This window comes from Ammospiza caudacuta, chromosome 18 (assembly GCF_027887145.1).
Source record: "Ammospiza caudacuta isolate bAmmCau1 chromosome 18, bAmmCau1.pri, whole genome shotgun sequence".
NCBI lineage: Eukaryota > Metazoa > Chordata > Aves > Passeriformes > Passerellidae > Ammospiza > Ammospiza caudacuta.
In genome coordinates this window covers 9,107,439-10,256,918 of record NC_080610.1, presented here as the reverse complement: position 1 = coordinate 10,256,918, position 1,149,480 = coordinate 9,107,439, and the positions used below count along the sequence as shown (strand labels likewise).

General features: G+C 44.1%; 2 protein-coding genes across 2 annotated transcripts; one reads left to right on the top strand and one right to left on the bottom strand.

Annotated features, from left to right (window-relative positions):
* Window positions 1-101,095: 101,095 nt before the first annotated feature.
* Window positions 101,096-231,545, bottom strand: GALNT9 (polypeptide N-acetylgalactosaminyltransferase 9). Its single transcript, XM_058816647.1, has 11 exons — window positions 231,305-231,545; window positions 207,205-207,385; window positions 185,755-185,921; window positions 183,889-184,063; window positions 172,560-172,757; window positions 165,176-165,293; window positions 120,016-120,201; window positions 116,024-116,161; window positions 113,622-113,717; window positions 106,954-107,121; window positions 101,096-106,276 (listed from the first exon to the last, which is right to left on the bottom strand). Exons 1-11 carry the CDS (start codon window positions 231,543-231,545, stop codon window positions 106,130-106,132), a joined length of 1,815 nt encoding a protein of 604 aa, XP_058672630.1. The 3' UTR covers window positions 101,096-106,129.
* Window positions 231,546-645,333: 413,788 nt separating this feature from the next.
* Window positions 645,334-1,141,132, top strand: FBRSL1 (fibrosin like 1). The gene is made up of 20 exons (XM_058816540.1): window positions 645,334-645,627; window positions 780,163-780,363; window positions 861,111-861,212; window positions 872,190-872,225; window positions 972,307-972,336; window positions 1,047,545-1,047,598; window positions 1,086,847-1,086,892; window positions 1,114,710-1,115,106; window positions 1,116,685-1,116,938; window positions 1,121,265-1,121,479; window positions 1,123,632-1,123,682; window positions 1,124,591-1,124,686; window positions 1,127,978-1,128,049; window positions 1,128,615-1,128,644; window positions 1,129,490-1,129,561; window positions 1,130,873-1,131,005; window positions 1,134,086-1,134,163; window positions 1,135,594-1,135,677; window positions 1,136,670-1,136,910; window positions 1,138,897-1,141,132. The coding sequence occupies exons 1-20, from the start codon at window positions 645,334-645,336 to the stop codon at window positions 1,140,128-1,140,130; spliced, it is 3,720 nt and encodes a 1,239-aa protein (XP_058672523.1). The 3' UTR covers window positions 1,140,131-1,141,132.
* Window positions 1,141,133-1,149,480: the final 8,348 nt, after the last annotated feature.

The following is a 1,149,480-nucleotide window of genomic DNA, read 5'->3' as shown; positions in this document are numbered from 1 at the left end:
TGCTGGATTCCAAATGCTCATGAGCTTTGGAAGTGAGCATAATCCTGGTGCTGCTGTAGCAGGGAGGCCAGCTGATGTGCAGTGGGAGGCTAATCCTTGAGTTTTGCTTCAGAATGATAAGCAGCTTGCTGTGGTTTTGCTTGCAGCATGTGTTTTAGGAGCTCTGGCCAGAGTGTATCCAGGGGCTAATAACTTTTTAATTCCACTGCTACTGGATGCTTTTGTTAATTTTTCATATACTTGCAGAAGTCATGCACAAATTCCATTTGATGGGGTTTCCCCCCAAGGTTTTAAGTTTGAGATAAACTCATTATTAACTTCACAAATGAACTCAGGACTTTTTTAAAACTCACTTTCAACAACTTAATGTTACCTCCTTAGATTTAAACTCTGCTTGCATAATTTGAAATCATATTTTGTGGAAGAGTAAATTACAATCAAGAAAGCAGAGGCCAAAAAATCCAATTTCTGGCAGCCAAGTCTGGTTTAGTCAAGGAAAACTGCAGCTGTCTTGGAGACACTGAAGTGTTACATTTTCTTCATCCAGTTTTTTCATGCTTTCCAAACAGTGGATGTGTCCTCACAGTGTAGAGCTCTACATCTTTTTTATTTTTTTTCCTTTCTGATGCTTTTGAATTCAGATGGGGTGTTTCTGAGGATTGATATTTCTCCTCTTTTTCTTTGGAAGTCTCTTTCTTTGTTCTCTGGTGAAAGGCCTCCTCCCTGGCCAGCCTGCTTTTCTTCTTTCTTTGACTTGTGGTATCTGAGGTAGGAAGGCAGAATGGTTGAGATGGAACTTTCAACTTGAGGGATCTCAGTTCAGGTTCACCCAAGCCTTGTATTTCGTCTCTAAGATGTATCTCCCTTTGTCATGGGGTTTTTTGTCTGTCTGTGTTTGGTAAACATCTTGAGGTGCTCGGCTGTAGCAATGAGAACCACATGGCTCACTTTGAAAGAGGGCAGTGTATCATCTCAGATGGAATTAATGACTATATTTGAAAGGATGAATGTCTGTGTAAAATGGCTTTCTCTGATAGTTTTATTTTATTCAGGTTATAGCTGAATTATGTCTGTGTGTAATTGCTGGTGAGCAGTGTCATGCACTTCTGTGATTATATTGACACTCAGGAGTGTTGGGCTCTTTTTGAAAGCACAAATATTAAACCACGTGGGCATGGGGCAAACCCACATCTCAAAGTGCTGAAAATGAGGGAGTTTGGTTGTGTTCTTCTGCATGGACAGAGGGTAAGCATTGTCCTCAGGGCTGTGTGACCTGTGTGCCTGTCTGTCCTTCTGGGTTCTCCTGGCACCAACAGGGACACCCTGCTCCAGAGGCAGATGGATTTGGTGGGGGATGTTGGAAAGCAGCAGCTCCTGCCTTGTGGTGTGGCCCTCTGCTGCCTTGTGTCTGAGACCAAATGGCCACAGCCTAAAGCATTTTCCAAGCACCAGGAAAAAGGATGCCATGGAAAGGAAATGGAAAAAAGGAAATGGAAATCCCTGTGTTTTCCAGGAGGAGGACTGCAAAGGCACCAGCATGTCCAGTGTTCCACCAGCTGTGGATGCCACCCTGCGGTGAGCAGTGCCTGCATTGGAGCAGGATGCAATTCATGTTTTCCAGGGCATTCCCAGTGTGCTGGGAGTGTGTGGTGCCCGTGGCAGCTCCTGCTGGCAGAGGCAGAGACTCAGGCTGACACAGGGTGTTTCCAGATTCCTCAGCACATTTCAGTGCTGAGCTGGAAATGCTGTTAGTGCGGTACTTGAAGTATCTGCAGCTGACCTGGGGTGACTTAATTATTTTGTGATGATGCCTGGCAGCCCCAGCACAGTCCCACTGTGCTTGGTGCAGGCAATCAAACCACAGACAGCTCAGAGGAGCTTACAGCTGAAAGCCTGGGTGCACTTCAGACAAGCCTTGAAGGTCTTCCTCAAACTCCCCCAGCTCTGATGCTGCTCTTACCTGAGCTGCATTTTTAAAACACCTCTTAGGTGCAGATGCCTGTAAGCCCCTCCCTGTACTTGGAAAAACGTTCCACCTGGTCTTTCATCAGGGTTTTATCTTTCAGCTTTCACCCCTTTCCCCTCAAATAGGAGGCATCTAGGAAAAAAATCAGCAGTTATAAATATTGAAAGTTTCATCTGCACAGAGTGAGCAAGCCTTATCAGGCTGCACACCTGCTGCTGCTCCTGCTCTCCAGGTCTCCACAGACTGTAGATTATAGATGCTTTAATCATGGGGTGTATTAACTGGAAGGCCAGATTGAAGTTCCAGGCAGCGAGTGCATAAGTCACTCCTGTTATTATTTGGTTTTTATCAGATGTGGGGAGGGGGGAGAGGGCTGTTCTGGGGGTTTTTGTTATTGTTGGGCTATTTCAATGAGCATAAAACATAGTTTTATGAAAACATTGACATAACCCTGCAGCCTCCCCACCCATCACTGCCCTGGTCCCCCACCAGAGGGTAACAATAAGGTCTCTGACTCAATGGACTGCCCTTGGTTTATTTTCCTGAGCTTCCATTCAAAGGCATCCCAGCCTGGCTGCAAAATAGAGCTGCTCAGCAAGAGCATGATGTGATTTATCTGGGGAGTCAAAGGTTGAGGTGGCCACAATGTTTGTGTTAATCAGCTTAGATTCTTACTTTTAAGATATTCTTTGGGAGATAGAGGGAAGTGCAAATTTACATCTGTAAATGAGTGCTGCTATTAGCATTAAGGTGGTTTCATATCCCTGAGATAGTGAGAGCTACAGTGCAGCTGTAACTCCTGTGTTTTCCTCTACCTAATTTTGAAAAACAAGCTCTCAATTAATTTACAGCTCTGCTCAGGCAAAAAGGGCTACAGGATCTCAGTTCCACTGACACTGGCTTTTTCCAGCACTATCATAATCAATATTCATTAACTGAAGCCTATTGGACTTGGAGATTTACTGCTATTAATAAGCCAAGAGTCTATCTTTGTGTAGTTTATGAAGAAAGTTTGAGATCTATTACTAAAAAGAATTGCTTTTCTGCAGTTTCTTTGCCCTGTCCCCGGGCCATACTTGCACCTCTAAAAAGAGAGTTCTGGAGCATGTCAGTAGAGCCAAAAGAGATAAAATCAGAGTGAAACTGCCTTCCTCTTGCAGAGGAATAAACCCCAGCAGACAGGATGCTCTGCTTGATGGTGCATGCAGAGATGTGAACGTCATCTCTGTCCTAACAGAGTTAAAAGCTGCAGACTCCGTGTCCTGCTGGTTATCCCCATTTTGTTGATAAATGCATAGAGTGAACCTTATCAAAAGGAGCAGGCTGCTGGCCTGCTGATGGAGCTGTGCTCGTGCTGAAGATAATTGATGCCTCAATAACACCCCACGTTATCCAGAGAGCGGCTGGAGCGCTGTGTGAGGAGGAGCATCCATCACCGCTGCTCCTGTAACTTTTATCAAATACTGAGGTGGGTGGCAAGGTGCATTCTCGGGCTGCTCTTGGGGGAAGAGCGTTGGGCTCGTAGATACAAAACAAATGAATCATCACATCCCTTTTCCTACATCAGTTTCCTGCACGCTGGGAGTGTGAGGATTTACATTTCAGTCATTTCTGCTGGAGATGGGAGATCCCAGGTGCTGTGGTGCTGGAAACTGAGGTTTGATGGCCGGGAGCTGCAGTTTCCAAGAGGGAGACAGCCCAGTGTGACAGCAGCAGTGTCCCTGCAGGGGTGGCAGTGCCACCTCACAGGGAAGGGAAGGGAAGGGAAGGGAAGGGAAGGGAAGGGAAGGGAAGGGAAGGGAAGGGAAGGGAAGGGAAGGGCTCCCCCTGCCCTGTGGCCGGCGGAGCGGGCGCGGTGGCCGCTAGAGGACGGTGCAGACCGGGCGGCGGTGCCCGCGGCGCTGCGCGGGGCTCTGCCCGTGCTGAGGCTGCTCCCCCGCAGCCGATCCGGTCCCTTCTGCAGCTCCCGGGCCGGGCATCGCCCTCGGGGCTGGGTGTGTGACTCTGTCCCCTCGCTGGGGCTGGCTCAGGGTGTCCCAGCAGGTGCTGCGGAGTGGGGACAGGAGATGAGCGCACCCTTTTTGGGCTAGCACACCCTTTTCTGGGATGAGCACACCCTTTTCGGGATGAGCACACCTTTTTGGGATGAGCACACCTTTTTGGGATGAGCACACCCTTTTTGGGATGAGCATACCTGGCAATGTTCAGTGCTGGCTGGCACTGCTCTGCTGGGGGAACAGCATTCCCTGCCTCTTCCCAAATATCCTCATGTGGCCTTTCATCCTTTAACCATGTCCTAAAAACGTTCAGTCCCAGTTTAGGAAAATATTCTGTTTCAGGGTAGCATTTAGCTATTTATATGCTTTAAGTATCTTGGCAGATGAAATGTAAATTTGTGCTTTAGAGCACTTGACTGTCTTTAACACTCCCCTGGTTTCCTTCCTGAGGAACGGGGCTGCAAAGCCAGGGAATGTCTGAGCAGCACCCTGAAAGGGCAAAGGCTGCAGCCCCAAGCACCAGGCCTGTTCTCAGAGCTCCCTTCAACAGCAATATCTTCATCCCAAAAAGGGTGTGCTCCAAAAACCTCATGGCAAGACAAAGGACTCGGTGCAATCACGCAGGAAACCTCTGTCCCCAGAGCTGCTGGTTGTGTAGGAACCCCTTTATCTCTCTATAATGCATCATGAAGGCTCTCTTGATATTTTTTTTAACTGCATATAGCAAAACAGATTTGGATTCAGTTTCTGTTTCAGCTGGTTCTAACACCATTCATCATTGCTGTATCTTAACAGGATCTTACTCTGATAATAGGACTCCAAGCAGCGATGAAATGAAGTGAGATTAAAATAACTACATAATAAAGTTCCAGATTAATCTGAAACTAGGGTAAATCTTCCAGGACTGTAGAAAGGCAATAGCTGAGCTGCATGGACTCAATGTTCAGTGAATGACTGTGATAAAATGTGTTGATCCACATTATAGCTTTATGTCTGTTTAGGTATAATAACCGTAACTACAGTTCAGCTGCAGTTTGGCACCTAAAAAAATCTCCGTTGAATTTATAACTTGTTGCATGTCTTTTGTTTGACTTTTAAATATCCAAATATTTGAAAATAAGAAGTTATAGGGGATTGTTACTGACTCAGCACAGGGGCTGCTAAGCAAAGGGGCAGGACAAAATCCTCAACCCTGCTAGGAGCTCTTTGGTTGTCTTGATTCAGTGTGGGACCCCTGCAATCCTGATTTCAGTGTAGCTGTGAAGCAGAGGGAGGTCACAGGGCTCTGCTGGTGCTGAATCTGAGGCTGCTGAGTCCCTTCTGCCCCATCTCCCACACACAGAGCTGGCAAACATCAGTGATGGACAGACTGACAGACAGACCTATTTGTCATCCAGCCTCCCAGTCAGGCATGTGGGGGCCAGGTCAAATCCTCCTCCCCAGTGGAACATCCCTCCCCAAGGACCCTCAGAGATGCATTTCAGTCCTTCTGAGCCAGCTGATGTTACAGAAGGAGACTTTGAATTTTGAACATGCAAGAGATTGCCCCCGTGGGCTTGAATTACTTGTAGAGTATAAATGATGCTGGAATGTTAATGCACACTCCAGAGGGGATGATAACTTCACTGAGTGCAGCCACTGATGGATTCAGCCTGGGGTGCTTGCTGGCAAACACAGCACCATCCATCCCTGCTTATTCCCTCCAGTTTGTGTCCACCTGTGAGCCAGGAGCACTCCAGAAGAGAGGCAGGGAGTGGGGAACAACAAAGATCTGTCTGCATATTGGAAAGATAAGTTGCTCCCTTGGAAAAAGTGATCCTGAGGGTTGGCAAGGCCCTGGTGAGCAGAGCAGCAGGCTGGGGCTGGAGAGAGTCCCTGGTAGAAGAGGGGATGAAGGCTGGGAGGCTGCTGGGAGCTGCCATCAGACAGAGCAGCAGGACCAGGCTCTCCAGTGATCCAGGACTAATCCTGACCCTGCCTGTGACAGGCCAGAGCAGCAGTGGTACAGCCTGGCTGGGAAGGGAAGCTTGATTTGCCTGGCAGAATGTGCATTTTAATTGCTCATTTTCTTGCCTTTTTATATGTGATTTGGTTGTGAATTATGTTTTCTGCATTTGTAATTAGAGGGTAGAGCAGATGGCTGGGTTTTGTCAGAAGTGATGTAGCTGTTGAAGTAACTCACACTCCTGGCTGACAATTTCCTAGCTGGGACATGAAGACACCCTGGGAGTGGCATGAAGGGAGTCCCACCTTCTAAATGCTCTGGGACAGAGCTTTAAATTGCAGAAACCTGCATTGCCCCACTGCAATCAGCATCCAGGCTGGTTTGCACCACCTGTGAAACTGTTCACTGGGGAGGAACTGTTTTTCACTTACACCTAGAAATGCCTGCAGATTTTGAAATGCTCTCAGACTGTGCCTGCAGTGAGCTCTGCTGTATTTATTGATGTGTGACACGTGCCACAGCCAGCCCTCAGAGTGTCAGTGCAGTTTGTGGGTCTGAAAGGGACTGGGTGGTGAAAGCTGCTCAGGGTTTGGGCATCCCATGGGCAGTGGATGTTCCAGGAGGCAGAGGAAGAGGATGGTGAGCTGGATCTGGGGGCTTCCCAGCCTTTCCAGCTTCACCCTCTGAGGCTTTGGCTGCCCACACCCTGACACAGCCACTCATTCAGCCACAGCCTGCTGGGACATGGGTGCAAGCAGAGCATTCTGCACAGCCAGCTCATCCACAAGGGACAGATCTCAGCCCTGGGAGATGCCCAGCTCTGCCTTGTCCCCCTATCCTGCACTGGGAGGCAGTGTTTTGTCATCCAAAACTTCCAAAAGTTACAAAGTTGGAATTTGGGAATGATAACTTGGGAAGTTGTGGGAGTTCCCCCGAGGGTGAGATCACTTTGTGCCTCTCTGTGTCAACCACACACTTCATCCATCGGCTTCCCACTTGGTGATTTGCAGTGAAATTGTTGGGGTAGTCTCAAAACAGAGCAGATCCTGACTGTACTTTTGAAAAAGAGAGAAAATCCTTCCTAGAAAGTTGCCTAAATACATTTTAGCCTTTCATCCATGCCTTCTTTTATCAGGCACAAGCTTTCAGTGATAGGCCAGTAGGCAGAGCTGAGAGCTCAGCTAACAAACAGCTCCCAAAAAAGCTGTTCTGCCACCCGGGGAAGATGAGGTGTTTCCCATCCCACTGCCTCTCTCCATGCACTCAGACCTCCTGCTTCCCTCTAGAGATCCTTAGCACAGTGTGGATCTGGCTAACAAGGCTCAGGGAATGCTGACATTCAGTTCCTCCCTGAAGGACATTTGTTTGTGATATTCATTTGTGACAAATGGAGGACATGTGGAGTGTCACCCATGCTGGCTCTGGGGAGCACACACTGCAATGCTGGTGGGTGAACATCTCACAGCCCTGCCTGTCCCACTGTGTAGGAACTCCTTGTGCAGTGCAATTTAAGGTGAACTTCAGGCTCTGGCTCCATAAATCCCTGAGGATCTGGGCTGCTCCATCTTGGTGCATCCTGACCTCCCTGCATCTCTAACCTGGACCTGGCCCCCACTCCAGAGGCAGAGCTGAGGCACAAAGGAGCACTGAGAAGGTCCCATCATAAATCAAAGCTACTTATAAGGGTGTGTGCCTGCTCTGGCAGGGCTCTCAGAGGAAGGGTGGGAGCTTTCAGAGGGAGTTTGCTGGCTCTGGTGGCTGCACATGGTCTGATGGCATCCTTCATCTTCTGGAGGGATGCAGTTACTTACCTGCTCTCTCTAGCTGGCACTTGTAAAGACTCACAGATTTTTATTTTTACTCCTTAATACAGCAGCACTGTGAGCTCTTCCATTTGTAAAACCTACCTGAAGAGAAAAAAAGGAAATATATTTAAAAATGCACTCTCAGGCACACATATATCATTTAAGACAACAAATAACTAGGAAAGAAGAGGCAGTAGTAATTCACTCTCGTTTTTCCTCTGATGTTTTTAAATGCCTCAAGTTTTCCTCTTATGCTTTATGATGCTATCATGCTCCTGTCTAAACTACCACCTTAAAATACATTCTACATGGTTATTTTCTCCATAAAATCCTGACAATAATAATTTCCCCTGTACTCCTACTTGCACTGTAATTTTGGATCTGCCAAGCCATCCACACCTATTTGATGGCCAGCAAATTGCAGCCTTGCAGGAATCTGCTCTCCCCACCACCCCTTGTGGGTCACATTGCACCACTCTGGGGACAAATGAGCTGGCACAGGTGGCCTTGGGTCACCTCAGCAAGGACTGGAGGATGGCAAGAGGCTCATTTAATGAATCTTGTCCTTTCAATGTCAGTGGTGCTGCCCTGGGCCAGCTCATGCTTGGGCTAAAACAGGAACATTTAATGCAGCTGTGCCCTCCTGAGCTCCCAGTGAGTGCCCAGGATGTGTGTGGGAATCTACAAAATCAGGAGGTTTTGGGAAAGCTGCAAAAGGCAAACTTCAGAGATAGCAGAACTGTGATTAGAGCTAAGCAGCAAATAATATATAAATATTAATATAATAGCATAATATATATTAAGAATAAGAGCAAAATTGTCATCTTATTCTGATCAAAGATCATTTTCCATTGAAATGCTGCATTTTTATCCTAGGAGTGTGAGTCCAAAGACCACCATAGAAGTAGAACTAACAGAAAAAAATATAGCATATTTGGGTTTTGTTGTTGCTTTTTTCTTTTTTTTTTTTTTTTAACATGGCAGTAGCATCTGCACTTAATTTTTCTGCTACGAACATTTGTACTTGCCACTATTTAACAAGATTATAAGCAATGAAAATCGTGAATAAAAAAGAAATACAATGCAACCACTACTGCAATTATCCCATTCTCTCAGTAATGCTATGGCCTGAGGAGTTCCCCATGCAGTGCTCATTTCACAAGCTAATTACAGCAATGCATTGTGAGCTGCACTGTTGGTGTCCGCTGGCTGCACATGCAGCCCATGATGTGATTGCTCCATCCTGGAGCTCCTCTGGGAGCCAGAGCTGCACTGAAGGGGAGAGCGAGGGCTGCTCCAGTGGCAGAGATTTTCCAAGAGCATTGTCATGACAACTGAGCCAAGGAATTCCTTTCCCCGCCTTTGTTCTGGCCGTTGTTAGGTGAGAATGGAACCGTGGCACTCAGTTTCTGTTCAGTTCCTGTCCCTGCTGGGGATGTGCCCCATTTCATGCCCTGCACTTGGTCCAGGTGCTGCCAGCGTGAGCACCTGGCACCTCCCTGTGCCTGAGCACGTTCCTCCAAACAGTTTGGAGGGAGCAATCAGCTTGCCTGCTGTTGTTTGATTTTTGATGGGTTTTTTCCCTCCTCACAGAGGTGTCCTGGCACAGCTTTGGATGGGCAGGGTTGTGCTGAGGGTGCTGAGGGACCAGGTCACATTGTCAGGGGCTTTGCAGGAGCCAGGGACAAACCAGAGCCTGCCCATCCCTCCAGGGCCACTGAAGCACCCTGGCCCCTGTGCTGAGTACCCCTCTGGCTGGAAAGGAGATGTCCAGGCTGATCTGAGAGCTGGGAGGGAAGGGAAGGGCAAAGCCACAGCTTTTATTTGTGCCAGCGTGCCCCTGTGTCATCACTCTGCTGCATCATCCTTGCCCACAGGCACCCTGTGTACTCTAGCTCCTTTTAAAAGTGTTTGTGCTCTAGCTCCTTTTAAAAGTGTTTGCTTATTTGTTTATTTCAGTTTAATCTGAGGCTTGATCCTGCTCAGCTGGCAGGGCAGGGCATCCTTTGCTCCCCTGGGGTTTTGCTGACGTGTGCTGGGGCTGTTTTGGGCTCACAGCATCCCAGTGACCACAGCAACCACCAGAGCATCTGCTGTGCCAGCTGCACTGCCAGCTCTGCATGGCACTGAGCTGCCTGCCTGAACCTCACTGTGCAATGACAAAGGGTCATTTACAGAAAGGGACTTTGCTTACAGAAGCAAAAAATAAGGTGGACATAGTAGTGAATCCCCACAAACTCAGAATTCAGAATTCAGGAGCAGGAGGTGTTTGCAGCTTGGTGGCTGGAGGGAGGCACCTGCTCAGATCTCTGCTCCTTGCTGCTACATCAGGAGCTTTTGTTCTCCAGGTGTGTTGAAGCTCAGAGTTTGTTTGCTCTGAGCATTTTGCTCCAACCCTCAGAGGGATCAGGAGCTTTGAATGTCTGCAGGGACCAACACTGTATGCAGCCTTGGAGAGGCAAGGAAGGATGAGACAGAAAATGTCTTTCCTAGCCTGGGAACACGACTGGGTGGCTGAAAGGGCAGAGCATGAGCCCCAGCCACAAAGCAGAGGCAGGAGAGAGAAGGAGCAGCCTGTGCCCCTGGGGCTGCTGCTGGGAGATGTGCCCTGGGAGCAGCGAGACACCCCAAGGGCACCACGGCATCCTCAGCTTTGGGGAAGGTTTGTCAGAGCTCACGTGTGCAGCAGATGAAGGGTGAATCCAGAGAAACAGGTGACAGAGCACAGAGCTGCAGCTCCTGCCCCTGGTGGGTGTTCTTCAGGGTGTGCTGCCTTCATCCTGCTGTAAATAACCTCGAGCTCCTTCCAGGCTGTGGCTCACCTCTGGCAAAACCCTCCTGGGAAAATCCGCAATTACTGCAGCTCCTCTTTCCATTAAATGTATCCATGCTCCCAGTCTGATACACAATGGTCTAATTTTACTCTTTAAAACTTATCTTTGTTTTTAAAATAAAAATTAACTTGCTGCTCATCTTTCATTTCCTTTTCATGCTCTGAGCAGTGAGTAATTAGAGCTGCATCACACTGGAGAAATTACAACAATATGATGTTCCTACAGTTAAATCTGCATAAGTATAATATCTTTGAAAAATAACAAGCTGCTCTAAGGGAAATTAATGATCCCATTGGGACTGTCATTATTCTGAAGCAAAAGCTCTCAGTTTTCTTTGCCCACTTTCATTTTGGGCATTTCTTTCATTTTAAGTACTGGCCACATATTGCATCCCTTTTCACTGGGGCTGGAACATAAATAACAACATGTTTAAAGCAGTGTAAAGTCTGTCTTGGAGCCTATTACAGCTATCACAAGAATATTAGGCAACTCTAAAATTAAGTCAAAGTGCATTTTGCAAATCTGTGTTGGTGGCTATATATCATTACTGTTCATCAAGCCAGTTCAGCCTCATTTTCCTTGGCTTTTTTTTTTTTTGTGATTTGCTGCTTCTTTGAGGAACATGACTCCATTTATCATAATAAGCATTTATTATCATCATATTCTCTACCCAGGCACAAGCATTGTATTTAAGAGAGAATTTTTTCCTCCAAAGGAGATGGTGCTGCTGTACTTGGTGTATCCCTGGATTTGAGAATCCCCCTCTCCCCAACACCCAACACCTATTATCAAATCCTGCATGTGGCTGCAAGAGCTTTTGCAGTCAAGGTGAATTACAAGGATTCTTGCTGAATCCCTGACAGATACAAATACTTGGTTATCCTTGGCTTTCCTGCTGAACCTAATCAAAGATATTGTTTATTAAAATCCTATTGTCTCCGCAGTGAGGAGCAAGGACAAGCTGCTCTGGAGTGAGTTAATACTTTCAGCAGTTCTGTGTAAAGATTTATCATGGCCAGGAGAAAGAGCAAACACAAAATGCCTGAGTCATTACTTTTAATTTGCCACTTCTTTAAAAATATGTATAGACAATGCTGAAACCTTCTCTGTAGTTCAGTGTGATCTCTTATCAGCCAGGGGAACAGACCAAAGCCACAAACCTTCACCCTTTCCTTCAAACAGAGGGAAGACATGAAGATTTAGCCTTGGATTTGAAAGCAGATCACCATGATTCTACTTAGACTGGTGGTTTTTAGAGTTTTGAGACTTTATGAAAGAAATTTATCAGTTTTAACGATTCAAACTGCCAGTTCAAACCATCCAGGTGTGCCTGTGATTCTCTCTGAGGTGATCCAGTGAGGGGACAATGCTCCTCAGCCCTGCAGTCAGGTCCTTGCCCCACACCAGGGGACAGCAAGACCCCTTTGTGCAGGGCCACACAAACTGAACTCATTAACAGCAAAAAACCTTTTTTATTTTCTCAACTAATGAGCTTTTCTTTGTGACTCAGTTTTATTAAGGTTTCAGAGACTGTATCACAAGTAAAGCACAAAGATAAATGAGTGAGCACAATTAATAAACGCTCACAATTAATTCAGCTCTCTGAGCTTCTAAACTGCTTATCTAATCATATGGAATCTTCATTCACAGTGCTAAAGCTACCACATTACAACAGCTATAAATCAATTAGGGAAATGGCTTTAATGGTTCAAAGAAGGTAAAGGCAAGGTGTGCTTTTCCAGACTGCCCATGCTCAGGTGAAGGGAGTTCTGCGTTACAGCTCTGCTAAGGACCAGCACCTAAATCTGAAAGATTTCAATGAAGGAAAGCTGCTGCCCTCCTTCCCCTGTGATATGGGATTCCAAGTGCAGGAGAGAGATGGGAGAAGGGAGAACATCACATTATTCCACAATAATCCAGTGGGATTTCTCTGTTTTCCATGGCTACCTTTTCTGCAGCCTGTTAAATCACAGCAGCCAGACTCACAACCCAAAATCTTCTTATCCTTCATTATCCTACAAGTCCTACTTGGAACAGCTCCTTATTGTGTGAAAGGAGTTTTCTCTCTGACATTTTAATATTTCCAACCACTGATCCCAGCTCCTTTCTTGCTCACTGCTAAAGCCATGAAATTTACATTAAAGTAAAAAAAAAAAAAAAACCAAAAACTCTGTAATCAGATGTGTCCTGGCAGGTTTGGTGACACTCTCTACACTCTGCTGAGTTCCAGGGCAGGATAATATTTGATCTGAAGGGAGTTCCAACCCTCCTCTGACATCAGGAGCCCAGTGCTCCTGGCTCTGGAAATCCACCCATTCCTGATGATGCTCTTGACTTTGAGCCTGAAGTTCTCTCTCGACAATCTCTTTTAATTTGCACATAACTCTTGTGGTGAGATGCTTCTGGTTTAGTTTCATGTGTCTGCTTATTGGATTTAACAGTGTTTCCCCAACTAATTTGCACCAGCAAGCTGAACAGAGCTGGCTGCTTGAGTCATTCCCAGCTGCCAATTCCCCCACCCCAGGCCTGCACTGAGAATAAAAATCAAAGTAACACCCCCAAATCCACTTTGCCTTGCTGCCTTCTCTGCCTTTCTGCTGCTGCTGCTTCATTTAACAACTCACAGATTTCTCTGAGCATGTGGATATTTATTTGCCCAGGCTTTCAGCTGCAAGAGAAGCTCTCTTTTTGTGTTGGAAAAACAAAAAAGACAGGTCTAAATTAATAAAAAAACCCTAATGTAACAAAGACCACACTGTCTGTCCCAAGGTGCAGCTCTCCTTCCCCATGGGTGAGGAGTCTGGAGCTGTCACAGGTGGCTGACCAGTGATGCTCTGCCTGCTCCAGGGGGCTGCCTCTCCCTCAATCCTTCTAAAACATCAAATTTTACATGGCCTTTCAGGTAAAAGAAAAGGAAAGTTGTTGCTTTGATTATGTTTTATCCTTTTGTCCCAAAAAGTTGCTTTGAAAGCAGCTTGCACAGCTGATCTATGGACACCTTTCTCCTGTAATTCTGCTGTGACCTTTTCACCATCCTTCCACAAGTAACTGAAAAAATAAAAAAAAAAAAAAAGAAGAAAAAACCCCCTAAGCCAAACAAAAGGGTTATAAACAGATATTTTCTTTCTTCTGCCTTCAGAGAGTGTGTTTTTCTTTTTTCCCCTCACAAAACATATTCTTGCTTTAGAGGCTTCAAATCTGAAGGAATCAGAACAAATGGTCAGAGCCATGGCAGCAGAAAGCTTTGGACTGAGCACCAGAGAGGTGCAGTCTCCAACCAGTTTGCACTAATGAGCAATTCATTTTTTACCTGTGGAAAAGGTCACACCTGAATTTCTATTTGGTGTTAATATCCCCTGGAAAAGTGACAGATATCTGTTGGGACAGGAGTTGAAGGGAGAATATGAATATGAAGAGGAAAAATGAAAAAAATCCCAAACAATCCAAGCCTGAAAATGAAGTGGAATTTTTGGCCAAATAGAATGTATTTAAATTTTTACTGCTGATGAAATTTTGAACACAAGCTTACAAAGGGTTTAAAGACACTTTCCAAATATGACTGAACTATATAATCTCCTTTTTGGTCAGATCTGGAAGCTTTAAAATATCTTGGAAAAGGAGAGCTTGTGAATGGTATTTAATTCTCCTGAAAATTGAAAAAGTTGTACAATAAAAGCTTCCTAATATCACCTGCTTTCATAAGAGCACTTTTCCCCTCACAGTGTGTATTTTCACATGCCATGTAAAAGCACTCCAGTTCCAAATGTTTATATTTTTGTAGAAACACAAATCTGACCTGCATACCATGCTTTCTAAGAGTTCACTGTCCCAAATCCATTATGTGCCTCTGAGCCAAGCCCCAAGCTCTGGAGATGACACAGTCACTGGTATGGATAATTTGGCTCCAAAATGTTTGCTTTGTGCCTTGAAACAACATCTTTGAGCAGTTTCTTAAATGTCATTCCTTGCAGTACACAGAGCAGGCAATAAACAATAAAATTATTCACCTTGAAGAAACCATCTGCAGTCTTTAAGGACATCACATTTTTTTTTTGTTGCTTTCAGTGGTCCTTTGGGATGCTGTAAGTGTCATTTCAGTGCTGTGTTTCCCATCGTCTCCGTGCCAGCCTCATTTTGCTTCAGAAACAAAAGTGATGGTGGGTAAATTACGAAGAAATTCCACTCTCTATTAGTCCCTGTATTTCATTTATTTTTTTTTTGTATCTGCCTGATATAACTCTTGGCATTTGGAATTTTTATTTGGAGGCAGCATGAGGAGGGTTTCTCCCTGGGATGAGCACCCAGCTGCAGGCTCTGCTGCCCCTGGGGATCCCTGCCCTGACCTGTGTGATGTGCTTAAAACAAAAAGCCAGGAATGCCCCTTAAAACTCCACCTCCACTTCACAGGAAGAACCTGAGGCTCCAGACAGAAGTTATGGAAAAAACTGAAGGAGTGTCCACCTTAAAAAAGGCTCTCACTGTCAGGATATCAGATTATGGGAGATAGATATATATATATATATATATATATAAAAAAAATTGTATAACATGTATACAACACATATAATATATATAATAATAATATATATAATATACATAATATATAATATTATATATATAATATATATACACACATATATGTATAACATGTATACAAGATATATATTATATAATAATAATTATATATATATAATACACTATTATATTATATTCACACACATATGTATAACATGTATACAACATGTATATATAATATATAATATATAATATATAATATATAATATATAATATATAATATATAATATATAATATATAATATATAATATATAATATATAATATATAATATATATGAGGTATATTATATATAATATATATTTATATAAATATAAACCATGTCTATAATGATACTTGCATCCACCTCCAGACTGAACCCATTCCTGGCAGAGCCCTTGGCAGGTTCCAGTTAAAGGTCAGACAGAGGCTGCTTTTCTGAGGGGAGCAAAGGCTGAGAGCCACATTTGGAATGAGAGAATGGGAGAAATAATTTTGGAATGGGCTGGGAGAAATAATGTTATTTTAAAATAAGCCTCCATTGTTTTTTAAATGCTGTATTTTTCAGGATGTGCCAGCTTCCTCCTAATGAAGGCCTGCAAGAGCCATCACTGATGCAATGGGCTCTGCCTTGCAGGGTTCAACCTTAGTTAAAAGGTTGTGAGGTTTATTTCTAGAGGCTAAATTTACTGTATAAAATCTTTCCAAAAGCTAGCTAGCTAATGTAATGAAAAAGCAATCAAACTCTAAGAAAGAGCCATTGCAACAGAGACAACCCACCATTATTAATCCAGCTAAAACCAAAGGCTAAGGTCTGTCAGCCTTAAAAATTAAATGAATTCCTTCTTAGCTCTACAACCTTTAATTAGTTTCACTAATCGATGAGTTATAAAAATACAAAGAAAAGATTTCAAGCTAAACCAGAGCTCCTTTTAAAATAAAATTAAATAAAACACAGTAAAACCAGCCTGAGGTTGGAGTGGCACTGGTTTTGCTGTTGTGGTTTCTGATTTCAGAGCCCTCAGTGATGGGATTATTTCTCCATGCCTCACAATCCATCCATTACAGTGCCCATATTGCAGACTTCATGTCACAGTCAACAATAAAAACCACCCTTGGCAACCTCCATTACATCCTGCAGTTAATTTGTGTTCTCACAAAGTGCTTATATTTACTATGAGTGATAATCATAAATATGCATGAGACCTTAAGTGAGGGAGAATGTGCTTGGGAGCTAATACAGCAGGAGGTTTGCCTAGAAGAGATGTCAAAATCAGTTCACTTTTGTTATATATGAGTAATTTAATTTCCTCTACAGTGTTATTAGGGCAAGAATGAAGTAACATTCTTTGGTGTAATTGAAGCAAATCCTGGCAAGACAAGAGGATAACAAAGCTTTTCCATCTCGTCATGTCAAACTCTTACCTTCTATTCAGTGCACACAGACGGCTTCTCTGTGCTGAATTAAATTATCCAGTTGAGTTTATTAACTTGTGATGTCCCATGACCTTCAGCATATTTACTGCTGGATCTTTCAAACCGTCTTTAATTTACTCCTTCACAGCTGACCTCGTTTTTGTGTCAGATCAGAAATACTGGTGCCATTCAATCCTTCCTCAGCTCTTGATTTTCCGCAGCAGCATCCCTTGTGGAATCCTGAAACACGGAGCATTTCCAGTGCTCCCAAACAGGTTACAAACCCATCAGCCAAGGATTCCTGGGACTGGGGAGGAGATGTGGGAAGCTGGTTCCATCCTTTCCCCACATCCCTGTAGCAGGGTGATGCTCAAAGGCACCGTGGTTGTAGCCCAGGGAGAACAAAGCTGAGAGCTGTGGGACAAACCTGCTGCTGCTGCCTCTCAGGGGGGTGATTTCAGGCAGATTTAATTGATTTCAAGCTGTAATATTCTCCAAAGGATAAACTGGAGCTTTTCCAAAAGAACATGTGGATCACAGGAAATTCAGTTATCTGGCCATGGTGGCTGAGCCCATTGATATTTTTTCAGAGTTTCCAGCCCTGCATTGCAACTCAGAGCAAATCCTTTCACTCCAGAGCTTGGAGGCCAAGTACCAGGGGCTGAGTTTCACAGCCCTGCACTGCAGGCACTGACTGCTGGCCCCTCAGCAAGACCTGCCTTTGATATTTATTTGATCCTTACCAAAATCTCAGACAGTTCTGCTTGGCATCATCCAGCATGGCAAAGGCACATCTCCCTCTTGCTGAGTGACACTTTGCTCTCCTGCTGCTGCCATCCTCTTACCTCATCTGTAAAAGAGGAATAAATGTCATTTATGCACCTGGCTAAAGCATGTGGGAGCATCAGAGGTGAGGCACTGTGCATTTGGCTGTGCTATTCACACAGGGAAAAGTAAAATGCCAACACAGAAGCAATTTGCAACAACTCCTTTTAGCACTGCTCAGCCTGGGAAGGTTTGTGGAGAGAGAGGAAACTCCCCAGCTCTGAGCAGAGCTTGCCTGAAGGAGGAATATTCCACACACCAGACAAGCCTCAGCTCACACATCAGCTTATCTTGGCCATGCACAAGTCGCCCTTTCTTCACCTGGCATTTAAAACCCCTCAACTTGTACCGTCCTGAATATGAGAGATAAAAACAAGTCATTGCAGGATGAACCCTGGCTGCCTAAACCTCCCCAAACAGGAATGGATTGGATAGAAGCAAAAAGAAGCAGATATTTCCCAGGTATATTGGGTGGAGCCACATATTTGTTGCAGATGCTGTGTGTCTCATTTATCATATTCTTCTACTCTTGGCTTGTTTTTAATTGTTCTCTTGAAATATTATTGCTACATAACTGAATTGTGGGACTGCTTAATTGAGAAAGGTGGTAAATGGCAGGCATTCCTAGAAGAAAGTAGTAGACAAATAGCAGCAAAAATGAAAGAAAATTGAATATCAGCAAGTAAAGCAAGGTTTTCTGAAATTTCTTACAGTGATAAATCAATGACAAGCTCCTCCATATCCAAAGAAGGATAAGCCATGGAAATTAGGAGTAGCCTGTTACCTTTTCTTGGACTTAATGGATGATCTACCTTTATGTATTAGACATTCTCCAGGTGTTCAGGATAATTCAGTCCTTCAGCCTTTGGACAGTTTGCTGTCCCTCAGCCTCAGCACAGGATGGGGATCAGGATCACTGCCCTGCAGGGCACTGAGCCGAGCCAGGAGCTCAGCCCACATTCAGCAGAGGAGAGCCAGGAAGTGCCTGGAGCCACCTGGGTCCATCAATAATGCCTCAGTTGAAAACATCCTCCTTGGCAAGTTAAAAATAAGGAAAAGATTAATTCTACCCTGTCTGCTGCGCCCTACATCAGAGCCAAAACTGCTGTGTCCTCTCTGGGCTCCACATATCCAGCCTGCAACACAGCCCCAGGGAAATTATGGATGTGTGTGTGTTTAGAGCACAGCCAGAGCTTCTGGTGGGCTTAATCAATGGGAAGAACACTTCACTGTGCTTCTGTTATGTGCCTATAAATTGAGGCAGTGATTCTGAGATTTTTAAGGCTAAAAGAAAATAAAAACATCTAATCTGAGCTCCTGGGTCCCATGAGATCACCCACAGGTTGTGGGTGCTGGCTGATGATGGAGCAGTGCAGCAAAGGCTCCATCTGTGATTTTACCCCACTGCAGACCTTTGTTGGTGGAACTTAAATGGAAACCCTTGAACTCTGTCAGATGTGGAATAGCAAAGTGTCTTCTGGCTGCTGTAGGCAAAACTGCATCAAGCTAAGCTACAGATGAAATTATTGTTATATTCATTGTGAGGGCTGCTATGACAACAGATGAATGCAGCAGGTAATTTAATTACATTTCTGTCAGCCCTGTGCCTTTCAGGAGACAATGCAGAAGTCAGCAGCATTTTCTTTTAATATTGCAGGTGGCACAGAAAATGCCAAATTCTCCTCCAGAGGGCCTAATGAGAGCATTTCACTTGAGTCACAAATTGTTATTTAGTTTTCCTGAAGGATCACTCCTGTTTTTTCCCCAGCATTTCCCACTCCATGAGCATTCCCTTCACTCTGCTCACAAAGCTGTGCCACACACCTAGAGCTGAATCCTGGCACAGAAAACCAGATTTTCTCACGCACAGGGGATCCTCCACATCCCTTCCTGCTTCTCTGCCTTTCCTGGGTGGTTTTGGGAGCCACCACTCCCTTGGTGCATTAATGGGAAAAAGTACTGCGGGATAGAGGTGAGAAAATTCCCTTTTCCCTCTGTGCAGCAGGGAGAGGGAAACAACTGCTTTAAAGACAAGGTATTGACTTACAGAACAGAGGCAAGTTAATAGATATTGACTCCCACTTGTTTCAAGTAGGTCACACAGTGCAAGATTGCATTGCACGGCCTCTGAGGGGTGGGGGTTTGCAATTCTTGCCAAAGGAGCAAAATTTTAAATATTGTTGTGTGTGTGTCATTCCCTCACACTGAGGGACAGCATTTTCCTATGCAAAAGTCCTAATTTCTGTGGAGCTGGGTGAAAACCTGCTCTGAAAAATTCAGTGGGTGCTGTGGGAGCTCAGCATGACTGGAGATGTGATCTGTGTCCTAGCAAGGCTGGACCCAAGACCATTCAAATAATCTTATAATTCACATTAATTAAAGTAGGAGTATGGCAATTATCTATTGTTTATCAGAGGAAACCATCTGAGGAGCAATCCTGCCATGCCAGGGTGTAAACTCAGTTACCATGTAATTAAGTCGTGGCTACAGAAGCACTGAACAAATGTGCAACAAGATTCAGATAATACCTTAATGTGATAAGAAATACCCAAGCATTTAGCTGACATTGAGGAAATTAGCTACACCAAATTAGATATCAATGAACACATTTGCAACCATGTCAGTTACCATTCTGAGCATAAATTGAAACCTAATCAATTATTTCTACGGAGCTCTGGCATAAACTCAGATTAGGAATTGAAAAAATGCTGTTATTTTGTAATAGTATTTTATAGAATATTTTATATTCTTTTATAATGCTATAGATGTTGTTCTATAAGTGTGTGTTTTATGACACTGACAAAGATGGTGTGGCATCACTGCCTTCTCCCTGTGCTCCCTGGAATGAAGAAAGAAAGATGGAATAATAGCAGGACAAATAACAGCAAGACACAGTTTAAAGTCAACACTGAAGGTAGTTGACAAAATACTGAAGTTTTGGGACACCTAGCCCTTTTCTCATCTCCTGAACACCTCTGTGCCTTGGTTTCTCCTTTGGCATGTGGAGGTTATGGTATTTCCATTGTAAGGAGCTCTGAAATGCCTCTTGATGGAAAACTCCATCAAATGACAGGGATGCACCCAAAGCTGCCCACAGCCTCTCCTCATCAACTCCCTCTCAACATACTCAAGGAAATAAATAAAAATAAATAATAAAAGCTGATATTGCCAGGTATCTCCATCCTGAAGCAAAGTGGGGACTCTCTTAAGGGACACTCCAGGATCATAAGCTCAATTCAATGTGTGTTCAGTCCTTTACAATCACACAGAAACACCTAACCACTAGATTTTTTCTTATGCATCTTCCCTCAAACACAGCATGATCCATGTCCATATAATTATCTCCCAGCATCCCGACAAGATCAAGACCCATTTCCAGTCAAGTTTCTCAAAAATGCAAAAATTGCCCTTTAACATCCTAGCACCACCTCCCTCCCTCTGTGAGGCACAGCCTCTCACTCTGACTGGCAGTTTTTGCATGATTATTCACAGTGCCTTTATTCATCCTTCAGAGGGAACTGTCTGGCATCTTCCAACCACCAATTTCTCTCAGGGTCTGTCTTTTTCTCTGATGAAAAGGAAATATTTTGGTATGTGCATCCAGCCTTGCTGCTCAGACAGTTTAATGAATACATCAATAAAGCACAGACCAGAGGAGGAGAGGGAGGTGCACAGTCATTAGGATCCATCATTAGGATCCATCATTAGCATTTTGCACACCACCACCAGCTTTAGTGCAGGAGCGATTAATACAGCAATAAATACCACAATGAGCTGCAGAAACCTCATTGAGGCTGGGAAGTGTAAACAGTGCCCTCCACTTAAAATAATTGTGAGAAGCATTTAAGAACCTTCATGGGAAGGAGCAGCTGAAGCTTCTGCTGGAGGCACAAAAATCCACCCCCAGACATGATGGAGAAACCTTCCACCATCTTAAGAAGAAGCCAAATGCTGGCCACATATCACATATCACTGAAGCAATTATCTGGAACATCCTTCCAGATCCATGAACTACCAGCCCACCTAAGTGTAAATACTAGGTTTAGAGAAGTGTAAACAGGGAGTTTACTCCAGTCAATTTATCCCCAGACATGACCTAGAGCATCAATTGGTTTATTCTGGCTGCATGAAGAAGGGCAGGTGATACCTGATGTGTTGGTACACCAAGAATTTTTGAACAGTCTTGCAAGAAAAATGTTTCTCTCTGTATTTTTGACTTGGCATTACAAGCCCTAGTGCTGGCTTTATTGTTCTGTAAGACCTTGGCTGGAGAGAAGTGTGACAGTAACATGGGAATGTCCTGTATGGCCACAGACAGGGCCTGGCTCTGCAGGATCCACATGGAGTCAGAATCCTTGCTCTCACTTCAAACCTTTGCCTTGGGTACAATTCTCCACCCGTCCATCTAAAACACCTCACAATGTGAAGTTTGCCCAAGGAAAGCACAGGCAGGAAGAATCCTCTCCCACAGTTTGCTTGTATACACCAGTTACCAGCAACTTTGTTAATAACACATTGCCCATGCAAATTAATTCAGCTTAGAGAAACAAGTCTTGATGATTATAAAATGCTGCAATCACAGTATTGCTTCCGGCCAGCTGAGAGTAAATTCATCAAGCATTTGTTATTTAAAGCTGCTCTGGTGATAAATGCTTGCCTTCATTTATGATTGTACATCAAGACAGGGAGAAAATGGAATACATAAAAATGACTGCATGATGGGAATCCCAACAGAAACCACCCCAAACAAAGGAGGGGAGATGGAATCTCTTCCTACAAGAGGATGCAGCCACTCATCCTCCTGTAATGAGGTTCTGCTGCAAGAAAAGCAACAACAAACACCAGTTTCGCTCAGGCAGGAGTACTGAGTGTGCTCCTGTTGGCTGCATCTGATAAAAGCCTTTTTATGCCAAGGTCAAGGACAGGGGTGCAGTGGTGTCTCTGCTGCCCAGCACTACACACACACAGCTGCTATGATTAGGGATGCTCCCTCCATGTGTGCAGAGCATTTAAAGAGGAGGATAAACCCCTCTGAGTTTTTGATAACAGCCCTGCTGCTGCTGTGGACCTTTGCTCTGTGTATGACATTACAGTAAAAACAAAAGGAAAATGAATCCACCAGTAAATACCCACAATTACACTGCACTAATTGTTTTAATGGGTTTATGTGGAGTCAACGTTTCAGGCAGTGCTGCCCATACAGAGCAAGTAATTAACTCCACTGGTATTCAGAGTAATGGCAATTAAATACAATGAGCTGTTCTGCTAATGAATGTGGTGAGAGCAGCGAAGGCAGGGGGAGTTAGCTGTAACTTTTAATTGGATGAGCTCTGCCCAGCTGCCTCCTGGCAAGTGGCTGATGGCAAGTCCATCAAGCTGATGATCATGGCCAGTCCCAGGGGCATCAGAGGGTGGGGGGATTCCAGGAGATGTTTTTCCACATTTGCTGTCAGGGCTGACTTTGTCCTGTGGCAGCCACAGGATATCTCACCAGCAGCACTGACCTGGGGTGATTGGTTTTGTGAGAGTCTTTCCAATAGAGGAGACAGGAAATGTGTCCTTGTGCAGGGTGGGGATGTTCAGCATCCTCCAACAGGTCAATGCTTTATAAATTCCACCTGTGCTGTCCCTGGGCAGGGAGGAAATGCTCCTCTGGACTGGGTTGGCATATCAGAGAGTCCTGGTCCCAGGTGGAGGGGAAAAAGAAAATCTAAGGACAAGAAGAAGCAGAAAACCCTTGTACACAAACCTCTTGGCAAGCTGTGTTTGCCAAACCACTGTTGTAATTTATCCTAGGATAACATCTTAGAAAAAGGAGCTGAGTTCCCATCTACGGCTCTATAAGAAAATTATAAAGCAGCTATCTATTTTTTCATTAAAATTAAATAATTGAATCTGTCCAGATTCATGTACCTTCTCCCCATGAGATATCCAGGAAAATTAAGTTTCAATTGACTTTCCAGACCTTGGTTATCATAGGAAGCTTTTAAAAAATCGGGACATTTGGCAATTTGAAATTCAAATGGGTTTCAGTCAATATGTTTACTATTGCTAGACAGGCATCTTTGTCCCCTGGGTGTTTAATGCCTCAATAAGTAATTGGTCCTTTCATCTTTTATAGGCACAGAGTGAAGAGTTTATGGCTCATACAGTGAATTGTCAATACAAAGGATCTTTGCATCAGTTTTAAATAACCCAGCTCCCAGCTCCATTAAATCCTGTTTAAAATCCCCCCTCCCTCCACACGCCCACTACAAGCCTTGCAGCATTTCTTCCCTCCCCTGATTTTCAGTGGCATCCTTAAAGTAGCTCTGCTTCACTCCCCAAGCCCAGACTCAGGCAAAAAAAGGGCTGAACATAAAGAATAAGAATTTTCCCCCAACACACTGAAATTGCAAGGATTTCCAGGAAAATTCTTGCTATGCCTTTATCCATTAGCTCTGAAACTCAAAGTAGCCAATGCAGAGGTGTCTAAACTGAAATCAGAATTTCTGTTTTCCATGAAACTGTCACATGACTTTTTGTGTTCAGATTTTTTCTTTTGCTGTAAGTTAAAATACTTGAGATTAATTTTCAGGCCACTGAAACATTGTGTTTCAATCAAGAAAGAAATCTGTCATTGAAATTGGACAACATTTTTGTACATTGTGCACTACATACACATTCATACAAAGTGCAAGTATTAAACCCCAAGAAAACACTTGTTTTTTTCCTGAAGAAAAAATTGTTGTGTTAATTTCCAAGAAGCTCAGAACGGAAAGTTATCTTATTTCTCCAAAACAGGCACTTTCATAATGTGCTTTTCTTTCAACAAGCCAGGATTTTGCCACAGGAGCAGCTTCTCTTGGCCAGTTCCCAACGAGGCAGGACACCAAAAAAAGCTGTTTTGCTCTGTGGAGCTCTGACTCTGAGTCACACACTGGCAACACAGGTCTGAAGCAGATCAGGTTGGCACTGGGTTTGTGCCAGCTGTGCCAGCTGCAGGACAGATGCCACCCCTGTGCAGCCACACTGAGCTCACAAGAGCCTTTGTGCAAGGACAGGCTCCGAGAAGCACAGCTAACCTTCCACATTTTCCTTTTTAAATATGGTGCTGCCTGCCAGTTGGGGATGTGGAGGAAGCCTAATATCAGAACTTGCACTGAGTTTTGGGCTGTGAAGAGTTGTGGGATGTGCAGAGTTTGATTTAACTTTCTGTAATGATGGGAATAATTTCTTTTCTTGTGTGGGGTTTTTTGTTTGTTGGGGGTTTTTAAGTCAACCAGCACAAAATATTTTTTTTCAGGCCAAGTTTCTAATTCAGTCAGATCTAAAAAGGTTTGGGAAGTCCCAGTTCTTGAGGCCTTCAACCCAAAAGGCTGCCTCATGGTTCTGGTCAGCCAATGCTGCTTCTGAACCACAGAGATTTTCCCTGACTCAGTGCACAAGGAAATATTGAGCCTCTCACAAAGGATCTCTTCCATTACCCTTGTCCTGGCCCTTGACTGGGGATTAGTGAAGAGGCTGTGCTGATTGATATCACATCTGGCAAACTGCTTGCAGAACCAGATTTGTGTTCTGAGAATGGAGAAACAACTCAGTGTTACTTTTCCTTATCAGAATGGCAGCATGTCCTCCTGGCATTGAGAGATCAAATGCATCTACAAGCAGCAACTATCTTATCCCTTAGTCTGTAAAGCCAGACAAAATCAGAGCCCAAGCTGATCAGGATGAAAAAATCCTTCTCTTCAGTCAGTCATTTTTTCAGTCCATGTTTGCTCAGCTCTCAGAGGAATGAACAGAATATAAAACAACTTCCAAAGGAACAGTCCTTGTATCAGCTAAAATATTACAATAAGAAACTTTGCTGGGTGTTTTTCCAGCTGGTGACCCTGCTCTGGGACTGTGGCAGCTCTTGCTCTCTGCTGTCTGAGCAGGCACTTTGTGTTTATCCTGCTCCTGCTGCTCGTGGTGCTGCAATTCTGCATCAGCTTCCCTTGGCTTGGCATGAGAAATGTCTTCTCCTAGGAGCAGACAGGGCAAAAATAATTAATAGATAAGGGTCCTCACAGTGGAGACTGATTTGCTTTCTTATCCAAAAAGCATTGCAGATTAAAAACTGGAACTGAACAACGCACAGAAAACTGGAATGCTGGAGAAGTGGGAGCTTTCATCCTTTGCAGATTAGGGGGACCCTCACCTGCAATCAGGATTGCAAAATTCCCCAGTCCAGCCTGGCCACTAATCATTCCCTTTGCTTCATTCAAAGGAGCACAAAGGGAAATTTCCTTCCCTGATCAGGAGTGTGGGGAAGGCAATCACTGCCATTTGCATTCAATCAGATGTTTGCTCCCAGTGATAGAAGAGCATGGAGACTATTTGAAAAGCAGCAAAAAGTGCTATGCCATTTCCCTAATTAAACCCACCATTCTACTCTAAAATTGATGAATAACGACACAACTTGACTCATAATCCCTTTGTCTTCTATTATTTACTCTTTTTTAACAGTGATTTAGAGGAAGGTAGTGCTTTCATTATTCTTGTTAATTACCTCTGTTCTCTACTTCAGCTTGTAGAATGTAATTGCCTGAAACATAAATCAAGTCTTGTCACCTAAGTTCACACACCATTAATATTATTCTGGCCATTCCTATAAAATCTTTATAAAGCATGATTTCATGTGTGCCACTCAGTGCCATGTTGTGTTGAAGATGCACAAAGCATTTGCTGAGGACTAAACTGGTCTGTATATTAAACTCCCTGTTTGTGCTATGTGTTTATGTTTCCCTAATGACAAAAAACCCAAACAGCATTAATTGGTCAGTGACTATAGATCCAATTAACAGCCCTCTATAAGCCCATGCCCTGCTAAGTGGCTGCTGACCCTTCTGCACAGGGAAGCAGAGGCAGCTCCATGAGCAATGAGCTCTCCTTCACTCCCCACCCCTGGAAACAATAATTTCATTGCATTCAACAACAATTACCAGGCAAGAGGGTAGCAAAAAAATGCAGCAGCTACTCACTCGAGTGATTACCAAGTTTCTTTCTGTAGGTAATCCCCAAATAAATTATTTTCATCCTCTCTGCACTTGATACCTGGAATCAGACAAACTGTGAATCACAGAGAGCAGGCACCTTCCAGAGGCTGTTCTTTTCTCCCCATTGTAATTTTTTTTAGTATTGCTTATGATTATATGTAAGGAAAAATCTATTAGAAGGAGAGGAAAGGCATTACCCCCAGTTTGTTGTTGACATGATATTAGCTCAGTGTTTGTCAGGTTTCTGGTAGTGAACAAGTTTATACACAGCACTTCATTTCTCTAACAAAACACTTGGCTATGTGAACAGCAGTAATATCCCAGCTGAGCCTACTGAGAAACATCTTTATTATCTCTCTCAATGACAAAACCAACCAAAAAACCCCAATTCATTTCTTGCAGATTCATCTACTGCATTATTACCTAAGTGTGCATTTGGAGGTATTGGATCAGCTAATGGGAGCCCTTCAGCCAACAATTATTATCAAGTATATTTCCATTAACTTCCATTCCCCACAATCATAGAAAGGACAGCCTATAATACACTGCAATTGCATTTACAATTGTTAATTATTGTAATTTCAGTGTTTGAGATAAGAGCATTTGCTCTCTCCAGGTTTTTACCTGATGGATGGTGGCTGTTGCAGCTTTTAGATGGGTTTGCAGTGGTGAGGTCCTGCCTGGGGGTTTCTCCTGCCTCACACCAGTGTCCAAGACCCAAATCTGACCTTCCCAGCATGACAGCCCTGTAAGGAGCAGGACTGTGAAAACTCAAACAGCAATGCAGATCTGAGAGGCATGGGCCAAAGGGAAGCAGCAGGAGAAAGTCTGAAAAATGAAGTCAAGACTTTTTCTCTGTGTTTTCCTATTCTTTTGTTGAGTGCAAGGAAAAATATTTCTTGCCTGAGTCCACCTGGGGTGATGGCATTCTCAAGAATGCATTTCATCAGGGGAAAGCTTTGTAACTTGATTGCTTTGGGGGCAGGTAGGGGAGAGGGGGGAGAGTGGAACAGAATAAGAAATATCAGTCTTTAAATCAATTTTGTTAATCTATGCCAGACTGGGGCAGGGAGCATGAAAGAGGTAAGTCAAAGGCCATACTCACCAACAATTACAGTTCCCAGAATAAGAAATCAGCTTAATTTTATTTTTTTTCCCCCAGGGAAACATTTATTTCTTAAAATCAAGTCTATCTGATATAAGCCATAGAGGTAAACCAAGTCCTGGGACTTCTCAATGCAGATGCACTACAGAGGTGCTGGTGCACCTTCTGGAGATTTCAGGCTCAAAAGGAGGGGTTAAATTTCATTGCAGTCCTAATTCAAACTGCTAGAAGTGAGAACTGCTACAAGTGACTCCTCAGCCTAAAGTAGTAATGGAATAGGGTCAACTATGAGGCACCCAATCCCATTTTAGACTGGTTTTGTAGGAAAAGTTGACTGACTTTCTTGGCCACCTGTTTTTCTACATTTAGACATCTGAGATGTCTGCTGAAAGCTGAAATTCTGCCCTGGTTGTTGAAGATCTTCATTTGGGAAGTGCATCCCTGTGCCTCCTGACCTCCCCACCATGCTGCTTTGGAATACAAGTGTCCAATGTGGATGGTCAGCAAGGAAGGTTGCACCACCAGGGGCTCCTTTCAGTCAGACACCGAATTTATTTTCATGCCAAGCAGGTCCCTCTGCAAGTGATTTAATTAAAACTTCTGAATTAATAAGCTTATCCTTCATTAGTAGTCAGAGTAATAAAAGCAGCATGGCACTTCTCTCTAATGAAACAAAACATACCTAAAAAGCAAAAAAAGAATGTGAAGAAGCAGCTGTAACTCTGTGAGCTGCTGCTGGTGCATCAATGTAATGACTATCAGGCAATGGCAGGGTGTGTTTTAGGGAGGGGAGAAAGGCTCAGCAAAGGAGTGTGTGCCAGAAACAATGGAATCAGCTTTGGAGGTCAAAACCACAGGAGAACACTGAGATCTGGCGCTGCTCAGTGTTCTTATAAACCAAAGCACCTCAGGTTGCAGAGGTGATGGGTGTAAGGCACCTGATCCCTTCCCAGGAGTGCAGTGGAGCCGATTATCCAAAATCCCTTTATGAGGAAAAGTCACAAAACCACGGAGATCCCAGACGTGGCAGATGCTGAGGCCAGATCACAAGGTTGTGCATCAGGCTCATCTTTAATTCTGGGTGCATCACACACCATTTAATGCCTTTTGTCTTTCCTTAAAGTTTTCTGTTGTTTCATAGTTCTGCCCAAGTTTTACAATCTTCTGTTACAAACCCAGTGTGATTGTATCTCCTGCACAGCTGGGGGCTTCTGGAGCCAGTTTTCTAAAGAAAATGTGTTTTCTATCCATTGCTTCCATGAGCCTCCCTACTGGGAAGAGTTTATGCTTAGCTACACTAAGGACATAATAAATGCAAAAGAAAAGGAGGTAAAACGAGGATTTAAAGACCTGTATCAAATTTTATCACTGGAAGGTCTGGCAATGAACAAAATCCTATTTTTTTTCCTGTTTAATGCATTTTGGAGTTCATTTTTTTTTTTTTTTTTAACAGAAACATCCACCTAGGGGATATTTTTTGTTTTTATTTAAAGTACCTAAATGGGTGAACTGGTCAGACTCTAATTGTGTCTGAAAGGCTGCAGCTGACACACACTGGAGACTTAATTATGTAGTGTGTGGCTCCATCTGTCAGCTGCAATATCTTTTGTTACCAAGAATCAGGGCTGCCACAGAAGATGACGTGACAGATTCAATTTACTTTCACAGGGATAAGAATTATGTGGGCATTTGAATGATGCTGGAAATGAGAACTACATTTACACTCCTTGTGTAGAAATTGAAATGCTATTTACAGCAGAGTTTGTCCAAAATATGAAGCCAAGATTGAATGGGTAGCAGTCAATGTGAAGCTGAAAACCGGGAAACAATTAATTAAAATATCATTAAATGGAGGATAGACTTCAAGAAAACTGTGCCCATGCACTTGCAGAAGAATTCTGAAGAGTGCTTTTGCGTGAAATTACTGTAAACAGCAATTGTACTAAAATTCAAGCACTTCTACAGGAAATTTGAGAGCAAAATGCAAAGACGAAATTCCATTTGGGAGGAAGAGGGGATACAGTTTTCCCTTAGAAGAGAGATTTTTGACCTTTTTCAACCTATTTACTATAAATAATTTTCTAGGCTGATGCAGATTACTGTAAAACTCTTTAGACATGATGGCTGTAAGTTTGTCTTTCCTTTCTGCCATTGTAGACAGCTCACAGATCATACAGTGAGGTACACATAATTTTTCATAATTTTTGTTTACACACACCTCTCCCATTTCAGTTTGTGAAGCTCAAACAGACAACATGGGAAGCAAAATAACCAATGATGGCATATTTACAAAGAAAATACAGAAGAGTGAAATGTATACTACAAGGGATTTTGTTATTTGCTCTAAAATGAAGGCTTGTTAATTAGGAAATGCTTTTCACATCTGATTTAATTTGAAATTGGAGAGGACCCTTTTCATTTGCTTATAGGCTGCCATATATTTCAACTGATGAACAACAACATTATTTTTAGCAAGCTATACATTCATCACAGAGAGATGCATCTGGCAGTCTAACCTGCCATTAAGTCAGTAGGCAATAAACAGTTTTGAAAAACTCCCTATATTTATCAGCTTTTGAATTCAACAGTTGCCCAATTACCCCTAAAATTGTTATAATTTTAGTTTGAGGTGAAAAGCTTTTATTGAAAATTTACTAGTTATCTTCCATAAATGTTAGTCATAAACAGCACCACTAAATCATAAAAATATAACAGCTTGTGATTAATCTGGAAAGAGATTTGTATTCAGTTCTAAATGTTCTCTCATCCCAGCACCCGACCAGGACTAATAAATTGAATTAACTTAGTGTGAGGTTTGCTGGGAGCCTGCTTGCAAACCTCCCTGGAATTTCTATTTTAGCATCCTGGCAGAAGTGTGAAAATTCAAACTCCAAAGCAGATTTTCTGCAAATGGATGAGGATCATGCAGAATCCTGTCTGCACTTTCCTGAACATGCCTCTAACGCTCATTTTGGACTCTGTCTATGCAGGTTTTACCCCCCAAAGGCCAAAGCGACCTGAGGCCAAGCTAACCATGGTTTCCCCATAACTGCATCCTCTGTCAAGCAAACTGAACTTCTGAGCAAACTGAACCCTTTCCCTACTCTGTGTTTAGGTTTTCAGTGTGAGCCACAGCCATGGAACAAACAGGAGACAGGAGCAGCAGGGCTGGGCACAGGGACGACGCTCTGGGCTGGTGGCAGCTGCAGCTCAGAGCCAGGATGAGTAAATGAGTAAACCATGACTTTATGGACTCCACCAAGCATGTGTGGATGCATTTCCCACACTAATTTGTATTTGCAGCTACTGAAGCCCACCTCTTTCTCTGCAACCATTCATTCACATTTACTCCCTGTTTGACAAACTGTAACTGGAGCTGAAGCTGAGCAGGAACTGATCCTGGTTAATGAGAATTCACTAAACACTGGTTGGAGTATTGTGCCGCAGACATCTTTTATGAAAAATCCTTTCCTTAGGATTTTTCCTCCTGAGAAGCTGGGAGGCCTCAGGAACAAAATGCAAACATTGATTATCTGCTGCTGTGGAATGCAACAGGTGCATCTGTGATTGGCCCATGTTGGTTGTTTCTAATTAATGGCCAATCACAGTCAGCTGGCTCGGACAGAGAGTCCAAGCCACAAACCTTTGTTATCATTCCATTCTTTTTCTATTCTTAGCCAGCCTTCTGATGAAATCCTTTCTTCTATTCTTTTAGTATAGGTTTAATATAATACATATCATAAAATAATAAATCAAGCCTTCTGAAACATGGAGTCAGATCCTCGTCTCTTCCCTCATCCTCAGACCCCTGTGAGCACGGTCACATGCTGCTCCTGTTTGCAGCCTAACTTGGGAGCTGCTGCAGGAAAGAAGCAAATCTAACCCATAAACCAGGGCAGCAGTGCTGCTCCAAGGAAGGGATGGCTGGAGGGAGGATGCTGCAGGGGCAGCTGCAGGATCTGCTCTGCAGAGCCCTGCAGGGAGGTGCCCAAGGGCTCAGGGGGCTCTGGGCTGCTCCAGCTCCCTCCTGGCATCCTCTGATGAGGATGAGCCATCCTGTGCCAGCTGACAGAGCCAGCCTGTGAACTGACACCTGCCAGCTGGCTGCAGCCCTGGGAGGAAGGTGCTTTTTATTTCATCCCCATATTTATCCTCTCCAACGCCTCCCCTTTGCCTCCTTGCCAGCAGAACCCCTGAGGAGCCTCAGGGCAGGTGGGGACAGAGCAGTGGGGGATGCTGGAATGGGAAAAGCGGTGCCTGCCCTGCAGAGAGGTTTGTTTAGCAGCCACACAGGCACCTTGATGCCTTCCACATGCAAATAATGTTCCTTGCTTCCCAAATGCACAAATCAAGCAGAAAAAACCTCCAGACCTTTCAATTAAATCCCATCTAACTGGCACCACTGGAGGCTTTTGACCAGGGCAGAGAACTGAGGTATGTTTCACTTCAGTAAAATGGGTAAATAGTTTCTGCTGCACACCAGAAAAATGGAGAAGACATGCAAACTTTAAACAGCCATTTGGTATTAAATACTTGTAAAAGCCTTTTTTCCTTAGATTAATATCTCACATTTATCTGCACTATACATTTTGGAGACATGGTGAAAATTGCTTATTTCTAATAAAATGTAGCAACAGTACCCTGAGGAAAAATTACTGTGTTATGAGATATTTTTCCCCTCTACCACAGCCAATTTAGTTTTCATTTAAAATTCAATAACTGCATCATACTCAGAATCTTCCATGACTGTCATAATGACTTTGAACAAAAAGTGTGCTGTAAACAAGGAAGATTAGAAAGGCATTATTGAGGTAATTTCTCCCCAAGTTTCTCTCACACAGTCAGGGATGCAGAAAAAGGATGCAACAGTTAGTGTGGATATGATTTAGAAATAAGCAGGAGAAAGCAAGCACTTTGTTCTGCAGATACTTTGGTAATAAAAGCATTACTGCCCCCATTTTATTTGAGATATATTTTACTGCTGTGTGGAAGGAAACACTTCATTGTTTTCTCACTGAAATGTTGATGTAAGTGAAGAAGACAAACAGCATAATATTGTTAGGAAAATGCTGCCTACTTGCTGTAACATCTTCTTTCCTTGTTTCTCCATGAGGGGCTCTGACAGCAGCACTGGGATGGGCAGGGGCTGCTGCTCCAGCCCCTCCATCCTGCACCCTGCTGCTCTCCCAGCAGCACCATTTCAGGAGAAAAGGCAGAAGGAAAAGAATATTCCCCTTTTCTCCTTGCCTGGTGAGTGCCTTGTACAGTCCCCTTTCACATTTGAAGAACCTGCTCTTCCCTGTTCTCTCCAGGGATGCACAAAAAGACACCTGAGCTGCTGCCTTCCCCCCAGAGAAGGACTGAGTGCTCTTAATTAACAGAAGCATGCAAAGCCAATTAAAAAATATTCTGGTCAGATTCTTTGCCTCTTGACTAATCTAATCAATGGATATTAAAATGCTGATAGCAAATTTCTGGGGCTTGCCAGGTGATTAAACCAGAGAGGTCTCTGCAGGCCAAACCCTGATCACATTTATACCAGACAGTCTTGCTGGTGTTCTATAGGCACCGGATCATGTTAACAACATCGACTTTCTTCCCTTTGCATTTATCAGCATTTATATCCCACCTGCAAGCAGAGGTAGCTTTTTACATAGCTATGGCATAGATGTCTTCAAAAAGTACAGGAAGATTCTATGAAGAGCAAACAAAAGTTTCAAAAAGTAAAACAAGTAAGTGAGCAAGAAAGTCCTGGTGTGTTCTCTGACATACACAGAGTTAGAACCAGTCTCACTGCACAGGACTGCCCTCAAAGGATAATCTACTACATGGATTTTCCATTTCTCTGTGGTGGGGTGGTCTCTACCAGTCACAAAGATTTCGGTGCTCAGTGCTGGATCTGGGATTTGCTATAAACAATTATCCCCAGTCCTCAGTTTTGAGAAAGGTGAGAAACAAAAGGATGGATTCTGCTTCATGCTCCTGCCGTGTTTTTGTGCAAGAGCAAAACAATTGTGTGGGTTCTTTCCTGCAGCCTGGCCACACCACACTGATTCAACAGTTGGGATTATGAGATAAAAGGATGCTGTTCAGACTGATTAATCAAACCCCCTTATGCTTGCCAAAACCTAATTATTCTTTGATCTGCATTAATGACTTCAGAAAGCATAGCACACCTGGTGGGAGTTCTCAATGGGGAGCATTTTAGACTAAAAGGAAAACTCCTCCCTGTGTCACAAAAACCTAATTTGCTTATATCAGTAGAATCAATTGTTTTATACAGAACTGTGTCTCCCACAGGTACTGTTGGTTGTGTGGAAAGATAACGTGGGCAGCTTTTACTTTTATTTGATCAAAATGGTATTGTTTGACAAATAGCAAACTCCATCTCAGGGTGACTTGAAAAACCACATTGTTATCACAAACTGTGGCTGTCTGCAGCTTATATTGAACTGTAACTCATGTGAGCACAGAGGTCTTATCTCATGGTTTCTGCATTCTCTGGGAGATGAGTGAGTGGCTCATACCCCAATTTAAAACTCAGCAAGAGATTAATTTACAATCCAGATCCAGAAGCATTCACATGGATAAGGATGACACAGCATCAAAAAAGGAAAAAAAAATTTCTGAATAAAGCAATTCACCCCAGCTCTACTTGATTTTAAAAAATCCCAACATTGAGTCAACTAAAATGTTGAAAGCATAAGGTCTGTGCTTGTGCACTGGAAATTTATTCTATCAAATGGTTCTTTAGGATCATCAAACAGAAACACCGAAATATGACAGGGTTTCCTCTAGCAGATCTACCTGGAGCTGCATCAATTTCTAAGAGAAATTTTAAGATTGGCATGAGTGACAGACAAGCAAAGAGCTGTAGGTGAGCACCACAGACAATAATGGAACAAAGGCTTAAAGAACAGCATTTGCAACCAGAACAAAGGCTTAAGGAACGAGTTGTGGTAAACTGATATTGCCCACAGGGATCTTGTTTTGGTCTCCTCTGTACTGTTGAGGATAACCTAGGGAAGAAGGTATCATTTGCTTTTCAAGGAATTTATGCTCAGATCCCAAAGCCAGGAATGCAATTTTCTGAGCATTTTTGGATGAGACCACCTTGACAACCCTCTGCATTTTGAGAAGCTGACACTCCTTACAGAAAAAAATTCACAAAGAAAACAAAGAACAAAGTTTTCATTTCAGAAAGAAGTGCACCAAAACAGGTGTTGTCTATGCAGAACTCAGAGGCAGCAAAGAAACCAACAATCTGGTGTTTCCCTGGGCACATGAATATTTGAGGAGCCTGGAATAAATCAGCGCTGGAGTTTTGCAACAAAATGACAGGCATGAGTTGTGTTTGCCAGATAATCTTGGAATGCATCAGTTTCCCAGCATCACAGGGAGAAGAGGAGCAAATCTGCGTGGCACCAACAGTCTGCCAAACCAGAACACATCCCCCGAGGCTCCTGCACCTTATTTTAGGCCCTTTGAATTTGAATGCCCTGGGCACAACCTGTTCAAGGCACCCGTGGGCCACTCTGTGGCTGCAGGGCAGCACATGGCTGGGAGGAAACAGCATCTGGAAGAGATTTTTGTTATAAACCTGTCGGAACCCAGGAAATTCCTCTGGCTGCCCTGGGGGACTCGAGACACTGCCAAGGGGCTCAGAGACCTTGGCACAGAGCCCAAGACCCCTGTGCCTTTGATTTAGCCCTTGGAAAAAACAATTACCAACCTTTATATGAAGAATTACAAGTCAAGAGGGTTTAAGTAGAATGATAGTGAATTTATCACAGGGTGAAAAAATAGATTTTTGGGGTTTTTAGAATGGGGGTTCAGAAGGCAAGGTGGAGGAATCTGGGCGTGTCCAGCCTTTCTCCTTCTTCTTCTTGGCCTCCGTCTTCTGCTGTGATGTTGGCACTTTTGGATTGGTTTAGAGTAGAAGCTCACTGTCTAACAGAGGTGACAGGTATTGGGAAGTTATGGTAAATATTGTATACGTAGTTTTTAGTATAAAAAGATAACACCACCTCTGAGGCCATCAGTGTGCGTCTGTCTGACCTGCTGAGCGGACCTTGGCAGGCCAGGAGACAGAATTTTATAGATAATAACCAATAAACAACCTTGAGAACGAGAGCAGAAGAGTTCTGACTCCTTCTTTGACCACCAGGGTGGGAAAAGAGACTTTCTGACACATCTCAGGGTCACTGTGACCAGCTGAAGCCCCGAGATAAATTAACCTTCCATCCAAGCCATGAGGTTTCTAAGGACCTGCACAAACCAGGAGCAGCCAGGAACCTCTCCCTGCCAGCCCAATTCAGGGTTTCAGCTGATCTCCATCCATCAACAGAACTGCACTGGTAAGAGCAGACATTCCTGCCCTGCTATGTTTGCTTTGTACTATCATTTTCTTCTCATCAAGAAACAAACTCAATTATATTTTTCTCTGCTCCAGGCATAACTAATCAGCAGGCAACTCCCTCAGTAAGCCCAGCCATTTCCAACACCTCCTCACACACACACAGATATCTCAAATAAGAAGTGTTACTTCTATACCCCCCAAGGGGTGCAGGCACAGTCATTAATCTTTCTTTCATCTCACAGAATGCTAATAAAACAATCCCCTCCCTATCCCTGAATTGGGTAGGTCCTAATTAACATGCTAATTGGGCAGATCTTCCCTAATGACTCCCAAACCTCAGCAGTAATACGTTATTTAGATAGAAAAGAGTTATCTAAAAGATAGGTAGAATTAAAAAACTGGTGAGACAGAGCAGAGTTTGGACAGGCAAAATACTGAAATGAACATTTCTGCTGTGAAAATTAAAATTCCCCACCTGTCTATGTTACAGATCACAGATCCAGCACCTTGCCATGTTCAGAGCAAGAATTATTTTGGAGGTAATGTACAGCTGTAATAAAGAATATTATTCATGCAGAGAGAAGAACCATAGGAGTAGCAGTGATGTTTTAAAATATATTATTAAATCTGTTCATTTGAATATCTAAATAAATATGGCTTTTATTAGCTGACACATAAATGTACAAGTTGCTTTGCAAACCCAGCAATGCCAGCAGCTCTGGCACTTTGTATTCATGAGCAACTTCAAGGTGGATAGTTCAAATCTTAATGGAATTAGTCCACTGGGGCTGGTATTGTGTTTATTCAGTTAGAGGCTCAATATAATAAGATTTCTCAAAGAGAGCATTTGCTCTCTTCAGAAAATGGGACTCAATAATAATTTAAATCCCCCGTTAAGCTAAAATGAAAATATTGGCAGATGCCATAAAAGTAATTGTTCTGAAGTTTTCTTTCATGCACACCTCTCAGGTAAAAGCTGAGTTCTTCTAGCAAGAAATTAGGTTTGAAATTTAGAAAAGAAAATCTTTGATGTGTGTTGTTTGAAAAATCCACTGCAGCAGTCCCTGCTGCAGCTGCAGTGAACCCCAAAATGCCCTGAAAAGCAGAGTTTCTGTACATGCCACATGTGCAGCCAGGACAGCCTCACACCCAGGCCAGGCAACTGAAACTTGGCCCCTAAACTGGAAAACCTCAGAGGAAAAACAGAAATTTTTTTTCCTTATGCTTTTGGAGCACCAAAAATAAGAAATACTGGCATTGGGACACCATGGTATTATTTTGTACAACTTTCTGGACTTTAGCTCCATTTAAAAAGCCATGAAAAGTAGTCAAAACATTTCACTGAGATATTCAGTTTTCTCATGCAGAACGGTTTTTCATTAAAAGATTTTTTTTACAAACTGCCAAAAGCTAAAATGAAATGCTTTTGTCTTGTGTTCTGCTATTCTTTCCAGTTTTGATTTTTATTATCCTTACTCATAAAAACAAGATTTTTTCCTCTTCCCCCTCCTCATTTTACAATGTCTAAAAGTAAAAAATTATATCTCCAACTATTCGTATGTTTTTCCTGCATATGAGATGGGGACAGGCAATGTAATTATCATTACCCATGGCTGGTACAGACCAAGAAAAAATGGGTACAGCTGAGCTTTTAAGAGTTCAGGGCCTGTTTTTCATCATGGCAAATCTCCTCTCACTTCTGAAGGCCCATTTGATAAAGAATTTGCTGGTTTCATTTACTGGCAACTGCAGTACAAACAGTGGCTTTAGATGTATCATGAAAATCCCTGTTAGGGGGTCAGCACCCTGCTCCACTAAAGTCAACAAAACATTGATTTAAGCAAAGCCCCTGAGCCCCTCTGGCACCACACTGCTGCTCTTGCCTCCACATGAGGCAGTTTATAACACACATTTAGATAAAATACAGAACAAGAGGCATCACTCTGAACAGATAAGACAGCTTCAGTAATATAAAATACAGCCTAAAAGAAATCTATCCCTTTTTTAAGCATGCAGTGCTGAAGTGCATGGGATCACAAAGACATATCACTTTTCATACTCATTGTTTTGAACAATATCAGGGATTTTTTAAAGGAGTTGGTGACAGAAAACAACATTACAACGGAATTATTGCAGATTTTCTGGGGCTCACCTGTGTTTCTTGTTGGTGATGTGGCATCAGGGGGCTGGACAGTCCTTGGGCCACCACAGCTGAGTGACAGAGCAGGCTTTCATTCCACAGCAAGATCTCATGGAGATTCTCAGCCCTGATCAGTGCTCCAAGCACACAGAACTCTCCTGCAGCACCATTAAAATCACCTGCTTGTGGTGTCTTCATTCACCAGCAGATAAGTGATGGCAATCCTCGTTGGTATTTACAATAAAATAAATCTTCTACTGGTTGAATTTATAAAGCTGACTCATGCTCCACACAGGCAGGCATTGAGTATTTTGCCATGTGACAAGGGACAGTTTTGTACCTGTATTTATTTATCTAAAAATACCTGTAAATGCATAGATATACCTTTTTTTTTCCTGCTATAGAACCTCTTCAGAATACAGCATCAGTATTTCTGTGTACCACACCATGGTAATGTGCTGCAAAAATTTGTCTTGTAGGAAAGGCAGTCATGGAAAAAGGCTCAGACAGAGGCTCAAATATAATGTAGCCAAAGAGCTTTAGGGTGAGCTGTCTTGCAGGGTGTGTTTTTCTGACATAAACACATTTCCCTCAGCTGCATTCACATCTTCTGCATGCTCACATCATGGTTCACTGATATAATTTATCCATCTTAGACCAAACCTGCTGCAGCTGTTAGACACAGAGCACTGACCCACTATGAATTTGCTCTGCTGATTCAATTTTTTTAAAGAGTTGACAGGTTCAGTTTTCACTGTCAGGATCATGTACCAGTTTTCACTGTCAGGATCATGTACCAGCTGTCTGAAGCACTTTAACATTTTCTGAGATCCCATATCCTCTTCAGCTACCGGGAAATAAACAGAAGCTCCTTGTTTTACATTTTACCAATTCCCTAGAGAAGCAATTGCAGGCTTGATCTGGTTCCAATCCATGTGGCCAGATGGTCCCCACAAGAGCATGAATTTGGTATAAAGCCTGGAGAATGACCCCTCAGCCTGTGCTGGAGCAGTTCCAGGGTGTATTGCCCCAGGGCAAAGCCTCTGGTCTGAGCAGGGGGGTGCTCAGGGCAGCAGAACCCCTCTTTGAGATGTGGAGCCAAAATCATGGTGAGCAGATCTGACCTGAAACCCAAAGCTGCTGCAGGCTTTGCTAAGCCTGGACCAGTTACATAAATACACTTCATGTGGACTGTGAAGCTATTGAAAGGCTCTTTTTGAAAGCATCCCCTTTTGCTCTTTGTTTCAGAATTGCTTTTCTCCCTTTTGTCTTCTTTTGGTGTTTTTTCAGAAACCAGTTTTAAGAGAAAGAACTTTCAGCTGCCTGGAAAGAACAAAACAAAGAGAGGAAACTTTTGATTTATAACCTTTTCTAAACAACAAAAAACCCCATGTAAAACATCCCCTGATGAGACCTGGGTCATGATGCCACCCCTGTTCAACTGAAGGTGAAATGGTTCTAAATGAGCTCAAAGAGAGCTCAAAAGAGAAAAGATTGTTGAGCCAGCTGAGGGTCTAACCTGGGTCTTTCTGAGATGACCTGTTTATTGAAGTTGCTGTGTGGAATGTAATAGATCAGTGGATTTTGAAAATTCACTAAAGGATGCGTGGGCTGAAAGCATCACAGCTTTGTAAATGGAAATTTTCTTTCTAAAGAGTGAAATATGCAGATTTTGCTCATTGCTTCTACATAAGCGAGTGACCAAATGAAGAGAAAACTGATCAAGAAAAATGTATGCATAATAAAAATATGTACAGGCTTCATCTAAAATTCATTGCCTCCAAAGCCTCACCATATAATTACTTAATCTTGAGCAGCTGCATGCACAATAAAATTTGCTTGCACTAGGTCTGAACAGAATTAATTTTTCCTGAGGATTGTAACATAACCAATACCCTCCAACTGTTCAGCAAGTGGCAACTGAAAACACCACTGAAGTAACTTGAATTAAAAAGAACCTGCTCAAACCAGATTGATTCTGAGCTGACATTTGCTGGGTTTAATCATGTACTTCATTGTATAGCAGCAAGTGCCTGAAGAAAAAGCAGAGTTACTGCACACAAAAGTTTATTAATGAATCAGATCTGATCCCTGCCTTGCCCTGCTCAGCAAACATGACAGGCTTTATGTCACAGCTGAAATATTTCATTCCTGGTGTGAGCTCAGGAAATTTGGGCCCTGGGCAGGAGATTTTAGACACTGTGCCTATTGCCATGTCTTGGTTTCTTCAGGTTCCCTGAAACTCTGCAGGAAGGTCAAAGGGCTGGGGTCCCAGGAAGGGTTTGGGGGCATCCTGCCTCAGTGTGGAAGCAAAGGGAGAGCCTCAGTAACCTTGTTTGAGCAGAACTTAAAAGGAAAGATCCTCTCCACCCTGCTCGTTCAATAAAATCCCTCCTATGCTGACGGCAGGATTTGTTTCTATGTGCCTCATCTTTAAAATATCTGTTCCCATCAAATTCCCTTGAATAATGTTTATTGCTGGGTCACCTGCCTTGAGATGGGAGCTGCAGGCAGTGGAGTGACCAGACTGATCCTGGGGCACTGCTGTCCTTCAGCTGTGTCCCCAGCAGCCCTCCTGCACTGCTGCTGCTGTAGGAATTCTCTGATTAGCAGGGAATTATTCCAGCAGCCCTCTGCTTGCTGCCTGTCCAACCCACACCGGAGGAGCCTGACTTGCTTACACTGGAGTTTATAGAATGTCTCCCACTGGCTGGAGCAGACACCAGGTAAAGTGTACAGAAAATTCAAAATCTCAGTCTGGTGAACTTAAAAGTTTAAATTTGTGAATTTAAAAATTTGCTCCAGTAAGAGGAGCTGCTTGACAGAGATTCAGCTCCCACAGTGAACAAGGGGCTGAGGGATGTCCTGAATTTACCAGGGACAGCTCTTCCTCACAGAACCAGGCTGCCCACTGCCATGCTTAGCTGGGAAATAAGTTCTACACTAATCACAGGACCAAGAACTGCCTTTTCCCTCCCCAAAACCCAACTGAGTTCAAAATGCTTGGTTTGACAGCTGACAACAGCCACAGACAGACAAGAAGGGTAGTGGCCCGTGTAGTTTTGTAATTAAGCTAGGTTTGCAAAGATTTTACTTTGGAGGAAAAAAAACTCATCAGGATCTCTTATAATTGGAAATGAAACTAAATGAATGCCACTGCTTTTATTCTGGCAGCTGAATTCCAGTAATGCTTAGCAATTGCTGTGTTTGTAATGTAAATTTACTACTGTCGCTGCACTGAAATAGATTTCTTCTTTTTCCCTACTCATCAAAGTAAAAAATTTGCTCCAGCTGCTGCTGATGAAGAACTTGGAGAACATTACCCAGACTATTAGTATTCAGCACACACTGCCAGGTGCACAAATAACTCACTAGAATCCTTCTCAATCCAGTTAATTGAATCATGCCTTGATTAAGTTCAACAGACAATACAAAATATTTTCCAAGTTTGAAAAGTTTGACCTACCTTGGATGAGTAGAGAGTGATAATGGACACATCCACAATAAAAATCAGTTTTTCCTGTCTCATCTGAATCCATGTTCAATTTTCTGAGCTCTCGAAGTTTTAATTTGCTTCCTTCTTCCTATTTCTGTTAGTGCTGGAAGACAAATGAGCTACCAGGTGCCACAAAAGGTCAAAAGACAGAGCAAGAGAAATTTTAGCGTAACTAGATTTTCTTATCCATTGCATGATTCTGCTGCACAGATGGGATTTCTGCTCTGGTTGTGCTCTCACACAGAGCTGCCACAGCTCCATTTGGCAGAGGAGGAAGGGATGCTGGGGAAGGTTTGAGCTTTGGTCCATCCAGCTGGGTGTCCTGCCTGCCCCAGGAGAGCACCAAGGGCTCCTCCAGGCTGCAGTCTCAGCCTACAGAACAATGGTGTGGCTTGGAGTAAGCCCAGGTACCCCCAAAGACAGGGAAAGGTGTTGGTTTGCCTGCTGAATTCATCTGGAAAGGAAGCAACTGCAAGGGAATGAGGGAAAGTTACAGGTGAGAGGACCTTTGCTGCTGTGCAGAAATGCCGGACCTTTTCTTAATGGAAACCCCCTTTTTATGGGAACAGAGAGTTTTGTGCTCCTAATTGTCCATAGGGTTTGTGTGTACACCAGAAGAAGCCTGGAAATCAGCTGTGCCAGAGGAACCCACTGTCCTGCTGTGCCTCCTGCTTTCCTTTTGCCTCAGCTGACAATTACCAAACTCCCTGTTTGCCATGCTGGGGTGACCCAGAGCATCTCTCCCAGCCCAAATCTTGGATTATATTCCCATCTCCAGCACAGCCACAGCACTGAGCCACTGAAGGGAGACCTGAGACCCCTGAAACCTCAGCCAGATCTGGGTATTTGAGAAGTGTTGCCTGAAAAGGAGCAGAAGGTGCCAGGGGAGGGGACAGAGCAGGGCTGTGCTGCCACCACCTCAGCACTGACAACTCTCCAATTTCTTGACCTGGTATTGTATTTGTGGGGTGCCCAGATGAAGGAATGATCAATCTGACTCCATGTTCTCAGAAGGCTATTATTATATTATATTATATTATATTATATTATATTATATTATATTATATTATATTATATTATATTATATTATATTATTATGTTATGTTATATTATGTTATACTAAAGAATACAGAAAGGATACAGACAGAAGGCTAAAAGATAATAATGAAAACTCGTGACTCTCTCACAGCTTGGCCCTGAGCGGCCAAAGAGTGAAAACAACTCACAGCAGAATCCAATGAAACAATCACCTGTGGGTAAACAATCCCCAAACACATTCTAAAGGAGCAAAACACAGGAGAAGAAAATGAGATAATAATTGTTTTCCTTTTTCTCTGAGGCTTCCTAGCTTCCCAGTAGAAAAATCCCGGGCAAAGAGGTTTTTCAGAAAATATGAATGTGACAACCTGGCACCTAACAATGGGGATGAAGGCACCTGGGGGCCCCTGGGAGGGTTGCTTTTGGGCCAATACGTGCATTTACTGCCTGCTCTGTGCTCAGGTTGGACCCTTCAGACTCATCACCTCTGTATATTTCCCCACCCATCACCCCCTGCCCTTTCTCTGGATTGCAGCAGGACAAGAATCACAGAGTTTGTAAATCACAGAACACCCCCAGCGGAGCTCACAGGGCTCTGCACAACCAATCTCTCATTCAGATTTCATTATTTTGTAAAATATTAGGCATTACATATCAGGGATGAATTTGGCTAATTCTGACAGAGTTGGAGTTCCATTCATTAACATCTGTATAATAGTTTCAATTTCCTTGTTTATTGAAAATTGGGATTTCCTACATATTCACTAAGGGTACTTTTTTTAATAGACACCAGCCTCAAATAACTGTCAATCCACTCAAATTCTATTTAATAAGCTCTGGAGTAGAGCTTTCTCTTCCAAATCTTGTTCTGTTTTGGGCAAACTTCAGTGAAGAACAGGCCAGCTCTTAGCATCTAGCTTTGTTGTGTTAACTGCCATGTGGAAAAAGAAAAGGCCCATCCCCTAAAAAACAAAACACAAATCAAGAATTAAGAGCTTTCAGCTGCATTCAGTTGTCAAACAGGCTCTGGAGTATTAACAGATGGAAACAGTACATATTTTGTATGAAGAGTGATGATGCAGAATTAAGCATCAGATTCTGAATTAAATCCAGGTTTTTTCTGTTTGCCAGAGGTGTGCTTTATTGCAGCATGACTCTCACCTGCTCAGACACAGTTCAGGGTCTGTCAGCATTTTCCAGTCTGCGCTCCAGAGGGGGAAGGAGGGCTGGGCTGTGCCCATCCTTTCCACTCACTGCTTTGGCACACAGCATCTCCTCTGGGAACAACAGTGTTTGTTCTGCTAATTATTTTTCCAACTGGCTTGCCTTCCTTTTTTATTTTAAAGGAGAGTTTGAAGGGAAAGATATGTGCAGGTCAAATTGTGTTTTCCACATTTTCAGATAACTTTTTACAGCTTGAGATACTTTATTTTTTAGCAAAAAAAAAAAAAGAAAAAAAAGAAAAAAAGGAGTTTTTTGGTAAGCACAGAACATGGATGAGATGCTAAATACTGAAAATTGAGAATATGTCCCTTCAGGTAATTGATTCCAACTCTTCCCAGAAAAGACCTGTAGGTTGTAGGCTACAAAGTAAGGACTAATTTGGATTCTTCAGATCCCAAAGATGTCAGTGTGCACCAGTTTGGTTTGGATGGCTGTTGACTCAAAGTCAGACATCTTTGCAAGCAGCACACTTGTTTTCAGTGTTTTTCAGGCAGGCTGGAAGCAAGGCAGTAAATAAATATAAAGCTTCTATCAGCAACATTACTCCTGCAATTTTTTGAAATGAATATGGTAATTGGAAATTGTTAAAAATTGATAAACACATGTGAATGAAAAGGAACTGCTGTGAGGCAATTTAAACAGAGAAACCATGGAACAAAGAAAAAACAGCAATAGAATTTTTTTTTTTGGCACATAAGCAAGTTTTTCTTTTTAAAAAGTGTATACACACACAAAATCAGAAGATATGGGAGAAAGAAAGTTGGAAAATATTTCCATGAAGGGCCATGTAAGATTGATCCAGCCATGCCTTTGGAATCAGAAGATGATGAGTATTAAATTAGCACTAGCAGGGAACTGGATTTGACTCCATCAGTTATGTTTATGCTGAACTTCGAAGAAGTTTTGATGGAAAACTTAGCTTGAATTATCAGGAATCTCAGAATAAGAGGCCTGATCCTGCCACATCTGGGAGTTTACCTGAGTGAATGGTACAAAACCATCCAGATTGAGAGGCTGCTCTGTAGAGAGTGCTGATTTATGACAGCTTGGCCTCACAATCAGAAATTGCAGCCAAAAAGAAATTACAGTCAAACTCCAGAGTATCTGAAGATAATAATAAAATGAGATAATCAATAGTCAAGATAATGAATAAAACTTTTTTAACACATGAGATTAAATTGGTATAAGGATTAAAAGAAAAAACTGCTGGCTGCAGTGCATAGAGACCTTATAAAGAAAAATCTGTTCTAATTGTGGATTCAGAATGTTGGGGAGAAACAGGCACTAAGCTTATGGCACAAATTTGGCATGTCCGGACAAAAGAAAGAGAGGACATAGCTAAAGAGAAAACTGAACCACCCCTGTCACTTGCAGTTACAAAAGTCAGGCCAGAATCTGATTTTCCCTGAGAACCAAATACTTCTGGCACTGTGGGAAGTGGTTTGGAGCAGTCTGAACCCACAGCAAATAATTTTGTCATAAAACCTTGCAGGATCCTTCTCTAGACACTGTTGGGGTGTGGGGAGATCCATTTCACCATGGCTCTCCTTAGAGGACTGAGGTCCAAGGACCCCAAACTGCAGGCAGATGGAAATTCATTTCTTCTTAAAAGCTGGAGGTTTACAAACACTTAGCAGCCCTTCTGGAGAGGTGTCATTTTTCATCTTCTTTGACTGTCAGGAGGTCCTACAATATTTACAGCAGCTCTGCAATATCTCAGTAACTTATCCAAGAGCCAGCGAGTTCCCCCATCTGTCACACTTTATGTATCCAGAAGGAGTCTCCTAAAGAAAAGATGCTCTTGAATTTCTCTGCTCAAACCACCCTGCCTTAAAGACCAAACACACCCTTCAGAAATGGCACAGAGCTGATTGTTTACACTTGTAAGGATATATTTATGCCAGAAGTTACTTTGGACTCTCATGTGTGATTGTGCTCATCCTTGAACAGCATTTTCAGACTTTTAATTGAATTTGTTTAATCCATTTAGAAGAGGGTTTTATTCAGAAAAGGCACTCCTCTTCCAAAATAAGAAAAAAACAACTCACAGAGCCAACTGGGAGCCAATTATGGCCTGACATTCAAACTTAGCATCTTATTCTACACTTCCTTGAGAATAAATCTTGGCTCACCTCTTTCTCCTTACCTTACAAGCCATCCCTTGCCCAAGGCCATTTGAGAGAGATAATTCAATGAGGGGTGAGGTGACACTTGCCTGAATGCAGACCCTGTTAATCCCGCTGCAGATGCACATGGAGAGCTTTCATGCCTGCTTTCATCCCAGCCCCTCTCTCCTGTGCTGCCACAGCTCCTCCATCAGAGGCTGTCACTTTGCTAAGGCACACCAAGCTGGAGCCATCTGCTTGCTTCAATTAATTACAACTTGCTCCTGAGATTTCTGCTGGGTCTCTCCTTTTCGGGCGTGCTGAAAAGAGAGCTGCAAGCATTAGGGGAATTGACCATGCTGTCCCACCTTTGAAATGAGAATAAAAACAGATGCCCCCACTAAATAAGAAAAATGTATCATTTCAGCTCCCTCAGAAGTGTCTGGAGATGTCTTTCTCTGCAAATGACTTTACCACTTGCACAAATAAGGCTGGGAAAGGCTGCAGTGTCAAGAATAGTTGAATTTTCAGCTACTTGGCCTTTAATAAATAATGACAGGCTGCAGTTGGAGTTCAGCAAAGAAACTCCATTGCCTTTCTCCTGCCAGGACATCTAATGCATAATTACAGGATTGGACACAAAGTTTCCTGACACAGCAAGGTTAGTGCAGTCATGCACTTGAAAAGAGAACCCAGTGAAATTCAGGGTCAAGAGCTGATAAGTATTAAACTGCTCAGGTGTTATGCACGTGGATTTTGACCTGCTCCATTTGCATGCTTCCTGGAGATGTGTTATGGGGAAACTGGCCATGAACACAGTGACTTTGGGGGCTCATTGTAAAAGAGAAATGTTCATGGCTCTGACAGGGAGATTTTTCTAAATACTTAAGTTGAACAATAGTGATATAATTTGCCAACATTGAAGGAAAACTTCTGGCTCACAGCCTAAAAAATACCATGGTATTTTTCCTCTCCTCTCTAATACACTCTCTATACATGACCTTCCATGGTTAAGGAAGGTCATGAAGCAAAAAACCCCCTCACCCTTACATGAATGCTCATGTAAGCATATGATTAAAAAGTTACATCTTCTATCCCAAAAATATTGAGTCATCTGCCTAATTATTTCCAAATCATTGAAGTAAAATTTCCATCATCTACTTCATCTGAACTGCTCTGTGATCAGATCCTGGAGAATCATTACCTTGTCACCAGCCTTATGACCTGCTCTGAGCACAGCTTGACATTGCAGCATGAAGAACCAACCAGAATTCTGCTGGATTATTCCCAAATTCACTAAAACCTCCTTCTCATCAGCTGCAATGTGAGGCTAAGCATAAAGAGGAGGGTAAGTCTAAGTGCTGTGGTGTTGCTCAGAGTCAGCCAGCCAACAGCTCCCCAGGGTTCCTGGCAGATTCACCCTTCCTTCCCAGGAGAATTCAGTGCACTTGCTTATCTTAGACTAGCATCTGCTGGCTCATCCCAAACACAAAGAGAAATCTAAAAGGCAAAACGAGTTTGCAAAGCTTTTCAGATATGTCTCTCTCCCTGGTTTCCAGCCCCTGCCACAGAAGAAATGAGTTCCAATGCCCTGAGCCGGAGGGGAGCACTGGGGTTGCAAGGTGAAGTGAGAGCAGCTTCATTAGCAGCTCTGCTGCTGGCAGGAAAAGCCCCAGTGCCTCTCTCAGTTTAGTCTGCATGGGAGAAGAAGCCAGAATGGAAATGAGTGAAACCTGCTCCTTTCACACTGCCTTTGAGAGAGCCACAGCCTCCTCCACCAGCAAAACCTGGCAGCTTGCTCTGAACTGCAGAGTTGGGAAATTTGGAAAGTTCTGAGGAGGACTGGCACAGTTTATTAGTTTCTGCCTTTTGTTCAAAATATGTACAGGCATCTGAAGTCTAAAGGGTCATAAAAGTCACTGAACAAGTGCCACTTTAAGAGATCAACTGCAAATAAAGGAACATATATCCAGCTGTTAAAATGATGCAGCCCATAAATGCCAAGAAAGAGTGAGTGTTTATAAGAGCTGTACATCTGCTGTTTCTCCCTCTCCATCCTATCTTTTCTGGATGCCCTTCAGAGTCTTCCTTGTAAAAAAAAAGAAGGGGGAAAGGGGGGAAAGATGCAAAGGAAGAGCTTTAAATCAGAAACCCAGGTTGTGAATTCCTTTTTGTCAGAGAACTGTGAGTCTGACACTTCACTAGCCCAAAACCTGATTTCTCTCTCCCACTCCCAGCACAAAATGAAGGAGATGGCAGGTTGCAGCATTAACACATTAAAGTCCCTTCTTAATCTATTCTTGCCAAGCAGCTGATTTTGGGTGAACTTGCTGACAGCTCTGCAAACCTTTCTAGACTAATCTCTGCCAGTGACTGACATTCACAAGGGTTAGATGGTCAGATTACAACCTTGGGCTGGAACTCCTTTACACATTCTCAAATTCAGTAATCTACTGTGAACAATTTAATTAGGGAATCACCTCCAGTCAGTTTAACAAGAATGTTCTTCACACTATGTTCTAGAATTCACTTTTCTTCAATAAAACAGGGAATTTATTCTCCTTGTCACACATCATCTACTTGTTATTTGCTTGGCTTAAATATTTCAGCAAGTGCTTTAAGAACTCTTGCTGTTAAAAAATTTAGGTGGTGAATAAATATGCCAGTTTCTTATTTCTTAAGCCCCACTGATGCCAGGGACCAGATATTAAAGGCAACACTTCTGCTGAGATCCTACCACCAGAATTATACATTCACAGTGTTGTCAGAGGGCTTAGCACTGGATTGAATCAGTTCAGTGCTCTTAGCACATCATCCCTTTAAACATCTGTAAATGAATAAAGCATATTTAATGAAAATCTGTCATGCACTAGTCATCTGCATTAGCAGGTTTTAGAATTTTAATGAGAATTATGTTGGGCCTTAATAATAATAAAGAGCCCAACTTTGCCCACATGGAACATGGGGGGATGTTTTTTGCACACAGATTAAGGAGTTTTAAACATATGAACCAGACAGCAGAACTTACCCCAGGGATGGTGAAGAAAAACATCCATGGTCTAGAAATTATTGACAGGATACAAAGAGCATAAGGATCAAGCAAGGAGAGTTAATAAAAAGTATGTACAAGGAAATGTATGTACACTGGATTTATTCATGTTCATATTGAAAAGAGAAGAAGTAGTAATGTTTATTTTAGGGAGACCAGCTCACACCTCATTAAAGTCCCATGTACCTAAAGCTGGGCACACCTGAACATTTGATTGAGTTCAGCCAAAGCAGAAATGTGAGATTTACTTTTTGGGAAAAGGCAACTCTGTTGTGGCCAAGGGATTATCTTCACCTTAGAATGGGACCTGTTGATTCTCTTCCCAGCCTCTTGGGATTTATTTCCTGATAATTGTGGGTCCCAGAAAAACACCCCTCATTAGTAGTAACAGCTTAATGAATTAGATTCTGGGAAAAAATTTAAACCAGATCCCCGTGAGATTTTATCAGGAACATAAGGTGAATATGAGTGACTTCTCCCCTCTTTACCCTACCACAAACTATCCCTGGGCTCCAGCAGTGGCCCAAAGCAGAACCACAAACATCTCTGAAGTCATTTAAACAGTAGGACGCTTTTCATGTTCTCCTTTCCTGTGGGATCAGTCAGAATGACCAAGAGCAGCCCACTGCTGGCAGAAACAAAGCTTGATGGATCTGCCAGAGCTCTGCCCAGCACGTGCCTTTGCTCAGTACGTGTCAGCCACCTCCTGAATTCCTGCTTCAACATGTGGAAAACAGCACTGAAAGCTTTGCCTCATTACAGAGCAGACAATGAACAGTAATTTAAGAACCTGTCTGCCTAAACAAGACTTGCAAGAAATGAAAAATGACATTCCTGATATGAGGTAATTACTGTAGTTCCAGCCATCCAGTCAGGGGCAAGGTACAAGGGAAAGCTTCCTGCATTTCATTTCCTACAAAATCACAGGTATTAATTAACTTGGCTTTTCAAAACGGTGCTGCCTTTGACGTTTGAACACATGCAGATTTTACAGAGGTTTGTAACCATCTGCTACTTGAAAATTTACCCTGGTTTCTGTGACCTGACTGAATGGCCATGCAGAGCAGTGTTTAACTGCTGAGAAATAGAAAGATTTTTTTCTTGCCTAATCTCGGATATTTAGCAGCTATACTAATGGAACAAACCCTGGTTCAGATAAGTCTGCTGACTTTTCAGCAGCAGTAACAATTTCTGTGGACATTAGCCAGGGGACAGATTTAGAGCTCATGACCATGCTGGTTTTCTGATTAGGAAGTAGAGGAGGTCAATTAAATGACCAGATTTAGGTGAATCTTTGTTTGAATAATGAGACACTAGGAAAACTGTGATGCCATACAAGATTGGCAAACCATGGATATTTTTTCCTCCTCAAATCCTAAGACTTTTTCCGAAACAAAGCCTATCCTAGAATGAGAGCAAGGCTGGTAAGCCTGGCTGAGGGTTCTGCTCTTCCCAGAATCTGAAACACAACATCTTTCTAAGAGCCTTGAGTTCTGTAAAATGAAAAAATAAGGTCTGCTATTTCAGCTCGTGTCACATCCCAAGCCAAGTTTCCATCTAATTATCATTACAGAAAGCAGCTTGGTGCTTCCCAAGGGGTCAGGGCAGTAACTTTGCCACATTCCCACGGGCAGCAGGTGCCACCCCCCTAAACATGGGCACAGCTCCCCTCACATCAGCTGCTGCATCTCTGCTTCAAATTCCCTGCTTTCTGTGAGTAGGAAAATGCCTCTGTCTGTCCTGAGCATCCCTGGATGAGATGGTAAATTTAAAATCTGTGCTGTGGTAGCCTTAATCCATGGCTGGCACGAGGCCTCCAGAGATGGCTGTGAGCTGATCCAGTGCCACAGCTGCTGACAGATGTCACAGGCAGCAGCCAGGTACCCACACACTGAAATTCCTCCCTGCACAGAACTGAATATTCCCCTGTCTCTCATTAGTGCTCCTCACAATTCTCATTTATGATCTTTCCACCATACTTACAAGTGCCTAGCTGGTAATAAGCACTGTCACTCCACCTATTATGTTTCAGATAAATACATTGCAGTAATTAATAGAGAGTAACAATTTGATTTTAAAGATATTGACTATGCCCCAGCATGAAAAATGACTTGACTGTCACTGCAAGCTCAGCCAGTCCTCCTTTAGATTCAACGTGCAGCTCTTATGGGGAATGGTACAGAAATCCCTCATCAGTAAAATTATATTCATTAGCCTGCAGTTTAGAAATGAAGCTGGTAAACCAACTTTATCTGCTCTCTGTGGGGTGAAGAGACTTTTGATAACAGCTTTTTAATTAGATGAGGCTCCTTAGCATCAGCATGCAGATAAGTGGAACTGCATGAATTACCTATACTTTGTAGAAGTAGATCTTTTGATTTGGAATACAACAACAACAAAAAGATTTTAACATCAAAAGTACTGGGGACAAGACTGCTTGTGAGTAATAGCATCTGTATAAATTATAGCAGGAGCAGCTGCAGCAGAGATGAATGCCTGTAAAAATGAGCCTGCTAGAAGAAGCCTGTTCACATCAAAACTCAGAAAAATCCAGTGCCAAGTGAATATTAAAACTTCCAGCCAGTTCCCACTCGGATGAGAGCTGCCTAACACTCATTTCTGCTTGTGGGACCTTGATTATAAAACATTTATCACATTTTCATCCCTTGTTAAATGATTTCTTCCAGGGGAGTTCTTTATTGGCAAGCATATCTAGTGATTCCATATGCCAAGCAGGCAGGAAAAACTGCAGGAGAATGGAAAGGCTGAATATTTCATTCAGTCCCTGGTTGCACAGGTTTATGCTTCTGGAGCACTCAGCACATGATACAAGGTTTAAATAAAGCTATTTGCTAGAAAATGGCTGCTAAATTTCCCTCTTTGAACCAGCAAGTCACACAACCTCTCAGGTGGGAAAGAACCCAGAGCAAAAATCAGTGGTTCCCACTGGAGCACTGAAACTGGACTCCTGAGAAAACTGAGCAAGTTTTATTCACACTTGAAGCTTTCACAAAACCCCACATTCTCCCTTTGCTGTTCTCTGTGTAGAGACAGGAGGAAAAAACCAAGATATTGGCCAACAAGATGCCTGCAAAGGCACCTGTGGGAGGGGAAAGGATCCTGCTCTTTGCCTCCTGGTTTTAATAGAAGATTGGAGCCTCCTGTTTGCTCACACATGGAGCTTCTCAGGGTCTGGGCACTCAGAATCAGGAGATTTCTGCACTTGTCTGTGCCTTTGAAGATTTTGATGGGCACCTCTCTTTCTCCACGAGGTGAGTCTACACACACTGAGATGTTTCACAGGGACAGAGCTTGCAGGGGGAAGCAGAACAGCAAAAGCTGAGCCATAGGCTCTATTCTCCCCCTTTCCATGCAGTTTGCACCATCCAGCCTGGCCCAGAAACCACTCCAGGGTCCTACATGTGGCAATTACTCCTATTTCTTACCATTCTGTGTAAGAGAAAGATTATTGTCATCTAAGGAAATGGCAGAAAATGCATTTTCTAGAGGCTCCAGGAACTGCAGGATTTCTAAGGTCCAGGTCAGGATGAGACAGGTTCTCACCTCCTTAGTGTGAGTTAGGAAGCACAAACATTCCCTTGAGCAGGCACTCCTGTGATTGACTCACTTTTAGCACCAGGGTGCTGGACAGGAAAACACCTGAGCTGTATTTGAGCTGCATCCAGCCTCATGGGAGAAGGGATGAGAGGGATACCTGGAGTCTGATCCTCACCTTGCTGTTCCTGAGTTACACCATGCAGACCTGCTGCAGGAAAAAAACAAGTATGCCAAATTCCCAGGAGGTTTTTGTGTCCTCCCAGCAGGCACCCAAGCCCAGCATCCCTCTCCTGGCCCTGCAGCCCTTCCTCCTGCTGAGGATCAGATCCATGAGCTCAATTCCTCTGAAGGATTCCTCCTCTCCCAGTGCACATCTTTGCTCCCCTGAGGCAGAGAAAGCCTTCTGCCACACAGCTCTTCACTGGGGCCGCTCCTCTTATCACCAAGTTCTTCTGAAAATTCTGTAATACTCCCCTGTCTGCTCAACACTGCATTTTGTGGAGAAAGGTCTTGCCTGGGTTTGAAATAATTGCGGGGAGAGAGGAGCATACACACCTTGCTGAACAAAGACAGATATTTTACATACCACACAGCACCGCTGTAATTTAAATGATGTCAAATGTAGCTCTTAGGAACTCTCAGCTCCAAGAAATAAACTTGCAGACAGTTTTAATACCATTCAGTTGTCAAACAAAGTAGTGATTTACATAATAGCACACTACTGTGTCTGAAAGTCCCAACTCTTCCATAAGGCTCCTTGGCACAACACTTCTGCCTCCAGGAATATTTACATTATTTTATTCAGCACAATGCAGCTCTGTGGGTCCCAGTGGATTGAGCTGTACCAAATGTATTTTCTTTGAAAATATGGAAGCCTTTTGTGCTTTTTTGACAGAAGAAACTCGATCACCTGGTCTCAGAAGATTTGCAGGAGCTCACTCCTGGCTCCAGCACACACCAAAGCTCCTGCCTGCCAGCTCAGTTATGGAAATGGCTCTCATGCATCCTCCAGCTGCTCAGCAAAGGAGAGGTAATGAGCAGAGATGGGAATAATTAAATCCCAAATTTGATTCCTATTTTGCACACTAATTCTAGTTTGTAATCCACATCCTCCCTGTGCCTCCAGGTGCACTGTGGCTAAAGAGGTTTTTGTTCAAGCAGTCAGTAGGGAGGTGACAGCACTGACCACATCAGTCCCAGCTGGTAGGGACAGACACATCCCAAACAGCTGGTTTTATTACAATTCCATGTAATCTGATTAATATCTGCTTTCTAAACATCCCTAAGCTTGTCTCAGGCTTTTTTTTTTTTTTTTCCTCCAGCAGCATAATGTAAGGGAAAAAAAAAAAAAAAGAAAGAAAAAAAGAATGCATGGAAGAGAGCTGAAATCCCCCTTGTTTTGGGCAGCAGGGTTTGTGCCCAGACTGTTATTGCTGGTTCAAAGGAGCAGCTTTGGGCACACACTGTGGGAGAACCTCTGCTGCCCTGGACAAGAACCACTGGGTTTCCAACAGATGATGGAAATCAGGGGCAAGAGGAGACTGTAGGACCTGTAGTCACATTGCAGTGACTTTCTGAAGGTCACATATTCTGTTTGTACAAATCTTAAGAGTCCTGTCACCCCAGCCCATTTTAATCAAAATTATATTATTTTACTTTGAGTGAAATTTTCCACCATGATATTTTGTATCTGAACCTACATTTTCCACACAAAACCAATGAATTTCCTCAGAGCAAAGCCAATTTGAGAGATGCTTATTTTGGTTGTCTGGAGTTTTTCAAAAGAATCTTCTATTTTGGCAGGTACATGATCTTCAGACTGCTCTGGACACTACAATTTCCAGGAAAATCCACTAACCTGAGTTTGAAGGACAGGCTGCTGCATTTGCCACTTCTGCAATGTATAAAGTCAGGAAAAACACAGTGATTCTAATCACAGCTGTGCTTCACACAGGGCAGAACAAGGGGGATATAAATAAAATGCTTTACCATGCAGAATGAATTTTGAATATATATATTGAATAGTATAAGTATGCCAATAACATCAGTGACTGATCTTAAGGTCAAAAAAAAAAAATCTTTCTCACAGGTGTAGGACAGCACCCTCATATGGCAGAGCAGCTTTACCAAACACATTCAAGTTCATTATTGCATTTCAACCATTTGTTTATTCTCTTGGTTGCAAGTTCTGAATTGTGGGATCATCCAGCCAGTCCCAGAGCTTTCCCTTTCACTTGAGCATTACAATAGGACAACTCCCTCCAAAATCCCCGCAAAATCTCCATTTCAGCTTGTGAAAAACCATCTAGAACACTTCTCCAGTGGAGTGTGCATGGCCAGCCAAGAACAGCTCCACTGCAGAATTACAGCTCAGCTATCTCAGTGTTTACTCTGATGACAATCTAATCCTTGTCTTGGCTCAGTCTCTCTGCTCTGATAACCTTGCTCAGCACACAAGTAGCTGCAGCTCACAACTTTCCTGTGTGTGTGTGTGTGTTGCTTTGTTAGGTGTATGCTGAGCATTTTAAAAAGTGCTGCAGCCATTAATGAACAGAATTTCAATTTACTATCATATAGCCATTTAAATGCGGGGGCTTTTTAATTCTCTGCTGTTAAAACCTTCATGCCTCATGTTTCATATTTGCTTCCAGGTATTATAACTACTGGTGTTGCATGTAGAATATTATTTCACAGTGTTACATTTGCTCAAGTCAGTCTTTAGTTGAAAAAAGCTGAAGTCCTCAGTCTGAAGTTAAATGAAGCCATATTTTCATTCTCTTCACTGCAGAGACAACTTCAGGAAAAAGACATCTTAAAATGCCCCAAGGTTTTCAAAACCAGGATAAATAAAGCCAAGAAGACAAAAGAAAAGACATGTGTTACAAGCCTCAAACAACCCTAAACACTAGGAATACTAAAATATTTCAGCCTCTGTCCTTTCAATTCATCCATTACCATCAGAGCAGTCCTCTAAATAGTTCAAATATTTATTTCTTATTTTGATAATTCCAAGAGTTCATTGCATTTAGCACTGAGGAGACACAGACAGAGATCCCTTGAAAGTGAGTTGAATTCATGTCTCCAGTAGCTGAATCTCCCCTATATCCCAGCATGGGTTACCCACACAGGTAAGCAGCAAGAATCCAAATAAATTTACCTAAGTAAATCATCTCACTTTGGGTGAAATTCTCTCTTTTTCAGGGGAGCAGGAGTATTTATCTTAGTATGAGACAACTTTCCATCTTTTCTGCTCTACTTTCCTCAGAAAGCTGGGAGGTCACAATGGCACCCAGGTTCCAGTTTCCTGGAGCTTATGCATATGAAAAACAGGAATTCAGAGTTCAGTTTTAGTACACCAGAATGCCAGTGTCAGAATAGCCTGCAGGGAAAAAACCCTCTAACTTTACTTGAAGTTTTGTAGCACTTTCTTACATATCCACACTATATACTGCAGTAATGTTCATTTTTTCTTTCTTTTTTTTTTCTTTTTATTTTTTTTTTCTCTTATTGTTTTTGGAGATGGCAAAGGTGAAACTGATGCAATTATCAAATAAAAATTTTGGTTTAGATATTTTGCAAGGTCACCTAAACCTTGGAAGAGCTGATGCTTTGGTAGAGACAGAAACAGATGAATCAACACACAGTCATTTTTCAGAGTGTTCAGCTATGAATTGGTGATTAACCTTTGGAACATATCATGAGGGAAAGAGGCTGATTCTCCCTCTCATTGCCTTCAAATCAAAGCTGCTCATCTTCCATAGCCCAGACCAAGCTACTCTGTTCAGCACAGGACTATCTGTCTGAAATTCTTCACCCCATTCTTTGTAGCAGAAGAGATCACATAAGCATAAAATATTTTCCAGCTGAAATTCTCCCACCATGGAATATAATTTCCAGTGCCCACAAGCCACTATTTTAGTGTCCATCTCACAGCCTCATTTCATCTTTCTTTAATACTGCATGGAGGAATTGCAGTATGTTGGTATTGCCACATTCTAAGCTTCTAGAACTTGTCCTGAATTCTGAAATTTCCTAATGCCTTTTGTCAAATTAGATAGATATCACTTTAGATGGATATCAATGCATGATGGGTTAAAGAGAGCCAGAACTGGGCATGCACAGAACAGAACAGTGGGAGCAACATCTAACATTGGCAGAAAGCACTGTCCATGCCCTTTAATTAGAGAGAACACTATTTATGAGTAACAAAAGAATAATATTTCTTACTGGCATTTTTTGATTTTTGGTGTACTTGGTCTTCATGGAAATTTGTAATGAAGTATGAGGACTTGGCCTTTATACAATGAATTTTGTAACAGGGAAAAGCAAATTTGATGTCAAAATAATTCTCCATTAAGACTGTCCACTCCTTCTGAAAGAAAGTTTAAAACTGCAGAAATCTTTGTTAGATGGCTAACCACAATATGTGGTCAGGTGAGTCTGTCCAGAGACGCTCTGGCATTTTGCTCTAGGCAGTCCTACTGTTTATTTTGGAGAAAAAGAAGATACAGCAAATACTCCCGGCACACCTTCTTCAAACTCAATCTTCTGGGACAGAAGTCAGTGAAAGACTTGCTTTGTACTTGACCTCAAAAAAGGACATTTGACTTTTGAGTAACCATACTAGAAAACCAGGTTAAGAGAAGAACTTAAATGAGAGCCAGATGCCGTATCTGAACTGAATTTTCATGAGTTCATGAATTATAGAAACCCCGGGGGCAGAGGTGGTATCAAACTTATAATTCAATTTCAGTTGCTATTTCAAAGTCCTATTCCAGCACACAGACATCCAGGGGGAATCTGAACAACTTTTGTGAAGAGTTCTTTTTGTTACATTTGAATACCAAATAATTCACTGATTTGCTTCACACCTTAGATAAGAAACCTCTAGTTTTGATTCTTCCTCAGCTATCACAGCAGGCAGTTCCATATCCAAACACCCTTAATCTGGGTAGATGTCACGTTTCACCAGTGTACACATGGTTAAAGAATTTGTAGGGCAGCTGAAAAACAGCTTGTCTTTGAAATCATGTTTAGCCTTGCTTGAAACTTCTCCCAGCCTTGCTGGATGCTTTAAAAAAAAGCAGTCAACCTACAAAATATTAAATAAATGCAAGCACTAAACAGCCTTCTCATATTTTTATAGAAGATTTTAAAAAAACATTGCACTCCCATTGTTTTAAAGATGCTGTTGGTGACTACAGGAGGTGGAAAAGGCTTTTGCTGCCTGTAAAATCTGTGCTATGTAATTTTGCTTCACTCAAACATGAGTGTGTGCACATGGAAACAAAACGTAAAATTCTGAGCTTATTTATCTTTCCTCTTCCTGGTGAACTGATACTGAAAGTGACTGCTTGAAGTCAGCCCTTTTATTCACAAGCCAGGGAGGTGTTGGATAAAGCAGGACCCTGTCTGACAGCAGCATTTTGCTGCTGCTCTGCCTCAGGTGCTGCTGGTGGAGAGGCAAAGGCAGCAGCGTGGAGCAGATGGCCTGACGTGCTTCAGTAAACTCATGGAAAACACAGTGCTGTGCATCTGCACAAAGCTGCACTTCCAACCTCAGGCCTCTCAAGCCCAGGTCTGCCTCCTAAATTACTTATTTCTCAGATCAAGCTTAATAATAATGTAGGGAAGGATTTGGTTTTGTGAGGAAGAGAGGTTTAACAAAGCTAACAGCGTGCCTACAAGATTTGCTCTTCAGCACAGAGGTGAACCTTCTGCTGCTCTGATAATGCTTATGGGTACTTAGTAATCAGGCATTAACCAGCTGTCATGAGTAAAATCTCTGCAACCTACCAATTTCTAGACATATAATCTGGGCTATGGACAAAGGTACTACCTTATGGACCAGGTGGTAGGAGCACAAGATGCTGCAATTTACTTCGGTTTTGTTTTGCTGAGAAACTGGCACTCTTTTTGTTTGGATCAACCCTAATGAAACATCTGCTAGGTTTTAATTAAAATAAAATGGAATGCAGTTTCCTGAGCAGGTGGAAGCAGGAGATGATATAGCATGGAGCTGAAATCCCTCCATGTGTTCAGAGACTTTGCGGAGTCTCAGCTATCGCATCCATCAACCAGCGACAGAGTGTGTCAAGAACATTTTGATTGTGCACACGAGTCTGCTTAAAAAGGCATCTACTTAGTCAGGGAACAGCAGAAAGATAATATTCCAGCAGCCCTACATTACACCCAGGTAATGGTTTCTTGCTTCTGATGTACTACATGTGGTATTTTCCAGTTGTGAGAATTTGGACTAATCAAATCACTCACAATAAAACCTTAGGCATCAAAACATCAGCCAGATATCAAAATACACAAAGCACATAATGAATATGATATTAAAAAATTGCAAACCCACCAAAATGTTGATTACTGCTTCCATCCTGTCCCCATCCTTTGCGGCAAAGAGCCACCCCAAGACGTTGTGCACCTGGAGCCAGATGCCAAACTGGGGCAGGATCAGCTGCTTCAGTTCATATTTTGTTTAGGCACAGAAGAGAGGTGGTGCTCTTCAATAGTCTGCTGCCCACTGAATTTGGCATGAGAGTAGGACCTGCCATCTGCATGTGGAAGGAAAGGGAAGGTAATGAAGAGTCAGATTCACACAATCCTGCCTGGCATAAGAGGAAAGAAGGTGATTCTGAGATGTGCCTGGTCAGTGTCCAGTGAAAGAGACAGTCCTGGTGCTTTCATTTATGGACAATTTAAGTTTTCAATGACATAAGTGAGCTTAGTGAGCTAGAAAACCTGTCCCTTTGCCAAGGAATGCTTAATACTGATTGCTTCAAATTAGGTCTGTCCTTTAATGCTGTTATGCCTCTATTGTCAGGGAGCCTGGAAGTGTTCATCTATTATTACTTTAGTGGGTATTTTCTTCTAAAACTGTAGTTCCAGAACTAACTAAATAACTAACTAGCTATCGCACAGTCTTCAAACCTCTCTCATTTCCCTCTGAAGAAACATGTCATGAACTTTTCCTGTTGCAAATAAACTACTACAGAGATCCTCAGTGTGCACCATGGTTATCAGCAGATAAAAGCTATTTAGTGCATGGGGTATTTAGCTTTAATAAACTTTTCAGTCTATCAGGTTGAAACAGTTCAATGTTATAAAATACTCATGCAAGAGTTGCTTTCCATACACAAACATCCACGAGTTCTTGAGACATATCACATAAAGCTTTTCTGGTTTTTGCTTTCAAGATATAAAAAGACTTCTAAGGACTAATGGTTTGTAAAATTTCAGTTCAATATCAAAGAATAGGGGAAGGCACATAGCACGCTGCATTTAAAGGAGCTCTTCATTTCAAATAACTGCCAGGATTGTAATTGTGCACAATAAAAGGTAACATATGGAGCTGGAAGTTTCACCTGCAAGCCCCCTGCTAGCTCTGCTTGCTCTATGCTTTGTACAGTGGGTTGATTACTGGTTATCTCCCCTGAAACAAGGACTTGTCTGACATGCTCAACACTGTAATTTGTAAAATGCCTCAAGTTTGTGCTTTGATTTAGAAAATGAAACAGCATCAGTATAAAACCACATAGAACTGGAGTGAAGTTCTGCTTTCCAAGGGATGCCATCCAGGCCACTGCTCCAGGCAATGGGTCGTGAAGCCTAATGAGGCACAAGCCTGACAGAAGCTGGTAATTGAAACAGTTTCAGAGCTGTAGAAATGGTCTGGAGACAGCAGAGCATTCACAAGGAAGGATGGCCTTGGTATGAAGCAGGTCCTTACCTAACCTAAACACATCCTGTCCTATCCAAGGGCAAGGAAGTCACCAGACCTCATTAATTATAACAGATAATTGAGCATGTTTAAAAACATCTGTCTGTGATGTTTCAGTCCATGAGATAATCCAAAAACCTGAAAGGTGGGTTGGTTCTGACTGCCCATAATGTTTTCCATAACTATTTCCATAACTTTCCTTGCAACAGCGTCACATCCCAGATGGAGTTTAGGGTTGAGCCAGGATTTTTGGACATGCCTCCCACAAAGCAGGTTGCTCTAGCAAAGTGTTTGCATAGTTTAAAGCCATGTTTTCTTTCATTCTCCCTCTGCCATCTACATTTGTAGATCACAACTTCCCTGGCAGCTAATGATTGATTTTCTACTGGTTCAGATGCACAAAGTAACACTTGATACGAAAAATCCATTAAACAAGTTTTTTTATTTTTTAAATCAGTTTCTGCTGTCCTAAAATGTGAGTGATACACATTTTAACTGTCACAGTTTATTTTTGAGTGTGAATCCCATTCCACATTAAACAAGAGAAGTCTCTCAAGGAATCTTACAGACAGTGGTGAAGTATAAATTTAAAGTTGCACACTGAGATAGGAATATAGTTCCTAGACAAGGATATTTAAAGCTCTGAGCCTGTGTGATCCAGGTCCCTTGATGCCCTGACCCACCTGCCTTTGCTACACTCCTCTGTGCTTTGTACAACCACTGTCTTAAACCTTTGCTACAACACAGACAAAAAAGGCAGGAAAATATTTTTGTCCCTTTGTGGTCATTTTCTATGCCAGTTTGTGAATTCAAATGCTCAAGAAACAGAGAATCGGGTAAAAATAATAATCATGGGGCAAGAGAGGAAAGGCAGGGAGGTCCAACAAATAATTAGGCTTTTTGTGATGTGGTGGCTGACTCAGAGCTCTTGTAGAAGTGAAAGCAAACACACCTTATATTGCACAGGAACAGCCACAGGTCTGGTTCATATTAAACAAGAAGCTGGCCAAGGTACGCAACAATGGGCAGAAATAGGAGCAAAGACGGAAAAAAGTTGAATATTGGGTCTGAATTTACTTTTATGGCAGTTGCATGATCCAAGCTCTTCAGGTAACACCTATAAAGGAGAATCTAGACCTGGGATTTGCAAAGCAGCCTGAATTTTGGATTTTGTTATGTACCATTAAACTAGATAAACCATTTAATCACAAAGGCACCCACTGTTCTGGTCTGGAAAAAGAAGTAATTGCTACCTCTCATAACACATTAGCATGCAAGCTAATCCTGTGTGGCGTTTCAATCAGCAACCACAAATGCTTCAAAGAAAGCCAGAGAAACTCCACAGCAGACAATTTTACAACACTCCAGTGGAGATAAAAGTACTTTCTAACACAGTTAATGCCTTTTTTGCCCAGAAGCCTGATAATCTGTATTTCACCAAACCAATTTTCTATGCAACTGAAGAAGGATTTGGCATTTAAATGTGAAAACATAAGGCAAGTTGTGTCATCAATGCTGCAGATAAAAGGGTTGTGCATTTGCACAGGTTGCATCTCTCCAAGCTCTACAGGAGATTACAGGGATAGCAAATCCAACTGGCACCATTCTCTGTGTAAGAAGAGACTGATCTGGAAGACCACTGAGCATGGTTTTCTTGTTTGAGGTTTACAGATAAAACCATACTTGCATAAGGAATTTAAATATTTATATTATTTGTAACACAGGCAAGCAGATGTCTCTGGCTTCTTTGCTGTATGAACTCTGTCAAGGCAGAAACTTCCCAAGCACCTTCTAAAATAGATTAATTCCTTTCCTTGGACACTCATGGCAAGCAGCAGGGAACACTGAATTTACCACAACTTTGAGCATCAACAAGATGTTCTTCTGAATGCTCATTGCTTCCATTCTGTAATTTGGTCTCCCAAGTACTTTAGGTTAAAGATCTTGCCAGATTAAAAAAGAAAAAAACTTCTGGCTCTCTACTGCTGTTGGGGAAATAAAACACCCCCCTTTTGGACTCTATTTGAATACAAAGTGTTTCTCTATGGGCAAGTTCTGGGATCTGTGTGAAGCACAAAAGGCTGGGAATATTTCACAAGTCAGGGATTAAGTTTACTCAGTATGACTCAAGTAGTTTAGGATACTCTATCAGTGAAGATCTGATTCTCTTTTCTCACCAGTTTTAATAATGACAGTGAAAGGAATCCCCAGTGTGCCTTGTCACTGACCTATCAGGCAAGTTTAATAGGCTTTCCTCTTAAATATTATATTGCACAGGGCCTTGAGACATCTTTTCCTATTTATAACCTGTCCCAGTGTTGGCTAACTCTTTTATACTTTTCCAGTCCCATTCTTTTCTTCCCAGAGATCCAAACTTGGAATCTGGAACTCAGGAGCACAGGTAGCTCCTGCCTTCCCCAGTGAGCTCAGCCTGAGCTTTACTTACACCTCTGCTTCCCAGCTGCATAAAAATTAAAAAAAAAACCAACAAAATCTCTTCAACACTTGCAATACCCAAGCCCAGCACTTAATTTTACTAAACCAGAACAGATTGCCCTACTTTTTTTTTACATCCTAGTAATTGTCCATTAATAAATCCTACTCCTGCTCAGCCTTGTCCTGCAGTTACCCAGCACCAGCAAGATTAAATCTGCAATTGCTCCCAGGAGGGCAGTAAGAAGGAAGTGAGCTTTTGCCCTTGGCAGATGTCAGTGATAATGGTGAGTGCTGGGTGCTGACCTACATCCCTCTCAGAAACACAGGAGCTAAAGAAAGCCTTGAATGGCAGCACTTTGGTCTGTTCACAGGTATTGCTGTATCACAGGTTTGGAATTAGAGGGGTTTTTAGTGCCAATAGGTGGGGGAGCCAGGGAAATTGTGCTGTGTGGGTAAACAAGCCAACAGCTTCTGGGCCGTCCAGTCACTAATCCTTTGTGGCTGTAGAGAGAAGCAAGGGTGAGGGAGTTACACCTACATTACACCTGGAGGAGGAAATCCCTTCACTCTGAGCCATGGAATTGTTCTCAAGCACTCTCGTGGTGCTCCCTGCCAGCTGCACTGCAGAGGTGTCACTGCAGAGATGCTCAACACAAGCTCTGCCTACAAAACAGCAGCTCAGGGAAGGCAGCCCTTGGTTTGATCCAACCCAGAGCCTCTGTGCCCCTCTCATCTGTGGTGTGGGGAGACCAAAAGTTACAGGAGTAGCTCATCCTTGTCCCCATCCCAACCCTGAGCACCCTGCTCTTCAAGGGATGAGGGAGTCCTTTTTAAAAATTATTGTCCAGCAGCTATTCAAAATTTGCTTTGCTCACAACTCTTTTCTCTTTCCTTGCCCTCCCCTGAGCAAACAATTTCTTTCTCTTCATTTGGTTTCTCCAGCTTCCAAAACAAAACCTTTAATAGAGCACCTTGACCTCCACATTTGTGCTGCCTTTTTCTAATCTATTTAGACAAACTCATTCCAGGTTCTGTGAGGACAAATCAATTTTAGTCAACAGACAACTTAATTTTAGACTGAATTTATGAAGAAGCCCCAGAATAACCCCAATTTAAAATAAACTATTTTTCCCTGAGATAGTAGAGCGCTCGTATGAAAATGGTTAAATATCACACATTCACAAAGGCAAAGTCTCCATCCCATCCTCAGTATGCCACTAAAATTTCTATCTAAACTGCTGAGTCCAGAAGTAAAGTTACAAATCAAGGTCCAGCTGGGAAAGTTTAGCTCTTTTTTATTTCCAAGCTGAAAGATGGCAATAAAGAGATAACATTTTCTTCAGGGAAAAAGCTTTGGAACAAGTGTCACCCATTTGATCAACGTGCTGTCTACTTTGTCTGCCTCTCCTCCTTTAAAAGGCCAATAAAAAATTATTTCTTTGGAGACTGCACACCATGATAAGTGCCACAGTGCTGCAGACCTCTAGTGAATGTGCTTATCAGCCACTTACAAAGGGCATGGGAATGAACAACTCCTGACTTCATCAGCAAATTGGGAAAAATTCAGGCACTGGACGTGCCAGGTATTGCCACCAGCAGAGCTGAGTGTGTGTCTGAAGGCTCCCAGGGCCAGCACTGCACCAGCTGTCCCAGCCAAGGACATGCAGGGTAGCAGCATTGAAATTAGCTTCTAAATTTAGCTCCCTTCATCTCCAAACAGATTTTGCAGCTCCTGCTTGCTCATTTGAGTGCACCCAGCAAGTTCCTGGCACGAGGTTTGTCCTTCTTGGGTTGTGCTCTCTGTCTCCAGCTCGCTGCTGCTTTCTGCTCACAACTGCATTTTCTGTTATTTTACCCTGGAGCATCTACAATCATTGTCTCACATTTATATCCAGGAAGGAGGCAAAGAACTTCTGAAAAATTAAAGTGTCTGATGCTCCCAAAGACGATGTTAAATTTTGAAGCTTTCCCAGAGCAAGCACCATATTTGCTGTGGCGCTGGAGCTCACAGGACACTTCCCCTAGAAAATATCACACAACATTAATTTAAACTAAAGATCATACTGAACTAAATAAGAAAAATGAGCAAAGATGACCAGTGGGGAAGTGGTACAGAGAGCAGTGTTCTGGCCACGACACAAAGCTGCTGTATTTATGTGCTTCTATCTCTAGTGAACATCACCATTTCTAAACAGAGCACCTTAGCAGCAAGCTCCAGGCACGCATTTCCATTTAATGGTTGGAAGAGAGAAGAATAAGGTAGAAAAACAAAGGAAAATGAAAAAGTAGGAAGAGATTGTTTCTCAAAAATGAAAATACAAGAAGGCAATCAGCCCCAAAACCACAGCCATGCTGCTGTCAGCCCCACAGCTGCTCCTTTTGGTACCTCATGCTCTCAATCATCCCCTGCACATATTGTCTAAAAGGCATAACTCTGCTTCACATTTGTGTTTATTTTTCAAGCTCTATTTGCCTTAAATGAGTTCTAGCTAGCTGATCTTGGGATCAAACAACAACCAGGCTAGGACTCATAAAACAGGTTTATGATTTATTAAGCACTGGTCGTGCCCCGTCAGCTTCACTGCTGCCATGTCCCTGCTCCTAGAATTTGGCATTTATTCTGTGGTGTCAATCAGGACACTGCTCAAGGGCTCTGTGAAGAGGAGTGATGCTGAAGGAGAACAAGTAGAAATGATGGACTCAGTCTGTCTTTGTCATCTATCAGCAGAATGTTGAGCTGGGAGTCCTGTCCATGCATTTCATCCCCCTGCAGATTGCAGTGCTGTGGTTTTCCCTGGACCCCAATAAAACCCAGCAATCAGAAGCCCCAACCACACACCTCAGCTGCAAAACCAAACCTGCCTCCACTTAATTTCAGTCCTAGCCAGTAAACTTGGCTCCTTTTTCAGTGCTAAAACATGACTTTAAGGGCTTAACCTGACATTGCCTGCATTTTAAAGGGTCTCCCTGCCTCTCTTTGTATAGAATAAAACTGTCAGTCCTTCAGCTCATGGTTAATTGAAATGGGTTAGGCTGTGCAGGTTCTGCTGAGGCAGAGTCAGCTGTGCTGTAACCACTGCAGGGAGCAGGGCAAGGCTGGCAGAGGATGTTTTATGGGGCAGTGCTAATGGATCCACAGCCACCTTGCTGAGCCCAGCGCTTGCACAGCTGCTGGTGGGATTGCTGTAACCCTGGGGTAGCTGCTGCTGCTCCCAACCCTGGTTCACACACTGCCTCAGAACTCAATTTACTAAAATAGAAAACTGTTCACCAAGCCATCACATTCTTCTTTGGGGAAGTTACAGGGCTTTGGATATTTTATTATATATTTTTTAAAGTATCAGAAGACCATAGTGCCTTAATGGACAAGAATTCCTGCCTGCAAAGGAAACAATGGCACTTTAAAGATGTGCCTGTATAAATGTTTCATGGATTAACTCTTTTTGTTGATCTCTTCTATCCAGCTCTCCACCAATGACCTGCAACTGCCCTAAAGCAGCATGGTTTGGAAGTGCTCTGTTATTACAGGAGCTTGATTAGGGCTTATTGAAACTAATGGAAAAGCTGCCACTGACAGCCTCTTTTTGCTGGGTCAGTTTCAAATGTTTTCACAATAAACCTGCCCATTTACATAGCCTAGTGTCTAATTTTGGAAGATTGCTTTTGAGGCAAGCAATAATCAGCCAACCTCAATATTTCACAAAATCCGGTGAGTAAAACTGGTATTTAATGCCTTTACAAACAGCTCCCAGTGCCATTTAGTTCTTACAATGGGGAAATTGGTTCTTTCTTGGCAATGAAAAGCAAAAGAGAAAAAGACCTTATAAGACTACAATCAAAAATACAAAACACACCCTTGGCAGGAGATGCAAAGAAGACAGTTTTTCAGGCAATGAATATAAGCCCTGGTTCAGAATGCAAGGAGCTGCAGAAAAATCAATGCAAGGGCTGAACTCTTCTCCTGACACCTTCCCTTTTCTGAATGGCTCTCATAAATTAGTTTTTTAGCTTCTTGAAGTGCTCTGCTTCATAAAAGATTTAGCACTGTCTGCATCCAGCATTCTAGTCACTCCCCAAAACATAATGTACTTGCTCATCCCAAAAAGAATTCTATAGAAAGCAAATTAAAAAGTGGAAGATATATCAAATCAAGGAGAGTCGGTCTCAAATATTAATGCCTCATATCAAAAAGGTACAAAATTATAAAAACACTCCTTATAGGCAATTGAAAAAGCAGCAGCTCAGCAAGCAATCAAGAAAACTGAGGCCCTGGTATATATGTCTGCTTGAAGTGGTTCAGTAGAAGAATGAGGCTCCAATTCCATGGAGTACATAAATCCCATGGTTTCTAACTGAGTGCTGCCCTTGCTCATATGTTTTGCATCACAAGGGTGTCAGGGAAGTGAACAAGAATTTTCAGGTAGGAGCTCCAACTTTATAGAACATGAATCTAGATTAGACCAGAAGTTTCATGTTTAAAGCAAATTCTTTAGTGGGGTGCCTTGGAAATGTCACATTTTCTGTTCTACTTATTTTGTCTAAATTACTAGTACAACACAGGCGCAGATTTTTTATTCTGTTACTCCTTCAATGGACAAATGAATTCTGTTCATTTAAATCTAAATCAAAACTGTTCAGACAGGCCACAGTCTTAAAGGCTTGAAGAGAGAGGCAAAACTCTCTATAGCAACATGTTCCAAATGATAATTATGCTCAACTTCAAAAATAAAAGGATCTGTTTCAAGTTCACTTGAAGTAAATGAAATCCATCCAAACACCAAAAATTTCAAAGTTTTGGTACCAATTTCAAATTCTTGGGAGATCATAATAGTGGGACACTTCTGGGCAGTGACAGTGGTCTTGGTTCCCTTTTTTATAGTCACCAGCAATTTGTAAAACTCATAAGGGACTGCAAGCAACACATTTGCTGAGTAAGGCTTCCTAAAATACCTTTTACCTGCTGGAGCCTTTCCAGGAAAGTGTGAGGGCAAGTCTGCTGGTCAGTGCCACACCACCACTGACCTCAGAGTAAACTCACTTCTTCCCCCCTCAGTTAACAGTGCTGGATGAACAGAGCAAGGGATTCTGGCTTGCACAATATAATGCAAATAAAAAACTTCATTTTACCCAGGGCTGAGCTGCCCATGCTCCTCCCTCCTCCTATTTGTTCTTTATCATGCCTGATGTTTCTTTGTCTTGCCATGAATAAATCTCCTCTGCTTTTACAAGCACCTTTCATTTTAAAAGACTGTGGTTTTACTCCTTCAGGCATCTTCATTACAGAGTACTTCATAAAAAAAAAAAATAAAAAACCAACAACAAAACCATAGTGCAGTGTGCCAGTCAATAGTGAAATTATGAGAAGTGTAATCTACTCTTCCCACCCTAATGAGCTGATGAGTAAATAACTGTCAGGCCATTGCTCTGAGCTATTGATCAGGGCTTCCCACAGAGCTGGAGCACTGCAGAGCCCCTGCTGCTAACCAGCAGGGATCGATACAGGAACCTTCTGAAAACAATCATGAAAGCTTTCAGGCTCCATCCACGCCTCCTCCCGTGTGCTGGGGCAGCAGATCTTCATGGCAGGATCAATTCTCCCTCGCAGATCACACCTCCCACGCTGCTCCCTGCCTTTCACCTTGCAGAGGTTGAGCTTGTCCTGTCAATGGGCAGCACCTGGCACAAAGGGCTGGGCAGGGGAATTTAGGGCAGGGAGTGAGGCTGAGGAGCTTCACCTGCATGGAGGGCTCTTCCTCAGAGGAGATTCTGTCAGAAACCCCAGCCTGGCCTTCTCTCCCCTACCCAGCACAGCCACACATCACACATTGCCTTCTCCAAGGATTCCAATTGCTTTACTTCCAAAAGCTTTGGAGGGGCTTCTCCACTGGATATCAGCCTGTGCCACTCCTCCTCCATTTTCCACACTCCCTTTAGTATCACATTTCAGGGCAAGACTCTTAAATTCTGCTGCATGTTTCCTTTTTTTTTTCTAAACCTTTCTTTTCAAGTATCAGTTGAAAATTTTCTCCCCTTCTAGACCTCAAAGTATAAAGTAATCTGGCCTCTGATCCTATTATTCCTTTAGATGGTCCAATTTTCTCAAGATTTATCAGAGCTTTTGCTTTTGTCCTCACCTTTTCTCTTTGAAGCCAGGTACAGATGTCAGACTTAAATGTTAATTTTGAAGTTTCCTTTCTATCTTTTTACAAAATTACATTTAGCTTGAACTCTTATAATATTTATTCAAGCCCATTACTAAAATGAGAAGGTAACATTTACTTTTTTTTATGAAAAAAGTTCAATTTACATAGCTTCTGTTTTAAAGCACTAGAAGGTCCGAACAATTGCAAAGACCTTAGCTCATTTGGTCATTTGAAAACCAGTCCAATCCTGGAAAGTTTTTATAAGCTAAAAATAATCACATGACATTCAAATCTCACATGATTAATTCACAAACAGGTCTAACTCAAACTTCAAGTGGAGAGAACCAGATATCATCTCTAAATCAACAACATATGGAAGCCCTTTTCTCCTTCCCACAGAGGTGAGTGTCTGTAAACACAAACCATAAACTTTGTCTTTTATTTATGTATTGTCTCTCAATGACAGAAATCCTGAAATAAACATATTCTCTTCTTTTTATAGACTGCTTTTATCAGTCTAGATAATATCAGAATGACCACAAATAAAACCAAGATTTCCTATTAGAAAATGGGGCATGTGTGATTTTTAAATATTTTTGCATAGTATTTTTCAAATGGGAAAATTCAAGAAAGCATTTATCTTTCCAAACAAACAACATGGTATTTTGGTACCATGGAAAATCTTCCTTGCATAGGGAGCCCTGATGCACAGCATGTTTTCAAAATATTAGGTAGTAAGTTTTCAAAAATCAGCACAAGTTTCCACCCTGACATATTTTTCTGTGACAGAAAAAAGTTTCAGATGATCAGAGTTTTCTGCAGGACTGAAGCTGCATTTGGTGATTTGTTCTAACTATTCTTTAAGGCATGCACTGCTTCACCATTAGTGCCTTTTTTCCCCCAGCATTCTTTATATGCTCTGAATATTTGGCTTCCTCACATACCCCAGGAGGACACAATTGCAACAGTAATTTTAAGTAATGCCAACCTTTTCCTGCTCAAAGTCCATAATTAAAGCTAAAAAGGGAAAGTGGATTGAACAAGACACTGCATCCCTTCCTTTTACAGTGCCCCAAATCATTCTGCCTCAGGAAGATACCTGCAGCAGATGAGTTCCTGTCTCCATTAAAATGCAGCAGAGCAAAGTCTAGGAATGATCAAGGGGACACATTGGAGTCTTCATGTTAAATAAACAAGAGAATTTGATGTACAGCTAAGAAAACAGGGAGTGAAAAGAAAGCTTAGACAAGAGATCACAGAGGATAAGTTATCAAACAGAAGACCTTGAAGCAAAGCATATTTTGTTCATTTCAATAAAGAACAGAAGATTACACACAAGAAGATGGAAGAAGATTATTACTTTCTCCTCTGACAGATTCATGCTTGTATCTTTTTTTAAATTTATTTTTATATAGCTGTACTATAATCAATTCCCTCTTTAGTCCCCACTCCCAGGCTGTAGATCTCAACTCCCAAAAGCTGGATTGCAGTTGAAGTTACTCAGTCAGGAGATGCTGTCAGCTATGACATTAAGGGAAAAAAAAGAAAATGATAACCTGGAAACTACAAGGTCTTTAAAATGAACAATGGACAACAGAGCAGAATGCACTGAAAGCTATTGCATGCAGCAGGATCTAGACTGTTAAACTTGATACAAATAACTTCCAAAAAGTAAAAAGAACAAGTATTTATTCTTAAGAAACAATTTATTGCAATCTAGACTCCCAACCTCATTTGAGCCATAGGTAAAGAGGCATAAAATACTGTGGTACAGATCCTAGTAACATTGAGCATTGGTTGCAAGGGCTCATTTCTAAGATTTTGGTTCATGGACTAAGTGGAAAGATCTAATCATGCAGAGTATGATCTCTGCATCTACTAATTGAGGAGAAACACACCCACACTTCAGTGAAAACAAAGATGGTCTATGAACACAGAGGATAGGAGGGACCTTGAAAAAGGCTAGCCTCTCCTCTGACATAGCAAGCAGTGAAAAAGAGAAACTAAAAGGAATTTTTCACATAGAAAGTAAAGCTAGTGACCAAGCTGGACCTTGCTCAACATTAGAATCCCACCAGTTTTTTCCTCACTTTCCTTTGTGAGGGTCACCTTCCTCACAAAGCAGACTCAGAGTCCTTGTGAAAGTGATAATCAATAATTCCAGGAGGAAAGATGGAAGATGGCAAAATTCTCTTCCCATCACCTTGGGAAATGGTGCTAATAGACAAAGAAGAGCTGTGATAAGTCTGCAATCACAAAGGGATAATCTCCCTGTCAAACAGAACGCCAGCAGACATCAGAATACTAATGAAGGCAAAGCTTTCCTGGTGCTCTTGGATGTGACTGGCATTACACTGTTGATGTCTGGAGTACAATGGTTTTACTGCCATAAATCTGGAGGTGCCATGTGTTTTCATGCAGTTAGGATCCAGCACAGGTTGGATTTTGCCTGAGAGCTCATGCATGGCATCATAATTGCATTTCCAAAAATTGGATATGCAGGATAGAACAAAAAAGACCCCTCTGTATTTGAGGCTTGGGCTGCCATATGCCAATCCTATTGCTAGTGGTGGGAGCCAACACTAATCAGAGCTACAAGATGGCAGATTAGGGAAAAAAAAAGAAAACCTACACTATGCAGGCACTTCATCTGACAGCATGTAATTAGGCTGAGAAATTCATTGGCCACTGGATGCTCATTAAGGCTGAAACCATCCATCAAAGTTGAAGGGGGAGTGGGTGTCAGACAGCTATGCAATGTGGGCAGATGACCCCAAATCTTTAGGGTCCACTAAATCTCCACTTCATGGTTTTAAGCCATGTGTAGCTTTTTTTCTTGTTTTTTGTGACTAGACATTAGGACAAAAGCTTTAAGGCAGGGGAGAGGCAGCACAGGTTATTCCTCCTCTCAGCTTTATTCTGGAGTCCCATGTTACAGGTCAGATAGTAACTGGATGGAGGCACAAACTGGCCATTGCCACATCCACAAATGATTCCCAGAGGCTCCTGTGGCCATGCTGGGCCACTGTTCCTGGCCTGCACTGGCTGCTGTTCCCAGGCACAGGCACAGCCCATATCCTGCATTCCCTGTGTGACAGGCAGGCATTTTAACACCGTTGTCTTCCCACACACAGCACAAGATCCCCCAGTGTCTTCTGCAGCCTCCATCACCCCATTCAGGCCGTGCAAGCTCAGCCTGTGCTGAACCAAAGCTGGGAATCAAGGTAATGAGGTCTCCCTTCCTTTCCCCCAGGGACTCTTGTAGGCTCCTTTCCAACTGGACACAGGACAGGAAAGGTTGGTGGGCTTCTCTCTTGCAGAACTGGCCACAGTCCACCCCCAGGCATCTGTTAGAGAGCTCACTAATGCTCTTTTTCAGCAGATTTGGCCAGTAAACCTGGTAACAGCTGCACGAGCTGTGCCCGTGATCCATACAATTAATTTGCAAGGCTGTCATTGTTCATCACTAGATGACAGCAATGCACTTCTGAGCATGCCTTGAACTGGTGCTGGGGGCACCTCTCCAAGTGGCTCTGTCACTTGTTTCCCTGCAGTAATCACAGCTCCTCCAGGAGATGGGGTGAAGAGGATGCACTTGGGGAGATAACTCTGCATGGATGAGGTGCCACAGCCCCAAAGGAAGGGGAGGCATCAGTTCAGGGGAATACAGATGAAAATAAACAGTGGTAGAGCTCAGGGTTTATCCCAAAGAAGAGACTGAGATATTGGCTCTCCTCTCATCACCACAGGGACACAGAAATGACTTTCCCACACCCACAGCACCATTGCTGCTGCAATACAGGGCACGGACATGGAAAGAGAAGCTTCTAACCATTCCATAAAACTCTCCCTGCCAGGGATACCCATGCTGGCTGCAGAAAACAAGTACCACAGGAGGAGTGAAACCTCCTGTGAATGGAGATGGGGATGGAGGAAGTAGGGAAAAAAGTAAAAAACCCCAAACAAATCAAACAGAGTGGATGCATGACCAATTCACAACCAAACACTGCTTCAGTTGGAGCAAGTATCATTTAATCCTGCAATTTCCATAGGAAGGCAGCCTATAAATGTAGTTGCATACATATATATGTACACCCACATTCACATAAATCCTTGTGTGAGAATCAGGAGCATGAATATCTGCAGCTTCAGTAATTCCTTGCCCTTCTGGCAAGAGAAGAATAATTTTTTGTTTTTTATGTCTACGACAAGCCATTTATTTACACGCAGTTTTTTCAGGCTGCCCTTTTTCCTTCTCACCTGAAATTTTGCCTTTGCTGTATAGTTTTTCACTTATGACAATTATTTTAATTCTGAAATAAGCTTTAGGGCAGACCGTCTTACAGAATATAAATTAAGCCCTTGGCCATTTGAGGTCATTAGACACTCCATGACAAGAAAATTATTTATGAGCAAGGAAAGTTAGTTTTCTGTACCTGCAAGGAAAAAATTAATCCCTGATAAGGGGAAAAAAACAACCAAACATAGAAATTTCACCAAAAAGCTCCCCCAACAAGCCTCCAAACAAATACAAAGAAACACCACCCCTTCCAAGCCAAAACAGCAAGAAAAAAAAAAAAAAAAAACAACCCTCCAAAAAATAACCCCCAGCTATAAAAGTACAGGGATAGGTTCAATTGAGAAAAAGGAGAGTCTTGTGTTTGCATTGCTTCTGAAATAATTTCTCTGGATTATCCACTCAAGCTGTCAGGGAAGCCAGCCTTGTTTCTCTCTCATTTTAGTATAATAATCTATGGTTATTTCCTTCTGGAGTGGCATCATCAACTAACAAGCTGGTCATTTTGTCCTAGTGGAAGCCATCAGCCAGAATTGCTCATCCTGCATAAAATATCTTTATAGAGTTCTCATTACTACAAGAAGAAAATCTTCTTAAAAGAGCTTATTAAAGGAAACTGCCAGTTCAGACATTCACCTTCATGACTCTCATAAAAGTCCCTTTTTTTACAGAAGTGAGGGAAGTGAAGAAGGTAATAAACATACAAGCTGTATTAATATAACGAGTATTGATGACTGACTTGGAAGAAAAAAAAATTAGCAATTTTCAGCCCCACAGTTTCTTGTAAGGTCTAAGAGGAGCCAGTCTGACTTCCCACTAGGCAAGGTCCAGAGATCAGAAGGCAGAACAGAAAACAGCAGTGGCTGCTCCAGGAGATAAATGCCCTATGTTATTTTGGCTTTGATTTGTCTAGCCAGATGTAAAAGAAGTGGGCTGTTTTCTTCAAGAGAAATAGAATGGGTCACCAGAAGTTGAATCCTTGAATTTTTTGGCAAAGCAGTGAAAATAATTTCCTGTAGAATGGGAAGGCCTAAATGAATGTCATCCTAGACTAGCCCCACCCTCTTCAGAACTAACCTAATTAGTTCTTAAGTAAATGAACCCAGGTGGCTTTAAAGTCATGATATCTCCTCAAACTGAGCACTCTCCTCTGGTTTTATGGTTGTGCACAACTTGTGTTTCTTTATCCATCAGTGCAACACATGATCCAGCAACCCAGTACCTCACTGCAGAACCGCCTCACACTTTTTGTGCACTTCCATTCTCCCTCCTCTTGTGAAATTCCCTGCCTTGTGTTCACTCCCCTCCCCACCAGCAGCTCCATTTGCCCCTCAGTCCAGCTGCTGGTCTGCAGGAAATCTCTTTTCCACTTATTCCTGCACATTCAGTGCCTTGCATCCTGGAAAATGAAGTTCCTTGAGAAAACAGGAGACAATTCACTGTGCTTAAAGGATGCTAATGACTGGTGGGGGACTGAATGCTCCCTGAAATTAAAGGGAATGTGGAACCAGCCTCAATTTTTGCAGCTCTTCGGGGAAGGGTTGTTGTTTTCCCTCTTTAAATAAATTTCGAGCAGACGACAGGTGAACTCTAACTGCAACTCCCTCTGTAGGCAATAAAGCATCTGATGGAATTTCTGCACATCTGTGAGTCAAGTGATATGGATTAATCAACATATATCATCATCTACATGGAAGGTATTAAAGCCTCCCCTGGACTGCTGTGCAAGTACATCCTCTTGGCATTATTTTGATATTCATATCTCAGCCTTTATTTGTCCCTCATCTTTTGGGGTGATGGATGAAGATTGGAAAAAAAAAATCTCAGGGAAGAGTTTTCATTTGAAAAATATTTGCTCCAACCTTGCACACTCTATGTCAGGGCTGATAAAACCAGATTAATTTTCTCCACTGGTTTTCATTCATGGGATGGTAGGAAAAACTGGCTGGTCATTTCTTGACATTTTCCATCTCCACACCTCCGAATGGAAAACATGTAAAAGTGACATTTCTGTTCAGAGAAAAGGTTTGATTTACCATAAAAATCTCCAGTAAGTGCTTTGTAATTAGGAGAAAGTACATTTTAACTTACAATGGGAATTTGGAGAAATGTGATTCCACGTTAATTTTGCCAATATTAAAATGTGAAACTGAGATCCTCGGAAATTGTCGAAATGTACAAAACAGTGCCTTCCAAACTTCATTGGTTGTGGCTTCTAAGTTTGAAAACATATAGTTTTTATCCAGTAAAATACATGTAAATAAAAATGGATCAAAAATCACAGAACTATAAAGGAAGCAGTGTTTGTCTCAACACAGATATAATTTGATTAAATCATAGAGATACTGGAAATATCAGTGTTGATTTAAAAGTTTGGCTTTAACAGCATCTCCCACTGAGTCTTGAGAGAGTCTTGCAAGTTTTGGAGGACTAGCTTCAAAGAATAGCAGCCTGGTCTTTGATGTCACAAGGGCTTTTCTGTCTCAGACTGATTTCAGCCAATATTCTCTAAAACTCAGTTTTGTCAAAAAAACCCAGCCAAACTGAAACACAATTTAAACCATGTTATAATAGTAAGTCTTCAAATTCCACTCTGAATTTATCCAGAGCCTCTTTTTATATGACTTAGTGTTTTCTCATCAACACCATTCTCCAGCTCAAATAGCTATTTCTTATATTTGTAGTTCCTCCTAGATGAATCTTCTGCACCTTAAAACTACTTTTCAGCCAACCTGGCTAAACAAATGGGTCTATTCATCAACTTATCTTCCAAAATGTTCCCAGTTGTGAACGTGGTTCAAATGCCAGATCAAATCTTTCTATATAAGCCTCCTCATCAATCTTAGTGGGTAAACATCTGTCACACACCTAAGCAAACGGAAGGGAAAAGGAGATTTGTGGCCAGGCAGGCACTTGCTGTACTCAACTTCTCCTCACTGGCTCACCCCTCTGGGTTCTGCAGCTTGGCAGGGGCAGGAGGCACATTTATAGCAGCCAGCTCTGCATTTGGGAAGGCTTGCTAATGTCCTTTTTATGGCTATGTGAGGACACAAAGTCACAAGGGAGGTGTTTTAAGACAGACACAAGTAGCTGAGCAGATGCCACCAGCAGCAGGACATGCTGGAAAATGAGGATATCCCAGTGAGAAGAATGCCCAAGTCCAAACCTAGCCATGATTAGAGCAGCTAAAAGAGCTGGTGAAGGTGTTTAACCCAGCCAAGCCCTAACAAAGAGAGCTCAGAGTTTAATTTCTGCAGGTACTGCACTGCAGCAAGGGCTGCAGGTACCAGAGCAGCTGGTGCTACCAGTGCTGGAGAGAAGCCACTGGACTCAGCAAACTGATTTTTTACATTACAAGCTCTTACACAGCTCCCTCAGCCAATTCTCACATGTATTTTTCTGCTTAAATCAATGGCACAATGAGGAAGGATTTACCAATAAGCCACAATCCTGCCACAAGGCATCACCTGACAGAGAAGAAGAAAGGAAGGGGCATTAAGGAATGTTACAGGCCCCCAAAAACCTGGTGCTCCACCTCAGCAGCTTGCTTCCTTCACACTGACAATTCACATCTCCACTCCTTGTCAGCTACAGAATAAAACAGGGCATCTTTAGCAGCAACACTGTGCCCTAATTAGAATTTTAAAAGAAATTACTTGCTTAAGAGCTCACTCAACACTATTAGGAATAGACATCACTTTTTGTTATAGAATGGGAGTGTTTTGGTAGTGACAGCCTCTTTTGACTAAATTTCTCTCTGCATCCTGACAGTGTAATGTTGATTTAGCACTATGCCTGTAAGTTATCTTAGAATGATAATTCTGTCTTCCAGCTGGGGAATAAAGCTTTAATAAAAATATTTATGGAACGTATGATTTTTCTTAATGATGCCTAAGTTGGGCAGGCTCAACTTACAGTAGCTAAACAAAATGCCACCCAAAACAATTACAATCAATTCTTTTCAATCTATCAGCAGTTAGACTTGAAGCATTAGCAAATGCCAAACTGGGAGCACTTAGAGCAAAGTCACTGAAATTAAAGCAGCATCAGGGAAAAGATGTACTAATCAGCAATCTGAAAGGAATGCTGTGCTACTGCTTGGACATCTGCACCCTTAATTCCTTGTGCTGCTTTCGTTGGGTCTTTTTGAATCAAATGCTCAAAAAGTCACTGCTTGGCAGTTCCCAGAAAGTGACATTTAAAAATGTGGTCAGGGGAAATAAAGTGAAATACAACAGACAAGGCTCAGCAGAAGAGCCCATTCATCTTTCACAAATGAGCAGGTGCAGAAACCAGGGCAGACTTACAAACACAGACAAAGGAGGAACCAACTAAGCAAACCAAGAGCAAATGGTCCAGAGCTGCCATTTGCACCATCTGCCTCCATTTGCCATGGAAATGCCAGAGATGGGAGTAAATCCATCTCTTGAGCAGTGGCTGGGCAGCCCCTCATTCCACAGGGAATGCAGCTCCCTGAAACAAGACATTCCTGGAAGAACTATTCTTGTTTACTTATGAAAAGCTTATGGTTTAACTTTTGGCTGCTCTCATCTAAAGTTTTCTATCCTGCTTCCATCCATTCTGCACATCTCACAAAACATAACTGGCAGCCCTAAAATCAGGAATAGATGCTGGAACAACTAAAGTAATCTTTGCAGTTGGCTGAAAGTCATCTGAGAGTGTTTACAACATTCACAGAAACGTTGACTAAAAAAAACCCAAAACAAACTAAAAATCAGCTTCATCAGCAGTAACATGTTTACAACTTGAATGTTTTTATTTATCCAGGAACCAGCAAAGAAAATCGGTGAAAAGGATGAAATGAATGCTGTTCCCCCAGGGCTGAGGATATTTTAGAGGTAGATTTCTCCAACTTTCTCCATAGGAGAAACTAAAGATGATAGCCAAGGCTGATACCACAATCCTATTTTGCAAAGTGGAAATACTCATCAAAAAACTTTAGAAAAAGAGCAGCGTTTTCCTGGCAGCTAATCAAGCAAGAACTACTGTTTTTCTCTAGGAATGACCAATTCATTGTTTCAATGTCAGCTTTTATTTGGGGAATACACTGCAGAACATCAATGAAGATGTGCAGGCATGCAAACTATTCTTTCTGACAACTGTCATCTTCAATTACTGTTTCCTTGCCTACCTCAGCCTTCTTGTCTTAACCTGTTGTAGTGAATTCTAAAATCCCCCTTGGGACCCTGCCATAGTGTAACAGTTCTGGCAAGAAGGGATGCCAGCCTGTCTCAATTAGATCTGTGACTTGGTGCACTCATTACACAATTGCACAGGAGCAGCTGCAAAGAGTGAAAGTAGAATAAAACACACACACACACACAAGTGCAGCCCAGAGACACATTTCTGTGCATTTGTAAGCTGTATTGCTGTAAATTAAAAATTATATTTAAAATTACTCCTGAGTTTTTAGCCAGCAAGCAAGTTCAGCAGAATCTCACCCAGACATATTAAAAGAGGCAGCAGTGGTTCCACTGGTGGAAACCAAACAAGAGCTAAGTTTTGATAAAATAGGAGCGCACATGGACTAGGAGCAGAGACCAGGCAGCTGCTACAGCACTGAACTAATCTCAAATTCCTGTGAGAAAACCTACTGGGAGTTGAAACAACATTAATCCATTTTCAAGCGCTTGGAAATCAATCAATAGATTTGTACTATTGGCAAGGCTCAGCCCACATCTTCTGAAGGAGCTGCTGATTTGCTTTGGAGAATAGCAGCTTTGTCTTTTCAGGAGAAAATTTTGTTTAGCTACAGGTCCAAGGAATTCCCTCTGAGAAAGGAGATCAGCCTGATCTTCAGCCAGATGTCTGCCTTTAAAAGACAAAGAGGAACTTCCTCTGTATGGGGGTCATGGGTACACCCAGAGGCTTGGAAGGGTCTCCACAGCAACACAGCTCAGTTTTAGTTCTGCAGGTGATGCAATTCTTGTGCTTCTTGCAGTGTAACCTGGACCACACAGGCCTTAAGCAGTCAGAGCACTTGTGTTGGAAGGATTTTAAGTAGCCTTGCAGTTATTCCAAATATGATCCAGAAAGCTGCTATATAAACATTCCCCAATGTCAGTGGGACAATATATAATATACTAAACTGTCCTGAATCCCAGAACACAAGAAAATGCAAGAATTTTTAAGCAGCATTTAATTCTCTTTCTTTCACACCCAAATTACCTATTCTGTTTAAGAACAGATTGCTACTTTCCCAGTTTCTTCACAATAAATCTTCATTACAATCTGATCAATACCTGACCCTTGTCCCCTTGCAATCAACTTTGCCAATAGTTCCAGATGCATGATCAATGCCTATATTTAAGCCTTTCCCACTTTGCTGTTAGTTACACTAGTAGCACACCCTCTCACTCATGTTTACAGTACAAGAAACAGTTGCTGATGTAAATTTCACACACTCCCAGCCCTACAGGATCTCAGTTTTCCCTGAGAAAGGTGATGGCTTTATAACTGAGAAATTCTTGAGAATATTATTGTCTTCACAACCATCAAAAAAAGTATATTCCACGAAAGATTAACTGTATGATTTAAGCTCAAAATTAAATCAGAAAACCAGGAAAATTGTGAGACTGTACAGTAATTTAAGTCATGAAAAGCTTTCATATTCTTATTTGCTGCATTTTCCTAGCTTGCTTTGGTCACCAGGAGATTGTAGTTACCCTGCTTTAAGTGTCAGCTTCCAGTGCTCATTTATATACACACATTGTGCACTGACACACTCACAGGTGTGATATTCTCTGCCTCTATCAGCTGCCTTTTTTTTACTCAATAAACCCCACCATAAATTGACCTATTCTGTCTTAGTTAAGGCTAATCTCTTGCCTTACAGTTATCACAGGCAGCAACATTTAATTACCCACCTGAATTTATTCATTTTCATTTAGGCTTGCTGCACCTCCAGCACGCTGTGACTGATGTGGTCCAGGCAGTAATTTGCTCTAAAGAAGAGTAAGAGTCCTTGGCATTTGTAAGGCAGTTATCACCATCAGGTGCTTTCACTGAAATCACAGGGCAAACTGCTCCTTACAACTGCAATTCATACCAAGCCTAATTTCCAACATGATGTAAATTCAATGTATCATGTTGGGCTGCAGAAGAATCCATTTGCCTGCCTGGTTTCAAGGTTCATCTTTGTTAGGACTTAAACTCCACAGTTAGCTACAATAAATCAGCTCTACCATAAAAAAAGGCTCTGGTAGCAGCAGGTTTCCAGTCTCTGTTTCAAATCATCTCTACCTGTAATTAATGCTTCATCATTGTCCTTGAGGGAGAGCATCTGTTTTCACAGATCATGCTAATGCTTGGTTAAATACAACCATCTTTACTGTTCCCCAAAACATATTTGGCACATCTTAAAAACAGATTGTATCAGATTTTTCAGGAGGTTTTTACAACTGCTTTCCTAGACACTTTATCATTCCCTTTGCAGGTCTCAAGCAATGTTTTTTTCTTTTCATTAACTGACAGGGAATTCCATCCTACTTCCACTGCCTGGAGACAGAGCTGCAGTACAGACCATTATCATTATTCTGTTATCATTATTCTCAATTACAGTAAGCCACAGTCACAAACAGTGACTGATATTAGCAGCCCACTTATTAGTACAGGGGAAAGTAAAGGGTGAAGATAATTAGTAAAGGGATACCAAAACTTGCAGCAAGCACACATTACTCGGTGTAAGAATTTCATTCTGTCCTCCAGGAGAGACCTTTGTCTACAGACACAATGCAGAAAGGGCAATAACTCCAACCACAGTTTGCTTAACCCCTTCCTTTCCTTATCAGTCCAGTTCAGCTGCAGAGATAAAATTCATGCTCAGTTATCACATGTGATAAGAGACCTGAGTGCCTTTTTTTTTTTTCAGTTGTATTTCTTTTATTCTACAAAATACTGATGTTTTGCCTCATCTCTACCTTTTCACCACAAAGCACAAAAGACACACCATGGTCTAACAGGGCAATCCCATGCAACACCAGGGAAAATAACAGATTATTTTCCCACTGCTGTGCAGGAAATCAGCAGCTGGAACACTCCAAGCTTATGGCAGCTAAGCTCTCATGAGGCTGAGGTAGGAGCACAGGGCAGGCTCTGACTCTGCAGAGTAACAGCTGCCTGGGCTTCAGTGGCTCACACCACCTTTCTGCTTTCCCTGCAGAAAGGCAGAATGGGGATAAACAACAGGGATGTAACAGCTGTGGGATGTAACTCCTGCATCCAGCCTAAACCTGTGCAATTACTGTGAACACATCATAAAAATCTCATTCATTAACACAAATTACAAATATTTGCTTGCCCCACTGTAGGTAGAATAAGACTGGTTCAGAATTTCATTCCACTGATGGATAAGAGCCACCATTTTGTTGTACATTGCTAAGAGAAGCACTGGGAATTAATAAATACCACATTGATCTCCACTGTTACAGATCTGCTGAAATAAAAGAAGATATTTAACAGCCAGTATCCCAGGTTTCTGGGAGATGCTTAACACCTACTTCCCATCATTTCACTCTGCACATTGTAGTACTTTGAAGTAAGGTCACAGCACCAGCACCAACTCCCAGCTTAGACAGATCATAAGAATGTAATATTCTTGAGATGTTTTAGTCTGATATAGGATTAAAAAGAGCATAGACTCCAGAACTGTTGGTTAGGGCATTCAGGGTTGAGCCAACACAAATCCATTGTCAAGACAGAAATTATGATTTAACTGCAAAGTGAAAGAGGATAATTCTAATGATCAGAGATTACAAAGGCAACAGTCTTAGAATCAAATAATCATATTGCCAGCAGAGCAATTTTATGGAAAGTATAGCTCATGATAGAGTTTGATAAATAGCACCTCATTAGCGGAGACTCAAGGAGCCAGAGGTTAGTGGGAGTTAGAGTCCAGCCAGATTTGTAACATCGTTTTCAAATTAAACCATTCATTTAAAACAGCCAGCCAAACTAAAAGCTGAGTTTTACACTTCCTGTACATTTGTTACCCTAATCAGGTACCAGCCATCATTTTCTCCCCAGCATACTGCAAAAAGAATGATTTTCCCTCTCCCCCTTTTACATTTGTACAATTGTCTGGTATTTTCAGGTAAAAGCTTTAATTGTCAGTACGTGGCAAGTGTAACAATGGGGGAATTTGCACATCTGATGTTCCTCAAACAGGAAGCAAGCCTGGCAATCCAATTAGCTGCCTTTCATGGTAAGTCTAATTTCTAACCTTGGGTAAAGCTCTTTCATGTAAACCACTTTGTGCTCTGATCTCCCAGTGTGCCTGGCATTTATTTGTCACTGTCAAAAAAAATAATACCATAAACTAACATAGTTTAACTCTGAAAGGTAAAAAGTAAGGGTATTACACATGCAGCTGATAACAGCATTCACAATCCCATCCCAAGCTTCTATTGGATTAGTCATTGTACAGAAAAGGATAATTGAGCAGTAATACGACAGGGATTTTTGTTAGGAATTCAGACACACAAGAAAGAGCAGGAGCAAGCTAAGAAGATTCCAAGCCATCCCGGCAAGAGAGCAAAAAATAGCAGCAAATGATCTCCCATCAGTGGTCCAGCTCCAGCAGACAGAGTGACAAGTTCTTGCTCTGGAGCCTCAAACGGTTTTGTCCAACCCATTGAGCAGAAAGTGACAGCATTTAACTATAAGAGCATAGAGGAAGGAGAATATTAAGCTGTTGTCTCCTTCCAACAACGACATTCCACTAATCATTACTTCAGAAATTGTGAAGGCAATTTCTGTTTAATTCTTTCAGACATTCCCATCTGACTGAGTTACACCTGCAGGCGAACTCGTCTGAAACCTCTGAGGCAGTGAAAAGAGACTGCACAGACAACAGATCCAGGGAGCTACAAAGCTCCTCACTGGTTTTTCCTGAAAGGCTCCACATGACAAGGATCACACACAGCACTCACACATCAAAGACTACCCCAGCACCAGGCACAAGTTTTAAAGCTTACTGCAGCACATAAATGCCACCTACCTCCCATCCTGGTATCTTAACTTTGACTTGAGGCTTTGAATCCACATCAGGACTTTCCTCTTTGATTCAAACAAAGCAATAAGGGCACATATACTTTGCTATCAGCACATAAAATAATCCTTTGCCTTTTATCAAATTAGGCTTGTTTTATTGTAAGACTGAGTGATCCTCAGAGTGAATAAGCTTTTTTCCTCCCCTCATGTATCTATAGGCAGATGACACATCAGGTTAATATTTGGTGCAGAATTCAGTCCTAAAACAATGAATTGCAAAAGCTAACAAATAAAAAGTAAAGCAAACAAAATAAAAGACCAGGCAAAAAAATTATAAGGGAAAACAAAATGTTCACAGCCCTTATGAACTCACCAGTACGTGTTCCTCTGTAGAAGAAGGAAAACTCAGTCCTCTGCACAGCTGACAGGAGTTGCCTCAAAAGCAGTCAGCAGCTCTCAATTTTTGTTATTCCTGGAAGTTCTTCATATTGCAATATTTTGCTTCTCTGAAACAAAGTCAAGAGCACTCTCACATACAACAAGAACATAACAAAAATAATTTCCCTTTCTCTATAATTTTAGAAGACTTCTCTAAGCTCTTAACAGATTTGAAAAACAGAGCAGCTCAACCACCATCCTTTTGTATTGCTAAAGGCACCTGTTTACCAAATGCTAATTGAGGTTAATCAGACATCAGTTAGGAGAGGAGGCATTTTCACCTTTTCAGACCAAATCCCCAGCAGCTGTAGCTTGTCCAATTGCCCTGCTCTAACCAGAGAAGAAGCTGCCTATCTGTCTGAAGTTACCTTATGCCTTGCTGACCATTTCTATTCATGGCACAGAGGTTGCAACTTGCAGTTGTTGACTTGTCTGTTGCAGTTCCAGAATTATTTGGGTACAGATTCTCTAGTAAATTCCTCCTAGTTAGTATTCTAAAAGCAAAATAAACATATTTTTGAAGTAGCACATAATTTTACTATTTTGTGAAAATCATAAGTAATTTTTCTAATTAAAATGCTCTTTTAGTGAGGATAATTCCTCTTTGTAGGCAAGCCCTTTTAAACCATGAAGTTCTTAACAGTGTGTGTGCTCTCATAAATATTCTTATATTCCTTCTCAGATATTTAACAATGTTTTTGTTGTTTACACTTCATTTGTTTGCACTTTATTGAAACTGCAGTGGAAGCTGGCCTGCTGCTATGATCCATATTCTTCCTGGGTTCTCTTTCTACTCTGATAAAACATTAAATAATATTAAAAAAGAAGATAAAAAAATTGGAGAGTTTTGTTTTATGAAGCCATCCACATTTTCAAATTTCAATTTTCACAAATGAAAAGACATCAAATTCTGAAATAAATAAAAATTAGCTCATTATTATAAAGATAAATTAACTGTAAGTGAATAATGTTGATATCATGGGTGCCTGATTTGCAATAATTTACTCATTGAAGAACTGTAAGCCAGACAATTTGCATTAGAATGGTTAAGTACTTTAATTCAATTATGGAATTACTATTGGGTGATCAAAGACTGAGAACAAATAACAAATAAGTCTGAGTTCATTTTATTTATCTACTAGCTGCTAATGACATGACTTAGCAAGCGGTTTAATTAAACTTGTCCCCGTGGGAATTTATCTGGTATTGCTAAAAGTAAATATGTACAGGAATTCACCAAGGAATGACCTTGCCTTCCTAGGAATTGTTTGGGATTGGGAAGCAAGAACTTGCCCTTTTTCAAAACCATTGGGACAAAAATCTTTCATGAACTTCAGGTTATAAAGCCAAGAAGAAATATCCCCACACTCTCACTTGGGACTTTTATAAATAAATCCATAGAAAACAGGATGGAACATGGAAGAAAATAAAAATTGGACCATAAATCTGTGGCTGGCTTCTCACTCAGCATAGGATTACGAAGAAAGAACAAATGCCTTGCTCATGTGCAAGGTTTTAGATCAAAGTGAAAACTCTTTGCTATCTGTGGGGAACCTGGCTTAGTCAAATAGGTATTTAGTGAGTTTCCAAGTTCCTCTTCTGGCAAAAGAGGATTTCCTTGCAGTTAGACACCCAGCTTCATGAACAGACAACTCATGCTCCTTTGGGCCCCTCCTGGGCCCTAAACATTCCTTGGCTGTGCTCACTCTTGGAGAAACGCAAACTGGAAGTTGTTGTATTCTACAGAGAGGCCAAATTGTAAAAATCTCTTTATTTAATGTACTCATCCTCTCATTTGTCCCTTTGGCACTCCAAGGTGATTGTTAATGAAAGTAACAATTTTGCAAAGTATTATTAAATTTGCTTAATGGGCAGCAATTTGCATTGAATGTGCATGTGTGGTGTGAACTCACACAAATCCTCCAACACCACCAAAGTTATTGTCCAAGTCTTGGATTGCAGTTGTGCTTTTTGGCATGCAGGAGACCACTTGGCAATGGTTGGGAAGCTGGAGTGTTTTGATCACTAATTATAACTCTGCCATAATTGCATTACTGGGTTATTGACTTCTCCCTCACCCCATCTCTTTAACTGAGTCTGTCACTACAGCCCTGATAGATTTTAACAGTTTTTTGGGGCATCTGCCTTTCCATAAATGCTCTGTACAGCACAGGCTATGATGAGCCTGACTCCTCTAGTCACACACACAAAAAATAAAAAACTTAGAATTTTTAATAACAGTAATTATAAGCATACAGTTGTGTCCCAAGGATAAAATATGGGCCAATGTATGTGTGCATTCAAACCAGGCATTCACAGTATTTTCTATTAAAATATGTTGGCAATTTAAATATTTCTGGTCATTTTCTCTTATTGTACCAATCACATTTCTAATTTCTCCCAGGCTCTTCCAAGAAAATGATTTAACACACAGTGCAGATCTTCCATGTAAAAAAGACCAGAATTTTTTAATTACAGTCATTTCAAGGGATCTAATAGCAATAAGGTTCCCATAAATGTTCAGAATCTAACAAGCTTCATAGCACTTTGCAAGGAGTAGCAATCATTCAGCAGAAATGTTAGAATGCCCTTTATTCCCTTTCTCTATTTCCCAGCAAGTATCCCAAGAGAATCATGAGTTTTAAATTTGCTCAGGCATGAAGGGATTGTGTTCCCCTTGAGCCTTTGTATTATGATAATGCATACATAAAGGTAAGTTTTATTAATTGGAGATCTATCCACAGGGGTTACTGCAACAAAGGAGGCAGGGGAAAGAGAACAGAATGGAACAAGGAATGACCCTACTGTGCAATGATTCCAAGATCCAAAATTCAATCCTGATACACTCCCCTTTGAGCCTGCACCTCTTTACTTGAGCACTGATTTAATGTGAACTGTTCCAGGCAGCACTAACTTTTTACAACTCACTCCAATTTATCGTCTTTTTAAAAAAAATCAATACTCCAGACTCACCTTTGTACTTATCTTAAGAATTGCTCCCAGGCAAGATTGGAATTCATTACTGTAGCCTTTGCATAAAAGTACTGTGAGTTCATGCTCTGTGCCTTCCTAACAGCTCTCACTGCCTTCTTAACACCAGGAGCACAGATGTGATAGATTTCTCAGTATTTTCCTCATTGCTGTCAAATTACATTATATTTCACTCTTTCTTATTTGTGTCATATCTGTGACTCCTCTCATTATTGCTTTCTTCTTATTTTTTTTCCACATTTTAAAAGCTCAGGGACATACCAGGATGTTTTGATGGTGCCAGACTCCTTCTCCCACGTGCAAACATGAGTAGTAACCTGTTGCAGATGTTTTCCCTCATCCCCAAAGACTGAGCTTTAGAGGTAAGCTTCTGCACTTTGGGAAACAAAAGCCTACATGACAAATGCCTTCTTGCTCTCATATCAGCTAACCAGGCTTTAGAGGGAAGGAAGAAAATAAAACATGGTGTCAAAGCTGCTCTCCTGCTCCATCACTCACCTGCTCTGAGAGCCAGCAAACTTGTGCTGTGAAAACAATCTGTGAGCTCTGATTTGTTAGGGGGGAATGACATTGTGAAAATGCTCCATATTCACCAGAGTAAATTAAAAAGGCACCTGCATCCAGCAGATTGCCCTAATTATGCTGTCACAGATTTGTAGTGGGTTCAAGTGAGACACCCAGAGAGCCCCTCAGGGCAGAGGCCAGTCCAAAGACAATAAATACTGCAAAGAGCCCTGTCGTGTATCAGTGCACTTGGAGAGGGAAGCAGGAAACCACTGGCTTAGGTTGGGGACATACAAATATGCCTTCAGACGTATTTGGAGAAGTTAGAGATGTTCTTTAGGTAGCAGGAAGAAACTGTGCTCTAAGGGAAAATAAGCAGGTTTTGTAATTTTTAATAGCTAAATTCAGTGTTATGTTAAGAAATCACATCAATAACAAAATTCATTCTAAACCAAGACTACTTGTGTCAAATTTTAGTTTGGTATGAAAAGCTAAAGTGTGGCATTCAGGTGAAGCTGAAAGAAAATTTTTTTCCAGTTTAAGCCACTAAACATAAGAAACCCCATTATTTGCTTGGATCTTCTGTTGTCCTACAGAAGTCAAGATATCAAACATTCTACAAAGATCTCTTTATACTTTATTTCATATAATTTCAGTGGAACAGCAAACAGTATGATCAATAAAAACCAAATGCTTTAAAGTATCTGCAGCTTTCTGGGTTGTTGCTTCTGTCTGAGATGCTTAAGCAGAGCCTTTTCACAGTTAAAAATTAAAACACTTAAGGGGCTCTTTCCTCTGTTTTCTGCAGGAGACTCATTCTCTTTTGAGCTAAAGGGCACAAGCAGAGTGTAGCTAAAATAAACTTTGTAGGATCTTATAGCTGACAGCTGTAGTTTTTAAGATGAAGTTTGACAGGCATTTGGAAAGGAATCTAGTGACTGCAGGAAATTCAAGCAGAATCAAAGAAGGCATGAAATGGGCTTCACTCTTCCATTCTGCTCTGTGGCTGGCCCATATGTTCTGGGTATTCCCAAAGCTGGCTCTGAGCAGACAATGCCCTGAACAGCCAGCAATGTTTGTGTATCAAGCTCCAGCAAAGGGAACTGGGCACTTTACAGATCCCTGTTCTGCAAGAATTGAGCAGGCTTGGTCCCCTCCCTCCATTATGTTCTAAGGGCATTCTGTGCCTTGGAAATAAACTCCATGTTGTACAGCATATGAGGGCTGGTAAATAAATCTGACAGCACCAAGCAGAGCTTGAATCAGGGTTGTCTGTCTCATTCTACCATCAGCCTGGCAAAGATGTTGTTTTTCATATCATGCTCACACACATTTGTCTCAATGGCATCTGAGCATCCTCATCTCCTGTACATTCACCTGGTCACAAAGCAAAGCCTCAGTATTTAACCTCATGTCTCCATTTAGCAACTCCTCACCAATCCAGCTGGAATAGAATTATTCACAAATTTTCATTGAGTCCTCCCACACCTGCCACACATCAGAAAAAGAATAATTTACTAACAAAGGCCTTGCATAGTTGATCTCTCCTCAGGTAGCTCCAATCCTGCTGGCCCTCCAAGTTACCTCAGTGCTCCAGCAGAAAACAATAAGCAACATTCCATTTCCTAACCTGGCAAGTAAGGGAAAATTGACTTAGGAAGTTTAATTACTTTTAAAAAAACCCCCAAATTTATGGCATTGGTTGCCATGGCAACACATTCTCATTAGGTAGCTAAGAAACAGCAGTACTGAAGAAACAGCCTGTCTTTGTAACTGCTAGTCCCACAATAAAATATGATTATTAACTGTAAATGCTTTTTCCCTCTTTAGAACTACAATTGCAACAGCCAGGGATTGCTTTTGCATGTAGTGCTACAGGAATTTGTGTGCTCATGGTCCTGTGAGCTGCTGCTGAGGCACTGGGAAAGAACAAACTCTGTGTAGCATATGACAAAAATGATGGGTGGGTTTGGAGAATTGGGAACAGCTCGCCATAGTACAAAGTTTGATTACTCAGAAAAATATTAATATGAATTTTCTTGTCTAAGTCTTTCCTTAAAGCTTGCTTAAAACTGTCCAGGGACTGCCAGTTCTTTAGGGAGGAAAGTAGTAAAGCAAACCAACTAATGAATAGGGAGCCTGGAGCACAAGTTGTTGCCAAAGGGGAAGGGAGGTCCAATCTTCTGCTCTCATGAATGTGGAATTCTCACTTCCTTCTCCAAGTTTTCCTCTTTTTCTGACCCTTCAGATTTCTTCTCTCATTTTCTCTCAGGATTAAAGCTTAGGTTAAAAAATGTATCCTGGAGTAATCATCTTGTGAACCACTGACAAAGTGATGCACTGTCTGAACCTAAGCACTTCCCTTTTGTTTAAATATTTTATCATTTAAATATTAATACAATTTTTTAGAGTAGAAAAACCCTACAAATCTCCTTCCATGATATTAGCTCTGCCCTTCAACAAACTTCAACAAACAATACATGAAGCCTAACTTAGTTCTTAATTTTCCCTTTTCTACTCTTCTTTCCTTTTCATCCCCCCTCCCTGTCTCACAGTATCCATCTGGTATATTTTTGCTGGCTTAAATTTGGTCTCAATTCATGCCACCTAACCCTTGTTTACTCCAGAACATTTAATTTTGAGGAAAATTGCTGGGTGATAATAACCAAGGTGAGCAATGAGTTTTTTAACAGAATCTGCGCTACTTTTCCTTAGAACAATTGCAAAAGAAAACCAAGAATATATCTGAGCTACAACAACCAGAAAAACCAAAACAAAGGTTCTCTCAGTAAGTCCATATTGTACAAAACAGTTTCAGAAGAAAAGAACTATTTATGCTAAATGAAATAAAATATAATTTTAAACTTCTAAATTATGTATATTTTACATGGCATAATAAGGAAGCAGAATTTTCTTCCTTATTCTTGACAAGATAAAAAGATAAAAACTAACCCAAGTTTAATAGTACCATCCTGTCTTTCAACTAACATTTCCCAAAATGATATTTTGCTGTTAAAAATTCATCTGGTAATGCTGAAGCCTTGCTATTATCAAACAACACATTGGGATTTAACACAGCTGAAAGATTTTTCCCTCACAATTATCCCTGGATATTTGTATTATAATAACCAAATGAAAGAACATGTGTATAATGAATATATGGCACAAGCCTCCCCCCAGCCTCCAAAAGTGCAAACCACAGCATTTTATGAGGACTTTTTTTAGCTTCTACATGCCAAAGTCTTGAAATTCACAAATTATATGCATTTTTCCCCTCTTTACTATTGACGTACACCAGGAAAAAGTAATAGGAAAAGGTTAAGGAGTAGCTTTCCACAGAATCTGGTAATTTGAGCCTGTCTAATGGCCTAAACAAAGTGATGAGTGGATGGAAATTTCTAGCACCCAGCATGCAGTTTCTGCAGCACAGAGCAGCTATTCCAGTGCAGTTTATGCTTGCCTTCCAGCAGCTGCTGCTCCCCATGAAGGGGCTGCAGTCACTGCTGCACTAAATCAGCCCCTCCCAGCAGCCAATTTGCACCAGTGGGGAAAGACACTCCCAATATTTCTGTATTGTTAACATAAAAATTCAGCTACAATGAGCTGCATGAAGAAAGACTGATGAATTAACTACATTTTGGGCTGATTTGCAAAGAATAAATAATCTCCTATCAGCTGGACCAGCGCCAGCAGACCACAGCAAGGCACTGTACCACCTACCCATGACTCTTCAGCAGCTTTCCATCAACCAACACCTATTTAAACTCTCTTTAAGTTATTCATGTAAGGTTTGATGATTGTCTGCCCTGGGGAAAGAGCAGGTGCCAGCTGCGGTGTGGCGCTGTCACCCTGCTTCTCACCTCTGCTGTTCACTTGGGCTGACCAGTGCTAGATCACAGTGACAATACAGACCATGCCTGACATTTATCTCCTGGAAATCAATAGGGATGGTATTAAGAACCCATCCAGAACAGCATAATAACATGCAGAGCAACTCAGGAGATGGAAACAATAAAAGGGAAATAAGTGGGGGTCACAGCTGGGTATCAGAGCTGGGCCACCCAGAGGTCAAGCAGGTCCCTTGCCCAAAGGAGCCCATGAGTGAAAATTTACAAGCAGAGTTCAAACACAATGAAGTAAGCAGTGGAACTGTGAGATGGGGATTTCAACACAAACCTGTCAGGGCCCTATTTCTTTTCAGCTGTTAATGCTTCAAGGTGTGGAAATAATTGAGAAATTTTATGTCATATTGTTTAAATAAAAAATCTGGATTGTTCATAACAATTTGTATAATTACAGAGCAGAAGAAACCAATATTTGGTTAAAGATTGAACAGCTGGAAGGAAAAAAACTTCCTAAATTTTATTGTATTGATTTTACTCCTTGAGATCATCAAGATCCTTTATCTTTTTCTAAAGGAAATAAAACCACTATTTGCAGCTGAGTACTGGGGTTTGGAAAGGACAAGTTTTGTTTTTGTTCTGTCAATATATTTCTGAAAAGCTCTAAGAGAGTCTGCCTGCAGGTAAGGATTTCACAAGCAAACAAAAACATTTTCAAGTGTCTTTCAAAAGCTGACTTGGGAATCCTAATGGTAAGTACACATTCAAGGTATAAAGTTATCCCCCATACAAATGGCTCTGAAATATTCTCCACTATCAATTTTGAAAAAAACGTCCCAACAGTGTATATAACAGCAACATGAGATTTCCTGTGGAAGGCATTACTCTCCTATTTGTCATCCAGCATTCCAAAGAAACCTCTTTGGGTTTTGCTTTATATGAAGAGTAGGAAAGAGCTTGTCATGCTAGCACAGTGTGGAAAACACAAATGGATATTGGATTGTTCCTTTAATGCAAAGGATGAGCAGATAGTCATGCAATATTTATCACTGAAGGGCAGAGGAGGCAATCAATAATGGTTTCCCACGTGGGCCATTTTTCTCATCACTTTATAGAACGAATCCAGGTCTCCAAATATGTGAAGCATGGAAAAAACTCACCCCTGCAGTCAAGGCCATTGTTAAGACTCATCTGTTCCTCCTGCCCTGATTTGCAGTCTGAACTCTTGCACTGGTTTCTGTTCTGCCCAGCAGATATCAATTACCCTGAAGCAGAGCCATGTACAGGCTTCTGAATTCCACCAGTAAAAAGGCCCATGTAGAAAAAAGATATCAATGCTCAATGGCTGGGTTAAAAAAGAGAAAACCAAACCTGAACAAACAAAAAACCCCCCACCTAAACCTTGACTTGCAAGCTGGGAATAGTCAGTCTTTCTTACCTACATTGTTCTCCTCACCTCCTATTTCTCATGCTTTCTCTGCTTCCCTTCCTCCTCAAATCCAGGTGGAGTTATTCCTGATGCTAACAAAATTCACCAGCTTCAGGTAATTATTCCAAATATAAAACAGGGGGAAGGAAGATCTAGGAAAGGAGATGAAAACACCTAAACAGGAACAATAAGAAATAATTATCCTTCATATTTAACAACTGGGATCCTTAAAGAAAAAGGAATTGATTTGTATGGGTTTCATAGCATGCACTGTACTTTAAAAAAATCAAACAAAGAGGTTATCACATAATTTGAACTTAAGTCTTAATGATAAATCATTAAGAAAAATGCCATCCAGGAGCAGTTCATTATTTGACAGCTACAGGAAAGGAGAGATAAAGGCAGGTTGCTGGCAGTTCAACAAACAGTTGCTCTCACCCTCAGAATGTGTATCAAACCAGACCCCAGGGGTTCAGAGTTTAGCAAAATCTCCACCTTTTCTTAACTCATGAAAAATAACATTTGGCAAAATGTCATAAGTTTGCTTTATACTGCTGTTTTGAGGATTGCAACAAGGTATTTTCTTTAAGTGTCAATTTAATTAATTTCACAGTTCTTCTCATACCTTCCCATATTGCCAGCAGCCTTTGTACTTGAGCAAACACTGAACTCCTAGAATGGAAAAACTGTTATTTTTTTCTAGTTTTTAAATAATAAAGCAGGCAAACTTTCATTTCCAATGCTTAAAAGAAAGACTGGCATTATTTTTCACTCACATGCATGAACTTAATCTAGTTTGATCACAGCTTTAGAAATTTTCAGGTTTGAACAATACATCTTATATCTTGACTCAAAAAGGATCCTCTTTTCAGCATTTTCTTTTGTTTGCAAGGTCAAGGTGAGGACAAAGCCTGTTTCTCTGATTAAAATCCTTTCCTGTGATTAAAAGCAACACTACAGAGCAAGAAAATGGAGTGGAAAAAAGCAGATACCCATCCACACATCATTACACAGCCCTTTCAGGAGGCAGGCAATGATCAGCAGTCACCCTTCCAAAGTGACCACCCTGAGCTTTGATTCTGCTGCTCTGGAGCCCACAGGACTCAAAACCCACCCAGGCACTCCTGAGCAAACCTTTTTGTTCCTTACTGCACCTCCAACACATCATGGAAAAACTCAGCCTGCAATCTTGTTACAACTGGAATTATCTTTAGCACAGTAAGCTGAAGTCACTATTTATTTATTCCCTGGCAGTGTAGGTGGATAATTAGCACATAATTTGAGGTTTCCTAGGCATGACAGCCTGCTCTTATAGCTGCCCCTAGTCCTGATTAAATCTCTGCCTCGGATCTCCCAGCAGCACCTCCTATGAGAAAATTCCAGGCTCTGTCAGTATCAGGTTGCTGTCTCAAAGTTTGAAACGTTCATGAATGTTTGGGGAAGGAAGAATGGGGAAGAATTCTTGCCTCATGGGGAGAGAGAAGAATTTTAGGAGCAATTTTATTTTATTTTATAAAGATTTATGTGTCTAAAGGTTGCACAGCATCCAAAGAACCTGTAAGAACACATATCTGACTGCAGGGGAGCCAAAGGGATATTACACCTGAGTCCTTAAAATAGCTTTGGCAACAGAGACATGCACAGGCTTCAGAAAGGAAATAAATTTATCTGAGTTCTAGAAAAATATATTTAGTGCATGTAGTGTATTTAGACTGCTCTGGCCCACACCCCACACAGAATACACAGGAGCTGTTACAATGAACCCAGTCTGTGTCCACATTTTGTGCCTCCTGCACTGCAATGCCAAGCTTCCCAAGTGTCCTGGACTGAGCAGAGTCCATTGTCTGGCTCTGAGCTGCCAGCTCTGCCTCCAGGAATGGACAGAACGGGCAGGATCTGTGGCAGCAGATTTCTGGCTACAGAGAGCAGCACAGAACTTTCCAGGCATTGTCCTGGGGAAAGCTGTGAGAAGATCAGAGAAAAGAATGAGAAACTATTCTTATCTTCACTTGCTGCACCTGCTGTTGTGAACATGTGGAATGTGTTATGGAGATTTGTTTACCAAAGGGTGGTTTCTGAATTAGCCAGTGGTGATGCTGTTTGGATCGGAGGACCAATTAGGTCTAGGTGTACCATAACTGTCTATAAAAGCAATGGGTTTCTTAATAAGAATAGAAGAATAATAAAGAGGTTGATCAGCCCTCCATAAATCATGGAGTCAATGCTAATTATTACCCAGCCAGGGATTCACTGTTGCAACAAGGATCTTCCAGTTTTCCCAGCAAGCAGCTCAGAGCATCCCTGAGCCTCCTCATGGACACCACAGGGTGTTTGCCATAGCTGACACTCATTAATGCTGACCCTTTTGGGGGTGTACGTGGGATTGTTCCTCCAGCCCCTCAGGAAAAGACATTTATGCCATCCCTCTGAGGTGGCTGGGAGTTCCTGCTCTCCTGGCTCTCCTCCAAAATTGTCCCTATGGCATCTGTTCCAGGCCTCCATGTCCACAAGCAACAGCTGTCAGGGAGGATAGCTGCACTACACCGAGCTCCCCCTCACAGGGACACACAGGGACAAAGGGACAGTGGCTGTGTCCCAGCTAAGGCACGACACAGCCCCTCCATAGGCTGAGAAGGCCTCAGCAGCCATTTGCTTGAGGCCTGGTCCCTGAGGGCTTGCGCTGTGGGGTTCCAGCCATGCCCCCAAACCTTGGGACACAGGGACACACAGGGACACACAAGGACAGTGTTTGTGTCCCAGCTAAAGGCTGCTCCCAGGCACAACATGGCCCCTCCATACGCGGAGAAGGCCTCGGCAGCCATTTGCTTGAGGCCTGGTCCCTGAGGGTCTCTGCTGTGGGGTTCCAGCCATGTCCCCAAACCTTGGGGTACAGCTCTGTGTGCCCACCTGTGCCCCCACCCGTGCCCCCACCCTGGGGCAGAGGGATGGCAGCTGTGCCTGGGGTTAATGAGGTGACATTTTTACAGATGGTGGCAGTGCCGGTTTCTGCCCGCGACGCCCGGGTTTGTTCACTCCTCGAGAGATCGGAGCTTTTCTCAGTGGCGCTGGGAAAGGTCACGGCTCTCTGGAGTCACTGGCTGCTCTGCTGTCCCCTCCATCCCTGAGCCACTAAATGCCACTTAGCTGAGTGGCCTCAGGCAGCAAATTAAAACCAGTGGGATAAAATGAACCAGCATCTCAGGTACATGAGTGGGGTTCTGTGCAGATATTTATTTAAGGCTGTTCTGCTCTCATAAAATACCTGAGTTCTTACTAATTATATCTCCATGCTGCAGCTCCTCTCCTGTTCCCATTTTCTTACTGATGGTGCTGTGCCTGAGAGTGCAGGAATAAATGATGGCGGAGCCCAGCCCAGGGGCTGCCTGGGCCCCCAATTTTCTGTGGCTCACCAAGTCAGAATTCCAGCCCTGTGAGCCCTTCTGAGTGCCAGGTGATGAACATTCAAGGAGAGAGAGACTCTGACCCCTGTTTCATGCTCAAAACAAGGAAGATTAGGCAGTATGCAGCTACTGGTCATGCCATTAGGCTCCAGGGGAGATTATTACTAATTTTTTTCAAATTCACAATCCCTTTTTTTCAAATTCACAATCCCTTCAGAGTGTATTTGGACACGCCCAGAAGAGGTAGTGGAAGGTGGTTGTTATTTATCTGAGATCTCCCAGGTTTCACACACAGGCCTTTCCTGATCATCTTCACAGCACAGGAGATGCAGGACAGCTGTTCTCACCTTCTCTGAGTCCCAGTCTTGCTCATATGTGAACCAAAGATCTTCCCAAGGGACAGAGGGATTCTGGCAAACACATTGCCTAAATCCCTCTGTGGATATAGATTCGATAAAGGCATCCTTGACGAAGACTGGCTTCTGGAGGCCAGTCCAATACCTCAATCCATAGATATTGAAGAGATGTCACCCCAAATTCCCATTCCAAAATATTACCTCTCAACATCTTCCTAAACACATTTTTTCCTTTTCCTTGGACTGACCCCTTATTACATTTCAGGGGCTAGCTTGCAGAGGACAGGTTCCTTTGCTAATACATGAATCATTATTGCTTTGAGCCTCTGAGCTAGCATTTTTATGAGCATATTTCAAAATGTATTTGATTGCTGTTAGAAATCATTTCAGTTCACGCTCGACAACCAGGCCAACCTAAGCCAATATGCTCTGCCTGGCACTGTGGAAGGATGTTGTGCGAATTTAATTACTAACTGCAAGTTACTGTGCATATGGCAAATTTTAAATGTAGTGGGGTTTGGTTTCTGGGTTTTTTTTGCCTCCAAGATAAAACCACCCAGTTGTTATGCCCAGTTGTTTAACTCCAGCTTATTAAGATTTTTATCTAGCATTTCGGATAAAATTGTTTCACATTGTACACCCTACAGAGAACAGCATGCTGCCTTTTCCTGTCCATGAGCTGCTTGCTGGCCATAAATGTCATCCAAGCCAAAGTGAGCCCTCTTTGCCCTTCTGTAAGCCTGATTTAAACATCAGAGATTAGATTTACTTCATTGCCTTCATGCAAGAAAGCTTTTGGAAAAACATTTGTTTTATGTGATAAGGTACAACAAAACATCACTAGAACAGAACTTAGTTCTGGCAGCAAGACATTCACCTTGGGGAATGGAGGGAGGGAGGGATGGTGGAGGTGTAGACTGTAAAAACACATTTAAAATAGCTTTTACTTGTCATGTCCTTCATGATGCTGTTGATGCTCTTCTACTGTTTGGCCTCTGTGTGCCATAAGAGCTCTGTGATATATGTCACACTGATATTTACACACCAAGTCAGAACCTTATCTTGAATCAGAATCTATCAGCACACTAACAAGAGGAGGAGGAGTAGTTTTTAGAGTGTTATTTATTTTAGAGTGTTTAGAGTATTAATATATAGATGATATGTATATATGGCACATTAAACCCACAGGTTTTTATGAAGTCCTCAGGCCTGGCACAAGTTAACTGATTAGGAGCCTCATTTTTCTAAGCAGCCAGCATTTTTCTACTTAATCTCAATTTTTAGAGGATGTATCAAAGAACAGATCTGTGAGACATGATGCTGTGTGCATTTGCCTCAGACTAAATTTATCACCCTTGCATTTATCAGTGCATTTCAAAGGAAAAGAAAGAAAGACAACCTAAAGGTCTACTTTGACTTGTGCTCAGGCAAAGAACTTAAAAACGTGCTTCAAAAACCATTAGAATTGTAAGGTCTTGAATAGGCTTCATAGTTACACAGAGTTATAAAGAGGGAGAAAGGCCTTGTGTCACCCTGGCCTGGTGGCTGGCAAAAAGGGTTTCTGATTCAGACTGAAGAAAGATTATTTGGCTCCAGGATCAAAACATGAAGCAGACCCCTAAGAGATGAAAAGTGTCACGACTTTTTTTTCCCAATAAAGCTGAACACAACACAAATCCCTCACTGCTCCTCAGGAGCCCACTGAAGCTTTGAAATTCCCTTCTTTTCAGCAAAAGAAGGCACAATGCAGTATCCTGGGCCTCAGTATTATGATAGCTTGAGACTGTGAGGAAAAAACATGGCTTGGACATGCTAGGATGTATTCTGAGTATTTTAAACAAAAACTCCAACAGGGTTATGATTCCAAATGTACCTTTCCAAAGAAAAAGGAAAAACAAAATATTTTCAAAATACCTGTGCCACTTTAATAAACCCACACTCTGCTCTCAAGAATGACTCAAAATGACTTGTACCATCTAAAAAGAGGAAAAGTGGAGCAAAAGTTATTTAGGTTCAGATTCACAAAAATATTTAACTACTTAATTGTGGTGAGTTGGACCTCAACTGATCTTGCTGGACTTGCATTTGCACCCTTAATGCAGATTGTAATCTTATAACTCTCCCTTTGGTCAGCAAGACCAGAACATCCAGGATCTGCTTAGCCTTGACCTCCTCTGCAGGGTGAGAGTGGCCAGGTCAGCACCTCACCCAGAATCATCCTGAGTAGCCCCAACATCTTGCTAATTGCCTATTTAATATAAAACAATCAGCTTTGCACTGAAAATAGCAGTTTCTCCAGTTTAAACACATCACTTTGGTGTTTAATTTCCTCCTTTTTGATGATAGGTGGCACCAGCTTCTCCTCAGAATGCCAATGCTTGAAGTACACAGAGAATTTCAATAGGTTTTGGCAAATGTTTCACTGCTAACACACCACAGCACTGACCTGTGTGTTTTGGAGCTCTGTCAACAGATTAGGCAGATTTCACTGTAATAAACTCCAAAAGCAGAAAAATCTTTCCTGAATTCTGATTAAAATCCCTTTATTAAAGCTCTGTTATCCATGTAAAGATGCCAGGGCCTTATCACCAGGTGAATTGCTGTATGTCAGTTCCTGCTTTCCAGGTTGGACAGTGCAGCTCAGTCTGCCTTTAACTCTCACTTTTGCAGTTCAAGGAAATCCTGATGTGCCTTGTCCTTCCCTTCCCATCCCATTACTGGATCTCTGAGTTCCTCAAGAATTTTTTCTGCCAGCTGGGCCGACCCAAAGAGTCATCTTACAGCCTCTACTCTCAGCAGGACAGAGGCTGTTAGGAAGCTCTGCTTGGCTTTTAAAAAATAAATAATGTTGCACACATGGTCCAATGAATGTCACATCACTTTGTTGATCACAGCTTTACCCCTAAGTTCTGTAAATGACAGAATTTTGTTAGTTAGAATGCTCTTTTTTTTCCAGTACATGTCCTCTACATCAGTAACACACCTGAAAGAATGATAGAAAAAGATGAATCCTAAAAGGAAAATGGTAGGATTTGATGAAGCAGTAAAAGTGGGCTAATGGTAAGAAGAACAAAGTACAGGAAAACCTTGCACTAAATTTGCATGGGTTTTGTTTGCTGGTTCTAAGGATTACAGTTAGTTTTAAACACGGAAATAAACTCTTGGATTAATTCACAAGTTAGAAATGTTTAGTAAATTCTAGAACAAAGGAAGGAGGTTGTGTTTGCTTGTTTGCTTTTACCTCAACATAACAGATAGGAAAATACCCAGTCTTTATTTCCTTTAAATTCCAGATAATGAGTCAGGATGCAAAGGCAAGGCTAACTAATAAAGGTGTTCAACTATGTTACAGCAACAATAGACAGGCAAAACAAAACAAAAACATGACCAAGCCATTATAGGCTGAAAAATCATTATCACTGCCAGTCAGTGCTCAGTTACAGGCACATATTAATGATTCACAGTCAGTTAATGAAGATTAAACAAAAGGGTGGCTACATCCACGGAATACATTCTTCACAGTGGAAAAACTCATGCTTAGGACAACTTTTGCAGAAAAAAGGTTGTCAGATGCAGAACTGCTGACAAAATATTTATACAAACCTAATTTTGCTGGGTATTATTCATGAAACATTCATTCTAGCAAGCATATGGTACCTTCAAAGGTGATGTTTCTCCTTCCAAGAAATGCTGGCTTGATTACAATAGGAAGTTGGGTCTACAGAATACCTTGGCTCAAAACAGAGCAGCGTTTCTACAGAGAGTCCTCAGCATGGAGTTACAAAGAAATGGGAAAGAACACAAAGACTGATCCTGGGGATGGAGCTAAATTTGTCAAAGCTGTATCAGGCCATTCCTTCTGAGGTTGGTGGTATTGTCACCCACCTGAAGACCACAGCCAACCCCACCTTCTCTGGGAAAACCAAGGAATCAACAGCTGCTCCTCCACTAAGGCAGTCACTGTCCTTGCAGAAATTGGGAAGGAAAAAGCTTGGGCTTTCAGGTGTCACCCAGCTGATTCAGCTGAGCAGAGGGGTGTAAGAGAGTCAGGAACATGGGCACATGTCCCATCCTGGTCACTCAGCTGTAATCCTGGGTGCTCCACAGCCTCCTGACAGCAGGAGCAGCAAGGGCACGGAAGAATGAAACAAGGGCTTGGATCCTTTCTCAGATGCTCTGTTCTCCTTGATCACAAATTGCAAACTTTGTCATACACACTGGAGAAACAGCCTGGCTGAGATCCAAAATCAATGTTAAAGCCAGCAATGTATGTTTTATCCCACTGAACAGTTCAGGAACCCAATGGGTTCTCACCCTGCTATCACCCAGCACAAGAGATGACACAGACCATCTGCTTGCGCAGTTACAAAGTTGTTTGCTGGTGACACACAAAAAAAAGCATGACAGTCAGTTCAGCAATATATTTTAAAACAGGATGACAGAGGTCAAATGAAAAAGGGTGTTAAAAAAGAGTTGGCAGCAGTTATTCACAGCTTTTCACCATAAGAGAACTACAGGGCATCCTATGGAATGAGAGGCTGTGGTACTGACTCACAGCAACTGTGCTATTTATTACAGCAGGATGTTGTGATACCCAGAGCTCTGAGTGGATTGGATACATACAGCCCCAATGTCATTAAATCTAATGGTTGGGATGGTGTGTAGAGCCTCTATCTTGGGAAGGCCTTACCCTGAGAAATTAGGGGGACATACATGGTGAAAGGATCATTCTACATTTTCCCTGCATCCTATTTCATATCTCTAAACAACAATTATTGACTGTTTGCAGTAATGAGGTGCTGGATATGTAGATGACATTAGTCTGCACTGTTATCAATCCAGTTTTGGTTGTGCACCCCCAGGGCCAAGTCTCTTACGAGTGCGTGGTGACTGCCTTTCAGAACACAATATGTGCAATTTAAATTTTAAAATGCCCATATGCTTTGCTATTCTAGTTTTCCTTTGTGTGAATCTTGGAATTTTAATATGCGTGTCCAAATGTACAATGATAAAACATGCAGCTCGTGTCAGCAGTAAAATGCATAGTAATTTATTAACTTTTTCAGTGTGAATACAAATTGGTTTGATGATGTGCCACACAATGAAAAAATATTTGCAGTCACAACTTGCATTCTAGTTGCTGCAATTTTTTAAAATTAAACATTACAAAGAGTTTGAAAACTGCACAACACTTGTTGATGGCCAATAGGAAACACTAATACTATGAAAAGTAATCAATGCTTTGACATGTCTTTGAAGACACTCTTCACTCTTGATTCAGAAATTGTTTTTCAAAAGCAGGTTGCCATATATTGTTTCACTGGGTATTTGTAAGCATTCCTGGCCAAACCCCATTGTTTTTATTTAGGACAACCCCTGAACTCAATACCTTTTAGTTTACATGTCATTAATGCCTTTGCAAAGTAAGTCACTGAATCTTATTATGGAGCCATTCTGAAATCCATTATAATGCACTAAAGAGGTCACTGTAGTTTGGGATTCTTTCCAAAGAGAATTTTTGGGTATTAAGTTTCCTGTGGTGGCATCTAGATCTAGAGATCTGATCATTCCTTGGTTTCTATCCAGCCTGTTAGCTAGATATTCTAATTTGCAACACCATCTTTTATCTGTGCTATGACCTCTACCATTGACTTTGATCAGCACTAAGAAGCAGGCAGTCAAAATAGCAGCAGGAAAAAATAGAACATCATTGTTAGAAACGCCTTCAATCAAGTGAATTCTTGTAGTTGTTCTTCCTCCCAAAGCCTCTCATGAAAAACAAAGGCATTTGTGCCCTATCTGAATAATAATATGCTAAACTCCCTCTGAACTACAACTTCTGTTGTATTTCTTATAGCCCAACTCCCTGGATCCTGAAACTGGCCATAATGCACTTTTGTGTGGCTGGTAATGAACCATTTCAAATGAATACTGGATACTGAAGGAATTACACACGGTGTAATTGATCTAAAGAACAGATTAGGACTGGTGCTATTTCATTAAATCTGACTAGCTATGACTTAAGTACTTAAAACTGCAGCTATCCTGTGTCAGATAGATTACACCCCTTGTCACATGGCAAGTGAGATTTTCATCTACTAGATCAGTTTTTTAAAAGGGACAGGCCAATGAAAAGGACTGTAAATGAAGGACCATGAAGGCTTCATCTTCAGATACATTAAACCCCGAATTATTAGTTCAACTGAGAGAAACATTTCAACACTTTGAAAATATGTATGAAGAGCAGTTGTTTGTTTCCATATTTTGGTCTCAAAAGACTTCTGTGCAACCTGAGTTTGGTTTTTTGCATGTGGAACAGGCCTGAAGAGTTCTGATGGGTGAGCACAATAGAGAACTTACATGATTGAAGGGGAATCCAGTGGGTCCTTCCAAAGCATCAAGTTTCTCTTGTTTCCTTCCCACTGGAGCTTGCCTCAGGAACCAGCAAGCCAGTAAGGCTAGAGGACAGCTCTGGCTGAGGAACAAATAGATTCAACCAAACCAAAATTAAATTCAGCTTGGAAAATAGTCTATAGCTCTCAAAAAAGAAAAAGCTTTTATTACCTTAGGACTCAAACTCATTTTTAGGGACTCTAATATGCTTAGAAAATAATATTTTTCCTGGTTTGGCTTTCACAACAGTGTGCTCGACTTTCTTTGGTGTGCTGATCTTTCTTACCTTCTATTCTTTTGTCCTATGACCTGGTATTTAGCTCCATAATCCTCTAAATCAAACAAAATAGCATAGAAAACCTTTGATCTGAATTTTCTGCACAAGGCATATTACACTACATTGAATACTTTTCATGAGATCTAGAATGCTGCACTGTGGGAAACAAGACTGAAAATTTGAACACCATTAAGCAGGATTTCAGATTATACTAAGGGGTGAAATACTGACAAAAGAACCATAGACTTTGGTTAAAACAGATAATACTCAAGGCTTTTTTTATTATTATTCCTTTGATGAGAGAATATTTAAGACTCTCTCACATGCAGAGTCACCATGTTAGTACCACAGCCAAAGCAGTGGTTCATACAGATAAAGAATAAAGTAAAATTAATCCAACAGATGTGTTTTGCAAATATAAGAAATTGTTCCAGCAAGTCTTAAAAAAATGACAATCACATAAAATACCAACTCCACCTTTTAAGAGTTAATTTGATTTCTTTTATGTTACTATGTAAATCTCAAAGCCATTTATCTACCACAAAAACCTGTTTTCCTTCTTGTACCCTAAGTCTGGTTCTTGCAAGCCTCCTGCAGCTGGCGGCCTTGGCACTCAAACCTGCCAGGACTGACCACTCTCAGACAGTGTGGCCACAGTCAAATGCCCTGAGGGGCAAAATTCCAAGAAACCCAATTCTCTTTGATCATGGTGGTGTCAGATGAAGGTTTGACATCTCTGTCAGTAAACACAGATCTATCTGGTCCTCTCAGCTTCAAAGCTCCTAAACTGCCTATGCCAGATTTGTTTCAGGAGCGTAGATTTAAACTTTAAGTTCCTCTAAATATTCAGTTTTCCTTTTTCATTTACCCAGGGTTTGAAAGTCTTGCTGCCCCACTAAGGGGCTAACCAAGGATCAAATGTAGATTGCTAATTCAAGACAAGGAAAAATAAAAGGGAAAAAGAAAGCACATGACATATTTGCTTCTGTTCAGTACTGCAACTTCATACTCTAATAGGTCACACTGATATATAATTAATTTCCACTGCCTGCCATGTTCATATAAAATAGTTAGCACTTACTCACTGGAAAGACTTAAAATGGGTATGAATGACCTGTTACTCCCCCAAAATCTCACCTGGTGAAACCATCTTTTCCTTCTTTTGCTTTCTCACCTCCCTCAAGGAGTAAAACTCCATCAGAGCAAACAAAAGGAGAATAAAGCTTTCATACAGTTTAAAAGGTGGAAATTGTATTTGGAGAGAAGATGAAAACTCACTTACAAACTCACTCCTGTACAAAGCCTTCAACATCTGCTGCATAGATGGTAAATATAATTTTAAATTGTCTGATAGCTTAACATAAGGAGGTTAAATGCAGGGCAGCTGTTCCCAATCCCTATTTAGCCTGAAGTTTCCTACCTGTTTTGGACCTGCAGGAAGGCTTGAATACTGAGATTGTCTGTGGTTTTATACAGTATTGCTTGATTTATTAAAGATGCTACTCTCTCTGCAGGTCTTATTACACTTTTCAAAAGGTTGTGTTCAACTTACCACAAACACAGAATTTTAAGTATTTTTGTACCTAGAATCTCACCCAGAATTACTCTTTAGTATATGCTCACGTGTAACCTGGTCCATGAGACATGAATAAAGATCAGCAATTAGCCACAAGTAAACTCCAGGAGAATTGGCTTGGTATTGCATCTTGCACACTCTATTTCAAGAATTAAACTGGAGCAAAACATAGTGATATGCTTTCTAGATGCCAACCAAGACTTGAAAAGACCTGATGGATTTTGCATGTTAAAAGTAAAAATTTTATTACATACCATGCCCTTGAAAAATTAACTTTGTTTCCATTAAATTTTGCTCAGCATGCCTTGAAATAGGAATGGCAAAAGTTATTCAAGGAACAGATCACCAAGATTCACAGTACCACAGTGACTGCAATTATCTATTTCTCTGGCTCAGTAAAACAAAACAATTTTTTTTTAAACTATAAAATATTAAACTGTGAAATTAACAGATACCATCTCTGTCTCTCCTTCAGTATGACTGAAATCATCTGTACAGAAAAGCTGTGTGCCACAGACCCGCATCCAAAACCTGCTGATGACAGTGCTCATTAACATTGACAGCTTTTTGGAAAAAACCTTGTCACTGCTCTGTCCATATGCACTGACCCTGCATGAACCACTGGATACATTATTAAATTCAGGTTTACAAAGATGCTGCCAATGGGTCAGCTAGAGTAAAATATTTATATTTCAGAGTAACAGTATTTATATATGCTCCCTACCTCTTGCTCTAACTTGCCTTCTTATCACTAGGCTTGTGTTTGTTTTTCAAATGCTGAAAAGACTTTGTTGGTTTATTCAGGAAATTTGTCTAGACAGTGCTCACACAGCATATTTGCTCACATTTGACATTTTCACAGGATGGGAAACAAAATGGAAGATCCAAGTTTTTAAGCTCCACAGATGGCACCTAAGCCAGTCAACTTATTTCCAGAATAAGGAGGATTTGGAGCATTCTTGTTCCAGGCAGTCTCCGGAACAACACAACAGTGACCTGCAGGACAGGACACACACTCAGGGCTTTGGGGCCAGCTGAGGCCTCCTGAAATCCATCCATCCACCAGGACATTTACTGCCTCAGAAGAGCCAAATATCCAAGTGCTAAACTGTGATGTCTCTACAGCCAACAAATGTAAAATGTGGCAATATAATGGAGCATGTGGCTATTTTACCTATTCAACATTTATCTGTGTCTAACTAGAAGAGGTCTCTAAAATGCTGCTGTCCAGCAGCTCAAAGGTTGAGAACCACCTGTAAACATTTGCAGAACAGTTTCTTTCTAGAAACAGAGACTCCTAAACAATCAACCTTGAAATGTATCATATATTATAATATATTTCCAATGTTATTTACAGATCTTCTTGTTTAGTACAACGAACCAGACATGCTGAAAAGGTAGGATTTTTCCAGTCCTCTTTTATACGAAGTACAATAAAAAAGGCACATAATTATTCACCGTAGGAGTTGTGCACCAGTCCAAAACTTAAAGCTAAAAAGCTACCCATCAGAGAACTCTCTTTTTGAGGCAGTATTGGGATGTCTCCTTTGAACTCAGCATAGAAAGATCTGTCAATTCCTCTAGGAGAGCTTAAGGAATCCACTTTCCTGTTGTGTTCTGGTCTTCACAAGATTTCCAAATCAACAGAAAACTCTCGTTAATCTTCCCACATCGTCTGCTGAAGCAAGGAAAAGTCAAACAGGACATGTGTGTGTCTGCTTTCCTTTTTCTTCTTTCTTTCCTTGGAATGACCAACGATGGAGGACTCTTGAGAGCCAAGACCTGTTCAAACTAATTTGCTTTAAGACAAATGCCTCGGGAGATATGGCACACTGAGCAATGGACAGCAGCAGGAGAGGCAGCTCAGCCCCACAGTCAGTGCCTCCCATGCTTGATCCAGTTTCTAATCATCCATTTCTGCCCCGAGCACCTTTGTACAACCAATCTGAGCCCAAAATTTGCATCCTTTGACATTTCCACTTCTAGACAACGGCCTGTGTCTCTGCTGATGATTGGACCATTCTAGAAAAAAAAAAAGGTGGGAAAAAAAAGATTAAGGAAGGAACACACAAGATGAACAGACTAGAAAAAACAGTGCTAGATCTGTAAATCCTTAAAAAACATTATAAAACGTATTTCTATATATATATATCAGTGATATATTGCCCAGAAAGTTCTAGAAATTCCTAGGAAAAGCTAGTTAATACATAAAAAGTACCACAACAATTCCTTGATAATTGTACATTTAGGAATTGCTGGGAAAATCCCCCCAAATCACTAGAAAATCTCTAAAAAGCACTAGTGAATCCCTACAGAGCCCAAGAAACAGGAAATCCCAGAGACTGTAATAATGCTTTTGAAAGTCTTAAAAATGAAGATTCTAGATCTTAAAAAATGCCTATAGAGGCGCTAGAAAAATTCTAGAAAAGTTCTGAATGCTAAAAAACAATTACAAGCACATTCTTGACAATCGGGACGGAAATTGAGAATACTCCAAAACAGGATAAGCAAAAATTCCTAGAAATCATACCCCAAAATTTCTATTAATAATGAAAGAATATTCCTGGGTAGCACATGATCTATGGAAAACATATCTGACTATTTCTAAAAAGTACTGGGGGGAATTCCTGGTATAGCCCTCCAAAGACCTCCTTGGCATCATCCCTCTCTAATTCAAGGCTTCCTCAGCTCTTCCTTACCTGTGTGAAATCCCAGAACCTCTGTGCTGGCCTCAGGACATCTTCACACTTCTTGAGGGTGGGTGTCCTGCCCTTGCCATCGTCCACCAGGCATTTGGAGTCGGGCAGGAAGGCGGTGGAGCCCAGGGGCCCCAGCTGCAGGACACCTTCCGAGCTGTAGCGGACGAGCTGGGGGAGAAAGGAGAGTTCTGAGCTGCTGAGGAGCCCTGGGTCCTGCTGCACATTGGGTCTGGGGCATGCTGCTCAGGGGCAAATCTTGGCAATGTTGGTAAAACACAGAACATAACATTCCCTTCTCACACACTTCTGCTCCCCACCACTCTGCATACTGGATCTGGGACACACTGCTCAAGGGCAAATCTTGGCAATGTTGGTAAAACATAGAACACGACATCCCCTTCTCCCATACTCCTACTCCCCACCACTCTGCACATTGGTTCTGGCACATGCTGCTCAAGGGCAAATCTCAGTAATGTTGGTATAAACTAGAGCACAACATCCCCTTCTCCCACACTTCTGCTCCCCACCACTCCCCACCCACTATGTCACTGCAAAAAGGGCAATCAAGGAAGTGAAGTAATCAATATGCAAATCCTGCCCACTCAGCAGGAGTTGATTTAACAAGGACACGATGTCAATTTTGTCGTGCAGTTTGTTCTTAAGAGCTCTGTTAGAGGCTATTGATAGCAACAAGTCTAATTAGTTTTTGTAAATAAACATTACTGAAAAAAATCCAGCCATGCAACCCATATCCAAAAATATGAGAGGAAAAAAAGAAACCATGAGGGAAATGGCAGCAAATTTGCTAACATATGCTTCAGGCCTACATAATAAAGAATGACACTCTGGTATTTCAGTTTTCTGTAAAGCACATTAAAGCAAAAATGCACGATGCTAATTTGGCAGCAGGCCAATACATCAAATCAGACTTATCTACTTCTCACTTCTGTGCTTAAACCCAGAGTCATTAAACCACCATAATATTTTGCCTTTCCTACTCTGAAAGTGCAACAGCCAGGTGCCAAAAGACTGCAGAGTGGAGTCAGCTATGTGGCTGGTGTGCTGTCAGTCTGGATGCTGCAGGGTGAGGATCTGAGCCACCAAAGAAATGCAATTACCACCCAGGAAATTCACTGCCTGTCTGCTCCTATTGCTGTTATATGGCTGAACTTACTTAACAAGAAAGGGAAGGAAGGTCAGAAGTGCCTGCCATTTATTGGATGCCACTGACCAGTGTGTGAGATATCATTAAGAATCAATCAAAAAAACTCAAATTAGAGTCTGGCTTTCTACTGCCATCCTTATTAACCTCAGAAGAATCATGCTGTGAATAATCATTTCTTGCTGGTGGTAAAAAGAGCATGGTCTACTTGCTCCCAGACCAGATGCTCTTTGACATAGTATGTGTTCATTTTCCCACCTGCCACTTCTGCTCAGAGCAGCCATGTGAAGCACAGAGGTAGAAGAGAGCCTACATCAGAGAGATAACCACATGAGGATGCTCTGGCTATGAACAGTGCCTTTGTCATGGCACAGTCTGGACACACTTCATCAAGTTGTTCCCGCTCTGAGATTAGGAGGGACATATGTAAAATAAGCTCAAGCAAGCAAAATAATTCAAAATTTGAAGGGACTGCCAGGTCAGACAAATTAACTTTGTTTTTTCACATAAAAAGGAGCTGTTTAAAAAACTGCAAATCAAACACAACATTTTGTCTTTTACTTTTTTTCTTAAATAGAACCAGACTGTACATTTCACACTTCTATTTAATGGCTTTTCAGCAGAATTCAAATGAACTGCAGGTATGGCTGAAACACTGACCAGAAAATGTATTCATCTTGCAGTCCTTATTATCTCTCTGTAGTCCCAAAATACTGCCCCACAAGCTTGTTGGCTTTGCCTTATGTAGATAATCAGAAGCACTGTTTATAATGGGCTATCTGCTCTGTAGGATAGGACTGATTTTCCTTTTTGAGATGAGCAGCATTTTCTGTACTGGTATTAAAATTGTCTGAAACATTCTTTGTCATCAGAATCTCAGTAGCCAGAGCTCCATGTGCTCTGTGTCACAGTGGCCATGCACTTTGTTATAGAGCAGCCTGTCAGAGCAGAAAGGACCAGTCCTGCTTAGGCTTTAGAAGTGGAAGATACATTAACTCTATTCTAAATTATCTGCAGTATTGAAAGTGGCAGTTTGTGTTACAGCTCAACAGGGTCAGGGATGGCTCTGTGCAGGAGACTCTTATCTGTACAATCTTGAGACAAATGGAACAGCATGGGCCTAATTTCCTGAATCTGCACTTTCTGTCAAGTTTTTATGGCTGTTCCAACAGTCTTGAAAACTTAGGCTTATTCCACAATAATACAGAAATAGAAAAAAACCCCACCCATAAAGGATTATCTCAGTTCAGACCATATTACATTGGAAAGCTGTAGAGCCTGCTTCTGCAAAATCAGACCAGAAATTAAGGTTCAAGAAACTACTATATGATTAATAACATCTTTCTCCAAAGAATTCCTGTTTTAACTTCCTAGAGACAACATAAACTGTGAAAATAAAATAAGCATTAAAATAAGTTGCTTATACTATAGGATAGAAAGCATGAACTGGGATACAGCCAATGAAAATTATACATCCTGTGTCCAAACTTGATCTTAAGTGTCATTAACGCATCCAAAAAGAAATAATTCCTATTTATGTCAGGACTGTGGGCATGATACACAATGGATGTCAAATCCATTCCCAGTGTCAACCAGCCAGAATCAAATTACAAAGTTCCCTTTGTTAAGAAATGTTAAATCCTATGAATTAAAAAAACCAAAAAAATCTGCGCAAGTTTTGATGGCTGAGATCCTTTGATATCTACACACTCCAAATTGCAAGCTGCAGAACAGAAGCACACTTCTATACATCACATTGGGATGGACCTTCACTCAGTTTATCTCTTTTATCTAGGAAGAGCTGAAGGATTCAAATGACACTGAAGCCAAGTGCTCTATTAAATACTAAAGATCTAATCCAGATACCATCTGCTATACTGATGGCAGATAAGACAGTTTTCCCTTCAACATTCAGAAATCTGAGCAGAATGCAAAAGATGTCAAAGGTTGTTTATCAAAGCCACCATACGTGGATCAAAAATAGTCAGTGCTGCTGCCTATGGAATATGATTCTCCGGGAATATTAATGTGGTAACAAAATGGCAGCTTTAAACTGGAGGGTTTGACTCCAAAAATCCTTTCCTGCTAACTTCCAGCCAAGTGAAAAAAGCACCAAATGATTGCAGGTAATTGTTTGTAGGAAACAGTTTCTAGGATGGGCCGGGTAGCTTTCCACACTAAATTTAACCTCTCTCTCACTCTTGTTCTCCAGGCAAAAGGAAATCTTTAATGGTTCCTCAGCCCTGCAGTTAAGGCAAGCTGTCAGCTGACACAGGAACTGAAACACTGAGCAATGCAGGAATCCCAAACACCCTACATCTCCAGAATACCTGTCCCCTCAAGGCAAACAGATCACAGCTTATCAAACTTCCATGTTTGCTCCAGAATCCCACCCACCTCTTCCTGCAGGTGGAGAAAGCACCTGTTCATCCACCCTGCTGCCCTGCACACAAATCTGGGCACTCACAGCTCTACCCAGCAAAATGTTAAATACCTGCCTCTAGCAACAGCTTAAGCAGAGCCTTTCATCTCCTCTCACTCTGTTTGTGTAGCTGCAGCCCCAGGGATCCGAGCAGGGAGCTCTCCCTTCCCTCTGGTTGCTCTCAATGCAGAGGGAGTTCTGTCTCTCACAGCTGCAGAGCCTCCCCTGTCTCTGCTGTGAAAGGGAAGGGAGGAGGGTGGCCAAGGGGGCTGTTCACCCTGGCCCTTCTATCCCAAGATGATATTTCATTATGTTCTCCTCTCCTTCACATACCATATAATCAGCTCCACATCACAGCATTCAAGGCAGGCTCTGAGACAGTGAATATTTCCACTGGGGTTGTGCAGTGTTCTCAGATGGTTCAAAACCTGTGTGTCCTGTAACCATTCTATGAAGCTTCCAGAACAACATGTTCCACTTTTGGGGGTGTTGTATCTGTCCTCACAATCTCACTTTTTTTTTTTTTTTAATTTATTTTACAACAAAAGTGTATAATACCACTGGGCTTTGCAGCTGATTGCACAATGGAAGCCACACACAGATGCAGAGCAGTTCAAGCCTCCAAATATATTTCTTTATTTACAAATCTTCTGTAGCCCTGGACTGTTTCTCCCAGTAGTATTTGCAAATGTTTTTTTCCTGAAAGCCATTAGACTCAAACTTCAGATCCAATGAACACATATAAAAAGGACACTACTTTGCTGTAAAATAGGTTTTGAAATCGACTCAGACTGATGCAAAACCTTGTCTGGATATTCTTAGCTGTTAGCTTACAATGACTTAGCTCAAGTCAAACTCATTAAACCAAATTGATGTAAACTCAGGCTAAATGCATTCCAGAGCATCCATAAAAGAGCTTGTCCCTGTTTGAATAAAGAAATTTAAAAGCTGATATCATTACAAAGATGTGATTTATCATGGGGAAAACTGATCTTGAAAATACACATAGGGAAAAGGCAGTCACAGTGGAGTGGTTTTATTTTGCCACTGTAATGCAGGACAACAACATCCAAGGGAAACAGAAAGGTAGGACATAGAGAAAAAGAACATTTTTTCACAGATGAACAGTAATCTTATTCCTAACCCAGCTTTCTTTAAACACCTACCTGACTTGGGTGGGTTTCAGTGGAACCATGTGTGCACTAAAATCACTGGTAATCTGCTTGTCAGAATTGAAGAGTATGAAAAACAAACAGGGCTGTAGCTAAACAGGGAGAGGCTTTCCCGTTGGTAGGACATATGAACAACACTGATAACCCAACTGGGGAAAGGGAGTTCCATATTTATATGAATTTATATTCAGTAGACATGTACTAATAACCCAAATCTCAGCTCAGTAGGGGTATTTTATGTCCTATGCTTGAGATGAAACATGTCAGAAATGGAAAGCTAAATGCAGCAGACAACTATGCTCACCCAGCCTGATTAGAAGAGGGGCTTAAAAAATGTTTATTTAATATATTAAAACGCTTGCTGTCAACACCTTTTGTGCTATGTGCTTGAATATCCTTGATTAGGGTTTGTGCAGCTGTGGTTCTCACACTGAATTAATTTTGTAAATTGTGGTGAGATTATAGAAGTTTTCCAGCTGTGTAATCATTAATTAACTTGGCTGCATTTGAGTGGCTCCAATCCATGCTTGTCTGTGAAATACTCAACTTAGATAAAACATCACTTCTGCCTTCATTTGGTGTTTCTTGCAGAATGAAAACTCTTTTCCTGTTTTTTGTTGGTTTGTTTGTTTTAAAGGGAATAAAAAAATCACTGTAACTTATGCCCTCATCTATTTTCTTCCTGAAGTCAAAGTCAAAGCCTACTCTGTGAAACAGGAATCATGGACGCAAACAAGTAGGTTAAGGACTTAAATTGCAAAATAAATTACAGTCAGAACCATTTATTTCATTACTCTTCTAAGTCCTAGAACATCATGACAGAGATTAGATGTTGCTAAGGGACTTTCAGGAAGGACTTAAATTTGCAACTTTCTGTTCCGATTAGGATGGAGCAGGAGACTGAGCTCTCTCTGAGCGCCTTGACATCTCTAATGAGAGTCTTCTTGAGAAGCTAATTTACATCTATTTAAGCAATGCCATTTTGTTACCTTACTCAAAGGCTGCTCCTTCCACCTCTGCTAGGAGAGTGTCAGTCAAATAGTCCATAATGATCCTGCCAAAGGTGGACATTGTGCCAGCAGGAATTACTGTCTGTCTCACTTCACCTCCGTGGTGATGCATGAGCCAGGACTCCCAATCAATAAATGCATGACTGAGCCTTGGATAATTGTTAAGCCTGATAAGGTCAGAGTTTATTTACACATGAGAATGTTCATTAATATAGTTTTGATTCAGATGCTACTTCAAAAGAAACAAGAATTTCATTTCAGAAAAAGCTCAAGTCCTGGATTTAAATAATATCCAACTTGTATGAGTAAAATCACTATGAGCATGGAAAGAAGAAATGTCATTTTTAAATCTTCAGACATCTGAAAGAAAATAATAATATGCACAGGGAATGACCAAAAAAAAAAAAAAGAGAAACCTATTTTAGAAAAGTCTTAGAGGATATTCTTAATTCCCTTTGAAGCTGATGTTAAATATATGCTTAACTTTTTGCCTACTTGGGGAATCAAATCAGCAGCTTGATAAATAATTTCTGCCCGAGAGCCTGCTGGACCAAGGAACAGTTAAATTAAAGAGGTACCATGAATAAGTCATGTTATAGCAAGAAGAACTGCTCACTCCCACAGACTACCTAAATTAATTAATCTTCAGTGGATCCCTGTTATTTAAACAAGTAATGTGATCCTTCTGTTTTCCTAACTGGCAATTTCAAAGTATGGATTCACAAGCTGGACAACCTTGGAAAAGGCACCTGACAAGACTGGAGCAAAGCCAGACATTTGCCTTTGCAGCTCAGGAATTACACTGCCATACTCAACACAAATACATCCAATTACTCTTTGTTTCTTCTGAATATTCTCTGAGTTCAAGGTTTCTCACTCATGATGGGATTTTCACCCTTTACCTGGGAGGACATTCCATGGCAGGGATAAAGGATGGCTTTGTCATCCTCTTCAGCCCCCTGGTCCAGGCAGTAGCCGCTGGCTTTGCTGTTCCGCACCTGGAACCAGATCAGAATGAAAACACTTCAGCTGGAAATTAATCCCCATTTCAGTCCAGCCCAGCTAAATCTCAGCTGTGCTACAGCTCCTGATAAAAATACCATGTAAAACTGCTCTCTGAGGGACACATTCTTCTCCTTCAGCTAGGACAGAGTACCAGCAGTGAATCTGCTCCAGGAAAAGACATTATTTGGACAACCTGCTGTCTTTACACACCTTGGGTCAGAGGTACATTTTTGGCAATTACTCAAGGATCAGAACTTCCTAAAATTCACCCAGGCCAAGTTTTGCTCCAAATTGTCAATGTGCAAACATAAATTTTGACCCTGTATGTTTAGAATGGGACTTTACAAACAGGATAGGAGCTACCCAGGATTGGTGTTGGATGTGACATGCTTTTGTTTCTTCCTATTGCTGATATAAAATCAAAAAAACATGTGAAAAATTTTTATCTGAACTAAAAATATAGTACATTGTTATGTACAGAAGTGACATAAAGCACATTTTATGAAAGGGCACAAGTTCAGAGATCCAAGGAAGTAAAAAATTCCTGTGCTTTCCTAGACAAGAAGAATTTACAAGCCTATAAAAACTAGGATGGAGCTCTTGTGAAAACACTTCCAGCCTTTCTCTTGAGGCTGGAAGCATTACACACATATTTCGAACATAGAAAAACTTTAGAGATATCATAAATAAGAAGTTATTTAGACAGACACCTCAAAAGACTCAACAGGTCAATTTTGGTTTAGACTGTGAAGTACCTGTCTGAGGACCCCCATAATTTAGAAACAGCTGCTGCATAAGGTGTCAGGAAAAAATCAGTATATATTCCTTCATATTATAGTGTACAAGCATAACAGGGAATCCAATTGGATAAGGGGGCCCACCAACAACTAAATTTCAGGAGGTTTATTTTATGGCTTGGGGGCTATAAAGGCTAAAGAAGATGAAGACAGCTTTATGAGATGGCTTTAAAAAAAGGGGAAGTGAGTCACTAGGAAATATATTTTTACTGCTGTCCCAATCTGTCTTACATCTACTCAATACATTTATTTTTCTTGAACCTCACAAAAATCCAGACATCTTTTCCTCCAGGAAAATACCCAGAAGTACTTTACAACAGCTTGATGTCGTTAGGATGAAGCCTAAAGACTGAAAGGGACCTAGGCTGGTTTATAACAGGTAAATACCTTGTGTGACTTTATTCTATTAAAAATGTTAAAGAATTTGATATTTGCGTCACTCAACTTCCTGTTTGACTCAATAATCTTCTATGTGACAGCTCAAGAGGAACAAAATTTAGCCCAGATTGCTCAGGGTCTGATATAATTGACACAACATTGGCACTTCTGCCAATGTTCTTCACTGTTAACGACCTCCTCAGAGCTGACAGATACCAACAGCTCCTCTTGAATTTACTCAACGTCTTTTCTCAGTTCCTGATGGGGATAGTTATATTAGGATGCAAAGTGATATTATGGAATAAAACTTCCACTTTGTATCAATGTCTCAAGTGCCTGACTTATTTTTGTATGAAGTCAATCAAATGGAAGAGAAAGGAACAGTCTCCATTTAGCTGTCTCGTGGGAAAATATATTGGCTTCAGATTTAATTGCGGCTCATGTAGACAATTATTTGAGCTCTGTTGACCACTGACGTTTTCTTTATGATGTCTGTGGCATCTTATTTGGGAAAATGACTGGCTCAAACTTATGTCTCAGTGTTTTAAAATGAGAGCCAAGGAGGTTGTGTGTAATTGTCAGTAAGGATGACTTCACCTGTGCTGCAGCATAGGTCACTGTTGAGAGAGTTATGATACACAGAATATCACCATACAACATCAGAAGGCTTCAACCCAAACAGAGTAACATCAGGTCACTTCAGAAGGCTTCAAACACCTGCCCTTCTTGTTCTTTAGCCCAACCATTTATCCCCTCATGCTGATGCAGTGCCCCTGTGTGCCCTCTGTTCCCTTTGGTGGTTGCTCAGTGCCCCTGGCACTCCATGGCTCGTTGTTCCAATGCTGCTCACCTGCTCCTCACAGCTGTGCCCATTGGGGATGGGGCTCAGCCACAGCCCCACGCCCAGTGACCCCAGACTGTGTCCCTACAACCTGCTGCCTTCCAACAAAAGGAACAGGGCTTCTCAAAGCCACACTCCCTAGTGCTGGTTAAAAGGAGGGGAGGGCATTTTTGTCACCACTGCTGTGCTGATGTGTAATTGCTCGGTACATCCTGATAGCCAGCTCTGAAAGCAGAGGAGTGCTCGAGTGCAGCTGTGATGTGTTTCCAAAGACATGCTGTACCTCTCCATAAGTGACTGTGTTATTGTAAACCCTCATCTCAGGGTACACGTTCTCCAAGTACCACTTAAAGCTCCGGCACTGCAGTCGCTGTCGCAGAGCAATTCGTTCAGAAACGTCTCCAAAGTCAACTCCGGGGTTCTGCAAAGCAGAAAAAGAATAAAGAAATCTCACTGCGCTGGCTTTATGGTTGCTATCTTCACTGAAATCAAACTGGAGTTCATTTTGTGTACCAAGCTGTATTTCCCTCCTTTCCTGCTTTTGTTGTAAGCAGCAGCTCACCAAACAGCTGGTGCTGAGTGCAGACAATAAATATTAATGAAAGCCAGTGGAAAAAGGAGCACAAAGAACAAAAGAAACCCCAAAATAAATCAAAATAATAAGAATACAATAAGAATGTTTTTACTTACAGCAGTTCTAAGTGTTTGCAATCAATCCTGAAGCCTTTGTTTTCAGATTCATTTAGAATTTAGGCAGTAATTCTGATCTAAAATACGGCAGCTTGGTCATGCTTACTCCAGTAAGAGATTTGAGTATTCAGTGAAGTAAATGATGTCAGAACAGATCTGTTAAAACTTCAAAGTGAAGCTACTCAAAAATCATTAAGCTCCAGTAAGCATTCATATAGAACAGCATTCAGTTTTTACTAGAACTGCAGACTTGAGCCATAGAATGCAGTTAAACTCAAAACCTTTATAATTCTACTTCAGAATTTAATTCACATTTAAATACAAATCCCATGAAAGACACAGGCTGGAAGATTCAAGTTGATATGAACAAAGCCAGCCATTTAGAACTGCTGAGTCCTGAGTTAGAGTCTGTTGATTTAAAGTGTTATAAATCATCACAGTTCAACATTAAGACAGTAAGAGTTACCTCATCCAAAAACCTTTTCTGACACTCTATTAATCAAATGGACTGAAACTGGGGAGTTTTGCATGAGATCTCTCTGAAGTGCCTTGTGCTTTTCCTCCAGAAGAATATCTGTACATTCTAAAGATTGTTTCTAATGCAGGGTTCCAAGACAGCAGCAAATCTCAGCTCAGGGTTTATTAAGATCCCCAACAGATGCCTGGTTTTCAGGAGAGAATACAAGTGTAATACTGAACAGGTTTTCCTATTTGCCACATAAAGGGTTTGCTGTGCTCACTGCTGCTTGCTGATGCACGTTCTGTCAGGAGCCCTCAGTGCAGCATCCATTCAAATGAATGTTAATTTACGTGGTACTTGAGGCTGCGTGGAGGGAGGGCAATCCTCTGAGGCACTCAGTGCAATAAATCATCCAATGTAAGATTCCTTTATCACTAAAATTGTCGAGGAATAAATCATAAGTGGGGATGTACCAAGTGTTTGGTTAACTGGAATAAAGCTGCGCTGACTTGCTGCTGAAGGTTATGGGAACATGATCTTGCAGGTGTGCCCAAAACCATCTGCTGATCTAGAAAAACATTATGCACACATTCTTAATAACCTGTGAGCTGTAAAAAAGATGGTGGGAATAAGAGTTAATATGGAGAAGCTGAGAATATAAGTTATAGAAGAGTAATTTGGGTCAGTTTTGTGGTATGGGAAAATGCATGTGTTTTACCTGCCTCTTTTCTGCCCTATTTAAAATGAGGCAACACAGTGCCATTTTTTGCAGTGCTGTTTCTACAGAGCACAAGAGCAGCAAATGGAGCAGTTATGAAAACAAATTGAGCTGTGCTCACCCTCTGTGCCAGCTGCAGCCACCATGGGCAGGTTACAGTGTGATGGCACAAGACTGAGGTGTCCACAGGATTTACTGTGTGGATATATTCTTTCTAACCAGATAGCAAGGTTTCTAATTCCCCTGCAGAAGATTTTTGTGATGGCTTATGCCAAAAGTACAGTTCTTCTGTCATCTGTATTGAATAATGTCATGAACACCAACTTTTCTCAGCTTCCTTTTCCTGAGAGGTAATAGGCTGATTTTTATGATGTACATTTTATCAATCAATCAATTTATTTTATGAAAAGGAAATTTTAATGTTCAGTACTTCTGCTGATTTTATGTCTTTTATTGTAGATGTGCCTGGGTTTTTTTAAAAGCTCTGCTGTGTAGCTCAGTGCAGAAAACTGCATCAATAAGTAATCTCAGAGAGATTAAAGGAAATCATGTTTTGGCGTAAATGCTTATTTAAATATCATCTTTTCTCAGAATTCATTTGCACATGTCATCAAGCAAGCAAATTTACAGTTAGTTTTTCATCTCCTAATTGAAAACTGACCATTTTAGCAAGCGTATTTTATGTGTTCAGACAGGGCCAAAATGCTCATATATTTTTAATGGACACTGCACTGCCTTCCTCCTACTGTCACAGAAATCTTGTGTGGAAAAAGTGATGCAGTATTGCCTTTTGTTAAGGCAAAATAATTCTCTGCGATTACCTCTTGTGCCAAAAGAAGTCACCAAAAACACATTGCACAGAGTGTCCATATTGAACAGCAGTGAGTGAATTTAGAGCTGTGAAAATATCTGGCATATTCACACATGAAATGGACAAAGAGGAAACATTGCTCCTTTAAAATGTGTATTTTTAAAACTGTAAGGGGAAAGAAAATGGGGTTTCATGTATTAACCAGGTACCAAAGTATGAGTAGGTGTTTAGGACAGACTAAATCTAATGAAGTCTTAGACAAGACTCCCATGACTTTGATGAACTCCAGGTCATATCTGAATATTCCCAGAGACCTCTGGGGTTGCATTTTTTCCTGTTCTGATGGGAACATTCCTGTTCCTATTTCCTTCAGCTCTGGCCAAACCCCTGCTGTAAGGGTTAACTAAACCATCCTTACCTACACATCAGTGTATGTTACCCCTCAGCTGCTCTCCCTGTGCCCCTTCTCATGAATAATTTGGATGCAGACACAGCCAAGGCACATACCAACAGCCAGCTTCCACCTGGCTGGGATATAACATAAAACTCTTTTCTTCAAGAATTGTGCTCAGTGCAGATGTAGCATGTGATATACTTACAGAGCTAAGTGATAAATGGAACCTACAGTTTATCTAATATTTATATTACATGGATTCCTTGAGGCCCCCACATGCCATCTACAATTCATATGCACAGTGAGAAGCAGAACGTGCCCACATTGCACCTCTCAGCATGTGGACAATAAAACTATTTAATGTGTGATTCTTTTATTGCATACTTCGTTTTTTATGCTGGTGAGGTCTACTGAGTCTCACAATGAATGATGATATTTATTTATGGACATTTCTGTTGTCCCCACTGTTGTAGCATATGAACACCTCAGAGTTTAACAGTGCCCCAAATTAACGACTTCTGGGGGAGCACATAAACCTGAGACATTTTGCTCTGGTTAAATTATAAATCTGTGTCACTGCATACAACAGTCAGCACTGAGTGCACAACTAAACTTAGATGAGGCAGCAAGTTCTCCTGGCAGAACTCTCCATACTGAACTTGCACTTTCCAAAGCTCTTTCCCTGAGCTTTGCCCACTTCATGCAGCTGTAGTAACACCCTTCACCTGTCACTGTGATATTTCCTGAAAAATCCATTTGCCAGGATTTTTCTCCTGAGAAGATGAGAAGCCTCAGTTTCTCTATGTTTTAATCCTCTGGAATGTGAGATTGTTTATCCAAACATGTGAATTATTTTTAATTACTCACCAATCACAGCCAGCTGTGTTGGGACTCTGGTCAGTCACGAGTTTTTACGATCATTCTTGTCTAGCCTTCTGATGTCTCCTTTCTCTTTCTTTAGTATAGTTATAGTATATAATTTCTTTTAATATAATGTATATTATTAATGTATATTATATTTTCTTATTAATATAATATGATATTATATGATAATAAATCAGCCTTCAGAGAACCTGGAGTCAATTCTCATCTTGCACCTCATCCTGGGGACCCACAACACTTCAACATTCACTCCAAGAGCTAATTAGGAACAGCTCTGTCTTTCTGCCTGTGTTCAGGCAGAAAGTGTGGGCTGTACTCACTGCCATGGGGATGTTCCAGGCCATGTAGACGTGGGATTTGAAGTCGTCCATCCAGACCTCGGCGGCGCGCAGGGCGTTGCGCTTTGCGTAGTAGTCGATGTCGTTGTTGTAGGGCTTCTTGGTGCGCTCGATGTGCGCCACGCGGGAGCAGGGCAGCACCTCCATGCTGCCCCCGCACTGCCACACCTGGGGGAGGAACAGAAACCATCTGTCAGAACCCAGGACATGCCTCTGGCTGCCCTGGATGGCTCGACACACTGGCAGGGGGCTCAGAGACCTTGGCACGGAGTCAAAGATGCCTGTGCCTTCCATTTTAGTCCATGAAAAAAGTGATTGACTTTGTGTGAAGATTTACAAGCAAGGGTTTGAGTAGAATGTTAGTGAATTTATCACAGGGTGAAAAAGTAGAATTCTGGGGATTTAGAATGAGGGTTCAAGAGGCCTGATGGAGGAATCTGGGCATGTCCTGTCTTTCTTCTCCTTCCTCTTGTTCTCCATCTTCTGCTGTGATGGTGACACCTCTGGATTGGTTTAAAGTAGAGACAGACTGTCTAACATAGGTGATAGGTATTGGAAAATTATTGTAAACAAAGTACATGTAGTTCTTAGTATAAAAAGATAACACCACCCTGAGGGCGGTCAGTGTGTCTCAACCCGACCTGCTTGACAGACCTCAATGGGTCCAAAAAAGAAAGTATTAGATAAAAGAAAAATAAACAACCTTGAAAACCAGAGCTAAGGAATCCCGACTTCTTCAAGCACAGGGCTGGGAAAAAAGACTTTAATACCTCAGGAGCCATTTCAGCAACATGAAACCCAAGAAACAGCCATGTGGCTTCTCTTTCCCCTCCAGAGGCAACACAAGTGCTTCTGTTCTGTGTGTAGGGTGCTTGCCAGTCAGTTCAAAAGGATCATCCAATTCTCCCCTTGCTGCACAGGGCAGGTGGGTCTGAGGGGATGCAGATGGCTGCATTAGGTACATAAGTTTAGAATTCATAAAGAGACAAGTCCTTCACCACAGTATCACTGTTCTTGAGACCATCAGGCAGAGAATAAATTACGAGGTGGTAACCTCTGTCATGGGTGCTATTTTAATTTAGTGTTACTGAAACTTCTACAAAAACCAGCTGTGTCATCTGGCTGTGTTTGACACATGAATGGGGTATGGAAAGGGCTCTCAGGTCACCCCAGAGCCTTGTCTTCTCCAGACTAAACATCTCCAGCTCTCTCAGACTGTCTCCACAGGAGAGGTGCTCCAGGGCTCTCATCGTCTTATCTCTGTGGCCCTGAGCTGATGAAGAGGGCTAAAAGGGGCTGAGTGGAGACTGTGTCACCCAGCCTGCCCAGACACCACGGAACCCACAGTGTGCAATTTTCTCCCTGCTGATTGTTTACTGTCTGAACTCCACGGCAGGGGACAATGAGGACTTGTCTCTTTGCATCAGCAAGATCTGGAGTGATGCACAGTGTGGGAGGCTTATGGATCCAGCTCCCTCAGGTCTGCACCTAGTAGAAAAGTCTGAAAATGAAAGATATTAAAATATAAGCAGTAATCCAGTACTTTCCAAGGTTGCCTTTTACTGAGAATAAAAACACATTTCCATTAAAATGCATACCAGAGCTATACTGGGGCATTCTCCACCTAACCTGCCTTTTCAAGGACAAAGATAAAGTGCTTGGGAAGTGGCAAATAAAATCTCTGCTCTGGCTTTTCTTTTTTTAATACTTTGTTAGGTAATATTTACTTGCTGCTTTCCAAAGAGCTCCATAGTAAATCACTAGCTACTGAAATTTACATTTGATAAATGGAATACACTGAAAAACATACTGCTCATAAATTTGGACTGACATGTGCTGAGGGTTTCCAGTGCAAAGAGAAAGTGCTAAAAAAAAAAAAAAAAGAAAAAGAATTGATTTTCACAATCAGAAGGAGAAATGAGCAGTACACTTTAGTATACTGCTATTTGCCCAACCCAACCTGGAAGTCAGCTGTTTAATGCACAGCACATTTTTCTTTCTATTGATATGCTTAATGACCTTGTAACTCTTATTTATGTATTTTGGTACCAAGGGCAAGTACATTATCTGAGTGACAGATTTATTTCCTTTGAATGCCAGCGCTCGCACAAACCTGAAAACGAAAAGCTACTAAACTGCAACATTAAAGAAAACAGTTTAGCTCATCTGTAAATTCAACACAAACAGTTATTTATCAGTGATAAATTCTCCACAGATGAAATCCACAGGGAGCACAGACACCTGGCTTTGAAGGAAGCACAATAAAAAAGGCAGCAGCAGCCTCAGGCCAGATAACTCTCACTCTGTCTGATCCCGGTGCTCAGCCCTCAGTAGGAGTCTGCCTGTGGTGTGACTGCCCCATCCATAATCCCTGGGACTGCTTTTCCCTGACAGTCACTTCTTCCCTTTCCCCTCAGCCTGATTTTGCTCTTTAAAGATCCAACATCTGCTGAAGAGGAGGAAAGAAGAAAGGAAACAGCCAGAAAATACTCAAGGAAATTCTTCTTCCTTAGAAGATGCTGAAATTTACCCCAAATGTCTTGGTTTTCTTTCTGGGAATATGCAACTTTTAACACCAGCAGGGGATGTTTCCCTGGATAAGAATGGTATTTCCAATCCCAAAGAAAGAGAAGTGGGTGTAGAGCACAGGGGCAGGAGTCAGATACATGTGTATCACCAGGTGAACATCATCATGCCACTATTTCTCCACATCCCAGACAAATGTCACAGCTCCTCAGCTGTGGGAATTTCTTTCCAGGCCAGACAAGGTCTCCTGTTTCACTTTGAGGATCAGGTGCTGTTCAGGGGAGCACAGACATGACTCAGTATCCTCACATCCTTTCAGCACATGGCTAAGTACAGGGTGAAGATCTTGTCTCCTTTCTTTCCAGCCCAATAATAACTTAAACTTACACTAAATAGGAGAGTTTCTGCAGTAGAATCAAACATGTACATCCAAAACTGGGCAAGATCCCAGCAGCTGAGAGCCATCATGTGAGATTTGGATGAATACTCGGGACTTGTGCTTGAAGGAGGAGGATGAGATGTTCAGCTCACCTTCTCCTCTCTGGACACAGAGTTGAAAGGCAGAAAATCATTCCCTGTCTGCTTCTAACAAAAGGTGAAAGAATGAGAAAACTTTTGCTGTATGAGAGAGGTGAGTCAGCAGCTGATCCTGAGCTGTTGATTCCCATCCTCTTTTCTTTCTCAAAACTGCACTTAATGACCCATTTTAACAGTAGCAGACAACACATTTCCTTCCACATCAAACTATGAAATTATGCCAGGAAATAATTAAATGCCTCTGTAAAACATTTATCAAGCAGGGTCCTTAAAGAACCTTACTGGGGGAAGCAAACTGTTTCTAACTGTGAACATAAAACGATGCCCAAGGCCCTCCAAAGAGACACATTCCAGGCAATCAGAGAAAACTGCCTTCTGTGTCTGTGCCTCATCTTCTGGGATAACAACACATTTCCAGCCCAAGTTGTTCCTCTCATGTGGAGCTGCCAACAGTAAATGTGTGCCTCAAGGTTTATTTACTGCACTGGTGGAAGGGTTACAGTCCTTGAGCTGCTGCCCACAAGGCTGCACATCGCTGAAAACCCCACTCTGCCTTCTTTTCCCCCATGCAGAGGCAAATCCCTGAGAGCAATTTTGGGGTTTTTTGGCTTCACAGCATGTACTCATCAAACCTCTACAGTGGGGCAACATCCCAGGCTCCATGGAAGGCCAGGAGCAGCAGCAAAGCAAGATGTGTTCTCCATGACTGGTGCAGCTGAGCAGCCCAGGGACTCAGCTTTGCCTCTGTGAGCATCTCACTGTGCAACATTTTAAGACATGATCAAGTAATTCCAAGAGACACTCAATTTATTTGCTAATTGTAGCTAATTTCTAATTTCAGCAATGCTCTTTAGGCTGCTATAAACAAAATTGATGGCAATTTAAATGTTACCATAGCCGTGTTACCTTAGCATTTTTACTGCTAATTATCTCAATCAACTTTTCCATAAACAGACATATTAAGTATTGAGAAGAACAAGTACCCCCATCAGGAGTAAATTACAAACTGAGTGATTATGTTTGTGGCTTGCACTATAATGATTTACTGACACCAATTATCAGCTATTCCTGTACACCTGAGGTGTGGCTGTTCTACAGGAAAATGTTTATTTATGCAGCAGCCAGCTGGACATCACATTTTATGCATCAGAGAAAATCTGAGATGAGGCCATGTCTTGTCTACCATGGCCTCAATTGTGCATCAGCAAAGCTCTCTGAAAGCACGCTGGGGACATTATTTAGAAAGGCTAATAAGGTGCCAAGCTTTAATTCTTGCCAAATGAGAAGAAATTTTCCAAGGAAATGCGTTTTCCCACAAGTACTTTCTGCTGAAGATTGAAATCATCTTTATCAGGATTTAAAAAATTTAAAGTTTAAAAGAGTTAAACAAGTGTGGCCACCACTAAGTAGGAAGTAGAGCTGGGCTAATCAATTCCTAAATCTTGGCAATATACATAGAGAGAACATTGCTGATGTGTTCTCCTGCCCTGCAGGTGAGACCTGCTTCCACCAGCATCATGTCCTGCAGAGCGAATGTCAGAGCTCAGAAATACCCTGGGATTGAATATTTGCCATTTTTAGCATTTAAAATATTATTCCTGGGATTTAATATTTGCCATTGGCAAGAGAGAAGCTGCAGGTCCCAAGAGGCTCTTGCTAATTAAAGGGAGGGCTCTTCCCTCTCTGTGGACTTGGTGCTCTGTAAATTGAATATCACATTATTGTGTACACTGGAGTGACTGCACAGGACTATTTAATTTGGTACAGATGATCTCACCAGAAGCAAAATCAATAGGTAAAAATAAAAATGGCATCAGTACGAAGAAAAAGCTGGGGAGACAGTTTTGACTTTGAAAACCTACACTGGAAGTAAAGACTGTGGGCCTTAAGAACATTGTACCTTGCTGTGAATTTTGGAGCTTAAACACCCTGGTGCTCAGTCAGAGAGAAGAGGGAGCTCTGAACTTATCCTCCAAACCTTAAGGGATGTGCCAACTCTTCTAGTGGCCACAATAGAACCCAAAAATTAATAGGAATATTGCACACTTAATGTTCTTGCATCTCTGATATTGACAATTTATGTAGCTCACTGAAAACTGATCTTTCACAGTAATTTATAGCCTGACATTTTCTTGTTTTCTAATGGAATCTTATGGATATTCTCTCCTGCATGTATTCCCAGAGCTGCCTAGAGAGTCATATTTAATCAGCTGTGCTAGATAAAGTGCTCTCTCTGTTTTTCACTTCACATAGGAAGCTGTTAGAGACTGGGGAGCTGTCATAATCAAACACATCATATGGAAAAATTAATCACATGCTCCCGTTTTGTTCATCAACTGCTGTTTTATCACCATCTTTAAAGGCAGCCATAATTATTTTTAAAAAAGTCCCAACTGTCACTTCTCAAAATAGCCTGTGCTAGTTAATGTGTACTTCTAGAGCAAAAATCCTTCCACAGTGGGACAAACCAGCTCACATCATAGAGACTTTCAGCTGCCAAAAAGAGATTGAACAAAGGAAGAAATCACATCTCAAGATCCACAGATCTTTGTTTTGTCAGAAGTTTCAGGATAAACTTCTGACCTGTGCTTTCAAATTACAGGAGCCACAAGGGTCCTTGGTTGACTGATCCTGACATTGACCCCGTGACAATCCCTCCTTTTTGCTCTCAACTCCTGCTCAAAGCAGTTTGCAGATAATCTGCTCACAGCAGATGTAGAGGGAGTGTGACAAAACATCAAATATGAAAGCTAATTCTCTTATTAGGAGTTTTCTTACCCTGCATGTGTCAGTACCCATCCTTTACTCCTGCCCTGGAAGGCTGGAAACACAGAGCAGTGTTTTTGCACTAATGATTTTTGGAGGGTTGCATTTCACCTGGGGCTCTCCTCATGGTTTTTTCCTGGCTCAAACAGCAAAAACTTAATTAGAAGAGAGAAGAAGAGATATGAAGGATAGAGAAGTGCAGCCATATAAGTCTTTAGGATATGTGTGGCTCTAGTATTACTGCTTCATGATTATTATTTTTATCAAAATTTCAGTTGTCCCAATGAGGAATACTTGGAAGCTTGCTGCTTTTCCCACAACTATTACAATAGAGCTCAAGAGTGTGCTGTAAGATTCTCATGCAGAGTCATTTAAAGTGAATTTCATGGCAGACTCTGATACCTTTTCTTTATAGAAAAGTTAAAGAGTTTTTTCAGATACTTGATTAGCCTTTAAAATTTGTTAGAATTTTCTGGACTTTGACCTCTTAGCTTTGATCCCTCAGGGTTTTATGGTATTTACAGATGATTTGCTTTCAGAAAAAAAAAAAAAGGCAGTGGAGCAATAACATTCTTGCAATGAGACACTCAACACATACATGTTTTATATTTGTCTGGTGGCTTTTCAGTAGCAAATTTAGAGGCTGTCCTTCACATGTTTCTTAGAGGTTACACAGAACCTCAAGCCAGTTAAGATCTCAGATGTGACAACAGAGAGAAGATAAAACCCTTCTGTTAACCCTCTCACAGAGGCAAACAGATAAGCAAGAAGAAATTGAAACATGTTCTAGAGAAACTCACACTCAGCAACTGCTATCTTGCTGTAAAGATAAACTTTGTGTGTAAAGAACCAGGGCTGATAAATTAATAGACTGGCTGCCGTGTGAGGGAGGAGATAGGATTTAAAATGATATTAAAAATGTCCCATATGCTTTAAGCACTAATCCCATCTCCATAAACCCATATTTTGCACAACTTTTACAAAGGGTAATGCACATTTGAAAAGAGCATGTGTGGGGAAGAGGCAAATCTCTCTTCTAAAAGGAAAATTCCAGAGTCTCTGAAATGCCTTGCTGATGGGGGATGGAAATTGAAAACTCATTCAAAGCAAGAAGAGCAGCCTGACCCTGCACAGGCAGGATTTCCCTGTGCCACACTGGGCTTTACACACAGACTCCACATGGCAAAGAATAAAATACCCCAAGCTCCAAAAGGTGGTGGTGGGTCAGGAATCCTTGTTTCCTGCTGGGGAAGTTCAGTCAGTGCAGAGATGCTGGACAAACTCTCTCTGCTCCATTCTCCTGACATCCCTGCTCAGGGTCTGGCAGGCAAGCAAGCACTGAGGAATGGGAGAAGGGAGAAAGGACAGCCAAAGGTTTTCATTTGCAAAGGCTTGTTTTTCTTTGCAAATTAATGAATGTTGGCACCTCAAAATGCTCCAGGAGATGTTAACAGCTCCTACCACGTAAATGACAGGCGTAGGAAAAAGAATGCTTTGAGGCAAACCCCCAAAGTTCATAGACTACAGATAATAACTCCATTTTCTCTGAATTCTCCTCAAGTCTAAAAGAGACTGCAGATTTCTTCTGGTCTAGTACCATCCATATATGTTGTGTTTTGCAAGCACAAATCATTTTTCCTCTATAAAGTAAATGAAATTTGGTGTCTCTAATGCAGTTTGATAATTGTCCCAGGCAGATGCTTCTCATAATGTATTCCTTCAGAATGCATTTGATGAGAATAATTTTCTGCTTTCTTACAAATTTACTCAACTTTTTTTTCCCAAATCAATAGAATCACTGTCAGTCATTTCTGTAAATATGCCAGCACAGATCCTGTTTGTACTATAACTGTTAAAATTCAACAAATTTGCCTTGGAAAAATAAAATCTATATGGGATATATGAAACAACAATAAAGACCAGCCTGTTATTCTTGTTCCTCACATCTCCTTCATGAGATTGCTTTAGGTTTTTGGTCCTCACTTATCCCAAAAGACCATAGAGAAAATCCCCCTCTAAGTTCAAACCCCAGCAAGGGATAAAGTCTTATGTACACTAAGCTTACATGAGAAAATCTGCAGCTGAGCTCCTGCAACATTTAAGTTCTTAGGAAAATACCCCTTTTTGCCAGACAGTGCTTTATTAACCCGCACAAAGCACCAGGCAATGCTGGCTGCTCCGCTCAGCAGCTGGAACACAGGATCAGGACACACTCAATGCCACAGAAAATGCCCAACATTAGATAAACTGAGCATGGCAGCAGTCTCCAAACCACATTTAATCTCTGGCAGATGCCAGGGGAAGATCAGCAAGAATACCTTAGGTCAGAGTAGGGATGCTTGCTTGACACAGAGGTGTTCACATGGCCGCAGAAATCTCTTGAAGAGCACAAAATTAACCCTGCAACAGCATCTCCCTTCAATTGTCACCTAAGCTAAGCCAGAGGGAAAATGGAAAATAAAAGTTGCTAAACTTTTTCTTTTTTCCACCAAAGTGAGTTCTCAACGTTCTTGTCCCAGTAATTCACACTTCCAGCCTTTTGCTAATGAAATAATACTTACTGTGTGCTCAGCCTTCAGTAAGGAGGCTGAAAAATGATAAAATGCTTCCTGACATTTTAGCTGAGACCACAGGGAGGAAGAATAAAGAGTGGGATTTATTGATGCTTCAATTAGAATAAAGTAATTCTTGAATGAGAAAATATTGAAACAGACTGACTAATGAAGTGATCACAAAGGGTCTTTTCAAAGGACCCTAAGTGGAGTCATCCTCATTTGTTTTCTCTTTCCACAGCAGACCCTTAAATGTTCTTTGCATATTGTCTACACTAAATCCTGCAGGGTTGCTATTTCATTTTAAAGAAAAAAGCTTTTAGGCTGCAAGGGATTCATTCAGTGAGAGCTATTATGCTTATTGTGGCTTTGCTGCAGAGCCAAGGGATTTGCTATATGCTCATTAGATCCTGCTTTGTTCCAAAACAATCTTTTACGATGCAAATTTCAGCATGCTGATCTACTTAAAATAACATTTTTCAAAAAAAAAAAAAAAAGGGAAAAAAAAAAAAAAGAAAAAAGAAAAAAAAAGGCTATTAAAGTAAAAGCTTCTTCCAAGGCAGGAACACTACAAATTCAGATTAATTACTAATATTGTAGCCCATGAAAACATCTGATGTCTCAGCTGAAATTCAGCTTTGTACATGGTTACAAGAAGTCTCAAGAACTTGGTGTTAGGGGCACACAGCAGTGCCATGGGTGGTCACACGGAGCTCAGAGGCCACTCTATGAGGCCATCACAGATGGACATTTGTCACCTGGCTGCTTGGTGGCTGAAGCACAAAAGGTTTGATTTGTTCAAACTTTGGCACCTGAGGCATGCACCAGCAGAGATGTTCACTCACAAGGTGAGAGCTGGGAGTTCTCCTGCTCCATTGCCATCTTCAGGGCACTGCTGACACCAAAAATAAGGAAAGAAAGGGAGGCAAAAATGGGAAAAAATGGCAGAAAAATGGCAGGACCCACTGTCCTCAGGCTGGATGTGTGGCACTCAGGGACCTGTGGCTGTTTCCATCTCTTTAAACTCACCTGAGGATCAAGGGGCACTCCTGTTTTTCAAAGCATTAATTCCACCTTGCTCCTCCTCTGTGACCTTCCTGCAGGAGCAGTTGTAGGAACACAGCCATGATTATTATCATCCAGGAGATCTACCTGATAGCTCATCCTTAATAGTGCCATAAATCTTGCTAGGTCTTGGTGCTGTAGGTGCACAGCAGAGATAATCCTGCTGTAAGGAATTGTGTGAACTCATCCCTCACCTGCACAGAGCCCAGCCAGGCTGGTGACACCACATTAAAGCATTCTGTGCCCTGAACAGCAGAAATCAAACTGGAATTTACACTGAAAACTGATCTCCAGAGGAAAATTAGTAAATATCTGAGGTGAGCAATAAGAAAAATATCAGTAAGTATGGAAGTACTGACAAATCATTACAGTAATTCCAGCCCTTCCCACACTCCCATTCTGAATTAGATCAGCAAACTAAACATGCAATTTAAACTTAAAAAACTCACAAATCATCACCTGCTCATAATGGACAAGTTCAGCTAGAGCACCTGCTTACTGAAACAACACACAATTACTGAATTCAGCTGTGTCCTGTTTTACACACCAAGTGCCAAATCCTTAATAAACATCAGATGCAGATGTGTGTGAGTATGGCTTTCACTGGGAATGCTTATTTACTTGGGATGACAAACCCATGATTAATATTCTCCTCCCAGAGCAATGGGAAAGTGCCAGAGGAGAGGCAATGCCCACAAAGGACTGGAATAGGGGATTTAAAACTTGTCTGAAACTTGAAGAATGCCTCTGCCTACACTGCACTCTCACCCAGGCCCCAGCAGCCTTGGCAGCTACCTGAGCTGCAAAAAGAACGTGAGAAAATGCAAAAACCCCCTCTGGTGAGTCTGTTACAACATGCTTTGACTTTACTTTCCTGACTATCAGACAGCAGATGTCTGGAGTGGTTTCTGGATACCTCAGAGAAAACTCAAAATGGCACAGAAAAGGAACTTTTAGAGAAGAAAGTGCCATTATATCCTAGTGATTCACTCTGCTTAAATGCTTTATTGCTGCTATTAATGGACAGATATTAACATTAATCATAGGCTGTGAAATGAGTGACAAACGAAGCTATTTTGTACATCACCTAAAGAGCTGCTAAGGGGATGCAATTTGGGTAAAACACAAAGGAAAAAGGCTGTTTGTGATTTTGATGGACAGCTCCCTAAAGAACCTCCAAATTCCAGGACTGCAAAGTAGGCTGTCAGGTTTGTAGATTTGTTGCCTCTCCAGGGAAATTTGAAGTGAGGTGTATCACCAGCCACAGCCTTTTACTGGTTCTTATAACTTCATTTCTTCAAGATCAGTTACTCCATTTGCAAAGATTTAGATTAGGGTTTGCTTTAGCTGACAAATTGTTTTGTTTGGTGGGTTCGCTTTGTGATTGTGTGTTGTATAACGAAACCAACAGAAGTTTATCAATGGTGACATAAAAAAGACTTTGCTAGGCATGTTTTTATTCTTTAAGGTACCTAGGCCACATTCCATCTAGCATAAGGATGTGAAAGTACACACACACATTTGGCTGTATTTTTCCCAAGAGTTAGAAGTGTCCTCACAATTGAACTCTGCAAATATTAGCTTCAGCTTATTGGGACGATAGTGTCTCATATTCTAAAAGTGCTGAGCAAATAAGGATGTTCTTTGTAAGAGATTTCTAGAAGTTAAATATATAGAGATACAGATATGGTTTCAAAGTGAACAAAATGGTGCTTGACATTTCAAGGTGTTTGTCAACTCAAGGAATGGAATGAAAGTTCATTTCAGATCCAGCAAAATATTTTGTTTCAACAATATCTGAAAATAACCTTTTTGAGGATGTAATAGAATGGCTTCTCCTTTCTCAACACATGCACTTCCTTGCCAAATCTATATTCTTTCTCAGATAAATTATTTGGCAAATAAATGTCCCATTATAGACAAAAAAATCATTAGTTCATTACAAAGAAGGCATTAACATTTACCTTTTGCCTTTTCACAGCTTCCCTAATTAAGTCATTTATCACAATTCTTCACTTGTATCAGCACAAAACTTACCCTAAAAGCATGTCAGATGTGACCAGAAAAATCCTGCATTAGAATAAATTCAGAGCTTACATGGTGACCCACAGCACTTTATGTTCCCAGTCAGTGCCTGTACTTCTACATCAGAATATGCACTTCAGCTTGGCTAAAATAAATGACTAAAAAACCCCTCCTCTGTTACTCCAGTAATTTTTTGTTTCTGTAGAATGGCAGTAATCTTTAAATGCTACTTTTCTTCATTAAAGCCTGAATTTCCAAGAACTGAAAGAGAGAGTGCCACAGGGTTAAGTAATTCTTTCATCACATGGCTGATGTGTTTTATCCCTGCTGGGTCACAAGTCCTCTTCATTTACTGAGCTCCAGGTTCCATCCAGCTATTTATTTGTGGAGCCTTTGTTGTAAACATTCTAAGCTGCCACAGAAATTACCAAGAGTCTTTCTTATTCAACCTAAATACAATTTTGTCAGAAAAAAAAATAAAAAAGGTTTTCCGGTAAAATGGGATGGATAATAAAAAAAAAACCAAACCAACAGAACAATTACATGGGCTGCATTGCTTTGCCTATCATCTGCAAGAAAATCTGAAACAAATATAGCTTTACATCATTTTTATGAAGGTACTTTTCTGGACTTGCAGTTCATTTAATTTTGCCCTGGAGCACGTTTGCTGTGAGTAACATGGAATACAAGCCACTTGTCTGTCCTCTTGTCTCTAAATAATCTCTTTTCATCTTCTCAGAGTCAGGCTGTCACAAGCAGCTAATACCTCTACAGAGATAAAATAAGACAAAAGCAATAACCACAGTCAGGGCCCCTGGGGATTTCTTCACTAGCTCTAACTACAGTGTCCACTCTATCAAAATCCTGCCTTGTTGCCCTGTGTCAATGTTTACATGCTCTGCTGCTTCTACCACTTGTGTTTTCAGAGGGATTCCAGCCTTATCAACTGATGGCAACAACTCTTTCCTTGCCCATCTCCCCTGGCTCTGTCACCTGCTGCCAACCAGCTCAGCAGCAGCTCCTGCTCTGACTGAACTGTGCTGAGCAAAAATGCCATTTTTACATGAAGGATGCTGTGTTTAAAGGAGTAATTCAAGTACCCTGAGGCACAGGACACAAAGCCCTTTCTGCTGCTTTCTTTGTGTGCTGTGTCCCATTGCTCAGACTAAATTGGAGGCTGGGTGGTTTATTTTGGCTGGGCCAAGTAAAGACCTGATCCCAGATGTTTTTGTGCCAGTCCTGGGTCATTCCCCCTGCCTTCCATATTCCCCCATCCCTGCTGCTTGAGCTGGCTGTGCAAATGCTCCAGAAATTGGGGAAATTATAATTCAAGATGATACAGTCTAGTTTAAACACATAATAATCATTAATATATATATTATATATATATATATATATATATATAGTTTAAACACATAATATATTAATAGCTAATATATTAAATATATTATATATTATATAATATAGAATATAGAATATAGTATACACAATATATTATATATATTATATATAATATATTATATATTACATATTATATATTATAATATATTCCACCATTTTGACATTTTTGGGAAGGCTAAGCAAGCAGCTGAGGTTTAGGCAAATGGTAATCTGTGTCTCAGAATGAAGATGAAGAGGAGATAATATTTCTGGTAGCTTGGCTGGAAACAAAATAAAATACCCAACTGTAATTTATGTTGGCATGGACCTGTTAAAGGGTAAATTTCAGGTTTTTAAAAGAGGATTACTGTGGCTGTTAATGTGGCAGCAGTTATGGAAGCCTATCCAGATGCATTTTGAATTTATCCAGGAACATTTTGTCCTCTGAAAGATGGACACAGACAGAAATAAATATTTCCTTCCATCTGCCATAAAAAAAAAATATACAAAAAGAGAATGTCTTATTCAAAGTAAAATCTGAACCTACAGCAGAGCTAGAAAAATGAGCTCAGGTTTCCCAATTTTTGAAAATCTTTAGCCAAAAAATTATCCTAACACAGCCAGCTGTGGTGAGTCTCTGGAACAGGCAGAGAGCTGTTACTCATTAGCAGAACTCTGCAGGATTTCTGGCTGGAAAACATCAATTCTGCTCAGTATTTCAAAATGAGTGTTCAGCCCAGTCTTTCTCACCTTCCTTATTTGGAAGGGAAATCCCCCTTGGTGCTCTGACAGGAGCTGGGCAGCCCCAGGTGAGCCAGGCCAGGGCCCCAGGGAATTCTCAGCATTTCCAGAAATTTCCAGAGTCCCCAGAGCTGCTCCTGGAGCGCCCAAAGGAGCAGCCAGGCAGCACCAGAAACCTCTGCAGGTACACCTGAACCATGTCTGCATTTGCAAAGTGCTCAAACTTGCTTAAACTTGCTCAAACAGACAAGAAAAAGTCCTTGTCTTCCTCTGACAAATTAAGTGTATTTACTAGTGTTCCTCCTAAATAGCAGAAGTGTGTTTTTTAACCTCAAAAATGTGCAATAGAGTGAGATGTAAAAAGCCCAATCTATTTTCTGAGAGAAGGCCAAGAGACAGTTTAATAAGCAGCTGCATGGAAAGAAATTCCTGCTTGTAGCTCTTTAATGTAACAGATGAAGACATAATGAAATCTAATAATTGGTAGATCACGCTAGAGAAATTCTGACTTCAGAATAAATTGGAGCTTTTTAAACAACAAAGATGATTATAAATTGAACAGCTTGCTGACCCACTGTGGCAAATTCTCTACTGCTCTGAGGATTTTTGCAGTCAGAGTAGGCATCTTCTAAAACTTACCAAAAACCTCAGACAGAAATGGGGGCTCTGTGAAAGCTGCTGGGTCAGGAACTTGGCCCTTCATTAGCCAGTTTAATTAAAGAAGCCTGATGGAAGTTGGGGAATTTTACCTTGTATATCAAATTCACAGAGTATCAGGAAGGAAGAAAATATCACAGCTCAAAAGGAAGGCCATCAACTGGCAAACTTTGCTTTTCCAATGTTTATAAGGGATACAAAACTTTTCTGTAACAAAAATTAATCAGGCAAGCTTCCTAGACTAGGCTAAACTCAGCCTAATGATCCTTTGATTGTAGAATTAGAATTTCTTCAAACAGTATTTCTTTCCTCAAATTTCTCACACTAGAATTACTGTAGTTACAGGGCAAGAGATACAGGTAGAGATTAACAAGCTGAAAAATAATGAATGCACAGTGCATCAATTTCTGGTAATCCAAGATACAAAAGAACAACCTCTTCCTCTGCTTGTCACGTCTGAAAACGTGCAGCAAGCCAAAAGTTATCAAGCAGAACACACTTACTGCACCTGTGAGTGGTACAGTCATGGTTTTATATTAATAAACATGTTTTTTATTAATAAACTCAAGAGTAGGCAGCAAATAACAGCTATAACTAAACAGGAGAAACCATGGCCAGGGCTGGGCTTGCTGTGTGACAACAGCTCACAAAAAAATGTCCTGTAAATGTCTCTCTCTGGTAGAAAGTGGAAACTTTATTTGGAAGCTGACCTTTGGGACAGCTGTTATATGATGCTAGGTTAAAAGTGAAGTAAAAAAGTGACCAGCAGAGCTGTTGGTGTGCTGAGAGGCTCCCAAACCCACCCTGTGTGAGCAGCAAAGGCACCTCCAGCCGTCAGGGCGGCTGCTCAGGACTCCAGGGACCCTGAGGTGTTCCTGCAGGGCAAACCCAAGGCAGATGGCAGGAGATGTAAAAAGCCCAATCTGAGAGAAGGCCAAGAGACAGTTTAATAAGCAGCTGCATGGGAAGAAATTCCTGCTTGCAGCTCTTTAAGGTAGCAGAAGAAGACATAATGAAATCTGTATCCCTGTGTGGATTATCTCAACCTGGACCTTACTTCCAAAATGCTCTCCATTTTTAACCCTTAGATTGCACCTTGCCTGCCTACATAATGAAAACATGCAAAGAGAAACTTTTTCTATGCTTTGAGATCATTAGGAAGTGATGCTTGGCTGCTGCAGCATGGCCTCACTGAGGGCAGGAAAGCAATTTGCAATTGCCTGTAGTTCCAGATCCAGCCAAGCACTTGACTGCTTGCCTAACTGCACAGCTCTGTGTTATTCCATTGACTAGAGCAGGACCACTCACACAGTTAAAATTAAATGCCTGGTTAAGTGCCTTGTAGGTTTTTGGCTTGTTAACAATTCACAGCCAATACCTCAACCTGCTTAGGCTGTCTCTCCTTCTCACTGCAGTGCTCCTCTGGAGTTTAAAAGCTCCTTTTAACTCCAAATTGAACGAGTAAATGTGCTCCTGAAAACACCCCTGAGAAGATCTACTGAAGAACCTGCTATCTTTCCAACTTATGTAATTTTTTATAACAGATTTGTACATCACACTTATCTCATTAGCAGTCATCTCCTCAGGCAGCACATACAGTGTGGGTGGGTTTTCCTTTTTTGATTTACCTAGGAAGTCTTGCTGTCTCTAATTCTCCATGAATCTCATGAATTGCCACTGAAATCTTTATAGCTACAGTAGCCTGGGATGTAATGTTCTAAACCAATTTTATACCCAATAAAACAATTTAATACCTAATAAACTTTATGAAGATAGCGGCACATTTCTAAGTAGCGCCTCTTGCTAATGAAATCAAGCCAAAGATGCTCGAGGGAGAAAAGCTCCATATCTGTGGGTAGCAGCCACAGACATGGATTTGTGATGACACTCAGGACATCAGAGAGCCCCCAAACCCACTGGTACAATCTGATTGCCCAGCCAGATTTGGCAAAGCGGTACCAAGAGTTTATCAGTGAAGAATTACTAATTGTTGTCACAACAGGCACAACCTCCTGAAGTGTTCAGGTATGGAGGGAGAGTCAAAATGCACCAAATCTAGTGAGGGGGCAAGGAGAGCTCCTGCTTCTGTCCCACTGCCAGGTTTTACTTTGGCTGAACTTCCCAAAGGCACAGACTTGGCTCCCTAGAACAGCAAGGCTGGGAAAGGCACAGAAAGTCTCTCACCCTCCTGGTTCAGCTAAAGAAAGTGCCTGAAAACCATCACAGATGGAAAAAAATGAGAGTTAATCTTGCAAGAACTTTCTGGAGCACTCACACATTGACTAGCAAAATTCTGGGAAGAGATGATTTTTGGGTTTCATTTAAACAGGGAATAGCACACACAACCTCAGGATGAAATTGGCATTCTTGAAAACAGAACTTCACTTGGGAGAACAGTCTCATCATCTTGCTCCACAGAGCAGCATGTAACAGATCTAATCAAATAATTGTAATATGCTTCAGCTAGAAAGAAGGGTAAGGAAGAAAAACTGTGTGTAAAGGAAAAGAGGATGGGTCACAATAGCAGCAATGACTTATGAGGGTTATTTCTCATATCTGAAAGCCCAATAACTCACAAGCACCCCGGCCATAAGTGAATTATATGAGCCTTTTGTGCAAGTAAAATTTTCCATTATGTACCCAGTCTGATACACTGCAACAATTTGTCTCTTTTCACAAAATCATAAGGAATATTTCCCAGAGAACATCAAAAGCCACAGAGGGTAAAAAGCATTCTTGCCTGAGAAAATGCCCATACCTCGATCATCAACACTGCTCTACATTGAAAGCTGCCTCATCTTTTGGATGCTCTCTAGGAGGTGTGCCCCACAATACATCACTGACATACAGTCTATATCCTCTGTTTCCTTCTCTTTTTTCCTCTGGCACTGACACTAAACTGCACTTTCAGTTTGGCTGCTGTCACTTTGCATTGACTCACTGACTGTGGTGGAGTTCTCTGAATCTATACCAGCCTAAAGGCAGGAGCTGGCCAATAAAACAGCTTTTGTAATCCTCCCCTGTCACCTGATTTGTTACCACAACAGGACCTGGGAATGCTCCATGAGTGCAGCATATTAAAAAAACCAAACAACTGATAACAAAACTAGTGGTATATTTCTGCAATTTGCCTCTTGGAGTAGTTTGGATGCTGTGCTCAGTATTTAGTGAGGTGCTTCATGTTTCTAAACTTAGCTGAAAAAGAAACGAACTCTGAAATGAAATTTCTACACTATTTTTTTATCTTATGGAGAAGCATTGTAGAGGGTGATCCTGTGCTTTCAGGAAAATAGTACAGATAATAGACCTGAACTTCATTTCTCAGTTTCTCAGCTGACACTTCAGGGTTTGAAGAAAAAGTCCTCGATGTCATAATGACTGTAGAGAAGTAGGAACCTCTGAGTGACCTCATTCTGGACAGAAAACTGCTCCAATTCTAACCTCTGACTGCTTCAAAGGCTAATTCAGAACAGCAGCCCGTTATCTAAACCAAGCTGGAAAATGCCAGCCCTGATTCCTCACTCCAGCTCAGGATACTGCAACCTGAAGAAACCAATTTGTGGCCCTGAGACACTCAGTCTTGGCTAAATATCTGAAATCTGTGCTTTATACTGTGGTAACAAAATTTGCATATTCCCTCCTGTCCATATTCTGCTCCATCATCCATTTCTTCATTTGGAAAAGAAAAATGAAGAAACAGATGGGTGCACAGACTTCAACACATGCACGGTTTTAAAAATTTTCCCTGGCCTGAGTGGGAAGTTAAAACTGTGCTCAAAAACCTCTATTATCCAGGACTGGAATGAAATCTGCCCTGGGTGCTCTTGCATCTCTTTGAGATGGATCTGTGTAATCATCTTCCACTTAATCAAAACACAACGCAGCAGAGCTGTGATTACACAATTTCAGATGACAAGTAACAGTCCTCATCATTTGTTTTGATGAATTCTGAGTTCACTATGTAGATAACATGGTTAATTTGTTATTCAGATGTGGCATTTAATCATTGAAGGACATCCTGTGTCTGACCAGGAAAAAAATCCCCAAACAACTCAACAACCAAAGTAACAATAATCAAGAAGTATTTGATAAATGCGATATGTTTTGAACAATTTTGTTTAAAGTGTTGAGCTTAGCAAAAGCAGGCTAAGATAGCAAAAAATGTACCAATCAATGAATGGAACACCCTCCCCCCTAATCCTGCCTTGTTTCACTTCTCTGATATTTCACATCTGCAAGTTGCTACACAGGAGTTGGGTTTTTTTCCTTAAATTACAGTCGTTTTGTATTCTGAGCAAATTCACTTGCTCAGCAAGAGAAATGACATTAAACTGCTGACAAAATGTACAAAGCAGAGCTGGTTCCAGATATTCATGCTTTAGACTGTGTCAAAAGCACTGCAAACATTAATATCAAACCATGACTACTTCTAATAGAAGCTATGAAAGAAGCCAAAATAAAGTGTGTTTTCTAAAGCAAGAAGCTGAAAAAAAGAACGTGCCTCAGCATGATAAAGAGACAGTGGAAAATTCAGGTACTGATTTCATGGGTATTAACTATGCATAATATACCTGTGTGAGAAGGCAGCATAACCTTGTGGGTAGGGCATTTTTGTAAGGCTGAGAAGAGGAGCTGCCTCTGTCAAAAGCAGAGCTTTGGAACCAGACACCCCACACTCCAGTGTTCTCCATGTAAAGGGCAGATAATAAAATTGCCTTCTGTGGAAGACACAGGAGAACCAGAAGCTGAAAAAATACACAGCAATTGAAAGACCCTGGCATGATTTTTTTGTTTTGTTTTTAAAAAAAACAACATCAGAGTTTTAAAATTATGATTTGCTCACACATATTTAGGCAGGGCTTTCTGTGTTGACTTAGAGTGAGGGTCTTCCAGCTATCCCTGATTATTGGTTTGCACATGGCAGATCTGGGGCTCCTCAAAGTCAACAAATGCATCTCTTTTTAGCCACCTGCTGTTGTTTCCCATTTTAGCAGCAGCAAGAAGATGCTGACCCCCTTTGTGCTAATCCCTGCTTCAGCACACTGTGCAGCACCTCACTCCTTCTGCTGGGTGGATCATCACCAGTGGAAGAGCACACACCATTAAATACAATTGTCCCCTAACTGAAGTGTCATCTGTGAAATGGTCACTACTCCCAGCAATTTGAACAAGACACATATTAGGGCAAATCAGTATTTTATGTCTGCAGTGGATGATATCTACACCAAAAATGAAGTAAATTGTTCTTCTTTAAGTCTTTGATCTTTAAGGGCAGCAATTTAAACCATTTATACACAGTGAACATTTCAGTGAACATTTCATCATTTTCAGCCATTTTTAGCCACAGAATGGGCCCTGTCTGTACCAAGGTTAGCATCAGGGTGACTGCTTCCTTCAGTGTTTCCCTAAGCAAAATTAAAAGTGGCATCAGGTACTGGGAGAGCAAAACTTGGCTCTCAAGTAGGTCCAGAAGAGGGAATTCAGTGAAGCTTGAAGGAGAAATGATTCAGTCTCCAGCTCCCCTTGCCTTTTTACAACCCTGAGAGGAACCAAAGCATTTACACCCCAGCTGCCTGGTGGGTAACCTTAGCACCTGGGGTAGGTTTGAGCACTCACAGTTTGCTCCAAGGTGTATTAGCCTGGCCCATCTGTTGGTGTGGAAAATGTACCTGCAAACACAGAAGTGCTTGGCTGTGCCATTAGTGAGGTGATTAGTGGCACTGGCAGGCAACTCTTGTGCTCAGAAGGAAACAAAATACATTTTCATCAGCTGAAATACAGAAACTGAACCCATAAACATAAAGCATCTGCTTTGTGAAAGTGAAAGAAAAGAGGAGAAAAACAGAGAGCAACATCATGGCTTTAAAATGATAAAAGCCCTTCTAAGAACCACACACTGCATTTGCTCAAAACTCTGCAGCATCATTTGTCAGTTATGAAATTTTAAAGTGGGGATCTGAAGATGGAGCAGGTACATGACACCACTCTATTTTTGCCCTCTGAAAGCCTTACAGTGCTTTTAGCACAGGAGAAGGTGGAGGTGCTGATCCCATTTGTGGCAGACACCTTGTGGGCACTGGCAGCAGCATTGGCAACCTGCTGGGTGCAATTAGCAGGCTCTAATATCTCACAGGAGTGAAATATTTCTCTAATATCTCACAGGAGTGACAGCACTGGACATCAGAGCTCGTGTCAGGGCTTGCTGCTGAGGAGGGACCAGCTCCAACCTCTCTCACAGGGACACCAGCACTTCCTATCAAGGTGCCTCCTTCTCCCAAAACCACCAGGGAACTGATGCTTCCACCAGCTGCTCTTCAAAACTCAGCTAAAAATGCAAGGGATTCAGGAAAACAAGACCTGATATTTCTGTTTACACTCTTTAAAAGCAGCCCAAGGCTGCAAAATTTTGCAGGAAGCATCACTCTCATTTTCTCCAGCTGAATGATACAAAACAAATTTCACCGCTGCTGTAAAATGACGTTTAGTGATGTTACAACCATGCTGTTAAGGGACCAAAAAAAAACAACAAACCCCTGAAAAAAGGTCTCTGTGCTCAAAAACTTCCTACTTTTTCTATGCACGTATGTCAAGTAATAAAACATTCTTCTTATTGAATACATCACTCCCTGTCTGCTTTACCATGACTTTCCTTCTTCCACAGCAGAACTTTGGAAATCCAGTCTTGGACCCAGAGATCTTTGTACCTGGCACTCAGAAACAAAGATCCCATCAAAGACTCTTTTTTCATCCAGCCACACATCCTGGCATTACAGGGTGACACCACAATGCAAACAGAGACACAAACACCATGAGAGGGATCCAGACTCTTGGCTCAGCCAGGTGCACAATAAAGACACCACATAAGAATTTAAACAAAAAATTGTGGCTGAAAATCCTATGAACAGCCCAACTTTCTTATTGTTCTGATATGACCTGAAGGGTGCTTCAAAAGAGGAGAGTGGCAAACTCTCTCTTCACAAGGAATGGCTGTAACAATGTATTTTGCTGCATGAAAAAAAAAATAATTAAATGTTTTAAAGAAAATAGAGCAAGAAAAAGGTTTTTGGAGAAAACTGCCACAAACTGACAAGAGTTTTGCCTGACTGAATTCAAAATACAGCCCTGCTCAGCCCATCTACCTAAAGACAATGCTACAAAAAAATCCAGCTTTTGTGAAATTCTTCAGAAGAAAAATCTGATTGACTTGTCAGCAGTTCCTTACTGTTCTGCAGTTCCAATAGCATATGATATGAGAATCAAATATTAATAACTTTGTTTCTCTGTAATAATGCTTCTGTAACATAAGGAGGTGTCTCTCATGAACCTGTTGCTCAAAATGATTGTGATTTTTCATCTTAGATGAGCTCTGAAAGCCAGCACCACAAAGAGGGAAGCTGCTTTTGCAGCTCCTTCAAGTCATTCAGCAGAAACAAAGCAGAGGCAGCATTTGGTGATTTGAAGAGCACAATCTCTAATATTTCTGCTTTTCAGAAGGTGCATTGGTTCACACCATCACTCCTGGCAGTGCAGCATCACACGAGGGCATCATTGCACTGTAAACACACTGAGAGGAAACCAGCTCCTACCTCAAACATCACTGTCCTCTCAGACAAAGGGAGAAAATGGATGAAACAAAGGCAGGAACTTCCCTAAAAGCTCAGTTTTTATCTAAGGAAAGAGCAATGGAGATGCTGCACCTATTTAATAACACTTCCCAATCATTTTTCCTCCCTCCCTCCCAGTCAGCATCCCTTTCCTCACTGTTATTCATTTTCAGTGGAGGACCACGATGTTTTGAGCAGCTCCCTGCTGCTTCCTCACAGATTTCTTTGTGATGTCTTTGTGAAAATCAACGCTACAACACTTTTCACATGTAACTGTTTGGTTTGAGGCTCTCATTTTTGCAGGCTAACACAGACAGGACAACTCCCAGCTCCCTGCATTCATCTCCTGCAGCAAAACCCTTCAGCATGAGCTTAACTTTAACCAGGCACTGAGCTCCTGCTGACATCAAGGGGACTTGCACAAGTGCTGCCCTGATGGCAAAGCAGTAAAAGTTTGGGTCTGCTCAAATCTCTGGCTGGTGCACCTCCCAAAGCTTATCCAAGCCATCTAATGAAAAATCAACACAAACACAAACCACACTGTGTTTTCCTACCCAGAAAATCAGGTTAGAAACGTTAAGATAAACAATTTTTTATATTGTTGTTTTTATATGTGAATCCTGCTATTACTACATGTGAATCATCAAGCAGGCAAACAGGCTATGGGTGTTCTGACACATCATTTAAATTTTGGGAGCGTGTTTCCCTGTCAGTCATTAAAATGACACGGTGGTTACACATATTTGGTACAAAATATTAAAATCAGATAATCACAAGTATAATTTTAGGATATGTTTTATATATATATATATATATATACACATACATACATACACACACATATATATATATCTATATATTTGGGATAGATATGTACACACTCTTGGCATCCTTCCACAAAATGTTTTTCCTTGAGGAAAAATGCCCCACTGCTAAGTTCCAGATCATTCCAATTGAACAAACACCTCAGCAAAAGTAACACCACAAGTATGAAATTAGGCTTGAGGTGTTCTACAGTGCTGTAAGCTCCCTGCAGAGAGGATCTGACAGAACTGCACTCAAAGTGTTATCAGAGAAATTTTCAAGTGAAAATTCACTGGGATTTGGACATCCAGGTCATCAAATATCCTCTGGAAAATTTCACCCTTTTGTTGATTATTTCTCAAATCAGATGCACACCTAGCTTTATAAAGAAATAGAAATGTAACAGCACACGTGCTTGGGAAGGGGGAGAGGAAAGAAAACGCACTAATCTGCCTGCCAAAATAATATTTAATATTAAAATCACTTTATTGCTTCCACTCCACTTGATTTTTTGGGCTAGCAATCAAGTCAGAAGGATTTATATTATCAGAGGACCCAGCCCTCATTTTTCTTCTGAATTGTCTCTATTGGCTGCACATCAAAATAAATGTCTTGGGCATTTGACAGGGCAAAGAGCCAAGATTGCAGGTTCATGGAATTTGTGTTTTTTTTTTTTTTTTTTTTTTTTTTTTTTTTTTTTTTTTGTGATTAGTTTGTTAGTTTTCTTAAGCTTCTTTTGGAAAGGTTTAGTGGTATTTATCCACTGCAAGCAAGTGGGCAGGGCTTACAAGAGAAGCTTTGTTCAACAGGCTTTGGTGTCAGGGAGGCTTGCTGCCTTATTTGAGTACCTCTCCTTTGTGTAGGGGATTTGTTATTTGTTTGTTGTCAAGATGCCTCTGGGCATTAGCCCCCACTCCTTATAAAGAGATTATTTTTCTATTATTTTTCACGCTGTTCCCCCTCAGCAGTTTCAGCTGCTGTAACACTCGAGGATGTTCCAACAGGCAGACAGATAATGGAGGGACACTGAAAGAATTCAATGTTGTGCCTCCAGATTTTCATTCCTGACATCATTTTCCTTTGAAGTGGCTTCTCAGTCCCCAGATACTGACTCCTCTTTCCTTGCCCTGCTTGATCTCTACTTTAATACAAGTTTTTAAGTGCTGCAGCTTTACTTGTGTCCACATGGCTCCGTACTACTATTACCAGACCCTGCAGAAGGATCAAGAAGCCTACCCCTCCTGGCAAGGCTGACCCTGGAAAATGAAAAGCCTCTTGGCATTTTGATGGAAGTCATAAGGACTTCATTTTCTCCAGAACAGCTAATTTTCTTCTTGAGCCACTTACCTGGGAGCTGACCCAGTTTCAGCACCCAGGTCCAATTCCTGTGTGGGATCACAAAACCCAGGTCTTTAGAATGAGAGAGAGAGGTCACTCTGGACAGGAGGCTTAATTTGAAAATAAAACCCCAAGTCAGCAACATGGGAGATGCCATTAGGGTAATCTCAAGGCAAGAGTATGGGGAAGAACAGGCAGACAGGGGAAAAATTAATATTACAAGGTCCTATTTCACATCTCAGCAGGCACAAGGTATGAACTTGACAGGTTTGTCCTCTGAGCAGCTGAAGGAACGAATCCCATGCACAGAGCATGAGTTCCAATGGCATAAGGCATTTCCAAGCTGTCAAAAAACCCCCAGCACTAAATTCAAGCTGTTCTGATTCACTGGTACATGACTATAGAAATAGTGAGTCTGGCACCTTTCAGCTTTCTTCAGGATTGCAGCTCTAAAAGGATGATGTCTGGAAAAACATCAACAGCTTTCAGCTTGCTAAGGCAGAAACATTTCACACAAGGCTTTTTAACACATTTGAGAAATAAATAAAATTTAAGTGCTACATGCCTCTGGATCCAGTACAGCTTCCTGGTTTGTACCCTGAGCTGGCATCTCATTAGCAATTTCATGGAAACCACACTCATTTGTCAACAAAGAATTGGACATCACGCCTTCATCACTGGCCATAAACAAGCATTAGGACATCTCAGAAGTTAAGGGAAATGCAGTATCAGCAGGTTTACACAGGGCAGATAAATAAAAGCCTAAAGGAAGTGGTGGGTAATAACTTGCACAAAGGGGCAGTTGAGGTGCATGAAAAAGAAACATTAGGCTGCTTCACAAAAATCAGGCAGTAACACTGTTCAAAAAGAAAGTTATCTTGAGACACTGCACTAAATCTAGTGATGAATGTGCTGATAACTCAATACTTAGCTTTGTGTCACCACTGTAAATCAGAGGCAATTTTTCAAAAGTCTGAATGTTGTTCTTTCTTAGTCCATCTTCAGCTCAGAGTTCTCAGCTCTAATGGCAAGATCAAAATTTATAGTGCAGAACTTTGAGCTGATGCTTGTGCTAGATGGGAGCTTGTCTCCAAGAGGTTAGGCTAACATATTTCTTACTCTCACAGATTCTTAAAAGTTGTTAAGGAAGTCTGAGATTGACAAAAAGCAGAACAAGATATAGCCTAGGACTTAGGGAAGAGATAAGAATCAAATTTTAAACACTTTCTAATACTTGCCACACAAGTTCTTCCTTCTGGAAAGGTTCTCTTGTTCTTCACTACCAGACCAATATTTTAGAGTGCTCAGATATTTGTTTTCATGTTTAATATATATATTTATCCATGAACAAAAGTAGGTGAGCCCAGGGCTCTCCCACCAGCACAACAGAAAATGCACTTAAGGGCTCAGTGGTGCAGGACACAATATAAAACTTTTCCTTTTGGTCCAGATACTTTAGGGCTTTTCAACACAAAGATAATTAAGATTGGTTAATTGATAGATATCGAAGCGAATGTGCATAATTTAACAAACATAGTGGGCTACTCTGAAATCTCTAATTGAGGTGGAATTCTCTTTCCATGGCAGATCTGGGTTAGCAGTCTAAGGCAACTTTGCACACAGATGTTTCCTTCACACTTTGAATTGATTCACTCTTTCTGAATCAAATCAGCAAGACATTAGTTTCTTTGACATCTTCACTGAAAGGATGTGTCAAATTCTGAAAACACTTTGAAATTTGTCACAGACATGTAAGTGAGAGAAGTGATTTAGTCTTCAGTGTTGACATGAATAAGTGGTTTAGTGGCACCCTTTTGAAACACTGCACAGTGAAACGCATTTATGTCGGCTGGAGCAGCAATCTAAAGCAATCTGAAACTGGAGTTGGTAAACACAGAGACAACATGCAAGAAGGAAAACAACCTCACTGAGATGCTTGGAACAAAGGCAGAGAAAAGACTTTCACACTTTGTCAACTTACTGTACCCATACAGCATTAGAAAAATTAAAAAAAATTAAACTGCGCAAAGATGGCTCAGCACTGGCCAGATGTCCCGACAGCAGCTCACACACCTGACCAGACCAACTGGGCTGGAGATTCTGTCCACAGCAGCTGCTTACAAGATGTGTGGAACATATCACTGAAAACTTCACCTGCAAAGCAAGGTAATGTCAGGCTCTGATTAAGATCTCATCACTGAAACCAAAGACATGGGCCTATTTAATAGATCCATTTTTTAATAGGCTCATCAGCTGTACAACCATCTTCTCCCACTTGCACATGACAAGGAAGCATAAAACACTTGTGATAACCAGCTCTGTTCACATGTCTGAATCATTCAATTAGCTTTTCCCCCTTTGTGACAAAAGAACAGTGCAGATGACACAGCACACACTGAGAAAAACCCTCCAATGCCTTCATGGATATTCACACTGGAGGAAGTGGTAGATTGAGCCCAAGGTTTGTGTTGCAGCCTGACACTGATATTTTAAACAGCCTTTCCTACTCACCCCTTGCCTTTCTAACCCTCTCTGAAGGGGCTGAGTTACAGCAACAAACGCTGCCACTGTGTGGTCAGTTTTTTTAGCATACAGGTAAACACAACACACTTTTTGCACTTTATTCCCTCCCCTCAAAGGGGAAACTGAGAAGCAAATTCATTAATCTTGTTCCAGCGATGACCTGGATGCAGGAACAAATTCAGGCTTAATGTGTGTTTCTCCAATACCAGCACATCCCTCTCTACCTGTGAATGAACAAACCCTAATGATCTGCACACAGAAGCAAAGATAAGAGAAACACAGCTAGATGTGAATAAAGCAGAGAAAAGGACTGAAAAAAAAACCTGATTCTTTTTTCTTTGGTATCACAGGGATTATTGAAATGCACTTTTCAATAGAGAAAAAAAAATTACAGAATTAATCAATGTTTGAAATCTGCCCCATTTCAGAAGAGAAAAACAAATGCATATTTTAAATTACATTGATAATGTGTTCTTTCTTCTCATCAAATTGATTTGCACAGTACTAAATATCTAATTAAAATGCAACCACTGAATTGTTTCTCCGGAGGACAGGGAATCAGGCAGGACAGGAGGGCAGGACTGAGGCTCAAAGAGCTGCAGCACCACAGCTTCACGTCTGGCCTTAATCCCAAGCAGCTTTCAGGGTGTGAATCACTGAGATATTCTGTCCATGCAGGGCACAGCTAACATTTACCCCTCTGTGATAATTTCTCTTCTGGTCCAAGCCCACGAGGCCAACAGACATAGTGCAATAAACAAATGTTAATGTGCCTCATTCTTGCCAGTTAATTAATAGTTCTTCTCAGAAACCATTTAGTAAATTATTTGGATGATGCATAGTGCTTTGAAGGCGTTTTGCAGTCACTAATAACACCATTCTGCCTTCCTATTCCACAGCTGGTTTCATTAATGGAATCTTTTTATGGATGAGGGCTGATCTGCAAGAATATTCACAAAAATAACACCCAGAAATATGTTCCATATAGGTTGTTCTGAATGCCTAACCTCTAAAGAGGCACAGCTGTTTCAGGAAACCATCAGTTTGCTGGCTGAGGAGACTGATTGCCTTCAGGAACCCAGAGCCTGACATTCCTGTGTTGGGTGAAGGTACTTGCTGTGACTTTTCCAACTTTCCACAAGACACCAGAGTTCCTAACAAGGAAAAATTCACTTGCTCCATCCCTTATTGAACTCCACCAAGTCTAATGGGCTCTACTGATTCATTTTCACTTAATTGGCTCTAAGATGCTACCTCATTATTAGTTCAGCTGCAGGCATTCACACCATCTTGGAAAGGTAAATTGGACCTAAAACCAGGGAATTACTCCTTTAATTAGGTTGGATTGATCAGAAAGGCTACAAAGATCACCTGCATTAACTACAAATCAGCACATGTACCCTGCTTGGAGTCAGGGAGTGACAAATGACCACAGAAGCCCTGTCTTGCAGCACCCAGCAGTGTGAGACCAAGCCAGGGGATGTTCATGTGTGGAATGATCCATCCAAGGGGCCACAGACTGCAGTCAGGCTTAGCTGAAATTTGTTATTGTAATGAACTGAACCTTCTCAAAGTAGCAGATGCCAGGAGGGAAGGATGTTATATGGATTTCCAATACCAGCCAAACAGCCTCAATCTTGGAGCCAAAATTCTGTCACTCTGATGCTCTGTGGAGTGTCTTGTTTATGGACTTTTATTACTTACTGGGCTTTGTAAACCACTCATTCCAGAGCTCCCCGTGGTATCAGCAACTTATCACCACTTGCCATCAGCTGTTGCATATTATGTACATTAGTAAAGATCCCCACAGAAACACAGAACAACAGAAGCAGTTTGGTTTATTTTCCCCAGCAAGAAGGAAAATAAAAATCAAGATTTCCACAGAAATAAGGTCCTGAATATATAAAAGCTAATAACAAGGCACTAAATGTTTCTGTGCCAAATAAGAGAGTGGGCAATGAAAAGCTCTTCATTGTGTTGGTGCCTGGCTAACCTCATGCACATTCTGGGAGGGATTTTAAGAATTGCCTTGTGCCCCTGTAAGTGTCCTTTTTCAATGACATGAGTGTCACAGCTGCTCAGGTGATTTTCAGGATTCTCCCTTTTTAGCACCCAACCTCTGCCATCTCAGTAAGAGCTGAACCACATAGTGGGGATGCAGAAAACACTGCTGCTGGGATGGTGCCAAAATGTATTTTAAGAAGATTCCTGTTGCTTTATTAATTTCAAGTTCCATTGAAAACCAGTTCTTAGTTACAACACAGATACCCCTGCTTGCAAAAGCTCATAAAGCAATCTTGGTTGCTTGCAAAACATCTGTACTCTGTGTGCTGTTATGGCTATAAATCTGTATTATGCCCCTCTGCACACCAGTATTTATCTTTGTTGTTTAGTGCACCCCTGCACACTGGAGAATTCATTAGGAAAACGACAGAGTCATGCAGGGTGGCTATAAATTACTGTGCTGCTGCCTGAAGAAATGCTATTGATTTTGCATGGGACTCCTGGATTTGCATGTTTGCCAGTTAGCTTAACCATAATACCATCATGTGTATCAAAAAATACCCTCCAGAGCTGAGTCTGCAGCCCAGCTAAAGGTAAATCCTGGCAGAATGTGAAGCCTTCACAGAATGCTAGTGAAGAAAAAGGCCCCAAAACCAATCCACCAAGTGGCTTAGATTTAACTAAGCATGAAAAAGAAAAGGGAATAAAAAGGACACTGCTACACGCAGGGCAAAGAAGGAAGCCCCTGCAGGATTGCTGGAGATGGAAGACAGGAAATTCCAAGGGGGAACATCTGCTTGCAAGCCTTGGTTTGTGCTCTCCATGTGCTGCAGCTGCCTTGGCACCTCCACCTGGGACAGGGACACCCCTGTGTCCTGTTGGCTACAAAAGCTGTGAGCTGGCTTTGACTCTTTGGCAATCAATGATTGCAGGAGAGCCAATTGATCACACATCATGATTAGCCAGATAATCTGCTTCATATTTCCATTAACGAGCCCAACAGGCATGATTAATTGCTGCAGGGGGTAGAATTTCAGCATGGCTAGTGGGGAACTTGCTTTGTAATATTGTGAATCTCATTACTGTTAATGGAAATTTAACAGCCAAATCCCCTGTGGATCACTTAGTAAAAATTACCCCTTAAGGTTAAAGGGGATTTCATTAATAGCATTCCAGGATGCTCTGATTTAAAAGTACTGTGAGTCTTTAGTGTCACACAGAAATATGCATCCCACTGTTTTCTGCATATCCCTTGTTATTATATCTATCACTTTACCCTTCTCAAATGGAATTTCAAAACACAGCTCAGCTTATTGAAATGTAAGGCACATTAAGGGTAAATTTTCTAAAAGTTATTCAAGGAGATTTATCTGCTAAATTCCTATTAATATTAATGGAAATGCCTAGACAGTACTCTGAAAATGAACCCCAACAACAATTTATCAGTTTCCTTGGTTCTTGATGCCTACATAGAGCAGAAGGCACACCACATCCCAGCCAGGATTTGGGCTGGAAATGTGGGTACCACGTTGTCACAGCTGATGACATCTAATGCTTCATCTGACACTAGTCTGAGATGGAGACAGAGTCTTATAAATGACTGTCTGGAGCCAACACATGGATGTCACTTCAACCTAGCAAAAGGATATGCAGAAAAGTGTTAAACTGTCACTCTAGAGTGCCTTCCTGACTGTCAATCACTAGGAAACACCAGTGACAGAGTGCTCCCATTGTTGGGCAGTCAAGTTGATGGAGAGTTCAGTTCCTCTGGAACACAAAGCTTGTGTTCTCCAGGAGCCAGAGCCCATTAAGGCAGACACCCAGAGGAGTCACCTCCTAAAACCACATGAAACAAAAGCATAACTGCAGACACTAGACAGCGTGTCTCAGACTGATGGCACCAATCATATCCGATTTAGGTTGGATTTGGCCATTTGAATGTCAGCAGTGCTGCAGTGTGTGCTCGGGCTCATTGTTTAATCTGCACCTCGACCATTCAGTGAAAACACAGCCCTGAATGCAGGCAGCTGCCTGTGCACATCTGTTTGATAGGGTGTTCAAATCATGTGGCATTGAACATCAACAGGAACTCCCTCCAGTAACATTTTACTGATGCAAACCAATAGAAATCCACAGGTGATTGCTTAAAAAATAATAAATAGGTACTTTGATGTTTTGGTTCAAAGTGAGAGAAAAGACTGACTGGATCAAAATTCATAAGCTGGCACAGTTAGTGTCAGCCACAGCTTGATGCCACCACAGCCAAGTTATTGGCAAAACCCCTGACTTTTTGTTTGGGAATACTCATGCACATAAGCTGAAACATCCAAATTAATCAACCAAAATAACCTGTCTATGATATCAGGCAGTTATTAGCATTAAAACCATCCCTAAAACAATTTGGCTGCCCTGGCTATGAAGAGGGATTCCCCCAGCCCACATTTCCAGGATTTAATGATACAAGGGACTGTAAGGATTTAAAATTTGTTTTCTGTTCCACTTTTACACCCCATGATTGTTTTTGTACTAAAACTGTGTCCATATTATGCAATCTGCTCCTTGTGCAGTGTGGGGCCCCAGGGTCTGTTTCCATCAAGTGGGAGAGAGGCGGCATTGAATTCTCATTAGCATGAGATAATTCTGAGCTACTTTGTCCAACTACCTGAGGGGCACGAGTGGATGGAAAGAAAGGAGGCAGCATTGAAAAACAAGCAGCCACACAGAGAAAGAGAGACCAAAGGAGCAGAACAGACAATCAGGAAAGAGATAACAGAGGTATAGAGGATACAGCAGACAAACCTCAGAACAGGATTCATTCTTGAGACCTTGAGGGTTTCAGAGTCTTCTCCCTGTGCATCTGAGTCCAGCCCTCCTTCCAATCATTAATCAGATTCTATTTACATTCACCTCTGTGTTCATTTCCTGAGGTCACTACTTCCAATTTTACTTTCACACATAACAAGCATAACACCTCTACAAGTCTTTACCCCACTGTCTTTCTACAGTCAGAGGGGATGTCAAAAGAAAGCTCTATGATCAACAAAGGTTAATTTCCCTACAAAACATAAGCCTCTCCTGCTTTTCCTCTGCATTAATTTCTGTCCAAACTAAAACATTTCCTTTACACTCTCACTTCATGTCACAGACAGGACACCTGGTTAGTTGTTCTTGCAGTTAAAAAGGCATCCATATTTTTCTTCCCCAAGTAATAGATTCTCTCCTTCTCATCTAGTTAGGCTTCTCCTATTAGGCAAGAAACTCCTCAAACCTTTAATGCTCCTCTTACTTTGAACATCCATTCTGAAAGGCATTTATGAGCTTTCCTGGGAGTTGCTAAGGTGCTTAAGAGGTCTGGTGTCCACAGCAGCGCTGAGCTCATAAGTCACTGGCACAGCTAGAGGAGAATGTGGAACATTAGGGCCTGGTGGAGCTGAGCCAGGAGAGGCGGAGGGAGGGAGAGGAAAGTGATGAAACAGAATGAGAAACGTTGGCAAGAGCAGGAGACAGAAGGTGGAGAAAAAGTCTAAAGACTTGCCAGAAAGAAAGGATTTAAGACTGGGAAAAAAGCTGGAGCAAGGTGGGAAAAGGGTATGAATTTTCAGCACAGACCTTGGACAGCTCAGGATGGTTTGGTCCTGGGCATTTGTCTCACACACTTCAGTGCCTCATCTCCACAAAACACTTCCTTTATTGCCAGTTCCATGTGCAAAAGATATCCAAACCTCCCAGACTGCCTTAGAGGGGATTTAATGAGTGCTGCTTGCATAGCACACCTGCCTGCCAGGGCTGAGAACTGAGCAAAGTCAAACACGTACCTCCCTCTGCGTCTCATTTTCATGCTTGCCAAGCTGGTGCCTGTCACACAACCAGCCTGGTTACATCTACACCTTCCTTAGCCCTGCTTTGGTTCTGCCAGGCAGAACTGACAGCAGATCTGTGTTTAGCCCATAGACTGTTGTGAAAGCACCTAGGGATAAATAGGGATGTGGCTGACAGTCAGGCCTCCACATCTAGACTCTAGAAAAAAATGTCAGTGCACCACAAGGTATGCAGAATGACAAAACTTTATGTAAAGATCTAAAAAAGCCATCTTAAGAAGTGTGAGAATTTGCCATATTTTCATGTAGAAACTGCCTTTGACATCTGACATGACAGGAAATGTTGCTCCGGTAAGATGGACAACAGGGCTGTGCCTAATTAAAACAGGCAGAGGGAATGGAAAGGGAGAGAAAGTAAGTTATAGCACACTGACACATCACTGCATCTTCCTGAAGAGATACTGAATAGGGATTAATGAGGAAAGAGAAAAATGAACCACATTTCCCTCAGCAATTATTTTTGCTGTGCTTCCAGCTGGAGACAGCCACAGGTAACCTGTTCAAATGAAAGCACCTACAATGCTACAGGGCACACCATGACACCAGCCTGGCTCTGAATGCAGCTTTCCAAAATCCCTTCCCACTTCTGCTGCAGCCCAGGGAACACCTCAGCACAACCCCAGAAGCAAAACACATTGACCCTCAAGTTAAAAAATGGCCTAGGGAGGAGATGGGAAGGAGGAGGCAAGGTGAAGGAGGAAAGTTAATGGACTGATTCAGTTTATACCAGGTCTGGTTTAACACTGAGGGTGCTCACTGCAGAGCACTGAGGGCTTGGCCCCCTGATCCATTATCCACAGCTCCATCCCCTGCAGGGATGGGCCAGGCTCATTTCAAGCAGCTGGTACTACCAGAGATCGTTTCCAAACTGACTTTACCAAAATTCCACCTCTCCTCTCAGGAAGTTCCTGGCAAAGCTTGGTTTGACACAGAATCAGAGCCATGTCCCATTCTGCTGCCCTGCCCCCAGATCAGAAAAATAACAGATATTATGAGTGGAAACAGGCAAGCACTTTTGTAGGAATGCAAAAAACCATCCTTAATAATCTCTGCAGCCTTTTTGACTGAAGATCGTTCGACTCTTATGAGCAAATCCCTCCACATTTCATTTGGCATGTGTTCAAGAAGCCCCAGTTCTAGCAATACTAATGCTTCTCTCTTATCTGTTTACTTCAACAGCATTTTTTTCTGCAGTTCCTAAATCTGGCACAATACTTCCCTGGCCCTCAAAATATAATCTTCATTCTCCTCCCTATCGCTTTGTAAACATTTATTTTTTCCCCCTCTAATGCCAGTAATCAGAAAAGCACACATTTTGAGGCTTGGAGACACCTGCCTGCATTGGCTAATCTTCCCAGAGCTCCTCTATGATTCTCAAAATCCTTCTTACTAGGCAATTTGCTTCTTCCCACTCAGCACCACAGCTGACCCTCCTTTCTGTCATATACCCCATTTTCTGTTCTTAACACCATCCTTAGCCCTGTGTGTGCAGGATATCACCCATCTGGTGAAGATTTTGTAAGCAAGATAATCACCTTATTTTTATATTAAAAAAGGCATTTCTATACAAGTAAAATCCCTTTAATAACTCCTTCCATTCTAACACTACACATGCATTGAAGATGTATCAGTTCATCAGAGCACTCAAACATTTTGGCACATGAACAACAAATTTGTAGTAGTCTCTTTTAGGTTATACATATGTTATTGATTATGTGTATTAAAGGGACAATTTATGAACAAAACTGGTGGCTGTATATTTATAGTTAAGAAAATGGAGCTGTGCAGAACATTCACAATGGAAATTTAAAATCCACCGAATTTAGACTCTGCTTTCATTTTGTAAAATCGATTGAGGCAAACACAAAGGTTCTCTCTTTAATTCTCTTGCTACAAAATATAGCACATCCATACCTTTCTGCTTTTGGAGAGAAAAATGCTTCTGCATTTAGAAATGTGCATTTCAGATTAACTGCACTATGAAGCTCAGTGTCTCAGCATAAATCCAAGTATTTCACAGATGCCCTTGTGAGGAAGAATGGCCCAAAATGAGCACTAGTCCATGATCTCTACTTACATATAAATATGAATACACAGATTTATGTACACAAACACACAGATGAGTTATCAAGATGGGGAGACAGAATGTGTGCATGGTGCTGCAGAAAGAGGGCATGCTTAATTCAAGGATATCAGCAAAAGAACAAGTTGAAATGTCTGTGACAAAGTCTGGCTTTGTGATGCGTCTCATGTTGGAGAGGATTACAATATTTGATTATTGATTTAAGAAAACTGAAAGTTCTTAGGTGGAGATATATGAAATAGCAGTATAAGACCCCTACCCTGTCCTCAAATTATTTTCACATGCTCATTTAGCAGTCAACAAAAGAGAAACACCTCTTATAAAAATAAAATTAACTAGTGATTGGCATTGCTAAAATTTATGCACAAAAGAGAAATGAAGCATCCCAGTTATATTTTACAGGAAATCATAGAGAAAGAAAGCATGTACTCTGCCATGTGAATTTCTCTAAATATCAGCATTGGTTTCCAAGTAAAAAGACCCTGCAAAGCCAAGATCTGACATGCAGAATTCAGTTGTGGCTTGACAGTGTTCAGCACAGCGTGACAACATACCACGAGACACTTCCAATGCCTTCTATTCTGTTTTACTGTAGTTGGAGACCTGCTTGCTGTTTGGGACCCAGAAGGGCTGAGCCCAGGCCATTTTAACAGCCCTGGCAGGGTGGGGAGGGCAGTGGGTGGGACAGGCTCCAGAGCCCTCTCGCTTCACAAGGCACAGCGACCCAAACTCCTTCTGACAAAGGAAATCAACACCACAGCCGGAGACGTGCCCCGGCTTGGCACAGAATCCCAAATGAACAAAAGGCCCCCTCCTGCCTGAAGATCACCCCTGAGCACTGTATCAAAGCTCACCTCATTTAATGCAAGCATCTGCAGAGGGTATTTTCCCCTCCAGGCCTTCCACGTCCTTCTCTAACATTTACTGTTTGAGATCAGTAGTCCATACAATTTATCGCACCTGTCAAGGCTAATTTATTCATGCGATCTGGCACTAATCAAAAAGACTGAGATCGATGTGCCAGCAAAGCCTGACATTTATTCATATTTTAAAGTCCTATTTGACCTTGAACTGCAGCTAACTGGAGCTGAACTGTCAGCGTGCCCCAGAGGCTCTGGCAGATGGGCTGCAGGAGCGGTGTCAGGGCAGCAGGGCCGGGGCCAGCAGCAGGACAGGAGGGCACAGACAGAGGGCAGGGAACACAGCACCACTCACAGCTCGGTGCTCACACACCCACCAGCCAGCCCAGCTCATGCACCAGGGCAGCTGATGCCTTCAGATTTTAGATTTTGTATTTTTCATAGCCTATACTGCATCAGTGCCCAGCTCTAAACTCCATGGAAAGTGTAGTTAATTGTCTTCACATTTTAGTTAGGCAAAACAATCCCTCTATGATCCAAGGACACCTCATAGCCTCAGGCCCTGAAAAGTATGGACAAAAGTGAATTGGGGAAGGAGCAAACCGGGGGAATGTGACTTCATTACCTGAAGCTGTAATTGGAGGATTAATGCCTGATATGCAAACAGACCACACTTATATCTAAAAATCTTGTGACCATTGTCCATCTTGGGTGTAGCCTCTGCAAGGCTTTTGGCTGCCCAGAGTGGATCTATTGAAGGCCTTTAATAAATACCCACTTTATCCTTCTAACTCATCTAGCCTCTGTTCTAGGCAGCCATTCCAAGGCATCCCACTTGAGACTGCACATTCCTGCAGTACAAGGGTTCAGGGGCCAGTGGATTTCTTGATGAGGGATAAGAAGGGAGGGAAGCAGGAATATGATATGTGTGTGCACAGGCAGGATATTCCACCCTTCCCCAGCTGCCACACCGGCCCCAAGGGCTGCTCTTGGCAAGGGGAGGGGAGGCAGAGTCAGAAAATGACACCACCTCTCCTCCCTGGGGGATCAGGGACAGTGGGGATCTGGCCACAGAAGATGTATCAGAAACTCTGCAAGCCACCAGGAATCTGCCAGCAGAACGTGGCAATACCAGCTGGAAACAGGAACAGGAAAAACAAATCTCAAGAGGATTTTTGAGTATGTTTTGCACTCCTACTCAGGCTTTGAATGTGCTTTGCACTCCTACTCAGACCCAGAACTTTGGACTCACTCATTCCTTCTCAAGTCCATCACCCTTGTCCTTTCTTCACTCAATCAGGCCCCACAGGAACACAGGAATTTCAAGTGCAGTTCCTATAATGCATGCAGGTGCTGTAACCTCCGGTAATCATTTCAGGCTTTCAATTCAGACCAATTAGTAGAGAAACACAATAAAGTTTGTTTTAAATAGTTTCAGCCTGACTCTGCCACCAGATGCTCTCAGACATCCCATGGGGACATCTTTGGAGCTTCTGCCTCAGTTTCCCTTGGTTAAATGAAACCAAACTCTCTTACCTACTTCCTCAGAGCATGCCAGGAATTACAGACAGGACCTGCTCTGAGGTTATTGAATCATTTGCTTTTCTTCTGATAGGAAGATATTTGTGCAAATTACATTCTCTCAGAGACACAGAGGAAATCTAAGTGGCATTTTAGGAAGAAATATTCAACCACAGTTTTACTAAAACACGTGAATAAATTATTTTATCACAGTCAAAACACTTGACTATGTGATATGCAGTTGCACCCAAAACAGATTTTGCAAATGGATTTTGTTGCTTCTCTGGGTTCTCCTTGGCTGCATTTCTCATGCTATAAATTCTGTATGTCATATTAAATATGATTTTTCAGTGAGATCTGCTTTTTCTAAGCCTAGACTACAAATAGAAATGACAGTTATGTCATTTTGTGTTTGTTTTCCCTTTCTTTTAAACAGCTAACACCTTTCCATTATGTTGAAAGAAAGCTACCAATGGAAAGCAATTGGCATTTTGACCAATGCTTTTGTGCACATTAAATATATGTCTAACACTGCCACGAAATCTAATCTGATATTCATGGAAGAGAAACAATGACATATGAGGATACAGAGGGAATTTATCTGTGTGAATCTAGACTGGCTGCAGCACGCCAGCAGTGAAATTGCACACAGAGCTGGGTTACAATAAACATGCTAATAAAACTTTTCAGCCAACCTGTTTCTCAATTTTTCTTGAGTAGAAAACAAAATTTAGGAGCATCTTGAAATTTTGTGGCTATAAGTATTTTAATGAATTTTTTTTTTCTGTCTGTGCTTGGCCAGATAAGGACCTGGTTCCCTGTTCTGGCTCTTTGGGGGAGAAGCACCAACTCACCTCTCAGTGCTGGCTAATCTGCTGCTCTTTCTACACAAAATGCCCTTTCAAGCACAGTGTTAAGCTGCCTTTTTTCCATGTGTTACACACAATGCAGATAATGATAAATTTGGCACCGAGGAGTGGACCTTTATCCAACAACACAGCTACATGAATTAATCCTCCCCTGCTCCTCAGCTCAGAGGTACCTGTCACACAGGTCAGCTCAACATGCTCTGCCTTATTCAGGTGACACTAGTGCAAGGATAATTATTAGCCAGTTAGAGATTTCTTTAGCAGACCAAAAATGGTACAGCAAGAAAATGTCACATCACCTTGCAAAGCCTTCCAGGCAGAATTAAAACAGAGCCAAGCAAACCCAGGCCCCAGAACTCTTAACCCTCCAAGCCTACAACTCTCAAAGATCAGCTCTGTTACCCTCATGCTCCCAAGACAAAAACTTTCACTTGCCAGTGGTGATGACTTCTGTGTTTAAAACCATAAATAATGGTGACCTGAACACTCCTGCAGGGGTAACACCTCAGCTGTGCATTTAAATATCTAAAACCCACCTCCAGACCTGCACTCAGCCCTAAGGCTGAAAAGCATTTCCCCAGTGAGCACATTAGCCCTGGTCACTGCAAAGGGGACAGTGTGGGCTGTGACCCACACATGCAGAACTTACCCAGGCTGCTGGGCTGGGGATGAGCACACAGGACACGGCTCCAAGCCAAATCTTTGCTCCAACTGCAGAAATCTGGGCTGAAAGGACTCCTCCCATCTTGAGAGCTCTTTATGTTTCCTAGAGATTCCTGATTAAACCTCTCACCCCCCCAAAAGAACAAGAACCAGCTGGGGAGCTACTCAAAAAGTCAATTAGGAAAGGGGCATCCCCTCTCTCCGGGAACAGCTGGTATCCTGGATCACTTTCACATCTTCCTTTCCTTTTGTGTGGAAAAAGGATGCTTTCCACAGAACTGGTTTTTTTTTTTTTTTTTTTTTTTTTTTTTAAGGATTTCTGAGAGAGATTCAAAATGGTACCAGAAAAACTCAAAGAAATCTTTTGCCAGGTGTGCTGGGGGCAAGCTAAAGACTGACTGTTGGGCACCTCTTGGTACAAAACAGCCCAAAAAGGCAAGCTTTCAGCAATCAGCATCAAAACTTAGAGTCCTACAGACCATTTGGAGTTCTGGACGAGCTGTTATTTTGCAACACAAAATATGTTGTATCAGAAAGTTTCTGAACAGCTGTAGCTCATCTCTAGTGTTTGGTTCAGACTCATCATTAGGCAAGTGAAACCTATTTCAATCTCAATTAACACCCTCCTCTTCATTTTCCCCCTCTCTCTCTCTCATCCAGCTCACACTTGCCTCTGAAGAGGAACACATTTTAGATTGAGATCAAACCTGCAGGAAAGGGGCTGAGAAGAAAGTGGCAAAGATTAAGGAAGCATTTTTTTTCCCCCCTCAGTTCTTTTGCTGTTGATCTCTATCTGAAATTTCCAGCCCTGTGCTTTGATAATGCCCTGGTACATGAAAGAGTTTGTAACATGAAATGTTACACTCGATGGAGCATGATGTGATACAGGAGCCAAATGGGCAGATGTTCTTTTCTGAGCCATTTCCAATGCTCCCACTTTGGAGAGGGTTTTTAAGGGTACTCACAAGCTCCAGTCCTGTACTGTGCTGGCAATTTCCTGCTACAGCACCACTCTGCTCTGTTCTGGTGAAACCATTGTTTCCCATGCAAGGTTAAAGTTATCCTTATTTTATTAAAAATAAAAATAATGAAGAAAATAAGAAAGAAAATAAAAGAGGACAGTATGGTGTGGGATCTCTGCACCTCCATCCTGAGGTGCTGAGATCCCACATCATGGTTCAAAGAAATTGCAGATAGGGAGGGATTTGGGTTCTGTCCCCAAAACCAGGATCATGCATCCCATAAAAACTACAATTAAAACTATATTAATAATCTGGCCAGAGGAAAACCCAAGTACTCTTAACTTCATCAGGGCTACATTTTAGCTGTTTGGCTGTGCTTGACACTGTTTACACATCCTGTTCTTTCATGCGGGGAAGACCCTTTACAGAGGAAACCCTCAGCTTTGCAATGTGGCTGAGGTCAGACATTTGAACCTGTCCCCAGTGCTGGTTATCACTGCAATCAGCCTGTCCTCACCTGCCTTCCCACCTTCTCCCTGGACCTGTTTTGGGGTGGGGATCTGGCAGAGTCCCAGCTGTGAGCACAGATATTGCCCATGGAGCTGGCCCCTGCACACTCTGGCCATGGACAACCCCAGGGGTGTCTCTTTTTTGGTGTTTTCTTGGTTACTCTGGGTGGTTTTGGACACTCCAGGGCTGGGGTTTAACACCTGCAGGGGCTCCTTCCCTTGCCACAAATTTTTTCTCCATTTCCAGACAGAACGTGTGACTGCTGGACACAAACTTTGGCCATGGGCAGCCACCGGTGGTGCCTCTGGGTGGGTTTTGGTGACTCTGGGTGGGTTTTGGTGACGCTGGGTGGGTTTTGGTGACTCTGGGTGACTGCTGGACACAAATGCCAAGCCTGATCCCATCCTGCTTGAACCTGTGCAGCTGCAGTGGAATCAGGAGATGCTGAAGCTGGGATGTGCTGAGGGCCTGGCTCATTACTTCTGCACACCAGCACAGAACCAGCAGCTCCAGTTCCTGCTCTGAAAAGGGAAGGGAGCTGGGAATTCATGGAATGCAGGCACCACAACTTCAATCCTTTCATGACTTCTTCATGCTTGGCTCCACGAGCTTAGCTAGCATTCCTTTACCTCAGGAAATACCTCTGAAAGTGCTAAATTAAACTGGAGATGGGGAAAGGGGACACCTTTACTCACACACCTTATCTGGAGGGTCAGACCTGGGAGATTTATCACTGAGATCTCTGCAGCCTCAGCACTGGGGCAACTTCCAATAACAGCAGATTGCATCACTTACCAGGATTTTGCTTAGGCAGTGTAGAACTGCTCAGAAACGTTTTAATAGCATTTAACTTCATGCTGAAAATGCTGATTTATTACACTCCAGTGTGAATAGGCATGTCTAAGGACAGAGCACGCCACTTTTTCAGATGTCAGCAACTGTGGGGTTTTGTTAACACAGTTCAAGTGATTAAATGTCTTTGAACTAAAAGGCTTTAAGACTTTTAAGTCAAAACTGAATTAATTTATACTAAAAATTATAGCTTGGGAAAGGTCCAAATAAAAATGAAGTATTTTCAGATTCACCATAATAAGACACTTTGATTAACCTCTATTTTTTGTGGAATTTTCACTTATATTTTACCACAGCACATGTGAAAAAATGCTGGAACTTTGAGTAACTCCCCAGAACTGAGTTTCTATTTAGCTCTAAGACTAGGGACCTGGCCTCATGAATCACACAGGGCAAAAAGCATTGTCCAGAATTCAGAATTAAAGTTTGCTATACATAAACCTTGTGACATTTTTATTACAGCACACCAGTCTGGAATCTGCATTTAAAACACTGACTGCTCAGAGGAATCTAAATCTCTTTAGCTAAAGGTAATAAAATGAGGTCAAAAATTCGCTACTCAACACTCTACCATTAGCATTTCTGCTCAGAAAAAATGTAGTTCATCTATTTTTAAAGAAAGTAAAGGCAGGGCATACAACAGAAGTTGGGAAAGTATAATGATGTGCTTGTGTATGGAAGCCCATTAGGTAATGAGCTTCATTTCCTCATCAAGAGATTTTGGTGCATCTACATCAGGATTTTTTTTACAGTACTTGTGTAAGGCAGAAGTGGGGCTGCATTTCTGTTGACACAACCCATGGTTTCAGCTTGGCCTCCACCACCAACTAAAGCACAGCAGCAGAGAGCACACAGGGTCTGGGCTGGATCCTGGCTGGGATCAGCTCCTTTCAGTCCTGAGGAGCTGTGCTCCCAGAGACATTCCACTGACAGCGCCACAAAACTGGCCAAAGGTACCTGGGACACCCCTGCTGGTGTGACTCAGTGCTGCTGAGATAAAGCAGCCTCATAAAAGGAGTTTTACTCGCAGTTATCAACGTGGCAACAGATTTTTTAAAATGTAATTTGTTTGGATTCTTAATGGCGGAAGCAGAACTTAATTTCTGCTGCAGCATCCTTGAAAATAAATGCTTGATCTCTTTCCACCCACCATTACAGCTGATGGGCACAAAGTGAAAAGAACAGCAATTCATTCACCTTATCACTGGAGCACCAGAGGAAGAGAGGGATCCTTAGTGCAATGATTAATGACTCACTATAAAAAGATGCATCATAAACTGCTTGTATTAGGTTAAATCATAAACTAGGCTTTTAATGTTTATATGATCCCTTTCTAAATAATTAAGTGTGTCTGTAGCTCGCAGCAGGAATGGAACTCACATGATGCTTGCACAGCAATGCAGCTTCTTACAGGGTCATAATTTGGGACCCTCACTTAAAGGGACCCCTGTGTGCCTCCACATTCAAGCACTGCTTGAATTTCTCTTCCTATTGGGACATCTCTCTGTACTCAGAGAGACCATTTGATGTTCAGGAGCAGCAAAGATGATCTACCCTGAATTTAGAGTGTCTTCTTGAGCCTGTGCTCATGAAGGGCAGCTCATCCACAGAGGAGTCTGCCAGGACTGGATGCTGTCATTTCCTGTGTTTAGGTGCTAATAATAACTCCCATCAGCCTCAGTAGCTGGTTGGAGAACAGTGAGACAACAGCACCATTTGTCCTAACAGAATTCCCCCAATTTATCCACCTTGTGGTGAAACTGCCACCTTTAAAAAACACAGTGCAAGGTGACAGTATGTAAGTGTCCATCCATTTCCTCACTATCACAAACCTGCAAATGTGTCCATTTCCCCTTTATTTCCCAGAACAGCTGGTGCTTTTTCTCAACCACACCAGAATCTCCCTCTCTTGGCAAACAGACATTGGCTTCAGTGTGAAGTCACCCCATCAGGAAAATGTTGCAGCTCTAACCACTCTAACCACCATTATTTACTCAAAAAATAATAGGACTTTAGAAAAGAGCTGCAGACCGCTAAATACTTTCCATAGGCATAGCAGGAAACCCCAGTCTGTTGCTGCACTGCTTGTTCATACTCAATACAGAAAATCTCTTAGGTTAATTATTTAAATATTTCCATCTATGGAATTTAGAAAAGGGCAAAGCCAACAGTAGAATACTCAAGGTCATGATTTTTTAATAAACAATAGATTTCATGGGAATTAGCTGGGTTATAAAACAGTATCCTCCCAAATCAGCTCATTAGTTTCACTGAGTTTCCCTATTTCATTTTATTAAAACAATTTAAACAAGGGTTCACTAGATGCAATGTAATCTATTTCAGACACTCCAAGCCTAATCCCTTTTCTCTTAGCAGTTACATGATAATAGTTTTCAAAAAATTAGAAAAGGATTATTGTCACAGCTGTTTCAAATAGGGACTGTTTTCAGCCAAGCATGGGCCACCACCTTCCCTACATCTTATTATTTATTATTATATTAATTTTTGTTCTTTACTTATTCATTCATGTATTCCTTCCTTTTTCTATCTTTCATTGCTTCACACTCGGTCAACAGCACCCCTCTGTGCAGGTGGGGGGCAGGCACCAAATATCCCTGCATGGGTCATTGCACCAGGCCTTAGGAAAGAAGTGATTTTTTTGCAATTTACTTGAAGGTTCTGGAGTTAAAAAAACCCCCAACTTGGTAAATTCACGGTGGTTTTATAAATAGCCTAGAGAGAAGGGAGAAGGTTCCTGTGCATTTTCACACTGCTAGTTTCTGACAGCTCTGAAAGACTCACAGGAGGGGATCACACGTAGGATTTGCAAATTAGGAGGCAGACACTGTATATTCCTTGCCAGGCTGGAAACACAGAGTAACAGGCCTGTGCTATGGACGCACAGCTTATTCACAACAAACTCATACTCTTGTATTTTCATAAAACCTTTTCCAAACAGTGGGGTTAGCTTTTCTTATAGGGCAAAAAAAGCCCCCAACCAAAATAAAACCCAAAGAAAAAGAGCTGTTTCCTAGATCCAAGCTTTCTGGAGGCTTTAAGAGGTTCCCTATCCCTGAAAACCCATCCTCACTCATCTCAAATCCTTGTCTCTTCAAGCAAGTGCCATTTCATAATCCTATTAAAACCTTTGCCTCTGTTTACCAGGAGCTCTAATCGTACTCAGCAAGTCCTCCTGGCCTAAGGAAGAGCGACAGCTTTCAGATTTCTTGGGAGCCTTATTCATCAACCACGCCAGGGTTTTGCCAGAGTGTTCAATCTATTCTGGGAGCAGCCATGTGGAAAAAGCTTCAAACAGCTCAAAGCCCTGCACAATGATAAAGGAAAGCTCACACAATCCTGGTAATAGCCTGACCCTCTTAAGGAAAATTGGATGATTTGTGGTAGCAGTTTTTCTGTCCCCTCTGTGTATTCTGAACCTTAAAGTATAAGCAGTGTATTCACACAGTCCCTTTACAAACCCATCCCTCTTGCAATGCTGGAATAACAAATACACACCCACATGTGAAAATAAACTCCTGCTGCAGTGACCTTCCTCCTCAGTCCAATGGTGAGAAGGAGTCTGTAGCCATTTCAGAAAAAAGAAGAGCCAGATATAAAGAACGGACTAATTTTATGTTCAGTGTTTCACCATAAGCAGAATATATGCTTTAATGAGCACATTACATGCACCAGGGACATGGTACTGGGGAGCAGGGGATAAAGAGTAAAGGGAAAATAATTAAACAGTCAGCTTTATAATGAGGAAACTCTGTTCATGCAACATTAAGTGGCCTAATTTTCAGATGCTAAGCAAAGACAAGTTCCTTGGGCTTCAGGAGGACTTGCTGGCAAGCATCACCTTGAAACCAAGGGCAAGGGATCACAGGTATCAAACCTCCTTCAGGTCCAGGCCACAGGGACTGATATTCCAAAGTCATCTGTTCACCATGACCTGTCCAACAGGATTGAATACCTGCACCCTGTATTCTTATTCTACAAGGAGGTTCCTCAGAGTTGTAAAATATCCCAGCATTCATAATGTGTGCATGATAAACATTACAAGTGACTTCTACCAGCCTGGCCTTAGTTTTCTGTAGGTGTTGCATCTGTCAGAGCACAAATGTACAAATGTACAACCTCAGCCCAGGGCAATGAGCACATGGAGACTCAGAGAGGCTGTTTGCACCAGGAAAGAGACTGGGAAAAGGGAAAACCTTTCTCACTGGGCTCAAACACTGACAGGGTGAGCCAATAAAGTGTATTCAGTTCTCTCAAGGCTCACAAGGCCAGGAACATTCATTTACTGGCACTGTCACTTCCAGATCATCAACTTCTCCAGCACAACAGCAGATCAGTCCGACAGCAGCTCTGCTGGGCCACAAGCTCCCCTTTGCACGTGCACAAAGTCTCTGTGTTACTCACCCTCATGCCCAACTCGATGTTTTCTCCTCCATAGACCTCCATGCCAGGGTCCAGCAGGCCAATCTCACCAAAATACTCTCTGTCCACCACAAAGGAGCATCCAATCATGGCTGGTGTCCTGCACAGAGAGATCAAAGCAGAAAATGAAGCCATTGATTAGCTCTTACAGACGCCAGCTCATAACAAATGTGCACAGATTAAACAGTTCTTTGTTTCCAAGTTTATATTCTAAATTTATCTATTAGCATCAATCACATGGCACTTCATGTATGCAAGAAATTCCAGTTCTTCTCTGTTTGTGCTGTAATTTCTGAAGACTTTCTGTTGAATCATTCTCTAGTTAGAAGTGGTCCAAAGCTCTAAAAAAACCACACAGGATACTCCTGGCTGGGCACTTCCATCCTCTGATGCATATATTTATACACCAGGATCTTTGCATTTGTAAATTCAAGTTATTTGATGAAATGCATCTTCCTGATTATATTTCCCAGAGCTAAGCCTGGAAACAGATTTGCCTAAAAAAGCTGAGAGCTCTCCTGTACCCAGGATGAGACATATCCTACATGCATCTTGATTTCACATCTTGTACCACTGAAAAGCATATCTTAGGCTAACAAGGAATGAATTTGGTCTAGGAACTAAAATGAAAGAAAGACACAACCAAGGTAAGGAAATTCAGTATGTTTGCAATGAAATAAGCCTTGGAGGGAATATTTCAGGTATATTTTTAAAATTTTACCCATGATAAAAGAGGGAAGGAGGTGAGGGAGAGAAACACACACCACTTTCTTCATTTTCCTTTTCATGTAGTCAAAACTAAGCACAAACTTCACTGGATCAAGGCATCACTGCTTTGCAAAACTGAGATGCTAGTTTGGGCTTAGACTCATTCTTTTTCCAGCCCTGTCTCCCCCACAAAAATGCTCTGGAGGCAGCTCCTTACAGCAGCAGGATGCTCCCATGAGGAATGGCACTGCCAGGCTTTGCAGGCTGCTGTCAGGTGCTGGAATCTCTCCCTCTGGGGGATGGATTGCTGCAGCTGTAGGCTCTGTCCATTAAAACCCTCAGTTGTAAATTGAACAGGAATGGGAAATACATTTTAGATGCAACTACGTAATCATTACTCACAAACAAATGCTACTGAGTCTTTGCAACTCCTTCTCTCCCTTCTAGGGTTTATTCCTTCTCATTATATATATTCAAATATAGACTTCACAAGCTTTCACAGCTTTTTCAGAAAAAAAAAATGTTTTCAGGAGTGAGCAACAACAGCAGAACAATGACAGAAGGAACCACATCCAGCTTTTATAGTTTTATACTGGACCACAGTGTCACACTGATATAGCACAAACATTTCTCAAAAATTGTGCTTGAATTAAGCTCCAGGCCCTCACTTGCGATTAGAGCTGGGTTTTCCCAGTACCTGAAATACTCCAGTCCATCCACCACTTTTAGTACAGTGCAGCAGAAAGCTGGATATGGCCACATGAGCAAAAGCAGCTGTGTTGGCACCTCTTACCCCCTGCTCACCTGAGAATCTGAGTGCCCCCAGCACTTCCCAGCTTCAGAGCACAAGATATGAACCTGCTTTGTATAAAAAACCTTTCCCCTCAATCATGCACTCTCTAGTAAAACAGAGACACTTCCAGAAGGAGAAAGCAGCAATTAGAAGTGTACTGTTTTTAACCAACACCTCAAAGGTGTTGTGAAACTTAATTGATCTGTGGAATATTCCTTGACACAGTGGAGGATGTTATAAGGATTAATTATGATCAACAGGAGCACTCAAAGGATAATGTGGGAAACACAGCAAAATGGGTTTTGCAGCTAAAAGCTTAAAATGCAGCCTAGAGTTGTATTGATTCTGCACTGGAGAAAGATACAGCGCAGTCAGGTTGGGGGAATTACCTGACAGCACTGCTGTAGCAGGGGAGACATGAGGGAAACATTTCTCTGGGAATGCCCTGGGGAAGGGAAGAGGCACAGAGAGGTTTCTGGTGGTGAACTCTCCCTCCCTGCCCTGTGTGCGAGGGCAGTGCCTGCCATGGGATGGGGCACGCTGGCCAGGGAAGAAAAGCATTTGCATTTACTGCAGGTCTGAGTCAGGACTGGTTTGTGTCAGTGAGAGCCCCAGGAGCTCTGTGGGTAAAATTCCAGCAGGTGCTGACACCCATTTCTCCAGCCAGGTGTATCCCCCTCCTTCCCCTGGGGGCTTCACCAAGAACCAGTGAAGGAGAAAGGGATGGGGACCAAACTGCACATGGTACAGTCAGTCTGCCTCTGCCTTATGCATCCTTAAGGCCAGCACATATTTATGTATATTTATTTTTATATATATTTATATGTACATATGTGCACAATGCAATCAGGTCACATTTGAAACAGTTTCCTGAGCAGCCAACTGCAATTTCCAGGAAAACTGACAAACACTCACAATAAACACATAAATTCAAAGGCAAATAGAACCATAAATAAATATATAAGCATAAATGTATATATACAGGTATAATGAGAGAGACAAGGAGTTTCAAATTACACATTCAATCTCTGAGTGTTCCACCTCTCCCAGCAGGATGTTTCTTTGATTCAGGTTCTTAAGCAGCACCTCAGCCTTGGTCTGACATGTAAGTGGGGAAACCTGCAGGGTACCTGAAGAAGTATTTCTATTTTTCTTACAGCTCATGTCTTCTGCAAGAAAGAGTCACACCAGGCCCTGAGAACAGAACTCAAGGACAGATTTGCTGCTCAGGAGATACAGGGAAAAAAAAGAAAAAATGACAAGCTAATGCTCATCTAGAAAGGCAGAGCAAATAGGGATGCAGAATAACTCTCTGATGCCCTGTGGAAGTAAATTTTTTTGGAACAGGTAGGACACCCATCAGAACCTGGACAAATAAAAGCAAATCTGCTTTGTTGCAGGCTCCTGTGAACCAGAAACTGAAAAGATGGCTGTGAGCAGTCAATAAACACTCCCCAGTTTTATTATTACATGGCAGCATGGTTTATCATGAAAGACTTTACCTCCTGAGCTCAGGTGGATTTCTTCCCAGAGCAGTGAGGGCTCAGACTGCCTTCATCATTATTGTTACTGCACACGAGATGGGCACACACAGTCTCAGATAGAAGCAGCAGCACAAAACACTTCACTGGGGGCACATGAAACTCTAATTTATGTCCATGAGCAAGGCACTGGCACTCTCTGGAGCAGCTGATGCAGTGCATGTACATGCACATCCCTACTGGTAGCAAGTTATGGCATATTAAAGCAGTAAGTGAGAACATATGCAACAATGAAATGCACCACTGCTGCTGGAGGAAGATAAAATGGAAAGCTGTGCAGTGCTTGGCTGGGTGAGGCTGACTAATGACTCTCATGTTAGTGGCTGCTGATCAAGAAATCAAATGCAGAGCAGTCCATCATAATCACAGCAGGTGAGGGAAGACAAGTCAGAGCCAGAGTTCAGAATAGCAGAAACCTTCCTGGCTGTTCCAAAACCCAGGGAAAAAAAGATACAGCATGTATTAAAAAACCCAGCTTGTTTCAAGGCATAGTCAAATTCCTGAGAAGCCCTGTGAAACAGACCCTTTGTTGCACAGTGTGGTGCCAGATGATAAGGACTTTTTTGGGCAGCGTGCTCGCAGGAACACGAACGGAAAATGACGCAATGGACACAGCGTGTCAAAATAACAATCCTCATTTAAATCTTCACCTTACAGACATCTTCCATCTCAAATGTCAAACATGGAAAATGGATTGCCTGCAGAAGCCAGCTCGGGGAACATCAATTGTTCTGAAGTTCAGAGTATTAACGTGGGGGGGAAGAAAGAACCGACTTTAAAGTGCATCAGAAATCTTTACAAAATCTGACACCTTGTTCTTGCTATTTCTTTACCTTTGTTAGCACTTCAAAGCCAAGTCCCCTTTGTCACTTAGCTCACAACAGCTGATGTGACATTTTATGGTGCACACTTGACATGACTGCCCATGAATGAGCCACTGGTGTGAGGGACACTTGCTGCTCTTTCCCAGCAAGGCTGAGTAGAATCACAGTCAGTGTTCAAGAAATTAGAGGATCAGGCTCAAAACAGAAAAATTCTTAGGACAGAAGCACATCTTTTGTGTAGTCTCAGAAGAAAACAGGAATTGGACCCTGCTTTCCAAATGCCTCACCCAATTCTGCACATTGATGATATTTATTCATACAGTGCAAACATGAGAAATGCCAGGGCTTGATACTCACTGATACCAGGGTACACATGTTCTTTAATGCTGAAAATCTTTAATCCCTCTGGAGATCTGGCGGAAAGTATTCAGCTACACCAACCACAAAAATTGCCACAGGGTTATGTGTTACCAGATTTTTTCACAAAACACACAGAGAGGCACAAACCAAACCCACTGCCTGCTGAAAACAGTGGCAAACAAAGCCTGAAGAGGGACAGTGGTAGCAAGGACTAAATGGATTTGCAGTTTTCATGCTGATGAGCAGCTTTGAAATCTTTTGAATGCACTGGACAAGCACATGGATTCAAACACCATCAAAGTGCACAGTTTCTGTCTTGCAATGTGGACTGAAATGGGAATCATGGTGGCAATATGTGATTTGGGAAGCTGGTTGCAAAACCAAAACCTGTACCAAACCAAGTCACATCTGAGATTTTTTTTAAAAATTTGCTCACTAGCCTGACTTTGCCTTCCTTTTGAAAACACACTTTAAATATTCCACAGCTAGTAAGTTGATGACCATGACCACTTTCAAATCTTAGCCCTAAGGACAGACTTCCTGATTGTTTTCATCAATAACACTCACACAGTCACTCTTTCCACTACCATAATTACACTGGCATATCACTTAAAAGCCACAAAATCACATTATATTTCCACTGGCAGGAACAACACAACAGCCAAATGCTTTAGCAAATCCATCCAGGTGCCAGAGCTTCAGAGGCCCCTCAGCACACACTACAGTGTGATCATAAAGGAGATGCTCTGCTCTCCTAAATCCCTGCCTTTAGAGAACTTGTGCCCAGGGAGTCATGGAAGTGTTCATGGTTCCATGTGGATGCCTCTGCTCTTGGGAGCCAGCTACTTATGTGCATTAGATTTTAACCCTGCTCAGTGCTTGGGTTTGGATTTGAGTTTTTGATTTTGGATTGAGTTCGTTCACTCCTGTGTCAGCCCAACTCAGTGCCAGCATGGCACCAGCAAGAGCCTGAACATAAATCTGTGGGCAGTCCATGGTAAATCAGGCCCTTTATTGCTGAGGTTTAACCTCTTAGTTCAGTCTTATCTGTTATGTGATCATTGTCTCCAGAACAGAAGATACTGAAATACTGGAGCAATCCATGGGAAAATTACTACAATGATTTCACATATAAATTGTGAGTCTTGAAGTGCACAAAACCTTTCAGGAGTGAAAGCTTTGGATGATTAATTTTCCTTTATCAATAAACTTTCTCAGGGCTGAGTGAAACAGGTATAAAACATCTGCACTTTTAAAACAATGTGAGGCGAGCAGGGCATGTTATCCAGGAAAACTGATTTCCTAAGTAATTACTTCCCTGCTTATTGAGGTTCCAAGCCAAGCAAAAGGTCAGTGATGATGGACTGTGCTGTCCTGCATTAAATAAGGTTAATATTACTGTATAGCTCTGTTTTGCAGTCACAGAGCATGAGAATGAACCTGAGTACAATTTGCAACACTTGGTGAAATACAGATTAAAATATTACTCTTCATGAGGGGAGGATTCTGTGAGGTGGCCCCATCTCTCTGATCACTTAGAAATGTGATCAGTGTGTTAGGGTCTTTTCACTTCCAAAAGATCACTGCCATTTTTTTCAGGTGGGTGTGTTGTTGGAAGTGCTTGGCTGAACTTTCCAGGATCTGGAAACTCAAGCTTTGCTCCTCTGCCAGAGCCCACACTGGGACCATACAGTAGAGTTTCAGCTTGCTTTAAGATGATGCCAATATACAAGAAAATGAAGATGACTTTAAGCTGGCAATTTGTGTCCTTCTTAAGAAGTCTTAAAAATAAGAGCATCCTAAACTGCATACTTAGGCTTCACATTTTTTAGCATTTATTTCTGGAGTTGGTAACAGCAGTGCCCTTAACCCAGCACAATATGTCCCAGAGGAGCTGTTAGACAAACATCTGCACTGGAGATGTGAATTTTCAAATGGAGGGAAGAGAAAGACCTTTTCACATCAGTTCCACTTTTCCCCACTGTAACAATTCTCAGAAACACCTTCACAATTCCTGTAATGGCCTTTCACCAGAAAATTCCATTCCTGTAATGTACAATGTTCTCTTGTAGGGAAAAGTAAATTGACGCACTGACTACATGGTCTGATGTGGGTTCGTTTTAAATTCAACCAGTAGGAAAACTCTGAACATGCGCAAAGTTCTCAATAAAACAAACAAACAAACAAACAAACAAACAACAAAAAAAACCAACCCAACCCCCCTAAAAACAACATAAAAAATATGAAAACCCACCACAAACTGCCCCCCCCCCCAAAAAACCCCAAAAAAAAACAAAAGAAAAAAAAACCAAAACAACCACAAAGAAAAGAAAAAAAGAGCAGTTCTCAAACACAGCTCCTAGCGATGCTCCAGGGAAGCTCTGGTTTAGATAGATGATCAAGACTGCCCACAGAACAGGAGTGAAACCATCCACATTGTAATCCCACACACAACACCTTTGTTTCTCTTGCACACAATGGGCCAGAGCCCACTGGAAAATAAAAGGTTAGATGAAAAGGATCCTGGCTTTCCTACTAATGGCCAGAACACGTGCTTGAAGCACACACTCAGAGCCAGAGTACTTGTGTACATTGTGGGGAAGCTCTGAAAGGCAGCACACACATCCACAGCTTTTGTGGAGCCATTAGACTCATTTAGTTATTCCTGCACAAAGCCTGTAGGTTTGTTTATAGTGCATATATTTGCCCCCAATGAGGGGAAGAGATGAATGTATCTGAGTCCTTTTATCAGAAGGATAATTAATTATTTTATTATACTATATTATTCTAGACTATATTACATTACATCTAAACTGAATCTGCCCAGCACTCAGCTGCATTCCCCTGCTCACAATCTCGTGATTGTCAGCCAACAGTCCCGACACACACACCTGATAGGCCAAGGGAACAAACCACCATCATTCTGGGTAACAATCTCCACATTTTGCATTCTACTTTTGCACAGCAAATGAGATAAGAATTGTTTTTTCTTACTCTGAGGTTCAGAGAATGCGAAACCCAGAAATATTCTCGGGAAGAACCGTGCCTTGCTTTTCTCAGTGAAGAGAAATGTGGTGACCATTCAGACAGCCGAGATGGAAACACCGCTCTGCCCAAAGTGACAGCACAAGGAGATTTACCTGATGGGAGCTGACTCATCCCCTTTGTCAAGCCAGTCCTGTGGTGGGATGATGTACATGCACCAGAGCCCCCAGTTGTAGCCGTGGGCAGCGTTGGCGTACTGCTGCACCTCGAAGGTGTTGTACTTGATGTTGTCGATGGCGGGCAGGATGATGCGCTTGCGATCCTCCTTGATGCGCGTCAGCGCCGGCTCCGCCCTGGGAGCAACGAGAGCAGAGATAATTATGCTTTATTGAAGTAAATGAAAATAAATAGGTAGGTTTTGGTGAAGTTAAGAGCTAGTAGTTAACTAATAATTGATTGATTGTCAGCACAATGTTTGGTTAGCTGGGTTTATAATGAAGAATACAGAAAGTGATCCGCTAGCGATCCTCCTGGATGCGCGTCAGCGCCAGCTCTGCCCTGAGAGCAATGAGAGAAGCACAGTGTGTCACAGCCATCCTGCATCCCCAGGGTGTCACAGCCATCCTGCAACCCCATGGTGTTACAGCCATCCTGCTACCCCAGGGCCTGCTTGGCAGGCTGAGAACATGAGCTTCTCTAATACTATTGAGACATAAACTTCAAGGAACTAAGAGATTTTAGAGGAGCTAAGGTTTTAGTTAGAGCTAAGTGTCACAGACATCTTTTATGAAAAACCCTTTCTTTAAGATTTTTGCTCCTGAGAAGCTGAGAGGCCTCAGGAACAAAATGTAAACAATGGTTATCTGCTGCTGTGGAATGCAACAGGTGCATCTGGGATTGGTCTCATGTGGTTGTTTCTAGTTAATGGCCAATCACAGTCAGCTGGCTCGGACAGAGTCCAAGACACAAGCCTTTGTTATCATTCTTTCTTTTTCTATTCTTAGCTAGCCTAACTGTTGCCCTGATTTTTTAAGATTTTCTAAGCCTTCTGATGTTTACATTCTTACAAACTTTCTGTAAATAACTCATTGTTTTGCATTCTTTTATGGAAGAAGAGAAATTTGATAGACTGTTACTCAGTCCAGTGTCATTGGAGAGGGGGCACTTTCACCCTTCAATACACTGTCACTTTTAGAAATCTATAAATGTTAGAGTCAGAAATAAACTTCCTTTTTTTGCCTTAAAAACAGCAGTATGTGCACGTTGTGTTATTTCGTGTCCTATAGTGACACCTAACAACACAACATTTGACCTCATATTTTGCCTGTTACCATAAATGTTCTTTTCGGCCATAGAAGATACTGTACATGGTTCAGACTCTCAATTCATATTCACTTGTGCACCCCCATAGAGCCAGTGTGACCTAGCAGATCTGGATAAGCCATTATTAGTATGAGATTATATTGATGAGATTAATTAGCAACTCTGTGAAGCTGTGCCAGAGCCTAACAACACAAAATTTGACCAAATACTTATTCTAAGGCCTGCAGACTGTTAATTCGTTTCACAATGTGGAAATGTTGAGAGACACCATCACCAATAGCAGCTAAATGGTCTCCTACTGGCTACACCACCAGGATTCCTGGCAGCAATTAAATACTGGCTGGCATGGCCTGAAGAACTAAAAACACACCAGGGGCTGCAAGAATCTGAAGGTTACACAAAGATTTTAATCCTGTTTCCCAAGACTGACCCCATCACATCTAGTTTGAATGACAAATGTGGCTGCATTATGCCTTCTAAAACCGCTTTGGTGATGAGAAGATTTCAGGTGCCAGATGGTGCAAAAGCAGCGAACTGCAGGAAATGTTCAAGCATTTCAAAAGGCCTTAAAACATCAATGTGCTTTCCACAGAAGCTACATCCCAAAAGGAAAGTAAAAAGCTTCAGTGCAAACACTCATTTCTGACCAAGGTAGTCTGAGTTTGCTATGAATTTACAGAGAAACTGATCCAAAGAGGTAGCAGACTTACATAAGGGTGGAAATCATTCCTCAAAGCAGTATTAGAAAGAGCCACTGGTTCACTCCTTTGTGTGTTTCCCCTTGAAATGTGCTTTGAAAATTTTGCAGAGCTCTCACATAGATCTTGAAGGGAATGGTGGTTTGCTGAGACCCACAGAGGTAGGAGGATTTGAACACTGATCTTTTCTCACTTTTCTTTTGCTGTTGGTCAGAAGACAATTGCTCCTTTGTGATTTCAGTATTACCTCATTTTTGCCTGTTACCATAAATTTTCTTTTAGGCCAGCAGAAGATACTGAACATGGCTCAGACTCTGAATTCCTATGGGTTTAAGGCCACACTTGTGCACCCCCATTGAGCCAGTGTGACCTACCAGATCTGGATAAGCGACTTCCATTATTAGTATGAGATTATATTTATGAGATTAAGTCTTTAAAAAAAAAAAAAACCACTGGGTAGGTAGCAGAAAAACTCTTGCAAATCAGACAAAGCAGCAAAAAATGCAGAAAAGCTGAATCTGCTTTGTTCTTTCCATCATGTTATCTCTGCTCAGCAGCAGAAGAAAATACAGAAGGATGGACATGCCATCACTAGTCTGGTGACTCCATGCCTGGACACAGAAGCCCTTGGGCATAAAGCTCTCCTTCTCCCTCTAAACCCTGAAACAAAGGATTTCAAAACACCAGACAACAGGTACGGGTGTCACTAATTGTTTGCTTGACTGCCATGGCTTGAACAAATTTATTATGTTTGGGTCTAATTTCCAGACCTGCCCTGAAAAGAGGGACAAATAAGGAAAGACTGGGAGTTTTCCAAGCTACTTTTATCTCTCTTGGTTGGAATTCTTTGGTCACCAAATCCTCAAATCCTCAATGTATGGCATGTTTATGTTGATACAAATCAAGACTGTTTAACCATCATACTCAAAACCATCCTGGAGGTTTCATGTCCCTTCTACAGATCCTCCAAGGGTGCTCATTTTTCAAGTATTTTACTTTGTAGGGTAGATTGAGATTGTGTAATGAAAAAGCTGAAAGAAGAGAAAGATTTCTTCTCCCTTAATGTCAGATACCTGCAATGGACCCCCCACCTGCACAGTAATTGCCTCAAACTTTCATTCTCAGCAGAGAGAGGCAGAGGCTGGCACTTTTATAGTCAGATGCTTCTCATAATAATGTAGACACTGAAACTGGGTGAGATTAATAATGTTCCAGAGGAGCCTGTTTTGAATATAAAGGGAATTTAGCCTGCTACTTTGCAAGACATCTTAAATTTGGACTGCTGAAGTGTATCCCAAATAATGGTTAGAGAGATAATGTGAAGAAAATATTCAACAGTCACACTGGTTTTTAGCCCTTAATCATATTTGTGATTGTGTTAATCCAATACTTGAGTCCTGCAAATGCTAACCTGGCACCTCATTTTCTTCTTTGCATGAAGAACAATCCATTCCCAGCTCTGGAGCTGCTCTCACACAAACTATCACCAAACTCTACACCTGAGGAATTTCTGTTTTCCCATTTGTGTGCCTCACATTTATTACCACCTAACTTGGTGTTTTGCATCTGAATGGCACAAGGGGGGATCTCTGGATTGAGATACAACAGCTGGGGTCAAAATGCACGATGGAATTCCATTACTCTCTATCAACCTAATAATGTGAAATCACAGATTCTGAACTTCCATGAAATCTGAAACCACCTTGTGATGGGTGTTCTGTTTAAGTCCTCTGCACTCAAGAAATGTAAATATTTAAGATATTACTGCTTCAACAAGAGTTGATTTCTCTACCTTCAGGTTACAGATGAAGTCAAGTGCCATTCCAAGGGTATGGAGTCAATTGGTATGAAACCAACTGCTGGAACTTCATCTTCTATACCTCCCATCTCACCCATGGAGGTGATTTCCTAGCACTCTTGGTACCCAGATGTGTGGAAATCACATCCCTGCATGTGTTAGGAACAGGAAATATTGAGTATCTGGACAGACTGCACAGCTACCTAATTTCCAAATTATTTTCACACCCACAAGTAAGAAAGTAGGCTCTGAGTCACAGATGGAAAGAGAAAATCCAGGCCAGAGCTGTTCTCTTTGCAAAAATGCAGAAGGAAGAGCCTTTTAATTAAACATTGCATACCTGAGAGATTTCACAGCCTGTCCTGCCCTATAAAAGACAGCAGAGAGAGCAATGGGCTATTCAGAGGCTCAGCCCAAGCTCATCTCTGTGAGATCTGCAGGAACACAAATCCCAGAGCCTGCCATGCCCTCTCACTGCCAGCACTGCTGTGTGTCTGTCTGTCTGTCTGTCTGCCAAGATCCCCAGGTAATGGCCAAAAAGGGAGGGCTGGGAGCTTGAACAGAACTGTGTTTGCATTGCTTATCTTGAGCAATCCATGGAATATGAGAGGGTTTCATTGCTATTCATGGCTAGCAAAGCCCAGCCTCAGAGATGCCCTGTAATGCTGAGCTGAGCTGCACATTCATCAAATCCTTTGTCAACCTCCCTGGTCACCCTGGCTTTATGTAATTGCTTCAGATTTTAAAAAGAATTATGATTAAATCTTTCCAAGTAATTTCTATTTTTTTTCCTAATTTTAAACTGCTACTTTATTATGTAGATTTACCCCTCCTCTTTATAGACACCAGCATTCTTTCTATGTTTTTTTTTCCACTTTGCCTTGTTTTTTCTGCTGTCCATCTGCAGAAGTCAGGTGCTTCTGGCAGCTCACAGGACTGAAAGGATAAGAGGGGAAAAGGTTGCTGAAGCCCAGGGATGTCCAACAAGTGAGCTGCTGAGCTGCAATATGTGTTTGGAGGATTGCCTTTCCACATGGCACTGCTGGCAGGACTCAGCCCTGCCTGATCAGGTGCATAAACCAGATGTGAATTTTGGGATCCATCTCCATTTTTCATAGTTAGGTTCCTATTTTGCATCTGAGTCAAGGTACTTTATGGGCAAAGAGCAGCATGCATTGTTAACAGGTTATTTACTGGAGCAAGAGGGAAAGTTCTCCCAGGCATATTCATAGATGTGATGGATTTCAGTAAACTAAATATAATCAAAAGATTCTGCTTTAAAGGTAGTGCTTCACATCATCCAAGTGAGTTTTTTTCCCCACTTAATAAAAACCAAGCAGACAATTTGGACTGGAATTTGAGTGACATATGAAGATCCTCTCCCTTCCATCCTCTCTAAAACTATTTGTCAGTGTCCTCCTCTCTCTCTGAATAGATTCTTGGTGAATGGATAAAACCAGAAGAGAAAGGACAATAAATTTAGTTCTCTTATAGACTCCACTAGGCTAAAGGGTACTTTCACTTCAATTTTATTCACTTTGATTTGTCCAAGTCAGTTGAGCACATCACTAAACAGAACATGCATTCAATGCTTTTGCCTACCAGTGGAAAGATTTCTTCATTAACAGCAGATTTTCCAAGGTGTTGAGCACCCATGATGACTTTATTGGGAGTTCCAGCAACGCTGGTTCTGTGAGATTCAAAGAGTAAATGCTCCCAAGATAAACACTGGATGCAGGAAGGGAGCTGGAAGGCAGAATTTGAGGCAGAGTACAGAATGAGGCTGTAAGAAGATTGAGAGCAAAGGCAGGGGCCATGCTGTGATCACACAGGCCTCTCTAATCCTATTGTAAGTCTATCTCTGAACATATATGCATTCTGTATTTAACACTGGCTTGATTTAGAGCAGCTCAAACCCCACGGGAAACCACAGCAAACAAAAACTCTGTGTTGTCTTACATCCTTATCAGATTGCTGGAGAATTCATGCCAAAGGGAAAGCCTGATTTGTCGCAAGGCTAAAAAAGAACAGCTTCTTCCAGATAAAAAACAGATAAAAAGAAGCTAGTAATGAGCTCCTTGGTGCACATGATTATATAATTCACCTTTTTAAATATGTAAAAACACCTGCTGACTTCAAGCAGACTTTTAAAAAGGCACAACATCAGAATAAATGCACACAATCCAAGGGAGTCCACATGCATGCCACAGGCCAGATCTCTGCAGCCCAGCTCTGCCACTTCAATGGCCTTCACAGCTCCAGGGATGCTTTGCTAACATGCAGCATCTGAGAAGCACACCTTACCTTCCAGTTCTTGGTTAGAATGGCTGTATGAGGCATTTGTCAATAAATTCCTCCCTGCAGCCCAAATGTCACTTTTTCTAAATTTTTTAATAAGTAAATCCTTTCCTAAATGACAGGAATTGCACTGGGAAATGTCTCTCCAATTCTGCCCTGTCCCATGTGGGTATATACCCTGATCTCTGCCTTCTTTTGAGACAAACATGCCTCTTTTTTTTTTCTTCGGCACCATCACTATGCTACTTTTTACTCCAATAAAAAATAAAGAACTAACATTAAAAAAAATCCAACCTTCTTTGTCCTGTTTTTACAAATCAGAATTTCCTCTTCTTGCAAGCAGTCAGGGAAGAGTCCTTATAAGACATAGATGAAAGACAACATGGTCTCATCTGCTAGATTTTATGGCTCACTGGGTTTAACACCGTATTTTACTCTGGCTCTACCACTGTCAGGTACCATGAAGTATAAACTTAACAGAGAAATGTAAGAAAAAAGAAAGCTGTGTAAACTGAAAGCTTATTTTGCATGATTTTACACGCTGCCTCACATTTCACTGACAATATACATTTATCAGATGCAGACAAGCAGATCTACTGACACACATAATTCTTCACTGAGGCCATCTGCAGAATATTTAATGTGGAATGCCTTTCCTGTAAATAAGTGTTCAGAGAACTAAAAAAGAAATAAATTTCATTCTCCTTTCCTTGGTCTGTAAGAGAACTCCCCCATCTGTCCTGCCTGACATCTCTATCAGCATTCCCAGGTGTCCAGGGGGGTTTCAGTCCCCAGCTGGAACAGAGGGAACTCAGCACCAACGCCTGCTGGAGAGTTAAAGATCAGCTTTTGGCTGCCAAACCTCAATGGCTCTTTTCTGCACCACTGAAAAGCATGAGGATGCTTCAGTGAACATTCTAGGTTGTTGAGGTAGATGAATAGTCAAAGCTGCTTTTCTGGTACATTCTCTGTGTGCAGGCTGGCACCCTCCCATGGATCCCAAAGCCCCACGTGGCTTCTCTTGCATGCTCCACTCAGATTATATTGGTTTTGCTAACTAAAACTTGTATTCCATTAAGTTACCAGAGTGATCCTAAGGCTTTGGATGAGGAAGAACTCCCTTAACAAACACATGTCCTTCCCTTTTCATTTGGGTTCCCCATGTCAGCCTGAGCCCAGGGATGCTCAGTGGAACATGTCCTGAGCATGAGTGATGTGCTTGAATGCTCCAGAGTGGAGAGACTGCACAGCAGAAGGACTGCAAAGGTAATCTCAGCTTCACCACTTCTCTCATTTAGAAGGAAAGAGCCACCTGGACCTTGTCATGTCCCCAGAGAGCCACCTGAGCTTGAAAAGGAGGACAGGGAGTTTAACTGCAGGTAGAGATTGGATTCTGGTACACTGCATGAAAATATCACCAGGAAGCTCTTAGGGGGACAAAAACCCTGTGGCTTTGCCCCCTAAAAGCACAACTATGTCTGTGCTACAGAGCACTTGGGATAACCAAAGTCAGCAGAAGATTAAGAGGAATCAACTTCCCTCCTCCTTTACACACCTTTTTGAGAATCCACTGCTTATGGCCACCACTGCATTACAAACAAACTGCATTACACCTTACAGTATAAAATAGCATCTGCAAAGTACCATCCACAGGCCCGGGATCTTGATCTTTAGCTCTTCTTAGTTTATTAAAACACCATTTTTGTATATTTTTAAAACACTGACAACTTTGGAGATAAAGATGGGATGTATGTGACACAATCTGTTGGATACTCAACTTGTATTTCATGTTCTCTTTCCTATGTCAGGCTCTGTCTGGCTGGTATGTTGAAATCTTTTGATTAAATCCTCTTACTTCACTGCTTCCTTATTGAAACTCACCCTTTGTCTGGCAAAATTTTAATTACTACAGGACTGCATAACTCCATTCAGTGCTCTGATAACACCTCTGTGATAGGAGCAAAAGCAATTCCTAAGATAGAATGCAACTATAATACTCTATCATTATGTCTTCTTTTATGGCTCCTAGCACCCTCTTTATGGCTGCTAATATATTGTGGTTTCTGCCTTCCACCTACTGATTTCTGGTCTCCTTCACTCAATGTGTCCTTTTTCTCACCCAGAGAATTAACACCCTATCTGTGTAATCTCTTTCCTGCTCCCAGAAATAATGTAGGGAAGGTCTCTTCTCCTTGTCATGCTATTCTTTCCCATCTCTCAAAGACAGGGGTTTTTACAATGCTCTGCATGTTCTGCAACACAATCAGCACCCAGGATGTTCTGTCTGCTCTCAGGGGGTGCCTTCAGCATGCTGGGTACACCTAACCCAAAGGTCAGAGCAGGAATGCTCTAATCTTCTGAAAACTGAACTAAACAAGCTTAACTACACCTCAGAGAGAAAAGCACAGCAGCTTTTCCTCCCTCTTGGCTCTGCTGGGTTGCTGACTCCCACTGACATCAAGTAACAACCAAAAACAGACCAGGTTCTGCTCCCACAGGACAGGTAGAATTTTAGAAGTGAAATGTACACATACATTACCCTGTAATTCTAATTTAAAGTTCCATTTGAGGATTAATAGCAATGGCCTCCCTTTCAGGCAGTCCTCTCCACTTCCACTCTCACAGCAGCTGTATTGGCTCACACTATCAAAAGCCTTAAGGGGAACAGGTCAGTTGAAAATCACTGCTCTGAGATAACATATTTCTACACCTGAGAAGCCAAAAAGCAGCAATTAAGCACAGCAAAATAAATAATTCAATAGCTAATTTGACCTGCCAGGTTGCAGAGTATTTTTTTATATCCTACCAGATTGTAATTTAGTTTAGAAGAAGTGTCCCTGGAGAGCAATGCTGTGAGAGCCCATAAAATGCTATAGTATGATATCAGGCAAAAAGCCACCTGTAAATGGGCCACTATTGTTTAAAGAAGTTTTTTTTTGTTGTCAGTCCTGCATATTTCATGAGAAAGTGATGAAGTCCTTCTTTGATTCTTTATGAATTAATCTGCCAACTGATTAGGCAGGTAAAGCAGCCATAGATTGGGAAACTAAATTGCACTGCAGGCACTTGACTTTTAGATGGAACACAAACCAAACAGAAAGCTAAATGCTCTTTTCTGTGGTAAAGGAATCGGCTCCTTTTTAATTGCCTCACAAATAATCCATGGACAGCTTTTAGTGGGAGCAATCCATGTGGCCTCTGAATACATAAATAAGCACTGAAAATGGGGGGAAATATTCATGCAAGGTGCAACTTAGTGGGAGAATAGAACAGCAGAGCTTTAACAAGAGACTCCCACCTGATTGCTGAGTTTGTAGGGCAGTGCAAACCTGGTGGGAAAAAGCAGAGCAGTCCAGATGGAAGGACCTCAGTTCCTCCCAGTCAAAGGAGATGAGATGAAAATGGAGATGACAGGCAACCCCACGTGCACAGGTGAACTAAAACTGGGAGAAGTGGGTGGAGCAGGGGTTGAGATGCTCTGAGCAGCCACAAAGGCTGAGAGGAACAAGAGGAGAAGCACCAGGGAACACTGAGCCCTCAGGTTGAAATGGAGGGACGCAGGAGGCTCCTGGAGCAGGTTTCTGTCCCCACTGATCACCGAGTGCCCCACAGCAGGGACAGAGCCTGGCTGGAAGGACGGTGCACCAGGCAGGGGCAGAAAACACAAACCTTTTATCTTGGACGTGCTCTCTCATTTACTGAGCACTCCAGGTTCTTCCTGTGCTGATTTCAATCCTTTCTGACAGTAAAAAACCAAACCCTAACAAACCCCAAAGCAACCACAAAGCCCTTTCCTGCTTACTGACACCATTGCTGATCCTCCCTAGGTACAGTACATCAGATAGATCTCAATGCCCTTATAAAATGATAACAAAATTCTCCTCAAGCCCCAGAAAACCTCATCTTGGGCAGGACAAGCACTGGGGACAGCACCCAGAGCATGCTCTCCCCAGTCCCTGATCCTGGCCCATAGCTGGTGTTACCCTAGATGAATGTTTGAAAAAAAAAAATTGAAAGATCTACTTGCTTTAAAAGCAAATAAATAAATTAAACCAGCTCTTAAGCTTCTAGAAAATTACTACAGCTGCTATTATAGCCTAACATAGTCCTAAGGAAAAAAGATGGGATGATCATAAAACAGGTGCACTACAAGACTTATTTTATTGCATCTCCCATTTTATAAAGATATTCATGAACATATAAAAATAAACACTCTACTCCTTTGCAATTAAGTTTCTCTCTAGTTGTAAGTACAGCTATTTTTAGTTTTAATTTGAGGATATCTCCCAGAATTGCAGAGCATAATAATTTCCACCATAACTCTGCATCATCATTATCAAATACCAGCCTATCTTTGGAAAATGCACGTTTTACATGCCAAAGGTCTCAGAAGTCCTTTTGCAGCTGATGGTACAGATCAGCTCCTGCAGTCCCAACTTCCAGTAATGCCAAATATTGGCCACCAAGTGGTGCTACAAAGATTTATTCCAAATGCAGTTCTGGCCCGTTAAACCAAAATGGGATGGGGAAAGTCATGCTAATTTCAAGCCCTATTAAAATTGCAGGCAATAATTTAATGTTTCCCTCAAATGTAACTGCAAGGAAATTTATGAGGAAATCAGATTGGTATTCAAGTTTCTAGGAAGAAATGATAGAAAATGATGAGGAGGTAAAAGAAGCACTTGAAATCCTCCAGCCCAGAGCCTCCTTAATGGTGCCTCCCCATCTGACTGCTTTGGGATTTCACACCCATCATGGTTCCAATTACTCCTCTCTCCTCAGAGCCATGCTAGACCAGGCACAGCAGCTTTTTTATGGTCTTGCAGCCATTGCAGGAGCCTGTCAGCAATGCTGCAATAATGAGGAGCACAATTCAGGAGTGCTTGGTGAGTTGATCCCTGCAGCCTCCTGTCATGGACATATTTCCTGAAAAATACTTCTGCTAAGATCTTTTCTCCTGAAGCTGAGAGACCTCAGAAATGAAATGTAAACAATAATTATCTGCTGCTGTGGAATGCAACAGGTGCATCATTGATTGGTCTCATGTGGTTGTTTTTAATTGATGGCCAATCACAGTCCAGCTGTCTCAGACTCTGGTCAGTGACAAGATTTTATTATCATTCTTTTGCTTTTCTTGCCAGCCTTCTGATGAAATCCTTTCTCCTATTCTTTAGTATAGTTTTAGTGTATAATTTTCTTTTAATATAATATATATAATAAAATAATAAATCAGCCTTCTGAAACATGGAGTCAAGATTCCCCTCTCTTCCCTCATCCTGGGTCCCCTGCAAACACCACCACAGCCTCCTCATCCTCCCTCAGCCCTGTGCCAGTGCCACCGTCCCTCTGGGCACAGCCAGCACCCACCAGCCAGTGTTGAACTCCACGTGGGCATCAAAGAACCCCACCACGGGGGATGTTGCAGCTTTCCAGCCCTGGATCCTGGCTCGGATCAGCCCCTCGCGTTTGTTGTTGCGCACGATCTTCACCAGCCCCGGGTACCTCTTGTGCACGTACTGGTCCAGGTTAAACTTCAGCTCAACTGCAGGGCAAAATCAAACCCACACAAGCATTTAGAGCGAGAAAGGCCCTGCAATGTTGTGTTTTGTTCTGCAGCAGAGAGGGAGAGGAGTCCTTAAATATTCCCAAATCCTTGGTGAGTCCCAGAGATACAAACCCAGCACTGAGGCATGGAGCAGCTCCAGGGGTTTCAGCCCACAGAAATTCCCCACACACCAGAACCTTGCCCAGCTTTAATATGGATTTGAGTATACTGTCAGAAAGGTAGTTTTTAAAAAATTACTATTTTAAAAAATTACTATTCTGATTCTCTGATGATTTGCATTAGGTTACAACTGGCCTCTGGAAGAGCAATTCTGACCATAAGCAAGTGTAACATGCCAGTCTGGTGATTGCTTTTTTCTGATTTATGCTCTTCAGTAGGAGTGAGAAAAATAACCTCAATGGATTTTGGGTCAAGAAGTAATTCAGATCACAATTAATTTCCCTTAATTTTCAAGGTTTCCCCTTAAATATAATTAAGATTCTTCAATACTAGGCTTCTTTCCTTTATAACTAAATGGATATTGAAGATCTCAAATAGACTTCTCTTTTGTTCATTTTCAGGCATTCAATCACAGATGGAGCAGAACTCATTCACCCTTTTCAGCTTCATTTCAAGAGGCTTATAAACAGGCAAATTACCAAAATGGTCTCTCTATTTATTTTTTTTTAATCAATGTAGTTTGGTAATTCATTTACTCTGCAACTTATTCATAAAGTGGCTTTTGCCTAAATATCTTTATCAGAAAAACTAGTAGAAGCTTCCAGGACATTAGCAACTTCATTTTTCTGATCTATATTAGACAGTAGAACCATTATCATTAGAATCAAAGACTTGATAAATCTCCAGTTATTTAGAAGAGTGGCAGAGAAAAGCCATATAAGAGTTCACTGAGAAATGATAAGTTCAATTCTCCTCAGGATTGCCTTGACTCAAACACTTTGCAGTCTCACATAATTACTCCACAGGTTACACTGCCATGAAATCTGAATTGCATAAACAAGTTCTTAAATCTATAGGTTTTGGAACTTATTTTCACTTGAGTTGTCTCTTCTCTCAGTTCTCTCTTCAAGGATCTTGAAGAGTAAGAGCAACTTAAAACTGAAAGATTTGAGGAAGAAATGCTAAATTTTAGACTTATTGGAAATAAATATGATTTTAGAAGACAAATCAGTTCTAGAAGTGTAATGTACACATTTAAACACGGCAGCACTAGTCCCTTGTCTCCTGAGAATCTTCAAAAATGACTATTGTGAAATATGCTGATAATAGTACCCTATATGCTCACCAATACTTGGATTTTGGATTAAACCATGAAGAAACAATGTGCTGCCATATAAAAGAGTAGAAACTATCTTTAAAGAAAATCTGTAGCCTCACTTTTCTTTGGCAGCAGAATTTGAACTTCTATTGATGATGATATTCCTCTGGATTTGGAGAAAAGTGCCCTATGAGGATTGCCTACATAAATGCCATTCATTCTGTTAGGATTTCAATGAAATCAACAGTCTTTATCCACATAATGTTTACTTGTTACACAAATAGTCAATATTTACTCACAGCTTTGTGCAAATGGCTTGATCAACCCTCCCATCAACAAACACATTTACATTTCACACCTAGAAAACCACACGGGGCACCGTGCTTAGAGGCAAGGTGACAAAGCTCACCATTGTCACTGTTGTCATCCACCAGGATGATCTCCTTGAGCAGGTGGGACGGGGTGTGGTTCACCACGCTGTGCACGGAGCGCAGGATGACAGAGAGAGCCTCGTTCACAAAGATGAACACCACCGAGATCTGGGGCAGGTCCTCTGGGTAGCTCATTTGCTTGCACCTGGAGAGGGGAAAGGCACAATGAAAACCCAGGCAGCCACTGGGAACCAAAACGGAATGAAGAGCATCCTCATCTCCTTGCTCTTCATCCGTGTAGACATTTGCAGACTTTGTCTTTTCTTGATGCTATGAGCTTTTATATTTTTCAGATTCTGTGCTGCTTTAGTGTGTAGTTCTGAGCTTCATATTAGGGAATGGTGAGCTCTCCTCACAGAATAGAGAGACAAAACAATTCCTTCTCTAGCTCGACACCAATGACAAATGATCCAAATCTCAGGCCCAAGAGCACAAACAATGTGTGCTGAAAAGAGAAAAACAAGGATGGGACTTCATAAGCTAAAGCTGGAATTGGACAATTAACTCCAAGATGCAAAAGGACCAGAACTTTTCAAAGATGACCAGCCATCCATTTTGTGACCATTTTGGTTCATCTTGGGTGTAGCCCTGGCTGGGCTCTTGTGCTGCCCAAGGTGAATCCATTGAGGCCTTTTAATGAATACCTACTTTATTCTTCGGCTCTGTCCAGACTCTATTCTAGGCCAGCCTTCACAAGGCATCATTCTAACCCCAAGGAAAGATGTGGTAAAGGCTCAAAAGAATCAGTCTGGTTTAGAGCAGCCCTCTCCATCAGCCCAGTGTATAACACAGGGTGTGTGCATGCACATGCTTTATGCTATCTGTGCATGCACACAGATTTGTAGCAGCTCTCCTTTCCTGTGAGGTTAAAAGCATCTCTTGAAAACCAAAGGACTATCAATTGCTCTGCTCAAAAATAATCTGGAGAAGGCCCACAATGGCACACCCTGGCTGTGCCTCCAGCAGCTCTGATGCCAACTCACAACTGCAGCAGAGCTTTAAAACCAGCATTTGCTCAAGCAAATTTAGCATTTGCCCACAGAGAGAGCACTTGCCACCCTTTCTGACTGCACAGTTTGTGCAGCAAGAACAAACACATGGTGGTTGTTGTACAGGCCTGCACTTGCTGAATTATCTGCAAACAGGTCTGCTCCCTCTGAGATGCTGCCTTGCTAGGCTGCTACATCCTCATTCACAATTTGCTTCTGTGCTGCTCACTGATATATATATTTTACCACAGACCATTTTGAGAAGAAAACCTGAGGCCTGGAGAAGTTGCACAGCACAGAGCAGAGCTCCTGCTTCCCAAGTGCTCAGCACATGCCCCTCTGTAACACCACACTGCCCTATTTCAGTGGGATTCTCCCCCATTAGCAAAGAGGCTAACTTTAAAAGCTACCTACCTGTTCTCACAGTCAAAAAGCCATTCAGAATTACCATAGCAATTGCTGAACTTGCTCTCTAAAATACTGCTAATGATATCACAGAAAATGACTTCTCCTGCTCTTATCAAACTTTCTGACCTCTATGCTCATTACTTTGGCATAACAATCACTTTTTTCCCCACTATCAGCAGTCATGGGGATAGGGCAGGTGACAAATGCTTGACTGCTGGGTAACCTCTGCAAGTCAGTTATGAATTCTAGTAAAGTTGTAATTATTCATAATTCCTGATCCCAGCACTATTTGCTCAGAGACCTGAGCACTCATCATTGATTCCAGTGCTACCATAGCTACTCACTGCCAGCCTGTGCCACACAGAGGACCACTGTGAAAAACTTCTGGCTAAGCAGCATTCTTACACAGCCTAAAAATAGGCCTGGAACAAGGAGAGAGGTTTTCAGGAGGCATGAATGTTCTGACACAGTCCCCTTTTTTGAATTTCTTTTTTGAATTTCATTTTGAATGCAATTTTCCTCTTGAGCACACTGGCTTATCAAAGAAGTGCATCAGGAATACTGCAGTAACAGGAAAGAGCCACTAGCTAAAAACATGGACCTTGCAAGATTTCCTGTGATGAGGGACATCTTTTACCTGACAGCAATTTTCTCCAGAGTCCCACAAATCCCAAACTGCAGCTCAGGAAATCAGAGCAGTCCCCAGGGAGTGGGTGCCCTGTTGGTGCAGGTGAGGCAGAGGAGGGAGCCCACCCCAGGCTATCCCTCCTCAGAGGGACCTCAGAGAATTAGGAATTTTGCTGAACATTTCTGAGGAAAAAGTATTTTTTTAATTGGCAAGTGAACTGAAACACCCGGCTACATGTTCCTGGTCAGACTGATAGGGTAACTACAAGTGGAACCAATTTCAGTGCTTTTCCTCCCACTTTAATTCAGAGAAGAAAAAAAAAAAAAAGAAAAAAAATCTAATTCTAGATTTAAAACCAGCACACCTGAACCATAATCTCCTAATTTTTGATTTATTTGTTCTTCATCACATTAAATCAATGCATTATTGTCCCAAGTGTGGCTCCATGGCCTCGCTGGTTCACAAGACTTTTCATGCCTTAGTTCTCAGTGATTACTTACACTGTAGGGCATCAGGGACTGCTTTAGATAAAAAGCTGGTTTGAATTTCTTATTCCACCTGGATGAAGTCATGCCTATCACTTCTCACTGCAACCTTTTGTCTCTTAGTTCTTCCCTTTTTTTTTTCTAGGACATAGTTGAAAAACTGCATTTTGACTGCATTTAGAAAGAGCAGTCCAAACAAAATATATTGGAATATCTTTGGTAGTGCCACTGCAACAGGAACACCTAGATACGAAAAAGCAAAGCTCAGAATTTAGCGGTAGTTTAAAAGCTGCCATAAATTTATTTATTGCAGTGAGGATGAAGAACAGCAAAAGCAGCTGTCCAGCTGAGCACTTTCCAAAGCACAGCAGTGATTTAAGGGTTTATTTCCTGCAGGCTTCAAGTCAACCTTGAACTCCCAACTCCTTAGGTCACTTCACAAAATGCGATTGATGTGCTGAGGTAGACAGGAGAAATTACTGGTCCACTACCAAACACTTCTGATGATGCTTGAGAGCATGAGCAATCCCAGTTAAGGTGTCTTTCCTTCAAAATCAGTGGGTGCTTTAAGTGCTTTGCTGGATTGCTGCCTGAGTTCTTCCCAAAGTGTTCTCTAATTAGACACCAGCCACAGCAATTTACAGTTAACACTTCCTTCATTCCAAGAAACTCTAACCAGGGTTTGACACTCCTGGCCAAACAGAGACATGGGCAAACCTCACCCTGCCAAGGCACACCCAGCTTTGGGTGTCACCTCAGCCACCTCTGCTCAGCCAGAGCCTCACAAGGGCTCTGCACTGGGTCAGTCAGTGGTGCCTGTGAAAAAGGGACACAAAGAGTGACAGAAATCTCCTTGGAGCAGCCTTGGACTGGCCCTGGAGGAGGCAGCAGGGGACAGCTCATTACTGAGGAAAGGGAAGGCTGTAACAAGCCAAAGGGAATCCTTGCACAAAAGAGCTGGACACAGAGAAAATCATCAGGCAAGAAACCTATGAGCTAATGATGGGGCAGCTTAGCACAAGACTAGCCACTTTTACTATTTCTTTTGAGAAGAAAATGACCAGAATGGGAAGAAATCAAACTGTACAAAATGCACTAGCAAGGCACAGCTTTATAATCCTTCAGCCTTACTGCCAACAGAACCATGGTAAGAAATTTGGAAATCATCCCTTTTTCAGCCCTGGTGCTGTGCAGTGCCTGAGTGTTTGAAGCTCCCAGCGCTCTGCCAGGAGCTGGATCCCACCACAGTCTCCCCTTCTCTGCACCAGGTCTGACCACACTGAACTGTGTGAAGAAGAACAATTTCAGCAATGGACAGCTGAAACCTGGCCTTGTTAACACCAACACTCCTGAGTTGGGGAAGAACTGAGTGCACATTTGACCTGTGTGGTAGCTAAAGATGGTGTGAGCTGGGCATAGCTCACATCCAATATTCCTGTGATTTTAAATCAGCATTCCGGACTGCCAGCAGGTCCCACAGAGTCCAAGCAGCAGAGGAGCACAGGGCTCCAGGGCACACAGGTACCTGGGCAGGGACACAATGCTGGATGCCTGCAGGACTGGGGCTTCCAGCAAAGGCTGACAGTGCCATGGCTAATCACTTCCATGGGCCAGCTGAGGATGGATTAAACCTGATGTGTGAAACAGCCCTGCAGGCTCCTCTCATACAGCATGCCAAGCATCAAACCTGGGGCATCCTGCTGTTGTCTTGGGAAAGGTCTTTGAGTGCTCTCATTCTGTATTTGCTACTGCAGAGCTTGGCTGGCAACCCAGAGGTATTTCCTTTCAGATCGTTTTTCTCTATTCTAGAGATGATTTTCACTCATTCATTCCCTCACATTGAACTGGCTCCTTAAATGAACATTTCCCAGCCAGCCTCCTGAGCCCAACTGTGAGAACTGTCTTGCAGGCTTCATAAGAAAATGGGAAAAGCTGTTTGGTTGGCAGATCAGAAACTTGGGGAAAAAATCATGTACTAATATAAAAAGGTCACAGATCAGAAACTGGGATATGAGAAAAACAAAAGGTGCTCAACTACACATGAACCTGCTCATGGCAAACTTGTAAGCTTGGAGGCATTAAAAGGAAGGAAATTTTCTTCTGGCTGGAGCTTCATTCCCTGATAGATGTATTTACTCTATTGGTATCTGATCCAAGAGAAACACGTGAAATCCTCTATTTATCAGGCTGCTCTTACAGTCCATTTGGGTTGCACTATTTTTTGTGAAGGACTGTCACTGCAGCCGTGCAGGCAGTTCAATGCGTTACCAAAAAAAAGGAGAAACATCTTCCCTGCTCTATTTCCCCTGCCCTTTTTTCCTGTCTCTAAACTTGCTAAACTCCAAAAATGAGTTTTGCTCCGCAGACCTTAATATACTGAGTTTGGAAATGGATTAAGCAATGCTTTTAGAGATTTCTGACAGCTTTACCCTTCAGGAAGAAATGCAAACAAAATTAAAGCTGCTTCATGAATCTTTAAAGTGTTTAATACAAGATACGTTTTTCCAATGAACTACTGGGACGGAGATGACTGAAGGTTCCTCTCCTTCACAAACCTGATGAAATTGCTGGGCTTGAAGAAACATCTGCAGTTCTGGCAAAAAAAACCCTACCCCTACATGATCTGTACCTTGAAAGCTTCAGAATGATCTGTGTTCATGTTTTATAGCCACAGCAGGAGAACACGTTGGAATAGCTCCTTATTTGGTGCACGATCAATGAAAGGACAAAGATAAATATTTTAAAAGATTATTGAACTCTTTCTCTTTAATGCTAACAAATACTGCTTTTAATCACTAGGTCAATATGTATTTTGAGCCCTGTTAAACCAAGGGCTCAGACTAATCTTACCTACATGGTTACCTTTTAGCACCTAAATGCTACTGTGACTCCTATAGGCACAGACGATTTACCACAGCTAAATCACTGAATTTAATGCCTAGCTTAGTGCCTGATTTCTTTCTCCAGAAACCCACTGAGGCTTTACAGCTAGTGCTGGATGCAATAGTAACTTTTGAGCTGCAGAAATAAACTAACATCGCCTTCCTCTTCCACACTGGCACGGCAGAGGAGACGTGACAAGCTGCAAATGTCTTGTTCCCCAGCATGGATCCAGCTGCTGACCAGTCTGCAGCAGCAGCAGTGACAGCCCACAAAACTGATTAGCTTCATGGATCATGAATCTGTCAGCCAGAGGCTCCAACTCCTTCCTAATTAATTCTCCTTCTCGGCAGAGGATGTTAACTGTATTATGGCACAACATTCTGTTGAGGGCGGATTTTCCCGCCCTATCCAAAAACCCAAATGGAAAATTTTTGAGTTCAAGGCTTGCTCTTGAACTTTCTCTCCCTGTTTTGCAGCTCAGGGGCATTTCTTAAGAACACATAATATAAATTCATTTCCTATATATACATTATATACTCAAATATATATTCATTTCCTAAGAATAGATAATATAAATACAACTGTGAACAAGAGAGCAGTGGTACAGAACACTGATGCTCTATGCACCTTGAGACAAACAGCACATTGTGTTTACAAGTAAGGTAAGAAGAGAAAAGAGCCATTTTCGGAAAAAGCTTTGAAATTATGGTGATACCAGAAGATACCTTCCCAGTCTGTGGTCCTTATAGAACATTTCCATTTTGAAATATCCCACAGCAGAAAAATCTACACCTTCTTCCTGAATTTGTTTGGAGAATTGCAGGTACAAGATACAGTGCAATTCTTGTTGGTGCTGTAAGTCTGAGGAAACCCACTAAAAGAACTTTTTCTCCATCTTTTCTCATATAGAGTTTCTCATATACATTTTCTCATAAAGTGAGATCTTAAATCTAATCCATACTGTAGGAATTCCCACCAGCTTTCACATGTTCCTTGACATATTTTTTTCTTATTTTGCATCCAAAAGTCTAGGAAAGAAATCCCCTACACTCATGAGAAAGAAACCAGGCCAAGTCCTCACACCTGAGCTAACCTCAAACACCTCCTGTATCAAGCAAAAATGTCCTTTCATGTCAACCACAAACAAATGACTGCAATGTGCAATGAGTTTTCCAGAACACATCTGGTCATGGGAACTTCCCACATTCCCAGGCTGGACAATTGGATTTGATGTCTGTAGGATTTGCAGACTGAAGAACAGCAGCATCCTTCCTAAAATAACTGTCTTTTGTACCTTAGGACTCTTCACCATTCTATTTCCCACAGGAAAGACCAAATTTGCAGGAATTTCTGTCCTATATTATTTCTATGAAGGAGAGACCCCTCTCACCTGGACACAGGTAGGTTAAAGCTCTCCATCAATTTTCAGTAACACGCACTGGACAAGGGTTCCCTGAGAATGACAGATTTGTGTTTTTGTTCTTTTGCCTTTCTTTTAAATTCCAGGCCAGTACAACTGTGACTAATTGCTCTGCTCATAAAAACCCAACACATGTTTGTGCCTTTTGTTTTATAACATGTTTGCTCTATTTGGTTTAATTCCTCCTTTCTCCAAGCAAATTATTTTTATATTTATAGTAGAAAGCCCTGAGAACTGTCAATCAGTGACTGATAGCACACTATATATGCATAGTTAACATATGCAGCAAGATGACTCTACTTGTAGAGAATATTAACCCTTATATTTAAGATTATTAGACTCTTCAAAAATAGCTGCTGCACACATAAAATAAGAGGCCTTCTATTTCACTGAGCTATTTCTGGTTTTCCTCAGGCAAACAATACCAGAAACATGCCATTATGTCTAATACCCTTATTGATTTATACATATAAAAATGCTAAAACTAGTTTCAATCACTTTTAAAACAAGCCTCTTTATTAACATGAAAAATGACTCAAATCCTGTGCTCACATCTTTCTGTAGTAAAAAGTCTTTGCCTTTTTTTTTTTTTTTTGGTAACTTAACTTGAGTCACTAATATGTTTTGAAATACCATCTGTAAAAAATTTCCACTCTATCCCCCAGTGTGCCTGTCTGGATCTGCCTCTGGCTGTATGCATGCTGCATCACAAAGCATTAGGCTCATTGGAAATTAATGGAGAGGCTGAAATCTGCTTTCAAATGCTTTCCAAAAATCCCCAAAGAAAACAGATCCCCTGTGCAACTTTATTTTTAATGGTGCTGCTCTTAAATTTAAGGAGGAGCTGAGCTAAATTCCAAGTGACATGTATTCTGCCTCGTTTTAGGTGAATAAAACAAATGACCTCTTTAGTGATTCTCAAGATTTTGCAAATATCTTGGCCTCTGTTCCAACTGGATTCTTAGCTTGCATCCTTTTAGACTAAAAGGTAGAAAAGAATTGTCTTTTTAATAAAGCCATAAAGGCAGTCTTAGAAAATTCTGCTTTGAGATTGGAGAGCTCTCTGAAGTTAAGTGAAATATAAAAATTGGTGAAACTGATGAAACTATATTAAATAAAGGCCAGACTAAAGGCATTGTGTCAATTTGATTTGAAGATCTTATCAGCAAAATACATTCAGGAAAACACAACCTTTTGTGCAACTTTTTAAAAACTTAATTTTGAGAACTACGTTGTCTGTGGGGAAGAGAGAATATACACTCTCATTTCAGCTTTGCCAAAACGAAAATCTCGTATTTCAAACAGGGAAGGCTCAAAAAGAGCCATCCAGAAAGCCAGATGATGTTTTCCAGGGTGCATTCAGAAAATTGGCTGCTGCCCAGTGTCCCCACTCCTTGTGCTGCCACCAAGGGTCATTGCTCTCCAGCAAGCCATGTGAAGCCATTCAGCTGCACTTCCAGCAGTGCCTGTTAGCACTTTTCCCATCAAAGGAGTAATTTTCCACTCAAGGTGATGCATCAAGATCCCAAAAAGGTTCTTTGTGGCGAAGGGATAATTAATCCCAGCATGTCTGCAGGGAGTGAGATGGTAACAGCCCAGATATCCAGCAGCAGTGTCCATATCTGCAGGCACCACCTCCTCTGAAGCTCCTCTCCTGTTTCCTACTGAGCCCGTGCCACACATAAAGGAAAAGCAGTGGAATTGGTGAAATCAAAGGAATTATTTTCAATAAATAATGCATAAGAGTAAACTCACCCTTTTCCATTTGCACAGAAGAGTTTGCTGTACCTTTGAAGATATTTGTTATTCAGATAATAATATGTAAATACAGGAAGTTATCCTTGGCTATTAAAAATGTACTGCAAGTGTTTAACATTAAAAATTCTGGATACTTTTGTTTAATTTTGACTATCTCTCTGCCTCAGCTGGTGTTGCTGGTGCCGGACAGAGGCTGAGTATCAGAGTGTTACCTGGAAATGTAGGGCAATAAAAAAGTTTTCAAGGTAACTGCTGCAGAGCTCTTCATGAATTTCATTAAGGGTTTGCTGTCACGTTGCAGTGTAGTGGTAAGGAGGAGAATAGAGGAATGCAATATTTTTCCACTATCACTTCAGCTAACAATGTTTTTTATGGTCTGGGGAGGATATACAACCACGTTTGGCAAACAATCCCTTCTTTAATAGGCTCCAGTGTATTTCACAGGAGACCAGCTTTAATCTCTGGTCAAATTCAGTTATGCAGCAGAATGTTTCTTTCTACCTATGTACAAATACAGGATAGTTGAGGGAGTAAACCACCAAATGGGAGGTCAGCCATAAGCTGGACAAACTCCACCACTGCCTGCCAAAATTGTAGTGAGAAGCTCTTTAATCCTGACTTGTCCCAACTGCTTTGAGGCTGGTTGGAGCCCAGCAAGGTAATGATGCTCCCCTGGTAATCATAGCACTTTTCTCAGGTGGTGCACAAGCTCATTGGACTAACCAGCAATAGCCTTGAAATGTGAACAGTAGTCACGGGCTTCCTCCTACTTTAAATGATCAATTCCTATAAGAGTAAAAACAGAACCAAGTTTATGGTATGTGGGAGGAATTATGGTTCAAATAGAGCAGTGTTCCAAGAACAAATGCATAAAGAACATTGATTTAGCACTGAAAAATGGGAGTATTAAATCCAGGATGTTTAGATGCTTTATATGGGATTGAGGAGAGAGCCTGGTGGCAGCAGCTGAGTGTTCATAAAAAGTCTGAGTCAGGCAGAGAGGACAAAGGAAGGTGCATGTGCTGTGTGTGGGTAGGAAGCTGCCTGACAATCAGATGATGGAGCACATCCAAAGCTCTCCATGAGCTCTAGGTCAGGATTCCATAGGATAAATCATTAAGTAAGAGCAGCCAAATCCTAAATCCTTTACTCTCCCCACATCTTCCCCAGTGACACTTGCAGAGTTGTTCTCTGTGCATTACAACTACTCTGTGAAATGTCCTGTTCAAGGAAAGCACCTGAGATTGTCTTAACTTCACTGAGGTTATTCATACACTTAAAGCTAGGAACATATTTAAGTGCTTCATTGGACTGGAGCCTAATTGCACTTTTATAGCTTTTGTTTAAATTAAAGGCTAGTTAGAGGTGAACAGCACAGTATTCAACAATTTCATGCACTTAGAAGTTAAATGTTAACAACAGTTCCCTTCTAACTACTTATGTTGCTTCAGTCTGTATAACTTGAGAAAACTCTTGTGTTTTTATTTAGTTTTGGTTACATTTAGAAATGAGAAAAGTTTTTAAAAATCCAGCCACATTTACTGACTAGCGCACAGCTAATACCAGGAGCACACACTTTATAGCAGCAAAACAGTGCAATGCATGGAGATTTTTTATATTTATGAGCTCTTATCCTAATGTGAAGAAAAAAAACAGGTCAACATGTGCTTGCTTTTCACTCAGGTTGACAGAAATTCGGCACACATCCTAGACCAGGCAACAAACTTAAGTAAAGCTGTGAATTTGAGCAGGCCAAGGACACTCAGAGCCTTTTCCTGGCTCTGAGATTTGGCCACTGCAGCACTTCAATGTTCCTGCACAAACCTGCTGATAAACTACTCCCCACTTGTCTGGTATCTTTTCTATCTTGTCCACAGGCATTTTAAATTCACATCCTCAGTGTTTGCAGAGTTAAATTAATTTGCCACCACAGAGAAAGGCAGCAGTGAGCACCACCACCTGCGTGCCCAGCAATCCTGCCCTTCCTCATCCCTCATCTGCAGACACACACATACAACCAGATCCTTCCAGGCTGTTTGCTCAGCCCTGCACTCAGAGAAACTTTCCCCCCAGAGCTTCCCTGGATTTCCAGCTCTGTCAGGCAAAGGAGGGGAGTGCTCCTCTCTGAGCAAGCAGAACACAAATTCCCTGTCTCTTGGTACACGGGTTAATAACTCCAAGGCAATGAGGCAATGGAGTAGCTGGAGGTCAAGCATTTGTTTTCAGGCAGTGTAGAAAATACAGGAGCAAAGCTTCAATGTCATTTTTATCTTGGGTTTAATGTAAACATCACCATGACCCTCTGGGAGAGCTGTGTCCTAATGAAACATCCTCAGCAGGGATGAAAGCTTGCTCCAGTCACTGAATGAGAGCTGCTCACTTTGTGGATGGAAATAACTAAAATTTATGCCTTTCCTCTGAAATTTTAGGGGTACAGACTAACTTAGCAACAACACCCCAGGGTATTTTAGTGCACTGTTTTAATTATAATTGCTGCTATTAATATGCCACCATTATTCAAGTCTGAAGCACTGTGTCTGCCTGAGAGGTGTGTTTCATTCCACCCCAGAGGCCAGCCCACTGCTGGGGCCTTCAGAAGACAAAATGCATAAATGCAGACTAACATAAGTCTGGTAGCATAGAATAAATAATACACTCACCCCCTGGAGCAAAGAAGAAAATAAACTAATTAAGGAACTATTTGACAACCTGAAGGCATATCTCACACAGGTAAAATGCAATTCCAGAGGGTTTCTTCTCTAGAAGTTGAGAAACAGGGAGCTTGTGCAGAAGTAATAAACAGAAATATCTCCAGTAATTTAAAGCTGAGCCTGGAGCCTCACTGATAAATCCTGACACACCAACACCACCTGAAATTGTGGGTGCACTTAAACCAAGCTCCTTTGGTGCTGCATTCAGCCAGGTGGCCTGGGCTGTCTGAGGTTTGGTTTTGAGACCACAGCAGAAGGTCTAGAAGCAATGCAACAGAAGACAAGAAAATTTCAGAAAGCAGAAAACAGAAAATAGAGTCCTCATTCTTCAATATTATAAAACTTTCAAACAGCTGAACTGGCAGGTGCTGTTTCAAAGAAACCAAACCTTGGAAGGCATCTAGGTCAAGCTAACCAAGACAGGAGCTAACATTTGCCAGCCTGTATCTGTCAGGTACTTCTGGCTCTGGCTACTTTTAAGAGTCTCTTACTTTTATTAGCACTAAATTCACTCAAAACCAGAGACACAGGCAAAACAAGCACGAACTGACACGATTAAAATGAAACGCTGCATCAACCTGGAGTTCACAACTCAGTTTTATTTCAGACAGAAGAGTAAATTGTCTGACATTTTGGCCTGCTCATGTTTTTACCACAAAGACACAAACAACAACAACAACTAAAAAGCCTTGAGGTTATGTGACCTGAAACCTTGACTTTGCTATGCTATGAAACCTATCCAAATAAAATAGGAATAAAAACTTGCTAATTTTTAAAGCTGCATCAGGAAGACGTCTGGAGATAACACCTCACACTGTCAGCAGAACTAAATTTGCATAAACCTTTTAAGAAAGAAATAGGAAATATTATTTCAAACCGTTAGAACTCCTTCAAAGCCCTACAAAGAATCTCAGGTATAGTGTAACAGAGCTACATGCAAGGAAACATAAAAGGAAAAGAAATACCACCCTGAATTCATTGCCTGTCTTGTTCTGTTACTTCTTTTTATCCTGTAATGTGATATCATGGAGTGTAACATAACATGACAGTTCAGAAATTTACAGGAATATCCTTTTCTCCCTGGAAGTGATAGCAGGCAACAACCAGCCATGGGCTCAGGGGAGGGAAATGAAAGAAATTCTCAAATGCCAGCACACAGCTGCAAGCCCTGGCTGGATCTCAGCAGTGCTTCTGCACTACAGATATGCATTTACCTATCAAAGAACAGCTCACAGAATTTGTGGACAGCACCCTACCATTGCTCTTCTTTAGGAGGAAATACTCTTTCTGCCATGGAAATACTGTGGCTTTCTGGTTTCCAGCTCAAAAAATTACCACAGTCTCTAAAGCATACTTTAAAGGGAAAAAAACCCCAAAAAACTCAGTGGTGCTTAAGGTGAATGTGCAGGTCACATGAGACACATTTAGTGTGAGGATTGATGAGAAAAACTGAGGGATGCAAAGCAGCTTTTTGATCATTGCTTCCTTTCCTCCCAGCTGACCAGGCTGCCCATGCTGGCAGGTCATTCTTCAGTGAGTGTTGCTCGTACAGAAATCTGGTCCTGTTTCTGCATGCCTCAGAGCATGTAACACTTTGGGCTGGATTCACTGCAATCCTGTTTGGGCTGGATTCACTGCAATCCTGTTTGGGCTGGATTCACTGCAATCCTGTTTGGGCTGGATACACCTGCAATTCTGTTTGGGCTGGATACACCTGCAATCCTGTTTGGGCTGGATAGACCTGCAGTCCTGTTTGGGCTGGATTCACCTGCAATCCTGTTTGGGCTGGATTCACCTGCAATGCTGCTTGGGCTGGATTCACCTGCAATCCTGTTTGGGCTGGATTCACTGCAATCCTGTTTGGGCTGGATACACCTGCAGTCCTGTTTGGGCTGGATACACCTGCAGTCCTGTTTGGGCTGGATTCACCTACAATCCTGTTTGGGCTGGATTCACCTGCAGTCCTGTTTGGGCTGGATACACCTGCAGTCTTGTTTGGGCTGGATTCACCTACAATCCTGTTTGGGCTGGATACACCTGCAATCCTGTTTGGGCTAGATACACCAGCAATCCTGTTTGGGCTGGATTCACCTACAATCCTGTTTGGGCTGGATTCACTGCAATCCTGTTTAATCTGGCTGCCCAAGTTCCTGAGGAAGGGACCTGCAGAGGACATCGCACCCTGCACATGATGAGCAATGCTGCCATGGCATCTCCATCCTCTACATAGGCAGCCAAGTCCATCACCCCAAATTAGATGTCTAATTTCTAGTCCCTGTTATGCAACCCACCTTAGGTAAACTATTCATGTATTCAAGAGTACATTCTGGTGCAGGCAAATTGCAGGGAATGGCTTCCAGCCTCGCTGCATTTAAACACAACATTGCAATCAGTTATTTTTCATACTCCCTAGTTAATCAAATTCAGCCTTCACTAAATCTACATTTATTAGTGCTGACAGTCATGCAGAACTTGTCTTCAACAATTAGTATACACAAAGGCACTGCAAAAATGTAGAAGTGGAAAATTACTGCATCTGAACATAAGGTGGCTTTTTGGAAAAGGTTGTTCATTTTTATGGTTCTTTTTAATTTAGCCTTTCTGGTGCTCCTTTCATCCCACAGGTCAGTGTTAATAATCAAGACCTATGTTATACACTTTGCAGTATAATTAAAGTCACTACTTAATTGGAAAGCCTAGCACTAAACAAAAGGGAATCAATAATGAATCTAATGGGAAAAGCCAGAGAAAACATCTATTGAATATCAGGAATAACTGTGAGACACTGCCATGTGTCCAGCACTGCTGCTATGGAGACAGCATGGAGCCTGCTGATGGGAGGCTCTGCTCATGAGCCATGTCTTGCAAAAAACTCTGGTACTGGCCTCAAAAAGGGGATGGAAGCTTTCTCAATATCTTTTTTATTATTACTGAGTAACACAGTCACTGTTTTTACCTGCTCCTCAGTCTTCTCACTGGAGTAATTTAAGATTGTACAATTAACTAAAAATATAAAGACCTAAAGGTGGTCTGGGATTTAGGAGAGCAAGGTTTGAGCCCACATTCCACCTAATCAATCATTATTTGTGCAAGGTGAGCAAAGCTCCAGAAGAATTTGGGAGAAAACCTGAAATATCTTCACAGACAGGGTCAGGTCATGACTCCAGGACTCAGCTATAGAGGGAGTGTGCTGATACAGAGCAGTACCTATGATTTCCTCAGAGTTTTCTTGCCCAGCCAAAGAAAAAGGTGATTTTTCTCTCTCCTTTGAGGGCTTTGCACAGTTCCAGCCTGAGCCCCTTACAGCCAAACAAGAAGCATTTCCCAAAAGGCAGAGCCAAGCCTGTGGCATACACAGGGATACACAAATAAGCACAGCTGGCCCAGGGGCAGCACTGCGAGTGAATTGAGGCTGTCAGCTGATATCCCAAATGATCTGAGTCAGAACTCCAACACCAAATGCTGGGGAGGAGCTGGTCAGAGCCCAGCTCACTGCAGAGGAGGAGCACAGGGATTTACTCAGTCCACACTAGCTCCTCCTGCTCCTGGGCAAGGCCAAAATCAGCTGAAATTGGCTGCATCTCTCTGGGGCTGCAGCTCCGCTTGTTCACACGGATAACGTGCATGCAAAGGGGCTCTTTGCAGGGAATTCACTGCCCGAGGAAAATGCCCAGCCCATGTAACCTGACAAAGCTACATAAACTCCCAGAACATGGGTCTGCACTGCTCTCCTTCACCCTGCTCAAAATCCACATCTGGACATTGATTTGGGATGCAATTAAAACACTTCAGTTAGTTTCATCTCTCACTGAATTTCCCTCCAATAAACAATCTTAATCTGTTGCCCAGAGGTGATTCTGTCTGCTCCATTTTCTCTCTCTGTTTTTTCCTTCTCTCTGCTTCAATTTACGTCATATGTTCAGAGTGGCCGAAAAAAAGTATTTTTCAGAATTTTAGCATGGTTTTTTAGATTGATTGAGAGTGGGTGCAAAAAAAAAAGTCAAATGCTTTTCTATGAAAAATAAGCCTAATTGAAATCATAATATCATGCCTATACTTTGATTGCGAAACACTGTTCTGCTTAAAAAAACTGAAATGCTTAATTTCAATTAATGTTTCATTAAACTGTGACCTGATACTTAATCTGAAAGTATTGGTAGAAGCTAGTAATGGAAAATTCATAATTTCAAGAGTGATTTTTTAAATGGGAAACTAAAGGTTTCATTGGTCTAAACTCCTTGTTAAAACAAACATTTCACAGAAGATGCTCAGCCTAACACAAAATATTTTTAGGCAATTTTTTTTTTCACTTGTCATTTTCTGCTAATCAGAAATTCTGATTGCTGGAAAGCTCTGGACTTCAAATATTCCTTGTGAAAAGGCCCATTACACTGCACTCTGGTTAACCTGGAAAGGGTCTGTTTTAATTTGGAGCTTCTTGTGTCACTTCTCTAAGTGGCTCAAAGAACGCCCAGCATCCCTAGAGGATTTGAAAAAGCAGGTCATGAGGCAGAGCAAGCAGCTGTGGGGGGAAAACCAAATAACCCCAGACCTAGCCTTGCCCAGTGCACTGATCCAAAAGCTGATGCTCTGTGAGAGCCATCTGCCTTTGTGCCCTGCTCCTGGAGCCACGTCCAGCAGAGCATGGGGGTCATCCCAGCCCAGCACTGATAACCAGGGCCATCCAAACCCAGCACTGATAACCAGAGCCATCCAAGCACAGCACTGATGACCAGAGCCATCCAAACCCAGCACTGATGACCAGAGCCATCCAAACCCAGCACTGATAACCAGAGCCATCCAAACCCAGCACTGATGACCAGGGCAATCCAAGCCCAGCACTGATGACCAGAGCCATCCAAACCCAGCACTGATGACCAGGGCAATCCAAGCCCAGCAATGATGACCAGAGCCATCCAAGCACAGCACTGATGACCAGGGCCATCCAAACCCAGCACTGATGACCAGAGCCATCCAAGCCCAGCACTGATGACCAGAGCCATCCAAGCACATCTCTGAGCCTCCTCCACCACAGAGAAACTGCATTCACACCCCTGCTGGGGCTCCAGAGAGCTGAAACAGCACAGGGGCTCCCCAGAGATGTGCTGCCCAAAGAAAGGGTCCACGTTGGAGGTGGTGGTTCTGCCTTTTCAGAGAGCTGGAGCTCAGTGGTCACTGAAGGCTTCCCCAGCTGCTGGCCTCACTGGAGCTGCTGTTATTAAACCTTTGAATGAACAAATCAGAGGTCTATTTACCAAGCCTGCCCCTTCGGTAACATTATTTGATCAATGCCGGAATTCTTTTTGATAGGTAATTAAAAAAGCTTTTTCTTAGGTATGGAGTGGATTGAACCATTAATTACACTTCACAGCCCTAGAGATGCAATTCTTTTGCTATTGTGAAATGTCTATGGCAAACCACAAAAATGCTTGCCTCCATAAAAGAACTGAATAAATGAAAGCAATTTCCTCAAGACCCAGATTTCTCTGAGTTTTATGGCTAAAGACTTGAGTTGCCACAGCATTAATAAGTTTGTTCTTTAGGGCTGAATTTTCTCAATACAAACGTCCGTGACTGTAACACAAAGAAAATATCTTCTTTGGCTGATAGAGCCAGCAGACTGAATCCATATATTAATATTATTGTTATCACTGAACTGCCACAATGCACTCTGCATCCAAGTTGCTCAAAAAAAGATCAGTTAAATTAAAGATCCTCACCAAGCAGCGACAATTTTGTGTAAAAGCCAATTTAGCCATTATGGAAGCTGCAGGATCATATTAACTTTTCTCAAAAGTATGCATAATGCATGACAGCAAGTGGTTTTGACAAGTGCCTGAGTGTGTGTGTCTGCGTGTGTGGATGTGTCCTGCATGTAAAGAAAGCCCTGAAGTAATTTAAGTTACAAAGTCAAGTGATAGAAAGATAGAAAATGCTGGATTTACAGGTGTTGCACCTGTTCAGTTCAACCCCTTGCTATCCAGCCTGTGCATCAAAAAGAGCAGGGGAATTGAGGTTATCCTGAGAGACAATGCTTTTGTTTGCAAGCATCTGCTTAGCTGACACTTCCCAATTTTCCAGCATGCTACACTGTAAAACAAACAGCTTTTGTAAGTTTGGGGGCCTTTACCCCATCTTTGAGTGACATTCCCTAAGGTTTTGGACATTTCTACTTTCTTTAAGTTTGATAAAGTAAAAAATCTACTGTCACATGGGGCTTCAGCATCTCTGCCTTCATGCATGGCTGGGAGGAGTTGAGTCTGATCCTTTGTTACTGGAGCAGGGGCTGATATTTTGGCTAGAGCTGGCAACAGAGGAGGATTTTATTCCTCAAAAAAGTCAGGAAAATGAAAACTCTGCCAGACTTTTGTAGCCACACAGGGAAACCTGCTCTCCTCTGCCCAGTGCCTGCAGGGGTTTGGGTGGCTGACCCTGGGAAGAGCAAAATCTCCACCAAAATCTCAAAATGAAAATCTCCACCAAAATCTCTGCTCTGTTGCTTCAGGTCTGATTTTGACTATTCAGCCAAACATTTTCCCTTTGAAATTATGGTAAGAGAAGCATGGACAGAGCGCAGCAGATTTTACAGCATTCCCAAGGGCAGGATTCAGGACAATTCTCCACCTGAACATACTGGGAGGGAAAGCTGCCAGGAATACAAGTTCTTATGCATTCCTACACACAAGGTTCATTGGCATCAGGAGATTATTTTCACTCAGTGCTCAGGTTTTTTCAATTATGACACTCATTTTATATATGGGAGAAGATATATGGAAATTACTCCAATAACACTTCACCATCAAATAACACTTCTCCCAGAGAACCACAGAACAAGCTCTAGCTTAGCTGTGTGCTTGCACAACAAAAATAACCTGTTCCTTACAAGAAAAGCTTCTCTTTCTTCCATTTCATAGAGGAAATAAGATGTGTTAGTGAGGGCTAGAAGTCCTGCTAATACTTTACTGCTGTGAAGAAAAATCAGGACATTAAACATTCTGAGCTGGCTGCAACATATTTTCTACAGTGGTATAGACCCTGAAAAACTTAAAATAATATATTATTTAGATAATATAATCTCATGATATAATCTCTAATAGATATTCAAAAATCTCTGATATTGAGAAGAAAAAGCTGGGATATATTTATTATGATAAATATGCTAGAATCAAAATGTAATTTTGTAATTATTGTGTGATTTGTAATCACAAACAAGAAGTTTACTGCCATTGCCTGTATTTGGCACACAAACAAAATCTGCTGTTGTCTCCTGTACCAACAGAAATTCGTATCCTAAAGAAAAGGTTTCTGGGCTAAAAGGAATAAAAGCAGAGGCAGCAGCAGGTAGGAAAGCAGAACAAAATGTGAGAAAAGCATCTTGAGTGCCCAGCCAGGCTTGAGGCTTTGCTGCAGTGGAAGGACAGGGGGAGGTGACTCCAATTCAGGAGCTTCTTGGTCACACTGGCTGACTCTGTACCTCTGTAGTGCAACATATTTTTAATTTGCTCCATGGGGATGAAAATACCTCCTGAAAAGCAATTAAACTGCCAAGTGTTTATGAACCTATGCTTGTGGATGGAATTGAAGGTTTATTCTATCAGAATGAGAGAGTGGACAATGGTGAGAGGGGAGGTCAAATGAAGTAAAATACAATATTTCTCATCAAGCTTGGAGTATTATAAGTCCTGAGTTTGCATACTGAAATCATGTTTACTTTCATAAATTTTGCCTGTGCAATGTAGACTTGAGTATAAATTCTCCCAGTTCATATCTTTAATACTGGTTTGTGAAAATACATAGATTGAATATTTCAAATGGAAGCCAGAATGGGGAGAAAGCAGTTTAATACTTTGGGAATGCAAATTCAGATGGTTTTATTCACAGGCTGGCCATGGACTTTGTACATGGCCTTGGACATCGATTCTACCTTGGTCCTCAATTTAAAAATCAAAAGCCCTCTCCTTTAAAAAATGAACAGCTCTGTGAATGACATGAATATAAAGCACAAGCAAACTGACAAGCTCAGCAATGGAGAGGGGAGACCCTGGGCACAGAGAAACTGGACAAGAGTGGGATTTCAAATTCTGTCTCAAGCTCTTGGAGATTCAGTTCTCTCCAAAACATAGAGTGTCCAAACCAAAGAGTCAAGCTCAGCTTTGGCACATGTCCTCCTTGTGCTGGGGGCCACAGAGCTGGGTGTAATCCCAGGTGGGGCCCCAAAAAATGGAGAAGGGCAGGATCCCCTCCCTTCCCTGCTGCCCATGGGGACGGATGAGCACAGGACACCTTTGGCTCCATGAGCTCCACGTCAACAAACACCCCCACATCCTCCTCAGGGCTGCTCTCAAACCTTCTCAGTGGGCAAAATCTTCTTATACAAAGACCTTCTACTATCTCCATTCTCATTCATTTTCCATAGCAAATCCAGCCTGAAGGGTTTTCCTGTGACTCATCTGCAGACAAGTGCATCAATTGCAGCCTCTAGATCTAACCAGAACCAACTCAGGAGTGTCCAAACATGACAAGGGAGGCACTTCTCCCAGTGACACAGATATTTAATCATCTGGCATGGCCTGATGAGATACCCACAATGAGAATGTCAAAAAGCTCATCTGAGTGACTCATCAAAGCTCCTCAGCAAAACTGTGGGAGAGCATAATCTGAAGTGAAACATCCCTGCATTGCAAAGGTTCTCATGCCTCTGAGAGCTGCTGAGCTGGATTTGAGCTCTGCAGCCTTTGCTTTTGCATTTCCCAGCAGAACACATCTCATTCATCCTCATCCCCCTGCCCACAGCAGCAAATAACAGCCAGGTCAAACCTCACCAAGCTCCATTTGTGAAAATTCACTTTGTCTTTAGGGTCTCTGGGCCAGATCTGATGCACAGCTCCAATATTTGCATAACTACAGATTTCCCCAGCATAATTCCAGGATGGATTTTATGATACATCAAGAGAGGAGAGATGAGACCATTAAACAAGTCAGTGTAGTTGCATCAAACATGGTATCGAGGCAGCAGATTGTTTTCTTTTTGCCTCTTCTGATACCCGAGTTTTGGTTTTTTTGTAGCAAGGGTTTGAGAAAACAAATGCTGAGTCAATACTTCTGAGATCAGTTTAACACAGCTAAAGAAATTTGTAGTTAAGCTGAAGTTTTGTTTTTGGCAGCTTGAACTGCCTAAAATCCTAATTCAAATGCAATCTACTCAGAGACCACAGCTGCTTAGCTTGGCTAAACTTTTCTCACCATTTAATAAGATACTTTTTTATTTAACTTTCAGTTCTGCCTAGGAGCCCCAGAGGGTCTTTTAAAACAGAAGATTATTATTAGAAATTAATTAAGTATTCTTTTCAATTCCATCTCCTGAGAGCAACTAGGCATTGTTGCTGATCTCCTCTGCATTAAGACATCACTGATTGTCATTCATGGGATGATAGTGTGGATGTCTCATCTGGAAAATATATAACTCCATAAATATGAAAGATTTGAAAGTTATTTAATACAAAATATAATAAATCAGTGCAAATAATAAACATGTAATTGCAATGTCAAGCACAGCACAGGCGTGTGAAGACTATAAACAGTGGAATAAAAATAGACACACATTCCAAAGACAAAAAAAAACCTTCCTGCAATTACAGGACCCCGATGGATTGCATTTAGTCTATGTTTCAGCACACTGCAAACCCTGACTAAACAATTCTAAGAATATCAAATGCAATTAAAGACAATTGATTTGATAAGCTGGGGTTATTTTTAAGGGACCAGTGACTATAAAGAGTTTGTTGCACTGTCTCCCTCCCATTGCACGTGACTACAGGAAGCACAGACTAAATCTGCCACCTCTGAAAGCTTTTTCTAAATGAACCAAACCCTAAAAGCACTGATATCCTGATGTAATTTTTGATCTGAGGCATTGAACATGCATATTAATGTACTACTGACAGAAATTAGCTATGTATTTAATTTGGCACTCCATGCTTGAGATGGCAGTTGGTTTATTTCATTTTCACTCAGCTCAGGGTGTCTGTAAAAGTAACTGCTGTCATATTCCAGCCAGGAGGGATGTGAGGAATGCCACCATGGGTCAGCAGAACAACAATCAATCCCTTGCTCCAAATAATAATAATAACGCAGAATTCCACTTACTTTTTAGGTCTGTAGTCAGGGATGGACCTGTCCAGTGATATCCTGTCACTGAGCTGGGCATTGTAACCATACTCTTCATACTTAGTCTCTGATTCATGGCTGTCATCTCTCAGGGTGGCAGCCATTCCCCCCTGGCCCAAGCCTCCTGGACCTTCCACTAATCCCATGGGCTTTGCCAGACCTAAATGAAACACAGACAAAAAAAAAATCAAACTATTAATATAATAATATAGATATAATAGATAGAACCTTTTCTGTGACACAGAATGTTTTCAGATAAATGAGATCTGAACTCCCAGCTCTTAAAACCCTCATGACTCTGTGGAAATTATCCTCAGCTTACCAAACCAAAGTCCAAATCAACACATCTTGTAGTGTCTGTGCATAATGAGCAAACAATAAAGAATCAATTAGCAGCTTTCACGATTCCTTCTTTTTCCAAAATGGCTCATTATTGTTAAGATAATTAAGAAAAAAATTTTTCCCATTAGAACTGGAGGGTTTCCCCATGTAGCCCATTAAAGCTTCATTCATTTTAAGGGAGAGATGCTGAATTTCTACAACATGTGGGTGTGCCAGTTTAACTCCACATTAGTGTCAGTTCTTGGTTCTTGCTCTGTGACTCCAGGACCCTGCAGCCCTGGTCCAGGTTTGGCTCCTATGGATTGGTCACCAGCTTCTGCTGGGTGATAAATACAGGATAAATCTGATTTCACTGCCTGAATCAACAGATGGGTGATTTGGACTCGAATACCCTGCCTGCCCAGCCTCTGTTGCCACAAAGATGTGCTAAAACTATTTTAATGGAGCTGACACTCCACCTGGGAATCACTCCAGATTTCCTCTGCACTTCACATCTGACAAATGAAATATGTAAGATACTCAGCTCTGTAGAGCTCACAGCAGCAGAAAGTTTGGACACTCAGTAAGTGCTGAGAAATCAGCCAATTAATAATGCATTTACAGGTTTCATTCACTGGTCAACTCAAAAATAAAAATAAAAATAAAAATAAAAATAAAAATAAAAATAAAAATAAAAATAAAAATAAAAATAAAAATAAAAATAAAATCTATATAAAAATGCTCGTATGATCACATCACCAGGAACCTCTTCCATGGCAACAGGCATTTAATTTGGGGCTGAATCCTCAAAAATAAGCTCCTCAAATATCCTGTGTTTAATGTCAAAGCTCTCCTTTCCAAAAGGCTGGCTATCAGCAAGTCATTATAAGTGATAAAGTTATTTATAATAACCCTGGGAACACCATACAGGAATGTGTGACTCTCCCCCAAATCATTTACAACACCAAGTAAAGCAATTAGAGCTTGACCCACTCAACATGTTTCAAATCAAGACTTTTTCAAGAGGAAAATGTCATTATTTCAACTAAATTATTAAAAAGAAAGAAAGGAAACTGTCAGCATTTGGTAGCAGCAAACACACATGGCAGTACAAACGTGGGACTGGCTTCTCCAGGTGCCATTAAGGAGGGCAGATCAGACCCTTGAGAGGAAATTCTCTTTCACCTCACTGCAAACAATGTCCTTACTTGTTACAGCTCCATCACCATCTCTGTTTAATGACAGGACAGCCCATAGAGACATTGGTTCATTACTGATCTAAATGGGTAAAATTCTGCATTTTCTCCTGCAATGTTTATGACAAAATCCTGTGCTGAGATAAAGTGCAACAATATAAACAGTCACAAATTAACATAAGAGGAATTCTGCTACTGAATTTCAGACGCTGCTGACAAAAATACAAAAATGCTGCAATCAGTGGTGAGTCAGGACAGATCTTGCTTGTGTTTGTGTCTTTGATGCCTTCATGCTCCTCATCACCATGCAGTGAAACATGACTAAAACTCAAGACTAGTCTGGATTTCAAACAGAGAAATTCTTCTAGCTTATTAAATGAAGCACTTCAATCCATGCTCAGTATTCTGAAAATATTTTAGGGAGCTTCATTTTGAAGAAAATGGTCACTTTTGTCCTTTTTGTTCCAATTTAGGATGAGAGGCTACTTGGCATTTGACTTTCCTTTGGAAAAATTTGAGCAGAGGGCCCTGCATGCCTGGGCTGACAATGATTCCCTGCTTGAGTAATTACAGAAATTACATGTCTGAGACTCCACATCTCTCCCCACTCAAAAGGGGAAGCAGAGCAGCCCAATCTTCCTGCATGACACAGACTTAGACTTAACAGACACCAGCAGCAGTGATGCTGCAAGCTCTGCCTGCAATGCCCAATATATGGAATCTAAAAGGGGCTCAGTTTCTGAGAAAAGTCAGCAGTTCCCTCCAAAAAAAGAGTCAAATTAAACACTTTAAAAGTCAAAATCCCAGACAACTTGACAAAGCCTGTGTTCTTGAAAGACCATAATGTAGAAATTCATTTGATGATCACCTGGAATCATCTGGGCTATGTTCTGATGTAACATCAAAGCAAATTGAAGATTACTTCATTAAAATTAACTGACCTGCTTTAATGAAAGGCTCTCCAAGATGTTGTGTGCTCATTTCACTTGAAACAACAATCTAATTCCAGTAGTTGAGAACTTTATTCTTCATACTCTATGCTCTTGCAGTTTATGGAACAAAACACTTGAGCCTTTGTGGCACAAGTAATGTGAGAATGGAACTTCCACCCCACAGGAAGCATCAAACACTTGGATATTTTACTTCTGAGAGAATTGGTTAGACAGCCTGCCCAACCAGCCATGATGACAATAATTTCATATACCTTTTTCTAAATCTGATATTCTAGCTCTTTGTGCTGCTGATATGATCTTGTTGTGGGAAGGAATCATCATTTGTCTGACTTCCCCTCAGAGCATATTGCTGTGAGCTTTTTGCTCCAGCTACCACATTGTAGCTTAGTCTGACTGACAGTTACTCCAGAAATGCAGTCACATTGACCAAAATAAAGCAGCAATTAAATAAATCGTATCACATTGCTGCCTTCTTCCAAAAGAGCACCAAAGTGTCTCTGGAAGGTCTTAGGAAGAATGAATACATTGTATTTTATATATGTGCATGTGTGTGAGAGGCAGCAATTACAGGCAATGCTCCTCAATGCATGGTTGGTTAGCCAGACCATGCCTCACATATTTCCATTGCATTTTCCATCTCAAAGTTGATTTGCTGTTGCTTCAGCAATTGTCTCCTCAACAGAGAGCTTTCTCCCATCACTTTCTAGGTCACAGTGATGACTTGCTAACCCTCAAACTCACAGTTACTGCACTGGTCAGCCTTAAAAAATAAAAAAAAAAAATTTAAACAAGAAAAGGAGTTTCAGTTCAGCAGCATCTTCACAAAAATAGGTTGGTATCAAGAATTGGGATGCTTATCTTGCCTTTGGGTTATTCACCTGGAGCCCTAATTCTCACCCATTTTTCCACTGCATCAGAAGCCAACGAGGGCAAAGCACAGAGCCAGAGCAAGGACTGAGATCATGGGGCCAGCTCTGCAATGGGGATGTGCAGAAAGGGGATGCCCAGTGAGCAGCTATTCTTCAATCTATCCTTTCTTTAAATTTTCTGGACTAAAAATATCTGCAGCTGATACACTGGGAATGGTCACAGGCTGCTCCATGCTGCAGATGACAATGAGGTCACAAATAATTAGTGTCTGTCATTCATTTCTAATTTATTGCTCTCACTGCAGAGATTTCTGTGTAGGACAGAAATTGTTGGGAGAATGGAGAGCAGAACAAGCCAGCCTCAGTTCCTTAACCAGATTAATTACTCCACAGGATGCATCATTTTCTAGGAAGAAAAGAGATCTTCTATTTTTCATCATAAACCTTCTCACAATGGGAAAAGCACTAAGGAGATTTATATGAGAAACTATGGCAAAATCGAGATCAGATTATGGCTGTGATTATTTTACTATCATTTTTTTCTTATTTGCAGCCCAATTACAGGCAGCTGTAAATCAGGTTCAGCCAAGGTTCTCAGACAGAATTAAACTTCTGACAATTCAAAATAAAAATAAGTGATTGAAAATAATAATAGAATGTCAGAACAGTGGGAGAACTGCTGCAAAATCTGCAAAATGCCCTTGCTGGCCTGTCTCAGCCCCAGCTTGAGAAGGTTTAAACCCAGACTTCTGAGCTTTATCTACACTTACATCATCTGTACATTTAAACAGCTGCAGAAAATTATTTCTGTTTCTAGCCCTTAAAAGGAGGGGATAAAATATTTCCTTCTAAAACACCTGACATAGGTCAAAAAACCTGACATAGCCACCCAGCAATTCTACCTGTGACTCTTGAAACACTGAAACAGGAAACAAAACTCATCAGCAAACCAGTTGTTTCCTTCTTTCTCTAATTATTATTTCTCAGCTGAAAATACCACTGCATACCATTTAAAGCAAGAAAAATCTTTGGATCCTAGCTTAATCAAAATTAAAAAAAAAAAAGAATCAGGGACAATAGAAACTCCACATAGATTGACAAAGCTGACTTTGAGCATTTCCAGTTTCAGCTTTGCAAAGAAAAGAAAAAGGCTCAGAGATTCTGGACTAGGTTCAGTAACAGCTTAAACAAGACTCAGCTTACAATGTCTTTTAAAGCTATTTTTACATAAACCCACCTGTTTAAAGGCAGGAATTAAAGCAGGTGCAGCTATTGAACCAGCCCCAATGCTTCCACCTTGAATTACTGTATTGTGCTAATTTTGTGATCTTGTTCTGTTGCAGCTAGGAACTTCAGCTGAAGGCTAGAGCCTCAAAGAATGGCATGGAGTGAAGCACTGATCTTCCTCCTTCAGGAGCTGCATGTCAGAGTGAAGCAGGTGCACAAGGAAAGCAGCTGGTTGGAGGAGGAGGAGGAGGAAGAGTGCAATACAGGTGAGCTAAAGGTCTCAGCTCACCAGCTGTTTATAACTTCATTTCAGTGATGCCTAAAAATAACTGTTAGCTGATGATTTCTAAAAGAACACACACACACACCAGAGAAAGGCTCTCTGGTGTAAGCAGCCCCTTTTCTCTTACACACAGCCCCATAATGGCATAAATTCGGTGAATGCATTGGCAGTTCACTGCACTAATATTAAACCTGCAAAAGTAAAAACATTTTTCTGTTGCAAGCGTGAGGACCAACAATATGCAGGGAAAAAAAAATATCTTATTTGGAACTATTTCACTATTTGACAGAGTTTCAGCCAACTTTGCACACAGTAGCATGCAGCATGGGGAGTTGCTGGTGTCTAGCTCATGATTCAATTTAAATGTTAAACAGAGCCTGGCCCTTAATTTCTGCATATCCCAACTTTCCATATCCCAGATCAGCTTCTCCCACCACGACCCTGAAGCAAGCCTACATAATATGTCAGATTTGTTGCCCAGAGAACTGATCTGAATTTTGCTCATATCAAAAGGTGCTCCCTTTCTGAGCTAGAAGGAATGCTGAATGTGGAGCAGATTTATTTTACATACAGCAACATTCAGCAAATCACATCCCACAGGGATGCAAGTCCAACTTCTGGAAATTGGAGAGCAACAAACAAAACCCCATCTAATTTAAGTGACTCCAGCACTTCCATTTATCTGAAACCCAAAACACAGTCTGATTTTTTTATAGTTGTACTCAAGTTTGCTGCATCCTTGCTTGAAAAGTTTATGTCCTCTGGTGCCTGGTATCAGCCCCAAATATCTCTGCAGATGTATCAGGGAGAAGACAAACAGCATCCTGCAGCTAATAGCTTGAAAAGGACAAAAGTACAGCAACCTGTAAAGCTGAAGCATTTGATATGCAACTTTTTGTCTCTAGAAACAGGAGGTGCAGTGGTTTTGTAGCTTAACCTCATCTCCAGACCCCAGTGGAAAGCCTGAGATAGCATTTCTCAGTCTTGGTGCCCAGATGAGAGGCAATGCTGTAAGATATCATCCATGTGTGAGCGGGTGAATGATGGGGAAGGGGTGAAGTGATTTGGGAGCTCTGCTCCTTTCCCACCCCAGCAGCCAGTCAGGCACAGAGTGCAGAGCCAGGAGCCTGGGAAATTATGTGGATTATATGGAAATTGGACTAATATCCAACCCCTTGTGTGCTTTGCCATATGTTTCTTCTTCAAAACAGGGACTTTTCCAGGTTGCAGAGAGCACTCTGAGACACAACATGTGCATATCTGTCAAATGCTCAAAATACATTTTATGGAAAATTCCATGAAGGTGCCCTGGGTTGTTCTCAGCAGCTGGGCTGGAAGCTGACCCTTATTCCATCCTACACACTCTGCTCCCACCATATTGATGCTTTAATCCTTAAATCCTACATGATAACTCCTACCAGGACAGGATTTGGTGAGGAGAATTTTTTTCCTTAGAGTTTCCATGGCATGTAGTCCAGACTCAGAATACCACTGGTGCTACATGAGCCCAAAGAGCTCATGTTGTCCTTAAAATCATAAATGGTAACTCCTACCAGGACAGGATTTGGTCAGAACATTTTTTTCCTTAGAGTTTCCATGGCATGTAGTCCAGATTTAGGATATCACTGCAGCAGGTGCTACATGAGCCCAAAAAGACAGATCCCACCCCAAAGCACTCACCATCAATACAGAGAAGAACCAGATGCAAGAAAGATAATGAAGAAACCATGAAAGCAATATAAAAAGGTCAAGGTGTTTCTGAAATGATCCTTTTTGTAGAATAGCTAGAATAGAGTAGAATAGAATAGCTAGAATAGAGTAGAGTAGAGTAGAGTAGAATAGAATAGAATAGAATAGAATAGAATAGAATAGAATAGAATAGAATAGAATAGAATAGAATAGAATAGAATAGATAAAAGCTCCCTAGTCATTCAGGTAATTTTGAGATGATGAAAGGTGGCAGTTCTGTGTCTGTAGAGGGAAGGAGTCCATCTCTGGTAAAGCTGCCCCATGCCAAATGCAAGACTCAATACTTTGAGGAAGAGGAGAGGAATATCTGAAGAAATAAAAGGGCTGAGGTGTAGAAGACAGGAGTAGCAGGACAAACTGTGTTAGTCATCTTGGCACAACGTGGAGAGGGATCTGGTTCAGCAGTGCTGACAAAAGCCTGCTGGGGACAAAAAGGAACAGGATGTTCCTTTTTGCAGAGCCATGTTCTCCCTGAATCTGCTATTCAGTGGTGCAGCACACACACCACTGCCCTCTTACAGTTGCCTCATCTTTTGTTCCTTGGCTTCACAGAAGCTGCAGCTCTGCGTAGGCTACTGCCTCTCTAGACACAAAATTCATTAGTGCTTTTTAATTGGAAGAAATACTGTGTTTTTATGTACAGATATCTAATATCAAAAGTAATTGCTTTTATAGAACACTCATTTGGAGCTGGTTACCCCTTGAGATGAGAAAATGTATTCTAATTACAACAGATAATTCAGGAGGAGATAAACAGATTGAGGATTGGAAGGACCAAGAAATAGCAGCTGTACAGTCCACTGGAGATGAAGATAAAAGCTCATTTGTGAGGTAGGACTCTGATCCCAAATTTACAGATAATAAAGAGGTGCCAGAGTTTTGCCAGAAACTTGATATAAACAAAAATAGATTTCCTCCTTAAGCAAGGAAGAGCTGTATAAGGATACATTTTGAGAGGCAAAAATAAAAAGCCCCTACCCTAGATGCATAATTTTAAATTATATGTGTGTGACTGATTTTTTTTTTAAATTTTCCTTTCAATGATCAAAAAGTTCATTCACAGAGAAAGATCACTCTGTTATCTTTAAATAAATAACAGATGCCACGATTCTTCTAGAAGTTTTTAAATCCCAGATGACTCGTGGTTTTTGCTGGTGAAACATAAAATGCATTTTTCTCTTCAGGGCTTTGGAGGAAAGCCAGAAAACTCCTCTGGTGATGGCATAAATCTGGAGTTGAGGGGGAGGAGCTGAAATGTTGGTGTATCTGCCCGGCAGCCCACTGATATTAAAAGGAGACAAAATGTGAGTGTCATCAGTTTGGCACCTGTCCCCTGGCAGTGGCCAACACCTGAGGCTTCAGAGGAAATGAAACACAAACGATGAAGCACTTGGCCAATTAAACTCTGCTCAGCCCCTGGAAGCAGAGCTCCCTCTGAACCCCACAGGCAGGTAACTAAAGCCCTGAAGCATAATATTAGATTACCCTCATTATCTTAACTCAGACAGGTAGAAACAGGGCATAAAACTACCCAGTGTCCTTTAAAAGCCCAGCCACTAATATTAGATTCAATGGGCTCCTGCAGCAATGAATTCTGTGCTGCTGTCACGGTCAGAGTGTCACCAACTCACATGAAATGGATCATCTGTATCAATATATTAGATTTTCTTTAATTTTTCCAGGGAAACAGAGGTGAAAACTCCTGGGTGAAGTGATCATTAAAACAATAACAGAGCCATTCTAGAGGAAGGGAGAGTGACTTCTCCTTGAAAAGCTCCATGGTGCAAGAGTTAAAACTTTGGGGCTGTTTAATTAGATTCAGGAACAAGCTGGTTCAGCCAAGTTAAAGGGTTTTAATTCCATAAATGAGGAAAATATCTTGTGAAGAGCAAGGAGTTTGCTTGTGTTAATCAAAGGTAGGGAAGGGAAGCAGTGGACCATGGTGGGAAGGGAGGTGTGACCCAAGGTCTGACAGGATGGAGCAACAGCTGGAAAGCTGCTGTTGGATGCAATGACATTTCCTTGACCCTACAGAGCTGACTGCACACCTCTAATCACTAAAAATACCCCTTTTGACTTCTGGTGCAATTCTAGATGAGAAGTCCCTGACTGCTCTATTCTCAGACCAGCTCCACTACAACAGTCAATCCCACAGGCACAGGTTCCAAAAGGAAAAAAAGTTATCTTTAAACACAAGGAAACAAAAAGAAAATGTATCTAATTTCAGGTCCTATGCAGGTTCACACTGTTCTAGACTCCACTGTGCTGATAATAAAGTCCAAACTCATCAAAGGCTCTGCCACATCTGACATTGCCCAACCTGCCAAATTACTGCCCAGGGCTCACCCTCAGGTCTCTGTCTCAGAGGGATTTTGGCCAAGGCTAAAGAAGATTCTTCTCTCCTGCTCAAGGGTGTTTGGAGAGCCCTGACAAGGGCCAGACAAGCCCATCTCCTGCAGCATCATTTTGCAATCATGCTCCACATTATTTGCAGACACTCATATGCCTCCCTACTCATTTACCTAAACAGCCGGCTATTAAATTAAACTAACATAATCACACAGATAGCTTTCCCAACAACAAAGTCATATAGAACACTTTGCTATTTTGTATGGCTGGAAAGCTGCTGGTTGTTCAGCTCATTTTGCACAGCAGAGGATGGCAGCATTAAACCCAGACATGGGAGCTGCTGGAACTCAGAGTCACGTCGTGCTTGAAAGTGGATCTCCATTTCCCACTCCTGTGAAATTACTCACTGAGTTCACCTCTGGCAGTGCAACCACAATAAAGAGCCAATGTTAACAACTGCAGACCTGCTGGCTGCAGCCCCTGCTCTCCTTCTGTGCTCCAAGAGCCACTGCCTGCTCTTCCTATTGGCATCAGAGAATAAAATTATCTGAGAAAGTCCCTGGTTTGTCAGAGCAGGGCTGGCTCTCTGTCTGCTGCCTCTCCATCTCAGCATCAGACATTTCTCCTTGGGAATAGATGGGAGAAGGCATCAGCTGCTATTGAGGATGAGAGGTTTCAAATACTTCCACCCAATCTCTTGAAAACCAGTTAATTCGGATATTGGTTTTCACAGGAGCCAGAGAGAGCCTTGATTCCTCTCCTTTCCTTTCAGTGTTTCAGTGTGGTATTGCCTTAAAAGCTCTCTAAGGGTGACATACTTTTTTTTTTTTTTTTTTTTTTTTTGCATCATTGCACATTGGTTTCAAAACATACTCGTTTTCCTGACAGACTGTCTATTTCAGATCTGTAGATCTGTGTATTTTTCTTGACCTGTCTTTGTATTTTTCTTTCTCAGCCTCATCTTTGACACCTCTCAGGGAGCTTGGCTTTTGGCTCTCTGCTTTTCCTCCTCTTTCCTGCCTTCACTCTATTTTCCTATCTCATGTCAACATACACCACAGCTGTGCCTTGCTTGTCAATGCCAGGCTGCAATGCCTCCTTCCATCAACCTCTTAATATGTGTATGATTTAATTTCTTACCAGCAGGACAAGTCAGCTCAAAAACAAACACAGGGCACATTTTAAACAGCAAAAAGACAGTCCTGAACCCAGCATCTAAACAAAAGTGCTTACAAATTAACAAATTATTGTATATTTGAAGCTAAAATGGATGAAGTAAATTATTCTGCAGAGTCCTTCTAATTTTGAGATGAAGTGACAGCCACATTTATAACAGATCTATCTATTAGAGGATGTGCCCAATTAAAGGTCTGAGTCTCTCCTGCTATCAAAGTGGGAATAAAAGGAGATTCCACAGTGCTGAGAATCTTACTTGGTTCTGAAGAGCCTTGCTATTGTTAAAGGAAATGTTGAGTCTGGGTTTGGTTCTGGCTCTAGAAAGGAAAGTTTTAGCTCTTTGTATTCATAAAAGAAAGCCTATTTAGAAATGAAAGACGCGATGTTGCATGGATAGCTTATAACATACAATTAATCAGGGATTTATCAAGGACAAATAAAAAGGATTAGGTACCACATTCTCTGGGGGAAGCAAATCAAAGGATGAGATAGCTTTGCAAAAGAAAGGAGAAATGAAGATAAATAGCAATTGCCAATAAATTTGAGAAAATAAAGATGTAATGTTAGGGGGAAAATATTGGCACAATGTTTTATTTAAAAGCGGTAATAAAAACATTGCTTACTTTGATTTCTGCCCTTTCTGGTTTATTGTTGATATAAAGATAAATTGACTCAGACTTCCAGGAGCAGGAAAGCTACAATCTCCTATTACAGGCACTGTAAAAACCAGCTCTCCTATAATAACTGATCCATTATTAACAAGATGGGCTTCATTGCATGTGGGTATTTGTAGGAATTGACTGTGACCCAGGGCTGATTTGGGCCCTGACAAACCCACAGCAGGACCCCTGGGCTTGCCTTGGAGAAGACAGGATGCATTTGGTAACAATGTGCTGCTTTGATCTACCGACAGAGCACGTTTAAATTACCACACATATATAGAATTCAGATCGTATATAAAGACAAGTTTTTGAAGATGTGGAACAACCTTCTTCAATTTACCTTCCTAATACCACTGACTGCGACAGTGCTTATCTGTTTTTCACCAAGGCAATGTAAAAAGAAACTCAAGTTTTGAGACTCAATTTTTCTTCAAGCTTTCCCCTCCTTTATGCCAAAATTCCATGAAAGAATGAATGTCCCTGTCCCCTGATGTGTCTCCGGTTTGTACTTACGACTACATTATGAGGTGCTAAATTACACAGTAAAAAGAGAAATGAGGACAGTGATAGAAGGTGCCTTTATACAGCAGGAGATCATCCTTCAGTGGAGAGACTGGTATGAATCAAAATTTGAATTTCAGGAACCCGAGTTCTGAGTTTACAGCTCGGGCTCATCGCTCCTCAAGGACACAAAGCAGACGCGCTCTGCAGTCACGCTTAAACCTCAGCTCACACCCACATTGCTCCTTAGCAGCAAGAGCTTTGCAGAACCATGTGGGGCCAGGGAAAGGCAGGGCTGAGCCCTGGGATGGGATGGGATGAGCAGCAGGATGTGCATGACGCTGCTGAGCACAGAGCGTCGGCACCGCTGCTCTGCTCGCTCATAATTTAATTGTTCACTCTACTGAAAGGCACTGAGACAGGCTAGTGGGATCCCAGTCTGCCATTTCAGCAGGATGAAAATAAGGCAGGCTCTCCTGCAGTACTGGTGTAGTGTCAGGGAAAAGTCATGCTGCTGTAGTTATTAACTGAAATAAGCAGGGAAGTAGAGAAAAATGCTTGTGCTAACATATTGCCAATTAACAGAGCGAGCAAAGAAGTTCCATGTGGACATCTGAGTCTGGTTCCTTTAAAAGCTCAGAACTTAATTTTCATGATTGTGTTTAAATAAGTAAAAATCCCATTTTTCACCAATATTATTTTTAGCCTGGTTTACAAAGAAAAACCATTTTGTGGGATCATGCTGTCTCCATTTGTCTATCAGTCTGCTTCCCTCTCCATACTCTCCCTTCTCTCTGCTTGTTAGATTTCAAGGACTGCTTCTAACTTCAGCCAAAGCTTGGCAGACAGTCAGAGGTCTCCAAAAATTGCATTTCTGCGAGTGTCACAGAAGCTGACATCTGGGAAGAAAGTGCCATTAAAATGCTCCTACTGAGAGAAGAGGTTTGGTGAAAGATCAAACACAAGGGACCTGTTGGAACTCTAAGAGACCACCCAAGAATTCCCTTGTGGGTTGCCAACCAACAAGAAATTGAGTTTTCTTGGTTTAGCTGCTCAAGGAAGTGAACATATATTTTTAGGATTAAATGTGTTAATTACTGGGTGTCCAGGTCTGTTGGTGCCTGGCTGTTATATACACCACCAATTAACAACATCACAAATTTAACCTGAGGACACGGATAAGGGGAGGGATCAGGGGAGCAGAGAGATGAGCTGTTACCACAGATAAGGAGCCCAGCACAGCCCCCCTGGAAATGCAGGCCAGGTCTCCTGGGACTGGGACTTGCATTTCAGCAGCTTAAAATATTTTCTTGACCCCTTCTGTCCCCAGTTCCTGTTTCTGTGAGCTCACACCCTCTGCTTCTTGCCAGGGGTTAGTGACAATGATGAGAACCAGGGTAAATGATAAAAGAGTGTTTTCTGGTCACAGATTAGGGCATTCCTAATGAAATAATGAGGATCCCATTTAAAACTACTTTTCCATATTACAGGAAATTCACATGGAAATGCCTGACTTGCTAGATTAGCACTGCTACCCTTGGAAAGGGAGAACGCAGGCTTGGAGGTGAGGCACCCTGACAGCAGGACACACCACTCCATGCAGCTCTCTCTGTTTCCCCTGGAATTAATAAAAAATTAATCCTGCTGATTTCTTATGGTAGGAGTGCTTTTCCCTCCCCACCTCTGAAAGGAATATAAAGTAAGGTATCATCCTAAAACCCACAAAGCCTCATGAGCAGAGGAACAAACAAAACCTCTCTCTCTCTTTTTAACAGGGAATCTGTCAGTTCAGTACCTGTCAAAATACTTTTGAAAATAATCAACATCTAGTTTCACAACCATATGCTGTGGCACTGAGGAGCCACAGGCATGCAATATCACCCATCAAACAGATTAGAGGCATCTTCCAGCTCAGGGACAAAGCCAGAAGATCATACACTGATTTCTGCTTCTAAAATGAATTTCCATCCTGAAATATCATTTTGCTTTATGACAGCACAGCGTGTCTCAGTCTAGTCATGTCTAATTGGTGCTGATCCTGCATCAGCTGCCTTGTCCTCTGGGCCTGGTTCTCACTTTGCTACTCAGTGCCATAAGGAATCCACACAGGAGCTTTTCCCTCCTGAAACTGGTCCACAATAATATCAACACTCCAAGTTAAGATGCATTGTCAAACTGTGGAATGGCTGTCCCAGAGTGACCTGTTAAATACACCATGGATTAACAATCTCACAATGTCATTGGTGCTGCCATGGGGAACTCCACCTCTCCTTAGGGCCAGAACAGCTCTGCCATGAGCTGGGCACAAACCCTGACCCCATCTCACTCATCCCATGAGCACTTCCATCGACTTTAACAAGGAAAATTTCACACTGGCCTCATTCTTCCACAGGCTCCACTGCGTCTCTTCAACTCCATTTGTGCTCCAGCTTCTTGTTAGGCTGATTAAAGGCTGAGAGATGCCTAAACAAGTAGTCCTGTAGCATATGCAAAAATCCTTCTGCAATGCTCATCTTCTCTGAGGGCTGCATCACTCAGCCCGTGGCCCTTGGCAGGCTGGGCTGCTCCATCCCAGCTTCAAAGTCAGGGCCAGCTCTTTGTTCCCTCATAAATATTTCTCCTCCATTTATGCACATCTTTTGTTCACTCTTCTCATTGTGCAAAGAAGAACTGGAAATTCTCACTTTGTGAACTTTTTAATGAGTGACAGAAAGAGGGAGACAAAGAATCAAGTTATTAGGCAGATCAGGTTCAGAATGAATCACAGAAGAAATTCTTCCTTCCATGATCTCATCTGAGAGAGCTCTCTGCAGCCTGGCTTTGAGTTATGTGGGCCTGGAATGGGAATGTGGCTGTGAATATGGGACCCATACCAAGCTGCCTCTTTCAGGAAGCAGGAGGTTTTGCATCCAACCCCACTGGATACACGCATTAGAAAAGGCACTTCCCTTCTGGAATTAATTTTCTGTTGAATGGAAAGGCATCGAGCCAGATGGAACTATTTCAGGAGGAGCATCATGCTGGCACAGGTCTAAAATCAAAGATTATTGGGTTTGTGTATTCAGAGCAGGAATAGCTGAGGGTGAAATGTTCAGTGCAGGTGCTGGCACGGTCACGTCTGTGCCTTTTAAAGGAGCACCCCACCAAGGATGTGCTGAGTGAGTTTGCCAAATGTTAAATTGAAGAAATAGGTGACATTTATAATTAATACCTGCAAGCATTTTCACTGCTCCTTCTGATACTAGCAGCGAATAAACAAAAGACATTTTTCCACAGCTGAGAAAGCTGCAACTTTCTGGCAGATGCAGAAGTTCACTAAAGAGTGGTAGGAATGACTGGCCACCTGGAAGAAAAGTGGAGAATTTGGCTGCCCACGTTCCTGTGATGGTTTTGGAAATTCAGCAGCCTAAATCCACAGACCTGGGTCTTGGGGACTCTCCAGACAACACACAAATTTTGTAACAGAACTACCTAAAAAAATGTGGTTTCCATAACCAAGGCTAGCACAGGCTTGCACCCAAACCACCCAACACCCCTTTTTCCACACCAAACATGAAAATTGAAAGCACCAACTCTTCCAGCAGCTGGGCAGCTCAGCACTGGGCTGTGTAATATCTCCAACAAGCTCAGTTCTCTCTCCCCTCATGCCCCACTGCCATCTGTTACACGGAGCCACCTGCAATCCATCAGCAGATTCTAGCATTAACAGCTCTGGGCTGGAAAGTCTGTTTTTGCTGTTAGAGGTGTGAACAGTGCACAGCCAGCACTCACCCCCAGCTCACAGCAGAGCCATGGGTGCCAGCATTGGCCACCAGCTCAATTCTGCTCCTGGCAGCCACCAGTGGGGCTGAGTTTTGCAGATACAGAACTTCGCAGCTCTCATTTTACACATGGCTGCATGACCAGAAATCTGTCTTACAAGGAACCCATAGAGCAACTGCAAATTTTCATCCTGAGGAAAACTAACCTTTGGGTTATACAATGCTGTTTCGATTGGGGATATTTTTAGTCTTATCACTGCCTTCAGTTCAGCATGCACAGGAAAGAATACCACCAATCTTTGCTACAACACAAGGCTTGCTTGAAAATGAGTTAATATAACAAAAAATACATTTTTATTTACAAAAGCTGTTCATCCTAGAGGCATATGAGAGCTGTAGAAAAAAATAAACTCAATTTCTAAAAGGGCAGTAAGGCCCCATTGCCAAATAAAATACAAAACCAGCATAAAAAATCCAAATGAAAAACAACCAATTAACCCTACCACCTGACTAAAAATGCTAGAGGGGAAAAAAATATAAAAAGAAGAAGCAGCAAACTTCCCCAGTATTGCAGGAAAGGGCTTTCCAGCTGTCTTCATGGATATCTTCCAAGAGAAACAAAATCCTGTGCAACAAACCCCCTTTTCCTGTGCAAATGGTCCTGCAGTACCACGGGCAGTACAGCCACCATGAAGTGCTCATCTGAGCTGGTCTGAGAACTTCTTTTTGCAAAATGCAGAGTGGAGCCAAACAGCACAAACACAGAAGCACCAAGAGCCCCCAGGATTAGGAGTCAGAGGCAAAAAAAATACAAAGTTCTCTACTAGAAAGGGGAATTCTTCCAAAACCTCAAGGAGGAAGAGCTCTGTTCTCAACCATTCTGAAGGAGCAAGGCTTCATCCTTTGTACTACATAGACATCATCATGACTACCAAACCTACTCCTCATCCTGTGGCAAAAATGCCTTCACTTGGCCAAATTTACTACTGGAGTTACTGTACTGATAACTACAGACTGTGCTGATGCCTCTGGATCAATAGCAAAGATTAATTCAGGCAAGTGATTTCCACAGGACTAAGTGCGCGGGTGAGCTGAGGGGAATTTGAATCATTGCTGCAGCGATAAAATCCTGCTTGAGGCAGTCCCCCCGTGCAGGCAGCAGTGTCTGTCACCCCCACACTGCCACAGCAGGGCTGGCAGCATCTGCACTCTGCTTAGAAAGCAGTGCCACTCCTGCACCTGGCTTGGATTCCCAGCTGAACACGAGTGCTGACTCAACCACAGACGTGGCAATTCCAACAGGAACAAAATCCAGCAACACACTGGGAGCACAGAGAGAGCAGCCGGCTCCGTGCTGTCAATCCTGTGACCCACAGCTCCTTTCCACAGGGCTGTCCTGGCTTTGCACAGGGGCAGGAGGTGTCAGGAGCCTGCTGGGGCAGAGCAAGGCTTGTGCCAGGGGCTGCCCAACCCAAAGGAGAGCTTGGTGTTGCAGCAGCCTCTTGGGCCTGTTGCTCTAACCTGCAGGCCAGGAGGTTGAGACTGGAGAAAATGCACACTAAAGAATCCCAAACAAGTTCCTTTCTATCCTCATCCATCAAATCTGGGTTATTTAATGTGGTTCCAGACACTGGGATTCCAAACACTGTGCTGTGAAACGGGTAACGCTCTCCTGTAGTGCTTTGGTGTCCATAATCTCTGCCTGACAGAGCCACTTTTAAGTAGCAGAAAGCTACTAAAACAGAAGCTCTTTTAAAAACCTTTTCCTTGGTTCAGTTTTCTTCATCCTTGCCCACTCTCCCAGGATGACATGCAAATTACAGCTCATGTATTAAAATTATAAATCAGACCAGTGGCAAATGAAAGTTCTCCTAGAGAATGGCTCCATGGGAGGTGATACAAGGCTTAAGATATTCAGAAATCTATATTCTCACCTTCTCCAAAAACGTTTTGCTCATTTACTTCAACAACTCTTCAGCCCCCAAGAGAACTCTGCGTCCACACTGCGCATGATGACAAAGCAGAATCACTCTATTGTCTCCTCAGCTCCCTGCCCTGCTGCTGCCCTCAGACTCTCCTTCAGAGCCAGTAATCAAGGACACATTTGATGGAAAAAAAAAAACAAACTAAAAAAATTAGGCATTTTACCACTTGTCAGGGATTCTCAAGACCAGCCCATTTCTGCTGCATTTTGCCCTCAACAGGGATACAAAACAATTCATGGCCCCAGGCTCATCATTGAGTGTGAGAAGATCCCTCAGAACAAGTCATCCAAGCAAATTAAACACAAACACAGAACTGTTCAGAAATGAAATGGCCTGACAGTGCAGTAAGAGGGGCAGGGAATGGTGTGAGAGCTCCTCTGGAGCACCCATTGTGCTGGATTTCCCACAAAAGGTGCTGCTGGGCTCTTTCCATGCACAGCAAGGAGCCCAACTGAGCTAAACCAGGTGAAATAAAAGTTAGTGTGAAGAACTGCAGAAAGCAAAGTCCCCTTCCTCACTGTGGGAGGAGAACATCAAACCAGAGGGATAAGAGAGCAGTGCTCAGCTCCAAAATACCACTTCTTGGATATCTACAGATGTCCTTGGATACCTACAGATGTCCTTGGATATCTACAGATGTCCTTGGATATCTACAGATGTGGATATCACAGCTCACTTCATCTGGACCTCCACCAGATCATGGGTGTGATGTCCCTTCAAGAAATAAGAATTTGAAAGCCCAACAGATCAAACTGAGAAATAACCAACAGAACCAAGGTTGTCACCTTTATCCCCACCGGCACTACAGCGAATTTAAACTCAAAATAACCCCAGCTAAATCAGAGGGCCCTCTGATTTGGACCAAGTTGCATCATTGCTGCCTTCTGTTGAGTAAGTCAAGAAATCTTGGCTCAGGAGATGGCCTAACAATCTTTTAATCTCCTGCAGGACTTGCTGAGTAAGCAGTCAGTGCCAGTTGTGCTGTATCTTGTCTTCAAAACTGTCTGGAGAACCTGGATATTCCAGAACACCTGAAAGGATAGAAACTCCAGAGCAGAAATACAGTTTTTAATCTGTTTGCACCTGCCCTGCTGTCCTAGAAATGGGTTTTGCCTCCACCTGGGAAGCTTTCAGATATTCACAACCATTTCCACGGCACCACAGCTATGAGTTTTAGGAAAAGCAGACACAGGCAATTAACATTTGGCTGGTTTAGCTCTGTGCTCTCAGGAGAGGATGACTTTGGGTCACTGGGAGGGTTTCTCTGGCTTTTCTCTCTCAGGAACTGGAGGTGTCTTATTTCAGAGGACAGCTTTGATCAATAGGACTCCAACAAGGTTGGAAGCTGCTCTGCTGTCACTGGCTCTCTTCCTTCCTGTTATCCAGAACATCACAGGCTCCTTTTATTTTCTACTTTTTCTTTTTTCTGTCCTTCAGTGTGCTGGTTTAAACCAAATGATGGTAATGACTACCAGGAGAAATGCCACAAACAGCAACAATAATTAAAAAGTATGCCAAGTATGCTGAGAAAGAGAAACAGAGTGCCCATTAGTAAAGTTAGAGAGAAGCATTAAAAAAAGGCAGATTTGTTAAACATGACTCATTTCTTTTCCTTCCTTTCATAAATCTTAGTATTTCCTTGGAGAAATGCCACACATTCAGAGTCTGGAACCTCATTCCAAAATGATGCTCCTGGTTTAACTGCTATCTGCCTTTATTGACTAAAAGATAAAACAAACAAACAATAAAACCCCCTAAACTCAACAACCAGCTTCACCTCTCTCTAGTAAGGGTATTCAATTAAAGCCAAGGTTTCTAATGCTCTGAACCTGTTCAGGGGCTGTAGGTGTGCAGCCACCACACTGCAGCTCCTCTCTGGGAAGATGACAGACCCATATTTGCTTTTCCAATTCCAGCTAAATGTACAAAGAAATGGAAAGATACTGAACCAGAATACAGCTGGAAAGGCAACAAAACCAATACCAGGCAAAGGTTTCCTTTGTGCCTCTGTAAACATTGCTTTTAGTCTCATATACAAATGATTCAAGCTCCACACAAATGAGTCAATGATAAAATTACCACATGATTTTTTTTTTCCTGTCAAAATACGCTTTCTTCCCAGCTACAAAGGCAAAAAGCAGAAACATTACATAAAAAAGTTACCACTGCATGAAACACAGAGTAGAGGGAAAGACGTTAAAATCGCTGATGTGCTGCTGGAATGGAGACATATTTTTTTCCATTTGTCAATATTTTTCAGACCTGAGTGCAATTTTGTCTGTTTTACAAAAGACAGCTGCCCTCTTTTTAACTAAACTTTTTAAACTTTTCTCTTCCTAAAGTGCCTAAATACAGTAATTCTATTTCAAATATTACCTTATATTTATATAGGGGCCATCCAAATATTGGCTCATTACGTTTTCCTTCTGTTGTTTTGGGGAATAAAACCTTGACCTTCCTGAAAGTACCGATTGTGAGTTCCCTCAGCTGCATAAATCAATACTAACACAACCCAAACAAGTTTGATGGGGAAATTGGTCTGTTGGACTTGACCATCACTTTGCAATACGGAAGGTCAGGCCTGCATTGGGTAGGTCAATGGTGACTTAGCCAAGCTTGAGAAAATGACCCAGCACTATAGAAAACACTGTGTAGTAAACCAAGAAATGGCAGACTAACCTTATAAAAAAAAAAAGGAAAAAAAATTAGCATTTTTAGCAGTAGTCCATAAATTCATAAAATATAAATAGTTATAAAATGTGTGGGTATGAGGAGGTGCAGTTTCATTGGTACAAGGCTGCAGTCACACTAAATGTGACCTGTGCATGTGTGGCTTTACCTTTCTCCTCTGCCAAGGAACTGCTCTTCAGCTGAGAGCTTCCAGCTGTAAAAACTTCTTTTTTGACAATGTGGACATGTGATGTGGATATTCACATGACTCTCTTGCAACCTGTTCCCAATCCTTACTTTAAAACATGGAAATTTGGATCCATTTTCAACCAGTCCAGAGCTTATGAAGAATAAACTTCCCTTTTAAAAACACCACTGTAACTTTTACCTATGCAGATTGCCAGGCTGAATTTTAAATGCAATCACTTGGCTTCCAGTGCACTCTAAAAATCATGAGTCCCAGTCAGCAGGAATCAGTACTCTGCACCCAGGACCTGCTATTTCCATCATTTGAAGCCTCTGTGCTGCAGTTATGTGAATGGTCCACTTTTTCCCCCAGCCTCCTCCATGAAATGCATATGTAATGTAAACCCCATTTATCACACTGGAAATTGCTATTGCATTTAATCTTCCCAAAGAGACCAAAATCAAATTATGATGTGTAACGAATGATAACCTGTCAAATTCAAGGGAAAACTCCCAGCTCATCCCTCCACATCTGAAATAGAACAGGTCAAAGGGGTCTAGTGTAGAAGACATGGGTAGGAAGACATGGTGTGAGAATACCAAATGAGAAGATGAAAGCTCTCTAAATCTTTGCAGATTGAATGAAATCTAATTACATGCTGTATTGATTGTTGTGTATTACTGGAAAGAGACAGTGAAAAGGGAAAAAGGCAATTAGACTGAAATTGTAGTCTGACCTTCAATTGCTTTTGGCATGAAAGGTTATGCTCTACTTGGGGCATCAAAAATTCTTTATCCTTTATGGTGAATCATTAGCAACAGACTTAGATGCAAAACTGATTAATGGAAAAAAATTCAGTCAATTCAATAATTTTTTAATTTTTCCTCTTTACCAAAAAAGTAAAGGGAAAGGAAGAAAATACGAAGGTGTTGTCATTATGGCATTTAATGAATTGCTACCAAGTCTAGCTGGTATGAGCTCTGTGCTGAATGACAATAAAATATATCCATCAATAGCAATACCATAGCAAAAATAATAAAAAAGAACATATATAGATTGCTCAACTAGGTCTATAATAACTCTGTTTTTCAAAATAAACATTGTACCCAAGGTCAAACATCAGGAGGTAATACAAATTCTCACCAAGAAAATTCCACTGACACGTTTCATTGCTTTCCTTTCCCTTTACATGCTCTGTTCATTTGCTTCCACCAAACCCAGCAGCAGCTGAGGGAAAAGAAAGCTTTCAGAAATACTATTTTCCCCAAGTTGATAAAAAACCAGAGCACGAGCCAAATGAAAACTATTGTTTGGGTGGATGTCTGCACGACTCTGCGGGGAATCATGGCAATTCTCATTCATCCTATTCTAAAAACTCCTGTTCTGCCAAAGATAATGGCAAGGACCAGCTTTCTCCTGACTTCCATCCATGGTCCTCTGTGTTCTGCACACACCTCCACAGGCACTGCACTCACTGATTTCATTCAGACTGGAAAGTTAACGAGTTCTCAAGTGATCAGTTTTGGGTTGCCTCCTTATACATTTATAATGTTACTGCCTGTGTGTCTTTTCCTTGCAGAAGGTACACACTTCTAAATAACATTTCCTTGATTGTATGTAAACAAATATGTGTGACAGAAACAAAATTCTTTGCAGCTGCAAGGCTGGTATCTCTCAGAGTGGCTTTTTATTGCTCAACAGAGTCCCTAGAAAATCCAGGTAAGTTTTATGAGTTCAGGTCTCATCTGAATAGAAGAGAAAAATAAAATAAAAGAACACTGAGATATTACCAAAAAATATACTTAATAGGTAGCTCTAAATTTGCTGATCTCAAAGAGAAAGGATGAAGAGCAGAGGACTCAAATACTGGGCTGGGCTGACCTGCTGCAATGATAGCATTGAGCTGGACTCAGCCTCCTGGAGCTTTGGGGGGCTCTGGGTATAAAAGAACTCATATTCCTCCTGAATAAAAACCTGTCTGCCTGTGTCTGTCTCTCCACATAGAAGAGACTTTGACCCACCTCATGAAAAAGTGACATCCAGGACAGCCTCATTTGGCTCTCTAACCTTGTGATCAGGCAGCATGGGCAGGACTGGGAAACCTGACTCAAGCCTGAGGGGAAGCTGCAGAGTGCTGAGTGTTTGTGTGACACAGCACAGCCCTGCCACACAGGCTCCCCTGGACCCCAGGGCTGCCCATTAATGACACAAATAATGAGCCATGGCATTGCAAACAGAACAGCAGCCACCTAAACCCAAACAGAGATGCTTGGTCCTGATTTCACTTACAGCAATGCAGATCTGATGATTTCAGTAGAGCATCTCTTAATTTCTTGGGACCTTTTCTTTTTGTTGAAACATGATGGGGGGAAAAAAGAAATTTTTTTCCTATGTTTTATCTATGAATTAATCTATGTTAATGTGCCACTGTGTAATAATAAGAAACTCAACAGTCACATCAGAGAAAAAATTAAGGGTAAATAAATAGGAAATTTTAACAGCTCAGCTTGAAAAACTTTCTGTATTTTCCTGTGTAAGAACTTCTAGGAAAAGAAAACTGCCTGCAGGGTTTGATATGACCTGAATGTAAAACTAAGTTCAAGTCATTTCACCACGAAGATCCATATCCAATAAATGGAATTAAAGAAGATGAAGAAAACAGTTCCTAAGAAAGAAGAATGCTTTACAGAGAACTTCCAGTTATTGCATGCAATGGTGCCTGCCTAGCACGGTGAGGACTCTGCTGATTCTCCAGGGGATGCTGTGCTGAGATGAACACAGAGCAGGGAAATCCTTCCCAAAGTCTTCCCTAAGAAGAACACCAAGAACAAGTATATTTGGGCAAAAAAAGGCCATTCATTGAGCTGTAATGGATATATCTATTTTAGTTTGTGAACTTTGTGGTTTGGTGGAATTCACAAGAATGATTTTCCTCTTAAATCCTACATTCTTCAAAACGGTTCCAAAATGTGGTTAGAAAACACAGCTGTTGACACTTACCCTCTAATTCCTGAATGTGTGGGCTTGGGACTAACACCCCACTCCACATTCCCCCTCTCTCTGCCCTGTTCATCCAGAGGAGAGTGTGAGGGGATGCCTGTTCCCTGACACTTGCTGGCACAAACTGCACATTACCATACCAGCCTGACTTACTTAGATTTATACATTCATTCACAAAGTAGTAATAGGAAACATACTTTATGCCAACCCTCCTATTTGTCTGCAGTTTGAGGCTACAGTAGCCTTTCTTAAATCAGTGTTACAAGTAGGATTTCCACAAGCAGCCTAGAAGCACATATTAAACATATTTACGCTGAACATTTTATTTGCTGTGAAACACTAAATGTTACTTTTATATTATAATCTCATGCAAAGTTCACTCCTTCAGCCTTTTCTCATCCAAAACACTGCTGTATTTAATCACATACTTATTTCTTTGATGTCTCACACTTAGAACTTTACGAATTCATGCAAATACAAATGCAGTCATTTTGAAGAATTAGTTTCTGTATGAAATGATATCTGTCCTATAACAACTTTGATGGCTTAGCCTGTTTTAGCTACCATGGAAGGGTTCTTTGCTTACCTAGCAATATTTTTCAAGGCTGGTGAATTAGAATGGTAAGTCATAAAATTCTGGTGGATGCTTCCCCTCCTCATCAATGACAATAACAAATTTAAATGGCAAAATCATTAAGGAAACATATGGGTGCTATGTTTAAATGGACCATTAATAGTGCACAATGTAAGAACTCAGCAGAATGTTTTTAAAGTAGCTCTGAAACCAAGTATATGACTTCCAGCTATAATCTAACACTGTATTTCCTATACAAACAACTTCCTATGCAGAGTTAATACACCCAGACAAACTGTAAGACCTGGTACAGTTTGTAGGGACTTCCTCTGATCCCGAAACCCCTGAACTGCAGCATCCTGAACTTTGCATCTATTGAGGAAGTGCTGACTTTGGAGCAAGAGTTGGCAGAGAGGCAGGGTGGTGGTGGGAGGCTCGACAAACCCCTCCAGCAAACCCTGCATCACCTCTCGCCCTGGGTTTTCAGCATTTCAGCGCTGGGGTTGGTGTGATCAGTGCCCGGGCTCCCCTCCCCAGCGGGGGGACACTTGGGGGCTCCTGCCCACCCTGCAGCACCCTCCCGGGGCACAGGACACCCCCTCCCCGCCCCTCGTACCATTGAGCTGGTTGTAGACCACTTCCTCCAGGTGGTCCAGGCGCTGCAGGATGGACTCCCTGTCGGCCAGGCTGCCCACCTTGGCGCCGCGGCTCCTGGCCCGGCGCTCCGCGCTCCGGACGATCTGCACCAGCTCCTGCGAGCGGTCCTGGATCCTGCAGTACACGGAGAACAGGATGATGCCCACGAAGACCAAGATGTTCACCGTCAACAAAGTTTTGATTTTCCGTGCCACCGCCATGGGAGCCGCGGGCGCGGTGGCGGGGGGCGCATCCAGGCGCGGCGAGCGGCGGCCCCGCGGCCACCCGGAGAGGGCAGAGCCCGGGGCGCCGAGCGGAGCCGGGGGCAGCGGAGCTGAAGGCAGCGGAGCCAGGGGGAGCAGAGAGAACGGGAGCGGAGCCTGGGGGAGCACAGCCGAGGAGAGAGGCGCCAGGGGCAGCGGAGAGAACGGGAGCAGAGCCTGGGGGAGCGGAGCGAACGGGAGCGGAGCCGACGAGAGCCGAGAGCGGAGCTGTCCTTCAGCACCGCCGCGCCGCTCCCCGCCCCGCGCCCGCCGAAGCCCCGCGGGGCCCGCGCCGCGGCGGGCAGGGCGGCATGGAGCGGGGCCGAGCGCTGCTGCTCCCCGAGCCTCCTCCTCCTCCTCTTTCCTCCTCCTGCTGCTCCTCCGGCGGCTCCCGGCCGCCCGCCCTCGCTCGCTGTCCGCCGCCCCGAACGCAGAGCGCCGGTGCGCAGTGACGTGCTCCGGGGGATCTCATCTACATGCACACGGCGGAGCCGCGCCCGCCCCGCTCCGCGCCCTGCCCAGGGCCCCGCCGAACGCGCCGGGGGCCATCTTATCATCGCTGCCCACCTGGAGAGAGCCGGTCCTGCCCGCGGGCAGCTCCCGAGGGCGGCGGGAGCAAGATGTCCTTGCAGCCCCCGAGGGGAGGTGATGCCCCACCCGGCTGAGCGGTGGAGAAGAGATGAAATAAGTTCGCACGCTCCCCGGCAAGAGGGAGAGCTGGTAATGCACTCTGCTCCCTGGGTTTCCCGGCAGCCCGAGTACGGCTCCGGCTTGGGATCCTGCATGGAAATGACATGGTTGGGACCACATGCACAGGCAAGAGAAGTTCTTGCCAAGCATCCGTAGAAATATGGACTCATAGAATAGTTTAGGTTGGCAGAAATGTTTAAAAGCCCGTCTGCTCCAAGCCCCCTGCAATAAGCAGGGACATCTTCAACTAGATCAGGTTGCTCAGAGTCCTGTCTGAGCTGACCTCAGGTTGCTCAGAGTCCTGTCTGAGCTGACCTCAAATGTTTCCAGGGATGGGACATCCATCACCTCTCTGGGCAACTTATGACAGCATTTTCCCACTCTCGTCAGAAAATATTTATATCTAGTCTAAATTGATAATCTCTCAGGTCATAACCATTAACTCTTTAATCTCAATACCTATGGGCATTAAATATGTCCTTTCAACAGCTTCTCCATTCATGTTCACAGCGATCCTCCTTTTATACAAAAAGATATACCCATCTCACTTAGAAGGTTGCATACCATAGGATATATCCTGGTGCTGGGAATTTTTCTTCTTTCATCCTTCCTGCTTGCTTTCAGGACCTGCCAACTCAAAATCTAGCCAAGGTTACAACCTCCCCAAGTTCATTGGAACTTGGCAAGCTGTGCTCAGGGTTTCCTGAGATACAAATTCTCCACTGCTGGTCCTGCTTCTGACCCTCCTGCTGCTCACCTTCTGCAAGGCCCCTGAGGGTGCAGTTTCTTGGAGATGTGTTTCTGTCCTAGAGGAATTTTCTTCTCCCCTGCTCTTTTGAGGATCACCAGTGAGACCTGTGTTGAGCAGAAAAAAATCTAAACTGGAGTTTCACTATCATCACATCCCTGGAAGAAGATGCCACAAGTTTCTGCAGTGTCATCTCTTCCAAGTATGGAAATATGTACAGGATTTAGTTATTCCCTACATTACTGTATTCTTAAACACAAATAATGCCTGGGTGCAGGATGAGATCTTTCACTCAAGCTGTAGCAAAACTCTCTTGGTCACTCAGCAGAAACAGCTCAGAATCTGAAATTTTCCAGTGCTTTGATTATTTCAGTCGTATTCTTATTGCAAATCACTCACAGCATTACATTTTCCTAGCATATAACAATTTGGTTTAAGAAAATATGGAACTAATGCTCAAGTGCAGCTGATTTGATGGCTCCACAGCATTTAATATATTATAGCAACACCTGCTGGTCTTGATATGGTTAAGAATCTGTTACATCCCTATTTCCATTATGAACTCCAAGTTCACAAGCTGGCCACAAGAATTCAGATTAGATTCTGACACAAGTTTATAGCTTGTCCCAAGGCTTGTAAAACACCTTCAACATTCTCAGAGAATTTACCAAGTTTTGATGAGGATTTTTTGCACCACTGCAGTTTTAAACTGGCTTTCACAGGCATGATTTCATCCATGACTGGCTTAGCTGAAGAAAACCACTTTTTGACCTATGTAAATTTCTTAAATGGTCAGCTTAAAATATTCTCATATTCTTCTGTACAAACCACAGACTGTGCTCACATGGCTGAAAACTCACCCAATATCACTCAAATAATAGCTAGCTCATGTAGCTCACTGTTCCTTCAGACAACTCAGAGCAATGTTGCAAAAGAGATACCAGAGCTGACTGAAGAACAGAAAATTCCATGATCAAATGATATATTTTATTTTTTCCTTGGAACCAAACAAAAATGCACTGTAATATTTTTACACGAACAGCACTTGAGCTGAAGCCGCTGTTTCCTGCCCAAAAGGAAGTTCCAATTTTAATTCCCACAGAAAAGACTTATGTTGCCAAAAGGAAATTTGATCAAAATCAATATATAGAACAGCTGGATTTCAGTGAAAATGCTTTAGCTGAAGCCATAGGAATCAGCTCTGATTGCTGATCCATCCTGCAAAGGGAGATCACGGGAAGGCATTGGTGGCTGTTCCCAATCAATGGACCAAGCCAGAGGCAATGCTGGGATTCCATTCCAAACCACAAATCCAGTTTCTCTCTCTCAATTATTTTCACTCCTATTCATGTCCACAGGGTTCCTATTTCCATTTATCATTGAAGATGGATCAGGAAGGTGCTGTAAGGGCACACCAAGACCCTGTGCATTCAAATGGCAGCCCTCAGGTGATCCCACTCCCCATCCCTGTGCTCCCTGTGCTCAGCCCAAGGGAACACCTGGAGGAAGGACAGCTGGCTGCAGGTGAAGGTGGTGTCAAACAGCCAGAGGTAAGGACTCTGAAAAGCCAGGCAGCACTCTGGAATATCCATCTGCCACAAGAATCTCCCTGAAAGCAGCAAAGATGGTTCATTGCCTTGGGGCACTTCTGAGCTGCTACTGAGCTGTCAAACAGCTGAGGCTGTAATGGTAACAGCAGCATGTAAAACCAAACCTTGCTGTTGGCTGAGGCTCTTCTGGAAGCTGTGCTTGGTCTTGTGCAACGTTGGCCTTCCAATATTTATATTTGCTTCTGTTAACTCTTGGTTACTGCAGGATGCTCCATCTTGGCATGAGGATGTTGATACAGAGGAGAACTTCAGCTGCTTCTGCATTTAAAATCCTGCTCTACTTAGCTACTGAGGTATGAAACGGAAGATTTCACTTGAAACAACAGGGAACTAAAATATTTTGAAAAGAACTTTAGTAAAGCATCAGTTTTACAGCCATTATGCACAGTGCCTATCATACAGCTCCTCAAGGCAGGAGACTCCAAGTCAATCTCATCCAGTTCATTCAGAGCTACAAACCTTAACCAATACACATATTTTTTTTTTAGCCAGCTATTGAAATCTGTAAATTGTACAGCATCTGAGAATGATCAATATACCCACCATCATCTGGACAATTCTCAAGTTAAGTTTTCCCAAAAAGTGCTCAGAAAAATGTCATCCCTACAGCAGAGCCCTTGCAAGCACCACACCTTCAGTCCCAGGTGTGGTGGGGACATGCTCAGACAACCAGTGAGTTTCAATCTTCTATGAGGGGTTTTATGTTGAGTTCCATTTTAAATGAGATGAAGGAACTGGGTGACGAAACAAAAATGTAAGAATTTACTTTTGAGAAAAGGCAAGAAGAGGATGATTAAAAAGTTGCTTGAAAGTTTTTTGAATTTTAAAAAGCCTAGGTTGAAAAAAAATATTGAATTCAAGTTAATAACCATAAAATCATTCCCAACCACTTTTCCAAAAGGACAGGATTGATTTACCATTTCTAAAGAGACATACCTTTCTGATCATCCTCCTGCATGATATGAGACATTTGCAGGAATGAATAATGTGTAGAAGGGAAGACTTTGATGTTTCAAGTATTTGAGCACTAGCTTTAAAGAAAGAAAAAGACACCACAGACAAAATATTATGCCAGTGAGGATCTCCCACTGCAGATTCCAGCTGTAGTTACACACAGACATCACCCACCATTTCCCCAGTGAAACCCCAACTGCATTTGCTAGGACTTTGCTTAGAGTTTAACACAGCCTAATTTTTTTCTACTTCATTTTATACTTTTTGACTTAGAAGAAAACAGCAGCAAATGCAGCCAGCAGAGTTTCAGATATGTGAACACCCAGACACACAGAACTGAGGCCCTCACCCTGCTGCAAAGAGGCACTGCAGCCCCTCAGATACTGAGATGCCTTAAAATCTCAACATTTCAGAAATTATATATATATATATATGTTTTATCTGTGTATATTCTTTTAATTTTGGCTGTATTAGTCACTTAAGATTACACAGAAGTTTCACAAATGGAAATTGGGATGCTTCCTCTAAAACTGCAGCAATTCCCACTTGCACGTGGGACAGTTCTTCAAATGTACAAATCATGCTGTGTTCTAGCACCTGTGACACAAATATGCACTTCTTTTATATTCTTCCTGTTGCATTAAAGCTCCAGGTTGACCCTGCAGAGTGAATTTATAATAGACAGCACAATTGCCAGCAGATCTGCTGCTTTCAAGCCTGTGAGATCGTGCTGATGACCACCCTGTAGTAAAAGCACACAGATAAAACTCAACAATTATCTAAACGTGCATTAAAACCCCCAATAAACCTGTCATTGTAAAACCAGAAGATAAATAATGCCAAGACTAAAATATTCAACCCACATACTTACGTTTTACAAAGCTCTAATTAATAAACATTACAGCTCTCACCAATTTTAATAAGAATTGAGTGGAGCTGCCTTTTTAAAATCCAACTGCATAGTCCTCCATCCATTTCCTATTATTATCTCCTACTGTAATTCCTGAATAGGTGCTTGTTTGCTAAGAGAGGATTATCACCATTCACCATGATCAAAAATTACTTGCAGGGACTTATATTTACCCATGCAACAAGAGAAAAAAGCATCTTTGAGGACCTTTCTCCCCCAAATGACAGAGGCTCAGCCCACCTGCACCCAAAAAAGGAAGGTGGCTGGGACCAGCTGCTGCACTGGGATTCTGAGCTGCAGACTGATGGTTTTGATCATCCCATAACTTACTGCAAGGAATTTCAGAGTTGCTGTGATAAGATAGAGACTCACCCTGGAAATAAATCAGGGAAGCTTTTCAAGGACAGCTTCTATGTTTATGAGAGTTGCAATAAAGAAAATAAATGTGCAAGAGATATATAAATGTAATTTAATATCTAGCTATTACAGATATAGAAATTACCTCATTATACTCCTTGAAATCCATCTTTACTTATTCCTGATGCCAGAAAACTTACAAAGCCCTAAACAATGGCTAGGCTGTTAGCATGCTGAGACTTCTACTTTTCACACTGTCCAACATTATCTTCTTGTTCTTCATGTTCCTTCTTCTGCTGCTCTCATGCACTGCACAGGCTTTAAAACAGACACTGCTTTTTTGATGGGGCTGTTTTAAAAAAGGGTTCATGAATGATGCTCCTAATTCCAAGAGAAAATCAATTTTCACCTCTGTCTGTGACATCTGTGTATTGTGATCCTCAGCTTCTCCTTGTAATCCATTTGTCTCATTTCCACTTCTGCTCTTAAACATCCAACCTTAGGGTGGCACAATTTCCTGTCAGGTCTTTTATCAGTCTTTGATCAGCTATTATTTAAGGAAACCTGTCAAGGTCAAGTTTCCTATTCCAGCATGTTTTTTAACACAGCAGTGCTGCCTTTGGGGAGAAACCTGTTCTCAGAGACATGTGGCACCAAAAAGGAAGGATGGAAAGGATGGGGAAGGATGGGAAGGGATTGGGAAAAAGGATGGGAAAAAGGATGGGAAAAAGGATGGGAAAAAGGATGGGAAAAAGGATGGGAAAAAGGATGGGAAAAAGGATGGGAAAAAGGATGGGAAAAAGGATGGGAAAAAGGATGGGAAAAAGGATGGGAAAGGATGTTTCTCCCTGTTCATGCAGCTAAAAGCTGGTGAAAAAGCTGAACATTATTCCTGACTTAGAATAGTTAAAAATATTTTGCTAGTGGAATTGCACTGAATCCAGTAGGGCACATAAATCTTTGGCCATCACTGTGGCAGTCCCAGTTCTGCCAGGAGGAACTGGCCTGTGGGCTTGTGCAGGTATTTGTCCAGGCTGATCCTCTGGTAGGAAAAGAACCTCATGCAATATTCATTACTGGCTCGTCTCTGTCTTGATGCACATTATTAAGAGCTGCCTGGCCCTCCAGCAACATCTTCACAACAAAATTAAGAAACACAGCCAGCCATCATGTCAAAGTCCTAAGAGATTAAATATTCTAAATGCAGCAGCACCAGGGTAAATTAGTATTGTTACCTCCTGACCCCCGGAGCTGCACCCAATGCTGGCTTTAAACAATAAAAATAATGAGATTTTTAGATTCCATTTATTTTGAAACAACAACTGGCAGCTTGAGAGAAGAAAACATGTTTTGGCAAATAAAGTTGACATTGACATTTTTAGTAAAGAATAGCTTTATGGTGCCTTGTCACTGGGCAAATCTGAAGAATCACTGCTGCCTCTGATGTATGATGTTTTTCACAGGGACAGTGTATGTATGAGTAATAAAGAACATTTAGTACAGTTTGTAGCTGCCTTTAACAGAGATGTTCAGAATATTTAAATAGAAACCAAAACATTTCTAGCATTGAAGTCTTCAATGTATTTTTAAAATATTTCATATTAAAAAAAAAAATAAGTTAAAGGCTGATGCATTATAAAATTCCATCCTAAAACTATGCCTGTGAGAAGCCTTGACAGATGGAAGTAGGATGACAAAACCACATTCATTTAGTTGGGTTGGATTCCCTAATATTTGCAGTAAAGGGCAGATTCCAGTTCAACAGTTTTGGAGAGAGTTTTTAGGGGCTTTTGGGGTTTTTTTAACACACTTGAAAATGAGCCAGTCAGTAGGAAAAGAACATTTAATACTATATTGGACTGTGCAAATGCTTTCAGAACTCTTCTGTCTTTTCCTGCTCCAGACCACACAGCTTCTCCAGCTTTCAATTTCTCCATCTGAAAACTGGGGACAGCTTGCCATAAGGGAAGTGACAGAATTTGCTTTTATTAATCTCCCTCTCAATTGATTTAGAGACCATATGGAGTTTAAAACAAAAAGAAGTCCAAACCAAGAAAAACCAAGGTGTTAGGAGGCACCAAGAGTGCAGTGGTGAGGGGAGCTGCAGGTAGGCAGAGACATGCAGGTAATAACATGCCCACATATTCATCACCCTTTTAGCTAGAGATGCTGGGAAGACATTCTCTAGTATTCATTAATTCTGTGGTGAGCAGGCAGATTAAGCATTTTTCCCTATTAATTAATCTTGCTCTGGGCTATGAAATTGAAAAGCTTCATTTATTTATATATTTACTTTTTTTGAGGGAGAACAATTTCTCAGCAAAGCCCTCCCCAGTGAAACTGCAGCATCAAAGCCTCTGGCCAAGCTCCCAAGCATTCCATACTGTGCCTGCCTTCAGCCTCTACATCACAACATATAATTACAGACACAGATCTGCTTCTGATACTAAATACAGGGAGATATTTTACACTGTGGGCTTGATTGTGGTACAGACATTAATACCAGCCACAAAGGACAGATCACATCCCACTGATATAAAGGAAATGTGAAATGGATCAAGCCTGTAGTTTTCTTTATGTTGTTTATTATTATTATATATTCTATCCAACACACATCCATGGTATCAGCTCACAAAAAAAAAAAAAAAAATCCTGACATGAAATCCTTTTGTGTCCATTGAGCTGATTTTGATTTTTATAAAGCAAGGATGAGCAATGAGCAGTTTGTGAGCAAGGGTTTTATAAGTGATTTTATTTCCCTCCACACCTGAGGCTCACAGACCACAGGAGGACATGGTTGGGCTGAGCTTAGCAAGGATCTGCTTTGGCCTGAAATCCTGAGATTTCAGCTGCTATTTAACAGGGTCTTGCAGGGAGCTGCACTGCTGCCTGTTAGCACACTTTGTTCAACACAATTAGTACAATTCCCTGCCACAGAAAACACCAAGGGATAGCTCAGTGACAGACTGGGGTTACTCAGCTCTTGACAAAAGGTTAGGAGAATTCTCTTGAACCAGTAATTGTCTGTCACATGAAATAGTGCAACTTCTTGAGCACAGAAGGAGGACACCATAACATGAAGTGGATTAGGGCAGAAGGAAGCTGGAGGCAGGCAGGTTAAGAAAGAGGAATCCAAATGAAATTGCCAAAACAGTCTTAGGAAGAATGGACAAAAAAAATAAAGAGTAGAAGTTAATAAGGACCTCAGATTTTTCTGATGTTTGTAGGTAAAATGACTGAAGCTGGTTTCCTTCCAAGATTTCAAGATTTTTGAGGTCAGTATGTGCACAGGGAATTTCTGTGGTATTGCACAGAGGGGCCTCAGGGGAATTGGCACGTGAGCTAAAACAAGAATGGCATAGGAAGAATAATGCATTTCCTGTGGTGCCAACATTGACCACACCATGAAAGGAGACTCACACCATCACCACATCATCCCAAAGCTCCAGAGCCCAGTCCAGACATGGTGCCACTGTTCCCTGGCTGACTGGAGGGAACGGAGGTGGATTGCCTGCCCTGGAAAATGTTCTGCAGGTTTGGTTTGAGGAAAGGAGATGCAGGAAGCCTTCAGAAGGGGCACATCTTTTTCAAGTACATGAGTGCACAAGTCAGGCTGGGAACAGAGGGTAACAAAGGCTTAAAGTGAAAATTTATAATTTTGTCTTGTAATGGAGCCAGAAGAGATGTTCATAGCACACATTTTACTGCTAGTTTTAACTGGTCACAGATCCAGCTACTGATTACCACTAAATTAATTCTGTTGGTGAATCCTCCCATATGTATCTTACAGTCCTCTTTTTTCCCCCATGACATTTTCCTAAATTTTTTGCTCTTAATGCCTGAATGGAGCATTTATCTACAACAGGACCATGATCTTGACTGGGACAAGGAGCTGCTTCCACCTGTCACACACAGACAGGACAAGTGATAACAGCAGTGATAAGAACAGAGCATCTTCATAACACCCACTCTTTGTAGGGCATAAATGAATACATCAGATTATTCTTTAAATAGCCTACTCTAAAATTAGATGAGTGAATGCTGCCACATAGCACTAATGCTAATGGAAGAGCTGGATACCAGGAGCAGATGGTGTTGAGAAAATTCTCTGCCTTGAAAATGTTAATTCATTTAATTGCCACTAATTGTACATAGCATCAGTGCAAACTCAAACACGAGAACTGAACAAGCAGTTCTGAGCCTGACCTTTGCCAGGTAAAACCTTGAGTTTAAGGGAAATTTATCTCAGAATCAGCAATGTATTCTGTTTCATGCTCACCTAGCTTTCCAAAGCACACTGCAGGTATGCAGAAAAGCCCAGTACTAAGATGAGGGTAGCTCAAATTCATCTCAAAGTGCAATTTCTGTGGCACACCCAACAGTTCTGAACCACGTCTTCCATCACCTTGCTCCTCAACTACATGATTGTGAACTTGCAGCAAACCTGGTGGTCTCTTAAAATGGCCAGAGAAGGAGCATTTCTATCCACTCCTCTAAACCACAGCAAATCCTGCAATAGATAATTCAGTTTTATGGCTGGACTTCTCCAACCTAAACCATTCTATGATTCAATAAAAATTCCTAGCCCAATGGGATTCTGGGGTGCAGAGAAGAGAGAAGATCCCTTTGTTTTATGGAATGAAAAGCTGAGATCTGATAGCCAACAAGACACTGAACAGTGCCATGGTGGACACAATTTGGTATGCTAGAGGAAAATTCTTTAGTCTTTGGGGAATTTATTGTCACAAGCCAGCTGCTTAGATTGGATTAGAAAGGGAATTAGAAAATACACAACCCAATTAAAAAGTAATGTTTGTTTGTTTGCTTCTTGCAGTTCTTTTGCTCTTTCATACTAATTCCTTCTCTTTCTCATTTTTACCGGATTCAATATTAATATTGATATGCACAAATAAATCCCAAGATTCATGTCTTTTTAAAATGCCTCTGGCACTTTTTTCACAGCATGGCCTGATCCTGCAGCTGTGAGTGCTGCATTTTCCAGCAGCTCAGGACCCAGCCCCAGGCAAGGCTTCAGTGGGAGGTGACCCCAGAGCACAGTGACCTTTCCAGAACATCAGACCAAAATGAAAAGGTGCCCCAGCCTCTCAGGCAAGGACACTGAAGGGAATCAATATCACTTTGCACAGATTTACAGCAAAGCTGAGGGAGGGATCATGCTGAAGGCAAGGCAGAAGGGGAATTTTTCTCTGTGTGTTTTTCTGTTGGTGAGAGTTGGGAATGGAGCTGGCACGTAACAAATGCTGGTGGTTAACTCTGCTACCCTCTGGAATGGTCCATTAAAATAACAAGGACAATAACAGGTGATATTTCAAAGTGGCACTGAAATTCCAGCAAACAAACTGTAGGACTGACTGTAAATGGCTGCACAGACTTTTTACCAGATTTGAGGGTAAATTCCCATTTTCCATCAAAATACAGCAAAATCAAATCACACAACTCCTTAGACCTATGAATTCTCTGTTGCTTTTAGAAGTAAAAAGGGTTATTCATGTTCTTCATTGTTGAAACGAAGAAAGAAATCCAGTAATTTATTAGGTTCCTTTAAAACCTGGGGAAAAAATTGCAGCTAGAAAGCTTGTGGCACTCTACTTATTTTTACTTTCATGAAAGAACTCACATGATTAGAAAAGAAACACAAACATTCCATACTGAGTTGAAAGAAAAAACTTCAAGTAAGAAAAGAAGAAATAGGAAAGAGAAAACCCTCCAAAATGATGGCCTGGAAAATTCCATTAGTCTTCAGATGAATAAGAGATAATATTCAGGTGATAATATTTGATCAGATGGCAATATTTGCATCCCATTGTCACATCTGACATTTTGAATGGTTCCAATCCTGATAACTTCTCAATTTGGGAAGTTTATGCAGAACAAGGAATCATTCAACACTTACATATTTGCAAGTCCCATTTTTTCCCATTTTTGTGCCATTTTTGCTGCCACCCCCCAGCTGGGCTACCCTGGCTGCAAAGGGGCTCTGCTGCAGCACCCTCAGCTGCACTCTGGTGAGCTCAGCAGGGCAAAGCATTTGAATTTTAAATTACAGAGTTCCCTCCATCTTTCAAGTTATTCTTGCTTAATGCTCAAAGCCAGGAAAGTCAATTGAAACTTAATTCTCTTCTTCTTTGATTTATAGCAGCTGTGGATTAAGAAGCTGATTTGGGACAGATTCAATTGTTTCCTCACTGAAAAAAAACCCCAAAAACATAAGAGCTTTTCTAAAGGTTTGCACCTTGAATAATGGTTCTGTGTGTTTTATTGTATTGCACCACTATATTTTATTAGAAGGCATTATTCAACCCTTATTTCCTGGAATTTCACCATTAATGTGTTGTCAGAACATGGGAGTGACTGAACAGAACTCTGTGCTCAAGACAAGGGGCTTGGTTAACCTGGGATTGCATCCATAGAGAAACAGAATTCAGGCACCCCAAAATTAATTCACTGCAACTCTTAGTAGGATTTTTTTTCAAATAAACTTTTAAAGAGTGACTTTGCCTCAAAAATTTCACATCTTTCTACACTTTCAAGTTCTACATTTCCAACTAATGCCCTGACATGAACTGGGCCAATTCTCACCCTGAAGAACTTTCACTTTTACATACATATATGGATTTCACTATATATTTTAGTGAAAAAGCTTAAATAATTCATTTTGGTCTGGATACTTCTCTTCACCAATGTTTTGATTTAGTCCACAAAGGAGCAAACAAACCAATTATTTGTATATCTCCAGTCTCCTCAGCAAAACCTTCCCTTTTCAAGTTTATAGGAGACAGCATGCTTCAAAACAACCCACTCTGATCTGGGGCTTAGAGAAAAAGATGTTTAGTTCGTATAAATCAATATACCCTCAGTGAAGAACATGAAACTGTGTTTTCATGCCAGGCCAGGATCCTACCTGGTTTTACTATCTCAATTCAGAGCAACTTTTTTGTTTGAAAATGTATGTTTTATGTATATCACTCACAAATATTCAGTAAAAAGTAATAATTACAGAAAACATGAATGCTGTATTTCCCTAAAATATGAGCATTGAAATGCACAAAGTATTGGAAGATAGGGACGTGCTATACAAAAAACAGGACCCCCTGACAAAAGAGGAATGCTTTGAAAAGATAAAGGGAAGATCAATATGTTCCATCTTTATAGGCTCTCATCTTGCATTCTCCTGTAGTCTCAAGCCAAAGCCTACTTTTGTCTGTAGTCTAACAAAGAGTGTTGGTGTTATGAAAGGTACAGTGGCTCCTTCTTTATGCTCCCTGATAACTCATCATTTACAATCAGTCTGGGATTCAAAACAGCTTTTTCCTCACCTGGCAGAGCAGCCCAGCTTCCCTGCAAGGTTTCTGCTCCCTCCCTGCAGAGCCTGGCTCAGTTCCCTGCCATCAATGGCCACAGCAGAAAGCTGGGGGAAAATAAATCTGTTTATCTGATGCACCAGGGACTGCCATACCTGACTGCTGTGTGACACACTGAATGAAAAACACACCTCAAAAATACCTTCAGCACAGGTGAGGATGTAAACCCATTCCCATTCACCAGAGCTGCAAACACAAGGTGCTGGTGTGGTGCAACATCTGCCCTGAGGTTGTGCTGCCTTGCCAAAACAGCTGAAAGCTGAGGCACCCACAGAGATTCACCTAAGGAGCCAACTTTGCATCCTGGAAGTCCTGCTAGGTACATATAATATACCTAGCAGGATATATATATATATATATATATATATATATATATATATATATATATAGTATATAATATGAAATATAATATATGATATGTATTATAAATCTTTTAATATATATATTAAAAAATATATATATATGAAAGAGCTCTCTCAACAGGTAAATATAAACCAGCCCTCCTCAACAGGTAAATATAAAAATGCTCCCCTCAACAGGTAAATATAAACCAACCCTCTTCAACAGGTAAATATAAACCAACCTTCTCATCAGGTAAATAAAAAACAGCAATCTCAACAGGTAAATATAAATCAGCCCTTCTCAAAAGGTAAATATAAACCAGCCCTCTCAACAGGTAAATATTAAAATGCCACCCTCAAGTGCAACCCACAGCTGCACAGCAGTTACAGAACAAAGCTTGTTCTGACACAAGTACCTGGGTGTGACAGCAATCACTTGTACATAGAGACACCACTTTTTTCCCTTTCCACCTAATCATCTGTATTTAAGCTGTGCCTGTTTACAGGGAGTCATGCAGGATGGAAAAGGAAGTAGAAAATCACACTGCCTCTTCCACAATAACCCAAAATAGCTTCCCTGGAAACACAGAGTCCCTGTGATGTTCCTTGGTGTCTCAGCCAAGGAAACTTTACCAAGTCCTGAGTCGTGAGGTACACTGTGACTCTGTTATTTTTGCTTGTATTTATAGCAAGGTTTTCCTCTCCAGTTTAATAGCTTTGGTGCTCAGCACTATTTTGAGAATCTCTGGAGGAGTTGGGGGGAGGAGGAAGGGACAGGGGATGGTGGGTGGTCTGTCTGGGAAGCAGCATCCCTCCAGAAACTCATGGCAAGGCAACTTGCTGGACCACCTACGTGAGCTGTCACTTTCTGTCTCCACAGACAATTCACTCAAGAAAAATGAATTCTCTTCAAACCCAGATTGATTGATTTCTTTCTTTTTCATGTGTTGCCATTCTGGCCAATCACAATGACATCAGGAGCAGACCGGTTAGCTCAGAACATTCTACAGCTACTGCACAAAATAAAGCGTGGGGTGCTAGAGGATGCAAATGAACTCATGCAAACACAGTGTTTGTGCACCAAAGCAGCTCCACTTACAGGAGCCCAGAGCTGGAGGCAGTGGAATGTCCTTGTTTCATTTCTGAATCCCAGAATCCATCATTGTAACATCAGGGATTGCAGGGAATCAGAAAATCTTCTTCCATGTTGGCTCTCATCACAAAACCCCAGCACTATGCACTGATGGAGGAGCCCATCAAAGGATAAGATGGGCTTTTCTAATGTGAAAAATTAGTCAGGACCTTCACCTGCTTTTACCTGAGGAAAGCAGGGTGCCCACCCCATGCACAGGGCAGCCCTTGAGCCTGGGGCCTTGCACTGCTTCCTTCCAGAGGCTGGAAATCAGACACTTGCTTTATCCTGGCATAATTGCATTTGTTACTTGTGCTACAGCAGATAAGGAGTAGCCAGCAGGACCACAGAGTGAATGATGCCCACAGCCAGCCTGCAACCAGCAAACACACAAGAGCACCTTCTTTAGAAACTCAGAGCTCTGCTAGTTGAAAGCCTGAGTTCTTGATAAGGAGGCAGATGCATCCTTGGAAGAAATGCTAAAAAGACAAAATCCTTTTGCTGCAGACAAAGAGAAGCTCTGAGGACTGAAACCCATTTCTTATCTTCCAGAGAACTGTTTTGTTTGGATGCTATTAGCACAGCATTCCTCTGATCGTTTGTAAATGTCATTTACAAACGCTGGCACAATTGTTCTTTGCAGAACAGATTACACGGTCCAGCCTTCCTCCTTTCAGAGTGCAGCCCATGCTCTGTGTTCAATAAGGATGTTGATATTGTGCTTTTCAGATCATGCCCCAGTGCCCACTGTAACAAACACTGCTGAATGTGTGATGTGGGACCCACAGAGCATCCCACTCCCGGTTTGAGAACCTGCACTCCCTTCTAGAGCTTTCCTTGAAGCCACCTCTGATCCTGGCTAGATCAGAGAAGTGGGCTGAGCCACAGGGAGTGAGCTGCCTGAATTCCCTGTGCTCACAATCATGCACACAGGGATTTATTTCTGGCCCTGTTCAGGGCTGTCTTCACATCTGGGTTGATCCCTGGCCTCACACCTCCTAGTGTAACATCAATTTGCAGTATTTTTGATACTTGTTTTGTTTTTGCCAAGAATATTACAAATAACAACTGCTGTTTACACAGACCAGATTGCATTTTTGTTGTCTCCTCACTCAGAGGCACTGAGGCAGACAGAAAGGGGAGTTTTGATTTTGATCCTATGCTAAGAATTGCACATTTCTTGACCCAAAATCCTGTCTGCAGAAATATCTGAAATTCATGCCAGTAGTGTCCATTAAAGAGGTATTTGACATGCCTCATCTCCATTCCCTCCTAAACAAACCAGGGCCCAGCTACCACACCATGGCATCTGATCAGCAAAACAATGAGGGAAGAACAAGAGCTGACATGGCAAATAAAACTCTTGGGATGGCACACCCCAGACAGAATTCTGTTCTGGATTTAATTGCTGCATGCAGGCAATCTAGGAATATAGAATACAAGTAGTGGATGCTTCACCAGCCATTCATATGGGGGCTGTATCTGCATGATTAATTTTAAAATTCCAATTATCAAATAAACATGCTGAACTCTGGGCCACAAGAAGCAGATGCTTTATGTTTACTTCTACTTTGAGCTGTGAGGTGTGCTTTTTTTCTTGGTATTTTAGTGACAATGTCCAATTCTGAAAGGCACTGGCTGTTTATTAATTTCAAAGGAGGAAAGGGAACTCTCTGTTGAATTAATTAATTTCCTTCATTTCATGCAAGGCTTCAACTTCACAGTTTGTGATCAAAGAAAGGACATCTACAATAATGTTAAATACGGTTTAGGTTTTACAATATGCTATCTGCTAGTTTGGTTTCCACTTCTCCAACGAATCTCTTGCAAAAATACCATGCAAGGGCTCTGCAAAAAACACCACAAGGAATGACAGAGGAACCAACGCTGAAACCAAACAAAAGCCATTTACTGCCCTGTTATTACCAGTTCAGAGCTGAAACAGCAGAACATCTCCTAAAAACTACCCTGTCCAACCTCCTTAAAGCCATCCATGAACAAACACCTTGAGCAAGGGGACTGGTCCCATTTCTTCTAGAGGAATCCAAAGTCAGGTGATTCCCAAATGCTGCCAGGTACCAGATCCCACCCTGGTGACCCCTGGATTTCTCTTGGAGCTGCCGTGAGCTGCAAATTCCAACCAGAAGGGAATGTGCTCCCTCAGCACCCTCCAAAGTTGTGGAGCTGGTGAAACTCCAGCACCACAAACTCCACTGATTCCAGGCCAACTCAGAGAATTATGTCGTGCTTGCCAAAATATTAATGTGTGTTATGCTCCAGTGTTAACTAAAAACATTTCTTAATCCATCGGCTAATCCAAACAAACAAATTAGTATAATTGGAGAGCTGTGCTTGTGAATACAAAGCACAAAGAGAGGGAACATGAATTGTCTTGTTGTCATTCCTCTCAGGCAGCATGTGCAGCTAGTTCTGCTCCTTGCAGTCTGAGCATTCTGGTATAATTGATGGCAACATTTATCATAACAGCAGCACAAAAGCATCAACTGCTTGATGAATTTATTTACTCCTGCCCAGAAGTGAAGCTATGATTGGACCACTTTATAAACATCAAACTGCTGTAGATCTGGTCTGTGGTTGTTGATTGCACAAGGGGAAAAAGAGGGGGAAGAAAAAAGAATTAAAAACGGGGGAAAAAAACCTTGATTGGGAGGCTGGAGGTTCAGCGAAAAGACAAATGTCTTTCATTAGAGGAAAACAACCATTACTTTATCTAATTTAAAAAAAAAAAAATGACTCTTGCATCCATGATCAGCAGCTGCAGCATGGTTTGCTGCAGAGTTTAGCCCTTTCTCTGCAAGTTTTTCCCCCCAGCCCTCAGCACTCCTGGAGGCAGAGAGCTGTAAAGAAAGCACCAACCTTCCAAGCTAACATGACAAGGACACTGGGCCTAGCAAGGCAAAGCCAGAAACCACACCACATTCCTATTCTGTCATCTCTTGTCTTGCAAGAGAAATGTGGGGTCATGTTCTCTTTGCCCTGACACAACATATCCATCTGAACCTGTGCAAAATTCTGCTACTTTTCCTGGATGGATTCGGCACTTTTTGTCCCCAGATGGAAGCAAATCCTACAGGAAATAGGTCCAATGGCTTTACACTTGCTAGGTTTCCAGACTGTATCTCTAAAAGGGTCTGAAAACATTGCTTGAGATGGAATGCTCTGCCACACTCAGTCTGCACACTAATTAAATATTGTTGTTTTTTCAAGTAATAGTTTTAAAAAAATCCTTTTTCCCTGGTTGACTCCTTTGACTCCCCTCTGGGAAACACAGAGGACAGCAGTATCTGGAGATGAATTTCAAATATCCAGTTGCTGTTTGGAGCAGTCTCTATCCAGCCTACAGCAGAGCCAGCAGCATCATCACAGGATGATTCACAGACAGGGAAACAACACGAATTCCATTACAGGCTTCTGCAGGGTAAAGAGTTCACCCTTAATGAGATCTTAACGTCCTATAACTCACCAGATAAAATTTAGTTTATGATATTTATGCTAAGACACCAAAATGTAGTCAGCCCTGACACAGTCAGGCTCTAAAATCCATAATTAAGACTCAGTGCTTCAAACTGCTGAGAAACTCATATTTGATTGAGGGTGGATTTATTTTTTTCCTTTAAAATAATGGGTTCTGTGCTCAATGGTGTCAACTTCCACAGCATTGGGGCGGGAATTCCAAACCTGCTTTGCAACAAATAAATTTAAAAGCACACAGGGGTACATCCCAAGGGGAACAGTGCTGAGCTGTCCTCCAGAGGCTGTGCAAGCTACCAGGGGTGAACCTTGTAGGGCAGAGACCAATGTGCTCCACAAGCAGTGTAACAACTGACAGCTGCTGTGTCCGGCCCCAAGCTGAAATAAATGGGATTTCAGGAGCATCTCAGGCCTCAAGAGCACAAAGGTCACTCCGTTTCTTTGTTGTTTGCATTCCTTAATGACTCGGGGAGCTTTATAATAAATTCCTGCTGAAACCTTTTAAATTCCCTGCCTAATTATGCTGCATCTAGCTCTGAGGAGGCACACACAGGGCACTTTGCTGGAGAGAGGTACAAGCACCATGCTCCCAGGAACAGCCTGGGAAGGAGAATGGGAACAAGCATGCTGCAGGACCAGGAATTAATCTAAAGATTATTTTTATGAGTGGGAATTCTCTCCCCTTATTGTTTAACGCAGCGCTTCAAACTCCAGGTCAGTGTCACACAAAGAACAATAAGATAATCATAGTAATAAAATGCTAATCTATCCAATTAACCTCTGCCTGGAAAATTGCAGCAGACCTGGCTCCCAATAACAATGCAGGGAGGCCTGAGGAGAGGGCAGATTAGACAGATTCCAGCACAAGGAAATAACCCACCAAATCCTGCTGCATCCAGTTGCTAATGTTCTACACCCCATGGAAAATTGGATGACAGCAGCAGGAGCTGCTGGTGGCACAGTTTCTATGCTGGCTGCTGAGCACAGGAATTGAGTGAGCCCTGGGCAGCCCAGCCAGGGAGAGGGATGGCTATTAATGGAAAAGAAAAGCCTGCATCAGTAGGGGTAAGCAGTTTCCACCACACTCATTGCTGTTCGATGAAAGGCACAGCTGCACCTTTCTCTGAGTTATCAAAGATTATTTCAAAAGAGAACAGAATGGCATTTACAGCAAGATACATCCCACCCTCTCTTCTGTCGCTGGGATGTGGTTCCCTCCCTTTAGGAAAAGCCTCTGGGCCAAAATATTGCTTCCCACAGGAGGTGGATGCTCACAGCAGCCTGGTCTGACCCAAGTCCTTCAGAGGCTGTGCTCCCTTTGCCAGAGAGGCAGAGAGGACACAGATTACCAACATCTGCAGTTAGGACTTGGAGGAGAATTTAAATTCTCAGACAAATGCCTTGGTAGATAAAGCAAGGCTGGTTCTGCTTGGCCTTGCTAACAGGAGTCAGCCAGGCCTGGCTCTGCTGGAACTGCCAGGGCAAACAAATGCTGGGCATGGAGGAGCTGAGCACAGCATGAGAAACCCACAGAGCAGGCCCTGTGCACAAATGCTGGGCATGGAGGAGCTGAGCACAGCATGAGAATCCCACAGAGCAGGCCCTGTGCTTCCCTTTTCAACAGGAATCTCATGGTTACTTCAAAAACCCTGGGAAGGAAGGCAAAGGGACTCTCTACTGGCTTTCAAAATTCAAGAGGCTTTCAACTGCAAGGTACAAATAGCTATCAAACACAATTATTTTTGCTTTCAGAGTAAGTAGCTCCTTAAAAAAATAAAACCACAACAGCACGTAGCAGCTGAGGACTTTGGTCCCTCTTACCAACAGCACCTCTGCCGTAATCTTTGCTTTCCTTCCCTTTTGCATAACAGAATGAAAAGGTGATGGCATTTCCATGTGGTTACTGCTCTTTTCACTGAATACATAGCAAAGAGTTCCTCTGGAGTTACACCTTGGCAGTCTGAGCAGCTCCTCAGCCCAAGGGCAGCTGAGGGCTCTGGAGCTGGGTGTGCCCACGGCCAGCTCAGCTCAGAGCTGTGGAAGCAGAGAAGCAGCCCAGAGCAGCCTGGCTGCACTTGCTGGCCCTGATCACACCCATTTCATTTCAGGACAGGCACCAGGGGCCATCACCAGTTCTGTGAGCTGTTCTGTCTCACATGCACACACCCTCTCACAGAAGAGAAAACCCCATCCACCACGGTTTGCAAAAAGTCCTCAGCACCATCAGGGTGAACACTTCCTTCCTATCCAAATATACTTTTGAGGGATAATTTATCATAGCTTTAATAGGATTTTTTAATTGTCATTATTGTTTATAACTATTAATACTCTTTCTACCTTAATTATTTCACAAGCATGCAAAACCCCAGCCAATTAACAGGCATTTCTCTGCAAACTATTAATAACCTCTCAGGTATGCCCTGGTCCCCAGCAAGATTATATGCAAGCAACAGTGGGATGTACAGTTCAGGGACCACACTATCAGAGGCAGCAACAAGGCACAGAGCTGCCTTAGCCTGGCTCTGCTGAGGAACACCTTCCCCCTGCAGGAGATGGAGCTTTCCTGCAAAAGCCCAACACTACTGACCACATTAGAAGGGCATTGAACAGTTTTGCTGCTTATTTTCCAATGTCTTTCTGCTCATTTCTTCTCTCTGATGTCTTTCTGAATGATCTCATTCACTTTCTCCTGCTTCACACACCAGAAGGATCACCAATAATCACTCACCCTCCAGCCTGAGGAGAAAGGGGAGCAATGCTTTGGGGAACTCAGAGCTGCTGCAAAGGGTCTCAGCTCAGCTCCAGGATCCCCTGTGGCCATGGCAGCACTGATTCATGGGGAAATGAGCTCTCCCAGGTTCCTCTTTCCTTTCTGGGCAGCTCTGCATCCTGCCCTGAGCTCTGGCTGATGGAGGTGCCCCACAATGAGGAGGGACTTTAGACCCAACTGAGGATGCTGAGCTCTGAGGATGCAGGCAATGTGAGCCAGCACCAACATTAAGGAAGATTTATGCCAGCTGAGAAATCTGCTCTCTCCCCAGCCCATCCTGCAAGAATAAAGCATTTTCTTTCCTCAGCCATGAGACACTAGCAGGGTCTGCAGGGCTCTGTCTCCAGCTCCCTCCAGAGCCAGCCCTGCCTCCTGAGGCTGCAGCAGTCTCACCCAGGATGTTTGGTCTTTTAATTCAATTCCCTTAAACCAACAGCACTGCTGAGGCCTTCCCCTTCCATTCTCATTAGCAGACCAAATATGTTCTAGAATGAATCACATAATTATATCAGCAAGTCCATTTTCTCCTGCAATTTTTTTCCAGTTTCCCAAACTGCAGAGCTTCTTTTCCCCTGCAGAACTCCCCAAAGAGATGCCACAAAGCAAAGCAATCATGCAAAAAGATTTATGACAGTCATTTGTATACATGAGTATGCTCACAGACATTCAAGTTCCCTCTTCTGTCTTCTCCTTTTATTTAGTGTGAAAGCACAAGCCGTTCCCAAGTCACATTTATACATTTTTCATAAATCAGATACACTACTCATATCATTTTAAAGATGGACATGAAGGGGGTTTGTGTGTTTTCTTGTTTTCAGGGTCCCAGCATACCTCATGCTTTGCCTGAAGTCTTTAAAAAAACCATCAAATTTAACCAAAAGTGACACTCACCTCATCATTAACCATGCCCTGGACTGAGCCTTTGCTCAGTGCAGGATGAGCACAAAGAGAGGGGCCTGAGGAAGGAGTGGTGCTGCAGACACAGCTCCTGCCTGCCCATCCCTTGTGTGCTCCTGCAGCCCTCAGCAGGTACAGGCTGCTCTCATGGAGTCACCTTCAGGTTCTATTCCTGCTCAGGAAAAGCAGGACACAGAGCTGAGCATAACACCCCAAAAAGAGCATGGCAGGAGTTCCTGCAGGGCTCCCCCACAGTCTGGCTCTTCTTTACCATTAAACCAGCAAGATCTGGCTAAAATACATCGTTCATGAAAACTTACACAGATTCCTGGAGCTGCTCTGGACTTGGAGAACACACACAGACATCTCCTCCAGGTTTTCCCCCATCTCAGTTTCCTATTTGCAAATGCCTGCCCTATTTTCCAACAACACACTGCAAATGTAGAACATTTGTTAGAAACTATTTCATCCTCAGGTTCTTCTCCTCAACCCATCTTGTTCTCCCTGAAAAAAATAATGAAAGCTGAATAGACTGGGAATAAATGTATATTTTTGCCCTAAAAACCCCAGCAGTATGCATACATGCCATCTTGTAACCTGCTGGAAGGACAAGCCAGGGTACAGTTTGATTAGCCAATGTCTGTCTTGTGCTTCACTTGTGCAAGGCAAAGGAAAAAAATGCTCAAAACGAGAAAAGACAGGTTCGACTTGGAACCCTGATGTCCTGGGTGGAGTTTGGGCTGCCATGTGATGCAGGGAGGGTCCCAACATTTGCACAGGTTCCCTGAGTGCCACAAACCCAGAGGATGTCCATGGCTGAATGTTACAGGACTCACACACAACACAGAGGACTGGAGCAGCAGCACTTGCCTTGCTCTGCTTTTTCCACATCTAAAAACCAGGCAAATGGCAGAATCTGGGGCAGAACCCTCCCCTGCTTTGCATCATTTCTGCACAGACACACAGCCCCTGAAGGGCTTGGCAGGGGCACTCAAACCACAGCACATCCTTTGTCCTGCGTGCCTGGAGAGGAACTCAGCTCATTGCAGCTCAAACCGGACACACAGAAACACTGAGGGAGCTCCTGAGCAGGATTTCTGCCCTGTTACACACCTGAATGTTTCCTAAGAGCTACCAGAAAATAAAAATCTCCTCTGCTCCTGGCAATGTGCAGCATGGAGAGTTGAAGGCCAAGGAAGATTCAGCCCTGCAGAAATATTTCAGTGCTCAGCACAGAACCTCCTCTTCCAGCTGTTCTCTCAGGGTTTGACTGACATCAGCCACCCAGAGCACACAGACCCATCTTTATCTGTGTTTATCACTTGTTTTGTGCTACTTATGGCAAGTGTCTTCACTGCTGCAGCAGAACTGCCAGAATTAGGATTTGTTAGACAATTTTATTTTTTTTTCTCCTTTCTTGAGGAGAAGTTGAACAAAGCGTTTTTCATTCTTGTCAAATGTACATTTGCAAAACACTGGTATCTACTAGACACAAATGCTAAAGAAGGTGACATTAAAAGCTGGGTAAAAAGAGAGTTTAGACTGTTTCCTGTGAATTGTTTCCTGTGAATAAAAGACAAAGAATTGCTAGATAAAACCAAATACTTTCTGAAAACATTTCATTTAATTGGATATAAGCATTTGCCTGATGATGATGATGTTTGCCTGGTAATGATGGTTTCCTAATACACAAGATGCTGAAGCTCTGTTCAGAAAGGCTTTGAAATGACACTGAAAGATGCCATTTCTGTACAAGAGCAGGATCAGAAAATGTTCCATATTTTAGCAGTCCAGAGTATCAAGATCACTCAGCAGTGGAAGGTGGTGAAAGGAAGAGGCTATAAAGTTATCAAAACAAGAGAAGAATCTGTCCAGATTAGAGAGAACTGTGAACAGAAAGTCTCTTTATTTTTAAATGCTATGTTATTAAAAGCCTAGCATGACCAAATTATGCTGAAATTGTTGCTAAGTGTTGAAAGAATAAAGATGAATGTGACAAGAAGAACGGGAAAACAAATCACACGTTAGGAAAAAACCACTTTCTAACTGATAGCAATTAAACCTGGGTATGAAGGTTAGTCTCCTGATGTGATTTTATTTCTAATCACTGCAAAGGTGGCTGTGTGAAGCTGTAAAGCCAGTCAAAATGTGTCTATCTCAAAATCTATGGATTATACACTTGGCAGATTATTTCTTACAGGGACATTATAAAGCTGCCGTTCCCAGCGCTCTTTTAAATAATCCTGTAAAGATAACAAGTAGTTCTCTAATTAAAAACATTCTTTTCCATCATGTAAATCACTTTAAAGATATCTGTGACTGATATGATGGACATTACAAATTCTGGTAGCACCCACCCAAGTCTGCGCCAGCAGCACGCTGGGATATAATTTTATCTAATTGATCAATTAAATTAAAATAATCTTTGAAACAAGCTATAATAAGAGTTGTATAATTTCAGTGCTACCTATTATATTCCTTGCCTCTTTATCTCCTCTGTCTCATTAAAATATTCATCCAGGCCCTGGCTGAGTAATAAAATGGCAGCTCTGATGGTTTCATGACAGAGCTGTGGATGAGCTATGGCTGAACAGTTCAATTAATTCCAGCCTCTCCCCATGTTAACTGTTTCTTACTGGTATAAAAAGTATTGAACCAGGTCCTTTTCTGCATCCTACTAAATTCATTGCTGGCAGAAATTCTCAGCCTTTAGCAGATAACCATAACTAAGACAGCCCCACATGAGATGGCAGTTTCAGACAGCAGGTTCTTCATGGGGATGCTTTGTGCTGTAAAACAACCCAAACACTCCCATTGTATTTTTTTTTAATCTCATCATTCTATGAACAGTGTCAAAATGTGATTATTTCCACCTTTCTGTATTTTGGAAGAAACAGCACATGTGATATCCAGGTGGTATTCATAGGTAGTTTAAAGTGAGTTCTGATTGCTTTGCTTTATTTGGGGACAAAAAATGCCACATGACAGAAAGCTGAGAGACAAATGGTCTAGGGGGTTAGGAAAAAAATAAATAAAAGAAGGGGAATAAAGAACCTGGAAGAGAAAAACTGCAAATATCCCAATCTGGCATCTTTCACAAAGAAAATTTTGTCTTTCACATTAATTTACAATAATTTTGTACACCTTGAAGAAAGAAATCTAAAAATCTCAGTCTTGGGAAAGAAGGAAGCTAAAAGAGATATGCTGCCCTGCCCAGCAGACCATAGTCTTTTTTGGGATGCTGATCTCAGGAGGGTGAAGTTTCCCATTTCTTCACAACCCAGTATATTGCAAATGAAATCTATTGGCTCAGGCAGACAGAATGGGGAAATTCTATTTCAGGCAGCCAAGATCGATGAGCAGACTACTGACCAGTAAAAGAGTCAAGAATTAGCAAAGCAAAGGACTTTTTAATGGAACTTTATATTGTCAATCTCCATCTGCCATGCAGCGTCTTCAGTCAAAGCAGGAAATTTATTCAGACATTATAACCACCTAGCCTTACTCTGACTTTGGGACTTAACATGCCTTCTCTTGTTAATATCATTCAGCAACAGCTGCATTATATTACCTGTCAAAAATTATTAATCCAATTCTGCTTTCATGTATATTTATCATTTCCCTGCCAACCACAGTCAAATGATTCTGTAAGACACATCGATTTCCTGAATGAATTAAATGAAAAGTGTCTGTCATAAGTTTTACAGACAGTGGAGTGATTTTCAGGTACTCTCAGTTTTTTTGCTGTACTTTATTCTAATAACGTGCAGAAAATTAGGGAACAGGGATGTACTCATTGTGAGACCTTTTTTGCTTCCTTAAATTTTACTTGCTTAGAAGAACTGTGCATTGGAGCCAAATATTCTTACTTTCCTCATACTCTTACTCTATTTCAGGCAAGCTCCTTGTCCAAAATTCTATTTTTCCATAACTGTTTATCTGAGTAGTTCCCAGAATCAGAGATAACCAAGTTGCAGAACCACAAAAGGGTTTGGGTTGGAAGGGATCTTAAAGCCCATCTTGTTCAAACCCCAGCCATGGGCAGGGACACCTTCCACTATCCCAGGTTAATCCAAGTCCTGTCTAACCTGGACACTTCAGGGATCCAGGGACAGCCACAGCTTCTCTAGCCTCACAGTAGAGAATTTCTTCCTAACACCTGATCTAAACCTACCCTCTTCCAGTTTGGAGCCATCCCCCCTTGTCCTGTCACTGCAGTTCCTGAAGTTCCATTTTAACAAAACCATTCTCTGCTCCTGCCCTTCCATTCAAATCAGGACACCCAACAGATGGGAAGTCCCTGCCCATCTCCCAGCACATCCCATGACAGCTCTCACACCCTGTTTGAGCAATTCCCCATTTACAAAACCCTGCCCAGGTGGTGCAGGGAGCACAGACTGCACTCTGCCTTCCACAGCTGGGCAGCCACATGGCAAAAAGTGCAACACAGCTCCTGCAGGGGATGAATATTTACCATTTACATCTAGTATCCACAAAGAGAATGTCATGCATAGCAAAAACCAAGTGTGGATTGTTGAAAGACAACTGGAGGTCTTGGTCATTGAACCCAGGAGTCCTGAGGAAACAGGACACTCCTGAAGAAGTCCCTTTCATTATTTTCTTCAAATGAAATTATAATAAAGTTCACCGTGCCTAAAGCAAAAATTAAAGTCCGCAGGGACTTCAAAAGTGACAAAAGGATAAAAGTTATGTAAATATGAGCAGAGAGTTTCCTTCAATCCAGAGCAGGAGGTGCCAATCACCTGGAGAGAACAGACAGAACCTTTTAATGACATTAACTGACTTGTGAGAAGTTATTTTTCTGGAAATGTCTTTTCCTTTCAACTCCCTTCAAGTATTGATGAACTGAACAAAAATCGTCACAAGTTTCTTTGTGTCCCCTCCAGCCCACCTCCAAGGGCATCCTGTAGATGCCCCAGTGTTGGGAAGATGCTGCATCACAGACAAGTTCAGCTCTTGCACAGGACCACGACTGAGTGGGGAGGCAGAGTGACTCTGATTCATCTCAATTTGATAATGCCAGAGGGAACACCCAGGTGACCCCAGAGCTGCTCATCCCTCAAGCTCCCTGCCTAGGATACAACTTCACCCATCCTCATTATGTGCAGGCAGTAAATCTTCCCCACCCTCCCGAGGGCTGAGATGCAAAGTGAAGCATTGTTTTCAGGGCTCTCAGTGCCAGCAGCTGAGTGATGCTTCTCAGAACGACACCAAATGAGCTGTGCAACACAGCCTGTTATGAGATGGACCTTGTGTGCAATACATCAAGCTTTTAAATGTGAGACACAGCACTGTGCAGGTGAGCTTTGCTGGTTGTAGAACAGGCATGGTGCTGAGCTCAGCAAAACATTTGCTGCCTGTGCTCTGGACATTCAAAAAACACAGCAGCTCTGACCAGAGCCCTCTCTGGCACACAGCACATTCCCCAAACAACTATTTCACATCAGTAAAACAGATAAAGATTTGTCTGGTTTTAAATGGATGCATGACAAGGATGTATGTACAATAGTGAGTTTTTCCACATTTTCCATATCAACATCTATCTCTTTTGTCCCCTGCCATTTATTCAGATGCAAATACATCTGGGAGGTGACACAGAGGGACAAAAATGGGGACAATCTCCTCCTCTCCCCATCCACCTCTTTTGGTCAGCCTAATCTTACCCAAATAATCTCTTAGCAGGAGAATATGAAAGGAGGGCCCCGACTTGGAGGAGCTCCCAGGAAAACAGGCAAAGTGAGAATTAGAAAGATGATTTCAGCATTTGTAATTGTGTCTGGGTCAGGCAGAATTATGCCAGTTTTAAGGACACTGAGAGAAGGCTACAATATTTTTTATTTGAAGGCATGACAGTCCAGATAGGAAACCTGACTGAACACAGAAAGAAAAAAGGCATTTCTTGGAAGTGATAAAGAAAATAGAGTCTGTCCACTGCCTGAAGGAAGGAAGGGAATTTGGGGTGAGAAAGTGAAGAGCTGGTGTCTAGGTAATAGGTCTAGGTCAAACTGAGCATATTTCCTATGCTGCCCCTGATGCTTTGTTGCTGAGGTAAGAGGCAATGGTTTCACATCCCCACCAGGCAAAGCAGATCAGTCATTTCTCCAGGATCATGTTGATTTCATTCTCCTCTTTGAATTCTAGCTTTCTGCATTTGATATTTCCTCAGCAAATTTATCTGTAGCACTGTGAATAACAAAACAATGCTATTCTGCTCTCAGTATTCCCAGTTCTGCTGCTGTTATTTGCTCTGGAGCTCTTGGCTTTGGCCAAATTGATTCAGGTATCCCACAGCCCAAAACGGCTTCAGTACTGTTTGCAAAATTGAACACTGAAATCCTTCATTTCTCACACCCAGCCTTGCATTTAGAATCATCTCTCTGTGAAACAGCTAGAAAATATTCCTGAGTAAAGAAGCTGGCTTTCCTCCCCTCGTCTGACAAAATGGGAAATAGGAAATCAGAGCACAGTGACAGCAGAGCCTGAGCTCAGGCTTCATTCAGGCCTTTGAGAGGTTTCCTCCCTTCACAACCTGCAGGGACAGTAATGTCTCTACAGGTATATAAGAAGTGCTACTGACATCCCATCACATTCCTGCAGCACACTGAGTATATCACAGAATGAGGAGCTGTGCAATAATTCCTTTCTTTTCCCCTCAGTATTACAATGAGGGCTTATGCAGCCGCTTGAGGAAGTTGAAAAGTAACCTACAGCTGGATCAATGGAGACTCAGACCATGTGTTTCCTGAGAAAAGTCAGTGTCCCCTTGCAGAGCAGCTCCCAGAGCTGGGGCAGGAGCAAGCACTGGATGTGAACATTTGGGTGCAGGTTTGTGCTGTGCTCAGAGGAGACAGCCAGGCAAACCCCCAGCTCAGCTCAGCTGCCACTGGGAACTCTCACAGGTGTTATAAATCAAAGTTATGAATTGATAGCAAAGTGCTCCTGGGGACAGGAGGAGTTTGGAGTTCAGAGCGTGCAGTCGCTGCTCCGCGCCAAAACCGCGCGCAAGCCCAAGGGGCTCTCCAGGGAGCACCTGGGTTTGTCTGAGCCTCTGTCCCCAAACAAGCATCTGAAGCTTCAGCTGGAAGAGGAAACGACACAGTGTACATATTAAAACAGCTACAACGGAGGAGGAAATTGCCTTTCATTAATTTTCCATAAGTAGATTACACCAAGCAGAGTGTAAACAGTCCCACGGGCACCAATTACCAGGCTTATTCTATAACTGAATTGTCCTAAACAAGCACCATTTTAATTTGAATATCAAATACTTTACACAGCAGGAAGGAGAAGGAATAAACCAACCTAACAATGCATTTGTTATGGATTTCCACAAAATTGCTGTGGAAACCTCTGTGTCCCCAGTGGCTTGTGCACGGTCTCTTCCCACATGCTCATGCTGCACATCTCCCTCCATCACAGGAGAGGCAGCACGGGCACATGCCAGCCATTGTGCCATTAACAAAATGGCCTCAGAATCTAAGGAGAGGCCAAATAATGAAAGTAAACCAACCAAACAAAAAAGCCCACAACAAAGTCCCCCCTATATTTAATTAGATTTGGCATGATTCCCTTGTTTTTCTTTTTTTCTCCTTTTAAGAGACTAATTAATTAGAGGTATTTGCTGCTTCTAAAGGTTTTAATGAAATTAGCCTTCAGGCACAATTTTTCTCTAATAAACTGAATTAATAAATACCTCATATGTCCAGGAATGAGTGAAGCCAGTGCCATTAAAGAAACAGAACCCAGCATTATCCAGGTCAGTTCTCTAGCATAAAAGCAGCAGCACACATTCCCATGAAGATCTGGAAAATACTTCTCATTTCCCAAACTCTATCTTGTTTGTGAACTATGAACATTGGCAACATCAGCAAAAGGCCAAAGATTCAATAGATGAAATTAGAAATAAGATAATAAAATTTTCTACTCTGTCCAAAGGAAGGCAGGGAACTTCAGGGGACTCTCCACAATCCTGGTGAAACACAAAGTTTTGTCCTCATATTTGTATATAGTGCAGTTGTGGCAGACCAGCCCCTGTGAGTCTCAGCCTCACTCAAACACATTAAAGCACTGTAATTTTTGTTTGTGGAACTGAGAATGTGCAACCAATTTGGACTGGAGAAAAGGTCTAATCCCAGTTTAAAAAGCAGGAACCAAGGCATGCATTGACTAGTGCAGCCAATAAAGCTCAGGCACAAATCCTGAAGAACATCTGCTTAAACCACAGGGCTCTGAGCTCTTCATCTTCTCTCTCAGAACATTCATCCTCCAGAAACAATAACAACTCTGGAAAAAGCATCAGAAATCTGCCTCCTGATCGGAATCTGCAACCCTCTGACATGGCAGAGCTGCAAGGTGCTGTTCAGAGCCTTTACTGGTACAAGTTCAGCAATCCTGCCACAGCACACTTGACACTGCAGTGTGTTCCAGCAGACCACACTGTAAATTGAAATTCAAGTGTTCTCTGTACAGTTCTTGAAGAAATAATTTAGTTCCTAGGTGAGGGCAATGTTGTTAAATGTATTTCAAGCTCTGAATACTAAACAGTCTTTTTTTTTTTTTCCTGCTGTATATTTTGGGTTTGTTTTATATCACATAGATGAATGGGCAGGGAAGAGCAGCCTTCTGGAAACCGAGCTTGGTCTTTACCCAAAAAACATTATTCATTTCCATGTAACAACAGCAAGAACTGCATGTCCTCCCCTTGTACTTACACCACTGAAAGGAAAGGCCCTGAAGAGAAACCTGGAGAGAAATTTTTACAGGTAAACCAGAAGTTGTGAAGTTTCCTCTTCTCCAATTTCATCAGACAGAAAAGGAAAACACAGCAATCATTTAGACTGAATCTAAATCCTGTTTTATAACCAGTGTCCAAAAAGGCCAATCCACAGCATCTCTCCATTAATGTCTACATATATCACGGCAGGATTGAGCCACTGCATCAACAAGGCCCTGCAGGAAGGAGTTTATCTTTGCTCAATCTGCCTGGCTGCTCCCACAGCAGCAGAATTTGGGCCCCTTTCCCTTCACAGTGGCAGATCAGAGGTGATCAGCCAGAGGCTTTGTGCCCAGACATGGAGTGCTCAGGAATCCTGGCCCCATCTGTGCCAGTCCATACCCTGCTGGAGCTCCTTGGATCCCCACGAGGGTTTTAGCCAGCCCTGTCTGGCCATGGCCCACGGGCACAGACACTGCTGTGGGACACTTCTGGAGTCGGCATTTCCTCTTTTCCACAGTTTATTAAGCTGATACATCATTCACAGAAGAGGTGAATACTTCAAATACCACTGCACCAGCCATTTCCAGGCTTTGCCACCACTGAGGAAGCAGGAAGGGCAGGCCCAGGATAAAATTTCCAGTCTTTCCTGTGGCTGCCAGGATCTCAAGCACCTCTCTTGCTCAATGTGGGAAATGAATTTGTGGAGAATTTTTAAAGTTTGACAGAAGACTCACATAGTATGCATCTGTAGGTAAATTTTGAGATAAATGGTAACTTAGAAATGTTATAGAATAAGATCTGCTGATCATAGAATAAGAGCTGCTGCCTTAGAAATGCCATGGAACAGGAGAGACACTGTTGAGAGAGAAATAGAAGGAAGTTTCAAAGGATGGCCTTGCAAATAAGACTGGATACTTTGGAAAAATAGAACTGTGAAAGATGCATTGTAGCAGGACCCACGAGAGGCAATTTTAGATGATTGGTTTTAAGGCATTTACAGCATGGTGTGGCTAAAGCTGATAGGTCAAGAAACACTTATATGTATTGTAATTAGGTAATAAGTAGTTTCTGATTGTAATAGCATGAATTATAGCACCTGTATTGTCTCACCCTCCACATGAGACTGAAAATGGAATAAAAGTTTTTTTTAAAACACCTCTCAGTTACCCCATCTCTAAATCAGAAAAGAGCATAATCCAACAGCTCATTACACAGATTTATTGTCATTTACGCCATGTTCCTGTATTCTGCTTGCTGCCTGGATCTGACAGGGGCACAAACTTCTCTTTCAGCCCCATCCATTATTACCAATCCAATGGAGAAAACATTCCAGGTGCCTGCTCCAGCACAGATTTCCATGTGACCTTGACCAGGTCACTGCACCCCAGTTGTTCACCCAGGGTCTGACTTCAATAGACCACTGAAAATATAAACCACAATTCCTGGAACAGGTAAGTTACCAAACACAGGGATAAGGATTAAGGGCGGTTAACAGGCTGTGCATGCTAAGCTTTACTACAGAGGTCACTGGGTTCTGTCCCCCACCATAGCCACTGTGTCCCAGTGTCACACAATGTCATGTTAGCATTCCAAACCACATCCAAAGTCACCAGTTCAGCCTGTGAGATGAGATCTGTTGGATGAAAAACAGCAGCAACGAATTTCAGGCTCAGCAGAGAAGTTGCCTGTATATTTATGAGCCTAAGTCCAACCTTTAAAAACTCTCTTTCCCCAGTGCAGTTTTCTTCAACAGGAAGTCATGGATAAAACAAAAAGAAGGTGCTAATGATGGAATAGTCAGGCAGAAATAATAGATTTTTACTTTTTTCACATCCCTAGAAGCACAATTGAAGTAGCAAGGAGCATCAACAATTTATTTACTGGTCTTCAGTACCACATCCTGCTGTTTTTCTACCCCCAAACAAGACCCTGTGGGTTTAATTAAGCTTTCAGAGGAGGCTTGGGAGACACCATTTCAGTCAGCCTATGTCATTTATTCCATGTTTTCTATGGATGCACAGGGAAAAAATCCTACACAGCAAAATAAATCAAACATGTTCTTGGTGAGCAATACACCAGACAGACATAGCAACCCTCCCTTGTCCTCATGTTCTCACACTGCAAGAACACAGTGGAGGGAAGGCCAGAAAACCTCTGCCTGTGCAGGGTGAGGAAGCCCTCAAAACTTAGCTACTCATGGACACCATTCTTCACCAAGAAATTGGAATGAGATGTACCTGAGTCCCCTGATGCAGCTTTCCTCCCTCCCTTGCCACGTCCTCATCCCACTGCCTCATGCTTCAATGTCTCTAACAGGGTTGACATCTCCAATCTCATGTTTGAGACTCCCACAGGCCATGAACCAGTGCTGTGGTCTGGAGAGATCCCCCAGGAGTAGATCCAAAGCAGTTTTGAGACCTTTGAAGATGCAGAAGAGCACCTGCAGCTTCCAAAATCTACCACCAAATGGCCGCGGATCTCGGGACGAGTTAAGGATTTTATATATTTGGCCCTGTATTTCTGCCTCAGTACATCACCTGCACTGCAGGAAACCAGGAATATCTGACCTCTGTGGGAGGGTAGGAAAACACTCAGCTGCAATAGGGAGCTGTGTTTGTGCAGCAGGATTTGCAGCACAAAGATCCAAGTGGGCCCTCACGGCAGGCCCTGTCGTACAGCACGTTCAGACTCACACAAATGATGCTACAAAAGTATCAGGATTTCTTTTTACACCTTTCTGATGAAAGCCTAGACTTGTTAAAAACCCTCTTTCAAGTCAAACAGCCAGCCAGTGCTCCTGTTTCATAAAATACTGTGTTCATGTTGAGCACAACATACTCTGCAGAAAGAATGAAGCATTTTTCAGGTTGTTTCTGGCAGAACTGGTGTCAACAATCCAAACCTTTTGCCTCCACTTTTTTTCTGACACATTGAATGTGTTCTGCCCCCATAAAAACCATGCTAAAATATGTCCTTAGCCCCAAGGATTACATTTTGAGGTAATCTCTGACCTGAATCATCTCTCTCCTGAATCCCTGCTTCATTTTTGGGAAGCTCCAGGCCAGTAACAAGAGTCTCTTGACTGTGTTCACTTGTGAGCACATTGACTCTACTGTCTCTCCAGAGGAAAATCTTCTGCCCTGACTCATAATTACCAGCAAACAATTTGAATTTCAAGGCAATTTTGCTTTGGCATTTTAAATGACCAAACGAGAGAGGCCATTTCCTGTAACTATCTTAAAAACAAAGGAATTTAACATGCCTATCCAAAAACTTAGCTGAACAGTACAAGCAGTAAGAGGTTCAGGAATTGTGCTTTTAGAGATATTAAGGTCAATCCATATTTGAGGAACATGACTAGAACCCCAGAACAATAACTAGAAATAATTCCCAGGCCTAAGCCTTCTGTCTGCCTCTGCAGGCAACTCCCCCACCCTTAAACTGCTTAATCTCTCAGGCCCCTGTCAGTGTCTTTTTCATTATTTTAAAAAATGACTGGGTGTATTTTCTCTCTTTGTTGTTTTTAAGCCAATGTCTTAGAAGCCTGAAAGTGAAATATATTTCTTTATCACTTCCTTGTTTTTCTCCTCCTCTGCCACCCATGCAGAGTGGTTTGCTTGCTGAGGATCATTCATGTGTAGGAGCTGCTGGCATTGATGTATTTTCTGAACAGAGTAGTGGGTTTTGTTTTCTATATTTTTAGAGCTGGCTGGCACATTGATTTAGGCTGGCAGAAAGAGCAGATGAAGATGATGTTAATTTTACAAGCAGGGATGGAATGCTGGGCTCCTCTACCAGACACAGCTCAGTTGGCTACCACACAGACAAGCTCAGGACTTCGAGACTGTAATTCCCTGCCAGTTTTACTGTGCCTGATGAGCCACAGGTAAAGGAGTTCACTTCCTTTTGAAATAATATTTTAAGAATATTTTATAGAGATTTTCTAATTGTTTCTACTCTGACTCATGGAACACTGTTGGTCACTTGTAGGTAAAACCTGGATGTGCACAGAGGTAGTGGGAGCTCTCTGTTACTCCAGGAAGATGGATGTACACCAATTTATCCCTTCCATTAGCACTACTCAAAACTCTATTTGTGGATATAACACACAGAAACCCAAACACAAACAAACAAAAGCAGTGATTTGTTTATAAGTGTTTTTTTTCACAGGAACACCAGCCTGGGAGAGAGCACTGCCTTCCTCCAGCACCTTCCTGCCTTCCTTCAACACTCCAAACACTGTCTACAAGCTCCTGTACCAGATTATCTCTTGCATAGAGAAAATCTCATAAATTATCTCTTGCATAGAACCAGTTCTGGAGCCCCTTAGCAGCACATTCCAAGCCTTGTGGCAAAGATGACTCACAGCAATGCTGATCAAAAATGCATCATCTCCCATCAGGTCACACAACCTGCTCAGAACAGAGAGGAAATTTAAAGATCCACTGGTCCTCTTCCATCCCCAGCATCACTGAGCAGCATCTGAACAACTCAGAACAAAGATAATTGTGGCCAGGATTAATCTGATTACCTTAATTAGGTTCAAGTTTTCTGGAGGGAGGAGGGAGGCTTTGTCTTCTCTTTTAGAAAGAGCAGCAATATTTATGTGGAGGAGCTAAGACATACCAGGGATCCTGCAGAGAGGCTCACGGTGCTCCACTGTGAGACAATCACAGGGAAAACACAAGAAAACAGCTCCAGAGCTGATCTTGGCCACTTCAGGTCCTCACTGAGCACCTGCTTAAATTTTACAGAGGGATCTTTCCCCTTACAAACACCTCAATGCACTTCAGAAAAAAAGGACTCCCTCTTCTTTCACTCTGCTTCACCCATCTCCAGCCATGGGAAAACTATGCAATATCAGTAACTTTTAAGTTAAAATACATCTTTTAGCTCCAGAATCTCTTATGGCTGCTCACCCACAACTTTGCAAGGGCTTTGGTTGGTGCATGAAGCCATTTTACAGCAGTGCTTTGCACACAAATATGAAGCAAACATTTCAGACCTGCCCTGAAAACATGCTCCTGCTCCATCTGGACATATTTGAGTGTGTTAAATTTGTCATCTGCCTGGGGAAGGGTGAGTTTGTGAGACCCTGCACACCAGTGGAAGCTGCCTTGGATGAAGAGCAGGCTCAGACTTACACCAGTATTTCCCTTTCTCCAACAATAAGGACAACTCAGAAGCAATCTGAGAACACAGAATTTCATGCATTGCTTAGGGTTTCTTGTAATATCGCAGATTATTATCCCTCCATATTTGTTAGAGGAGTTTGGAAGAAAGAGGAAGGATTGCTGGAAATTGGCTTTTAAATCTGGCTTCCCCTGAGAAAGATGGTCATGCTCTGAGGTTTGTGGTATTACTTGATAAGCAGTGATTAAAACAGTAATCCCAAATTGTAATCAAAAAGCAGTCAAGGCTCTGAAATTACTTTTTACTAAGCTTTTTTCCCCTTTCAAAGACAGCTCTGTATGGCAAAAGATAATAAAACACCACAGAGGCTGTTCCAATTTCATTTAGAAATATTTGAGCCATTAATTTATAGTTTGGAAAGGTTTTTCCTCTTGTCTTTAAATCCACCTCAAAAATAGGTCTGTAGTCTAGGAGAAAGGAGGAAAAACTCTTTCCTGTGGCTACATTGCTCTTGAATACCTGATATATTTACATGTCATCACAGTATGAAGCAGAGAAAATGCTTCCCCTTACCCAGTGAAATGCTCAAGTCAGCCTTGCCCAAGCTTTCCCAGGCAACAAAATATCAATGTGTGATTGTCAGCAAGAGCCTCTCCTAATTGATGAGGCTTTGAGATTTCTGAAGCACAAAGCTCCTGCTGGCTGGGTTTCAGGAGGAGAATTCAGTGCTCTGACTTGATGTCTGCAGGTTCACTGGAGGAGCAGACCCAGAGTGCTTGTGCTCAATAATTCTCCTCCAGCCCACTCAGCCAGAGCTGTGTGTTCACCTCTCCCTCATCAGATCAAAGCACCAGCAACAGCTCATGACAGTTTGATTTTCCACTCAGCAAATGGCCAAACTAGCAACCAGTTTGTTTTCAAACAATAATGTTGCCAGAGGGGAAAAAAACCAGAAGCACATGTGCTTTTTAAAATTTCAGACCCTAGTACAAAGCTTTCACTAAGCTGGAAAAGTTTCCATAGTTATGTGCAATGATTTGTGATTTTTCCCCTTTGTGCTGATTTTGCAAGAGAACAGAAATAAAATTCATCAGGCTGTAAAAATCAATAGTGATGCTTTGTCCTGTGTAACAGAAAAACTGCAGAAGTTTATCAAGCTGAACAGCAGAATTCACCAAGGAGTGCAGGTCACATCTGAGGGAGGAACTCAGCCTGCTGCCTGTGTGTCCCAGCCTAACCCCACACTCCAGTCTTAGTCTTTATTAGGGACAAAATAAAGACACTACAAGGTATTGCCATTTTCCAAACATGCTCTTATAGCTCTGCAACCACATTTATTTATTTTAGAAACAACTTAGAGATTTCTGCTTTTTAAATGCCACTCATGGGCTACCCTGAAACACAACTCACATCACTCCCATTTCACATTTCAGGTCTCACATTTCCCTCAAAGATCAGTTAAGTGGGTTTTTTTAACCATAACTCTCCACAATAGAGATTTCAGCCTGACATTTCCCCACTGCACATTTCCTAAAGCCAACTGAGGAATCCTGAGGAAACAGGATCAGCTGCTCCAGATCAGCCTGAGAATGAAGTTGAAAACCTCCCCCAGGCACCTCCCCATCCTGAGTGCCTTTGGAAAAATGTGGAAAGAAAAGCAGCAAACTTGTGTGTGTTGATTATCCTGACACTAATGAATGCCCTTTTTTTGCAGGACTTGATGGAAGCAAAGCTATAACACAAACTTCTAAAAAACAAATTTTCTCAGTGATAAATGCTCCCCTTCTGTTCCATTTAACAGCTGGATAGTGAAGATGAAGACAAAGCACACGTTTTATCCGTGGATTAAATTAAACCCTGGATTACAAATTGTAATTGAGCATAATTATTTCAATAGTAGAAAAATTTAAGGTTGTCCTCATGAGGCAGAATTTGCCCCACAGAGCAGCATTAACATGATCAAAATGGTTATTTTCTACTAACACACATTCTGGTATTCCATTTTCAAGCAACTAGCAAAACATCCTCCATTTCTTGTGGAGGAACAAAAAATCCCAAGATACCTTTATGTTTTATGCTACTCTGTAAAACCAGCAAAGTGTAAACTCCATAAAATGGCTTTTAATCTAGCACAAGTTTACTTTATGCCGTGTGATACAATCATCTAAAATAAATGTTGTGGGTTAAAATTGGAAAACAGAAGATGAAACCTAAAAATCCTCTCCCTTTTAATGTCTGAAGAACAAACCCCATCTGCCTTTCATAAGCAGAAAACTTCAAACCAACAGAATATTCTATCAGCAGGGCTGCTCAGGTTTGCTTTACTCCCCATAGAAGGAAAATTTCCTACTCTTCCTTGGCTGCAAGAGAGCTACTGCTCATGTCAGCAGAGCAAACAAGATCTGACTGCCAGAAAAATAGTTCTGTGCAGGATACAGAATCTGTGATAAATGCAAATGTCCTTTTATTACTTTATCATTCAATCTCATGATCTTACACTTATGTAATTGAAATAAACATAAGGTAAAAATTAAATTTGAAATATATGAGTAGGACTCTGCTAGAAATCATAAAAGTCAGGGCTACATCAACGAGGAGATTTATTTTTGAGCACTGAGTTCGTGTCCTTTAGAGACAAAAATAGGTACTCTGGACAATAGACAGAAGCTGCTAAGCAGGCATCAGGTTTGCTGTAAGGACAGGAAAATCTCTGAACATGTCTAAAGTCATCAGCTCCCAGAATATGGAAAATCACTAGTGAGCAGTATCCTCAGAAACCCTAAAACCAACATAAAATCACTGGGTTGTTTTTTGATTTTTATTTTTAAGTATGGCATGGGTCAAAATGTCAGCATATTAAGTGGGATGTCATAAAAGTGAAAGTACTCAAAGGCAAAATTGACTCAGTTACATTTGTATTACAAATAGCAAGAAGCATCTGACTCATCACAAGATGATTTCATCCAGCCCTTTCAGAAGGATAGGCATGAATGCATCCCTGAGGATGATGTGGGATGCTGTGGGAACACTCAGAGCCCAAAGATCAAGGGGAGCCCATTTTTCTGGGCAGCATGGGACACCAGAGCTCCTCTGGAGGCAGGTGAGTGGTCACAGACACAGGAGAGAGGGGGAAGCTGGTTCAGCATGAAGAAAAATGCAGAATTTTAGCGGCAGTAGTTGCAGTGCATCCTGCTGAAGTGGAAGGGAGCAGTGATTGGGAATAGGAGAGGGAGAAAATCTGATTATCACAGTGCAGGGGCCTGGCTCGATGAGCTGCAGGAGAGGAAGCTCTCCCTCATGTGTAAAGGAGGCAAAATAACAAAGGAAGAAGATAACTCCATTCCAGACATCAACAGGAGTAAGAACGCCTCCAGGACAAAAACAGGCTCACAAAAGGCAAAATGAAACCTGAGAATAGGGAATGCCTAGATGAGAATCTCGGTTTTGCAGAGAATGAAACTAAACCTGAGACACACTGGATAAAAAGGCAAACCAACAGGGAGGCTGAAAAACACAGCAAGGAATGCTGTGAAGCCTTCAGCTCTCTTGACCCACAAGGCACTGATAGAAAATTCTTGGGTTAAAATTTTCATTTCTGGGATTTTTTGGGTTATTGCTTACATAACTTTGTTTCCATTATAATAAATACAGCAATATACTAATAATTAAAATGCAGGATGAAATTCCTGCCTGATGTTTGTAAGGCATCTCCAGATGGGAATAGAAATTGTAATGTACTCACACACCATCCAGACTCATACACACACCAAACATAAACCTGGATAAAGGTCAGGCTGTGTCATTAATCTGCTTTTAGGATCCTTCACAGCATATCAGGATCTTACTGCACTAAAGACTTACAGACCAAAGCAAGAGCTCCAAACATATTATCTGACTAAAAAGTGGTGGATCACAAGGAGGAAAGCAAGATGTTACTGCTGACATAAAAAGTAAGGAAAAATGAACTCTGGCAGTGGGCATTCAGAGGAAGACAGTTTGAAGATTTGAAAGAAATGAACAATAAAGCTCTATGGACTTTTACCAGAAAACTTTTCTAATTCATCTCAGAAATCCCAGGTCCTATTTCCCTGCACATCTCCCTCAGAGCTGCTGTAAGAGCAGCTCTATAAATACACAGATCTATGCAGAACACAGGTGTGTGTCCCACTTCTGCCTCCCCCTGTACACAAGTGAATTGGGATCATGATTTGCAAAAAGAGGAAGTTCTCACTCTATATTCAAAAGGTAAATAATGACTCTGACCTACTGTTCTGACCCAAGACAGTGCAGGCTGTCCTTTATCCATCACTTACTCTCACAGCACACAGAGCAGTACAACCCAGGGAGTAAATTAATCATTTTCTCTTTCTGCAGTGTACAGGATATGGACTGCTCTACTGAGTGACTGCTTCTTTATAAGATAAGGTTAATCAATAAAGATAATTAGACACTTCTGGTTAATACATCCACATCACTGAAAAAAACTACATTATGTCCTGGCGTTCCCTGCTGAAATACAAACAAACACTGGAACAAATCCAAGTGGTATAAAAACGGCCTAACTGTATGGCATTGAAAAACTCAGATTAAAAACACTGTGTGGTTCACTCCGACCTGAACATTCCTGAATCTCAGAGGAAATCACATCCTGCCTTATCTCCACAGTCTGAGCCACGAGGTTAAACCTCTGTGTTCAGCCAAAGCCTCCCTGATTTTAGTGGATCTTTGAGCAATTTGTAGCAAGTGTCAATTTGTCAAACCCACAGAGCCGAGCTGGTATTTGGCATCAGGGCAAAAACAGGTGAGAGAAAACCCAGGTCTGTTTTGGGGTACAGGGGAGGAGCCACAAAAATAATTAATGCACCCTGTTAAGACTGACCCTTTCTCATTGTTTCTGTGGCATCTCTGCACAGCAATTATAAAACCAAAGTCTGATTAACCTCATTCTGAGCCCATAAACTCTGCCTGCTCAGGCTCCTTTTGATGCAGAGGGAGACTGAAGGATGAGCAGTTTGAGGTTCTGAGGTGCCCACACTGCTCCTTGGAAAATTCCTTCTTTGCCATTGCACCTGTGGCACCCACAGCTTTTATTTGTAATTCCTGTCCCAGATCACTGCTCAGCTCTGAACAGGGGGGCAAGATAAACCTCTCCAGCTTCCAAGGAGAAATCTATAGCCATGGACAAGCAGGAGCTCATCGGGCTAATCTCCTCTTGTCCCACTTTAACTGGAGCTTTTAGCAAACAAATATCGATCCATTGTTCCACAGCCACAAATCCTCGAGTAATTCTCACTGAAAAGCAGTGCTTCTTTTTGTCAGGGGAGCTTTCTTTTAACCAAAAGAGAGAGGGGGGAAAAAAATCAAACAAAATCTGTTTTAAGATTTTGTAAGACCAGCAGTCACAGATATTTTGCTCCTGCTCACAGATCAAGAACTCTCACTAAGTCACACAATCCTGTTTTGCTTCCACTTCCCCTGCTTAACGTTTCATCCCCAAGTAGAATTTGAGCATAATTTTACTTTTTTTATAGCTGTGCTACTAAGTGTCCTCTGCTTTTCTTGCTCACACTGCACCTTTTCACTGTCACTGCACCAGAAGCATTCCCTGGTTTACTTTCCTGTCTGTAGAGTTTTCCCTTTCTCAACTTCAGAACGAAGGTGACAGTGCCATGGCTCCATCTGAGATGTCACCCTCTCATTTTTGCAGGTCCCAATACCCAGCCACATGCAGCAGTTCCAGGGATGCTTTGCCATTGCCTAATCTAAAATATCCAAGTTTATTTTGTTCCGAAATAAGAGATGGTAGCGGCTTTAATGAAAGTGGAGAAGAAACAACAACAAAAACAACATAAACCCAGCAGGAGCCCTGGCTGAGGAAGCTGTTGCAGAGAATGAGTATTTTGCTTTCCCTCTTTAGGAATAATAATAGTTTCTTTTCTACCAGCACATCTCAGCATGTCCACACTGGTGTTATTTTCACCTAGGTGGTTGGAATTAAAAAAACAAAGAAACAAACACAAACAAACCCACAAAGAAACAAAAACCAAACAAACAAAAAAAACCCCAAAACAAAACAAAACTCAATCAGATAAAAAAAAAAACAAGTGTTATGCTGAGGTGGAATTACATAACATTGTGAGATGATGAGCACAACCCAGAGGAAACATTCACAGAGCTGGAGGTACCAGAAATCTGAAATGATGGACAGGAATCAAGCTCAAGTGGGCCAATGGAGAGAGGCTGAAGAAGCACAGACAGGACAATGCCTGGAATTTAACGTCACAAAACAGCACAAACAAAAGGCAAGGAAGGTGGGAGATGAGCCCAATACCTCTATTCTACTAAACAGAAGAAAATTTTGGCTAACAAAAAGATATTTCAGTGTTCTCACAGCTCCAAAGATCTCTGTTGCCTTTTGAAATTTAATTTGTGTTAGTTATCAGATGAATCTCTCATGAAAAATTCCAGCCTTTCAAACTGGGGCTGTATGGGACACTACTGCCTGCATTACAAAAAGCTAAAGCAGATGATCACCACTGATCCTGAAGAAAATTAATTTTTTTTCAGATAAACAGACTTTTACAATCCAGAAGAACAAGAAGGGAAATTCTCAGCTCTGCCCTCTTTAGTTTTAAATGTTTTTTGCTCTTATTCAACTCTGAGGTCAGAGACAATTTCACTATAATCAAAATCCCAGATCTACTAAAGATTATTCCAAATCCTTATATCACCCAGTTTAATTGTTTTCATTATCTTTGGAGTTTTATTATTCTAATTATCTGTGTGCTTTTATTATCCTAAATATTGATCTTTCCTTCTAATTAAGCCTATAGTTAAGATAGCAATATATTGAATTAATTTCAACAAATAAAGCAAACCTTGGTGCCATGATGGGAGATGAAATCCAACATCTGGAAAACTCCTAAACAGCTGAATTTTGTTTACAGGATGTGAGAATCTGAATTTTAAGCCAGTTTCTACCCAGAACAGAGGAGCAGCTCCCTGGCACAGGGGAGCTCTGAAGGGAGGAAAATCCTGATCCACACCTGAGCTGAGCTTGGCACAGCTCACCTGCCCTGGGTGTCACTGCAATGCCAAGGTTTGCCAAGCAAATCCTGCATTTCTGGGCCTTGCTGCAGCCTTTTGCTCCAGTGCTTAGGAAGTTATCGTGGCATGTCATATTTCATTTGGGAAAAATCCATTTTGCTTGGTTCCTTCTGCAATTTGCATGTGCTTTGCTTGCTCCTCACAGCATTTCGTGTGTGACAGGCACTTGGTAGTAAAGGAAGAATATACATAGTATGGTTTTCTCTTCAAATTTGGTTTTGTTCCTGCTGAGCCAAGACTTTGATGCTAGACAGCAGTGGAAGGAATGCCTGAACTCAAAGCATTTTATTTTTTTTTTTGAAAGATTTACAAAATGCATTAAAGTGGTGTATAAACACTGAGTATTAACAATTCTGTGGCAAATAAATTATTAGCTCTTTATGCTGTATGATAATATTTTTCTCTTGCATTTTCTTGACAAAGGGACCCTTGTTAAATATTTATGCAATAAAAGATAAAGATGGTGATGCTACAGAGCAAACAATTAGGCTTTCCTAACAAATTCCTCCAGTAAATTAAACAACATGTTCCTGAATTTTGAAATCCTTCTCCACTAATTATTTCAAGCTGTATTCCAGGATTTATTATACTATTTTGCATGGAATTATGTAGGCAAAAATAAAAACAAAACTCAGGATAATGATCCTTATTCTAGAGTGGCTACAGGAATTCTGAAAATAGTCCAAATAAGCATACAGGCTCCTGTGTTTCACCTTGTAATGCACAGATGGATTTTGGATAAATCCATGTAGGCCTTCAGCAGAAATAAAAACTCCTGATCAAGTATTTTCCATCGCAGGGCAAGAGGAAAAAAAGATAGATCTTGTGCAACTGCCTGAGCAAGCAATGATAGTGTGAGACATTGCACCAAATGAAGCAGATCCATCCTTACAGACAGCAGAAATTGGTGATTATTTTACACTCCTCAGGTTTTCTGGTGAGCAAGGAGCAGCCCTGGCCCAGCTGTGCAGCAGGGCAGCCTTTGCTGGGTATATAGGGCACAGAGAAATGCAGAGCTGCACTCTTGTTCCTAAACTAGGACACACTACAAAGTCTTATTAGTAACACAGTCCATAAAACTGTGACAGTCCCAATTATTTGATTTGTAAGGAATGCAGAAATCCCTGAGTCAGAGGTGGACAAGGATCCAGCATCAAGCTGAGTTCTGCTGACAAAACATTACCGTTGTACCTGGAGAAGTAAAAACGGCCACTGAGCTCCAGAGGAGGCACATTCCAGCTCCTTCTGCAAGAGCCAGACAAATTCCTGACTTTAATTCCAGGGCACGTCTCAGACAATGGCCTGGCCAGACACCACCACTCTGCATTTCCTGCTCACATTCCAATTTCATCTGAGGGCACCCAAACTCCAGACTGGGAAACTCAGAGCAGCCTTCTGCCTTTGTGGCAGCTTTATCACCTGCTGGAGCAGCTCAGTGCTGCCCATCTGACAGCACTGCCAATTCACTTTAAACTTGATTCTTAAAAGCAGATGCACAGCTTCAAAACCTCCTGGTCTGTCACATATGGAGATGCCATCTGCTTTGTTACTGCCTCACTGTGACCCAGTCACTCAGCTCTTCCCTTCAAGATCTACTCAGTGCCAAGACAAAGTTAAGTTGGTGATAGAGGGGGGAGGAAATTCAGATTTACTTCTCATTCTGCCTTGACTAAGGGGATGGATAAACAATAGAGATTTATTCTGAAGAACCACATAAAATAAAGAACTGCAAATGAAGAACAAGTGTAGCTGGACAGATAAATCACACAGTGACCAGCATGGTCCTTTATTTTTCAATTTTAATTTTCAATTTTAATTTTCAATTTTTCAAGAAGCTTGAAGTGCCTATTCCCTCCTGAGGCTAGCTGGGCACAGCTGATGGTTCTCCAGGAACAAGAAAAGCATATTTACTTGCCACCCCTGTTTCTTCAGTTTTGTTCTGCATCAGAATGGTACAGGTAAATGAAAATAACCTGCTGAAACATTCTACCCATTCAGATAAATAAAGCATTCAAGCTTCAGCTTGACCTTGAAATGCTCAGTCAGAACCTGGACATTTAAAAGTTCAGGCACAAGGAACAGGTTTTTCTTGAACAGTGAATTGGAGAAACACCATTGAGAGGTGAAGCCATTGTTAATCCTGTCAATCAGGATCCTAAGGAAAAAAAAAAGTCCTATGGGGTGCTTGAAAACTTGATGTTTAGCTACCCAGATTAGGAAGGATGGTAGAATCATTTCCATGGCTCACACTATTTATAGGCTGTGCCTATCATCCCTAAAATGCCAGCAAAAAAAAAAAAAAACCTCAGAAGAGCCTTCTCACAGCAAAGAAAAGGAAGAGAAGATCTAACTCGAAAACCTGGATCTCACCAGCCAATTAGCAGCTTCAGCACAGATGTGAGCTATCCTTCTCCCTGCTCCATATCTTGTCAGTCATGCCTAGGTGATGCTCACTTCATCCTTAGTTTATTTTTTCAGCTTTTCAGGACAGTGGCCATGGTAATAAATGACCCTGTTGCTCCCAAAGTACAAATGGAAGTATGGAAGTCAGCGCTTGCTACTGCACATGGAACAAGAGGAAATAGAAAATGATTGTGAGGGGACACCAGGCAAAAGAACACTATTCAGACATTGTAAGGCCATCTTTAAGGCGAATCTTTACTCTGGATAAAGATACAGAGTTTGGAATAATTTATTTAGACTCCTCTATACCTGGTTATGGTCCAGGCCTAGTTCCACACCTTTGACAGAGCCTCTGAAATAATCCAGCCCAGATGCAGCATTTTGAGTCATTGATAGGAGCAAATAGTCATAACCTGTCAGGGCTTCCCAGATAGTGAAATGAAATAATAATAACAAACCTAAGATATAATTCCTCTGATAAACCAAAGGATAGCACAAAAGCCACACTGCTGCTGTCAAAAGAGCTTTGCTTTGAGAAACCTCTGGAGCTAAACATGAGTCACATTGGCTCCTCACTTGCAGAAAGTATCCTGGGTGATTCAGCATCTGCTAAGATGTCACATCACCCTCAGACATGTCACTGCTGGTGCTTTAGGAAAGGTATTCAAAGCAAACTCTTGTCTACAGACCTGGAAGGCATTTTCTTCTCTTTTGCTTTTACGAACACAGAGGGTTTAGACCAGATTAAAAGAGCTGCTCCACATAGGCAAAGTTCCTCTGTTTTACTGAACTGCTCCCAGTCTGTATCCTCAGCCAGGTTACATCCTGAAATAGAAATTTTGGACAAATACAAGTTCTGAGGGCAGCATGGAAGCAGTTCAGCAAAACAGAAGAACTTTGCCTATGTGGAGTAGCTCTTTTAATCTGGTCTAAACCCTCTGTGTTCGTAAAAGCAAAAGAGAAGAAAATGCCTTCCAGGTCTGTAGACAAGAGTTTGCTTTGAATACCTTTCCTGAAGCACCAGCAGTGACATGTCTGAAGGGTGATGTGACATCTTAGCAGATGCTGGAAATGGGGAAGCCACCACTTCCTTTAGGACCTTTTGAAACTCTGGGCCTTTGCTCTCAGGCTCAGCAGTAATAGTGCTTCTGGCTCTGATAGGGCATCAGGTGAACCCCCTCCAACACCTGGGGCCCTTTGCCATGCTCCCAGATGCGTGCCAGATGTGAACATCACTCCAGAGGGCTGCAGTGCCCTCCCAGAACTGCTCCAGTCCCACTGTATTTGTCACTAAAGGTGCCATGAAATCAGAGCTGAGCCCACAAAGGTTAAATCCCCCCACATACAGCACACAAATTTGTATCCCCTGATTACTCCTCTAATTGCTAAAAGCAATCTCCTATTGAGAAGAGTGAACAAACCAGCACAGAGTTTAGTGATGAGAACCACTGGGCAGTCTGTTAGCTTGGTCACTCAAAGATTTAACAACAACTCACCAAGGAAACCTGATTGCAGCATGATTAATGCCAATCATTCACCATTCCTCCCCCACATGCTGCCAAGGTTGGTGTTTTCCACCCTGGCACCTGAAATACAGTTAATGCTGTGTGGCTGAAGGCAGAAGCAGGAGTGCACAGGGCCAGATGGGAGCAGAGGAATGCAGGATTTAAGTTGTCTATGAAATGCAGATGATTATGGGCAGTGCAATTAGCAATCTGTGTATCTGCCTGCCTATGACTCCCCAGGTCAGAGCACACTCTCATTGTTTCAGTGCTCAGGAACATTTACTTGCTATTGCAAGAGGCTGTGGAGCAAAACCCTCCAAATAATCCTACCCTGAAAACATTTATCAATTAGTGGCGGGCAGAAGAGGACCCCACCACATGGTGATGTCACTGCAGTGAAGGCTACAGCAACAAACCCCACACCTCCATTCTGATGAATATTTTTCCTCTCAGAGTTGAGGGTGACAAACATCACAGTCAACCACAGTGAAAAGATTCCTTTAATTCAAGCTCAAGTCAGGAAGTTGCAACACTGCACAATTTTCCCCCCTCTTGTCTCAATCAGGTCCATTTCCATCATTTCATTGTGCCCAAGAGCTGCTTTCTCTGCAAACAGGCAGAATTGTCACCTTCACTGAACACAAATCCCTGACAACACCCAAATCAAAGAGGCTACAGGGGGAAGAGGGGAGGATTTGGTTCTTCAAGGCTGATGCTCCAAATTGATTTCAATTTCAGAGAGCATTAGCTTGGGTCTGGCTTTTCAAAAAGGCTTGGCCCTGCAAGTTCATGGCAAGAGCTGAAGTGATGATGGGATTGTTGACACCTCTGGAGGTGCTTTTCAGATGCACAAAACCCCACAACAAGCCCCCAAAAACCCCAAATAAAAAAACAGGCCAAAAAGACCATCCAGCAGAGCTGAGGCAGGAAATGTGATAAAATCCTCCATATTGCCTTCATCACTTAATTTTTCAATGTTCAGCTTTTCAGTGCACAAAGATCTCAGAGGAATGCTACTTCTTTTCTGAATTTTTTGAATGTGTCTTTTTTTTTTTTTTCTGATGGAATTTAATATATTCCTAACATGAAACATTTAATGCCTGTTGCACAAACGTCTAATAAAATTCAGCCCCGTGGCTCTTTTACTGTCAAGCTAAATAGGATCCATTTGAAAGAAACGTGCAGCTTTAAAATTTCCTCATCTGAATGCTCCTGCCTTTGAAGGGAGCAATTCTCTTCTCTCATCCCCTACAGATCAACAGGGATTTAGAGGAGCAGTAGGTGGGAATCTTGCAGCTTTGGTTTTGTTTTGCCAACCCAGGGTTTCAGATGGCAGAGCTGCACTGAGGAGAATGAAACCTTCCTTAGAGGCACTGAGTTTTGCAGGTATTAAAAGCGTACACAAACACAAGAAGAAAAGCACCCCAGACATTTTCAAATGAAGGAAAAAAGGGGTTGGGATATGATACAAAGGATAACTACTGCAAAGAAAAGTCTTTAACTTAGCCTCACATCACTCAGGGCAAATCATTCTTTCCCTAACACTGAGGAAAGCTCCAATTTTACAGCCAGCTGAAGTCTGAAGTTTAGTTCAGCAGTCAGCCCTGGAGGAAATCAGTGCTGGTTAGCAGGGCTGGCTTTCCTGGGACGTTTTGTTGCCCTCTAAACCTGTAAGGCCAGAGAAGACTCCCAGGAAGGAGTCATTAGCTTTCAGGATGGCATTTCTGGAAGGCAGAATTGTCAGAGTACTTGCTCTGTGGTGGCCTCTGCTCCAGCACTCACTGAGGTATGTAAATAAAGAGCTGCATTTAATACTCTGACTCTCTGCTGGCTCCTCCACAGGGAGGCTGATCTGCACAGCTCATGTTTCTTTAACATGCAGCAGCATGTCCTCTTCTACACAATATCCAGAAGAGACACCTCCACTTTCTGAATAATGAAGCATCATTTTACTTTGAAAGAGAGAGAAAAAAAAATCTGATTATAAAAGCCCCTGCTGCAGGTAATAATGGGTTTAAGAGATTTTGTGATTAAGCATGTAAATGCAGTTTTACAGGTGGAAAATAGACTACTATGACTTAACTGGTACATTTAGAGAGAGAAAAGGAAGTTATTAAACCTTCATTTTGTTAAATGTGTTGGTAAGGAGTTTTAAATACAAAGAGGGAGAGAGAAGGATATTGTTCATGCAAGAATTTCAGACTCAGTCTTACTACACTGAACATGCAAACAAAGCTTATATCTAACTAAACATTTCTTTTAAATGAATCATGATATAAAAGCATTACTTCAGGCTTCTAATTAATTTTCCAGAAGAAATGATAATTATATTTCTAACAACTAGCATTTCTGGTTTGCAAACACGTTTTAGCCACTCCATTCTTATGCAGCCCAAGAACGAGAGCTGAGAGCAGAAAAGTCAATAAACCAAAAAACTCCTCAACACTGCAAAACACAGGATGAAAAGGACAATGGTAACTTCCAGTGGCGTGCAGAGCCCTGTGGGGCTGATGGGCTTTAACTGGGTAGCAAAGATTTCTGCACCACCAGCCATCAATTACATGATGTCTCGCATCCTCCTTTTGCCAGTGGCCATTTCTGTGGAATTCCTGCACACTGAGGCCACCCTGAGCTCTCAGCACGAGGTTTGTGTTCCATCTCCCCTTGTGAGGACACAATAGGAACCCCCTGATGTTTCTGGAGCCCTGATGCACAGCCTGCTGTGCCAGCAATCATTGCTCAGATCAGAAATAAAAAGCTAAATCATAAATACATCTTTGGGCACAGCTTAGGCATCACTGCACAGTAACTCCTGCATTTTAAAACCCCTCACTTTCTGCAGCCAGCAGGTTGTGCAGGGAACCTTTGGCAGAGCAGCTCAGAAGTACAAACCCAGCTCTGTGCCAGAAGTCCAAGCGCTGCCTTTGCTCCCACAGCAGTCATGAACATGAGAGGTGGTGGGGTCTGACAGAGCCAGCACCCACAGCTCTTCCAGAGACCTCATCCCACCCCTTCCTGCCCCTTTTCCCAGCACAGAGGAGTCCTGAGCAAGACACTTTGCATCTGAGCACATCCACAGAGTTTCCTTTGCCTTTTATGACAGGGATGTGCTTTCCATGCTCACCCTGCTCAGCAAAACGTGATCCCTTTACACTGAGGTGTTTTAAAACTGTCCAAGCTCAAAGCTGTCAGACGTCTCTCTGCAGTCACCATGCCCTGGTAATTTAGGGTGGAGTGGTACCATTGCATAATCCTTCCTGCTTAGTGATTTATAAAGTCCTAATGCAGAATAGCATCAAACTTCAATGCCTGTCCCTAAAATTCTCTCTAATATTTATTCTGCTGTTTTGTCTACCTGCAGGTTTTTTGGTTGTTTTTTTTTTTTTTTTCCTTTTTAATAGGAAAGTGTTTAAACAGCTCTTTCAAGTATTGATTAGGCTGGTACTCAAAGAAGAAGGGAGGTGATTGATGAATATACCTGTTCATTTAAAGCAGGTCTGAGGCAGCAGTGAAATTAGTTGCTGACTTAAGTAATTTGGTCACAAAATTATGCTCATGTAAGTAGCAAACAGAGTATTTCTGCTGTGCAGTCAGAAAGACAACTTTGGATGCTCCCAACAAACAACAAGAACTGTGTGTGACTCCTTTACAGCACCTGAGATCAGTGTCAGACTGGTGGATTTATGCAGGAAACACAGAGTTAAGGGTTGAAATCCCACTGCTTTTTTAGCCAGCGATAAATCACCCCAGATGCAATTTGTGAGGCTTTTATTTGTGAAGCTGAATGGGGAACTTACACTTTTTCCTTTCTAAATACACTTTTTCCTTCTTAAATACATATCAAGGCTAGAAGGAATTACAGCACTACACACACAGTGAAACCTGTTCCATGCCCCTTGACACATTGATAAGTCAGAAACTACCTTTGAAAGACTTTTTAAAAAATCCTGTCTTGATTGTGCTGGGTTTTTAAGAGAGCTACAGCAGAAATGCTTTCAGAACTTTGGAAGCTGCTTCAGCAGACACAAAATTCAGGTGTCTTGAGGGACAGAGAGGTAGGAATGCTGCTTGACTCCATGGAAAGGGAAGTTGGGCCATGCTTACAGCACTGTTTGCCAGGATAGGGAGGTTATGCAGAGGAATGAATATACCCCACCCAAACTGTGGCAGTTCTGAAGGTGCTGCTCAGCCCGTAGGATGGAAAAGTGCAGCTCCAAGAGCCCTCCCATCTCTGTGCACCTGGAGGTGTCCAGCACCAGCCGCTGCCACAGGGGACACAAGAATGGAGGAGGGCTGGTCCCCAAGGAGCAGCTCCTCTGTCCCCAGCAGGTAGGATGTGATACAGGAATATAAAAAACACCAACTGCAGTCTGCATAAAAATCTCTGCTTTTCTATCACTTCACGTTTAAGGTCCCTTTCTCCAAATCAGAAGTGGTCCAGCACACAACCAGAATAAATATTTAAAGCACAAGTGAGAAGGAAAACTCCCTTGTCTTTCCTTGCCAATCTCTTCATCTTTCAGCATCACTAACAGGCCTGCTGTTTACAGAGCAGTGGCACAGCCTGATTAGGGATGCATCTTTAAGAAAAATAATGTGGGGAGGAAAAAAGGAGCACATATCCTTGAGATCAGATGATTCCCCAAAATGTTTGATCCTTCAGATCAAATGCAGTGTTTTTTCCTCCCACTGTGCCTCTGTAGCAGATTACTCACAGGTACCTCAGTCCTTAGAATTCCTGATCACAGTCATGGGGGAATCACCACAGAAAGGAACAAACATTGTCCATTAAAAGACAGCCTTGAGTTGTTTTTTGCCAGTTTTCTTGCTTTAGGCTAATACTTTGGTGTTCATTCAAACCACTGAAGTCTCTTATCAGGGACAGCACAGCACAGAACTTGAAATGGAAAACACAGGCAATCTGAGTTTCCTTAGAAAATATTAGAAGACTAACTTTGAAATGCCTTAATTTTAAATTTCTTTCTTTTCACAATTATCTTTCCTTAAAAGCAAAACGATGTCAGTAAAGTAACAGAATGGGAAAAAAATAGAGGTGGAAGAAGAAGAAACTAAAAAAGCAGAAGAAAAAAAAGACCTGGGATGAAAATACTACTTCCCTAGGGTTTCTATTCTGCTTTTTCCTATATATCACCCAAACTGCAAAACACGAAAATGATCTATTAAGCACATTAAGCTTAACCATCCATTAAAAAGTATTTTAATATCACCTGTCTCTCAAAACATAAAAATCTCCTGACAGCCATATTATTTTCCTGACTTGCTCACTCCTTTTTCACAAAACGAAGTTTATGCCAAAGGAAAGCCAGGGGATAAATGAGGGTCTGCATCACCATATTCCCAAACTTTGATGACCTGGAGTCACTGGGGATAGGAATGCAATTATTTAGAATTAACACAGAATTAGCACAGAATTATTCAGAATTAACACTTCCACCAGTGTTGTTGTTATATTTCTAGAGTCCCAGCTCTCAGGCTGCCACAGCTCTCAGCTGTCCTATCTTCTATCACGCCGGGGTCACCAATTGTTATATTTCATATTGTTGTTATCATATTTCTAGAGTCCCTTACCTTCTGAGTGATTTTCTCACAAGCAGCTCTTCACAGCAGTGTTGTTCCTGCTTCTTCATCAGGACTCCTCCAAGGCTCTCCCTGACTGGCCAACCCACCTCCTTTTATCCCAGTTATCTTCATTAGCCACAGCTGCTGCCCAATTAAGGACATCACAGCTGCAGCCCATTTGGAACAACTCGGATTGGGGCAAGGCCACTTATACAATACATATATTTTACTAGGACTCCTACTATACACCAGAGCACAGGGGGTTTTTGTCCTTTGTCCCCATTAGTGAGGGCTCAGCAGAGCCAGGTCCCGTCTTGGTGTGCCTGTCACCCTCCAGGCTGTCCCTGCCACACCAGAGCAGTGGGACACTCATTCCCCCTCAGTGCTGGGAGGTTTTTAGCTGCAGAGCTGATCCACAGCAGTGCCCCAGGGTAATGATCTCCTACACTTGCTTGATATCCAGCAGGGCTCATGTCCTGCCACATCCAAGTGCCTCTCCTTGTTCAGCAGGCCTCCAGGTGCAAAATCATTGGTCAACTACCCAAAAAAATCTCATCTTTTAAACTCTCCTTTTGAACATATTTTGGTTTTCAGGTAACCAAGAAACTCATCTTTATTCGTTGGTGATTTTATTTATTTTTTTTTTTTTACAGCTGCCTGTAATCTCCCGACTTTCAGACTGAAAATAATTTAAAAACAAATGAGCTTCCCTGCAGATAAAATTCAGAGTCTCTCTGAGCTTTCAAGATAATAAAACTAAAAGGCAACGTTAAGTTGAAAGGGGAGATGAAAAACAGAGGAAACCAGAAAGTCCCACAAAGTTCAGAATTAAGCCTTAAGGCTAGAAGAAATGGACAGAGAGTAAATTCTCCTTTTCAATGCACTATTTTATGGAAGTGGGATGAGAGCAGCAGCAGGGCACAGTATCTCTATCTTGTTAGCACTGTTCATATTCTCCTGTGTTGCTGGATGTGTGTGTTTGTACTCCAGCTGGGCCTGCTGCCATCACATATTAGATATTCACAGCTTCGGACTTCACAGCCAAGATTTTCAAAAAGCTCCAGTAGCTGGAGGTGCCTCCAGTGCTGAAACATTCTAAGGCAAGCAGCTTGGCAGCACTCTCACTAAAGGGCTTTTTAAGGCCTCTCAGGCTGGATATTCAAGTAGCCTGGTCCTCATAATCATCAATTTGTGGCAAAAGCTGGCAGTGGCACGAGGCACATTTCCATCTATATCAATTGCTAGACTTGGTGGGTGGCCTTGGTTGGACACTGCAAAACATCTGATATCAAATACAGCATAATTGTAAATCTGCCTCTCTCCTCTCCATCCAGCCCTCCAGCAGTTTAATGAAACTGCTCTGGGAACTGCACCTCTTGTTTGTCTAATATCAAGCATTGGAATAAATTACTTCATTTTCCTGCTGTTTTTACAGATTCTTCAAGACTTGAAAAAGTTGTATGTGTGATACTCAGCATATGATTTTTGAGCTTTTACAAAATTTCCCTTTTAACTTGAAGAAGTACCTTGAAAACAACTCCAGTTCAAACATCCTTAATCATATTCTCTCCCCATGAAAATTCAGCAGTACAGCCTCATCCTTGTTTAAGCTCACAACACTTTACCTTCCTTTAAAATTGGCCTGCAAATGTTCCTCTCTGTGGCATTCAGCTGCTCTGGTCCCAGTGCCATGGGGGGGAAGCCACTCAGCACGTGGAAGAAAAAGATTTATTAACCAGCAGATGTCTGGTGCTCACCCTCACCTCTTTCTGTCCACAAGAATTCACAGCAGAGTGCTCCAGGATGTGTCTCAGCACTGTCTGACTGCCCTTGAGCCTCTCAGACATTTTGTTTTCAGCTACACTGCCTTCAGTCAATTAAATACATCTTTTCAGAAATAGGAAAAATGTAATTATTTGCATTGGATCAGCCAACTCAGCATGCCAGTCCTGGATTATCCCACCTTTCTCTAAAAAGAAAAAAATCACAAATACCCAGCAGAACTCCCAGTCTGGGCCCAAGTTCCAAGCAGGACTGTGAGAGGGGCCAGAGGAAGCATTGTGATAAAGAATTTCTAGATCATTTGGGAGAGGAGAACTGCAGGATTTGCCATCTGCAGTCATTTTCAGAAAGGACAAAGACAGCACCTCCACCTTTATCAGCTGGAGCCACAAAGAGCCAGTCCAAGGAATCACTTTGGGGTTTTATCTGCTGCTCCTGAAGAATAAGATGAACCTCATCAGCAAGGCATGAAACTGAGATCACTCATGAAATGCTGGAAAAGGTCAAAATTCTCTCAATTTTGCAGGAAAGTCCTGCAGCAGTTTTGATCAAGATGGTGAAGCACAGATTGAGTTAAAAGCAAAACCCCCAAACAGCCTGGTGCTGTGCTTAGTGGAACCTCACGTTATCTAATCTAACTATAAAATATTTAGCAGTTTAAAATTCAGTCATGTCAGCTGGAGTCTAATTTCTCTTTCCCCTGTGGATTTCAAGTGTCTTTTTGAGGTTTTTTTTTGGCATTAAAAAAAGCAGAGGGGGAAAAGAAGGAAGGAAACAGAGTTTACAGGAGGACTTCTGTACTTCCCATAGAGCTTTGTGCCAATAAATGAGGGGTGGGGGCTTGATTGAAAGAATAAAAGTGAGAATTAGGATAATATACACAGCACCTAAATCAAACTTCTTCAGTCTGTCAAAATGGATATTATGCACTGATTCATCTCCAAGAATGAACATTATATACAAGACACAGGCAGAAATGAAATTTTCATTCTGTAAATTTTGAGATGTACACTTGCTTTCATTTCTTATTGAGACGGGAAAGAACCCCCAAACCCTCAACCAAATAACTCAAAAAATAGAGCAAATAATTCCATAATCTAGACTAGAAATCACTGACCTAGGAGATGGCAGAGATGAGTTCAAATCCCACTTGTGAATCATTTCAGCCTAAGCTCTTTCACATTTCACAGTTATTTAAGTGTACAGCTCAAAAAAAAAAAAAGCCATGACCAAAAAATAATCCGTGACAAAAGAGCAAATTCACAGCAACATGGCCTGGTGGTTAAACCACACACCTACATGTGTGTTTGACAAATCCTTTGCAGCAGCCTTTCACAGACTACTGTTCTGCCTTGTCAAGATAGCTGTGAAATTTCCCTGAAGAAATTGTCTCTTTCTGAAACCAAAGGTACATGTGGCTGAGAAATGTAAAGAACTGGACAAGAAAGGAGGAGTTTTCAGCCTTAGCAGGGCAAACCAACAGGCTACATTAGAAAAAAATATGGAATACAATGAATTAGCAGCAATGAATTTTAATTAATGTGCCTAAATTCCATAATTTACCTTGTGCCCTGGTGAAAAGAGGGCCTGAACAGAAAAAAGCCCAAAGAATTCTGGAATACTATCCTGACACAAGGATCACCAAAAATTATTCAAAAGTCTGCTTAGGTTACAACACCAATTAAAAATTGCTGTTACAATTAAAATTATTCATAAAATTATTATTTTTTGCTCTGGCTAATAATATTCATCATATCAAACCAGTTGAGCACAAACAAGTTTTAAATTAGGAAGTGGAACATCAGGCTTTTATGTCCTCCAACACTCGGGGCAGTTTTCCAATTGAGCACAAATCTATCGTAGAATAAAATTCATGACCCTTCTGTCACTGAATTTTTGTTGTTGCTGTTGTACAGAGAAACCTAAATTGTATTTCATTTCCATCAAAGCACCAATCAGTTCTTTGTTTCTTCAAGCATGGGTTGAATTACAGCCCCTTTTGCACTTGGATTTTGATTTCTGTTGGCCGGTTCAAAGAGCAGGCAGTGGAAGGAAAGATGTTGAAATAAGATGGCAAAGTCAAACATTTTCAGTTATGATCTACAGCAAATGTCAAAACTCTGCAATGCATATCACACTGCTAATCTAGGCTTGCTAGGATGATTAGAGGAAATCACCATTTGAAGTAAATAAAATAATTTGCTAAAATGCATGTCACCTCATGAAGATGCAGACATTCCCATATTTTTGCAATTGCTTCTTAGCGAGGAAATAAATACTAATTCTACTGGGGGAAAAGAGATATTAGGAATTCAATCTTAAACAATACTTGTGCTCTAGGAAATTGAAAACATCAGAATTCAGCTCTTGTTCCTGTGACACCAAGAAGAACAAGAATCTTTCATCTGAAACAGCAAAGACTAAGAAACTGCAAAATGATATTTGGGAAGAGAGGAAGATGCCATGTTTGAAACAAAAGCTTCTGTTCTTTAAAGACAACAGATGAGAGTTAATTGCTTCATAATGGAGAAAGTACTGAAGTATGAAAACAGACTGTTCTGTGTCCACAAGTTAAGAGTTCAATACTAATGTTTTATTCATTTCTTTTAACAACACTGCACTAAATTCCTACAATAATTCATCAGCTTGCATCAGATATCCTTGAATTTTAGCAGATCCCAGTTTCATTCTGGAAGTGTTGGAAGCAGATAAAACAAGTGTTTATGTGGATACAGCTACAAATAAACCAAACAGCCTCTTTCCTGCACCTGGGAAAGGCACTGAGGGTTCCACTAAAAGAACCCCTCAAATAAACAAAAACAGGCATCAGCAACTTCTCAACCACAAAACCAGGAGCAGTCATTGTCTGGTTTTCTTAGAGATGAAAAAAAAAAAAAAAGGAAGAAAAAAAGAAGAAAAAAAAGAAAAAAAAGAAGGAAAAAACAAAAAAGAGAAAAAGAGAAAAAAAGAAGGAAGAAAAGAAGGAAGAAAAGAAGGAAGAAAAGAAGGAAGAAAAGAAGGAAGAAAAGAAGGAAGAAAAGAAGGAAGAAAAGAAGGAAGAAAAGAAGGAAGAAAAGAAGGAAGAAAAGAAGGAAGAAAAGAAGGAAGAAAAGAAGGAAGAAAAGAAGGAAGAAAAGAAGGAAGAAAAGAAGGAAGAAAAGAAGGAAGAAAAGAAGGAAGAAAAGAAGGAAGAAAAGAAGGAAGAAAAGAAGGAAGAAAAGAAGGAAGAAAAGAAGGAAGAAAAGAAGGAAGAAAAGAAGGAAGAAAAGAAGGAAAAAAAGGAAGGAAAAAAAGGAAGGAAAAAAAGGAAGGAAAAAGGAAGGAAAAAGGAAGGGAAAAAAGGAGGGAAAAAAGGAGGGAAAAAAGGAGGGAAAAAAGGAGGGAAAAAAGGAGGGAAAAAAGGAGGGAAAAAAGGAGGGAAAAAAGGAGGGAAAAAAGGAGGGAAAAAAGGAGGGAAAAAAGGAGGGAAAAAAGGAGGGAAAAAAGGAGGGAAAAAAGGAGGGAAAAAAGGAGGGAAAAAAGGAGGGAAAAAAGGAGGGAAAAAAGGAGGAAAAAAAGGAGGAAAAAAGAAGAAACAAGAAGGAAAAAAGAAGAGGAAAAAAGAAGAGGAAAAAAGGAAAAAAAAAAGAAGAAAAGAAAAAAAAAGGAAAAAAAAAAAAAAGAAGAAAGAAAAAAAAAAAAGAAGAAAGAAAAGCCACCTCAGGCATTACCTGGGGAAGTCAGCTATAAGCCACATTTTACAGCATCATTAAATTGACCAGAAACCACAGGTTTACCATGGTTAGTACTATACATACTCTTAAAAAGTAAGCACACAAACAGACACAGAGTTTATATTTGGAAAATATAAGACCTGCAATGAAACCCATTCTTGGCTCATTTCTGGAGGTCTCTTTGCCCCTTTCTGAGATGACCTTGGAAAGGAAATGCAGCAATTTCTCATCTCAGCCTGGGATCCACCAAGCATCCCCCAAGGCATGGTTTGCCCTCTCTCACACAGCTCCCCATGCCCAGCTGCATCTGTTCTGTGATTCTTGGACACCTCTGGCACCAATGTCAGTAAAAGAAGCTGCTGATACCCACAGGCAGTTCAGAGTGCTGAGCAATGGCCCTTGGAGGCAGTTTTGCCTCTGTCATTATTGTACTTGCTAAAACAGGATTAGGCACTTCAGGAATTATTCACAATATGGAATGTCCCTGTCCACACAATGAGCTCATCCCAGTCCTTCCTTACTGAAAGGCTTCCAAGTAAATATCTCCACTTGATGTGGCCATTGGAAACCTCAGTTCATCCAAAATTCATCAGTACAGGCAAATGATTCAAGGTGCTCCTCCCCACACTTCGCTCCTGAAGCCTACTTTGGGTGCCTGTTTCAGAAGCATGGAAATACAAACCTAAAAGTTTCCTTTAAAATACAATTTTCAAGCCTGGCATGTTATTTATTTATCAGAGGGAGATGAAACTGTTTCCATATTTCCCTAAAATAAATGTACCTTGGAGTATTGAGTTACTTTAACTAATGTTGCCTTTGGTTTGACCTGCCTGCCAGCTGCACAGCAGTTCAGCTGCTAATAACCTCACAGACCACACCTCATCTCCCATAAAAACTCAATTCTAACATCAGCAAGTATTCTTGTTGCAGAGGCTGCATGGACCTTCAAAACCCCAATCACTAGAAATTTCTGCTAAACTAGCAGAAAATGCCCAGGCTGCCTGTGAGAAAATGGGAGCTAATTTATATGTAAACCCATGGAACACAGTGTTCATTCTCCAGGCCTGACTCACACTGATAAGCTGTTAGCCCAAATAAGGGGGGGGGGGAATAAAATAATCTATTTTTTAACATAAAATTAGCTGTTGAACATGCTGCTCATTCTCTGTGTGCCTGATCTGAGCTGTCTCACTCAGTGATATGGGAAACAGCAGGAGCAGAGAGCAGCACTGGGGAGCCCCAGGGCGTTTTTGCTCCATTCCTGTAACAGAGGAGGGTTTGGAGGATGTCACACATTCAGGAAGGGAAGAGGTGAAGCCACAGCAGAAAGGAAAAGGACATTCAGGGCTTGTCCATTTTCCAGAGGGTTTGTCCGTTTCTGCACAATCCATGGGTTACACCTGGATCCCCAGGGACAGGAGCTGCAGTGTCCAGGAGTGACCCCTCAGAGTGAGCCCTGGACATGTGAGGGTTCTCCTGCCCAGCACCCAGCTTGGCCAAGATTGCATCCCTGGGGGAGCCATTCGTGCTGCTAATTAGTCCCTAATTATCTCTTACACAAAATTGTTCTCCAATCATCTGTCCCTAGGGGCAGCCTTGGAAAGCATCACCTACGACCACTCACAGGTACTTTCTTTGCTTCAAATCTCTCACTTTTTCTCCTTTTCTACAGTCAGAGGCACTGGGTTTTTTCCTATTTTTTTTTTAATTGCTGCTGTTGGAGGTGCCACACCTCACCTATAGCTGTGCACCCAGGGGGAATTCATTTCTCCAGCTCACACTGACTGCAGTGCTGTGAACAACTCATCTCCTGTATCTGTGGGAAACCTGAAATATGATGGACCCCAAGACAAATCTGTTTGGTTGTTTCACATTTTGCAAACACTTGCAAAACTTCTTGATTTCCATTAAATTCATTTAAGTCATGGATACTGTTTGTTCTTTACATTATTTTTCTTTGTTTGAAGCTATTGTTTCTAACACATAAAAAAATTCAGTTAGAATGTTGGAGAGAAAATATTGAAAGCTGAACTATATTTAAGTATTACTCTAAAAGTAGCATGATCATAGGTGGAGTTGAGCATGATTTCTCTCCACAAAGTTTTGTACAATGGTATTTTCATACCCTTCTCTGCTAAGACTATAACCATCCCTCAGAAAAACTAATTAAGCCCAAACAATACAAAACAAAATCCTGTGTCATGTTCAAGGAACCTGCTGGGACCTATCTGAGCTACTGTAAGATAATTTAATGAGTACTCATTAAATTAACATCTACCCCCACAGCAAGTTCAGCGGTGAGAGATTTGAGCAGAAGAGCTTTAAGTGGCTTTTCCTGCTCTGGGGGCTCCTGCTGCCTCATCTGCTTCAGGCAGCTCCAATCCTGAGCCTCCACACTCTGGGGAAGCCCAGGCTGCCTACAAAAGAGCTTCACTAAATTCATTTTTACTGTAAATTTCCAGCTTTGAGAGGAAAAGAAGATCTATTAGCCTGGAGCAGAGCTGCCTGAGGAATCCCAGTGTTCCCCCAAGGGAGGCGTGCTCAGAGCTGCAGCAGGCTCAGGGTGGAGGATACTCACCCTTGGGGTGTCCCTGCAGCCACCAGCCCAAGGCTGTGCTATTTACATTTTTTGAATACGATTTTTTTGCTTAGCGTTTTTTTTGGGTTTTTGGTTTGTTTTTTTTTTTTTTTGGTGCTGTATGGTTTTTACCCAAAGGTAAAAAAGAGAGTAGTTTGTGGTATTTTCTGAGTCCCCCATCGTTGGGAGGAATGATTGAATCTGACTCCATGTTCTTAGAACGCTAATTTATTATTTTATGATATTGTATTCTAGCAAAGAAAACTATACTAAAGAATAGAGAAAGGGTGCCGACAGAAGGCTAAAAGATAAAAATGAAAAACTCATGATCCTTTCCAGAGCCTCAATACAGCTGGGTGGTAATTGGTCATTAAGTCAAAACAATTCACATGAAACCAATGACCAGTTGGTAAACAATGTCCAAACCACATCCCAAAGCAGCAAAACACAGGAGAAGCAAATCAGACAATTATTGCTTTCATTTTTCTCTGAAGCTTCTCAGCTTCCCAGGAGAAAAAATCCTGGCAAAGGGATTTTTCAGAAAACATGATGGTGACAGTTGTTAATTTCCAAACTCTAATATTTATAGACTTTGAAAAGTGACCATGGCTTGAAGGATGAAATTGCCACCTCTCCAGCTACACTGGTCAAACCAACAGTCCATCAATTCTCTCCTCCTCCAGAAAGAAATGCAAAACAATCATTATTTACATGAAAAGTGCGTGAGAAACACCATTACCAAAAACATCAGAAGGCTCAGAAGAACAGGGCAGCACAAGGCAGGGTGGTGCTTCCCCCACTCTGCAAGCTTTCACTTGTTCATCCCTGATTTCCAAACGCAGGATGGCTGTGGAAGGTGTTTGTCTGATGGGGAAAAGCCCTTGCTGGCTTGGAAGAACCCATGGCCTGTAAATGGCTTTTTGTTTTTCAGAGCCAGGCTGGAGCCAGAGGGATGAAACTGAGCCAGGGGTGCAGTTTGATTTTAGTCAAACTGGGTTTCGTGGGCTGCCCACTAATGACAAATAAATAAACAAATAAAAATTAAATTAATAAACAAACAAATATTTTCCTTCTCCAACAGGTTATTTAGATGCACTGGTAGGGAGATCAATAGAGATGTATCAATGTTTTATAGCAATATTTAGATGGACACAAAGAAAACTCAGCCGGGTTTTGGGCTGACTCACATGCCCTGGGGAAAATGGAGGTAACTTCCCTTTGAACTCAGAACAAGTTTGTTTTCACAGCCTGCCATGCTGTTTGCTGTCTGGATAATGTGCTTGGTTCAAAAGGCATCCACAGACAGCAGTGTGAAAAGGCAAACTGCTTGATGCATTTTTAATATTAAGGTACTGCAAAACAAGTTACCAGTGTTCAGGATCACCCACTAGCAAACAGTATCAGCAAAATGCACCAGGAATAAAATAGCATACTGGGAAGAGTCCATCACTATGTTAAGGATACTCACTCTCTTACACAAACATTGCTAATACCTCATCAGGGCTCACACAGACTTCAGTCACTGCCAAAGGAACATCCAAAATTAAATTCATTCATGTACATACAATCCTGAATGATACTGAACTGTTTAAGGAAACAGTATGTGTCACACACTGCAGAACAAACTGAGTGGTGATGGTCAGAAAAGCACTCCCCAAATGCCCTACAAACGTCTTCTGGGCTTTTGGAGAGCCTAAAAGGAGAAAAAACCCAAACAGCTGATGAATCTTGTTTAGGCTTTTTTAATACCCAAAACAATTCAAGGGACCAACTGCTAGGCCCTCAAGTCTGGCTCCAGCTGCCAGATTTCTGCATTCGAAGTGCAGAAGTTCCAAGAGTGGGGCAGCTTTTGGGGATTGTGCTGCTGTCAGCCCCAGAGGTGAACCCTGCCATGGAAAAAAGGAGATTACAGAGAAAAAGGAGATTTCAGAGCAACCCTGGCTGGGCACACACCTGCCCTTTGCTACCAAACCTCTCTCAGAGATACAGGATTCTAGCTTCTCCTCTGCCAGAATTTCAGAGGCTGTGCTGGAACCATTTGGGAAATAATGCCTGGGGCAGTCTTGCTGAGAACAAACAGATCCTCTGAGCACAACCAGGACACGGCAGAACGAACGGCGCGGGGAAATCAAGAAACAAAACTCTGCAGTGAAATTGTGTAGACACAGCTTATCAAAGTCTCAACAGCACTTTTATTGCTGCTTGCAGTAGGAATAAAGTAGTGACTTCCCAAATGATTCTCTCAAAGAACAGAGATGAAGATATTTCTATCCTATAATGAGAATTTGGGGGTGGAAGGATTTTTTTTCTGGAAAATAAAGTATATTATATCTTGCCTAGAGTGATGGGGCATAAGATATATGCAGACCTGTGTGGCAGTAGAACAAAGAGTTGTAAACAAGAGGTAAGATTAGTCTTTACTCCCTGTAGAATGTTTTGGTGTGTTTTTGTTTGTTTTGCAACAACGTGGCAGCCCTGTGCTCACCTTGGCATGCCTTTTGTAGCAGCAGTGTGCTTGGAGCTCTGGGCTTTGTGGTTTTCAGAACCCTAACCCTGGGAGAAGCAGGAAAACCTCATGGGGTGAGGCTGGTGCCAAGCAGAAAGGTGTGGAAGAAGCTGTGTTGTGGCAGTTCTCTGTTCCCCTTGGGATGCCTTTTTGTTGCTCCCTACAGAATATTTGTTTTGTTCTAATGCTGTGTTTGCCCCTGGGACATTGTCAAGCTGTTTCTAGCCAAGCTTCTTAGAAAGCTGTGGAAGCAGGGAGGCTGAAGCCTGGATTGGTTTGCAATAATGCTGCAGCATTCAGGCTGCTGCTGCTGTTAAATCTACTTTTATGAGTGGGCCATAAAGCTTGATGTGGTGAAGCAGGATTGCAGCCAGGAGCAGTGCCCATCAGCCTGGAAGCCATGCCCACAAACACAGCTTAGAGTAAAAGGCAAGTCAGTCTGGTTAAATAAAGCTCACTGTGACACAGAGAGGCTGCTCTGGGACTGACCACTCCTTTTGGCCAGGAGAGATGAATTACTGCAGGCCTTGGGAAAAAAAATGTTTCACTGGTTTCTATATGAGTGATTAGTTTTAATGAAGACCCAGACCCAGATTATTTTCTGGCCCACATTTAGTACAAGAAAACACCAGCAGGCATCAACTAGCCCAGCTTATCCTAAATGCTCCTTCAAAACTCAGTGGAGTTCTTCAGCTAAAAGGAAATACAGATTGCCAGGCTAGATGCCTCTCACCCATATACAGAATTTCCATCCAGCATGGTGTCCCAAACCCCTGCCTCAAACCAGTCCTAGAACAAGGCAGCATTGATTTCTACCTGTCTTGCAGTCCCCATTGTCCTGGCAGTCCAAGCCCCAGCCTGATGATGGTAAAACCTCATTGTCCCAGGTCAAAACATGCCCAGACAGACCTGGGGCACCAATAGGAGTGCCTGGGTTCAGCACTTTCTGTCCTTTACCCACACTATAACTCGTATCCAACAGCTCTTCCCAGTGCTAAATCCAATCATTGTCTAAGTCCAGACAATTCCTCTAAGGCCCAAACCCCACGTTCAACCATATTGTCCCCAAGAAGGAGCAAATCAAATCCTTCCTGCAAAACACCAAAGCTAAGCTGGCTCCTCATCTTAATTGGTAGCTTTCTGTCACAGCCACACTTCTGCTGATTCTTTATGTCAGTATTTCTCCTCCTGCCTGAGGAATTCACAGACACAGAGGAGCTCATTGCCTTCACCAGCTGTGAAGGAACATGAATTACATCCAAAAAAGAGAAAGGCGTGGGCTGAACAGGAGGAAGCATCATGTTCTCTGATGGGTATTTCCACTCAGCTGCTGAATCAGGGAACACTTTCAGATTCATGCTGCCACTGTTAGGAACACACATCTTAAATGATATTGATTTCCAAGACCACGAGCTAATTTGTTGAATACTTTGCCACTTAACAGTGTTTTACATGGAGTTATCATCGTCATCCTTCTGATGGCATTTGGAAAGCCCTATTCTGGAGAAACAAGCTCTCAGGGAACAGCCACAGCCAAGGAACACTTAGTCATTAATCCATCTTTGTGATGTTTGTACCAGGATGCACAGTCAGATGGATCCTCACAGGTGTCAGCTCTGAGGGACTCACAGCAGCAACATCAACCTTCAGATCCCTGCACACATTTCAGAGACCAGAAGAACCTTGTTCTCTGCTGTCCATTGCTGAAGCACAGGCCATGGCTGGTGTCACAGCAATCTGCACCCTTCATTTCCCTTTGCAGAGCAAAGGAGCCAGTCCTCACACAGGAGATGAAAGAGTTTGTAGTTCTGAGCTATGGGTAAATCCCTTGGAGCCAAATGCAGAGCATGGAGTTAAAGACATTTAAAGTCTTTCTGTACAGCAAACCCATCCCTGACAAAGCAAAGGCCCAGGAAGCAAGCCCTGCCTCAATTACTAACAACAGTTCTCACCAAAAAATGCCTCCAAAGCATGGAATATACACCTCCCAAACCTGATGTGCACTTCAACAGAAATAGCCTCTGCTGTGAGGGATCCACTAAAGGAAGATACCATTTCAAGGCTCCTGGCAGCCTTAGCAGAGCACATCTCTACAAAGCTTGACACAAACAGGGCTGTAATTCCTGTCATCCCTGTCATCCTGAGATGACTGCATTTCCAACCACACAGGGAATTCAGAAGTCACCCCCAGCATCTGCTCCCTGGCTGTCAGGAGCCATCCAGCGAGAGGCCTTGCTGTTTGCAAGTTTCCTTACAATTTAACCTGGCTCAGGGCAAACAGAGATCAGCTCATTTTTTTTAATTAACCACTCTATGCACTGATGTGCCCAGGCCAATGGAGTTGCTGATGGCAGCACACATCAGCAGCTCTGATTATTCCAACCTAGATGAACACGTGAGACAGCTTGACAAGAATTGTGCTGTCAGGGGATTTACCCAGGAGGCAGCTGCATGGCTGGGCTCTCGGTTAGATGATAGCTTGAACAGAAAAAAACATGCTCAGAAAACATTTCCAAGTGACCTATAATGCAAACATGATCACTTCTAAACAAAAGCATGCAGGAGAGCTCATAAAATCCTGCTCTCCTCCTGGGCAGAGCTGAAGCTCTGGGGCAGCTGCCTTTCTACACACAGTGCCTGAAGGCAGCACACAAGTGCACAGTCAGAGGCATGTTCCCAGGACCAATTGATTGGAAATGTGCTAAGACACAACTTTTTCTGAATTGACCAAAAATCCATGTAATACCATGACATTATTTTCCAGCAGGAAGGGATTACAAGAGTCAGAGGCCAGTTTTAATTTATACACACAGAAGCACAGAGTGTGCGTGCACACATACACCCACCACTGCAAAAGAGTCTCTCACAGCCCAAATTGAAAGATTAGTTCAGGCTTTCTTTAATGTGCCATCAACTCCTGACACTTCCTTTGTCAGTGTTATCATGCACTCTGGATTTGCTGCGAGCAGGAGCTGCCAAAACCCTTCTGCTCAAACTCTCCACACTCCCTTTTGCAATTGCTGCCAATCCCTCTTGGACACTGACACCTCGCCCCACACCTACAGCAGGACCTCAATCCAAGAGCCAAAAGGAAAGGGTTTTCCAGGCAAAGGAACAGATCAAACAGAAACAGAACAAACCCCACAAAGAATTTCTCTCTGCACAGAATTTTCTGCCGGCAGCAGCCCCCAGTTTATAAAAGGAAACTTCTTGCTTGGATCAGCTTGGAAAGAGATGATCAGCCTGGGCTGTGCACTGTGCAGAGCTTTTGGGATGCTCAGCTTTCTACAAGTATCTGTTTCCAGAGCAGACTTGATTTATGGCTTCACTGACCCTGCATGGCAGCATTACAGCGGTGGGGACAGTGACAAGGCAGCAGCAGAGCCTGATCACTGCAGCCTGGAGGAGGAACAGGGATGCTCAAGGATGAAGAGCTCACATGCACAAAGCTGGGAGAGAACACAGGGATGGCATCCTACAACCTTAAAAAAGGCCTAAGTGCCACCACTACCCTGTTCTCTTATTCAAGACCTTGTTCAAACACACCTTAATGATGCAAACCCCAACATCAAGGGTATAACGCCCCACAGTGAATTTTTGAGTCAGCAGCACTTTTTGGCAATGAACCAGTGATGCTGCACAAACATCTCAGTGACCCAAGAGAAAATCAACACAAAAGCAGATGAAAATATATAACTATCAGATATATGGAGGCAGACTCAAACTCTGGAAACTCTGGAAATTCTTTTACTTATGACCAGTCTAACTCCCAGACAATTAGTCCTACTATTATCCTCATCCTACTTCAAATACTCAAAATTTAGATACTTGCCCAAGCTCTTCACTCAACTGATAGTAAGATTAATTAGTATGCTACATGCATCTCTAAGTGATATTTCCAGTTATAAATACCAACCTGCATTCTGCCACACTAAATTTGATATGCACCAGTGATCACATGAATTTGAAAGTGGTTTTTCTCAGCATCCATCATAATTTTGAGTCATCCAAAAAAAAAAATAAAAAATAAAACCAACCCCCCCCAAAATACCCCAAAAAATCAGAAAAAAAATTATGTTATAAAACTTTTGCTATTTTGCCCTGAAATCTGTGGTACCTGATATCTGTCTCCATTCAACAGATGTATCAGCCATACTTTCCCTAACATTTTTTTCCTGGTAAGTATAATTGTCCAATAAGAACTGTAAAGGGATCTGTGCTTATTTTCCGTGGCTATTGCAAAAATCAGATCTTTCTCAAACAAAATCCTCTGCAAGATGAAATTAAACACAAACTTGTGGGCTTAATTGTATTACTTGGAATGGAGTATTGATTGTAGCTAATTTTATCCCCCATTTTGAGGGTTTGCTTGCTGGCTGGCTGGCTGTCACTTTGATAAATGGGAGCCAGTGGATATCTGAAGAGGGACTGATATTTATAGTTCAGAAAATATCACCGCTAAGTTTACAATGAGAAATACCCCCCCCTCTTTGCTAACAATCACAGGAGCAATTAGGTTTGATGAGGCACAGGAACACCCACTGCAAAGCAGATGGTCAGCTCAGGATGCCTGGCCAACTCAAATGGCATTTTCCAGCAGTCTTTGCAGCCCAGGTGAGTTTGGCCCCTGTGTGAGCAGCAGCTGCCACTTGGAATTTCAGCAATATCCCCTGCAAAGGCCCTCAGGACAGTCAAGCCACTTAGTCAGGACAGTGGCCACCCAAAGGCTGAGGGAGAGACACAAAATAAAAATGGTTCATGAGATTAAAGATAGTTCCAGGAGCCAAACCAGCAGTCTGGATTCCAGCATCAGACACTGAGGCTGTCTGTTCATCAGATTTGGGGAATTATTGTTATTCTTTGTATTTTCACAACTGCAGGTAAAGTTTCTGTGACTATAGAGGATCATGGTTAGCAAAAAGCATTTGTTAAAACATCTGACTATTTTACTAATGTGAACAAAAGTGCTGTCATTTTAAGATTAATTTCAGGCACTATAGGCATTTAGGGCCACCAAATCCTAGTATTAGAACTGTGTCTTATTTTTAATCCAAATCTTTTCTTTGCAGATCATTATATTCAGCTCAATTTGCATTTCAAGTCCACTTGATGATGTCCAACAGCTATGACTGAAACTGATAAATGAGGAAGGGGCCACAAGGCACAGAGGTGGTGGCAAAGCTGTACCATGAAAATATCCACCTGATGATTGATTAGCCCCAACTTTGTTTTTGAATCAAAGTTATTCATACCCATAACCATTTCCACTGCAAATATCACAAGGATTATCACTCTTATTACACACGGATTATACTTATTATGATTCTTTTAGCCACAATAGCAGGATTATCATATCAGTTTGCCTGCCTCCCCTGACTTTCTGGCTCTAATGAGCCATCTGGGTGACCTCCTTCTCTCACAGCAGCTTTTTAAACACACAAAGCCAACAATAAAGTGACTGCACAGAGCTCCTGCAAAGGGAAAGGAGGAGAACAATGCAAAATCAAATTGAAAGAGCAAAAATACTCACCAGCAATATCCCTAATACTCCCAAATTACCCCATTTGTTGTCACACAGCCACACCAGGGTGGTGTGAGCAGAATGCTGGAGTGAGGAAAAGAAGGTGAAAAGTGCCAAGGAAAAGAACAAAAAAATTAATATCAGGAGAATTAAAAAAAGCAAATGAAAAACACAAGAAGAAATGACTAAAGGAAAGAATTAAGGAGCTTAGTGCAATAGCTTCATTATTCTCTGAAAGCTCCTTTAGTACTAATAAGAGGGGAGATTAAGGGTATTTCTTTCAACTAGCAAATTTAAGAAATATTTCCTCCTACTATCTTTCATTCCAAATCTAATTTCCCCAAATATTAAATCAGAACTAGGAAAGACTTTCATATATGACAAAAACTGGGTTGAAGTCTGGAATAGGCATCAAATGGCAGCATCTTGAATAAGGCGTCGTGGTTTCTGAGGAAAATTTTGTTTTCTTGCTTATTTGCATTTTAATATCAAACAGACTTTGAATTCTGAAAAAAAAGGCAGTGTATTCCACCTATGTTGAACTCCTTCCCTTTCCAAGATGCATCAAATCTCCTGCTGAAGTCAGGGTTTTTTCCTATACCTGCCACTGCAGGTATAGAAGCAAAACCACTCACCCTGTCACAGCAAGACTAAATCTGCTTTTAAAAACCCTGGGTTGCAGCTGCTCTCTCACATCTGTTTCCCAAGAGATTTTCTTGCTCACCAGCTCTCAGCACAGACATGGAAGGGTTCACAGGTGACTCTCTCAGAACCTGAATATCTCCTGCAGAAGCTGCATTCGGAGCTCCATCAGAAAATCTTAACAGGGTGAGGCAGGAATATTGGCCAAACATTACCACAATGTGGGAAATCCTGACACAAAAGAAGTGTTTTTTTCAAACGGAACAAAAATTAAAGGGTGACTTTCAATATAAACAGTGGGTATTTTTCTGTTTCAAAATGTAGTAATCATCTAAACATTTGTGAGGGAAATGAGGCACTGAAAATCCAAGAAGTCTTTGGCATTTCAGGATCTCCACCTTCTAGTGGAGGTGCTGCCAAGGCCAGGGCAGGGCCAGCTGCCCAAAATCCTGTGACAGAAATTCAGGCTGGAGCAATGCTACAGATGTACAACACTGGCCTCCAACCTGGGCCTTTCAAAACCATATTTTTCACCACCAGTTTCCTCATTTGTATCTTCACCTTTCTGCCCCAGAAATGCAGCAGGAATCCCAGAGTGTTGGAGCGCACAAGAACTTGACCCTTACCCATTTTCTGGGATGGCTCCTCTCCTTTTGGAGAGCCATTTTTGAAGGCAAATAGAAAGCATATCCATGACTGGACAGCACAGGCCAGTCAATAAAATTAATGGTTTATATATGAAAACAAATTAAATGCCAGAGTCCTGTGCTTCTCACATGAACCTGCTCAGGCTCATTAATGGAACCTGGCTGATTCCCTGGAGTACATGCTGGGATAACAGAACAAATGCATTTGTACTGACAGCCACTGGTAAATGGCTAATCAATCCCTCAGTGCTGCTTAATTAGTGGCTGCAGGAGACCCTTTTAATTGGCATCTGATACTTGATTTGAACAGACAAATAAAGTGCCACTCAGCCCTTTATTGCCAGTGAAGCCTTTTTTTTCCCCCATTAACTCCACTGTAGCTCCTGAAGACCAGACCAAATTACCAGCTCCCTGTCACAGCCTAGCCTGACACCCTGAAGTATTTTATCATGATTTCAGTGCTGATGTTGCATTGAAACACTGCCTATGATCTGCTAGTTGCTCAATATGGTTTATATTAATACAAGTTGTAGGCTGTCACTGTTCAGAGAGTAGGTAGTTACAAGGAATGCATTGGTTACATTATAGCTGGAATAATTTATTATTGAGCAAGCAAGTTCAACAAGCACTGTAAAAATCAATTTATAATTTTTATGCACTTCATCTGGGCTGAAAAACGGTTTTGTTCTCCACTATTTTCTGACTAGACCTCTTCGACAGTAAAAGGGGGAATAAAGCTTTTAAAATTGCAGTTTGGTCAGCAATGCACTCTGGAAATCGAGATTGAAGATGACAGTTTTCAGATGCCTAAGTTATGCTTACTTTGTTTTATGGACCTAAGGCCACCACAGTGCCAGGCAGTCCCTTGGCAAAGAAAATCATCCAAAGGTTAAAGAAAGAAACAGAGTTTGAGAGAGTCAGCCAAAACCAGAGGTGACTTGCATTAGCTGAAAAGCAATTCCACTTCTGTTTACTCCTTCAAATCACTGATTCACAAAAGGTAAGCTGGTGGTTATTAAAAGTTTCAAGAGCAATGGCAGTTTTGGAGGAATTAAGCAAGGAGTACAGAAATCTTCAGTGGCTGTGCCTGCAATTGCCATGCAAGACACAAAGCACACACCTTCCCAGTGGCATGAAATCCAATTAATACAGTCCTGGGAAGGCTCAGTGCTCCAGTTCTGATGAAGATTTAAAGGTGCAATGACAGATTGGAAGAGTTAGCTGGGACTCACACCCTTAAAGACCTTGTTAATACCGGCAAGATTTACTTAGCACGTGTCCAGCTGGTCAGGTTAAAGGGAGAGTTCATCATCCCTGTGGACAGGAAGATCTGATTTGAATTGTATCACCAGGCACAGGCATCTGGCAAGAACCTATTCCAGCAAATTTACCCAGAGTGTGACACTAGGACATCAACCTCAGAAGGGGATCCCACCATCACACACCTCTGAGGGAGTAATAAATGTGTCACCAGATTGTCCTGCTCAAAACCAGACCCAGCTGCTCAGTTCTGGGGTGCTCCTTGTGCTGCAGCTACAAAATGAGCAGCACACCTGCCAGGATCCCAGCCCCCTGCCACCACCACTTCACACATTTATTTAAAGGGCCTCTGAGCTATCCTTGGCAATGACCAGCTTTGATGGAATGCCCCCTGTTCACAATCAGCACTTTGCCTCGTGATTTATCACTAAACTAGTTTATCATGTTACAATCACCCTCTAATACTTTACAGTCTGAACTGTTGTGCAGTTTAACTCTGATGCTATTCATTTCATTTTTATCATATTCAACCTCTTGAAATCACACATCCTGGGAGGCTGTTGCACCAGCATCCCAACGGTGGAGAAGGGTGAGGAGCACAGTGCAAAGCCAGTCACACACAGGACATTTCCCGCAATATTCAGGAAATATTGCTTTGTGCACTGTGCAGGTCACTGTCCCTGTTTGACATGTGGCTCCTTAAGCCAGAGGGAAAGGGCATGAGGAGACACTGTCTGAAAGAACAAGCAGCTCCACAAAACCCAAACCTATTCTGCAGGTACAGGAAGAAGTGTGTGTGCTGGAGAAGCTTTGAACCCAGAAGTTGGTGGCAGATAATACTCACACAAAAGTTCAGGCTTTGCAGGATCATTTATCACCTCTGACTGTGGCTTGCAGTGAGAAAAGTTCAACCTGTGTGAAGCATCAGCACAACTTTCCTTCTGCACAGGAGGGTGATAACTCCAGGGGGTTTTAACAGTGGATTTTCAATGTTCTACCTATCAAACAATTTAATACAAACACATATTTCAGAGAAACTTAAAACATGAAAGATATAGAGGAAGGTTCCAATTTGAATTAACTAATCATCTTTCTCCCCCGTCCTACTATCCATAGGAAATATATTATATATATAATGTGATATATATATATATATGTTTACATTATATATAATATGTTTATATATATAAACATATTCAAATCCACCAAACCTTCAATGGTAGACTTCAATGTGGGAGGAAATTCAGCTTCTTATGGAAAGGGGAAGGAAGGGATATGATCATAATTTAGACAATTTTGATTTCCTTGTTCACCACCAAAGACAACCCAAAATTTTGTCTTAGAACTTTTAACAGAGGGCAGGGGTTGAAACAACAGCAGTGAATAGGAAGCAAGAGAATTTCAAACAACAGAAAAGTAAACAGAGCTTAAGGTAAACAAGTTATCTTTTAGAAAAAAAGGCTACCACTTCAGAAAGTGATATAAGAAGGTTCTGGAGAAAAACAAGTACAACTGTACATATCTCTTTTTTCAAGTGGAAATTTCTGTTCCAGCTCAGAAGCTGAACCTTTGTCCCTGAAAGCAGAACAGTTATGGTTTGCAAGTGTTGCTGCCTTGCCCAGGGAAATTACAGTTTGGCTGCTCTGTGTTTTCACTTCCTTCTGAGGACCAGGACCCAGCTGGACACAAACATTAACAACACCTCAATTTCTCCTTATCACAGCCAAGAGGACAAAGTTATTCTTAAAGGAATCTCCCAGTGCAGCAGCTCCAGCCATAACAGAGATGAGATAAATGAGTTCACTAAAGGGAGATGCTTAGGAAACCCTCCCAGAGCTATTCTGTGAAGAGCAGTGATTAGTCAAGAACCTTGAACTCACAGAATGAGACATTTCTGCTGAAAGGCCAGGCTGGAGAAACACAGCTCTCACCTCCTTGCTGCTTCATCAGCTACATCCAGAGTTCCAGAGCAAAGAGAATCTGTGTCCATTCTGCAGGGGCTCTGGCAGGTACAAACCTTCCAGCAGAGCCCTCACCACCACATCTGCCAGCTCCTGCCTCCTTGCAGGAGACACAGTCAGAGCTGGGCATTATTTAATGAATGTCATTCCCAAACTTCATCTCTGCCTGCATCCTCTCCAAATCAGCTCAAGGGTTGTCTCTACAGCCACACCCTTTAGATGGCAATGGAGCAACAAGATGATCAACACCTGAAGGAAGGCTTGAACAATCTGAAAATGCAATTACTGCAAAGCTGGGCACGGATCTGGACTATCAGATCAGAGAGATCTCTGCTATTAGATGGTGCAAGGTGATTTCCTGAGCCTAGCTTTGCCCCAGCAGCACAGGGCTGAACCTCCACAGCTCCTGAGGGGATGCCTGCAGTGCAGCTGGAGGATGCAGCTCCAGGATGCACAGGAACGTGTCACAGCTTTCATCTGCCTGGCACAGGCTGGGAAGCATCAACAGGGCACTTCTGAAACAAACCACTGCATTCCAGCTGGAGCCAGGGATAATTTTTATTCAGCACCTTGGACCCTGAGCTGTTTAGAAGAGAGGCAGCTGCAGGGATGCTGCATCTCTTCGATCTCACCTCTAAATATCACATTAAACTTTGACGAGCAATGACAGAGCAGCCCTGCTCTGACACTGAGACATTTCAGCTTTGAAATGCACTTTGCCCTGACAGCTTTAGCCAGGGAAGCTGCAGAGGGGGGAATGATGCTGCATACCAAGAGGAATTTGTCTGTCACAGAATTAGGGTCTATATAACTTAAAGTCATGCATACTTACACTGCCTGGCTTTTGTTGTTATACTTTCCAAGGGCTTTTTAAAATGGCTCCAAGAAACATTTAGGTGAAGAAAAATAGCCTGAGATCTGGACTCTCCAAGATATTTTAGCATTAACAGATTAGAAAATTACCCAGGGAGGGTCAGAAATCATTCCCTAAGTAGTCTCAAAGGTAATGAAATAAAACCCACTGAAAGACAAATAGGAACATGAAGGCCTGAATATCACTATTTCTGCTTTAATTGGATTTCTGAGAGATCTAAATCCACTAATGCTAAATAGCAATAAACAATAATAGCACTTACATGGACCTATTCAACTCTGAGGTGTTATAGGCACTCATTTATGAGTGCATAGCACATCAAAGAAATAGGTACTATTCTTCTGTATCACCAATATTAGCTAAAATTGGAATTTCTGTTCCAGAAGAAATGCTCTTGGAATGTATTTTCTCTTCCAAGCCATAATAATTCTTCTAAAAACTTAATTTCACGGGCATTTTTAAACACATTTTGCTCCATTTTAGCTGAAAAAATCATGAAAATAATTGATGCCAGTATCAGGTTTGCTCCACAACTTCCCAGCTCTAAAAGCTGATCCTCTTCAGATACTCCAACTCCATTTTTCTTCCAAAATCTAGTTTCACCCAAGTGCCACATACTGCAAAGTTGAATTCTGATAAAGCTGCTTTTTCTAGAAAAGAAACGTACTGGTGAGAAAGGGACTGCTGCAGCAGGAAGGACCATGCACAGTAACTCACACAGCACCCCATTTTCCAAATAAAACACATTTAGATATTGTTACATGGCCAAAATTTGGCAATCCAGACCGAGTTTACAAATTAACAAGGATGAAGAAACCTTTAGCTGTGCAGGGAACACAGGCAGTAGAGTAACATGATAATTTTATCCACAAAAATGCCCACAAACAACCACCACAGAGGCTGACTTGGAGTCACCCAACCAAGCCATGTATCCCTCATCAAAGAGAATTCCTTCTCTCCAACAGGATTGGTTTGCAGTGATCAGCATTGAGAACCATTCACTTCCACCAGGCTGATCCGGGAGTTATTAAAAACACACACACACTCACACAAATTAGCCTGTCTCAATTATGTCTTTATCAAAGGCAATCACAGTGGCTGCAACTTTCAGCTCAGCACCTTGTGCATCAAAGGCAATGCAATCCTTCAGGCAAAATGTTTACCAAGCTGAATGACCCAGAGCAGTGGGAAACCAGTGTCACATGAAAATTTAAGAGCCCTGGTGTTTCTAAAAGCCTTCCAACAGTGAGGAAAAAAAGCAAGCACAATGCATTAGCAGAGGAGAGTATTCACACCTCCCCCCAAGCCTTTTTTTAAGCTATAAAAGCAAACTCTGCATGAGCAAAGCAGATAAAGCTTGAATGGGCAGGACTAATTAGAAAACAAAATAGTAATGGGAAAAGCTGTTGTGCTTTTTTTTTCCCCTACAATTTTTAGTTCAGTAAGTGGCCACTTATAAAACCCAAACAAAGCACTCAAAAAACCCTACCATGGGATGACATCTCCTTGTCTTTCTCTGAGTAATGAACCTATTTTCTTCTTGCTTGAAGATAAGACAACTTTTGACTATGAGAAATATAGGAGAAAGTTTTCTATTATATGTATAGGTCAGCTAGAGTACAGAGGCAGAAAATTGCAATACAGTAGTGATACAAAGTTGTGGAAGATAAGTTTTCCAGATGCTCTGCTACACTCTCTTCTCAGATTCTACCATTTCAAGGGCAGTTTCTGGAACTTCCAAGAGATAAGAAAGTCTCTGACTGGAGTTTATTGATTTCATAGATAAAGGAAGGAATGGATCACGGGTGGGGGAGAACAGGGAGTAGAGGAGAAAAAATGGAAATAAAACTTTTCTGTTCCAGTGCAGGGGTAAATGAGGATGGGGAAGGAAAAGCTTGGCCAGGAGGCACCAGGGGTTATTTGGTCAATCTAGCTGGAAATGAACCTGAAACTTCAGATTTTGATGCTGGTTGTTCCCCTGCAACCAAAGGATGAAATTTCTCTTTGTGCCCATGCTCTTGGCCCTGCCAGGAGGATTTCAAAGCCAGGTGTCAAATCATGGATCTGTTTAAGCAACAGATGAGTCAAGGATTTTGTAACACACAAAGCAAGCCTGGGTGACACCGAGGCAGAATAAGAGATGGCTGATTAGCTGTGAGCTGAGAGGCTGTGCCACAGCATCTCTGTTCCACAAACATCATCCCAGAGTGACAGGGTGACACGAGAGATGGGGGAGAATTCTTCAACAGCAGCAAAGAAAGGGAGAAAATTAAATTCCCTGTCACTCAGCTGTAAGTGGTCTAATGAAGTGACAAGCAGATTTCCCAAAGCAAAAGCAAGGCATGCCTCTGTCTGAATAAGGACCATTAGACTGGAACGTGAAAGAAGCTTGTGAGCACAAATGCTCAACTGGAATAATCATTTTTTCTAGAAAGAAAGCCTCAAAAAACCCAAAAAACCAACCAAACAAAAATGACAAAAAATAAACCAAATCAAACAAAAAAACCCCCACCTCATCAAGATTTTCCAGCAAAGCATGTTTCCTTCCTAGGCAGCAGAAGGAACCCCTCTTCTTCCAGGGCAGTCAGAACTGCAGCTGTAAATGCTCTCTGCTCTTGAATCAAGTTCTCTTTTCCCACTGGAGAGATATTTTTTTTCACGTGGAGAAACTTCCACAGATCCTCTCCAAATTACTCCCTGCTTTAGGACAATTAGTGCAGTCCAGGGCTAACAGAGCTGGATCACTTCCAGAGTCCCCCAGTCAAGCAAATCCAACTCTCTACACTTAATAAAGCACGAATAGGTTTTGTTTCATCACCAGGGTGCCCCAACAGCCCAGAGTTTTGCTTCCAAATGACCTAGCCAGAAACCACAGGCATTCAAGTGATCTGTTATTAGGAGTATTTATCACCAGGCAGGTATTTCAGCTCTCAGAACTCTGCATGATGGAGAATTGAAAGCTACAGCAACCTGTCAGGGCTTGGGGAGAGATCTCCAAATCAGGGCTGAGCCCAGGCTGCAGGACCCCAAAGCCATCACCTCCCTGCCCTGGCCCATACACAGCTCTCATGCCAATATATAATACACATTATATCATATAGAGCACATAGATAATTAGAAAATGTTTTCATTTACATAGCAACATTTTCTTTTTCCCCTGAGAGATTGATCTCAGCCGTGTTTCTGAGTCCATTCACTGACTGCTTGCACACAGAGACAGTTCTCAACTCACAAAGTGCCTGTGGAAGTTTCATTTTCAGCTTATTTTCCTTTCACATCTGAATTGGCTCAGGAAGTTACACATGATTCTAGAAAGACGCACCAAGGACAAGGCAGTTTGGGGTATTCATTTTAACACCAAGTAAGGGTGTCTTTTCATTAGTTATTTTCTTGGAACTATCCACACATCAGCAGCTCATGACCCCTGCAAATAAAAACAAAGGCTTTGGTTTCATTTTTCATCCATTTTAATTCAGAGCCTCTACTCTGATCAGTTTACAGCATGATTTGAGATAAGCCACAAACACTCCAAATTTATTTACAGTGGCAGATATTTCCAATGTTGATAGCTCTCACAGGTACTTTGCATAGCAATTGCCCTTTTGTAAAATAAAAAAAAAGCAAAACTAACAAAGGAAGAAGTGTCACTTTGGGCCACTTCCAATGCCATGAATTACACAAGGCTGGATTCGGCTGGAACACATCCCATAAGGATGCATTAATTCCATACACTTCCAACCCAGCCACGTCAGACAGATTTATCAGGAATAGACAATTCAGAGTGTAAGAGTGATTTAAGATGGTGCAAAGGGGCTGGCCAATTTTTTTCAGCTGAGCTATCACTGACTGTGGCATATTTCATTGCTGTGGAAACCCTCCTTGGAAAGAACATGAAAGGAGAATGCTCAGTCCCATGTCTATGTTAAAGAATCTGTTACAAGTTTCTTTAGAGCAAAAGAGGATTTCAAGTGTGCTGGGATTTTTTTCCTGTAGTCTCCCCAGAAATTAAGAGACATGGTTTTTTTTACATTTTGAGGCTGAGCAGGGAGCACCAACAAAAGCCTTGGCACCATTTCCATAATGATTTACTTGATCTTCCTTCTGAGCTCAGGTAACACCCAAAAGGCTGAAGGCCTCCAGCAAATCAAGAAACCTTCAAAAAAATCTCAGTTTTGTCATCGACCTAGAGAGCTGCACGGCAGCCCTGTTAACAAGGCTAAATGACTCTGAGACATTTTAACCCAAGCCCTTGCACGTGGGCCCTTTGATCGTGCTCATCATCAGGGTAATGTTTATACCTCACCTTGCCCTTTCTCAGAGCCGAGCTGGGTTAGAAAGGATGGAATTGGCTTCCTGTTCACAGCATTTATCGACCTGGAGAGGTCACCGTGATAGACTGCAAGTCCACAAGGTCTCTGCACTCCGGTCTGATCTCCATACAATTATAGATTTAGTGATTACAGCTGCTCTGTGGAGGTGCATTTAGCCAACAAGCACAGGCAGGTACGCAGGCCAGGCTGGCTGAGAGCAGGGCCTGGTGCAGGGGGTGCTGTCAGCTCCTGCTGAGCACTTTGCAGGAGCACAGAGCATTGAGAGCATTGGCCATGCGGGCAGAGATGAGCTGACTCCATGCTGAGATCTCCAGGCTCAGCCACACGGCTCCATCCAGCCCCAAGAGATGTAACAAGGCCATGAAAAGGCCCTGACAGCATCAACCTGACCAGAGTGTGGCTAAATTGGTGTCCAGGACCTCCTTCAGCATTTCTACCTCTGTTTACCAGGTAAAATAAAGCACTGCCAGACATTCAGAGTCCACTCTCACCTCTACATGAATACTGAACTGGCTTGTATTTCAGGAACAAGGATGGGCCCGAATGCCTCAAAACTGCATTTTCCTCTCCTATAATGAGATCCATGGATCTAGCAAGAGATATCAGCCCCACCTAACACACTGCCCATATTTCCTCCCATTATTACTTAGATAAATGTCCATCCCCAAAAAGATCAAGGCACTGACAGGATGAGATCCTGGCCTATACCCTGGTCCCTTGTCACAGTATTTTAAGTTGTGTCCTACATAGTATTTTTATTTGCTTGTAAAAAATATTGTAAAACTAGATTGAGTTTTCTGGCAGAGGGGGAGGAAATTACAGAGACCAAACTATTGCCATGGAGCACTTTTCCTGGCTTAGAGGAAATTTTAAGGTTTCTAATCACAAGACTTTTTAAAAACCATCAACTGTTCTCAGAGGAAAGACACAAATCTCCACTTTTATTTGCTAACTTGATTGGTGCTTTATTTTTCTTTCAAGATTCTGCTGAGTCTGCTTGGCTCCTGGCCAAGGGATGCATTTTGCCTCTCTATTTGTATCAAATTAAGAATGCCCATATCCAAGTTGATGGGGAATAGGCTGATAGAGAAACAAAGTATTAAATAAGCTCATTTCCTTAGGAACATTTCCTTCTTCTCTGGTACTTCTGAAACTCTGGTTTTCAGCACCACACTGACACAAACTTTCTGCCTCTTGACCTTAATAGGAGCTGAGCTGTGCCAACACTGAGTGTCAGATTCAGATGGAGTAAATTGCTCTGAATCTCACCTTTCCTACAGCCTTCCCTGCAGCTGACAATGCTTCATATTGCAGCAGAGGAACCTGTGGCATTTAATGTGGATGAACCCTGCCCCAAAGGGCACCTGGATATCTCCAGCCCTGCATTTTTTATTCAGCCAAAGACATCCTTAATTAAGGCCAACTGAAATCTTAATCCTGGATGTGCCTGTTGTTCAAAAAAAAAAAAAAAAAAAATAAAGACCATTATTTCCAAGCAGACAGTGCATCTGATCAGGGTACAAAAGTTTCTGTGCTTAACATAAAACCTTTGGTAGGAATGAAGATGGTATTTCTCTGCTCCTGGAGCAATTAATTAGTGCTCAGAGCTGTGTTCAAACACCTGCCCCTAATGCAGCAGACACCAGCTATGGCTTCACACTGAACTCTTCCTAAGCCTAAAATCTGTAATGTCTGTTTCTGTAACTTAACAGAGTCAAAGATAAATCCCTTCTCAGGAGAATAAAAAATTGCCAAAGCACAAAGGGGTTTAATTAAGAAACAACTCATTTATCAGTATTGGTATGAACATGCAAAACCACAAAGGGAGTTCTTAAGACAAGAGCCTCAGGAATGAGAGGACCTGCCTTTGACAGGGTTGTGGTTTAGTTCTGTTCTCATCAGAGGTGAGCAGGAGCTGCCAACACCCACTCCAGTCACAGTGGTGAAAACCAGGAGGACTTCACGTGATCCAACACATTTTTTAAGAGAATTCATGTGCTTACTTTTTGATTTAAACCTTCTGTGGATCAGATTCAGTTTGGGGTGTGAGGTTTACACACATTTGTCTTGAGAGCCTGAGGTGCTGTTAATCCATTTACCCAAGCTTGACTGACTGTTAATTACTGCAGTCCAAACAATTGGGAATAATCTGATCCAGATCCAGAATTACCCTCCTCACATCAGCTAGGCAATACCTGCCCCAGCACCACCAGCCTAACAAAAGATCATGGTTTTTTATAATTTCAGAGATATTGCTCACAAACTCAAACTTGCATACAGATGGCTGCAGTACAAGCCACAGAACGAGGAAAATTAACAGGGGTGCAACAACTCTGCAAATCTTCCATTTGCTTCCATTTTGCCACTCTGAAACAGGTGTTCTACTGGGCTTCCCCACTGGATATGCAACTCACTAATTACCAGATTTGTCTCAGGACCACTGGCACTAATTAACACTGCAGTCTAATTAATCAGAAATTTAAATTCCACTGAAGAGCTTTTGAGCTATTTCTGTTAGGCACAATGGAGGACATTTTTTGTTGTTTGGTTTAGTTCTTTTGACAGTTGTTTTTGCTTTGAACTAGTAGCAAGATTAATAGTCTTGATATGAGTATAACTGATCACTTTCTATTAAACACCTTTTTGTCTTTGTGTGTTTTTTTTAAATTAACATTATTCTTACCAAACTCAAACACATACCCTTACCTTGCCTTTGATTTTATTCTCAAAACACAGTGTTTTTGTCATATGACATTAATCAACATGGTAACTTGCTTGCCATACAAGCTTCCATCTCTAGCCTACGAGCAGGCTGGGCTTAACCAAGGAGTCATCCTGGCATAGATTTTGAGACTGAAGTATCTGCAATTCCTTCCTGGTGCATATTAATTTCAGTCCCATGGGAGATAAATATTTTTATTTTTTTTTACCAATGAAATGATATTTGGAAGATGGGGAAAAATACGAGATGTGAAAAAAAAACTGATTGCTTTAACTAAAAAAAAAAAAAAAATAATTACACTGGCATAATAACAGATGATAAATGCTATCTGCTTTAAATAATCCTCCTTCCCTACTGTTACTCCTCCGTGCAGGTTTATCATAATCCTTAGCCCTACAATCTATGATTGAGGTGCTTCATGAGCTCTTTGTACTTTGCACTATTTAAATCATTCAAATACAATGTTCCACGAGCCTGTGCTCCTGAGGCTTACAGCAGACATGGCTTTGAGGCATTCCAGCACAGTTTGGTCACACAGAGTTTCACCAGGGCAAGACAAACCCTCAGTCCTCATCCAGCAGGACCTCAAACCTTTGGGAATGCCCTGCCTGGTTTTCTGGGACAGCAGGAGCAGGACTGGTTAGTTTTGGAAATCACAGACACACCAGCTAAAATCCAGGTACTAAAATCCAGATAAAAGCCAGTGAGAGAAATCTTGCAGTTCTGGCTGTTGTGGGTCACTGAATGACTGAGCAGCTGAGGCAAAGGGAGCTCCAGGTGCTGCAATATCACACCTAACTGGGGTGGGCAGAGTACCACAGGCAGGGCTTAATCCTGACCCTTTACTGAGTCAAAACAAACAGAAGTTAACTATCACCTTGCTGGTATCCATCTGGGGTGACATGGCAAGTCCTGACTGGCTGCACACTTTATTAAACTTTCACTGATTTAAGAGATTAAAATGTAAACACATCTGAACAGGCAACAACCTGCAGAAAGGGAGATCTCTGTGTGAGCAGGAGGAGGCACAAGGAGCAAACCTCCCTGTGCCTTGCCCCAAGCCACCTGCACTGAGAAAAGCCCCAGAGAAGCTGCAGCAGCTGAACACCACCAGGTGCAGCCTAACCCAGATGCTTTTACACTTGTACAAAAATAACATCATGCAGGTCTTGTACCCCTCTGAAAACCATGTTTTCCATCTCCCATTACACATCCATGCATGGCTGCATTTGCATTCCAGGGTTTTTGTAATGGAAGGAAGGAGAGGGGCTTTGCAATCATCCTGCTGATTACACCTACAGCTGGTGAAAATTAGGGACAGCCAGATGGTGTCTCACCAATTGTTCTGCAGCTGGCCACAACGAAGGCAGCTGGGGGAGACAAATGCTCCCACCACACTCATCACAGAGAACAGCACGGAAAAAAGAAATAGAGCTCCATAGAGCAGAACTCCAACTCATTGTTGGAAAAAAATATAGAGGATGAGGAAAATTGTTTTCTGTAATTGCCAGAGGAGAAAAATGGGGAAAAAATACCACCAACATAGAAATTCAGTGGTATTATCAAACTAGTGCAGCAAAAGCTAAATGAATGTGGTCAATTCTCAAGGCATGGGAGTGAGGGATGGTCCTTTGGCTGCAGATGTGCCAGCCACGTGTGTTCCTTGTGAGGCTGCACTCTTACACCTGCAGCTCCATTTCCTCCTGCCCCCTGAACTGCTCAGACCATTCCCTCCCCACAGCACACAACACAGAGGGCAGATGCAGCTCTGAGGCTCCAGGTTGAACAGCCCAGTTTGAGCAAACATGCTGGCTGACAAAGAGAACCATCCATCAACACAAGCAGTGAGGGGATACCAGGGGCTACAGTGGAATTCTGCTCTATTGCAGTGCCTACCTAAAAATCCAGGCTTTGGATTTCATTTCATGTGACACACACAGACCTGTCCTTGGCTGTCACAGACACCACAGGCTGCAGTGAGCCATCCTCCCACCTGAACGAGCCAAACAAGGAATCTCCATCTCAAGCTTTCCATAATGCTCAAGCACCAGCTGACTTGAAGATGGGAACTGTCATTTTGATGATTTCACAGATGATTTGGAAAGGCAATTCCCTGAAAGGTCACTGATTTGTCTCTCTACACCTTGAGCTTCATTGCATCCAAGGGCTCTTCAGCTGCTGAATCCATTCCCAGAGCACTTTCCATTACAGATCTCAGGCCAGTCATGCCTTTAACCTTACAACCCTAAGATGATATTCCCATAGCCCTGAATAAATTGTGCTTCCAAGCTCTGATTTCTTATTCCAGAGCTGTGATGGCAACAAGTACACCAAAAAATGTCTACAACAGTTGTGCAAATCTTATTATCCCCATCTCCCTCTCACTACAGCAGTCTCTTAAACTGCTCATTAACACTCAGGAGCATTCACACACCTGCTGAACCTCCACTGTGTCAAATAATTGGTTGGGATCCATGACAAAAGGCAGGGGAAAAAAGATCCCAAACATAATTTCAGTCTATGGCAAGCTCAAAGCCACCAACATTCTTCCAGCATGACAATACAACACTGAATGAAGCCTCTTGTCTTTGACAGAAATTTCACAAAACTGCAAATGAAGCATTTGAAATGCTCATTTTCTTGACAAGGAAAACCAGAGCAATCTCCAGAGAGATGGTGACAAACTATCACAGTTCTTCCATCATGCCACATGATCAGGCATTTGTACTCTTCTCACACTCCATCTTTTCAATGCACTCAGAGTTTCTGGTTTTGGTTTTGTTCTTTTTTTTTTTTTTTGCTGCCAAGTAACTGCTCAGCACTACTACAGAGCTTCTGCATTTCATCCCAGAGGCTTCACCATCTAAATGACAAAGAAAGGGGATCCTGTGCATGCAGATTAGGCAGCTGTACCCTGCAGGGCCAGCCAGCATGAGACTGAGGATCTCATCATGACCAGAGCTCATGGAGCTTCACAGAGGGGCTGCTCAGGCAGGGGCAATGTCATTGCTTGTGCATCTCACCCCAGAAACAGGGAACATTCTCAGCTTATTTGGGAAAGGAAATGTGGTCACTGACACTTGGGCTGCTCAAGAGGCTTTTCAGTCCACAGCCTGAGGAATATCAATATCAGCCTCAACTCAGTCTAACCTGACATTTAAATCAGAGGGCCTGGTAGGCAAGTACCTAATAAAAGCAGAATTTTGACATTGAACAGTGCATGAGAAGGAAAATTTTCTATCAACAGTAGAAAAATTATTAGATCCCCCATGCTTGTCCACATCTGCTTTGAGGACAGGTTCGTCCACTAGAGAGAACAACACAGGGCCATACATCAGTCTCAATTTTTTAATAAGCTCAAACTTATAAGGTGCTGAGTGTTCTCACTGAATGGTTATCAAGGGTACAATTGTATGGGCTTTAGCTAAAGGAGGAAGACGAGAAATAGGTCAAACTTTTGTGCTTTAAGAGTATCTTAATGATTACTTTTGTGTAATTAATATTCCTACACATCCCTGCAATGAATTTTCAAGGACAAAAAATAATACCTCATGAACTTTTCCCCCTAAGCTTCCCATACCTGAATGCAGATACCAGTAATGATCATGTAGGAAAAATGGAGATAGATAGATAGATAGATAGATAGATAGATAGATAGATAGATAGATAGATGTTTCATGCAAGAAACTTTACCACTGTAAACTCATGCCTTTCTACAGATGATGATTCACTTGTTAAATCTAGAAACATTTCCAGACACTGCAGCAGAATAACATGTCTGTGTGGTATGGGGAAACTGGAGAACTCCTGTGATGGATAGCTGGAAATGTTAAGATTCTATATTAAGAATACACTTATGATCAGAGCTGAAAAGACTTGCAAATGTCCCCAGAAACTTAATGACCATGTTTTGCCTGTATTTGATTGATTTACCTATAAATCAAAAGGATTTCCTATAAATCGCCAGTTTGGTGAGCTGCAGGGGGAATAAAGCCATTTCCTAACCAGGTCCCTTAGGACTGGAGCACAGTGCCCATGGTCCTTCTCTCTGAGGGAACCCCCAAGGCTGCCAGCATGTCTGTGAGCAGCTGAACCACATACTGCTGCCTCTTGCAGGCTTTAACAACCCTCACTGTACACCTGGAAGGCAGGGAAACACATATATTGTGTACATATAGACAGATTTCTCATTTTAAATTGAGGTAGGTAGATAGAGAAGCACAATAAGCAAATAAATAAAGTACCAGAAAAGAAGCCCAGAGGAAATTGGTACTGGGATTGCTGCTCTGGGCTCTGCTTTCAGCACTGCACATCCCCAGGGTGCTCTCAGCCCACTCTGAATCCTGCATATCCACCAACTCCACATGGACCAGCTCCTCATCTGGTACAAGCTGGCACTGCTCCAATGACTTAATCAGAGTTTTGCTAATTAGCACCAGCACACGACTGATGGCTTTCTGCCTGGGAAGATGGGAACGTTTTTCCTGCCTGCTGGCCTGTGAAAGCTTTTGCTAGCATGGGATGATCTTTTCTGAGGTGGTGGAAACACAGCTGTGTGCTGCATTTGCATTCCTGGAGGGGACTCCAGCAGCTCCTTGCCACCCCAGTGAGGCAGCCCCGAGCAGGATGCAGCCCTGTAAGGGCCAGGGCTGTCAACCAGGGCACTGTGAGCACACAGGCAGCTGGAAACGTGCATTTCTGACACCCTGCCAGGGGAAATGAGCCCTGCTGGTCATTGGCGTGGAGCTGTGCTGAGCCAAGCAGGGCCCCCATTGCAGCGAGACCCAGCACACCTGCAGGGCAATAACAGCTCCCAGTTAACTCTGGGGACAAAATGGACAGGGAAGAATGGAGCAGCTCCAACGAGCGACAGGGGACAGCACTGTCACAGACATCTTTTATGAAAAATCCTTTCCTTAGGATTTTTCCTCCTGAGAAGCTGGGAGGCCTCAGGAACAAAATGTAAACAATGATTATCTGCTGCTGTGGGATGCAACAGGTGCATCTGTGATTGGCCCGTGTTGGTTGTTTCTAATTAATGGCCAATCACAGCCCAGCTGGCTCAGACAGAGAGCCGAGCCACAAGCCTTTGTTATCATTCCTTCTTATTCTATTCTTAGCTAGCCTTCTGATAAAATCCTTTCTTCTATTCTTTTAGTATAGTTTTAATGTAATATATATCATAAAATAATAAATCAAGCCTTCTGAAACATGTAGTCAGATCCTCATCTCTTCCCTTATCCTCAGACCCCTGTGAACACAGTCACACAGCACTTCACTGTCTCTGTGAGGGCGCTCTGTGCACACAGGCAGTGTAGCTCTCCTGCCACCCCAGCAGGATTTATTGATGATATTTGTGACACGAGGCACCTGGACAGTGCAACAGGGATGGAACCCAACTGCAGCACACACAGGCTCTACCTCCAAAAGCACAAGACACAAGTGGCATGGTGACAGATGAGGCATTTGTTAGTGAGGCATGGACAGGTTAAGTGATGCGACCAAGGTTACCCTGACAGCCAAAGGATGCTGAGCATCTGTTACAGTCCCCTTTATCCAACACTGGTAAGCTTGAAATGCATTCCCAGATGGAAACAGACAATAAAAGCAGAGTCAGTACTGCCAGGAAGCCTAGGTTTAACTGGAGTCACTCAGATTTGCAGAACTGACTAGAAAAGCTCATCAATTTTACTAAGTGAGCATTTCATTACATATAAAGAAGATGGACAATAATGGGCATGAAATTAACAGAATAGAAGCAGTCCAGGATCATATAAAATTACAGCCTGATTTGTGCCCTATAAAATGCAACATTCAGAGAATGATAAAGGCACTGCCACTAATTAACTAAAGGTGTTTGATCACATCATCTTACTCAGACAGACTCCAGGTTGTAGTTGCAGCTGTGCTGGTGTTAAGAAGTGAGGCAGTGGAAAAGGCAGCACAGATCTTTTAGCTGACCATGACAGTACAGTGCTTCCACTCCCATTTCAGCTGCTACTCCTTCCAATGCTGCCAAATGTTAAACAGACCCTAGAAGCAAAGAGCTCAGCAGTTAATGTGGCACAATTTACAGTAGGAGCTTCACCTATGTAAAACACAGCTCTTTGTCACCAGCCTCAGCTGCTTGGGTCTCACACAGAACACACAGAGGCTACTCTGACTCCCAAAGTTATAACTCAGCAGCAGAGCTGCAGCAATATTTCATTATGAGAGGCTGCAGGCTTGTTTATTTATCCAGCTTGTGCTCCAGGCAGGGGCTAAGAGGAGGATCAGCCTTGCCCCCAGGCTCACACAGCTGTGTGAGCAGCTCCCTCCCAGGGAGAGAATGGAGCCTCCCTGAGGAGAGCAACCCAGCCCTGCAGGAAGCCAGGGAAGGATGCTGTGGGAATACAGGATAGCACCACAATTCCCAGCCTTTTTCCAAATTCCTCTCTTTAACATTCAACTGAGAACCAGTGGCAATCCAGAATTACATTTAATGGCTTGATAAGGCTGTCAGAAAGAAGGCCTGAGCCAACAGGATTTAAACCCCTCCGTCTTGGAGTAAGCACAAAGTGTGAGAGCAAATGTGGTTAGAGGGGTGTTTAATGGATGGGGTTTTATTTGCTTTATGGGGAATCTCCTCAGAGCTTTTGATCCAGATGGAACCAGCAGGGACAACAGGGTGAACAAAGGCAGCTGCTGGGTACATTGCACAGGTACCTGACCCACAGCATTCACACATTGCATGGGATGCTGAGATTTGTGCCAGAGACGGCTTCAATTGGCACAGACTGTCACTGTCCTCAAGGGGCCACTCTAGAATCCAGGAATGACTAATGCACAAGGGAATCAGCACAGGCAAACATTGGATTCACCTGAGGATTCCTTCTTAGTGAACTTCCATAATCCCAAAGGCTGGTTTCATGGCAGCTCTGCAGAACCAACTGGGCTTAAGGAAGATATTTCCTGTGCTTTCTCTCTGGAGCAACTGGTGGAGTTGCAGCAGGGCCCTGGGGAGGTTATGAAGGGGACAGGCGTGAGGGGTTCCCTTTTAAAGATCAGGCCACACTCTGGCCCTTCCCCAGCATCGATTGTAGAGCTCACGGTGAGCTCTTCCCTGTTCCACAGCCATTCCCCAGGTCATGAGCACACACGAGGACAAGGTGACCTTGGCAAGGAGAAGGTCTGCCAATTAATGGGTCTCTAGAGCAGCCCTCTCACCTCACTGGGACTTACTGCTTGTGCAGTTAACTGTCCATTTGCAGCTTGCAAATGAAAGTTGTCAGCTGTGTAAATACTGCTGGTCCCACGGGAGCTGAGTTCCCAACCCCTGTTCCAAATAGCAGAGACGATGGGAAATCTGACAAACTCAATTCTTTGTAGGCTCCCTCTGAAGTGTTTCTGCAAATGATAGTCTGGAGCATCCTTCCAGGCTTTGCATTTTCCTTCCTTCCTGCATCTGCAGGCAGCACATGCTCAGCAGCTGTGTCCCCACCTTCTTCCCAGTGCCAGCTCCTGGCATCAGGAAATGCCAGCTCCTGGAAATACACTTCTTTGAACTCCTCTACAACCAGGACAAAATTCAACGTGACACACAAAAAACTGAGTGCTTGTTTTTCAGGCCTGGCTGCAATTTAAATCTCACGAGCTGCAAGATCACCTGGGGGCTCTAAAATTACTTGTGTACAGGTGAGAAAAAGGTTCATTTATTTTCTGGCACTTTCTCCTGGAGAGCTGGGGAGCATCTGCGAAAGGCAGAGATTTCATTTTGATTAACGAGAAAGGTTTGCTGAGCACATATGGAACAAACCCAAAACCACCGTGAGCACAACTGCTGGGCTCACTGCTGGCACCAGGAAAACACAGCACAGGAGGGCAGGGAGCTGACCCCAGAAACACACATGGGCATGTCTTTGCATTTCTATGAGACACAGCCCAAAAACACTCACAGTCCCTAAAGCCAGCAGCTTTTAGGACCACAAGGACAGGCTCAGTCTCTGGATGAAACAAGTCACCATTGTTACAGAGGACTTTGGCCTGTTTTAATCAGGGTGGTGCCAATTTATGCCAATTATCATTAACCCAGCACTTCCCCTGCTGATGGAGGTAAAGCAGGTATGGGTTATAACTTCCATAGTGAGTACTGGCTTCCACTTAAAACAGACACAGATGAGATCAGGCTGGTGCTGAGGGTCTAAGATGCATCCTACTAATGCTTCCCCCTATCCACTTTCTCATTCTTCTTTTTTCTAAAAATTATTGCTTGTACTTTCTTTGAAAAAATCCTCTTTTTCAAAGTGGTGTTTCTATCTTCTTCCATCTCTGTTTCTTAGTTTCAGCTCACATGCTATTTCTACCTTTCTCCCACACAGCTTCAGTCCATCTACCTTCCCTAGAATTTTACATTTGAATCATGTCCTCCCTTAATTTCTTTTCTTCTAATGAATTCAAACCTACTTTTCTTAACCTCTCCACATGGCTGTAAACCATTGAGACCTTTTATCCTACTAGTTACTCTCTCCTGCACCTTCTCTAATTCTCCATATGCTTTCTGTAATAAGAACAAACTGTTAAAGGTAAAAGCAGAAAGAGATTAGTGAGAATAGAAGAATTCTCATGGCTGCCTTATTTCCTCTCTGTGAGGACAGACAGACACCCACTTGCACCTGAGTAGACCCCAAAATATCAATCCTGCAGCAGAGGCAAAATGGGAGCAACTGATCTGGAGGGAATTCCTTCTGCTTCCTCATTTTCTCACACTGCAGCTGGTTCTTGCCCTGCTAACAGAACAGTAAAAAATCTGCTGCCCACTTCAATAAATATTTCACTCAAAGGACTTTCAGCACTCTTGCACAGTGCAAGTACCTTGCAGGCTGGGACAGAACAAGTTCCTTTCAACAGTTTTTACCAATTCACTTCTTTCTTGACCTAGAGAGATGGGGTCAAGCATTTCATTCTGTGAGCATGTCTATCAGCTTCCTCATCTATTTCTGGGCAGCACAACACCACTGCAAATTCACGACAGAGATCAATCTAAAGACAGCAAAGATCAGCATCTTTACATCCTGGGTGTCACCTGTAGAGTGGCCTAAGGGTTTATTCATCCCTAAAATAACTGCCCTGAGCAAAGCCCTGGGAGTCTCCTGGAGGAGCTACTGCAGTGTCACAGTTAATGGGTGACAAAAAGCAGTTCAGGAAACTTCTGAAAGGCTTGGTCAGGCATCTTCATCCTACCAAGTTAAGAGAATATGAAGGAGACGGAGCTTTTCCCTCCTCGTCTTCGTTAACCCAGAGAAGCACTCTGCAATGACATGCTGCCAGCTGTCATCACATTCTGCCTGTTAGTCCTCACAGTAGGAGAAGCAGCAGTGTCTGGATTAGAAATGCCTCGAGAAACAAGCCTGATGCAAATCCCTGAATTACTTTGACTCCTCTGAATTACCAAAGCACTTAAGTTCAGCTCCTAATTCCCCATCTAATTCATAATTTGTAAAACTGAAAGTAGACACACAATGATAAATTTTAACCAACCTTGGAATTCAAATCTGCATCAGAGCTTCTGCTAGAACGGTTCAGAGCAGTTAGAAGCTCCATGAAAAACATTCCCAGTAACGGTTACCCATGTTGCTAAGCTATTTCTTATGATTATCTGATGATTTTACAAATGAAGAAAATACAGTAATTATGTCAAGCCATTAAAAGATTTTTTCCCCTTTCATCCTTGTTTCAAGGTGTACTCAGAGCAAAGACAGTGCCCCAGTGTAGGAGCTGCTTTCAAGCCCACCCTCCTCCTGCTCATCAGCTCAGCAAAGCAGAGCGAGAAGGCTGCTGAGGCCAGAAGGAGAATTAACCCTGAAAACACAACACCTCCAGGAACATTTTGAGTTTAATTTATTTAGTTTCATCACCCAGCTTTCAAAAACCATACTCTTTTTTTCTACCAAGCAATGAGCAGCTCCAGCTGCATTTTCAGCAGTTTCCTTTGGTGGAGGGCACAGCCTGGTAGAAACACAAGGATATGAAATGAAACATTAGGGATTCATCCCAGAATGATTGAACCCATTCCATTCCATGAGATTTCTACATTTCATTTAGCCTAAAATAAAGCAAAGGCTGTGTGTCTTTCCTGAGATTTTCTTGAAAAGAAAGGACTGAGACTCTCAGGATGTTTCTCTGGATCAGAAATGCACTGAAGCACCTACATATTAACAGGGGTTTAGGTGAGCACAGTGACTTCATGCAAAAGAAAAGCAATAAGAATTGCCCAAGAACTTTCCAGTGGCTCTTGACAGACCTCGAGTGTCAGGCTACAGTCAATGGGGAAAAAATTGGAAATATTTTATCAAGTTTAACTGGGCGAACTTCTGTCAGGAAAAGCACCAGGAGCACCCAGTGTCTACTCAGAACTGTTATAAAATTGCTTCAGAACCTCCTGAAGCTTTCTGCCTGCAGTTTCCCCTGGGTAAGAGAGGCCTGGCTCAGCATGGGAGATTCAATGCTGCATTTCAGTACCAGCCCACGAGCAAGCAGTGAAACTCCCTCATTAAGCTGCTCTGAGATAAATCAGGGCTAAACTGTAATTGCAATTTGTTTTTCAAGAGCACCCATTTCTCAGAAGTCTATAAAAGTTCAAGCTGAACATCAACGAAGCCAAATTTTCCTCTTCAGCCCCTTTGTTTTTTTGGATTGGAACTATCAACAATTACCTTCCTTATATACCCTGACATTTATGAGATCTATGGCCAATGTGTTGTGAGCCTTTTGGCAGGAGCACAGCATTATTCACACCTCAGATACCACTGTCTGTAATAACTCAGTCAGGGGAAGGTGTAAGCATGGCAGCCTGGCCTATCTGCAAAGAAAAATAACATTTTCCTCTTCCATGCTACAAAAAAAGTGTGGGGTTTTTTTTTCCATTCACATCTAAAAAGGGAGCTTTGGGAGACAAAGGTCTCATTTTGAACTCCATACCCTCTGAGGATATGGAGAATAATCTCAGAGGCATGAAGGGGAGGAAAAAAAAAATTAAAAATTACAGTCAGCTCTTCCTGGCCAAATCTGTCATTTGCTATCAGAGCCAGGCACACCTGCCCTGTGTTTCTGGGATCACATCTCATTAGCCTGGGGTTCACACATGCCTGGGGTAATCAGTGCTCTGCAGAGAGCACACAGCACACACTGCCATTTGAAGGGAGCCATTTGGAAGCCCATTTCCCAAACAGATGTGAGCAGTTTTCTCCCAAGGCTCACAATGCAATGATGTCCTTGGCATTTCCTTCCTCACCAAAGAGAAGCCCCCAGGAACAGCCTCTGTGCAAAGCACACCTGGCCAGACAGAGCCTGATGTGCCAGCAGGGTCCTGTGATTCCCTGGCAGCAATTTGCACCATCTGCCCTTGGGACCAGTTTGATCAAGAGCCAGATGTGCTCTGTGCCAGCTCTGGGACAGACACCCGGGCCATTCCCCCAGCAGGGAAACAGGAAAGTGGAAAACTCCTGGTGGGAAACTGCAGCTGCCACAAGAGAAGTGCAGCTCCACGGGTAGTTGAGAGATGAGAGGAGGATGGTGGAGGCCCATTTTGGAAAAGACTCTCTGGGGAACATTTCAGTGGAAAACCATATGCTCTCCTCCTTTCCTATCGAGTTCTTGCCACTCTGGAGTGTCAGGAAAGGGAGCTGTGCAGTTAGCACAGGGAACAACTCTGGCAGCAATGATGTGGGGCTGCAGAAATGTACATATTGCTGCAGTGCAAGGACAAAGTGACACTGGGGAAAAAAAGGATGGTTAATTGGCTTGAGATGGCATTTAGAGAGAATAATTAATCAACGCAAGGTAAATTTCACCACTGGCATTGCTGCATTCCTTAGCAGTGGCAATTCTGTCACTTTGGACAACAGAAGTTACTTTTGGCAGTGTCACCTTCCAGTTCTACTGTACTTAGAGATTACTTCTCTGAACTTCTTTCTAGAACACAAGTAAGGAAACTCCTCACTTACTAAGGAAACAAGAAACTGTACATTTCTTCCTTTTCAGCCCACTGTTTCCCTTCTCCATTTGTGCCTTAGCAAACTTAGTAGGACAAGAGCCTACTGATGCTTTGAGCTGATTCTCAGTGCACACCCAGCCAGTCCTTTCTGCAGATACTTGTCATTTAAATATGTACTCCTCATTTTCAAAATTTAATTGTGAGAATTTTGCATCAATAACAGTATGCAAAGAAAATGGACTGTTGCTGTACTGCAAATAAATCGTAGTCAACCCAGTCAGCTGTGTCAAGAAAAACTTGAATTCTATCTTCATTAGCTCTACTATGTGCTTATAAAAGAGATCAAACCAATGAATCCTACTTAGAATTTTTTTTAAAAAGGGGTGGAGGAGGGCAGGGAGAGATACTGCTTTTAGCACTGGCTTGCTGATTGCTAGAGAAATAAGTGTTGCAGAATTGCTCCATGCTATGGTGAGTATTTTAATGGGCACCCTCTAGTTTGTACTGCAGAGAATTTCATCTCTAGGATGTTAAAAGCTAAATTGCATAGTAAGACAGCAGAAGCTGGGAGATCACAGTGGAGCTCCAGATCTGTTTGGGTTTTGTCTAGCACAATGGAGCAGCATTTTTCACTTCTGCTCAATATTTGTCATCCATTAAATCTGCTTAGGAGGTTAGTCCAGCAGTTCACACACACTCCATCTGGTTTCACAGAATGCTGTATCCCTTGGTGACTGGTAAAGCCAAGGAAATCAAACAAGTGACTCAACTGTGGCTTCAAACAGTGCAGAAACACATGGAATGCTGAGTTACATCCATTTCAGCCTTCCCTCTGCAACACAGTGTAAAATGGCAATGAGTGGTTTATGACGCAAGGATTGAAATGGTGTATTTGCAGCTCCCCTGTAACAACCCAAAGACACTTTCACCTTTCCTGAGGGATTATAATCCCCTCATGCACCAGTCTCAGGGCTTCTCACTGGGAATTCCCTCACAGCATTTGGCCCTTGTTCAGCAAGGCTGAACAAACCAAGCAGGAGGGAACACACTGCCATGGGGGGAATGCACAGACCTTCCTGTGTTTTAATTATGGAGAAGAGAACAAGGTATTCTGAGAGATGATGGCAGACTCATTGATGAGCTCTTTGATGGAAGCCTGTCCTGGTGAATGGAGTGTATTTCAGTACAGTGGAAATAATGAGCTCCCTAGTGTAGGCTCAGCTGTTTTTAAGAAACCATTTTCATTCTGCTCCACAGAAAAAGCTACACCAAAAATCCTTTCAAACGTGGCTCAGGGTAAAAAAAGAATAGCTGGAAATGCATGGCAGTCCAGCCTATCATTATGGACAACAAAACACACTGTGCCAAGCAGCACTTCACTCTCTAATTCAGAAATCCCACAATTTGATCAACAAGGCCCCTTACAGCCACAAGCAGCACAGGTTTCACACACACACACAGGATTCAGCCCCAGCATCAGCTTCATTCACCTTCAGATTGACCCAACACTTTCCCCACCTGGGCACCTTCAGCTGAGCCTTCAGGCTTTAGATTTTTCTGCTGGATTCCCAAATCCACCAAAGCTCAACTCTCAGCCACAGCTCTAGCCTTCCCACAATTTATTTAGGATTTCCCTTCTCTCCAGGGACTATTAGACCTCCGATTTCTTTGGAAATACTTTACCAGGCAGCTCTCAATAAATACTGTTTGATCCCAGCCTATCTTAAACCATGAGGACATCAAAAGTTTCCTATGGCACACAGCTTCATGTATCCACATTTCCCACAGATGCCAGGCTAAGGATAACATCTCTTACTATAAAAATCAGATTTCTCCATCAACAGGCTCAGTGTAACCCAGAGCAAAGGTGATTGCATTGTACACTGGAGGAACAAAGACACCAACACCAATGCCAGGGCATTGTTTCTTGCAAATGGCAAAATTATAAGCAGACAGGAGGAGAAATGATTAAGCACTGAAATGAATACTGACCAGAATAAAACAGCATAAGAAAATGAACATCACATTCTAATTATGAGAAGGAAATAACTTTCAGTAATAGCATAGCCTTAATTAACCCCTACAAAGAACATGCAGCGGTAAAATAAGACAAAAGTAAAAACTGCAAATCAGAAATTAAGTAATATTTTCCTAGAGATAATAGGTGGGTTTGCCCCCTCTTCCTTCCTGCCCTTAAATATAATGTACTCCCTGAAATTACTCCCAACTTAATTCTCCTTTTGAATGCATCAGCATTGATGCAGTAACTTCAAAAGCAGATGTACAAACCAGAGACCCAATGCTGAAACTTAAATGAAAGAAAAGGTCTTCTCTACCATCATTTATCTTTCATGAGCAATCCCTGATTCCTGCAAATTTATTCATTATTTGAAAGCATTTCCCAAATAGGCAGCATGAATAATTTCCAGACTTTGGGCAGTCCACTAAAATGTCCATTTCAGCAGATGCAATTCAAGATTGGCACTTTTACAGCACATTTCTGCTTCTGCCTCACCACCAGAAATGTTTCAGCAGGGCTCTAATGAACAACAAGGGGAGAGGCAATGCACATCCAGCACAAGCTGCTGCTTTTTCAGGAAATGGGGAATATTCTTTAGGGAAACCAGACACAAGGATGAATTTCTTATACACTGTAAGCATCCCTGAATATCATAAGCAAATTATTCATGAGCATAATTGAGAGGGATGTGGTGAATTCAGCTGCATCTTTCAGTCAGAGCTGGGACCCTCTGTCAAAGGCCTGGCCTCTGGATGTGAATCACTGAGTGGAGCTCATTAGCCTGAGTTATAATAAAAGGTAAGATTAGATGATGAAGTTCTTAATTAACTATAAATCTCTCTCATAATTCTCTGCTTCTGAAGTACACAAAGTCTACAAAGGGGTGGCCAAATAAGAGAGTGATCCTTTTAGGCTGACAGCCATGCTTGGTGCACCTGCAGGACCACAGCTCTGCATCCCCCAGGACAGTGACTCCAGGAAAAACCTGGATGCAGAGCTGCAGCTCTCCCTGCACAGCTGCTCCAGGCCAGAAACCAGCAGGATGCAAAATCTACCAGAATAAACCCATGAGTCAAAACCTGACTCAGATTTCCCATGAGTCAAAATGTGCTGGTATTTCAAAATAAGAGAAGACGACCATGTACCAGGCTGCCTTCAGCTGCCACTCACCAAAGATGGATGCATTCATTACTTCAGGAAAAAAACTCCTATAACCTGTGCTCTCAGCAGATTATCCTGTAGATCACAACTTTGAAATTACTACTTGGCCTGAATATTTTTAACCAAGTCAGCCTGATTCACTGAAAATGATTAAAATTTGGAGAAACTAATAAACCATACCAGACAGGTTTGGTCACATCAGCCCCATGTGCTGGTTTTTACAAATACTGCAACTCTAAGAGGAACATTTCTCCCTCTAACCAAGTGCTGTGGAATCATGCTCAACCAGCAGCATCTTCGCACAAAAATCTTTGCCAATATTGAGGAGATAACTGTCCCAATAGGACATGAAATGAACAACATGCATGCTGAAACCTCCAAGGTGAAAAGAAGGAAAGTTTATTCCTTGACCTTGATATTTACAGAATTCCAAAAGTGACCCTGGATTGGAGGATGAAATTGCCACCTGTCCAACAACACTGGTCAAACCAATGCCCATCAAATTTCTCCTCCTCCAGAAAGGAATGTAAAAACAATCCTTATTTACATAAAACTGCTTGAGAAACTCCATTACAAAAATGTAAATATCAGAAGGCTTAGAAGGACTTAGAAGAACAGGGTGACAGATCACCAGAACCTCTTTGCTGGTCAATACCTGGTTCACCCTCAGTTTGCATGGGAAGAAATTGGCATTGTACTGACTAACTCTGAGGGTACAACACCCAACACACCCTGTGGATGTTGTAAATACTGCTTCTCACTCACTTTGTGGTAACAATTTCTACTGAACCATTTGAGTGTCTCTGCTCACAGGACCAGAACCCAAAATTCAGCGTTTATCTGGACATTTTTCACTCGGTGAAGACCATTCACCTCCCTGACAAGGCTAGTCACCCAAATTTGATGGATTACAATCCCCACCGTGGGCAGAAGGGATTTAGCTGAGGTGCAACATGACTGAGGCCATCCAGGGAGGCTGCCCAGGACACTGAGTGCTCCTGACAGCCGCAGAATAACAACGGGAGGGAGCCGGACACATCAGCCTGGGCTGCCCAAATTGCACTGGACTGACTCCCTCTCTCCCATCCCGAGGACACCACCAGAAATCTGAGCTGTTCATTCCGAAATGGAGCTGGAAGCAGCTGTGAAGCGGGCTCCCAGGGGCTGGGTGGTTGATGCACTCGGACTCAGCACTCCCGTCCAGCTGTCACTCGGGCAGTGCCTGCTGCTCAGTGCAGATAAAAGCCGTGTTTTCCTACCCAAAGACTCCTTGATTGCTGTTAGGGAGCCTGACCCAGGCTGTGAGGATCTGTGAAAACAGAGGAGTGCCTCACTCCCTGCATGTATTGTTTTAATTTATTTGTTTACCGCTATCCAAACCTATGGCAATTAGCAATAAATTTAAATTAGTTTTTTTTTTTTTTTGAGTCAAGTCTGTTTTGCCCATGATGGTAACTACCATTTGTCTTGAGTACAAGATTTTCTATCTTATTTTCTCCCTACCACCATCCCGCTGAGGGGGAGTGAGAAAACAGCCCTGGAAATCAGCCAAGGGTCGACCCACCACTGGAATATATCAAAATCCACTGCCTATTCTCATGTATTGCAGATAAGAGGATTTAGATGAAGGCTTTCTAAAACTGGGGAAAACAAGGGAGACGGCAGTAGAGTGCACTGGAGAAATTTCCATCTTGAGATGTCAAGATGTTTTACAGAGATCAAAAAGCACATTATATCTGGTTTTATGGGAGTCTACAGGAGCAAAAATAAGAACAGAATAACAAATTCCTGAGCCCCTGGTTACAAACCCAGTCATGTTTGTAACATACCCAGTCATGTTTGTAACATACCTGGCTCTACAGCTGCTAACACACATGAGGACCACGAACAATAAAAGTTAACACATTTGGCATTTCCTTGACAGAATTACCTGTGGGAAATACAGATCTAACATCTGGTTTGGGGTTAGGGTTCCCTGGCACCCAGCTGTTGGGAAGCACAGTCAAGACACACTTGTGTGGAATTAAATTGTCCACAGCTCAGCCTCCAGAGGCATTTCCCAACTTCCCCTTCACCAAAGCAAACCAATTCTGGACATTTTGCAAAGCTTCAGCAGTATGGAATGGAAAGTAGAATAAAGAAGAAAAATAAAAGCCAAAATATAAACCCTGTTAAAGAGGAGGAATTGTGCTTTGTGGAACAGAGGAGGTTTTTATGTTAGAAAATGGTTTGAGGAGAAGAGGTACATTAATCTTACATGGGATGCACAAGTAGTGGGAGCAGCAGAGGATCCACAGTGTCATTAGAAAACAAAGTTATTACCTGAGATATGTGTATTTTGTGTCCTGACAAACAAAGTGCAATGTTCCATAGGATACGAACACAAATGAAGGAAGAGTTTCACCAAGATCCAGCAACAAAATGAGCATGGAAGAAGCACAAACATTGCTGGGCTAGGGAGAAAAACTGAAGTTCAGAGTAGCAAAGTGTGGTCAGCTGAGCTGATGTTCAGTAAATTCATTGGCACAGCTGACATCCACTGCACTGCCAGTTTCAGTAATCTAGATGGAGAATCTGATGACATCAAATTGGGATCCTGAGCACTGCAGAGCTCCACACAGCGAAAGATTCACCCAGGCAGAGGCAGCTCCCTCCTGGTCCCCCATTCTGTCATGCTGAAGCCAGGGGCATTGCTGCTGTCACTAAAATACCTCACTCTGAGGCATGCACTGCCTGGGGCTGTGCTGGGCTTGCTGGGCAGGATCCCATCCCTGCTTTGATCTCCTCAGCCTTTGGCTGGGCTGAGGAAACACAACATGATGAGAGGCTGCAGCCTGCAAGAGAGGCAGAAGCACAAGGCTTCAAAGCACAGCTCCCACCTGGCTCTGCAGGAATGAGGTATTTCTGTTCAGCACCATCAGGGCTTCAGAAATGTTTTCTTCCATTTTTCAAAAGGAAAAATCTGCTTTTTAACTGCAGTATTTTCAATCTGCTCTGTGGAGGGGAACAGCTGTGCTCAGACCTTTGCCTTTCTCTAGCCAAGGATTCCTATCACCCAGAGCTGCAGCATCAAGGCAGCCATGGAAAGCTTTTGAAAGGTAATACTGCACTTTTAAAGCCTTGAAACATGCAGAGGAGGAAGCAGGTCACCTTTGCTACATCTATCAGCAGTGTGAGCTATGTTCCCTGCAAGGGAGGCAATTCTGTGGGCACAGGCTCTGTGTCTGCGTGCCTATTCTAAAACAGCCACACTGCCGATGCCAGAAGGACATTTCTCTGGAGCAGTCACCATGTTATACAGTTTACTTTGTTGTAGGAAACCAAACCCATCCTAGGAGCCTGCAATTGAGCTTGAAGACTTTCCTCCTGTCTGTGCTGTGTGTCCATGCTGTTCTGTATCAGCACACAGCACTGACTGCTGGCACAGTTTGTTCCTACTGCTTCTGAGCAAAAGAGAGCTGAGCCCATTAATTTAATTCTTCCCTTACCCAGCCCCATCTGATCCTCCCTCCCACTCCACCTCTGGCATCACTCCTAAGCTCAAATCTGCAGGTGTAATTCCCATGGAGCTTTATCAATGGTTATCAGCTCCCTCCTGTGAGTTTTTAAGCCTTCCATTGTCTTCTAAGGCAACAGGAATCACCACAATTTCTCTCCTTAATATTTATATGTAACAATATTTCTCCTGTCACTTTGAAAATGCTTCAACTGGCCCCAGCTCCATGCCTTCACTCTTCCTGAGCTGAATCCTTTAGAAGTTGTTGATTGTGACTACAAATCTCCTGGCACATAACCAAATTTCTTCTTTACAAGTGTTAAAGCCTGCCCAGCTGCCAACCCCCCGTTCCAGGTACACATAAATAAACGAGCTGCTGAGAGCATTTTCAGCCTGTTATCACTGTATTGGGTGTTCCACACACAGAAAACTGGAGCCGCTACAACTCACACTCTTTTATTTAATATGTATCAATGCCAACCAGTATCTAATGGACATAATGATTGAATACTGACAGGCATATTTCTCCAGCCTAGTTCTCCTTTGGCAATAATGCCTGACCAAGATTGATGACTCTAATACCAGAGCAGGCAGTTTGTTTGTTTCTTCTATAGGCTTCATTTTTCAAATAGCCTCAGATTCCCCTTCCCTCTCTCTCTCCCAAAGAAAAAGGGAATGGAAAATTGCAGTGACTGCTGAGATACCTGTGCAAGTGCTGCTGCTGTTTCCTCAGGCCACCAAACCACAAAGGTCAGATTCACTAAGGTGCTAACTGGGTTTATTCTGCCATAATTCACATGGTTTTACATCAGTATCAGAGTGGAGAGTCACAGTGACACATGCAGCTCCCCGGGTGAGGATTCAGCCACTGGAGTGGAACAAAACCTGAGCAGATCACAATGGACACATGTCACAAGCACTCCTCAAGTGCCCACACAAGGTTCCAGGCAGTTCTCAGCAACAGGAGTGGCAGCAGCACAAACAACGAGAACAGAAGAGACTCCATGAGCAAAGCATGGATTTTCTCACTAACCCTGGCTTGAGGAATCAGCAGCAGATGCCAAGGACATCAAAACAGCAAACATTGATGTGCAGAGCTGAGCTAGGAGCATCTTACAGCAGGGAGCAAGGCTGCAGTGTATGGGCTCAAAAATGAGATAATTAAAGTTTGTCTTGCCTAAGGACAATCCACTGGGAGGCAAAGTGCACTGCTGCATGCTCTTACCTAGAGAAAGAACAGAAAATGGAAGAAGGCTCTAAAACAGAAACTTGTTGGTGTGTTCTGCTCTTTAAGGAGAAACCCATAAATAATTTGTATTTGTAGATCAGCTCTCCTGTGTTTTTATCAAGAATGCTGTGAACTTGGCCTACTGCTTAGTTCGGTTCTACCACTTGCATTTTTATGCTTTTTACAGAGTTTTGGGGTGCATTAAAAAAATTTAGATGCAGATTTTGCTCCTTACAGGCACAAGGAATCCATACAAGGACTGGACACAGGAATGTGGCAATACACAGAGAGGCAGAATTCCCTGTAAGCCATAAGCAGAAACAGCCTCTCTCTAAAATTTCCTGGTTCTCATTTCCATGAGGTCTTAGACAGCAGCAGCACTTGCACTTCACAGCAAAAGCAAAATGCAATTGTAGAGATGAGTCCCCACAGGGATCTTTGCTCATCCTCAGCCTGGAGAACTCCTCACCAGTCTATTACACTGCTCCTAATTTGAAGCAACGTGTGCTACCCAGGAAAGGTTAAACAGGACTGATCAGCAGCAGAAAGTGCATTTTACACTGAGTTAGGTAAGGCTAAACAGGAGCCAGCAGCTGTGCTATACCACAGATCTACACTACAGTGACCCCATAATCTTCTCACAAATCCTGTCCTGAATGAAGCATCACCACACACTCACACACCTGGGAAAGCTCACAGAGTATCCCTGCAGCTGCACCTTCAAATATCCCTTTAAGGGGGGAAGAGACAAGACAGATTTCATTCTTTCTCAGGGACCTTGAGCCATGATTCTCAGTCATAAATTCCCAACAGCACTGCCAACACTTTTCATTCAACACTCTGTTTGTGCCCCATTTCTTTGTCTCAGTTTCCCCCCTAGTTCCACCAGTAAATACTGAAAATTCCTTGAAAAGCCCACAAGCCTGTAATCATAAACTACAGATTAGGCCAAGGTGATTTAAAAAGTTTGGACTGAGTGCAAGGACATTTGGTAAATGTCAATTAGAAAACACAAGAGCCATCAAAAAAAAAATCCCAGACTTTTATTGCTCTGAAGCACCTTTTGCACTCTGTAATACCTAAATCTAACTCATCCTCTCCTCACTTTATTGGGAGGTTTTTCTCAGAGCAGAGGTGCCTTTGAGCAAAGGTAATCAGCCAGGAACAAAGTCTCACTGGTGAAGAATCTGAGAGGGGTTAAATGCTTGAGAAAAGGGGTAGCAAAGTAGGAGATGCACCATGAAAATATCAATACTCAGAGTTCATTATGCAGACACTGGAATTAAAACCAAAGCAAGGTTGTTTAGTGCTGTAGTTGCCAGTGAACAGCTCCAGAAACAGAATGGACATTCCCATGCGACCTCCACAGACACAGGTGCATTCTTACACAACCATCTTTGTACATGGATGAATCCTGAATTTTAAGGTTTGAAACCAAACTAGCAACTGTATTAAAAACCAGGCTAAAACATTCTGATAACTATGAATTTAAATATCAGATCAAAACCCTCTTGTCCCAGAATCAGCATTTGCACCTCAGAGATCACTTGTGTCTGTAAGGTTCTGGTTTTCTTTTCAGCTTGGGACTTAGAAAAGTATTTTCTTTCACATTGTAATAAAAGACAGTCACAAAACACCACAGCTTCTGAAGAGTTTTGTATACCATGAATTTAAACTAATCCTTAATTATTCATGTGTGTAACATGTGCCAAGGGCAGAAAAGATATTAAACAATTTAATAAGCCCATTTTTAATTTATAACCTGGATCAGGCAAAACTTTGCCTGGATGTGCTCCTTCTCCAGGTACATCCAAGAATTTATTGCTAGCAAAACATGACTGTAAATAGCCCAGTGCTGTAAAACACAATCAGGATCTGCAGCATTTGATAAAAATATAAACAGAGAGAGAGCACAGACTCACAGTCACTGAGCAGAGTGCCTTGGGTGATGTCCTGCAGGGCTCTGGTCAAAAGCAAATGCATGAAAAGAGACTCAAGAGCTGACTTCTGGCAGCTGAGCTAGGAGTGAGGAACTGAGAGGACTCAGCAGCACAACACTCTCAGGGAGCAAACTGAAAACACAGTTTTGGTATCTGAACCATGTAACATTAAGCAGAGGCTGGGCCATTACTGGTGTTTCAGTTTCTTCAATAAAAATTTCCAAACAAACGAATACAGTCAAGGAATACAGACAAAACAGAGAAATCTTGCTGCTTATCAAAGGCACATACTCATGATTCTTTTCTTTACTTCACAAATGCCTGGCTCAAATTCAAGATGAGCTTTCCTCAGAGCAGCATGGAAGCCTCTAACAATTCTTGTGTTTTGCTATTTGGTTTGCACACACATATCTAACACACAAGCAAGCCTGACGCATTTCTATGTGGGTAATTCACAAGAGTAATTCTGCATTTTTGCCGCTCCTATTTGCTTTTAGAGCAGCAGCACTAAGGTGGTGTTGAGTAAGAGACTCTGCACAGTCCACAGTGTCTAAAACTTTCCAAATCCCTCACAATCCTGCTAGGGCAAAGAGGTTCAAATGATCATAAACACAATAAAGGGTAAAAACCACTATGAAAGGGTAAAAACCACTATGACTTCCCCCTGCATGTAGAGGGACATCATGCAGGTAAGGTGGTAATTACTGGTATAGATCACAACTTAAAATTACTTCAACTCACACTTTCTTTGAAAAATAAATATGTATCAGCAGACCTCAAGACTTTGCTCAATACACTAAAATTATCAATAATTGCCTTAGTTTTAACAGATGCCACAGAAGGGGGTCTTGAAGATACAGCTCTCATAAAATACGACTTTTTCCCTCAAAAAGTCGTTTCATATTTGAAATAATTTGCAAAACATGGGGGATTCATCACAAATTCCAGCATGCCAGATCTCCAGGTCCCGAGGGACGCCTCACTGTTTGCCTCTCAGCTGGCACAATAAACTCTGATATATTCCAGTCCCTGTGCAGTGTGGCTCTGCAGGCTGCCCTCTGCACAGCAGGGCAGGTGTGCACGTCCCTGGGAACTCTAACTCAGGCAATAACTGGTTCCTTTGAGGTCCTTGCAAGCACTGTTACTATTCTTGGGACATTTTCTACCAGCCCTTGCTAAATGATCCATATCCTCTGCTGCAGCTAAACAACAATTGATTTTTCTGTTCTTTCTAAGCACTGTCCCGTTGCCAACGTATATTTCTCATTTAAGTTCCTGGAGCATTTTGTTGCCTCTCCAGCTTAATCTTGCCTTTCCATAAACTTATTTTACGAGCCTCCCCATCTGTTTGTGAGCTGTGTGTGCATGTTGTGTGAATCTCTCCCTCCAGCTATTACCCAGACAGGTGTATGTTGGTGCCTGCACAGCATGTACATGCAGCCTGTCAGGAAAATGGGATTCTGAATCTGCTCCAGTGCTGCTCCTGCTCCCTGCTTCATACCTGTGACCACAATGAACCATGCTGGACACCCTGAGTCACAGCCTGCAGCTCTCTCCCTGGTGCTACACAGATTGTTTTGAGATTACAAGCTCTTTGTGTGCATTAGGACTCAATTTCTGGCCCATTCCTGTTGTGGATTTTATGCTGATGGTAAAGCAGGTTGTTAGCATCACATTCCCTCTCATCTGTTCGCCAAAGATCTGTGATATTGAAATGCTGAGTGAGGAATCACTGCCCTGCCCAAGCCTCCTGCCTGATATCAGCACCTTGGGGAGCTGCATCTGACACAATTAAATAAAGGTCAGAACTAACTGGGTTTGGCCCTGAATAAAATGGATTCTCCACCTCTTTGGAAAGAAAAAAAAATTAATAAATATCCACAGCACTAACAAAGAGCCTCATATTGACATGTCCCTGTTGTGCAGGTGTGGGCAGCAGCTCAGAAACTGCAGGAGCAGTTACTCAGGACCTGGAGCAGGACCAGGTTGCAAGGGCTGCTTTGTTACAGCAAAAAGCACAGGATGCAAACTCACAGCTTATTTTAATGTTTTTGGGATGGCTTTGGGGCTCAGGTTAGCCATAGACAGTAGCAGCCAGGCATTTCCTGCTTGAACTCCTGGTCCCACAGGCAGGGCTCTGTGCCTGTCACCATCCCATCCTCACAGCACTGTGCTTGTCATAGTTCTGGCTGGAGTTTAAAAAGACAGCACATAAAGCTATTTTTTCACCCATCATCACAAAGCAGGATGCAGGATTCATTCCCAGCTGATTCATCCTGCAGGCAAGCCAAGGGTTAAAACACCTCACCAGATTTTATGTCTTTTCCTGCCCTTTGGTGATTTTTCATAACAGAGGATGTGTTTCTCTTCTTAGGTCCTCAGCTGGGAATTTCACCTCGCTGAGCTGCTGCTGTAGCAGGGACCTCTGACCTGCAGCATGCCTCCAGGCCCTCCTGCTCCTTTCTCACAGCACACCACAGCTGGAGCTTGTGATTTTTATTTCAAATCCTAAAGTTGTGCAGGGAAGTATTTTGTGCTTTATCACTGTGGGAAGCCATGGAGGATGGATTCTTTCAGACACTGCATTTACCCCACCCCCAGCTCTTTCCAAACTTGTCTTTCCACAAGTTGAAAGCTTTTTTTCAGTTGGAGTAAAGAGCTGAAAAGAAAACCCATTTCCTCTGAGAGTTGGCAGAGCAGCCTGTTTTTTTTAGGAAGTGAGCATTCCTCTGCCTGCAGAAAATGTAATTTAATCATCAGGGGAACACATATTACAGCTCAAAAGCACCCATGTACTTGGAAGAAGGGTCAGGTGCCCACTTGACCAGATCCAAGCAGAGAGAGGTTAAAGTGTCAGGGAAGACACTTTCCCATGAGTACCAGGAAAGTACTCCTGGAAGTACTGAAACTATCATTAAACACAGCACAGGGTTAAGTGCTGGAGACCCTATTTAAGTTCAAGTATTCCATGCCTCAAAACAAAGAACTTTTCTGCCCTACAAAGGGCAAGATCCAGCCTTGTGCCTGGCAATCAAGGCAAGTGTTCTTAAGTGAGCATTTCTGCATCCACCTATGCTCATATTTAATTTTAAGTTTACTGCAAAGCAGAGAAATAACTTGCAGCCCAATCTATCTTTGCTAAAAGATAGATTTTCCAAAGACCTTCTGCCAGGCCACGTGTCCCCAAGAGATGGGGGATGACACAAAGTGATGGAGGAGCAGCTCTGACATTGCTCAGATGTAAAAGCCAGGGTGTAAATAGAAGAAAGGCCATCAAATTAAAAGGTTTGTTTTGCTGTTGTTTTTCTCCCCCCACCCCCAACACATTAAATAAAAAGCCTAAAGACTACAGCTTGCATAATTTAACATGCCTGTAAACATGGAACATGCATAATTGATATTAAACAACATGCTAATCACCTCATAATGTGAACAGAGGGGCAGCCTAGCCTCAGTTTATGTATAAGTAACAAGATGGAAGCCTGCTGAGCTCTGTATAATAGGTTCCCCCCTCCCCACCCTTGCATTTGTGTCTCAGCATGATGGTAAACCACAGCTTAGGCAGGAAAGCTGATGTATTTTTTATGCCAAGCTTTGAACTGAAATGCTTTTCCCTGTGTTATATAAATATATATATTAGCCCTTCAAACACAGAGATGGATTCTGTCAGGTCACTGTGAGAACACGTTCCCTGCTACCCTGGGAAGGAGCTGCCATGCAGGGAGCTCCAGCAGCACGAGGAGCTGCTCCCTCAGTGCACAGACACAGCCCCAGAGTGTCACAGACATCTTTTCATTAAAAACCCTTTCCTTGGGATTTTTCCTCCTGAGAAGCTCAGAGGCTTCAGGAACAAAATGCAAACATTGATTATCTGCTGCTGTGGAATGGAACAGGTGCATCTGTGATTGGCCCATCTTGGATGTTTTTAATTAATGGCCAATCACAGCCCAGTTAGCTTGGACTCTCTGTCCAAGACACAAACCTTTATTATTCATTCTATTCTATTCTAGCCTTCTGAGAGGAAACTTTTCCTTCTACTCTTTTTAGTATAGTTTTAATGTAATCTATGTCATAAAATAATAAATCAAGCCTTCTGAACATGGAGTCAGATCCTTGTCTCTTCCCTCACCTGAAAACCCCTGTGAACACCGTCACACCAGAGCTGTTCCCACTCCTGCAGCTGCCTTGGGAACTGCACAGAGCCCAAGGAGTTGGACAAATGCTGCCAGAGGAGCCTGCAGGGGTGTCCTGAGATCTCTCACCTCTGCCCCCTTCCATTGCTGAGCAAATGGAGCAAAGGGCCAGGTCACAGCACGGAAGCAGCAAGTGCATCAGGATGCTGAGAGCAGGGACAGAGCTCCTGGTGGCTTTAGAAGGAACATGGATGAGCTTAGAAGCAAATTTCACAAGAATTTTATCACATTTTATTTTCAAAAGACCATGCAGCTGGGGCTGAGTAGAGCTAAGAGGTTTTGAGCACAACACAAAGAATCCACAAGTGCCTTCCATCCAGCTAACACCACACGCATGACTTTTGCCTTGTCATGAGGTCTGGCTTTAATTAAAATCAATCTTAAATAATCCATACAGCATTTCATTAGATGGATGCTGAGCTAGACCAGGGCACTATCAGTACAAATCCATGTGTCCAGTACATGAGCTGAGGTCACAACAGGGCATTTTGGGCTCTCCTTTTTGGAATCTGCTGTTTAATGATGGAACACCAAATCATCTTTAACCTTGCCCCAGGCAGAGCAGCTCTCTCCCATGCAATATGTTAGCCAGATAATTAAAAGACTACAGATAGCCACAAACAGATGCAAGGCATTTTGCTTTAATGCCAGAGCTGTTTCACCAGTGGCAATTTAGAAATTTGACATCAGTTCCAGCATGCCCAAATTGTGCTCTCAGCTGAAAAAGAGGTAAATATTTAATGCTGGAAAGAGTAAATAAAAAAAGAGAGAGAAAGAAACAAAAGGTTTTATGAAGTTAGAGATATAAGCCCTAAAGGAGGCAGCCAACATAGCCAGGTTGAAAAAAAGTGGCTTTTCCATCTCTGAATGGAAATCATCCCTTTAGAGTGATGGCAGTACTGCTGGAAATTGTGCAAACTAACTCCAGGCTCAATCCCACTGCCCCCTCTGTTCATTTATATTGGGGTGAATCTCCTTTAACTTGGTTCACATGAACATCAACATGTTACACAGCAATAAATATTGTATTGTTACTGATCTGAGGAATTTGGGGCAGGAGGGTTCCAAGGCTCCTGCACAGCAGCTGTGAGGATGTGAGCACCAGAGGAGGCTCCAGGAGGGGCTCTGAGAGGCACAGCAAACCAAGCAAACCCCTCAGGGACAGGAGCAGGGTGGGCACACAGGAGGGGAAGGTGGGTCAGGGAGGGAGCTTGGTGTGAGGATCACATCCCTGGGAATGAAATGCAGCTCCCAGGCAGATGGAGCTGAGCTTGTTTAGAGCCTGGGCTGTGAGATGCTCTCAGTCCATCTGGCTGGCTCTGAGGGGAAGCCCTGCCAGCAGATACCCAGCAAGGACCAGGCTGCTCCTGCCTCCATTTCATCATTCCACGTTGATCAGGGTGCTACCCAGCCTGGTGGGGAGGGTATCACGGAGAGGAAACACCAAGCTATGAAATGCAGCACTCTCTTCCTGATTAATGCTAATGACTAGAAAAATTAGAGTCTCTTGAGCAAACCCTGCCAAATTTCTGCAGTCTCTGCAAAGACTCACTTATACAAAGATTACTTTACAGCCCTCTTACCACTTGCTGCTGCCTTATCGTGGCTGCAAATTGAATTAACACATCCAGAGCCCTGCAGCACTGCCAGGGGATTTAGAGGTCTCAAGATCAACAGGAGTCTTCTTCTGGACTATTATCCTGACCATAACCACACTGATGCTGGTGAGAGAACATACAACATCCTGCTCCAAAGTGATGAGAGCCTTCAGGAGATTGTTCCCAGAGGTCCAGTAGCAAGTACCCAAGAAGAAAAACCAAACAATAAAATGCTTGTTGCAATGAGTTGCTGACAGGCAGTAATGAACAAGGGGTACCTTGGCTCATATTCATCCCCCAAATGAGATGATGGAGGGCCACCACAAAGACAGAGATATGCACTAAACATCTGTATATGCAGATAGTGTTTCATATTGCTCCAAACAAGTTTTCATAGTTCAAACATCTGGTATAATCCCCAATAATGAAAGTCAGGGAAGACACTGAAAATAAACCCTCAGCACTGGTGGCACAACTGTTTTAGTCTCATTTCTCTTAAGTGATACAGGCATAATATCCCAAATTTAACAGAATGAATGAACTGAACTGTTCTACATTTGATGTGCAAACTGCCTCTCAGTTCAGAGGGGAAAAGAGGAACAAAGCAAGAACCTAAGGAGGGTAAAGGTGCTGAGTTTTGCTTTTCCTGCAGCAGAGCCTGGCTGTACCCATGGCAGAGCCCGTTGCCAGCACAGAGTCTGTGGGACAGCACCGTCACCTAGTGGGCATCGGAGAGAGCACTGCCAGCATCTGCTGCCCTGGGACACACCCGGGACAGCAAGCTCTGGTCCCCTGGGCAGAGACAGCAGAGTCTCTCAGCTCCTCATCACCTGCACCCCAGCCAGGGCAGGCAGCAGCTCCCTCTGGACTGCCACACAATCAGTCTGCACAGATTTTCAGGGACAGAGATGAGTCTATCATACCTTCACCTACTAAGTCTCAGATATTTATTTTTGGCAATCAATAGAAAGACTCATTTTGAATAAGGGTGAAGAGCTCAGGCAGGAAATTCATTGGCACACATACCCAGAGGGTTTTTTCTGATTAAAGCTGCCACAGTACAACTTAGTACTAAGTACTACACAGCCCACTTAGAGATCACCTATTAGTACTTCTGCCCTCTTCCTAATAAAACCAGACCAAGGAACTTTTAGTGACACTAATCCATCACTCAATTCTCATCTGGGAGAAAACCCTAAAACCACCAAAGGTTGCAAATACTCCTGAATCAGAGTGTTTAGGTCTGCATCCAGGTGTCACTCTGTTCATCACCATCAGCCTTTCTCCAGCCCTGCTCCTAAGACAATATTGTCACCAGGCCCTGCCTTTAGGCTGCTAAACATTGGACATTTCTTCCAGAGGATGCTTAGCAGTGGAGCTGCCTCCTGTCTTAGCTGAGGGAAGCATGAGCAAAGTAATGAATTTTTACTACAGTTTTATGTTTTGTCTTTTCTTTGTAATTCTCTCAGCAGCAGAGCCTGGATGAGGACAGAGCTTGGGCTGGGAGTGTCCTGTGGGAGTTACAACAATTCTCAGTCTCTGATGTGCTTATGAAGTTCCTGGTTTTAGTTAAGCCTCTGCTGTCAACATCTCCCTAGTTTTGAGTTGTGGGATTTTTCTTCCACATTCCCATTCTTCTCACAGTCCCTCTTACAGTTTTATATCCTCAGCAAAATTTCCCTTTATAGCCCAGTTTGCCCCTCCTCCAGAGATATTAACCCACTTCATTTGCTGCCTGCTGGGTGAAAAGATAAAAGGGCTCCACTTGTGTCAATGTAAACTCTCTCTTAATAAAGGGAACCAGAGCATTTATGCAGCAGCTATTTACCTCCTTATGTGGAGTTATAGCCAGGTATGTGCTCCAAATTTAAAGCAAGCAGCTAAAATCCATTTTCTGTTTCTAAGAGAGGGAGTGAAATCAATTCCTAATGAGACTGCAAAGTCTCCACTCCCAGCAGAGGACAGAGCTACATTTACCAGGGGAACAGCACATGAAAAGGTGGAGGGAATTCCAAAGGTAATTCCAAAGCAGACATGCAGAACACAAATGAAGCAGCCAAGATGAAGTGTGCCACGTTGGAATCAGCAGTGATGAACATGTTGTACAATCCTCATCAGATCCTGGGGGATTTGGAGATGCAGGAAGGTCAGACATCTGTTCAATTTTCCACTGCACACAGAGAAGACCACGACACTCCATCCTCTGGGTTCTACCTTTTGCCAAATAATTGACTCTCATGAGCTAAAATGATGCACTGATGCCTTCAAAAAATGCTTTACTTGAAGTTTCACCTTTTTAAATTTAAACCTATGAATGCAGTCAGAGAAGGCATTTTTCTTCTCTTTCCTCTGTGTAAGAGTTTTTCTGTCTCCTAGATAAAGACTTCTGCTCTCATCAGATAAATCTGGTGCTGGAAATCCCATAGACATTGACTTTACTCTCACTGACTTAAAGAAGCCAAAGCCACTACAAAAATTAGTTTAGCTTTGTGGGGTACAGGCATTCACTTAGCCACAGAGCAAAAAGTGTTTCTAAGCTTATCACAGCCTCAACTAATATGAAGTTATCTTCCCAAAAGCCAGCAACAACAAAACAAACCTGAAGAACAAGCATTCAGCTTGCAGAATTTTTTTAAATGGGTAGGTGGCAGTGATTGAAAATCAGGAGCTGGATCTAACATAAAAATAGCCAGGGAGAACCCTCACTATGCATTTAACTGTTCTCACATAAAATTATCCCAGAAGTCTCACATGGTGCCACTAGATGTCATTCTTGGACTTTCAGTTGAAACAATTGTTTGGGTTTTATTTTTTCCTCTAGTTGTTATGCCAGTTGCCACAAAGAATGAAGACCTTGCCATGATTCTACATCTTAATTTAATATGATAGCTCCACAAGAATACATTTGGCTTCATGTTTATGGGAGAAGACACATGCCAAATTCCTCCAGTATGAGACAGGAACTGGTCTGCTCATAATTCAGCCCAGTATATAATCTTTTCAAAAGGAACACAGGCTTCAAGTACTTCTTGTTTAAATATTGATCTTATCCTCAGCATTGTTTAATCCCTCTAAAAATATTAGAGGAAACCAGTTCTTTATTGTGGGAAGGCTCTATTTATTTGAGGGTTTTTTGGTCATCTCCTGTTTGCCAAAGCTGAAGGTGTAAATGAAATTATATTTCTAAAGTTCTTATTATTTAATGAAACTCTGATGGGGACAATGTGCACAACTAGCCACATTTTAAAATGCTTACAATTTCCATTTGTGAAGGGGGAACAAAATGAGGGAACTGGAGGCATTAAGCAACAGGACCACAGAGGGAACAGAGCACAGTAAGCAGACAGGACAGGACACCAGGATCAAAGGGAATTTGAGAAAAAACTTTTCAGACTGCCAGCACATGGCCATAATGAGCACCATGCCAGAACTGGTGTGCATTCAGAAACAAGAAGTGGGAAAACAGACCCAGCCCGTGCTGCTCTAAAAGCTCAACACTCCAGACATCATTATTCCAAGGCCAGGGCTACAGACAGCCCCCTAACACACAGGGATTTATATTTTTTTGCTGTGAAGGTTACTTAGATGCTTGAGTAAATCCATCTGACCCTTTTTCAAGGTTGATTAATCAAAACACTGGATAAACATTGCCTTGCTAGCAGCAAGTGCACTTAGGCAGGCAGCTCTGTGTCCCTGAGCTGATCCCAGCAGGAAAGGTCACTGCAGCCCAGGCACAGCCTCCATCAGCCCAGGCAGGAGCAGGGCTCAGAAAGGCACAGTTTCCATGCTGGCAGCATCATCCCAGCCCCTCAGCACCTTGCAGTTTCCCTGCATTCAGTTCTTTCAGGGACAGGGGCACAGAGCTGTCCCAAATGTCTCCTCTGTCCCTTGGGTCCTGTTGTGGTGTTGGGTCCCAGGACAAGTTGAGAGATGAGAACCGACTCCAAGTTCTCAGAAGGTTGATTTATTATTTTATGGTATTATATTAAAAGAGAATTATATACTAAAACTACACTAAAGGAACAGAAAGGATCCATCAGAAGGCTAGACAAGAATGAATAATAAAAACCCATGACTGACCAGAGTCCCGACACAGCTGGACTGGGATTGGTCATTAATTAAAAACAATTCACATGGAACCAATCAAAGATGCACCTGCTGGTAAGCAACCTCCAAAGCACATTCCAAGCAAGCAGATAATTATTGTTTACATTGATTTTCTGAGGCTTCTCAGGAGAAAAATCCTGGCAAAGGGATTTTCCAGAAAAGATCACAGTGACAGGGTCCCTTTTGCATTTTTGCAAGCAGGCAGGAGTTCAGTGATCACAGCCCTGATCACAGCCCTCCCTGTTTGTCCCTGAACAGAGTGCAATAACCCGGCTCCATGGGACAGGCTGCTCTCCTCCCACTGATGTGCAGAGGGAGGAGGTTCCCTTTGCCAGAGCTGCCTGGTGGCTGCACATGAGCAGATGTGCCCCTGTCACCTGAAACCATCACATTTGTGCTGGCCATCACAGCACCCATCTCCTGCTCCACTTCCTACAGAATCTCTCATGTTTAAGCATGTGGAAGTGATGATCTAAAGGCCAATGCTCCCACTAAGAAAGGAAAAATATTGAAAACATAAAAATTCTAATCTAGTCAAGAAAGAGGAAAAAAGAGCAACTTGCACAAGCAACAGACTCAAAAGAGAAAGCTGAGCACAAGAGAAACAACCACAGGGTAAATAAACAGATCTAAAGATGCAATTTGTGTGGAAAGAGAGCCATTTTTTACTGAAGGAAAACCATGTGTAACATTGAAATAATCCATCCAGCATCCATGAAAGATCCGATTCTAACACTCTCCTGAGACACATCCAGAAGTGAACAACTCATGTAGGGGTTATTTCATTTATGTACAGCCATCAGCCATGGGGAGCCTGGTGGCACCACAGAGAAGTTCAAGATGAGCTGAACAAAGGTATTTCTCTGGATATGAATTCACCAAACCCAAACCCAGCACGTTCTGTAGCTGAAGAAGCTGCAGCCATCCTCAGGATGGACACCCAGCTTCAATTCCAGCTCAGCAGCTGCTTGCTCTCCATCTCGACTCAGTGTTTTTTATCATAGGAAGCTGCTTCCTATATAAGCAATCAACTTGACAAACAACCCAGATGTTTCCCCCCCTCCTGCACTAGAGCAGCTCCATAAACTATGAAGTCCTTCAGCTCCAACATTCCTTCTCCTGACCAAGAAATAGGCCATCTGCAGTTGGAATTTGGGACACAGCATTCCATGCCTCTCTCAGAGGCTGCCAGCCTGTCCCAGTTCTGCCCTGGTGCCGTGAGTACAAGGGGCAGAGCAGCCTCCCTGCCTGATTAAAGCAGCCCTGATTTATGCAGTCGACTGGAACTACAATAAATAGATTTGTAACAGCACAACACAAGCCTGTTACAAGGGGTAGCTGGGGATGAGTCCAGGACAGGTGTTCTGCAGAATTTATAATCCACATCTGTATCGTGAAGCAGCAGGCAGCTTATTTAAAATGACAAGGCTGGGGAGAGTCTGAACAGTCCACTTTTCCCTTTAAAATTTTTTTTAAAATACAAGGAGGCTGGTGGGGAGAAACCCAGGCAGCATTTGCACTGAGCCAGTGGTCCCACTGCAGTTCTAACATGCTTAACATAGGGGAAAACATCTTAAGGGAGTGAGTGGTAATGGGCCATGAAGCATATGGCAGTGTTGTGGCATCTCAAGAGCCATATGCACAGGCCTACAAACTGTTGGGATGTGATACACTACAGATAATATCCGTGATAAATTATTCACTTAACCAAAAATTGTACATCAACCCTCAACAGCTGGTAAAAGCTGGATCCTTGCCCAGTACATTAAGGAAGTTTGCTTCCTCAAAGCTCTACTGTTCTTTAGGGGATTTGAATTATGCATGTTACCATGAAAGCTAATGCTGTACATATGCATTCAAAGTTATTATTAACCTCATCAGGCAGGGAAGGAGTGGAGCAGGCAGCTGTTTTTCTAGCTCATGTGCTTAGGATGTGGTGATGTTTTAAAGGACTTGCTGAGAGCAAGGATATAGGAGAGCTGATTCTCCCCTTAGAGCAGCCTGACAGTAGCCAGTTCAGCCTGAAGGGTCTCTGGGGTGGTCACTGACAGAGCCAAGCCTGCTCTGTAATATTTTCATACTAGAGGAAGTAAAAAGTAGCATTTTTTGGTGACCCGCATTTTAGCCGTGCTGTGCCTTTCATTTAAGGACCTTAAAATGCTTCCCAGACATGCAGAGCTGTTACTTTTAGTGACAACACCAAATCCTACTGCACCTCCCAGAGCCCCTGCTTGAAGTGTAACCATGGCAGAATTTGATTTTATATGGACTGGCCAAGCTGTCTTTGCTGGCAATTACTTCAGCAAGTAATTTCTGAATCTTAAAACTTCAGCACACAAAAATCAGGTTTTTTGCCTGCAATGTGCAATATCCAGGATTTTTCATCAGTCCCTCCTTTCTCAGCCTCCTCCAGCCCCTGGGACCACCTTCCCCCAGCTGCTTTGGGGAATTGTCTCCTTATGACAATCCAGTATATTTTCCCTCAAGCATCCAAATTCACCAGGCTCCCGCCTTCAGTGTTTACATTTCATTTTACTTACAAATTCTGAGTTGGGTTTGTTATTACACATGTAAAAAACAAATCAAGAAGCTTCAAAAACCTCTCCTTGTCCCCATCCCAAATTCATTGGAGAAGCCTGACTTGCTATTAAGAAGATTTTCATTTTTTTCTATGCAGTTTTAAGGCTGCATCTTCAAATGCTGCCTGCAGGACTGACATTTTCCTCCTCATCCCAAGCAGCAGGAGCAAGGCTGTGGCATGAACTGCAGCTGGAGAGCCTGGGACAGTAAAGGCAGCACCATTATCTCCTGCCTGGCATCCACATGCTCTTGGCACTCTTTTTTTTGAAGCACCCCCAGTCTTTCATTTCTGTCCCTTTCAAATATTTTGCTCTGCCAAGAGATTCCAAGCAAGGCTCTCGGGGTGAATGGGCAGCTGGTGCTACAGCAGAGTACCACAGGCTGGAAATAGGTTTGGAGAACAGTTTGGGGGCAGTTTGGCCAAATGAGAGAGGGGAGGCAGAGCAGACATGCTGCTGGGACTGCAGTAAGATTTTGCAGCATTAACTGAGCTATCCTAGCAGCTGCTGGATAGAGCAATAAGCTTTGAACGTGACTCCTTGGTCTCCTCTTCCAGAAAGACAAGCTAATTAAAAAGGGGTTACAGAGAGATTATGTGGACCAAGGGGAGATTTCTGAAAGGCATAAAGAGCAGCTCAGCAGCCAGATCTCCCCGAAAGTCAGTGTGAATTAGGCAACTAACTCCCGCTTGTCCTTTGAAAAGCTCTGCTTGCAGCTTTTAAAGCTTGTCCTCTGGTTAAAAATAAATAAATAAATGCCAATTCCTCCTAGTGAAGCGGTGCATCACTTAGAGACAGATTTCTGATCCCTGAGAGGATCAGTGCACACTGTGCAGCAATTTTGGGGTGTTCTGTTCTCCCTGTTCCTCAGATGATCAATTGTGCAAACACAGCCCAAGGACCCTGGCAGAAACCCCTGGTGCTGTGCTGCACACAGGAGCAGCACTCACTGCCTGAACGAGTAAATCAAAGTGTCCCCACGTCTTCAAAAGGAGGGAAAAAGCACCAAAGTGACAACAAGGCTCACCCTCCTCCCCAAACAGCCCCAGCTGGCAGCAGCAGCTCTTTGCTGCAGGCTCCTCTCCAGGGCACCCTGGGAGGAACCAGCATCTCAGCTTGAATGTCAGTGTCATTTACACAGCAAATGTCACCTCAAGCTAACACCAGAAGGAGCTTGTCGGGGTAATTCACCAGGAAGCAGCAACAGCAGCTCTTCCCCCCATACATATATAAAAAATAGATTTATCTAAAATTGGATTTAGGCTGCGAAAGGTTTTCCAGTGACGACATCAGAGAGGTGAGTTTGATTTTACAGCACCAAAATCAACATGGTACAAAGGTGTGCCACAAGCCTGCCATGATTTAGACACTGTTCCTGAAGATGCAGGGAGTTTATACTCAGTATTGCCCCAGTCCCTGGCAGCTCTGGGCCCTTATAAACTCATCCATAGCTGGGCTGAGGATTGTTAGCACATTCTGCACAAGTGACAGGCAGTCCCTGCTAGCCTGGATTTTAGTTGGAAACTGGACAGTTTCTCTCCAGCAGATTTCTGCTGCCTCAGCCCAAATGTCAGAGCTGCACCTCAGCACCTTAAATCAGCTGCCAGCCTGATGCCAGCCCAGCACACAGAGCAAATCCTCCTGCAGAGATTCCTGCAGACACTCACACCAGTGCTTCTGACAAGCCCAGCAGACAGATTCCATCTTCCCAGCCTGCAGAGGAGCTGCAGAGAGCCCTGCCACAGCCCATTGCCCCTGCAGGCTGAGGGAGGGAAGCTGGCACCGTGCCTGGGGAAGCCATTTCGGGTGCTTAAGGGGCTGACTCCAACTCCAGAGTTGATGTTTACAGCATTTCCTACAGACAGAATCCTACACTTGTAATTACCTCATCTCTTGAGCCACTAAAATCATGTGGTGTTTTTTCAAGATGTTTATTATTCCTATTATTTTTCCTATTGTTATTATTATTTTCCCCTTTTTCCTACTATTAGTTTCCCCCCATTTTTCCTATTATTATTTTCCCCCCATTTTTCCTATTATTATTTTTCCCCATTTTTCCTATTATTATTATTCTCCCCATTTTCCTTTTATTATTATTTTTCCTATTTTTCCCTTTATTATTATTTTTCCTATTTTTCCTTTTATTATTATTTTTCCTATTTTTCCTTTTATTATTATTTTTCCTTTTTTCCTTTTATTATTATTTTTCCTTTTATTATTATTTTTCCTATTTTTCCTTTTATTATTATTTTTCCTATTTTTCCTTTTATTATTATTTTTCCTTTTATTATTATTTTTCCTATTTTTCCTTTTATTATTATTTTTCCTTTTTTTCCTTTTATTATTATTTTTCCTATTTTTTCCTTTTATTATTATTTTTCCTATTTTTTCCTTTTATTATTATTTTTCCTATTTTTTCTTTTTATTATTATTTTCCTATTCCTCTCAAAATTTTTCCTGCAAGTTACCTGGCACCTGCAGAGCAAGCACAAGGGCAGCCTTCAGAAGAAGAATTACAGAAGAATTGCTCATCACCAGACAATAGGATGACTACAAATTCATTTAGTTACTCCAACCCAACCCACGCGCCTGACACGTGCAAACAAAACATCCACCTGTCGAGTGGAATTACCTGTGCTGATGTGCAATATATATATTTTTATAATGTAAAGCACAGATTGGAGCCTTCATTTCCTCTTTCCTTGACAGAATGCAGCTGCACAGAATAGAGACATAACAGGGGAGCCTCATGAATCCGGAGCTAAGCTGCAGGAGACCAGAAGCAAATAAATATTTCACAAAGTGTTAGCACAAGACACGACAGCATAAATAAGTGTGAGGATAATGGCTCTGAATGCAATTTGGCTTAAGTCATCTGTGCCTTCAGAAATAGAAAGATGATTTATTTCAAGCCTGAACAACCTGAGAGGAAAGCAGTGGGGGTTTTCCTGGATTATTTATTTTTAATCATTATCTTTGACCTTTCTGCAGGCAGCAAAGGGAGCAGGGCTGGTGGGTGGCTGGTACAATGTGTACGTTAGCACTGGAAATATTTCTCAGGGGTCTGGGAGATACATGAAGTTGGCTGAGGTGATCAGAGCAGTCCCCAAAGCCCCTTTTGCTGGAACCTGTTAACTGTGTGCCTGTGCTGTGAGCCCATGCTGTGGCCACAGCTGATGAAAGCTTTCACATTTAACAGCTCTCAATGGACATTTCTTCCTTCAATGCATCCAATTGCTTTTTGACCCACAAAAACTCAACACCTCCCGCCCCTGTGGCAGTGTCAGCACTCTGTGAGAGGAAGGGTGTCCTTTTTCATTTGGGCCTGCCCTCTAATCCCCCTTCAATCACACCCTAAAAGAGGAAGTGCATGGTCACTCCCTACTCAGTTTCCTGGTTTCACTCAGGATTTTACAGCCCTTGGTGATATTCTCTTTGGTTATTTCTTTCCTAGGAGGGGACTACTGGCCCTTTTCTAGATCTGCTGAGCCCTGCTTGAGTCAGAGCAAGGCCCAAACCCAGCACCCTTGTCCTGCAGCAGATGTCCCACACACTCCAACAGTGGCAGAGCAAGGCTGGACATGTCAGAGCCTAAATGAACCAAACTGCTGCAGTGAGGAACGCTCAACACACAACACTTCAAGCAAAAAATTTGCTGAAACGTTGCCCTAGATCTGACTCACTCCAAGATTCAACCCCAGGTCAGAGGACTTGGCAATTACAGCAGAGAAAAAGCATCTTGAATGTGATTTTTATCTCAAGGCATTCCCTGGTTTTGTTTTTTTTTTTATATTGCCACAGCTCATACAGAATTAAGCAACATAAAAACAATGGCAAATTTTTTGCTGTTCTAAAGCATTAACCCTTAATCAGAAATACTGGAAAACAGTGACGAAACAAATACAAAACTCTGGAATTCACAAAATTTAAATGAACACAAATTTGGACCAACAAATCACTCTCAGCTCATGAAGCAGAGCATTGCAGGCTATCCCTCCCAGATAAGCAGGCTGGGGTTTCCAGCTGCACACACCAACCCCCAGGCACCACAAGAAGGGGTTTGTGTGTCCCACACTGCTGCAGGCTGAGCTTTCCACAAATTCTTGGGAGCCTGGTGGTGCTTCCAGGCAGTGCCAGCCCTTCCCCACTGAAGGAGCTGGAATTTATCCTCTGGGATTTCAGGCTGGCAGGATGCCACCCTGTGTCACACAGAGCTGGGCGGGCACCTCCAGCTGGTAAAAGCACAGTGGGAAAGGTAAAAGCCATGCTGTGCTGTGGGTGAGAGGGAGAGGAATGGCAGATTTGTCTTTCCAAACAAGCTGTGGGTCTGCTGGGAGATAAAACCAGCACTGGGAGATAAAAGAAACAATGGGAAGGATTCCACTGATTGATGAATGGAAAAAGATATTTGGTTTCACAAATAAACTTTAGGTTTGCTGATAAATGAAATTAGGCATTGAAAGATGAAAGAAACAATGGGGAAGAAAAAACCCTAAATTCCATAAGAAATAAAATTAAAAGGTAGGGTTATACATTCAAGGGAAATTTTTGGTATCAGGGATATTGGGAAGTCTGTTCCTCTCAGGTACCTCAGCCAATGGGGAAAGAGAGAAGGGAAATTGGGATAAAAAGGAGGTTGCATCCTCCAAAAATTTGAGACACCCCAGGGGAATGCCCCATGGCCTCTCCCTTTATTTCAATAAAGTAAAAGGACTCCTCTGTCTCCTTTTTGGACATAAACCTCTGGTGTTTGTGGATTAATTTTCCTAACAAGAGGGAAGATTGTACACAGCCTGCTGAGGGAGGAGGTGCCATTTAGGACAGTGGTGTCCTTCAGCACAGCCACCTTCTCTCTGCCCCCATCTCCATCTCTTGCTGCTGGAGGATGCCACACTGCACTGGCAGCTCCTCCTGGATGCTCTCTAACACTGGAGTAGGAGGCAGGTTTGAGGAAGGAGTGCACAGATAATTATTTCCTCCTCTGAATTCCCTGCTGGATTTGGCAATCCTGCAGTAAAGTCTCAGTGAGAGCCAAGCACAGGCCAGCCCTTGTTTGGTATTCCTGCTTTGAGTGACAGGCAATAACAAACCCAACCCTGAACAACCTCTGGGTGAGAAAAAAGGCAAAAAGAAACAGAAGCTGCACTCCTGGAAGTGCAATATCTGTTTGGAGAGTGTGGCTGGGAGCCTCCACAAGGACACAAGGCAGTGCTGGCAGCTGAGCTTGCAGAAGGGCTGAAATGCTCTTTAATGGCAAAGCAGGCACTGAATGCCTGCTCTGTGCCCACAGATGGATCTGTGCACACCCTGCAGCCCTGGCAGCACGTGGCAGGGCCGTGGGCACAGCTGCCAGCACATGGGCACAGCAGCCAGCCAGGAGGCAATGCCACCCCTCTGGCACTTCCATGCCAGGGCTGGAGCCCAACCCAGCAGCCCCAGGCAGGGCAGGACAGGCACTGACACCCAGGAAAAGCTTTCCCTGCCTCTGCTCACCCTCCTCTGTGGGCAGAAGGAGCAGCTGATCCCCAGCAGCTGTAACCCAGCCCAGCATCCCTGATTTCCATTACTGGAGCATTGCAGCTCCAGCCTAATTGAATCCAGCCCATCAGAGCCTGGGCTGGAGGCAGGAGCACAACAAACAGCCCCTGCTGCCAAGGCCAAGGCTGGATGGATGCTCCTGCCAGCCCTGCCCTGGGCTGGCTCCAGCTCAGCAATCTCAGGGCTGCAAATGTGACTCGGGAAAAAGGACGGCCACCATCTCAGCTGGGATAACCTGGCTCTCCTCCGCTGGCTTCTGTGCAGCAGCAGCTATCCAGAGCAGCTGACAGTCTAATCTAATTGCCCTGCTTTGGCCTGAGAGAAGGTACACAGCTCCCAGCCACAGGGTGCAGGTCAAGGCCATGAACACACATATAGGAAAAAAGCAAACTCTCTCCAAAAGAAATTGTCACATTTAGTGAGAATACTGTCCAACCCATTGTCTGGTTCAGTTACATTAATAAGATGCTATAAAAGACCCATACTTGCCAAGGACTGTACTTTAAGCATTTCCCCCTCCATCTCTGCTTGTGCCTCTTTCCCCAAAATAAATCTTATCTCATGTACACATGCCCTATTTCCAAATGCTCACCCTCCACAAAGCAGTTTTATGTAGAGAACTCAATTACACCCAGGTAAGTTTCACATAAAGAGCTCCACCCAGGGAAGTTATGTCATTCAAGATTAATTAGTCCTACTACCTGACTACCCAGTGTTTTTAAATGGTACAACCTACCAATCTGTTTAACAGGACAGTTTAAAAAAAAAAAAAAAACAAATCAACAAAAACTACAGAAAACCCTCCCTAGATCAAATAACATTCAATAGCCAAAATTAGTTGTATTACAAATATTGTTTTATCCAGTGTCATGATTTATTGGTCTCCTCCCCCCTGAGAGCTTCTACTGACCTCAGATTCACCTCAATGAATCTTGATTTTTGAATGAAAACAGCAGTCAATAATATTTACTTCCTATTGACTTCATCCTCAACAGCACAAGGAGAAGACTGAACTATTCCTGACCCCCCTGTCTCAGTGCTAATCACAGTGGTGAGATCCAAAGCCCCATCTCTGCAGGTCAGAGAGAGCAGCAACGCCCAGCAATGACCCCGCCATTGGACAACTCACACATCCAGCAAGTTTATTTATGCAGAGAGGCACTGGATTTCCTGAAATCTCATGACCACTTCTGTGTGACAAAACCTTTAGTTTGAAAAAAAACTGCTCCTGCTCCTGGCTAGTCACATCTGTTAAATCCATCATCAGGCAGCAGCAGCTTTGAACCACGATATGAAGACTTGCCATGAGCATCTGGCAGGCAAATTTACACAGCAGGAGTGATTCAATTGCATTCCAAGGTTACTGCTGCTGTTTATTTACACCTTTCCTGATGATCCAGAGATTTGAAATGGAAAAGCTGCCATGTGCTACTCCTCACCCCATAGGCCTTCCACCATCAGTTTGGCAGTCAGGTGTCTCTCAGATGGTCAGAGTCACAGGCTGGCTTAGCTGTGGCTGTCAACAGGAAACCCAAACCCTTCCCATCACACCTCATGAGCAGACAGAGCCTCTCCAGTGCCAGGTGTATTCTCTGCCTGTAGGATTATCTAAAACCAGACTTGTTAGCCTTGATTCACACGTGGTGGATCCTAGGGAATGCATCAGGCTCCCTTGGAAACCCAAGCCTTGTATTTACCAACAATTTCCTGATCTATTAGTCATGACTTCATTCTTAACTTTATTAGACTCGCTCCTCTAAATTCAGCTTGTTCTCTGCCTGACAAACCCAACCCAACCCAACTGGTGATGAGCTGTGCTCAGCACCCTCCATGCTCCCATCACAGAGGTTATGTGTCCTGCCACAGTGTGTTAAGGAAGGTGAGTCCATCTCCATCCTCTACTCACCCCTTAAACCATGGCTCCTGCTCTCAGCCTCCCCAGTTCTGCTGCCATGTCCCAAAAGAGAGCTCCCACACCACAGCACGTCCTTGCTCAGGTGTTAGACGTTATTGTTAGGTGCTGGGGTTTCCTCCTCTGACCCATCTGCCTCTGTAGAACTTTGTGTCTAGACACATTATCACTCTCTCTTTACAACAACAAGCACTAAACTGAGCCTACATCCCTCATTCTTGGTGCCATGGGCTGCAGGCAAAGCAAATGTCACCATCAGGGAATGTGGGCAAGTCCCATGTGGCCAGCAAAGGCAGTTGTGACAACACAAACCAACCTGAATCCAGCAGGCAACACTACAATAGGCCAATTGCCTGCAATTTTTTTTTTCCCTTGGTAGATTCAGGCTCAGGGAAGCAGTTCCAGGTTACCCCTCATTAGGCAGATGTTCTTTAAATGATTTATGCTTCTATCAAGCTTGATATCCCCACAGAAGATTGTTAGTGAAAAGCTCTGTGTAATCATTTATAGTGGGATTTATGATGTTTAACTTAGGAACTCTCTGCAGGCCCTCTAACAGGATGGAGGTGGGCTGTGGGCAGTAAAAGGTCAGTCCCAAAGGAAGCCAAACACGATGCTAAGAGGAAACTAGAATAGGGCTCTGAAGGGCTTTGTTCACATTAGAGGGGAAGCAGCACAGACTCTAATCATCCTTGCCAAAGGCATGCACATGTGAGGAACACAGGAACCAGGCAAGATTTTGCCTCAGATTTTCAAGGTTGGTGGTAAATGTGGTTTTAGGCTGGTTATTGGCTTCATCTTGCCCTCTTTTCTTCCTTTGTTTATATTAAAGTTGCCTCAATTACAGTCCTGTATTAAGCAAGAAGTCATGCAAATGTTTTTGTTTGGTTAGGGCTTTTTAATGTTGTTAACTTACTTGCAGGACAAAAAACATACCAAATTAAAAAAAAAAAACAAAAAAAAAACAAACACCAAAATATGTGATAAATAGTGAGTAACTGATTACACCAGACTTTGGTCCCCTCTTGCAGCACTGGCATACTCAGAGGTGGGAAGAGCTGTTAAAGTCATCTCAAGGACATCTGCTAAACACTAGAATTAAATTTCCAGTTTTAGTCATCTTTTTTACATCCCTGTTTCTTCCAGAACTGGGAGGTAAAGTGTTAGAATACACCCAAAAGAAAACAAAAGAAAAGCTCGATAACTCCAGAAGCAGAAATTCCTGACAGGCTCCTGGGAACACCCTGAACTTTCCTGCTTTGCCGTGCAGCCCCTCAGTGCTTGGATAATTCAGCTGTTAGGATTTTACCCACCCAGGCTAACCTGAACCAGCTGGCAGTGGCTGCTCCTGCAGCCCAGGACTCTCACAGTGATTATTGTGGGGCATTGAGCCACCCTTTCTCCAGTCTGAGCTACTGCAACCCAGCCAGACCCAGCAGCATCACTGGGCAGGCTGGCAATGTGCTAAAGAAAAATGAATTACAGCTCATCTAAGCAAAGAGCTTTGTCCCAAAGTACCTGGGGGAAGGAAAGAGCAACCAGCCTGGATTCTCCTCCCCAGCACACCCACAAAGGTCCTGCAGGGCTCTGCTGTGCTCAGTTTTCTGCTTGCTGCCTCAGTTTCTTCACCTGCAAGTTGTGGTTTTGTTTAAAACCCTATTTCCAGAGCACACTGTGAATGCTCTCACAGGACTGGAAAGTTGACACATCTCTTATTGGTTTTATGCAAAGCATCCATGGGACACATTGCTCACAGTCCCATGCAGCAAGGGATGCTTCCTACCCCAGAGAGGGGCAGGCAGAGCAGCCTGGACACCCAGCACAGCCCAACCCTAGGCAGGGACAGCAGCCCAGGGTTAGGGATGCTCCCAAAGAAGCAGCTGTGGAGGAAGGCATGATGTGGCAGTTTTGTGTTCCCCTTGGGATGCCTTTGGCAACTGCAGTGTGCCTGGAGCTCTGGGCTTTCTGCTTTAAAAACCCTAACCCTAGGTGGAACCCTAACCCTAGGCAGGGACAGCAGCCTAGGGTTAAGGCTGCTTCCAAGGAAGAAGCTGTGGAGGAAGCCATGCTGTGGCAGTTTTGTGTTCCCCTTGGGATGCCTTTCTCAGCTCAGTGTGCCTGGAGCTCGGGTTAGGGTTGTGTGGGCAGCTGGGTTAGGCTGTGAGGGCAGCTCATTCACAGAGCTCCACCTGCAAACCTTCCCCACAAACCCTACAGACACCCTGAGAAAAGCCTCACTGCTTCCTTCCCACCCACTTGTCCCCCAAGGCCAGCTCTGCTGGAAAATCCCATCCTCCCTCCCACACAGCACAGAGCAGGGCTCTGACAGTTCCCGGATGAAAATGTTTTAACCACACACTTGCACCTGCAGCCTGGCCCTGCGTGTCACAGAATTCAGAATGAAGCAGCACAGCTATTGTAAAAATGAGTTACAGCACAAGCTCCTTCATCTCAGTCATCACAAGGGCTACATCCCACTCCTGTTTTGGTACCAGATGGCTCAAGGTCTATTTTTCAACAAGTGCTGTCTGCTACACTTGCAGCAAGTCCTTTGAGTTACAAGGCAAATCTCTTCCCTTAATATCTTTTTCATCCTTTCCCCCTCCCCTCTTTGAGCTCAGAAGTACATCTTTTCTTAAGAAACAGAAAAAATCTATTATTCTTCAAAGGCCCAGTTGTGTCCTTCATTTACTGAAGTAGTCAAAGAATATTATGGGTCATTTTGTCACCATGGAAACCACAAATAGACCTTCAGGGTTTTGGAGAGGTGATATTATTTTGGAGAGGCTGTGCAGGGCTCTCTGACAGAAAATAATAGGGATGGCAAATCAAGGAGACCTTTTATACAGACTGTGTGAAATGCAAAGGGTATCAAACATCATTTCTCTGCCACCAAAGACTACTCCAGGCAGCAGTTTAATATGGTATCCTCTGACAGCTGAGCCCAAATGGAAAATTAATGAGGCAGCATGATATATGAGTCTTTTTAAATCTCATAACCAGCCTCCTTTATAGAATAAAAATGGCTAAATCAGTTTAATATTAGTGGAGAGGTTCTCTGTGTGTCTTTCTTCTGAGCCTTGTCAGTGCAGTGCTGGAGAGACAGTTTTGGTTTATTGACTGTGTAAGTCCAGCTGTTTTCAAGTTTTGGACTGTCTAAACCAAGATAATTCTGAGCTTTATTGGTTTATCAAAACACAGTAAAGATATGAAAGCCTAAGGAACTGCTGGGATCTCAGAGGGGCCTCATGCTGCCATCCAGGAGCCCTGAGTGCCCTGGGACAGCAGCTCCTCCTCTGCCTCCTGCCAGCAGGGCTTTCCCAATCCCACCCACCTGAACACCCCCCAGATTTGTCATTTCTGTCACGAAAAGAGGGATTTATGCACAGTGAGATGCTGGCTGCTCTAAGAGCACAAAACAGGAGAACACCCTGAATTAAATGTAACCCACCCCAAGCTCAGCCCCTGCCCATGCAGCTCTCTCCTCTCCCACACTGCTCCATCAAAACCCTTTGGGTTTGACCTGGTTCTTTTGCAAGGGAAACTCCTTACTGCATAAATAACTAAACCCATGCAATTCTCAGGCCAGAAGATCCTTTCTGTGGGCATTCTGGCAACCATGGTCTCACAACTGAGTCCCAAGCTAGAGACTACAGAGAACAGAAGGAACTGCAAACAAAGTTCACACAAAACTCTGTCATATCCTACCTGGTGATAGATGAATTCTAAACCTACTGGGTACCCTGACACTTCCAAGATGTGTCTAATTCTACTCTGAATTAGAACAAAACCTTAAAATCTCCAGCCATTCAGCAGAACAGAAATTTCAAAATGCTTCTGTGTTTAGAAACAAGCAACCACTTCACTGAAACACTGAAAAAAAAAAAAACCAGCTCAAACAAAACAAAGGAGTCAAAACAAACACTCCTTTCCAAAGTTTTCTGTCAAAACATCTTTAGATGAAGGTGAAATAGACACCTTCATGCAAAACATTTCAGTTGCAGAAGAAAAAAAGAGCTTCCTTTAGAAAATTGCTTAATAAAAGATACCAACTCTGGCAGCTTCCTCCCCAGAACAGGTGTAAGCAGATCCATGGCACACAATCACCCACTGTGGCTCAGAAGTTGTGCTTTTTCTGTTTTTCCTGCCACCCCTCAGCTGGAACAGTGTCATTATCTGGGCACCTTCAGCATCCAGACCTCTGATAAAAAACAGTGCCCTAAAGACTGGAACTTCACAACATGAAAACAAGGGATCAACAGAAGTCAGACAAATAACACTTGGCTAAAAGTGAACCCTCAAGGAAGAAAACAATGAGCAATCAACACAGAGCAACAGAAGGAAACTGCTGTACATTCCATTGCCTTGTTAAGACAACCTCAACCCCTCCAAAACACCCCACTGGCTATGGTTCAAACACACTGGTGGCACTTTGCCTCTCATTTTACAACTCACCTGGCTCTGGTCCTGCTGAGCATCTCCAGTAAGGCAGAACAGTCCATGCTGGCTTGGAGGAACAGGAGGAATTGAAGTCACAGCCCTTCACTCCACTCAACTCCACCACAGATACGTGGCTGATTTCCTGATTCCCAGCCCTGTAAAATCCACAGGCAGAGGGCCCAGGGCAGCACATGCCAGGGCAGAACCATCAAACAGGAGAGGCAGGAACCCCTGATAAGCTGTTGGGCCAGTCAAGGAGGAATTGGATGCAGCTGTGTGAAAAGGGGTGGGGAACAGAGCATCAGCCAAACCTCAGTAATTTCAAAATTGCCCAGTTTGATATGTTCAAGAAGGATGATGAAGGATATAAGAATTTAAAAATAACCTTTAAGGTTTCCCTCATTCCACAGCTCTTTTGAAAGAGTGAATGCTTTGCTTTCCACAGTGCTAAAAGCTCACACTGCAACCAGTGTTTGATGCACAAGAGATGACCCAGCTCCTCCAGCACTTTGTGGAACCTCCTGTACCTGTGCTAGGCAGAGCCCATTCCTACCTTCACAAATGCAGATTTCCAACAGCATTAGGAATGTGGGTGCTGTAAGGTGAATGTGGAATTAGAAATACACAAAAAGTAGCAGAGAGAAATGTTAGTGTGAAAGCAGGACTGCAGCTGCACCAACATCCCAGGTATCAGAAATGATTGATTTCTGATTCATGAAACGAGATGAATTCTGGTGTTTTTCCTGGGAGTTACATCAAGATCCCAATCTGTTTCATTTCTCTAATAAACAGCATGATAGTATGAATAAATGTATTTATTGGCCCAATAACATCTCCATTCCTATTTCATCAAGGCTTCACTCAGAGGGTGGGAAGACAAGAAGGTCATTTAATATTTCATGTGAAAAAAAGTTCATTGCCCAAAGCAAACAGTAAATGTGGAATAATGTCTGCTTGTTTCCTTTACCATCTGATGCTGTGTTGGTTTTGCTCAAGTTGTAAATGGCTGTTTTGTTCCAAGCCCTCCTGCTCTTAGCACCAGTGGCTGCACACAGGCTGAGCTAAGATTTTGCCTGCTTTAGCCATCCCCAACAGGCAGCAGCACATCCCCAGAGCAGGGCTTGAAATACTGCCCAGTGTCAGCAGGAACACAGCAGCCCAGTGTTTAACTTCTTACTCCACTAAGTACTTGGAGACCTCTCTTTCCCTAGGCTCCCTAAATGCTTTATAAACATTTATAAACAGGCAGAGTGAAAAATCAATGCAGAGATACTGTGGGGAGGAAGAGATAGCAAGGAAAGGAAAGACAAACTCAATGAAAAATGAAATAGTGCCCATATATTTGCTACCAGCAGCCTTGCTGTTCCAGGGCTTTTTCCTCACTCCTCCCTATCCCAGTCTTTCTGTGCAGGAGGCAAAAAGCAGGAATTTTATTCTGATCAACTGCAACAACCAATGTGGTTTTAATAATGAGGGTGTTTTCTGTCCTTCCTTGAGCTAAGATTAGGTTTGGAAAGTCAGAGACACTTTGAGAGTTCTGGAAATAATTCCAGGCTGAGCTCTGAGCTGCAGCGGTCACTGCTCAGAGCCTCCCTGGAGCCCTGGGGGGGACACTGGGATCCCACCCCCCATTTCAGAGCTTTTGGGGAAGGGATGAGCACAGACATGTGTGGGGGGATGACCAGTGCCAGGGTCTGTGGGTGAAATTAGTAGGGCTGGACAGACATAAAAGTGAGATGAGACCAACCAGACCCCACTGCAGCCTGCATTGCCCAGGTGAATTCAGAGACTTTTTAAAAATTATCAAATATAATTACTCAGCCACACAAGCTCAGAACCTCTGCCCATCATAGAAAAGACATGGTTTTGCTCTGCCATGCTGCTGGGAACTTCCCTTCTGCCTTCACCAGGATCAGCAGCAGAGCCTGCCACCAGAACATGTGCTGGGAACAGGCTCAGTGCACCTTGCCCAGGTGCTGTGCTTTCTGCAGCCGAATGCAAACACTGTTATCTCCCTTACCCTGGCAGACTACTAATAACAAGTTTATACAGTTCATCTTAAACAAATATTGGGAAAGTCAGTCCTTACAAGGTCTGCTGAATTGCAGAGACGTCTGTGCAATTGCAGCTGATGACACAGTGTGGAATGGCACAAAGGAAGGGGTCAGTGCCAGCCAGGCTATTTCTCAGAGCAGATTGCATGGAGGTCTCATTTAACACTGCCAGCTCTGAACATGTGCACTGTATAAAGCAGAGCTTTTATGGTTCTATCAAAGGTCCCTAATTTGGCTCTAGGAGCCATCTGCTGATTTAATAGGGGATCTGGATTGTTAGGTTGGGTTTGGTATTTTGGTTTTGCTTTTTTCATTTGTTTAAACACCTAAAGCTTAGGCATTTAATAGAGAAAAAGATTGCAATAAGTTAATCCTCAGTGTGGTAAAAAAGGAGAAAATGAATGTGTTCAGCTTTGTTTAATTTTGTCTCCTAAGCAACCAACATATTGGATATTGTGGGTACCAAACCTTAAGTGTGTGAAAGTCATTAAATTAGCCTTTCCAAGACTGCTGCAACTGTGTTATTAGGAAATTTTAGATGAATTACACTGTCAAGTCTGTTAAGTATCACCTTGTGCTTTTATCAGCCACTAATTAAGACTGAAACAGAATGTTAATGCCCATCTTACTTTGGCTAAACAAACAGAGATAATACACACAATGCCAGCTATATTTAAATAGGCCCAGCACCCACTATGCACATTACTCCTCTATTTCTCCATGCAGATCTGTGTGATCATTAAAAGCTCCCTGATGCCAGAATAAGGAACCTTGAAAGGGTATTTCACCTCCTAACACCGTGGGGCTGGTGACATTACCATTTATCTCCTAAGGTAACAATCTCAGGAGGAGCACAGGGAGAGGTGTGGGCTCAGCCACAGCCCCAGAGCTCCCTCTCTCCACACAGATGATGTGCTGGGAATTTATTCAAAACCTGAGCTGACACAAACCATCACAGGAGCCAGTTTGTGCCAGAGCAAAGCAAGGATTACACAGGATCATTCCAACAGCTCAGGCTTTACAAACACCAGGGATAACCCCATGAGGGGCTCCCCAAACCCATCCTCCATCCCTCCCTCCCTCAGGTGCAAGGGCATCAGCTTTCCAGCAGCAGGGCACAGTGAAGGCTTCATCTGATGCAAAATTAATGCAGTGCCACCAAAATCATCCCACCCTCACTGGCGCTCCAATTCAATCACATTCCCTCATTTCTAAAGAGTCTTGAACAAACATTTTATGTAAAGGTCTCAGATTTCTCACTTCAAGGGCTGTGAATCTCACAGGCAATGCAGAGAGCACAGAATCTGGGCAGAGGTAATTATCTTCAACTGGGCTGCACCCTCAGGAGCCTGGGGATTTCAGGGCAAGCAAGGAGTCAGCAGCTGAGCACTTCCCCAGGACATTCTGGATGAAATCAAGGGCAGTTTCAGCACCACTCACATATTGAAGCCAGATTATGAATGACCACTGGATGTGACAGTTTACCTTGCCACCAGGATTTCTCCTGGATTTACTTTTTGCCTTTTATTCATGCAGTTGTTTGCAGGTCAAACGTTCATCTGTTTTACTTCCCTGATTCAAAGTAATGGATAGGACCACAAATAAGCAAACAAATCCACCTCCCCCCTCCAAAAAGAAAAATAAAACAGAACCAAACCAGAACTAGAGACCCAAACTTATAATTTTTGTGTTATAGCAATAAAGATGAGAGAGAAATCAATTTACCAACCAATTTACTGGAAAACCATGGTACATCTCCTGCTACTGCATAATGGAAAATGCTTTGAAAATGGGTTTCCAGATTTCCCATTTGTGGTGAGCTATGAGCACACAGGGATTTAATATCATCAGTAAAACTGTTAATTAGACAAGAAAAGGTCTGCCTGGAGTTCATAATATCTTGTGATCCAATGTGATTCCTTCTCACTCTCAGTCCATGGTTCAGACAGACCTGAAGAATTTCTGAAGCCCAGGGGGTAAGAGGATACATCTTATCCAGCATCTCAACAGATTTTAGTCCAAGGAAGAGGGATTAAATTAGTGATGAATTACACCCTAAATGAAAGCAATCCTTTTGATGTGCCTTCAAACACAATGAATGTGTGTTCTCCCACTGCAGTCAGCTGGGGCAGCCACAGCCTTAACAACCATCAGTTATCCCCTAGGCCATCATCTAGTGGAGCCAGCGGGGCAGCAGCAGATCCCTGACTGGATCACACACAGAATATGACTGGAATCCTGAAGCCAAAGGCTTACTGCTGCTTTTTGTGTGATGGCAAAGGTTGCCCCCTTAGTGCTCAGAGGGACACAGCTCAGAGCCAAGCCCATCCCAAAAACCCCACAGTGCTTTTTGTTGTGCTGGTGTGAATTGCAAAGAACATGAACTGGACCTGTCCCCAAGAAGAAAAGGGGTGAGTACAGGGGCAAAATATCAACAGAACTACAACTCCTGCAATTAGCAGCCTGCAAGAAGAAAGCCAGGAAGAGGTGGAAATTAGAGAAGAATGAAGCCTTAGGCTGGGAGCTGGGCCTGTAGGTGTACAGGCATAGACCAGAGAAAGCCTGATGCAAAACCTGGCACTGCGATGTGACACTCTGATTGACCTCTGGGAGGAGATAACTCAAGAGTCTCTCTGTTTTTGTTCTCTTTAAATCCATGTACAGTCTGCTCCAGCTGCTTGGCTCCAGTGTGAGCTCGTGGTGCCAAGCCAGACATATTTGGCTTTGATACAACATTGGCTCAGCCTTCAAATAAACCACTGCTGTATTGTCATTAGGAAACAGGAGCTCCTGAGTGATTTCATGGAGAGGTCTGGGAGCTGCAGTCCAGCCCTGCCCTGGGGCTGAACATGACTGGGAGCAGCAGCTGCTGGCCGGAGCCTGCTGGGGAGAAACCTCTGCTCCCAACATCTGCTGTTTGTTCCTCAGCCTCACATGATGGGTGACACACAGAGCAAGTGCTGTTGGGACACTCTGGATCTCAAACTGATGGGCTGATAGGCTTTGGGTCTGTTCTAATTGATTAAAGGGTTTTTAATGAGTTCGCTCTGCCCCAGCCTCGGGTTGGTAATGTTAAACCTGAGCTCTGCTAATTCATTCACTCAGTTAAACTTGGGTCCTCCTGCAAGGCCAGGATTAGCAGAGTGAGGGCAAGGCCCGTCCTCTTGCCACCACAGCACTTGGGATTTGCCCTGTGGCCACGGTCCTCGCCCTTTCTTGGCAGGATCACACTTCCAACACTGCTGACACAACATTTCCTTTCTGCTTGCTCTGTGCCAGGTCTGAAATTTGCTGTCAGCACCAGGCAGCTGCAAGAACCCATCAGGCTTGGGGTCACAAGGAAAGCAAGTCCCTCCTGCCACCCCAGTGTGGCCATTCTGTGTTCTCTATTTCTGCATCACTCACCCCAGGGTATGGCCACGGTGGGAGATGAGAAACTTGTGAGGTTTGACTGCAGCAGCACACAGGAAAGCAGCAGCAGAACAGGATTGAGTCAGAAATACCTGCCAGAAGCCAACAGTGATCTGGTTTCATCTGCTGACAGAAACTCTGACAACTGTGTATAATCTGCCTGATCTTCTCTAGCCCAAATAGTCTTTGAAACAGAAGTAGTTCAGCTTTTACAGGAGTTGGCACAAGAGAACAGAAATTTGACTAGACAAAACAGTGACCAGGGAGGAAGACTCCTCACCCTCGTTCTTCCCATCTCTCCAGCATAGCAGAGCCAGAAAAGCAAACACATCCAGCAGACTGTTCCCCTGAAGATGGGAAATGAAAGAAGGAAGACACAGAGAGAGACTTTGTTCTATTTTTAAACACTTGAGAATGGCTCCAGAACTACTGAGAATGGCATTGAAAGCACTCAGCAAAAAAAATCCCCCAAGTGCACATTCAAACTCCAACTGGCTCCATCACAGGCTTCACCCCAGAGGGGGCAGGGATGTTTTCTGTCCCTCTCCATGGGCTGGCTCACATCCCCCAGACCTGAGTGAGGAGCTGAGAGCTGGCAGGAGGCTGCTGCACTGCCCAGCCTGGCATCTGCCCTCCCATGGCCTCACCTCTGTGCCCCACACAGCAGCACGGCTCAGTTTGCCCCAGCTGCTGCTGCCTTCTTCATTTTGCCTCCAAGCCCTGTGGGCATTGGCATTCCTGCTGCAGATTCCCAGCAAGCTGCAGGGCAGAGGAAAATAGGAAGAAGAGGTGTGTGAGCAGCAGAAGCCCTGAAAGGATGGATGTGCACTGCTCTGAACTGCAAAGGATGTGCTTGCTGGAAGCCAAGGCCAAAAAAACTCAGTGATGTCAAAGCATTCAGCATTTTTACTCTTTCCTGAGCTCCCAACATTATCACAACAGTCTGGCAACCTTCAGGAGAAACTTATTTAAGATGTGAGAGTAGGCTTTTCCAATCATATTTTGGGATTTATGCAGGGTTGGGAACTAAATTTACAGCTGAGTTATGGATTTCATCAAAAAAATTTCTATTGAAATGAAAAATGAAAAATCAAATACCAGATGCTAATGGAAAGCAGGTGTTGGGCTTTAAACACGAGAGCATTTACTGGTTTAGCCACATTAATATTATGGTTGAGACATACTGGACTGATTACAGCTTTAATTTAATAAAAGTCAGTGGTGCAGAGCATCGTATCCTTTATTTACTCATGGCACCCTTCCTCTGCTGAATGGAACCAGAAAAAACAAAGGGACTTTGACTAAGTGAAATTCACCTCGGATTAAAACAAGTTTAAGGTTTTAATAAACAACATTGTGTGCTTCTGAACTAATGGCACCACTGTATTGGAGGGGGTTAATATCAATAAGTACCAAGGTTCTGATTCTGTAATCCTGCACTGCCTCTTCCCCATCAGAGCTGATGGTTCCTTTTGCCCTTTTCCTCACATAATTATTGTACAGTTTGGAAGGACTTTGGGACCTTCTGGTCCTGCCCAAAGCGATGCTGACTGCAGTGACAGCCTGAGCTTCTTGGGACAGTTTCTTTACCAGAACAAACTGCTCAGCTCACGGGCTCCCAACCACTGGGAGTGACTGTCAGCACCTGCATTCCTCTTCTCCATTCATTTTTTTCCTTTTTGTTTCAGGAGGAGCAGGGCCAGGATCATGTTCAAAGAAAAACTTGGTGTTTGTGGAACACAGTGCACTGCCCACTTAGGTGAAGAGGAAAAGGCAAAGGCAAATTAAACAAAAAGAGAAAAATTTCTGCAAAATTAGGGAGAAAGGTGTCATGAAAGCCTGATGCAGTGAATTTTAAAAAAGAAATCTTAGAAGGCCTGGTCAACCTTACAACAAAACAGAGGAAGAAACCAATAACGCAAAAATGACTTTGAAAAGAAAAGCAGCCAAGCAGTGCCACGGTGTGAGTTTACTCCACAGCACCTTTCTCAGTGTGAAATGAACCCCCAAACAAAGCTGCCACCTGGGAGCAGGCCCTGGATCCCCCTGGATCCCCCAGAGATGCCCAGAGGAGCTGCACAGGTCAGCCAGGAAGGGAGGGGAGGCTGATGGCCACTCCTCAGAGCTGCAAAGCAGTGTTTGCACAGCCCCCAGGAACAATAGCAATAACATTCTATTGTCTCTAGGTTTTAGAGCCACTAAGACTAATGAGTTCATTTATAGCCCTGATGGAAGTAATTAAATCTGAAAATCAAAGCACAACATTCTTGTTTAGTGCTCTTTGAAACCAATATTCTAATGGAATGCTATCAGCAGCTAATTGAAGCACTAATCTTGCCCAGGGTTGGGCCCATTGCCCAGATGGCTCATACATCATTTTCTAGTCTGGCAAGCAACATATTGCACTGGCTGGATGAAGCTGAGATTAGATATAGCTATAGGACACAATGGAAGAACAAGAATTTTTCCAACCAATATTTTGATAAAATTGATATTTAAAGTCAGTCTGCCAATAAACTTCTTGCTGAAGTACAAGGACACATCCTTGGCTTTTTAAATAAAATAAAACATCTGCTGCCTTATGCAAATAAAAGCTCCTACCAACTGGGTAGTAATAGCAATACAGAAACATTAGCAAGATAAATGCCCAGTGAGAGCCATGAGGGCAACAGGGAAGCTAAAGAGCTTAATCTTCCTCCTAGAGCTGAACCACTTAACAAATAAAAGTCACATTTTTCTGCTGCAACATGTCCTTCCTTGAAGATTTTGCATATTGTATGCTCTGTCAGGGAGAGGAGGGCAGGAGGGTGTGTAAGGTGCAGCTGACAGGGATGTTTGAGGAGACAGCAGGAATCTTGTCCTGAGATTAATGAGCTTGGGGTGCAACATCCTGCTTTTCTCAGAACTGGAAGTTCAAAGTATCAGGAGCCATGTTACCAAATCTTATATCCAAGCAATGTAATTTCCATGTTTTCCTGGCAGCTGTTAGAAATTCGGTAATAGGACAGATGTTGACATTTTAGTTATTCAGCAGCTCTGGCCTCTATTATCAAGCTTTTCCTACCTTTTCCTTGTTTCACTGTGGGTGTTTGCCCAGGCAGAGCCTGCCCTGGTGTCAGCACAGAGCTCAGAGCTCAGAGCCAGCTCAGAAAGGGCTCCTGGGGCACAGGGAGGCAATGGAGCAGGAGAGCTGCAGAGCATCCTTAAGGAGCCCGGTGATCTGTGGCTGCACTCTGAAAATGCCGTGTGAACTCCAGCCTGGAGCCATGAATTCAGGGCTGCTCTCAGCACATGATTTTCCCTGTCAAGCACTGCACAAATCCTGTGAAAATGGGTGTCCGGATTTCCAATCCTGGGGTTTGTGGGCAGCACAAACTCTGTTCTGCCTCTGTACTTGAGCTTGCTGCTCACAGAAACCTTTGAAACTGTTCAGTTGTCTGTGCCAGCACCCAGTCCTCTCTATAAAGCATGAATTATCTCAAGAATATTATATAAAGCACGAATTATCTAAAGAATATTCTAGTTTATTGATATTTTGCTGCTGTCTGGTTAGATAGAGTGCTTTGAAATTATTTCTTTTTTTTTAAATACCAGATGAGATATGGTTTAATGCCAGTAAAAGTCCAAATGCAGCATGATCTGGAGACCTAGCAGGAGGCAGCATGATACAAAACTCTGACTTGAGAAGACAAGAATCTGCCTTGACAGGTGGTAAAAGTGAGAAAACTAAACATCCATGTTCATCTGTAACTTCTTTTTGAATATGTAGATCAAATACTTTGTATTTCTTGCCCTTTACCCTTAATACTAATTTTTTTGTTTTACTTTGCAATTTAAGCTTTCCACTTACAGTCAAGCATTAGTATTTTCCCAAGGTGTCTAAGTTAAAAGCACAATTATTCAAAATTCCCTCAGTGGCAGGGAAAGAGAGAGGCAGCTTCCAAGGAGTGCTGAGATCTGAATTGCTGCTCTCTCTGCCTCCCTTTGTCCCTCCACTGAGCCTAGGATTAGCCTAGGACGGGAGTTTCCCAACTTACATATCACTGATTATTTGTTCAAATTCCAGGTGAACTGGAAAATAAAGGTGAAATATGATTTCTGACCCTAAAAGCTCAACAACAAGTAGGTGAGAGAGTGAAGGCATGCTCATCCTGCTTCTTCCAGAGCTCTACTAAAAAGGAACATTTCTGGAGGAGTCAGGTTCCTGGGAAACCCTCTGCAACAGCCATAAAATCAACCATCTGAAGATGTCAGAGATCCATTGGCTTTTAATGGCAAAGCACATAATTGTCTCTCCTCTAGTCCAAAATGCTGTTACCAGAACACATTTCCTCTTGCTTTCTTGTTACCATCTCCATTTAAGTTCTTAATTAGGCAGAATCATTCCACCCATGCACAGAGAGGGGAAAAAAAAATCCCCATAGGCGATATTTTAACTAATAATTAAAAGGCTCAGCCAGAGATCCTTTGGCAGAGCTCAATACAAAAAAAAAAAAAATATTAAAGCATGTCTTGAAATGTGCCCAACGTGAGGTGTGAGAGGTGCTGTGGCAGGAGGGGCAGGGGAAGGGCTGGGGATGCTGAGGTGGATGTTAAGTGATGTTCAGCACCTCGGTGATAGCTGCTAAGAATAATGAACCTGACCTTGTCAAAGGCCGTCATTATTGATAATAACAAAGTTCAACAGCATTATTATAGGATTTTACAACTGCTAACCTTTATTGCTGGAGGGCTAATTGTGACCTTTCTTGTGTCTCCTTCACACCTAATTAGGTTTCTGTTGTAAAGAGATAAAAGAGTGTTTGTATCAGTGGGGCATCTTTTTCTGCAGCTGAATGAATTCATGAAAGACTGAGATTGTTAAGTGTGAGAGAGAGAGAGAGAGAGAGAGAGAAGAGGAAATACAGAAAAAGGCAGGAGGCATTAATAGACTTTAGAATAAAATCCTGACAGATTCAAATTGATTCTGCTGCCTGAGAAAATTGAGTGTGGAGGGAATTAGATTTATGCACTGTTAAATGTAACTGCCTGGCAGTATCCATACAGAAAGCTGTTAAAATGGTAATCTTTAGAGATGTATGAAAATTGTGTGTGAATAGACCAATGAACCATCACTCAGAGCATGTCTCTTCTAGCTGAATAACACAAGACAGTATTATTATTATTAATAATGTATTACAAACACTATGCATTATGTATGTAATTTAATCACAGTATCTAAATGTATAAACAACAGCACAGACACGTGGTGACTTTTTTTTGTGCTTGTGGTTCTATATTCCCTTGTTCTCTTTGAGGACCTCCTGAAGATGTGACCAGCTGAGCCAGGGGACCTGGAGAGCCCAGCTGGGTGTGAGGGGCTGGGCAGGGTGTCCAGGGTGCTGGTCCAGCAGCCTGGACACAGGAAAAGAGCAGCAAGAAAGGGGAAAGGGGCTCCTTTCAGACAGGGAGGCTGGGCCACTGTGGCTGGGTTACTGGGCCTTTCGTGTAGGCAAGAATGATGCCTATAAATAGGAGCAAGACCTGTCCTTGGGACTTTTTCATGAAACTTTAATGGCAAGAGAAATAGCACTTGGCAAATTCCTTATTGTCATCCTGCCTGCACTAACTTAATGTGAAAGTAGGAGAATTAAGAAAAGATTTCTCTTATGTGTTCACAACTCCCATTTCTTCAGGCTTGTCTACCCAAAGGCTGGCTGCTGTCCTGGGTTACCCCTTTTGGTGCATGCTTGGATCTGGGGACAGAAACAGCCCTGCTTCCAACAGCTGCTGTTCCCATCCTCATCCAAGCACCTCTGCCTGCCCCTGGATCAGGGATAAATGGATATTCTAGCCAAGCAAGAGGCAGCATTTTCTTAAAAATAAAAAAACCTCAGAGACCCACAGGCTCCCACCAAGTGGGGTTCATGAAGGATGCAGCTTCCCTATGGCATAGAAGGCCCTGGCCCACGCTATCCACTATTTCTGTATTCAGAAAAACCTTGGACACACTGTGGGCAGACAGCCCATGTTCCTCTGACCTGTTTTTTGTTGTTTTTTAACCTTCTCAGCTTGGGTGGTGCACCTTCTAAAGGCTAACTTCCAGCAAGGGGCACAGAGCGCACCACCATGGGTTATTGGGAGTTTTGAGTTGTCATCAAGGAGGCTAGGAACAAGTTTCTAATAAACATATCCATAGCTCAGATTGAGGGGAAAAATCAAGCTGGAAATAACCTCTTGATTCCCCCATTTGAATTCAGATCTGTGGTTCTTATGTCAAGATTATCCCTGGCATCAAAGCAACTGGATGAGACAATGTTATCACTGATGGCAGGGACAATCACTGATTGATCTTTCATGACCTGATTTAGATCAAATGCTCTTTTTATGACTCTGATGGTGGTAAGTTTGCTCTACCCACATCTGGAAGTGCACCTGCTGCAGGAATTGAGCTATTGCAGAACAGAGAGAGTTGCTCTTTGGTTCTGGTTTCATCCCATCAAGCAGAGAGGGCTGTGAAAAGTTGTAAATCCAGAAATACTTCCAGGTGAGCCACAGAGTTGCTTCCTTTGGATCTCTCTGGAGCCAAGTTTGAGCTCCTCACATCCTCACACACCTTTTTTCTATTAAGAAAATGCTGTTTCTGCACAGAACACGAATTCACTAAAGTTTTGCAAAGCAGCATTGCCATTTCCCAGGTCCAATCCACCAAACCCTCAGCCCGTACCCAGTGCAAGGCCTTGCCAAAGAGACACATGGGTGTAAGGAATGGAAGTAACACAAATAAAAACACTAAAGCTGCAGAGAAAAGCCACTCCTGCCCAGCTCCCACCCTCCCCTGCAGCCAGGCTGTTTGTATCCTCCTGTGGGAGATGAGATACCTTATCTACAGCATCGGGTTCCATGCCAGACACTCCAGAGTCAACACACTCCACCAGGCTTCCTGAAGCTGCTGGGAGAGAATCAGGGCTGGACCATCCACCCTCTGCCAGATAAGGAAAGAGCTTAATAAGCTAACAGAGAAAGAATTTTGTTTTCAAACATCTTGGAGGGAGCTACTAAGTGCATACTATAAACACAGGAAAATATCAGAAACTCTTAATGATTCCCTACATCAAAAATGTCCAAAATATCCTGGTTAAAAAGCTGGATGAGCTGATAGATGTCTGTCTTTTAAGGGCTTTATGGGCTAAAGAGACATTTTCATGCATATTTGTTGAAAAACTTCCAGAAGAATACAAAAATTAGGGTTTCAAGTACTCAGAATTACTGGGATTTTCTGCATGGGGATTGTTTCACTCTAGTTATATATAGATGTAAGGTATTTTCCACAACTGTCCTGAGTACACCTTGTGGGAGCAGAGGCATCCTGAGAGAGGCACAGCTGGATGAAAACAAGCCACAGAGGAGAGCTTTTGGGTTTAGCGTTTTATTTTTGTTAAGCAGATGTTTACTGGGCATCACAGACCCCTGCTTTAATTTGCCTTGCTAATAATACAGATCAGAAAAACCTGCTTAACAAAATAATTAATGAGCATTTAAAGCAAAATTTTTGGTAGCATGTTTCATTCTAGTGAAGACTGCAGGTTGGCTGTCAGGAGTGGAGGAACAATTGGGACACAATACCCCAAGCAGACACTTGGGCTGCCCATCATTGTATGGGGAATAAACTCCCCTCCTCTCCCTTGCATGTTCCTCCTGGATTCTGGGGTCAGGAATTGTGCAGTGCTGCCTGCTCATGACTCCACCTCAAACTGACAGGAAAAGCAAGTGCTCTGGGAATGTACTAAAACTGCTTAAATAGGCATATGCAATAACTTGCTGACAAAAACATATGAGGAAAATATTCCTGGGTATATTGCTGTGCAGAGATCAGTATGCTAGCAAAAGCAAGTGTTTTATTTACCAGGCCAGCTCATTTTCAGACTAGCTTTCTATAACAAAAGAGTTTAATAATAATGTTGAAGGCAAGAAAGATGCCTATAAATAGGAGCAAGACCTGTCTATGGAACTTTTTCATGAAACTTTCATGGCAAGAGAAATAGCACTTGGCAAATTCTTTATTGCCATCCTGCCTAACTTAATGTGATAGTAAGAAGAATCAAGAAAATATTTCTTTCATGTGTTCACAACTCCCATTTCTTCAGGCTTGTCTACCCAAAGGCTGGCTGCTGTCCTGGGTTACCCCTTTGGTGCATGCTTGGATTTGGGGACAGAAACAGCCCTGCTTCCAACAGCTGCTGTTCCCATCCTCATCCAAGCACCCCTGCCTGCCCCTGGATCAGGGATAAATGGATACTCTAGCCAAGCAAGAGGCAGCATTTTCTTAAAAATAAAAAAATCTCAGAGCTTTCTCCCACCTCAGAGACCCACAGGCTCCCACCAAGTGGGGTTCATGAAGGATGCAGCTTCCCTATGGCATAGAAGGCTCTGGCCCCAGCCATCCACTATTTCTGTATTCAGAAAAACCTTGGACACACACACACAGGGCCTCTCAAATTGAACAACCCATTCATTCCCCTTCATCCATTCAGGTGGCCTTTGCTGTGTCTATTAACTACCAAATCTCCAGCCTATCTGAAATGCAATCTATCTTCCATGACATTAAAGATTTTATCTGTGTGCCTCAGCACACATTGCTCTGTGAAAAGGACAGGGATTTCATTCTGGGCACTTCAAATGTTACATATAGAACATTTGGCATTTCAGGCAAAAAAAATGGTTTTTTACAAAGGAATGGTAGTTCTGCAATTATTTTCCATGTTAATAATTTCATTGGTGTATATTATTCATCAGTTAACAAATATTGCTGACAGGTATCTTCTTTTTAATGAATTTAACACTTATTTTAAATGGGATACTCCAGATTGCAAAGGCCTTTGTCTCTCCTTTCTCTTCAACCCCTCCCTCTTTAAATCTTTGCAGTGCCTGTTATAAAAGAGCAGCATGCCCAGCCTGAGACTCCTCAGAAAGAATCCAGAGCTGCATTACTTTTCCTGGCTGCTGTGCATGTTTATGTGGACATCTGAGAAAGATTATAAATATATCTACCTTTTAGTTATTTGGCTTCCTAGAACTATACAGGAATATTTCTAGTTGGTGCCACTGCTCAGCTCTCAAGCACCTCAGTCACTTTATAGTGTGTGTGTCTCTAGTCCCATAACTCTTGTCCTCCAGAGGTTTTATTTTCCTTTAGATGCAGTCCTAAACAAGGAATAGAAAATGTCACATATCCCAAAGTGCTTCTACTACTCCACTGTCGTGTAAAAAACTGAAATTTGCATAGGGAGCCTAAGGGAATCCAGCACCCAAATCCTGCTGATGGTTAGGGGGAGCAATACTCTCAGCCTAAAGAAACATTGCAGAGTTGATCAATTCCCAAATATTTCATAGCAGAGCCAATAATAATATCATGTTACTTAATAACTAGCAAGGGGAAGGGCTGGGTAAAGCACATTTGCAGCTGGAATTTGAAATGCACTGGAAAGGCCTGTGCAGAGGGGCTGGTGGCTGCTTCAGGCAGGAGAAAAGGGAGCTGGTGTGTCTGGAGTTTGCACATGAACACAGGGATGGGAAAAGGCCAGGCAGGGAATGTGTATCCCCCTGACTGACACAGAAGACACTTGCAACAGGGAATGTAAATCCTGACTGTGGCAGCTCAGCAGAGAATCCCTCCTGCTCCTCCCTCATCCATGATCTTACTTCACCATCAGTATTTCAGGCTGCCACTGCAGCAACAGTGCTTAAAACCCAGCTCATGCTCCAAGGAAAATCACTTTACAGCAGGCACACACAGAGATGCTTGGATCTCACATAGCCAGGAGCAGACCAGGCGATGGTGATGGTTTCCTTCATCCAAGAGGTGCTGGAGCCTTGTGGCCAGAAAAACAAACCCTCTCCAGGGCATTTTCCATAGCTTTTCCTGGCAAAGATGATTTCAATTTACAAGTGCACATGACAGTTGTGATGGCCTCAGTGTCTCAGCCAGCTGTTTCCTTCTGCCAGGTAAATAAACCCAGCAGTGCCGCCCATTTTAGCAGCACTATTTATGCTACAACTCACCCATTTTGTAGAGATGGAGCAAAGCCTCACTCCCAGCCCTGTTACTCCAATTCCCTGTCAGGTCCTGACCTTCCAACCCCACCATTCCATGCTGGCAGGGTCACTGGGTATCTCCCAGGACAGGCTGGTGGCTGTAAGAGCCCCAAGCCCAGCTCAGTGTGCCCAGCTCTGCTTGACAGAAATGTCTGGCTGGAATTCATCAGCTCCTGCTCCACACCAGAGCCCAGCCGTGTTTACCTAATCTGCAGACCAGGCACATCCACTCAGGGAGAAAAAACGAAAATCACAGGCAATTTGTCAGAGCATTAGCTGATAATTCAGACAGAAATGTTAGATCTTGAGGCATGGCTCGGGGCTGCGGGGGGAAATGTTACTGACTCTGACAGATCCCCGATGACAGATCCACTCCCTCTCCCAGGGGCAAGGCTACATTTAGATACACTTAAATTTTCATTGCAATTCCAGGGTAAAGCAGCAAGTGGACAGCAGGGAAAGAAAGGGAGAGGTTAGGGGAGGAAGAGGGAGCTTGCATGGTTTGGATTTTCATCCCACCCCTGTAATTGTGGCCTAATTATTTCCTTTTAAACTCATTGACTTCGCCACGGTAATTATTACTCAAGCTTAGAAATAAATATCCCTTCTGCTCAAAGACAGCCATTCCTGCCTGCTTAATGCTACTTTACTCCATGTAATAGCTCAGAGTCCACATTTAGACAACACTGGATTCTTTTCAGACTTCATGAAATGTTTCACAGCTATTTCCCAGCACCTCTGGCTTCCCAGCCAGTTGCATCTATTCTTGTCTCTCAGGCACAGATTTTAAGAGCCTTCAGGTTATTTTCTTTTTTCTTCTTCTTCTTCTGTGTATTCATAGCATCCAGCACAAAGCTGTCCTGAGCCTCCAATGACAGCTGGTAAGTAGCAAATAATAGTAATAATTGGAGCACTTCTAATTGGGCTGTAGTTTTTAAATTTGAGTGCCTGAGGAGGTGCATTATCTTTGAGCATGGCTCTGCCTCTAATTCACTCAGGTTGCCTTGAAAATGCACACTCCCAGTACTATTTAAGCACCTAAAGAAGATCTTCGTTTTTGGAGAGGCTGAAAACAAATTTCAGTAGAGCTTAGGTCTGAGACCTCTTCACAAGAAGAAAAAAGCACATTTCATTTAATTTTTTTTTTTCATTCAAATTGAGCAAAATTCCTACAATTAAAATTATTTACTTTTTTTTTCTATGTGGTTTGGCCCCCCCCCCCCCCCCATTTGTCAAAACTGATCCTTGTGAATATTGAAACATGCAAACTTTAGCATAAACCTGTGCTGCCCAGTGGTTCTGACAGCGCTCAAAGCACATCCAACATTTCCTTAGCCTACATTACCTTTCAGGCTGTGTATTCCTTTCCCTCCTGCCCAGGTATTTCCCCTTGGGAATGCAGAGCATGAATTCAGCTCGGAGCTGCCTGGCTTTTGGCAGGTGACCAGCCCCAGCTGCTCTGGTGGCTCTTTGTGTGTGTAAAATGTAAAATGTGTAAAATGTGTAAAATGGCACAAAGGCTCTGCTGGCGCAGGCACGAGTGCACCCAATGAATCAGGGCCACAACCAGCAAGGGGGAAACAGGAGCCCATTCAGTCCTGGGCACGTGCAATAATCTAAAGAAGCTCCTCTTCCATCCCAGCCAGCACACGGGGTGCAGCTGGTAACTTTCAACACGCTGAGGGCTAAAGACAATGAAAAATCCAGCCCTGGCAGAGGTTAAAGCAGTGCATCATTTGCCAGGGAGCTGTGAGCCATTAACCTTTCCACTGGCACTGGCAACCAAGAGCTGGGAGATAAACATGTTGGGGAGGAAACAAATTGGTTCATTGGAACACTATTAATGTGCCTGCCCTTGGAGGCCACGTTTATGCTTTTGGAAAATTACACATCCATGCATAATGAAGTGAGATAGAGCTCACCGATTGCCAACAGGGTGCAAAAAGCCCACAATAAAGATTTATAGCAGGTGCCTAATTCTCTAAACATTTGCAAATTAAGTATTTACGGGTGTAATGCTGGCGATTTTATTGCCAGTTTAAGTTACCATCATTTGAGCTCTTTATTTTGCACTGAAACTGAGCTGAGCGTTTAATATCCATGATGTGTAATTTATTCAAGTATAATTTGGTGATGTTACAGTGGGAATTAAGGCAATACCCAGAGACCCTAATTATGACACAACTACACATAAACATAGGAAGAAATCCCCTGTCCTAAAGAACATGTTCTTAGCTGACAAAACCAGATGAAGATTGTAATAGACACTGCAGAGTGGAGAAATGCTGTAAAGGGAGATTGACTTGCCCAATGACACATGAAAAGCCATCCTGTTATAGATGGAAAAAATCCAGACCTCCTTCCCCACACACCTGGGGCACAAAAGTAGATTTTTCTACCTGCTCACAGAGGATGGGCAGCTCTCCCAGGCTGAAGAGCCTGGCTCTCAGTGGTGCTGAGCACAGGCACAAAGTAAACCCCTGCTTCTGAAATAACTTCTGTCCTTGGGGAGCTGCCACAGCTCACAAGTGAGCTAATATAAAAATTTCCACTAATACAGAATAGACAGAGGTGGAAGTATGGCTAGAAGAGAACACACCACCTAAATATTCCTGCTGCAGCTCTTTCCCATGGAACATTCAAGGCAAGTACAGGAATTCACTCTGAGTTCATAAGCAATTTTGCACAGCAGCACAGGCAGCATTTCCCACATGCTGTGCCACCATGGCTGTGCCTGGGGAGCACCAGCTCAGCCCAAAGAGGAGCTGGCAGGGCTCAGTCCAACCCCAGCTCTCTGTGTTTAACATCACCCTCTCCCACCACAGCTGCTGCAGCCTGGCTGGACCAGGGGAACAGGTTTGTTTTGGAGGGTGTCCAGTTCCTCCCACAGCTCCATTCAGAGCTGAAGGAGAGGTTGAGTTTCAGCCATGGCTGAATGGCTTCAAAACTCAGCACAAATGACCCTCAGGAGGAGCAGGGATGGAGTGATTCACAGGGGTGCTCTCCTCACAGTGGAGGGAGCACATCTGTTTGTCTCAAGGGAAAGGAGCAGGGTCTCTGTCCCTGCTCAAGGGGCTGGTGACATGTTCAACCAGCTCCTCTGGATCCACTGCAAGAGAAGTAACTGCCCTGCCCCTTCTCATCATGTGCTGAGGAGCTAACAGTTCAGAAAGGGAGGAAGGGAGAAGATTACTCATTCATTAAAAATGTGGCTTTGAACCAGGCCTAAAGTGTTATTCCAGGACTTGTCCTAATGAAACACATAAGGGCCACTGGCAGCTTTCTCCCTGTGCTGAGCAGCAACCAGTGCAAACCCAGAGATGTGTGAAGCCATTCCTCAGGAGACAAGTGGAGGACCTTTCCTGCTGTGAGCATTCCTCCCACCAGCTCCCATGGCAGCACTCTCTGCCTCCAGCATCCCAACCAAATCAGCTTCAGGGACACGACTCACACAAGCAGATCATGAGAGATGAAATCTCTCTTGGCCTCATCACCTCTCAGAGCAAATCAAAACAGAAACTGCCTTCTGACATTGGCCAGATGTGTGTGAAAGGAGCAGACTGGTCTTTGCTGCACATAAATACAGCTCCTGTGAAACAAGATGGAAAAATCTGACACCTTGCCTACCACAGGGTTTTTAAAGAAGAAGATCAACTAATCCAGATGAGTTCATGCCAACCCTGGGAGCCACCAAACATGTTCAGTATTTCTGGTTGGACGGAAAGTGGATAAAATTACATCATTATGGGAAAACTATTAATGATGTGGTTCAAGTGGTTCAAGAAAGAGGAGAGGAGGGAATAAAAGCAAATAGGGCTGGAACTACTAAGCACTTAAGCTGTTTTCCAGCCAACATGTATTAAGAATGTATTTTCAAGTGTAGCAATGGATGCTGTCAATCACTGTAAGTAAGCCCTGATGCCAAGTGCTGCATATACATTTAGAACAATTGACACTTGTAGAGGTTAAAATGGACATTCTTCATCCATGAGATGCTATTTTGGTCTCTTCCTAAGATGCTGAATGAAACACAGGTAGCTACAATGACAGATTCAGAAGAGCTGTTCACACAAGAGCAGCATTTGGAAGCACCTATTTTCCTGGGAGAAGCTAAGTGGGGAAACACACACAGGGCTGTAATTGTTTTCCTTAAACCAATAGTTCTTTCCACTCACTCTCATGAATTCCCCTCTCCTGGGAGAGCCAGAAATAGAAAGGCAGGCAGAATTTTCAGCTTTTGAGCTGAGTTTGGTGACAAAGCAAACAGGTCAAGGCTGTGTGACTTTGAAAGACCCATCCATTACCTGGCGTTGAAGCAATGACAGGAAAACAAGAGGAGAGATGGAAGACACAAAGTGCAATTCCACTCCACTGAGATCAAAACACATCTCCATCCACTAGCAGAAATCTTGTGGACTATCAACACACCTCTTTGACCTTCCCAGATGATTCAATATGCAGCATTAAATTCCGTCTGTTTAAATAATTCCTGATTTGAAACTGTTCTTATGATACTCCTTCAGTGTCTGCTTTTCCTTCTACAGGCATAATTCTCATTCCCCTGTCACTTTACACACATGTAAGCTTGGGATGGTAAACAGCTTGACAGTGTGTTATAAAGACACTGGGTATTCTCTTATCTCCTATTTTTTTTTCCATTATTAATCCAGATTTTCCTGGAAGTTCTGTAGGAATTTATGAAATCATCTCACTAAAGAAGAACACATTGACCCAGGGGGAAAAATGAAAATTAGAAGCATTAGGTGAAATGTGGGCTGTGCATCAATAGAAGAGTTCTTACATCTGACAAAAATGAAGGATCCATGCCAGAGCAGCTCCAGCTCAGAGAGGCAGCTGGGCTGGTGTGTGGCATTCACATTTTCTGGAAAAATCCCTTTGCCCAGGATTTTTCTCCTGTGAAGCTGAGAAGACTCAGAAAAAAGGAAAACAATTCTTATCTCATTTGCTTCTCCTGTGTTGTGCTCACATGTGGAATGTGTTTGGAGATTGTTTACCCACAGGTGATTGTTCCATTGGATTCTGCTGTGAGTTATTTTCACTCTTTGGCCAATTGGGGCCAAGCTGTGTCAGGACTCTGGAGAGAGTCACGAATTTTTCATTATTATCTTTTCAGCATTCTGCAAGCATCCTTTCTCTATTCTTTAGTATAATATAGTATTCTTTAATATAATATAGTATATTAAAATAATAAATTAGCCTTCTGAGAACATGGAATCAGATTCATCATTCCTGCCTGCCACAGGGATCCCTGCACATACAAAAGTGCAGTGCTGGTCTGGACAGACAGACACTGCTGCCAGCCCGAGCACAGCTCACGGCAGCACAGTTACATCTCTTAATTATTACCAGCCTGGCTCCCCCAATGTGCACATTTTTTCACAGTTACTAAATAAGTTAATCACTTCATGAACAAGGAAATCTGCAGATGCCTTTGAGGCTTTGTTAACATAGTGCCTAAGCCAGCTTTACACTCTCTTCTAATCCTCTTTAAGACCGTATGAGGCAGTGAAGTAGCCTATAATCAGTTTTTAAGGTTATAGACAATATCCCCACTCAAGCTGGTTGCCTAGAGCAACAGTGCAGGAACTGAATACTAGCAATGAGATTGGATTACTTGCCTTGTTTATTCATCCGTATATATTTATCCTCTGCTCTGCCTACAGCAGAAGCAGGGATTTTTGTAGCCTGTGCCTTACACGTCTAGATGCAGAGCAGAATTTATGTAAAAAAATGCAGACAGGCTTCAAGAATTAATCTCCTTCCATTTCTGATTCTCTCCATTCCCTCTCCACCTCAATACCTGAAGGTTCAAAACACTCCCAGAGCTAAGATTGCCTGAAGTCTCTCAGCAGCAATAACAGCCTCCCACTGCTTCTCATGCACATGGAGGCAGAAATCCCTCTTCCCAAAGAACTGGCATCACCAGCAGCATTTCAGCAGCCTGAGCTGGTGCCTGCTCACCAGCAGGAGCTGCTACTGCACTTTCACTGAGGCCCTGTGCCAGCCTGACCCACAGGAAACCCCAGACACCGTTTGCACAAAGCAAACTGCTCTGCATTTGAAAGAAGTCAGCCCCGGTTCCTCTTTTGCTCAGTTACAGGCATTCTGACTTCATCTTCTTCTCTGGAAAATTTGGATTTTCCCTCCGGCCAAAGCCACTTCCCTTTTGTACTTTAGACTTGGGCATAGCTCTAAGCAGTCAGTGGGATTTTGGTATGCCTTCAGCCTCTCTGGAAATCCCAAAATGCACAGAGTCCTGGTGCTGCCATGCTTCTGCTCATCTGAGCTCTGTGGAGTTCACACCTTCTGTATCAACCTAACCAATCTCTTCTGTGCCAAAATACCTGCCTGGAGCTCTCTCCAACCACAGACTAGACAGAAACCTCCAGACCAGTCATGAGCAGTAAAACTGAAAGGAATTTCTTCACCTCTCACATCCCCTGGAGCACGGCTGTGTTCTGTGGCCAGAGCTGACCTCTGCTGTGCCCAAACACCACTCAGCAGAGTCACCTCCCAAAGAAGAGATAATTCACCCAATTTCCTCCCACAATCAGAGCACCACATCCTCATGCAGCCCTGGTACAGGAGAGCTGGTTTTTATTGCATATCAACTCACTGAGGAGGTGGTGTGGGCAGCTCTTGGGGAAAGAGAGGCTGTGGGAAGGCACAATGAAGGGCCAAGTCTCAGGGGGACTGCCACACACTCCTTCACATTATCTGGGATGTTTCACTTTGTAACTCACTTCTTTACCTGTAAAATGTTGCATTCACTCAAGCAAACAGAGGTTTGACAGAAAATTGCTGAGAAACCAATTTGTAAAGAGACACAACTGAATGGCAGATGAATTATGGGGATGGGTGTTGCTGTTAGCAAAGAGGGTGAGGGCATGTGAGGTTGCTCCTAGGAAGGAAATCTAAAAAATGTTCAAGACACTTCATTTCAGGACAAGAGTGTTAAAACCAAAGGCCTCATTTTGAGAAGGATGAAATGTACCCCTGAAGTCAGCTCAGCTGGTTAAAGCATGGTGCTAATAATGCCAAGGTCATGGGTTCTGATGGTCATTCACAGAAGAGTTGGACTCAGTGGTCCTTGTGGGACCCTTCCAACTCAGATCATTCTGTGATAATATTTTCGAAAAGAAACTTCTTGGCTTCTCTGTTTGAAGTGGTTTTTTTTTCCTCACACTAAAAACCACCTAAATTAAGAAGAAAAACAGGTGACAAATAACCCCATATGAAAATAAGACTGCTTCATTTTTTGACCTAATTGACATGCCAGGTTGACCGGAAAGTTTTAAATTTCACTGAAAAACTGAAAAACCCAAATCTGTCTTAAACTGACATGAACCATTTTCCCCCACCCATCCCACCTGGAAATCTGTCTTTGGTCTCTGCACTAGAAGATCAGCAATTCTCACACATTCTTGCTTGGTTTCTTGCCTCACTCCCCCAGCAGGTGATGCACAGCCCAAGATGTGTGTGCCCCTCTACCAGGTGTCTGTAAAGTCTCTCCCACAGTGGGATTTGGTGCCACACACTGCCTCTGCTTTTCCCAAACCCTCAGAAAATGAGGAGGCAAATATGGGAGCCTTTCTGCAGCCCCAGGCCCCTGTGCCCCTCTCCATGGGCTTCCCTGCAGATGGCACTGCAGGAGCATCTGAGACCCCCAGAGCTGACAGGAGCCTCTGCATCCTCCACCCCCTGCCTTATCCCCTGCACTCACATCATTTCCTTGGCCTACTTTCTATTTAGGTTTTTCTTTTTTTTCCTCCCAGAGAAATTATTTATCATAGGGATTGCCAGCGCCTAATAAACATCCCTCCAAGAATAAATTTGTTTATCTAAGGTATTTCATTATGCTGCCTCAGATAAAAGAGAGGGGGGAAAAAATCCTCCCCAGAATATTTTGACTGTGCAAACAGTGGAAGAGCAGTGTCCTTGAGCACAATTTTCAAAGGGGAGGTTTGTCAGAAGCCATTTCAGCTGTTAAGGAATGAGTTATCTTTCAAATGAACAAAAAGAGGTGGCAGCACAGGCCCTGGCAACTGATCCAGTGTGACAGAGACAGATTTGAGAACCTCAAAGCATTTTGTTCCAAGGGCTGCACTGGCTGTCCTCCTGTTTCACCTTCTGTTTTCACCCACGCTGGGTGGCAGGGGAGGAAGGTGGAAGCATTTTAAATTCAGATTGCGCCGGTTCGAGCCGCAACACAGGACAGCGGGTCACGGGAAAATCAGGACTTGTGTCACTCAGTGCCAGGGTGGTTCCTGCATTTCTGCCATCTCTGCCTCAGCCCCCTCCCTGTGCTGGAGCAGGAGCCTGTGTCTCTGTGCTGATGCTCAGGAGCCAGCAGATCTGCTGCACCAGGCGGGCTCCCCACGCCACAAAGCCAGCGAGCAACACCAGCTGAGGCCCTGGCAAGAGCAGCCCTGGGCTGTGAGAGGAGATAATGCCCTGAAAGGAATGCTTATTAGGAGCAGGAAGCCTTGACAGTAGGATTTCTCATCCCAAATACAAGGTTTGCAGCAGTATAAATAATGCATGTCAATTGCCAGCATCCTGAAAATTAGTTAAAGTAGGTTAGGGGGGGAAAAAGGGAAGGGAAAAAAAATATTCACACTGCAGTGCTCTCCATTGGAAAGGAGTTAGCTGCTTGTAAGGGGCCAGTATGGAAAGAGGGGGCAGTAATTAAAATCTCTTTTTTGTTGCATGAGAATCTGTTAGCAAGAGATAGAATATTTTGCAAGTTGTTGGACTCAATCAATCAATTCTCTCTGGAATGTGAATGGCAAATCCTGTACCTTGGGCTGGAGCAGGTCACCCAGAGCTCTGCTTGGCCCTCCCTCCAAGAAAGCACCTGGGAATGTGCTGCCTACAGCTCCAGCACTGCTCAGGGATGGGACAGGGTTTCCCTGAGGATCTACCCTGCCCTGAGAGCTCAAACCCCTCACAAGTCACAGCCAGGGAGCAGGAGGTGATGTTCCAAAGCTCTGCAAAGTTTTCACTGAATTGGTGCTTTCACACCTCTGAATTCTGAAGATTTTTGCCAGAACCATCAGCACCTGAAGGAGGGAGAGTCTTTGGCTGCTCCTGTCACCCACAGCAGCCCCAGCTGGGCACAGCACTGCTCTCCAAAGCCCACAAATCCAGAGCCATGGGGAACTGGGCTGGCCCCGGGGAAACAGGACCTGCTGGGAGCAGGGCTGGCATCAAGCCACCCACCATGGGAATGCAAAGGACAGGCATGAAATGCACCAAATCCTCACTCTCTGTAGTGTTTGCAATGAATTTCATCTTCATTTTGGCTGACAGGATTTGCCAGAGAAGTGCTGATGCCCCCAGCATTGCTGTCAGGAACATCCTTTCTGCACGTTGCTGCTTCAGCTGAACCCACCTGCAACTTCTGCAAAAAGAATAAATTTTGGATTTTCCTCATCTTCCTCCAAGAGCAATCTGAGCCCTGCAGACACCTCAGCACACAGGAGGCCAGCAGCTCCCTCTGACTTGTCAAGGGCAATTTCATTACCAGCAGCAACTCAAGCAATGAGTTGTCCCCTTCAGATCTATCCAAATTCCAGATCCCACCAAACTCCCCCCTCCCTCAGCTCCAATCTTCCTCCTAATCTAACAATAATCCCACCAGCAATAAAGCACAGCCGTGCTGGTGGAATGCTTCCCTGCTAAAATGCCTCTGTGCACACCAGGGATGACCTCTGTGGAACTGCTACGCTTAAATAAATATCCTCAAAAAATAAATCTGAAATCCCTGCATCTTTTTCCATTTCATTTTGATCACCATGGCTGACTTCCAGCTCCTCTGTCTAAGCACACAGGCCTTTGGAAAATACCAGATATCATGAAAAAATAGTCCCCAAGGAAAGCTAAGCACTAAGCCAGTGATTGCCTCAAATAATCACCATATGCATGCAAACACACATCTTTCTGCACATGGCACCAAACCCTTCACTCCTGCTGGACCACACATTTGTCTTCACACACATTTTCCAGAACTGAAGTCCCTTTCAAACACTCAGGATAGCACTGCCTGCTCCTCCAGGCAATGAGCATGTCTTCATCACAGTGTCTGCTAGATCTGTCAGCATCACAGGAATTAAAAGCTCAGACTCCATCACAGCTGGGTTCTCCAGAGACTCAAACTCCTTACAGCATGGGAAGAAATTTGACTCAGAAAATACAGAAATGTCCCCATCTGGCTTCCTGTCTATCCTGACCCAAACTTTGGATGCCATTCAAAAACACATCAGGGATCCAGAAAACTGCTGGAGCTGCCTCTTTCACGTTGAAACAAAGTGTCCATTCAAAACATGGTATTTTCTGGTTTTCCCTGTTACTTCTAGAGGATAAAGTTGCATGAAAAACAAGTGGGAATTTGGGAGATTTCTTCTTCTTTTATATATATATATTTATTTTTTTTAATGAGGAATCTATGATTTTCATCTGCAAAGGCCAAAGAATTCAGCATGAGAAAGGACAGAAGATGTCACACATGGCAGGATATTTTTCTCCTGAGCTGAGTTGGGACCACTTTGGCTTTTTCCCTAGGAAAAGCTGTAGGTGTTCACTAGATCCCAACAATTTTTGCAGTCAAATTAAAACAGTTTTGGTTGGGAAGCTCTTTTCAGCTGGGTCATATGCTCTTTGCTGTTAACCCATTCAAGTTGCATTTTGCATAAAAACAGAGCAAAGCCCCTCCAGGTTTGGCTTCACATTTCCATCCAGAAGGGTGAATTTACAGAGCTGGGGAATGCAATTGATTCCAGGGACAGGTGAGGGTTACAAACCACCTTTTTGTACTTTTTCAAAGGATAGCCAGCCCCTGGTGCTAACATAAATGTTAATGCAAATGACAACAGAACTGCTCAATCCATCACCCACCCCAAGCACACCAGTGAAAGGCATCACAGGGCTGGTACAAACCAGCAGCAAAAATACCAACCAGAGTACCAAAAAAACTAAATATCTGGCTGAAGAGAAGCCTGGTTTAGCTTTTCAATGGGATCAAGCCCCATAAGACACGGTAAAGACATATTTTAGGTGTTTCCTGGGCAGAAAAGCACCTGGATTCATCTCAGGAGTTCCTGGTTATGTCAAGCCTCCCAAGCAAATGTAAGCAGTTGTATGTCTGTGCTCCCCCTCTGTAAAACAGCAATAATAATTCCTCCCATGTCCTTTGCCCATTTCTATCAAGGCTGAGCTGTGCATGGCAAAGAGCATCTCTCACAATGGGTAGCAGATACAGCAGCTGGAATAATTCACCTTCCCCACTTGTCTGCTGAGATGCTTTTAAGATAAAACTGAATGACAATAGTGTAACTGAGTTCATTTCCCACTTAAAAGAGAAGTCTCTCATCACAATGCTGCAGAGCTTTGTAAGGAATGTGCTTCCTGTGCTATTTCATAAAAACAGTGTTCAGGGAAATGTGTGTCATGATAAATACACATGTTCAAATGCCATTTATATGTTACTTTATGACAAGTTCAAAAGCAGAGATTCTAGCATTGGGCCCAGACACATTTCATAGCACAGACTATATTTAACAGAGTTGTAATCACTGGACTATTTTGTGGGATTTGGAACAGAGTATGGATAACCTTCCACAGGTAGAGAAGAACCTAAAGCAGCCCAGTGTGACTGTGCTCACCATTCCCAAACAGGCCCTGGGCGATGAGCAGGCTCTCAAGTCTTTTCTCCTATTTCCTTAGGGAGCCTGGTTTGAATTCCTAATTTCCAGTGATCAAGTGCAGATTTTTTTGCTTAAGCAGAACAAACAAAACCCTAATATGAAAATTGCTCAGCCAGTGGAGCCTCCCAGCCAGCAGAGGTGTAGGATTGCTCCCTGCCTGCTGCACACCGCTTGCCTTACGTGCCCCTACAGTGCTGTGTATTGAGTACAGTAATTACAGCACTTCCTTCCCATCTGGGACTCAGTCCAAAGGCATTTTACCAAGTAACAATGCTTTCTCTATTCACCCTCTTCAGAACAGAATAGCATTGTTTGGTTTAAGTGGGCTTCCAGCCAGAAGAAGGTCAATCATAACAAAGTAGTGACATTAAGATAAAGGCTAAAACTATGCTTTATGAAAAGTATCCAACCCTTGACAGTTGGCACTTGAGTGACAAGTCTGCACTGGGGGTGTTTCATGCACTTAGCTTTTGTAATTTGGGTAGTGTTCCATTTCACATTTGTGTTTATTTATTGCAAACCACTGAATCACCCTCCAGGTTTTCTCAATTTGCTCGTAAGGAAAATACAATGTTCTATTGCAATTAAGTAAACAAAGTTGCTTTTAACATACACTTTAAAAAAACATTGATTTTTGAGCCTGACAGTGGCTCAGCTTGTTTACAGCTTATGGTCTCAGGCATTTTCCCTGTGGTTCTCTGCATGGTAATTTGGCAGTAGAAAAGAGCTGACATTGTCTGGTCTCCTTTTTTTTTTAGTGTTGTCTGCAAGGAAAGCTATCTCTAATAAAGCTGTAATGGTGAGAATATCTTTCCAGCTATCACACCCCTGCAGATTAATGCAGTTTCTTTTATTTCTACTTTTCTTCTTTAAAGCAGCCCCCCTGACATTTGATCTGAACTACCCCTGGTGTTTTCCCCTGTGCTTTGATTCACACTGCTCTCCTATCAGCTCTCCAACAAGTCTCTGCTATCTGGATAGTATCCTCCAGAGCACTTGTTTGAAGTTTTGCTGTGTCTTATCTTTCAGTCTCTCCATAACTGAGCATTTTTTGCTCCTTCAGTGTAGGATTAACCTTCTTGGCTAATTTTCCATCTCCTCTAATGCAGTGGGTTTTGAATTGAGATCCAAGAGAAGACAGTAACAAGTTTAAAACCATAGACAGAGCTGGGGAGGATCATTTTCTCTACAGTTTCTTGTTTAACCTTATGTGTATCACTTGATATCACATCATCTATAAAACAGGACAATCCTTTCATTTATTCTAGATTTTTTTAAGGTGACAGGGGTTGCACACATCCCAGCACACTGGAGCCCTGGGTGATCAGGGGTTTCCAGCTGCCAGTGTCATAAAACCAACACAGAGCACTTGCAGAGCATCCTCCAGTGATGCTGTGTAGCAGTTTTGCCCTCTGATAAACACTCTGCAGCCACATGGAGCCTGTGACAAGTGAAAAGGTTCACAAAGAATAACTGCTTACCACGCTGTCACCACCCTCTTACAGCCAAAGGGGGTCCTATTAAAAATGAGAATATATTTTTGAAAGATGAGGTTTTGTGATCCACAATGTACTGGCCAAATACTTAATCCATGCATCTGTCCAAAATTCCTCCATTGCCTAAATATAATCCTCATTTAAGTACTCTCTATACACTACACTGTCTGCTTTTCCTTCTGCAGCCAGTAAAAGAATTAACAGCTCAATATTACAGTCAAAGGGACATTTCAGACCCAGATTGCTAAAAAGTTTAGGGGGCAACTCCTGCTGATCTCAGCTGCCTCGCACAAGAGCTGCAGCTGAGCAAGAAACCAGTGACAGCTGCCAGGAGCACCTGGACTGTCACTTCATGGACATCCCTCCTGCCCCCAAGGCACTTCTCCCTTGAAATATTCCAGGGTCTGGTACTCCAGCCAAAGGTGTTAAGGAGAAGGAGGTACTGCTTCTTGTTAAGACAAGACAGGAGAAAATAAACTTCCAGGCAGTGAGTCTGTTCAGACCTGTCAGATAAAGACATTTCTGCCAGCTTATCAGAGCTGGGTAGGAGCTGTCAGCTGATTTAATGCAGGATGGGCTGTTTCCCCACAAACCTTGCAGCTCTTATATCCTTAAACCACTGTAATTCATTTTGAATAATTTATTCCTCCTCCTTCCTGCAAACCTAGAAATACATTAAAATATTAATTTAAAATATGCATGTTGAGGAATGGTGGGGGAGAGAGGAGAGGAAGGCACGTGTGCTCTGGGGGCATCAGACAGCACTGCTGGGAGGATTGCACTGCTCTGCCTTGCACTGGGGTCTCATCAGCCAAACCATCCCCTGCACAGCCCCTGCTCTGCTGGAATTCACTGAGCCCTGCTCCCTTGCAAGCAGACACAAATCCTCATCACAGAATCCATGCTGGTACCAGCCCAGAGCCCTCCTGAGAGCCTGTGCTGAGCACAGCCCAGGGAAATGGAAGCATCCTCCATCTGTGCACACAGAGCCGTGCAGGGGCTGGCCAGGAGAGGATTAATGATGCCTGGGATAGCTGCAACTTGTGGCACTCTCTGTGTTGTCTGCTGGCTCCAGTCTCCAAGCCAGCTGAACTGGTTTCATTTGTCAGAACTAAAATTAACTCACACGGATTCTCAACGTTATCTTAATTTGCTAAATTCTACAGTTCAACCTAGATTATCCAAACTTCAATTATCCAAAACTCCTTGGTATTCAAAACAGGGTCAAGTCTCTTGACATCCATTAAGTACATGGAAAATTCCCTCAGTTATCAGAGACCTCATTTATATGAACATATTCCATATCCCCAATGGTTTTTATATAATTGAGGCTGAATGTCAGTAAGGTTTTGATTTCAGGATATTTTGACTGATAATTGAAACTTCCAGAGATAGCAATTATTTCACTATATTATTTTTGGCTGCCTTTTTTTTCCCCCTGTCCTGAGAAATCTATTTTATGAAATATTGAAATTCTGACTCAAAACTCCTTTTGACATGCCACCAAGCACTTCCAGACCTTCAATGCTACCTGAATGCATTACATTGCTCACTGCAGGAGCTCCTGGAGGCCCTGAGTGAGCTGGGAGTGTCATGGGGGGCTCCAGTGGGCAGGAGATGGGAGCTGGGGTGGGCTCACACCAATCACAGAATTTACAGTCACACTTGGCTTAGCCCAATGAGCTGACTGCACCTTGAAATGGAAATTTTAGCACAGCACAAGGGACACAGAAAAGGTCTCAAATGCAGGTTTGATAATTGAACCTCAGTCCCTGGAATATCAGGCCAGTGCCCAGCCAAAGGCTGCCCTCCTGCATGCTGAGCTGGGATGCTCCCTGTGTGAGCATCTGACTCTGCAAGGTGTCCCACAGGTACCTAAATAATTTTTCTGTAGCTAAATGCAGACAGAGACCAGCTCTGTTTTCAACCAGTGAGACAAATTTCATTGAGTATAGAGAAAAATGTATCCAAAGCAAAATTAATATGAAATTCAAATACTTACAAAATGTGAGGCTTACATAAATACTGCAAATCAACTGGTATTACAATTTGCATTCCATAGTTATTTAATTTAAATATGATACTTTGCTATGAGTATAAGCAAAGCAAAGTGTACATTGTGCACAAAACTCAAATCTTTTCAGCTGTTTAAGCACTTCTGCGTTGCAAACAATTTGCATAATGCATGAACTGGAGATACTGATGTGGAGAGCACATCCCTGGCAGGACTCACCCGTGAATGTGAATTTTGGAGCCACAAGCCATGAGCAGAGCATGTTCCTCCCCAAACTCCCCATGTGTGACACCACCAGGGCTGGAACAGAGCTCTGAGAGTGCTGGGAAAGGTTTGGGGCAGTTTGGGGAACACCAGCACATCACCACATCCTCACCCACACCCCTGGGAAGGGATGGGGGCTATGGAGTCCCAGAATGAGAATGGGGGCTCCCACTCCAACTGGCTCATGGTTATGCAGCCTGATGCCTCCATAACTCACCAAACAGAGTTTTTAGGACCCCAAGGCTCTGAACACAGCAGCTGTACAAATGGGAATGAACAGAGAGGCAGCCTGATTCACAACACTGAATAATTCCAAGGATCTCCCACATGGTACAATGCTGTCCTGTAGCCACCCAAGGGACTGGGTGCAGCTCTGGCCATCACACAGAGCTTGAGCCAGCCCACCAAGGCCACCCCACAGGACAGGAGGCTGAGGAGGATCGTGGCACTGCATGGGAGCTGTAAATGAAACACCTGAATGCACTTTATAAACTGTTTATATAAGGGAGTGCAATCAAAAGCACTAACAGATGATTAATGGCTGCACTAATCAAATTTAGTTGAAGCTCCCAGACAGGTCACAAGGCAGAAGATTCAAGAGGTTGCTCATCAATATTCCTTTCTTCCTACCTGCAACACCTGCTCCTGATGCTTACAGCACACACATTGCCTTCTCTGTAAACATCAATAATATTTGTTAATTGGTTATTACTCCTTCCACAATGGAACCTTCAGGAATGAGCCTGGGCATTTGGGGAGTGAAAAATTACCCTTCCCACTGGGATGGAACTGTGCTCTGGAGCTGCTGAGCTGCTTTTTTGTTGCATGCTGTGTGCATGAAAAACATGTTCCACAGCAAACTGAACTGCAGCTCCAAGTATTAATTCAAACACTTAACCATCACTCCTGTATAATATTGAACTCTGTGCTGCTGTCAGCAGGAGCAGCAGTGTTTGATCCAAGAGCTGGTGTTGTATGTGTTTGATCCAAGGGGAAGGTGTTGGTGGATGTGCACGAAATGAGGGCACTGCACAACGTGACACAATTTGTCACCACCCCTCCCCATCCTCAGGCTCAGGATTTTTGCTGATCCTGAATCCAGGCTGAGAAGGGATGGCAAGAGCAGAGCAGCCATGCTCTGGATGAACAATCTGGGTTCTCTCTGGGCTCACAGAAATTCCAGCTGATATGAAGTCACTAAGCAATGACAACCACAAAAATGTCCTTGTTAGCAGTGTCCTGGAAAACGAATATTCTTTTTGCTTACAAAACATTTGGTTAAAAATGGGTCCTTGTCTAAGCAAAGAGCCTCAGCATAGTAAATTTGTTTGCACTGTGGGAGGACAGCTCATCCTTCAGCACAAAAAAAAAAAAAAAAAAAGAGAGAACAAAGTATAGGGATGAGAAAGGAGGCAATAAAAGTGGAAAATTAACAGCAACAGCAATAAAAAGACAAGGAAGGTTGAAAGAGATCTCATGGGAGAGCCACATGCAGGAAGTTTTGGGAAGGAGGAAGAAGGACTGACTGTGCTCTTGTGAGAAAAATCAGATCCCTCCTGAACACTGAATCAAACAGCACCAGAAGAGACAAAACCAGAAGAGACAAAACATAAGGTGTCCTGCTTTCTGGGTTTAACATAGAAAGCTGACTTTGGGCATCATCTGCAGATGTGTCTAATTATTGCCTTTTTTATGCTTTAAATAAAACCAAGAGACACTGATGAATTCTGGAAGGTACATGGAAAGGTTCTTAGAGTTACACTTTGCAAATTTAGTTCAGGATTATTTCAGGAGAATGTGTATGTGCTGGTGTTATCCTGAGAAGCAAAACTGGATCTCTGGGAAGAGGAAATACCAGAAATTAAGTGAAGTTCTACCAATAGGAGACCCAGACATCTCCCTTCATTCACCTTGTACCCAAAGTCACGGCTTGCCAAAAAGCAAGTCATAGAGGGAAGTTTCCAAAATTTGGGTGTTTCAGACAACACAAGCCAACCAATACTCAGAGTGGAATTTTGGATTATTTTCAAGATTTGGTATCAGGAGGGGAATCCCAGTGTGTCCCTGTGAGCTGGAAAACACCCTGACTTGAGAAAGAATTACAGAACAGCCGCAGATCTGCTTTGGACATAAGCAAGGCAGACAGCAGCCAGGGGAGGAAGGGACACTTCCCTGTCCCCCTGCAGCACGCTGGCCTGATAAGGCTGAGCTATCAGCGTGGAATTGCCTGCTCTGACAGGCTTTATCAGGCCAGGCATTTCCCAGCAGTGTGCAGCTGCCCCAGCAGGAAGGGAGCAGCTCCCCTCCCGGCCCGGTGCATGCCTGCAGTAACCACATTAACCACAAAGCATGTTTTTATCTTGTTAAGCTGCTAAGCTCTGAAGTGTTCCGTTTAGCATGGTAATAACAAGGCTGAGTGATAAAGCTTTTAGTGGCTAGAGAAATAGCAGCCAAGATCTCCTGTGAAGGGGACATGCAGTTTGTTTTCTTTACAAGGATTTTTCTGGACGTGCCAGCACAGAAATAAATCAAATTCCATAGGCTAGATAACACCCTGGCTGTGAGACAGAGCAACAAAAGCTGGGAACTCAGCAATAAAGAGATGCTGGTAAGTGACTTAGGCCAAGAAGCCGACCTGTCAAACCTGATAAGGAATATCATCTAGATATGAACCAACCAATAAAATAAACCACACTATTTAGGTACTCGACTGTTTTTCAATAAAGCCAATATAATGTCAGCAGCTGCAGAAATAGGTTATTTTTTCCCTGTTTTGGTTCTGCATGAGCAGGAGCAGTAAACACCCACCCAATGTTCTGACCTCACCCACAAAACAGGCATTTTATCCACCCAAAATGCTCTCATCATTCAAATTAGAGCCTGGCTAAGACCCTCTCACTAGTGATTTAAACCTGGAACGAGGGTCACTCATACCCACAGTGGTGTCTCTGCCCTTGGGCAGTCCAGGTCACCCCTGTGACCCTCCTGCCCCCCAAAGTGCCACCTCCACTTTTCTTTTATCTCCAGCAGTGCTGGAGCAGGTTGTTCTTCAGGGTTCAGATCTTTCCTGCTGCTCTCATCAATGTAAACTGCTTTTCATGTTTTGAGCTCAGGCCTCACTGATTGGAAAGCCCCATTATAGATCAAAGGGGATGTTCATTTGCAACCCAATTTAAAGTAATGGAAAGTTATTCAAGCATCTATAGATGAAAGAGTCCAGCCTTTAATCACTCCGATTGCTATCTCACCCCTCCACTTTCAACTAGGCTGCTTCAACCCATGGCAGCTACTCCCAGACAGGTGCAGATCAGTGGTTCATTTCTCACCACTGCACATTTGCTCTCTCTGTCTGTTTATGACCATGTCCTGCACTCTCAGAGCAGTTTCTAACAAAGTGTAAAAAGGACAATTTTCAGTATTTTTTTTTGTTCGGATCACTTGCAACAGAAACTAAGCTGAACAAGTCAAAAATCCCTCACAGAAAATGTAGAGCTCCAAACAGAATGCTCCAGTGGTGGAGCAAGGCTTGGGGATGTCAGCACTGCCCACCATGCTGGCCCAAGAATTTGGCTGCTTTGCAAATCAACAGGATGCAAACACTCAGGAGGGTCAAGTGCCTTCCCCTTGTTGGTCAAGTGCCACAGGATCTTTGGCTGAAAGCATAGGGTGGGATGCAAAAAACAAAAATAACAGAGAATAAACTAGGATTTCATTTTTATTTTTAAGCAGAATGGGTGACCACAAGTCCCTTCAGAAAGCCATTCCTACTGCCACCCTTGGAGCTGCCCAGTTGGTGCAGCACTGGCTAAACTGGAATTATCCCAGTGTGCCTGGCAGCTTGGGCTGGTTCAAAGTCCATCAGGGGCTGCCCCTTCCAACAGCTCTGGATGGCACCACAGCCAGGATTAAATCCTGCACAGCCCACTGGGGTACCAGGAGAGGCTGTTAGCTCTGAGAAAATGGACTGAGCACTCAGAGAGACTGCCCGAGGAGCTGCGGTGATGGGCTCTGCCAGGGGAGCCCTCATCCACACACAGAATATCCACATACACAACATCCACCCACAGATATCTAAAAACAGGTATCCACTCACAGAATATCCACACACAGAATGTCCTAACAGTGGAGGAGCAGGCTCCATCCTGCCAGCTGGGTGAGGAAATGAATCCCCTCCACCTTTAACAAGCACAGAGTCAGGCTGATTGCCAGTCTCCCCCACTTCCCCCTGAAATACTGAAACTAGAAACACAAGGGAAACCACTGAGCAAACCACTGCAGCAATCCCCTGCTGCAGCAGCTCTGAGGCACTGGTTTCACATGCCAGGAGTTAAGCAGGACCATGGCAGCTCCCTGCAAACCACCCCATGGAGGCTTCTGCAGCTTCTGCACCAAGGAACAGATTTTCAGGTATCTCAGCTCCCTCTTCACACCCACTACTGCTCCGTTCAAACATCACAAGCTGGGCACTTTGCTGCTCACCCAAGATTTCCCAGCACACTGGCTCCACACTCATGGACTCTGGTGCAGAGGGAAACACCTGGTGACCAAATTCTGGGACCCTGATTCCCTGCTCCTGACATTTCTTGTAGTTCTATCAACCAACTTAGCACGTGTCTTCATAATTTCCCTCCCCACAAATATTCCCGTCCTATTTCTCTGCATCCAGATATCTCCACCTCACATATTTATTCTTACTGACCTTTCCCCCTTTCTTCTCCAGTTGTTCTGAGCATATGCTGCCCTGCCTGAGGCTGGATTTTGAAGAGCTGTGAGTCGCAGCTCACCCTTGTTACCCACTACCACAACCCGTGCTGAAGCTGCAGAGGAGTTTGTTGGTATCACCTAGAGAGGAGCTGACAGCAGTGACAGACTGCAGAAGACACTGGGCAGGTCTCCAGTTCCTCTCCAGCCCCTGTGCACACCTGCCCACTCAGGCTGGGAGGGCTCACAGAGCAGGGGAACGCTCATCAGCTGGCAGAAAGCAGCAGAGGCACTCCTGCCTCCCATTCCCTCTCATTAGTGACAGCTGGAAGCTTTCTACAAATGAGCAAAGGGGCTGAGGCAATGGCCAGTAACAACCTCTCCATTACCTCTTGTGGTTTGGATAAAAACCATCCTGAAACAATAATAAGAAAGTTAATAAAACCCCTGGGTATGTTACAAATTCTTGGGCAAACAGTAACTTTGCAGACAGGCTCTACAAGAACGCTTTGGTGCCTACAACCTACAAGGCAGGTATTAATTTCCACAGTATTTTATCTCCTGTTTAAGCTCACAGAGTGCCTATCTCCCCAATGTCTGCTGGGCACTGCTCTCACAGTGGAAACCTTGCCCAAACCAAGCACAAAGCTGAACCTCAGGGGGCTGCAGGGCACTGTGGAGTCAGGAATGCAGAGAGCAGGAAAGAGTGAAAGGAAGAGAGGAGCAGAAATTAAGATCTTGGGCTTTAAGCTTTGACTAACTGAATGAGACAAGATTATTAAAAAAGTGGGAATGGTAAGCAGGGGAGGAAAGCAATTTTCCCTAACCTGCCCCATCCTGCCATTAACATTTAAATTAAAATGATGAATTGCTGAAATAGCCATGGTCAAGGCCTCTGTATCCTCCCCCACAGTAAGTACCTTGATGCACTGTCATGTGCAAACAGCTCCTTCATGAGACACCAAAAGGCTCTTAATAATGGATATTATACTTCTGCAATGATCACAGTGGAAAGCACCCAAAATTACCAGCTTTCCTTGCAGAATAATTTGTTATTTTAATGCTGTCAACCTGCAGAAATAGATTTATTGTTATTAATAATAGTGATTTGCCACATTTTGCTAGTTAAATTACAGTGCTGTATAGTTAGTTCCACAATAAAGGACTGGAAGTGTGCCAGGAGATTGCTCATAGCTCAGAGTAACAGCAGTTGGCACTGTTCCCATTAAGGCATTAAAATTTGAGTCAGAAACATAACAGATGCAAAACAAAACATGAGGTCGCTCGCGGGGATTATATAAAAACAATTAAAACAAATTAATTACCAGTTATGTTAGTGTTTCTCGGCGTACACGTAGAATGATTACAAATCCATGCAGAGGTCTTTTAAAGACCATAAAAGTCAATAAGGATCCCTGAGGGACCGTGAGGGAACTTTTGGTTTCCAGCATAGCAGTGGGTTTGCAGAGATGAAACACAGGGAGGCACAGGCTGTGGGACAGCGCCAGGAGCAGCAGCAGCAGCTCCTGGGGGCTCCTGAGGAAATGCAGCTACAAAGGTTCCCTGTACAAATGTCACTGTCCCCTGGTGCTGCAGATGGCAGAGGGGCCCAGGGGGTGGGAGCTGTTCAGGGCAGCCAAAGCACCTCGACCCCAGCTCAGGAAAGCTGAAAGATAAACTGGAGCTGAGGATGCTCAAGAGCTCCCAGCAGGACAGACTTTCATAAATGAGGAGTTTCTTGCATCAGTTTTCTCCACATCTTCCCCCAAGCAAGCCTGAAGGTTTCCAGTCCTTGATGAAAATTCAGTGAAAAGCCTCTACAGGGAATCCCTGTGAGGAGTCCAACCATAACTAGATTCTTTTGAAGAATCAGGACTTTCTGGGGACAAAGCTGCAGCTTTCACCTACAGCAAAGTTTCCAGAACTGAAAAAACCTCCTTGGGCAGCATACAAGGTGTTACCTTTCTGTTTAACTGTTGTTTCCAGCTTTATGTTACCAGGGAAAAGAAAAACTGCCTTGGTATTTTAGCATCTGACTAATGGTGTGAAAACATTATCTTCCTATTGCTCTCCAAGGGGTGATTTAGTTCTTTGGAAAGAAATAGGTATGGAATAATCACACCAAGGCTGCTTATTGTGCATGTATAATATCTAATAATAAAGAAATTGAGTTCAGCCTCAGCACAGACCTCTCCTGCTGTCCCCCATGTGTGCACATCCAAAGCATCGTTTTTCTTATTAGTTCTTGTTAAGCATCATTTAAGTGCTTGATGCAGCACAGGAGAGTGCCCAGTCCCTGTCCTGAGGAGCACAGCTCTCTCTTTTTCCAAGAGATGGAACAGCAGGCACCAAGTGCTCAGGTAAGCCCTGATCCTGGGAGGTGGTCCAGACACCACTTAGAATTGCTTCAAGGGGAGAATAATCTGATTTCTTTCCTGCAATTCATATATTTGAATCAACTCATAGAAACCTTTTTTTAAACTGTTTCAATTTGCACAAATACTGGCAAGGAAGGAGGAAAAGAGGAAATATACAGCTCTGTGGCACACAGACTTCCAGAAGTGGACAGAAGGGTCAGTAAAACATTCTCCAGCACCATTTGGTGGAAATAGATGCTTTTCCCCAGATGACATCCCTGGTGCAAACCAAGCAGCACAGCAAGGCCATATTGAGTTAGGAAAGAGGAAAGATGTGTTATCACCTCCAATGGCCCTTGCCCAAGAAGCCCTTACCCACATTCCCAAGCCAAAAACAGGGCCAGCTGCCTGCCAGGAGCAGCCCAGCCAAGTGCCTTGCTCCAATTTCCTTCTCAAGCAATAAGGAATTTGCAGGCTTTAAGTCCACACTCCTAAAAAGCAGAGTGAAACAGTAAATATTGATGGGTATCACCAGATGTCACTGTTGTACAAAGTCATCCAACATGCACATGGTGGACTTGGAAAGACACCTGGAACTGTGCAGTTGCCCACCCTCTGGCCTCCCCTCACCCCCAGCAGCCCAAGGAGGGGTTCTGCCAGGGGAACAGCAGCAGTTTGCTCCCTGGGTGGGTTCAAAGCCACTCCAAAGCAGAGGCACACCAGGCTGTGGTTTGGGGATGGAGCCACAGTGCACCACGACAGCTTCTGTTTCAGGTCTGGTATATTTTTATTGAGCTTTACTTTTTAGCTGTGTTCCAATACCATTCTTTCTGATGGAAAGCTAAATTGCAGGGCTCCAGCCACTGCTATCAGCTGGCAAAGAGATAACAATAATTAATACTTGGTAACATTGAGCCTGGAATGCCTTTTGCATGATGCTGCCTTATTAGTTTCAGCAGGGATTCTCTGAGATAATCAAACCCAGGATTTTAAAGTTCATTTGCTTCAAGCCTCATTCATACAGATTTTGTTGTACTTCTAAGATGGCTTGGAAATGAGCATTTGCCTTCCAATAATATTGTTCCCTATCTGCAAGATATCTACCAGAAAAGAACAGTAGCTGGATGAGCTTAAGTTTAAACAAGATATGCACAGAGCAGTGTCCTTTCAAAAGCAAATCTGCTGAGGAAATAATTTCAGCTAAAAAAATAAACACTACTGGCACTGCATCAGAAGAGCAGCAAAATAACGTTGATCCTCTAAAGGAACACATTTAATGTTTTAAATCAAAACAGATCTGTGCAAGGAAGTGCCTGCTTAAAATCTGTGTGTTTTTATTCTGCAAGTCACATTTAGAAACAAAAAGAAGACAAAACATACAAGCATGAGGCCCTTCAGCCCCAGCGTGCTGCTGCTGGTTCCTTGTGTATCATCTGCTATTCCCAAGGTGACAAGTGATATCTGGATGCTGCCTCTGTAGTAATCCAGAACAAATTAGGTGTAATAGTTTTCTGTGAAGTACATTGTAAAAATAAAGAAAACATGCTGATTGAAAAATGCACTTCTCCACGCTCGGGGCTGGTGGTGGCACAGGCTCAGGGGCTCCCTGCCCTCCTCTGTGGCCATATGGACATGGGGACAGCAAAAAGGGACAGAACTGTGCTGGACTGAAACCTCTGGGGCTCAGTGAGTGCAGCATGGGCCAGCTGGTTTTACCTTGAGCTATTTCACTCTACTCCCCTCTTCAAAAATGCAGAGCAATTCTTTATTACTCATCAGCTTCCAGTTTGGCTCAGCTACACAAACCTCCATCCCCGTATAAAACTGCCTTAAGCACGAGGAACAAAGGAAAAATAAGGACCAGAAATGCATCAGCTTGAAGGGAGATACTCAAGGGATACTACAGGGATTTGTCTGGAGCCTAATACTATTCAAATTATTTTTATTAATGTGCTGAAAGTAGTGCACAGAACAAATGGCAAATTAATTAAGTTCGAATCATTCCAGAATTGAAAGTGTTGCAAAGAGAAATTGAAGAAAAATAGCAGGCCTGGTGAAGTTCACAAAATATTAGCATGAAGTAGCAAAATCATATTCCAGCCAAAAAAATGCAGAGTTAATGCATAGCGTGGAGGCTGGAGGAATAAATCTCATGTGCAGCAGGCTGAGGAAAAGGAAGATGCTGCTGAGGCACAGCAAGGGGAGCTCTGAGCTGACACCAGCCCCTGCTCTCCAAGGCCAGCCCAGCACCACTGCTTGGCTCTCCTTCACACCAGCCCCAGCTTTTCCATGGGTCACACTGAGGGACACAAAGGCAGTGCAGGCTTCTAATGAGACAGCATGAGGCAAAGAGCTCTGGGAGAAAGACTCCTTGTTTCAAGGCAGAAAGCAAGCACAGGCTACCCGAGGTCAGGCAGCAGCAGCCCACACTGGGCTCTAATTGCCTGCTGCAGGATTTCTGACATTTTTGTCTAATACAGCTGGTAGCACAGTGGGAGACAAAATATCATACTCTGATCCAGTCCATGAGTAGACTTAATCTCTCATGCTCTCTCCCCCTGCCATCCTTCAGCAGTATTTTCTAATAAAATGGAAGCACTTGTGCTGCCATTAATAAGAGCTCCAAATTTAAAAAAAAATAAAAGGTTATTTTTCAAAGTCTGAAGCTACAGCTTAGTAATGCCAGAGCAGGGTCAGCTACAGGAGTTATCCCAAGGTCAACCAGGCAAGCCAGGGCAAACTCAGCAAACCAACCCAGATCTAAACCCCAGCTCCAGCTGCCTGAGCTCCCCCTGCAGCTGCACAGATTTCCTTTTGCTCTCAAGAGAGGCCTCTCAATGCCAGGAGAGATGAGCAGCACAAGTTTGAACAGTTGTGACCCAGGAGGCACAGCAGCAGTGCTGCAGGGAGGGATCCACTGACAAAGGGGTGTTACAGAGCTGGAGCTACCCCTTGTCCTTAACCCTTGCAGGAGGCTTGGGAGAGCAATTACAGCCTGGGTGCCTGACACTGCACCCAAAACAGCCCCTACAAAGGGAATCCCAGCCTTGCTGTTCCTCCACTGGGGACAGCTTGGCTCTGGGAGAGCCCAGCCAAGTGCTGGAGCACCGGCACTGGATAGATGCTGTCACCAAGCCAACAGCAGAGTCATCAGGGGCCAAAGAAAAGAGCAAATATTTGTAACCAGAGCTGCTGCAAACCTACTGGTTCCTTGCTAAGCCCTAAGAAAAACAAGGAGATGAAAAGTTGGCTTCTGCTGTTTTAAGCAGGCACTGGAAATGCCTCGGCTGGTGCAGAGCGATGGTGTTTACACAGCTCCCCATCACCTCCCGCCTGCACTCACCCCTGAGCTGCTGCTGCTGCTGACAAGCAGCAGGGAATGGGATCTCTGTCCATGAAAATGGATGATGTCAGGGTTAATTAACCCGACCTGAGGTGACACAGCCAGCAGCAGCCACTCCATGGGCTGGCAGGGAGAGGCTATATATAGTTGTGTGACACGATGAGACACATCAGTCACGGGGCACGGGAAATACAAAGGCACCATGATTTAACAGCAAATTCTGCCTGGTGATCCCAGGAGGGCTGGCCAGCTGAAACAGGGCACAAAGCACAGCACAGCCACAGAGCAATATGCATTTTCAGCGTGTGGCATTCACTGGTAGCAGTTTGCACCTAGAATGAAGGACAGAGGATTTGTGCATCTTCAACAGGGAAATTTCCTTCTAAGTCTGGAGGTCACAGCTGTGCAAAACACCCAGAAGCTTTGCTTCCCCAGGGTGTGTGAACTCTGTGCTCAGTTCAAGCTGCAGACTTTGTCTCCCCCTGATTTCTCTTGCAAATCTGTCTGAGCCCAGAATGCAAAGCAGAATGCAGTCAAATATCCAAGCAAAGCCACGCAAAGCTATGAATCTCATGTGGTTCTTGACAGAAAGCAATAAATCCATCCAGGACTGCCCCTAAAGGTTTCCCAAACCTTCAGGTGACTTTTCAGCTATTTATTTATGGGATTCTAAACACAGGACACAGCTGAGCTAAGGTGACTCTCTCAGGGTGCTGGGCTTGTTCCTGAGCATTTTCAGAGCTGACGGGGAAAAGCAAAAATCCTCCTCACTCTCTCTTCCTTCTCACCAACTACCTAACACAAATCCAGCACCTTCAGCAGGCAATTTCAGGAAGCTTTTGATGCTGTTGGACAGAAGCCTTGTTTCGGTTGCAGGTTGCTGGTCCTTGAGAAGGAGTTGGCAGCTCTGAGCAGTGTTTGATGGGTGGTTGTGGGCACTTCCTGGAGGGAGGCAGCTTGCCTTCATCACATCAAGCTTAAATTCAGGCAAACCTCACCAAGGAAACACTTTTCCTTGTTGCTGGTTCCTGCTCCAATCAAGGAATTGATCCCAATACCCCAAACTGCCCCTAAGATCAGCAGCAAGGAAGGTTTTGTTTGCACTGCCTGCAGGCTCTGCTGGGCTGCAGGTGGGCTGGGGCAGCTCCACAGCCTGCACTGGGCAGAGTGGATAATGATAAACGCTCCCTCTCGGCCTTCAAACACATTAATCCATAAATATTGATAGCCCTGAAGTGCTGTGTTTATCCAAAAAGCAGGTGAAATGTTGGCAGGAGCCGAGTGCCTGCCTGGGAATGGCTCAGGTTTCAGCCTGAGGAGGAGAAACGAGTGGTGCAGTGCAGCACTGGGTACCCAGAGACTGCCACCTGCTCCAGCACAGCCAAAGCAGGCAGCCAATCTGTGTTACAGCACAAGCAGAGCTGTGGGATGAGAGATTTTCTTGCCTTAGATGAGGGACAAGAAGGAAAATTATATAAGGGAAAAAAAATTAAATTCAACAACGTGCTGCCTCTGAAGACTCAAGTGACTGAACAGGGCAGGTGCAGCAGGGATTTCTCCATGACAAACATGTGCAGGCAGAGTGTGTCTTTATCCTGTACATACACTGAGAAAAATATAGCCCCCATCAGCACCACGCCTGAGCACACAGCCTGTGCATCAGGACAGCCTGACAGCTGGGTATTATTTATGGCAGCTTTTCCAACTAGGTAGACATTTACAAATCAAAATAACTGTCATCTATGTTGTCTGAATGCAATTTTTGGTGTGTTCTATCCTCTGCTTTCCCTTACCTACTGTATTATTAACAGCCCTTGGCCTCTCCCTGCCAGTCTGTGTTTCCCTGTGGATGTTTTCTCTGCAGCAACAGCCCCCAGAGCAAAGCCCCTCGCCCAGCAGATGGCACTCAGAGGCTCCAGGAAACCCACACGCTCCTAGAACCCCCTCCCTCCGAGAAAATGGGGGCTAATTGAGATTTTATTTCTGCCTGACACCATCTGGGGGATGCTGAGCTTTAAAGCTCCCTCAGGGCTACCCAAGGAAAACTGAGGTTGCAGCTCCCCCTTGTCAGGAGGGGAGGACCAGGACCTTTCTGGTCCTGGGTGGGTGAAGTGCAGCCACCCCAAGCCCTCCAAGGAGCCCAGCCTGAGCTCTGGGATGGTGTCTGACTGCAAGGAAGGTGAATTTTGTACTTTTCCTCAAAAACTCCAAGGACCAAGAGGGGAGGTGTTACAGCCACTGCATTTAGAGGAGAAATGCAGGAACTGTCCAGTTTGTGGCCACTTCTTCCCTCTAGGGTGCTTTCCCTGCAAAACCAGGCATGGGGCAGATGGTGCTACAGAGCTGGGAAATGCCTGCAGGGAATTGGGCCCAGGAGCAGGATTTGGCCAACAAACAGCTTCCACCAGCACATGGCAGCTGATGCCAAATTCACCAGTGCTTTCCCCCCTGGTTTTCTGGGCAGCCACACAGCAGCAAGACCCAGTGATAACAAAGCAAACTCCCCTTGCAGCTCTGCTTTTCCCCACAGAACTTTCATTATAGGAATAAAACTGAACAAATAAACCCTCCTCGCCTCTACTCTCCAAAATAACCCATGAAAAGGGTGCACTGAAAATTTATTTTTACCCCTTCACTGCCACGGGAAAATGCTTTTATTTCCTAAAAATTGCACCTCTCACCTGATGGCCCATGACCTGCTCAGCAGGGCTGGGAAGCTGGCAGGGGGCTGGATTAATGAGGGCACAGGGAGGCTGCAGCCCTCCCCATTAGCTCTCTATCATGTGCAGTAAGAGCAGCCATCCCACTGTGCAGCCATTCCCATGGAAACCACTGGTGCATCCCGCCAGGAGCATAAATAAACCTCTCACATGAACCTCATCCCCTGTGCTGGGCCACAGCTGAGATGTCTGACACCCACACTGGGGACACAGGTGCCTCTCTCTTTGTGACACTGCTGCTGCCCCTTGTCCCTAAACCAGGCCAAGGCTGGGCACACAGGGAAGCAGGGAAATGAGGGACAGTGTAACACACGGTCAGACACCACATCCCACAGCCACAGTGAGCAAAAATAGCCCTGCCACCAATCCTAATTGCTATTTAAGTGTCTAAGAACAGCACTAAAGAGACACTCAGAATGCACATAAACTAATTATAATGAGCCTTGCAAAAAGTAGCCCTGCATCTTCCACTCCTGCAGTGCTCCCCAGGCTCTGCAAGGAAGCACAGTCCCACCTCCAGGGCTCTGACTCCTGTGAGATATTTGTGATTGGCAATATCTGTTCCAAACCCACCCACAGCACAAGCCAGGGAGCCTGGGCAGGAAGGCCAGAACTCAGCCAAACAGGTTTTGTTTCATTTTAATTGGGATAACTTGCAGATGATTTTTAAAAAATGTGTGGGGGACACAATACCCTTAACTCTAATTTGAATCATCCATGTTTTATCTACACACATTACACCTTTCCCACTCCTATCCCCCTTTCCATGACCATTTTTTCAGGGAGGAAGGTCTGTCCCCATAATTTCCATGTTTGCTTTACACAAAGGATTAGACACTGCACAATATAAGATCACCTGCTGCTGCACCTCAGGATAAAAAATTAAATTCTGTGAGTGTTATCAGCTGCCACACAGGACTCCACATCCCAGGGTTTAGCCCTTACACACAGGTAGAATTAAATATCAGAAGCAATGGTAGCAAAGAAAATGTCAAACCTTTCCAGGTTTTGGGGATTTTTTAGCCAGGTCCCTCAAGCTTGCTGCCACCTGCATTTTATCAATTATTATCTTTAATAATTATCAGATTAAACTCCATGAAGAGAAACTTCTCCAATTAATTACAGCCAGAAATAGTAACGACAAGATCATTTCCAGACCTAGAGCAGGCTCCTCAGTGATTCTGTGAACCTGTGAACCTGAGGCTCTGACAGCAAGGGAAAAAGCCCTGCCTGACTTTGTTGGAGTAATTTTATTAACTCTGGCTGGTTCTGTTAGTTGACAAAGTGACAGGATCCTGGGGAAAATTTCTCTGTGTGTTTAGTACATCTTTGGCAGGTGTCAAGGTATATTCTCTGGCTTGTCACTCACTGTGCTGCCCTTTAGATAGTTATTATTTCATGTAATTATGATTATTACATGTGGAGATGCCACCCTTATGAATAGCCTCTGGTTGCTGTCACTCACTGCAATGTGATGCAGGAGGATGAGTTGTCAGGAAGGAGCTGCAGGGTATGAAAAATTGCCGCATTTCTCTCCTTTAAAACAAATAATCCATGATTTTGCTGATCATCTCTTTTCACTTAGCGAGTGGCATGCTCAGGACTGGGCAGCACAGCAGAAAATCACCATGCCAGAGTCCCAGGGTAAGGGCACCCAGAGAATAATTGTCAAAGGAGGAAGGATAAACACCCTAGAGCTGCACACCCGTGCTGTGCTGTGAATACTCAGCTCCAGAGATGCTTTCTCCTTCCCTGCTCAGTTCAAAACACTCCTGCAGGTGCCCATGCCTACCCTCTGGGGGAGATGCATCCATCCCACACTTCCCTGGCAGCTGAGCTGCCTGTTGGGGGTGACCCACTCTCCATTTCCTGCGCAGCAAGGGAATTACACAGGATTTCACACCACCTCCTCAAAACTCAAGCATTCCAATGAAAATCCTCAGTTCTGCAAAGCTGGGTTTCTGCAGCAGACGTGCCAATAATTCCTGCTCTGGGACTATTTCCCACAAACCAAAGCAAACCAAAATAAACTAGGATTCTTTCCCAAAGTCTGCTACAGGCTTTAATTGACCTTGGGCAAGTCATTTTGTATTCCAGGGGCCCTGCTGGAAAGTGGAAACCAGGGTATTTTCTGAAAACTCTTTGGCCAAGCATTCACTCCTACAGTAACCTCTACAAATAACAGCACAAGGAGGCTGCAATCTTGACTAAAGCCTTTTGGAGTAACTGCAATGCTAAAAAAATGCACTTTCTCAGTTGATTTCAGACACCTAACACTTCTACAGCACATGGCTTCCACAGGGAGTTATTCACAATTACTAATAGATCAATATTCATAAATTATCTCCCTACAACAGCTGAACAAATCATTTGTAACGATTCATTTCCTTGATGAATTTCACCTCTTTTCCAGTTTGCAAATTATGTGTGAACAGAGCTGGATTTTCCAAATTGATTTTTTTACCCCCCACCCTCCCAAGCCTTTTTCCATCCCATGTAATTTCTGCGAACAACTTCACATCTTAACTCCAGGCCCTGCATCCTTGCCTGGCCAGAGCTCCCCAGCAGACCTGAGCCATCATTAGCAGCAGCCCCTCACTACAACCCCAATTAATTCCCCTGCTCAGTTTAATGGTGCTCATGAGCTGCTTGTGCTCCTTGCCAGGATGAGTGCAGCAGTCACCATCAAGTTTCTACTGCAAATACTTCAAATATCTCAGTTTGCAGTCCTCTTGGAGACTAATTGAACAAATATTTCCCTTCCACATGAACACGCTCCTGCCAGTAAACGTGCTCGCTAAAATATTCACAGCAAGCTAACACAAAAAGGACAAAGGAAAGGTAATATTGAAGCCAGGCCTGCTGAAGCATTTGCTCAACTTAATGCCTGCTCCCTGTTCAGCTTTTTTCACATATCTGGACAATACAGCAAAGCATCCCAGCTCCAGATGCTCCCCTTGATGCCCTGATCTGTGTCAGCGTGCAGAGCCATCCCCAGCCCTGGCACATTGCAAAGGACATCTCTCAACACTACAATTAAACACCTGCATCCCAGCCAGGCTGGCTGTAAGCCCTGGCCCCTCCAGGAAGGTTCCCCACTCTTTCCAGCCCAGGTTCTGCTCTCCAGCCAGCTCTGCACTCTCCTCCCAGGGCTGCCAGGGATCCTGGTTCTGCTGCACCAGCACCGAGACCTCCCGTGCTCCATGGGGGAAAGGCAGATTGATAATTAAATCCACTATTGAGATATTCACATCCTGTTCCCTTGCCATTTAAGCAGACATAAAACATTTTATTATTCTGCTGATTTAGGAACCTGAATTTAAATATTAGAGTATTAAAGCGATACTTAATTAGTTGACTGAATGTTCTCCCTTTTATCAGTGTTGACAGATCTTAATTATAGCATGGGCTGTGAAAGCTGATGGAACAGCTGATGGCAGCAGCACCGCCAGGAATACTAAAGTGTGTCAGAATTACTTGTCTGTTTTCCCTCTTCCCTCTCCTCTGTTCTTCAGGCATGCTCTGAAGTCCTTGGCAAATAAAGCCAGCGCTGCAGCCAAGCCTGAGCAGTTTGGCATTTACTCTCAAGGACGTCAGAAACTGCCTGTCCTTGAGAGAGCCAGGATAATCTACAGGCCCAGACTTTTGGGAAGAAAAAAAACCCCATAAAACAACAACAACAACCCCAATATGATGGGAAATGATCTCCTAGTTAATCATTTTACTATCCACTAATCAAGCAGACACAGAGATTGTGGTGGAGCAGGAGTGCTGATGTAAGTTATTCACTGAAGCCACACGTTAAAATGCAATCCAGACATGTAGGAATGGTCATCCCAATGAAACCTGCCCTTAAGGTTTTCAGCTGCCATCATCCTGACAAGGGGTGGCTCTGAGAACCAGCCATGCCAGGCAGATTGAGGCACACCCCTGGTTCTAATCCCTCAGCAATGCCAGCACTGCCCTGTTTCAATGCCACCCAGAAGAGGATGAGGGTTCAGCCTTCATATCCACAGGCAGGACTGTGCTTTTTCCTGAGCCACAGCACAGGGATGAGGGCTCTGGCAGGAGGCTTCTGCTGGTGTGAATTACATCCCTCAGCAGCACATCCTTCACCTTCCTGGGATAATAACAAATGTCCACTTTCAGGGAAGGTGGCTGGCAGCAAGTGTCTCTGGAAGAACATATATTTTACCTGCCCCCTGCAGAGGCCAAGCCATTCACTCTGGAGCAGCAGCATTTGACACAGCTCAGCAGCAGAGGCAGTGACAGAACACAGCACTTGCAAGAGGAATGAGGAAATGGCAGCTTGGGTTTGGGCTGGGAGCCCATGAAGGAGGGCTGGCCACTTGTCTTGGATTCCTGACTTGCCAGCCCACTTGCCCAAAATCTACCATCCAGCTCAGCCTAAGAGACACCAGTCTCCGAGTTTATTTTTTCTTTTAACTCAAATTAGGAGATCTGAAGCTTTAGTTAGATCCTGGCATCCCACAAGGCTCCACCAGCAGAAATTCACTTTGCCAGGAAAGATGTTCAGCCCCATTCCACCCCCAAATGCTCTAAGTACAGCAAATACTGTCCCTCTTGACTGCTCAGGTGGGGATGGGGAAAGATCCCTGTGCTCCCATCTCATTTCTGCAAGTTCACTTCACAAAATCCAGGAGAATACAACCTGCTTACACTACATTGCCTGCAGAAAAAAAACGCTATGAAAAATGTGAAGAAAATGAGGTGGGAGCAATGTGTTGGAGCCAATTGTCTAATCAGCTAAAGTTTCAATCCTAAACCAGTCCCTAGACACCAGAAATACAGCTCAGTTCTCTAAAGTGCTGAGTGCTGACTGCATTTCAGCTCTGCATCCCCGCCCAGAATACTTCAAGATTATTAAATCACCCAGATACAATTTTATTCTGGGGGAAAAGTGTGGTAAAAATAGTGAATAAAATCAGTAATTTTCATCAGTTTGTGTATCCTGCCTTTAGCTCCTTCCTTTTAAGGCTGCAGAGAAGGAGAAGTTGAAATCCCAGTGGTACAGTGATGCTTTATAAGTTATTCCAGCATGAATGATCTCAAGCTCAGGAACGATGTGTGCAAGCACTGGCAGAGCAGAGAAGACAAGCATGCAAGAACAGCCCCTTTGTTGTCACGACTCAGGCATGTGATGGGTTGTGACACCTTTTCTGTGAGCGCCATCCATCACTCCCAGATGTGAGCACAGAGCCACGCTGCCTCCCCACCAAGCAGCTTTTCATTTCCATTGCCAGGCACAGAGGGAAACAAGTGCTTTTTCCAAGAGGTAAAGGAATAACTTTGCATTTTGTGCATCGTGGTGGGCATGCAGAGGTTCTGTGCACTGGCTAAAGGCACAGTGCCATGGCACTGGTGCTGGGAGTGCAGCCTTGTCCCCTGGGAGGGCACAGGACCTTGTCCCCATCTGGTGATGGCCAGGACTCTCCAGGAGCTCAGTGAGGAGTGCTGCCAGCATAGCCAGTGCTCAGGCCTTGTCACAGACGTGTTTTATGAAAAATCCTTTCCTTAGGATTTTTTCCTCAGGAACAAAATGTAAACTATGGTTATCTGCTGCTGTGGAATGCAACAGGTGCATCTGGGATTGGTGTCATGTGGTTGTTTCTAATTACCGGCCAATCACAGTCCAGCTGTCCAGACTGTCTCGGTCAGTCACAAGCCTTTGTTATCATTCTTCTTCTATTCTTAACCAGCCTTCTGATGAAATCCTTTCTTCTATTCTTTTAGTATAGTTTTAATGTAATATATATCATAAAATAATAAATCAAGCCTTCTGAAACATGGAGTCAACATTCTCATCTCTTCCCTCATCCTGAGACCACAGCAAACACCATCACACAGGCCTGACTCACATCAGCCTTTTTCAGTTTACAAATTAATCCAGCTGGGGGAAGAAGTGCCCAGGCTGCATCCCCTGCCATGGCTGTGCAGCAGCAGCAGGGCTGGATCAGTAGGGCCTGCCTGGCTCCTGGCCTTGCCTTTATAAACACACTTAATGATCAGCAATGATGTCTTGGCAGCCTGAGCCTCTCTCACTAATGCCCATGTGCTGGGAGGGCATTTTGCCTGCTCTCAGACAAGCCAATCCCGTTTAACAGGGCAGAGATTTAAGAGCAGCAGCCTGCACAGCCCAGCCCAGTGCCAGGCAATCCTCTGGCTCCCTGCTGCCACAAAGCTTCTCCACTCATGAGCCTGCCTCCCAGGGAGGGAAAGGCATCCAGGGGACAGCAGCTTTCTGGAGCCCTGCTGCTGCTGGCTCACAGCAGCCCTTTCTGACAGGCAAGGAGACATTTGCTGCCTCCCTGCTCTCCGTGCAGCACCGACAGGGCTGGGCAATGAGGTAATTTATCTAGCTGAGCTTTGCAGGACTAAATGCCAAGGCAGCATCCTGCCCTGGTGATAAATCCACCCACACTGGATTCAGCACAGCGTGCAGGCTGCTGGCAACAGGCAGACAGCAAGGGAAGGGGTCTGCCTGCCCTGCAGCCCCCACCACTCACCAAGGACAGCCCAATGCTCAGGTGTTACTCTCCATCAGCTCCTGGGTGAAGCCCAGAACCATAAAAAGGCAGCAGAACACAGTTACCCCTGGCTGGGGTTGTTGGCTCTGAGCTGTCACCAGTTTGCCCTGCTGGCAGGGGGGTCTGCCTGGCCAGCCCCAGTTCCACTCACAGCAGGGCAGGCTCTGCCCTCCTGCCTGCAGGATGCTCAGGGAGAGCAGCTGCAGCTCAAGGGCTTCCCCTGAGCAATCCAGCCATGAGTGCTTCAAAGGGTAAAGCCATTTTTCTCCGAGGTATTCCATTACAGAGCCATTCAGGGCAAATCCATCATGTCACACAAGAGCACATTTCAGAGATCCACACACCTGGGCAGTGCCCACGCAGGGAGAGGGGGGAGAAACAGCCTCCAAATTGGCCCTTGCTTGCCAAGTCATCTCTCATCACCGACCTCAGCAAGCTTTTCTCCCACCACAATTACACTGAATGAGTTGTAGCATCTTCCTGGTGAGTATTGCCTTCCTCTGGCCACCATCCAGTGTTTGCCCCACGAGTTCCCTGCCTCTCTCCAAGAAGCTGTCACAAATGGAGCCACAATAAATGTAACACACAGACCACAGCTTTCCAGAGAGCTGGCAGGCTCAGCCAGCAATGATAAAAGATCAATGAGAATTTCAATTGTTGTTATAAATGCCTGTTGGGCTGCAAGCTCCCTACCTTTGATCACCAACCACACACAGTGGGTTGGTTTTTTTTCTTTATTTAATTTGTATGCACAGGGTGGACGAGAGGTTTAGGATTCCACAGTGATGAGGGCACTAGAAACAATAAATGCTGCTCATGGAGTCCTTTCCTCAGTGACAGACAGGCTAAACTGAAAATACATAACAAGGAACAGGCATGGACTAAGCAGAGAGACTAAGAGAACCTCTACTGAACAAAAGAAACACAAATGCCTTTTCCTCCAGGTTTCTTTGCATTTAGGACAATTATTTTCCCCTCAATATCCATCAACAGAAAGGAGTTAAACTGAATTTTCTTGGTCCACAGCCTGCATTGTGCTAGTGCAAGGAGCAGATCCCTCCAGTGCAGCACACCAGGCATGGGCAAATGCCAGCTGGGGCAGTGCCACCCTGCCCTGTGCCAGCTGAGGCTGTGACCCTCCTCTCCAGCTGCAGCTGGCATTTCCCAGCCTCCTGCTGGCACTGCTCTCAGTGGGCAGCAAGAGCTTCTGCAGCACTGTTGTGATGGGAGCTGCTATCAGAGGATGAAAAACAGTTTGCAGCCAACTGTAATATCATTTCAGCAAGCAGCACCATAAATCAATGGCTGCAAATTAAGCATTTTGTTTACTCTCCACACAGCAGGGCTCTTCCCTGGATGCAATGCCAGCATCAGTGAGCACTGCCCAGAGGAGCTGCCTGGCACAGGGAGATTGTGAGGGAGCTGTGCCGCCCTGCCAGGCACAGTGACACGGGGACATCCATCCATGGGGCTGCTCCCATCCTGCTCCAGGCAATCAGCCCTTTGCTGAGGCCATGTGCACGTTTCAGTGCTGCTGGAAGGCTCCCAGGGACAGTGACAAGTCTGTCCCTTCTCTGCCTCTCTCCAACTGCCTTTGGGAGGGCACAGGAAAGCACATGGGATCCCCATGAACACAGCAGTGGGGCAAGAGCAAAGGTAAAAGGGTAAAGGCAAAAGGTAAAAAGTGGAAAGGTAGAAGTGGAAAAAAGGTAGAAGTGGAAAGGTAAAACGTAAAAGCTTCTGCCATGGAGTCTCAGGCTCTATGCTGTCTTTGCTGAGGCTGTCACAGACAAGAAGCTCTCTCCCCACCACCCCAAACCTGTTAGAAGGAGAGGGGATGCTCCAAGCCTGAAAACCAGGAGAAAGAGAGGCTGCGTCTCCCACTGCCTCCACACTGAGCTGTCAGTGGCACAGGGGTTAGCATGGAGCATTCCCTCCTCAGGGAGGGATTCAGCTGCAACATCCATCCCTAACAGTGCTTCCAATGAGCCTGGAACTGGCACCCCAACCTCCAAACAACCCTCCAGCTGGCACTGCCACAGAGCCTCTGCAGAGTGAGATCACTCCCTGCCTGTTCCCCATCCAAACCCCTTCAGCCCTGCTCAGCCCTCAGTGCATTGATGCTTCCCTCACTCCCACCCCCACACTGGGAGAGACAGGACTTTTATTGGTGTTTTTATGATTTCCTGCTAAGGTGTATATGTCTCCCTTCTGGCACTTTAGAGCAGAGGTGAGACTTGAGCTCCTATAAACCACCAACACCAGGAAGCTGAACAAGTCCCTCTCTCCACATAAAGAGTGCAGAATAAGCAGAGCAGTAATTCAGCCATGCTTTCAGGGATTTCCCCCACCTTTCCTTTCATCTGAGTGCCACTCTCCCTCTCCCTCACAGTGCTGAGCTCCCCCTTGTCCTGCCTGTGCTATCCATGGCATCTGCAGGCAGGCACTGGATTAAGGGAAAGCTGCTATTGTCCATCCCACAGCCTGTCTGTTCACAGTTTAACCATTCTAATCCCTGCTTTGTGGGCAGATGTGCCTTCAGCCACACAGGAGATGAGCTGGAAGGATCTTACACAACTGTTTCAAGCCAGGGCTTAGAGGTACTCAGGTATCAGGGACCTCAGAGAGGCCACACTGAGGCACTGATGGACACAAAGAGAGGTAACCCCAAAGAGGCTCACATGGGGACAGGCTGGGAGAGGAAACAGAAGCAGAAAAATGAGGAGAGTAAAGAATTCACACAGTGGATCACAACACCTAAACACCTAGCATAGACCTGGAAGTTGTCCAAAAATCAGCACATCAGTATATCCTGCTCTCATCAGGGGTGGAAAGCCTGTAAAAGGAATTGTTCCTCCTGTCTCTGGCCAATAGCTGGGCACCTCCTCTAAGAAATGAGCAAAAAGCTGTTTGCTGGCAACTCAGCCATGCAGCTCCTTCTGTGCACTCAGGACACAGCTGCATTTGAGCAGCAGAGCAATCCCTGTACTTATTTTTAGTTAGCACAGTGGCTGCAGCCCCCCTGGGATGGGCACCTCACATGTGTGAATGCCAGCAGTATTTCAGAGGATGACACTGATAGCCAATACAGACTGTTCAGTTCCCTGTGAGGGAGTATTATGAAGCCCATAAAAGCTGCAAAGGACTTTGCAATTGCCATCAATTGAATGGGGAAGATGCTGCAGTGATGAGCAACAGGCAAAAACCTGGAAAGAGCTTTTCCAGCTGAGCCAGGAGGGAAATGGAGCACCCTGGGTAAAGACCACAGGAAAAAGGGACCAGAGCTGAGAACTGAACACTGATTCCTGCATATCAAGTCATAGCCACAGGCTATTACATGATAAGATATCCAAGAAAATTCATTCAATAACTTACTGTGAGGGCTTTTTTCATTGTGACTTTTTTTTTTCCTGTGGACCGTTGAAAATTGACTACTGTGTAATTATTTGTGAACACAACTTTCTCACATTTTCAGCCAGCTCCAGGGAAGTGAGAAAGCTATATTTACTGTGGTTCAAGTGCTTTGACTCTCAGCAGAGATCAAGTGCAGCATAAATCCCCAAAGAGAGTGTGTGGACCACTCTGAATTTATCAACCCCTCTGCACCATCAGCCCTGGATTGCCCCTCACCTCCCAGCCCTGGAAACAACACTCCATGCAAGCTGGGAAAACAGCTGGGAGCCTCCAAGGCTCTGCTCATCTCTTAGATAATGCTTTCATTTCAGTGAGGTGGGTACAGGTACCCTGGGATGAATTCAACTGTAAATATTCAGAGTGATTCACTGTTTGGCTTTCCTCTCCAATCTAAATAGTAGGAGCTGTCAAAATTGATCTGAGTTTTTACGGTACAATACTTTAGAGAGAGAACAAACTGTGGATTAAATTTGCTGTTGTGGCCCAAAATAGCTTTCAAATATCAACACAGGCAAGATACACATAAAAGAGACTATTTCCTTGTGAAGCAAGGCAAGCCCTCATATCTCCATTTAACTGTTTCTCCCTGGAGATGCACAGCACTAGGCTGAGCATTTGAGCTGCCTCCTTCTTCCCTTCCCCACCACTGGGCTGACTGGGAGCTGTGTAAAAATCTCTTTTGCTCATAAAAAGTTCCTGCTTGGGCCCAATAATCTGTCCAAGGTGGGAGCAGAGCTGAAAATAACAAGAGGCCCTTGCTTTCTTACCATATCACTAATGCAGTGCTTATTAGAAGAGCAGATTATTTTTGTTCAGTGGGTGTAACTGCTCTGACTTCTATTTCTGTACTCTGCACTGTTCCAGTAAAGAATAAAAAGGAACATGGATCCTCCAGCCTTCAGGTTCAGGGACATTGATGGGTTTGCACACCTCTTTCAGGCACACAAGCATCCCTATGGGGTCAGTGATGCTCTTTCCCCTTCCAACAAAAGCCTGACTCTGCCTCCCCTCCCATTGCAGGGAAGCTGCAGACACAAGAGACTGATGGCAGACTGGAGGAAAAAGAAAAAAAAAAAAAAAAAAAAAAAACAAGCAAGGAAACAAGGGAAAAAACCAAAGAGCAGATAAAATCTTGTCTGGTAACTCCCAGATTCCTGAGCTCTGGAGTGCTGAGTTGCCCCTGTGTGATTTTCTCCTGAGGCTGCCCCAACACCTCCTGTAGGTGTTCAAGGACACACAGACATCGGTCTGTCCCGTTCTGGTGGAGTGTGTGTCCTGCATCAGACACTGCAGATGGCAAACCCTGCTCTCTGAGGCTGCCAGGGTGGCATTGATAACTTGGTATCCATCACCTTTCTTTGGTGTAATCCTCTCTGCATGGATTCCCAACAGATTCCCCCTCTGGCTGCAGCTCTGCTAAAGGCAGTAGGATATGTTCTGTCACTTCATGATGAGAGAGGAGCACAACGATGAAAGAAAATCCCTGTCCAGAGGGAAAACATTCTCAATTTTGAAAGACAGAAGAAGAAAACTATTCTTTTCCAGCTGGAAAAAAAATCCATGGGTGGTTTTCTAAATGTGAGCTACTGCTTAGGTGAGATGCAGTCAAAAATACACATGGGTATAGTTGTAATCCAAGGCAGTCCACATCCCTGCTATGAGCACAGCAACATTCCAATTACACCAAGTGCTAGAGGAAAAGATAACATTTCCTTTTGTTGGTTGCACTTTTAAAAAAACAAACAAAATAAACAAAAAGACCAGAACAAGGCAGTTTCTTGAAAGAAGGCCAGCTTTCACAGGAGGCACCTTCCAGAATTTCATGCAAAAATTATCAAGCAAGCCACTGTGAGGCGATATTATATTGAAAAAGTACAAATTAAAAAAAAAAAAAAAAAAAGAAAAGAAAGCAGTAGCAGGAAGGGAAATTAGGAATTCTTCACACAAATGCACCACTGTTATCAGCTCAGAGACTGTGCATAAGCAGAAAGGGACACAAGAAAAGAAAAGGCCAGAGAACACTCCCAGTTTCTACAACAACTTTTCATTGTTCTGTTCGGATGTCTCCTAGTAAAGCTTTTTCTTTTTTGGGGGGGGAGCAATGTGAAAGTCACCAAATGTGTATTTTGGCATTTAATTCAATAATTAAGCTCATGCTGGGGTCACAGACTCCCCTGCCTGTGACTTATGTACTTGGTTAAAACAAGCTTTTTAATCAGGTGAGCCCCCAGTGCTCCCACAAAGATCAGGGCAGAGGCCAAGGCACACTCCTTGGCTGGAAGATCAGCAGGGATTGTTTCAAGATGAACAGATAAAGCAATTAATGCTCATTACAGACTGGAGATTGGAAATTAATTGTCCTTCACCCAAAACACACCCATGTTGCAGGTCAGAGCAAGAATTACCTTTGCAGCCAAAGTGGTTGATTAAATTTTGAGCATGGGAGCAAAAGATGAAGCAGGAAAGCTTGGTGACAAGAGGGCAAACAGTGGCCTAAGAAAGAGCTCTTTAGGCCAACTATTGGCTGGCACAGCCCTGGAGCCATGAGCAGGGAAACACTTCCCAGTTTAAAACTGGAACACTGAAAAAAAAGAAGACTTGGTGCATCCCTGCTAAAAAACCTGCGACAGTGACCATCCCCAGATTTCCTCCCAATGACCAGGACAAGCTCTAACAAGAAGAAATACTATGAGAAGGTGTGTGTTGCACATCCATGGTGTTTGTATCCATGTGTCAGCACAGCTGTGCCTCAGTTTCCCCCCCACAGGACGAGGCCACAGCCCTGGCTTTGCGCAGTCCCTTTCACTGTGGCAGTGAATGAAGAGCACTGGGTGAACTCCTGCCTTGTGGCTGCAGCAGAGCTTGTGACCACAGCCACGTGGACACCATGAGGAGGAGTTTTCAGGGGAAGAGAGGCATTTATTCAGAGAGCCCTGGGGGCAGGAGGAAGGGGCTGCTTCCCAAAGCACCAGGCTCCTCTCCAGCAGCCCCGCTGCGTCCTGCTGGACTGCCAGCAGCAGACAATTAATAATGTAGTGGCTGTCTGCTCCTGCCAGGGACCCAGGGGAGGCAGGCCAGCAGCTGCCTGCTGCTCCATTATTGAACAGATCTGAGAACAAACGTAATCTGTTTTCCATTTACTCTTCAGGGATTACTGCATGCTGCCTTTGTCTAGAAACTGTCTCCACTTTGCAAGCCTTTTTCCATCCATTTGCACAGGCCTGGTCAGTCTCTGGCTGCAGAGGGGCTCCTGATTTCATGGCACGTCTCCAGAACTCTGGACCTTGTGACTAAGCCAGGCTGCAAAATTAGAGAATGAATGACCAAGAACTGGAGAGGAGGACCCGGTGTCACAGGTCTCCTCTGCAGAGCATGTGAAGAGGAGCTATAGGTGTAAAATTTGGGGAAGCTTTGGAGATATAGTCTTGCATCCTTTAATTTAAAAATCAAATAACCCAAAAGACACAGATTTGGATTTATCATTGGAGCAAGCCACCTGTCCTCACTATCAGCATCAGCTGACAGGAGATGGTCCCACACTCAGGACATGGCATGGCTCCAGGCAGACAGAAGAAGACAGGATCTAACAGGATCCCTCTGAAGTGGCTCAGACCATATCTCTGGCACTAAAAACAACAATCATCTTCATCTGGATCCCTGGGGCTGTCCCACTACAGAGCAGTGCCACTCCTGCAGTTTATGAACAAGGCTGGTCAGAGGAAGGCTCTGATTTGTTATTGCACTAAGGACAGATAGATGATAAGGGTAGCTAATCCCTGATCACCATCCAAAAGCTTTTCTGCAAGATCTGGAGCAGAAATGTAAAATTTCTATTCCCCAGGCTATTTCTACACAGTTGCCATTTGCATCTGTCAGCAGGTGGCACAGGAAAGAGAATCTCAGCTCTGCTGCCCGAGGTAAGGAGATCATGGATGACTCCTGCAGAAACCAGCTTTTCTGAAAGCTATCTGTAACTTTTGGGTTCACTCAGTCCCTCCAGCACTCAGTATTCCTTTTCTACATGAAGAAACAGCTTAAAGTGCTGTCAGGAGCTAACAGACAAATGTTAATGGGTCTGCACATCACCGCCCAACCTGCAGGCAAATGTTCCTCAGCATTGAGGCAGGACTGTGAAAGGAAGGACACCCCTTGGAGGATTGCTGGCACTCCTCACACCAGTTAATGCTCTCCCTGCAGAGATGAAAATTTGGGAGAGGAAAAAGAAGAACAAGATGAGAATGAAGAGAAGAAAAATAGATGGAGTCTGGTAGTGTTGCAAGATGTGCTGGTAAGTGGGCAGCCAACTTTTCTCTGCTTGAGAAAGGACATGTTACCACAGGGTGAGGCCTCAAGAGCTTGGCTGCTGATCCTGGTGAGCACACATTCACTTTCCTGAGCTACCTGGCTCTCTGCAATCACTGCTGGCTGCCAGCATTTCACTAACTGGAGAGTGAAGCCCCCACCTAAGGACATGGTGCCCATAACAGGACCCCAGCATTACTGTCAGGTGCTGCTACTCTTGGGTCTGACCTCAGAGCTGAAGGGGTCAGAAGAGCTTGTTTGCCAACAAGATATAAGAGACCATTTGAGAGCTACTCTAAGAGGCTTCCTAAAGTCCAGGGCTGAGAACAAAAGCCCTTTTGGTACAAATCCATGACAACACTAATGTGTATTAACCCATGGCACGGAAATCCTTTAAACAGCATGAAGAAACCATTAAGCAAAACCCATCAAATCCATATAAAAATCATGCTTGCAGAGGAGGAAAGGGGTGGAGGAAACATACAGTGCTTTCTAAATGTCTGGCTGAGGAGGAAATGTTTGCAGAAAGAGTGCAAGGACCCTAAGGACCCCATTAAATTCAGCATCACCACAATGCACTGCCAGTGTGGAAGGGCTCATTACTCTCAAATCACAGCCTCTAACCCAAAGCACAGAGCTGATCCCTGAGATCTGTACCTGGAGAGGACAGGCAGTACTTCCTTTCAGAGACACTTGCTGTCTACAGCCTCTTGCTCTGACACAAGAGGATATCTGTTGTCCACGTGCACTGCACTGAACCAGAACACACTCCCATCTCAGCATCTTGAAATAATTGAGAGTCCTTGGAGCCAAAAGCAGAAGTAGCTTAGCAGCTGTAAGGCAGCAGCACTTTGTTCCCATGCTGTGTGCTCATAAGGAAGACCTCAAAGCTCTTTGAGAACATCACAGTGACAAAAAGGCCTTGCTGGAGCCATTATTAAACTCATTTAGCTGGTGTGTAAATGGAGGCCCAGACAGGACAAACAATCTGTCTGCTGAGAGCTGATCACCTCTGAAATGGCAGCCCAAAACTATTAAAAACTCTAATTTTCTTTACTCATCCCAAACATTTTTCCATTTCACGAGACATTATTGCAAATGTTTCCCTCCCCATCCAAATTCACTCTTCATCCCTGTCTGTTTTGAGACAGCAGAAACAAAAGACTTCCCATGTGTGGGGAAGGAAACACCTCCTTCCCCTTTTGGGTGGGTCAGCACACCATGGCTGCTTTTAATGCACCCACAACTGGAAATCTCCACCCTCAACCTACAATTGCCATGGGCACACCAGCCTGTAGCATAACAAGAGGTTTTGGTAATCAGGAGTGCTTGCCACACACCAAAGTGCTTGGCTGGCCAGGCTGGATACACAGAAATAATGGAAAAATGGAGCCATCCCTCTGCCACATTAAGGACATAGATCAATGAAAATGCGGCATTGAACAGCCTAATAGCACTGTTAAAAGATCATTGCTGCTTCTTTAGCTAACAAGTCAGCTTCTGAAAAAATCATTTTTTATGGAACCCAAGAAGATATATCAACACTGGCTGAGATCTCCAGCAGGTGTAAATTGATGTAGTTCCACAGATGGCCATGGAATTGTCTTGATTTAAATCAGCTTATAACTTAAGCATGTAGTATTTTGCAGCAGCAAATAATACCCATGAAAATCAGACAGGGGTGAGGGGTCAGACAGGCTAAAGCTATTTTCTGTCTGTAGTCTCCATGCTATTTCCATGCTGTGGAACTCTTTCAATAGTGCCAAGATACTCAGGGTCACCTGTAGGGTCCTAGCTGGTCTGTGACACTCATCCATCAGGCTGAAAACCAGGGAGGGGTGTGGTGGCAAAAAGAAAATGCAGGATTCCTTCTCTTGCCATAGCTACTGGTGTAACCCCAAATTATTTGAACCAGAAGTGCTGCTCCAAAAAGGGATTTATTTTAAAAAAATGAGGTTTGTTTCATGACCTTTCCTGCTTCAGAATTCTTCACCCTGATCCCAAAAGTTTCTCTGAAGGAGGAAGAGCCTTCACCAAGAGAGCAGGCCCCTCAGGGACCATGCACTGGGGTGGGGTAGGTGCAGGATCAAAAAGCAGGGGTCGTTTGTGAAGGAAGCACACAGCAACAGGATCTGCACAAGCCCTAATCCCATCAGCTCTGGCTAAACCCAGAGACCATTAAGATTAGCAGGATTCCAAGGCATGGTATCCAGCTGACTTCCCACGGGAATTAGCCAGCTCTGTTCTGGGCAGCTTCCCCTCAGGCTCAGGTACTCTGTTTCACTTTCCTCAAGCAAACAACACTGGAGAGAATACAATCAACACAGCAAAAAATGGAACAATTTCCTGCATAAGTGCCTCATGTGCTTTGTCTGGAAGTGGATTCTGAGGACATGAGTAATGCCAGTCCCAGAAGAATAAAAGGCAATATGACTGCAGCCCAGGGAAGGAAGCATCTCCTCTGAAACACTGGAAGCAGACCAGCATCCCCCAGAGAAGAGCACTGCTTTTGCCAGCATGATCCAGGAATGCCAGCAGCTCTGCCCAGAGAGTGCCAGCCCTCCCAGCTTCGGAATCAGCCCAGAGGTGAGAGCTTGAGCTGACTCCTGCCCTTGACCTGGGCCACCCAGGAGCTGAACCTGCCCTCCCTGCCCATTGGCACCACTGGCTCTCAGTTATTGCCCTGTTTTTAACTCCATGGGCCCCAGAACTCATTAAAAAAGGCTTTTTCATCTTCCAAGGAGGAAACAGCTTCACTAAGAGGGCAACAGATTAGAGGGGTATTTATCAGGGGCTGAACCCCTAATAAAAACAACAGGTAAGGGGGGAGCAAACAGTCCCATTTTTGCTCTCTCCCTGCTTCTCTAAGCACCACAGACACATGTTCAGGCTCCCCTGAGGCTGAGCAGAGCAGAGGAGCTGCATGCAGCCTGTGCTGGCACCATGGCTCCGCTGCCTTCCGGACGCCTGGCTGACAGCAGCTTCCCCAGCCCATAAATTGCACAGGACTCAAAATTAACTCTCCTGCCTCCACTCCTGGTTTATTAACCCCATGAGGCATTAGGAGACCTTTATAGAACCAGAATGGCAGATGAAGGGAAAGGTAATAAAGCAGAATTGGCTCTCAACCAAGCTTTAGCCCCCAGGAAGATGCTTCTGGTCATATCCTTGAACCATTTATTCTGCCTCCACCAGCCCGGCAATAGCAATGCATTCAGATACCAGCAGCTGATGATTTTCTAAAGACTGCAGCATAAACATGAGACAAGAAGAAGCAACACACCATGATGTATGCAGAAAGACATTTCAGGAGCATCTGTGCCTTGCCAAATCAACTCTGTATGATCCAATACCTTGGAACATCTCACCAGAAGCTGGACTATAGATGAAATCCCTCTCCCTGACTTTTTGGAGGAAAACCTTCCACAACTTCAAAGACACTGATATTTTCACCTTACGTGAGGAACAGCTGCACAGGTGCAAGCCAAAGGTGCTTTTATCACCTCATACCACTTGCCATAAAGGATGGCACATGGGAGGGTCTGGTGTCACTGCTGTCTCATTCCAGCTCTGGTCTCCAGGCAGAGAAAGCACCAAGACACCCAACCCAGGGTTTATCCACCTTCCCAGCATCTACCAGCACAACAATACCAAGGGATGTAATGGTGACCTGTATCTCTAATAAGCTGCCAGACCTCAGTGTTCCTCCACCTTGCTGCCCCTGTGCAGTGAGGAGCCTCTCACTAACCTGCTTATTTCTTATTTCACCTCACCTCTGGCTGAAGATTCCTGCCAACAGCAACAAAACCCATTCTGTGTCTCAGGTACGCCTCTCCTCCCCACCAGCCAGCCCCTCATGACATGCTGCTCTCTGGAGAAGGGAGCCTGCCTTGTTTTGCAGTTGCAAGCCCCAATCTCTTCAGACAGATTTCACAGTAATTGCAGAGCCGAGCCGCCCGGGCTGCGCGCGGCGCCTTCGCTCCAATGTTTATCCAAGGTGCCACGGATTTCCAGCTGTGATCTGTCAGTGATTATTTCCATACCCTTCACTTCACCCCTGTGTGCAGGCATGTACCGAGGAGAGAGCAGTAATTAGAAGAATTGGGGTCTATTTAATTACCTTCTGACACGATAACATAGCAAAGCAGGGAGACTCCCAGCTAATCAGATGGAACAGCCGTGGAGCAGCAGCGTGGCACCTGCATCACATCAGCACAGGGTGGAGATGGAGCATTTGGTCCTGGCTGGCTCAGCAGGAGCAGGCTGGGCTCAAAAAGGAAGGGGGGGTTGCCCAAATTCACCCACAAGAGCCAGAAAGAGTTGGTTTCACACAGATTCACGACAGCTCATCCCTCAAGCAGAGGAAAGGTCTCCTCCCACACAACTTTCCCCTCTTTCCTTAGCAGCAGTGCCTGATTTCAAGACAAGAGCAGCTTGGGAAGGCAATGGATAGTGGAAGTTAAACCTGCACCTTCTGTAGCCCAGAGACCTTCAGAAAGTATCTGGACTGTTCACCCACAGCCTCTCCCATGGGAGAGCTGAACAGTGAATGTCAGCCACCACACAGCCTCAGGAGAGGCACTGCGGGGTGAGTGGCCCAGAGAGAAAACTCGAGTGGCCTGCAAGCCCTAGGGTGACCTCAGGCACTGGAACACTGGCACTGAGCTCCTCACATTTGTTTCTGTGTCAGGATGTAATTGCTTATCTTGTCACCATTTCACCCTGGACCCCATGGGCTGGGTCTATCTAAGTTTGAACTCATGAAGGTCATGGTGCTGCTAAAGGCATCTTATTTTTGCCTCCAGCTCAGGCAGAGGGCACAGAGCTCTGGGGAAGGATGCCCCACTGCCCTGCTCTCCTGCCTCAGGAGATGACTTTCAGCAGCTCTTCTTCCCTAACAAATCTCACCTCTGAGCTGTACCCTCAACCCTTTTGGACACCTCCTGCCTTAGGGGAACACAATTTTCTTCAGGGATGTCTGGAAATCAATAAAGCCTGGGTGATGGCTGGAAACATCTGTGCCAGGACCACCAGAGCAGCCTCAGGCTCTCTCAATGCTGCCTTTGGGGATGCTGGCTGGCTCCCCACACCAATCTGTTACAAACCTGTGGTGAAGAGGCAGGATGTAAAACCCACAAACTGTTCCTCTGCAGAAAGGAAATGAAAACCAAGCAGAAAAATCTAACCACACACACCCAAGTTCGTCAGGAGACAACCAGAAAGAAGGAAAGAAAGGAGATCCCTCAAGATGACAGCAGAGTCTGTGCCACCAGCCTGATTCACACCAACTCCAGGAGGAGCTGCAGGTGCAGAGCATCTCTGCAGACAACATGGTTTTAGCTTCATATTCACCTAGGAGCTCACAAGAAAGATACCCTACCATTTCCTCCTAAACAGAAAACCCTTTCAGAATCTGCCAGGATATTGAGATTTTTCATTACAAAAATTGAGCTACATGAAAGTCTCTTCCCCAGAAATTATTCAATGAATTCTGTCTCCACTTCTCTTTTGGTTTTACTGAGGCAAAACAAGAGAAGATGATACCCATTTTCTCCTAGCTTCTTCAAAATACAGGATATTCTGGCTGGTTTTGGATGCAGGAATCAATGTCATGTAGGGTGGTTTCTCTCAGAGCCTAGCAAGAATATGCACATCTAGGACTTCAAATTCATTCTCTGGAAAAGTCCTCCATGTTTTGTTTAAAATTCATTGTTTCTTGTAAAGCCATTTGCTAGAATATTAATAGAAGGAACATATATAAAAGGAAGAAATGCAGCTGACAGGAATTTGGTTAAAAATTTAAACCAATGTTCACAGTACTTTTCAATTTCTCAGCTCTGGGTTGTGTAATTTTCAGTGCACAGGGCCTGAATCAGGCCTGACTTCTAATGCTACTTTGAAAAGAAAAGAGATGATGAATGTTTTGGCAGATTCTTGATTTCCTTTCCAGCTCACTGTGAAAATATGATTGAAAATGCAAAAATGCCATAAAAAAAAAAGAAAGGAGATGACGGACAGAACATTACAGAGGAAAAAAGAGCCTGCATAGCCAAAGAGGTCAAAAACTGGATTTCCTTTAATGAAAGACTTGGCAGTGCTAGGTTAACAGTGAGACTCTGTGATCTTACATGAATTATTCTGTGGTTCTAAATTTGGGTCCAAAGCAACCACAATAAGACCAAAAGGTGCACAAACCCACTTTCCTTTGGTGGTGCTCCAGAGGGATGAGGAGAGCAATTGATAAGACCAGTGGCTTGGAAAGCACCTGCAGCTCTTCTCCCACAGCCACCATTTGACTCCACAGTGCAGGGGTGAATGATGCCTGCACCAGTGACCAACTCATCACAGCACTCAGGTCCTGTACCTAATTTACATACCACTGCCTGTATTTCCATTAGACAAAACAAATACATCTGATTCCATGAGTAATATCATTCTAAGTTGCAGAAGAAAAGAAACTGGTGGGGAAGGCAGGAGGGAGAAATGACTGAAGCAGTTATTAACGAGAAACTACCCTGTAATTACACAGATTACCATTACCCCATCAAAAGGAAGAAAAACCACACTGAATTAACACCCAAACACTCCCAACAGGCACAAACTATTTCATAGCAGAGATCTCCTTACCACAGACCCTGCAAGCAGCAGAAGACTTGGCCTCACAGATGGCATCTGCTCTCTGTCCACCCCCTGCTTATCTCCAACCATAATTAGGAAGAACACCAGCAATCAGAGGCCATCAGCTGCTCCCAGCCCATATTGGAACAGGGCTGGAACAGATGTGTCACAGCTTTGTACCATTATCCTTCCTCCACCTCTCTAACCAGTAACACCTTCATGAAGAATAAACCTTGCCACACCTGAAATACTTCAAAATAAAGGGATGGCCTGGCCCTGCTTCATAAACAGCAAAAAGGGGACAGCACCATGGTGAGCTGCTTTACTGGTTCTGTTCAGTCAATGGTACTGGTGTTAGTGCAAAGGCTTGGTGGGACTGTGTCACACCAAATAAAGATTCCTCTCAGCCTTTATCCAAGCACAAGCAGTTAACCAAGATCACTGCAACCCTTCTGGGGCTGGAACATGACCCACAGCAATCAAACCCACCAGTAGAGGCCAGAGGAGGGAATGACCCTCATGGGAACTGCAGCTGCAATTTCAAATGAGCAGAGCACAACCATCTGCACTGAAGTCTGGCTGTGACAGCTGTTCTTCAAGACTTCTTCAGACTTCCTACATCCTTTCAGCCATCTTTCATTCGCTGTGCAAATCCCCTCCCAGAACTCCTTGTAAGAACACCAGGAAAAATGAACTGTTGAGTGTTGACTGATTGCAGGGAAAGAGCAGAGCCAAGTTCAGCACCATCCTCCAGGCAGGGCATGAGCAGGGAGGAGCTGCTCAGGTAAGCCAGCCCAGCAGTGCTCTTACCCCACTGTCTGCTGAAAGCAAAGCTGAGGATTGCTGCAGCCCTCTTCCTTCCCAGCTCTGGGAAGGGGCTATGGCATCTCCTGTCACCTGTGGCCTGGCACTCTCTCCCTGCTGGTGGCACAAGAGGAGCACAAAGCAGCAGCAGGGAGCTCATCCACAGAGCACTGGGCCACTCTTTGGGCAGACAAGGCTGGGACAGCAGTGCCCCAGTGCTCAGTGTTTGAAGAGTGGCTCACAGGGAGAGCTGCAGTGTGCAGGCACTAACTGCAAAAGGAGCTCTCAGCAGTGAGTAGTGCCACCCTGAGCAATGCTGGGTGGTGTTACTCCCTGAGTTTCCAGTGCCATTGCCATGGTACCTGCCCATGACACCCCAAAATCCTCCTGGCTGGGCTGGGAGCTGTGTGGGTGCCAGGGAAATCCTCTCCCCTGGGCTGAACCCAGTCCAGATCATCTCTCCCACTCCAGTCGCATGCACACTCTTGTGCAGAAGGCAAAACACTCCTCATGGCAACCCCAAAATGGCTATTGCTGTGTTTGTGAGCATGGAGGGAATTCTTCCCTGGTGAGAAGCACTGGCAGAGACTGTTCCCAGTGTGAGGCTTTGCCAGCACAGAGCCCTTCCTGGCCAGCAGCTCAGCCCCAGTGCCCAGCAGAGCACAGACAGGACGGGCCCCCAGGTGTGAGTCTGCATCAGCAAAGTCTGCACAAACCACAGAGCCATTATCAGGGGTAAAATTAGCTCCTCTTACTGACAGCATCTATCACTCATTCCTACTCTAATCTCTACCAAGGGAAGGATTTACAAGCAACAGTGATGAAAGAGAAAAGGGAAGAGGGGAAAAAAAATCAAAGCAATACAGAGGGGAGAAGAAAAAAAATCAAAGCCAAGATAACAAAAGCATTTGTGAGGCTGGAAGAAACAAACTACGTTGTATTACAGGGACCAAGGGATCCTTATCATGCCCAGATAAGATTTTCATTCACTGTGTTGGGAATTATTTTTTTTAACTGCTTAAGAAGATTCAAATACACTGCCAGGTACCTCCAGCTCTATAAGGATTTCCTTTTAGCCATGCAGCATTGCAGCAGCTTGTCCTAATAAAAATCCTAGGGAAACACACACAATGGGAAGCACATCAAAGGGACACATGTTGTAAGCATCCTACCAAACAGGTATAAGAACTTAAGGTGAGGAAAAGATAAAGATCAGATTTTATGTCAGTGTTATTAAGAGGTTTAGTCACCCTTTAAAAAAAGGATTTATTAAAAACCTATTATTCACAGAATAACCAGTTTTGATAAACCTAACCTTTAGATCAATGGATAGTACACCACTAGATGTGTATTAGTAAATGATTATGTAATGCAGACATTAATGAGATGTAATGAAAACTATTATTAATATATGACCAAAAGAAGAAAGCAAACCACCAACAGTGCTGCCTATTAGCACCAAAATAACCTTTGCTTTGCTTGCCCTTAGTAAATTCCTTCAATTACTGGTGGAATTAATCACCACAAACAAATGTAACTTGTGGATGCACTATTCTGTGAGAGCCTGCCTTTCCTGAGAGGACACACCTAATGCCAACTCCACTGGAGTTAAAGGCACCTCAGTGACAAAAGCAATCTGATTTAAATGTGTCTTTTATGCACAAGCCTCAGAACACCTGACCAGTGATTATTAATGGAGCTGTTCACAAACCTACCCTATCCTGCTCCTGTGGCCACTGCCATGCCAGGGGAGAGCAGCTGTGAGCTTCCAACCTGACTTGGTGGCACGTGGCCAGCTGGAGCTGCCTGGGGCCTGTCTGGATCAAATAAAGGAGAAACAAAACAGAGTGAAGGGCCTGCCTTGTCTTTACAGCTTCACCACAGGCCAGTCTGAGGTGGTGAGGTTTCTCCAGCATTGCATAGACTTGTGCTCCTGAGCACCCAATTGGATGGGGATGCCTGGAGGATATGGGCTAGGCAGAAAGCCATGGGCTCACAAAACAGATCTGCTGGAGCTGCTGCCAGGCAGGGTCTCACAATGAAGAGTAAAGAGAATACAGGGCTGTCTGTCTGACCACCCAGTAGCATCCCCCTCATCCCTCTCCCTTCCCTCCTGGCAAAGGGAAAGCATCAACATCTCTCTTGTAACAACATTGAAATAAATATGAGGAAATTACCCATTTGCAAAGAGAGGCGATATGTATGCATATGTGTGCTGGGAAGTCTGATTTGCATTTCTGGGCCTCAGAGTGCCCCTAATAGAATTTACATTGGGTTGTGAAGATTGCCATCCCAGCTAATCAAATATAATAAATAGCTCTGACTGAGCAGATGACTCTCCTACAGCACTGCGGTTATCAGAGGGATCGGTCTTAATTTGAGACTCCATTCATCAGCCCTGCTAACAGGATTGTGCAGAGAGTGATATTTGACAGAAGTGTTTTCGAAATTCCTAAATGGAGAGTGTGCATTGAGGGAGACAAGATGGATGTTTCCATTCAAGTGACCGTGCAGGATGTCACAGCAGCCCTGGCTTCCCACCCAGCCACAAATAACTGACAGACACGTGCCATTAAGGTGAATGCAGTAGCCACAGATTCCTTCTTGTTTTCTTTATCTAAAGGAAAATAATGAATTAATTTTAGGGATTAAGTGTGGCAGCAGTTGTGCTCCTGGCTGTACATCACAGTGACAACCAGCTCTGAAGCTCTACCTGGGGACAGTGGTGAAGGCAGGGGATGCCTGAGGAACACAGGCACACTGGTGCACATGAGCTGCTGCAGTACCTTGCACAGCCCTGGGCCAGGGGGTTACTAAGGATCAAAGGGCAGAAAGGAGCTCCTGATTTAATGTACTCTGCGGGTGAAAACATCTTAGAATCCCTTTCTGCAAGTTATCACATGTCTCCTTAAAACCAGTTGGGTTTTTACACCTCACTGCTCCCACTGGGCACTCACCACTCCATATCTGGTCTTGATTTAGACCTGCAAGAATAGTTCTCCACCCTGTCTACAAGGAGCAGCAGGAACTCCTCTCAACCTTTGTTTTGCTAGCCTGAATGTCCCTTTAGTCCCTTTAACCTCCACCCACACCATAATATCATTTTGCAGCCATGCCAAACTGAGCTCACCATCCTTGCTCACCTGGGGCAACACCTTACTACAGGTGAGTTTATGCTTGTCCTTCCCCAGCCCTCTCAGGATCCTCAGACCACTGGAGCTGTCTCCAGTTTGCCCCCACTGCACAGGGAGAAGTGCAGGGAGACTCATTCAAGCTGGGAAGAGCTGTGATGAAACCAGACCTGTTTGCTTTGAGCAGCTCTCCCACAGCAGACTGGGCCATTGATAAGGAGTTAATGAAAGACATTTTAACTATCAACACCACCATCACAGACCTGCACAGTTTTTGAGACAGGGTTGATAGCAACTTTCAGCACAGCAGCATCCTCTTCCATTTCCTAGGAGGAGGATAATGCAAAGCCATTTTCCCCTTCTGTCAGCAGCATGGCTGAGGGGCAGATCAGATATAGCAAAGCTGCTGAAGGGCAGCGTGAGAAACGCCACCCCTGGCCCATTGTGCAGCAGGCAGGCAGCCAAGGGCCCCACAAAGCAGCTCAGGGGCTCTGAATGGTGGTTGCTCCTGAAAGAACAGGGCAGAGGAACAGAAAGGAGCAATAAAACCCAGGAATGACCAAGTTGTCTCAGACCCATTCATCCAGGCAGCACATTTTACCCCAGATTTTGTAAACAACACGGTGGAAATGGTAAATCACACGGTTAAAGTGACACTCAATATTCTTCCCATCTTCCTTCTCTTTATCTGGAGCCATTCCTTTCAGAAGAAACAAAGAGAACATGAAACATGCTGGAAAAGGCTTCTCAGCTCTTGCCTGCTTGTTCCACCTCGAATAGCCACAGAGCTGAGAGCTGCTGTCCCAGTGTGAAACAAGAATCACTGTGAATCCTCTTCAGAGACAACCCCATGCTCAAGGGACAGAGGCGAGCAGGGGCAGGTCAGTAAGGAACGGGAGAAATACATATAAAAATATGGCTTTTCTAGATATTAAAAAAGAAAAGATAAAAGGAAAGAGGGGAGCTTATTCTGCAAGTCAAAAACAGTTTGGCATTTCCAAGTTAAATAAAAGTGAAGCCTCTGTCCGCATGCTTCATTGTAACACTGTTGCTCTAAATCCCCTTTTATCCCTTTAATTATGCATGGAAAAACCACACGACCTCCCTGCTCGTGTGCTCAGCCGAGCAGTGGCTCACAGTGCAGCAGGCTCATTATACAGCTTTAGCGGGGCTGAGTGCTCTGAATTATTTAAATGTCCATTAAGCCTCCACTATGGCATATCTGTGTGATAAACGGATCAGGTGCTGCTGGATTTCTCCCCTGGCCAACCCGCTCTCCCTTCTCCTTCCCTCTCCCCCCTCTCCTTCCTCCTGCAAAACTCAGTAGGAAGGGAGATAATTGCCAAGAGGGAAAGAGTTTGCACTCGTGCTATCAAGTGTTTCGTTGTCATTTAAAAAAGGCCAACTGAGCCAAGTAATAAAGACACTTAATCAGGATTAGCACTAGAGGGCATGGTAAGGTGGTCAATGCATAACTTGTTTAATGGCCATTTTATTGTTTAAATTAAATAAAACTTAAATCATTATGTTTTACTTAAGCAGTGTGAATGCCCTGTCCCTGTTCCTGCAGCACAGAGAAGAAATGGTGTATGGCCAGAGATGGGGCAGTGGAGATGATGAGGATCAGAGTACCCAGAGTGGGGATCATCTAATTTATCATCTCTGTCCCTTTTTCACATGCCCACTGTGAAAAAACCAGTATCATCAGGAGAGCAATGGTCTAAGGAGGAGCAAGGAGAGGTGGGCTGAGGGATCTTGGAGCACAAAGGGTGAGGGTTTTGTGGAACAGCCTTCTGGATCCACAAATGGGGGAAGAAAAAGAATAATAATCACAGTGAAACACAGCAGTCCCTGCAGCTTCCCTGGGAGCAAGGGAGTTCATCCCAGACCAAGGAGAGGCCCTTAATCCCTGTGAAGGGCAAGATCAATCCTCCTTAGAGACAATTTCCTGCTGCCACGGAGCTCTTCAAGCATGAAAGGATGGGGAAACAGGAGGAAAACTCTTCATATTGCTATGCAAAACACCTCCTCAAGGCACGGGCAGGCCTACCCAAGACCACACCAAGGGCCATGGCAGGAAAGCTGCAGGTTAACACTTTTGTTTTCCTTGATTTCCTACTGCTAGGGACAAGTAGGCATGGGTGATACCAAGTGTGGGCACCCAGCAGCCACCAAGTCTGGAAAAGAATTAACAGAAGTCTCAGGTAGAAATATTTTTAGAATGCTTTTGGGTTTGGGGGGAAAAACCATTTTTAATGAAAACCACTGCCAGTGCCAAATATACCTCCTTGGTTATCTCAACACCAGGGAAGAGGAAGGATCCTTGCTTGGTTCCCACCACTGAGGACCAGCACAAATTATTGAGAGCTCCTCACCACAGCACACTCAGCTCACCAAAAACTGTGTGGCACTGTCACGAGCCACAGGCACCTGTCACCTGAGGTAAACACAGCCACACAAACAAACACACCCCAGTAAAACAAACCTCCACAGTCAGCCAGTCCACCATGGCTGTAAGGGAAGAAACCACCCAAAAATACAGCAAGTTGTTGTTATGTCTAAGTCACAATTCCCTACCCCACAAAAAAAAGTGAACAGGATTTAGCTCCTGACCAACCCCAGGTTTCCTGAGTGAGCATGAAAACGTCCCAGATCTCCACAGGCTTTGGCTCCTGGCCTGCAAGATGGAGATAAGGGTCCATGTGTTCCCCCCTGGTGCTGTGGAAAGGCTGGAGGATCCTGAGGAGCTGCTGGAGGCTGAGAAAACTGCCTGGCTCTCCCCACAGCCTCAGGAAGCACCCGCTGAATGGGGCAGGAAGCAGGTGGAGACAAGGAGGTGCATTAAGTTATTTATTTATGAAAGCAACTGGAAAATGTGCTGAGGAGAGGGGGAAAAAAAGTCTTTTGTGTTAAAAAATAACCTCTGCCTTAAAAAATATTTAAAGGTATCTTATTTTAGAAGTTTCCCTCCATATTTATTTGAGATAAATGGAGGCAGCACAGTGGCAGCATTTTCTTAAGACTTGAGAAATAGATGGCAGGACTCTAGGGACAGGTTTCACTCATAGATCATTGCCTTCCCCTCCCAGTCTCTGGGGAACACATGTTGCTGTGACATCTTTTACCAAGATTTACAGAGCAGTCATCCTGTCAGGGATGTGAAGGCAGCCTTGCTGCCACAAAGCTGCTGTCAAACCTGCCCCATGTTCAGGAGGCAGCAGCTAACCTTGTTTTCAAGCCACTGTTTCTATATACAGAGGCAGCAGAGACAAAAAAAGAGCCCAGTCTGCCCCATTTCTTCTGCAAGGGGACTATTTGCTGTCTACTTACAGTTTTTAAACTGGTATTTATTTTACTGCCCTGGCAGTGCTTATTTCTTCAAGATGCAGGAAAGCGATTAGAGCTGGGCATCCTGTTCCTGGCTCTGCTCCTGGCTGCCTCTGGTCACCTTTGGGACGGTGTGGGGGAAGCCTGACCTCAGTGGCAGTGCTGGAGCTGCCTCTCCTCTCCCTCCATGCCTCAGTTTATCACATTCTTGCCAACTCCCATCTGTATTTTTAAAAACAGCATGAGTCAGCCATGACTCAAAGTCTTGAAATGTGAGGAACTGGCTTTAAATTCAAGCAGCATTTTAAGGAGGAAGGTGCCAAATTTTGTGTTTGTGAAATCTCCAGCAATGACCTCAAGGTGCTTCTTCTAAAAGTCTGAGATTGATAGTAGCTATATAATATTTACAAACATGAATCATCTCAATTTGCACAATATGTTTTCCCTTTTGCTGACAACTCTCAAACTAACTTGACTACATCAGGACAACCTTTCTCAAGCAAAAATAAATAAGGCATTGTCTCCCATGAACAATAAACCCAGAAAGGGAACTCAAGGCTTCAGTGGGTGCCTCCAGTGACTGTCCAGACCAAAGCAAAGGGGAGGGGATGCCTCAACACCCCCATCCATCCTCCTGGGCAGCCACCATGCCCATGTGCTGCTCCCAGCTTCCAGAGACTGATCACAAGGAAATGCCTGTGAGATGGATACCCAGAGAAAGTTCAGTATTAAAAGAAAACCACTATCGGTTTTTAACACAATTAACAGCCCCCTGCCAAGAGAGCCAGTATGAGCACTTCATCAGACCATTATAACCCTGGAGGGTATAGAGAGGCTGCCACAGTAACTCCTTTAATTGCCCTTAATGTTTCATTAAACACAATTACATTTAAACCTAAACTGTGCCATTTGTTGTGGTTTTAATTAGACAAAGGGCAAGATAAAAGGATTGGATTAACCCTCCTCTTCCCTCCCTCCCATCTACCAGGGACTGGCCACAGTCAAACTGGATTGGAATGGGGAGAAAAGTAAAAAGGATGGAAGCACAAAGCACATCCAAGGACCTGTGTACGTGATGGAGAACAGCTGGACCTGAACTCATCAGAACCTGATGGGGAAGGCAAAGCAGTGGATGTGCCTCTCCACACACCTGGCAGTCCCCATCCTGGGGCTGCCACCCACCTGCCTGCAAGGTGTGTGCCCTCCTGAGCCCCAAGATCCCCCCTGGCTCTGCCAAGTCTGTGCTGAAGTTACCCATCAGTGGTGATTTGCTTCAGCTAGGGCAGCACAGGCTGGACTGGGACTCCTCAGTACAGTCACCCTGAGAAGGACTGTCCCAGCATGGGTGGGAGCTCTGGATGGACGCTGGCCTGAGGAAAGGCATTCCTCTGCTTCCATAATCCCAGTGCTGACAGCAAACAGTGCTCCCTGAGCTTGTGCAGATCACACTTACCCATTTTATCCATCTGAAATAATTTCAGTGATTTCCCTTCAACTCACCCCCAGTTACACCCCTCACACCACGGGTTAAGGTCTCTCCAAGGTCACCAGCTTGTTTCCAGGCTCCAGCAGCCTCTGCAAGGAGAGCTGGCAGCACCCTCTGCTCTGAGCCTTTCTTCCAAGTCCAACACCCCTTGCTATATCTCCAGACCTCTTTTATTAAATCCAATTCTGCAGTTTCTTTGGCACAATGAGTGATTCCCGTGGCCACACGGTCACACTGTTACTGATGCCTTCCCTCTGCTAGGAAGATGCATCAGCCCAACTCTTCTGAAGAGAGCACTGTGCTGGATGTGCTCTCAGTCCCATAAGCCTTTAAAGCCATTCTTGAAACACACACTGAAAAACAGCGTGCAAACACTTGTTTCAGCCTAATAAAAAGAAAAACCATACAGAATTTATTCAGTACTTCTTTAAGTATTGCTTCCAAATTAGGTCTGAGGCTTAAATGCTGAGACTGTGCAGCCCTATTTGATATTGCAAACGGCTTTGGCAAACCAGGCTGTCTCCTCCATCTTTTCTGAGCCTTTCAGTGACTTACAGGAAAAAGAAAAGAAGATTTAGCTGCAGTGCCACACACCCAAATCAGAATAAACTGCTGAAATGCTGCTCTGTTCAGAGATTTATGATACAATTAACATTTTCGTTGGTTTCTAATGACTTCTTTCTTCCTTTCTGAAGCTGACAAGAGAGTAGGAATAGCCACGGGGTATAATCAGACTGTCTGCAAGGTGGAAGGGAAATGAAGCAGAGCAGAAAGGGACTCTCTGAAGCAGCCGGGTATCATTATTATCTCTTTGTGGGAGCATTAGCACCATTGGAGGGCACTCGGGCACCACTGGAACAAGAGCAGCATAAGAACTTGAATAGAACCGAGGAGAAGATTAAAAGAATGAAACAGACACTCAGTGACAGGTCTGAATAGTCTCCTTTGTGCCACAAGACTTGCTGAGATTTTGCTATCGCTTGACAAGTGCCAAAACTCCACAGGTCTGATCCGAAGACTACACGTGTCAACAGGAAGCCTCCCATTAACTTCAGGGAAACTTAGCCCCAGCCAAGGTGTAATAGATCATGTACCACCATTACAGGGAAATAAGGGAAATCCATCTTGGAATTCTCACTACTAATTTTCAGCAATTTTTCACAATCTATCTCATCATCACAGTGTCTACTCACACAATAAATCAATGCTTCTGCAGAGCGGCGAGAAAAATGAGGGGATGGGGCAGGTGGGAAAGGTGGTGAGGGAAACGTGTGCCATGGCTGAGCAGGGAATAACTGCAGCAAGAACAAGCCCCCCTTTGGCCCATTAACACAGCTGACTAATTGCTGCCAAGGTGCACGGGGGCATCACCAGTTGAAGAGACAAAGCTTTAACACCTCTGCTTGGGAGGGAACTGAGGCACGGAGATTGCTCTGCCAAGGTGCTGAGAAAGGAACAGCTCTTGTGACATTGCTGTGGCCATGGCCTGGTGCTCTGCATGGAAAAGCTGCCAGAGCAGGGCCCTCCTCCATCAGGGGAGGCTGCCTGTCTCCAGTGAAGCTCCAGGTGCTGCTGGAAGAGCACGTGCACATCCCTGCTCCTGCCTCCAGGATTAAGGGGTGACCCTTAGGTTGGAGCTTTGGGGAGCCAGAGGGAGTGAGGGGCAGAGGGGTACGAGGGAGTGGGGAGAACAGCTGTTAAGCTGTTAGAGATAATAAATTGAATAGCTCTGAAATTGGACCCACAAGGATAAAAGTGATTTTAGTGCCTATAAGACCGACTATAAACTCAATCTGTCAGACAGCAGCAGCTGTTAAAGATAATGGTCCTGGTAAATTTAACTTCCAAACTGCCACAAAGGGACTAGTGTGATGTTAAGTTTCTCCCTTCTTTGAAAGGGGGTGGGGAGAAAAAAAGAAGAGCATCAAAAAACCACAAGATCTTAAACATGCATCTCCTGTCAGCTCATCAAAAAACCTGCTTTGAAGAGCCAGGATGGGCAATACCCCCATGGGGCAGAGAGATCTCCCAGAGGCTTTTAAGCAGATGAATACCTCTGGGCTGCTTTGATAGGATTCTACAAATAATACCAAATATTTGCTAATCAGCCAAGGTCAGCGGGGAAAGAAGTGACTCTGTGCTCCAAAGCCAGGCGTCTCCTAATTATTTAAGTCCACGCTGTGACTTTTTCATCAGCTCTAGGCAAAGAAAAGCATCTAGCTGGACTGCTCCTGAGCAGATGGTGACTCTGAAGTGCTCCCTGTCCCTCAGCCCTCCCTTGTCCTGGCAGGGCTCAGGGACTGCAGATCCTTCCCCCAGGAGCTGCCCAGCACAGAGTGCAATGGGGCAGTGAGGGGCAGCCCCTGCTCCAGCTGTGGATGCATTTGCCTGCTCACAGAAAATTGTTGTTTGTACCAAGTGTCCCACCAAAAATTACCACTGAGCCCAGCAGGGTCAGGGTGTGGCTGAAGAAGAAAGTTCTAGAGTGGCAAATAATTGTTCCAAACCTATTTTCCCTGCCAAGCAGGTGGTACAGCATGGCTAAGGATGTTTTACACCAACCACTGTTCCAAACAAACCATTTACAGCAAGTGGTTTTAATGTGACAATCAGAACTACTCGGGCAATTTTGGAAAGGCAGCAGGATTTGGCCACAGGAACTGAACACAGTCCAGTGAACTTCACCTAACAAAGCAGCTATTGCAACTACAGAACCATCATCAATTTCTTACAGAATAAAGCCAACAAGACCCAAATGGCCTGGGTGAGAAAGGAGGCCTGGAAAGTCTTACTGGATTGCCTCTTCATCCCTGCTTGGCTCCACGTCTCCAGCATGGTTTGCAGCATGTCCACTTCTACAGCCCTTCCCAGGGCACACCACAGGGACATGAACCTCTCCTACACAAACCTTTCCTTAGCACATATTCTCAATATCCTGCTTGCTTCAGGATCAGAGGAGGGTTTCATCTCAAGAGGATTTCTACACAGCTCATTTTTCAACTGCCTGAGTGGTACTCTTGGCCTCTTGCCACTCTGAGGGAAGTGGTTCCTTTGGAAATGTTTTTATCCCAATGGAGACGAGATTTCTCATGTGCTTAGCACAACATCTGTGCCTGGATGGGTTTGGATTTCACTGGAGTGAAGGATATGGTGTCAGATGCAGCAATGCTTCCAATCAAGGTCTTGGGAGAGGACCGTGCAACTGCTTTGAAGCAATATCCTAGAGTTACTTCCCAAGCCTGGGATATTTTTCAAGGGGTTGGAGGAATGACTCCTTTTGGATGCACTTCAGCAGTACTCTTCATTTCTAACCAGTAGTCAAAGAGGGTTGAAGGTCTCAAGTCAGAAGCAGAGCAAAGTAAAATAGCTTTAAGCTACTTTGAGTTAGAAACTCCTGATTTTATTCAACACTATGGTTATTTATCACTGTTGCTGTCACCCAGGGACACAAGAAGAGTCCAGTGAAATTTAAATACATAGAATACCTAGGGGGGCTTTTACAGATATGCTAATAATAGAAGAGAGCAACCCCAAACCTCAATGATTTATACATTTCATTGTCACTGGAAAGCCCCAATTCAAGAGCAGCTCCTCCAGCCTTTTCTGTATCAGTGACATGTAAGGACAGTATGGCAAGGATAGAGGGTTAATCCCTGTGAAATGATTTATCACTGCAACCATGTACAATACAGCTTCTGTCACAGCTGTCTGTCACTTCCAGCAATGAAGCAGGGAACATTATTCTCAGGAACATCCAAGTTTGGAACTGGAGTTCCCCTGAAGCGATTCCCCAGATATGAGCAGCCCCATGCACAGAGCACACACTGCTTATCCACCTCCCATCACATTTCTTTGTGCTCTCAGAGGGGGAAAAAAAGGAAAAAAAGGCAAGGGATGGGAGGGGTAGGAAAAAAAAATAGCCTCTGCAGGCCTCCGGGTTAAACTGTGACCTACTTCAATCCACACTGCTGCCCATTATTACCAATCCAATTATTCCAGACAGGTTAACTCAGCTTTAATTTATGTCAATCCAATTACTTTTTTTTTATTATTTATTAAATAAAAAGATCACTTCATGCTTCAAATGATTTATGAATACTGGGTCAGCATCCCAGGGAAAGGACTTGGGAATGCTCAAGGTCAAGGCTGGCCTCATGCAGGAAATCCCTCCCAGAATTTGTGGTGAGAGCTTTGCTCACCTCCTCTCTCTTTTTGCATTTTAATTGGATCTCTCACACAAAAGCCTGTGGCTTCCAGGACTCTGCTCAGTGAGCAGGAATGGTATTCCAATTGCAAATATGTTTCAGCTGAAGTAAAAGGCACTTAAATTAGCTAGATCTCCGTGTCTGCTGCAGTGTAATGGGACAGTCTAGCGCACAGCTTTCCCTTCAGGGGAAAAATGAATCCAGGATGGACATTTTTCACACACAAAGGGGAGTCAAGTATCCAATTCCTGCAAATGTCCACCTCACCTCCCTTTGGTGACCTTCTCCAGAAGGCAGCAGCAGAGCTGTTTGAAGCAGCCCCATCCCTACTTTCTCTCCTACCTTCAGTCACTGCCAGGGTGCTGGCAAACTTCCCTGGAATCAAGTGCCTTGTATCAGGGTGCTGTTAAAACCTGCTCAGCAGCTCCTCCTCAGCAGGCACAAAGCCTCAGCCTCCTCTGCCTCCAGAGCCAGGACTGGGACACCCTGAGATGCTGTGTCTGCTTTCTGACACCTCTGGAACCGAGCCCACCTCCCCAAAAAAAGAGCTCCAGATGACTCAGGTCAACTTCTGCCACTAACCCACCCTCTGACCTTGGCAAACTCCTTTAGACTTGTGTGCCCTGGTTTCCTGTCCCACAGAGCCACCACCACTCTGCCTGCCACCCCTGCTCAGCTTGGGCTGGTGACTGCAGCCCAGGGAACAAGAGAATCTGAGACCCAACGTCCTTCTGAGTGTCTCCCTGACTCCCAGACAGGCCATGAGCAGAGCTGGCTCCGTTTTTAACACACATTCCTCAATTCTTTTCTCCTCAGTGTTTCTAATTAGGACCAAGATAGTTTTACCCCTTTTTTTTTAATCCTGTCCAGCCAATCTCAGCTGCCATGGCAGCAGAGTCAGCTCTGCAGATAATGTGGATGCCAGAGCATTTCCAAGGCTTTGAGTTAAAGCCTTGAGAGGTATCCTGAAGATAAGATAAAGCTGCTGAAGTCAGTGAGACCCAGTTTGCCAAGCCAAATGGCAGCAGCCAGGAAGCCACTCAAGAGCACACCCTTGGTGCTTCCAAGAGAGCCCTGGAGCACAGCCTTGGGGGCTGAGGCCACAGAGGCATGCTGAGTCACAGGGAAGAGGATGTAAAGCCTAACTGCATCCAGATGGGGAAATACAGGGAAAAGAGATTTCAAGGATAAGCATAAAATCACTTCCAAAAAAGCATCTTCCTTTTGGAAAAAGAAAAGGGAAGATAAAGCATTGCAAATCAAGAATGTGATTTTAACAGCCTCCTCAAAATGCTTCATCTCCTTAGAAGAACAAAATGAGGACTACCTACATCTCAGCCTTAACCAGACAGTTGGACAATAGGGTTATCCAAAACCATCTCAGTCATGGACAACACAGCAAATCCTCAGCCTGAAAGCATGTCCAGACATCCAAACACTGAGTCACTTGAGTATCCCAACCAGTGTGTCCTTGGGGAGAAAAGCCAGACACTCATCTGGGACACCCCACAGTGCCAGACACCCCCTGGGGCAGAGCCCCTTGGGAGCAGGGCCAGCCAGAGTGAGGATCTGTGATAAGAGGTGGGATTTGTATCACCCTTTCCCAATCTCTCCTGCCTTTTCATCCTCACACTACCCACTATCTCCAGCAGCGTGGGCAGCAACACTTTCCCATCCCTCCCACATTGTTTTGGGAATGGGGCAAGTCTGTTTTTATCCAACATCCTGAGAATAATGATCAGTGTGCACAGATTGCTTGGAGCTGACTGGGTATTGCCATCCTACCCCAGTTTTAGATGAGGACACCAGAACAGGTCAGTAGGCTACTAATAAGTACTCAGTCCCCAAAGGCACCTCATTAAGGGGTGAAGGACTTTAGAACTTATTTAGAACAAAGTTAAATGCTGGATAAGTAAAGTATCAACATGTACAAGGCTATTATATTATTCCTTTCCTAATCCTCAGACTGGGCCATTAGGAAAGTACATGAGGAACTGGAATTTTTCTGTGTGGCTCCAATAGATGCCCACATGGTTCTCAAGGACTTTTTGGATACAGCTTTGTGGAATGCACAGCCCAAAGTAATTTTGTTCTGAAGCAGTTGTTGAGTTGTCTGAAAGCAGACAAATGGAAACAGAACCCTAACCAAAAATTACTAACTTTTGCAAAGAGGGATTTTTGAAATTCAGGGAATGCATTACTAAAGCTAGAGAACTTAAAATTCATATTTTGCATGCCACCAAAAAAAATGTGGATAGGCCTCCTCGGAGACAAAAAGAAAACAAACACAGAAGAAATAAAAGACCCAACAACTGAAAAGAAAAAGTACATGTCCAAGTGGTTTTGAAATTTCCATCCCAAACACCAAGACGGCCCCTTGGGCTGGGACAGTGTTGTTTCAATTAGTGCTGCTCTGCCCAGCCTAATTATAAGAGTTGGGAACAGCCAGCATTCCCAAGGGCCACGAGCTCTTTTCCCTATTGTTTTAGGCTCAGCATTGAGAGCAAGTGGAAGAATCCCAGAGACAAACAGGAGGGAGGCAGCTGGATTCACTTTCCCTAGGGCTATTTCTGCCAAGTCTCAAATTAATATTGAGATCCTTCACCCTCCTCCCTCTACATATTCTACCACAAACACCAGGTTTGTCCCAAGTTGTCTGTGACCCGGCACTGCAGCTCCTGAATGGAAGCCCCACTTTTGAGAGCAAAATCTAATGTGGGCAGGTGAAAGAAAAAGCCTCACAGCTCCTGCCTTTGGCTGAGTCCAGGGAAGAGTTTGCTCTCTGCAAACAAGGGCTGGAAACACTTCCAGTTCCAGGCTGGAATGCACTGAGGGAACCAGTCCCTCAGGACCCCTCTCTGCCCTTCATTTCAGAAGAAGTCCCTCAGCAAGCTCCAGCCCAGCATGTGCTGTCAGCTCGCTCATGACACGTGCCAGTGTTGTTTTTCTGCCAACCCTCTTCAAAACCAAAAAGGAGGAGACAAAAAAAGAAAAAAAGCACAGCAAAAAAATGATGCCACTCTCAAGAAATGGCACTTTAGGCCGTCTCCACTACATCAGTAATGACAGTCAATAGTGCTCCAAGGACTTCCTTTCTTCAAGTCAATACTACATTCTGACAGCCAGCTTCTTCCTGGGATCCGTGAGCCTCTCTTCCAGATACAATCTTGCTCAGACAATCATTTCTCCAAGGCTTTAATCCAGCTTTCAGATAGTGCAGAGACACAAAAGCCAAACTGTGAGGAAATCTTTCTGCTTCTCTCCAGAAATGCACTTCTTTCCTAAGTGGCTTTTCTTAACCACCAGGGTCACACACAGCACTAACCAAGCCAAGGGTCATGACAAATACAGCAGAGATGCTTAAACAAATACCTCATCCTGGATTCCACACAGCTTAGGCTTCAGGTGATCCCCTCCTACAGCTTTCCCTCCAAGGGGATTTACACTGCCCTGGCTGGCAAACACATGCACAGGAGGAAAGCAAGCCAGAGAACACAGGACCTTCTAAGAAGACCCCACAACTTAAAATCTACAAAGCTCATTTCCCTGACTTGGCTGCCTAAGATAAAGCTGTCACCAGGTTTGGTGTCTCAGCAAGGAAGGTCCCATCTTGTTAAAGAACTGCTCACCTCCATCATTAAAAACATCTTTAGCAGGCAGTCCTTTTCCTCAGGCACCAAGGATGAAATACACAGTCATCCTTTAAAGAAGGCTTGGAGAAGAGAAATCATGTACTAATATAATTAAGTTCAGTGCAACAAGCCCCTGGCCTTCACCTGCAAAGGCACAAGTTTAATTGCAATATTAAACAGCACCATGAAAGGCCTCCAGGGCATAACAGGTTTTGCAGAGATCAACAGCAAGTCCTGTGCCTTGGCAAGCACAGCCTCAGCAGCTTCCACACCAAAAGGGAGGTGTTTTGAGATCATCTCCACTGATGTCCCTATTTCACTCACAGCCTTGTATTTCAGAAAAGCCATATTTGCAGTAAACCTTGGACAGAGCCTTGTTTTTAAGGTAAGGATCTGTTCCTGCTTTTGCAGAAGCCTGGTTTGGATGTACCTGTGTGTTGTGTGTAGCCAGGAGGAGCAGAGAGGTTCCCTGCCAGATGGTGAGCAGCACAGGCAAAGAGAGCCACTGTAAATTAACCTGCTGCTCCCAGCTTTGGAAAGCCACAGCAGGAAAGTCAGGTTGCAGTGGTATCCTTGAGGTGCTCCCCCTTTCCTATATGCCAAAAGCCTTTTATGGCATGAAAGCTGTTTATCAAAGAACATCTCAGCAGCTAAACTGGGCTCTGCCTCATTCATCACCAGGGTCTCTGCACATTTGGGTACTGATACCTGGAGCAAAGAAGTGGACACCAAGCCCCACAGCTGATGTTGTTCAGTGAGTAGATGAGAGCAAGCCTGAGAAGAAAAGAATGAGATTTTTTCCAGCACCCAAATCTACCTCTGCAGCACCAGTAAGAGCATTACACACCCACGGGCAAGACTTTGTGTCACAGAAAGTTCACCATCTCAAAGTGAGAATGTTGGTGGCTGCTGGGGTCCAGGGAGGGAAGGATTACTGCTGTTTGTACAGCTTCATGGAGGAAGCTGTAAGAGAGTGATGTAGATGAAATCAGTACATATTTGCACATTAATGTAATTTAACCTGAACTCATTTTGTTTAAACCTCTGGAGTGGCAGGGAAGACCCATGAGCAAACAGGAAAAGGACATCTTTATTAAGGAAAGGATAAGGTGACAGTCTGTAACATGTCAGGCAGCTAAGGCTAGCAGGAGGCTGGAGATCCATGGAAGAACAGATTGCAGGAAAGAAATCTCTCAAAAGTGTTCTCCAGTACCCACACAGAACAGAGAATTTTACCTGGCAAATGCAGTTAAACAGTGTAATCCTACACACTGAGGAATAGCTTGTTTGCATGGCTGTTCTCTTAGAAGGAAATGCTTTACCAAAAACAGATGTTCACACAAAATCCCCAGAGGCTTCTGAAAATCCCCTGCAGTTAGGAGCTGTCATGATCAGTATTTTGTACAAAATAATGCCAAGGACTGCTCAGCTCCACACAGGGCATGGGAGCTCTTTAGAGATTTTGTTACCTCAGCCCTGCTCTCCTCATTGTGCTGACCCAGGACAAGCTCACCTTGGTGGGCACAGCAGTGAGGAGGCTGGCTGTGCTGCTTGGCTGTGTCCCAGCTCAGCCTGTCCTTCCACAGATGGTGCAGGAGCACAAGAAGTCACCTCAGGTGCTGCAGCTAATTCAGCAAATATGAGCATAGCCTGGTTTAGCTTGTCACACACACAGCCTCAAATATGATTTCTGGTCACAGTGACCTCTCAGTCACAACACCTCTGTGGAGATGGCCCTTCCAGAGCTGCCACCCAGCAGCACAGACACCCCCAGCAGCAGGAATGGGGTCTGCAAGGGCTCTCTGCAGCTCAGGCAGGTGCTCCCAGTCATGCTGAACTCATCACTGGCACCACTGGGCAGATCCCAGTGCCTGGCACAGCTTCCCAGCCTGCTGTGTTCACAGCCCTGACAACAGGACTCCAAGCCCAAAGCTGCCAGCTTTGTCCAGCTGGAGTTAAAGCTCTCCACCAGTAACAATGATCACAGCATTCCTAGGAAGGGACTGACTCAGAACAGACCAAGCAGGGGATAGAGCTGAGTCAGATGGGATAAACTCTTCATAACCCACTTAGGAGAAAGCTACCTCCCTGGCAGGAAGAGAAAGGCAAGGAAAAAGTGGTGTCCTGGGAAGTGATTGAGGACATTGCTAAGGAAAATCTCCTTAATGAGTTGTAGGATTTCCCATCACAGCTTTGGGGTGAAGCTGCAGGGACAGGACACAGAGCTCTCTCTCCCATACAGTCTCCTCATTCTGTGCTGCAGCCTGCAATCTGGGAGAGCATTCCAGCACTCCTCCAGCCACAGGACTGCTGTTCCCCAGCCCTCCGACCACAGCTCCTCTGCTCAGGGAGGCCAGAACTGTCTGCACTACAAACAGGACGTTTTGCCTGTGCCCCCTCAGACTCAGATGTGCAGCACATCCCAAATGGCAGTGATCCTGCACTCAGCCCAGCTACAGCTCCCAGGGGCTGGAGCACAGGACAGTGCCCAGCTGACCCCCAAACCCAGGGAAGCACAGTCCTTCCTGCCAGGCTGACTGCACTGAATTTACAGCAGGAGCTTCAGTGCCTCTGGTAAATACTGCACAGACTTGTTTAGCCTGTGGCTCTTTACACGCACCCACCAGGCTCCTCAGATGTTCCAACACAGCTTTTCTCATGGAGGACAGAGTTAGGAAAGGCTGAGCAATGAAAGCAGAGATTGTTACCAGCTTTAACAGGCTTTGGATCACGCCAAGAACATGTTGCACTGTTTTACTTGCTTCAGTATGATAATCCCACATCTTTTCTATAATAATCAGAAGCTCCTACACTGCAGTCAGCAGCAGAAGACAAAATGAGTAGTAAAGAGACAAGCAGCAATCTCTTCAAAGAGCTGAGAGGACTGCCAAGAGTATTTGTGACCTGATTTCACCCCTTGCCTTCCCTGACCTGTCACTGGAGCTCAGGGGGTTTCAGGTTGTGGTATACAGAACAGTTCTGAGCAAACCAAGGAAAGCCAACTGAGGGGCAAACTGAAATTCATCACAGACACATGCCAACCCATTAGTTCATTTATTTCACTTTATTACCATTTAGGAAAGAGTTTCACTTTATTACAGGTCACTGAAAAAAAAACCCATCTAGATGGGTGATCTATTTATTTTAGGAAAAAGATCCACTTAGTAAACTATGACCTGAACATCAGTTCCTCACTATTTACAGTCACAAAGACATAGCTGAGATTGAAACAAATTTCTAATAATTTTTTTTTAAGTAAAGAGACTTTCATTGAACCATATTGGAGGTGAACTCCCTCATAGGGAAAGAAAAAAATTATTTATCATTTGCTCTCTCACAGCAGAGATGAACAGTGAGAGCCCAGCATGGCCCTTTCTGTGCAGGACAGTGAGAACTGCTGCCACTTGTCACCTCCTCCCTGCAAGTCTGAAGTGACACGGGCAGATGATGTTTTTGAGGCATGTAATACAACACACACAAAAAAGCAAAAAAGCCACACCATGGTTCAGTGGCAGCACAACTGTCTTGCCTTGCACAGGATTGCTCTGCTCTGCTCAGCCAGGGACCTTTTCTGCAGAATGCACAGCAAAACAGCTGCAACCACAGCTCCATGCCTTCAGAGGGATAATAATCTTGACAGTAAAAATATGAACCCAGCCAGGCTATTTGTGCTCATTTACAAACAAGACACTGCACTAATTTATGCTCATTTGCACGTGAAAATTGCTGGAGTATTTACTGCACATTGGGGTGATCAGAACAGCTTTGGAGCTGCTGTCCTGTGACCATCACAGCAAACAATTAAATACATTTCATTACTCATTTCAGGAAAGGCATGCACAGTTACAAGGGAGAGGCTGAAGTGGATGACAGGAGTGTTACATAAACGTTATTGATTTTGTTTCTCCAAACATTCACAATAAACACACCAACTGGTTTTGCTGAACAATGCAATGCATCATTCAGCTTTCCAACAGAACATATCAGACATCAGCTATGCACAGTGTGTTCACTGGATACTGCCATGAAGGACTGAGGAAAGGTGAATTGGGGATCAGATAAAGGGAGTGCATTCACTCCTCTGCCAGCAAAGCAGCAGCTAAATTTCCCAGAAGCAGCAGAAATATAGTGGTACTTCTCAGGCAGGACTTACATTCTAAAATGTATCTTAAATCAGCCTCTTTCTTGGCAACATCTGTAGTGACACAGGAGTTCTGTTCATCAACACAGCAAAAAAACGTCTCCACCCTAGTGCTGTAATCAGAAGTAGGCACAACAAAGGAGGAGGGAGAAGATAACTTGTTCTTCCCACTTGGGAAGAAAAGATTCAAGTGTTTAATGTGGTCACACACCAACCAAAAAAAACATAGCATTTTTATGTTAGAGGCAGGAAAAACAATGCTGAGGAGAAAATATCAGCAAAAAGCGCAACAGATACTTATGGGCAGATCATCTGCAAGAGAGGGCGTTCCAAAAACAAACCTACCCATGTGGCCAAGCACAAGGATAATGTTGTCCTTGTTTCACCCACACCTTCTTTCCCAATATGTCTCTTTCTTCATCAGCTAGAAATCTGGTTTAAAAAAATCTACATTTAAAAAAAAAAGGAAAATTATGTAACTCACAATTTTCCCATATGCTCAGTGCCTGTTTAGCTCACAAACCATGAAATTGTGTTAACTGCCATGGCAAGGGGTGGATGGACACACAAAAAAGCAACAAAGACTGGTTTTGGGGTGTAGAGCCTTTGGGTGATGAAGAAATCTGTCGCTACATGTTTTTAGCACATAATGGTTTATTTTTCCTTACAGAACAGAGGGAGAAGAAGAGGGTGCTGAAGATGTGAAATACTAACCACTATGATCTTTCAAGGATTTGGCAACAGAATTTGTGCTTTGATACATCTAGTTCCATAAATCTCAAGACACAAGGAAATAAAAATCAATGGGTAAGAGAGATGGATCACTCACTGGGACAGAGAGAAACGAGTCAGCTTGTATCCAATCAGCCAATGAGGCCTAGGCAATCTGTCAAAATGCATTTTTCAGGGGCAATAATCTCCTTAACCAAGAGGGAGAACCCTCAAGTACCAAGGAGGTAAAGGCGTAATGAGGGAAGGCAAGAATTCTCAGAACATTTTGGATAGTTTTTTTATATTTTAACTCTGAAGCATTGTTCTTAACTCTTTCACTCCATTGAAGAAGGATGGGACACCACAGACTCGTTGCAGCTTCACGCTTCAAATGGAACCCTTGTGGCTAACCAAAAAACCACCCTACATATCATTTGTTATAAACTCAGAACATGGAAACAGACTGAGCCCTTGCCCTGCTAGAAGAAGGAAAATGGCATGGAGAATCCAGGCAGCTGCCTCCCTGCACACCCAGCTCTGTGGGCAGGGGCTGGGTGACATGTCCCACAGTGCTGCCATCCCCTGCACACCCAGCTGGTACCTGCCCCCAGAGACAGAGATCAACAAATGCCTTGGCAGGACACACTCAAGAGCCATTCACAGGCTCCTTCAGTAGCTCCAATTTCCCCTCTAGTACCTCACCTGCCTCACCCTCCTGTATTTTTAGCATGCTTAGGTAAGACTTTTCTGGTATTTCCTCACATCAGAATTTCACCTGTTGCATCTTGCAGTCAACCTGGGTGGGGTTCTTTTTCTCTCTCCTTTTCCTCCCAGAGCATTTTGTGTGCAAGCACCTACTTAGGTGCTGGATGGGGGCCACAAAGAGGAAGGGAATGCAGGTGGTAAAGAACTGGAGATGCTTTTCCTTCTGTTTTTCTGTGCTGGCAACAAAAACTGAAGTGCCACACCAAAGCCACCCTCTCTGCAAAACCTGAGCGGGTACAAACGCACAGGCCCATCTGCTTAGCAACACTTGGTGCCAGCAAACAGTTTCCAAGCCTCAGGCTGAGGCTCACAGATATGGCAAAGGCACATTGGGCTCCCAACTCCACAGACAACCATCCAGAGAGGAGGCAGAGCAACAGTGGCTCCCCACTGCAGGCAGGTGCCACCAGCAGGGCACATCTCTTTCCCTTTTGGCTGCTTCACACAGCAGCAGCAGCCTGCTTTAGGATCTCCTGACTTCTGAAATCCTGTTCAGATCCACCCTCCTCCTCTGCTCCTTCAGTACAAGGATGCTCTGTGCAAGAACGCCTTTCCTCCAGCACAGGAGCAACATCCCCAGTCAGACACCAGCTCCTCCCCATCCAAAACACATCTTTGAATTCTCCCAAATGCATTTTGACACCTGACCTGCTCTCCAAAATCATGAGTCTCTACAGCATGAGCTACACCTTACAAATGTCCCATTACAGGGCTGCTCCCTGATTTCCTGCTCTCCTTCCCATCTCCAGTGAGCCCCTTCACCTTTCTCAGTGTCAGCCTGTCCCAGTGCTCAGCTCACAGCAGCTTCACCTCTTTCCTGGAGTATCTCTGCAGTTCTGGGCAAGGATCAAGGCTCTCTTGTGCTGCCCCACACCCGTCCCTGCTGCCCTGGCACAGCTGAGACTGACAGCACTGCAGGGGAAGTGGCTCTGTGGGATGTGACTGCAGGATTCCTGATGCAGGTCACCCTTGATGCCAGCAGCTGCAAGAATTCCCCACATTAGCAAAACACAAGGAAAGCTGCCCTGTGGGTCAGCCTGCAGGTCAGGGGATGGGAGCTGCCCAGCATAATGGGAGTCAAAGCACTGCCAGGGAAACCTAGCAGAAGGTTGGCTTTGTCTGAGAATGAAATCTTTGCTTCAAATAGATAAAAACCCACCCAGGAGAAAGCATCTGAATGCTCTGCTCAGAAGTTCTCCCCAGGAGAGACAGCCTGGGTGTAGCCCAAACAGAGCATCCCACAGCCCTGCTTTGGCCTGGGAAAATGCGGAACAGGTGGAGTGCTTGGCCAAGAGAAATCCTGCTTTTTGACAGGCAACAGCAGACAGGGGTCAGTCCACAAATCAGGACAAATAATGCAACTGAGGTCAACAGAGCTGTTAGCTGCTCGTGCCAATCCAGGTTGCTCTACAGGGTGACAAAGTTGGGGCACTTGAAAAACTCTGTCAGTCAAGTGGGACTTCAGAGAGGTTTATAATAGGCAAGAACACACTTGGTAGAAAGTTACCCAAAAAAACTATACCAAACATTAAATTGGGCACCAAAAGCCAGAGAAAGTCAGGAATGGACAGAAAAAAAGGGGGGGAAAAACCAGTTAGAAATGCCTGAGTGATCATAGGGAAATGATGTTTTGTTGTGTGATCCCAAGCCCTCTGCCATAGGTGTCATATAAATAATTATTAATTGTGTTGTTTATTATCTGTGTGAGCAATAGAGCTAATGAGCTGGTTCTTACAGGATATAAATACAGCTTCTAAAGAGCAGGGCAGCCATCCTGCCAACGGCAAGCAATTAGAATTATTTCTTCTCTGCTGAGAGTTTGCTTTTTTTTTTTTTTAACCTGAGGACAACCAATACACACTGTAGATATTTGCTATTAAAAAATCTACTCCCTTCACAGTCCCAGTAGAAATAAACTGAATTTCCTTTAATGACTGGGCCCAATTAGCTGGAACCTGGAGCTCCACTTTGAAAGCAGCAGGGTTCCTCTTTGGAGGCTTGGCCCCAATGGGCAGGAGACATCCAAAGGTTGAGGATTAAAGTTGCTTTGTTTCACTGAGCATGTACACCATATTGCAGGATGGTTGGCATGGGAACACAGCTATGGAGCAGCCTGTAGTGCACAATAAACAGTCTCCATAAAATACAGAAGCAAATAACTGGAGAGATGAAGGGTAAACCCTTCACCTATCATTGGGAAAGCTCAGCAGATGGAGGAGGAAGGAGCAGCCCTTTCAATTCACAGCCCTTCATCCACACCTGCTTCCAGGATTTTTGTTTTAACATTAGTGCTTTAAGTGCACATGTGTACTCGACCCATTACACCATCTGGTGTCCAAACCACGGGATCCAAGAGGAAATTCTACTTTAGCTGCTGTCAGCCTTGAATTGCCACATCTCTCAAGGTGCTGGTTAATCCCAGGACAGAATTTGAGAAGAGGGTTGGCCAGCAGGGGCCTGAATATCCATCAATACAAGGAAAAGGGCACGCTTCCTCTACAGAAAAACACTCTTTTTCTCAGAGTCATAGGTATAGGTTAAAAGAGGTTGGACCTTAAGTCTAACTGACAGAAAGTGCAGTAGCAAATCAGGAATAAAACTCATAACCCTGCTGCTGCATAAGAGGGGAAGTGCGGGAAAGGAAGAGCAGGAAGATGGAGAACAACCTTAGGAAACCTGTAACATCTCTATTAACACTTTGCTTTGCTGCTTCTTTTACAACAACAGGATTTCACATGAAACGCCACAAGCATCTGGAAGTTCCTTTTTTCTCCAATCTCACTCATGGCTGTTGTTCCAGCATGCTGACCTTCAATCTGTAGAAATTTCCTGATCCTGTTCAACACACTAGATAAAACTTGCAAAACACTGGCCCTGGGGATTTGCTCAAGAGACAGGAACACAAAGATTCAAACAGGAAAAGATGGAATTTATGGGCTTGCTGACAGTCTGGCTACAGTGTGGACATCAGCCTTCTGCAAGGGCTGAGGAAAGTCATTCTTAAGAGCAAGACAGGCCAGAACAGACAGCATCCTCTGCAGAGCCAAAATTATGAATTCTAAATACCATCCAGCCCCTCCACCACTAAAAGCAGAGACACATCTTACACCAACCTGCCCTGAAGGCCTTCTGATGCAGCTTTGTCCATGGTTTTGAAGTGTGCAGTAAGAAATTAGTACATTTTCAGGCCTCTGAGTTAGAATTTTTTTCTTTGAGGAGAAAGCCCATGGTGCACTGACACAGGAACTTGAAAAGGAGCACCCTGGGCACTGACCTACACAAGCTGCTGCACTCAGCCAAGCCATCCACTTCTTTATTAGACAGGATCCACAGTACTTTATGCCTTCCCCTGCATTTTAAAGGGGTCAGACCAGAGTTCCCAAACAGGCTTAGAGCTGCCAGGCAGCCCTTGCTTTTTCCTCCCTCTTTTGTTCTTCAGTGCCGTGTGCTGGGAGCAGGGCTCTGCATCCTGAGGTTATTACACATTTCTCTAATGGATCTCCATGCATAATAAATTAGCTCATTAATGAATTGATTTGAAGGAAGAGTTCACTGCAGGGGCTAGAAGCCCAAAGACACACGCCTGTGACTGAACAAATAAGTCACTTCTGCAGCATCACATCGTGCATCCTGCTGGTGAAGGCCCCATTAAATCACCTGGAGCTGCTGCTGCCTGTTCGCCATCCTCACCATTATAAAAGATGTATGGGAACTGCTTTTGCCTCACAACTGCTTATTTGTGGAGGTCTGGTCTCATTCCTTACAGGCCTTTTCCATTTGGGACTGTCAGGTTTGTGGTTCACGTTGAGGGAGTTTGTAATTCCAGCACCAGCTTTCGCAGGGTTTGAATTATTTGGATTGCAGCGAGGGACTGCAGGTCCACCCTGAGGGTTGTTACCAGCCTGAAAAATCTCAAGGCTGTGGTACTTTTGCCTGCTATTGCTGCCCAAAATGAGGGAATCGTGTCTGGAAACAGCTGCCCTGGGCTGCTAACTGAATATTTCCAGATGATCCCAGGAACTTACCTCCATGCTCCAGCACCGAGCGCTACCTTGTAAACAAACGCCCTTATATAGGTCTGTGTGGGCAAAGTTAATTATCTCCAAATAGCTTCCAGAAGCCTCAAATCAATTTATGAAAACAAAAATTAACTTTCCATATAAACATAATTACAGTCAGACAACAGTATCCAGCCTGGTGCTACTGCTGTTTTTGGAAGCTGGGCAGAAAGCCAAATGAGTTCATTAGGCAGTGTAATTAATAATGGTTTTTTCCTGCTTTAGGAAGCCATTTATGGTCCTAAGAGGCAAAGGTACTGGGGAAAAAACCCTCAGCTGACAAGTTTTAAAAGGTGCTTCTGCAACAACAATTTATTTTAGAGCCTCCATGAGAATATATATCATTTAATGAACAGAAAAAGAGCAGGAAAAGGAATTATACTGCAGCAAGATCCATTCAATCTGCTCACAAAGATGCCTTGGAAGAACTTTCTTGAGAAGGAACCACCCAGTTTCTGCTCCAGGAATGAACATCTCCCACTTCATTACCCAAGAGGCACAAAGACAGCACCACATAACCAGCTTCCCCTCCTCAGTTCCTCATGTTCATTGTGCTATGGCCCTAGACAACACAAGATCCTGCAAATGCAAGAGGAGTCCACAAACAAACAGCATTTCATGGTTCTGATCCCAGCAAAACCCTGGAAGTTTCTTTGGTTGCTGATTATTACTTATCAGCTCTGAATTGCACTCTCTCAGGTCACAGAGACGTGCACTTTGCAAACACAGATCACTTTGTCTCCCAAAGTGGCAACACACAATCTGAAGTGGAGCTTGTCCATGTGTGAAAAAGCCACATCTGTCACCCTCTGTCCCACTAGGGCAGAAGTGTGTGCTGATGCCACCAAAGAAGTGCCAGCCAGTGTTGATGGACCCTGCACAGGGTGGTCAGGGCAGAAGGGCACAGGAGCTGAGCCACTTTGCACTGTGCACTCGTTTCTGGGGAAGGAGAGGGTCAGAACTGTGCAAATCACCAAACAGCTATTTAACAAGACAAATTAAAAGCAGATACAGACAGCAGTCATATCATCCATATCTAAATATCTGTGTGGCTCTGAGCCCCATAAAGGGAATGCTTGGGTGTGCATGCACCAAAGCCAAGAAAGTTGGCAATCCCTGCCCTCTAACACCCCAACTGAGCTCTTGCTCAGCTGCTCCACCTCCCCACAGCACAGGGTGAGTCCCCCTGCCACGGTTGCCTGGTGGAACACACAAACCCTGGCTCAGCCCTGCAGCACAGCAGTGTAATCTATTTATGAATGGCAGCGGAACTCTGAGATTGAATTACGAGGCAGGTATTCAATCAGGCAGGATGTGGAGCTGCTTTCTAACAGACTGGAGGATTAAGAGCGCGATAGAATACATCCTTTCCTTCCACATGACAGCATCTCCCTCTACTCCCCTCCCCAGTCAAGAAACTAGCAGAGTCTGTACTTGAAGGGAAGAGGATTTGCAATGCTCAGGACCCACAAGAAGGATTAGAGAAAGGTTAAAGAGAACATGCATGCAAAAGACAACTCTCGTGTATCATCCCCAGCAGAAGAATTATTTAAAAGCAGGCTGTGCAAACAAACCTGAGCTACCAGGAGAAGAGGAGGTGCAGCTGGAGGAGCTGCCAGCTGCTCAATTTGCTCTGTGTCTGGGGTAAAACCACAGCACCTGTTTTTAGCAGAGCTCCAAGATGAGCTTCACAGTTTTTAAGAGGCCTGTACAGTGCAGGGAATTGCAAGGGAGCCTGCAGTCAGCTGGTTTGTATATTCCCCTAACACCCAGGGTTCATTGCCTCTAACTGCTCTAGGTCCTGCTCAAGCAGAAGACAGCAGAAATCCCTACCCAAGAGAACACATCACATGCAATGTAGAAATTCCCTTTTTACCCATTGCTACCATTCCCAGGGACATGGAATGTCTGTGCTGTAGCACAGCATGACAAGGAAATATGGGAGTTTATGGCTTAGAGCCTAGAGAAGAACCACAGTGCATGGATGTGAAAATGACCCGATGGGAATAGGCTGCAGTCTGGTGTAAGAAGACAGAGGACAGTGTTTCACATGGCACAGGGAAGAAATTCTCTATCTGATGCAGCAGGATTACATCATGTCTGACGGCAGAGGCCCATTGTGCTCCTGCTTGTAAAGGAGGATTACTGTATATCTGATCTGCAAGAAGGATTATTGTGTTTGAAGCAGGCTCACTACAGTCAGGATGAACTGAAAAGCAGTAAAATATACTGATGGAAGGTTTCACTGGATTGTGACTGGGCAGATGCAGAGCTGTGTATCCCTCTGGCACTAACAGCAATGCATTCACACATTGGAAGAAGGCTCCTGACCTCCCTGAGATGATTTCAGCATGTGGCACAGGCAAACCTCACTGCCATTTCCCAAAACACTTGACAGGTCACTGAACAAAACTTATGCCTTAGTCCATAGAAGTCCATGTAGTTCTGGGAAAAAAACATCAAACGCTCTTAATTCTCTTGATTTCAGTTTCTTTTCTGTCCAATCTGATCCAGAACCTATGCTTAGCCCTTCCCTGATCATAATTTCCCATGCTTGAATGGCCAATTCTTTTGATTTATAATTAAAACCTTAATTGGATTTGACAGTGAAAAACATGCAATGTATCCTTTAACGTCTTACAATATATGAACTCTGGGACATTTATCTATTGCATTCTCCATTATCAATAGTTCAATACACTTTCTGTTAAACCTTGTTATAAGAAAATTGAATTTTCATCGAAATCACAGGACTGGCCTATTATAGCAAGAACCATATCAGGGAAGACACCACAGCCACCCTCACACAACACAAGCCAGAGAGCTCTTAACACAGGGTAGCATTTATCAAGATACTTTTATCAATGCTATAAATCATTGCAAGTGGAGCTGCAGGAGAAGGAAAGGCCTCGGGGCCTGTTGGGATCATGCAGGCTTTGTTTTATTTTATGCTGGTCATCCCTAGGTTTGTCTTCAATAATTTTCTTAGTTCTTTTTAAATACCATCCCATCAGCAGGAGAAACCCTGTGCCTCACCACCTGAGCTGAAATTCTGCATTAAGTTCTGCATAGTTCTCCACTTTCAGCACTTTAGCTGAGACATAACAGCCATGGGGACTTGGCAAGACTTGTGCCACAGAGAAGAGGGAGACTACAGACTGCAGATAACCCTCCCAGCTCCTCATTTGAGCTGCTAGGAGGTTCATCCTCAGGTTTGGCACAAAAAGAAACCTCTTTATTAATATTCACCCACAAACACATTTCATTCTTTCATCCTTCTTGCCAAATTCTCCTGCTAGACCCCATCCTTCAGGGGGAAAAAAAAAACACCCCAAACCAGTAAAACTCTTCAGCAAAGCAGGCAGACTTGCTGCACTTGTATTTGACAGAAGGGAGAACAGATTGGGACTCCACGAAGAGTGACTCATTATCAGCAAATAGTTTTAAGTGATGATTGTTTCATCACCACCCACCCAGCTCTTCCCTCTGTCTGCAGGCTAGCACAAAAACTCCCTGCGAGAGGATGACAAAAAAGAAAATTAGGCAGACGACCTTACCTCTCGCTTCCTCTGCCTGGATCGTGAGCAGAGCTGTCTAAAAAGGGATCTGTAACCTTGGGTTACAAATTGAGCGCTTAAGGGTTTTCTTTTCTTCCAAAAGCAGTGTGTAACATTGTCTCCCTTCTTAACCTATCCAAGAAAATGCTGAGAAACATTTTCAGAGAGCTGCCCTTTTCCTGTGCAAGCATATGCTGAGCCTAACCCTTAGGGACACTAACACCCTTGCAGTTATTTAGCAGATAAGCCCTTGCTGTAGGATCAAAGCTCCCTTGCAATGTGCCAATTGATGTTGCTGTAAATGAGCATTAGCACATTTGGGATCCAGCAGGACTGGTGCCTGGAGGTGAAGAATCCCATACTTGGAGTCAAACACATCAAAACTCCATCAATAGCAGGGTACAGAAGGTTACAGCAGCAAAAATGAAACCCTGGCTGTATCACGTTGCTCTCAGCAACTACTTCCAGCAGCGAGCTGTGCTCAGAGCAGCTGCAGAGCAAATGGAGAGAGAGGGAAAGAGCAGAAAATCATCACACACACTCTACCTAGAGACGGGGGTTTGAATTGAAATGGCCCAAGGGCAACCATAGAAGAAAATGGAGTTGTCTGGCTCCAGGCACAACAGACGAGCTTCTCCTGTCGTAACCAGGAGAAAAGAGAGAAGGCAAGAGAAGAGGCAGCCCCCCATGGTGGTGTTCTCCCACCCGCACAGCACAGGCAGCAGGGTCGCACATTGGGCTTTCCAGAACTGTGACCCTTCCTGACAATAAAGAGCTGTTTCAGGTTCCCAAATGCTTTCAAAAGGATCCTCTGCAGGGAATCCTCCTCACTGAAGAGCTATTCCAGCACCTTCCCAGCCCTTGCCAGGCAGAGAGGCACACAGGAGTTCTGTTATCAAAAGATAATCACATCCCCGGGGCATTGCCAAGCACAAAATGCAGCTGTGCCTCTGATCCTCTGGGTGCAGCTACCTCCTCATTCACCGTGCTCCCACCTGCCCTCAAGCTGCCTTTAGTTCTATTAGGAAATTGTTTGTACCTCTAGATTGCTATAAATTATTGAGCAGTATCTGAAGCCCCAGAAGGCATTATTTCACCTATCCAAAATGAGTAAATAAATAAAACCCCTTTCCATCAGGACATCCACTTAGACCTGAATATTCCAAAACCAAACAAAATTTACACAAAGGCTTAAAAAAATTCCTTGTGATATTAAACACAAGCCCACACCATAAGAAACGACTCACAACTCCTATCATTTCAATACCCAGATATGCTTGCAGGCATTTTGCATCTCAGCTCCCAGCGTGGGCTGTATTTTGCAAGCTTCACATTGCTACCAAAGCTGGAGACAGCCGTCATTGACTCGTTTGCCAAGCAGCGATACAAACTGAAAATATTCTTCAATTGCTTTTTTTGTACTGAGGGCTATCAGCCTCATCTACTTTCTAACCAGTGAGATCTCTATCTTTTGATTTCTTCTGAGACTCTAAGGCATATAAAACCAGGTGCAGTGGAAAGGAAGAATCATGCACAGTTTCTCCTCCAGAATTTAGTGATAGGAAGAGTTCAAAACCAGATGAGTTCGGGATGATGCCAGTTATCTGTTTTCAGGGAGAGGCAGAGCAGGTGGTTACCTCCCCACTTTCCCATCACCTTCAGTATTTGACCAGAAAAAACCCACACTGCCATGCTGGCAGCTGCCACCACTTTGTCCAAAAGTGACTTTAGAGGAGAACTGAAGTTTTAATGACTTCCTGTTCTTAGCTCTCTGCCACTGTCCCTTAAAACATCTCTACAGCATGGAGGTAGGGAGCAAGGAGAGAGAAAAACTGCAGTCAAAGTGACACAGCTGACCTCCCTGCCTGACAGAGGTAGTCTGAAAGTCTCCATTATCCAACAACTCAATCCCTGCAGGGTCATGCAAGTCACCCCACAGGCCAAGGTCACCCTTAATCTCCATTAGCATCAGCCCTTGTTTATTTTCCAACCTTTACTCCCAGGAAGCTGAAAGCCCAAAGCAGGGCAAGAAATACAATTCCCTTCCCTGGACAGTTACTGCATTATTAAACATGGATTTAAACAAGGTTTTCTATCTGTATGCTAAAATGCCTTTTTTTTTTTTTTAAGACAACTTTGCCTGAGGGAAACCACTCTTTGTTTTGGCTTAACTGAACACCCATTAATTTTATAGGAAGGTCTAGGGGGAAGGGCTTGTGTCTCCACAGATTTATAGTCTTTTCATGCCAACTGGGAAGGAAATTCTCACATGCTTGTGTAGCATCAGACTTCTCCCACAAAGCTCATATTTACAGAAGAATGCAAAGCTCCCCCAGGGAGTCTAGAAGCTGATGAGACCAGGAGGATCTGTTATTTATATTATAACAGTGCCCAAGATTTTTGGACATTGCACATATTCAGGGGAAGATGCAGCCCCCCTCTGACAGGGTTCATGCTCATAGCAAATTACTCACTTTGATGGAAATCAGCATGAGTTACACGTGCTTTTCTGGAACAGAGCTATTAGTTCACACAATCAGAGGCAACCTGATGCCTACATCTCCCCACTCCAGCAAACAATGAGCCTACTCATTCGGATCATGGCTGCTGTGCCCAAACTTGCCAAACAGGATTGTGGTGGAGCAACAGAGGAGCCATCCTGTGCCAGATGCACCAACAGCCCCTGGGAGCACTGGAGTTGGTCACTGGTGCTGATTGTGAAAGAAATTTGTGTGCAGTCTGAGTCTGTGAACTTGCTGAATTCCTGAGAGAATGCTGAATCAACCAGCTGCCAACAGAGCTGGTGTCATCACTTTGCCTTCAAGCCACAACTGATTCATGCCAGTGAACATAACCTGTTTTCCACTTGCATGTGCTGGGAGGCACAGGGTGAAGGAAAGCTGCACCATAGTTTGCCCTAGGGCCAGAGAACCCTTTCTCTTTTTTTTTTTTTTTCATAAGAAAATACTGAAGGGAAACAAGTTATTTCACTGACTCAAAGGCACCCATTGAGCTTATAGAGCCTTCCAGTATGAAAAAGGCTGATATGGAGATAATCTTTTCTTTAATTCACTCTGAATTTCCCTGCAACTGTCTGGTGCAGGTTCTGTGGGAGCTTTCTAAAATATCTACAAGATAAAAGAAGGAATGGGGGAAGACAGCACAAAGGCTATTCAGGAAAGAACCAGAATGGGTAGAGAAAGAACAGTAAGAGTCAAACACAGAGCAACTTTTGCAGACTGCAAAATCCTTTTCCTATTTGCAATGCATGTGCAGAAACCAGAAGTGACAGACTTAAAAACACAGAAAGGAAAATGTGAGTCAGAATGAAGAAAACCCTTCCTACCAGAAAGAACAAAATTTGTGAATAAGAGATGCCATGGCACATCAGCTTTGGAGGTCTGCTAAGAACTGCCCAAGTGCACATGGTCTGAAAAAAGGACCAGACAGCTACTTGAAGTCTCCTACCAGTCCTACAATAAACAGAAAGCTCTGAAAAGAAACGGTGAAGAAATTCAAAGCATTTCCTTGATGGCAGAGCTCTGGCTGAGGCACACAGGGAGCATCACCACATCCCAGTCTCTGAAGCACACCCCAGACAGGCTGCTGTGAATGACAGAGCTCCAGGAGGCAGCTGGAGCCTGCTCAGGGGACCAGCAGAGCCCTCCCATCCCGACACCAGGTTTGAGAGCTCAGACCAGAGGCAGCACAAGCAGGAACAATTCCATTTCCCAAATCTTGCCCGGGGTGACTCCACACGCGGGGTTTAGCCAGAAGTGCTCTCACTCCCAGAACAAACCTTGCACAGCTCAGGTTCTCCTGGAGGTGACTGAGCATCCCTGCCCTCAGGGCAGCAGGCAGGTGCCTCCCAACTCCCTTCCCACATCAGATTTTACTTTTTCTCATTACTTTTAACTGCTGATAGGAAGCAAAGCCCGTTGTCATAGAGGGGTTTGTAAGTGATGAACATTTGTCTTGCTGCCTATGGAAAGCTGCCAAGTCATAAAGCTCCATCCTGTTTGTAAAATAAGCCCTGGGGTATTATTTTTCCTAAAGTCAATGATGTCACAGAAATACTACTTGAAAACAGAATCTAAAATTACACTCTTGAGTGCAGCACATTCTGGAGTTTTCATTGGCACTGCTAAAATTGTTCTGTTGTGTTTTTCTGGCACAGTCCATAGTCAGATAATTGCTTGGGGCTAATCTTGAGAAGGCAAAATATACACAACCAGCACAATTCCACTTCTGCTCCATCTTCTATTAAGAAACAAATATTCTCCACAGCATGAAGTCAGTCTTTTGCCAACAAACTCTACTAAATGGAACAGAGTGAATTTAGGGGAGCAGGGGGTGGAGTGTACAATTTTGGCAAGGCAAAAAGCTTTTATGAATTATTGCATGGCCAAACTGTTAGCTTTTCTTAAAGGGGGAAAGGAAAGGCTATAACAAGAGGTCAAAGAGTTTTGTTTAGTCTGAAAGATTGCTGAATTATTTTTCCCTGCAGAAATACATATGAATGAAGGGAAAAAGGGACACCTAGGCTATTTACCCTGCTCTGGCTCCAAGCAGAATTTCATGACTGTTCCAGACAAGTTCAATCAGCCATTTAAAGACCTTTCCACCTCCTGTATTTACTGTGCTTTAAAAGATTTGCTGTGCAGTATTATTCCACCCTATTTCCAGTAGCAGTGCCAAGAGCCAGAGCACACCAAGTCATGTTGGTGAGGTGATAACAAGCAGTGCCAAGCCCAGCTTTCAAGAATATGCTTGCAACACCACCAGCATGACTGAGCCAGGTATTGTGTAATTCAAGCAGATATTCACTTTACCTTGTCTGGCAGAAACACCCATCATTCCCAGATGGTGTTTTCACCTCAGCTTTGCTGCTGGGTGACTTACAGAAACTTGCTGCTGCAAGCACCCATTCCTTCACCTGACTCTGCGTGGGGGAACAGCCCTCCTTAAGCAAAGCAACACATGTAATTTGATTTAATACACTCTTTTCGAAGGTCTTGCAGAAGTTAATACATCTTTAAAGGCTGCATAGTTGTCCTCCACCTATGAGGAGATATTGAGTGGGAAGAACAAAAAAAAAAAATCATATGACCACCAAATCAAGGTACTGGTCACTGAATTTGAGGGCCAAAGCACCTAAATTGGATCATAAAAAGTAATATATATATTTAATCTTTCAAAATGATACAAGCTGAGATTTCTATAAGAAAGGTCAATCTCTTGGACTTGGAGAGAGAAAACCAAAGTCTGGTAAGACCCAGCAATTCACACTGAACCAGTATTTCTGGTTGCATGTGGCAAAGTTCACTTTCCCTTTTGAACAGAAAAACAAAAGCCTGCAGAGGAGAAAAGCTGGAGAGAAATACAGGGGATGTCACCTCCCTTTCATATCCCATATTACCAGGTAGTCCTGAATCAGTGTGTTTAATACCAACAGTTGTTTCAAACATGGGATGCTAACTTGTTCCAACTTCTCACAAGTGAGAACACTGAACAGGGCTGAGCCCCAAAGCCTGCACCATAACCCAGCTCCCCACCTCTGCAGCTGTCAGAGGCAAGACACTGTTCCTCCACCTCCTATATATCAGCACAACAATTAATAACATTCTAAAGGGGAAAACAGCAGGATGTAAAATCTGCTTATTTAGGTGCTCTGCCAATGCTTCCAGTGAAACCATCCCATCTTGCAGCCAGCTAAGATTTCTAAATAGAATATAAGGAAATTCAGCTTCAGCTGACAGTGAAATACTTGAATGAGCCACAAGCCATGGTAATTTGGGATCCTGGTTTCTGTCATCCCTTGCAAAGCTGACACTACAGTATGCAATTTCTGCAAAGGAAAAAAAGCAAGTTTGTTCAAGATAAGGCCCTGATGCAGTTTATTTATTTGCAATCTTTAGGGACTGCTTAGCAAGCTCTGGAAACAGGCAAAATAGAGAGTAATATGATGAATTCTATTTACTTAGTCCATCAAGGAGACTGCACACACACCCACCTTCCCAAAACAGCACTCTTCAGGTAACACCAGTCAAGGCACAGCCAGGGTGGTGGAGGGGAAGTCTGCTTTCAGCCCAGGAAAAAGGGAGTGGAAAAGCTGAGAGCTCTTTTTAACTCTAAACACTGCACTACAGCCAACCAACAAATCAAAGTAAGCTTCCTACCCATCAAGGATTGCTTCTACAATTTAATTCAGAGAAATGTGGCATATATTCAGGGAAATTATGGCATTTCTTGTTGGCAAACAATCTAGTGGTGCAGTGATGCATGTTGCTCAAATGCCAGTAATTGTTATTTAGGTTTCACCTGAGCAACATCTCTGTGGGCTGGGACCTTCCTTGGGAGCCACAATGGGTGACCTCTCTTTCCAAGCAGAAGGACTCAGCGGCTGTTTCATTGTCTCTCCAAAGACAAGAAGGGGAAAAAAAGAAATCTTACTGTGTGCCTTCCTCAGCAATTTATCTAAGAGGCCAAATGCCTCCAAGACAGAGATTAATATTTCAAATAAAGTCCCTTGATTATCCTCACAAAGCTTCCCAAAGGGGCTGGAAGGGAAAAGATGCTCTGTGCTGATCTGGACCGCTGCATTCCCTCAAGGCAGATTGTTCCACAGTGAGGTAAGGAAACACTCCAGCTAACAACAGGCCCTCTTACTTTCTTATTTTCTTTGTGAGGCTTGGAAAATCCCAACCCCAGCCACTCCTGCTTTATTTTGGCACCTTTGCTATTGATCCCAGATGAAGCCAGATACCACAGAGCTGTGGAAACATTAAAGAGAAATGCACCACACTTCATCAAAACTCAAATTCTAAATCCTCACAGTTTGGGCAAGTACACAAGTCAGTTTTATTCATCTAGGGATTGATCCTAATTAGAACAAGCAGATATGTAAAGAAAAATACGTGCAGAGCTCAAGTGTGCAGCTGGTCAGGGAAAACAGAGGTAATACTTCAACCACTCAAACTGATTTCAGGCTTGGATTGGAACCCAGTGCTGAAAATAAAAGTGAATACCTGGAGATCAGGCTCAGCACAGGAACAGAAGTTTTAGGAGCCCCCAGGAAACTCACATGCTTTGGGTTCCCATCCTCTAGGTTCAGATCAGCCTCTGTATTTGATGCCAAACCAAAGCAGAACCCCAGGTTTCTGGGGTTAGGTCAAGCTGTGCTTATCAGCTGTAGCCATACCTGCAGTCACAGAGGACTTGCTCTGGTGGAACTTGGTCAATAGTGCTCAGACCTGACATTCTTTGGATTACACCAGGGGAAGTAAAGAGCATCAAACCAAAGGAAAAAGGCATCTGGGTGTGGAGTATGAATCTCCTTCCAGCCTATTAAAGACTACAACCAGCTCTTGATATAGCATTTGTCACTGCTGTTCCCTTCAAGCCAGGGCTGCGGACTCTACTCAGAGCTGAGAACACTGTAGTGCTGTATTTCTATAGCAGCTCAAACTGCAAAGCCCAGGATGCTGCAGTCTCATTCCCTGCTGAGCCACATGCTCCCACATGCTGTACAAGGAAGGCTTCCAGACAGGAGCCTGCAGATCTCAAGTGCCACACATCCCTTTCAGCATGGGGAGCATCCCTTCCATAAGAGGAATACATAGCAGTTTCATGGATGGGAAGCACCCACGATCCTCCCCACCTAATATTCAACAAAATTGAGAAAGTGAGCCTGGTGTCCCTGCACCAGCAGCTCACTGAGACCTAAAATGCACAATGAGTGCCATAAGTTGGCTCCTGAATTCCCTCGGGCCAAGGCTTATTATACAGAGAACAAAGAGGTTTTTTATGTATTTTTTTTTTACTCTCAGACAAATAAAAGTCCTGCCTTTTGCCTGTGGGCTGTGCTGAGAAAAGGGCTGTGCCTTGCAAAGTGAACAAGCTGCCCTGAGGCTGACAAGTGCAGGGAGCAAGGCAGCTCAGGGTCATCCCGAGGGGGCTGGAGGACTTGGTACCCTAGCAAGGGAGCAACCTCAGCTGAGGGGAAGCACATTGTCCACAGCTGCATTTACCAGCAAAGGTGGGACCTACAAAGATGGGATGACACTTACAGCCAGTGTGGGGTCATCTTCAGCTGCACTGGGGTTTGTGTGCTTCAAAGACAGAAGGAGCCCTTTAAGTGTAGGAAATCTCTCAAGAATAAGTGACACCTTTGCAAGGCTGGCACACGAGTAAAGCTTGAAAGCCAGGAAAGCCAGAGGCAGGAGTTCTGGAAGGTTTCAGCCTTTCACGGGGGGAGGTCCTGTTACCTGCACATCCCTGTGCTGCAGTCTCACATTCCATTTCCTGCAACATCACAAGGAATTTCACTGCAGGTGAGCAATGCTTTCTGACAGATGGATGTGCAGAGAGGCTGGATAAACATCACAGCCCCACTGGCTAACTCAGTGCTGGCCCAGGGGCACAGATTAAAGTGGCTCACAACCTTTGCTCAGCCCTCACCCCCACAGGTGGCCAGAAGATGGCAAACACAGGAAAGTCAATGCCTTGTAGTCATACCAGACAAGCAATGGCAAAAAGCTCCATGCCCAGCTGCAGCTGATCAGGAAGCATGGCCACATCATTTTTTCATTTGAGTTTCACTTCATAACAATCAAAATTTTGCAGAACAGTTTGAACAGGTTCTAGAGTTGGCAAGGCTTCCCACAGGCAGCCAAAATATCACACTTCTGTCAAAACAAGGACTTGAGCCCTGTTCTCCTCAATCACTGGCAACTGCTGAACTGTTACACTTGCTATTCACAATTACAGTTCATGAGCATTACAGGGATATCCTTATTTTACAGGTGAAAGCCAACAATTAGAAAACAGAGTTGTGTGAAGACCTCCAAAGGAGATGCAAACAAGAAGAACCTCATCATTCTCATGAGAAGCATCCAACCCCTTTGCCTCCATAACTCTCAGCTGCTTTCTCCAAGAGGAGCACTGTGCTACAGCCCCCAAGTCCCAGCTGAGAAAGCAAGGTGGGAATCAGGCTCTCCAGGGCCTGCACAGCTGCAGCAGGAGAACTGGGAGTTGCCACCTGAGGGCTGTAGCAGCAGCCCCCATGCCCTGCTGGTTCAGGTGGGTTACAGTCACTCCCCACAGTTTGCTCAGCCCAGTGCCAGCAGAGTTTGGTCACAGCCAAGCACCAGCCCTGCTGACAGGGGCTGCAGAGTTTGAATCCAAGAGCTGTGCTTCAGCAGTGCCCAGGGCCCCATGCCATCAATAAGAGCCCTGTTAAGCCTCAGGCTGTACAAGTACAAGACAGACAGGTAGCTTCAAGCCCAGGACAGAGATTATTTCAGTTTAAGATAAAGCAACAGGGGAACAAAGTAAGTAAAAAATTAAAGTGGGTAGCATGAAAGGAGCAGTCCTTGGATGGCAGTGAATAGGCTTAAACCTGAACTCTCACTAGTGTCAGAAAAGCTGGGCTAGCTACAGCCCTTGAACAGCTCTGGGGCTTGTGCAGCCACTCACTGTGCAAAAATAAACTGGAACAAAACACCCACTCACTCCTTTAGCACTGAAGTAGCTGCTAGAGATGGACCAGAAAGGCAGAGGCATGAGAGAGAGTGGAAAAGCTTCTCTTTTGGTGTTGGTCTTAGGATAATACTGTGGACAGGAGAGGTGGTCCTGCAGATATTTAATGGATGACAAGCATGTGCCTGAACACAAATGGTGAAGACATTCTCCTTAAATGTGGCAAACAGGCAGAGACGGCTGCAGCTCTGACAAACAACAGGGAACAGCAGCACACGGAACAGGGCAATAAGGCAAGCAGTTTACAAAAGGACTGGAGAAAGCTGAGGCATTCAAAGTGACTACCAGCTTTTTGCAACAACATCTGGACATACATTTCCTGAATGCACCAGTGACCAGTGTGGAAATCCCTGGAAGAGGCAAGAACTGGAGCAGAGATGGAGCCATGACATCTAATCTGGGGTGACATCTGCCTCTGGGCTAGAGCAGTGAGATTGTTTTTGCCACTACTGGAAAGAAGATTGCTGCAGTCAGGAACAGAGCTGCTCAGGGGAAAAAAAACAAAAACAAAAAAAAACCAGTAGTGAGAAGAGAAAGCAGAATTCAGAAAAACTGAGGTGCTAAATGGACATGATCCGTAGAACAAATAAAGAAAATGTCAGTCTGTGATCCTTGTGGGTTGGACACAGTGACTGAGGAAAGAGTGACACAGTTTGGGAGACAAGCCAAGCACCTTCTGTGTATCACTGATACTTCAGTGGTGGTAAGAGCCATTTGGCACAGACACCCTCCTCAAGTGCAAGAACATAGCTGCAAAAATGGAGATCACTTCCAATAACACAACCTGCAAGGTATGAAATCAAGAGAGAAGCAGGATGGGCACAGGCAGAGGCATGGAATAACCAGATCAGATCAATTTGAGCTTAAAATGAAAGACACGTTAGAAAGTCAAAATGAAACGTGTCTGTTTATTGATAGATCTTTGAGACTGAGCTAAATTTAAATCAAGAACACTTGAAAATGAAACATTCTGCAGAGATGTGGTTATTTGTACAGCTTTGGTTAACACCCTTCCTGGCAGTGAAATGTGCTTTAATGTGGTAAAGGCAGTGCATGAAGAATGTTGCTGTCTTCTTCTCACCATGCCTTACATGATAATCTTTGCATTTTCCTTCCAAAAAAAATCCCTGCAGATTTTTGCCCCACGTGTCTCTGTGCAGCCCCATCCCCACAATCAGAGACCCTAGATGTTTACCCAAGTACCAGAAGGTCTAAATCATCAGTTCCCAGCACTGCATTACATCCCAACCACAAAACAGGGCATCCAGAACAGCCAGCAAAGCATGGAGCTCCCTCAGCATCACCCAAACCTGAGGAAAAGGATTCTCCTTTCCTTTAATCCCAAGTCTGTCATTGCAGAGGGTCAAGGCAGACTCCTCAGAGAGTCACAGGCTTCATGCTGTCACTCATATTAATGATGCAATGCTTTATTAATTGGAGTTTTCCTGAACAGCATGTGTAGTATCAGTGACACTCATAATTAAATAGGCAGGCAGCATTTTTTTTTAAATGAGCTGAGAGTTAATTGAATTCTGGAGTCCCTGTGATCAGCTGTGAAATTTATACCTGCAATTTGTGCAGGCAGCAAGAACTAGAGCCTTTGGGGCCTTGTTATTCATCAAAAATAGGCTGATTTATTTGTGCCAAGTATCTCTGTAGGAGGCTCTTGGGCCCGATGTACAGTCACTTTCCTCCAATTAACCTCCCTGGCCTAGAGGGAAAAGGGAATTAGACATCTGTTAAAAGCACAAACCTAGTCTTGAGAAAGTAGGCACATTTCAGTGGAAGCCAGCTCTCAGCTGAGTTAACCTCTGGCCACCACGGGCTGAGGAGTTCCCAGCATGAAATATGTCAAAAACAGCCAACACAAACTATGGAGTGAAAGCAATCTCAGGTGATGAGACGTGAAGGTCCTGGCATGAGTCAGCTGGACCACTCTGCTCCACAGAGAGCAGACCCCTCTGGATCAAGGGGAAGATCCCTGCCCTGGCTCACAAGTGCTGATAGGACAGCAATTCCTCTCCTCCTGTTTCCTATCTCTGCAAAATTCATTTCCCAGAGGACTGGGTGCTTGGCGCCCTCTTTCCATGCCACCCTCCTTTCTCTTACTGCTCAGCATGGGCAGTAAAGCTTTGTACAAGGACTGGAACTGGTTCACTTTTTTAGTTTCCTTAGGTTGGGGCTGAGTACAAAGCAGCCCACTGTGCTAAAAGCAGTTTCTCAGGAAGAAGCCTACACACACTTTCAGGAAGTTTTCCAGCCACAGACCACTTTGTGTCGGAATCACAAGGATCAGCCAGAAGCTGAGAAGAGATCTTGAGGACTGGAGCTGTATCTCCATTCTGTACAAATCCTTTTGGGATCACCTCCTAGGCCCAGCCATTGCCTAAGAGCACCCATGAAATGGTACAGCAGAGCCAGGAACCAATAATACTCCCTGCTCAATGCATTTTCCAGTCCAAAGTTAACTCTGCCAGCAGTATGACAACATTGTTCTTCATCACTGAAGCACGGCACTGAAGCATTAGCTAATCCCACTCAAGTGTGTGGGAAATAGTTTGGAGTTCTGCAGTTGGCTTTTATGAAAGTGTCCATCAGAAAAGGCTCCAAGGCACAGACAGATTTGCCATGTGGCCATTCTGGAGAGCCCAAAACGTGACTGACTACTTCTGCATGGGAGAAATACAGGCCAGCATTTGTTTAATAATGTTTGCTTTCACAGAGAAAGTCTGAGATCAAAATGGCACCTGCTACCCTCAAAAGTACACCAGAACAAGCACAGCTAAATTGTCCACCCTGCTTTTGTCCACAGCAGATTGCAGCACCAGGTTTTTATCTTCACCAGGCTCTGTCTAGCTATGGGACTTGTGACTCTTGGTTGGGATTTTGTTTGCCTCTTTTTCAGTGCTGGATTGCCTTTAAAAGGCTGTAATTTAGTTTACAATTTATTTTGGTTGATTTGGTATAAGGTTTACTCTGTCCACCACCTAAGAAAGGCCATACCCATGTCTGCTGGAAGTCATGGGTGGCCAAAATGCTTCCCTTGAATAGTTCTCTCCTATCCAGTATCACTGGTTGTTTTTGGACAGTCATTCAGGGGTAAAACAAAAACCCAAACACACAAACCACAATACATACACCATATTGACAGCCTGATCAGCTGGTAAAAAGCCTTTCTTTCCTTGTGACTAAAAGCAGCCATTTAAAATCAGCAGTCAAGACTTGTTAATGACTCTTGTAGAGATGTTCAGTGATGCCCTATGACATCATCATCACAAGGATCTATGTAAAATCTGTTTGTATAGAAACTGGTCTCACAGGCAAACTATTTCATAAGCAGTTTTAGAAATTCCTTTTTGTATTTAGCTGGTATTTGTTTATGAACTAGCTCAAACTGCAATGCAACTCAACCTCCAAGCAGCTGAGGTGGTTGATTACAAAGAAAAGGCAATGGCAGAAGCTGGTCCCAGAAGTCAGCCTGGGAACCTCTTTAGAAGGACATTTCAGTCTCCCAAGACACTCCTGCCACTGCAGAAATGCAGTTGCAGCACAGCAATTGTAGCCTGCCAGCATTAGATGGGATCTGCAGTAGATTAAGAATGGCTCCAGTGATCCTGGAGCAATTTCTCCTAGGAGCACTTCATCACTGAACCATGCTTTAGGGTAGGCTGCTTTCAGCAGGGGTCTCAGCAGGTACCTTTGCTCATTAAAGCAGACAACAACAGCCCAAGATTTCCTGCTGATGCAGGAAATTTCCCTGCTAAACACACAGCAACCCCAGAAGCACACAGCTTCACACCCAGCCACTACAGTGCCCGCGTTCAGTGAGCAGCTGAGACACCACGGTGTATTAGCAGGGAAAGACATTACACAAGTGCAGCTGCAGAGGAGTTACATTACAGGAATCAAATGTTTAAAATCATGAGATACACAGGTCTGCAGTGAGGTAAAATAAAATCCCACAGGAAACAACCAGGCTGATTTTAGTGGTATTTGAGTACTTTAAGCAACACAAGCTATTTGCAGCAGAGAACTGGGTACCAGATATCTCTGCCAGCCAGGGACAGGACCATGCCACCCCATGAATGAGCCTCCCACCCTGAGCCAGCGTGGCTGGGACAGCAAACATCACAGCTGGCACTTGGAGCTCCCCTGGATCTGTGCAGGCAACAAGCTGGAATGAGTTTGGAGCTGCCTTCCACAAAGTCTCAGACACTTCATGGACAGCAAACTAACTCAGCTATGTTAGGGAGCATCACTCAGAGAAATCAGGGCACAGATGCAAAAAGGGTTAATTTTCAAGCCATTCATGGCAGAGGATCACCACTGAGATTTCCTGTGTTGGTTTTGTTGTTGGTTTTTTTTTAAGTATATACATACACCTACATGTAAACACGCTTACAATGAAATCAGAACACGTACCTTGAAGTTATTTATGCAATCTCTATAGGTTTAGTCATCATAGACAAAAACATTGCATCCATCTGTCATGCTGGATCAGATAACCGATCCCTCAAACCTAATAACTACTTCTGGAAAGCAGAAAAAACACACTTGCTTAATTCTGCCTCTTAAAGACACAGCCACTTGTCTACTGTGGGCACACAGGAGCCACCAAGGTCCAAAAGGACCACAGGGCATCAAAGGTTTGTTTCAGGTCTCTTGAAAAAAGACTCAATGCCAGGAAACATACAAGGATAAAACACCAAGAGGCTCTCCTGGCGAGCTGCCCAAAAGCCAGGCACCAACAACTGACCCTAAGAGAGGTCATAACTAGTACAGCTCTTCCTCATCCACCACCATCCCAGCACCACAAAACCTCCAGCACTCCCTAGGGCGCTGGGAGCGAACAGCTCAGACCCCACATACCTCATGGTGGTGCTCCGCAGCCTTCATCCCAACAGGGATCACACACAGTGGGCTCTGCAGCCTTCATCCCAATGAGGATCATGCAGTGGGCTCTGCAGCCTTCATCCCAACGAGGACCACACAGTAGGCTCTGCAGACCTTCATCCCAATGAGGATCATGCAGTGGGCTCTGCAGCCTTCATCCCAACAGGGATCACACACAGTGGGCTCTGCAGCCTTCATCCCAACGGGGATCACACACTGTGGGCTCTGCAGACCTTCTTCAAACAGGGATCACACTGCAGGCTCTGTAGCCTTCATCAAACAGGGATCATACAGCAGGCTCTGCAGACCTTCATTCCAACAAGGATCACACTGCAGGCTCTGCAGACCTTCATCAATCAGGGATCACACTGCAGGCTCTGCAGACCTCTGTCCCAAAGAACTCACAGTGGGGCTCTGGAGGCTTCATCACAGCAGAACCCGCACAAAACAGGTTCTGCATGCCTTCATCACAATGGAAGTCCCTCTCTAGGGCTCCTCACACGCTTCCCACCATGGAACTCCCGCACGGCAGGGCTCTGTGCCCCTTCTTCCCACGCCGGCTGGGGACGGCTGCGGGAGCTCTGCAGCCGCTGCTCTTCAACCGCCACTTCCCTGCAAAGCCACGTAACCCCCCAAATCTGCTCTTTATTGGGAACACGTGTGCCTGCCACAGAGCTCCGGCCCAGGTGTCCGACCCTGGGCCGGGGCGGCGCCGGCCACAGGTGCCTTGCCTTTGCCAATTGCCCGGCCTGCGGGGCTGAGTGTGGAGCGGCTCTGAGGACGGCAGGAGCCCCGGACTGGGGCAGCCCGCAGCGGGTCTCGCACAGTACCAGCCCCGGAGGGTGGTAGAAGCCTCGCAGCCAGCCCGGGGCTGCCCGCAGCGGGTCCCGCACAGCCAGCGGCCCGGGGCGGCCACCAGAGGGGGACAGAGCACCGCACTGGGCCGGGCCGGGCCGGGCCGCGCTCCCCGGGCCCACCGCGGCCCTCCCGGCCCGGCCCCTCGCCCTCCCCCCGGGCTGGGCCCTCCGCCGTGCCCGGGCCGGGCAAGGGGCACACGGCAGCCTCGGAAAGGCTGCAGGAGGTTCCCCTGCTCCCCGTGGTCCCCCCGTGTTTGGGGTGTTGCTGTAGGGTCTGCCCGCTCTATTGGGATCCCTCCCGAACCTACAGCTGACCCCAGCATTGCTGTCTGATCATGCACCACAAATAATGTTGTTTATTTAAAAAATACTAGAGCGGCTCTTTGCCATAAGTGACAAGTCATTATTTAATTCCTTTGGTATTCGCGGAAATAACATCAATCAACATGAATGCATCTGCTAGCTAAATATGAATGTAATCATCCATTAAAATGTTAACATTTATGAAAACTGTTTATTAAAATAAAGTTATAAGAATCTCATTGTGATTTGATAATCAGCTAATGTCCCCTTAAGGCAGAATTTGAACATTTGATGTTTGGAACTAGATAACATTTTAAATGCCCCATCAGTTTATAACTCCACTTATTCTGAAACATGATTAAGCCTTTGTGTTGCAGCCCTGGAAATAGAAGTTCTTTTTTTATCCTTGTGCCCTGTGCAAAATGGGCCTCCCCTCTCCCCTAAAAAAACCCAAATTCAGATAACCAAAGAGGTGAATGTGTGGAGATAAACTGAAATCAAAATGAGGCGGGGATCTAGTAGGGCTTGTGTGACAACAAGTGCTGAGTTTGGAGAGCCCTTTATTTCTGGTGTGGTGATACTGGAGAGAGTGACAGAGGAGCGTCCTTGGTACAATAGGCTGTGCCCAAGGAGACACTGATGGGACCAAGAAGCCATCCACGTACCCAAATGCCTGCAGCTGTGGTCATACAAACCACACTCTGTCCTTGTCCCTGTGTACATCCCAGCTGGCATCCCTGCTTGGATATGCATGTTGGCATCCTCCACCTCAAACCCAGCCCCTTTTCCAGGAAGGGAGATGTAATACGTGTAATTAGGTACCATTTTGCTGTAAGACAGCTGCCAGCCATCAGCAGGTTTCATTTTGAGTCATGCTTTCTATCAAGCCCATCCCAGGTCTGCTTTGCTGTGCAGAAGCCCCATCTCCCCAGGCAGCTCTCTGTGTGCCCAGCCTGGCGTGCAGGAACTGCACTGTGCTTTCATGTGCACTGAGATTTTTGGCCTTCCCTGTTCTGGTAACTCTTCACCTCAGATTCAGATGTGACTGTGACAAATTCAGTTGGCACCTGTTTGCTCCATCCAGCATTCCAACAGACAGCTCTGAGGGGAGCCAGGCTCCTAATTCCTGCTACACTTTAATCTCCAGACTCAAGCCAGCTCTGGCATATCTCCATAGAAAACTCATATATGCCATTGTCCTTGACAAGGACAATTTGGTCCCAAAGGACTGTCTTCACCAGTTAATAATGAATCATAATGAATAGACTTCATAACAACTTACTCAGGAACTGAACTGTTTCAGACACCCCCAAAATTGGTATGATTAGTCATAAAGTCCTGTGTTGAAATATGAAACATCCAGCACTGTGTGGAAATAAGAGAATTTTGTATCTTAACCTGGTTTTCTGTGTACTCTTAAAAATCTTGAGAACTCTTAACACATAAATAGGGACTTTACAAATTTCTGAGTTTCAGCTGTTTTGGTTAAGTTTAGTAAACTGCGGTTTCATAATTCCCAGTCAATTCAGCTATAAACCCCCAATCACTGCCAATTCATTACATATTAGTTTTACCAGAATAGATCCAAATTCCTTTGATAACCACGAGGAAACTCTGAGCACTGTCTTTGTTCTGGAGAATTTCCACTATCATTCACCATTAGTCAAGCACTAATGGACATTAAAAAATAAAGAATTACTGTAGACTGTAAAAAGTACATAATTTCAACTTTCCCATGTGACTGACGCCTAGAGAAATTGACTGACATAGCTATAACAAAATAATTATCCTGTTATAGCTGTGCCTGTATAACTTCTCCACATGGACACTCTATTCTAAAATTTAAGTGACTTTATTACGGAATAATTACTCAAGGACTTTAGACCAGAATGAGGTTCTGCACAGGAGAGTTCTGCCGGTGTGGCTCTGGTGATTTAAATTCACCATACTAAGCAGGTAAATTTTGCTGTGCGGACTCTCAGGAGAGCCTGCCAGCAGTATTAGATAAGACATCCCAATTCTGTATTATCTGAAAATTGAACTTCTGCACTGTACAGGGCATAGCATCCTATTTTGAGTGCATTGTCAAACAGGCTGGGCTTTTGCCTCCCAAGGGAATGTCTTCTTAAAGCTCAGAAGGAAAGACAGACAGGCATCACTCAGTTGTAGAGAAAAGAAGGATAAACCCAGAGTCACATTTTCCAAGTGCACTATCACTTCCATTTGCAAACATGAACTCTGATGTTCAGCCTTCCCACCCACTTTTTGGCTAGAAAAACACACCTCTGAGGCCAAATTCCTTTTTCCTTGCTGGTATTCTCCTGATGGGCTCTCAGGAAGATGGGTTACCCAGCTGGCCTTTCAGACACACCGTGCTCCTAGACAGGACATGCTGCCTGCCGAGCCCCGGGCTCCTCTGCCCGCTCCTGGCTGCCAGCCCGCGCTGCCTGACTCACCCTGGCCACAAATTATTCATTCGAGCCACCGAGCATCGTCACAAGCCGCATTCTTTTAACAAGACTTCACACGCCTCTGCTGCTTGCAAATGTCGCGATGATTCGGGTCGTGGGGACACAGCAAGAACCTCAAGTGTGGAAGGCACAAGGGACTCGCAGCTTCCTCCTCCTCCTCCTCCTCCTCTCGCCCTGGAACAGGGAGCTGTGTTTTGCCTGATCTCAGCAGCAGGAACAGCTCTGGTGTCTGCACAGAGACCACCCGGGAACCTTGGGTGCTCCAGGCACAGAGTCATTTACCACGTGTTTGAAATTGAACTAGTGGAAAGATCTTGTTCGGTCCCAAAACACAGCTGAGCTAACACACAGGAATCAAAGGAAACAAGCAGCCCTATTAACAGCAGGATCAGTGAAGCCTGGTTTGCTGCGCATTTGTCTTTCAAAGTTGAGCTCCTCTGTGGATTCCCTCGTGCCTACAGACTGAGTTTGTGCCTTTTATTTGATGGACAAGTGTACTGGGTTTGCATGACAAGGTTTTGGTGGCAGGGGGGCTGTAGAGGTGGCTTCTGTGAGGAGCTGCCAGAAGCTTCCCCTGTGTCCGACAGTCAGAGCCAGCTGGCTCCAAGACGAACCCACCACTGGCCAAGGCCCAGCCCATCAGCAGCAGGGGTAAAGCCTCTGAGAGTTAAAAAGGGGATTTAAAAAGGGGTGGTGGGGAGGGGAAGGGGGGTGGGAGTGCCTGTGCAACTGCAGCTGGAGAAAGAAGCAAGAGAAACAGCCCTGTAGGCACCAAGGTCAGTGAAAGGGGAGGAGGTGCTCCAGGCACCAGAGTAGAAATTCCCCTGCATCCCATAATGAATGATGACCATGGTGAGGCAGGCTGTTCACATGCAGCCTATAAAGGTCCATGGTGGAGCAGATGCTCACCTGTAGCCTGGGGAAGACCCCACACTGGAGCAGGGGGATGCCCAAAGGAGGCTCTGACCTTGTGGGAATTCTGCGCTGGAGCAGGTTTGCTGGCAGTTCTTGTGCTTTCCCTGGCATCCCTGACAGGGTCAGCTTTCCAGCTTTCCACTGAGCTGTGGACCACTCCACAGGACAGCTGGGGGGGAACTGGGCTGGAGAGATGGGAGAAAATATTTTTCTGTAGATCTCTTCTTAGTCCAAAATCAGGGGGAGTAGCTATCCATGGGACATCCTGTTTCAAAAGAGATTTCTTAAAAGTAATTCTTTTCTCCCTCAGAAATTTTGACACTTCCCATTCTGAACTCTACTCACCATAAGTTTGTCATGGAAAAAGAGTTCTGTAGCATTAGAAAGCAAGGAAATACTGAACAGTTCTTGCCTTGCAGCTAAGTGTGATCCAGAGCCAGGAGTCCCATTGACGTCAGTAAGGCAGGGATTTCACTTCTGAAAGTTTGTTTTTTGTTTTGTGTTTGTATTAAAGAGCCTGAGAACCCCTGCTTGATAAGGTCAAGCAAGCCCAGCAGGGTCGGTACAATGCTCTTCTCCCCTCCCAGATCCCAGGCACAGCCCAGACCACTCTGTGTGTGTCTGCCTCTGAATTATTTAACTGTCCAGCTGGTTAAAAATAGCACAGCAGCAGCTCCCTCTCCAGCCTGTGACTGTTAAATGGGCCATCAGAGCCCAGCCAAGGCCGAGGTCGTGGCCTGGGCTGCACATGTGGCCAGGGTGAGCTGGATGCCAGAGGGAGGGAGAAGCATGTCGCCACAAAGCCTGGTTCCAGCATGATGATATCAGCCTGTGAAAGAAAGGCAAGGCAAACTCAGAACACCATGAAGCTGCCAAAGAAAACACTCTCTTCACAATGAACAAAAGTCTGATTAATTATTAATTGCCTGGCAGCTAATTAGCATTCCCTTGGGCAGCTGTCTACAGAGTGCCTTATATTTCCAACACACCGTGGGCCAACATCATCGATGCAAATGGCTTTGGATCAGAGTTAGCAACTCATTTGTTGCCTGAAACAAGTGTTCCCCTCCCATCTCCCCATCTCCTCCTGTCACCTCTCTTTTCTCCACCCAGGGACTTGGGCTCATTACAGTGTGAGCTGAGCAGAAAACATCCCTTGCTGATGAATCTCCTTCCTGTGGTGCTTTTCCAAGGCAGGCAGACACCTCCCAGCAGCCACCCCTGTGCACAACCCCAGCCTGCATAACAGGAGCATGACTGCAGTGCTCCAGACCTGGAAAAAACCCTCTTTGGCTGTTTGTGTGGCCAGAGGGGAGGGGAGCAGCTCTGGGTGGTGAGGCACTGATCAGTTGCAGAGGCAGCGACCCAGTCTGGGCTTTAGAACTCAAGGTAGCATTTGGGGAATTCAGCATCAGCTAATCTGGAATCGTTTAGGTTAGAAAAGACTTGCAGCATCATCAGGTCCACCCCCCTGCCAAGGCCACGACTAAGCCATGTCCTTAAGCACCACATCTACACATCCCTTAAATCCCTCTAGGGATGGTGACTCCACCACCTCCCAGGACAGCCTGCTCCAGCTCTTGACAGCCCTTTCAGTGGGGAAATGTTTCCTAATATTCCAGCTAAACCTCCCTGCTTGCATTCAGCTCCTATTAATGTTAATGGGACTTAGGCACATGCATCAAGGGCAAGCAGACCCCTTACAAGAGCATAAACATAAATTACACCTATGTACAGGCAGAGCAAGCCTTCAACTCGCTGTTTTACTATGCCAAGAAAGATGCACTTTCCACTTTCCATTTTAAGAACTTAGTGGCTTTATTTTTTTATTTTTTTTTTTAAATGGAACAAGTCAATGGAGTTCGTAAAATAATGCAGCACAGTCTGAGAGTTTCTCAGTTTCCCATCACACCACTTGGCAAAGGCTGTCCACAAACCTGTGCAGACTAGGAAACAAGTTTAGGATTACTAGTATCTCCAAAATGCACCTTTCTGAGGTTTAAGTAGGTGCCATGCTGTCCCTGCAGTACAGAATTAATTTCAAAGAGGTTTTGACATTTTCCCTGAGGAATTCACCCAGCCTCTGTATTTTACACCTGGGTGTACCTGTCACTCATATTCATTAGATGAAAATGTAGCTGGGAGCTTAACAGGAAAGCAGACAAACTTTAAAAGGAAAGATGGTGAAGGAAACAAGGATCAAGTACAGAACAGGCTCAGGTGTCAGCTCTGGCATCAGGAGCCAGGAGTACCAGAGAAGGTGAGCTGACCTGGAATCCAGCTGAGGTAATGGATATCACCCCAACAACTTCACCAGAGCTTGGACTGGTGCTCCAGCTCCAGAGATTAGAGGATTAGTGATCCCTTTCCTTGCAGACAAGGCCAGGTGATAAAAGCTGCCATGGTGACCAGAGAAGCCCTCATTAACAGGAGCACAGGATCTTTGAGCCAGAGAGCAGTTTCCTGATCTGTTTACACATTTTTCAGAACAAGGAGTCCTGCATCTCAGACTATGTGTCCTGGCTGTTACTGCAATATAAACATCATAAAATGACTGTTTTCCTACCCAAAAGCCAAAGTATAAGTGCTGATGCAGCAAGATGATTGAGATAAGAGCAGTTGTTTTCAGAGTGAAGGGACACAATCTGTGGGAAGTTCTTTGTTTCTAGGCAAAGAACTTCAGCTACCAAGTGAAAAAATAACCCCACAGTCAAGTTTCAAGTTCTTATTCTCATTCCACAGGTTTACCCTGCCTGCTGCCTTGCTCTAACTCTACACTGTGCCAGCAAGGCAGCACATTACTCAAATATGAGACCATTAAGTTATATCTCTGTAGATATGGGATATAACCCCTTGAAATATAAACGCACTGCAGAGGAGCAGAGCATGGTTCTGTTGTTCTCCTGTTAACAGCCCTGCAAGGAACCTGCAGCTACGATGCACAGCCAGATATTTTATTAGGCTACATTTCTCCTGGCATACATGAGTCACATAAAGTACATAAACTCATGAAGTCCATCCAAGACTGGCATAAATCAGGGGTAACACCAGTGGAGCCAATAGAGTTGCACTGGGGTGAAAGTGGCATAAATCAGAGGCTGATCAGGTACACATTTGCTTTAAGGTAGACAGACCATTAAGTGGCTTACATAGACTTCTTATCACATTATAATTCTGTAAGGTAAATAACAGTCACCAAGCACTGTATATAATGAATTGCAGCCTGCAACATACAGCAAATGGCCATTTTTCTCTGGGAATCTCTCAGCTCAGAGCTCTGAGACCAAAAATAATGGGCAATATTCTCCAGCATTCATGTGTGACATTGCCATTAGTATTAACAGGAGGTATGTGCCCAAAGTCAGGATGTATTCATCAGCAATCTGAATTGGATATCACAGAGGCTCCCAATGAACATTCCAGTTTCATCCCCAGCCATGACCCTCCCAGGGAGCAGCCACAGCTCTTTACCAGCCTTTGCACAGGAAAATATTTATTTGGTGTCAGGTAGGGCTGGAATGAGAGGAAGCAGAGCAGTCTGGCATCACTCACCTCTGAGCATCAGCCCCCAGAGGAGCCCCACAGGGCAGCCCAGCTGGGAGCAGCACTCACTGGTGCATGCACTGGGTGTCTGTCACAGGAAACAGCAGCAGGACTCAGGGGCTGCATGGCAGCTGGAGCCTGAAGAAAGGAACAGAAGAAGTGACCACAAAGTTATAGGACAGATCAAGAATTTTACACCTTAAATGACCAGCCTGTTTTCCTCTCAATAAAGCCTGCTTTCTGCCTATATATACATTTATTGTATGTTGGAAGGGTAGCAAAGAGATCAAAGTTTGTTTAGATTGAAATTTAAAAGTAATTTTTCTAGATCAGGGTAGAAAGATGCTTAATATACACATTAATTACTTAATTTTTAAATTAGACTTCAAGGTGACTGGAATACAGAGTTCAACAGGCAACCAAAGTGTAACTAACACAGGCAGAGCATGCATGTGTACACAGCTCTGTTAACAGGAACAAATTGCTTCCTGCCCTGAATTGCACCTAAGAAGAGCCATAAGCTGGTTCAAAACTAAATATACACCACAGCATATGTACTTGCTAAGAAGGTCATTAGAACACAAAGCTTGGGGAGACAGCTGTGCCAGGAGAAAATAAATATAAAAATAACATGTAGTGGAATCTGTGCAAGAGAAAATAACTGAAAAGACACAGAAGGCCAGGGAGCACAGCTGCTTGAAATAATTCTTTAGAAAAGAAATGGTGCAGCTGCATGCCTTAACCTAACCTCCTGTCTCTGAAGGTATGAACCTTGGCAATGCTATTCCTGGCCTGCTCAAGTGTAAGCATCTGGCACTGCAGAATGCCTTATGGAGAGCCAAGGATGAGACTGCCCATCCAGCCTGAAGAATTGGGTTATAAGATTCTGGAGGTCTTGGCTTTGCAGTTTAACAAGTCTCCCTAGCAATGACTTTCTTCACTGCACTAATACAGACTTCTCTCAGCTCTAAATGTGAGGGCTTAATCCCAGAGTTACTGGCTTGTCAACAGAGTCTCCCAGAATACTGTCCACACCTTGGACAAGCTGCAATTAGTGTAACAGAACAACATAAACAGGGCTCTAACCTAAACCTGACTGGCAGTGATACAATAGAGGGGTCAGGGGGAAGCTAATCCAGAAATTCAGTGTGCACTCCCTTAAACAAGGAATTTGAGTGCAACTAAAAATAGAAGGTGAGACTATCTGACAGCTAAATTGCCAGTGGTAGCTTAGCATGGGTTCGGTTACATTGCTCAGCGACCCTCAGTGAATTAAGCAGATTGAAATGCTAATGATAAAGTGAATTCCCAGCACAGAGGTAGAATAAAGTAGTCAGATTAGGCTTCAGACAAGGTGAGTTCAACGGCAGAAAGAGATCAGAGTTTGTTTAGATCAAGGTACAAAAGTAATTTGTCTAGATCAGGGTAGAGAGATGCTGCTTTAAAGCTTAGGGGCTCCCCAATGTTCAGTAACACGTCAAAAGCAGTGTAGACCTGAGTAAGAATAGTAAGCTATTTCAGTGACTGCTATTTTATGTGATTTCTGTCAACACTGGAACATTTCTCACTGGTCTCAATACACTCCTAATGGCATCGTCATTTATCTCCTAATTAATTAAATGCTACTCTGATGACAGATGTGTGACAGTTCACCTGGGCTGTCACTCAGACTCTACTTGTTGCTTCTCACTGGGTATTCCAACCACTTTAGTGCTGCAGTGAAACCATCACTGTGGCATTTCTTCTCTTTGGGGTTTCCAGGTGTTCTCCATGGCATCACAGCTTCACAAGTACACAGAGACTCATCCCCACTGCTCCTCCTAAAGCTCAGGAAGCACAAAGGAGTCCCAGGCTTGATCAAGTGTCTTACCTGCCCCTGCACAGACCAAGCCCAGGCCAGCTGCTCAATAAAGTTTAAACCCCAGGCTAATAATAATGGAAAGTGATACTCACAAAGCACACACAAAAATTAAGACCTGAACTTGAAACTCCACTCAGGATTCACTTGTTCAAAACAGCTCTGGAGGCTCCCCAGAGCTGGTGTATTAATACATAAATTCCAAGATCAATTTAGCCTCAAACAACTGAGCCACCCCTTCTCTTCCAAGGTCACAAGGCAAGTCAATGCCATTAGATTAAAACCAAACTTGATATAAGATGCACTGTCCTCGCAGTGAGGGCAATTAAAGACCTTACTTGACAAGATAGTGGGCTCACCATCACTCAGAGTTTTAAAAATGGGATTAGGCATCTTTCTAAAGGATGTGTTTCAATTCACTACCCTTGTAATTCAGGATAGTTATTCTTGTAAGAAAGTGACATTGTGCCTTGTCATTCACCTATCAATCAGCAGTGTCATAATACTTCAGTGTCACTTGTCTGTTTCTATTACAATAAATAAATAAGAATTACGTATTCTAGTCAAGAAAAAGCAATGTAAGGCAGTGTAAGGTCAGGAGAGGTGTAACATGTCATGCCCCTGGGAGCTGCTTTTGCTGTAGTGCTTATATGGAGCTGAGAGCAAGAAATCCAAGCTCTGTGGCACCCGTGTTTTCAGGCTAAGCACCAGACCTCACCATCTGGTCATTGGGTTAATTACCATACAGGAAAAACTACAAGAAAAAACATCTTCCAGAGTGATAATTTGACTTAGGTTGCCCTGCTTGACACAAACAGGACCAGTTTTGAGATGGCAGCTGACTTGGCTCAGCTCAGCCAGACAGGCTGCACTTCGAGCAGTCACTTCTCAGACACCACATAAGGGATGGGACTCACTTCTGCCTTCCTCTTCAGCCAGGCCAGTTGTTGGCTTAGTCTCAGTATTACTGCAGGAAAAGGCTCTGTGGCCAGTATTTAGGAACTGTGTGAGGCAGCTTTGGTGACTGCCCATGAGGCACCACCCTCAGCACCAGCAGTTAGCAAGATGTAGGAGCAGTGAAAATCTGAGGAGCTACAGTCCCTCAAGTGCAGAGGAGCTGACAGCAGAGTCTCACCCCTTGTGGTTCCAAGCCAAAATGAGATGCAGCAAGTGGAAATAATTCTTGAGAAGCAGAGCCCTGATGTGCTTTCTCCATTCATAGTAACAGTCCACTTTATGCCAAGTGACTCATTACTGTGAGTGAAGGGAACGTGATTCAAGCAGAAAAGCACATGTAATTTGCATAGATTACTTTCCCACTTGGTTTCCATGCTGTGAAGTAACAGGGACTGCCTTCAAGAGAAAAAAGAAAAAAAAAAAGGGTTAGTCCCATGAGTAATTCTTTGCTTAAGTATTAAGATATAATAGATTGAAGAGACATTTGGATATGGCAATCTAGAGGAAATAAAAACAAACCAAGCATTGTGTTCCAGTTATTTCTAGTGTTGCGAAAGTGAACAGAAACTATTGTTCAGAGAATGCTTCAAACACCCTTGCAAAAGAAGAAATAAATGTTTCTGTGAGCCCATGGAGCAAAGATAGAGGGGCCAGACTCAGCCATGAGTTGGTTGGATTTCAAGATTTGTTTTTCTCCCTCGGCTAAGTACGTCTGTGTTTGTGTCAGTGGTGACACCACCCTTACCAGCCTCTGAGGAAAGACCATTGCAGGCCTGGTGGCTCCCTCTGAACAGGGTGTGTTCTCCTTCAGACTTGCACCTTGCTTTGCACACTGCAGCATTTCACAAGATGGAACTCAGAGAGCTTTCAGCATTCAGATATCCAACCATTAACCTAAAACTAGGATGTGATTTCACTCATAACTGCACTGAAATGCAGTGCCTGCAGTGGGTAGTTTGCAATTCCTTTTGCTGAAGCACTTGCTGGCAGAATTGTGATAAGAATAAGCAACTGGTTCCAGTAAAGTCACAAGGGCAAACCCAAACTGCTTACTTTGTGCATAAATGGTTTAATGTGACAGGGCATGGGGAAAGCAGAAGATCTGTCAGAAAAAATAAACAGGAAAGAAAATATTGCTTCAGAATAACTCATCCCAAGTAAATTGAGCTTTTTGAAGAAGCAGCTTGTAAACTATTGGGTTTCAAGAGTTGCATCCTGGCTCCAGGCAATGTATGATGCTTCACTTGACAAACAAACCAAGCTCAAGAAAAACAACTTGGCTAGATTAAGACAGCAAGGAGGTTTTGGGAAGAACTGAAGTGACACACAGCTCACCAGATACAAGGCTCATTTCACTGCAAGAGAGCAGTCAGGCTTCAGAGGAGGCAGATAAACAAACAGACCTGACACCCACAAAACCCTTCCCCACACTCTGAACCAACTGAAAACATTAATAACACCATATTTTAGGAAATGTGCAGAAGAAAAGGTGCACCTCCTTACATCAGCACAATGAAGACATGCAAATCAACATGCAGCTACAAGCCTGGAGCATTACTCAGCTTTCTATCCCCAGGCCTGCATCTCCTGAAGCCTTCTCCCTCTGCCTTGCATTTCTTTTACTTCCAGCTCCATGGCTCAGAGGTGGTTACATATACCTGAAATTGTGCTGCTGAAAGAGGAGGTTCACCTCTGCTGTCCTGAATGATAGGAAATGTCACTGCAGAGATGGGTGAAATTACACCTGTACAAGGCACTCCTTTAACATTTCATCAAATCTACTTTGAACTTCATACAAGAAACCAACTAGAAAATAAAGAGAACTCAAGTAATAAAAGGGCACTGCAAAAGTAAATAGAATTCAGCAATTACAGAACAACAAAAAAAATCCGTGTTAAGACTCTGATCATCAGCTTCACATTTTGATCTGGTCCATCTCAGCACATCCCAGCATCTTTGACAAGTGGGCCGTGTTTACAAGTGGCAGGAGCTGGAGAGCTCAGCTCCCACTGAGATCTCCTTGGGCAGAGCTCCCTGAGAAAACAATCAAAATGTGCTGGGTGAGAGTTTACAAATGGGGAACTGAGGCACAGGAAGGTTAATAATAATGCTACTTCACATTTCTTTATTGCTTGAAATGGCCCACACCCCTTTACAGACGTTTACCCTCCCAATACCCTGGGGAGAGGTGACTGGCTATTATTATCCTGTTTTTTCACCTATGAGGACAAAGAGGGTGAAATGTGTCAATCCTCAGGCCATATAGCTGACAACTGATGAACATACTTCTCTGTTTCAAGTCCAGCCCCAGTGCTTCATGAAGTATCATAGCATTCTCCTTCTGATCAGCCTTGTCTTATTGCTCCTCCTAACTGCAGACATTTGGAACACCCTTAACTCCTTTGCTGGAGCAGTTGGTTGGAGGGTCTGTCCTCACCATTCAGGGCAGACAGCTCCTTTCCCTGGGACATCCCTCTCCCCCAGCCCCACCTGCCAGCAGCACTCCAAGTGTGTGTCCTTGCTGGGCTCACTCCTCCTAAACATCTCACCACAACCACTGATTTTATTGCTCCAGTGCTTCCTGTAACAATCTCCTGCTTTTCCCCTGCTTTTCCAGCTGAAGGAGGACCACACAGGGCTGGGAATGGGGCTGAGCAATGATTTCTAGGAGGATAAATAGAGAGAAGGGAAATAGCTACCAGGCAATGTTGACATAAGTCTGAGTGGAAATTAAACAGCTTCTCACCAGCAGAGTAAGCTCCTGGAACAGGCCTGGGAGAGCAGCAGTGGGGAGCAAATATCAAGGACAAAAAAAACCCTCAGCCAACCTATGTAGTTTTAAGATGGAGCTTGTTTATTCTGTAGGGATGGGCCTTATGGGATGATCTGCTGATGGAGGAGGTCTCCCCAACCTGGAACTCCCTGTGACTTCCTTGAAAGCACTGAGCTGTGAGCTCCCAGCCACCAAGGGTCATTTCTGTAAAACCTTGGCTGCCAAACAAACAAAGTGGTCGTCAAGAAAATTGCATTGCAGCACTCAGCTCCAGCTCTGGTCCTGGCACTTTGGGAATCCGTGTTTTATGTCCTGAAGGAGTGCCCCCATCCCTCCTGTGCCAGGGGCTGCTCAAGTCCCACTTTAACGAGGTCCTGGGATGCTTTGCCATAGGGCTGGCGGTCCCTGGCTCCAGTGGCACTCAGTCTGCCTCCCTGTGTCACAGCCAGCTGCTCTGATTCATTGTGCTCTGCTCCAAAATAAATTTACAGCCAGGGCTTCCTGTCCTGGCATGTCCTGTGGACACGGATCACAGGCCCCTTTGGTCAAGCCTGTGGAGAACGCTGTAACAACAGCAAGGGGAGTTGGTGTGATTTAGGAAATGTTGGGAACTCACATTGAAGAAGACAGCCCCTCCACTCCCCTCCTTGCTTTCCCAGGGTGCAGACTGCCCTCGTTCCCCCAGGATCAGCCATGCAGTGGGCACACTTCCAGCCAGAGGGGATGAAAGGGCTGGGTCAGAGGCCAGGTCCTCCTGCCTGACCCAGCGGTGCCAGAGGCAGCCAAAAGCCATCCATCAATGGGAGTGCTTGGTTATCACAGAGGGAGTGCTCAGGGCTTTGTCTCCATGGGAAGATTGTGCTGGGATCGTTCAGGGTATGAACACAAATTGCTGTGATCCCTTGGGGCCCTTCTTCGCTAGAAAAATGTGAGTCCTTAATGCTCATTAATTAACTGCAAGGAGGCTTTGAGGGAAATGTGCAGTTTTCACATGAATCAGGAGGTTATATTAAAGACCAGCTCTGCATATTTTATTGCTGTATGATTCAGCAAAACTCAAGCATGCACTTAAGTTTAAACATCTGCTTAGAGCTCAGTGAAGTCAAGGGAAGGCTGCTAAAACACTTCAGTGAATTGGAGCTTATTTAGACTGGGTGTGATTACACTGGGCATGATTTAGGAATCAGCAATCAAAAATTTCCAATACTTTACCTTGTACTGTAGTACCTGAACACGTCCTCCTGTCCATTTGGCTGGAGAACTGCTAGCACTAGGAGAATAGACAAGACCCATGAGTACAGGAGATTCAAGGCAGGCAGTCACAGCACAGAGGTGCATGTTTCTCTCTGCAGGGCTAAATTACCACAGTGCAGTAAGGACCCCTGTGATGGTTTACTGCTTTCCTGAAGGCTGAACTGCTTTGTGCCAAGAGGCTACAAGGCACTGCCCAGATATGCTGAAGAGCTTGTACAAGTGCTGTGTGTGTTTAAGGCATTCACAGCCCTGGCATGACGAGGTGCTGCTGTAAAGTTGGGAAGATCAGCTGTGCTTTTCTGCCTGGATAGAGCAGGCATAAAGCATGTGCTGCCACAGGAAGGCAATTCCTGGAGCTCTCTTCTCCTACCATAAGACAGTGATACAAGAGGGTCCCAAAACCAAACCCAGTAAAAACAGCATCCTTCCAGCTGGGGCAGCAGATGCAAGACCCAGGCTGTTCCCCACTCAAAGGGCTCCTTTCCTCCACCAAAGCCTAATGATTGTTCTTTTACCTTAAAATGTGACAGCCCCGTGCTGCACCTCTGACACCCTGTAATCACATCTTCCTACAGACACCCTTCTCGTGCAGCTTAAATATTTTACAAATACATGTCTAAGTACAAATCTACCACATTAACTCTTGTATGGAGGGTACTTATTTTCAGCTGTGTGGCTGGGATTCCTATCAGTGTAATTTACCATGCAGCATGACAGAGCTGAGCTAGAAGGCACAGCTTTTACTAGCTAAAATACAATAAAATATGCTACACCGTGTTTCACAGATGAATCACTTCTAAACCATGCCTTTAAGTATTGTCTGTCACTGCAGTTCCTTATTGTAGCACTTTGTGAGAGCTGAGAGAAGGAGAGAGAAATTGCCCTTTAAATCTCTACAAAGCCTATCATCTAGAAGAAATTAGGGACATTTGTTCTTGGAGTCAGGTGGGTTATGTAAGAGAAAGCTACACACAACAGGTTTTATATGAGTGGAGGTCAGGCAAATGTGTTTGCACTTATTTATATTATGTTTTATTCTGAGAATATTCGAGGGCCAGCTCACAAACAAAACAACACCCAAACTCTGTAAGCAGCAGCTGCAGTCCAAAAGGTGCAGCCAACTGTTTCCTCTCAGCCCAAGCTGCCAGGCCACCAGCACAGAGACCCCAGGAGAGCAGAACTTCCTGATCCCTGCTCTGAATTAGCTCCCAAGGGGAGAGTCAGCAGCACGTGGACAAAGCAGAGGAGCAGGTCAGACAAATCACCAGCAGACAGTCAGGCATTCCCATCTGCAGCCCCTGCTCCAGAGGACAGGACTGCAAGTGCTGGCACGAGCCCCCAGCAGCCACAGAAAGCCTGAGGAGCAGACAGCTCTTTGGGAAATGGCCACACAAAACCCACGCCTGAGATCTCTGAACACTTCCCAATGTCTGAAATCAAACTGAAGCATGAAAGACCCAAAGTTCCAGGGAGAGAGCAGCAATCTCCAGTGGGATGTCTAGAGTCTGGCCAAAGTCTTTATAATTTATGTCATTGGAAGGCACACACTTCATTCCTGCTACTAAATACATCTCCACTCACCAGATACCCAGATTTCCCCTGCATTCCCTGGCTCCCCTGCAAGGGCCCTGGAGCCAAGTGTCAGGTTATCCCCAGGGCTGCTGGAGCCCTTCACAGACCCAGAAGTTTTTCTGTAGATTGCAGCAGGTTGTTTCTAAACCAGCCTCTCCTGGGCTCTCCTCTCAGCTCTTTAAAGCTGCCTCTGAAATAATGCAGGACAGACCAAGCTGGAGCAAAGAGGGCTGTCACAGCTGGTGGCCACAGCTGCAAGTTTGGGCCAGAACACATTGTTCTTCCTGATGCAGATGCTTTCTTTTAATAAGACACTTACTACAGAGATCTTTTCTTCTTTGGGAATCTACAGCACAAACCAACACCAAGGTCAAAGAAAAAGTCCATTATTTCATTTACCATTTTGGAAGGATAAACAAGAAACACTTCAGTCCCATCTGACATAAATTAATAATGCTCCTGTTATTCATTACCTGTCAAAAGTTTCATCCAGCTCAGGTTTTGAAAGATATCCAAAGGAGATTAAAATGCTGCATGATGGAAGAACACTTGACCTTGAGGGCAGAGCTGCTGGGCAGCAGTGCAGGAGCTGTGCATGGCTGCTGCAGGGGGGTGCACACACACAAACAGCCTGCAGGTCCCTGCAGGGCCTGGTGCTGAGCTGCCAGCCAGGGATGGGTGTTAGAGCTCCCTGCACACTGAGGCACAATCCAGAGTGTCACTCCAGAAGGTTTCTCCAGTTCTGCAGCTCTGGAATCCAGTGCAGCAATCATTTCATGCTGAACCACAGCATTCAGCTTTAGAGATGAATGCTCTCTGGACTCTGTGCCACTGCCTTTTGGTCACATAGAGCTGAAAATAACATAATGAGAGGGGAAAAACTGAGTGTCAGCTCAGTGACAGTCCTCTCTGCCAACTTCATAGCAAAGTGCAATTTGGGGTTGCTGGAGCTCCTTGTCATGCCCAGGGCTGGTGCCAGGCTTGCATGCAGCCCTGGGTAGCTTGGTGCAGCTTCTCAGTTCACTCCACCCACAGAGTTTAGTTTTCTGTCTCAGGCTGCACAACTGAGTGTGTTTCAGTGCCAAAAGGCAGCATTAAGTTAGTTGGACTAGTGCCTTCCTGTACATTTTGTAAACAGTTTGAGACCACGGGGTTTCACTATGTCTCATGGCTTCTGCAGAAGGAGGGTGAGTCAGAACTGGCCAGTGAAGAAAGCTGTTGTGTCTGGGACCCTGCTCCACCAGTTTCAGAAGCTGGAAGGTGCAGATTATGCTTTGCATGTATGTTTAGTTCACTTTCTTCAGCTGCCCTAGTGGTCTGAGAATGGGAGCCATAAGGAAGGGAGAATTTTTCCTTTTCTTTTTTGACAAAACCAGAAAAACCCCAAAACCCTCAGAAGTATCAAGTCTCAGTTTTATGCAAGAACCTTCACGAAGCTCCCCCAAGCATTTGCATCTAGAATAGCTCTGTCTCCTGCAGGCACTAACACCTGCTCACATCAATTTCCATGGAGCATCATCTCACCCTGTGGTCCCTGCAGTCACACAGAGCTCAGACCAGAGCAGGACAGAGCTGACAGATTTTCCAGCCCCTCACTGCCTCCATCCCAGCCATGCAGCACACAAGAAGGCTGTGTGAATTTCAAGGCATGCAAATCTCGGCCTATAAACCCGGCTCTGCTCTGCTGCTCTTTCAGCCCCAGAGATTTATGTATCCCCTCTCTTTTAAGTAAACTCTTTTTCAAGAGCATGACTGACGAGGTAAGTTCAGGCATAGACCTGTGTAAATTATATGGTTGGAGCTCCCCAGGGATCAGCATGGTTTCTGCAGTCTCTCCACTGCTCAGGCTCCCCCTTTATGCTCCATAATCATTTCCAGGTCCCTCCATCCTCCCTGACTCAGGGCTGTAACTCAGACTGTCACCCTCTGTGCTGGAGAGGCCCCTCTGGCAGCTCCACTGGCCTGGAGCAGTGGTGCCCTCCCAAATGCCAAGGTGGCACTGGGAAAGGTGCCCTGGGTCACTGGGGGACACTGGGCTGTCAGCTCAGGGCACCTGGGTGTTTTTAAAGATCATCTATTTCACATCCACATTGTCAAACTGAGTAAAAGTTGCCCTTGTAGCAAACGACTTCTATAAAGATCAAAAATGGATGTTGCTTATTGCCTATTGATTTCCTGGATGAGGAATGTACACATGGCACAGAGCAGAGCGTTTACACTACAAACAGTTGTGTAATTATGGGAGAAGTGCACATTAATGAGGGGCTGACTATATTTTCCTTAAGTGGAAAGTGTATTTAAAAGGAGAAGGCTCCTAGAGCTTTTGAAGTCAGGAGCTGTTAAACAGTCAGCAGCTGGAAATTTAAAATTCCTTCACATCAAGGGTCTGTGATCAATAGGGATTAAGTCAGACAGGACCTTTTAAAGCTTTCAAAGCTTCTAGCCTTATTAACAAATAGGTATCTGAAACACAGAGGCACTGCTGGAGGCATCTGTGAGACCTTGGTGCCAGGAGAGAGGCAAGGGGACAGAGGCTGAGGCAGAGACACGACCATGGTACCTGGCTGCTGTACCTGGCTGACTCACCTGCAGCCACAGCAGCCAAACCTGGGTGCTCATTTACCCTCTGTTGCTGCTGCCTGACACGTGCCAGTCTGAAGAGGTTTCCTGCCAAGTTTCCAGGCTCCCTACACTAAGTGTGCCATCATGGTGCCCCTTGCCCACCAGGAGCTCTCTGTTGCAGCTCAGATGGTCACAGAGGATCCAGTTCTGTGAGCAAAGATTCCCCTGTGGGCAGGGAAGGTGCAAACAGCTGCTTTGCATTTGTTCCACTTGCAAAGTTTAACATCCCTGGTTTTATTCTAATAAAACCTGATCCAGTCCCTGGTTTGGGTTTTTTCTTTAAACTTGAAGCTTCTCAATCTTCTTTGGGGACCAAAGCTTTGTCTGAGTCAGGGTTGCATCTCAGGGTACTCTGTAAGTGCTTCCAGGGCCTTTCTTGGAATTTATTTCTGCTGCTACTTTAAAACTCCAAGGCCTGTGAGCTACAGGTGAAGTAAGATTCCCTCTGCTACATGTTCACATCACAAAGCAAGGGGACTGATTTGTACAGAGATCAGCAGCTCATATCTCTGCACCTCTGGACTCACCTTAGTCTTGTCTGAGCACTGCTATTGTGAAATGCCGGTTCAGGGATCACAAGTCTTCACTTTCTGCTGTCACCTGAGAATCACTGAGAAGAGGAGAACAATGGATCTGAATATCTTTGTCTTTTTCTATTATTTTTTTAATCAAGAAAAGAGAATCCTTTCCCTTTCCCGACAGTTTTCCATTCAGTATGGACTGAAAAAGCATTAGGTCCTGGGTCCATAGAGAAGGTGTCCTGGCAGCAATTCTGTAAAAGAGGAGCAAAGATTAAGAGCTTTGCTCTAATCGGTTCCAGAAATCAATTTCTTCTTCTTGTAGGACTTTTTTAATACACTAGTCTTGCAGTTTTACTAGAGTTTTAAATATGCTGTCTTTTGAAGAAAAAAATAGATTCTTGCAAAATTAAGAAATCCAGTCTCTTTCTTTTCTTTGTATCTAGCAGGTGCAAGCTACCAAAAGAGATTTCCTCTCAGCAGCCTCTGTATCCAAACACTGCAGTTTCATTTACAATATTTCCTGCATGAATGAGCAAAGCCCCGTTGCTGCCACGTCTTTGGATTTACGATGTGGACAACAGTTTGTTATTTTCTCCTCTGCCTCCCAATCGCCTTTGTCTCGCTCGGGTGACAGGGGAGGGAGGCCGAGGTGAGCCCTGTGGAGTCTGCTGTGCATCTTCCCCAGGTGGCAGCGGGAGCTTGGGGACCCTGGTGCTGTATCACAGAGAGGCACTGCAGTGACAGATGTGACACCAGCACAGCCCAGAGCCCAGCCCGCTGTCCCAGCACAGCATCGCCGTGCTGACGAGCAGAGGGAAATGTTTGCTGCTGCTGGAGATGGCATCATCTTGGATTCTTCCTGGCACAGTGCCACTGGTGTGTACAGACAGAGCATTTCATGTTCAAAGCTCTGCTCTGGCAGTGCCCTGACCTCGGTGTGCCACAGCATGGGGGGGATTTCTGATGGTGCAGCTGCATGGGGGGCATCGCTGCTCACAGTGAAAACCACTCACCCTGGCACTGCCCTGACCTCTAAGGGGCTGGCACCCAGCAAGAGACCTGCCTGGACCAGGGGCTGGGTGAAAAACACTCACCCTGGCACTGCAATGCCCTCTGAGGGGCTGGCACCCAGTGAGAGACCTGCCTGGACTGGTTGACTGGTAAGGGTAAAAACCACTTACCGCAACACTGCCCTGCCCTCTGAGGGTTTGGCACCCAGCAAAGGACCTGCCTGGCACCAGGGACTGTGTTAAAACCACTCACCTGACACTGCCCTGCCTTCTGAGGGTCTGGCACCACAGGGACTGGATGGAGAGCCCCACTGGTGGCTTCTTGGCCTGGCAGCACACGGTTGTGGTGCACAACGTGACTCTCCAGGATGTGACTTCACTGACCACGCCGGTCTGTGCCTGCTAAATCATGTCAGAAGTTCAGAAAGGACATCCTTCTGATAGTGTGGCACCTGTTTTGGGGAAACAGAACCATGTGGAAAATAAGGTTACAGCAGCTGCAGCAGCTTCCTCTTCCCCCTCTTCACTCCAGGTCAGCTTCCCACACTGCAGGAGGAGATTGCAAGTCCTGCATCCCTCTGAAAGCACCAGCAGACCTGGGTGAGGAGAGCTGGATCTCTGCCTCACATTGTGCAAAAGTAGAATGAGTACTAGAATATTATGGAAATTGCATCAAATGGGGAAATGCCTTTTTTGTGCATATATATTTTTTTTTCCATTCCTCCCCCCAGCCCAGCAAAATCACAGATTCCTACGATTTGCAAGCTTCCTGAGGATGCCTTTATCAGCCCAAACAGGGATTGTTTGTAACATTCCTCTCTTTCCCTCTTCCACATCTCTTTTATTGGCTGGCTCAGCTTCCGCTGCCATGTGCTGTTCCCTCCTCCAGCAGAGGAAATGAGCAGCACACACAGGCTAGGCAGGAGAACAATATTAATGAGAGAATTGGGAACCATTTGATGCAAATTACCCTGGGATCAGGCTGAGCCCAGCCGCTACTCCCCATCTAATATCATTTTTGTTTTTAAGAAATATCTAAATGCTGGGAGCAAATTTCAAGAGTTGTTTGTACTTGGCCCCAGTGTGGGTCAGACAATACAAAGCAAACTCCCACGTGCTCTGCCCCAAGGAGGCTGATTTCTCTTGCACTCTGATTTCCTCCTGCCCTGAGAAGTAGGTATCATTTGTTACTCAAGCATTTCAAATGCCAAATGTGGCAGGATTTGTTCTAATCAAACTCAGCAGTACTGCTGAGAAAGCAGCTCTGAATCTGAGATACAGTTTTTTCTTTGAACATTTCCTCTCTGTTGCTAAACCTTACAAGCAATTTCAGCATCTGGCAAGTTTCTTGGTTGGGTTTCCTGGGACTAGACCTCACCAAACCACATAGTTCATCTCCTTCCCTAGGGAAGGTCTGGGTAACAAAGTCATCCCTGACAAACATTCACCCTTTTTAGAAACCTTCCTAAGATGGAGGGTTTGTAGCCTCCTCATGTGAGCCATTTGAGTGCTCCATAATTGCAGAAAATACATGACACCTTGGGAAAATCTCCATAATATTACCTCAACCCCATCCTACCATCTGCTTTGGTTTTAGTAATGACATCTCTTAGCTCAGGGAAAATCTCTGACTCGGTATTTGCAGGACAATGACACACACAGGTATCATTGCAGGGGGAAAGCTTCCAGGAACAAGTGGATTTAAAGAGATTTGCTGAGCCTTAGTTGTGAGGTTAACTCCGGATGTGAGAAGAAAACACAGAGGGACTGTGAGGCATCAGAAGAGCTGAGTTAGACAAAGAGGGGTGGAATGAAAGAGCAGAGAGGTTCTGTCCTCACAGGCGTTGTTATCCAGTGGAAGGAATGACTTTACAGTGGGCAGGACTGAAACAAAGGTCAGCCTGTGTGGTCAGAGTGTCAGGACAGCCCTTTCTACACCCCAGCTGTCACAGGTGCCAGCCCAGACAGGACCTGCCACTCCTCAGGCACTGAGCAGCCTCGGGGAACATGAGGAGATTCACCCATTACTGACTGGTGTGATGTGGGAGCTCTGTGGTGGAAGGGAAAGCACCTCTGAGTCATCCCTGCCCTGTTTACTGCCAGCAGGGATGCTGAGAAGGGAGCAGCCTCCTGGGGCACCTCCTGCCACACAGCCACCTCCAAATGGCCCAGGCTCTGCAGAGCACACAGAGAGGCTGCTGGGGGCCAGGGATTTCCTGGTGGGAAATGGTTCAGAGCAGAGTGAGGCTCACTGTGGTTCCAGTTTGCACATTCCATGGGCTTTCACCTCCAGCAAGTGCTCCTGCATGCCCTGTCCTCAGGAATATGTGTATTTTGGGACACAATTCAACTTCCCTGCCAGGCAGATCAGCTGGGTTCCCGTGTAAAACACTCAGCCAGCCCTCTCAGAAGGGCTGGTGCCCCTCACTCCCCATCTCCCAGTCTCAGGTGCTTCCCAGAGCAGTGGTTGCTGCCTCACAACCTCCTCATTGCTCAGGTCCAGGGGAGAGGAACAACTTCTCCTCTCCTCACAAACACTTACAGCACCCCTGGTGCTGCACAAACATTCACATCACCCTGGTCTGGTCCCACATCCCCCAGCCCCCATCATCTCCAAATGCTGAATCCCACCTGGTCAAAGCCAAACCTGTGGATCCAGGGCTTGGTCCCAGCTGAGAAAAGAAAAGGAAAGCCTCAGGAGCACAGAGGCAAGAGGCAGCAGGCACTTTGTGTCCTATTCACATTCACACAAAGGTGCAGCTTGCCAGCATTTGAAAGTTCCCATGTTCTAATGTATTTTTTAAAATAGGCTTTTTTAAAAGTCCTCTCACACAGAGAGGATTTTTTAATAAAATAGTATTTGAGGAAAGAATAAAGCTGGGATTTTGTTGAGGCCAGAGGGCCTAGATAACACTACTGAGTAATGAAATAGTGCTCAGCTAACCTAATGGGCTTATCTGGATGGTCTGTGGGTTTCCCTTTGTCTCCAAGCCAAAACTTGAGAAAACACCTGCAGCAAAAATCTTATCTGCACTCTTCAGTTTTCTTCCCTCCCTCATCTCCTGCACTGTGTGATATAAATAGTTTCTTTCCCTCCTCCCACTATCCCATTTATCAGCACAGCACTGGTTTTGTTAAAATAACACTACATCTAGAACTAGGCTCCAAGCCTATTTGGAAGGATTTGTAAGTATTATACATTCCTTTTGTTCAGCAAACAGAAATAAAATGGGAATAAATCTGTGAAGGAGCTTGAGGCTGATACCCTGACCCCCCAGCAGGGACTGTGCACCAACACCATCAGTTCTGGCAATTCTTCTCAGCACTGAGATGCTCTGAGTCCCTCTCAGGTGGCAGTGCCCACCCAGGGCAGATACAACACACGTGGAAAAAGGCAATAACCAAAGCCTTTTAATAGAAGTTTAAGGAAATTTTGAGTAAATCAGAGCAGGTTGTGCTGGCCTGGAGAGCACAAGGGCACCTGAGATGTGTGCAGGAGGCTGTTGTGGATGGTCTGAGCAGGGAACTACTGACTGCAGGGAAAGCAGGTCCCCAGCTGTGCTTCAGTGCCTTTGGACACGAGGATAAAGCAGAGCTCCAGGCCCAGATACAGCTTTGGAACAAAGGTGGCTCCAGTCTGATGACCCTGAGGAAGGAAAAGCAGGTATTTGGGAGGTATTCATCCTGCAGGTATTTGGGAGGTATCCTGCAGTAGGAGCTACAAGGATAAAATGGCATCTCAGCCTCAGGTAAATTTATAAAGGCAAGAGCAAGAAGAAGAGGACAGAGGATGTCAGGACAATGTGCAAACATCAGAGCAGCTGACTGTGCATACCCAGAAATGGATCTGAGCTGGGATGCATCTCTCTGTGCTGCAGAGGCATCTCTGTCCCCCTCATGATGACTCTGGGCTCCCTTTATAGTCACAGCAGAGAAAGGGCTCATTTACAGAATGATTCATCTGACCTATTTTAGACATTTACTCTAGCCTACAATGACTCATGTCCTTGGAGTGCCCATTTCTTTCCTATAAACAAGAGTCTAGACAAGTAACTCAGATGTAGACATTCACAATTAGATGTCTACGTTTGGACAGATGAATTCTGCCTCTAATGTTGAACCAGAAATCAGCCTAGAAGCTCTGCCAAAGACAGCTCTGGTTGATAGCCACGATAGGGAAGAGAAACAGGGTCATTCATTCTTTTTGATGGTGCATAGCTCCCTGCACAAAGCGCTCAAAGCACTTGCTGAAAGATTAACCATCCTGTGGAGGGCTGTGACAGCATTCGTGGAGCAGCAGCAGCAGGGACCAGGAAATGCAGATTCATTATTGCAACTATTTTTCTAAGCTGCCCCTACATCTCATTAACTGGTCAGATCCCTTTTCAATCAAAGTCATTGGCAAAAGGAAACACAAATCAGGTGAGTCTGGTGTGCCATCACCTCTTGGGGTGGTTGGTGATGGCACAGATGTGCATTTTGTGTGGGCTTTCACTCCCCCAGGCTTGAGAGGCCACAAGAGAAGCTGGTGGCAAATCTCTTGCTAATCCCAAGGGTCCTTTCTGCTGTCAGCAGAGTTAATGCTGTGCCTTCCTTCCATACTGGGGCTCTCAGAAGCTCCTCAGGCTTGGAGGTAGCTGGCAGGATCTTGTGATGCTTTAGGAACCAATGATCTGGACAAGTCAGGCCAGACCACTGGGAAGACTTTTTGTTTTGACAGTTTTAAAGTGTTTCTCATTTCAGCCTGTCAGTCTGATTTCCTATGGCTCATACATTCACACTGGCTGTGTCTCCCTCAACAACTTTGAACTCATTGAGCAATTTCAGCCAAATTTGACAGAGAGATAACAGCCTCAGAGACAATTCAGTTCCTCAAAGGTTTGCAAAAATAAACATCCACGTAAAGGAGAGAGATGTTATGAGTAACCTCAACTGAACAAAAGGCTGCAACGTGAGCTCAGCCTTGAGAATCAGCACCAGATATTCCTCAAGGGAAGGAGTCTGTGCAGATCACTCAGAGCCCAACCCTGGGAAGTTTTCCTGACCTCCCCAGCAGCTCAGATACACCACCCCAGAGCAAACTAATTTCACCCAGCAGCCACAGAGCACCAGGGTTATTCTCCAGGCAGTTTTGGTAAGAATCTGTTGAAGATTGAGCACTCAGATTTGAAAAAGCAGTTCTGTTGGGTGGGTGAGTTCTGTTTTAATGATACAACTGCAGTTTCAAATGTGTAAAATCAGGATACTTATTCCCACAGAGCTGAGTTTTGGAAAGGAAAGGTAAGCATTTTCTGATTTAAAGAGTGTGATAGGGAGGCTCCCCAGCCATCACATCCCCCTGGACAACACTTCCGTGTCAGCAGGGAATTTGCACATTCTGGGCCAAGTTCTGCATGGCTCACTCCCCAGCCAGAGGCAGGTGCCAGAGGCTGTAGGAGCAGCCCTGGGATGCAGGGAATCAACCCTGATTACAGCTGGGTGCCCTTCCCTCTGTGTGCCAAAGGCACTGCCCTGCAGCAGAAGAGCAGCTGGACAGTGAGTGAGGAATGAATCCTTTCTTTAGCACCTCACAGGGCCATGGGCACTGCCAGAGTGAGGAATGAACCCCTGAACCCTTTCCTCAGCACCACACAGGGCCATGGGCACTGCCAGAGTGAGGAATGAACCCCTGAACCCTTTTCTCAGCACCACACAGGGCCATGGGCACTGCCAGAGTGAGGAATGAACCCCTGAACCCCTTCCTCAGCACCACACAGGGCCATGGGCATTGCCAGAGTGAGAAATGAACCCCTGAACCCTTTTCTCAGCACCACACAGGGTCATGGGCACTGCCAGAGTGAGAAATGAACCCCTGAACCCTTTCCTCAGCACCACACAGGGCCATGGGCACTGCCAAGGCTGGGAGGCAGCAGAAGGCACAGCTCTGTGTGTTCCCCTCCTGCCCAAGGGTGGGAGCAGCCCCACATCAGGATTTCATCATGGGCAAACCCAGGTTTATCAACCCAACCCAAAGCTCCCAGCTTCTGGGCACTGCAGAGGCACAGGCTGTGACAGTGAGGACTGAGAGGGAGGAAATCTGAAATCTGCCTTTCCCACAGCACCCCAAGCTGCAGCACCTGCAGGAGCCCCAGGACAGCTCTACAGCCCCAGAGGAAGCAGGGCCATCCACAGCCAACACAGGGCTCTGTTCACTGCTGCAATCCAGCCCTACACAGCCAATGCCTGGAAAATTCCTCCAGGCTGCCCCTCTGGTGACCCCCCAAGTGATGAGGTTTTATTACCTGTCTGACTTTATCACTCCCAGAAGTGGCAGAAGCCAGAAAAGACCAGAAATGTGTGGCTTGCACTGGGCTGCCACAATTTTGGTAAAAATCAAAACAGGATCAGGAGTAGGGGGCTGACTCTGAGGAGGGAAGCAGCAAATAAAAAGTTCCAGACATCCTGGAGAGCTCAGACAACTAAGGCAGGCTGAGAAAACACAGATAAGCCAGAAACCCCCATTTCCCACTTGCCTGAGCTCTGTGAGCTGGAGGAGAACTCAGGCACTCCCTGCTTGGCAGCAGCTCCTCACCAGAGACAGCAGCAGGAGGGGAGGTGCTCCTTCAAGGCACCACCAGGATCATTTAGACACACTCCAGTCACACAGACACCAACTTATTTTCAATATATCTCTTGCCCCCCAGCACAGCTTCTGCAGCTCAAGCAGCACGAGTGGTGCATCTCACTGCCTCATTTATTTTAAATGAGATTTATGTTGGCATTACTGAAACAAAGCTGTCTCCCTTTCACATAATGTTAATGGACAGAACCAAAAGCCCAAACCAGGCTCTCTCACCAGCTCTGCTGTTGCAGCCAAAGGGGCAGAGGAAGATCACACCTCCTGCTCTTCTGGGTGAGTGTCGCAGACATCTTTTTCACTAAAAATCCTTTCTTTAGGATTTTCCCTTCTGGGAAGCTGAGGCCCCAGAAAAAGGATGTAAACAATGGTTATCTGCTGCTATGGAATGCAATAGGTGGATTTCTGATTGGGCCATCCTGAATGTTTATAATTAGTGGCCAATCAAGGACCAAACAATCTCAGACAGAGTCAGAGAGAGCTGGCTTTGTTATCATTCATTTTTTTCTATTCTTAGCGTAGCTAGCTTCTGAGGAAACCTTTTCCTTCCTTTTCTTTTTAGCATAGTTATAATGTAATATAAATATCATGAAATAATAAATCAAGCCTTCTGAACATGGAGTCAACGCTCTCATCTCTTGCCTCATCCAAAAACACCTGTGAACACGGTCACAAGGTGGGTCCTTCAGCACTGCCCAGTGCCCTCTGTTCCCAGATGCCATCACATTAGTTCATGTGTTTAGTTAAGGTGTTTAGGGCAGGGGTTGGACTTGACGATCCTGAAGGTCTCTTCCAACCTGGTCATTCTGTGATTCTCCCATGACACATCAAGGCTGCAAAGCCTCCTCTGAAACCCAGAGGAGAAGGGAGCTCTGCCCAGCCAGGGGTGTGCAGAGTGTGGGAGAGGCTCTGTGTCTGCAGCAGGGGCTGGTGATGGTTCCTTGCACGCTGCTCTGCTGATTGATGGCTCACCAGGAGCTGTTAACGCTGCAATATCCCAGCCCTATTTACAGACATCTCTGCACATTTACTTTGTCACAAGTAAACTCTGCACACGGCAATAAAGCTTAAGGTAATGACTTCTTCAGCACAAAGCCAGCAATTTCCTGTCAGCTTGCTTTACAAATGGCCAACTCTGGGCTTAATTTCCAACTGTGGCTCCAAAGGTGGCTATGCAAAGTGGGGGTGAGGGGAGGGAGAAACTCCAGGCTGTGCCACTCTGAGCCATGTCCTGCTCTGAAGGATGACATGGGTGGGGAAAAGGCACCCCATGATCACCCACAGTCACAGTTTTCCTTTTTTGCCCTCAGTAGGAAAGCCAGGAAGCCTTGGGATAACTCCCACATGTTCCTGTGGTTCTGTGCCCTTCTCAAAGCCAATCTGGCTCTGTCACAGCTGCTGTGACACAAGGGGAGACCACAGTGGGTTTCCTCTCCAGAGACCTATGTGAGGGGGATGCAGGCATCTCATCCCTCTTCCCACAGCATCCTGCAGCAGTCCCAGCATGGCCTGGGTGGGATTTGTGACCACACTCCCTCCACCATGCTCAGCATTACCAGAACCAGAGCAGATCATCAGCCTGGACAGATCATCAGCCCCCTCTGTGGGCTTCAGCACCTTTCTGTGGAGCAAAGGGAAACAGGGCAGGGAGGCCACAAACCAGGGCTGCAGATCACCTGCACACAGCTCACTGCAGGCACCCCACTGCCAGCATCAGGGACAGCAAAGTGGGTACTGCTGCTCCCTCCTGCAGCATCAACCTTCACGTGCTGAAACTGTGCTAAACATCTCCAGCCTCCTGCTATAATTAGTGCAGAGAGAGGATGTCTGAGAAGAGGAGTCTATTTTAGGTGTCATGAGTCACCTTCCAGAGATGGGGATTTTTTATTTTTTTTATTTTTTTGCACTGACCATATAGAAAGATCTGAAAGTAGATACTTAAAATAGACAGCATAAATATGCATTGAAAGCTTGGAGCATCCTGCCCTTTAACTGGGTTATGATGTTCCTCCTCACCAAAGGGTGTGAAAACACTTTGTCACACTGAAATCTAAGCTGCTGCACCTAGGAGAGCTGTCAGCAGCCAACTCAGGTACAGAGGGGACAAGATGATCTGGTGGAGCTTTTCCAAACCATCCTGACCCAGCATCCTCATCCCACTGGAAAACAGCAAACTGCTTTCCAGCACAGACCTAAACAGTCAGAAAACAGCTTTGGTGTTGTTGAAAAGGGGGGAAAGTTAATATATTTCCATTTGTGAAAAAAGGGTCAAAAGATCAAGAGCTCTTGTTGGCTCGGTCTCCAAAAGGCAGCTCTCTATGTAATGTTTTCATTTTAAACTGTGGCTAAAAGGTGAGGAAAATGAAGATGGGAAAAGGCATCCTCTTGATGCATTAGGGGAATGGCTGCAGAGAAGCCTCAGAGGTTTTCCACATTGCAGCCCATTATTTGGGAGCTTCCCATTTTCCTCTTATCTTCCTAGTTTTCCTGATTTTTCCCACTTAGTGTTCCTCTACCCTTTCACAACAAATTCAGACACAAAAGTTGTATTGGCTAAAGGAAACCCCTGTGTTTTCAAGACCCCAGTCTTTAACATTTTTTGCTTATTCTTATTGAGATCTCACTCCCATTGTTTCATTTCTACTTTAAAACCCCTCAGTCTCCTGTTTCCACTATGAGCTGTTGTCATTATTTCTTTTTTATGCCCATTCCAATTCACCCTCCTCCAAAGTTCCTCCTTTACCCTCCCAGCTTCCATGAAGACTCCCTCAACCCCTTTCTGTAAATACTTCAAAGCTTTAGAGAATGAGCTGTGCTTCAGCTCTGCATCCTCTTAAACAGCTCGCTGAATATGCTTCTTGTTATTTTTAAGAATCTGTTAGAATTAAATCCCTGTAAGAAATCTGCCACCATTGTGGGGGAGAGCACATTAATCAAAGACACAAGCTTCTCCCCAGTTGCCTGGGCAGGGCCCAGCCTGGGATTGATAAATTGCACCTGGAGGTAACTAATAAATCTGAGAAGTCATTTGCTTTTTATGAACAGGAGCGGTGGGAGATGCAGCTTCCAGAGGAATTTGGGTGGAAGCAGAGCAGTGCCTGGAGCCCCCAGCACATTCCTGCTCCCACTGCCCTGCTCACTGTCACACCTGATCCACCCCTGACCTCTGCCAGGCACAGCAGGTCCTGCCATGCTCGGATGGGGAATAGTTCAGGGAATCCCTGGGGTTTCTCCTCCATCTGCCAGCACAGCCTGCACTGCTCTGGCAGGAGGAGAGGATGCCCTGGCCTGCAGCTCTGCCCAGGACAGCAGTGCTGCTCCTGCCAGGGGCTGTGACAACTGGAGACAGCTCCTCCATCCATCCATCCATCCATCCATCCATCCATCCATCCATCCATCCATCCATCCATCCATCCATCCCTGCCTGTGCTGGAGGAGGAATTTTGCTGTTTTCAGAACCTCCTCATGAGGGACTTGGAGGTGAGGTCTGAGATTCCCCAGTTCCTGTCACCTTCTTCCTCATCATGGTCTGAGCAAAATGTCCCCACTCCCCACCTAGCAGGGGCCCCTGAAGAGTCACCCCTTGTGCTACAGCCTCAACACCAGCACTGGGGACCCTGCTCTCTGTCAGCATTACCATCATGTACATTATCATCAAATAACCATCCCATGGGCAGCTTTCTCTCACTGCTATCACTGTCCACATTTGACTGTTACCTCACAAGTTTAGGAAACACATTCCTTGTCTTTCTTACTTGGAAATAGTAACATGGTGCCCACATCATAAAAATCTGCAAGAACTAGGATAAATCGTTAATCACACATCTGATCCTACAAAATACTGCAAATTACTCTGTTCAAAAACATGGGGTCAGTGAAAACCCATCTTCTGTAGCACTGCCCAGATGTTATTTCCTGTTTTCCCCAGATCACAAACTCCCTAGGTAAGCAGCCTTTTGTACCCATGCACTGCACAGAACTGAGCACAGAGCTCTAGAAAAACACACACCAACCACCTCCACTTCAGAGAGCCAGAAGGGAGGATCAGACAGGATGTGATCACAGCAGAGATCATACCTGACATGGGTTAAGATGTTTCCTCCCTCCCTCTCTTTTTCTTTTCATGTGAACATCATTAGGGCAGCCTGGAAGAGCTTTCCTGACACAAGCAGTGCTTTTTCCAGAAAGCCTGGACCAGGCATGGGCAGTGGGGCTCAGCTCCTGGGCACAAAAGGAACAATCTGCTGGCATTGATCTATTGTGGGAAACAAATGCTTTTCCCTGATACATTAGAGCACAATTTAGACACCACACTTCAAATCACAAAGCTGCATTGCAGCCTGTATTTCCCCACTGACCTCACTGCAAGAGAGGATCAGAAACATGTTTGGAAATTCAGAAGTGTTTGGGGTCATGCTGAGAAAGAGGCAATCCTCATTCTGCTCCAGGATGGGCTGGCCTCTGCCAAGGCTCTGATTCAGTGACTGTCAAAAATATCTCTGCTATCCAAATGTCCCTTTTTTCAAAGTCATTCTCTCTGTGGGCAGGGACAATGAAAGAGCCTTGTCTGTACCTCTCAGTACCACACCTGGGGATAAATGTGTCCCCTCCCCTGAGGCACTGTGCAACAATTCCCACCCAGCCAGACATGCAGGGACACAGAGATCAGGAGGTCACATCCAGTGAACTCCTCCCAGTGCTCCTGGCCATGTCCAACATCCACACCACATCCATCACTGTGGAACATCATCCCCAAATCCACCCCCTTGGTCACAATCAGCAGCTCTGACTTTTATTTTCCCTTTCCTACCCAGGGCTGCTCTGATATTTGTTCACAACACGGGCTGTGTATCACACCAGAGGGGAATTACTTACTGCCAATTATTACATTAAAGTTCAAGTGGAACAATGTACTAATTGTCTTGTTATAGCTATTAAAGCTCTGGTGTGCAAGCAAGGCACTTTTCAGATTATCTGCATCCTCTGTGGTGACACATGAAGCATAACATGATCTGCCAAGAAACAAATGCTGATACAGTCATAGACTCTTTAATAATATGTACATTAAATAAGCAGATATTATATACAAATCTAATAATAATTAAGTATATATGTAAATAATAGAAGCTTTCAAGTTCAAGATTTGCTGGAGATTCTGCAAGCTCCTGCAAGCAGCAGCTCTCTCACTGCCTAAACAAAAGTCCTTATGAGGTACTGACCGAAACCAAACTTTTGAAAAGGAGCAAATACAGCAAGAAGTACCACTCTAGTAAGAAGAGGAGAGATCTCATATTTTCCCAACAGGACACTGGCACAAAGCCAGCCCAGTGATCCCTGCCTTGCCCAGGGTCTGATCCCTCACTGGAGGGTTTTGAGTGTAGGGGAATCCTGGTGAAATTTCATGCAGCTCTGAGCTGTCTCTGGCCTCTTTGCAGGGAGTTAATTCACTTCCTTCCAGGTAAATAAATGTGTGAGCCACTCCAGGGATTTCCAGCTGGAAATGGGGTGAGGTGATGTGAATGGCACCATGGATTTCTTGCAGCTAAGAAAATAACCTGCTGTCTCCCTGCTTCCCAGCACTGGATCAAAGCAACCTCCTGGATCATGGTGTCATGGTCAGGGACTCAGCAGGAGCCAGCTCTGCTGCTCAGACATTGCATGAACATCTCGAGATATTAACAGGAGGTAACTAACTATTCCCTCAAAGCAATGTGTATAGAAGGAAATATGAAAGGACCAGAATGGGATTAAGTCAAGTTTAAATGGCAGCTGCAGGGTTTTATCCTCAGCCAGGTTCTTGTACAAGCTCTCTTGCAACTGCTTATGATGTTTTTCCAGAGCTGCAGATATACTCCTTGTCATAGAGCAGCTTTGGGGCAAGGCCGTTCCCTGGCCAGATTCACACTGAGGTGTTTTACACCTGGGACATGAGTCCAGCTCCCAAACACACAGCTCAGCCCAGCACAGTGGCACCTGTGCCTAGAAAAGGCCTCCCCAGGCCGGGGGCCATGTGTAATACATCCCACTCATCCAGAGACGCAGAGACACAGAGATCAGGATGTCACATCCAGTGCATTTTCAGTTTCTGGACCCAGACATTTCTGAAGCAAAACAGAGATGAAGCAAAGAGCACAAAGTCCCCAGCCCAAAGGAGGGGAATCTGTATCACCCTACCACATCCACCAGCTACCTCTGCTCCTTGCACAACCTCCTCATTATCAGCAGATACCTCCCCCACTATCGTGTGCCAGAGCAAGCACCAAGATCTAAGTCTTTATTTCTTGAATTGCTCCTCCACTGGTTCAGGTTGAGGATGCCAGCACAGCAAAATCTGTCACCAGCAGCTTCCACTGGGGATGGCTGAAAGCTTTTGGAGATTAAAGGAAGAAACATGGACAAAGAATCTCCCTTCTGTGCCAGAAACACACAAAAAAGCTTTCCACAATGCAGGAGAGGATGAGGATTTGGGGAGGCCTATTCTAACCCTCAGTAAAGTCAGTGAAAATATTTTCTGATTATTTCAGTGGGCCCAGCAGAGGAAAGAGTAGTGCTTAAGAAGTCCTTTAACCTTAAACTCTTCAAGACCAAATCTGTTCTGATTGCTACTTTTGTGGGTTTGGGGAGGATTGATTGAGAATAAGAGGCAGATAAGAGCTGAGTTTCCAAAAAGAAAACCCAAAAAAACATTGTTTTCTTTGTGACTATTTGAAACTGTAGCTTAATGTTATTAATCCCTTGGCCTGGTGCAGCTTGGTACCAGCTGGGACTGTGCAGGCTGGCTGGTGTCACTACTAAAATGTGATCCTGCTTTTATGGCATTGCCTCAAAGGGAGGGCAAAGCACTGAACTCATTTTGGCATAATCTTTGGTAAAACAAGAGAAAAAGTGTGAGCAGAACGTGGTATTTTAAAAAAGGAGTAATGAGAGATTCAATAATATTCAGGTATAAACAGGAGCTCCTCTAAACCACTCAAGTTAAACTCCAGTCTGAAAACATTTTCTAGAAACAATTTATCGCACTAGACACAAATTGCAACTAAAAATAGACAACTTTTTGCAAGGAAACAGCACTGCAAGCTAACCAAACAAATGGCTTCCCACAACTTCAGCCCCAGCTTTGTCTTTCTGTTGGCCTGGGTCCCCTTCCAGCACACAGGGCCCTCTCACAACAGCCCATACCCATGTGCCTGTTAGCAGGGATGGAGCCAGCTCCCCCAAACCCCATCAATCCAACCTGACATGGAAGAGACAGCTCCAGTGAGCCCTGAGGAAGGCAGCAAACCCCACAGAGTCTGCAGGGCTCCTGCTGCACCTCTCAGGTCTCAGAGGGGACAGCAATGTGCCAGCATCCCCCTGTACCCATCAGGGTGTGCATTACAGCCCCTGAGATGCACCAACTCAATTACCACCCACACCAACCCATCCCGTGAGAGCCAGCAGAGCCGCAGGTTCCAAACCTGTAAGGGGAAGGAAAACACCACCAAATATATTAGCTCCACAGTTGGGCTCTTAATTATGGGTCATTTAGTTCAGTTAATCAATAGGCAGACTTCTTTAACCGGCTAATTATGCCAAACTGCTTCCACAATGAGCAGGTTTGCTGCTGGTTGTTAACCATGAAGGGATAATATTTCACTGTAAAGATAAGAATGCTCCCAGTCCTCAGACAAATGCTTTGCAGTCACAAGCTGCAAATTTAACCCATTCCACACCAAACAGAGGCTCACAGCTGGAGCAAAAAGGTACCAGCATCATTGCCTTTCAGGGCTAAAACACCAGGGTGAATAAAGCCTGGAGTGAATCACTCAGATCATTTACTCTCCAAATCACTCCTGTTCAGGCTAAACAGGAGCTAAAAATTATCTATGCAAATCAACCAGCTGAACTTCTTGGTGGCAGCCTTGATAAAAACCAAGCAGCCTCTGCTGCCTTTCAGGCAAGGAATGCAATTCCCTGCTTTGCTTGGTTGCATGAGACAGAGTCTGGAGAGCCAAGCCACATCCTCCTTCCAGACCCTGCTAGAGCAGATCAGCATGCAGAGGAGGAGATCTAGGCCCTCATTTGTCAAAACAGATAAAAGGCCAAGACAACCTCTTGTAACTTTTAGTTGTTAAGAAAAAAAGAACGGATTTTGTTGCAAACTTGAAGAACTGATTACCGGATTCAAGGCCTCTGTTGAGGTCATCAAATAGTTCTTGCAATACAGCAAGATAAGAGCTAAGTGATAGCAGAAGTTTGTGGCTGAATTTCCTGGATATTAGTTATAACAGAACAAAGCAATCTGTGCTCGGGGTTTGCTGGCAAATTGCTGTAACTGGGGAATAACAGAGTGCAGAGAGAGCATCCCCAGGATGCTGCTCTGCCAACCTGGCATCCCTCTCCCATTTTTGGGGTTTCAGACACCCCTCTCCTGGAGGGCTCCACTCCCAGACCAGGATAACTGGGACTGCCCTCAGTGCCTCCACTGGCTGCTGAATGACTGCAAGGCAACTCACAGCTCCTGTCCTACCTGTATCCCCTATTGTGATTTCCCCATCTCATTTCACACCTGTTGGGGAAGATGAAACAGGAAAGCCTTAAAAATATGATTGTTGCCTGGCAAAAGATTTTGAGAATATAGAAACTATAAGCAAGATTGAAATGAAAGCAAGCTTTGAGATACCTCAGTTACTGAACAACTGGAAAACAATGGTGTGGTCAGCTGAAGGTAATCCCCTTTTGATGGAACAACACCCTCTGCTTGCAGACAGGTCCAAGGGTCAGAGCAGACCCTACAGCTTGGCAGAAGGGGCCCAAAGAGGAGTTTTTAGGGTTTTTAAATGTAGCACAGGATAGTAATGTAGTGATTCTTATAGGCTGTATGGAAATGCTATAGGATTTGTATATTGTACTAGATTGGTTAGTGAGAATCAGAATATTCAACGCAGAAGAAGATTTATTGTATTGTAACGGGAACTTCACTGTCTTAGCTCTTACCTCTTGTCTCTTAGCTCTTGCCTTTTATGCTCTTACCCCTTTTACTCTCTTATGCTTTTATTCTCTTACCCTCTCATCCTCTCTGTCCCTCTCTTCTCTCAGGCCTGCTCTGAGCTGTGGCTGGCAGCTCCCAGCAGGGCCCTGCACCCAGGCCCTTTGCAATAAACTCCAAATCCCAGCAGGGCCCTGCACCCAGGCCCTTTGTAATAAACCCCAAATCCCAGCAGGGCCCTGCACCCAGGCCCTTTGCAATAAACCCCAAATCCCAGCAGGGCCCAGCACCCAGGCCCTTTGCAATAAACCCCAAATCCCAGCAGGGCCCTGCACCCAGGCCCTTTGTAATAAACCCAAATCCCAGCAGGGCCCTGCACCCAGGCCCTTTGCAATAAACCCCAAGTTCCTGAGCTGGCTGCAGAGATCTCTCATCTCCGTCCATCCCAACCATGCTACCCCCATCAATCCCACACACACTCACCTACTCGCAAACCAGACCTTTGCTTTTGCTGCTTGAGAAAGCACATTTGTGGGGCATTAAATAAAATCCCTGGCCTTAGAAGTTGGCTAAAAATTTATCTGCATGGAAAAGCCACACTACTGTAACTTAGACCAGGATGACTGATCCAGTTTGATACTGCCATAAAAACACAACTGAAAGCAACAAATCCCTTTACCAGTAGTATCTGCCATCTTTGTGAGGAGGAGAGTTCAATGATTTGAACATTCAGAATAATTTTAGAATAAATCACTGTGTGTTTAATTCAGCCCATCACACCAGCACAAAACTCGCATTTCCACAGTTCTTGGTAACAGGGGAATCCTGAAATGCAGTGCCTGGGGCAGAGGACGGCCCACAAGCTGCCTCTGTCACCTCTTCACATCTCCAATGACCTTCTGGAGAGACCACTTCACTGCATTCTCAACCTCAACAGCTCTCAATAGGGACAAAAATTAAGATTTTTGCTGTTAGAAGCTTTACCTTTGCTCCCTATCACCTTCTTTTTGGCACGTGAAACTGCATTGTTTTCCAATGAAGCAAGGCTTTAACTTCAACATTTGTCTGCCATCAGCTCTTTCTAAAATATGCTGCCCAAGTGCAAGCTTTATGTAAGCTTTACAGTTTTAGAAGCTATTTTCTAACCTCCTAAAACATTAAAAACATTGCAATGTTGACTGGGGGAAAAAAAAGGAACAGACTTGTGGAAAAACAGGCATTGCTGAATCACTAAAAAGATCTTTAAAGAGCAGTAATGTTTGTATCCTAAAGTGTATCATCTGCAGAATTTTCTTGCTGAAAAACAGGGTTCTATCAAAAAGGACTGCAGTCAGATTCTAAGGGAGTTTAGGCAGAGCTGCAGGATCAGATTCCAGACTAATTCCATGTTTACTCTGGAAAAAGTGCTGTTGAGATTTAAACCCACTATTTCTAGTACTATAAAACATCACACATTCCCCACATGCAACTGATTTATTAAACTTTAGTGCATCTGCCAGCAGCAGGAATATCAAACTAGAAACTGGGAAACAGAAGCTTAATAGTTCATGTTTAAGAAAAAAAAAAAAAAAATCAAGACTGTTTTTACCCAGATCATGAGAAAACAATGGGATAAGGGGTATTCCTTTGGGACAGGCAGTGCTAGATTGCAGATGTGATTCACAGAGACATTCAATCAGATGGCACATCAAAAGCAATGGTAAATTACACGTCTTCAATAAAAAAAGCCATTAACTCATAGATAGTTGGCCACAGAGGAAGGCAATTAGACTTAGCATTATTTGTTAAACAACAGGCACAGGATGATACATAGTGAATTTTTTGCAGTAATAGCCCTTCCTGGTCATTGGTTTTGAAGAGAATAAATCTGTCACTTGAGTGAAAACAATTGACAGCACCATTTATTACCTTGCATGCTTCAGAATAACAGCACAATTTCCATGTTGCCCTTTGGCACTGGGACTGAGCTCGCCCAGAAACAAAGCAAAAATATCTACAGACCTGGTAGCAGGGATTTAAGCAGCAGATGACCTTATGGGTTTTTTTTTAAACTTCTATAATGGTGCACTCTTGTTCAGCCTCTGGTTGTAGAAGAAATAGGTTCTTCTGGAGAATCCACAGCCTTGAGACTCTGAAACACAAAGGGTCATGCAGAGGTCTCTGTGTGTAATAGTTCAGAGAGTAATGTTTTAGCTCTGATCCTCTGAGATATCTCCTGGGAATTAAAGATATTTGGTTTCCTTTCAGAGGCTTTAAAGGGCTGGGTCCATCAAAAAGGAGGAAATTTTCCCCTAGCTCATGAAGATAAATCTTTGTGCTAAACCTTTCTTTTCCATATGAAAAGGCCAGGTCCTTGGTACATCCAAACCATTTAGCCCAATGGAAAATAAACCAGCACTATCTAAGGGAAATATTACTGGAATAGAATATATTCAGCCAAAAAAGAGGCTAAATATCCCCAAGATGCTGCCTTTGACTTCGTGGCATCGGTTTTTGGCTGGTTTCTTTTTGAGAAGGCGTCCTATGGCACCTGTTACAAATACATGAGACACTCAAGCTTGGGTTCAGTTATAATGGAGGAGAAGTCTGAAAACAATTTTGGAAAGGCATTTTAAAGGGATAATTAGCTCTTTGAATCCAGTAGAAACACTTAGGTTGAGAGCTATTATAAACCTCTACAAAGCACTTCTGTCTACTTCAGCAGCAAAAAGTTGTCCAGAATGGGTAAACTGAAAATACCTTACACTCACCCTTATGGAATTAAACTGGGATTTCATTGTAAATGGATGCTTAGGACAGCCAGGTGCTGGCAAGGCTTCCTCTATGCTCAGGGAGGTCTCCACGAGTCCAGCACACCCTGCAAGAGCCAAATCCCAGCTTTTCCCAGCACAGACCCCTCAGTTCAGCCGTGCCCACTCCAGCTCAGAGGGTTCAGCTGCTCTTCCCTTGGGCAGGGATGCCCTGAGCCTGAAGGAAGGGCAGGCCAGCACCCAGCAACTCCTCTCTTGGTATTTATTATATATTTATTATATATTTATTATATATTTATTATATATTTATATATAATAAAAGTATATCTATAATTGCCATTATAATTACCACACACTCTGGGCTGTTTGGTTTGATTTTCCACCAGTTCAGGTCAGTCTGGCCATTTACTGAGGAACTCCACCAATCCCAAGCACTGCTCTGCACATGATGAAATTCTAGGGGATTGTTACAGCTGGAAATAGCATTTATATTTTCAACTCACACCTTGTGCCTTTGTGCCTCCTCCTGCAGCACCCTGGTCCTTGCAGAGTTATGAAGCACCTGTCACTCTGAATTTTCCTACTCTCAGCATTGGGATATTGTAATAATAAAGCCAATTAAATCCTGGGTTTCAAGCAGTTGACAGATTTTAGCCCTGTGCTGTTACAGAACATTTGCAAACATCCAGGCTATATCTGCTTTCCTGGTATTTTTCCCCCTAATTCCCAGAGATGCTAACATATAACCAAAATGTCTTTTTTTTTCTTTTTTAACAGTTGTCACCAACCTGTAGTTATGTTGTCAAATAAACTGCTGATACAGGTGTATTATTTACTTCGGTTTCTAGCAGGGCTGAGAGCAGAGTTTCTTTTGTTGTTTGTTTTATTTTTTTTCTTTCTCTCTTTAAACACACAGCATGAAATCGCACCTGACTCACATGTCAGTTCAGAGCTCAAAAATTCCCTAAATCCATGTGAATAAATTGAATGACCAAGAAACACATGAAAGGGTTCTGGACAGCCCAGGACCATGAAAATCCCTGTCCATAACAGCAGACAGAAACCACCAACCAACCACAGCTCCTTGCTACAAACAGCAAGGAGGTTGAACCTCTCCCTCTATAATAAAATCAAGAAACAAAGGCTCTAGGTAGGGATTATTTAGCTATTTAATCATTCAGTTTCCAGTCAGAACAGCCAGGGCCAAATCTTGTAGATGTTCTCATTTTTCAAAGAGATTTGCACAGCAAAACTCTGGGCAATGGGATTTTTGTTTTACTTTATTTCCTCTTCCTCGGGTGAAACACAGAGATCTTGAAGAGGAATTGTGCCTGGTCTGTGGTGTATAAGGTGAAAGGTAGATCTCCTCACATTTAGAGCTCTCTTAACCAAGCCTGAAATTCTTTATCCAGTTCCCTTCATTGTGCTCCACATCTGCTTCCTCTTTAAAACAAAATTTGGCAGTGGATGAAGCAGCACAATACCAGGCTTGTGGGGCAAACAGAGGTCACATAACCTGTCTCTGCCTGTGGAGTCTAAAAGCAGAATACTTAGTGTTATTAGCTTTTCTGCATGAGTGATCAGTCCCAAATTGGACATATGGGTGCCATGGACAGACTGATAAAAGTAGCATTTATTTTTTCCTGAGTGAGCTATTTACTACTTACTTGGAGCTGCAAGAGCAACTGCAAGCTCTCCTGCAGTGATGTGCTGCTATCATTCTTTGTGATAAGGCTGAAACCATTAGGCAGACAATAAACAAACAAACAAACAAATAAATAAAGGGGAAAGTGCTCATGTAAATGCCAGGGGAATACTTGAAGGCAAACTGGATGTCTGCTAAGAGAAATGACACCTCTAAATTTTGTCCTTCACAGGGCTACTCCTGCTACCTCTCTGTAGGGGTATTTAAAGGTATAAAATAATCTTCTACCTATTTTAGGTGGGTATTTACCTTCAAAGGCTCTACTACACCAGACAGCTTCCATTTCTCAAACATACTCAAATAACAAAATGCCCAATTCTTGCACAGTTTTCCCTCACAGCCTTTGTTGATCCTTTATTTCAGAAATGGAGAGACAAAGTCACAGCCATGCTGTGCCAGGTAGCACAGCTGAGTTTCCCCATGTACAGCTGTGGGACTTTGCTCTCAGGAAGAATTAAAACCCCACCAATGAATCACATTAAAGCTCAGATGACCTTCAGCAAGTCTCAGAAATCAACTCTGACACTTACACCCACACACCCTGTAAGGCAATGGGAAATTATCACCCAGCTTTGACACATGGTCATCCCAGGCCTTTTGCTGTTCAGATGAACTTTCTCTGGATTTGGAAAGTTTCTGCCTCCTGAGGAGCAGGGCAGCTGCATCCAACAGGGGCACTTCTTACCAGGTCAGGCCAAGCAGTTGTTCCTGAAGGTGAATTTGAGGCTCACCACAGCCCTTCTGCTCTTCCCTATTCTCAAGTGTCTGGAAGGAACTGAAAGAAGCCATGTCCTGGAATCAGGGAAATCAGAGCAGGGCACTGCCTTCAGCCCAGCCATGGCCTCTTGCATCATGAGAGAGACCCCCATTTCTTTAAAACCCTCCCTCAGCTTCTGGTTTTTTGTTTCACTTCCCTTCCCTACCCTTTGACACTGCAAACCTCAAGTTTGGACTTGAGCACCCAGGAGCCAGCAGGCAGAGAGGCCTGGGTCACTTGTGCAGCCTGGCCAGCAGTGCAGGCCCACCTGGGTCATTTGTGCAGCCTGGCCAGCAGTGCAGGCCCACCTGGGTCATTTGTGCACCCAGACCAGCAGTGCAGGCCCACCTGGGTCACTTGTGCACCCAGACCAGCAGTGCAGGCCCACCTGGGTCACTTGTGCACCCAGGCCAGCAGAGCAGACACATCTGGGTCATTTCTGCAGCCTGGCCAGCAGTGCAGGCATACCTGAGCACCTGCCTGACCCAGGACTTTGAGGAGCATCAGCTTCACCACAGGATGTAAAGTAGGGAACAGTCAAAGCGCTCTGAGATTGATACTTTGCACTTCCCCGGTGATTCCCTTTATAAGCACTGTCCTTTCTATATGGCAAGCATGCCAACCTGCATGAACACTTTGCTACAGAAAAATCTTTTCCCAACTTCCACCCCCAATAGGGGCTGATGGTGGCTGCCCTGTCTGAGCACAGTGGACACCAAAGGAGCAGCACAAGAACCAAACTCTGTACAAAACAGAGTTTCCAGAAGCCCCCACATAAATCATCTTAAACCCACTGAAATCACAGCCCAAGCCAAAAAACTGTTCCTCTTAACACTGGGACATTTTTAATTTTTTTTTTTTTTTACTGGCAGATTAACTGGAAAACTGTTTTCATTTCACATGGCTTTACAAGTTGCTCCAAGTTGTTTGCAGCCCAGCAATTTGAAATGTCTGCTCCTGCAAAGCTGTCTACATTTCTTGGCACAGCTGAGTTTTCCACTGCAGATCCCATGAAATTAATCTGGTCTTTAGAAAGTGAAAGTCAAACGAGGAAGTCCAGTTGCAGTTATGGGAATTTTTTCATGAGCTTTAATAGAAACTGAACTAAACACTGGGATAATTCAAGACTTTGTAACAGTCCCCAGGCTTGAGACAGCAGACATGGGGAATGGATTGCAGTAATTGATGTTTTGCATCCCTGGATAGTGCTACTCTCAGCTCTGGCAGGCCAGCATGGAGCACATATAGCAGAGCCATGTCCCACAGGCTGTCTGGGGGGGTGTGATGGTTAATTATTGTGGATTAATAAATAGAGACAAACAGGACAGGCACACACCCACCCTAAGCACAGTGCACATTTTATAGGTGTCACGATGCACAGCGTGCTGGCCCTGGCAGTTTGTGTCACACACCCCACGTGTGAACCACCCACACACTGCAGCCCACAGGAAAATCTCCTCAGTGGTGCATCCTCCCAGCCTCATCCCCAACTGCAGAGACAGCACAAACCACAGGGGACAATGTCAAGGGAGGCAGCCAGCCCAGGTCTGGGATAAATCTCAGGAACAAGACACCTGGCAGGTCACCTTGCTCTGCTCCTACAGCAGAGGCTTTTGCCTCTCTGGTGGAGCTGCCTCCAGCAGCCATCCTGCAAGAGCTTGTTAAAACAAGCCCAGCAGCACCACTGCTCCCCATGGCAGAGATTTGAATCATGAGATCATAAACAGGGCTGATGGGATCGTAACTAACACGCCCGACAGCTCTCGCTGCTCGCTGCGCTTTTGTCTCGCACTCTGGGGACAAAAGGGGGCTTGGAGCTGAAACAGAAGTCCAGGACACATCCCTGCAGCCTCAGAGGTGCTCCTGGGCTTGCTGGGCAGCAAACACAGCTCTTGTAGGGCACTGGGAAACAAGCTGCTGCCTGCAGCTCAGGCAGGGACCCAGCCAGGCTCCCTCCCAGCACAGCAGCAGGAGCCACGAGGGGAGCCTGGCATGGAGGGAGGGGGCAGAGAGTGCAGCACAGCCCATGCTGGGCTCTTCAGCTCTGGGAACGTGGGAATCACAGTGAGAGCAGATTCTGTGACTATAACCAGAAAATGAGAACCATAATGAGTCATAAAAATGAAGGAAACTGCTGAAAAATCAGCAAGAAGTAGGAAAATACACTTCCTTTCTGGATGCAGGGTAGCAATATTTCCTTAGCTGGACAGGTAAAACACTTCTGGGGGTCTGCAGTTATTGGGTTAAGAGATCTTCTGGGACTTGAGCAACCAGGCCATGCTCAGGGAAACAAAGGCCCATGGGGTAAAAGGCAGGAGCAGCTGCAGGAGCAGCCCAGCCCAGGCTCCTCTGTATGGGATGAACACAGGTCAGCCCAGGTTCCTGCCTGGCTGAGTGGGGCCATGGCACAGCTGGGGACACCTTGCAGCATCCCTGGGGAGGCAGGATGGCCCCAAACTGAGCCAAAGCAGGCTCTGGTACCCCAGGTGAAGCCCATCATCACTTACATGCAGGTGAAGCTCTCACACACTCATCCACAATCAGCTGCTCTGGGGTGCAAGAGCCACCCCAGGCAAGGTGTGACCCCTGCCAGGGGGGTGACATCTCCCATTTCTCATGTCCCACTGCACCCAGCTCAGGCTTCCATCCAAGGGCAATCCAAAAATGCAAGTGGGCTTCAATCTCATGGAACTGAAAGGAGATGAAGCTTTTCTACAACTGCTGATTAGGTTATTTTCATGGATAAAACATTAATGATAGGTTTTTGGATGGTAAATTGGTATGGGAGGAGATGGATTTTCCAAGGTGTCAGAACATTTTGTTTCAACATTTTTCAAAATGGCAATGTTGACATTTTGCAAGGAAAAAAAACTAATTTAGATTTTAGTTTAATATTAAATGTGGATTCATCAAGAGGAAAACTCCAGAAAACGATCCATTTTATGTCAAGCATTTTAGAACTTAGGTCAAAAAGAAATTGGGGTTGAGATTTGTTTAATTAATTGAACCCTTCTGGAAAGTACAGCTTTCAGCTGGCCTGAAGTGATACAACCCAGTTTACACATTCAGGCATGGAGACAGATAATTCTGCATTCAAATTAAAGGGAGGTGGGGGAAGATAAAACAGCTTGAAAGAGCAGCATTTACTGAAACACAAGGAGAGGGAGTGAGATGTACAGGACTGAACAGTGCAGATGTCAGGAGAGAATATTCTAAGCAAAAAAAAATTATGTACAAGTGCATAGACCCCACTGGAAAGGGTTAGAGGATTTGGCATTACAGGGGAAAAGCAGGATGCAGAAGACAAGGGGCTTTGCAAGCATGCCTTAATCCCTTTGCATCCTCAGGCTAAGCCCAGCTTCAGAAGATATAAATGCTTAAATAAACATGAGTCAATTTATTATTCCTCTGTGTTTCAGATCCTCCTCACCTTCTGCCTGGCTCATTTACTGCAATTAAATGCTTGTAAACAGATTATACCCTGAAAGCTGCATTTTCCTGGGAAGTGGTCACCTTAACCTCCTCTGCTTTGACTGTGGCTGCTATTCCCCAGGTCACACTGTAATCACTGAGTAATGGGAGCAGAGTGAATCACGAGCTCCCTTGGTTGGACAAAACTCTCTCCAGCATCCAAACCACATCTGGGGCTGGGCTTTGCTGGTGGCTGTGACAAGCACTGCTTACACACTCAAGAAAAGGATTACTAACGTCATAATTCTTATAAAGCTGAACAAAACCTGCCCTGGACACAGGACACACACTGCTGTATTAGGCTAGTAAGCACAATGACAAATTCTGCACTCACAGGGGTTTGCTTTGTGCTTTGTTATGGCTTTGTACACCTTGTGAAAACAGCAAAGTGGAGCCTGCTGTGACACAGTGCAATTTTCTGGAAACCAGAAAAGCTTCTCCAAACCATTCTGAGAAGTGGTGTTCAATTGCCTTGGTTTTAACTCAGATCAAAATATTTTTCCTCACAACCAATACAGGTGTGGGTAACTGCATGGCCAGCCTGTGGAACCTTCAACAAGCCTGACTTTTGATTTGTTTGATTTTAGAGGCAAGGCCTGAGCTGCAATACTACTGACAGGGACGGAGTTTATTATGGATTCTCAGATGGGAAGCAAGTTCTGAGATGGTGTGGGTAACTCTCCTGAATCAAGTGGGGTCACCAGTTTACAGTAATTGGCAATCTTGCTCTGTATTTTCTGTCCTCTAACACTGACTCTGTCAAACTGCATTGTCTCTGTCAGAAAAAAAAATCCAAAACATATACATAGGGGAGAATAAACAGTCTTCCCACATTCAGGTTAGAAGATTTTGCTCTCCAGAACAGGTTCAAGCAGATAATTTCTCTCCTATATCTCTCAGAGCCCACCCCTCATTTCCCCTAAACACAAAATAACTCTGCAAAAATGAGTAAGAAATGTGAAGTTGTCATGGAAAAGAGCTACATTGCCTAAGCTGAGCTTGTAGCATGAGTTTCACAGCTGAGTGGTGCCTGTCATGGGCGGATCTCTCTCCATCCCTTTGGAAAAGCAGCCTGAAAATCAAGATTTGTGCTGTCCCCCAAGCCAACACGCTGTGCTGCCCTTCACTGCCTCAAGCGCAGCAGAAGAGAGGAAAGGAGCTGCTGCATGCCACTCACTACAGGAAGCCAGCTCTTTGTTTTTACATAATCATCTCTATTCTGAGCTTTATGAAAAGTCCATCAAAGGGAAGGAACAGAAAGTCATGGTGACAATGCAGCCCAGCTCAGAGATGCAGTGTGGTGCTTAGCAGTGTTTACCTGCTCCAATAATTCTGATCCCAGGGCAGAGCACTGAAGATTAGCTCCAGGCCTCATTAGACAGGATAGAATTATGTGGGTTAACAAAGTAATACTCTTGGCTTTCTCTTGCATTTTAAAAGTGGCTTGAGACCTATAAAATCCCTTTGAATTTTATTAAAAGTCTTCTGCAATAATTTTTCATCCTGCAGCCCAGTTGAGCTGAACTAATAAATTAGCATGTTATCTGTGTGGATATCCATTAGAGCTTCAAATGAAGATTATTAGAGCCAAAGAACTAACAATGCCACTTACAGCTGGGGAGGAAGCAAACTGCTCCACTGAGCACTGAGGATAAGGAAGGAGGGACAGATCCACCCCAAGAGCCAGCAGGGCATGGGCAGCACGAGGAAGAGCAGCTCCAGTGCCCAAGGGCAGGCTCTGGTCATCCTGGGCAGGCAGCCAGAGGCAGGAAGAGCCAGGCAGGAGCTGCTAGAAGTGAGTTTGGTGGGAGCTCCAGTGAAGGCAGGGAGCCCAGGCACATCCCACATGGCACTGTGTGCCTCTGCTGCAGGGCTCACCCTACAGCAAGCTCATCACAAGGCAGGGTTTTAAAGGAAATGTCATCACATGCTGCCTGGTTCACTGAGCCACAGCAGCTTGGTTGTGCTTCCCTGGGCTCTTTTCTCTCCCTTGCACAAGACCCTGTTCAGGGCTCCGGCCACAAACGCTTCTCAGCCCCCTCCTGCATCAACACCAATCTGACATTCATGTGGGCAGGGGTTGTTCTTTCCCAAAAGAAAAGAGCTCCTGCCTGAGCTTGAGCTTCATGATGTGATACCCAAAGTGAATTTCAAGATACATCTCCAAGCTGCTGATCTTCCCCTGGGGTCATACAGTCAACCATTTTAGAATGTCTTTATTTCCAGCCTTCCTTCTCTTCATCTAATTCCCTTTCACCTCCCACTCCTACCCCTTATTACTCTTCTATTATTTTCTAAGAGGAAAATGTTTCTTTTTACTCTCAATCTCTGTTCTTTTCCTCCTGTCATTCCCTTCATGTCTCAGCCATGATGATATTTTTGTTCATGCAATAACTAGTTTGCTCTTTCTCCTCTTCCCACTGGGCTACTTTGATCTACTGCTCCTGTGTCTGTTTTACACATTCCTTTTCCTCCCTCCAAAGACACATCAGCCTATTTCCCATTCCCTCCTCCTCACTCATCTCTCTTTTTCCTGCTCTGATCTATTCTTGCTGCACCCAGCTCGTTTCATGTGGAGATGGATTTAAAACCTGCTCTGCTGCCCGGATGGGCGCTACAATAAGTGCTGAAGGACATGGTCTGTCAGTCCAGCCACCTTAAACCAGCACAGGATGCCACTGTAACACCCTGTCCGTGCTTTATTGACAAGAACACCACCTCACTTCCAGAGGAAAACCTAACCCAGGGAGCACTGGGGATGTTAATCCCTCGGTCACTGCAAGTTCAGCAGATCAAGTTGCAGCACAAACCTGGAAAAGACCCCAGGGATCTGTTGCACTGCCTGGATCTCTGCCAGGAAATGTGCCAACCAACAGGAATGGACTTTGTGTTGTCTGTAATCAAGTACATCTCCCCAGAATGAATAAAATTTGCAGCTTCACAGCACTGTGGAAAGAAGAGCTTTCAGAGCTGTGTACAGTCACAGTAAATCACAGTGAGATTTGACATCAAACAGGAGGGAGCCTGTTGCCTCCCCACAACGAGAAACAACCTGGGGGTGGAAATTACCCTTCCCCTCCACATAGCAGCCACTTGTAACCATTGTCCCTTGCCTGAGAGCCTGTCTAACACCTGTGCTTGTCCACCCTTGCCAAACAAGACATCAGCACTCCCTGCAACTTCTCCTCCTGATGAAAACACACTCGTACCTAACCTGGCTGCTTCAGGGAGCGAGCAGGTAACAAAAGGCACAGAACTGCTGCAGCATCCTCTCCTGAGACAGAAAAATGCTTCCTCAGGGGCAGGCACTGTGCAACAAGGCCTTTTGCAGCCAGAACATTTGGGCAAAGAGCTCACATTTGACCACTTGGTGCCCAGCAAGTGCCCACTGGGCATCTGGGCTGGCTCACCTCTGGGCTGTGATGAGCAGCACTTAATTCAAAGGTTACACCAGAATGTTTTGGCCACTTCAATTCATAGTGCATCATCCAGCGATTTCGTTAATGCTGTGGAGCTGTGGGACTCTTGCAAACATTGCTGGCATTCTCCTGCAGTAATCTCTTACTGCATTTTCCTTGTTCCAGACCGGAGAATAGGGGAACAAAGTGCTGTGCTTGTGGTGGTAGGAGTGCTCTGTCAGCAGAGCGAGTCTAAGCTAAAAACCCAGCTGATGGCAAATGAGGAACAGTTCATTTACCAGAGCATTTGCCATGCCAGCCCCAGAAACCTGGCCTTGCTTCTTTTAGCTCAAACCACCACCTGAATCAGTCATTTCCAAGATGAAAACTGCAATGAGAGCCACAATAATGCCAGCAACCTGCAAGAGAGGTCTGTGTGCACTCCAGCACCATGAAATAGCAAAGTGGCCACAGCAATCTTTGTGTCACTGCTAAGGTTAGGTGCAGGCTGCCCTTTGCATGCCCCAAATCCAAACCCATGCAATGTCTGAGTGGGGAGGCAAGGGAGGAACTGAGATGAAAAAGTCTCAGTGATTGCTTCACACACACACAGTGCATTGTTCCATAGCAGTGCTCTGAAACATGACACTCTCACAGGCTGTAACTGCATCACTTAGAGCCATTACACAGGCAAAATGCAGTTCAATTTGGCAGCACTTTGCTTTGGTTTTTTAGCACAGATAGGAAGAACTAGAAGCCTCGTGAACTTCTGTGAGCCCACCCTAAATAATTTCACTGAAATGTAAAGTATCATGTCTCAAGTCAGTTCAATCTCTGGGCCATTAAATTAGCCCATTTGTTGAATTAATATCATTATTTCTGTGTAGAAGGGAGTAGTTCAAGTAGCTGACAAGCATCTATTGCCACTTTGACATTCAACTGTGCCTGTTGTAATGGGCACAGATCTCTTGCATCCTATATTCCAACAGTATGGCCACGTCTCAAATGCTGCAGAACATCAAAAATGTCACAAGACACCAACACTGGAGCACCTGATCCAATCCCACGTGCCCCTGCAACAGCAGGTGATGTAACATGAGAAATCTCAGTGTGGAAAATCCCTCCTCTGCACAATTTCCAACCCACTTCTGACCATGAGCTCACTGAGGTCTCAGAAAATTACCTCTGGGTACAAAGACAGTTGATTTAAGTACAAAGTCATACTTATTGGTATATTTATGCATGGCTTCAATATTGTACATATTTGTGTCTCACCTTTGTGTTCTATTTACCAAAGGTGACCAAATTCTGTCCTTGGGGGCACAGTGAAAGGCTGAGGGCTCAGATCAGGCTACAGTCAAGGGCAGCAATTGTTCATAAACTGAAGTGACACAGGTTAATGGAGAAGAAAGATAATTTCATTACCTGCATCTGAGCAGATCTCATCATATAAGAAAAAACCTTAATGCAGTGCTGATGGCAAATATAAGTAGATACCTTAATAGCTGTCATCACTGCCTGAACTGCATGAACACCTAACACAAATGCTGTGCTACAAAACATTTGGTAACATTTCATTTTGAACTCAGCACTAGCCACAAACTCAAGTCCATTGAACCTGTAAGGATGTACACACTGCACACGTAGTGAACTCTGAGCCTTGAGACCAAATGTTGCCTTATTTGGTGAAAATTGATTAGATTTGTCAGGTGAATAAAATTCTTTATCAAATTTTCCCAGCTGAAACTTGGCCTACGTATTTTATTTTTTCATTAGAGCGCTGCTGAATTTGTCTGAAATAGTTAAGAATATTTGTAAGTGATATGGCAGTAACAAGTGGACCAAGCCACAGCAGAAACCCCCCAGGAGAACACACTTTGCCTATGGAACTAAACTCTAAATTCTGCTGGTTTCAGAGGGGACCACAAGAGAAATTAGGCTAGAAAGTTCAGGGATTTTCTTTAATTTTTAAACAAGAGAAAATAAAACCCTCAACAACACCTCTCCTCACTCACACACACAGACTGCCAGGAGGGACAGCACAAATATTCCAGAATTAGCTGTGAAATTTGGCAACAAGCATCAGGGCCAGGCACTCAGCAGAGCTGCCTCTCTCACCCTCCCCTGTGTGCTCCCCACTGCCCTCTCCACACCAAACACATCCCACGCCTGGGGAATTAGCTGCAGTTGCCCCAATCTGATTTCTAATTATGATGCAGGATGCAGGGTGATAAATTTCCTATGGGATACTCATTATATGGAGCATATGAATGTGCTGTAATCAGGCGTGTTTGTTGCTATGGAAAAACACAGCAAGCATGCAGAGCCTTCTGTGTGGCATCTTTAGTGTCCCTGCACTCAGATTCCTTGGCAGTGTGTGGCATAGCAACATGTTATCTGGCACCAAAGCCAAGCACCATGCAACTTTCAGCTGGAAAACTTGAGGGGTTTTGTTAGCCTATTGCCACTTCAAGGGGTGTGGGATGTGATAAATTTGCATGATTCCCTTTTAAAGCAAAGAGATCAAAGAAAAGTATCACAGAAAGCAGGAGGTTTAGAGTGTGACCTTTCCCTCCTCCTGTGTGCTGCTTTCCTCGTGTGCAGACTGGCCACATCCCTTGCAGGAGGTGAGATGGGATTGCTGGAGCTGTGTTCACATGCCATGGCTCTCCTTGTGAAGGGGCATTAGCCTGAACAGCACAGGACAATGTCCAGGTAGGACACACCACGCCAAAGGGAAAAAAACCCCACCAACAGCAAAGTCACTGTGTTTGTTAGTTAAATCCTGTGTTAATCCCTTCCGTGAGAAGCTGTGGAGGTGGGGAAGGTGCCAAGGCACAGCTCTCTCTGTGCTACTGAATTAAATGGATCTTGGGGCACATGGGAACACTCAGCCTGTTTGTTTTATGCCTCCCATCCTCTAAAACACTTAACCCGTGGCAGCAGAGCACATTCCCTGGGGGCTTGCACAGTCTCCATGGAGAGACAGGACAGCAGCAGAGCCACCTCTCTCCAGAGCCTGCTCCTCCAAAGGGACAGGAGCAACTCTCACTTTCATCTTCTCTAAACAACTCTCAGCTCTCTATTTCTGGAGGCTCTGACCCAGAGACAGCATCACCACCACCATCATTACCACTGGGGGCTTTGGGTTTAAAAGTTTTTGGTGGCTTTTTGACTCTCTGCTGCATATATTGGTATTTTTAATCTCTCTGCTGAAATGCTTCACAGTCCCATGGGGCTTGATGTGAGGAGTGAGCTGGTGTTGCTGAGGAACTGCCTCCACACCTGTATGTGTGTTCAGTTTAACAGAAGTTAAACTGGGACAGTCTCAGCAGTTCTCTGCTGGCAGGGCCAACCACCCACCAGAGGGATGGGGATCCTCCCAGCTAAAATTCCCAGAAATTCTTCCTCTCAGGAAAGCAGGGTCAGTCCTTCTGGTGGACTTTTGCCATGCCATGTGCATGAAGCTGGGAGCAGGCCAGTTTATATGCACAACACTATAAAATCAGGGCTCCTCACAGAGCACAGCTCTCACAGTAGTCTGGCACAGAGGCTTGGCTTAGCTTGAAGCCTGACTGCCCAGAGAGGAGAACACCCGATGAGGGACACTCCCATCCAGGTGGCCTTGTGGCACTGATGCCATTATTGTCCTTATTCTTATCTGAGCCTCTCAAGATATTCCAAAAAATCAGATTAATACCGTCACTCCTACTCCTTTTAAAGACTGGGAACCAGGGAGCAAAACCTAAAAAGTTGTGTTTCATTTTCCTGCCGGCTCCTCCTGGGTTTTGAGGGGACACCACACTGCTAGCCATGTGTGTGTACAGCCCCTCACACACCACCCCAATGTCCCAGCTGGATAATATAATCCTGTTCATCCCATAAAAATTTACCAGCATCTCCAGCTCAGATCATATCTCCCTCTAGAACAAGCTGACTGATGAAAACTCATCTGCAAGGAGGCTGTGATGTTAAACTGAGCTGACAGCAGACCAGTGACTGCCACACTCCCCAGCCCCTGGCAGGCAGCAGGTTAATGGGGAACTGTTGTTCCTCCAGCTTGAAGGAAAACTCTTCAAAACATTGCTGGTTTTGTTAGCAAGCTTTACACAGTGCTTATAAATGAGGAACTGGACAAGAAATGTGAATGCACTGTTTCTCAAACAAAGCACACATAAAAGAGTGAAACTCCCCTCCAACTTCAAGGGAAAAGTGTCTCATTTGCTGATGCCAAATACTGATTTAAAACACTGACAGACCCAGACCACTAAAACTTCCCGTAATAAACTGTGGTTTTCAGTGTTGGTAAAAAACCTCAAAACACAACAGGAAATGAGGCAAGGGGTTTGTTTTGTTTCCCCTACTGGTGCTTATATAAAAGGGCAATCGTTATTGTCTATTGCTAAATCCATAACTCAGAAAAAAAGACTTGATCCTCCCAATCCCCTGCCCCAGCCCCTCCTTGATCCCACACTCCCAGGGGAGCTGCACCACTGAAACAGACACAGGTCCAGGTCATGCCAGGTGCAAATGAAAGCAGAAGTCTGCTCTTTTTTTGGAAAAAACGTTCCAAAACCACATTTATTTTCTGTCAGTTGCACATTGCCAGCATCACCACCATCCTTACCACTAATTCAAAAGTTTTCGGTGGCTTTTTTACTCTCTGCTGCATGTATTGATATTTTTAATCTCTTTGCTGAAATGTTTCATAGTCTCATGGGGCTTTTCTCTCCCCAAGCAGAAGAAACTAACACCCAAAAAGGTTTTTTTTCAACTCTGAATAGAGGGTGAATATAACCCCTTATATAATATTTGAATATAATATTTGAGGTTGCACTCTCAGTCTTGGGGACCAATCACACTTCTGGTCTAAGCTAAGTTTTACAAAACTTGAAATGTAAAAATCTGCTTTTTGCAATGATTTCTGCCTAGAAACTATAAATAGATAATTTTTTTAAAATCCACAGAAATATTGCAGACACATTTTCCCAGCTGCGTTTAAATTAGCTATGAATGGAGCCTGCTAACTGAGGCAGCATTAGCAGCATTCATCTGTCTGTCTCACACTGCATTTATCCCCACACACAGGACCAGCTCTCTGGGGTGAGGAGTGCTGCTGTCCTGTGAACAGAATTCAGCATAAGCAGCTACAGATAGTGAAGGGAATAAAAAAGAAGCAGAAATTACCTTGGTTTTGAGGACATAGTAAAGATCCCCAAGCTGTGTCATTTTGGAGCTCAGCCAGAAGGTGCCATAAATAAGGTCTGGAGGCCAGGATGCATTAGGGAGGCACAGGGACAGTGTTCCCATGGACAGAGATGGCAATCTCTGCTCAGCTGCAAGGGGCTGCAGCTGCTGAATAATTGCTTCAATACCAGTGGTTTCAGAGAGGGCTTATCAGCCTGCCCTGTGCTGCCCTTGGAGTGGGAGGTTAAGGTCCAGGGACAGAGACAAATTTAGAGGGACAAAGAGATGATAAGTAGAAGGAAGAGGAAGGCCTCTGCTTGCTTCCCATTCCACTTCTAGTTTGGAGAGATAAGGATCCTTTTCTTTTTGTCAGAGCAATAAAAGGGAAATGGATTAACTGTGCTGGTCAGGATTTTGACTGTGGAGCCACAGGGAGGGGGAAGAGCCAGCCTGGGTTGTGATTCCCTCCTGATGTCTGACTGTGGCATTACTGATACCACCTGTCCTGGAGGTGAGCAAAGCCTCTTCCAAATGGGATTCACCTCAGTGTAGCTACTCACTATTTAAGGTGGAAAAAAAATCACTGGTTGTATACTTTTGCCAGAGCAGATGGGATTTTTTTTTTTTTTTAAGCAAAAAAACTAGCACAGATTTATTAGCTGGGGCACAGCAGTGAGCTGATGGAACTCTACAGCTTCCAGGTAGCAATAAAGCAATGCCCAGCAGTTCAGAACACAGGAGCTCATCTGTGTCTGTTCTGGCCTGAAACAAGACACCTTAAGAGCATAAAAAATAAAAAATAAATAAAAATACATCTTTTAAACCTGCATCTAGCAGCAGTGAAACAGAGGGCAGGTAAGTGGGAAGAGGAAACCCAAAAGCTTCAATGAAAAATTTATGCTCCCTTCATTTTCAGGAAGAAAATATCCAGCAGTACATCATGCTAACACAGCACTGCTGTGCTTAGAAACAAAAAAAACCTTCTCCTGTTGGCAGCAAAGCTGCACTCTGCTTCTGGGCTGAGGCTTGTGGAGGGACCATGTGCCCTCAGCCCAGGACCTCCCACCTCATTTCCCTGCTGGGAAAGGCACCGTGGAGGGGCACAGATGATTATCTCAGAACAGCATTTTTTAGTGGTTATCCATGGCTACACTCAGTTTTGTCAAACAGTACAGCACTGGGATGATGTCACTTCTTAAACCACAGTTTAGCATAATTCTTAGGTGCCTCATTGAACTCACAGGAAATTAAGCAGATGATTATCTAATCAAGAGCACAAACTGCAATAATTTCCCCTTATCTCCTCATCAGCCTAAGATCTCAAAGCAATTTACAGAATGAGTGAGTCAAGACATGTAGCTCATCTCCAAGGGATGGTAAAGTGCCATTCTACAGATGGGGAAACTGAGGCACAGGAAACAAACTTTCCCTTTACACTGTGACCACTCATCCCAATCAAGGGGGGTGACAGCTGCAATGGGAGGATGAAGGGAAGGGGGACAGCCCCAAAAGCCTGAGTTAGAGATCAGAGGGTGGATCAGACCAGGAACTCCTCTGTGTAGCCATGGCTCTGCCCTTCCAGGCACACACAGTCTCTCTCCCTACATCAATAGGTACAGCACACGTGTTGCTCTGTGAAATCCATTCCTGCACCACACTGGTGACTTCCCAGCCCTGTGCAGCAGGGGAGGGTGGTGGATTCACATTAACATGCATCCCAGGAAGCAGGCACATCCCCAGGGGAGCAGCATGATTCATTTTTAATGATACTTCCCCGAGTCTGTAGGCCCATAAGCCAAGAATTACAAGCCTTGAAAGTCATCATCACTGACTGAGCTGTTGTTGGTGAAGGAGGGTTTCCAGCCCAAGTGGGAGTCGTTACAGCAGAGGGATCATTTTAAACTAAGTGACAAGAATCTATCAGGGGAAGGAAAATTGCACTTTCCAACAACTGAAGAAAATAAAAAAAAATTAAAAAAAAAAAAACACTTCCTGCCAGAAATTCTGATTCAGAAACAAGACAAGAAGGCAAATTGCATCCCCCAGTCTACCCTGCATGGAGCAAACCTACACACATAGGTCAGAGGCCTGGCAAGAGCCTGAGGCTAAACTAATTATTGTGATTTGCTCGTCTTTTGTAATTAATCTAGGAAAGGCTTAAGGCTGTTAGCAGCTTTAAAGAAGTAAATCTGAAGGACCAATTAATTAAGAACAGCAGTGCTTAATGAGGACCTTTTGGTTCTCTCATGTTGATTGTTATATTTGTTGAAAGTTAAGTTTCCGCTGTCTGTCAGATCTTGTCTAGTCTTGTAAAATAGATCTTCTTACTTTGTGCTTAACCACTTGACACTGGAACAAGAGCTTTCGATTACAAAGCAATTTGTGGGGATTATAATGGAATGAGCTACGCCCACACTTCCTGATTTAACAATCAATTTGAAGCAATGTTCAGTTCAACCCAGAAGGCTTAAAGGATCCTGAAAGTACAGTTTGGATCTGCTGGTTCCCTGCCTCCGGGCCAGACCCCACTGGTGGAGCTAGGTTGAAGCATGCACCTCAAATCCTCTGGAAACAAAACAGGGATGTACTTTTCCTTATTCCTTCTTGTCTCAGATTGGCAATTAAGCACCCATCTGCCTCCATATTTTCTGTGTGTCAGTCTGGTGCAGACCAGGAAAATCATGGCCTGCTGCAAAATCCAGAACTGAAATTCAGCTGAGCACCAGAGAGTTACAGACACATCTTTATCTTCTCACAGCAATCATGGAGCCAAACAGTCAAACCATGTCCTGAAAGAGATCCTGCACCAGCAGAGGCAAATGCAGTTGGGTGCAAGAGGAACAAGACACTAGAGATGTCACACGCAGAGCTGAGAGCAAAGGCCAGTGCTGGTTCTGCTGTGCTCCTCAACACCTTATGCAATTTTCTCACACATGTGGAAAAAAGTTGATGCTTGTATTTATTTAATTGAAGGAACGAGTAATTCACCCCAAGAACAGGTTTTTTTTTTTTTTTTTTTTTTTGTTTGTTTTTCTGTTAAGATGGATCTCTGAACCAAGTCAGAATGGTTCTTCTGTGAGGGGAACCACAAACACTTCACCCAGAGGCCCTGAGCACCTTAGAGAGACCAGCAATATCATTCATCAGCTGAGGGAGGCACCTGCCATTCACAAACACCAGGATCTCTATCTTTATGTAAGATACAAATGTTTTGTGCTGGAAGAGAGAGAACCCAGCAAAGGAGCAAACCAGTGTGAAAGGAACAAAGATCAGGTTACCAGCTTACATCAGAAACAGTCCTTTGTGAACAGAACTGGACTATTTTGCTTTGCAAGGAGAGGAGACATACCCATGCTGTTCTCTTTCAGACACCTTCCCTGTCATCTGTCCCCACTGCCAGCATTTTTCACATGCAGCAAATTAATTTTACATTCTCAGCAGGCATCTCTTCTAGAGACCAGCCAACTTCCTGATATTTTCTGTTCAGCTTTTATATCTGCAGATCTATTTTAAATAAAAAGCTATGTGTTTTACAAAACATGAGTGCCAGTAACACAGAGGAAAGAATGTGACATTTTTCTCCCCAGGATATTTTGACTGACACGTGAAAAAGTCTATAATCTTACATAGGCTCAAGCTGCTCATGTTGACATCCAAATGTTTGATGAAAAAGAGCTTGACTGCCTTCCATGAAAGGTGTAGTCTTCTGATTTACTCTCTTTAGCCCAGAAAAAAGAAATGACCCCAAGCTCTTTCTCAAGGTATTTTATTTTATTCCCCTGTCACAAATGCAGCAGATGAATTGTGGGTGAATTGACTTTCAACTCCCTAACCAAATCTCCACACAATACCTTGTTTATTTTCATCATGTTCTCATACTACCAGCTGAGCCTGTTCCAAAAGCCACCTCAGCTCAGTGCTCAGCATGGTGGAAATGCTCCCTGGCTTTTACAACTGTGAGATCATTAACTCAGCAGCCTTCTTAGAAGCTCCTCACAGTGATCCCTCATCATCCTCCTGGAGAACCAGCCACCCCTGCAGGCAGGGAGCAGCTGTGGAAGTGAAAAAGCCTCCCTTATCCCGCACCAGCACTGTCCTCCCCATCTCAACATTACTCAGCTTGAAATTCCTCCCAGACAGCAGCACAAAACTCCAAACAAGAGCTAGAGCAACATTTTATACATTTTTTGTATCCTCTGGTTCTGCACTTGAATGAAAGACAGACAAAAACATCCCCCAGGGGTTTTCATCCTCAAACACCACAGTGAAAATTGTGAGCTTTGAGTCATTGATTCAGACTTACTGTGTCATCAAACACTGGGAGAAAGAGGCAGAATTCACCACTGAGCACTGCAGGGCATGGTAAATCTGCTGGAAACTGGGTTTCTCTGAGCAGAAACCCACAAAATCAGCTCTGCCACCCAAAACTGCAGAAGTAGATGTGCTACCAATGTGAACAAGTAGCTAATCTCTCCAGGATGAGGACAAACACAGATTTCATACTGACCCTTGCAATGTGTCAGCCCTTAGGCGTTCAGTTTGTGCCTGAGCCATATCAGCACATAAGACAGGAAATAATATAGGAAAGATAAAAAGCTTATTCTGCAGGGAGAGGTCAGCTGTCCATGCTCCACACCAGATTCTGAATCCAAGCACTGGGGCTGGGGAAGATGGCTGCTCACTGCTGCATCCAGGGACTCAAAATGTTGGATGTGTATCTGTGCCAGCAGGTGTTACCACACTTCACTTCAGAGAAAGGAAAACTTGGGGCAAACAGTGGAAGAGGGAAATTTGCTCCTGGTTTGTGCGGATACACAGAAGCTGACTGAGGGAACTGATTAGGGGGGTAAATGCACCTCTTCTGATCCTGGGTTTGGACATGAGTAAGGTAATTTTGAAAACTGCAGAGCTAGAAGAGATTGCTGCAGAGTCACAGCAGGACTAATGCCTGAAAGGACCAGGACCTTAGGATTAGCTCTGAGCATTTCATGGTCACTTAACTGTGGCTAACCCCAGTTTTGATTTATTTTATGGTAAGGGGAAAAAAAAGGTGTGGGGGAAGAACAGTTCACTGCAGAGCTGTTAAAAAACAGAGCTAGCCTGAGGGATGAGGCTAGCAGAACCCTACTGCTTATATTTAATATTAGTACAAGCACAACTGGGCATTGCTGGATCCAACCACCCTCAGAGCTGCGAGGGCTGCGTGTTTCTGTGTGCTCTCAGACCTGTTTCTTGCAGAGCTCCTGGTCTGGGGAAGCAAATATTTACACACAAGTGTTGCCCTGCTTAAGGCCCAGCACTGCAGGTCTGGGTCTGACCCAGCTGGGCACCCCCAGAGCCCATCCCTGCCCAGCCAGGGCACCAGAGCCAACCTGCTCCAGATCCTGCTCTTGTCAGCCCTCCCAGGCAACGAGAGCAAACACAGCCTGCACAGAGGAGATAAACACCCAGAGGTGAAGTCAACAATTTGTGTCTGTTGATACAAACCCAAGCAGACAGAACTGTCTGCCACAGCACAAACAGGAGCCCTGCCCTGCCTTTTAACTTCACTTTCTACAGGAACCTGGGCTTCTTTTCAGCTCAGAGGCATGAGGGGAGCTATGAGCTCTTTAGCTGAGTGATAAATATTAAACTCACTAAGATATTTTTCTTTTTGGCATAAGGTTTCCCAGAACCCATTTTCCAGCAGATCTCAGCTTGATGGTCAGCAGTTTTGCACACACACACCAGCTTTGCAACTTCCCAACCATAAATGCAGGACATGCAGAAGGATGGCAAGCTGGGGATTGCTCTGGCTAGATAGCAACTGGGAAGGGAACAAAAAATTCCTGGTCCAGCAAGGTTAATTCCTTGTTTGTTCAGTTCAACTTGGTAAAGACCATGGCAGCATCTGGCTGCTTCTAAACAGAGAGGACAGAAGTGGATGAATATCTGATTTGTGGAGTATTATCCCTCCAGAGCTGGGCCTCAGCAGCTCTCTAGGACTGTGATTTCTGCACATTCACTTCAGAGCAGAGCTCTCCTGGGAATGGGGGAATCCAGCAGTCGCTGGAAACACTGACTCCCCGCAAATCACAAAGTAGAAAAAAGTGTATAGTGATTGTTTTTGCCATAATTCAGAGTAAATAAATATCTAGTAAGATAATCAGGAAGGGAACATCTAAATGCTGTCTGTCAAGCAGGACAAGAACACTTGTTTGGAAGCAATCAGAAGATGCTTGATAACATGTTTGCAGCTGTGTCACTGGTGACCTATCAGTCTCCTTACATATGAAGATGGATGTCAAGGCTGAGCCATTGTGCATTCTTGAGATACAAAGGAGAATACTTTGAAAAGTAGTCCCAGAGCACTCCAGTCATCACCATGAGATGAAGTACAATAAGACATGTGAAAAGCTGTGGCAGTTGTTTTATGTCTCATATGTGTCTTTGTGAATAGCAGCTTCAGTAATTTATGTTCCTGGTTGAAAAGCTTTTTGTAGCCTTAATACACAGAGTGGTTAACCCTTCTAACTCCTTAGCTCAGGAATCTGTATGAGTCACTGGAGACAAATAGCAGCATACTTGGATCCATCTCCAGCATCCTTTTTTAAATCTGCATCCCAACATCCCTTATTTTCCAGGCATATAGACTGGCTGCAATCCTGAAGCACAGAAGATACTTCAGAATACTTCTTTTAGTGTATGAACACAATTTCTCTGCCCTTCTGTCACCTACCTCTCCCTCAACATCCTTTGTTTTGTTCCTTTGGTGCTCCATCCTCTCCTTCCTGAGGAATTAATCTTTTCCCTTTGCTGCCTGCACATAGCCTGCCACCCAATCCTTCCTGCAAACGTTTTACAAGGGATCAATTCTCTACAGATCAATTCAAAACAATTTCCAGTCTTTTTGGGCAAATACAGGTCTTTCAGAATGACCTCTACAAATCATATTGAGATACAAAGAACCCCAAGTTGCACCCAACAGTAACTCACTTTTTAGCTGGTAGGATTTCAACAGAAGCACTTGCAGTGGTTTGCATGCGTGTGCACATGCATAAAATGCAGGAAATGATTAAGAGGACAGCATCACCCAAAAAAAAAGAACAGAGAGGATAATTTTTTATAATATCAGTAGAACAAAAATGTTTAGTGTCATATGCTGTAAAACCAAAAAACCCCCTCTCTTTAACATGTAAAGGGCATCTCCTTTTACCTGCATGCCTCTTTCCACCCTCAGCCTGGCCTGTGCCCAACTCTGTGGGGTTGAGAGTCAACAAAACCCTCAGAGAGGGGACAGGAGATGCACTGAGACCTTCTGAGGTGTTCACATATTGCAGGAGAAGGTGACACTCTCTGTTCCATCCTGCTGCCACCACATGTCACTGTTAGGACAGAATGGCAATGAGGGGCAGGGATTTTTAGGGAAGGCTCTAAAGTTCTCATGGAGATGGACCCCACATCCTCAAGAGCTGCCCCCAGCTGTACCTCAGCCAGCCCCACTCTCCTGACACAAGTGCAGCATCAGGGCCTCAACAACATTTGGGCCAAGATGAAAGCAGCAACAGAAGAAAAACACATGCTTGGAAGAGGGAAAAGGGGGGGAAATAGATGTGAGAAAAAGGATGTCAAGGGGAAGGACAAAGAGCAGTGACTAAAGATCACTTGCAAGCAGAGCTAAGTTAGGTCCTGACCTCTGACAGTGTCTATCAGCAGTGAGCAATTTCACAGCAACACAACCATATCTATTTTAATACTAACAAAAAAACTCCAAAAACCTTCAGTGAGCCCAAAATTAATAGCAGCTAAACAGGGTCCAGCACTAGCTACACTTTGCTGGTGGGTTGGCAGCCCATCAGAAGCACAGCTCTCAGCAGCATTGTGACAGCACAGGCTAAAGAAGCCATTTTCAGAATCATCCCCTCTGCTCCTGCAGCCACAGGAGAACCTCTGCTCCAGTGCAGGTTCTGGAGCATCTTGTGCTTGGCCTTGTGTGCTGGCCCCATTTCTAGTTATGAGATCTGGGAGACTCATTTGAGATTAAACAAAGGACTAAAGATTAGGTGTTCTGTAATTTAGTACTTCCTTTGCCTGCTTTATGTTTAGCAGATTTGGCAGAGGGAAGGAGCAGCAGCAGCCAAGATGGGCTCTCTCTGAATCCACACAACCTAACCAGAAACAAGAGCATACACTTGACTCCAGTTAGCAAGGGAACTTTCATCCAGGGTCCCTTTCCAAACACTACACTTGCATTCATTTTGCCATCAAGCCATGTGGTTGTTTAACTAGACTCATGGAAAACACATTAAAAAATAAACCATAGAGCAGATCCAGATGTTTTGAAATGCTAAACTTAGTGCCTCACACTCTTCCCTCCTCATCCAGCCTAAAAAAATTCCTGAAAAACTCAAAAGCATTCCTGAACTGGTTTGTCATGAGCCATTACTTCATACCAAAAAGTATACTCTAGCACAGACTGAAATAATCAATCTTTTAGCCATAAACACAATTACCAAAACACTTTGAAGGTTTGGATCAACTTCATGAAAGGATAAAATTCTCTGCTCTCTCTCCTATTTTAAGTAAGACTCTTGTTTCCAATAAAAGTTTCTTTCCACATTGAAAATATACACAGAGGAGCAGGATGATATCCCTGAGTTCCAGTCTTAAGATGATGCAGTAGGCAAGGGAGACTGGAAGAGAAGGAGGCAAAGGCACTTCACACATGATTTTCAAAGTGTTGTGCACAAAGCAGGAGAAATAGAGCTCACCTGTAATACTCTCAAAATAGGAAGAAAACAAATTTTTGCTGGTTTTACTTAGTTCTGCAGTCAGCTGCCATTTCGATGTTACTCCTTTGTCCCACTCCTACGTTTTATTTCCAATGCAAAGATTTTTTTAACCTGATCTCCTTTTCTTCAGCTGGCCAGGAACCTCCTCAATTCCCTCCCCACACCACATGTCAGACTCTTAATTTAAATAGCTGCCAGGCCAGAATCAGTTACATCATTTTTCCCCCCTTCTTTTCCAGGTATTCTTCTAATGGCTCCTAAGCACTCTCCCAGAATATTTCCTACAGCTTTCAGGCAGTTTGAGAAACAATGGAGATCACAATCTATTTTTTATAATCCTAGATGTGGTAATTGAAGCCTTACATCCCTGAAAAGCAGTTGAGGGTTGTTCACTGGATGAATGTCAAGTGCATGAATATATCCAGCCATGAAAAGCTTTACTGGGAAAGACATTAAGCCTAGGTCACCACAATGAGACAACTGAGGTGATGGCCACCCTCTGTGTCCCTCAGGCCCAGTTTGCAGGTTTATTTATTCACAAATACCAAGAATGAATGAGTCAACTTGTCCAGGTGCTTCTGAGAATGCCCTTAAGGTACTCATCACCAGCTATAAGCACTTCACTACCTCTGAAGCCTTGATCCACAAGCTCTCCTTTACATATGGAGCACAGAAACCCCAAAAGCCACCCAAACTGCCTAAAAAATGAGGGGGTTTAGTCAACAGAATGGTCTTTGCTTCAAAATTATCCACTGAGATACATAAAAAGGAAGGGGGAAATTATATTTTTGTCTGATAAAGCTTGCATCAAAACTCTGGTCATGTCTGTGTATCCTCGCTGCCCTCTTCTTCCTCCTTCCCCCAACCCATTTAGTGGTGCCACTTTATCCAGGCTAGTTTGTGGTCAATGTAAATCTTGCACACATCAGTGAAGATTTCCCCAAGAGGGTTTTCCTTAAAAGCAAAGGATCTGGGTCTTTGAGGCTTATCTTAACTACACGTTGCAAATCAGCTTTAAAATCAGCTCCAAAACATTTGGAAATTGTTACAGTCCGCTGGCTCCGTAATTATAAAAAGCTGAAATTACTTTGAAGCTTCGTTTAGAGAAGACTAATGCTGCAATTACTCACCAGAGCCCTTTGCAGCCTGATTATCAACGAGGGCTGCATGTTCCTATGTGTGCACAACCTGAGGCACAGAAGGGCAGGACACCACGAGCCACCACCCCCAGGCATCTCATTAATGTGCTCCCCCCATAAAACAACTCTGCTATCAGCTACGAAAATAACATACTGCGTGCTGGTTTAATTGGAATTTACGGTTTCCTTGTAAAGCAGAGGGCACTGAGGAAAGCTGGAATGTTTTACAGAAGGGGCCAGCAAATTGTGGCTCGGCTGTATGGGAGTGATTAGCACCTGCCTGTCGGTACAAAGCAGCAAAGCCCACAAACCATGAGCTCAGCTTTTGGCCAAATGCACAGACTGAAAGGCCTTAAGTTTTCCTGGGCAATAAATCCAGTGATTACTGAGATTATATTAACTCAAATTAACTCCCAACGTGGTGGGTTTTTTTTTTTGTAACAGCACAAATAGCCCTACTCAAATCTTGTCCAGTTGGGCACAAGCCTTAAAGGTATTGCTTCCTTTGGGAAGGTGAGATGATCACATAGGAAAACCTGACCCTATGGCCTCTACTCACATGAGTAGACTCTAAGCCCTGATAAATCTGCTCAGCAACCCACAATTCTCAAAATTTACAAATGTTTGTGATGAGAAAAACTTCTTTAGTAAAAAAAAAAAAATTCATTAAAAATCACTTTTCTCTCTATTTTTCTTTAAATACACACACAACTAAATTCATTCTGCCAGCAGAGAACAACTTTTTAGCAATTTACTGACAAGCAAATAGTTTTGCCAGACACTTCAGCAAAATGAAAATACAGTTAAAAATAATTCCTATGTAAAAGCAGCAGTTTGTTTTTTTGGAGGGCTGGGTTGGCTCAGCTTGAGTTTGAGTTGTGTTTTATTTGGTTTTTTTTCTTTGTTTGTTGTTGGACTTTTTTTTTTTTAACTCTGTTGGGCTCATTTTAATTACAAAGCTAACTGTGAGAGTAAAGATTGGAAAGCTAAGGTCCTTGAATTATTTGGTTGCTTTCAGCAAAACACAACAATCAAGGAGGCTGTTCTTCCCCATGAGGAAGATGCTGTGCAAAGGCCACCACGAGCCCTGGTGCACCCAGCTGGCATGCAGAAAAGCATTCACTAGGAAATCTGCTAGGTCATAATGTTATTCATCCTCCAATTTATATATGCTGTAAATTAGGAAAAAAAAATATAATGGTGCTGTGGCAAAAGTGCTGGTTAGATGGAGACAGGGCTAAAAAAAAAAAAAAAACAGGTAGAAGCATCAGATTTCTTCCACAAACACAAAGGGAGTGAAGAAGAGGAAGGCAACTTCCCACCCAGTCACTTCTTGCAATTTGGTTCTAATCCCTTTTACAGGCATGCAGCCCTTTTTCATCGGTGGGGCTGTGTGAGCAAGGCAGGAAGGCCCTAAATGCTTGTCTGTTTGTTAATATTGATTAACTTGGAGAGTGGAAAATGTCATTCTTCTGCCTATCAGTGCCAGGAAGACGATGAGCTTAGCAGGAAAAAAGAGCAGCAGCAGGATAACAAACATCTCCATCTCCCACACCTGCAGGCAGCTGGGGGAGCACCTGGATCAGCCTCGGTGCTGCTGATGCTCTCTGGAATCACAGCTGATTCCTTCCCAGCAGCACACCTGGGCTTCAGCACCCAGCCAGTCCCCAAAATCAAACACTTTTAACACCACATTGTGGCCTCAGCGCGGCTGCAAACATCCCTGAAGCAGCATCCCTGAGCTCCTGCAGCCCCAGGAGGGCTGGGGCAGACAGGGCGTTGCCACACGTCTTCAAGCAGACAGCACTTGGGAAAGCATAAAAGGCAGCACTTTCTCCTTGGGTAATACTGACACTTTCACTTAATTAAAAGCGTTTAATAGGCAGCTCCCTTCCTCACACCTCGCTGCTAGCAGACACTTATTCAGAGCAGGAAGATTAACAACACTTTTGCTACTTTGATGGTACCCAGCACAAATTAAAAGTTTAATGAATCTAGTTAGTCACTTCAAGTACAATGCCTTTTGTGCTACATTACTAGTTGGGTTTTTTTTGGTTTTTTTTTTTTTTTTTGTAGCCTGACACCCAAACTACAAAGCAATTGGTTACTTCTGTGTCCACAGCATTCAGATTTTCTGTGTTAGTGTAAACCCATCCTAAAGCTTCGACTCAAAGTCATGAAGCCACAGGTATGTGAGGAGGGGGAATAATGTAATTGTTATGCAAATCATCGACATCACTGGTTTATAGCTCTGTTTACCTCAGGGGCTCCTTTCAATGCCATGTCCTGTTTGGAAAATCGACTTTGAACCAGAACTGATACAGCACCACAGCAACCACAAAGTCAGCCTGAGTATCCCTGAGGATGGAGATCCCCATGCCCTCTGGGCCCCAGCCCCAGTGCTAGACCACCCTCATAAGGAAAAATAATTAACAAAACAACAGCAGTTCTCCTACGGTAAGGTCAGCGAGGGGATTTGACTGTTAATCTTTTATCAAATGTGCAATCTGAAGCAGCAGTGGTGTGATTGCATTTCTGCCTGAACCCCTGACCTCTGCTGTGCAGGGCTGCCAAGAACACATGCACAAGAGGGGAAGAGAAACCCTTTAAGGGCATCTTTGCTTGCTGCCCATTTGATTGCTGAGGGGTAGGTTGTTCCTCTCCCTTCCCATGGAAGCAAGCTGTTGTTTCACTCCTCCGATAAAGCTGTTGGTGTGGTAAACTCAGCACGGAGATGCAGAGTTCAGCAGTTCAGGGAGGGAGCTGTGAAGCAGCCCTGGCAGCACAGACTGCTCCACCCATGTCTATTAAAAACCTTGCCCAGAGCTGCTCCCTCTCCACGTGGGTTTTTAGGTGCTGCTCTCCTCCCTTGACAGAAGTGCAGCTTGTAAACTAGGAACTGCAGCTACTCCTGTTAACAGCTCTCACTGCAAGCTGAGCCACATTGCTCCTCTCTGAATATTTTATCTGTTCCTAGCATCGAGGAAAATTGCCTCCTTCCCTTTGTCCTCCTGTGTTGAACAGAAAAATGAAGTTACAGGATGAAGTATCTTCCCAGCAGCAGCACAGCCACATCACCACGAACCAAATTCCCAGTTAAAGTAAGATTTTTAAACAACCCAGACTAATAGGCTGAATAAGCACTCATGTGTCCACGTCTGCCTCTCTCTGCCCATCTCCAAGCTCTCAGACAAGATGCCCAAATGTATCAGACATCAAACCCAGATCCAACCACCCTCTCAGCTCTTCAAGTCATCACTCCCCACCTCCCATGGTTTTCCTTATCTCTCTGCAGGGCAGATGCCACTCTTCAGGGCCATGAAACTGCACCTCTATCACATTTTCTCATCTCTATATAAAATCACAATCCCTTTCTCCCAAAGGCAACCATGAGACTACAGTAATGCTCGAAAACGAAAATGCCTATAAAAGGTACAATAATTAAAATTCCATTTTAATTCCTCTGCACAGGGGAAGGAGACAAGGTCTCCAGCACATGTTCTCCCACTGCCACAACAGTTCGTGCATTGTGTTATAAAATTTTTTCAGTGCCATTTATTTTTATTTGGCCTGTGAAATACTTTGGGGAAGGCCTCCTTGTAAATGGCCCATAAAATTTGACAGGAACTAAACCTCCTACTGTTTTTGTGACTGATATAAAAGAGAACCAACTTAGTTGGCACCCTTAATGCATGTTTTATGGGAAAAGGAAGACTATCCCCTGTACAAGCAGTCAGCTCCCAAGCAGGCCAAGCTCAGGCCTGTAAGGATCTTTTGTGGCCTTTTACGAGGTAAAGCTTTCCCTATAAACTTCGGGCCTCACCACAAACCCACTTCCCTCTGGGCTCATCTATTAATAAGCACTTTCATTAAAATTCCACCTTTCTTGGAGAAACAGACGAGGTCATTTAGCAGGAAATTGACTTTCGCCCTCACCCGCGTGCTCTGGCTGCGGTGACAGGGCCAGCCGGCTCAGAGACATCCCGACATGACCATTTCTCCCGCCACAAGCATTTTCCCTGACCAGAGCCATCCTGCCATGGACATTTCCCTCCCCAGAGCCATCCTATCATGAGCATTTCCCCTGCCACAAGCATTTCCCCCTGCCCACGAGCATTTCCCCTTCATGCATCCATTTGCAAAAGCCACAGAGCTCCCGACACACTTTGGGGGAAGAGGAAATGGGACAGTCACTCGGAAAATGCAGCTGGTTTCAGATAAACACTGAGAAAAGATGGATCCCTTGCACCCTTGGCAATCAGCAGCCTCAAGAAAGCACAGGAGCAGCGATGAAACTCAAAAATAGCAGTGGGTTGTGTGTCCAGTCAAACAGAGATGTAGAGCAGGAGAAGAGCTGCTTAAGGGGGATTAAGTGCAGGACAGGGTCACACAGGCTGTGAGCAGGGATCTGCCTGTCAGTCCATGCCATGCAGGCATCATTCTCCTCCTGAGGTGTTACTACGCCACCAAAAGATCAGTCTTACAAAGAAAAACCCCAAGTTCCTGAGACAGACTGCATTCCAGAAAATAAATTTCATCATCATGCCAATGCTTTCAGAGCAGAGTTCATTAAATACATTATACATATCCTGTATATTGGCAAACTTCAAAGAATTAAGGACTTTTTTGGCTTTATTGTAAAAATCTATTTCATTCTCTTTTGGCTTCCAAGACAAGCTTTCAGGTGGAAGGCTGTACATAACACCACTGTATTTAGAAATGAGAAATCAGAAACTACACTGACTCCATCTGTCCATAAAAAAACACAGCATAAAAAATTCTATATGAATTTATTCTGCATTCTAGTGAGGTATCTCTCTGCATTTCACAAGAAAGTGTCCAGGGAAAGTGACAGGTTTATTTTTAGCCTTTCTTTAATCTTTGCAGAGTATGGCAGCAGATTGCAACCCATCATGAGTATCCCAAACTAGGCTGAGATATGCTGCTGAAAAAGAATGGGTTTAGATTGACTGCCATACTGCAAAGATATGGAGATGTTCTTAACAACCAGCCCCACTCCAGCTATAAGAAATTTGATCATATGCATTTCATTCTCAGTGTCACATATAAGTGGGAGATACATTTGTCACTGGATAATACATTCAGAATTAACAAGAAGAACTTGTCAGGTTTTGGCTGCAACCACTGAAGCTAAAGCCTAGAGCGAAATAAACTGTCAGATCAGAGCTTTGTTAAAAGGATTAAACCCATTCTTAAGGGTGGAGCTGTGGAAAAGCTTTTAAGCTTTATACTTACACCTGAAAGGTTTTAAACCAGGTTTCTAAAAAAGACTGACACAAACCAAACATTTTAAAAAACAACAGCTAAGCTGACCTCAGAAGCAGGACCATCTCCAGGATGTGCTGTGTTGTGAGCCACGCATTGAGCAAATGCTGCTGAAAACCCTGGATCCCTCAGGCCGTCACTAATTATTGGCCACATTTTTTGGCATCTGCTCAAGTTGCTGTAGAATCAGTAACTGTTTTGTGGGTTAGTCTCATTACAGACCTACTACAGTAATTTATTTGCACAGTGGCCATGTGGTAACTCATAAAACTTTTCACAGGAGTCCCAATTCTGCAAATATTTCCTCCTGCACTTACAGGGAACAAAGCACCCTCTGGAAGCCAATGAGTTCAGCCACACGCCCAGCCTGCAAGGAAGGATTGGGAGGGTTGATCATTGCAGTGCAGCCTTTATGTGAGGAGAAAAAAACCTCTTTTCCTACATTCAATTAGTTGCAAAATCGCACCACATGATACCCTTGCAAATGAAGCTGGTGTTACCATCCCACTCCTCTGGCAGCTGGGGAGGCAGGGCTGGACTCAGAGGGGCAGGGAGATGCTCAAGGTCACACAGTAGCTCAGGAGTAAATAGCACCCAGGTGCACAGCTCTGAGCTTCCTCACACTGCTTCTGCAGCATTTTGGGAGCATAGCTTCAGCTGCAGACAGGTTTTGAACACACTCAGTGTCTGGCCTGTCCTGCATCTGCTTCAGGATGGCAAAGAGCACAATCTCTGCAGCAGGGAGGCTGCTCGGGGGGGGCTGCTACTGCACTGCCAGGGCCCTCCTTACACTGACCCAAAAAAAGTGCATCAAGGGAGTTATCTGGAAGCAAGTGAAAGGTGGAATCTGCAAGGAAAAACATCCTTCTGCAGCCCTAACAAATGCCTCTTATCAGGGAGGGCACAACTCCAGCTGTGAGATAAAAGGCTCCACTATTACACATAGGGGCAAAATCTTCCCAGCATCCAAGTATCATCTGAAACTTCTGCACCCAAAATCAGCCAAGGACAGCCTGGATGGGACCAGGTTCCAGCACCTGGTCTAGGGGAAGCGGTTCCTGCCCATGGCAGGGGATTGGAACTCTCTGTTCTTCCAGGTCCTTTTCAACCCAAACCATCTTATGATCAATGAAATACAAAGTTGGGTCATTCAAATGCCTTGCAAAACCCAGACACTCAGGTAGCTGAGGGTGATCTTTACCTCACCTGTTTGGTCTCAAGGCAAGGTTATTGGGCTGTGCAGCTGTGGGAGCTTGTGGGAGTTGAACTTCACAGGACTGGACCCAAGAAAGAAGGGAGAACCAGCTGCAGACCTCCTGGCTTTGCAGCCTCTACAGTCCAAGGACAAAGAGCTGAATGAGTGTGCATCACACAAACCAGATGTTTTGCCAAAAGTGCCATAAAATGAATACTGATAAGATTAAAGTTTAGTGATTCTGAGAGACATCAGGTAGGCCTTTGACACTGTAATGGGATCATGAGAGCTGAAATCTAATTTCACTAGGAAATTGGTAGAGCCATCTAGGAATGTGAGCAAGTCTCTTAAATTCTCTGTCTCTCTCTGGCACATGAGAGGATACATCTCTATTGACTTCATCTGTGCAGGTTATCAAGCCATCAGAGCACAGCCTGATGCTCAGCAGTGCAGCCCCATCACAACTGCTGACCCTCAGCCTTCCACAGCAAGCTCATATTTAATGCTGGCCTCTGTGTGGTGTGGACATTACTAAATCATTTTAAGGAATATGTTCAGGCTTCTTAAAGGAAGTAATTCTTGTTTCACATTTGAAGTCAGTTTTGGCTCAAAAAGGCTCAGTTGCCCCACCTGGGAGGAAAAGCATCACAGCTTTTTTAGTGATCAAACCAAGCTCTGCAACCTCCCAACACCTTTAATCACTGTGTACCATAACTGTGCAGCACCACTCCCTGTGTGAAACTCTGCTCTCACCCCTTCTGCTTTTTACACCAGCCTGCTTTAGGGCTGGATTGCTTCATTGTTTTTTTTTTTTTTAATATTTGAACTCAATTGTGGTAAGCATTGTACACTGGCTGAAATATCAATATACCCTTGGCCACCATTCCTGCCAGGTAATTAGGTTTGTTGCTTTCAAAAAAAAAAAAAAAAGATAGAAAGCAAATAAAATAAAAAAGTGTAATTATGGCTTAGAAAGCACTGGTCTAAGTTTTTCTATTCTCAAAAGTCCTCTAGGGAGACAAAGAATGAGCACTCCTTATTGATTTCATCCTCCTAACACACACACACAAGACTTGCTGGAAAACAGGACCCCTTGCTAGAAATCACTGCTGTCCTCAGCTCCCCCAGGGAAACAGGGAGGGGGAAACACAACTGAAGGCACTTGAGTTGAAAAGGAAAAAAAAAATAGAAAAGGGAAAAAAAAAAGAAAAAGAGGGCAACAGTTTCAGCTTTCATTATAAGCACTGTTATATCAACAATGGCTAGGGAACAAAGGAAGCCATTTCCACTAGTTCCTGCTTCAATTAGTTATTTGAACTAGTGAAGATTGTGCCACTTTATCTCCCCCTTGTAACATAATCATTGTATTTTACATCTCATGAGAAAAAAGGCCTGCCAGAGGACGTTATCTGGCTCTGGGTCATACATCACAGGAGATAACATCGTTATTCATGTCAAAAGGGATGATCAAGGTCTTCCTGTTTTATCAGCGATTAGCCAGGAAAGAAAAGCTGCTGCTGCTGCTGGCCGGGAGCCAGGAGCTGTGCAAATCACAGGAATGGTCCTTCTGAGCCATTTCAGCCCCGGTGCTGTGCCTATCACAGGAATGGTCCTTCTGAGCCATTCCAGCCCCGGTGCTGTGCCCATCACAGGAACGGTCCTTATGAGCCATTCCAGTCCTGGCTGCTATGCACATCACAGGCACAATCCAGTCCTTCTGAGCCATTCCAGCCCCAGTGCTGTGCCCATCACAGGAATGGTCCTATGAGCCATTCCAGCCCCGGTGCTGTGCCCATCACAGGAACAGTCCCTTCCGAGTCATTCCAGCCCCAGTGCTGTGAACATCACTGTTCCAAGCCATTCCAGCGCTGCGCCCATCACAGGAATGGTCCAGTCCTTCTGAGCCATTCCAGCCCCAGTGCTGGGGAGGCGCTGAGCCCAGCCGGGATCTCTCCATGGAGGGTCTAATCCTGCTCCCACCTCCAGCACCCGCTGTGTGGAGCAAGGCAGGCAGCCAAGCCAGGCTTTTAACAACTTCGGGTAGTCTGGGAGGCACCCAAGTCCCTTGGGAAGGAGCCAGCCTGTCCTCTCACCCCCACACGGCCTCACCTTGGCTGCTGCCATCTGCGCTCCCTCCATCTGCTGTTTGCACCGCTCTGCTCATCCTGCCCACAGATGGCTCTGCTGTAAAGCTGGGCCACGGCTCAGCCTCTGGCTCTGCCACTCGCTGAATTATTCCACTTCCCAAGCACTTTCCCTGGAGCTCAGGGCTCTTCACTCCTGAATACTTAGCATATTCCCATTTTAAGCATCTCGAGCAGTTTACCTACTATCTGAGAGCAACAGTAAAACCTACACACCTTATCTCAGCTACAAGCCCAAAGGGAGTGAGAATTCAGTGCCTCCTGCCTCCAACACTAACAAAAAGAAGAAAACGGCTGCCATTTGAAAAATACACCGTGTTGAACTACAGAGGTAAATTCCATGGTGGCTTCCTGGAGCTGCTGAGCTTTATGTGCCTGATGCAGGGTTCATTGAACCAAGAAAGTGTTTCCACTCACTTGCTGAGCTCCAGCTCTGTATCCTCTGGCAGTAACAGAGCATCATGGAAATACAGTGCCCCAAATCACCAGGCAAGGCTCATCTGAGCAGGGCTTTACTGCTTCCTCCCACCCAACTGGCAATAGAGAGGTCCATTCACCATCAGTACTGTCATAAATCAAAGCATGTAGAAGATCACATGCATGAGCTGGGTAATTCTTTTAGAGGAAATATGTACAAGGTGTCAGTGTTGCTAAAATAAAAAAAACAAAACAAAAACAAAACATTGGTGTGATTAACAAGCACAGAACCCCATAAGGGAGACACAAGATCCTGCTGTGGGGGAAGAAAACAGTCCTTTGAATGCACGCTTGGGATGGAGGAATTTTGTAGGTTTTAAAAATCTTCCCAGATTATCTATCATAGGCCAGAGATGAGGAAAGACACACAGGAACTGCTATAAGCACTCCAAAGTTATTCCAACAAGTTACCCCAGCTCAGAGCCCAACATGCAATTGTGCTGTTGCAGCAGCCAGCCTGAAACTGGAAGAGTGTTAATAGCAAAAATAAAGTGTGAACCAAAAGCTATTAAACCTTGCCATACATTAAAAATAATAACATAAGAAACCTGAGACCAAGTGCCATTTCCCTTCAAAAGGAGATAAAATTAAAAAATGACTCAGCAGCTATGAGTCAGGACGGGGAACTTGTCCCAGAGCCAGCGATTGTAGCTGCAGTGGAAATGGGCACAAGGCTCTGAATTGCTGCTGCTGGCATGTTCACCACTGCCAGCCCTGCCAAACACAACGTGTGACCTGTCTGCAGAGCTGCCCAGGACCAGCTCACCACAGAGAGCCTCACCAAGTCAGATGTTCCTCCAGATGAGTTATGAAAAGGAAACATAACTGCTCAAACAGACCACAAAAATAAGCCCGGTTAAGCCAGCACAGCTGGGGCGCTCCCAGGTCACACAGTTAAACAGAAAAACAGCAAGTTTGGGGCACAGGGTTTGTTTCTTAGAAGGGGCTGTGATGGAAGGCTGGGAGCAGAACTTCTCTGAGGGCAGAACTTTCCTCCTGCCCACCCACAATGCTGAGGTGATGAAGTACAGCAACTGTACCCCAAAAGAGAACATAAACCTCGTCATCCTTTTGAGTCTGGGCACAAAAGGACTCAGACTGTGGGGCATCTTGTCTGACCAGCTGAGACAGCTGGGTCACCCCAGCTCTTACAGCAGAGCCATGGCTTGGGTTTGCCACAGAAATCATGACAGCAGATCTGGAAGCAGCCCCCTGGCACCCACTGGAGCTTAAGGCCCTGCAGTGCCCCTCCTGCTCCTCACAGCACCACAAGCAGCAAGTCCTTGCTTCTTTTTCATCTTGAGGATGCATTTTACTGCCTTGCCATGCCCAGGACAAGAGGAATCTCCAGTGCAGTTTGGCTCAAACTCAGCTGATGCCCCAGCTGCTCATGAGGCCAATCATGGGAAGCTGAGCTGTACAGAGGGAAGTCACCTCCACTGTCACCACCAAGACTAAGTCAAGCTGATAATTGGGCTTCCACCCACGGACATCCTGGGCAAAAACATTCAGCCCTCATGAGCTCCAGTTACTAGAAATCATGGGATCCAAACTGGCAAAGGCTGGCAAATAAATTCATAAGTGGTTAACAAACCCTGCACTGCTCTTTTGGAACAAGAGCCAGGAGATCACTATCTAGATGGAAGAATTCATAAAGTTTTACTACAGAGATCATATAAGCCCTGCAACCTTTAATAAAGCCATTGTAATTACAGAGGATTCTTATTTTTAAAATCAAACCTTTCAAGTAGCAGGTATATAAAAACACAGTTGCACAAGCTGCCAAAAAGGAATCAAGTAAAATATGTTCCCTCCCAGTAATTAGTATTTATTAGTGGTAATTTGCATGCAATCCCTCATCAGATCTAGAAATGCCAACCCTGAACAACTGCCCAGTTTGTCCTTTGGGCATGCTAGCCTTGCTCAGATCCTGTCAAACCTCATAGACCTCAAAAGACCAGCTGCAAGAGCAGGTCCTTGCTGCCACAGGAGGATCCTTGTCCAGCGTGTACAAACTCCTCACAGGGCACAGCAGCACAAGCTGCAAAGCAAACCCCATATCTGAGCTGATACATCTTGAGTTTATTCTAATCTTTCCCTCTTCAAAAGTGGTCCAGGCCATCCCTCTGGTGGAATCCTCCCAGGAAGCAAAGCCTTCCTTGCAGGATTTTCCCACAGCCCTGCACATCCCATCAGGAGCAGCCTGCCCCAGAGCTCCAGCCCTGCAGAGGGGCCCCAGAGCCCCCTTTAATGGGATCAGCCTGGCTGCTGGGGGATCTGCAGGAGCAGGGCCAGGAGCACAGGGCTGGATGCAGCCTGGCAGGGCCAGCCCTGGCAAACCAGCCCTGATCCGAGCCGGAAGGGTCTGTCACAGGGAACTGCTCCTACACCCACCCCAGGAAAGATTTCTGGGCTTGAGTAATGGATATTAAAATACCAGGCAGATGAAATCCATCTGCAAGTGTTTCTCGTGGAAGCATTGTGCACTACAGAAACTGCGCACACTGCTCCAAGCCAGAAGTGTTATTTTGCACGGGCTGCACCACATGGTTATTTTTATTACTACACTTCATAAAATATTTCTGAAGTTTCCTGGAAGATACTGTTTCACATGCCACCAACAAACTCAAAGCTTGCTCCAAGCAACTCCTGACACATATGCAGAGGAGGAGAGAAACAAATAATCACCTAGAGCTTTTTAATAAACCATATATCTTATGCACTGCAGAGATAAGGACTGTGACTTGTGATGGACGGGGCTGACACTGGAGTCCCACTCATGCAGAGCTTTCCTGAAAACCACACACTCACTCCATCAGGGGTTTCTTTGGGGTCTCACCAGCAGCAATGCAGGACAGTTTCCCAGTTTCCCACACCAGTTGCCAGATGCACCCTGACAGCACAGTCCCCACATATGGTCACTCTGTGACTGCTGCAGCACAGGGGGAGCCAGAAGGGGGTTTTGGGTGCCAGCAGCAAACCCAAAGTGTGCTGCTCACAGCCCTCACCAGCAACCCACCTCCATGATTTTCACTTCTACTCCTGCAACAGCTGGACCTCAATAGCACAGAGAGAGCCCTGAGCACTCACACATTTATCTCAGCCCAGCTCCTGAGCAGCCACTGCCCACAGTGTGGTTTTATAGCCTGGATCTGCTCCACAGCATCCCCAGTATTGGTATTTGTGTCCCACCTCCACACCTGGAGCATCACTGGGATCAGCAGTGAACAGAGTTAGCCCACAGCTTCAGCTGGGAGAAAAGGAAACACACATTTTTTTTTTAAAAACCCACAATAGTATTTTAAATAAACGTGGAGTGATAGCTCTTCTTAGAAGTGCTGCTATTAGGCAGCAGCTTGGAAAAAAAATAATGTCTGATAAAAAAAGCATTTAAAGTGGTGCTTGTTTATTCACTGATTTCTTAGGTGTTTATCAGCTTGGTACGGGTGAGCAAGGCACAGCAACACACTGAAAAATTACTTTTAAATCTCATACTGTGACAAAATAATAGCTGGATAATAATGCAATGACTTTTAAAGCTCACTTAACAGGGGATATTAATGAAGATCTTCCCTAACTTCTAAATTACTGATATTGATTATATCTGTATAATGAGGATGGATAGGATTTCAGTTTGAGAGTTAATGCAAGTGCTGAAATAATTGCACATGAAAACACTTCCACAACTCAGTTACTTTCATTTCTTTAAAAATGTAGACTTGAAACATATTAACAGATTACTGAGATCTTAAAAGAGAACCTCCCAAATTCCTCCTTCATGTTTCAGAGAAGTGGGAATTTCCTCAATGATTTCTCTGTAAATTTATTACGAGTGTCATGCACAGAAAAATGTGGATTAAATACCTCAATTTGAGAAATTGTTAATTTTTTGATACTTAATTGAAATTTTTATCCCCAAAAAACTGAAGGGCTCCAGGCAGGATCTAGTTATAAAGAAAAATAAAATCTATGATTCCTCTATTTCCTTAGGAAGACTAGAAGCAAGCAGAGCTAAAAGAAATAATAATCACAAGCATAGACATCCAAAGGACCTTTAGTCTATTATTAAATGATTAAATAATTTGAATCTTTATAATATCACACAACAAATTACTGGGAATACAGGGTCATTGCCCCATTGCTACTGGATAGTGGTGCCAGAGTAATTAATAACTCCCTCATGGATCCAAATGCAGACACTGGAAAAAGCTTGTCTTTGCAAGTGTACAAATGGGGGAAATCAAACAAAAAAGTGTTAATCCACACCTCGGAAATAGAAACACAGATTTACTTATTTCTTTAAGCCCTTCTTCCACAAATGCATTTCCCAGAGAGCCATAATGCCCAGAGAGCATTTAAAATAATAATTATCCATACCAGTTATGGAGGATGACACTAAGTCCTAGACTTACTCATTGCTCCTGCCTCAAATCCCTTTGCTCTACTTTTACTTTCCTGGAGTTCATGCACAACAAAAAGAAACGTTAAAGTATTTAGTTTCAAACTTCCTATTTAACCAAGTTTCCATAATTTAGAACTTGCAAACAGCAAGCTCTATGCCTTTCCATTCAGCACTAACCACTTTGGAATTTACAGATTTTTTTTTTTTAATTAACCCCAAAATCTCTGCCAATATTTAGGGGTAGGGCAGGTGTATCCTGGAAGGGAGGTACTTAAGAGTGAAAATTTCTGCAGGTTTTTTTGCCCACAACTTTGCATACACCATCAGTAGTCAGGGTTTAGTTTATTGACAAAGTTTGCGGCAGATCAGACAAGGTGTTTGTGAGATATGGGACTCTGAAAAATGAGGTGCAATTCAGCCTTTGAAATATTCCTCTAACAATTTATCCTGGAGCCGTATCTCAAAACCTACTTGACCTAGAAACTTCAGGTTTGTTTTATTCAAGAGTCCTTGGCTAGATTCAGTGCACAGAAATACTTGAGATAAGGTCAAAGTCTTATTTACTATATGCTACCCCCCAGATGGGTTTTTTTTTTGTTTGTTTATTTTTTTCCCCTTCCTTAATCCATCAAACATTCCTTCAGCCTGTCCAAAGGCTGTGAGACAGACTCTGCCAGGGTTTTGGCAGGGATTAGTGGCTGTGTGGGGATGTGGACACAGAAACACCATCACTGCTCAATTAGCTTGACTTCCAGAAGATTAATTCTTGCTCCCCAGCTATTCCCTGGGATGCTCACACACACGCTGAGACTTGATTCATTCTGCTGGAGCCACACAGAGCCACTCTGTAAAGTGTGCAAGGAAAATGATTGCTGTCCAGAGCCAGCACAAGCAGCAGAGGGGCTCCCCAGGACCAGGGCAGGAGATTTCCAGACAAATCTCACACCCCTCTAAGGGAGAGAAAGGAAAAGCCTTGGATGCAACATTTGTTACCAAGGTTTTCTGCATCACTCAATTGCTCAACTCCAGCTTCACCTGGAGCATCCCAGATGCACCCAGCACAAAACCTGCTGGGGTGTTTAGAGACCCTCACTAACTCAGACTAGCTGGCATCTTCAGGCTGAAGGTAGGAAAGCTTAACAGGACAAACAAAGAACACAAATTCAGATTTGTGATCATACAATGGGGTGGGTTTTACCCAGAGCAGGAGGAGAACCTGAGAGTAGAGTTTCATTTTATTCCAGCTATCATTTAGAAGAACAAAAATACAAAGCTTGCAACTGCTGAAAGAATAACTTCATCCCAGGTTTATGGATGTTAACTTAGCATGTTAAAGTCTCCTGCAACAAGACAGAACTCAAATGTTCCAAAAGTGTTCCTCATGGCATAACATCTCCACTTAGTATCTAACATTTAGACAGACACATTAGCTCACCTTTCTCTCTGATGTTGGTGCTGGTTTCTGGCAGGTAAAATGCACTCAAGCTTCTGGAGTCAGAAGAAAAAACGGAGGGGACAACCATCCACAGCTCCTTGGTGCCTCAGAGGACAGCACCCAGCTTCCCCAGCCAAGGCTTTGACTGCAAACCCAGGGATGAGGCACCTCACCCCCAGGAAAGCAACCAGGGCCCCTCCCTGCCCCTCTTTATCAGCCCCAGCCTTATCACTCCCATCAGGCCTCCCCTGCCTGCCTCACCTGCCCCTCATCTGTGCACTGGGCCAGCACTGGCTGTAAATTGCCATCCATGGCACATGGATCCAATTGCTTTTGACCCTACAATTTCAATAATCAGGTAGGCTTTTCACCTGTCACCTACCTTGACAAGCAAATTGATGTTGCAGATTGGGAGGAAAAAAAAAAAAAACCAGCCAGGAGGAGGGGAAGAGAGGGGAAGGAGTGAGAAATGACAATCTTTTCCTGTCTTGCCCCAGGTGAGTGTTGCAAATTGGCACGAGTGGTGAGGGAGTCACCCACAGCTGCCATGCAGTGATTTGAGTATTAACAAGCATCCTTCATTGTTTTAATCCATGATGTATAATTAACCCCTTGGAGCCACCGAGTCTGGGAGTGCTCTTGTAAGGGCTGATGTAAAAGGCAGCATGACATGCTGCACTGGGAATTCCTAACAGCCCACCATCAAAGGTTTAATCATATGCAATTTATGCCTTTGCAGGTTATTATGTATTGGGGCTTGCTGGAACCTCTCCTGTTATCATGCACCAACATGCAACAACTCTGTGTAATCTCCAGTTGGGAGCATTGTCTCACAAGTGCCCTTTCCCCACAGGAAAAAAAAAATAAGCCAAGCAATAACAAGGCATTTTTAAAGAGTCTAGACTGTAAATTGAATAGGAGGAGATGGAGGCTGAGGATGGAAGATATGAATGCAACTCCTTTAATACAGGAGATCACGCCTACATAAGTTGCTTTAACTCTTGTGACAGTTCTGGAGCACACAGAGGGATGCCTGAACAGAAAGGTTTGATTTTTATGGGCTCTAAAATACTTCCATTAAATATGTATATATCACTTTTCCCAGATGGAATTCCTTAATACCCAATATATGCATTGTAGCAGCAGGTAACAACAGAGAAATATTTATTAGGATACAAACTCTACAGCAGCAGGCTGTCCAAAGGAAACTGCTGAGACTCAGTTTTTGTGGACAATATCAGCTCTAAGGGACTCTCTGCTCCAAGCCAGAGCAGAAAAGGCAGCTTCTCTCCTGGCTCCAGTGCTGGTTCTGCACAGCAGAACATCCCCATGCACAAGACTGATGAGTTGAGCCTGGGGAAAGTCACAATATCAGCCCAAATTTCTTTGTATTTGAAGACAGAGCAGATTCAAGCCATCTGGGGATGGATCTTTTTTTTTTTTTTTGCACTGATGCTAGTGATGTTCTTTTAAAAGACAAGGAGAAAAATCCAGAGAACCCAGGAGCCGAGATTTTCACAAAATCAGTGAAGTTGGGATTTAAATATTGCAGAAAATCTCATGAAGATCTCAGTCTGGTTAGCAGTGAACTGGGGGAAACTGAAGTATGTTCCAAATCCAGAAGTTAGACATCTAAAGTACTTTATTGGCTCCAGAAAGTCTGCTGAGACTCCTGCACCCAAGAGAGCCCTGTCTGGATCCACAGAGAGCAGGCAGATGACAGGGAGGAAGAATGCAGCATTATGTTACAGATGAGGAACAAGACAATTAAGTGACTTTATATCACAGGCAATATATTTTTAAGTGGCTTTAAATCACAGGCAGTATATAACAGAAATGAGGGGTGAATTCAGACCTCCATAACTGTCATCCAAGATTATTGGCACAAAGCTGGCACACAGTGCCAGAGAGAAGCACGGAGGAGTCACCCAGAAGTCACAGTGTTAGAAATGATGGACAGCTCCCAGATAACAAATGCAAATAGATCTTCACTGCAAAACGTGGCAGGATGTTTTTCACATTATCCCCTCTCCAAGGCAAGGTCTCAGTGCACACAGGGGTGTTTCCAAACAGAGAGGTTTTACTTGTTCTGCAGCGAGCACTGAACAGAGGTTTGCCTTTGCTGGAGGAATGTCATCCTCATCCTCACCCAGGCCTGCAGTGACACTGGAGCTCCTCCGGCAATGGGAGATACAGGATCACATAGCAGAACACCTGTGATGGGAAATGTCTTCTCAAGGGGTAGCTCAGCTCTTCTGCCTTCTGGTTTGTGGAAGAAAAAAAAGGTAAAGGTGGTTTGAAATTATGGAAAATCATCAGTAGTGCTGAAAATCATCAGTAGCGCTGAACGATTATAAAAAAAAAAAATTGAAAAGAATTAAAAAAAAAATAATTATTAAAAAAAAATTGAAAATAATTATAAAAAAAAAATTATAAAAAAAAAAATTGAAAAGAATCCAGCCAAACAGGCATATTGCTCCATTTATTGCTCCATTCCCACTCAGAATCCATCTCCCACATCCCTCCTGCAGGGCTGTGTGTCTTTAATTCTCCTTCCAGCACCTCCTTTCTCCCTGCAGCTCCGTGCTGGGGATGTGGGTGCCGTGCTGGCAGGGCGCTTCCCGGTGGGTGGCAATGGATTCTGTGTTCACGGCTGCACAATGCAAACTCTGCTGGCACAGGAAGCAGAGGTCACAGCATGGTTTGCTGCTGCTCAGCCTGTGCTGGGCTCTCACACTGTAGGTGGGGTGAGCTCACATCCTCGCTCCCAACACACCCTCCCGGCTGGGTTTACATCAGAAGCAAACCCAAGGGGCTGAAGTGCTCGATGTGATCAGGGAGCAGCTGTAAAAGGAGAAGCAGCACTGGGCTGTGGAGGGCTGGGGTGTGCCAGCTCAGCTGGGGCTGGAAGCAAAGCCAGATAGTTCTTAGAGCTGGTCTGGAGGGGTTTGTGGGACCAGCTCCCCTCTCCAGTGTTTCATCCACTGCAGGCTGGATTCCAGCTCATCCCTGTCCTAGATGTAATTACCTCTGAGTAGAAACAACTCCACCAAAGGAGAAAAAGACAACATCTCCAAGCTAAAAGCCCTTATTCTGATTTTTCCAGACTTGTCACACATCCTTTCCCCCCACTTTGAACAGCTACTGTCCCATCAAAGTTCATAACATCAGAGTTCATCAATGTCCTCCTACCTAGGAGCTGATCACCTTTCTCACAGCCAGGAAGCAATTTGGGCTCTAACTTCTCCATTCTGGGATCCATGTCAGCAAACCATCCTTCCCAGGTCATTCCTGGTGTATCCAAGCCATCTCCCTGGGTGCTAAGAGGAAATCAGCCATTAAACTTGGAATATCCAAAAAAATCCCAGATCCAGTTTAGGGTAAACAGAACTGTTGTAATCTCAGCTGCTTGGGCTTCCATTGACAGACACACACACCCAGAAATCAAACATTCCTCTGCACTCAGAGGAGGGATTGTGACAGAGCACCTGCAGGTCTGTGGGTGCTTCCCTATCTCCCCTTAAGCCTATTCTCTTGGCATCTATTAAGAAATCACTCTGCATTATTAAGATATCTCTTAATTAGCATTAACTACATTACACTCCAATTTTTTTCATAAGCAAACTATATTTCTTTACAGCTGCATAATGTCAATAAATATCAGATGAACCTCAACCTCGCATATGTTCAGCTTAGAAAGAAGTGCAACTTCAATTTGAATTGTCCCTCATGCAGAAGGAGATCTGACACAGAAACTCTACTTTGCCATCATCCCCTGGCTGCTCCCTGAATGTGAGTGCAATGTACAGAGCTTCAGCTGAGCAGAGCACCTCCTAGAAAAGGGAATGGAAGCTATTAAAGTTTAAAATGCAATCATGTGCATGGAGGAGAGGTTGTTCCTTCATACTCCTTTGAGTTCAAGGATAAAAGAAAACAGTAAAGCATCTCAGCTGATTAGAAGAGGTCAGTGGAAAAGGACCAGAAAATGGGAGAGGTGGGGCAGAGATCCCAAAATAACTTAGGCTGCAGTGTCCACATGATGCCCAGAACAAGGAGCAGGGCAGCTTGGTCAGACACTGCCACCCCTGGAACATTCCTTACCCTGTCCTGGCCTCAGCTCACCCAGAGAAGCCAGGCCAGGGCAGGGTTACACAGCTGTGCCCAGGTTTTCTTCAGAACCACCCGAATTTCAAAGTGAAAAATGTCAGGTGAGATGCAGCTCACATGGAAATAACCAACTCAGGGCTGACCTGTGTCCTTGGCCTGGGCAGGGATGCACAGGGACAGAGTGGGGACACCTCTCCCACCTCCCCACAGCCTGTCCCCACTGCAGACCCTCCCCACAGCCTGCCCCACGCTGGCGTGGTGGGAGGAAAGGTGAAAATACAGAAAACACAGAAAATACAGAAAATACAGAAAACCCCTGGGGCACATCAATGTGTCCCTGCCCTAAGCTGGGGACAGGCAGGGGTGGAAGGGTGAAATTGAGCTCTCACCTGTTCCATGAGGGAGCAGGTCAGAAGAGGAAGCTTGCTGTGGCAATAAAACCAGAATAAAGAATGCCGTACCCCGTACTCACCCATACCCCACTGCTCCCTTCCTCACCCTCCACCTCTACAAAACTTCTCCACAAATATAGGGGTGTTATTTTTTAACAGCAAAACTCCAGAAAAATGGAGGGGAAATGGTGAACTGTGCCTTTCCAGCAGCATTAATATCTACATCTATTTTTCATTACATAATTCATTCTTAACCCAGGTCTCTGTCAAGCTCCAATATTGGTTAAGACCTGTGGACGCAATAATTTATGAATTACTAACAGTAGCAAACAAACAGCTTTTTCAACATCTGCCATTGCTTGTGACAAAAAAATATATGCAAAGCTCTGGAAATCACAAAGTGTCACCTGAAGAAACATGCCAGAATGAGTTTCCCCATCCATCACAGTGACCAGCACATCTAACCACAGCTCAGAGCAGCAGAAAACAAATGCTTCCAACAAGCTGCTCTGTGTTTGCTCTGGTGACTAACAGCTTGGGGGGGAAAATTTTGCCAGCAATTTATGAGTGGAAAAAAAAGGTAACACTCGAATATTATTCATTACAAATTATTCATGCTCTTTTTTCATGCAAGTAACCTGCCCATTCATCAAAATTTTTACTCCATCCAGGGCTGGCAAACAAGCTGTTACTCATTTTTATTTTCTTGCATTGCACTCAAGGTATAATATATGAAGAAAGTCATATTCTGCTGGTGCACGGGCAAAGGGCAGGATGACAGAGTGGAAAACTGCAGGCAGCAGAGCCGAGAGGCTGCAGGCAGCAATCATGGGGAAGGGACAGCACTGTTGGTGGTAAATCCAACAGGAAGAGGAAGAGGATGGTCTGCTGTGCCAGGCTTTGGATGGCATCTCTCCTTTAGCACTGCTCTGGAGTGGGGTTAATAGAAAACCTGCAGAATCTGCTGTCAGCCAGAACAGAGGGTCCCAGCTCACCATGGAGCATCCTTGTCCCCCTGGAGGGCTGAGGGCACAGTGAATGCCACCAGCACTGGCACAGGGCAATGCCTGATGGGCTGAGCTGCTCTCTGGCCCTGCTGCACCTGCACCTGCACAGGGATTGAGTCATTGCATGTGGCAGGTACCAGCCGGGCCCTGGCATGCATAATGATAATTGCCTGGTGTTATCCTGGGCTTGTTAGGCTGCTGATAGAAAGGGGAGGGGGAAAAAAAGAAAAAAAGCTGAAAAAAGAAGTCAGACTCGCTTATGCATTGCTGTTTTGTTGTTTTTCCATCTCATTGATTAAAATGTGAGAGTGGATTTAGCCTTAATGAATGTCAAGGGCTCTCCTGCTGGAAGGAGAACCAGTTGAGGCAGTGCTCTGCAAACTCTGGGGCTGTGCCAAGGCTGGGTGCCCCAACTTGCAGAGCTCCAGCCCCACCAGAGCAGGGCACAGGGGTAGGAATGCTGCCTCCCATCCATCCCTCATGCCAGGGCTGCCCATTGAGGGGGAAACAGCAGGGAAAGCCAAGCCAGGCTGTGGTGGAGGTGCCAGAAACGCCCTGATTGTGGTTCTGCTCCTGGAGCACCCACCCTGCCCAGGCACAGGGAAGTGTTCACCTCGAGCCCTGCCTCTCTGCAGCAGCTGGAAAGGAGGCTGAAATACAGGAAACATGACATCATTTGCCTTCTCCCAGCACAAGATAGATTAGCTCCTTTGTAAGGGGAAGCAGCGGTGAGAAACACACACCCCCAGCAGTAAATTCCACTATTACAGAGACACATTTATTGGGAGATAACAAAAGAAAGCTGCTTCTGCAGTGACTTTTTGGACAGAAAAGAGAAGACATCTATTTTATTCTTTGAAGTAGATGCTGTGTAGGAAATGGCCAGCTTTTTACAGCTGGCTGTGTTTTCAGCTATAGCTTTCCCCAAACCTGCTCCTGGAGCTATGTGCTATATGAGTCACTCCATCAAATAAAGAGCAATAATAAGTTATTGTGAGCACCAGGCTTTTAGATTTCTCAGTCTTCTCATCTGAAGAATAAAAATTACCCCCTTCCTGACTTCTTAACTTTGTTGGCCAAACTTTAAAGCTGTGGCTGAAAACCAAGCAAAACTACCAAGCATGCTACTGTAGTGCAACTGGTTTCATGTAGTTCAAAGTCAACATTCCTGGGTTCATTTCCCAGCTCTACCATGGCCTTTTCTTTTCCTTTTTTTTATATTAAACCTTCATCAAGTCATTTGATGGGTTTTTCCTTGAAAACAAGCCTGTCCTGAAGGACACCAGGAGGTGCGGGAATTCATACGAGCAAATTGCTTTAAAACATTCTTTGCTTGTATAGAAAGTCAAATAAATAATGAAACGCTTCTTCCTGAAGAAATTAACATTTAAGCTAAATGTAAGCCCCCCATGGCTGTCACATCCAGCATTTTTTTTTAGGATAGAGTGCAAAGCTGGTCAGCCTGGGTTAGATGGGTTAGTTCTGGGAATATTTCACAGATTTTCTGTAATCAGGCTCTTGCTGCACTGTGTTTTGCGTTTTCCTATTTCTCATACCAAAATCTCCCTGCCATTAGCCAGCTCCATCCCTGCAGCTCCATTCCTCAGTGCTGGGATGGCTGGGGACAGGATGAGGTGTCCCATCAGGGACTCTGCAGGGAGGGGACACAGTTTTGGCACTGCTTTGGGTGAGGGGCAGCCTTTTTGTCTGCAGCTCCACACCTTTCACTTCACACCCAAAGAGAGAAGGGAAACCACCTCTGTGTGCCTCTGCTCATTCCCACAGAGCTGGGGAACCTGCCAGGAAGGAGGTTTTTTTTTTTTTTGAGGGGGCAGATCGTGGAGAGGTCTGATTTCTAGCTGGGAAATGCATTATGCATCTGGTACCTTGGGGAATCCATGGAGAAGGCTGAGAGAGGCTGGCAGTGGGTAGCTATTAAATCTATTGCAGCTATTATTGCTGTGGAGAAGGCAGGCACCAGAATATCATTGAGGGGGGGCTGGAGAGGAGAAATGCAAGGAAAATACACAGGCATCACATAGGAAATTACAGCGTCTTCAGAAAGTAACTCAGGGAAATGCAAACTGCTGGTAAAAGGAGCTGGAGCAGGCAGTTTTTCTGCAAATATTCCCACACTGACCCCTCCACCTGCTCCTCAGGCACCATCAGAGCCCCATTTTGCACTACAGTGGAATGGTTAAACCCAGCAGAAGCACAGCAAAGCAAAGGTTATGTGCTCAGTGTGAGATTCTGCAGCCAAAAGAGCTCATTGACTCCAGGGGTCCCTGGGTCAGGGATTTGCTTGTACAGATTTGGTTGGAGCTGTTCTGGGAAGGATCTTGGCTTGTTCTCCTGCCCTGCCTGTGCAGCCAGGTGTGTTGGGAATAGCTGGCACCAGCACGCCCTGTGAGCACTGGCTCTCAGAGGTCAAATTGCCACGTCCCCAACACTCTGCAGTTTGGAGGAGATGGTCTGGGGGCAGGAACAGGCAGAGTGCAGGGCTCTCCTTCATTTCCTGATTTTGGCAGCCTTGCTTCCTTAGAAATAGGAATTATAGCTATTTTAACCTTTTTAGAATTAAAGACTCCACCCAAAGCCCAGTGAGGAGGAAGGAGAGATTCCCAGTGAGCATGAGAGTCAGCCCACACTGAATGCTGCTCTCCTGATTTATTGGAGACTGGAGCTCACACTCCCACGGGATCCCCAACAAAGAACAAATGAAATTAAGGCTGCTGCCTTTGGAAATCAGATTTCAAGACAATTAACTGCTGAAAAAAAAAGCTTGCTGTTCACATCACAGCCCCTAAAACTGCAAAATTCTGCCTTTTATTCCTCAGAGGTCCTGTGGTAGTTCATAGTTAATACAAATAACTTCCCACCCGTAAATGCCCCTCTAGCTTTCACCTCTCAGCTTTTTCTGATAGTGTCCTAGATCTGCTGCCAGGAAAGCATCCTCATTATTCCTTGTAAATATTGCCATAGGAAAGTAGACACCAATGATCTAAATGCTGCACTGATGGGGAGTAAATCACTGCATTCTCATCTCACTTCCAATGTGATGGCATTCAGGGCTCCTGTCAAAATCTGGATCTCTCTGTGCATGGGGCAATACAGGCTTCCAGCAGATAACCCCTGCACAAAAGGCAGAAGGAATTGGAATAAAGGTGTGTTAAAGCCCCCCTTTTATTCCACTTTGTTGAAAGAAGAAGAACTTTAGACATGTTCCCACTCCTTTCCTCTGAGGAAATCAATGGGGGCTATTGTCACCGTTTTCAAAAGAAGCAAGATCAGGCCTTTCACTGAACACACCAAAACAGAAAGGAATCCACTTTCCCTAGCCTGGAATTCTGCTGCAGCTTGGCCAGCCTGCCTGCCCTGCTCAGACAGGTGATGCTGTGCCAGCTGCAAAAGCCAATTACCCTGGGAAAATTCAGTGTATGGGATTTTGCAGCAGCCAGGCCTAGCTCAGATGGTCAAATCTGCCTGGATGGCAGAACTGAGGATAAACATTTGCCACCCACCTCCCTCCTGCTAGGGACAAGCAGGTAGATGGAGGCTGAGCTCTTCCCATGCTTTTCTCTCTCAGAACTTCAGTTCCTAGGGAATTCCAACATAAATCTGCTTTTATTCCAAGCTAGACTGGAGGTTTCCCAGAGGAAATGTCATTTATGCTGAAGCACATGCCAGGCTGCAGTGTGGCCCAGCCCTGAGAAGTGGAAATCCAGTGATTCCTTGGCTGGAGCAGAGCACAGGGCATCTGTTCTGTCACTGGCAACCTGCTACCTGCTGCCTGCTGTTAATTGCATGGGCTTTTGGTGAGTGAAGCACTGACTTTACCAGGTGCTTCCACAGGGCAGTTCTGTGTGTTCTGTGGATTCACACTCCGCATCCTGCTGTGGAGCACCCCAAGAGCTCAGACACAGCTCCCAGCACACAGGAGATGCAGGAGCTCTCCATCCCTGAGCTGCAAACACTCCTGTCCTGTGGGGTGTGGGGTGAGCAGGTGGCTCAGGTGTCCCCCAGGGCTGGGCAGGTGTCCCCAGGGCTGTGTCCCAGGGCTGTCCCTGTATTTACAGCCAGAGGGTCCCACTGGGAGCCCTCAGACAGCTCCCCTCACCCCCCCCCCATTACAATATCTATGTATATTTGGTCACTGAGGTGTTATGAACGCTGCTGGTGAAGGGTTTCTCCATGGATCAGCCCCATTCCAAGAAGAGCACAGCTCCAAGCAGCCCTGCTCTGATATCAGCCCTGTCCTGATTACCCTGCATCCCCCCAGTGCCCTCCCCAGCACACACTCCTTCCTCAGCATCCCAAAGTGCTCAGCAACACAAAATAAACATTTTTCCATCAGGCTGGGCTGGCCCTGGGCTCAGTTTGTGGGCAGGCCAGGGCTTGTGAAGGCAGCACTCCCTGCCTGCAGGGTGCCTGGTGCTGCCTGTGCCTTGTCAAACCACTCAGGGATTTCAGGATTTCAGCTTCCTTGGAAAACGCAGCCCCGAGGTTTCTCTTTCCCCAGCTCACACAGAGGGAAGTTTGGCAGAGCAGCTGAGGCAGCCAGGTTTATCTCTGCAGGGCTTTAAGGACCTGCCTAGTCTGTACAGCCCCCTCTCTACAGCCAGGGGAGGAGGGATGCTCCATGTGGTCACGTCTTATTCCCCCTTTATCTTTTCATTTCCAGCCCTGCAAACAAGTACATCTGCCAGGCTGCATGTACACAGTGCTGGGTTCCCTGGCCAGCAGGAAGGGATGACTGAGTCATTAATTGCTTTACCCCACACTACAGAAATCCATCAGCCTCTGCTGTGCCCAATCTCCTTGTAGGAAAGGCATATTTGGACATCGTTTCTCAAAAGAAGTTTCTGTGTGCTCTGCCACTGTTTGCTATGCAAATTTTGGTGTTAATTGCACCAAAATGAGAAACATATTACTTAAATCAGTGCACTCCTCAGATGGGCATCAGTGTGTGTGTGTGATATTCTGCCAGATGTTATTTTATTACTGCAGTTTAATACCTAACCATCTGCTTCCTTCTTATTTTGTCATGGTTTGTATTCTCCCTGGGACCTCTTTTCTGTTACACTGCCTTTTATCATCTGCATTATGTATTAGTGTGGCCAGGGCTAAAGGCTGGCAGTATCCAGAGCTTGGGATTTGAGCAGAGAAGCAAATGAGCAGCAGATCATTAAAGGAAGAGAATAGAACTGATACTCCAGTTGGATCAAAGAACAAAGTTGATAACAAAAAGATAAAATCAGAGTTGAATTCTCAGGGATTAACCACAGTGATCCCAGCTCAGACAGAGCGTGCTGTGCTCTGGCAAACACCTTGTAGCTTAAAAAATACCTATAATATTTTAAAATCTAGGAGGGATGGACTGGGGGAAAAAAAAAAGTATTTTATGCACATATTTGAAATTGCCTTTTTTTGCTCCTTTCCCTTTCCAGGCTGCTCAGTGCTGCAAATGCCCAAACGCAGACAAAAAGAAGAGACAGCAACAAGGATTTTAGCTCAGTTTCCCCCTTGCTTGTGCTATGTCACCAGTTTGAGCCCTGGCACCCTGAGAGCACTGAGGTGCAGCACAGCAGCTGCACAGCTGCTCACACTGTGGTGAGAAGGGAGAACAGAAGGCAGTGGAAAATGCAAGAGAAATTATCAAGATGAACACTTCCATATTTCAGCAGGACAGTACTGCTAACTAAAGCTAGGAGAAGGAAAAGCCCTGTTGAAGTGGGATGTTCTCAGGGGGTTGCCCAAACACAATGAACAACAATTGGAATTACAGAATGTTTGCCTTGGACTTACACATTCCTGCATGAACTGCTTCAGAAACCAAGTTCTTCATTGGCAGAAAACAATATAAATACACCATCTCATAGCCACCCTGCAGAGGTTTTTATCAAACCTCATTTTTGTCAAATAGGGCTGTGTTTCACTGCTCTTGATATTGGCTCTGAATATTTCTCTCATACCCTTTAGGATTGCACCACACATGTCCAGGGAAGAGAAGATGTTGAGCCAAACAGCCACAGGGGCATAAAAGTGAAAGCAGCAGTCAGACAGAAACTCTCATTCTTATTTCTCTTCCATTTTTCAAGATAACTAGAGGAGGTTTATCAATTTTCTCATCATTTGCATGGAGATATTTTAAAGGGTTTTATGGACCCCCAAAATCCAGAGCCCACCTTTTCCAGGTTCAGTCCAGATCTCTGAGGCAGTTTAACATTCCTGCTCTTGAGGGAAAATGAGATGGTTCAGATAATTCATTTTATGAACACATAAAGCAATATTTTCAATAATTCTGTCTAGTTTTCAATTTTATTATCTAGTAAGAGATAATGGACAAAAACAACCTGACCTTTTTGTAAGTAAAATTCCACTGGCCACACATAAAATTACCCAGCACTTCAGAGCTTCAAAGCATCATACAAATACTAAGTGTTGGTAATTTTCCAGCACACTAGAGAGCAGAGTGCAGCATTTATGGGAAGCATTGGGACCACAAGGTATAAATCTCAGTGGTTTGGGCACTGTATAACACCAGGGTCGTGTCCTTACCATGCTATCCCAGTTTACCCAGTGGTCCTATAACTGTTGTGAATATTGCCCTGTAAGGCCATAAAACAAAACCAGTTGTGTAACAGTAACCTATTTCTGGCTCCCTTTCAGTTAAGAACAAAATTAACTTTCAATTGATTGGGAATTAAAAGCATGGCAGGGAATATAACCCAAATGCACTGCTCGACAGGCAGCAGACCTGAGCACCAGAAGCTCCTGCCTCCAACCTTTAAAGCTATTAACCCTGGCATGAATTTTTATTTAGTGTTAATTAGGGGACTGGCAGCAAAAATCAATTAATTAATTACATCTCAGATCCACTGGAAAGCATAATGGAAATCAAAGAGAGTTAGGTTATTCTGCCTCCATGGAGGAAGGGCTGCACAGCTCTTGGTGATGGCACTCCCTGTTTCTTTAACTTGTAAAGAAACAAGTGTTAAAAACAGAATTAAAAAAAAATCTGAGCAGTAAAACAAAAAAGATCATTTCCCCTAGTTGGAAATGCCAAATACCTCCTTAACTTGGCCCATAGGTCAAGGGCTGCTGCTTTCATTTTTGCTTCTGGAGCTCTCTAACCCTGGGGATTTCTTGCACCAGTTCCACAAAGTTCCCCCTCCCCTGCTCTCTTACAGAGCACCATGCGCACCCTCCCCACAGATCCAGCTATGGGACCATGGAGAAGGCCCAGAAGTCCCCAAGGGAGATGGTTTTTTTTTTGCAGGACTCAGAAGGAGCCACATCCCTCACAAGAACACACACATTTGGCTATTTCATCTACTTCAACAAAATGATGTGTGAGCTTTGGGTTTGCCTGGGTTCTGAATGCCCAAGGTACAATTAGCTAACTAACATGGCTGGCAGTGATTAGTGGGTGCTAATTACAATAGAATTCCTGTCAAATTACACGGTGCATAAGTACAGCCTGACAAACTAGTTCAATTTTTTGGGGAAGAGGGGGTGAGTGCAGGGGCTGGCAGTGCTGGCAGGCATCTCCACATTAACACCCCCCTCATCCTGCGCTGTGTTTCAGGCATCCAGCCACCACAGAGGGATTTTTATCTGGGCAGGACAGTGACATTGGTCCCTTATGACTTCAAGAGACAAAAACCAAGAGGTGGCCAAGCATGTGTGTTTGTGGTGGGCATCAAGAGCTGCCCAGAGCACAAAACTGCTGCTGTGGCAGCTTGGAAACCTTGAATTTCATTACAGGGACACTCAAGAGCAGCTGGTTAACAAGGTCCTGAGTGCCCTAATTGGAAGTGGGGTTGATCAGGAGAAGGGCTGTGTCCCTGCCAGCCCAGGAAGGTGCTGGTGCCAGAGCCCTGTGCTCCAGGAGAAGCAGGCAGAGGGAAGCAGCTCCACGAGCTCTGCCGACACTGCTCAGCCCATTCATCAGTGCCACCACAGAGAATAAATATTTATAAATGGTGTGTCAGGCCTAATGTGATAAATTATCTCCAGTCATCACTGAGATGGCTCAAGATGTGTTAAGCCAGTTTTAAACATTTAGCTAAGAAAATGTCTGAGTGGAGCTGAAGGAGGAAGAACAAGAGAAAATCCCCACATGTGCCAAAAAGAGGATAAAACATTTACCTGTTTGACTTTGTACCAAACTCCTGCCCTGGGTTTGAGAAGTGCAAGTAACCTGTCGAAGTACATTAAAACTCTCTTGACTTACCCCAGTTTATTGTAAATATTACAGCAAATCCATTGTAAACAGCAGCAAGAGGCTTTTGGGAACCCATTAATCAAAATAAACTGCTCTGGAAAATGCCTCTGCTCAGCTTGTTTAACTAGTGCTGCAGCTCCATACTGCATAGCTGATTTCAAAATATACAATTTATTGCCTTGGATGTCTTTGCTCAGAGCTAGAACTAAATTCCTCTGGGTACTTTAACATACAGTTAATCAAAGCACAATGCCACCCCTATCATATTTACAATCTGGCAGGCAATTAGTCAATAATAAATAAAATGCATTGGAAAGACAAATGATATTACTGTGTATGTATCAATGGGCTTATAGGCTCAAAAGATTTATCAGTACCACCGGAGAGAATAAATATTTATAAATGGATGTGTCACTCATAAAGTGATAAACTATCTTCAGTCATCACATGAAGAATGCATATTTTCAAGTTGACATACTTTATTATCTACCTAATCATTTTTCAAAAGGTGTTTTTCAACTTTATTAGCCGTACTTAACAACTGGAGGAACTTATTATCATCATCACTGCATTGAGGTTGTGCAGCAAAGCCCCACTCAGGATTTCCACTGCAGCTTGTACAAAGAGAATAATAAATTCCCTTTCTGCTTTGGCCCCAGACTACTTAAAGACCTTCAAACCCAATTTCTGTGAGTAAAACCACTTTTAAAAGATTAAAACCCATAACCTACCCCCAAATAAAAATTTCAACATTCACAATGTTTAAATTTCAAATATCACTGACATAGAGATACTGGAAACCCATTGGGACTCAAACATTTTGATTAGTTCTACCACAGTTCCCTGCTGGGAGGGAGCAGGATTTGAAACATCAGTACAAAAAAGTATTTTCCCTACAATTCTTTTCTCACCATCTCCAGAAATAGGAATCCAGTTTATACCCAGTCCTGACAATCTAAATGAGTGACTTACAGTGTCCAAACTAAGGATGTGTTTTAAAACCCACTGATTTTTTTGGTGTAAATATTTAAATAAGAGTACTTTTTAGGAAAGTAGCTTGTGTTAGCAAAAGTGTGAATGAAGTTGTATTTGCATAAAATTTAAGCCAATATAACTGCATCCACACACAGCAATGTTCACAGCAATCACACAGAAAACCAGTAATTCTTTTCTGCTTACATCCTCACCAATAGATCATTAGCTAATGATTAACTGAGCCATATTTATTTATAGAACTTTGATTTTCCTCTTATTATTTGGTATTTTATTGACAGAAAAGCTGGAGTGGTTACATTCTGACTTATCCACGCAACGTTTTAGAGCCATTAATAACCCAATAATGAAGGTTTTCTTCAGAACTAGGAATACCAGGGGTTTGTCCTTGCAGGAGTCCAGCCAGACACCACATGCTGTGAGGACAGATGTTTGGATGGCTGCTGCACCTCTGGATTTCCCTGCCCTGAGGGAAGGAGCTGTGCTCGGCTTGCACACAGGACCTTGTGAGTAAGCAAAGGAAACGGGATATTCTCCACATTTGCAAATCCACCATGCCAGTTAGACCTGATAAAATTTTAAATGCTCCCTTGAATGAAGTTTTTTAAATGCTGCTGTTGTTATCCCACTCATTTTACATCGGAGTTTGGCAGCGGATGCCATTAGTGAACATTCAGTGTCAACAGTGTCATGATGTTGCTCTTAGAGATGTGTCAAGTGCTGTAGCATGATCTTGTTGCATTTAAAATTAACCACAGCAGTGAGGCTGTGCCAATTTCTTGCATTAGATCCAGAATGAAGCCAGCAAACGTGTCAGGTGCACAGAGTGTGCTTCAAGAATAAACAAGCAACAAAGGCAAACTCCTTTCTTCTGCTGCTTTTTTTCTTTCCAGCACATCTTGTCACACAAATTAATTGTTAGGGAAAAGCCTTTCTTCTGCTCTGCTGTGCTGATCAGCCTGCCTCTGCAAGGGGAGAGGGGAGGTGGGTGCCAGCCAAGGGCCCCAGAGCCCTGGGAATCCTGTAAGGCAGCCACTTACAGCCTAGGCTTAACTTGCTTCTCTTTCAATATTCTTCACTGAATCTTTGGAGGCAAGACAGGAATTTAGATAAACCACACAGATCTAGTTCCTTAGGATAAGAAAAACCCCCTTTAGTTTAGAAGTGCGGCACCCAGGCCATGTTAGTTAGCAGATCTGACTAAATTGCCTTTTTTCCTGTCGTAGTCACAGAGTTTCTCTCTGCCAGTCGTTTCTCTATCTAAATCTTCAGTTTCTTGGAAACCACATGACTGATGGTCCTGACTGCTTGAGCTTGAGATAATCTATTGCACTTCAGCTGCAGAGTTGCCCACTCAGCGTTATACAGGGCTCTGCTTTGCACCACTTGTTTTACGAGGTATAATACCAGCTTCATATCCTTGCTGGCTGAAACGCTGACGATTTTTTTCCCCCTCTATGATTCAGACCAGGGGAAAGAAATGCATTTGTTGAAGTGAGAAATTCTCACGTTAAACCACTTTAACCTTGCTTATTCACATGAGAAGATTTAGGATGGAATCCCTGCAGTGTGTGTGCAGAACCACGGCTGAGGCAGGGACCTGACATGTCAAACACCAAGATCAGTTTGCCCAGGGTCACTGGGGCTGGCAGCAGGACTTGAGTGTGACCCAGGGACTTTGGCAAGTCCAGTCACCTTCAAAGCTTTTGAAGAAAACAGCTCTGTACTGTTTCATAGCAGAGTGATGGAGACCTTGCCTTCCTAATACTGCTCCTTGCACAACTGGCTGCAAGAAACTGGAAAAGCTGCTGGAGCCAGGTCAGCTCAGCCCTGGGGCCCAGCCCAAAGCCCTGCCCAGCTCCTGTGAGTGCAAGGCAGAGCTCAGACCCAGGTAAACCCTGTTGTTTCCATGCTGGGCACAGGGCCAGGCTCCCCACATCAGATGGGGATGGGTGGCAGTGGGTCAGGGGGGTCCCAGGGCCACATTCCTGCTGTGTGAGCAATCCCAGTTCTGGCTGGAACGAGGCTCAGTTGCTGTCTGACCCAGCCTTGCTGTTTCTGGCTGGGATGAGGCTCAGTTGCTGTCTGACCCAAAGGAGAGGTTTCCTAGGGATGAGAATTTTTTCGAGAGCTTGCAATAAAGCAAACTGCTGGAGGCAAAATAACAAAACTGGGACTATGAGCTCTTCCAGTGGGTCAGCTGAAGCTAATGCTTTGAAAGCAGCAATCTTTCATCCAACTGCAGCTCACCAGAACATTTCCAAGACAGATATCAAGAGACCTGCTACAAATCACCCAGGAACTTAGGTTAGAGCTGGAATTCCAAGAAAATCTGAGCTCAGGGAATAGTGGCTGAGCTCATGTGTGGGAGGGTAGGCTTGTGCTGTGAAAGGTTATTCTGGTGTTCAGGAACAGGGGGGGGAAATGATCTTTCAAGTCAGAGATTTCTCAGCTGAGGGTGGCTGTTGAATAAGCCGACACCAAGGCTCAGAAGGACATTTGAAGGAGCTGGCTCCTTGCAGCAGTGTGCCATGCAACTGGCATTTTATTTCTAGCAGTTGAGCAAAATTGCAAACAGCTGTTGGATTTTTGGAGCACTTTAAAACATTTCTTTCAAGGTACCTTATTGCTTCCTTAAAAATAAATACACATGCCACACATTCCTCCTTTTGCAGCTACAGTGAACTGAGCACCATCTATTAGCTGTGCCACAAAATCCCTGTGCTACAGTGGTGGGACTCGATTTTAATTCCTTTTTTTTTGCCCTTAAGCCTGGTCGCCCCCTTACACCAGGTGAACAAGTGCATGTGGTAAAGGAGGAGATCACAGAAGAGTTGTGTTATTATTGTTCTCTCCCTCTGGGGCACAGCCCCTCAGCAGAGCATCCCAACCCAGCAGGGAACCAATAGGGGGTTTATAAAAGGTGACTGGAAAAACCTGATTGCTTTATGCGTGAGGGACTTGTTTCAAACACTGCTGTGAGGACTCCCCAGAGGTCCTAAAAGCTCAGGATAGCTTGCAAAAACTGCGTTCTTGCACGTGGAGGGAGGAACTGATGACTGCTCTGCTCAATTCCCTATAGCAAAGGTCAGGAACAGAAAGGGAAAAATTAAAATCTCATCTCACAAATTGTCTCCCTGTATGAATATTTTGCCTCCAGTTAACAAATCCTTCATCTGGCACTGCTGAGAACACAAACATCCTCTCCACCACACAAGGTTGTGGTGTTCCTCTTCACAGAGAAAAGCAAGGCACAACTTCCCAAGGATATTTCTGGGAATTGCAGCGAGGAACTTCAGAGAAAGAAAAACCAATTCTTACCTCCATTGCTGCTCCTCTTGTTGTTCACAAGGTGGAATGCATCGTGGAAGATTGTTTACCTGAAGGGAATTGATAATTGGATTCTGGTGTGAGTGTTTTGATTTACTGACCCATTGGATCCAGGTGTGTGTGTCAGGACGGTCAGCTGCCAGTCAGATTCTGTCAGTTGAGTGCAGTTGAGTGTTTGTGCAGGTTCAGTTTAGATGTAGTGTGATATAGTATAGAATAATATAGTATAATAAAGTAATTAACTAGCATAGAGTAATGTATAATAATAATAATATATTATACATTATTCTATTATTATATATTATTATTAATAATAAAATAATAAAGTAACTAAGTAGCCTTCTGATAATAAAGTAATAAATAATTATAATAAATAATAAAGTAATTAATTAGCCTTCTGATATCAATGGATTTGGATGCATCATTTGTGTCATTCGGGGTTGCCTTGCTTTTACTACCCAAGGTCACCTCCATCCTCCAAGCAAGGCCCTGTTGTGCTCACCCTCCCTGAGCTCTGCATCCTTTTCCTGCACCCCTTGCAGTGCAGAGGGAACCAGATGGGAGCAGGCACTGACAAGGTGAGGTGACCCTGCAAGGAGAAGGGCACAGATTCAACAGCACACAGCTGCTGGGAGCTCTGAGAGCAGGGGGGGATGTGGAGCTGCACTCTGTGCGTTCTAACACAGCCTCTAATTGAATTCATTATGAGAACCACATCCCCACATCATCAGCACCATACGGTGTTCTGCAGCTGTGGTCGTAACTCAGCTTCATCCAGAGCCTGCAGTGGTGAGGAGTGAGCAGCAGCAATGGTGTGGCACTGTCACAGGCTCTTCTGCAGGGCAGGGATAACAGGCAAGTGCATGCAAAGTCAAGAGGAAAGCTGGGGGCTTTGATTTTCTTAATTTTAATGGCAGTTTTGGTATATCAGAAGCAGAGACTCCTTTGTATATGGACACGTTTTTTAAAATTAGCAAATAACAATGGAAGTGCAAGGTCAGTGCTGTGGATGGGCTGCATTTCTTACTTTTAATGGCAGTTTTGACATACCAGAAGCAGAGACTCCTTTGTATATGGACACATTTTTAAAAAGAATTAGCAAATAACAGTGGAAGTGCAAGATCAGTGCTGTGGATGTACCTATGGGCTGTGTCACACCAGGGACAGCTCATGGAAGTGCAGGGTCAGTGCTGTGGGTGTAGGATGCACCCATGGGCTGTGTCACACCAGGAACAGCTCATGGAAGTGCAGGGTCAGTGCTGTGGGTGTAGGATGCACCCATGGGCTGTGTCACATCAGGGACAGCTCCCAGACTGAGCAGTTCCAGGATCTGCTGTTGTCACAGGGCCATACCACACTCAGTCCCACTTGTCTTCCCCCTTCTCCATCCTTTCCTCTGCTCTCAGAAAACAACAATATGCAGCATGAGAGACATGTTGGAAACCAGGATTGAGTGCTGACAGTCCATGTGCTTTAGCAGCTGTTACCTTGGGATAATGAGGTCAATCCTTTCCAAAGTGAGCTTCATAAAATCCCCCTTCTGCCTGCAGTGACACATAAGGACGTCACAGCAGCCCTCCCACAGGCTTGGCACAACCTGTGACACATTTCCACAGACTTCACTTCACTGGGGCCTCACTGAGTTCTCCTGCATCCATGTGCCCAGGCAAGGACATTCCAGGGGTCTGGGGGCTGTTCCCCACTCAGGGATGAGCATATGAGGGGCAGGTGTGTGGATGTTACAGAACCCTTTAGAGGGCAATGACAGCACTCTCTATTTTCCATCATACCAGTTTATTTCCAACTAAAAACTGGTATTAACCTGACAATGAATATTTGGTATTTCCCCTCTTCCCTAGGGTATCAGTCTCTAGGGACCTCCCCTGCACTGTGCACACTTGCACACACTCATCTATCTAAAATAACTCCTGCTTGATCCACACCATTTAAAAAGCCTCACAGGCAGTGGCCAGGACTCCTCTCTTTCTTTGTCCTATGATAAAACTTTGTTCAGCAAGCCAAAGGACAAAACCCCTGGGATTTCAGCTTGGCTGATCACCCCTCTTTCTTCTCCCTGTCTCAGAAGTGCAGTGGTTTCCAGCAGCTCTGCTGCCTTGCCTTAGGAGAGGGTCTCTTTGGAGGAAACCTCGGTTCCCTTAAATTGAGAGGGGGCAGAATTGAAAAAACTTGGAGGTTTGGCAGGGCCAAGATCTGAAGGTTCAGTATGAGTCTCTCTAAAGCCTGAGAAAAGGAAATTTCACAGAATGGGTGTTAAAAAAAGAAAAAAATCTGTAATCAGTCTAATTTGATAACCAATTTGTCACAGCCATGCTCTCACCCTTGCTTTTGAAATGAATGTTGTTTGGAGACAAATGTCAGCAAGCCAGGCTGGAGTGTGAAATCCATCACAAGCACAGCCACCAGTTGTGTTGGCTTTATGAACTCTGGATTTCCTGAACCTCTTGGTTAAAAAGCATCTGTCTCTATAACCCAAGGAGTGCTGAATTCAACAACTAACAATCAAATTGAAGCTGTTTATTGAGAAGTTTCTTATTTCTTGAGAGCTCTCATCAGATGAGGTTATTCATCATGGAATACATGCTCCATTCAATCAGTTTGAAACTTTCAAACAATTATTTGGTTCCAGACTCACTACCTGGATGCAAAATACTCTAATACCGTTATCACTTCCAGGTGTAAATGTTCAGCAATGAACCCAAACTTGTGTTTTGTTAAAGTCTCACAGCTGAGCTTATGACATTTATTAATCTCTAGAAGCACACACTTCTGATGCAAACTATAAAATTATCCATTTGAGGCAAATCCTAGATCTTCTTTGGAAAGGCTTGATTTATATGGTTGTAAAACTCTTGCAGGAAGCATACAATCTTTGACTTACAAAGAAAGCTGGAAGGAAGAAGCTTCTTCATTTGCAAATTCAGCATTCAAAATCAAGAGCAATATTCTTGTAGTCTGACTTCCCTATAAAACCATTTTAACATCACACTGAGCTACACTGAGTATGTACCCATATTTCTATAGAACTTGCTGGTATTTCTATCATACCAAGGTTTAAATTCAGCATTTTGGTTTATGCCACTTCTTGCTCACACAGCACACATAGGAAATGTCCCTTTTTTTCCAAAAATCTCTGAGGTGAGCAGCTCCCACAAAAAAACAATGGCAAAGCTGCCCCAATTCCAAGTTCAATATCAGGTTTGCAATCTTCTGTCCAGGAACATTTGTTACAAGCACATATTTACACAAAGCTGGATCCATATAGGACAGGAATTGTAAGTTTTAAACATTTTGCTCTCAAATTTCTCTGCTGGGGTCAAGACAGAACAGCTGAACTGCTCATTCATCTTCCCTAATTTAGTTCCTTATGCCTGGGACTGAGGGGCACAGGAGGCATCCCCTTCACATCCCCACATTTCAGGGCTGGATGCACTTATCCCAGTGGAGAAGATGCTCGGGGAGGAACTTGCTCAGCAGCACCAACAGCACTGAATGAGCCCCAGGCTGGGCACTGCCACAGGTGCCAACAGTGCCCCAGCTGGTACTCCATTCCCATTCCTTTTCCCATTTTTCTCTTACCTCCTTTCTGCTCCTGATGATCATTCCTGCTCCAAAAGGCAGGAAAAGCACGGGGGATGCTACTCCTGGTCCTGTTTATCTGAGAGCCCAGCACAAAGGCAGTTCAGGAGCAGCTGAACTGTTCTATAAATTGATGGTCAGGCAATAAAAGTGTCTTTAGATAAGTAGAACAGTTTGCATACGCCTCTGTGTGCACCTGCCTGCTCAGCCAGTCATCACTCATTTCACAGCTCATTTCTCCGACTGTGGCCTGCAGGTTTTATCTCTTTAATTGGCCAAACAATACACACCTTGTCTCTGCACATAAAGTCCAGTGCTAACCTGTGTGTCTCCTACAGGTTGGGGGTTTGGCTCTCTTTTAATCAGCTCTAAGCAATGCTGAGCATTTAAGGTGGAGTGGGTTTTTTGTGATTGTTCCCTGTCTGCAATGCAAATACTCAAATTTCTGCAAGGATTTTGATTCTGGTCATTCTTTGAGAGCTCACATCAGTGTCTATTGAAGGACAGGAGCAGGGTCCAGTGGCTTTAGGGTGGACCCAGCAGGGCTAAAAGGAAGAGACAAGAAACGTGAGTTCCCCTCCCTCCCAAGCAAGGAGTCTAAAGCAGAATAGTGTAGTAGCAGAAATGTATCAGTTACCATACTTCAGGGGGTTTCTGTGGGAAATGATTGGGTTTTTAAACTCAGAAGCAGACACAGGTTTGAGCACCTCCGAGGCCAGCAGAGTTGATGCACTTACAGCATGGCTTGAGGAGAAAACCCCAAGAGCAGCTGAACAGAGCAGTGTGTTCTCCTCCTGCTGCACCTTCCCCTGCTCTCTCTCCCAGTGCTCCCATCCCATCCTGCAGGGCACTGCCCAGTCCCAGTGCATCCCACAGGGGATGCAGGAGCTGCACCACCGCCTGCCAAGGGCTCTGCACAGCCCAGCCCTGCCTGAGCCACCCAGAGCCAGGACAAACACCACAGAGTGACAAGGCTCTCTGGGGAAGGATGAGCCCCCATCCCTGCGGCAGTCTGAGCAGCAAGGCCGGAGAGAACCACTCAGAAAAACCACACACCCACACAGGCTTTGCAGCATGATTGGTTTCTGGCGAAGACACACGGAATGCAGGGGGGGAAAGTGCTGTCTTTGTTCGAGGATGCAAATGAGCATCTTTTTTAGAAGCTGAGAAAGAGCCCCGACTCACCAAAATTGTGCATTGACTGAAATAAGCCAGGCTGCCTTTCAGATGTAGACTTCAGACAGAAAATGAAACATATCAAAGTGTCTGATTTGACGTGGCTTGCAGCTGCAAGGCAAAGCGACTGTCCCATTTTTTTCCCCTGAGGCAAACACTCAAGATTTTCTTGATCTTATCTTTGTCTTTCTATAAGTCTTTGAAAACCATCTGTAGAGATTCATAAAGGGTATTTGTGTTTTAAGTAAACTGCAGAAGAGATCTATACCGAACAGATGGAAACAAATCAAAAAGCTTAACGGGATGCAGAAAAACAGCAACACAGAGAAATACTAGATATGGATGAGTAGGCAGGTTGTCTCCCATTTGTGTTGCATTTGGTGTGGCATCTCTTTCCCGGAGCTCTCTCTGCAGCCTGCACAGCGAGCTCTCCCCACTGCTCTCCTGTCCTTGCTGCAAAACACTTCCCTGGCTGGGTTTGCCCTTCTGGACAAGCATCCCTGTGATGGGAATTGTTCAGCAGCTCCTCCTCTCCACCCGGAGCCCCCAGTGCAGCTCCCTCGCAAATAGATTGCGTTTGACAGTCAAGGGTTCTGGTTTTTCACGACTTGCCAAAACACTTCTGCAAGGGGAAGGTGCGGGAGAAAAGTGCTACAAATCAATCTCGGCGTGCTCGGGGAGGCTGCGGCTGTTTGTTTGTTCCGGGTGCTGTTTTTTTCTGACAGACGATTTCAAAGAAGCACCAGGCTGCTTCCTCGGTACCAGCTTTTCATAGAAGACACAATAAGGTGCAAAATGATGTGTCTTACTGGAGTGAGTGGGCGTTAATGGGACTTCCTGAGAGTACTAGCAAAACCCACAGAGAAAAAGAGAAAAAAACACTTAAAATTTTTTTTCCCTGGTGTTTCAGCTGCAGCCTTGCTTGTTGTGTCCCCACTAGTCAGTGCCCAGTTTGAGGAGGATGCTGTGACACTGCAGGGAGCACCAGCCCTGGTTCAGATCAGTCATTGCAGTGAGGCTGTGGCCAAGGATGGGTTTTGCTCAGGGTTATAAGGACAGTTTTTATATCAGCATAGCTCTGACTTCACAAAATTCCCAGCAGTTTGTTGGGAGAGTCTGGTCCCTGCTAACACAAAGTCTGGACTGTATAATCTCCTCCATAAATTTATCAGCTTCCATCATAAAACCACTGGGACACAGGGTTGCTGCACAGCTGTTTCATAACCTCAACCCTCTGGTGGCAGCAGTGCCTGTTTTCTTTCCAGCTTACATGTATTAATGGCCAGTTTGTACCTTTCCTTCCCCTCCTCCTTTTCCTTTCTTTACTCACCAGTCCCTAACAGGCCCAAGGCAAAGGTTAAGGTAAATTCCAGATGGGGATGGAGAAGGCTGCTGGAGTGACATCAAAGCACTCCTCCACGTTGTTTCTGTAGGATGTTACATGATAGAAGTTCAAGATAAATGTGTGTTTCTATTGAGCTACTTAATTTATGACCAAGCCAAGACACAGGTTCTGCCTTGAGGATCTCAGGGGGTGGGTGATGTTACCCTGCAGGCCCCAGGACAGGACCCCAGTAAGGACATTGGGGACAGTCCTGTCCCTTTAGACTGAGACTCTTTGGCTGGGGTTCCCAGACACACTTCAGATGAAGGAATGGCAGGATGTGCTTTGGCCCCACATCAGCCTTCCCCCACCAGGATGAAAGTCCAGCAGGTTTAACCTGAGCTCAGGGCTGAGCTCAGGGCAGACCCAGATGTGCTCCCACTGCTGTCAGGGAATTCAGCTTTGCCTTTGCTGGAGCTGAGCAGGACAATGTCAAAAGCATCTGAAAACTCAGTTCTCCTCTCTAGGGCCAGAGCAAACCCTTGACATCCCTACCTCAGCATGGGGCTCAGGCCAGAAGCAGCTTTTCCATGGAAAAGGCCCTTCCATGCCTACCCACAGCCTCCAGGACAATCACTGTGCTGTGCCACCCACTTTTACCACCTCTCAGCCATTGATCAAGGAAATGAAGTATTCCCACATTTTTCTCTGCCCCTTCCAAAGGGGTCATTGCCTTCTGCTCAGTCATGCAGCTTCCCTTCTCCAGCAGGGAACAGGCCAATGCTGATTTTCCCTCTTGTCCATCAGGCCACACTCATGAGACCATGCACAGATGACATCTGGGGCACTGTCACCCTGAACACAGCCACATTCACCCCTCTGGAGCTCACCCAGCTCCACACTCTGCCTCCTGAGCAAAGCACAAGGCCTCCCATGCTGCCATCCCAACAGCCCTTTGCTATTTGGGTCCACGTAAGTGCAAATTCCCAGTCCTATCCATCTACCAGCCTGGAGAGCCTTGCATGCAAAAATAGAGGCAATGCTGTGACTGATATTTTTAGAAAGGGAATGCATATGTAAATGATTCCCCTGAAAACGTCTCTGTGCGTCAGCCTCTCCCCTGATTCAGAGAACATCCCTTCTATCTTTTCCTCAAGTACACGCTGTGTACAGAGCAGAGAAGGTTGCTGCAAAAGTGATTCATCTATCACATCCTTCACAGCTTCCCCAAGCGGGAACGGTGCGAATCCCTGCCCCCACGCAGCCCTGGCTGCTCCAGCGCTCCCCGTCCCTCCCATTCACAGCTTGGAGCGCGGCTGGCTCCTCACCCACCGGCCCAGCTCCCACTTCTGTGTGCCCCTGCTGAGGATGGAGCCAGAGCCCACACAGGGCCCTCTGCCCGAGCTCCTGCCCGGGGAGCCTCGGGGGCTGAGATGGAGCTGCCCGGGCGGGGAGGAGCCCCCGCTGCCCCCTGCAGCATCCCAGAGAGCATCCTACACCTGATTCCTGCATCCAGAGCGTCCTCCACGTGATTCCAGAGCATCCCACCCGGGACTCTGCAATGTGAGCATCCCACACGTGATCCTCATCCAGAGCATCCCACCCGTGGTTCCTACATCCAGAGCATCCCACTCGTGATTCCAGAGTATCCCACCTGTGATCCTGCATCCTGAGCATCCCACCCGTGATTCCAGAGCATCCTGCCCATGATTTCTGCATACACAGTACCCCACCGGTGATTCCTGCATCCTGAGCATCCCACCTGTGATTCCTGCATTCCTGCACCTGTGATTCCAGAGCGTCCCACCCGGGATTCTGCAACATGAGCATCCCACCCATGATTCCTGCATCCTGAGCTTCCCCCTCGTGTTTCCTGCATCCTGAGCATCCCACCCGTGATTCCAGAGCATCCCACCTGGGATTCTGCAATGTGAGCATCCCACACGTGATTCTGCATCCTGAACATCCCACACGTGATTCCAGAGCACCCCACCCATGATTCCTGACCCCAGAGCATCCCACCCGTGATTCCAGCCCCCAGAGCATCCCACCTGTGATTCCAGAGCATCCCACCTGTCATTCCAGAGCATCCCACCCGTGATTCCAGCCCCCAGAGCATCCCACCTGTGATTCTGCATCCTGAGCATCCCACCTGTGATCCTCACCCAGGGCATCCCGCCCGTGATTCCTGCATCCTGAGCATCCCACCCCTGATTCCAGAGCATCCCACTCATGATCTTGCATCCAGAGCATCCCACCCGTGATTCCAGAGCATCCCACCTGTGATGTCTGCATCCTGAGCATCCCACCCGTGGTTCCTGCATCCTAAGAATCCCACTCATGATTCCTGCACCCAGAGCATCCCACCCTTGATCCTGCACCCAGAGCATCCCCCCGGCTCAGCCCCGGCAGCCGAGGGATCTCCCCGTGCTCAGCGCTGGCGATGGGGAGGCTCCCAAGAGGAGGAGGAGGAGGAGGAGGCACTCCCAGCTCCACCCCCTCACATCCACATCCTCCATCCTGCCCAAACCTCCTCCGGTGCCAGAGGGGCTCGGCAGCCCGGGCAGGGCAGGAATTGTGCCCAGGGAGCTCACGGTGCCCGGAGCTTTGGGAGGTAAACAGCCCAGTCCCCCACGTTCTGTTCCATCACTGTCCAGAAGCTATTAGGAGGCTAATTAAAATGAATAAATCACTTAAGTATTCAGAGTTCATATCCCATTAATTCAACAGTGCAAGATACAGAGGAAAAGACAAAGGCTGAAGAAAAGGCCAAGGACGCCACAGGAAAGTTCTGCAGTGGGGATTTTTTTGCCCTCCATTCTTGTAATACAAAAGATAAGTCTGTCTCCTGGCTTATCTAGATACATTTGTAAAGATTAAAACCACACTTCTTTGCCCTTGCATTCTGCTGTAAATGATTAGCCCATGGTATGGTTAAGCAGGCAATCTGCCAGCCCCAAGGTTCTGACTCAAGCCACAAAAAGAGGGAAATCCAGAGGGGAACGTGCTGTGCCTGTGAGGAGCAGCCAGGACACTGCCACATCCCTGCCCTTGCAGGCAGATGGGGAGAGGGGGCTGCACATGGAGCTCAGCTCTGCAGGAGCTGCACCAGGAAAAAAGAGCATTTCCCTGTTCATTGGTGCTGTTGGGATCATGGACACTGGTACCCAGGCAAGGGCATGTGTCCCACCTGGAGCAGCCCCGTGACCTCACCCCCAGGGCTCCTCTCTGGCTGTGAGGCTGCTGTGAGATGGGAGCAGCAGCTCCCAAAGCCTTGGGCACCATCCAGGGAGGTGTCCCTGCAGAGAAACCTCTGTCCCCAAGCACACCCTGAAACCCCAGCTCGGCAGGGATGAGCAGCTGCAGGAGAGGAGGCAGGGAGCTCAGGGGGTGGGAAATGGGATCACACCTCAGAAAAGCCCCTGAAGCAGCTGCTGCACAGCCCTGCAGCCTCTAAGACCTGGATGTTGCTCTGCTGCAAAGATCTGTTTGCGATGTTTGAAATTCAAGAGTGGCTCTGGTGCCAACCCCACCTCGCACTGCCAGGTTTGTGCTGCTCTATCACCCTGCTCATATTCCTTTTTAAAACTGGCATTGCAGGCACCTAAATCCTCTCTGTCCCCCTGAAAATATTGCTGGGTCAGAGAAATTCAGCTACAGGCTGAAATTCAGCTACAGGCTCCTGAAGAAAGGCTGTGCTTGCACCCCAAAAGACTCCACTCATAGTCCCAGGGTTTGGAGCTGAAGAAAACCCAACTTCAGGAAAGGCATTTCTTTGTCACATTCTGGACCAGCACAAATTAATGTATTGGCATTAAAAGTCCATGAAAAATGGGGTTAATTACAGAAACCATGACCTTTATATACTGCAGCTCAGGCATGGGCTGCTCTCATACATCATCACATTAGGAAGAGTCACTTACTGACACACAACAGCAAATAATAAATAATAAATAATTAATCCATCAAACTAAATTGAACTCTGTGTAATGTAGTCCTGATGAAGCACAGATTAATTTGCCTAATCCATCATCTGTTAATCCTTCATCCCCAAGAAAAGCACCTAAGTGCTGCAACTGTGTCATTCAGGTCTGTTCCTCAGGTACAGTCTTCCTGAAATCCATCAACTGAATTTCCCACCTTTAGCAAACACTGCCAGAGCTTTGCAGATCCCATGTGTCAAAGGTGGATAACTGGAGCATCAGAAATTCTGGATTTATGTAGCCACAAAAATAACAATCAGGGGTTTGTATCATCTGTAACTAAGAGAGTTACACTGAGTTTAGTGCATTGTTTGCACTACATAAATAATAAATGCTAATATTCAATGTTAAAGGAAACTGGAGCTGTAACCCACCCTAGTAGATCTACACAGTAAAGTTCATTGCATAAAAACTCATTGCATAAAGGCTTTTGGTAAAAGGAGGAAATGAAGAGGATTTCTAGGTTTCAAATGGATTTTATTCTGAGTCTTTTCAGGGGTTTGCAGCTGTGGGAGAGGTAACACAGCATAGCTGGGGAGCTGTACCTGGAGAAGACTCAGAAGTGGTGGCTGTGCCTGCCTTACTACAGATCCTGGAAACTGGCAATTATTTCTGTAGCCACCAAGTGCAAAATGGTCCTAGAAAAGAACAACCACTGGATTTAAGTGCAAAAAAATCTCCCAAACTTTCTGTGGTAATCAGAAGCTTTTGTGTCAAACTCAGCTGAAGTCAAAGCTGCAAACCAGCAGCTGGTACTGAGCCCTGCACAGGAGACAGGCACCCAGACAAGTTTGCTACTGAGATTTACCCAACTTCCCAGGTTAGTGAGGACATTTGGTACAGAATTCTTAAATACTAAAGAAACCCGGTATTTTTTTCCCAGATCATGCTGAGTAACAAGTTCCACAGCAGTGGAAATACTCACTTATCCAAACCATTATTGGACACCAGAAAGGTGCCTACTCCCACACAAGAGCTGGAAATCTGGGTCTGATTTTAAACAAAAAGCCAAAACGCCAGCAATTAAATACTTTCCCTTCCTGTAACAGATTACTCCAAAGTCAAGTTATTTCCCAGTCTTGTCCAATCTAATTAATTTGTTCTTTGCAACATTGCTTGTCAAGTGGCACCATGAAGTGACAGTGCCAAACCTGCCCAGGAGCTGCTGAGGATCCCTGCAGCCCTTCTGCATCCAGCATTAACCCCTTGTGCTCCCACTCAGCTTGTGCGTTGTGGCTGCTGGATCCTCACTGAACAACTGTGCAGGCCTGCAGGCTCCTTCCCTGGCAGAGGCACCAGGAGGATGCTCTTGTGGCAAAAATCAGTTTAAAAAGCAGCAAAAATCTTGAAAAACGTTCCAGAGATGACTGGAGGGTCATGTTTTGCTGCCTTACTTGGCAGCAAAGAGCAGCAGCTTGCATTGGTCCTGCCCCACTGCAGAAGTCTCCATCCCCAAGCAATAAAGATGAAAATCTTTCAGAATAGAAAGGCAGGACTGCTGAGTGGGAGACAACACAAACAACCTTTGCTACACCTCACTCCTAATGCTCACTGCATTCCCAACGAATCCCTAGGGTAGAATTACAAAGTATTAACATGCTTGTGTGTAAAAAGGGCAGTAGTGGCTGAAAGCTGGAAACCAAGGGTTAATGGAAGAAGCCAGAGTCACCTGTGCAAATGCATATTTAATGTTCTCAGAGGACAACTGTGCCAACTGCTCAGCCAGGAACTCTTTCTTAAGAGCCACTGTTATAAGCTTCTGATCTAGCTCATAAATAATCATCAAATGAAATGATTTGCTGAACTAAAACTTTCTCTGTTCTTCCTCAGCTCCTCTTCCATGTCTGGGAGAGGAGGGGATGCAGCAGAGCTGCAGGAGCTGGGGCTGATGTCACTGTGTCCCCTGCTTTGCCAGGGACAGGGTGGGCAGCTGAACCCTGCACAGGGATGCCCATGGGATGGACCTGGGGACAATCTCAGCACCCTCCTTGGGTCCCAATGGCCATGTCCATGTTTGGGACCTGCCCCAGGCTCCTGCCCTGCCCAGCATCCTTCAGCTCCTGCCTTGTGCCAGGCTGGGAACAACTTACCCCAAGGCAGTGATGGTTAGATTGTTACCCAGACTTTAACCTCAAAAACCCCAGTCCATTTCCTCCAGTTATCCCTTCACTCAGAAGAGCCAGACTGAACATAAATTGACACCCAAGTGTTATACAATTATCACTATACAAATAAATGTCATCACATTTAAATCACAACCCAGTCAGACTTTGGGGTCAGCCCTGCTTTCAGCAAAGGTTGGACTTGGTGACCTCTTGAGGGCCCCTGCAACCTAAATTATCTTTTGATCTGGTGGTTATTCCCTAGGAGAAATTTCCATCTCTTTTAAGAGAAGTAACTTATTGCAAGCCACAGGAAAAAGATAGTTTAATAACAGGTCCCTCCTATTCTGAAGCTGTGTTGGACTCAAACCTTTAGGAGAAGTAAATACATTTAAAAGACATTGGAGCTTTTAACAGAGGGCACAGGTTGCAATCCTGCAGCACTCTGCACGAGGCAGGCACCCAGTTCCAGTGCTGGCATGACTGTTTCATATCCATTTCTATTTGATTTTATAATGGTATCCAATTACCTTTCATAGCACAGAATACAGACTTAAAATATGCCCTACATTTAATTTTTTCTTATTGCTAGAACCCAAACTTGCTTGTAGCAATTCACAGGCTGCCCTTCACCTCCTGTCAGCACCAGTCAGCTCCCAGCTGTGGAATTTGTAGGCAACTCTGACAAGGGAAGAGATGGGAATTTTGACTCCATGTTTCAGAAGGTTGATTTATTATTTTATTATATATATGATATTAAAAGGAAATTATATACTAAGATAATACTAAAGAAAGAGAAAGGAGACTTCAGAAGGCTGGAAAAGAATTAATATAAAATCTCTGGTGACAGACCAGTCTTGACAAACCTGGACCTGTGACTGGCCATAAAGTAAAAACAATTTCAGATGTGGGGTAAACAATTCTCCAAATCACATTCCCAAGTAGCAAAACATGGAGAAGCTGAAGATTCCGAGGAGAAAATATATTTCATAAAATACATCGGTGACACCCAGCAGCACATTTTTGGTATAATTATAGACCCCTGGGGCTCGGATGGCTGTTGTGGGGTGGTCACCCCCTTGCTGAGAGGCCCCAAGAGCTGCGTGTCCCTCCTGCCAGAGCCAGGGGTGCCCCCAGAGCCCCCTGTCCCTCCAGGGATGCACTGTGAGCATCAATCCGCGCCCGTGCCGGCTTTGATGCTCCCGGGCCGAGGCAGCTCCAGCAGCACGGTGAGTGTTGTTTTTACACAAGATTTATCAGCACAGTTAACACAGCGCCACGGAGCTGCTCCCCGAGCATGCCCTGCATGGCAATGAGCGCTGCTGAGCCCCAGGTACCGCTGGCACTCACCTTCAAAGGGCTGCACAAACAGCAGCATCAGCCCTGCTCCCCCAGGGGAGCATAGCTCCGCTGCAGGGAGGGCAGGGAGGGGCAGAGGTCGCGGACTGGCTTTGTGATGGGCCTGGGATTCAAAAGAGAGTTAAGGATCTTATTTTCACACGGTTGATACGGGGCTCGCACGTTGTACTGCCTGGAGGAAGCTCGCACTTGGGCGGCTGAGGCTTTGGGTGGGTTAGGGTGTATTTCATCCTGAGCTGTGTCATTTTTCAATATCCAACAGGATGAGCTGCTCTGTAAAATAGAGTTCTCAAGCAGAAGGTTTGTTGAATTTTAACAGAGACACATCAATGAATCCACACTGAGATATCAGGGAGATCAAACAGGAGGCAAGAAAAATTACAGGAGAAAGCATCTGGGATCCTTTGGGGGAAAACTGTCAAAGTGTCACAGGAAAATATAAAGCTTGATGGGGTATCAAGAGGTCACCCAGTCCAGTGTTTATAAACCTTTAAAAATCACTTAACTCTTTAATCTAGAAATCACAGACTACTTTGTGCATTACTGGCACAACTTGCAAACCTATCCAGGATTTGGACCAATGCTGAAACACATTTTTTCTTCTTCAGATTTCTTTTTCAACCTCCTGCATGATTTATTCCTTCCCATCTGTGTTCTGAGCTACCATGAAAATTCTGTGAACACCTGGCCTCACCTTCCAAAGTCACAGGTGCCATCAAAACCATCCACACCAGCCCAAGACAAAATGCTGTTCCCCTCAGTGACCTCCAGGCTCCATCCCACACCTCACCCCATCATCTGAGATAGGGCTCCTGTGGTTTCCCTGCACAGGGACACGCTGTGTTTCAGGCTTTTAAAAACAGAGCATCCCTTCCTATACCTCTTGACAAAACATCCCCAGCCTCTTCCAATCAAAGCTGGGATTAATAAGTCTAACAAAAGCAAATGGGTCTTACTGAATTTGCAAAGGAAAATTGCTTTGAGATGCCAGAGTTATCCTTGGACCTCTGTGGGCAGCACATTTTGCAGATCCAGCTGTGCTGCCAGAGAGAAAAGCCCAGCAATTTAAATCAATGCTATGCCTCCAATTGTTGTCGCTCACTGTCCTGCCCAAATTTGACTGTCTCCTTTGCTGTAGGAGAGGCTTATCAATACCAGGCACTGAGACCAGAAAATCTGTGCAGCCTCTGTACAAGCTCCTCCTGATCTCACCCAGAGCCAATCTCACCTCTCCCAACCCTTGGAGCAGGACCCTGGGCCCATCACCATCTGCCCACCAGGACACACAACCTTTGGGATGACACCAAGCAGATATTCTCTATATCCATACACAATACCAGGGTTCAAAGCATGTAATTAATATACTCTTCTGGTATATTCATTACAATCAACTTCCAGTCCTTAGAATCTGGTTTAAACCCAGAGAAGAGTAATAAACACAATCCTATTCATACTGGCCCAATCACTGACCCCAAGCATTCTCCTAACTGCACTAAACTTTTGACTCGCCCAAATAACCCCTGACTCAGAAAAATTATTCCCATATGATTGTGGATTCGACCCCCTAGGATCTGCTCGACTCCCCTTCTCAAACCTGCAACACCAAGCGCACTTTGGGGTGTTTTTTTTCTTCGTATTTGGGCAGATAGCAGCAAGCATTTCCCACACCTTTCCCACACCTCCTCCCCGGAACAAGCCCAGCCCATCCAACTCCTTTCCCAACCGCAGGAACCGCAACCCTGGGCGATTTGTGTACGCAACCAACACGCCAAGGTCTGCTTTTTGTTTAAATAGCTGTGAAAAGCAGAGAGTGTGCTTTAGCCAGAGATATATTACACTTGATTAGCCAGGGCGCTGGAGCGCGAATGCTACAACAGGAGACGGACGTGCTCGAGCAGCGGCGAGAGCTGCGCGGGGTCACGCAGAGATTAACTGTGGCTGACTGCCGTGTCAAAACACTCCACTGCAGCCTGCACAAACCCACACAACTGGTTGCCTGGCTCGGCACAGCAGAGTTATTTCCCTGCCTGTGGCGCCCACGGAGCCAAGCGGGGCCGTTGGCTGGGCCAGGTTGGATTTCGGCACCTGCCAAAGGGCAGGGAGAGCTGCAGGGTTCAGGTGGAGGTGGGAGGCTTTCAATAGAAAGCTTTGCAGAGGAAAAAGGTAAATCTAGGGGGAAAGGTGATGATCTTTCAGTTGCCTCTGCTTGGGGCTGACCCACAGGCAGGTGTGTCATTCAGCTCTGTAAGTCACCTGGCTAAACACTGCTTTAATAGAAGGGAAAATCCCATTTCCTTGCTCTTCAACACGTGTAACACACATGTAATAACTTCTGGTTTACCTCAAAAATCTTGTGAAAAATAAAGACCTACTTTTCACACTAGGGATGTGTCGCAGACATCTTTTATGGAAAATCTTTTCTTTAAGATTTTTCCTCCTGAGAAGCTGAGAGGCCTCAGGAACAAAATGTAAACAATGGTTATCTGCTGCTGTGGAACGCAACAGGTGGATCTGTGATTGGCCCATGTTGGTTGTTTGTAATTAATGGCCAATCACAGTCAGCTGGCTCAGACTCTCTGTCCGAGACAGAAGCCTTTGTTATCCTTCTTTGCTATTCTATTCTTAGCTAGCCTTCTCATGTAATATTTTTGTCTATTCTTTTAGTATAATTTTAATGTAATATATATCATAAAATAACAAATCAAGCCTTCTGAAACATGGAGTCAGAACCTCGTCTCTTCCCTCATCCTAAGACTCCCATGAACACCGTCACAGGGATGTTTGGGTTTTATTGCTCTGCAGAATCCTAGAAATGTGTTTCTGTGAAAAACAAGTTGAAGGTGATGCCTGAAGAGAGATGCCCAAGGGAGCCATCCCACTTCAAAATCAGCATCGTTTCAGGATGCTGTGTTTTAAACTCATAGTTAGATTTGGAACTGCACATACAGCTCCTGAAGTGCAAGTCTAGTCCTTTTTATCTCAGCATACATCTCCACTGCAAAAGATTGAGTGATGCTCAGTGTGAGCAGACAACTGCAGCTTGGGGCAATGGGAATCAGAATTTGGACAACTTGGATCACCACTTAAGAAAACCAAAGCAAGACCAAAACAACAGCAACAAAAAAAAACCCACCCATCTCTTCAGCTTTATGATATGTATGTATGACTAAAGAAAAAGGGCTTGCTTCCCTTCTGCTCCCAAATTCAAGAATTTTTTTCTGGGCATCCAGACTCAATTCTATCCAACTTACTTCAAATTCTCCCATATCAAACTCAGTGGTCATCACGTGACATTACTGACAGCTTACTCCTCCCTATTTCATCTGTGGTTTCAGCATCAAGGCCAGGACTGGAGATGTCAAAAAGGTGCCAGATATCCAGGGTCAGTGTCCCAAAAGCACATCTCCTCTTCACCACACACACTGCAAGTACTTTAAGGAGCTACTGCTCCTCATGCTCTTGAAAAGCAGCAAATTCTCTGAATTTCAAGCCTGTAAGAGCACTTTTGTTTCCAAGGGCAGAACCAGTGCATCCAAGAGATACCAGAACTGGAAGAGTTCACACTTCAAAGCCTCCATGGTGTTTCTCAGCCTGCTCCAGGCCCTGTGGGATCCCCACCTCCAAGCAGCCATGGTTCAAAGTTCCTGCTCTGCACAACCCAGCTGTGCCCAGGTTAGCCTGGCGGGAGACACAGACACCACCTCTCCACTCGAGTCACAGGAATGTCTCTGGGCAGAGACTGTCTGGATAAACCAGATGCTTCAGCACCCTGAGCGATGCTGCAGGGGTGCAATTTTGTTTTTAAACTGCACTTAGTAGCGTTCTGACTTGCAGGTTTCACTTTTTAATAGTAAACACATTCTGTAGGTGCCAGAGAACATTTCAAAGCACTTCAGTGGAGTCCTTTTACCTCCACAGCCCGGGGGCACATACACTGAAACAACAGCTGAAATCCAATTACTGAGGAATATTCCCAAGTGCATTTCCATAGGTAATTTGTTAGTCTGTTGGAACATGCAAAGTGATTTTTCTCCACTTCTTGATACTGTACCACAGGCTCCTAGGTTGAAGATTTCTATCCAAATTGCTAAGTGACTACCACTCAAAGGGAATCCACATAACCAGGGGAGCAACCCGCCAGCCCTTTCCAGGAGCCAGCCCTCACCTTGGATTTGCCAAGAGGTTCATCAACCCAGAGCCACCATCATCCCTGCTATCACCCAAGTTTCTCATTGCCCAATCAGTTTGATGCATAAAGACATGAGAAGCCTGAAAGTATTTTTCCTTCAGCATGCTGTTTATTGATTTAGCAAGGAGCTGACACAGATGTGCAGTTCCAGAGACAAGGCGTAATGCAACCCCTTCATCTGCTGTCACTCAAAATCACACAGGCTGCCTGCTGCCATAAGGGGAGGAGTGGCCACCCTGCTCCTTTTGGGACTGCCAAACAGCCCAGCCAGGAGCTTTGTCCTCATTAGGGAGGCACCCCCAGACTGCCACCACATATGTGCAGTCTCTATATGTGCCATCTCTATATGTGCCATCACAATACATCAAACACTGCGCCCAGGAAAGGTCAGCAAGCCACAACAGTTTAGGTAGAGCAATAGTGAAGTTATCACAGGGTGGAAAAAGTAGATTTTGGGGTTTTTGGTATGGGGGTTACAGAGGCAAGATGGAGGGAACTGGGTGTGTCCAGCCTTTCTCCTTCTTCTTATGGCCTCCATCTTCTGCTGTGATGGTGGCACTGACAGATTGGTTTAGAGTAGAAGCTCATTGTCTAACATAGGTGATAGGTATTGGGAAGTAATTGTAAACATTATACACATAGGTTTTAGTATAAAGACATAACACTGCCCTGGGGCAGGCAGAGTGCCTGTAACTGTCCTGCTGGATGGACCTCAGCAGGGCAGGAGAAAATTTTTTATAGATAAGGTACAATAAACAACCTTGAGACCAAGAAATGAAGAGCCCTGCCTCCTTCTTCAAGCACCAGGCTGGGAAAAGGGACTTTTGAACTTTTCTTGGGGTCACTCTGACCAGCTAGAGATCCTGACAGGAGCCATGGCATAAACCAGCCCAGAAACCACCACTGGTCCTGCTTGGGGTGCTCTCCCTCTCTTTTGGGGGTACCCACACCCCCAACCCAGGGGAAGAGCCCAAGAACCCCAGCTGGCCACGTGAGCAACACAGGACAGGTTCAGAGCAGGGGCTGGTTTGCAGGTGGGAGCTCCTCATCCACTCACTATCACCCCCACTGGTGAAATATCACTGGAAATTGGTCTAATTTCAGAAAAGAGGAAACAAAAATTAAACAGACAAAGTTTGGGTCAGAGTGACAAGGAACATAATCAGAAAAGAGCATAGATGAACTGCCTGTGAGTTAAAGATAATTCAGGGCAAATTAAAGCATCTGAACTCCTACTGAGAGCCACTGATTTAGAATTATGAAGTTAACTTACAGCAATCATTTTCTATATGAAAGCAATTATGGATGGGTTAAAAGCTTCTGTTATTATGGATTGTGTATGGCTGCCACAGAGGGTTCAGTCTCTCAGGATGAAATTTTAGCCTTCGTGAAAAACTACTACATCCTGTATGCCAAATCTTGTTCACCCATCAGAAAGTCATTGAACATCAGACATTTTATTAACCAATGCAAATGCAGGCAGCCAGGGAGAGGTAGATAGGGAACATCCTGCTCGCCAATAAAGCACATACACACAAATCACCATGGTTCACTTCCCAAAATAATCACACAGGCTCAAACACACAGCTGTGATGGATGGCAAATTTCCAAGTCTTAATGCATCAGAAAGCAGAGCCGTTGTTTGAAGTGGTCATCTCTTGAGGGGAAGAGAAAAGTCAGGGGGGAAAGCTTGTGAGAAACCTGCAAGCACGGGGCCATGCCCAGGAGCAGCCTGTGGTGCCCTCAGCAAGGTCACAGCCATGGTGGTGGCAGTGGCCTCCTCCTCCTCCTGCTGCTGCTCCCTGGGCAGAGCCTCCACAGGGAGACAAAGGGATGTCAAACAGCAACACCTCAGCTCCTGCTCACCCCCCTTGGCAGGAAAAATGGGGCATTTGGGGTCTGGGACACAGCCTTTCATGGGACAGACCATCCTCATCTTCCCTGCCCCCAAACCAGCCCTGGCCACCGGGTCACAGAGCAGCAGCTCACAAATGGAGCTGCCGAAACCACTTACCAAAACAATCTATTACACCGAGCCTCTTCCTGCTCTTCACCCTTAATTGGGCTTTATTTCTTGTTGGGTGTTTTCTGAGCAGTTAAACGAGCTGACAGACCTTTTGTTTCTGGAATGAAAATGAGATTTTGACTGCAATATGCATGGCAATGAGCCCAGTGTGTGAGGGCATCTCCATCATGTGTCTTTCAGGGATGAGATTTGGAAGAGGAGGGGGGAGAAAAGGGAAACCTGTCCAAGGCCTGTTGGAAACCAGAGGTTCAGAGGTGTTCTGTGTAGATATTTGGATTTCTGCTGCTGCATAGGCTGTGAGAGCAGGAGGGCTGTGGACTCACAGCCAGCCTGGACCCCACGTCCAAGGAGCAGCCCTGGGGCACTGCAGGCATCTTCAGCCAGGGCAGGGGAGCTCTTGCTGCTGCACAGGGGCCAGCAGGGACTCAGCACAGGGCTCTGGTGGCCAGCATGGATCCACAATTCACAGTTACAGCAAATGAAGCTGAGCAGCTGAACTGAGAGGGTTGTGATAGCAGCACTGAGCCCAGTAGGGCTGCAGAGGCAGGAGGGAGCAAGGCTGGTGCATAATGCATGAGGGGAGAAACCCAGGGCACTGACAGCAAGGCTAAATGGGCTTACAGAGGGGTGGAAGGCAAAGATCACACTGGATTCAGTAAAATCTGAGTCCTAATGAGGAGATTGGGCAGCTCACTCTCATTGCACCATCCTCCACTCCATCTTTCCTGAGGACAGCCCAGATCCTGCTCCTCTGGCTCACCTAAGGCAGAGATCTTCTGGCAGAGGGGCTGAAAGCCTGAACACAAACCTTCACAGTCACTTCTGTGCTCTCCTGCTCATTTCATCAGTGCAAGACAATCTATATAATGGCCAAACACAGCCATCAGTACCTGTGGGTGATGGAGAGGGAGGCTCCTCATGGTTTTTCCAGGGCCATGCTGAAATTCCGTGGCAAAGCACAGCTCCAGGCACTAAATGAATAATGGAGCATCCTCCCTGCAGCTTCTGGGGAAATTTAGGTGCTGGTTCCCTGCATGGGTTCCTGGCTCAAAGGTAAATGTGATAAATGAGTGAAACAAAGCTTTGCATTCCCAGAAATCCCCTGCTAAGGTGGATTTGGAATCTTTATTACCACCTCAAAAGTGCTGTTTAAAGTGGTATCTTTTGGGGGAAAATCCCCAAAGTGGCCATAAAAACTGATAAATGATCACTGGGAAGCAACAAAAGAAGAAACTCAATCTTTTTCCCTTTCTGCTCATCTTTTCTTTGCATGTTTTCCATAGCATATTCAACACAAGAAATGGCACCTATTTAGCACTATTGATCCAGCTTACTTCAGTAACAAACCACATTAAGTTAAAATCAATACCAGCCACTCTTAAACTGATTTAGGAGCGTCCACACAAAGGGGCTCACACCAGTTTAGACAGATTTGCTTTGTAACCAATTTAGTTAAAACATGCAATCTAGGGGCTGATCTGTGCTGTGAACAGCTGGGAGGCATTAATTCCTGGGGTTCAAAGGCATCAATTCCCAAGTGTCATCAATGGCTCTCAAAGGACAGGATATGGGAAGTGTCACTGACAAACATCCATCTTTCTTGGCAAAGCATCCAGGTCTCCCTCACTCCAAAAGCCAAAGAGATGGGGGAAACAAAAAAAAAAACAAAAAAAAAAAAAAAAAAAAAAAAAAAAACACCAAAAAAAAAAAACCAAATCAACCTCGGGGTTAATTTTATTTCTACAGCTCAAACTTTGCATTTAAAAAAAAAAGAAAAGGCAAACTGAAGCTGCAGGAGACAAACAGCTCAGAAAGCTATGAGTTTTATTTCTCCCCCTGGAATATTCACTCCACAAGACACATGCACTGCAGATCACTGTGCCCACTGTAAATCCTGCAGCTCAGGTTCCAACCAAGAGACCAAGGCTGGGGAATGCAGCCCAGGGAAGGGTTTGAAGGGCTGTTTGTCACAGCAGCCTCCTGCTGGTTGAACACCCAGGGGTCTGTGTGAGGCTGAGGGGAGCCCAGCACAGATCTCATCACACACCATGGCAGCCCTGAGCTGGTGTAAATCCCAACACAACTCAGGGATCTCACCTCAAAGCAGATGAGGCTTTAGTGTTTAGTCGAGTGCCAGGGTCTCCATGAGATGGGATGCCAGGGAAAGGCTCCAAGAAAACTTTTGGTGTTACCCATCCTGGCCAAGGGGAGGGAGCCTAGGCCCTGTAAGGTGCTGCAACCCCTGTGCACAAAAAGTTGAGAAATCAGTAAAGACTATCTTAGGCTTCAGCTTCAGAGGGAAACCATCAAAAGTTTGCTCAGGACTTGGGGAGTCTTGGAGCAAACAGCTTTGGGCAGGAACAGTTCTGGTTCATCTATAGCAAAGCAGTGAAAAGGAAATCAGGCTCCTCATCCTGTGCTTTTTACCCACAATATCATAAAATTATTCCTTCAGGGCTCTTTTACACCTTGGAGAAAAATGTGGAAAAGCATCAGGCAGCGATGTTTGTTTGGTTTAAACCAGATTTTAGGTTTCACTGTCCCTGGGTTTGTGGTGGTCACAGAGGACCCACTCAGGGCTATCAGAGCAGCAGAGCAATAACCCCAGAGCCCTTCAGGAGCTGCACATCTCCAGTCTCTAAACCCTGCTCATTTATTCCTCCTTTCTCCCCACTCCTTCCCTGCAGCTGCAGGCACCATTTCCCATCCCTGTTCATTACCTCAGGAGATCAGGATCAGCCAACCCACTAAAAGCCTTCCAAAAGGCAGGAAACACCACACTTCATTGCTGCTTATCCACCTACAAAATATGCATGTTCAGGCATCTTCTCACCTCAGCTGCTTTTAAACCTGCCACTCAGAAGTGGTTTGGGGGTTCTGTTTCAGGCTGTAACTCTGCTTTGTGATTTTCTGGATACCTGGAAGTGATTTTGAAATGGTTTTCCCTACTGTTACCAGGTAATAATTTGTTTCACAGAAAGAGTCAAGAGTTATACTTATGGTGCTGAATTAAACACAGGAATGTTTTGGAAATAGAAATAAACCTTTTTGGGTTTTATTATTTATTTTGCTTTAAAGCCTCAGGTGCTAAAAATTACCCTCTGCTGTTCCATAAAAATACAAGGAATGGGTCTTTACTCTATTCCCACAGTAAAAAAAATAGGTAAAGAAAAAAAAAAAAACACTTTCCACATATTGCTGCTGGGTGTAGAGCATTCCTAAAGAGGGGCAAATGTCCTGCCTGGGATCTCCAAGGGCAACAGGCACTGGGATCCCAGAGCCAAGCAGGGTTTGGTGCTTGCATCCCAAGCTCCTGGGCAAGGACTTGTCACGGTTATATTTTCTGGAAAAATCCCTTCACCCAGGATTCTGCCCCTGAGAAGCTGAAAAACCTCAGAGAAAACAATTATCTGATTTGCTTCTCCTGTGTTTTGCTACTTTGGAATGTATTTAGACATGGTTTACCAACAGGTGATTGTTTCATTGGTTTCATGTGAATTGTTTTGACTTATTGGCCAATCAGGGTCAGGCTGTGTCAGGGCTCTGGAAAGAGTCACGAGTTTTCATTATTATCTTTTAGCCTTCTGTAATTATCCTTTTTGTATCCTTTAGTATAATATAGTATATAGTCTATATAATATATAGTATATAGAATATAGTAATAGTATATAATACATAGTATATAGTCTATATACTATATATTATATACTATTAGTATATACTATAGTATATACTAATAGTATATAAGAGCATATATATATAGCATATATAATATATTAATATGGTATAGTGTTCTTTAATATAATATATTTTATTAATATATTTTATTATAATAAAATAATAAATTAGCCTTCTAAGAACATGGAGTCAGATTCATCATTCCTGCCTTAGTCTGGGGAACCCCACAAATACAATAAAGGGTCATGTCTGTGATATGATGACATCTCCTCATGAACTGCTTCAACCCCACCAAACCCCATCCTCACACTGGCATCCAACCCCTCTGGGAGCAGCCAGTGCCTTTGCCCTGCACTGAAACCCTTATTTATCTGACAGATAACCCACCCCAGAGGGCACAGCTGGAGCTGAGGGTATTGGCATCTGCCATCAGGCTGAGCTTGCAGCTGAAAGGCAGAGCCAGGCTCTGTGAGCCCAGCATGACACACGGCCATCAAGGACACCCCCGAGCACGTGGCTGTGATTGCTATCAGGGCTTATTGGCAGGGAAAGGCAGCATGCAGCTCACATGGCCATTTAAGGCCTTCTCTGATGCAGAGGAGAGAAAAATCCCTGCTGTGGGTGCTCCATTGCAGGTAAACATGAATTAAGACGTTCCCTGTGGTGAGTGCTTTCCAAATCACCAGATCTAAGAGAAAACCCAGACCATTGTAGGCACAAAGCCCACCACGTTTGCAGAAGCTGCTGCTGAGGAGGATCCTCAGTGCCAAATGCTGATGCCAACTGCACTGCTGGTGCTGAGAGGGTGACATTTGGTCTGATCTGTCTTTTCAGCACGTACACACATTTTACACTGCCAAGGGCACTTTGCAACAGGAGGACTTAAAACCCAGTTGCAAAATATGCTGCAAGCAGTGATAAGAAATTAATCTATTTTCACTGTCTAATCTAATGTGTGTGGCAAGGCTCCCACCATGCTGCTGGACCCACTCTGAGGTAATTTGAGAGAGCCCAACAAGCTCTGCCCAGGTCACTATGTTTGTATTCTCATCAGAGCCACAACTGGAGCTGGAATGGGAAAAACCTGCAGTGCTCCAAAAAACACCTCCAAGCCCAGCATCTGAACCCCTCACCAGAATTTTTGGTGTATGCACCCACTCCTTAATTCAGCTTCATTCACAGAAAATGCCACCAGCCAGGCTGGTTTTGCATGATTCCAGAGAAAAATCAAAGCATTTTGGGGTTTGTGGTTTCAAAGGAAGCATTTAGTGCCTGTTGGCCACATCCTCCCAGTCATTCCTGCCAGGAGTTAAATTCACATCACCCTCCCACAGTGCTCTTACAGCAAGGTCTCACCCAAGGGCTCAGGCTTGCTCAGGGTGCTGTGGGAGCTGCTGTTCCCATCTTTTTTGTGTCCCCTCCCACTGTCCAATATTACCAGTGCCCCCCAAGGCATCCCTCAGGCACAGCCCATGGAATTGCACTTGCCTCTGGCCAGCCAGGCAGAAAGAAATTGAAGCCAAAGACTGAGAGAAGAAAGGTGGTCAGGCCAAGGCAGATAGAGGGACTCTCTGTGCTCATTTTTGGTGTGATTGAGGCTGATGGTGCAGCACATGCCACAGGACAAGCAGAGGTTGTGTTTGTGGTCCCAAATCCCCTTCCTTCTATCCTGTCCTGGCTCCAACCTGCTGAGCATTCCCAGAGACACAAAAGCTCCACTCTGACTATAAATTCACTCTGCCCGAGGGGGACACAGGGACACCAAGAAGCCTCCATTAGTGTGAGCTGCCATGTGGCATTCACATTCTCTGGAAAATCCCTTCACCCAGGATTTTTCTCCTGGGAAGCTGAGAAGCCTCAGAGAAAAAGGAAAACAATATTATCTCATTTGCTTCTCCTGTGTTGTGCTCATGTGGAATGTGTTTGGAGATTGTTTCATTGGATTCTGGTGTGAGTTGTTTTCACTCTTTGGCCAGTCAGGACTCTGGAGAGAGTCACAAGTTTTCATTATTAGCTTTTTAGCCTTCTGTAAGTATCCTTTCTGTATTCTTTAGTACAGTTTAGTATAGCATTCTTTAATATAATATAGTATCATAAAACAATAAATTAGCCTTCTGAGAACATGGAGTCAGATCCATCCTTCCTTTCCTCATCAGGACACCCTGCAAATAGAATACTGCCACACTCATGGATCTGACTGTGGGGCTTTGGGAATGTCTCCCACCTCTCCCCTGCCCTGGGGACATTCCCAGCCCAGGAAACAGGGACAGGTACATCAGCTCCTGTGCCCAGGCCCTGGAAGAGAGGGACAGGAGCCACCCAGGGCTCCTGGCTCTGTTTGCAGCACTGCCATGGATTCAGCACGCTCAGAGATTAAGAAAGCAGCTTTACCACATCCTGGCAATATAAGGATTTTTAAAAAAAATAAATTAAAAAAATCAAAAAGCCATTACCTAAGGTTTGTTTAATCAGGATTTGCAAAGCACTGAGAGATACTCAGGCACTGTTAAGTGCAGACTAACATCTCTAATCACCGAGTGTCAAGATGTACAGAGCTGCCTATAGACATGAAGAGGCACTTAGCCCACAAAAGCCCCCCTGTTCCCCTGCTCCTGGAGTGTCTCTGTGAGCTTGGGGCTGCATTTACCAGGAGATGGGATGCCTCCAGATGAATACAAGGGATTTGAATGCACCTGGGATGGGGCTTCAGCTGGGGGACAGCCAACAGCACCAGGCCACCATGGTCCAGGGGCATCTTTGGCTTCTCAAGCTGCTTTGGCTGCTGAAAGCACAGCACTTAACCTTTGAGACAGAGCACCAGGGGAACCAGAGCATCTCCAGCCACCCTACCTCCAGACTAAATCACATCTTCTTTTCCTTACCCTCAAAGCAATAAATGCAGGAGAGGATTTATTGCTTTTTAACAAGTGCCACAGAACATGCATTTCATTAATTTACAGGGGAGGTGGGGGGAGGCAAAGCCAGCTCAATAAATTCTCCCAGACTATTGCTTTGAAACAAACAGCTCTGCAGATCCAGCCTGTGGATGTCACAGCAGAGGCTTTTATCCAGATGAGCTATGTGTTCAACAGGGTGAGTAATATGCTTCAAGAAAATGAAAAAAAAAAAAAACAAACCAAAAAACAAGAAGAAACCCAAAGAGGGTGGAGACAACGGAGCTGCTCTCTACAAAAGGCAACGTATCACTGACACGTTGTTTGAACTCCCAGTGGTGTATTAAAAAAATAAAAATAACCCCCCTCTGAACCACAGCTGCATCCTTAGCTCTCACTACTGTGTTATTTTAGCTTGGAGGGAAAAACGACATTGCTAATGCCTTTTTCTTCTCCCTTCCCTCCCACCCAGAGAGGGAAATGCATTTGTTTTCCTTGCAGTGTTTACTGTGTGGATGGTGCAGCTCCACTCCCTTCAGACTGGGGAGAAAGGGAAGAGTGCTTGGAGAGGGGTGGCTTCAGGGTGGGATCCTTCCCATCTGATTTACTGCTCAGGCCAGAGCAAATAAAAGGGATACTCTCTCCCCCACCCCGAGCACAGCAGGGCTGCAGATGTGAACAGTGAATGCAAAATCCCGCCTGAGCCCACAGCATTTCTTTGACAATGGAAAATAAATAGCTCCATATTTGTTTATTTAGTTAACTTCACTTCTGAGGGATTCGTTTTGTGCTACTGAAGAGGAGGAAATGGGGATGAGATGAGGCTGGCTGGGCAGCCCTGCAGACCCTGCTGCTGCTGCTGACATCAGCCCTTGCCACAAGTCTGGTGCTCTCCTGGCTGTGCCACCACTGGGAAATCCCCAGGATGTGGTGTCAGCCCTTTGCTGAGCTGTATCAAGGTCACCAAACACCCAGGAGTGATTGTCACAGTCCAAGTGCCCCAAGCCAGGGGCTGGTGGTGCTGCTTGGCCAGCCAGGCACTCTCAGGGGACCCAAAACATCCATGGGCTCATCCCAGCTCTGCCCTGTTTGTGCCCAAGCACCACCAGCCCAGCTGTGAGCCCTGCACCCTACACAGGGGCACCAACACTGACCCAAACTGGGCAGGGCTGGCTGGGGAGAGCCTCCCATCCATTACCTGATGCCAGGGGCATCCCAAAAATTTGTGCTGTTTCCTGCACATCACCAGTGCAGTGAGGGAACAGGAGCCCCTGGGAAGGGTGGACTGGGGTGGGATGAAGCCAGGGTGGGACAGGGGATGTGATGGAACCTCCAGACATCATGAAGGGATTCCCCTTTCCCCACATAAACAGCTGCACGAGGTCAGAAATGGGCACAAGGCCACTGAGGGAGCAGAGGCAGGAGGATGGAGCAGTGAAACATCAACCAAAGTTACCCAGGGGTTCTGAGCAGAGCCAGGACAGGGAGCATTTCCTGCTGGCACCTCCTGCACTGCTGGTTTCCATGAGATATAGCACTTGAGCTGCACAAGCTCCAAGCATCCCAGCTTCCATTTCACCTTTCCATCTCGTGTCACTTCTCTCTTACAGAAAGCAAAGCAGAGGCAGACAGATCCCAGTGTGTGCAAACTCATCCTTACCCTCACCCTCCTGAAGAACACATGGAACAACCTGACACCAGCAGCTCAGGCACACACTGCTCCCAATGCCATTCATCAGGCACAAACCTCTCACTTGCACACCTGTTCTGAGCTCCAAACCAAAAGCATCCTCTTTCCTTAAAAATAAATCCCAAACAAGCCAAGGAAGCAAACCACAAAGTCACAGAGCAGGCCCTGCTCCTGAGATAGGGAAGAACAGATCCAAGGGTGCTCCAGGTTTATTTCAGGATTAGGGCTCCAGCAGTAGAATTTCACCACCAGGTTCATTAAGGCACTGAGGGTCAGGAGGAGCAGCAGGGCAGCTCTGGGGCACCATTCTGAATTATCCCTGTCAGGAGACACCAACCTGCTGGGGAGGAACCTCATGGAACCCCCACTGGCATTTTAAATGTGTGTTCCTCTGGCCTCCAACCCAGCCCTCCCCATTCCATGGGTTTTTAACACCACTGCCACAGAGGTAACTCAATGCAGACACACACTCCTGGGGTTTCCCATTCTCATTCAGGCTCTGTGCCTCTTCCCCCAGCTCTGCAGAGCTTCTGGGCACTGGCAGCCACTGTCCCCTGCCATCTCCAAAGGCAAATATTGAAAGTAAGGCTTGCAGGTGTTCATTTAAACAACTGGCAAACACATCACCCTTATCAGAAAGTGTTCTGTTTGATCAGCTTTGCCATCAGATAAGAGTTAAAGCAGAGGGGTTTGTTTAAAAGTGTACTTTCTGCCCCCCAATAATTACTGTTAAACTGATTCTTTTTATTTTTTTGATGATTTCCAGACTTGTTTTTAAAAATCTTCCCTCAAATACCAACATTTCTGCCCTGCTCATTGCTGCACCTTCTCAGCACCTCACAAATCTCAATTAACCTCAGCCAGGCTGGGAGGAAAAGGCATATTAATAATTCTGTCTCAGCTATGGAGAGACCAAAGCTGTTAGCAAATGAGGCCAACACTTCACACCCAGTGCCAGGGACTGACCCTGCTTGATTTGGGGAGCAGAGCAGGAGCTTCAGGGCTCTGCACCTTCCCAGCAGCATCCAGAGCACACAGCACAGGGAACTGGCTCTGGGAGCTGCTGGCAGAGCCGGTTCAACTGGAATTATTCTGCTAATTGCATTTCAGCACCTCACTGAAGCATCTCTGCTCAACGAGATGCAACACCAAAACCACTAAATCAGTTGTTTTGTTTTTTTTCCCCAGAGAACTACAGATTTTGAAACACACACTGCTGTGTGTCAACCCTAAACCCTGTTGATTCCTTTCCCCCCCCATCTATCCTCATGCACTAGTGTGGATCCCATCATCACATCCCTCCCTGGCACCACATCATCACTGGGCTGATCTGCACAGAATCTCCAAGATAACAAAGTGCTGTAATCCCAATTTCACAAGGCAGGAGGGGAGCACAGACAAATTAATTTGGTTAGCTGCTATCACAAGCATCTATGGCACGGCCAGGGGAGGGACACCCCAAGTCAGAAGCTCAGCTTAACATCTGTTCTATAATTCCTCTGAGATATCAGCTGGGATTTGACCTTGTAGCTACTTGAGCAGAGATAGTGAGCTCCAACACAATCTTCAGAGAGACAATATTACATGGCTGCTTCCTATATCACACACAGATAACACTAGAATGTTTTTAAATCATGTGTTATAAAAGAAGGCAATGAGAGATTAAGGCTACTGATATTTTCCTGACAAAAAATTTCAGTCTCTCCACAGCTTTGTCACAGAGTTTAGGGGCTCTGAGAATTACACTTACTCTGCTGTATTCCCCCCCAAACCTCTCAAAAGGCAATTTCCCAAGTGATAAAGCTGCTAGGGTGTAACACACATTACCTGACTGCTGTCTTGCTGAGAGCATCAGCCCATGAAGCACCATGGCAGGCAATCTCCAAAGCCTGGTCCATGAGCAGGCAAGGCTGGTGGGTGACAGCCTGCAGGTGACACCCACCAATCCTTGTGGACACACACCTGAATAAGGCATCACCACACCACAGAACCCCCTCCCAGAGACCAGGACAGCAGCTTCTTATGCCAGCTCAACCAGGAGTTAACCAGCTCTGCCTCCACCAGCCACAACCTCAGAGCCTTCCTCTCCTCATTTGTTACAAATGAGATACATCCCAGCCAATTAGCTAATAATTAAACCTGACTGCCAGGGCTCAGCAGATTTTAGGGCACCAGTTCCCAAGCCTAAGCCTCCTCCCAGGCACTTTCACACAGGTTTGAGCTCAGGATGCATTTCTGTGTCTCAGGGCTCTGGGTGATTCTTGGCACAGGGGCTGTGATGAGCCCAGCCCAGCCTCGGCCACTGCTCTCCCTTTATCTCTCCTTGCTGCAATAAACACCAATGTAGGCACCCAGAGTTCTTGTTTCCCTGCCAAAGTCCCTTCCTCTCTGCAAATAGCCCAGAAGAGGGTTTGTACACCAGCCTTTGCAGTGCCTTTTTCCCTTTGCCTTGCAGGCACTCCCCTCAGGCAGGTGTGAGGTTTCCCTCACCTGCTCAGTGGACACACTACAAGCCTGCAGTCTGCTGAGCTTAGAGATCATTCTGCCAGCCAGGAAACCGTGTGGGACTGCTGGTGAGACCCAAACTGAAAACAAAACTCGGGACAAAAGCACTGAGAGCCTGCAAACCTGCTCAGATTAACAGCAGACAACAAAGAGGCTTTCACAGGCAGGGCAGCAGCACATGTTCTGCCCTCCCTAAGCTGTCACTGCAAAGTGAAATTGCTGATCTCGTGTCAAGGGAAAAAAAGACAAAGAACTCAATCCAAAGAGAAAATGTCACCCAAACTAACCTTCAGACGGGGCAGCAGTGGAGAGAATTCTCCCCCTGGCCCAGGGATGCTCACTTTTATTTTCCCCCCTGCAGCAACAACAAGTGGACCCATCCTGACTTAGATGAATTGCTTATGGAAGAAAACAGGCATTTCCTATGATATTTTCCTGCAGCCCTTGGGTGGGACAGCAGCAGGCTGCTGGGTTTTGGCAGCATCAGGGAGCTGGGGAGTTGGTGGGAGCTCAGCCCAACCCTGGCTCGGGGTGGGACGGGAAATTCACGGTGGATGTCGGTCGGTCAGCAAATGTGACTGCCTCGAGTCAAAAGCAGAAGCATTTTAATAAGAAATATGCCTCTGAGTCACGATGCTCCAGGGACCAGTGGTGTACTGTCTTACCCACCAGCCTCACTCAGGGACTTTTTTAAGGTCAGAATCTGGGCTTCAAATTGCTCAGCTGTGAAGAGAATAAACACTTGGTCATGTTTGCTCACTCGAGCTAAAGGTGAGTCACCTGTAATAACTTTCAGAGGGAAAATTATATGAGTAATACTTTGAGAACAAGGTATGAAAAATACCAAGAGGGAGCCTTGTGATGTGTTTAATAATCACGACCCCTTGCTGAATCATGATCCTCTCCAAGAACCATTCCCTGGCTCACCATCATTTGATTGCATGGCTCTGGAGCGTGCTAACCCTAAAACATTCTGCAAATACATTTGTGTCACTCAGCTCTATCTGTGTTTAGAGAGTGCCTTGGAGAACACATTAAACACTTGAGCTGCTAAAGCGAGTGTCAGCGCCGTCCCCAGAGCCCCTGAGGTAAATGATGTTGTTAAGCACATCGTGGGAATAGTCATATTCATCTCCCAGCCCTGAGCAAACCTGCCTTTGCACCAGAGCCACGGGGGTCACAGTGGCTGTGCTGGCACATTTTCTGCTGGTATGGGCAGCAGGATGAGCTGTGTGAGGCCTGACCCTGCTGCTGGCTCCTGGGGAGCTGGGAATGGAGGAGCAGGTGGGAGATTCTGCACAGGGCTCCCCCCAGCCAGTGTTTGCACCACCACCTGCCAGCATCTCCCCAGCCCTGCTGGGCTCCTGCCACACACTGCGCTCCCAGCAAAGGCAGAGGGGCACAGCAGCCTTGAGGGATGAGCACCCACCCCTCAAGACAGGCTTGGATCAGGGGATCAGAGCCAGGGAAGTGCCTGCCAGTAAGGCCAGGAGGCTGGCTGCTCCTCCCAAGAGCTCTCATGGTGTGCTCTGCTCCTGAAGGCTGCCAAATCCCTGGAGAAGCTCAAGCATCAGCCTCGAGGCAGGCTCCAGGTTGGATTTACAGCACGTTAAAGCACTGTGGGGGCTGAGAGAGGCTGAGCTGTGGGTGCAGGGGTAGCAGAGCATCTCCAGCTCAAGACAGGCTTGGACCAGGGGATCAGAGCCAGGGAAGTGCCCGATGCTGCTGCTGGGTATTCAGCAGGGCCAGGGGGCCTGGCTGCTCCTCCCAGGAGCTCTCATGGTGTGCTGTGCTCTGCTCCTGAAGGCTGCCAAATCCCTGGAGAAGCTCAAGCATCAGCCTCGAGGCAGGTTCCAGGTTGGATTTACAGCACGTTAAAGCACTGTGGGGGCTGAGAGAGGCTGAGCTGTGGGTGCAGGGGTAGCAGAGCATCTCCAGCCCCCAGGCAGAGCTGCAGGGATGGGCTGTGCCTGGCAGAGCCAGCTCCCTGCTCCCAGCCATCAGTTTTCCTGTGCTGCCCTTGCCACGTGCTCCAGAGGCATTGCTCACAGTGCTGGGCAGCAGGATCCTGACACGGCTGTAATGCAATTTTGCATGTGTTAATTTCATTTCTTGGCTTTGCTCAGGATCAGCTATTATTCTGCTGAGATGGTAACCAGGAACGGGTGAAGCTGGTTCAGAGAAAACAGCCAAGCCCATGCCTTTCATTTCCTCTCTCCTCCCAACTGCTGTGACCTTTGCCCATTATTAGAACCAAAATTGAAATGAGCCTTTTCTTTCTGAGGCTCTGAAATACTCAGCTCTGAGTCAAATTCATGGAACAAGGGAACTGATTCAGACAGCCACAAGCTATTGTTTCAGTTCCACCTTAAAGCAGTTCCAGCTCTGTCAGCTCTTTTCTTTCCTCCTTTTAAAACCCAGCTGGGAAAAGCCCCAGTAGGAGGCTGGTAGACACTGGGGATGGAGGCACTGGGCTGCTCACAGCTCCTTCCAAAGCAGCAGCACACACCTCCCACACTGCCCTGCCTCTCAGGGGACAGACCCTGTCCATTGTCACCTTGCTGGGAAACCAGTGCCAGGATACGGCAAATATTGAGTGGGTGGCTCCTGAGGCAGGAGCTGGTTCTTTGGAGGACCTTGGTTTCAGTAGATCCCAAAGAAGCCAGAAGGTTGGACTGAGTATGGATGATGGAAGAATGGAAGAAGCCCCACTTGAAGGACTGCTCTGCAAAGTCTCACTCCCACAACACAACAGTGTTATTTAAATAAATCAATCCTCCATCTTTAGCCACCAGCATGACAAACTCTGTCTGGACATCCCCCTAACCTGCAGGAGGGCTCCCTGCACTGCTGAGAGCATTTCTCCCAATCCCACCCTGTTTCTGAACCACTGGTACAGAGCTCAGTGCAGCTCCAGCCATGCTCAGCTCCCTGGAGAAGGTAAGCCAAGCCCTTAGGAAAAAGGCTATTATGGGATTCTCTGAGTCACCCTGTGCCTTCTCCAGTTGTACTTAAACCTGATACTGATCCATACTGTTGTTAAAAGCAGAAATTAAGCAGATGAACAAGTACCTGGGAAGGCACTTTAAAGACTTCTTCATCAAAGGTGATTTCAAAATATTTTCCAACTCGGCATCCTTTAGCATAAATGCACCACCCAGGCTCCCAGGGGCCTTTGGGGTAAGATCAGTGTGGTAAGGAAGCCTCTTCTCTGCCAAAGTCTGATATTTGAGCAGCTCCTACTTGCAAAATAACACAGGCACCTGTTGTTTGTTTTGGCAATTCTGAAATCACAGTGTTCCCATAAACTCCTCACACACACACGGGTCCTGGGAGAGCCCTCACTCTCAGTGCTGGAGGAGATAATGTGATTTAAATAAATAAATCCTCAAGGTTTCTGAGTGGTTTAGCCAAGACTGCATGGAAAAATTACCGTGCAACTGTCAAATAGTTGAGATTTAGGCCCAAAGGCCATGAAAGGTGTCTGTTCTTGTTTCATTGCAGGGAAAGCGTGCCAGCCATGACCACAACTGAGCACAGCTCCTGCTCACAGAACTGCTTCCTAACAAGGAGAGGTGGGATTTGCTGCTTGAGCACCTTCGCCACCCAGCCCAGTGGAAATCTCACAAGTAACGTGGTAAAAGGTTAAATTCAGATGCAAAGCAGAATGTAAAACCACCAAGAGCTGGAGCAGGTACCCACATGTGTGCAGCATGAAGATGTGCTGGTGCAGGACCCTGAGCAGGGATGGGCACAGGGATTCTGCCCCACACCAGGAAGGAATGGACAATGCTTGAAATGAAGCTTTTTTCCTTAAAAAAAACAAACCCATGGATGTTAAAAGTGCAGAGCTGTGCATGAAATAACAACCTGTTACCCAGGCTCTTGCCTGCAACATGTTTGTTTTGCACAGCGCTTATGCAGAAAATTTTTTCAGACACCCAAGACAGTTGTGATTACTCACCTTAATGTTCAGCATTTATCCATATCTATCTCATGGTAGTTAACATACACAAGCCAGCCAGGCTTAGCAAATCTTTGCCCTTTCCTACATTATTGATCTGACATTTCCTCTGGAGTATTTCAACTGAGAATTAAATTAATGCCGTATCTATGGACATTACCTAGTTAAAGCAGAGCAGCTGCACAGGCTGGCACACCCTTTGTTCAGTCAATCACCATCTTCCTTTTATTAATTCATGAAACCTTGTTGTTATTTCTTAAAAGTGGAAGATGCCATTAGCAATGCTAATGAAAACTACCAGGCTCATTATGGGCAGAGCTCTGCAGACAGCCCTGAAAGAGCTCTCTCCATCCTACAGAGACCTGGCTCTGCCCTTCCCAGGCAGTAGGAAGGAGCTGTTTGCTTCCCCTCAGCATGTTTTTGAGAGAAGATATGCCTGCACATTAACTGTGTGCTGACCAGACAAACCTGCTCAACCTGGGGCAGCTCCAGGTCCCACCTCAGTCCTGGCACCAAGGAGGAGCCAGCACAGGTGGGAACAGCATCACTCCAGTCCTTTCCCTCCTCTTTTTAAGCTCAAACTAGATTGTTTCCACTGTTAAATATTAAGGTTGTTTCCACAGTTAAATATTCATTTTTTCCCTTTTGCTTTTATGTCACAGAAACACCACTGAAAGATCAGCAGGAAAAACAAATTACTCAGGAAAGGCTGTTTGGCCTCAGGAAGAGGTGTCCTCAGCATAGACCCAACTGCCTTCCTGGATTTACAGGGCTTTCTTTGGTTTTTAATAAAGATTGCTGCTCTGACACTAAAGAGAAACATCTGCTGCCTTGTGTCTGGCCAGCTTTAACAGCCTTTATTTTCCCTTCTTAAGAGAACAGTTTGGATTGATTAAGACTCAAGCAAAGTATTTTATACTTTTGTACATCCCCAGCTTGTTGAAATCTTACCTGAAATCTTAAAAAAAAAAAACTAAACAAACCTACAAAAAAAAACCCCAGTATGTGAAATGAAAGTCTGGAGGACATGTGAAAGCCCAGAAACTTCAAAGCAGCACTTTCAAGGCTGAGGACTGCATCTAAAGACTTTTATATTGCTCCAGCCACAAAGAAAGCCTTCAGCAGGGCTCTGCTCAGGCTGGGCTTCACCTGCACAAAGCTTTGCTGCAGCTGAGGGGGTTCCAGTTTGTGCACACACACACAGAAGCCTCCTGAAGACCAAACTGGGCAAAATCCCCAATTTTGGACTCTGTCTGGAGAGAAAAGCATCCAGAAGTTTCATGTTGCTGGATCACTTGGAGATGTGATGGGAGAACCTGAGGATGCTCCAACGCCTTCAGAACTGCAGTTTCAGACTGGAACAAGACAAATTTTCAGTTTGAAGAGTGATAGTAAACACAGAATAAAGAACACGAATTGGAGGTGGTGCTTTTTATCACATACAAAGCTCTGAACTGGAATCAGTGCAGTCTTGTTGACTCCAAGCATGGAATACCTCCAGGTAAATAAAAATCCTTCTGCTTCACGTATTGCCCTGGGCTATTCCTCCATGGAGTACCTAAAAAGAGGTTTCTGCTGTCAGATTTCACTTCCTTCTTTAAAACTTCTCTCCTTTTTCGTTTGCAGAAAGGAGAGCTGCCAGAGAAGATGATAAATGTTGATGTTGGTAAATGCAGGGTGAGGTGGTGGAGCAGCCAGGCAGGTGTGAGAGCATTTCAGAGGGGAGGGGATCAGGCTCAGGGCTGGGACAGGCTCCAGGTTGAGCATGAGCAGCCACAGGGTGAGGGGTTAAGCACATGCAGCCTCTGAGCTGCAGCAAGAGGCCTCCCTCACACTAAAATCTCATCACTTGAATAGCCCAGCTCAGCAGAAAAGCCTCCATTTCAGAGATAGGGAAATGATGTGCCACGGTCCTCTGCACAGCTTAGCTGATGGGCTTTAGGAATAATGTGCCTTGCTGCTGTTATCAAATATAAAAAAATTCCTTGCTTCTGTGCACCCAAAGATGCCATTTGTGTAAAGCATGGGGTGTATTTTGGGCTGTGGGTGACAAGTGCCCACTGGAGTTGGGCTGGGGCTGCTTTACCTCCCCCTGACCACAGGCACCAGCCAGGGACCACCCTCAGCTCCTCTGTATTCTGTTCCCCCTAAGGACTATCTCTGTCTTGGCAGGGACATTTAATTCACTCCCTTCTCCTGTAGTTTAATTGCTGAAATTACATTATAGAACTGGGGAAGGACACAAACCATAGAAACCAAACCCCTGGAAACATCGTGGCACCCAAGCACAGCCCACTCTCCTCACAAAGAAGAAATCACATCAGGTCAGCTTCTGCACAGCCAGTTTGTTTAGCTAAGACAAGAGAGTTGCTGGAGCAAATAATTGAGGAATAATAGGATAAAACACAATAACAGCAATAACTGCCTTTAGTGATGGGGCTCTGAATGAGACGTGCTCAGTGTGCTGCACGTGCCCCACGTGCTGTCATTTCCTTGCTCTGAACAGATTTGCTGAAGATTTGAGCCCTAATCTGAGCACTGTAACATTATCTCAGCATTTGTATTTGTCTGCTGATCTTCTGTGGTCAGACGTGGGCTTTGGCTCCTGCAGGGCTCCCTGACACACTCTGATCCTGTCTGCTCTAAATAACTGCACAGCAGATTTAAATGGGGGAAAAGGGTTGCTTTGGGGTTTTTAATAGCTTTTATTTTGGTTTTTTGTTTGGCTTTTGGAGGTTTTTGAAAAAGCAATAGATTTGTGGTGGATGACCCCAGTGCTTCTGGATTTCAGAACTGCAAAAGCATCCACTGACTTTGGCAAAGGGCCTCATCCAGGTACCCAAACAAATGACCTGAGCACAGAGCAGATCCTCAGCTGATGTAAAATCAGTGCTATTCACCCTTCATCCCAAGGCAGGACCTCTCTGATCCACTGAAAATGCCAGAAGCCAAGCGAAGACCCCAAACTGTTACCAAATAACATTGGTTTTTATAACGTGCTCAAAACTAAACAGTCCATGTCAGGAGCATTATCCTGAGAAGGAAGAGCACCTGCCACTCCTATGGCCACAGTCTCCCTTTTCCTTTATCTTGGGCTTCTGACTCCTTAATCTGTTGTGGAATGTCATTTAATTAAGCATTTTCAGGGTTCACTCTGGGCCGTGGGATTATGCTGCAAGCAGGCAATGCTGGCCTGAAGTTGTGATAATTAAGGCCACGAAGGACAGCTTGGCACATTGTCTAATCAGGGAGCCAACATAAATATGCCAGAGCTGGTACTAAATATTTCCACATTTAGACTTACTAGATGGGGTTTTCCCTAATCATAAAGGAATAGAGAAATAAGGAAGAAAAAAAAAAGTGCTTTTTCCAGTTAAATTAAATTAGAAAGGAAATAAAAGACATTAGAAACATTCTTGACAGAGGAGGGCCTGAAAAGATTTAATTCCAACCTTACTAATTCTGTGCTTTTTATGAATAAAGGATTAATGAGCACTAGGAAGGGGAGGAGCTGGGCAGGGCACTCAGAGCTGCTGTGCAACCCAGCTCTGAGCCAGACCCCAGCCCTGTGAGCCCCTGTGGGGCCAAACCCACTGAGGGGAATTGGTGCAGCTGGGATGACCCAGGGAAGCTGCTGTGGATCCACCAGAGGAGCTGCCAGTGCCACCTGTGCCATCAGTGCCACCTGTGCCATCAGTGCCTCCTGTGCCACCTGCGCTAGTGCTGCCAGTGCCACTTGTGCCAGTGCCACCTGTGCCAGTGCTGCCAGTGCCAGTACCATCAGTGCCACCTGTGCCAGTGCTGCCAGTGCCCCTGGTCCCGGCTGCAGCTGCTCAGTGCTGGCTCCACAAACAGCACCTTCCTCCCCAAACAGGGTGACACAGCAAGGGAGGCAGCTGGGACCCCACAGCACCCACTGGGCAGCCTGGGGAAGAGAAGAATAAAGTAGGGAAGGGGAAGAATAAATTAACAGCCCAGGCACATTCCCTCAGGCAATGCCTCTGTGCAGTGGCATCTTTGGGAGCCACAGGGGCACTCATGGCTCATGTGAAGGAAAACCAGCACCTCCTCCTCCCCTGCAGGTGCCGAGGTGTTTCTTGTATTCCTGCCTTCATTTCTCACCTTCAGCTTCACCTGAGCTGGCCACTTTGCTTCCTGGGCATCACCTCTGCCCCTGTCTCCATTCTCTCCCTCCCACTCCACACCATCCCTGCATTGTGCAGTTTCAGACAAATGCCTGTGGAAAAGGGCAGAACCCCTCAGCACAAGAGCACCTGTCAAGTTTTCATGCTGGTGAGACCCAGTGGGCACCCAGTGCTGACACCCATCCCCTCCCAGCCCAGAGTTTGTGCACAGACAACACCCTCAGGAATTTTCCCCTGTTCCCTGCTCCTCTCATGGGACAGGAATTTACACAGCATGATGTTTCTCTTAGTAATAATCTTGTCTGTTTTCCCAGTTTGTTTGGGCTTCTTATGCAGAGGTTCATTTTATCCTTCAGCAGGCTCAAACACAGCAGATGGGTACAAACAGCTCAGCTACCTGCTAGAAAGTCTGTATTATGGTTGTACTGTGAATGCTCACAGAAGTTTCTTTGAAAATTACCAAGTGTGACACTCAGTTTTGGGTTGGAGGGCTCCTATTGTTTCCAGTATTGCCAGGCATGAAAAGTTCGTGTAACACAAGAACAGTGTTCAGGGCACTACAAAGGAAAAGGGGGAAAAGATGCATTCAATCTATACAATGTGATCATGGAAGAAAGACCGAAAAAAATAAATAGAGAGGCAAATGATAAATAGAAAAGAGCTTTATAGTCTAAGCATAACTTCAAGGAAGAGTTGTACTGAGCTACATTTTGCAGGACAGGGAGACACTTGGGCGTGCAGCACTGAGCACAAGCAGGGCACAAACAGATTCACATCTCTGCCATCCCTGCACCTCTGCATCTCACAGCTGCCATTCACACAAAGGCTGCCATTCTCTCCTTTCACAGGCACCCGAGTAAATGCAGAAGAGGCTGGAAAGCAGGAACCCAGCCCTGTTCCCCCTCTGTGTGCCCAGCAGGGCCGGGGCTGACAGCCGGGGCTGCAGCGCTGCTTCCCCAGCGCCTCCTCATTAGAAGCCTCTCCTGAAACATGCTCAGTGTCATTTCCATTTCGCATCAGGTGACAGGCACTTCCTTCTGCAACGTTCACTTTAACAGTGGTATTATTACTTTTACTTGAGTGCTTTGATTCAAGCCACGGGAGATGTCACAAATTAGTGTTTACAAAACTTAACACGAGGGGGCTGTCAGTACTTGCTTGAAGACAAGGATTTAGATGGTTGAGACCCCACTGAGGAGGCAGCAGACTAATTGCAGGAGCCAGGGTGCAGAAGGATTCTAGACCCAAGTGTCACCTCAAGCTGAAGTGAAATTAATGATGCTCAGAGTGCAGCTCAGTGAAATGAAACACCCTCCCCCCCTTCTGTTGTTTGTTGTTGTTGCTTGTGTTTTTATACTGTGTAAAGAGGAATTAAAAGAACAGAGTGACAGAGTCCAGCTCACCTTGGTAACTGCTCTATCTGCTTACAGCATCCTGCCCCTGCCCACGAGATACATGAACACTCTCTGCTCCTTACTCTTCCAGCACCAGAGTTATTGCTGCAGGAGAACAGAATCCAAGAGGGCTTGAATAAATAAATTTTCTCGTGATTCAAGGAGGATATACAAATGCTTCTGTGATTCAAGAATTCAGTGATACTATCTGTTAGCTGGGAGAATGTTTTGCAGCAGTTAGCTATCCAAGTGGAAGGAATCTATTTTGCATTGAAAAATACATGTAATTACTCTGACTAATAAACAGTCAGGAGAAATACAAATTGTAAAAGCGTGATATTAAAAATCCTTCAAGTACAGAAGGCATCAGTGAGCAGAGGAATGCAGAGCATCCCTCAGAAACAAGGCTCTCCTAAGAGGCCCTCCAGCAAGGCAAGGTATTCCCATGTTCACTGTTAATGAACAACCACCTGCCACTAAACACACAGCAGCACTAATGAGGAGTCTGATACAAGTGCAGCTCCCTTTGTGAGATGAACACAGCACCTCAGAGCCACCAAAGTGGCCGAAGGTCCCATCAGACACCTCCTCTCCAGCCTTTCATCATGATTCATTGCACTGCTCACTGCAAATCACAAGCTACAAAATTGCATTATCAGTACAGCTCTTTTTAATCAATTCAAGGTACTGATGTTTAAATATCTCCTGCACTGAAAAGCAATTGCTGTTTAAATCCATTTTTTTAAAGAAATCATTATAACATTCTCATAATTGCTTATCTCTCAGAAGAAGATAACGCAGACACAGCTGCTATTTCAAAGGCCATTTTATACATGTAACTCAAACAGTCACATCTGAAATACAGCAGAGATTCTCTCCAATTCAGGAACCTATTTATTGCTGACTGTACCGTGTGCCAGGGCTGTGGCCTTAATTACACCCACACCAGAGGTATTTATACACTGTGATTTGCCCAAGGACTTTTTCCTCTGCTGGGCTCCCCTTCAACAAAACGTTTCGAGAGATGCTCGAGATCACACTCAAGTGATTTACTGAGCATCTCTACACTGCTTTAGGGAGCTGTTTTCCTCTGGATGATGCTCCCTTTGCTCTCCCCAGGCATAGCACCCTGTGTGCCCCACCTCTGCTCAGGGTGGGTGGGTGGGTTCTAACCCCAGCATCAGCCCCCAGCTCACCCCTGGAGCCCCAGGCCTGCCTCTCTAATGGAAAACCTCAGGAAAATATCTGTGTGGTGGATAAGGTCACATAATGCTGCTGGGGTCAACAGCCATCTCTATCTGTCTGGATTTTAAAGAGAAAATATGATCTTGCCTTGAAATTGAATATCTCCCTTGCCCACAGGTGAGCGGTTTCCTGCTGCCTGTGAAATGGGGATCTGCTTCCCCACCCAGCACAGCCCCAGCAGCAAGGCTGGGACCTGGGGGAGCTCAAATGAGCCCAGCACCCACAGATAAGGGCACCAGGTGCTGTTATCAGTGGGATATCAGCTCCCCAGGAGCACCTCCCCTCCTGCCATCCCTTTTGCTGTTCCCTCACCCTGTGCAGCCTCCCAGCCCAGCAGGGAGGGGATGATGTCCCAGGACACTGCAGCCCTGCCTGCAGCACTGTCCCCACAGCACATTCCCACCCCTGGAGCAGCTGGATCCCACACCAGCACCCATTGATGCTGCTCCTGCTCTGGCAAATACCATCAGAGGCTCTGGGAGATTGCAATTCCTATTTCAATCAGTGATTAGAGAGCCCAGGAGCCTCCCAGGATTTCCCAGCAGTTCACAAGGAATTCATTGTCCTTCCCCTGACGCACCTGAGATGCAGATCTGAGCTCCACAGGACATGGATGGAGCCCATCAATGGAACCCATCCATGGAACCCCACCACCAAACCTTTCCTGCCATCCTGTCCTGCAAGGAACAGAGCTGAACACAGTGCCCCAAGCACCAGGTTTGGGAAGTCCCAAAATGTGATGCCCCATCAGGATCATCCATCTTCCACGTAGCACAGGCCTCAGGGCTTCCAAAAATTAATGGCAGTGGAAAAGCAGAGACATTTCTTAGGAAAATACACATCCTGATGTTGCTATTGCTAGCACTGAAGGAGGCACTGGTGCTTGTGTTGTTCCAACAGTTAATTATCTTCACTTTTAAAAATGTGCATCCTTTTTCCCCTGACAGAAAACTATGCCAACAAATTAGTCAAGCTAATCAGTGCCCTGACTCACTACCTAACATCTAAGTACAGGAGAAAGAGATGAGATAAAATACATGGGTAATACAGGTTCTAGAAAACTACAGATAAAAATACTCTGGAAACTAGGTTAAATTACCAGGAAGATAAAGCACATTAAAAAACAGGAGGATACGAATCAATAATTTACATTTCAGAACAGTTACTCAGACATTTACAAGAGCTTTCACACACCTGTCTCCCTCATCCCTCTCCAAATCTTGACCCTGGCAATGATCCTCAGCAATTCCCTCAGAACTGAACTAATTTTTACAACCTCCTGCAATTTTGCTAGACAGGAACATGGCAAGTGAATGGAAAGGGAGAAAATATTTGGGGCGTAGGAGGGGATCCAGAATCTCTCCTGATTGCAATTGTTGCCACCAACACAGTGTAGATGATTTCCCACCACTTATAATTTAAACAAATTAATGCAGTTCTGCTGCTAAACATTGTGTTTAAGGACACAGAGCCCCTGATGCTGTTAGCACAGCTGGAATGCCAGCTCAGAAATGTCAGCTTCCCTCCCTGCACTGCTAAAGCTCTACTGTTAATTTTGACATCTGGTTTTTAGTGAGATGCATTTCTTGCAGAGCAAATGCACACTGACAAATCCAGGGCCCTCTGTGTATTTTGGTAAATTGCAATCCATTATGAATATATATCTTGCTGTAATTAAATGTTAGCTTTGCAGTTGCAAGGCAAGCTGTCCAAGTATCTGGTGGGAACATTTAATAACAATATTTTTGCTACCTCGTTTAAGTATCCCTAATACACTTGCCTGGATGAGTTTTTCCCCCGATATATTAACAGCTTAATAGCACACAGGTGAAAGCAAGGAGGTGATATTGAGATAAAAAACTGCCCTGGCAGCTTGGAGCCTCTGTGCAGAGGAAGCAGAACATTGACATGTCTGCAGCAGCTCCCTCTGGGATCTGCCTGACAGCAAACATCATGGATCAAGACAGCGCTGCGACAATGCACAGCTCAATTACTGCTCCCTGCCAGCCCCAAGTGTGCTCTGAGGGGCTGGCCCAGGGCTCTGGGGGTGGGCATGGGGGCACTGAGCACATCCCCACTGGGAGGAAGCAGAAAAGCCTGCAAAGAAGGAGTCCTTGCTCTTCTTGGTGATAAACTGGTTATTTTTCATTTAGCCCATCTCGTGTTGCTGTTGATATTTGCTGCCCCGAGATGTGCAGGATGTCTCTGCTTCAGCCCTGCAACTGAAGAACGAGTCTGGACTCTTCAGTCTTGAGGTTGTTTATTAATTCTTATCTATAAAATTTTCTTTCTGCCCAGCCAGGCAGCCACAAGCACTCTGACCGCCCCCGAGGCGGTGCTGTCCTTTTATACAAACTACGTATAACATATTTACACTTAATTCCCAGTACCTATCACCTAGACAGTGCACTTCTACTCTAAACCAATCCCGAAGTGCCAACATCACTGCAGAAAATGGAGAACAAGAAGAAGAAGAAAGGCTGGACATGCCCAAGTTCCTCCGTCTTGTCCCCATAACCTCCATGCCAAAAATCCTAAAATGTACATTTTCACCCTGTGATCATTTTGTTATTACACCATTCAAACCTCTGTGACTTTCAGGTCCTCATACAAAGTTGGCAACTTGCTCCAAGGGCCAAAATCAAATCCCCAGGTGTTCTGGGCAGCGTGCCAGGGTCTCTGAACCCCCCGGCGGGGTCCTTGGCAACTCTGGATACCCAGAGGGATGCGCTGAGTTCTGACAAGCTCAAAACATTCTGAACACAAAATTAGATCCTAATGTGAAGGATCACATCTGTCCCAGAGGAGAAATGGCTGAGGACATGGTCAGGGATGCCAGGGCAGCACTGCACCCCCAGGGCAGCCTGAGTGCCCTCAGGACTGTGCCTTCAAATACTGCTCCCTGCCCCAGCAGCCACAGCCATGGCAGGCAAATGCTCCAGGCTGCATTTAGGCCTGACCTATTCTGAGCTTCAGTTGCTGCAGCTGGCTCACTTTGACTTGGCCCTGGCTGTATATCCCAGTAAATCACCTCCTGTCAGCAGCACAGGCCTGCAGAGGACTCCAGGGCAGTCTGGTGGCACCATGGCTCCCTGCCTTCCTCCAGAGGGGCTGGCTGCCTCCTGCTGCCCCAGACAGGGGGATCTGGTGGCAGGAATGCTCAGCAATGCCCTGTCTGACAGGATCACACTGCTCCAGCAACCAGAGCCAGCACAGAGCTGCCCTGCTGGCTGGGAATGTGCTCCTGGCCTGCCTGCAGCTGCACAGGCCGAGGGTGCCCAAAATCCCACCCTGAGCCAGGCCCTGTCAGCACGTACAGCAGCTGGTCAGGACCATGAGGCTGTGTGCTTCAGAGCCAGGGGAGAGGTGATAAACCCAGCACTGAGACAGACGCACAAACCCAGCACTGAGACAGACACACAAACCCAGCACTGAGACAGACGCACAAACCCAGCACTGAGACAGACGCACAAACCCAGCACTGAGACAGACGCACAAACCCAGCACTGAGACAGACACACAAACCCAGCACTGAGACAGACGCACAAACCCAGGCACGTCAAACCCCACAAAGTCAAGCACTGCTGGTCCCAGAGCTGCACCCACACAGGGCCAGGCAGAGCAGAACAGAGCCAGGCAGCAGCCTGGGAGATCCAGCCCATCTGCTGCTCAGTGTTAGAACCTTCCTGAGCAAACATCAGTGCTAGAACCCTTCTGAGCAAAGCAAAAAGCCATCACCCCCCTGGCAGAGCTACTCACAGCAGCAGGCTGGAGACACAGCCACCCCTTCCACGTGGCAGCAGCTTTCTCTGCTCTATTGCAAAGTTAGTTAACTTAGCCCAAAGCTTCAGGGATATCTGACTCTACCTGATATTAAGGATTCTGTCAGAAACAGATTAAAAAGGAGGCAGCAGTTAAGTAAATCATGGCAAGTTATGACAAGAAAAAAAAGTACCGTGAGGCCTAGACACCAGAAAAACAGACCAAGGAGATATTTAGACACAAGCATGATTTTTCATCTCATTAATTTTGCAATAATTGCTATCTATCTCAAACTATATAAAATAAAAATAAACTATCATATCTAGAAAGAAAACCTCAAGCAGTGATTAAAATTTCTGATGCTGTTTATAATCAAGAAGAATGAAAATAAGGTAGCAGGGGGAAGGCAGCTCAGCAGCACAGGTGCTACAATTCCTGGGGATTTATGAGCAGCCTTGGTGTGGGGAGAGGGATTTTCCCAAAGCTCTGCATGCAGACTGGATACAGCAGCCACACAGAGCTTTACACAACAGGCAAACAGACAACAAAGAGAATCACAGGTTCTCATTTCTCCTAAATTGCTCACCACATCTTGCTCTAGCGCATAAAATTTGGAAGGCTATCCAACATATATCAAGACTCCAGACAGTAACATCTAGAAGGAATTAGGACCTGTGGTTTTTCATCTCAAATCAGTACTTTGTCCATCTACTGGAACAGTCCTGATCCCAGATGAAAAAAAAAAAACTGTTTGCACCATCTGCTATTACTGTCAAACTTATTATAAAATAAAACACAACCAAGGAGTGTAAAAGTGCTGCTTCATAGGAGAGAAGAAAAGCTCACAGTGGAAAGACTTAACTGACATCAGGGATGTGGATCAGGCCCCTAGTGAGTGGAAGGGAATTATTATTAATTCCTAACTTTGCTATTTGTGCATGACGTGCCCTGGGGCTCGCTGCTTGTCCTAGCAGAATCACTGTCTCCTGTTTAGGCATGACAATATTTGTCAAGTGTAATGCTCATTAGGCTGCTGTGTGGTCAGGCCAGCAGTGGATAAACACTGGGGAAGATCAGGTGGGGACTAAAGGTCTGTGCTTTGTGGTCAATTACAGCCTTCAGCATTAATGATGTCACCATGGAGAGGCACAGGCAGGAGGGAGGGAAGTGCTTCTCCAGGCTGGTCTTGACAACACACCTTGGCTACAAGGAGCTGGCAGTGAAAAATGTGCTGTGAGCACCTCCAGCCCCTGCCTAACCCTCTCAGTGATTTATTTCAAGAATAGTCTAGTGGCTTATTTTTTTTTAATATCTGAATAAAAGACAGGCTTTCTAACCTGAAGTGCATTCTCTTGTATTCTTCAGAATTCACACTGCTGATGATGCTCCAACTTAATGTCTAATCAAAGAGAGAAGCAGCAGCACAGGAGCTGAAGGAAGTTTCATATCTGTGCCTTTGTTTTGAGCTCTACATTTCTCCCCCCCAAACCCTGGGATTTCCCAGCAATCCCTGACATTTTGACTCTATTTATTTGGAGAGTTCTTGTCTCAGATCCTATGCAAACTGGGAAAAAACAATAGAGTTTCTTTCTGCTCGTGAAAAATTACATGTTTTTTTTCCCCTATTTTTAATAATTATTAAAATGGGGCTTTAGGTTTGCAACCTCTTAGAAAGAGAAGGATAAAAATTCCAGTTTAAAAGCAGAAAGATGTGGCAATACTTAAAAATACTCACTGAAGGAAAACTAATGATATGGATAATCATCTTCCACTGGCAACATCCCCCTTACTACCACAGGAGAAGGGTCACTCATCAGCCTCTGCTGCCAATCCATTGCAGGGCAGGGCTTCAGTGAAAGCACCATCAATGAAAGCACAAATAGCATGAGCTTTTGCAATCCTTACTCAGCTCCCCAAGCCCACTGGAACACTACAAATACAAAGCAGCATGAGGCAGCAGCAGCAGGTCCTAAAAGCCCAGTGAAATTTGGGATGTGCATAACAGACCAGGTAAGCATGGGTATTCCAAACTAAAAAAATAAATAACCCAAAATCCATGGCCCAGCCCTTCCCTAAGATGGAAATTACTTAAGCTCAATTTTAAGCAGGGTTTAAAACCATGTATTTAAGCTTAGGACAGGTTGAATGCCTTGCTGAAGGAGGAGTGCTTTGATCAGAGCCATCATTTGTTTAACCTATGACCATTCATTTCAATTTAATTGGCATCCATCATCCTCACCAATGCAGTGTAACAGAGCACTAATATGGGGGGCCTGGCCATATTCCATTCATTTAATTGCATTTGTCAGCCTAAACAGAGCCCTCCATGTAAGGTTATTTATGTACTTGTCCGTGGACAAGCAAGCTAGCATTCAATATTTGATGCGTTCTCTAAAAAAAGAAAACCACATTTTCTGTAAGTGAGGTGTAGCTCAGCCAGTAATTCAAACTCTCAGCATCCATGAAATCCTGCAATCCATTTATGCCTGCTTTGTGGAGCTGACGTGTGCTTGGTGGTCTAAAGCCTTTTATTTTTCTCTTTTCCTTTCCAGCATGTGCTCTTGTACTTACCAGGGCACTTACAATATTATTTAGGCTGCTGCCTGCAATATTTTCAAGCTACTAGAAGACAGTTTCTTAGACATTTTCATAATGTTTTGAAATGCTGATGAGGATTTAGCATTAAAATTAATGGCAGCCAGCCGTGGTCTTTCAGATGTGAGACTGTGCAGTATTTTCTGGGAAAAAAAAAAGGGGGAGCAGTGGGGAGAAGAATGGAGATATAAATAGCCAGTCTTGCTTTTCTCTAAGCAGGATCCTTTTAATCATGTAAAATAGATTTTAAAGATTAAAGACTCTAGGCTCCTTTCTGCCTTTGCTCATGTCTCGTATCACCAATTTTTTTGTATGTAATTTGAATGAAAAAGGACACACATGGTGTTTTCATTTGCATTATCCCAAACTGGAATTTCCCCTTGAAGAACACAGTCCCCATCTCCTTTGCTGCAAGGAGAAAGCCACCATACCTGTGTGGAACAACACAAAACAGGAGGGAAAAAAAACAAACAAATCATTACCCTACTTCTTGGAGCTGGAACTTCAGTTTCCTGAGATTTCATTTGGAGCTATGAGCTGAAGAGGAGACAGAAGAAATAGGGTCCAGCAGCTGTGTGTGTGTGAGCTGCAGCCTCAGATTTCATACCAACACCATAAAACTGCAGGTAATTGAAATAGGGGCATCAGCACTGGGAAAATGGCAGCACCAGGGGCTGGAGATCTCTGTCCTGCTCACAAAGTTCAGTGGTGCCAGGGGTGCTGTGAAGGGCAAGGCAGAGAGGAAAGGCTCTGCTCCACAGAGGAACAGTGAATCCAAGCTCTCCTGCAGCACAACACAGCAAGAAGCCAGAGGAGACGCAGGGAGGAGGGAACAGATGAAAGAACTGAAAATCTGGGGCAGAGTAGCCTGTCCCTGCCCATGATCTGGCTGTGGACAGAGCTGGAACTCAGAGATTTCCTTCTTCTGCCACTGGCATGATAAACCCTGTTTTGCCACATTGCTCCCTCTCACCAAGACACACAATGCAGCGGCACTTTGATCTCAGCACAGGTCAGTCTCCATTCTTAAATCTACTTTTCCAATGCAGGTTATGATCAATTCCCCTTAAACATTGGCCAGAGCATCCTTTCTCCACCTTACACTCCTCAGACCTGCAGCTGCAGCCCCACTCAGTTTCCATTTCCACTCTCCTGGAGCAGGAGGGTCCCTCATCTCCTCCAGGATCCTGAGGCCAACAAAAACAATGCTAGAATGTATTGATTTTATTATTTATACTTAGTTTTACTTCCCAAATGACACAGGCACAGGACATCTGGATAATTCTCCTTGATTACATTTATGAATACTCAGAACATCCCAACTTTGTTCTGTATACTAAAATATCAGTGGCCTCATCAGCTAGATATTCTTTCATATTCATAAGCCAAAGAATAGAAAGGAAACAAAGAACATTGTTCATCAGACACAAGCCCATAAATCCTCCTAATGACATTTGGAATTCACCTAAAAACCCTGGCCAAACCTGAGAGTTTTCTGGTGAGCTTCATGTCCGTGGGTTTAACAAGTAGAGTCCTGCACCCCACACAATTACTCTGCCATGCACGTGGCCTGTGGAGAGAGAAGAGCCAAAAAAGCATGCTTATATTTAAGAAGCTGTGTCATTCTAAGCAGTGCCTTCTTGTTGGGGCTGCATGGTTAGAGTGCAAATAAATCATAGCATAGTCTGAGTTGGATTAGACCTTTAGAGATCATGTAGTCCAATCCCTTTGCATTGACCTCAATGAGATCAGGTTCCTCAGAGCCCCATCCAACCTGACCTTGAATGTTTCCATGGATGGGGCATCCACCACCAATCGGGGCCATGTATTCCAGTGTTTTACCATATTCATTGTAACAAAAAAAATTCTTCCTTACATCTGAAACAAACGCATGCAACCGTGCTACAAGAAAATAAAACATGCCTGTTATTACAGGGAATGACTTTTCCTTGACAGCTCTGGAAATGCAAGTTCACAAAGCACATTCAGTGTGGGAAGTGCCAGCACAAACCTCCCACAGGAGGCTCCCCCAGCGTGCCCAGGGGATGAGGGCAGAGTGTTCCCAGCCTCCAGGCCTGGCCCTGCCTCTCTGCCAAAAGTGGCCACCAGCACTTCCAATTAATTCCAGGTGGGTTTGTTCCACAGGCACTGATCCGCTTGGAGCTGAACCAAAACTCCCCTTGCTGCACATACTCTGCTCAGTCCCAGCCTGCAGATCTGCTTCAAGGTCCTGACCTGAGTTTTTAAAGCCCTTAATAGGCGAGGGCCTAATGAACCTTGGAGAGTGCTGCTTATTGCACAGCCCAGAGCAGCAGCTGGCATTGCTCTGGGTGAGCAGGGCTGAGTGAGCTCAGGGTGAAGCCCTCCCTGCTTTCTGCAGCCAAGCCTCCTGCCACCAAAGCCTCAGCCCTGCCTTTTAACAAGAATAACATCCTCACACACTCATCTGCAGTCCTGCCACAGCTTTCTCCACTATGGCTGCTGCAGCATTCATTAAAACATAGCACAAGATAAAGAAAGGCTGCATTTTAAAAAAACCCTTCATTTTGGAAACAGGTCTTTGCAGAAAGCCATGGTGAGGTCACATCACGGGGAGAGGGACACCTTAGATTATAGAGAAGCAGGTTTGGGGGTGAACTTGAGAGGTGAAGATCTAATCCCTTTGGGGCTACAGCAGCTCCAGCACAGGCACCCTGATGGAGCAGCTCTGAGAGAACAGGAGAGCACAGCCAGACCCTCACAGCATCACCCTCCACAGCAAACTCTGGCAGAGGCTGTGTCAGATGTGTGCGTGCAATCTTCATCCTTGGTAGGAGCCAGCACTGCATGCAGCTGAAAGGAGAAATCCCCAATTCTGGTGTATTAATGCTCTCTCCTTTGCATATCAGGCTCTTCCCACTCATGCACATGCAGCCTCTGCTTTTTCTGCTACACAGCTATGAATAGAAATGCAGAATTACCCTGCCCCTAAATGCTGATTTGAAAGCTTGTCTGTACCTCCATCCTGCTTGCCACATGCTATTTCATACTTTATTATCAACTTTAAAATAGATGAGAGGCTGATGAGCTGAAACACATCCAGCCTGTTACTCCTACAGCGCCAGCACCACCCTCTCCCTGCAGTCCTCCTCTCCTTCACATCCACCTGTCCCCTTTGGCTCCCTCTGCCACCTGCCCTGTCCTTCCAGCAGAGCTCACCTGCCCCTTCCAGGGCCCACCAGGCACAGGTTTTGCTGAAGCCCTTGTCTTGCCCAGCAACTCATTCCTCTGCTCCTAATCTTTGAACTTCAGCTGGCCACACTGGGGCCTTCTGGACAGCTTGCTCATCTGCTTTCACAGCCTGCTGTGTTTTGTAAGCACAGGTTTCAAAAGAGTAAGCAGTAATTACTGCAGCCACACCTATACTGGAAATGCCTGTGCAATGATCTGTAGCTCATACAAAGAAAACAAGAGCTGCAAAGAAATGAGCATCCATTTGATATCTGGTCCTTCTCTGCAGCAGGGACCCAATTCTTTGAAGCCCTGAGCTGCCACAGCCCCTGAGGGACTTCAGTTTCTCCTCATACATGCAAATACAAATCAGAAATCACACTGCTGGAGCCAAGTGAGTTGTGCAGGTGTAACCTTAATGTGACAGCAAGAGCTCATGGATGTCAGCAGAGCCTGGAACAGGTGCCCTTTCATTTTTCACACTATTTTTCATTCTCAGCCACTTGCTTTGTGCAGCTACAGCAGCACACGTAGGGCTGGTGCAATAGGATGGCTGATATTTAGGGGAAATCACACTCTTAGATCAATGCACACTGCAGGTATTCAGCTGGAACCAAATATGTTGGAAGCAGTGTAAACCCCAGGGGGCTTGTTCACTAATCAATAAACACGAGGAATGTATGGCACTGAGTTATTGCTGCAGTGTTAATTGCAGCTATACAGGAGGGGTTTTTCATTGCTAGAGAAGCTGACATCCTCAAGAAGTGTGGCTTTTACAAAACGGAGATGATATGAAAAATACATTGCTATTCACTTCTCTGGTGTTTTTGGCTTTAGGAAAGCATAGGAGGTTCTCTGTTTAGTGGCTAATTAGAATCTCCCTGTGCAGCCTCTCCAAGGAGAAAGGGAAGTTCACAGTGCTTCCAATGCCCTGCCTTACCACAAGTGACATTTAAGCAGTCACCTGGGGGAAAATCCCAATGGGAGCACTGACAAAGCTTACCATTTGAAAAAGGTCACACCTCCTCTTCTTGCTCTGAATAGATGGTGCTGACCTTAAAAACCTCCCAGGCCCAGTCCCCCTCCTCACAAGCATGTGATGGAGCAGCCAGCCAGGGCACTTCCAGCCAGGAGGAGATGCAGGGCACCACTGCTCTGCAGGATTTTCTTATGCCTTGTTTTCCTCTTGATAAATTGCAGATAAATCAACTCATCTGAGAGCAACAATGCTTCCCAGGATCAGCAGCACAGGCATCAGTACAGGAGCACCAGGCAGGACACAGTGGGGTACACACACCTCTCTCTAAGGTGACTGCCTTGAAAACAGATGGCAAAAATGCAATAGCTCCCCAAACCCAGGCAGATGTAGCATTTGGTGTAAGTGTGAAGAAAAAAGGGGGATTCACAAAGAGCAGCTTTAATCAAGGCATTGAGAGCAGGAATTGCCATTTAGCAGCCCTGATTCAGCCTCTGGAAAAGCCTATTAGCTACAGGCACTAAAAGAAACCAGCCAGCTAAAGTTAGCTTTGTGAGACCCCTCTCTTGTTTCATTGATTAAGGGCCATCCTCACTCATCAGTTTAATTAGAGAAACAAAGAACAGGCAGAGGGAGGAACAACATCTTCACCCTGTGGAAACTATTGAGCACAAGGTCAGGCAAGTCTCCCAGAGCAGAAGTCAAAGCTGGATTCATGAAGCTCTAGCTCAGGACCTCAGGTGAACCTCCCAGGGTAATTCTCCCAGCCTGAACCTGAAAGTGGCAGCCCTAACTCTTCACCTTTACGAGGAATTGCCACCCTAGCACCAGGCAGCAAAGCACAAATAGCATCATGCCAGGCAGCTGCCCTCTATACAGCTCTCTGCCCCCTCAGTACCAGTCAGGGGGTGCTGATGTGCAGGGTCCTCCACACAGGCTGCAGAATTCCAACTGATTCATCCTGTGGGATGGACCAGGACAGCCCACAGCGGTGATCCCAAATGCTGCAGTGTGCTGGAAAATCAGTCCCTGACTGCTGCAGTCATGAAAATACAATAAACATGCCCTATGATTCCATTTTTAGTTGCTTTTCAATGCAGCACTGCAGTTTGTCAGGCTTTCTTGTCCCAGCTGGAATAGATGAATTGCTGATGCTTTTTAGGACCATTGGCAGATGAGCACAATAGAAACATGGCTCAGATATTGATGACTAATGCACACAGAATGCTTCCAAAAACTGTGTTGCCATCGCAGCTAAACAAAGTGTACTAAATTAACATTCACATGGAAGGAGAGGAGCTCATTTCCACATATTCAGCATTTAAATGAACCTATGGCACCGCTGTGAAACTCAGCTGAAATCAAAAACTGGCCACGGTTCTCTTGAAAGTTTCATGGAGCTACCAAACCCTAACTCGGGTTTCAGGCTGGCAGCAAAGCTTGGGATCTCTCACAGGGTTTGGGATTTCATTGTAGAAACTTCTAGCCACTACTGGAAGGGCTTCTCTCGGGTCACAGACCTGCAGATATCATCCTCTCTTTAAATTATTGTTGCCTTGCTCCAGAATTGACATGAATTCCTTGTAAGGAAGAGTCTAGCACATTTCAAAGCTCAGAAATCTTTTACCAGCTCAAAGGAATTCGATCAGTTTCTTTATGGGAAACCTCCCTGACAGTTTTCCCTTCAGGACTGGAATTAACCTGCTTGAGCATGGCACAAGACAGGGCCACCCTGCAGAGGTAACAAAAATCCCTGCAATGCTGAAAATGCCACCACCACGAGAACTGAAAGCACAGGAAAAATAACCTAATTTAGAAAGAACCCAAACCAGCAATAACCAACACATCTAAGAGCCAGACAAGGGAGCTACAGAGAGATTAATGCAGCAAAAGAAGAGCCCTCTGGAGCAGGGTTAAGAGTATGACTCATGGTGAAGTTCTGTTGCCATCCTCTCTGACTAAACCTTATATTGAAGTCCAGATACAAAATGATCTGATTCTATGGAGAGTTCAAGCACTTGGAGGAAAAGAGAATTCCCAGCTCCAGTTCCCAGCTCACACAGTCATTTGAACCCTCCTACACACGGCTGATCCACCCACTTGAAAAATTATAAGCAGGGAAAAAAAAAAAAAAAAACAAAACCACACCAACTTTTTTCCTGCCCTATGTGCTCTTAAACTTCCTATTATGACAACAATAAAACTTATAAATGCAGAAGCACAGACCATTTCAAGTCTCCAAGAGAGTGCTGCTTGTTTTGTGGCTGAAGTTATACATTTCCCTTGACACTTTGTGAGGATTGATGCTTCAACACACTTAGAAATTGTCTTGAGTATTCTTTCTAGCCCCTTCTTCAGATTATAGCTTGTTCTTCAGGTGCAAACAGAGCAGATCTCAGTATGTCTGGCTATGGTAGCAAACCCAAAAAATCTCTTTATGTACAGATTTCAATCACCTTTGCACAGGTAAAACTTGTATTGACTCACAATGTGCTTTTTGCAATGCTATAAACCATTAAGAACCCCAGATACTGGCTCATATTTCATAGATAAATATTCCATAGATAAATATCTCCTCTTTAAACAGGAATATCCCCCCCATGCTCCTGGTGATTGCAACTGCTGGGAGCCAAACAGGGTGGATATATTTTAACAAAAATCTCCCTTCCAACAGAATGAGCCCATATTAATGAAATTGTTGAGGGGAAAGAGGGAAGAACAGGAAATGTTCTTGAAAATAGTAGAATGTTTTTCTGTATCTCATGGATTTCTGTTTCATTAGATATGGGAGCAGTGCCTTTAATGTAACTAACATGTGGCAACCACAGGGCAACCACAGAGAGTAAATCTGTCCTGCAGGAGGAAGCTCAAATGCAGCAGGGTTTGCTTCAAAAAATCTTTTTAGCACTGGTCTCAACTGGGGGTGGAGGGGAGGAGAACTGAGAAAACACTAATAATGACAGCTGAAAACAGAAATGTCTCAGCATTTGTGGGTGGGGGAACCAAGCAGGTCCCAGCATCCTGTCAGTGCTCCCGTTTAGGCTCCAGATTTGTTCTTGTTGTGGGAAAAAAACATATCAAAGCAATAGATCTGAATGTCTTGAGACAGTCTTGAGCTAGATCTGCTTATTACCAACAGTTAATCAGAGCATTTCTGGAGGTGAACACATTTCTGTGCAAGCTGCAGGGATTGCAGAAAGGCTTGGCTCCAATTGCCCCATGGCTGGGAGATCACAGCCTGCCTTCAATATTCCCATCAGGACTGCAGCTCCCTTGCTTTGCTCCCCAGACAGCCCAGCATTTAGCAGATGTCCTAAGTAAATAATGATCATTTGGTAGGCTTTGGGAATAGGAGCTAGATGGGGAAAATCACAGTCTAATAAAACAATCAAAAAAGCACCAGCACATTACAGGCCATTTCAAAATAAATTAGGGTATCTTTTAAATCTCTACACAACAATTTGTATTTGAAATCAAAAGACTGTATGTCATTGACTTTCCCCTGAGTAATCTAAGTGAGAGAGCTCTCTGAGGTGCAGTAATAGGATGTAAGTGAAGAACTGGGTATTATTTTACCCGTGCTGTGATAATCTGAATGCATCACTGCCCAGCATCATAAACAGTGAAGTGAGAAGAACAAACAGCACTTTCAAAACCCCCATTGCATTTGGGGACTGCAGGAAGGGGTGGCAGACCAGGTCCCCAGTGAGAGGGAAAGCAAACATTAAAACTAAAGCAGAAGCAACACAGTATTATTTAAAATCTAAAGAGGAAAACTACAAAAGCCTGAATTTCACCTCTCCAAGAAGTAAAAAAGGCAAGTCAGGAGCAATGTCAAGAAATAACGTTGCAAGCAGGGAGTGCAGTTCTTAACAATCAGCAGTATTTTAAAGATCTTCTTGAAGTTTTGCACTGAGACACTGTAATTAAGGGAAGAAATCAAAGCTTACCAGTTATCATCTGTCTGGAGCAGGGGGGGAGCTGGTGCTACAGGATCCTTTCCATGGAGTAATGCACACTGCAAAAGTACCAGGGAGGGAAAAAAGAGCCATTACAGACACAACCCCATAGGTCGTGCTCTGTTTTCCTTCTCTTTCCCAGCCAGCCAGGAGGGTTTCCTCCTCCTCCTCCTCATCTTCCTCCAGCACAGCCCCCTTCCCCCTGCCCAGCATCCCACCACCCACACGGGGACAGGCTCCAGGCTTCATTTTAATGGTGCCAGGAAGGGAAAGCAAGCCCCTGAGCAGACTGGGGTGAACAATGCAGCCACCCTGGAGCTGGATTATGTACAGCAAGGCTCAGCTCACTTCTGAGCCTTACCTGCACTAATCAGGGCAAATAAATTATTTTTAAAGCATGAAGGCAGAGAAAAAGAATGATTATGTGTAATTATTTTAAAGAACTGTTTTAACAACCTTTTCAATGTGAACTGTGCCAGTTAATGCTACGCACACTGAGGAGCCCACAGAGGTTTCTCTGTCTGGGAAAGGATTCTCACACACAGATTTGCCTCCCAGGAGATTGCTGTGTCTGCTTGCCTGCCTGCATCCTCCACAGCCTCCCAGAGCTGTGCAGGGACTGGCCAAGCAGGGCACAGCTCCCTCCTCCTCTTTTCCATTTGTGTGTTTGCCCACAGACAGGTGGGTCATGAGGCAGAGGAGTCACCCAGCACACCAGAGGGAAGGTACAGCTGTTACTCTGCACCAAATCTGGAAAACAAAGTGATAATCATATTCAACAAGCAAACTCCTGCTTTTCCCTAGAAAAATCTTTTTTTTCCCTCCTCACTTACGTTCACGACACAATGAACTGGTGTTGTGGGTTTGCATCTGTTTGCCAGGTCATTCACATTTAATTTATTTTGTCTGTAATTTTTCCTATGCTTTCCACAGAGAAGGCAGATCACACTACACAGGGCTCCTGTGTCAGCAGGACCCCAAGAAAAACCCAGGCACAATTCAGTGGGCTGCATACCTGCACTGAATAAAAACCCTCACAGACTGATCTGTGAGCTGCTCCTGAATTACTGAGGGTGATTGGATCTGAGAAACATTTGTACACCAAGCCAGTCCTCCTTTGACTCCAGATGCAAAATTTCCATTTTTCTGCTGAAAGGGTGATTTCATGCCATAACTTGCATGACTAAGGTTTCCAGAGAAGACTTTTGTTTAGATAAGGACAAGAGATGCCCTGAGGCTTGTATTTGTAATGTTATATGGATATATAGATAAATTTTTTGTTGAGCTGAGGGTGTGGTGTGATTTTTATCTGCATGATTACTTACTGACAGACACTGGGAACAGCAGAGGTTCTTCCTGACCTTTTTTCACCTCTGCCTGGTTGGTTACAGTGCAGTTCCTGGGTACCACAGGCAGCCCAGACTGCAGCTGCTTTCTCTGTGTGCCCACCACCAACTCTCCTAAAGCACTTCAGGAACATTGCTGGAAGCTTCATTGTGTGTCCTGTCCGAGGCCATTCACTATTCTTCTTCTTATACCCTTCTTGAGCCAGTGCATTATCTCAGCTCAGATTACTAGAAGGCTGTAAAACTCTATCTCAGCCTAAAAATTAATTCTCAGCAATTTCTGAACTCAAGAGCAAAGCAAGGGATTGGATGGTTGGGATTCAGTAATGTCAAAACCAGACTCACTAAAGGGATAGCTAATCCTGATAACTGCAAAGCCTTTTCAACCAAACCAGAAAATAAAATAATTTCTGTTTTCCTGACTAGAAAGGACAAATGAAACCACTGGCTGTCAAGGCAGGACAGAGAAGCTTCAGCTGCTGGCTGAGGAAAGCTGCAATGAGGCAGAAGAGAAAGACCATGGGACAAAGCCCCTGAGCTGGCAGCCCTTCCCCAGCCCCTCTGGTCCCACATTGCTTTGGGAACACACACACAGCAAGTGGCTGCCCTCCAACTTTGCAGCTAAACATGTTTCCCTTCTCCCTGCCTTCTAATTGATATCCCAAATCAGAAACCTTGAGCTTGTCTTTAAACATGAGCATAATCTCAGGCTCAGACAACTGATCCTCCAGCAGGAGCATAAAGACAGGCAGTAATCAGCTCCAGCAGTGAACCAGAGTCATGAGCAAGTCATGGAAATGGCATTTCACAGTATTCACTGTCAGGTTTTGTGATATTTGATTTCATGGAGTGCTTTATTTTGTCCAGCCATCTAAGTTTCAAAAGTTTCAATGGTAAAATTGAAGCTTTCTTCTAGCCAGAAAGATACCAGTGAGTGCACATAATACAACAACTGCAGTTTAAGTCACATAATTCCACAGTACCATTACAACAAACTCCTGATGGTGGGACAAACCCAGTACCAAAATAATTCAAGTCCCAGGGGTAAGGTAGTTAAAACCAAATATGAAAATACTGTTGGTAATATGAGTACTTCTAAAATGCAATCCAACTCTAGAAGCTTCAAAATATTAAAGAAATATTTTTCCATCCAGATTCATTGGTAACAGCATTTGAAGAACCCTCTTTCAGCAAAAAAAAAGTTGACAGTTTGAAATGGTTTGAGGGCTTTTTTCCTCCTACTTTTGCTTTCAAACTCTCCATGATGCAGCCCAGTGTCACAGTGGCACTGTGTTAAGGGGATTGAATCCTCTCTTCCTTTAAGCCTGAAGATTCTTCACACTTTCAGCCTTATCCTTATTCAGCTATGGGAAGGGAAATAATCTGTCTTGGATTTTACTCCACATTTCAAAATACCAAAACCATCCAAACAAGAACTGCTTGTGTACAGGGCAAAGTCTTTGTTTTGACTGGCACACAGGAGGAATTATGACATACTATCATCAAAGCAAACTGCAGATTATGGGGTAAGCAAAACTCAGTTTTCTGAGTTTTCTCATCCCACAAATATCTCTGTAATTAAACAGGTAAAATATATAGGTGTTAAAACCTTGGAACTAATGTAGTAAATTGATTTTTAAAAATTAACTAATGTCCACACAGAAGATGTTTCCTGAGCATATGAAAAGCACATGAAATTTAATATATATATGCTTTTAAATAGCATTCCGTCAGGTTTTGTGGATATGTACACACATCACAGAAGTATTTAACACATCCACATCATGGTCACACGTGCACAAATACACTGTTCTGCAGGGGAAGAATGCACTTCCTCTCTATAGTTCTATATAGGAAATACTAATCTGTTATAAATTTCATCTTAGCTTAAAGACTCATCCTGGTGCCTTGGAAAGAGGTTCTGCACTTTCAGAAAGTTTGAGCACCAAGATTAAGATTAACATTCAAGAAATCAGCCCAAAGATTTCTATGCAGAGATGTTTCTTCAGGAAGAGGAAAAAAAAAAAGTCATGGTTTTGTAATTATTAAACACAGACATTAAGAGTTGGAATTTGAAATATTTCTGTAAGCTTATAAAAACTTGGAAGATGCACCAAACTAATTTGAATGGATAACACAAAGCAAATATTGGGCACAAACAAAAGAGTCTTCCTGAAAGTCATGGCCTCTCACCATCCTGGCAAGATGGGCAGCCAGACTCTGCCACTGTATCTCCAAATTAATAAAGTAACAGGTAAGGATAATGAGTAAAGATTTTTAGCCAAAATGCAAACAAGAAATTCTATATTTTCAAAAGTCTGGCTTTCATCAACTTTGACCTCCACTGTTTTCTTACCTCTCAAACATTTGCCTTGCATAATTCCACTTTTCTAACAAAGCTCTTCCAAAGCCCTCTAATCGATGTGTATTTTTCAAGCCACACAGGTCCTTTGTTGAAGCTTCTATTCTAATCTGGAAACTTTAATTTCCAGAGGAGCTGATTCCTTAGAGGTACGGAAGCATCAAGATGAAGGTTCAGTGAACCCAAGGTCAATAAGCCACACATTTCTTTTGACTAGTATTTGTTCTTGACAAGCAGGCTGCTCACAAATCCCTTTTGTAAGTTTAAGGCTCTGTGTAGCCTGCAGAGACAAAATTAGAATATAAACATCTACTCACTAGAGAAAACAAGGGAGTTATTGTCACTGTAAAGAAGGAGACATCCAAACCATACCCCCTTCTGCATTAATTCCATTATTGTGCACAGGCAAGATGACAGTTATACCACCAAGCAAACTGCAGTTATCTAGTCAAATGATCATTTAATGTTCTTTTACTTTTTCTAAGGAAAATTGATTTCTTGCTATTTATGTTCTGGGTATTTCATTGTGCTGTGATTATAAACCAGACTGAATGCATTTCCACCGACTCCCTGCAAAGTGTGTTTTACAGCCCTTCCTGTTTGCACAAGGCAAGATGTCTTTTTTTAATTGCCAGTCTGTTTTTTTTTTTAAGTAGGATGCATGCTTGTTTGTTTACTCAGAGGCTCTGAGAGAGCCAGGCTGGACTCCAGCCTCCCAACAGGCTGCTGTGAGAAATGGAAGGAAATATCCCCAATAATATCCCCACGTCTGCTATGCAAATGGCAAAACCGCCCACAGCCCATTAAACTTCATCAAGGCTTTGCAGCTCTCTGAAATGTCACTTGTGAGGACAATTCCTGGGGTGGGTTCTGGGTCACAGCTGTCACTTGTGTCCCCATCAGGTGTTCCCTTTCTGCTGGAGGGGTTTCCAGCCTGATGGACAGTGCAGAGGAGCACAGCTGGAGCTGGCTGAGGCTGCTCAGCAGGAGCACCAGCTCTGAGCCTGCATCACCAGAGCCTCTCTCCCACACACCCAATCTGCCCCTTATCTCTGCCCTGCCAGCACGCAGAAATAACACGAAACGACAATCCAGGGAGTGCTGCAGCAACTGGTGCTTGAGCTGGTGGAGCAGCAAGGCAAGGCCAAGCTCTGCTGCCAGTGTGACACCAGCACTGTGCTGAACCAGCTTTATCAGGGATTCACTCAAATTACCTCATCTTTGAGGAAATTAAGTGATCCCCTACTTGAGAAGCTGCAAACTTTCCACCTCTCATCTGGTTAGTTTACCCACCCCCCCAGGCTGAGAGTCTTTGATGGACACACACTTAGGTTTTGAAATACATTCAACATCCTGTGACTATTTTTTTTTTATTTCCTTCCCACATCTCAGTATGTAAAACCTTATTGCTGTGGAAATAAACGTGTGAAAAATCAATCAGGGACCTTTGCAAGCTATAAAAAAACCTAACCCAGCATCACAGGTTTACCACCAGCACTTAAAAAGAAGCTCTCTACCAAACTGTGTGGGAGATATTCCCTGTGACACGAGGATTTTGATGGACATACAAAGTATTTTGCATAATCCAGCACTATTTACCTAGAAAACCCACAGTCACCTTCACAAACACATAGCTCTATAAATATTATTTTACTGCTGTCCTGGCCATCTTTAGCATCCCCCAGACAACCCCGAAACACTCAGGAAAAGGGGGATTTTGGCAACTGAAAAGCTGACAGGCACACACAAACACACACCCCATAACCCCAGCTACAAGACACTTTCTTGGCTGCCCATACAGAAAATTCATGAAAACTACAGTGAATAGCATGGAACAGAGGTCAGCAAAAATACAGGAGTCACTCCATCAGCATGAGTGTCAGCCCTTTGCTGACAGCAAAAAGTAAGTTCATCACAGCTTAACAGGCACAGATCTACATCTGAAAGAATTAAAAGCAAATAAACTCACCTTAATCCAGTCTTGCACACCCTGCTCTCCTAACTCCCTGCTGCCCAGCGTTATGACACCTTGGCAGGACATGCTTAATCAGCAGCATGACCTGGCCTGCTGTGCAGGGAGAGCCCTTTGTGCCCACATTCCAGCCCTGAGCTGTGCTGCAGCATTTCTCCACCATCCCAGCAGCAATCCCAGTGCAACTATTGCCCCTCAACAGCACAGCTGACTCCAAACAGCCCCACCATGCTCCTCTTTGGGTCAGACAGAAACTCAGCAGCACTCTCAGTAATGCCTTTCACATTCCCAGCCATGCCTTTTTAATGGGGTCTCCTTAAAAGAACCACTGCTCCTGGAAGGAGCCTCTTTGCTGGAGATGAATTCCCAGAATTCTCAAAGGCAAGGAGCTGAGAGGGGCCTTGTCTGCACCAGACCAAGCACATTAAGCTCTGCCTCAGTCTGTGTGTGCACTCCATTCTGCAGACAAGTCATTAGCTGAGCTATTTCCCAGTCAGATTAGAAAGGAAAATCCCAGAATTATGAAGTCAAACTTGCAGGGCCTGACTCTCTGCTGGATTGGATAATTTTAGCAAAAATTCCAGATACAGCAAGATTAAGACAATGCTGCCTGAGAACCAACCTCACTGAAATCACCAGGATTGTCCTTTTAAAGGACTATCTCACTCAGTGTCCCTGAAACTGTTCCCAAGAGAGGTCCAATTGCAAGTGAGAACAACAGGGAGTTGTGAGAAAACAATTCTCCCAGGCTTTGAGGATAAATCCTCACATCTCTTGGTCACAGCTCCACTTCTCCCAGGTTTGTGAGGAAGCTCACAGTGCTGATGGCACTGAGCTCATGTAAGTGTCAGTTATTTTGGAATCTCTCCAGAGGGAAATATTTTGACAGTCATATTCTGTTCGTTATTCTTCCAAGAGAGGAAACACGCACGTCGTTATCAAAAGGAGTGCAGTCAGCCCACCATGCTCTTGCCTGCCTGGCTTACTTATCTTGATAAATGCCGGCTAAGATCAGGACTTAGTGCCATTAGATGTGTCTAAAACATGAAGCTGTCATTACTGTGTCAGCACCAAGGACTGTTTCCAACCGTGATAATGGTGGGGCCACGTTTTGAACAAAGGTTTGAGCCTGCAATGGCCTGCCACACCAGCTGGTTCCCATTACCGCACAGAGACCTTTTGCTCGCGATTATGAGCTTCACCATTTCTTTCTTTTTAATTGGAAACCAGAGATATCCTCCCCATCTATGACTCATGTTGGGCCTAGCAAAGGGTTACCTCATGGATAGGGGCTGGCAGAGGTTGGAGTCTGCAGCAGTTCAAAGATGTGTTTGATGCAAAGGCTGAAGAACAGAGGGTTGAGAGCTCCACACTGCAACCAGCTCTGCCACACAGATCCTGCATCCTGGTCCTCCCACCCTGCCAAAGCTGCAGCAGCACCAGGGACACAGAGCTGATGACACACAGTGCTGATGCAAGAACACATCTCTGGAACAGCTTTTTGACTCTGGTCAGCTTTAAGTGAGCAGTTTCATATCAACAGTGAGATGGGAAGAGCTCAAATTCATTCCAACCTGACTCAGCCCAACATTTAAGCAAAATACTTAAGTACTTCTCTGTCCAGCAAAGCGTTTAAGTGTGTGATTTAATTTATAAAGGTAAATGTTTATATGCTTTGAACTGTTGAACTGGCAGGTATTGCACCATTACACCAGCTGCTATGTACCTACATATAATTATATACAGACAACTTTTAAAATATATCTATGGCTGGTTTTAATCTCAGGTTTAAGGGATTCTCAGTGGGTTTGTAGAAATTACACAGCCCTGCAAACAAACATAATTACATACATCATTCAGTTGCTTTCCATTTTCCTAGCAGAGATCTGTCCCTGCCAGCAGCAGCCTGTGCTTTATTCCCCTGAGCCAGCACCTGAAGCTGTGCTGTGCTCCTGCTCCCACCAGACTGAGTGCAGGAGGTTCCACATGAATATAGATTTAAGACTTGCTGCTTGAAAATGTGCAATGTCAAGTGTCCCACTGAGTTTTACTGAGCTGGCTGTGGCAATATCTGCTACATGGTGCAGCATGATCATTTTAGACTTTAATCCTGCCTAATCCTGTTCTACAGGGTTTCATATTCCCTCCCATCCTCTTTGCCTGACGGTTTTGGCACCTATACCACACACATTACATTACTTACACTGAAAATTAACATCATCTGGGGATCTTAGGGTAAGGATTTTTGCTGACCACAGGGTTTTATGTGAGACCCAAAACCCAGCACCTTGTGTTCTTACCTTGAAGTTCTGTCCAATCTCACCTTAAACCATTTAAATCCCGTTGTGCTGAGAGCTCCCCACATTTTGCTCAGTTTACACTTCAGTCGGTGGCATCTCTTATTTACAGTACATTGTAATGCAAATAGTTTGCAGCTATTCAGCATAACAAAACTGTGATTTCAGAAGAAGCAGAAATCATGTGCCTCTTCTTTTGACTTTTTCCCCCCATGGCAAAGAAACAACTTACCATCTCTAAAATAAAAACTGTTAGGGAAAAAAAATTAGTAATTAATTTCCTAGTAAACAGACACAGCATTAGAAGGGATTTGTTGAATTGTCTCACTGGAGCTGCAGGGTTAACATCAGGTGGAAGCTTGGCCCTTGCTTGATTAGGAGCTGCCAGTTTTGGAGCAGGCACTTCCCTGAGGAGGGAAGGTGCTCTTTAGGTGCCCACAGAGGCACAACCTCATTGCCATTCTCTAACAGCCAAGTTTCACATTTTTAAGTATTTCACTTCCATAAAGAAGGTAATAATGCCTCCTGAAATGAGGAGAGAGATGAGCCCACTATGAGCACAAGACATAAAGGGGAGAGACAGTAAAATGGTTTTGTAAACAACTTAGAGTGCAGACACTGTGCTGCACACTGCTAATGCTCCACTCCTAGAAAAATCCCTGAAAGCAGCTGTGGGCACTGCAATGTGAAAATGAACATCAGACACTGCAAGGGCATGGTTTCAAAAGGCAGATATGCATCTCAGAGCTGTCTTCAGGGCAGGTATAATGCAGCAAACCAAAGAGAAGGAAAATAACCTTGTTCTGAATATAGCAACTCATGATCCCAAGTGGGCAGCAGTAAAAAAGGAAATTGTTATTTACCACCCCCATAATGCCTGACAGGCCCTCATTTGAGGTAAAACACTCAGAGGTCTCTTATGGACCAACCAGAAAGTTTTCAATGGAGAGCACCTGGGCCTATATTCAGTAAGTGGTTCCAAAGCCACACGGGTGTCAGCCCAAGGCTTTAGGGTAAAACTTTCAATAGCCTGTAGCACAAACTCTTTGCACCTCCTCAGCTGAGGAACAATAAGATCCGGTACTTCTCTTCTTTAAACTCTGCAAACTGAAGTATTTCTTGGCTTTTTCATTAAGCTCAAAGCATTCAAGGGATTCACTGGTAGGGAGCACCCTGATAAGAACCTCACACCTCATCTTTGGAGGAACCCCAGAGGAGAGGAAGGATGGCCCCCAGCCTTTGCTGTTGGCTGGGATGGGGAGGTCAGAGCTCATTTCCCTGGTCTGATACCTCCTCTGTGTGAACACTCATCTGTGCAGACAGAAAGACTGGGCTAGCAGCAATCCTTTGCCTTCCCCACTGCTGGTAATGAGCTGGTGCAAGCCTCCCAGTACCACAGAGGCCTCAAACTAGAAGTGATACAATGATGGGTCAGAGCAGAACAGATTTTACCACAAAAGCAGCTGTGGATATTCCCAGGCAGAGGCTGAATGCAGTTAACATGCTCCAAAATCATTCTGCTATCATATGTTGCCACTATTCAACAACAAAAAAATACAGATATAGATTTTTCTGCCTTGAACTTGCTTATTTTGACAAAGCACTTCTGCTGAGAATTTTGGAAGGTTGCTACACTACTTTTACTTTGTTCAAGTGCCCCTGATGACAACCATATCCTGGAGTGTATTAGAGTTTAAAAATACAGCAGCAAGATAAGCAGTGGCAGGAAGATAGAGGAATTCAGAAATTTGAGAGTCAGAAGAAAAGATATTTCTAATCTCTGCTGAAAATATTAGACAAAGTGGATAAGGCAGACAAGCATGAGGAGGCTGTTACAAACAGGAGAGGCTGGAAAGGAGGAAGGGAGGGGGAGCTTTCCACACCAGCAAGTGAGTTTGATAGCAAGATGAGAGAGAGAGGTCACAGCAAGACAAGTAGAGCAAGCAAGGAGAGCTCCACAGAGATACGGCCCAGAAGACAGGTCAGGGCAAGTCTGTGTCTATGGTTTGCTTTGTTCTTATTTTTGGCTTTCCACATACTTTCAAAAGGAGAGGTTATCAGATAAGATTTGATGGGACACCATCAAGACAGAAGGTTTTTCCAGCTCTATTGTGTGCATGACATTCCTTCCCCTCTGGTCTCCTGAGAGCTGTACATCTGGGGATGTAATCTGCAAAGCAGGAACACAGGGCTGCACAGCAATGCTGCCTTTGGTGAGGAATTTGAGCAAAGGTGCAATTTAGAGTGGGTGTTTAATGGCCTCACGGTGTTTCTTTACCCTGGGACTGTACAGCCCAGCCTGTAACATACCCCTTTGTGCTACCAACAGGTGCTGGGAAGTGTGCCAATGTCCTCATCTCACAGAAAGCTTCTGCCCTTGCTGATGGACTTCCCATGCTAAAGGAATTCTAGACCTTCACTGCTGTAAGGCAGGAGATTCAGCCACCTCAGCTTAAGAATAATAATTGCTACCAGATGTTGATTTCCTGAGGGTTAAGTCTACAAGAATATAATATATTGGAAGGGGAAAAGAAAAATAAAAGTAGTGTGTTTTATAGCAAAGCTCAGGGAGTTGAGGAGAGATGTAAAGGGAAAGGCTGGTTTCCACTGCAGCACTCAGAAGTGCCATATTTCTAAAGGTCAGAAGATTCTGCATAATCAACATGGGAAAAAAATACTGGTGTGGAACACTTGGGAAAAAGAATCAGTAACCATAGAGGTGGATAATAGTATCTATCACCAGTGGTGCTGCCAAGGTGAAAGAGGACCTGGCGCTGTTAGCTTGCTGAATGCACACTAAGACACCAGCAGATGAGATGGGGGCTGAGGTGGGAGGAAACTATCATTCTAAGATTTCAGCTGCTCTTTTACAGGATCCTACCAAGTCCTCCCTTCTCCGTGCTTTCTTTCCATTCACCTTCACACTGAAAAATCTCCAACAATTCCATTCCAAAAGCATTTTCCATGTTGCCCACCGTATGGACTAAATTCTGCCAATTTCTGCCTTGCATCAAAATCACTTTAGACTGCTTTAGTTTTAAAGAAACTCCAGACCTCCCATGGCCACGTGGACTCAGACAGATGGCACTGGAAAACTGCTCAGCACTCCCTTGCATGCAGAACTTCTCTAACACACACAGGATATCACATTGCCCAGCACAGACACTGCTCCAACAGCCCACCCTCAAGCCATTGGGTTTTATCCCTCCCAGCAACAACCAGAGGACACAGGAGAAAGCAGAAGCTATGACACAGCTGAATGTAGGAGCTCTGGGAAGACAACAGGAACATGGCAGAGATGCATGAAGATGTCAGAGGTAGAGGGAAATGACAACAGGGATGTCAGGAAGATGGGAGAGATGAGGCTCCTGTCCTGCAAAGCAAAAATGCGAAGTCTGTCAAGAGTGCTGCAGCAGAGGAGCACAGGACTGGACAAACCCCCACAACAACTCCTTGTTTGCCATTTAATATTCAGTGCTATTTCACAGCAGCAGCAGGATGCCCCAGACTCTCCCCCTGCTCTGGCATGTCCCTAGCAGCTGTGTGTGCCCTGCCTGTGCCACCAGCACAGCTCAGGAGGCAGGAGAAAGCCCAGCCTGTTAATCTTGCCAGGCTTGGGAGGGAGATCAGATTGGAGCAGGGCAGCATCAACAAGACTTTGATAATGCTGGGCATGCAGAGGAGAGCTCTAAGTACCTAAGCAACCCTCTTGGTGGTGATACTCAGCTGCTTACAGAAGTAGGTGGGAGCAGCCAGGATTATCCCTTAGGATTTAGGCACCTAAACTCTTCCTTAGGCATCCATTCCTTCCTCTAAATCCAACACTCAAAAAAAAAAAAAATAAAATCAGTGCCCCTTGTTTTCCCTATCTGTGGAGCACTGGTTAAAAACACCTGACTGAATAAATCCAGGCATCCCGGAACCTCATTTGCTCTTTGCAGACTTGCAGCTGACTTGGGTACAGCAGGGTGATATCATAAAATCACAGAACTGTTTAGGTTGGAAAAGGCCTTTAAGAGCATTGACTCCAACTGTTAAACAAAAGATAAATAACAGATAAATAGATAAGAAGATAAATAACCTTCAGAAATAGGCAAGAGTGCAAGGAACAAACAACTGCAGCAGGAGATCATGAAACAAAAATACAAAAACAACAACAAAGATTGATCTACTTCTGTCCTAGTGCAGTAACTCACATTACTGCTCTGCCCCTGGGATTGCCTTTGGGTTCCCATCAAATTGACCACAGCCACACAATTGAGGTTTTGAGGGCTACTCAATTTTTCCTTTTTTACTCTAACTTGGCCCCAAGAATCCCTCACAGGAAGCCTTTCTAATATCCTCTCTCTTTTACTAATTATAAATGAGTAGCAATATTAATATCTCCTTGCAAGGAACCTGAGGATTCCTGCGGAGCTTGTTTCAATGTAAATCTCCTTAGTAACAAAGGAAATGGAGGGGGGAAGAGAAGGAGCCTGCACAGGAGGATTTGCAGCCTGCTTTTCTAGGGGTGTTTGCTGCCACGCTGTTCCAGGGATGATTCAGCCTCTCCCCCAGCACCCCTCACTGCTCCTCACTTCTGGCAAGGATCACCCAAGAGGAATGTGGGTTTTTTTTCCAAAGTTCTCAATGAGGTATCAGCTGTTCTTTAAAGAGATTATGGTGGGAGCATTCCTAGCACATTGACTCCACTGTGCAGCCAGTCTTGTGATTAAATGGCTCAGCAAAGGTGGTTTCCAAGGATAAACTGTGCCAGGGATGACAACATTTCCTCACCAAAGGGGGGAGAATCTAATAAAAAATAAGGATAGAGGGAAACTGCTCTAGCTCTACAGCTATTATTAGTGTCTCAGAGCATTGTCACTGCTTTGCCTGTGCTGTCAGATGTCACTTTGCATCAGTTCTGGGCAATGCTCAGAAGAAAAATGGTGGAACTCATTGAATTCTGCAATGCATGACTGGGCTCCGCTGCAGGGCTGCACAGAGGGTTAAGTGACCTCTTAATGCTGGTGGGAGCACTGCTCAACAAGTTCAAGTGGGCTCTCCAATAATTTATGCAAACACCTTTTTGCATAGACTGGCAATTTATAGTAATTTATCCCTTCTCTCCAGCTGCTCTCGCAAAGCATAAAACAGGTACTTAAAAATGAGTTCCAGCACTCTGTCCTACTGTCCCCTGCTGAACTGGCAATCCAAACGAAGGGAAAAAACAACTGAGGCAAGGAAATGGCTGACATGTAATGGACACTCGGACTTTTGGGCACCCTTGCTTGGAACACAAGTCTGAGCCATGAGTAACCCATTAGCAGCAGCACAGCTAAATCCCTACACCCACTCTCTCTGGAAATTTGCTTTCCCACATTCATTCTACTTTTTGGATGATCACCCTTTCCATCCCCATTTAGTTTTCAGGGGCAGCTTCCCAGCATAAAGCTGAGCAACTTTGCCTCAGTGAAGAACTCTGCCCTCAGCAGATGCCAACTCGAATCCTTTCTGCTTTGAGGAAGCACATTATGAACATCCTCTGCCCTCTCAGGAGGAGTCCAGAACCAGAACAAGCTCTTTTTCTCTGCTCAGGATGACCAAATGCTGGAGTTCATGCTGCTGATCACGTGGCAGTTTACTTTGAACTCTGTGTACAAGCAGAGTTAATGGGAGCTGACATGAGACCTACACACATCCTACAGCACCCACATTACATGCTTCACACGCCTGCCTCTGCTCTGAACTGAAAGCCACAGCCACCAAGAAGAAAGAAACGTATCTAGTTTTCCTTCTGATCTTAGTCACCTGCCAGCACAGTTTGTGTGCTCTAGCAGAACACAGGATTGTTTAACAGCCAGCTAAACACGAGTTAAAATGGCAGCTGTGAGGGGGGAATAAAAAACCAAACACTGCTGTTAGTGACTTTTTAAAATAGGCTAAAATCATACCTTAACATCCAAGCTGCAGACAGACCCTGTATTCTTGAGGTGAATTTTGGGAAGCTAATTTAAGTTCTCCTTTCAAAACATCTATTAGCAATTCGTCACACTTGATGTGACTGGGAGCAATGTCATGCTGACGGCTGCAAGATTTCAGCCAGACTTGTAGATCAGAGCACCTGATGGATTGCACTTCTAAGTACCTGCACAGCTCTGAAGCTCAAATTGACTGTCTGGCAGTATTCTTTCTGTCCTGCTGCATTGGAAAACTTGATTTTAAGGAAAACCTTTCACAGTTTTGACCACAGTGGCCAAACCTCAGAGTGCTGAGGAAAAATGGATTTTTATTTTCTGAAGTCAACAAAACACAGCTGTGTATACACACAGGATGAGATGTAACATCAGGAAAATCAGAGAGAGACTGAAGGCATCTTTGTATGCAGACACACACCTGATTCCCTGGGTAATGCACTGGCATGAATTCCCCATGGTCAGCCTGGAGGTGGAAGGCAGCTCTGACAGTTGCTTGATGAGACAGATCCCACAGCTCCCATTTCATCGAGGGCCCTGTCTCCTCCATTTCTGGGCTCTGCTCCACTACAACTTTATTACTGGCCATGTCCTGCTGCCTCAAGAGTCAAAAGCTCCACTAAGCATTTTTTTTTTCTGCTAGACCAAATCAGTAATAACCTCAAAACTAGAGGAGAAGGAAATTTAAAAAACCCTCATGCACAAATATTTGAGCTGTTAAATACCACTGGGGAACTCTTAGACTAAAAAGCACAAACAGAATTTAATGATCATCCAAAGATGTAAGTGTGAAAGCATAGGAATTCCAACTTGGGAATGAATTCTTTGACAGTTGCGCTCCTTTGTTTCCAAGGTCTAAATTTGTATTATTTATTTTAGCAGCAATGCTACTGGTAATGTTTTTCCCCTTCCCTCAAGAAAAAATAGTAATGTCTACTTTAATTTGCTTTCTCCAAGCTGCTGCCTTTGAGCTTTTCAGAGTGACAGAGAAATCTAAGCAAAATTTCACTGACTCCAAAATCTCTTCCTTTGGTTTAATCACAGTTAAAGCTTGAGCAACAAGCACACAAAGGCTACCTCGAGTGTAAAAAAAATAAAAGGGTGAAGAAGTACATCAAGTGCATCAGAAGTCTGCCAGGCAGAAAGCAAATGGCTAAATTTATAGAGGTGGCTCCTGCTAACAGGAGAGCTGCTCAGCCCCAGCTATTTCATTACTATTGCACTAAAGGATCCTAGGGACGTTCTTTTTGAGGTGTAGGCAATTCAGAGAGCAGAAACAGCACTGTAATTTGGCCTATGAAAAATGAGTAGGTGTTCACAGTTCATTTCCCAACAGAGAAAGTGATGCACATCACAGAAACCATCATCATGCACAGAACTAATAGCTGCCCTGCTCAGCAGGCACACCCATGCACATCGTGGCAGCCTTGCAGTGCCCCAGCTCTCACCACACAAGAACAAGAGACTTTGGTTGGCAGCACTGCCAGCAAAGCACCTTTTTTTTCCCAGATCTACAGACAGGTGAAAAAATACAGCAGTGCTGTAAGTAAGTAAACACGAACAACCAACACCAGACTGCTGAAACCACAAAACAAATTGAAAGCTGTGAAACATTCCCAGAGAAATCCCCTGCTCCCAGCAGAACTGGGAAAAAAAAAACTCACTGAGAGAGTCATAAACACAAAGTGAAAAACTCAGGGATGTGGGGTAGAAGATGTAAAGCTAACAAAATGCTGGATAAATGGAATAAAAGCTTATCAGAATGAGTACCATCAGCTGTGGTCAGAGGGCAGTGGCTGGACAGGACATGGTCTTTTTCACATTCCTGTTGTAGGCAAAGGAGAGGGCAAGGCTTGGGAATAACAGAGCACCAGCTCTTGGGATTCCAACAGTCAGCTCTGAGCCTACACAGGGGCTCTGCCTGAAGCCCATGCCTTAGAAAACCCAAGCCCAAGATTTAGAAAAGCTCAGGACCCCTCTAGAAGGACCATTAGAATGATTTCTGCTTGGATATTGCAAAAATAAACCAAGTCCAATTTCACCTTGATTAGTATTTACATAATGCACAGGAAAGAGGAGAGGAGCACATAAATAATGTACTGTTTGTTACAGGCCTCTCAGGAGGAGAGTTCTCAGCTCTGGTATTGATCTGCACACACACACACACACCAGCTCCCTGTGCAGAAACCCCAAATCTGCCCTCTGTGCACAAACTGCCAGGAGCTGAGTCACACAGGCTCAGGTTTTACTACACCAGAGGGTCAGGCAGCTGCATTCCAGAGCCCCTTATGGAAAAACATGGGGAGGTCCCAGATCTGGTTAATTTAGAGGATGTTCTCCATTTCCTTCACTTCTTTCCTTCTAGTGGACTTCACATTTATAACAGCTCCAGAAAATGCAAGCTTGGGAGAGGCTGATGTTGAAATTATCCTCATGTTACAGTACCACCACTTATCCACCCAGTCTTAATATAAGTTGGGGGGGGACTCCAAAACAAAATTATTACCTGGGAATGACTCAGTACCACCAGTTTCTAAGGCAGCTGCACAATACAGTATTGCTCAACAGCCACAAGCTGTCGGTGCCACCTGTGAGAATAAAGTGAGAACAGTTTCTCTTCCCTACTCTCATTCTTTTCACGTTGGAAGGAGGGGTTAACTTCATGCCCAGTCCACATGGGTAGAGGTGGAGGGCATCTGGACACTTTTTCTTTACTATACCTTAGTAAAGATTGTTAGGAAATAATTCCAATACTTTCTTTGAAGACACTTTTCCACTTCTACTTGTCCTACTCTGAACTCCTGGGTTTTTTAAATGACACCACAATCCCCTTCCACACTGCTCCCCAAAGCTCCAGATCTATCTGATCCTGGTTTGCAAAGTCCTGGGAAGCATCTGCAGACATTCAACCAGAGTGACAGAAAATGGCCATGTGGCAAAGCAACGATTAAATCCCACCATATGCTGGAAGCTGCAGTGCTCCTCTGCAGGTTTACAGCCCTAAAGCTGGAAGTTTACAGCCTTTAGCTAAATAGCTGAGGGTATTACTAGTGGCAAGAGGCATCTAAAGTGTCCAACACAGCAACTGTCCACTGGTAAGACACTCATACTGAGCCAGCAAGAGAGGTACCACAAAGATCCAGCATCACTATTTTCCTGATGCATCAACGTCTCATAAGTTTGCAGCAAATGAATGTCATCCTCAAGCATACTGTTAGGAAAGATTGCTTAAAACTAATTAGCTCAGTAACAATGGCCTGTCATTATGCTACTAAGTCACCAGCACGAGCACATAAGTTACAGTGACAGCTCAGGGTATAAAATAAGTGCCTTTATATCAAAATTTGCAAAGTGCTTAGCAGTCAAATGCCAATCTATTCACTTCTGGTAATATTGCGTAGTTTCCTCTTAATAGACTGCTCCAAACTCCCACACAAAGATATGACTTATTTTACTACAGAGAGGTCTTTCTACTTCATACACTGTCCATGCACAAATATAGAAAGCTTTTTAAAGTGCATTTATTTCTACAGTGTTGATTCATTCCACATCAAGATGAACGTGAGATTCAGAACATGACTTTAGAAAAAGCTGAAGGTAATGGAACAAAAACTCTCTCTTGGGTGACTTAGCCAGGGATGCACAATAAACTAAAGGTAAGGACCGGATTTTGAGGGGCAAGAACATCAGCAGTTCCCACATGCAGCACTTTACAAGATTTCCCCAGTAGAGAAGGAAATAGTTATTGCTATAATTATTTCATAGTTCCAGTTAGCTGCATTCAGTTGTACTGTTATATTCCAATGGCAGGAAAATGGAATACAGTAAACTATAAATATCTGTCAGAATTCTTTTGAAAGGACAACAGTTAATTGCATAGCTTGATCTCCTGCCGTGCAGAGCTTGCATTTCAGGTTAGAAAGGTACAGATTGTTATTGATTTCATTCTCTTGAAACATGTGTGGTATTAAACTGTTCAAAAGACTTATGGGGGAGAAATATATGCTTCCAAAGGAAGTCCTACAGCACAAGACTGTGGCAGGCTACCTTCTTGGAAAACGCTTTCTAAAATTCAATACATTCCCTTCCAAAGGCCCTCACAGCCCCCTCAATAAATTGAGGCTCCTTGCTTCATTTGCAGAAGTGAAATTAAATCAGCAAATCAGAAGAAGGACAACAAAAGATTAGCAATAGTATAAGGTGCATGTAAAAATTCTCTGTGTTCAGAATAATTCAGTCCTTATTACACACTCATTCTAACAGAGCCATTCCCATCTTTCCTGTTTTCCTTTCATCTAACTTCCAGTTCTACCTTTCTCTTTGCAAAATGATTCCAGGCAGTCAAGCCAATCCTTATGACTATTATATTCTTCTCTCTTTGAGCCCACTTCTGATTTGGTTTGTGCAAAGTTGGTCAGGTGACCCAAAGACACCAGGACATACAACTGTGCAGTAATTAGTTAAGCCTCATCCATTCTGGGAATAAATTTCCCCTCATAGGCATGGACAGCAGTGAAGGTGAAGCCCTGTTTAACACTTGTCCAGCTCATCTGCTTGCCATGAACAGTAACTTGACCCAGTGTAAATTATGCATCATTGTGATTTTGCCAGCCTCCCTCAGTGCTTAGCCTGCTGCTGGTGCACAGAGAGCCAAAATCCCACTGCAGGGAAGCCTTTATTAACAAGTTACACAGCTACTAGTCAATAGCTCACTCCCAGATTCTGTAATTAAGATGACACAGCTTCCTGACGATTGCTTTAAAGAAACAAAATATTAGAGGAAGAAATGCTGCAGAAATATCTCAGCACCTGTTTATCATGACCATGTGTTAAGCTCCATTTGCACACCCTGCCAGCCTTTATTAGGAGAGGTCTGCAAGTTGCAGACTGCCAAATATACCTTCTCTGAATCAGTTGTTACTGGCTTTCCCCTCACTTTCCAGGCTTAGGACACAAAACCATACTTACAGTCTCAACCTTCTGGTTTCCCAAGGTGGGTGGGTGAGGGTTCTTTCCTGCTCATTTGCGAATTTTTAATGGTTTTTTTTCTTTGAAGCATTAGCTGATTAATAATATGCACTGAGGGATTAAAATGAAACACATTGCTTTAACAAATGTAAGAATAAATTGAGCACAACGTATGAGACACTTGGAAAAAGAAGCAACTTCTACCCAAGGAAAATTTTTAACACTTGCACCCAATAAAACTGAAAAGATTGTGATTTTTACTCACCCCTAAACACCCTGCACCAGGACACAGCAAGCAGTGAGGATGGTGGCTGTGCACTCACAACATTTTAAAGGTGAGCAAAAGCATCATTAAATAGATGACTGAGCCCAACAGGATTTAGGCATCCCTAGCCAAGCAAGACACAGCATTAGCAGGGCCTGACAGCAAGGAGGATGCTCTGCAGGCTTTTCCCAGGTGAGACAAGAGGAGCTCAGAACCTCTCCAGAGCTGCCCATGCCATGGAAATCCCAGCCATGGAGCTTCCCCTTCCCAGGGAGAGCAGCCAGGCAGAAATACAGCTGTGAGAGGGGTGGGGAAAGCTTTACTGAGATGAAGTAGGTACAAAAGAATCTCTGGAGGAGAGGAAAAAAAAATTAGAGAGATATTTAAGATAACAGACAGCAAATGCAGACAGGATGCAAATGAGGAATTCTTCCAACAGATTTTTACCACACAGGATCACAGAGAGAGTTTGGGCTCACTGCTGCATAGGTGAGGAATACAGCCCACTAAAGACGTTATGGGAGAGGAACACTGGGCTTTTGTCTCTCGAGCTCCATTTCTGTGGTTTAAAGCAAGGGTAAAGATAATAACATCCTGTCCTGAAACAATTTCAGCAGCTAAATAGAGTATATACAGTCAAGTAAAATTAAGCTATTGTTATTAACTCTCATCTTCTTTCACCCATGATATCAGATGAAAAAGACAGTTTCTCTGAAGAAGGAAAAAAAGCTACCATTCACACTGCTATTACCTGTAATAGCATAAATCCTCAATATCTGACTATTACAGATAGACTTGAACTCCTTCTCTTTCTTATTAAAATTCCCTCTCCTTTGCCCACCCAGAACAGAGGCAGACAATTCCTTCCTCACACCCAGGGTGAACTGGGCCAGGAGCCCCTGCTCCCCACACCCCAGCCTGGCAGGAGGGCTGGGCTGGGCTGGGCAGAGGGGTTGCACCCTCCACCCCCTCCTTTATGACTCCTCAGACCAGCAAAATCACCTCGTGTCAGCATATGGAAGCAATTAGTCAACGAGGGGAGGGTCAGATGCAGCTCTCTAAGCATTGATTGCAAGCTCACAGTTTCTCCCAAAGGCAAAAAAAAAAAAAAAAAAAAAGAAAAAGAAATTGTACTTGAACCCTTAGAGCAGATAGGCTGAAGCTGATTTATTGGGGTGATTTAGATCTGTTGAAACAAATTTAATTTTGAATACAATTTTATATCAATTAACAGAGTCTCACAAGTGTAGCCATTAAGGAATCTCTTTCCAAAACCAAAGCCAAATATTCAAGATTTATGAGACTGACTTGCCATATTGGAAGTAACTAATTATTCGTAATGATTCTTTGTACTCTGACAGTGATTATGTATTTTCAGTGCAAATGACCATGATGAAGCAAGTGATAGAGGCAGCCCGTGTTTGTGAAAGGGATACCAAGCAGTTAAGGCCTGATTGTTTTGGCAAAGTATTGGTGTAGCAGGGAAAGAAACAACAGAAAACAACTAAGCCCATCGACACAAACCCCAGCTTATTTAACATCCTGAAGTGTCTCCTGGTGCATGTCAGAGCTGTAATGAAAGTCTGTGGTCTCCTTTTATTGCCTTAAGCAATTTTGTATTCAGTTTATTTATTGTGACCTTTTGGTTGTCCTTCCACCTTGGACATGACAGTCTTTAACAAAGCAAAGCCTCGCAGGCTCAGCTTGCAGCATTTACAACAGATTGTGGAGCGTGTTTTGGGTGAGAGGAACAACACAGATTTGGGGCATGATTCTCATTTGCATTGAATTTTCTCCACCTCACTCTGATGGCACTGGGCAGAAAACGTGTAGTAGCAGCCCTGCTCCCAGCTCCACTGGAAGAAGGAAATATCTCTGGATTATTCTGCCCTGATTAAAGTACCTGTGAATCGAAAATGATAGTTACACTGGGATTGGGTGGATTTTCACATTGCCTCAGGCTACAGAGGATACAAAAGCACCGCCTTTCTCCTTCTTCATAACTTCCAGCACTGCCCCAGACACAGGAACAGAGTAATTGAGAACAAAGTCCCCGTTCCAGCGAGGTGCTCAGTGCCAGCAGGGTTAATGTCCAGGGGCAGGCTGGTGGCAAGAGCAATGCCACGTTTACTGTCGTGGCTGCTGCTGCTGCTCTGATGCCACACTCACTCCAGCTACGAACCAGGGTCCAATTTCTGATCCTCAAAAGGCAAAGGCATAGCACGTTTGTCATTAAAATCCGCAGCAGCATGCATGTGATTAAAATGTTAATGTCAATATTGTAATCAAGGTCTGACTCACAGGACAGCTGGTAAGAGACCTGATCTGTGTTGCTTAGCCCCAGTCACCTGATGCACACAGGGTTACAGAACGGTGGTGCCCCATCACATGGCAGGGATTGGCATTCACTGGCTCATGTGGCGAGCTGGAGCCTGGGGAGGGACAATCAGCTCAAACCCATGTCCAATGTTGGTCAGTTCAGCTGTGCCTGCACTCCAGCCACAGGAAAGCTTTTCCATAAATTTCCTTGGCATCACCTGAGCTGCAGCTCTGTTCGTGTCCCCTGCCTAGCTGCAGTGCTGCTCCTGGGTTGTCCTGTGCCCTGGCCTCTCTCACCCATCTCTCTTGCTTTTGGAATTTTCTGTGCTAGTTTCTATCCAGTTGAGTTTTAGACATTTAAGCCTGTGGTAAATTTTGCCTGATGTTGTCTAAGCACCGAAAGGGCTATAGTCTGCAAAGCTTCTTTTCAGTAAATTCAGGATTAATGAAGAAGGCCTCTCTATTGTTGGAATGTCTAATACAATTATCCACTGAATGAATGGACTAGGCAGCAGTGGAGGGCTCCCAGGTTTGTGGCAGGGAATTGTCTGTTTTAACATCCATCTGTTTTCATTCCCTCTGATCCATTATCATTCACCTAGAGTTATAACATGATGAATATCATTGTACAGAATGCCATTTGATGCTGGGGGGAAACAAAACCACTGTAGGTCTGCCTTCTATTGAAAACACGAAATTGCCTTGGTGGAAGGAAAGGCATGATTGATTCAGAGATGCTGTTTCAAGCAGAGGCATCCTTTCCCATGTGGACTGCTTGATTTTGTTAATTCCTTTGGATGACCCTTGTGCTGCATCTTTCAACAAGAAAAAATATATATACAAAAATGAGAATAACTCATGTTATGGACAATCATAGTGTTGCTGAATTTGTGGAGTTAATTGAAAAAAATAATGGTATTCACAACTTTCCCCAGAAGGCACCTTTGGTTTATGCTCCCAGTGACATTAAACTCCTGTATGTAAACATGGGATGAGAATCTTGATGACCCTGCCGACAGGAAATAAAGAAAGAAACTTTACAGGCAATTTCCACTGTCCTTGTTGGTCAGCAAATTTGGAAGTGAATGAAAAAAAGGCAACTAGAAATGCATATTAATGATGGAGGGCCTATAGCACAATGGGAGTGAGATGAGTCCTAGCAAGAGGAACTGTTAAAAATGCCCCAGTTTATCTTTTTAATTACTTACCCTTATGATGTACTTATAAACAACATAGGAATTACCTTGTAAATAAAAGGACAGGCTCACCAGTGTAAAAATAACTTCGTGAAGTCAGTGCAAATCCTTGTTTCTAGAAAGTGTCCCTTAAAATACTGGTAAAGCAAATGCAGTTGTTAAACCCAATCCATTGTTAAACTAGGTGTATCTAAATTGAGACCTTTAATTAACATCCCATCCCATCTCCGGGATCTTGGTTGTGTCTTTCAAATACCACACATTTAAAAAAATGCAGTCACTTAATGAAACAGGAGAGGAAATACCCTTTGGAAATCCACAGTCCTGCAAAAGGCAGGGCAGATAACTGTCTGGCTCCCCACTAGCCTGTAATTACCCGAGGAAGCAGCTAGATTTAGCTATCTTCCTTCTTTAATTGGCACGCAAAAGATTATAGGATTTTATTAGGACACAAATGACACCGATATGAGCGTGATTGAGGCATGCAATGCATGACTGACTATTTGCATTAAGAGGCTTTGCACTACACATGGGATTTCTACCTTTGGTTTTAAATGGCTTAAATTTAAATGACGTTTCTATGCTACATTTTAAGAGGATGATATTCGTTTTAGCACTTGTCTAAGTAAGGTAGGGCAACGCTGTTGCCAGACACCAGAAACCCTTCTCAAAGAGCCTGTTTGGGCCAGGTGGAAGGGGGTTAATTTTTGACTGCTCTGTTGTTACAATTGGATCAAGAACATAAGGAAATGGTGGGGAAATGGGCATTGAAGTGCCCACACAGAAACCTTTAATGAGTGTGTTGGACACTCAGCTGCCAGCCTGCCACTTCTGGGGACACCAGCCTGAGGAAACCACCATCCCAGGTGATGGCTGAGCTGGAACACAGCGGGAGCAGATAGCAGGAGATTTTTTTTGCTTCCTTACATCCATGGCTCCCACTAACTCTGAATTTCCTTCATGGGTTTTTTTTCCCTTATACATGAATCTCAATGGATTTCTTTAGTCTTTATTTCACAAAATCTTTCCAACAGCCACCCCCCAGGGAAGGTGAAAGCAGCTGAAGTAAGGAATTACGGCGATTGAGTCCAATGGAGCAAAGCCAGCCCTACACAAGGAAGAGTACCCAGAAGTGATGGTAGCATGCTGCAATCTCTAACTTTGTGCAATAAAAGATGATAACAGGAGGATTAAGTCCTGCTACCACTGTGATATGTAGGACGGCGCTGTGCAGGAGCCCTGATCCAGGCACACCTTCCTCAGGGCTGGCCTTGGCACCGGGCACTGCACAGCTGCGCAGTCGGCCACCAAGGCAGTCCCTGTCCCAAGGGAATGCCTGAGCACCAAGCCTTTGGCCAGGAAATGCTGGAGAGAGGAGAGGGCCTGAAACTGCAGGGAATCAATAAAGGAAACAGCCCCCTCCCGCATTGCAGAGCCCGAAAAAAACCCCAACAAGATGAATGGAGCAGGGGCTAATGGACAGTGTCTCCTGTCTCCATCTCCATGAGCCTTAACCCTCAGTTCCCTTACACTGCTCCGTGTCCCACCTAGCTCTGATGTCCAGCTCCCGTGTCCTGCACCCCCATCACCAGCTCATTTCCCAACTTGTCCCTTGACACGCAGATGGTTCCCTAGCTGATCCCTCTGCTCTCTCCCTGTCTCTCAGCTCTTCCCGTGTTCCCCAAGTTGTCCTGAACCCCCAAGCCTGACCCTCGGTTCAGCGTTCAATCCCCAACTCCTCCTGCAGCTCGTTCCCTGTCCCAGGTTCACCCTCTGACCTCCAGCTCACTCCTTGGCCCTGGGCTCATCGTTTGACCCCAGCCCATCCCGCAGCTCAGCCCCGCTCCCACCGCTCGCCTCAGCTAGTCCCCCGGCCCCGGCTCCCCTCCATGCCGTCGGCTCGCCCCTCCATCCCCTGTCCCGGCCCGCGGCGCTGCCCCCTCCGTGTCCCGGGGCCGCGGGGCGGGAGCCGGGTCGGGGGAAACTTTTCCCGGGGGTTGGGGCGGGCGCCGGCGCCCCCGGCCCGCGCTGAGGGGAGGTGAGGCGGCGGCGGGGCGGGAAGGAGGAGGAGGAAGGGGGGGGGCCGGGGGCACGGCCGGGCCTGCGCCGGGGAATGACGCGCAGCTGGCAGCCCTGCTCATGCGCGGCCGGCCGGGCGGTGCTAGCGCCGCGTCCCAGCTCGGGGAGAATGGGGCGGCATCCGGGCAGCGCCGACTGAGCGGCTTCTGGGGGCCGGGGCTGCTCCGCGCCGCGGGCGGCCGGGCTGGGGCGGGCGGGCGAGCGCCATCCGGCAGCGGGCGGCGGCGGCGGGGGCGCCGCGCCGCGCCGGCGGGGGGCTGCGAGCCGCCGGCGGCGCCCGGCGAGGAGGGGTCGGCGGCGGCGGCGGGCGGCGGCGGCGGCGGCGGGCGGCGGCGGGGGCTGCCCAGGGATTGTCTCGCTCGTTCCGCGGCAAGAAAGTTGGGCGGCGAGCGCGGCGGCGGCGGCGGCCCCCCCGGCGGTGCGCGGCGGCCGGAGCGGGGCCCCGGAGCGGCGCTGCCCCCGGGGAGGGGGCGCCGCGCCTGGATTATCCCGAGCTGGGTCGAGCCTCCTGGATCTGCCTCTCTCCTCCGCGCCGAGTGAATCCGAGGTGTCCTCGTCCTGATCCAGATAAATCTTCCCCCCCTTCTCTTTTTTTTTTTTTTTTTTTTTTTTTCCTCCCCTCCTCTTCCCGTCGTTGCTTTTTTGGGGGGGTGGGGGGAGGCGGGGGGTGGAAATTTGTCAAGGTCATTCCGTGGATTTAATATTTTTTGTGTGTGTGTGCCGCTCGCCCCACCGCCACCGCCACCCAGCCTTGCTCTGTGGATTATCATCGCCCTGGATCCGAGGCTCTGAACAGCAGGATTTTTTTGTTGTTGTTGTTGATTTTTTTTTTTAATTATTACTATTATTTTTTAAGGGCTCCGGGGTTTGGAGAGGGGAAGCGGTGAGTTGGAGGGGGGCGACTTTACTCTCCCCCCCGCGCCCCCCCCACTCCCACCCACCCCCCCTCGCTCCTGGCCTTCTCATTTTCATTTTTAAAAATTTTTTTTTAATTATTATTATTATTATTTTTAAATTTTTTTAATTTGCTTCTTCTTCGGCGATGGATGGGAAAATCCGGCAGAGCCGGAGGTCGAGGTCGCAGCGGGACCGCGTGCGGCGGCGGGAGGCGGCGGCCCGCGACCCGCGGAACCAGAGCCCTTCCTCGGGCTCCGAGAAGGAGCCGAGCCCCGGCAAGGAGAACGGCGGCCAGAACTGCACCGCCCCGCGGGGCCCGCCGCCCGCCGCCCGCGCCGCCCGGCCCCCGCGCCGCCGCCGCCGCGAGTCCAGCTCCCAGGAAGAGGATCTGATCGATGGCTTCGCCATCGCCAGCTTCAACACCCTGGAAGCGCTGGAGGTAAGGGCGCCGGGGGCCGGGGGGCTCTGCCCTCCCGCGGGGCGGGGGCTGGGGAGGCGGGGAGGGGGTTGGAAGGGAAAAGGAACGGGGGGAAGGAGGGGAAAAAAAAAAAAAAAAAAGGATTTGAGAAAGGAAGCGCGGCGCTTTCAGGCTGCTGAATTTTGCAAATAGCAATTAACGTGCATTAATCCTGGTGTCAGCCCGGGGGGATCCCGGGGCTGCGGGCAGGAGGGTGCCGGGCCAGCCCCGGTGATCCGCTGGCAACTTGGCTGCCCCCCCTTCTCCTGGCTGCTTCCCTCCTCTGCCCGGCTCCGGCCGGTGCTCGCCATCACTCCGGGCAAGTCCAGTGTTTGTTTGGGGTTTTAATTGGCTGCAAAATATTCCTGGCGTGTTGGGATGGTCCGGCATTGTTGTGAATGGTGGAGCTTCCCCCCTCCCGCCCTCCTTCCTCCCGCTCCCCCCTCCTCCAGCTCGGGAGTTTGTGTTTGCATTGCCAAGATGTTACTTTATCTGTCTCCGGAGATTGTTAGCAAATGGCTAGTGTTTGACATTTTGTGGAAAAGAGATGTTTAAATGGATAATAATCCCTCGGTTGTAATTCCCATTTTTGAAGTAATTGAACAAATTCTTCATCTCTTGTTGACTGTACGTATTTTTCTGGTGTTAATAGGCTGGCAAAAAATATTGCTTGTCTAACTTATTACAAACAATATTTGCTGAGCAAATACTGCCTGCCTTGTCTGAGCTAAGTTAAGCAGAGCAGGAAATTTAATATTTTCAGAGGGGCATTGACAAACCATGACTTTGGCTTTTGATTTTTGTTTTGTTTGTGTACAGTTGGAAGAAGTGAGTTGTGGAGAGGAAGCACCTCACAAGTTGCTTGTTGGGTGTAAGAACTTGAATTCCCAGTAAATATGAGCAATTCTGGTGCTTTTGCCCACTTTGTTTGACACACCATGGTGGAGATGTGGGCAAAGTTTTGGGTGCTCTCCTTGCTTTGGATTTCCTGCCTCTTGTGTATCTGTTAACCTGTGTTACAGCAGTGAAGAGTTGTGCGTGGGCTGATGAATTCTCTGATTTGCCCTGGGATCTTTAATGCCTTTGGCTCACGCTCTGAGGTCCCATTTTGTTCCTGGGCTTTGCTGCTCCCCAGCCCACACCCCTCCAGCCACGCAGGCCTCTGGTGGCACCGTGGTTGTTTGGAGTTTTTTGCCTGCAGGACCAACTCCTGAGAGTCCCAGGGATGGTCCCTGTGTGCCCGTGGAGGTGCCAGAGGTGGCCTTGGCCATCTGCCCTGGTGGCAGGACCCTTGTTTGGGGAGCCAGGGGTTCTGCTCAGCAGGGACATCCAGCCCTGAGCAGCTCTGGGTGTGCAGGTGCTGGAGAGGCAGGAAGGTTTGTGTTAGCTTGGTGATGGCTGCTCTTTGGCTTTTTGTGCTGTCATTTGTGGGGTGTTGTCCTGACAGGAAAGCTGACTACTTTGTGTATGCAGAACTGATAATGAGTGAGCAATCTGCTCTCCCGTGCCTCTAAACCAAGCCCTAGACCTGTCTGTATAACCTTATTTTTTTTCTTTTTCTTGGGCATGCTCTTAGTCAAATATGCATCAGCAGATAGGTCCAATTAAACCCCTGAGTCTCTACTGAGCTGTCAGGGAAGAAAGTAAAATTCATCTTCCTGCAGAAATTTTCTACCATGATGAGCACATTATCAGGAAATAGAATTCAAATGATAGTGCAGTCCCTCCAGGCTGATGGGGAAAACTCTGGGCTTTTCACATGGGGAGAGCCTTGTCATTGAATCAGCCAAACCTTGATAATAAGGTACACAAGGGTAAAAAGTGACCTGAAATATCTGCCACCCCAAGGTACTTCTGTTTGTGGAAGCACTTCTGGTTTTTCTTTAAAAAGAAAAAAAAAAGTCTTTGCAAAATGATCCGCTTTAAAATTCTTGCCAAAAACTTCAATGCCACCTGAAATTAACCCATTTCTGCTATATTTACAAGCATGTACTAGAACAGCTTCCTGAAATTACCTGATATCTACAATGTTTACCAACATGTCAGACAACACCACCTGAAATTAACCTATTTCTAGTGTATTTACCAACACGTGCTAGAACGCTTTCCTGAAATTAACTGATTTCTACTCTATTTACCAACATGTAAGAGAACACCACCTGAAATGAACTCATTTATAGTGTATTTGCCAAGATGTTAGAAAACGTGTGCACCTCCGCAGCCATGGTGGTTGACACCTCAGAGGGAGAAGTGTGAGCAGAATTCTCCTGTTTCACACCAACCAGGTGTGTTATGTTTCAGGTTGTGTTCTTGGGGGTAATGATGGTGTGCATTCCCTAAATCCCTGTGAAACTAAAAAAAAAGAAAATACATTGTGTGGATTTTTTTTTTTTTCCACTGCTTTGGACCATGGGTGATGTTTGGCAGATGTCATGCAGCAGCAAGGGAAGGGGATGGTCAAGGCAAAAGCACTTTAAAGCAGTATACAGCCATGGAAATGAGTGAAATGGCAAGGTCATTTTGTGTGGTGTGGAACTGTGTTCTCTGATGAACTTGGCTGCAACAGGTGGTTTTCTTCTGCTTTGGAGGAAATCTGTATTTTGGTGCACATTGGTTTTTTAAGAGGATTTAAAATCTGCTGTAATGCTTTTTAAAAAATAAATAAGAATTGAAACCTTCTATGCCCATGAGGGGGAATAAAGTTAGAAGTGAGTGTATGGCTTAGGGACAGTACTGAAATAAAAAAGTATTTTATTTAATTTTTTAATCCTTAAAAGGAGCTTTTGTTGCATATGTGGTAGTTTATTGTGGTATTCTAGGTTGGTTTGTTTCTTGATGTTACAGTGGTCTCTGATTATGTTTAATAGAATAACCAAGGCTTGGGTTTCCCCTTGGAAATGCAATTTCTCAGTGTTTAGGTAGAACTTAATGGTAGAATCATTTGGGAGAGGTAAGGTGGTTTTTGGTTTGTTTTTCTTTGTATCTCACCATATTGTGAATTCCCCTTCCCCACTGCAGGAAGTTCTCACTGCTGGTGTTCCTGTAAATAAAGGGTGCTTTATAGAATAAATATATATATTCTTCCTTTGTGTTGACCCGGGAGTATGAACAGTTAAGGTCAATACTGAGGGGTGGCTTTGAGGTCTCCTTTAGCTCTCTGGTGTGAATTTTAAGCATTTTGTATTTTAATTCATGTGGCAATGTTTCCTTTCCTTGGCAGTTGTCATCTGAAAACCATGTGGCTATACTTGTGACTTATTTATCTCCTATCTTACCATCTTCCAAATAAAGACTGAGTTGATTATATATATATATATATTTTAAATTAAGTGAAAAACAAAGCCCCACAGACACACATGCAGCAGCCTCTTTCTGTGTAGAAGAAGTTAAAACTTCTCCTTTCTCTTCCTTCCCCTGGATCTTCCTGTATAAATCCAGCTCAGGTTTCATGCAGTTTAGGGCTGATGTGTGTGTGTGTAGTGGTGTTTTATTTGGGGTTTTTTAGTACCCAGCCACTCACCACGACTTTGGACTTAACCTGGAAATGTAGTTTTGGCTTGGGGTGGTCAGTGAGACTGGAAAAGCCACCAGGAGATGGGTGCAGTGCCAGGGCTGAGGAAAGGGGGATTTCTGCCCTCCTTCCAGAATGAATGGTGTGGATGTGAGCATGTGTGTATATTCATTACGTTCAGGTGAAGCTGCTAATTATTCTTGAAGGTGATTGGTGAATCAGAGCGAGAGAATCTAAATGAGTGAGTCGGTAGTTGAGGGCTCTCTCTGATCATAGCTGTTCCTTTCAAGTATGAAAAACAGCGCTAAAAGGGAACTTCATCAGAATGTTAATGAATGCGATCTTTGAGAGCAATTGTTCTCCCAAAGTAGTTGAAAAGACAAGGGGTTGTGTTTTCTTTTTGGCTGTTGTTTATCATTTTTACAGATTCCAGCAAAGCTTTGGAGCCCTGAATGGAAATTTTAACTTTCTTGAGGGGCGTGTGTGTGTGTGTAGGGGTTTTTTTTGAGGAATGTTTAACCTGTTTACAGAATCTCGTTGAGAATCCCTGCTCAGACGTGTGTGGAGTGTTGTGCAGAAGCAGCCCTGAGCTGAAAAGGGGCAGACCTTGACTCGCTGCACGTGGTGTTGGAGCGGAGATGCTGCCCTTACAAGCCAAGCCGAGCCGGGGCCCAGCTGTGCCCCAAGGAGATGAATGCTTTACCCTCTCCCTGTTTGTGTCCAGAGCTCTGGCAGTGCTGCCTCTCAGCCCCTTCCTTCCCTGCTGTTCCTGCCTGGTGCAGCAGAGCTTGGACAGCCTATTGCTCCTAGTAGGCTTCTGGACAAAATCCATGACTGTCATCTTGATAAGGCTGTTTTCACATGTGTGCTGTACACTGTCCTGTTACTGTTGCTCTGATCTCTCATTGATAAGAAAACCAATGTATTTAGCTGCAGTTTCCTGTTCCAAGGGTTTTGGGCTGGCTCCACTGACCTAGCGATGGAACTTCTGATTTGTCACCATCTCTCTCTCTGTCTGCTTAACAGCTTAGATTTTTCCATAGCTATGTTTTAAAACAAGTTTCTAGATATTTAAGTGTTTTTTTCCTTCTACTTAATTGTCACGTGCTGGTGTATCAAGCTAGCATTTCTGATGGCCAGTTATTCCTCTTTAAAAGTGCTTTTAACCCCAGGAAAGCTAATGATTTTCTGGATGATGCTCTAAAGGCTCTAAATGCCTTTTGGTTTTCCTGAAGGCTTGCTAGTCTCCATTGATTTGTTCTCCTAGCTGTTGATTTTATTATTTTTTTTTTTTTTTTTTTTTTTTTTTTTTTTTTTTTTTTGCATCTTGTCTGAAGCAGGTACTCTAGGTATCTTTGTTGAGGAGTCAGAGGTGATTAAATCAGAGGGGGAGAGCTCTGCAAAGCCTGAAGAATCTGCTCAGCTGGCCCAGGAGCTGGGGGGAGCAATGTTTCCTGCAAACCTTGGTGGGGTGGTGAGGAAGGATGCAGCTCTTCTGCTGGATGGGGAGTTCTCTGTCTCGTGGGTGAAACCTGCCAGGGTTAAAGGAGTGATGGGGTGCATGGCAAGTGCAGCCCCTGCCTGGGGCCATCCCTGCACCTTTAGTGCACATAAAGTGGCTGCAGGGGTGTTGAAGAGAGGAAATTGCCTGGAATTGCTCAGGGGTCACACTCATCCCTACCTGAGGTTTCATTTTAACTCAAACTGCAGTTGATTCTGTCTATCTGGGTGTTTTGGATGACCTTTTAATATCCTACCAATTTTTCTGAAGTCGTTTCCCATAGTATAACTGCTCAGGCTTTCTTGAGCACTGAAACCTGGGACAAAACGTGAGGTGAAATTTGCTGAAATGTCAAGTAGACCAACCATCACAAAGAAATTCAGAAGATATATTCAGTTTTAAAATTAATTAGAATCTATACCATTTTTAAAAAATAAGGTACTGTGTATTGCACAGGTAAGATTTTTTTTGTAATAAAAAGGACATAATAGAACTAGTGTTCCACTTAATTCAGATAATAAATCTTTACTTGCAGTAGTGTGATTTGACTTCATGCCTAGTAAGAACTGAAAACTTTACTGTGCTCTCAGTACGCTAAGAAGATGCACTTTTTATCGTTTATCTCAGTTATTTCACAGAATGAGACTGACTGTCACAATGCTGCTTTCTGGGAAAATAGCAGTGAAGAATGGAGCTGGGTAGGATGAGATCAGCCTGGTGTTTCGTGTTGTTTCTTTGGTGGATCCCTGCTTGCTCTGCAGAAGGGCTGGTGGTCATGCAACTGCACTTGTGAAGAAATTCATTTTGGTGCAGAGGTGCTGTACTGTGGCTGGAGACACATTGATAGAAAGGCTTTGGGGTGGTTTGGTTTTTCCCCCTTTTGCTTCCCTGCTTTTTTTGGGTGAGGTGTGAAATTCTCCATGCACAGCCACAGCAGGCTGCTCCCCTGTGTCAGGCTTTGCAAGCACACAGATCCCAAACCTGTGTGCACCTTGTGTGGGTGTAGCCTTGTCAGAATGTGCTTGCAGCTTCAGCTTCTCCAGCTTTGGGCTTTGTCCTGGTGGTGCACGATGAGGGAATATTGTGCAGTCTGTGGTGCTGCAGCAAGTACTCGAAAGAGAACAGTATCAGCAGAACTGAAACGCTGTTTCCTGCTTGATGCACTTTGGGTTTTTTTTAAAATAAAGATTTGAAATACAGTGCGTAGGGTGTGCATCTTGGTATCGGTTGTAGGTGAACATCCAGCTCTAAGTGAGAACAATTTCCAATTCAGTGCACTTTAATGCCTCCAGTTTATCATGGTAAATGTATAAAAGAGTTTTATGTAGGTGAAGTGGCTCTTGCTGTTTAAATGTCTCCTGGCTCTGCTGTGTTCAGCACAGTGGGGGCTGTGACTGTTCTAGCCACGCTCTTCTGAGACAAAAGACTTGGAGCACAGTGTTACCAGCCCTGGTCCATCTCCTTGAGAAATAGTCTCTTTTTGAAAACTAATGAACTATTAAGAATCCTGCTCTGATGCTGAAAGAGGAATCAGTCTTGATGTTCCAAAGCCAGAAACGCTGAGCATGGAGGCAAGGGTTAACCAGCTCTGAGCCTCCCAGGCAAAACCGACCTGTGCGGAGTTGTAGAGTTGTCGGTCCAGTTCCTCTGGTGCAGGAGTTGTGAAAGCTGGGCAGGTACAAACTGCACCAGCTGTGGGGCTCCCACCTGCACCAGCCAGGCCCCAGTGACAGGCAGAGAGGTGAGTGTCACCATTTGCAGCTTAATTATTTTGTACTGAGTGACTAGACGTGAAGTGCAGAATTACCTGGCTAACAGGAGCGTGGGGCAGCTGAGTGCACTGTGCTTGGGTGATCCTGGATGAATGGAGAGTGTTTCCTTTGTAGCTCTGTCTTGCTTGGAGCCAAAAAGGGACTGAACTTGAACAAAAGTTGCATCTGCAAGGTCAGTGGTTGGCATGGATAAGGGGATTGAAGGGATCAAAATTATTTCCCTGCGCCACTGGCTGCAAAACATGGGCTTATGGCACCATTCCTGTCTCTCCCTTTGTGCTCAGAGCAAAGCTTTTTAAATCTTGTGCTGGCTATCTATAGTGCCACACAAACGTGGCAATTTGAAGTTAAATGTTCTATTTTGAGGCTGCCGTGCACGGTCAGCAGGGCAAGGAGCCGTGCTTGGGCTCCTCTGCTCTGCCCACAGCCTGCCTTGCTCTCTCTTCTGCACAGGTTGTCATAGAGAGGAATTGAGAAAATACATATGCATGATGCAGTTGTGCCTGTAGTCTCAATGTGAAGCTTATAGTGCTTGTGGTTTGATATCATTGTGTTACCTTGCCCTTCAACAGATGTTCCTTCATCTTCAGAAATATAAGACAGTAATTGGTGCTTTGCTGTTTTCCTCCCCAATTTTAAATATAGATTGATTCACTCTAGTGCTAGGGTGTCCCTGACCTAACCTGTACTTAGTGATGAGATGCTGAAGTTAGGAGCAGCCGAAGTTGGGAAACAAATGGTAATTCAGAGCTGCTGGTTGTTGAGTGGCTACTGAAGGACTCCAAACTTGTTCCTTTAACCCCTCCTCATCCTTACTGAAGCTGCAGCTGTTTTCCTTGGAGCTCTTATTTGTAGAGAGGAGGAAAAACCCCCAAAGAGTTTCAAGGAAAACAACATCTCAAAGCTTACAATGACATCAAGTGCATCAGGTAATAAAATGCATTATTGCTCTTGATGTTTTGGTGGCTCTTAAATCTCTCTTGTAATGCTGTGGGAGAGAATGCGCAGCCTCTTAACTCCATTTAGCCTGAGCACATACCTGCACTCAGGGGCAGTGAGACTCAGGATGGCGTGCAGCTAAGAGATGTTTATGGAATCAGTCACACTTGATATAAAATAATTATGATGTTTTGACATCTTGTTAATAACTTGCAGCCATTGGAAGAAATGGAATTATGGCATTCTCAGTCCTTGATGGAACCTTGGCATTTCTTTCAGGTTGTAAAATTAAAGAAAAAATGTGAAAGCCATTAAAATGGTTGGATGTGGGGCCTGGGAAAAATGATGGGCTGCTTAATTGAAAAAGTGCTTCATTCCAATTGAAGTTCATTCCAGTTCAGTTCTGACCATTTCCTTGCATCTGTAATGGGGAAGGAAAAGGGCTGATCCTCCCAAAATCTGTCTGTGAGAGCATTTTGGGTGTCACTGGGTTCTTCATCTTATCTGTGAATGAAGTGGAAGGAAATCCTAGCGAGCATTAGACATGAGAGAAAAGTCTTGTCACCTGTAATGACTAAAATCCCCTGAAGTGTTGCCAGCGTGTACTTTAGGAATCATATAATTATATGATTATTGAAAGAGACATAAAAGACCTCATGGCAAAACCCTTAGAAAGGGGGAGGGAGGGAATCCGTATGCAAATAAAGATATGCAGAATTTGCTGTCTCTCTTTTTTTTTTTTCCCTAGTTATTTTTCAGTCCAAAGCTCAGTAATTGCTTTTATGGGGATTACTTAATAAAACTGGGGCATGCAAAGGAGGGAGAAATTGTTTATGCCAAGTCACAGGGCTGGCTCGAAGTCCTAGGGAGTAGGAGTAAAAAATGGATTTTTAAAAGTAAAACTGCAAAGCGGGTTTTGTGCTAAGAGAAAACAGCTATTTGTTGCAATGTTATCCTACAATAAAAGTGTTTTGTGGTCTGGCGGTTAAGCAGAGGGGTCCGGAAGCTGAGATAACGGGGTTTTCTTTCTGACTCCACCACAAGTTTCCTCTCACAGAGCTCTGGGCAAGTCCTTTCATCGGTGCCTGTGTCAGCCTGGCTGTGCCGCTGCTGGGAGCTGGAGGTGCCACTCAGGGAAACTCCTGTGACGTGTTGGAACTGCCTCAGCCTGACGTGAGTGCTGTCTGTGCATCACCTGGAGATGATGGGAGAGCCTCTGATGGCAAAATCTCCTTGTTCAAACTCCTAGGGAAATGTTTCTCTTTCTCCTCTGCCCCACGTCAGCTGTGGGAGAGCCTTTCCCGTGGCATGCCCTGCTCTGGGCATTGCTGGTGGTGCAAACGCAGCCTGAGATTTCCCTGAGCTCTAGTTCTCCTCTCACAGCTAAAACACAAGCCTTGACTTCAGGCTTCTTAAGTTCCCCTAAGCTTCATCAGTCCTTACTGATGCTCTGGATTTATAATCTTGCTTCTCGTAGCAGCACTCATTCATGCCTTCACTAGGAAACTCTCCTGATGCAGAACAGACATATCTCAAGAGAGGTAGGCAAAAACCTACCTTTTGTTGCAAGGTAGGCAAAAACTGCCTTCCCTTTTTTTCTCAGGCTTAACTAAAGCATTAAAAAAAAAAAGGAAAAAAACCTGTCCTACTACTATTAGTGTTGAGTTACTGAATATTTTGCAAGATCTGCCCAGGAAAGAACACCATGATTTAGTCTGGTATTCTAGTTTGGCACTGAATAGTACAAAGTTGTGATACGAGTTTGCTGGTGCGATTTTTAGCTGAAAATGACAATGGTTTTCCAAGCAGATGGATTTTATAACTCGCCTGCCATCAGCTCATCCATCAAACTCCGCAGAGATCTGTGCATTGGTGTCAGTGTGCACATGGCAGTGTTGTTGATTACATCAGACAAACTGATAAGTCCCTTGGAGCCCTGTTCCCACTCCCTGGGCAGCCCTGGGGTGGGTTTGGCAGCAGTGGGGGTTTGTTCCCAGCCTGTTCTCACTGGCAGTGTGGAGCTGAGCTGTGTCCTGTCCCTGTCCATGGCTGTGGCTGCAGGGTCAAGTGTGACCTGTGCAGGGAAGGACACAGGCACTGGTGTTTCAGTGCTGTTTGTGGTGGGAAGAGGGGTGATGAAACATGAGTGAGAGCCTCTGGGCTGCCCAGGGTCTGCAACTTGGTTTCACACAGATTTTTAATACTCATAAGTGACTTTTTTCCATGTTGCTGGAAGATGCTAAGTCACACAGAGGTGTGACTGGGAAATTAAAGTTGTAGCTGCATCTAGGCAAAAGTAATTGCAGGGCTCAATCAGAAAAGGTTCCCATGCTCATTACTAGGTCTCCTGTGCAACTTTTAGGCTTTTTGCAAGGAAAGATGCTCTTTTTAGCAGCTGTTGGATAGAGGAGCCCCATATTAACATCAAGCTCATTTACCCTGGTTAGAAAATGTTTTGGTATGTGTAGGGACAGGCCGTTTCCAAACCAAAGGTTAAGGAACTGCTGTAACAGGACCTGTGCAAACTAATGTAAACTCCCAGGTGACACCTCAGACAAACAGCTATATGCAGTTGGTTTGCTTGGTAGGTTCCTAGGAATTATTTTTGAAGTGGGATGTTTTTTAAAGAAAAATGAAAAAAGAAAAAATGGAAATGGTTTACACAAGCTGTTTCCAGAGGAAACACAGCTGAAGGTAAGAAACCAAAGATGGTATGTCCTGAGAAACACATGGATGGATTGTGGAGTCTCTGAGTGTGTTGCCTGGTCCTCCTCTGCTCGCGAGATGCTCATGGTTTTATAATTATAAAGTTGCTGGTCTCCAAACACTGTCGCTCTTGTGCCACAGCTCTGAGGCCACAATAATAATAATAATATTCTTTCCTGTGACTCTTTGAGGTGCTGTGCTGCTCAGGTGCAGTGTGTGGGTTCCAGGGGAGGCTGTTCAAGCCTGGCTCTCGGGCTCTGCTTTCCTGCTCAAAATGTATCTGTGCATTTTCTCTGCCACTGCCAAAATAAATGCTGCAGACAATCCAGGGCCAGCAATGTCATCATCATCAGGTTACTGAGTTTCTGCCTGAAGGTCAGCTAACTGTGACTGCTACTAAATAGCTGTTTGCTGATATGGTATCTGCAATCGTACACCACGCCTGGTGGCACGTTTGCAGTGGAGTTTTGGCATGGGGCTGTGTGGCCCAAACAGAGCATGTTTGATGATAATTGTAAGGTTGATACAACCTGCAAAAATACTAATTTGACCTAAAAAAGGACAGAGCGTAAACTGTGGGTGTTTATCTGTCTTAAGTACAATGTGCTGGCCATCCAAAATGGAATTAATTAGGTTTGCTGTCCTCCTGTGGCATGGGTTGGGGTCAGCATTGGGGTGGTCTTGAGCATTGTGGTGAGATGCTGTAATGCAGAGCATGTGTCAGCATCAGGGCTGGTGAATGGGCAGCTTCTGGTGTTTCCTGCAGGCAAATAAAGCTTGTCTTCCCTTGGGGTGCTCCTTGGTTTGTTCTTTTGCGTATTTCTGATTATCTGCTAGTAACCTGCAGGTGAATTTTCACTGTTCACTGCTCTTACCTGGACAAAAAGGAGCAGCTACTGAAGAGAGGGAATAGATTTTTGTCTCAAATGCAAAATTAATTCTCCTTGTTCTTTCATGTCTTCCTCCTTTTGTGCTCGTGTGTGTTAAAATTCCCATTCCCTGTTTATATATGTTTAGCAGATGAAGTCACTGGTGTTTTTTTCCCAGTGTTACCTTTACAGTGTTATGAACATAAGCAGAATGTGATTATTCACTGAGTCTCTGCTGAATACTGTAGGAATAATGGGTCTGTGCCTAAAGCATAAAGCCAGACACATAAAACATGCAGTAAGAGTACAGACATGGGGGAAAATGCAAAGTGTAGCTTCGTTTACCAATTTTACTGGAGCATTCTCTCTTATTTTGAGTTAGGAGGAAGTTAATAATGATGTGAGACTGGTATTTTGATGTGAGAGAGCAGAAAGTGGGGAGAGTGTGGGGTCCCTTCCCAGCATGGGAATCTGTGTTCCTGGGGGCAGTGACAGCTCCCAGCAGTGCAGCTTAACTGGTGTGCTTCTGGAGCTGAGAAAACATGGGGGAAAAATCACCTGGCTTTGTGTCTTCATGGGGATCAAGCCTTTTCAAAAAGAGTGAATTTTGGCATCTTGCAGTTTGTTCCTGATGCTGGTGAAAGGAACAAAAATAGGCTGTGGAGGTTTTCCCACCTGGTGCATCCCTTTGGCTCTGCCTTCCCAGGCAGCTGCCAAGCTAGAACCTCTGGAATGTCTTTTTGCAGGTGCTTTTCAGGAGGTCAGAATTTGAGTTGCAGCTGAATTACAAAGTAAAACCTTTGCTGCGATGCACAAAAATGTTTTGGACTTTCTCATTCTTCTAATGATACATTGCCAAGCTTTTAAGTTGAATGAACTTTAAATATCACCTCTGTTTAGCAGCATTTGAACTTTGCTTTCTACTTCCTTCAGTCTCAAAAAAGAAATAATATTGTGTCCTCTTTAGACTATGGCCACTGAAATGGTGTTTGTCTCTATTGTTAAAAAAAGAATGAGGATCTGAGTGCCTAATTAGCCAGTGCTGCTCCTTTTAATTTTGAAAGTTCATTCTTTGCCCCTGCTCTCTTTAATGTAGATTTTCTAAACAGCATCTAAAAATGTGTGTCTAAAAGACCTAATTAGTGTTGATATTTCAATATCTGAGCTTATAATTCAGCTTTTTTAATAGGGCACCTGGGTATCAGCACTAAATATGAAGAAAATTGAACCTATCCCAAAAGCAAGTGCATGTAAATTTAATTGGGGATGGGGGAAGAAATAACCCTTAAAGTTCAGACTCAATTATTTGTTTGGGAACACTTGGAACGTGTCCCAGGGAGGGGGGAAAATGGTATTTAATTAATGCTTGACTAATACCATGTTCACTTAGCTTTATGGCTTTTGAAAAATTTGCCTGAGCAAAGTGGTCCTGGCTGAGGTGGATGTCTGTTTGGTTGATATTTTAAGTCTGATACAGCATTGTTCACACCTTCTTGGAATGTAATACAGGAATAAACGGGAAACCCAATCTCCTTAGCACCCTGAGTCACACAGACAGGCCGTGCTCCGAGACAGGGATTTATTTCATGCATGGTGGCCTAGACATGAAACAAATGTGTAGAAAGGGGAATTATGTAGAATTGAAAGTGACAATTATGCAAACATTCCAGTTGAGGAAGAAGTAAATTCTTCTCTTTTTCCATGTGCTCAGCTTCAGAGCTAACGAGCAGCCTCTTGGGGGTTTTGCTCTGTGTGTTTGTATCTGTCATATCTCTCTCATCTCTCTTGCTTCTTGTTCTTTTTTTTTTTTTTTTTTTTTTCCTGGTTTGACCTTATTTTCCCTTTTGTTCCATGGAGTCATTCAATCTTTGTACTGCCGGGTTTGTTTACCTTGCCAGAGGAAAATGTTAGCACCCTTCCATTTCGGAGCCCAGGGCCGCTGTGCTCAGCCCAGCGCCGTGGCCACAGGAACATGGTGACTGATGGCATCCAAACCCCTTGATTCAATTGTTTTTTTGCTTTTTGAAGGGAGGAGAAGCTGGTGAGAGAAGAAACAAGCTGTGAAAATAGCTCTGTGCTTAGATGGACACCCTTTTGCAAAGCTAAACAACTTGATCTTCCACGCTGCTGGGTAGTTCCCACGCTTGCAGAAACAGGGGGAGAGCGAGCAGGGAGCTGGGGCTGTGACCACTTTAATCTGACATAAGTATGTGTTTTTGCTGAAGGGGATGGTCCTTTCCTGCCCTGGCTGCTTGTCCTGATTACCTCCCTTGTGCCAGCACTAGCGTTTATGCTGCCAGGAAAACTAATTCCCTGGTTCCCTGATCTGGCTGGCTGCACAGCCACGCAAATGCCCTTCTGGCACAGGGCAGGCAGGATGCAGGGGAGGAGGGCATGCACAGCAGATGTGTATTGATTAAAGAAACCCTGCAAATATGGCCAGAGCCTTTGGAGCAGGATTGCAGCTACATGTTCTTCCTGTGTTTCAGGTCGTCTTCCAAGTCTGCCGAAATGGGTAGTGTAGAATGATGGTTGTGCTGGAGTGACTCTGGTCTTGGTTAAGCTTCTGAAGTTGGTCATATATGGGGTAGTGGGAAGTGGCTGAGGGTAGGAGGAATTACTGGGGAAGATAAAACCTCACTTGCAAGTTAATTGCTCTGAGAACACAATTTCTACCTTGTTTTCAGTGATTAGTTTCAATGTGACAGGGAGAAAGAGGAGACAAGCTTTTTTGTGCTTGGCTGGTTCCTCGGACTGGATGAGGTATCTAACCCTTTTGATGGCAGAAAGTTAAAAGCAGTTCACTCTGTAAATGGCATTTGTAGCTCTGTTCCCACAATAATTCTTCCTTTTTTAGCCTTCTGTTATTTTTTTCTCCTCCTGTCTTTCTTTCTGTACCATATCCCATGCATGTGTTGTATTAAGGAGAAGCCTGTATTGGTTATTAAATCCAGAGAGTGGGGGAAGAAGGAGCTCTTCTAATCAGTGTCATTTTCCCAGCTGTAATCCCACAGAGGGATTGAAGAAAGTGTCAGGAGGATAAGATCAGTGTTTGAGCCCAGCTAAATGCTGGCTCTGCTGTGTGAAAATGTCTTTAATGGAGCTTGGTTGTGCGGGGAGAAAATTGCACGTAAATTGTGCAAATTTTTCAATAAAAAGCACTTAATTGTTCTAAAAGAGGGGGAGGGTCCCTCTTGTGTGCACATTGGAGACTTGAGTGAGCAGAAGTAACCTCTGTGGCACAGCAGTCATTGACCTTGTCAAGCCCTGCCAAGCGGAGGTCATGTGTGGTGAAGTGGTTGCCACAGGGGATTAGCACATCTGGGCAGAGGCTTTTTCCTTCTGAGCCTGAGCACACCCAATCCCATCTCCAGCAGCACACATGGAGCCATCAGAGAGCACAGGGAGCAATGGGGAGGCACCTGCCAGAAGAGAAACCTGTCTGGAGCCAGGGGCTTTATTGGCCCCAGCTGCAAGAGAAAGAACACTTGGTTACACCATGGACTCCCTAATCCAATGAGGAGAAGGTTGGCTTGAAAATTAACCATAAAACCCCACAAACTTGCCTTGCTAGTCTCATAATGAGATACTTCTGTGCTTAAAACTGTCTTTTTGCCCCGGTTTCCCTTACAGTTTTGCACATACAAATGTATTTTTGCATCCTACCTGCAGCTGTTGGTTTGGTGTGAGAGGTGCAGTTTTATGCAGGAAGGAGGCTGATATGCTTTTTTATTGGGCTGAAAATATGCAGAGGATGATGTTTTGTTATAAACCTCAGAAGGAATGAGTGGTGTATCTGCTGCCATGTAAGACTTCACAATTACTGTGTCAAGATATTAGGCCCAATTCACAGATGGTAGTGTCTGAAGTACAGGGAAAACAGATAATTACTAGCAACTGATCCATTTGCTCTGTGCCTAAAGGAGAGAATATTTAAGGATGGCTTTCCTCCTTGAATGAAGTGTTTATTAGAAAGCTTGATGCCATGGCATCCTTCAAGTCTAAGCATTGCAGTGTCAAATTTTATACAGATCTGTTCTGCTCTGCCTTCTGTATTCTTTTACAATTCTGCCTTAGTTGAATTAATTTCATACCCCAGGAAGAAAGTATTAAAAGAAAATTACCAATACTTCCAGCAGGAATAGTTGGTATCTTAGTAGGCAGAAGAGGCATTAAAGTTGAAGCTCTCTGCTCTTTGTGTTTGCCAGTAAAGGACATCATTTGTCAGTGATGCCCAGTCACCTCCTGGATGAGGAGAGAAATGATAATGCTCTGCTCCTGCCTTGGTTGTGAGCACCTAGAATGAAGCTGTGGTTGGTTGTAGTTACTGGAAGATTGGGTGCTGATGGGGTTTGATATTTGTGCTGAATTTTTGCTAGGCAGGAAAATGAGAGTTGTGCAAATTAACGAGTTACAGAAAGCACAGTCTGAACAGCATCAGGAAAATGATGCTGAAGGTTGGTCATTGGAGATTCTTTGTTCAGGAGGTTCAGGCTCACAAGTGATGTTGGAGACACCACAGAGATGCAGCCCACGCTGGGGTATTCAGCACTGGTGGCTTCTCAGGCTTCTTCAGAGTTCACACAGTTCCTGCTGAGAAGTGTTCAAGGCTGCTGGGCATGGGTGGTTCTTTACAGTCACCTTTAGAATTGTGCCTTGACTTCCTGCCAGCAACTGTGGGGCACAGATGAAAGTCTGGACCTGTGTCACAGGAGTGGTGGAGATCTGGATGGATCTGGATCTATTTTGGCACTTACTGTACCATATTGCATCTGAAATACCAGGTTGGACTTGGAGAATTAAGTGGAGCAATTATGAAGCAGAAGAAAAAAAAACCCCACTTATGTGGTGGCTGTGATAAATTAGTCATTTTGTACCTCCAAATAGCCAATTATTCCTCTGACTGGCTTTTATCTGACCAATTTGCATGTGCAGTCATGGTAACTGGTTTGCAGATTAGGTGCAGAATTTCATGTGTATCTGATGTTGCGTTTTCGTCTTGCTCCCTTGGAAGCAAAACACATGGATGAGGGGTTCTGTGTAACTCATTACTGTTAGCTGCTTTGTTTTTGCACTCTCAAAGCTTCTTCAGACTTGAAAGAAACAAGATGGCTCACTCTTGTGGGTTGGTGTTTTTTTGTTTGTTTTTAATATCAGACAAGACGACGTAAAATGGTCCCAGCTCCATAGAAGCTGCAGCACAGATTTCATTTGTATTGGCATTTTTGGCTGCACCTTTTGAGAACACATTGTTTGAGGGCTGGGAACTCGCTGGAGTGCATTTCAGAAGAGATGTAAAAGGAGAAAAAATTTTAAAAAGCTGAAAGAAAGAAGGAAATATGAACTGAAGCAGCTTGGCATGACCAGGGGTGAAATGATGCCTCACTGAAGCAAATGTCAAAACTCTGTCCTCTCTGGTGCCAAATTGCCATGGCTGCTCTCTGATTTTGATCTGAAGCTGAAAATTAGCAAATGGTAGTATTTTTAATATTAGACACCCAGAGAGCTAAGTGAAATCTTAATTTGAAAAATATTAATTATTCAGGTAGCTGAATTTTACTAGTAGGTTACACATAAGCTCTGTTTCTGTCAGGAATTTGTGTCAATTTAGCGTGCTGTGGACTTTGTAGAATCTCTGATATGAACAGTCTTTGAAGTGGAGAAATGGTATAAAATATTTGCCAACAGCCACCCAGCTTTTTAAAGCTTCATTTCCTTCAAATAAGTCTGCCTTTTAAAAAAACAAATAAAACTGAGTTGCAAGTACAAGAATAAGAAGATGCTTTTTCAAAGGCTGGGATTTTTTATATAGGCTCCAGCAATGCAGCTGTAGTTACCTTGGTCTCCAGTGCTGCTAAAGACAAATTAAGCTAATAAAACAGTATCTTGCAACATCATAATAAATAAATGGGCTAATCTGTATGCAAGTTTCTTGCTACACCAAATTTACACTGCTTGAGCATTTCCTCTTTTGGTGAGAGGTAGAGGTTTTTATAAACATAACCTTTCCAAGGGTCTGTGGAACAATGCCTTGTCAATCATTCAGGATTTAGGGATTGAAGATTGCATGTGAAGAAGTATTTGGAGGAAATTATATGTTTATTTTCTGGTGACAGCTTGGTGTTAAACTGAAGGCAGGTTCCAGGGAGGCAGCTGTATCCACCTGCCTGGTGTTACACAATTCCATGGGGAGCTGAAGGAGTTGCCTGGTTTCCATCATGTCCCAGCTAGTACATGATCAGTATAAAGTGTCTGTGGGTGCACATCATGTGTGAGAAATGTGCTTTTTCTCCTCTATGTGCTTAAAATAGTTGGACCTGTAAACTCCTTGTAAACTCCTGCTTGCTCCTCCTGTTCTATTGGATTGAGCACTCATGGCACTTTATTTTTTTAAATTTTTTTTTGAGTGGAGCAGCACCTATGAAGTGTCCTGGTCTTGCACAAAGCCTTCCATTAAAATAATTGCAGGTGGACAAACATCTAGCTTTAAATTCTCTGAGCTGTTTAAACTTGTGAGGTTTTTTTTTTTTACATCCTGCTTATTGAATTATCAGGGTGTAAGTTTTATTAAAACTGGGTGTGAAATTCAATTTTTGCAAATAATTTTCTCTGCAGTAGCTTCTCAAGAGCCCTTCCAAAGCACTTTCAGCACAGCTTGGGGCAAAGCTGGAAAAATCAGAGTTGAAAATTGGGGCACGTCACTTTCCCCCCTCTCTAGATAAGTTATTTAATCTCTGTCCCTTTATTACTTCTGTAAAACAAGGATAACTTATCTCCTGGTATTTTACTGCTTAGTAGTTGTAAACCCTGCAAGCAGGATCTTTTTGATAGGGAGTACATTAAGATTAAAGTACACGGTGTTTTGTTCTGAAGAGTTTGAGGATGAAATTTATAGGCAACTGTGAGCTGCATGTTTGCTTATGATAAAATTGGGGGATGAAGTATAAAGGAACAGACATTGGTACTGGCCGTGGAACTTGCAGCTTTACAGTACAAACAGCCTCTTGTTTGTGGTGATAAAGGCAAGAAATCCAGTGTATTCTACCAGCTACAAATAGCTGCATGGGGTAGAGCTTTTCACTGTGTAAAAATGGGCTTTTTCTCATTCTCAAACCAGTCTCTCAGCTGTTCCTGCTAAAAGGTCCTCTCTCCACTTGTTTAGTGACTGTGAATTTTTGTTGCTCTAACAGGAAAAAGCATCTTTTGCTGCTGAACGTCCTCCAGCCATTGCTGTCCTCTCCTCCCCCTCCTTTCTCTATATTCTAAGGATTTATTTGTGAAATTCCCCCCAATCCTTGGGCTTAATCATCTGGAAAGAGCAGCCTGGCAGGGCAGTGGGTTGCTCTGGGGATCATCCTTGTGGCAGCCCCTGCTGCCTGCCCTGCCTGGCTCATGGATGGATGGCTCTGGAGCCACACCAGGATTGCTGCAGCACAGCAGAGTGCCCTGCAGAGCACAGCCCTTCCCCTGCATCTGCCCTGGGGATTTCTGACTCCTCTGCCACAGCTCTGCCAAGTCCTGCTTTGCTTTTCCAGCCTCCCAGCTCTTCTGGATGTTGTGTATATATTGGGGAGGGGGATGAGATTTCTGTGGATAATGAAGAATTTTGGAGAGGAAAGTTGGCTTGGTAGCCTGGGGATGTGATTTTATAACTTATAACTGGAGATGTCTTTTCTTCTCTCTGATGGATCCACTGTCTTAAAGCTTTTTGGTAACAAGATTCAAAACTGATATTTAATCTTCGACAAGGGGAAGGATGAAAAACTGAAAGATCATTTCTCCTCAAGATTGTACATTTAGATATTTCTGGATGTGTGTCTGTGGGTTGTTCTTCGTTGCCAGCCCCTTCCACAAGCACAGCTCATCGTCTTGTGCCATTGATCATTCCCTCGTGGTTTTGAGCCAGAAAATCTCAAAGGCTTTTCATACCTGCTTAGGGGAATTTTTAATAATAATGGGCCACTGGGGCAGATGTCCTGGGATCAAAATCTAAACTAAAATATTTAAAAAAACTCTGATAACCTAACACCTAACCCACCCAAACTGTGTAATGCATATAATGAAGGCTGTGAGCCATTTGCTTCCCCAGAACTCACACTGGTGCTCTGTTTAACCTGTGATGTGGGTTAAATACCCCTAAGAGAGGTTGCCTGGTACAAGCCTTAGATCTTGCAAAATGAGCAAATCATGGTTCAGGCAGGTGTGTGAAAAGCTCCTTTAAAAAGAGCAGAGGGCCACATTAGCAGGGTTGTAGCTGGGATAATCAGGAGAGTTCTGTGTGGAGCTGCTGCAGTGATTGCTGCCAGGGCTGCTCTGCATCCCTTTACAAGAGAATTATATCCATGGCATGGTATTCATGTGTTTACATGGAATCAGGGTGAGTCTGGGCTAGGGCACTGCCTCTAGACCCTGCCACAGTTCTAGATCATTGCCTAAAGAGGGGATTTTGCAGTGGCAGAGGAACATTAGGGGAAAAACTTTCCTTTGGGACTTTATTTCTGTTATTTTGTTGATATTGTTTCAATAAATTGCAGGAAAAAGCAGCAGAATACCCATAGGAGAAGCAGGTGGCTGGTCTGTGGGTCAGTGGAAGGGTTGTGTTATGCTCAGTATTATTATTACTTGGAAATTTTGTTTTTTCCTCTGCATTTTGTTGAATTCTCCATCTCTCCATGTACATCATAGATGGGAAAATTGCAGGGAGAGTTGCACAAAGCTGCCTTTCTTGTCATTTCTGCTTAAATCTCACGTGACAGTTGGACAGAAGCTGTTTTCACTGCTTGAAGTGAGGGGGAGGTGAAATGGGTGGTGGATTTCTAAAGAAAACTATATATATACTTATTTTTCTGCATGCAGGCAGCTTGTGTTTGTGGTGGTGTGGGCAAGGAAGCACCTCATTACACAATCTATATTGGGTCTGTAGTGGAGAGAGCTTGATTTCCTCCTGGGTACAGATTTATCTCCCCTGTCAATTGGGTTTGGATACCGCTGTGGAGGGGATTTATTCTGCCTTTCCTTCCCAACCAGTGACTGCTGGGGGAAATGCATGCAGGGAAGACAGGGTGCACTTTGCCTTTTTATTTCTTTCCTCCTTTTTTATTTATTTCTCTTTTCCCCTCCTTTCAGTGGAGAGTAGGTGCAGGGTGGAGATGTTTCTAAACCACATTAATTGGCTGTGATGCCACTCAGCCTCTGGCCAGAGCCGACCAGCCAGGGCCAGTCATCACCCCTGTGGCATGGCCAGACCAATCTGGGCTTGCATCACACCCTGCACTCTCAGGAGGGCTGGCAAAAGCACAATTGAGCTGTGGCTGGGATTTCCTGGCTCGGATGCAGGAGCTGCAGCCTCCCCAGACCAGGGCAGTGGGTTGGTGTGTCCCAGCAAAGTGCAGGGAAGGGCAGGGCTGTACTTCCTCCATCTGCTCCTGCCTCCCCAGGGCTGTGCTGCTGGGCTTGGTGAGGCTTCAGACACACCTGAGTGTGCTGGGGCACCCGTGGGCCCACTGTGACTGAAAACAAGGGCAGGGAGTCCAGTTGGAGCAAATACTAAAATGATGAAGAACTGGCCATGCTTGACCCCACACCCATTACCTCCTTCACCCTGAGGTCAGTGGCTGGCAGGACTGACTCACCCCTGGGTTCTGCTGAATAAAACATTCAAACTGTAGTCTCAAAGTGGGAGTGGAGCTGGTTCTGGAGTGCTGGAGCTCCAGGGAAGCTCCTGGCCAGCCCAGCAGCAGCAGCGCAGTGCCAGGCAATTGTTCATGTGAGGTGCAGCAAGGCAGGGAGAGAGGAGTGGTCCCCTGGTGGCTGCTGTCTCTGAGCCTGGGCTGTGTGAGCAGATCTGTCCTCAGTGTGTTCGCAGTGCCAGCAGCAAGTCAGGCTCTGTCTGGTTTCCTGTGGCCACAAAGAAGTTTTGCCATGAGAGGTCAGGTGAGCTGGGGCACGGCTGTGATGCTGGGCTTGGCCAGCCTGGTCACACAGCTCTGCCCCTCCTGGTGCTCTTGCAGCACCTGTAAGGGAATCAAACCTCAGATTTGAGCTGGTGTTTTAAAATCATGCACTCTTCAGAACAGCAGTCAGGGCTGGGATACAGCACAGTGCTGTATGGGGGTAAGAGAGGAGCAGTTGGCACTGGTATTACACACCCAGGTTTTTTTAGTGTGATGTTCTAGATGTCACTAAGGGCAAATAATTTAAAATACATTTACTTGTTGATTTAAATTTCTACATCCCTGGACTTTGGGCCAGTTCAGGTCTAGAACAGAGGGATTTTTTGTTTCAGAAACTTCTTTTTTCTCATTCCTTCTAGGAGTGTGGGGATGCCCAGCCAGGCTCAGCTCACGTAGCCTGGGCTGAGCAGTGAGTGAGCCTGGCTTTGGATGAAGGCTGTGAGCAGAGAATGTTATCCCAGGCTGGCATTTGTGCTCTCTGGATTCATGGGGACACAGGGTGTCCAGCAGGAAGGGGTGGCAGAATGAGCCCCATTGTTTGCCAGGGGATAATGTCTGCACAGTGTGAAAGTCAGCTGGAGACTTGGCACAACAGAATTGCAGTGTGCACACGCACGTGGTGCAGGGAGCCCTGGGCACAGCCAGCACTTCCCTCTGCCTGCCTGGCTCCTGCTGGGCCAGCACTCAGGCAGGGTCTCCTATATTTACTAGGAAGGATGGGTGATAGGTTTAGTTTGGGTTGCTTTCATGCATGTCTAGGGAAAACAACTTACAAAAAAAGGAACAAAGATTGTCTCACACACACGACGAAAAATGTGGCAAAAATACATTGCAGTTGCACCAATTCTCTTTACCATTATGACTTTATTGGACTAGAGAGGAAATGGGAACCCAGGAGAGGTATATTGAAGAGATGACCTTTTGGAGTCAAAGGGAGAAATACTTTGTCCTAAAGCTTAGAGTTATGTATTAAAAGTTGTCACCTTCCTACCCCTCTCTCCATATCTTTCTCCTGTTGCTTTTTCTGCATCAATCTCATAGACTGTTTGTCCCCTGGCTTATTTGCTGACTCTAGCTATGTGGTACTTGTATGTTCTCTCTGAATTCTGTTCTCCTTGGCCATCTGAAAAAGCCTTCCTTTAGCAGACAGCAGCACTGAGGTACTTGCGAGTGAGCAGCAGAGCAGGATTTGAGTGTTGCTGGGTGTTTTGAGAAATGGTGATCTTTCCCCTGAAGGACTGAGCTCTCAGATCTGAACCTGGCAATCCCCCTAAATTGGACTTGGCTTTCTCTGGGAACTGTAAAACCAGCAAATTTTCAAAACCTCCTGCTAATGGCTTGCTGAGTGAAGATCGATAGAGATGCCTAGAGGAGCCAGGCCTGGAGAAAGAACATATAATGCAAGCTGCCTGATTAATTTGCTCTGGAGAATAAAAGCCTTCAGAGATGAGAACAGGGTATAAAATAAGTAGTCATAGACTTGCTATACACTGAGTAGAATATGTTAACTTCTTCAGTCTGGTTAAGGGTTTCCAGCATTAGTTTTGTAATGGCAGAGTGTAACTTAGTGTGAGAGGGAATAGTCAGAGTATGGATGAGACCCCTGCCTATTGCTCTGTCACCACTAATCCCTGTGTCATGCAAGCACAGGAAAGATGTGTTGGCTTCAAAACTGGAATATGTATCTGCTTCCAGTCCTTGGAGTAGGTTCATGATTTTTATTGTCAGTGCAGGAGTTTGAACAGTCCTGGCTGTAAACAATAAGAAACTGTTTTCTTCCTTTTTGGGCAGTTTCAGTCTGTATTTAAATACAGTATTTCTTCAGGAGAATTAGAGTCATCTCTGCTCTCTGAGTCACGTTTAACCATCTTTGTTGGGCAACCACATCTGGGGTGGAGTGTGCCCTGGGTGAACTGCTGGGTCCCACAATTGGAGATGGGCAGTGAGCAAAGCTGCCCTTGGAAGTGTTTGCATGCTTGCTTCTCAGCTGCTCCTCATTCTGATGCCTCTGCCTTCCCCAGCCCAGTGCCTTGCATGCTTGTGGTGTTGTTTGTGTCGTTCTTCTTGATGGCTCCAGTTAAGAGACAAGTCACTTATCCAAAAGAAAATAACTTTAAAGGCCGTTTTCTCGCACTCTCCTCTGTTGCCATGATGCCCATGCTCAGACCATTGCTGGAAAAGAAAGGAAATTGGGATTTTGGCCAAGACACTAGTCCTAATCTTTTCCCTGCGTTTAGAAAGGTTTGTTAATCACAGGTGTTCAGAACCCCCAGTAAATATCCTGGTGGTGCTTCCCCAGCAGCAGAGGTGTGGTGGTGGCTTGACTAGATCCTGAAGTAATTACTTGGGCTTCCTGCACTGCTGTGTTACCACTGAGAAGAAAAATGTTATCCTAAAATCTTGTTTTCATGTTTGTTCTCAAGCTACTTAACATGCATGGTTTATTTTTAGAGAAAACAATGTCAGCCAGATTTGTGCTAATTGTTGGCAACAGTATGTTAGCCCCTCAGATGTTGACAGGGAGACAATGTTTGGTGATTGCAGCCATGCAAAGCTAAAAATGACTTTAATTAAACAATCATGAAGTATACTTTTCAATGTATGAGTAAAATAGTGTGTTTTTTGGATTGGAGTTTTATTTATGTAGTTTTTTTTTTCGCTCAGTTGATTGCAGGTGTTGTGTGACAAATTGGATCTCATTGTGTTCTGTCTTTAATAATTATTCCTGAACATATGAAAAAGATAAAGACTGTGACAAGTCCCTCTCCTTATGACCCCTCCCCTTTGCTAGCATTGTAGTTGCTCTCTGCTTTAATTACATTTATTTGTTGGTTTTGTTTGGTTTTCAATTTGCTGTCGTAGGGTTTTCGGTGGCGTTTCTTTGGCTTCATTTTCACAGATCTTTCTTTTTTTATTTGAATGTGTGAAGGCCTTGGCTCACTTTGTAGTGCTGAGGCTCAGCTGAGCTACAAACACTGATTTTTCTTGTTTTGTGTGTGCAAAATTGGGCCAGGTTGTGGGGTGCAGCACAGGTGGGTCCATCACCTTCCTCATAAGCTGTCCTTCCTCTGCTGGGTCTGGAGGGGCCCAGTAGGTTTGATGGCTTTGTGAGTCCCCAAAGTGCTCTTTTTGTCCAGCCATGAGTTCATTTCTTGCCCCTGGAATCCTGCTTGGCCTTGGGAAGAAGAGCAGCACTTGCTCTCTGAGGATGCACAAATAGTTGCTGTGTATCTGGTGCTGACTAATTTGGGAGTGTACTCAGGCACCATGTGGTTTATTGTCAAGTTTCATTATAATTTCACAAAATCTTAATAAGAAAGTTTGGGAAGGAGAAAAAAAAAATTCTCCACAACTCAAAAATCCCCATAGTCGGGAATGATAAATGTTCTCCAAAGTAATATTATTAAATTTATTTTTAATTAAATTTTTCTTTAAATCTGCATATGCTTGTAGAAGTTGATGCTTCTGTCTCTAGGGAGATTCTTGTTAGCAGCCTGGGGGTCCTGTTGATGGCAATTGTAGTAAATGAATTTTAATAAATATGAAATTATGATTCTGTTCCAATTCTCCTACCCTACTGAAATACAATTGTGATTTGGCTTGGAACGCGCCCTTTTACTTTTGTTTTATAGAATAATGAGGCTTATGGGGCTGGTTTTTCTCATTTCTTTTCCTTGAGAAATCAATTATGTATTCGTGTGGTGCCAGAGTAAACAGTGCATTCCAGAGCAGAGCAAAGAGCACAGCAGCTTGACTCTAATTCCACTGTTTCATCTTGTCTACCTTAAATCTCTAGCCATTTTCAAACCACTTAGAATTAATTATTGAGCTTTAAAGCACCCCTTCTCTTGTGCCTGCCTACAGTAGCCAGCAACAGAAAGGAGGATTGGATATAAATAAATGGTGTTGCATTGCATTCTCTGGTTTGAAGACATCTTTTTTCTCTTCATTTGTAACCTTTCAAGTGGAATTGCCTATTGAAACGTGACTGTTGGTGTTGAATCAAGTGGCAGGGCTCCATGAGGCTTCAGAGTGCTGTGCAGTGACAGTGCAGAGGAAATTAGGTGTTTCAAAGAGCTGAACAAATTAGAAGGCAGAGAGTGCTACTTACAGCATATTAAAATAGGAGTTTTAAAGGGCCTTTGAACTTATTTTTCAGTGGCTGGGTCAGAAACATGCTGTTTAGCCTGACAAAACTGCTCTTTCCTCTTTTGTTTGCTTGCATTGCTGGGTCTGGGGGAAGCAAGAAAGGAGATTTTGTATAAGCAAGCTTGTCCAGAAGCTTAAATCAGTTGGGTTTATTGTTGGTGTTTCCTAAATACTCTTTAGCACTGGTCACATATTTCTCAATTCTTACTTTGCCATAGTGGCTATTAAATCCTTTTGCCTGCTGCAACTCAGACCAGGTCCAGTGTGTTTGCTGTTGGTTGCTGGGTTTTTTTCCAGAAGGTAAAAGTATTAGTGTGGCACCTTTAGAACATCCTGTGCACCTGTTCTAACCCCTCATATCCCTCCTCCCATCTCTCCCCTAAAACGCCAGGCTGCCTGCTGTGGCCATCTTTGATCAAGCAGCTTTTATTTCCATTCTGTACTGTGAGAAACTGCTCCAATTTTAGTAATGCAGTGGGTAGAAACTAAGAAACTACTTGGAGGAAACGTAGTGTATCCCAATTAGCCAGAAGAAGCAAGAAGAAAAAACATTGAGAGCAAACCCAAGCAAGCAGCCAGGAAAGCCAGCACTGTTTATTTTTGGCAGGAGCTGCTGAATGGAAGCTGCTTGTAGTTAATGCTGTTGGTGGCAAGATGCAGCCAGGGTCAGGTTACAGCTCGGATTCACTGACCAGTAAATGGTTTTCCTTTTTCTCTCTCCTGGTTTTTTCCTCATCTTTCCCTTTTGCTTAGATGTTTGGAGGACTTCTGTGGTGCTGGGCTGGTGGAATAATCTCCAGCAGCTCGTGGCTGTCGCTCATTGCTGAGGCTCTGGGTATGCCCATTGTGCTGCTCCTGGCACAGGGAGTGCTGCTTGTATTTCAAAGCAGAGCAGGAGAAAACTTGCCAGAGTGGGCCAGTGCAGTGAGCAGGGCCAGCAGAGCTCTGGCAGAGGCACAGGAGCTGCTGCAGAGGTGCAGGGAGCTGGGCTGGCACCGCTGCACCAGCCTGAGCACAGCGCATCAAACAGATCATGTCCTGTAATGCCCGGGTTTGATCACAGCCAGGGCAGCAGGGAAGGCTTTGGAGATGGGTGAAAGGCCCTGGTGGGAGATAAATACAGGAATTCCTTAGAAAACAATAGGGAGATCTGCTGGAGGATGGAAAATGTATTTGCTGGTGGGTGGAAAGAGCCCCTTCCTTTCCCTCTGTGCATCCTCTGCTGCTGCCCTGTTGCTCTAGGACATGAAATAAAATTATGCAGACACTGGAATCTCCAAGGTAAAAAAGGGACTTTGATTCTTCTGACTCTAACATTTATAGATTTCCAAGAGTGCCACCTCTCCAATGACACTGGACAATCCAACAGTCTATCAAATTTCTCCTGTTCTATAAAAGAATGCAAAACAATAAGTTATTTACATAAAGTGTGTGAAAAAATTAGTTACGAAAATATAAACATCAGAAGGCTTAGAAAATCTTAAAAAATCAGGGCGACACTGCCCCTCAGCCTCTGTGACTTTCAAAGTCACTTTTTGTTTGCTTCTCTCTGGAATCTTAAAAGGAGATAAAAGTCACACTAAAAAATCAGCTCCACAAGAGAACAACCAATCCCCCTTTCAAATACAAGCAAACAAACCCAACCACACACAAGCAACAACAACAAAAACCCAAACAATTTAAAAACTGTTTTGTGTTCTCTTTCCTGTCAATTGCTCTATTGCTTGTTTTCATTCCAGGAGGAAAAAAAACCCCAAAATATAATTTGTGTTCGTTGGTAGATTAGAAAAAACTTACTTCTTTCAAAACAGAATATGGAGTAGATGTTTAAATATAATTTTGCAAGGTAAATAGTTTCCCTCAGTCTTCCACTTTAAGTACTTGAATTCCCTGTTTTACAGTTTCTGCATTGAAGCAGCAGCAGAGAAAATTCCCCCAGCAGCATCCTCTGAACTGGGAGCCGAGATCTGTTATCTACCCACAGTCTGGCATGTTTATTAATACCTTTTGCTATAGTGTTACAGTTCATTAACACCACGTTGGGAAGTTTTAAATCCAGACAACAAATACTTTCTAATTAGAGTTAAGGGATAGCTTGTTGCAGCTGTAATCTTCTGTTTTGCTGTAATGGTTTTAAAGTAAAAAAAAATAAAAAAGAAAGCTCATCTCTACAGAGTTTCTGTGTGGCAGAACTATTGGAAAATTGGTCATCTCCTGGCAGGCAATGTCTGTGTTATTTTTCCTTCTCTTCCCTACAAATCAATGATTATAACTAGTTTTCTCCTTCTGCTGTGGTTGCCTTTTTGGTGCCTGTGTAAGAGCTCAGCTGTGAAATAAAGCATTCCTGTATTTCTGTGTGGAAGTGCAGAATTGAGATGCATAGGCTGTAGTGCTGGGCAGCCCCACTGCATTTTTCATATTCCCATTTAGTGAGATGCAAAGATTAGCTGCAGCTCAGTCATCCTGCAGCATTTCTGGGAGTAACTGAAAATTCATCTAATTGCAAAGCCCAAGGCTAATAAAAAGCACACATGTGCAACTCACAAAAGAGAGCAGCTAAAGATTGGAAGCCTATTGTAATCTTATCTCAGTGGGGGGAAAATTAAGGATGTATTTGGCTCAAATTATTCTCTTTGTCTCCCTAGCTGTGAGAATCAGTAATGACCATCTTCCTGCAAAACTGGTGTTTCAAATTATCTCCTTTTTGTCCCTGGGTGGTCACTGCACTGCTGAGGTGGGTGGTGGGGGTGAGATCTCAGCTGAGATTTCAGCTTCAGCAGAGGTTCTGAGATTTCAGAATTCTGAGTTTTTGTCCTCTTCATGTTAGTGCTGGGATTTTCATGTGCATTTTTCCTAAGGTCAGGAAATTCACCTTGTGCATGACACCCTTTAAATCCTGGAGGCTCCTGCTTGGTTATGGTCACATAGCTGTTGGTAGAGCTACACTTGTTTGATGTACACATTACATTTAAACTGCTTTGGTTGCAAACTAAGGGAAGGAAGGGCAGAGAGTAAATTATCTGTTGCTGTTTCCTTCAATGCACATACCTGTCCCAAAGAGGAGTTTCCAGGTACCAGCAGCTCACTGAGTTGGTTCATTTAATTCAAATGTGTCCCACCCCACAAATGGTGGGAATAAACACCAGCTTGAGAATTGAAATATTGAAATGATTGATTTTTACTTCTGTAAAAAAAAATCTTGAATTATTTCCCATCTAAAGGAAACATTGAATCTCTGGATGGAAATGGTTGGTGTGTATTTCTGGAAAAAACAATTTGCTGAGCAGTTCCCAGCAGCTACATTTGTTCCTCTTGCAGCATCTGACCAGAAAGAAGGGCTTGCAGGGGAATCTAATGCTCCTGACTGGGCACACAAATATTCACCTACTTAGGAACCGGGTTTAAATTTTAATAGGCAAGTGTAACTGTTGAGAAAGCAGATGTACTCCTTTTAGTTCAGTTGTGCAGAGACTTCTCACATGTTTACAGTTAAGGAAGTGGGAAGTCCCATGGGAGGTTGGGGGAAATACTTGGAAACATGCTGTGGCTTTCTGCTAGATCAAGGCTAATGCTGGAGTCATTTTTTAATTTAAATTCTAGTAACATTTTGCTAGCCAAACCCCCCTAAAATCTGGAAGAGAACTGTACAGCAGTGCTTTTAGTTAATTTCTTATTCACAGGACCCTAGATTTTCTGTTAAGTTGTTGAAATGACTCCCATTTCACCGCTGCTGACATCAACCTTGGTAGTGAGACAAGAAGACAAGAATTTGCTTTAGCCAGTGTTGGAATGGGCCAGCACAGTGTCCCTGTGACAGCTGACCCCAGAGTGTGACAGGGCAGCCCAGCTGCCTGTTGTCCCCACGTGTGTGTGTTGTAGCAGATCCCATCTCTCGTCTGGGCTGAGTCAGGAGTTTCCCCATCCTCCTGCACAAAGTCCAGAGTGCAGCCTTCAGGGAGTGACAGCTTTGAATGTGGTTTGCCTTCTTAAAAAAAAAAAAAAATAAATCAGTTTGCCATACATTGCAGTTAATCCCTGGAGAGGAATAAACCAGATTGCAATATTATAAATGAGTCTGTGTCATCTTTTCATTCCCTTTTGGGGAGCTTCACCCACTCCCTGGAGCAGAGGGGAGCCTTTCTGCTGGCCACTGCTCAAAGCACTCCTGGGCCTTTTCAGGGTGGAATGGAGACTTTGGGAAATGGTGCAGTTTGTTGGCAGGAAAACACAGTGAGGTTGTGTGTTCTCTGTGAGCACCTTCCCTCATTGCTCCAGCAGCACTCCCAGGGCAGTGAACCCCAAGGAACTCGAGCATTTTTTGGGTTCGATGGCTTGGGGGCTACATGTGGTAAATGTAGAGATGGACGTGTCTGACAGCAAAACAATAACCTCAATCAATTATGGTAATAATTGATTATAATCAATTATAATAACTGATAATAATCAGGCACTCTTCAGCTGAGAGCAGCACTGGTACACACTGCTTTGTCTGGGCACTGCTGGGTGAAAATTAGATGGAGAGTGAGCTGCTAGAGCTGAAATAAATAGGAGCAGGGTTTTTTTTTTATTTGCAGCTGGTAAAATAAAGCTTTGACTGCTTAGGTTCTTGGGCGTTTTGTTTCATTTTTTTGTTGGGATTTTCTCTTGGTGTCAATGGTGTGTGTCCTGGAGAAGCAATAGGGACCATTAATAATTGAGGAACTTGCCCAGCGTTGGTTTTGGTTCTTGGGGGTTTATTTCATTTTTTGTTGGGATTTTCTCTTGGTGTCAGTGGTGTGTGTCCTGGAGAAGCCATAGGGACCATTAATAATTGAGGAACTTGCCTGGTGGTGTTTTTGGGCTGTTTGTGGAGGGCCTTGCTCTGCCCATGGGTGGTACAGTTGTGTGTTTGGGGAAGCAGAGGGTGCAGGCTGGGGCAGGGAGGTGCAGCTTTGTGTGCAGCTGTGCTGCTGGAGATGGGGCAGCTTCTCCCTGGCATCCTGCAGTCTGTGGGTGAGCTGCTGCTGCTGTTCCCACAGGGGAGAGTGTGGGCATGGACTTGAAGGAACTTGTCTGCCATTGCAGGTTGAACTTGGTGCTGTGATTCCCCTGCCCACCTACTCCGTGGAGACTTCCCTGCCCAAATCACTTTTAATACACTTTCTACCAATTGCATCGTTCTTGCAGCAAAGTGTTATGGCAGGGTCTTGGTGGATAAGGTTTTTGTGAGTGTTACTCCTTCAGGCTTGCATTTGGAAGTGTGTTTGAGGTGGGATGTGACTCACAGTGAGGACTATTTCCCTGCCACCAGTCTGTGAGCAGGTTGGGTTTGATGGCTGAGGAAATGACAGCCTGACTTGTCTGTAAGGTCAGTGGGATCCAAGCACTTTCTGTTAAATCTCTGTTTCTAATATTTTCTGAAGTTCTTGAATTCAGTCCAACAGTCATTTCCTAGTTTGTCAGGAAATTATTTTGCTGCTTTATTGAATGAACTGCAAAATAATTCCAAGGAGGGGAAAATGTCTTAAGGAGAGTCTCAGCAATGCTTTAGCTGCTGATGCCTGGTAAAGCTGTAGATCAAAGGTACCCATCCAGCTTTTTTATCCTTATTGCTTTCAGCAATGATATTAAATTGATTCTCAGGCAACTGGAAAATGCTGGCTGGAAGTTAATCAATAAATGCACAGCAATATCTCTTCATCCATAGCAGCAGGACCCTGGTTGATGGAGGAGCTGCTTTAGGTCCATTGAACCCTGAGTGCAGCAGAGGAAAAAAGGCTGTGACGTTTTTCCTACTCCATGACTGAAGTGGAAGGTTTATGAGGATCCTTTCCTTAATCCTCCTGGGCTGCTGTTTGGATGTTTGTTGGGTCATGGCTGGGTTTGCTGTTGGCCCTTCACAATGTAATTTTTTCTGGACCTGGCTCTGGCCTTCCACCTCTATGGCCAATGAATGAAAAGCAGCACACAAGGAATGTCACATTTTACATCAGTGTCAATGACTTAATTTACAATATTATGGAAACAATATCTCTTAGTTTTTCTTTCATGGGTCATACTTATTATTTACTTTATTATGTGTTCTCTGATAGTGTCCCGCCCTCTTGCTGCATAACTTGTTTTCCTGGAGGCTGGACCTGCCTCTAGTTGAAAATATTGCCAAGCAAAAACTAAATAGCTGGCTCAGATGAACTGCTCGAAAATGTTTCTACTAAGTCTGTGTAGGAGGATAGAAAGGGAGAGGCTGTACCATGGCTGCAGAATAATGTAGAAGTCATATGCTAAATAACTTCCAGTAAGTAGTAAACTTTTTCTCTAAGTTGGTATTAAGAAATATGAAAAAGTGACACAATAATAGTGCACTTTGAGTATTGTCCTCCTTCTCTGCTCTGGCCAGGCTTCTGCTCTGCCTGCCAAAGCCCAAGCTTCATATAATAGATGCTTTCTTAAAATAAAGCTGTATTGAAAACCAGTGAGAGGCTTTAGTGATACTAAACCCCCACCCAGTTATGAAATGCTCAAAGGGGTTTTTGTTTTTGTGGGTTTTTTTCCCTGTTGTGGTAAAACTGATAATATGATTGGGCAAATTAGGGAAGGGGGTTGGAACTTGAATATGTGTTTTAGAAGCACCCAGGCTTTAAATGTTTTACTGCTGAGGTGAAAGTGCTGCTGAGGAGCAGGGTCTGGGTCTGTCCCCTCCTGGGCTGTGTAGGGTATGGAAAAATACCTGAGGCTGTTACCACCAACCCTGAAGGCTGAGGACAGCCTGGATGTCCTGAACCAAAGCCCTTCCAAAGGGTTAAGTAGTCTCCAAAGAAATGTCCCCTTTGAGATGCCAGTGTTCGATCCCAGAGACAGCCAGCTGTGTAAAAACACCCTGGTGTAATTGACTGGATTCCTGCTGCAGGGAGGCTTTTGTTTTTGCTGCACAATTTGATGGGTGCCTTGGGGAGGGTGTGAAATTCCCTCCTGGTACCAGTTTTGGGCCATGAGGGAATGAACTCTCCATGGAGGCTAATGGCCCAAGAGTGTAGCAAAGCCACATTACTTCCTGAGCCAGAGGCAGTGGAAACAATCCTGAAGTGAAAGCTCTAGGTGATCACATTCTAAATTGGAGAAGTTTTTGCCACAAACAGCTTATCTGGGGCTTGTTAGTGCTTAGCATCCCCCTCCTCTGCCCATTTTCCTGCTTTTCCCTCTTGTTTTACAGCTGGTGGCAGCCCCAGCAAGGCTGGACCCCAGGTGCTGCCACCAGGGACTTGTGGCAGGATCACCTGTGTGACAGTGGGTGTGTTCCTGCTGTTCCACGGCCACAGTGCAGGGAAATACCCCGGGAGCAAAGTGTGGCTCAGAGCAGAGCCCTGCTGTGTGGCTGCTCACATGAAATATTCTTGTTCCCAAAGTGCTGCAGTAGCCCAAAAGCTGTGTGGTGGCTTTGCCTGTTGGCATTGCTCTAGGTAAGAATTTATCTCTATCCCCTGTAAGCAGGGACAGGCCAGACCTTAATTCCCTTCAGGCTGTGTCATTGAACCTCAGCATCTAATTTGATCCCTTTACACAGAGACTTAGGGAAGCTAGAGCCATCTGAGGGCTGCAGGATCTGGGGCTGGACTGGACCGGTGCTCCAGGAGGATCTGCCTCAGCCTCTGGTGTGGATTTCTGGCATTTCTTTTCAGTCTAATGGGTTCCTGCTCTGTCTGCTCACAGGCTTCCCTCTGAGCTGAGCCCTGCTGCTCACACTCCATGAATAAAGAGCTGCTCTGTTGCTCCTGGGATCCTTAACACGATGCTAGGAGCTGTCTGATTTGTCTTTTGCTCTTCAAATAATTACTCAGACTTTAAGAAGTCTGAGAGCAAATTTCATGGTGAAGGAACCTCATATGTTACACAGAGCCCAGGCTGTTCTGCAGGAGGAGTTCATGCTTTGGCTTCTGCAGGATGTTTCAAAGCAGAGGAAAGAGCTGTGTGTGTATTTTTGTGGATGCCCCAGGTGCCCCAGGCTGCTGCAGAATTCTCCACAGTCTGGTGTTGGAAAGTTGCAGGTAGAGGTTTGTTAAACTACAGGCTGAGCTGGCATGCAGTGTCTCACATAAATGGGTCTGTGAGCCCTGAGCAGATAAACCCTTTTATTTTCTCATGTTTTTTAACTTCAAAATCAGCTGAGCTCTGGAGAGAGCTCTGGATTTCAGAACTGACTTAGACACCTCGACAACTGTGCAGGATTTTACATTCCACTTGCTGCAAGGGGGAGAAATCCCCCCTGACAAGGGGTAACTGATAGGGCTAATGGCTGTGTGTGCCTGCTCACCTGAGCTGGTGTCAGGACACCAGGTGTTCTCACCAGCTGCTGCTCGTGATGTAAACGAGCTTCTCACCTGAAAAGAGTTAGCTCGTTAAGTCTCAGAGTAAATAAATGGACCCCACCTCACTCTGGCCAGAACAAGGCTGTTAGCTGAGGAGGAAGGAGCTGTGCTGTTTTACCATCGTGCCTTTTCATCAGCTCAGGCATCACAAATTTTAATTCAACTTCCAAGGAACGCTGGAAGAATTTCAAACTCCTTTGTTACTAATACAAAGTCCAGAAGAATTAAGTGAGAAGGCTTGCTTGGCTGTCCTCTAATGACACATGTGTTACGTCCTGCTGTTGCTGCCTGTGCTCTGGAAACTTCTACAGAAGGCAAGTTGGATTGGAGCTGGAAGGAGCTGGGCTTTTCTGGACATATTTGGTAAATGCACAATTACTTCCTTTTGCTTTTTCTGTTTGGTAGCTTGGAAATGCAGCTTACAGATATTTGATGAAATTAAGTATATTTATTCTGAATAAGTGTATGGGATTTTTTTCTTTGCCTGAACTCTGTAGTAGGAAAGACAGGTGCATATTCTACTGTAATTTCTTCCTGATGGTGAAATCTCAGACTGAGAAGCTAGGTCAGTGCAGATAAAAATAATAATTGAAAACCCCCCCAAGCTACCCCCTGCCATTAGAATTGCAGTGGAATAAGTGGCACAGTGTGAATTGTAGCTTGCTTAGGAAAGGGCACTGCTGTGGGAGAGGCTTTAAAATGAAGTCTGGTTTCAGGTAGAGATTTCCATTTTGGGTTCCCTGTGAGTGCTGGAGCAGTTGGTAACAGCAGATTTCTTTCTCCTGTGTGGCCCTTGCTGCTGGATTGTTCTCTTGGCAATAAACTGCTCAGTCACAGAAATTCTCACTCAGGCACTGGGGGGACGCTGCTGTGGAGCTGGCAGGCTGGGCTATCGTCACTGCTGGCTTATTTCAGCACTGAAAGAAAAAAGAAACATCAATATCTCTTGACGCAATGGCCAAAACCCGAGACTGGCCGGAGGAGACCAGATGTACACACAAATGTCATGGTTAAACACTTAATAGGATTTGGGGGAATTCTTCTTTTCTCCAGATTGATTCTCTTAGTACTTCTGTGGTCTCTACAGAGCTGTGCCTTTCTTCAGTGATGCTAAAACCAATTAGGGCAGAAGTTCTGACTTAGACTTTGAATTTTCAAGTTTAAACTAAGTTACAAATAGCTTTCAAGGTCAGTATGTAGTTGCATGCTATGAAATTTAATTGATATTTTTCTTCCCTAAAGCACTGACATATTAGCAGGCAGCTCATCACTTGCACAGTAATTCCCCTGGACATCATTAAATTTAACCTGGGATGCTTTATCTCTGAAGGACTTGTATTCAAATTTTAAACACTTTCTTTTTCCAGAAAGAAGTGATAAATCCTACTTAATGTTTCCAAAGGAAGTATGCACGATGAGAAACAGGAGGAAGGAGGATTTAAGAGTGGGAGTGCACACATGTAATACTGAGCAGAAATGTTTTAGGTGGAAAAAGATGGAGGAGCTGAAGTTAAAGGTCTTTAGAGAAAAACAAAGCAGAGAGTTTAAGTGTGTGAATATTGCCAAGGTAGAAGTAGTTTTTTTATGAAAATATTTAATGCAAAACAGCAGCATTTTCATTATTGTGCTTTATAGATGCTTAAAATATTTGGAGACTATTTCTAAATCATTAAGAAATGTATAGAGAGCAGGCACCATTTGTCCTCGAAAGAGCACGTTTTGGGGATCATTTAAATCATATAAAGGTAAAATGCAAAAGCCCTTGCCCTCTTCAGAGGTTTGGACTCTCTTCAAGTTTTCACTGGGTATCTAAGCAAGACATTCCAGATTATTAATCACCTCATAGTTAAGTCCAGGTTTTTCATAGCTGATGAGATTTTTCCAGAGTGGCCAGTACCTGAGCAGTGCCTTTGGTATAATAATGAACAGTAACAGAAAAATGATGTGTGAGCCAAATGTTATGTGATTCCAGTGCTGGACTCTGTCCTATTTATTCCTGGCAAGAGATCATGTACCATAAGGGAGTGGTGATGCTTCCAGAAATCTGTGGCACGTGATGTGTTTTTCTTCAGCGAGGCACGAGGCGATGTGCCATGAAATGTCAGCTCCCTCTCTGTTTCATAAGCGAGTTTGTTCATTCAGGGGACACTGCAGCATTTGTAATTAGGCAGGTGAAATTGCTGGGAGAAGCATCCCCTGTCCCTTTCCAAATGCAGGTCAAGGTGTTGTGTGTGCAATCAAATCTATAAAGTAATTTGTGTTTATATTATAAGTTAGAAGGATCAAAATTCTGCCCTGTGAGAAGTTGGAGAGCAGAGGGGGTTTTATTTTAGTACATAATCAAGCGAAAAGAACAATATCTCTTTTATGCTGATAGCCAGGATTAAATTATTCTTGGACTCATTATTAAATGAAGCATATGATTAAATATTGAAACGAAGACTATTATTTTTCATATTTGCATTGGAATGAGGAAAAAAGGGGGGGTAAAACCCCCTTACAGATGAGTCAGTTCCTGTATCCGAAGCAGTGGGAGAGAAGGGAGCTGTTTGCTCACAGCTGAGTCCTGGCTTTGCAGCGTGGGGAGGAGGAGGAGGAGGTGTTCACATGTGACTGGGGGCAGCAGGCATGGCTTGCTGCTCATCACAGCTGTGCAGGTGGAATGAGGCACCTCCTGTAGGTGCACCACCAGCATCATCAGGGCTTGCCATCGTGCTATAGGATCTGGTGCTTCTCTCAGAGGGATCCTCTCTCTGCCAGCACCGAGAGATAATGATCTCCCAGAAGACCCAATTTCCTGCTGCTGACTTGCATATGTGTATATCTCTTAAAGCAGATGCTGGCTCAAAATGTACATTTAAGTGGATAAATAAATACTGGAGTCTTTAGTTGCTGTGGGAGATCCCAGTGAGGTTAGGGCTGTGCTAAATCCTGCTCGACCGGGTCCTGTTTTCCTCAACAGCCCCAAGGGTCTGCACAGCAAAGGTGATGGACAAAAAGGAATGAAAGATGATTAACCCCAAAGTGCAGGGGTTGTGCTTCAGCTCCTCAGTGTGTAGTTTTCTAAAGCCACGTGAGACGCTTCCCAGAGGTTCAAACCCACTCTCTTGTTTATGGTTTGGTTACACGTGTGCACATAAACCAAATAAAGCCCCACTACCAGCAGCTCTTGCAGCATATTTCTGCTTTCAGGTGGGGGTGAATGTGCTTCTTTGCCTGCTGTTTATGGGGAAGAAGCTAAATTGGTAGAAGCATGCCTGAGAGACGTGGTATTTCTAGTGAAGTAAGAATATTGTAAGGGATGGAAACTGAGAAGCAAGTGAAATTGCCAGGCATAATTCTCAGTCTGTTTAGTTTTACTGTGTATGAATCAGTCTGATGGGGGGACTTGGGAACTCGGCTAGGAGATGCAAAAAAAATTTCTTATGTATGCAGAATGCTATGTTTTGTTGATTTGTGTGCTACTGAGCCTCTTCACAAGAAAAGAAATTTCATTTAGGAGTGCTCTGGATGGCAGCTGCATTGTGCTGTCAGCACTTCCTAATGGCAGTGATCTGTCCTGCTGGGCTTACTTTGGTTTCTGCATCCACTCCTGTGCTAAGGTGGTTAAAGCAGAATGACCCTTTTTCCCTAAATGAAACTAGAACATTTTAATTGATTTCTCTGCCATGCCCACAGTTTGAGGAATTTCCCTCGTGCAATTACTGGCCTTTTTCACATGATGAAAAAATAAGAATTTGAAATGTCACAGGAGAGCTGCAAATGAGAAATTGATTTCAAATTCAGGTGGTATGTTGTGTGTGGCAGTCTGCAGTGTGAGCTGAGTGCAGGCACATTGCAATGTGCCATTCCCACCTCCTCCTCCTTTGAAGGCACATCCCTGTTTTCCTTGTGTTGCTCCCAATTCCCTCAGCTGGGGTTAGAGGGGACAGCAGGTGAGCAATGTGCCCTTTTTCCCCAAAAAGACATGCCAAGCTCTCTTGACTCCAGCCACAGTAAAGTACATGCAAGTTTGCTGCTTCTGAATGACATCTCAGTGTTTGTACTTCTGCCAGATCTCACAGGTGTGATTTTGGCTGCTGCAGCTCCTTGATTGCCCCATGGCTCAGAGCTTTGACTTAGCCCATGTTAAAAACAATTAGGTTTTTAATTGTCCCTTCTGATGCCTTGGTGCACCGTGTTTTTGCAGTCTTCTGTGCTGTTCCCTCAAACAGGGAGAGGTAGCTTGCCAAATCACCATGAGGATGACTTTGGTGATGAATGAAGCTCTGTTAGTTGCAAAAAACATGAGCATGAGTAGCACAGCAATATGTGTGTTTTCTAAGGCTTTTTTCTGCTGCTCTGGTATAATAACTGCCCTTGCAGAGTTTGTTGCTCGTTTGGTAAAAAAGCTGTACTTTCTAGTACAGCTATTAATCAAGTATTTAGTTTATTGTTGCGTTGATGGTGCTATTAATAGCCTAACTTGGTAGGAATGAGTGGAAGTTGATGCAGTAGTACAGGTGGGCCTTACCCAGGCTCCATTTTGTTATTTTTATTAGTGACAGATGTGCGTTGCTGGCATGCTGTCCCCCACAGCTGAATTGCATCAAAGTCCTCATAGTCTTGGAAAGATATCATTTTAAAAAAAAGACAAACTTGTTTGGACTGTGGAGCTGAATTTCAGATTGAGTCTATGGGGTTGTGTAATTACTTGAGAGTGTATCCCCAACCTTGCTGAGCAGCGTTTGTGAATCAGAGTTGAGCCCAGTGTGCAGTGTCAGTAGGCCTCAGCAGGGCCTTGGCAGCTGGGCAAGGTCCGGCTGCAGCCAGGCTTGCCTCACCAGCAGTACCCACAGGTCCCACGAGACAAGTGTGTCAGGTTGCACTTTAATGTGTGTTTTCCTGTGCCTGGGACCTTGGAGTTCTTCAGCAGGACCATTGGCTGCTGTGTTGATTCACATCTTTAAATAACAGAACCTGCCATGGGCTGATGGCATCGATTCCAAACTGGCAACTAATGAAGCAGATCGGATACACCAGGGAGGCTCTGCTCTTCCAGAAATTAAAGTTTTCGTTATAGAAATGTGGAAATGGAAGACTATTAATTTTGTTCTCTTGACAGTTGTTATTAAATCCTACTTATTTCATGTGGTCTCAATTATTTTCAATTTTGACATTTCAGTGCACGGGAGATCCGTGCAAAAAAAAGACCAGTCACTCTAGAAGTTACTGACAGATCTGGAAGTATTTTAAGGGGGGGAGCTTTGGGGTTGTTTCTGCTGCATCTGGAGCTGAAATATCCACAATGAAACTCCATTGCCAGTGCTGGAACCTGCCCCTTTGCAGCCTGCCTCAGTCCTGGACAGGCAGCATTGTGTTCTTTATATCAGAGCTCCCCTTTCTCAGGTGTTCAGAGCTGTCAGTAGAAACAGAATGGGTTTGTGTTCTAGCACCATTTCTAGGTGGAAATGGTGTGAAAATGAGACCTTTTATCCAAGTCTCTAGCAGAGATTTCCTAAGCTTGTGTAAGCCTGAGCTGGGAAAACATAAAGGGAAAGGTTTGTAAAATAAGATCCTTTTGCTCCTATTAATGCTTTAGAGGAGGCTTCCCAAGTTGCTTGCAGTGAAGAGCGTTATGGATTTTATTTTAAAGCTATGTCACATTTACTTCATTGCTCAATACAAAATATCCCAGTGCTAAATCAAACTAAACTCATTTTTTTCCTCTTTCTGTTTCTGCATTGCTGGTTTGATCCCTAGATATAGAAGATCAGCAGAAATCCCCCACCATTTAAAAGGATTAGAACTGGCTGCTGAGATTTTGGCTGTAGAATTAACTGGTGGGAGCAGTTTTGAAGTAATACTGCACAGGTCAATTGTGGGGGTGCATTGTGTGTTTCTGTATTGAGCAGAAAACAAGGTGTGCAGTCCTTAAGCACAATTGTGTGGTCTTGCATGCTCAAAATGTGCTTTTATAGTTTCTGTTGGGTTTCATGTTTCAAGCTTTTTTTTTCACTTGACACTTGTATTTCAATTACTCATGTTGCCTTGTACCTCTTTGCTTGCCTTTTGTGGTCTGGGCAGTCCCTTTCTTTCCAAGTGAAATTCCCCTTCTGCCTCCCTGGTTGTCCCTCTGGTGTGGAACCTGCTCTGCTGCTGATCGTGATTAATGACCACGCCAAGCCTGCTTGTCTAAACTCGTACTTTTTCTGGCACAAATGGGAAGGCTGAGGGGTCCACCAGGGCTCACAACAATAGCTTTTCACTTCACTGCATTGCCTGCCACCATGTACTCACAAAACTTCCTTTTATTTCTTGGAGCAGTAACCGGGGAATTGTCTCCAATGGTGTGGTGGTGAAGGGTTTGAGCTGTTTGGGATGCTGGAAGGATCCCCCCCCATTGCCTTTTTGTTCTTGAATTCTGTTTTCTGTGTGGCTTCCCCCTTTCCCTGTCAGTGGAAGGTGAGGGTCAGACTCTTGTGCTGCTAGATCCTGCTGCTGAACCTGATTCCTCAATCTCCACCAGGAGGTTTGGGAAGTCAGTGAGACTTGGCTGCACCTGAATGTTCCTTACCCTGTGAATTATTTTTGTTGGAAATGGAAATGAGCCTTCTGAGGAAATAAATTTGATTTATTTCCCAGAAGTTTATCTTCTTACTCTCAGCTAATGTTTCTCGTGGCTTTTTTGGTACCATCAGTACCCGATTGAACAGTTCTGCTGTGTTAATCCAAGCTATTTTCAACATTGGTGTTAAACCAGGGGTTTTAAAGAGAAAGTCCATCAAACTGACTTTGGAAAAACTTTGTCCTATTCTGACTGGCTCTAATCTTTGCTCTGGAGAGCCTGTGACCACTGCAGCAGGTGACCTGTGTGTGTCTGCCTTTTGTGGTGTTATCTGGGCCTGTGCTGGCCATGCCAGTAATTAACACCTGCACAACATCCTTAATTTTGAAGGGCTACAGGAGGTGTTTTATGTAACAGAGAAACTGTTGGGAAGTGTATGAGTGAAGTGAGACAAAACTGAAGTAGAGGGAGTTTACTAAATTGTTTCTGTACAAGGGATTGGAGATAACCCTTTTCTGCAAAGGTGGGGGGCACCTGTCTCACTGTGCTTGCAGTTTTATTGTGAGCACCTGGGGGAAAATTTACATTGGGAACACAGCCAAATTTCCACCTTTCAGAAAGTATATCTTGCAAAACTGGCTCCAGTTACTGTGCTCTGGGTTTGGCTTCTTGCAACTGTTGGGGAAGGGCTGGTTTGGGTTTTAATTGCTTGTCATCTGAAATAAAGCTCCAGACCTTCTCTGGCTTGGGTTAAAAAAGACCTGTCCTCAAAAGTGAGTAATTTCCTGGCTATACTTCACTTATTACATGTATGAGCCAGGAAAAGCTCTTCAGTCTCAGAAATCCAACCAGCCATCTGAAGAGTGAGGCTTCTGGTGATTGGAGTCTCTGTCTCCTGATGTGTGTATTGGGCCAAATCTAGAATGCAGCTTTTCCAGTGTAACAGCAGATTGATGTGCTCTGGCTTTGTCGGAGATGCTGCTGTAGTTAAGGATTGAGGAAAGTACCTGCACTTCATCTGCAATATTAAATATTGCTTCTGAAATAAGATACTACTTTTGGTTAGTGTGTCCAGTTTAATAATTAACTTCAGGGAGAAAATTCTTCTAATAAAACACTGGTTTACAGTCTAAGAGTTACCCTGACTAATCAGCAGATACTTTTGTGTCCAAAAATATGAGTAGCTACTTGACTTAAAGGTTATTTTTCATTTTTAGAAGTTGAGTGTATTGGCTAAGGCTTGAAGTCTGGGAGCTCTGGCTGCAGTCAGTATTATCAGTTAGATTTTAGAGATAGGAAATTGAGGCAAAAAGTAAACAATTTGCCTGAGGTTAAACGAGAAGTACGTGACAGCTACTGATGTCTCCTTATTCTTTGCTGGCCGTGCCTGCTTAGAACTTGTCAGAAGCTATTTTTTGTTCCCCAGCCTTTTTACAGCACCTAGCCCTCTGATTTTGATTTAAGCCTTTAGCCTTTGATTTGAGGGCACAGTGGCTCCTGTAACAAGGTAAAGCTGAGCCCTGGGAGTCTCTTGGCATGTAACGATCAACATTTGAACAGAGGTTGCAAAAGGACTGCAAATACTCTTAATTCCTTTTCTCATGCTCTCTGATGCTGTCATGCTAATAAATTCACAAAGCTTATGTGATTAAAAACTTGAGAACCTGATGCTCTTTATGAGCCCTATTTAAAAGCACCAGAGAAGTTGAAGCTTTCTTTGAAGGGCTGGAGGTGGTTTGGGAGCTGCAGCAGGGCTGTGGTGGGGTTTGCTGCAGGGCAGGATGTGGTTCTGTGCTGGTTGCACCTCTGCAGCTCCAGCCCAGGGCTCTGGCACTGGGAGTGTCTCATGACTCACTGGTTCTGGTGTGCCCTGGCTGGTTCTGCTCGGGCCTGCAGTGGGTCACTGACAAAAGAAGTGCTGGTAAAAACAAACTGCTTTTTGCCAGTGTCTAGTCTGTGAAAGTGGTATGTTTGCATGGTGAGAGTCTGTATTTAGTGGTTCCAGATTTAAAAATGTTTTCCCTTTGCCTCCAGATCCAAGGATGGCACTTCATCTTCTCTTTTTAAGTTGATATGCTGCAGAAGTTCCACTCCTGCTCTCCTGAGCTGCCAGCTCAAGGCTGTTGGTGCCACAGGGTCACTGATGGAATGTTTCAGTGAAACAGGACCAGTTCTAATTAGGATCAGGGGGTAGCTGAAACCTTCCTGTCTAGACTGCCTGGTCAGAAGCTGGGTGGGTGATGCTGTAGCCATGGGTGAGGTGATGGTGAAGGCTGGAGGCCTTTGTTGTGTTCACCCTTGGCCATCATCGCCCATGGAAAGCCATCCTTGCCCTCCTTATGGAAGGAAATCAAAGTAAAGCAGTGTCAGGCTGTCCTCCAAATTTCACTGCTTCGCTTTAGCCACAGTCCTGTTGTCTCTCTTAGTTTGGTCTGCTCTTGATTTACTTTGAGAAATAAAAGTAATTTTGGCTTTGAGTTGGTGCACTCCATAAACTCTGGCTGCTTGGCTGTTAACCTGAGCTGAGTAATGCTGAGTGAATGAATCATCTGTGCACAGCAGCAGCGGGGGGAAGGCTTCCTTCAAGGCTCAATCCTGCAGCACAAAGGGCAGTGCCTGTGGTTCAGGGTACAGCAGGGTGGCTCTGCTGGGGTGCAGCATGATGGACTCACGTAAAGGAACACCAGGGCCCATGTGGGAGTGCTGCTGCATCCCTGGGAACCAGGAGACAAGTACCCTACTCTGCTGGAAGCTTGATCTTATTAAAGAGTAATCAGCAGAGGATATGTGAGCATAATTTACTGGGTATCAGAATGTCTCTTTAAACATTGCACTGAATTAAAAAAGAAAAACTGCTATGCATGGTTTTATTGTTTCTTTATGAAATACAGCTGTTCAGTTTGGTTTTTTCCCTCATTATATTTATTGTCCCTCAGCCATTCATCATTACAGCTCTCTGGAGCTGTGATTGCTTCCCAGTTTCAAATATTAAAAATCCTTCAGAAGAGTCCAGTTGGACTTTTCCAAGCCTGCATGGCATCTTGGCATCACAGTTCTCACTAGTTCCTGTGGCATTAAGCCTTGAGATACCACAGGTAGTCTTTTGGAAATATTCAGTTTTCATGAATAAGAAAATGGTGAGGGAATTTTTGCCTTCAAACTCCTTTTTCTTGGTTTTCTTTTTTTATCTATTGAAGTGACTAGACACAAGCACTTGAGTTATCCTGTTGGTGAAAGCTCCCCTCCAGCAGTAAATGGGAGCTGGTGGTGTGGTAGGGAGCCTGTAGCTGGCACACAGAACACTTGAATTAAAGCAGCATCTCTGCAGGTACATATTTAAAGCTAAAATATTACAGCAAGTTAAAACAACTTTGGCAGCATGTGCAAATTACTTGGCAAAAGTGTTAATTTCCTTGTTAAGCGTCGTAGCAGAAAGGGCCTTTGATCCCAGCAGCCTGTTGGGAGTCCTTCCTAATTGTTATCAAACTATCCTGTAGCTTTAAACAGATAAGACCTAATTAGCTGAAGTGGTGCTGCATTTTTTCAAAATAAAGAGTGCCCTCTCAGTGTTAGGCACCTGTGTTTCTGTGCTTTCAGCTCGAATTACAAATTTGGTGCAGTGCCCAACACAGGACTTCAGGCGAGAGCTTGGCTGTGGCACTTGGTGTCTGTGGCTTTAGAGAGCCAGGAACAAGGTACAAATGACCCCCTTCAGATGGGAGAAAGAATATTACACATTTTTAATGACAGCAGTAGAAGGGCTGATATAAAAGTTGTCAAGGTCTTTGGTTTTGTATCCTTTGTGCTGTGAAAAGGAACAGGGGAAAGTGCATCAATGGAGCGAGGTCTGACTTCCTCGTCTCAATGTAAAGTCTTCTCCACATCAAAAGATCACTTTAATGATGAATCTGAAATTCTCTCTGCTGTTTTTAAACTCAGGGTATTAGTGAGGCCACCACAGAGAAGAAGGGAGGAGAGATGTTGAAAATGCAGTGTTCTTGTGTCTCCTCCACCCATCTGCTTCCAATGGGAAAACTGAAGCATTAAGGATTTGGTACAACACCTGTTAGGTTACTCAAGGAAAAACAAAGACTTTGCCAGATGTTTAAGAAGAAACATATGGCAGGCAGGGAGGGAGGAACTGTGCCAATTTGTCTGTTTAATCAATCAAACTTGTAACAATCAATGCTATTGTCCATACCCTTAATAAATAATTGTTCCCATGAAATGCTGGTTAATGCAGAGTAGAACTTCATTAATGGCCCATGGCAGTGGGCAGAATGAAGGATGCAATAGGTTTTCCTTCCTTCCCTTGCTGATGGTGCAGAGCTTTTGAATTTTTCTTGTTCCATGTGCTTAAGACCCAAGCAAAACAACAAAACCCAATCAATTCTGGGAATAGATCAAACCACCTGCACAGTTTTCAGAGGTCACTTGAATTTTAGTTTCAGTGATAGCATCTAGGCTTTTATCAACCTGAGATTGTCTTAGCAGCCTGGACGCTTAAAACATGGTAATTCCTGCTGGTTCCAATTCCATTTTTAGGCTCAACAAACCGAATGGTAAACCTTCACCGGTAGGGAGGGACATTTAATTGGACTTTCCCATTTCAGGGAAAGTGCAATTAAATGTCCATTTCAGGGAAAGTTGTTTTGCAAAGTGTTTTGTGGATGTTGGTTCCTGGAAGTTCTGAAGCTTAGGTTCCTTCTTGATATAAAGTAGAAATAAAAACCATCACCTTTGCTTTCAACACAGGCTGCCACCAATTGCAGTCTAACTGGAAAAATACTGTTGCTGTAAATCCAGAGAAGCCCCTTTAGTGGTGTGAAAGGTTTCCAGTGGTTTTCTGGAGAAACCATCCACACCAGGTCCCATCAAAGATGCTTTTAGACCCGCAAGGACTGAGCCCTGACCCTTTTACCTGCCTCCTCGCCCTGGCTGCATCCTCCACTCTTTGGCCGTGGGTCAGAAGGCACTGAGCAAGCTGGGGATGCTTTCTGAGTCATACAAATGTGGAGCATGTTAGGATAAGCAACTTGTCATTAGAGGCAGGGCACAGTTCAGCTGCTGACATTATCTCGCAGTGCTTCGCCTTCTGTCGCATCGTAATGATTAATCACAGCCCTGTGCCATGTGTTACCAGGCAGCCTGCATTTGCTTAGCAGTCAGGAGCTACTACATGTTCTCTGCTGCCTTAATCCCCTGTGACTGTTTCCTAATGCTAACAGTGCTGAACAATGGGATATCATGACAGCTTGTGATTGATTCTTTTTTTCTTTTTCCCCTCTTTTGCAAGGAATTGGGAATTTCCTGGTTTAAGATGCTTACTTAGCTGCCTTTGACTGTCAGTGATTAAGAGCTGTGCTGGTTGGTGCCATTATCAAATAACTTCTAACTCTTCTAATTCACTATTTGGCCAAGCAGAAAATAAGTGTATTTCCTTTCTGTAAGCTCAGTGTGTGCTCATGAATTGTTTGGTAGCCAAGTACTAGGTCAAACAGAGGGGAGCATTTGGAGCTCAAGTTTGCTTCAGCTGCCCTGTACAGCTCACCCTTCCTCAGGCACTTGCAGCAGCTTGAAGGACCTTGTGTCTTTAAAAAGTCTCAATTGACATCCTTGGATTCCAGCTCTGCAGTCTTTTCTTCATTACAGTGCAGCTGGAACTAGTTTTATTCTGCTTAGGAAACAAAAACCCCAGTTGTCACAGAGCATACAGTTTGTTAAAGGAAAGTAAGGGTTTGCTTTGCTCTGCACCACAAGAGTTGGACAGAAGTCTTCTCCATGGCATGTGGGAACAGCAGCATGATTTTAAAAGCCATTAAAATCAGCTACAGACAATATTTTTCTTAATTGATACATTTTTTTTTGCTGATGTCAGAAACTTGTTTAGGCCCAGCTCAGTGTATACTTTGGCTGTCAGGCTCTTTGTGAGTGTGGTGATTATTGTTAAGTGAAGCATATGCTAATCCAGGTCGAAATATGCTTTTTCTCCATTGCGTGACACTGTGTTAATTAAAACATCCCTTTGCCGTGGGAGCTGATGGGGGATGCCATCGTGTTTGTGAGCAGAGCTCAGCCTGGGCACTGCTGCCAGCCAGGGGCTCTGGGGCTGTTGTGAATCCTGACCCTCCTTCTGCTGGGCACCCCGTGCCTCTGAGCAGGGCTGAGTTATTGCTGGAGAAATTGGCTGAAATGCAGCTTGTGAGAAAAGCTGGGATTTGTGGGGGAGTGCTCCAGAGTGGAGATTTATAGCCATTTCTTCCCCACTCTCTGCTCTGCTGTGGCTTGGTTTGCTGGGAATGGAGGATGCCAGAAGGTGGAAGGAGAAAGGGCTGTGTGGCCTATCCTTTTTCCCCAACCTCATATAATCTCCTTAATTTTCTTTGCATAAACCAATTCTCATTTCCTGGCATTTCCAGGCACCTTTTTTCAAACTGTGGGAGGCATTATGTCCACTGAATTTCATTTTGGAATAATGAAACTGTGCTTTGTATTAGGGGCTAAATTATGCCTCTGTAGAATTTTTAATTGTTCTTTTTTCCCCCCTGACTTTCTGGGTATCTAAAGGAGGCTTTCCTCCTTTAATCCAGATCACTGGGATTTGGTTATATATCAGATGCAAATCTCTTTGCATCCATAATCCTTCTTTATAAACTGTTGTTGACTTTTCTGTCGATTTTTTTTTTAAATTTAATTTTATTTTATGCCCTATCTCAATGGGTACATATGTTCTGAGGTTTGAATTTTTGAGGTGTGCATCCCAAATGAATTATGAGACAGATCTGTACTAATGTGGTTTGACAGCCTGCTCTGAGCTTTGGAGGATTGTGCGAAAATACAGTATCTACCTTGCATTTTCTGAGATGCAGCGATGAAAAGTTTGTCACTGTTCTAAAGACTTTTGTCTGGCTTCCCTGGCAGAGCAGTCCCTTCTGTTTACCAGGCTCAATTCTGGAACCAGGAGGAGGAAAAAAATTGAGGCTGTGTTTTATTAAGTACTAATGGAATTGAAGGGTGTCACATCCTGGTGTTTTCAAGTATGATGTGCTTCAACTCTGTGAGGGTCGTAACAGAGAAAAGAGGAATTCTGTAATTCCTCTCAAGACTGGATTTAAAATGATTCTGAAGCTGGATTTAGAATAAATGCAATATGTAAGACAGTGGAAAACAGTATGTCCATGGTTAAAAGGAGAGGGGCAAAGATGATGTCTTAGAGCCTGATTAATTGGTGATCTCATCTATTACTGCCCTTTGCTACAGATGGAAAAAAAATCCCTAGGGTGACTTATTAAATGATTAGTTTTATCTTTGTGTAGTTGGCTGACTGCAGTACAGTAAGTAATTTTGTTGCTATTGCTGTTTAAAATGACAGTTTGATCTGGAGTAGGGAAGAAGTGTAACAGAAATAGGGTAAAACATAATAGCACCAGACTCTGTGACTAGAGCCTGGAAACAAAATCAAACTGAGGAGTTAGGATACAGGCAAAGAGAGAAAAAGGTGCTGGTGATAATTGTTCAGGATGTTAAATCCTCTGGGATAGGAGGGATATGGGAAAGACAGCAAATACCACTAGGCAGGATCTGCCCTTGGCTGGGAGATTGCAGCTGGGACGTGGTGTGTCCTGTGTGTCAAAAAGAAAGTGAATGCAGGAAAGAATGAGCCCCCTGAAACAGGTGCAGGTGATGGAAAAGCCAGGGATGGTAATTCCAGGGTGAGCTGCTGCTGCATGAACCTGTGTTAGTCCCACAGTACCTGGGGCTGGGTTAGTGTGGGACAGCCCCTTGTGTTCTCTGTGATTGTGTAAGTGCAGTGGATTCCTTTGGCTGGTAATAGGAAAAAAAGCACTCCTCACCCCAAGTATCAGTGATCCTCATAGTTGGTGTATTGTCTTCAAATAGGGTATCATAGCATGGTTTAGGTGGAAAAAGACTTTCAAGATGGCGTCCAACCATATGGAGCAAATCTTTACAGCATCTTCTATGTTGGGTGCTAGGACAAGAAAATAAAACTTTTCTTTTTAATCTTTACTAGAATGTACCTAATTAAAAACAACAAAAAAAGACATCCAGATTGTAATAGCAAAATAAGCTTTAATCACAGTGTGACCCTTTTATAATGGTTTTCTTGTCACAACTGTAATTGCTGATGCTTTGATACTTCCCCTAGCATGGCTTACAAAAGTTGCAACGTGAATATAGAAAGGATGTGTACTGAGTTTTGCAGTTTTAAAAACATCAAAGCAAAGCTGTGACATTGATTTTTATTCTTTTGTTGTTCATCTGCATATTCTTGCATCTGTAGGGAGAGCAGGCAGTGACTAACAGCTGGTGAGTACTTAGAGAGTGGTTTGGGGTTGGTACAAGGTGAAAACACTGAGCAGTTATCCAAAATCCATTATGTATTTACATACAGCTGTTTACCTTTCCAGGCAGTGGTTATAATATTTAAAAGCCAGCTTTTGCTGTCACACCGTATGACAATTTCCTTGTGTTGTGACAACAGCAGCAGTGCTGATGTTTTGTCAGTGGGTTTTCATTGCTCAAGATCCTTAAACAAAGAGAGTCACTCCTGGGCATTTCCCTCTGACAAAGAGTTTTATCTTCTTCTCCCTTGTGGCAACCCAGCCCTCCTTCCTTTACAAACATCTTGCAAGATGGTGTATGGAGTGAAGGAGGCTTGGTGGTAATAAACTTGCTAAGATTTTTTGCCTGGATGGTGGGAATTTATAATAAATGCAACGACAAGTTGCTACTTGCTATCACTGCCCAAAAGCAGCCCCAAACAGAAAGCTTTATAGCCCCAACGTGCTTGGGGTGAGACAGCAGGTTTATCCCATCTCCTTGGTGAGGGGATCACATGAGGTTGTTCCAAATTCCTCCCCTGGAAGGTGTAACTCTCCCTGCCTGTTTATCCCCGTTTGCAGGCGGGAGCAGCAGCCAGCGGGGCTGTCAGTGTGAGAGGCACACAATTGAATCAAGGCACTAAAACATGCCACTCCAAAGCTGTTTAAATCATCCTAATGCGAATTATGAATTTATTACAATAGATATTACCTCAGGGGACAGAGAGGGAAGGGAGATCTGAAGGGGCTGTTTGTAAACATGTAAAACAATAAGCGTTTCCTGCGTTGCCACCGCGACAGGGAGCTTGCCTGCCGAAATAAAACCTCAATAAATAAATGTGCTGACAAGCAGCAGCTCACCTGGGCTCAGGTGGCTCCCAGTGGGTCATGTAACAAACTGCTACCCCCAAAAAAATGAGCAGCAAAGAACAATGACCCCGAGGGGACCAGGAGGAGGCCAAACCTCTGAACATGAATTTGCTGCTTGTGGAGCAGAAGTGCTATGCTCTCATGGTGTAATGTGACCTGTGCTTTGGACAAGCTGTCGCAAACTTAAAAGACAGGCAAGGTTGGAAAACCACAAATTCAGCAGTGCTTCCTTAGGGGAGAGGAAAGAAATGCAGAGCTCTTGGGAGCATCCCAAAAAGTGCATGGACACTCAGCATTTCCCTGAATGATGTTTGTGAGTGCATCTACTGGTTGTTTGGGGATTTTTATTCAGTTCTTAGCAGCAGTTCTGATCCTTGGTGTCTGACAGCCTCAGCTGTCACTCTGAGATGCTTTGAGAGGTGAGAGCAGCAGCAGCTGCCTTCCCCACCTTCAGCTCTTCACAGCATCAGCGGGCTGTGTGCTCCAGAGAGGATGGGCATCCCCTGATGGTGCAGCTCCCTGGAGAGCAGCGCTGGGATGGCGAACTTGAGGCACTGCTGACTGGGAGAACACAACAAAAGGGATGGCTCCCCATATCCCAGTGCTTCTGAGAGCAGCGTGCTTCACTCTGCAGGGGATGGCATTGCCTGATGTGGAGGTAATGATTTATAAAGTGGAGGACCTAAACATAGTGCAGGCTGCATTGCCAGCATGCTGGCTGTCCTCAGAGGACTCCGGAATATGCTGCGTTGCAAGACTGCAGCGATTTGGCTGCAAGCTATATTTAGCCTGTTTATTCTTTGTTGGTGTATAATGTGCAGTTCAGTGGAAAACTTGGTCTCTCCAAAAAGGAGGTTTGAACTGGAGTCAAGACAGGGAAAACACCATCTGTCTACAAACCATTTTTCTTAAGTGATTTGAAAGGGGTGGCTGTGTATGTAAGATGTATGTAGTGCTTGGTTTGCTGCTTGGGTCTTTTTATTTCAGGTTTTTTTCCCTTCTTCAGTGGTCTTTTACCCTGTAAGTTATTAAAGGCTATTAAAAATGCAGACAGCAAAATGCACTTTGTAATTCAGCTTTATAGACCAATTCTTTAGTAAGAAAATGAAATTTTTTTTTCTACTCACATCAAAACTCCAGTGCTACAGTAAAAATCAACTGTGCTTTGAGGAGGAGATTATTCCTGTTGGAAGCACCTTTAAATGTTGAACAAGGATTAGTCCCATTGTGTTAAGGAATGGAAAAGAGCAACAAATACTGTCTGTTTTAAAGTGCTCACAGTCTGGGATGAAAGGTTGGCAAACTGAATAGGTCACAGTGAGCAGCAGCAGGCTGGTGGTGGCTCCCAGCAATTCATGCATGCAGGAAATATTTGTGCTCTGCCTTGCCAAGGAATGTGTGCCATCCCTTAGAAATCAGCTCAGGAATTACCTTTGGGAAGTGTCTGTAGCCTGAGATGTGCTCCCCTGGGCTTTCCTGCTCTCCCAAGACATTGTCTGCCCTCATGGAAATTAGAGCCTGATCACCTGCTCACAGGGGTAATGCAGAAGGTGTTCTGAAGCTGGGGAAAGTGAGAAATTCTGACAGCTTTGCTACCTATTATTTTTTGAAGTTCATAAAATGTGTCTGCATAATGATACAGGTATCTTAAAATACTGCTCTAAAATGACTGTATAAATAAATTCTGGGTAGACCATGCATGGAACAAAATTCCATCTATTCCGTTGAGTTTAAATAGGCAAAGAGTCTTTATGCAGATAACACTTCCTTAGATAACATTTCCTTAGTTTTAATAATGTTATATATGAAATATTGCTTTTTATGGCCATGCAATACCTTTTTATGCTGTTTCTTGGGTGTCTGTTCATCTGTCTCCATAATTATATTTTACTTCCTGGAATTACACAATCCATCAATGTCGGGAAGGGCAGGGTGGTTAAGGGTTGCTCTGAGACTCATCAGACAAATGCAATGCATTGCTGGCAGTTACAATTGTATCCTTATTAAAATGGAGAAATCTATTCTCCCCACCCCCTCCCCAGCTTCCATGATTTAAAAATACACCTCATAAAATAGAAATCTCAATTTCTCACTGTGGCTTTATAAATTTAAAATTTAATTTAAAAATAGCCCATGGTGGGTATTTTTAAATGAATTGTTCTTTGGCTTTGATACAGCGTGCAAATATCAAAGGGTCTGGCTGTAATGGTGTTTGATTGCTGCCTGGTTTTCTGGCTTTTCTTGCTCTGGAGAGTTTCCATGGGAAAACTTGGGCTGTGCTTGGAGAACATTCCAGCAGTGCTGGCTGCAGTGGGGAGAAACCACAGCATGGTGCATGTTTTATACAGCCTGAGCTGTACATGGTGGCTGTCAAGGAGCAGCTTCAAAAATGTAAATAGATTGAAAAGAAAAACAAATGTAAAATGAAATTAATAGTATTTAAAAATAAATAAAATAAAAATCGGTTAAAAAAATAATTAAAAATCGGAAATACTTCTGATAGGTTTCTTAAAAGTAAGGATATAAAGAAATATAGCATGTGCTGTACTTAACATGCTGTCAGACTGAACTATTTTTGGTAAATTTAGAATGGAAAATGCAAGGGACTGGAGTTGGGGGATGCGTGGCTGATTCAGACAGCCTTACAAATATCTTATTGTGATTATTAATCCACCCTGCAGAGCCAGGTGCCCGGCTCACCCTGCAGCAGGCTGCTCAGTCTTAGGAAGAGATAAGAAAGTGCTGTGGAACAAAGAAAGGCAGGAGGTCTGCCCTGGCTGGGCGCTGTGAGCCGGTGGTGGTGCAGATGAGCAGCAGGAATGCCGCCCTGTGGGTTTGGGGAACGCTGCCCTGATGAGCTGGGCTGCTTTGAAGCCAGCTTCAAGCCCTGGCAGCTGGATGAGGCAGAGTTCCACCCCCAGGGCTTCGTGTTTTGGGATCTGGTGCATTTTGTCCCACTCAAGAAAAAAATAAACCTGAATTTTTAATTCGTGGTCCAGCGGTGGCTTTTTTCACCATGTCCTTTTTCACGGGCTGGTGGTTACTGGGCAGGCAGGTGGGATTCTCTGACTCCCTCAGCCTGGGCCATGCACAGCTATTCCCACATCAGGCCATCAGCATAAGTGCAAATCTATAAATTGTAAAAGCAGGTGATAAATGGGGGAGGCTGCAGGTGCACTCCAGCACTGCAGTCTCTTAAATCCTCCTAGCTGAGGGTTTTCTTCTCTTCCCTTTTCTTCCTCAGCAGTTAAGCATAAAGGCCTTGGGCTTTGCTTCCACCTCCTTGAATTCTTCAGAGTGCACATCACAGTGTCTTTAAACAGTGTGAGACGTGTGGGGAGCTGAAGGCATTAGCAGAGTGCTGGGATTTATTGGCAGATTGACAGCCTGATAGGCTCACTCCCTTTCTTCTCTGTTTGTCACTCTTTGATACTTTCCTTTTCACGCTCCAGGAGGAGGGAGGGGTCCCACTGTAATACTAAATGTCTTCAGCAGTTCTGCTCTGCAAAACGCTTTATCTTGGTTTTAGATTTTTTTTTTCGAAGTCTGAAGTTCACCTTATCCTTAAAGGTGCATAATTTACCAGGCCTCCTGTGATAACTTTGTGTCTCGCAGAGAAACTGTAATGGGAACTGAGCTTATTAGAACTAAATTAGTGTAAAAAGGAAAAAGTTTTTCCTTTGTGGGAATGCTAGCAACTAGTGTGAAAGCCTGAGATGGTGCTGCTTTGTTGGTGTGAGGATAGCAAATGAGGTGGTATCTTGGGAAGCTGTATCTCTCTCACGATCTGCGTTGAGCAGTGCTCAGTTTCAGACTCAATAGACTGGAGAGAGGCTGATTACATGTGTGAGATTGGGATTTAAATACACTTCTTAGCTCTGATGTTTCACAGGTTAATCTCCCTGTGCCTCCCTTACCAAGGTTTTCAACAAGACTAAAAAAACTCCCTCTGTCACTCGCATCTGTTCTGCTTTTTCATTTAAAAGGCATTTAAACCCAGCAGTGCTGTCTGTGTGTTTTTACTGAGAGCACCTACACGCAGTGGCTGTGCATGGAGCCTTGTAGCCGGCTCAAAGTCTGCACCCCTAAAACTGGGGTCTGTACCAGTCAGAACAACTTATTTTAACAAAATGCTGACCCTTGGTATATAGTTTACTTTCTGCAGCTGCTGCCAGCCCTGCCTGTGCCCTGTGCTCAGCACTGAGCTGAGCAGCAGCAGCCAGTATTGCTTACCCCAGATCGTCTGCCTGCAGCAGATAATGCCTCAAAGCTCCTTCCTCCTGTGCATTTAAAGTACACAGCCCTATTAGAAGATTAAGTTACTTTGAACAGGAACAGCTCCCGCATTGTAGCTCGGGCTGGTTTTCACTTTGTTCCACTTAAGATGTTGCCAAGGCTCTCTGTGACTTTTTTTCCCCTCCCCACGACGTAGTTGCAGAGCATGAAATTGTTTGGTGCTGGATGATGCAGTGGCCATGGGGTCGTTGCTGTTACCTGTAACATATTAGGCAGCTGTAATTTTTCTTGACTTATTGGTGTCCAGGTGAGTTGGTTTCTGTGGGTTTGTTTGGGGGTGTGTGTGCAATTATTGCCACTTCTGTTTTTCCAGAGCTTCTTTCCCTGCCTGCCTTTGTACCTCACCAAACTGTCAGATGAGGAATGAATACATTTGGTAGAGAAATTAGACCATTAATTCCGCAAGATGTTTTCAGTGATATGTCAAGATCTCAGTTTGATAGAAAGGACTGGTTAGAGGAGGAAACCATCTGATCACTTCAGATTGAGCAATTAACTACTTAACAGCTGGAAAAAAGATTGCAAGTGATGTGATTCTTCACACCGGCAGCACTTAGCTATTCCAGCCACAGTTTTAAAAGGCTTTGAACAGGAGATTAGTATCTTGCTCATTTTGCAGATGAGCAAACAGAAGTACAGAGGGGAGATGAATAGGCTGAAGCAGTAGGTCAACAGCAGAGCCAAAAGAATGAATCCCGGCTGTCTAAATCCGATCTGTTAGAGCTGAGGCAGTCATGTTTTCCCCTAGGATTATTTCATCTGCCAGGAACGACTGGGCCAACATTTTCAAGGCTTTATTTTGTTTTATGTTAATTTTTTTTCTTTAATATGCAGGTGACTGAACAAAATCCTCATAATGAGTGTATGTCCAATACTTTGCAAACACATGAGAGCCCGTGTTCAGCATGCCTCATCTTTGTGATACCAAAAGAGCAAATCCAAAATGCCTCTCTGCACACTCAAGGGCTGTTTCAGTGAGCCTTGAGCTGTTGCTGAGCTCAGTGTGCCAACCATGCCTGCCATCCCCTTGGTGGTATTTTGCATCAGGTCTGGAAAGAGCAATGGGGCTGGGGCTGTGTAGCTCTATGGACAGCAGAGGCAGCCAGTTGTTCATCCTGCTGGTGAGAGCCAGGAAACTTCCAGCTCTCCTGCAGCCTGTGCTTGGGCAGACCCCTTCATTTTCCACTCCTGGGGCTCTGATGTGATGTAGCTGTTCCATGGCTCTGCTTCCCCATTAATCACAGACCTGCAGCTCCATTTTGGGTTGGAGTTGGGCTGTGGGAGTTCAGGCAGGCTCTGCTTCGCACTCGAGAGGCCTCGCTGCTCCCCTTGCTGTGTTGTTCTGTAGCTGGGTTTAAAATATATATTGTTGCTGGCATTGGAATCCATATCTGCTCCCAGCATATGCTATTGGCACAATACCAGCAGATGCTGTTGAGCAGTAGCAAATCTCGAGGCGCAGCTCTGCTCTGAAGTGTGACTCTGTGAAATGGCACCGTGGGGCTCCTCCTCAGGCTCTCGGTGACTTTCATGAGAAGTTCTCTCTTAGAAAGTGAAAGAGGCTGGTTGTTTGTTTGTAACAGCTGTCCTGACAAACCAAACCTGGAGCTGGGCTTGGTTTTAAAGGAAATGGCAGGGCTGGGGTGGGTTTCTGGCTCCCCTCCCACCCTGTTTCTGTCTCACTTGTGCAGCAGGGAAGCTCTTGGGGCTGGGAGAGTGGCATTTGTCAGTGCCAAAGGAGTCAGGCTGCCCTTGCAGGTTACAAATATTTCCATTTTGCTGTTTAATAACAAGTTGGTCATGCTCCATTTGAAACTCTCTTAAAAATGCAAAATCCATTGAAGGGAATAAAAATTCCGGGGCTGTCAATAATTAGCATTGTCAAGAGTGGGGGTTTAGTTATAAAAAAAGAAAGTGAGTAAATAATGAGTTAATATTCTTCTTTACATCTTTCCATCCTTATTCTCCTTTTGCTTGTTTGAGATGAAATGATTATAAGCAAACTTACTGCACAACTGACTCTTTGCTTATTGTTCCTCCTCCTATGAAGTGCGGTGCCATCTGGCACATGGACAAGTGGGGAAGATTGATGGCTAACAAAGAGCACCATTCATTTTCTCCTACCAGATTTGGACAGAAAACAAACGTTTTTAATCAAATCTATATGTTTCTAAGGAATATTGGCTGCTGAAAACTTGCCAGCAGCTGAATTTCACCCCCCTTCCCTGCCTTGTGAGAATTATATCCTGCCAAGCTGATTCATGGATGGGACAGTGTGGGTGCTTTTTCTCCTGTGCCTTGTTTTCTTTCATCTCACTGAGACTAGCAAAAGAAAGGGCTGTGGGTGCTGACGAGAGAGAAGAGGGGGAATGGCTATGTGTGGTAGCACAAACAGTCTTAAAATTCAAGAGTACAGTTGTTTTAATGGCCTCACAATGAATCATGCAAAACAACTGTCTGAGGAAAACACACAGTTGCTTTCAATGAAGCAGCTAAAACATCAGTGGAAAGTTTGCCTGCAGCGTTCTTTCATTTCCCTGAGAAAAATGAAAGATTTATGGGTTCCTTCTCCCATGTATCTTCTCTCAATAATTATGCAGTCACTGGGTAATACAGGAATTTAGGGATCCATAAGGGGAATTCAGTCATGGTGCTCGACTGGGAGTGGGGGGAGATTGGGGTTTTTCTGGGAGGGTGGAAGGGCTGATCCATGCTATGGAGCAGCTGAGCTGCAGAGTGATGTGGAAACCCAGACCTTGGGGTTGGGGAGCTTGGAGGAGGTTCTGGGATGTGGCTTGGCTTCCAGAATAATCTTGGTTAAAGATTTTTTTTTTTTTAAGTTCATTTTATCCTTAAAGGTGCATCATTTACCAGGCCTCCTGTGATAACTTTGTATCTCGCAGAGAAACTGAAATGGGAACTCAGTAAAACTAAATTAGTGTAAAAAGAAACAAGTTTCTCAAAACTATTACTATAAAAAGAAAAAAGGATAATTAACTGCATGGCACAGGAAAGGAGGTGGTTAAGGATGAGATGATGTCAATTTTTAGGGATTAAGGAATATTGTCATAGATGTTTAAATATCCTGGCAAGTGCTATCCTTGCTTAGCTGTGTTTTCACCAGGCACATTTCATGAGAGGGGCTTTTGCTTTCTGCTAAGATACAAAAAGGGGAAAAAAAGGACTTGGCCATTTGAATATTAAATTCAGATGACTTTAATAGTACCTATAAATTAATAGGATTTCATGCCCAGCATTCAAAAATATTGTAAAGAGGATGTGGATATGTAAAGATAAAATGGATTTTGTAGCGCTTTAGCTGTGGAAAGAAAATTATTTTCGTTTTGATTTTTTTTTAATGTATTTTTTCCCTTTGAAGTCAAATAATGGACTTAATTAACTCAAAGCACCTGGATTTGAAGCTTTGAAAATGATCCTTTCATTGCAGTGCTGCTGAATTTTCTGGAAAGTTGCCTCTGCAGGTACATAGATTTGTACAGTGTACATGTGCTGTTTGCTGTGGTGCAGGTCTGAGCCTGGGCTGTCCTGGGCCAGCACTGAGCTTGGAGATTGGGTTCCCCAAATCCCCAGGGCAGGTGGGAGAGAGGGGAGAAGGGACAGCTCTGCTGTCATGGTGTTTGAAGGAGAAATAAAACCAACTGAGGGAAGGGAGTGACTGTGTTGACACAGAAAGTTTCCAACTGTTGTATTTATATAAAAGTTCAGAGCTTAAATTGCTCTTGAAGCAGGCAGATTTATGTTCCTTCCAAGCATTGCTGCATACTGTTCCCCTCTTCTTTCCTTCCTGCTGCTATAAATCTGGATGCTCTTGTTGATATAAATATTCTGTCTTTTAAAGAATTTTTCTAAACTTTCCACGCCCTGAATCAAGTCTCATGGGCTTTGCTTTGCATGGGATGATTAAGTTTTCCCTTTATAAGTCTTTAATTTGCTGCCTTTTAAATATTTCCTTGCACCTTTTTTACATAATAGGAAAATACAGAAGGAAGTGTGTTTCAGACAGAGGGACAGCTGGTCTTTTTATTTGAAGGAGAAAGCTTATGTTTCTCTGCTTTAAGATGGTTTTTAGGAAAAAAGTGGCTCTGAAGAGAGTGGCATGGCCAGGAAAGGGTTCAGGGTGGAAATGTGCATATTCCCTGCTGCCTTAAAACGTGCTGGTGTGGCCTCTTAGCAGGGCAGAAGTGAGAAGCAGTGGCAAAACTTGGAAGGTTTTCTTTTTGCTCCCCTGTGACTCTGCACAAAGGCTTTAATTAATGAATGCAGTGATGCTGCTAAATGCCTGTGGTGCTCCCCTGGGGACAGCCCCAGCCATTTGGTCCCCAGGAGGGTGCAGGATCCTCACACTGTGGGCTGGGTAGTGCTGCCCTAGGCTGGAGACAATAACCCTCAGTGTGCTGAGAGGCTTGGCTTGATGTGTGAGAGCTGAAAATATTCAAATATGAGCGCTATGAAGAGAGGGATCTCATAATCTTCGTGCCTGACAGAAATCCATGGGTGGGCTGAGTAACCAGCACAAAGCTGTGTTTGGGGCTGTCCGTCTGTCTGCCCTCTCTGCCTGGTGGTGATGACTTTCATGTCATAAATGTGTACTTAACCAGCAGCGTGGCTCAGCCAGCTGATGTGCAGCCTGTAGAAGCAAAGGGGCGGCTTCCCATTGTCTTCAGTGAGTTGTGGATTAACTCTCAGGAGAATAATAATATCATGGTTTACTTGGCAGTAACAATGCTAGCAGTGCTGTTTGACTGCAGACAATAAACTGAGCAAGTTATGGAAAACATGATAGCCCTGTCCTGAACAGGAGAGAGCCACTCAGACATGAAAGCAATCCCTTTTTCATACCATTTCTGTGGGGAACTTCCAGCAGGGTATTTTGACATATGGCTTCTATGTAGATGAAGTGTCAGACCTTAACTGGATAAAGATATAATTAAATTTTCAGTGAAATTGCTGGGAGTGAAGAATGAAACCTCATTTGGAAGTTGCCAGAGAAGGGGAGATCTGTGTGCCCCGTGGAGATGCAGAGCTGTGGCTGTGAGAGGCTTGTTGGGTTTGAGGGCTGGCACCACCACCACCCTTTGTGCTGTGCTCTGGAGACAGTGGTGTGGTTTGTCAGCTCTGGGAAAGGCCCTTCTTTGGGTTTTAAGTTGTTTTATGTGAACTCTCTGCAGCTTTTCCCATTATGGAGCTGCTCCTGCAGATCAGACCTGCTGCGTTCAGCAATGTCGGCTGAGGAAACGCTCTGGGTTTGATGCCAAATTAATGATGTGGACTCTCAGGCTTCCCACAGGAGGACGGGAGCAGTGTTTGAATGTTCACACAGGCTGAGCTTCCAGGAAGAATCCTTGTGAGGCAGCAATCATGGGCCTTTGGTGTCACTTAATTCTGGTCTCTGCACGAGACACTGGGGGTTGTTGACTCCCTGACTTCTCTTTGTCCAGCTAGAGTGGTCCTGCCTGTGCCTGGTGGTTTATTTCTTTTGTGGGTGGCAGTGTGAAATCTATAACTGCTCAAAAAAAAAAAAAGGGCAATAAAGAAGCACGCTGTTGTATGCTTATTTAAAAAAAATGGTGAGGAAGACGAAACAGAGATTAAGCCAGGTTCTTAAACAGGAGGAGTGCAAATCCTCAAGGCACCCAATGGTCTGATCCTCAGAGGTAATTAGTAGGTAGCCCTATTAATTTTAATGGCAGCTCTGAGCTGTTAAAGCCTGGCTATTGCCTCTACATTTTAAATATTATTAAATGTTACACATGCTAAGTACTTCATTGCTCTCATTTAAGAAAAAAGGCAGCTTGTTCATTGGGTGCCTCACTCACTGAAAATTATTTTTATTTTTAGTGCCTGTGGGAAAGCAGGTAGGCTCTTCTGGGAGGCAGGCTGCTGTGAGGGTAATTGTACTCCTGAGCTGCTCACAGCTTCAGGCAAATCCCTCCAGGCTGTGCTGGGTAAGAGGCACCAGGTGATGAAGGTGTGTGTTGATAGTCCTTGGCTTTGAATGTTCCTGCAAAGCCAGAGCTGTGCCACAACCCAGCTCTGGAGTGACAGATGCTGGAAGTGTCACACGGTGCCACAAGAAGTCATTTGACTCTGGAGTAGGGATAAGTGTCCTGCCAAGTTTTAACAGCCTTTATTTCTCTGGCTGGTGGCACCATTCTTGGGTGGCAGAAGCTGCTTTGAAAGGCTCCCCCTTGGCATTTCCAAAGTTCTCCCATGCTTGCATGCCCTGTGCCTCCTTTTCCTCCCTTGCCTCTCCCAAGCAGGTGCCTGGGGTCTCAGTTGAGTTCATGAAACGTGTTTTTAAAAAACCCTGGAAAATATGAATGTTTTGAAGACCTGATTCTGTGTAGAGTTGGAACAGCTGAAGATATTTGTGGGGGTGACAGTGACTTGTTGCTGCAGGGGAGGATGGCTGTTCTTGGGCCAGCAGTGCAGATGTCACCTCTCTGGGTTTGGCAGCGAAGTGCAGAGCATTTAACCTTTCCCTGCTGCTCTGGCATGAGGTGAGGGGAGTTGGAAACCCCAAGTTCAGTGATTCCTTTGAGGGTGTCCTGGCGGCCTGTCAGGTCCCAAGGTGATCTGACATCCACACTGTTTTTTAAAATGGAACAGGTCAGAGCTTTTCCTAGGCTTCTATTGATTTTGCTCCGAGTTTATTCCAGGTTGAGTTGTGAATGGACCTGCCATGGGCTATGCCCCAGAAATGCTTGGCTGCCCTACAGCTTTCCTCTGTCTGCAGTGGGGTTGGTGTTGCCCTGCCTGAGGAGCTGGTCAGTGTTTTTAGGGCATGGGGTAGTGCTGAGCAGTGCCATGGTAGTCCTGTCTCCACCGTGATGGAGATAAGATATGTTTGAGAGCATTGCTGTGCTAAGGGCAGCTGGGCATGGTGTGAGCAAACATCCTCACAGGAGGGAGGAAGGATGAACTGCAGTGGCAGCCAGTGGTGCCCAAAATCCTCTTGCAGAGGGAAACTGCTGGAGTGATGATCCCTTTTTACTCACTTCATGTGTAAAATATAACCTGCAGCGTCTCCCTCTAGCAGCAATGTCCTTCCACATCTCCCTTTTATTGGAATACGTGTGAAGTGTTTTAAAACTCACCTATTCTTTCTATATTATAGCATTGGGAGAGAAGGTAGTAAAAACAAGCCCCTGCCATTTCCAAGCAACCTTGTTTGTCTGGCACTGAGACTTAGTGCTGCTTGCAGCTTGCTGCCTGCACAAATGGCTGTTAGAGCAAGAAGTGAGGCAGCTCTGGATTTGTGCCTCCCTTTGCCTCCCACCCTTAGGAAGCAGGCTTCCAGTATGGTGTACATGCATTATACCAGCTGATTGTGTATTAACACAAAACCCCACCCATGCTGTTATCTTCTGAGGGAGGCATTTTGAAGGGAGCAAATACTGGAACATCTTCAGAGGCTCACACCAGGGTGCTGGGTTACTCCAGGATGCTGTGCTCGGCTGGCACTGCACCAACGAGCTGGTTTTGGTTGAGCAGATGTCTGCTAATCTCTGTGAGTGTGGTGGGCTGGCCCTGGCTGGGTGCCAGGTGTCCCTCACCACCTCAGCTGCCCAGGGAAGAGAAGGTACAGCAAAAGATTTGTGGGTTGACATAAGGATGGAGCGATCACTCACCAGTTACCATCACAGGAAAACCAGACTGGGAAAATTGGTTTAATTTATTACCAGTCAAATCAGGGTAGGGGAGTGAGAAATAAACACCAGTCTTAAAACCTGCTCAGGTTTTCCTTTTCTTCTCTTAAATTCCCCATCCCAGAGGCACTGCCACTGTCAGTGAAGGGCTCAGCCTTGGCCATGGTGGGTCTGTACGGATCCAGCTGCCCTTGGCTCCGCTGGGCATGGGGGAATCCTCTGCCAGCTCCTCACAGGGACCCCTACAGCCCCTCCAGGGCCAAACCCCACCACACAAACCCACAGTGAGCAGCTACCTTGCCATTCTGTCAAGCACAGCCTAGAGGACAGATGTTTGATGAAAGCACTGAAATATTTATCTGGGATATTTTTCCCCCTGCAGCCGAGATTGCTTGTTGTGCCTATTAATCTTTTACAAGTCTTGCATCTGCTCAGAGGTGGGTTGTTTCAGGCTTGGAATGAATTCTGTGTGTGTGTGTGGTTTGAAGGAGTGGTGTAATGAACAAACATGATGTGTATGTGAATAAATTGAATGCATAAAGCAGATGAATTAATCCCTCAGTCGCTGGAAGTCTCTTCCAGTAACAATAATTAAAAAAAGCCTATAATGCCCCTTCTTCTATGGGCATTTACTCCTCTCTTTCAGGAGCATCTTCGCCCTGCATTTTGTAAAATTAGGATTTCAGTGGGCATGTCCTTAAAGAGAGCTTGTCCTTTCATGTATGGTTCTGTAAAGCCTGGGTGCAGCATTGCTGGGTAGTGCAGAGCTCTCACCCCAAGTTAGCAGCTCTCTTGTTTATTCAGAATTTATTTTCAGCTACAACAATGCCTTTCTGTAAAGCTTATTTCTTCTGCATGCACTTGCAATCAGAGGCACTTGTGTCTCCCTTTGCTCCTGTTGTACCTGGTGTGTTCACCAGGGCTGGTGACTGAAACACCAGAACAGCCTGGAAGAACCAGGGGCACTGAAAAAGCAAAGAAAACATGTGCAAAACTTCCTCTCCCCCACCAGGAGTAGCCTTCTTGGACAGTGTTTTATACCCTGTGTTGAACTTCAGAAAAAAACCCCAGCCCCATAATTAATAGTTAATAGGGGTTAATACTTGTAAAGTTATTAAAAAGGTCTCCAATGCACTTTTTTTCTTTGCTACTTCTGACTTAATGGCTCATAGCTGTTTTTTTCCTGGTCTATTCCAGCCTGCTTTTCTTTGAATGTTGCAATTCTGAGCTTAAAATCCAGTATTGTCTTTTTAGTATCTCATGGGTGTAATCCAGTTTTTGTTTTCTTTAAAATTCCTTGGCTTGTGAATCCCCCTCTTCTTTTTTCCCTGTATTAACTAAATTGAAGTAAAATGGGAAATTGTCACACAGAGCCATCTAACTTTCCCCTTCTCTGAATAGATGATAAGTTACTCAGTAAGAGTAGCACCAATTTGAAAATGATTTAGCACAGCCAGAGTTCTGCTAACCACTTTGAGAACATTTCAGGGCAATCCCATGAGATGATGGTGGATGATGATAATTATGCTTTAGCAGAATAGGCCTATGGGATGAGCAGCTCAGGCTCAGACACTCATATCCAGTCTGTGCTTTAAGGTGTGCTGTTTATTCAGTTTTTGAGAATTAGGTTTTCTTCTCTGCATGTTCATATTTTATATGCAAGATTAACTTGCTTAGTCTGTAAAATTCACCAGATATTTTCTGTTTATGTGAACCTGCCTAGTTTGAGTGATGTTGCTCACGTCACAGAAAGTGACAACAGTCCCATTGATGTCTCCTCTGAGCAAATGCTCTCAGAAAATGTCCTCACTTAATTGCAATCCAAAATTAATTGTTCAGCTGCCTGTCATCTTTTTTTCATGCCTTATGTATTCTGCACAGTAACATTCTTCTTTACTATGATTCATTAGTCTTCAGATTGCTTAAAAATATCCTGGACTGGAAAGATGTATTAGCAAAGTCATAACTATATTGGCGGATGAATATAATCTCTTTTCAAGTGTCTACATATGTGCCAAGATCACATCATGCATACAGAGAATAAATGAGTGGGCTTGTGAATGAACAGGCTTCTGAAGGGCTTCTTTTGTTAATCACTAGCAAAATTGGCCAGAGAAGTTAAAGAAAAATATAATTGGCTTTTTTTAGAGTTTTTATCACGTTTTACTCATCATCAAGGTGCTTTTTTAATGTAAGAGCTCCTTGTTCACCTGTTCCTCCTGTGAAACCTGTTGTGCTGGACCTCAAAATATAATAGACTCTTTAGAGGTGTTTGTAGAATTGCTGTATTAATCATGCCAGATAATTATGAATTTGCTTTGGCCTGCTTACCTGGTTTGCACATCTCTCTCACAGCAGTGCTGCAGGGCAGCCCCCCAGTGCTTGCCATGTAAGCATAAGCAGCATTTTCTAAAGCACTGGCATTGCCTGAGAGCAAAAAATCCACGGGAGGGGGAGAAATTGTGATTCTTATTAGAAACATAATTGTTACATTGTGATTTGCCATGGTTTTCTTGTTTTGCACATCAGGCCCAGTTGATGGAAACCATGCTGTGGCAGAGGGATGGGAAGGGATGCTCCAGGCTGGAGGGCTTGGGAGGCTGACTCAGCAGCTCCCATATCTGCTTGGCAGTGCTTTTTCTCTTTATGCTGTTTGCCTGCTTTTATGGGAGATGAGCAAGGCATGGGTGTTGAGTTGAGCTGAAGGATGGAAGAAAGGACAGAACTTGTCAGGAATGGTGCATGTGGCTGTGTGTGCCATTGCTGCAGGACAGCCTGCAGCATTCCCTGCATCATTTTACTGCGTGAGCAAGGGGAAGAGAGGGGGAAAAAAATTTTGGGAAGCTGAAGTGTGACCTGAGAGCTGTTGTCTCTTTCTCGGCTCTTCTTATGGCCTGGAAAGGCTCGGGATGGTCTTGGGCAGCCCGCGCTCCAAAGGACGAAAAGAGGCTTCAGGTTTTTTCTCGGTCTTCAGTGTTTATTAGTTTTTTATCTACAATATTTTCTCTCGGCCCGACAGAGGTCTGCACAGCAAGCCAGCCATGAGCACACTGCGAGCCCCCGGGGCGGTCACTTATCTTTATACCCAAAACTACGGATAAGATATTTACCTATTTTCCCCAATACCTTTCACCCTTATTGACAAGTGCACTTTTAGTAAGAACCAATCCCAAAGTGCCACCACCACCACAGAAGATGGAGGCCAAGAAGAAGAAGGACCGGACACGCCCCAACTCCTCCATCCTACTTCTAGACCCCCCCTGTACCAAAATTCCAAAACCCGTGTTTCACGCTCTAATTAACCTATCCCTTCACCATTTACCCCAGTGAAATCCTCCCATCCTCATACAGGTGTCGTCTCCCGTGCAGGATCAAAGTCCAGCCACCAGACACTTCTGGCAACATTCCAGGACCTCTGAGCCCCCCAAGGGTGGCCCCGGTGACTCGGCACATCAGTCCTGCTGTGCTGAGATCCCACAAGCTGTTGGCACACGTCGTGTGTCCATGTGCTCTGCAAACATTGCTGAGGCTGAGTGGGGGTGAGCCCTGGCAGTGTGACACAGCCTCAGGTGTGGGCGCTGTTTGCACTGTGAGCCTTGGCTTGATGTGAGTGGTTAATGGAGCTCACTTTGGCAGAATGTAGTGTGTCAGCCTTTCCCTTTTGTTACATTCATCGGTTATTATGTAGGACATCCAAACTGTCTTTCTAAATATGGAGAGATTTAGTACAAGGAGTACTAAAGGAGTACAAGGAAATTAAAATGGAAAGTATAAGGCATTTATAAATGATTGAACTAAATTACACTCAGTAGAATGAGCTGCAGCTGTGACAGTGATGTTTCTTTCTTCAGGTAAATAACATTACCCATCATTACTGGTTATGCTAAAGGACCATAATTCCATGTTAACATGTCTTATTGCAGCCTGATAAGTCATAGCCTAATCTCCATTACCAGACTGGCCATAAATATTAGAGATATGTGGGACAGGGAAGGGAAGGAATGAAATCTGGTTTTGATGCAGCAGTATCAGTGCTGGCTGGCCTCTGACAGGTTGCAGCTGAGTCATTTCAGATAAGGCAACTCCTGTAACGTGTATCACGACTTTACATTTTTATTTAGTTAAATATAAAGCCTGTGTTGTCACCTGTTCACTTTCCTGAGGAAAGGAAATTGTCCCAAAAAGCCTTGATGACTTTTGCACACGAGGAAATACAAACAAGTTTTAGCTTTAAGGTTGGGAGGGTGTTGTACCACAAATGCAATACTGCTGTTGTTTTCGCTTCAGTAAGTTATTGCTTTTTGTGGACAATAAAACCACAGGCTGTTGAAATTATATGGTATAATAATGGAGTCAAATCCACATGCTCAAGTGATCCTGTGTGTTTTTGACATTTTATTAAACTGATGAGCGGGTAAAAGGTTGGATTTCTTTTTTCCTCTTTGCTGCTAGAGTTTGAAGGAAAACAGAGAAATACAAACCTTTTCAGTTAACTACTCCTAGGAAATACACATGGTATTTTTTACTTTTTTTCCAAAACAGTTGAGAAAGTATATCCCTTAGGATGGCCTGGAAGTGAATGACACTGTAGTCCCTTCCTGCTGGACTTCTTAACTTTTCAGTTCATGGTGAATTGAAGTGCAACCAGCACTTGTTTACTGCAGAAGCCCTTAGATGGAAGTTGAAATCAATGGATTAGCTTTGTTTTGTGACCCTTTCAAAAGCATCATGTGCCAAATCCACTGAAACAATTTCCATTGAAAGCTCAGTGTGACTTTTTCCCCCTCCCTATTCTACACCACAGAATGTGCAGGAGCAGCATTTTAATAGGTTAAAGTAACAGGGGTGGCAGAGAGAAGTTTGAAACTGTTATGTGGCTAAGGACAGTGTTCCCAACTCAGCTGTCTGTTCCCTGAAATTATAATAGAATTATACTAGAGCAGCACACTGGTAACTCTCTTGGACTCATCCCTGAGATGGGGTGGAAAAGGAATGCTCTGATTTAAAGGTAAATAATTTTGGGCTCTAATGGAGCAAAAGCTGACCAATAATTGTAAAAATCTTGTCAGGGAAAAGGTCAAGAAGAAACTTTTGAGACGTAGGAGTGTGAGTAAATCAACATGGAACAAGTCAGGGCATGAAGTTGGAAAAATACCTGTGGTACCTTAAAAGTCTTTTCCAAGCTAATCCCATGAGTAGCTGTGTGCAGTGAGTGTAGGGAAACCTGTCCATCCTCCCCAGCTGCAGGGGTGGGTCACTCTGGATTTGGGGAGGACATCCACAGCAATGTGGTGTTCCTTGGGTGAGCAGAGTGTGCACACCATTGTGAGTTTGCAGAGATAAAAGTGAAATTTATTTCCATTGCTTAGTTGTGTGTTTTCCTCTGATTCTGTTGTTTTTTTTTCATTGTTCTCTGTTACCAAGCCATGCTTTCAAAGCTTGCTTTCCCTGCCTCGGATTTATTGAGGGAGCAGGAGGGAAAGATGAAATGAAGTAATATATTTTGCTTGTCATTGTCTTGCTGTCAATTGAGTCTTAGTGGTACCATTACTCATTTTATGACACGTTGCTGTACCTGGGTGAGTTTTGCTCCCCTCTGTGTGTTTGCTTGAATTTCTAAACATGTCTTTGTGGGTTGCCATACACCCTGAGAGTGGAAAGTGTGCATTTTCTAAATTCAGTTACTTTTTGAGCTTTCGTATTTTCCTTGCCTCAGCCTCTTGTATCAGTCTGTATTTGTGAGAGCTCTCCAGGGCTGGAAGTGAGCTTTATCTTTGTTGACACAATTAGCTGCTTTGCACTGTGAGTGTGACAGCGACTGCACACACATCTGGTGGAGTGTAATTACAGCTCCCAAAAGAAGATGTAATAGGGAGGCTGACCAAGGAATGCATGTTTTTGCAGCTTATTTTACTTACATGAACATTCAGAATGGTTGGCTTTGTTATCTTTATAGAAGTGGTTTGGGTTGCTAGGGTCCTTACAGATCATCTCATTCCAAGCCCCCTCTTTGCCCCTGCCACAGGCAGCAGACCCCTTCCACCAGACCTGGTTTCTGCACCCTGTCCAAGCAGGCTTTGAACACTTTGGGGCAGCCACAGCTTCCCTGGGCACCCTGTATCTCACCATGCCCACAGGGAGGAACCCAACTCTGTTCCTAACTAAAATTATCGCTGTCACAGATGTCCAGGACCCTTGACTCAGGCTGGTTGGAGATTGAGATGGATCTGAGCACAGATCTGTGCCTTCCTACTCCTTCCTTGCAAATTCCAAGTAATGCAGTAGAAATGTTTGATGAAGTTAACATAAGAGAAGCTGGAGTTTCTTTTCTGTCTGTGCAAGCTGTGGGGTCCTTTGTGTGTGCGTACAGCTTATGGTTCCTGCTGCTAGCAATTGGTTTATGGAACGTGGTTAGTGGGATTGGCAAGTGTGCATTGGCTCCAAGGAGCTGGATGCAAGCAGCAGGCTGCTAATGCAGCCCTGCAGAATCCCTGGGTTTGCACTTTTTGCAAATTACTATCTTTGGGCTCTACCTGCGTTTTAAAGGTCTCTTGGGTTCAATGCCAGAAGTGTGAAGTTTGTGGTAGAGAGTGCCTGGCTGACTGGGCATAGTTATGCTGGTTAAAACAGAGGTGTTAAAAATGATTTCACTGAAAACTTTCAGCTGAGACTATGATTACAGATCACAGACTGGTTCTAAAAGTTGACTGAGAGGTCTGTAAACCTGTCCCTATCATAACAGTGTGATTTTGAGCATTTCTCACAGGGATCATTCATTCATCTGCAGCTGAAGGCTGAGAAATTTTGGTGTAAAGCCTTCAGTGAATCCCAACTGAGGGGCAGGGAATGGAGAGCACAGAAAGAGGACATACCGGTCAAATAAACAATCTTTTAGCTCAAAGTGAAGGTACAGGCCGAAGTTTTTGTCCCTTCAGCCACACTCTAAGCTTTTCTATATTCCAGCTTTCTTGAAAAGAAAATAAAACTAAGTTTGTTTCCCTCAGCTCCTCCTGACTGTTAGAACTGCTGGCTCCCTTGGGGTGAACCCACCAATTGTGTCTCCACAAAGTGCAAGATCAGACCTGGAAACTTAGGCTGTCAAGTTCAATTTAAAGAAAGAGGATTTTTATTTAGTTTGGTTTCTTCAAATGCAGACATCAGGAAGATGAGCCAATGTCATCTACCACATTATTGCTATTTTGTGTTAAGGGTTATAATGCTTACTGTAATACTGACACAGGCTGGCATCTGTTTTGTCTCAGCTTTAGGGATTGAAATTTACCCAAAGCCATCTTGCTTTTGGGGCTGAGATAATGTGGGGGTGAGGCTTAGCCAAGAAGCCTGCTCAACATGGGGCTGTTACCCCTGCTAAAATGTCTCTGTGGGTGACTTGCATGTTGGTAAAGGAGATTGCATGTTGGTTTGGAGGAGAATTCTTTTGAGCATAGACAGTAATTTCATAATTAGCCCTTAAAATTACATGGTAGTGAAAACTCAGAAGCATTAAAGATCACTAACATTAAAGCATCTGTTTTATATTTCTGCTATTCTTGTCTGGATTCCACTTGCAGCCCCTTAAAATGGATGTGAAGAAGATTGTGTGCTTTGAATTAGTGCAAGGACGGGTTAGAATGTCAAGATGATTAAAAGCAGCCACTAAACTGGCCATAAGCACTGGCAATGCGATGCTCTGAAAGGACAGGGAAATATTTTTGCACAGTTGGAAGCCTCTGTGTGCTGAACAAGTAGATTCAGTCTTTGCTGTCTCTAATACTCAACGATGTAAAGTTAATTTCAGGTAACATAATTTTCAAACATCCATTGACACAGCAATGATACTTCCAAAGAGTACAGGATTTCTGTCTCTTACCATGAACTTTGTGAGTTCAGGTAAGACTTCAGTGAACAGAATTCACAATTTTAAAAAAGCCTGATGGGTGTTTCCAATACTGTTCTCTACTGAGATTTTTCATTTTTCTTCTGGTGACAGCCTGTTGCTCCAAAAAAGACAGAAAATTACATCACTGCAATTAACTGTTATACCAAATTATGGGAATTTAACATTGGTTTCCCCCTACTGCCTGCACCTTGTTTTCCTTACTTAGAAGCTGGTAACTGCTTGGGGATAAACCCTTTTTTTTTTTTGCATTCCAGTTGCCCAAGTTGCATGTACACAGCTGGTTTAGGAACACACAAAAATCCTTTTTCTGACTGGGCATTCTACACCAGCTCAGTTCCCACCTATGAGTCCACTTAAGCTCAAACCATTTTAAAGTGTTTTCAGAGCTTGTTCTCAGGAGACTGCAGGTAGTTACTGAACAATCCCACCTTTGTTTGAGTAGGTGAAATTTATTTCCATTGCTTAGTTGTTTGTTTTCCTGGGGCTGGGTCAAGCCTTCTAGTTATCCTCCACCTGCCAAGAAAGTTTGTGTCCAATTCAAGTTATGGCCTGAAGCTCTGTGGACTGGAGCTCTGTGGGCCTTGGTTTTGTCTCTGGTGCTTGAGAAAAGGCTTTTTGTCTTACAGACATGTGAAGCGCTTTCAGCATCCCCACTGGTCACTGGCTGACAAGTCACGGATCAAAAACATTCAGAAAAAATCAATTTAGCCGTCTTTAACTTTGTGTTGTAGAGAAGAAAGATACAACTTAATTGCTTTTCTGTAACAGTGGAGTTATTTTAAAAATTGTGTTGAAAAACATTTCCATTAGTGTTTGGTCTAAATAGTGTTTACAGTATTTTCTATCTAATTTATTCTGCCTGTATGTATTTAATTTTTAAATGTCAGTTTGCCTTTCGATGAAATTAAGTGTAAGGTGATGACTAACATCACAGCTTTTCCCAACAGTTTACAGATTTGCATATTCCAAGGGCCTTCATTCAAACAGAAAAAATACAGAAGGTATTCTGCTTTCTGTATTCTTCTTACAGAAGGTAGGAAGAAATTATTTGAGGAAATGTTTAACTGAAAGGCTCATAGTACCAGCAAATCACAGAATCACAGAAGTTCAAGACTGGAAGAGACCTATAAGATCATCAAGTCCAGCCAATGTTCTAACTGTTCAACTAGATCATGGCAGCAAGTGCCATGTATTGTCCTCTGAATTGTAGTTTTTGCTGTTAAATCCCTGTGAGTTTGTTGCTTTTGTTTGGGTTTTGTGCCTCTTAGGAGTGTCTGAAAGAGACCTGGAAGCCCAGATCTGCCTGGGCTCTAAAGGCAAGAGCAGAGCCCTTTCCTTCCAGAGTAGATAGAACTTGTGAAGAGCCCAGGGCTATGAAATTCTGGTTCTGGAATCCCCGAGGGAGGAGGCAGTTCCTGGCACTGAGGAGGAGGATGTAAAACAGCCTTTTCCTGGGGTGTGTAATGGCACACACAGTGATCAGGCAGACACAGGTGTTGGGAGCTGCTCGTGGATGTTGAACCTCTGGCACACAGATCCCACCAAGGCTCTGGGGCCAGTGCTGTCCATGATCAAGCCCAGCCAGGCAGCAGGAAGGAAAACCACCTGGCTGCTTTTGAACCCACTTTCCTTCCTTTCTTCTGTGTCACTGAGCCTGTCCTCGGGCGCTCTGGTTTTGCTGTTTGGCCACAGAGCTGGTCAGCACTGAGAGGTGCAGCCAGGAGAGCAGACTGACACAGGCTGCACCAAGCTGCTGAGGCTTGGCTGTGGTTAACACCTTGCTGAAAGAGCAGTGAGACCTAAAAATCATCTATCTCCTCACCACAGTGCTTTCCTGCTGCTCATCACTTCTTAAGCCCAGAAATATTTGAAAGCTTTGAAATGTTAACACTTATGGTTTAAGTATCTCTTGAAAATACAGCAGCAGAAAATCATGTATTGTGCACTGCAGTTTAGCAACACTAGGCTGGTGGCATTTCCAGCCTAAATTTTAGTTCTTAAGCACTGTATTCCTCAGTTCAGAGAGCACTTATAACCCCCATGCTTTGGAGGAAGCTTTTTTGTTTCCTGGGCTCCTCACTGTGCTGCCTGCTGAACCGGTGGCCAGCCTGGGTTGTTAATCTGAGTTTATCTCAAGTGGGGCATTTTCTGCCTGCTGACACCATCCAAATGTCTCAAATCCACCACCTCCTCTAACACTGCTTTCAGGGAAGACAGTAACAGATGTACCTCATCTTTGCAGGGTGGTCTAGACTGTTATGGAGGTTTAGAAATAAAATGTATTAATAATGAATGTTCGTAACACCACCGTTACTATTGGTGTTATTTATTCACAGCTGCTTTGATCCTCCTCTCTTCAGTCTTGGCTGCAGTGCAAGGGGCAGCACAAAACCTGGGATTTGAAGCCCTGGTGGGGAGGGGTGAGCCTGGGGACTGGGAAGTTCCTTCACATGGAGCAAACCCTGCTCATGATGGTGATTTCTGCTGGGAAAAGGGCAAGAGGAGGGAATGGGAACAAAACATTAAGTATGTTTGAGGCCAAGAGTATCTTTTTGTTTAAACAAACTTTAAAAAGAAAAATAGGTTGAAAGAGGGGAGGGTACAGTGAAGGGAGTTGGAGGGTGAGAGTGTGAATTCAGCAGCACAGACATGCAGATCTCCCAGCCCAGGGTGGGGTAGGATTGCTATGTGTCCAGTCTGGGCAGCAGAGGGGAGGTTTCAGACTTAACCAGAGCCCTTCAGCTGCTGTGGCAATCCCTGATGGCTGCCTGGGAGAAAATCTGTGTGTTCTCATGCATCCCCTGCCTCCTGAGGACTGCACAGATCCCTCTTTCCACATCTGCTGGGGAAGGGTGATGTCTTAAATCAGCTTGCAGATAGAAACTGAACCCCAGTTTCTCAGGGGTGGTAAGTGGGAGAAAAGCTCTGCCTGAATTCCTGGTATGAGAGGAAGCTTTATTCCAAGCAGACTTCTAGAATACATGTTCCCAGCATTTATCAGAGCATGCCCTGAGCCAAGTTATGATTCTTCTCAGATTTTTGTTCCCAGGGCCAACCCACCCTCAATGTTCATTAGCAAATAAAAGCACCACATGACCCACACACTTGGCTAGCAGCACCCCAGCCATCTTGCAAGCATTTGAAGTAATAGTACAACTTGCATACATTTCTCAGTAATTTTATGTTTGGAGAGTTTGAGCCAACTAGTATTAGTTCCAAGAGAAACACTGTGTGTTCACCCACTTTACCTTTAAAGCAAGAGAGAAGAAAAAGGTTTGTATGGCCTGTGTTTGGCCATCTCTCCCATGGGCCTGCTTAACTGCCCTCTTGACATTTCTTTTACAAAAGAAATAGTAGCTTTCAATATTTTTCTCCTTGAGTTTCCTTAAAAAAATACAATAAAAAGAAACCACTGAGGTGCTGGTCCCAGCGGAGGGAACTGAACCTTACTTGGTGATTGGCTTGTGTTGTTCCTGGTAACCTTTTACAGACTCTTCTAGAAGTAACCAAAATACTGCAAACTGGAAATGGATGCAGTGGGAGACTCAGATGATTGCTGCAGTGACACAGCTTTGGTACCCTCAGGGAGGGACAGGCTGTCCCCACCATCTCTTCATCCATTCCAGCCTCAGATTTGTGGCAAGGCTGAGGGGAATGAAAGGGTTGCTGATAGGTTTGAAAAGGCTGAGGGAGAAATGAATGTGTTTGAAGCAGCCTCTGGGGATACTGATGAATGAACATCTGGTAAAAATTAAGTATTACTTACTGCAATAAAAATAACCCCAACAAAATGCAAGGTGGCTAACAGCCAGGAGATGGCTGATGGTACATTCTGCAAACTGCACAGAGATTTCTCCTGCTGCATGTACCCCAAGCCTCACAATCCTGAATATAATAACACAGATCCTACTGCCCTGTCTTGGGCTATCCCAGCCCCATTTGGATAGCTCTTCTCTGGACCATCAGGCATCTGCTTTCTCAAGTCCTAACAGCACTGTGAAGTGACCTGTGACAGTGACAGATGGTTCATGAACACATACATTTTATTTAGGTGGTCAAATGGTGGTGTGGTTTAGGAACATAGAAGGGATTTTCAGCAAATTGGGTCCCAGGTTGTAAAAAGGGCCAGAGAAGTTTTAAAACTGGTGAAAATGGCCATCAGGTATTAAAATAGCTTTGTTAGATACTGCATCCTCTGCTGATGGGCCCATGGAGTGTCTGGCTTTCAGGTTATGTGTCTGAGCTTTCCTGTTGTATCCTTTGTGTCTCAGCTAAATATGCTTGAAATCAGGGCAAATCTCTCTATTTACTGGGCCTGAGGTAAGAATTCTCCTTAGAATGCATCAAAATTAATTGTAAGGTATCCAGAAGGTTTCCAAGGAACATCATACTTTTCTGTAGAGCTCAATAAACTAATTTTAGTAAATTGACAGTGTTCTCTATTAAAACAGATTAGACAAATCATGTGTTCACTGCTGTCAAGTGTCAACAGTGGTTTGATTAATGCAAAGTAATGTTGTTTGACTGATTGTTTGTAGCTGTCCATAAGATTTTGAATTTGAATGGGGGGGTTGTAAATTAATGAGTTTGGGAGCATTTTTCACTCCTGATGGTGGTTCAGAGCCAGATTTTGGAAAGAATCAAAGGCAAATGATTTGATTTGGATGTACTTTGTGAGGGAGAGAACATTCTGTTCCCGTGAGTGCTTTTCAGCAAGGGAACCTGCTTTGCCTGGTGTCCTTAGAGGTGGCTCCAGCCCAGGGCTGATCCACCAGCACTGCCCCTTGGCATAACGAGTTCAGGCTCTGCTCTGCCACCTGCCCAGAAGGCTGGTATCTCAGGAAAGGGTGTAGGAGATGAGAGTTCTGGTTCACGTGAGCAATTTTACATTTTATCATAGAGCAACGAAGCAGCACTTGGTCACTGATGCACCTGAGCTGACTTGTACAAACCTGCCTGGGTAATTATTTGAAATAGCGTTTAATGCCTCAGGTGTACCATGTGTTTGACAAATACAGGAAGAAGTATTTTCTCTGAAAAGTATCTTTCAGGTGCACTGTGTGTCAATCCCTATTTACTTCTAATCTTTTTCGCTTTCCAGCTTATCTCTGACCAATTTAAATAAATTGACCTTTGGGGTTTTTGAGGTAGAAAGGAATAAAGATGTGACTAAAATGTCATGAAAGCCCCTGGGTTGACTCTAGGGATTTCTATACTATATTATCTTTGCTTTTATCTAAAACTCTGTTCTGATGTGCTTTGATCCTCAAGGTTTTTTAAAACATGTTTTTTATAATGTGCAAATGGCTACCAAAAACTTTACAGATTCACAGTGTGTGCAGTGTAGGGCTCTCTCAAGGCTGCTTTTGATATCTGACTATACCTGCCCCAAAAAAATAATCCTTGAGCACCTTAATAAGCTTAGTTTGAATGATAATACCCGGGTCTTACCAGTTTTTGTCTCTGGGTGTTGAGGCTTTTTAAGGATTTGATTTCATTTTCCTCATTTAACAGACAGTGAAGGGGAATGAGAGTTGGGAAATACTTGTTTAGGAGTGGGAGTGGGGAGAGAGAGAAAGAAGGGATAATTTTCATTTCCAAAAAGGCTGGGGAGCGGAGACACAAATAGCAGCTGCCTTGCCTGAACACCCAGTCTGGTACTCCATAGGATTACATATGTTTTTTTCTCCTGGGCATGCGGGCTTACAGCTGATGAAATGCATGATGTCTGGTGTTTGGTTTGCATGAACATTTATTTTTATTTTGCTAAGGTTTTTAATATCTCATGAAGACATGTTTATTGTGCCTTAAAATCTGATTTTTCCCTTGTGTGATTTTCAGGCTCTGGAGGACTTCTGGTATCTCAGTAGAAACCAAAGCCTGATCTTCCCGTTTGGCTCTGGCAGATGTTGTGGAGGATAAACAAAGAAAAAAATCTGTGGAGCTTTTCTGTTTATTTGTAGTGCAGTCTAATTTGTGTTCTGGTGGAACAGGAGTAGGGTGTAGGACTGCAGGAAGTGCAGCACAAGTGGTGCTGGAGGAAGGGTATCATCTCACTCAGATTGCACATTTGGACTGTGCATCTGAATAGCTGAACATTTTCATGTGCTTTGCTAATTTATTGTAAAACAAGGCTGACTGATAGCAGTGTTCCAAAGAATCTGAGCTGGAAATGGCCGTGTGAGTTACTCAGCACCTTTCAGTCACCCCCAAAGCCATCGGTTTCCCTGGAGAACGTTGAGAGGAGCATTAATTAAATCAACAGGAATCAACAGTGGAAGGAGTAATGATAGATAAACAGCTGGTCAGAGATGAGATAAAAAAGTCATTCATGAAGCAGGACACATGATATGTGGGGAGATCTTTGAAATACTTGGATAGTGGCATCCAGGAGTGGAGACCACCCTTCCTCCAGGCGTTTCCAGCTGTCTATGGAAGGGGGCAGAGATCAGGGAAGTGAGCACTGCTCTTGGTGACCCTTCCCTGCTGAAGCCTTCCTCGGTGGCCCCTTCTGGGAGCTGGCAGAGCCTCGCAGCACCAGCAGGCGTGTCTGTCCTGCCATCTGCACAGGGATTCTGCCTGCAGAGAGGCAAAGGCGCCGGCTCCAGCCAGGGCCTGGCGAGAGACGCGCTGCTCGGGGTGGGAGACAGCAGGGATGGGGCTCCTCCCTGCCCTTACCCCAAAGCTGCTGCTGCCTGCTCCTCTGGGGTGGGAGACAGCAGGGATGGGGCTCCTCCCTGCCCTTACCCCAAAGCTGCTGCTGCCTGCTCCTCTGGGGTGGGAGACAGCAGGGATGGGGCTCCTCCCTGCCCTCACCCCAAAGCTGCGGCTGCCTGCTCCTCTGGGGTGTCTGCTGGTGAGGGCTGAGCATGGAGCCCAGAGCTGCTGCGGCATCACAGCCTTGGGGCCCTTGGTTAATTTTTTCAAGTCCCCCAAAGCAGGGAGATCAAACAGTGAGGAGGCAGAGAAGAGTTGTGATAGATTGAGGAGAGTTACAGCCCTGATCTCTTCTTCTTTTGCTCCTCTTCACCTGCTAGCAGTTGGCTCTGTTTTCCCAGTGCACTGCTATAAACTGCAATCAAACTTGATCTTGCCAAATGCAAGTTGAAATGTCACAATGTTCCTCAAATCCTCTTTTAAAACTCCAGACTTCTAAGGTACTCTCCCCCAGTATTTTCTCCTCTTTATTCTTTCCTCTCCTATGATTCATGAAGTGTGCTCCTGTGCATTAAAAGAAAAGCAAGCATTATGTTCATAATGCATCAGATCACGCAGGGCTGTGTTTTGCTGGCACGTTTGTACAAGCTCCCATTCTGCACATTGGAATATTTTCATGCTGGCTTCCAAAATTCATGAGCAAGGGCAGGCTAGGTTTTTGTGTTGGACAGAAATCAAAGGATCTGGAAAATGTAGCCAGTGTCTGTAGAATAAAAGCAATTACCGCATGCAACAGTATGTAAATGTGTTTATTAGGAATGTGTATGTCCCTTGTTAGCGTGTATCTTAGTGCCACAGTGTCTTTCATTGTGACAATGGTCTTGTGAAACATAATAGCTCTGTTTTTCCCCTTTTGTAAAGCTTCATCCTAAATAACTTCCCCTTCAAATTAATTCTCTTGGCCCCCTTTCAGACATGCTTTTATTTTCTTTTCTTACCAGCCATCTAGCGATGTGGTTGACCTTGGTTTTCATATCCTGCAGGCCAGATCTACTACTTCCTGAAAAATATTTGACCAAGGGGAAATGCAAGGCAGGACAGAGATTTCTGACATGTTCTGCTTTCTGTGCACAAGCTAGATGGTGATGAGGCAGGAGAAGCCTGTAGGATAACCTTGGAGGCAGTGGGGATGATCAGGAAATTATGTTTTGGAAGTCTGTCAGTGCTGAGTGTTTAAAAGCAAACAACCCTAACTCCCCAGGTAAACAGACACAAACAGGATGGTGTGTATGGAGTGGACAAGGGAGGTTTTGCTGTACCTGGGTGAGAAACAAGGTTTGACAGCTGGTTGAAGGCACAGGTGGTACAGTGCAGGGTGCTCTGTGGAAACATTTTCTGAAGCACTGGGAGAGCTTTTGTTGTCATCTTTACCTTGAACCACATCTGTGTAACATCTGTTGTTTTAAAAGCACATACCTGTCATTAGATGTACATAATTAACTTAATTTCATTTGAAACTCTGTTTATTTTTTTCTGTGATGAAGCAGAGGCTTGGTTTCTCTGCTGTGGGGAAACTTTTTTTGGGAGTGTGCTTACAGCAAGCAAGTCTATTCTAAAATGTAAGAGCAGCAAAGCTTTTGGCCTTGAAAAGAGGGTGAAGATTTCTGAAGAAAACTTCTTCCACTTGATAATGTTGTGGCAGGAAAGAGTTCATGTCACAAAGTTTGTCTGATCCAACTAAACTTCCCATTCATGTAGCAATACTTTAAAGGAAATTAAATAGATATCTGCCTCATGTTTGTTGCCAGAGCCCGTGCAAGGTGAGAGGTGCAGGTGTAGCAGGGTGAGGCTCTCTGTGCCTGTCTGCTGTGGCCACTGGATGGTCAGTGCTGAAGTACAAACATAGCATGGTGTCTGGCAGACCTGCCTCCTTTCTCACTGGTGAAAGCCATCCTGAAGGCTGGAAACAGGACAGCAGTGAGCTCCAGCCAGGGTGGCTTTGGGAGAAGAGGGAAAGTAAATAACAAGTGCAGGCTGCAGCTCAGGATATAAACCCCCTTCCTTCCTGTGAGCAGTGGTGCAGGGATGGGATGGCAGGTGAGTGGTGTTCACCCACTGGTGACTTTCCCAGCAGCTGTCATAATGTTATTCTTTTCAACAGCCCCTTTTGTTTTTGTTAAGAAACTGTTTCAAACATTTCAGCCTTGATCCTGTGAGAAGGAATTAAAAGTTTTGGCAGCTGGAGTTCATCCACTGCTCCCTTCTCTGCTCCTAAAACCCCTCCTTAGGGAGCTGTGCCCATAATCGCTGTCCCCAACACTGGGTGGCTGTGGCTGAATGGCACAGGGTGAGTGGCAATGGCAGTGCCCTGTGGTGAGGCAGCTGTAACAGGCTTCCCTGCTGCCTGTGAGGGAGCCCTTCATAAGACCTGAAAGCTCATTTTGCTGTGGGTATGTTCAAAAGTCAGCACGGGTTGTTGTGGGGCCTTGTGTGGGGGATGTGCCATGGTGGGCGCTGGGGAAGGGAGTCATTGCCAATTGAGCTGGTTTTTGAGTGAGAAAGGATTGTAGAAGGCACCAAAGACTGGCTCTCACAGCAAGTTTTCTTCAGCATTTGTGTCTGGTGGTGGGTGGAAGGCTGTGCTGGTCTGGTTAGCTTGGCTGGACTGGTGTGTTTGAAGTGTCAGAAAAGCCTGGGCTGAGCCCAGGGGCCAGGGCTCCTCTCCTGGATGGGCTCTGCACAGCTCTGTGTCACATTGAGCTGGGGAGGATGCTGAGGGCTCAGCCTGAGCCACCTGTGCCCATCAGCAGCAGTGTCCCACATCCCCACCCTGCTCAATTTTGGCTGCCCAGCTCTCCTGCCCTGAGGCCAGCCATGTCATGGGCACCCAGGACAGTCCTGGCAGTGCCCAGCTCTGCCTCACCTGCCAGGGAAGCAGTGGGCAGCAAGGGGTGGGAGGTGAGTTGGAGCAGTGTCTGGCATGGAATAAGGAGATGGTGAGGAAAAACTGCTGGGTTTTATTTGGGGATGACACTTGGAGCATGGCTGTGCCAGCAGGAGGGAAGGAGAGGCAGCAGTGCTTGGAAATGAAGGCCCAAAGAAGCGGTGGGTGCAGGTGTGAGATGAAACCCCAGCAGGTGCTGCTGAGAACATTGAACCAGGGCTTCTGGGTCCTGGCAGGGACACAGCAGGGCTGTTTGTCTCAGAATTGCTGGGGTCCCATCTGGGTTTGGGAGGCTGTGGTGCCTCCTGCAAAAGGGAGCAGGTTTTGAACCGTCTGTGCCATACCTGTGACAGCTGCCTGCCAGTGCTGGCCATGGCTGGTGCAAGGAAACCACAGGGATACTCAAGCCAGTGGTACAATGCAGGGAAAAAAAATAGAGAGAAAAAAAAATGTAGCCAGGAGAGGGAGGGGGTCTAGTTCCAGTTGGAGTGAGGCTGCTTCCACAGCCGCAAATGCGGGGAATGGATGCACATCTGTGGTACTTTGGGACTGTCAGCCTCAGGAGACCTTTTTTCTTTCTTTTTTTTTCCCTTCCAGTTAATTTCCCACAAAAGGTCATGGCCTGACATGGTCATGGCTGATTTGCAATCCCTGCCCAGCCTTTCTGTGCTCAGGGATCCTTGGGCATTCAGGACTGTTTGCTCAGGGCAATGATTTGACTCCAGTCCACTTGCCTGTTACTCAGACTGCTAAAAAAACCTCCTCTGCACTTGCCTGAAGTTAGGCTGTGATTTTTCTAGTTCTCTGAGTGGTTTGCCTTCTCTCCTGATATAATTTAGGCAGGGAACTGTAATCAATCAATCAGCATAGTAATTGCCTATTTAGCATTGAGGACAGTTGAGAGATTGCCTTGCATTTACCAAGTCCTCTCTGGTGGAGACAGCTCAGAGGTCAGCACCCTCTGACTCCTGGGATCTGCTCCCTGGGGAATATGTGCCTCTCTTTTGGGGGATACAGTGCAGGGAGAGCAGTGCAGTTGTAGTGCTTGCTGTACTGGTTTGGTGTCCTAGACAAGAATGGCAGCAGTGGCATTCTGAGAGATCCTCACTGGCTGCTTGGCCAGAACATTATCATGGGACACATCCAGGAAAAATCATAGTGGAATCATGGACAATTGGGTTACTTGGAGATTTAAAGGTGGCATTTGTTCATATTTGGCAAGGTAGCATGGGGGATGTGATCCAGAATTTAATTTGAAGGGGAGCATGTTGTGTGAACTTCCCCACAAATACATGTCTCTTAAGAGGAGGACCTGTCCCTTGAAACAAAGGGAGAGGACAATTTGCCTGTAGGACATGTAAAAGTCAACAAGTAAGCTGAGCAGACTGCGAAGATTATTCCAGGTAGTTTGTGATATGATTTTCCAAGTCATTGACTTGACTTTATCAGGTAGCAGGACCCTAGTGGGTTTTTGTCAGCCTACTTTTCTTGTCCATCTGCACAACATCTCACTGCCTGGCAGATGTTTACAGCACTGTCCCAAAGTCCCTTTTCAAAAAGCAGTTATCCAGATAAATGGCAGTTCCTGCTTTGAAGCTAGTTCAAATCATTGGTCAGTGAACCACATAGTTCTGCTGCTGTAAAACCTCTACTTCTGCTATTTACAATGTTAGAAACATGTTAGAAATGTACAGCTTTATCCCTTCCCTTCTCCTGCCTTGACAGCTGCTGTGTGGTGATCCCAGACAGTTAACTTGTGCTGCCATTTTTGGCAGGACCTGGTTGCGTTCAGCAGCCACCAGAACCTCACACATTTTTCCAACCATTTGATCTCTCTCAACTACAAGGTAATAATAAAACAGGAAACCAACAAACACTCCTTCAGACCAGGACAGAAAAATAAAATAATGGAAAAGTCAGTAAGCGGCATTAAAATGTAAAATTTCAGAGCACAAAAAAAACAAACAGGTTCTGGACAGAAAGCATCAGTGGATGTGAGCTCACAGGAATCTGAGCTCCAGTGCAGATGCCTGCAGTTGATGGTGTCCAATTAAACCGGGGGCAGGAAAGGAGCTCTCAGCCGTACTGGTCCGAGCAGTTCTGTGCTTCTCCTTCCTGCACACGTGATGTGCTGAACGTTTCTGGCATGGCTGAGCTCTTCCACGCTGGTGGAAGCTCTTTGGTTCCCCTCCCCTTCACCAGTTCAGGGAATTGGGGGTGGCAATGAGCTGTTTTGCAATACCCAAGTATCAGTTGTGCCAGCACGAGATCGTCTCCTCCCCCCGTTTTCTTCCCCACTTTTTTTTTTTTAATGTTAAATGAGGATGTTAATTCCTTCTGCCATTCTCCATTTCCTGGTCTGAATGGATGTTGAAATCCTTGTACTGCCACAACTTGCAGCAGGGAGCACCCAGTGGCATGAGGCCGGGCATGGGGTGGGCAGCAGAGAGAAGGGAGGAACTTGACAGACACATCACAGAACCACAGCCTAAGTACTACTGAAAGATTAAATAAATATTCAGCAGCAGAGATATGTCCATTGTGAATTAAATTGTAAAGAAAATAGTTAATGCAGATTTGGACATCCTGTAGGAGGGTGTCTGTAGCTTGCTGCAGAATTGCTCTTAGGGATTGAATATTTTTCTACTTATTGTTCAGAATTCCAGTGGAAGTTTGATATTTGGTTTCTGGAGCCTGTTTACAGAGAGCCTTTTGACTATTTAACACCTTAAAATAAAAATTCTCTTGCAGTCTATATAGAGGAAATAAGCACTTCTTAAACTGCTGCCATTAAAAAGCAGCTGTTGAGAGTTTTACTGTGGAGCTTTGCATGTGGTTATGATCATTGCAGAGTCCTTTCATGGGGGTATGGGCTGTGCATCATTAGGGAGTGTACAGAAACAGGGTGTGCATCATTAGGGAGTGTACAGAAACTAACACAAAATATGGCTGAGGAGATTGCACTGAAACGCTGCATCTAAACCAGCCAAGAGCAAAAAGGATAAATCTAATCATGTCCCTTTTCTGAAGACTCTTTAGAGCCCGGGGTTACATAAGAAATGAGTTGCCAGGTTTCCAACCCTGCTGGCTCCTGGTCTCACCAGCACTTGTTCTCTCCTGCCCATCTCCAAAGGCTCTCCATGAACAGCAGATTGCAGAGCAGGTGCTCTGTGACTCTCACTCTCTAGCAAGGCACAGGAGTGCTTTTGCTTGTGTTTTACAGTAAGAGTTCATCTGTGTTGTAATTTAAGTTGATTCGTTGTTCTCCAAGAATGTTTAACATGCGCCTCCCCTTCCCAAATCAAAACCCCACCCTGTGTTTTTAGCCATCCAATTTCCACTCCTGTGAGGTGGTTGGCACCATGCTGTGTGGCAGTGTGAAGCCATGCTTTGCCAGAAGGCTGGCAGGTATTTTTAGTATAGCCTGTTTGGCAAGGAAAGGGACGTGTCCCTCTTTCCCCCTGTGAAAGGAAGCAGGACCACAGGCCATGGTGTGGCTGGATGGTGCTTTATAAAGTCTTATTGGGGTAGCTGGTTCCCTTCACCTCTTGCTTGTGAAGAAATGTTTAATGCCTGGATGCTCCAATTTCCATAGCTGTCTTAGCTTTTGCCTTTCCCTGTCTGTCTCTCCCTATTTTTTCCTCTTTGTCTCAAATTAGCGCCACAATTAAAGTGTGAAGCCTGCTGGCAGCTCACTAGTAATTACTGTACAATGAAAGAGAGGAACATCTGTCAAAGCTAGGACAAGATAACAGCTGTAATTGATTGCCACATCATGGAGCTTGACCACCAGCAGATGGCTGGGGCTAGTTTTGGAAAACCAATAACAGCAGCGCTCCCAGGGATTCGGGGTGACTGCTGGGGGGTTACACCTGCTCAAAAGATGCAAGGCTCCATCCTTTTTAAAAATAAGTTAGAAACTGTTGTAAAATAGCTGATAGATCGTTAAGCATGTACTGTTAGTTTGGTTATTATTTGTAAAAGGGGTTAAAAGGGTAGTTATAAGAAATGCAGTACTCAATGCACCATAACACACCTCAGTAAAATGCACCATGAGCCAGCCTGGACAGAACTGTCATGGGGCAAGCAAGCATCTTAAACCTTCATTCAAATGAAGGACCCAAAAATAAACCAATCCAAAGGGACAAAAACAGGATGAAAAGGGGCTTCTGACCCACTAAATTTGTGCTGCTCCATCTGGGACATTGCTGCTCAAGAAGCCCCAATGCTGGCATTGCAGCATCCTCCATGGGACCGCTCCTGCTTTAGACCTTTCTTTTTCTTATTATAAAAGCCTAAATCACTTTAGTACTGGGAGCTTGCTCTCGATTTTATCACTTTTGGTTCCTCTATTTGGTTTTCCTTATTTATTCTTGACTCCTGCTCACCTCAGAGGCTCAGCACGGAGCAGCATATGCCTGGCAGGGCGGCGCGGGGAAGAGCGAGCGAGCACTGGAGCTGCGAGCCATGGCTCCGTGGGAATTGGGAGCTGCAAGCCATGGCTCCCTGGGAATTGGCAGCACTCAGATCTCCATGGCTCAGGAAGTGCCTCCTGCCACTGCAACAGTTGAGAAAAAGCACAGAAGCGAGTTCAAATTATTGCAAAACGCAGGGATCCCTTCTGAGGCGAGGAAATGAAGGGGGAAACCACTTACAGCGGAGCATGGGGCTCCCCCAGCAGAATTAAATGCTGTGAGTGCTTGCCCTGAGATAATAGGGTTTGTTCCCCGTGTTACATCCCCTCCAGTTGAGAGCTCCTACTCCCATCTCCCATGCTGGGTCTCTATGGCAAAGTTGACAGTAAAAGGTCTGAGTTTCTTACAACATCCCAATTGGTAAAACCTGCAGACTCAGGCTATCCGAGGAGCTGTCATTGTTTCCACTCCAGTACTGGCTCTCTGTTTGACTGCATTGTTTCCAGCATGTTTATAGCACGTTCTCTATACAGCAGAGTTGTTGCTGAAGAGGTGGAGAATGAACAATCTGGAGAGAAGGGTCTAACTTTTATTACACATAATGTTATGGGCTTTGTGGTAGCAGTGAGATAAGGCCTAAGGAATTGGGTCTCTCCTTATTCTGTAGTTTTCCTCTTCTGGTCACATACATATATACACGAAGCACAAGGGATTTTTCTTTTCCAAAGTCTTCAAACCCAAAGGAGTGTGGCAAGGGGGGTTGGGGCAATCTTCTCTTGTTTTCCATGAGAAAGCAAAATGCCTCAATGTAAATGAATTGCAGAGACTCGATGTGAATCCCAAACTGCAGAGAGCCTGAATGGCTGCTGCCATTCAGCTCTCCTGGTGTTCAGTCATAGGGTTAATTGTTAAACAATTAGTGCCGCATTTCAAAGGCAATCAGACAAATTGGCTCAGGTATGGTGAGCAGTTTCACCTTGCACACCACCCTCCTCCCATCCTTGCTGTGACTCAGTTGGATGGAGCTTCCTGGGTTATTGTGTAAAGCAGCAGCTTGTTTTGAACAGTGCAATCTGTCATTAATTCAGCTAATAAATCACAGCATAAGAACAAGAGTCTTGTGAGATAAACATCTACAATCAATTGGGAATTACAACATTGTCTTTCATAGGCATAGCTGATCGTTAAGTCATGGAAAATTTATTACTTTACGAATCTGCTTATAGAAAGTGTTGATTTGAAGCCTTTATAGATTGTACTTATTGTTATCAGATATTTACAGTTTTTGATGAAAGGTTAAATAACTGTATTTGTGCTTGGGGTTTGAATTGCAGAAAGCAACGGGCAATTTTCTAAGGCAGACAGAAATTTTTCTGCAATGATCCTATTCAAGTATGCAGTTCTTGTGAATCACAATCCTCTTAGCATGACAATGCCTATGTTAAATGTCATAGGGGGCCAAAATCATCTTGGGAAGTGTTCCAACAAGTCTTCAAACTGTTTTTGCTGGTGCAAAGTGAATCCAGGTGTGCTGTATTTTTTTAATCTGCAATGGGAGAATTCTCTTAGAGCTGGAACGCCACCATTGTTGAGACTTTCATGCCCTCTATTAAGAAAAGGAAGTCTGTTGCAGTTTCCTGTTAAGAAAACAGCAGATATCTATATAAAATAAAAGAAAGTCCAAGGAACACACCGTACAATGAGTGCTGGATCTCTTCTGTTTGTTTAAGGGCTTTCTTCATCTCTAAAATTAAGCTTCTGCTTAAGACAGAGCATGGATTCTTCACTCTGAGTATCACCCTGTAATTTCTGTTCAGAATAACCAGAAGGTAACAGTTCAGTGTATGCACAATACTAGATTTTTGTGATGTGCAGAACATGTAACCTTAAATTTACTTGAAACTATTACTGGATATTTCAGGGGCAGCTCACTCTGAATGAGACTGAACAGCTGAATCCTGGTGATAACTAAGAGAATTCCTGATATTTATTTATTTGTTTATTTCTTTTATTAGCTGGCTTTTTAACAGTTGCAGCATTAAAAAAAAATACAGATGTGATCCTGGTAACTTAGCACCTGCTCAGGTATCTAGGAGTAATTTCCTACCTTATGGGGTAGGGTGTTTTTTTGGGCTGGAGTGTGTGTGTGAAGTGGTATCTAAAGGGTCCTGACCCAAATGTTACTGGGTTATACATAAATATTTTTATATATAGATATAGATATATACACATACATACATATAAACATATATGTATATATATACGTATACATATATATACATACATATGTATATACATACATATATACGTATATATACATATATGTGTGTATGTATATATGTGTGTATAGATACATGTATATATACACATATATATGTATCTATGTGTGTATATCTATATATTTGTATATGTTTCCTGTTTCTGTGTACCCTGTTTTTTAATCCCATCTGAATTGGCAGCTGGTGGGAGGCAGCAGAGGGGCCTCGGCTGCTGGGTTGAGGTGTGGGATCTGGAGGCTGAGGCAGGAGAGGAGGTGATGTCAGCATCTGGGGCGCGTGCCAGCTCGGTGCCATTCATGCTGCGCTGGCAGCGGGCTCCAGAGAGTGCAGCAAAGTGCAGAAATGGAGGGGGAGGACACAGAATGCAGAGAAAACAGCTTTGAAAATAGAGGAGAGGAGAGGGCGAGTGCAGGAATTAATAAATGAAGGAGAGTGTTTGTGGTGTGCGGTCTGGGTACAGCAGCAGCTGGGGCTGTGGGAAGCACTAATGCGGCTTCAGGAGCGAATTCCCCATCCCTTCGCCCCTGTGCCTTGTTGGTGGCACCTCGGGGTTAGTGTCCTTTGCATTTATATGCATTCCAGAGCTGTGGAGACGGCAGCAGGCAGCACACTTGACATGGAGAGCCCCTTTGTGCTCCTGAGCAGCAGGTCAGCGAGTGAGCAGGGTTTGAATAAGCAGCCCTTGTGTCTTCATATGTCTCTCTGATCCCTCGAACAAAACCAGCATACGAAAGGCAGTAAGGCAATGTGGAGGCCTCCTAAATGTCACCATAATGTCAGCAGCACTGGGAGCAGAGCAGCCTCCGAAGAGCAGAAAGCTTTGTAATATTTATAGAAACAGAATTTGTTAAAAATACATTCGCCTGTTACAGTTCAACCTTTTGGAGTCCTCGCTCCTTTCAGCTCTGGGAGTGGGTGGTGAGTTGAGAGTCTCTGCATGTGTTCCAGGCTGGGTTTAAGCTGATGCAGTCAGGCTGGGATCCTAGCAAATGCTGGAAATAGGAGAGTTTCGTAATACTGTGGACCAGGAACAGTCATGGTCTTTCTACCAAATGAATTCAAAGTCTCTTAAAAATAAGCCTTTTCTACCTTTCTCCATGTAAACATGAAGGGGCTCAGAACCAGTTTGCAAAACAAGGGTAAACGTGGTGCAAAGAAGATAGTGATTTTTTTTTTTCTTCTACCAGATAAGTGAATCACTGGCAAGGCATGAGATACCTGGCACCCCATCCCTGGAAACCCATTTTGTCTCTTGGTAGCTGGCCTGGGAGCTGACTGCTGAGAACCAGGCAGACCTGTCTGCTTGTTTTTGCAGAGCCTGCTGCCTTTAGCTGCACTACCGTCATGGTTTGTCTTGTCACCATGAGCACAGGCATGTAATGCTTTTGCAGCAGAACAAAGTGGACCTGGAAAACAACCAGGAAATGGAGCAAGAGAATGCTGTGAAATCACCCTGGATAAACCTGTCTCTTGCCCCATGTTGTGCAGAAATGCCAGCCATGGCTCTGCTGTCCCACAGTGCCCATCAATCAGCAGTGGGGGCTGGCAGCAGGCAGGCACTGTCCCTGTCCCAAATGGTCAGCAGTGCTTTCCTCCCACCGCCCCAGCCCTTTGGAACAGCTGGCACATCTGGTCCTTGTGTTGTGGGGAGCAACTTCTGCTGTTAGCATTGTTAAGAGCGTCAGGCTGGATGTCCTGAAGTCACAGGCACCTATGCAACAAATTATTTTCCTTGGCAAGGCAGAATTGCTGATCCTCATGTAGGTTTTTTAAAATTCTTTTCCTTTCTCTTGATTTCTTGCACTGTTGCTTAGGGGAAAACCTCTTTGACTGGTCAGTCAGCACCCCATCCAGAACAGTTAAAAGACAAATTACTGCTTGAAAGCTGTTGTGAATCCCTTTCCTTTCCCTCCCCTTTCCCCCATTCCAGCTCTCAGTTGCTTACATTCCTGATGTGTCTGGCGAGCAGGAGTCTGGAAGATGCATTGATTCGTAATTCCCAGCTTGGTGCTCCTGGTCTTGCTGCTCCCATTTTTCTGACCTTTGTTACAGTGAGGTGGAAAAAATATCTGTAATCCTACCAAGCTGATGATGTCTGGGTTGAACACGCAGCTGTCGTGTTTTAGAGCACAGTCTGAGGCTACATAGGATATATTCCATTGGGGGAGCAGGAAATCATTCTTTTGTTCTGTGTGTTTGATATTGTGTGACATTTCCTGGTACCAGATTTGCTACTGTGCTGCCCGCCTCTCACTGATGTCTGCTGGTGTGTAGCAGTGTGCTGGCAGAGCAGAGCACTCACTGCCCCTTCTTGCTCAGACCATATGTTTTGCAAAGGCATTTTCTCCCTCCCTCCCACCCTTCTGAGCAGGAAAGGCCCAACAGAACACGTACCAGCTCCTGCTGGTTTCCCTTGCCTGCACATTAAAGTCATTGACAAACACAACACTTTAATGTTGTGGACTCTGGGACAAGCTGGCCCAAGGGGTGAGCACAGGAGCCATCCTGGGCCCTGGTGACATCTGCCATTGTTTGTGGGTTTGCACAGACCATCCTGACCACCCTCCCACCGCCTCTGCTCTCACTGAAACCCCACACGGTGAGTGGAGCTTCATTTTACTCGCTGGGAATGGATGGAGAAGTGCTGCTGGCTGGATTAATGGTGTTTCTCATCAGTTAGTGGGTGCTTTGATTACAGTGTGTCTTTTTTAATGACCACTTGACTGCAGGTGGTGAAGGATTGCTTTTAAAGGTGCTTTTAAAATTACTTTCAGACTCCACAAAGAAATATAAAATGGTACCTTTTCCCCTTCCAGCAGAGCTCCAGCAGAGCTGTTAGTTGCTTCTGGCATGTAGAGCTATGTTCACCTTTTTGATTTGTCTCTCTTATCAGTCTTTTCTTGTACGTTTTTTTCCCCTGTGGGCAACTAAATTGCTTTGGAGGGAGGAGGAAGATTAGCAAAAGGAGTGTTTATCCATCTTAATTAGTGCTCTGTTGACAGAAATTATTTTGAGTATTTGCTGCACAGTAGTTACTGTTAATGTAATTTTTTTTTTACATGTTTATTTCTTGGACTAAATTATTGAGGGGACTTATTGCAGCTAACTGTTGATTCCCCTTTGCCTTGGTGATTTTTTTGGTTAGTCATTTGCCCTCCATTGCCCTGGAGGGTTCCTGTGGGCTGTACTCACAGTACAGAGCGTGGTGGTTCAGAGCCGGAGAGCTGAGCTCTGGCAATGGGCTGGGCTCACCTGTTTTTGGAGCTCCACCAAGAGAGGGTTGGACCTGCAGCCCTGCATCGTGGCCACAGGGTGACTGTGCCCAGAGGTGATTGCAGGGAGGGCCTGGAGAAGGAAGATGTCAGGACATGTCTGCAGAGATAAACAAGGACCCACTTCGTGTCACAGCCTCCACTGTGTGTTATCAGAAGGTAGAAAAGAAATGATGGGCAGAAGGACTTGAATGCTGAGCACAGCACTCCTTGTGTTCACTGGCTGTTTTTGGAAGCTTGCACTGCTACTTTCATTAATCCTCTAATACATGTGAGAAATTTTGTAGCAAAAGCTCAGCTATTCCTTGGCTTGGAGAGGAAGTGAAATATCTAACAGGGCTTGAAGGGATTTGTGGATTTGCGTGGCTCTTGCACCCTGTGAAAAACCAACCCAGCTCTTCTAGTCCATATACTTCTGGAATAGGCACTTGGAAACTGCTGTGGGGTTCTGCAGGGAACTGACAATACAATTCTGCAAGAGCAGTATGTGTTGAGGTGTGGGATGCATGGATATCTAGTGATGAGCATGCTGTCACTTATAAATATTTCCCCTTCACAAGCTAGAGTTGGCATTTAGTGGAAGATTCTCTGTAGAAGCCCTTTTGGTGGCATCCTAGTGGTGTACAACAATGCACAAAAAAAATGGAAATTCCTAATGTGATGTGCTGTGGTATGCAAAGAGGTAATTTTCTCTACACTCGTGTCCATGTAGTGTCATCATGGGTCTAAGTTGTCCTGGTCATTAGTGACTGGTTTAATTTCACAGATTTATTTTTCTAATTCAAAAGAAAAATAATACATGGCTATGGGGATAGAAGGTTGCCATCACTAATGTTTGCAGAGTGCCTTGAAGTCCTTAAGTGGAGGATGCTGTAAGGGATGGTCTTTAGGCTTTGTGGGACTGCATTAACAACTTCCAATGACAATCCCTGCCTGTCCTCTCCCACCTCCCTGCTCTTTTCCTTGGATTTTTAAAGAAACGTGGCAGGACTGTTTAAGTTTTGAACAGAACTTTTCAAATCCAGTGTGAAAAGCCGCCAGCCTCTGTGCTTTACTAACTCCTTGGGTGATGTCCCTTTAAAGCAGCAGCTGCTGCCAAGGTCTGGACGCCGTGGTCACTAAATCATTTAGAGCTGTGCTGGAGCTGAGGGCTTCCAGCTTGGCCTTTTGTTGCTGTCACACAGTGGGACCTGGAGCAGCGCCAGGGCTGCAGGCGCCCATTGTGCGGGGAAGCCGCACATCTGCAGGAGAAGCCCAAAGCTGGATGTCAGCTGCCTGAGCAAAACTTCTCAAAAGTGCTCTCATAAGGCCCTGAAAGGGGGCCTGCCAGGGCTTTTTCTCTTCTTCTCCCTGCAGCCAGGCTGGTGTGGCGTGTTTGGAATCCTGATCTGTCGCTGTGTTTTTAAGCTGTACCTTTCATTTTGGTGGAGGGGATGGTGGTGGTAGGAGAGAAGCGTGGCCGGAATCTTTATAACTGTAATAGACTGCGACAAAAGCTCTATTCACTTCTTGATGAACCAGGGATTTACGTGCATTAGTCCTCACTCTGTACAGAGAGGGGACTGCCTGATGAAAGGAGAAAATTCCTCTATTCTCTGCACCCCTTCTGTCACCCCCCACACCAAGTCAGTCAGTGGTGTCTGACAGGGCTGCTCAGTAATCAGGAATCTGCAAACTCTCTGCTTGGGGGAAGTGTTTCTGCACTTTGCTTTCTTGAACATTCACACAGAGCAGCAGGAGCTCCTTTATTTATTTTAGCTTTCTATTAATTTTAATTTTCAGTCCAAATGTTTGCAAACATAAATTAAGTAGGGATGGGTTTACATCACAGCCAAGATAGTTGTTAAATGAAATTTGTGTATAATGTATATATATAGTACAGAAACAGCATGCTTGTCTCATTAGTGCAGTCAGAAGTAATTGCTCTGAGTCTGAACATTTATGTTGTAGCAAAGCCCACAAGATTTGAGAAAGGTCCATGCTGCTGGATGCTGTACGAACTTGTGCAGCCGAGTGGAGTAAGCAAAAGTAAATGAGTTTTAAGACCTCCTTCAAAGTTCCAGACAAGGCTGGGTTTTTTTTCCTTGAGTTGAGGGAATACCTTGAGTCGAGGGAATACCTTTTTCTTAGAATGTATTTCTCTACCCATTTCACCTCCTTGTAAGTCCTCTCTGGGCTCTCCTCTGAGCAGACTTCTCTGTGTTGTTAGGGACTGAAACCATGCTCTGCCTTTTGGGGTGAGGATGGAGCTCCCACTGACCATAGCAGGTCCAAAGCTGTCTCAGGTCATTGTGGGGACCAGCTGTGGGGCTTGGCCTGCTGCAGAGGTGTGTGGGGATCTCTGTGCCTTGAGATCCTGATCAACACTGGAAATAGCTGAAGTAACTGATGAAAAACATCTTGAGCAGCGGGGAGGCCAAATTTGCTGTGTGGCAGGGTTCTGAGAGTGCCTATAGACTGGAAAGGATTATTCACAACAGCAGTGTGTGTGTATGGCGTGTGGTGTAATGCAGGGGAAAGCACCAGCTCCTGTGGCATGCAGCCCTTCCTGCTGCTGGCGCTGAAGGGCTCCGACCCTTGGCGTGTGCTGCAGTGCCTTTGTGCCTGCACAAGTCTGGCAGGGATGAGAGGAAGGAGAAGTGCAGTGTTCCTTTACAAACAAAGCAGGGACAGGAAGGAACAGCTGCTCTGGAAGCAGCTGGCCACTGATGCAAGTGGATTTTCCATTAAGACACAACTGGGAGCGATGTACCCACGCTAAGGGAAGATCTGATGCTGTTTTGGGGCTGGAAAAGTGTCCTTATCCTGTCTCCATAGCACTCTGCTTTGGGAGCTCCTTCTTTCAGGCTCCTGCATGCTGCCAAAATATGAATATATTTCCAGGGACATGGGACAGACTTACATTCTTAATTCCTCCTGGAAACACATTCTCTGAACCATCTCCTTGGGCAGGCATAGAGAGAACCACATTTTGTTCCTTCTTTTAACATTGAAATGTGACCCCGTGCTACAGTTCATGAAGTCAAAGCTGTGAATCCCCATTCCCTGGGGTTTTCTGCTAGCTGTCTTTGGCTCTGGGATAATATGCCAGGACAACTCTCTGGATTTATGAAACCACAGCCTGGCTGGATTATGCTAGCAGTATATTTGGAAATGCAATTGGTCTCTTGAAACCAAAAATAACAGTGAGCTATTTTTCATAGGGCTCTCATACTGCTGATACAGCTAATGATTAGAGAAGATTTGGAAAGAGTTATAGCAAATCATAAAAATAAATCTGAACTGAGGTCATAATTCAAGAGGAACCTTTCGTAAGTCTAGGCACGTCATGTTTTCCTGATTAGAGGTCACTCAGCCTGCATACTTTCTACAGCCAGTTAATTCTGCACAGCCTGTGTGTTGGTGCCCTGTATCCAGTAAAACCCAGCTGAAGCTTTCTTTTTCAAGGGATTAAATTTTGTAGCACTCTGCCAGTCTGCTTTTATAGTTACTGACAGCTGTAGTTGAGTTTTGAGAGGTGGATTAGTCCTCCTCAGTTGTCTGTGCGCCCCAGCACAGCTCACCTGCAGGACAGATGGACGTGGCTGTGTTGGGTATTGGCAGAGGCATTGGAGCACTGGGGACTCCATCCAGCACAGCAGGCTCAGGGCTTGGGCTGTAATTGTGATGTGTTTTGGTTGCAGACACGCTCCTGTGGTGCCTAAAACACCAGTCAGAAATCTGCTAGGGGAATGAGAAGGTTGATACGCAAACTGAGGGTAGGAGAGTGCACAGAGGAGTTTGGTTTGTAAAAGAAACAGACAATCTTTGATCTTGAGGATCATCCTGCTGCCAGCAATGGGTCTGAATAGGCAGGAGGTGGAAGCAGGAGCCCCCATGAATAGTGCTGTGCTTCTATTTGGAACTGCTGGCCATGGAGGGGGTGTGGGATGTGCATGTTGGTGGTTAATGGTGTGCACGGCTGTAGCTGATACTGGCAGCCAGGCTCTTTAGATTATGCAAATGGCCAATGCATTATTAGTGAAACACTGTTCAATTTTTAATGCAGTACATGGAAGCATAGTGATATTACTGCCATTATTTAATTAGAAAGTTGTCTGGGCAACAATTGCAATCCTACTTTGAATTTTTGCATGTTAATAAGTGCTTTGTACAAAGTTGGGAGTGCCCGGTTTTAATAACATCACATGTGTAAATACTGTTGTCTTCAGATTGCTGAGACCTTTCAGCAATACTGAGGGGAGGGAAACAGTCTGTATACAAATGTTTAAACTTCATTCTGACCTTGTAAATCCTGTTTCCTCCCCAAGTGCAAATCTGGTGCAATGCAAACAGCAGTGCTTCAAAAATAACCCTAATTAGCAATTAGCTGCAATAAATCAAGCTTGGATGGGTGTGCTCAGTGCTGTTGAATTTGATACTATATTATGGCACAAGTTGTGTAATAGACATTTAACTGTTTTAGCTTGTAAGCCTGCTTTTCTCACATTAAGTAAAATGTCTAAATGTCATGTGAATTTCAGCAGCAATGTAGTGGATCATATGTACACTTCTACTATAGTGCAGATTTGCTTTCTGCATAAGGATAACAGATAATCTTAAATAACTACATGCTGCTGAGGTATTGATGTCTTTATTCAGTATTAATAAATATAAAGATTCAGCCATTCTGGTTTCCTTCTGAACTGTGTCAGGTTTAAATATAATGATTTCTGATAGCAGCCAGAAAAAGCTAGAGACGTGAGAGGGATCTGGGGGCTAATTGGGCTTGTAAAAAGGCAAATGGTGTTTTGATGATATTCTAACCAGAGTGATGAGAAGTGCATTTTTATGGCCTGGGATGCATGAATTTTCTAGGATCTGCTTTCAGTGCTTTCCCTTTGGTTTTGTTTTCTTCTGGCTGGTTTGGACATTTATTGCATTTGGACATTTATTTACTCACTTTGACTTTGCCATTGGAACTTTGTATTGCTGTTAGACTTTGCTAACACAGATTTGGATTTTGCTGTAGGTTTTTTCAAATTGAAAAGTCAGTATCATCTCTAAATAGTAAATACCAATGAATGTATTTTTCAAAGCAGCTATATATATATAAAGCTTTGTATTTTGCATGCATGTATTTTACATAGCATTTGTTTTGCTTGTTCCTTCTTTAAGCCAGATGAATATTGCTATGAGTCCTCTGGGTCAGGTGCTGAGATTTAGGAGCCTTTTCCATCGATTCCCAATCCCACAGCTCAGCTTAAAGATTGCATTGACTGGATTTGTCTTGATTTAAATTTGCCACAATGTGAGCAGTGTGGCCTGGTGTTACATTCAGGGCCTCAAAAGTGGCCATAATTCATATTCTGACTTGGTCAGACAGTTTGCTTTCTTTCAGTTAAAAAAGTCAATATTATATTATTGTACAGGAAAAAATTACATTAGTGTCTCTCACACCTCAGTTTCTTTGGAAGAGAATGTAATTATTGATACTAATTTAGATGGTGAATCCTTAATTTATCACCAGCTATGTTCTCAGTGTACTTTAATAAATTCCCTTCTTGATTTTTATCGGTGCCTTACAGAATTATAATGTCACCCCCCTTCAGTTTCTGGAAGGATGGTGCCTTGTATCAAGGCAGGGATGTAGTGTTGTGTTGAAGGGGCAGAGCAAAGCAGGTGCCTGAGGTCTGGTTTTGTTTGAAGTTGCAACAACTCTTGGTGACTTTGTTCTGCTGGTGAGGAAAAGCACTGCCCTGTGTATGATCAAAAACCAAAAGTGACATTTTCTTCTTGGGGCTGAATGAGCTTTGGGGGAAGAGGAAAAAAATAGAGGTGCATTTGCAAGAAGATCTAATTTAAAAATTCCTAATTCTGCGTGTACAGGAGCGAAGGCTCTCTTTTGGGATGAGGTTAGAAATCAGAATAACTAAGGGGTGATGATTTAAACCGTGTCTGTATGGCTTTTAATCTGAAATAAGTGCTTCCTCTTGGTCTGTTTCTGCGTCTCCTGTTCTTATCACACCTTATTGTTTCTGCTGAGCTTCCCTGGGTGTCCTCGCTGTGCTGAGGCCTGTTGTGACCCTGGGGACAGGCAGGAGGTGTCTGTGGTGCTGACCCCCAGCCCTGCCCGCTCCCAGGGCATCACAGCTGTGCCTTTGTGAGTTCTTACCTCTCTTGGACTCTTCCATATATTGTAGGATAGGTTGGACTCCTACATTTTATTCTCTGCAATAACTGAGTTTTAGGATTTACACCAAAGGAAGAGGAGTGTTTTCTTTCCCTACATGTTCTCAATGTGCTGTTTGCGTGCTTTGAATTTCTATGCAAAGACATTCTCAGTGTGTTTTGAAGACAGGTAGTTTAATTTTGAACAGTGCTTTAAAGGATGCTGGCTCTTATTCAACTAACAAGTGAAATCCTTTAACAACTCCAATTTTCACCTGAAATTTGTGTTGTCTTCCCCATAATCTTATTCCACTCATAACTGACTGTGTGTCATGTAGTAGCAAAGATGCTGGTAGTGTTGTCAGCACCAGCTGTCCCTCTTCCTTGTACTGAATTATTTACTGCAGGGATTTATGCTGTGTATATAGTGTAAAAGTTTTATCACAGCAATTGTGCATGTAAACTAGTCTTGGGTACAGAGATGGTCTCCAAAGTGTTAGAGGAATGCTGAGGGGAAGGACTTCAGTTTAATTGGTTTTATCTGTGACTCCAGATTTATTAATTCTTCTCTTTATCTGTGGCTTTACAAATAGTCATTCTCCATAATTTGACACATTATATGGCTCAGTAATTATGTTCTAATTATGGAATCCCGTAACTGCAAGGTATAGTTCCAGAAAAGGTTTGGGTCTTTTATTAACTTGCAGGCACATTTCCATGGGATCTGTTTTTAAAGGAATGTGAGGGTTCCCAATACTGGAAAACTGCAGATTCCTGTTGTGATTCTTATTGTCAGGCAGTGAGACAGGAGTGAGTAATGAAGAGAAGAATGAAAAGATTGAAGGGTAGCTGTTAGCCAAAAGTCTGGGGTTAGTCCTTCAGTGCAGCCAGCAGGAATCACAGTACTTAAACTTTAGCTGAACTGAAAGGGAGGAGGGTGTCTGACTCATAAACTTACAGCATGATACATTGAAATGGAAGATGGTTTAAGTAGTTTAATGTACCTGTGACTAGTGTCTTTTTTGAAGACTTCTCTGGATATCCCTAATTCAAGAAGGCACTAAAATTCATCCATTAGTGGCTGTTAGAATAGTTCAGGACTTCTCCAAAGTGAAAGTCAGCAGATGACATTTTTTTAAATGAAAAAAAAAAAAATCCCATTTATTAAGGGCTTAAATGTAGTGATCTGGGAGTGTCCCTGGGGCACAGTCACCAGTGCTGCTGGGTGGGGTAGGTTTGGAGCCTATTGTTCACTGATGCTCTCCTGGGCAAAGGCCTCACATTTTCTTACTGAATGTGCTCAGTTGGAGCTGCCTCCCTTATATTTGTGCGGATTATTTCCTGTAATCTGTTGATTTAATGTCCATCTAGGTGCCAGTCTCTTTGTCCTTCCCCTGGGCACTTGTCTGGCCAGGCTGAGAGTGCTTGGGGACAGCAGCCCTGTGCAGTCAGGCCAGAGGTGCCTGCTGGGTTAGGTCATTTCTAAGGAGTTTGAAAATATTAGCAAATGTACAAACCAGCAGCTTTGTGTGCTTTGCCAAAGCAAGCGTTTGTTAGCTGCCAGCTATTCCCTGCTGTATTAGAAATCTTCAGGGAAGAAATGCCTGCCCTCCTCAAAAAGGGCTGAATTGTGCGAGATTATAAAAAATAATATACTGCAGAGCTTAATACTCCTCTAAAGTATATTTCCCAAAGATGTGTCCTGATTTTATTGTAATGTAACGTCTTGGATCTATCAAGACCTGGAGTTGTTGTGAGATGCTGGACACATTCCCAACCGTGTAATTTGATGCTGTTTTGTTTGACAAACAAGAATATGTAGCTTGCAGTTGCCACGGTGTGAGTGGTAAGTGATAAATCACAGGTGTGGTGCTGAGCTGGGGACTGCTGGATTGTTTCCAGTAATTTTCAGAATATGTGGAGGTGATGGTGCAAAGCAGATTTTCAAATCTGGTTTTTGGGGCTAGGAGACTTGGTTGGGGGCAAGAGGGAAAGAGCAGAGGAAAACCCTTTATGCCATTCTTATGTGTGCATAGAGGTTGGAAAGCCACATTTTGTCACCTTTGTGGGAGTTACTTTTTTGTTACAAAAATATAAATACCACTTTTTGTTCAGCTGTTTATATAAATTTCGAACAAGTGCACTGCATTTAATTTTAGAGAGGGATGAAGGAGGTTTGTTTTCTTGTGCTTGAACCTAAGAATTGCACTGCCTTCAGTTTTAGAGAGGAGTCAGGGAGATTTGTTTTCTTGTACTTGAGCCATTCTAAATGGGCATCAAAAAAAGCCTCAGGAGGTGCTCAGGCAAGGTGAAGGCAGGCGCATACACAGCCTTGTGTGTGCCTGCACCGACTCAGGATATTTCCCAAGTATGTTTGTCAGGGTAATCTTTTACAAAGAATGGTGGGAGGATTTATTTATCCAGTGGTCTTCAGCCAGAGGCACTCAGAGATTGCTGTCCCATCCTCCTTACATAAAGTGTCCATAAAGAATAGGAGCTCATGGGTATAAATATCCCTCTGTGCTGGAGGAGTTGCAGTTCAGAGGTGGACTGTCCTTTAGTTACCAAAACTGATGTAGAGACCCCTTTATCCAGTCTGGGCTTGATGGTAGATATTATTTCTGCCTAAAATTCTGAGCAGGGGTGTCCTGAGGAAGAGTCTGTTAATGCCTTCCTCATTAACAGAAAATGTGTTTCACTACCAGTGGGCAGAATTTGGCTCTTTGGAGACATCCTATTAAATGCTTTAGGGAATAGGTCATACACGATGTGTTCATTTCCTTAGTGTAATTCCCTATCACCAATGCCATTAAATGCACCATTACCAGCCATCTTATGTAAATGATTTTTCCAGTCTTTTCTCTTAGCTCAAAATACCCTTTTGGAGGGCTCTTGATTAGTTGAACTCAATTTGCTCAAAGGTTAGCATGTTAAATTGGTATTTGGTTTTCATTAACCTGTGGAGTAATATCTTGTCATTAGGAAAGGCCTTTTGCAGGGTTTCCATCATCATTCATTTCTTGTAGCCAAGTGCTTTGCCTTTTCTATCCAATTCACTCTGTAAAGGATGCTGCTGTAAAAAAGCAGCTTTTCCTTTGTATCACATCAGGAAAGACTCTGTGGTGGGATGTTGACCCAGAGGTGTTCTGTGCAGAGGGCTCAGTTAACAAGAGTGGCTTTTTGATTCTGGATTTTGTTTTATTTAGTCTTCAATTAGGTTTTATTGAGGTGTTATTGTTACAATTTCTTAAGAGTATTTATTGTTTTGCTGGCTGAGGCACAGTTGAGTGATCAAAAATTAACAGTGTAAAGAAATAACTCTGGGCAAACAGGTGACTTTCTGCAGTGACAGATTTCAAGAGGCACATATTAGAAAATCCAAAATATGCTAAGGAAGGTTTGGGTTGGTTTTTTTTTTTTGTTTCCTAAATAATGATAGCTTGCCTGTATGTCTGCAGGAAGGGATGTAAAGGCAGGGGTCTAAACATATGGTTGCAGTAGATTTCTGAATAATGCTTGGGCTATCTGTTACCCTGTAATTGCTGCCTATCAGGGCTGTGCTGCATTAATATGAGTGATCACCCAAGGTGGTTCAGGCATCTCCTGCTCTGCCCAGGGCCTCATTCTGAAGTACAGTCATGTTCCTTCCCCCTGATGCATCTCCCTCGCTCGTACCAAATTGATAAAAGCAGCATATTTGAACATAAATAAAATTAATGGAGCAATAAAACAAAAGGAATTGTATTCTGCTAAATCCTCTCTGTTTGCTTTGCTTAAAAAAACAATACATTATTCCAGGGATAAAGGGAAGCAGCACAAGACAAGCTCTGAATCAAGTGAGTTTCTTTTGTGCTTTCCATCTCAAAAGAGGGAGGCATCCATACAAATGGTTGCTGTGAAAAAACAAACACAGCAATTAATCTTTGGTGCCTAAAACCAACAGCAGAATATGGAGTGAGATTTTCTTCCAATGCGGAACAAAAGTCAGATTTGGAGAGGAAAGCTGGGAAATTCCTGTCCTCGTGGAAAATGGGAATGATTTTTGTTTTGTAGGGTAAAGATACATCCTGCTCATGATTTATTACCTTTATCAATTCACCAGTTCTGCAGAAACTGTTTGAGTTTTGCACCCCAAGAGAGGGCTCAGCTGGGCCACCCCATTGCCCCCCACCTCTGAGGAGGCTGCAGGCTGGTCCTGGCAGTGCTCGCTGGGGGGAATTGGGACCTGTGCACTTCAGGGTTTTACCTGGTTAAGCAGCAATTTGGATGCTTTAGGAGTATGACTTTTCTGTGCAAAGCTTTGCTGCATTAAGAATTACAGAAGCAGTAAAAAAAGCTGTAAAAGAACAAAAGTCACTTTTAATTTCCAGAAAAACTGAAGAACAGAAACAACCCAATTTATTATGTTTCATTGAACAGAGATTTAGAAATTCCCTTAATGATTTATTTAATTTACCAAATTTTTGTTGCATCTTGGTCTGTTGATTTTTTTAAAGTTCAATTACACAAGTTTGTTATTACACATGAATAATAGCAAAGGAAAGAAAGTAGAACCTGATTAAAGTGTGAATTTCCAGGGGAGTGTTGCTTTAGCAAAAGCATCACCTTTTGTTTTTGAGGTGTCACAGTATTAGAATCACATGGGTTATGAATGATGTATGTTAGAACTCTGTTTATAAACAAAATTAGGTTGGTTTTAAGTGGAAAAAAAAAATACTGCTGACGCTCCTGACCTAACGTAGGCAAAGGTTTAAGGCATCTGTTTCAGCTTTTACTTTCTAATCTCTCTTGTAATTGCTTGTTCTGCATTTGCCCTTTCACTCCTGGGAGAGGTTTCACTTTTCCCCTGCCAGGAGCAGCAGAGGCTGCAGAGTTTGCCCTGTGTGAGGCAGAGTGCAGTCCCAGCCTTGCTGCTGGGCCTGGGGAGCACCAGAGAGGATGAGGATGAGCACCCCAGAGCTGTGCTGATGAAGAGCTTGGAGCACTGACTCGCTCCCCTCAGCAAGGAGCTCCGAGTTTCCTCAGCTGTAATCACTTTGAAGCGTGGTGTCATAAAGTAATTGTGCTTGGCTTAGAGGAATTGCCTGGGATTGTTTCAGGCCAAACTGTCAAGAGGGAAGAGTGGAGCAGCCGATTATTGAATCTAAAGCCTGAGCTCACGTTTGCTACGTCTACATTCCAGTTTAAAGAGCCCTTAAAATCGCTTTATTCCGTGCCTCTCAGCAGCGGGCAAATACATTCTTTCAGGGCTGGAAATAAGTGCTTTTTATGAATAAAGTGCTTTCCTGGGTTGTGTGGCTCTGTCCTGTGTGGGGCCCAAACAGCACAGACTGCATGGGAGTCTTCAGGGAGGGGCGAGGGGAAATGGCAACTGGAAAATAATTTGCAGAGCAGACACTCTGTGTCAGTTTTTCCTTTTGCCATGCTCCAAATTTTCTGGGTCTTTGGGTGTGTTTTTTGTTGTTTTTGGTTTTTTTTTTTTTTTTTTTTTTGCTTTTTAATGTGTCCTTATGAGATCACAGGGCTTCCTCTGGCTGAGCACTCAGGCTAGGTCGGCAAGAAGAAAATCAACTGCTGACTATTAGACCAAATGGTATTAATGTGTGTTTAGGTGAATCTGTCTCACCTGTTCAGCAGGGAAGGAATCCTTGGTTACCAGTGGGAATAGGGCTGAGTGGGATTCCCCTGATTCCACCCTGAGCTGATGGGAAATGTGATTAATTGCTGGCAGTGGGACATGGAGATTGTGACAGCAAGTGGAGGGTGCAGGGCACAGGCAAGACTTGAGAATTTAGGGTGTAGATTATGATAGTGCTTGGAACAAAGGGTTTGTCACTCTTTAGCTTCCTTTGGAAGAAGGCATCCCAGCTTTTCTCTGCTTCTATTGATTCTATTCTCCTTTAAATCACTTTTGGAAAGGCAGAATAAAAACCCACTTAAGAGCAGTCAGGAAGATGAAGCCAAACAGTTGCAGGCTTGAGCTTTCAGCAGCAGCAGCTGGCACAGGCACATCTCCTGGCAAGTGGCATCTTGACTTGCAAAAGCACATGCCACTCCTGGTTGGGGTTGTGTCAGCATCCTGGGACAAATTCTGCAGTTTTGGAGCCTGCCGGAGTTCCCCTGATGCCAGAGCTGAGCTGGGCGGGATCAGGTTGGAACAGCTCTGTCTATTCCTTTCCCCCAGGGCATTGTTTTCATCCCTGTCCTATCCCTGAAAGGGAGAAAACTGATTTGTTTCCCTCTCCACTCAGTGTTCAGCAATGGAAGTTTTAGTAGCATATTCCAGTATACTACAGCAGACTTAGACTTGCCAAAACTGCATACTCCAGACAGACTTGATTGAAAATTGGAATTGAAAAAGTTGTAAAACCTGATCATTTGTGTTTAGTACATCCCTGGTTTGCATAGCTCTTTCATCCTCCTAAAACTGGTCTCTCAAGCATCACACCTTCCCAGGCCTTCCAGATCAGAGCTGCCCTCCTCCAGAGTGCTGGGTTTGTTCCTCCAGGCAGCACTGGGGATGGTGTTTCTTCCCTGCATGTCTGGAAGGAACATTTGAGCCTTTTTGATATAGAATTTTTGGATAATTATCAAGGGTCCATGAGAGCCAATTGAAAATGCCAAGTTTTTGTGTGCTGTAGAGCAGTGGATGGATGTGAAAATTCTGTAGATGTCCACTGGCAAGAGGCCACACTTTGCAAAGACTGTAAATCGTCACTTTATTAATTGATAAAGCCCTATTTTATTTTCCAAGATTTCTGGGCAGAAGTGAAAGAATGTGAAATATGCTGAGTTAGGAACTTAATAACCCCTTGCCCTCACATGTGCACTCTGCTACAGATTGAAACTGGTCCCACAGTGCTATTTGTATTTTATATGTGTTCATTTCTTTTATTCTTTTAATGTTGACCAAAAGAAAATCTTTCATGGGAGTACAGTGAATTTATTTTAAATGATGTATTATTTACACAGTGGTAATGGCTTCTTTGTCAAGATGTCTTTTGAAACTTTTTAGCATGCATATTATCATTTCAATTCACACACAGAGACTATTTAAAATGTGTATTACAGTGTACATGTGTATTTAGAGGCTTGTGTATATTATTTTATCCTAATGGGTAATCCATCTTTTCACTGTGTATTTAGGGACACTTAAATCCATGGATTATTCAGCAGTTGAGCATGCACATTAGCTTTGCAAGCCGAAATTCTGATGAAATGTTACTGTGTTTAAAAAGAAAAACACACCCAAAAAATGAGGAGTGAACCAGCTTTCCTTGGGCTGCTCATGGGGAGGGGGCCTCTCTGAGAATCAGTCCATGAATATTTCGTACCAAAAGCTATTGCCTTTATGTCAGGAAAAAAAAAGAAAATAAAATACTCTCCCATTAAGAAGTATTGCTCTTACTCCTCTCCTGTCTTGTATTTGCATTCCCTTTGACTTCCAGAGAAACAGTGAGGAATTGAAACACTTAATTTAAGAAAAGAGATTTCTCCTAATTTTTGGCAGTAGCTGTGCCTGATAAAGCAGAGTAGTGTTTGCTTTGTCAAACCTGCTCTCATTTGAAGTAGAGACAATTGGCAGTTTTGGAAAACTTCTTTATGAAGAGGTTTCATCCTGGTCATCTCTTGGATGGAGAAATACCAGTGATTTACCAGAAATACAAGCTCAGTTCTGGTCTCATTTTGCATGTGTGTTTTCACTGAGGCCATGAAAAAATAGGTTTAAGCTGGCTTGCCTTTTTTTTTCCTTTTTCCTTTTTTTCCAACAGCCTGCAAACCCAGAACTGCTGACACTTGGTGGAAAGCTTTACTGTCTAGAAGAAATAAAAATTCTGCTTTTCTCTCCATTTTGCTTGTTTATTTCCATGAGTGCTAACCTGAAAACAGAATCTTTCTCTCTGGATAGTTTGTTTTTGGGCAGTCTTGAACCACAGATAGCCATCAGTGCTGCTTGTTCTTCAAGGAACACAGAGCAGCAGCGAGCTGAGAACTTGGGCACGTTTTAAAAAGCCAATATTCTGATTTGGGGTGGATCAGGGTGATGAAACAGGAATGCACAGGCAGGAGAAGAGACTCCTGTGAGGTTCCATCCCTGGCACAGGGACAGTGCCCCCCACCTGAGGAGCTGCCTGCTCTAGGCTTTGGTTTGGGGTTTTTTTAAGGCTGTTAATCCACGAAAAACCATGACAGCTGCAACTGGATTCAGGGCTGGAGATGTGGCTGTAAAAGAACTGTTAAAAGAACTGTGACTGTTTTTGCTCTGAAGTCCCTTCAGAGGTTGTGTTGATGTCCCAAAGCTGGTGAGCAGCTAAAGGAGGTTGAATGTAGGAACTCCCTGTGTGGTTGTTCTTCACTCAGGGTCACTGAATGTGGAGGTGTTTTAAGGGTTTCTAGGATGAGGGAAGAGATGAGAATCTTGACTCCGTGTTTCAGAAGGCTGATTTATTATTTTATAATATTCTAGTATATTAAAAGAAAATTATATATTAAAGCCATACTAAAGAATAGAAGAAAAAGATTTCATCAGAAGGCTAGCAAAGAAAAGAACGCTAGAAACTTGTAACTGACCAGAGTCCCGACGCAGCTGGACTTCTGATTAACCATTAAAAACAATTCACATACTGAATAAACAATTCTCCAAATCACATTCTAGAAGAGGAAAACACAGAGAAGCTGAAGCTTCCCAGCTTCCCAAGAGAAAAATATCCTAGCAAAAACGTTTTCTAAAAAACGTACCAGTGACACTGCCTGTGTTGAGTGCTGGTAGCAAACAGCTTGTAAGCTGTGTGCAGGTGCACAGGAGCATCTCACAAGGCTTGGCCAGCTCTGAGCACTGCCTGCAGTCCTGCTGAAATCACCTCTTTGATATGCAAAGAGGGATTGGGCTCAGCCATCCGAGACAAGGCAGCTCAGGCAGAGAAAGCACGAGCGTGTCCCCAAGAATGAGCCGCTTGTACCTACTGGAGTCAGGCAAGCAGATGTCTTTCTGCTCCCTTGTACTCCACAAACATGGCATTTGCTGCTGGATAAGCAGCTATGCAAGCCAGTTGCTGGAGTATCTTTTCATCAAATGGCACAAAACTGATAATCAGCACAGTCTATTTCAAGGTGGAGGGCATGCAGCAGAAAAAAAAAGCCAAGCAGTAGATTTTACTGAGCCCTACAGATGTTGGACATGACCTCAGCCAAAGTTTGTGTTGGCCCCCTGGGGAATTGCAGTTGTTGCCATGTGAAACAGTGCAACTTGGGTCTCTGTCTTTTTTTTTTTTCCCCTTATTTTTCTTCCCTTTTTTTTCCCCTTGGAATATTATTTTTATCATCTTCCTGACTATGCATTTTCTGGTACTTGGGTGCATGCAGAGTTTCTCTTGGTGACAGCAGAAGGACTGCTATCATAAAAATATTTTTTTAGGCTGGTACCATTAGTCTCCTGTGGACAGAACAGACCAGACCATCAGTCCTGCTGGTAAAAGCAAATGCCATTCCCTGGGAGTCTCTTTTGCTGGAAGTAGCTGAGCTTGGTGAGGGGAACACCCAAACTAAAAGTCACCGTTCTGCTCTTTTGATTTTTGACATAAACACTGTAATTAACTTTTGCTCACCATCAATTTTCATGTGCCTAATTCCATGGAAATGTTAATGTAGGAAAGGCACAGGCATTTATCAGCTCTCAACCAAGTAATGGAGGGGTGTCTGCTCTGCCAAGAGCTTCAGGTTTTTGATACCAGAGCATTATTTACCATTTCCCCAAATATCTCATAAAGCAGTGGTGAGTGAAGAGACTGCAATACCAAAGCATTAAAGTGTGAAGCTTTTGACTGTCTTTAATGGGTCATTTTGAAGGCTTTTTCCAGACCTCAGCTGTTCTAAATTAAGTGCTGTTAGGTAGATGTTACAGAATTTGCCTTGTGCATGAAGAGAGGGGAATTTTTCCACCCCCACTTTTCAGCCTACTATTACTGCTACAAGAGGCTTGTCATCCTACACTTCTTAAGGAAGCCAGATTTTTGGCTTGGGTTCAAACATATGTTTCTCTGCTGCTGCCTTGTGTGCTCTCTGATCTGCCATTGGAAACCAGTTTCAACTGATGCTCTTCCCCAAATTTCCTCCCCCCACTCCTGAAATGTTGCAAGCATTGACTGGTGGATTGACAAGAAAATTCATGTTTCCTCAGAAGACTGAACTTTATTATTCTGTGGCCGCTTTATAGATTTTTCAGTCTGTTTAAAATAAGTATTAAAAAAAAATCTATAGTGCCGTTATCCCAGACATCAGGAACCTGTACTGAAAGAGAAAGGCACTCTATTTATTAATAGCAGTATTGTTAGTATTTTTTAAATATTTAATGGAGAAATTATAGACTGTTCATTGGCTGCAGTGCAGGAGTTTCAAGGACCTGAATTCCCATGTTAGCAATTTGTCCAGGTCTGTGGTGCTTTCTAGTCTGTGTGAATGTGACCTGCATGTAAATGAAAGCAGCTGGTGCAGGCATGAAGTGCAAAGCATGATGTTTGAACACAGAAAGGCTGCTCCTGTGGGCAGGCAGTGTCCTGGCACCTTTGCCTTCTCAGCTTTTGGGAGTTTCAATAACCAGGCTGGGGGAGCAGCTAAAGCAGCAGGTGCTTTGTCCTTTGTGAATTTGTGACCAGGCCATCCCCAGATTGTTTCAGCCTGTAATGAAGTGCCAGTGAAAGGATGCTCACTGGGGTTACCGGATGTGTGATTTTAAAAAGTACTTCTATATGCAGCAAAAAATGTAAAGTAAAGCCCCAAATTTGGGCCATGGCTATGAAAGAGGAGGTTTAAACTCTGGGAACTCCTGTGCCAGCTGTCTGAGGCATAAGGGCAAGAGTAGTTAGTGCTTTGTGTTTACCCAGTTAGAAAGTGCTGGAGGACTTAACAGCTGCTTAATTGTGAGAAGTCAGGGTTTATTATTAGGTTTGTGCAGTCCTTTGTTTTGGGTTTGTTACAGGTAACTTCAGATGCTGATTAAAGAAGGAAAAATACCTCTGCAAAGTCCCAATTCTCTGTGGGTTGTTTTTCTTTCCCAAATTACCAACTCTTAGAATCTCTCTCCATGTGGGTCCTGCTCTCTGTAAATAAACCTGCTGCTTCTGCCTTCCCAATCAATTCCCGCACTCTGGGGTCCTGCTGGGGTCTCAGGTGTGAGGCAGGGCTTGCCCAACCTGGCCCTGGGGCCACTGCAGGCAGGGTTTGATGCTCCTGATCCCAGTGGGGATAAACTCTGCTCTGTGGGCTCTGCACCTCAGTAATTGCAGAGGACTTGATCCACTGAGTCATTTCTTTACTGAGCCATTTCTCACCCTAAATCTCTCTAGTCCTGAATCTGCACCTGTAAGGAGGAAGCAGCAGTCAAACAAAAGCATAAATTCAAGCAAGAATGAGTCAAAACTCAGCAGGTTTTTATCTAGATACTCTCTCAAGTTTGTGGACTGCTGGGTCACCTCTGGCAGCTTAGTGGGTTTGTTGCAGCAATCAGAACAAACCCCTTCTGCTCCAGCATGTGTTCACCAGTCTGAGAGCTCCCTGGAGCCCCTGCCTTACCTGTTCTGGGCATCACCTCTCTGTTCCTACCTGCAGGTGCATCACAGCTTCATCTTCTGTTATGGCTCAGACAGCAGCAAGCACTTCTGCCAAAAGAGACATTTTCATGAATTTATTTACTCAAGGTTAAGGTTTCCAAGAAGGCTTGTAAAAATGCAATAATGGATGTAGGCACATGGATGCATTTTCATAAAGGCTTCAGAAAGACTTTTATAAGTGGATGTTGAGTGACAGCTGTGTGCTTTGTTTGGAAGTTTTTGAGAAACGCTGGAAGAAAATATTTAGATCAGGTTTGGTTTTCTGGAGGCTTGTTTGGTTTTTTCAAGGGGTATGGTTTATATTTTTTGATTCACAAGGTTTGTTCATGAAGTGATACTTTTTCCACAGCATTTGAAATTCTCACAACAGAGGGAGAAAAGCTTCAGTTAGCCCTTTAGCCTTCCATTCAAGTAAACAATAGTGGGCATAGCCAAAAATCTTGCTAACAGGCAAAAGCCTGTTTTTACTGCTGCTGAAACAAACAATGTTAATTATATCAGAGAATCAAGAGTGTTCTTTTACTCCAAATCTCTGTTTGAGAGCTCTCAGCCTGTGACTGGAGGTGTTGCTTGCAAGTACTGCCCTGCAGTTAAAGGGGTTTCACTTACTCACTTCTGACCATCACTTTCCCAACTTTTTATCTTGTTTTGGCTATGGTTTTCTGTGGCTGCAGGGATGTGTCTGTGCTTTGATTTAGAGGAGGATTTTTAAGAGGAATAATGATAAATATTTTCCAAATTATGTTAAAATCTGATACATTTTTCGTCAGCCTGACATTTCAGGATAGAAACAGGATGGAAACATTGTGCTTCAATAGGATCATCACAATGATATATGTAATGTTATCCTTGCCCTGAAATGCCTCATGTGCCAGATGATGCACTTGCATGCTTAGATAAATTTTCCAAAACCTTAAACTTTCCTGTTTTGGAGGAAAAGTAGTAACAAATTGATTGGAAAGAACAACAGAAAGAAACACCCATTAAAAAATTCCATGGTCTCTCAGTCCCAGGAGTGAGTGTGGGCAGGGCATTGGCAGCTTTTCCCTTTGGCTGCACCTTGCCACAAGTGTCCTGGGCCTGTCAGGGTTCCAGGGCTGCAGCAGCTCTGGCAGGGCCATTGCTCAGTGCAGGGAGGGAAGGAGGTGAGCAGCTCTCAGGTCCCCAGCACTAATGAGACATGGTTATTAATGAGGAAAACTGCTGGGGCTTCATTTGTGCCTTGGGCTTAACACTGAGGACTCACTTAAGTGAAGCTTCCAAAATGCTGGAAGGTTTTGTGGTTGGAAATGTAGAGCAGGAAGAAAATGGAAAGGACTTGTTCAGGAACCAAAGCTCTTCACTCTGACAAACCCTTGTCTTTTTTGTTCCATTGACCCTCTCCAAGACTAAATACTGATGTTTCTTCTGAGTGTTCTTCCTGCCTTGACCTTTCTGCCTATGCTGATGAAACCCTGTCCAGGTCCCTCTCATCTCTTGCTGGCTTCAAGCCTCTCACTGCTGACCTCTTACAGATTTTATGCCTTTCCTTTCTCTGCTCTGCCTGCACAGTTGTTCAAGATGCAATTTAGACATAATCTCTGCCTGTGCCATCCCTGGTTTTGCTGCATTAGATTAAAATGAGGAAGGGGACCAACTTCACTATTGGTGAGTAGTGGACAAGAGGTTTGTCCTAGAAAAGTCTGTGTGTTTGCTGAGTGGGGAGATCTCAGCCAAATCATTTATTTATTCATCCTTCCCTTCCCCAGCCTGCCTTGGCTGCAGGTGTTCTGATATCAAAAAGGCTGGTTACTCTACTGGTGGCAGTACATGTTTGCTTTATCTTTAACCTGACAAGCCATTTGTGCTCCAGGGCATGTGTAAGAAGAATTAAATACAAACAGTCAGAGTCCTCTGCAGGTTAGAGACAAGAAAGATAGTGCAAAGGGATTAAGGATTAAAGGGAGAACAGCCATAAGCAGGATAGAAGGTTCATTTATGCACTTGGCTCCAACTAGATAAATATTTATGAGCAAGGGGAATGGATGGTTGTAAGAATTTCTGGCGTTTGCATAAGCAGGGCAAATATAAAATTCTTGAAGATTTTGGCACTGTTGACATTCAGAGATTATTTTTTTTCCTAGCAGTTTGAAGGAGTTAGGAGCACAGATCCCATTTAAAGCCCTCATTAGCTAGATATTTATGGCCACTCCAGTTCCCTTGGAAAGTTTGAAAAGATTTTATTTTGTGGTTGAGCTGTACTTGATCTGTTTTTGATACTCTTTCACTTGCTTCTCTTAAGAGTAAGTTTTTTATTCATGGGTTTTCCCTATGCTATGTAGATAATACATTACTCTTGCCATACAGTATAATTTTCAATTTATTGTGCAGATTGCAATTTATTGTGGATCTACACAATAAAACAGTATGAGGTGATAGGGACTCTTTACCTGGGTTTTTTTGTGAGGTTTTTCTTCTTGTTTTGAAACAAATGACCAATGGAAAGACATTGAGAGGATTGGGAAGTCTGTTGGCAATGGAAGTGAAAGGAAGAGTCTTTGAAAATGAAATGATGACACGAGGCCAAATTCCAGCAAAGTTTCAGGGAGACACAGGGAAATGAGGCTCATTAATTGTTTGCCTTGAAGTATTAAATGATTAAGAGAGAATGTTTGCCCTTAATGATTTGGTGCTTTGGCTACTTGACTGGCAGCAGGCATTTGCTCAGTCTCAAGGGCTGGGTTGGGTTAAACCTGCCAACTTTTGCTAGACTAGATAAAGGCTTTACCCTGACATGGCCAAAAACATTGGCAAGCACCGAGAAAGTTCATTTATATAATTTTCGTGATAATTCTTCTTATGAATATATTCAGAACCTCATTTTGCAGCATGAGTCAAATCATAATTGCAGGAGCGTTTAAACAAAAACTTTGCAATGTGGAGACAAAGGAGTAGATCCAGGAGGAGCTTTGCCTGGTGTGATTGCAGACTCACTTCAGGAAGTCCTCGTGGTTGTTCTGCCAGGCAGGATAAGGGGCTTGTCAGCTCTAGTGACACAAAATGACATTGGCCAAATTTGCCAAGCACCTTCCTTGGTGGGCAGAACATAGGGTAGACAAATCCCTGGTGAGCTGGCAGCTGCTTGCAGAGCTGTGTGGGGCTGACAGGAGGGAGCTGTCAGCTTCTCCAGGGCTGGATGTTGTAGGAAAGCTCCCATTCCTGCCTGCCCAGGCTCCCTGCCCTGCTCCAGGCTGTTCCTGACAAGTACAAGGAAAAGCAGCACCTTCCTTCAGCCTCGGGCTGTGCTCAGTGCTGGGGATAAGGTGCTTTTCAGGCTCTCAGTGCTGTGTAATATGCAGTGTTGCCCATGAAACTGCCATTTTACATTGATTTCCTACACCTCTGCATGAATTTATCATTAACAGCTTTATCATGCTGTTCTTATGAGAAAGTCCAGATTGTCGCCCCTGGGAAGTTTATCCAGGGCTATCTTTACGGCTCTTTGGCAAGTGGGAAGAGGAATCTAAGCATGGATTTAATTTCTTTAGATGAGGGGATTTAGTGACACCTGTTCTGCAGCTAATCTTAGGTTTTCTTCGTGTTTAGATTTAATTCTATGCCTTTTACTCTCATACTTAGTCCAGAATCTCAGCACAGACAAGGATCAGAAAGTCCTAACCTCACTATTTTGCAGGTGAAGTTGCTTTTGTTTTCATTGGTGTTAGTGATTCGTTAAAGGGCAAAAAAAGACAAAGGGTGTGTCTCACTCCTGAGTCATCCCTGTCTTTGTGTGCAGGTGAGACTTGACAGCAGACCAGAAATCCTTTAAAAGTGTGTCACTAGTGTGGAAAGGAGGCATCTTTCTTTGTGGCACATAGAGGCAGCAAAAGTATGTTCCATATTTTTCCTTGCCCCGGCTTTTTAGCAGCATTTGAAGTATGTAGTTTCCAGATCTTAGTTCTGGAGTGGCTCAAGATCAGGGTAATTTGAGAGGTTCAGGTATGTATGGTTTTGTGCCATCAGGAGCATTTCTTAAAGAATAGAATTGGCTTGATTGAGAGCAAGCAGTGATGTAAGAGATAAATGATAGAACTTTGCATTGATTCCTGTACTGTGCAGGCTGGGAGGACAGCAGTGGTGGGCCCTGCTGTCATGAGGATCAATTTTGGGTTTTAGGCCCAAAGGATTGAGTTGTGTATATTTAGATATTATTTAGATGCATTCCTTGCATCCTTTTCTCATGCTTGCTGGTCTGTCAGGGACTTCTCTCCAGCAGGGCTTGCAGGAACATGATGTTGGCTGTGGTTGTGGCTTCTCAAAGAGACTGCAGAGCAGCAGAAGGGCTTTGCAATTACGGTATTTTGATACAGGGAAATCTATTTTAAGCACAAAATGGGGATGTGAAGTCTGGGTGGTGGCAGGTATATGTACTGGTTGGTTTCCTGATATATTGCTTTGTAGAGATGGGAGAGGAGGGGAGTGCATTTCATCACTCACCATCGTGTCTGGATGACCTCCTGTTCCAGTTCTCTAGGATTCAGAAGAAACTGTGTAATAACCCCATGAAATAACTTGTAATGTTACGGATCAGCAAGCTCAAATAGCTTCTTTTCTTGAAGTGGGGCTGCAGAGCGTGGCTGTGCTGCCATGGGTGGGCGCTCACGGCGGGGCTGCCTGAGCTCTGGCACTGCCCGTGCTGTGCAGGGGATGGGACACGTCTTGCACAGCCTCCTGCAACTCTGGAGAGCCTTCCTATTGCCCTTAAACCTCCTCCCATTACAGACAGTGTAATTCTATCAGTGGGATAGAATTCATTCATGGTGGGACTGGGGAGGAGAGGAGCCAAGGGGATCGGCTGCTCTGTGCCTCAAAGGCACAGCCCTGGTTTCTCTGATCTCAGAATGCCACCCTACAAACCCTGAGGAGTTTCCTGTGGGAGCAGGAGCCTTCCCTTCCTCTGCCAGGGCTCCTCCCAGCCCTGTGGCAGGTTTGTGACACCCCCAAAAGTGCAGCTCTGCTCTCAGAGGGACACTGCAGGCAGATGAGTGTGTGTCACAGACATCTTTTATGAAAAATCCTTTCCTTAGGATTTTTCCTCCTGAGAACTGAGAGGCTTCAGGGACAAAATGTAAACATTGATTATCTACTGCTGTGGAATGCAACAGGTGCATCTGTGATTGGCCCATGTTGGTTGTTTCTAATTAATGGCCAATCACAGTCAGCTGGCTTGGACTCTCTGTCCGAGACAGAAACCTTTGTTATCATTCCTTTTCTATTCTTAGCTAGACTTCTGATTAAACCTTTTCTTCACTTCTTTTAGCATAGTTTTAATATAATATATATTCTAAAATAATAAATCAAGCCTTCTGAGCCATGGAGTCAGATCCTGGTCTCTTCCCTCATCCAAGAACCCCTGCGAGCACCGTCACAAGTGTGGACACTTGGACACTGAACAAGCTTTAAGCTATTCCCATGGCAGTTGGGAGCTCTGTTTTTCTCTGAGATCTGAAAGCTTGGTTCAATATATTTTGAAGTTGAGGGGTTTTGTCTGCCAGCATTATTATTTGTTAATGCAGATACTGAACAGAAGCAGCAGGAGAGCTGCATTCCAAACTGTCCCACTGGAAGGTTTCAAAAGCAGGCAGACAAAAGCAGTCTCCAGAAGGTATGTTTGTACTAGGTTCTTAGCATAGCACTATTTAACTTCTTTTAATCAGTGACCTGGAGCAGAAAAAATAAAACCATTACTCATAAAGCTCTCAGATAACAGGCAGATTAGGTGGAGTGCAAGATAAGGCAGGGCCGGAGTGACTGGGATTGCTCTGTGAACACTGTGTTCTGATGCAATAAAATGCCATACTCCAGAGACAAAATGAGGGCCCTTCTGGTATAATGAGGAGATGGAGGAGGGATAGCTGTCTCCTGGGAAATGGCTAGCCTGAAAGAGGCTGGCTGTTAGGGCAGATAACCATCTGAACTGGAGTTTTCCCAGCCTAACTGTGCCCAAGATTGAATATGTAGACCGGGAAGTACTGAGCTGAGTAGGTCCAAGGTGGTTTAAGCCCTATTTTTGGTATTGATACAAGTGCAACCTGAATTCTGTATTCCATCCTGATGCTTGCAGTTCAAGAACATTGGTTAAAACTGGAGAAACTTCAAGAGAAGTGTCGTGAGGACTGAGAAAATCTGTTTGGCAGGGAAGGACTCCAGGAGCTCTGTCTGTTTTATTGTAGGAGGGCAAGGGGTGACATGACTACAATTTATAACAGCCTGTGCAGGGCAGAGAAATTTGATAATAGAGAGCTCTTCTGTCTGGCAGTCAAACCTGTAAGGAGATCCAGTGGCTGGAAGGCTCTAACACTGATACTTTTAGACAAGAGATAAGCTGCAAAATTTTACTGGGGTGAATAATTAATGACTGCAGCAGTTTACCAAGGGTTGTGATGCCTCCATCCCTGGATATCTCTGAACAGAACCTTTCTAAACAAGAGGCTGTGTTTGAGTCTGGGATTAATGCAGATAAGTTTGGTGTTGTGGCAGTGTGCCTGCAGTTTTGAGGCAGTAGATTTTTCTCTTACAACAGTCTGGGAATTAATTCACACCTGAGGAGACAAAGCTGCTGCCCAGGTATGTGAGTTTTAAGAGTTCTCTGTGTGCTTACCATTTTTCTATGTTGTTCTCAAAGATCTTGAACAGTTCCAATTTGCAGATGCTGCTACAGCTCTTGCTAGGAAAACTGCAGTTTTGAGGATAGCTGTACACCAGAGAGAAGCAGATCTCTTTCCTTGTCATTCTTCTGCTTCTCAAGATTCAAAAACATTGGGGCAGCAATGTTTGCTGGTTTTTCCCTGATACTACAGTTGTGTTTTGTAAACTGATGAATGCTCTGTTGGAGCTTTTGAAATGGGAGAGACGGGGACACCTGGCACCTTCGATGCATTGGTCCCTTTGTTTGCAGTGAGGAGGGTTTGCACTGATGTTTGTGCTGAAGAGTTACCTGAATTTTTGCTTTTGACCTCCCTGCAGAGGATCCTGCCTGGATTTAGGATTTAGGAGAAACTGTGCAATAACCCCATAAAATAACTTGTAATGTTATGGATCAGCAAGCTCAAATACCTCCTTTTCTTGAAGTGGGGCTGCAGAGTGTGGTTGTCCTGTGCAGCTGCCATGGGAGTGAGGAGTGTTTGATATTTTTGCTGAAGAGTTACCTGAATTTTTGCTTTTGACCTCATTATAGAGAATCCTGCCTGCCTCCCTTTCTGTCCAGGATTTTTGGAAGAATATATTAACAACTGACATGGATGATGTTGAGAAAACACTGTAATATAGGTGCACTAAAATTGCTGGGGCTCCGAGCACTCTAATCTCTCACTTCTCGATGAGCTTTGTGCTTGTTTTGCTTACATGTCACCAAGTGGGTCATGACTCAAATTCAGCCAGGGCTGTTGCTAACGCTGGAGCAAGTCTCCAGCAGGCTATTTTTAGCAGCCAGGGCTGTTGTTGAGAGCTGAGAATGCCTTGGAATGGTTTCCCAAGGATGCTGCCTGTGCTGGAATTCGCGCACCAGCTGTCTGTCTCGGGGCCACTCGATTGTGTTGACACGAATTCCCTGCCATTTGTCATCCCTGCCTGCCGCTCCCCGTGGCTGTGACAGGCCTGCCATGGTGTCTGATGGCACGAGGGAGGGCTCAGTGACAGCAGCAGCCTCGGCACAACAGCTTGGGAAACGCTGAGGTGGCACGGGCACCTTGGCCTTGGTTTCTCCTGTGCTGCCCACCCTGCTGCTGCCACCCGCCCTGCTGCCTCCATCCTCCATCCTCTTCCTCTGCCTGCTCGGGGTGCCCTGACCCCCAGGGGAGCACTGACTGTGACCCCCATTCATGGAGAAAATTTCCCAGACTTCAAGATAGACTGGAATCCACAAAAGTGTGAAATAGATCATGGAAAGTAGTGTAGGTGTATCACTGGATGAGAAATTTAGGGTTTGGAATTTTTAGTATGTTATGAAATAGTATTAATTAGTATTTTTGGGGATTTTAGTATGTTAAGAAATAGTATTAATTAGTATGTTTTGGGATTTTGGTATGTTATGAAATTGTGATTTTGTCTGACTTGTCTGCTGATTTCATGTGTAGTCTGTGTATGGTTCAGTTCTCCCATCAGAAGTTACAGGGTAAAGAAAAGATATGGGGTTTATAAATTAAGTGATTAAGTTATTAAAATTTATTACCTAGTGTATATCTGGGCTAGTTTTAAACCTTCCAAATAAAAAAAAAAGACTTGCTAATATTGGCAAGTGCCCTTGCTCCTATAAACAACACAGAGATGTGAAACTGCATCTGTGACTATTTTCTGAGTGAAATTACTAGCTCAGTTAGCAAAATAAAAGGGTGTTAATGCTTATCCAGGGATTTTAATATGTTGTAAGTTCTGGAAACACAGAATCGTGACAAACCTTTGTGTTTTGTGACTGAGAGGTGAATCAAAGCTGCTGTGATTAAATGATTATGAATTCATTGCAGGACTTTGTTTTACAACAATTCCACTGATGAATGCAAACAGTACAAAACTTTCAATTCACAGACCTTCAAAGCAACCCTTTGCTCTTGTCTCTTGAATCTGAAATATCCTACTGATTTTTAGTGTTACACAGATATGGATTTCAAGTAAATCTGAAACTATGCTAGGAAGGCAAAGAGGCTGCTAGTGATGCTTTATAATGCTGGAGGATTTTTGCCTCCAGAGACTTTGATGCAAATCTTGGCCCAAGCCTGTAAAGAAAATGAGTTTGGTTTTATACTAATTCTTAGTGGATTTTGGTCCATGTTACAAATGATGTGTGGCTCGTCTGGCAGTCAGAAACCTTCCCTGAGTAAAGGCTGAATTAGAGAATGTGTTTTAATAAGGCTTAATGGGGAAATGCGTCTGGATGAAGCTCTGAATAATTTTATAAACACCAAATTTGGCAGAAATTATTTAAAAAGGGGGGGAGGGGGCAGTAACTGTTAGTGGTGATATATTTATAATTTGCTGTGGAAGAAATCAGTGTCTCATTATGAGCCTGTAATGGTGTTTGTGCCCTTTTATTTGATACATACAATATTGCATTTCTGTCCTGAAGGTGCAGGGGTGCAGCAGCAATAAGCAGTGGTAGAAATTCCCATGTAAATGGCTCCTGAGTAATTGAGCTGCAGGTGCCCTGTGCTGTGCTCACTCTTTCAAGTGAGTGCCTCACCTGAGAGCCTGCTTGGGGCTTTCTGCTGCTCTGTGCTTGAAGTGGTTTCAGAGGAAGGTGTTTGGATTGTGCCTCAAATAATGCATGCCAGAAAGAGCTTCAGGGACAAGCAAAGGGAAAGCTGTGGGAGCCCTGATGGGTGTCTCCTGTTGGAGAGGTTTTGGGAAGGGCGCTCAGCCCCAGTCCCTGCACACGGGTCTGTGTTTTTTGGCTGCTCAGCAGCAGATTTCTGTGTGGGAAAACTTTGCTGGAGAGCCCAGATCCCTTTTCCTTGGAGTGCATGAAGGCTGGAGGGGGATGTGTGCATCAAACTACTTCACTGTCCTCGAGAGAATGATGTTTTTAGCCCAGCTGTTTGAAAAATGAACTTTATTTCATTTTACTATTCCCTTCCCAATATCTACATTTTCTTCTTCTCAGTACTTCCCTTCCACTGGCTAACCCATCTCTACCTTGGCTAAAGGCTGGGATTAACTGTGTGTGTGTGACTGTGCATGCAGCCTCAAATTATGTACTTCAATACCATGGAAAGGTCCAGAATGAGATGTTGTGGGGATAAAGCAGCAAGGAAAGGGAAGCTATGTTGAACTGACTGCTCTGTTAAAAATTCTGTGGTACAACCACCTCTGCTGCAGGGAGGTGAGCGCAGAGCAGTTCCAAGGTCCCTAAATCCTGTCCCTTTGTAAATTAACCCTGTGGTATGAATCCAGATGCTTGGTGCCAGGCCGTGAAGAAGAAAAGCAGATTTTGGAAGTCGCAGTTTTGTCTCTGGTTCACTTGTGCTCTGCACTGGGATCAGAGTGCTCTGAAACTGATCAGAAATTCAGTAATGGTTAATTTGTAACCTGTAAACATCAATAGTTTTATAACCTCATCACTTTTCCCCACTGCCTTCAGTCTTTGCAAGTCTTTGTGGCTCAAAGGTTCACTGCAGATGTGTGCTGGAGATCTTTAGGAACTGACCTACCCAGGTTTTTCCTTTTAGTTGCTGAACAAAACAAATTTCAGTCCTGTGTTTCTTGAGCTTGATACGTACTAGTTCATTTATTTAACAGATAATTGATACTCTGGGCTTGCCTGCTCAAGGTGGTGTCTGTGATGAAAAAAAGGAAAATGTGGAAGTACATGTGAACTGATTACTGTAAAAGCAAGTGCATCAGGTGCTATGAAGTGAGTGTACATGATGCTTCTAAAACAGTGTTTGCTCTTTAGTTATTGCTATGAATCTCTGAGTTGGTGCTGTTAGTTAATCCTTTTAATCTGTTATAAAGAGATTCAGACATGGAGCTCTGTTTATTGTTCCTTTACCTCCTCCCTTAGCAACTTTCCATTCACTAAAATCATAAGTCATCAGAGCATCAGGATTTTTTGGTTCCTTGTGGAACAAGGAACTTAGAAAAAGGTGCAGTGGTAGGAGTTTCTTATTCAGATTTCCAGCCACTTAATGCAACCTCTGGCTGATAAGAGTAGAAATAAAGTATATACATTTTTACTGCAGTGTCCTTAAATACCCTTAACACTTGAGCAAAGGCTTATGAGTTTATTTAAAGAATATTGAGAGCACTTGGATTTGGTGACCTTTTTTTCAGTCAAACACTGGTGGAACTTCATCATCACTTCTGAATGAGATGATTTGACCTTTATCAAGAATTTAAAACCTCTAGACCCAGAAGAAGAATCAAAAAAACCCCTACTTCTTTCAGAGTAATTATAAGCATATGGCTAGATCTAGCAGTGCCATTTCTTTTTTAATTAATGTGCTCCACACAAATACATGCAAAATATGAGCATTACTAAAGGAGGCTTAAGTGAAAGAAAATTCCTGGGCTGGTTCTTGTTGAAAGTAGTTGCAGAAAATGCAAGTTTTCACAGTATTCCGGTTTTTGGGGGTTATTTTCTTCTTCATTAAAATGCTTCCCTATTGAAGCCAGATGGGCACAACCAGCATGGTTATTTACACAAATAACTTAAAAACATGCATCAGAAGAAAAGACAGTGTATGGGACATCCATTACTGTGCTGGGTCAGTCTTTGCAGGCAAAGATCACTTTCCCCCATGAAATTATGAGGGTCTTAAAACAATGAAATGCTGTTTCTTCACTGTTTTGTCAGCCCAAACACGAGGTAAAATCAGCTACTTTTGCAAAACTGTTTCTTGGTAGGAAAATGAAATCCACAGGTCTGAATGAGTAAATTCAGCTGGAGTAGATTATTTCCCCTTCCTTTTGTGCACGGCAGTACTTTGCTTGCTTGTTTAAATCTGTAACCCATAATAAACCCTTAATTTTTGTGTGGTTAGCTTGAATTTACAGTTCTCCTTTTCATTTTTTTTTCTAAGGTTTCCTTCATCTCTGTAACCAACAAGCTGCATTAATCCTTTCTGTATACACAGATTTATAATCTGTTGTTGAAAGTATTATCCTTTGCTTCTAGGGATCACATGTCAAAAGCAGAGTCTTTGGAATTCTCTCTTTTCCCTCAGATTGCTGCAACTGTAGGGTTTTTTTCTTCAGTGAATGCAGGATAAACCACTCTCTGAAAACTCTAGCCCAACATAATGGTTATAGCTTGGTAATGAGGGGTTCCTCCTTTTTTAATACATAAGAAGCGAGGCAGAGAGATAAGGGATATGGGTTCATTGTCCCTGAGGGTTTCTGCTGCAGCAGCTGAAGGTGATTTAACTGTGATCAGTTCATAGTTTGCAGTAAATTGTCCTGCCCAAGCCCCAAAGTTTGCTCCTGCTGTGTCCTGCCTGCCTTTTGCCAGGTGCTGCCTCTGCCTGGAGCCTTGGTCGTGGTTTTCCTGCAATGGGCCTGAAATTTCAATCTCAATTACTTTCAGCTGCACTTCTCTGAGAGCTGTGCTTCCACAGTGCATGCTAAATTGTTTGGAAGGACTACATATGCCTCAGGATCAAAATGCAACAGGAAACGTCAGCAGCGTGTCTAAATAAACATCTCTGTCTCTCTTACAAGAGTGTTTAGCAGCTCCGTTGGCAGATGTTTCTATAAAATGTTAAATACTGTGCTTTCCAATCCTCCAAACTGTTTGTAATGAAGCAAATAGCAAAGGACAGGGAAACCAGCTGAGGAAGGTATGGCAAAGATGGGAGAGCCCTAAAGAATTAGAGGTTCTGTAGAATCCAAAAGTGGAAGTGGGTCCTGGGAGTTAGTGTTTTGTTGATAATGGTGGGGTTTAAACTCCTTTATTACTGAAGTGCTTTTGTTTAGATGTCTAAAAGTACAGAAGGCACTAGATTGGTTTCATGCAAGTAAGGGGCTTTGTGACTGATGTCTCATTTTAATGTATTGGGAATTTTCTACAAGCATTTTTGTATCAGTACCCTGACTTACCGAATTTCGGAAGTGTAAAACCTGAACAGAACTTAGTCCTCTGTTTAGTGGGTTTTTTTGTAGGTCTTGTTTTGTGTAGGGATTTTTTTTTCCTTGTGCATCCCTTGCATCATCATAATTTTTTTTCCCCTAATTTTACTTTGATGTGCTAGGGAAACAAGGGACTTTGTCATTTTTAGGTTCTCTTTGTGTCTTCTATCTCTTCATTCCTTCATCCCACAATATATTTCAACTTAAGCTCAGGCTATCATTTGTTAAAGACCCTGTCAGTGACTTTGCAGGCTGGGGCAGCCACTGACACCCCGTCCCCTGCTCGCTGTCCCTGCCTGGTGCCAGTGCTGCTGCCCTGGGGCTGCAAACTGCTCTGGTTCGGTGCTGCTGCCCAGATGTTTGTGCTGCTGCCCAGATGTTTGTGCTGCTGCAGCTGCAGGGACTGATAGAGGAATCCTGAGTTGTCCCATCACCCCTGATGAAGGAAAAGGCTTTCTCAAGGTCACTCTCAGCTGGGATGGGTGGCAGGGATGGGACATGGCCCTTGCACCTCCTCACTGCCCACAGAGACAATTAGCACCTTCCTCCTAATCTCCCCGGGTGCTTCTGCAGGCTGTTTTTCTTCCAAATGCTTTAAATGCCAGCCCTGCCATAGTGTCAAGTACCAGAAAGTGAGATTAGATAAGGGGAAGTAGCAAGTGTGTGCTGAGAGCCGGGGAGGTTGCCTGGATGGAGCCTTGGGTGACAGCGCTGGGCTCTGTGTGCCCATGTCCCTTGGCTCTGGAACCACTTGTCACCTTCCAGGCTTGAGCCAAGTGCTGGATCCCGAAACCCAGGCCAGGCTTTAGGGGCTGGAGTGCGAGAAGGCACTGTGCTGGCACTGCAGAATTGAGGAAGGGATAATTGTCTTGTTCTGCAAAGCCAGCTGATCTCTGGGAATGAATGAAAACAGGTCAGGCTCAGAACAAGGCTGGGCTACTCCCTGTAAAATACTGGGTTTTTAGAAGGTCGACAAGTTGTCTGTATTTTCTTAAATAGGCATTTGGTCTGATTACTCAGTGATTCCTGCTGGGTTTTCTGAGTTGGCATAAACTAAGATCATGATTGTTCTCTCTTCTCCACCACTGTGACTTTCCTTGTCTCAGAGGAGCTCACAGCTGCATAAAACCGTGTAGGTGAGTGCAGAATTGGATGGTAGATGTGATATGAGACATCCCACTTGTTCTCCTGAACAGATTGCAATTCATGCTGTTACCTAAGTATTCTCACTTCCTTGCTGCCAAATCATCCCTGAAATGCTAGAAACTGAAACTAGAACAACCTAGTGCATTGAATCCTGGTAACAGGGAGGAGGAAGGAGTGGTCTATGCATGGCTGGGAGGCCAAGCTGTAAAAAGTTCTAAGCCATGGAATAACATGTTGGTTTTATCTGCTGTGTGATGCTAGGAGAATGTGTCATGCAAGAGTGAATGTGAAAATAGAGGTGAGAAAACGGGGCTTTTAAACTTATGGGTTAATTATGGGACAGGAGAAGAAATGCGATACCCTCTGCTTTAAACCTATCCCAGGAAAAACATTTTGCTTTTTTGTTTGGTTTTATTTGTGGGGTTTGTTTGTTTTTTACCGTTGGCAATGCTTTCTACAACCAAAACAAAATGCTTACCTGGATCTTATCTGCATGAGAAATTCTCAGCCCTTCTATTGCCCTGAAGTCACTTAACTGGCCCCGTGTTTGCTGCCTGCTGAGCTGGCTTTGCAAAGGCTGAAGAGATTTGGAGCCTGTGCTGCTGCACTGATATGTCACTTTATCTGTCAGCCAGGAGTCTCTTCTGTCCTCTTTGTACGCACATGCCCATGCTGGCCAGATGGTGCTGGATTTGGGTGCCATCCAAGGCACTGCATTAGAAAGGCCAGGTTATGTGTCATGTTTCAAAGCCAAGGAGCGCTGCCAGTTCTGCTCCTCTGGTAGAAAACAGCTTGACTTGATATATTGATCGTGTTGTCCTTGCTATCCTCAAGCTGATTTCATCTCAGACACTCAAAGGGATCTGAGGTTGGAGCTGTACAGATACCACCTGTTGCCCACTGTAGCTAATATCTGCATTTGCACATCCTGTGTGTCCTAGACAAATCTGCTCTCTGCCACCACCGTGAAACCCTTCCCTGTGCCAGAAGGAGATTTTGACAGTGTTTCACTGTTGGTTCTCCTGCAGCACAGTGTGATTAGGAGCTGGGAGATGTAGATTTGCCAGAGAGCTGATGTTTGATTTGGGGCAAGCTGCTTTGCATTTGTTAATTTCTCATGCTGCAAAAATAGAGGTCAAAATGCTGATTCCCTTTGTGTTGTGCTTGAAGAATTGCTAATGAGAAAAGCTTGATAAAAGCCAAATTGTGATGTTATTTATAAATTATGAAAGAACTTTCCCTCACCTTCTCAGCATGCTTTTTCTTGGCTTTTTTTTTTTTTTTTTTGTCCTAGAGGCAGACTTTTGCTAATGGGATGTGAAAGCCACAAACCCCATCTGTATCAATAAGAGAGTCGTGTGGAGAGAGAGAGATGGGGAATTAAGTGCCATTAAGCACGTGTTAATTAACATGGCCCTGCACTTCCCGGGTTCTGCCTTCTGTGGGATGGGTGCACACTGAGGCTGGTCTTTCTGGTTTTTAAAGCCTTTCTATTGTCAGCCCGGATCTGTAAGGTTTAAGAATACGCTTGCCTCTGATATATTTGCAAAGAGAGTGCTGGTGTTTCAGTCACCTGCTTTTACAGATTCTGCTGAAATCTGAGAACTGATGCTTACAATTTTGCTCGGTCACAGTGGGGAACTTGGGAAATCCAGATCCTTCACTGGAAACAAATACCTCAAAACCCCAGTGTTTTTTAAACCCCTTTCTGCTTTCGTGAGCACTTCTGTTCTGATGTGTGAAATTTCCCCTTGTGCCCTTCTATCAGCTTTTTGAAATGGAGTACTCTTGATATTATCTTTTTATCAGCAGTTTTTACTATCATAGGGCTCCCTGAATTCCTCGACAAGAGCTGCTTTGCACGCAAAAGCCAGATTATCAAAGGCTCCAGGAGAGATGCTGTGACCCATTGGGTTTGGGAACAGCACTGAAGGGGCAGAGCTGGAGGATTCTGCAGCATCCCCTGGCACTTTTGTCTCTTAGCCACAGCCTCCTGAGATGGAGGTGACAGAGGGACACAGGTGCACCCCAGCATCTCCTGCTCTGCTGGCCGGGGTCCCTCAGCTCATGCTGGGGTGCTGCTGCTCGGGTGGGATGAGCTGTGGGCACACCTGTGATGGAGATCTGAGCTTTATCAACAAACAGGAGTTGCAAAATGCTTTTATAGATCTTTGTCGTCTTGGAAGTTCTTTGTGTCATTACCTGATTTTATGAGCAGGTTTTAAAACAGTTTTTAGCTCAAGTATTTCACAGGTGAGGTGTGCTTGTTCTCTGTTGCTTGTGCTGTTGTAGGGCTGTTAGGCACTGTGTGTGTATGTACAATATAATTGTCATGTCAGCTTTTCCATTTCTGGTTATCTGCATAAAGAAGCAGGGAGCTGGTGGAGATGTCAGCTGTGATGTGGGTTATTAAGAATTACAAGACAGAAGTAATCACAAGAAACCCTGCTTCCACACAGGCTGTTCCCCAGAGTCTCTGGTTGCATCTGTTCCATCTTAACCTTCTCACACTGACTTTGGTTTTTGGTTCTTGATGAAGGGTTGTGCCTGTTTGAACAAATAAATGCTGTGTGCTGCATCTGTATTTCTCACTCTGTGATGTTTACTGTTGTCAAGGTGCTGTGAACAGTAAATGAGAGGCAAAGTTGAACTCTGAGATGTACAAGAATCAGATGTTCAAGTGCTCTTAACTCATTTGAGTGGATCAGCAGGGATGAAAGTTGCTGCTCTGTGCCATGTTTTAATTCCCTATTGTGTTTCAAAGTTGAGAGCTACCAGCAAATGGAAAACTTGCATGAATGCCCCTTTCTCTAGTCTCTGACTGGCAAAATCTTGTTCCAGAAAGGAAGAAAAATGTCCTACAAGCCAGCCAGCCTTCAGGTTTGGGAAGTGCAGATAGATGTTTCTGTAGCTGAAAGCTAATGGAAAAAGAGTAATTTAACGTGGGAATTGAGGAAATGGTTGCAGAGAGACACAGCTTAGCACCTCTTGCTTGGGGGGAGACTGAGATCCTCTGAACGCGATGGAGAGAGTGTGAAAGCTGATGAAAACCTGGAGCACTGGCTGTGGCTGTGGTGAGAGCATGGGCTGAGTGGCAGTGTGAGCTGTGTCCCTGCAGTGGCTCCTTGTCCTGAGCTCTGCCTGCCCCGGGCTCTCTGACACGCTTGGCTGAGTGCATCTCATCATTCCCGTGCTGCACACGTCCTCCTCCTGCAGCCTGCTGCGTGCGTTTGCTTTGTGCTTTAATTGTCTGCTGTCCTCGCTGGGCGTTTGCTTGGTTACTCCTTCCTTCGTGGACTGACCAGGCACAGCACAGAGGCTGCTTTTGCTCAGGAGCAGTAATGGATGTGCTGATTTATCTGTGCCTTCTTGCATGGCCCATTGCAAGCTGATGTAGCCAGGATCTGGTGCTGTCATTTGTCAGTCTCTCTTCCCATTAGCACTGCACTTGCCCTCCCTTTCTTGCTTTCAGTTTCATGTCCCAGAGGAAACTGGGCTGGAAATGAGAATGAAATATGGGTAAAAAGAAAATAAGCCAAACCTTAAGGGCTTCCTATTGGAATGTGATGGGATTGGAGTCCTATCTCTTATCCTTTGAAAATCCCAGCTGGAATGATTTAACGTCAAAGCCAGGAATTTCCCAGTGTGAAATTCATGGCTGGCTGAGGATGCTCTGGGGATTAGAGAGACATCACTGTGCCAGGGCAGCGCTGCTGTCACTGCAGGGGACCTCAGCCACACAAAGGGACATTGCTGCTCTGTCCTGCTTCAAAGCTGAGGCGTGGGGATGAGATTCCTCAATTCCCATTGAGGTTACATGCTGTGTGACTGACAGCTGGATTGGGGCAGAATCAACCAGAGCGAGTAACACTGGGAATAGAGAGGGGAAAAAAATGAGGGAGATGAGCAAAACATAATCTGCTGAATTTCTTATGTGGTAAGAGGATAGTCTGTTAGTGCACATCCAAAATTTCCCTGAGACACCAGCTGGGTGATTTTGCTCATTTGGCTGCGTGATAAAAGAGTCAGACAATAATTTCATCTGCTCCAAAATTACAATAAAATAAAAATCTATGTTATGGCACCCTGATGTCTTGCAAAGCTTTAGCTTAGATAACAGCACTCTCCTTAGGAGAAATCTCTAAGTTTTGGAGGATGTCTTCTCAGTATAAAAGTAGTTGTATAAAGAAAAAGCAGCATATTTAAACAGGATACTGGGTAACCACTAAATGCTTTTTTGTCCCTCTGATCAAGGATGAATATTTTAATTAGGCATCAATGTCTGTATTAGGGATCTATAAAGGATTTAAGTAAAACAGAGGCTGATGGCTGGATGTGCACTGACTGGTGAGGTGTTAACAAGGTGTTATTTCTGAGGCTCATAAATCAGCAGTGCTTTAGGTGATGGGGGAGAGAGAAGAGCAGCTCTAAAAGCATAACCTTGCTGGCCTCTCTTTCTCAACTGTTGATCTATCTATAAAAGAGGATTTGCCCTGCTGTTCTAATAAGAGTGATAATATATGTGTAATTAGAATTTAATAATTATTTGTGACTGGATCTGCTGCATAAGCTGGTTCAAGTGATTGTGTAACCTTTGCATTGTGTTCATTATCTAATGTTAAAATAACAGCTGGAAGTTGAGAGACTGACATGCAGTTTTAAAATTACAGAGCTTGAAATTGCTGCTGTCTGTAAACATATGAAAATCTATTAATGACCTTTGAGCTCTTTGACTGAAAATGTTTTGTAACATAGAACACATTAAAATTGCCTGCTACTGTAGTGTTTCCCATTTCTCAGCGATTGCCTGGGATATAAATGAATGTTTCGCCTCTGCCACAGATATCAGACTATTTTAAACTATTCTAGGAAGCCCTGAGGATATATTGAAACATTTGGCTGCTCATTGTTTGTTCAAGCAAAGCAGTTACGGAAGAGCTGCTCAGGAGCACACGTGCTGTGCTGGATGAACATCTCTGCTGGCCACCCTGACAGCCTGCACTGTTCAATGCATCTCCAGCAGCACAGGAGCAGAGCAGGGGTGGCCAAGGTGGCACAGATGCAGTGTCCTGGGCTTTTCATTAGCACAGGTGACATTTAGATAGTTAGAAAGGCATCTCTCTCTGCTAGAACTCATCCTGCTCAGAGCTTTCCCCTTAGGTTGCAGTGATGTGCTATGGGCAGCTGTTTCTGGAGGAGGCTGGCTCCTACATATTTCCTCTTGTTGAACCATTTCTATTTCTTGTCTTTTGTTTCCCAGCCAGAAGAAAACTACCAGAGGACTAATTATTGAATACACATTCTAGAGCTCATGACAGCTGAACTGAAAATTGTTGCCTACCACTGAGGGCAACTGCAGAGCTGGTAAAAAAAATGCCTCTAGTGTCATGGTGCTTAAATATAAATTAATTTATAAGTGAGCCCCAGGGATGAGGATATGGCTGTTTTTATTTCTGGAGACTCTCACCCCTGCAGCAGAGTTGGCAGGAGCGAGTTTGCGAGTGCTGATCTCTCCTGGCTGTGTCACCCTGCAGAGCTCACAGCCTGCTCTGCTGGAGCTCAGTGCTCCCTGGGAGCTGCACCCTTCCTGAGGGTGGGAATAAAGAGTGTGGGCTGGGAGCAGAGCCTCCAAACGCCTGCAGCTCCTGGTGGAGGGAATGTGTTCCAGGTTGTCACCGTGTGGGAGATGCGTCTGGAGCTTCCCTGCTCTGGGTGCTACTGCCTTGAGAGCAGCACATTTTTCATGGCTGTGTTTTAAAAGTATGCACCATGAAGTGAATGTGTGGTGGAATCCTAAAACATAGAGAAAAACTTCGTATTTAGCAGGTGGAAGCCTTGAATTACTTTGGAAATCAGGCTGAGGTTCTTGAAGTCATGGCCTGAGGTTGTAGCTGTAGCTCTTCAGTCTCAGTATGAGGCTGCTCACGTGGGAGTCAGCACAATCATACTGTGATCGTTGTGTATTTCACACTGTGAAGATCAGCACTTTAAATGCAGGAGTATAGATGGAGGAGAGCAATTTAGGCCCCTGCCTTTGGTAAATGAGCCATGTGTCCAGTCCATCTGCCCAGCCTCAGCTTGGCTCAGCTCCATTTCCAGAGTCCAGCTCATGGAAGCATGACATCCCCCTCAGCAGAGGCAGAAGCAGTTGGGCCTTCTTCTTTTGTTTCTAATTTTAAAGAGAGATGTAGTATTTCTAAGCTATTTCTAAGATGTAACATTCCTGTCTATAGTAATAAATAGGCTGGAGGCATTTTTACTCAGTATTGTGTTTCTGGTTTTATCTGACTGGCTTAGCTGAAAATTGGTAATGATGAATGTATCCAGCTGCCATGCCAGTTTGTCCTGGTAGGATCTTCATGCCTTTTCCTTTGGCAGTTTAGGGCCAGCTGGGGACTGGGGGTTGTGTTACCATCCTGGCAAAATTGGAAATGAGGGATGAAATGGCCACATCTGGTTTTAGGTAAGCAGCTGCTTGTTCAGGTCCTGATTCTGCCACTTGGTGGGAGCTGTTTGAGTTCAAGGAGTGCCTGTTTGAATAATCTGGGGAGAGGGAAATTAGTTCAGATCAAGTGTTTAAAGGTTGCTCTGTCAATAAAGCATGTGTTTGCTGGCTGTCAGCTGTGAGGGCTCAGCAGTGCCCTTGGATTTTGGCACACTTGAGGAATGTCTTCCCAAAACACTGGACCTGGAGTGTGTGCCTGGCTGTGTCACTTTGCTTACTTGCTGGATACCTGTGGAAGTTACTTGAGACTGATGGCCCCAGGCCACATTGTTCAGGATGGGGATGTTTTTGCAGAGTCTGTCACCTGTGTGATGCTGGGCAGTGTGTGGTGCTGCTGCCATTGCTGATGGGTCCCTTGGGAAGGAGCTCCTGGAGGATGGATGTTTGCAGGAGGGATGTGCTCAGCACTCACACCTGGCAGCTGGAGAAGGTGCTGTCTGACAGGCACAAACACTTTCCAGCTCCTTTGTACACGACACAAACCAGGCAGGCTGAGCTCCCAATCTCGACTGAAAGCAGCTCCAGCCAAAATGTGCTTTTTACATGCAGTGAGAGCTGGGCAGGGTGGCCTGCTGGTGCATGGGCAGCAGCACCTTTCAGCGCTCCTGCAGGCTGTAAAAGCTGGCCAGGCTGCACTTGCAATATGCCTCATTTCATCTACCTGGAAATGGTGCCCCAGCTCCCCTTCAATCATTTAAGCTCCCTTGCTCTCTGACACACTTTCCGCTGACAGTAATTCTGTGAGCGCTCGTCGGGCATTTACTGCCATCACTGCAGGAAATACTGATGGCTTCAAATGGGATCATTTCCTCTCTGATGGACAGCAAGCACCTGTGGGAGCCCTAATAGCTGAGCAGTGTCTGTGAGGAGGAGCAGGGAAGGGAGGATGCTGCAGCTCTCTGCAGCGAGGCGCCTGCGGGCTCCGCGCAGGAAATTGGAGCAGAGGGGGGAATCACGCCTGGCTGCCCCTGGACATCATGGAGCAGCTTCAGATTTTGTGTGTCCACCTCCCCCATGGGTGATGGTGGGCAAGGGTTTGTACCAAAAACACGGACAGCTCACATTCCTGCAGATTTCCTTGGCCCCTTGCTGAAGTGAAGGTGTTCACTGTGTGCGTTCTTATTTTTATTGTCCCCTAAATAAGTGTTCAACACTCTGTTTCCAGGTACTTCCCACCACTTCCTACTCCTCCTTCCTACTAGGAAGGAGAGGACTGGATTTTTCCTTGAGTAATTGAAAAGGAAGGCAGCAGTATCACCCCCTTTCTCCTTAGTATTTAAAAACAATTCCTGCACTGTATCATTATTTATTCAGGTCACATGCAAACAAAAAGAGCAATCAAAGCCTTGTAAATTCAACGTGGACTGAAATGCATTTAAAAGAATAGTGAACTGACTTTCCTTTTTGTAATTTTTGACTGTGTTTTGTTGAAGTAACATTTGTCCAAGCTCTCTGTGCTTGGTACTGTGTCTTTGAGGTCCTAGAAGCAAAGGTCTTAATTCTTGGGAGACAGAACAAGTGGGCGTTCAGCAGAGTATGGCAGGCTGCTCTTCAGCTATTCATAGGTGACAGGAACATATCCTCTGGTAATAAATTTGAGTGTTTCAATTACAGTAAGTTTCTTGGTTCATCCACTTGTATTTTTAAGTTAAATCATGTATCATAAACCTGCAAACCAGTGTCAGCTTCAAATGTCTTAACATTTCTAAATCTGTCTTGTCAAAAAGTCATCTTATTCTTGAGCTAAACATGTGACAGGGTCAGAGCAAATGTGATGCATTTGAAAAAGCAGGACCTAAACTCATCTGGAATATGTCAGCTGTGAAAGGAGAATTGCAGTCCAAGGTTAAACAAGCAAGGATTTCATTTGCAATCATTTTAATTGATATTGATTGCGCTGCTTGAACGTCGGGTCAGAGCAAAAAAGTCACTTCAAATCCAGACTCTTGTTTCTGCCTTTTAACACAGCTTTAGTGTCTTTGGCTGAGAGGCTGGAGGGGCTTGAGTTGTGTTTGCAGTGGAGTTCTCAGTGGGGGAGAAGAGAGGGCTGGAAAGTAAAACAAACAAGAGTGTGTTGTATTGCAGGAGCAGTGAGAAGCTGCCCATGGGTGGGAATCCAGCTGGGCATGGCAGCAGACAGCTTCCCCAAGTGCCCTGAGAGGCGCTCTGGGCTGGCCTGCTGCCATGGGGATCCAGCACGGAGCCTCAGAGCTGAGCTCCGGCCAGCCCTCCTTCCACAGCCTGTCCCCGCTGTCCTCAGAGCCAGCACACCCTGCCCTCAGCTCAGCTGCTCCCCTCTCCCACCCTTAAATGTGCTGCTGCTGATTTTCAACATCTCCAGTTGTGTTTGCTGCCTGTTCACCCTGCTGAGCTCAAATTCAGTCACCTTAGTGTGGTCCTGCCTGATGCCCTTCAGGGGTCCTTTTTTATCCCTTTTTTCTTCCTTATTATTCACCTCATTTCATTTGCCTGCTGGCTATTCATCTCTTCTTGTGCCGGCTCCTGTTCTTGCAGTGGTTTCTCTCTCTCTACAGACCTGTCTTCAAATCTACACTTTAAAGTTAGTCTTTCATGTACGTTTCTCATGTATATCTCCAATATTATCTTTCTATTTGAATTGGTGTCTCCTGTGTCCCCTTTATGCAAATAAATGGGCAGTGGGTTTGTGTTAGTGTGGTCCTGTCTGTATTTGTAATGTGCTTTGTCTGCTTAGAAAGCACGAGAACATCGTCAGCAATTGTTTCTGTGCTGCTGTTCTATGAGTATCAGGTCAATAGGAATATTTAAAAATTAACCTACTTAAAAATAAATCTGTTTCAGGTCCTTTCTGAGCTGGGATCTCTCCCTGAACTATTAACCAATTGACAACCCTGCTGCTAATTGATGATAAAGTTGATACAAGGATAGATGGTGCTCAGATCCTCAGGGGCTTTTCCATTGCCATTTTTTTGAGAGAAGCAGGAGGCAGAAACATGGGCAAGCAGGGTCAGTTTCAGAGGCAGCCGTGTGTTTTATTTCCTTTGTGTGGATCCTTCTCCTGCTTGATGTTCAGGAGGATATTTCACATTGTTTTATTTCCTTTGTGTGGGTCCTTCTCCTTCTCTGGTGTTCAGTAGGATATTTCACATTGCCCAACTTAAGGAATAAGTGCTGCAGTGAAAAGCTGTGCAGAGCGAAGCTGGAGGCTGTCTTCCTTCTGGGAAATCAGCCCATATAATCTTGTGCAGAAGCAGTCTGGCAGGAATAGAGTGTAACCAGTCCTTGGCTGAGCGTCCTAGGGATGGGGGATTGAAATGGACTTGAGTTTGCGCCAGGGCTGCATTTTGAACTGATGCTCAAGGGCTAAGGATGGTTATTTTATTATCTGTAGGTGTTATTTTTACCCTCTGCATCCCAGCAGCAGACCTGAGGGTTTTCATCTGGCTGTGTGGGTTTTGGATGTTTTCTTCAGGTTCTTTAAGTGTTCCCTGTGTATGAAAGGTATTTACAGCCCCAGCCTTCCCCTGCATGCTTTCTGAGATCTCAGAGCTGTGTAAATTCAGAGGATTAAGGCTGATTTGAGCTGGGCTGAGCAAACAGGCAGTGATAACTCCAGCCAGAGGATGGCTGTGGGATGTGGGCTTGTGCCAGGCTCCTCCAGGGCTGATCATTATTTCCTGATCAAACAGAAAACGTGGAGTCCATTGTGCAGAATTGTCTTGCTGTGGCATTTTAGGGGTAAGAACAGTCTCATTGCAGAGCTGAGGGCTGTGCACCCACATTATTCCCAGCTTTACCTACAAACTGGGCAGTGCGTCCCTTGAGTGTCTGTGGAGACTGCAGCTGTGCCTTGGTGACAGAAGAAAAATGGCTTTTCAGGAAGGAGTGTTCCAAGTGATGAAGGGTTCCTGCCAGATCTGCTGCAAGCAGAGGTGCAATTGCTTGGGCTGATAGTGATGGAAAAAGAATCACAAAGGTTTTTATAGTGGACTCCTAAAATCTGTTGCAGGGCCAGGGTTGCCAGCCTTTTCCAGGGTCTTTGTGAGTGAATTCCACAGCTGCTGGTGTGGGAGGTGTTCCAGCGAGAGCTGGAGGAGGGACCACAGCCCCATCTCCTGATGAAATGTTCTTTGGTGTCTGTGCATCCAAATAAACAAATAGAGGGAGATAGAATCTGTGTGTTTCCTGGAGGAACTGCCAGGAAAGAGGCTCTGAAGAAAGGCCTAATTCTTCCTTATCTGTAACCATGCAGCCAGTTAGAACCATCTGCACTCAGTCTGCAGCCCAGACAGACAAGGGGCTGCAGATGGAGAGGCTGTAGCCTGCCCTGGAAGGTGTCAGAGAAATTCTGAAGTGAGGACAGGTAGGAGACAGCCCTGGAAGCTATGATGAGTAAGGAACAAAACAGTTTTCTGTATTCTGGAGCAAGATTTAGCAGTGTTGTTTCTGGAACTGAGAAGAGAAAATGGGCTTGGACAAAGGGATTTACTGCCCTGTGACACCAAAGGTGGTCAGGTCTGCAGACTCCTGGGGTGGCCAGAATCCACAAGGCTGATGTGAAAACCTATTGAATTTGGGGTCTCACTTCAGATACTGTCACTGTGTGAATCTGCAGGATTTACAGGATGCGCAGAGGGTGAAAATATCTGCTGCTCTGGGGGCCAGTCTCACCTGCAGGCTGGGATTTCTGGATTGAAGTCAGTCAAGGTGCATCAATAAATGTCCCCTCTTGTGATGTACTGTATATTCTGGATGTGCCTAAATTTTCCAGCAATTGCCTGTGCACAAGCCCAGATGCACATCCAAAAATAGTGCTAAGTGAGGTCCCCAACTTGGAGGTCATAAACTTTAGTGAAAGAGCAATCACTGGAAGGCTCTTTTAGTAGAGGAAATGGAAAGGAAACAAAGGAGGCGAAACAGAAGCCCCATTAGCCCCCTCGTGCTCTGTGCCTGCAGAGGTCTGCACTGGGCAGCCCAGAGCACAGCCTGCTGTCACCCTCTGCCAGCAGGGACATGCTGGGCTCACTGTCCTGCCTGGAACAGCTCCTGTGCCTGTGTCCTCTGCTGGAGCAGGGAGAAAAGGGATCTGGAGTGGTTTTCCTGTCCCACAAACGTGGCTTTGTCCCCCTGGCTGCCCCATCCCTGCACTGTCCCCCACTGGAGGCAGGAGCAGCCCTGGGGCTTCATTCAGGGCTGTTTGCAAAGTGCTTGAGATTCTTGGATGGCACTACAAGTGAATGAATTATTTCCTTGGCTTTGATCCAGCTATAGCTGTATTTCATGAATTAATTTTGCCAGTGGCTCAGCAATGAGACAAGCCTTAAATCTCCAGACAAAATAGGGATGAAAAGCTGCATTTCGAGGTGGGGAATTTTGTAGGATTCAGGAAGGAGAAAAACAGAGATTTGCAGACCAGTTCTGTGGTGAAAGGAATAATCTGAAAACCTGCAGTGAATGTGTTGTAGGTACCAAGGGAAGACTTTCCCTAAAGCATTAATAGAGGCCCAACCACCATGTGAAGCCAGATGGAGTTTAAACCAAAATGGGAATTTGTTGGCTTTGAAGGCATCCTTAGAAGTGAATATTGCCCTTCAAGCCAGGCGTGCATGATTTGCTGGTGCTCTCAGGTGGTGGCATTTCCCTGCCCCAGCCTCCTTTCTCCCCCATCAGGGCTCCGTGTCCCTCATGCAGCATCTTCCCTGCACCTGCTGTCACCTCACAAGCTGCATCTGGCTTTGTGCAGAGGTACATGTTTGTGGTGATCCCTGTTTCTAATGTTTTGCTGAATATCAGTCAGCAGATACCATTTCCACATGACAGGTTTTTGATTAGTTACTGAAGATTAGCAATTTGATTTTTATCTCAGTAGCTTCCCAGTAAACAGCACAATATGACCTTCTTCAATTGGCATCTTGAACTGTTGCTTTCAAGTGTTATCTTTAAACTAAAAACCAAAGTGAGAAGCTTACACTGATTTATGTTCCTCTGTCATTCATGCAGAATAATGCCAGACAGGTATTTTCCTTGCTCTTTCCCTAGTGATGAACTTGGCAAGCTGAGCTGTGTTCTGTGCCTCCAAGACAGTGCTAATTATTTTAATTTTGGTGGAAGAATTGTATCTTTGGGGGTTTCCAGCTTGATATATCTGTGTGTGCCCTAAGAGGAGCCTCCAGCCCCCAGGACTCCTGTGCAAGGTGTACAGAGGGTGGGTGCTGGCTGATCCTCTGGGAGCCTGGGCTGGAATTGAAACAGCTGAATTTTATTGCCTTATTTCTAATTTCAATGTGTCTGTGACCCTAAAGTGCCTGTGCATCATCTCACTTCCCAGGGAAGGGTGACTTTAAACAAGTGAGTGATTTGGAGTGGAATCAGCATGTTGCACACTGAGGCAGTCAATTCACTAATTAAGGGAGAGGGGGAGGAAGTAATCTGGAGCAATCAGCAGGGCATTTCATTCCAGTTCCTAATTTTCTTTTTTTTGTTGCGCTTCAGTTTTTGAGAGAGTAGAGAGCTAATGATTTTCATGAGCTCCTTTGCAGTACTGAAGGTGTGTGCATTGATGTGAGCAGTTGTATTCTGATCTCCATTCATGTAAGATACAAATACCTGTCATGTAACTGCTTGAGTCAAAAGAAAGCATTTAGAAAAATATCTGTGGCTGAGTTTTGGCATAGCAAGCAGTGCTTTTAGGGTATTTCCTAATCTATTTACCTCACATTAAAAATAATTGAAATAGATATCCTGCAAAACATTCCCATAAGAATTCAGATTTTATCCTTGAGCAGTTAATAAAAGACTTAAGGGAGAAATGTATCTAGCTGTAGTGACCCAATGTCATAGTGATTTGTCATATTATTTCTTCAACTCCTTTTCCACGTGGTGTGTGTAGAGAGAGAGTTTGGTGCTCTGTCACTGGGAGTTCAGCTCCCAGTCCTCAGAGATGCCAGGGATAGCGGAGTAATTCCCTCCTCTGATCTCACTTCCAGTGTTAATCATTCTGACATGACGTACCTGCTTTTAAACCGTGCTTGGGTTGTGTGTTACAGCCTGGTTCAGGGCAGACACTTAACACTTAGAAGTGTTCAGCCTCTGTTGTGTGTTTGGATCCCATTGATCTCTCTGGCTGAGGGAATTTGTGCTGGGGCTTTAGAAGTGCCTTTCTCCATATGAATGCTGCTGTGAATCAGAGACTGTCAGCCCCAGGGGGGGGTCTGATACTTCTCAGATCAGAAACAAAACAAAACCCACCTCTGTTTCAGTTGAGCAGTTTAAGGCTTCCCTTCAGGATGCTGATTTGTTCATGTGCTGTTGACTTATGGTTTCTGAGTTAATCTGAAGTGAGCTCATTTTCATAGCCAGTTTCAGCATCACTGAAAATAATCAAACACCTAGCCTGGAGAATATTGATCCTAATCTAATCTAATCTAATCTAAAATTGCTGTTTGTGTTGTGCATGCCTAATTATTCATCCTAAGTCATCTCTGGAAGATACATACTGTCTTGTTTGTGTTTTTATTCAGTATTTATACAGCTTAGTGCTTAAAGGTAGCTGCAAAGAACGTAAAGAACTTACCATTCTCTTTTTTAATCTCCTTTACAGAAGGACATGTCACTAAAGCCTCAGGAGCGGAAGGAGAAATGGGAGAGGCATCCAGGCAAGAAACCCAGAGAATCTGAGAACTGTGTGTCTGCTGAGCCAAGTGAGAATGGCCACAACAACGATGCTGGGAGCTCAGAGAGAGAGGCAGAGAGAGGCAAGGAGAGGATGAAGAAGAAACTGCCCTTGAAGCTGTCCAAACAGGTAGGGAAACAATCTCACCTGAAGAGATCTCTTGGCCTGGGGCGCTGTGAAGTGTTGGCCTTGCTGGGAGGTGAGGTTGTCCTTGTAATTGGCTTCTCTGGTTACCTGTGCTGGTGGAAGCAATGCCTCTCAAAAGACTTGTGGCCAAGTGCACAAATCCTGAGTTGAGGGCAGGTTCCATAAGCTGACATTGAAGCCAGGTGCACTGGGTAATGCAGAAAGGAGCAGATCTCCCTGGTGCCTGCAGCTCTGAGACAGTGCAGTGGTTCATACAGTGGATTTGTGGCCCTGATGGTCTTGAACACAAGCAGGAATCATCCATCAGATCCTAACCTCCTTTGGAGGAATTGTGGTGGGCAGTGTGCACCTGGAAGCTGCAGACTTGTATGGCCATCTCCTGACTGGAGTTTTGACTTACCCCAGAACAGAATGTTGAGGAGGAGAGACTATTTGAGCATTTTAGAAGTGGAAATTAATTTTGCAGGAAGCTGTGCTCTGGGCACTCTTTCCTGTATACCTTTCTACAATGTGCTGGAGCATTAATGAATGAAGAGTTGTGATGCTGGAGGGAATTATTCCAGAGCCTCCATCTGAGGCACAGTGTGTGCAGAGGGGCAGGTGACAAGAAAAGGCTCTGAGGCTGGCAGGCTCTTTATCTCTAACTGCTGCTCAGCAGGGAGGTTTGTGAGTGGCTGAGTGTGCATTCATGGCCTGGCAATCCCATGGCACAGCAGCTTCTCTCCGTGGACACTTTCCCAGTTGTCCCTAACAGGGTGCCAAGTGGCAGCCAGTGGGAGCAGCAGCGTGCTCGACCTTCCAGCATTTGTTCCGAGCTAGGAAATGCACTAAGATGAAAAAAGTGGGTTTTATTCTCCATTTCTCCGGCAGAAAAGAGCTGTTTAACTCAAGCCACCTTCTGTTCTGTGAAACTAATCCTGTGTGTGTGCCAGACAGCCAAAGATTGAATTGTCCAGTTACTGGAAATGTTTTTTCAGACTTGCAATACTTTAGCGTTTAAAAATATGGTGAAGGTTATGTCATGTAACTCTCCCCTGTAACTTCTCCACCACATACTCTTTTGTGTTTCAGTATATTGATTTAGAAGAGCTCATCACATTTTAAATTAGAGATTCTCATGATCTGGTGGAAGTTGTTTCTTCAGTTCTGTTACACTGCAGGAAATGCAGTGCATGGCAGGGATTTGCATAGTTGTGGATTTGTGAGACAGTGGGGAGGTTTCCCATTCCTGCAGGAGGAAAAGGTTGTTAACAATGACAAGTTTCCTGGAATTTAGGGGGTGAATTTTGCATCTCAGGGTTATTAAACATAGGTTTATACCTAATTTGGATAGCTTACTGTAATTAATGCTAATTATATTGAGATGTTGCTTAGAAATTGCTGTTCAATTTGAAGCTTTCCTTCTACTCTCATCCCTTCTCTTCACAATACTACTGAATTGTCATCTTTTCTATGCAGCCTCCTCTAATAAATCAAATTGGGCATTATAATTATGGCATTCTGCTAATCCTTGTAGAGAGGTGCAAAGTGGTAAGCTGATTTCAGTGCCAGGTTGTCTGCTTTGTTTAGAAAATTAGATTTATACTTCACTCCATTTGACAAAGCATCCAGATTGCTGTTGCTCCTGAATATTTGGTTGTTCTGTACCTAGGCCTATGGGAAGAGGGCTGCAGGAACCAATCTGTCCTTTCCAGCCTATTGCTCCCAACTGTGTATAAAAATCATTCAAACACATTTATCTCTTGCTGTAACTAAGCAGAGGGAGGAAAAGGCATTTCAAATGGTCCTTTTGTCCAAGATTTGTCAGAGTTTGAGGCTGCTGTCAACACGTGTACACAGGGAAAGGTGCTGACTCCAAACTGCTGTTCCGCAATGGGGAGCAGCAAAAGCTCTTGCAGTCACCAGGTGTGTCGAGGAGTGAGGTGGTGTTCAGAGCTGTGGTGGATTTTGGTGTAGCCAGAGTGGCCTGCAGTAAATCCAGCCCCTATGAAAGGCTGTGACTGCCTCCAACACAGGAGCATTCCTTAAATTGAGTTCATTGCCTTTCCAAAGGCCATGTCCAAAGCTAACCCAGTGCCTGGGGAAAGGAATCCCCACCACAGCTGCAGACTGTGCTGGGGAGGGAGAGCAGCCTGTCAGCCCCTTTAAAAAGGGATTTAAAGGTTGGATGTATGATTTGATTAGATTAAGTAAGAGGTACATATAAGATGAAACCTCTCAGTTACACTGCTCCCTTATGTGTCCTATGTTGTTCTTCTGGTTTTTGGAGAATCACTCTGTGAACTTTGAGTCAGTCTTTGATTAGCCTGAGCTGAGCTGTTCTTCTCTTTGCTCATTTCATTTTTGGAGTTGTTTATTCCTCTGAATGTGTGAGCACTGTGGATGTAGAACAGTTGGGATTTTGGTTTTTTTTCCCTTTTTTTCTGCCCTTTCTGTACAATTACCACCTTCTGAAAAGAGCTGGGGCTAATAGGAAAGAGTTGCTGTTATTTCCAGTTAGTTTAACCTCGAGCTCTCTGTTTAGTCAGCTTGGGAGCATCATGGTGTGTTGAATATATTTAGCTGTTAAATGCTGCTGTAATAACACAGTGTTCTGCAGATAGTCATTTGTCACGAAGATTAGTGTCTTACACCTCCTCCTTCCTTTTCTCACCCACTGTTTAAATCACCCGGGATGAGGGAGAGTCTCGGAGAAGCTGAGGAGAGCGGGGTGGTGCAGTGTTTAGTGCTCATAGGAGCCTGGGAGGAGAGGGCAGGGGAGTGAGCAGGTCGTGTTTCTCTGGAGGTGCGACATCTCTGAGGCTTGAGCAGAGCTTCCTGCCGGGAGGGAGGGCACAGCCAATTCCCCAGCCTCGTTCACTGCCCAGCCCTCCCCAAACTGCTGAGTGCTATCGCTGATTAATGGATCGTGTTGCCGGGCTGGAACTGCTAAATTGCATTAACAAGTTTGATTACCTATTCATGTGGTTTCTCTGTGATGCTCATCATCTCGTTATCCAACATTCATTAAGGGATGTAACACCCTCCCTGCCCCCCAGGAGGGCTGTGCTCTGGATTACTGCTGATCTGAGCTGAAGGTGATACACCAAGTCATTTTTTCCATCCAGAATGCACGTTGTTTCTTCTGATGTCTGGGTGAAAATTGATAGCTCCTTTTCAAACCATTTACGTACCCTTGGCCCCATTTGTGCATAGTAGTGGGGGGCCTTTCCCAAGACAGGTCTAGAAACTCATCTGGATAATGAAATACTGTGGAAAATTTCCTTTGGCATCATACTGCTCGTGCTGGCAGCTGGGCAATAGGACTGTGTAGCTGTTTAGTTTTACTTGTATTTTCCAGATAATGGTAAATAGTATTTATCATGCTTGGATGTGAAGCCATGGTGGGCTGGAGGCAGTGTGTGCTTAGTGGTGCACAGTTCAGAGGCTGAAATGTCCCTTTGTTAGCTGAGATTCAGCAGCCACGTAGGAGAGTGAGTCTGAAAAATAACCTTTGGAGTCTTTGTCTTTAGCCAGAGGACATGGATATGCCTGTCCTTCCATGGCTTAATAATGTAGCATTTGGAAGCTGAATTGTGTTTAAGAGGGTCTAGATATAACAGTAACTTATTCTGTTACCTTCAGTATCTCAGTTACTAAAACCCAATGAATTCTAGGCAGTCGGCTTACAGGGGAAAAAAAATAAAAAGAAGAAAGGTTGCCTTTAATGTGGGTTTTGGGGATTGGTTTGGTTTGGTGTGTGCTGCTTTGGTGTTTGCATTTCACTGCTTTTGAACACTGAAATTATACAAACTAGTTTCTTTTTGTTTCTAATTGATGTTACCCTTTTTTTGTTAGCAGATATTGTTATTTAAACCTTCTTTGAAACTAAACAACAAAGCTAGAGGAAAAAAAGTCTATTTTCTTTTAATCAGCAAAACGTTGCTTAAAAGCAGGATCCATTTCTACCTTTGTAAGTACAAGGCTGTACAATTTGGACATGAAAGCTCTTGCAGGGAGAGCTTAAAAAAATGTTGGCTGGGAGAGCAGGGCTGATAAGGCAGCGCCATTACCTGTGTGCAGCCTGTGTCCCAGATTTGGCCGGGCTGTCTGGACAGGAAAACCAGGATTTGGCTGTCCCCAGTGCTTTTGGCTCCATCCAGAGTGGCTGTGGCTGGAGCGAGGTCACCGTGCTCAGTGAGCTGTGATGCTGGGCTCCAGCAAAGCTTCCCAAACACCAGCTCCCTCCTGGGCTTGTGCACAGCCCGGCTGGCTGCCGAGCTCCCGGTGAGGGTGTAGGGCAGGGTCCTGGCCCCGGGGATTTGGGAGGAGCCCTTGTTTGGGCTCAGGCACAGCCCCAGATGGCCCTGCCCTGCTCTCTCACGCTAATCTGCGGCTGCAGAGGCTCCGCAGCTGCCTGGGAGCCGCTGGGGAGCAGCTCTGAAATGGGCAGCACAGCATCCAGGCATTAGCTTTGCTAATCCAGGGCCTGAAATCAGCCTCATTTCAATCAATAGCAATCTGTTTGCACTGTCAGGAACTAATTTAAAAATCTGCTTTAAGTCCTGGTTAGGCACTTGGTATTCTGTTTTTTTGGATCAAAGTAGAGGGAAGCAGTGGGCATAGCACAGCAGTGGCAGGAGGAGGAAAAATCCTTTGTAAATAAAAAGTGGATGTTTATTTCCCAAATGAAACCCTGCTATTACAAAGAAGTGCTGTTGTTTTTGCTAAATTTATCCAAGAATTCATCAAGATTCCTGAAGTGGCTGCCGAGCCCGCTCTGCAGCAGAGGGAGAACTTTGCAGTGTGTGTAGTTTGTTTAAAATGCTGTACCAACACTAGACCATTAAAGTCTGCATTATAGCTGTGGCACAGGTAACTTCATCATGGGATTGCAGCCACCTTTGGAGAGCTACAGCACAGTTTCCATAACAGATTTCTGTAACACACTGCTTGAAGAGTAGTGCAAAACAGTGCCATAAACCCTCTGGGAGCTGTGACAGGAGCAGCCTTTGCTTAAGCCAGAAAAAATGTATTTCAAAACCCTCTGCAGTTCTGGTAGGGAAACACAAATTGAAGAGATCATGCTCGTTAGAATTGTGGGGTGTCCAATTCTTTTTAGACTAGTGCTGAAGAATGAAACAGAAGGATGTGCTGGATTTTACTACACTGCAAATATTATTTTCTGAACAGTGATGTAAAGCATGTTTTGGCTGCTGGAAGTGTGATATATAAGAGAATGTGGCTTTGTCTTTTTCACTGGATAGTGAAACAGTTGCTTGTCTGGAGCAGTGGGTTCCCCTTTTGTAGCTGACCCTCCTTTGCCAGGATGGGTGCTCCAAGTGCCCCACTTGTCTCTGGTTAAGCCACGCTGGTGCATGTTGTATGTGTGTGAAAAATCAAATCGGTTATGAGCTCCATATTTTAAAACTCTTGCTGGTCACCTTTAACTTCTCTGCCTGCATTGAGATGACTGATAATGATTTTAGGTCACATTTGCTTAAATATAGCCTCAGAGAGGAGCAGAATAAAGGGAAACAAGGCAATCCTCTCTTCTCATGACAGTCTGTAAGTAGCTGTGAATGAATCTCATTACAGCAGCTTCTTTTGAAAGGCAGAAATAAAAAGGAAATTTCATTGCTAACAACTTATGTGGCATTAGATGCTATAAAAAAGGTTGTTGGTGGTCATTGGTTACATTGTTATAAAAGAAGAGCTAAATGGTCTGTAATTTAGAGACGGGGATTTAATTACATGAAGTAATTTACAGGAAGCTATAACCACTTGTATCTTTTTCTCTGTTGAATATAATTGGTTGACACAATGCACTAAGACCTTTTTCTTTTCCTTCTTCCTTCCTCTCACTTTGTTTTATTTGTGGTTTTTTTGGGGAAGGTACCAAGATAAAGCACTTCTGTTGGATCTTGTGATTTTTAGCAAGTTGAGAAATGGAGTAGTGTGGGCTATTTGAGTAGATTCAGAGCCCTGGCTGGAGGTTTTAATTGTACATCTCTTCTTAGCTGTGAGCAGGACAAGTTCCAGGTGTCCTGTGAGATGTGCAGACGTTATTGCCAGGTTTAGTGTGGATGCTGCAGGAGGAGCTAGGACCCTGAAGGAGCCTTTTTGGATGTTGTTTTTCTGATTTGGACAAGAAGCATCTAAAAGGTTCCTTCATGTTGATTTAAGCACTGGCTGCCCAATATTTTAGCTAACTTTGCAGAAGAGGCTGGGATGAGTTACCTAATTGTAGCCTCTGTTCCTCTGCTCGCACCACATGTCTGCAGTGATATTTGGGATGGTCACAGGTATTTTTATTTTTTTATTGGTGTGAAATAAGCACAGTTGCTGCAGACAGCCAATATTCTTCTCCTAGCACACTTACCAGTGTGATGACTAAACCATCTGCGCCACACCAGTCTAAATCTGAGCTGATTCCAAACAAACAAAACGACATCCCAAGGTCACAGGTGGCTGAGGCAGGATAAATACCTTTTCCATGAGGTCCTGTTCCTTTCCCCATGCAGAACTTGTCCTTGCTGACTGCTGACCATGGCTCTCAGCTCCTGCAGGAGGCTGCTGGGGTACCCAGCGTGCCAGGATTGCTTTGGCAGCTGCCAGTCCTTGCCTGAAGTCATCCAGTGGCTCTGCTCCAGCTGACTTGGCTTTCCTTGTGGCAGCCTCTCAAAACTGAGCTGTGTTCCGCCTCTCAGTCCTTGTGGAACCCAAATCCGAGCTGTGTTCCACCTCTCAGTCCTTGTGCAAGCCTCCCAAAGCTGAGCTGTGTTCCGCCTCTCAGTCGTTGTGGAAAGTCTGCTCGACTCATTGAACTGAATAGTAAAAACAAGGAAAAAAACTCTTTCCAGGGGAAATCTTATCCACTGGAATAACATTGCTAAAAGGGTCCAGGGAGGAGGGAATGGATCAAGGAAGGGGTGTTGTCCAGGGCAGCCTGAGTAACAGTGCCATGATGAGCAGCCCTGTGATGCTGTGACATTGCAGCCTCCTGGAAGGTGGCACTAGATCTCGTGAAGTTGTTTTTCTGTTGGTTCTCAAAACTTTCATGTAGTCATAGGGCAATATTTTATAATTTGACATGACATTTATTGGCTGTAGTGTCAGTCAGAAAGCTGTCTTTGGAGTTAGAGCTTCAGTCCTTTTAGGATGGAAGCTGGAGGTAGCTCAGCTGGACGTTGTGGAGTACATCTGCAGCTTTAACATGAAAAAATGAACGTTCCAGTTTCCAGTTACTTTTTAGCTCCTGTGGAGCAATTTTCAGTGTATAAAGGTGTAAATGAGGACGACAAAAAGAGTCATATTGAGTGTTGCCTGAACTGAGGGCTTTGAACTTGTTCCACATTTGTACATGTGCTCCTTTCCTTCCTGGTTCAGGCTGCAAAAAGCGACAATATAAAAATAAAGCATTTATTCTTTCCTTACTGCATAGGAATAACCATAACAACTGAACAAATCTGAGGTCCTCAAAACCCAAACCCCATTCTGCAGAGCTGGATTTGGTATTTTCCCACTGTGTGTCCATGCCCTCTGTCAGAGGGGCTGGCAGTGTCACCTGGAATGCTCCTGGGCTATGGCTGGGAGCCACTGGAGATTGCCTCTCCATTCTCGTCTCTCACTTTCCTTGCTACTGCCTCATTTTGTTCATAAAGCAGCTTGTAATTGAGTGTTTGACAAAGAAGTGTTTACAAGCAGTGTTTCTTGTGCATAACTGCCTAGCTGAGGGGAATAACAATTTGGGTCTGAGTTTCAGCCCTCCTTTGTCACTGTCGTATCATCGTCACTGGCAGAGCTGTCTCTGCTTAAAGAGAAAGATGGATTAAAATTGTTCCAGGGCATGGCACCCCAATGGCAATGTGTGGTTTTGGAAGAAGCTGCCAGCTTTTCTTTGTGGCCCCTGCTTGTCCTTTTGTCAGTGTCCTGATTTTGAGTTCACCAAGGTGTTAATTAATTACCAGGTGAGGTGACTTGGGGGTTTTTACACCCCTGGAGTCTGCTCTTTTAGGGGGAATTCTATTCTAGCCATATGAAATGTGATGGTTGGAGTTCTGCCAGATTTTAAACCTTCTCTAGGCATTGTGGTGGGTGAGATGCTGTCCTGATCTGTGTGGGGGTATGGTTGGAGTTCAGTCTTCATGGGTTGAACTGACAATGCAGATGGGACTGGTGTAATCAGAATAAAAGCCACGTTTAGCTATCACACAGGAAGAAAGGGGCTCTAGGATTAAGCTTTTTAGTTCAGGCAGCATGTGGGTGTTTCAATTGTCCATGCTAAAACCCTTCTGCAAATTATGCCAACCGGGCAGGGTGTGAAGGGAATAGAAGCAATGAAGTTGTGCATGAGTAAGGAACAGCTCAGGCTTTATTTAGACCCATTATAGGCCATTAGCAAAGGGGGTTTTTTTCTTTTGAGGGGGGTGTCTTTTAAAGGGGCTGTTTGCAGGAATTAGCATGTTTGTTCAGGAGTGATGGGAGCAAGCAAAGGCAATCCCTAGAATAACCCACAAATAACCAGAGGCACATGGAGCTCCAGCGTGGGGGGCTGAATGGGATGGTTCCCCTTAATGCTGGTACCAGTCTGTGACTCAAACCCTCACACAGAGCGAAAAGAAATAAATCACAACACATGAAACAAAAGTCATGCAGTCTGGCATGAGTAAGACTGGTACTCAGCCTTGTGGCCAGTGAGATTAACTCCTTTCCTGCTGCTTGATGCAAGCCTGAAGTGATTTCTGTAGCAAGTTTGCCAGTGTCAAATCTGCTTTTCTGGGTAGAGTTGATGCTGGTGTGTTGAGCAAAACCAGACCAAAGTCAGAGCTTTACTGATAAAACTAGGAGAGGGTTAATGTGATGACTACACTGCTCAGAGAATCTGTGAATTAGTGCTGTTGCTTGTCAGAGTTATTTGACTGTAGCAATGTACTGAACTGGTAAATTCCTGTAAGGAGATGACCACACCACTCTCACATCCAGAGTGACTTTTATTTGTCCTCATGCAAAGAACTGCAGGTGTTTTGCTAAGACATCTTCCAAATCCCCAGTCTTGTTCTGAATCATCCTGCTGCTTTGAGGAGCTCAGTAAATAAACAGTGTGGTTTTATATGCCTGTACAAATGCTGGTCTCTTACAGCTGGGTATTTCCTCCCTGTTTACCTGACTTGTCAAGAGCAGAGGCAGAAGAAAAATGTCTTTGTGACAGCTTTTTTTTTTTTTTTTTTTTTCTCCTGATAGTGAAGCAAAGGAATAAAGGGATTATTTTTTTTTTTTACCCAGACAGTCTACCCACAGCAGCAGCACCAGGGACCTGTAGTAAACTGATCAAGGAACATATTTGACCTTAGGGCTGCTTGTTAGAGAACATTGTTATAGGCACGTTGTAATAGCAGATATAATAAAGTCTGCATTGTCCCAGAGAAAAAAACCAAAACAGCAGCATGTTTTGTGGTGGGTTTTTTGTTGGTGTTGGTGGGGTTTTTGTGTGTGTGTTATTTAGTAGGAGCTGCATTGTTGTCTAATAACCCTGGGTCACCTCAAATAGGCATAAGCCTAAGGCAGAGCCAAAAGCAGGTGTTTTGGTAGTTAGAGGTTTCACTGACCCATGAAACAGGAAGAGAATATTTTTCAGGAATTAGGTATCTATATAGTGCTTTGTGTTCATCCAGCTATCACATACCTTTGTAAAGATGATTTCAAAAACCCATTTTTATTGCTGCAGCGTTTGAATCCTAGCTCCTTGAATTGCATATTTTTCTTAACTTTTCTCCAGTTATACAATTACCACCACTCTGGATCTCAGCATTTACTGACCTGCCAGTGCACTTTAAGAATAGGGATTTATTTACAGTTCCATGATAGCTGCTCATCAGAAATGATTATTTTTCTATGAGAGTGTTTCGGTGGCTTGAGACTTGGTGCTTGTGAAGGCTGAACACATCTATGTGCTCTTCCTATGAATTAAAAAATACAGAAGAGGATAAGCTTTGTTGTGAGTTTCCTCCCTGTGAGGGTGGGGCTGCCCCATCCCTGAAGTGTCCAATTCCAGGTTGGATGGGGCTGAAATTGCCCCCATAAGGGTTCAGTTAGTTGAGAGCCTAAATCCCAGTGACTTGTTGATGCAATGTGCCCCTTGTTCACTTCAGCATTTACACAAATCCCACAGATCAAGTTTACTCTCATTTCTTATTTCATATTCTGACACCTTTCACTAGAATAAATGTCTTTTTCTAGCGTGATAGATTCAGGCACATAAAATGTACAAGCTGTTTTAAGATGTTTGTTGTGCTCCTTTAATGAGACTCAAAATAAGATTTCTGATCATTCCAGAGGCTTCCTTCTGTGGCATCATGTGCTCATTTTCCTAATGGCTATTATTTATTTATTTTGGCAGGATGTCTGTGACTTCCATGGGCAATAACAGGAATTTCTCCTGCTTCAGCTGTGTTCATTTGCAGGCTGTAGACAAAGGGAGGATTTTTGCAGCCCTCAGCACCACGTGGCCCACATTGATCAGGTGTATCCTGCTGTTCAGGGACCTGTGGGGATGAGCTGTCACAGCCTCAGGTGCATCTGCTAAACCTGCTAAAAAGCTGAAGGGCTTTTCCACTTGCTTCCTGCAGCAAAGGCTGTTAATGCAGCTGCACAAATTGGAGCCCTTAGTTAATTCCTGGTTAGGTATTGACACACTTGTTGACTTGCAGCTTGTTCTGACAGAATTAGGATTTAATCAGCAGAAGTCAATCTTTTCTTTCTGCCTATCCAAAAAATGAGCTGTTTCCAGTGCTGAACTATATATGTTACAATAGAAATTAAGCAAGTGATAAATTCTTTTTCATTATCAGATAGTTTCTTTCACCTAGTAGTCACTCTGTAAGGAATTAACCTGTACATGATATTTTTATTTCTGTGTTGAGTATGAATCTTGATCTCTAGTGTGATGGTACTTGGGATCTGAGTTGGGTTTTTTTATTTTTCCAGACTCTGCAGACACATAATTTTAAAACCCCTTCTCATTGTTCTCCTCAAAAAATAACTCTGGGAGAGGAGGAGAGGCCATATTCTTGCCAGTAATGCTGGTAAAGTTGTTGAGTTTAAAGGATTTGTGCTATTAGATTATTGGGCAAGAGGATGAATTGCTTAGCCATCCTTATCTGTAGTGGGGAGAAAATAATTATTACTTAATTTTTAAAATGGCTGCAGTACACAGAAGAAAAGTAGCAGGGGACATGATGATTATTGTGTTACCATACAGGAAAATATAAAACTATATTTTCAACCTAAAGAAGGCAGAGAGGAGGTCATTGCTGTAGGAGTCTGGGTCTTGCAGGGTATAAGGGACCAGCCTTAAGCTGTGGAGCCTCATCATCCACAGACGTGTCTGGATTTGGAAGCAGCTCTGGCACATCAGCTCACAGCTGACTCAGAGCACAGCCAGCTGGTTCAGATGGAGGACAGGAGAAGAGTGACTCCATCCAAGTCAGGATTTCTGCATCATGCCAGATGAATGTGCCAGGTCAGGTGCCCAGGATGGGTGCCAGCATCGGGTTTCAAGGACTTGCTCAGAGGTGCTGAGCACCATTCAATGATTTAATCCAGCAAGAACCTTGCAGAAATCTCTGGCAATTGCTGAGGATGATCTAATGCTGGTATTAATCATCATCTCATGATTGAGAACTAGGTGTGAGTGCTGAGGGTGTTTCCACAGCACAAACCCAGGCAAGAATCTTGATAGCAAACTCGCTGAGCCAGTTTTTAAGCCTAACCATTTTATTTTTCTTAATTATATACCCTCTAAAAGTCTTCTAGGGTGAAGAGCTAGTTAGAAGTACTGAATGTGTAATTTTGTGGTTTTCTGTCCTTGGTAACTGGCTTCTTGGGTAGCTTTAGGAAGGAATCGATCCAGTTAAGGAAGCTTCAAATAGGGCTCAGGTATCTACTGCTCTGAAATAGCCCCACTTGATTATGAGCTTAGAGTGTGAAATGTACATAGAGCTGATTGCAGTGAGCCAAACAGGCTTACCAAGAAAAAAAATAAATCTGCAATTCAGTGTTAATTCATTTATTTTATTCTTCCCAGAAGTGGCATTTGGTTATATGTTGCCCTTAGCTCAGAGACCCAGCCTTACACCTCTCATTTGGTCCTTTGCTTTCCTCACTGACCTCAGGTGGGAAGTGGCAAAAGGAGCTGTCAAGGTCTAACTGGGTGTGAGGGTGGCAGATCCGTGCTTCAGGGGGTTTGGCATCCAAAAGATTTTTCCTACCAGAAGATGGGAGGGAAATAGCAGCTGCTGGTGGGTTGTGTTGGCACCTCCGGTGTTGGTGGCTTACATTCTGTTTGCTGAAACTAACTGGAAAATATTCCGAATTCTTAAAATTCTGCCTGCCCAGCAGAATCCATGGGGAGTGTGGCATTCCTGGGCATGGGAATGGTTGCCTCATTTAGCAACAAGTAATGACTACTCAGTGGCACAGGCTTCAGCAGAGAGGAGGAGCAGGAATGCAGGCCCATGGGGATCCCAGCTTGTTAACCTGGGCTCTGCTGCCTCATGTGTGCTACCTGGAAGGAAATCTGGGGTGCATTCATCCATGGCACAGCTCTACCTTGGCTTTGCTGCGTACGTGTTCCCGTGGAGCTGCTCGTGGGGAAGGGGGACAGTTGGGCTTTGTGTCAGTGTGAATGCACGTGCGTGTCTGTCAGGTTTACTCTTGCAGCTTAGCTTAATTCATTACATAAAGCCTGTTTGTCACACATGGCTTTAAATATCCACGGGCCAGTCTCATGTACTGACTGCAGTGCCAGTTGTAAATACAGTGAGGAAAGGAGGCAGTTTACCTCAGATCCAAGCACAGGGGATGAATGTGGCCTGTGATGGGAATCCTGCTCCTGACCCAGTGCTGTACCTGCCTTCACTGAAGCGCCAGAGGTTCAAGTGACTTGTCAAAGGCTGCAAAGCAAGGGAGCAGCCCCACTGACATTTGATATCAGGAGCCTTCTGCTTCCCAGTCTGCTGCTGATTTACACTTTCATCCTTCAGTACACATAACTGCTGCTTGAATTAAGCCGTGACACATCTTCACTTCAGTGTAAAATGATTTCAAGTTAGACCTTGCAGAAGGAATGTTGTTCCTCCCGCAAACACCGCGCAGGTTCAGCCCGTTCCCACCTGGTCCTTGTGCCAGTTGAGCAGCACCAGCTAATAAATTACAATTATTGAGGTCTCAATCCATCATGTCTGAGCCGTGGTGTTGCCTGTTCCACTGCATTGACTGGGGCCGTTTGCTGGCTGCTAATGTGCTGCGGTTTTACTCTGTCTTGTCCCGTAATGATGGCATCCCTTGTACCAATTTGAATCCTATTAGATTGCAATTAATTTCTCTCTGCTGCAAACTGAGGCTGAGTCAAGTGCTGTTCAGTGCAGAGCTTACAACACGGATGTATCACAAGGGTGAAGTGCTAAGAACCCAGCCTGAACAATTTTTTAATCTGTGCTTCATGTTCCCCAACTTCCCTAATGGCACTAATTAGCAAAGCAAATTCCTTGCTTTGGGAGCAGAGTGTGAGCAAGTGAGGAGCAGAAGGATATAACTGGTTGGAGAATGAGAATCAGAAAGGGGGGCAATTGCAGAAAGCTGTTCTTGTGGGGGAGGGATCTCTGCCTGCAGGTACAAGAGGTTTTTATTTCGCTGCAGTGGGACATTCTGCTACAAGACTTGTTGAGCTGGCTTTGTTTCACAGTGAGTCATTTAATGCATGGAAAGTCCTGCTGCAGGATCCATGAGGAGCCTATTCAGGCATTGCTTTGATGTTCTTGGTAGGAAAGTGCCTGGGCAAGGTTAGTTCTGTGTCAGGATCAGTGTTTCTCTGGCAGTGCAGGTGCAGCCTCATGGGCACAGACAATGCACAGGTGCATTGAAACTCCTCCCTGAGAGGGAAATCCTCAGGGCCCCAGGAAATCTTAAGTGATCTTCCTCAGCTCTGTTTCTGTAAACACCCTGAGAATGCCAACACACAGTGCAGTCACTTAGAGAATAGCTGAAGTTGCTTCCTGGAGGAAAATTGAAAAAAAAAAAAAATCTTGGGACAAGAACCCCCATCTGTCCTTCTTGGTTGTCAATGCAGTGCTGGAGCTGTGCTTTCAGTGCTAAATAAATATGTAAATGTCAGCATGCAGTCATAAAACAGTTTTGTTTCGTAGTTCAAGTTCAGATTTTGGAGAAGGAGCTTGATTGCACCATCACAATGCGGTTTCTGCTGGATAGATTGATTCTTGGAAGCAAACTAGATTAATACAGGGAGGAGACGGATTTAGAATTCATCCTTCTCTGTGGTTTCTATAAACTGAGCAATACTTCTGGGCTCTTTGTTGCTCTAGCAATTTTCTCTCTGTTGGATGATGACCCTTTCAATAAGTGGTCATCCACATTGAATTTTTCTGACTCAGAGCTTTAAAAACAGGGCTTTTTATTGACTATAGAATTCCCATACTGTAGCTTGACCTCGCTGTCGGCTTTCTTTGGAGACTACACAGAGATTTCAGCTAATGCCAAAAGAAGCCGTTCACCTTTTAAGCTTTCTTTTCCCTGGCTCATAATCTACATCTGAGTGAAATATAAAGTGTTGCTTATCTCCCATCTGCAAAGCTTCAGTAAGCTCTGGGCCACAAGAGCCCAACAGCTCTGACACAGCTCTGCAGCACCGGAGCTGCCACAGCCCTGGCACTGATGGCTTTTGGGGCAGGCAATTGCTCAGACAAAATGGGAATATTGCCTTAACTTTCTTTACTTATAGAACCACTCACATTGGAAAAGACCTCTAGGATCAAGTATTGCATGTAAGCTTTGTGAACTTACTGTCATTTATTAACTTATGATTGCTGTCACATATGACACTGAGAGCCCGCTTGGCTCCCTTCAGCAAAGGGAATGGAATTCTACTCAGTGTAAACCCAAACAAGAAAAGGAAATGCTGTTACATACTCATATTTGCAGTTTGTATTTGAAATCTCACATTATATTTGTTCCAAATGGCCTTTCACTGAGAGTTTACAGCTCTCAGCACAAAAAAGATATTTGGGGTGGGATAGGAAGGAGAAGGAATGAAGGAGAGGATGCAAAGAAATTAAGAAAGCTTCTAAAGTACAATTCCAGTATTGTTTGTCAAGCTGAAATGGTTTTATCTTTAATTTTGAGGCAGGCACTCTGAATTTCATATGCTGCTTTCCTCCTTAATTAAGTAATTTTGTTCTACTGCATATTTATACCGTGTCTTACTACTGTAAGTAAGTGGCTACAATATTACCTCTAAGCAAGGCTTCTTGAAATGATTAAAAGTTGATGTTTATGTGTGCCTGTAGTTTTGGGGCCTTTCCACTGGAAAGAAATATTTCACCCTGATTTATACTACATGAAAATCCCCTTAATCATAGCAGGAACAAAGGTGGTTTCTGGAGTGAGGTACAGAAGGTGTGTGGGTCATCTCTAGATCCACATATGACCTTCAGCAGGTTATTTAAGGTGCTTTGCTCCCAACTGTTCCCTGTCTAAAGGCAGGCATAACACCTTCCTATTGCACATAGGAGTTGCAGGTTGACATTTTGTGACCATTACGTATTCCAATATTGCTGAGACTGGGACAGGCTATAAAAAGAACCGCTCTAACCTTCCATGTGCTAGGAGTAGGAATTTGACTTTCAGGCTCCCTTCAGAGCACCCCGAATATAAAGCTATCAAATCTGCATGTCAGATTACAGAATAATGTAAATGGTGGATGTTGGTGGATGAAGGGTACTGATGGCAGTCTCTGGATCCTGTCAAAGTGCTACAGAATCAAACTTGGGAAAATGAAGGTTTTAAGAGTACCTTGTTAGGTTTGTATGGGGATTTCATGCTGGGGTCTTGCTCTGAATTACTCTGTGCTGCTTAGCAGAGGAGAGGTGGTGACTTCACAACTGCACCCCTGGGCTGAGTGCAGCCTAGGAGAGATGTAGGCTTTTTTATCTGTACTTGGGAGGTATCTCTGGATGATGGACCCCTGATTTACCCTAAAATAAAAAAATATAGGAGAGGGTAGGTCCATCAGGCTGACACATGCTGATTTGTGCTCTCTCTGGTGAGCGGGAAGGGAGGCACAGCTCAGCAGGTTGAGGTGGAGCTCCGGGGAAGCAGGGCAGGTCTCCATTGCTGTTCCCAGCGTGGAATGCTGGATTTCCCCACCATCTGCCCCCTCCTCCTGAGAGTTGCTTTGCCCTGCAGGCTGCCCCAGTGACTCCAGTGAGTGCTGGAGACTGACTGTGAGCTGGTTGCAGTCAGAGGAGATATTTTCACAGTTTACATTGCCCCAGGGTCTGACCTGTGCTCCCCTCTTTGCAGCTCTCCCTTCTCTCCGTGCCAGGGATGTGAAATCCAGAATCTCTCCTAACATGCACTTGGCAATTTGTGTCTGTGTCTCTCCAGCTGGAGGGCAGTGGGGATTGTGTGCATTGATTGCTGACCCTTTGAAATGTTGGCTCTTCCAATTGCTTGAATTTTTTATAAATATTAAGTCTCTGCATAAATGATCTTGTACAACTTCTACAAAGCATAAAAGAGGAGAGGTTAAATTGAAAATGAGGTATATTGGACTTCAGAGCACAAAGATAAATACGTATTTAAGTTGAAGTTTAAATGAATAGTTCCTCTGGATATGTACTAGTGGGTTCAGAGGGTAATTTTTTTCCTTAACCTTAATATGTTCCACTCTAGCCATGCAGATCTAATTAGTGAGAGCAGCACTAGCAGGGCTGAGGCACTGTCACTGTGCAGCCAAACTGGGCAAGGCAGAAGGAAGCCAGAGTCAATACTCTGGGCTTTTTCCCCATTTGTCATCAAGTTTCATTCCTCTCAGTCCTGGCAACTTGCTGATGTTTCCCATCAGTGGCCTGGCCAGGGAGGATATTCCATATGCTGCATAAACCCAGGACATCACTGGAAAGGGTGGGCACTCCGAATATACTGCAAGCTAGTAACTCTTGCATTATTTATCTTTTGGTTTGGTTTCCTTCCTTTTTCTTTGACTTTTCTGGAGCTGCTGGTTCTTAGCATGAGTGATGCATGAAGACAGTAAGTGATTGCCAATCCTGTGCTGTTTTCAGTGGTTTTTAGCTGGTGCACCTTCATGGATGTGACCATCTCCATTTGTTCCTCTGCCACTTGACATGTCCTGTTTGGCTTCTTACAGAAGTGCCAGATTTTGCATAGATCCTCTGTGTTCTTCTCAGGGACCCTATTTGGAAAACACATTTTCCAGGCAGGAAGTTTTTCAGGAGTACTGCTGGGTGCTTGTACAGTAACACAGACAGAGCCCTTGTGAATATCCTCAAAGTGCAGACGTATTTTCAGATCAGAGATGGATTTAAAAAGTTAAAAAAAAAAAAAAGTTTTATTGTGTAAGAATTAATTGATTGTGATTTCTGCATTATTGTAACATGAATCACAACTGTTGGCAAGTCATAACAATTTTGCAGCTCTCACAAAAATGGGAGTTAGGCCCATGGCTTTGAGAATTCCTGTGACTTTGTTTTGTAAGCAGTCATAAACTGTTTTATAAATATAAACTAGTGAAAGATTTGGGTTGTGATCTGGAGATAAGGAAGTCCTCTATGCTGGTTGTTTAGAGTTATCAAACCTAGTGTTCAGAATCATAATATTGTCCTCAAAATAGATGATACTTCAGCATAAAATATTTAAATCTGTATACTTGCCATTTAGGTACATAACTTTCAAATCCTGCAGTTATGAAGGCTGATTTAAAGGCATGTTGAAAGGAAGAAAATTTAGATTTTCAGATTTCAAGACTCCAGGGTGTTGAATTTGAGAAAAATCTACTAAATATCAGAAGACTGCCAACTCTCTTGAGCTAATGACTGTGTTCTCCTGTCACAATGGTTGTGCTTCATTTTGCATTATAATGTTGTCTAACAGCAAGTGGCACTTCTGATTCTTTTGTAATTTCCAAGCAAAATGCTGTTTGCAAAATAAACATGCTGAGCATTTCCTAAACCTAATGTCATCAGCAGAAGTGAACTGCATAGCTGGGTCAGTTCTTTGGTGGAACAGAGATGGCTGGCTTCTCTTAATGGTTCTGCACAGATGTGAGCCCCAAATTGTTTTCTTCCTTCCTTCAGCTTGAGCAGACTGCAGCTGTGCTGTGTCAATTTATTGCTGTGCAGTGGAGAATGAAGCAAAACCTTCCCACTTTGCTGCTTTTCAACAGAATTGACAGTAAGACAAAGCAGAATTGTTGTGCTGCTGTTCTTGGAGCGCCGCTCTGGTGAGATGGCCCAAGGATGGCTGCCACACCACGGGGTTTGAGCACAGCAAAAGGGAACTGAGCCATTGCTCCTTTATATCAGCCCTCATATCAGCCCTCCTTAGGGAAGGGAGAGAGGGAAAAACAAAAAAGGCTTTGCTTAACTCCTATTGCTGTGGATTGTTATAGTATTTAATTGAAATAATCATCTAAATAATATAACAAGGATATATTATGTATTCTAAAATATAATAAGTGAGGGAGGTGGCAGGGTGGGCAGTGATGTAGGGACCTGGTATTTCTTCTCTTCATCTTTTAATACTAGAACGATTCAGGCTAGAAATTGATCTGTCTGTAGTAGTGAAGCTTATTGGGCCAAATTAGTTGGGATGTGATCAGAGGTTGGTGTTTTTTTTTTTTTTTTTTTGCCAAGATTGAGTTTCTTCCTCAGAGAAGCTTTCAAAATTTACGGGTAAATGCCATTAATAAGCATGCTTACTGTCACCTCTTCACATATGCAGTTAATTTTATCAGCCTGGTGTTTGTGAAACACTGCCCTGCATTAGATGAAAACCTTGAAGCTTGAGTGCAGGACATAACTCTTGGTAATAATCAAGTAGCTACAAAATTTAACTTTTGCTGTCAATTTGTTAGTGTTCTGCAGAAGAGTGCTCATTGCAGTGCTGCAGATGCAGGCTTGTGGTGGGGCTGGATTCACTGTGGGTATCCAGCAAACAAACAGGGGAGGGCTGGAAGCAAACTCCATGCCCCTGTTCCCAGCTGCTCTGGTGGGCTGCATTTCCTCCCTGCATTAGCAGTGCAGATAACTTTGAAGAGCAAAACCACAGGAGAGCAGTCGGGCATGCAGTGGTGTTTGAGTTTGTTCCTCCACATGGTGGTAAGTGCTGCAGTTAGCTAGCACTGTAGGAAAGCTGTGGGTAAATGTTGATTCATGTGTTTGAGGGGATCCGCTCCGGCAGCGGGGGAGGCTCTGAAGTTGTCTCTCTGCGTGTGTGTAGGAGGGATATTAAAGATCCAACTTGTCAGGGTGTAAATTCATGCCAGAATGAAGGAAAGAGAAGGCTCCAAGTGGAGGCTTGCTGGATGGTTCAATTCCTGTGGTGCATCGGGGAGACAACAAAGGTGATGTAAACCGAGCTCTGAGGGCGGGTGATGCACAGGAACTGGAGAGGAAACCACAAACCCCTGCTCTGTGCAAATGAGAGCAGCAGTGGCAGTGAAGATTGGTGCCTTCTGAGAAAGCTTCAGTGGTAGGCAGAGTAGAGGGAGTCCTGTCTGCAGGTCAGGCTGCTGGACCTGCTGGGCTGCTGGTAAAATTAAGCTAAAACATAGGAACTGTCTTAAAAATTTGCATGTAATTTGCTGAACTTTCTTGGAGCAGAAGTTGTAGAAAGAAAAGGGAACTAGGACAAAAAGCTAGTCAGTAACCCTGGGAGAGTGAGGTTTCTGTTATTCTTGTGAAGTGCATCCCACTTGGAAGGAGCAAATGGCCAAATGGCCTGGGCTGTTCTGTGTGTGATGTCTGCCCCTGGCACACAAACACTCTGTGGTATCTTTTGGTGACTTAATATTTATGGCATGAGCCACAGGCCATCCAAGCCAGTCAGACCTAGTCTGGGAGAGCTGAAAATATGACAGCCTGAGTAAGTACCATTTGAGAGTATCAAAGAGCTATAATAATGTGGATAGCATTACATTAGAAAACCAAGGTGGGAGGATTACATGAAAGCAAAACACACAGACAGGCCCCAAGGGGAGACCATCCACCACAAAGGATAATTTCCTATGGGATACAGCCCCAAGAGCACATTCCTCTGAGGCTGCTTTAAAGCATCCAGGCAAGACATCTAAGGAGAGAGAAAAAATTCATAATGCTTTTCCTAAACAACTGTGTATAGCTGGAGCAGATGCAGCAGTGCCTAGTCTGCAGCTCTATCATTCGTCTGGACTCCTACATGTTTTCCTCCCTGTGATCTCCTTTTCAACCTAAGAAGGATGTTTTTGAGATTTTTTTTTTTCTTCAGGGAGAGAAGAGGGGAAACATCTTTCATCTGTGTTTTGGTTTTGTTTTTGCTATGTAGGCAGTGCTGCAGCCAGATCCAGGCCGTTCCCTGGGAATTGTTCTGACTTTGCAGGACAGCATGGTGGTGTTACCACAGCTTTCCCCACAAAACAGGAAGGGTTTTCAGTGCTTAATCCTGGTGGTTGTAACCTAAATTCAATAAGAAGTGATTTTTGTTTCCCCCTCCCAAGTGAGCTGCTGTTTATGCCCTTTCTCCCAGACGTCCTCTGCAGTAAGTGGATCTCACTCAGACTCGAGTGCGTGCTGGTACCTGCAGTGTCTGTGTGCATTGCCACAGAGCATCATGTACAGTCCTGGACAGGGCAGGTTTAGACTCTTTGTGAAGCTCTGGCAGTGCTTTGCCCTGCAGTGTTTGTGTGAAGGGCCAGGAGGAGAATGCTGCCTGTGTTTCTCCTTTTCCCCCCTCTAGTCCATGATGGAAGCACAGCAGGACCACGAGGTGCTGCAGTTGCAGACACAGAGCCCTGGCAGGAGGGTTGGGGTGTTGTGGGGCACAGGTTTCTCATGTGCCAGCAGGAGCTGTCTGTGCAGAGAAAAGCTCTAGTGGTTTGTCATTTCAGCTTCAGACCTCTGGGAATAGAAAGACTTTTATTATGGGGAATGCGCTGGGGAAGGAGCAACAGCATTAAAAAAACCAAAAACAACAACAAAAAAAGCCCAAAACAACAAAAAAACGACAAAAACAAAAAACAGTCCAGTCCCTCAGTGTGACAGTAAAATATTCAGGGAAATATGTGCTCTTTATCCAGCAGGCATCCTGGAACAAGGCATTGGCACCTCTATAACACAGGAACTGGAGCAAGATGTTTGGAAAAGACAGATAGACAGCTGGTTTGTGCCCAGCTCGTGGTTGTACATAATCCATCACTGCCAGGCCTGAAAACAAGCAGGAGCTCACAGGCACTGACTTCCTGGCACGGTGTCTGTTCAGCAAAAGCTCAGTGGTGGCGCAAAGCTTTTTGGGGCTGTGCAGAGATGCAAAATCCCTTCATTCTCCCTTTGCTGGGGAAGCTGCTGGTAGGTGGAAGCAGCTGAAGTTTTTGGGCTGCTGCAGTCCTGGAGGAGCTGAGATCAGATTTTTTTTCCTTATGTTCAGTCTGCAGCCCTGGCCAGCTGGTGGGATAAGCCACATTTTCAGGGAAAAGAGGAACAAAGCAGGAGGATTGGGCTTGGGGCAGAAGTTTGTGTTAGAAGGTTTCCTAAAAACTCTTCTACTGTTCTTGCAGTAAAATTTGCTGTTGTTATTATCACTCCAGAAGCCTGTAGTGTGATAAAAATTCCTTCTGGCCGTAGTGCCAATACTGTGCCCTCAGTGGTGATGGCAGAGCAGTTTGTGGGACCATGCAGCTGACAGATATGTCTGTACTGAAATAACCATCTTGTTGCCATGAGTCTTGGGACCAGTTTGTTCCTTGTTGCCTTGTTGGCCTGAGTTCCATAATTCACGTATGCACACCAGGCTTTCTTGTAGCTTATTGGATATTCAGCTTAGATATTCATGTGTGTGTTGTGTGTGAACTGAATTTGGTGGATGTGAGGATTCTCTGGGTTTTTTTGTTTTTGTAAGGACAACAAAACACTCCACTGGTTCTTCTGCATCTCCATCAGTTCAGCCCATTGTGCTGTGTGGTTCAGAGCATGCTGAAAGCAGCAGAAAAGGTGCCTGTGGACTATGTAGGATTTGGAAGCCAGCCAAACACCACTTTATTGCAGATTTCATGTATTTTTCTTAAGATGATTGCTACTGGATATATGTTCAGGCCTGCTACTGATTACCAGCCAATAGGGAAATATCCTCTTTTCCCAAAATTGTTAATGATTTGCAAGCTGGTGCTCATGTTGGGAGATGTTTTGGTGCTGGGCTTTACACGGAATAGGATTGATGTGTGGTGTAACTTAAAGTATCTGTTATCAACAGTTACAGCTTCTGTAAAATAATAGAAAAGATAATACAGAGTCATGTAATTAAATATCCTGTTAGAAGCCCTGAAGGCAAAGTATCGAACCAAGGAAAAGACTTAATTTTTATTTTTAAATTTTATTTTATTCTAGAGCCCACACTTCAACTTAGCTGCTTTGTTCAGCTCATTGCCCTGCAGAAGCTGAATAATGTGTTTCTTCCCTGCAGCAGGTGAAGAAAATATTTGGGGAATTGCTGTGGCTTAGCCCTGTTGACTTCAGTGCAGCTGTTGACGTATTTGGGGTTCATTCTTTGTTACTTCAAAAGCAACAATCTCTGGGTTTTGGGGTTTGATTTTTTTCATACCCCTCCTCCCCAGTCTACTATTACACAAATATTACACAATCCCTTTGATCTTCAATTGCTTTCTTGCTCTTTATTTAAGCATGTTTATGACAGCTTCTCCTGGGTTGGGAAGATGGTTGGTAATAACGTATGTTCCAGTAAAACATGACACAAACAAACAAGGGGTTCTGCAAGAAGTCCTGCTCAACAAAACACGGTAAAAAGCACAAAGCCTGTGATACAGTGTCTTTTCCCTTGGCAGTAATTGTTCTGCTCTTTGTATTATCTTACACAACACGACCACACCACCCGCTGCTCCGACTTCTGAAAAAACAAAACTGTTCATCCATGAGCCAAGAGGAACCAGAGTGATTCTAAATTGCATAAATCATAGAGGAAATGACTTGTTCAGCTGGGCTGCTCACTACTGAATGAACTTCTCTTCATCTGCAGCATGGCACTGACCAACTCCACAGAACTCCTGTTGCCCACGGGTTCCTCAGGGCTCCTGGTAGAGGCTGGAATGGCAGGAGTGGGGTTCCAATCCAGACTGCTGGCTTCCAATCCAGGTTCCAGCTCTGCTGAGTTGTTATTCTCCAGAACAGTGCCCTGGTGGGCTCAGGCACAGGATTTCCTGGCAGGAAACCCCAGGACAGCACTCTGGCATCTTTACTGTCCTAAGACTTCAGTCAGCTACACGGTGCTGCCAACCTTCACCCCACACACCTCCCAGCTGCATGCAAACGAAGCAGAATTATGGCAAAACCACAGCGATTGGTTATCCCAGTGTTTTACCTAGAACAGATGTGTGTGTTAGTTGATTCAGACATTCTTTGGTTGTTGTCGTTATTGCTTTTTATTGTAGCAGTTGAAAACATCTCAGCTCCCAAGGCTTTTGGTGGAAATTTCTTCCCCACGCACTGTCTTATCACACATCCTCCCTCATTCTCACTTTGCATCCACTGTGAAACAGTTTCCCAAAGGGGAATTCACCTTAGTGGTTGCTAAGCTGTTTATTTCACTGGTCCCTAACACCCTGCAATTTCCTGCAGACAGCTGGAGGGTTTAATTTGCGAGATGTCTCTGGTGGGTTGTGTCCTGCCTTTGCAGGGGATGGAGCATGTAATCTAATAGGTGGTTTGTTTGCTTTCCTTTTCCAAGTGCTATAGTTGTGTTTCTGTTGGAATACCTTTTCAGTTTTTGAGGGTAATGAATGTTAACAAAACACTGGAAGTGAAAATAAAAATAGAGAAGGAAAGTAGGTGAGATTACCACTGCAAGCTTGGCTTGCGCTTCGTGGATTCTTTTTTAATAGCAAAAAAAAAGTGACATCAGCTCTGCTGCAGGCATGAATTAAAGATGAGAACTTAATAAAACTTGTTGGAGGGGAGAGGGAGGCAGGAAAGTGGAGCTAAAGCAGCGATGTCTTTATTTTTAAGCAGACAGCACCACCTCTGCTTCAGCTCTCTGAGATGGCGATGGAGAAGAACAAAAAGCTGTTTCTGAAGTGGTCTGTGAATCAAAAGTGCCCTCTGCTGGGAAAACCCTGCATGAGGGAGCCTTTCCAGAGCATACCCGAAAGCCTAATTACCCTCTTCTGCTGGGGAAGAGGCTGGATGTGGTCCAGGATGCTCTCAGCAGTTGCCTTTGCCATTACATGCCCTGTCGGGATTGCAGTCTGAACATGTCACAGGGTATTGGAGCAGTCTGTGATTTCATTAGGGCTTGACATCACGTGTGTGTGGCTGCTCAGCCACTGCTCTGCTCCTCGTGAGCAGAAAACAGCAATTTGCATTTGCAATATTGCCACGTGAAGGGTAAGAATCTGAATGCCAATCCTGTGCAGATAACATCACCCTTGGCAAACAAAAAGTGATAAAATGGGATGGAGCTGGGAAGGAGCCTTCAGTAGCCCTGATTCAATTCTTATTTGTTTTATGTGAGCAGCATTGATGGAGCATGTGGTGTCTGTGCCAAACTGCTCAACCCTGCAGGGAGCCCTTGTTCTTCTGGGGCTCTCCTGTGCTCTGGCACAGCCTGACCCTGCAGGAATATTCACGGGGGCCCTGCTGCCCAGTCCAGGCTGCTTCTGCTTCTCCCATCAGCTCCTTCCTTCCTGGGGCTGTGCAGAGGGGGCTCCAGGGGTGGGGGATGAAGGGCTGTGGGGAGGACATTGGTGTGAGGTGCATAAAGTGAGTCAGGAGCAAGAGCTGGGACAGTTCCTGTGGGTTTCATCGGGTTCTGTGGGTGTCCTTTCCTCCTGCTCTTACAAACCTGCAAGCTGTGGACATACTTCAGATTTAGGGACAATGATGGCTCCATCTACATGCATGTCCTGTGGTTCAAAACTGTCATGAAATGAACTATTTGTTTGCAAAAATACAGCTCCCACAAGTTCAGCTGTTTGCCTTCTCCAGCTGGGTGTTGCTCTTCCAATCTGTAAGTGCACAGAAGCACAAGCAAGAAAAATCAACAGAGAACAATAAAAATCCCATTGAAAAAAATAAACAAAGAACAATAAAAATCCAATTAAAAACATCAACTTAAGTGTACAAGGTTTCAGCTGTTAGTACTCTGTTCTGAGCTTCTTTAGCAATTTCAGTGACAAGGGCTGTTTCTTATCTAAAGTAATTTATCTTAACATCTGGAGCAAAAAGGAATTGATCTATCTTGTTATTTGTCATCACAAAAGACTGTTTTAGAAGATGAATAGTCAGAGATATAAAAATAGCAGAAATCAGAGCAAGTAGCTAAACTGATTTTTAAAATACAGTTAGTACTGGTGTGCTGTTTGTGCCCCTTGGGAAGAGAGGCTGCTGTATGATGCATCACGTTGATGTTCTATAGCAGCAAGGAGTGATATTGATGAATTCTGAAAGAAGAGCTGGCCAGGAAAGGAGGGAAATAATCCTTGTGGCTATGAAACAAGCTTGAAATCCTGTGGGATTTGTAACGGAAGCCTTTTTTGTCAAGGGAGCTGTGGAGCAAGTGTCCCAGGTTTCACTCTGCTGGCACTGGTTGATTTTGGCAGGCAGCAGTTTTTCCTATAATTGTCCTTGAGAAGCCTTTGATTGTTCTGCCTGCACTCGTGGGTGGGAAGGCAGCTTTATTTAAGGAGGAATAAATATTTATTCTCTTGGAGCGCTTGCCACAGCTGCTGCTCTGCAGAAAGATGGGAGTTTCAGTTAGAGGCGAGTCATGCAAACTCCCTGCTTTTATCAATTTGCACCTGCTGAGCTGTGGTTTGGGTTTGAGTGAATCTAAAATCTCAGAGGTAAAGTTCACTAAAAGTGGTAAGTTTTGACTGTCTAAACCCAGTGAATTATTCATTCCTTTCTCCCAATACCATTGAATTACCACCTTACTCTCCTGCCGGTGCTCTGGGTGGATTTCTGACTAAATTTGGGTGTTTCAGGTGCACAGCAATCATTTGGCCTGTTTTCAGATTTGATTTCAGAAGAAATGCAGAGCTAACTCTTGTCATCCAAAATACCTGTGAATTCAGAAATGAGGTTTTGGTGCTCAACTCCTCCAATGCATTGAATTGACAGCTTAATTTCTGTCTGTTTCAATTTGCAGCAATTGTGGTTTTAAACTATGGGAAATGTTTCTGTTTGGTGTAGAGCTGTTATCTCTGAAACCTACCGCAGTTAAATCTCATATTGCCTGTTAGAGTGTGCTGTGTGCTTGTCAAGATGTACTTGGGCAAAACGTGGATTTTACAGGAAGTATTTACACAATACATATGCTCCTAATGGTGTTTGGTTTCTTAGTTACTGGGTGTTTGTTGGTCTGTCTTGGCACTTCCTCCTGTCACCAACTTTTGGATCCAGACATTCAGGAGTTGTAGGAATGGAGAGGTGTGCTGCAGACAAAATGGAAATTCAGATGCCACGCATGCAGCATTTTTCTAATTGGTTTCTCCAGAAGTGGGGAATTTATGTGACTTTGTAATAGTTACTTTTTAATCCACTCCAATTTCTTCCTGCTTTTGCATGCACAGTTCTAACATAGAACCTACAAATTGATGTTCCTCTTTCCAGGTAATGAATAGAAATCAGAAAACTGAGTTAAAAAAAAAAAAAGGAAAGGTCCCACATATTGTAATAATATAATGCTTATTTCTAAGCAATATTTGGTGCATTTTTAAGAGTGACAGTGATGTTTTCAGAGGGATTTGGTGCTCAGTTTGGCCCCAGGATATCATTGTCTTGTAATGGAAAGACTTATGCTGGGCTTCTGCAAAAAGGCACCTGCTGCTGGAAGCTCCTCAGGAATGGTGTCCCAGCACCACAGTGCCCTTCCTCTTGCACTCTGGGAGCTCTGGATGCTCTGTTGTGCATGCAAGGCATGAGTTCCAGCTCCAGAGGGGAGGAGCAGCAGCTGGCAGTGCCTGGGGCAGTGCCAGCCTGTGCCCAGCTCCTGTCCCTCGCAGCAGAGCAGAGCTGGAGCAGCTCAGTGCCTCAGCTGGGGTTAATTGGTGTGGTTGGCGAGAGTGCCAGGTGGTGATGGCATGGCACAAACCAGGTCAGAGGCTGCTGAGGGGTCTGGACCAGGGCAGGATTTGTCTCTCAGTCCACACTGGAGTTCCCTGGAGAAGGGACAAGGAGTTTTTCTGATCCCAGTGAAGGTGTGCAGCCAGGGAGGGGGACATGCACAGGATCTCCTCCTCTGGAAAAGCAGCACATTGCCTTCTTCACACCTCAGTGAAAGGGGGGACATTTCAAGGGATTGATCCAGTGATTTGGAGTATGTGTTTAGCCAGCAAATGAAAGCAGGCTCAGCTGAGGGAACTGCCTTGCAGTCTCAGCATGGGTCATGGGATGGGATCTGTGAAATGACTCCTTGTTAATTTGTCTCATTAGCAAGATGGGGAGCTGTATGTGAGGCAGAGTGTTCCTGTCCTATTGTTCCCCATGTTGGTGATTTCTAAGTGTAGCAAACAAAATTCTCTCTGCATAAGCAGTCCCTGGAGGCCACTGGTGTTTCTCATCCCTGCACCTCACTCCTGTACCTCTGCATGGAGAAACAACTGCTTGTCTCTGTGCAGAAAGAAACAGATTAAAAAGCCACACTTGGCTGCTCTTTTGTCAGTATTTCAGCATGGGATTCCTCCTCAGAGAAGTTCTAAAGTCCCTGGAAGCTCAGGCAGGATGTGCTGCTGTCTGTGCCCCTTGCTGGGGTGCGAGGGCAGCCTGAGCTCCGGGCTGTGCACTTGCTGAGGTCAGGCTGTCTTGTCTCTTCCTTCCAGTGCTTTTCATCTTCCCATCTTCTGATGAAACGAGGCCATCCTGATAGAAAGGAATGCCATGTACTCTCCGTGTGTCTGGTTTGTTTGTTTTTTAAAAAGCTTGAGCTTTTCATATTTCAGCAGTGCTTTAGGAAGGGAAATAAAAATTCATGCAGCAGTCTTCATTATTTTGATCATGATTCTTTTCAAAGAGCTTTTTTTTTTCCTAATAAGTCCTGCTGTGTACATGTGTACATGATGTTTGATAGTGTTTGGTTATTAAAAATAAACTTTATGAGGAAGTTAAATTTTAGGAATTTCCTCTTACAGTGAAATAACAGATTCTGCTTGTGATAGAGCATTCCTAATACCAGCATGTGAGTTGTCACCCCAGCTCATGTCCATTGGTCTGCAGTAAAACATGAAGATGGGGAGGCAGACAGATGGAAATGTTTGCAGCAAATGTGACATGAAGTTTAAGCTTCCTTGAGTGTGAAACCAATTAAGAAACTTAGCCTGAGTTATTTTCTGTGCAGAAACTGAGCCAGATGTTTCTGGAATAATATTTTACCTATTGATACCTGTATTGGTGAGCATCTTCTGCTCATTGCCCTGGCCTGGCTCTGGGGCCTTGTTTGTTGTGGAATGTGAAGTGAGAACCAGTCCAGCTGGGATTTGGTTTCCTGCTGGTTGAACTGGTATTTGCAAACACTGAAGGATTAGCAGAGTTGTGATTTGCAGAGCTTTGCCATGGACCTATCCCACACTGGGGAAGTGCTTAAGCACCATCTCAGGCAGATCCTCACTGTCAGGGCAGTGTTAAAACAAGATGCTTAAACCCCTCTAAAGCTGCTGATTATTGAACAGAAGCACTGAGCTCAGGAAGGCTATTAGTATGCCAAACCAGCTTTGTTTTCTCACTTAATTTTAATGTGAATAACTTTATTTTAAAGTGGTGCTGGTAAGAATCGGGAAAAGCTTTCTGAGAGGGTTTTTTCCTTGCTGTTAGAATAACCTCATTTCAGGCTGTGCTGTGAGACTTTGTGGCAGCTCCTTTTTGTTGGAAGGTTGCCCCAGGTGACTTATGGTTCATGCACTCTTGTAAGTGCTATTAATTTGTGAGGTTTCAGTGGTTAGACTGAGCTGCTAAGTGGGCTCTGAGCAGATAATGAGGTCAAGCAGGGAAGAGAGGAAAGAATTCTGCAGGTTCCCACTTGGCATTTGTACCCAGGTTGCACATTTTATGGAGATTTTGTCCTAAAAGCAAAGTTCCTGTAAAGTCATCATTTTGCAGAGGTGATTTACAATACTTGTCCAAACCTGAAAACAGAGCTACTTGTTCATGCTCTGTGGCACTGCTCTTGAGATCACTGCTGTCACACTGAAATGCAAATTTGCTGCTGTTTGTTTTGGATCATTTTGTGCTGCATGAGAAATGAAGAAACTACTCAAATGCTGGTCCTTATTCTCTGAGGGATTTTGCAAGGTAGGTTGCACTGCTAGTAAGGTGGAAAAGCACTGCTTAGGACATTTTATAAAGAGAGCAAGATATGAAGCATAGGAGGTTGCAAAACCAGCTGTAGAAGGTGCATTATTGTCCCCTATTCAGTCACTGGAAAGCCTCAAATACATTAGGTGAAGCAGTTTGCAAACAACTGTTTTCTATATCTTACCCTAATCAGCTCCCTGACTGTGATCTTTTAATAATCTTTGTTTTATAATTATATCACAGAGGTCCTGGGTTACACAAGGATTGTGTATCGTTTCTGGGATTTGATTATCCATTCCATTCACTCTGAAAGTTTCAGATACAGTCACTCAGCATGGCCAGGCTGTCAGTACCTCATGAGAGGCTCTCTTTTTGCATTTTCAGGCGGGTGCATGACCCTGCGCTCTTCAGAGTTGACACAAGTGGAGCCTTTGGTGGGTGTTAAGTCAAACCAAGAGTTAAAGGAAAGTCCCTCAGTTTCTGGCACTGCACCAGCAATCCTGTCCATTGGAGCTTTTTGTGTAGCACTGAATTCTTGTAGAAGTTACTCTACTGTTTACCTTTCAGGTGGTAATTTCAGTGGGATTATTGATGGTGCATGTAGTGAAGTGCTAATGCAGGATCAAGATCACCTTTGAATCTGCTCCTTGCAGGTCCAGATACAAATGGAATGTTGTGCAAAAGGGAACTGGCAGCGCTGGTTCTGGCCTACAGCCAGCTGCTCATTCACAGATGAATCAAAGTTACTTGAAGAAACCAGGTCTTGAAAGGATCTCTCTCTATTTCTGAAAGCATGATATGATTTTTAACAGCTGTCTTATTGACCCAGGCAAGGAGAGCTTCAGTTTTTTTTTAATAGAGCAATGAGAACATGCCTGTTCAGTAATACTGCAGATGGCAAATGTTTCTGTGCTATGCAAAGTCTGTTGGGTGAAGGTGACCGTGGTAGTCATAAGATGTTTTCTGTAATAGCACACTGTGGTTTCAAAATGTGCATTTACACTCCCTTGACACTTATTTTTTCAGTGCTCAGGGTTTCATTAACATTGTAGTGATATCTTCAGTTGGATTTGATTTGCATACAGAATACTTGCTTAGAAAGGGGCTCATGGCTGAGTCTTCTGTTGCTTTTTGGCTGATGTGTCTTTCCTCCTGAGCTGCAGCTCAGTGAGCAGCACAGAAGTTCAGCACTGTGCTGTTTCACTTGCCATTAATTTCTTTGAGAGAGGGAATTAGCATTGTGGCAACCTCCTGTTCTGCAAGCACAAATGCACGTGGAATAAATCCATCGCTTTGTGACTGTGGGTCTTTTCCAAAACAAATACTGGGTGATGGTATAATTTGGGGTTTTGCAACATGAATGAGTCCATGCTGGAAAACATGGGTTATGGAGACTGGGGGAGGTGTTGAGAATGGACAGAAGGATGGTGCTAATATTTTAACCCCCTGTGTTCTCAAAAATGTATTTATGTCTAGTAGCCATACTAGGTGCTAATATTCAAATCTCAACACTGATTAACCACAAACTCCTAAAAAACTCAGTTCCTTATCAACCTCTGGCTGGGGCAGTGGCTGCAGGAGGGGTGCTGGGCCCTGCAGTGACAGGGACAGTAAATGGCACTGGTGTGCAGGGCAGTGCTGGGTGAGTGCTCACCTGCATGGAGAGAAAAGAGAGATGTTGGTACAGAGAAGCAGAATGTGTTCAAAACCACTGTGGTTAAGGAAATGCAAGGTGTGTTGGTTGGACAGGCTGATGCTGGAGTTCAGATGCAGGAGACACAAAGCCTTTGGGAGGATGGCAGTGTGTGGTACCCTGAGTGACTGCAGAGCCATCCTTCTGCATGTACAGGGCAGTCAGCTCTGCAGAGGCACCATCCAGCTCTCCTGCTCACCTAGGCAAGGCACAGATGTGTCTCTTGGGGCTCAAGTGGTTGGAGTGCCCCATTGAGCTCTGTGAGGAATGTGGCTTTCCCCTGACAGCACTCTGGGAAGAGCTTGGAGAATCACTTGTTCCTGTAAGCATGTCCTTAGAGCTGGGTGTTGGAGCATGTGACAACATCTGCACTCTGCTTGGCTCAGGAACCTGCCTGAATACAGCGGGGCATATTGATAATCAGTAAATAAATGTGTAAAAAAATAATTCATCCACCCTGCAACACCCTTTGCTGTCAGGGTTATTTTTATAGGTGGTGTGTCAGAATCCCATATCAGAGGTGGGAGCTGATGGCACTGAGCAAATTGCAGCCTATAGCAAGGGGACTTCTTGTTTACATTGAGCTACTGATGCTAGAAAATAGAGGAGGTAGCTTAGCTATCAGCAGCTGAAGTCACAGTGCTTGTTAATGCCAGGGTTTGGATATAAAGTGTGTAGCACCAAAGGAAAAGTGTGGAAACTTAATTCTGTGTGCCTCACTTGTTGTCTATTGCCAAATATTAGTCATAGGCTACTACAGCAGTAAACTCAATTCCTTCCTTCTGAAAGTATAACCTTCATAAGTTTTAATTAAAATGAGCATGCAATGATTTTGGGATTGAATCCAATTTCATATGCTGTTTAAATTAAGAAATAAAATTATTTCCATCAGGCTTTTAGTTCAAGGCTTGTTGCTGCTGGATCATTTCCTTTTTCATCAGTTTCTGAGTTTTAAAATGGCTTATGAACTTTGGTGAAATCATTTAGAAATGGATTTTATGCAGAATAGTTAATAAATGGATAGCACAACCATGTAGTGAAATGAATCTTGTTTGCATCTCAAGCAGCACAAATTTAAATAAAATGCAGGGCTTTGCATAACAGGATTTGTTTTTAATGCTGGGAGTATTTTTCAAGCCACCTCCAATGTCCTTCATTTTTCACCAGGATATCTTTGGCAGCAAGGAGGATTTTCAGGGGCTGACTCAAGGTACATAATTGGAGCAGTGAGACTGCACACAGAGAGTGTCAGTTAATGGATGAGGCTGGTTTAACTGCAGGCTGCTCAGAAATAACTCAAGAAATACTTCACTGGTAGCTAATGCAGAGGTGTAATTAGACTTCTACACAAGTGTAATTAGTCTGATTGCATAGAAGGAAAGAGAGTTCATAAGGTTTTTCAAATGTGTGCAGGGACATTTTGTCTCAACTGTCTTGTCCCTAAGCTTCTGCTGGATTTGTGTTGAACTTGAGTAAATAAGCACATTGCTCTTTAGCTGGCAGGTACCTGCAATCTCCCACCCTTCCACAGTGGGATTTACATTGTTGTTTGCTTATTTTTAAGGAAAGCTCCAGTGCTGCCATGCCCAGGCCAGGGTGAGGCTGTGCCCAAATTCAGCTGTGGGTCTTTAAAACAGGAAGGGGATAGAGAGTTCTAGGGAGGAAAAAAGGAAAGCCTGTTTCTTGAGGAATGGTGTCTAGCCTTATTCTGCATTTGTTTAAGCAGTGGTAAAGAGGAGAATGCTTGCACTAATCTGTAGTTGCTGCCAGTTGTGAGCAGACAGAAATCCAGAGGAAATGTACCCCTGAATCAGGAGCATAAAACACAGGGCTGTTTCTAACAATGTCTAATAAGGGAAACAATTCCTACTAAAGAAAGCAAATGTGCTGCACAAGTGAGGGACACTGTGGATTTCTTTACATCAGCATGAATCAAAAAGTATAAAGCTTTCCAACTGGTGTTGTGTGTTCTCTGGATTCTGCCTGACTGATGAATAGAGGTAACATGCTTTAGTGCTTAGAAGCTGATGTTTTAATGAAAGAAACCCACATTTTAATCAAATATGGGCTATGTCCCCACTCCTGTTCCCAGCATCCCAGTGCATGGCCCAGAACCCCTCTTTGGACTAAGGTTTTAATCTTAGTTTTGAGAGGCTGAAGAAGAGATCAATAAATTAATAACTTTCTAAATCAACTAGGCATGAGTCCATCTTTAGTCCAAGTTATTTACTTCCCTGTTGAGAATGGAATTAGGTGAAGTTTCAGCACCATTTTGCTCTCTGTGTGCTTAGGTAGGTAAGTAACTTCAGCCTCACAAAGAAGCATCTTAACTTTGCTAGTTTGTATTTCCTCACTAGAGCATCTCTGAATGCTTTTGTGGAGTAAATCCCAGCATATGGCTGGAAGTTGATTATAAAATACAGACACTTTTGTGTGGTTATCTGGCTCCATTCTCCCCCCAGCTCGGCAGTGGCCATAGCTGTTCTGTCTGGCAGCTGTGCAGTGACTGAGAGCAGCAGACAGTGGATGCAGTCCAGCTCCCAGAGTGCCAGCATCTGCACTGCTTGGCTCCAGATTGATTTTGGCAGTCCTGGCTGAGCAACCTCTGATTCATTCAGCACAGAGGATGGAGCTGGGTCTGACCCCAACAGGGTCTGCTGCTGGGTCAGTGGAGACCCACGTTAGGGAAATCCACACCTTCAGGGCTCCTGCTGTGTTCTCCTGTCTGTAAATGTGGCTTCAGCATCCTGGAATACCTGTGCAAGGGCAGGGCTGCTGTCTGAAACCCCTGGCTGCAGAGGAAAGGCCCGTGGGGTTGGTCATGTCTAATGCAGGCTTTGTCTGCTGCAGAAACAGAACAAGAGGGAAGAGTTCCCATAACCAAAGCTAGAGAACAAGAAACCAGACTACAGTGAGGAGGTGGTAGAAGGTATGGAAGGGACAGAAAAGAAGCAAATCTCCTATACCCTGACATTGCTTGGTTTGGATTAAGACCTTGTTGCTGTCTCCTGCTAGTCCACCTTGCTCCTTTGTGACCCTTAATTTCCAGTCTTTGCCTTCTCCACTCACATTTTTACTTCTTTCCTGGTTACTGTGGGATGAAAAAAGCAGGATGTCATATGTGCTTTGATACTGGACAGCACTCATTACACATGGGCTCAAAAAGCAGCCAGGGGTTTTATGGAAATGGTAAATATTTATTTCCTGTCCTGAATTGGTCACATTTCTGAACCAGAAGGTTCCTGAACAAATCCTTAACTTTGGTGGTTTTCAGAAGACCTCCCAGTTGTTTCCCTATCCAAGATAAGAGGAAAGGATGTAGAAGAGCACCACCCTGAGTTGCTGTTGCAGGCTGGCACCCTGTAGCTACCTTTAGCTGAGGCTCTTGAGCGCAGTGTAGCTTATTTTCTCTAGTTTTGTTAAGTGGTAGCATTTATTATCTGCCAGGTGCTGGTGAGTTGTGTGATTACAGCAGCTTGTTTGTCTTTGCCCTCTAGCTCAGATGGCTCTTGTGGGCTTCCATAAGTGCAGAAACACCATCTGGGAGATTTCCATCTTTCACTTCTTTCAAGCTGGAGACTTTTTTTTTTTTTTTTTTTTTTTTTTTTTTTTTTTTTTTACATTTTAGAAAGCCTAGGGACACTTCCAGCTCTGTTTTCCCCTTCTGAGCTGGAGAATGTCTCATAGCCTCTTATTCACAGCCACTTGCTCCAGGCAGGCATTGTCAGAGAGCATTAAGTGCTGGGAGCTGACAGAGCTTCTCAGGGTTCCTGCTCTCCTGCTGGTAGCTGGGTGAAATGTCTGACAGAGAATTGTTTTTCTGAAACCCTGAGCAGAGCAAAGGTGGTGGGTGTTCTGTAATTCCCCACACACACAGCACCTAGGGCTGTTGTCAAGAGGAAAAACCCAGCTTCAATGAGGTGGGTGTGTGTGTCAAATGAAAAGTTATGTAATAGCAACTCAAATCTGACCGGGTTTTTGGGTCTAAATTAGTGTTTATACCAAGAGGGAGAGAGAAATAAATAAACGTAATGGTTATTGCTGTGCAGAGCTAAAGGTAGCCGGGGGAGCAGCAATATTTGAGCAGGTCAGTTCTCATCCCTCAGCCTCCTCTGCATCTGCATTAAAAATGTTTTTTTTATAAAATACCTATTGTCAATCTATTGAGGCAATGTAATGTATCCATCTCTGTGTATTAGCTGCACAATTACAGGCAGTGTCCCTTCGAGAGGGAAATGCAATAAGGTAAATGGGACAATTGCTCAGGACAGGGGGGTTAAGGGTGGGAGATCTCTGTGGGTGGGACACGTTTGTGCCTTTGCATGTGTAATGCTGCCTGCAAAGCACCTTCACAGGTTGTTTGTCCCCATCCACCCTTCAGTGGGGAAAACCAGGGCATTATTTTCCCTTGAGAAATACCAAGTGTTTGAGGCTTCCCCCATCTCCTGGTGGCACAGTGTGTGAGGGAACTGCCTCACACGGGGCTCATCCAGCCCTGAGTGTGCCTGTGCCTCCTCCCGGGTGAGGATTAAAGCTGCCTGGGGGGGGGGACAAAGCTGCTTTGTTGCAGCTTCTGAGATTTCAAAGTTTGTTTTGGTTCAATGTTGCAACAAAAGGAAAAGCTTTTGAATGTTGTTTGCAACATAAGAGTGTGTTGAAACACCTAATTTTGGGCAGCATTGGGTGAGGATCAGCCAAGCAGCTGCCAGATGTAAAATGGCTGGAGACAGCTTTGTGCTAGAAGAGCAGAGACTGGGCTGTATTTTATTTGCCTGGCCTTTTTCTTTAACACAGCACTCTTGGCATCAGAGACAATTACATTCGTGCATAATAGTATTTTGCTTAATAATATTTTACACTCATTAACCTCTTGAAGTTGAGAGATTTCTGATATGAATAAGATAGAGGATTTGGAGGGGAGGAGGATGAATTGCATTTAATAAAATAATTCATCTTTCTCTCTCTCCAAGCCCTAGTGTTCTGCTTGGAGCTGCCTTATCCCACCACAATGGTTTACAGCAGCTAAAACAATCATAGGAGCAGTGTGATTGCAGGTTTGTGAGTTGAGCAATCCTCTTCTACTGTGAACAAGACAACCTGCAGTTTTAACAGCACATTAAAGAGTTTTTAGTTTTCAGGCAGTACAAGCTATGACAAATCGTGATTTTTTTCAATTAAAATCAATAACAATGCAAGCTAAATAAAAGATTTAACAGCAGGTGGGTGGTTCAGCTGGTAAATTGATTTCCTTTGGGTGCAGGTGAATGTGCATCATGGTGCTTCTGTCATTAAATAATTTCTGTGGTGAGAGACACAATCAGCTTTATTAATGTGAGTATTCTTGTGGACATCTAACATAAATCAATGCCTGCTGGAAAACTTTGTGTAATTGGTTAGAGAGATGTCAAAGCAATATATTAGAGAGCAGTTTTCTAATCTCTGCAAAGTGGATTAAAAAGTGTGTTGACTGGAGAGGAGCAGTAAGGGTTCATACTGTCCTTTTCAGAGTAAAATCAAAACAAAGTTTACACAGGCTTAAAGGAAAAAAAATCTACAGGATTTACAACTCTCTGTGTTGGTGCTACTGTGGCTTGAATGCATGATCAAAAACAAGATTGTATTGTTTTAGTAGCACAACTGAACAAAGTTCTGGATACTTCACATTTGGTAATAGTTTTCAACTGTGGAAAGATCACAAAGTAACTGGGATATTGTGAATCAAGCTGGTTAATAATACACCAGAAGTGATAAGATACGAGGTTGAAAAGTCCCTGAGTCTTTACCTTCCTTATCTCTTATCACTATCCTTAATAGTTATAGTTTCAGATTAAGTAACCTTTCATATCATAAAATAATTTACGGTTTATTGGTGCACGATACAATTTTGCTTCCTATTGCCTTTTACTGAGCTTTCAGAAATGTCAAAGGTCAGCTTTTTTATTTTATCCCTTGTAGCAAGTGCTTTTCAATGCACAAGTAAGAATGTTGTTACTTAAAAGATACTGATACTCACTTTCCTGATCGAGGTTTAGAGGATGAACCAGAGCAGAGGACCCCAGTCTAGCAGGCAGGGTTAGAGCCAGACACATTTTATTTTATTCAGCTTGCTGTGCTCTTCTCTGTGGCCTTAAGAGCTCATTCCTCACATCAGCTTCCTCCTCTGCAAAATGGAAAGAAGACCCAACCATGCACTTTCCTTACTGTGGCTCTGCTAGTTAAACATTTTTAAAGATTTAGGGGATGGCAAGTCCTCAGGGTTAATAATTAACCTCCCTCTCTAACTCTCCTGTACTGCAGCTTTCACTTCTCCAGTTCCACATTTTTCTTTCTTTGCTCATCTTTGTGGCTTCCACCATTTCTTGTTCTCGCTGCAGTGGAGAACAAACTTTCCCTGGCCCTTGGGGGCCCGGCAGGGTTGTGCCAGCCCAAATAATCACAGATCCTGGTGCTGTGGCTGGGCAAGGTGGGATTTCCATGGCAGTCAGGGGAAACAGACCTGGGGCAGCTGAAGGTGGGAGGTAGGAAGGAAACAGTTCTGGTGCTGCCTTTCCCTTCAGTTTCTCTGTTGTGTGGGTGCAGCCAGCATGTTTTGATTTCAGTTTGGTGAGATGGTGGAAGATAAAAGGTTGTTGTTTTTTTTTTTTTTCTTGTTATTTTCCTTATTTTCCAACTAACTTGGTTTTGTTGGGGTGGTAGTTGGTGTACACAACACTAGAGATCCCAGTTCTGTTTCCAGTCCTTGTTTTTACTGAGAAACATCCTAGTTACCTTACTGGAACATGAAAATCCAGTGCAAACTCTTCTAATTTTTTATGGCAGGTCTGCACCTGAAGGAGAAGCCTGAACTGCTCAGTGGCAGCAGACTCATGTTCTGATGGGAGATCCTGCCCACATTTCCAAATCCTCTATCAATTTTGACTCATATTAGTATTGATTAAAAACTGTTGTGTGGTGCAAAGCACTGAGCAGGGGTTTGGGATGATGATGGTAAGGTCTGACTCTCTGAATACAAAATTGGTGTTAATGGAAACATTTCTGGAGCCTGTGGAGCTAAGATCACAAAGGGGAACAAGAGTTCTGAGGCTCAGCTGTTCTAACATAGAGCAGATGGTTGACTTGCCTTCTAAATCTTTGCTAAAATTGAATAAATTCTCAGGACTATCCATGATCTTTCAACCCATTCCCAATTTTTTTTTTGCATGCTAGGAAAAGAGTAATTTGCAAATCAGATCCAGGCTGTGGAAAAAGAAGGATTGTGCAACAGTGAGAAATGTGAGTCAGAAGTAAGACCTCAGGTTCCACTTGCAGCATTTTGCCTGCTGCAGGTTGGTTTGCTGGGAGCTGGGAATTCTGTCCTTGAGGCAGTGTGGAAGGGAACTGTTTAATGCCTCTTCTCTGGTAGCCTCAGATGAAGTGCAGTATAAAAATGCTTAGTCTTGACATTCTTCAAATTATCCCAGCAACACTGTGAGAAGTAATGTTATTCTGAGTTATTCTTTCCCGTAATATCAGTACTAATTTCAATTTCTCTGAAATTTTCTGTTCTCTAGTCTCTCACAGAACCTTGAATTTTGTTTCAGCATTTCTCATGCATTTTCTTTTATTTCCTTCATGAAGAATTCAATTTGCTGCAGCAAAATAATCTTGGTACTGAAATAATAGATATATTAAAGTTGGAATTACCTTGGTGGCAATAAAGGACAGGGTTTTATTGCTTGCTTATCAAGGGGGGTTTGTGTTTATGAGTTCTCTGAGCAGTAAGTGCATTACATTAGAACTAAATTTAACCTGGCTTGGTAACAACAGCACGCATAGGTAATCCATAAAGACAGTTCAGATTTATATGGTAATATTTTAAAGAAGTTTAAAAAAGTAATTTGAGGGCTTGAATGTTATTTTACTTGATGATGAAGTTGTAGTAGTATTGATAAAATAGATGAGTAGCTTTTTTAAAGATTTCCACAAAGAAAACCCAAACAACAGCTAATCAATAGGAAAGCTCTAGTAGATGGAAAGCATTCCTAGTCACCCAAGGAGGAGCTCAGGCTGCAGCAATTTGGATAATACTGATTAAAATCCACCTCTGTCTCTTAGGTAGAAATGAATCTTTCTTGTTCCAGACTGTACAGCTTAGCAAAATCAAGTGTTGTCAGCAACAGATTATAGACCCCAAGTGTTTTATTCTTAGATCTTGTAAAAAGTAGAGGGAAAGAGCAGAGCACTTTACAGGGTAATTCCGTTTTTCAGGTTAATTTATATCTGATGAGCTAGAGCTTTTAGAAGGAGCAGTCACATGTCAAGATTACAAGCCTGGATTGACCAGAACTGTATAGTGTAAAGTGGTGAGTGAGTAGTTGGGCTGCTTCTATTGAATTTTTTAAAAAGTCATTATTCACTGTGATAGTACTGACTGCTGCTTTGTAATCTGAAAAACCTGATTGGAATAAGAAAAAATCAAGAGGGTCGTTTTCTTGAGTTGAGCAGCTCCACCAGCTTTGTTCCCTGTTTGGTTAGTGTGAAGATCGTCTTGGCAACTCAGCAGCTCTGCACCTGAAGTTCTTCTGATCCTCTGCAATTTAGGAATTTTCGTGTGTAAATGCATGAAGGCACTTGATAACAATTATTTCAGGTAACAGATTGAAAAACCACTCAAGTCAGCTGCTCCTCAGTCTCCATCTGGCTGCTGTTTCTGTGGGTGCTTTCCAGTGCCTCTGCTGTAAACTTAGGGATGGAAGATGATCTAATAATTATATCAACTGTTAAACAGCAGTTAATTAGAAGATCATTAATTAAGTGCATTTAAGTAAGTTACATTCCATCTATTCTGTTTGAGGGGAATAGAGAATAGTTAATTCTGTTGTTACTTTGGCAGAGAGAGTGTGAGAATGTATGGTTGTGGTTTGGGACAGAGGAGGAAGAACTCATTTTGTGTGGGGAAGTGTAGCTGCTGAAAGAGCTTTAATAATTAGTCAAACAAATATACTCACTTTTGCTTGCTTCAGGAATGCCCTTGTTCCTGCAGTGTGACCTCACATTTTTAGACAGCTCTCAGTAAAAGGGAATGTGAGGCTTTTTGTGTTTCCCTTAATTTGTGAATTCGGTTCCCCAAATCCCCACAGCAGCAGTGTTCTCCCTGTGCTGCAGTGGCTGTGCAGAGCCCTCACACTCACTGCTGCTGTCTCCTGACCTTGCTGCTGTCCCTGGTGCAGGAGCAGCCCAGGGGGACGGGACAGGCAGTCCCCAGTGCCATCGACCCGAGCAGGTGGGCACAGCCAAGCTGGGCTCCCTGTGCTCTTTGTCCAGCTCAGCACAGCTGGGCAGGGAATTGTTTCCATGTGCTCTGCTGTAAAGGCAGCCTTTTCCTTTCAAGGGCAGGCAAGGAGGAAACAAATCTACAAAGCCTGAGCAATGTAGCTTTAATTGGAGTTGTACATCTTGATGGAGCAGAGGTGAAAAGGAGGAGACCGTATGGTGTAACCTTTATTTTTAAGTTCCCTGATAAGGCATTGATTTGATAAGAAATACTGCTCCATTGGCTGAGCTTGCAGGGTGCAGTTCTCTGATAAGCATGTGTTTACTGTCTGCCATAAATGCCTGAAGTGACAGTTTATGGTGGGTTGGATTGGATGTTTTAAATGCTGAGTGGCTGCATCATAACTGTGCTTTCACAGGGAGCTTGCTGTGCACTCAGGTGGGCTCAAGAAACAGGTAGAGCTCTGATGTTCATTTCTCCTTGGAGCAGAGCAGTTGGGCACAAAAGGAACCCATTAGAACACAATATCCAGCCCAAATAACCTCCCAAAAAAGCCTTGCAGGAGGAACACATAGATGATGTATATTTTGATGCAAACTGATCTTGATGTCACCTCCTTTAGAGCAATATTCATTCACACCCAGATTTTTATACCCAGTGAATCAAACTGGTATGTAAAAGACCCAATGCTTTCCCAGTCAAAGGTATTCAGGGATGAAAAAAATATTGGTTTTCACAATGTAAGAGAAAGGAAATTACCCCTCTCTCTTTGGGCTAATGAGGGCTACCATGTTGTATTTATGGTTCTGTTCCTACCTGTGCTGGATAGTTTTTCTGGAACTCAGGATATATTCTGATTAAAACTGAAGACACTTTATTATTTCTTTAACCACATTTAAGTCTTGTAACGTCAACAAATTAGTTTGCATTTCACGTCAGGCACTGATTTATAGAGGAAAATGGGGGTTTCCATCCTGTATGTCTCTTGAATCATTAACTTTTGCTTGAAGAAAGGTTTTGAAATAGGGTGTAAAATAATTTTCCATCTTTAGCGAAAGAGATTTCTTGGGGTTTGCAGCCTTTGGTGCATGTACCAAGAAATCCTGAATTCTGTTTCCTGATTTTGGAAGCTCAGCCCGAGGGAATTGAGCGGTTTCTCTGGTTTGCACTGTTCACTTTCTGTTCACATGAGGACAGCACCCCTGGCACACTCAGTGCCAGCCCCCCAGAGGGGCCCTGGCCACAGAGCTCCCCTCTGGTCCCTGGGGTGGCTTTGGTGGCCCTGCTGCTCCTGCAGGTGCTGGATGTGCCCGGGGCCATTGCACAAGAGCTGGGCTCACCTCCCCAGCCTCCTGGGAGCTGTGGAAAGCCCAGGGCAAACTCCTTTGGTTCTACAGCTGCTCTGCCCTGTCCTGTGTACATAAACGTTGTGTGCTACGGGCTGCTTAGCATTGGAGTCATAGCAAGGTCTCAGTAGCTGAACATCACTGAGAACATCACTCCTCCAGAATAGAGAGAGAAATAATTAGGAGTTGTGTCAAGGCAGTGTCTGGTGTCCAGAGGACATTGCATCAACTGGACTGATGCTTCTGTCCAGCAGAAGTAGTTGGTTTTATTTTGGTTTTGTGTGTCATTTGCCAGCCACATTTAGCATGAATAAGTGTTTTCAGATGTCTCAATAGCAAGGTTTAGCTTGATGTAAAAAGTCTGTTGAAAGAAGAAATGTGAAAAGAAACACTGGGTGTTCTGGCCAGTGATTTCCAGAATGATTTGGAGGATGAGCCATTGAGCCAATCCTGCCTTGTGGGTGAGATGTTCTAGGTGAAAATCCCACAGGACTACAGAGAACATATTTCTGCTGTGTGACACCCAGTCACGCCAGGGGCTGGCCCTGCCTCGTGTTTGCTGCCTTTGATTCCCCTCTCCTCTCCCACACAGCAGCTTGTGACAGATGCAGCTCCCACTTTTAACAGGACCTTTGTCAAGCTGGGGAAAATGGCCACTTGCATTGAGAGGGGAAATAATGATCCTTTTGATGGAGCTGGCGTTGGCTGGCTGCACACGGGAGGGCAGGGCTCAAAGGGCACCTGCCTGTGACTCCAGCCATGGCAGGAAGTGTTTCTGGCTGCAGGAGACACAAACTGCCCTGCTCTTTGGAGGGAACAGAGGAACAGAGATTAGAGGTTAAACTGGAAAGGGTGTTAAAATATTCTCAGTGTATGATGGCTGTAGCAGTGGATTTAAATTGCCGAAATTACCTTGTCAGGATGCCTTATCAGCTGCTGTTCTAGTGATTGTTTGGTTTAGATAAGAACTGGAGTGCGATAAAACCTTGATAAGAGTTTAGAGATTACCGCTCTTTTGAAACTGCTGGCACTTGCCAGGGGCTCTGAGCTGCAAGAGCTACACTTGGATTTATTCCACTACATTTTTTTTTTCCCCTCCACCCCGCTTCTCTTCTTTTGTTTCATGTTTTTGTTTAAGTGCTTGAGCTGTTGGATTAGATCCTCCTTATTTTGAGCCACACAGCCTCTTGTGAGCACTGCTGGGGACGGGTGCTGAGGAGTGGAGCTCAATGCTGAGCGAGAGAAGAAGAACAACAAGGTACTGCTGCCCCTCTTGCCATCCCATCCCATTGCAGGACAGGGCAGTTTCACAAGCTCTGAGGATACAAAAGGCTGGGGAGCTTTCTGCTGGGTGCTTCCCCAAAGTTCCTGTAACAATCTGCTCCTTTACAGCAATGCATTGAATGGGGATGTAAAACACCAGCACTTAAAAATCTCTGCTGTGCTTGTGTTCTTCTTACTGGTTTTGACTGTATTATCTCTTGGGGTTTGTGATTTTATGGGTTATTTTAAAATAGAGATGAGTAACAAGCCTCCAGTTGAACTTATCCCATCTGCATGCAATGAATGGGACAGAAACAGGGTTACAGAAACCAGTGTGGTGTTTTTGTCTAGTTCCTATTGAAGGTGATTTATATGGTATGGCTGTATTTTGGTTCTGCTTTTCTTCTAATAAATTAGGCAATCAGCAGCTCTTGCACATCTGAAAGCAGAGGCTTCTTAGTTTTGCAGAATAATTCAGATTGGTTTGTTTTTTGTGTAAATACAGTTTGAAAGGAGGAAGCAAAGGAACTCATAAGTACAACAAGGAAAATTCTGAAGTTGTTAGGACTATGGTTAGAAAATGGAAATTGAGGTTGAATTTTTGTGGTGAAAACCATTGTAGTGTTTGCTTTCAGATTTCTGCTTCTGCTTATTAGGATTAATAGTAAAGCAGTGCATCCAGACATTCCATCTCTACTCATGTTTTTAGCCTGTCCAGCCAAATGATAATGTTAAAATATTGTGTAAAAAGCAGGAGGAAGCAATACTGCTGCTGTTAGACGGGTATTCATCCTGCTGCTGTTGTTGTGTGAGCCTGGAATTACTCCTATCCTGTGGGTATGAGGTGTGGCTCTGCCAGGAGCTGAACTTGCAGAGAAGTGGAAGGTGTTGGTGCTCCCTGATCTTGGTTACTTGTGTTTTTCATCCAGCCAAGATGGTATCTTGAGATGTCAGGGTGGTTGCAACTCAAACCTGCTTCTTGTGCTTGAATTTGATTTTGCATTTGGTTGTGGTTTGTGTAGCTCAGTGATTTTTTTCCCCTTTAGCAGCAGCTCTGGTGTGTCCCCTGTTCCCCTGGTCAGCCTGATAACACACAGTGTCTGCTCCAGTTGGCTCAGGCACAAGGTGTTCTACAAAGTTCACAACAAAACTTTGGACCACATGAGTTTGACTATCTGGGGATATGTCAATAATTGCAACACAAAGTACCAGGGGAAACTGTACTCTGGAATAACCAGACTTTGCTTCATTGCTGGCTTTGTTTTTGCTGGGTTTTTTCCCTTTGTTTTTAAACTGAAATGCTTCTATTTTGCCTATAGTATGGGAGGAACTTTTCTGGCAGTTGATTTACTGAATGTATGGCCATGCCTGCCTGCAGCTACTGAAACATGTCATGTAAAAGCACCACTAAATGAAATTTAAGGGGTTGGTTGTTCTCTATATTAGTATATCTCAAAACATCAGTTTTAAATATCACTGCAGGGTGAGCAACCTGAATTCCTTAGGGTTGTAAAGGAGGCCTGTGAAAGAGGAATTTAGCAGCAGATGAACCACAGCAGAAATACTACTCCAAACTATTTAAGTTATCAAATCTAATCAAATAATAAGAATGAACAAATAAGCTATCCAGCAACCGAGATACTTAATGAGCACTGGTTTAGAGACTTCTTAATTGTATTCAGGCACTCATGGGCTGTATTTGCAAGTCTGTGTTTATGACTTGAGACTGTACACTTTGTTTTTTCCTCTTAATGAAAGCTCAACATTTCTTTTGTTCCAGCAAATTTCAGAACTTAGAAGATGATGCCAAATTATCACATGCCTCACTACAAAACAAAGAGCTGGCAGCATTGCCTTCCTAGGGAAAACTGGAAATATCCCAGGCTTGCTCCTGCCATGTTCCAATTTGAGGTTTAATGCTCTGTTAACATCAGCCCATGGCTGCATCCCTGGAGTATATGTGGGACTGGAGAGAGCCAGGAGCTCTGCACTGTGTGGGGATGCTCAGAGCCAGGAGCTCAGAGAAAAGGAAAATCAGGGTGGCTTTTACCCCCCAGGCCAAGCTGTGGGTGAGGGTTGCAAAGTGAGCTGCAGTTTGGGGTGACTGACAGTAAATTGTCCATCAGAAGATTGCAGTCAGTGCCTTGGGTGAACGTGGTCCTTGTGGGTTTTCCTTTCAAGATGCAGTTTCACAGAACTCCTGTGCCAGAAGAAGGTGTCAAAGCCAAGGTGAAGCATTTCAAAGCATTCTTTGCAAAACTCAGAAGTTTTGCTTTTTACCTTAAGTTTCATTTTGAATCTCAGCTCCATTTCAGGTGATGCTGAAAGTGAAACTCAGGCAGTTCTTCTGGGCTGGAACTTACCAACAAAGGTCTTGCAGCTCACAGATGGTTTGCAGCGGGAAGAGGCAAAGGTGATATGTCATTCTTCTTGTTCTTAAGAAGCATCCTAGGGAGATTTATGGTTCTGCAGCCACAAGAGCTGGATGGATGTTCCTGCTCTATCCCCCTGTTGGTATCTGGATGTTTCAACTAGGATTTCTTACAGAAGGAGATCTCAGCTTACTGCTTCCTTCAGCACATTCTGCTTTGGCAATTAGGAGGTAAACTCTGCGTTACCTCTGTGATTTGGTGAAAATAGTGAGAAGACAGTGGTGTCCCTTCCTTTAGAGCCTGACCCTGAGTTATGATGATCCTATTAATGAAACTCTTTGCACATCCTACATGCAAGTAATTCTTTTACTGTTCTCTACCACCAAAAAGGCAGTAACTCCAATTGTACAAAGGTTTCAATACCAGTCTCAGTGGTTGCTGTGGGCCCTAGCACCACATCTGTCTGGAGGAAAGGGTGGTGACAGAACTGCATCCCCTCAGTTTGTCTTCCTCTGTGTGTGTGTGTGAAAATGGAGCACATACGTGAGGAGGGTCTGACTGGTGAAACCACAGTGCTGTTAGGAAATGCACAGAGGCTCAGAAGTTCTGCCTCTAAAGATCTGCTTTGTGACCTGCTGGTCACCTTTCTCATGTCTCTTAAGACATGAACAGTTTTACAGTAAAAACTAAATGCAATTACAGTGCTCAGAACAGCTTCAAAGCAGCCTGGCTAATTTTGGGTTGGAGTTTGACCCCAGAAGCAGGTCAGTTGCATGGGATGGTAGGCTTACATCTTGAAGATTATGACTAAACCACACCAATTTATTTAGCTACAGTGAAGAATTTGAGTTATTCAGGGTTGGTTTTTCTTTTCCTTATAACCTCTCAAGGAAGGCAAACTTTAAGCTACCACACACAGCTGGTGTTTCTAATAAGACACAGATGTGTTTTGGGATCTCTTCCCATCTCCTGCAACATTTAAATGTAGATAAATAGAACTTAATCAGCTATAAATAACAGCGTGTCATGCCTGTGGATCACTAACCTTCTCTGGGACTCCCACAGGACTAGGGTTAAGCTTAATTACTTCAGTCTACTGCAAACAACAGAATAATCTGCTCTTGGATATTGCTTGGGGAAAGGTGGAGGGAGCATAAAGAAGCAAGTCAACATCCCTGGCCAGTGACTTGATGCCCTGGCGCTTAGTGCAGGATATTTGGAATACTTGAAGACCAAGGGGAATCTTTTATTCCCTGTTTTGGTTTCAGTGCACAGGAGGTTTAATGTCAGTACTACATCTGTGAGTGTTGTTTTAAAAACAAACTCAGGAGGTGCCTATGAACTCTTTTTCCCTCTCCTTAGGGACATCTTCCCCTTAGGGATAACTGTTCAGACTTGCTGTATAAAAAGGTGGTGATTGTGGTTGTTCAGCTCTGTTGTAGATGAAGGCAAGTTATTCCTCTGTGGCCACTGCACATTGCTAATTTGGGAGGGCAGATTGGTATGTCTGGTTTGGATGTGGTGGCTGTCAGCCACAGGCAGTTCCAGGCTGGAGGAGCCGATGTCTGTCAGCTTCCAGCACTGGGCTCTGTGTGTCTGGCCAGGCTGGCCTGCATGGCAGTGTGTGACAGAGCTGCTGTGTTCTAGCAGCTTTCTGCTGGAGCAGATGTGAGGCAGATGGTGGTGAAACCACTGAGAGCAGCCATCCCTTGCTGCTGGGCCCTGCTCAGCTCTTTGCTCACACACAGCTTTGTTTCCACACTTTGGAGGGACCGGGGCCATCCCTCCTCCAAAGGACAAGGGAAACTGTGATGTCCCAAACTGCTCATTGTTGGCATTTGAGCTGGTGTTTTTGGCTAATTGCCACTTCTCTCAAGAGCACTGGTGAAAAGATATTTGCTAGACATTTTTCCCTTCTAGTTTCTGTTCCTGCCTGATGATTAACAGAAATGGGGCTTGTTATTTCATAACCTTTTCCCAGCTACAGTAAATTTCAGCCATGGATTTGGGTTTTTTTACAGTAGATTTGATTTACAGCAAAGCTGTTTGTGCCCCACATAGCTGCTGTCCAGTGACACAAGTGTTGGGCTTTGCTGGGCAGAGCCTCAGTGATTCAGGCAGGAGCTCAGGGCAGTCCTTACAGCTCTCCTGAACAAAAGGGCCTCACAAGGGCTGTCTGGAAGAAAAACTGCAGTGCCTGGCATTCAGGGTGTGATTTGTGGTGTGGATTGTGTGCATTCAGCTGCAGGGACTCTGGCTTGGGTTTGGCTCAGCACTCCATGGGTTTCAATGTCTGCTGCTGTCCCTGCCCTGCTTTCCTTCTCAAAGAGAGAGCAGGTATTGGGTGTGCAACTAACACAACATTACCTCTTGGACTTTTCCCCTTTCCTTGTGTCCCTGTGAGCTGTGTTTCCTTCATGGAAAGGTAATTAAAGGTTTTATGAGGGAGGAGGGCCATACCTGGAGGGCTGTGCTGGGGCAGAGCTGGCCCATGGCAGCCCCACCACCCCTTGCTGCATGCAGCCCCTGCTTGTTTGATTTCCCCTGCTGTGGGCCAGGCTCAGGAAGACAGGGGAATATTTATTTATAAGCTGTCTGTACAGATGTTTTCGTTGTGGTTTGCGGTGCATTGGTGCCACTTAGTGGGAGGAGAATTGAATTGACAGCTTTAACGGTGCAGGGGAAAACAAGGAGAGATAGGTTTCATACTCCAGCCCCCCTCCACCTCCCAGCAGTATTACTGCAGCTTAAAAGCAAATCCAAATGTGCTGCTGTGGTGGGTTTGGGAGCTGGCTGCAGGCAGAGCAGGGCTGGCAGGCTGGGCATGCACTGACCCCCATCCCAACAGGAAAGCACTGCAGAATATTAGGCTAAATAGGCTTTGCTAATAGAAAAAAACTAATCCAACCATGCCTTGTGTTTAGCAGGTTTTGGCAGACTTAAAAATCACCTGTCTCTGTTAGAATTTCTATTATTTTAGGTGTAGCAGGAAGGATGATGGATCAGGATGGTGTTAGCTCTGATCCAGTTTTGGAGGAGCCAATCTACACAAAACGTTAACAGTGCTTATTCAGAATCATTTAACTAGATTTTGTATTGATTTCCCTACAGAAAGGCCTGTGGGGAAAAAAAGAAAACCCTGTGCTGTGATGTTTGTAAGCAGTCTATTCTGCTCCCCCAGATAATGTTAATTAATAGTACCTGAAAATAGGCTCAATGTCTGCTGTTGGCAGTCATGGGCATCAGCCACATGTCCCTGTGACCCTGGAGATCATGGTGAGGGTGCAGGGGGGCACTTGGCACTCAAAAGCCTTTGCAGCATCCTTTGTTGTGTGTGGGGTGTGTTCTACCTTGTCAAGATGCTCAAGAACATCTTGTCTTTGATTGGTGTCTTTGTATTTTTGTCTTGTGTAGGATGGGACACCTCGGGCTGGTTTAACCTTGAGTTGAATTGAATTACTGAGTTGGATTTTTGTTGTTTGCACATGGGCTCCTTACCCTGTTGAGTCATTTCTCTGTGCTCCTCATGCAGTGGTGCATGTCCCCTGAGCTTGGGTTTGGAACCCCTCCACGTGGGGAACTGCTGCTAAATTTAGTGAAATTTCTGGGCATGGAACAAGTTCCACTTTGAGTGCTTAAGAAAACACGCTGTGCCCACGGACTGTGCTCACTGGCTTTAATCATCCCTGCTGTGGCTTTCATCTCAGCTGGCCCATGACCCTCAGCAGGAGGAGCAGCCCTTGGAGAGGGTGGCACATCCCTCCCACCTGTGGAGGTGTTTGCTGGAGCCCTTGGTGGCTTCCCGAGTGCTGAGTGGTGCTCGTGGCTGGGACAAATTAGAGCGAAAGGAGGCAAATGAGAGCAGCTGTCCTGGTGTCACCCTGCGAGCTCTGCTCCAGCCTGACCTGTGCTCAGTGCCCTGTGCCATTCCTTCCCAGCTGTGCCAGGCTGCCATGCCTGGGTGATGCTCCCGGGGCACAAACTCTGCCATCCTGTGCCTGGTTTTGTGCCTCTGTTGCGCTCTCACCAGAGGGCACTGCGCAACATGTCGCAGCCTAATAAATAACCTCTTAACCTGCTTAGCTGCTTTATGCTCAGTGGCATGTTTTACAACGTTACCTGGAGTCCTTGAATGCTGGTTCCCATGGCAACCTGATATAGCATTTTTATTCTTTATTACTATCACTGTTTTATTGCTGCCTTGTTCAAATGCGCTGTCATCTTTATTTTGCCTTGGTGTGTGTGTGCGAGGCACAAATATGTTCCTCAAAATTATATTATTAAACCATTTAGTGAATTTAGAAAAAGGGTGGTGATCTGTCACTGTCGATTTAATATTAAAGGGAGAAGCACACCATAAATGGAAACAAGAGAGAAAGAAAAATAAACTGGCAACCCAAATATTGATACAGAGAGCTTAGAGTGTTTGATGGAGATGCAAATAGTTGGGTAAAAGCAAATTAATTGAAGAAATGCAGCTTCTGTAAGGGAATGTAATAGTCCTGATTTGCATGAGAGGGCAAATTGACAGTGTCCAGATGTTCTTAGGAGTGGAGTTTGGCCAAAGATTGTCATGGGAGCAAGGACCTCAGCTGTCTTAAGATGAAGCTTAAAACATTCAGAGAAGCTGTATGGCCCAATGGGGAACAGCCAGAAATTCAGCTGGTAGTGTGGATCAGGTTGTGGGTAACTCTTTGTTTGCACCATACTCATGCTCTGTTAATCCCATGGTTGATGTCTCCTGCTCCTCTGCAAGGGTCAGGGAAGATTTCTTCTGGGTGATAACTGGGCTTCAGGAGTGGGGCAGGAGAATCAGCTTTGCTGGAGGATGAGGTGGAGCTGGAGATGGGGTGCAGGTGCTCCCAGGGATGCTCAGTGTCAAGTTGCAAAAGGCAACCATTGGCAGATTTGGTGTTGGGAAGGATGGTGGGATTAACCCACACCTGGGTAAAGGGTTGTTTCCCTCTCAGTGCAGTGTTCATTTTTTGGGGTTCCTGCTACAGCCTGGCTGGAGGGGCTCATTGGGGCTGGTCAGTCACAGCCCACAGCAGGAGGGGTTTTTGTGCAGGGCAAAGATGCATTTGAGGGAAGGGCAAAGCAAACAGAGCTGAAGGTGATGCTGTGCACACAGGAGCCAGCTGGCAAAGCCCAGATAACAGATATCTGCCCAAGCACATGGCAGAGCAGTGCTCTTTTCAATGGCTTCCTTGTACATGCTGCTGTCTCCCCATCCTGCTGGAGGTATTAGGGGGCTGCTATAAAAATATTTGTTCTTTCTGAGCTCCTCTGTCTCAGTCAGTGTTTCCCATCAGCTGCAGGATATAAGTATCCCCTGTGCAGAGAGAGGATGTTGAAAGGACCGGGGTCAGGGCTGACTCCTCCAGGGTGATCTCCTGTGTCTGAGGAATGGAGAGGCATCATTTGGAAAGGTATAAATTATCTAGGACAGCACATAGAATTTTACAACCTGTACTTAAATCCTTCATTATATCTTCTGCCAGCAGCAAGGCAGATTCTGCAGCCTTTTCTAAGGACACTGAGCTGAAGATTCAGACGCTTTGGAGGATGTGTTGTCTGTCCTTCCAGAAATCTGAAATTTTTTATCCTCCTCCCTTAATTCTTTACCATTTTCTCTATTTTGGGGTGATGCTTTGTAGCAGGACAGGTTTGGCTGTGATGCTTTGGCAAGAAAATTTCTTTTAAGTGCTTGAAGTCCCTTGTTCATCTCCTGAACCCAAAGCAGAGCAGATGCAAAGTGATCTGTAAGTGGAATTCAGTCCGTGGGAAATTTAGGAAATGAGTCCCCCTGGGCTGAATAGCCTTTCTAAAACAAAAACACTTCTGGATTGTCAGACTGCTGATTATTAAGAAGGAAAGTAGCGAGAGCAGCATGGGGAAGACAATGGGTTTTGGGGAAGTGGATTGCAGTCAGCTCAGAGCTGCAGTCTTGGCAAGCTGCTCTGAGTCAAGAGGAAGTTTGGGAGAGTTAAAGGTTTCTTAGAGAAGCAAATTCAGTGCACAAGCAGAACGCCCTTAATGGAGAGGACAGATGAGAAACATAGTAAAAGATTACTTTAGCTAAATCACAGGGTCTTTAATGACCTGAAACTCAAAAGCAACATAAAAATATTGGAGAGTAGGTAGAGCTATTGAGAATAATTTTATCATGAACATGCAAAGAAAATTGAGAAGCCAAGGTCCAAATGAGCCACAATTGGCAAAAGACAAAAAGGGCAGCCAGAGGGGTTTTTGTGAATGTGTTTGCAGCAAGAGCTGGGCCAGGGAATGAGTTAGGCCAGTGCTCAGTGGAAAGGAAAAGCTCTCAGAAGATGGAAGTGAGAAAGCAGAAGTACCAAATGACTTTTTTATTCCTTCTGTTCTTCCTGAGAGGGTCAGCTGCAGCCAGCATGCTCTCAGAAAAGAGGGAAGGAACAGGTCTGAATGCTGAGCAGGGCCTGGAGGAATTCAGCTCCAGATAGTTAGAAACTGGCTTAAGTGATTTCAGTGCCATTAGTGATAATCTTTGAAAATCTGTGGAGGACAAATGAGGCTTGAGAAGACTGCAGAAAAGAAAATGTAATGGGATATCTTTCAAAAAGGGAGGAAGGGAGGAGCTGTGGCTGGGAAGCCTGCAATGCCTGGGGAATATTTTTCAGGAAAGTATGATAAAGATGATGAGGTTGTTTCTAAAAGCACATGGAAGGCAGCAGTCCCTGGAAAGGGTGGAGCTCCCTCAGCATCCTCCATCTCCATTAACACTGGGAGGACACTCCAGTGATCACAGTCACCCTGCGGGTCCTGCCAAGCTGAGACGGGCACAAGCACAGCCAACTTCAGGACCAGGATCCAGGGGACCTGAAATGATAGAAAAGGGCTGGAAAAGGTTCACAGCTCAGCAGTGCTAAGCAAAGGAATGAACTGTAAAAGACCAGAAGTGGTCAGGTGCCTCTTCTACAGAAATGCTAAAATAAAGTGTGAGTGGAGGGTTTGGGGTTTACAGGAGCTTGATCACTAAATGTCCTGGGATCTGCAATGACATCTTTTAGTAGGGGGGGAAAAAAGTCATCATGAAATAGAAATATGGTTATCTATAAAATATTCAAAGCATTTAGTTCCCTTTATTCAGTTCTGGTGGTGGGTGCAGCAGGTTTCATTCATTCATCACTGTTCAGGGAGGATGGAGGCTGCAGGAGAGACACAAGGAGAAATTTGAGGGCCAGTTCAGCCTGGGGGCAGCTTCCCTGAGCAGGCTGCAGCTGCACTGAGGCAAGAGCACCCTCAGGTGATATTTCAGCTCAAGATAGGAGTGATTTATTTGTTATTTTTTAAATCATTCTTTTACCTCATAGCAGAAAAGCTGAGAGATTTTTTCATGCCCAGGGAGTAGTAATGGTAGGTAAATGAAAATAGAGAATTCCAACCCAATTGGCAAAAAAAGGGGCTTTTTTGGGCTTGCAAAGGTAAGATTCAAGCTTACCTGTAAAGCTTTACATTTATCATGTAAATGCTGTGTACCTGGACAATGCTTTTTCCTTTCTTTATTTTTACCCCCAGGTAACCCAGCTGCATAATAATAGCAATAAAGCTCCAACTTCTTGTGACTTTCACTTGCCTGAGATCCTTAAATTGTTACAGTTGAAACGTCAACAAAACTAAAATGTTTTTGTTTTGTTCTTGTACAGGAAAGTGGAATTTTCTGATTTTGTACTCTGGGTTAGTGAAGAGAGATCTTTGATTTAAATACTGGTTAAATCCCTGGTTTAAATGCTAGTTTGCATGAAATGCTGAAGCATGGTGCCTGGAAATTCCTTGGTTCATTGTTGATTTTTCATATCTCCTGTCTAGCTCTAAGGGTACCTGAAGACCTATAAAAACATAAAACCCGAATAGACAGAAATTAATACCAAGTTCTTCAAAAGGGAAATGGAGAATATAAGTGGTGTCTGGGGTGACATCAACATTTGGATTCCCCTCTTTCAGTCTGAAATCAGGCTTAGGATGGAGATGAAATGGCATCCAAGAGTTTTCATGACAGGAAGAGTCTTCAGACATCAGAGGACTCTTTAATTATGGGCAGAGTGATTCATTCAGTGGTCGGCATCTGTATCTCGTTAAGGGCTGAAATCCTTCACTGTTTCTCCCTTAAATATGAAGGTATCCCTGTTTTATCTTTTTTGGCTTAGCAGAGCTATATTTTATGTCAGGTCAGTGCAGTGTACCATTTGAGTGAGCCTGAGTTATGTGCAGATTATTTAATGCTGAAAATGTTGAGCAAATGTGATTCACCTGTGCTGCTTTCTCCAGAACCTTTTCTCCTTCAGCAACCAAGCGCAGCAGAAAAGCAGCTTGAAATTAAATTGGAGGATTAATTTCAAATTATTTGGGGAATGGGAGTTACCAATGAAAATAAAATATTCTTTTTGTTTATTCCTGCTGAGCCCTAATCAACAAGTGGGGATTTTCCTGGAGCAAACTCAGTGAGCCCAACCCAACTCCTGCTCACATTGATGGAGGAAAAAAAAATCTCCCGTGGACTTCAATGGGAGCAGGCTGCTTTGAACTGACTTTTATTGTGGTGAGGAAATGTGCATTCTGTCTGCAAGAGATTGACCATAAATACCTGTGCAGATGAGCACAGCTGCAGCTCAGTGCAGCAGGATGGAGGGTCAGGCAGGATCATCACAGGTGAAAGCTTTTGGTTGCACCTTCCTTTCCCCCATGCCACCAGAAAACTGCAAGGTATATTTTGGATCAATAAAGGAGGACTTCTCAGGCTAAAAAGTGCAACTTGCCAGAATTTCTCCTTTTATTTCCCCACCATCTTGCTGTGATTTTTTTTTTAGATTTTGGAAAATGGGGTGTGTGCACACGTAGAATTTTACAACCAAGTAGAAACAAAAATTAATTTTCTTACAGCACTTGTGATTAGTGCAGGGGCTTTCTACTCTGCTGCCTCTTTCCAAAATGCATTAAGGCTGTCAGATGTAAATTGGGGGCATCAAAGCACTTTCTGCATAGGGTTATGAGCTGGTCTGTAGTGCAGCTTGCTCTGAATTTTCCCAGTGTGTCCAGTGCCAAGCACAAATTGCATTTTAAAAGCAATGTTTTGTTTGGCCACCAGTATTAATGTAACTGCATTCAGCAGCTGTGTGGTTAAATTCTAGTTTGCCAGTTGGCTTTAGGGTTTAAAAGAGAAACACAGCAGCAACAGGTTTGTCAGGCTTGCCTGTGATAAAGTGGTGCTGGAAGGAGCGGGAGAGGAGAGAGTGTGGAGATGCCTTAATTCATCAAGGGCAAGCACTGAGCCACGCAGGCGTTTGCTGCTCTTTGGTGGGTGTTGTGATCTGCCCAGAAATACCAAAAAGAGGGAGACCTAGGTGGAAAGTTGGGACAAAAATATATAAGGAGCTGGAAAGAGGGCTGACTGCCAAAATCTGTGGTGTTACAGTTGGCCCCCAGCTTTGCTCCTTGCTTGTCTTGGCACCGTAGTTGCAAGACAAATATAATTGTTTTACTGTTGTTCATGAAACGTGGCTGGCTGCGGAGTGATGGTGCTGAGCAGCAGGGAGACTTCATCTCATGAGTCATCTGTGGATGGGGAGCCAGGATGGAGGGTGATGATTTGGGTCATGCAGGCTGGGACGTGGGGGCTCGGTGCTCTCTTTCATAAGCACTTCAGCAATAAGAAATGGCCCCAGGCTGAAGGGTTCTCTCCTGCAGGCTGGAGCAGCAGCACTGCTGGAGTGGGGCTGTCTGGGATGAACCAGGAGCTGTCTCCTGCTGTCCCAAGAGGCAGAATCATCGGTGGTTACAGCATCCTGAATCAGGAGATTAAGTCTCCTTGGAGCAGCAGAGAGCTGAATTCAGTCTCCAAGCCCTGCTCTTTACCTGTGTAACAGAAATCACATCAGTGCCCAGCTCGCCAGAGCTCTGTGAGGATAAATCCACTGAGGACTCTGAAGTGCTCAGATAAATACCTATGAGAGCACAGGGAGGCATTTGTGCTTGTATGAGGGATAAGTGCTTTATTAGTAATGACCCAGAAAGGACAGAGCTACTTGCAGGTATAGGAAGCACAAGCAAGTGCCTCCTATAGTTGACAGGCTCTTGGTATAAATCATTGGTGGAATAAATGACAAAAGAGAATTCATGCTTCCTAAAGGAGAAGGGAGAAAGTCTCTGCTGAGTTTAATAAAAATGAAAATTTGGTAATGGATAATACAAGCCTAGAGAGGGTCACAGTCTGCTTGACAGGAGCTGTAGGGTCACAGATTAAGTAGGTGCCCAAGTCAGTTGCATCAATATACAGGAGATTATTGAAGGGAGATGCATCCTGGGAATTTCTCCCACAGAGCAGCAAGATCTGGTGTAGCTGTAACTTTGGTTTTGCACAGCAAAATTCAAAGTAATGATTGCAGAAAACAGCCAATTGTCTATTTGACATCATACCTTCTAAACAACCAGGTTGGGTTCCAGCCTCATCCTCCTTTCAACTGTGGAAGGTCCCTGTAAAACAGGGCAGGCAGAGCTTTCCCTTTGCTGTGCTTCCAGCATGGTCCCATCTCACAGGGAGAGGGGTCTCCAGCTCCCTCCCTGATGCTTCTGGCCACATGTTCCCTCTCCCTCAGCCAAGTGTTCATAACTGCTGCTGAGAGCTCAACCAGCCCAAAGCTAACAATATGAGAAAAAAAAAATTACTTTTTTTTTGGGCTAATTTCCTGAATTGTCTCACCACTTAGTCATAAAGGTAGGGGTGCAAGAGAGAAGGTGGGAACATATGGCTGGGGGCAAGGAGAGGAGTGGGAGTTGGATGGTTTTTAACTCACATCACCTAAATCTGTCACGTCTGGGCTGTTATGGCTCTGTCTCCTTGGAATGGAAGAAGTGCATCAGGCCAGGCTGAGGTGTTCCTTTGGCCTGTGGCAGCCTGGTGCTGCTCTGTCTGACCACTCCCCATGCTCTCCCAGCCCTGCTGCAGGGAAGGAGCAGTGGGAGCAGCATCCTCCAAAAATAAAATGGGTTGGCTGGGGAGCAAGAAGCAACTGCTGCTGCTCTGCGGTGGCCACAGCCTAGGAAAGATACAGAAACGTACCTGGGCAGGTTCCATTTGTGGAAAAGCAGGAATTGTAGCTCATTAAACCACCAAGGCTCCAAATGTTGTAAAGCTTGAGGTCAGGAAGTGGCTGTAAATTGAGTGACTGGAAAGGAAACCCAATTAGCTGCTTGTGGTTGTTCCGGAGCTCCTGCGTGGAGGTCACGCTGCTGCTCCTCACAGCAAAGGCTCCAGGGTGGTGCAGTTCATCAAAATCGATGCAGCCTCTCACTCTACTGCAGTCCTGCTCCCCAGCGCTGCCTTTAACTGCAGGAAAAAAGTATTTGAAAGAAGGTTTCTCTTCCATATGGCTGGATTTCCCCTGTTGTAGTAGTTCAGACTTCTCCTGTGAGTCTGGTTCCTCCTGCTCTCCAGAATTCACATTCTTCAGGCATATAGCAACTCCTACCAGTTATTTTCCCCACTAGAGCCAAGTTATACATCTCATGTTGTAGAAATTTTGTTTTAAAAATACCTTACTTCAGCTCCAATAATAAGTGTTTGTTTGGGTTTTTCTTTTCTTCCAACAACTTTATTAGTGTCTGGAAGAGTGGCCAATGTACAGAATTAAGATGCATTTAGGCTGGAGAGGTGCAGCTCTCCATTTTCTGTGCAGTGGTGGCTTCTTTGTACCTAGCCAAAATTTTGCTTTCCCAGGCACCTCACTTCATCATGCTGCACATTCTTGCCTAGATTGCTGTTTTTCCTCACCACCCTGGACAACTGCATGTGCCAGATGCACTTGTGGTTCTTGAGACACAAAGCCATGCCCAGCAGTGTAACTGAGCTGGGAAGACACTTGCTGGCCTGGTCATCTCACAGCTAAGCCCAGGGCTTTGTAACTCAAGAATGAAACTTTCACTATTACCCTGAAAACAGAAGCATAAAAGGAATCATTTTGGACAGAGCTTCATGTAAAATGTTTATATGCCACCCTCTGCCAAGATACCTTGCCAGCTGGGTGGTAGCAGCACGGGGCTTAACTTCTCTCTCTGTGTGCCAACAGGATGACTTAACCTCTCCTCTTTATCCCCGAACAAAAGAAAAAGCTGCTGATTTGAACAGATGTTTTGCAAATTAGGAGCTGGCTGTGGTGCAGCAGGGGAGTGGTGTGGTCTTTGAAGCAAGCTTTGCCATTTGCCCGTGGTGCCTCCTGTGTGTGCCCTCCACCTTGTGCCAGGTCCTTTTCCAGAGGACAAAATTCACAGATTGCCAAAGGGAGAAAGAGACCTTCAGGGCAGGAAAGGCTGGCAGCCTGTGCCTGATGGTGAGCAGCTCTGGGCTGCAGTGGGAGAAGGATCTCATGGTGGGAAGGCAGCAGAGAGAGGAGCAAGGGCTGGAGGTGTTGGGGGCTGGAATTTCACGGTGAGCTGGACAGGGGGATATGGAAAGGTTTTGGATGTGCAGTGATGAGTGAGAGTCACAGCCTGCCAAGCTCTGTCAGGAGGAGCAGCAGCACAGCTCTGGGCTGCAGTGGAGAAGGATCTCATGGTGGGAAGGCAGCAGCAGAGAGGAGCAAGGGCTGGAGGTGTTTGTGGCTGGAATTTCACAGTGAGCTGGACAGGGGGATAGGGAAAGGCTTTGGATGCGCAGTGATGATGAGAGTACAGCCTGCCAGGCTGGTTGTGCTGGGAATGGCTCATCCCCAGAGGAAGGCAGGGCTCTCTGAGGCTCCTTAATCCAAAGAAATGGCGGCAATTCAGCAACATCATTTTCTGAGCACATGTGGGTAAAGTGGTGCAGTTCCTTAGCATGAGCACTCAAATTGGTTTAGGAGTGGCTGAGATAGATCAAATGTATTGGAACCAGCTAATTTGAGAGTGCCCATGCAACGGGGTTACACCAATTTAACATCATCAATTTGATGCCAGTAGCTGCATTAGTGCAGTGTTTGCAGGATAACAGGGACAGCAAATAGGAAATGGCCTAAAGAGGCATTTTTCACTCAAAAAGTGTGCAAAGCTGCTAAAATTAATAAAACCTTTGTGGTTTTATTCATAGCAGAAACTTGTGATATGATCTCAAAGGGAGATCTTGATCTTTCTGGGGACAGAAGGGATATTGTTTTCTTAGTTTTTATGGAATGAAGAGTGGAAGAGCATCATTTCCATATTTTATGCGTGTATCTCCTAAAATCTTTCAGAAACGTTCTCCCAAAAATGCAAATTTTAAGACACTGAGAAATAGCTTAGGGTCTGCATGACAGTCAGGTGTCCCAGCATGTGGGGTTATAGGCAAAAATGAAAAATTAAGTCTAATTTTTCTGCACACAAGTGGTTGGCATCCCTGGAGGTTGCTATCATGCCTAACTAAAGTTGGTTCTTTATGCAATGTATTTCTTCCTGCACTTGAGAGATCTCTTCCCATCCTCCCCCTGCTCTGTGGTGTTACTGTGCTTCCCCAACTACAATTAAAATGTTGACACCTGGCTTGGCTCTGCAGATTAGGATTTGATTTTCTGTAATTATATGTTATCGCTCACATTCAGTAGCAATTTTGCCTTCTGTACAGTATGATAACACTTATTAATTCAATAAAAGAAATCAATTCACAGGCAATTTCCAAATGTAACACCTTGGTAACTGAGTACTAACCAATCAGATTATGCATCTGACATTGTGCCTTGTCATTTAATCAGTAATGGGTGATTGCAAAAGCAGATATATGTCAGATGTTAATTACAAGTAACACAGTTTGGGACCATAATGTTAGCAGTGCCTGTTTTGTTATGATGCTGTGTTGAATATAGCTAATATTTGACTTGCACTTAAGTATTATTTACACTAAATGGAGTGATAAGGATATTTATTCTGTCTCTGTGTTCCAACAGATGTATTAAATTTTCTTTTTAATCAGTGGAACACTGAGTGTTAATGGACTGCCACACAGTGTATGTGGGATGTGGAGGTGGGTTTGTTTACAGTGAACATGCTCCATCTTATCTTTTAGAAAGTTACAGAGTCTTGCTTTCCTGTGGCTTTTTAAATCTTTTTGAAGTGTTTTACTTGGCATCTGCCAATCAACTCTTTCCACCAGATTATACTGTGGAAAAATGCCTGTGGAAGCTGTGGGTATGCACTGCCTCAGACCCTCCCACCTCTCCCTCCTGCCCCTTGCAGCAGGTGCCAGGTGAAATCTGTTCTCCTTCACTCCCGGAGAGAATTGGCTGTGGGTGACTGGAATCACCACTTTCACCTGCCATTTTACCCTTTTGCTTTCACTCCGTGTACACCTGATGTTTTCTCCCCTTCAGGATGTCTCCAGGCTCAAACAAGGCTTCACCTGGGGCTTGCTGCCCTTCTGGCTCTTGACAATCTTGTCTGTCCTCATCTCCAGCTGCTCAGTGGGCACTGGTGCCCCCACTCTGCTCTCACTGTGACCAAAGCCATGCAGGACCTGACCCTTTAATTTCCTGTCATCACTTTAAAAACCCATTTCTTCCGTGTGATTAGTACCTATTAGTCCACTTAAATCAAGATGAGAGCAGGTGAAATATGCCTGAAACAGACATTCCAGCCCAGCCAAACGTTATCATGCTGACACAACCTTCCTTTCTGCTTTGTAATTAAGTTAGAGCCAAGGCCACCAGCTATTGAGCTCTACAAAGCAAATATATAAGATGCAAGGAATCTCCAATAAAGTTCTAAACTTCAATTAGATGGCACCAGCCCAGGGTCCTGAGGTTTCATTGGATACTTACCTAATTTTATTATAACAGCAGAATTCAAAACAAGTAGCTCTGGGGCACAGTCTATTAATTTACCACTCTGCATATTCATTATATCTTACAAAACTGGCATCAGTGTTTTGTTTTTAGCAGTTCATTTATTGAAAGAGGGAGGCATATTCAATGTTAGATCACTTACATTTTCTGTTCAGTAAACCACTATCATTCAGAGTTTGCCTAAAATGAGGCAATTGTACAAGTTGGGGTAAATTTTCCCATTGAAGTGATTTGCTAATGGTTGGTAGAGCAACATGGAGCTTGTAAAAGCATTTGCTGTGAAATTTCAGCAGAAGTTTCTCTTCTGCCCCAAGATATCATCATTTTCAGGGAGGTGAAAGATTGCAGATGGAGATAGCAATGCATTTTTCAGCCATAGCCTCTTTTCCTCTCTCTCCATTTTACATACAGACAATGTAATGTTAATTTCCCTATTTTTATTTTTTCCTAATCATCCTTAGAGAAGAAAAAGGTGCTTCAAAATAATACTCTTCTATGTAATCCTCTCTGTAGTGATGATGAGGGCTTGTTTTGGCTTCTTTTCATTACTGTCCCTCTAGAACTGAGCCAGTCAGTGATGTTAGCAGAGCTCTGGACTCAGATCCTGAAGTGTGAATCTTGGCTTGTTACTTGTGTGGCTTTCTGGAACTTCTAAGGAAACAGGGTGTTTATTTTAAATGTGCATGCCGTTAATGAATCAATTTGATATTTTATAACTAATAACTAATGAGGAGAGAGCCTAAACCTTGTAAATGGTCAGGTTTTGAGTTGCACAGGAGTTTAGAAAATACCTTGTCCCTTCAAGAGGTCTTAATGTGCTAAATATGTGTTTCTGTAATGAAAGATAGTTATGGTCTTAATTCTGTTATGGAAAAGAGTTACTTAAACTATTTTATGATGGGAATTTGCATTTCTAGTTTGGATCTTGTGCCAGAAGGTTTCTTCCTTCCCTGCAGCTGGGCCTGGGGAGCAAAGTGTGACCCTGGTGTTTCCTGGCAGAATGTAACTGATAGATAAATTGGTACTGGAAATAATGTGGAGCCACTGAAATTAGGTCAAGCTGCTGGTTTGTCTGTGATGTGAGAGGCCTCTATTTCTCCTTTTAAAAGGGGATTTATAATGGGATTCTCTGCATGTTTGTGCATATTGAAGGAGAGGCAGGGTTTGATCAAGCTGGGACAGAGCAGTGATTTTTAAAAGGCAATACTGGCAGAAGCAGTGAAAATTTTATGAATGCACAAGTAACCTCATGTCACACAGGGATTATTCCTTTAATGTGTTTATGCCTTTATCAAGGATGGGATGGCTTTGTTGCCTAGCTATATAGCATTAACTTGCTACTATCTGAGAAATAATACCCATTAGTAAGTTCTGACTTAGGTATTTATTTCCCATGTTCCTTATCTGCTATAAGTTGATATAAATCCTTCTCCTGACAAATCAGAACATGGATGAGTTTCCTCTGGCAAGAACTGATATTGCAACTCGTCCTTTAGCTCTCAGGCCTCCCAGGTTTCACATCAGTGCTTTGACCTCTCCCCACTCTGAGGACACCCTGAGCACTGCTATCTGCAGAGATGCATGATGACAGAGCAATCACACTTGCTGCTGAAGATTACAGTGCTTTTGGCAGTCACAGATAAACCCAGCCTCACAAGCTCAGCATAATGACATTATGTAGAACTGGGTTCTATTTAGGGAAGGGGGAAAAAAAAAAAAAGGGAGGGAGGATGATAGTGGAGATGAATGTGCCTGATGTCAGAGCTGGGGTAGAACTTGACTCTGCCTGTTTGCCAGGCACTGTGCTGCCCTGGCTGCTGGACAGACAGCTTGTGTTCTGCTGGATAAGCAGATGTCCTGGAGAATTAGGGATTGCTGTCACGGCCCTGATGGCAGCAGTCCAGTCTGCTCTTTGACATGGAGGCTTTGCCTCTGTTATCTCTCCATATGTGTGTTTTCCTGCCCAGGGATTCCATGGAGATGATGTTGGACATTGGGATGAGTGAGGCTGCTCAAGGTCACTTTGTGAGCAGGTACAGAGCTCTGCCTCTCACAGCTGGCACCAGCCACACCTTCATGGAGCTGTGGGGAAAAACACAGCAAAACACAGCTCAGAGCCTGCACCAGCAGGACCCAGACTGGTCAGTGACACTCGAACTCAGAGGCATTTAAAAACCACTTTTAAATACTTACATTCCTTCCCTATATTTAAATTCTGTTACCGCAGTTTTATGTTGGAAGTCTCATGGCCACCAAGAAGGTTCACTGAGGTTGGTTGTACTGATTTAACACACAGAACCAGTTACAAGGCAAGGAAAATTCTGACCTGTAATAAGCTCTTCATTTCAACAAAGAGTGTTTCAAGACTTCAGCATTCTCAGACAGATTTGGAAGGATACACTATAGATCTTAAAATGCACGCTTGATTTAGTTTAAGCTGTGATAGTAAAGATGGATAAAAACAGAAATAAGCTCTCACTTCCAAGGTCATTATTTCTCAGTTCTAGGTCATTTGATTTATTTGCCAGCATACTGCAGGTTCTGAGAGCTGAGTAGATGCTTATCCATGGTAACAGTTTTACTTTACCCTAATATGTATTGCTTCAGATTGGTGGAGTAAAATCTGGCTTTCAACCACCCTGGAGGGGCACAGAGGTGGTTAATGGTAAAGCTGGAATCTCTGCTTTCTGTTGAAGCACAAGGTTTGTCAAAGAACAGTGCAGATTTTTACCATTATTTTTTTCTTTGGCTCTTTATCACCTGGTTTTCCTCTGGGAAATCAGAAATCCATGATAGCACCAAAGGACTTCATTTTAAGGCAGTGTGTAAGTCTCTTGAGCAGATGGGAGGAACTTGGATTGAATTAAAACCATATTGTGAAAGGTGATCACTGTACTCCTCTCTGCATTTTCTGAATTTACTTAGGAGGATGTTCAGGAGAAGGGGGAAAGGATTTAAAATACCAAATTCCCATCCTGGGAGTATAATCCCTGGGGTACTTCCTTTTTTAAGGGGATTATACTCCAGAATTCAACAAATAATTAAAATTAGTGCTCAGAATGCTGAGGATGGCACAACTGTTCCTGTCTCAGCCGTGCAAGGAATGTCCCCTGCCTTTCTGCCAGCACCTCTCCTTCCCTTTCAGTGTCCCTCCTGTCTGTCCCTGCTTGGGTCCCACTGCACAGTGAGGCTCTCAGGGCTCCCAGCCAGCATGTGAACCCTGTGCTGATCCCAAAAGCATGCTCCAGGTTGCTGTTCTCATCAGAAACAAGGGAGAAAGCAGGGTGGGAAGCTGGGAGAGGGCTCAGCAATCCCAGCCATGGCAGCAGCCCTGTGGGGAGGGAATGAGGGTGCTGTGCTGCCTTTCAGGAGAGCAGCAGCAAATTTAAATCACTTCAGCTCTGTTTAGGGCTGTAGCTAAACCCTCCAGAAGTTGGAAGTTCATGTCACCAATCTGAGAGACTCCCCTGCCAAACTGTGTGATGGAAACCAGAGCAGGTGATGTGAAGGCTCCTTGGAGATGTCCCTTGCACAGCCACCACTGCTCTTGGATTATCAGAAGGAATTAAAGAGCCTCTGCAGTGGCTGGGCAGGGGTGTGTGCACCCCTTTCACAGCACCACGAGCTGCTCACATGCTTTATGTTCCATGGTACATCAGCAACAAAGCAGCCCTGGTGCAGAGCATGTGTGAAAACTGATCCTCAGTGAAATGGGAATTTACAAATGTGCTGTGTTCCTCTCAAAAATAAAATTGAGCTTTACCCATATTACTATTAAAGTATAAAGCTTTAATTATGCCCTAAATCCACTTCTTTAGCTGGGGGGCTCACATGATTAGCAGCAAGGAAGAAAAAGCAGCATCTGGAGAGGCTGTGTGGTGCCATGTTTTCCCATATGTGAAATTTTATACAGTACAAATTATTAAACACCAAACCTCCAGAGAAAGATTGTAATGAAAAATTTAGCACTCCCCCATCAGGCTGCAACTAATTTGCCTTCTGACTTGATGTGAGAGAAGGGAGGGCTGTGCTGGTGGTAACCCTTGATGAGTGGCTGGCAAGAGGAAACAAGCAGCATCATAATGCAGTGCAACAGGAGCTGGGGTGTGATGCTTCTGTGCTCAGCCTCTCAGACACATTTAAGGTAAACATAAAATAAAAATAAATCACTGCTTTCAACAGAGGTCTCTGGGAGCATATCCTCTTTTTTCTATTTTGATTTTGGCCTCAAGCTCCCGATTTCCATCTTGCAGCACTTGTTTGTGGTAGAGATGTGCAGGAGAGAGGAGAGCTGGACCAGGTGCTCTCTGGCTCACGTGCTGGGGTGCCCTGTCCTGTTCATTCACCTTCCCCTGCCCTTGTCCTGCTGGCACCTGAAACATCCAGCCCTCAGATGTGAGAGCAGAGGAGCTGCTCTCTGCTGTCACAGGCTGTTCCCCAGGAGATGGTGATGGTGTTCATAGAAGCAGGCAGCCAATGGTGGACTGCCTCTCTACCTGCTTTACATTTTTCTTTGCAGAAGAGCATTAGTTAGCATTTTATTTACAATGGTTAATTCCCCTTTCGCCCCTATCTCTTCTCCTTCTTTTTATTTCAAGTTTGGCCCTGAAGAATTCTGAAGGCGTGTAACTTGACGGGTAGAGCCAAAAGGATGCTGAAGGTAGCCTGATGTGACTGGAGGCACCCACTGTGTGCTTCTCTGTGATTAACCATTGTTACACTCTGCTAGGTGCTTATTACAATTAAATTCCTCCTTCAGAGCAGCCTGTGCCATCCTGATTGGCACGGGGGAGAGCTGAAATGTTACAGCAAAAGGTTGGACTCTCCATAAGCACCTGCTTTCTTCTGGGCAGCTTTTTCCACATTTCTTGCTAACAAAGGAAAGGCCCCATGTGACCCCAGGGGCAGTTTATGCTGTCTTGTTACAGCTGGAACATGGTTTTAACAACAGCAAAGTAACCTTGTCATGTGCTCTGTGTCCTCTGGCTCAGAAAACCTCCCAGTCCCTAATTTCCTTGAAGAATTTACCCCACCATCCCTAAGCTCATATTTGCCCCTAAAAGCCAGGGATCCATATTGCCTGGCTACTGCAGAAGCAAAGGGCTGTAGGCACAGAAATCCTTCTCCTCCCTGAGCCAATCTAAAACCCAGATTTTACAGTCTAAGTCCAAGAAAACTCAGCGCCAGCAGATTGCTCTTGGCCCCTGCCTGGCAGGGTGTTGATTAATAATTTGAACCTGCAAATCCTTTTTCAACTTCTGTGAAATCTAAATTGTCCATCTGAGGCTTGCTTCTTTCAAAACAATTCTACTGTGATTTTCACTGCCAGCATAATTCTTTGTAAAATAGATAACCCTGTCAGTGGCAAAGCTGTGCTGCACACCTGGAAGGCAGCACAGCTGCCTGGCTGCTGGCAGATGAATGTGGGGAGCTGAGAGGAGCAGAATGGAAAACTGAGCTCAGTTCAGAAATACCCAGCTACATTCTGCTTCATTTGTACTGTACCATGTGTGTTTGTCTCTTTCAGAAGCTTTAATTTTTTTGATAAGGCTGAAATTTTGGGGGTAGATCAGGAGGGATTGGAATCTCAATGCCTGTAGGAGTTAAGCTGTGGTTAGAAAATGTCAGTTTTAGGAATTGCTAGAAAATCATGGTAAAGCCACTTATCACTGATTGAGGCTGCTCCTGCCACTGTCCCTGGGGCAGGAGGAGGTGCTTTAGGGGCATAAAACAACAGAGGTTTCTGTCAGATGAGTTCCAGCTTTTGCACAGGTGACCTGGGAGGTGGGAACATGCTGGTCCTGCTGGTTGGATGATTTTTAGGAGGGACAACACCAAGTTTTGACAAATCTGTTGTAGTTTGTGAACTTAATGGCATTACAAGTTGCTTTCATGTGTTCTGCTTAGCTGTTCTGTTTCCATTTTGGCTCCTTTTTTATGGCTCTGGTAAAATGATATGATTTTACTCTTGCATCAGTGCAAATCCATAGTAATTCTATTAATGCAAGAAAAAACAACACCTGGTTTTAGAAACCGTGAGAAAAGCAATTGCTGTGGTGTTTTTGAAAAAGGACCTTGTTTGCCCAGTAATTCAATATTGCTCTATCATCTCAATAATGAGAGTTCAGCTCATAATGGCAGCGCATTTCAAAAAAGGCCCTACAATTTAAACATGTTGTAAATCCAACTAATAAGTATAAATTGATTTTTAAGGGGAAAAATGCATAAAACTAGTCTTTTACCATATGTTTCAACTCTACCAGAAACCTTACTTGAATGGTATTTCAATGTGCTTTACCTATTGTGCTGCAAACTTTTTCAGGCTCTGTCAAGTTGTACTAAAGCTTTTAAAATACAGATGGTGGTAAAATCCCCAGTGGAAAACAGACTTCTATTTCAAACTTCAGTGCTGTTTTTTTCTCTTCTAGTTCATAGCAGATTTTGACAGATCAGAAGAAATATTCACAGCTTGATGCAGCTGGATTCTTCTTTGGCATGAGCAGAAACATCTGGCCCCAAAACAGCACATTTTACCAAAGGGCCAAAATACATGCACATGCATCTGTTGTGCTAATATATTTTCCTGTGAACTCAGATGTTAATTGCTTTGTTTTGCTGAGACAACAGTGTTGGTTCAGTGAATAAGATTGTTTCCTTTAGCCCTCTGTTAATGGTTTCCTTTAGCATAATCCTGTTTTAAATAGGAAACTGCCAGGTACAGCATGAGCAGCAGTGAGATGCAAAGTGTTTTGAGCAAGGGTATTTACACTGCAGTGGTATCTGGATGTGTATTGTTATAAAGGATTTGCATCTTGACTGAGACAACTATTAGCACAAAAGCTCCATGTGAGACCAGTTTCACATCTCCAGGAGAAATGTTCAATTTCTGCATCAATATTTTAGAGGCTTTGGCCATCCCTGCTTGCTACTTCTATTCTCTTTCTTCTCATCTGCAGGCAGCAGCAAAGGAGCCATAAAATCTGGATAATTACCTGGTTATTTAGCTCTACCCATGGAGCCTTCATGAGTTTTGTTATTTTGGGATTTCTTCCTTCTCCCAAAGTTGATCTTTCAGGAAGAGTTACAGTTCAGAGAAGTCCTTTTCCTGACTTCTCTGGATTGAGCTTTCAGTTTTGTTCCCCTGGTCCAGGGCCCCAGTGCTGCTGTTAAAGTTCCCTGGTGGGACAGGCCGTGGTCATTTCCCAGATCTGTGTCCAAGCACTTGGAAGCCTCCTGGGCACAGATCCTTGTTCCACAGTAAAACCTCACTGAGCCATGGGTTCAGAGCACTCCTGAATCCCACCAAATCTTCCCAGCAGCATAGACCATGCTCCTTTATCCCTTTTCCACAAAGCCTTATCTGGTGGCTTCCTTTTTTCATGCTGCAACTCTGTGTGTCTTTTTACTAAAATATTTCCTGTGGAGGTGTAGGATTTCCATGTAGTATCCAAGAAAGCAGCAATTCCTTTTTTTTTTTTTTGCTTTCTCAGCAATCTCTACTCTATTAACATTATGCTTTCATTTTAAGAAATATTTGCTTACATGTCACCCAGGGAGAGAATGATCTTGTGGTTAAGATGCAAGATGGTTGCTGTTAAAAGCTGCAGTGCTTTCAGCCATCCTGTTTTTCTCTGTAGCTGTAGTCCCAGCCTTATTCCAGGTTCATTGCTTGATGTTCCCAAAGTCATCTGGTCTTTTCATCCATTCCAAGAAGGGATGATAATATTACCCACTGCACATCCCTGCTATTTAAATTTGATGAGTATTTGCAGAGTATTTGGAGATGCTCTCAGGAAACATTAGTAGGATCATTAATAAATGCATCTTGCTATTACAGCATCCTCTGAGGTGCTGTGTATATATAATTCTAGACTTTCCCACTGAACAAGTAGGGAAAGCAGATGCTTATTACTGTTTGAAAAACCTTTCTGCACCAAATGTGACAAGGAAGATGAGCATTTCCTGAAGCTAAGACCATCCTTATGGGAAGGACTGCAGCAGGGTCAATTAACTGGGCTGTTACTTTAATTTCATTTCAGAAGCATTTCCAGCTCAAGTTAACCTGATTGATAACTTACTTAACTTGAACAAAATGAAGGTTTGGCTTAAAACTTGACAAGCATTTACAATGCTTAAAATCAACTTCAAAGCAGGCTTTTAGTTGAACTAGTGGACTTGTTTATTTTGGGCTTTGGCAAGCCTTTGTGCCCTCTGTGAGACAGTGCAGGTGCAATGGCTCTCATTTCTCTGAGCCTGCCTTAAGCTTCCCCTCCTCTGGACCCTGCTCATGCCCAGCACAGCCTGGCTCTTTTCTGGAACCACCAGTTACATTTTTCTCTGCAGAATCAGCGAGGAGAGGCTGTCTAAACTCACAGGGAGCACTTCAGGCCAGCTGGATAACCCTCAGTGTCTGCCTGGTTCTACCTCTGCAGTTTGCCCTTTCAGCTGTATCAAAGCTGCAGAGTGTCAGCCAGTCCTTTTGTGACTGAGAAATGTTAAAACCCATGTTTTAGGGAATGTGTAGCTCCTGCCAAGCCACTCCTGTGCTGCACACCATGAGTGTACAGCCAGGGCCAACAAGGAGTTTTCTGGACCATAAACTACTGGAATCTGTGGGAAGAAGGTAGAGCAGGATCCCAGTCCATCTGCACTGAGCTTTTGGTGCTGGCTTTAGTTCCTTGCATGTTTGGGAAGTGCCCTGTGTCCCTTGAAGGCAGCCAAGTACCAACCAGGTATTTCAAGGAGCTCTGGGCTCAGCCTGGCAGCAGAGCTGCCTCCTAAGGAGCTGCTTCCCTTCCTCAGCTGTGCACATTAATCTCAAAGTTCAGTGGTCATTAGCTGGAGTAATTGTCACCCCTTTCTAGTCACTCAGGACTGAAAATTACCAAAGGGTTTCACCTTAGTTGCTTAGCCTCTAATTATTCTGAGATTTTTGTTTTCTTCAGGATGTCAAGCAGCAAACAGGATGTCCCCTGGGCAGTTAGGGGAAATTGCTTCTGTGTTTCCTTGAGGAGCTGGCTGTGCTGGCTCTGGTAGTTTCAACACTTTTCTCAAATCAGAAAACTTGCCCTGGTGGTGTAGGAGCTCATGGCCTTACTGGAAGTTTCCTTGACTACCCCAAAGCTGTGACTGATCACAATGGAGGATCACAACCAGATATGCAGTGATGTTTTGGGTTGCCTCTGCTTCAGTCCAGACCTGCAGAGGTGTGAGGTTTGCTCTGATTTTTGCCAGAGTTGCCTTGGTTCATCTGCTAGATGAAAATGCTCTCATTGAGCAGAAGAAGCTGTGGTCAGCTCTCCAGAGCCTCTGGGAGACCAGGGACAGCTGGCTGGGGGACAGAGACCTCAGGGAAAGGACAGATCCCAAAGGCCTGGACAGAGTTCAGGGAGAGGCTTTGTAGAGTTTGAATTAGTAATAAAGGCAAATTGTAGGTCTGGCTTGCACAAGGTAGGGACTGGACCAAATACTCATGGTGGTGTGGATGGGGATTGTCTCTGCTCTGCTGAGTTCCCCCTGTGCCAGGCAGCCACCATTCCTTCCACCCTGCGGTGGTGCTTCTCTTCTTGCCTTCAATGCCAGCAGCTGCCCCAGCTGCTGTGGGGCTGGAGCCTTGCTCTGGGTTTCAGGGGATTGTGAGCCACTAAAGGGACGTGGCAGTGGGCTGGTCTGTGGAACAGCTGCAAGCACCCAGTGCCAGCCAGGTCCTGGGCATGGGGGAGACTCTCCTGTGGTGTGAACTGTGCCACTGCAGCTAAACCTCAGCCCAGTGCTGGGCAGCAGAACTGGTGTGGGCTCCATCTCTGCTCCATGGGAATTGCCTGCTCCCAGGGCCAGGCTGGCACTGTCCTGCTGGGGTAGGGACCAGTACTGTGATCTTTGACAGCAGTTCCTGCAAAATTCATTATTCCCTAGGCAGCTTTTGCATTTATTTATTTACTTTGTTTCTTTTCTTTTTTCACTTTGGTTTATTAGTTGCACATGTGGCTTTATCTGGATAAAAATGCATGCAATTTATGCATGCCTACAGTAGCATATGTTTTATATATTGGGTTTATAGGGATGGTACTGATTCCTGAATTAATTTGAACAGCAAATTGTTGTTGTATCTGCACACAGTATGGCTTTTCTTTTTTTAACATGTATTATATGACACACATCTGGTGGTGTTTTAATTGTGTTATTGTGGTGCCTCAGAGTCCTAGCAATGAATTTGAAACCCAACTGTACTAAGCACAGCTTTTTCACGTGGGACACTTGGAGGGCTTGAGCGAATTGTTGAGCAAGAATGTGGGTGTTTCTGTCTCTGCCTTCAATTGTGGACAAGAGCCCAAAGGGCTTTGCAGGCTGCTTCACTGTTGGGCAGCATCAGGGGGCAGCTTTGTGCCCAGCTCTGGGTAAGGAGAGAACTGCAGTGCCTCACACCTGGAGAGCTGCTGGCAATTTCTGCTTTTTTAATGATGGTTCAGTTGGTCTCTCAGCTCAGGACAACTCTCCAAGTTTGTGCCATGGGTTAGGCTGTACCCACCATGGGCTGTCTGTTCAGTGCCTTGGTGCACTGGGGAGGCTGAAGACCTTCCAAAATCATTCCTGTCAATGCTGTATCCCAGAGAAAGTGTCCTCTCTTGCCCTGCTGAGGGGCTGGATTAGTTCCCTTTGGGGTGTAGCATTATACACAAGGCCATAAGGACACACAATCCAGTGTCACCTCCCAGCCTCTGCTCTGCAGGAGCTGCTCCCATTCCTCATTGCCACAGTGCAGCCCTGCTTTGGGATACCTTTTATTTTCTCCACAGAATTCAAGCTGCTTCCTTCCCCTCTTCTTCCTTATTTGTTCTAAAAAGGAATCATTGGCATCTATGAATTTTATCTGCAGTGGTTTTGATAACGTTTTTTCTCAGATATTGATGTGACTATTGAATAGCTTCAAACCTTGTTTAAATCCTTTTACCTTCTGTAGCAAACATTAATGCTTATTTATTGACATTGCTTTCTGAGAACTCAGCTGATCTGGTCTCCACTTAAAATATGCTTTATTGATATTTATATAGCAGTCACTTTTATCAGAATGCCTTGTAGTATGAGTGCATCGAGAATCCTAAATGAATCACATTTATCCAGTTTCCTTTTCAGACAAAATTATTGAAGAAATGAAACCAAGCTTATTCAAGAATAATAATTTTCCAGAAAACCTTGTTGAAATAATTTGAGTCAATTTACTCCAGTTCTGATTTTCTTTTCTTCTGCTGCTCGAGCCTGGTATCACAGCACTGTGCCTATAGCAGCCCAGTTGCTCTTCTGAAATCTGTCTCCAATACTTGTCTTTTGTCTGTTTTCTCAGTGGATATTCCAAGATCAGCTGAAACGTGTCACATGATCTCTCATTCTATTGCTTGTGCTACAGGTCTGGAGTTTGTTCTTGGCAAATGTTGTCCAATATCTTTCTTTAGGTATCGGAAGGCTGGGGAATGTCTGTTTTCTTCCCAAGGTTGAGGCTGAGCTGCACTGAATGCTTTGCCTGTCTGACATAATTAGTAATAAGTTTACTTTGCGTTTTGGGATCTTCTTTTACTAAAATCACTTTTGAAGGTTATCATCACCTTTCACATTGAAGTCAGAGTCCTCAGTTTTGTGGAGTAGCATTACCGGAAGAGAACTACTGTAATATACAGAGATACTTTTCTTGGTGGAATTTCCTAATATATTTTGAAACATCTCCTGCAGCTTTGGACAATTTAATATGTATATTAAATCTACTTTTGCTTTGAACATCACAGCTGTTGATATTAGCCTTTAATAGATGGTATCTGTATGCATAGATGGCAGCAATGCTAAAGCTGTCAATTCTGATTGCCTCCTACATGGTGTTTAAAAGCATTGTGTAAGCTCAGCCCAATTTATTCTGCTGGCTCCAGCTGAACACAGCTCTCTCCTTGCTAAGTGGATGCTCAGTCAATCATCCCCCTGTCCTGCTTGGAGCTACTTCCCTTGCAGTGATCCTTTTGCTATGGTCCACTGCACCAGATTGGTAACACTTGATGCATCTGCTCTAAGAGTTCTGAGCTCATCTTCAGTGTATCAATTTCTTTCCCATTACCAAAAAAACCCTGTGCCAAATCAATTTTCTATTTGACGCATATTGGATGGCATTTTATAACCGAGAGTCACAGGTCCAAATCATCTTTATGTGAAACTTGAAGCTACAAATCTTATTTTCAAGAGGCATGGAGGCTTTCAGCTCTGAGAGGCTCAGAAGCTTTCAGTTCTTTCACGGGCTATTTATTGGATGCTACTCCTTGAGACCTGTCACCTCATTGTGATCTTCACCACAGGCTGCAGGGCAACTTCTCTGCTGCCTAGGGCTCCTCCTCCTCCTCCTTCAGAGATTTGGGGTCTGCAGGGCTGTTTCTCTCCCATATTCTCACTCTTCTCTCTGGCTGCAAATGCTGCTGTGCTGCAACTTTTTCCCCTTCTGAACTGTGTTGTTCCAGAGGTGCTGCCACCATTGCTGATGGGCCTGGCTTTGGGTCCCTCTTGGAGCCAGCATTGTCTCCACGGGACATGGGGGAAGCTGGTGGCAGCTTCTCCATCAGACACCCTGCCACCCAGACTTTGCCACACAAACCCAGTCCATGCCCCTCTGCTGCCCTGCCCTGCTCGTGCAGCCATCCCCAAGGGCTCCTAGGTGCCATCTGCATGCCCTGCTGTGGAAGCAGTTGGAGTTGGGAGGGCTGGGAATGCTGTTTCCCCCGGGCAGTCCCAGTCTCACTCGGGCACACTCACTGCCTGGCTGCAACCGGAGCAGGTCTGGGCTGACACAGTTTGTCACTGACGTATGTCAAACCCAGATTCTCCCAGCTGTCTGCTGCCATCTGCCAAGTGCGGCTGGGGGCATGCAGAGTGCAGTTTGCTATGCAGGCCTGATGGCAGCTGGAAAATCGAGCAGTTTTGCCTGCTTAAGCACCAGCTTTTTTCCAGAATAAGCATTAGCTCTCTCATGGCAGCGATGCTCCTGCTCTGAGCGCGGCCGTGCTGGGGAGCGGAGCCGGCTCTGCCCCGCAGCCGGGGCCACCTGCCAGCCCAAAGCTGTGAAAAATCACTGCAGCACTCCCAGAGCTGCACAAAAGCCAGCCCTGCTCTCCATACTGTGCTGGGCACTGGGGAGAGAGGCTTCTCCAGGGTGCTGGCCCGCTCTTTGCATGGCTGCTCACAAGAGCCACGAGGTCAGACAGAGTTGCTCCCCTGTCAGAAGTGTCTCCTGGTCTGCAGAAGTGTCTCCCAGAGAGCTGGAGCTGAGCTCACTCAGGATGTGGCCCTGGCTAATCACAGCACCAGGCAGGAGTTCTTCCAGAAACTGCAAAGGCAGCTGCCCAGGCCAAAGGAGCTTGGGTTTCATTTGCTCTTAGAAATGGAAGGTGACCCTCAGATCTGGTTGCAAGCATTAAGGTGGAAAGTTAGGTTGTTAGTGAGTAGGTAGTTTCTCAGCTACATGAGCAACATTATCAGTGGCTTTTGAATATTTTGGTTTTTCACTGATAATGCTTTTTCTTAGGAGAAGTTGTTGTGTTTGCCTTGCTTTAGCAGCTGACTCAGTCTAAGCTCAGAAATCCTTGGCTAGCATCAATTCAAGTTCTCTGCATCCCAGGGAGAGGTAAAAACAAACCACTGTGTTACAGACTGCTTGGCTGCAACACAGGCTATTGATATAAATTAGCCAAAAGAAACTGGTAAACCAGGATTAGGGAACCAATAGTCTGCATAGCAGGAAAATGTGCAAACACTACCTTGGAAACATCATGGAACTGAATGACTTAAAAAATAATGACAATTTTCCTTCAGTATCATAACACTGCTGCTGTTTGCTGCTTCATCACAGTAAGTAAAAACGGACATGTCCTGTTTAAAATGAATTATGGCCAAGATAGCCCATCACAGTATCCACAGCAGCACCACCCAATTAGAAAAACTACTCTAATCCAACCTGATGCTACTGTCATTTTTTTTAAATGAGCCCTACTTCAATCATAAAATACTCAAACCATAACATTGCTTTCTACTCCATATGTCCTTATTTAGAGGGGAGAAAAAATGATTGCACCCTTAATTCAAAGGAAACGTTTCCCTCTGAGCCAGAACTCAATAAAATGTATCAAAAAAAATTGTGGAAAAGGGCAAGCAAAGAAAATCAAATTGTAGCGTGTGAAACGATTTAAGGAGGGACCTAGGGAATACATAATCTCCAAACTGCCAAGTTAGAGCAAGTATAAAATATACAAACAAGCTTGATATTTTTCCCAGTTGATCTCATTATGAGGTATGCTTGGGATAGATAAATTTTGTTAGAATGCATTAAGGCTGGATTTTCAAGGAAACAAATCAGAAGTAATGTGTTTAGCTGATTCCACCTTGTTTTGATACGTGGGTCTTTTCAGGTTTAAAGAAGTACATTTTTAAAGCCAAATGGTTTGTTTTGTTTCAAACATTAAAACCAGAGGCAACTGGGTGACTTCCCCCCACACTTTCTGGAAAACAGACGTTTATAATTTCAGCATGGTCTTTAATCATTGGGGTAGAGCTCTGTGCACTTTTTCACTGCCACTTATTGGTGCCTGCCTAGAATGCACTGAGTAAGCCCTGACTGCAATCCCTTAACAGACTGTTTCATCCACAAATAGTACTTTTTCCAAGTCTCCAATATATGTTAATTAAATTGTCCATTTGTATTTATTAAGGCAGTTTACTGTCTCCTGGTGCAGAAAGCTGCTACTGCTGATAGTCTACCAGAGAAACATGAGCTTATCTGGGACTTGATAATAAAATGCAAGCCAATGTTAGCAAAAAAAGTCCCCTAAAATATTGTTTAAGCATCCTTTTCATCCTTTTTTAAGAAGGCGACAGGCCATACAAGTATTTTTGGTAAGTTTTTGGAACAGTTGGTGTTATCAGTTCTTGTAGCCATAGGAAATCATGATCTTTGTTGAATGATGTTTGTTACCTGCAGGAAATTTTTCTTCAACCCTGTAGAAAGAGTTGAAAAAGGGTCCTTTGGCCGAGCTGATGATAAAGTCATTACCTGCTGATGAGGTGTAAAGTGGTGTTCAGCAGCATTAGTTTAGATAGATGAGCATGATAAGGTTGATTCATCCCTGTCTCTGGTGATCTGAAAGCTTGGACCTAAACTCTGGGACTTGGATGCCTCTCAGCTCTGCCCACTTATCTCCAAGTGGCTCCTGCCAAAACAGATTTACCATGAAGGCAGTAACATGGAAATCCAAAGGCTGTGTTTAGTCTGTCCTCCCTCTCTCAAGACAAATGAAAGTGGATCTTGCAGAGCTTTAAAAAGGAATTAAACTTTCTTCTCAAAGTTCACGTGTTCCTGAAAGGCGGCAACTTGGCTCAGTGCTGTGTGGAACTCTTTGCCCTTCTGATCTGGAAGGGCAGCTTTGTTTTCATGGACCATTCCTGGCTCCAGAGTGCAGCACAAAGTCAGTGGGTGCCATTCCTGCTGCTGCCTGTCCACTGGCAGAGGTGACAGGATTAGTGGATTAATAGACCCATCTGAGCCACCAGAACAGGCATGTCTGAGATTAATACCTTCATTATGTCTCTCCCTGAGGCTTCTGCTTTCTGTCTTTCCTTCAGAACTGTGCAGAGAGAGGTTGCTGGGAATTTCTTTTCCCACCCTGCATGCCAGACCAGTTTTATACCACACAGATACAAAACCCAAGCAACAGCGAGGGGTTTAAAACGAGACCGCTGTGACTTTAAGAGCGAGGGGGGGAAAAAAAACTGTTAAGGAAGGAAAATAAAAATCCCACAGCCTGTTGTAGCAGCTGTAGCTTCAGATCGTGTGGAAAATGAAGGCAGATGATTCAATTTGGCCTGTGCCCCGAGTACATTTCCAAATGCTTCTGTGTGTGCGCAAGATAATGAACAAATATATTGAGATGGCACAAGATCAGTCCGAGGCTGCCGCTGCACAGGCCGTGAAGCTCCCAGTAGGAGCCCACGAGTTGTGCTGGGTTAATGGGGGTGAGGGTCGGCAAGCCCAGCACCTTTCAGAGCAACTTAAGAAAAGAATTTGTCTCCTTTTGCCCCAGGCTCCCCGTGGCACTCAAATGGAGCTTGTGATAAATCGAAGTGTATTTATTAATAATGAGCGGGGGCAGCGTGCCCACGATGCGAAAATAGGTGTGCCAAATAAAAACGTGCTTCCCTCTGACATCCGAAAAGCTTAAGTAAATGGAGAGCAGGCTGATCTATTATGATTAAAAAGCAGGGGCTGAGAGCCAACATAGTGGTAATGGAAAAGCCCTTTTAGGGAAGCAAGGCCCATTCTGCCCATTCATATATTCCTCCACCCCCACCCCACAGGAAAAATTAGGGAGGGGGAAGTTGGATGGGAGAGATGGAAAGGCAGCAGCCTTCCAGGACAGCAGAGCTGGAGTTATTACCAGGATGAGTTATGATATTTAATCATGCTACATGATGTCCAACAGCGCAAGGTTCATAATTCTTGGCTCCGAGCATGGCTTGGGACTGTCCGTGAGCACCTGCAGGATGCAAATTGATCATGGCCTTACAAACCCTCTGTACCTGCCCTGCCTGCAGCCCTGGCCTGCTCCCACCGAGCTGGCAATGGACTTTTGCACGTTCCCAAACAGAGATCTGTCCTTCCTGGTGCAAGCTGACTGCAGAGAGCCAGGATTGCCTGCCACCAGCTCTGCTCTGCGGTGTGTGGTGGGTCTGGAGTGTTATTTATCTGGCAGGAGACTGCATTGGTCTGGTTTTTAAGCAGCTTTGAGTTTAATTAATGTTTTTGGAGAATTCCCCTCAACGATGAAACAGGCTGTGCTGGAGTAAAACTTCAGCACCTATTCAGTGTTTCAGTTCCTATGCGTGGACATTAATGTCTTGCTGTCTTAGGGTTTGGAAGAGATAAATTAACAAACAGCTTCAGTTGTCCCCATGTGCCTTTTTATTTTCTTCCAGCTTTGCTCTCCTGAAGTGACACAGTAGTCAGCCTTTGTCTAAGACAAGATTCCCTCCCACCTCCAGCCCTTAGGAAATGAGGCTGAGGAGCACCTTTCCAAGCCCCACTCTGCAGAGCTTTGGGCATCAGGGTTATTTTGAGATGTTTTGCTTCTCAAACACACTCAGGTTTGGCCCACACACTTCCTCCTGCTGTTCCCCAGTCTCTGATTTGGCTCTGTTACGCTGTCTGGAACTCTCCAGTTCCAGTTTGGGTTAGTCTTGCCTCAAACAGGGCAAACCCATCCACAGGATTGTTTTTGCCCAAGTACCTGAGTATAGTCTGGGTAATTTAGAGGGACAGGGGCACACAATGTATGTCTCAAAAGGATTGGATTTTGGGTGGGAACAGCCTGTAATGTTGAATTGCATGTGTAATTGTGGTTGCTGAAGGATGCTGCCACTGTTTGTAAATACCCTGGACAATCAATATGGGCTGCTCAAGTTTTAGGTGGGATATTTGGCTCATCCCCCTGAGATGTTTAATCCACATGGCTGGTGTTGCATTGATGCCTCTGGAAGTCCCTGGCAATGTGTTGTATGAGAGGACCATACAGTATTTTGCCTGTGGATTTGGGGAGTTGGCTGGTTGGGTCTGTGCTGAGCTGGACATGACGTCCCCAGGCTGGGAGCAGGGCCAGGAGCCCACTTTGCCTCTGGAACAGTAATGACTTTTTCCAAGGGAGAGGAATACTAGTTTTTATAGTAAAACTCAATCAGGGAACGTGGTCAGGAGGAATTTCTGGAACTCAAGCAAAAACACCCAGAGAAAATCACTAGAAATCAAGCAGCTGAGCCAGTGGCAACTTTGGGAAAGGAGCTTTTGGCCAGTTTGCTAATACCCAGGTCTGCTGAGAGTGCCCCTGAAACCAATGCATCCATTTAGCAGAACAACTTGTCCTCCTCCTTGGGTCCTGCATGTGGCTCATTAGGGTAATTACTGATGAATTAAGGCAGCTTGGCTGAGCGCTGGGGCTGCGGGTGTGCGGGCTCCCCTGCTGGCAGGCAGCAGGTGTAAATGAACAAGATCTGTCAAAAAGGCTGATGACCCTCTTAATTCACAGCAGCAAACTGGGGACAGAGGTATTGCAGCAAGTTTAATAATTGATATTTACTTGGAAAGGTTAATGGCAGCAGTGATGCTTCTAATTTGCTTGCCTGTGCAAGACCTTGTCAGGTCAAATTGTCTCAATTTGTTACTGTGTGTGTAGGTGTAGTTTTCCTTTAATGAAATTTGGAGAAAAGAAACAGGTGGTGTTTGGAGCTGAGTGTAACTCAAGAAAAGCAGCAAAAGGATCCAGTCTGGTAACAGGTTGGGTGAGTCTGTGCTAACTTTAAACAGCTGGCAGTTTAGTCCTTTTGAATTAATTCTAGCAACCATTTGCACTTGGGAAGGTGAAAGGATTTGGAATGGCATAATTTATTTTTCCTTTAATTTGCAGCTGTCTAGGAGTTGTTTAGGTCAGAAGTGTAATGATTTTGACAGGCTTTGATGTGTTCCTTGGTGGGAGGGAGAAGGTTGTGGATCAGAAATAAGAAAGCTGCAGAATTCAATGGGCATTTCTGTACTGTATTAGGGAAATTGTAATTCTGCCCTGTGATGGTTAAGTGGTTCCTATTTCATGGTGAAACAAAGCACCTGCTGTGTCTGGAAGGATTGATATTGGCAGGTCAGATACTTTGCATCCAGGAGTTTCAGAAGAGCTGGCTGATGACTCTAAACCAGTGAAGTTGGGTTTTGACTAAGTGTAGAAAGACCCAGATGACAGAAGAAAGCTGGAGTGCCAGTGTTATGAAAGACTATAATTAATGGGGTATTACCATTTGTCTTATTGGCTTGGCATCAATCCTAGGCAAGATAATGGCATAGCTGAAGTAGTAATTGCTTAATAAAGACCTCAAAAAGAATAAAATAAGTGAATGACAATCATTTAATGTATTTAGGAAAAAAAACCTCACCAAATTTACTTAATTATATGTGGAATTTAAAATTTGATGGCTTATGGCCAATATTGATGTAGTATAGTTAGATTTTTTGGTGTTGTTGACCTAGTTATTAAGGGAACAGACAATATGGATTGAACATCATGAACTTCAAGTGGATTATTTCTTGCCCTGATACATGGTGTGAGTAGTTGCAAATGCAAGCTCCCTGTTGTTGGGAATAATTCTAGCAGATCCCAGCAGGCATTACCTCTCATTGCTGTGCTGTGCTTTTGAACATTTTGACATAGGAGCAAAGATGAAATATTTGTCTTGATAAAAGTTTTCAGGTGGGCAGCATATTTGAGAGATGATGGACAAGGAGTGAGACAGGGCACTGCACTGAGAATGGTGATTGTATGATGAGGGGGCCATGAAAAAATTTTTATTTCTATCACTTAGATGTGTCTAAAAGTCTTATCCTGCTGAAGAAACTGTATTGGTGAGGTGTAAGGGGGCAGAAAGGCATGCAGAGCAAGGACATTAATCAGAAATCTACTAAGCATGATATTTGCTTTTTATTTTTCCTTTTACTTCTGCTACCCATGCCCATACAGGGCTGTGCACTCTGGATGAGAACTGGAGCTCATTCTCCACACAGTAGAACATTTCATTAAAATATTGACAGACTTAGCTGGCAGCACTGTCAGGCATCCATGGAGTGCAGTGATCAGTGCTCCCAGCACTCAGATTGCTGTGCCCACATGGTGACAGCCTGTCCAGTGTGCCCAGTGCCACAGGGGCAGGGCTGCAAGGGCTGCACCAGCACCAAAGGCAAGCCCTGCTGGCTGCCAGCACCACCACGGAACAGGACAGCAAGAAACAAAGGGATTTTATTGCCATTAAAAATACCAATTTGTACAAGCCGACATTTTAAATAGTGTAATTTAAATGGAACCAAACTGATATGAATAGAACCTATTAATAAATTAAACACTTCTTTCCACCCAGTATTTCACGAGGGAATTAGCAGAATAATTTGTTAGTAAATGAGCCCAGGAATGAAGCTGTGAATGACATCTATCCTACCCCTCTCCTCCCCCTGTAACACTCTCAGCAGATGTAAGAGGAAGGTTGCTGTGATTTCAAACGTTGGCTCTCTCACTTCTGTCCAAACACAAGCACAACTTCAGGTGAAGGGAGTGGGATGATGCAGCAGTGAAAGCACCAGCTGTGAGAGTTAATCCTGATGTGCTCCAAATTCTGTGCAGCATCTCAAGCAAGCTGTTTCAGCAAGTGTGGCCATCATGGTCTCTCAGTGCAGTCCCTGGGGTGGTCCCTGGGAAGGATGGCCTGGGTGGGTCAGGCAGCCCCAGCTGAGGAGTGCTGGGAGCAGAGTGAAGGGGCTCTGTCTGTCTGTGTGTCTGTCTGTCTGTCTGCTCCCCCCTCGTGTCAGGCACAACCTCACCTGCTCCCAGGAGTGCCAAAAGCACCTTCCCTGCCACGCTGGTGACAGGGAGTGTGGACACAGAGGGCCAAGCCCAACTGCAGAGGAGCCCCCTGCATTCCACCCCTGCCACGGTGGGCGCAGGAGTGAAACATTGACTGAACTGCCGTCAGCAACCTCGGGAACAGGTGGCAGAGCAGTGCTTGAAAATCTCCTTTTTCCCCCTCCTTCTTCTCCCTCTAGATGAAGGTCCCTACAAGCAGAAGTGGCAGAAATAGCGAGGAAGACAGCATCAGGGAGGCCACAAGCTCTCAGCGGAGCAGCTCAAGGGACCGTCTCAGTGATGTAAGTACCGTTCAGGAGAAAGCATCGCTTCACTGCAGCAATTCCCGCTGCTGACATGGCTTTTCATAAATCTTGCTGAACAAATGTTGGCATCCAGAGGTCACTGTGTAATAACTTTTTTTTATGTCATGATTGAGTGTTACGGCATAAGTGGTTGAGCTGCCTTGCAAACACTATAATCATGGTGCAAATAATATGATAAGCGAAAGATCAGAGATGGGAAAACAAAATGGAATTGTTATTCCTTGGGGAAAAATGGCTTGATGGTTTGTTTTGGTTTTTTTTCAAAGAAGTTGTGTTAAAAAGCTTTTTACAGCATCCTTGGGTTTAACTGCTGCACGTAATCACATAGTTTGGGTGCAAAGTTAGTTCATCTAATTTTATGCTTCCTGCCGCCAAGATATGAGAGGGTTTTGGGGGAAAGCTGTCTTTCTCTCAGGAAATTCGATGGTACATTGAGTGAAATGTTATGATAAAACAAAAGCAAATGGTGCCTTAGTGTGTAAACACACAAATGGGCTTTTGAGTCACCAAGAAATCAATGGCAGTGCTGGGATAATTTTATACGAAGGCTTTTTGTGTTAGCAATTAGCATTTCGCCTTCATTAAAACATGATTTTTTACTAATTAGGACCTTTCCCGTTAGGAGAGATTTAAATGAAGAACAATAATCAAACACTGGCACGAGCATGTCTGAAATATTAAATTTGCCATTTCAATGGCAAGCCACAGAAATCCCAGAGCGAGTGGTTTTCATGTTGAGTTCTATTAATGTAAAATATGCTTCATAACTAAAACCTGTCACAGAAAACGGCTCACACCAGCTAAATTCAATTGGACAGTTAATTTAGCTTTAAAATTGAAAACACTACCTCCGCTTCAGGATGCAAAAGGAAGAGGGGGGGAAAGCCTTTGATAAGTGTAATGTATTTGCTATTAAGGCTTTCAGAGCCCGTTCTACAGGAGGAAAAGGGGAAAAAAATGGCTCCCACAAATGTGTTTAAAAGCTGAAAGTATTTATTAAAAATGTCAGCAGAAAAGTGCTTTTGGCAGATTAAAGCGGGATTCAGCTTGACAGCTCTGACAGGGAAATGTGACGGGGGAAAATTCTCTCTACATGTTTGGAGTGTGAATGGGGCGCTGTAAACAGCCGACGCAGTGGGAGGAAGAGAAAAATAACATGTCCTGTGATCTGCTTCCAGCACTGCCAGCCCACGCCCTGGGGCCAGGCAGCCGGGGGGGCTGGGACAAACCCCCTTGCTGTGGGACATTTGGGCAGTGTTTTAGTCAGAAATGGGGGTGATTTTGTGTGTATGTAAAATATCCCGTATCCACATCGATGGGATTCTCTGTTCCCCTCCCCGCAGCACTCCTGATGGGTGTGTGAGCAGGAGAGCCTGGGAGCTGCACTGTAGCTGTAGAGTGGGGCTGCAGGAAGGAATAACATATTCCAGCTTAGCCATTAGCTTAGGTCAAAGCGTTAAGTGGTCTTGGAGACTTTTCTTGTTAAGCCGATGCACTTCCAGTATTTCTCCTCCTTTCCCTTTGCCCCCAAAGTTGCAGACTGAGCCTGTAGGAATTGACTCCGAGTGCCTAATTCCTGCAAAATCTTCAAAGCCTGTTCAGCAGCCAGTGAAATTCAGTGGTAAACAGGCACTCTGTTCTTTTTTAGTCAGAGGAGACGTTTGGGCAGTGCCTGGAGGCCGGGGCACACTTCAGAGCTTTGCTGAAGCTGCTCTCGTGACCTGGCGACCCATGGCAAATGAGAATTTTTCAAATTAGTAATTAAACAGTTTGAAAAGTAAGGTTCAGGAATCACAGAATGCTCTTCGTTCGTTATTTGATGAGTGCAATTTAGCTTTAATTACATATAACACTGCCTCACGTACTGGTACATGTTCCTCAGCCTATTTAGCGACTGTCTCAAAGTCTTAGGAAGTCCCAGAGGTACAATCAGATGGTTTTCCCCATTTCTGTGCAAGGGGATGAGGAGGCAGACTGGTTCTCTCACTGTAGAGAGGGAGCAGGGAAAGGGAGAGGAGACAACAAGATTCTACTGAGTGTTGATTCCTGCAGGATTTTCTGTCCAGCATGCTTGGTCCCTGCTGGCTCTGGAGCTGTGTGTCCCAGCACACAGTTTAAGCACTGGAGTGGGCACAACTCCTTGCATGTCCTCAGGATCAGGAGCACAGGGCAGTCAGGATGTCCAGGGAAGGCAGGGATGGTGTTTCCTCAAGGGTGGTGGTTACAGAGGCTGCAGCACCCAGCAGTGTCCCTGCAGATGGATGCTCTGCAGCAGGAGGCACCTGCGCTGTTCCTTGGTGAGTTTGGCCTTCAGGGCTGCTCTCTGTGCTGCCTTTCCCCACTAAGGGGGTGAACAATGCAGTGAATGAGGCAGGAGGTGACAGGGCAGCACCCAGCAGGTGTGTTGGGGAATGTGCCTATCACAGTGTCAGCTGTAGTGGTGCCATCTCAGGAGCACTAGATCCTCCCTCCAGCTTCACTGGTCCCCGTTTCAGAGGTGCTGTTCTGAGCAGCTCAGCCCCTCTGTGCCATTTGTTCCTTGAGGTGACTTGTTCAGTGGGATGGCAGCAAGTTGTTCTTTATTTACATTAATGCATGTCATTAGTCTCTAATGGACCGTGAAGTCAAGAGGTGGCCTGGTCTGTGGTGAAATAATTGCACTCTAAAGAAAACTGAGGCAAATGATTGATTATATTGTGCGCACACACACACACACACAAACAGCAATTGGTACATCTACTATGAAACCCAGAGCATTTTGCTCCTTCCTTGCCATAAGTGAAAATTCTGTGGGGAGAGAATGATACAATTTCATGGTGAGACAGTAATTGTCTGGCTTGTGTAGTAAGTCTTTCCAGACATTACACCGAGTGCCATTTATTATGGGTCATTGAGGGAAAAAAATGCTTATTATGATTTAGTGAAATCATCTCTGGCTGCAGAGGTTTGATTTGTTGAGGCTGGGCTCTTCTTTGGGATGATGAAACTTCAGAGCAGAAAAACAGTGAAGTTTTAGCCCAGGTTTTGTGGTGCAGAGAGGAGCTGGAATCTGCCACTTGCTTATGTTCCCAGTGTTGATGTAAAATTCCCTTAAAAACTACTACAGAGCCAACATCCTTGTTACACATGTACTCTCAGGTCTTCTACAACCAAAACAGAGTCAACAGCTTTTCTCCAAAATGGGATTTTCCTCTGCTGCCTTTCAGTGTGAGGTAATTGGAAGTTGCCAGAGAATTAAGAGCCAGATAAGCCATATTGCTATTTTGTTGTGTTGACCCAAGTAAAAGTGGAAAGCTTGGGCATTTTGTTTTGGTTTTCCCCATGTTCCATAATTGTCCTAATCTTTTCTGATGTCCTGAACAGTCCAAAAATCCACACAGAGCCTTGTATAATGGCTTGAAAAAAGGGTTTTTATCTTTTTCTTGACCCATCAGCTTAAGAACTGCCTGCTTTTTAATGGATTTTCTCCCTCACTAAATTGAATGGATCGTCCCTCATTATCATTTAAATAGAAGCCTCACTCCCTGTGAACATGGAAAATTTGAATGTGGTAGTAGAGCTGTGATAATTTGAAATATTCGGAAGGTGGGGGCAAGGAGGGGGAACAGGCGGCAGAGTGCAGAATTGCTGAATGTAATTGTCATGGATTCTCAATTTTGTTGCCACAAGATGGGAAAATAGACTAATAATTGTCTTCCAACCCTAGTAGAATAGTTGCCCTAGTTAGCTGAAGCTAACACTCTAATTGTCATGGGGGCACAGAGATGAATGAGGATGTATGCAGGGCACAGCCAGGGCTAAATTGAGTGATATACTAAGGCAAAGAGCAAATTGGCAATTATTGGCCCAGCTGAAAAGGTTGGCAGGTGTGCTGCTTTCTCAGGAGCCCTTAGGGGGAAATTGGAAATATAAAATATCGACCATAAATACTCGCTGATTAGGAAATATGTTGCGAGAGGTGCTGGCCACTTAAGAGTCAAAACTCTCCTTTTCAAGGGATTGGCTTCAGCTGTGCATAAAACCAGCAAGCACTGCTACTAAGTTGTTGAGAGCCTTTTCCTCTCATCCCCCAGGCTATCTTTTCTAATTTTTCATCATCCTATCCTCATATGTTTGTTTGTTTTTCTTTAAACGTAATAAACGAAAAGCAGCCTTTTAGGAAATGCAAAGATTTTCCTCTCTCTAAATGTTCTTTGATAAGTGTTTAGCATATTGTATAGGCTAGATATAAAATTCTCTCTCTGGTAGATGAATACAAAATAACTTGTGTGATTTCTAATTCAGGCAGTTGACTGTGATCTGCTTTTCTTTGTGTGCCATCACAGGCACTGCCTCCCCCTTCCCTCCTACTCCCCGTCCCACGTTTCCCCTCCTGGGGCACGGGGATTAGAGCAGCAGCAAGGTACAAAGCTGGAGGTCCCTCCTGTGTGCCTCAGGCTGAAGTACCTTGCCAGAAGCACGATCAGACGAGCCTCTGAAGTGAGAATCAGACCACAGTCACACCACAGCTCCACATTTATCCACACTGTAAACTTTGGTGCATGTGGGATGCCTGCTCTTGGCTCTGTCAGGGTGGCAATGGGACCTCAGAGCCGTGGTCAGGGGTGTCACACAGCTCACTGAAGGAGTTTTTGGAAGGCCTGGGGTGATAATGTGTGGGCTGCAAACTCTTTGTGGCATGTGCTGTCCATTGTTCCCCATGTGTGACACACTGAGATCTAATCTGCAGTTTGAAGAGTGAAGTAAGACTGTTCTAGTTAAAAAGACTTGGCAACAGGATAGTTTTACCACCCCTACCACAAACCATGACTCTTGGGAAGCTGGTTTGAATATACATGGATATATCATGAAATATATAATGCAAATCCCATTCTTCTGGAGGTAAAAATGCCCATCCCTTCAGCATGCTGTCTGCTTTTCTCTATGTCCCAAAACCCCCAAATGCTTGAGTGGAAATGGTCAGCAGAAATTTAAGTTCTAATGATTAGCACGAAGTTTCAGTGAGGGATACTTGGGAAGAAAGAAAGTCTGGAGGAGTTTTGTGAAGCTGGCAGAAGTGATGGTTTGAATGGGAGCAGCACTCCTGTAGGTTCTGTGCATTTCTGTGAGGTCTTTTCCTGTTGTTTCTGGCTAACTGCACTCAGTTTGTTCATTCCTGGTCAATGAGCATCTTTCCTTCTGCTGTCTGCAGCCATCAGCTGTAGGGATAAAAGTGTCTTGTGAGGAAGCTGTTCTGTAGCTTATCAAGCCAGTTACAGATGTTCAGACCTTGTGTCGTTTGATATCCTACCAGACTGGTTTTGCAGTGTTTCTAAGCATAACACTCGCTGTTTATCCAACAGAATAAAGTCAGTGAATTCAAGAAGGAGCACATTCAGGCATTGCAGGGCATGCAGATTGTTCATCACGTGTTGTGGTTATCTTGTCAGGTCCAGGTTCCAATCTCAGCGAACATCAGATGCACTGGTGACCTTTGCCATGGCAATTGAACTCGTTGTATCAGCAGGCAGGAGTGTGGCTGTGGAAATTAATTGCATTAAGGGTCTCTGTGTTAAGGTCTGGCATATCTCCTGCCCTTGGCTCTTTTTGCCCTCCTCTCCTCTTACCCCTCTCATTCCAAGATATTTGAGTTTTATAAGGGATTTGTTTGGGAAGGAAATATGAGATTTCTCCAGTATTCTAAGCTAAACCCATATTCTGTTGTTGAATGCTCTATAAAGCACCAAGGGAGGGTAAACACATCCAATTCCTGGTGCCTCTGCCCTGACTGTGGCATTGGGTGCAGCTGAGGTGAGTGTCATCCTGAAATGCTATAAAGCAGAATTCAAAATCAGATCTCTCTGTACATACTGTTGATTACCTCTGCTGAGTGCTAACCAAGCAAATCAGGCTTTTGCAGCACTGGGCCATATGATAAGCTTGGGCCTGTGATTTGGCACTAAGTAGGAGCTGGGAATTCTCCCTCAGTTCCCTCCTCAGGTGCAACTGGGCACATTTGAGTCTTTCCCTGCCTCAGTTTCCACACTAACACAAGGATGGCATTAACAGTAGTGGTTGGAGGCTGTTTTGGGGACTGTCCTGTGGCACATGGGAATAGCTATTGGCTGAAAACACCATTTCAGCTGCTGATTTGGAGGTACTTGATACACTCCTGGCTTCAGCCAATGAAATGGCACGTGTCATAAAAGCAGGAATGAACTCTTGACATTTCTGGAATATGTTAATTTGTGTCCTTTAGCCAAAGAGGATGGAAGGAAGCACTACAGATGACTTAGTTTTGTGGTCGTGCTGCCATCACCTGCTTTTAACTAATCCCCTTGTAGTTAGGTTTTATATCAAGGACACAAAAGATCCAACTTGAAACCTGCCTGACCCATTGAGAGTGGGGAATTGGCTTGAGGTGCCCTTTTACCTTGATTATTACTGGATTTTAAAGCCCTTCCCGCTGTCTTTAGAGTTCAATAAGTAACCCAATAGCTTTAAGAAACTGAACAGAGGGTGTCTTAATTTCTTTTGCATCATGAGAGCAGTGGAAGGCCATGCTTTTATTTATATAAGGGAAATAACTTTTTCTGTCAATTTAATAGACAATCTTGGAAAACCTGCTGCAGGTTATTGGTGAGATTTTCTCATTATTTTCTTTTCTAAATTGTAGTTGCCATTTTTATCACAAAGAAAGAAAGAAATCTTTTAAATACAGCTGCAGATAGCAGTGTAACTCAAGCTCTCAAGGACATCAGTGGGGGGGTAGTAGAATCTTTATGCAGTAAGATTTTGCCTTTGCTTCCAGAAAGGTGTATTTTTTTTATATCCAGTGTAATTAACACGAGAGCTATCCCAGGGTAGAAATAATTCACTCTGTGACATAACTGAAATGTCTTGTCTGTGCTGTCTGGTTTTGTTTTTAACCTTGGGCTTAAAAGGAACCAAAAATCTTTAGTTGTAAAAGAGCGCATCATCTGCAAAATATTATAAGCCATTTATCTTTATGCACAAATGCCACCTAGCAGTACAGCTCCACTTCTGCATCATTAAATGCACAGACCATACTCATTTTGCCCCTAACTAACAACAGTCTCCCCTAGGAAGGCTGGGCATTCCAGACAGCCCTGGAAGAGGCAGGAGCTGGTGCTCAGCAGGCAGAGAGGCTGCTGCCCTCCCTGAGGCTCTGCTCAGGGTTGCTGTGCAGCTGGAGCAGAGCTCTGGGATTCACTGTCTGCCTGGGTGGGGTCACAGTCCTGGCTGTGAGCTGTGTTTGTCAGCCCTTTCCTGCCTGCTGTGGTTTCTCCAGGCAGTGTTTGAGGGCCAGAGCTGAGCATTCTTGGGTGCTGGTGTGGGTTTCAGTCTCAGGTGAGCTCCCAGGCAGGTGCTGTGCTGGTGGGAGCAGCACCAAGGGGATGTGACTGCTGAGTACCACAGGCACCATGGTTCCTCCAGGCAGTGTTTGAGGGCCAGAGCTGAGCCTTTTTGGGTGTCTGCATTGCAGCTGGTTTGGGTTTCAGCCTCAGGTGAGCTACCAGAGCTCCCAGGCAGGTGCTGTGCTGGTGGGAGCAGCACCAACAGGGATCTGGCTGGCTGGGTACCATGGGCACCATGGTTTCTCCAGGCAGTGTTTGAGGGCTGGAATTGAGCCTTTTTGGGTGCCTGCATTGCAGCTGGTTTGGGTTTCAGCCTCAGGTGAGCTCCCAAAGCTCCCAGGCAGGTGCTGTGCTGGCGGGAGCAGCACCAAGGGGATGTGACTGCTGGGTACCACAGGCACCATCATCCCCTGCTGCTTGAGGCCCTTCTGACAAGGAGAAAATTGGCCAAGCCAGCAGAGAGCCTCTTTGGAGAGTGAGAGTTGTGTGACAGCCCTCCATGTAAGTGCTCCTGTCCTTGTAGGTAAGAGCCTGGGTGAGTTGTTCCAGCTGAAGGCTTGCCCCAGTAATTACTCCTGCCAGACAAGCACTCATTCTCTGTGAAAGGAGGTTTCTTCAGCGTTGGGTACATGCCAAGTTAAACTTCCACTAAGATTTCTTATATTTGCAGCCACAATTGATTACTTTTCTCATTATTTGATCTTGATATAGAGACATACGGACTGAGCCATGTTTGTGTTAACCCCCAAAGATTTTTTCCTTTAGGAACATCCATCACAGTTGCATGCAAACCTTTCTGCTCTGGCACTTGTAGCTGATATTAGCTGGGTTTTTTCAGAATTGCTACGTGTGACAATTGGTATGGATCTGCCTAAAGAGCTGCAGTGTTCCAAGCTAACCAAAAAAGCAATAGTGGTTTGTTAGATGTGCAGAAAAATGCATGCAAACAGCCCTGGAGAGCGTGGGGCATGGTGATGCATAAACCTAATTGTTGGAAAACATTTTACGAGTTGACTCCAAAGTATTCACCACTTACGAATTTTATATATGCAAGAAAAATTCTGAGGGAGGGGGAAAACCCCACCCTTTTTCACCACTGATTTTTCAGGAAATTTGATATTAAAACTTTTCAGAGAGAAGAGGCTCTTGGATGTGAAAAATACCAGAGTCAATTGCCATTCAGTTTTCATTATTTCTGATGTAACACTTTACCCAACAACTGGTTTTATTGTTTTCTACTCAGTGGTTTTAAATCAATGTTCTGCAGATTCCTGGGGTTGTTGGACAGCTTGGGATGCCTGAAAGTTGTCTTAAGAAAAGCAGGTCTGTTGTTAGTGTGCTTGAGTTTGTTGTCCAAGAGTCTGCTCCATCCCAGGAAAACATTTTGCATTTGCACAAAGCTCAAAGATGGAAAATAACTGTGAGAGTGAAAATGCTCTGAGGCTGTTTCCCTAGAGGGAAGCTGCTAATGAAACCTCTTGTTTCTGTTTTTGGTTATTATTTCCAATTTGTTAGACCTTGTCATTCTTGGTTAAATCTCAGTTGATGGAGGGCTGGAGTGAGAACTTCCACCCTTTTTCCTTTCCTCCTCCCGCCTTTCCAAGCAGGTAATTTGCCTCCACATCATTTCTGTGTTTACTTTAGGTGAACTGCCTGGTCAAGCTCTCCAAAGTGTTGGAACACATAATTGTGTTCAGCTGTTTGGCATACTTATGTAGATAGCAGGATATTGTTATTAACCTTTTTCTATACAAGGCTGAATTCCGTGAGTACTTTGGGGTATAGAGTACGTAGAGAGAGGAATAAGTTTATCATAGTTTCTCAAAAATAGAGGTAAATGCCACTGCCCTTCATTTCACTGGTCTGTAGCATTATTTCTGGGCAGTTTATATTTAGGCGGTTTATAAATAAATCCCTACTTTTTTGTAATGTTTTAAGGCGGTGGCCAAATCTGTGTGCAATATGCAGAGGGTGGGAATTCAGATGCTGTTATCAGTGTTGTTGGTGCCTCAGGCTCCCCTGTGGGAGCTGTCCCTTTCCAGCAGCACAGAGGTGCAGGTGTAGCATGCCAGGGCTGGGGACTGGCACCCAGTCACTCCTTGGCTGCAGACCTGTGTGTAAGAGCTGGGTCACATCTTTCCTTCTGTGTGGCACTGAGAGGGTTAACAGGGAGCCCTCCTCCCACACCCCCATAACTTTGCTCTTGGCTTTGGGAGCTTTTCTCCACGGGCACTTGGCTGGAGAGTTGCCTGTCTGGTGTCAGAGGCACAGACAGTGGCACGGAGCTGGCATGGGCAGAGCAACGAGACAATTGTGTGTTCCACTGAGAGCAGGAGTCTGGAAAAGGTTTCCTGGGTATATCTAGGTATCCTCTGATCAAAAGGCTTTCAAACTGCTAGTACAAAGGGACTGTTATCTTGCTGGTGAAAAATTACAAGTATTTGCAATCAGTTTGCATCAATCTCTTTGGGGTATTGTGCTGTGCTGATTTAGTAACGTGATAACTTCTGGCACTGCTGCAAAAAGACAAAATAATCCTCACCATCAGCCTGTAACAATTCGGTATTTTTGGTACCCACTAGAACATCAGTCTTAGAAACAGGACTGCTAAGACTCCCTGGATCTTGTTTAATAAAATCATGTAGTGAGGGCATCATGATTATAAATCACACTTGGAAATTGGCCTGCAGAGTACTTGCTGGGTTATGCGGTGTCGTGTGTTCCTGGCTCCTTTTTAATTTCCGAAAAGAAGGCATATAGCAGCAGCTGGAGCTAGAGGTGGAATTCATTTAGCTGCTTGGAGAAAGCCACTGCCAGCAAAAACCCAGCAGCTCGACAGTCTTTGGTTGTAGAGAGAGGAAAGGGATCCAAGTGACTGGAGCTGGTGTAACGAGAAGGAAAAGAACCAAATGATTTGGCAGCATGTGAAAGAGGTAAGGATGTGGTAGAGAAAGGAGCAGGAGGAGCTGAAATGAAGAGCAGGAGTAAACAATGTAATTTAACTTATTCAAAAGGGACAGAGTGCTTATTAAAGCTCTGAGAGATGATAAATTAGTGCTTTGCTGCTATTGTTATTTCAGATAGAGTTGTCATATGGTAATGCTGCAGCACTGAAGGCTGGAGGCTCACAGATTCATGGAGGGGAATGGAAAGTGGGATATTTGGTTACACGATTGAGAGTTGGAGTCGATGAGGCAAAATGTGCCAGCCTGGTTCTGGAGAGCATCCTCACGTGTGCGTGCTGTTCCTAGGAAGGTGCTGTCATGTCCTGAAGAGAGGGATGGCTCAAAGTGTGTGTCCTGCTGCTCTGAAGACTTGTCCCACGCTGAGAGCTTTACCTTGGTCAGGAGGAGCTGTTGAGGCCCTGCTCTGGCTTATGAAACCCGGCCTGAAATAGCCCCAGAGCCCTCACCTGGATGTGCTCTCTGCCTGTTACCCCTGTGGCAGCACACAGAGTAGCAGGAGTTCATTTGAGGTTGTGGAGTTTTCCCCTAAGGAATACTGGGCTGGGGGAGGGAATAGCAAAATGATTCTTATCTTACATTACACAGAATCTCTTGCATTACTTACTGTGGCATATTGTTTCCTCCCACAGAGTTCTGCTCAATCGCTTTCAGGAAGAGGCTACTCCGTAAGTCATTTTACAGCTAATTCTTTCACTTCTGTTGATGTTGATTGCAGAGGTTTACACTCCCTATTGCACAGCCACTGGCATGGAAGAAATGCAGAACAGAAACAGGGTGAGAGCACAGGGCTGTCATGCACCTTGCAGGGGACAGCCCTGACATGTGGGAGTGCATTAAGAGCCTGGGGGCTTCTTAAGTTAATATTGTACTTATAGGGAGGGGATTTTTTGGTCAGTTGATGGTGTATTTCAGCTAGATAGTCACCTCTGGAGAATTACAAGACCTGAGTGGAGAGAGTTTTCAACACCAGCAGGAGATGCTTCCCTCCTCTCCTCCCTCCCCCATACACATTTTCATTTGTGTATTAATACAAGAATCAAATACACAATTACTCCCATTTTACAAAGAATTGCAGCCCTCACCATTGTAAACAACATGAATGTCAATATTATCTTATTTACAAGCCTCTGAGTTACAAAACAAGCTCGCTTGTTTTCAGGGGAGGGTGTTGCTGATGGTTCCTTCACAGGAGTGCCACAATGTTTGAGGGTGGTGTTACAGGGTCAGGACACGTCTGCCCATGTGTGCAATGTACCAGACATGTTTAATTGTCCTTTTCTGTTCATATGTACCTTATTTGTGTGTGCAATAATGACATTTCTTCATGTAGAGGTGGATTAATTTGTTTGTTTTGGATACATTTTCTGCTCAGCTGTCCCAAAAGGCAGGCACAGACATGACTGAGTAATACAGAAATAGGAGAGGGTGTGAGAGGCTTAGCAAAGTCAACATGAAAATTCCTGGAATCACATTATATCTGACTCTCAAAACAAATGTATGGTGGGGAGATATGATACCCTGCTTGTTCAGACAGTAAGTCATGTGGAGTGCAAAGGTTCTAGATGGAGGTATATGCAAATCTGAACATGGATTCCTCAGTCCAGCAAACAACTCCTGCCTGCACTGATTGACAGTAATTGCTGTTTTCACAACCTCTGCCATGATAAAGTTTTGCCTTCTAGGTGAGTGGTCCCAAACTGTTTCATACCAAGAGCTAAAGCTGCTCATTCTCTTTAGAACCAGAACAAGGGTGGATTTTATGTACTTCAGGGAGTTGATGTGGAGGCCTGGAACACATTTCTTTTGACTCTAATCACCAGAATTATTTACTTTAAATAATTTATGTTGTAAGTTTAGGGTGATGGAGCTTGCTGAGCTTCTACCCAGTGCACAAAGAGAAAAAATTGCCAGGCAGTGCAGAATTTATGGTCCAATTTCATAGCAACACTGTCCCATGCTATCATGCATATTATCAGAAATTCATAATACAAGATTAAGTACATTTTCATCATAAAACCATTACAAAATAACATATGACTTGAAAAGTCCCTCACAGTTTTAATGAAATAATGTCACAAATTTTTAGACAGTAGTTATATGTTTACTGAGTATCCTGCAGTATCCCAGGCGAGTATCATTGCTTAATTCATTGAGGGATGAGGAATGTTTGCTCTAGGACTCATTAAGTGCTGCTTTCCACACACTTGAAGAATCAGATTCACCTAAGCTTCTAAAGGCAGATGCTTTATCTTCTATTTGTCTGTAAAATGCCATGCATGCCCATGGCACCACATAAATAATAATGAATCATCTTCACAGATTTTATGACTGAGTGCCTGGTTTGGGAGCTAAACAATTTCCCAGTGGCTATAACATAGGTTGCAAAATTGTAATGGAAAAAGGCCAAAGAATTCTTCTCAGAGTCTCAAGGCCAATAAATCATAGGACTGTTTTCTTCCATTGCTGGCTATTCAGAAATTTACTTTTGTTTCTTAGAGAAATGATTTTGAGAAAATTACTAGCTCCTTCTCTGTGCATGTGTGGGGACAAGGTTCTCTTATTTTGCCAACCCATAACTTCTCAAGGGAGGTAAGAGCCTTCTGCATGCCAGAGATCACAAGTAGTGTGAAATGGCATTGCTATTCTTTATAGATTGTCATTTTCCCTGTTAAACTGCCTTCTGCCCCACCATGTGCCAGCTCTTGAGGCTCACTGCTTCCCCCAAGACTCTGATGCTGCTCTAATTTGATTTAGCAAAAGTCAGAGACTGCCACTTCCATTGGCCCAAACTCCCATGGGAAGCTGATTCTTGCAGGTAGCACCAGATCCAGACAACTGGCCCCACAGCAGGACTTGTCCATAACATCTATAACAGTTCTCATTTTCTCACGAAAGCAGCTGTCTATGAAACTTTAAGTCACTGTTTTGGCTCTGCCCCTGTTTACATGGGACGGGCTGTTCCCCAAACATGGTGAAAGCAGTGGCAGCAGGAGAAATGCTGGAGACACTGCTGTGCTGGGTGTTCCTCCTGATAGCTGTGTTGTGGAATGATGATCTGTATCGTTACTTGGTGAAGTTCTTGTACTGGCTTCCATCGGCAGCTGTTTAAATACCACAAACTATTTTGTGCGTGCTCAATTTTAATTACCTCGTTCTGAATCTCCACTCTGCTCCATTCACTTGCGTCAGCTGTCCTTGCTGTTTGATTTCAGAAACATTTGTAGAAAATGCACATTTTAAGGAAATGAGCATTTGCCAAGAGAGAACTTAAAACCTACAGTAGGAATCTTGCATGAAAAAAATCTCAGTCCAAGGTTTGGCTCATGCAGCTGAGCCATCAAGGCCTGTCCAGGCAGTCAGAGCAGGCTCATTGGTGAAAAACTTCAGCAGATGCCTCATCCATGAAGTGCGTACTCTGGAGCTAAAGGCAGGAAGAAAAATAAATGCAAGTGTCTAAATGACTAACTCTTGAGGGTTGGATATTCCAGTAACTTCCTTGACTTCAGGCTTCCCATGGAACATTAGGTGCCTAAATAAGGAGCATGCTTGAAATAGCTGTGAAATTTTGGTCTCATTGAAGTTACATCTGATGAACTTCAGATGTACCTAGATTTGATAGTATTGCACCTAGATTTAATTTGAGCCTCAAAACTAGCAGTAACAGTGACTTGGCACATAGTTTCAGAGTCTCCTGTACATACCACAGACAAAACCTCTTAAAACACTGTTTCCTAAAATTAATTTTCAAATGGCATTTACTTTTACTGGGATAGGACAAGACATTTATGTCTGTGCTGCTGCTGCAGCTCTTTCTCTCCTCAGCAGCATTTGTTTCATATCCTTATCTCACTAAATGTATACTTCCGCTGTGCTGAGAAATGGAACACGAGTTTGTTTATGGAGGTTAATATCTCATTCCCTCTATGACTTTATGGTTACATTTGTGTGATAAACTACTCCAGCCATTTGTCACATTTCCTGCATGCACAAATAAGATTAGTGATTTTAGTCAGAGAGGTCTGTCTGTCTTCTGAGCAGACAAAACAGATTCTCTTTTTGGTTACAGGATGAGAGGCCTGTCTACCTGAAAATGCACTGATTTGTTAAAAAGTACACAGAGAATCAGAGTTAGAACTAGTTGAGGTTTCTATACATCACTGATACATATCCGCCCTGCGGATGTTTGTCAGGTTTTTTTCTGGTAGTTAACTTAGAACCAAACATCATTATAAAGTAGTTACAATGAATAGAAGATAATACATACAGTTTGTTATTAATGGCTAAGAAGTTGCAGTTGTTTATAAGGTTGAGCACACTGTAGAGACAAACCCAAGCTGCAGCTGAATTTGACTCAGTTTTGTAGAGAGGATGGAAAAGGATAGAGCTGGGGAATATGTGGTAGCTTAAAAAAATAAACAAAAACCCTCTTCCAATAAATTATGTAGTTTATTTATAGAGCATCTGTGCAGCTGTTCGTCTTCTGAACTGGAAGGGGGTAAACTATGGGAGTGAATGAAAGAATAAACTTGAAAGCATATGGCAAATGGATAGCCAGTGAGCCAACCTGTCTGAGTGTGCCTTGGAACAAAAGTACAGGAGGATGAGACGTCTTTGTTTGGTTTTATTTGTTCTTGAAAGGGTTTTTTTTTTTTTTAATAAAAACAGTAACATACTCTTGGCTACAGCAGCAGCTGATTTTTATTCTGAGCTTCTGTAGAATATCAAAGTCTTTGTAGCCTAGTCAAATCCCTGGCAGCTGATCAAATTCTGTTGATTTTACATCTTCCTTGTTGAGCGCAGGAAACCAGTGTCTCAGATAACTCAGGCTGGAGCTCGTGGATAGAGAGAAATGTGCAGAACACCATAAGGCTTGCAGAGACCCTTGGGCCATCCAGAGTCACTCAGTGCTATCTGCAACCTTCATGCCTCCTGCTTGGTGATGTAGCATGAGAAATTATCTCATCCCCTGGGTGAAGCTGAACCTGAGGTGACTCAGGAGAGGACTGGGTGGGCTTTGAGCACCCTGAGCCCCCTGCACTGTCTGCCTGGACCCCAGTCTGCCCCTTCCTGGTGTTCTCTCAAATGATCTTGTTCATTTTTGGAATTGGCGTTCCAGCCAGTTTGGATCTTTGCTGGCAAAGATCTTTACAGCCACGCAGGACTCCTCTCCTGTGCTGTGTGCTCAGTGCTGCTGTACAGTGGGACTGCTGCCCAACAGAGCTGCCCACAACCACCCTGTCAGATCTCTTAGGCTCATGCCCATGCTGGGACAGCCAGTTCTGACCTGCATTCCCCTGGTTTGCAGCACAGAGATAGTGCCCACCTCAGTACGAGGGAGGACAGGTACAAATGGCTGCAAAGTGTTGGAAAATCATCAGCAGAGGAACTGTTGACTCTGCAGGTTTATATCCCCTGTAAAGCTCTTTCCATGGCTTCTCTCAGTTTTGTGCCAGCTCAGTGCAGGTCTGTGGAACCCTGAAGCAGATGGTGCCTGCTAAGGAGGCTGCTCTCAGGCCAGGAATCCTTGGTGTGAGCATGGGCAGGTTTGTGCCTGTGGTGCAGAGGTTACAGGGCTCACTGAAGATCTCACCACCAGCATTCCCCAATCCACTCTGTTCTTGTGCTGTTAGGTTGGAAGCAAATTATCACTTGGAAAAGTACCTTGAGCAGCATTTTTTCTGTACAGACCTTGAGTCAGTACCATTTCCCACTTGGATCTCTAGAATGATTGTATACCTTGACATCTTTGAGATGGCCATGGAGAAACTGATGTCCTGAGAAGGATAAATTTCTACATAAAGATAAAAAAATTATTGCAATGAGGCATGTCATACTTCTGTTTGGGAATTCCTGAGCGTGCTTCCCTCATGGTGTGGAAGCACGCTCGGTGACCAGAGGCACATTGGAATTGTGACAAACAGGGTTTTTCCACCTGCTGCTCTGTCACACACTAATGAAAAATATCTTCTCTAGGTGGGTAATGTTTCTTGGCTGGGCTGGAAAATTCATTGTATTTTAGGACCTCTGATAAATTAGCATTTTTCTGTGCCAAAAATCAATATTGGAAACGGGGCTCTTGTTACGACTCTAAAACTCCTTGAGCCGGAGCCAAAGGTAAATGATAAAATTGAATTTAATATGTATTTCCTATAATGGTGTGCCTGTGGGCTGGCAATGTGAGCAAGACTTTCTGGACAAGATTTATGAATAAAGGAGTATTAATTCCAAAATAAGTATCAATCTCCTTTTGCCATGATGCCAAGCATAAGAGAGGGACTCTAATTGTCTTTTTCTTCTGGACAAGAAAAAGAATGGCAGATAGGTTCCCTTCAGGTGGAACAATACTCTGTCTTCTTTGAAGACAGAGAAAAGAAAAAGGAACTATTAAAAAGTGGTGTGGCCTGCAAATGCAATGACAGCACAAAGGATTTAAAAAGATAGAAAAATAATAATATGGAATAGAAGCATAAAGTATTTTGAAAGAAGATTTCCCTGTAAGATACCAGGAGTTTTACAGAGAGCTAGGAATAAAATGATGGGTATCAGTCCAAAGCATTTAACTTCTGCTGGTTTTCTTTTCCCATGTTCCTAAATAGCCTCACTTCACAAAAACTATCCCCATGCTTGAATTCACCTGGACAGGCTGAGTTCACTGAATAAATAGAGTTTTGTTTGCTCTTAGTGCTGTGTGGGATGGAGCCAGGTTGCTGTAAGCCAGCTGAGGAGCTGGACCCTTGGCTCCAGGGACTGTCCCATAAGCCATGAGCTCAAACTGAGCTGAGTAATTAGTACACATATTATTCCAGATCCATGGGAGCTCTTTTGAGGGTTTTTGAAAAGTCCCATGAAAAGCTTAAGCAGAAGTACAAACATAAATAAACTACATACTTCAGCTTTACAAATATTGAAGTCCATGAACTTCCTTGCAACACATTTTCCTTTAGAAGTTCCCTTTTTCTGAAAGTCTGTTTCTTCTTAGATGACCTCTGCTTTTAATTAGGATGAAAAGTCCCATGGATTTTCACTCATCTCCACAGCCATAAGCAAGCACAAAGGGCCCTCTCTGTCTGAGTTCCCCCTGCCTGAGCAGTGGCCTTGGCAGAGGGGCTGCCCCTTTGTCCCTGTGGCCGGAGCGGGACAGGCTGATCCCGATTTCCATAAACCCCCCAGCTGCAGGAGGCACGGCCAGCTGACACCATGAGCCCCTCGAGGGATGGGACATATGACTTGTGTGTGATTTTTGCCCGTGTTTTTAATCTCCCTGCCGCTGCCTGGGGCACCGGGGGGAGCAGAGCTCTAATCTGACTAGAAAGGCGCTATTGTTAAACAGACGCATCCCCCCGAATTCCCAGTGCTCCCTGGCTTTTGGGCTGGGATAACCTCGCTGTCACCGGCCTTGCACGCTAAAATGGAAACTTGTCCTAAATCCAGCTTGAATTCACCAGCCTGGAAAGGATTACATCCTGCTGAAGAGGAAAGGCAGAGGATTTTGAGAATATCTGCTCTTTATTTCTGGACCTTTTTGATTAAGACTGTCCTGAAGCAGTTGTGTCATGTACGTGCTGGAGCTTTCTTTGTGCAGCAGGGCAGGGTATTTGCTTGTCTGTCTCAGCTGTTTTCACATTGTTGTTTGCTCTCATGACTCTCTTTTCTTAGAATCTATTGCCTTGTTTTAACTTCCTTTCCTTTCCCTTTACCAAAGCCAACAAAAAGATGATTAAAGCAGACAGCTGATTAGGATCAGGGCTCCTTACCTAACTACCACAGTGGGCAGGGGTTAAGTGTGGGGCCTCTTGGGGGATTTGCTTTTGATTTTTGTTTAATTCTCTGATAGTCTTGTGCAGTCAGAATTGGCACTTCTGGTGTTTCATAATTACAGAGAGGGTTAAAATAGTCCATTTCTGAGGGCTGCCCATGCACTGGTGCTTGTTGTGCTGGGTGCCTTTGTGGGTTCCTCAGAGGAAACTCACGGGGGTGGGTGGAAAAAGGGTTCACACTCTCTTGTTTTGTCTCATATTTCACTGCACCCAAAACCATGTCATGTAAGGGGAGTAGCAGAGGAAATAATATTGCCACTGCAGAATGCAATTGTAGATGAGCATGTTTTGTTGGCCTTGATAGTTGGTGAACAAGAGAGATCAAGGAAGAGGGATCGATTGCATCAACTTTGTGGGTGTTATTGGCATTAGAGAACACTGCCTGTCATCTTGAAGCATCATAAATATTTAATTGTGCAGCTCAGTGGAATACCCTGATTGCTTATCAGTCCCAAAATGGTTTTCCCTATGTTAAACTATATTGAAATAAAATAGTCTAGGGAGGGTAAGTTCTTTGGGTGATGGTAAAACTAGTCACTGCTCACCCAGAGAGTAGGGAAGGGTTCCTGTAGGTTGGTGGGTTTTACTCATTTTCATCACTTGTATTTCTTCCTTGCCACCTTTTTTTTTTTTAATTGGGATTTGTTATTATAGGCGAGAGAGATCCTTAGTTTCTTTCCTGTCCTAACAGAAGGCAAAAATGCAACTTTAATTTAGCAAAACAACAGATGCAACCCTAAGTCAGCTCTCACACCAAAGAAAACTTTTGATAACATGCTGAAGGTGTGGGGGCTCTGCTGTGAAAGCTGCAAATGGGTGGAAATCTGCTGTAGGCTGAGGTTTCTCTCCTCACTTCGTGTTTCAGCCTGGATGCGATTGAGCTGGCTGCTAAAATGTGAATATACTGGGCCATGTGGTTGCTCTGCAGTGGGAAGGCAGCTCTCCTCCATCCCTTGTGGGGTGAGAGAACAGAGGGGCTCCGTGCTGCTGTCCCTGTGCAGGTGGCTCAGGCATCAGCCTGGGGTTCTGGGCTGCCTTTCCAGGAACTGTTCAGCTCCTGCTGTAACAGCAGAACAATTGGTGCAGGGCAACTTTCTGATCTGCAGTGCTTGCATGGCTGGAAGAGGAGCATTCAAATGGAAACTCTGTGAGATGTTTTCTATATAGGGTCAGTGTTTTCACTTCCTGCTGCCTCAGCACTTCATCATCACAGCTACTCATGGTCCACACAAACCTCAGTCACCGTGACCTGCTGGTCACATTTTAGAAGGTGTCCTTTCTCCTTTTTATAGCAAATAAATAAATGGAAGTGTAAGAGCCTTCCTATATGATGCAAAAGGACCAATTGCAGTTCTAGAAAGCCAGGGAATGCAGGGCAAGGGCAGAAATGTCATTAATCCATGGTAACTTGGGTGTGAGATGGGAATCACACCGGGGTGAGAGGTCTTCGCAATACCATTTGGTGAGTGGTACAAGCCAAATACTCTCTGCTCGTTCCCTGTCTCTTTGTTTTATTAAATACCTTCAGGGAGGCAATGGTTTAATTCTGAAATTCAAGTACTGCTGTATCTAAAATTTGTGTTAAATTAAGAAATATTTGAGTTCCAGTTCAGAATACCTTGTGTTTCAGCATAGTTTTCAAGTGATTGTAGCTGTTCTCTCTTTCCTCAGCTCGTCACAGGTCAGAAACTCAAAGGCACTGAGGTTGAGTAAAACAATTGTTCATCACTCTGAGCTCTGCTTTGTTTTTGTGGGAATTGTCAGCTTCTGTAGCACCTTCAGTTTCTTTGCTTGTTATAAAGTTTGGTTTACTAACCTGCTCTAGGAACAGATACAACCACCAAAGCTGCTTTTTAATTAGCCCGTGGCCCATCCGGTGTGGATGTGCTGTCGTCCTGGCTGTACAATGTACTTCCAATGAAAGGGAACAGGCTGCCATAGAGTCTTGTGACCTTGAGGTCAGTTTTGTGCTCAAAATTGCTTTTGATTATGGAGTTAGTATGTGTTTCAAAAATATAATAAAAAAATCCAGCAAGCACTAGCGATTCTTACACAGTGCTGCTGAGTTGCACGCTCAAGTGATATCACATCTAGATTTTAATGGAATTAACTGCTTTATTTATAGATACTTTCCAGATGCCGTGCTTCTGGTTGTGAATATTTAGAGGTTTGCAACCAGAATGGTGGAAAATTGGCATACAGTTACATCACTGTGGACATGGCTGCAGTGCTTTCTACAGGAATATGGCCTGATTCATACCTTTACTGTCTGCATTTCATCTCTGTGCTATATGATGGATAAGACTTCGTGTGCCTGAACACTTACAGCCTAGATGTGTAGTAGTATCCTGAGGAATTTTCTTGTCTGATTAATTCACCACATGTGTTCACCAGAAAGCCTCAGGACACTGGCAGTTTTTGGGAAGATGTTAGATGTAGCTGCTGGGTACTTGCAAACCTCAGTTCAGTTTTTTTTAGACTGGTACTTTATTATCTGTAAACAATAAGAAATTTTGGAGTTTATTAAGAAGCTGTCATGTGTGGTTCTTTGGTTTTCTGGACATGGGGTTGAAATGGTTCATGCTGCCCTTGAAATCAGCTAATCAAAGTAGGACAATTTTTGGGCATCCTGTAGCAATTAGAGTGCTGTAGATGAGGGATGGTACAGACTGTGTAGTGTGTGCTTTGAACTTGTGCAGCAGCATTCTCAGACCAGTTGGTAATCACCAAGGAAAAAAAAATGTTGCATTTGAGTTGGGTAAAGCATATATGTGTTTTACTGGATTGATGAAATTCTGCCATCACCTGCAGGGTAGCGGCAGCACTGAACAGCTCAGAAGCTAAACTTAGTGGGATACTTGTAATGAACCAGAGATTCAAAATCTGATCTCAAAAATCAGTTGTCTAAAAGGCATTCTCTGCAACCATTCCTCATAGTAAAATATGAGCAGGTGTTGACACAAGCAAGGTTGTAAGACTAGTGACTAAAGTTAGATCAAACCAGTTCACAGAAGACATTTTCCCCATGTATTCATGTCTCTTCCAAAGCTGCTTAATAGCATCTAGTAGCATCCTGTTTTAAGAGAAAAGGAGCTCTAGTCAGGAAGATTAGGATGTCACAGTGGAGATGCCCGAGGCTACAGTATTACTGGCAGGCACTGATCTGTAACCGGTGCAGGGTGCTCACGGCCTTTGCCTAAATATCGTTCCTTTCCTCTAAAGACTTGTTCTCTGAGGAGCCCTAATTCAGTTCGTTTCTAGAAAGCTGGGGAAGAGGGCAGGAGAGAATAATAAATGGTCCCTTGAAGACAAGAGGCAGCAATAGATGCCACACGAGGACCCAAACAGCCCATTTAACTGCAGCCAGTTTCCTGCTGAAGATTCATTTCGAAGAGATTGCGAGAGCACTCGAACAGGAAGCTGCAGCTTCACCAAACGGTTTCAGTATCAGTGTGTTATCTGTGGTCATTCCCCTCCACAGCTTGCGGCTGGCTTCTGGTTAGCAGAGACAGACACTTTGAGCTGAGCTGGCATCAGTTCCCACCTACTTAATCAGTTAAGTTGTGAGCCCTGTGGTTAGCTCAAATCCCCTGGTCGTTTTGTGGATTGCCAGTGACAGGAAGGGGGAGATGCATTGAGTGGTTCCGGCAGGAATCGCTTGGTTATCTGATGGTCACCCCAGAAACTGATAAAATTATGTGAGCTCTTTTCTGAGAAGACATCAAAAAAGCAGAAACTGTTGTCTCTAACCACCTGAAGAGTTTACAACGTCAAGGGAAATTTTGCTTATCTTGAAAGCCTCAAAACTGTTAACCCGCCTTTACCACTGCAGACCACAGCACTGCCTCAGACTCGCAGTGCACAGAGTGAAGTACAGCCCGTGGTGTGCAGAGCTGTAAATTCTTACTGAGGAAACATTATCGTGCAGATCTTCCAAAATTGCTTTGGCACTTCAAATTCAGAGGTGAACAACTTGAAACGTGTGAGAGAACTGGGCTTTTCTGAGGAAGCGTGCTCTGTATTTTTAGAAAAGTTGGCCTCCTTGAGTCTGTCATGTTGTCAGGAGTTTGGGCATGCAAAGTGATGAATCACTTTTCAAAGTGTAGCCTGTTTGATGAGCCTGGATTGATCTGAAGCCAAAGTGATGGTGACTGTGACAAGGGCTTGCAAAGGTTAAACAGAGAAGGTGATCATATGCTGGGATGACTTAAGGCACTTGGTTTGTTTTTGGCATTTGTTTGCTTAGCAGACTTTAGCGCTAATCAGAATGGATTTCAGAGAGAAACCTTAAGTAAATGAGATTTTAAATTAGTACTTTCAAAGAGCCTTGGGCGGGTTCCTCTGAAATTCAGTGCCTGAGTGTCTCTAGCCTTAAAATGGGGTAGTGGTACTCAGGTGTGTAGATTGGAGAGTGTTTTGCTGAGTATTTATTGAAATAGGTGAGGTAGTTTGGAAGATCCACCTAATTTTTTTTTGTCTTGTGCCTAAAATACAAGGAGCTACTTGTCCCATGTCCCTGTCTGATCACCCCTCTCTTCAAACCAAGCCCTTCATCTTCTGTCTCAGGCCACAGCTTGCAGCTCAGCTCCCCATGCTGCAGGTGCCAGTTCTGGTAGTGGCTGTGCTGCTATTGAGCAAGCATGGGTAAGGCATTGCCTCCTGCTGGAGCAAGGGGCTGGGATGTCTTTTTCCATGGGAGAGAAGCTCCTGGGCGTTCCAGCCCTGGGCATTCCAGCCCTTTCCTCACTGCTGGCCTTGGAATTAAAGCAAAGGTGGGCTTGGCAGCCAGGCTCCATCAGCACAGCCTCATCCTGTTCTGCACATCTCCAAACTTCACACTGAATTCACACAATATGATGTGTGATCCGTAGCTGTAACAGTCACCATGATGAAACTCTGCTCTTGTCCAGGTTTTGAAATCAAGGCTGGGTGTTTGTAAGGGCATGCGTCCGTACAGGAGGCACGAGAGATGCTTTAGTCTGCTGACATTGTTTGGCTCAGCCTCTGTCAACGACAGCCACAGCAATCAGTGCATTTTGGACTCAAAGCTATTTCCTTTCCTGCTGCAGATTATGTCTGGTATGCATAACATGTTAATTTAACAAAGCAGTTCTTTTGATACGGCTTTAATTTTTTAACAACAGCTCGAAGGCAATGATGTACAGATTATATAGTGTCAGTTTCCCAATTAAAGTTTTACAGGAAAATACTCTGGTTTTGCTTTAAGCCTGTTTTGAATTCTTCCTTCTGGCACTTGTGCAAATGGAAACTGTGCTATTGCAAAGCATCCATTTGAAACCTTGAAATATTTATTGAGGCTGCATTGAATACTGAAGCAGGAATCTTCCTGTAGGCTTGTTGATGTCTGTCATATGCATTTATTTTGTAATTAAATGTCTGGAAGCTTGTGTGTGTGCCTGAGTGGTTGGTTTCTTCTGTTTTATTTTTTGCAGGTTTTGTTGTTGTTACACTGGTTTTTCTGATAAATGCTTTTAACTCACCACTTTTAAGAGTTCTATGAAAAATTATCCACAGCCAGACTGCATCTTTGATGTATAGCAGTGAACCTCCTACTAACTGTTGTGCAGAACACTGAGGAGGTGGCTAAACCACTGCCCTTCCTAGAACACCAGACCTTGTGAAGCTCATTTCTGCAGCAGAAATGCCTGTTTGAAGGCCGGGGGATGGAGAGCACCTGGGGGATGTTCTTGAAACATGTGGTTCACAAACTGAACTATTTTATTCTTTTTTTTTCCTTCCCCCTTTTTTTTTCTTCTTTCCAGCCCTTTGTCTTGGATAATATCAGATCAGTGTCCTTTCCTGTTTACATAGGCTGGCAGCAACAGGGACTGATGGTATCTGAAATTGCCCCCAGAGTGGGTTCCAAGGGATGGGATGGTGTGGAGCATAAATTGAACCTCAGAGGGCAAGGCAGTGGCATTAGAGAGACCAGGAGTCACCAGCTCTGGTGACAGCAGGCCGTGCCTCTGTGAAGCTGCAGAACCAAATGCTCCTTGGCATTTCCCTTGGCCCTGGTGGCTCTCTCCAAGTACTCCCCACTGCTCATATCCCTGCTCCAGGAGTCTTGCTCTCCTGGAGATTGTGTGCTGACTGGAACTAGAATATCAGATTAGCTTGCAGCCTGGAGAGGCATGACTTATTGCCCAGATTTGCAAGGCAGCAGGGTAGTATGAAGGTCTCTGTGGTTGCATTCCAATCCCGCTGCTTTTAAAGGCTAGGGAGAATGATCCCTGAACCTGTGCCCACCCAATGGGCTGGAGCTGGGGCAGGCAGCCTCTCTGCCCTTGGAATGTGCTGAGAGTCTGAGGAATTCCCTGCTGCCAGAGTGCCAAGGAAGCCACCTGGCCCACTTTGAAACCAAATGCTGCGTCTCATGTGTTTATCACTTCCCTTGTTTTTGTTCTTTTTCTGTTTCCAGCTAATCTCTTTGGATTAATCCTACTGCTGGATAATTATGACTTTCATATCTACATCTATTTCGCAAGCTTGGCTGCATTATTTTTGGGCAGCTATTTAAGACTTTGTTTATTTAAAAAAATATATTGTGTCTGTATTTGCATATTTGCATTTCAGAACTCACAAACAATGGTACTTCTCACAGTACATCATTCTTCAAATATTTTTCTTAACAAGTAGAACTTTTTCAGGCATGCCAGAATCAGCTTCATTATATGAATCCTATTCATGGATCCTATTTAGAGCATTTGCAGGGAGGGAATTAAATGGGCTGTTCTTACAGATACATATATCTGGTCACATGTGAGAAGGAAGGGTAAGAATTAGTTGATATTGCAAGGAAGTTACAATGGTTACTGAGAAGAAAGGCTCTTCCTTTTTTGTTCCTTTCTTTTTTTCCTTCCTTCCTTCCTGGAAATAAAGTACACATGTGGGAAATAAAAGCCAAAGCCTTCATTATCAACACCAAAAGAAATTGATTCAGCAGCAGTGCTTTAGTTCAGTGACTTTATTTGTATAAAGGCCAATGAATGATGTAAAGATAATGGTTTTATCTGAAGGATGTTAGCACAGGCTGACACGTACTCTCTGCAGCACTGATGGGCTGCACCTGGTTGGGGCAGAGTGGTGTGTCAGGCCCAACTTCATCCCTCACCTCAGGGGGTTTTAAATCATCTTGGGGAAAGGGGGAAGCAGCAGCTCAGCCCAGGGATTTTGGAAAGTGTTTCTGTTGAGTTCCTCACTTGAATGATGGCCAGTGAGCTATTGGGTTGGCAGAATCAATGTGATAGTTGGCTTTTGGAACTGAATAATGAAATTTGCAAATGTAAAAGGAAAAATGCGAATGTAAAGGAAAATGTAAAGGAAGTCAGTCCTTGAAATGTTTCTAGTACTACTGCAGAGAAATTATCAAAACAATGGAAGTTGTTTTAGGCAATGCAGTTTAAATGAAGAGGATGTGGTCAAACATGCATGAACAGCAATGCAAGTGAACTTTAGATTGATCTGGTGTTTAGGAAGGAGGAGTTTGGTGTGTTTTTAACTAGAGTGTCAGCATAGTGCCCATCTTATTGGCCCAGAGTGCTCTGACATGTGGCCTCAGTGACTTGTGCTTCAAAGTTTCTGTTCAGGCGGTTGGGTCACCCATGGAAACAGGCTCACAGGGAGATCAAAGGGGAAGGCAGGTTCTCCAAGGAGAGAAAAGAATTAGAAGGACAGTTTCATGTTAATTTTCTTCAATGCTGTACTGGACAGCCAGGGAAAGAGAACAGAAGATGGTTGTGTGGAGAGACTGGGCAATGTGAAAATGTGCAGAATCAAAGCTGCTTTGGGGGCTGCCTAACAACTCTGAGGTGTGGGACCGACAGGAGGATCATTATGAGGTGTGTGAATGGTTCAGCCTCTGAACAGCACATTTGGCACTACCAACTGGTTTATCTAGAGGTTTGGGGGGACAAGGAAAAGGATTTTGGAGGTTTTTTCCTTTGTTTTACTTGAGAAATGGAATGTGAAAGAAAGATCCTCAATAGGACTGGTTTCTGCTTCACATCACGGAAGGTTTACACCTGATCTGACCAAAATCTTATCTCTGATCTGTCTGCCTTGAGCAAACATCCTTGTGGGTATTCTGTTCAGGTAGGTCTTTACCTCACTGGCCTTGGACAATGACTGGGAGAACAGTAGGATTTTCATCTCTGTCAATGACAGCAGTAGAAAATTGCAGGAATCCCAAGAAAACACAATCTGGAGAAGTGAATGGGTCTTTGTCAGCTCAGCAGAACCACAGCATGGCTGTGACTGGTGGCTTTACTGAGTGTGGTGTTTTTCACTCACCAGTACCTTCTCAAGTTGATTGATTTTGTCAGAACTTGCTTTAAAAGGAATGAATTTTAATTGGTGGTTGTGAAACTTGAGGCAAGCATGTCACTGAAAATAAACTTAGAGTGGTTTGATCAAGATCCCATGATTTGAGGTTTTCAGACATTTAAATGTGTTCAATTGCTGTGAAGCTGGAAGCACAGGTAGGAAAGACTCATAATTAAAGTTGTGTGGTGAGGAGCTAGATTCAGAACTTCCTGGAGCCTTGCTGATGGCATTTTCTGATTCCAGACTCGTAGTAATGTGTTTGTAATATTTGGGTTTCAGTTTGGTCAAAGTCTGTTGCCATTTTACCCAAACCTCTTTTATAATGGTAGGTTTCTCTCATACCTCACTTGGAGTCTTGCTGGTGGTTTTCAACCTCTTCCAATTTGCAAACAAGCTAAGAAAAACACCACTAAAGTTGCAGAGCCCTATATTTTGAATGCAAAGCCATCTTGACCACAGGCTTGCTTTTCTTAGCTACCTTTTTACAGCTCATTTAAGAAGTACTCAGCAAAGCTGGAGGTCTCATGTCCCAGGGCTGAAAACCAGTAGCTTAAAGCAGTGGGGCCCTGTTTTGGTTCCTGGCTCTGCTGTAGCTTGAATACAGACTGTGCAAACCATGTTTTACAGAAATTTTGTTCAATAAAAGCATGTCTTCAACGTCAGTGCAGACTCTGTCTACCGCAGTGGGTTTTCTTCCTTCTAACTGGAGTTGGGGCTGGATTTGTTTGGATATTGTGGTGCTTTCTGACGCCTATTTAATTTTGCTGGAGTGGTGTTTTTGTGACACCATGGTGCTGTGAGAGTTGTAAATTATTCTTTTACTCAAGTAGACTTTGTAATTTGGTGGGAAAAATTGCTTTCCAGCAAAACTCAGCCTGAAAGTTAACATGTTCATTAGTCACTGCAGTGGCCCACAGTAGTACAACTTGTGGATTATTTTACAATATGTACTTTTCTGGTTGCTTGCACAAATGTAATACAAAAGTTGCTTTTATATTAATCTTTAAAGTTTCAGCCTCGAATGCTTGTAATTTCTGCATCCTGAATATTAACCAACAAAGGAAGCGAGGTTTTGTGTTCAAAGCCAGGAGGAGGAGACAGGAGGTCTGAGCTGTATTCCCAGCGCTGCCATAATCTTGCTCTGGGATCTGGGGCGTGCTGTTTGCTGTGCCTCAGCTGAGCTCATGCGTGGGGCAGGGAGACCTCTGGGTGTGTTCACTGGCCCAGTTGTGAGGAGGCTTTGATGCTCTGTGGGATTGCTGGTAGAAAAAAATGTCATATTGTGTTCGGCGTGCAGGAATCTGTGGGTTTAGAAGTTACCCCAGCAGTTCCAAGTGGCATTTCTTCCATTTCTGGCATCTGCCATGAACACCCCCATCTTCACTAGTGTTTTCTCCCTTATATGTTTTGCACACAGGAGTTTGAGCAGATGTGGGCTTTCAGGTGTGGTAAACCACAGATAATGGTTTATCCTTGAATTCTATGTGCTGTTCCAAGCGTAATTTCTTCCACTTCTGGCCAGGGCTGGCATCTGCCATGAGCACCCCCATCTTCACTACTATTTTCCCCCTTATATGTTTTGCACACAGGAGTTTGAGCAGATGTGGGCTTTCAGAATCAGTACAACCACAGATGATGGTTTATCCTTGAATTCTCTGTGCTGTTCTCCAGCATCCTGGTGTGTGAGGGTGCCTCTCCCCAGAAAGTTCCTGCAGAAGCCCAGCACATTGTGTTACAGCTGGCCCCTTGTTAACTCTGGATTTCCCTAGCTCCTTTGCCTTTCCAGGTTTGAGTTAGACGGCTTGATGTTACTTCAGAGCCGTCCTTTTGATGGCTGGAAACGATAATAGCCTGTGTCATCTGCCCTTTGGAGGGAAGGGTTATGCCTCGTCCTTTATTCCTCGTCTCTCCTGACAAAACCCGTCCCACAATGCGCCCGAGCCGCTCGCAGGTGTTCCCGCCGCTCTGCCCTCTCACATGCACCGCAAATTAGTAACAGAAGCTAATGGCCCAGCATGCGGCCATCAAAGGGCTGACAATTCCAGCCTTTGCAAAGGGCCCTTTATGTCAGAGCCCCCCACGAGAGCTGTCCGGCTGAAAAGGCCGTTTGTGTGTCCCTGTGTGCGGGCCGTGCCGCGCCCCGCCGGCCGCGGGCCTCACGCTGCGCCCCGGGCCTGTTGCTGCTGGCAACAGATAAAAATCGCTGTTGGCCACAGCGGGGCCCGCAGCACATCAATCATCCCCCAGATAAAGGCCTCGGGCCTCTGGCCCCATCCCTCGCTTGTTCCTAAATAATTTCCACTGGCTGAGCATGCTATGGTGTAGGCTGGGTAATTCAGTCCAGAAAACTTCATTTCACTAAAAATGCTTTGATTCTTTTTTTTTTTTCCTTCTTTTTTTTTTTTTCTTTTTTTTCTTTCTTTTTTTTTTTTTAAAGACTGTTTTTTGTTCAAATAGATGTTTGTTTCGAAAGGGGGAATTTAAGTGATGAAAGGGATGCCGTGAAAGTTCAGAGTGAGAATAATAAATAGGACTGTGTGGTTAAATGTAAAGTACAACCAAGCGGCAGCAAAAAGAATTAGCATTTGCCAGGAGTAACAAAGCACCTTCGCACTTCAGAAGACACCTCTCAGCTTTGGCGTCGTTCAGCTTCCTGAATTTATATATATTTAAATAGAGATTAATCTTTATATATGGATAACATCATTTCCACCACACCTTTATTAAAGAGATTTATAGCCGCCTATCAAATTACACTTTTAATATAGCCTAGTTGATTTTTTGGTAGCAGCAAATCATATTTGTAACTCCGAATAACTAAACAAATTTGACAGTAGCAAATTTTCTCCTTGACACAGCTAATTCTTCATCCTGTCCTAATGTTCTGCTGTAAAGCCATAAGAAATTGTGATGCTTAGAGCCTGACAGTCATAGGTTTTGTTCTTGCCACTTAGCAATCCTTCAAAGAAGAAACCATTGCAATTTAAATTGAGGGACAATGCTCTTTGTAGATAAGCCCTGGTTTGTAATCTTGCTGGCTTGTGCTGTAAGGATAGGGTAGGTGGGATACAGAGGAATATTGAAGGTAAAAATCAAGTGTTAGGTCACAAATAAAATTGCTGTGGAAACCCTAAAAATTAAATCTCAGCCAGCCTGCCCTCTGCACAAGCATCTTTGCATACTAATTGCATGAGTCTTTGTATTATTGTAGATACTAATTACCAGTAGTTCTCAGTGGGAATTGGACACCTAATTCTCTAATGCTGCTTTTAACCTCCCAGCTTACAAGCCTTGCATCTCAAGGCACCTAAATCCCGCTGCTGTCTTCCAAGTACAGGCTTAATCCAGCACACAGGCACTGCTGCTGCTGCTTCAGTGATGGAAAATCCTGCAAAATATTGCAGTGTTGGCATCATCTCGGGGTTGGATATGATTATGGACTTCAACAACAGCTGGAAGGGCTGGCTGAGCTGTGACTCCTCTCTGAGTCTGCTGCAGTCACTAGACTGGGCTTTACTTTGCCTTGTTGCCTGTATGGCTGTGTTGAAGCTAAAAAGGACAATTAAGAGAGTTAAATTCTCACCTGAATGGTATTCATGGGAGCTGAGCCTTTCCTTCCACCCCAACAGGACTTCATCTAGAGTGCCCTAACAAAGCACAGAGCTTTTGAAATATGACTTGTTGCTTTGTGGAACTGGTCTGCATTTCACACTTCACTGGATGGATGTGATTTATATTAAGGATTTGAGAAGTTTTCTGTAGAAACAGGAGACATATTGGCCTGACAAAGTATGCTTTTGTGCTATGTCCTTCAGTATCTTCTCTAAAAACAAAACATTTTAAGATTGATCCTGGTGGATTTTGAAATAGGTTACAGTGAAATAGTTTCCACCCAGCAAGGTCACTGTAAATGCTGGCATCAGATCTGAATGATGTGCCACTACCCTGTTTCCACTTCTGCTCCTTTTTAAAAAAAAACCTCCTATATAATGCTGCCTAAGAAATATTGCAGGGAATGACAGAGAAGGGTAGGCTTAAATAACTCTGAGGGTGCTTATCTTCCTTGGCATTAACTTCATATCCACATTCATTACATGAATGGGCCAGGGAAACTGTTTCTGTGACAAATTGGAGTGCAGGGTAGGTTGAACAGACTCAGTTCAATTTTGGGTAATGGTATACAATCATCTCTATGGCGATGCGTAATGCATGGTGTAGTTCCTCATTTAGAGAAGTTTGAATGCATAAAGCCCCATAAGAAACACTGAGATAACTCAGTTTCGTATTTTCAGAAGGAGTTGCAGTGTGCACAATTAGCTCCTGCATTCCCTCCCCTTCCTCTTAATACCCCCAGAGAGGAGCTTCCCTTCTGCCTTGCCAGGGCTGAGCTGCAGTCGTGAGGAAGATGGGGAGCACGTGAGAGGGGCTCAGGCAGGAGATGGACAGGCACACTGACACAGCCATCATTATTCCATGGCAGCCAGGATGGGCTCCTCTTCCATCGCCCCGCTGCGTGCATGCATCAGACAAAAGACAGCTTCAATTTGAATGGGAAGATGAGTGGAGTCGCTGCTTGGGGAGAGCAGCCTCCAGAATCTTAACTAACGCGTCTGAGCCTTGCTGTACGACGGGGCTGGGAGTTTGCTGAAAGGTTGCTTGTGGAAAAGGGAACAGCACTTGTTGATAAATGTTCCCAGTGCTAATTGACCGCTGTGTTTGCAGACAGATGCGCTGACCTCGAGCTTCCCACGTGCTCGTGCAGATCCCTAAGATGGGCTAATTAACTTTCCATCTTCATTTCCTTGGCAAAATCCACTAAACAGAGTTATGCAAAGCAAGTGAAAGAAAACATTGGGCTGTAAGGAGGAGGAGACCTGGGCTACATATAATTTGTGTGTTAAGAAACAGCCAGCACTGGGTATCTTCAGGGCAAGACGCAAAATTTCCTCTTTTATGTGTTTAAATGAGAATAAGGAATGATCAGGAAGTCAACAAATTGTTCTTCCTACCAATTTTTAGGTTTGGATGTCATTTTATCAGCTAAACCTAGAACCTTTGTCCTGCTTTTTAAGGCTTGTCTGATAGGTACCCATAGAAGGATTTTAATCACAGTGACGGGGGGGGGGGGAGGTTTGCTTTAATTTTTTTAATTAGATGCAGATCCACTGGCAACATTTTATTCCATTTGTGTTAGATGGATGCCTGACTTGGCCTAAATGGTTCACAACTGTTCCCTGTATTACTGCCTTAGTTCACTGGTGTGCACTGGTTATTGGGTGCTGTACATTACCCTGCTGATGGCACCTGCTCAGCATTGCTGGTTACACAAGAGGATGAGACAGTGTTGTTGTGCCTGTGATCTTTGCAATATTGGTGTGCTAATGTTTCAGCCTGCCTTGCCATTTCTTTCAACATGGTGTGGATCCCACCACTTAGTGTGTTTAAATTATTGCTAAATTGCAGTGTTTTGAAGCCACAGGAATATTGCTTAAAGAACTCTTCTCATAAAACAGCTCATTAATATGTGTGATATTCAGGGTTTGCCAAAAGTTTTGTGGTCTGTCTTGCCTCCTCCACTCTTCAGTGCTCTCTGCCCTCAAAATGTCTGCAGGAAAGCGTGGGCAAAATTCATTCCCCTGTGGCTGTTTCAAACTACACAGTTCGGGCTCATCCTTTGATCCCTCCTCATGACTTTATTTCATTATCCCTTAAGTATAAGGAGGAAAGTTAATGACATCATAAAAACTAGAACTCTATAAAAGATGTTTCTGCTGATTTACTGCCAATGTACTAGCAGCATGTCATATAACTGCCCATTAAAGATGGTGAGTTGCTCTCCTGCCTGCAGCTTTCCTTATCACCAGCCCTTTTATTTATGACCAGATTATAGGGATTGGGTGTGCACGGTAAAACATAAAACTTATTTTTTTCATGCATATAATTAACCCTTTAATTATGGAATTAAGTTGCATCCATCCTTCTTTTTAATTTAAAAAGGGATTATTAAATGTTCCTGGTTTTCTTCAAAGAGCCTAATATGTTGCTGGGAGAATGCAGTTCATGGTTTCTAGTTATATCTCTCTTTCCCTGTCCGAGCATTACCTAAACAGTTATGATCAGTGAAGAGGACAGGAGGGACAGTAGAAGCTTCATTACTTAAATAAACAAAATCAATTTTTTTCCTGTTCAAGGAAGTTGAATTTGGTCTGTGGAAACCCTGATCTTTTTTCTTGCCTGCTTCTTAAACTCTAGTTCTTTAGGCATCCCTCCTCATCCCCTTGGGACACACAGCCAGCTTGGTAAGCAGTTATTTGCCATCACAGAATCCTTCACTGCTCTCACTGGGAGATGTGTCTGGTCATGCAGCTTCAGGCTGTTGCTTTGAGCAGCATAATGTGTTTCTGTAGTACCCTTCCCATTGGGCTCAGTACCTGTTGTTTGCAAGGAAAGCTTCTTGTTTTGGCTACCGGGAACAATTTTGAGTCCCTCCCTTCCATCTACAGCTCTAGGTACTTCAAGATAAGCTTCCTAAGCTTCTGGAATTAGGGCTTCTCTTAAAGCACCTTGAGTTGTAGACAGGAGGGAGGAAAAGGTTGGGTGTTCTGACATGACTCATTGCTCCTGAGAACCTTTGTCAGTGAAGCGACTTGTTTAAAATTAATCATGTTCCTCGTGCATCAGGCACCTTCTATTAGCACAGCCATGGTGGTTTGTTTGCTGGATATGAGGCATTGGATCTCGGTCTTGGGAGTGCATTGTGAGTGACTTTCTACATGATTAAAAGCTTTTTGTCTTTTACCCAGTTAGTTGTTCTGATTTTGTTTTGCTGATCATGAATTGCTGAGAAAGAACAGGCATTCCTCTAGTGGAAAGCCAGAACAAAGCTTTGCATTCACACCATCTCCATTACCCAGGCTTTTTATTAATACTGACATGGTCCTTGAGAATGTCTAAGAACAAATGGTCTCTAATAGCTGTTCTGCTGGGTTTCTCCTTGGCTGTAGTAGGAGTTTAGGATTCCCATGTGCAGAGCTGATAGGCTGTTGTAGGGAGATGATAGTGAGTGGGACACACTGCTGGCTGCACATTTGCCACTTGTCTCAACTGGGAAATTCTCTCTGATTGTTTCAGTTGTTTTGAGCCAGTTTCCTCCCCCTCCTTCCAGGAAAGAGTGGGAAATGTGATGTATGATTGCATAAGATCATTTTTATTCATGTGAGTGATGAAATAGGAGAAGTTCCAAATGAGGAAGTCATAAAGAAAAATAATAAAGGAAGGAAGCAATGAATTCAACTCTCAGTGCTTTGTTGTGTGGCTGTGATTTATAAAGAGGTATTTATTTATTTCTTACAGCTCTGCATAGAGTAAGACAAATAATAATAATGTTTAAAAATAAAGTATTTCTGTGTCCATACCGGCTCCTGGCTGCCTGTGATCTGCTGACATTCATTTTATTTAGGATACAATAGGTGTCTCCAAGCTGACAATAGCACTGATGCTCAAAGTCTAGGCAACAGTAGTTTTGGTTTTTTTAATATCCCCATTTTATGAGTAGTAAAGGGTAGCAAGTACCACACTGTTCTGAGGGAAAGGTATTGAGCATGACCCATTCTTAATTACAAAACTGCTTTAGTTGATCTGGTGGCTTTAAATGATGCAGAACAATGCTATTGCCTTTGAGGCAAACCTAATTGTAGAACTCTGTAATAGGTGGGTGTTCAAATTGAGTGGGGACTCCCAGGTCCCTGGGTGTGTACCCTTGAGACTCAGAACCTGTCAAACAGAAAAGGGAAGCTTTTTGCATTAACTGCTTTTAAGGGTGGTGGTGTCGCAGTTTGTTGGCTTAATGGGAAGAGGCCTCCTAAATCATAAAGGTCAGATACTCCATGTGTGTGTTGGACCAGGTATTCCATGAGTTCCCCTCCCCCTCTGGGCTTCCAAAGATCCCGTGCTCTTTGAAAGCTTAATTAATTAATAAGTAATCAGTTTTCAGCTCTAGGGTATCAATTTGAAGGAAAAATTTATTTTCAAACCCAAATGTCTTAGACTATTTATATTTTGAAACTACTGTGCATGTCAAAGTCCTATTTAGAAAAGCGTCCAACTCCACTCAAGGGCAGGCTGCCTGAGGAATAAATTAATTTTTACCCATCACTGAATGGGTGTTACAGAGAAGTTCTGAATATCAGTGAGCTGGTGAGAAGGAACCTTGTGATTCTCACACCTGTATCAAAATTGGCCAAGTATTTAAAATGCACATTTCATTGCTGGCAGACATTTACCTAGGATGAACATTAATAGGATGAGAGGGAAAAAATTAGAGGTTCAACAATAATTTGAAGTTCTCTGTTTATAATGTGAGAAATCATCAATTAATTCCATACCTGGAATAAAACATGCCCTAAGGCCTACCATCTGCCCACATTTAAACTTGAAGATAATAGATTTGGAAGAGAAGTTTGTAATTATTTGCTAGGTGGTTCTGATTAATTTACAAGGAAAATTGCTAATACCGATAGTATATTACCCTGGGGCCAAGTGGAAATCACAATATTGCAGAAAGGGATAACAGGTAAATGATGGCTTGTGTGTTATCTGTTAGCCTGATTGGACAGTCTGATTATTTTTTCTTTAGCCACTAATGGATGCATATAAGATTAGAGTGTGCTTTGGACAACATGACTATAATTCTCACCTAACAGGCTGTAGAAAACAGGAAGTAAATATACCCCAGTGGCATTCTTAGAAATTAAAAATGCTAAAGGCTAGATTGTGGAATTATAACAGATTTACTGCAGCGTGACTGAGATCAGAATCTTGCCTTGTAGCACTGAAAAATACATTTATGGGGTGATCTGTACTAGAAAGAAATTATTGCACAGAGAATGCATGGGAGCAGAATACTCTGGCAAGTACCCGTGTGCTTTCAAGATGTGCTGAAAAAGTCTTGTATTGAATTCAAGTTGAAAAAGACTTTACTGGACTGTAGCCCAGTGAGTATGGAAGAAGGTAATTTATTTTGAACTCTGAAATATTTCGTTTTGGCTGCTATTTACTCTCTTTGGAGAACACTGTGGACCTTCTGTGCACCATTACAGTTTCAGCTGAGCAGCTGCACCATTCGAGGCTGACCTTTCAAAAGGGTGTGAATTCTGCATTGCCAAGGTACAACTGGTGGAGCACAGGGCGTGTGTGATGTAGAGAGTCCTGCGATAACAGCAGAAAATTGGTAAGGTGAGACAGAGAGCTCGTCTCCCTGGCTGCTGGCCAGAGCCACTGCCATCAGCTTCACTGCTTCTCCAGTTCTCTCCTGCTCCTGTGTGGGCTGTTTCACGCAGTGATAGCAAAAGCCAAATGGAGAAGGACTCCTGAAAGGTTTTGGGTGGGTCTTTAGGTTAGGGTGAAACTGTCTCATCAGTTTAAAACAGGAACAATCTCCCAAACAGCACCTCCTTCCCTGTGATAGAATGGGAATTCTCCCATGTAGCTGGGATCAAGCAGAGCTGTTGGTCCTCAGCAGTTTGTGTGCACATACCCTGGTGACTTACACAGATCTCCCTCAGTTCCATCAGACCCAGTAAGTTATGAGTCTCTGACAGCCTGCTGCATTTTTAGAAGGAAGAGGTAACAGTCATAACAGAGGAGATAAAACAGACTGGAATAGCTTTTTGTTTTCCTTTTCTGTTTCCCCATCTTGTGTTTTTCTCTCTCATTGTAGAACCTTCCCTTACCTCCTCCCTTCTGCTGGGAGCTCTCCTGGCTGCCACTCATCTCTAAATAGTTGTGATAACTTGCAACATCGGGTTTGTGCTGGTGGATTGTTGCCATACGCCACTGTAAGTTGTCAGTGAGCATGTGAAGCTGTCAGCCCAGACACTCTTTCCAAGAAGCCCTGCTGCTGTGTGAGCCTGAAAGCCTCCCCAGATGCCCCTGCCTTCCCCCAGGACAGGGCCTTGCCCAGGCTCAGCGTGCTGCTGGGATGCAGCCAGGGCACGGGGAGAGCTGTGCTGCCATCAGGCCTGGCAGGGGTCTGGGCAGGGATTTATTTCCATGGTCAGGTGCCTGGGTTAGAGGAAAGCTGGGGCACCAGCAAGAAGAGGCTGTGGCAGGTGGCAGAGACAGGCTCAATGCCATGGGATTGTCCCCATGCCATAGGTCAGTCCATCATCTCTCCATGCTCTCTGCTGTGCCTGTGGTGCAGGGGAATTGCAAATGCTCAGGAGGGGATTGCTGAGAGAGGCTGAGTGTCTGTCTCATTCTGCTTTAACTTTGGCAGAGGGTTTGGTCATGATTGCCCCTGATTTAATTGTTCAGACAACCATCTATTTACCATCGGTCTGTACAGAGCTTTCGTTCAAGCTAAACAGACATATGCTCTTTGTCACTGTCACAGTGTCAGCAAAGTTGCAGGCACTGCATTTCCAACACTCCCTTTTATTGTCCAAAAACTATTCTGGAGAAACTGGAAGGAGCTACCTGCATTGTCTTGCCTGGATCTTCGTAGTTACACTTCAGCCCTTCATATTCAGGGAGTTTTATCTGAGGGCAATGTAATTTTTTTTCCTCTGGTTACTTTTTAATTAATATCCTGTAACTGCTCCAGACTTGGGAGGAAAGTGGTTTTGGATTTCTCTTTTATCAGGTAACTTTAATTATTCACACCATTGACTTCATTAAGTTAAAACACCTTAAAATTATGTGTGAAATGATGATCTTTGGAACAAGACAAAAAATTATTCCTAGTTTTTTGGAAGCAAAATTACTTAAGTGCCACCAAAGGCACATAACCCTGCTGTGAACAGATGCTGCATTACTCGTGCTCTGCTGTGTCCCAGTGGGTGATGCCTGCAGTCTCCCCTCCTCTGCACTGACCCATGGGGTTAAATACAAATTGACATTAAATTAGATCCTGCTTCTGTTCGTAGTTTTTCATTTCTGTTCCATAGCTTTGAGACTAAACCAAGGAGTTGATAGGCACAGGAGGGGGCACTGGAAGCCAGTGTGGTAAGTTTGCTGTGTGATTATTGTTCTTCATCCCGTGACATCCCGAAATGCTGATCATTAAAAGACTTTTGCTTTAGAAAAGCACTTCCAGCTTTCAAACTCAGGCATCTTAATGCAAAAAACTTGAGTCTTGGTTATATCTCACAGCATCAAAAATTAAACTCTTCTAACTGGCAGGATCACAGTCTTCTGCCTGTTGTTGTGAAATCCACATTGTTGCCAATACTACAAATGAAAACCGGAAAATACAGGATGAAGGAGCATTGTTCCAGAAACTTCAGTGCTCCCTCAGTTGTATTTATTTAGATGCTGCCTGTGGATTTGGTTATTTTTGTGTTCCTGTTGTTTTTAGTAATTGTGGTGATTGTTGCAGTGTGGAACGATCGCACTTGCATGAATTTTTGTGTCCTTTGTTGTTTAGGACTGCATTGTCCCCTTCAGTTCTGCTGGTAATTTTGCCTTGTGCTCCCCTTCAGAAAAGAGCATTTTAGTTTAAGTACACCATCATATCAGTACATAATTATCCTGTAGCACAGCTATATACTCTCCCAGTTACCTGTTCTAAGTACATTTATTAAAATGTGATGGTGGGAGTTGTCTTTTAAAGGAAAATCAAACTGAGAGCTTCAGGCTGCCCTTTAGTCATGTAACTGTCTGGTCTAAAGTGCTGCTGGGTCCTGTGCCCTAAAATCCTTTCTCAACCAGGGCAAGAAAATTAAATTTGCAAGCTAATTTGACATTTAAAGATAGATAGATAGATAGATAGATAGATAGATAGATAGATAGATAGATAGATAGATAGAAAACCAGCCAAGTAAGTATGTCCAAATCAATCCTTGAAAAGTGTGTTTTGAACTACAGAACATTTCTATCCTTGCAGAATGACAGTTAAAACATTGCTGTTAAAGCAGCAAACAGAAATTTCAGTTGCTTGTCAAAACAAGCAGCACTTTCCTTCTGTGGAGCCGAGGATGCTGAACAATAGGCAGCACCTTGCAAAACGGCATCTTCCTTATGCAGGCAGGTTTCTAATTCATCCAGGAGCAGTGTATTATTTCTCCATAACACTTTGTAATAAGTGGACATTAAATTAATGCTACATGACAATGGAATTCCTGCAGAGTTATGTACTACCCTGAGGCAAGTGCCAAAGGGATTTGGTGCGATTAAAAGGAGACAGTGGAAGTGGAAGGAGGAGGGAGGGAACTGATGGCTTACAGCAGGCGCCTCAGCTCAGCTGAGGATAACAGGACTGTTCGAGGGTTTCAGGCCTGAGGGAGGGCTAAAAAAAATAATCCACAAGCCCAAACCTGAATTCAAACCATAAATGTTAGATTTTCTGGCTCAGGTTCTTGGGAAAATGATTAACATCCTTTGCTGCATTCTCACAACTTTAATCATTAAAATCCCTTTGTCTTAAATGGAGCAGGATGCATATGTGAATTTGGCTGCGTGGATCAGAGCCATGGGAAGCTGTAGCTGAGGGGAGAGTTTCACACACTTTGCACTGAAAATGGCATCACAGCTGTCTGATGCCAGTTCCTTAGGAGATCTGTGATGGGGCTGTGCCACAGGCAAGAAACCCTCATTGGCAGGAGATCATCTTTCCTCCCCTTCCTCCTATCCAGGGTACTGAGTTGCAGCATGCTGATTAAAAGTGGTTTTCAGAGGAAATAAGAACCAGGCATGAAAAAAGAATGAGCAGCAGCATTTGCTGCTTTGTTGACCATGATGGAGTCCCTTGGACTTGGTGACTGAAGAGAACACAAGGAAAAACTTGTGTTCGTCTCATCCATACAAAGTTGAATTGCAAGTAACAGGGAGTCCTGTATTTCTCCATTCCCACTGGCCATGCCAGTGTGCTGCCTCTGAAAATACCAATCTGAATCCAAGTGAGAGCTCAAGAGCAGCATATTCATGGGAGAAAAAGAGAGTTGTTTTTCTCTTGAGTATTTTTACTAGGCAGTGGCAGTCAATAGGCTTTTTCAGTGTGTGCCACAAAGGCATAGCAGACAGTTAGAGAGCAGGCATGCAGGCATGCTGTATCATCATCCCTGCAGAGAACAGAAGTAGCAGGCTGTTTCCTTCCTTCGTGGCAGAGAGCCTGTAAATGAAATCTTCTCTCTGAAGACATAGCAGAGGCCAGATGGGAGAGGAAACCTAACCTGGAGTGTAAAAGCAGCACCCTGCTGCTGACTTCTCGGAGGACAACAAACAGTCGGAGGCAGCCTTTGACCAGCTCGGTTGGTGGTAGGTGCTGATGAATAATTGGGCAGAAGGCAGTGAGAGCTGCTGTTTCATGTCACCAAGACACGTTTCAGTCTGAAGCAGGAGCCATTTTCTCATTGGTACAGCAAGAGCTCTGTATTCCTTCTCTCCTGGCTCTGCAGCAGCACTGAGCCCAGGGGAAGCTGCAGGGCCCATCCTTTCCCCTAAAGAAAACAAGACTTGAACAGTTTGGTCCAGGGAACCGCAGCCCTGTTTGTCTAAAGGCACGGTGATTTCTGTTCCCAGGTCTGATTTCCCCGCAATCTTTACAGGGAGAATCTGTCATTGTATCTCTGTGTAGCCTGAGCACACACTGTGGGAGCAGGTGTATAATTGGTTCCCTGTTTCACTGAGCCGTGACCTTCCAGGAAGAGTCCCTGCATTTGTGCAGCACTTGATAATAGTTCTCAAACTCAATCCCAAAATCTCACTTTAGTTTGGAGTAATCACAAAAATTAGTTTCTGTGAAAATAAATAAATAAAGCTTATCCTTGTTAGCAAGTGCTACCTGAGGCTGTCAAATAGCCGTGCTGACAGGATGTTCTGTTTCCACAAAGCTGTCTGTATTCACGAGGGTATAATGTGCAATTCACAGCCTTGGCTGCTGCTTTCCAACTTTCCCTAAAAGATCTGCAGTCTCCTCATGAGCAGATGTTACTAAATCCCAAACCCCTTATAAAGTCTTTTCAGGTAACTCATCCTTCTCTCTCCTGTTTGATGCTCTGAAATATATTTTTTTAAACACCCACATTCAGCCAAGAAATACGACAAATAATTCAGATAGCACAGAGCTCTTTCTTCTTGGTGCCTTAAAGTTAACAATGCCTGCCAATGGTGTGCTCATGGCAAATAAATATCAGAAATAGGATAGTCTAAAAGGATGTCTCAGAAAAGGAAATAGAGATAGGCAGAGACACAAAGATAAGTTGGAACAAAGAAATGTCACGAGCTAATTATTCTCAGCACATTATCAGAGATGAATGGCACATACGTCATGTGCCGTTACCTTCCTGTGAACCAGAAATTACAGATTAGCAGGAGATGTATCTGGTAGGTCTTGATGGTCTGTTGGGCTGATCAATAGCATCAGTCCCATCTTCCTTTTCTCTAGATTAAAATAATAATAATGCCTTGCAGTTGGGTGGGCGCCCAAGCTGCTGTGAGAGCAGGGACAGGGCTCTGGGCCAGACTCCCTGGGGTTTCTTAGACACTTTCCATTACAAGTTTGCCTAATTGCTATGGCAAAGTATTACTGGACAAATAGTAGCAATAAGAAACACAACAGACATTACTTGAAAGGGTTTGGATCTGCAGGGTTTTTGTTTTTAACTGCACAGGAGTAAATGCAGCATATTGTGAAGGAAAAACTAATGGTATTTAACACATACCTACAAGCAGATACTTGCTGCATAATCTCATAAAAGGACAGTATGAATGTTTTCCTTGGGAATTACCTTCCCTTTCATGCTAACTTAGAATATTTTTGTTTCATGCTGAAGTCTGAGCTGTGTCGACAGAATTTGCCAAGCCTTCTTCCCTCCCCTGCCGCTCAGCTCCAAGCCTGGGTGGGCTGCAGGAAACAAAGCCCAGGTCAGTCTCTGAGCCATGGCCTTGGCCTGCCCCTTCTCTGCCCTCAGTCCAGCAGTGAAGAAGGTGCAGGTCACAGCTTCCTTGTCTTTTCCATCAAAATGCAGGTGTGTCTCATGCTGGTAGTTGATTTCTCTTCCCCCGTGCCCTCTCTTTCATTTTCTGGTATTCCCATGTTCTGACTTCCATCATTCTGACTGGGGATTTCTAGAAAGATAAAGATGCCTTTGTAACTTAATGCTGAGCTGAGGTTGATGATGCAACCTGTGCAAGTGAAGTAAATGAAGAGCACAGGTTCTTCCCCATTGCCTTATCCTGGGCTGTGCTCTCTGGTGTGTGACTTGGAAAGTAAAGGTCAGGATGGTTCATTGCCTCTCTCAATCTTTTTTGCTTGTAAATTTATGCTTTCCTCCTCCAATTCAGCTTAAATTTCAAAAACCAATGGGCCAGACCTTTAGCTGGAGTAAATTGTCATAGCTCCATTGATTTCAACTGAGTGTGGCAGCTTTCTCCAGTGAAAAATCAGTCCTGTAAGCCGAAATTATTAACTTACAAAAACATTTGATTATCACATTTGTAGTTTTCTATCGTTTTAATGTACTGTGACAGTCTTTAGAAGGATGGTAGCTCATGATTGAATTATCTTTTTGTCCTTTCTAAAAACGTAACTATTTTTTGTTCTCTTAAGGACAGAGATGTCTGTGTTCAGAATATTTGTTTTGTAGTGATAGTGCTTTGCAGATGTCAATAAAATCCTAGTCCATGGGAGTCGAGCAGGAGCTTCTCCTTTTTAGTTATTACTTTAAACCTCTGCCATAAGTGATTGGGGTTTGGTTTGTGCTGCATTTGTTCATTATCTGCAAGTTATATGGGGATCCTTGGGAAATTAAGTAATCCAAGCAACTTTATGCTTAGATTTCTTGTATACAAGGAAAAAACGGTTTTGCTTGTGCTTAGTGCTTGGAAGAATTAGTAATTCTGATTTTCTGCAATACCTTTCCCTGCACCAAGTGACACAGGGCATTTGTCATTTGCCATTTGACCTGGTTTTTATAGAACATACTTAAATGCAGTTTAATTTCATCAAGATTTATGCACAGTAAATTTCCAATTATTACTCATGTCTTAACGGCTTCGTCCAGAAAGCTTGAAGCTTTTCCCAGCATATGATCAGATGTTCTTTAGCACTATAAAATTAGTTAGAAAGTAATTTTCTTAATTTGGTTTCTTGCAACCAAATAAATGAAAATCCATCTCCAGCTGAAGCTGCGGGATTTAGGGTTTTCCTTTATTAAAGAGAAATTATAATCTATAAAGCAGGGATGTGGCTGGGGACGAATATTAACTACTAAAAGGCTTATCTGCCATAATATCTTAGAGATGCTTCAGCAACTAGTAATTCCCCATTGACATTTCTTATATATTTTGCTTGCAGCAGGAAATAGGACAACTCTTATGTATCCTAAGGAAAAAAAATGGAAGATTTGGTTAAACCCTTTTTCTTCTTCATGACTTGTGACATACTGATATAAAAACAGCAAGGACTCTGATTTAATAGAAGTTTGACACCAATTCATAGAAGCATTTAAGCATTTGCTTAAGTACATTCTTATTCAACAAAGCACTTAAAACATTCTTGGCTCCAGGCACTTTAAGTCTTGTTAATTTTAATGAAATTTAAGCGTGTGCCTAACTTTAAATAGATGCTTAGCAGCTCAGCTGAGTGGAGAGCTCCATTTTAGATACATGACACTGATGTTCTTTTTCTGGTGAGAAGAGAAACAGTAATTCCCCATGGTTATGGTTACTGAAAGATGTGGAGATGTGCCGTGATTGACTGAGGGTAGAGGGAGCAAAATGACATAGTGCAGGTGCTGCTGACAGGACTTGAAGTGAAATTAGGAGCCTGAGATCCCAAGCTCCTCCAAAACCTTGGGTATTTTCAATCCTGCCTCATCAAGGCTCTAATTTGCACTCCCAGCCTCTCTCCCAATGTCAGTATTCACAGTGTAAATTCCTATTCCTATGGAATAAAGTCTTGTCACTTTCCTCCATCATCTGTCAATTTTTCCATGTTTTGTTGATTGACAACATTATGTAAGCTGACCTCAAGCCATTTCCATAAGTACAGATGATAATTGGGGCACCCAGCAGCCAACATTAACCATGCCAGCTCCCTGTCTTCTGCAAAGAAATACATAAAATGTGATAATGAGTAAATGAAGTGTGAAGGCTTTCCTTCCTCTGATTTATGTGCAGAAGTGTTTCTAATTTTCCTGATGTTATCTCCCTTTACAGGATATAATTACCTGATTTACTTGATTGCCTTCTGGGAATATTTTTTATAAATTGACTTAAAATTGTTTATACTGTTGCAAACTGATAATTTCATAAAGTGCCTGCTAATCTGCTTGAGTTGTTTGTTGTATTTTATTTTGTATTTTTCCTCTCTGCCCTTCATTACTTCCATTTGTAGTTATTATGGGAAGTTGATATCATGCTTTGGACTAAGCTGGAAGTAGAACAGCTTGTCAAGACTATTCATGTTGTTGCCTCAACATGTTACTAAGAATAGAGCCCCTCACTTCACTTTATCAAACAAAACCAGGGCTTTAACTTTTAATATACGTGACAGCACCTCAGGAGGTCTCAGGCAAAGTTCTCCATGTGAAATGTGGTGCGTGAGATCCCATTTATTCAAACAGATGTTGGCGAGAAACCATCTCACTTCACTTGTCTTAAATTCCTGAAAAATTGAAGGCTGGGACTGAGCAGTAAAACATGTTTCTGTGTTTCCCTTGTCCTTCAAAGACATTGAGGAAAGGAACATCTGGAGGAACTCTTGGGCTTTCTTGAAGTTTATGACAAGACAATAAGGGGCTTTTTTTGTTTACAGTCATTTCATGGACACAGGGTTGTGATTTATCCTTTGAAATATGTAAAGCTGTATTTGGGGACAGAGGAATGAGCCTGTTGGAAAGCATTGAGTATTGGGGTTGTATTTTACATTTCTAAATGGCTCGTAGATATAGTCCCTATGGATGCCTCAAGAATCTTTGTATTTTCAGAGAGGAAAGCAATTTCAGGAGATTCTTTGTGTGCGCTGCATTCTGCAGCCAAGAGCTCAGTGGTTGGTAGTGATGCTCCCTGGTACTGTGGCAAATTGGTCATTTGGCCCAGGCTTTCATGGTGACCTGGCTGGCAGTTCTGAGCCATTTCAGCTGTCACCTCTCAGCCACATCTCTGCCTCTCATCCCATTGCTCTGTGCCCATTACCCCCGTGTGAAGGCACCTGTGCCAAGCAGGTGCCACGAGCACGATGCTGTCACCTGTCTCAGGGCCAAGCTTGTGCAAATCCCCCCACAGATTGTGGTGATGTCTCAGTAGCTTTTAGTGCCCTTATTTTGCGTTTGCAACTTCAGATGTGTTATGTTTAGAGAAGAGCTAACAACTGCTTGGTGCTGTTAAAGAGAGGGATAATTATGATTTTATTTAATAGCTTCTCTACCGCGCTGCTCTGTCTGATTACCATAAACTGAGCACTGAGCGAAGTGAAGAAGCCTCTCTGTCACTGCTCTCGCTGTGTTTATTGTTATTGTGCCGTGTCCCCCCTCTGGAGCTGCCTTGGGTTGATGGCTTGCATTTGTTCGATGATACTTTACCTCCAGCTCTCCCAAAATGGCATCTGTTGCCCGGAGGCCACATGCTCCTCCCGTATAGGCAATTGTGTGATCTGTAAATAGCTATTAGACTGGCATGGCCTAAATTAACTGCAAATTGACAACTCAATTGTAAAACAAAAAATGACCTAGTAATTAACAGGATATTTCCATAAAGGCGTAATTACCATTTAGCAGGCCTCTAGTTGTACTTCCCTTTATTCTAATAAAGCCTCTTTTTATTTCATCCTTTCTGCCACAGAAAATATTATTGTTCCAATTTTTATCAATTTCTCAAGCTGACTTTAGGAAAACAAATGAGGATGGCTGAGTAGTCTCTGTCCTCCCCTTCCCTCTCCTGTGGGGAAGAGTCAAGTTTATTTGTACTAAACAACCTTCCCTTAGTGGGGGTTTGGTTTCTTTGTTTTAACTTGGCAATAGCATCTTAACTCTGCTTCTCAAAGTTAAAGGCCTTTCTCCTTTTGCCACTTACAATCACTTGTATGTTGGGCTCTCCCAGCAGCTCTTCCCCACCCCCTCGTCCTTTCTCCTCCTCCTCCAGCCCAGGGAAATAATGGCACTGATGAGCTCTTATCTTTTTGTCACACTCCTGCCAGCAGAGGAGACAAATTGATTTATGTATGTGGCATCCTACTCCTGATAGTGCCATAATTTACCACTAAATATTGCTTTGACACAATAGTTTTGTAACAAATACATAATGCATATTGCTCTACTTTCCCTCCACCTCAATCGGTTTTTGAATTAATGGAGTGAGACTCCCTCAATTCAGAGGAATCTCTTGTCCAACGCCTTCGTGGAGCCTCACAGAATACCAATCTGCTGCCTCTCCTCCTTCCCTGCTTAGTGTCACCTTGAAATGAAGCTGGCTCCCCCATTAGGTTTTTTCCCCTTCCTTGCACTGTCAAATGAGGCGGTTCTTCACTCCTTCACAAGGAGTGATGCTTTACTCAAAAAGGCCTGACTTGATTTATTAGATAAAGAAATAAATTGTGTAAAAGGCTGGAAGGCTCTGCATGTCCTTGCACGGAGCTGAAGTGCTACATGGGAGCTCGCAGCCGCTGGTTTCATTACACCGGAGCAACACACTTGGAAATGCAAAATCCTTTTTGAATAAAAAAGGACAGACACTTTCTGTCTGACTTGATTGATAGACTGCCTCCCGTCCTCACCAGCACAGAGAACAGATCCCACGAAGGGGATTCTTCATCCTCAGTAATTATTCAGGCAAGTGAACAGTTCAGTGCTTTTTATTTTTTTTGAAGCAATACCATCCATAATGATTCTATCACTGAAACCATCCTTGTGTTTTCTTGTCACCTGGTTTAGGAACAAAGCAAGAGAAGCAAAGGTGAAATTGGGAAGTGAAGATGTTGAGGGCCTTTCAGAATATGTGGTATAAAGCACAGGCTTAAGCTGGAAATGCCATAAACTAGACCTGGTTAACAGCAGCAGGGCTGTGATGACTTTCTCTCCCTTCTGTTTTTTACTTCTTTTGAGGGTGTACATCAGATTGAAGTACATCTTTCCTTAGTTAACCTGATGAGTACTTTAAAAAGCAAAAAGAGGATAGAGACAGATTTCTTTTCCTGTATTGTTCTGTCAGTATTTTAAAGAGCAAGGAAGACTGTGCCCCCATGACAACATTTGAAATTACTCAGCATTTTTGTGACGAGCAGAGTCTGCTGAGGCTGATTGAAGCCACATCCCTGCCCTCCAGAGCAGTCTGTGTGATGCCATGATTCCCAAAGTCTGCACACTCGATAAAAGCCCTGGCATTTTTATGTTCGCCTGTTTTCTCTGCTGCCCCTTTGCTCTCTTTTTGATTTCCCATTTCTTCTTTACCAGTTGTGGCATAGAGAACCTGGAGGTGTGGGGGAGAATTGTGAGGAGCAGCTGCTTAGCAAATCCATCAGTGACACAGGGCAAGCCTGGCAGGGGCTGAAATGTCATATTTAAAGCCAGGCCTTTTGCACTGGTTCCTGAATTCAGGTGTCCCACCCCACCTCCCTCATCCCCTCCAGCAGTTCAATGCAGCCATGCTCCTGCTTTGTGGCAATTACCCTACACTTATGTGCTACTAATAATGGATGTTTGCTCCCTCCGGGTCTTGTACTAATTTTCAGTCAAGCTCTATTGAAAAAGAGGAACTTCTGAAATGATTATGGGTTGTAAACTCTATCTGGCAAATTACTACATATTTCTAGCACAGTTTCAGTTGTCAAAGATACTTCTCAGCCTGTATGCTTCCAAACAGTCCTATCAATTATGTTCCTTTTGACGTTTGAGTGGAGCTACTGTCAGCTCACTTAGCAGCAGTTTCTCTTTGCTTTTGCAGCTTTCTTGTGTAACCAAGTACACAAAGCCCAGGGGAGTCTGAATCCTAAAGCAGTCATAAATGAAAAGTTCTGTTTTCTATGATTTTTTATTTTCTAGCTGGGAGAGAGGTTATTTACAGGCAGGTCAGATTTGAATTTCAAATGACGGTGGAAAATAGAGATGGAAAAGACAGTTTGTCTAAGTTTGTCCCACTGCAGGTGATCAGACTGTGCCAGCTCTGTGCATGCAGCCTGGCTGCTGGTGGCCAAAGCAGCAGCAGCCTTTCTGCATTCCCCTGGGAAGGTTGCTGAACTCCTGCAGTTGCTCTAAATTGTAATTTATTTAATGAACCTTAGTATTTTTCCATTACAGACAAGCCAGAATAGCAGATTTAATGTTTCCCCTCTTTAGGTGGTTATGTTTCAGTACATTGTTAGTTGTAGTTTCTTACCATGATTTAATGACAACACACTTCCCCTCCAGCATGGCATTTTTGCATGGCTGTTGCTGTCGAGGCCTTCTCGTTCACTTCATTCTGTCATAAGTCATGAAGAGATTGCTTCAGCTCCCTAATTATTTTTGGCTGTTTGATTCTCTCCAGTTGAGCAGCATCATTGTGATTCAGGAAGGTCTGTTGCTGACTGTGGTCTTTGAGCAGTGTCAAAGCTGTTAGACACAAAATGATGGATTCTCTCCTTCTCTGTCATGCAGTGCCTGCTCATACGTCACAGTGATACATCATTGCTGCAAGTTTTTTCCTATCAGTGTATTGAGCTGAAAATGTATGACCCAGCCAGCTGGTCCTAACTGAGACTGATGTTAATGCTCATGATTTGGCAGCAGAAGACAAAGATATTGCAGCGTTATGTGTATGTGTCCAACTTACCTGTTATGGATGAGCAAAGGAATAGAATTTTGTGAGGCTGCCACAGGTGTGTGCTGAAAATATGGGACTGAATATAAGCCCTATAACCCACTTTTACTGCCACCCATTTCCTGGTTTTATTGTCTCCTCTGTTTTGAGGAAAGGTCTCTTGCAGCATCTTTGGTTATCTATCATTTTATTGCGTGACTCCATGAATTGTCGTGTTGTCAGATGCTCCTGCATTTTGAGAGGGATGCTATTAGATGTAATTCCTTCAAAAGACTCAAGAACTGGTAATCTGTAATTACATATGGCCAAGAAAATTTGTTACCTGAGCCAAACAGCATTCATAGATGTGAGATATTAGTATTTCTTTCAATTTCCACATTCATGAAGTGTAGAAGGCTGTGCTGATGAAAATTATGTGCAGTATTTAGCAAAGACAAGGCTGTCAAGTACTGGATTACTGCAGTTTTCTTAAATCTCTTTTCTCCTTGAAAATCACAGCATCAATTTACTATAAACATTGCCTAAGTAACCAACACTGAGCCAACTCTTCCATTTCTCTTTTGTTTGAGAAATCCCTTCTTGAATTGCTCACTAAAATTATAGCATTTAGGAGAGGGAAATAGCTCACAGTCATCAGCATTATCTCTTCAATCTTAAGAATACCAGTGTCTTATCACTCAGGCAGTTGTTGAGCAATTCATTTCTCTGCCTCTGTGCAAGAGGAAACAAAACAGCTGGGTGCCTATCAGAAACATTCATTATAATGCCAGAGTAATTAAGAGGTTCTCTTAAATGATAACTTTGCTGATCTTTCAGATGATCCTAAAGTAGGGTGCTTGCTAAGGCTGCAGTGAAAGGCTCTGTTATTGGTCACAGTGGGTTAATTACTGCCCTACAAGTCATTAAAGTTTAAAAGAGGAGCAGTGCTAGTTGCCACTAGCTCTGTGTGTATTTAGAAGTGCAACATCATGGAAGAGAGCACCAATAGAGGCACTGAGCATTTCATACATTTGGGAGGTTTGATAGGGTCTACACTACTCATACCGATAAATCACTTCTTTTAAATCTTCTGTTTGTCTGTATCTCTTCTCCTTCCCTTCCATGTGTTTCATGTCCAGAAATTAATGACTGAGATTTGGTCTTGCCACGAGGAAAAGAGGCAAAGTTGGAAACTGTTGTTTGTGAAGTGAATGTTGTAACTCACAGAATTACTGTGTGTGACCACAGGTAATCCCCAATGAAGGTTTTAGTTGGCCTTGTCAACTACATCCTTAGCTGTCCCCAGGGGAGTGATGTGGGTGCCGTTGTCTTATGTTCTATTCTCTCTGCTTTCTCCAATCTTCCCTTTCACATCTTGCTGCTGAAGGAAAGTTTAGATCTTTTTCTACTCACATAGTTGTGCTGATTTTGTGCAAAACTGTAGTCCAGGTCACAAGAATCTGAATTCTAATCAGGACCTTTTAAAATTAACAGCTTTCTGAAAGCAACCTTTCCCATTTCTCACAGTAAAGGTCTCCCTCCTTTGGTATGGGTAAGATAAATCAGCTTGTTCTTCACAAAATCATCCAGAATTTGGCTTATGTGAGGAAACTACCAAAGCTTCAAAGTATGGACAGCCAACAAGGTATTTGTGCTGTGGTTCATGGCCACCTTAATATTTCCAATCAGGGCTAGTGACAGTTCAAGTACAATGCAGCCAAGTGCACTGTCTAATAAGGTTGTATAATTTTGATGTAACAGCCTAGCTCTGTTGTACTATTAAAGCTTTAAAATATTAATGCTCGTTAATGGTGTCACTCAGCCATTTTATATGATTAGTTTTAAGTCTCTCTTGGGTAGGCAAGAAGGGGAATTTTTAATGAAATGTTCCCTGCTCATCTGACCTGCTGTATTACTGCATGAATGCCATTTTTATGAGGCAGGTTTATGACGTTCATTACTCTGCTCCTTGAGCCACTTCATGGCTGCTGTAATTTTTAAAGAAGAGATAAAAATAAGTCAGTTCTTTCTTTGCAGTCAAGAAGCTCTGCATTCTAGCTTTGACCTTTAAGCTGTCATGCATGGATTAATCACATTTCAGCTGGAGATTGTTTTAGACTTAATACTAGCAGTGGACTGATTAGCTTACTTGTCTTACTGGTGACTTCTTAAGGAGGTTTGTCAATGATTTAGACAAAAAAGACAAATAGCTTTGTTTCTAACCTGGCAGCTTTGTGTGTCTGAGTTAACACAGGTGTACTTGCACATGTCAAATCTACCTGGTAATGCATATGTTCCATGTATAGATAACCTTAGTGCTGCAACCACAGGTTCTTAGCATGGAAATTTGTGATTTGAGCAGCCCTGGAACAGGAACCAAAAAGTCCAGAGTCCCACTTCAGAGCTGTAACTAATGGAGCTTTTTCTTTGGGAAAGAGAAATAAGCTACATTAAAAAAAAAAAAAAAAGTTGCCCAAAACATCAGCCCTTGAACAGCTGTTTCCAGGTGAAATGGTATCACATTGTTATCTACTGTAAATGGGATCAGGAGTTTAACTGCAGGCAGCAGCTGCATACAGAAATTTGACAGAACAATAGCACAGAGCTGCTGCTGTTATTAGCAGCAGTGTAAGGTTTATGACCTTTGATAAGCAAATCTGGTGGGAACACTACAGTGAAGTGCTCAGGACTGGCAGAAATGATATTTCATGATTCAGTGATCATTTAAAGAAAGTTCTTGAAGCAGGATAAGAAACAAGAGCAGCCTCAGTCAGAATCAAAGTGTGGGAGAGGGATCTCTGCCGTTGGAAGGTGCAAAGACATAAGGAAAGCCTGGATGAAACATGCAAAGTGAGAAATTTAAAAATCTGGGGAGTCCTTAACTTTTATAAGGGAATGCTTGTTTTTCCCTTTGGTGTCAGAACATTCCTGTAAGCACTGGAAAGTACACTTGCTTCCTAAACCAGATGTTCTGAGGACGTAGGTGAGAAATCACATTATAAAATCCTCACTTCCACAGTGAGAGCTGTGGCATTGCACAGTAAGTAGAGTTTTAGCCAATGTGTTAGGCTTGAATGTGTTTTCTTGTTAAAAAGATCCAGCACCTCAGTGCATGCAGCTCTTCATTAGCCAGCTGGGTAAAGACTGACTGACTGAAATCATCTTTGGGGAGAAGAAAGAAGGGTGAGGTCACTTGGTTACCCTTTGTGCTGAGCATCCAAGAGCAGTCAGCAGGACCATGGCAGGTGCTCACATAGAGAAATGCAGAAATTAGAAGAGCTTAGAGAGTCACAGAGCTCAGCCTGGGTCTCCTGGATGGAGGAACAGCACAACACCCTTGTTGCTGGAGTGTGAAATAAGTAGAGGCTGTAGCTTGTCAAATGGCAGACGAAAGATTCCCTTGTAGGGGGTTTTGGGGTGATAAAATAAATCATGACAGCACAGGCAAAGCAGTTTGTGCATTCAGCAAGAAGAACCCTGTGATAAAAATAAAGCTGCATAATGCATATTATGTAGATGTACTTTACTGTTTGATACTTGTATATCAATGAAAGGTGAAGATATTTTCTTCCAGCTTCAAAATTTCTGTTTTCAAATGACTGGAAGTGCTTTCTCCATGGTGCCATTGCATTCATGTGACTTTTTGTGAGCTCCTTTCTCTACCCCAGTGCCTTGCTCTTCCCTCATATTGCCATGATCTGGGGTGAGGGACTGAAGAAATGCCACTCCAGTACAGTAGCCAATTTTTTCTTCAATATTTAAGAGCTCTAGTTTTCATTTGTGACAGCAGTTTGAGGAATGTTACAGTGTGTTATCACAGTACATGGTATTACTTAGTGAAATGTAAGGCTCTAAAAGACACTATTTTAGAGTCCTGGTTAAGAAACAAATGTATTATGCATGCCTACATCTGCTTTTACTAAAGTGACAGGTACTAACTGTGCTGCTCTCCTCTTCCATTCACCTTTTTAATATGATTATCTGACTGTTTCAACAGAGCATAATTTGAAGAATGGATTATATACTGAGCATTCTTAATAAGACATGATAAAAGAGCAATTCATTTACTCCTCCCTTAAGTTTCACATGAGCTAAAATTTCTGCCAGTGCTTCTTTTGTGGGAGAACCAAAGAGCATTGGTGCTGGGAGCTGCTCCCAGCCATCCTGGTTTCTTTCTTACCTTTATAGGTAATGAAACAAAACATGCTGCCAGTATTATCACATCAATTAGATTCAAAGGAGGGCTGATAAGACTAATCCTGTTTTATGGACAAACAGAGTTGTTATCACATGTGGCTCATGGTTATGAAAAGCAGAGTTAAAATAAGGAAGATGTTCAGTGTGGCAGGGATGGCCTTGGTGCAGCTGGGGATGAGGTCAGGGTTTGATACTTCACTCAGAGGACAGACCTGTCACCATCTCTTGATGATAATGTTTAACCACAAATCAGCTCTTGGATTTGAAGCCCTGCTAGCTTAATCCTGACCTTCCCCCCCTAAAATTGATTGTGCAATTATTTCCTCTAAAAGTCAGTAGCTGTAGCTTTATCCTTCTCTCACTTTGCCTACCATTGAGATGTCAGTAAAAAGCTTTCTCAGAAAAGGTTATGGAAGAGGTGAGGTACCTAGACAATCTTTTATTGGACAAACTGCTGTAGCTGGAGAAAACACAAGCCCTTCTTTAGGTCTGGAGCAGAAGTGTCAAACTTCCTGCTGAGTGCAGCTTAGGAACAGATAAATGGGATGAGTTTATTGTGCTCAAGCACCTCCAGTCTTAGTGAAAAAAAATATGGAGAGGCAAAAGCAAATGCAGCTTAGTTTATCATGTGGGAGCTCATGTTTTTCCCTTGCTAGGTGGTTCTGTGTTCTTAAAGAACATTAGGTATTTTACACAAACACCAGGCAGACCGTGTGCCACGTTTCTTCAAAGTTCTCTCAACTTGGCCTCAATCTGTAAGGGCTCAGCTCTTCATGAAAACAGAATAATTATCCTAGCATTGACAGGGAAGTGGCTTAGTGTTAAGTGACACAGAAAGTACTTGTTATGCATGCTGAAATAGCTATTTTCAAAAAAAAAGCCTTTCAACCACACTCCTCCCTGGCCATGATAGCTTTTTCCTCCCCTTATTGCTGGTGTGGGATCTGTACTGGAGCACTGAACCTGATGCAGGCAGCACTGCATTATAATGTACTTGAAGTTGTATAGCTAGATACATAAAGGAATATAAATTTAATTTAATGGAATTATGAAATTCAATAAAGCAAAGTTAAACATGCAAACTCGTCAAACACCCTGTCCTGCATACACAGTCTTTATCTTGGTGTTCACTTCTGTGTTTCCCCAGTTGCAAACACTATAAAATCTTCCCAGTGTGACCTCAGACAGGGTGCTCACCATCTGTGCCTCCTTTCCTCCTGTGCACATCCTGACCGTATTTGCAAAGTGCTTTTTGGGGGGAAGGGAAGGGGGGTGAGTTTTACAAGGACAACTTTCTAGCAATTAATTATTTTATGTGACCCACATGCTTTTCATTGTACATTGTGCTCTTATGGCCTGGAGATTGCTAAATTCTTTGCAGCACATTGTGTTCCCTCTGCAGGCACCAGAGAAGGGACGTGGCTGTGCTGAGCTGTGTTGTGTCTGACCCTCCCAAGGGAGTCTGCCAGTGCAGGTCTTTCTAATGGACAGCTCAAGGAAAGAGCTGATAATCCTGCAGCAGAAAACTGTGTTTTTAGAACAACAAATGCTGCTTTGCTTTCCCTCCCTTGTCATGCTCTCCAAGGGACTCTCCCTGCTCAGAGGAGCTGCCTTATCCTTGCATAGGCTTGTAAAATGATTCTAAAGACAGACTTTGTTCTCTCTTACTTCCCACTTTCTAAACAGTGCCTATCAGCCCCTTCCTCCAATAAAATAATCCTGGAAGCCTAATTGTGGTGGCCATCCCATTGAACTGTATATCATGCAGCTGTCTCTGAGACAGCTATAAATTCCAGCATTTATGTACCCTGAGCTTCCAAGTATCTTTAACTTTTATTGAAAAAGACAACATTAAATTACAGAGTTGGAGTAGCTCTCCTCCTCTCCTCCCATCTGGCAAGAGCCTTTCCAAGTGGGCAAAGCTTGCAGGGACCTTTGATAAATTCACTGATGCGTTTTCCTCCACGATGCTGAGCGTTTATCACCATGTGGGACCTTTGTTTCCATCTCCCCTCACAAATAGCCCATATCAGTGCCCCTCTCTGAAGGGCTGGCCAGGAGCAGGGTGCTCTGTGCAGCCCAGGAGCTCTCAGCAGGCTCAGAATGCAGCAGGGTTCCCTTTGTGGTGCCGGCACCTATCAGCACGCTGCTAATTACCTCCACGTTATTTATACCTCACTTCTTCAAGTTTGGAACACAACCCTTCCATTTTAATTTGAAGCCTTATCTTGGAGCTGGAAGATAAAACCAAAACATTACATTTGCATGTAGGTATCTGTTAGGAAACAATTTGGGCAACAATTAGGATACAGTCAGAGGGGGGGGAAATTCCTCGTGCTGTGGGTCTTTAAGGAAGCACCAGGAGAGAATATTTTTAAAACTTCCAGTGGTTTTCTGTGCTCTCTGACATGGCAGGGTTGCAGCAAGCAGGCAGGGCTCATTTCATCAGTGTTTCACCGAATTCTGTACATTTATGTGCCCTGTAGGACTGCACATTGTCCAGCTCAAGGGCTTGCCCTCTGTCTTTTGCCCAGTGGTGGAGAAAACCTGCACACAGCAGATGTGGAATTTGGCTGGACCAGTCCTGGGTTTTGGTTTGGTTGATGGTTTTTCCTTAGCTGGAGTCTGCAGTGGGTGTGCTGCTTTGCATCCCTGCCTGCAGAGCCTTGGCTGTGCTCATGCTGCAGCACTCCCTGCTCTAGGCTCAGGGGTTTCTGCTTTTATTCCTGGGATATTGGCAAAAAAGGGCTGCAGAACATTTCCACCCCAGACTTTGAACCCAACTGGAGGTGGGGTCAGTCCTTCCTGGGGGTCTGGGCTGGTGGGATCACCTCTCCCCTCCACAGCCATGGGCTCCCAGCATTTCAGGAGCTCTCTGCCACTTTCTTCCCACAATGTTAAATTGCTCTGCATTTCAATTGCATTGCTAAATCATGTAAACCTTAATAAGTGCAGTCTCTGTTGAGCAAGATGTTTGTAGGTCAGCTGCACGTATTAGTAGAGGGTTCCAGTCATAAATATGTTTAATTTGGTGATGTGCAGCTCTGCACTCAGCATGCAGGTAAAGATTTCACTGGAGCTGCTTATTAGTAATTATCATCACTTTATAGCCTGTGTTTTCTCTGTTTCATTGTTACTTCATAAATATATTTCCTTAGAAAAGTGGATGGGCAAAGGAGTCAGAAAATCCTCCTTATCTTCCTCCCAAATTATATTTTAAAACTAAAAATTAAAAACTAAACTTAAAAACTAAAAATCATAAGTTAAACTGCATCTTGCCTTATGTTATTATTTTCCTGTCATGCATGGAAGGGGGTGAAGGGGGAATCTTTTATGTAAGGGGTTTATAGACAGGTTAATTGACTTCTGACTTAGTAAAAATGTTTCCCTTGGAAGTCTTGGATTCTAAGACTGATCCAATTGTCCTAAATTTGAAGAAAACTGTGCTCTGTTTTCCCTTTAGATCTCTCCCATATGCTAATTCTTATTTTATATCATAAATATGCAGTGACAGCACTCGTGGGTTTTCTCTTTTTTCACACCATACATTATGTTACATGTTTGAGAGCAGAATTCAGCATTTACACTCTGAGTGACTGGAAGGATGCTCAGTGCTGTGCATGAGTTGTTTGGGTGTCCCTGTCAGATACTGGAGGCAGAGACTGTCTGTGCAGCTCTTGGAGGACCTACTTCATTTCTAGTTTGTGTGTTCTGGATAGATTTTAATTGTACTTCCATGTACATTTAAAAAAGGAGAGGGAGGGAACAATGTGATGGCAAACCAATAAACCCAGCAGCATGAAATGAGATCTTGGTCTAGGAAGTCACATCAGGAAGCAGGGAGAAGAAGTGAGAATGACCAATCCAAGCATTTTGCTGTAGCTTCCCTTTTATTTCCAGTACAACAAGCTGTAGGTCTTCCTTGCAAAGCACTTGTTTAATTACAGCTTCAGGAACATAAAGCCTGTTATTATTTTAACAGAAGGAGCTGAGATTGAAATAAAGCTGAGCTGGGCCCATGTCTTTTCCTGGCAACTTGTAATTTCATGGATGGAAAAAACACCTGTTCAGTGGGGAATCCTTATCGTTATGTTTTAGATTTCCCCATTAATTTATTTTACAGTCTTTAAGCACATATACAGATGGAAAGCAATCACGTTTAAGGCCTCTCATCACTCTCTCCCTAGGAGTTATGGTGAAGATGTCACTTCTTCATTAATTTGGCACAGTGGGCTCAGGATTTACCTGTGCAGTGAGTGCTGGCTGGGGACAGTGGGACACAGGGACAGGTGCCAGGCACAGGTGAGCCCCAGCCCTGGGTCAGGTCACCTGCAGCCCAGCACTTCTCCTGCCCTGGGCTCTGCACCTTTGTCAGGATTAAAATATTCACCTTCAGCTATCACCACATAGCCAGGAGTTATAAAAGTATCTTACTGAAACAGCTCAAAAAAATGGACTCAAAGAGGCACCTTGGTGTCCTTGTAAGCAGGATTTAGCAGTGTTTGTTTTTGGAGGTGGCTGCCTTTGGATCCTGACCCGGGGCAGGGTTTGGGGATGGGCTGTCCCCCCTTGCTGGCAGTGGCAGGCAGGGTCAGGGCACAGAGGTGAGCTGTGTGGCATCACCAGTGTGACTTGGAGCATAAACAGGAGCATTTCCCAGAGCTGGAGCTGGAGTCACAGCCATTGGGCTGGATTTGAATGGAAGCAGCAAATCTGTGAAGTGTTGAAAATGCTGATTTCATTCTTTGGTCTTTTTTCTCTGTAGGGAATATCTGGTTTTATTTTTTGTGCTGTCAAAGTAGAACAAGGTTTGAACATTGAACTGAAGCGACCCTTTGCAGGACCAAAGAGAGCACCTGGAGATGAAGGCTGAACTCAGTTTGGCTTGGAGCAATTAGCTTGTGTTACAAATGACAAAATGAGATAAGGTGATCATGAGGTCTTCGCAGCTCAGGGAGCTGCTAGTGGCATAGAGCAATTTCCATTTTCACTGGGCAGCTCAAATCAGAATCAGTTAAAAACTGCAGCTGCCTGATGCCTGTTGAACACTTGAAATGCTCTGGGTGACAGCACAGTGTGTCCCAACAGGTGATTTGTGTTATCCACAAGCTCTGGCAGTGCCACTGGCCCCAGGGCTCTGCTCTCTGAAGCATTCACTGGTACTCAGAAGAAACTCCTCCCTCTGAGGGTGCTGAGGCACTGGAACAGGCTGCCCAGAGCAGCTGCCTCATCCCTGGAAGTGTCCAGGGCCAGGTTTGAGCAAGGAGCAGCTGGGGTCACCCCCAGCATGGGTGTGACAGCGAGGGAGCAAGAGCCTCCCATGGTGTGCAGTCAATCTTGTGCCACTGCTCCAATTTTTGGCACCAGCACCATAAAGGTACCATGTGGGCAGGAGGCTCTGGGGTGGGCACGCTGCTGGTGCCATACCAGGGCCTGGTAAGGCAGAGCGTGGAGTTTGTCATTGGATAAACTGGACTGCAGCTGTTCTAGCAGTTTGCTGTTAATAAATATGCATAAAAATTGAAGCAAAAGGATATCAGTGCTACTTCATGATCATTTGAGTCCACATAAATTTCGTGACAAGCAGGAAAGTAATCTGTTGTGGGGGAGAGCAGGGAGGCTTCTCTTCTTTCACCCTCCCCTCCTTCATTCCTCTTTTAATAAAGAAAATCACTTTTCTTTGTCACCATTTTAATGATTCCCAGGGCACTTCACAGCACAGACATAAATCTGGAAATCAGCTCTCAGAAAGAATGAGAGATTTCTCTTCTCTAAATCACAAAAGTATGCAGAGCTCTTTGTAAATCCCCACAACAATGTAATTGTGGTTCTCCCATCATTATGTGGAATGTTTTTGGTGGCTTGTTTACAAGCTAAATAAATAGCTGTGCAAAACATCTGGAACCACAGTATGTCTTAAAAAGCTGCTTTTAGTAGGGCTTAGAATCTCAGTTATTACTGGGCTTCAGTCTTTCTGATCTGATTGGCATATATTAATAAACTGTATGGAAATATTTGCCTGAAATGTGATTAATGCTCTTAATTATTCATACCAAGGGTTGGAATGATTGGTGTTTTATGGGGAAACTGCATTGATCTTTCTGTATAGTAAAATGCCCACAAAACCAAGGCATAACTTGGTGCCCAGATGGTTCCTCTGTCCGGCTGATGTCAACTATTTGCAAGCACAGGGGGTTAGGGCAGAACCCAGAGAGATGGAGGTGTAGGAACTTTCATCAAAACCTTAGGTAAATGCTTGGTATCCCAGGGTTTTGTTGTTGTACTGTGGAGCAGTGTTGGGGTTCTTTGAGCCCTGCAGATACGTTTCTCAAGAAGAGAAGCTAAAATTTTAAAATGAAAGCTAATAAAATGAAGGCTTAGCAGATTGGTTTGTGTAATAGTAAATAATAATAATAATAGGCAGTGGCAAGCAGTGTGGTCTCCTGAAGTCTTGGCTGAAGCATCAGGAAACCTGCAGCTGCATCCATCAGCTCGTGGTCAGTGAATGTTTCTCAGCTACTGAACCTTCAGGGCTGATTTTGAAGATCCCTTTGCATTTCTGCAAGTCTGGCCAAGCAATCTCATTTTAGCAGACTTTTTAAGCTGGGTGGGAAAGATCATAACTAGGTAAACCTTTTCCTCTGGGAGGAACCCACTGTTTTTTTGTCTGCAATTCACTCAGTTGTCTTTGCATGGTCCTGCGTTTAACACCCTGTGGACATTTGAGATCAGTAGCAGGAAGGGTCTGGAGTGGAAGGGCTTCAGCTGGGGATGCCCCTGCACTCTGAGCAGACCAAAACAATTCTTATTTGAGTTCTGCATCATCCAGTGTAAGTTTTAGTTCCAGCACTCATGTAAGGACTTAGTAAATCACCATGAAATGTATGATAGTTACTGTACTGGTAAATCATGTTGCCTGGGTCATTGCCCACATTAGCCTAACACAGTAGCTCTTGTGATTTGTGTGGGGTTGTCAGTGCAGTGCTGTGCCTGGTACAGGTCTGTGTGTTGTTTTCCAACCCAAAAAAAAAAAAAGAAAAAGAATTTGTGAATAGGCTGTCCCAGAGCAGAAATTCTCCCCTGTGTTTTTGGAATAGTTGTATTAATCTAAAATGATTTCTCAAAGGCAGAGGCAAACTGAGTGCATGAAAGGCTTTCCAAAGGTTTTGGAAAAAGCAGAATTGCTGGGGTAGGTCACCAGCAAAGAGCACAGGAGAGTTGATCCTCCTTAGAGAAAGGAGGGACTAGATGGTCCTGTCCAGAGCTGGGATGCTGTGAACACTGCAGGGTGAAATTCTTCCCAAAAATCCCAGTTTGTCTGGTCAAAAACCAAAGCTGGGTGGTAGAGCCTGGAGTCTGCTACTTCTCACTGTTTGCCTCATTCTTCTAATTTTGTGGGCCTTCAGGAAACGTTTGGGATTCTCATCAAAGTTGGATAGTTCTCTACTGTACTCCCTTTTTTTAAAAAAATGAGGTTTTTACCATTGCAGCTGGAGATTTCTTTTTTTCCCCAGTATACAAGGGGATAATGGGCTCTGAGAGCAAGTGCTGCAACAGCCAGGAACCTTTGAGACAATAGACCAGCCTTCAGAGGACTTTGTGTGACCATTTACTGGGGTTACCAAAATGTTGAGAGAAGGGATAATTGGCAGATTCCTGTCCTTGTCACATGCAGTGAAAAAGGACCGACCCAGAAACATTAAGTACTTTTCCCTATCAGGTGTTTGGGAATTGCTGTACCCAGCTCATGGCCCTTCAAAAAAAAATTATTACACTCAATGAAAGCAAAACAACTGATATTAATATGTGATTAAAACAAGCTTTTCTAGGCTTAACACTAGTCCTTGTGCTGGTTATTGAATACAATGGAAATTGCACCGTAAATTTTCCATGCAACATTGAGAAAATAATACTTACAGTATGTTTGATGGTCTTTTACACTGCAATTAGCAGGGAAAGATTGCTTTGGGGAAGGGTTTTCCCTTTTAAATACAACATTTCAGGACGGAATAAGACTTTGTTTACTAGTCTGGTATTGAAATGATTACTTTTAAAGCGTGACTTGAGCCACCCTGATTGCCTCCTGCAATGAAGGGGGAGAGAATGAAATTCCCATTTTCTACCACAGCAAAGTTTCCTTCCTTGTGTCGCTCGAAGGATCTCTGGTGCTCAGCCACATGAATTGAATCCTATGGATTTCAAAAGTTTTGCTTTTCAAACTTGAGAGGAGCTGCACCAGTTGTAACTTTTATGAGGAAAAATTTGTTATAGAATAAGCCTAAAAGGGAAAAGAAAACATGTCTGTCCAGACTGGCCAACTGGCACGGGCCTGCGTAGTAGTAAAATGGGTAATTTTCAGCCACATGGGCCAGGGAAGATCCAGAGCTGGGCTTTTTCCCTTCCTTCCTTCTTTCAGAATACTTTGGAGACTTTTAAAATAAACCACAGTTCAGTCCAAAAAAATAGCCACTCCAAAATCACTTCCATCCGTGGCCGGGGGTATGTCATGCTCGCGTTTACTGGAGCGCTGTGGAAAGCCTGTGCACTTGTCAAAAAAAACAACAAAAAAACAACAAAAAAAAAAAAAAAAAAAAAAAAAAAAGGGAGCAGGGGATCTACCTCATCTCCTTTTTCTTCCAACCAACCCCTCTTTCATTTGCCTTCCCAAATCTGTCATAAAAGGTATCCCAAGGTGGTTGTTAGCGAGCTCCCCTCATGAGAGATGATTAAAGCCAGATGAGTCGGAGCCCCGAAACACAGTCCCTTTGTTAGGGAAAACAAAGGCCTTGGTAATTGGATTCACATTGAGTGAGGCACTTAAAACAGCAAAGTAACAAGAAAAATCTGCCGGGTTATGTCATAACTGCCAGGGTGGGTGTTTTGTTATTTTAAAAGAGCATGACCGTCTCATTTTTTTACTAGCTTAGTCTGGTATATTGAAGTGGAAGATTAAAAAAAATATATATATCCCCAATTGTAACATATTTTATACAACCAACAGAGAGAGTTTGGGACATGGGAAGCAGCAGGATCCGGAGCAGGTCACCATGCTGCTGCAGTAGCCATAAAGCAAAGAGCTGTTTCCATCTGTTTGCCAACGTTGTGATGTGCTGCAGAGGATGTACCCTCCCAGAGCCTTTGGTGGGGCAAAGAGTCAATCCCAGAGTATCACTCATCCTTAAATCTCACTTGTTTGGCTCATGGATAAACTATTCAGCTTCCAGTTGGCCTGCAGAGTCATTTTCCATAGCTTGGGAGCAGGCGTGTACAGATGGGAATTAGTCGTCACCATCTTGTGCTGTATTTGGGGAAAAAGCTAATAAATACCAAATTGAAGGGAGACCTGAGCTGTCTTGGGAATTTACTGCAGGAGTGCGTGTCTTCCAGACCTTTGATCATCGATTTTGCTTGGAGCACTAAGAGTACAAGGAACAGCTGAATGTGCCAGGTTATCAGGCCTCCAAAAAAACAGGTTGGTGTTACTTAGTGAGGTGCTAGTGAGATCTTGCAGGAAGGATGTGAAGTGGCTTTCAAGAATTGCTTTTCACTGTGTCATGGCAAACAATTTTAGATTTAATATGCAAATGTCTGCCAAAGAAAAGTATCTGGTTTGGCAAAGACTGATTTATTCCATCATAGGCTCCAGAGTAAAAATAAAAACAACTACAGAAAATAATCTGCTCTGAAGATCCCAGCGCCTATAAAAGATTAGTCTTAAGAAGAGTTAGCAGAGTGTTGAAAAATGTCGTGTCTTGTTTTCCATTGAAACTTGGCTGGCAGTCTTGGATGGAAAACCCAGAATCACACAGCCTAACACCCGCAAAGCTCAGCACTTTTCAGCTCAGATTAAAACACTCGTCTGCTTTCTTGTTGCAAAGGCATGATGCACACAGCTCCTGGGAAGAGCAAACCTTTGATTACCAAGTCACTCATTAGGTGAGGGGTAGTGCTCATTCCTCACTTTGGAGACAGTGGAGATCTTCTTTATAAAAATTTCACAAAGCTCTCGGGGATTAAGGCACCCAGTTTCCATTAATTTGAACCAAGCATCCAGATCCTGATGGTAGCTTTGTAAAAACAGCTTTTTTTCTTCTCAGTCAGTGTACCTGTAGTTCAGGGGTTTTGTTCTGGATCCCACATCCCCAGCAGGAGCTGGGTTCAGTGTGAGCCACAACAGGTTTTGCAAACACAAAACCTGTGTCAGGCACCGAGGGATGCACAGCTGAATGACAGGACGCTTTCCTTCTCCTCTTTGGGTGGGGTTACTCTCCCTGGAAGGAGCTGCAGCATTTGTGCTTCACAAGGTGTCTCTCTTCCTCTCCTTGGCTGCACAGTCACTTGTCTGAGCTCTTGGTGCTTCTCCATCATCCCTGTTCAGACCTGAGTTCCATCAGCAGCAGCTTCTCTCTGTGCTGCCCTTTCTTGGCTCTCATTCAGCCTCTGGGTTTAAGCTCCCAGGAAAAGTAAGAGAAGAGATCTTGCAGGACTAAGGAGTTCCCACTTCTTTCTTTACTTAGATGGGAATGAGCCAAAGGGATTTAATTCTCTTTTTGCCCTTGCTGACTCTGAGAACAGAGGGAGAAAGCTACCAAAGCTGCTCTTTCGCTGAGTTGTTGCAGGATTTAGAGCCTAAAGCCATGTCTCATTTCTATAAGGCCCTCATGCTGTGTTGGTAATCTCTGAACTGTTTCTTCAGGGATGAACAAACCTCAGTCACTGAGTGTGAACTGAAAAAAAAGGTTCTGGAGTGGTGCTGCTTTTCCAGGAGCTGTGAGCACAGGCTGATGTGTTCCACCAGGGAATAGAGTCATTTCCCTCCTACACATGTGTTGTTACATCTCTGCTCTTGGTCCAGCACAAGCATAATTTCCCAAGACTCTCCTGCAGGGAAGAGTTGTGATTGCAGCCCTTAAGTCCTGACTGAGCCCTTGAATCTTGGACCTTGGTAGGGTTGGTGTGATACAAATTAAGCCTAACCTGTAAATCAATTTGCCAGTTACTCAGAATTGGCTGGGGATAGCATTTGAAACCCACTTCTACAGCAGCTGCAAATGATGGGGCTGTGGAAGCTCTTTGGGGAAGCACACAGGGGAGAGCAGGGAGATAGATGGACTCTCACCTGGGAGAGCAGAACCAAGAGCCAGCAGAGTCCTCCCAGCCTATTCCCCGTGGTTCAGGTGTGGCAGGCAGCCCCTCAGGGTGCTCAAAGCACAGAAGGCTTCGCACGTCTCCGTACCAGCTCTGCTCAGAAATGGCAATAGCAGGGTAAAAAGCAGCTCAGCATCTAGAAGTGTGCTGGGGAGGAGGGAGCCACAGCTCTCCTCGTCCCTGCAAACCCATTCCACGTTCGTCTGCAGTCAGGCTTATTGCTCACAGAAACCTGAGCTGCCTGTAATGCACCAGATGTGCAAAAAGAGCAGCCGTTCCTCTTGCTATCATAGGCAGCCACACTTACAACAACAGTGACTTGTGCTTTGATTGCTTGTCTAAAACTAAAATTCAATTATGCAGTGCAGGCAGGCTTTGCTGTGACACAGAGGGTTAGAAATTAATGTTAACACTGTTTCTGGTTAAGACTTTTTGTGTTGATAAATAATTCATAAGGCAGTTAGCTCTTTGAGTCTGACAACACAAGAATATATTAATACAGTAGACTCAGCTAAAGGTCAGCCCTGAACAGTGAAGCATCTGAGCCATCTTTTATTCATTTTCTGACACAGACTCATTAATTATTACCACATTTGAAGGTCTGCACGGGAAAAGTGCTAATGAGAAAAAGGATATTGGGTTTGATATCTGACGCTCACTCTTTGAAATTACTTTAGATTAAAAAAGAGAGAGCAGAGAGAACAATACAAAACAGGCCAGGTAAGACCTTTTCTTTAATAAAAATTAAAATTAAAAAATGAAAGACTAAAGATAAATTGGGAGACATTATTCAATCAAAACCAGATGCTGCTGGGCTGCCAGTTGGAGTGGCTGATGGGTGATGAAGTTTTTAAGAAAGCATTAATAAAGACATGATTAAAATATGTCCCTATTTAGGTGAGATGTAGTTGCTTTGACTCTTATTTGTTGCCCTCAGGTTTGTATTCCACATTTTTCATTTTGGCTGACCATTTACCTTCCTACACTGTTTATGATGACAAAAAAGAGGGTTGTTGGGCTTTGTGTTGTTGCTTCTGATGTTTTTCCATGCCATGCTGGTTTTAAATACCTTACAAAACCTACCTTGATACACTTATCTGTGCAGCCATCTACCACCAAAGGAGATGGTTGCTTTTCTGATTTAGCCTTGTTTCCTAAGAAAGCACGATCTGTGCAATCACATGTCCTTGTGTGTGTGTTTGCACTTCCCCGTTCTAATAATATTTTTAATCCCATCAGAGAGTTGGTCTATCAAATTTGATGGAACAATAAATATCTCAAACCCAGTAAACTTACCGTGTTTGTGGGGGGAAAAAAAAAGAAAATAACACATCTTCAGTATTCCCATAGGGAAAATGTGGAAGCTTAAGCTTACACCTTATTAGATATCAGAGAATTTACACAAGAAGGAGCTCTAGGCACAGGCCAAAGGCAATGGGGCCTTGTTAGAAGTGTCTGGGGACAGGATGTGAGCAGAACTCTGTTTATCCATAGGACAGGTGAGGTGTCCTCATGCTTTTGCATTTGTTAGCACAGGTGTGTCTCATATTTATTACTGAACATACAAGAACCAGACCTGGGCAGCTGGTGGAATTCAGTGGGACTGTGATGATACCAGCTTGAAGGTTTGAATAAATATATACTTCCAGCTCCTGGACTTCCAAGGAATGGCTTGTCTTTAATACCAGGTTAAAGTCAGGCCACCACTATGCCCAGTAATCCTTACTGCTTACAGCATGTTCCCATGGAGCTCCTGGGGAAATGCAGCAGCCTGGTAGGGAAATACTGCACTGCTTACATGATCTTGGTCTATGAAACAATCCTTATTTACATAGTGCAGCCTGTGCTTTGAAGTGTTACTATGCCTGTGAAAGAGGTGAACTGAGGTTTTTTTGTGTGTTAGTAGATAAATGGAAACCTGTCTCATATGGGCAGAAAGAAATGATCGATCTATTTTGAGTTTCATTTAGTCTCACTCAGAAAAAAATATATTTTCTTAAACTGTGGTGAAATGGTTGCTTTACAAATAGAGCTTTTTCTCCATGCAATCAAAATTGCACTAAAAGATACACCCATTATTGATGTGAAAATTGAACCAGACTGAAATACAGATATAATATGGTGGGTTTGATGCAGACATTGAAAGGAAGAGAGCACTGGAGCTAAGACCAAACTCTTCCTTGGCTTTCATGGCACTGTGCTTTTGGCTGCTCAGTGTGCAGGAGGGGAGAGCTTGCTTCCAGTACTGCACCATCATTCAGGGCTGCAGAGCTTCATCACAGGTAATCCCATTTGTTTTACAGTAGTTTACAGAAATATCTTGTCCCTCCACACAGTAAAATGTCCTCGTCTTCACAACCCACTTACCAACCTGAAACTTCCAGTACAATATCACCTGCTGCAGAAAGCAGCTTAGACTCCTGAAATAAGTGCAATTATTTGTAGGAAATGACTGAACTGTGATTTCTTCCTAAATGAAGGCAAAATTTAAAATTTAAATGTGAATATTACTCACCTTGGTTAAAAGCCACCTGATTTTTCAAGAAGTCTTTGGAATACAGACATCCACTTCTCATCCTTCCCTGGGTTGTAGCTGCTGGTACAAGGTGAGAGACCTTCCCTTTGTCAGAGCTTGGCTGAGTAAACTGGCAGACTGTTCACTAAACCAGTGAATGATGTTTCAAGGCTGTGAAAATATTAGCATGTAATGTAACATCTCTGGAAATGTAATGTTTGCTACAGCTGTGTATAAATTTGTTTAATGGGTCTCTAACTCACCATCAGACTCATAAAGGCAGCCACTGTACAGGCTATTAGGCTGCAGTAACTTAATTGCTCGTTAATTGGGTAATTAGTGCTTTGTTTTGCTTTAAAGCCTAAACACTCATAAAAAGTGAATTAGCTGAGTAAACAAGAATGGAATTTTCATGATATGCTGTCCCAGTTATTGCACATAATTAATCAACCTTTTATTATCATTCCTTTTTTTTTTTTTTCCCCTCTTGGTGACTACCTCAGGTGGGTTGGATAAACATCCCAGCTCAAAGCCCAGGGAAGGAGCCCCCAGTAAATCTCATTAGCTGAGGGTGGTGCCTGTATTCCATGGCCAAGGGGGTTTGTGTACTGCCCCCAGAAGCAGAGAGGTTCATGGACTGGGATTGGTGGAGCCAGTTGGCTCTTAGGTGGGAAGCTATGCAAGAAATACTGATTTACCTCTTCCCATTTCCTGCTATAGTGGCGTTCAGTTCCACAGCTCAGACTAATCTACCTGAAATGTAAATGAAAACCCAGCAGCCTGGAAAACTGGTTTATTTAACCAAGATGTGCATTAACATGAAACTATTGCTGTACTACTTTAGGTATGTGGGCAAGAGATGGGCCTGCAAATGAATGTTCTTAGCAGTAAAAGTCCCCCTGGCTTTAACACAGGTAGTTAAACTAAATATTGGGAAAGGAAGAAGTTAATGGAAACCCTGTTTGCACCCAACTGTAGGAAGCTTAATTTGCGCTCCCAAACAGGATCACAGCACCCTCATCCCTGCCAGGGTCACACAGCCCTGAATGCCAAAGGGATTGCAGTTGCCATGTAAAGAGTGAAGGTCCTTAATTGGGATGAGGCCGCTGCTCTAACGAGCGGCTGCAGTCGTGCTGTAGGTGCTCCATGGTGCTCTGCCTTCCAGTGCCGGGCCTGCCTCTTTAATGATGTCTTAATTGGCCTTGAGAACTCCTCAAGAGGAGCAGAGCCAGAAAGAAAGGAATTGGTGCATTTTTTAATATGTTTATTCTTGCTTTAGAGAAAATTTTAAAGGGAGGACAGCTGAGGTGGAATGGTGCTCTCGTCGTGTAATATTACACATAGAATTTTATATGTGAAGAACATTTTGGTTCCAGTGTAAAGCAATGGAAGTTAATGCTGGATTTCCACATTGAAGGGAAGTTAAGTATTTATTGGTAGATGCAAATGTCAGCTGCCTGAACATTCACTGACTAAGGCGAAAGGATTTGGTGCACAAAGAGAGCACGAAACGCAATTAAAGTGAGTCCCAGTAACTTTTATATTTGGCACTTGTGGTCAGATGTTGATACTAAATATAAGCAGAACTGTGCTGTAAAAATTAGACCTCTTTTATTGCAGAGCAATTGAGGTTTTACGAAGAATGGCACCAATCCACAGAGACTTTTTCCTAGTGAGCTGATAAAGGGAACAGCTGCAAAGTTTGATGCGTAGAAAGTTTGAGTTATAAATCTTTGATCTGCTTGAATATATGAAGTTAAACACTTCTTTCATGCTTCACGTTTTCCAGATTCAGCACTGTCTATGGTTGCTTTCTTGGCTGTGCTCTGTACAGGCATCAGTTAGCAAAGGGCTGAATGGTCTGTGAAGGAGAGCACCAGTCTCTTCCCTCCAGCATCGTAGGTTGGCTCTGGATGGCCTCCTGCGAGCAGATTTTCTTGGAGATCTGGTTTGGTGTGTGCTTTTATTTAAAACCCATCTGTGTGTAACGTGCAGAAGTTTGCCACGTAGCTGCTGCTGTGCTGTGAGACACTGGAGCATGAACGGGCTTGGCTGGTGGTGTGGCTGTGGTTTTCTGGGGCTCAGAATCCGGCTGGATGTGGGCTCGTCCTTTTATGGATCATGAGGAGGGCTGGGGCTGAAGGAAGGACTGGCCAGAACCGGGAACCAGGCGCCTGCAGTTACACTAGCCAGATGAAGCCTGTCTTCATTGTCTCTCACAGACCTGGCATTTCTTGGAGTCACTAATTGGGCAATAAACATTCCTTTTCTGTGTGGCCTGCAGTAACTCCACTAGAACATCACTTATTGTTTTTACTTCTTGAGAAATTGTGCCATACCAAACTTATAAAAACTCAGGAAGAGACGTTGCTCTAATTCTTTTTATAACAACAGCAAAGAGTGATCTTAATGAAAAGAATGAAACTATTTGAAATACCTTGCCTTTGTATGCTGCAAGATTCCCTACAAAAATGCTGACTAAAAAAACATGTGTGAAAGGTGTGTATTTTTTTCCACGCAACCTTATACCCTCACCCTTTTTCTTTTTAAGTAGCATTCCAGATAAGTTTTAGAGAATTGCAGAAAATGTATTCTGTAATTTGTACTATTCATGTACTTCAAGGGTTTATTTTTCCCTTTTGCGGAGATTTTTCCAGTCTACAGGGAAATATTGGCTCCTCCAAAACTGTGCTGGAATTTTTTAAATTGGCTGAAGGCATAAATGCTGGGAATTAACAGGTTTCAGCCTTTCTTTATGAACGCATATTAAGCTATATGTAAAACATATATTTCTCCCAAACAGCAATTCATCATCTATTAGTGCTCTGGCACGGGCTGGAAGGAGGAGACAGCAGGTTTCCCGTTAACCACTGCTTGGCTCTGCCCATGAAATACCTACAGACACACTCGTCCCAAGCAGGGTGCAAATTTGCAAAGCAGACAGGCTGCCAAGGCGAGGCAAACGTGATTTATTGTTTCACAGTTGCGTAAGTCCTGCTTGTGTTTTGGAAACTTCCCTTGCTCGGTAGCTGCTGAGGAGAGGGGGAAAGGAGAGAGCCGTGTAAGCACCAGAGCTCAAGAGTTTTCTGTGATGGTCTGTTAGGAGCAGTCAGCATCCAAATTGAACCTCTTATTGAAGACACTCTTCTAAACTGGAGCTCCTTGTGGTTTTTTTGCCCTGCATGCAAATGCACTCTCACATTTATCTAACCAAGTGAAAGGCAGATTTCAGGTTTAACCTTTAATCCATTGGCCAAATGAAAACTTCTCTCACTTTTGTTCAGGATCCCCATTTTCTCATTTTTTCAGGATTATATTTTCCATCTTTCACTTGTGAATCACCTTCCTTGAAAGCACAGTTCATAGTGGAAAAACTCTCTAGCTGGATGCCATGCCATGTGTTCCTTAGCAAAACTGAGCCTGGAAAGCAAAGTGAGCATTGATGGAGCTGGGGGAGGAGGGTGTTACCTGGGAGCTGGCATGAACTTCTTGTCAGCCAAGTGCTCTCATGGGAATTGGTGAATTCCTGGCAGGCTTGTTATTAGGTGTGGCCAATTAATAGCAAAACAGATCACAATGGGTTGAAGCATTGTCATGGAAGAGTTGTTCTCAGTGAATCCCTCAAATGTCAGGGGAGGATTCTTGTTTCCCAAGTGTCTTGCCCCCAACCCTTTGGACCTAACCAAGGAAGCCAAAAGACAACCATGCAGACATTTCTCCTCCCTCCCAGATTTTCTGCTGAGATAGAGTGGTTCAGCTAGCTGTTATTGTTATTATTGCTGGTATCATAATAAGGGTGACAGTTTTCCATGAAGGGATAGAGCCCTCTGCAGAGCCCCACCCCTGGAAGGCTGTGACATTGTTTGGCAGCTGCCTTGATCTCTCTGTTTCAGGGAGTTTTCAGGAGGACTGTAAGGAATGATAAAGGCTGACAGAGAAGATCAAGCTGATAAATAGTCGGAAAATTTTCACATACTAAACCCAGCAAATCTGAAAACTGAGCCACAGCAGCAGAGAGATTTATGTATTATGTATTGAAAAATAGAAGCGTGGCACGCTTTGTGAATGCTGAATGGCTGGCTCTCCTCAGCTGGGCTTTCCAGTCTATTAAATTACTCTGGGCCATAATCTGTTATAATAAATCGTTTGCATAGCACCTCTGGAGCACACTGCCAAGCAGAGAAAAACAGGAGAGTTTTCCTCTGAAAAGCTTGTGGCCTGACCAGTGAGGAATCACAAATGGGGCAGTGGTTCAGCAGAAAGGAGATGGAAAAATTATTAGGAAGGGGGGTGGCAAGGGAGGTTTTCCTGGGAGGGTTGTTTTTTATAGTGGCTGTGTAAAGGACGAGAGTTGGGGCTGAAAGATGAGGAGGAAAGGAGATGCTGGAAAATAAAAGAGGAGAGCAGGATGGGATTTCTATCATTTAGCCTCCATGGGATCAAGTGCATTACTGCTCTGAATAATGCCCTCGTTTAGCTCCATTGTGTGATGGATTTGAAGCTTCAAAACATAAATGAAACTAAGGGCCTAGATAGCCTAATGCTGTTATAAATTTTGAAGACTTGGTTTCAAATATGATTCAGGGGCCTTAGTGAAATGCGTTTGGGGATCTCTGCTCCATCCCTGTTGGGTAATTGTGCACATCACAGAAACATCACATCCTGGCATGATGCTGGGGCTCTGCCAAATGGAGGCTCTGAGGCTGCAATAGCAAGGGCAGCTGCAAGTTGTGATTTAGGAATGTTGGCTGGGAGATGTGGAGGCAAAGTCTACAAAGTTTCTGCCTAGAAAGCATTTTAAAAAAAGGAAAGAGAAAAGAATCTCCAAGTTAATTCTCTTGTGGAAAAAGGCATGTTGGGAAAGAGGCAAGTACTTTGTGAAATTGCCAATGTCCCATTTCCCTGGGTTATAAAACTTCTGGCAAAGACATCAGCTGTATTCCCCTCCCCTTTCAGATTACATGTAGTGTGTTTGAAATAACTTTTTAACAAATCACAACTTTAAAAAATGAGGACAAAAGTCTGAATAGTATAGCTATAGCTAGGTCAAAGATGAAATGCTGGCCTAATGCACAGCAAAAGTAGCTGCTTCCATTACTGTTGCTATTCTAAAACTCATGGTCACTGGCTGGTTGTGTCCACCACATGGGATTACTGACATTTTTCTCTGTCATCCAAAAACGTAGAGAAACTTAGGCTGCAAACATCCTCAACTCTGTTTGAGTAGCTCTAATTTACATGACTTAGGTAGGCGTAAAAAGTGAGAAATGACCTTTTCAACATGACTTCAGATATTAAAACGATCTTACAATCTTATTATCATGAGAACATTTCGCAGAGTATTAAGCTCAATAAATTACCTTTTCCCCAAGCTGCTAACCCTCGATCCCTCAGGGGCAGCTGCAGCAACGATGTTGGTTCACGGCCTTCTTATTTTAGCTGAATTGCTTAATTGGTATGTGTTCTACATCCCCGATTGAGTATTTGGAGCACAAATGAAGGTTAGAACCTTTGCGCTAGTTATCGACTGGAAGAAAATTGATTCACGCTCAGGAGTGCAGTTGGGAGACAATTCACAATCCTCCCTTGGAAGGAAAGATTCTGCTCTTTTCTCTTCCCCTAGATTTCTTGCAAAGGTCACTCCAGCTGAACACGGTCATATTTTTGGTTTGGTGGTTGCTTTTTACGCAGCAAATCACTGTTAGAGAGACGGAGTTTGAGTTTCCTGGGTGTGTTTGTAGCTGAACTTGAAATTGAGGTGCTGGGGATGTTGTCCTTCCCTCTCCCTGCCTCTCACTGGTCTTTGCACACCTGCACTTGCTGTTCTCTAGAGGAGAGGTCCCTGTGTGGGGCATCTGTGGAAAAGCAAGTTACAGTTCCCCAGGTGTTCTCCCCCTTTGTTGGATCCAAGAGAAGGGAGGAAAGGGTTATGCAAGAACGTCACTGTTACAGCTCCTGATCTCAAGATGTATCCCATAAAGTGACTTCCCAAAGACATCTTTCCATTGTGCTGAGCATCTTCAGTTCAGTGAGTGAAAATAAATCCTTGAGTAAAGGTCACTCAAGACGAAGCTCAGAAATGCCAGAAAGCGACAGCAAAATTTACCAAATTGCTGTGCTGAACAAATTTAAACTGAGCACGTGCTTTGTACTGCCTGATAATTGATCTTTTCTTTGCAATATGATCAAGCCCTTCTGCATCAGCTGCTACAGAAGCCTTTGTTTTTTTTGTGATCTTTGTAGCAGGAACCTGAGCTTTCTTGTGGCCTGTATTAATAGAAACATCAAAATGGCAGAGATTCTGCTTTCTTTTTAATGTTCATTAAAGGGCAAACATGTGACTTAGCCGGCCTCAGCAAGATTCCCTGTGGCTCCATGAGCATGCCAAAAAGAGAGGCAAGCCAGCCAAAGCAAGAGGCAATCCTGGACTACAGAGCATGTTACACATAATCCAGAAGGGAAATGGAAAGAAAAAGCTTAAAAGTCAGACAGGCACGGAGGGGGCAGCAGGATGTCAGCTCAGCATGTTGACATGCCACAATCTGTTAGCTCAGTCTCATTAATACTGAGGCCAGCGAGAGAGGAGATAGACAGCATTGGAGGAGGAAATTTGGCAGCATCGAATAAACCCAGACAGAGTCACTGAGATACCATGAGATGCTTCGTCTAAGGAGCACTGTAAAATTAGAATAGAGCTCTTGAGTTCAGCAGCGAGCAGTGTGCCACCTTGAGTGCTTTGTTCAGTGGGTGGTAACTAATCCGAGCACTGCTGGATCTCCCCCATTGCTCCAAGGGACAGCAGTAGAGTGGAAATGGTGATTTTTGTGTAATGCATGACCAGGTACAGGGGGAGAGCCCATTTGCTGTGACAGGCTCTGCCTCTGTAACTCGCTCACCCCGTGGGCTCTGCAGAGTTCAGTGGCCATTGGCCACCGTCCCAGGGCCTGTGGCTTTCCCAAGCACTGCAGAGCTGCAATGTTTGTGGAAGCTTGAGCAAGTGAGACAGCTGATGTCTTAAAGATAATTCCAGTGCTGGCTGTTGTCTGAAGGTATGCCATAGTCTGAAGGACCCTGTGGAAAGCTGGGAGTATTTTTATTTGGCCACGTGCCTTTATTTTTTCTATTTTGTGGCACCCTATACTTCATTGAAAGCCTTTGTATGCCACTGACAGTCTTACAACTTATGATAAGCGTTTTGATTGTTTAAATGTATAAATTCAGATTTGTTCTTCTGGCAAAAGAATAATTGTTTTAGCTACTTGCATAGGAAATCTAACAGAAAATTATCCACAGCATGGAATGTAGTACAGAAAGATATCACTGTCCTAGAAATCTAAGGTAAAAATACAAAATATCAACCACAAATCAGCATTCAGAGATAGAAACAGTAGTTCTGTGTCTCAGTTTGTTTTTGGATTTACCCTGAGTTGTATATTATCTTTATTTTAACACAGCTAAGATTTCAGAGCCAAAGACAAATATCAGCATGATCAGTGACTGACCATAAAAATAAGTAAATGGAGCACTCCCCTGATTCTTGGCACTTCTGCAATGTTTTTTCTTGGTATTGTTTGGAAGAGTCTCTTGGGACCTTCAAAATGAAAACGTTTCCTTATGTTTTCTCTTCCATTAAAGCTGACACTGAGCTGGAGGTTACTCTTGCAGTCACACTGTTGGTGTTCAGGGGCTTTTATTTTGGCTTTTTTTTTTTTTTTTTTTTTCTATGAGAAAAGTAAAAAGCTTTTCAGTAATTTATTTTAAATTTTCACACAGTTAAAGCGAGATAGGCAGCAGCTCATGACTTAAGCAGAAAAAGTGATATTTGCTCCTTGTGTCACAGCAGTTACCTTACTGAGGTTGTGCCTGCAGGAGGTGGGGATGTCACCTTTCTCTGTGGAGAGTGGGAATGTCACCTTTCTCCCCTCCCGGGGAACAGCAGCAGAAGGGCCAGCAGTGCCCCTCCAGGGTTTTGCCAAAGGAAATCCAGCAAATGACATGCTAGGGAAGATGCATTTGTCTCATGCTGAAGCAGACACGGTGACCTGCCCTGTGGCCAGGGGAGCACCCCCAGGACAAACCCTCCTGATGGACCACGCGCTCTCCGGAGTTGTCTCAGTCACCGCAAAGAAACTCAGTTCTGATCTTGGGCCTTCAAAACTTACTGTCTGCTTCTCTTTTTCTTCAAAAAAGAAATCCACACACAGATGGATTTTGTGTGGTCTAAATGTATTTATAACTCTTCTAATAACCCACAGGGTTATCCTGGCTGGGTCTGCCCTACGACACGGCTGCAGCTCATTTTGCCATTCTGATAAAAGCAGCATAGCCCTTAAACCACTTGAGATCTCTCTCAGCTGAAAAGAAATATGTTTGTTATTAGGCTGTGTAGGGGAACGTAAATAATTGTATTGGGAGTGAAATAATATTTGTAGCTTTTATTTATATCGTGAATGCTTGCAGTGAAAGGTCTAAGGAGCAAATGAGCAAATACCTTTTTTTCAGTGTCTGTATCACGCACATTGTCTGCAGATACCAGACATCAATTCCATAACTTTAAAGTTATAGAAAGCTAACTGTAAATATGTCAACATTTTCTTTGTCATCCCAGTGCACTCAATAATCTCTTAGATAACTTGGATGTAAGCCGGGGAGTGCCGTAGCAATAAGGTCCAAGGCTTTGAACTTGATTCAAAATTGTATGGAAACTTAGTTTAAATCGAAGATTTTGATGTTCTTACAGTAAGTTCTCTTGCCAAAGGGACAAATTCCAATATTTTGTATTACTTAGGATTTTTGAGTGCTGTACTCTTGATGTACGGCATGAAGAGTATGGCACTCAAAAATCCTAAGTAATACAAAATATTACTTAGGATATTTGAGTGCCAGTTCTGTGACCTACATGGCAGCATGGAAACTGCAGTCCAGCTTCCCTTCCCTCTGGACCATGTCCTTTGGCACTGCCTCGATCCCACTCCAGGTTTTTCCCTTTTGTGTGTAGATCTTTCATAGGAAGAGAGAGACATTCATGTACAGAGTGTCCAGGCTTTCTGTGTCAACAAAACCCCCCAAAGTGGTGGCAACTTGGAGGTGAAGTAATGGAGGCATGTGACACATTGGGGACCTTTCATTTTTGACATTTATTCAATGGTGTTGAGTCTTCAACAGCCTCTTGAAAGCAAAAGAACGTGTCCCATCTTCCTTTAACATGCTTTTCCCTTGTGCGTCTCAGTTGGTGACTGGAATAGCCAAATTACAGAATCACAGAATTTCTAGGTTGGAAGAGACCTTTAAGATCATCGAGTCCAACCCATGTTCTAACACCTCAACTAGATCATGGCACTAAGTGCCACATCCAGTCTTTTTTTAAACACTTTGAGGAATGGTGACTCCACCACCTCCCTGGGTAGATGATTCCAGTATTTGAGCACTCTTTCTGTGAAAAACTTCCTCCTTAATTCTAGCCTGTATCTCCCTTGGCACAACTTGAGACTGTGTTGTCTGTTGTTGCCCGGAGAAAGAGACCGACCCCCAGCTCACCACAGCCACCCTTCGGGAAGTTGAAATTACTGAAAAACCAGGAGTCCTGGACGTGTTCCCAGGGGAAAATGGCAAGGCAGAGACACCCCATATTCCCAGTGCCATTGCAGCAGTGCCCAGGCTGAGCTGGGGCACGAGGTCCATGAGGAGCCGCGAGCGGAAGCGTCCAATTCTCACCCTGCCAGCTCCGGGCTGGCAAAGCTCCCTGCTGGCAGCCAAGCCACCGGGGGCAGCCTCCGATCGAATTTCCCAGCCTGGAAAATGTTCTAAGAAAGGAAAAGGAGTTAAAACAGAAATAGACCAAACATGCCAAATGGCAGCCAGGAAGCCGAGAGCAGGTTCTAGGCCAGAGGCCAAGCCGGGCTGAGCGCGGCGGCGTCTGGCAGGAAGGGGACAGGGCTGTCACCTTGCAAAGGAGCAGCAGCCACCAGCACTGGTGGCACCGAGGCTTTGGGAATGGAAACAGCCCTCCAAGTCTCCTTCTAGGAAAACCACGTTCTCAGGGCAGAGGGGATGACTTTTTAAGAAAAACCAGGCAAGCCAACGCAGCATTTGCAAGCGTAAAATTCTGGCTTCTCAAGCCAGTTTTTAATTATTTCTTTTTGCCATTTTCTCACATCTCAATTTTTTAAGCAAATGTTTAAACTTTGGGACGAAAGTGATCCCTGTGACTCAGAGAGCAGCCGTGGAGGTGTGAAATGGGGGGCCTGTGGGTGTGAGAGCAGGCTGAGCACAGGGAGGATGTTTGGATGAGCGATGCCGAGCAGCCAGCTCGCAGTCAGACTGCAGGTGATCAAATACAGGTGGCTAAGAGCTTTAGGGAGTTTTAAGCCAACATAGTAAAGTACAGAATATTCTTTCATAAAAAAGTAGTTTTCGGGGCCAGATGGAACCAGTTCCTTTCACACTTTATGTATAACCCAAACCAGGTAATTTTATTCTTTCAGTCTTGTGAGCCTGGTAACTTGGGTTTGGCCGGTTCATGTCGTGCTCAGCTCTCCTACTCTGGGTCAGAAGACTCTGAGCAGTGATGAACCACAGCAGCTAGGCCAGGGAATGGGGCAGGGAGGGTTCTGGGAGGACAGCTGGACAGATACTTCTTGGCCTCCTTTCCTGTGTAAACTGCATATTACAGCTGCTTCCAGCCTTCTCCTCAGGATGGTTCAAATCCACTGGTTTTCTTTCTGCTTTTTCATATTTCAGCAGCACTGACCCACCATCTTGCACCAGATTTCTGAATTGGTCCAGTGTTACCATCTCACTATTTCTTGTTTGGTTTTCTGTTAATCCAGGAATAAAAACAATTATATTACCAATAAATCTCTTCAAGCCCAGTGAAGGAAATTTTGAAACAACAGTGATTGGCTTATAATCATTGTGGCCCTAGCTTTGGCTTAAAGCAAAGAAGCCCTTGTGTCCAGCATATGAAAAGAGATTTAATTCTAGTTTCCATCTTCTGAAGCTCCTGAATCAGCAGTAGGAATCCTGCCCAAATGTGGAGGGCAAGTATGAGCTCAAAAGCTCTGAGATTCTTGGATCTCTCTTTTCCTGGGAAGGGTGGGAGCAAAAAGAAGGCACAGAATGTTCTCATAAGCTTTCACAGGGAAAACAATATGGTAAGATTGAGAAGATACACATGTGGAAGGAATGTACTCTTAAGATCAAGGCACTCCAGAGGGAGATCTTGGGTACATGTGTTTTTCCTTGATTAATTCTCGTTGCCTGCACTTGTGGCAGAGGGAAAAAGGGAATGAGTATGAGCAAGGTGGGCTTGTGTCTTCTCTGCTGTGCTCTTGTGGTGCACCTTTTGTTGTGTTCCTCAGCTCAGACATTTACTGCAGCACAAGGAGTTGCCTGGCTTACACCATCACCCAGGTGCTGTGGGGTGATTTTGTCACTGGTTTTCTCTTGAAGTTACAGTTATGCAAAAGCCATTTGTTTTCAGTGAGTTGGGCAAGTTTCCTCCTCCTGTTTCTTAGAAGGATAGCAAGAAGCAGACGATCAGGTTGAAGCAGAAACTGAGAAATGTTTATTAACACTTGTTTTGAATGTGTTTTACTGCAAAGCAGCCAAAGAATCAATATATATTTTAATTCTGCTGAGGAGGAATGGGTGACTCACTGACAAAACTCCACTGTCTGTGTTGGGTGGAGTTTTGCAGGTTTATGCTTGTTAACATTAGTATCTCCTAAATTGACGGTTTTAAATAAACAGCCCAACTCTAGTCAGAAATTTTGTTTCTTTAATGCAAAAGAAGTCAGATTTTGCAAAACAGTCTTACCAATTAAGATCAGGATGTAAGTTTATCAGATGAAAAGCAAAGCATACTTTTCTTTGTTCTTTAATGGAGGGCTGGTTGTTTTGAGCACGTAGACAGCCCAGGTCACTCAACCACAAAAGTCTTTTCAAAGGTATTTAAATTGACAACACAGCCTAACGCAAAGAACTTGTTTTTGTTTCTGTTTTCATGACAAAGAATTACAATAAATGAGGGAAGTTATCAGGCTGAATCTTTGTTATCCTAAACTTATGTTTTGAATAGAATAAATTACAGGATCAGGTTCTTCTGTAGTTGTTGCTGGATTTAGTGATTGTGTAACTGAATGTGAAATTATGACCTAGTTTTTTTGGAAGTGGTCAAATACACAAGTAGAGCCAAAGATTTATTTGATGTGGTCTTTTTTTTTTTCTTTTTGCAGTTGTAGGTTTTGAACACACAGCTAAGCTTTTGTTAAAAATCCACAGTATACAGGTGATGATTAGGAACCAAAATGCTTGGCCTTGAAAGACGAGTTGAGATCCAGATCTGCTTGTGTTGAGGAGATTTGGAAAAGGAAGAATATTTGGTGATAGCTTTTGCTTCTTATGATGTGCATTTAAAACTGGCAAAACATGCCACATCCATAGAATGTAAATGACAATTATGTGAAGAGGGGACTGTGGCCTCTGTTACAGATGTGGTGTCATTCCTCTCTCAGACTGTGTGTGTTTTGAATAGGTGGGTTAATTTCTTCTGTTTGGGATGTTACTTGATACCCGGATGATAAGATTTTTCAGGTCTGAGGACTGTGTTTACTCTAGAGGAGCTTAAAGTGGCCAAGAGAGAGAAAAAGAGAGTAAACAGTTAATGTGTTCAGGAAACAGACTTCAAAGTTTGCTGTGAGAGTAACATTCTTCCTCCTGAAAGTTCAAAATGCCAGACTCTAAAAGCCACTCAGTACTTCAAAAGCAAATGTATCGCAGTAATGCATAACCTTCTAGATAAGGTGTCTCCTGCCAGCAGGAAAAAAGAAAGTAAGCCTGAGTGTGTGTGAGACAGACAGAGATGCTGGGTGTGGTGGGCAGGGTCTGGGTTCCAGCTGTGTAGAGATGGTTTTTCTTAGTGAAATCCTGAAACAGGGCTGGAGACAGAGCCGAGAGCTCCTCAGTGGCACTTGCCTTCATCCCCTCTCTCTGTATTCCTCATGGCAGGAGGTGTGGCAGAGTGGGGAGCTGTTAGACCCCACTGTGCAGCTGCTCCTGCTCAGCCCAGCAGCACAAAAATCATCCTTAGAGATTGCATGTGCTCTGTCCCCTCCACATTTCTCAGTATTTCCAGTCCTGTTTCACAAAACCATTCCCGCACCAGTTTCACCAAGAGCACGCACAGAGCATTTGGCAAGTGTGCTGCTACATGCAGATTTTTTTGGGAAGCGAGTCAAAGTGGGAGTAATGACTTTCATGAATCATTGTGGTAATAGAGAAATTCTCTTTATTGACCTGTGTGGCTGGCACTGATATCAATCAGTACTCTGTGGGGCTGTGGGAAACCTTATGAACATCATTCATTTAAGCAATAAACAATAAAAAGGAAAAAGGCATCCCGACTGCATATTGTTCCCATTGCAGCCTCTTAGCAAAGAATTGTCTCTAGTCCACTGCAACTGTAACATTTCATACATATATGCATTATTATTCTTCCCCTCTTTGCAAAGACATTTTAACTGGTGTTTTCCATAATTAAAGGGTTGTTCTCCTCCTCCAAAGAGAGTAAAGTATAGAAATCACAGGATTGTTAAGGTAGGGAGAGATCTCCAAGATCATCAAGTCCAGCCATCCATGTAGCACCACCACCAAATGTTCACCACTAAACCATGATCTCATGTCCATATCCACACATTTTTAACATCTCCAGGGATGGCAATTCAACCACTTCCCCAGGCATCAAGTGGCTGATGGTCAAGCAGTAGCTGTGTGCAGCCAACCCTGTACATTGGTGGGAAAGTCATTTCAGAGGGACCTGTCCTGCAAGAGCAAAGACAGTTTTGCCCTCTGATGCTGCTTTCCATCCAGGTGCTTAGTCCACCCTGGGATCAAGCTTCTTTCCATCCCTCTGTGCTTGTTGCTGCTGTCCCATAAAGAGTGAGCAGCCATCTCTGAGGCACTGGGCATGAAGTGGTGATGGTGGGTCTGTTAGAAGGGCAGGACTGAGAGCCTTCAGCTCCACTTCAAAGCTTCTACAGCCCTGCACATGGCCAATCCCTGCTGCCTCTTTAGCTTTGGAGCAGCAAATGTCTTTTATGATGTTTTGGTGTGGCACACAGCCAAAGCTTGGGCAAGGGCAAATGATGAGGTATTTTTTCCCATTGTATCACCAGACAGGTAGATAGGTGAGTCAGTAGGTAGAAGGATAAGGATGCAACTAAAGGTATTTCCTCTCTTTCAAGCTGTAGCAATCAGCTAGTCCTTTCCCACTGATGTGTATCAGATAGGTACATAAAACCATACAGCTTTTTTTTCCCTTAAAGGCCCCTGCATGCTTGAATATTTTGTCCTGTTCTCAGCAGCAGTGCAGCTGCACCAGGGCTAACAAAATCAAATGCTCATGTAGACAAGGTTTTTTTCCTGGCACTGTAGTAAAAACACCTGAGCCCTGTCTATTTTCAGATGCACAGGGCTGTTGGGAGGTGAGTGTGTTTTGTAGGGTACCAGAGCTGGCTCCTTGCTCTATAACAAATACTGCTGGAGAACATTAAGCAGCAATTCCCCGTTTCATTGGCAGGAAATAGGATGTTTTTGAAGTGTGACAACGTGTCTGCTTAAATTTTGATGAGACACAGGTTCACAGAAGGTAATAAGGGTTTGTTAACCATCCTGGAGTTCTTGCTGCAGAGGGAGGTGTCTGTTTTCAGTGTCAGCTGATGGGGAAGGACGTTTATCAGTGTGTCTGAATCTGGTCTCCATGTGTTGAGGAGAGGGACAGAAAAGTGTCACTGGCCACTGAGCATTTTTCATGGCTGTCCAGTACCTTGAAATCAAGCTATTCCAACCTGCTGGAGGTATGCACTGGAAAGAGTCCTTAATTAAAACTCACTTGGAATTAGAGCCTAATACAGGCCAGATAGCTGAAGATCACTGCAGGGAGTGAAGGCTTCTGGTGTTGTACATATTAATTTGTTAGAAATGCTGTAGGGCAAGCCTTGTCCTTTCCTAAGTGCCAGGCCCAATGCTTTTATGATCTGGTGTGGGATTTCTGTGTGCTAATTTCCACCTCCCTTTGTAAGGCCGCTATCCTGGTGTTTGAATGGTCCCTTCAGAGCATTCTGTGCTTCAGGGGCACTGTGGGGTTGTGTGAGTCTTGCTGGGTTATCCCACGAGCTTATTTTCACAAGGTACATGTGAGTTAATAAGGCAGCTCCATTTCAAGTCTTTAGGTGGCTTTATCCTCATCTTGTCTTCTGCTGGGAGCTGTTAGCAGCATTTACCTTCTTCTTTCTCAGATGTCTGAGATGTTCTTTGGACTGTTCCACATTTTTTGTTTGTGTAAAGTACAGTAAAAACTGCAAACAGGAAGGATGTATGTGATTGCCTGCTGGTTATGAAAGGTCCTGTAAGCGCCAGCTTGGAACAAAGGAAGCACTGGAAAAGGCAACTGTAAAGAAGCAAAGGATTAATTTTAATGCAGTTTAGAAATTCCAGCAACTTTTTTCTGAGTGTAGAATAAACATTTTAGTGAATCGAGTGAAACAATCTGGAGGAAACAGGGATTTGTGTTCTTCTTGATGGACTTGATCCAATTTTTAGTGGAAATTATCCTTCAAAGCTTTGCTGAGGCCCAGATTTGAAAAAAGCAGCCCTTCCTATCAAGGCTGTTCGGATGAATCATTGTTCATTATTTGTGCTATATATTAATGTGTGGTTGCTTCCATCCAGATAGATGTTCTGCCATATGCAAGCACATATTAGAGGCAGTCTTTGCCAAGAGCCTCCTCGATAGCTGAGGGGGGAAGCAGGATGGGAGAGGAGGAGGAGGAGGAGGAAGGAGGGCTGGATGACGAACCAAGCGCCAGCAGGGAATGTGATTTCCAGAAAAAACCTCCACTGAAAGTCTGCCAATGTAAAACCAAGGTTGCCTCCCCACACATCTTCCTCTAATAGCCCATCATCCATGGACTCCCAAGACATTTGATTGCACCTACCTCCTCCTCATGTGCATTTCCTTAGCTGGGAAATCACACTGTCTCTGAGCGTGATTTATTAAGGCTCAAATTGTCATAAATAATGGGAAGTGACTCTTGGAGCTGTGCTGCTGTCCAGAGCAGCAGCATAAAGGTCACAGCACATGCAGAAGAGTGTCACCTTCACAGCCCAGCTTCTGAGCCATTATTCCTGCACCTAACAGTAGCCTTAGGAGGAGAACTAGTAAAAACATCATGGCAGAATGGATGTACAGCAGCCTGAGTGCACCACGTCTTCATTTGATTCTGCATCAAATGCAGTCTATGATTTTTATCTCCATCACCTCAAAGCAAAAAATAAATAAATAAAATACAGATTTTCCCACCTGTTATGCATTACTATACTTATCCTGTGCAATTGAATCAAAAAGAGATGAAAAGAGGGTTAATTACCATATATCAGTGTTTCAGATTCCACAGATTCTGGGGATTATGACACTATTCAAAAATTGCCAGAGATTCAGAGATAAATATTTTGCTTCTCATCAACAAGAAAGTTCACTGCCTGGAAATATCCCATCCCTCCATCCTACGAGATCCTGTACTGGAGCAGTGACTGGGATCAGGGGAAGAAAACCATTTGAGTGCAGCTTCATTCCTGTAGGCACATTCCATTCCACAGATTCAGTCGGCCAAGCACACCACTGGATGCTTTGCAGCCGAGGAATAAGACAGCAGAGGTTTTGGCCCCTCTCTTCAGAAGTAAGAACCATTTATCAGGACTCCATTCCTGGTTCCTCATGTGCTCCAAGGGGGGCTGCACTCAGCCAAACGTGAAGGGGTGTTGGAGCACTAGAGATAGTTTATCTTTCACTAAAACATCCGATCTTGATTTTCAAGTGTTACAAGGTATTATGGTGTTAGTGATGGACTGCCACGTTCAGACCTTCTGAGTCTGGCAAGAGCATGCATCTGCCACATTATCTACACTCCATTTCTTTTCGCTCATATTAAATACTTGAATTTATTCCTAACTTCTGTAGGTAATTATAATTAACTGCCTAGTTTTTCTCTCCGTTTTTGCTAGTTATAATTAGATGTCACAGAGACTTTATGTTATTGTTCTTATAACTTTAGGAAGGAAAAAAACTCTGATATAATAGGTTTCATTCCTATAGCATTTTCATGCCAGCTTCAGGAAACACAGAAATGGTGAAAGATCTGAAACTCCCTCACTCACCAAGAGGGAAAGCAGGGCACAGCTGAGTGAGGTCAGTTGCTCCAGTCCCAAGGGGTCATGGCTTGGTTCGGAGCAGAGATTTCACCCCTGCACCTCAGGATCTTGCAGAAAAAATGGGAGAGTGATAGGTACTCTGGGCTCTCACTGGGGTTTTCAAATCTTCTTTTTACCTTTCTTTCTTCTGAAGAAAGGTGTAAAATAGGGTTGCTTTCACGAGGTGTGCATAAAGAAGGCAGCTGTTACCGAGCTCTGAATAGACCTGATTAATCAGATGTATCCACAGCGGGATGTTGTGTGTCTTGTGTGTAATTTGGAGTTGGATGTTTTTACCTCTAGCACACCTTAAAAACCTCTCTGGATAATTCTCAGTAAGTCTTCCATCGATCATATGGAATTTTTCAGCTGAAATCTGCTTTCCATTTACTTTTCACCTTCAAATTGCGGTTCCCCAAGGTCCTTTATAGAGAACTATAAATTGTAGATAGACGTTTTTGATTCTTTTTATTCAAGCTTAATATCTTGCTCAGTTAGTGAACCCTTAGGAATTGCCGTGTGGCCCCTTATAACCGGGGTGGTAATAAAGTGGCGGATTTGCAGAAACCCTATAAAAATGTGTGCAACGGTAAATTGTATTTAGGCTACTACTGGGGAGAGAGGCATGAATGTACAATTATGAGAAGGATGTCCCTGAAGAGAGATTTCAGTCCGTTGCCATAGTCTAAATCCTCTATCTTGTGGTGCACAAGGTAATTCAGGCATGGAGCAGAGGATTTTTTTTTTTTCTAAAAAGATTATATTACCCATCTCCTCTGTTGATGGATTTTATTGCACAGGTTCACTGAGAGTTTTATTATTGCATTACTTAATGTGTTTTTGAGGTTCCTGAAACATTTAAAATATAATAATGAGTTCAGCTGTATGCCTGCACTTGGCTCCTCTCAATCTGTGGCCAAGGCAGGGCTGTGACCCCAGTGAGGGACCAGCCTGGCTTCTCCCCAGGGACTCAATGGCTGTGGTGGATCCCAGAGCCCTGCTTCCCTGGAGAGCAGCTTGAATGTTACACAGGCTTGTCAGATACCATCTAAACAACAGATTCCAGTCCTTTCCCTTCTTTCAAAACAGGGCAGGGGCGAGTTATGGCAAAGATGGAGCGATGGATGTGCCCGTGATTGACAGGCTGCTTCTGCCGCCCGGGTTCCTGGTGTCACATCCCCTTCCCAAAGCCAGCTGCTCAGATTAGAGTGTTGTTAAGAGCCATGACACTTGTCACACCATTTTAAACAAGTGTTGTGGTGTTATTAAGAATAAAAAGCATTCCCATGTGGAAATCATGGCATAACATCCTTCCTAATGTGGACCACAGTCTTAGTTCTCTCCAAATAGATAAGAAGTTCTTCCTAATTAGCAAGAATGTTTATATTGTGTTGATAGGGTGGTTTTTGAGACTTAATCCAGAGCCTTTCTGGATGTGTTTCTTCATTACAGGGGTTTTTTTTCATATAGAAAACAGAGGATTTTGCCTGCCTAACTGCATTTTTTTCTGTTATTCTCAAAAGAGTGGGAACAGTAGATCTGTTGGAATAGTTCAGCATTCGTACATTGTTTGCTAACCCAATCTTAAAGCAGCCTGGGAATATAGATCTCTATTACAGTGAATTCCCATGCTTCTTATGTCAGAAATGATACAATATTTTGGTAAAAGACCAACTTCCACTGCTAGTAGGAAGGTTCCAGGTTTGTGATGTCAATTATAGAACAAAAATTAAAAAAACACCATGACTGAACCATCTCAGGTGCTCTTCTGAAGGTTTCCTTTGGCCTTTGCTAGGCTGTGGACTGCTGGGCAAATCCTGCAGAGTGCTGCCATGGCTGAGACAAGTATCTGAACAGTCGTGTTGGGTTTCTTCTTTGGCTTTTCTTTTCTGAAATGGGTACATGGTTACCTGCAGCAGCACAAAGTTCTCTCAGCAGGAAGAGTTTTCTGCTCCCTACAGGGCTTAATGAATCCAATTTTCAGCCATTTTTTTCCATTAATGGGACCCTGAAGAAGTTCAGTAGAATGCACACAAGTGCATTCTTATAGGTTGGTAAAGTCTCAAATGAGTTTGCCAGAAAGTTGGTATTCATAGCTTACCGAGTAATGCTTAACATGAGTAAGGCAGTAATACTGGATAGGATCTCTTATTTAAGTCTTTTTCACTCTCCTTTCCAGTGAATTACATGGATCTAGGGTTTGGGTTCTGGCATCTGAATGTGGGGATGAACTTAGACTATTTACCTCAGTATGCAGATGATGTAGCATCTGGATTTTAGAGGAACCATATCTCTAAACTCCAGAAAGTTGCTTTATTTTTCATTATATCGAAAACAAATGTGCTTTATTCCCTTTACTGTTGTTGCCAAATATACTTTCCTTTTGTGTTACCTGTGCCTTGCCATGTTTCTGATGCTGGTGAATAGCAAATGTGTCAAATGTTCAAAGGTTCCTTCAGGATTACATGCAGAACAAGCAAAGCAGCCCACCTGTGCCTCTGAGCTCTTGTTTCTAGTAGTCTCTATATGTAGCTATAAGCTACATCTATGAATGAAGAAATCCTACATAGGCAGCTGGAGACAAGGGAAATGTTCTCCTGTTGCATGGCTGAGGACAGTTAATCTGGCTGCCTTCCTTAGGTGATGCTTTGCTGATAATGAGCCTCAGCAAATGGCCTGCATTCAATACAAACTCCTCTGTGTGTTTGAATGTTTCACCAGTCCACAATATAGTTTAAGCTTTATGCTTCTAATTTTACTCAATGGAAACCAGATGAAATTAAAACAAGAATAGTCAAAAGAAAACACTGTTTGAAATACAGGCCTGTGAGCAAGGAAAAACCCTGAATTCTTTCTAAACCCAGATGAGTCACCAACCCACTGTAAGAGATGCCTCATTCACTTGAGTACTCTCCATCTTTTATTAAGCTCAGCAGGAAAAGAGCTCAAGCCACGATAAAACTGACCCTGCAGCTGCATTGCTTTCTGGGGCACATCAGCCTGGGATGGAGGCTGCCGTGATTTCACAGCTCAGGATGGTGCAGGTTGGCCACGTTTCACCCAGCAGATTAGTCACTGCTCTGGTGGCTTTGCCTGGTACATTCCCCTCTGCTCAGCCATTGGCCACGATCGATTTGGCTGCGTCTGTGTCGAGTTTCCTCTTTGCGGTGGGTGTGTAGGAGGCTGAATTTTGGTTCTCATGAAAGCGAGAGAGCGAGCGGTAGCCAAGCATGGGACGTGCAGGTGCTGCTGGGGAGCTCAGTCATAACCCAGGGCCTCAGCTGGGACCTGAAACTGCCCCAGCTATTTAGGGTTTAACTGCAGCCACCGTGGCCCCAGGGGGACCGGGGTGTCTCGTGTCTTGGGGACAGGGACACGCTTCCCTGGAGATCAATCTGTGAATCTTATTTGCATTACTAGTAGGGACAGATCGGTTTTTAAACATAGATCTTTAAAATGTCAGGGTAAGATATCAGCACATATTAGTAAGTAATAAACAGAAATAAACCTCTTAGAGGAAAGAAATCTGGGAGCAGACATGCTTTAGATCTTCTCCTCTTTGGTGAAGGATTTGTCCTTTCTAAGTTCTATCTCTTCAGTCAGACTTTATCTCGTAGATTGCACCCAAACCAGAAAAATAAATGAGTTGAGTAGTAATTTAAAAATGCACAAGCAGAGATGTCTGAAGGTCTAAGCAGAGCACCTGTGGTTTGGTACCATGGAAGTCCCCCTTATACCTAAAGTAAATGCCTTTTCCATGGCAAATGATAGGCCAGCTTTAAGTTCCCTGTTTACTTTTTTCGAATACAAGAACATTTTAATTTTTTGCAAGGCATTACTAGCACTGTTTCAGCTCAAGCCCTCTGTTTCTAGGACAATCTGGGAAAAACATGAGGCATCCACTCTTTTATATACAGTCATTAGGTTTGTCTTCTCCCTTGGAGGTTTAGTTACAGGATGTCTGGTAAAGTAGAAACCAAATTGGTCATGCTGGTAGTGCTGGTGACTCACATAGAGACATTTTCTTATTTAAAACTGGAGCAAAGTTGCAGTTGCTGGGTCTGCAGCTCAAGCTTGATGAATGTTTTGGGCCAGCAGCAATGGACAAAACCTGCCCTCATTTGCTCCATTATGTTCTCAGTGAGGAGCTCCAGAGCACAAACCAGCTACAAATTGGTCCAGCTGAGATACTGATATGAAAATCTACAGGACACTTTTCTCTAGTCAGAATTTCTTTGTGCATGAGCTGCTCTGTGATCTGACAGATTTCACCTGCAGCATTGTGGTGATCTGAAATGAAAGGCAGCGCTTCCCACCATGGCAGGAACAGACAGGAGTGCAAGGGAGGAGCAGGCAGGGGAAGCGACAGCTTTGTTGAATATAAAACAAACAGAAAAAGAAGGCGCTTGGCAGGAGTGGAGACTGAAACAAAATGGTTTGTGAAGGATTCATGCTCACTGATACTGAAAGTGAGTGGTGGAGCCCAAACACTCATTTCAGAAGGAAGCTGGTCAGGATCTCAGTAACCTCAGAGAGAGAGGAAACTCGGCATCAGTGCAGGATGGACACCTGAACCCTGCTCTGTTGTTCCCCAGTGCAGACCCAGAAATTATTATAGAGGTACATTTATTTTTTCTTTTTCATTTGTGGGTGACCACAGTGTTGCATGATGAGGGGGTGCAAGCTCAGGTCACAAGAGCAGCAAATGGATTTTGAATTCTTCTGGTTTTTAACAGGCCAGGTATTTTCTTAGCAGTCACAACGTACTGTTCTGCTAGAGTCATGCTGGAGTCAGGCTCAGACTGGGACCAGAAACTTCCAAAATGTTCCACACCCAGTGCTGAATTCTCCATGTGTCTACCAAGCACTGAAGCAGCCGTGTGTGGATGGGATTTGCAAGTGTAGGCTGTCCAAAAGACACAGTGAGTACAGTGTCAGCTTTAGAAAAGCAAAATTAGTAATTTTACATCAGCTGTCTATCCCCACTCGCTGTTCCCAGCAGATTTAGAATGCAGCTGAGAATCCATCCTCACAATTTTGCCAGGAAGGCAAATCTCTGAAAGATACTTCCTGCAACAAAAATACACGTCCCAAGCAGGAGAAGATTGTTTGCTGAGAGGAGTGCAGCCAGAGGAGAGCAGAGGATGGAGAGAGCAGCTGGGAAGGGCAGTGCTGTGTGCCCACAGGAGCTGAGTGTGGTTAGCTCAGAGCCTGTGGCTGTCACACAGGGCACTGTTGGTGCTTGAGAGAGGCATGCTGAGGTTAAATGCACTGCATCTTTCTTTATCACCCAGCTAAGATACAGAATTGATGAAGCCAGTGTGTTTATTTACTTTGCCTTTGACTTTTCATCTCTTGTTTACTGTGTTTCCTCTAAACATCAACAGATTATCTTTCAAAGGCCAGGATGGCACTCATCAGCAACAGTTTATAAAAGAAGAGAAAGAAGCTGCTAGCATTCTTTCCTGTCACTTAATTGTAAAACAAAGACTTAGTATTCTTAATAACATTTTGCTTTTAGAGTAGAAGTTGAATCCCATTTCTTTTCTAGGCAGAGATATGATGGCAATGGTTGAGTGAAATTTTAGCAGATGTGAAGGAGAAAGTATATTGACTGAAGAGTTTGCTGCTTGTAGAGGTTTGTAGTTCCTGGGAACTTAAAACTTCCTGATTTTGGTTGCAGACACTTTTGGGGCTTTTACTGCGTCTCTCATGAGTGTTGAGAGTCTTTAACTGATGGGCTGCAGCTTTACTGCTAAGGGCTCAGTACTGGGAAACCTGATCAAGTGTTGCCTTCCAATTCCAGTATCATTATTAGAAAATTCTGATAAGTGCCTCTGTGACTGCCAAACCCTTCTGGGTTTAGTGGCACCAACACTAGCAAGAGAAATGCCTCCCAGGCTCCTGAGTCACAGGCAGCAATGTGGTGTTACATATGAAACCTAACACAGGTACAAACCATTCTGCAAACCATTCAGATCAGGAAATTTGGGGTTCTAAAGAAGAGTCTAGCCTCAAAACAGTGCTGTGGGAGAGAATGAGTATACATTTGTGAGATTTTGGCTCCACTGAGATCTTAAACACACTGCCATGATTATGAGAGGCTTTTCCTTGTTTAGTAATATTTTTAGCTGGAGGTTTTTGCCTAAGTTCAGAGACTTAAGCATATGTTAAATCTGTCCACTTGCCAAAAAAGCTTTCTGGGAAGTGAGATTAACTAAGAAATTACCTCAAATTCACAATTCAGGCATCTCTTCTTGCAGCATGTTCCATGCTACTGATGTGTGGTGTTTTTGTGAGATCAACACAGATAGAGCACACAGGCTGTGGTGAGGCTGTGGGCTTGTCTTTGTCCAATACTCTGTTCTGGAAGAGGTGGTATGTTGAGAATTTTGATGCAGAGTAATTTTTAAAAGCATGGGAACACGCATTAGGGAAGTTTTTGATTTGAAGAGTGGTTCTTAGTGACTCACCTGAGGGGTTTCTCTGTATTAAGCTAACAAGGAAAGAAAACATTGACCGGTTCAGACTTTGAAGGCCTCATCAAATTCCTGCTTCTGCTGTGGTGAATTTGATTAGGGAAGTGAAGGAGTTTCACATGATCCCAAAAGCTTTTGTGTTACACTTGTTTCTTGTTAGTCCACTAAACAGCCTTGTTCTCCTAACACTTGATCTATGCCTGACCTACATGTCAGCAAACAGCAATTCCTTTTGTAATCTTAAGGAAAAAAACACCTCAGCTGAGTTTTAATAAAGGTACAGCCAACTTGCAAAGCATTCGTGTGTCTAAAGCCAGTTACTTGAAAAGAGGGTTTAGATCTTCTTGGAAGCCATGCCAGACATAGAGGGATCTTGCTTCCCATTTAAAAGGTGACATTTTGGACTGCATAGAGTCCTGATACATTTTTTGTGACTGACAAAGTTTCCCTGGAGCCCAGTATCTGATTGTCAGCACAAAGGTACATTTGCACTGTTTTCAGAGCAATATGCAGACATCAGCATTTCATACCAGATGAACCATCTTAGCTGCTGTGCTTTGGACAGGTTGGTGTAGTGAGTGCTGTGCCCTTAGCAGAACAGCCATTTCAGTGTTCTCTTTTATTGTAAACTGAGTGAATGATGCTGGAAGATGCCGTTGGCCAGTGAAAATACGTTGACAAGGTCACATGTGGCCTATAAAACTCCTGTTCCTTTTAGATCCAGCTGACAGGCATCCTTTAGACTTGAATATTGCTGTGTAACCTTCCCAAGGACCTCTGGAGCTGAAATATTTGACAAGAAAACTGAAGCTCAACACCAAGGTCTTCCCTGCTCATGAATTTTTCATGTCTTTGTTTGAAAAATGCTAGGCAGTAAAACCCTCTCGTTATCTCTGCTGTAAGGCACGGTAATTAACATTCACACTGAAAAAAAAAAAAAAACCCAAACCAAAACAAAAAGAACTGTCTTGTTTCTGTTGAAGCCTAATTGCTGTGTTGATTTTATCTTTTGGGTTTGTGTGTGTGTCAGTGAAGCCCCCACTCGTGTTCTCCTCTTTCTCTTCCTTCTTCCTCACTCACCCTTTCTATTACAGACAACAAAACACAAACCACTGGCTATGATCAGGTCAGGATTCAGCCTTGAATCCTCTATCTTCCCACGAGGCAGGATGGGTTAACTCTCCCTGCAGGTAGCGGCATTATCAGTGCCCTCCTTGGTGTTTAGGTGCTGATAAACTGTTCTATTATGGTGGGTTTAATACAGGCCATGGTGTCTTGGACCTGGCAGTCCTGTTCCAGCAGCAGTAGCTCCATCCTGCTCTGCTCCTCCAAAGTCATACCCTGTGTCACAGCTCATGCCTAGATCTCACACTGGTATCCAAAGAAAAAATTGAAAATGCATCCTGGGAAATTTTTTAAATGCCCTTAAAATATGGAAGAGTATTGTTCCCTGTCCTTCAAGGGAATAGTGTTTATCCAGTGAGAGCTTTGGCACATGCCAGCTGTCACTGCTCTCAGGAAAGGAGACCTGATGCTTCCCAGGGCCTTTTCTGATCCATTCTCATTAATAAACAGGACCAGAGAGAAGGCATATGAGGTCTGTATTCCTCAGGCTTTCTACAGTAGCTGAAATGAACTTTTAGTCTTGCTGACCTCCCTCCTAGCCTGTGGCAGTGACTTTGAGACCCCAGCTTCCCCCTGATGAGCCGAGGTATTTTACAGATCCAGTCATGTTGGCCTCCAGTACCCATTTCTTGCACTGTGGGCAAACGTGTGGTTGCAAAATGTTAATGGAAGGATAACAGTATAGCCTGACTTGGCCTTTTTTTGGTGCAAAAAACAATATATTGTGCTAAATGACAAATTTTTTGTGCATTGTAAGGTGATTTGATGACTTTGAACACACTCTCTAGTGTGAGTTCCTACAGCAGGAGTGTAGGAACAGGTTAACCACTCCTCAGCTGTCTGGCAAACTTTCCTAACCCCTAATTATTAGCTGCTTTATCAATGAATATCTGAGAAACCCTTCTTTTTAACCAGAAAATCCTGAGCCTAGTCCTTATTGCTGCTGAAAGGGAAGGGAGTATGCTGATTTACCTTCGTGCCAGTCGCTCCATCAAGGCAATGTAGTAAAACAATTGTGGCTTGGAAAATTTGCAGTTCATTTGCATTGAGGGTGAAAAAAAAAAACCTTTATTCAAAGATAATTATTGCTTAAGAACTTGCTACAAAAATACCAATGGATTTTTCTTTTTAAATATTGTTTAATATTCATAATATGTTACACAGAAGAAAAGTACATATCCCTACCGATCTGTCAAAGGTAGGACTGGTGAACAATAGGCACTGTTCTACATGGGAAGTGCAAAAAGCTTTAGCTAGCATAAGGGTCATTATCATCATTAGTATTATCATTTTACTCCTCCTTAAACTCTGAAATAAATTGAACTAAGACTTTTCAACAGTTAAGAACCTGATGGAGTTTAATTAACCCATTAAAGAAAATTCCGCTACAGAGTTGAAAACTGATGAAGGGAAATTTAAATTAATGTATTTTAGTTGATCAAAGCACAATCCATGGAACAAAAGCTTCTGAACATTATTTTTTTTTTAGCCTCCCCTAGATGTTGAAGAGCGTTAAGCCTGTAAAAATTATCATTAATGTATGTCAACTCCCCCAGTTTCATTTTCTGGTGACTTTGAGAAGATGTAGTTCACATTTATAACCAGCATGATCTTCACCATCTGAACATTCATGATTTTATGAAATAAGACCCTTGAGACATAATGTTTTATTCCCTCAGGGTGAGATGTACCCATGAAGTGACTCAGATGGAAAGCTTGTCTCTGTTACACTGACTAAACTTTCTCTCTGTGGTGGCACCAAGACTGTCAAATCAGTGGGCGGCGTGGTGTGATTGGCAGTGCCGTTTTGAAGGTCGTTTTGCTCAATGTATTCAAAATGAGACAGATGTGGCTTTTTTTTTTTTTTTTTCCAGTTCTTACTCTGATTAATTGCCTCATTCAATTTCAACTCTATTGCAGTTAAACATTAATTCAGTAGGACTTAATAATGTATTCATTTATGATCTTGCTTGTGCATTAATGACAATGATTTGCTGTTTTTTTAATTATAGGGATCCATGCAATGCGTATTTTACATCCACTTACAGGAAAATGCTATACACTCTTGTTCTTTTATGTCAGATAAATTAAACACTCAAAGAAGTGCTGAAGTACTTTATGAAATATTTCATTCTAAATATTTGCTGCAAAATATGTGTTGCTACAGACTCTAGCTTTAAAAACACTTGGCAAAGATTTGTATATACCTAGGGATTACATATTTTCATACATTATGTGAGTGATAGTCCTGGACCTCTACAAGAGCCCACTACAGACAAATGTGCATCCTGCATAATAAGAAAGTGCCTTTGTTTCATTTTAACAGTAATTAGGAGGTTTGCTTTGTTTTGTCTTTCTTCTGCCTCAGTTCTTTTCAGTAACTCAGGCATTGGAGAATAAGTGGCTTAATGTGGTTTCTGCATCGTGTCAATCTGTCTTCCAACCACAGGGCATCACTAGGGGACCCCACTTTCCCTGGTCCCCAAATATTATTTTTGACATCAGCTCACAGAGATTTTGCGAATCTTGAAGAGCAACTGTGATTCATCTGAAGTGGTTTTAATTCTGCATGGTTTGTATTACTGGGACTTTCCTTGGTCACATTTCTTAGTCTATTAAAAAAAAAACATTTTTGTTCTGTGAGCCTCCATGTCTATTTCTGCATCATAATGGAGTTCAAAAGTAAATATTCACACTGAGTATTTCCTTGTTTTGTGCCTACTGTTTTGGTACATTTCATCTTTATTTTATTTCAAACCACGGCGTGCTCCCGCAGATGTGGTTACCCAATCTTGCTCGGCACTTTTATAGGATTAGAGCCACACGTGCTCCCTGCATTGCCCTGGGTACAGCTGGGACCTCAGTCTCCATTCAGACATGGCTGGGGCTGCAGGTACTGGTTTGCCTGGTAATCCTCAGAGGTTACCAGATTGGGCATTAAGAGCCTTCCCGTGGCCACATTTATACTACTCGTGGTTCCTGCTAGCATAATTACTTAGTGTAGCTTGAAAGGTCTGATCACCTACTGCTAAAATGGCACTTTAATGGGGATTACAGGTTTCCAGCTCGAGTGTTCAGTGGCTTTAATTAAGCAGGAAAAGGCCAGATCAGTAGCAGAGTCAACATCTCTCTGTTGGATGGCATTCTGGTTTGATCCAGGCTCTGCATTGGTCCCACGAGAGTGATGTACGGGGATGGCCTTTTGGCTGGAAATGATTTTACATGTCCTGCCACATACTGTTCCTCTGATAGAGATTTCTTTCTCTACCACCTTACTGAAGTCCAGTTTCAAACTTTCTGATTTAAGGATTTTCAGGAATTTCTTGCTTATTCCTTTTTTCCACCCTCCATTCTGAGGGTACATCTTTTTTTTTTTTCCTTGTACATGTCAGTCTAAGTATTTTTTTTCATTCTCATTACTGCAGAACAACTCTTGGGAAGATATTTGTTTATGTTCCACTAAGGCCATTAGATTTTTTGAAGTTCAGCAAATGTTTACTGATTCCTGAGATATCTCTGTATCTCACAAACCAATGGGAGTATTTCTGGTGATGGTAGAGGGAGGTAAAACAGTGTTTTTCAAATAATCATGAGCTCCATCTTTCTGTCTTAAATATTTTCATCTATCTATCTTAAATATGTTCACTGGGGCATTGAATGCTCCTTCTGTCTCCCTTTTGTACATTTGTTTATCCACTTGAAATTTAAAGTGTTTCCTTATGTCTCATGGGTTCTTCAATCTTTGGGCAGATAGTTTAAACTTCTGCAGTTTCTTATTTACTGATCTGGATTGCATTGGGGCATCAGCCAGCCTAAGCCAGAAATTCTAATTAGCGCTTTACATCTTCAAAGCATTGTACAAACGTGAACTAATCATATATTAATCATGCTGAATTTTATGTTGGCTTATGTATTCTCTCTCATGTGCTGTGTGTTACAAACATCATACTATGAGCCATGGTATTGGAGAGATGAATCCAAACTCTCACTGTTGTGTTCTTTAGAAGAAAGAACAGGCAGTTGTCTCAAAATAGCTCCTACTGCTTTTCTTCCTTGTCTTTAACATTTGGCACTATCAGTAGTCATTTGGAAAATTACTATCCTTATGTCTATGGATTGTCCAATTATGATTGCTCTAATCTGTTCACTCTGATTTCTGCTTCTTCTGATTGTTGCTTCACTGAGCTGTTTTCTGTCATTATGTAGGTCCTAGAGTTGCTGAGTAGAATGTAGCATTGGTGTAATTTAAGAAATTTAACATTCAGTGTTTGTGCCCAAATTGACTCTTCTTCCCTAAGCAAATGTAATTAATATGGAATCTCCTCTTGCTCCTTGCTATTTGTTTCTAAATTAAATAGAAGTTTTTAGGATACCAGCACTGATGGGTTCAGAGAGAGCATTGGCACTGCACTGGGCTGTCTGTTACAAATGCAACCCTGTTACTTGTGCAGTGCTTCTGATCACATCTTGTCAGGCATGACTTAACTACAACATCTACAAAAATAAAAAATGCAGTAGATTTATTTTTAATAGTCACTCCTTGAGTAAAATAAGTGAATTTAATTGTGAGGGAAATTAGCAAGAGAGCATCTAATCCAAGTGTCCTGGTGTCATACTGTGGGTAAATATTTATAGCCTGGTCCTGTAGCATCTGAGTGCTGTCATTTCCCACCATCCCACCAACCATTTGCTCGTTGCAAAGGCTGTGTCCAAATGATTTCCAAACTTCAGGACAGATCCCTGTGGAGCTGTGCTGAGCACCACAGGTTGGCAAGGAGCAGCAGAGCATCTGAGGGGCCAGGGTGTTTGGAATACAGGAACTTTGGGATCCTCAAGGTTTTCAGGTGACTGAGCATGATAGAAACTTGTAATTCCTGCTGCCTGTGCTCAGAGGAATATTTCTGATCTGAACCTCTATTAACTCTAGCATGATGCAATTTGCTTAGACATTTCCCTGCTAATTACATGTTAACTTTTCATACTTACCATGTACTATACCTCCCAGAGGAAAATACTGTATTCAGAACAAAAAAGATTTAGAGTTCATACACTTAAAAAAATGCATAAGACTTTGGCAGGAACAGAGTATTGAAGTAATCTATCTTCCTAATAACTAAAATAAGCAGCATTGTGTTGTTGCTGTAGGAATTTTTCAGTCATCCTTGGTTAGTTATTTGAAATGTGGTAGGATGATGGTTCCCACTCATATATTTCATTTGTTTGTCATCCTTTTCAGAATGGAAATTTCTGAGAACAGATTGTGCTGAAAACTTCTATGAACTTTGTGCAATTCACAGAATTGCACAAAGTACAAAAATTTGTGTGTGGACTTCAGTTACAAATATACTTCAGAACAAAATGTAACTTTTGTTGACACTTAATAGGTTAGTACTGCATTTCTAGATATTGCATTAAATCAGATCAATACAATAAATGAGGAAATACATCACACTGTGGATTTATCATGTGTGTCATTGTCTTTAGAGGTCATCAGATAAGCAAATAAGAAAGTGCTTTCTCATTTCTTATTTTCAATGAGCAATTACTAGTGACGTTGAAGTATATCATGCATCATTACTTATTCGGTGTCCTTTGTTCAAAAAGAAGTGTGGAGGTTTAATGAAAGGTCTTTAGATAACCAGAAAGTTGTAGAAATATAGGGAAGTCACTTAAAAGCGACTTTAAAAAATGAATATTATTGCTCCTTTTCTCTTAGCACCGTGTTCTCAAAACAGGACTGTGGGGTGAAAGATGAGTCACTCTTGTCCTCCAGGAGTCAGGAAAATCAAGGCTCAAGTTAGGAAGTGAATCCAGTCCTTGCCTGCACTCTTGTCTTCTGAGCACCTCACTGCTTTCCAGTGTATGAGCAGCAGAGAGAAGGGTGAGGTGGATGTTACCAGCAGCACTTGCAGTAACATGAACAGGAATTGTTTTATTAACTCTGGCTCGGTACAGGAGAACATTCCCACCCTCCCTGGTGCAGGAGCAGCCGGGGCAGGAGGCAGAGCTGGAGCAGAGGTGGCTGATGTGCAGAGCCAGGGCTCCCTCTGCATCACTGCTGGCAGCCATGGCAACCCCAGGACAGTAACTTATGCACTGATTGCAAGCCATGAGCATCAAAGCGAGTAATTAGGGAGACAAATGGCAAGTCTTGATGGATTCTTCCATCGAGATCAAAGCTTTATGTAAGTTTTTTTGGGAACTAGCACTGAGATTATTTGTACGTTCTGTTAGGCTATCAATGAAAATTGGCACCAAAGCTGGATTGTTTCATAATTTTTCAAGGAAGAGCCACTCAACTGAGCCCAAACCCATTTAATAGCCATGATGCTAAATCAGGAATTGGACTTGTTGAATCAGGCATTCAGCACACACCTTGATATTTTCAGGAGAAAATTGTGCTGAACTGAGGTTTTCCATGTCATTGCCAGGAACGTTAACTGTAACTAAAAAATTTTAAGAATGCAATTTTTAATCCGTGACATGTGCCTCTAAAGATTCATGTGATTAAGGGATTCACTCTGAATATCTTCAGATCAAGAACAGAGGAGAGTTACTGTCTGAAGTGTAATGGCTTGTGCTGTATGAATGCTCTGAAGTGATGCTCTGTGCTCCCTTCTGCCTTTATGCTTTAAAATGCCTTCTGCCATGAAAGACACTGGGCAGCAAAAACCCCGTGGGCAGCACAAGGTCCTCAAACAACAGGGGAGAACATAAATTAAATGATGCAGCAACTCTTTGTAATGTAGGTCTTTGCACAAAGTTTTGGATGGGCAAGTTCTCTCAGTACTGGGCATTTAGAGTGAACTGTAAAACACAGTATTTCCTATTTTCCCCCAAGTGCACACATTTCAATAACCACAGGGTCTGTTTCTCTTTTCCCAAGATTTGCTTTTCTGAAAGGTAACTTATCTAAATTAGGCAGGAGTTTTTTCAAACCAATGAAACTTCCACAGCACTCCATTGAGTACAGAGCATCATGTGGGATGCAGCCATAGTCCCAAGAGCATCAATAACTTCATTTTGCCGGGGTTTTAAGGCAGGCATTAATATTTGGGTTGGGCTTTCATTTTTAATTGATGAAGGAAAAGACTATCTGCCTTTCTTTGCTTCTTGATAACGCAAGCTTCTCTTTAGTAACTTCAAACACCCCAATTCCTCAGTTAAAGGCGAATTAAGTTTTTCCTGTATTTAAAATTAGCTCTCTGAGGGTGGTATCAGCTCTCTTTCTTTTATGTTTTAAGTCCCAGTTCTTTAATCTGTTTCTAATACATTCTGTTCAGCAATTTTGCATTTCTGTTTTAGTGGAAGCAATGCTGATTAATTCCTTCTTATGACATCTGTGGCTGCATCCTAGATTAAACCTACTCTAATACAGAGCCTATCATTAAGTGTTAAATATTCTTGCAAAGCTACTTAAATTAGATTCAACATCAGTGGATCATTTAGTAGAGAGTCGTTAATTCTCCATCTTATGGCAAGGCCACATTCTGGTGATGCTTTTAATCAGAAGATTATTGAGGTATGATTTGAAAGGGATATGCTGCCCATATTTTGCCTTTGGGCAAATTATGAAAGGTCAAGTTGCCAAGGAAACAAAACTAAGATAACATTACTAATTCCTGACTCCAAGAGTTGTCTTTCCTGATCATATCATTTGCTCGCTGTACATGCTTAGAAAAGATACCAGCTGACAATATCTCTGCCATTTAGTTCAACAGAAAATGGCTTTATAATTCTTGCTCCTCCAGATAGTGTTCACAGTGATGACAAGGCTCACCAGAATACTTGGCCTCTGTGGAATCCACAGATTGGTTGGTTTGTTCACAGATAAGGTAAATTATTCCTGATTTATGGAAGGGAGAAGAAGGAAGGGAAGGGTTACAATTTACATATTCAAAGATAGCTGCAAAGTTAAGATGTTACCGGTTTTGACAGGCTAATTTACAGCTCTTTAGAGAATCCTGATGTTCATAAAGTGAAGAGCACTTGATAACGCAACTTCATTAAGGCCCCTCAAGTTAAACACTCAGTCACTTCTTCTGGTCACTGGTCAGGCCACTGGAAGAGCCAGGAGGATTTCTCCAGTATTTGCTGCTATCCTGAGTGTCATTCTTCCTTTTTTTCTGTCATTGTCTCTTCGCCTTTCCTATTCCAGGTGGGAAGCAACAGTGTAGGATTGGTTGCAAGAGAGCTAGGATGTTATGATGAGTCCATTCCTGCCTCTTTCTCCTTTCCATCCACGCCTCTGGGTGTGTGTGTTTCTGTTCAATTTCTTGTCCTTCCTTTGGAGAACTCATGAGAAAGGAATCGTTTAATTCCCTTAAGTATCAACATCTGAGATTGTGGGAGATTCTGTCCTTAAATTTTCGCGGGGAGCTGTGCTGTGTCGTAGGGCACTGCATAATGAATACGACCCTGCCAATCAAGACACTCTGTTTTATATCACTTATTACTAAATTGAAAATGGTGTTTTACTACAGCAATAAAGGGCTGGTACAGCATGAGGTACATTTTTATACAACTCTATGAACTTTGTCATTGAAAACATTATAGCCTTGAATTTGAGAGCACAGTGGAAGGCAGTATAATTTGATTACCTATATTAATCAAGTAGAGTACAACATATAAAACCAGTAATGCATAAGTCTGACTGGAGCCAGATAACCCTCTTGTGCATCTTAGAAAGATTTATTTTCTGTAATATAATTCATTTGACATGAAAGTATCATAATTGCAGTTGCTAGGAAGGATTTCTTTCTTTCCTTTTTTAGGGAAAAAAAAAAACTATCATGCTTTCAAGAGCAGTTTGTTCTTCTAAAGCTCTGCTTACTGAAAATTGAAAACAAAGATTTGTTTTTGTAATTGTGGCAATTATTCATTAGCCAGCTGAGCTAACACAGTGGTTTGTTTTGAATACTGCTTCTGCTTCATGAACAAGTATTAGGTGTGAATTTAAAAGAATATTTTTTGCTGTACATTGATTATTAGTTCTGTAATTCTCAGCGTGTGCTTCTAAAAGCTGCCCAGAAGCTCTTGAGCCTTCAGTTACCTGTGCAAGTACTTTGCATAAACTCTGAAAAGAACTTCCCTCACTCACTCACTCACTCACTCACTCACTCACTCACTCACTCACTCACTCACTCACTCCACGAAGAGGCTTTAAAGCATATTTAAAGACACCTGATTGCTCTGCAGTCTGTGAAAACCCCTGTTGTTATTGGATATGCAGCAGGGACACGTACTAATAATAGCATTGTTGTGAGTTGCTGTTTATGCATTTTATTGCTGAGTGTGACTGCAAACCACATGTGAGCTGGTTGGTGCATCACAGCTGATGCAGCAACCTTCAAAGTGAAAAAAGAACAGCCCACTGTGCTATGTTCCTTAGATTACATTGAAGATGCCCAGATGTATATCCTAGGCAATGCTTGTCCTGCATGTCCAAGACTTATCTACTTTAATACTTCTAAGATCTAAATGGAATGAACAAAAAAAAGTAGTCTTAATTTGCATTGTATTAATGATAATGACAGCTGCTGGATATTGGGGGTGTGGGGGTATGCAGAGGTGGTTTTTAGTTTTCATATTTAAAATCCTTTTTATTTCTCTCTTGGTGAATTTCTTTGTTCCAGGGTAGTTTGCCTGTGGTGAGTGGGGCAGCCATCCCTTAAGGTTTCTTTTAAAAGCAGTGGTTGAAATCTGTAAGCACATGCTCTGGATTCCTTGGAGAAATAGGCCTTCTGTAGATGTCTCAATTCTTGTGCTAAATATTTTACCAGATTTGAATTTTAATGTTCAATAATGCAGACATTAATGGTGGCTATAGTAAGCTTTATATTTTTTACCCACAACAACATAAACCTTGCTATGAGTTAAATAGCAGTGGAATTAAATAACATTAATTATTACATTAATTATATATAAGTACAGTTAATCTTGTCCCTGACAGCAGCAGGGACTTTTAGTGACTAAAGGCATTTGGCAAAACAAAGCAGCTGAATCACATAACCTTCATATATTCATTAAGTGAAGAATGAGCTGAAGTTCTTTTTCACTGAATTGATGTATTTTGAGAACACAGTAGGTGCTTTGACATTGTTCTCCATGTCCAGAATCCCTAATTGAACAGTGCTCTAAATACTCTGTATACCAGGGTAGTGGTGGTGATGTGTTTCCAGGTGTGCAGCTGCTCAGCCCAGCTTAACCCCCCTGAACTCAGCCTGGCTTTGCCCCCTCCTCCTGCCAGCTCCAGCCTAAGGCACAGCAGCAATTTGCCTTCCTACCTGAGCCATGTCAGCTCTGGTTCTGAAATCAGTCCCCTCTTCTGAGTGCTCATGTTAGACATTTTTGGGCTTTCAGCTTGAATTTGAATGCAAGTGTGGGGGAACTTTAGGGTTCTCAGATGGGTGTCTCCATGCATAACCTGGTGTGTTCTTTTGTTGCACCATTTGGGCTTAAAGGCAGAAGTAAGGAGGAAAAGAAGTTGGCAGCATGAGAAAAAATATGTGTGTGTAAATATATACCTCAAGAAATTAAATGTATAAATGAAAAAAAAAAAATAAGCATTCTTGTGAATGAGCTGTAAGAAACCCCACAGCAAGTTTCATAACCAGAAATCCATCACCCTCACTCCAGAGGGTGGCTGTCATTAAGCAGGATAGGGAGGTGTTTGGAAATGTCTTTCCTCCTGAGTTCCATGCTGAAATCCTCTCTAACAGCTTCCTGCAGCTCATAATGGTTCTGCATGGAGGGAAGACAGCCATGCATGTTCCCTACTAAATAAATATGTAAATGGAGCTCCCAAACAGAATCACATAGCTGAGAAGAACTAAATGCTTTCCATTAGAGGAGGGTACTTAAATAAATTCTGTTGTTTTGTGCTGGCCCAATAGTTTTTGGTGACTCCACAGTGACATGGACATGGCATAGACTAGATTTGCAATCCAAATAGAACAAAACTGACGTTTATAGTAAATGGGGAATTACTAGACAGATCATTATGGTTAAAGTGGCTTTTGACTATATCCATATTAAGTCCTGAACTCCTTAATTTTAGAGAAAGCTTATAACCCCCTCTCCAAACAGCAGCAGCCTCTCATTGTTATAAATAATGGCTTTAAGCCATTTTTCTTCTGTTGGACATACCAACAGAAACAAAATCAGAGTTGCTCTGTGCAGTCACTGCAAATCCCATCTTGGTTTCTGCTCCTCCCAGGAGAGCAGGAGGGACCAAAGCAGCTGGGGCAGGGTCCAGGTAACTCTGAGCCAGGAGGCAGCAAGGCAAGATGTCTCTTGCAAGCACTTGATGTTAGTCATAGCCTAAAACAAGAGAATTAGAAAGTAATGGACGTTTCTCTGGTTCCTTAGTGAAAACCCATGTACAGCTTCTGTAATGTCTCCAAGAGTGTCTGTCTAATGAAAAGAAAATGAGTGACAGGTGACACAATGCCCAAGCGAGGGAAGAGTGAAAAGAGCTTGTGAGCACTTCAGAAGAGAAGCAGGCTGCATCCCTTTTCTTGTCAGAGCTTCCTGTGTTTTGTAAATTGGTGAAATGCAGCATCAACCACTCAACTCTGTGGGCACTGTTCTTTCAATTACCCAAGTGTGGCTGTGGGGGCACCACCAGAGATGGTGTGGAAACAAGGAGAGATAGAGCTTAAGTTCATTATTTGTGTGATCCCTGCAAATGCTGGGCTAAGTGTGGTCCATAATTCACATTACCCTTTGGTGTAGTCATAGACAGTACAAGTGAAAATTACCTCCTGCACTGTCCCATCACTCTCCTTCTTGGCAAATATGGGCTGAAATTAAGCATAAAATTGTATGTTGGGTTTCCCAAGCTTTCCCAAGGGTGCTGAGATTCTGCAACCATAGATAATGAGTCAGTCACAGTCAGTAAATTGACTTCCAGGCAGCTACATCAGCCTACCACTACGTACTTAGAATGAGTCCAAATAATTAAAGAGAAAGTGAGGTGATATTGAAAGAGGTGTATTATAGGGGGATGGATGGATGGATGGATGGATGGATGGATGGATGGATGGATGGATGGATGGATGGATGGACGGATAGATAGATAGATGATAGATCGATCTACTTTTTACTGACCATTGAGTAGAATGGATTGATTCCGAAGAGAGCATCATTAATTCATCCAAAAATTATGGCAAAGCACTCTACTGGTATATTAAGGCCTGAACTAGGAGGTATAATGTGGTAAACCAGCCAGAAGGCCTCTCCTGAGTGTGGTACCAAACTCCTGTGTGTAGATGGCATTGGATGCTGACTTTTCTATTTTTAATGAATGTGTCTTTATTAAGCATTTAGGTAGCAGCATTCATCTGTGTAGGCTCCAGTAAAAGGCTGCACTATGGAAAGATCTTTTTACCTTTCCTTTTGGGCGGAAGGGCAAGGATGTGGGAAATGAAGAGAAATTTGGTGGCTCTTAGAGCTTTTTCAAGATGGGTTGGTCACTCTCTCCTTTGAACCAGGTAATTTTTAGACTTGGATGGAAAGCAGGCAGCTGTAGATCTTATTTTGTAGATCTCAAGGAATAATTTGTGATTATCCCTTTTTCTCCAAAGTGCTTTCCTGTGTATAGGTATAATAATAAAGAAAACCATTTTCAGCATAAAAGATGTGCTTGTCAAACCGCAGCAATGATTTTCCAGTTCCTGGCTTTTTTAGTTGTGCAGCCTTCTAATATTTCTGCTTGAATTCTTTCACGACAGAAGCAAATGAAAATTACACCGTGGTTTTTAGGTCTCTGTTCCCTGATTTTTGCTTGTCATGTCATGAACTTCTTCGAAGCAGTGAAATGGCAGCCCATCTCCCTGAGAGCTCCAGACAGATTTCTAAAGTTGTCTTGTTAACAGCTTGTCAGAAACCTACATTTCAGTCTCGCTGAGTTTATATCATGCAAAAAAAAAAAAAAAGTTGCTGGAAATTATGATTTTTACAGGTTCTGACATTTTTCTAAAGAACTGAAATGCTCAAGGCTGCTGTCTCCCTTAACAGGCTGTGCTGTTTTGGGTAATATTCTGCGTTGCATCAACTGAACATCAGAGCAACATTCAGTTTCTTCCCTTTAACATGTTCTTTGAATTATTTAAGGTGTTTTGATGTTGGCTAGAATTCGTAACAAAGTCCTCCAGCTTTTATCCTAAAATATCAAAAAGGTTGAGATTTTTTCCTTCCCCCCCTTCCCTTTTCTCCCTCTTCCCTAACCCTTCCTCCCTCCCTCCCTCCTCCCGCTTTTAATAGATCCTTGCATGGATCATCAGGGGACTTTCTTTTATGTTGTACAGCATGAAATGACTTAGTCAGGGTCTTCCTGATTAATTTATGAGTGCTATGAAAAAGGAAAGGGGGAAAAAACAGTCCTTGAGGGATTGACCCTAAGCTGGAGCAGATCAACTCAATTTTATGGAATGAAAAGAGACTTAAACAGTATTTTTAGCGTCGGTTTCTCAACCCACAGAGGTAGAGAAGCTCCCTGCATCGGGCAGGCTGGAGCAGGGCAGGAGGTGCCCATCTCTCTGGGTGGCTGATGGAGAGGAGCTCCAGTCTTTGGAGGCACATTTAGAGTTAAAGCTGTGGCAGATTGGTGGATTAATGTGCTCTGCCTCCAAGGGACAAATGCTCTTTTTTTTTTTTTCTTCTTTTTTTTTTTTTTTTTTTTCTTCTTTTTCCCTTTTCCCTTCCCCTTGCTCCCTCCTTCCCCACTCTGGGCTTGCAGATGACAGCTGTTGGTCACTTAACAAAATGTCCTCTTGATTGCTGCTTCACAACAGGGGCCCCCTCAGACCAAACAGCACATAGCCCGTACAATGCATCACTGCCCCTCAAAATTAGTTATAGTGCTCTGGGCTATTCTCAGCTGCCATAGCTAATACTCTCTTGCTGTTCTTCTCTCTCCCCCTCGCCCTCCCCCTCTGCAGACAAAGGCTCAGCCTATACATCTGTAGTGCTCATAACCTCCCCCTTCCCCCAGCCAAATGCTGAGGAGAGAAAGGGAAAAAAAAAAAATTGCTGCCCTGAGGCTCAATCTGTTTCTTACAGCTCTACCCCGGCACTTGGAAGCCTGAGCTGGTCTAGCCATGGGGAGGCCCTGACTCATTTCATCAAGCTGTCAGGGAGGCAGTGGAGCTAAGAGGACTCTGCTGCCTGGGGCAAGTTCAAGTCAACATTCGATTTCCGTCCTCCCCCCGGCCCCCGCCTTTCGCTTGGACACTTTCTGTGCTCTGGATCTAAACTTCTCCCCGAGCTGCAGCAGCTCACAGCTTCTTGCCAGGAGGAAGGACTTGTGGGACCTTATAAAGGACACAGTGGCAAAATTGCTGCAATAAATCAGTGGCCCTCTGACACTTGGCGGTAGCTTAATGTTTTGGCACTTTCTTTCCTGTGTATGCCTCAAGTCCCATTAGCAAGCTTTTCTGTCAGTCTGGCTCATGATAAAACTCTCTCTTCCTATCATCTTAAGCAAGCCCCTGCAGACATGAATCTGATGCCAGACTTAATAGGAAACAACACCCTCCCCTGCACATCCAAGCGCGCATCCATACGCGCTGCCACTGCTCCTGGGAAGTCAGCTCACAGGGCATGGAGAAGGGAGGGCTCTTAAAAACAGGCTTGATTTTACTCCTTCCTTTAAAAGAAACATTAACAAGCCAGGATTTAAGCTTAGTACTTCCCCAAGCCTTGCTATTAAAAGAAAATTCAGTAACTAAATATGGTTGGAAATAGTAAGATAGCGGTAACATGGCTGTGGAGTGGGTGTGCAGGCTGCATAGGTGTCTGCACTGTTCAGATATTCTGTGCCACTTTCTACACGCAAATTCTACCCTGCCAGCTTTCATTGTAGTGTTATAGGCAGTGTATTTAATATTTTTGCCTCCTCTCCTCTCAGCTTTGCACTTCCCCAGACAGTTGTAGTTGCAGGTAGACTGGTGAGATTGCAAGTCCCTCCAGGCTGGGATCTGTTTCTTCACATGGCTAGCTTAGAGGTCTATCACCCTCTGCTTAATCATAATATAAATAGTATCTATAGGTATAAGAGATAAAAAACAAGCCTTTCTCTCAACTGTCTGGGCAGTGACTCCTGTGCTGTGCCGTGTCTGGCACAACAGGGCCCACAGCCTTGGGACTGTGTAGGCAAAACCTAAATCAAAAACCACTGAGTTTGGGTGAAGCAGGAGGTAACCATGTTTGTGTGGATAAGCTGAGGTGACTTCTCAAAAGCTTGGAGGAAGTGGCTCCATTTGAAGTAACCATATTTCTCTGCACCCATCATGATGTTACATCCAGGTACTGCCAGTCTTGTTGCAGTCTTAGGAGACTTGGTTGGTTTTGTTTTCATTTCTTGAAGCTCTTATTCGTGCTATGAGACAGTTCACATGACTGTGTGATGTCAGTTAATCAATGCAGTGTTTTTATTATGTGAAGAAAAGCTGGATGATGTAGTAGTTAAAACATTGGGGGTAAGAAAAGAGTTGAAGGACACTCTCCTGATTCCTAAACTCACCAGAAAATAATGAGAATAATAGTAGTTTTAATATAGCTTGTAAGGAGCTCGATGCCAGTCTAACAGTAAGAGAAGGTCCTTTGTCAAATATGCTGTTGCCTGTTTTACAGTAGCCATAAGTCCATCTTTGTCCCCTCTTGAGGTGGTTTGCAGAAGGAGGTGATGGAATGCATCACAGCTCATTGCCTGGTTGGAAAGGGTCTTGTAAAGAGAGATTTCATCCCAGGCGTCCAAAAATTGAGAAACCACAAGGCCCAGTCTACACACATATAGACTCCATCTGTGAATCCTGAGTTTTGTGTTGTCCTGCTGAACCTCACCTCGTGGGAGGCTTCCTTCCCACTGGAATCTGTCACTGCAAGAACTTGTTTCCAAAAAGCTGCGCAATTAGGGGTCGACTTTGCAAACATTCTTGGTGGAATTGAGATGCAATTGGCACAACCCAGTGAATAATCCCTTTAGGAGCCTTTATGAACCCTGTACAATGGCTGTTTACAGTCCTGCTTATAGACCAGGAGTGTTAACAGGACTTTAGAAAAATCCAGGTAATTGAAGCTTTTGTCTTTCAATGAGCCCCCCGTTGCTTTCAACAGTTGCCATTCTCCACATTTTCTTTAACTTTTTTTTTGTTTTGACAAGGGCTTTTGTCCCTCCACAACAGCAGCGTGGGAGGTGAGCCTGGCCGGGTGGTGGCCTCAGCCTTCGAAGCACGGCCTCCTCCTCCTCCTCCTCCTCACTCGGGATAAGTTGGCTTTTAAGACACAGCAAATCCTCTGTGGCTGAACCAGAGTTTCTCCCATGAGTGCATTATTCATCCCAGCATCCCAGGGATGGAAGTCCCTGCTTTAGTCTCTGTGCTGAGCCGGGGCTCTGCAGGCAGGGGTGAGGAGGAGGCTGGAGGAGAGCAGGCGTGTGAGGCTGAAGGATTTCCCACAAAAACTGAGCCAAACCGGGGCTTTTCAACATGCACACCCCGGCCAGGGGAGGCACAGGGGTCAGCAGTGCTTCTGCTTTTCACAGCTCTGTCTGGGCCCTTTGGTTTTGCTGGCGTTGGTTTTTCTGTGCTGTTGCTCGTTCAGCAGCCTCTGGGTTCCTGTTTCTTGATGCAAGTGTGGGAGCCTGTTCCTTTTACATGAAACAAAGAAAACCTGTGGGAATTCTCAAGCTTGGGGTCTTTTTCACCAAAGCTGGTTGTATTTTCCTCAAGAGTCAGTGGGAGGTTAGCATAGGTTGGTAGCCGTGAGTCTCAAGTTTTTATTTTCTTGTATGCTGAGCAGAAATCCAAATTTTATAAATATCAATGTGTTGAGTCGTCTCCACTATCTCTAATCCTGTAGGCCAGTTTGGAACATTCTCACATGGATTAAGATAGGTGTTTTGGTGGTTTAAAGCCAGGTAGGAACCAATACAAAGGACAGTGTGTGTGTGTGAGTGATCCTACATATCTGCAGAGGGGGCAGAGGATTTGCTTTCACAAGGCAAGCAAGAAATTAGGCAACTCACTGCCACAAATGCAGTTTTTAAACCACTCATCTTGCAGTCACAGCCTCACTGAAGGCTCTTGTGTCCACACAGCCACATTCACATCCACAGCCCTGCTGCCTTCTGCAGTTTCCAGACTGATGCAATCGTGATTAAAGTAAGGAAGATGTAAGCTAAAATGAAACAAAATTCTTTGCTGCCTTTTCCATTTTAAAAGCAATTAATTATGAAGTCTTTACAGATCCTGAATGGGGAAAAATGTATCCTCAGAGAGCAGATGTTTGCTTCATTCATATGTCTGTTTATAAAATCTAGCATGTGGATTTGATGGTTCACTGGCTTTTTGCAACTTTCACTTATCTACATGAGACAAAGTTGCATATTGGTACAAAGCAAAATTAGGCACCTAAATAAAGCAGTTCTGCACCTTTTAGTAATGTAAACCATCTGTAAGAGGGTTTTACACTCATTATAGGCATACAGATTTTGGAGGTAAAATCTGTTTTCAACAAGAAAAACCTTCTTGTCTTTTTTTAACATCATAATGCAGGAAGAATTAGAAAGACAAGTTTTGTTACAAAACCAGACAAGACTAAAATACTACCTTTTATTTGAATAATAATGGTTACTAAAGTTCAAAAAAATAGTTTACATCTTAAATATTTTTAAGCTAAATTTGGTAATGTTTACAGTACTGAGGTTTTATTGAACCAGGACTCATAGGCAAGATTAAGTGATAATTTTGAATACTTTCTAGTCAATGGATTTCAAAGTTTAATTTATTTGGCTATTTTATTACTGCAGTGTATAATTTTTAAGCCCCTGTTAGAATTAAAATTTGTGTTGGTATTGCCTAAGCATACAATTTGAAGAAAGAAACCCTGGCTGAGTGTGCTAACTTATTTTCATGCCATTCTTGCAATAGGTGTAATTCTGCTGTAACATGCTTTAGTCTGAACGATGAATCACAGAGTCAAAACATTCTGCCTCTAAAATATGAGTGTTCGTGTGAATGGGCACCAAGATTAAAATGGTAACTTCAGTGTGGGCAGGCTTTAAAGGATAAAATAACAAGGTCCTTGTGACCCACTCCATTATGCCAGTAATTTGGGGGGATGCGCAGTCCCTGTAGCATTAGGGCTTGATTTGAGCTGGGTGGAGGTGAAAGGCAGTGTTTCTCAGGAGCATGTAAATAATCAGAAGTGGACTGCTGTGGCTGCATCTTCCCCCAGCCCAGCTCAGGTGTGATGAGTGTGTTGCTCTGTCAGCATGAATTATCACTGTCTTGGGCAAGCACAGATGCAGCAGGTACTGGGGCAGCCTTGGCCCAGCAAACCTGTTCCAGCATGTCTCAGTGTGATGGACAATTAGTCCCATTCCAAGCCCAGAGCAGACACTTGTAATTGTTTGTGGTTGCGTGACGCGGGTTTAGGGAAGTCAGCAGATGGCTGCTCGTGGTGATTTATCAGGATTGGGTTTACTTCTGGTTTGTGAAAAAAAAAATCCAACAGAAACTGTGTTTCGTATAATAATTTTCGTAAAGGTCAGTGACAGAATAAAAGTCACAAAAAAGGCACAAATGGCTTGTGGCAAGGTATTTACTAAAGACATGGCTACCTGATGTTCTTGCCTACTGCAAAGCAATTGGCTGGGACTTTGTGCAGTTTGCTGGTGTTAACTCTGTTTTTTCCTGTAGAACTTCCCCACTCACAGCTCCTGGCCCCTGCAAGGCCGTATCCTATTACTTCTTCCATTTTTCTTCAGGTTCTCTCTTTTCCAGAATGGTTGCCCATACAATTAGAACTGTGCACATCCTGCTAAACAGTCAGATTTCTCTGTGAAAAACATGCTGTGGATCATGTGGGGCAGTGTAAAATGGTTTCCTTTTGAAAGAAAATGAGTTCTGCTTAATCAAGACTGTAGAAAAACAGATTCCTTAAACCAAGCATTTTCACTGCAGTAAAATGGGAATAAGGTGTCAGTTGGGAAGCTGAGCACTCTTCACTGCAGAATCACTGTGGGAGATTCCTCCAATATATCAGGGCTGTTTGTGTGCTTGGTGTGTTTCAGAGAATTTAAAAATAAAAGGTTCAAACAGCAGAAGAAGATATTAAATATTCTCTCATAAATCAGCAGAAAATTAAGCTGAAAATTCTGCTGTGTGACTTGAGGATAAAAGAATGTGACAGGAAAGATCCCCCTTGCCCACTCCAGGAAGAAATCTGGACAAAATGACCAAACAGATCTATTCCTTCTTTAACATTCATGGCACTGAATCATGTGCGTTCTCATGGACCATTTCCACATTTGGAGGTTGCCACTGGTGGCTTGCAGAGCCCCCTCTTTTGACCCAGTGAATTCTGTAGGGTGCTGCCAGTTACAGAAACCCACCAGGCCATCCCCACCAGCAGCTGGCTGAAGGAGAAAATTCCCATTGGGCACCAGAACACACTGACCACTTCTGTCAGCACAACACACCCCCAGAGATTTACTGCTGCTCCCAGCTGTAAATCCTTCTGAGCTCCAGCCAGCAAGATGTGCATGTCCTGAAATGCTCAGTGCTCAAGTTATCTTTCCATAATTTGTGCTGTGAAAAGAGAGCATTTCATTTTCAGAGCCTGAGAGAGATTGCACTACAAAACTCTTTAAGTAAACACTTCCTCCTGGGATCGTGATCTCATTCAAACTAAAAAATGTACCAGAATTTATGATGTATTTTAATTACTATTCTTGGTTCCACTCATTAAATTAGAAATTGATTGCCAGTTTCACAGTTTCCTTGTTAGATGACAAAGTGCTTATCAAGGTGAAGCAATGCAAAACTGTTACTATATATTCCATGATTTGGGATGATAAAAAGGCATGCTTTTTGTTGTGGTATTCATGTTACAGTGGTTGTTATAATGCATCACTGATTGTCTTTTTTGTTTAAAGTTTGCTTTCCCCCATCCAAGTAAGAGTATACCATAAATTTGTATAAGAGAGGATCTGGTTTATGCTAGCAATGTAAAAGGCATTTCTGCAGCCATCAGAAGTGTGTTTCATTGAACTGTGAACATCATAAACAGCTATCCTAAAGATTTAAGAGGATGATGCAAAAGATCCCTATACATGAAGGTGTTTCTCAAAATCTTTTTTTCTCTCTCTAATCCACAGTGTGACAGCGAGAGTGATATTGACGATAAGGTAAGACTGAATTTTCTTATTTCATATGCTTGGAAATTCCCTGATAGTCACAATAAGAATGAATTTGAAAATAACATTTCCTCCAGTCTTCATGTCAAATTTAAAAATATCTACAATTGAATGAAAAAGCATCAGATCAGCTATTCTGTGATCTTCACTAGCTTCTATTTAGAGGAAAGAGAGTCCTGTTAACATAATAGTCTTTATTGATTATTATGTGAGCATTTTGTGAGACCTGAGTTACAGCATTGCTGCTGTTTCAGAGGAAGTTTCCACTGATAACTTGTCAGGAGCCAATATTTTATATATAGTAACCTTTGAAGATGTCAGCTTTGTAATCAGTTGGAAGATGGGAGCTGCCCTCCCAAGGCAGCGTGGTAACTGTCAAGGAGTGTTTTGTCATGATGCATGCATATTTATCACAGAGCAATGATTTTCCTGACCTTCTTTTGAATACAGAGATTGGTCATTGAAAGGTTGTAGTTTGTGTATGGGGATTTCTTGTTCACCTCTGCAAGGAAAGCAGACAAGTCCCACTGTGTAGCACCAGTGGCACCGTGATTTTAAAAATCAAATATATAAAAGGCTTGAGCATTCCGTGCTAGCTCCTGGCAGATCAAACCTGTCAGCCTCAGGTCAGCTCTTCATCAAACCTTTATTCTGTTTTGGCTGTCCAGTCTCTTGCATTCATTGATGAGAAGCTGTGGCACAGAGTTTTCTCCTGGATCAGCGTTGCACAAGTAAAGGCTGAGTTCAGGTAGCCCTGTGTCCTCAGCAGCGCACCAGCTGCATCAGAGGTTACCACGAGTTCAAGAGACTCCTCTGAAAGCTTTTTGTTAGTATTGTTAGAGCTTTAGAAACGCCAGGGTTTCTTCAACTTCTTCTTTTAAAAATACCATGAGATACTAAATATTCTTGGAGTATGGCAAGCTGTGTTTTGAGACGACGGCTTGATTGAAGAGAAACATTTAAATTGCGTGTTGAATGAAAGATACTGTACTTATTTTATTTCATATTATTTTAAATTTATATGAATATATATGTATAAAGTCACTTGCTGAAACCACCCCTCTCCCCAAGTTCTCTTTCTTACAAGGTTACACAGCAGCAGAGCTGACAGCAGGGGTGGTGAGGGTGAAATATTGTTCCCTAAAAGCTTAGATACCATGGGGTTAAAACGTTTCCCAGACTGCCCAATCAAAGGAAGTAAAAGCAATCACTTAGAAAACTGTTTAAAGATCTGCCAGTCAAACCTCAGATGAAGTTGTAAGTGACATGTAGTTTTATTATACAGCTATGCTATTAATGATTATCTAAATTACACTGGTAGACCCAGCTAGCAGCATTACATCTGAGACTGACGTTTGTTAGATTAGGTTTGACTTCACCTTGTAGAGAAGAAATTGAAATCTGAACAACATTGATTAGCTTTCAGAATGTGGGATCTGAGGTTACCTTCAGAGGAAGCTGCATTGTGTTTGGCTGGTAACTTGCTGTTCTTTACAGCAAACGAAAGGCTATTATAGTGTTCCTTACCATTAATATGACATTTCTTTACATTTCTGTAACTGTAATTTGACTTTCTAGGCTCACCTATTTCCCACCTACCTTCTCCTTAAGGTGACTCTGCCTTAATAATAACATTTCTTTTCTTCATAAGGAGAGCAGCCCAAGATCATCATCTTTCTATCTCTTGCCTGATCTGCAGAGATGTGAAACATGACACAGTCCTATTAAATAGGTCTCAGGAATTAAGTGGGGCTGTTTTTCTTGTCAGCAAAGATGCACATGCATATAAACTCACCAGGGTTGAAGTGAAGATGCTTCAAACCTTTCATGGGGATGATGTAAGTGCAACATTGCCTTCCAGTTGGGGAACACGGGGAGCTTGACTTGCTCTGTTGATACCTGGCATTCTGCACTCACCTGGAAATGAATTCAGTGTTTGTCTAAAACTCAACCTGACTGATGCAACCAAGAGCTGTAAAAATTTTGGTGTGACTGTCCTGAGGGACTGCACTCGTTTTCCTCCTCCCTGTGATGGCAAAATGTGTCTGCTGCTAATGCTCCAGGCTGTTGCAGCCAGGTGCAGGATTCAGCACAGTGCCCAGCCCAGCACCAGCCTTCCCAAATTACCTGATGGGTCGGCTTCTTTCCCCACTGCTGCAGAGCAATGCTGCCTGGTCAGCAAGAACCAGCTTTTTCAAGGTACACCTTCACATGCTGGCACTGAGGAAGGGCAGGGCAGGAATTACTAATGTACTTTTGATTTGCATAACATTTTTTTGTTAGTCATAAACAGTGGGTCAGTGTTGCCTGCATAAAACTCACGAGGAAGGCAGACAAAAAAAGTTCATGTACAAGCACAAACTGAGTCAGCGAATGAGCTTGGAGCAAAACTGAAATTTTCCACCTCCTACTTCTCTCTCTGTACCATGCTAGTAATTATCCACTATTTATTTTGTTCATAGGTGTATGGGCTATTGAGCTCCTAATGTTTTCAAACATAGATGTTAGAGTAAAATTAAGGTTTTACCTTCACTGCATTGTAAAATAGAAACAAACTCCTGATGGTTTGGTTTTTCTCCTTGTGCAGGGCTCCAGGGGAGAAAAGCAGTTGAGCATAGTCAGTCACATGTACAGTGTATCAGAAAGAGGAGCATTACTTTAGTGCAAGGTACAGTTTCTCAGCAGATTTTGAGTGTTTCCAAACATTGCGCTGCTGTTTTTAATAATTGGAGAAGAGGAGCTCAAGGCAGGGGACTTGTCAATCCCATCTACTTTCTGAGAACTGTCTCTGGCCAAGTATAGCCTTTCACTTCTGCATCACTGCTGAAATCTCAGAGGAAGTAAGTGGGATGATACTTTCTCACACCTATCATTCTGTCACCATGTGCTTCTCACAGAACTGTTTGAGATACCCAAAGTAATAAAGTGAGCTGTCCAGCCATTTAACCAAGCGAGAAACTTAGCAAATCATACGTTCCCCGAGATGGAAATGCAAATCCTGTTTCCTGTACTCTGTGCTCAGTGAAGGACACTGGTCTGGGCTCTGCAGCTGTGAGGAGGATTGCAGTGCTGCTTGCTGGAGCTGTGGAAATGATGCTGTGCTTTTTGAGAGAAAGGGAGTCAGTCTGGTACTTGTATTCCACTGTCTCTGCTCTGTGCACTAGCTGAGATGTGAAGCTCACGGTCCATAAACATTGTTACTGAAAATATATACTTCCTTTAATAGCAACAACAGCATTAACAGATAGCAATTACCCTTCATTTTCAGGAACTATAAAGTCTCCATTAATTCAAGATTTATGTAGTTATAGCATTTAGCACAGGAATAACACCACAGAGAATTGGTTTATACACATGTAATGAGAGAGCTTATGGCATACTTTAGTGAACATTAACATAATAGAGTAATATAAACCATCAACAGTTCCACTTATTGTCTCTTACCTGCTTTAGCATCACTGTGAAAAGTGGCTAGCAGCTTGGTAATGTGCTCTGTTAAATGGTGTTCTGCAGAAAGCCAAAAGTCAACTTGTGTAAAACAAGGGAATGAGTAATCTCTGCTCGTTACTCCAAAATGTTGCTCTCATTTTTTTAATAACAGTGTTCAAGATTGCATTAAAAAAGGCGCCTGTTTCTTTCTTTAAAAGTAATTCAGTGTTCATGTTCTTTCAGTCTTGGACTTCTGTCTGCTCTGTGTGAAATTGTGGGTTGTCAGCTTAATTACATGGCCCCGCCGTGAAAGTGAGCTCTCCAAATCAGGGGTTAGATATCAAGCATTCTTCATTTAATGTAGTACTAAGTAAGATGTGCAAAAATGGAACTGTATTTCTAAGTTCAGTCAGTATTTCCTGTATATTCATTCTGTAGTTTGTGTTTAAGCCATAGCAAGCAACTTCTGAGACAAGCAAAGTTAAATCCAAGGTGGAGACAAAAACTTTTGAAGTCATTTTTTTCTCACGACTTTCTGCAGCAGCCCAGTGAGTTCCTTGGGGTGTGCTTGTGGCAAAGTGAATCAGCCTTGCCATGCTGTGGTTTGCTAATCCCAGCGTCCCAGGAGGTGCCTGGGAGTTGGCAGCAGCAGCAGGAGAGCAGGGATAGATGGGAGGGGATAGATGGGAGGGGAGCAGCACGGTGGGGCTGTGATCCCCCCACCCAGCCTGGGGCTGCCTTCCCATCCTGCTGCGTGCTGTAAAAGCACAGAACAGCTCATGGGTTAAGGATGAGATGAGAGAGAAGGGACCCAGGTGAGTGGGTCGACAGCAGCGCTGTTTCAGTGTGCCAGCAGCCCCGTTGTTGTCCAGCTTTGGTTTTGTAGGCATTACTCTAAAGGGGATATTTGTAGGTATTAGTGTTTTAGCAGGCATTTGAGAGGGCAAGTCAGGCAGCTTTATGGCCATGAATGGGAAGTTATCCTCTGTAGCAAAAGGCCCAGTGGTAAGCAGTGAGGAGGGGCTTGTTTGAAAGTTTACCAAGGGGGTGATGGAGTCAGACCAGTGAGAGATGGAAATTTGCAGCAGTGCTGAATGGCAGTGTTGGGAAGAAGGAGTAAGCTGTGAAAGAGTCAAAACACAAAGAGTGATAGTTTGCCATTCAGGAAGTGAGAAGCTGTGTAGGAAGCAAAGCCACAGATTAGGAAAATGATCTTGCAGCAACTCTTCCTTGGCATTAGACACAGTTACATCTGCTGTCACCAAAGGAAACACAAAATATTAAAGAAAGGGTGATGTAGCTTGACCAAGAGTGTAGCTATGTGAATAAACAGAGGATGCTCATTATGTTGCAGAGAACAAGGATACACAGGACTTAAAACATAGGTTGAATACTTTGATGTCAGGAGTATTGTAAGTCAAAGAGAGTGCTGAGAACTGTGGGCTTGAGTGAGAGATGGAGGTGATAAGAGTAGAAGTAATGAGAAGAATAAACTGTATGGAAGATCTGGGGGATGAAATTATCACTGTTGTTTCAGCTGTGTTGACCTTGAAAGGATATCCACAAGCCCACAGGAAAAATCATAGTTCAGGCAGCAGGAGAAAGGGATGCAATAATGAAGAGAGGCCTGGAGTTGCTCTAGCAGGAATGGTCACTCTGTTTGTGTCTGAGATTACCCAGCAATAAGAAAAACCCCCTCCAGTGCTATTGCTGGAAGCTTCTCTTCCTCTGCTCATTACATTTTATCTGGCAGTGGAGAAGGTGGGTTCCATCTGATGTGTTTTTGGGAGGCTGGAAGTTTATTTCCCCCATTAAGTAATGTGTTATTTGCTGGTTTTGAAGCCTACCCAGACCAAGGTCCCCAAACCAGTTTTATCCATCATTCAATTGTCCTTTTCTCTGAGAAATCAAACTTGGTACTTTCCCAGATACTGAGATTCATAGTGGTTGCAGCAGAAGGGAACGATCAAACATGGAATTGAGCTGAGGGCTTTCACATGGCAGTATTTGCACTTCTGTTAGCATTGCACTTCAGCCTGTGACAGTTCTCAGCTGTGGCTAACAGTGAGACATCTCCATTTGCCAGTTACTGCCCAGCTGGGTCCTCAGACAGAGCTGAAGTGGTTTTTGCCATGGGATGCTCTGGCTTGTGGACACAGTGCTGAATGTCCTTGTGGCAGTGTGTGGCCGGGCTCTGCTGCAGGCTTGGCATCCTGCAGGAGTGCTGCACATCTGCATGCACATACATGCACAGAATCAGTGCTTCTGCTGAGGTTTATTTCTGACAGACAGAAAACCCAGTGATACAGAGTGAAAACTAGTGAGAAAGCTCTCTCCCATACAGTAATAACTGGGTAAAGACTGTTAGTTCTCCTAATGGAAGAAAGCCTCTGTTTTACAGACAATCTGTGTGTTGTTATTAAAAACAGATCCGCTTTTTAAACAATATCAAAATATTGAATTTAAAATAACCTTGTAGCCCTTGAAAGATTTGGGTGCTATAAACAGGCAAATGTAATCTTGTTGCCAGTACAGGAAGACAAAAATTCACCACTCAGTGAATTTGTTTTATTTAGTCGTTCTCCATTAATAGATCTATCAGAAAAACAGCATCCTCTAAGCCCACTGCAGACCCAGTTCACTCAGTTGGTCTTTGGGAAATGCCAGATGGGGGTGAGGCTTGGCATGGCCTGGGCTTCCATCCTTCCTTCCACCCACCATGTGCAGGGAGCAGACACAAAGGTTCCTTCTGAGACTTGGGGCAGCTGAGTCAAGCCCTGCAAGTCCTTCCAGAGGGAGAGGAGCCTTCCAAGTTGTGCTTCTCATCTACAGCTCTGGTAAATATTATTAGTAATAATAGCCCTCCTTGACCTTTATATTTAAATAAAGCAAGAACGCAGTTAAAAAAAATGAAACAGAGTCAAAGCTTCAGCACCAATGTGTTCCCCTCCTGCTGAGATTTTGTGTTTTTCTCTTATCCAGACAAAAACTCAAATTTTAAGTACATTAGTCTGTATATAACAAGCTGAGTCATAACAGTCTGTGGTGCCCATACTCATTCTTGAAAATGTAGAAAAGTTTTCAGAGCAAACAATGAGAAGAGCCTTCTAGCTTGCTGAAAAAAAAATCCATCATCAATTCGCATAAAGGGCTTGAAGAGGTCCTGTGTAGAGCTCTTGGGCACAACAGGATCATACCAGTTCTGCTGCTGGCAGTCAGCATGTCCCTGGCTCCCTGCTTTCCCCATTGTTTAACATCTCCCAGTTCCAGTTCCCCATCCTGGAGCGTTTTCTTATCTTACCAGGGACCTTGTGAGGAAACTTTTCAGACGTGAGGCAGCAGAGAAGAGAGCAGCTGTGTACAGCTGTCTGCCCACATAAAGAAAACCATTATAACATTGTTAGGGTAGTCTGAGTCCAAAGGGCTACCTGTGCAATGGCAGGAGCTCCTTGGAAGGTGATCAGATAGAACATAACAGAGCAGGCAGGTGATAGGAATTGGCAACTGAGTTAGGCAATTCAATTAATTAAATCGAATTGTATAATTAATCGTAAAGATGCCAAGGAGATGAGAATTCTGGAGGATGCAATGCTCCAATAGCCACAATTGCAGGCCCTCATTTGGCTTGCAGAGTTTCTCATTCCTGTATTACAAAATCAATTGCCAGGTTAGGTAAGACAGAAGGGCACAGTGTGCAGCACTGTGTCCCCTGGGCAGGAATAAAGGATAAAGCTCAAGTGGGCTCTGTTCCTTTCCTGGCTGCCCCTGGAGTGGGAAATGAACCTTCCTCTGCCCTGCCCACCCTTGATCCTCAGAGCACATTATCTGCAAACATGGTGCTTTACCCTCAGCACAAAATTCAAGTTAGAAGGTCACTTCTGATTCCATATTAGTCATCATTAGTTTCTCTGTGTGTACCTTAAAGATTGTGTAATTCCAGTTAATACTTCATACTTTTTAACGTTTCCTGACGGTCTTTAATACTGACTTCTACACAGCTGCATTTTTCTTGAGAAGGAAAATGTTCTCCAAATGACTCACGTTTGGTTTTGTAGTATCTGAAAGCTTCACTTGATTCCTGTTACAGCTCTTGGTCTTAGGAAGTTTCTGCATGTTCATGAGTTTGCTCTAATTTTGTTTGATACCTCTGTGACTGTCTGAGGAATGTACATGCAGTCAAAGCTGTGCGTAAGTTCAAAACAGAGCAGTGGCTTGAATGAAGCTTTTATGAGTTCTTATCTGCTTAAAGTGATCTCTGCAGGTTGTGCTCTCGGGCACATGGTGCAGCACAGCTCCCATCAACTCTGTGTCTGGATGTCAGAAGCATCAGCAGGTCTTGATTACACCCACTGATGCCCAGTCTTCCACTCTTGGATGGTCAGATTGAAATATCTCACATAACAAGGTCAGTTTCCAAGGTTTCCAAGCCTTTCCTTGGCCTTTGCCACACCTGTGTCAAAATTAGTTGGAGATCTTTGCCTAAATGTTTGGCAGCAGCTGACTTAATTTGTGGTTTACTACTCCTGACAGTTTATTGGGGAAGCAAAGCGTGCCTTCATCTCCAATAATAAACAGCCCACCCGCCGACACTTTGACAGACTTAATGGTTTTTTTATACAAAAATGGACAGACTTAATGTTTCAACTGTAGCGATCATCTGTCCTGATCTCCTTAATGAAATTAGATTAAGTGCACCTGGGAAAATGCTGAGACGGCACATTGCCTTCATCACCTTCCTTAATTTAAAACCAATTTGCGGGGAAAATATCCTCTGAAGCTGAGGGAGGCAGAGAGAAGGGGGAGGGAAGGGGATTTTAAAATCTATCTGGATAGCTACTGGCAGTTTTAATTCCTTTCCCTGCTGGCAATGTGAAATATTAACAGCCATAAGAACTGAGAGTTTAAAGACTTCCTAACCTTTTTTGCCTTTCTTAGGGGGAAACAGAAACAAAAAAATATCTTTATCGTCAAGATCACATATAGGAACAAAGTCCAGGATATGCTGGGGAGCAGAGTTGGGGCTGGGCAGGAAAGAGGGGAATGGCTGAAATGTGAAAGTGTCTTCTTCCAAGAGCTAGACCATGTTTTCCTAAAATATATTGTAACCTCTAGGTGTTGGTGGTGCTCACTGTCTGCTTTTACCTTGATAATGATTCAGTTGTGCTGAAAAATAGTAATTTGCCCACATAGCTGTGAAATCAGCTGCAATATGTGCAATATAATGTGACCTGAAAACGACTGCGAATGTTCCTCTGGCTCATTCTGGGGAGAGCAAGAAACATGTCTTTTTAATTAAAAAGAAAACGTTGCAAAGAATAACAATAACTTTTCTTTTTCTCCATGAAGGATGATTCCTGTTCTCTCGCTGACTGCACTGAATGGAAACACGCTTGCAGTTAGCTCAAGGTCTTCAGTGCTGAGGTGGAGAGAGCACAGTAGTCTGTGATAGGCTGGAAAGTCTCTTTATAGCAGAATTTTAAATGCTTGCAGCCTTTGTTATTTGGACTGATACAGTCCAAGCTCAGCAATGCAGTTAATTTATCCATCTCTGATTTCAGTATTACAGGAAGAGGAGAATTCACACTAGAGTTGGGCATTTTCTTCGTTGGAGATTTTCTTTATTTGCTTAGAGTTGGCTTTGTTCTTGGTGAAATCTTTCCCCGCCCAGGTTGGGCAGAGATGTGCACCTCGTGTGTGGCTGCTCTCAGGATCACTGTGAACCCTCAGCACAAAGGGAAGCCCCATGTAACATCTAGAAATGTCTGCTGACAGGCTGGGGTTTTGTTGAGGTAATTGATGCACAGTCACTCCTGTTCCTCCGGCTGCTGCTGATCACCCCTCAGCACCTCAGCCATGGTGACCTGTGAAGAAAAACTCATTCAGAACAACCATGCTGAAAGTCTCAGCTAAATTACATTAATTAGTGGAGGTGGGGACCCATTTTCAAAAGTGCTCCTCACCCTAATCATAGTCAGCAGTGTCTGTGGATGCTCTGTGCATCCCAAAATCTGTTCAGCCATCTTCATCCACTTGACTGGTCTATCAGTGGGACTCCTCATGTAAGTAGGAGTTTGTATGAGTAGCCCAATTGCTGTCAATGAATAATTCAAATGATTTAAGCCTCAGACGTGCTTCTTAATAATGAGGGAAATCAGCCCCATATGTCCTTGTCCATAAATACTAGAAGATGGGGACAAGTCACTTTTAAATGGGATTCATTTATTTTTAAATGGAATCATGATAAGTGTTTTAAAGGTAATCAAGCATGTGTCGCTATCCTGAATATTATAAATATAAAAGAATATTAGCCTAAAATGGAAGGGGATCCCATTCATATATAAACTCAATTAAGGTATCATGCAAGGATAAAAGCACAGAGTAACCTTTGGCAACCAACAAAGATTTTAAGGTGTCTGTTCTTTTTATTAATTGCCACAAAGGTGGCTGAAGTGACCAACATGTGTTATGCATGTCACTATATATTATGGACACTCACATCTCAGTTACTGAGTGACTGCAGCCATTTTCACCCCTTTAAATTTGTAGATAACCTCACCCTGCCTGCAGAAGGTGAAGCTGAAGGAAGTAAGATTTTTTTGTACTGTGATTATCAAGCTTGTTCCCATAAAACAACATATATCCTACCAAAAAGGTCTCCTTCCTATCCTTGTATTTTTATTCTCCCTTTTTTTGGGGGAAACATGAGTTTCTTGTCCTTTTCCCATCTCTCAGTTTTTGTCTGACAGCATCAGTGGCACCTCCTCTGCTCTGCCCGTGCTGCTGGCCCTGGGCTGTGAGATGCCAATCTCTTGCTGGTGGTTTTCTCTATGAGACAGGCTGCCTTCAAGGACCAATCTGTGGCTCTTCCCCACAAAACCAAAAATATGTTACATATAGGATGTTATGCAGTTAGTGATTGTTTGTATTTATGGCAAGTGTTGCATTTTAGGATCCATAAGAGAGAATCCATATTGACACACAGGGAAGGAGAGAAGTATGCCTGCCAGTTATTTTTAGTAGCACTATAAAGTCAATTAGAGCTAAAGCAGATGTATATTAGAAGTTAATTCATATTAAGAATAGCACTGCACCAGCACCACTTTCATCTGGAAGCAGGTGCAAGTCTGTCTGTGCTACTTGCTTTAATGTGATCTAGTGCAAAAAAAAAAAAAAAAAAAAAAAAAAAAAAAAAAAAAAAAAGATCTTTTTAAGCCATCCTGTAGCTTCAGAAGTTATTATATCCCACCACCTTCTTAGTCTGTATGATCACCGGTGTTGAATTGATTTGTCAGTGCTGCCAGTTTGCATTGCCATGGATGTAAAGGAGGTAGGAGGAAGGACAGTTCTTGCCTGGGCAATTTTGCCGTTTCCAGCTACAATTCTTGGCTGTTCAGCTGGTGAATATATTTGGTACAGTAGCAGTGCTTGAAAACATTTCAAACAGGCCTGTAAGTTCCAGTGATCATTAAATCCATTCTGTCTTATAATTTCAAACTTTCTTCTCCCTCCCTACCCTGTCTCCCTTTTGCCTTCCCTCTGCCTTGTGGTCCTTTCAAGTCAATGTTGTCCAGGGCAGATAAACAGCACAAAAAGGATTGAATAGAAGTAGGAAAGGTGATGTTGTTACCTTTCAATGTTACTCGATTTGGCAGAGCAATGCTAATCATGTACCTAAGTCTCCTCTGCATCGTTTCAATCCTTGGAGAGCTGTGAGAAGTGGATGAAGCCTGTGCCCCAGTGCCCTGCTCAAACCAGATCTCGGTTTTCACTCCCCCACAAGCACACACAGCCCAGGGGCACTGGGATCTGTTTGGAGCTGGGGCTGTGGCAGCACAAGAGCCATTCCTTGTGTCTGAGTGCTGAAACTCGCTGTTCTGTGACCTTCAGCTGTGGCTGTGTCCCAGGCCTGTACCTTAGGCACAATTCCCATTCAGTGTGCCATTGCAAAGAGCAAACATTGGGGGGGCAGAATAACTCTGCGGCGAGAACTGGATAATGTAGTTCAAGCCCATGGCCTAATTCCTCTGATGATGTTGTTTAAAACATTATTTTCTCATTACCCTTTGTGAGCTGAGCTTCAGAGCTCTCCATTAAAAATAACAGCAGTGACTTGAATTAATTGGTTAGAAAACATTTCTTCTCTCAGCCACGTTCCACAACAAAACCTGAGGAAGCCAAGAAAAATGCTGGCCCAGATTTGGGAGAAGTTTTGTTTAGAGGCCTGAAGCCTCCACGTTGCTCTGCAGACAAACACACGTCCCTGGGTCTGTTGTAACTGCCTTGGGTTTGCAGGAAAGGAAGCCAGCCCGGCTGCAGGGCTCAAAAACAGTTCCTTGCCAGATTCTGATTTATTTGACAGCCTCCATAATAAAGTAACTATTTGTCTAACTCTTCCTGATTAGCTTGAAGAGGTTCTGCCAATCTGAAGAGGATTGACTAGTCAGGAAACCGCTGGTATTTTGGCTTTTTTTTTTTTTCTTTAAGGGCTGTGATATTATTTGCAATAATTTCTCCTTTATTAAGTTTGGCATTTCAAAATTATTCACTGCTGCAATGTGAACATTTTCCACATCAACAATAAGTCTATTACGGAGAAATTTACAAAAACAAAATGACTTCATATTGCTTGCAGATGTATTCTGTAAAAGTAATTGTTTTTCACTAGATTTTAATGTTTCTAGGCCTTTGTAAACATAATGCCTAAATACTTTTATTCAATAAACGAGACCCATTCAGTAATTGCTTGCACATTTGAAGTCCAGTAAATAAGGAGCAGATTTTGACCAAAATCTGTGTATCATTTAAGCTGCTTAGGTCACAGCCCTAGGGCAGAAAAGAACTGGTGAGAAACTTGTGTTTTCAGAAGTGGAGAACTGTGACTTCAGAAACCAAGACAAATAAGCCCCATTTCTCTTTAATTAGTGGATTCCTGCTTTCTTTATTCTTCGTTCAGTAAGGCTGGGAATTCAAAGGAGGCTGGAGATGTTAAGCATTCTGTTCTCTGGACTTTCTTTATAGTCTAGGGATAGCAAAGTCCTTGAGGCTGCGTTGGAAATCCCATCACACAAATCCATATTTCTTTCCTTGAATGCATTGTTTTCAGGTTGGAAGCACCATTGTGCATAGACAGAGAACATGCACATACGTGGAATGGAAATTGTGGCTGGTGTCACTAACTCTGTGCCTTGGTTTTATGTGTATTAGGTTTAGTATGTACTAGTTTTTAAAAGCCAGAAGTATGGGAGACCTCACTGAAGCTAGGAGAACCTCTAGGAAGCATCTTGCTGTCTTCAATTTGGGCAAAATGTCAAAACTTAAAACAAAAAAGGCAGCGCATGAATAACTGGATATTGCTTGTCATGCAAGAAAAATAACTTACAGAGCAAAGTAGGACCCAGAAATAAAATTGAAATAAAAACAAAAACAGACAAATACCGTATGTATTGTAATTTTTGTGTGAGACATGTTTGGTGGAGTCCTTAAATCAAACAGCTTACAGACTGCATTGATGAGCTCTCATCGTGCCTGAGGAAAGTAAAACCCAGTGAAGTATTTTCTGTGGGGGTTTGTTTTCCTCTGCAGATATTTTACAAGGCATGGGGACCTTTTAATGGAATCAAGGAGGGAAAAGGTCTAAAAGACAATGTGTAGTTTTTCCTTGGACCTTCTGTTCTCCAGGCACTGTATTCTCATGGGTGAATCTCTGGCCTGTTCAAAGGCAGCAATAAAATCCTGTTTCATTTAAGTATGACCAAGATTTAGCTAGTCTCAGCAGGAATGTCCCTCTCTGTCCCTTAGGCCATCGTGTTCTTTTAACATGGGTGCACAGGTAGGCAGTGGCAAAGCTGGCTTTGCTCTGGGTAAAGGTGTGTGCAGGAAATGAGCAGCCATCTCTTGTGGCACTGGGGATGTGGGGTGCCGGTGACACTGACCCCACTCCAGGTGACAAGTGATGAAAAAGCAGAGCCTTTGAGAAAAACTGGCTTTGTATATATCAGCCCTTAATCTTTAGCTCATGTGTATGACAGGGTGTTTTCCTGCCATCACAGGTCCCACTCAGCTCACTCCATGTCTGATTCCCTCTCCTTTCCCCCCTCCTATCCAAAGAACAACAACCCTAAAACCCCATAAAGCTCTGCAGCTGTTTTCACACATAATTAAATTGTCCTGGGTAATCCTTGCTGGTGGCTTTCGTGCAGTGCTGGGGAATCGCATTGAAGCCACCGCTGTGATTTGATTGCTGGGATTCCTGTCCCCATCAGCTGCTCCACCAAGGCCTCTCTGGTGTTTCCAGGGCTCAGGAAAGCTTCACACAGGGAAGAGACATCCCTATGTCCTCATAGCTGCTGCCTCTGCCTGCACAGGGTGAAGGAGACAGAACAGGAGAGGAGCTTTAGGCTCTGTACCTGTGCCTTGGATGTTGTGAGCCCTCCCTGACAGACCTGTGGACAGGCTGCTGTGATCTGTTCCGTGTAGAAACCCCCTTAGTGCTTTTGAATTAATCATTTTCACTTGCCAGAGGCGTGTGCCTGCTCTTCCACCTGCTTATCTTCCTTTCCTGTGCCTCTAACTTTTGGTTCTTCCTTTATCAGATATTTCATGTTAAAAGCATAGTGTGAAAAACATTGAATCAAAGGAAATAAAGGGTGATTTGAAGTGACCCTTGAGCATCAAGAACTGCAGTTTTCTTCTGGAGTTTGCAGAGGGTGTAGCATTTTTCAGAGCAGGAGTGAGCTGGAAAGTATTCTTTCCTTCAGAAAAGTCAGGAAAATCAGTGTAACAAACAGGGACATACCAAAGCCTTTTTTTTCTCACTGGGTAGTGTCTCCGGGGAATTACATATGCTGAGTATTGCCATGATACATGCTCTTTATTATGTCTCTCAGCACACAGCACCACTGCTGAAAGTACTTCCATTCACTTGTTATCTAATCTCTGTCATCAGAGGTCAATGGATACAGCCCAAGGTCCTCCCTTGGCTTATTTCCAAGCAAAAGCCCTGCATCCCTTGAAAAAGCCTATTTCAAATGGAGAATGAACAGGGACTTGCCTCACACACTGGCCAGGAATCCAGGTTGTTCAGTGTCACTTTCCTGGGTTGTGACAGTCAGTAGTGCAGCTTTGTCACTGATTTCCAAAGATAGCTCTGTTGGTGATGCTGGAAATGACTCCTGTGTTGTACCAAAGCCCCCAGGAGCTCTGTCCAAGGACCACATCCTCACAAGGGGTGCCTCACTCTGGGCACAAAAAGGCTGTCCCCCTGCAGGTAGCTCATGTAGCAGGGAGAAGGCAGAGTGTGCATGGGCTCTGAAGGGGTCCCAAGGGCTTTTATGGGTCCCATAAGCCAACAGGGTGAGGAGTGGCTCTGTCAGACCTGGAAGATCTAACAGCTGTCTGTGGCATTGCCGTTGAGGTAAATTTGAGAAGGATAAGGAGGCAGGTCTGTAGGAGTCAGTGGGAAGCTCCTCTCAGCTGCAAGAAAGAGAGCATGGTCCAAGAGCTGGGTGCTGGAGACTGGTCTCAACCTGTTCCCACTGTGGCTGGGCTCTCCAGAGAGCTGGAAAGTGATGGGAGGAGATGCAGAGGAGGTGCAGTGGCTGTTGTGTGCAGTGGCTGTTTTGTAACAAACTCTGTCATTAGAGGAACAGAAGCTTGTGTCCCAAGGAAAACACCCAGGTTGATGGGCTGTCCTGCAGCCTGGCTAGACATTTATGCATGAAGGGAGGTCACATCACAGTAATTGGATTACCTAATAAATAGCTGGATATGGGCCTGGTACAGACAGGGAAGGCTTGCAGAGCACTCCCCCTTCTTTAATTGCTGCTTTAGCCTGCTGGTAGGAACTGGGAGGTGCTGGGAAATGACACAATAGCAGTTTCAGGAGCATTGCTCATGAATCACTGTCTGAGAACATCCTCTGCTCCAGTCTGTGTCATGCAGCAAGGGGGTTTTATGGTGATTTTGTTTGTTCCTATGATTTATTCCTAGCATTCTTCCGAAGCTGCCAAGGCAAGGTAAAAGATGCTTGTCTCTCAGTGTCTTCTTGTAAGTTCAGGGTTATTTTCTATAGGCAAAATGAGCATGGAAAGTCTTGTCCAATCTCTGCAAAATTTTTTTCCTTGAAACAGCATTTGTCTCTGTCATGTGCAGCTGACTTCATTCTCTGCTCAAAGCTTCTCACTGGTGAGCTTTGCTGTCATCCTGGATACACAAATTATCCTTGTTTATTTTGGAATAGCTTTGGAGACATGTTCTCTTCATTCTGCTCAAAGTCACAGAACACAGAGGTCTCTTCCACCCTCCTGTAAACAGGATGGGAAGGAAAGCCAGATGTCAAGGTTATCCTACAATTTATACCATGAAGCCCTGTTTTTACATGCTTACAATCTGCCCAGACTTTGTCATTGTGAATTTTCCATATTGAGAGTCTTCTTCAGACTGAGTTATTTGGGTGAATTTCAGCTGAAACACTTCAGCAGAGTGAGATCTTCCACTTGGTTCTCCTTGCTGCCAGCAAGTATCTGGAGCAGTGAATATGGTAGATGGCAAAAGCGCATCCGTTTACACTTGCAGCTTTTCCTGCTGGCATCCAGCAGTGTGGAAGAGGATGACAGGTGCTGCAGGCTGGAGGTGTGGGCCTGATGTGGTGCTGGGGATCCAGAGCCTGTGAAGGGATTGCTGAGGAAATGTGGGAGCCAGATTTTGAAAACAAAACACAACCAAAGCATGTGTGCAAAAGGGAGCTAAACTAGGATTGCGTGGACAACCCAAAGTATTTTTTTCCCCAGATTTTTTTAAATGCTTTACTTTGCATCTTTAAACATTTGCTTTTTTCATGCCTGGTTTTATGGTACTTGAAATAAGTGAGATTATATAAAAAGCAGTGCTGCATTTTGTATGAGCTAGAAAGCCATCCTGAAGTGAGAATCAAGAAAGTGTTTATCAAATGCCTGTGTATGTTGTTGGGTGCAAACAGATGTTCTCTATGTGAAACTTGGATAGGAACACAAGTTTAGCAAATCCTTCTCTCATCTTTTGCTGCTGCTTTTAGGGATGTATCAGCCTTCCAGAGATCAGGTTCTGCAGATGGTACAAACCATTGTTTTTTCTTAGCAAGGTTTGCCAAGATCGTCCCTGATTGTAAACCTTTATTTCCTGTAATTTAAACAAATGGTGCATTTCAGAAGTGACTCAGTTCCTTGAAATAAAGATGTATTTCTGCTAGCTGACTAGAGGGAGGCCTGGCTCACCTATACTGCTGCCTTTCCCAAAGCTACTGCATGGCCCATAACGCTGCATGCAGCTCTTCTCAGCTTTGCTCTGAATACTTCCACAATCTCTTTCATGCCAACCTGTCTGAAAGAGTGTCTGGGTGAGTTTACAAACCATCAGTGTTTGAGTGCATTGGCAAAAGCAAGGCAGTTGTTTCTAGAACTGACACTGCTTTCCAGAAGAGCAGGCATGTTTGAGATGATCTCTGGCTTTGTGTCCATGGATGAATCAATTCATTACAGAACTGATCTGTAAAGGTCTAAAGTTGTTTTGAGTGGTGTAACTATTTTAACTAATCTGCCTTGTCTTTGAACCTTTGCTTTGCCTTCTTTTGCCTTTCTTTGCCATACCTGTATTTTGGGTATCATAACACTGGTCTGATGCTCAGAAAGTTCTAGTTAACATTCATTCTTCCTTCTAACCTGTCTTACTTGCTGCCAGATGACCCATTAGGCAATTGCTTTTAATTAGCAAGTTAACTACTTGTTTGCAGTGCCATGATTAAAAAAAAACCCAAACAAAACAAAACACTTAGCTTCTCGAAAGTGTGGGCTAAGTTATTTACAATACTTCTTGTAAACTTCTTGAGTGTATTTATTAAGAATGGTGAATTTTGTAGCTGGTGGCCTCCTTATCTTGTCCTGCAGTGTCTTTGGTAAACAGGGAGAAAGAAGGCAATGTTTGCTTCTGTTTGAAAAACCCCAAATTGAGAAAATTATTATCTAGAACAGAGATTTCATCAGATACTTGTGGTCAGCCAGAGAGACTTGCACAGGGCTCAGACACCTGCATAAGAAGAGCTGCAAAACCTGTTGATGGAATGAATGACATGCAGGGACTCTACCAAAACTCTCCTTAGATTTCAGCATAAGTGAAAACAAATGTTCTGCTGTAAATATCCCCCAGGTGAATACATTTTTTCTCTTCACAGCTTTGAAACACGCTTCAGGCTAGAGAGGCTCCCTGGAGAGGGAATTTAGCGCTCAGAGCTAAAGGTCAGGGTCAGGTCACTCTGCTCCATTTGAAATTTGGCACCTAGGTACATATGGCAACTGCATCATCCCAGGGGCTAATTTGCCAAATCAGATTGCATCCTCTTTCATTGCTGTGTGCCAAGCTCTTATGTCAGTCTACTCCCTGCAAAGTCGAATGTTGAACATCCAAGACTTTCTTGTAGCACCAGCCACTTTCAGCAGCTTGGAAGAAAACCAGAGCACACCTACCTGATAATAAGAACAACATTTACATGGTGGTTTTGATTTCAAAACTTTATTAAGCATCAAAGGCAAAGTTGCACTTGACCCTTGGAGGCATTTACAAGCAGTTCTCTTCCTTGCTCATGCACAAGGGATGAGAGGATGGAAATGCAGCCTCCATAGAGGCGGCTGCAGACCCTGGCTCACAGCCCCTCCTGTGAAGCCAGCACCTCCCAGAGTTCCCCAAGAGCCTATTATCAAGGCACAGATGGATGAGAGAAGAAAGGAGGGACGCTGAAGAAGGTAGATGGTGAGGATAGGGGTATCCAGGAGTGTTTGTTTGGCTGGGTGCAGAATCCACGATGCTCTCGGTGTTATCGTGCTTCAGCCAGAGTCAGTCAGGTTATTACACAGCCCCACTTGGGATGCCATGGTTATCTTTACACTACACGTTCTAGCTGCTTAATTAGGTTGGTCTAGGGTAGGAGGAGATTGGCAAAAACTCCTGCTGCACATACAGTTATGCTGAGAAGCTAGGTTGGTTTTTTTTCCCAGTACAGCTTTGCTTTGATAGGTTTTGTTACTGGGATGAGTGTTCCTGGCATTAATACACATCACTTGTTAAGAGTTTCTAAACCTGCATGTCCTTTCTTCAAGACAGAAAAGAGGAGTCAGGGAAGTGAAACAATGGAAGAACTGCAGTGAGTTTCTGCCAGTGATTATGCTGAGATTTGGGATGGTTTTGTTCCTGCTTCTGCACCCAGGCAGCTATAAAAGGCATCTCTGTCTGTAGTGTCAGTCATCTGCATGCTTTTGCAGAGGCTGGGGCAGGGAGGCCGCAGGGGAGGGCAGAGGAAAGGCTGAGATAGAGGGGGAAACTTTGGAAAACCCAGAAGGTGCTGGAGGCTTCAGCTTGCTTCAATTAGTGGAAGTCATTGTGCACCTCCTTCCCTCACCGCCTCCCTTTGATCTTTCTTAAAGGTGCAATGCTAGAAACAGATTTAATCGTGATACAGAAAAAACGGGAAATGCAGTCTGTAGCTTTTATGATTATTCCCTCAAAAGGGCCTTGGAGATTTTAACTTTCCTTTTCTTCTGGCCTTGGAGAGAAACATGTTCATATAACCCTGCTGGTTTATCATTCCTATCAGTAACATGCCTGCTGCCAAGATCAGGCATTTCCTGATACAGAGGCTGTGCCTAAAAATTGCCAGCTCTGAGGGGCTTTTGAGGATGATGGTTGTTTTCTCTGCAGATGGGTGTGAACAGAGGTTCTGGAGAGCACAATCCCTGCTGGATAATGGTGCACCCACCCTTTGCCCTCTGTTTCTGCTGAGCAGTCAGTTGCCCTGATTTGTAGTGCTCTCCAATGCCTTTTTTTCCTCCCCTTTTTCAACATGGCGAAATGTTCATGTGTTTAACCTTTAGAGGCATTATTGTTGGTCTTTGTTCCCCTTGCCAAGAGGATGGGGATGTTTCTGAATAATGAAGTCCAGGAGCAGGATGGGACTTTGGACCAGAAGGTTGTGTTTATCAGCTATGGCATCCTCACCACAGTCATGCAGTTGGGAGGAAAGATAATCTTGTATTTCGAGTGATTGAAGCCTCCTAACAGGAGATAAAAATACCTCTCAGGAAAATAGCTGGCTAAATATCCATTGGTGTTATGCTGTGTCCAAAAGTCAGGGAAGAATTTTTAGCCTGTCAAGCTACTGAGAGCAAATGTGAGCCATGTTTTACCCTAATTCAGTAAAATAAAAAACAAGCCAAAATGTTTTGTAAAAATTAGTCTTTGATCTTTCCTAATGTGCAGCCTGTGTTAGTGGTCACAGCTGTCCAATTCTCTCAGCCTGTTTCTGTTCTCCCTGATGCCATTTTTACATTGGTGCAGTTTCAGTGGCGTCAGTGGAGCGCTTCCAGATTTATACCAGCAGTTTGGCAAACCTCAAATGTTTGAAAATCACGAGTCAGGCTCCAGAAAATAATGTGATTTTTCTTAAAAATCATTATTTAGAACAACACATTGGACTGGGGGTATGGTTTTTAATTTTCTTTTGAATGTTTCTGCTGACAGGTGCAGCAGGTTTTCTTTAACCTATCTGTGAGGTCTGGAAGACCAGTTTGCAGTTGGCTGTGGAAGCTGTGACTCCTTTAAAACTTGCAAACTTGGAACTTTTAAAGCAGAACTTTAGTCAGATATTCTTCTTGCTCTCTGGGCAGCTCTTGGAGGGAAGTCTCTTTTCTGGTCCATGCTTGGGACTCTAATGTGTACATAAAATGTGGTAATTATTCAGCAGGGTTAATAATCACAATTTTAGTCAACATAATCAATATAAGACTTATCAGTATTTTATATTAAAATCCTGAGAGGTGTCAGAATTGCATTTCAGTGAGAACAGAATGCATTGATTCACCTCTCTGCTGGCTGATTCTTACCAAGCCTGGAGAGAGAACATGAACCATCTACCCCAGGCAAGTTTGGCTTTAGCTTGGAACCACCACACCAAGAGTGCAGCCAAGTGCTGGAGTTCCCAGTGAGCTGATATTTTATATTCCTGGTTGGATTAGTTAAACTGCTCTGCAGGAAGGGCTGTGTGTGTGTGCGCTTGCACGGATCCAAACAAAGCTTCCTCACACACACGCAGGCAGCCAGCCAGCTCCTCCATTGATTGTGGCTTTGTCTTTCTGTTGCCCATGCCTGTGCCTTTTATCATTTATTTGGAAAGTTAATGAAAACAAGCTTAGTACAAGGAAAAGCACCCAGCAGAGCAGCCATCAATGCTGCAGAAGTTTCTTCTTGCCTGCTTATAATTAATGCCTCTTCCAGCAGAGAGAGGCTTAATGTGGCAGAGCCAGCCAGCATATGCATCAGTCTGCTGGAACGGTGATTATTGATAATGGCTGGGAGGGAAAGCTGCCTCAGGTGGAAGGAAGACAGCATGTCTTACCTTGTGTCAAGGAAAGTGTGAAGACCATAATTTTTTTGAAAAATAATTAAAAAAAATAAATATTTCAGGTATCACAATGACACCAGCAGCTCTGGGTGGTGTTGGCTGTGCTGTAGAGCTGTTCTGAAAGACCTAACATGTATTAGAAGTCCAGTCTGGCGTGCTGGTGCACAAATGCCACTTGTGTTGCTTAAAAACAGTGAGCCAAATGTATTTTGGAAACAAAAGATGAACCCAGTATGGCATCTCTGGTTACTGTAAAGCATGGACTGAGTGAACTGGAATTAAATATGCATTGAGATTAATGAGGAAAGTTGTAAGCAAAACAGAGGAGTGATGGATGGTGATCTTCACTGAGGTGGTCATGCACATCTCCTGGAATATAAATGTCATTACAATTCATATGGTTCATAGCACCAGGCTTGCCACAAACTCCTGCAGCTCCTGGCCTTGGGCTTTGGAGACACTGCCCCACACAAAAATGCCTTCAGCCATGCTCAGACCAGCATTTTTCTGCTGTGGGATTTTAGAATTCTGTGTAGATGGTGAGTTAATGACCCGGCAAATTAATTGCTTCATGAGGCTGCATTAATAATTGATGTTCTCTTACTCCTTTTCATATTATATACAAACTCTCTGTTCAGCATCTGCAACTAAAACAGGCAAAATTACAAAATTGCTTATAATCCCTCACTGAGCATGGTGCACTGGCACGATGGGTACTCAGGTACTGCTTTTAGTGCCGTACCAGGGAAATAAATTGGATCAACAGGATCTGAGCTTGCAGGAAAACTTGCTGCCCAAGGGGTAAGGAGAGGTCACATTTCCAGATTAGGGGTGATGCCTTTCTTACAGGAAGCTGCATTTTAGTTGGTACCTGCCTGGTGTCTGGAGGAAGGAGCTGTGAAAGCTCTGACTTGAATCCACACCAGCAAGAGAACACATTTAATTGGGAGGCCTTATCTACACAGGGTATTGTTGGTTGTGTCACTTTGTTTCCTCAATACATATTTCTTATTCTTGCAGCTCTACCTTTGAGACCCCCTGATAACAAATCACTGTGTCATTTAATTGTCTGGGACTTTCTCCTTTCTTCAGATTATTAAATGAGGTGGTTTAAACATTAAGTGCAGGAGATCACTGATGGGCCTCTGTTAAGCTACTGTACTACTGGGAGAGGTAACTAGAGATACAGGGACATGTTTTCAGGAGAAAACAAACATTTCTAGGAGAAGGTGGATGTGCTAGTGCCTGGTGTTTAACCTGGTGTGAGGTTTGATGGCAGCTGATGGCCCCTGAGCCTCAGCCACGCGTTCCCTCTGGCACTACCACCATTCTGTGTTTGTGCAGTGAGCTGCTCCAGGAAACCCAGCTAGCTGAAAAGTTGGAGGTTTGGGGTACTTTGGTTTGCCTTCTCTTCATCTGGGACAGCTCTGGATTTCCGTGTTATTTCATGAATTCCAGTGCTGTCACTGAAGAGGAGATGGGAACGTGCAGCCCACACTGTTTAAAGCTCCTGTGGCAGAGCATCTAGGTATCAAAGATGAAGGAAGTTTATTTCTAATCAACCAGTCTTACATTTCAATCAAAGAGTTTAAATTTATACACATAAATAATTCATGCACTTATTATGCTCCACATTCAGAATGCGGAACGCACATTAACTTGTCCTTGTCCCACTCTAACAGATATGCAAGTGTGATCATCCCTGTTTTATTAGGGGAAAATGATACCAAAGGTGAGATCTTGGTGCATTAAAATTCCTACAGACCCCCCTCCCCTTTGCAACTAGATTTTCTCTGAAATAACTGAGGTGTCTGGCTGTTGCTCTGAGGGCAGTAGTGGCACTTTTTGCTCCAGTGCAATGATTGTGTCACAGAAAGGATATTAGGGCAGTTATGTAGCAGAAATAAGTGAGTGTGGCATTGCCTCAGTGCTCCCAGGAATTAATAACCCCACAGGGATGTGAATGCCTTACCTGCTTTGCCTTTTTCAGTCCACGGGGCAATGCCACCTCCCATCTGAAAAACAGAGATAAGTGTGATCACTAATGCTTTATGCTAAGAAAGTATATCCTTGCCACTTATAGAAGGAAAAAATTTATTATTAAGCTTGATTCTGTTCAATTCTAAAAATTTGGCCAGTTCCTGAAAGAATTATTTCATGTGATATACATGAGTAAGCCTTTGGCTTGGGGAAAAGTGTTGTGCCTTTCCAGTTGCTGCTCAGTTTTGTGTTGCTCTAATTCATTTTCTTTGTTTGATTTTTTATCTTGGCAAGATCCTGACTTGTGGTTTCACAGTTTGAGGAATTAACATTTCCTTTTGATTGAAGATACAATTTAACATTATATGTAAACATAGTATTGCAGCAAATGTCACCTAAAATGTCTGAAGTAGACTGCAAATCTGTATGAATAATGGGTGAGTCTTTCAAGTGTTATGGAGTAGCCATGACTGATCCATCTTCCCTTGCTCTAAAGCCCCCCAGTTGTAAGGCTGTGCCTTCCACACTTCAGCACAAATCACACAAATCACAGAAATCACCACAAATCTCTGCTCCTGACTCATTTTGAGGAGCTGCCTGGAGAGGGCACGGAGCTGACACAATGTCCATGCCCTCCTGGCCAGGCTGCAGGTGGAGCTGGAAGCCCAGCCCGGTGTGGGGATTGTCTGGCACTTCCCTTGCAGGGCTGTTGACAATTGCCTGTAGCTTTGCCAGACTCTAACTGTTGGAGCTGAAATTTTCCATGTCGTGTGTCTGCCTGCAGCTGATTTCCTTTTCTTTGAAAGTTCAAATAGCAAGATTTGGCTGCCTAAAAAAAAAACTAAGGTAGGGAGAAATAAATTGGTTTGGTCATGTTATAAGTGCTTGCAAATAGTTTTCTAAAGAACTTGCATACTTGCATACTTCGAAGCAAGGATGTGAAATTTGGCCAGGACTTAGCCCTGTGGAAGACAAATGCCTTTTGCTATCTCTACAAAAGTTGCATAAGTCCTGCCAAATCAGAATAGTCTCAGAAGGATCAGTTTGCACATTCTAAGAGTTTCAGGAAAACACAAGTAGGCTTTTGAAAGGAAAATACCATTTCGTAAGTAGTTTCCTGGATATTCTATATATGGAGTTTTACAAAAGATGGCCTCATGGAGACATGTCTTCCATCAGGAAAAAAAAAGAATGCTCAGAATTGCTTAGCAGACAAGATCACAAGAAACTCCAAGTGTACTTAAAGGGCACCTGATAAGATCAGTGAAAAAATACCCATTACTGCCTCTTGCACATCATGTAAATCTGTCTGCACTTGCCTCTCACACTTTTAATTGAAAACATAAAGGGATGGGGGGAGCATTTGAGCAGATTAGCTAATTGATTGATTATTTACAAGGAATCAAAATTAGAGGGACAATGATGTCTTTTTAGAGAGGCATCAAGGCAAATTATATGATTATCAAGTTACCCACATGCACAGTTTGGTGCTGCAGCATCTATTTGCACACACATCACGCACCAGGGGTTTTCCTAGCACATTTTAAGAGAATATAACGTGCCTTTCTCAAAACCACAAAAGCAATGCCATAGTGCATTAAGAATGAGATATTTTACTCTGGCAGTGAGCATTCCCTGCCTCGTGGATGCCAGTGGAGGTTTCAGTGCAGCATTGACCATGGCTTTGCTGAATGCTCTGGGGCCAAATCCCTCTCCTGCTTATTCCTGGGCCAGAGGCAGGCTCATGAAGAATGTGTGCTAATGTGCACCATATTCTCAGCCATCTGTTGACCCCATCTGACTTGCTCTTGCCTGTGCCTGTGGGGCTGCTCTCTGGGGAGAGCCAGCGAAGGTCAGGAGGGCACCCAGGCCTCGTTGTAAGCTGCCGAGTGACAGTACCATCTGCAAGACTTTCTTCCTCTGCTTCTGTTCCAAATCTGCCTTACTGAGGGTGGTGGACAAGTATTTTGATATAATTAGCTAATCCTGAGGAAGCCAGCCCCATCCCTGGCAGCCAGCAGTCCCGTCCTGGCTGGAGCAGACCCGCCAAAGGGAGGGACCTGCAAGTTCATTCTGGTTGTGCTGCTTGCTGACAGCCCTCGAAGCCCATGGGGATAGCTTGGCCAGAAGTGATTCCTTGCAATGAATGGTGTGATTTGTGCCAAGTGTTTTGAGACTATCTTCTTCTTTTTTTTTTTTTTTTTTAATATTCATGTATTCAGTACTTTTGTCTGGGTATGGACAGCCTACCATTTTGGCATTTTGAAATTTAAGCACCTTCCTTAGTAGCAAAAGGTGAGTTCTCAAACGTTTCCCCTGGTGGCATTCACTCTTGGATGTCTGTTACAATCTTGGCAAGCAAAGATGAGGATCAAGCACAGGACCCGGCCTCCTCTCCAAGTTGCCTTGATTTCTTATCTCTGAGGCTGGATTATTTTGCACAAATCTTTGGTGTTCTATAGTTTTCACGGTCCTATTTCATTTAATGCCATCCTGGGGACACATGAGCCCAGTGTAAAATGTCATCACAGTGTTTGAGAGTAGTTTTGAGAGTCTGTTCTGCACATACTAAAATCTGTGTCAATACATAGTCAGGCTTTTAAAAGTGGTGTTTATAGCACCATAATGACTCTGTATCTAGGTCTTGAATCAGAACAGGGTGTGGGCCCTTTACAATGTGAATACAATAACATGTATTAAATAACATTGAGACGTTTCTGCCAGTGCACAGTAGCCAATTTTCCAACGCTAATACCTGAGAACAACAAATGGCGATTGAGGCTGCCCAGGCTGGTGGCCTTGGGCCAGCTTTACCCCAGGCAAGGCTCCCGAGTCAGCCTGGCTCCAGGGGGGCTCAGTGAGCCTCTGCAGCCAGCACAGCTCCCGTGCTTCCCCCTGCAAGGGCAGAACCCTGCAAGGGCTGGCTCCGACCCCCTCCCCATGGCTGGCTGGGGGAGCCAGGCTTTAGAGACCCTCTTGTGAAAGTGTTGATCTAGATCCCCAGGAAATCCTGTTAAGCAACAACAGAAGTGCCTGGGGCAGGGGAAAAAAAAAAAAAAAAAGAAATCTGTCTGCTCTGAGCTGTGGCCCTTTCATTTGCATGCAACATATGTCCTCTTCTTTTGCGTGTCAAAATAACCCTGCCCCGGTTGCCTAAAGCAAAGAGATTAGATCTGGGGAGGAGGCTTGCACCAGGACAACTTTTAACACAACAAGGAAATTCTGAAAGAGTAAAGATAATTAAAAACAAGAGATGAAAGCTAGCTCAGTCAGCTTGCTTGACACAGCCAAGTATCTCCCAATATTTCAAGAAGCCTCTCAGTATCCAGAACTGTCCATCATCCACCCTGTTTTCCCCTGCCAGCACGATCTGGCATTTTAAAATTAAAATTGTTGTGCTTGTCCTGCTGACTCATATGTTGTGCATCTCTCTTCTGTCCAGATTTGGGATGAAATCTTGGCCCTGTGCTGTAAGCCTGTGTTATGCAGGAGGTCAGAGCAGTTAATCAAAATGGATCATTCTAGGTTTATAGCATAAAAGTCAGTTAAGTCATTGGCAAAACTCCTGCTGATGCCTATAAATGCGGAATTCAAACTATATAACCCCAAGACATCCAAATGGCTGGCTGGAAGATTCTGAGCCCAGCTCTTCTGTTTAGAACTCCAGAGCCTCCCGGTTTATTTGCCTTCCTTTTTTTGCACATATCACATGGATTTGAAGTGCTGAGATTTTTGACTGACAAAAGCAAAGCCTTGTTTCTTAGGAATAAAATGTGGTTTCAAAATATTCTTTTTTCAGTGAAAATTAATGACTTGAAAATACTCCTAATCCATTTCTTACCTTTTTCGCTGTGAATTTTCTTGTGCCATTGCAATAAAGCAAATTTATTTTTAATAGGATCAAGGGGAAAAAATTTAGGATCAGTTTGCGTCATATTTCTGCCTACAGCTGAAATCTCAAATCTAACATATAAACCGTTTAAAATATTGAGCAGGAAAGGATCATTAATAACCTTAAAACTAGTTTTGAGACTCACCATAAGAACATTATCTGTAAAGGCTGCATGTTGGTTACACTGACAGTCATAATAAGCAATAAAAATAAAGCATAGTGTGCAAGGCTGGAAAGAGTGTGAAAGGCTAAAATGTGAATTTTGGAATGTTCCATAGTGGTGTGGTTGACCAGTGCTGCTGTAGTCAGGGTTTCTGCATGAAGCTACACCTGCTGTTTATCACCTTGCCCCCTGCTTTGTTTGGAAGCTCTTGCTCCTGCTTTTCATTGGCCCCAGTGCTGGAAAATACAAACTGGGGCTGCACCACAGAGGATGCGGTGGTTGAAGGACCTGTGGAACGCATTTTGCTGTACATAGGTAACCCAGCAGACCTGCAGTTTAGGTGAGTCCTAAACAGAATGAAAACCAGCCTTGGATGAAATGCACAGTTACCTTTGTGTCTTCTCAGGGGGCTGAGAGCTCTCCATGGGGCAGAGAAGGCTCAGTAAGTTATGCAAACGCTATTGTGTGAGACTTGTGTAAGGGCTAAATCATTTTAGCCTCTGGGCTAAATTGTTTGATTGGATGGAAACCATTTAAGATGAGACTGGGTTTTTTTTTTTTCCTTGAAATAGTTTATTCCCTGACCACATTTTAAGTAGCTAGAATGTTTTGCTTGGTGGAGTGTATGACTGTGGGGGGTAGAGAGCAAGGGAAAGGGAATTGGGATTCATTTTTGTGGATATCCCAAAATAACCCAAATGAAGACAATCCAACCTGAAATGTAAGAATTCCCAGAGGCTGCTTGGTCACAGGATATATTTCCACATTGTATTAGAGCAATTCCCTGAACTGGAGAAGACAGAGGCAGTACTGGCTGACTTGTAGTTTTACTGCCCAATTGTTTATTAGCAATCCTGCTGTGCAAAAGCATTGAAGAAATGGAAGTTATTCAGAGGCAACTCTGAGCCAGACTTGATTGTTAGCAGCTTTAGGGATTTGGCTATTAGCTGGTGCATTCTGTGGTAATGGAATATTGTAAAAATGTTTATATAAAAAAGTGCAAATGTCAAGGCAGGGTGTATGTGAATAACTCTTCATACAGTAATAGTTCTTTCTTAGAAGCAAAATTTACCAGAAGTGTAACAGTAAAAAAAAAAAAAAAATTACTCTGACAGATTTGGTTAGTCTTTAATTTACTTTGCTGTAAAACCAGCTCCTTTACCTTAGCCTGCACACCAGGCCCAAATTATAGAGTTTGGAACCCCAGAACTGTCTGACCTGACTACTGATGATCAAGTCAATTCTTTTTATTACTGCCATGAGGTTTGCAGCAGGCTGCAGGGCTGTGCATTGAAAGTACATCAGTGCTTTTAGGGTGAACTGGTGTTTTAGGTCGATCGGTAGGAGATAAATTGGAGCTTTCAGCACCCACTAAAGAGATGGAGGTAATTTTTTTCCTCTTTTTCATCAGCAATTTGCACAGCCATTTCCAGTAATGGGGATAGGGCACATCACAGTTTGGGGGCCAAGGATGACTTCAGCAGCAGAGCACGAATGTGGAACCCTTCATTTCCAGCACAGCAACTCGCAGCTGCACCTGACTGCTCTGCTGCTCCTGTCCCCCAAAACTGCCATCCTTTTTGGGCAGCCACAGAAGTGTAAATTAATTAAAGCTATCATTTCACAGTCAGCCAGTTGTATTCATCTCCAGCCTGTGCTTGGTAGGTTCCTGAATAAATGCCCACTCGTGCTGTCTCAGGGTCACTGTTCCTGCCTGTTTCCAGCCTGGATGGCTGTGGTTGCGTCAGCTTGTGCTCCAAGGTTATCCACCCAACCAGTAGGATTACAAGGGCAATATATCTTTTAATGAAAATGTTGATTCTGGAGTACAGTTATAGGGTCATTTACATTATTATGCACATAATCTGTTTCAAAGCAGGGGGTCTAGAACGACCTTTTAAGGTCCCTTTCTGTACTGCATTTCTATGATTCTATGAAGTCCTTGCTGAAAACAAATAAATGTTATCAACATTCCTATAAATTATTCATTTTTTAAATCCACTGGTCATTATAAGATGATTGGCATAAGTAATAATCTGTGTTAGGGATGCAAAGGAGACCGAAACTATAAAAAGCCTCCTTGATGTTCTGCTGCTGTTTGTCATCCTTTTGGGAGAAAGAGGGGTCTGACAGCCCTCCAGCTTTGCCCTCAGAGGACCTGGGCACCAGGCCCTGCTCTTCCAGTGCTTCTTTTGTGGTTTTGACAAGTCATTAGGGAAAGACTGAGACAGTGTTCTCAAAGCATCTTAGCTGCACTTCAGCTGGCTGCCCTGCTGCTCCCGTCCCCCAGACTGCCCGGCCTCACAGACTGCATCAATCAAAGCTGTCCAGAGACTTCAGCCCCTTGTACCCATCTCCAGCCTGTCCTGTTTCTCTTTGGCCCACAAGCAGCTTTTAAACGTGCTTCTTGCCTATATTTTTATTTTTCCAGGTTTCTAAAAGTCCTTTGCTTTGCATTTCTGTTTTCGAACACGGATTGTAACAAATATATATTCAGTGTGTAAACACTGTGCCCCCAAATCAGCTTTCTTCTCCTTCTGCTCATTCTCATCTTCCAGGGGGAGCTGCTTGCAAGTGGCTCAAACTCATCTGACCAGACAGCCAGGGCTGCACCTCATTGTGCTGTGCCAGGTCAGTGCAGTCACCGCAGATACAGGGCTCCTCACACCCCTGACCAAACTGCTGCGAAGCAAAGAACAAAAAATAAAGCTGCTCGTACTCATTTGGCTGCCATAAATGGGTTTCAACCATAAGTCTTTGGTTTCCTCTGCAGACACTTTCAAACACTGTGCCTGTAGTTATTATTTTTAATCCCTATAAACTCGCAGCACGGGCTGGATGTTGGTGACCGTGGTGGCGTGGGTTACGCAGCTCCTCGAAATGTTGATTTTGAATCTCACTTTAACTTAACCAAATGTTGCTGGTGGGCTCAGATCTGTACAATTAGCTCACTTAAAATGATGCCTCCGGTGTGCTAAGACACTTAAAATTAGGACCAGAAGTTAGGCAGTTAATCTGTAAAGCTCAATAAAGCCCCCTGTTTCATCCAAGGGTTGTCAGAAAATTCGTTCCACATCTGTACAGAAAAAAAGCGAGGTGTAAACTGCCAAGAACCATTTTAATGATGGCTGGAGAAAAAAGCAGCCAGATGGCAGGCTCTGCTGTGGCTGCGGTTGGTATTTAACTGCTTTTTTATTGGAAAAATATGGGGTGAAAAATTGTGTGGGACTCATTAGGCAGCCTGCTGCGATTCTGATCAGCTTGCCAATCTGTTCAGTGTGGCAAAGATCCAAACAGCCATAAATTTTTAGCAGAGGCTTATAATCTATGACTTGGAGCTTGTTAAACCTTCTCTACTCCCCCCACTTTTGTACACTGCTTGGTTTGGGTTTTTTTTTTTTCCCCTTTTTTATTTTTTAATAAAAGCTTCAGGGCTCAAGCTGTGCTGGGAAAAAAAAAAGGGGGGGGGGGGATCAAGTCTCTCACAAAAAAGCTCCAGTGAATAGCACATCTCTTTGCTCCTTCTCAAAGTAAGAGCCCATAACACAAGTTTAATTTTCCTGATCCTGCATATTAACTAAAAAATGGGATGTGCAGCAAGATCTAAAGCAAGAGGGTGAGTGGTGTTATCTTTCCACTGGCATAGAGGAGCAGAGGAAATCCTCCTGCTCCTCTTTTGTCATCTTCAGAGGGAGGAAGGCTGTGGGAGGAGAGGGCTGTTTTTGCAGGCAGGCAGCTCCGTGGTGTTTTACCTTTTTCCTGAAACAATCCCAAAGTGAAGAATATGCAAATTGCAGGATTTCATAGCTTGGAGCAAAGTGTTAGGATCACAGCACGGCTGGCGCTCAGGGGAGACGGTAAACTGCTGGCAGGGTTTTAATTTTCCGTCGGAGTGGTGTCTGGATACCGAAGGATTCACAAAGGATCCTAAGAGGAAACTTAAAGCTTCCTTTTTCTTAATATTTGCATATTACAGAAATCAATTTCAGACAAAGGAAAAAGAGGTTTTAGAGGCTGCTGTGACATGTTTCCAAGTAACATACACAGAGCTATTGATCTGGCCACTTTTACGGAGATGGAAAATAAGCAGGCAGCAGTCCTTCATGGGAGTATAAATATTGGTTTTGAAAGATTTATGGAAGCAAGAGGCCAGCAGTGGTGTATATGGTCTGTAGTATATCTACTGTTAAAAATACTGAAGTATTTCTCAGAAATTGCCCCACGAAGTGAAATAAAATTGTAAGCTATGGAGTTTTGATGCTTAACTGAAGCACTACTCTACTGAAATATTTTTATAATGATAACACTGAACTCACACGTGCATTTATATCTGGGCATGCACACTGCACGTATGCTGTAGGTTCAAGGTTATTTCAAGGAAATGTTTTAAACAGAGCAGTGAGCCAGTTAAAAAAGATGTGTATGCAAATGGATCAGTGTGCACAATTGCTGTCACAAGCAGCTAAACCAGAGTCATCCTTGCTTGGCCAAGGCAAAGGTGTTAACTTGGCTCCTGCAGAAAGTGAGTGGGACTTCAGCTGATTAACTTGGATTTTTCGTGCAATTTTGAATATGGCAGGAGCATTAAAATGAGCATCTGTACAGCCCTAATGTCAGTGATTGAGATTTCTTTTTATTTGAACTAGCATTTCCAGTAGCATGTCTCTTCTCATTATATTTTGGGACAACAGTGCAACAGAAATAGAGAAGAGCTAGCAGACTTCCTTGCAAATGCCACTGAATTTTTTTTTAATGCTGGCCAAGCCTTCTCTAGCTAAATGTCTGCACCAAAATCAGAGCCCACATGGGTGGATGGATGTTCTCCTGCTTTATCCAAGCTTACATGTGCTTATTTCCCTCACCTTCTACTAAACACTATGGCATTTCTTGCTACTGGCTGATTTCTTTTGGCTGTTGTCTTTGTCTAGAGTACACATGTAAATAGGGAAGATAAAAGGTGAGTTCTTTCTTTCACAGAATTTATGGTAAAAACAAGAAAAGAACACTATGAAAAAGCCTAGGGATGTTGTCTCATATTTGCTATAAACATAATACAATCAGAAAGTCTATGTTGTGAAAAGAGGATAAATGAGCAGATAGAGGTAAAAAAATGCAAGGGTGCAGTGATCTACTTCCTCCTTTTTTGTGCCAGTGGGAATATTTGTATATTCCTGTTCAAAGAAAAACTGCCTGTTTTCTTCCTAAAGTAATAATTTATGTTGCATGAAGGACACTTTTTATTCATATTGACTTGTCTGTGTTTAGAGAAAGTTGTGTTTTTCCTTCTCCTGCTGCAGGACTTTGGGGTTTTGGGCTCAGGCTGGTTGTGGGTTTTTTGGGATATTTCTGCCACTTGGAGTGGGTTTTCTTTAAACAAAAAGTTGAATCGCGCCTCTGTCTTCCCAGCTGGCCTCAGACTTGCAAAGACAGCCAATTTTTCTTCACTTCCAGGAAACTGGTTTATTCCTTCCCCTCCCCACCTCGGCACACACACATTCATAGCACAGCTCCTGCCCATGCAAAGCCTCCCTCGCCCTCCAGCACGCAGCATCTCCTAAAGGCGCTGGGAGGACTTTACTCTGCGTTGCCGCCTTCTTGTTTCCCTTTCTGCCTGTCTGCGGGGTGTGCAGCCATGAAAACAGCCTTATCACAGCCTGTCTAGCAATGGGATCCATGAATTCTTTGGCTGTTCCCCAGGATGGGGGGAGCACAGCATGCCTGTCACTCACGGCAGAGCGGGGAGCAGAGCGGCAGGGTGACAGCCGAGGCGCCGAATTTTGTGTGCTGTGGGAGGAGGCTGAAGAGGGACTACTGGAGTGTCACCAAATCTTAGAATTCTGCTGCAGAATGTGTCCTTAAAGGCACAGCTCCTGGAAATCTGCAGTGAGATAAGGAATTTCGGCTTTGCTGCAAAAGATGAATTAACCCATGCAGCTATCAAGGAGACTTGGCAATAGGGGTGACCCCATGCAAAGTCAGGGAACAAATAGAAGGAATGCCCACTGTGTTTATTTAATCAGGTTTTCATCTTCCAAGTTTGAAGCCAATCTTCTGATTTGTTGGGAGAAAGGGAGGAAGGCAAATGGACAAAGATCGATTTGTGTTCTCTGCCCTTTGGTGGTTCATTGGAAACAAGAATTGCCAACATGCCTCTGGTAGTTCCTATTGGGAAGAGCTTGTTTTGGAAAAGTAAAAAAAATGAGTTAGCCTAAGATCATCTCACACACCACCAATCTTGCTTCTGCCTCCAGGGACTTTCATCAAAGGCCAGCAGTGGTTTTGGGAGGTGAATGCTCCATGGGGGTGGATCCAGGGTCTTCTCACAGCCTCTTCTCTTCTCCTCACATAAACATCCAATAGAGGCTGAACTCAGTTTATGTCAGTGACCTGGAAAGGAAGGACCAAGTTCCCCAAAAGATTTTTGCTATTGCACAGTATAAAGCCTCACATCCTCCTGGCCAGGATCCTCAGCCCAGGGCAGTGTGGAAGGTGATGCCCTCAGAGCTGCTGCAATCAGGGCAGGACGCTCCTGAGCTCTGTGCTGGGAATGGGCACCAATGCCAGCTCAGAACAGGTCCCAGCTGGGCACAGCCATGTTCCAGATCAGGTGCTCACTACCATCATCTGCTGCATGGGCTGTGGGTGAGCAGAGCAATGTTTTTAGGACTAACTTTGGGTTAACGAGTGGACAGGAAAGATCTCTCTGGAGCTGCTATTATTTAACATACAGCATGATTCCAGCTGGCTCTATTTAGCGAGTGTATTTTTTTCCTGTGCATCAGCAATGTACAGAAAATGTTGTTTGCCTTATTTTAAATGCCATGTTTCTATACACAGCAGCTTTGTGGGGGTTACAAAACCCTCACCAAAGCTGGGGTCGGCAGTCCCTTCCCTGTGCCACCTGCACGAACAAGCTGCTGTAGCAGCCTCGCTTTATAAGATGCTCTTTTAAATAAATAAAGACAACTCCCAGCAGGTACTAGCCCTTTACTTGCTAATAACACTCAAGTCCTTTTGGCTCTCCAAAACATCCCTTAAGAGAGGGGATTCTGCATTAAGCAACTTGTTCTGTCAGGAGCGATTCGCTCTGCGACAGGTCTGGCCCGCAGAAGAGACGGTCGTCATCTGTGCAGCCCCTGCCTGGGGAGGAGGAGGCACAATAAATGAAACAGATTAGTCATCTACAGGAGGACTTGATCGTCTGTCTTCCCAGATCTCTGTGCTTCCAATGGAAGATCTAATTTTTCAATAAAGATAATTCAATTAGGAGGTTTTAATTAGGGAGTTGGAGCTGATTTCCCCCCCACACTCCTTCCTGTAGCTGTCAGCCTCTGCGCGGGAGCATCCGTGCCCCTCCATCCACGCTTCTCTTTTATTTATTTCTTTCAATTCCTAATCATCCTGGTGGAAGAAAGCAGGGAAGGGGGAAAGATGATGAAGGGAGATCAGGGACATTAAAAAAAAAAAAAAAACAAAATAAAAAAAGACCCACAGCATGTTGTGTCATTAAAAAGTGCCTTGTATTACCCGGGAGCTTCTCCATCTGCTTTCGGTGGGCATCCCAGGAGGACTTGGCGATTATGAAGGAATTCTCGGAGGCCATTACTGGGAAGAGGAAAAAAGGCTTGCTGCAGACAGCTTAATGGACTAATTTGTAACTGTGAGAGCAGGAGAAATGAGTTGTTGGCCACGTTTTAATTTGACAGCGAGTGGCAGAACGAATGCGAAATGTGATGAGTGAGCAGGCGCGCTCCTTCTCGCCGTGCACTTTGCAGGGGCCCCTTGGCTTTTCCCTGGGGGCTGTCACTATTATTTTTTGCCTTCCCCATCCAAGCGAGGATGGTGGGGGAAAATTGGTGGGAGGTGCAAGGGGCGAGGGCAGGTTGGAGGAGGGGAAGCGTGATCAAGCAAACAAGGCTCCGGATCCAATTTTATGCCAGCGTGAGGAAGACGGGAGGGGACAGCTAAAGAAATTACCAGTGTGTCTTAATTCTTGGTGTGATCAATGGGAGGAAGGTGCCTTATGAAGAGCGTTTTCTCTGTACATAATGACTTGGTTGTCTTCTGACATATGTGCAGCCCTGCCTTTAGTGATCCACGTGTCCAAAGGTGATGACCTGCCAAAGCAAAACTTGGTGATCTTACTGGAGCTCCTAATTTGGCTCATAAAGCTGATTAGCAGTTGATGACCATTGCCCAAAACTTTGTCCTTGCTATGGCCACTCAGAGGCCCTTACCCTCCAGTGCTGGTGCTTCCACCACCTCCCAGGGACCCCTCCCTGCTCTGACACTGCCCAGTCCTGCCTGTGCCCCTTGGGGCATGGCATTGATTCAGGTGGTGTCTGACATGGAGCCAAGAGAGCGTGGCAATTGCCACCCCTGCTTGCTGCCCCCATGACAAGCCCTGATTGTGGTCTGATGGACAGCTTCAGCCCCCAGCATCCTCCCCTTGCCCTCAGGTGCCTCTGGGCACATCTCTCACCCTTTGGACTGAGGCTTCTGCCTGAGGGCAAAGGCAGTGCATTGCCTTCCTGCATCAGGAGGCCTCTGTTCCACACTGACATTTTGTCAGATCTGTTGTTCTTTAGCGTATGATGTTTAAAAATCAATGCTTCCCCACCCAGAGGCTATAGCAGAGCAGCTTGTATGAATTGATAGATAAATAAGTGTGGTTCTGTCCATGCTACCTTCTTGGCAGCCAGTGCTCACCAGAGCTCCCCATCATGCACTGCATTTTTTCTATTACATGTTCTTTACTGAAGCTCACATAAGGGGAAGAAATTTCAATTGGCTGCTGTTTGCTGGTGGGTTCTCTTCAGCAACCTGTTATGAAGTTGTATGATTTAAAAAATACTCATTCTGCCAGAAGACACACATGGATTACTGATAAAATTAATTGATATGTATGAAGTGAATAATTATGGTTCTCTCCCCTTGCTGCACTGTCAAGGTATGATGATGACATAAATTGCATGAGAGTTTCTTGCAGGACAGCAGACCAGATATCATCCCACACCCTTGATGGGTTCCTGGAGTTTCCAGTTCCTTCTCCTGGACTGCTGTTCCTCATAGCTATGTGCTGTGTGAAGGGCTCCTCTATGGCCTGGGGGATCCACTACATGGCCCCTCTGTATCATTTCCACCTTTAAATGCCTCTAAAACCCAATAGGAGCCATACATCTTCCTCAGAGCTTTTACTAAGCACCTAGAAGGAATTTGACATTACCTGAGTTGGATTACAAGAATTTATTTCTATTACTGCTGATGGCAGGTACACAACATCCAGCTCCCCTTGATATTCTAAATTTTTCTTTAAAGATAGATTAACCTTGTTTTAAATCTTCGTGTTACTCACCTCAATTATGTGTAGCTCTGGACTTTAAAGTGGGGTGGGAGAAGAGAGAAGCCCACACTTGGTTATTGCACAAAGAAAAGGAGACTATTCTTACAGTACAGAACATTTGCTTTGTGCCTCCTTAACTCATTGAGCCTCGGCTCTTGCTTTGGTGTTTTGATAGAGGGTGATGGGCAAAGGGCCTTTTCAGTGCTTATTTTCATCTCACCTACTTTCCTGTTTCATCTCTATCTCTGAACATGGATCTCCAGAAGAGAAGGCATTGGGATTTCTCCAAGCTGTCACCCAGCCTCAGGATGTGATCAATCTAGGGCAGCAAGGAAACTAAATATAAGGAAGATGGAGTGTGTATGGCTGTATTTATCAAGAAGACTAAGTGAATGAAACCCATGTTGCCTCCAGGACTTCTCTTCACACCTCAACCTGTCCCCTTTGAATCTAGAAACATGGCCCTCTGGTTTCCATCCTGCATGCACAGGCAGACGAATGGAAACTAAAATTCCTAGATAGCAGCAGCCAAGACGTTAATTTACAACAAACATGATTTTATATGTGGGATTTATATGTGGCACTCCCACTCCCACTGGGCTGTGAGTCCACTGTAAGCAGGACCAGAGAGCTGGGGGTAGGGAATCTCTAGGCTGTCTCATTCCCAGGTAAAATCTTTCTTTTAAGGCTCACGTAAACTTTTGGGGGTCCCATGCCCTGGGTCTGGGGTTCCTCAAAGAGCAGAGCTGGATCTCGTGGCTGTGTAAATTCCTGCCTTGCAGCAGCCTCCCTGCCCAAGGCAGCAGGGCTCCTGCTGCTGCCGTGGCCGCTCGCCCCCCTTTTACCTTCCAGCTCACTGCGTCTGTTCCTGGCGGCCCCGGGAGGCTTTAACAACCACTAGATTGTTAGTGACAGTCAGACACTTTAACACTTAAAGTAGAAGGTTTGATTTAATCACAAGGCTGTCATTTATTATTTGTCTGCTGTGTTCCGCCGGGGCGCCCGCTGATCAACTGCCTGCTCCCAGGAGGGCTTTTTTTTTTTTTTCTTTCTTTTTTTTTTTTTTTTCTTTTTTTTTTTTTTTTTTTGTTATGTCTAAATCCTCAATACAAATTGCAGCGCTCCTAGATCTCCCAGCGGGACCCATTACCGCCTGTGGGGCATTAAGGATCATTAATAGTGCTGTCAGCAAGCTAGCCAGTTGGTTAGCTTCTCATAAATAGGAAATTAATCCATCTACTTCATTAATAATGCCGAGTGTAGCTATTTTGTTGCACTTGATGTAAGGGGCCCTGTGTTTGTCTGTAATGCGATAAGACAGGACTCCAAATTAGCATTGAATGTCTGATACAAGAGTGCAGACTCAATTACTTAGTGGAAAGGTTTTTGTTTTGGTTGGGATTTTTTTGTGGTTTGTTGCCTTTTTTTTTTTTCCCAAACCTCTTTAAAGTATTGGGCAGCAAGGAAAAAAAAAAAAACAACAACACTGATTTGCTCCATTATTTGTGTTTTGCAGGTTCTGTTTCCATTGCTTGTTTCTGTTTTTAAGAGTAAATTGTTGGGGAGGGAAACCAGTGAGTGAGAAATGGGGCCACACCTGGCAGGAAAAGCAAAATGCATTAATTAGAGACAGGGCTAACTAGCTGTGCTCATCAAGCCTTCTGTGCTGAGGGCTTGGGGAGGGGGGTTTGCTTTTTACTTGTGTCTCTAGTTCAGGAATCATTACTCCACTGATGGATATTATATTTCACTTTGGAGGAGGAGGAGAGGAGGAGCAGTAATAGAGCAGGTTAAAGGAGAAAATGATCCATGGTAAGAGTTGTCCAGCTTTTTATGAGAAAATCATTTGCCTACCCAGCAAACGCAGAGTCCCTGATGGGTGGTATTGGAACCACTTAGAGGATATGAAGAATTCAGAGTACATTTATCTATTGCATTTCTAATTAGTTTTACTGAATAATATCTAAGCACCAGGAACAAAATAGAGAGTTGCATGGCAATTATCCATAAAAGTACTTCATCCTATGCTTCTGTGCTGTTCGGATCTTCCTGCATTTCCTTCCTTCCTATAACTTTCTCATCAGTGCATGGGAAAATACAAGTAATTTTTTAGCCCTAATTATTAAAGAAAAGCTTTTCAACAGGGGAATGGTTTCCCTCTTGCCCTGGAAAGACTGTACATTTGCCTTTTTGTACTTCAGCCTTGTGAGTTTGTTTTCAGCCAAACAAAAAATTCAGTTCGGATGACTGGCTCTCACTAGAGCTGGAGTTGCAGGATGGGGAACCACTCAGTTTCATGGGAATTTTGTCCAAAGCTTTGGGGAAACTTTGCTGGCAGTCTCCTTTGTGATACTTGAAGAAATTGCTTTCACTGGCTTTTGAGCAATATGCTGTTAAGTAGCATGTAGAAGAGGGATTATAAACATGCAACCATATCAGGTCCCTGCCTCTGTCTGGGGCTCCACTGCACTGCCACAACATAAATAACAATCATTATAACTAATTACTGTTTGGGCATTGGGGAGGGAAAGCACTTGTATTTATTTTTATAATGGGAGGCAAATAAATTTCTGAAATATCAAGAGGAGGGAGGAAAGAGCTTCTATAAAGTGATGTGATAAATAGATTTGGAAACATTCCAGTTCTCAGAAGCCAGTAGTCTGGAATGGATATTTTCTGTTTACAAACTCTTCAAACCATGTGAGCTGTGCTGTATTTATTTACATTAGTTTTGCAGCAAAAATGCATTTTCCAAAAGTGGCATGTGAACGAAGAGGTACAGTACCACAGCAGGGGTGATCCCAGAAGGAAAAGATGTAGAGGATTTCCATACCAGGCAATGGAGAAGTTTGCATTTTTTGTGCTAGATGCATGTTGCACGATGGTACCATCTGAGAAATAGCCCTGAAGTGCAAAACATACAAAGAAATACAGGAGACATAGACCCTATCTCTAAAAATGACCCTATGGGCGCTTCCAAACTTTACAAATATTCATTGTCCAAATTCCAGTGATGGTTCTGGATTTCACAATTGCCCTCTAGGACAAGCAAGAGCAAAGGGATAAACCCAAACAACTTTGAATGTAGATTTGCACTGTGGGGGGAAGGAGGAAGTGTTGGGAATTCATAGATAGGAACTGTGCAGATTGGCTCCATTTCCAAAGCATATTTTTTTTAGATTGCTGCTCTCCCCTGTTAGGAGCTGTTTTGTGGTGTACAGTGAGTGGCAATCACAGCAAGCTGTCTGTCTGCATGTCCCCTCACCTCTGCATTATTAGCAGCAGTGGTGCCGAGAATCCAGTGGCCGTAAAAAGCCCAGCTGCAGCCAAAATCCTAATGCACTTCCAATTCCCAGTGCATTAAGCTTGGAAGAGTCTGTTGTGTATTATCCCAGGCTCTGTCCAGTTTCTCTAGAGGTTTTCTGGTGCTAAAATCTTTGCAAGCATTTTTGTCAAATGCCTAATGCTTTAAAACTTAACCTCATTACACTCCAGTCTATTTCTGTATTGAAGGAGAAGGGAGCATGGGAAGGATCTTTTCCCTGAAATTAAAAAGTCCAGCCAACATAAGTTAAATGCTTTGGAGGTTCTTTTATTGTAAACTACAGGAAAGGACTTTGGCAATGTGTTGAAATTGTTAGATTAAAGCTTTCTCCTCCATCATGCCCCATTCTGCCATTAAAGACCAATGCTGCTGTAAACAATTTATGGCTTTCTTAAAGGAAGTCAGATAATCCTGGCTGATTTGTGGCCATTCCTTTATTGCCTTGCCAAACTCTGCTTTGTCATTTCTGGTTGGAGGAGAAAGCACACACAGCCACATATGTGCAAGTTTCTGACTTCATTTTGAATGTTATGAGAGAGTGAGCAGATGTGTCTTTGGAAAAGAAAAAAAAAGTAGAAGAAAAAATCCTAGAGTAAAAGAAGAATAATTTCCCTAGTAATTATGTTTTTTAAGAAATATGGGGTGTAAAATATACCATTACTGATTTTACAATCACTTGGCCAGTCAGGCAGGCGAGCTGGCTGACCCAGCCTAGCAGAGAGCACCACTCCGCATTAGTGTCAAAATGGATGCTTAGTCGTGTGCAGCCATGGTGAAATTGGAAGTGGAAAGGAGCCAATGCTTCTTTCAGTGAGAGGGGAATAAGAAACCCTCCCTCTTGTTTTACAAATCTCTCCAGGGATGATGAAAATGGCTCTCTGCAGCATCCATCTCGTCCTTAGTTCTAGATCAGCACATGTGGTAGGAAAATGTGTAGATATGTCATGGCTTCAGAGAGACTGTGAAAATAAAAGGGGCACATTTTTCCTCTCTGCAGCCCTCCTTCTCCTTGCATTGTGAATAATTATGTTACCAATTAGTGAATATTTATTGTTATAAGCAGAGCTTGTAGCTGAGCATATAATGACGGTGGCCTGGCACATTTCGCTAGATGCGCTTTGCAGTAGCAGGTGTGCACTGCCTGTGTGTGTCTGGTCTGCAGTGTGGATACACCCTGGACAGAGATTAAACTGCTTAAGTCAACAAAGAATGTAGTGAAAAGCAAGGACTGACAACAAACAAAAAGAAATGGATTTTTAGACCTGTCCTCTAAAATACCCGGTGCTAAGATTGTTGAGCACTCGATTCTGCTGTGACCACTGGGGGGTTTGCAAGTGCTCAGCTCCTCTCCCAGCTGGGCCAGAGAGGTTTCAAGAAGTATATCCAGAAATTCAGGGACACTGGACTACTGTGCCATATTTGTTCTTAGAAATTGTGATTCTGAAGTTTGTGTCCAGAGCCACATGGAGAGACTTTGATGGAACCAGACTTTCTATTTCTGTAGTTTACACTCTTCAAACTTTCTAAAAAGCAAGAATCTTGAGTCTTTTACCATAATGGTGAATTGCTTCAGGAAATATAAATCTGAAGGTATTTTGAAAAGCTGGTAGTGAGGAGATTTTGATTTATATTGCTCAGAAATGGCTGCAGTGGAGAAAGCCTGCACTGCTTTTAGTGCCACAATGCTGCTACAGACTTTTCAGATACCAACTTCTGTCCAGTCCAACTGTGCATGAAGCAGCAGACTAGACTGGAGGTAACTGATGTAAAACATCATTTGGCAAACTGTTCAGATCTCTCCTGAACAGAGCATAATCCATGTTTGTGGTGGGGTTGAGCTGATTGTGTTATGAAATGGCATTCGATGCAGAACAAAGTATTGCCACAGCAATGATTTCCAACATCCAGCTCTAACAATAAGTCATCCCCAGATCCCTACCACAGAGGGCCAGGCTCTTTGTTTACTGTCAAAATGAGAATTGTGAGACTGCAACCCTGCTTAGCTTAAGCAAGAGCTGTGGCATCTCAGCGGTGTTGTATTAATAAGAAAACTACTGAGACCCCACATGGCTGGGTCGTGTCTGCAGCCTGCCATGGCCTCTGTCCTGACAGACTTGGTCTGAGTGGGGTTTCTCCTTGGAGAGGATCAGCAGGACTCAGCCAGAAGGGAATCTGCTCCTAAGGAAGCAACACCTGGGGAGGGAGAGCAGTGCTGAGCTCTGCCGCATCTCACACTCACTGTGAGCACACACTGGAGGTGGTTCCTTTCTCCAGTTTCACTGCTGAATTGGAGTTGCAGGAGCCCAGGGCAATGCAGCTGTAGTAACACTTGCATTTTTTCAGAAAGCTATTGGTACGTGAACTAATCCTTTCAAAACACATGTAACATCTGTAGGTTCTTAACTACTTTCCGTATTAATACAACACTGGTGAATAAAGGGACAATGTTGTTATAGATTATTAGTAATAAACATGCCACCCCTTGAAGTATATACACTTTATTAGCCTCTTCCTAGCACAGCCCATTTTTCAACTGGTTATAATTTCTCCTACTTATTCTTTCCTTCATAAATTTTAGAAGACTTACTATGTGCATGCTTGCAGTAGTGAAAATTGCGTTTGAAGATATGTGTGTACCTTTTTCAGCCCATTTTTGAAAACTATTTTGTGTTTAGAATGAGTGATTTTTCTGGTTTTTATTGTAAGCAAGGAGGACTTTTTTAGTTTTAAAGTCATAATCAATAGCAATTGCAGAGGAGCCCAGAGAACACTCTGGATTTGTAATGCCAAGAAAGCCTAAATAGGCTTTTGTGATTTGATTCATTGATATGTGGTGATGGTTTAACTCAAATGATAAAGGGATTTTCCTTATAACTGTGTTTCGGTGATGATGTTCCACTTCTTTGCTGGCCTATATCTGCCAATTTCCACTACCCACAGAAAAGAGAAAAACTAAATGAAACACCAACAAATAGGGTTTTTTCAACAATTTCTTTCAACTACCAGCTTCAGCAGTGGCTGTTAGATCTCTTTAAACTGAACAGTCTTCAGAGGAACACATAGTAATAAGTGTTTGGTGTCTTCTTCAGCCTCTTGGAGCCAAGTTGTTTTACCACTTCTTGCTCTCTGATGGTGTTTTTATCCAGTGGTTGTTACTGAGCCCATTTCCCTGCATTTTGGGTTGCAACCATTGAACAATCCCACACTGCCACTTCTTTATTGATACTCCAGATGCACCAAGCTCATAAAATTTAACTGGATGTGAAATGCTGCAATTAGGCTTCAGTAATATATGTGGTTTTAACACGAAATCATCACTGGTTTAATCCTGTCCATTCCTGCTTTTTTCATATCCCAGTGCTTGGAAATGAAGTTCCCTCTGCATGGGGTGGGATCCATCCCTCCAGAGCAAACCTGCTGCAGCTGGGTCAGGGCTAACCCCATCTGGCTAATTTATGAGCAGCACTAATGGGTCCTCCAGGGACCCCATCAGGAGCCTCATCCAGGATGCAATGCCCACGACACAAACCTCCAGGGGAGACTGGGGCTGGTTTTAGGGAGAACCTCAGATGAGTGGGGGCATGGGGAACAGGAAAGCTCAGGATATCTCTGGAGGATGGAGAAATTATCACCCCCACAGCTACCGCTGTTCTGTCCCTCGTGATCTCTGAGCAAATGTCCCTGCATCATCAGGTCAGAAATCTGCACAAATAAATTCGTGTGACATGTTTTTTCTCTCCTGTGTTTAATGGCTGCCAAGTCAATAAATAATTATTAAGCGATGATATAAGAGCTGCACTCTGAGAAAATTCAAAATTTAGTTTCAGGAAAATGAATTCATCCAGGAAAAACACCTTTGTGCAATAAAGACTTGAGAAAGTAAAATGAGATTGAGGGCTTTCTTTCCCCAGGCCTGGATATTGCTTTATCAATACAGTTCTGTCAATAAGCTGTGAACAAACGCAGGCCTTGTCAGATTTACTAACTAATCACAGAAAAGTGTTGGCAGAGCTTAAAGGATTGAGTGACCAGACATAGTAACTCATTTTAAGTGTTTCTGCTTGCTGTATTTTTTTCCTTCTTTTTTTTGTTCCTTTCCTGCTCCTTACTTTTGCTGTTTTAAGTGAATAGGACAGCAAATATCTTCCTCTGGCACCTTCTGTCACACAGAAAGGAAAGATGTGCAAATTCCATAGGTTCTGTTTGTCTTCAACCTGGTTCCTGAGCCACAAACACACAAATATATATGTGCCTAAATACTGTTGTTCAGTAGGCGCCTGCACATCTTTACAAGCAAATATACATATTACACGTGTGTAAGCATGTGGTAGATTTTTAATTGAAGGCATTCCATGGCTCTGATGGCTCTGCAGTGATTTCCACCCTCAGCTTTAGTGGAGCTGCTCATTTGGGCTCTTGATCACAGGTTTTCCTTTAACTGAAAAGACCAAACGGGTACATTGGAAGCGCTTTTTTTCCCCTCTTCCTCTCCATAATTTCTGTCATGAATTCCTCTGTTTTTGCTGTTCGTTCCCTGCTGGCAGTTGCCATCTGTAGCAGTTTTTCTTCTGCCAGAAGGATTGGCAAGCAGCTCCCTGCAGTGCCCACATCAGCGACAGCCCGGGTGCCGGAGCGCTGCCCTACCTGCCCCTCTCCCCCCGCTCCCCACGCACACATTCCTGCTCACACCGCCTCAGTATGTCACTGCTGGAGCCAAGCTGTGCTGCCAGGGCCCCCACACCTCTGCCAGCCTGCCTGGGCACCCCTGGGCTCCAGCCCTGGCGTGTTCTCCTGCAGCCTGAGCGCGCCCCAAAGGCAGGGCTGCTCTTCCCCCCACCTTGCTCTGCAGGATTGTGTTTCAGTGTTGCTTGCTTGAAAGGCACTGCTTGGCTAAAGCAGCTCCAGCTCACATTTGCTTTCCGTTGGGAGATTCAGACCTAAAGTTAGGTCTGAATTAATTAAGTCGATAGCCCCTGTTAGAAATGCTGCAAAGCAATGATGGAGTGAGGAGAATCCTCCCTCAGAAAGGCTGGGGTTTAGATTGGAAGCATTAATCTTTGCAAGAGTGAGGGAAGAAAAGAGAGAAAGAGGGAAAAAACAGAGCAAGAGAAGGAAAAAAACTAAGAAAGAAAGAAAACATTATTCAAGTATGAACGTTTTTTAGATCACAAAAAAATAAATGTGTGGTTACCACAGGGAGCAGATCCTCCATTTTCTAAAAATGGGGGGAAAAGGTTTTATTGCAAGTTTAAAATAGTATCATGTTGTGTGAGGTTTGTGAAGGTTATTAACCTGCTGGTTGCTGATGTGATTTGAAGGATGGAGCTGGTGTTCTTTGTCCAGAGGAAAATTTGAGATTTTTTGCTGTAAAAGGACAGATATATTAGTGTACACATATATATGCACAATATACTTGGTTCCATGTGGTCTTTCACTTCATTTGAAGCACCCATTCTGTACTCCTAATGCCTGAGACTCTGCATCATCTTGAAAGAAGTTCAAACAAAGACAACCCATAACTCAGCACAGAGGTGGAAGGGATCTGGCAGCTGGGAGTTGCGTTGGGGTTATCACAGCTGCCATAAATATCCCCAGGACCTGCAAGCAGCCTTATGCTGTGGCGTGGCAGGAGGGACAGCAGGGGCAGGCAGGAGCCATCTCCTGTTGGATTTTTCTGTCAGAGCCAGGCTGAGCAGGAGTCCTGCTGCAAAAACGTCCTGCAGAGGATTGCTGGTGCAATTTAGCAATGGCCAGTGGTCAGGGCTGGGGGTCATTTCTCTGCGTGTGAGAACGTGCCTATCGACCTTAGTGTGAGCAAATGTTATTTCCAAAGCTGAAAGAGGAACATATCCAGGAAAGTCTGGGGCTCTGGTAAACCAGGGCTTGTTGTTTGTGGTGTGGATGGATTTGGCCATGGGACAAGTGGCTGTGGGTCTCTCAGGACCCGTGTGTGTCAAGCCTGTGTGCAGCTCCTTGTGCATGCTTGAAGGGAGGATGTGGCATCGCGAGCCCCATCTCCCTCAGCCCCTCTCCTCCTCTCCAGAGCCCCCAGAGCTCTGCCTCTGGCCATGTTTCACAGTCAGGCTTTTCCCCTCGTTTCCCTGGTGGCAGCCCAGAAGGACCTGAGCTTGGCTACCTGAGTGCACCTAATGGAGAGAGCAGGGCTCCTGTTTCAGCCAGAGCTGAGCAGCTTTCCCCCAAAGTCTCTGCTGGTGCAAGAGCAGTTTCAGTGGCTCAGGCTCTGGTGGAAAGACTAAGAGCCTCTCTCTCCCCCAGCTGTCAAGGAAACTTGAGGAGGCATTCAAATGAGAGACACATGGATGTTTATAATTCACAGTTTTGCCATTATTGTCACCAGAGATTTGTTCTTCCTGCTTGGTGAAGGGAAAAAAGGAAGGATAAAATTGGTACCATAACATGGCCAGACATAACTTGTTTGAAAGATGGGCCTCCAATTATTTACTTAAGGAAATAGTGGGAGATTTATTAATAACCTCTGGCGACTTAAATAGCTCTAGTGATTTCCATGTGTGACCTGAGGCCTCAGCCTTCCTGGCTGATTAGACACGAAACTCAACTAAAGAGCTGACCTGGTTGGTTTCAAGCGCTCTGCTGGTTAAGTCCCAGATGTGAGGCCGAGGAAAAACAACGTCTGTCAGAGCCATTACAGAGAGCTCTGCTACAACAGATTTAATCTTGCCCCTGATTTCAGAGGAAACTGTGCAGTAGGAGGGCTGAAGCTGTAATGATCTCTTAACACAAAAAAACTATTCTCTTCCATGCATCTGAGAGTGAGCAAAAGTCCTCATCTATCACTGCCTGCGCCGGGAAGTCTCCGCTGCTGTTTGTGGATGTGTCACTTTTTTCTTCTTGACAAAAAGAAGGATTTCTTTTTAAAACATAAAACCCAGAATAGTATGTTTTTTTCCTGGCTATGTGTAGTAGTATTTCCTGGGGCTGGTATCCATATTGCTGTGGATGGCTTTGCCAGATGTTGTCTATATAAGATAGCTGGTGACCCTGAAATATCTCTCAGGCTTTACGTCACCACAACAGGATCTGCTCCTTCTCTTTGTCTTCTAATGGAAGAGAAATGCCATGGGTTGGAAACAAAACTTTTCTTAAAAAACACCCAACAACCCTCTTCCTGCCTTCCCATTGCCTTCAAATAAATTAGAGAAAAGTACCCCATGAGGGGACAAGAAAACAGAGAAAACCAGAGGGAGAGGTTTGCTGGCGACCACTGCCTCTCCTTGGCTTTTGCTGGGGTCACCACACTGATTTCTGATGCTTTTGAGCACAGGGTGGATAACTTCTTACAGATTCCAGTATGTTCCCAGCTGACGGGGATGAGAAGAAATGCTAATGTTTTACAGACTTTTTGTGGGACTAGAAAACTAAAAGCAAATTAGGGAAAAACAACAAATTAAACCAGCTAGAATTGCATTAGCATAGCATGGCTCTGATTGAAATTAAGGAGGTGTTCAATTACCAAATGGTTGCTGGTATCTGACCTGAAAACAACTAAACCTGATGCAACAAATTGAATAAAACAGCACTGAAAAAATAATTTAGATCTACTTAAAGAATATGCTGATGGTGTGGAACTTGGTGCTGTGTTAGCATTCATCTTGATGTCTGTCTTCAAATTGGCTTCCATACTCAGGCCCTGCTTATGCCTTTTCTTTAATTTTGCAAAATTTATGACTAATAGAAACTGAAAGGAACAAATGGTGGTGTTGTTTATAGGTGGTAGCTTTAAAAAAGAAAAAAAGAGGCTTAAGTGTTTTCCTGTGATTTATGAAGATAGCCAAAGGCTGACTAGGGGAGTTAGGGGTTTTGTTTGGTCTGTAAATCTTGGTTTGATCTTTAAATTTTCTGCTAGTCGTGCACTGTCCAGCTGACTCCTAAGGACTTATGGAATCCATGAAATTACATGACCAGGAAGGATCATGAGATGGAAAGCTTAAAAGAATAAAATAGTTTTACTCAAGCTGTTTAGGCTTTCTACTGCTGAAGATTCTTGTGTAAGAAGTACAGTGGATAAAATCTCTGTAGGTATACACATGTATTGTTAAAAAAAAGTTTTGGACCATCTTTGTACAGCAGAATTGCTTTTAGAAGTGCTAAGAAGTAAAATACATTCTGACTTAGGCACTGCTTGTATTCACAGTTGTACCAGTCTCTAACTAAGGACATGACTTAAATCATTGAGCTTAAACTGTGCAAAACTCAACATGGACTTTCTTCTTCCCTTTTAAACCAGGATTAAATAGATTTATCTTGACCTTAATTTAAATTTGCCTAGGCTTAAATCAAATTGAATTTGAAACAACTGAGCTAAGTTTTGCCATGCATTAGCAAAATTGTTTTTTAAAACAGTGGAAATTTGTACATAGATAGGATGTTATTGTGAATTAGGCTATGTAATTAATTAGGTGGCTTTGGCTAACTGTTAGCCAATGATTTTTGAATCATGACGTTTTCATTATGTCTTGCAGCAAACTTATACAGATTAATTCAAAATCTGGGCTGTGCTTTGTAACTGAGATATGAGACTGAAGAATGTGATTAGGAACTTGTGCCATTTGGGGCTTCACAGAATATGAAATTTAAGTTACATCTGGGTGCTTGCTATGTGGGGCTCGGTTGAGTCTGATAAATAGATTTCAGTCACTTCCTCAAAAATCATGTTTCTCAGAATATGTTTTGTTTTTAAACAGGGGTGTCTTGGTTTTTAAATAAGGTCTTTTTCTCTGCCTTACCCCAGCCTTTGGGTGATGAGGGAATGCATTTAGATCACATTTTTAAGCTTCACAGTACTAGAAATTTATCATTTTCTGTTTCATTGAACACCAAGATTCCCACAGAATTACACTTAGAGATGGGCTTCAAGAAAAACAACAACAATCATAAGACTTAAGAATTGCACTGTGAATATAAGTCAGAGAAGGAGCTCTAGACCTCAGAATTATGTCCCTGTTCATCTGTACCCTATTGAAGCAAACTCCTCCTGCATAAAATGCCATAATAATTCTACTTTTGCAAGACATTTGGACACAGCATTGTTTAAATTACTTAGAGGAATGAGAGTCAAAAAAACTCTGCTGAATATGTTCAGCTGTTTCACCAGAATTTGATCACGGTAATAGAGCAGCTGCACGATACCCACAGGAATAAACAATTTATTCAGTTTAATATCTTATTTGGATCTTCTTTTTGAAGTGGGATGGCAAGAAGTGTGAGATATTTTGTCGCTGAAATGATTAGTAGAGCTTGTCTTTTATTGAGAACTGTGGAAAACCTGTGAAGAATTTGGGAAAATAAAAAATGGCAGCGTTCCGCACGTGACCAAATTCCGCGCTTTGCATCAAATTTTAGAGCAAATGTTGTGGGGATCAGAGGAATCTCCACGTGGGGACGGTTTGTCTAGCACAGCAATCCCATCAGTGGTGTGCAGGGGAGGGAGGGAGGGAGGGAGGGAGGGAGGTGCAGGATTGTGCAGATTGAACCTTGCCCCAGTCTCGTCTGGCCATCGGCACTTGAGGAACTTCCCGAGCCAGAGGTCGTATCCCGACCATTGTGTTTAATTGCCACTGCTGGACCTCTCCCCCGTGAATTTGTCCAATCTCTTTTTGAACTCATTTATATTTTTGGCCTCTGCAACATCCTGTGGCAGTGAATTCCACGATTTAATGACATGTCAATGTGGGAAAGCTGCTTCCTTGTGTTTGCTGTAAAGAGAGGTTTGCAGGTTTCATTCAGCAAAAGTGATTTCAGCTCAAACATCAGAATTAGCACTTTTCTGAAATGAGGTCTTGATTTGAAGCTCTCCAGAGTCAAGAAGCTCTGCATTATTTTTTTGCAGAATTAAAAACATTTTAAGTTTCCAGACTTGTTTGACACTAGCAACATATTTTTCTGTCAGTCAGGCAAATTATGTGAAAGAATTTGGTCATACCACTCAAAAGATGGATTTCTGACTCTTACAGCTAATTCAGTTGCTGTTATTGATGGTGTTACTAGTAAAAACCCACTAATACCCAGCCTGAGCAGAGTGATAGCCAACATATGGTGCTGCCTGAAGTCCCTGTTTCCTCAGAATTTCACTGATAGCAAAAAGCATTCAGGCTGGAATTAGCCAAGTGTTGTTTGTAGTGGAGTATGTTTTACTTCGTTTTGACCACTTCAAACAAGTGTTTTCCTTTGGCTTTCTCCAGTTCTTGGTGACATTTCAAGATTTCAGTCGACCAAGAATTGGCACAAGAAGTGCTTTGGGGCTGGAGAGGGAGCAGATTTGGAGCCTTTCAAGAGAAAGGAGCACACTTCTGTTTCCTACTGTGTCATCCTCCCAGCTCAGCTTCCCTCCTGTCCTGTGAAAAGAGAAAGGAAGCTTGTCTGGGAGTCCTCAGAGAGCTGCTGGCTGCATCCAGAAGCTGGAGCTGGCAGGCAGAGCGCTCACTTGGAAGTGGTGGGTCCCTGACAGCAGGCATCCTTTCAGAAAGGAAAAGACAGGGGAAACACAAAGAATAACCAAAATAACACAGTGATCCCAAGTGTAAAATGGAGCACCAGCCTCCTTCTTCTTTGATGGGATAGAGCAAGGCAGGATGTGGATGGGGCAGAGGGTGCCTGGGGTTTGGCCAGCAGATGGAACTGAGGCAGAAGGACGAGAGTTCTGGCACAGGGCCCTCACAAAAAGGCCACTGCAGAGGCTGTGTGTTCTGTCCAAGTATTTAGTACAACAAAAAAATTTACCTCTGCCTATAAACCTCACCCTGTGCTCGTGGTGGCACAGAGGGGTTAAAGTGATCAGGAATTGCAGCAGCTCTCCCTCCATGTTGCCAGGTAGCTGCTGTCTCTACACTGGGCTCTTGTGGCCTTTTCTAAACTGGAAGCGTGACAACTCATGCATCTTTCTCTATTTTTTTCCCTAAATACTCCATCTCCTAAATCTCTTATTCTTAATGGTGGAAGTTTTTTTCTGCAGCTGCTTGGGCAGAGCTGTCCCACAGCTGGTCACCTCCCTAGCCAGGAGTCCCAGCAGAGCCAGAAAGGCATCAGGTGTTTCCTAAGCAGGGATTTCATTTTGGGTGTTGATACCAGCAGGGTTTAGTTAAATCTTTTCCCTGTACTGTAAATTCATTAGTATAGGTGTAAAAAGCTAAGAACCAAAATCCATTTTTGAGTTTTCAATTTGTCTTGATTTTCAGAGCTCCTTATCTCGTATTGACTTAGGTATCTAATGACCCAATTCATCAAGTAGTTTAAGCATGTCGCTAATTTTAATCAAGTGCGTAATCCCACATTTAGTTAGGCACTCGTGTAAGTATCTTTCTAAATGAAAAATGGGTATAAAGCCTAATTTAAGACAAATCCCTGCTTGAACGTGTTGCCTTTGTTCTTCCTGAGGAAAGTGGGAGTGTTTTTGTAAGGTGTTTCCAGGACAGGTCCTCAGCAGTGTGCAGGTGAGCTCTTCCCCCAGGCGTGTCCCCAGCTCCGCCTGGCGTGCTGACCCTCGCCTCCCTGGCATCCATCCCCCTCGCCTAACAATGACAAATGGAGTTATAATATTGGTTGTTGAACCATAAGCTGTAGATAAATGTGCTTCTGAGAACCACCATTAAGTCCCTAAATGGATTATATATATTTGGTTTAGAAACCTAATATTTAATATTAGTGTACTCTCCAGCGGTTGGCTTTATTTCTCTTGATAATCTATTCCCACTCCATTTCCTTTTAGATTTCTAACCTCATTAAACCTTTCATATCACAGTTATTTTCTGTTCTAAACAAAATTAAAGACACACCATCCCCAGGTTTTAGGAGTCTAATTTTACTCCTGAACTGGAGGAAACACAGAGATAAACATTCTTTTCAGTGATGAATTTTAAAACCGCTTTACGAGTCAGCTGAAATTGCTAACCATATTGAGGATTGTAAAAGTCTGTGAAAGGCAGCATAATAAATGATGCTTGAAATGGCATTTGTTGTATGGGAGTTCAGATGCTTACATGCTATCTTCCCCTTCTTGGTTTTGTATAAAATGTGAGGCTGTATCTCACGTCATACAGTACCTTAAGAATTTATAACATTTTGCTTCTGGTCTGATTGTCTGCAAGGAATCTCAGTTACCAGCAGGGGTTCCTTAAATTCACATGGCCAGGAGAAAGCTGTATCTGTGTAATACTCTGCTCCCAGTGTGCACATTAAACTGGTTTTTCTTGATCGAGGACACATTTCTTCCTTATCATCAGGCACTTTGGCACATTGCTTGTTCTGATATATGTAAGTATTGCACTCTGCCTTACTAGACACATTAAAATTGTGTCTGACCATTCTTCTTGTTATACAATGCCCTGGCCCCTACAGTGGCTGCTGTAGGAAAAAATGCTATATATGTGCTGTTGAAAAGAAATCTGCAGGCTGGAGGAAGCTCTAAAACATATCCTTTATTTGCTTAAATCCATTTCTCTTTCTCTTGTTTTCCTGTAAGGCCTATAATACCTCTGCTGATTATCAAATTGCATTAATGGCATTAAATCAGGGTTATACACTTCACAGCCTGCCTGCTCCTTCTCTTTCCCCTTCCACCAGAGTCCTTTGGCTGAATGATGACATCCCACCAATGTGCAACATTCCCATCACAGCTGATGGGGATCTCACAAGCTCAGATTATGGGGAGGTCTCTGTTGCAGGCCTGTTGTCTGTGGTGCAACAGCAGCTCACAAGGTTCTGCTGCTTCTGATTCCAAGACCTGTAATCCAAATTAGTAATTAGCACTTTGTAACTTAAAAAAACTTGTCTTCCCTTTGCCTTGTGGCAGATACTGATATTTTCCATCCCTGTGGTGCAGGCAGGGAAGGTTGAGGCAGGGGCGGGGTACCCAGGATATTGTGCTGTGCATCAATAGCCAGAATTACCACCAGCAGCTCCTGGCTCCCTGTCCTTTGCTCATCTGTTAGTCATAAGGTGGGAGCTAACATTTCAGGGATTTAAAATCAGAGACAGGGGGCTCTGCAATTTGCAGAAGCTCTCAACATGCCACAGGAGCAGGCCTGGTGACAATAGGCATTTGTTTGACATTGAAAAAATGATAGTGAAAATTGGCTGAGCAGTTTCTGATCACTGAAGTCCCTGCTGATAGCTTTGTGCTACTCTTGTTCGAATTCACTGTAAGAAGCAGCATGGTGCTAATCGCTGAGAAGTTCTGGGAGAAGGCTGGTCAGCAGGGTGCTTATATGAAGAGTGATGTGATGAAATGACAAGGAAATAGGTCTTTAGCTGACCCTTTTCCTCTCCCTTCCAATTGCAAGGAGCAGTTAAGGATCACCAGAAACTTTCCTGGCAAACTGACCCACAGGTTTACATTTGTTTTCAAGGGTTCAGCATCGTTGTATTCTACAGGATGTTCTCATTTGGGACTTGGTTGTGGCTGTATGTAAGGTTCCTACATTTATGTTCTCCTGTTTTCTTCCACCATACATAACATTCCTCAGATGAGGACGATGTCCTTGAGTGCACTGTGATGCAAGAGGATGCATTATCACCACAAGGGCATTTTGAGCCAGTTTCCACCAGGATTATTACACCCTGTGAATTCATTAGGCTCCTGCTCACCTGTTCTTGGAGCATGTGGCAGTGTTATCATCCTCCTTTCAAAGGGCAGGAGCAGGCTGCTCAGTTTTAAGCTCTAATGGCTGCTTATTTAATATGCTTTTATTTTCACCCACCCATAGCAATCATCACCTTAAAAATCACCTCCATTATATCCATTCTGTTCTCCACTGCTGAACAAATCAATGCACCTCTGACAGTCAGAGGCTGTGTGAGTGTGCAGGAATCCTGAGGAATCAATAGCACCCAGGTGCATCAGAGAGGATTAGAGGTTTTCCGTGGGGAGAAACTGCTGGCAATAGAGGCCCCCTGTTCCCATGACTCAGCAGCTCCACTCCAATTTCCCATTTCAAGCTCTAAATCTGCCATGGCTGAGTGCAGAGTGGAGAGCCCTGTACAAAGTTGCATTTCAGTTTGCACTGACAGATGGGAAGCCATCACAACGTCCCTTTCCCCATGAGGAGAGATGGGTTCCCACGAGGCAGGAGAGGCTCCGAGTGCTGCTGCAGAGGCTCAGCAGTGCCAGGAGCTGGATGCTCATGTGAGAATCCAACGGATGGTGCGTGGTGTCTCGCCCTAGGTGGGATAGCTGCCATCTGTTCTACACTGATGCTGTCTCAGACTGTTTGCAATCTTCTCCAGTACCCCAAAAATGCTGGAGGTTGAAGAAGGCAGGGGGGGTGAAAGCCTTTAAGGTTGGGATAGGTTTCAGAAGGAGATGAGGCTGGGAATGCATGTTTCTACTCCACTGCACAAGTGGAGACAAAGGATTTTAGATGTGGGCTTGGTACATCTCACCAATACTGTATTTACTCTTAGGGGTTAATACGGGGCATCTGAATCCACTATCACTCAGCAGGCATCAGGATGAAAGAGACAGATCCTTATGACCATAAAATAGTGATAATCCAATGCCATAATGTTAATGAGCCTCAGGTTTGCAGGCTTGCCATATGCAACCCCCCGTTGGCTTTAGCAGACGCTACCATATGTGTCAGATGTCCAGAATCAGGCTTTTTTTCTCATTTCCCATGTTGGAAGAGATGCCTTTCTGCAGGAAAAAAATCTGCAAGTTTGCCTGTAGGTCAAACTAAAAAGGTTTCTCATCAAAGGAACAAGTTTCCTTCCCGTTTTGCTCACTGGTGCTTTCAGAAGCTCCTCTCATTTACGTCCGTCGTGCCAAGTCAACTCCTGGTGTTCCTGTGCAAGAGACACTCAGCCTGCCTGGACTGACTCTGAGAGCTGGGAGCAGATGTTGGCTCCGTGACAGGTCTGTGTCAGCAACGTGTTTTGATAGGAACAGACTATTCCCAGCTGGTTTCTGAAGAGTTTTTCTCTTTTTCTCTGTTTTCCTTCTCTCTTGCTTTGAGCCCTTCATCAGCCTCAGAGCACACATTCTGAAAAGATGTGCCCAGCTCCTTTCTTGATTGTTTAATTTTCTGCGCATTTTGAGGCCTTTTTTAAAACATTATCCTTCACATGGTTGGGAATCTCCCAAATTCAGCTTTTCCTTTGCTGACTAATTTCCATGGAAGAAATCTCTGCATTTCTTCCAATTGAGCAAGAACATGGAGACATGCAGTCCCTGTTTAATGTGACTCTGCCACCAGAAACCAAATAAAAACCCAGATTTTACCCAGTTAGCTACATCCTTTCTGGGAGCTGTTGGTGCTGAGCTTTGGTATCACTAATCTGGGCAGGCTGTGGGAGATGGGCACAGCTGAGCCCAGGGAGTGTCAGTGGTGGAGAATCACGTCCAAATGGGAATGCATTCTCTGCCTGCAGCCCAGCAGCGCTGTCAGCCAAACCATGGGTTTCTGTCAATGTGTTGCTGGCCTCCAAATAAAGACTTGAAGAGGAGGAAGCTTGTGATGTTTCTCTAGATTAAATGTGGGAACCGAAGTTCACCCACCACGCTTCTTATCTTCGATCAGATTCAGTGTTAGATTAGTGCCAGAAGACTGAAGACTGTTGGGATAATTTTTTATTCCACCTCCACCTTCATGCATCTGCTTACCTGGTTAATTGTGGTTGGAAAATCCTGCAATCCCTTATTTTAAATATATATGACAGTTCTGTTGCCTCGGCAGGGCAGGAGCTCTTGGCTGAGCCCACACTCCTAGAGGATTCCTCAGAAAGAGAAGAATCTCCATTGGCAGAGCCAGTGGCCAGTTTCCAGGCTCGTTATTGAAGCAGTGTGTGAACAAGCTACTTGTCCTCTTTGTGCTGTGAATCTATAAAACCAGGGGAAGGTAGAACCTCCTGGAGCTCCAGACAATCCACACCCTCTGTATTCCCTTGGGTTACAGTGATGCTGCATGAGCCACGCTGGCCCAAGTAAATAACTCTCCTTTTTTACCAGCAGTCTGTAAGACCTGGTTGTTCATTCAGCTGCTTTCTCCTGGAGTCTCAAACCCCCTGCAGCTGTTTCTAGGTGAACAGCAGGCTTGGGGACTGTGTTGTAATGGGAGACCTCTGTTTCCCTTTTAACCAGGACTTCAACCCTGCAAAACAATCAGCTCTTCCCTTTCCATTGAGAGGCAGCAGTATCTAATCAGGTTTCACTCTTTTGTTGTATCTATTGATCCTCAGCACTGTAAGATGCAAATTGCCATGCCTGACAGGATTCAGGGTGTTTTATCATCAATGGAGAGTAATTATCCTTGGCTGCACCAATATTGGATTGTTAAGCCCCAGGATAATGCACAAGGTAAAGACATTTAGAAGGCAGTCCACCTTGGGGATTTGTGTAAATGTGATGGATAGAGTGAGAGCAGGATAGCTGAATTACAGCCCCAGGGACTGACAGCTGCATGGGGCTGTAGCCTTGATAATCCTTACAGAGAAGCTGGTGCTGCAGTTGGTATTGAGACACAAAGTGTGTCTAAAGCTGTAAGTTTCCCTTTCTGTTTAATCCTTGTAATGTGAATGTGCTGAAGAAGAAAACTTATGCAAGATTTTAAATGGATTCTGTGTTCTTGTGAAAATGGCCAAACGACTTCTTCAGTTCATTTATTTATTTAACCATATTTCAAGCTTTTCAATTGAGCATATTTTAGAGGCAAAAGGGTGTTAAAGTGCTTATTTCTTTGTCTGTGGATTCCAGTTCAATACTAAAAGCAGAATTACAATTTAATAAGTAGGAGATGCTTTTATTTTTTTGGAAAATATCTGGTTAACCATTGCAATATTCTGGAGCATAAAGTAGTTAAGCTGTCTTAGCTGTGGGGAGAAAATGTATGTCAACAGAGATGCCATGTTAGCTGACTAATCCTCGGCTGATAGCAGCAAACCTGAAAGTAGTCTCAGGGAAGAAAATCTCTTTTTCCAGAGTTATCCATATGAGCTGAGTCTTATACCTGTCACTTTTTTTCTATTTTTTTTTTTAACAGACCGTTTCTGTAGCTGTGAAATAAATAAGAGCAGAGTTATAAAGAGGAAAGGGAGTGTTGGTGCCTGGGAACTGCTGAGGTGAATGTTGAGGGTAGTTCCCAAAGACCTTCAGGCTTCAGGTGCAACACTAAGCTTGCAAGCTGCAAGTTCTGTGAGCATTTTTTAATGTTTTTAGTGGCAGTTCTTTCTTGTCAAGCAACTCCTTGTGTTTGACCAAGGCCATGACTAAGAGCAGCCAACTTTCTTGGCATGCAAAGCACGCTTTATTCTTGTTAAAGCTGCTAAGGATACTGCGGAGCAAATGCCAGAAACTTAAGCAAATAGTCCATGTTTTACCAACACTGGGCCAGATTTTGCAGCTTTTTGCAGCTCTTTGCAGCCCTGTGCTGGCAGCCCGTGCCCTGTGCTGCCACGGCGGCGCTGGGGTTACCGTGCTCCAGTGGGATTTTTCTGACATCCTTCACAAGCAGCCCCTGGCTGCTTCATTTCACACATTATCATCAAAGTGTGCAACAAGCTCCTTGCAGTGCTCCAGACCTTCAGACAAGTGAGAGAGGGGGTTTGCTCCGCAGCCAGCTCTGACTGCAGTTTGGAAATAGGAGAAAATGGAGAAAGATTAAGAAAATTGTCTCACATACCTATGCCGTTTGTCATGCTTTTAAAAGGGAGCAAGTCTCACACATGTTTTGATTGCCGAGTCAGAAATGCACTCCTCAGGAGGATAGAGTCCAGGGAATTAATTTTGGGGGACAGAGTAGCCGCCCAAGCTGAGAGGGGGATCTGTGAATGAATTAAAATAATGCAGTAGAAACTGATGTTAGTTAGGCTTCTCCTCCTTCCCTTGGCTGCGCAGAGCTTTGGGGATGCCCTGCAGGTGATGCTGCTGGGGCAGGGCAGCTCCTGCAGGCATGGGTCCATCTGCCCCAAGCTGTGCTGGCCTGGGCACACCCCTGCAGTGATGCTGCTGGGGCAGAGCAGCTCCTGCAGCCAGGCTCCATGTGCCCCAAGCTGTGCTGGCCTGGGCACACCCCTGCAGTGATGCTGCTGGGGCAGAGCAGCTCCTGCAGCCAGGCTCCATGTGCCCCAAGCTGTGCTGGCCTGGGCACACCCCTGCAGTGATGCTGCTGGGGCAGAGCAGCTCCTGCAGGCATGGCTCCATGTGCCCTGAGCTGTGCTGAGCTGTGCTGGCCTCTGCACATCGCTACAGTGATGCTGCTGGGGCAGGGCAGCTCCTGCAGCCAGGCTCCATGTGCCCCGAGCCGTGCTGGCCTGGGCACACCCCTGCAGTGATGCCGCTGCCGGCTGTGCGTGCAGGAGCCCCGCGGCTGCTCGGGCAGATGCTGCGGGCAGCAGAGCAGCCCGGAGCCTCACATCCCTAATTGGCTCCCTGCAGCGCTGCAGGCAGCTCCCACCTCGCCCTGGGCTGGCCTGGGGAGCTGCAGCACCGCTCTCCCCATCTGTCCTGGCAGCTCACAGCAGGCTGGGCACGGGACAGCCGTGCCCTGAGCCCCCTGAGTGCGCTGGACAGCCTCAAGCAGAAACACTGAAATCCAAATTTCAATATGTCCCTGCTGCTTCTGAGCCCGTGCTGCACGGCAGCACTGGGGCTTCTGCAGGCTGGCCAATTTCTGGAAATGTCAGTGTATGTAGGGCAGTGTCTTTGGGGAATTTTGTTGCGTCCTCCCTCTTCCTCTCCTTTTCTTCCCCAGAAGCATCTCAAAGCTGTGCAGTTCTGCAATTGAAATGTGCCACAGCTCATGGAGCTCCTTGGGATGCAGAGGGCAGATTTGTGGCCAGCTGACAGGGCTAACCACTGTACTCATGGGGGGAACCCACAAGCAGAGCCACATTGTGGCTTTAAAGATGAACTGGTGCTAAAATTCCAAACACCCCAATCCTGGAGTTTGGGGAACTCAAGATCTAGACCCTCATTTTGTAGCAGGGCCTGAATCTGACTTAGACCAGGCCAGAAATGGTGTGAGCTGAGAGGCTTGGCCTTCAGGAGAGGGAAGATGCTGGTGCAGAACCAGAGCTGAGACCTTTACTGGTGCATGGCATCGTGCCACAGCACAAAGCCTGCAGAATCCCGGAGTCAGTACAGATATTTTAGGTGAAGTGTATGTGAGTGGAGGATCAATACCATATGGCATGCGTGTTAAAATAAAAACATGCGTACACTCAGGGCTGGATTTGCTGTATTCCACACGAAAGTAGGGGTTTTTTATTGGGAAAATGGTTAGATTTGATGGCGGTATGTAATTAGTAGTTTGCCAGCAATAATTACAGGGCTGTGCTCCAGAATAAATTATGTAGCATTCCTGTGCATATAATATGGTATACCACAAAATAGGAGTTGGAAAATTGCAACATTGCTGGATCATCATATATCTGACATGTTGAAGGGGGTTTTTTTTGCTCTGATAGTTTATGAAAAATAGTAAGTATGGTGCACTGTGAACCAAAAGGCTTGCTTTGTTAAATTAACCACAATTGCAACCACAAATTATGGCTTCACAAACTATAGATTTAAGACTGGCTTTTCATAAATAGAGCTTCTTTGTGTTACAACAAAACATACATGAAAGAATGGAGCTGTACAATGATGCCAAAGTAGCACTTTCAAAATCATCAGCCCATTCAAGCCTTTGGAATACAATCATAATATTTGTTTAAAGTTTAATATACAGAAAGGAAATTCATAGAAATCCCATAAGCTTAACAGAGTTCTAGTGTAATTTCAGTCTGCCTTAATGAAATAATAGCAAGATAGCAACTTTGAAAGGTACGTTTGTATTAATTTGAAACTTTGTGTACATTTGAAAGTTTCACTTACACAAGTGAATAATTTGACACTAAGTGACTGAGCAAAGTTTCTACAGAATGAAACAGGATAGAGAAATCCTTCTGTGTTTTTTACACATAACATGTCCATATATGCTAAGTACCCAAATCTTTCCAAGTAAAGGGAGTTATGCCAGTTTCTGCCAAAGGTAAATGTGCCCAAAAAAGAGTTTTCTCCAATACAGGATGATAACTGTAGATGTCTCCAAGTTCTAAAATATCCTCAGATTATTGGCATGCTGATCCCAGTTTTGAAAGGCATACTTTTGGCAGCAGCCAGCTAAGGAGGGCCATGTGTTAACATCCTGGTTTAGCAATATGTATTCCCACATGCTAAGCTCTCGTACAAATGTAGTTTTTATTGCTGTTGACTTCAAACAAAGATGCTTTGACATCTAAAGTTGTATATGTTACAGATGCGATGCCTAACCATACTCATGCTGTATATTTTAGGATGAGCTGGCTGTGCTCCCAATTATCCAATGGAGTATAAACACTCCTAGGATCCAGGGCCCCATAGGGAGAGTCGCTTCCCTGTGTTCTGCTGCTCTGCAACATCTTGCTGTGTCTGACGTGTTGTACTCCAGCTCATTTGCACATTGTTGCTTAACACAATGTATAAATAACATATAGGAGCAGGCAACATCTCTTGTAGTCTGCCTTGGAACGTGGAACAAGCATTGTCAAGGGTAGCTTGAGTTGCTCCCAAATCCACAGGGTAGCAGGCTCTCCCTTTCTTTCCCATTCCGTGTTCTCTCATCCTGACACTAACAGTGAGAAGGAGGATAATAATCCAGTTTGGAGGCATTTCTAAGGAAAAAAACAAAAGTGTTATTTATTGGCCAAAATCTTTATTCTAAGCAGTTTGAAGCTTGCCATTTTGAAATGGTGGTCGGTGGTTGGCTGTTCCTTTGCAGCAATAGGTTGGCTTTCTGGAAAAAATCCTTTAAAAGTTGAGTAAATAATTATTCCCCTTCCATCACTGTCCTCAGCAGGAAATCCTCTGCTTTACTTCTGCACCCATCTTTACAAATAACCTGAGCCAAGCAAGGGCTGGCTGAAGCTGTCTTCTTCTATCCTTGTGAAACTCCAGGTTTGTCCTAGCTGCTATAACAGCTGTGTTGGGTCTCCAAGGACAACTCATCCACTGCCTGTTCTGTTCAGGCTCTCCCAGCAGTAGAAATCCTGCCGCTCCTTTCATTTCCATCCAGGAGGCAGCTGAGCCAGCACTTTGGAGGTGTGGAAGCACCCCCAGTGTCTCAGGAGCATCCCTTGGGGATGTTTGCCAGGAGGGAGGGCTGGCAGATCCATGGGGAGATGGGGAACCCAGTGGCAAGAGCCCAGAAAAATACAAGTCTCACCCGTCTCCTTGTGGTTTTGTTCTTCAAAGGTAACTGGATTTGCACATAAGGTTTTCACTCCTGTGGCTGGCAGTGTGTGTACAGGAGTTCTTGTAATAATAATTAGCTGTAAATATTTTGCATCTAATTCTGCAAGGTTACTTCAAAGAAACATTTCGTCTTATCGCTCAGGATCTTTTCTGATGTCGAAATGCACATTCATGAGTGAAGCACTGCAATTACAAGGATGTTTAGAGAATCACAAAGGTATTTATTCTTGTCCTGGCTAGTTTATAGTAGCAAAAATTGCAAGTGGAAAGGCTAAGAAAATGTATTCTAAAAACAAACGTGTAATTGTTTTGTTGAGAGTTAGAGTCAACAGTGTTTATTCATGAGGCTTAGCTGCCCCAGGCGAGAGCAATCAGACTGGAGGTACCACCTCCTGTATCCTTGTTCTCTTTAATTGGAGCCATAGCCTTGGATGCCCCGAGGCGAAGGGCCGTCTCTAAATGTATTCTGTTCAGTTTATGAACATTTGAAAGTGCAGTGGAAAAAAACATTCTTTTGTTTAGACAGTTTCAGACTTCCCCTCCCTTTTCTGTTCAGCAAGTGAAAACTGTATGTCAAAATTAAGCTCTTGAGCAGCTATAGATTTTGCATGTAATGTGATCCTCCAATGGCTAAATGGTTCTGGAGTGTTGTTGGGCCTGGGAGCGGAGCTGTGTGTCACCAGCAGGCTCTGGGGTGGATGGATGGATGGATGGATGGATGGATGGATGGATGGATGGATGGATGGATGGATGGATGGAGAGCTGCAGTCCTGTCCCAGCACTGTCTTCACAGCCCTGGTACTCCTCAGCCCCACCACATCCCCTCACACACCGGCTTTGAGGCAATCAGAGCACATTTTAACAGTTGCACTGCAATTCCTGTGTAACTTCACTTGTGCTGTAGGCCCTGTGAGGGTACCTAGCAGAGCCCCAGCCTGGGAGCAGGCTCAATAACAGATTCAATAAAACTCCTCTCCGGCTGCCTCCCAGCAGAAGCCCAGGTGGGGACACACAATGCAGGAGGAGGCAGCATCTGTTATTGAATCTCGCCCGGAGTTTATCCAAGCTCTTCCTGAGTGTTTTTCTACTCTCTCTGCTGTATAATCCTGATTTCCTCATGATATCTTTATGCAACACAATGGTTAAGTGCTTTCTCCGTCTGTTGTCAGCACTGCCTGTATCAAACTGCTTGAAGCTTTTAGCTCCAAAATAAGAAGTGTGCTCTGTCTCGGGGTGAGAGCCTTCCGTGCTCTCTTCAAGCATCAGTCTGGTCTGATGGATCCTGTCTCCAGGGAGAGCTCTCCACTTGAGACAGATACGCTGGTGGAGTGGATGGCTGTGGTCCTGCAGCCTTGAGTCAGGCCTGAGTGAAAACAATAGCCCCAGCCTATCTCATCTCATCTCATCTCATCTCATCTCATCTCATCTCATCTCATCTCATCCCTGAGAACAATCACGCTGGCCCCACACCCCAGCACTCAGCACCAGCTCGGTGTGGAGTCCCTCGTGTGGTCTGCTCATGCTGTGTGTAAGGTGTTGGTGCTCAGATAGCATCTTGAAAAGCTGCAAAAACAAGAATACACCCCATCTCAGCTTTCACATTGCCCCAGCCCCGTGCCTGGCCGTGGTGCTCTGAGAGTTCAAGCAAGTAACACCCAATGTTGTCATCGTGGTTTGCACATTCGAGGGCTGAACCGAGAACACAAAATGAGCATCTGATGTTGCACCCTGTGTGCACTTAGCCACCAATCCCCGCCTTTCTGGAAGGGTGTTAAGTGGTTTGCCCTGCCATTGATGCTACTTTAGGTTAATTCTGTGCTTTTCAAACCACCTCTTTTCTCCATTGTGTTCTACTGCAGTCAGAAGCAGGCAAGAAGGGAAAGGGACATGTGGCAGGTGACTGATGGGATGAGTCCTTGGCTCCAGGAACACTTGTCCTTCACTGGTGGTGATTCACTGCCAGTTCCTCCATGCAAACAGAGATTTGGAGCTCTTCAGAGCCCTTTCAAGGGAATGTCTTTCATTCCCCACATCTTCTTAAAACAATGTTACTGAGGGTTTACCAGATATCCCAGATTTTCTAGGCTATCACTCCAGGTCTATCTTCACTGCAGCAAATAATGAGGCTTTAAAAGGCACCTGTTTATTTAGTTATTTCATGCAACTGGCAAGGCTTAAGTCCTGTCCCTGAATGGTATCAATTCTACTAAGAAGTATGTCATAGCCCTGGAGACTTTATCTAAATAATCACAGCTTTCTGGAGTGCAGTTTTCAGATTTGAGTTATTAGATTTAAACTTCTGGTCTTCTTAGCAAAACACCTTCCCTTCCATCCTGTTTCCTTGCCCCTGATCCAAGGTTGAACTGTCTAGAGGATGGCATAATATTTGCTGCATATTTGCCTTGACAAATGGCTAATTCCCACTCGGATCCATGGGGGTTTGCTGTGCACCAGGGACAGCAGGCTCCTTGGCTTCCTTGCCGGGAATATTTGTTTAAATGCAGCAAGTCCTTTCTCCGATGTTGTCTTTGCAGAATGTGGAGGGGTGAGCCTTTTGATGTTTGTATTTACAGTGTTTTCACATCTGGATGTCATTTGTGACACAGGCTCTCCTCCTTCTTCTATCCCTGTGTCTTCCTGTGAAATACATTCTGAACATACAAGCTCATGTGGCTTTAATGTGTGGTAGTCGGCCAATGCATTTAGCAGGCCTGTAGTAGGCCAATAAAGAGGTACCTTGGGTCATGCTGTGAGCTCTTGTAAATTTATCCCGAATTAACCCTGATTGGCATCCAGCTCCCCTGCTGTAAAGATACAGATGTGCATGCTCTCCAACATCTGCTGCTTCGTCAGGAGCTGTGCCATAAATCCACAACCCCCCCATGACCTGCAGTCTGGGATGGGGGTTTGGGGGTGCTCATGCTCCCCAGTCTGGGTGGGTACCTGCAGGAGGCAGGTGGCAGCTCTCCTGACACCAGGGCAGCTCCATCCTTGTGTTTTCACATGAAAATCCTGTTGGTGTTGCAAGAGGGTGTTCTCGTCCCTGAGCAGCACCGAGGTGCAGCCTCCAGTGTGGATCCTTCTTGTGGCTCCCTGTTCCACGCAAGTGGTTTGAATATCCTCGTCCAACAGGTTTCTTTGGGGCTCGTATTAATTCAGCTTCATCTTTTAAAATGCAAACTTGGGCATGGCAGAGCAGGCTCTTTCTGCTGCCTTCACTGGCAGAGGAAAGCCGGGGAATGAGATCAGTCAGAGCAGCCAGAGCATCGCTGCAGTCCTGCAGCCAGCCAGGATGCAAAGGGAAAAACATACCCATCAATTTCTAAATGTCAGCTGAGATCCCCTGGAAATTATTTATTGCATCTGCTGTCGTATTTAATGATTTAACAATATACTAATAATCATAATATATTAACTTTGTGTAGTGATATACCAATCAATATAAAATAATGAACACATCTAATGGATTTAATAGTATACAGATGTTTACTGCCTTTCTCCCTGAAGATTTTCTGATAATTTCTGCAGGCCACATGAAGACCAGGCTCAGGCAGCTCCTTTCCCCCACCCCAGAGGCAGTGGCAGTGCTGGGGCCGTTTGGGGACACCCCAAAATCCTGCTGGGTGAGGGCCAGCAGTGCAGAGCGGGGTGTTGGGGTGCAGAACAGGCTGTGGGGTGCAGGCTGAGTGAGCAGGGGCTGTGCTGGAGGCTCGTGGGTGTGACACCCCCATCCCACCCGGGGAGAGGAGGGCAGGGGCTGGCCCTGTCCCCATGAATCACGTTCACTGCAGCAGGTGCTAACCAGGCATGTCAGGCAGCGCGACTGCCGGCCCTGTGGCCATTGATTAACCATTTATTAAAGCACCTGTGAATCACGGCAATAGTAATTATATTTTAAAAATACCTACTAACAACTGTTTTGCAATGGGGAAGGTTAATCACGATTAAACATTTCCTTTGCTTTTTCTCTTCTCCCTCTGCCTGGAACCAAATCCCCTGGGGGTCCAAATGCATCTGAGGGACACAGGAGGCTGCAACCAACATGGAAAATCGAGGGAAAGGAGCCCGACCTCAGCCCATCCACAGGCTGGTAGGGGGGAGGGAGTGTGCACACACCAGGGCATTCAGAGTGCACTGACACGCTTCATCTGCCCTTTGACTGTGTGCACACAGGCAGAAACCTCGCACACACATGGGCATGCTCACACCCAGACAGCGCTGTGTGCACACACACATACACACATACACCATGCTCACACCCAGACAGTAGCTGTGTGCACACACATACACACGGGCGTGCACACAGACATGGCACACGCACTGCACGGAGCCACAGACCACGCACACACACGGACACAGGCTGTGCACACACGGACACAGACTGTGCACACACGGACACACACTGCACACACGGACACACACTGTACACACAAACACACATTGTGCACACACAGACACAGGCTGTGCACACACGGACACAGACTGTGCACATGGACACACACTGTGCACACACAGACACAGGCTGTGCACACACGGACATAGACTGTGCACATGGACACAGACTGCATACATGGACACAGACTGTGCACACACATGGACACACGCTGTACACACACGGACACAGACTGTGCACACCTATAGTGCACACAAGGACAGCGCACACACACAGATCTCATACGGGGCTCACGCACACCTGCCACGCAGACACACCCCGTGCACCTGGATGGGGCCGTGTCCGCACGGCCCCTGCACACCTGTGCTCGTGTGCGCGCCCAGCCCGCCGCGGGGCACGGAGCGGGCGCTGCCGTTCCCGCGCCCGCGCTAGACTCGGGCTCACCCTCGCACCTCCCGCGTCCCCCGCCCGCGCGCTCCCGCGGCGCTGCCCCGACGGCGGGTCCCGCGCGCTCCCGCGGCGGGGCGGGGCCGGGGCGCGCGCGGCGCGGGGCCGCGCGTCTCGCGGGCGGATTGGCCCCGCGGCGCGGGCGGGCGGGCGCGGGGCGGGGCGCGGCGGCCGCGGCCGCGCGGAGCAGTCGCGCCGCGGAGCGCCCGGGGAGCGGCACCGCCGCCGCGGAGCGGAGCGGGCTCGGCGCGGTGCCTCCCCGTCCGTGCTTGGGAATAATGGCTACCGAGGCGTGAACCACCAAAAGAAAGAAAGAAAGAAACCAACCCGCCGCCGGGGGAAGCCCCTGGATGGGGCCGGGCTGGCGCTGCCTGCGGAGCTGAGCGTTCCCCTGCTCCCTTCCACGGATGCCGGCCGGAGCCGCCGCCTGGGTCGCTTGCTTTTTGTTTTTGTTTTTGGTTTTTTTTTTTTTTTGCCTTTTTTTGGTGCGTCTGTGGGCTTTTCACCCCTTCGTGTGTTTTTGGCCCCGCGGGTGATGGACCCGTAGCGCCGTCTGCGCGGCGGCTCCGGAGCCTAGCGGGCGCGGGGGCGCAAACTTTGAGCCCCGGGTTCGACCGGGGGGAGAGAGAGAAAAAAAAAAACCAAAACAAAAACCAAGGGGGAAAAAAATAAAAAGAAGAAAAAAGCGCGAGGAGGAGACGCTGTGCCTGCAGCCCCGGGAAGAGCGCAGGGAAGGAGCGAGCGGCGGAGGAGCGCGGCGGGAGGAGGAGGCGGCGGGGGCCGGCGGGACCCCCGGGGCACCTCCGGGCCGGGAGCCGCGTTGTGCCGCTGCGGGGGGGCCCCGAGCGGCTCCGCTCCGCTCCTTGCCGCGCCCGCCCGGCCGCGCCCGGAGGATCATCCCGCGGGGGCCCGGCGGGCCGGCGGGGCTCGCCATGCTCTGCGCGCCGCGCGGTGAGTAGCGGAGGGAGGGAGGGAGGGAGGGTGGGAGCCCTCCGGGCCGGGGACCCCCCACCCCACCACGGGGACTGCTGGTCCCCTCGCCGAGCCCCGTTCCTCGGCGGGGGAAGTGTTTTCCAGCCGGGGAGCCGGCGGCTTTGCGGTCAGCCGAGGGGAGGAAATCGCCGTGCTTCCCGCCGGTGTGCTGGTGGCTCCGTGCGTGCGGTCTCTGTGTGTTTCTCTTTTTCTTCTCTCCCTCTTGCGCCGTTCTCGGTGCAGCCGAGAGGTCGGTTCGGCTTTCCCGGTGGCTTCCTCGGGCTGGTTCGCTCCGCGTTCTCCCGAGCGGGGATCGCGATGCGGAGGGGCAGGAGCCGCTCGCTGCCCATTCCCGGAGGCGAACCGAGGAGCTCTCCGAGCGGAATTATGGAGGGTTTTTTTGCGGGAGAAACTGGGTGTGTTTAAATAAAACACAAGACAAGAAAGCGGCGCAGCAGCGCGAAGCTGCTTGGATGCGATGCGCTCCTGAGCTGCCTTTTCTTTTTTTTTCTTTTATTTTTTTTTTTCACCCCGTTTCGCACATTCCTCCAGTGCGACCGCATCCCCCTTCCCACCCTGGCGGGGAGGGTGAATAATAAATATAATAAATATTGAAGCTCTGCCTGCTCCGGGCAGCGCGGGTGAGCGGGCGGACTCGCTGCTCCACCCGCGGGTGGCCGTGGCCGTGCCGGTCCCGCTGCGCGCTCCCGGGGCGTCTCGGGGGTCCCCGTGGGCGGAATATCGCGGAATATCGCGACTTGGCTCTGCCCGGTGTTGCTGGCTGCCTGGCGCTGTAGCCGGCTGCCGGATGAGGCCGGTGTTGGTCTGGGATTTCTGGCTGTTGAAAACGGTAACAAACTCAAAAAAAATCCGTGCCCGGCGGTTTAACCCCTTCGGCGCGGCCGCAGCCCCTCTTCTCGCAAGTCTGAAAATGGTCGTCGTGGATTTTTTTGTTTGTTTGTTTTTGGGTTTATTTGGTTTTTTTTGTTTGTTTTTTTTTTTTTTTTTTTTTTTTTTTTGTTTTTTTTTGTTTTCCCCCTGTGTGTTTTGGCGTGAGGATCGGCGCCGCTCCGGGCCGGGCTGGATCGGGGTGCGGGGCTGCCGGGCTCCGCTCCCCTCCCCGCGCCTGCCGCGGGGCCCCTCTGCTCAGCCGGAATGAAAAATTTAATCCAATTAAGAAATTAAACCTTGTATGTTTAAAGTGACAAATTTGAGAAGGGGAGGGGGAGGCGAAATAAGATTTCCAGGTCACTGGTTAACTAAAGATGGTTCGGAGAAAGAGCTCGGGAATAAGGTGAGGGCAGAGGGAAGGAAAGAAGGACCTTTTAAAATGGCCAAGGCTTGTGTTTCTCTCTGGAATTTAAACTGGTTTCCAGGCTTGTAAAATCTTCTTGAAGTTGCGAATTTATCTCAGGAGGCTGCTTGGCAGCTAATCTTCTCAAGGCATGTCCTGATTTTTTGTAACGTTACAGTATCTGAGGTCTTTTTAACCTAATTTTGTAACAAAGATAATTTCTTGTTATGTAAGTTACTGTTCTGAATGATTGCTTTGGGTCTTGGAGAGCGTCCTTAACTGGTCTCCCCTGGGCCGCAGAAAGTGGAATTATTTACTTCGTTATCAATTCTTGAAAGAAAGCCTTGCTCAACTGGAAAAGGCTGCCAAGGTATTACAGGAAAACAGAGTCTTACCATTCTTCTTTCTAGAGAGTTAAATCTTTGGTCATCCCTGATCAGAATTTACTTCAGAGGTTTATGTTTATGTATAAATCCGATTTTCCCCGCATACAGACTTACAAGGGTGAGCTGCTTGAATTATACACACGGCATTAACTTCCCACAAGTGGCAGGCTCCTAATGCTCTCTTCAAGAATTTCCTCATTTGCTGACAGCAGTTCCCTAAAACTGCCCTGTGCTAAAGCCAAAAGGCACCAGCTTGAGATGCCTGATTTTCCTTTCCAGTGGAGATTTATGCTGTAAGACAAGGCAGGCAGTATTTTATTTAGCTGGATACCAAGTTTTCACCAGTATACAGTGGGGTTTTTTTAAACATTTTATTTTGTTTGGAAGGTGGGCTATTCTGAGTGAAACCTTAAGCCTTGTTTATCTGAGAGGGGCAGTCTGTTCTCATAAACAAACGAAGCAGTAAAATATATCCCAGTGTTATTCTATCAGGACATGCAGTCATCTGCTGGACCTTGTGGCCTGGGCTGGCTAAATCAAATAGCACTGTCACACGTAGCTCTGGTATTTTAAAGTTTAAAAAGGGATTGGAGTATGTCTCCAGTTCCAGTGACAAACTACAGATATTTAGCAGTAGTTGATACTTATTTTCCTCTGATTTTCAAGAATGTGCCATGTTGAAGTGTTAACTTTGAACAAGGGGTATAAATATTAGTGTTTGCTGTTGTGGCTTCTAAAGTAAAACCTGGTGGGATGTTTGGTGGTGATATGTTGACAGAAGTGGCTGTGAAAAAGGCTGCATTCTTCAGCTGGCTGGTCTGTGCTGTGTGGTACTTTTGGAGAGCACAGATGTCTATGTCATTTTCTGCCTTAAATATTTTCTTTCTTTTCTTTTTTTTTTTTTTTTTTTTTGTTTTTTATTCCTTTAATCCCTGCATCCTTATGTTGAATTACCCACAATATGGTATATGGTGTCTGGATACACTGGAATATGAAACAGTTTTTTAAAATCCATTAAAATAAAATTATTTGTATCATCAGGTTAGGAAATGTAAGATGCTTAATTTAAATGACTTTATGAATTTGTAAGATCTGAGGTCAGGCAGGTATATGAATGTTACTCCTTGCTTAATAACATGTTTGAGGAAAGATTGGCATCAAGCATCAGAAATAGAAATTTTAGGATCTCCTGGAAGTTGTTGTTTTGGTTTTTTTTTTATTCTTCTGAATAAAGATGGGAATTCTAAACTAGGTAAAGAAACATATGGTTTTACCAGAAATTATTTCCTAGATTGATCAATTACTAGGAGATGTAATGAGAAATATACTCCTTAGGGGGAGGAAGGAGGGATTGCCATTACATAATATCCCTTGGGAGAATTTCTGTATCGCATAATGAGGTTGATGATGGAGCATTTGGGGAAAATGCCTATGGATAGAAATTTGTTCTTCAGATTTCCATCAGGAAAACATATTACTGGGAAACAGGCTTGTTAGAAGTAGTACTGATATGTTAGTAGGTGAGTACTTTGCCTCTATACACATTTCTTTTGTTCTCATAACTACTGTGTAAGAGATTAGGTAACTCTAAGATTGAAACATCTGCAGAATGAGAGATGCCAGTGAATAATTTCCTCATTTACTTAACACCAAGGGTAAACCATTAAGGGCTTATGTTCTGTTCTAGGCTTTGTTAAATTATTTCTGTTTGTCTATTGAAAATAGGTCCTGAGGAGAAGTAAATCGCTAGCCTTAATGGGGGAAACTCAAATTGCCTTACCTTCATGCTGATGAAAATGAAATATGTAGAAATATATATAGGTGATGTGTGGATTCAGCAAAACCTGGTAGCTGGACGCGTATTTTCAGAGTCTTTGTGATATCGTGAGGATCACCTAGGAGAAGCTCTTGTTAAAAGTTACTTCAATAGAGTCTTACTCTTTTGGTAGCAGTTGCCTTCAGGAGGTAAATAATCCATTTCCACACACCTGCCCTCCAGCACTGTTGATGCTCGGAGTTCAGGGAGCCTCCAGGAGCCTCAGCCTAGCCCAGAGGTGTTAAAACCAACAGAGGAAAAGGTGAACAGCCTTAGCACCTCTGTCACTGCTGGGGAATTTGCCTGATTTGAGCTGCTCATTTAAAACCCCCAGTGCTGGTGATTTTAGCAGCGTTTCAGATGGCTCGGCCAGCTTCTGTCCCTGGAGGGGCAAATGCGCTCCAGCTTGGCGGCTCCCTGTGGCAGTCGGGTTGTGGGGGCGCAGTGACCCCTGACGGTGCCGGGGCTGGGTCCCAGGTGGGCGCAGCCCGGGTTTTGGGGTTTTGGGAGGTTTTGGGTGATTTTGGGGTTTTTGGGGGTTCAGGTGCGGGGCCGGGCGCGCTCGGAGCGCGGCTGCGCCACCGTGTGGCCGCGGGTGTGCACTGCGCCCAGGTGCGCCCCCAGCGCCGCCCCGGCCGCGGGGGCTGCGCCAGCTCGGGACACCTGTGTCACCTGTGTCACCTGTGTCACTCACCTGTCCTCAGCCATGGAATCCCGCCCCAGCTCGCGGCACCTGTGTCACCTGTGTCACTTACCTGTCCTCAGCCATGGAATCCCGCCCCAGCTCGGGGCACCTGTGTCACCTGTGTCACTTACCTGTCCTCAGCCATGGAATCCCGCCCCAGCTCGGGGCACTGTCACCTGTGTCACTTACCTGTCCTCAGCCATGGAATCCCGCCCCAGCTCGGGACACCTGTGTCACCTGTGTCACTTACCTGTCCTCAGCCATGGAATCCCGCCCCAGCTCGGGACACCTGTGTCACCTGTGTCACTTACCTGTCCTCAGCCATGGAATCCCGCCCCAGCTCGGGGCACTGTCACCTGTGTCACTTACCTGTCCTCAGCCATGGAATCCCGCCCCAGCTCGGGGCACTGTCACCTGTGTCACTTACGTGTCCTGAGCTGTGAGACCCTGCCCCAGCTCGGGGCACTGTCACCTGTGTCACTTACCTGTCCTCAGCTGTGAGACCCTGCCCCAGCTCGGGGCACTGTCACCTGTGTCACTTACCTGTCCTCAGCTGTGAGATCCTGGTCCAGAGCTTTCCAAATATTAGGAACATGGTGCTGGAGTTAAGCACCGAAAGTTTGCATAAAGGAATGAGTGGTTTTTCTGCACCATGTAGAAGCTGTTTCTGCACTTTTGCCATCAAGGAAATGGAAGATAAGTGTGAGTGATACTGGTGTCAGGACTTGATTGCAAGTGCTGATTTTCCTTGCTGCCTGTCCTGTTAGGGCTTCACAGACAGGGACCCCTGCATTAAACATCTCAGAGGCACAGGTAGTGACAGCATCTCTCAAGGTAGCTAATGCAATTTTGAGCACAACCTGTGATTGATTGTTCTTGGAAACTTCATTTAGAATGATAGTGTTGGCATGGACATAGACAAATAGGTTCTTGCAAACACCCATTTGTGCCTTATATGGCTGCATGGGAAGGGTTAAAGATAAATGTGTGATCTTGAATGCTGTAAAAATAAACCTTCTTTTCTGGTGGGTGGTAAGAGGAAAGCTGGAGTTTACATGAAGCCAGCATTTCAAGGTGCCTGTTTGTGTTGTTACCAAAGATATTTCTAGCTTGCTTACAAAATGAGATTTTTTTTAAAAATGCTTTTATTTTTGCAAGTACTCAGTCTAGCTTTTGTTCTAATGGAAAAAGTGTTACAGTTAAATTGCTGTGGAAGGTAGCTGCAAGATTTTTAATATTGAGTTGAAGCAGTCTGGGTACACTGTTTGCCATAATGTTTCTGTGGGGGGTAAAAAACATCTGTACATGGATGCTGTTCCTGCAGTAACTGCTATTCCAGAGGAGAATCAGGGACAATAATGGATATAAATCTTAGGGCTTTTTTTTCCTGGAGGAATCAACAATAAGAAGTGTTTAGGCTATTAAGATACCTGCAAGAATATCCTCACTCCAGAGCTGTCGGTTATAAATTCCGCCTTCAAAATGGTTGGAAATCCGTCATAAATATCTCTTTCCCACATCCCCTCTATCTCCCTGGATGATTGGCTTTCTAGCAAAGCCTTCCGTAGAGGGTGTACTGTAATCCTTTTACGTTACTCCTTCAGTGCAGATTACGCAGCAAGAAATAATTAGGAGATTAATTTTCACCTGTCACTGCCAATAATAGATAACCTTGATACAGTGACAGGGCGAGGAATTTGCGTGCAGGGGGGAGCAGGGGAGCGTTTAACCCTGTAGCGCTTGCTGCGGGCACCAGGCAGAAAATGGTTGCCAGAGCCGTGACCTCCGTGCTGGCTGCCACGGGCAGGCACAGCCGTGTGGGGCTCCTGGCTCTCCCCCGTCTTCCTCCCACGGATGCTTTTTGCCTTTTGCTGTGCCTTTTTCCGCGCGCTGCGAAATTCGCTCCGCGCCGCAGCGGAGCCACGCGCGCCTCCTGCTAATCAGCCCCGAGCAGCCGTCGGAGACCTTTGTAGCTTAGGCTTTTAATTCAAACGCAGTTCTGTTGCTTTTCATGATTTCAATTCCCAATCTGACTGGTGTTCCTAGGCTGCGAGGGAAAAGGAGAGAACTAATGAAGATGGCTTCATTAGGCAGAGCCGTGGTTTAGCCCTTGCTTCTCTCCAATAAATGCAGCTGAAAAAACATCCCAGAAGTAACTGGGGTTTTGGTCTTCGGAGGAAGCAGAGCTGAGGTGTTTCTGCTCCCTTTCAAAATTAATTACTAGCTCTCATCAGGTGAGCTTAAAAAAACGCAGCCTGTGCTCTAAGGCACTGAAGGTAAATGGGAAGGGAAAAAAGCCACTCTTTCCCCCCCCCACACACACATACGGTCTTCTTTTTTATTTTTTCTCTCCTTTGTGCTTAAGTTTACAATCTGTTGAAAATGTAATGGGAAACCAGCCTACAGAAAATGCCATTATTCATATCATCGTGAGCTCATTTATTTTATCTGCAGTAGTAATGATAAGACAGACTGCTTGGCAATGCTGATAAGCTGAGAAATATCTTAGAGCTATTTGTAAAAGTTAAAGCAGATCTTGGTACTGAGAGATAGGGAAACTGATGAGCCTTTGGGCAATCTGCAGAACTGAAAGCTAATAAAGATTTTAATAGGAAGGCCTCATTAGGATTAGGGAGATCTATTATCTGCGATTTACACAACACAAACAGTGGGGCAACTTCAATTTTTGCTTCTTTGTTCATTAAACACTATTGCTGAATGTGAAGCCTTTTAACTGGGATCTGGATCTGTTCCTCTTCAAGGAGCCATCACAAGTTGATGGTTGAGCAAAGATAAGAGGGGCAGCTGATGGGGGAATGTGTTTGGCACACGGTGCCAGCAAACCCTCATAGTCGGGAACCAGTGCTTGTTGGAGGTATAGAAATGCAGCTGTTTGTAGGTGCCTGGGTGGCAGGATTCTCCTTAGTGTCTTTTTTTTCCTCTTATGAACAGTATTTATAAACTTCTGGCCCTAAACAGCATGTTTAGAAAGAAATTAACTCGTTGTTGTGCTGGTTCCCTGGATGGTGATGCTGAAATACTGCTATGGACAGTCTGGTGGATAGCTCAGCTTGGTGGAGTGGCTCCTTCATTAATGGTAATTAGCTCATGGATCTGTTCTAGCAGAGGAGCTGTCTCCAGTGCCTTTGGGGATTGCCATGGTAGGAGCATGTGCCATGGGTGACCTGATCCAATGGTTTGGTAGTTACGCTCAGGACTGATTTTAGCACCAGGTATGTTCTTAGACGTGTGATGTAGAAAACCTCCCTTTCTGAGGTTGTGCAGACACCTCATAGGCTCAATGGCTTTAGTCCTCATATGTAACACGGTGTGTAAGGTGCCTGTAAGCTGCTGAAAGAACATTCATTTACCTGGAGTTACAGATGTACTTAAATTACTTTTGTTTTCAAGGATCATCCAGGCATTTTTGGTGGTGGAACTGAATTGTAAAGCAGGAGCAGAAACTGTGCTGGAAAATTCTTTGGTTTGCATTTAAGGTCCAAACCACCTTGTAACCTCATTCTGCTAACCTGCAGGTGAAACCCTTTTAACACACAGGTGCTGAGATCTAACTGCACCTCTAATGCAGATAAGGGGCTTTGTTAGGTGACATCCATGCTGGATGTGAGAGGCCACGTGTGACCACACTTGTGTTTGGGAGCTGTCTGTTTTCTTCTCTGTGTGGAGCACACAAGTGCACAAGAGTCTTAGCTTCTCTCCATTTTCACAGCACAGACCAGCTCCCCTACTGCTGCTGGGTCCGATAACCCCAGTGGCACCTACAGTAACATTGCATCCGTGGAACAGTGATATTTGGAAAGCACGTTCTTGTACCTACAGTAACATTGCATCCGTGGAACAGTGATATTTGGAAAGCATGTTCTTGTACCTACAGTAACATTGCATCCGTGGAACAGTAATACTTGGAAAGCATGTTCTTGTATCTTCAGCTAACTTTAATATGATGTAGCAGCCAAAACCCAAAAAGGACCACAGCACCACCAGCCACAGAGAAGTCTGTTCCAGAATGTAGTTTGAGTTCTGCTGGTTCAAACCAGTGCTTTCATAGGGCCTACAGTGCAATGATGGATTTAACTCCAAGTATTCCATCCTCCATGTGCTTAAGGAACTCAGAGCACCCTCCCCTTTGCACCAGCAGTGTGGAGACAGATGGGCAGGGCTGGGAGCACCTCCTGCCCAGGACTGAAATAAGTTCAGTTCCTCCCAGTGGGTTGGTGTGAGTCTGTTGTGCCTTGTCTGTGACCACTCACAGGTTCTGTCAGCCAAGCAGCGTGGCCTCCAAAGGCAGTAGTGCTGTTTGCACCTAATGTGTTGCTCCAGGAGGGCTGCCATTTGAGAAGTTTCTAATATTTATGTTTGATATGAATGAAACTTTTTGTTTTGTCTGTAGACCGCAACGGAACTGGAGCTGACTCGTATCAGGAGTGCCTTGATAACAAGCAAGGTATGAGATCAAGTCTCTCCAACATGGGCACTTGGGACTGATTTAGCTTGATTTCTTGCAGCTGAATTGGTTGCTGTCTCTGTCTCTATCACTCTGTCTCCCTTTTTTTTTTCCCCTTTTTTTTTTCCCCCCACTGTCTCCAAGCCAATTCACTGTTAACAGTTCCATGTCAGCTAACCCATTAGCTCAGGGTCTCATTGCACATTTGTGAGAAGTCTTCTTGTTTCTAGCACCCCAAACCCTCAGCTGTTAATGGAGGAAGTGGGAAGATTGTAAAACAGAAGTAGCATGGGCAGTTGCTTGCAGCTGTCTTCTTCCTCGAGGTTTAGTTGCACAGCCAAGCAGAAAAATATTAAAGTTGAGCTAAGGGAAGGCACGTGCTGGGCTGGGTTCCTTAACACCAGACATCCTGTTATCATTTGTGTGCTGACATGCTGCCTCAGACTTGTCCAGCCTGCTGTCTGCTGCCGTGCTGAAGTTGGTAAGAGCTGCAAACATCTCTTGTGATTTACAAGAGAGTGATGACGGTGAAGGAGGAATCTGTTATCCTTTTGCTCTAAACCTGGAAACAAGAGTCACATCAGGAAAAATTGTAAAAAGTACCTTGGAAACAGGACTTCAGTGGCAAAATCGTGGATGTTGGATTTAGGAAAAGGGCTGGTGTGCTGTGTTCTGTTCAGATGCCTTTCTGAGAGCTGCAGTCAGAAGTGCCACTCCATCTCTGTAGCCATGTAGTAAGTGTTGAACCTGCTGGTAATCAGGGAGCATAAGCACCCTTCAGTCCAGAATATCATTTGTCATAAGCCGCAGCAGAGAGATAAGAGGAAATGCTTATCCTAACCAGGTTATAGGCATCAATTACAGGTCAACTTTTACCCTGCTGTTGACCCAGATCTGTGATAGTAGCTAGAATTATCATTGCCTGAAATTCTGATCCTTCTTGCGTAGATTTCTAAAGAAACACAAAAACCTGTCCCAGTTTTGGTGCTTGCTTGGGTTTAATTTTCCACAGGTGTCTCTGCTTTCAGTATCCATCAATCAGTGTTACATGTGCTTTAAGTCAAAGCTGCCATGCAGTGCATCTCCCCTTGCTTGTTGTTGGGTTTGGGATGGGATTATTTGGGGGGCAGGGGTTGGGGTTTTTTGCTTGTTTTATTTTCCTTCTCTCAAAAAAAAAGAAAAAGAAAAAAGAGGTACATTGTTCCTTTGGTGGCCTTTAAGGTCAACTTTTTCTTCACTATTTTTCTCTACTGACTATAGTAAATACCTAATCATTGCTAAGCTTTCATTTCAGAAGTTACAACTGGAAGACTAATGTGGAAGAACTGTAATCAATAATGGCAATTCTTATTATATTAAGTTTAAAAGTCTTGTAGACCAGTGTAATTCAGGAGGCTCCTTTGATAGATAATTTGTTCTTAGGAAGAGCAGTTTTCTCCAGTAACATTTTTCTCGTTGGCTGGGGGAGGCTGATCCACTTGTCATTTTGTAGAAAGCAATCAAGTTTCAGATTTAAAGAAAAATGAGTATTCTCATTTTTGGAAACTAATTGCAGTCCCTTTGATGTGCCAGTTACCCTGATTTATCTGACAGGTGGTATTAAATGGCGTTATATCCATTACTTTCATTTGTCTGTTAATACTCCAGATTTTTCTTGTCGTGTGATAGGTTTCTTTGGCTTCACTGTTAACACATGAACCAACTATCATTATAAGTACTTTCAATCCAGTATGGATTGGATGTGGTTTGGGTAATTTACCCTGTCCATGCTGTATGGTGGTGTTTAAAGCAACAACCTTTAAGAATGCAGAAGTTTAAAGTAAGAATATACACAGTAACTTGTAGTGAGTCTCTTACTGACTCTGTTACATTTTTTGAGCGTGCCTTAGAGTTGAATCCACCATTTGCAACAATTTACAGAATATAAAATACATAGCTGACAGCGGACCCATAATTTTGGTTGTTGCTCTTGCATTCAAAACAAAACACCACCAAAGGCTGAAAGTAGCGGTGGCTGTTTAAAAGTATTAAATCTTCAAGCTATGTGAAATGCTATTGCCATGGATTCCTTTTATAACAGCATGCTTGTCTCCTGGAAATTATGCTATAATGAGGTTTGGTTTATATATTTTGCCCCTCTCCTCATTAAAGTGCTGTCTCTCAGAAGAAGCGCTTTGTGTTTTGAAATACTGCACGGTTAAAACGAAGGCAGGTTTATAACGATTTAATGTACTTGGGAGCCAAGGTTTTGCAGCTTTATGGCAAAGATGTTTTAACAAAGGGCTTTATGGTAAGGGTGTGCTGTATTTTAGTCAGGCAGTTGCTCAGGGGAAAATTTTCAGTGTGAGCACGTCACAGCAGCAAGGAGAAATTCAGAGGGAAGCAGGCTTCCGAGATCCAGTCACCAGCTTGGCTGATATTAAGGCTTAATTCTTTGCAGTTTCAAGCCCTGATTTTTTTTTCTTTTTTTGTCTTTCATCTCTTCACTCAAGAAAGACAAAGCCTTGTGCAATATAATGTAACACCACAAGAAGGCCATTTATGCTTCCCATTTTTGTGCTTCAAGGTAGGCTGCAGAGTGGCGTGCTGGGAGCAGCCACAGGTGGGATTATTACACCCTCTCAGAATGGAGCTTGCTTTTTCAGCCTTATAACTCCAATATTCATTATTAAAATTGTACCCTAAAAGCAAGGCATTTTCTGAGTGTTTGTGGTTTGGAAATAGAGAGGGCAGCAGTTCAGAGCAGTTGCCCATGCACTGCAGCAGAAGACGTGTCCTGGACCTGCCTGTTTCTCTGGGATACACTTAATATCCCATGGTTTCCTGAGAGCCAGGGGGTTCTGCCATGGAAAACAGGTATAAAATTACTACCAGACATAGTTGTTTCTTGGAGTTTCTCAATAGGAACTCACTGTTACAGTTATTAAAACAGTGCTGGTGTAGGGGTTTAGGCAATGAAAAGCCCTTAGAGAGGGCTCTGGTGGCAGCCCGATGTCACCTCTCATCCTTGAAACAGTGCTTAGAGAAATTGAAACTGATTCCAAGTGTTTCGCTGTGTCCCTGTGCCCTCAGGTGGGCTGGTAATGGGTATTTTGCCCTAGTGGGCTCCAGGTTCCTGCTGGAGGAACCCAAGAGCTTTCACTTCTCCTACTTGTCCTGAGGAGTATTTCCCCACAGGTGAATTAGCTGGTATTTTTCCAGGCTTCATCTTTTTGATGGCACTATTAACTCTTTCTGTTTTCCTTTGGATTTATTACACCACTTCCTGAGTTCAGTGCTGCTTGCTGCTGATGGATTTTGTTAGCTCATCTCAAGAGGGAGGATGAATGTAATTTGGAGCAGTGTTTGGGGGCCAGGAGGAAGGATGGTTAATCTTGACAGGGATCAAAATGTGGCTGCAGTTGAGCCAATAGAGCTCCGTCTGAGGTGCTGGAGGACTGAGTGCTCCTCCCTGGGTTTGTGCTGTGAGTGGATGCCAGTTGGAATGCTGAGCATGGGTAGCATGTCTGCACCATCAGGCTTGATTTTGAAGTAGTGGCAATAAACCAAAGACTTTTTCATCGTGTTTGCAGTCCCCTGGGCTGTGCAGTCCCACTGTGTGTCATCTTCTATTAGTCTCGATGCAACCAATGACCTTGTTTGTGTGAGCACATTAAGCACAACATTAATAGCTAATTTGACTACTTTGGATTCAGACAGGCTGCAATCCATCACCTGAACTCTCCTGATAGCAAATATGCTTGGATGGGATTAAGGAGAAAGGATAAAATGCCTGCTTGGGCCATAACTCTAGGAAATTGGAAACTGCTTGTGAGCCTTTGTAGCTGATGTAGCACTTGGTGGAAGCATGTTCTTAACTGGGGGGAAAAAAGCTGCAAAATGAGAAGTGTGTGGTCTTCATAGATGTTTGTTCAGCCCTCTTCCTGCCTGTCAAACACTGGCATGGCAAACGAGACCACCACGATACAGAGGCATCTTTTAGAAGATGTTATTGGGGTAAATTCTAACCTGTTCCAGTTCTTGGATCCCTTTTGATCCCTAACAGGATCAGTTTCAGGATGGCAAAGATGAATTATGAGGCAGATAAATAAAAATGGCAGACTGGCATGTAGCTGGACTGGAAAGTGTGGTCAAAATAATTCTGTCACTGAAGATGTTATTTCCATTAAATATTTTGAGATTTAATATTGATTTCAGTGAAATTACCCTTGAAAACAGATTTCCTCCAAACCTTTTTTTTAATATATTTGTTTTGGAACTATTTTAGGAGGCAGAAAAATGAAACTCCAGCTTCAAACAGTTTTTATGTTTTGAAATGGGCTTTTTTCACTGTATGAACAATTTTTTAAATATTATTGTTATTTGTATTCCAGTCATGCCTGTGCACTCTAGTTATGGGCTGAACGTCATTTTGCCAACCACAAGGCAGACTGGGGGGGATCAGTTTCTGCCTGAAAATGCTTTGGGCGTGTATTTCTGACGGGCTGCATTGATTGCCAGTGCCTATTTGAAGAAAAACCCTACAACATTCTCATTTTACAATATGTTGGCTGCCTTTTTGTTTAAAGAATTATAAATAAATCAGCAGATTTTCCACAAAAACACATATGCTTTCTTCCTGATGAGCACGATGATGCACCAAGAATCATTGCAAGAGGCCTTGAGTTTCCTTCAAGTAGAGGGGTAGGGCTGAGGTTGAAAGTGAAATTTTAAATAACTTTCTTCTTTAAGAAGGATGCTGCTGGAGCCTCGTTAGCAGAAGAATTGCCATTTTCTGTCTAATTTTTTTTTTTTTTTTTTTTTTTTTTGCCGGCATGGGAACAAAGAAAGAAAGGAGGAGGCAGAATAAAAGCCTGTGTGAGTGTACATACAGAGGCTGCAGCTCTCTAGACTGGTAATGGTATCTGGAAAGGGTCCAGGCTGTTGTAAATATGAACTTTTGTCAATATTCCCCAAGCTTCTTTGGACTCTAGGGTGGGCTTTATTAGCTGAAGGTCACACCATTGTGCTGTCTGCCTCTCCTGAGACCTCTGATACCTTCCTGAAAGGACAGCCCATTATCCCTGGGCTTAGAAGCCAGCTTTCTCTTCAGTGGCGCTGAAGCTGATAAGCTTAAGAGGCATATTTCATCCCCCCACTGCTGCTTTCAGGAAACAAACAGTGTTTATCATTCCTGATTAATTCCAGTCGAACAAAAAAATAAAATAGAAGGCATGTGTGTGTGCACACATGCACAGGGACACAGAGATGAATTTTATTTTGGAGGCTGTTCTTGTGTAAGGTCAGCTCACGGCACTGGCCACAGCCAGCAGGGTCTGGAGCTTTGCTTTTCCTGGGTGCTGTGTCCAAAGGTGGATTTAGTAACATGAGAGGATCCCAGGCTGCAATCAGTGTGAGGAGAAAGGGCTGGAAACGGGGATGGGGCAGCGGCAGCAGCCTGAGCATCAAGGCTGGAATTGATTTGTGGCAATTAAGCATTAAGGTCTGCGAGAGCAGGCCCACCTGCTGGGAGATTGGCTTCCCATCACCTGGGGAAGATGAATGGCCCCAGGAGAAGAAGGGGCAGGGATCTCGTACTCAGCTGCCTGAAAAGAATCCTAAACCACCATATCATATCTCCCTTTGGTATCTTGCAGCCCCTTTTATCACAGCTCAGTCCCTTTGCTGGGAGTTGTATGCAAGTGAGTCGGAAGATAAAAATGCTAGTTGCTGCTGCTTTTACTCCATTTCTCTATTTGGCTCTGGCTTGAGATTTGCTAGAAGTAGTCTTACTGACTTTCTTGTTAGTCCTCTCTCAGTAGGACTGTGTTCCATACGTGGCTCTCAGTTTCTCAGGGTTTTTTTCCCCTTATTCAGAGTGCGGAATTAATAATGAATAACAGATTCAACAAATACCGTATTGCCCCTCTGTGCTGATGCAGTATGGGAAGCACCCAGGTGGTGTGTCCCAGTGGCCAGGTCACCCACACATATTCTGTGTGCTCCTCTCCAGCATGCCCTTGATGGGCAAGGAACCTCACCTGGCTGTGCATCTTGAGGTTCTCGAGTGGAAAATGGGAGTATTGGCACTGCCCACAGTCCTGTTTGTTTGGATGAACGTGTAGCGGCAGCCCAGGTCAGGTCTTTTGGTCACAGCCCAAGTTGTGTCATAGATCATTTAAGGAATGTGTGTTGCATCAAATTTTTATTTCACTTCCAGCATGGGCTGTGTTTAAACCAGATTCTTGGTACTGAGGTTACAACTGGCTTCATTTCCTGTGCCAGAACAGAGATGGAACAAAATTTTAAAACAATTTTGCAAAGCTATATTTACTTTTTACCAGTGAGGACCATATTTAAAGACAGATTTTGGTATTATGGCTCCAGTGCTAACATAAACGGGGTCTGATGGGAAAGGCTGTAATATAATAGGGCTATTGGTCATGTTTGGGGAGAAAGAAATTTCCATAGTAGATTTCAAACTGGAATAGCTCTGAAGATTTGGCTGGCCAAACCCAACTAGCATTTCCGATTTAAAATTGCCATGATAGCATGCAGTGGAACAGTGGGCCACTAGTAGCATTTATTCAAAGGTAAACTACACAAGCCTTTGTGAATTGGGGCCTTTACTTTGTGAATTGGGTTAAACTTTTAATTCTTCACATGAAATTTAAGTTTTAGATGAGAACCTCCTTAGATATACTGCAGACTCCTTTCTAAGGGCAAAGTAGATTTGAGGAAGATAATTATCCAGTAATCTCAGTGAAAGCTGCATATATGGTTCTTTCTCCAGATGGGTTAACATGGTGGAAAGATTTTTATCAGTCCAGTCGTGCACCACAGACTTCAGTAGCATATGTACTTGCCTGGACCCCGAGTTTAGTGATAAGTGAGATGTTAATATGTGCTTGGCAGAGCAAGCTCTTAATTTCCCTTAAAATGGAGGGGGCAGAAATGATCTCATCGGACAAGATGTCTTTGGGCTACTGCCCACTGTTAGGTATGTCCTAGACAGGGTTTATTTACTTGGTGTAGGCAGATTATTTCCCTTTCCCTCCAAAAATCTGGCCTGCGGTAACTGTTAGCAAAAGAGCTTTCCCCCTCCTGTATTGCAGGAAGCATTTAAGCTCTTGTTGAAATATGAAGCTCCCTTCCTTTATTAAAATTAAGAACCACTTTCTCACATGGCAAAGTGATAATAAAGACTGAAATTGGATCTATAACTTCATGAAAAGGAGAAGAATTTTTTTTAAGACAAATCATGCATGGTAATGCCTTCATTGTTCTCTCGCTGTGTTCTTTGTATTGCTTAACTCCCTGCGAACAAAGAACCCATAACCGGAATTGTAAAAATAATCCGAGCATTTAAGTCAAAACTCAAAAGGCCCTTGGGAATCTCGTGCGAAGGTGTGCCCTTGAAATGGTGGTTTGTGAATTGTCTGAACAGGTTTGAGCATCCTGGCCCCGAGGAAATCTCTGGGAACTGTGCTGCTGACTGCAGCGGGGCCGGGATGCCGCGCTCGGCGCTTTGTGCGGGCACTGAGCGCAGCCGCCTCTCCGCCTTTGAGAAGCTCTGACTCCCTCCTCTCGGGCAGGCGGGAGATTTTCTGCTTGGTTGCACTTGTGAATTCTAGTTAAGGGAATTGCTTTTTGTCCCTCCATCTTTGTCACTTACTTAAACAAACATGCAAACTGGAAACGCGCACTTGCTCGAGCTTCAGCAGCCAGCGCCTCCCCGAGATCTCTTGTTACTGATCTAGAACTTAAACTGATTGGGAAAGTGGCTTTAAGATGAGGTTCAGTCATGCTTAAATGAAACCAATTGGGCAGAGAGATGAGAAATTTTGCTCGTACTTGCCATTCAGGTGTCTGAACCCAGCGAGTTTGAAGTTTGAAGGTTCGGTCCCTGAGCTTGAACACAGATCTGTAGGGAGGTTGTGAATTGAAGCAATGAGTGTTTCTTCAGCAGTTTATTGCAAAATAATGGGGTTTTGAAAATACAAGGCTGTCCAGGGTCAAAGTCACTGGGAAAGAAAGGTACTTAAATAAACAATGAGGGAATTAGTCTGAAATTTGCATGCAGACTCAGATAACCTGGGCCCTTTAAAACCTGATTGAACATAGATTTAGCCCTGTTGAGGAGGAGATGGAGCCACAGGATCTCTCCCAGCCCTTCCTACTTCAGTGACTCTGATCAGACATCTCATCCTTGCCAGGGTATTTGAGCAAAGCAGTGATTGTTGTAAACATGGACATTATCTTCCTGTGTAATGTCACAGTCCAAGGAGAGGAGGAGGGAGTTACCAGAGTTAGAGGGAATTTCCCCATATCCCCAGTCTTCCACATTCATGGTGCAGTGGCCAGTGACATCATCTGTTGCTTAAGAACTGCTGTTGATGAAATAAATTGTATTTAATGAAAACCAAAACCCAAAGAAACCATATTCCCCAGAAACATGATCCAGGGCTCCAAGAAAACTGTTACACTTTAGTTGCCTCATCCTAATTCTCCATCAAGAGAAAAAGTTCGGGAAAAATTACTAGAGAAAACTTTTTGAGCTTTCAGCAGCAATATCCCACAGACTTTTGTTCATCCAGAGTAACCCCACAAAGCTCAACAACCTGGTTTGTAGTAAACTTCTTTTTAATTAATGCTAGTGAAATTAGGTCCAAAATGTGAGCTGTGTGCCCCTGGTGTTGCTCTCAGTAGCTGGAAGGGGGTGTTGGAAAGCTGCATCCCAGGTATATGATGAGAGCTTATTCAGACTTCCCTGCCACTCAGGATCATAGGAATGTTGCAGTGGCAGAAAGATGGGCTCTAACCTTTCTGTTTAGCTGTAATGGAATGTGCAAAAGCTTGAACATTTCTGGAAGGTGCCTGGAGAGGCCTGACCCTTGTGTCAGCAGGAGTATGCATTGAAAGCTGCTCAAGAGAGGGGCATTTCTTGAAACAGTTTGCAAAAAGTAACAGTCACAGCCCAGTGTGGACAATCAGAGAATATTAAAAATAAATGGTTAATTTTCCCCTACTTTTCTTACCCAAAAAAGAAGCTTGGTTGTTCCTCACTGTAGCTGTGTCTTGAGGGCTTTCCTTAATGAGCCATCTCCTTCTGTCCAGTATGGAAAGAAAAACAAAAGAGTTAGAGACTTCCCTTTGTCTCCATGTGATTTTAATCTGATTCATTCATTCCTAATCATCTTGAAGGATTATAAAAGCAAAACCTGTTAAATCTTGATTCTTACCTCTTTCCTTTCTCTCCCAAACATAATCATTTGTTCTTTTATCGTGTTGCATTTCTCTGCCCGTGAATCAGCTGCCTTTTTATTTTTCCCCTCGATGACAGAGGACAGGAGGGAGGGAGGGGGCGAGGGAGCGCTGCTTCCTTTGATTCGTTCGGCACACAAGTGTTCCTTGGCCTTTCATACCCAGGAGTGGATGCAGCTCTTGAGCAAATTGGACCTACTTGTTTGCTGGCCTAGGCCATCTTGTTATCCAGCCAGCTGTGTTTTGATCTTGGAGGGCCATTTGAAGATTAAATTGAGACATCTTTTGTTACTATTAAGTGCAGTAATTAAATCAGCTCAGTGTTATTTAAGTGTGGAAAATGTCGCTTTGCTGGCCCATGGGTGTCTGAAGTTGCCATTAGACAGCTGTGTTGCTTCCAGTGCTAATGATGAAGAGGTAGGAGAAAAGAGCTAAGTGCTCTCTAAATAATTTTCACCTCTTTCTGGGTTGTGCTGGATCCCCTCCCCACCTTTTTGTGTGCCATTTCTCCTCCGTCTCCTCAATTCACGGAGAACAAGGTTTATGAGAGAGAGCTCGAGCTTTGTTGGGTGGAGAGCTGGCAGCGAGTGCCCAGACCTGAGCAGAGGGGTGGAACAGTGTGGGTGAAACATGCTGAGCTCTCTGGATGGCAGCTGCTGCCCCATCTCCGAGTTTGCAGTGAGCAACACAGAGGCTGACCTGGCAGCGTGGATCTAATAAATGAGCAAAGCTGACTGCCTGCCCCCCTTGCTCTGTGGTGGGAGCCTGCCAGTCAAGTCAAGCACGGCGAGTACATTTGTTCCCATGGGGGTCATTGTAAGACAATTTGCTGGTCCTGGCTGTGAAGGGCTGGCACCTGGGAGATGTGAACCCTGGCTCAGGCCGGGGCTGCTATCATTCAGAGGTCACCTGGGGCTTGCTGGGGCAAGGCAGCTGCCCTTGCCCAGCCCCTCTGCCTGCTGCTTGCCGAGCAGATTGCTTTGAGAGAGGTGCCCGGAGGTGATGATTGGCAGCAGGGAGCGGAGCAGACAGACGCTGCGAGAGGAAGTGAGAACCTCGGTGGGAAAGGCAGTGCTTCGGAGGTCGAGTGCGTTTTAATGCTGGGTTAAGTTGCACAGCAGCATTGGCTCATTGCTACTGGCAGCACTGATCACTTGAGCGTTGCCTTACCCTTCCCATCGTGCCCTTTGGAGCCCTGCCTTACCTCCCGTGTGCAGATGAACATTCTCCTTTTCTCCTTGCTGCTCTCCCTCTCTGGCAGGGGCAGCCGCCGGGCTTCTTCTGCTGCCTGTGCTCACTGAGACAGAGTGTGCTGAGCTGCCAGCCTTCCTCCTCCTCCCGAGCCAGCCTTCCTCCTCGCTAGCCTGGCCTCCCAGATGCACCCAGCTCTGGGCTCCCACCCCCAGTAATTGCCCAGCAACATCTATTTGCGTTGCTTTTTACGCCCGCCGTGTTTTATGGAGGGGGAAGTGTGTTTGCACTTCGTGAGTGTTCCTGAGCTGTGGCAAGGGCAGGAGAATGGCAGATGGGTGGGGATGAGAGAATGGGGGAGCTTGTGATGAATCTGTTTTTCTTACCTTGTTTAAAAGTGCCTGTTAAAATTCAGCAGCCGCACCTCCGATCAGCCTAATGGTGTCTGCCATGTTGCGAATACACAGACATTAGTTGGTCCAATTCATGCATGCTGAGGTAGGAGGGTGATGTGAATGCAAAGGAGCTGCAGAGAATGGGAGCTGGGGGGGCAGGGGAAGGAGGGGGAGAAGCTTGGTAATACAGTGACAATGAAACATACGGTAGTCACACTGGAAAACTTTCTCCTTCATTAGCAGGGATCTGTTGAGTTTCTGCTCACATTAGGGTAATTAACACAAGTACAGATTGTTGAACATCTGTGCAGTTTAACTATATGGCCGGTTCCCAGGCTTTAAACAGGGCTGTGAGGAGCCAAATGCAAAGCAGTATGAAAAGCCCACACACTATTCATTTTACTGAAATTAGCATTTCTGGATGAAAGCTGATGTTGCACGTCGGCTATAAATTTTCTCTGGTCTGTTGCCAGGTTGGCTAATGATCTGAGGTTAGTATTTGTTAAAAAAAAAATTTAAAATTTGTTACTTTTAATATTCTGGAGGAGAAGTTTCTTAAAAGGCAAAACAAAAAGCAAGCAAAACAAAGCATATGGGTATATTATATGTAATGTTCTTCTAATCTTTTTCCAGTGGAAGCTCAGGAAGGAATTGCTGGTTCAGCCTCTCTCAGAGGCTCTTGGCTCCATGAAACTACCAAGGGTTTTTTAGTATTTCGGACCAAGCTGCAGTTTTAATTTTCTAGCCTTGTAAATGCCTGGGAGGCTCCGCTTACTGTGAGTTGTAGATATGAGCTGTGTAAATGAAATGCAAAATTCTGTCTGCAGGATGGTGACTACACAGGCATTGCTTCTCCCTGCATCACCATATTTATGGACACTCTTCTGCAGTGGTTATCCCAGAGGAGTGTTGTGTTGCTGTGGCACCTCAAAGCTTTCTCCTTGCTGTTTTTACCTTGCGCAGCTGAGAGCACACATTTTTTCTACAGGTGGAATTAAGTGTGTTCAAAGCCAGGCTGGATGGGGCTTTGAGCAGTGTGATCTAGTGGAAGATGTTCCTGCCCATGGCAAAAGGCTTGGAACTAAATGGGCTTTCAAGCATCTTCCAACCCAAACCATTCTGTGTTTCTGAGCTGCTGTGAGATGGACAGCCCTTATAGCTGGGACGACAATTATTGTGCCATGTGTGCCAGGAAATTTTGATGAAGATTTTTATGTGTTTAAAAAGAACGATCCTCATTAGCAATATTTCGTTCCTGCTGTTTTCACTAAGCAAAAAAAATTTTGTTCATAGTGGAGTTTTTTTTTATGTAATCCCTGTGGGCTGATGTGAACAGAGCTGACCTTTGAAACACTATTTAAATTTTAAAAGGTTTGTATATTTTTTTGTTTAATTGGGAAAGGAAGGGGCTTGGTGTCTTGCAGGAAGTGTTATTCTTACCAAGAGTGAGTGATTTGATCCTTCAGCTCACCCTCAGCTCCTGCTCTGTCATGGCTTATGCTCCAGCCCAGAATTTAGTTTGGCATCGCTTGAAATTGTTAGTGAAATTGTTGCACTCACCAGCTCCTCAAAAGTCTGCTGGCAAACATCAGAAACTGTCAGAGCTTCATATTCTTAGTGACTAAAAAACCTTCTGGGACCAAAATCCAGTCTTCAGATTCAGTCCTGCAAATGTCTCAGCCTCAGGAGCACCCTCACCCTTGTCCCTGTAATGCAGCCTCATAAATGGTTTGTCATTGAAGGATCTCTTTCTGGGGTTAAGATGTCCACACAAGACAGACTTGCTGAATCATACAAAACTCTGGAAGTTCAGTTAGATATGTGATTTATTTCTGAAGCACTACTTAAGTTTACCTAGTCCAAAATGAAATTTAGTATTTAGTCTGTCCTGCTTACTTCTGTGATAGCTTTTGGGTATATACCTGTGTATGTGCACACAGGTGCACACTGGTTTAGTTAGGAAGGGAAAGACTGAGTGAAATGTTCAGCTGCATTAGCCTTCTTACCTTCTCCACAAAGGATGTCAGAGGGTGGCGTGTTGCTTGGCCACAAGAGCTTGGAGGGCATCTGTTACAAGAGTCTGACAGAGGGCATTGGCCCTGTCAGAGCAGGGTTGCAGTGAACTGGGCACTGAGATTTCCTCTGTGGTGATCCTGCCAAAAGGGTCCTGACTTCATGGATAAGAAGTACTTGTTTAAAAATAAATTGGAAGAAAAAGTATCCTTACTCTTACTGTTTGGGTTTTTTCCTGGACTGAATAATAGGGTTACTTTGAGTACTGGCAGAATATTAACAAGGATGTTCAGTCTTCACCATGATTAATACCTGTGCTCCATGGATTTCTACCTTCTGTGTCTCTGCTTGGATTTTATTTCGTCTCATTCAAGGAAAATCCAGCTCTATGCAGGACAGTCATGCTCAGAAAAAAACACAAAGAGTGTTTCTGTTAAAATAAACAGAGATACCTGGATTGTTTTCACTGTTAGGTAAATCAAACTCGCCTCTTTGGGTTATGTGCAACTGACCATGAAAGTAAAGGGCTTTTGTATCTGCAGATACACAGCCAAAATTAAACAAAATTTTTCTTCATTAATGCCTCATTCCATTTCAGCCCTGCTTTTTAGAATATTTTCCACAAGCTGGACTTAAAATGCCAGAAAATGGCAATGGATCCAGAGAAGGGGTTTCGTGATTTTGGTAGATGGGAAAACTGCAGCTGGTGAAACGTGTCTGTCAGCCTTCAGTTACATGGCTGTGTCTGAGAATGTATGTGTAAGGATTTTTCTAGCAGAATTTTCCAATGTGTACTGGAATGCACTGAGAAACTTGAGGACATCATTCTGAAGGCCTCAAAAGTTTGGAGTTTTCACTTCACATATCATTTCCGTGAAGCAGTGAGTTCTCTTGTGCTCCTGTTTGAGCAGGCAGATGTATTTATTTAGACACCTAAAATAAGCTCAGAGAACTCGACACTGTTGTTTGTGAGGCTGCACATCCTGAGGATCTCCCAGACCTTTATCAGGCTCCAAACTGAGCGTGTCTCGCTAACTCTGCAGTTGCGTGGTTGGAATTATCTCCATTGTGTGGATGGGAACACTGAAGCAGATTGGAAATTACTTGCCCCAGGCCATCTAATGCTGACAATAGACCACACAGTCCCTCGGCCTCTTTCTGTGCCAAAACCATTCTCTTGTGTCCGCCTATGGAAAAAACAGAGTAGGTCGAGCAGAGAGTGGTATTTGTTGTGATAACAATGTGCTGGGTCCCAGAAGGCCACTGGACAGTGATGGATACATGGCTGTGAGATTAGAATCACCCAGAGATGCACAGGAGGAAGGGCTGCAGTGGTCTTTGGGCAGGGACGTGCAGGCAGCAGCACATTTGCATTCTCCTGTCAGGGAGCTGGAAGCTGCCACCGAGCAGTTTATGCTCAGCCTGTGCTGGCCTTGAATTATGCATGACCAATTTATCATGCCCCCAGCTGAAAAACTAATTGTGTCCCTGGGATATATTTACTAGAAATTGTAGTTTGCTGTGCTGGGGTCCCCGGAGTGTCCGGCAGAGCAAACGACTGGGAAGTCAGAGCATGTTCAGAGCAGGACTCCTGGCTCCACTGGAGCCCCCGTGCCGTTGATAGATTTTTCACTTCGATTGCCTTTCCAAGGGTTTTCCCCCCTCCTTCCTATTTTTTTACACTGCATTACACTTAATCGGGCTGCAGGAGTCCGTCCAGTAGTCTCCAGTATTAAGAAGCACACGATGTGCCTGGAAAAAGGCAGTTTATTCAGGAAATGCCAGCCAGGTTGGGAGAAGGGGGCTGGTTTCCTCTGTGTGTGGTTTTACTCTTCTTTTTTTTATAAGCACAGTGTGGCTTCATATAATGTCTCCAATTACCGTGAACATCCCCTCCCTCCCCAGGTCTAGAGTGATGAGATTCCCTAATTACTGTCATTTGAGCAAGAGGTTCAGGAGGAGAGGATTTCTTTCCCTCATGCAGAGCTTGTGGGGTAGGCTGGAGCTTGCAAACTATTACCACCAGGTCTGTTGAAGGAACATACAGTGTCCCAAATGGAGTTTCTCAGTGGTGAAGTGACAACTGCCAAACCTGTATCAGGCTGTAAACTCCTCATGAGGTGTTGCTAAATCATAAAGATCATCAGTGGGGGCGAGGTTTGAAAGGGAAGGAGGCAATTCACTGATAAATTAATCACAGAGTTCAGTCTGTCCTCCCCCACTTGTCACAGAAGGAGGATGTCAAGGAGTTAATCACAGTAAAGGAGTCAACAGTAACAAGATTCAGAGGCAGAAGAGCCCTCTGGAATCTCTTGTTCCCTTTCTGTTCCTCCTTGTCTGATCTGGTACAGCTCCGCCACATCTCCAAGGTCACCAGGAGCCGTGCCAGCTCTGCCTGCATGGCTGCACTGCTGGCAGCACAGGCAGGCCTGCTCCTCTGGGAGGCTGGGAGCCCCAAAGAGAGGGATTAGGAGACAAGGATTGCTCCCCTGCCCCTCCACAATGGCAGGAGCCTTTCTTCCATCCGTGCCAAAATGGGCTGTACACTCCATGGCCAGGCCGGGCCCTCCCACTGCTTTGATGGGATTTACTGCACGTCCTCTTGGGAACAGAACTGGGCTGGAAGAAAGGTGCTGGCAGAGGTGCTTTCTTAAATAAATATAAGATCTATGAAGTGTTTTATGCAAACTGTTTGTAGCATGGGAAGTTGGAAGAAGTGAAGGTGGTTTTACGTAGTTTCTGAATGCCACAGATCTGGATCAGCTTGTAAACGTTCAAAAGCTCTCTGCAGCTTTCCTCTTTGTAGTTCCCCAAATTTGTATTCATCATCAGTTCCTCAGAAAGATCTGGTGTAAAGATTTGTTCAGGTCACTACACGTCTTGCTGCAGAAAAAGCAGAGCAGATCTGCCGTGTGATGAAACCATGCTCCTCTTTGCTGAAATATGTGATACAACCAGCATAAAAGTGGATCTGAAGCTTGTAGGATCATTTCAGAGGGAAGGCATAAACAGGTTTGTCACTGTATGCTGCCAACCAAAGCAGAACCACTGCAGAGTTCAAGGTTGGCATGAGCTGCCAAATCAGGACTACCCATGGTGTATCTCCTCAAACCCTGGTGAATGAGAAATAGTCACGAGTCAGGAGATGTCCTTGCAGATCCCACACTCTAAGGCTGCCTTGCTCCATTGAAACTGCTGATTTCCAAAGAGAAGTGGGCTGCTCATGGAGCTCAGTGGTTCAATGAGTCTGTGCAGAAGACAAAGGAGATTCTTGAGCTGAGCTATACAGTGTTTGTTCCAGTCTGGTTTTCTGGAGGATGTTGTAGCATTTATGAAATTACTGTGCTTTTTGAGCAGTGGGGAGAGCACAAGGCAGACTGGCAATAGGATGGAGACCACTTTGATGTAGCAGCATTTGTACTGGTATGCAAAAGGTAGGGTAGCATGCATCACGGCATCTTTTGTTAGTTTTTTTTAGCTGTGGCAACTCAGTGTCTGGCTGCCTTTGCCCTTTAATCATTCAGAATGAAACATTTTAGTGAATCCAGGTTATGTTCCTTTCGCTGGTGATTCTTGTTAGCTTGTTAATGATCTTGCTAGGTTTTAAGTGCCTACAAATGTGAGTTCATGGATAGCTTGAGTTGAGGGCAGCCATCCTTGGCACAGTGTCCTGATTTTTCCTATGAAAATCTTCCATGTTTTGTTCTATTCCAGCCTCTGTTACCTTGTCATTATAAATAGAGGTGAAAAACCACTGGCACTGTGTTGCCTTCTGGATATTGCTCTTCCCTGAACCTGCCTCTTATGCTCTTTCCAAGGGAGCTTGTCTGGCAATTCACAGTTTCTGAGTGGCTCTGTTGGGTTATTTTTTTTTTCTCAGTTTTGTTATTCTAGCATTTTTGGCTTTGCTGCTTTTTGTCAGTCTGTTGCTGTGCTGTGTTCAGGTTGCCTGAGCTGTTTGGTTTTCTCTCTTTGCTTTGCTGCTGCAGTGGGACAAGAAGCTGCAGCATTGCTGGGGAGGGTCAGGCGCAGAGGAACCCACAAACAAGCCATGGCAGCAGCTCAGAAGATGCAAAAAGGGTAAAATAGGGATAAAATAGAAGTCAGTGACTGTTTTATAACAGGCTACATGACACAGACTGACGTTCCCCTCACTCTCTTACATTCTTCTCACCTAAGGTTCTGTTCTCCATCCTTTCCTTCCTCCTCCTCTTTCCTTCCTGTAGCTAGGATACACTGCAATATCAATTTTCATTTAGTCCTCTGCCTAAAGTTATGTAAACAGAGAAAAGCAAGTTGTGATCAGCAAAGAGATGTGATTTTAAGAAGGGGCTTTTTTTATTCATACTAAGAGTGTTGAGGGGAATTACGCTAACATCAGCTACAACTTAAACATAGTACTTGCTACCACAATTTCAAATCAGTGTGAACTTAGCTAAAACACCATTCTAGCTTGGGAATTTCTTGGGGGGAGTTGGATGGAGCCCCATGTTCTGAGCATCTTTAAAGTGTCACCACGTTTCTCCCGGTCAGGAATGAGAACTAACAGAAATAGCTGGAGGAAAGGGGGCAATGCATTTTTCTCATCATACAACCACGGAGGCATCTCTGGAGACATGTGCACAAACAGTGGCACATCCACATCCCTGGCTTAGGGAGCTGTGGAGGAATTCTGAGGCGAGGGGAGGGGGGTGACGGCGAGCGGTAGAATAAACCCCGCCGCTCCAAGAAATCCTGAAAATGTCCATCAGAAACGCAGCGAGCGTTCGGAGGCTGCTGGAAGCGTTCCAGTACCGGAGTCTTTGTCTCCATCCATCAGAGGCACTGCAATCTTTGTGCCCCCAGCTTCAAACAAGGGCTTCACGCTGTCCTTGCAATCTGCCTTTATGCAGCGGAGTGTGGAGGCTTCTAATTACGAGGCCGAGCGGCGCGGCGGGTGGGGAGCCGTGCTGCGCCCCGCAGCCGCGCACCTGATTATCCGCTCCCGAGGTCGTTAGAAGGGTTACTCCTGAGTTTAAGCCTGCTCTGCAAGACCCCTAATTATATGCTGCTCTGCAAGTTGCATTAAAAAGAAATTGTTGAAAAGACAAAGGACAGAATAACATTTCCTCCCTCGCCTTCCCCGCCACCCCCCCGCGGCACACACAGACACACTCCCCCACCTCTCCCCGCTGGGCCCAGAGCTACTTCTCACGCTTGAGTTGGTGCAAGCTCTGATAAAGCCATTGAAAGATGCAGCGGGGAGACAGAGCGCTCCCAGGGACACGGGGAAGCAGAAGAGGAAGCCGGAGTAAAATGACCCCCTCCCAGGTAGATACAGCCAGGCGCTGCTTGCTGAAGGAGTTGTCCCACAGAGCGGAATTAGAGAAGAGATTAACCGTCCTTTATTGTTTTGTTTCACTTCCTAGGGAGCAATGTAATGTGGTTTCTTCCATGGTGAAAAACCTGCTTCATCTGGAGCTCCGGGAAGCCTGAATCACTATAGATAAGGCATTCAAAGTGCAGTATCCCTTGCACATGCTGCCAGTTCTCATTTTAATCTCCCCAGACATCAAAAAAATTAAAATGTAAAATTCTAAGCTGTGCAGTTGAGTGACATGAAGGCTGCATTCGCTGCAGTGCAATTTGCAAATCTGGGACATGCACACATGTGTCCATTCCTGTCAGAGATAAAGGGTTTATGTGTGCTTTCCATGAGCCCATGGAGTGTACCACTAGCAGAGACAGAGAATTGAATGGGTTCTTCATTACCACAGCTCTGGGCTGCTAATGAAACTAAACCCAGGTCGATAACAGTAGCACTAAATATTCCACCACTTCCTGGTGCAATGGTAACATATTCATATTATGGTGGAGATTATTACAGGGGTATCTGCAGTACCAAGGGCAATGTTTTTTTTCAAGATTATTGTTTCAAGGGTGGGTGTTTTTATTACTCTCTGCTTTCTAGTTGTACCTGAAAGCCTGAGTGGCAGACCAGGATTTCACCACACTAGGTTCTGTACAACCATGGTGGGGAAAAAAGGATCCTGTGCTGCAGATTGGGTTTTTTTGAGACATGGCTATGACATTTTTTTCTCTGCTTCTGTATCTGTAGAGAAACTTATATTTCTACAGGAATTTCAAAGTCAAAATGTCAAGGTTGGAGTCACTTCTGCACTGGAGTACCTTGCTGACTGTGTTGTACTGTGCTCTAATCTGTGAGCTTTAAACCTTGCTTGGTCCCATGGGTATCTCAGCAGCAGTGCTCCATTGTATGCTCCCTGTTTCTTACTTATTCTGGTGCAGAGCACTGGATTCACTGCCCACCCAAGGCACTAACAGCAGGGGAACTTCTGCCCCTCCTGTCTCATGAGGCTCTTATTGTATTTCCCTGCCTGTGTTTTTGTGCGTTCAGTTTGTCTCTGTATAGTGAGGAAGGTCCCTGCAGCAATCTCTGGGGTTCTCATGGCTGAAGAGAGCAGAGGTGCAGCCACACTGGCAGCACACCACGTTGTTCCCATGCCTTTGCTGGCATTCCCTCCAAAGCTGTGGCTCAGGCACCAGGGAAGGGTTGGACAACACTTCTCTTGGTCACCTTGTGCTAACCCACATCCTCCCTCCAAGGCAAGATCCCAAACCATGGAAGGATCACTTCTTGTGTTTGTCTTTAATGTGAACTCACAAGCCTCTGTCTGTGGACAATGTAAAATAATCCCAAACCCTGAATCTGATAAACCCAATTTTTTTTGTGCATCAACTTGACATACCCCTTTTGCTCTTTCATGCCTGCTTTTCACTGCTGTTTCACTCTTGAAACATCTTAGGTGTAGTTGTTGTGGGCCATTATTCTGGCTGCCAACCCAACAGCAGGATGAAGATGGCTCTTATCCCACCTGCACTTTTATATGGCTTTTATGTTTTGGCAAGATGGTACAACAGAGCTCCTTAAAGTTACTCTAGAGAGCAAAATCTTTGTTTCAAACAGTGTTTGGAGATCTTAGATTCATGCCTCGTATTTTCATAACATCTGTGCCTTAAGATAGTTCAAAATCTCTTTGATTGAAAAATGTAATTTTTTGGGGGCTGGAGGTGTAACCCTGTCTTCAGGCCAGGTGCAGGAGTGCTGGTACCTGTTTAGTAGCTGTGGTCCTTTGCTTGTCCTGCACCCTGTTCAGTGAGTCTCTTGTTGGCTTTTCAGTTTTGTTCTGTGTTCTCTCCCTCCTTTAAAAGGTGCAAAGAGTGATCACAGTGTTTTCATGCATGGTTTGTTGTTTCTTCTACCCCAGAGTCCCCAGGGTCTACAAGTGGAGTAATTTTTCTGCTGCCAGAGTTGTGCAAGAGGTTTGCCTCTGGAGACAGCAGAGTCTTGAGGCTTCAGCCATGCATTGTTGAACAGTCTCCAGAGTGAGTGTCAATTTGAAGTAAAAGAACTTGAAATCTAGAAGCAGGGAAGATAAAAGTGGATTTTATTGTGGTGCTTTTCAAACCCCATGCATAGGCAAGATAATGAAGCAGGCAGTGTGTTCAGCCGTAGGTCACAAAACTCATGTTTGATACCATAACCCATGGTCATGGCTGCTGCCTTTGGAACACAGCACTCTGATTTCCATCTGCCAAGGAGGGGCAGAAGGAACCTGGTATTTTGCTTGAGCCATGACACCTTTAATGTGATCATTTTCCCTGTCTCAGAATCAAAAGTGTCTAAATTCTTACCTGTCATTTCAGAAGTCTGGCTCTGATTCAGAGGCCACCTAGATATGAACTCAGACAAGCCAGATATGGCTCACTCCCTCTGGGAAAGGATGGCTTAGTATTTTTTATATTTTACCATGCTTTTCTTTCCATTGTGTGAAAATGGTTTGGGGAAACAGATGAGCACTGGATGAGATCAGGTGTATGTTTGTACTAGTGGAGGTGAACAAAGACTGCTTTGATAAAGCTGTATTTCTTCATTAATTACTTCCCTGTTATAAAGGTTAGATCTCCTGGCTGTTGCCCAGGTAGATGCGAAATATCCACCACAAAATGCTGCAGTAGCAATGCAAAAGAAGTATATTTAAAAGGTTTATGGGACAGTGATAAAACGGGCCCTTGAAAGCACGTGTGCCTGGTGCAGGCCCTGGCCCTATGGCTGGTGTTCATACTTGGTGACCTTGCGCACCAGAAGGATTTGCTACCATGCATTATGACTCCAGTTCCACCCTGGACTCCTTCATTTCAGCACAAAAGAACTGAATACAGTGGCTGCTGCAGATTTGTGTTAGGATGTGTTTGTGGCAATTGTCTGCATCCACTTCAGTTTGTGATGTGGTGAAATGTATTAAAGAACCTGGTCTGTGAGGACTTGGAGAAATCAGGGAGCAAAGGAAGGGATACAGATGAGGCAATGAATGCTGGCAGTTATCTGAATTTCAATGGAGTGTCTTAGCTGGGACTTCCAGAACAGTTGTGAATTTTCCTGTTTGAAAAACTCAAGACAAATGTCTTCCACTCTTGTACAACTAAATAAAATGTTTATATTTGGAGTGAGGGATGAGCAGGTGAAAGAAAATGACTCTGTTAGTGCCAGCCCTGAGCCTTACTGTAATAGAAAGTGTAAAGTCATTGAGTCAGTGGTCATGATTCAGAGTCAAAAAGTTACAGGTAAAAAAGAAGTGAAAAAAATATAGTTCCTGATTTGTGCCATCTAAGTAGCTGAGTTTTCTGTCTGGCCAGCTGCCACAGCCTTAGGACTGTAACCAGCCTTGTGTAAGGAAGGTTTTCTTTTCTTTTCCAGTTGATCCCTCAGTTTATCCCTCCCACTCTTCAGGATTGATACAAGGCAAATATGTTTTAGAAACATTGTCAGTGGCTGCTGCTCTGGCCTTGTCTCCACCAGCTCTTGTGCTGCGACTGCAGCTGGGTGAGCAGAAAGCTGGATCAGTCCAGCAGAGGTTAATGCCACTGGTGTGCCACAAGAGCCCCATATTGAATCTGAACCTTGCAAAGATGTCTGAGAGCCAGCAGAGCGGGTGGCTGGGAGATTAACTCTGCACAGGGACACTTTGGGGAGCAGAGAGCCACAATAGCAGTTTCAGTGCCAGCTTTGTCCCAGCTGCCAGAAGGGACTTTGTCAGGGGAGTGCTTTGCCATGGCACTGCTCCCCCAGCTGCTGGAACAATTGCTTGAGACCACTGGCAGTCAGCATGATTAAAGCAGCCTTCAGGCAGCTTTATTTCACAAGGGCAGCTATCCAGGTCCAGGGGTTGGCTGGGCCTGGAAGGATGCAGAAGGAACTTTGCCATGTTGTCTCCTTCCACATTTCTTCGTCTGTTTAAGGGTAAGGTCTGGCTTTGTGGTTGATCTGTAGTCACCCCATGTTGAGTCCATTAATGCTCCCAGTATCTCCAGGTATTGACTGATCTGACAGGACAGACTGGTTTTTCTTTGTACATAAAGGTGCCATTTAATTGAATTAATTACCTAATCTATTGCTAGATGAACTGGGATTTTAGCTGTATGAATTAAGAGTTTAAAACTTAAACCCCTTTCCTTTCTCTCAAACTGGGTTGCAGCTGTTAGATCCCATTTACAAATCATAAGTAATGCAACTGCTGATCACACAGTTATCAGTTCCATGTTGGGATTGAACTGCAGGAACCAAACAAGGCTGCTTGCTCAAGCTTCAGTTCCTTCCTTAGACCAGGTAAAGCCTTTCCTTTGCCTTTGTATTTTGAAAAATGGGAGCTAGGAGGTATGTTTACCAAAATGGATTTGTGTCCCAATGGGAATAGCCCTCTTTTGCTTTCCTCTGCTTTTTATATGTGAGTATGTAAATATATGTAAATGTATACAGGGGCTTGGATTTACCCTCTTCGTCTCCCCCTCCCATGTATAATGTATGTGTTAAACACGTAATCATTAATCAACTTTGTGGGGAGTGGAGACAAGAAGGGCTCTTTGATGATAGATGTATACTTGTGACTGTGCTTGTACGCGTGTTTATTAGGCAGCACAGTGCTATCAAAAGAAACTCCAGGTCCCCAAGGATAAGAAACAGCACAGGGAACAAATGAAGAGGAAAAAAAATCCAACCCCTCTTACTGTAAAACCCTCTGTCTTCTACCATCTGTCTCCTTTTTTGGAGTGAAATAAATTGGGGAGTGAGCTTTGAATAAGGTGCTTATTTGTAATGCACTGAAACGCTCGTGAGGAACAGAAGCAAAGTTATGGTTAATGTTGCCTCTGATGGCTGGGAGTGTTGGAAGCAGGATGACATTATTTCTTTTGTCTGTACATGCTGGAAGTGGTTTAGAGAAAAAAAGCCTTCAGGATATCATGCACAGGCACAACTATTTCTGAGGTTTTAATATCATGTTTGATGTTATGGAAGGCACAAATTAAAGGTGGTCATTGCCCTGAAGTATTCATAATAAAGACAACAAAACCCACAGTGGTTCTTTGTGAGTACTCAGTTCAGAACATGCTTCAGGCTGCTCCCTGTTGCTGGAGGAGGACTTGGGGCTCTGGAATTACATGTCTGGAGATTAAGGTAGAGGCATAGGGATTGACTTCTTTGCATTTCTTGCATACACCAGTAAGTCTTGGGACCTGAAAGCTTTGGGCTGGATGTAGAAAACCAAACATTTCCTTGGTTGTGCTAGAGGGGAGCTTAGTCTGGTAGAACTGTGCTTATGGTCTTGCACAAAATTGTGATGTCCAAAATGGTGAAGTTGCAACAGACATGTTTGGGAGAAAAATTGTAAATCCAAAGTATTTAGGTGCCTTAGATTATTTTTTGCTGTTCTCATTTACCTTGTGCGTACAAGTGCCTATTTTGAGAAATACCTTGTTGAGTAGATATTTGAAACGAGCTTAGAGAGTGGCTTTGGCTCGCTGGGTGTGGAACTGCTGCACGGTTTGCTTTGTGCTCTGGCAGAGCTGGGCAGGGGACACAAGCTCTGATGGGGAGCGCTGGAGTGCGCAGGCAGCAGCAGCAGCCCCTGCTCCATCAGCCATCTGCTCCCAGGGCAGGAGCTGCACCAGCCAGGGCACAGGGGAAGGGCTCACAACTGTGATCGTGGGGAGCAGCAGCAGTCAGACAAATGGGAGGCAAATGGGAAAGCAAAATTCCATTTTCTGCAGTCTGCTCGATGTAGAGAAGCTGATGGATTGGCTGCAGCATGCCAGATTCGTCGAGGTGTATCTGGTGTTGTTTGAGCAAAGGGAAAAAAACAATAAAATCCCAGGAAGGTTATACTTAACAGTAGAGACATACATTTGCTTTGCACTAAGCTAGGCTTTGTTTGTGATAACATACCCTTATCCATTCTGGCTATTTTTTCTTTATTTTCTATTGATTTCCTTCTCCAATTTGCCTGAGTCAGCACTTCCAATTTGTTTCACAGATAAGCTGAAAGCCACAAAAATTCAGAAATTTTCTAAACTGTTGTCTGTTCAGGTCTACATTTTTGGTTTTTTGGAGGTCTTTCCACCATTTTATTTTTCACAGGAGGAATAAACAAAGCTTTGGTTTCGGAAAGGGTTTCAGCTATAGGGAGATTAAGCACATACACGGAGCGAAGCATTTGATCAAGTGCTTTTCTGAATGCACTTTCTAGAAAATTGATGTCCCTTCCACTGCTCTTGCTAAGTTAATCGGGAGATGCTGAGGTCTGATGGGAGCCTTTTGTGCATTTTCAAGATAGTGTCTCTGGAGGATCATTACACACATCCCTCTGCAGAGACTACAAGGAGATTGTCACCAGGAAAGTGTTAGTCACTGTGTATTAACATGCAGGATTATTCTGCCTCTTTCTTCACTGTAAGCTTTTCATCTCCTTACTAAGCAAGCACAGTCATGTCTGGGCTAAAATCACAAAGGTTTCTTACAATGCTCCGTTTGTGCTTCCAATGCAGGAATAAACTCCAGTGAAATGAGCTGTTAGTGGTTGTGGGGCTCTGGAAGAGAGGCAGGGAAGGGGCAGTGGCTTCAGCCTGTCCTGCCACAAAGAATCCAAGGGGAGATGAGCCAGGACCAGGGCACAGGAGCCCTGGAGGTGCAGTGGTCTGGGGGTAAATGACCTGACAGTGAATGGAGTTGTTGATGACCGTCGAGCAGATGGGCAGCCAGGGAAGGTTTGAGTACAGCTTGCTGTCCTGTTCCTTCCAAAAGCATCTCCCGTGCAAAGTGGTGGCTGAACAGACACCAGTGATGTTCCTCCTCCAGCTGGACAGCTTTCCTGCCCGGAGCCATGGCCGTGCCTGTGGCAACAACAAGGCAAGCCATGTCTGTGAGTGTGCTGGAAACTCTCCAGCTGATGGCTGAGCATGGCAAGCATTAGTCAGTGACTGAAAATGCATTTGCCCCTCAGACATGAAGGGAGAAGAGCAAGGCCAGACCAGTGGTGCTCTGCACATTCCCGGGTCCGTGAGCAAACACAGCAGAGAGTTTTAGAACACAAAACAGACAGACATCTATCGCTCGCCGCAGGCAAATTAAACTTTATGGGTGGAATTGTACTGGTATATATGGAAAATTAACCTAGTAATTGCCCTGTAGTTATGCCTCATCAAAGCAACTGCTGTTAGATGGCATGTCCTGCTACACCATCTTCCCATGCAAGTCATGCATCTACACTTAGAGCCTTCCATCCTTCTTGAGAACCACCAGACTCCAAGTGGAGCAGAGCCATGTTTTTGTTGGAAATAGCTGGTTACTGATAAAGCCAATTACTGGAGATGTTTCCTATAGTTTGTGCGTGAGGAAACGGCCTGGTTTTGTGGTCAGCAGTTGGCATGGTACGCATTTGACTGCTTTAATAGTTTTTGCAACCCCACCCAAATACTCACTGTAGTACAAAAGGAATAAATTTGGAAGAGTTGCTTGGGTGTAGCTGATCACATAGTCAACCTATTAGCTTCAGCTGGCCTGTAGAGTTCTTGTACCCAGAACATTGGGAACACACAGCTTTTTGAAATAAAACTAGCTGTTCCCTATGTCAGATCAGTTCATGTCTGTACTGATGGTTTCTCAACTGGAATTGCCAGTAACATCATTGGCAAAGGCTCTGAATTACATTTTTTGTTGATTTAGGTTTGGGGCATTTTTTTGTTTTGTCTCTCTGTATTCATAAAGAAAAAATTGCAAAGAAAAGAGTCAAAGGAAAGTCAAGAGGCATTGTACAAGAAGGAAAAGATTATAGCAGTGAGGCATAATGTATTGGAAGTGAAAGACTGTTCCCATCTATTGGGAATTTTCTCAAGAATGTGAATGTACACATCTACTAGAAGAATGGGGAAAGAAGGGCTGACACTTTGTGGGGTTCAAACAAAAGAATATAGATCCTTTTCCCTTTGCATCAAGTGGGCCATGGAAATTAAATTGTCCTCTAAATGCAGGGGGGAGTTCCTTTCCAGAATGGATCACAGCATGGTGGTGACTGTAAAGAGAGTTTCTCTTCTACTGCCCCACTCCACAGGGCATTTGCTGGAAGAGCATAATTAGGATGCGCATCTGAAAAACACAGGCCAGACAGAGATACAGTAACACACTGGAACGCGAGTGTATTTTAGTCTGCTGCAGACGATAGAGAAACTGAGATGAGCACTGGCTAAACTGACTTCCCATGGACTTTCTCTCATCATTTCTTCACATACTTTGGCTTATTCACAAACAGACCTCTTTCTGTAATGGAGAAAGTCGGGTTATTTAAATGCCATGAAAGAAGTTTGATTTAAGAGGAAGTTTTAAAAAGAGAAGGAAGGCCTGGCTGGTGAGGCCAGGAAAGCTTTTCGTGCTTTGGACAGAGGGCACAAAGAGCCTGGGTAACTCTGTTGGCCCAGGGTTTGCAGTGTGGCTCTTGGTGCCATCGCTGGTTTCTCAGAGCTGTGGTGCTGAAGGGAGTTTGTTGTTGGCCAGGTCAATCTTAGATTGCAGGGGGCGGCGAGATGCAGGAACTGAGAGTCTTTTAGGATTTCTGGAGACAAGGATGAGAAGATTGTTTGTGAAAGCAACTGGAATGGAGCATGGAAAAATCCAGGAAGGCTGTTTTACCCACGGGTGAAACTCTCTCTTTGGTTTGGACTATGGCCAGTGGCACAGAGTAACAGAAACTTTTGAATTCATGCATCTGCTGCTTGGCCAGTGCTCGCTGGAGGCTCAAATGGAGCTGCCTGTTCTGGAACCATTTTAGCTGGAATCAGCTCCCAGAAGAAGGTCGTTAATAACTCATGTCTCATCAGCCCTCTCCTCCTTCTCTCCACTCCCTAAAAGCCGGGCTGGGAGGCTGTGCAGGACTTGGGGCTCTCTTGGGCAGGCCAGCAGCAGGGTGACAGGCTGAGGTCACCTGCTAAAGCCATCGCTGTCCTGCAGAGCAGCCGCGGTGCAGGGCACAGCCCTGCTCACTTTCTGTCTGCTTTAATGCTTTCAACAGGGCTGTGCATGCAGCAGTTATTTGTATAAGCGTCCTCCAGGCATTTGAAAAAGACTCTTGTTTTCCAGAGAAGAGGAGGAGAGGGGCTGGAAGGAGCTACATGGGGCAGAGCGATAGGGGAGCAGCCAAAATAGAGGGGTTTGGGTGAGCTTGTGTCTGCTGTGGGCAGACACAGTGCTGCACACAGGCTTGATCAGGCTCCCCCACACCTGGTATTATATCAGAGAAAAGCCTTCCACCTTCTGGTGCTGGGAGTTATGCTTTTTAGAGCCGAGTTCGACAGTTGTTATTGCAATTTTGTGGTGCTCTTTTGATTTACAGCTGTTTTTACGACCATTGAGGCAGCCACAAATCGAGGAAATCTCATAAAACAGAGAGTAAACGTCTCCTTCACAACCCAGGCAGAGTTTTGGCATCCGTGCCTATTCCATAGAGCAGGATGTGTAAACAATATTGTGTCCCCTGAGTGGCTGATATCAGTACAGTTAAGTGGTAACAGCTTGAAAAATGCATTTCTCGTATATTGGTGGTAAAATTCGAAATGGGCCCCCAGGCTAAAGTAAATTGGTGACATTTTGCAGCAGAAAGGGGGGGAAAAAAGGGGAAACAAAAAAAAAAAAAAAAAAGGGCAGCAATTGGAAATGCAGAGCCCCAGCTTTGAAAGCAGTGGGACTGGAGCCAAAGTTGGATTTATCTGCATTATTGCAGTATGGAAATAAATGGATCCACCACACTTGTTGCAAAGCATATCTAATTGGAGAAGACAGATTATATGTTGGCTGCAAATGGGGGACTGCCCCATTCACCACCTTCTTATACAGAAGATGAGGTCAGTTAATGCCATATTAAATCAAGGTACAACAATGAGAGCTTCTTTCTTGACTTGCTGAATAGCACAGGAGAAAAGCTTGGTGACCCTTTCCTGTAGAAAATAGGTGAGTGCACTTCACTGCCCTTGAATGAGTGAGGGATAGGAAGCCAGATGCTCTGCAGATGTGAACCATAGGCTTCCTTCCATATTTTTTCCTCCATTTGTAGGGAAATTTATATGCTGTCCTTTTCTGAGGTGTTCCTAATCCCTTCTTTTGGGTCTTTAAATATGTAGCCCTGTGGTGGGTGAGGTTGTCCAGCAGTGGGAGCAGAGCTGTGGGGAACAGCCAGTCCAATGGAGACTTTTTTCCCTAAAATGTAGAAACAAGAGACCTGAGACAGAGGGAGAAGGGTTGATGGGCAGACTTGATAATGAAGTTAAAAGAGTCAATCTAATAAACACCAGAGAGACAGCTGCTAGAATTTCACCATGTTTGGGGATTACTGCGTTGGTATTGTTCACCTAATGAATGTTTGATGCTTCCTTCATGGATAGAGTTGCTGTTACGTGATGGGGTGACAGGAGGTGGTGTAGCCCTGTAGCTTCTCCATCTGATTACCCAGGGTGTGCTGAGCATAATGAGAGGGGGTCCAGTCCAGCTCAAATTAATCTGGAGTCTGTTGGCGAAGGAGAGCCACGAGGAGACCTTGGGCAGCTGTCTGCTTCACAGAACCTGGCAGGGAGCTCTCAAATAAAAAAGCTGTCGTTCCTTTCCTGGGCTCATACTCAGCATCTCCTTGCCCAGTTCTAATTAACCTAATGGATAGTGTTAAAACTGGGCATCTGCAAGGGTTTACAGACCAATAATCCAGGTGGTTTGGGGAATAGTTTCCTCATTGGATCAAGAGAGGAGGAGAAGGCAGATGATCATTCATTTTTGTTTGATTTTTGCTTTCTGGTGCTGTCTGAAAAGAGCTAGTCTGGAGATGTTGAGTTAGGAGGTGGCAGCCCTCTATTTCTGCAATTTCCATGGGCGAAATGGGAATGGCCATTCCCCAAAATCATGCATACACCCAGCACTGTTGGTGGTAAAGCTGCAGTGAATGGCACTTTTATCCAGAAGTTATTTGGATAAATTCCGGTTAAATTCTTTACTGGTGTGTTAATAGAAAGCACTGGGCAGGAGGTGATTGCACTGTATGCTTATGAATGTCTTCATGTTGGTAATATTTTTATTAAAATTTTTCCTTCTGGAGGCATGTTGCTGCATGGGAATCTCAGCTTCCACACATTTTACACTTCAAAGGAAAAATCCAGCTGTGTGCCTTGGTCTCAAAGATTAAACTTGAAAACTTAAATTTAGAAATTAATGTTGACAAATGTAGACAGATGTCCAAATTGGTTTCCTTTAAAGTTGTATTAGATTTTAAATCTTTTTAGTGTGAGTCCCCTTGGTTTTTATAATTGTTTTGCATTGTTCTGCCACAAGCACAGAACTGGAGGGCTGCAGCAGGCACTGAAGCTGAGGAGAGCAATCCCTGAGCCACAGTCCACTAGCAGAGGCAAATCTCCTAAATCTCTGTGCTCTTACAGCAGCTGAGGTGCTCAGAGGGGGCAGGGCCAGCGCTGCTCTGGTATGGCTCACATGACTGTAATATTCATCTTGTAATAAGAATCTCTCCTACACATAATTCTGGTGGGAATGAAAATTTCCCAGTAAACCTCTTAGCAAGGCTGCTGAATTAAAAAGAGGAGATAGCTCTCAGGTGGTGAAGCCTGCCTGAATCTCACAATCTCTGCAGGAGCTGCAGTGCCTGGGCCCATCCTAGCGCTGCTTGTCAGCTGCTGGTGTGCCAGTAGCCCCATTCCCACCCAGGAGCTCTGAGTCCCATGGGATTTGCCTTCTCGCTCAGAATGAACACATCCAGCACGCTGCAGCTGCGGGTGAAGCCAGGGATGTGCTTTGTGTCCAAGCTGAGCAGTCTCCTGCATGAAAGGGGAGCCCACTCGAGCAGCCCCGTCCTCCTGGGCTGCACAGCTGTGCAAGGAGTGGACCTGGGAAAGAACGGTGCTTTTGTGCAGCACAGTTATGTGTTTAACATAATAAATGTTTATTGTCCTCTGGAGCAAAGGAGCAATAGGCTAAATTATAGCCCGGGGAGGGAAAGCTAGAATCATGAGGTATAGGCTGTTAATTATCTTTTTTTTTTAGCTGTCATAATGTACTGGCGTTTGCCTGCTGCTCCCCCCTTCCCACTGCTCCATTACCTCCACCAGCACTATCTCTAAAATATCTGCTTCCCCTTCCACTGGGCCCTCCTCCTCCCTGGCCTCCTGCTCTTTCATTTGTAAGGCATCTCTGGCCTCCTGAGAGATTTGTGACTTCTCTCCCAGCAGCCGCGTGCGGTGATAAAGGCCCTCAGACTGCCTCTCTCTGATTAATCAGCCCTCGTGCAGCCTCGATAGGGTGTTAATTTGTAAACTCAGTGGACAGGCAACTGTGATAAGCCTCTGCAGCTGCTGTGTGTCTGCCGGGGGGATGGGCAGATAAGGCTTCAGCCCTGGGATGCAGCCAAGAAATATTTTGGAGCAGTGAATTAGAAACAACAACAACAAAAGAGCCTTCTGCAGAGGCACTCCTTTGAGGTTGCTGTGGGTAAGACAGCAAGTTTCAATGGCAGCAGACAAGAGCTGCTTTCCTGATAAGCTCCCTGACCCCCCAGGCCCAGGAAAGGGCCACGTCAGGATTGCAGCCACAGTGGGAAATTGTGTCAGAGGGATGTCCGTGTGTCACAGAGGGATGTCTGTGTGTCACATGCCATGGTCTGGGCCAGCAGGACAATGCCATCTTCCCTGTGCCTCATGTACTCACTGCAGTTAACCTGAAGCTTTTCAGAGAATTTGATGCTGGTTTGTCAGGGCTGTCTGGCATGATGTGTCACCTGCAAGGAAGGGATGGACACGAAGGGTGTCCAGAACAGCATCAGTGTCAAATTATTTCTGAGCACCCTTAAATGTTTGCTCTGTGATATGGTTCACATAAAATTCTATACAGAGTTCACTATGTATCCAGTGTATGGATTTAAAACAAGAATACAGCATTTTCCCTGGAGAGCAGACCATGCTGAGTGCTCTGAGACCAGAGAGTAATGCTCTGAGAAATAGCAAAGCTGTGGGTTAAGCTCTGGAATACCCAGGCAGATTGGAAAAGGCTGCAGTGATGACAGGCATGTATTCTGTTTGTCTGCTCAAGGAGGTTATGTTGAATGTTTCTGGTGTGCTCATTTTCTATAAATTTTCTATTTTTTATTGATTTGATTATGTTTTCTTCAAAAATTGAAAGGAGGAGATATTTTACTGAATTTTTATCAGTGCTTTGGTTCAGCTGAATCCTAATGATCCTGCCATTGTTGGCCTCCCTAATTGTTCTAATATTATCTGACAACATGCAACAGACGATGGAAGCAGTTCCTTCCCTGTCTGCCAATGCAGGTTGTTATTCAGTTCATTTTTGAACTGCAGCAATCCTCAGACAGACAGTGACCTTTTTATGAAATCAAATGCCTTGCAAAACCCTCTTGGTCTCTGAACTGTGATTTATAGCCATTTGTGTTGGAGAAAGCTGCAGGTGGGATTTGGGTGACACGTAATTGGTTAAAAGATAAAATAAAATGAAGGTTGCCCTGCTGGTACAGTGATGGCAGGAGCTACAGGAATGAATTGCTTGGCAGTGCAGAGCCTGGCCCTCCTCCTCCCGCCCTCCTCCGCCGCTTGCCAAGTCCTGTCTGGCAGGCCATTACAATGATAAATGCAGGTAGCTGGCAGAGACCACAGCTGAGAGTTTGTTCTAGCATGCCAAGCCCTGCTTGGCATTCCCAGTTGGTGCCAGCATTTGCACTCTTACTCAGTTTGACGGAAACCAGGACATGAGGTGTGAATTTATGTCCGCATCCTTCCAGGAGAGAGTTGGGATAATGAAATGCCAAGGCAGCCCTGGGAGCAGCAGAGTAATTTGGTAGGTACCAAACAACAGTCTGCCACCTGTCATTCGCAGCACAGTCCCTGCTCTCCCCCATCGCTCTTCCCACAGTGCAGCCTTTGAATTATAAGAAGTTTTAGGTAGCTCTGCAAAGAGCACTCGTCGTTCCCTCTGATTTAGTGCAAATAAAAAACCATATCCCTGCCAAATAGATGGGCTGACTAGATAGGATCAAGCTGTAATGACAATAATACAAACTGCTGTAGCACTGTGTTACACAGCATTCCCAACCTTTCCCACCTGAAGGAAGGTCTTCCCTTACATTTGTAGCAAAAGATAAATCAAATCTCTGCTTGCCTAAAATGAGTGTCTGGGCAATGAAAAACATCTGAATGTGGAAGTGTAGGCTGAAGTCTGTTTTGGGAAGGGTTCAGCTCTCTGAGAAGGGCATGAGGGCTCTGGTGTATGGGATGTTTTAAAGCAGGCCGCACAAAGGCCTTTTCTCAGTGTGTCATGGAGAACTGAGTTTCCCTTGCTGTGGTGTGCATCAGTTCCCTTAAGATGGACACATCACTGCCTCCAACTTACACTGAGAGCTGCAGCTTCATCCAGTGGCACATCCAGACTGTCCTCTGGATGCCATTGATAGACCAGAACACCCAGGAGCATATGAACATGTGTTATGGGGAAGTCAGTGCTGATTAAAGTGGAAAATACCCGGAGTGTAAAGCAAAGATAGATTTTGTAGTGGTTGGGGAGCTGAGGTTTGCAGGAGGAAGATCCTGAGATAAAGACCAAGTGCACCCTAATTTAAATTAGGACACACAGGCACACTAACATTAAGCAAGTATTTTGGCTGGTTTTAATGAGGGACAGCTGGAAATTTTCTTTCCTTGTTGGTGTCTCTGGAAACAATGGAGGAACCTTCTGCAGCTGTCTGACGAGGTGAGGTCCAGGAACTCCCCAGCTTCCTCCCTTCTCCTCCTTCACTAAATTTCTTTTCAGTACATGTATCTATTTATTTATTTATTGGAGCTGAGCTGGGAAGGAGAGGGAGTTTGATCTTTTCCTTTGGGAGACAGCAACTGCTCAGAGGAAGATGAATCATAAAGCATTGCTAATGGAGGGGATGGGAAGGGGAGAGCTCTGGGCTGCAGCCATTCCCCAGGGGCTGGGGGGATGCTTTGAGGGGAGAGGGAAGAGGAGTTAGCAGGCTGTGCCCGAGGCTCTGATGGCAGACATGCTGTAGGTCAGGTGTCCCCCTGTGTCAGGATTCAGTCACCCTTTGTCAGGGAAGAGGCACATCTGTGCAATAACACACCACAGCAGCCTGTGCATAAGAATTACTGCTGCTGCTGCTCGATTGAAACTGGTTTGTTCAGTCCCATGATGGTTGTAAAGTGATGAGGAACATGCTCAGGGTTCAAAACATTGTCAATTGAAGCTTACCACTGTCTTGCCAAAAGAGGACCAAAACAAGATGTTGAACTTGTGAAGGAGCAATGAGCTTGGTTCCTCACTGCCCTGCACAGCGTTTCCTTCGGTGCCTTCCACTCCTCATCCACTGTGCCTCCCATTCCCTTGCCATTGTGTAAAGTCAGTGTAATTCAGTGTTGAATTAGCACCAGTGATCTCTGCTTCTAGGCTCTCTGTGGCCTAATTTAATCTGTGTTCCCAGACTCGTGCTGGCTTCTCAAAGGGGCTGTTGCAGAAAACAGTCATGGTTATATAAACTGCTGAGAAAAATGAGCATTCTTGGAAGAAAAAGTGACAAAGAGGCGAGTGCATGGTGACAGTCCCTTCCAGGAGCAGAGCAGTACTGAGTATGTGTGTGCTAAATGAATGAATGTAGGAGGTAACCTAAACAAGTGTGTTGCTATATGGAAGTAGAATCCAAGAAACATTTTGTTTCTGGTGAGCATTCTATAGAGTAAAGTCTATAGAGAAAGATACAGAAGGCCATCACTACCTCTCAGAGATGGCCTTGAATCATAATTGAACTAGAAGTATCTGTGACATTTAAGGCATTGCCAAATCAATAAGTAGTAGCTGGTTTGGGCTGTTTGTGCTGCATGTTTCACTGTGATGTGTTATGGTGTAACTGAAGGTACAAGTGTATCTTTAGGATTGCTGGAAAGGTGGAGACTCTTGCTTTGGGATTACTTATTATTAGTCCTTATTTGCACTAGAAGTAACAAACAGAATTTCATAAATTATTCCAACTATCAGCTGTAACCAGATTTTTCAGCACAACCTGGTCACCATTCAGGTTTCTAAATGGATTTTTGGAAGTGCTCTATACCCGGTAGCTCCAGTCAGGCTGATGCCCCAAAGGCAGCTGCTGAGTGCTGAGCCCTCTTGAAAGCCCAGTCTATAAATTCTGTGGGAAGATAATCACAGTGTGGATTTGTAGAAGTCCTACTCCCTCTTGCCTAATCCCTCACACAGCTGGGTTGTGCTGTGTCCCAGCCAGCTGTGTACCACAAAGCTGGATATTCCTAGTAGGTTCACAAAAATGATTGAGTTGCAGGTCTGACTTTTCTTTTGTCTTCTTAACTGAGCTGAAGGTTCTCTCCAAAACTAATGCAGGTTTTGGAAAGACTGTAGGCTACCTTGAAACATCCCCTCACAATGCAGGCAGTGTTACCCATGGGCTGCTTCTATATCCTGAAATGTGTAGAGTACTTTGTTGGTCTTAAGGGGGATTTTTACATTGGGTTTTTGTGTGCATGTGTGCTATTTCTGGGCTACTCTTGCACCTTTCCATATGTATCAATTTCCATTTCCTACAGAAGAATCACAACCCAAACAATACCTTCCTGTTTTAGTTATTGTTCTCATATTACTGGGTGAGGGGTCTGGTATGAATGACTTGCAGAGTGAGTTGCAGAGTAGTGAAGCAGTACTGACGTGCTGAAATTCTCTGCTGGACAAGCGATCAAGTGGCATTGGAGTGGTTGGTAAAAGCAAGGGATACAGATCAAAGGAAAGAATGAAAATCGATCCAAAATTTTCAGGTAGTGTCCGTGCTTTATGCTAAAACTTTCTTGAAGCCTATCCAGCACTTCTAGTTTGGAAATCTCCCAGAGAAGGGTTTTCTTGTGAGCTTTGTAGTGCTTGCTAAGTTCAGTAATTGTGCAAACAGTCTCTCTTGAGACTGGCTCTTGGCTGTCTAGTAGATAGGCAGCCATCCAGATCTAAAATTTAAACTGTATTTTACTGTCTCCTTCTTCTGCCTACTGTACTGGACTCACTTGGAGGGAATGCTTGGCTTTTGCCCTGTGCATGACACACACACCAGGTCCCTAACACCACTTTTCTTGTTCCTTGTGAGCCAGAACTGCAGCCTTATTAGCAGCTTCCCAGTGTCTTGCTGTCAGGCTCCTGGAGTGTCAGGCTTGGATCTGGCATTTGGTGCTTCAGGAGATGCCATGAATGTGCACAGAGCCTCTGCTGTTGGTGATAAGGAGCAGTTCTATTCCCTGTTAGCCATTTATAGGCTGCGGGTAAAGGGGACAAAAAGAAGTAATTGCTGTGAGGCCTGACATAATTTATAGTGCTGTCTTTGTCAGGTGATGTTGTTCTGTTCTATATAACCATTAAATTATTAATCTGCAAGAGCTCTTGCACCTTTCAGCTGCCTTGGATTGGTGGGAACCAGCATGGATGAGGCATGGACTTCGTTAAGCCTCACTGCTCACCTTCACTGGGGAGGGTGTGCTACATCCTTTGTGGTTACCACCTCACATTTGAGGAAAAAGCTGCCTTTGCTGGGCTTTTAATGCTGAAAATTGAATCAGTGTTTATATGTGCTGGGTTCAAGGGGAGGAAGGGGGAGGGACTGCAGCACTACTCCTCTGCTTGCTCTCCACAAGGCAGAAAAGGGCAGAAATGTTATTTTCCTCTGCAGTGCATGCAGCCTGGTTTCAAGCTGTCACAGAACTGGGTGGAGGCATTTTCCCCTTTAGGTCTAGAGTAGAAAAGAAAGAAAATCAAAAGGTGACAAAGGATTGGTAAGTTCACTGAATAAGCCACAAAGGGGACCTGGAAGGCTCGGTGTCATGGAAAGGATGCTGGCTATTAGGGATTTCAGCAACATGAGGTGACCTCAGGAACTGCTGCTCTGGGGACACATGTCAGATGTGCTTCAGATGCCACAGTTGTTCCTGGGGACAGGGTGGGACTGTAAGCAGCATTTTTGTGAGCACAAGGCTGTGGTGGGTTCTGTGGCTGTGAGCTGTGCTCCAGGCAAGGGAGATGAGCAGCCAGTGAGCAAGGAAGGGTGGAGGTGTCTTCTGTCTGTGAGCTTCAGGCTGGGCAGGTCTCGCTGCCTTGTGCAGCAGCAAAAAGGAGCTTGAGGGGTTTGTGAAATGGTCCTTCAGATGGAGACAGGCAGGAGGCAACAAGAGGGGGGAAAAAGGAAATTTTTAGTTTCGTTTTGCAATCAAAGAACATGTGATTTCATGCGATGGCTTGAACTCGGCATAAAAGACTCCAAATGCCTGGTTTTGTTCACATGGGAAGAATTCCACTTTATTAATATTATTTTGAAATCCTTTCTTAAACATATGCAAATGATTTGCTTGGAACAGCAATATTTGGGAGGGGACTTGTTTTAGCAGATGTGTTGGTTTGCTGGATTTTTCCCCTCATTAGTGGGCTCCCTCAGACACATAGGTTTTATTGTACGCTTTCTTTAAAGGGTGACTGATAGGGCTGAATGATGTATTCAGGCTCTTCCTCCCCCAGCTTCCCTCCTGCCTTTACAGCAGCTCGCAGAATATCCTATAGCACAGGCGTTCACTGTTTCAGAGTGGTGCTCGTGCCAAAAACTGCTCAGATCTGGAGCTAGAAATCACCAGAAGTGAGAGCAAAGTTACTGTAAACTCTAGGTGTGAAGGTTTGTGTCTGTGAACTGAAGCTGCGATGTTGAAAACGCTGCTCTGTAAATGTTGACTCTGATTGTGGAAGGCGGTGGCACATGCTGATAGCAGAAGACTGAGCAATAATCCGGCTGTTTTACTTGGTCTTTAAAGTGAATTTTCTGGCTTGACTTCCTTAAATATTGTTTTTATACAGTCTGGACCTGTAGCACTGAGATCTTTGGCTCCCGGCTGAGCCTGCAGTACTGAGGTGCACAAAGGGCAGTGAGTGGTGGCTGACACAAAGTTGGGGCTCTGAGCCCAGACTGTCCAGACCAGGGGAAGCACAAGGCTTCTCCCAGCTGGGGTGGCTGCCTCTGGCCATGGCTGGCTCCCCAGGAAGGGCTCTCCCAAGCAGGCTCCTCTGGAGAGCTGCGCACCCCAGCATCTGGACCCGACACTTAGGATTTGTGGCTCAGCGGCCGATTTACTGCTGGGGCTTTAGTGCAAGCCACGCCGAAGTTTCATTGCCTGTAAAATGGGGGAATCTTATTTATCCACCTGCCACGTGTCCCAGTGCTTGTGGAGTGCTTTGAGAGTAGCCCTGGCTTTGTGTGAGCTGTTAGCATGGGTGAGTTCCCAGAGCCTGCAGATGTGTTCTGCGTCCGTGGTGACTTGGTGTTGATTATAAGTGAAAAATCTCCTAACAATGGGTTGTAAATTCAGAGTTGGCTGTCAAACGTTTTATGCACCACTGTTGTTGCTGCTGTGTGACTCTGTTACACTTTCTTTGCAAACCAGCCTAGGCAAAACGTTGTTTAATCCTGGTTCTTCCTCTTTTTAATCCATGCAGTGAAGGGATCGTGCAGGTAACTGATTTTCCCTAAGATTTTAGGATCTTTTTGCTGAGCTGTGTAACGATCATACATGCCACAGCTACACGTGCAGCTTTGTCGTGGACATAATTCAGAATTTTTTTCTTATGTGTCTCAGCCTCAACCTATTTTTCATGTTGTTTTCCCTCTCTTTTTTATACATTTGCATTAAGTAAGACATTCAGTGCTTGCAGTGCCACTTTTCTTAGAAGTAACATTAATGGATCACTCTTGCTTCTTACTATATCTCATGCAGAACTTCTTGCATTTTACTATTTGTTTTTTTCCTTCTGAGTCGTCATTTAAAATATATAGCAATGTAATACAATTTGTAGTGCTCTTTATCATGCAAATCTCCCAAGGCACCTTAGAATAAAATCAATAAAATCAAAAATAAAATCAACTTAGTTCAGCCATGTGTTGAATTAATTAATTGTTTTTAAAGCAGAGCCAGGGGAAAAAGGCTTTTTTCACTTTCAGTATCTTTTGCTCGTCAGCTTTGTATTTCACCCATTTTATTCATGCAGCAGTCAGTGCCAACACATTGATGATACTTTCTTGTAGATGGTAGTAATGTTGATGGTGCTCCTGCTCCCAGACCAGCTTTGATTCTGGAGAGGCTGCTTGCTATTTTATCAGATAGCGAGGAGGAAAAGCTCATGCTGAAATCGGTTGACTGCTTGATATCAGTGGGGGGAGGAAAGGAAGCCATCAAATTAATTCATAAAAGCTTTAGTTACAATTAATGGACTTTTTTTTTTCCTGTCTGTCGTTATCATCTTGTCTGTAACCCAGTGACCCTGATTATCATGAAGCTGTTTACAAGGTTTAGGTTAATTGGATTTCTTTAACTGTTTCCCAGAGCTGTGAGGAGCACAAATACACTGCTGTGAAGTTCAGACAGCATAGTGCAACCCAGTCTGCAAGGATACGGGCTTCTTCCAAGAGGAAGTCGTTTTATTTCATACTCAACTAAGTGCATAGCAGCATGTACCTATCATTTGGCATAATATTGAACAACACCCTCCTTCATACAGATGTGTTCAGTTGCAACTTGTGTTTCCAATACACAAATTACATTTTGCATGTTCAGCAAGAATTGAGCTTATTTTCAGTGAGAGAGCCTTTGAAATGTGTTTTGGTTCGGTTTCTTTTTTTTTTTCCTTCAGCTTGATAGCAGTTTCACTGGTTTTGTTTTTATACGAGGAATCATGGATAAAATAGCTGTGCATTGCATGGCTGCCTTAAACAAACAAGACAGGAGGATGTAGTTGGGTGAGATCAGGACAGTCCTCTTGCTTGGCTTTCATCTCCTCAGGATGCATGCTCGTTCTTTAATGGCACAACATTGCACCCTCCAGGTGCAATGCGCAACTGCAGGTCTCCAGATAACCCACTTGTTTTATGAGCTGTGTTTTTGTGAGCAAGCCTTCCCAATTTCTCCTCCACGATTATTCACCCTCTCTTTCTCTTCCTTTTTCAGGCTTCTGTAGGCTCTGAGAAGCTGTTCTCCCCTGCAGCAAATAAAGGTAAGTGATCTGGAGAAATGCTTTCCTTATCTTACAGCGAGAGATTTGGGTTGTGAATCCATCTCATGTGAATAGCAGGACATCAGTTTTGCCAGAGCCTGTAGCTTGGCCACACACATTGTCATAAAGATCAGCTTTACAGGCTTGTGATGATTTAAGTTAAAATTTAGAGCTGCATTGTCTCAGTGTGGGGTGGGACTTCTTCCCTTCCAGTAAGATTTGTATTAAGTGTCTTGGAGAGAGGGATTACTGACAAAGGAGTCCTTACTGTAGGGGATGTGCTACTCCCTCTAATACAATCAAATCCTCATTTCTTTTAAACAAATCAGTGTTTCAGTGCTGTCTCTGTCATCCTGACAAGGGCTTGCACAGTGCCAGTGCCCACAGAGCATTTGTGCCTGCACATCTCAGTTCTCCAGGACGCAGTGGAGGGTGCTCAGCACGGCACAGCTCCACTCCTGCTGTTAATGACAGTCACCTGTGAGAGGCACTGGGTGTTGCTAAGAGACTGCCTCGCTCCACAGCCCCTTGGGGGGCACAGCCATGGATCTCTAAATACGCCCAGCACAGCCATAAAACCAGGCTGCTCTGCTCTGTGTGTTCCCAGGGATAATCTCACTGAGATGGATACCAGGCAGAAATGCCAAAGAAACAGCCTTGGAGAAGGCAAACTGTGGTACACGGTGGAAAGTGTTGTGCTGGGAATGGTTCCACTTTGTCATGCTGGGAGGTTTGTGTGGCTCCAAATTAATTGCCAGGGCTTGTGGCTGTCTGCAGCATCCTCTGCATTGAGCTGCAAAATAGAATCAGTTCACAGCAATAGTGAATGTTAGGGGCATGCAGATACCCCAAAGAGGGGAGATGAGGCCCATCAACAAGAAGTGATGAAATAAACTTCTTGCATTATTTCAGTGGGGCCAAGAAAGGAACAATTTGCAGTTGTGTAGGACTAGGTGCTGGACATGGAAAGGCATTTTGGTGGTTGTGTGCTCCATCACCTGGATCCAGGCCCAGTTTTTAGCTGGGCTCTTCAGCAGCAGTAACTATTAGGAATTCTCTTTCTTTCCAAGCTTTGCAGATTTTCAATGCCAAATGTGGAAACCGATGACAAGCCCATTATGTTATTACATTTGTAGATATTTTTACAAAAGTATGCAGCTTTATCTGGGGGAAAGAGGGAAATTTAAACAAATGGTGGGGAAGAACATTTCTCTCACTTGGCTTGCTGATAAGGCAAACCAGATTGCCCATATGGCACTGCCTCGGCAAAACAAAAATCTTGCCATCCTGCATAATGCCTGGCACAGAGATGTGCTGGAGAGGCTTATGTTGAAGCGTTAGCAGCTTTGTTGGCTCCTCCTTGTGCTGAAGCAAGATCCCCCAGCCCTTCATATCATGGAGCAGCTCAGCAACATGAGTTTTCAAAATACCTCCCTATCAGGAAGTTAAATGTGCGAATGCCTGTGAATTTGCTGTCTTGAAGTTTGTGTTCAGTGCTGTTTATATCCCTATAATTTCAGCCTGTTCCTGTTTGCTTTAATGTGGGTGTAGACATTGCCAGCTTTGGGTTCAGATCATGGGTTTTATCTTAGTTTTCTCTTTTACCCTGGCCCTGTACCTTGCTTATGGCATGGCCTGCCGTCGTGGGCAAGCTCTCCTGGGGCTACCTCAGCATTTGGCACTTGGCTTGACAGGTGAGAGAAATTCGCCTCAGCAAAGATTTTGTGCAGAAACCCAAACAGTGCTAAATTTTACCCCTCGCCCTGTTATCACTCCCGCGATGCAAGAGCCAGATTTGTCTCTTGCACATGCAAATGAACGCCGCTCCTACACGGCCAGGCCCGGAGATGCCATATGGCCGGGAGAAAGTGACTTTCAAAGCGTTGCACTTAAATTCCTTTTGTGAGATAAGAGCGTTGATTTAAGGCCGTGTTCTCCGGGGCTGGAGCCCTGGTGGCTCTGTGGGGAGGGGATTAGCTCAGCACGGTTTCCTGGTGGGCACACGCATGGCGCGGCACGCGCTCGGCCTCTCCCGTGGGCATTTGCGCCGTGCCCTTCTTTTGTAAACACCGGCAGCCTTTTTGGAGAGATATTAGCTAGCAAACGTGCAGCATCCATGCTGCAGCTTTTATTGAGGGTAACCAGGCTTCTAAAACACATAAAGTGGATTCATTGTCTGGTGCAAGTCCCCGTGTTCCCAGCCCATTGTTTGGTGCAAGCCCCTCTGTTCCCACAAACTTTCCCTGGGGATGTGTTTGGCCTTGTGTGTTTGTTTTATGCCGTCCTAGTTTATCAGCAGCTTAGCAATGCAATTAAGTATTAAGATTGGGCGGGTTACGCTTATTTGAGGCTGGAACAGCTGTAAAATGTAACCTTTGACCGCGTTTGAGGGCTCCACAAAGGGCCGGAGGAGCAGCGTCCTTTGTCTGGGGCTCTCTGGGTAACGTTTGCCTTTGCCCCCTCCCGGTGGGGCCACGGTGGTGGCCGTGCTCCTCCTGCTGACACCAGCTCATCTGCAGCAGCAGATGCACGGCGGGCATGTCCACTTTGGGGACCAGGCACTATTATGCTGCAGAGAGAGGTGTCCTGACCCGGGGTGACCTCGCTAGTCACAGCTGTGAAATAGGCTGAATGGGGCACTTTGAGCTTCCAGCAGAAGAGGAGATTAAATCCTCTGTGTGAGGAAATAATAATTAAAAGTAAGGGCAGAGGAGCCCTGATCTGCTCTGCTGACAGTCTTTGTTTTCTGAGGCAGAAAAGTGTTTGTTTGGCCGACTTGTCGCCGCAGTACAGAGTTACAAGGGTATTTGCTGCCGAGGGCCGGGTGCTACATCCTCCTGGAGAATAAATCAATAAACAAATAATAAAGGTCTGTTTGCTCTCTCATGCAGCTCCTTTCTCACAGGAATCTGCCAACCAACCCTTCCTTTTTCTGAAGGGCAAGTACCAGGAAAGGCAGAGGAAGCATAGGCAAAGGCCAAACCTGTCCCTCTGTCTCCAGGTAGGAGCATGAGGCAGAGGGGTGATGGTTGGATGAGTTGTGGGGCTGGGGAGCTGAGAGGGACAGTCACCCCTAAGTCATGGCAAGGACCTCCTCCTGCCTGCTGTGATCATATTTGGAAGTTGTGTTTGGGGTAGGATAGTTGTTATTTGCTGGACATGAGCATTGGGTCCTCACTGCTGGCTCCCTGCAGCTGTGGGCTTCCCTCGTGGGTCTGGCTGGAGGCAGCTGAGCAATCCTTGCAGCAGTCCTTGCTCCAGAGCTGCTGTATGCCAGGGAAAGCAGGAGAGGTTTGTGCCACAATAGCCTTGCAGCTGCAGCCCAGGTGACCTGCTGAGTCCCCAGTGTTTGAAGGCCAGGCCACTGCAGCAGTGAGAGTGAAATGGATGTCTTAAAAGGGGTGTTCTCTTGCTTGATTTGATAGGTCAGAGGCTCCAGGGAGGAAAACCTCCATCGAAAAGTGGAGCCTGGGCAGCAGGCAGGGTCTCTCCATTCATAACCCCAGGCAGGCTGTGGGTGGGGAGGTGCCTGTGAGATGAAAGAGGTGTCCAGGAGCCCCTGGGGCATGAGATGCCCATGGAGGAGCCAGACCTGCACAGCCTCGTCTGCCCTGCAGCCCTGGGAGGCACTGGGCAGCAGTGAGGGGAAAAAGAGCTTTGAAGTCTGTTGAGAACAGCGTGTTGCTCCTATCTTTGGATCCAAATCAAGCTGGGCACAGAGGGAGCAGTGTAATCCATCTGTCTGGTGGCACAGAGTGGCTGGCCAGGACCCAGCCCTGCCCTGGCTGCTGGGGGCTTACTGAGCTCCATGCCTCAATTTCCCCCTCCTGCAGAATGAAGACTAATGCTTGTCAGCCAAGTGCGCTCAGAGACTTAATTAATGAATGTTTGTCAAGCGATTTATCAAGAGATCCTTTTAATGAGAGATTCCATAAACAGTGCAAGGCTTCATTTTCATGGCAATAATAAATGACAGTGAAAGTAAGTCTTATCCTTCCCCCGCATATGCACCCCCCAGGAAAAAAGATTGCTTACCCTCCGCTCTTACTTCTCCCTGGGTTTCTAGGCAGAGGGCTTTGAAGTGCTATCTTTCATCATGAACTGTACACATCCTCAAAGCTCTAAAGCTCACAGCCTGTGTCTTATCCCTCTGACAAGAGGGAGGCAAGCTTTCTCGGCATGCAGGTCATAATTGTCAGCCATGGGATGTGCCGCAGCCACCCGCCCCAGCGGGCTAATGCAGCTTATGCTTCTTTGAAGTTCCCTCCCTTTATTTTCTGTCCTCTTGACCACAAAACTGTGCCTTGGGCCAGCAAGAGAGATTTCTTGTTCAGAGACGACACTGAGCTCTGACAAGCACATCTGAACCAGAGAAGAACCCTTGTTCCTCTGAGATCACTGCTCCATAATGTTGTTGCCTTAAGGGGACTGTCTCTCCTTTTTCTCTCTGCTTCTTCTCTTCCTTTTTCTTATTCTTTTTTTTTTTTTCTTTAATTCAGCACTAAACTGTCACACTAAATCATTTTAAAAGCTGGAACTACAAAACCTCCAGTGTAGGACATGCTGTTAAAAGCTGATGGTTATTACTGTGAGATGGGGTGAGAGGGGAAAGGAGGGGCACGGGGGGCAGGGGCAGGATGGGAGAGCCGCAAGTCAGCTCTCCAGGAGGAACCCGTGAGTGCCTGGTGAAGCAGAAAACAACCTGAATGCAGCTGAGCTCAGAACAGCGTGCTTGGCACAGGTTTGCAGCAGCACAGCTCAGAGGATGCTCAGCCCTGACAGGGGATCAGGAGCTCAAGGAGTGCCTGCACGCCTTGGTGCTGTCCCCCAGGCTCTGTCTCCAGCTCTCAGGGTCAGAGCCCCCCTGTCTGGGCTGGGACAGCATCTCCTGTAATCAAGCCCACCTCTCCTTCAGGCCTTTACCTTGCTGTGCCAGGAGAGAGGGATTTCCATCACTGCAGGGTCTGCACAGACAGAGCACACGAGTCTCAGCGCGCCCGGCCAGGCACTCAGCTGTGTTTTACATGAATGCAGGTCAGGAGAGGTGCCATAAATTTTCCCAGTTTTCTTGTGTGGGGTCCACCGTGGGATCTGAGCTGCATCCTGTCTCTTGATCTCAGCTTTATCCCCATGTTCTGCTTAGATTTTGATGAGGTCACCATCTTGTGCTTGATTACCTGCACAGCCAGGGAGCTTGAAGGGGATGATAATTTACAGCTGAAGCTTTGGACAAGAGTCCACCATGATTACAGGCATGCAAAAATTTCCACAGCAGCATCTGTAATAATAAATAAAATAAGTAATGCATTTATTTAGATAGCAACCATATTGCTGTGATTTATACAGTGCTCAGGATGCTGTGCAGCTGCTCTGCTCCCCATGCTGCATCTCTGGTGATTTTATCACAAGCTTAGAAGATTCTGTTTTTTTCATGAAGCCCAGGCTCTCAGAGGATTGTACCAAAATCTGAGATTTAATTTCGTTATTTAGGCAAGACTTCAGTCTTCCTGACTACAGGGAAGAGCCTAAGATTTTTGATTCTTCTGTGCTTCAGAGCCAGCAGGCAGTCATGAAGAAGTCCAAATTCTTTGGTTTCAACCTTGTTTTAAAGATGGTGATCTGTAAATGCTTCTGGGGTTGGCAGTACTAGATACCCTGAGTTTAATGATAAATCCAGTGTGTGAGCTCATCCCAGCATCCTCTTTTTGGAAAGTTCCATCTAATTTTGCCACGAGGATGAGCGAATTAGCTTTCTTGCATGTCTATAAACATAATTATACGGTGGTCTGAGAAGGAGGACTTTGATTTTCAAAAAGCATGGGTGGTAACCAAGATAATCGCCCAAGTCACAGCCAGTTGCCCACATTTCAAATCAAAACTAAACACAGAAAATAGTGCAGTAAATGCCATCTTTCAGTATTGTAGTTTTCCTGTTTTGCAGGCTAGGCTCTGGGAAGCTCAGCCTTCTCTTTGGGAATGGGAATGCACTCTGTGTCTCCCCTGTTGGCTATTTGGTGTGTATTTGTTAGTCCAGGCTATGGCCATCCCTATCTGCAGCAGCAGCCTGTGAAATTATGATGGACAAGCAAGAGACCACTCACCGTAACAACCACACTGTCCGGTCAGTTTGGTAAAGCTCAGGCTGCAGAAGTAGATAATTTATTAACTTTGACACAAACTGAGTGTTGTGTGCCTCCCAGAGTGAGAGCTGCCTCGTGCAGGCCGGCAGGGTCTGCTTGCACCCGTGGCCATAGGGTTTGCACAGCATCTCCAGGCTGCTCCCCTTGCACAGAGCTTTCTTTGTAGCTCCGGGCTGCAGCCAGGAGAGTTGAAAAGTTGAATTATAAACATTTCCAGGCCTTCTGGTTGGTATCTTGTGTTTTGTTTTCTTACTTTAAGGATGTGGTGGAGTGTGTTGCTGCATTCCTGTCAGTGGGATTAGAATGAATAGAAGCAATACTGTAGGAGATAAAATGTGTTTAATTATTTATTTGAGAATTACAGACTGAAATTGCTTTTTGATTTAAAGCTTCCAAGTCATGGATATGTTTTTGGAGTAGAGAGAGACTCACAGAAACATATATATGCACAATTATCTAGGGTAATGTAAGAAGTCTCTTTGCTCAACTGCCCTTCCTCCACAGAATTTGTTAATTTCCTTAAAGATTTTAAATTTCAAATGTGGCTTTGTTAAGTATCACAGAAAGCTAACAGCATGCTGTGCCTTGCCCACCAAAATGTAAATAAAATAAATAGAGTCTTCGTTCTATAAATGTTATGAAGTGGGTGGTTTATTTTCTTTAATTATACTTTTTATTTAAAATAAACCATAAAAGCTAAATATTATATATCCTGAACGGGCCAGCACAAGCTCATATTGATTGAGTAGGCACATTCTAGCTTTTCTCAGTTCATGTAAAAGTAGATAAAAGGACCATCAAACTGTAAATCAGAAGAAAAAGAGAGAAATTCCTTCCAAGTGCCTGTAGTAGTTTACATTGCCTAGGCTTTTAAAGGACATTTGAAAGATACCATCTTTTTGCTCCTTGTTTGTAGTTTGTTTTTCTTTTTTCTCGAGTAGCAAAAGCCAGTGGGTAAAGTCCCAATGCTGTCTCCAGCTGTGGTCCCTGGTTGCATTTCAGCACAGAAGGATGCTGTAGGGGGGGTGATGTTAAGAGCAGCAGTTGCAACCCCCACAAAACCATTGGGTCTTCTCAATTCTGCTTTTAAAATACCTCAGAGACATGTTTCATTCATGGAAAATTTTGTAAAGCTTCAGTTTCTGAGAAAATTAAACACTGGGTGTAAGCCTGATTCCCTGTTGCGCAGGGCGAGCAGTGCGGGGCGAGGGGAGGTGTCTGCTGTGGGTCTGAGCACATCCCAGGCTTTAAATCAGCCTTGCTCCTTGCAGAGGAGAGTCCTTCCTCTCTCCAGCTGCCCAGCCTGAGACTCTGCCCAGCCCAGGCTTGTGCTGGTTTTCCCAGCTCTGTGGTGCCCGTTTTGAGCTGCTCTGTTGCTGTGTTAGAGGAGCAGTTTGTCAGGGCGCCTTGGGCTCTGTGACAGCCCACTGGGGACTGCTGCAGCCCCTCCTCACCCTGCTGCTCACCAGCACAGAGCAGGGCAGCCTGGCCATCTACCAGGGATCTGACAGGGCAGTGCTGGTGAGGGGGAGCTGGGTCTGACCCCGGGTCAGCTGGTGTTTCCTTCTGGGCAATCAATGGCAGTGATCAATGAGACCAGGCCGTGCTGTTTAATTGCAAATGGATCTGGCCACTCTTTTGTGTGCAGTCTGTAAGTCCCAGCAAGAGACCTGAGGAACAGAGGATGCTGTCAGCTTGTCCCTGCTTCTCCTGCTCCTCTCACTGCCCCTCTGGAGGCTGAGTCCTTCCTTCCTTCCTCCCAGGGCAGGGCTGGGGCTGACGGCAGGACCCTGCTGTCCTCATCAGCCTCTAGCAGTTCATGCTGTTCCTGCTTTGGGCTTGATTTTTCTGTATTAGCTTCATTTGAAATCAGTGCTGTGAGTGATGGAGCTCTCTCTTCCTGTCCTGTGGGATGGAGGAGGGAGGCCAGCTTTGGGTTTGCTCTCAGCCATGGGGTTCCTGCCATTTTCTTCCTTAATAACCGTGCGAGCCGTGCACACATGTGCTCACTGCCTCACTCACCTCCCTGCCTCTCTGGCCATCCTTCCTGCTAACAAGGGCTGAGCACATTCCCCGTGGAGCCTGTTAATGTTGCTGCTGAGCTGCCTGGGGACTCGCAGCATGAGGCTTTCCTTCCATCTCTGCTGCTCCGGGCACTCGGCCCCGGTTCAGCCAGGTAAAGCCATACTGACTCCATTGACTTCCCTCTGTTTATTTGGGTTTACACCAGTGTATAAGAGCAGGACTTGGCAGAGTGTTTCTGTTTGCGTGTCTGTGTTTCTGAAAAGGATACTTGTTCTAGTTTGTTGGGTTTTTTCCCCAAACAGTAAATATTTTCTTGTAAATCGCTGGGAGAGAAAAGTGACTACAGTGCTTTTAGTTCATGTAGTTGCTTTAAATGGATGGCAAAGACTTGCAGGAGGTAATAGGAAATTAAAATCTTTTAACCATCCTGCAAAATTTATTGCGGAATTATATCCCCACTCTGGGATTCTGTCGGACAGTTCAAAAAGCCTTTGGAAAGGTTCTTGTTCACCATTAAATTTTTAAAGTTATTGAAGTAATTTTATGGAACCCTATTAAGTTTCCGAAGAAACACACTGGTTTCATCACTAATAAATTCTTAAAGGCTTATCCATAAGGGAATGGTCAGAGTTCCAGATCTCTCTCCAATGAAGTGGACGTTAACATTTTGCCCTGTTGGAGATATATTCTTTAAAAATATCAGCAAGGTGAGTGGCAGAGCTGGGAGAGTGTGATTGCACCCAAGTACATCATCAAGCACTGTGTTAGGTGCTTTGCCAGTCAACCCCACTGGAGTTAGGGTGAAGAATTTAGAAAGTGGATGTTTGTTTGTATTAAAAGGCAAGGAAGAAGATTGTAGATGCATCTATACAGATAAATCCTCGTGTGGTGTTAAACTTAGGCCCTGGCATCTGTTTCTGAGCACCCTCATGTTCAAGAGAGGTTGCAGCCTTGTCAGAAAGAGACACAGAGAAGCCTGGAAGTCCTTGTGTCTCAGGCACTCGTGGTGCTTTCAAAAAACGCAAAATAATGCGTTCACTGTGCTTTCACACCACATCCAGAAAAGCACACAGAAACTTCCTCCCAGTGAAAGCAGAGCATCAAGCTGGCTTTGTGCTTCACTTAGTGCTCACAAGCCCCTTTGGTGTGTGAGTGCAGAGCCACCTGATGCACAGCAAACGGGCTAGCAGGGAAATAAAATTGTGTAATTGCCAGTTTCCTTCAATTCCGCTCCCTCCCCGTTGTGCATAAAGGAGCCTATTTAAGTCTCAGCTGGAGTGAGCCTTGGTAATAAGCAGACATCTATGAACCTGCATCTGCTGCTGGTGTCTGCTAGGTTTGCTCTGCATTTCCATATTTATTGGTGATCTAGTTTTGGGAGAGATCTGCCTGAATGTTCAGTGTCCCATACTGTGAAACCTGTGCAAGATGAGTTTGTCCCTTCAGTCCCTTGAGTCCTCATCCTTGGGACATTTGGGAAGTGCAGGACCAGGCAGCATCACCAAAGCTTACATCAGTGTGCAAACCCACCCCAGGCTGTGTTGGCTTGCAAAGCCAGAGCAGCTCCCTGGGAAGCTCAGTGCAAGGCAGGGTGGCAGAAAAGGGCCAGCCTTGCTGGATGGAGCAGCTAGCATGTTAATGGTTCTCAGTATTGTGCGATTTGGCTTCCAAACAGCTGAGCTGTCCCCAGCCACTTGATTTGTACATGGCTGGCCTTCTCTGGGCACAGGAGAGGTGCTCACAGTGCAAGCTCTGCAGAGACAACCTGATTTAATACAGGCTTAATGGCTAGAGAAAGAAATTTACAGGGTGAGCATTGAATGTTTATACAATAATGAGCGTGTCATTATTTTTCTTATTGAACCAGTCTTTGAAACTGAGCTAGAAATATGCAACCAACAACTAGAATATGTTCATTGCATTCTGTACTGATCAATTTAGTAACCAAAGTAGGGCAGGTTATTTTATGCCTTTCATTGTATCAACAGAAATTTTCTCTGGGCATAATGTACCTTTTGGCCTGAAATATTTTTGTGTTCCAGGCCAGTCTCTGGGCTCTTTATGTCATTCTAGCAGTATGTGCTGCAAAGCTGCCTTCAGCAGGCATCTGGGGACTCCCCCCTGCCTGGCAGCACGCTCAGCCAAGCTTGGTCCTGAGGCCAGGGCAGAGAAGGGCCTGGCTCAGTGGCTGTGAGCAGCAGAGCACCCTTTGCCAGCCACGCAGGTGGGAGTAATTCAGAGGCCTCTGAAGGCTCTCCAGATGGCTCTGTGAGCTGTACCAGGAGTTCAGATGGCCCCAGAGTCCCTGTCAGTCATCTCAATGCTGGTCCAGTGAGAGATGCTGCCCAAGCTACCCTGCTTTCAGTCTCTCACAGTAATGCCACTGCTTCACACTAACAGGCCTGCATGGCTGCATGAAGAGCCAGAGCTTGAAAGCCCTGCCAGAGAAGCTCTCTCCTTTTCTCTCATCAATTCTCTCCTCCCAAAGATTGAAGGGAACTGGGTCTAGGTTTTTGGCTCAGACCCCTGCCTGCTGCATACATTTCCTCCACCAAATGGACACAACTATAAACCTCTTTCTGCATCATTTCCTGCAGGCCTGTACTAAACATGCCACCCAGGTGTCCCCATGTAAAGCCACTTCTTGCTGTGTCTGCTTCTGTTGCTGCTGGCAGACTTGCCTTTGCGTGCTCACGGCAGGGCTCCCATCACAGCGTGTTAATTTTCAACAAACAAAGGCTGCATTTTGATTTGGAAGGGACTTTCCCATCAGTTTGTGTCAGAGTTTTCTTTTAAAAGGAAAGGCTGGATTTTGTTTTGTTTTATTTTCTGTTTTCTTCTCTTTTAATATGATCCTTGCAATTTTGTTTTCACTGAAATATTGACTGGCAGCATTGCAAATTGCCTGCATGCAGTCAGGAGCTTGCCAGCACTTTCTTACTCAGCTAGCCGTCAAGGTTGTGGATTCCACTACAATCGGTGCCAGGAAAGCTGTTGATCAAAAATATTCCTAACATCTGTGAGTCCTCTCCATCCAAATGAGATGTAGTTACATTCTCCTTTTCCCTACGCTCCTTCCAAAGTGTTGCTTCAGACACCTAGAAAGCCCTGGTTGCAAATCATAAGCTGATCTCTGTTTGATTTGCAGCTCCGTTTCCAGCTCTGTCGAAATCCAATATAAACTTCTGAGTGCCCTTCCCCCAAGCATAATAAGTGAAAAATATCTGCCTCCAAAGGGAGAGCAGATGGGTTTTCTTTGCCCTGAGCATCATTCGATCCAGATGCTGTCCCATGCTGTCTATGGCCACTGTGGTCACAGGCCAACAAGGAGGGTCTTGTGTGGGTGGGGAGAGGGGACAGGGTGCAGAGGAGCTGCTAGGTGTGCCCAAAGCCTCTCACACGTGTGTGTGTGTGTGTGTGTGTGTGTGTGCGTGCGCAATTCTGCCAGCACAAGGACGGGACTGGGGGGCGGGAGAGGGAAAAGCCTGATTTCCCTTCCCCCCTGTTCCTACCACCACCACCAATTCACAAGCCAACTATTAAATAATTAACGTGCCCAGTGGGGCAGGAGGAATCAAAAGCTGTTGTGTTCCCAAGTTTTCTCTGGCTCTGGGAGGCACGTCTCGCTGTGTATTCTGGCACCTCCGAGCGGCTTTTCCTCCCTCCTTCGCCTCCCCCTTATTATCCCGAATGTGTGCTGGAGAGGGAAGTGGCGTTCCCAGCCCAGCGGGGGATGCCTGTTATTTCAGACTAGCAACAGGGGAAAAGGAACAGCCTGTTGCCTGATTGATGTTTGTTTTTTGTGGACAGACACCAAAGGTTCATTAGAGACGGAAGGTTTGGGAGGAGGGGGGCGGCGGCGGGGGAGACGCTCGCTCTTAAGGAACTATTGTACCCCTGTGCACTAACCTGGGCCTGCACTCTCTGTGACTCCTGTGAATGTCTCAGCTGTACCATTCTGGCCCTGGCAGCTTTAGGAAAATATACACGCCACAGAGGTTCCAGTGAAAGCCCTGCAATGAGGGGGGGGTCAGGGGAAAAGGAAGGGGAGGAGAGAACAATGCCGTAGGTTTTGCTGTAATTAATTTCAAATGTGCTGCTCATCTCTTCTCCTTGGGTTTCAGAGGGAACAAGGGGAGCTTGCAGGGCTTTTCCTACCACAGCTGCATCTTTCCAGAGGTGGGCTTGGAAAGGCATCTTTCCTCCCATCTGTGGGTTTGACCAATGTGGCAATGTGGAATGCCAAGGGCAGAACAAACCAACACTGAAAATTATGTGCTGTCCAGAGGTGGAGGGGAAGGAAGGGTGTGGAGGAGCTTCTCTTCATACCACACTGGGTAGATGAAGCTGGAGAGAACTGAGGAGGTTGGTACTGGGTAAAGCAGATTTCTCTGCAAAGATTTAGGACAGCACTTTTCCTTGAATAACAAACATTGCTGTATGGTTCTGTTGGTCCTGAAATGCTGCCAGGTTTTGATGCAGGTGAACTGCTAGAAAGCTTTTAAAGGTTTGGTCAAACTCTCAATCTCTTGGTGACTTCATGCCGTTGAAAAATCTCACTTCCTAATTGGGTGGTAGCTAATAAGTTTAGTGTTAAGCCTTTGGTATTATGGCACCTTGAGTTGAAATAGTTTATTCTGATTTCTGTGTCTGAAATCTCATCTGTTGGACTGTGCTGTATCACACACAAAATAGGAGCTTGGCATCTGCCATAGGGCACTGTCCTTGTCCTTTGCCTTCAGGCCTTAGTATCAGTGAAGTCACACAATTGCAGCAGTAAAGAGAAGCAAAATGGGCCTGTTAGACTATTGACTTCACTCCCCTCAACAAGATAACCAGATGCTAATTTGATAGCACTATGAATCTTAGCCAGAAAAATCAGTAAAACAGAAACTTAAATTACACTAAATTACTGTTACTGCTTTAACAGCTCTATTTTCAAATTGCTTCTTGCTCAGAAGCTTGCACTGAACCCTGGTGCTGGTGGATAATGACCTCTTGTTTAAACACGTGGCTACTTTACGACCCTTAGCTCTTAGAAAAACCAACCTCAGTATCAGGCGGTGGATATTTCTGAAGTTTGCCCATAAGGAAAACATTTCTACAGGGTGATTGAAGAAAGTGTTCTCTTTTCTGGTCAGGAACCAATTCAGTGCAGCCACAACATGCTGAATACCCCAGAGGTATTGAGGCGGGCGTTGTTTGTAGTACAGTCCTCTCCTCTCCAGGATGCCAGGGCTGGTGTGTGACAAGTAGAGCGTGACTGTACAGTGATGAATGTTTCTGTGGTTCTTTGGGAGGGATGTAAATACTGCAGGGCTGTTCCAGGCTCTGTAAATGGAGTGTGTTGGGTTTTGTAGTCTTAACTAAATGGACTTTCTGGCCCTGGTGTGGGGCTGGCTGCTGAAAAGCTGGTCAGTGGTGGAGTTTCACCAAATGTATGTGCAGTGCATGGGGTGGGATGGGCATAACTCCAGGCTGTGAACAGGCAAAATTGATATGGGGAACCAAAGATATGGGGAGAACTCCAGAGCTTCTAAATGTGGCATATCTGGAGAAGACTGCGAGGACTTCAGACCTCTTTCTCAATACATTTCTTGTGGAGGAAAGGGAAATCACATTTGGGGAACATTCAAACCCACTGCCACCCCCTCCTTGTGGAGAGAAACCCATATGAGAAAGGAGGAAGAGCTAAGTCCAGGTTTAATTTCCTGGTCCTCCTCCATAGGAAGAAATATCTCTTCTTTTTAACTCTTGAACAAACAACTGCATTGGCCACATCATAGTGAAGTATCCCTTAGATCACATCCAGATAAACCTGGATTCCAGCATTTGGATGGATGTTTTTGCACCTTGTGCTTGCCAGCAAATACAGGAGAGAAGCAATACCTGAGGTCTCAGCAGAAAGCACATCTATTGCTCTGCCTCCTTTGCCTGTAGCTGGACTGGAGAGCATATCCTGATTCCCTGCACACAGGGAGCAGCCACAGCAGCACTTTGGAGCACAGCAGGGGCGCTTTGAATGCTCGCTCTGAGCCTTGGCCGTGCCTTTCCAGCTTGTCGCCTCTCCCCTCATCAGTTTTGACAATAAGGGAAGCAGAAAGGATGGCAGGGCTGGGGAGGGGAGCTGGGCAGCGAGCTGCAGTCCTGGGCTGCAGTTCTTTCCAGCAGAGCTGCTGGCTCCAGGTGCCACACAGTGAGCCCAGCCTTTCCAGCCATGTCCTGGGGGTCCTGTCCGAGTCAGACTTCTGTACCTGTCAGGTGTAAGGCAGACAGAGATTAAGGTATATTGTTCACCTCAGTGTTTTGTGATGTTTCTCTCCAAGGCTGAAGATCAGAAAGTTGCTGTAGAGGGGTTTTGCTGAAGAATAAAAGCAAAGCCCCAAGGAGGGTTTTGCAGGTCTGGCTTTTTGATCTAGCACAAAACTTTGTTCAAACGTTGGATGGTTTCTATGTGTTTGAAAAGGATAGAGGCTTTTGCTGGTTTTGTAAAGCTAGATCTCAAATCCAGAGCAGAAGACAGGCTCAGCCCTTAGCCTGCCCCATCAGGCTCTGGAGCTGTGCAGTGTTCCTGAAATCCCCCACAAAGCAGGCTGAGCCTCCCTGGCACCCCAGGGATGTCCATCCTGCTGTCCTGCAGCTGCAGGGCTGGGTGCCAGGGGGCACAGGGCACGCAGGGTGCGCCTGCCATCCCAGCAGCTCCCAGGGCTGCTCAGTAAAACCACAGGAATCAGAATTTTCCTCCCCTTTTATTGGTTACAAATGGTTTTTCTCTCCTTTTGAAGGATTCCTACCACCTGTTCCTGTCAGCCAGCAAGATTTGCTTTAGAAGCTCATCTTAAAAAGGGAGAAGGGAGGGATGGGGTGTGTGGGGAGCCTTGAACCACTGAGGGTTTGCCTTTGGAGAGTCACAAGGGAAGAGCAGGAATAGGGAATGCTGTAGTGAGGTATTAAATGAGGCCCTTTTGTTTCACTCCTTGTAGAGCATGAAAATGCCCAAGGCATGAATACTCTGTTAAGATTATTCTTGAACATTTAAATGTCTGTTCTGGTAATTTATAAAATGAAGGGGAGGGAAATGCCTTACACAAGGAAGAAAAGGGAGACCTTTACTGGCATCCAGCACTGGTAACTGGGGAGTTGTTCTCTGCTGCTGTGGGAACAGGGGGAGAAGGTGGATTTATCTTGTGGATGCAGAAAAGCTTCAGTCCCCAGAGATGTGGCATGGCATTGGAGAGGCTGGCTGCTCCCTCGGTGTCTTTTTCCTCCTTTCATAATGAGGAATATCTTTACTGCTTTCCTGCCTCTCATGGCTGTGTTCAGCCTTAAAAGAGAACAGGATTTTTCAGAAACATGCAGCACCCAGCAGAAGGGGAATCTGGCTTTGGTTTTAACAAATTCATGGGAAGAAATATAGTCATTCAGAGCAGGTTCTCTGAGCCTCTGGCAGGCTGAGAGCTTGTTGGGAACAGCCCAGCTCAGAGCCAGCCTGCCTGCAAAACAAAGGGCTGACTCCTCCAAAAACACAGGAGTACTTGCTGTCTGTGAGATTGTTCCATAATTTCCCCTGCTTCCCATCTCTATATATAAAATAATGGGTGCAGTGTCCCTCCTGGCCTCATTGCTGTTTGTGGAGTGACCATAAGGTAGAATGTGATAGCCCAGTCATTGCCATCAGCCATGAGCATAACCTGTAACAAAAGCCCTGTTGTTTGTGTTTTTCTTGTGACAATTTCCCCACTCTGAGGTCCCCAAGCCCAGCATGGACCAGTGCTACTATTCTCTGTCTCCTGGGAGCACTGACAGTGCAAAGCAAATATAGGTCACTTCTCTGCTAGGGTGAGGAATCAGGGGGATGGTGTGGATTTCATTACTTTCAGATATTTGGGCTAGAGGCTCTCATGCTGTCAGAGCTGAATCAGCTCTCAGCCAGTTTGCACGCAACATATGTGATAGATTTTGCAAATGAATATGTTAATGTGGGAGGAGGTGGTTTTCCCTGAAACCAACTGCTGGCACTTTGGAGTGTTGTCCTCAAAAACAAAACCATATTGTGTCCTCAAAACCAAAACCAGTGGCACCAGCCCTTGCATTCTGCCCCTTGAGAGATGAGGCATTTCATTTGTACTCGTTGAATTGATTAACCATTTTGAGGTCCATTTGAAGAAATGCATTTCCCCTCCCTGCAAGGATCTGTGATGTCATCTCCAGTTAGTTTAATATGAGCAAAAATACCCCAAACCATTGCTGCAGGGCTGAGATGAGGAACTGCATCACTGCACTTCCCTGTGAGCCTCTTTGGGTTTTTTTCTCTTTGAATTGCTTCTTACTGGGCTAAGATTTCCTATCGGTTGCAGATACTTGTATTTCTGAGCCCTGCCTGTGCAGAGGGCAGAACTCCTCCAGACTCTGGGATCTGCAGTTGATGGGGAGCCAGGTGGCTCTGGGTAGAGATGCAACTCTCAATTCTGACTTCACAGAGAACTGCTTGAAAGAAAATACAGCTTTAATGAGTGAATGGTGATGTCTGCTGTGCTAAAGGGGAGTGGAGACTCTCAAGAATTAGCTTAGACCCCACTTTCCTCTCCTAATGTGCAAGAATCTGGGAATACAGGAATTTGCCAAACCCAAGTAACTGCTTAGTGCTGGACTCTAGGCATGTTTGTGTGTGTGCAGTTTGGAAAAACTGTGACATGGAGAGGACTTGAAGGAAAAATTTAGAGTGATTTCAGTGGGATTGTTGGTACACATGGCAAACATGTAAAAACAAGATTATGAATTATGCAGCAATTACTGTCTCGGAAAAGTATCTGCAGGCTAAGCCCACATACTTACTTGTCTCTTTTTTTTTCACCCAATATTGAAATGAAAATGTGCAGCAGTTTCAGAGCAGACTATTCCTGTGATTATCTTTGCAGAGGTCTGAGCCTGTCCCTGTTTGTTGTGGAGAGGTTGGATGTGGCAGTGCCTGCCCAGTTCCAGCTCAGAGGGTGACGTGGGGATTGTGAGAGCTGTGGCTCTGCCTGGGCAGTGGGAGAGCTCTGAGCTGTGTGGTTTTGGGGCTCCTGCAGACCCCAGACACCAAGAAAGCCAAATGCCTCAGTAGGGCAGTGAATGACTTCCCTCCCTACAATGAGTATTCTCATGCATGTCAGGGTCACAAGGGTTTTCCATGGCCTTGACAGCCTGCAGCAGATTCCATCCAGCAGCCCTGTGGAAATTGTTGTGCTTGATGATCTTTGCAGGGCCACTGCAGTGGATGGAAAGGGACCCCAAGGAGTCAGTGGGAAGAGGAGTGTGGAGCACACATTTGGCTTTGCAATGCTGGGTGACTGTTCCAGACTTTTTGCACATCCAGGCTGACATTGCAGCAGTCCATGGTGCCTTGCACCCTCCAGCCTCATAAGACTTTTTTCCACAGCCATAAAGCCTCACACAAGAGGAGATTCAAGAGCACCTTTTCATTAATAGGGTGTGATTCCATTCCAATGCACGGCACAGTGTTCCTCTGTTAGGTCTCACTGGATGCCAGGTCATCCATTATCCTCCAGCATATCCAGCACTAAAATATTTCCAGAATTTCTGCTGCCCATTGAAGAATTCACACTTCATCAAAGGAAAGAGCTGGAAGGAGCTTTGCAGCTGCACCTCACACACTGAGATCATGCTGGAGGAGTTTGCCTTCTGCAGTGCAGTGAAGTGTTCTTTTCTTTCCCTTATGGCATACCAAACCACTCTTTCCTGTTTAGGAGGGAAAACCAATCATCCCTCACATTTTCCTTATGGAGCATTCTGCAAAGCCATCCCTCACATGCTGTTGTGTTCTCTCAACTGGGGCTCCTGTTGAACCAGGTGGGACAGAAAAGATTTTTAAGAGAATGCAGCACCTTCCAATGTGAAGAGTGGAAACACTATCACAAAAAATCAAGGGTTGAGAACTGAAGTGAAGGAAAGCTCCTCTGTTCTAGAATTTTTGTTGTCAGTAGTTAATAACTGTGATTCATGTGCAACACAGTCCAGTTTTCTTGATAGTAGGCATGTTTAGAGGTAGAGTGAACTTTTTCAGTCTTAAAAAGCAAAAGGCCATCTGTGACTTCCTGATGCTGTTTACAAACATTTTTTTGCCTGTGCTGTCAGTAGCTGTATTTATTCATTGCTCACTCTGTGAATTAAAATGTTGAGGCAGCTCCTGACATGCTTCTTCCAGCATATCCTTTTGGAGTGAATTTTTGGTTGCCATAGGGACCAAATCCAAAGGGCACACACCATTCAAATAAATGTTCCCTGATTAACAACTTGCAGCTTGTCCCTTAAATATTTTAATTATCCATGATGCAACTGGAAACATTGTTGGATTTATTTAGTCCGTTAGGTTTAAGACCTCAGTTTTTTCTTAAGATGCCATCCCAGCAGGTCAGTAGCTGGATTTTGACCAGGCAAAGAGAATTGCTTTTAGACTTGCAGGAAAATTCTTCCAGTTTCTCTTCATCTTGACCCTACATTCTCAACCAAGTTATTGGAAAGAGTTGTTTCTTCACAGCTGCTATTAGAATGGAGGCAATTGGGCTGAACATGTTGGTTTAGGGTGGCAATGTGCTGCTGCTGAATCCATGGAGGGATTTAGTAGCAGCATGGATTCAGAATCCATGGACGGATTCTGCCTGAAAGGGGCCTCCTTGTGCCTGGGGATGAAGAGGGAGGGCAGTGGGAGAATGCAGGGTATGTATGGGGAGCTGCTGGTTGGAAAGCTGTGGCCCCACTTGACAAGCTCTCGACCTCAAGTGTTGTTTTCACAAATTATGAGCATATGAGCACTAATGTGACAGCAGCTACTGAGCTGTGAGAGCTGGACATAACAAACAAACAAGATGGGATTTTGCTAATTTGTGCACGGTCGGTCTCTCCTCTCAGTTCCTGCTTAGCAGAGACTCTGTCACTTTGCAGCACAACTTTGCATTCTCACAGCTCCAGCCATAACATCAGGCATGGACCTCACTCAGGTCTCTCTCACTGGGTCTGTTTCTAAACAAATCTGTTTGCCACCCTTTAGGGAGGAAGAAAACTGTTTTTTGGGCTCTGCTGCAGTGGGGAATAGATAATTTCCCTGCCTTCCTTTGGTAAAAGCTGCCTGGTGATGGGAAGCCATGGTAAGACCCCAGCATTAACACTGCCCCCTCTGCCTGCTGTTTTCTTGTGGTGCCTGATCTGGTGCATTTTTCCATGCCAGCAAGGGGAAGCAGGGGCTGAAGGATGAGTTATGAACTCACCTTGATTAGCTCTGTGGTGTGGGTCCATCACCACTTAATTGGCTGCCAATAGCTCCCCTAATGAAGGGTGATGGATTGGGCTCCAGGGCTGTGGGAAGGGGCCAGCCTGTCAGAAGATGCTCAGGAAAACATATCTCACCTGGAAAGGACAGAGAGCCAGAGCTTGAGCACGGACAGTTCTTTCCTTGCTTCAGGACAGGCATCAGTTGTCTTCCAGGGCAGAGATGGGGATTTTGTGACCCTGCATATGCTTGACTGGTTAGGACAATCATCTGTTCCCAGCAGAGATGATCTGGTTTTTCAGAATGTTCTTTCTTGCCTTTTTCTGGTTTTGGTTAGCAAGTGTGCTTTCTCAGCCAGACGTTGACTTAACTTCTCCAGGCTGGAAGATCCGAAAGGTCACTGACGCTCCTCCGGAGCAGCCTCACTTTCTGATTTTACTTTAAATCGTTCTTTGGGAGCTTGGAGCTCTCTGATGTCATTTAAAAAAAAAGAATCAAAACCTTCATAAGACTGTGCAGATGAAACAAAATTGTTGTCTTAGCCCACACAGGGTATTATGCAGCCTGGCAGATCCCTTCCTTGTAGCAATAAGAAAAGGATTTGGCATTTAACCTCTTGAAATTAAACCAGAGTGTGAACTTCAATAGTTCAATCTTATCAGGGCTTTGCTAGAATAACAAATTGTGAAAAAATGTAATCATGTCTCCAATGTGACCTTGGCAGATCTGCCTCTGTGATGTGAGAGATTAGGTAACTCTAAGCAGATGTCTGTTTATTTTGAAAATAATAGTTATAAAATCTTTCTTTTCCCAGTTTGTTTGCACTGCCTGTGAAGGATATGACAGAGAGAATTGTGGTCTGCATGGAGCTCTGTGTTACAAGCTGCTCTATTATGCTGAGCAGTAATTGCTCTTGGAAGTTTGAGCTATCGATCTATTGGTGGGGGTTCAATTTCAGTGTAAAGACCTGTGTTCATGATTTAATTGGAGTGATTAATAACTCACTCGCAGGCTAGATGGGAATCGATATGGATTTCAAACAGCAAAAGTAGTACATTTTCTCTGGTAATGTAGTAGTTGATGGTTTATTATTTGCCCTTGTTTGCCTAATTAAAATCAAAAGATTCCTTGGTTTATAACAGTTCTGTCTGTTAAAAAGCTTGCAGCTGGAGCTGAGGATGTGTGCTTGCTTGCTTTCATGTTGGGGGAGTGTCTTTTAAATAACTTTTTTGCCTTGTTGCTTGTCTGTCACTCAGATTAGGTGTACAAGAGGCCATCACACATTAAAAACAGAACAAGACAAACACACCTTTAGTATACAGCTACAAGAAGCTTTAACAATGTTTTCTGTCCAGGGGAGTAGAGTGGCTCCTACGTCACTGCTTTGTAGGCATTCAGCATCTGCTTAGGAGCATTGCTGAAGAGATTTAACCCATTTGATCCAGCATTATAGCCCTGGATTAAAAAGCCTGTATGAAACTTTCAATCTCATTACAACGCCAGCATCCACAGTAGGTGATTTAGCTGCAAATCCAGTTCCAGCTTTGCATTGAGATATTGCCAGAAGAGCAGCATTGCTAGGAAAATGCAGTGTGACTTACTTTGGGGGGATTTGAATGGTGATCCTTCTTCTTTATGCTGTGGCCCCAATCCTTGTGTTTGGCACCCATTTTCATTCAGCTCCTGCAGCTTTGGTGTGTCATCATGCATGCTTACAGCTAACATGCCTCGATAGAGCATGGAAAGCTCCCAAATCTCTAGGAATAAAACATCCCATTAAAGAACCATAGAGCAGCAAATAGTCATCAAGTCCATAGATCTTATTGCTGCTGCTCCTCAGTTTCTGCAGGAGGGGGTGAAAGCTTTCTGTGCTTCAAGCTCTCTCAACAAAGGCTCTTATCTACAGAGCTGGCCGAGGAAAACATGCAGTGTGGTGTGTTTGAATTTTCTTTTTGATTTGTAGAGTCCAGTAAGCTTTCTGGTGGACAGCAGATTCCTATGTTCAGATTAATTCTAGTGATGGCAGACCTTTTCTTATTAACACTCACAAACATCTTGGTATATATGTGAGCCATAGACTGAAAACACTCATCTGGATGGAAGTGTTTTAATTTTAAACGGTATTTCTTTAGGGAATCTTTCCTATCAGCTCTGGAAGAATCAAAGTAAATGTAAATTTGCCACTCTTGAGGTTTTGGTTGGGAGAGAAACTTTAATTATACTGAGAGTGGGGGATTGCAAAGGTGTTTGGGGTACCCTGAAGCCCTTGGGTTTCATCATTGTTGGGTGTTGGTGACCCAGAGCTGGCTCTGGGGAGTGCCCATGGGATGTGTCCATGTGGGTGCAGGAGAGAGGAACTCTCTGCCCAGGTGTGCCCCTAATGTGGAAATCGTGGAGCACATCAGCCCTTCGTTCTTGGGAGTTTCTGGCTCTGTGATAAAAATGAGAGCTGCTTTCTGTGTCGTGACCTTATGAAAATGACTCGAAGATATTTCACTTTTTAAACTTGGGCGCTTCGGGACGGAGGGAGGGGGAAGATACCCTTGGAAGTTAATTCTGAGGACCAAACTGACAGCTTTTTGCCACTGTTGCTTTCTTCTAGGTTGAAAAGCTGAAGGCTTGTTACAGCCCCAGCATACAGCAATCTAGCAGGTTAAATGACTTGGGCAACACAGTTTATTAAAACTGGCAAGTGCTCGCTCCAGTTCTCTTCCTGATAGTCAGGGCTGCCTGGGAGAGTAATTGATAGTGGCAGCTGTTGGGAGGGTGTTTCAGATTGCAGCGGGCGATGTGCCCTGACAGACAGCTCTGTACAAACGAGCCGAGTGATGGGGGACGGGCCCAGGCCGGCTGGGAAGAGCTCCTCACTTGGCCTTGGGAATGCTGTGGGAGCCACAGTGGGAACAAAGGGCAGCTCTGCAACACACGGGTTCAGAGCCGGGCACAAGGGCTTGTGCTCACACTCAGTTTGCTTTGCTCTGTGAGAAAACTCTGTCATTTTTTGTGGAAAATCCACCAGGAGCCTGTGATGTTCAGAGGGAGCCCATGGCACAGGAGAACATTGTTTTGACACAGCCTGATGTGCAGTACTGCTGTTGTGATGGAAACTAGGCCTTTGCTTCTCAGTAATGTTAAAAATCATCGTGTTGCACACCACGGACCCTTCCAGACAGTAGTTTTATGTGCAAGTCCCACGTCTTTATGTCTTATCTTGAGCTGATTTGCATTAGAATAGGTGGAGGAACTCTGTGCTCCATTTGTTGGGGAGCTTCTGTGCTGTAGCTCTGCTTGCCTTACCTTTGCAAACAGCCTAATCGCTTAAAGTCTTAAGTAGTGCTACTCTCCTAAAATGCAATGAAAAAGCCATTTATATAAAAGCAAAAGCCATCTAGGGATAAAGAATTAGCACTTAAATATTGATTTTCACTTGTAAGCACTCTACCAGCATCAGTGTTATCGTTGTCAAAGCAAAATGCTTTATTCTCTCTTCTGCTTATTATATGTTCCATATACATACAATACATGATAACATATATAACAATACGTTATGCAGCAGCCTAAAAGTTCAATTTAAAATAATTAAAACAAAAACAAAAAAAAACTAAAAAAATGTTTACTGACGTTTATTTAGTTATTTCTTTGTTTTGACCTCCTGCTGGAAAGTCCTGCTCTTCTTTACTCTTTCCCCTTGCTGATGTTTCAAAACTCTTCCCTGGGACTCATGAACTCACTCTGAAATTCTCAGCTCCTTGCCATGTGTAATTCCTGTGGTGCTGCTTTTCTAGTGTTTCTTGCTGGAATATGGAGCAGGGTTCACCACAGCCAGTCTGGCCTGTGTCTGTTTTCAAGGATATGTACAGGGTGGATAGATGGGCTACAGATGGTGGCTGTTGTGTTTCTTGGGAAATTGCCATTGGTAAAGATGTCATTGATGGATGTAGGAGAGGAATTTCTTTCTCACATCACCCCATCACCCTTGCTGTTTGAATGCAACAAGGGAGGCTGCAGAAAGACGTCTGAATGACTCCACTTTTCTTTTTTCCAAGAGACAAAGGGAAGGCGTGCAAGCAAGATTAGATTATTTCCAATCACATTGTACAGTGTGTTGACAGTCCCCTTTCAGCAGCAACCAGCAGCTTGCAAAGAGCAAGAGGCAGGGCTGGAACTGCTGTTGCCCTAAGTACTGTTTGTATAACACAGTAACTGCTTATTGGAGATCTCAAAGCAGCCTTTACATGTTTAATCCCTTGCACTTGAGCTACTCTTAATCAGTTTGAAAGCAAATTCCTGTAACAGAAAGGTTTAATTTGTGTCTGGGACGTTCTGTATTGTGCCTGGGCTGCAGTGCTGTGTAGCTACACACTGGCAGGCATGTCACCCTCTGCAGCATTGGGGATGGGCAGGGCATGGTTATTGCAGCCCGATCCAGGATTCAGGGAACTTCCAGATGGGCTCTTTGCTGATGGTCCCTCAGCTTTGGGTAACTCCTCCTGGAGCACACTTTATACAGTAGTTTAAGCTGCTGGTGACTTCGGGGTTTCCCTTAAACTTCACCTCCGGCTCCTGCAGATTTACACAGCAGGAGCTGAAGCTCTCTGTGCTTTTAAAAATTGTGAAGTTTTCTTCTTTACCAGTTGAAGTTGGAATTGGATGTAGCCCAAGACGTAGGGAGGTTAACCTTTTGCAACACTCCAAATGAACAAATTAGTCGATCAGGGAGGCAAGAATTACCAGTCCCAGGTTGTTGGGGTTTTTTTCTTGTTAGAGCAGTTTCAGCCTTTTCTTCCCTGTCTCTCACGCTCAGTCATCATTCATCCCTTTGAGATCAAGACATGTTTCACTGTCTGTTCATTTAAGAAAACCTCTCAATGGAAGAAGTCCAAGGTGTTTGGTTAGAAAATAAACAAAAGTTGGCATTCTCAAAAGGGGTAGTGCTGTGCATGGAGGAGAGTGGCAGATGTGATCCAGCCTTCCCATAGCATGGCTGGAGCATGAATCATTACAAATGTCAGATTTCCTGTGAAGGGACAAGCTGAACTGACATGCGTTCAGGTTTAATTAAGGTTGAATTATTGGAGCTGACTGTCAAGTCTTAGGCAAATTGGCTCAGCCTGTTATCATTAAGCAAGAAAATTACTCTAGGACTTGGTAAAAATAAACACATTTTTGCCTCTAGAACGTAGTGGAGTGGTCGGGTGGGTCTGTGTTTTTGTTGGGGCAGTTGTGCTCAGCTCCCTGGGTCCATCTGCTCAGGAGGGCTGGATCAGCAGCCCAAGAACAGAAATTTCTGAAAGGATCTCAATGCAACCTGATCCAGCTTGCACAAAAGGGAGTATTTTGTTGCTTTCCTTGGGATGTTTCCATATGTGAGCAGCAGCCAGGCTGGTCAGAGCTTGGGCATGCAGGAGTGTAGTTCTCTTAGGGGGGATATTCAAGTGTCCTGCAGAGAAACTACAAAGTCCAAGATCCTGATCAGAATGGGCAACATCCCTCATTAAAATCATTAAGGTTAACTTTCTGAGGGATTTCAGGAAAGATAGCTCAGAGACCTCCATGTGTGCATTGCAGCCATCAGGAGGAAAAATGACAAAGTCACCAAACACTGGGATTCTCCCCTTCCTCTGTATGGCTGAGGAGGCTTGGGGGCTGCTCTCTCAGATGTTTTTCCCCTCTTGCCCATGAATTCACAGCACATATTTCCCTTCTCTGTGCTTCTGCTTTTGTGCAACATGGCTGCAAAAGGAGAGAGGATACTCCCACTCGTGCCTGTAGCTTTTCTGGCGAGGGGGAAACTGGCATGTGGATATTTTCACTGCTGTCGAGAATGAAATGTAAAAACATTGTGGTACTGCATCCTGAGAGATGGAAGTTGGCAGCAGGAATTGTTGTGTACCCCTGGTACCAACTAGCACAACCAGGCTTGCCTGGTCAATTCAGTCAGCGAGGGAGACTGAGCTTTTGCTTTGAGAAAATTGCAAATGAGAGCTAATGCTGAAACCACAGGGAATCAATAGTTGCACATAAAACTGGTCAAACAGCTGCTTTTAATGTGGGACTTTATTGATTTGTTTTGGATCTAATTGACTTTTTACTCAACTAACTTTCGTGGTGCCAGTGTGTTTTGAATATACACCATTAGTCTACATTGCCTATAATTACACAATATGAAGTTTAACTCTGTAGGAGGAGGCCTGTTGGATGCAAAGAGCTAATGGGCTCTGAGGAAACCTATGCTCAGGAATGAAACCCAATTGCTTTTAATGGGTAGCTCCTGAAAAATAGTGGAATCTACAGCTGTGAACACACTTGCTCCAAAATGCAGTGTGGGGAGCCCTGGCTTGACTAGGCAATGACAATTTTTCAACTGTTAGCAGTAAAAACTGAGGAAAATTTACAAATATATTATAAAAAATAATGATGTGCAAAAGCATTGAGAATTTTACTTCAAAAATAAATTCTGAATAGCATTGGAACCCAGTCTAGCTATGGCACACAACCAGGTTACCTGCGATGCATGAATTCATATTTGGTAAAGAAATTCACTGAAACGAGAGGCTTGTATTTGTTGTAGAGATTAATTTAGGATCTCCAGACATTGTGTCAAACCTGTAAAGATGTATAAGGTGCTGGAAAGTACAGTGTTGATAGTACTTGCTGCCAGCCAAAACACTGGTGTTTGGAAAGGCTTCTGCTCCTGTTACTTGTGGGTTTGAGGCCCCAAGACCTCAAGACGTTTTCAGCTGATAAATATAGTTCATATGTTTCCATTTGTCCGCTTCTTGCATTCTGAATTCATACACACACAGTGATGAGCTGAGTGACTGATAGCTGGGGAAAATGGTGCAGTGGTGAGAGCGCAGGCAGAGCCAGAAGCAGTGTGGGAAGCTGCCTTTTATCTCAGGGGAGGAGATGCCATCACCACGTGGGCACTGTGGGCACAGAGCACGAGCTGGTTGTGCTGCAGGCTCTGATTCAGTGACGTCCTCCTCCCACCTGATGCCACCACGGTGGCACTGGGGCTCTGTCCTCGCAGGGGCTGGCTCACAAACGCTGGCCAGAGCTGCTGCACGGCCAGAATTAGCTCACGGCGTGTGCTGTGTGTTATTTCCACACCCTCCCACATCAGGAACTGGCTCGGTGCTTTGATGAGGCGGGAGGATTTCAAAGGTGGAATTTGTTTGTGAGGGTGGTGGGAGCACGTTAGTGAGTGTAGGTGGCATCTCCTGCGTGTCTGCAAGGCAGCGAGATGCCGGCAGCCCCCAGCACGTTTTGGTGGGTAACAAAAGCGTCTCCTGGAAGTCAGAGGTGCTGTGTGTGCACAGTGGGATGTGTGTGAAACACACCAACAACCTGGTAGCCCATGGAGAGCTTTTCTTGTAATTGTGGGTATGTGTGCACTTCAGGATACACAGATGAGGGTGAAAAGGGAGTTACAGTGGGAGTTGAATTGCTTTCATGTTGGTCTTTTCAGTTGTCTTCAACCTTTTGGATACTGCTTGATCTGATATATCTCTTCTTTCCTCCCTTTTTCCTCTGCAGCCTTTTAACTCTTTGGGATGCTTTGTTTAGCTTAATTATGAAAAATAGGAGGATTTGGCACCAGAGAAGGAGAGATTCCATATGGAATTCTCTCTGTTGGTGCATTTTGCAAGGTTGCAGCATTCCTGATAGTTTCAGCATGCTAAGAATACAGATGTTTGCACTGATTAGGGTGAGCAGAACTACATTTGGGTGCCACTGAACTTCTGACTGGATTTTCCCAGTGTTCTCTGTTCTGTTCTTCCACACAAGTGTGTGGCCAGGGGACAGTAGTGTCACAGCTTCTCTGCAGAGCTGTCCCATCCTTGGCTACAGAGATCCCAGGTAGTCTCCACTCTAGAAGACAGGTAGGGTTATGATTAAGAATTGATGCTTGGCTCCTGGTGTGTTGGAGCTGGAGTTGAGCCTAAATCCAATGTGGGTTACCTTGAAAGAGCATTGAGAAAATGAAATGTCTTAATGATGAGGCCTGTGTCTCATGAACATGAAACTTACATTGAGCAGGAAATACTGCAGCATTGAACTTGAGACATGTTCACACTCCTATTGTACGTAACCTCGGGCCCCTGAAGAAGTCCCAAAGCTGTGTGTTCTTTGTAGCAAGCGTTCATTTAATGACAGCTCAGTCCCTTGCACACATGCTGGAAGTTCTGTGGACTGGCCAGTCAAGGACAGCGGAAGGACAGACTCAAACACACATCCATCTTGCAGCAGCAGCGCTCCCACGGCGCTCCCACGAGCTGAAACATGACTTGTTTTTTCCCAGGCACATGTTCTACCAAGCTCAGAGAGAAACACAAACCTTTCAGCACGCACTTTGTTCTCTTTCTCGTTGCTCCACAAGGTCCCACCTTGAATGACAAGCCAGAAGCGAAAGCAGCCAATGTCCCAAAGGTGTCTGGGCTAGAGCGGAGCCGGGAGCTGAGCACCGACGTGCCCTTCGCCCTGCCCATCCCCAGCCCCCAGCCTGTTGCTGCCGTCGTCACCTCGACCTCCTCAGCGCCCACGTCAAGTGCCAGAGCGAGCCCGCTGCTGAAGAAGGAGCCAGTGATTCCAGCACCAGCACCGCCCCGGCTCACGCCGCAGCCGCAGCCCCGGCCGCAGTCGCAGCCGCAGCCCCGGCCGCAGTCGCAGCCGCAGCTGATCCCCGAGCTGCGCAGCCAGCCCCCCAGCCACATCCCCCCGCCCCTCAACTACCAAGTGCATCACCAGGTGGCCCACAACGGACTCAACAACATCAGGTTAGAGGGGAAGGGGTGCTCACGTCATCTTCAGGCTGCTGCGGGGCTATAGCTTGTTTCCAGTGGGTGGGAATTGCTGGGAGGCAAGGTGAGCGCTCACCTGGGGTGAGATGGTCTGAGATTTGGGTGTTGGACTTCCAGGGCTGGCTTTTCCAGCTGCGGTGGATCAGTGCATTTGAATATCGCAGTGCATTTGCGATTTGAATTTGAGGGGATAAATGCACACCTTCTGGAGAAAGGCACATGTTCCTTTTATTCCAGTTTCAAGTAAAATTTTGCATGGTCTTGTCTGAGCTAGTTCTTGACTTAGACATGTAAGGTGGTTTGAGTTTGAGCAACACCTTTGTTCCATATTTAGAAATACTTCCATTGCCCGTGGTCCTCAGGTTTTTTGGCTCACCAGCATCAAAAGAGGGATATCTGTCTGGGACTGTGATCCTTGTGGGTCCCTTCCAGCTCAGAATATCCTGTGATCTGTACTGGAAAATGCTGTGTCCCTGGAGACCAGGGCTCCCGTGTGGGCTGAAAAATCTGCTTCAATCTGACATGTTCACATCTTGCAGGAGGCTTTGCTCTGCTTTTTAAATTGCCTCCATCCAGTCAGGAGGGTGAGTGAAAATGCTATGGATAAAATGTTTTTAGAGAAAAGAGTTTAGTCAGTCAACTGGAACCTGTATAGTGTTTTTGCTGGTACAGAAAACATGCCTTGCCTCCCAAGCAAGAGCTAGACTAGTTTAAACAAGATGAGAAAACTGATTTAAAGCATAATATTTGACTGCACAAAGGTCAGAATATGAATACAGAGAGCTGCCATTAATGTGTATTTCACAGTATCCTGCATACTTAAGCTCTATTGTTTTACCTTGTAAATGCCACCATAGTATAAATGATGAATAACATTTCAAGCTATTCAAGATCTCTCTGAGATTTAGCTTGCAACAGATATTCAGTATTGTGGGAGTTACACAACTAATAACTGCAGTGATAGTGTGTTTCAGCCCACAAAACTTAGATCACTTGCAATGGAGTAATAATAATAGAAGAAGATGTAAATTACAAATTACTATGAGAAAAATTATTAACATGGTGTGCATTTGCATGCTTGTGTGACTACAAGTGCACAGCGCATGTGCAGCAGACCAGAGGAGTACCAGTCACTCGTGCTGTGCAACTCTGCACACCCAGAGCAGCAGAAAAAGGAATTGGTGTCACTGTGTCCTCTGGTCACAGGGATCCACATGGACATTGCAAGGTCATCAGAGGCTCCATAAAGGTGCACAGTCCAGCTGCCTCTGTGGCCCTCATCAGGACTTACAGATAGCTCTGAGGATTGCAGCACTGAGAAGATGTCCCTCCAGAGAGCCCAGGGCCCGTTCTGCCCTGCTGGAGATGTTCATTAAGATTCACTAACTATCTCCACTGCCATTAAGACCAGCAAAAGCATGAGCCTGGGGAGATCAATGTTCCATAGTTGTGTTGTTTCTGGGAGTGTATTTCTTGCACCGTTCCAGTCCTGTATTGTAACGCACTCTTTGTCTGTCTGTCTGTGTCCCCTCCCTCCCGTCTCTCTCTCTGCAGCCGGAGCAGCAGTGCTAGCAGTGCAACGAGCATCAGCCTCCCGAAGCACCTGTCCCTGTCTCCGCAGATCCCAGCACACCATTCCTCCGGCCCAGCTCTGCCCCTGTCCATCTCTAATCTTGCTACCTCGCACTTCTCTCTCAGATCGCAGGCGCAGCACCAGCACCATCCGGCCATGTTCGCCACCCCTCCCACGCTGCCACCTCCACCAGCGTTACCCACCAACAGCCTCGTGATACCAGGGCACCCTGCGGGTAGGTGCCTCCTTCTCCAGGGCCGTGCATGCACTGCAGGGTGTGGAGACATGGGCTGGCTGGTGGGCAGTGGAATCCCTTGGCACAGAGCCCTCGGTGTGTGCTGGAGCTGTGACAGTGCTCCTGAAACAGGTGGGAGACATTGATGTGCTTTAGCAGATGAGAGGTTGTAGACACATCGCTTCCTATAGGAAGTCTTCAAAACAAATGCTTCAACCAAGAAAAAGTCCTGTTCAGGTAAAGGGCATGAGTTGTCCAATGTGGCATTCCACATCATCAGATATTTTTTAGATTAACAGAGAAGTGAAGCACAGTTTGCCACTCTCCCCTTCTCTCTCCCCTCTCCAAAGAAAGCTGCTGCTGTTAGAACTGGTGAGAAAATACTGAAATACTGTTTCTGCAATTGTTCTAACTGAGCACTTGAATGTCACTGAAGCCCCTGCCTGATCCTTTGACCAGCAGCACATCCTGCTGGCAGAGCAGGATCCTCTGCTGCTCTGTGCCCATGGCTCCGTGGCCTTTCAGTCCGAGTCAGAGACAGCTCAGCTGACAAGCTCTGCTGCTCTACTCTCACTGTCTTTGCATCCTTTTAAAAAGTTTCCTTTGTTCACCCTGGCCCCCATTCTGTTGTCACTTCTGCCCTAAATGCCCTCTTTATAGCTTATCCATTAGCCTACAGCTGTCCCTGGAAGAGACCCTGGCAGCTGGAGACTTCCCAGCAACTTTCACTTGCTGGGGCCTCCTTTTGATCTGGCATTTGAATCCACAACTACCTCAGCAGGGATTAAACAGGACAAGCATTTTGCAAAAAACACACTCTCTGTTTCCTATGAAGTCAGTTAAAGGAATAAGGAAATGACAGATTTGCTGTGGAAAAATCTGATGGTCTTCCATCCCCCTTTTTTGCTTCCAGGAGCTAAATAATGTCTCATTATTTATTACTGCTTGTCTAAGTGAAAAAAACAAAAGTAATAATGGGTCCAAAGTGAGCTCTGAGAACCTCGATAGTGCTGTGGGTTCCCTGCCAGAGACAGGACCACATAGGCCAAAGCTGGCAGCTGTCAGGAGCCCTGGCACCATCTAGAATTTCAACCACATGGCTGGGAAGATGTTGGCAGCGCTGTGGGAGTCCTATTCATTGCTTCCCCTGTTTAAGGCGCAGGACTACTGTTATGGAGGCTTTGAAAGCATAGCAAAAGGAAATAGCAGGGCTCTCACTAAAAGCATGATATTGCAGTCACTGAAAGCAAGTATGTTTTCACCATTAACTTCAGGAGATGCAAGATCAAGTGACCTATTCACATTCAGCAGCTTGCCAGGAAACAGTAACAGTCTTGCTCCTACTAAAAGGATTTCTCCTGCAATTTAAGTAGGAGAAGCCGAAGTTAGTGGAGGGAAAGGTCGGGGTGTCTAACCCTGCAGACAGTGAAATGCCTCTGTCTGCACTATATGAAATGCCTGCAAAATGGCACATCATAAAATCAATACAGAGTGCTGCAGAGCCAGGAGCTTCTGTTGTCATTCACATAAAACTTCCTTAAGAGCAAACAATATTGCTGAGCAGCCCTGAAGAGTGAGACAAGAATGCTCTTCTGGTGGCATTTATTCCTTTTGAAACCTAAAGCTAATACAAGTAACTTAGGAGCAACCCTTGCTGGGCTTCTGCAGTCTGCTCGAGGGCTGCCCTGATGTGGGATACCCAGAGGAAACAGTGGTCTGTGTCTCTCCTGTGCTGAAGGTGAGGGCACCATGAGCAGGAGTGACCTTTTTGCGCCTTGCCCAGCTCCTGTGTGCGCACAGGACAGTGTTGGCAGGTCCCAGGGGCTGCTCAGCACCTTGCTCCTCGTTGTGTTACTGTGTGACTGGACCTGGCATCACTGCCAAGTACAAGAACTTAGTTCTGATCCAGGCATTGCTCAGAGCCCCTCACAGAGCTGGGCTATTCCTTTGCAATTCCATCCTTACTGTGAAGCAGCCACTCCTCCAAGTGCCACTCAGCTTCTCCAAACATCTCCAGGCCTTTTCTTTTCCTGATGGAGGCCAAAGTTGTGGTAGAGGGCTGTGTGCTGGAGCCAGCTGCAAATCTATCAGTCTGACTTCCAGACTCTTAAAGAAATTGGATATCAGAGCACTTAAAACTGCCAACTTGCTTTTATCTCTCCCTCCAGAAAAGTGGATTATCTTGATGCTAACAGAAGGATTCAGTTTCTTTAAACCATGCCAGATTTAAAAGTGTAAACACACACACACGTGAAATCATGCTCATATTCTCTAAAGAGGTTAGGTTTTGGACCTAAGTGCTTTCAGCCTATGGTTTTTTTTTCTTATTTGCTCAATCCACGGAGAACCCATTATAGACTCTTTTGCTCCAGAGCCTTAGACTTCAGTATCACAAATATATATACTTTCTGCTTTTGTGTTAATTATTATATGGATTGTAGCAGTACACAGTACGTGCTCTTAGCAGTACATTTATTACTGAAAAGCAAATGACTTAGGCACCCAAAATTTGCTTTCAAATCTCACTTTCAATTGTAGGCTTCTAAGTGGTAGTAGAGACCTTGAAGTTCCCCATTGGAGTGCCTGTTTTTAAAGATCTTAACCATGTCACTTCAGAAAGTGATTGATTTAGACATTTCTAATGTTACTGTAAAAATTGAACTGAAAGAAATCCCTGCAGAACATGAAATACAACTTTAAAGTGCAGGTGTTCTTTTGCCCCTTATATTCAGAGCTGTAGTTTAAAGGGGTTGTTACAGTGAAAGAAGTGGATTCATGTAAATTCAGAGGCAAGTAGATCAGTCAGGACTGGGTGTGTGTCATCCACACCTGGGGACACAGGTTGGTCTTCACTTAAAAAATGTATATAACATGTTGGGTGCTAATCCCTGTTTGAAGTTCTTAAGCAAAACCACAGATTGAATTGTTATAGCAGCAGACATTTTGGAGAAGTGGACATTGGTCCTTATTGTCTTTGGTGACATCATTTCTAAAGCACAGATTTCTTCCCCTGCCCTGAACCACATTCACATTCAATGCAAGTTGCTGTTCCAGAGGAAGATGCTGAGAAGAGGCCACATCATATGGTGGAACATTTTGTTTCAGCAGTCATTGCAACCTTGATGAGATCTTGAGCCACTTCAATGTTTGTCCCTCTCCCCACTGATTCCTCCTCTGTATTTTCTCAGAGGAGAAAAGCCTGGAGGCAATGGCAATAAACAAGAATTGCAGCCTGTTACAAATTGAGGAAAGGACTGCTTCCTATTTAAGACCTCAAAAAAAAAAAAAAAAGAACAACTTGCTGCAAAGAAGGCCTTGATTTATAGGATAGATGTTTCTGGTCACTGTTTGCATGCCCCGAGGCTGAGAAGGGAGAGATGGCACAGGCATGGATGGCACAGGGATGGATGTCCAAGCAGGCATTTTCCAGCCACCCAAACCCATGGTTATCTCATTGCACTGCCAATCTTACCAAAATTTTATCTGTGAAGTGCCTGTAAAGCTTAACACACGTCAGTTCTCAGTGTGTGTGTATGTGCCTCTGACTGTCACACACCCAGAGGATGAAGGTCAGTACTGCTCATTTCAAAGTGAGCTGTTGGCCTCCAGAGCACTCCTCAGCACCTTGGGGGTGCAGGAAGGTGCCGCTCCCGTGAGCCTGGGAGGCATCCCCTGAGGTGAGGCTGGATCCCTGAGGTGAGGCTGCATCTCTCAGGTGTGACCCCTGAGGTGAGGCTGGACCCCAGAGGTGAGGCCGGGTCTCTGGGCTGTGTCCCCGGAGGTGAGGCTGGATCTCTGAGGTTAGGCTGGATCTCTGGGCTGTGACCCCAGAGGTGAGGCTGTGACCCCAGAGGTGATGCTGGATCTCTGGGCTGTGACCCCAGAGGTGATGCTGGATCTCTCAGGTGTGCCCCCAGAGGTGATGCTGCCCTCTGGGCTGTGCTCCCAGCACACCTGGCTCGGCAGTGCCGGGGAGGAGAGCCGGGCGGGCGCGGGGGCGGGCGGGCCGGGCGAGGGCGAGCCCCGATGATGTTTTCTGCTGTGATGACTCATGGTGTTCTCTCTTGTCTTTAGATACCAGCCTGTTGATATCATTCAACCAACCAATCATGTATTGCCAGCCTCATTCGGGGATTCTGATTGGTACTTTGTCACAGGCATCTCTCTTACCTCCACCAATGAGTCCTCACGTAGAAAACCACCACAGCATGACCTGCAGAAACAGGGAATGCCAGGTGAATATTGACTCTTTCTCCTCCGTCTTTGTGGTACTCACAGGCCCACGGGCCTCTGTGTCTTTTTTTTTTCTCTCTCTCTCTCCTCTAGATCACGAACTGCTCAGGCAAGAGCTGAACAACCGGTTTTTGGTTCAGAGTTCGGACCGGGCCGCTGCCTCACTTGGCCCGGTGCCGCTGCTGAGAGCGGAGTTTCACCAGCACCAACACACGCATCAGCACCAACACACCCACCAGCACACATTCACTCCTTTTCCATCCAGCTTGCCCCAGACGCCGCTCATGCCGCCCTCTGCACCTCCCATGGTGCGTACCCCAGCCCAAAATGTGAGGATAAGTAGAGCATCTCTGGTCAAAAAGCCTAACCCGCTCTTGTCAAACAAAACCCAGCCCTCTTCATTCCAGCCAGGGGTGCTGTCCTTGCCCTTCCCACCTGGAGGCCAGCACCCCCAAAGGGACCCCTTTCCACCCAGAGCCCCCACACCACCTCGTGGTCCCCCGTGCTGCTACCCATGAGCAGATACAGCACCCACGAGACAAGTCCAGAATCCCTTTATTTCCCTTTTTGTGTGTCCTGCTGTGTATTTCTATTCCCCCTTTCCCAGAGCCAGCTGCCTTGACACATCAAAAGGTGACACCAGCCAGGATGGGTGGCTTCCAGCCCCAAACACTGTCTCCACAGCTGCTGGGTGCAGGGCAGACCACGCTGGCTTACCCAGAGCTCTCACCACAGTGCAGCACCTCATCTGATACCAGCTCTGTCCCTCTTCCTCCTAATACCTGATCTGTGTTGATTTAGGCATTTTATTACTTGATTACATCAACAAGCACTAATTTGTGTGTGCCTGGTTCTGCTGGGAGAGATCCTCCTGGCCGTGTAGTAAGCATTTGGTCATTGAATTTGCTTGTAACACAATGGGACTTTGCTGCAGCTGTTACAAAATTGTTAGGGATCTGCTACAAATGGATTTTGTCAGTACTTTAAAATGCACTCTCTCCCCATTTCTGGCAATTACTTTGTGAGATTGAAAGCACAAGATTGAGCTTTTTTCCCCCTCTCAGTTTCACACTGTGTCCAAAATGCAGAAACAACCCTGTTTAAGGCTAGCAAAAGCAGCCTTTGGGAAGAACTACCAAGGACTCAAGGAGCATAGTGTTTCCCACTTTTCTTTCCCACTGCTGACTGCTCAATGGCATTATTGGGTTGTAATCTGCTTAGCAGCCAGACAATTAAAAGCAATATCATCCACCCAAAATCCAGCCCCAGGTGTTTGCTTAGTGCACTTGTGTGTAAACACCTTCCCTTCTTTGCTTGGTCTGTGTAAAACAATCCTGAATCTTTTCTCAGAAGTCTCCTGTGTTATTTAAGAACTGTGAAACCCAAGGTTGTGAACAGCTCCCTCTCCTCCCACCCGTGCCCACTGATGACAGCCTTCAGACCAAAAACAACTTGCAAGGCTCTTTTGTTATATTTCACTCACATCTTATATTCCACTAGATCAGGTCTGCTAATCCTAACACCAGAGAAGAGTGTTGAAATTACAGCTGCATGTGTTTGGTAATTTACGGTATTTACACTGGAGGGGACGTGGCTCCAGTAATAACTGTAATTAATGAAATTACAAATCTATTCTCCTGCACATAGAGGAGTGTGGAACAGCAGCTGACTTGCTAAATAAACAGCTTTTCCTGGGGTCCTACAGCTCCCTTCCCTGCCTTCCTTCCCATTCCCTCCTCCCCAGCAGAATGTACATACTGTTCAGAAATGCAATGTGTTTGTGCTTTGGGTTTTTTTCCAAGATGCTGCAGGGCAAACAGGGCACAGACTACAGACATGGAGGTGTTAAAACCCCATGCTGGAATGGAAAAAGTTTACAGTCCCCTTTTCTCTGGGGAGCAAATGGGGAACTCTCTCTGGGGAACTCTCCTTTTGCAGGGGAGGGTGAATATATGGAGATTTGTGTATCTAAAGTAATTCAGCCCTTTCCCAAAGAATTGTGGTGCTTACAGGAACCCAGGAATTTGGGAATTGGAATTGGCTGCCCCATAGTAGATGCTGGGGTCTAATGGAAAATGTTTCTTACCTCTTGTCTGTGATCTAGTTCAGCGATCCAGGGGCAGATCCCAGTTGTGGGCCTGGAGCTGAACTTCCCTGTGTTTCACTGAGCTGCATTATCAGGACTGCTCTCCTCCCAGGGCAGGAGCCTGGTCATGCAGTGCCTCAGACAGGGTCTGCAGTGAGCCCTGGCAGAGCCCAGCGTGGCCTGGGGGCTCCTCTCTGTTATCCTGGGAAATCAGTCATCTCCCCGTGAGCAAGTATGGAATAACCATTCAGTTCTGCTCTGTTAAACGCTTACACACGGGCCATGATTATTTGTCTGTGTTGAAATCCTGATGTGTCTGCTCCTGCCAAAACCAAACTCACCTGTTTCCTTTTTTTTTTCTCTTTTCTTTCCAGTTTGACAAGTACGCTCCCAAATTAGACAACCCTTACTTTCGACATTCCAACGTGAGTGCTCGCCTTCCTCCTTGGTTTCTTTGTTAATGGTTCTGCTTGCTCTTCTTTTGCTTGTTTTCAATTGATGAGTAGTGTTTTGATCCATTCATTTCTAAAGCTCTTTTTTTCCGTCTTGATTTTTTTATGTTTTTAAGGTACCAAGTTTTCTTTGGGCTTTTTTTTTTTTTTTTCTTGATTTTATTTTTTTTTTAATTCTCTGTCTCCTGCGTTTTTGCTGCTGCGGCTCTGTATGGCTGTGCCTGGGATGGCAGGGAATGCGCAGGAATTGCTCAGTCAGTGGTCACTGCAGTACCTTTGCAGCAGCCCGGAGTGCATGGCTCTTTCACAAGGTTTTGCTCAGGTCACAGGAGTAAGTCAGACTGGTGGTTTCTTCCTGGTGCTCCCCACTGCTCCAAAGCACAAAAAAAAAAAAAATAACCTACATGTTTTGGGACTTGTAAAAACTGCTGTGTGTGCTCAGGAGAGGCCTAAGCAAAATTTCACCCAGCCTACACAACTACAAGGTGGTGTGCATGTTGCAGTGCAGCATCTTGTGGCTCCTTTTGCTTTAAAAATTAAAGCAGGTCACATTTCAAAACAGGATCAATTTGTTTGCAACAGAAGAAAAATGCAAAGTTAATGGAAAGTGAATATAAACCCCAAATTATGCTCTGTGCTTCCTGCAATTGTCCACAATTTTTAAAGGCACACTCGTTCAGCACTATCTAGAAAATTTATCAGATGAGTGCATTTTTCAAGTTTTGGCTTTGGTCTTAAAAATTTTGAAAGCAAATTTATCGTGTATTTTCACTGTGGCACTTGTTCAGCACAGTACTATTTTTGTATGTGCCAGGCTTGGCACCTACCTCCATTATTGTTCAAGTCATCCTGTGACATAAGCATCTCTTTTTCTTTTGTAGTTCTTTCCAACCTATCCTCCAGCAATGCCTGGAATGCCACCCATGCTTCCACATTCAGGTCCCTTTGGGTCACTTCAGGGAGCATTTCAACCGAAGGTACAAACTTCTTCTTCTGAAGGCTTTGTTCTTTTGCTGGGAGAGAAAATGTGTTCAGAGTCTTGTCTCTGGTGATTTTGCAGCACATGATTTGAATAGCAGAAGTGCAGCACAGGGTTGGAAAGGATCACCCTGCAGAACTGTGAGCATCCTCTGCACAAAGCAGCCAACACTTTACCAGAAATTTTCTCTTGGCACTGCAGATCCTTCCTTGGAAAGGATGTAGTGGCTCACTGGGGAGGTCTGCTGAAATTGGAGGAGAAGCATACAGTGAAGTGCATTATTTTGATTGAAATATTTACAGCTCATAATAGACCGATGAGTCCCAAATCATTTTATAAATCTAATGGTCTGAGATTGCAAAAGATAAACTGTGTTTATTCCCAGAAAAAACAATGAGAATTTGACTGCACGAGTGTGGGAACAATAGGGAGAGACTGCTGGAAATGGGTAGAGCAATTTGAAGGAGCTGAATTTTTATTCCCAGCTCCAACACTGTCTGACCTTGGGCAAGTTGCTTAAACCTTCTGTTCCTCAGCTTCCTCATCTATACAGTTATCTTGCAGTGGGTTTTATAAGGGTTGATTAATGCCTGCAAGCTTCTTTGAGATAATGTGTTTGAAAGGTGCACTGCAGCTGTAACATGTCATTACAACTAGCACTGATTGGCATTTGGAAATGTTGCCATCATAACCCCCATTTTTTGGCAAATTCTGTGGTGTGCACTGCTTTTTTTTCCCCTCCCAGATGTGTTCTTTTTATTAACTATTTCTAAATGTACCAAAACTGTGAAATCTCTCCAAACAAGAAATAATGGATTGTATCTATATAGCATTTGTTTGAAAATGGAGCACATACTCCATTTGTAAGGTGACATGTTCAGCTTCCTCACATGCTGTGGTTTTAGAGATTTCTTATCTTGAGCTGCATTTCCATAGAACTCTGCTACTGTGTAAGAAGGCTTGAATTGTAGCCAGGCCATTCCTGTTTGCATTTGGAAGGTGATTTCCGTATCCACACGAGGCAGGTCTGAGGGATGTGCTTCCCTCAGCAATGTCTCTCACTGATGTCAGTGGAAGTCAGTAATTAGCAACTGCAAATGAGGCCTTCTGCAACCTACCCCCTTAACTTCATGCTTTTAATGGAAGCCAGAGGATTTCGTCAGTCCCACCCAATCCTTGACATTATTTTGTTTTTGGGATACATTACAAATAGCAAAGTCTCTAAAATGGCTTTGTTCAGAGGCAGTTTTGTACATGGTGGCTGCAGGCCTAGAGAAGGAGCAGATCATGGAAGCAGAGGGAGCAAGAGGGACAGAACATGGCCATCCCTTGATGGAGTTTGTCTGCCAGTGTTAATTGTTGTTACTCTTGCAAGGAACTTGATTTTCCAAGAAAAGGAGCTGCAGGAATAAAGTGGAATTGGCCAAGTTTTGCTCACGTGCAGCCAGGGCTGTTTTGCCACAAGGCTCCTTCCTGCTCATGAGGAGCTGCTGCCACTCCAGTGGCACATTCTTCTCCTTTCCATCTTCTGTAAAATACCATTAAGCAAGGAGCAGCTACATAGTGAGAAGGAAAAAGTGAGCACAGACCCTTTATATTTTTAAGCAGTTCCTGGTGCTGCTATAACTACCTTTTAATTCATTTTAGATATATCCAACACTTGCTAGCTTGAGCTTAAGCAGTGCAAGGTCACTCTGGTGCCGTGGTTAATCACTGACATCATTTGATCTTTGCACAGTGCAGTATTTACATACAATCTAACATCTGAAAAAGAGAGGGAGAGGTTGAAAAATGTATCTGCTGCTTTGGCACGTTACTTTCCAGTTTCCCAGAGGAGGCAGAGCTGAACTCTAGGCAAAGCCACTCCAATCATCCTTACTGCATCGTTCTTCCCTGGTCTGTCCCTCCCAAGCTGTTTGGCTAAAGCCTGCATAATCACTACAGACCTGATGATTTGGCTTTAGCACTCTGACTCCTGCACTTCTTGCTTTCCAAAGCAGAGATCTTGGTTTTGTTTTTCCCCTTCCCATGTCATTTGCCTACAGCTGTGCGTGTGAGTCCGCTGCACATAAATCCAGGCTGACGGTAAATTTCTCAGTGAGTTTCCTGAAGGCCTTTTCTCACAAGCTAAGAGCTTGAAAAGGTCAGAAGTATTCAGTTCACTTTGCTGGAGGAGGCATTCATGTCTTTCTCCAGGGGACAAAGGGACAGGATGACACCATGCTATTAACATGTTGTGATCTTTAAGCTCTTGCCTGTATGAAAGCTGTAAGTTATTTGCCACCTTAGATCTACCTCAGCTGTCAGAGAGGCCCTGGGAGCTCTGATCTGCCTGGGGAGTGCATTGACTTACCTACACACACACAAGAATTCACTTTTTAATGAGTCTGGAAGTTACATAGCCTTAGACAAGCTAAAACCTACCTTCCCTCCTACACCCAGGATTATACTCATGCCTTGTACTGTTTGAAATCTGCTATTATTTGACCTAAAACATGAGTGAAATAATCCCTTGGGGGATGAGGTTTAACCCCTCTGTCCTCAGCTGTGGAGGCACCAGGTGCAGTTGCTCTGGGAGTGGGAGATGGAAGAATGCCAGGGTGAGGAGATGGACGAGTCTTGGGGATCATTAGGACAGGACAACAGGTGGGGTCCATAGGAGGAGGAGGAGGAGCAGGGATTCCTTCAATGAGGTGTTTAATTCTTGCTGGAAAATGATGGGGTAAACAATTCAAAGCTATAAAAGACCCACAAGCACCTTCTAAGGTTTCTCATTTTTGCCTTGTTGGAGCAGATAGATGGGCTGTTGCTGGTTCAGGCATTGTGGTGTTACCTGGCCCCAGTCAGAGAGGGGCCATGGTCCAGTGTGTGGAATATGGGACTGGGATGCTGGAGTTATTCTGTTCCTGTCTGCTGCCTGGAAAATGGAGGAGTCAGGCCACCTCTCTCGTTCTCTCTCCTTCCTCCTGCCTGTTTTGTCTAAAGAACAAGCTTGGGGGGCAGGGACTGTCTCTTCCCATGCACATGCACAGCACAACAGGGAGTGATCTCAGCGGGGCTTAGGGGTGCTCCTGGAACACTGTTACTGCTGCTCCATAATAATAAATGACATGGTGGTTAAATGCTGTTGGCTGTCAGTAAGAGATAACATTTAGCACTAATGTAGCAATATGCGTGCTCAAAGCACAGTGCAAACACAGACTAATTAATGCTGTTAACATCAGATAGAGATGCTAAATGTACCACTGGTGTGATACAGTATTATTCACGCTCTCTTCTTGTCTTTCAGACTTCAAACCCTATTGATGTAGCAGGTAGACCAGGCACAGTCCACCATACGCTGCTGCAGAAGACTCCAGGGGTAGGCAACAATAAATAAACTTCTTTTCAGCTTATCTGGGTGTACAGTAAACACAGTGATTGCTGATAAAAAACGAGAGTAGGCTGGTGAGCAGATTGGCCTTCTAGACTGGGAACATGCAGTCAGGAGAGAAGTTGTCTTTTTCTGGTGAGACAGCAATCTCCACCAGTCATGAATTCAAAGCGATGTATTGGCTTCTTTCAAAAGTCAGAAGAAAATGGGGCAGGAAACCCCTTCCATGTCTTTCTTCTAGGTATTGCTTGGAGAGTCCTCTCATGCACTCCATTTCAGAATAATTACAAGGTTCAGAAAAGCACTGGCACTGTTCAGTTGCTGGCCTGAAGCTGCTTTGTTTATCATAAAATTCTGCTGAGCTTGGTTCAAGGAATGAAAGAGAAGTTTTAAACCTTCTTCAAGCCTTTTAGGTTTCCCATGTCACAGGGGACTTCTCTGGAACGTTGCTTTCTAAATGCTTTTACTTGTTCAGAGGAAGGAAGTTCCCTGCCTTTTTGTATATTGGCTAGTTTTAGAAAGACTGATTGTTTTATTTCTGCTTTTTCCATAGGTGTCAGACCCTTATAGGCCTCCAGTAAGAGTAAGTAAGGTTTGTGGGGGATTTTATATATATATTTATACACAGACACTTAGAATACTGTGCATGTGCTTTTGAAATTTAACATGTCCAGTAGAAAATCTCATGCTCATCTTTTACTTCAAGCAAAATGTCAGTTAGCTCTCTGCCACTTCTGATTAATAACATTTAGGTTGAATCCCGGCCTTATTTTGCATCCATTTATGTGCATTAGTAGTTCACAGTATGAAATGAGGGTCACAGAAATAAATGACTGTGAGCATGGGCAGACATTCACCAGCAAACAGATTGGTGGTGGCTTAGGTCAATGTGCTGATGTTCCACATAAACAGTGGAACAGTGAGTACCACAGCTCAGCTGAAAACAGGGACTTGTTCAGCTGTGGCACTGCTCATGCTGGGGATTGTTTGTCCCTTCCCTTTCCCTCCCCAGAAGCCAGTAGCCATAATAACCACGCATGACTTAGCCTGCAGTGCAGCAGGGGTGAATGAGCAGGGCTCTTTTCAGAAACACAACTCTCAGCCATTAGCTGCTTTCTCTTAAGCATGGCATGCTGTTCTTTGCTGCCATTCATTTCAGTTTGGGAAGGGGGGAGTGCAAGTAGGAAAGAACAAGGCAGGATCTCAGATGTCCATGAGATGGGGAAGATATCCCACATTCTTCCTGTTTCCTTCTTAATTTAAACATCATCTGCTGCAGTACAGCAGAAAATGTTGATCACCCATTGTGCCGTTTTGGTAATCAGCCTTTCTCATTGCTTAGCTGCCTGGTTGACAGTAAGGGAAATGAAATGTTCTATCTGATGTAGATTGCTAACGTATAAATTAATCTAAATTCTTTCACTGCAGAAACCCGGGAAGTGGTGTGCGGTTCATGTACAGATCGCCTGGCAGATCTACCATCATCAGCAAAAGATAAAGGTAATTCAGATGGTTTCTGGAACAAAGCCAGGTCTTTTAGCTTACAGATTGTATTTGAGTGAGTAATGGGCAGGACACAGTTACTGTGGTGATTCTCAAGCTTGCCTGTATTGATTAACTAATACTTACCCTCCTTTAACATTTATTGTAGCAACTGTAAAGTTTATCTGAGGGCAGAGGAGCTGGGTGGAAGAGTGTACAGCCAGAAAGAGGGGAAGAAAGTGAGGGGCAGAGTAATTTCCCCAAGTCAATCTTTTTTTTTTTACAAAGCATGCACATTTAATGTCGCTTCCCTTCTGCATTAGTACCTCCTGTGGAGGAGGTAATGAAATGGCCAATGCAGTGAAGAACATTACAGAGCAGGGAGCAGCAGAGTGGATTGATAACATCAGTGTGAGAGGTTTTGGGGCTTCCTGTGCTGCTGTGATGGTGGGCAGAGGGAGGGGGTTTAACACTCAAGAGATAACAGGATGTAGGTACCCTGGGGTGCTGCTGCAGGCTTTAGACTCCCTATGGCAGGTAGAATAGCTGATAAAGGGACTTGTGTAGATTTTATTTTTTCACAGCTCCTAGAATAGTTTTTTTGTCCCATTACTGAAGACTATTCTCTGCTTAAGTAGGTGCCTCTGAAAGGGGTGTATGTCCATATATTTTTATAAGCAAATGTATAATCTTTAAGCTATTCATAGTGTTCTGTGATTGAGGTGAAGTTCTGGCCATGCTCACTTCTACAGGGCAAGGATAAAATCAGTCTCTGGAGGAGCCCCATAGCTCCCTTCATCCTCTGCCCCTTGCCTGCACACTGGGCTGCAGGAAGGGCACAGTATGGACACATCTCTCTCAAACTGGAGAGGCAGAGCAGACGAGCCCATCACCCAGAGCCCATCACCCAGAGCCCATCACCCAGAGCTCATCACCCAGAGCCCAACACCCAGAGCCCATCACCCAGAGCTCATCACCCACCCAGCTCTCGAGGCTTCACAGCAGCTCTGAGCCCGCAGAGCATTTCTGTCGGGCTGAGCGCGCCGTTTGCTCCTGGGGTGCCGTGGCCTCGCTGTGTCTGTCCCTGCTGCAGCTGTGCTGGGGGCTCAGTGCTCCCTGCTGGCCCCAGCCTGGCGTGGGGCAGGCGGCTGAGAGGGCTGGGGTGGCCCTGCAGAGCCTGGCAGAGCACGGCCACGTGAGCGGGGACGCCGCTGTCACTGTCACTAACGCTCCCTGGCAGGGCGAGGGAGGAATGAGCCTTGACTCCCTCTCTTGTTTTCCCATAAAAAAGGAAGTGTGTAATGAGATTGGTTTTGTATCATTTGACAGCAAATGCAGCTGGATCCCCACAAGCTAGAGATAGGTGGCAAACTTGACCTGTTCAGCAGACCTCCCGCCCCTGGAGTGTTTCCAGGCTTCCATTATCCACAAGATCTTGCCAGGCCTCTGTTTTCTACCACAGGTAAGGGAAGATCATTCCTTTTTGATTAAAAACAAACAAGAATCAGTCAGTGCATGTCATGCATGACTTTACAGCTACATATGCCTCAAAAACAGAAGCAAGGTTGGTTCAAGGGGTGCAGAGACGCTGCTGTGACCAGGGCTCTGCCACCGCCCCCAGTGCAGGATCCTCTGCACATCACTGAGCTGCAGCAGTTGTCCCACAGTCCTGTGTGTTCAGCTGGTTCTTACATGCCTGATTAGTAGGCTGTAGAGTGATTTTTTAAAAGTAATTTCAACAAAACACTTGAAAATGTTTCCATTGCACAGGATTGGAAGTGGCCCCAGTCTCTTTCTTGCTTTTGTATTTGCCATGTTATTCTTCTCAGCTCCTCCACTCACCAAGTTTTTGTTTGTTTTCTGAAAACAAGGGTTTTTTGTAAAAGGAAAACTTCAATAACAGCATTGAAAATATAACAGAAGGTGTATTTGTTAAGTGTTTTTTTTTTAAATTGAAAATTCCTCTATGTGTTACAAAGTTAAACGAAGTCCAGGGCTTAATATGATATATTGAATTTACAAAGAGCTCCAAAGAATTAAATGCAGTTTACACTGATCAATTGTTTTCCAATCTGTTGGAGAAGTAATTACAATTACACAATTACCAAAGGACAGTAACCTTCCCTGTGTTGTTCTGGATGGCTCTGACCATGGGATTCTGGTCTAGGATGCCAGCGTGGATTCGTGTGGACATCTGTCTACCAAATGCTAAATGTTGTTCTTATTCTCAAACTTAACTTTCTTCTCAACTTTTTCACATTTTCTCTCTGTGTTTGAGAGGCCAAAGTCTGCATTCTGAATGAGCTGCATCAATTGACGAGATGTAACTTAGCTCTTTATTTATGTAATTAATTGGAAAATAATGTCATTTTCTTCCCTAATGTTACTCTGGTTTTATGATGCACTATTGCACAATCACCTTAACTCAGTGCAGACATGGTCATATTCAGCCTTGGTTCAACCCTGTGGAAATTAATGACTTTAGTTTTGAACCCAGTGCCAAAAATGACAGAAAAACAACAGATGACAGTTGAGCTGAAATTTCTCAAAAAATTGAGTTTAAAATGCCAAATAGCCTTCAGGAACTCCACCAGGGCTTCAGTCTGTCTTTCTGCTCTGTCTGTGGATGGAAATTCTTAAGTATCGAATGCACACTTCTACCACATGTAATTAATCAGTGCTGGTACCAGCTCTCCATTGTAGGGTGCTACCCTGTATTTTGGTCTCTGTAAAGGTGTTTTGATAGTACAAAGCCAAGATACTTATTGCACCTCCTTGGATGCATAAGCAGTGCTTATTTACAAACCTCTGGCTGTTTTCCTCTGGCAGATGTTTCCTTATCACTGTCCTGTGCTGTCATTACAAGAATCTTGTTTCATATCTGGTTTTGCTGCTGTAGGCTGTTCTGGACAGAATTACCCTAACAGACAGAAAAGCACCAGTCCAGTTGGTGTCTGGAGTTTTTTCCCTTAAAAGATGCAAGCATGGCTTGCTTTTCATTCGTAAAAGCAAGAGGGAAAATAGTATGAAATAGAAACATTAAAGAAGGCAAACTAATAAAAAACTTTCAGTAGAGAGAAACAACCTTACAACAACTTGTCTGTGAGTATATTAATCACAGAAGCCATCACACAGTAAATCCAGGTAAAGAGAGCTGTCAGTGTGAGCAAACACTGCAGCTGGAATAGGTGGAGGAATAAAGCTTTTACTCTGGAATATCTGAGGCATTCTTTTCACCTTACTGAGCACGTGTGCAGCTGGTGTGAATCATTGGTTCTGCTGCATTGCCTGGTTACTGGGGGAGACATAAGTTATCTTAGGGCCACCTGTCTCCAGGAGGGATGCTGGGCTGCCTGGCAGACAGTCTATTTAATAACTGCCTGACAGCCTGCAGTGCTGCTCCTGGCTTCCTCCGGAGGATTTTTTATTATCAGCCCATGTAGTGGAGTTTGTAAGCCGTCTCCTTTGAAGAAATCCCCCATCCATTATACACCTTCTGAAATCTTAAAGGATTAGGAAGATGACAGTCTTCATCTGTCTTGAGGCATTGGAGCAGTCAGAATGTTTATAGAGAGGTGCTGGATGAGTCTCGTTGCCGTGGTCTCTCTTAAGTTTCTTCAACTCATTTTCTGGCTGCTTGGCTTTGAGGTGCCCAAGCTGGTGAGGGACACAGAGCTCTGTCTCCCTCTCAGGTTTCACAGTTTGCTCATGTTCTGGACACAGGAGTGTGTTCACAGCAGCATCAGGGGTTGGGTTCTGTCTCCAAGGAAGGCCAGGTCATGAGCTGACCAAGTACCCCAGTGACAGGTGACACCAGTGCTATTCACTCTGAGGTTGTGAGCCCGTTCAGATTCACATATCCCTCCTGCAAAGGAAGAAAATCTCTCATTTTCTACTCTGAAAGGAGAACAGTTTCCTGCATGAGCCTGGTCTACCTGGAAATACAGGGCAGACCTGCTTGTTTCACCCCTTCTCCCCATCTCCTCAGCCTGGTGTAATCCAGCATGCTCAGCAGTGTTCTTTCCCACGAGGAGGTGAGGCACCATGGCAATGAGCAGTGTCTAAGAAAGGGAAAAAATACAGGGGGGAGCCTGTGGATGCAGAGACAGATGTGAGAGTGTAGCTGGAGCCTCTCGTGGGAGAAGCATGATTGATGTTCCCTGCGTGCCTGTCATTAACTGGTGTTTCATACAGACTGATCAGTCACCTCTGAGCACCTTCTGGCTGGGCCCATAACCTGGGCTGGCCCTTTTTCATGTAAACGTGGAGTAATGAGTGAAAATGTCAGACAAAGAGCTTGGCTTCCCTGTTAGTGCAGGTGAGTTAGTGCCAGGTCTGCTCCTGCCTCCAGTGCCCTGTTAGATCTTTGGTAGGGCTCTCAGGGAGATCCAAGCTGCTCACTCAGCCAGTGTTTGGGGTCTTCCCCTGCCTTTGTTGTTTAAATGTGGTGATGTGGACATCACTCTTGAACATGATGGCCAGGAGCTGTGTGCATACCAGGAGTCACTTGCCCTGAACTAAAAAGGGACCTTGTTCTCACAGGTGCGACGCATCCAGCCACCACCCCTTTTGGTCCCTCACCTCACCACAGCAGTTTCCTGCCTACAAACCACTTGGCAGGTAAGTGTGAGTAGCCCTGCCCTCACCTCTGTACCTCTGCCCCCTTCCTGGCTCTCAGTGTGGTCCTGCACCAGGGGAGGGAAAGGCTTGAACTGCCTGAGGATGCCGAAGCTGGCCAGCTTCTCATCCCTGCCAGCTCCCAGCACTGCCCTCACTGTCCCCCAAAGGAGAGGGCAGTGCACAGCTGTCACATCTGTCACTGCTGGGACACTGCACTGCAGCCAGAATGTGACCTGTAGAGTCCTGTGCTCCTGGATGTGCCTGAAGAAAGGGGGGAAATTTATGCAAAGATACCTCAGACAAGCCTCAGCTTAAAATGGGCTCCTCCTGTACCATTTTCCACCTATGAAAGGTCTTGACTATGTTCTGTAAAAGAGTTCAGGGAACAGTTCCTGGCAAGTAGATGTTCTGCACATTTTGCCAGACTTTCATTTTCCTAATTGGCAGTAAGTAGAGCCTGATTTTGTCAGATTTCCTCATTTTAGAAGCTCACAAGCAGCTCATTGCCAATTAAAGTTCAAGCTCTGTTGATTAATGTTTTAGTAACATTCATCCAATCAGTAAATGTGGCATGCCACATGACCTAGTAGACTTTTTTCTCTTGCAAATACCCAGATTTACATCAATTCCTGAACATTCTGTCAAAATTAACTGTCTCTACTGAGTCACTCAGCCACTTAAGATCAAAGAGGAAGGGCAAGAACTGTTTTAAATAAGTAAATAAGCAAATAGCTGTTTGCTTTAAGATACAAGCTATTTGTGCCATTTGCCTTGATATTTTAAATGTGATATCTGTGAGGAACTGGAGAGCAGCATTACCTCCTGTAACATGGCAAGTTAAGGGCTTGAAGGGGACAATCAAAAAGCCAGTGGGCAGGAGGAGGAGTTGTTTAGAGATGACCAGTAGAAAAGAAAACAGGTACACTGGTAGGATTTAACCCAAAGCTGTCTCTGGAGTGTGGAAACCTGAAATGGGCTATCTCTCTCAGAGAGAAACCTCTTCTGGTGATGGGTGCTTTTACTGGAAAAAAATGCATAAACAGGACAGTCATCTCCTAAATGCTGGCCTAGGGGCCTGCTGAGATTCTTCTTTCAAGGCAATTGCAATGTTTTACTATTAGAACTGATAAGGAAAGAGAGTTATAGCTCAGCAGCCACCCTAATTTCAGCTATTAGACCTTAATTTCTAACTCACTTCTGACTGGCATACAAAAGTTTATTACAGCACCTGTTTGCAGAGTGAGCACTGAATCCCTTCTCCATTTTAACATGATGGGAATTTTCTGTGCAAAGAACCTTGCAATGAGAAGGATCAGCTTAAAGTCTGGCCTAATCCTACTTGGATTCAAACCGTTAAGAAGGGGAGGGGTGCGTTTCATTCTCCAACATTCTTGGCTAAATGCCTGCTAAATCCCTGTTTGCCTTTCCAGATCCATTTAGCAGGTCAAGCACCTTCAGCGGCCTTGGGAACTTAGGCAGCAATGCCTTTGGAGGATTAGGCAGTCATGCTCTGAGTAAGTACTGGCTGGGTTACTGCAGACAAACATCCCTTCCAGAAAAGCCACATGCTAATATTGACAGCAGCTGGTGGTAGTTTTTAAAGAAGTTTAATTCCTAACCTCCATTCTCCTATCTGAAAACACTGCACCTAAGATTTCCAGGTCTCTGCGGTGGGAGCTTTTCTGCGTGTCACAGAGGTCAGGAGCTGTGCTCTGTGCCTCCTCGCTGCTGAGGGCTGGGACCTTGAGTGCTCAGAGAGGACTGGAGCTGCAAAACCCCACCGAGCTCTGGGACCCTGTGGGCACCTAAAGTAACACCCTTCACCAGTGAAGATGCAGCTAGTGATACTTCTAATTCATGTAGACATCCTCTGTAACTGTTGGCTGGAGTTTAAATTACCTGTGTAAAATAATTCTTCCTCAAAAACATGTCAGCTGTAGGCTAAACATGCTTGAGAGCCACACATAAGAGAGCATGCTTGTGCATCTCATGGTGCAACAGGAATCAGCTGAAGATGGATGGAGGAAAATCGAGGGACTGTTCTGAAAAGCCTACAGCCAAGCTCTGTGTTTATACACACACTTACATACCACCAAATAGTCTGGGTTCTTCCACAAAAAAAGTCCCTGAAGCCTCAGCTGCAGGCAGCTGATTGCTTGTAACTATCCACAAATTAAAGTTTCTGCCAGAGAGAGGAGCTGAGGAAAAATACTGCTTTTGTGCTGGAGCCCTTACCTGGGGTGGGGGGAGAAGAGAAGCTGGGCATTTTCTGTAGTCTCTGAGTTATTGAAATGTATAAAGCTTCCTCCAACGACAGCCTTTAAAGAGCTGGTGGATCTTACACCCAGTGTTGGAATTATCTGTCTCCACTCACTAGTAGCTCCCCCTCACCACTAAAAAGCCTTGAAAGGACAGCTCTGGTTGTGACTAATATTGTGAAAAATGTCTGTATAAATGATCGGCTTTGAATTATTTTTAACTCTTCCTCCCCCTGCCATTATTCCAGCTCACAACAACATTTTTACTCACAAAGATGGCCCAAACCTGCAGAATTTCAACAACCCCCACGAGCCATGGAACAGACTGCACCGGACCCCGCCGTCCTTCCCAACCCCTCCCCAGTGGCCCAAGCCCTCGGACTCGGAGCGGAGCTCCTCGGTGACAAACCACGACAGGGACAGGGACAGGGAGCGGGAGCCCGACAAGAGGGACCTTTCTCTGGGCAAGGACGACAGAGACAAAGACAGGTGAGCACTGGGGGCTCCTGACCTCTTCCTCCTGGGACTGGTTTTCCTCTGTATTTTTTCTGTTTTCCCTAAAATGTTGCTGATCCTTAAAGCAGCCGATAGGCATTTTCCTCAGATAAGCACAAGTGCTAGCAACACCACAAAAATTCCTCTTTGCCTTTTAGGATTTGTCTTCTGTGGAAATACATTAACCCAGTCCCTGCTAGTCAGTTAACAAATCACACCAGGCTGAGGAATTGAATTGTTGCTGTGTTTTCAGTGTACTGAAAACTGCAGCTGCTTTAGGATTGCTGTGTATTCTGAAATTGTGATGGGTCCTTTGGAGACAGTCATAGATCCCATTAATGTACAGATATGCTGATGAATTCCAATGTTAGCTGGACATTAATGAGATAACAATGCAAATGCCTGTATCTGAAGCAGTGTGCATGAATACATTAGCAAAACTGATTTTAAAAAATTGCATTGTGGGCAAATCCTTATTAAGGATGACAGGCCTGTATCACCTGGGCTGTAGTTACTTCATTAGCTCCCAGTTATATGATTTTGAAGCTGTGAAGCCCTTTACCTTTCAGAGCCCAGTTGTCTCCAACAGGCTTCTTTGTAGGCAATAACAGCCTGCAAGTCTTAGATGTGCATGCTTGACTTGTGATAGGGGTTCATAGTTTGCTTTTAATGAGATCTTCAGGCAGTACCTGTGAACAAGATGATATGGAAGCAATAGGCTGAAAATCTTCTTGCTTTACATGTTAAATTGTCTGACATCCTTACACAGATTTCATTCAGGTAGGGAAGGTATCCTTCTTGGCTCTAATGGAATTAATTTGCAGACCAAGGTTACTTTACTCTCAGGAGTGTTCACACAGGGGTTAACAGCTCTATTACACTTCTATTAATTTAGCTTAAGCTGTCCCCAGCATCCCTATTTGGCCATGGTTTTAATAAACCACATCCTTGACCAGCAATCAGGACTACCACAGAGGAAGAAAGCTGGGTTAACAAATGTAATCATAAGGGATAAATACTTACACAGCTCCCCAAAACATCTCCAGCTTTCAGCACTCAGGTCTTCCAGCTCTTGAAAACAAACACAACATAAAACTTCGGCAAAGTGAGCCTCTCAGCTGCATAATGCAGTTCTCTCAATCACACAATCATATTTTGCATTTAAAGTGTCTCTCATTCAGAGCAAAGTGCTTTTAGAAGGTGAGCATTATTTATTCCCCTGTTAAAAAGGTGGGATTAACTGTGACTAATTGGCTTGCTCAGAGGCAGAGGTGCAATTGGAAATGTAAACCTTTGTGCCTCTCTTTCTGAACCATGGATGTTGTCATCAGACCCCTTGTTTATCGCAGCAGGTCCTCTTGGAACACAGCTCAGTTGCTCAGTTTCGTGGCTGATTCAAGGGTGTTTCTCCTGAAGCATCTGGCTTACCTGCAAGAACTGCCAACAACAAGAAGTCTTGCAGTCCTGTAGGAAAATCAGCTTCACCTTATGGCTGCTTCCAGACAATGAGGCTGACTTGGGAAGGACCTGCATACATTTCTGTAGTTTTCTGTTTTGTGGGCCTGAATCTGTGTTTTAGGAAAGGAACCCAAGTTTCACAGCTGAGAAGGTCATTGCGGGGCAGCAAGATGTACACATGAGCACACAATAAGCTTTTTTAAAAGAAAAATAAGCTGTCTAGAATTCTTCTTTCCCTACATTTGTCAGTGAAATGGTGAATATAGTATTCTTCCAGCCACTTCCCCAGTTTAGTCCTACATTTGTGAACATTTAACTTTTTTTTGTCTTTAAAGTATGTAAAGGCAGATTGTGCATGTTTTTTAGCATAGCATCGCAGCTGTAGCTGATGTTTGCATAACTTTCCAAATCCTTTCCTGAGCAATCTCAGAGTGTACAAGTGGGCACAGCACTGTGGCTGCCCAACATCACGGGTGTGTTTGCTCACACGTAACCAAGGATGTACCTTCTGTATTTTTACAGAGACCTCATGGATAAGAACAGACATTCGAACAGATCCTCGCCGGCATCCGCCCCAGTGACGCACCAGATCAGCAATCTCATCCGCAGCAACAGCCAGAGCTCCAGCGAGCCCATCAGGCAGGTCAGCCTCGGGGACAGGGAGAGGTCCAAGGAGCCCGAGAGAGAGCACCCTGACCGGCTGAGAGAGCCGCCCATAGCTGAACACAAGATCAAAGAGAGCCGTTCCCCAGTGAAGGAAACTCCAAGCCATGATAAGAGACCCTCTGAGGACAACACAAAGCCAGTAATCCAGTCTGTATCCCCATACAGCAAACCTGCACTAAGTGAGAGCCTGAAGCTTACCAATCTAATGAGCAAGGACATGGAGAGAAAGACAGAGCTTCCTAGCGACCTCCAGAAGATTAAGAATGACATCAAAGTCAAGGAGGAGAGGAAGGAAGACAGTGATGTGCTAGTGGTTGGGTCTGAGCCTTCCCAGCACTCCCGGTCAGTGGAACATCCCCCACCGCCCACTCTCCATGGACTATCATTGCCTCACTCAATGGCTGCCTCCATGCCCATCTCCATGGGCAGCGTGCACCAGATGAACAACATGAATGTCCTGGACCGCAGCAGGATGATGACCCCGCTCATAGGCATGAACCCTTTGTCAGGAAGAGAGAGGCTGCCGCATCCCGGATTTTCCTGGGACCCGATGAGGGACCCCTTGCGAGATGCCTACCGGAGCTTAGACCTGCACCGTCGAATGGACTTCCAGCTCCGGACAGATCCTATCCATAGGTTTCCCACCACCTCTGGCTTTTATGACCACGAGCGTTCCTACAGAGACAGGGAACCACACGACTACAACCACGAGAACCTTCTGGAAGCCCGCCGAGAGCAGGAGCGGTTGCGGCAAGTGGAGGAGCGCGAGCGCTTGCACTTACGGGAAGAACTCGAGCGTGCCAGAATGCACCACTTGCACTCGTCCCCCATCGAAAGCCACCTGGCACACGTGCCATCCTTCATGCCTCATTTGAGCGGGATGCATTACCCCAGACTGAGCCCATCCACTGCCATGCACAACGGGATTTTGAACAGGAACCCGCCGACCGCAGCGCTGAGCGCGCCGCCGCCTCTCGTACCAGCCAGCAGCACCAGACCTGCCTCCCCTCGCAGGACTACCCCACTCACAAACTCAGAGTCCAGGGACTATTCCCCCTCTAGGAACCCCAAAGAAGTAGAGGCACGATAGTCCCCAACATTGAATTTTAAACTCAACCTGTACATAAAAAAAACAAGCAAGCAAACAGAAGCAAGCAAACAACAACAAAAAAATACAAACAGGAAAAAAAAAACCAACAAAAAAAGAAAACAACAAACCTTTTACAAAATGCACTGCTGTAAACTTTTTTTTTTAATGTAAAATTTGTAGAAGTTAAGCACATTTCCATAAATAACGGGGTTGGGGACTTTCCAACAAGAAGGTTGCTGAGAATGGGAATTTAATATATAGGTATTGATTTTTGGTTTTGTTTTTTGTTTCTGTGCTAAAAAAAATGAGTTAAGAATATCAAGTTTGTACATTTTTTCCCAAATGTGAGAAACATTTTTAATGGATTTGTATTTTTTTTAATTTTGTGCTCTTTATTCGCTTAAAAAAAGAAGAAATTTTGCTTTTGTTTTTAGTTAAATTTGCATTTTAAAGGCCTCAGATCCTTAAGAAAAAAATACCCAGGGTTTCTTAAAAGTATTATTTATGGAAATACTGTAGTTTTACAGTCCACTGTGAGGTTCCCTTCTGAGGCCAATTGATCACTTACCTTGGTACTTTGGAACCGAAGTTACAGATATATATTAAAATATTAATAATAATAATAATGTACAAAACTGTTTGTTTTTTGCCTTATTATATTATGCAGAAATTTAAGAGGAATTTTTTTTGACTTCTTGTTTTAAACAAAAAAAAAAAAAGAAAACAAACTGTAAATATTCTGTTAATATAAATGTACACCAATATTAAATTCTTAACATAGGTAGACTTTATAAAAATGGTTTCTAGAACCACTCTGGTTATTTGTTAACATGGTTACAACTCATACTCTTGTCACAGTCAGAAATTCACACTCAGAAAGCTCAGTACGGCATATATACTTCAACTATGCAAGAACTCGGAGGCACGTCTTAGTGGATGTTGGGGGGAGGAAGGTTTTAAAAAAAAAAAAATTTAAAAAAAAAAAAAACAACCCAAAAACAACCAACTCGCAACTCTGGAGACAGAATGGCAATGGCATGTGAACAGGAAGAAGGATGCTTGTGTTTAACAAAAAAAATTTTAAAAAAAGAGACTGAATTTTTTTGTACAAACACAAGGGACAGTTCGTCAAGGAAAGAGAAAGACACACGCTCCTGGAAGGGAATTTTGGTTTCCTACTTTTCAAGCTGGCAAAAGCAGATGGAACTGGCACAGTACCATGCGGCAGACCCTTTCCTTATTTTTTTTTTCCTTTTTTTTTTCTCTTTTTTTGTGTTGTGGGCAGGATCGCTGGCAAGCAAGGACAATTTTCCGTGGACCCCTTGTGCTAATTGTGCAGTGTTCTTATTGGAATCTGTATACAAGACAAAGTAGAATTTTAGGAGTGCAAAAAAAAAAAGTCTAATGGTTGATTAAAAAAAAAAAAGAAATTCTGATATATTATCTATAGTACATGAAGACCATAAGCAAATGTTTGTTTCAGTGTGGTTCTGCCTTGAACTGCTTTTTGGCATGATTTATTTTTTATTTCCAATTTTACTTTTCATCCATATGTAAATTTTGCCATGTTTTACTTGCTGTACCATCCCCCCCTTCCCTTATTTTATTTTTCAGTGTCCATGTTTTATATATCCTGGGCTTTTTCTCTCTAGTTAATTCAGCCATCCGCTACTATTTTCTTGGCTCTGTAACTCTTGTTTCCCCCCCCCTCCCCGTCCTCCCCCCTGCACCCCCTGTAATTTTAAACATTCAGTTTCCTTGTAGATCAATGAAGATAAATACAACATTGATTTTGGATGAAAAAGGCAGTTGAGTGTTTGTGTGTCGTAGCCAGCGCTGTTGACTCGAGGCTAATGGTTTATTGACGGCTGGGAGGAGGCGGCTGGCGCAAGGGGCTGGTGCTGGGACAGGGATTTGCTTCTGCCTGTGAACCCTTCCCAGCAGAAGGAACACGCTCTGGAGGTGGGGTTTGGGGGTTTGGGGAGGAGAGCAGAGCCCCGGCCCTGCAGCATCTCCACCCCACAGCCCGGGGACACCTCGGGGGCAGACCCAGCATCTCCTGCCAGGGGAAGGAAGGAAGGACAGCAAAGCAAGCACGGCCTGTGTGCAGCAGCTCGTGTGGAGGGACCCTGCTGCCAGCATCACCACGGGAAGTTATCACCTCCAGCGCTGCTCTGCACCTCCCTTTTGCTTCCCAAACCTTTCCCTGTGCTGAGCCATGCATGGGGGATGGAGCCATGCCCTGATCCCCTCGCGCCCCGCAGCCGACGGGGCTTTAGCGGCATGGCACAGCTCCTGGGTTTAGGTCTGCGTGTGACTAAATTACTGAGCGTGAAAAAATGAAATGAAATAAAATAGCAGGGTCCTTAATCTGATGAAAGAAGGCTTAAAACAAAAATAGGCATTAAAAATCAGCACCTGCTCTCGCAGCTGAAAGTGGAGGAACGTAGAACACATGGTGGATGCGAAAAGCGTGTTGGACTCGGCATAAAGATTCATAATGCTGGCTCAGGGGGATTGTAATGCTCCTGGTGCCAGTGTCCAACATGGGATCTTGTTTGACACCATTTCTGATATGGATTTGCATAAATGAGCCCCCCTAACCTCTGCTAGAGTCCATAGTTGCATATTCCTAATGCAGGTACATGTGAGCAAGGAGGTTGTTACTGCAAACTTCAGAAAAAAAATGCAAAAAATGGGCTATACCCTTTGGAAGCGTTTGGTGTGTGTATGACTTAAAAAGTGAGCATTAAATCAATGCTATGCTCCCCTGGCATTCCTGAAGGATTGCTTATTGCAGCCACCCTGGTGCCAGAAGAATTAATCATGACTGATGTTGTGGTGGTCTGAATATTAAAAGAAAATCAGTGGTTTGCTATTTGCTGTATTAGGAGGCATTGCTCTCACGCCTTCGGAGGATGACCCATCAATAATGCTGCTCTACAGTGGGATTCCTGTGGAATTACACAGTGTCGAGTATCAGGCTTCTCACAAAATGGTTCATCATGATTAATGGTATTATTACCTAAACAGAGAAACTAATTAATTCAGCCTTATTCCTTTAAGCCACCCCAGCTGAGCTGCCTTCTGCTAAAAGAACTGGTACAGAAGGACTTCCTGGGTTTTATGCATTCCTACCACTGTTCAGCTTTCATTTTCTGCCGTTTTCACCATTTTTATTCTACTTTTGGCTGTCTCCCCAAAGACTTCCCTCAGTCACCAAAAAAAGGTGGAATTTAGCAAACAAATGACAGTGGGTGGGAGGAAAAAGATGGGATTTGGAAGGTTCATTGCTTGCCTCAGGCAACCTGTGTTTAAAAAGATACTCAGGAAGCTGTAAGGAGGGAGACCAGTGGTTGCACTTACATTACCTTTTGTCCAAAATGCCACATGCCCATTGGGGCTCCATGGAAGATGTGTGACCAGCTTCAGTAATGGGGGTCACTCTTGGCCCAGTCAATAAAACAGACAACCAGGATACCAGGGAGTGAGGGAAAAAGGCAATAAAGCTGTAACACATCCTCAAATCACTTGTCAAAAATATTAACTGTTCCTTGACAAAAAATCTACTGCTTCCCTAAAATGCCGGCTTTATAGCCTAAAATAAGCATATGGGAATCGTCCTTTTCAGCCTATGTAGATACCATAAATACATAGTTGGCTGTTTGTGACCTGGAGTCACACAAACAGGGTTGATGCAGGGGAGCCCAAGGACTCAGTCTGCAGCACCAGCCCCACCCGGGCCCAGAGGAGGGAAAGCAGAAGGAGGGAAAGCAAAAACTGGTCAGGAATGCAGTGTCCTGAGAGCTCAGGGAAGAGGGAGACACACCAGCTGTGCTTCAGGCAGCCCAGCAATGAGAATGGGAGCAGGGATAGAGATCAGTGTGTGCAGCTCAGGCTGGACCTGAGAAACCGTCAGCAGAGGGGAAAACAAGATGTGTGTTTTCCTTGGCTTGTGCCAAGCCAAAAAAAAAAAAAGGAAACCTTTCCCTTACCTCCCTCAGGAAATTCCTTTTTGCCAAAGTCTTGAGAAAATAGTTGTGTTGCAGCGTTGGGGGATTTTGGTAATGGTCGTCCCCATGCCAACACCCCTTGCAGAGCTCTCCCCAGTGCTGCTTGGTGCCCCTTTGCACAGGCAGTTGGCTCTGGGGAGAGTCCAGCTAAGGAAATAAAGAGAAATGGGGCTTGGGCAAAGAGATTTAGCACTTTTGCTCAAATCTTGGGGAGCTGGTAGCCCAGGGCTTAGCTCAGAGGCACAGTGCTTTGGGAAGAGCAGGGCAGGTCATGGGCTCAGCCTCCAGCTGGGCATCACTGGGGGCAAACAGCATTGTCCAGGAGCCACTTCTTGTCCACTTGTGTCCAGCAGCAAGATGGCATCCTCCTGCTGAGCCCACAGCTCTTTCACAGCACCAAGATCAATAGTTTGTCAGGAAAATGCCTTTCCTAGCAGCGCACTGTATTATGTGAAACTGAATAAAAAGCAAGGAGTGGGGGAAGGCTACACCAGGCCTAAATTACAGGCTCCCGTTTCTGAACATAATGGAGAGAAAGAAAAATCAAATGATGTTTTGAAGTTTAACTTGGAAAATATTTTTCCGAAGGCTTTGAGCGATGTGTGTGTGAAGCAGGAAGGTCGGCTCCCCTCGCCGCAGCCCCTGCTGCTGCGGCACAGCTGGAGGCTCCCTGCGCAGCGGCTGGGACCTCCTTGCAGGTGTCGGCACGGCAATTCCTTTGTCTTCTCACAAAAAACCTTCTGCTCCATTAAGCTTCCCTAATTGCTGCATTTATCATCAGCCATTTTCTGCTTGTTCTCTTCCTCATTCAGCGAGGATGTGTCAAAATAGAGATCCACCCGCCGTCCCCGGGAGATGAAGCTGTTGGAGGCGCCGGCTGCTCAATTGGCCGTTCCGCGCAAGGTCCCTCATTACCCGCTCGTGTGTCACACACATCGCACAGCCGGGCTCTGCTGGCCGGGTGTCAGGCCCTTTGCACTGAGCCTGGATAAATAGCTGAAAGCAGAAAAATACAGGGCTTTTTTTCTGACTAAAACCCAGCCAGCTTCGTCCTCCTCCTCCTCCGGCTCCTGATTGGAATTCACGCAGCGAGGAGCAGCTGCCCGCAGCAGGGTGAAGCCCCTCATCTCCCCCCGGAGCAGTGTGAGGAGCAGAGGGTGTGTGTGACACCCAAAGGAGAAGGGGCCCAGCTCACACCCTCATCTCCCTCGGTCACACAGCAGCAGCAGGAGGAACCCTGGAGGAAAACCACTGTGGCTCAATGGGGCGGGCAGGTTTCTGCAGCTGCTTTCCAGAGGAGTTGCCATCATGTACAAAGTCATAATTAGCTCTTCTGCAGCATTTGCTCACTGTTTCATCAAAAACATTTTGTCAGTATTATTATTATTTTAATTATTATTAATAATATTATTGTTAATATTATTATTTCAGGGAAAGGAAAAACCAGTCAAGACACTGAAGGAAGTGGCCAGCTTTTCAAAAATGCTCCGTTCCCTTCCACAGCCTCCCTTCCCTCCATCATTTCCAGCTGATGAAGAGCCAGAGCCCAGCAACGTTCCCCAGACACGCTGGTGGTGGTGGGATCACTCAGAGGAAATTGCAAAGCAGAAGAATTCTGCAAATCCAGATTCAAAGTGCTGGCCAGAGAAAAACACAATGGTGAGGAACTAGTTTGGGGAAGCTTTTAGGTTTCAGTGTTCAAAAATCTTTCCTTCCTTTTTGAATGCTATTAAAAAGCCTCCTCCTGTGGAGAGAACAAAGGAAAAGGGATTAATTTTTGGGGGCTTTTTTCAAAACTAAGATGGTTCAGGATTTTTGGTTTGTTAATGCACATCTAAGAAACTACAGAGAGTGAAAAATGTCTGACAAGGGAACCTCATCTGAGGGGTGATTTGCACTAAGCCACTCTGGACAGGGGCAGTACCATAAAGAACACTGTTAGAGCTTCCATTTAAAAGAAACCCACCTTAATTCCCAGCACATACCTGAAAAGGCCAAAATCTGTGCTCTGCTGTCATGGGGCTCTGCAGGTTAAGCATGTGTCTGCAGCTGGGAAAGCAGGGACCCAAAGCAGCCCAGCTATTGAAGGAATTAATTCAGCTGCTGGGGCTGGCTCTGGAGATCACACATGGCCAGATTAGCCTTTCCAAGAGCTCAGCATTTTCTGCCATGTCCTGTGGAGTTTCACTTGTCCAACTCTGCAGAATTTAAAGGTTAAGCCTCAGGCACGACACAGCTACTTTGCTGTCAGATACAAAATCTTCTGTGGCCAGCACACAGGGCACTGGCTGCTAATGGCCCGTGCCCAGGGCACAGCAGAGCCACGGAGCAAGGACACCCTGTCCCACCTGGGCCTGCAAAGTCCACAGTGCCTGTTTGGACCATTCCTGACAGATCTTGTGGCAGAGGCACACTGAGGTTTTTCTACACCCTGCCTCCAATGTGTTCACTGGATGACTTCACGCAGCCAGACATGGCCAAAAATGTGCCTCTGTGAACTAATGAATTGGTTTAATTGTCTGCCAAACCTGAGAGCAGCCAAAAGTAACAAATTAAAGTTTACAATCCTGTGGTCTCATTTACAAGGGGATAATACAGCAACTGTTTATTTTGTGAGATGTTGGAGTGAGTCGGGAGAAAATTACAGCCCCTATATAATATTAATAATAATCAACATCATAAAAATGCTTTTAATAGGAAACACCGATGGTTGTTTTGCTCCGTTAACTTGCACAATTGTTCCAGCCCGTCTGGCTGCCAGCTCACAGGGCAGGGGGTGTTGGTTCCCTGGAGGCCAGGCTGCCTCCACAGCCACAGCAGCTCACAGCAGCTTCACACTCAGAGTTTAATAATCACTCTGGCTGCAGCACGGCAGCGCCCATGGGAGCACCCACGGGGCCAGATGATGCTTCACAGGGCCGTGGAACAAGCTCTGGGGGAGGAAGGAGATGCCAGGATGCCTGGAAGCTCCAGGGAGAGCACAGCCGAGGTCCGCAGCCCAGAGGAGCAGGCTGGGCAGGGAGGTGGGAGCAGCAGCTTTTGGAAGATGTGTGAGCCACGGTCTTTGCCAAGGGATGGAGGCGCAGGGTCAGCCCTGGTCACCCCTGCAGCATGTTCCAGGCTGGAGGGAGAGCCCAGCAGGCCCAGGGACACATCCCTGCTGCCCTGTACGTGCCCTGGGAACCCCCCATGGGCTGCTGGTGTCAGCTCAGCCCCGTGGCAGTGGCTCTGCTCCTGCTGCTCTCCAGGACAGGGCAGCAGAGCTGTGGCACTGCCAGGGCAGGAGCAGGAGCCTCCAGGGCTGGACACAGCCCTGAGCCCAGAGCTGTGGGCACCAGCACAGGCTCCAGCACCACAAAGCAGTGACCAGCTGGAGCAGTGACAACATCCTTGCACAGGGACAAGCTTTCAGCCTTTTGCAAGCCACTGCATCAGAAGCCCTGGCTGCACCCTGCACCTTCCCTTGTGCACGGATTGCTGAGTGTGGGGTTCCCCCGGGCTTTGGCACCCCATTCATTCCAGCCACAGCCTCCAGAGAGGTGGGGGCTTGTGAGATGGGCTCTCAAGATGAAGGACAGTCCTAAATATGGGAAAATTGCCACAACAGACTTCATCAGATGAGGCCCACATGAAGCTCAGCAGCTGGGTGAACGGCTGTGTCGCCAAAGGCTGTTCAACGGGAATGCAAGAAGGGGAAAAATAAATAAATATGTCCGTACACCCCCATGAAATTAATCCCTCCCCATTCAGCCATTTCCCTTTATTTCTTCCTTTTAGAAGCAAGGTTATCGGGTCTAACATCACATCCAAACATTTCAGCACTAGCATTATACGGGATGCTCCAAGGTCAGCGCCTGCAGCTGTAAACTCATTAGTCTTGTCTTTTGTGAGAGAAGAAAGCCTCTTCATTCCTCTCTCACCCCCTTCCCCCCTAATTAAAATTAAAGTATTTCCTGGCCAAAAGTCATTTCTGCATTCATTCATCTCAATTCTTTTCTGTTTGGATAAACCACCCTTTGGTACTCCCAGGGTGTTATGTATACAAACTATAAACTCTTAATGGTCCTGCAGTGTGTTATGACTGGCCTAAAGAGCTAAAGCAGGCTCCGAAAAAGTGGTTCTTGGCAACGCTGTGTATGGAGTTCAGGCTCATCAGTCATATGCAATTAGAGATTAAAAGTGCTTGATGGACTATAGGGGAGACCAGCACAGAGGGAGATTAGGAATGTAGGAGAGAAAAGGCAAACAAAAGCTTTTATCTCAGCACAGCAGTTGCTACTACAAAAGCAGCAATGGAAGGACAGTCCCCATTTTGCAGAGGCACCCACGGCCTTTCCAGCTCGAGGGCCCCAGCACGGCCCATCCCCGTGCTGATGACCACCCACACTCCAGCAGGGTGATGCAAGTCCCCAGGAGCACCAGGGCTGGTGGCTGCTGCCCAGGGAGGGCTCGGGCAGGCCGGGCTCTGGAGGAGGCTCCTGCTGCAGCCCAGGCTGTCCAGATCTGCTGCCAGCTGCACACAGGCACCGTGCCTGGCACACCAAACCCCCCCGGTGCTGGCAGTCTGCCCAGAACAGGGGACCTGGGGGGCACCAGAAGCCTGGTGGGTCTGTAGGGATGGAGAGGGAACAGGAGCTCTTCTTCTTAGAACAAGGGGTGTTTCCCCATTAGGGTCCTCTTGCCCTGAAGGGGAGGTGGGTGGGTGGCATGTAAATGCTTTTGAAAGGTTTGTGGCCATTTATTTCCTATTTTACTGAGTGTGGGAGCCTGCTGCATGCTATGCAGCCTATGGGGCACAGCAGCTCCCTGCTGACCATCCCTGCTGGATGCTCCCAAAGACAGGAAGGAGCAGGACACAAGGGTTGGCAGGGACTGTCTTCCCCTCTCTTTCCACACCCTCAGCCTATGCAACCTCTCCAGCTTTGGGCAGGCTTAAAACACTGGGCTAACATAACATATGGGGAGACACAGAAAATTTTCTTCCAGCAGAGAAATATTGGGGTTTGTAGACTGGAGGCAGCTTGTGCTTTGTGCAGGGGGAAGGTCTGAGCAGCTCTTCGGAGCACAGTGATCACAGTCTGGTAAACTGATTGTTATAGTATCAGGAGATGCAGGTGAGACAGTACCTGGTGCCCTTCTTGGTGAGGCTCAGTGTCAACCCTGGAAAAGCAGGGAGCCTTCCCTCCTTCCTGTGCCCACAGCACAGTTGTGTTTCCATCCATTTGTTTTTCCTACCCTCAGCTAACAATGGAGCCATGGAGGCACTTGGTATGCCCAGCCCGAAGGAAGGAGCTGACTCTTTATGGAATTTCATTATAGAAGTCTCAATCAGCCATT

Bases quoted from the DNA above. Each gene is read 5' to 3' on its own strand.
- GALNT9 (XM_058816647.1), bottom strand. From the start codon at position 231,545: ATGGCGGTGGCACGGAAAATCAAAACTTTGTTGACGGTGAACATCTTG. The intron at 185,922-207,204 runs GTAAGTGGAATT...TCCCCTCTCCAG, and splicing joins CCTGACTACAGACCTAAAAA to GTGCAAGCAAATGAGCTACC. The intron at 113,718-116,023 runs GTACAGCATGTC...ATCTGGTTCCAG, and splicing joins ACACAGTCACTTATGGAGAG to GTGCGGAACAGCAAAGCCAG.
- FBRSL1 (XM_058816540.1), top strand. From the start codon at position 645,334: ATGGATGGGAAAATCCGGCAGAGCCGGAGGTCGAGGTCGCAGCGGGAC. The intron at 1,047,599-1,086,846 runs GTATGAGATCAA...TTCCTTTTTCAG, and splicing joins GTGCCTTGATAACAAGCAAG to GCTTCTGTAGGCTCTGAGAA. The intron at 1,086,893-1,114,709 runs GTAAGTGATCTG...TTGCTCCACAAG, and splicing joins CTCCCCTGCAGCAAATAAAG to GTCCCACCTTGAATGACAAG.